Here is a 1020552-nt window from a genome sequence, read left to right as displayed (position 1 = left end):
CCTAATTTGGATTCTCACCAGGAACATGTCCGTGTTGTTTTAGAAAGATTGAGGGAGAATTCTTTCTTTCTTTGCTGAAATTGAGAAATGTTTTTTTTTCTGTTCAGAAAGTTTCATTCCCGGGTCATTTTATCGGCTGATGGGTTTACGATGGATCCTGGGAAGGTGAAAGCCATAATAGATTGGGTCCAACCTAGTGACCTGAAAGTGTTGCAACATTTTGTAGGATTCTCCAACTATTATAGGAAATTCTTTAGTTTTTTTTTCTCAGATTACTGACGTCACACGTAAGGTGGCAGATCTCAAGGTTTGGCCACCGGATGCTATTGGGGCTTTTGATAAATTGAAGGAGTGTTTGTCTGCTCCTGTTCTAATCCAACCCCATCTCCAAGAACCATTCATTGTGGAGGTGGATGTTTCGGAGGTCGGGGTAGGGGCCGTTTTATGTTCCGAGACTCTGACCAATTTGTGGCCATGTGTTTTTTTATTAAGAAAATTTTCATCTGCTGAAAGAAATTATGCTGTTGGGAATTGTGAGTTACTCGTTGTTAAATTAGCCTTTAAGGTTTTAAGACATTTTCTGGAGGGAGAAGTTCATCAAATCACTGTGGTCACTGACCAGAAGAATTTAGCGTTTATTGAATCAGCTAAATGGCTAACTCCTAGACAGGCCAGAGGGTCCTTATTTTTCTCTAGATTCAATTTCTCTATCACTTTCAGGCCGAGGTCCAAGCAGTTTTAGTTCTGTTTCTTCTCCAAAACCTCCATTCTCCCTGAGGGCATTGTGGTTTCTGTGATATCGTTGGAGGTTGAAGCGGAGATCCGTAAAGTCCAATCGTTTGCTCCTTTCGCCACGCCTAGGTCCAAATTATTTGTAGTTGTGTACCTAAGATTGCGTCTGTTGCAAGAGTTTCATGATTTAATCATGAGTGGTCATCCGCGGTTCACAGCTAAGCAGAAAGCTATTATTAGGCTTTTTTGCTGGCCATCTATGAATAATTATATTAAAGATTTTGTATCTGCTTGTGTAGTTTGCGCACATGCTAAAGTTTGTCATAACAGTCCAGGTGGAGTATTGGCTCCATTGCAATTCCAGAAAGACAGTGAACTCATCTGTCCATGGATTTCATCACGGATTTGCCTCTGCCTGGTGGGAAGACTGTCTTTGGGTGGTCATTGACTGATTCATTAAACGGGCTCATTTTGTTCCTTTGTCAGAGGATTACCTAATGCAGAGACATTCTCCAGGTTTTTTAATTCGCATAAAGTAAGAGTACATGGGATCCCTCTTAACATTGTCAGAGGATTACCTAATGCAGAGACATTCTCCAGGTTTTTTAAGTATACCCAGGCTCGTTCCTGTATCTCGTTGCAGTGTCAGTTCCTGTCTGAACTGTCTCCTAGCCTGTTACCTGTTTGTCTCTATGTCCGTACCTTCCCTGTTCCTGCAGTGTCTGAACCTGCACCTAACTCCAACTCGTTGTCTCTGTACTTCTGTTTGTAGTCCACTCGCTACTTCATTGTAAGTACCTTGTGCGTATATGGTTCTGCTTGTCCCTTCCAGTCTGTTCCATGTGAACAGAGCCCTGTCATCTCTGCCTTGTCCACCGCTCTGGCGGTTTCTCTCTGCTCTGTCTTGCCCACCACTCCTGCGGTTTCGTTCTGCTCTGCCTTGTCCACCGCTCTGGCAGTTTCTCTCTGCTCTGCCTTGCCCACCGCTCCGGCGGTTTCGCTCTGCCCTGCCTTGTCCACCGCTCCGGCGGTTTTGCTCCGCTCTACCTTGTTTACCGCTCTGGCGGTTTCGCTCTGCCCTGCTTGCTCACCGCTCCGGCGGTTCCTCTCTGCTCTGCCTTGTCCACCGCTCCGGCGGTTCCTCTCTACTCTGCCTTGTCCACCGCTCGGGCGGTTTCGCTCTGCTCAGCCTTGCTCACCGCACCTGCGGTTTCGCTCTGCTCCGCTTGCTCACCGCACCAGCGGTTTCGCTCTGCTCTGCCTTGTCCACCGCTCCGGCGGTTCCTCTTTGCTCTGCCTTGTCCACCGCTCCGGCGGTTTCGCTCTGCTCTGCCTTGTCCACCGCACCTGCGGTTTCGCTCTGCTCCGCTTGCTCACCGCAGCATCGGTTTCGCTCTGCTCTGCCTTGTCCACCGCTCTGGCGGTTCCTTCCTGCTCTGCCTAGTCCACCGCTCCGGCAGTTTCGATCTGCTCTACCTTGTCCACCGCACCTGCGGTTTCGCTCTGCTTTACTTGCTCACCGCACCAGCGGTTTCGCTCTGCTCAGCCTTGTCCTCCGCTCTGGCGATTTCGCTTTACTCTGCTAGTCTACCGCATCTGCGGTTCTGTTCCTGTATCCCAGTCTGTACTGGACCCTATCCAGCCTGCGCTCCAACCTGCTAGTACCTCCCTGTCTGCACGCCAGCCGTGCCTGCCAGTACTTCCCTGTCTGCACTCCAGCCGTGCTTGCCAGTACCCCCCCATCTGCATACCAGCCGTGCTTATCAGTGCCCACCTGTCTGCATACCAGTCGTGCCTGCCAATACCCACCTGTCTGTATGCCAGCCTAACCTGCCTGTTCCTGCATTCCCCGGTGTGGGTCAACAGCCGTGTCCGGGGTCTGACCTGGAGTAGCACCTGGTCCCTCTGCTCGGTTCCACCCTGGTGCACGGAGTCGACTGAGCCGACGTGCGACCTTGGTCAGATCGGGTTGATACTTAGTTACGCACCTCCAGGCACTCCCCGGTTCATGGTACAGTGGGATCACTAATCACGCACACGCCAGTCAGTCCAGGCGTGTGCATAACAGGAAGAGGTAGACGGACGCCTCTCACACAGACAGCCGCTCGAGCAATCGCAGTGGCAGCCGCAGGAGCAAGGTATCAAACACCTCTGGACCATCCAGAAAGGAATCATCGCGTGTTCCACTACAGCCTCCGAATCCGGTACCCGTTTGTGACTTCAGGGGTGAGTGATCTTCGTGAATGTCACCCTTTTAGTAATGGGAAGTCTCATATGTGAGTCCTTCTGTAGGATCCTAAGAAGAGTAGCGCCAAGCAAAAGCACAGGATTTGTGCCCTATGCCAAACTTTCCTTCCCATAGATTTGCAAAAACAGCTATGCCCGAACTGCATTAATAAAACCATAGCAGAAAATTCTCTGGATTTCGCATCCAATCTGAAATCCATAGTCCACGCAGAGGTTCAAGGGTCCCTGAAGGGGTTGTTTGGAGGGAAGAAAAGATCCCATAAAGATGTCTCCTCCAATTCTGATTCATCCCAGTCCGAGGATCTATGGCTGAGTGATTTCATCATCCTCTTCCTCATCGATAACAGTAGACCCTGCTTCCCCATCGAGGGTACGGACAAACTGGCCAAATCAGTCAGATCAACCATGGGTCTGGGGGAGGAGAAAGCATCCAAATCCCTGGAAGACATTATGTTTGCGGGCCTTGGAGAAAAAAAGAGACGCTCCTTTCCGGTAAACAGTAAAATTCAGGGCCTTATTGACAGAGAGTGGAAGAAACCAGAGAGATAAGGGGCCTTCCCCTCCTTCTCTAAAAGAAGGTACCCCTTTGAGGCGAAGGACTCTGAGCCTTGGGATAAAATCCCCAAAGTTGATGGGGCTGTAGCCTGGTCATCCAAAAAAATCTTCCCTACCCTTGGAGGATTCAGGCGTCCTAAAGTAAGCCCTTGATAAAAAGGCTGACTCCTTTCTACGTCACACTTGGGAAGCTGCAGCAGGAGGCCTGAAGCCTGAGGTAGCTGGCAAGGTCTCTCATGGTGTGGCTCCAACAATTGGAAGACCAACTTAGGGATAAAAAGATCCCTAGGGATGGAATCCTTTCAAATCTGCACCTAATGCAGGCAGCATCAGTCTTCCTGGCAGACTCTTCAGCGGACTCAGACTCTCGGCTAGATCAGCAAATCTATCTAATACTGCCAGACGGGCCTTGTGGCTCAAGAGTTGTCCAGGTGACCTACAATCCAAACATAAATTATGTTCCCTCCCGTGTGACGGCAGACTCCTGTTTGGCCAGAAGCTGGATGACCTTTTAGAAAAACCGAGGGATAATAACAAAGGGTTCCCAGGATTTTCAGGGGACTCAAAAAGGTTTAGTTTTCGGAGGAGAAAATTTAAATCAGGGTCACCCTCCAGGAGACAGGAGAAGATGGGGGTCCAAGAAAGAGTCAGGCTATATGTTTGGAGGACCGTCCTCCAATACAAAAAAATCTTCCCAATGACGCCAGGCTGGAGGTAGGGGGGAAGCTTTCCCACTTTATTCCAGCTTGGGAAGCCATTACATCAAGCCCCTGGATTCTGAATATTCTGAGTGGTGGCCTGAAGATACTGTTCAGCCAGATTCCTCGCCGGACCTTTATGATTACCCCCAAGAGGAAGGTCCAGGAAGAACAGATAGCTCTGGAGTCAGAAATATTGGGGCTAGTAGGGAAACGAAACGGGTCCTTCTCGAAGTTCCGATACCACAAAGGAAGAAGGGATTCTATTCCCCTCTGTTCATGATAAAAAAAAAAACAATGGGTCCTTAAGGACCATCATCAACCTCAGGAGTCTAAACCAGTTGATAGAGAACCAGACTTTCAAGATGGAGTCAGTGAGCTCGGCAGTGAAGCTCTTGCACCATGACTGCTTTATGACAGTAATAGACTTGAAGGACGCATATTATCACGTCCCAATTCATCCAGACTACCAGAAATATCTGAGAGTAGCCCTGTTCATTCAGAAAGAACTGAGGCATTTTCAGTTTACTGCCCTACCCTTCGGCCTCTCCATAGCCCCGAGAATATTCACAAAATTAATAGCGGAAGTAACAGCCTTTCTACAAATCAAAAACGTAGTGATCGTTACCTATTTAGACGACTTTTTGGTAATAGGGAAATCAGAAGTCCATTGCTCCAGTCAACTTCTAGAAGTCATGGTGGTGTTGCAACAGCTAGGATGGTTGGTAAATACCCAAAAGTCAAAATTAATCCCCTCAAGGACTCATATCTTTCTAGGTCTAATCCTGGATTCTCGTCTCCAAGCCTGATTCCTCCCAGAATACAAGATCCGCAAAGTAATCAATTTAGTCTTGAAAGCCATGCGGTCTCCAGTGATGTCCCTAAGAGAAGCAATGTCTCTCCTGGGCTCCCAGCAGTCAGATGGGCTCAAGGGCATATGAGACTTCTTTAGTGGGAGGTCCTGTCAGTGCAGAGGTCCTTCAATGGGCATTTAGAAAGGAAGTTCTCTCTCTCCCTAGAAGCTGTAGATTCCCTTTCATGGTGGACAGACAGGGAAAATCTGACCTCAGGTGTACAGTGGTCCAGACCAGTAGATCTGGTGATTACAACCGATGTGAGCGGCTCCGAATGGGGGGGTGTCATCTAGCAGAGCTCTCAGTACAGGGTCACTGGGCATACCTCGAAATGGGGGCATCCTCAAACTTAAAAGAACTTTGAGCAGCGGAGAAATCCCTGATAGGCTTCCTTCCTCACATTCAGGGTCACCATGTCCAGGTCAGGTCTGACAACCGGACAACAGTAGCCTATGTAAATCACCAGGGGGGAACAAGGTCACGCTCTCTGATGGCTGTGGCAGACAGAATCCTACATCTGGCAGAGCAATATCTCCCATCTCTCAGTGCCCTTCACATAAGCAGGGTGGAAAATGCAAGGGCACATTTTATCAGCCGCCACACCCTAAAACAGGGGGAGTGGAGCTTAAACCCGGGGGTCTTCCGACAGATTGTCCAGTTATGGGGACAACTAGACAAAGATCTATTCGGCTCAAGAGCAAACAGGAAAGTAGACAGATTCTGTTCCTTAAACCCAGCAGAAAATCCCCATGCTGTAGATGCCCTCCAGATTCATTGGAAGTTCAGGAAGGCCTATGCCTTTCCCCCGTTAGTAATGGTTCCAGCAGTGGTGAGGAAGATTCAAGAGGATGGCGCAATGGTAATTCTTATGTAGCGCCGGCGTCCCTGCCCTCTGCTAGGCAGGGACGCTGTTCCCCTCACCGCTCTGCTCCGTGCCCGGCGTCCCTCTCCCGCTCTGCTGGCAGCGCGCGCTCCTTCCCGGCCACTGTGCTTAGGGCGCGCGCCCTCCCTCCCTCTTAAAGGGGCCGCGCGCGCCGTCCTAAGGAGTCCCCGGCCAATGGCCGGAGGACTTTACCATATATAAGGCACCTCCTCCAAAATGGAGGTGCCCGAGCAATGTTGTTGCACCGTTCTACTCTGCTTCAGCCCTCAGGTCCCGTTGCCAGTTACCTGCCAGATACCTGCCAGATTCCTGCCAGCTTGCTGTCCTAATCCTGCCTGATTTCCTGTTACCTGCCTGCCTGCCTGAGGTCCGACGGTCTGCCTTACAACTCCGGTCAGTCTGTCTAAGGACCAACTTGCCTGCTCACCTGGGAGCGCACTTCAGCCACCTGCCTGCTTGCCTGAGGTCCGACGGTCTGCCTTACAACTCCGGTCAGTCTGTCTATGGACCAGCTTGCCCGCTCACCTGGGAGCGCTTCTCCGCTACCTGCCTGCTTGCCTGCCCGGAGGCTCCGCTGTCACGTGCTGTGACCACCAGCTATTCCAGACTCTTGCCCGCTCACCTGGGAGCGCTTCTCCACTACCTGCCTGCTTGCCTGCCCGGGGGTTCCGCTGTCACGTGCTGGGACCACCAGCTATTCCAGAGACTCTTGCCCGCTCACCTGGGAGCGCTTCTCCGCTACCTGCCTGCTTGCCTACCTGGAGGCTCCGCCGTCACGTGTTGTGACCACCTGCTATTCCAGAGACTCTCGCTTGCTCACCTGGGAGCACACATCCTCCATCTGCCTTGCTAGCCTACCTGGAGGTTCAGCCATCACAGGTCGTACCTACCCTTTACCTAGAGACTGCCCCGGTCACTTGCCGTGACCTCCAGCCCGTTCTTCCAGAGACTGCCCTGATCACTTGCCGTGACCTCCTGCCCGTACACCCAGAGACTGTCCCGGTCACCTGCTGTGACTGCCTGCCTGGTCGCCACCCGCTCCCTTACAAGGACCGCTCCCTTGTATAGTAGCCCAGAGGTTCCGCCTCCCAGACCCGTTACAGTTTGCTCGGGCCATGGAACCCGGTGGCACCCAAGCTCCCTCGCTCTCGGACCTGTGTCATGAACTGTCCCGTCAAAGGTCCCAACAGGAGTCCATCCTGGGTCACCTGCGGAATGTCAATACTCGCCTGGACACTCTGACTGTTCCACCAACAACCTCCGCCAGTGCCATGTCTCGCAATCCGGCAGCTCCGCTGTCCACTAACACCATGATATCCTACCCCGGACCTCGGCTTTCTGCACCTCCTCGCTTCGGAGGCGACTCAGCCCAGGCTCGGGGCTTCATAAATCAGTGCACCCTGCACTTTGAACTATTGTCCCACCAGTTTAACTCCGACCGAGCCAAAATTGCATTCATCATGTCCCATCTCACCGGGGAGGCCCTGGCCTGGCTAAATCCTCTATGGGAGAGAGGAGACCCCCTGGTGTCCAACTTGCCTGCTTTTCTCACGGCCTTCCGGAAAGTCTTCGACGAACCCGGACGGAAGACCTCATCCGCATCATCGTTGCTACGCCTCCGTCAGGAAAGTCTCACCGTGGGCCAATATGCCATACGGTTCCGTACCCTTGCCTCGGAGCTGGCCTGGGATAACGACGCTCTGGTTTCCGTCTTCTGGGAGGGTCTGTCCGGCCGTATTAAAGATGAACTTGCCGGTCGGGACATTCCTACCACTCTCGATGACTTAATAACTCTTGCCACCCGGATTGACCTACGGTTCCAGGAGCGTGCCAGAGAGGTCACCCGTGAGAGGAGGTTACCACGTCTAGCTCCTACTTTTCAGAAACCCGTCACTCCTTCTGTCTCTAACCAGGTACACCCTCCTGAGCCTATGCAGGTCGACCAGACCAAGATGGTCAAGACCCGTCAGGACTTACGCCGTGCCGAGGGGACCTGCTTCTACTGTGGCAGTAAGGAGCACCGGATCCGTGCCTGCCCGGAGAGGTCGGGAAACGCCTGTGTCTAGGTTCGCTCAGAGAGGTCCACCTAGACAAGAATAAATCCTCTCCATCCCTGCTGTTGTCAGTTTCAATCGTCTACGGGGAGAACCGTTATTTCGAACTAGCCCAACTGGACTCTGGAGCAGCCGGGAATCTTATTTCACAGTCCCTGGTAGAGAAATACCGCATCCCCACCAAACCTCTGGCTGTACCCTTGTCTGTTGCTGCCGTGGATGGGGGGCTCTTACCACGCCCCATCCAACTCATCACCGAATCCATTACTCTGCAGGTGGGAATGCTGCATTCTGAAAGTATCTCCTTCCATGTTCTGCCTGGACTCTCTCACGCCCTCTTGCTAGGCCTACCTTGCCTCCAGAAACATGCACCCGTTCTTGACTGGCAGACCGGAGAAGTCCTTCGCTGGGGACAGGGCTGCCATAAGACCTGTCTGGTTCCCGTTCATCCCGTCCGTCCTTCTCCTACCCCAGCTAATCTACCTGGACTTCCGATTCCTTATTGGTCTTATGCTGATGTCTTTAATAAAAAGGAGGCAGAGACACTACCCCCTCATAGACCATACGACTGCCCTATCGACCTGTTACCTGGTACTTCTCCTCCCCGTGGGCGTATTTATCCATTATCCGCTGCTGAGACCCGGTCGATGTCCGAATATATTGAGGAGAATCTGGCCAGGGGATTCATCCGGAAATCTACCTCCCCGGCGGGAGCAGGCTTCTTTTTCGTCAAAAAGAAGGACGGCTCTCTCCGTCCCTGTATAGACTATAGAGGCCTTAACCAGATCACGGTGAAGAATAAGTACCCCCTTCCGCTCATTCCGGAGTTATTTGATCGTCTGAGGGGGGCTAGAATCTTCACCAAACTGGACCTCCGTGGGGCGTACAACCTGGTTCGTATCCGTCAGGGGGATGAATGGAAGACGGCATTCAACACCCGGGATGGCCACTATGAATATCTGGTAATGCCCTTTGGCCTCTGTAACGCTCCTGCCATCTTTCAAGAGTTGGTCAATGACATCTTCCGGGACCTTCTCTACTCCTGCGTAGTGGTGTACCTGGACGACATCTTGGTCTTCTCTCCGGATCTCCAGACTCACCAGAGGGATGTTCGTCAGGTCCTGCTCAGGCTCAGGCAGAACCATCTCTACGCTAAATATGAGAAGTGCCTCTTTGAGCAGACCTCGCTTCCATTTCTGGGCTACATTATCTCTCAGACCGGCCTACAAATGGATCCTGAGAAACTGTCTGCCATCGAGAAATGGCCCCGACCAGAGGGGTTGAAGGCTATTCAACGGTTCCTGGGCTTCGCCAACTATTACCGCCTCTTCATCCCGCACTTCTCTTCCCGGACTGCCCCAATTTCCGCGCTCACCCGTAAGGGTACTAATCCCAAAGAGTGGCCGCCCGAAGCAGAGGAGGCCTTTCTTTCCCTAAAACAGGCCTTCTCTTCCGCCCCGGTGCTGCATCGCCCGGACGGCAACAAGCAGTTCTTCCTGGAAGTTGACGCCTCCTCCTCTGGAGCCGGAGCGGTACTTACTCAAAAATCATCTTCCGGGAGAATGGTAACTTGTGGCTTCTTCTCCAAACTCTTCTCCTCTTCTGAGCGCAACTATTCCATAGGAGACCGAGAGTTATTGGCCATCAAGCTGGCGTTGGAGGAGTGGCGTTACCTACTCGAGGGGGCTCTTCATCCGGTAATAATTTACACTGACCACAAGAACTTGGCTTACCTCCAGCATGCCCAGAGACTTAACCCGCGCCAAGCCCGGTGGTCCTTGTTTTTTGCTCGCTTTGATTTTGTTCTTCATTTTCGCCCGGCTGACAAAAACGTCAAAGCAGACGCCTTGTCCCGATCCTTTCTGGTGTCCGATCTCGAGGAAGAACCTAAACATATCATCGATCCCGCCAGAGTAATGCAGGTGGCTCCCGTGAGTCTAAATTGTCTCCCTCCCGGTAAGACGTTTGTTTCAGTACCTGATCGGGAGAAGATCCTACACTGGGGCCATTCGTCTAAACTAGCTGGCCATGCCGGTCAGAAAAAGACCCTCCAGCTTATTGCCCGGCACTACTGGTGGCCTACCCTGCACAAGGACATAATAGACTTTGTTTCTGCCTGTGTGTCCTGCGCCCGCAACAAAGTCCCGAGACATCTGCCAGCCGGACGCCTCCTTCCGCTTCCTGTACCTGCTGCCCCCTGGCAGCATATAGCAATGGACTTTATAACTGATCTCCCCGTCTCTGCCGGTTGTACGGTCATTTGGGTGGTCGCTGACCGCTTTTCCAAGATGGCTCACTTTATTCCCCTGCCAGGCCTTCCGTCTGCACCCGAGCTGGCTAAAGACTTTATCCGCCACATCTTCCGTCTTCATGGCCTGCCCCTCCACATCGTGTCAGATCGTGGGGTACAGTTCACCTCACGTTTCTGGAGAGCCACTTGTAAACTACTAGACGTCACCCTGGACTTCTCTTCCGCTTACCACCCACAGTCCAATGGTCAAGTGGAGCGGATCAATCAGAACCTGACCAGTTACCTCCGGCACTTCGTTAATGCCCACCATTCTGACTGGGTGGATCTCCTACCATGGGCCGAGTTCTCTTATAATAATCACGAGAGCGAATCCTCCTCCAAATCCCCGTTTTTTGTAGTCTTTGGTCAGCATCCTCGGATTCCTTTTCCTGTCTCCACCTCTGTGGACAACCCGGCTGCGGAATCTCTCGTTAGCAAATTTTCCTCCATATGGGAGAGTACCCGATCCACACTCCTTCTGTCATCCGAGCGTATGAAAAGACACGCTGACAAAAAACGCCTGGATCCTCCACAATTTCGTCCTGGAGATAAAGTCTGGCTCTCATCTAAATATGTTCGACTCAAGATACCTTCTTACAAGTTAGGGCCTCGGTTCATCGGTCCTCTGGAGGTCATCAGTCAGATCAACCCGGTGGCCTATAAATTGAAACTCCCAACCAACTTACAGATCCCTAACTCCTTCCATGTATCTCTCCTCAAACCCGTGGTGCTTAACTCTTTTTCCAAGTCTACAGGTACGCCTCCTGCTCCGGTTTCTGCTGAGGACGAGTTTGAGGTAGAGAACATTCTTGCCACCAAAAGGGTAAGAGGAAAGACCTTTTTTCTGGTAGATTGGAAGGGGTTTGGTCCTGAGGAGAGAACGTGGGAGCCCCGGGAGAACATCCATGCCCCTCTCATCCTAGCTAAATTTCTATCTGGCCTAAAAAAGGGGGGGCCTAAAGGGGGGGTACTGTAGCGCCGGCGTCCCTGCCCTCTGCTAGGCAGGGACGCTGTTCCCCTCACCGCTCTGCTCCGTGCCCGGCGTCCCTCTCCCGCTCTGCTGGCAGCGCGCGCTCCTTCCCGGCCACTGTGCTTAGGGCGCGCGCGCGCGCGCCCTCCCTCCCTCTTAAAGGGGCCGCACGCGCCGTCCTAAGGAGTCCCCGGCCAATGGCCGGAGGACTTTACCATATATAAGGCACCTCCTCCAAAATGGAGGTGCCCGAGCAATGTTGTTGCACCGTTCTACTCTGCTTCAGCCCTCAGGTCCCGTTGCCAGTTACCTGCCAGATACCTGCCAGATTCCTGCCAGCTTGCTGTCCTAATCCTGCCTGATTTCCTGTTACCTGCCTGCCTGCCTGAGGTCCGACGGTCTGCCTTACAACTCCGGTCAGTCTGTCTAAGGACCAACTTGCCCGCTCACCTGGGAGCGCACTTCAGCCACCTGCCTGCTTGCCTGAGGTCCGACGGTCTGCCTACAACTCCGGTCAGTCTGTCTATGGACCAGCTTGCCCGCTCACCTGGGAGCGCTTCTCCGCTACCTGCCTGCTTGCCTGCCCGGAGGCTCCGCTGTCACGTGCTGTGACCACCAGCTATTCCAGACTCTTGCCCGCTCACCTGGGAGCGCTTCTCCACTACCTGCCTGCTTGCCTGCCCGGGGGTTCCGCTGTCACGTGCTGGGACCACCAGCTATTCCAGAGACTCTTGCCCGCTCACCTGGGAGCGCTTCTCCGCTACCTGCCTGCTTGCCTACCTGGAGGCTCCGCCGTCACGTGCTGTGACCACCTGCTATTCCAGAGACTCTCGCTTGCTCACCTGGGAGCACACATCCTCCATCTGCCTTGCTAGCCTACCTGGAGGTTCAGCCATCACAGGTCGTACCTACCCTTTACCTAGAGACTGCCCCGGTCACTTGCCGTGACCTCCAGCCCGTTCTTCCAGAGACTGCCCTGATCACTTGCCGTGACCTCCTGCCCGTACACCCAGAGACTGTCCCGGTCACCTGCTGTGACTGCCTGCCTGGTCGCCACCCGCTCCCTTACAAGGACCGCTCCCTTGTATAGTAGCCCAGAGGTTCCGCCTCCCAGACCCGTTACATCTTATAGCCCCTTTTTGGCCCAAGAGGCCTTGGTTCTCCCTGCTTCCACTAATGTCGGTTTCAGATCCCTGGGTTCTACCAGAGAGGCCGGAACTTCTCATTCAGGGACCAGTATTCCAAGCCAGAGGATTCCATCTAGCGGCATGGAATTTGAGAGGTCACTACTAAGTAACAAGGGGTTTTCACCAGGGTTAGTCTCTACCCTGCTGGGTAGTAGGAAACCAATAATGACTAAAATTTATAACAGACAAGCCTCCAATCAAAGGAATCCTGGAGTGTCTGCAAAAGGGGCATGACCTGGGTCTAGCCACGGGGACTCTTAAAGTTCAGGTGTCTGCCTTGGGGGCGCTCTATAATTGTAACTTGGCTGGGAACAGGTGGGTCTCTAGATTTATCAAATCCTGTGCCAGAGCCAGACCAGTTCGGTCCCTTACAATTCCTTCCTGGAACCTGAATTTTGTCTTGAACGCACTTACCAGTGATCCGTTCGAGCCCCTACAGGACGTCTCTCCAAAGACTCACCCTTAAGACCATCCTCTTAGTGGCCTTAACATCAGCCCGTAGGGTGGGTGACCTGCAGGCCCTTTCGGTTGATCCTCCGTACACGCAAATTTATGATGATAGTCACCTTGCGTCCAGATCCAGCATATCTTCCCAAAGTGGTATCTAGATTCCACTGTAACCAGGAGATTGCACTACTCTCGTTTTGCAGCAATCTGAAAAACACTGGGGAAGTTAGATTCCATAACCTAGACGTTAGAAGATCCCTACTACATTACATTAACATGACTAGTGTATGGAGGAAGGACCATTCCTTGTTCCTGGCTTTTCAAGGGAGTAGGAAAGGTCATGGGGTGACCAAGGGTACCATTTCTAGGTGGCTTAGGGAGGCCATTTGTTTAGCATATACGTCCACAGGAGTTCCGGCCCCGGACAATGTCAAGGCTCATTCCACCAGAGCCATAGAAACCTCCTGGGCGGAGAGGGCAGACGTCTCAATCGATCAGATATGTAGAGCTGCTAATTGGTCTACACCATCCACCTTCTATAAACACTGTTGGTTGGATCTGTCCTCCTCTGACCTTACCTTTGGGAGAAGGGTACTTAAGGTGGTGGTCCCTCCATAGGGTGCTCATAATTCTCCAAAATTCTCTCAAGGTGCGCTGTCATGGGTGAGGGGAAAACACCAAGGTTACTTACTGGTAGCCGGTTTTTCCTGAACTCATGACAGCACCCTTGTCCGTCTCCCCCCCCCCCGTTTTTTTGTTTCTCACACCCTGGTGGGCACTGTTTGGGGTGTTATATATATTGTAGGTGTTGGTTATATGTCTAACCTTTTTGGGAGGTCCTCTCAATGCTCTGTAAACAGCTGAAGTGAGGAAGAGGTACCGCCCTTTATTTCCTGTCCTTGATGGGGTGGATCCCTCTCTCTATGTGTTCTGTCATGGGTTCAGGAAAAAACGGCTACCGGTAAGTAACCTTGGTGTTCTCAGACATTTTACTAATTACTGCCGCAAGAGGTTCAGTTGCTATTGAAAACAATGAGACAGGGGCCACCCATTTCCTGGAACCTCTGTGCAACAAAAATCGATTAGCCATAGAGCCATTCGCTCTTATTTTGGCCTTTGAGTCCAAATAAAGCAAATGCACCCATTATATAAATTTGTCATCAAAGCCCATCTGCCGCAGTGTAGCTCACAAATATGGCCATTCTACACTATCAAAGGCCTTAGCCAGGATCACCCTTTGACCAATATTATCAGTCCTTGCTTGTATATCAATATAAAGCCTTCTGCGATTGATCGCTGTGGACTTATTTGGCATAAACCCAGACTGATCGGGGTGTATTATTGAGATTACTTTTGAGAGTCTGTTAGCAAGAAGTTTGACATCTACTGTTAAAAGAGAGATGAGTCACTAGGATGCCAGCAAGCTGGGGGCCTTGCCTTGTTTAGGTAACACTCTAATTATGGCTTCGTGCATGGATGTGACAATGATCCTCCTTGGAATTGTATACCTCCAATAACACTGGTAGTAATACTTCCTTATATCTCTTATATACTTCCACTGGAGGACCGTCCATTCCCGATGCTTTATCGTTGGCCATTGAGCTCAGTGCCCATTCTAGCTCTTCTATATCAAGTAGTTCATCTTATAAATTCTGAGAGTCTAAGGAAAGGACCAGGAGCGGAACTTTATCTAGGAAGGTCTGGGTATGTTCTTCTGAACGTTGAACCTGAGAAGTATACAGCTTTGCATAGTATTCCTCCAACACTTTCAGTATGTCCACTGTGGACTGTACCACATTACCCTCCCTAGTCTGCAGACTGGTGTAAGGCAGCACTAGTCATCATAATGGGGAATACTCGCTTTGCTGCGACAATCAATGCACACGTGCAATGTCTTTCCGTTTTTAAACAATGCTCAGCAGTTTATTACTTCATAAACCACAGTTCACACAGTTCATCTTAGTCCGCCACCGGCATGTTTACACACTTAACATCCGGGAGTCTCTCAAGTAGCAGACAGGCCCAAGTGGCCCAAGTAACAGCCTTCAGCAAGGTAATAAAATAGCAATGTCCTCGCTCCTCCTGTACCAGTCGCTGACTCGTTTTGTTAAGATTATGTAAATGCTTTTGTTATGTATATCCCTATCACATGTAAAGCGCCATGGAATAAATGGCGCTATAATAATAAATAATAATAATAATAATAATAATAATATTAATGTCCATATAACACAGGGTATTACCTTTACCGGGTTTAGCTGTCTCAGTCCGTTACTCCGCCACCACTGTGGCTTTGTGGCTTCCCAGGTAGGGGTCTCCAGCCGTCGTCCCCTCAAAGGCCACTGACATCCACACAAGATCCAGGCTCTGCCTTTCAGGACTCTTCCTCAAGCCTCTGCCTTCCAAGGCCACTAGCATCCACACAGGATCCAGTCTTTGCCTTTCAGGCTGCCAGGCTTCACTCGGCCTCACTAGGCCTCTCACAAACGGTGTCCCACACACACGGGAACAGGCCTCACGCCTCACACCGAACACACCTGTCTCAAATTACCAGGGTTTATATATCCTGTGCACACACACACATACTTACAGGACCTTGCTGATGTCACAGTCCTGTGATCAGTCAGCTGTGTGTATAGGTCCTGTGTGCTATCCCAGTCATGTGTACAGACCTTTACTGTGCATACAGGACCTGTGTGATGTCACAGTCATGTGACCAGTCAGTTAAAGGGGAAGGTACATGGTCAGGTAAAACACATCCTGGACCATTTACAGTAATGCTAGCAAGCTGCTGCATTACACTGGATATAAAGGCGGAGTCCCTCTGGGCGGCAGCTATCACAGATATAAGTGACCTGCTTTATCCCCCTCTTCACAATATTGCATCTTATGAAACATCTTCTTCCTTCCTGCAGCTGCAATGTTCCCTGATTCAGCAGGTCCTGAGCTGCTTTCAGCCTGTTTTGCGCAGTCGGCGTTGGATCAGTAATCATCGCACTCTCTGCATCTCCCAATTCCTAAAACACCAATTGATCCTGCTGCTTAGTCTGGGATTCAGCTGCTGAGATTTCTGTTATAAATATTCCTCTAAGGTCGGCCTTCATGGCTTCCCATACATAGAAAATGGAAGTTGTATTTTTATTAATCACAAGATACTCTAGTTTCCCATCAATTTTCCCCTTAAGGTCTATAACTTGCAACCAAAAAGGGGTTAATTTCCCTGTGGGTCTGTACTGCATTGGGAGATTAAGCTTAGGGAGACACAGAGGAGAATGATGGGATAGCGCTCTGGGCAGGAGCTGATGTCAGATATAAGACCCTTTCATCCATTCATTTCCAAGAGCCAAATCCATTCTCCACAAAGAGGAGAATGTGGACGAGAAGCAGGAGTATTGGTATGTAGCACCCCGAGGACTCGGCTGCTACAGGGGTATTGCACCTCAAGCCAGAGGTGTGGTATTCCACTCCCGGGTAAGGATGGAGTGTGGGACTGAGCCCAGATAGCTGCATGCACTACACTCATCCCATTTCCGGGGGACAGAACAACGGTACTCCCACCAGATAGATGTGCAGGTACGACAGCGTCTGTCCCTGGCTGGAGTGGGAGGGGGGGAGGAACATCCCAGTAGTGTAGGGGCAGATAGGGGAGGGACTCTGGGCGTAGAGGTAGGAGCCCATTGGGTGCTAGTCACCTGGGCTCACACATAGAGGGAGTATATATGGTGGGCACCATCTAGAGACAGAGAGAGCGAGTTCGGAGAGAGAGTTCAGCCAGGAGGGCTGACAGGGAGCTGTGGCTCCGGCTGGGCCCAGCTCCAGGGCCAGGCCTGTAGTGGAGAGGAGGAGGAAGAAAGGCCCAGAGACGCAGGACAAGAGGGAACCCTGAGATCCCACAAGTTAACGGGTGAAGGGTTGGCAGATCAGGGTACCGGATCCCAAACTGGTGGAGGCTAATGATCCTCAGCCAGGAACCGGAGGTCGTGGTCAAGTTTTGGCACGACCCTCACCACATCCACCAGGAAGGCACACCACGAATAGGGTCAGGAAAGCCAGAGAAGGTTTTACCACCAAGAGGCCCGAGGGAGCCGGACAAAGGTGGATCCCTGGTGGGAACGGCCAGTAGGAAGGAAGAGAGGGGAGCTCAGGACCACGCTCTGGACTGCCTGGGAGTTGGCCGAGTCCCACACCTGGTGGACGCAGCACGGCTCGGGTGGTCACTCAAGGCCGGAGTGACCGGAGCAACACCTGTGAGTAAAAACCCTGAAACTGCATCGCATGTCTCTGAGCTTCCTTGCTGCACCATCACAACCACCATCTTCTACATCTGCTGCCCTGAGGCCATACCCCTCCCGTTGGGGGTTATACCATCCTTGCTGCACAATCCTACCACCGGCCTCAGCGGTCTGCTCTGCAGCGGCGGCCTCATAGCCGCAATCAACGGGTGGCGTAGTCGACACTTAAACAACATCTACAAAGACTGCCACACACTTAGTTTGACCACCCTGGGCACGGACCGGGTCACCGCCACAAGGACTACTACCCCTATCCAGATCCGGCTCCGGGTATCCCTTGAACATGGCCCAGGGGGCGCGTCAACTTTGGCGTAGTCGGCAGGATTACGTGCCCGCAACCACCGGGTACTGCGTGCCTGAAGAAAAGTTCATATTTACTGTAAGAAGAAGTCTCCCGCCGGTTCCGGAGGGTCCCCGCCATCGGACGCCATCTCGGGTCGTTTCCCGCCGTTTGCCCGCCATCTGCAGCCTTTTCCCGCCATCCACGGAGTTTCCCGCCATTAGGAGACGATTCCCGCCATCTGAGACGATTTCCCGCCCTGGCAGAGCGGACGCCATTATGGGCGTGCCAGAGGGTGGCAAGAGACCACCTCCCATCGTGGGCCTGGTCCCAGAAGAGCGCCAAAAGCGGAGACCGCCCCCACCAGCAGAGACTGCAATGATAGAGATGTCCATCAGAGCGAGGGGTCTGCCCCTGGAACTGACAATCACCAAGTGGCCCCGGGACCACCCTCAGGATGGGCGGATCAAGAACAAAAGAGAGAGGATGGGTGCAGCCTGGAGGAGTCTGGAGAGATCGCACCCGGAGATGGAGGGAGAGTCAGGCAGCACCGACCCTCTGGTCAGGAGCCTGTTGCAGGCCGCCACCCCAGAAGGCCTGGTGGAGATCCTGGCACAGCTCCCCAAAGATCGGGGGCATGCACAGACCGCGCTGGAGGGCTTGGCTCGGAAGATGGCCCGAGTGCAGCAAGAAGTGCTGACAGAGTGGAGCAGAGAAATGGCCCTGCAGGCTGGAACCCGCCAGCAAAGGACGCCACCCGGGACGAGGAGTCCGTCTGCCTCTGAGGATGGTGCAGGAGGGACAAAGGCCGGAGACGACGCCGTGGAAGGAGCTGAAGAGATGGAAGCAGGTAAAGGGGACGTCACCACCCCAAGCCTAGTAGCCGTAAGCCTGCCCCAGCTCCCCGTCGCAGAGCCCGAAATCCCACCGACCGTGCCCGTTGCTGCACCGCCACCGCTCCAAACTAGGCCTCAAGCGGCAGGAGCCGCGACCACGCCCCCTGTGACGTCACGCGCCTTAACCCTGAGCGCGGCCAAGCAGGAAACGCCACCGGCCTGGTCGCAGGGCCGAGTACCCCCGGGTGCCGCCGTTTTCACAGTGCCCTTCACCTTTAGAGTGCCACCGGCCTGGTCGCAAGGCCTGGTGAATCCGGGCGCCGCTACCACCACCGCGCCCTCAACCTCCACAGTGCTGCCCCTAGGCGAAGACCTATTTGCACAACATACTTGCCCGGATGGGCAGCCCTTTGAGTGGCCACCGGAATACCTCAATCCCCGATTCCGGAAGGAATGGCCCCTGTGTGAGCCCCTGATCCCGGCTCCGGCACCCGCCAAGATCACCCCACTCCCGTTGGAGGAGGCGCAGTTCGCATGGGACCCCACCGGTGAAAACCTCATGGGGTTCACCCAAGAGACCCGGGCGGCCGCAGCCCAGCGTGCGGAGTGCTGCCGACAACAACTAGAGGTCTTCAACAAAGAACGGCGAGAGAGGCGGATCCGCGAGGAGCGGCTGCAGGTCCAAAGTGCGGAGCAGAAAAGCCGGACCCGGAGAAACCCCCGTGCAGCCCACGGTCCCCGCACCACCAGGACTGTAATCAAGTTCCAACTGGAGCACGGTTGGGGCTTTATCAGGGATCACAAAACCCCCGGCGACGTCTTCGTTACCCGCAGGGATGTCGAGTCCCATCTGCCAGAGGGACACCGTGGACGTGACCTTTACCTGGGTGACGAGGTCACCTTCACCCGGCATCAGTGTGCAAAAGGACCATACGCCCTTCATGTGCACCGGCTGACGGAGGAAGAGCTGCGGTATGAGGAGGAACAAGAGAACCCGGACGGGTCTGAAGATTACCCTCAGGAGGAGACAAGGAGAGGACACCGCTGCTGAAGGGAAGTAGCATAAACAAAAGAGCTGTATATAGTTACCCGTCGGGGTATGAGAACTGTTACAAGAACTGTTATGTGAATTGCTGCTAAGTGAAGTGTGGTCCCCGTTGGGACTAGCGTGGAACTATTACCTGTGTGTCCCTATCCCTAACCAGGCTGAGGACTGTGAGCAGCCATTCCCTATCCCCACAGGCTGAGGACTGTGAGCAGCCATCCCTTATCCCCACAGGCTGAGGACTGTGAGCAGCCATCCCTTTTCCCCACTGGCCGAGGACTGAGAGCGGCCATACCCTGTAAATAGTTGCGCTTCCTAAGGCGCCCCCTACCGGTTTTATAGGAGAACTGCTGTTTTCTTCCAGTGACTGTGGCACTTTACCCGGTCACAAGTTGCACCGTGGCCAGAAGATCAAGAACATTTTATATGAAAAAGTTTTATATTAAAAGTTTATATTGCTAGAATAATATATAAGAAGTTACCTGTCATATTATATTTTCTGATAATGTTTATGATGTTTTACCTGTTAGTGTATGTTTTAAAAAGTTTGTATGTTTTGGTATGTTTTACTCTTTTACAGCCCGAGGACGTGCTGTGATTTACCAGGGGGGAATGTAGCACCCCGAGGACTCGGCTGCTACAGGGGTATTGCACTTCAAGCCAGAGGTGTGGTATTCCACTCCCGGGTAAGGATGGAGTGTGGGACTGAGCTCAGATAGCTGCATGCACTACACTCATCCCATTTCCGGGGGACAGAACAACGGTACTCCCACCAGATAGATGTGCAGGTACGACAGCGTCTGTCCCTGGCTGGAGTGGGAGGGGGGGAGGAACATCCCAGTAGTGTAGGGGCAGATAGGGGAGGGACTCTGGGCGTAGAGGTAGGAGCCCATTGGGTGCTAGTCACCTGGGCTCACACATAGAGGGAGTATATATGGTGGGCACCATCTAGAGACAGAGAGAGCGAGTTCGGAGAGAGAGTTCAGCCAGGAGGGCTGACAGGGAGCTGTGGCTCCGGCTGGGCCCAGCTCCAGGGCCAGGCCTGTAGTGGAGAGGAGGAGGAAGAAAGGCCCAGAGACGCAGGACAAGAGGGAACCCTGAGATCCCACAAGTTAACGGGTGAAGGGTTGGCAGATCAGGGTACCGGATCCCAAACTGGTGGAGGCTAATGATCCTCAGCCAGGAACCGGAGGTCGTGGTCAAGTTTTGGCACGACCCTCACCACATCCACCAGGAAGGCACACCACGAATAGGGTCAGGAAAGCCAGAGAAGGTTTTACCACCAAGAGGCCCGAGGGAGCCGGACAAAGGTGGATCCCTGGTGGGAACGGCCAGTAGGAAGGAAGAGAGGGGAGCTCAGGACCACGCTCTGGACTGCCTGGGAGTTGGCCGAGTCCCACACCTGGTGGACGCAGCACGGCTCGGGTGGTCACTCAAGGCCGGAGTGACCGGAGCAACACCTGTGAGTAAAAACCCTGAAACTGCATCGCATGTCTCTGAGCTTCCTTGCTGCACCATCACAACCACCATCTTCTACATCTGCTGCCCTGAGGCCATACCCCTCCCGTTGGGGGTTATACCATCCTTGCTGCACAATCCTACCACCGGCCTCAGCGGTCTGCTCTGCAGCGGCGGCCTCATAGCCGCAATCAACGGGTGGCGTAGTCGACACTTAAACAACATCTACAAAGACTGCCACACACTTAGTTTGACCACCCTGGGCACGGACCGAGTCACCGCCACAAGGACTACTACCCCTATCCAGATCCGGCTCCGGGTATCCCTTGAACATGGCCCAGGGGGCGCGTCAGGTATACATTAGGAGGACGGGCTCTCCAAAGAGCAATTACAGCTGTCTCCTTAAGTGACCAAAAGGGATACAATTGCCTTTTACCCTCTTAGCTTCATGTCTCCCTCTATCCCAGTGACAGTCCGGTATATTATTAATGTCCTCTATTATAATATAGGGGACTCGTGAGAAGTCGGAAATAATAGTGAGAATTTTATGTATGATTTTCCTGGAATATGGTGGTGGTATGTAGATAGAGATTAGTAATAGAGATTTAGTAATAACTTACAGAACAATTATACTTACTGACCCTCTGCATCTATTATCACTTTAAGATGCTCACATTGGGATTATATAATCAATTATTTTTAATACAAAATTAAATGTACCACTTTATTAGTTTTTTTATTTATACATTTTTATTTCAGCCACTGGAAGCTGTCATTTTAATTTGGTGGGGGTGTAAGTGTCTGAGCAGGACACTTACACGCAGGGAGATGGAGTCCATACACGCTGGGAGGAGGATGATGGGGGCCATGCACGCCGATAGGAGGATAATGGAGGCCATGCACGCCGGGAGGAAGAGGATGGGGGTCATACATGCAGGCATGAGGATGATGGGGGCCATACACGCAGGGAGGTGAATGATGGGGGCCATACACGCAGGGAGGTGAATGATGGGGGCCATACACGCAGGGAGGTGGATGATGGGGGCCATACATGCAGGGAGGAGGATGATGGAGGCCATACACGCTGGGAGGAAAATGATAGGGGCCATACACTCCGGGAGGAAGAGGATGGGGGCCATACACACCGGGAGGAGGAGGAGGATGTGGGCCATACAAGCAGGGAGGAGGAGGATGAGGGCCATACACGCAGGGGGGAGGAGGATGAGGGCCATACACGCAGGGAGGGGGATGAGGGCCATACACGCAGGGAGGAGGAGGATGGGGGCCATAGACGCAGGGAGGTGAATGATGGGGACCATACACACCGGGAGAAGGATGATGGGGGCCATATACACCAGGATGCACTTTATGGGGCACATTCTACTGTGGGGCACTATATGACACCATTACACTGTGGAGCAATATGTGAAGCACATTACAGTATGGTGCATTATATGGGGCCATTATACCGTAGTGCACTATATGGGACCATTATAGTGTAGGTCATTATATGGGGCCATTATTATGTAGGGCACTATATATGGCCATTATACTGTATGGAGGACTATATGGGGCCATTATACTGTATGGATGACTATATGAGGCCATTAGACTGTGGGACACTATAAGGGGCCATTATACAGAGGGCTCCGTGACTCTAATGAGCGGTGTAGTTACTGATGCCACTGCTCATCACAGCCGCCGGGTCTCATGGAGCGCAGTGGGCCTCGGAGTGGCTGCTGCAGCGGCCTATAAAGCCTCGTTCTCTGAACAAGGCTCCATAGCCTTTGGACTTCGGATACGGGGATCGTCATGGTAACATCATGGACTACGTCGGGCCTGCTTGTGTTTTTTTTTTATTCAAAAATAAATTGGTGAACCAGGGAAAGTATCGGAGAGTCATTATTCAAATAACATTTATTTTTGTTTTTTTTCCATTAGTGAGTCAGTAGTGGGGGTGTCTGAAAGACGCCTCTCCATTACTAACCCCAGCTGTTGATTGCAGCTGTGATTTTTGACAAATCACAGCTGTCATCAACCACAACTACCATTACTCTGATTGCCACGACACCAATCAGGAAGAGGCGGACAAAGCGCCAGAATTCTCGCATCTAATGTGATGTGACACCTCTGGTGCGGCTGCAGGCTGTTATTTTTAGGCTGGGTAAGGCCCAATAACGAGGTACCTTTCCAGCCTGAAAATATAAACCCACAACTGTCTGCTTTACCTTGCTGGTTACCAAAAATAAGCGTTTATTTTTTCATTTATTAGGATAAATGCCTTTTAGTGCCACATGAAAGGCAAGTGCAAGATTATTATATGTAGGGGCATGTGAAATTATATATTTACAGGACATCTATCTATTCTATCTTATTACACCCCTGCACCTATGGAAGTGGACGGAGCGGGGTCACATATTACACCACTGCTCCCATAGAAGTGGACAGAGCGAGGTAATGTATTACACCACGTGTATTTTTCTGTGTGTATGAGCGTGCATGTGTTTTTTCCTGTGTGTATGAGCGTGCATGTGTATTTTTTTTGGTGTGAGCGTGCGTGTGCATTTTTCCGGGTGTGTGAGCGTGCGTGTGCATTTTTCAGTGTGTGTGAGCGTGCGTATTTTACTGTGTGTGAGAATTTTTCTATTTTCCTGTTTGTATGAGCGTATGTGTATTTTGCTATGTATAGTAGAGATCAGATGATCGCAACTTCAAGTAAGAAATACAGTATAAAGTGAAAAGCTATCTAATCCCTGCATGTATGATACTCCCCAGACCTGTGTATCTAATCACATCATCATGCACGATACTCCACAGACTGGTGTATCTAATCCCATCATCATGTGCGATGTTCCCCAGACCGGTGTATCTCATCCCATCATCATTTGCGTTGTTCCCCAGACCAATGTATCCAATTCCATCTTCATGTGCGATACTCCTTATCGGCCTCCACAGAGTAGAATGCACTCCCCATCGGCCTCCAGAGTAGAATGCACTCCCCACTGGCCTACAGAGTAGAATGCACTCCCCATCAGCCTCCAGAGTAGAATGCACTCCCCATTGGCCTCCACAGAGTAGAATGCACTCCCCAACGTCTCTATACAGTATAATGAACTCCTCATTGTTCTCCCTCTGCTCCGGTCTCTGTAGCGAACGCCCGCACATCTCAGCACAGTGGACTCCATGTAGTCATGTCATCGCCCCAGCTGCCTGCATCAGTGATGTAAGACGCAGAGGGTGATTGATGGGAGCGTCACGCTCCCTCACTCAATATTGCTTTGGGGACACTTTCAAAGATTTCCAAATTTTTCGGACTGACTGACCTTCATTTCTTAAAGTAATGATGGCCACTCGTTTTTCTTTACTTAGCTGCTTTTTTCATGCCATAATACAAATTCTAACAGTCTATTCAGTAGGACTATCAGCTGTGTATCCACCAGACTTCTGCACAACACAACTGATGGTCCCAACCCCATTTATAAGGCAAGAAATCCCACTTATTAAACCTGACAGGGCACACCTGTGAAGTGAAAACCATTTCCGGTGACTACCTCTTGAAGCTCATCAAGAGAATGCCAAGAGTGTGCAAAGCAGTCATCAAAGCAAAAGGTGGCTACTTTGAAGAACCTAGAATATAAGACATATTTTCAGTTGTTTCACACTTTTTTGTTAAGTATATAATTCCACATGTGTTAATTCATAGTTTTGATGCCTTCAGTGTGAATGTACAATTTCCATAGTCAAGAAAATACAGAAAAATCTTTAAATGAGGTGTGTCCAAATTTTTGGTCTGTACTGTATATCGGCAATAAGTCGATACAGTTCAATTTGTGAGGATGGGCAGGGGAACCAGAGCTAGGCCCCTCCCTTCACCCGGCTCACAGGCCCCACATCAGCCGCATATGATACACTACATTGAGACCTGTATCTATTCCCAGCGTGTTACTCTAAGTGTATCTAATCCCACACGATACACTACGCGTATCTAACCCCAGCTTATGAAAACAGCTAGCAGCACCATCTAACAGAATCAGTGCTGCCGGCAGTCCTCGGTGACACTGTACTCGTCATGATCACTGGCAGTCACCAAAAAAAATGGCACCACACTGTGATCCTAAATTTCATCCTCTCTTATCCTGTTACAAACACCCAGAAAGGGAGGAGAGGAGCGACATCACACACAGGAGAGCAGACCCAGCCCACATTTACTGCAGTGGTAATGGGAGCTAGTTGTACACTAGGTTTTCATGGCAAATCTCAGCAGCTGCTCCCCCTAGTGTTTAAAAGTGGAAATACCAAACCTTTTAAAATTATTTTTCATATTTTACTTCATTAAAAACAAATGATATTTTGAAAAAAATTAAACATTAATAGTTTACATTTTTTCAATTGTTGAAAAAATTTTGTTTTTGATGGCACCTTCCCTTTAATATATTGTGTGTTGTGATAGTTGGCCTGTAACCACTTCTTGTCTAGTAGATGAAGTTTCTCAGAGGTAAGATGTGTTTGAAGGCAGGTTTTTCCATTTGAAGATACTGAAAGATCACCTGTCTTTTAACACAAGAAGAAAGACCCCTTACATTCCAGAAAAGTATTGTCACTAACCCCGCCATATTTAATGTAGTAGATATGTCATTTCCAATATCCTATCAGCAGAGCATTTCCGTTTTAAATAGCTTGTTAAGCACATTTTACAAGATTGTCGACAATATAAAAATACCCCAAAAAATAAAAAGACCTCCACCCATAAAACCCCAACCACAATAGGCAGATATATGACACCTTTCTCCGGGTGAGAGACTGGGAGAAGTATTTCCATAGCTGTCGCTTTTAAAGTAGAAAAAATGGCGGCGCAGTCACTGTTGAACATATGGGAGAATCTCGCCTAGAATTTAAGTCTCCTTGGGGGATAATTCAGCCCCAATTATACATAAGGACTGTGATATAATCATAATAGAACCTGAAGAAAAAGCAACATTTGTAAAGAACTGTCCAGCAAGCAGGGACACACTTCTTCCCATATACTCACGGATCACTGTGTTTTTGAAGAATTAGGGTTTGTACCACAGGATCTTCAACTTCTAACATCCCGAATGTGATCCCGGTGTATTTCATATTTTTTCCTCTCATTCATATCCAGCCAGTGAAGGGTTTATGAATCTTGAATAAAGTGCACAGTACCTCGGGCTACCACCCTTAACTTGGCAGGGTAGATCATTGAATATCAGGATCTGGCGAAATCTGTGGATACTTCCCACACTGCTGGTTTATTGAAGACGTCAATTCAGAAAGGTTTATTAAATTGCTGTTTTTATTCAAGGAGTTTCAAAGTGACAAGCACTTCTTCTTCAGGAAACAACCACATACAGACAAAATGGTGCAAGACAGTGTAAAGGCTTGAGTTATGAATTAAGGCTCCAAATCAACACATGACTGTCTGAGCTGTGTCAAAGTTCACTGGATTGGCAAACGATTACATCGGAAAATAACAAAATTGCATGCATTTCAATTATACAAAGAAATTCCTACTAAAAAAATCTACAGTTCATATACTATAAACCTATTCGACATTATTTAAAAATTGTATATCTATAAGTTCCAATGTTCGCTAAAATAAATGTATTTATTCACTTATTCTAATAGCAGGAGTTGGGCTAGAACCTATGTCTCTATAGGGAAAACCACTGTGTCCTGTGTTCTTTATTCGTTAAGCCGCTATGTGTATTTAGGAATTAACAGATGATTAAAAAGAAAAGCAAATCCAAGGGTAGGAGAAAAGCTTGTAAAAAACTTGTTCATTGTATGTCAAAAAATTCTTGTTTTATTTATTTTATTTAATGTCTTTTTGATGAGCTAAAATGCTCTTATCCGAATTCCTCTTTTATTTTAGTTTATTATATTTGTTACAGTCCATTTGTCGTGTTTCATATGTCAGAATATTATTTTGTGTCATTATACTGATATCAGTGTGTTTTATCAATTCCTGTATAATTTTATTAGAGGGAAAATAAATATCATTATCAATTCCACGCTTCCTTTTTTAATTAATTTGCTTCTCATACAATGAGATGGTGAAATATGGGGAGAGAGCGTGGCTTACCTCTGTCCATGAATACGGCCGCTGGAGTAAATATATGGCCATGTGCTTAACTTGGAAGGATTTCATCAGCGGAGGGTTCACCTAGGGCAGCAGTGACTTCACATGGGAATTAGTTCAGGGAGATCTTTCTTTTTTCAAGCCTTCGTTATCAGGGACTGTAGGTAAATAGATGACAATGGTAGTGACTCGAGTTACAATGAGGGGAGTTTTATACTCTGAGAAAAAAAGACAATCACTTAAAGGAGATCTAAATGCTTGATGTTCTGGGAGTTTGATAAAATTGTGACATCTAAAAAATATACACTACCGTTCAAAAGTTTGGCCAGACAATTTCATGTTTTCCATGGAAACTCATACTTTTATTTATCAAATGAGTTGCAAAATGATTAGAAAATATAGTCCAGACATTGACAAGGTTAGAAATAATGATTTTTATTTGAAAGAATAATTTTCTCCTTCAAACTTTGCTTTCGTCACAGAATGCTCCTTTGCAGCAATTCCAGCATTGCAGACCTTTGGCATTCTAGTTGTTAATTTGCTGAGGTCATCTTGAGAAATTTCCCCCCATGCTTCCTGAAGCCCCACAAGTTGGATTGGCTTGATGGGCACAGCTCAATGGGGTTGAGATCTGGTGACTGCACTGGCCACTCCATTACAGATAGAATACCAGCTGCCTGCTTCTTCCCTAAATAGTCCATGTATAATTTGGAGGTGTGCTTTGGGTCATTGTCCTGTAGTAGGATGAAATTGGCTCCAATCAAGCGCTGTCCACAGGGTATGGCATGGCTTTGCAAAATGGAGTGATAGCCTTCCTTATTCAAAATCCCATTTACCTTGTACAAATCTCCCACTTTACCAGCACCAAAGCAACCCCAGACCATCACATTACCTCCACCATGCTTGACAGATGGCGTCAGGCACTCTTTCAGCATCTTTTCAGTTGTTCTGCGTCTCACAAATGTTCTTCTGTGTGATCCAAACACCTCAAACTTTGATTCGTCTGTCCACAAAACTTTTTTCCAATCTTCCTCTGTCCAATGCCTGTGTTCTTTTGCCCATATTAATCTTTTCCTTTTATTAGCCAGTCTCAGATATGGCTTTTTCTTTGCCACTTTGCCCTGAAGGCCAGCATCCCGCAGTCGCCTCTTCACTGTAGACGTTGACACTGTTGTTTTGCGTGTACTATTTAATGAAGCTGCCAGTTGAGGAGCTGTGAGGCATCGATTTCTCAAACTAGAGACTCTAATGTACTTGTCTTGTTGCTCAGTTGTGCAGCGGGGCCTCCCACTTCTCTTTCTACTCTGGTAGAGCCTGTTTGTGCTCTCCTCTGAAGGGAGTAGTACACACCGTTGGAGGAAATCTTCAGTTTCTTGGCAACTTCTCGCATGGAATAGCCTTCATTTCTAAGAACAAGAATAGACTGTCGAGTTTCACATGAAAGTTCTCTTTTTCTGGCCATTTTGAGGGTTTCATAGAACAAACAAATGTAATGCTCCAGATTCTCAACTAACTCAAAGGAAGGTCAATTTTATAGCTTCTCAAATCAGCCAAACTGTTTTCAGCTGGGCTAACATACTTGTGCAAGGGTTTTTCTAGGGTTTTCTAAACATCCATTAGCCTTCTTACACAGTTAGCAAACACAATGTACCATTAAAACACTGGAGTGGTGGTTGTTGGAAATGGGCCTGTATACACCTATGTAGATATTGCAATAAAAACAAGACGTTTGTAGCTAGAATAGTCATTTACCACATTTATAATGTATAGAGTGTATTTCTGATTCATTTAATGATAGCTTCATTGAAAAAAAAATGTGCCTTTCTTTCAAAAATAATGAAATTTCTAAATAACCCCAAACTTTTGAACGGTAGTTTACATAGGATATTAAAAGATCATCCTTGTACCATAATTATATATCATAATAAATCATAGCAAATGTATATAAAAGAACTAAATATTAAAACCTGAAAGGTCGAGGGTTTTATTTAAAATAATTAATTTATATCAATTGGTTAATAAAACCATGTCACAGATCATGGATAATATTGTTGTAAATAGATATTACAATAAAATATCTTATTAAAAGACCATCTAAATTATTACAATTAATACTAATGTTAAGGGAGCTTCCACATCAGGCTTTCTATCTCCAAAATGACCATAGATGTAGATTTCTTAACATCTAAAGGAACAATTCAGACATTTCATTTAATCCGTGGGGTTTCATACTGTTCAGTCTCTATATCCAGTAAATTTCCTTCCTGTTCAGTTTCTGAATGCGGTTCGGCCTATTAGCAGGAATATATTCAATTGGACTCATTTTCATTTTCTATACTCATTATTGTGCTCTATTGTACAGTGTTGAGATAACCCATGTTTAAGGAAACCCCTACGATATTGTCTCTATGTGAATGAATTCTGCTGTGCAGTGGCTGAGTAGTTCTACGCACATATTGTTTATTACATATATATTGGATTACATAAATCACAAAGTCTGTGTTAGATGTTGCTTAACTGAAAATCTCTGTCCAATAGATGAGGAAAAACTATCGACACCGTGATCTATAGATAAACAACACAAACAATTCCTTGATCCACATTTGTATATACCATTAGGTTTATCTGATTAGGTATACTGTTTGAGGAGTATGATTTGAAGCAGCGAGGGGCCAAAATATTCTTTATTGTGGGCGCACTACGACAAGTGATCATGGGGTTTCTAGGTAGAGATTTTCCAAGAATAGGATCACTTTGTAATGTGTGCCAATATTTCTGAAAAATTTGGCGTATTTCTTTATGGCAGGAATTAAACTGGGTGATAAAATTGAATTCATATCCATTTACAGACTGATTTTTTCTTATTTTCTAGTAGTGCTTTCTGACCATATTTCTTTGAATTAGAATAGGCTCGTTTGATTAATCCATTTGGGTATCTCTGAGCTTCAAATCTCTCTTGCAAGATTTTGGCTTGTGTTATAAAATCAATGTCAACACTACAATTCTTCTCAATTCTTTTGAATTGATTTTGTGGATGTTATCCAGCCACTTCACATAATGGATATAAATAACTGTTTATGTCAACTTTTTAAGAAAAAGGTTTTCGTACATATGGAATATTCCTTTATAAATACATTTATATCCAAAAAATTGATATTTACAAAATCATATAGGGGTGAGAAGGAAATACCTCAATTATTAGAATTTATGTAGCAAAAAGGATTGCATGTTATTGTTACAATTGTCCCATATAAAGAACAGGTCATCAATGAACCTTTTATATAAAGTTATATACTTTTTCCATTTATTATTTTGAATAAAAATCTCCTCAAATACCCCTATGAATAGATTTGCGTAGGTTGGTGCGACCTTTGAACCCATCGCAGTGCCTCGCGTCTGATGGTAATGTTCACCTTCAAATGTAAAATAATTATTTTTTTAAATAAAGGATAGCCCTGTGTAGATGAAGGATTTGTCTACTGGACAATCTGACATCGGTCAAATATTTTTTGAAACATGTCAATCCGATATCATTTAATATATTTGAATATAAGATGATAGATCTAATGTGAGAAAAACATAATTCGGCTCCCATTGTATCTCTTGTAGAAGTTGAATTAGATGTGTAGAATCTTTTAGATCGTTAGGTAATTTTGACACATGAATCTGCATTATTTTGTCAATATATTCTGACAGATTGCTCGTCAGAGATCCAATGCCTGATATTATAGGTCTTCCAGGGGGATTAGTAAGACTATTATGGATTTTTGGAAGGTGATAAAAGAAGGAAATAGTGGGATTTTTGATTAAGAGAATTTTTTTTTTCTTTTAGATTTAATATATTTTCCTCTATTGCTCTGTTGATCAAACTATTATTAATTAGCATCACTTTAGGTAAAGGGTCTGAAGGAATTGTCTGATAGTATTCCACATCTGATATTATCCTGTATGCTTCTCTGCAATAATCTGTGCAGTTTTGTATTACTATATCCCACCTTTATCAGCAGCTCTAATGACTAAGTTCTCATTATTACATAAGGATTGTAGGGCTTTTTTCTCAGATATTGAAAGATTATTTTTATTTTTTGTGGTGGGCCTCCTTTAATTGTAAGTTATTTTAATTTATCAAGAACTATATCATGGAAGGTGCTAATGTGATGTCCCTTACTCTCGATCGGATAAAAATGGGATTTTGTTTTTACATTCACATGAAATTGTAAATCAGTTTGTGATGAAGATAAAACAGACTGTTCTCTCACTTTATTTATTGTAAAATGTATTTTCAGTCATTTTCCTCGTAAATACCTGAAGATTTAAAAAAAGACCAAAGTCTTTGGATTTGTTTGTGGGACAAAAGGAAAGTCCTTTTGATAACATTCATTTCTCATCATTTGATAAAAGTTAGTCCGACAGATTAAAAATATTTGTGGCCCCATGGATATGTTGTTTGGGGCTTGGGGTAGGTTTATTTTCCCTCTTTTCTTCCTCCTCGTGTTCCTCTAATAGGTTTTCTCTTTTCCCTGGTTTGTAGGAGAAGTATTGGTTAATTGCCCTTTCTTGGGGGACACAGCCTGGGGTAAAAAAGGTACCAGACCTTTAGTACCAGTTGTGGTATTGTCCACTATGATAATATTGCTTGTTTTTTTAGTAGAGGAAACAATGTCTGATGTAGTGTCATATACTGAGAGGTCCAGTAGTGGAGTAGAAGTGGGATCAGAGAATTTGATTAGAGATTCAATTTCATTAGGTGGAATTAGACTTATTTAATTTATTGCCTCTAGTTGTCTCAGTTTTATTTTCTACTTACACAAGCACTTTCCCTTTCTTCATTTATTCTATTTGTAGTCTAATGTTGTCTAGATGTTTTTTTTCATTAAGAACCAAAATGAAGGTAGAGGTTTTCCATTCAGAAGATGGAAGTATTGTATTTGAATTTTGTATAGGAGGAGTGTTTGTCAAATTTGTTCTCCTGCTTACAGTAATTTTTGTAGATTCAACTGATGCAATTGATAAAGGTTCAATTCTATTTGGTAGCACTTTCTCAATTATTTTGTTATTTGTTATCTTCGGTTCGATCTTAATATTTTCATTTTTTTAAATTTTTTTTTTGTATCAATACATTCATTAGCCTTGTCCTTTAGTTGTATAGGTAGAGAAATTTTAGATTTTGTTCGATCACTCAGGGCACACTTTGTGTTTCTTTCTTTTTTATAATACGATAATGATCCCTGTCTCTTTGCAGTTTTTTCGATTTATTCATTATTGGTTCATGGTCTAATTGTAATATGGATGTGATAGTGTTAGAATTTTTTTTTTTTTTATATTCTGGATGAGATTCAAACCTTAAGGCTATGTGCCCACGCTGCGGAAATGAAGCAGAAATTTTCTGCTTCATTTCTGCATGTCCTCTCCCGGATAAACGCATGTGGAATTCCGCACGCGTTTATCGTACGTTTATCGCACGATTTCCACATGCGGAATTGCCTTGCGTTTTTTCTTGCAGTGCAAAGGCAATTCCGCTTGGGGAAACGTAAAATTAATGAACATGCTGTTGATTTTTCCCCACAGCAAAAACGCTGCGGAAAAATCCGCAGCATGGGCATTGAACCTGCGGAATCCCCTTGGGGACCATGGGGGGCAGATTACATAGCGTTTACCAAGCGTATACGCTGCGGAAATTCCGCAGCATATCCGCTTGAAATTCGCTACGTGGGCACATAGCCTAATAGGTCCTTGTGACAAAACAGCTTTTTATCTTAATCAGCCAGAAGTCTACATTTGTTAAGCCAAGAGAAATCCACTATTGTGTTGACTTGTGAATGTATGTGTATTTCTGTGGCTGGTCAAGAAGGACATATGATTATTTGCATAAAGCTGAATGTTGAAAACTCTTAGTTTTTAAACAATGATATTTGTTATTATGCTAATTGCATATTTACTAAAGCCATCTTGATGTTGATTTACAAGAGCCCACTGCTATACCAACTATATAAAATGATTAAATGCTCAAACAATGAAACATGAGCCCTGTGGAATAATACCCTCCCTAATCCTTGACCTGTGGATGCATACGTTGAAAGGACAACTGTAACTATTTAAGGGACATATGCCTCTGTAGCAGTGAGAATTGAAAGAGAGAATCAAAAATCAGTCAGAGTTTTCAGGGCATCAGCTTGGTAGCATGGCTCAATCCAGAAAGACACAGATTTGGATTCTACATGATTCCAGCCTAAGGATGAACGGCCCTGACTGGAAGGATACGGAGCTGCTCCTTTGACCATCAGAGAACCCATGGATACATTTGTGGAGACCAGGTTGGGACGATGAAGTCACCTGGCCCCATGGATATGTTGATAGGGGCTGCCAGGTGGGACCCTCGGGTCGCCTGGAACCCATGGAAACTCTCGGAGAGGCCAGGGTGGGACCCTTGAGTCTCCAGGCCTTGTACCTCGATGGACTGTCAGCTTCCTAAGCTGGCTGCTACTTCCTCTCTGAGGACGCCCGCCAAAAGCGGGGGCCACTGGTTAAGGTAGTTGGCCCTGGAAGTCCCAAAATCACAGTTCTATCCCTGACGAGTCAGCAGAAGGACAAGACTGTGTAATGTTGTACCATCTTAGGTATTTGTTGGGACTGTTCTGTTTAATGTCCGTTTGGTGGTTCAATAAAATATTGTCACACTGCTTTACCCTCACACTGTGTTGTCTGAGTAGTATTATGCCAACAGAATACCCCAGGTCTTCACAGTCCTTAGCTAAATATAGAACTTTTTCAGTTGCAGTTTCACACAATTGTGTTCTCTTTTTATGTAAACATGCTAACATAATGTGCAGACAATTATTTAAATTAGAGTCCCATTCAAGTGTAAACTTATTGTCATTAGGAAATGTTTGTAGAGCTGTCCATGTCCATAATGGATCCTCCATTTTGTCTAATAGTTTGTAACCCTTGATGATAGTCAATTGTAAAAGTATTCCATGATGTAGATATATAGATAATGCCCTCTGCAGCCGGGCTCTCCTTTGACAATTTCCAGACCGGGAGACGATTCCAAGGTACTGCTGCTGTATCCAAGATAAAACACTAGGGAGAAAGTAGCGCAAATAGGGCCTTACCCAACAAACATTTAAGATTATTTGTATCAGATTGTGCTAACCTGATCCGTATTCTTTTCTTGGCGTTTTAAGTTTGATGTTCAGCTGCTGCAGATTCATGGGTTTGTCAAAACCGATGAATATCAGGATCTGGAGAAATTTGTGGATAATTCTCGTGCTGCTGGTTTATTGCAGACGTCAATTCAGAAAGGTTTATTAAATATAATAATTGAATATGGAACATGCTGATCTCTCAGATGTTTTTTGATATCAATGAATCTGGCTCTTTGTTTCAGTCCTTCTATAGAATAATCTGGAAAGATCTAGATTTTGGACCCACTGATTGTTACATCTGGGTGATCCCTTGCCTGTCGCAGGATAATATCTTTGTCCCGGTAGTGTAAAACTTTAGCCAGCACAGGTCTTTGTGGAAGCCCAGGAGGAAGATGAGCACCCTATGACCTCGTTCTACAGCTTATAGGAGGGTTAAGGTTTCGAGCCTGATTATTAATTTCAGCCAGTTTTCAAAGAATTCAGTAGGAAAGGCGCCTTCTATTTTTTCAGGCACACCAATAAGTGGTATATCATTGAGCCTTGACCTATTTTCAAGATCATCTGTTTCTGCCAGCAGTGCTGATATTTGCTGTTCTGCAAGCCTGTTCTATCTCATCTTTAAGACCACCAAAATGTACATTGAAAGCAGATGGAGAGAATTTACAATGTACCATTGCAATGAAAATGTCTTTAACCCCTTAACAACATTAGATGTACGAATACGCGTCTGTGCCCTGGGACTTAAGAGCCAGACCTGTGTTAGTAGGTCATGGCGATCGCGCGCGCGCACACAGGCTGTGCGGGCGCGATCGCCGCCGGGTGTCAGCTGACTGTCACAGCTGACACCCGGTACTATGTGCAGGGAGTGGTCACGCACTGCTCCCAGAACATTAACCCCTGTGATGCTGCGATCAAAGTCGATCGCAGCATTGCGGTGGCAAGGGGGGGTGATCGCAGATACTCACCTCCTCTTCCGGCTTCCAGCGCTGTCTGCCATGGCTTCCAGGATGTTGCCATGACGACCCGATGTCATCATGACAACATCCGGATTGCCAGACAGCAGGAAGATTTTTTGGACATGCGCAGTGCATCTCCAAACAATCTTCTCCCTAACCCCTTCAGTGAACACGGTAAAAAAAATAAATAAAAAACGAAGCAAAAAACAATGCTTTATCACCATACCGCCAAACAAAAAATGCAATAACACGCGATCAAAAAGACAAATATAAATAAAAATGGTACCGCTGAAAATGTCATCTCGTCCCGCAAAAAACAAGCTGCCATACAGCTCCATCAGCTGAAAAATAAAAAAGTTATAGCTCTCAGAATAAAGCGATGCTAAAAAATATTTTTTTCTATAAAATTACTTTTATTATGTAAAAGTGCAAAACATAGAAAAACGATATAAATGTGGTACCGCTGTAAACGTACTGACCCGAAGAATAAAGCTGCCTTATCAATTTTACCACACGCGGAACAGAATAAAAAAAAACAAAAAAACAATTCCTGAATTGTTGGTTTTTGTTTATTCTGCCTCCCAAAAATCGGAATAGAAAGCAATCAAAAAATGTCACATGCCTGAAAATGGCACCAATAATGAAGTCAACTCATCCCGCAAAAAACAAGCCGTCAAATGACTGTCTGCCAAAATCTGGAAAAATTATAGCTCTCAAAATATGGCGATACAAAAACTAGATTTTACAAAAAATGCGACTTTTAGTGTGTGACAGCTGTCAGTCATAAAAACCCCATATGATTCTGGTATCGCTGTAGTCTCACCGACCCGAAGAATAAGGTTGTCTAATCACTTATACTGCAGGAGGAAAGGCGTAAAAAATAAACTCTCAGGTTAGGGTTGTGCTAGGGTTAGGGTTGTGCTACGGTTAGGATTGTGCTACGGTTAGGGTTGAGGTTAGGGTTGGGGTTAGGGTTGTGATGGGGTTGGGATTTTTTTCAAAAGTAAGAAAAAAAGATGACGATATGGTGACTACTGTTGAGCGCAAGTGCTCGCTACTTGAGTTTGCATCGGGTGTTCTGGTATGCATTGAGTATCGTGGGTATTTGAGTGACATGCTCGAGTCTCCACCTCATATGCTTCACGGCCAAAAAAACTTTGCGGGGATTGCCTGCCATGCACGAGCGATCCCCGCATGTTTTTTTTTGGGTGTCTAATAACCGTGAAACATCCGGGCGGGGACTCTCCAAATGCAACATGGTGTCCGCTAACAAATTGAATGGAAAATCGGCTCAAATTGTTAGCAGACACCATGTTGCGTTTGGAGAGCCCCTGCGTGCCCAAACATTGGAGCTCCCCCACAAGTGACCCCATTTTGGAAACGAGACCCCCCAAGGCACCTATCTAGATGCATAGTGAGCACTTGGAACCCCCAGGTGCTTCACAAATTGATTCGTAAAAATGAAAAAGTGTTTTTTTTTTCACTTTTTCATTTTTGCTTTCTGTGTGAGTGGGATAGTCGTGCAAGAGAATATTGCTACAAAAAAAGGGACTGGCCTCTCTGACATTCACTTCAGCAAGGGAGTAAATTGTCCTGAATCCATAAGTTGAGGACCCACCTAGGCAATGGTGGCAACAAAATCTTATCAAGTTGGGCCTAATGAAGAACTTTGTAAAGGCTATGGATAAAAAATTAAAAGCATTCATGCATCTGATTGATAACTTTCCAAGGTTAAGTGAAGCAAATATAAAAGAAGGAGTCTTTATTGGACTTCAGATTCATAAGCTTCTTCAAGATGAGGAGTTTTTTCATTCGTTGCAGGGCAAGGAAAAAGCAGTATGGTTTACATTTGCATTTGTGGTAACTAACTTTTTGGGAAACTCGAGCAGATACAGTAACTATGAAGAGTTGGGTGTTATTTCTCCTCAAAACATATAAGGATCATGGCTGTAACATGTCCTTAATGATTAATTTCTTACATTCTAGACTTTTCTTACACCAAACTGTGGAGTAGTGAGAGACGAGGATGGTGAGAGATGTAACCAAGATATTGCAGCTATAGAGAAAAAGATATCAAGGAAAATGAAATCCATCAATGCTTGCAAATTACTGTTGCATAATTTTAAGAGATGATTTGATACAGGAGTACAAGAAACAAGCAAAAAACAGTTGTCACTGAATGAGGACTAATTTTGTAGTGCAATTTCTGTAACGGTTTAAAATTCGCAATAGGGATTAGACAGGTTTTAGTTACTTGAATTGTTTCTAAGTTTCCTCTAAATAAATATCAGAAAATTGGCATAATAAAATATTCTGCATCGGTATATTTACAAAAATAATGTTTCAAAGTACTGAAACTTTTATCATTAATTATATGTAGCAGTAAAAGGAAAACTCATTGTCCAATTTGAATTCAGGAGGTCAAACTCATTAAGAAATGGCACAGTTCATAACGGAACCTAACAACTTTTAAGAATAGGTAAAACAGTGTTACATGATCTGAAAGGTCCATGAGCTAGGTTCTTCAGCTGCTCAGTCAGGACGTGCAGCCTCTGCATAGGTCCCAGTACCTTCCTCTCCTCTTTTGCACCAATCAGTTAGATAGGTGTGGGGCTTGAGGAGAGAGCAGTTCTCTCACTGATCAGGAAGGACACGGTCTCATTGTTCTCGGTCACAGGAAGCTATCTCCAGTCTATAGGACGCACTCACTTATTAGCAAGATTTTTTTTTGCTAAAGGTAAGTCTTTTCAAGTAAAACTTTTTCCACATTAAGGATATAAAAAAGGCTTCTCCCCTCTGTGACTTCTCTGATGTCTATCAAGATGCACTTTCCGATTAAAAAATTTCACACATTCTGAACAGGAAAAAGGCTTCTCCCCTGTGTGAGTTCTCTGGTGACTAAGAAGATTTGATTTCTGGTTAAAACATTTCCCACATTCTGTACATAAAAAAGGCTTTTCCTCTGTGTGAGTTATCTGATGTTTAACAAGAGCTGATTTGCTGTTAAAACATTTCCCACATTCTGAACATGAAAAAGGCTTCTCCCCTGTGTGAGTTCTCTGATGTGTAACAAGATCTGATTTCTGGTTAAAACATTTCCCACATTCTGAACATGAAAAAGGCATCTTTCCTGTGTGAATTCTCTGATGTCTATCAAGATGCGCTTTCCGGTTAAAACATTTTCCACATTCTGAACATGAAAAAGGCTTTTCCCCTGTGTGAATTATCTGATGTTTGATAAGACTTGATTTCTCTGTAAAATATTTACCACATTCTGAACATGAAAAAGGCTTCACTCCTGTGTGAGTTCTCTGGTGCTTAACAAGATTTGATTTCCCTGTAAAACATTTCTCACATTCTGAACATGAAAAAGGCTTTTCCCCTGTGTGAGTTTTCTGATGTCTAACAAGAGCTGAGTTGTTGTTAAAACATTTCCCACATTCTGAACAGGAAAAAGGCTTCTCCCCTGTGTGAGTTCTCTGATGTGTAACAAGATCTGATTTCTGGTTAAAACATTTCTCACATTCTGAACATGAAAAAGGCTTCTCCCCTGTGTGAGTTCTCTGATGTCCATCAAGATGCGCTTTCCGGAAAAAAAATTTCCCACATTCTGAACAGTAAAAAGCCTTCTCCCCTGTGTGAGTTCTCTGATGTCTATCAAGATGCGCTTTCCGGTTAAAACATTTCCCACACTCTGAACATGAAAAAGGCTTCTCCCCTGTGTGAATTCTCTGATGTCTGATAAAACTTGAATTATCTGTAAAACATTTTCCACATTCTGAACAAGAAAATGACTTCTCTCCTGTGTGAGTTCTCTGGTGGTTAACAAGATTTGATTTCCCTGTAAAACATTTCTCACATTCTGAACATGAAAAAGGCTTCTCTCCTGTGTGAGTTCTCTGGTGGTTAACAAGATTTGATTTCCCTGTAAAACATTTCTCACATTCTGAACATGAAAAAGGCTTCTCTCCTGTGCGAGTTCTCTGGTGGTTAACAAGATTTGATTTTCCTGTAAAACATTTCTCACATTCTGAACATGAAAAAGGCTTCTTCCCTGTGTGAGTTCTTTGGTGACTAAGAAGACTTGCTTTCTTGTTAAAACATTTCATACACTTGAAACAAGGAAATCTATTCTTTGCTGTGTGAATTTTTTGATGTTTAAGAAAAAACTTTTTGAGGGGAAAACTATTTCCATATTCTGACCGTGAAAATGGCTTCTTAGCTTTAGGAGCAGTTAGTTTTTTAATGCTTATTTTATGACTTTGATATTCCTTAGTAGTCGGTAATGAATCGGAAGATAGGACCTGTTTCAAAGGATCAGATGACACATCTTTGCTGGGAAGGGATGATGGTATATTTGGAGTAATAGCATTCCCTTCAATTGTATCCTGTGAGATCTCCAGCTCATCTGATTTGAAAATTGAAGATGTCAGCTGTCCCTCTGATCTCCTAGTACAGTCATCTGCTAAGTAAAAAAAATATTATATTTGAATAAAATATTCTTGAAATTCATATTTTTGAACATTTCTACTTAATCTGTTGGTACAAATGGCAAGTTATGTAAAAATATTGAATTATTCACCAAGACAATGACAGTTCACAGTCTAATAGAAAACCTCATAGCATGAACAAGTAGAGTTTGGTGTTCAACTGTTTGTTCATTCTGCCTCCCAAATATGAAATATGCGAAAATGATACCAATAAAAATTTCTACTCATCTCACAAAAAACAAGCCTCCACTCAGGTCCATCATCTGTCAACGGAAAAACAGAGGTTTCCACATCACTAGTGGCTCAAAAACTCTTGAAAAGAAACATGGCTTCCATAAACTAATCCAGCAAAATCTGCTCTTCCAAAGTCAAATATGCTCCCTACTTAACTCAAATGGAAAGCACCACACACTACTAAAGCTCATGCATAATGCTGGAAGCTGCCTGATACAGCCTTGTTCTCCACTGGTTAAGTCTTCTGGGTTCAGCTCCCATGTTGTGTATTTTCTTCTTAGTTTCTTCTTGTGATCCCAGCTCGTTTACTGACTACTATTGTGTCTTCTGATTTTGTATATTCTCTGCCCTCCTTGTTCTGATCCGGCCACCTGACTATTCTTCTTGTCATCTCACACCACAGAACAGCAGGCAACACCAAGTCCAAGCCTAGGGGTCTCTGTGTAAATCCAGATCCATGTAGAGGGGTTAAAGGGTGATGGGCAAAACTTTGACTATAGACAATAACACATCTAATGAAAAGATCGGAAAAAAAAAGTAACTAGTGGTGAAACCTCTCTGGGATAATTAGAGTATGGTTCTTGGTAGCTCCAGGCAATTTAAACTATAGTAAGGGCCAATATTTTCTGTCAGATGAGTATCAAGAAGAAATATACATTTAATGAGAACTTTTTATAATAGTGCAGAGCTGAGATGTCTTAAATTTAGAACTCGGGCATTTGGAAGAGGCAATGGAGACCTTTGTTGAATGACTACCAGGGAGTTACAAACTCACATATGTGAGGCCGGCCGATCCCACCACAATCAAACTATCATACAGAATGAACAGGTAAAAAAAAAGACAGGATAAAAAAATACATTACATCCCCAACAAGAATGTATGTTTGGGGGGTGGGGGGGACTCCAACACTAAGCCAGAGTTGCACTTATTTATTTATGGTAGACTGTTGGAGATACTATGAGTCCTGACCAGAAGAGTAGAGAAAGTATTAGTGCCCCCCATTTCAGGATAAATTGCATCGAAATTCTTTAGGATCGATAATGTCATGTAATTTATGATGTGGAGTGAATCCATGAAACCAGGGCTCGAGCCAACACATCTCCTGCAGGCGTGAATAAATGTATATTACAGCCATCAGCCACGCACAGCTTAGAGATATATCATGGCACAGGTGTAATGTTTTTTGTATAATTTATCTATTTGAAGTTATTTGGTTTAAAAAGAAATTGAAAAGTCAGGATAAAGGGAAACTCTGTTGTTATTATACAGAAATTCACACTTGGTCCTCACCGCACGTTTAATGTTGCCGATCATAAAAGCGAGGTTTGGTCATAAAGACTGGACCTGGTCTTGTAGGGACCATATGAGCACATTCAGCAACACAGAATGGAGAGAAGGTAGATTAATCTAATAAGATATCAGGATTCTAGGAAGCCAACAGCATCATTACCCTCCACTTTCTCTTACAGGCTCATCATAATATTTTTCTTTAAGTGATTTTCTAACTTGTCAGCACTTTCTACATATGCTGTCATTTAGCTTTGTAGTTTACAGATCTGGGCAGGTAAAAGTCAGGATCTTCTAATTTCAGTTGGTAGTTGGATCTTCCAGGTTGTAAGTTCTATAGAAAAGGGCTTTCAATGTCCAAAGTCATTTGTACAATTTTTGGTGGAAGAAAAGGTTTTGGCCTAGATGCAAAATGGTGGTCACACGATTGTGATATGGCCAGCCTACATGACCAGTAAACCATCCACAGCCTGTGACTGAGAAGAATCTGTGACTTCTCTTCATTTAGTGGTCACTACTCACCTGGGTCGTCATATGTAGGAATCTCCTCTTTACACCGCTCATCACCCCTTTCATATGTCTCTATAGTATTAATATGGGTCAGATCTTCACCCTGAAAAAAAATATTGTACAAGTCACAGACAGTTGGAGAAGTCCCATCTATGATCAGCTCTAATCCTGCCATCTCCACTGTTCTCATTACACAAGTATAAAACATATAATACTGGTGGATAAAACAAGACAAATAGGGGAGATCTTGTGACACCTTCTCTCCATCTACCTGATCCTGAGGAACATTGGGATCTTCTTGTTTACAGTCCTGTGGAAGAAGAGGACGGGGACATCTCTCTGGTGTTGTCCTCTTACTGGATAGATCTGGAGGAAACACATACAGGAACTGTATTCATTCTTTACATACAGATAACTATAGGTCGTGTGTATTTAGTCCTGTCTATTACCTGGTGATGTGAGGGGCTGGGGAACCTCTAGCATGATGTCCTTGTACAGATCTTTGTGTCCTTGTAAATACTCCCACTCATTCATGGAGAAATAGACGGTGACGTCCTGACACCTTATAGGAATCTGACACATACAATGACAGTCATCCCCCAATCCCTTCATAGCTATACTATAAAATGTCTCAGCATTCCCAGCAATGTCACCTCTCCAGTCAGCAGCTCAATCATCTTGTAGGCCAGATCTAGGATATTTTGGTCATTCATGTTCTCATGTATCAGGTGATGAGGTGGAAGCCCTGTGATTGGGCTCAGGGTTCTTCCCAATCCCTCAGACACAGGGTCCTGACAGCGCTCACTAGAGGTCTTCTTCACTACTGTGTAATCCTGGTTATGTAGAGACACATTCATAAATCTCACTACAGATATTTCCAGAGTCCTCACCTCTCCAGTTCTGTCTATCTGTTATTCCCATAGATAAGAATGATGTAATGTGACGTCATCAGAATCTCTCACCTCTCCAGTAAGCCGGAAGAGGATCTCTAGGGTGAGGTGTAATATCCCCTCCACCATCTTGTCTCTGTCCATATCCATCTTTGATGGGTAAATCAGGAAAATTCTCTTATATAGAAGATCTTCACTGAGAGGATCCGATATTGTAGAGACCTGAATGAGAAGATGAGCGATGTAACATCAAAAAATCCTGTGTAATAATACAATTACTGGAGATAATAAGGGAAACATTTTAGATTTATTGTTTACAGTGTTTAGATTTCTTCTTTACATCTAGTAATAAAACCTATATATTTTAGGCCACAGACAACAAGCAGTTGCTTCCTTGGAGTCTGTAGCTGAATACGTTTCTCATAGACTCATCTTCCTTATTGCTAATTCTCGTCTCATTTACTGACACTGGAATTGGCATTAGCAATACTGCAGGAGATATTCATTACACGTGACATGAGAAATAACTATTTCATGATGAGGACGACATCTTCATCTTCTACTACCGTTCTATTAACATATTTAGCCAGAGTCTGTCACAAACTACATCCCCAACGGCCGTCTATATGTTTCCTGTCTTCACCAGACTGTCATCTTCTAACAAGTTAGAGCTCAGGTCTGATTCACACACAGAAGTTTGAGGCATTTATAAAAGTTTCTTTGTTTGCACAAATACCGTGGACAGAAATTATTTAGTAGCAGTCTCACTAAGACGGGAGTTATTTGATGCCAAAGTCTCCATGTACAGTCTTTTATGGAGTCTATTTCTGGCCTTAGGCTGTCCTATATTACAAGAAAAACTCCATAAAAAAGCAGATATTAACATTTTGTTAATTATTTTAAAACAAATGTTTAACATGTTAAAAAGTAACTCTTTTGGGCATCAGAACATAGATGTACAGGCAGGGATGGCACAGGTGCGGCTGCTACACAAACCCTGGCAGTTTAACCACTTGCTGCTGTCAAGGGCAAACATGGCATCTAAGAAGGTTTGACAGAGTTCCACTGAATGCCCCTCCTCTCTCAAGTACTTGATAGTATGGGGATGCCTAGTTACTACGATACTTAAATAACCAATAATGGTGTCTGGGCCTGTAATGTAGAAAAGTCTATTAGGCTGGGCCAGAGGCAATGTCCAATAAGTTACTTTTTAATGCCCCCATACACATTAGACTAAAGTTGCATGAAAGCACTGATTTCCGGGGTTTGGTAGACTATATACATTATTTGGGGGCCTCCCGATAGATGGTGTCAGGGCAGAGAAGGATCTGGCATCCTGAATTTCAGAGGCTAATCCGTTTGTTCTTTCTGTAGATAATCCTCCAATAGAGGAGTCTGGAGGTGACTCTCTCATACAGATCACAGGAAAGCTGGAATATTGGTGCATATGGGGGAGTCGGGAGAGATAGCCGTCTGCCAAATGACCGCTCAGCCAACACTTATCTTGTGTATGGGGCCGTTAGTATTACATACATACATACATACAGATGACACCTATCGGGCAGCAATATTCCCTTATTCCCTTGTTCTCCTGTGTGCCCATCTAGCTCAGAAAGAGAACTCACAGACAGTATGATTGCCCCCCTAATTCCTGATATTTAAAAAAAAACAACAAAAAAAAAACACCACACACAAACGGCTGAATGGTGGATCAGGGACCCTTCAACTCCCTGACTCCCTATTCTATTCAATGGTATCACCATCATGGGAATGTGGATATCACTGAAATTGTGATGATGGGTAAGGAGAGCGTGCTCGGTGCCGAGCCGTCTCAGTTCATGGGCACCATACAGGCCGCATGGGCGACCGCTATGGATGATACGGTCTTGCCAACTATTGTGTGGAAAATATCTCATAGATACTGGGTTCATTATTATCTGCACCAAGAATGGGGCTAAGTGAGTATTCATTCATTAGCTGTGGGGCACTACTGTGGGAACACCCCCCTAAAATAAAATATTAAACCTTTTTTAAATATATGAATTGAAAACTGGGACTAACAAGATATATATTTATTTATACTTAAAACTAGCAAAATTACCTGCTGAATGGCTTGTTGCAGGGGCGGACACAGACTGTAGTGGGCCCCTGTGCAAGAAATTTTGGGGGGCCCCCCCTGCCCTTCATAAGGCAACAAAGTTATGTAAACATAACCCCCCATGTGCAGCTCTCACCCCCCCATGTGCAGCTCTCACCCCCCGTGCATCTCTCATCCCCCCCATGTGCATCTCTCATCCCCCCCATGTGCATCTCTCATCCCCCCCATGTGCATCTCTCATCCCCCCCATGTGCATCTCTCATCCCCCCCATGTGCATCTCTCATCCCCCCCATGTGCATCTCTCACCCCCCCATGTGCATCTCTCACCCCCACATGTGCATCTCTCACCCCCCCATGTGCATCTCTCACCCCCCCATGTGCATCTCTCACCCCCCCCATGTGCATCTCTCATCCCCCCCGTGCATCTCTGATTCCCCCCACTCCTAGTTAATTAATTGTATTTAAAAAAAATAAAACTTGTTATACTTACCCCCATGCAATCCCTGCAGAATCCTGGCGCTCGTCCACGTCGCTGCCACCAGGTTCTCCTGACGTTCGGCCATGTGACGGCGCCACATACATAGCCATCAGCTTTTGTTTTGGCCAAAAGATTTTTAAAGCCGCCACCACGATAAGGTAGACTCTTCTGGGCGGGCCCTACTCTAACCTATTAAAATTTTCTTAAAATATCCAATACTCTTTTTAGATATATTTTTATTTAGTTTTCTTTAAGGGAATGTGTCATATACATTTTTTTTTTAAATGACCAATAATACCACATACAGGGAATACCGCCACACCATGACCAGACCACATATTACCACAACATAGTGACCGAATAATACCACACAGAAGGGAGAAAAACTGCCACACCATGACCAGACCACATATTACCACTACATTACTAATATTACCACCACATTACTAATATTACCATAAGTGTCATTATACACGGGAGCTCTATACATGGTATGTATAACGTAAGTGTCCAGGTAATCTAGTGATCACCAGTGAAATTATACACAGGAGCTCTGTATATAGTGTCAGTGTACAGGTAATACAGTGACATTATACACAGGAGCTCTGTATATAGTGTACAGGTAATACAGTGATCATCAGTGACATTATACACAGGAGCTCTGTATATAGTGTCAGTGTACAGGTAATACAGGGATCACCAGTGACATTATACACAGGAGCTCTGTATATAGTGTCAGTGTACAGGTAATACAGTGATCACCAGTGAAATTATACACAGGAGCTCTGTATATAGTGTCAGTGTACAGGTAATACAGTGATCACCAGTGACATTATACACAGGAGCTCTGTATATAGTGTCAGTGTACAGGTAATACAGTGATCACCAGTGACATTATACACAGTGTACATGTAATAGACTGACTCACCGGTGACGTCTCTAGGTGAAGTCCTTCATCTTCGCTTTTCTCCTTCATCCAGCACAGACCGCCATCACGTCTTCCAGCCAGGACTCGTCTCTGCATAAAATAACACAGTTATCTAGAGCACATTCCCCAACTTCTACATTATGCAGCTGAATACAGACGTGCATCCACCATCAATATATGGTTAGTTATTAGGCAACCTACCATTCCAAATATAAATTGTAATCCACCACTGTGCCCCCATTAACTGTAAATAGGCACTTAATATATAATTTAATTAGAACCTCTACTCTTTCCGCCAATTTGTTACCAGTCACACTCCTGCATCCGCAACGCCCCCTACTCTATACTTCCTGCTCCCCGCATTCAATATTTACATGCACCCCCTGCCCCAATTCATTATATCATGTCCGTGCTCTCCCCACCCCATCATCATTTATCATTTACTCTCCCCCACCCCACATTCGTTATGTGCAGCTCATTATCCCCCTACTCCCAATTCCCCCATGTGCAGCTCTCAAACCCCCCCATGTGCAGCTCTCATCCCCCTCCATGTGCCCCTCTCTCACCCCCTCCCCCCCACATGTGCCCCTCTCTCATCCCCCTCCCCCACATGTGCCCCTCTCTCATCCCCCTCCCCCACATGTGCCCCTCTCTCATCCCCCTCCACCACATGTGCACCTCTCTCATCTCCCCCCACATGTGCATCTCCCATCTCCCCCCCGCACACATGTGCATCTCCCATCTCCCCCCCACACATGTGCATCTCCCCCACACATGTGCATCTCCCATCTCCCCCCCCCACACACGTGCATCTCCCATCTCCCCCCCCACACACATGTGCATCTCCCATCCCCCCCCCACATGTGCATCTCCCATCCCCCCCCACATGTGCATCTCCCATCCCCCCCACATGTGCATCTCCCATCCCCCCCCCACACACATGTGCATCTCCCATCCCCCCCCCACACACATGTGCATCTCCCATCCCCCCCACACACACATGTGCATCTCCCATCTCCCCCCCCTACACACATGTGCATCTCCCATCTCCCCCCCCACGCACATGTGCATCTCCCATCTCCCCCCCCACATACATGTGCATCTCCCATCTCCCCCCCACACACATGTGCATCTCCCATCTCCCCCCCCACACACGTGCATCTCCCCCCCCCACACACGTGCATCTCCCATCTCCCCCCCCCACACACGTGCATCTCCCCCCCCCCCACACACGTGCATCTCCCATCTCCCCCCCCCACACACATGTGCATCTCCCATCTCCCCCCCCACACACATGTGCATCTCCCATCTCCCCCCCCACACACATGTGCATCTCCCATCTCCCCCCCCCCACACACACACATGTGCATCTCCCATCTCCCCCCCCCACACACATGTGCATCTCCCATCTCCCCCCCCACACACACACATGTGCATCTCCCATCTCCCCCCCCACACACACATACACACACACATACACACACACACACACACACACATGTGCTTCTCCCATCTCTCCACTCCTAGTTAATTGTATTTTAAAAAAAATAAAACTTGTTATACTTACCCCCATGCGATCCCTGCAGAATCCTGGCGCTCGTCCAAATCGCTGACAGCAGGTTCTCCTAACTTCCGGCCATGTGACGGCACCGTCACATGACCGGAAGTCAGGGGAATCATGAAGGCGCTGCTGCAACAGCGCAGCTCAGCGCTGAAATGTCCCGGACCCGGCGCATAGCATGGGGCCGGGGGCCCCATGAGGAGAGAGACGCACAAGAGGGGGGCCCCCCGAGGGGGCCCCTACCGGCCGGGCCCCATACTGGAGTCAGGGCAGTCATGCCCTGATGGCGGCCCTGCTGGAGGCTGGAGGGGCCCCCTCTCCCTCGGGGCCCCCGTTCAATGAACCGGCTGCACGGGCGGTAGTTCCGCCCCTGGCTTGTTGTGGATGTACATAAACAGATGTAAGCAATGATGCTGCTGAACAATTGATACAGTCACTACTGTACCCGATCCTGTACCTAAACAAAGTTGATACTGCCTACCTGCGGAGGTTAGCACCCTCAACAATGGTGCCCCCGCTCACTGGTGGCTGTACCTCAGAAGCCGTAGTTAACTCTGACATATATCAAAAAAATACACTGATACATTAAATAGGACCAGATATGTCTCAAGGTATATATAAAGCAAAAGGTATGGTACTCATCAGAGAATGGTTCATCCGCCTCAACGTGTTTCCCCAACAGGTTCATCAGGAGGCTTCATACAGGGATGATAATTCATGATGTTCAGCATAGTGTGCCTAATAGCCAGGTGTCCATGTATAAATATCCTACTTCATCCAAACCCCTCCCAGACTAGGAGACCCATTCCTATTCCTTGAGGTGAATTGTCATAGGATATACAGAATGGAGTCTGTCTACAATAATCTACTGCGCTACTTCTCATGAGCTAGTGGTCCGATAATGTCCACCCCCTAGTATGCATGTCCAGAAGTGGCGTGCTTTACACTGAAACGCCAGATAAACTGTTTGTCACCGCCCCACTCGTACCAGTGACTGCGCATGACCGTAGTTATGTGTTCCACATGGGAGAGCATAATGGCCTATATGTGTCCGGACCATCACCCTTGTCAGTAGATAAAGTAACATACGGTTAGAGGGTTTCTGTTTGCCTGTGTGTTGTATCCAGTCACCTGATTAAAGGGGCAGAATGTGGGCATCATACATACTGAAAAAGGGGCATAATAGGGGCATTACACTGTGTGGGGCATCATGCATACTGCATAAGGGGCAATACACTGTGTGGGGGCATCATACATCCGGCATAAGGGGCATAATGGGGGCATTACACTGTGTGGGGGCATCATACATCCTGCATAAGGGGAATAATGGGGGCATTACACTGTGTGGGGGCATCATACATACTGCATAAGGGGCATAATGGGGGCATTACACTGTGTGGGGGCATAATACATAAGGGGGATAATGGGGGCATTACACTGTGTGGGGGCATCATACATCCTGCATAAGGGGCATAATGGAGGCATTACACTGTGTGGGGGCATCATACATACTGCATAAGGGGCATAATGGGGGCATTACACTGTGGGGTCATCATACATACTGCATAAGGGCCATAATGGGGGCATTACACTGTGTGGGGGCATCATACATACTGCATAAGGGGCATAATGGGGGCATTACACTGTGTGGGGGCATCATACATAATACATAAGGGGCATAATGGGGGCATTACACTGTGTGGGGGCATCATACATCCTGCATAAGGGGCATAATGGGGGCATTACACTGTGGGGCCAGAAAAGGGGCCCTGTACTATGAGAACAATACGTTTCCTCCTTTCTGTCTCCATAGTTGGGTCGTATGTATCTATTACAGGAAACAGAACAAAAACCTTATGATTCTTATAAAGGGGCAACACTAGACCCCAAAAGAGTCTCTGTGCTGAAGGGGTTAATGCCCCCTGCACCCAGTAATGGGGTCTCCACATACTTCCACCTGCAGAGCCGCCACCACATATATGGCTGCTCTGTGCGCACAGGAGCTGTGATGAGGTCACAGAAGGGGAGGAGTCAGGGGTCACATGATCAGGGGCCTCAGTGGATGCAGGACTCTGCTGTGCTGGTTGTCATGGTGCTGGATGAGCTGAAGTATATGTGTGGGGTCAGGAGGGGTTTACAGTGTGGATGTAGCAGAGCCGTGTGTGTACGAGGTGTACGGAGCGGAGCCGCGTGTGTACGAGGTGTACGGAGCAGAGCCGCGTGTGTACGAGGTGTACGGAGCAGAGCCGCGTGTGTACGAGGTGTACGGAGCAGAGCCGCGTGTGTACGAGGTGTACGGAGCACAGCCGCGTGTGTACGAGGTGTACGGAGCGGAACCGCGTGTGTACGAGGTGTACGGAGCGGAGCCGCGTGTGTACGAGGTGTACGGAGCGGAGCCGCGTGTGTACGAGGTGTACGGAGCGGACCCGCGCGTGTACGAGGTGTACGGAGCGGACCTGAGCGTGTACGAGGTGTACGGAGTGGAGCCGCGCGTGTACGAGGTGTACGGAGCGGAGGCGCGCGTGTACGAGGTGTACGGAGCGGAGGCGCGCGTGTACGAGGTGTACGGAGCGGAGGCGCGCGTGTACGAGGTGTACGGAGCGGAGGCGCTCGTGTACGAGGTGTACGGAGCGGAGGCACGCGTGTACGAGGTGTACGGAGCGGAGGCGCGCGTGTACGAGGTGTACGGAGCGGAGCCGTGCGTGTACGAGGTGTACGGAGCGGAGCCACGCGTGTACGAGGTGTACGGAGTGGAGCCGCACGTGTACGAGGTGTACGGAGCGGAGCCGCGCGTGTGCGAGGTGTACGGAGCGGAGGCGCGTGTGTACGAGATGTACGGAGCGGAGGCGCGCGTGTACGAGGTGTACGGAGCGGAGCCGCGCGTGTACGAGGTGTACGGAGCGTAGGCGCTCGTGTATGAGGTGTACGGAGCGGAGGCGCGCGTGTACGAGGTGTACGGAGCGGAGGCGCGCGTGTACGAGGTGTACGGAGCGGAGGCGCGCGTGTACGAGGTGTACGGAGCGGAGGCACTTGTGTACGAGGTGTACGGAGCGGAGGCGCGCGTGTACGAGGTGTACGGAGCGGAGGCGCTCGTGTACGAGGTGTACGGAGCGGAGGCGCGCGTGTACGAGGTGTACGGAGCGGAGACGCGCGTGTACGGAGAGGAGATGTGTGTACGAGGTATACGGAGAGGAGACGTGTGTGTATGAGGTATTGATATGAACTGCTACAAACACTAAGGAAAGATAGGAAAACTGTCCCTACAATAGGACTAAGCTGATTCCCTACGATGCAGCGGGGGACCTGTTCCTTGTGAACAGACCCGCCTAAGTCCTCGGCTAGTCTGAACGCAGACCTATAGATATAAGGGAGGGGTCCCTACAAGAACTAAGGACTGGGATATAGTTGGACACCTGTGTGGGGGCATCATACATCCTGCATAAGGGGCATAATGGAGGCATTACACTGTGTGGGGTCATCATACATACTGCATAAGGGGCATAATGGGGGCATTACACTGTGTGGGGGCATCATACATACTGCATAAGGGGCATAATGGGGGCATTACACTGTGTGGGGGCATCATACATCCTGCATAAGGGGCATAATGGAGGCATTACACTGTGTGGGGTCATCATACATACTGCATAAGGGGCATAATGGGGGCATTACACTGTGTGGGGGCATCATACATACTGCATAAGGGGCATAATGGGGGCATTACACTGTGTGGGGGCATCATACATAATACATAAGGGGCATAATGGGGGCATTACACTGTGTGGGGGCATCATACATCCTGCATAAGGGGCATAATGGGGGCATTACACTGTGGGGCCAGAAAAGGGGCCCTGTACTATGAGAACAATACGTTTCCTCCTTTCTGTCTCCATAGTTGGGTCGTATGTATCTATTACAGGAAACAGAACAAAAACCTTATGATTCTTATAAAGGGGCAACACAAGACCCCAAAAGAGTCTCTGTGCTGAAGGGGTTAATGCCCCCTGCACCCAGTAATGGGGTCTCCACATACTTCCACCTGCAGAGCCGCCACCACATATATGGCTGCTCTGTGCGCACAGGAGCTGTGATGAGGTCACAGAAGGGGAGGAGTCAGGGGTCACATGATCAGGGGCCTCAGTGGATGCAGGACTCTGCTGTGCTGGTTGTCATGGTGCTGGATGAGCTGAAGTATATGTGTGGGGTCAGGAGGGGTTTACAGTGTGGATGTAGCAGAGCCGTGTGTGTACGAGGTGTACGGAGCGGAGCCGCGTGTGTACGAGGTGTACGGAGCAGAGCCGCGTGTGTACGAGGTGTACGGAGCAGAGCCGCGTGTGTACGAGGTGTACGGAGCACAGCCGCGTGTGTACGAGGTGTACGGAGCGGAACCGCGTGTGTACGAGGTGTACGGAGCGGAGCCGCGTGTGTACGAGGTGTACGGAGCGGAGCCGCGTGTGTACGAGGTGTACGGAGCGGAGCCGCGTGTGTACGAGGTGTACGGAGCGGACCCGCGCGTGTACGAGGTGTACGGAGCGGACCCGAGCGTGTACGAGGTGTACGGAGTGGAGCCGCGCGTGTACGAGGTGTACGGAGCGGAGGCGCGCGTGTACGAGGTGTACGGAGCGGAGGCGCGCGTGTACGAGGTGTACGGAGCGGAGACGCGCGTGTACGAGGTGTACGGAGAGGAGATGTGTGTACGAGGTATACGGAGAGGAGACGTGTGTGTATGAGGTATTGATATGAACTGCTACAAACACTAAGGAAAGATAGGAAAACTGTCCCTACAATAGGACTAAGCTGATTCCCTACGATGCAGCGGGGGACCTGTTCCTTGTGAACAGACCCGCCTAAGTCCTCGGCTAGTCTGAACGCAGACCTATAGATATAAGGGAGGGGTCCCTACAAGAACTAAGGACTGGGATATAGTTGGACACCTCCTAGCAGAAATTGTAGCAGAGCAAAGACAAACAAACAAAAGTACTAGTGGTCAAAAGACCAAGCAAACTACAGAGTAAGGTACAAGGCACCTGGCTAGCTTAAGAGTAAAAGTAACACTGAAGTCCAGCAAGGCCAGGAGGGCGGAGCTGGATTATATAGGCAAAAAGTCATGTGACCAGCGAAATAGAAAAAACTAACAGGAGGGTTCTAACAGTACCCCTTCTTCTATGAGGATCCTCTGGATCCTCCAGGCCCAGGTCTATCAGGAAACCTCCTGTGAAACGCTCCGACAAGTCTAGGAGCAGAGACATCATCCGCCCTTACCCAGGAGTTATCCTCGCGAAACCTTTCCAAGCGACGAGATACTGCAATCTCCCTCTATGCCATCTAGAATTAAGAATGCGAGAAATTTCATATTCACCGTCTTCCTCCACCGGAGGAACAGAGACAGTGGCGTCCCTTTCAGAAATATCACCTTTTTTCAATAAGGAAACATGAAACACCGGATTAATCTTCCAGGAGGTAGGAACCTCCAACCTAACAGCAGATTGGTTAACTACCTGAAGCACCTTAAACGGACCTACAAACTTCGGGCCCAATTTCTTAGAAGGAATCCTCAACCGCAGATTCCTAGAGGACAACCAAACCATGTCACCAACAGTAAACAAAACCTCTTGACGTTTCCTGTCAAAGTACCTTTTGGATTTTTTGTTAGCCTCTTGAAGGTTATGATGTACATCAGTCCAAACTCTTTCCAAATCACCGGAAAAATTCTCGTCCTCCGGCACAGCCGATACCAATTTGGAGAATGACCCAAACGACGGATGTCTCCCAGTACAACAAAAAAGGGAGAACATCCAGAAGAAGAGGATGTATGGTTGTTAAGAGCAAATTCAGCCAGTGGCAGAAACTCAGACCACCCCTCTTGATTGTCAGCCACAAAACAACGCAAAAACTGTTCAACATCCTGGTTCTTTCTTTCTGTCTGTCCATTAGACTCAGGATGATAACCAGACAAAAATGACAAATGGACTCCCAACCTGTCACAAAAGGCACGCCAAAAACGAGCCACGAACTGAGGTCCCCTATCAGAAACAATGTCGGTAGGAACGCCATGGAGCCTGACAATTTCTTTAACAAAAGCCTTAGCGAGTGTCTTGGCGCAGGGCAGTTTGATGAAGGGAACCAAGTGACACATCTTGCTAAAACGGTCCACGACCACCCAGATAACAGTGAAACCCTCAGAGGCAGGAAGGTCAGTAATAAAATCCATCGCAAGATGCGTCCAAGGAGCACTAGGAACCTCCAGAGGGCAAAGCAACCCCGCAGCAGGAGCATGTGAAGACTTAGATCTAGCACACACAGTACATTGATGCACCCACTTAATGACTTCCTTCTGCCAACCAGGCCACCAAAAACTGCGACCTATAAGTCTCTTAGTCTCTGAAATTCCTGGATGACCTGCCAACCGAGACTCATGACACTCCACAAACAAATCTCTCCTAAAGTTCCTAGGCACAAACAACCTCCCATGGGGAGTGTTAGATGGGGCATCCTCCTGGGCTTTCAGAATCCCATCTTCCAAAACGGAGTCCAATGCTGCTATCACAACACCTTCCTGTAAAATGCTCTTCTCCTCCTCGGTACCAACCATGGGAGAAAAACTGCGAGATAAAGCATCCGCTTTTACATTCTTGGTACCCGGGATGTAAGTAACAGAAAACTTAAACCGCAAAAAAAAAAGGGCCCACCTAGCTTGACGGGCATTCAAGCGCTTGGCAGCATCAAGATAGATCAGATTCTTATGATCAGTAAAAACCTGAATGGGAAATTTAGCACCTTCCAAGAGATGACCCCAATGTTCAAATGTGAGTTTAATCGCCAGCAATTCCCGATTACCGACATCATAATTAAGTGCGGTCTCAGAAATTTTTTTTTTTAAAAAAGCACAGGGATGTATTCCATCCTTGTTTTCCTGAGACAAAACAGCACTGACCCCCACCGAAGAAGCATCAACCTCGACCAAAAAAGGCTTGGTCTCATCAGGCTGCATAAGGATGGGGGCAGAACTGAACCTCTCCTTGAGATACACAAAAGCTTCAATGGCCTCAGTAGTCCACTGAACCGCATTTGCACCTTTCCTGGTGAGATCGGTCAGCGGCTTAACAATTATAGAAAAATTCTTAATGAATTTTCTGTAATAATTGGCGAAACCCAAAAATCTCTGTATTGGTTTCAAACCAATAGGCCTAGGCCATTCCTGCACCGCCTGAACCTTCACAGGGTCCATCTCAAAGCCCTCACTGGAGATAATGTAGCCCAAAAAACGAATTCTCTGCACAGCGAACTCACATTTCTCCAGCTTAGCAAAAAGTGAATTGTCACTTAACAACTGCAAAACCTCACGTACGCTCTGCCAATGAGACTCCAGATCCGGTGCAAAAATCAAAATGTCATCCAAATACACCACCACATTCTTACCGATCAACGGTCTAAGGATGTCATTAATAAGGTTCTGAAAAAACGCTGGTGCGTTGGTAAGACCAAAGGCCATAACCAGATTCTCAAAATGACCCACTGGAGTGTTAAAAGCAGTTTTCCACTCATCACCTTCCTTCAAACGTAACAAATTGTATGCCCCCCGGAGATCAATCTTAGAGAACCACTTGGCCCCCACTAACTGGTTGAACAAGTCAGGAATTAATGGTAGTGGGTAGAAATTGCGTACTGTAATTTTATTAATCTCACGAAAGTCCAGACATGGACGTAAACCGCCGTCCTTTTTTTTTACAAAAAAAAATCCAACAGTCACAGGTGACTTAGAAGGTCTAATGTGACCGGCGGCCAAGCTTGTCTGTATGTATTCCTCCAAGGCCTTTCTCTCAGGGATAGTAAGATTAAATAAGCGACTCTTGGGAAGAGTAGCTCCAGGGACAAACTCAATAGTACAATCATAGTCCCTATGAGGAGGCAAAACTTGTGACTCCTCCTCAGAAAAAAACTTCCAAAAATCCTGAATAGGTACAGGTAATTCCCCTCTTTCCACAGTAGCAATGCGACCGTTACAACATCTATCAGAACACTTAGGACTCCAAGACTTAATTTCATTGGTAGACCAGTCCAGTACAGGATTGTGCAATTTTAACCAAGGTAACCCCAAAACCACTGGAGCAGGCAAATTATTTAATACCGCCAAATCCAAATTCACTTGGTGGATACCATTAATGGTGAGGGGAAACTCAAAAACCTTGTGAGTAATACCTTTCAAGGGAGAGCCATCAACAGCAACCACAGAAATAGGAGATGACAAAAGTTTGGATTCAAATTTAAATTTTTCTAAAAAACCCTCATCAATCACATTGAGTGTAGAACCACAATCCACAAATACCAGAAATTCAATCAACTCCTCCTGGAATGAGGTGCTTCCAGAAAGAAATACTCCTTTTGAGTTTAAACATGCTATGCGGGCGTAACTGACCTTTTTTTTTTTTTTTTCTTTGTTCAAACGAAGCACACAGTTCTTAATAAAGTGGTCAGATTTACCACAATAAAAACACAATCCTTTTTCCTGAGAGTGGGGTGACATCGCCCCAATCTCCATCGGTTCTCCACCCTCCGAACAGACCCTCTGAAAACTAGGAGCTGCCATAGCAATAGATTTCTCTTCATTACTCCTAGCAGCAGTCTCCTGTCCACACGTATGGCTAATTGCATTGCCTCCTGCAAGGTTCCAGGTTTTGGGAAGGCAATCAGCAGATCCTTAACCCTTTCACCTAGACCATCAAGAAACAAACATTTTAATGCTGAGTCATTCCATTCCACTTCAGCCGACCATCTTCTGAAGTATGTACAATAATTTTCCACATCACCTGATCCCTGCTTCAAACGTCTTAATTCAGTTTCAGCAGATGAGACTTGATCAGGATCATCATACAACAACCCCATAGCAGAAAAAAAATCCTCCACAGATCTAAAACACGGATCATTAGGTTGTAGAGAAAAGGCCCATCCTGGAGGTTCTTTGCGCAAAAGTGACATTATAAATCCAATGCGCTGAGGATCTGGGTCTTAAACGAAAATATAATAAACAAGCATTTTTAAAGGAAAAAAAAACTTGCCGTTTATCATAAAAAAAATCTGGAAGTCCTACCTTCGGTTCAACAAAATGCGCTCCAGGACAGCTACTCACGTGTTGCTGGAGCTCTGCCACCTCCAAAGACAGTCCCTGCAGGCGTTGAGCCAGCTCCTGAACCGACACCATGCTGAAATCAGGATTTCTTTCCTTAGAGTGTTTTATTTTTGGGCTGGACTTACTGATATGAACTGCTACAAACACTAAGGAAAGATAGGAAAACTGTCCCTACAATAGGACTAAGCTGATTCCCTACGATGCAGCGGGGGACCTGTTCCTTGTGAACAGACCCACCTAAGTCCTCGGCTAGTCTGAACGCAGACCTATAGATATAAGGGAGGGGTTCCTAAAAGAACTAAGGACTGGGATATAGTTGGACACCTCCTAGCAGAAATTGTAGCAGAGCAAAGACAAACAAACAAACAAAAGTACTAGTGGTCAAAAGACCAAGCAAACTACAGAGTAAGGTACAAGGTATACGGAGAGGAGACTTGTGTGTATGAGGTATACGGAGAGGAGACGTGTTTGTATGAGGTATACGGAGAGGAGACGTGTGTGTACAAGGTGTACGGAGAGGAGACGTGTGTGTACGAGGTGTACGGAGAGGAGACGTGTGTGTACTAGGTGTACGGAGAGGAGACGTGTGTGTACGAGGTGTACGGAGAGAAGTGTGTGTACGAGGTGTACGGAGAGGAGACGTGTGTGTACGAGGTGTACGGAGAGGAGACGTGTGTGTACGTGGTGTATGCAAAGGAGGCGTGTGTGTATGAGGTATACGGAGAGGAGCTGTGTGTGTACGAGGTATACGGAGAGGAGATGTGTGTGTACGAGGTATACGGAGAGGAGCTGTGTGTGTACGAGGTATACGGAGAGGAGATGTGTGTGGACGATGTGCTCGGAGCAGAACGTAGATAACAGAAGTAGTAAGTGTGGAGCACAGAGTGAAGCACTTGCTGATTGGTGTCATAAGGAAATTGTGAAATGTCTAAAGTCAGTACAGATTTGCTCCGCTAGTCTGGAGGGTCGGCCATGGTACCTGACGGACTGCAGAGATGTGTTCTCGGAAAAGGAGGCAGAGATACTACCTCACCATTGTCCTTATGATTGTGCTATTAATCTTCTCCCTAATTCTAAATTACCTAAAGCTCATATCATATAGAAAATGTACTCATGAACCAAGATTCATAAAATATAACAATGCTTTATTAAATACAAGATAAAATACACAAAATACATTACAATAAAAAAATACAGTGGGAAACCACAAGATCCTGCCTTTTGGATTCTCCAATGCACCAACAGGATTTCACCACTCTCTGAATGATATTTCTCTGATTACTTTGGGAGATTTCTTGTGATTTATCTTGATGATATAGAATTTTCTCTCCTCATTTGGATTCTCACCAGGAATATGTCAGTGTTGTATTACAAAGGTTGAGGGAGAATTCTTTGTTTGATGAAATTGAGAAATGTTTTTTTCTGTTCAAGAAATTTCATTCCTGGGGATTATTTTATCGGCTGATGGTTTACGATGGATCCTGGGAAGGTGAAAGCCACTATAGATTGGGTCTAACCTAGTGACCTCAAAGTGTTGCAACGTTGTGTAGGATTCGCCAACTATTATAGGAAATTCATTAGGGGTTTTCTCAGATTGCTGAACCTCTTACTGTCATCACACGTAAGGGGGCAGATCTTGTCCCCTATAAAAAATAAAAACACCATATACTCACCTTAGACCTAATCCCTGAAGCCATTGTCTCCTGAAATAAAGAAAAAAATAATAAATGACCATAATCTTCACTGTCTGCCGTAGTCCATATTGTGAGTGTCCCACATCGATCTCATGAATAGAACGGCCACATCAGAAAATGTGACGTCTCTATTCTGCAGCCGTGATACACTGACAGGAGCGCGACCTCACTTACGGCACTACTGCTGCGTGGGAATTTTTTGACAGCCTGTGTCAGGCGCAGCACTTCCTGTGATGCTGAAGCAGCCTGTGACATGCGCAGTACGATTTGAGATTCTTACTTCAACAAACATGGCGCAGGATACACTCAGGCGCTTAGAGCGCATGCCGGCCAGGAATCTTCCTGGCGCTGACACTGACATGTGCGGTAGCATTTGATAGATGCAGAGTTTTGGCGCTCGATTATATGATCCAATGGGGTGAGTCATGTTATCTTTGATTATTGAAAGCTACGCATCTGGTACTTGATTGCAATTAAATGTAATGTGTGTTTTGTGTAAATCTGCAATCCGTGTATCACCAGCACTTTATAAATATACAAGGAGGTTTGCACATGTCTTTTGTACTAGGCATTTTGGTTCTGTAAAGCACTTATGCACTTTATTTATATCATTGATTATCTGACGGATGACTCTATTTATATGATGTAACTTCACTTATTCACTGCTTGAGAAAGGCTCAAATCAGAGCCGAAATGTCGCCACTAGCCCTTATGGGCCATTAAACCACATTATGTTTTCTACAAGGAGTGCTGTCCTTTATTTTTGGAGTAGATACATGGATAGATAGATATACAGATAATAGATAGATAGATAATAGATAGATACATAGACTAATAGATAATTAGATAAATAGATATATGGAGAGCTGTCTGAAAGCAGGAAAAGCGGGAATCTGTCCTGTGCGCTGACGGCTCCTTGTTATATGGATGAGATGGAGTTACTGTGTCTCCTGGACATCGTGTTCTGGATCCGCACTTCTGATTAGCTACAACACCTAGTCGATGATAAAAATGCCTCAAATAAGAACCTGAAAAGTCCTCTGTGTCTGTGTGAATAAAGTCCTCTGTATTAGTGATGATTGAGCATACTCGCAAGTACTCGGTACTCGCCTGAGCATCTCAGTACTCAAGATGCTCCGAGCTCGCCGAGTATTTCCGGGGTTGCTCGGGTGGATACTTGGGTCCCCTCCCTGCATGTTTGGCGCTCTTTAGCGCGACAATCAACATGCAGGGATTGCCTGCCACTCACTGTAATGCCACAGCCATGTTGGTTGTGGCATTACAGTGATTGGCTGGCCGCACAGCGTCATCAGGTCTATATCAGACCTGGCGCCGCTGTGCTCGTCAGTCTACTCCGCAATCAGGCAGTGTAGGGAGAGATTTGGTTGTATATTAGGTAGTGTAGGGAGAAAACAAGTACATTACACATATCCATCTCAACAAACAGTCCTTTTGAGGACTAATCCATCTGCAGAGATATCAGACAGGCAGTGTATATAGGCAGGCAGGCAGGGTATATAGCAGACTGCAGTGCATATAGCACAAGAGGCTCCATTCCAGTTCTGCCTTCTGCTGCTGTTAGATATTTCTAGACAAAGGCCCAGGTCTCAGGGGCCAGGAATATTTTTTTGGGGATCTTAATCCTCATTATTTGCTTAAAAAGCAATCCAGAGAACACCATTTTTCTGCGCCATTTGCTTGTTGGCACTGCAGAATACAGCCAGGTCCTTTCCATATTACAGCGCTAAAATTCCAGCTATTTAAAACTGTGGTTCGTCCGTCACACGGATCACATACAGTACAGACCAAAAGTTTGGACACACCTTCTCATTTAAAGATTTTACTGTATTTTCATGACTTTGAAAATTGTACATTCACACTGAAGGCATCAAAACTATGAATTAACACATGTGGAATTATATACTTAACAAAAAAGTGTGAAACAACTGAAAATATGTCTTATATTCTAGGTTCTTCAAAGTAGCCACCTTTTGCTTTGATGACAGCTTTGCACACTCTAGAGGTAGCCATCGGAAATGATTTTCACTTCACAGATGTGCCCTGTCAGGTTTAAAAAGTGGGATTTTTTGCCTTATAAATGGGTTTGGGACCATCAGTTGTGTTGTGCAGAAGTCAGGTGCATACACAGCTGATAGTACTTCTGAATAGACTGTTAGAATTTGTATTATTGCAAGAAAAAAGCAGCTAAGTAAAGAAAAATGAGTGGCCATCATTACTTTAAGAAATGAAGGTCAGTCAGTCTGAAAAATTGGGCAAACTTTGAAAGTGTCCCCAAGTGCAGTTGCAAAAATCATCAAGCGCTACAAAGAAACTGGCTCATATGAGGACCGCCCCAGGAAAGGAAGACCAAGAGTCACCTCTGCTTCTGAGGATAAGTTTATCTGAGTCACCAGCCTCAGAAATCGCAGGTTAACAGCAGCTCACATTAGAAACCAGGTCAATGCCCCACAGAGTTCTAGCAGCAGACACATCTCTACACCTGTTAAGAGGAGACTTTGTGCAGCAGGTCTTCATGGTAAAATAGCTGCTAGGAAACCACTGCTAAGGACAGGCAACAAGCAGAAGAGACTTGTTTGGGCTAAAAAACACAAGGAATGGACATTAGACCAGTGGAAATCTGTGCTTTGGCCTGGTGAGTCCAAATTTAAGATCTTTGGTTCCAACCACCGTGTCTTTGTGCGACGCATAAAAGGTGAACGGATGGACTCTACATGCCTGGTTCCCACCGTGAAGCATGGAGGAGGAGGTGTGATGGCGTGGGGGTGCTTTGCTGGTGACACGATTGGGGATTTATTCAAAATTGAAGGCATACTGAACCAGCATGGCTACCACAGCATCTTGCAACAGCATGCTATTCCATCCGGTTTGCGTTTAGTTGGACCATCATTTATTTTTCAACAGGACAATGACTCCAAACACACCTCCAGGCTGTGTAAGGGCTATTTGACCAAGAGGGAGAGTGATGGGGTGCTACGCCAGATGACCTAGCCTCCACAGTCACCAGACCTGAACCCAATCAAGATGGTTTGGGGTGAGCTGGACTGCAGAGTGAAGGCAAAAGGGCCAACAAGTGCTAAGCATCTCTAGGAACTCCTTCAAGATTGTTAAAAGAACATTTCCGGTGACTATCTCTTGAAGCTCATCAAGAGAATCCCAAGAGTGTGCAAAGCAGTCATCAAAGCAAAAGGTGGCTACTTTGAAGAACCTAAGACATATTTTCAGTTGTTTCACACTTTTTTGTTAAGTATATAATTCCACATGTGTTAATTCATAGTTTTGATGCTTTCAGTGTGAATGTACAATTTTCAAAGTCATGAAAATACAGAAAAATCTTTAAATGAGAAGGTGTTTCCAAACTTTTGGTCTGTACTGTATATTTGCACTGAAAATACTGCCATTTTTGGCCTCCACTCAAATTATTTTTCAGTGTCTCAGCAAAGTTTTTGACACCGGTTTGCTGTTCAAAATAGTTACCTACAGCCAGGTATTTAAAACTGTGGTTTCTCCGTCACACGGATCACATTCACATATAATTGCACTGAAAATACTGCCATTTTTGTCCTCCATTCAAATTTTTTTTCAGTGTGTCAGCAAAGTTTTTGGCACCTGTTTGCTGTTCAAAATAGTTACCTACAGGCCAGGTATTTAAAACTGTGGTTCCTCCATCACATAGATTACATATAACTTTGCTCCAAATTCAGCCATTTGTAGTGAGCGTGGAAGATATTGTCCTCCATTTAAAATGGGCAAGGCGCGTGGCAAGGGACGGGGAACTGGACGTGATGGTGATGGTGCATACCGAGGCCGAGGCCGTGGGCTAGCTGAAATTGTGCCACAACAAACACCCACACCTTCTTGCCCAACCTTCCTGTCCCAATTTCTAGGGGACCGCAGCACACCACTATTGAACCCAGAGCAGTGTCAAAAAGTTGTTGATTGGATAGCGGATAATGCTTCCACCACCACCACCCTGTCTTCCACACGGTCAAGTCTCAGTAGCCGTGAGTCTGGACCGCATATTCACCCTGATCCTCCTTCCTCCCACCAGGCCGAGTGCCCGAAAATAAATTATCCCACACTTGGACACTCTGCAGAGCTGTTTACTTTTCCATTTATAGATTCGGGCCTCTCGCCCGGTCCACTTGAAGTGGGGCAAGAGGAGATCACATGTAGCGATACCCAAATATTTGAGCAGCCACGGTCACATGAAGGCGACGGTGGGAAAGTATCACAAGAGGTGGACGATGATGAGACACAATTGCCAGAAAGTCAGGAGGAGGACCAGAGTGCGTTAGTGGAAGACGAGGTGGTGGATGATATAGTAATTGACCCAACCTGGCAGGAGGACATGCAGAGCGAGGACAGAAGCACACAGGGGGAGGGAGGCAGAGCACCCCAACAGGCAGGAAGAAGCAGTGTGGTGGACGCAGACAGAAAGCAGGCAACCATTTCCCGTAAGACCAACATGAAGGAAGTTGCCAGTACAACTGTTAGATCTTCCCGAGTATGGTTGTCTTTTAAAGACTCTGCCGATAACCCCAAAAAGGCCATTTGCACCACCTGCCAGGCCAGCATCAGCAGGGGTGGCAAAGCTAGCAGCCTGACCACCACTAGCATGATCAGGCACATGGCAGCAAAGCACCCGACTTTGTGGGCCGAACCCCAGGGTCCAGGAACAGTGTCTGCGGGTGGCACCATTGCTTCTTCCGCTGTTGTGCATGCAAGCCAATCCCCTGTCCATGGTGCATGCGAAGATGCCTCCTGCCCTGCACCTTTCGTTGCACACTCTCAAGTAGCAGCATCAGGAAGCACGTCCACATCCTTGTCCCAGCGCAGCATTCAGTTGTCCATACCTCAGTCCTTGGAACGCAAGCGCAAATACGCAGCCAACGCCCCACAGGCCACAATACTAATTTCCCACATTACACGTCTGCTTGCGCCCGAAATGTTGCTCGTGGAGACAGAAGCATTCCGCAACCTGATGGCGGCGGCCATCCCTCGGTACTCGGTCCCCAGCCGCCACTATTTCTCCCGGTGTGCCGTCCCCGCATTACATAAGCACGTGTCCCAAAACATTAGTCGTGCCCTCAACAACGCATTTACCGGGAAAGTCCACCTAACCACAGACACGTGAACAAGTGCTTGTGGGCAGGGATGGTACATCTCGCTGACGGCATACTGGGTTAATATAGTGGAAGCCGGGACCCAGTCGGACCTTGGACGGAACACGTCCTCCCGATGGAAAGGATTGCGGTCCCTAGGTCAATCAGGTTAGCTCCCACAGTCTACAGCTCCTGCACATCATCCTCCTCAGCTTCCTCTTCAGCCTCCATCTCCAAAATGACCACATCGGTCACAAGCTGGAAGCACTGCAGCACTGCCTCAGCCAAGCGGCAAAAAGCTGTGCTGAAGCTAATATGCTTAGGTGACAAACCACACAATGCTGAAGAGTTGTAGACAGCTCTGATAGAGCAGGCAGATCTGTGGCTGACACCGCTGAACCTACAGCCAGGAATTGTCGTGTGTGACAATGGCCGGAAGCTGGTGACGGCTCTGAGGCGAGGCGAGCTCACACACGTACCATGCCTGGCCCATGTGCTTAACCTCGTGGTTCAGTGGTTTCTCAAATCCTACCCGTAGCTGCCTGTGACGGGAGCTAGTTACCCCATTCGCAGATGACCAATCTTCTTCTGCAGGCCCCTGGCATTGAAAGGCTTTTCTTACACTGGGATATATAAAATATGACTATCGCACAGTGTCTCCAAGATGAACTAAACTTTTATTCTCACAAGCCGGTTTTATAGAGAATCACACAAGCTATTTTTAGCACCCATTGTTCTCACCAGATAATACCCACAGTAGGCTCCCAGACAGCAGTTAGGCCAGGGCCGGCTCCAGGTTTTTCTGGGCCCCGGGCGAAAGGGTCTCAGTGGGCCCTTTAACACATACCACGATTCATGATGCACAGATACCGCAGAGAAATATATATATAGTACAATGCCGAAGATTTCACTTCTTACATTACATGAGCGATATCTATTGTAAATTCCACAATAGCTCAGAAACCAGCAAATCGTACCACACAGAATACTGCCCCCATATAAGGCCCCATACGGAATACTGGCCCCCATATAAGGCCCCATACGGAATACTGGCCCCCATATAAGGCCCCATACGGAATACTGGCCCCCATATAAGGCTCCATAGGGAATACTGGCCCCCATATAAGGCTCCATACGGAATACTGGCCCCCATATAAGGCCCCATATGGAATACTGGCCCGTAATAAGGCCCCATACGGAATACTGGCCCCCATATAAGGCCCCATACAGAATACTGGCCCCCATATAAGGCCCCATACGGAATACTGGCCCCCATATAAGGCCCCATATGGAATACTGGCCCGTAATAAGGCCCCATACGGAATACTGGCCCCCATATAAGGCCCCATATGGAATACTGGCCCCCATATAAGGCTCCATACGGAATACTTGGCCCCCATATAAGGATCCATACAGAATACTGGACTCCATATAAGGCTCCATACGGAATACTGGCCCCCATATAAGGCTCCATACGGAATACTGGCCTCCATATAAGGCTCCATACGGAATACTGGCCCCCATATAAGGCTCCATACAGAATACTGGCCCCCATATAACGCTCCATACAGGATACTGGTCCACTTATAAAGCTCCATACAGGATACTGGCCCCCATATAACGCTCCATACAGAATACTGGTCCCCTTATAAAGCTCCATACAGGATACTGGCCCCCATATAACGCTCCATACAGGATACTGGTCCCCTTATAACGCTCCATACAGGATACTGGCCCCCATATAATGCTGCATGCAGGCTATTACCCCCCACATAATGCCCCATACAGGCTGTCCCCCCCTTATAATGCTCCATGCAGGCTGTTACCCCCCACATAATGCCCCATACAGGCTGTCCCCCCCTTATAATGCTTCATGCAGGCTGTTCCCCCCACATAATGCGCTATGCAGGCTGTCCCCCCCGTATAATGCCCTATGCAGGCTGTTCCCCACCTTATAATGCCCCATGCAGGCTGTCACTGTCACGGGTGTGTCGCCACGAAGATCGTCACGATTACACAGCCTGACTTCTCGCAGCTGACTTTTTGGTGCTTTGTGTTTTCGGCAGTGAGGGAGTTAATTCTCTCTCTCTCTGTGCTAGACGAGGTTCAGCCTCGCCCAGCTGCAATCAATGCTGCTGTAGTGAGTCTCCTTCAAATGCCTGCTGGTCTGTTTGGGAAGTGTCGGTGAAAGCATTTCATACAGACTTACAGAGCGGATCGTGGTATTTGGAGTTTCTGAGATAAGTGTTTTTGGAGTGTTTTTTCCCTTCCTCGCTTTATCATTTATCTCCTTTCCCGTTGGTTGTGTAGTTTTTGTATGCAAGGTGGTTTTGGTTTTTCCCTTGTACTGTCTCGTTCGTCTAAGTACTGTGTGTGGGCATATTATTACTTGTCCTCTTTTGTTGTGATCGGGGTCCTTCTCAGGACTAGATTACTTAGGTGCAGGGATCCTCAGGAGGTAGGGGTTACGCTGGCGGCCTGGACCTCTGTACCTTTAACAGTACCTCCAGGTTGAGGGATTAGTCAGGGCCCCAGCTTAGGGTCAGCTTAGGCCCCCTACCTCCAGTATACAGAGACAGCGTGACATTTTCACCGACCCACTTAGTTTTTCTCCAGCTACCATGGATCCAGTAGCCGGTCTAGCTCGGCAGTTGCAGAGTTTGTCCATGGAGCTGGCGGACGTTAGGTCCAAGGTTTTGCATCCTCAGGAGCAAGCCGGACCAGAACCTAAAGTAGCTCTCCCTGACAGGTTCACTGGGGGGGCGGGACAAGTTTTTTGTTTTCCGGGAGGCATGCAAATTGTACTTTCGGCTGCGGCCTCGGTCATCGGGGAGTGAAGAACAAAGGGTGGGAATTGTCATCTCGCTCCTACAAGGGGACCCACAATCTTGGGCGTTCTCTCTTCCCCCGGGCTCCCCGGCTCTCCAGTCAGTGGATAGGTTTTTCGCTGCTCTGGGACTCGTATATGATGACCCAGATCGGATCTCCCTTGCTGAGTCTAAGTTACGTAGGATCCAGCAGGGAGATCGTCCGGCGGAGGAATTCTGTTCGGAGTTCCGTAGGTGGGCCACGGACACCCAGTGGAATGACCCGGCTCTTAGGAGCCAGTTTTGTCAAGGTTTATCTGACAAATTACAGGATGTGTTGGCACAGTATGACTCTCCCGCGTCACTGGAAGCCGCTATGGCCCTGGCTATTCGCGTTGACAGACGGCTTCGGGAGAGGTGCGGGATAACTCGACCCCCTGTGATGACTCCACCTCCTACAAGGTCCCCTCACATGGTGGTTCCCCTGGTCAGTCCAGAGGAGCCTATGCAATTAGGAGGGACATCATTTCGGGGGAGGGGACCGGTGGTGCGCCATAAGACAGGAAGGTGTTTCTTCTGCGGGAGAAAGGGACATTTTATTGGGGGGTGTCCATCCCGTCCCTTGCAGAGTGAAGAGTCGTCGGAAAACTGTTGATCCCAGGTTGTGTGGTGGACGGCAATCTGGGAGTAGGTATTTCGTCCCTAGGTTCGTCTCAGTTTCTCGTACCGGCGGAGGTGGTGGTGGGTACGAGAACTGAGAGGATATCTGTTCTTCTGGATAGTGGGGCCGGGGCTAATCTGGTTGATGCTCGGTTTGCCCAGGTTCAAGGTATGCGATTGAGTGAGTTGGCTAAACCCATCCCCATATTCTCGATCGATGCCAGGCCTCTCGGTCAGGGAAGTTTTTTGCAAGCTGTGCATGACGTAAAACTTCAAGTGGGGGCGATACATAAAGAACTGTTGTCTTGCTACGTGTTGGAGGGTCTTCCCACTCCTATAGTGTTGGGCCTTCCTTGGTTAACTAAGCATAACCCGGTTATTAATTGGCAAACCAGAGAGATAAGCCAATGGAGTAAATTCTGTAATAAAAACTGCATGAACACGGTCATCGGTGCGGTTACTCCTTGGGTCTTACCTCCATTTCTGGCGGACTTTGAGGATGTATTCTCGGAGAAAGGGTGCCAGGAACTACCTCCTCATCGCGAGTATGACTGTTCTGTAAAACTGCTCCCTGAGGCCAAGTTACCTAAAGCTAGGTTGTATAACCTTTCTGGTCCTGAGAGGCAGGCCATGAAGGATTATATTTCAGAAAGTCTGGCTAAGGGGCATATTAGACCTTCATCTTCACCGGTGGCTGCGGGGTTCTTCTTTGTTAAGAAGAAAGATGGAGGCCTACGCCCTTGCCTGGATTTCCGTGAACTTAATCGGATTACGGTCCGAGATCCGTATCCACTCCCACTTATTCCCGATCTCTTTAATCAGATCGTGGGCGCCAAATGGTTCTCTAAGTTGGATCTCAGGGGGGCGTACAATCTGATTAGGATGAAGGAGGGGGATGAGTGGAAGACGGCGTTTAACACTCCGGAGGGGCATTATGAGAACCTTGTCATGCCATTCGGTCTGACTAATGCCCCGGCGGTGTTCCAACACTTTGTTAATGACATTTTTCGCCGCCTGGTGGGACAGTTTGTTGTCATATATCTGGATGATATCTTAATTTACTCGCCGGATCTGGTGTCTCATCAGGAGCACGTTAGGCAGGTGTTACAGATCTTGCGGGATAATAAACTGTATGCCAAATGGGAAAAGTGTGTGTTCGCCGTACAGGAACTCCAGTTTTTAGGCTTCCTGGTTTCAGCATCCGGTTTTCGTATGGACCCTGGGAAAGTGGGGGCAGTTCTTGAGTGGGATCGGCCAGAGAATCTTAAGGCACTACAACGTTTCCTGGGGTTTGCTAAATATTACCGGAAGTTCATTCGTAATTTCTCGTCCATGGTTAAGCCTCTCACAGACATGACTAAAAAGGGGACGGATTTTTCTAGGTGGTCTGACAAGGCTTGTCAAGCATTCTCCTGCTTGAAAAAATGTTTTGCCTCGGCACTCATACTCATTCAACCTGATGCGTCACAGCCATTCATTGTAGAGGTAGACGCTTCCGAGGTAGGGGTGGGAGCAGTATTGTCACAAGGTTCGTCCCCTGGTAAGTGGCATCCGTGCGCCTTTTTCTCTAAAAAATTGTCGTCCGCTGAGAGGAATTACGATGTCGGCAATAGGGAACTCTTGGCCATTAAGTTAGCTTTTGAGGAGTGGCGCCATTTTTTGGAGGGGGCAGTCCATCCGGTCACCGTCATCACCGATCACAAGAACCTGCTATATCTGGAGTCCGCAAAACGTCTGAATCCCAGACAAGCTAGGTGGTCATTGTTTTTTACCAGGTTTAATTTTGTCGTTACATATCGTCCTGGGTCAAAAAATGTAAAGGCGGATGCCTTATCTCGCAGTTTCCCTGGGGCCGGGAATACGGACGACCCGATTCCTATCCTTCAGGAGGGGGTGGTGGTTTCGGCAGTATGCTCTGAGCTGGAGGAGGAGGTATTGGAGGCTCAGGGGGACGCCCCTGTTGGACCTCCGGGGAGACTGTTTGTTCCAGATCAGTTGCGACAAAAGGTGATCGAGGCACACCATAACTCAGTTTTGGCAGGACACCCGGGGAGTAAAGCAACTGTGGATCTCCTCTCGCGTCGGTTTTGGTGGCCTAACTTACATAAGGAGGTGGTAACTTTTGTCGCGTCCTGTGGGGTTTGTGCGCGCTCTAAGACCTCACATACCCGTCCGTCTGGGGCCCTCTTACCTTTGAAGATCCCGGAGCGTCCTTGGACTCATCTGTCTATGGACTTTATTACGGACCTCCCTCCGTCTTCGGGTAAAACGGTCATACTCGTTGTAGTGGACAGGTTCAGCAAGATGGCACATTTTATCGCTCTTCCGGCTCTCCCTAATGCTAAAACTCTTGCGCAGGTGTTCATTGGGGAGATTGTGAGGCTTCACGGGGTACCCTCTGATGTAGTGTCTGATCGGGGGTCTCAGTTTGTGTCCAAGTTCTGGAAGGCGTTTTGTGCACGGCGGGGGATGCATTTGTCATTCTCATCAGCTTTTCACCCTCAGACCAATGGTCAGACGGAACGTATGAACCAGAGCTTGGAGACATATCTCCGGTGTTTTGTGTCAGAGAACCAGGAGGACTGGGCTTCTTTCTTACCTCTGGCAGAGTTTGCTCTTAATAATAGGCGGAGCGAGTCCACTGGTAAGTCCCCATTTTTTGGGGCATATGGTTTTCACCCCCAGTTTTGTACTTTCAGTAGGGGGGGCTCTTCGGGGGTTCCTGAGGAGGAACGATTTTCCTCATCACTCGCTTCAGTATGGAGAGGGGTGCTGAACAATCTGAATACTATGGGGAACCTGTTATGTTCTGCTACCAAAGCTAAGGAAAGAGAGGAGATCTGTCCCTACTATAAGACTCAGCTGAATCCCTACGATGTAACAGGGAACCTGATCCTGCGATCAGACCTGCTAAAGTCCTAATCTAGTCTGTACGGAGACCTATAGATTTGGGGAGGGAATCCCTACAAGTACTAAGGACTGGGAGGAATATGGGACACCTCCTAACAGAAATAGCAGCAGACAGACGAACAAACAAAATAGATAGAACCTAGAGGTCCGTAGACCAAGCAAACTAACAGAGTTAGATACAGAGCACAGGCTAGCTAGAAAGTAGATATACAATGAAGTCCAGCAAAGCCAGAAGGGCGGAGCAGGATTAAATAGGCCAACAAGGTCATGTGACCAGCAAAGGAAAAAAAACCTAACAGCAAGGTTCTAACAGTACCCCCCCTTCTAAGAGGATCCTCCGGATCCCCTAGGACCAGGCTTATCAGGAAATCTCCTGTGAAACGCTCTGATAAGTCTGGACGCGGAAACATCATCTGACCTCACCCAAGAGTTATCCTCGGGTCCGAAACCTTTCCAGGCCACAAGATACTGCAAACTACCTCTATACCGTCTAGAGTCAAGGATGCGAGAAATTTCATATTCCCCGTCCTCCACCACCGGAGGAACAGAGGCAGAGGCGTCACCATCCGACACAACAGCTTTTTTTAACAGAGAGACATGAAAGACCGGATTAATTCTCCAGGAGGTAGGAACCTCCAACCTAACAGCAGATTGGTTGACAACCTGAAGCACCTTAAAGGGCCCTACAAACTTGGGACCCAATTTCTTAGAAGGAATCCTCAACCGCAGATTCCTAGAGGACAACCAAACCATGTCACCAACAGCGAACAAAACCTCCTGTCGTTTCCTATCAAAGTAGTCTTTAGATTTTCTGTTGGCCTCCTGAAGATTACCACGCACATCCGTCCAAACTCTTTCCAAATCACCGGAAAAATTCTCCTCCTCAGGCACGGCAGATCCCAACTTGGAGAACGACCCAAACGACGGATGTCTCCCAGAACAACAAAAAAAAGGCGAACAACCAGCAGAAGAAGATGTATGATTGTTCAGAGCAAATTCGGCAAGTGGCAGAAACTCAGACCACCCCTCTTGATTGTCTGCCACAAAACAACGCAAGAACTGCTCAACATCCTGGTTTTTCCTTTCTGTCTGGCCATTAGATTCAGGATGATATCCGGACGAAAACGACAAATGAATTCCCAACCTGTCACAAAAGGCACGCCAAAAACGAGCCACGAACTGAGGACCCCTATCAGAAACAATGTCAGTAGGAACGCCATGAAGTCTGACAATTTCCTTGACAAAGGCCTTAGCGAGAGTTTTAGCGCAGGGCAGTTTGACGAAGGGAACCAAGTGACACATCTTGCTAAAACGGTCCACGACCACCCAGATGACAGTAAAACCCTCAGAGGGGGGAAGGTCAGTTATAAAGTCCATAGCCAAATGTGTCCAAGGAGCACTGGGGACCTCCAAAGGACAAAGCAACCCCGCAGCAGGAGTATGTGAGGACTTAGATCTAGCACATATAGTACATTGGCGCACCCACTTAATGACTTCCTTCTGCCATCCAGGCCACCAAAACTGCGACCCACCAGTCTCTTGGTCTCAGAGATTCCGGGATGACCTGCCAACCGAGATTCGTGACACTCAACAAACAAATCTCTCCTAAAGGTCCCAGGCACAAACAACCTCCCATGAGGAGTGTTAGATGGGGCATTCTCCTGAGCTTTAAGAATCTCATCTTCCAAAACGGAGTCTAAAGCAGCTATCACAACACCTTCTTGTAAAATGTTTTCCTCTTTCTCAGCACCGACTATGGGAGAAAAACTGCGAGACAAGGCATCCGCCTTAACATTCTTAGTACCAGGGATGTAAGTAACGGAGAAATTAAACCGCGAGAAAAACAGTGCCCACCTAGCCTGACGGGCATTCAGGCGCTTGGCAGCGTCAAGATATATCAGATTTTTATGATCCGTAAGAACCTGAACGGGAAATTCCGCACCTTCCAAGAAGTGGCGCCAGTGTTCAAATGCGAGTTTAATAGCCAATAATTCCCGATTACCAATATCGTAATTCAATTCAGTCTCCGAAAATTTTTTTGAAAAAAATGCACAGGGATGTAATCCATCCCCGTTATCCTGAGACAATACTGCGCCAACCCCCACAGAGGAAGCATCAACCTCAACCAAAAACGGCCTAGTAACATCAGGCTGCATGAGGATGGGAGCAGAGGTGAACCTCTCCTTGAGATACACAAAAGCTTCAATGGCCTCAGAAGACCACTGAACCGCATCAGCACCTTTCCTGGTGAGATCAGTCAGAGGTTTGACAATACTAGAAAAATTTTTTATGAATTTTCTATAGTAATTGGCGAAACCCAAAAACCTCTGTATTGATTTCAAACCAATAGGCCTAGGCCATTCCTGCACAGCCTGAACCTTAACCGGATCCATCTCAAAACCTTTGCTGGAGATAATGTAGCCCAAAAAACTAATTCTCTGTACAGCGAACTCACATTTCTCCAGCTTAGCAAAAAGCGAATTGTCCATTAATAACTGTAATACCTCACGCACGCTCCGCCAATGAGACTCCAGATCTGGCGAATAAATCAAAATGTCATCCAAATACACAACCACATTTTTACCGATCAAAGGTCTAAGGATGTCATTAATCAGATTCTGAAAAAATGCAGGAGCATTAGTAAGACCAAAAGGCATAACCAGATTCTCAAAATGACCCACAGGAGTGTTAAAAGCAGTCTTCCATTCATCACCCTCCTTCATGCGCAACAGATTGTATGCCCCCTTAAGGTCAATTTTAGAGAACCACTTGGCCCCCAATAACTGGTTAAACAGATCAGGAATCAATGGCAGTGGGTAAGGATTGCGTACCGTAATTTTGTTAATCTCACGAAAATCCAGACAAGGACGTAAACCGCCGTCCTTTTTTTTTTACAAAAAAAAATCCAACCGCCACAGGAGACTTAGAGGGCCTAATGTGACCGGCGGCCAAACTTGTCTGTATGTATTCCTCCAAAGCCTTCCTCTCAGGAATAGTAAGGTTAAATAAACGACTTTTAGGAAGAGTCGCTCCAGGGACAAATTCAATAGAACAATCATAGTCTCTATGGGGAGGCAAAACCTGCGATTCTTTCTCAGAAAAAACTCTCCAAAAATCCTGAATAGGAACAGGCAATTCTCCCCTATCCAAAGCTGCAATACGCCCGTTACAACACTTGTCATAACATTTATGGCTCCAGGATTTAATTTCACTGGTAGACCAATCCAGTACAGGATTGTGAAATTTTAACCAGGGCAAACCCAATATTACTGGAGAAGGCAAGTTATTCAACACTACCAAATCCAATTTCTCATGGTGAACACCATTAATAGTGAGAGGAAATTCACTGACCTTGAGAGTAATATTCTTCAAAGGGGAGCCATCCACAGAAACCACAGCAATGGGGGATGATAAAGGTTCAGGTTTTAAATTGAGTTTTTCCACGAATCCCCCATCAATAACATTCAGTGTAGACCCGCAATCAACAAACACCCGAAATTCCATTAATTTTTCCTGAGCAATCGTGGAAGCAGCTAAAAATATACCCTTGGAATTTAAACAGGCAATACGGGCATGACTGACCATTTTTTTTTCTTTCTTCATACGAAGCTCACAGCCTTTAATCAAATGACCAGATTTTCCACAATAGAAACACAAGCCTTCTGAAAAACGACGGTGTTTTTCTTGAGAGCGAGGTGCCACCGATCCAATCTCCATCGGTTCACCACTGTTAGTACACACATTATCATAACCAGAAACTGACATAGCAGAGGATTTGCTCTCATTAACCCTAGCACGCAGTCTTCTGTCCACCCGTATAGCTAATTGCATAGCCTGTTGCAAATCCTCAGGTGTAGGATAAGCAATTAGCAGGTCTTTAACCTTTTCACTGAGCCCAGCAAGAAATAGACTTTTCAGAGCAGAATCGTTCCACCCTGTTTGAGTGGACCAACGACGAAAATGTGTACAATATTTTTCCATATTACCTGATCCTTGTTTTAAACGTCTCAACTCAGTCTCAGCTGATGCCACACGGTCAGGATCATCATATAATAGTCCTAAAGCAGAAAAAAAACTATCCACTGATCTGAAGCATGTATCACTAGGTTGCAAAGAAAAGGCCCACTCCTGAGGCTCTTTGCGCAAAAGTGACATTATGAACCCTACGCGCTGGGATTCATCCCCAGAGGACTTGGGTCTCAAACGAAAATACAATAAGCAAGCATTTTTAAATGAAAAAAAATTCTCGATGTTCACCAAAAAATAAATCCGGCAAACATACCTTAGGCTCCAAGAAATATGCCCCAGGACAGTTACTCACGTGCTGACGGAGCTCGGCCACTTCCAGAGAGAGTCCCTGCAGGTGTTTAGCCAAATCCTGAACCGACACCATGATGGAACAAAAAAAAATCTTTCCTTAGAGAATTTACAGGCTGGACTTACTGTTATGTTCTGCTACCAAAGCTAAGGAAAGAGAGGAGATCTGTCCCTACTATAAGACTCAGCTGAATCCCTACGATGTAACAGGGAACCTGATCCTGCGATCAGACCTGCTAAAGTCCTAATCTAGTCTGTACGGAGACCTATAGATTTGGGGAGGGAATCCCTACAAGTACTAAGGACTGGGAGGAATATGGGACACCTCCTAACAGAAATAGCAGCAGACAGACGAACAAACAAAATAGATAGAACCTAGAGGTCCGTAGACCAAGCAAACTAACAGAGTTAGATACAGAGCACAGGCTAGCTAGAAAGTAGATATACAATGAAGTCCAGCAAAGCCAGAAGGGCGGAGCAGGATTAAATAGGCCAACAAGGTCATGTGACCAGCAAAGGAAAAAAAACCTAACAGCAAGGTTCTAACAGAACCGATACAAACGTATGGCTGATAGGAGGAGAGTGTCTGGTCCGGACCTAAGTGTGAACGATCGGGTATGGTTGTCTACCAGGAATATTAAACTTAAGGTTCCCTCCTGGAAACTGGGTCCCAGGTTCATCGGGCCGTACAGAATCAGTTCTATTATTAATCCGGTGGCATTCCGTCTTGACCTCCCCCCTACGTTTAAAATTCACAACGTGTTCCACAGATCGTTGCTTAAGAGGTATGTGGCGCCGGTGGTACCGTCACCTTTACCTCCCCCTCCAGTGGTGGTCAATGGTAACTTGGAGTTCCAGGTATCAAGGGTCATCGATTCACGTTTTAATCGCCGGTCCCTTCAGTACCTGGTTCATTGGAAAGGGTATGGTCCTGAGGAGAGGATGTGGGTTCCTGCGTCAGATATTAACGCAGACCGATTAGTTCGGGCCTTCCACACGACTCACCCGGATAAACCTGGCCCTGAGGGTCCGGAGGCCCCTCGTAGAAGGGGGGGTACTGTCACGGGTGTGTCGCCACGAAGATCGTCACGATTACACAGCCTGACTTCTCGCAGCTGACTTTTTGGTGCTTTGTGTTTTCGGCAGTGAGGGAGTTAATTCTCTCTCTCTCTGTGCTAGACGAGGTTCAGCCTCGCCCAGCTGCAATCAATGCTGCTGTAGTGAGTCTCCTTCAAATGCCTGCTGGTCTGTTTGGGAAGTGTCGGTGAAAGCATTTCATACAGACTTACAGAGCGGATCGTGGTATTTGGAGTTTCTGAGATAAGTGTTTTTGGAGTGTTTTTTCCCTTCCTCGCTTTATCATTTATCTCCTTTCCCGTTGGTGTTCCCTCTGTTGTAGTTGTGTAGTTTTTGTATGCAAGGTGGTTTTGGTTTTTCCCTTGTACTGTCTCGTTCGTCTAAGTACTGTGTGTGGGCATATTATTACTTGTCCTCTTTTGTTGTGATCGGGGTCCTTCTCAGGACTAGATTACTTAGGTGCAGGGATCCTCAGGAGGTAGGGGTTACGCTGGCGGCCTGGACCTCTGTACCTTTAACAGTACCTCCAGGTTGAGGGATTAGTCAGGGCCCCAGCTTAGGGTCAGCTTAGGCCCCCTACCTCCAGTATACAGAGACAGCGTGACAGTCACCCCTCCTCTTTATAATGCCCCTTGCAGGATGTCACCCTCCCTCTCTTTATAATGCCCCATGCAGGATGTACCCCCCCTCTTTATAAGGCCCCATGCAGGCTGTCACTCCCTCTCTCTATAATGCCCCATGCAGGATGTCACCCCCCATCTCTTTATAATGTCCCATGCAGGATGTCACCCCCCCTCTCTTTATAATGCACCATGCAGGATGTCACCCCCTTCTCTTTATAATGCCCCATGCAGGATGTCACCCCCTCTCTTTATAATGCCCCATGCAGGAGGTCACCGCCCCTCTCTTTATAATGTCCCATGCAGGATGTGCCCCCCCTCTTTATAAGGCCCCATGCAGGCTGTCACCCCCTCTCTCTATAATGCCCCATGCAGGATGTCACCCCCCCTATCTTTATAATGCCCCATGCAGGATGTCACCCCCCCCTCTCTTTATAATGCCCCATGCAAGATGTCACCCCCCCATATTATGCCCCATGCAGGATGTCACCCTCCCATATTATGCCCCATGCCTCCATACATTTAAAAAAAAAAAAATCAAATACTCACCTCCCTCCTTCTCACCTACTGCCCGCTGCTCGGGTCCGGACTCCAGCGTTGCCGGAGTCGTCCCGCTCTGCGCTCCCTGTGACGGTTCAGGGGAGCGAGCGATGGAAAGTCATCACCGCGCCCTCTGACCTGAGACGTCACAGGGAGCGCAGAGCAGGAAGACAGCGGATCTGCGGAGGCACGGGGAGAGGTAAATATCCGGCTGCCGGGGCCCTGAGCAAGCGGCGGAGAAGGGCGGGCGCTGACACCGCTCTCCTCCGCCCATAGCCCAGCGGGATGCGCGACCGCCAGTGGGCCCCCCTGCCTGCTCAGGGCCCCGGCATTTCCCCATGTGCGCCGGGTGCTGACATCGGCCCTGAGTTAGGCAACAACCCATTAATCAGCACATTGTCTGTTTGCCCCTGCTAAGTGAGCACAGGAAGGTGGGGGCCAGGAGTGCTTCGGTCACATCACAGAATGTCCAACAATATGCGATCCACAATATTCACCCCACTTTATAACATTATGTCCCATTAGCTGCATAGGCGCTATGACAACCCCCATGTGGCAAAATCTTGGAGTACGGGGTTGATGAGTCACAATGCTCCCCCTTCCCGGACAGGATCGGCCTACCCAGTCTGCTCCCTGACAGATCAGCTGGAGGAGGTCCACGATTTATGAGGTTGGTAGCAGGTCAGCTTGTAGGCTTAGTCCATCGGCGTTACCATTTTGCTTGCCGGGTCTATAGTGGATGGTGAAGTTTAACGGTTGTAGCGCCAAACTCCACCGTAGTAGTCTGGCATTGTCACCGGAGACCCGATTAAGCCATACCAGGGGGTTATGGTCCGTTATGAGGGAAAACTGTCTTCCATACAAATATGGTTGGAGCTTCTTGGCAGCCCATACTACTGCCAGGCATTCCTTTTCGACGGCCACATAGCTGACTTCTCAAGGCAGTAATTTCCGACTCAGATAAGCTATTGGGTGTTCTTGGCCATCCGGCCCAACTTGGCTCAGTAGTGCCCCCAACCCAAACGTAGATGCGTCCGTGTGAACCAGGAAACGTTTAGTTGGATCGGGTGCGGCCAATATCGGGGTATTTGTGAGAGCGTCCTTTAGCTGGTGGAAGCCTTCCTCACACTCGGGGGTCCAGGTTATCTGGCGGGGGAGGTTCTTACGTGTCAGATCAGTGAGGGGCTTGGCAATGCTGCTGTAATTAGGGATAAATTTCCTATAATACCCCGCTGTCCCTAGAAAGGCCATGACTTGGGTTTTAGTACGTGGGGTGGGCCACTTGGCTACGGCCTCAATCTTGGCGGGTTCCGGTCGTTGTTTTCCACCCCCCACCCAATGTCCTAAATACTGCACCTCTGCTTTGCCTATGTGACACTTGTTGGGGTTCAGGGTGATTCCAGCTTTGTGGATCCTATCCAATACTGTCTCTAGGTGATTTAGATGCTCATCCCATGTCGCGCTGTAGACGGTGATGTCATCCAGGTAGGCACAAGCATAGTACTGGAGACCATCCAGAAGCCGGTCAGCGAGCCTCTGGAAGGTCGCGGGGGCATTCTTCATCCCAAATGGCATAACCCGAAACTGCAATAAGCCAAACGGAGTGACAAATGCAGACTTGGGAATAGCATCAGGACTTAGGGGGATCTGCCAATAGCCTTTGCATAGATCGATGGTGGTCAAATACTTTGCCCCAGCCAGCCGGTCCAACAACTCGTCCACACGCGGCATGGGATACGCATCCGTCACAGTTTTCTCATTTATCTTGCGATAGTCTACACAAAACTGGGTAGTCCCATCTTTCTTAGGCACTAACACTACAGGGGACGCCCAGGGACTATCTGACTCCTCAATGACCCCTAAACTCAACGTCTCCTGTATCTCTTGTCACATCCCTTCTCGTACAGACTCCGGGACGCGGAAGGGGGGTTGTCTCAGGGGGGTCTGATCTTGTGTCTCAACCTTGTGTTGTGCAAGTCAGGTGAACCCCGGTCTTTCTGAGAACATCCTCTGCGGCTGCCTCAGCAATGTCTCAGCCTGCTCTCTCTCCCGGGCCCCTAGGTTTTCTCCTAAGTGTACCTGGTCCCAAGTTTTCGACTGAGTCCTCTCACCTAAGACATCAGGCAAGGGGAGTTCGGCTAAATCCTCTGCTTCGGGTGCGCAGATGGCAGCTACCTCTTCAGGGCGCTCCCGGTAGGCCTTCAGCATATTCACGTGGAACATGCGGATAACCCTGGGGTCGTCACAATCGGAGACATTGTAGGTGGTGTCGGCTATTTTCCCCACTACCCGGTAAGGCCCCTCCCATGCGGCCTGGAATTTGTTCTGCCTAACCGGTTCTAGTACCAGGACCTTCTGTCCTATCTCGAAGGTGCGTCTTTAGACTGTCCTGAGGAAGTGGTGTGATCACTTTAGAAATAAAATCTATTTTATTATTACATTGACTTGGATTCCTCTGGTACATAATTCTGACAGGCGAGCAGCGGAGTTTGATGCCCCATTCTCTTCACCCAACAAAGGAGTATGTTAGGTAAGGCAACCGCCTCTGGATACCGCGTGGTGTAATCTATCACTGTCAATATATACCTTTTCCCTGACGGACTGGGTTTGACTAACGGCCCTATCAGATCGACCGCTACTCAGCTAAATGGCTCCTCCACAATGGGAAGGGGGTGTAATTTGGCCTTGCAGCGATCTCCCCTCTTGCCAATGCGCTGGCAACTGTCACAGGTCTGGCAGTACTGACGAACATCATGGGATAACCCTGGCCAAAAGAAGTTTTGTGTCAGACGATACCTGGTGCGGCTGACTCCGAGGTGCCCCGCCAAGGGTATGTCATGAGAGATTCGCAGAAACTCCTGCCTATACTTTTTGGGAACTACCAGCTGTCGTTGTACAGTGGGGCTCGTCCCTGAGTGAGTTTGCTCTGTAACCCTGTAGAGGAGTCCCTGATGCCATATAAACTGTTCACCTTCCAGTACCCCTCTCCCCTCCTGTGCCTTCCCGCGATACCCCTGCAATGAGGGATCCTCTAGTACCTCCCTCCTAAATTCTGCTGGGGTGTCCCATGAAATGTGTCTGGCTATGGGAATACGTGAAGGGCTGTAGTGTCTTACCTGGGCCTCCTCTGAGTGTGATTCCGCCTCCGCAGCTCGAGTTGTCTCCGGGTAGTCACAGGATATGTCTCAGCCAGGGGGGCAACCGAGAAGGAAGACAACATGGGCCCCAAGTCATTTCCCAGCAGGACATCTGCAGGCAAATCCTTCATCATGCCGACCTCGACAAAGCCATCCCCGGCCCCCCAGTTCAGGTGAATCTTGGCCGTGGGCAGTCGATGTATGGCTGCCCCTGCTACACGGACCGCCACTGTTCGACCCATATTTTGGCCTTGGGCGAGATGCGACTTCACAAGGGTCAGAGTAGCTCCGGAATCTCTTAATCCCTGCAGCTGTTTCCCATTAATCCACACCGACTGTCAATGTTGTTGTCGATTATCCGCCTGGGCTGCCTGCACAGGGTCCACTTCATGCAGCACTCCCTCTTTCTCTTCCATCCCATAATTAGCCATAGCCACCGATGCCGGGTCGGCTTCGCCTTGGTAGCAGCGTACAGCGGCCCGGTTGAAGGTAGCCGTTTCCGGTTTTGGCCACTGGGTGCGCTGGGTCCGGTTGGGATAGTGTCTCTGCAGGTGACCCAGCTGATGGCAGGTGTGGCATCGCACCCCAGGAGGACTCTGGTAGGCCGGGGTATTGGTGGGTCCCCCGCCAAGCTTCTGTGGTTTAGGGGCCTCCAGACCCATGGGAGGGCCTCTTGAGACAGTTTTGGACCCTGACAATTGGGCCCTCCTGGCATCATAATGTTCATCGGTCAGCCGTGCAGCCTCCTCAAGAGTCGTCGGTCCCGAAGCCATTCTTGCATCTCGGGAGTTAACCCAGTAAAGAATCGTTCTAACGCGATGAGCTGTTGGACGTCCTCCTTCGTGTCTGCTTTGCTACCTTGTACCCACTGTAGCAGTGACCACCATAGTTTACAGGCCCATTCAGCGTGGGTATCCGTTTCCCGTTTTGTGGTTTTGCGGAACTTTTGACGGTATGCCTCTGGTGTTAGTGCATATCACTTCTTTGACTCGCTTATAGTCCATACAGTCCTTATCCGATACAGTGCGATAGGCATCCGCTGCCCAGCCTGTCAGCTTGCTGGCCAGAATCTGGACCCAATCCTCCGGCTCCACTTTATGAAGGGTACACTGCCGCTCAAAGTCCTGCAGAAAGCCATCAATGTCTTCCTCTGCCTCCCCCAACTGTCGGAAGGCATTGTATTGGATCTTTTTGTGGCTTACCCCTGCTGGAACCAGGGAGGAAGCCAGGGCTCCCCCTGCTCGCTGTATCTCCTCTCTCCGCTCCGCCATCTCCATCTTGGCTAGCTCTATCTTGGTCCTCTCTGGCATCTCCATCCTGGCTAGCTCCATCCGCTCTGCCCTCTCCATCTTTTCATCCAGATCAGTACGCACATCAGCCATCACCTTATCTATGATCTGTACTGCCGGGTTGGGAGCATAAAGTGCCAGTCTGCTCTTTACCTCCCTCTGGAATTCAGTCTCTTCCACGTTCCCGTTGGAGGTTGTTGCGTTGTCGAGCTCCATAATGGCTGCTATCAAATCCGCTTTTGTTTTGTTGCTGGCGGTTAACCCTCGAGCTTCCACAAGGTCCTTCAACGTATTCCTCTTTAGCTTCTGGTAGATGTCTTCCATTCAGTCCTTGGTTCCTGAAGAAGATGGACCGAATCCCACCGCTGCCACCAGTGTGACGGGAGCTAGTTACCCCATCCGCAGATGTCCAATCTTCTTCTGCAGGCCCCTGACATGGAAAGGCTTTTCTTACACTGGGATATATAAAATATGACTATCGCACAGTGTCTCCAAGATGAACTAAACTTTTATTCTCACAAGCAGGTTTTATAGAGAATCACACAAGCTATTTTTAGCACCCATTGTTCTCACTAGATAATACCCACAGTAGGCTCCCAGACAGCAGTTAGGCAACAACCCATTAATCAGCACATTGTCTGTTTGCCCCTGCTAAGTGAGCACAGGAAGGTGGGGGCCAGGAGTGCTTCGGTCACATCACAGAATGTCCAACAATATGCGATCCACAATATTCACCCCACTTTATAACATTATGTCCCCTTAGCTGCATAGGCGCTACGACAACCCCCATGTGGCAAAATCTTGGAGTACGGGGTTGATCCGTCACACTACCGTATCTGCTTGTTAAAGTACGCCGCCTGTGTGCCCATTTTAGAAAGTCACCTACAGCTTCCGCCAAGCTTGCCGTGTTTCAGCAGCATTTGCAGCTTCCGGCTCACAGACTGGTGTGTGATGCCCCACGCGTTGGCAATCTATGCAGCAGATGTTGGGTCAGATTTGTGAGCAGAAGAGGGCAGTTGTTGAGTACCAGCATCAACAAGGCCGTCGGTATTCAGTTCAGACTCCACACATAAGACCTCAGGAGTGGACATGGATATCAGACATATGTACCATCCTCCAAAACTTTGAGGACTCCACCAAGATGGTGAGCGGCAATGTCGCCATAATTAGCATCACCATCCTGCTTCTCTGTCTTCTGAAACACCCTTTGCTGACAATCAAAGAGGATGCATTGCAGGCGGAGCACGATAAGATGGAGCAAGGAACCATACAGTGTGATTACACACAACCCAGCCTCATCTCATCCCAACGTGGATTGGGTGACAAAGAGGAGGAGGAGGAGGAAGAACAGGAGCTAGTTTCATGCGCTATAGACGGTACTACCTGCACAGCTGTAATACTGTCTGTTCAGCGTGGATGGCCAGAGGACAGACAGGAGGAGGAGGAAGAGAGCATGGTCAGTCATCCTTTTGGTGAGGACACGGTCTTGCCTGTTAGCAGTCTGGCACGCATGGCTAATTTTATGTTACGCTGCCTTTCTCATAACCCTCGCGTTCTCAAAATTTTGGGTGACAGTCATTACTGGTTGGTGACACTTCTAGACCCACACTACAAGGAGAACTTTATATCTCTTATTCCTGAGGCGGACAGGTCTACAAAAAATGGGGCTGTACTAGAAGGCCCTTGTTGCGGAACTATTAAAAAATTCCCATCTGAAAACGCCGGCGGCAGAGGTCACAGTTCGTTGGACAACGAAGGACAACAGGTGAGAGAGACACAACTTCAATCCAGCAGAGGCAGGGGAACACTGTCAAAGTTCTGGGAGAATTTTCTCAGCCCCTCGCATCGCACAGGCCCTGAGGTGCAGGGTACTCTCATAAGGAGTGCAAAGTTTGGGAAGATGCTGAGGGAGTACTTTACCGACCGTACCAACGTCCTCCGTGATTCCTCTGTGCCTTATAATTATTGGGTATCCAAGCTGGATACGTGGAATGAACTGACTCTCTATGCCTTCAAGGTCCTGGCCTGCCCTGCCGCCAGCGTTTTATCAGAGCGTGTTTTTAGTGCCGCTGGTGGAATTATAACTGATAAGCGCATCTGCCTGTCAACTGAAAATGCTGACAGGATGACTCATAAAATTGAACAAGGGCTGGATTGGGCCAGACTTCTCAACACCACCGAATGATAGCAGCGTAACATAAACTCAAATCCAGTGTCTCTTTTTGGGAGGTGTATTCCCATGCACCTTCTCACACCCACACATGGGTATACGCTTCCTGATTTTGGCTATCTGCTCTTGTCCTCCTCCTTCTCCTCATCCTCTACCACCATATCACCAGGGTGACCGTGGTCCGTGATGCAACACCCACATAATTTTTTAAAGGGTATTTATGATGCCCGTAAAAAAAAATTTTTATACAGTATGTTCATGTATACCCCCAGGGGTAAATGTTTGTCAGCCCATACATTTAGTGCATGGGCATTACAAGTAAGGAGGCCTGCTCCTTTCTAATGGGAACATTTTTTTATGAGGCCCTCCTCCACATCTCTTCCAAGGGGCATTGGAGTGCCTCCAAATTTTTGGCAACCTTTGCATTCACTGCATAGGCAAACACAATGGGAGACCTACTTCCTAATAATGGGAACATTGTTTTCAGGAGGCCCTCCTCTAAGTCTCTTCAAAAGGGGTATTGGGGTGCATCCAAATTTTGGGCAGCCCTGCCACTAACTGCATACGCAGCAACACTATAGGAGACCCAGTCTTCAGTAATGGGAACAATAAAACATAGCCGGCTAATGGCTCTCTAAGAATAGTGAGGGCCGATTGCTGGTCCTTTAAGAATAATAAAGGGCACCTGATGGCCCTATAAAAATAGGCTTTGTGACTTTCAGAGTCCCTCCATCATAAATGAAACACGATGTGTCTGATGATATCTCACACACCACATGGCCAGATAAGGTTGTAAAATGTTAAAATGACATTACCTGGTGAATGCATTTGTCACGGTTGAAAGCAATGCAAAAGTGCAAAAACGCATCAAAAAAGCTAAGTGTGAACATAGTCCAAGGTGTGGAGGAGTATTATTGTTTTTGGTTATTTATTTTGCTTTATATACAAGTCATTACCCTGGAAAGGATGTTCCTTAAAATATTTACCAGGAAAATCCATTTTGGTTTTGTTTTTGTATGTTTTATTGTGAGTCTGTAAAAGTGGCGTAATACCTCTGACAACGTTGTTGACAGCAGTGACCTGGGAGTCAGAAATGCTTCCAGGGGTCTTCCCCATGCTGTTCCCATGTCATTTGAGCATTGTTCCCATCGAAACTCTGCAGACTGCCGGGGGGATCAGTCTGAAAAATGCTCGAGTCTCCCATAGACTTACATTGGGCTCGTTGCTCGGGTTGAGCACCCGAGTATTCCAATGTGCTCAACCCGAGCATCGAGCATTTTAGTGCTCGTCCATCATTACTCTGTATCTGTGTGAATAAAGTCCTCTGTATCTGTGTGAATAAAGTCCTCTGTAGCTGTGTGAATAAAGTCCTCTGTATCTGTGTGAATAAAGTCCTCTGTATCTGTGTGAATAACCTCCTCTGTATCTGTGTGAATAAAATCCTCTGTATCTGTGTGAATAACCTCCTCTGTATCTGTGTGAATAAAGTCCTCTGTATCTGTGTGAATACAGTCAAGGCCCCGTCACACTCAGTGATGCTACAGCGATTCCGACAACGATACATAGTTACATAGTTACATACAAGCGTCCATCCAGTTCAGCCTATTTCTTATGCACTGCAGCTATTCCGCAGCGTTGATCCAGGGGAAGGCAAAAAAATCCCATGCGGTATAGGCCAATTTACATCATTGAGGAAAAATTCACTTCCCGACTCCAATCTGGCAGTCAGATTAAATCCCTGGATTAATTAACTATCACTAAGCATAAGATGTAATTTTATTGTTCTCAAGAAAGGCGTCCAGGCCTCTCTTGAACTCATTAAGTGAGTTGGACATCACCACTTCCTCTCCCAGAGGATACGACCTGTCAGGGATCGTTGCTGCGTTGCTATGTGGTCGTTGGTGAGATGTCAAACAGTCAGATGTTCCCAACGACGCAGCAACGATGCGGCGACCCGTAACGACCTGTATAACGATGCAGGCCTATGTGTCTCTGTGTCTGAGTCGTCAACAAGGTCGTTGGTAAGGTGTCAAACACAACGATGCATGCTACCCAGCGGGGCCTCAACAATCAAAGAAATGTCCAGACCATTCTGACACGACCAGCGATCTCACAGCAGGGGCCTGGTCGCTGCTAAGTGTCAAACATAGCGAGATCGCTGCTGAGGTCGCTGTTGCATCACAAAACTTGTGACTCAGCAGCGATCTCGCTAGCGATCTCGCTTAGTGTGATGGGGGCTTCAGATGTTGTCAGTACTTTCCCTGGAGCGCTGCTCCTGTTACTTGTTCTCTTTATCAGTGTTTACCGGGTTGCGTGTACAAGTCCTTCATCCACAAAAACAGGATTGTGCTGCTCTTCCTCCTTCCATGTCACATTCTTCTAGAAGCAGATATGTCAGGTAAGGCCGGAGTCACACTACCGTATAACATATAAAACATCGCACAGCACTCGGCCCAGTGTTATTCTATAGGGCAGCTCAGATAACCGTTTATTTTCTCAGGCGTATTCGGCGTTCATGCAAAATCGCAGCATGCTGTGATTGTACGCATATATTGTGAGAGACTCGCCAATGCAAGCCTACGGGTGTGAGAAAAAAATTGGTCGCCACACGGACCATCCGTATGCCGTCCAATTTTTATGGTTACATTACCATTCTGTAGCACAGAACACTGTAAATGGTCCTGTAAATGATTGGAGAAGAATAGTTGCAGAGAAGATAAACACGTTGCATATTGATGTCATACGGATACATGGGTGAGAAAATATCGCATCATCGCATTACACACGGATTACACACGGATTACCATACGGAGAACTCGTGCGACTCTCATCAGTGAGAATCGGAACGATTTTGTCTACGGGTAGTGTGACTCCGTCCTAAAGCTTCTGTTCTGCTCCTATAGTCTCAGAGATTAGCAAGAACACATCCTTCACAATAAGACTTTATACACACAAGACTTGTGTTATTGTGGAAATTTATACCTCGAACTGTGTTTTCATTTGAACTTTATGTCTATATCCATATATAGATGTATATATATTTAGAGATAGTTGTATATTTGCATATATCTATGTGAGGAACCAGCATTTCTTCTTAATTCTGCCAAATGCATTGTTAGTCAGTGGGCACAGGGACAGGAGCTATTGTCCCTGACTCTAGTTGTAGATGTAATTAGTTGTTGGAATCTTGAATGGCTGCTGTGTACAGATTATAGCGCCCCCTACAGCTTATTGTCCTGCTGTCCTTGTGGAAGAAAGGCACAGGCTAACTGAGCCATTGATCATTGTTAGTTTCCTGTCTACCTATTGTATTAGTGCATTCAAGGTTGTTCTCATGCAAATATTGAAGGACAAACTATGAACACTTGGACAATGAGAGACGACCTTCTCCCAATCCTGTGGGAAAATACCTGAATACGAGGTGTGACCTAGAAAAGTAGGATCTGCCTCTTTTTCCACACACTCTACAGCAAGCCACCGACCAGCTGGTGGAACACAGATCTGCTCCACTGACCTCTCAAAGACGCTGGAGAATCCAGGTTGGGACAATCAGGTCACCTGGCCACATACCTCACTGCACTCACTCAGTTTCCTAAGCTTGCCGCTACCTCCTCTCTGGTTGCCGGCCAGAAGTTGGGGTAGTCGACTCTGGATGCCCCAAAGTCACAGCTGCTCAGAGCCAGCGGAAAGGTGAGATTATGTCATCTGCACAATCTTATGTACTTGCTGGGGCTGTACTGTATGTGACCGGCTGGTGTTGGTGCAATAAGTTATTGGCGCACTGTGTTACCCTCACCCTGTCTGGTCTGAGTAGTGTCCACGGGAAAGGAGAGCGGGCGTTCAGTGGGGTGAGCCGTGGTCCATATGGTTTTCTAAAGATGAGACCACCCACTGACCCTCGTGTCTCCACTCTATCTATTTATTATATTTCAAAATGTTTATGAATTTCTCTATAAAATGATCTATGACAATGATTATATAATGTACATTGTGGACCATTCAGCCTCAGATGCAGAGTGTGAACATTGCCAAAAATCTATATTGTACATTTAACTGAAATAAATGATACAATCAGAAATGTTAACCATTTAAACGGTTTTCGAAAAGTTCCGGATAAATATGAACAAAATGTAAATGTTCATTGATAAGACGTGAATTCAGCGGGTCGGTCCTGAGGGAATTTACATCCCAGGTAGGAATTCAGGGGATCTGGGAAGGGATTTCGCACCATATGAACAACACTGGATGGATGGGCCCAGATAACCCGGCACCCAGGCTGGAAAAGATCCATACGCTGGTTTTCTTCGATTCCTATATGAAAGAAATAAAAACAAATATTTTCTAACGCTTTTCTATTTTTTTTTTTTTATAATTATTTGATATTAACCCCTTTACCACTTTGGGCTTCTCCATTTCGTTTTTTGCTCCCTTTCTCTCCAGAGCCATAAATGTTTTATTGTTCCGTCAATGGCCATGTGAGGGCTTGTTTTTTGCAAGACGAGTTGTACTTTTGAACAACACCATTGGTTTTACCATATTGTGTACTGGAAAACAGGAAAATAATTCAAAGTGTGGTGAAATTGCAAAAAAAGTGCAATTTCACAATTGTGACTCACCGGCACCTGCGCACAAGTTTCCTGCTCCACCTGGCTACACAGATGGCAGGAAGAAGAGCGCCGTCCATACAGGGCAAATTGCGCAGGCGCGGGATCCGGCCGGGAACTGCACATCACAGGCCCCTGTGACGAGCAGGGGAGGAGGGGGGATAAGGAAAGGAAGCTAATAGGCGTGAAGCTTGCCAAAACTAATTTAATAAAAAGCTATTACACAGCAAGTAGACCTCTAATATGGGACATACAGGTGAGTATAGATTCATACTTCTATGACCTGGATCCCAATATTAGAGGTCAGATAGGTCCCAGGGGTGACAAATTCCCTGTAACATGTTAACAGCCATGGATGGATCGCAACTGCACCTGTGGCTGTTAGGGGCACGTGACAGCTGTACTGATCAGCTGTCATGTCCCTGGAAAGGTGCGGTGTCATCGCCGGAGTCCATACGCCTCGTACACATGCGCGGCTCTGCTCCGTAACCTAATACACGTGTGGCTCCGCTCCGTAAACCTTGTACACGCGCGGCTCTGCTCCGTACATTTCGTACACGCGCTGCTCCGCCCCGTACACCTCATACACGCGGCTCCGCTCCGTACACCTCGTACACACGCGGCTGGGCTCCGTACATCTCGTACACGCGCAGCTCCGTTCCGTACGCCTCGTACACGCGCGGTTCCGCACGCCTCGTACATGTGCGGCTGCGCTCCGTACGCCTCGTGCACGCGCGGCTCCGCTCCGTACGCCTCGTGCACGCGCGGCTCCGCTCTGTACGCCTCGTACACGCGCGGCTCCGCACGCCTCGGACACACGCGGCTGCGCTCCGTACGCCTCGTGCACGCGCGGCTGCGCTCCGTACGCCTCGTGCACGCGCGGCTGCGCTCCGTACGCCTCGTGCACGCGCGGCTGCGCTCCGTACGCCTCGTGCACACACGGCTCTGCTCCGTGCACCTCGTACACACACGGCTCCGCTCCGTACACCTCGTACACACACGGCTCCGCTCCGTACACCTCGTACACACACGGCTCTGCTCCGTACACCTCGTACACACGTGGCTCTGCTCCGTACGCCTCGTACACACGCGGCTCTGCTCCGTACACCTCGTACACACGCGGCTCCGCTCCGTACACCTCGTACACACGCGGCTCTGCTCCGTACGCCTCGTACACACACGGCTCTGCTCCGTACACCTCGTACACACGCGGCTCCGCTCCGTACCCCTCGTACACGCGCGGCTCCGCTCCGTACACCTCGTACACGCGCGGCTCCGCTCCGTACACCTCGTACACGCGCGGCTCCGCTCCGTACACCTCGTACACGCGCGGCTCCGCTCCGTACACCTCGTACATGCGCGGCTCCGCTCCGTACACCTCGTACACACGCGGCTCTGCTCCGTACACCTCGTACACACGCGGCTCTGCTCCGTACACCTCGTACACACGCGGCTCTGCTCCGTACACCTCGTACACACGCGGCTCCGCTCCGTACCCCTCGTACACGCGCGGCTCCGCTCCGTACACCTCGTACACGCGCGGCTCCGCTCCGTACACCTCGTACACGCGCGGCTCCGCTCCGTACACCTCGTACACGCGCGGCTCCGCTCCGTACACCTCGTACACGCGCGGCTCTGCTCCGTACACCTCGTACACACGCGGCTCTGCTCCGTACACCTCGTACACACGCGGCTCCGCTCCGTACACCTCGTACACACACGGCTCTGCTCCGTACACCTCGTACACGCGGCTCTGCTCCGTACACCTCGTACACACGCGGCTCTGCTCCGTACACCTCGTACACACGCGGCTCTGCTCCGTACACCTCGTACACACGCGGCTCTGCTACATCCACACTGTAAACCCCTCCTGACCCCACACATAAACTTCAGCTCATCCAGCACCATGACAACCAGCACAGCAGAGTCCTGCATCCACTGAGGCCCCTGATCATGTGACCCCTGACTCCTCCCCTCCTGTGACCTCATCACAGCTCCTGTGCGCACACAGCAGCCATATATGTGGTGGCGGCTCTGCAGGAGGAGGTATGTGGAGACCCCCATTACTGGGCGCAGGGGGCATTAACCCCTTCAGCACGGAGACTCTTTTGGGGTCTTGTGTTGCCCCTTTATAAGAATCATAAGGTTTTTGTTCTGTTTCCTGTAATAGATACATACGACCCAACTATGGAGACAGGAAGGGAGGAGACGTATTGTTCCCATAGTACAGGACCCCTTTACTGCCCCACAGTGTAATGCCCCCATTATGCCCCTTATGCAGGATGTATGATGCCCCCACACAGTGTAATGCCCCCATTATGCCCCTTATACAGGATGTATGATGCCCCCACACAGTGTAATGCCCCCATTATGCCCCTTATGCAGGATGTATGATGCCCCCACACAGTGTAATGCCCCCATTATGCCCCTTATGCAGGATGTATGATGCCCCCACGCAGTGTAATGTCCCCATTATGCCCCTTATACAGGATGTATGATGCCCCCACACAGTGTAATGCCCCCATTATGCCCCTTATGCAGGATGTATGATGCCCCCCACAGTGTAATGCCCCCATTATGCCCCTTATGCAGGATGTATGATGCCTCCACACAGTGTAATGCCCCCATTATGCCCCTTATACAGGATGTATGATGCCCCCACACAGTTTAATGCCCCCATTATGCCCCTTATGCAGGATGTATGATGCCCCCCACACAGTGTACTGCCCCCATTATGCCCCTTATGCAGGATGTATGATGCCCCCACACAGTGTAATGCCCCCATTATGCCCCTTATGCAGGATGTATGATGCCCCCACACAGTGTAATGCCCCCATTATGCTCCGTATGCAGGATGTATGATGCCCCCACACATTGTAATGCCCCTTATGCAGTATGTATGATGCCCCCACACAGTGTAATGCCCCTTATGCAGTATGTATGATGCCCCCACACAGTGTAATGCCCCCATTATGCCCCTTATGCAGTATGTATGATGCCCCCACACAGTGTAATGCCCCCATTATGCCCCTTATGCAGGATGTATGATGCCCCCATTATGCCCCTTATGCAGGATGTATGATGCCCCCTCACAGTGTAAAGCCCCCATTATGCCCCTTGTGCAGTATGTATGATGCCTCACACATTGTAATGCATTATGCCCCTTATGTAGTATGTATGATGCCCCCTCACAGTGTAATGCCCCCATTATGCCCCTTATACAGGATGTATGATGCCCCCACACAGTATAATGCCCCCATTATGCCCCCTGTGCAGTATGTATGATGCCCCACACATTGTAATGCATTATGCCCCTTATGTAGTATGTATGATGCCCCCACACAGTGTAATGCCCCCATTATGCCCCTTATGTAGTATGTATGATGCCCCACACAGTGTAATGCCCCCATTATGCCCCTTATGCAGTACGTATGATGCCCCCCACACAGTGTAATGCCCCCATTATGCCCCTTGTGCAGTATGTATGATGCCCCCCACACAGTGTAATGCCCCCATTATGCCCCTTATGCAGTATGTATGATGCCCCACACATTGTAATGCCCCTATTATGCCCCTTATGTAGTATGTGTAATGCCCCCATTATGCCCCTTATGTAGTATGTATGATGCCCCCACACAGTGTAATGCCCCGATTATGCCCCTTATGCCGTACGTATGATGCCCCCCACACAGTGTAATGCCCCCATTATGTCCCTTATTTAGTATGTATGATGCCCCCACACAGTGTAATGTTCTCCCAGTACCGCCTGAGGTCCTGCAGTTGGAATAATCCCTCTGGAGTTGGTTTTCCCTTTGGCTGCTCCCCTACATGTAGACCCTCGAGCATGTATACATGCATGTAGGGGAGCAGGCCTCACTAGATATCGAGGCTTTGTACAGTAATATACCGCATGATGATGGTATCAGAGGAGTAAGACGTTTATTGAAATCGAGATCAATAGAGTGTAGCAGACATAATGACTTCATGGAGGATCTTCTAAAATTAACTTTTACTCATAACTTATTTATTTTTGACAGGAAGTACTTCCACCAGCTCAGTGGTACTGCGATGGGGAGCCCTTGTGCCCCCTCGTATGCTAACCTATTCCTTGGCTGGTGGGAGGAATCCACAATATTCAGGGATGATCATAAGTGATGGCATTCATATATTGGGGTATTGTACAAATATATAGACTACATTTTAATCATCTGGTCAGGGACGAGTGAACAATCTTTTGAATTTGTCAGAGAACTGAACATCAATAGAGTCGGCCTGAGATTTACATCGGAGTTTAATTATAACCAGTTGACTTTCCTGGATGTACTAATCTAGATAGAACGGGATGAGACCCTAGGAACACTCATCTACCATAAACCTACAAGCACTAATAAACTATTGAAGTGGAATAGCCACCACCCCATCCCCATAAAAAGAGGAATACCCATGGGTCAATTTTTATGGTTGAGAAGGTACTGCCATAATGTCACAGATTTTAATATACTGGCAATAGACCTGAACACCAGATTAAGGGATTATAGGGTACTCATGGTACATTTTGGATTCCACATCATCGTTTGCAGAAAAATGGGAGAAACAGACTCCTCCATACCTAACCAAGAGACCAAGAAAAAGATGGGGTAGCACGAGTAAGAAAAACTTATGACAATCAGAGTGACCTGGGATATACTTGTGGCCGACCCAGCTCGGAGGGTGCTGTGTGATCTACTCCCACAATAACTTTCAGAAAGGGTTGGTCAATTAGGGACCGTTTAGTGCATAGTTTCTACCAAAAAACTGCACCCAAGGGGACTTGGCTAGATAGAAGAATCTGTGGTTTCTTTAGATGTGGAGAATGTTGTACATGTAATTGGATGAGACCATGTAAATCTTTCTCGAGTTCCTCCACGAGTAAAAACTTTTTTCAGAGGGGTTATTCCAACTGTAAAACCTCAGGACTTGTATATATGGCCACATGCACCTGCCCCCTAGATTATGTAGGTAACATGTAAGCAAATAAGAAGAAAGGGTAGCACTCACCGGTCCGTAAAACGTACTTCTTTATTGTATGACATCGGTACACTATTCCTGGACCAATTGTCTTCCCCGTACAAAGTTGCCGGTTCTTGTTTTATTTTTTGTGTTTGGACAGATTATGTAGGCAAGACCAAGAGGGAGTCTAGGAGGAGGGTGGGGGGCATTTGGGTGACATATGCCATGGTCAGGACACCCGATTAGCGAGACACATGAATAGTGTACATCGAGGTGAAACCAGAGACATCTCCTTTTGTATCATTGATGTGGTTAAACCCAATGTGATAGGAGGTGATCACAATAGATATATCCTCAAAAAGGAAAGTGAGTGGATTTCCAGACTGGATTGACTAGACCCTAAGGGACTGAATGAGCCAATTTCCTATGCTTGTTTTGTGTGAATACAGCCCCATTCCGGATTACATTTTGGATTTTATACTCTATTCATTGCTACTCAGTTCCCAGTGATTGGAGTTCACATATTATTGTACGTCATCGAGATATCTGAGCTTCTATATCAGAATTATTTCTTATCAGTTATATCCTACATATACTATTTAGTAACTAGCAAATGTGATGATCCTTGTGTATCTCTAATTATGCAATGGGGGTCTAATGTGATCATTTAGGAATATACTGTGGGCCATCATCCCATATTTTATGTAGTGATAAAGTAGATCTACGTGCCTATTGCATGATGGGAGGATGTGAAATACTTGTTTTTAGTCTCCCATGACGCTGATCTCAGAGATAGGACTTTTCTATGTTGGTGGTATGCAATCCAAAACCATTATGCGATCCGGCGTGGAACGCATGCTTCCGGACATGCGCATTCGCAGATAGGAGACCGTGATGCACTCCAGCATGGAACGCACATGTCCGGTCACATTTGAGCTTTCTTCCGGCCTGTTGTTTTGTGCTGAATTGTGGGGAATACTTGAGAATTTATTTTTGTTCCATCTGTCTTTAGTTGATCCCACTGATACATCAGATAAGTCCTCAGAGAATTATAATTAGAGGAACCCATGGACACATTAGGATTTGTGAAGCTGACCTCCGCTCTCCTCTATTTCCTTTGAATTTATTGTGCGACCTGTATTTCAGAACAGTAGCTCTTGGTTTTTCATTTCCATGTGTAAATTGAATTTGACTCGTCTTTGATATCTCTTTCAAACTTAGTTTTTTCGATGTCTGAGATCCATCCTCCAGACTTTGTAAATTCTTTTACATATTTTGTTTGAGTTTTGTATCCAAAAAGGCGGAAAACTTTCACCTAGTTTTTTTTTCAAGAAACAAATATCAAACGCATTGTGACTTGGTTATCCTTCATAAATTTATCTTTATTAAGTTTTGAAAAGGAAATACAAATACAAACGCCGGGTACTAGTTGTGCAACAAGTAGTAGGTCAAACATGACCACATAACCATAACAATAACCAGTATTTCCAAAACATTTGAAAACAAAATGAAAGAAGTTAACACAATCCAAAGTAGAGTCGCTGGTAGAACATTGGTTCAATGTGTTTTAGGATATACCAGCGTGGTGACTCTGACTTAAACATTAAGTCATTACATATTCATGTTGGTTAACAAATAAGGGTTATAAAAGAAAAAACGAGTAGTTAAAACCAAAAACACAAATATACACAAAGACAAAGGGAAGTGGGGGAAGGGATGTATGGGTAAAAGGGTTAGGGTAACGTCAGAGAGGCTCCTGAAGTATAGACTTTACCTTGACCTCATAGGGGAAAGTTATCAGCGGAAGATTTAAACTCCAGTAGGACCATGTTTTATAAAATTTATCATGGGAGTTATTGATCGTGTAGGTGAGCTCCTCCCTTAACATAATCTCATTTATTTTGGAGAACCATAGTGAGATTGTCGGGATAGTGTTACTTTTCCATAGCGAGGGAATACATGCTCTAGCAGACGTGATCAAGAGTCTCAGTATCGAGTTTTTATATTTTTTTAAAGGGATGTTGCTGTGATGGAGAAGGACGAAAGCTGGGTCATGTCTTGCTCCATCCACCAACGTCACGTTACAACACAGACTGTCCAGGAGTTTGCGGAACCTCATCAGGAGAATTCCCAGGCGTTGTAGGAAGGTCATACAGGCACGTGGAGGCCACACACAATACTGAGCCTCATTTTGACTTGTTTTAAGTACATTACATCAAAGTTGGATCAGCCTGTAGTGTGTTTTTCCACTTTTAATTTTGGGGGTGACTCCAAATCCAGGTCTCCATTGGTTAATAAATTTGATTTCCATTGATGATTTTTGTGTGATTTTGTTGTCAGCACATTCAACTTTGTACAGAATAAAGTATTCAATGAGAATATTTCTTTCATTCAGATCTAGGATGTGTTATTTGAGTGTTCCCTTTATTTTTTTGAGCAGTGCATTTAATAGAATGTATAGTGAGTAAACTATAATATGTGGGATGCACGTCAGAGTCGCTAAAAAAAATGTATTAGAAGACATTTATCTGATGCAATCAATCCCACAACATTAAACGTCTGTGGTTTCAAGACGCTTCACCATGACATATGATTCAAGCCGTGTTAGTTTCCTTGATACCATGGTGATCAAGGATACACAGGGCCACCTAACTGACCACTATTCCAAGCCCACCGATCTCAATGGCCTATTACACTTTTCTAGCAATCATCCAAGGTCGATGAAGAAATCTATACCTACATCACGATTTCAGAGGGTCAAACGGATTGTGTCCAGTGAAACTATCCGCAATCAGAGGTTACAAGAAATGTCGACCAAATTCACTGAACGAGGCTATCCACCTAGCTTCTTGCATCCCCAGGCGTCGAATTCCAGAACTGATCGTCCAAACAGGACAGAAGGACAGAATCCCCTTTGTTCACACGTTACACCCCTTCGCCTACATCTTACATAAAACCATTAGGAAACACAGGAACATCTTACAAACCGGTTATTCCACGATCCCTGCGTTCCAACAACCCTTCCTACCGTGTTTTAAGAGAGCAACCAATATTAGAGACTCTCTGGTATGTGCCGATTTGGGCGCAGCGTACCTAGGTCCTAAACAATGTTTTTTGCAGAATCCCAAAATGGGCACATTCCCATGTCTCCAATGTCGTCAATGCAACAATGTCCTCAGGGGTAGCATTGTTCATCACCCACAAACTGGCAAAATATACAACATCAAAGGGTACTTTACATGTGACAGTTCATATGTGGTATATCTTATTAAATGTGCATTCGGCCGAATCTATGTGGGGGAGACGGCACAGCCCATAATGGATAGGATTTCAAAGCACAAGTCCACAATTTGGCGCAAAAACCTAATGTTACCCATTCCCCAACAGTTTATCACGGCAGGACATAGTATTTCTCAATTCAAATACCAGTTATTGGAACAAGTTTTGACACCACGTCGGGGAAGCGACCGAGTGAGCCTTCTCAAACGTAGATAAGCCTACTGGATTCATGAATTACAGTTCTTAGAGTCGAAAGGCCTTAATAGGGACTATGAACTACTGGCTTTTTATATAAGGTTTTTTTATGATTGGAGTTTGGTTCTCATTGAACAATTGGTATAGAGAAACTTGTCACCCAGTGATCTTATGTGACCCTATGTTGAAATGTATTTGACATTTGGAAATGTGGTCTTCAATTTGAATAGGTCAATAATATACATGTTTTGATCTCCATATCCTACTCATATATTGTATCCTTTATTGCAGATTATTCCTCTCTGGCACACTCTTGTCCCCTCTCCTGGATCCTTCTCCACTCCAACAAAGGCTCTGGCTCATGGCCATTAGGTCTTATGCTCTATACTGGTGGAACCCACATTCTCTCTCCCTGGCACTCAAACTTCCGGCTCACTGGAACGCATTTACACCAGCCTGCGGAACGCACAGCTTCCTGGGAGCAACGCGTCACTTCCGGTGACGTCACACGTGCACTTCCGAAGTGCACACTACACAGCACTGCGGGATTGGTGGCAATTGGTCAGCTGATACCATCCTGCCCCTGACAACGCTCACAGCACCAGGAACTAGCGGTGGACACCGCGTTCCTCTAAGCCACTACGTGCAGTACCACCTTATAACCAGGAACTAGGGGTCACAGGTATGCTACGTCCAGCTCTATTCGGTCTATCTCTGCCTCTACAGTCCATCTCAGCTGTTAACTCTGAGTCTGCCACTCTCTGCTCTTTTCTGCAGACCCAAGTAACCAGTGTCACCATATCTCCACACTTTTGAATTCCTACCTTTGAATACCATCCAGGAGGCTAGTAGGTGTCGCCTCTCTTCAATTTGTATATATACTTGCTCTATACTATGATGTTGTATCCGCATTAATGGGGTTTGACGAAATATTATACACTGTTTAAGAGGGGTTTGGGAGAAATTGTTAATATTTTCTCAATATTTCCCTGACAGTGCGTCTATGAGAAACGTATTCAGCTGCAGACTCCAAGGAAGAAACTGCTTGTTGTATGTGTCCTAAAATATAAAGGTTTTATTACTAGATATAAAGAAGAAAACTAAATACTGTAAAATAATAAATCTCCTTATATGTTTCCTCTCATTATCTCCAATAGTTGTATTATTACACAGGATTTTTATAATGTTCCATCAGCTTATCTTTTTCTCCTTCAGGTCTCTACAATATCGGATCCTCTCAGTGAAGATCTTCTATATAAGAAAATTTTTCTGATTTACCCATCAAAGATGGATATGGACAGAGACAAGATGGCGGAGAGGATATTACACCTCACCCTAGAGATCCTCTTCCGGCTTACTGGAGAGGTGAGAGATTCTGATGACGTCACATTACATCATTCTTATCTATGGGAAAAGCAGATGGGCAGAACTGGAGAGGTGAGAACTCTGGAAATGTCTGGAGTGAGATTTATTACTGTGTCTTTCCATAACCAGAGATTAATCACGGGGCCTCCACCTCACCCCCTGATACATGAGGACATCAATGACCAGATCCTAGAACTCGCCTACAAGATGATTGAGCTGCTGACTGGAGAGGTGACACTGCTGGGAATGATGGGACATTATACAGTAACACTATGAAGGGATCGGGGAGATGACGGTATCATTGTGTGTGTCAGGTTCCTATAAGGTGTCAGGATGTCGCCGTCTATTTTTCCATGGAGGAGTGGGAGTATTTAGAAGGACACAAAGATCTATACAAGGACGTCATGATGGAGGTTCCCCAGCCCCTCACATCACCAGGTAATAGACAGGACTAAATACACACGGCCTATAATTATCTGTATGTAAAGAATGAATTCAGTCCCTGTATGTGTTTCCTCCAGATCTATCCAGTAAGAGGACAACACCAGAGAGATGTCACCGTCCTCTTCTTCCACAGGACTGTAAACAAGAAGATCCCAATGTTCCTCAGGATCATCAGGTAGATGGAGAGAAGGAGTCATGAGATCTCCCCTATGATGTGTAGACGGCTGTAAAGGTTTTGTATTTTTGGATTCAGTCTTGTTTTATCCACCATTATTATGTTTTATATTTGTGTAATGAGAACGGTGGAGATGGCAGGATTAGAGCCAATCATAGATGTGACTTCTCCATCTGTCTGTGACTTTTACAATATTTGTTTCAGGGTGAAGATCTGACCCATATTAATACTACAGAGACATATGTGAGGGATGATGAGCGGTGTAAAGAGGAGATTCCTATATATGACTACCCAGGTGAGTAGTAATCACTGAATACTGAGAAGTCACAGATTCTTCTCAGTCACCGGCTGTGGCTGCTTTATCGTTTGTGTACTCCGGCTGTATCACAATTGTGTGATCACCATTTTGCCGCTAGACCACAACATTCTCCTCCGTCCGAAAATGTTCAGATTACTTTGGGAAATTGTGAAAGCCCTTTTCTATAGAACTTACAACCTGGAGGTTCCACCTACCCCCTGGGATTAGATGATGCTGACCGTTACCTGCCCAGGTCTGTAAACTACAAAGCCAAATGACAGCGTACGCAGAATGTGCAGATGATCAGGCCCCATTTTTCAAATCTGACAGATGTCACTTTATGTGGTGATAACTTTGAAATTTTTCACAAAGGATAATAAGAAACAAATGGACCTTACAAATTATTTTCCAACTTCTTTTGAATTTGACAATACCCTATATACAGCTGTACACTACTGTCTGGGCACATGGCAGGTTAAGAAGGGAAGGAGCGACATTTAGCTATTAGGAATGCAGATTTTGCTGGAATAGTTTGCAGACACAATGTATTGGGGGCACTGTTCATGGTCACATGGAAGCTGAAAAGATGGCTACCATGAACAGGCTTGCCTTAACTACCCCATTTACATATTTCACAAATTACTTTCCTCATCACCCTTTAACCTCTCTACATGGATCTGGACTTACACAGAGACCCCTAGGCTTGGGCCACGGTGTTACCTGCTGTTCTGTGGAGTGACATGGGAAGAAGAATAGTCAGATAGCCGGGTCAGAACAGGAGGGCAGAGAAAATACAAAATCAGAAGACACAAGAGTAGTCAGTAAACGGGCCGAGGTCACAACAGAAACAAATACACAAGCCAAGAGCTGATCACAGAGGACTGACCCAGAGGAGAACAAGGCTGTATCTGGCAGCTTCCGGCAATATGCTTCCAGCTTTAGTAGGGTGTGGTGCTTTCCAAATGGCTGAAGTAGGGAGCAGATTATTCCAGCTGGACAGCACACACACCCATACTGCAAAACTGGATGGTACTACTGGTCCCTGCAACCCTAATCTTAGTGGCTGCGCAGAGCCTGCGCCTCGCAGAGCTTCTGGTTCTGACGTCTCTTCCATCACCAGCGCCGCCTGCAGAATGAATAAGGCGGCTTCTGGTGTCAAAAGTAGACCTCACACAAGTCGAAGCAGGAGGAGAAGTAGACGTCCCAGAGGAGTTGGGACACACCTTTTGCAGAAGCAGTAGAAATCCCATAAAGTGACTCCATTTTGGAAATTATAACCCTCAGTGAATTAATTTATAGGAGAAGTGACTATTTTGACTCTACAGTCACTCTCCAGAAATTAGCACGCAGTGGATGTTGGAGAGTGAAAATTGCAAATATGCTATTTTATTACCCAACACATAGTGCCCAGATTGTGCTCCAGGAGACACACACCGTAAATTAAATGGGTTCTTCTCATTATAGTAATACCAAATACATGGATGCTGAATGTGACTTAGGCACATAAACTACTGCAAAGCTCAGAAGTGAGGGGGAGATCTGACTTTGGGAGAGTGGATATTGCTGGATTGGTTTATGGAAGCCATGTTGCTTTTCAAGAGCCTTTGAGCCACTAGTAATATGGAAACCTCTGTTTTTCCATTGACAGATGATGGATCTGAGTGGGGACTTGTTTTTTGTCAAATAAGTAGAAGTTTTTATTGGTATTATTTTCGCCTACATAACATTGTTTGGTGGCTTTTTATTCCATATTTTGGAGGCAGAATGAAAAAACAGTGGAACTCGCTCTACTGATCCATCCTATGAAGTTTCCTATTAGACAGTCATTGTCCTGGTGAATAAGTGAATTTTTTTTATATAACTTGCCTTTTTTATGGAGAGTTTAAGTAGAAATGTTCAAAAATATAAAATTCAAGGATTTTTTATTAAAAATAATAATTGGTTTTATTCTTGGCAGATGTCTGTACCAGGAGATCAGAGGGACAGCTGACATTTTCAGTTTTCAAATCAGATAATTTTCAGATCCAACAGGATATAATTGAAATGAATGACATTTCTCCAGATTTACCATCATCCCTTCACAGCAAAGATCTGTCATCTGATCCTTTGATACAGGTCCTGTCTTCTGATTCATTACCGACTACTAAGGAAAATCAAAGTCACAAAACTAGCATTAAAAAACAAACTGCTTCTAAAGCAAAGAAGCCATTTTCACGTTCAGAATATAGAAATAGTTTTCCTCTCAAAAAGTCTTTTCTTAAACCTCAAAAAATTCACACAGCGAAGAATAGATTTTCTTGTTCCAAGTGTGGGAGATGTTTTAATCAGAAATCAGATCTTGTTAGGCACCAGAGAACTCACACAGGGGAGAAGCCTTTTTCCTGTTCAGAATGTGATAAATGTTTTACAGAGAAATCAAATCTTATCGCACATCAGAGAATTCACACAGGGGAGAAGCCATTTTCCTGTTCAGAATGTGGTAAATGTTTTACAGAGAAATCAAATCTTATCGCACATCAGAGAACTCACACAGGGGAGAAGCCATTTTCCTGTTCAGAATGTGGAAAATGTTTTAACCAGAAATCAAATCTTAATATACATCAGAGAACTCACACAGGGGAGATGCCTTTTCCATGTTCAGAATGTGGAAAATGTTTTAACCAGAAATCTAGTTTTCTTAAGCACCAGAGAAACCACACAGAGGAGAAGCCTTTTTCATGTTCAGATTGTGGGAAATGTTTTGTACAGAAATCATATCTTAGTATACATCAGAGAACTCACACAGGGGAGAAGCCATTTTCCTGTTCAGAATGTGGGAAATATTTTACAGAGAAATCAACTCTTATCAACCATCAGAGAACTCACACAGGAGAGAAGCCATTTTCCTGTTCAGAATGTGAGAAATGTTTTTCAGAGAAATCAAATCTTATTGTACATCAGAGAACTCACACAGGGGAGAAGCCATTTTCATGTTCAGAATGTGGGAAATCTTTTGCAAAGAAATCAAATCTTACCAAACATCAGAGAATTCACACAGGGGAAAAGCCTTTTTCATGTTCAGATTGTGGAAAATGTTTTGGACACAAATCATATCTTAATAAACATCAGAGAACTCACAAAGGGGGGAAGCCATTTTCCTGTACAGAATGTGGGAAATATTTTACAGAGAAATCAACTCTTACCAAACATCACAAAACTCACACAGGGGAGAAGCCTTTTTCATGTTCAGAATGTGGGAAATGTTTTACAGAGAAATCAAGTCTTATCAAACATCAGAGAACTCACACAGGAGAGAAGCCTTTTTCTTGTTCAGAATGTGGGAAATGTTTTAACCAGAAATCAGATATTGATAAGCACCAGAGAACTCATACAGGGGAGAAGCCTTTTTCATGTTCAAAATGTGGGAAATGTTTTAACCAGAAAGCGCATTTTGATAGCCACCAGAGAACCCACACAGGGGAGAATGCCGCAACTACACCCAACTAGTCTCTGTAGAAACTAGAAAAAAAACCTAGCTGCACAACTAAAAATGCCACCACACACCTAACTAACTAATAAGCCGTTGAGGAGTTTCTCATACCTCCTGAGGAACCAGAGAGGAGGCTGCAAAACACTCTCAACAAGGGGAAAGGAAAGTATGAAGTAAAATATGAAAACTCTGAATGAGAAACAAAAACATATTCATATAGGGCAAAGAAGGCAAGCTAAGGAGAACCAAAAATAAAAGGAACAAGTATAATCTCCCAGAAACTCATCACTGTTAGAATTAAAAGGTACTGGGAGGGAAAGCAAACTGACCGGGAGGATAGTTTCACCTTTGTGGTGAAACTTACAAAATTTATCCTCACCAACTGTGTACGTAAAACCCATCCATTTATAATGACCACGGACAAGATAAAGATTCCCAACTCACATCAGGACCACAAGATCCCAGGGACTTTCAGCTGCATCACAACTAATGTAATGTACTTAATTATATGTAGCAAATGTCCAACTGGGGGTCTGTATGTAGGGGAGACCAGGCAAAAACTTAAAACAAGGATGAATTCTCATCACCACCCAAAAAAAGAAAAAAAGAATAGATCTACTTGTGTCCACACATATTTACCGCCACAACTGCTTATCCCTTTCCGAAACTGATAGTTCTGCTTCACGTCACTTGTCTTATCTATTGCATTATTCCTGTGCCCTGTTGTGTATAAATATGTGACTCTTCAGATTTTGTGTTATACTATGCCTGATGAAAGACCTGAGTAGTCTAGAAAGCTTACTGACTAATGGCTAACTGAAAAGATGGTATCCTCCACTGAGGACTTTCAAATTTTAAAGTTTTTCTCCAAACAGCAATTTAAAGATCTCTCCACAGGTGTTCAATGGGATTTAGATCCAGATTCATTGCTAGTCAGAACTGTCCAGCACTTTGTTTCCATCCATTTTCTGGGTGCTTCTTGAAGTATGTTTGGGGTCATTGTCATGCTGGAAGACCCATGACCTAGCACGCAAACCCAACTTTCTGACACTAGGCACTACATTGTGCCCCAAAATCCTTTGCTAATCTTCAGATTTCATGATTCCTTGCACACAGTCAAGGTACCTGACCTGAGGCAGCAAAACAACCCCAAAACCTCTTTGAAGCTCCACCATATTTGACTGTATGTGTTTGTAAATTTATTGATTATGTTGCACATTGGACAGAGGAACATCCGGATCTCAAAAGATGGACTTATAACCTTGAAATTATTGATATTTTTCAACAATTTTGGTTCTCAAGTCCTCAGACAGTTCTCTTCTCCTTTTTCTGTTTTCTCCATGCTTAGTGTGCCACACATATGCACACAATGCAAAGATTGAATCAACTTCTCCCTTTTTTATCTGGTTTTAGCTGTGATTTTCTTATTGCCCACACCTGTTACTTGCCACAATTGCGTTTGAACAAGCTTCACATGCTTGAAACAGAGTTGTTTACCCACAATTTTGGCAAGGTGTCAATAATTTTGTCCGACCTATTTTATGTGGTTTTGTGTGAAATTATGTTCAATTTGCCTTTTTTTTTCTCTGTTTTCTTGTGCTGTTTCAATAACCGCAAAGGAAATAAACGTGTATAATAAAACATGTAATTGCAATAATTTTCTGGGAGAATTACTTCATTTTCTGGCACAATTTCAAGGGATCCAACACTTTTGACCATGACTTGTTTTTGTTGCCTTTTTAATTTGTTGCAGCATATCATCCTCTTCATGTTTAGCTATATTAGGAGGCTTGTAGCAAAGTCCAGTTAGCAGCTTTCCATTATTGCCATTTCCATGTACATTACCCATACTGACTTTACATCAGGGATGTAAAGCTCAAAACATGTAGAGGGCCAAAATGAAAAACTTGGACAAAGTTGTGGACCAACCAGTATACAGTATAATGGGCCCCACATAGTCCTCCATACAGAATAATGGGCCCCACAAAGTCCTCCATTCAGTATGATTGGCCCCACAAAGCTTTCCATACAGTAAAATGGATCCCACAAAGTCCTCCATGCAGAATAATGGCCCCACATAGGTGTGGTGGTTCTGGTGTCGTGGGTCAAATATAATCACCAAGAGTTGGGCATGTGTGCTGTACATTGTCGAAACTGCCCCCCATGTCGTCATTGAGCTTGAGGTCTTAAGTTGGTTTTAACGAAAATACCCACCCGTCTACCTATTTTTCTTTCCTATCCATTTGAATGTAGTGTAACCATCTATGTTTGACACCAAGTCATGGCTTTCATCCAACCAGGTTTCTGTAATCTGTGGCTGACCTAAGAGTCTAATTCATTCATTTTGTTTTCAAGACTTCTTTCATTTGCCTGCAGACATTTAATACTATTAGCACATTTATTACTGCTACTCACCTCCTTACTTTCCTTGAATGTCTCACTCTGTCTATTCTACCCCCTTATTTGCACGGCTACCCTCCCTCCCCCAGATCCTAGTTTGAAAGCTCCTCCATCCATCTGACCATTTTTTTTTCCCCAGCACATCTGCTTTCTCCCCATTGAGGTGCAGCCTGTAGCCGACAGAGAAGTCAGCCCAGTTCTCCATGAACCTAAACCCTTTCTTCCTGACAATTATCTCCTTAAGTTCCCGCTGACTTTCTTGTGACGTAGTGGTATCAGCAGTATTTCTGAAAACACCAAAATGCCCTTCAGTAGGGTTATCAATAAGGGAACAACAAAAACATTAAACTTTAGGAGGGCGAAGTTTGATCAGCTGATAGAAAACCTTCAACTTATTGACTGGGACAAAGTTCTTAATCAAGGAAATACGAATAGTAAATGGGAAACCTTCAAAAGAATTCTGAATACTCAGTGCGAGAGGTATATACCATATGGGAATAAAAGGGCCAGAAATAAGAGGAAACCAATATGGTTGAACAAGAACGTAAAAGGGGCGTTAAATAGCAAAAAAGAGGCATTCAAGAGATTAAAACAGGAAAACAGTAAGGAGGCACTAATGTGTTACAAGGAAAAAACGAGAACCTGTAAAAAAAAAATAAAAATAGCGAAGGAGGAAACAGAGAAACGTATTGCTAGGGAAAGTAGATCAAATCCCAAACTGTTCTTTACGTATATAAATAGTAAAAGGATTAAATCGGATAATATTGGAGCGATAAAAAGTGAGGAAGGCAAAATCATAGAGAAAGATGAGGATAAAGCTAATCTATTAAATAATTTTTTTTCGACAACTTTCACAAAGGAAATAGAACTAACAGGAGAAATGAGAAGTGACAAGCTTAATCCTCCACTAAGTATGACAAATCTAAACCAAGCTGGGGTACAGAAACGCCTCAGTAACATTAAAATAAACAAATCACCAGGACCTGATGGCATACACCCACGGGTACTAAGGGAACTAAGTAATGTGATAGACCGTTATATCTTATATTTAAGGACTCTGAGACTGGGTCTGTACCACTTGATTGGCGACAGGCGAATGTAGTGCCAATATTCAAAAAGGGAGCGAAAAGTGACGCCGGAAACTATCGGCCGGTGAGTCTGACGTCCGTTGTGGGCAAAATTTTTGAAAGCTTCATTAAAGAGACAATTACGGAGCATCTTGATGCTAATAATCTTTTAATCCCGAACCAACATGGATTCATGAGGAATCGCTCCTGCCAAACAAACCTGATTGACTTCTACGAGGAGGTTAGCTCTCGAGTAGATCAGGGGGAACCAGTGGATGTCGTGTATCTCGACTTCTCAAAAGCGTTCGATAGCGTGCCACATAATAGGTTGGTATACAAAATGAGAATGATGGGGCTGGGGGAAAATGTCTGCAAGTGGGTAGCTAACTGGCTAAAGCATAGAAGGCAGAGGGTGGTTATAAATGAAATATACTCAGATTGGGTAAGCGTCACTAGTGGGGTACCACAGGGGTCTGTACTAGGCCCAATGTTATTTAATATCTTTATCAACGACATAGTCAACGGGATAAATAGTAAAATATCAATATTTGCAGATGACACAAAGTTATGTAAAACAATTAATACAAAAGAGGACAGTGCAGACCTACAGAGGGATTTGGATAAGCTGGGTAGGTGGAGCATTAAATGGCAAATGAGGTTTAACGAGGAGAAATGTAAGGTCATACATATGGGAAGGAAAAATGGAAGTCACCAGTACTCACTGAATGGGAAATCATTGGGGCATTCAGAGATGGAGAAGGACTTGGGCATCTTAATTGATAGCAAACTAAATTGGAGTGCCCAAAGTCAGGAAGCTGCTGTAAGGGCAAACAGGGTAATGGGATGTATCAGAAGAGGTATAGCTGCAAAGGATGAGAACATTGTTCTTCCACTGTACAAAGCTCTGGTCAGACCACACTTGGAATACTGTGCTCAGTTATGGGCCCCAATATATAGAAAGGATATAAATGAGCTTGAAAAGGTACAAAGGAGGGCAACAAAATTAATAAAGGGAATGGAGGGACTGCAATACCCAGAGAGGTTGGCAAAACAAGGACTATTCAGCCTGGAAAAGAGAAGGTTGAGGGGGGACATAATAAATGTGTACAAATATGTTAGGGGACAGTATAGAGATCTTGCCCGGGATTTGTTCAAAAGGAGGGATATTACGGTAACAAGAGGGCATTCACTAAGACTGGAAGAGAAAAGGTTCCAGCACCAGCATAGGAAGGGGTTCTTTACGGTAAGAGCAGTGAGAATATGGAATTCACTGAGTGAGGAGACGGTAATGTCAGATTCACTACACCAGTTCAAGCGGGGACTGGATGCATTTCTAGATACCAGGCAGATTTCAGCATATACTTAAAAATAAAATAAAATAGTAGGTTGATACAGGGATTTATTCTGACTGCTGGTTTCAGAGTCGGGAGGGAATTTTTCCTCAGGTGAAGATTGGATAAATCATTTGGGGTTTTTGCCCTCCTCTGGATCAACTTTAGCAATTACAGAACTAACAGGTCGAACTTGATGGACGCAAGTCTTTATTCGGCTTTACAAACTATGTTACTATGTTATGTATGTCACTTGCGCTCAACACTAGTCGCCTGTCACGCTGTCTCTGTGTACTGGAGGTAGGGGGCCTAAGCTGACCCTAAGCTGGGGCCCTGACTAATCCCTCTACCTGGAGGTACTGTTAAAGGTACAGAGGTCCAGGCCGCCAGCGTAACCCCTACCTCCTGAGGATCCCTACACCTAAGTAATCTAGTCCTGAGAAGGACCCCGATCACAACAAAAGGGGACGAGTAATAATATGCCCACACTCAGTACTTTGACGAACGAGACAGTACAAGGGAAAAACCAAAACCACCTTGCATACAAAAACTACACAACTACAACAGAGGGAACACCAATGGGAAAGGAGATAAATGATAAAGCGAGGAAGGGAAAAAACTCTCCGAATACACTTATCTCTGAAACTCCAAATACCACGATCCGCTCTGTTAGTCTGCATGAAATGCTTTCACCGACACTTCCCTAACAGACCGGCAGGCATTTGAAGGAGTCTCACTACAGCAGCATTGATTGCAGCTGGGCGAGGCTGGACCTCGTCTAGCACAGAGAGAGAGAGAATTAACTCCCTCACTGCCGAAAAACACAAAGCACCAAAAACTCAGCTGCGAGAAGTCAGGCTGTGTAATCGTGACGATCTTCGTGGCGACACACCCGTGACAGTACCCCCCCTTCTACGAGGGGCCTCCGGACCCTCAGGGCCAGGTTTATCCGGGTGAGTCGTGTGGAAGGCCCGAACTAATCGGTCTGCGTTAATATCCAACGCAGGAACCCACATCCTCTCCTCAGGACCATACCCTTTCCAATGAACCAGGTACTGAAGGGACCGGCGATTAAAGCTTGAATCGATGACCCTCGATACCTGGAACTCCAAGTTACCATTGACCACCACTGGAGGGGGAGGTAAAGGTGACGGTACCACCGGCGCCACATACCTCTTAAGCAACGATCTGTGGAACACGTGAATTTTAAACGTAGGGGGGAGGTCAAGACGGAATGCCACCGGATTAATTATAGAACTGATTCTGTACGGCCCGATGAACCTGGGACCCAGTTTCCAGGAGGGAACCTTAAGTTTTATATTCCTGGTAGACAACCATACCCGATCGTTCACACTTAGGTCCGGACCAGACACTCTCCTCCTATCAGCCATACGTTTGTATCGGTTCCCCATAGTATTCAGATTCTTCAGCACCCCTCTCCATACTGAAGCGAGTGATGAGGAAAATCGTTCCTCCTCAGGAACCCCCGAAGAGCCCCCCCTACTGAAAGTACAAAACTGGGGGTGAAAACCATATGCCCCAAAAAACGGGGACTTACCAGTGGACTCGCTCCGCCTATTATTAAGAGCAAACTCTGCCAGAGGTAAGAAAGAAGCCCAGTCCTCCTGGTTCTCTGACACAAAACACCGGAGATATGTCTCCAAGCTCTGGTTCATTCGTTCCGTCTGACCATTGGTCTGAGGATGAAAAGCCGATGAGAACAACAAATGCATCCCCCGCCGTGCACAAAACGCCTTCCAGAACTTGGACACAAACTGAGACCCCCGATCAGACACCACCTCGGAGGGTACCCCGTGAAGCCTCACAATCTCCCCAATGAACACCTGCGCAAGAGTTTTAGCATTAGGGAGAGCAGGAAGAGCGATAAAATGTGCCATCTTGCTGAACCTGTCCACTACAACGAGTATGACCGTTTTACCCGAAGACGGAGGGAGGTCCGTAATAAAGTCCATAGACAGATGAGTCCAAGGACGCTCCGGGATCTTCAAAGGTAAGAGGGCCCCAGACGGATGGGTATGTGAGGTCTTAGAGCGCGCACAAACCCCACAGGATGCGACAAAAGTTACCACCTCCTTATGTAAGTTAGGCCACCAAAACCGACGCGAGAGGAGATCCACAGTTGCTTTACTCCCCGGGTGTCCTGCAAAAACTGAGTTATGGTGTGCCTCGATCACCTTTTGTCGCAACTGATCTGGAACAAACAGTCTCCCCGGAGGTCCAACAGGGGCGTCCCCCTGAGCCTCCAATACCTCCTCCTCCAGCTCAGAGCATACTGCCGAAACCACCACCCCCTCCTAAAGGATATTCCCGGCCCCAGGGAAACTACGAGATAAGGCATCCGCCTTTACATTTTTTGACCCAGGACGATATGCAACGACAAAATTAAACCTGGTAAAAAACAATGACCACCTAGCTTGTCTGGGATTCAGACGTTTCGCGGACTCCAGATATAGCAGGTTCTTGTGATCGGTGATGACGGTGACCGGATGGACTGCCCCCTCCAAAAAATGGCGCCACTCCTCAAAAGCTAACTTAATGGCCAAGAGTTCCCTATTGCCGACATCGTAATTCCTCTCAGCGGACGACAATTTTTTAGAGAAAAAGGCGCACGGATGCCACTTACCAGGGGACGAACCTTGTGACAATACTGCTCCCACCCCTACCTCGGAAGCGTCTACCTCTACAATGAATGGCTGTGACTCATCAGGTTGAATGAGTATGGGTGCCGAGGCAAAACATTTTTTCAAGGAGGAAAATGCTTGACAAGCCTTGTCAGACCACCTAGAAAAATCCGTCCCCTTTTTAGTCATGTCTGTGAGAGGCTTAACCAGGGACGAGAAATTACGAATGAACTTCCGGTAATAATTAGCAAACCCCAGGAAACGTTGTAGTGCCTTAAGATTCTCTGGCCGATCCCACTCAAGAACTGCCCGCACTTTCCCAGGGTCCATACGAAAACCGGACGCTGAAACCAGGAAGCCTAAAAACTGGAGTTCCTGTACGGCGAACACACACTTTTCCCATTTGGCATACAGTTTATTATCCCGCAAGATCTGTAACACCTGCCTAACGTGCTCCTGATGAGACACCAGATCCGGCGAGTAAATTAAGATATCATCCAGATATATGACAACAAACTGTCCCACCAGGCGGCGAAAAATGTCATTAACAAAGTGTTGGAACACCGCCGGGGCATTAGTCAGACCGAATGGCATGACAAGGTTCTCATAATGCCCCTCCGGAGTGTTAAACGCCGTCTTCCACTCATCCCCCTCCTTCATCCTAATCAGATTGTACGCCCCCCTAAGATCCAACTTAGAGAACCATTTGGCGCCCACGATCTGATTAAAGAGATCGGGAATAAGTGGGAGCGGATACGGATCTCGGACCGTAATCCGATTAAGTTCACGGAAATCCAGGCAAGGGCGTAGGCCTCCATCTTTCTTCTTAACAAAGAAGAACCCCACAGCCATCGGTGAAGATGAAGGTCTAATATGCCCCTTAGCCAGACTTTCTGAAATATAATCCTTCATGGCCTGCCTCTCAGGACCAGAAAGGTTATACAACCTAGCTTTAGGTAACTTGGCCTCAGGGAGCAGTTTTACAGAACAGTCATACTCGCGATGAGGAGGTAGTTCCTGACACCCTTTCTCCGAGAATACATCCTCAAAGTCCGCCAGAAATGGAGGTAAGACCCAAGGAGTAACCGCACCGATGACCGTGTTCATGCAGTTTTTATTACAGAATTTACTCCATTGGCTTATCTCTCTGGATTGCCAATTAATAACCGGGTTATGCTTAGTTAACCAAGGAAGGCCCAACACTATAGGAGTGGGAAGACCCTCCAACACGTAGCAAGACAACAGTTCTTTATGTATCGCCCCCACTTGAAGTTTTACGTTATGCACAGCTTGCAAAAAACTTCCCTGACCGAGAGGCCTGGCATCGATCGAGAATATGGGGATGGGTTTAGCCAACTCACTCAATCGCGTACCTTGAACCCGGGCAAACCGAGCGTCCACCAGATTAGCCCCGGCCCCACTATCCAGAAGAACAGATATCCTCTCAGTTCTCGTACCCACCACCACCTCCGCCGGTACGAGAAACTGAGACGAACCTAGGGACGAAATACCTACTCCCAGATTGCCGTCCACCACACAACCTGGGATCAACAGTTTTCCGACGACTCTTCACTCTGCAAGGGACGGGATGGACACCCCCCATTAAAATGCCCCTTTCTCCCGCAGAAGAAACACCTTCCTGTCTTATGGCGCACCACCGGTCCCCTCCCCCGAAATGATGTCCCTCCTAATTGCATAGGCTCCTCTGGACTGACCAGGGGAACCACCATATGAGGGGACCTTGTAGCAGGTGGAGTCATCACAGGGGGTGGAGTTATCCCGCACCTCTCCCGAAGCCGTCTGTCAACGCGAATAGCAAGGGCCATAGCGGCTTCCAGTGACGCGGGAGAGTCTTACTGTGCCAACACATCCTGTAATTTGTCGGATAAACCTTGACAAAACTGGCTCCTAAGAGCCGGGTCATTCAACTGGGTGTCCGTGGCCCACCTACGGAACTCCGAACAGAATTCCTCCGCCGGACGATCTCCCTGCTGGATCCTACGTAACTTAGACTCAGCAAGGGAGATCCGATCCGGGTCATCATATACGAGTCCCAGAGCAGCGAAAAACCTATCCACTGACTGGAGAGCCGGGGAACCCGAGGGAAGAGAGAACGCCCAAGATTGTGGGTCCCCTTGTAGGAGCGAGATGACAATTCCCACCCTTTGTTCTTCACTTCCCGATGACCGAGGCCGCAGCCGAAAGTACAACTTGCATGCCTCCCGGAAAACAAAAAACTTGTCCCGCCCCCCAGTGAACCTGTCAGGGAGAGCTACTTTAGGTTCTGGTCCGGTTTGCTCCTGAGGATACAAAACCTTGGACCTAACGTCCGCCAGCTCCATGGACAAACTCTGCAACTGCCGAGCTAGACCGGCTACTGGATCCATGGTAGCTGGAGAAAATCTAAGTGGTCGGTGAAAATGTCACGCTGTCTCTGTGTACTGGAGGTAGGGGGCCTAAGCTGACCCTAAGCTGGGGCCCTGACTAATCCCTCTACCTGGAGGTACTGTTAAAGGTACAGAGGTCCAGGCCGCCAGCGTAACTCCTACCTCCTGAGGATCCCTGCACCTAAGTAATCTAGTCCTGAGAAGGACCCCGATCACAACAAAAGGGGACGAGTAATAATATGCCCACACTCAGTACTTTGACGAACGAGACAGTACAAGGGAAAAACCAAAACCACCTTGCATACAAAAACTACACAACTACAACAGAGGGAACACCAACGGGAAAGGAGATAAATGATAAAGCGAGGAAGGGAAAAAACTCTCCGAATACACTTATCTCTGAAACTCCAAATACCACGATCCGCTCTGTTAGTCTGCATGAAATGCTTTCACCGACACTTCCCTAACAGACCGGCAGGCATTTGAAGGAGTCTCACTACAGCAGCATTGATTGCAGCTGGGCGAGGCTGGACCTCATCTAGTACAGAGAGAGAGAGAATTAACTCCCTCACTGCCGAAAAACACAAAGCACCAAAAACTCAGCTGCGAGAAGTCAGGCTGTGTAATCGTGACGATCTTCGTGGCGACACACCCGTGACATCGCCATATCCTCATCATTTTTGTCTTTACTTTTGAAAAAATCCCAACCCCAACATAACCCTAACCTTAACACAACTCTAGTCCTAACTGTAACCCTAATCCTAACCCCAACCCTAACCCTAACACAACCCTAACCCTACCCCAAGGGATCTATTCACTATAAAGAGGGAGCAGAGTTTCTCTGGACTCTATCTGGCCTCTGTTTAGCGCTGTCCTTTTTTTCAGAGGTTCACAAAACTGTGGCTAATGGCACTTTTATGCACATCTAATTAAAAGACAGACACCGTGGGATCACAGGCAAGACTGCGTCCACGTTGCCTCCATCTGACTCATTACAGGGAGTCTTCCGCAGGGGGTTCCATCTGAATCATGTATTTCAGAGATTTACACAGAAACCCCGGTGTAAACCCTCAGCGCAGAATACAGGATAAATGTGAGCTGAGCCATCCTGCGATCTTTGGGAGGCAGATTGAACAAATCAGCAGCAGGTAAAGAATTGATTTTATTTATTTTTTATACCGTTCCTCATGTGGTATACCGTATTTTTCGGACTATAAGATGCACTGGACCATAAGACGCACCTAGGTTTTAGAGGAGGAAAAAAAAAATGTAAGCAAAAAATGTGGTCATGATGCACTTTTAAGGGGGAGGGGGTCTTCTGCTGACACTGGTATAGGGGTAATGTCCCCCAATTCTGACAATATCCCATATTCTGATATATGTGCCCCCCCCTTCCTTTTATACGTGGTCCCCATCCCCATCCTGGTATGCCTGACATCCCTCCATCCTGGTATGCATGGCACCCCTCATCCCTATCCTGGTATGCATGGCACTCCTCATCCCTATACTGGTATGCATGGCACCCCTAATCCCTATCCTGGTATGCATGGCACCCCTCATCCCTATCCTGATATGCACGACACCCCTCATCCCTGTCCTAGTATGCATGGCACCCCTCATCCCTGTCCTGGTATGCATGGCACTCCTTATCCCTGTCCTGGTATGCATGGCACCCCTCATCCCTGTCCTGGTATGCATGGCACCCCTCATCCCTGTCCTGGTATACATGGCACCCCTAATCCCCATCATGCTGCACATTAAAAAAAAATAAACACTCCTACTCACCTCTCTTCTCTCCTCCAGCGCTGCGTCCTGTCTGCCTGCACTGATCTTTCCATGTGAGCCGCGCATGACGTCACTGCGATGCGCGGCTCACATAGAAAGCTCAGCTGCCGGAAGACACTGCTCCCCACGCCGGGACTGTGTGCACGGGGAGCAGTGACTTCACTCTCCTTCATAGCGGCACACAGCGGAGCTGCGCTGCGGCTGCTGCTGGCTATCTCCTGTGCTCGCTCATTAAAGGGCATGAATATTCAAACCCTCCCCACGCCCATGGGCGTGGAGAGAGGTTGAATATTCATGCCCTTTAACAGAGTGCACAGGTGATTCCGGCAGCAGCAGGAGCCGCAGCGTGGCTACACTGTGTACCGCTATTAAGGAGCATGAATATTCAGTGCTCCCCACGTCCCATGGGGCGTGGGGAGCAGTGAATATTCATTTTCTTTAGCAGCAGGGACAGTGTAGGCTGCAGCGGGTGGCTGCTGCCTCCTGTGCCCCGCTCCTCCACCGCTACCGCTCCCCCCACACCCCACATATATAAACACCACCCACCCCCAACATTCGGACCATAAGACGCACCCCCCATTTTCCTCCAAAATTTGGGAGGAAAAAAGTGCGTCTTATGGTCCGAAAAATACGGTAAGTGATTAGACTACTTTATTCTTTGGGTCGGTGCGATTAGTGATACCAGATTTATATCGGGTTTTTATGTTTGGCTGCTGTCACACTAAAATACACTTATTTTTGCAAAGACTAGTTTTTGCATCGCCATATTTTGATAGCTATAATTTTTCCATATTTCGACCGACAAAGTCATGTAAAGGTTTGCTTTTTGCCGGACAATTTGAAGTTTTTATTGGTGCCATTTTCTGGCATGTGACATTGTTTAATGGCTTTTTATTCCAATTTTTGGGAGGAATAAACAAAAACCAACAGTTCAGGAAGTTTTTTTTTTATGCTGTTCCACATGTAGGGTGACCACTGAATTTAAATTCTTAGTGATATTGGACGTTTTTTGATATCTGAATTATTTCTGTCGTTACAGAGTGTCCAAGTAAAAAATTGTTTGATTAAATCCAAAATGGATCTTAAAGGCAGAGAACAGGTCTGGCAATCTAAGGCTATAGACATTTTTAAAAAAGGTAGTACATGTGGTTTTAGTGACACCTCCACCTCAAATAAAGAAACCATAGGTCAATACAAAAATCTATTATTCAAGAAAAACAAACTTTGGTGGACCAAAACTTCACTTGAGAATTATCTAGATCAAAAAATAATTCCTGGGAGTCTGAGAATCCAGCTTTTTCCCACTTTAGAACTTGAAGATGAAACCCTTGTTAGTAAATGGATCACAGTAGCCACTACATGCTCCATGTTGTTCATTAAGATCAAAGTGGACAAAAATACCTCCTAAGGCTAAGTGCCAACGATGCAGAAATGCTGTAGATTTTTTCCGCATCTCCCTAGCAGGAAAAACGCATGCGGATTTTACATGCATTTTTCCGGCCATATAGAAGCGTTTGTCAAGCGTTTTTGCATGCATTTCCGCATGCGGGTTATCAAGCGCTTTAACAAGCAATTTTAGCATCACTTGGAATAGTGCTTCACAACTTGGTCACACTATATAATTCCATGCAACCGGCATGGATTTATATAGTGTGACCAAGTGAATAGTTAAAAAAAAGAATAAAAATGGTAAAAAATAAAAATAAACATTATACTTACCCAGGGGGGGATTAAGAGTAGCAAGGGCCCCGGGCAGTTTAGAAGGCGCGGGCCCCCTCCACACACCTGATTTATCACGTGACATCTCACATGATCCCCTGTGATAGATCATGTGATAGTTCACGGGAAATTAATTTGGCACAATATTGGGGCAGATACCCTGATTCCACTTTTTCAGCTGCTTGTTGTCATTTTGAGAAAATCACCGTTTTATCTGCTGCAGATCTAGCAGCTCTCTGAATGCTGCGCTCTGTATAGCCCCACCCACACCACTGATTGGCAGCTTTCTGCCCATGCTCAGTGTACACAGAAATCTACTGATCAGTGATGGGGGTGGGGTCCTACAGAACTTACTAGTCATCTAGTGATAATTACCTTCTGACAAATCAATGATTTTATCAAAACAACACTAAGCAGCCCAGTAAGTGACACATTACTGGAATCAGTGCCTCTAACCCTACATTACGCTGCTCTCAGATTAGGTGGCAAAAACCTGATGACAGATTCCCTTTAAAGGAGCTGTAAAGACAAAAAAGTTTGTATTAAAAAAAATACAAGCCATTTGTTAAATTAACTTTTTTTTCATTGTTAATTCACATTAGACTGTATCTTCAACACTTTTGTCAGCAGGTCTTATTACAGACTCTGAATAGGGCAGCTCTCTCCCTCTCCCTCAGCAGAAAGTCACAGCATGGTTAAAAAACGGGATCTTTTATGATTTTCTCATAATAAATAAAAAAAGGACATGCAAGTCCTCCAAACTATTTTCCGTTTCTCTATAGGGGAGGTCCTAAATCTTTCTTGTTCTTTAGTTGATCACATGTCAAAAAGGCAAAGCATTTACTATGAACTCGCCTAAAAAAATATACACTTGGAGAGTAATATCATCATCTGCATGTAAATATTCCTTGACTCTAAGGGCTCGCTCACACTGTCGTATAACACGGCCGAATGCTATGTGATGTTTTATCGGATAGGACTCGGCCCTATGTTATACTATGGGACAGTGCGATTATTGGCATGAGAAAATAATCTCATTCGATATTCGGACCATTGTGCACCCATACAAGTCTATGGGTGCACGTAAAACATTGGACTGCACTCGGATGTCATCCAAGTGCAGTCCGATGAACACTCACAGAGACTATGGAGAAGATGGAGAAATTAAGTTCTCCATCTTCTCCATATCTGTGCTGCGAGAGAATCGGATCACACTCAGTTGAAGCTCTGACAGAGTTTGATCCCAGTGTCATTAGCATAATTGGCCCTATTCTCTTGCATGAGAGAATATATGGCTTAGTGAGTGGACCCTAAAACTGAATAGTAGTGACGGACAGGCACCTCACAAGCGGGATCCATGTAGCTCTCAGATGTCATGTAGGTAGGGCTTCATTCCATGGGGTAGGGTTTAATTTCAAGGTATATAAAAAAATGAACTTCAAATAAAAATTAAATGAACACAAAAAGCACTAATTGAATTATTTTTTTCGTATTTATGTTTGCAGCCCCTTTAAAAACCCTTTGAGGACCAAGGCACATATATGTCCCATAGTTTTAAACTGGAAAAAAATTTGATTGAATAAAATTTAAGGTCCTCAAAGGTTTAAGTAGGTCATAAATTCATATGAATACTTGCTCATACAATTGCACATGCCAAAAGATGAAGAAGAACATAATCAAAAATATGACATTAAGTGGAGCACTTACAGGTATTCAAGGTGAAAGAGACCAGCAAAGGCATCGTCTCGAATGACAGTAAATGAGTTAGAATTCAGCAAGCTGAAAATGAAGACAGCAGGTTAGAAGCGAACCAGACTTTATGGTGCTCAGAATCAGTCAAGCAGAATTTATTGACTGCTCTTGCAAAGCACTGAGACTCCCGCTGTGTATAGATGGCGCCGTGCGGCCTCCCGCTGTGTATAGATGGCGCCGTGCGGCCTCCCGCTGTGTATAGATGGCACCGTATAGATGGCTACGTGCGGCCTCCTGCTGAGTATACGTGTATAGATGGCTACGTGCGGCCTCCTGCTGAGTATAGATGCGGCACGGCGCTCCCCCCAGAGACAGCAGGAGGCCGCACAGCGCCATCTATACTCAGCGGGAGACCGCACGTAGCCATCTATACACAGCAGAAGGCCGCACGGCGACATCTATACTCAGCGGGGGGCCGCACGTAGCCATCTATACACAGCGGGGGGCGCACGTAGCCATCTATACACAGCGGGGGGCCGCACGGCGCCGTCTATAAACAGCGGGGGGCCGCACGTAGCCATCTATACACAGCGGGAGGCTGCACGGAGCCCCCCCAGAGACATCAGGAGGCCGCACGGCGCCAACTATACTCAGCAGGAGGCCGCATGCAGTCATACACACACACAAACATATACAGACACGCATAAACACATTTGAAACACAAAAATACATACAAACAGCCATCACACAATGACATCTGCCCACACACACACACACACACACAAACAGACAGACATCACACACACACCTGCCCACACACACACACACCTGCCCACATACACATCTGTGTGTGTGTATGTATAGTGTGTGTGTATAATGTGTGTGTATGTATAGTGTGTGTGTATGTATAGTGTGTGTGTGTATAATTTGTGTGTGTATTTTTTTTTTAAGTTAAAAACAAGTAAAATGCTTGTGGCATCAATATCAAGACTCCAGATATAAGGGCCTATTCACACTGAATTTTGCAATGCATTCATCTCCTCTTTCCAGGCTTCTATCTAAATCCCTGAAAAATGGCATTCAGATGTGCCTTGACATAGCCATTGATTTGAACAAAGGCAAACCGAGGCTAAAGTCTGAATCTTTAGGCTCCATTTTCTCTGCTTTCAGATGTCTCATTTCAGACAGCACAATCCTGAATTTCAGGGATTCAGTTGTAAGCCTTGTGTAAAGACCTGAATGCAGCGCTGAATGTAGTGTGAATAGGTCCTTACATCCTACACCACCTCAGGGGATTGTTGTTATGAAGTATTGCCCCTGGGTGGCCGCAGTTATGACCACCACCAGGGCTCGCGGTCACCCACCCCAATCTTTGTATTCTGGGGAGCTGGTATAATGAATATCTGAGAAGAGCCCTAGAGAAGCAAGAGCATTGGACAACCAAGAGGTGGTGGCCTCAAGTCAGGTGTAGTGTTCAACAGGGCAAGACTTTCTAACCTGCCCACACACACACACACACACATATACACACACACACACCTGCCCACACAGACACACACACACACCTGCCCACACAGACACACACACACCTGCCCACACACACACCTGCCCACACACATACACACCTGCCCACACACTCACACACACACCTGCCCACACACACGCACACCTGCCCACACACAAACACACCTGCCCACACACACACACACCTGCCCACACACATATACACCTGCCCACACACACACACAAACAACTGCCCACACACACACACACCTGCCCACACACACACCTGCCCCCACACACACACACACCTGCCCACACACACACACACACACCTGCCCACACACACACACACACCTGCCCACACACACACACACACCTGCCCACACACACATCTGCCCACACAGACACCTGCCCACAAACACACACACACACACACATATACACACACCTGCCCACACACACACCTGCCCACACACACCTGCCCACACACACACCCACACCTGCCCACACAGACACCTGCCCACACAGACACCTGCCCACACACACACACACACATATACACACACACACCTGCCCACACAGACACACACACATATACACACACACACATATACACACACCTGCCCACACAGACACCTGCCCCCACAGACACCTGCCCACAAACACACACACACCTGCCCACACACACACACACTCACCATCCCCCGGCTCAATTCCTCCTGCCTGCTCTCTCTCTTTTCCGGTGCCACACTGCAGGCCGGGGCGCACTGCGTGACGTCACAGCTAGGAGACACAGCCGCGCACAGGGCCATGTCTCCTAGCAGTGATGCTGCCGGGCCAGCACAGGGAAGTTAACTGCTGCAGTGCTGGCCCGGCCGATGAAGAAGTAGCGGCGGCCGCTGCTGGGGGAGCGGTCGGGGCCCCCCCTCCCGCCACTGCTACCGCTATGTGCTGCGGCGGCCCGCTCATATAATGAGGGCAATCCGGCATAAGACACCCCGCCTGGAGCCGCTTGCCCGCTGCAGGCTCGGGGCCCTGGGCGGTCGCCCGGATTGCCCTCATTATAATCCGCCTATGGATATAGGGCATGGAAAACGGCATCACAGCTGCAGCGGCTACACTGGTGGTAGAGGGTCCCTCCGCGTCCGACATCTTCCTCCCCCCTAGTTAACCGTGGCCTACCTTCTGGCGTCCTCTTCTGTAGGCCGCGGCTCCGCTCGCGATGCTCTGGGTGAGGACCTTGCGTTGCTCGGTGATGACGTCGGCATCCGCTGGATCTCATTCCAGGACCTTGCGCAGCGTCTCAGCGTAGAGCGGGGCTTCAGGTCTCGCGCGTTTTTGGACATCCACGCCCCTCTTCTTCCCGCGCGGCGTCCCGAAGATGGCGCCCGATGGCGGGAAACGGCTCCGATTGGCGGGAAATGGCCCCGAATGGCGGGAAACTTCACTCAGATATGTATAGAGTCTTTTCCAGGCACGCAATACCCGTTTGTGGCGGGTTGGTCACAATTCTGCCTACTACGCCAAAGCTGATTCGGCCCCTGGGCCGTGGGGTACACGGAACCAGGCCTTCTAGTGTACGGTGCTGATGGGGGTAGTAGTGGCAACCCGATCCCGTGGCTCAGGGTGCTCAGACCAAATGGTGGCAGTCTATTTATCAGTGTTTTGAATGTCCGACTACGCCACCCGTGGATTGCGGTTGGAGATAACCGCCGCTGCAAGGCAGACCGCTGAGGCTGGTGTTGGTGTGCAGCACAGGGGTAGGATAACTCTCCACGGGAAGAGTGTAGCCTCAGGGCAGTGTAGGTGGATGTTGGGGGTGATAGTGCAGGCCGCAATAGTAAGAGTTCAGAGTCCGCTTCAAACAGTTCAGGGTCTTTATTGTAGATTATTAATGACCCAACAGTACCGGTTAGGAATGGGCCTGGGTGTCTGAGAGCATTCGGGCGAGCCCCACTGGTCAGGGTGAGTGTGTAGGCCTACCGTTCTCTCTATGCTCTTTCTGACTATCCCCCTTTTCGTGGTGTAATAGCCCACGTCCCTGAGCTGGCCGTGTACTTCTCTCCTGTATGGCTTGCGACTCAGGCCTTGGGTACCTGTTGCTTGCTCCTCGATGTACTGGTCCCTCTGTGTGGCGGAGCCTCCAGGCGTCTTAGGCCAAGGGACCTGAAATCCCTCGCAGGTTGGTTCTCTGCTGCTGGGCTTGTAACCCTGACAGCCTCGGACCCCAATGTCCGGTAGATTGGTTCTCTGCCAAGACCGGCTCTCGTCGACTCTGTCCCTGGCTTGCAGTTTCTCCTCTGCCTCACGGACTCCTCAGCTACAGCTGAACTGTCCCTTCTTCTCTGGGACTAGTCTCACTCCTGAGCTAGGTCGTCCAGTTCTCTCTAACCCTGCCCCCAGTTCCAGCTTTTATAGGGGCAGCCAGATCCCCCTGCTGGCCTGGACAGGAGGTGCTGTATGCTAATTGTCCCTAACCAGGGGACCTCCCTCCTGCTTTCAGAAACAGATTATTGTTTGTGGCATCCAGGCCTGGGGTGACACACACACACTGCTCTATATTTAGTATGATGCCCCCACTCCTCCATATATATAGCATGATGGTCCCACTGCTCCATATACAGGTGCATCTCACTAAATTAGAATATCATCAAAAAGTTAATTTATTTCAGTTCTTCAATACAAAAAGTTGTCTTTCAGCTCATCTGCATTGTTGGGTCTGGTGTCTCTCATCTTCCTCTTGACAATACCCCATAGATTCTATATAATAGATTCTCTATGGGGTTAAGGTCAGGCGAGTTTGCTGCCAATCAAGCACAGTGATACTGTTGTGTGTAAACCAGGTATTGGTACTTTTGGCCGTGTGGACAGGGGCCAAGTCCTGCTGGAGAATGACATTTCCATCTCCAAAAAGCTAGTCAGCAGAGGGAAGCATGAAGTGCTGTAAAATGTCCTGGTAGATGGCTGTGCTGACTTTGGTCTTGATAAAACACAGTGGACCTACACCAGCAGATGACATGGCCCCCCAAACCATCACTGATTGTGGAGCCTTCCCACTAGACCTCAAGCAGCTTGGATTGTGGACTCTCCACTCTTCCTCCAGACTCTGGGACCTTGATTTCCAAATGAAAATTGGAACTCTAGGACCTTGTGGAGTGTGTCAATGACTGCCTTCTGGACATCTGTCAAGTCAGCAGTCTTCCTCATGATTGTGGAGCATACTGAAACAGTATTGAAGAACTGGAATAAATTAACTTTTTGAAGATATTCTAATTTAGTGAGATGCACCTGTATATACTATGATGGTCCCACTGCCCCACATACATATAGTATAATGGCCCCACTACTCCATATGTAGTATGATGGACCCACTACTCCAGATATATAGTAGGATGGCTCCACTGCCCGATCATTTAAAAAAATAAAGTTTATTCTCACTTAATCCTGATTCCCTACATCACGGCCTCTGTCTCCTCTTCCATGGCGGGACTGCAGAGCAGAGCGATGCAATGATGTCATCGAGCCACCTGCGTGAGTATGCTGACATCTCGTTAACCGCAGGCCTATGGCGATCTGTGGCATATGAAAGAGATAGTGATAGGGCAGGGAGCTTGTGTCTCACTGCTTTATCATGCGACGCCTCTGCATAAGAGACATTAGGGCTACATTAGCTACGTCACAGAAGACACTGGAACTGGAGTATATAGAATAGGAGACACTGGGGCTGGAGTATATAGAATAGGAGACACTGGGGCTGGCGTATATTCATCACAGGATACATTGAGGCTAGAGCATATACATCACAGAAGAAGCTGGAGTATATAGAATAGGAGACACTGGGGCTGGAGTATATAGAATAGGAGACACTGGGGCTGGAGTATATAGAATAGGAGACACTGGGGCTGGCGTATATTCATCACAGGATACATTGGGGCTAGAGCATATACATCACAGAAGAAGCTGGAGTATATAGAATAGGAGACACTGGGGCTGGAGTATATAGAATAGGAGACACTGGGGCTGGCTCATTTACAGTTCTGCTCAAAAGTTTACATACCCCGGCAGAATTTTTCCTTTCTTGGCCTTGTTTCAGAGAAAATGAATGATAACAAAAACACTTTTTCTCCACTCATGGTTATTGGTTGGGGGAAGCCATTTACTGTCACATTTCTGTGCTTTCTCTTTTTAAATCTTAATGACAACTAGTGATGAGCGAGCATGCTCGCTACTGCTCGGTGCTTGCCCGAGTATCTCACTGCTCGAGATGCTCTGCGCTCACCGAGTATTTCCGGGTTGGTCGGGCGGGAAGTCGGGTCCCCTCCCTGCATGTTTGGCGCTCTTTACAGAGCCAATGAACATGCAGGGATTGCCTGCCATGCACTGTAATGCCATAGCCATGTTGGTTGTGGGCATTACAGTGATTGGCTGGCCGCACAGCGTCATCAGGTATATATCAGACCTGGCGCCGCCATGCTCATCACAGTCACTCCGGATCAGACAGTGTAGGGAGAGCTGATGCTGCGTTAGGGAGAGATTTGATTGTGTATTAGGTAGTGTAGGGAGAAAAACCGCACATTACACATATCCATCCTAACAAACAGTCCTTCTGAGGACTAATCCATCTGCAGAGATATCAGGCAGGCAGTGTATATAGGCAGGCAGGCAGTGTATATAGCAGACTGCAGTGCATATAGCACAAGAGGCTCCATTCCAATTCTGCCTTCTGCTGCTGTTAGATATTTCTATACAAAGGCCCAGGTCTCAGGGGCCAGGAATACTTTTCTTTGAATCTTAATCCTCATTATTTGCTTATAAAGCAATCCAGAGAACACCGTTTTTCTGCGCCATTTGCTTGTTGGCACTGCAGAATACAGCCATGTCCTTTCCATATTAGAGCGCTAGAAATCCAGCTATTTAAAACTGTGTTTTCTCCGTCACACGGATCACATATACGTTGTCAGAAAATACTGCCATTTCTGGCCTCCATTTTTTCAGTGTGTCAGTGAAGCAATTCACAGCAGTTTGCTGTTTACACTACTTACCTACAGGCCAGGTATTTAAAACTCTGTTTTCTCCATCACACCGATCACATATAACTTCGCTTCAAACTCAGTCATTTGTAGTGAGCGTGGAAGATACTATCCTCCATTTAAAATGGGCAAGGCACGTGGCAAGGGACGGGGAACTGGACGTGATGGTAATGGTACATGCAGAGGCCGAGGACAAGGCTGTGGGCAAGCCGAAATTGTGCCACAACAAACACCCACATCTTCTCGCCTGACCTTCCTGTCCCAAATTCTAGGGGACCGCAGCACACCACTATTGAACCCAGATCAGTGTCAAAAGGTTGTTGGTTGGATAGCGGATAATGCTTCCAGTCACTTAGCCACCACCACCACCACCCTGTCTTCCACACGGTCAAGTCTCAGTAGCCGTGAGTCTGGACCGCATATTCCTCACCCTGATCCTCCTTCCTCCCACCATGCCGAGTACCCAGAGACAACTGATCCCACACTTGGACAATTTGAAGAGCTGTTCACTTTTCCATTTATAGATTCGGGCCTCTCGCCCGGTCCACTTGAAGCGGGGCAAGAGGAGATCACGTGTAGCGATGCCCAAATATTTGAGCAGCCACGGTCACATGAAGGCGCCGGTGGGAAACTGTCACAAGAGGTGGACGATGATGAGACACAATTGGCAGAAAGTCAGGAATAGTACCAGGGTGCAGGAAGAAGCAGTGTGGTGGCAGCAGACAGAAGGCAGGCTACCGTTTCCCGTAACACCAACACGAAGGAAGTTGCCACTACAACTGTTAGGTCTTCCCAAGTCTGGTTGTTTTTTAAAGACTCCAAAAAGGCCATTTGCATCACGAGCCAGACCAGCATCAGCAGGGGTGTCAAAACGACCAGCCTGACCACCACCAGCATGATCAGGCACATGGCAGCAAAGCACTCGACTTTGTGGGCCGAACACCAGGGTCCAGGAACAGTGTCTAAAGGTGGCACCATTGCTTCTTCTGCTGTTGTGCATGCAAGCCAATCCCCTGTCCATAGTGCATGCAAAGATGCCTCCTGCCCTGCACCTGTCATTGCACACTCTCAAGTAGCAGCATCAGGAAGCACGTCCATGTCCTTGTCCCAGCGCAGCGTTCAGTTGTTCATACTCCAGTCCTTGGAATGCAAGCGCAAATATGCAGCCAACGTCCCACAAGCCACACTACTAAATTCTCACAATTCACGACTGCTTGGCTTGAAATGTTGCCTTTTAGGCTTGTGGAGACAGAAAAATTCCGCAACCTGATGGTGGCGGCCGTCCCTCGGTACTCTGTCCCCAGCCGCCACTATTTCTCCCAGTGTGCCATCCTCACATTACACAAGCACGTGTCCCAAAACATTAGCAGTGACCTCAACAACGCAGTTACCGGTAAAGTCCACCTAACCACGGACACGTGGACAAGTGCTTGTGGGCAGGGACGGTACATCTCGCTGATAGCACACTGGGTTAACATAGTGGAAGCCGGGACCCAGTCGGACCTTGGGACAGAACACGTCCTCCCGACGCCAAGGTTTGCAGGCCCTAGGTCAATCAGGGTTGCCCCCACGGTCTACAGCTCCTGCACCTCATGCTCCTCAGCCTCCTCCTCCTCCTCAGCCTCCATCTCCGCATCAGTCACAAGCTGGAAACACTGCAGCACTGCCTCGGCCAAGAGGCAACAGGCTGTGCTGAAGCTAATATGCTTAGGTGAAAAAACACACAATGCTGAAGAGTTATGGACAGCTCTGAAAGAGCAGGCAGATCTGTGGCTCAAACCGCTGAACCTACAGCTAGGCATGGTCGTGTGTGACAATGGCCGGCTCACACACGTACCATGCCTGGCCCATGTGCTTAACCTCGTGGTTCAGCGGTTACTCAAATCCTACCCGGAGCTGCCGGATCTGCTTGTTAAAGTATGCCGCCTGTGTGCCCATTTTAGAAAGTCAGCTACAGCTTCCGCCGCCCTTGCAGTGTTTCAGCAGCGTTTGCAGCTTCTGGCTCACAGACTGGTGTGTGATGTCCCCACACGTTGGAACTCTACATTGCAGATGTTGGGAAGGATTTGTGAGCAGAAGAGGGCAGTTGTTGAGTACCAGCATCAAAAAGGCTATCGGTATTCAGTTCAGACTCCACACATAAGACCTCAGTAGTGGACGTGGATGTCAGACATATGTACCATCCTCCAAAACTTTGAGTACTCCACCAAGATGGTGAGCGGCGATGACGCCATAATTAGCCTCACCATCCCGCTTCTCTGTCTTCTGAAACGCTCTCTGCTCACAATCAAAGATGATGCATTACAGGCGGAGCACGATAAGATGGAGCAATTAACCATACAGGGTGATTACACACAGCCAAGCGTCATCTCATCCCAACGTGGATTGGGTGACAATGAGGAAGAGGAGTAGGAGGAAGGACAGGAACTAGTTTCATGCACTATAGACGGTGCTATCTGCACAGCTGTCATACCGTCTGTTCAGCGTGGATGGCCAGAGGACAGAGAGGAGGAGGAGGAGAGCATGGTCAGTCATCCTCTTGGTGAGGACACGGAAGTCTTGCCTGTTAGTAGTCTGGCACGCATGGCTGAGTTTATGTTATGCTGCCTTTCCCATGACCCTCGCATTCTCAAAATTTTAGATCATTACTGGTTGGTGACACTTTTAGACCCACTCTACAAGGAGAACTTTATATCTCTTATTCCTGAGGCGGACAGGTGTACAAAAATGAGGCAGTACCAGAAGGCCCTTGTTGCGGAACTATTAAAAAAATTCCCATCTGAAAACGCTGGAGGCAGAGGGCACACTTCGTTCGACAACCAAGGAGTACAGGCGAGAGAGACACAACTTCAATCCAGCAGAGGCAGGGGAACACTGTCAAAGTTCTGGGAGAGTTTTCTCAGACCCTCCCATCGCACAGGCCCTGAGGCGCAGGGTACTCTCACAAGGAGTGCAAAGTTTGGGAAGATGCTGAGGGAGTACCTTGCCGTACCGTACCAACGTCCTCTGTGATTCCTCTGTGCCTTATAAATATTGGGTATCCAAGCTAGATATGTGGAATGAACTGGCTCTCTATGCCTTGGAGGTCCTGGCCTGCCCTGCCGCCAGCGTTTTATCAGATCGGGTTTTTAGTGCCGCTGGTGGAATTATAACTGATAAGCGCATCCTCCTGTCAACTGAAAATGCTGACAGGCTGACTCTTATAAAAATGAACAAGGGCTGGATTGGGCCAGACTTCTCAACACCACCGAATGATAGCAGCGTAACATAAACTCAAATCCAGTGTCTTTTCTTGGGAGGTGTATTCCCATGCACCTTTTCACACCCACACATGGGTATACGCTTCCTGATTTTGGCTATTTGCTCTTGTCCTCCTCCTTCTCCTCATCCTCCACCACCATATCACCAGGGTGACCGTGGTCCATGATGCAACACCCACATAATTTTTTTAAAGGGTGTTTGACTCGCCCCTGGGCCGTGGGGCACTCGGAGCCGGGCAATAGGGAGACGGTGGGGGTAGTAGTGGCGTCCCGGTTCCGTGGCTCAGGGTGGTCAGACCAGTGGTAGTCCTTTAGCAGTCCTAAGTGATGTCCGACTACGCCACCCGTGGATTGTGGTTATTATTAACCGCCGCTGCAAGGCAGACTGCTGGGGCTGATGATGTATGCAGCTGAGGTAGTGTGACTCCCCACGGGAAGAGTGCAGCCCCAGGGCAGTGTAGTGGATGGTGGGGGTGATGGTGCAGAGAGTCCCAGTGCCGTTAGTGCTGGAGGAGCGAAAGAGTACACACACAACGTACTGCAGTCCAATGTCTTTTACTCACAGTTCATGTACTCCGGGTCACTTCTGTCAGCAATGACCGCCCGAGCCGTGCTGCGTCCACAAGGTGAGGGGCTCGGTCAACCCCAGGCAGTTCAGGAGCATGGCACAGGACCCCCTTCAATCCTTTCTCTGGCCTGCCTCACCAGTGACCCACTTTTGTCCAGCTGCCGCGGACTTGTGCGGGTAAACGTGGTTTCCGTTCCCCGCTGTCCTATATGGTGCCTTCCTAGCAGGTTTGATGAGGTGTCGCACCAATAAATGATCACGACCTCCGGTCTTTGGCTGAGGGCTGTTTCTCCTCCACCAACTTGGGATCCGGTACCCTTAATCTGCCTGACCCTTCACCCTGTATTCTCGTGGGTTCTTAGGGTCCCTTCTGCTGTCTTGTTCCTGAGCCCTTCTGTTTCTCTCTTTCTCTTTCTCTTCTGTTCCTTTCTGTTCTTGTTCCTTTCTGTTCTTGTTCCTTTCTGTTCCTGGCCTTCACCCTAGGCCTGCCTCGTGGAGCTGGGCCCAGACTGAGCCACAGCTCCCTGTCAGCCCTCTCTGGCTGAACTCCTTCTCTTACTCCACTCACTGAACTTCTCTTCTCTTCTTTCTGTGCTGGCTGGGCCTCAGAGGCTAGGCCCGCCTACGGAGAAGAGCCCCTTGCAGAGGCCCCCACTCCGTCACTTCTTCTCTCTGACTGAACACTGTTCTAAGATGGTGCCCACCTTTTATACCTCCCTCTAGAACATGAGCCCAGGTGACCAGCAACCAATGGGCTCCTATCTACGCTCAGGAACCAACCCCTATCTGCTCCTACATCACTGGGTATTCCTACCCCCTCCCCACTCCAGCCAGGGACATGGTCTGTTGTGCCTGCATTTCTGTCTAATGGGAGCACCATTGAGCTGTCCCTCGGAAATGGGGTGAGTGTGCTAACTGAACCCTGGTCCATACTCCATCCTTACCCGGGAGTGGAATATCACACCTCTGGCAGAGGTGCAATACCCCTGTAGCGGCCGAGCCCTCGGGGCGCTACATTTTTATGATGCCCGTAAATAAAAATTTTTATACAGTATGTTCATGTATACCCCCCAGGAGTAAATGTTTGTCAGCCCATACACTTAGTGCATGGCATTACAAGTATAGGAGGCCCGCTCCTTTCTAATGGTAAAAAATTTTTATGATGCGCTCCTCCACGTCTCTTCCAAGGGCCATTGAAGTGCCTCCAAATTTTTGGCAGCCCTTGCAGTCACTGCATAGTCCAACACTATGGGAGACTCTCTCCTTTGTAATGGGAATTTGTCATTACTGTGGCCTGGTCTATGTGTCTTTAAATTCTTAGTGGGTTTTTTCCTAAACTTGGTCAGCCGTTGGACTCACTGCATACCCTATAACTGTATAGCAGACCCTCTCCTTTCTAATGGGAACATGTCATATCTTGTTACTGTGGCCCTGCTCTGTGTGTCTTTAAATTCTTAGTGGGGATTTTCCTAAAATCTGTCAGCCGTTGGACTCACTGCATACCCTATAACAGTATAGCCGACCCTATCATTTCTAATGGGAATTTGTCGTTACTGTGGCCCTGCTCTATGTGTCTTTAAATTCTTAGTGGGTTTTTTCCTAAAATTGGTCAGCTGTTGGACTCACTGCATACCCTATAACTGTATAGCAGACCCTGTCCTTTCTAATGGGAGCATGTCGTACCTTGTTACTGTGGCCCTGCTCTGTGTGTCTTTAAATTCTTATTGGGGTTTTTCATTAAAATTTGTCAGCCGCTGGATTCACTGCATACCCTATAACTGTATAGCAGACCCTCTACTTTCTAATGGGAACATGTCGTACCTTGTTACTGTGGCCCTGCTCTGTGTGTCCTTAAATTCTTAGTGGGGTTTTTCCTAAAATCTGTCAACCGTTGGACTCAGTGCATACCCTATAACAGTATAGCCGACCCTATCATTTCTAATGGGAATTTGTCGTTACTGTGGCCCTGCTCTATGTGTCTTTAAATTCTTAGTGGGTTTTTTCCTAAAATTGGTCAGCTGTTGGACTCACTGCATACCCTATAACTGTATAGCAGACCCTGTCCTTTCAAATGGGAGCATGTCGTACCTTGTTACTGTGGCATGCTCTTTGTGTCTTTAAATTGTTAGTGGTTTTTTTCAAAAATTTTGGCCACCCTTGCAGTCACAGCATGGGCATAAACACTATAGAAGACCCGCTCCTTTATAATGGGAACATTTTTTTTACTGAGACCCTCCTCTATGCCTCTTCAAAGGGGTATTAGGTTGCGTCCAAATTTTTGACAACCCTTGCAGTCACTGGATGCGCAATAACAGTATAGGAGACCCACTTGTTAATAATGGGAACAACAAAGCATAGCCCTCTGATGGCTCTCTAACAATAGCTAGGGCCGACTGCTGGCCTTTTAAGAATAGTAAGGGCCGTCTGATGTCCCTATAAAAATAGGCTTTATGACTTTCAGAGTCCCTCCATCATAAATAAAACAGGATGTGTCTGATGACACCACATTGCCAGATGAGGTTGTAAAATGTTAAAATGACATTTCCCGGTGAATGCATTTGTCATAAAAAATAACATAAAAAAACATAACAATAGGATCTTTCTTTAGTATAAAAAACAGCATCACCAATTTAACCTCAATGTAATCACATTGTTCAGCTCATGCACCTCCTCCTCCATCTCCGAAATGACCACATCAATCACAAGCTGACAGCACTGCAGCATTGCCTTGGCCAAACAGCAACAGGCTGTGCTGAAGATAACATGCTTAATGCTTAATTGACAAAGCGCCCAGCGCTGCATAGTTGTTGAAAGCTGTAACACAGCAGCTTGATCTGTGGCTCTCACCGCTGAACATACAGCCAGGCATAGTCGTGTGTTACAATGGGCGGAACCTGGTGACGGAGAAATGACAACTGGGGTAGATACGGTTTCCCTCTATGCCAGTCCTTTCACAGAGCTAAAGAATATGGCTGTGGTGAAATACAACTCCCACTGAGAAGCTGTTTCAGATTGAAAAACATTGTGCCCACCAGAGGATTTGTTTCTGAGGGCTAACCTTTCTCACCCGCTCAAGAGCCCCATAGCAGCTGCAAAGTTAGCGCTATCATGAACTCTCCTGAGGTAGAAGCCAAGGCACACCAGAGAATTCGCTGGTGGGACTGTCCAACCCTGCCGAGAAGCAGTCCTGGCTAAGAAAAGTGTGTGGGAAGATTCCAGGACACTCTATTTTTACTGAGGAGGAAACACATGCAAACATGGGGAGAACATACAAATTTCTTGCAGATGTTGTCCTTGCTGGGATTTGAACCCAGGATCCCAGTGCTGCAAGACTTCAGTGCTAACCACTGATCCAATGTGCTGCCGTTCACCCTCTAATATCTAACAGGCTGGAGAAACTTGAACCTACTGCCACTCTATCATCAGCTCCTTTGTGAGAAAATGTATTTGGGCAACCACTCAGTCTACCAAATAAAATTCCAGAGAAGGAAATTGAGGATGGCTTCGCTACTGGTACTGGGGGCAGTGCTAATACCATGGTGTTGTACCATAGTTTGCTGGAAATATTCCAGGCTGGTAGGAGGCAAGAAAATTCCCACAGAAAAGTACCAGCAGTAATGTTCAGGCCACATTTCAAGTGCAAGCAGCTTTAGAGGACTTCCTGGGAGAAATGACACGCAGGGTAGATACGGTTTCCCTCTATGCCAGTCCTTTCACTGAGCTAAATACAACTCTTATCAAAAAAAGTTGTGGACTGGCTCCGTACCGTCCCTGGCCACATTCACCTGTCCACGTGTTTGTGGTTAGGCAGTCCTTCTTAGTAAGTGCACTGGGTAGGGCATGGGTAATGTTGTGGGACCCGTGCTTATGGAAGGCGAAGGCGATACCGGGAAAAATACTGGCGGCTGGGGACCGAGTATGGACACCCGGCCGCCGCCTGCATGAGGTTGTGAAAAGCTTCCATCTCCACAAGCTTAAAAGGCCATATTTCAAGTGCAAAGAGCTGCCCAGAAATCTGTCAGTTTAGTGTTGCGGCCTGTGGGTGGGTGGGTGGCTGGCTGCATACTTGCAATTGCATTCCAAGTAACAGAAAACTAAGCAGATGATGGCCTCTATCATCATCATGGCCTCACCTCGGCACTATGAACTCTCCTGAAGGAGAAGCCAGGGCCCGCCGGAGGAGTCTCCGGTTCTCTGGTGGGCCCGTCCAACCCTGCCGAAAAGCAGCCCTGGCTAAGAAAAGTGTGGGGGAAGGTTCCTGGACACTCTATGGCTGCTTTTTTAATGCGGATCGGCCATGCTTATGCATGTTATTTCTCAAAACGCATTACGGATCAGGCCATTTTCCAACTCTGTATTCAAGAAATTAAATGCGCAAAGAAAGATGTGTGTGTGTCAAAGCACCATTGACAAGTGAGAGTTGATGTTGGATGGGCTGCCATTGCTTCTGCAACAAGCTCAATTACAGGATTTTCTGGGAGAAATGACAAGCAGGGTAGATACGGTTTCCCTCTATGCCAGTCCTTTCACCGAGCTAAATACAACTCTTAGCAAAAAAAGTTGTGGACTGGCTCCGTACCGTCCCTGGCCACATTCACCTGTCCACGTGTTTGTGGTTAGGCGGTCCTTCCCAGTAAGTGCACTGGGGAGGGCACGGGTAATGTTATGGGACCCGTGCTTGTGGAAGGCGGAGGCGATACCAGGAAATATAGTGGCGGTTGGGGACCGAGTATGGACACCCGGCCGTCGCCGGCATGAGGTTAAGAAAAGCTTCCGCCTCCACGAGCCTAAAAGGCCACATTTCAAGTGCAAGCAGCTGTCAAAAATTTGGCAGTATAGTATTGCAGCCTGTGGGTGGGTGGCTGCCAGCATTCTTGTGCTTGCATTCCAAGGAATGGGGTAGGGACAACTGAACACTGCAGTGGGACAAGGACGTGGACGGTGATTGTTGCAAGTCTGCAACGACAGGTGCATGGCGGGAGGCATCTTCGCATGTGCCAAGGATCACTTATGATGGGCACACATTTAGGCAGTGACCTGGGAGTCAGAGATGTTTCCAGAGGTCTTCCCCTTGCTGTTCCCATGTCTTTTCATCACTGTATGCATGTGTCTGATGATGTGTCACACACCACATGGCCAGATAAGGTTGTAAAATGTTAAAATGACATTTCCTGGTGAATGCATTTTTCTTGGTTGAAAGCAATGCAAAAGTGCAAAAACGTGTCAAAAATGCTACGTGTGAACATAGCCCAAGGTGTGTAGGAGTATTTTTGTTTTTGTTTATTTATTTTGCCTTATATACAAGTCATCACCCTGGAAAGGATGTTCCTTACGCCGTAAAAGTGGCGTAATACTCTGACGACGTTGTTGACAGCAGTGATCTGGGAGTCAGAGATGCTTCCAGGGGTCTTCCCCATGCTGTTCCCATGTCATTTGAGCACAGTTCCCATCGATTTGGGCAATTTTTAGGCCCTCTGCAGACCGCCGTGGGGAGCCACCTGAAAAATGCTCAAGTTTCCCCTAGACTTATATTGGGCTCATTGCTCGGGTTGAGCACCCGAGTATTTCAATTTGCTCGACCCGAGCAACGAGTACTCGAGCATTTTAGTGCTCGCTCATCACTAATGACAACCAAAAGCATCCAAATAATCCTGATCAAAAAGTTCACATACCCTGGTGATTTTGGCCTGATAACATGCACAGAATTTGACACAAATGAGTTTGAATGGCTACTAATGGTAACATCCTCACCTATGACCTGTTTGCTTGTAATCAGTGTGTGTGCATAAAGCTGAGTGAGTTTCTGGGATCCAGCCACTGACGTTTCTGGATTTTGAGATGGGGAAAGCAAAAGAATTATCAACGGATCTACGGGAAAAGGTAGTTGAACTGTATAACACAGGAAAGGGAGGCAAAAAGAGTATAACACAGGAAAGGGATACAAAAAGATATCCCAGGAATTGATAATGCCAGTCTGCAGTGTTCAAACTGTGATTAACAAATGGAAAATCAGATGCTCTGTAAAAACCAAACCACAGTCAGGTAGACCAACAAAAATTTCAGCCACAATCGCCAAGAAAATTGTTCGGGATGCAAAGAAAAACCAACAAATAACATCAGCTGAGAACACACTTAGGGGTGTACTCACTTTTGTTGCCAGCGGTTTAGACATTAATGGCTGTGTGTTGAGTTATTTTTCAGGCACACCAAATTTACAGTTAAACAAGCTGTACACTGACTACTGTACATTGTATCAAAGTGTCGCATCTTCAGTGTTGTCCCATCAAAAATATATATATGTATTCCGGCCCATTTTTGGAGTTTTGTGTGAAATTATGTCCAATTTGCCTTTTTTTTCTCAGTTTTTTTGTGTTGTTCCAATAAACACAAAGGAAATAAACATGGATGTAATAAAACATGTGTAATTTTCTGAAACAATTTCAAGGGTGCCAGCACTTTCCGCCATGACTGTATATGCAGGTAGAGTCCTTAACCCCTTTACAACCCAAAGTGGTTTGCACGTTAATGAGAAGGCCAATTTTTACAATTCTGACCACTGTCACTTTATGAGGTAATTACTCTGGAACGCTTCAACGGATCCCCCTGGTTCTGAGAATATTTTTTCATGACATATTGTACTTTATGATTGTGGTAAACTTTCTTCGATATTACTTGTGTTTATTTGTGAAAAAAACAGATATTTGGCGAAAATTTTGAAAATTTTGCAATTTTCAAAATTTTAATTTTTATCCCCTTAAATCGGAGAGATATGTCACACAAAAAAAGTTAATAAATAACATTTCCCATATGTCTACTTTACATCAGCACAATTTTGGAACCCAAATTTATTTTCATTAGGGAGCTATAAGGGTTAAAATTGACCAGCGATTTCTCATTTTTCCAACAAAATTTACAAAACCATTTTATTAGGGACCGCATCACATTTGAAGTCACTTTGAGCGGTCTTTATGACTGAAATTACCCAAAAGTGACACCATTCTTAAAACTGCACCCCTCAGTGAATCGGGTCATCATGGCAACATCCGGGAAGCCGCGGCACACATTGCTGGACGCCGGCAGGAGAGGTGACTATCCCGATCACCTCCCCTTGCCCCCGCAATGCTGCGAACGACTTCGATCGCAGCATTGCGGGGGTTAATGTGCGGGACCTCTCCCAGCACATAGCACCGGGTGTCAGCTGTGACAATCAGTTGACACCCGGCGGCGATCACGCCCGCACAGCCTGTGTGCGCGATTGCAAAGATGTACTAATACGTATCGGGCTCTTAAGTCCCAGGGCGCAGATACGTATCAGTACGTCTTGGGCTTTAAAGAAGTTAAAATTATGTGAAAATGGGAAAAGTCACAAAACTTTGCAACTTTTCAAGAGCTTTATGCCAGTTTTCTGGCAAAACACTGGTGAATCGGGTTCATAATCTCTAATCCTTTCAGCTCCCTTTAATTAGACTACTTTCAACAAACTAATTATAAGTATTGGGTCTGTTTTTTTTAATGCTTTTAAAATAATTGTAAATATTTTCAATCCCCTTTTGTTATAAGGATTTCCCAAAAATTAGCTAATCATAGGTTGTCCTGCATTCGTGACAGTGATTGACTGCGCGGTCACTTGGAAGTTTACATTGGCATCACTACAGGGCCGGTAAAGAAGGACTGTCAGGGACCCCCAGAGTGTGGTAAAATGCGCCAACTAATTCATAATTCATTTAATTCTCACACAATATACTAAGTTAGTGTAAGTCTACAAAAAAGCAACAAAACTTGGTGCTAAAAGAATTGAGCATAACTTTTTGAAAAATGAACCAGGTTATGCCAAATCTTACATATTTTGTGACTTTGTGATCAGTTATCAACACAAATATTTTACTCAAATTACCAGATCGATGGATAAGCATTGGGACTTTTCCCTAAATCTCTCCAAAACATCACCGCTTATAGAAGACCACCCTCATATCCAGATCAGATTTTCTGTGAGAGATGCCCAGATTCACAATATAGTATGCCTACTGGCCATCTATGAGAAGTCCACCCCAATGGAAGTCCAGTTATTAAAGAGGATTTTACTGTTTATATAAGGGGCAGACAATGACAGTGAAGGGCCCTTAATCAGGACTTCTGATCTGGGCCCCCCACCCTCCATCAGGCACCACCTACATATACATTTCCATGTATATTTATATTAGGCACACATATAAAATTTGCACATGCTAATACTCTATACACATTTTAACGTATGCATATACATAGTGCCCACAAACATAAAATACGGACATACACATAAGATGCACATACACAGTATAGAGTCCCGGTAGTCCTCATAGTTTTAAGCATGGACCCTGGCAAATTGTAGACGGACTTTTATTGTTCATGGGCTTTAAGGGAGAGAGGCTTCCTTTGTGGAGGACACTCATGAATGCCATTCATTTGCAGTGTACACCGTGTCGTGTCATGGAAAACACTCGCCCTGGTTTGGCTTTCTACTTCTTCAGCTAATAGCAATGAATTTGCCTGTCGATTTTCTTCTCATCAGAAGATGCTTTTGTTTAGATGTTAACTTCCATCTGACTGATAAGAAAAGCTTTGCTGATCTTCTTGTAGACTTCACATATTTTGTAAAGAAATTATTTTCTTTCTCAGAAATGTCTTGTGACATTTCTCTTCTATGTGGTGCCACTTACCCTTCTCATCAGAGGACGCTTTTGTTTAGGTGTTAACTTCCATAGTCGGCCTGGACGTCTCTGTAAGATGGTTGCAGTTCCATCTTTGTTATAGTTTTGCATCACTTTTGCTACAGTATTCTGACTGATAAGTAAAGTTTTGCTGATCTTCTTGTAGACTTCACATTTATTGCAAAGAAATTATTTTCTTTCTCAGGTTTTGTGACATTTCCCTTCTATGTGGTGCCATTGCTGATAGCATGAAATGGGAAGGAGTTTTCTTTATTAAGTAACTTCCTTTTACAGACACCTGTCTGCTGGACATCTGTTTAATGAATAATTACACTTACCTGTGGTTCAGTTCTTGTTAATTAGAATTTTGTTGTCTAAACTTAGCTTTTCTCTTAAGACTGTTACTGGGATGTTCTCATTTTTGAAACATGATCTTGAATGAGTTTGTTAAGAAAATTACTTTTTTGGGGTCTGCAAAATACCAAATCTTGTTTGCATTCAATGGCTCAAATTTGCGAGAGTATTTTGTAGTATGGTATCCCATATAAAATGATAATTCTGAAAGGAAACTACAGGTTTGCTGACAAATCTATTTGGGTGTACTGATTTATGCTAAACACTGTATATATATATATATATATATATATATATATATATATATATATATATATATATATATATATAAACCTTATAAGTTTGGTATCACAGTAATCGTACTACTGACTCTGAATCATTTTGTCAGTTTGTTTTTACAACACAATACACACTGTAAAATGAAGGAACCCAAACCTGGCTTTTTTTCTCATTTTTCAACACATTATATGATAAAATGAATGGTGTTGTTCAAAACTACAACACTAAGCGTCAGCACACTGTGATTTGCTGATCTGTAAGATGCGTTCTTTGTGCTGTGAAAATACACAGCTGTGATATCTCACCAAATATTTATAGTGGGAACTTAAAATTATGTTTTTCTGCCATGATTAAGGATGGTTTGGATGTATGAAACATGTTGACCTTTTATTTCTATCTTTGTGGAATTAAGGCTGCATGAACCAGTCACCAACCATTATCTGTATATGTACAAATATTAAGTGCTACTGAGTGCTGTAGGAAAAACTTAGAATAGTGAGGTGATTTGATAGTCCTGCCACAAATAATCTGTTTCTACTGCACACTTAAAATCTCTGATAGTGGGAATGAACATGATTGCCTGCAGTAGTGCACTCCTGAGAGCTGGTGCAGCAGAGAAAATGTCTTGGACATGAGAGTGGGAGGTCCTGATTATGGAGGATGTTAATATTAGCTCATTGGAGTGTAGATATGGTAGAGATGCAGGACTGTGCAGCAGTGTGGAGAGGTTTGTGGATGAGTGCAATGACTGGTACAGGGTGGAGGCACCAGTGTAACTGCTGGACAGAAATATGAGACTGACTGCTGCATTAAGGATAATGAGAAATACATTTAGTGAGAAGAAGAGCAATTAGTGAGTTACAAGTATTTGTGAATTCAAGACAAAAAGGAATCAGAGCAACAGTAACAGATTTTACTTTTTTTTAATTAATAATGGGATGAATAAAATCGTGAACATTATCAATAGACTAAATCAAAGTCAGGAAGATAGCCGAGGTCAGATACCAGGTGATCAGTAAATGACAAGTCAGACGAGCAGTATGAATACCGCGGAGCCCGATGACAGAGGCGTTACTGAAACTTGTCCAGGTTGACCAGTCAGAAGGCCACAGGTAGATGGTGAAGGTCCTTCTATACAGCTCCAGCAGTGATGATGGATCTGCTGGACTTCAGGGCGCTGGATGCTTAGGTGTCCCGTCTTTTAGATGGTTTTAGGGCAACAGTGACAGCATGCAAATGCGCGAGCAGCCCTGGATAATCCACGCCGGCAGGATGATAAGATCCGGCGGAAGATGGAACCTATGACAAGAGAAATAAATATAATGTAAGTGATGGGACTCCATATTACATGATAATGCTGTGCAGTCACTGTGGCCGGACGGCAGAGGAATATTATCATACAGAGGTCAGGGGTCATTGTCAGCAATCATACATGTGACAATCCCATCACTGACAGATGACATCTACTCCACATGAATTATTCTCACTGACGTCACACAACATGGAGCTGATTCTCACACTTACCTCGTCTCTTTTTCCCATTTTTTCCATTTTCTGAGTTTTGTTGCTCCATACTCAGATTTATTGCCGATTTTCTTTCTTCATGAGATGGAAATTCTGATGAAAAATTAAAAAAAAAAATCAGTAACAATATATTCTTATAGGATCTGCTTTGTCATAATATGGATAACATAAGAGACCTATAGTATTGTATAAAACCATGTGGGAATATTTGAGCCTTGAAGTCAACATTCACATTGTTGGTGCTGTAGACATGTACATACCTGGCAATGGGGACGAGGGTGGCAAGATGGTAACAGCATCGTCTGTATTACATACAGGAACAGATACTTTCTGCCTGTTTGAAGAAGAAAAACATGTAAATCTCAAGTAAACTCCGTATAAAAGGGGTTGTCTCACTAGAAGAACACCGACTATAAGGACTAGTAGGACATATGACTGTCATAGTGGGGAAGGTCTTCTGCTCAAGACTACCTTTTATAGAGAGCTGAGAGGAAAACAACTACCAAGAATGGCCGGCATTTCATACTACATCTCTCCTACAGTGAGGGCAGAACTAAAAGTGCATGACCGGCCACAATTATGGGCTGTTATCTCCAACAATTCCGAAAGCTGAAAGCACAATGACCCATAACCATGGGGCGGTGGATGCTGCATTTGATATTATGGTATTTATGTCCTATATTTGATGTTGTGCACATATATCAGCCTGGAGCTCCCAGTAATGACCCCATAATCTACTCACATTTCTGAGATGTTTGTGTTGGATTCTGGTGTACACTCTGGAGGGGCCTTGGGATCCTCGTTGTTCACCATCCCATTAGTGGTGGTAGAGTGCTAAATGTGGATAACAATAAGTTATTAAATATACATACTTTTTAATTTTATAGATCCTTTTTTTGTACATATTTTGGATTTATCGATCACATACTTACTTTAGAAAGCCTCTCAGAAGATGATGATGCAAATATTCGGAAGATAAAGTTCTCATCGTCCTCACTTGTGCCCTCCTTATCCTCTGAGACCAGATGGTTGTTTTCATCAGAGTGATCTACAAGACATAGGTAAGGAAGGATTGTTAGAGGGTGTCAGTATAACACAGTCGCTATATCTCACTAGGTTACTAGATGATACAACGTAATATACAGAATACATGAAAAAAAACTCCTGTACAAAATTAGGGAAATAGGGATACAGTACGAACCCATGGTCAACATAGCTGAGATCCATGAAACATGGATAACATAGTAGACCAGAAAAACCATGTGGAAATATTTGAGCCTTGAAGTCAACATTCACATTGTTGGTGCTGTAGACATGTACATACCTGGCAATGGGGACGAGGGTGGCAAGATGGTAACAGCATAGTCTGTATTACATACAGGAACAGATTCTTTCTGCCTGTTTGAAGAAGAAAAACATGTAAATCGTAAGTAAACACAGTATAAAATGGGTTGTCTCACTATAAGAACACTGACTATAAGGCCTAATAGGACATATGACTGTCATAGTGGGGAAGGTTTTCTGCTCAAAACTACCTTCCATGGATCAGAACACAACTACCAAGAATGTATGGCAAGTAATACTACAGCTCTCCTACAGAGTAGGCAGTGCTAAAAATGCATGACCTGCCACAATTATGGGCTGTTATCTTCTGCATTTTCTGAAGCCAAAAGTACAATGACCGTTAACCATGAAGCGGTGAATGCTGCATTTGATATTCTGATATTTATGTCCTATATTTGGTGTTGTGTACATAGATCAGCCTGGAACTCCCAGTAATGAAGTAATGACCCTTTATAATCTACTCACATTTCTGAGATGTTTGTGTTGGTTTCTGGTGTATACTCTGGAAGGGCATTGGGATCCTCATTGTTCACCATCCTGGTAGCGATGATACAGAGCTAAATACGGATAAAAATAAGATCTAAAATATTTTTTTTATGTACTTTTAGAGTTTTTTAAAAAAATTTTTACATATTTTGGATTTATTAATCACATACTTACTTTACAAAGCTTTTCAGAAGATGACGTAAAATTTTGGAAGTCAAGGCTCTCATTGTTCTCACTTGTGCCTTCCTCATCCTTTGAGACCAGATGTTTGTTTATATCAGAATGATCTACAAGAAATAGGTAATGAAGTATTATTAGAGGTTGTCAGTATAACACAGTCACTATTTATCACTAATATTAATGGGAACAGATGATCACATATTAGGGAAGATGAGACAAACAGTCGCTTAGTCTAGATGACGTCTCCTTCTACTTACTGATAAATAAGCTGGTGTCTGCGTCTGAAACAAGCTGAGGAACATACTCCAGCTCCTGGCTCAGAATGTTGTCAAAGTCCAAGTCACTCAGGAATGGATGAACCTTGATCTCAAATGCTCCTCCTAGAAAAAGAAAAACAAAAGTGATGCGGACATAGTCAGGGATGGCTCCATATCTGAACAGTTTATCGTAATCTGAACTAATGACAAAACTGAGCCGACATGAAGGAAATAAACTGAAAGTCTTAGTGTGGAGAACTAGAAATACAGTAGATGAGCTGATAGAGAAATGCTGATCTTCATGGACATGAGTGATATGTCCTTGGTCTAAAAAGGGAATATTAATACTAGTATATCTGTTACCTGTCCCAAGTCTACGCACAGGATTTCTTCTGAGCAGCTCAGTGATGAGATTCTGAGCATCCAGGGGTGGAGCGCGATCACAATTCCAAATTAGTTCTCCTGTTACATAGAAAATTACAGAAAATAAAACCTCTTTACTGGACTGTAGCATAAAGCAAAGGAAATAACTAAACAAATGTAACCAATCAACGCAATGATCGGATTATTCTACTCACCAATGACAACCCTTTTATAAAGCTCAGTGAGGGAATCAGCATCAAATGGTACACATCCCAGCAGGAATTTATACAGGATGATCCCCAATGACCACCAGTCAACAGGTCTTCCATAGCCTTCTTTCAGGATGATCTCTGGGGCTATGTAACATGGGGTGCCACAGAACTGGAAACCAACAGAACATAGAGATGAGAATCGATGAAACAATTATTATGACAAGATATCATCGTTAAAACACAATGCAGAAGATAAAATATTAGTGGAAAAGTTCTCTAGAAAGGAAGAACGTAGAGAAGAGACAATAGTGTGATGAGATTTGCAAATAACAAGCTAAGTTCTTGTAGGTGATGCTGACCTCACGGTCCTGGAACTCTCTGGAGATGTCCACTGCTAATTCCTTGTAGGTGTTGGTTTTCGGTATCATTAGACCAAGTTTTGAAATCCCAAAATCGGTAACTTTAATATGTCCAGTAGATGTAATCAGGAGGCTGCAAAAGAGAAGATGGTTTTAGCCTCACAGACTGAATGATAATAAATGACAACTTTCCCCACTTTATTATACTACGGGGGCACTTACTTATCCGGCTTCAGGTCTCTGTGCACCACACCGTAACTATGCAGGTATTCCACGGCAAGTACCGCCTCTGCAAAGTACAAGCGGGCCATGGGGACAGAGAAAGGACCCCTGGTGCTTAGAAGGGTCCCACAGTCTCCACCTATAGAAGAAAGGAAATATGACCGGTGAGGGGTTTATACAGAAGATAACCATGATATACCACGAGCAGATAACCATGATGTATAATGAGCAGTGAGCGGAAACATCCTGGGGAGATCACACAGATAGTGGCGTACATAGAAATCACAAGACCCCATATCAAAAGTTGTAATTGCCCCCCACCCTAAAAAATAAAAAAGAAATATATTTATATCCCTGTTGAAGCAGCTTGGTGTTCTCACCAGCAATACAACTTTTATGGCCATTTTAGAGTATGATGCTCTCAAAAATGCCCACACCCACACTCAATGAGTATGGTATCCCCACAGTGAATCCTCCTAAGGAGGCCACCACTTAGAAGGAGGCCAGCCACAACCCCCTACTCGGTGTGATGGCACCCACAGCAACCCTCCCACTCAGGATAATGGTTCCCACAGTCCCTCACACAATATAATGGTCCGCATAACTCCCCACTCAGTATGATGTCCCCACACAGAATGGGGGCCTCCATATAGAGTGAGGACCCCCACAGCACCCCACTTAATATGATGACCTCCACTCAGCATTCACAGTCCCCCCATATCTAGTCATACGGCCCCCTTTCAGTATTTTGGCCCCTACTAGCCACCTACTCAGTATTTTTGCCCCCACCAGCCCCACCTCCTTGAAGAAGCAAATACCGCTGAAATTGTGAGGACAGGTGGAGGGATGCTGCTCACTGCCGAGCGTCGACAGACCCCCTCCGACTGATGAGCCCCATAGCGCCCCTGCACCAAGATCAATGAATTTACGAGCATCTTGGTAATAGATAACCTATAGTAAATGCTCTGTGGGGATGTAACCAACAATGTCCTAATGATATGAGCAGTGATAAGATGAAAGCAGACATGGGCTGAATATAATACAATAGATGTGTCTTACCTCCTACATACTCCATGACCATACACAGGTGAGATCTAGTTGGAAAGGAGCAGAGCATGGAGACCACAAAGGGACAATCAGCAAATGTTAAGATGTCCCTCTCCAAAAAGGCCCATTCCAATCTCTGTGCAGTATTTAGGTTCCGCTTAGCCATTTTCTTCATAGCAAAGGTCTGGTGTGAGTCTTTATGATGCACTAAGTAGACGGCCCTGGAGAGAAGGAGAATCCATCGGTTATAATAAATCCTTATTAATAATCCATCTATAGAAATCATTATATGTTTAATACTGGTATCCAAGGGGTAACATTTCTCCTTGCGGAGAGTGACATGTTAAGCTTGTCAAGGTGAGGAGACTTTTAAGCCTCAATGATTCTCTGGGAAATATGCAAATTGTCTCTTCAGAGAGGAAGAGAACTAGAACTCTAGTGCCACCTATAGGAAGTAGTAATCCTAAAAGTCAATATCGACCCTTTAACGAGCCTTATCACATGACATGGAATAATAGCCATAACCAAAATCTCAATTTTCGGACACTATGTTTTGGGGTACAAGCACTCATCAGTGCAAAGTGTGAGATATGGTTTGGCTGGGTGAGAGGCATCTGACCGGGATCCAAGCGGTAACGTTTCTCCTTGCGGAAAAAGCCATGTTAAGCATGTCAAGGTGAGGAGACTTTTAAGCTGCAATGCTCTTCTGGGAAATATGCAAATTGTCTCTTTTCAGAGAGGAAGAGAACTAGCACCCTAGTGCCACCTATAGGAAGTAGCAATCCTATTTCCCAGAGGAGCATTGCGGCTTAAAAATCTCCTCATGTCCGCAAGGAGAAACGTCAACCCCTTGGATACCGGTCAGACACCTCTCACCCAGTCAAACCATATCTCACACTTTGCACTGAAGAGGGGCAGTACCCCAGAACACAGTTCCTGCAAATTGAGATTTTGGTTTTGGCTATTATCCTAAGTCATGTGACAAGGCTTGTTAAAGGGTCGATATTGACTTTTAGGATTGCTACTTCCTATAGGTGGAGTTCTAGTTTGCTTCCTCTCTGAAGAGACAATTTGCATATGTTTAATACTAGAAGTCTGGCCGCCACTATAAATCCACATCTAGAAATACATAAAATAGCACTACATAGATCACCTATGGGAGGTCTCCACAATGCCACTTCTGCCGGAGCCATCACCCAGGTCACATTATAGATACGAGAATCTATCGAAATTCTCTTTGGGCAGATTCGCTATAACTGACCAAATACAATTTAGTGCAAATAAAATTGGTCCAAAATGAATGTGCTCCAGGGCTCTCTTCTGCTGCTGAGGCCAGTGATTGGGCCAACATGGTCATGGTGGAGGGTGTAGATGTCATTGACGTCAATATGGTGTCACCCTTCATGTGACCATGTGTAGCCAACTTCTCTGATCAGCTTCATAATGGAGCCCCCCCCATCAAAACAAAGATCAGAGTGGACAGCAGAAAAGCTCAGGTGGAGGAGGCAGCATAAGAACAGATGAGGGTCTAGCACAGGCGAATGTAATAATATTATATTATTATATATTATATTATATGTAATTATATTATTTAAATCGCTTTCCTTACAGTTTGATTTGCTACAGATCATATAATTTCCTTATGATAACACTGAATGGCAGAGTGCAGGGGCAGAAGCATTGTCATAGGGAACCCTGAGAAATGTGGATTATGGCAACAGAAATCTCACCCAAAATTTCCACTGCTGATGAGTTTGGAAGTTTCATAGTCGCTCATATGCGGCTTTCTCGCCGGAACCAATGAATCCATCACGCTCTATAAAAGAATAAGAAATAATACTGATTTATTGAAGATGCAGGAAAAAAGTTACAGATGCAAAAACTTCTCCCCCCATATTATGTCCCAGATGATTTACACTGATATGATGTTGGGAGGATACAAACCGGACGCTGGGCAGACCTGGCGCTAGCACCCAGCACACCCAGGCAAGTGCCGGGGCCCTGAGTAGGCGAGGGGCCCACTTGCTGTCGGGCACCCTGTCGCGCTATGGGACCGGTGAGCAGAGGAGAGTGGTGCCAGCGCCAGCTAGTGGGCCTTGCTCCCCCCCCCCCAATGCTTGCCCAGGACCACGGCCGGCACAATACTTACCTCTCCACAGCTGGTGAGCAGTGAGGTGAGCATTTGATTTTTTTTTTTTTATGTATGAAGGTATGGGGCATTATATGGGGGGAGAAGTGACATCCTGCATGGGGCATTATATGGGGGGGAGGTAGGGACATCCTGCGTGGGGTATTATATGGGGGGGGAGAAGGGACATCCTGCATGGGGCATTATATGGGGGGGAGTGACATCCTGCATGGGGCATTATATGGGGTGAGAGGTGACATCCTACATGAGGCATTATATGGGGGGGACATCCTGCATGGGGCATTATATAGGGGGGTGACATCCTGCATGGGGTATTATATGAGGGGGAGAAGTGACATCCTGCATGGGGCATTATATGGGGGGGGGAAGTGACATCCAGCATAGGGCTTTATATGGGGTGAGAGGTGACATTCTGCATGGGGCATTATATGGGGGGTGACATCCTGCATGGGGTATTATATGGGGGGAGAAGTGACATCCTGCATGGGGCATTATATGGGGTGAGAGGTAACATCCTGCATGGGGCAATATATGGGGTGAGAGGTGACATCCTACATGGGGCCGTATGTGTTGGGGGGACATCCTGCATGGGGCATTATATGGGGGGGTGACATCCTGCATGGGGCATTATATGGGGGGTGACATCCTGTATGGGCCATTATGTGGGGTGGGACATCCTGCATGGAGCATTATGTGGGGGGGACATCCTGCATGGGGAATTATATGGGGGGTGACATCCTGCATGGGGCATTATGTGGGGGGGATATCCTGCATGGGGCATTATGTGTGGGGGACATCCTGCATGGGGCTTATGTGGGGTGGGACATCCTGCATGGGGCATTATATGGGGTGAGAGGTAACATCCTGCATGGGGCAATATATGGGGTGAGAGGTGACATCCTACATGGGGCCGTATGTGTTGGGGGGACATCCTGCATGGGGCATTATATGGGGGGGTGACATCCTGCATGGGGCATTATATGGGGGGTGACATCCTGTATGGGCCATTATGTGGGGTGGGACATCCTGCATGGAGCATTATGTGGGGGGGACATCCTGCATGGGGAATTATATGGGGGGTGACATCCTGCATGGGGCATTATGTGGGGGGGATATCCTGCATGGGGCATTATGTGTGGGGGACATCCTGCATGGGGCTTATGTGGGGTGGGACATCCTGCATGGGGAATTATGTGGAGGGGACATCCTGCATGGGGAATTATATGGGGGGTGACATCCTGCATGGGCCATTATGTGGGAGGGGGACATCCTGCATGGGGCATTATGTCGGGGGGGGGGCACAGCCTGCATGGGGCATTATGTGGGGGGTCAAAGCCTGCATGGGGCATTATGTGGGGGTCACAGCCTGCATGGAGCATTATGTGGGGGGTCAAAGCCTGCATGGGGCATTATGTGGGGGGCACAGCCTGCATGGGGCATTATGTGTGGGGTCACAGCCTGCATGGGGCATTATATGGGGGCACAGCCTGCGTGGAGCATTTTATGGGGTCCATTATTCTATATGGAGCAATATATGGAGCTCATAATACGGTATAGAGGACTATGTGGTGCCATTATACTGTGTGGAGGACATTACTGTCCGGTCTGCACTGTGAGCTGTGAGGATTCGCCGCTTTCTGAGTTATTGTGGAATTTACAATAGATATCGCTCATGTAATGTAAGAAGAGAAATCTTCGGGCTTGTACTATATATATATATATATATATATATATATATATATATATATATATATATATATATATATTATCTGCGGTATCTGTGCATCATGAATCGTGGTATGTGTTAAAGGGGCCACTGAGACTCTTTCGCCCAGGGCCCACGAAATCCTGGAGCTGCCCTGCAACGATCATCATACATTACTATAACATTCTGGATAATGTGGAAGATCACACAGAGGAGGACTTACAGGTAATCTGTCACCAGGTGTTTGCTATGTATTCTGAAAGCACCATGATGTAAGGGCAGAGACCCTGATTCCAGTGATGTGTTACTTACTAGGCTGTGTGTGGCTGTTTCAATAAAATCAGTAGTAGTGATTTTATCACAACTGCTCCACCGAGTAAAGTAATTAACACATGGAATCAGGGTCTCTGTCCCTGCATCATGCTTCTCTCAGACCAAATAGCATAAACCTGGTGACAGATTCCCTGTAATTCAAATGTAATTAACACCATAGTGTCATCTACACTTAGAATAGAGACGTCCCATGGTTGTATGGGGGATAATACTGGACGAGTCATTCACACCCCATGATCTGATGACACACACGCATCCCCCTCTATGATACTTACGGATTCTTGGATCTCCGGGATCTCACTAATTCCATTGTTAGGATTCGACAGCTCAGTTGTTTCTAAAATAATGATGAAGAAATGAAATGTATTAGAGGATATTATTCCTACATAGATAATACAGCAATATAACGGAGAAATGACAAGATGTCTGTAAATGGGATTAATACTCGTTATATGAGGATTCTAAATATGAGAATATACGGGGAATCCATAGATAAATGTAATGTAAATGATGGAGGAACCCCTTCATAAATAACAAAAGACTGACCAGCACTTCCGAAAAGAAAATGGGTGTGAACAGGTGCATACTAAGAGTAGCCATCCAAATACATAACTAACAAAGTTGCACTCTGTAACGCTATAGCATGTAAACATGAAATAAATGAAATTTGAATTGCATTACTGCTGTAGAAAATAGGATAAAAGGTAGATACTTAGCGCATAATTTGGCCAATTCATGCATGGCCAGCAGCCACGGCAAGGCGACCTTCTTTTCCTGGGTGCATGCCAAGTAGCCACGGCAAGGTGACCTTTTTTTTTGCTGGGTGCATGCCCAGCAGTCACGGCAAGACGACCTTCTTTTGCTGGGTGCATGCCCAGCAGTCACGACAAGGCGACCTTCTTTTGCTGGGTGCATGCCCAGCAGTCACGACAAGTCGACCTTCTTTTGCTGGGTGCATGCCTAGCAGCCACGGCAAGGCGACCTTCTTTTACCTACCCATATAAATGTAGGCTTCAGCCTAGGAGAGGATTCACATTAGGAGAGGATTCCAACAAAAAGATCGCCTTGTCATTGGCTGCTGGGCATTCATGAATTGGCCAAATTATGTGCTCAGTATCTTAGTTTTTTCCCATTTTCTAGAGCAGTAATGCAATTTAAATTTAATTTATTTCATGTTACTTGCTATAGCACTGCAGAATGGACCCTCCATCACATGAATGAGGAACCCCCCACCCACGCTGCACATACGAGTGATGGTAAGAGAGCTGAAACATAGGAGAGATTTGCAAATTAGCCTGGAAGTGCACTGGGGGCGTGTCACTGCACTTTCATTTCTTCTTTCACGCCCCCAGTGCACTTCCATTCTGATTTGTATATGGTGTCTACTTTACATTTCTCCTGACTGGCACACTGGATTTCTACAAACAATTATTATTAGGGGACAATGGCCTATACCGTCACACCACTACTTCTATATGTAACAATGTGCTGCCAGGTTCCCATTACACAGAGTAGAGAGTAAATCTAACATTATCCTCCGTCCTCTGTAATATCTGGACATTCCTTGTAGAAGGTCGGGTGATCGCTCACCTGTAATCAGATCGCTGTTCAGCTCCGGCTGACTCCTATTAGGGTCAGGGATTTTCGGGGTCACATTTTGCCCATATTTGGCGTCGCCTCCTGTTGTTTCCTGATAGATATAATATATATAATTAATATGTGGGAGATTTCACTAAATCACCAAATACATAAATCATGAAGGACTAAACCAACATTTACAGATGCACCAATTGTAACGATACAAATCCCGCGCCATCTTCAGACCTTTTCTCAGAAAGTCTCCTCAGATACGGTGGATTAAGATACGTCTATTAATATTGATCCTTACCGGGCGTTCCAATGAGCGTTCTAGTATAGACAGGACTTTTTCGGCCAGTTCTTTAAAGACAGCCAAATGTTCAGTCTGAGATCTTTCTTCAGCCTATAAAGAAGGAAAAATGGAAAGGAGAATTTTGAGATGAGAGCGGTCAGAATGGAGGCGGAAATTGTATGTGACATCGGTTCTCTGTCTGCAGATACAATGACTACATACTGTATTTGGGGAGTCGTTGTGTTTTACCGTATTTTTTGGACTATAAGATGCCTTTTTTTCCAAAATTTTTGACCTCCCTTTTAACACTCTCGCACCCCTCCAATCTATCCTAAACTCTGCTGTCTGACTAATCCACCTGTCCCCCCGCTATTCCCTGGCTTTTCCCCTCGCTCCGCCAATCCCTTCACTGGCTCCACATTACCCAGAGACTCCAGTTCAAGACCCTAACCTTGGCATGCAAAGCCACCCACAACCTGTCTCCTCCATATATCTGTGACCTAGTCTCCCGGTACTTACCTGCACGCAACCTCCGATCCTCACAAGATCTTCTTCTCTACTCCCCTCTTATCTCCTCTTCCCACAATCGCATACAAGATTTCTCCCGTGCATCCCCCCTACTCTGGAACTCTCCACCCCAGCATATCAGACAGATTATTAATAATAATAATTGTCTGAATGTAGCTTACCAGGGGGGTGGCTGTGGTGGAGTGAGGTCACAGGAGGTAGGGTCACTGCTGTAGGAAGCCGGCAGTAGAAGTGGGGCGCTGCTGCAGGCCCCGAGCTGGGAGGAGCGGGGTATCCAGGAGGTGCGAGGATGCGGGCCCTGGGCTTCAAGGAAATGTTAGCGGTGATTTAGGAGGGGAGTCCCCGCTCTGCCCATTGATTTTCTGGCAGTGGGCTTCAGGCAAATGGCCGCTGGAGGCAGTGCATGTGCAGATTTAGATCTCGGCTCAATGACGAGCTGAGATCTCAATTTGCGTATTGGCCATCTCCAGCAGCCTACTTCTTGAAGCCCACTGCAGAGAAATCAATAAGCAGAGCAGGGCTTCCCCTCCTGAATTACCGCTAACATTTCCTTGAAGCCCAGGGCCCGCAGCCTCGCACCTTCTGGACACCCCGCTCCTTCCAGCTTGGGGCCCACAGCAGCGCCCCACTCCTACTGCCGACTTCCTGCAGCAGCGACTCTGCCTCCTGTGACCTCGCTCCACTGCCACCACCCCCCTCAGTAAGAAACCGAAAATTCGGACTATAAGACAGGACTATAAGACAGACCCCCATTTTATTATAATAAATGTTTTTCCTATTTACCTCCCAAAAATTTTTGGTGCGTCTTATGGTCTGCAAAATACGATATATTAGAAGAAAAAGCTTCTATCCCTCCATTATTATCTGTTAATATTGAGATGTTCTGTGCAGAGTGTCCGCCACTTACCTGGTGTAGTAATGTCCTGATGTTCTGAAGTAAATCCGTCAGATAGTCTGACGTTAGACGACGTTGTCGGTGTTTGGTCAGGCAATCCTTTACTAGCTCCATCACCAGCCGGTGAGTGAAGCTGAGGACGCCATCGGGTGGTAGAAGCACACTGTTAGGACGATTGATCATAAGGATCAACAATAGTGCTTTTACCTGAGGAATGTCCAAAACAATTCCAGCCATAGTGAAAAACTGCAAGTGCTATCAGTCACTATAGAGCCAAGAAAGGCACGGGTGAGCCTATGTGCATTGTATATATAGCGACTGTGAGCAGTGATGTCACCATCACCTGTGATGTCATCACGGAATCTTGTGATAGAATCTTCATGGAGCAGCTCTGCGCAAATAGAATGCGGCCTGGTAATATATAAAGTGAAAACACCATACAATTAACTACCCATGTTATCATGGCCGTTCTATTTTATATCCAATTAGAACACAACCAGGATAAAGGTATGTTCACAAGTTGGATTTTGGCAGTATTTTTTTTCTACCTCAAAAATCAAAGGTGGCAGGAAAAACGCTGCTTAAAATTCAGGTGTTTTTACTTGTGTTTTTTTTTCCATTCATTTGAATGGGTGAAAAATGCTGCAAAACCTCTGAAAGACTTGACAAGCTGCAGATTTAAAAAAAATGCAAAAAAAGCAGCATGTGAATGAGATTTCAGAAATGTCATTCACTAAGATGGTACTGTAAAACACAGCATTTTTGCTGCAGAAGAAAAAACAGTGAATACACCCTAAAGATATCCTCAGTCATATTATGGGAAATATTGTATATTTCGCATTTTTTATCTCACGTGTTTTTCTTCACCATAGAACTTTTAAGGCTGTGTGCCCACTATGCGTTTTTTAGGCGTTTCTGCAGCGTAACTTCCGCCGCGGAAACACTTAAAAAACGCTTGGTGATAGGTCTGCAATGGTCCCCAATGATAATCCGCATGTGCTGTGCACATGCCGCGGAGATTTCCGCTGCGGATTATCATTGCGGAAAAATCCGCAGCACGTCCTTTAATTTTGCAGAGTCGCTGCGATTTAGGCGCCATTGACTTGCAGTGGTACGCATAACATCCGAATGACTGCAAATACACATGTGGATATTATGCGACTCAATGCGTGGATGGTACCCGGGTCTGGAGATGAAGAGACTCTCCTCCAGACCCGGGTACCATAGTACCTGTAGTTAAAATAGAATTAAAATAAAAAATAAACATATACTTACCTTCTGATGGCCCCTGTCTGCTCCCGGCGGTGCTGCTGGCTCTTCGGCTGCTCGCGGTGGTAAAAGGACCTTCCATGACGCCATTTAGTCATGTGACAGGTCACGCGACCGCTGACATCGGCGGTCGCGTGACCTGTCACATGACTAAATGACGTCATGGAAGGTCCTTTTACAGCACCGTGATCCGCCGAAGACACCGGACGCACCGGAGAAGGAGATCGAGGACCATCGGAAGATGAGTATAATGTTTTTTTTTATTTTTCACCATTATTATTCTTTTTTTTATTATTGATGCTGCATTTGCAGCATTGTAACTTGGTCACACTATATAAATCCATGCCGGTTGCATGGAATTATATAGTGTGACCAAGTTGTCAAGCACTTTTCCAAGTGATGCTAAAATCACTTGGCAAAGCGCTTGACAACCCAGGGAGATGCAGAAACGCTTAGGAAAAATCCGCAGCATTTCTGCATCGTGGTCATATATCCTAACTCATTGACGAACTGTTATACAAGGCTATATTCACACTAGACGTTTTTTTAGCTGGCTTTTTTATGCAAATTTTCAGCTGCGTTTTACAGTACCAACAAAGTCTATGAGATTTCCGAAATCTCATGCGCAAAGCTTGCTTATTTGTCCTCAGTATTTTGTGCTTTCCATGGCTTTTTGCAATAGAGTATGTCACTTGTTTCAGCGTTTTTCACCCATTAAAAAAAAGGGTGGTGGAAAAAAATGCTGAAAAAAAGCCTAGTGTGAACATTTTGCTGCGTTTTTAGTGAAAAAAGCAAGTATGTGACACACATTTACTTTTGTGATTTTCCCAAGTTTAAACCATCTTGTCTTGGTCACCTGAGATAGCAGCTTGGATTATTACAGTTTAATTAAATTAGTGATGCCTACAAAGTAAACATTGGTTGAGCTAGGTGTGAGATTGAACAACACGTGTGGCCCAGGGAGGTGTGAAAATGAACAATGCCTGAGCAACTCAATGGCAAACCATAATGTGAAAGTAAATAGTGTCCTACAAATTCAATGCACTGCCAGGGTCTTAGATAAACCATTCCAGACCAATTCACCCCCCCCCTGTTACATTTGTAATGTGTACTTTTTCATGAACATATGTCTTGCAATGGTGACCTGTTTTCATGTGTCTATGGTGGAAGCAAAGCTGAACTTTGGGATCCTGAAAAACGCACCAAAAATGCACCAAGAACCACTGCAAAAAAACACACCAAAACCTGCGTTTTTGACGCTACTTCTTTCCTGCCAAGAGATTATGTTTTGCTGCAGAAAAAAAACACCTATTGTGAATATAGCCTAAGACTTACTCTGCCAGCATTAATAGTCAATATTCTGTATACAAATAGGACTCCAATCCATGTATTCAGTTTATCATAAACATGCCTGAGTTAATCTGCCAAATACACATAGTATGCTTTCTCATAGGTGAAATATAAATCCTGTTAAAGGTCCAAGTTGCAGCAGTTAAGTAGAACAAAACAGACCTCTTCATTCTTTGTAGGTGGAAAAACTTTCGAAATTGTCAGTGTATCAAGTACTTATACTCCTGACTGTATATAGTATAACTGCCGCACTGCTACATACAGGTGCTTCTCAGAAAATTAGAATATCATCCAAAAGTGAATTTATTTCAGTTCTTCAATCCAAAAAGTGAAACTCATATATTATACAGAGTCATTACAAACAGAGTGATCTGTTTTAAGTGTTTATTTCCGCTAATGTTGATGATTATGGCTTACAGCCAATGAAATCACAAAAGTCATTATCTCAGTAAATTAGAATTAACAAGAAACACCTGCAAAGGCTTCCTAAACATTTAAAAAGGTCCCTTAGTCAGTTTCAGTAGGCTCCACAATCATGGGCAAGACTGCTGACTTGACAGATGTCCAGAAGGCAGTCATTGACACACTCCTCAAGGAGGGTAAGCCACAAAAGGTCATTGCTAAAGAAGCAGCTGTTCACAGAGTGCTGTATCCGAGCATATTAATGGACGTGGAAGGAAAAAGTGTGGTAGAAAAAGGTGCACAAGCAACTGGGATAACCGCAGCCTTGAAAGGATTGCTAAGAAAAGGCCATTCAAAAATTTGGGGGAGATTCACAAGGAGTGGACTGCTGCTGGAGTCATTGCTTCAAGAGCCACCACACACAGACGTATCCAGGACATGGGCTACAAGTGTCGCATTGCTTGTGTCAAGCCCCTCATGACCAAAAGACAACGCCAGAAGCGTCTTACCTGGGCCAAAGAGAAAAAGACCTGGACTGATGCTCAGTGGCCCAAGGTCTTGTTTTCAGATGAAAAGTAAATTTTGCATTTCATTTGGAAATCAAGGTCCCAGAGTCTGGAGGGAGAGTGGAGAGGCCACAATCCAAGCTGCTGGAGGTCTAGTGTGAAGTCTCCACAATCAGTGATGGTTTGGGGGGCCATGTCATCTGCTGGTGGAGGTCCACTGTGTTTTATCAAGACCAAAGTCAGCGCAGCCGTCTACCAGGACATTTTACAGCACTTCATGCTTCCCTCTGCCCACAAGCTTTATGGAGATGGAAATGTCATTCTCCAGCAGGACTTGGCCCCTGTCCACACTGCCAAAAGTACCAATACCTGGTTTACACACAACAGTATCACTGTGCTTGATTGGCAGCAAACTCGCCTGACCTTTACCCCATAGAGAATCTATTATAGAGAATCTATGGGGTATTGTCAAGAGGAAGATGAGACCCCAGACCCCACAATACAGATGGCTGAAGGCTGCTATCAAAGCCACCTGGGCTTCCATAACACCTCAGCAGTGCCACAGGCTGATCCCTCCATGCCACATTGCCGCATTGATGCAGTAATTGATGCACAAGGAGCCCGAACAAGTATTGAGGGCATTTACTAAACATACATTTCAGTAGGCCAACTTTTTGGATTTTAAAAACATTTTTCAAGCTGTTGTTATGAAGTATTCTAATTTACTGAGATAATGACGTTTGTGTTTTCATTGGCTGTAAGCCATAATCATCAACATTAACAGAAATAAACACTTAAAATAGATCCCTCTGTGTGTAATGACTCTATATAATAGATCCCTCTGTGTGTAATGACTCTATAATAGATCCCTCTGTGTGTAATGACTCTATATAATAGATCCCTCTGTGTGTAATGACTCTATATAATAGATCCCTCTGTGTGTAATGACTCTATATAATAGATCCCTCTGTGTGTAATGACTCTATATAATAGATCCCTCTGTGTGTAATGACTCTATATAATAGATCCCTCTGTGTGCAATGACTCTATATAATAGATCCCTCTGTGTGTAATGACTCTATATAATAGATGCCTCTGTGTGTAATGACTCTATATAATAGATCCCTCTGTGTGTAATGACTCTATATAATAGATCCCTCTGTGTAATGACTCTATATAATAGATCCCTCTGTGTGTAATGACTCTATATAATAGATCCCTCTGTGTGTAATTACTCTATATAATAGATCCCTTTGTGTAATGACTCTATATAATAGATCCCTCTGTGTGTAATGACTCTATATAATAGGTCCCTCTGTGTGTAAAGACTGTATATAATAGATCCCTCTGTGTGTAATGACTCTATATAATAGATCCCTCTGTGTAATGACTCTATATAATAGATCACTCTGTGTGTAATGACTCTATATAATAGATCCCTCTGTGTGTAATGACTCTATATAATAGATCCCTCTGTGTGTAATGACTCTATATAATAGATCCCTCTGTGTAATGACTCTATATAATAGATCCCTCTGTGTGTAATGACTCTATATAATAGATCCCTCTGTGTAATGACTCTATATAATAGATCACTCTGTGTGTAATGACTCTATATAATAGAGGAGTTTCACTTTTTGCATTGAAGAAATGAAATAAACTAACTTTTGATGATATTCTAATTTTGTGAGAAGCACCTGTATATAGTATGAAGCCCCACTGCCCCATATGTGTATGTATAATTTGATGCACATGACTCGCCCCCTGGGCCGTGGGGTACACGGAACCGGGCCTTCTAGTGTACGGTGCTGATGGGGGTAGTAGTGGCAACCCGATCCCGTGGCTCAGGGTGGTCAGACCAAATGGTGGCAGTCTATTTATCAGTGTTTTGAATGTCCGACTACGCCACCCGTGGATTGCGGTCAGAGATAACCGCCGCTGCGAGGCAGACTGCTGAGGCTGGTGTTGGTGTGCAGCACAGGTGTAGGATAACTCCCCACGGGAAGAGTGTAGCCTCAGGGCAGTGTAGGTGGATGTTGGGGGTGATAGTGCAGGCCGCAATAGTAAGAGTTCAGAGTCCGCTTCAAACAGTTCAGGGTCTTTATTGTAGATATTATTAATGACCCAACAGTACCGGTTAGGAATGGGCCTGGGTGTCTGAGAGCATTCGGGCGAGCCCCACTGGTCAGGGTGAGTGTGTAGGCCTACCGTTCTCTCTATGCTCTTTCTGACTATCCCCCTTTTCGTGGTGTAATAGCCCACGTCCCTGAGCTGGCCGTGTACTTCTCGCCTGTATGGCATGCGACTAGGGCCTTGGGTACCTGTTGCTTGCTCGTCGCTGTACTGGTCCCTCTGTGTGGCGGAGCCTCCAGGATTCTTAGGCCAAGGGACCTGAAATCCCTCGCAGGTTGGTTCTCTGCTGCTGGGCTTGTAACCCTGACAGCCCCGGACCCCAATGCCCGGTAGATTGGTTCTCTTCCAGGACCGGCTCTCGTCGCCTCTGTCCCTCGCTTGCAGTTTCTCCTCTGCCTCACGGACTCCTCAGCTACAGCTGAACTGTCCCTCCTTCTCTGGGACTAGTCTCACTCCTGAGCTAGGTCTTCCAGTTCTCTCTAACCCTGCCCCCAGTTCCAGCTTTTATAGGGGCAGCCAGCTCCCCCTGCTGGCCTGGGACAGGAGGTGCTGTATGCTAATATTCCCTAACCAGGGGACCTCCCTCCTGCTCTCAGACACAGATTATTGTTTGTGGCATCCAGGCCTGGGGTGACACATTCTCCCCTAGTAAAATTTAGTACTTCGGACTAAACAGGAAACACAAATACAGGGTATAAATGACAACATAACATATATACAAGTATATTTTGTCCTTGAGGTCACGGCGCTTCCGTGACCGGGTGTCCATGTCACCCAACAAGGTGAAGTTTTCCACGGTGTGGGGACCTGTTTCCATAAACCCCAAGTTCCTGGCCTTGGGCGTGGCGACAAGGCTGAGCTCTCTACTTTGGGCCACAAGGAGGCCACACCGGACAGATTTTTCTTCCGTGGCTATCTTCGAAAGAGGGCACCAAGTGCAACTATCTACAAGACAGTTCCGGTTATTCAGCGTCCATAACCTGTTAGTCCATGAACTAGAAAGACTGGAAAAACATAATTAGCAACCAGGCAACAAACATAAAACATTTACAATATACAGCATTTAGATCTTCCAGCGAGCTGGTATTTGCCCCCTAGTGCTCCGGGTTGACCTGCGTAACCCACTGTCTGGTGGTGGTCTAACCTGACTTTCCCCACTAGCATTCAGGGTACAGCTACTAGCTGGGTTTACAGGCAGTGCAGGCAGCTATCTGCGGGTCTTTTGGCTTACCGCAGGTATGGCAGGCTCACTGAAAAAAAATTTGAAGAAACCAGCTTCCAAAAGTGCAAATATTTATTGAAGCAAATCCACGCAAATTATTTTTCTTTTGATGGCCAATATTATTTACAATTGAGAGGCGTGTCAATGGGTGCTAAACACTCTCCATCATTAGCCAATCTAGTTATGGCCTATTGGGAGGAAGGTTATCTTTACAGTACTGATAATCCTTTTACCAAACACCTGGTTTGGTATGGCAGGTACATAGATGACCTACTGTTCGTTTGGTCGGGCGATGTGTCTGCCATACCCGACTTTGTGCAATATTTAGATGTCAATCATTGCAATCTGACATTTACGCATAGGGTTGAAATTTCTGCCATTTCATTTTTGGATTTGAATTTGCGGGGCATTCCAGATCAACACATATTGACTAGTACTTACTGTAAACCACAGTCTGGAAATACTATTTTGCATGCAAGTAGTAGTCATCCGCCCCATACTATCAAAGCATTACCTGTGGGTGAATTTACACGTGTTGCAAGGAACTGCAATGATGAAAACACTCTATCTACAGGACTTACACATACATGGTCCAAACTTTCAGAAAGGGGGTATCCTAAATGGACCCTGAGTAGAGCCAAACATATAATCAAACACAAGAGACACCAAAATTTGGGACCACGTATTGTTCATAATAATTCTAATAGACTAGTCCTGTCATTGCAGTATAGCCCTCAGTTTAATATAATCAAATCTATTTTTTTCAAACACATATCCATTTTGTATGAGGATGCAACTTTATCTAAAATTTTACAATCCAATTGCTCTGTAGTAGCAAGGAGAGGTGTCACTATTGGTAACATCGTTTCACCGTCTTTTTTCTCCTCTAATAATTTAAAAAGTAATACTTGGCTAAATTACTCTGGTTTCTATAAGTGCGGCCAAAATAGATGTCGGACCTGCAAATATACATCAGCTACTAAAGAATTTTTCAATTATAACCACACAGAAACTTTCAAAATCAAAGGACACATAAATTGTAACAGCACGAATGTGGTTTATATAATTCTATGCAAAATTTGTGATCTTATATATGTTGGTTGCACAACAAGAAATCTTAAAGTTCGCATTTCAGAACATTTAACTGATATATCTTCTCTTTCTAGTACCAACCGTAATATTTCACAAGCCTCTAGGCATTTTATTCAATTTCACCAGAGATCGTGCAGTTCTCTACAGGTCATTGGTATAGAGAGGGTTAAACCTGCCTGCCGAGGAGGAGATTCCAGACACCGTTTACTCACCAGAGAAGCATTCTGGATTTATAACCTTGGATCCCGTTTCCCAGACGGACTCAATGCACGCCGTGAAATCATGTTTCATTATTGATTCTACTTCATGTTTCTGTCAGTTTATTTTATCTATTTCATGTAACATTCTATGTTAAAATGAATTTTATCTCTTTTTTTGTTCTTTCTCTCCATAATGGTTTTATTGTTTTTTCCATTTTATGTGATTGGCTCACATTAATTATGCACCCTATTCACACTCTCATGTGACCAAGTATATCGATCTGATTGGTTGTTATTGGATATAATACTATAGAGTGTCATATGCATGTTAGCTTTGACAAAGAACACAGCTCTGTGTTCGAAACGCGTTGCGTTTTTTCCATGTGAGATTCCCCGATGTAATTTGGAAATTTTTAAACTGCGTGGATTTGCTTCAATAAATATTTGCACTTTTGGAAGCTGGTTTCTTCAACTTTTTTTTCATGCAAACACGTGAGGCCACACGTACCCGTGCTTCCTTCCAAAGCCTACAGCAATCAGGTGAGCTGAATCTACTTTCCTCTTTTTTCACTATAAATAGACTGACTGCCATTTGAGTTGACCACCCTGAGCCACGGAACCAGGTCTCCGCCACAAGAGGACTACAACCCCCAGCATCCGCAACGGGTCCGGTTCCGGGTATCCCCACACACGCGCGGCCCAGGGGGCGCGTCAACTTTTGGCGTAGTTGGCAGGATCTCGTGCCCGCCACCAACGGGTACTGCGTGCCTGAAAAGAGACGGAGCCCACCCCCAACAGCCATGAGTGCGGCTGTATAGATGTCCATCAACGTAGGGGGCTGCCCCTAATAGTGATTGTCAGAAGATTGCCCCAGGACCACCCCCAACAGGGGCGGAAAGAGAAGAAAACCGGGGGGGCAGGGTGTGGTTTGGATCAGTCTCGGCAGACCACACCGGAGATGGCGAGCAGCACCGACTCCAGCACCCTTACGGGTGGCTTGCTGCAGGCCGTCGCGGCCCCGTACAGCCTCAGGGAGCTGATGGCGCAGCTCCCTGGAGAAGACCCGGAGTTCCTCCGAACTGCGTTGGAGGATTTGGACCGGGGGATGGTCCAGGCACAGTGAGAAGCTGTAACAGAGTGGAGAGAGGAGATGGCCCGGCGGGTCGCGGCCCAGCAGCACAGGACGCCGCCAGCAACGGCCAGCGAGCCAGCCCCTGAGAACGAGGAGCGGAGGCCGGAAGCTGAGAGCAGCGCAGCCCTGGAAGCAGGTAAGGGGGGACACCCCTGCCACCAGCCCTGATGTTACCAACCTGCCTCTGGGCCCTGTCGCAGAGCCAGACGTCCCGGGCGTCGCTGCGCCTCCCCCGCTCCCACCGCCGGCATGCACGCCCCAAGCTGTGAGCCCCATCGCCAGATCAAGCCCCAGGCCGTGCCCCCTGACCCCGGGTGCGGTCGGAAGAGGCCCGCTCCAGGCCCGGTCGCAAGGCCTGACCTCCCTAGGCGCCTCCAAACCGCGTGCGCCCCAGGTCCCGAAGCCACCACCCCTTGGGACCGACCTGTACAGCCAGCTCGCCGGACCCGATGGAGAGCCGGTCCCTGTGCCAGAGGGATGGGTTCATCCTAGTCAGCGAGAGAGCCTGTCCGCAGAGGCCGAAGCCTCGCTTGCTCCACTCCTGCCCGTACCACAGCCAGTCGCCATCCCCCAGCTCCCGGAGGAAGAGGTCCAGATCGAGTGGGACCAGACCGGGGAGGATCTGATGGGGTTTGCGCAGGAGACGCGAGCGGCCGCAGCTCGCAGGCAGGAGTTCTGTGAGCAGGAAATTAGGCAGCTTGAAAAAGAAGAGCGGGCGCGGCGCCAGAAGAGGGAGCAGCTGCAGGCCCGGAGCGTGGAGGAGAAGACACGAACCCGCCGAAACCCCCAAGCTGCACGCGGTCCTAAAATTGCTGGGACTGTAGTAAAGTTCCACCAAGAGAAAGGGTGGGGGTTCATCCGGGACCCTACTACAGACACGGACCTCTTTGTCAATAGGAGGGACGTAGAGAGCCACCTGCCTGAGGGTCACTGGGGACGGGATCTGTATCCAGGGGACTTGGTGTCCTACACCCGGCATCGAGGCCTGCGAGGGTGGTATGCCCTCAATGTCCAGAGGGTGGAGGAAGAGCACTACCATGAACACTGCTATCCAGGGGACCCGGACGGGTCTGAAGAGTATGGCGAGGAGGAGGAGAGTCAACAAGGACATCGCTATTAATAAGCCACAACCTATTGTAAATAGTTACCTGCCTGAGTGAAAGAAAAGTTAAAGGACATGCCGTCTTCCGGAGTATGAGAAGAAAAGTTTACCCGGTTAAGGGTTGTTGTGAACTTTTGAGTGCCTGTTAAAAAGTTACCCGAAAAGGGTCTGTGAGTAAGCCGGCTGAGGACTGGGAGCAGCCACTTTTTGTGAACTATCCGGCCGAGGACTGGGAGCGGTCAACTTTGTAAATAATTGCACTTCTTAAAGTGCCCCCTACTGGTTTTATAAGGAACTACAACAACTGACCTCAGAACAAAAACCCGTTAGAGGTGGCCGAAGACGAGGTCCAGCATCTGGATCAGCTATGCCCTGCAGCCACCCCAGGGCCTACATTGAGGGTTTACGAACGGATCCCTCATGTTCAAAAGTTTTTCCAAGTTTGCACCTTATTGAAAAATGGACACCTGGTCGCAAGTTGCACCGCAGCCAGTACAAGAGAGTCCACTTGAAAACGTTTTATATGAAAAGTTTTATATACCGAAATGCTTTATATGATGCTTTACATGATATTTGATAAAAGAGTTCCAGTGATATTAAAAGTGCACTTATATTGGTGAAAAGACAAAATGTTTCCCATAAAGGGAAGTGATATGCAGTTGACAGTTTAAAAATAAATAAATAAATAATTAAAAAAAATTAAAAAAAATTTTGCATGTCCTAATTTGTATTGTCTTCTGCTCTGTTCCAGCCCGCGGACGTGCTGTGGTTTACCAGGGGGGAATGTAGCACCCCGAGGGCTCGGTTGCTACAGAGGTTTTGCATCTCATTCAGATGTGCGATATCTCACTCTCAGGTAAGGATGGAGTGTGGATCAGGACCCCGACACCTGCATGCATTACACCACATTTCCGGGGGGCAGGGTGACCGATATGCTCCAAGTAGAGTATGACAGTCCCTGTCCCTGGCTGGAGTGGGGGGAGGGAACACCGAGGAAGGGGGAACCCTGTAGTGCAGGAGCAGGGAGGAAGCAGTTCCTGGGTGCATCTAGAGGGAGGTATAAAAGGTGGGCACCATCTTAGATCAGTGGTTAGTTCAGTCAGACAGAAGAAGAGGGAGCAGGAGGTGGGAGCAGAGGCTCTGCTTGGGCTCTGCTCCGCAGGCAGGCCTAAGGGAGAGGCCAGAGCCTGAAGGAAGGAGAAGGAAGAAAGAGGAGTGGAGGAGGCTCCAGGAACAAGGAAAGGAGGGACCCCAGGAGTGTGGACCGGCGAGTCGCCACCACACGCCCGAATCTACCTGCGTAGAAGGGTCAGGCCAAAGGGGGAGACCGGTCCCCGAAACAAGTGGAGGCGGGGAACTACCCTCAGCTAGAAACCGGAGACTGTGACATTTCATGTGGCGCAGCCCCTCGCTACACCCGCTAGGAAGGCACCATATAGGGTCAGGGAAACTGGCGTCAAGTTTACCAAGAGAAGGCCCGAGGCAGCCGGACTGAAGCGAGGTCACTGGCGGGGTATGACAGGCCAGAGAAAGGACACACAAAGGGGGTCCTGTGAAACACTCCGGAGATACCTGGGAGTCGGCCGAGCCCCTCACCTGGTGAGCACAGTACGACGTGGGCAGCTGAGCCACGGAACCGGGTCCCCGCCACACGAGGACTACAACCCCCAGCATCCGCAACGGGTCTGGTTCCGGGTATCCCCACACACGCGCGGCCCAGGGGGCGCGTCATGCACAGACCAATTCATTTGAATGGGTCTACGTGTATCAATGTCTCCAGCACGTGTGGAAACTGTCACCACTCGTACTGGAGATACTGACATGTGAAAGAGCCCTTATAAGCAAGAGCAAATTTTGGTTGCAGAGAAAACACTGAGAAACGTAATGTGTGATCATAGCCTTATGATGAATAAAAAATAATAAATGCACCAAAAATGTAGCTTTTCCATCATACTGACAGAAAGTAGAATAAAAAATTATCAAAAAGCCATATACCAAAAATGGTATAGCTGAAAACGTCAGATACAGGAATAATCTTCAGGTAAATAGTGTTACAACGTTTCCTGGCAGCTTTACTAAAAGTTCAGCTACTGGGAGAAACTGAACTATATTTCTTTCAAGAGCCATCGGCTTTCAGTCATGCAAGGAGTTGCTTAAGCCTGCTTACTACACTATGAGTAGTTGCTGTAAGCTCGCCCCGGCACTTGGGTTGCCAACTCAGTGTGCAGCGCATCTGTGCGGAGAAAATCAAAAGTTCTGGGGCGTGCTTACAGTATAGTGCGCAGTGCTGTGAGCGATGAATGTAACTTCTCCTATGACTGAAAGCCCATAGCTCCCGGGAGGAAATAAGTTAATTCTTTCCTGGTAGCTGCACTTACAGTAAGACGGCCATGTAGCATTGTAAAGATATTTACCTGCAGATTGACTCTATATCTCCAGGTAAATAGCGTTTTCTGACATTACAGGTTCTCTTTAATATTGACATGTATGGCATTGCTATGGTGAGAAACTACATAAAGAGATTCTGCAGGACTTAAAGGGATTGTCCATTGCTTTTATATTGATGGGCTATCCTTTATAATGGCTGCAACTGGGTAATGCAATACTACGCCTAATCAATAAGAGTGGATATGAAGTGCCCAGCCGTGCCCACTATGCAGTTGATAGAGCTGTGTAGTTCCCTCCGCAAGTGAGCACATACCACGGGCACCGGGAACTGCTGATCAGTGGGGGGAGCTGGATGTTGCATCCCACCGATCAGATATCGATCACCTGTCCTAATGATAGGCCATCAAAATAAAATTGTCTGACAACCCCTTTAATGATTAAATGGCCACTTCATTGAATAAACCAGTGATATGAGATCAGTGGGGTGCGGGCGCCCGGCACATCCCTTTATCAGCTGAAAACTGCTCTGGCAGTGAACTAAGCAATGTATGGGCAGAACACAGCAGCCTCATATATTGCTGAGGCCCCTTTCACAGTGTGTTCTTCCCCATGTTCGTCGGTCCCGTCGGGGCTTATGTCCGAACCAATATAAAATGGGATTTGGACGTATGTGCCGACGAGGGCCATAGAATATATAATGGTGCTGACAGAGTCAACGTGTGCTCTGTCGTGCATCATTTTCAGGTGTATACACCTACTGGACGCAGTCTACTATGTCCGAGTGTCTGCCTCAAGTAGGCGATGCACGACAGAGCGCATGTTCACTCTGCCAGCACCATTATAGTCCATACTCTGCATACGCCCGCAGACTATGATGCATTTCTATGGGAGCAGGACGGAGTTGCTAACAGACATATTTTTCAATACACAGAGCACCTGTTTAACATCATAAATGGCATCGTCATCAAAAAAGGGCAAGATTGCTGATGAAAAACGAATATTTCAGGAAAAGTGGGAAAACTTATATTTTGTCACAGAGGTCGGAGAGAGAGCCCGGAGTCTGATTTGTCTTCAGTTTGTCGCAGCTTAAGGACTACAATGTGCGTGGACATTACATGAGGCAGCATGGAGGACAGTATGGAGCAATGTCTGGCAAACAGAGAGGAAAAGCTTCAGCAGATGAAAGCGTCTCTTCAAAAACAGCCAAACTTCTTCCCAAGTATTAACGGGTCAAGTGAAGCTTCTGGAAAAGCGAGTTTTGTACTCAGTAACATGAGAGCAAATCATTCACGACCATTTACTGAGGGTAACAGATACTCCATACTGTGCTGTGTTCATTCGTGGGGTTGATGAAAACCTAAACATAACCGAGGAATTATTGGATTTATTACCAATGAAAGGCACAACGACCGGTCGAGACATTTTTAAAGAACTTGAAGGTTGTATTAACCCAGCAGGACCGCCATGGGATAAGCTGGTGTCTGTGGTAGCGGATGGGGCACCAGCAATGTGTCCTGAAAACATTGGTGTTGTGGGATTATTGAAAGCAAAACGAAGCCAGCGTTCATTGTCAGGTCCTTTCAGTGCTATACACTGCATTCTGCATCAGGGGGCGCTGTGCGGAAAAAGTCTACAAATGAAAGAAGTTATGGACTTTGTGTTAAGACTGGTAACTTTATACAGGCAAGAGGTCTTAACCATAGGCGGTTCACTTCATTCCTGTCTGATCTGGACAGTGAATATGGAGACTTGCTGTAGCATACCGAGGTCAGATGGTTGAGTCGGTGAAGAGGGTTGGAAAGATTTTTTGCTTTGAGACAGGAGATAGATTTTTATGGCGCTGAAGGATAAAGACGCTTTCCAACTTTCCTTCCCAGCTTTTCTATCTGACTTAGCGTTTCTAACAGATGTCACAGAACACCTCAACACACTCAACCTGAAGCTCCAGGGCCCAAAGCAGATGATTACAATGATGATTGCTGGTATAAAAGCAATCAGATGTAGCTGTCTTTGTGGCCCAGCAGCTGCAGTCAGGCAATTTGCCTCATTTCTCAGCTATGCAGTCGCTGGTACGAGCTGAACCAGAACGCTTGAACTACTCTTCCAATATAATTTCTCAGTTACTACAAGAGTTTGATAGACGTTTTCATGGGTTTCAGGATCTTGAAGCTGAATTTACACTCTTTGCCACTCCGTTTGCGGTAGACATTGCTTGTGTTTCAGAAGATCTGCAGATGGAGATTGTGGACTTGCAATGCGACGCTGTTCTTAAACAGAAGTATATGGACATTGCTGTTCCAGATCGCTATAGGTTTGTCGCACGAGAAAAATTTCCAAATCTTCTTAAAGCCGCTGCCAGGATCATGGCCATGTTCGGAAGTACATACGTACAGTACAGACGAAAAGTTTGGACACACCTTCTCATTTAAAGATTTTTCTGTATTTTCATGACTTTGAAAATTGTACATTCACTCTGAAGGCATCAAAACTATGAATTAACACATGTGGAATTATATACTTAACAAAAAAGTGTGAAACAACTGAAAATATGTCTTATATTCTAGGTTCTTCAAAGTAGCCACCTTTTGCTTTGATGACTGCTTTGCACACTCTTGGCATTCTCTTGATGAGCTTCAAGAGGTAGTCACCGGAAATGGTCTTCCAACAATCTTGAAGGAGTTCCCAGAGATGCTTAGCACTTGTTGGCCCTTTTGCCTTCACTCTGTGGTCCAGCTCACCCCAAACCATCTCAATTGGGTTCAGGTCTGGTGACTGTGGAGGCCAGGTGATCTGACGTAGCACCCCATCACTCTCCTTCTTGGTCAAATAGCCCTTACACAGCCTGGAGGTGTGTTTGGGGTCATTGTCCTGTTGAAAAATAAATGATGGTCCAACTAAACGCAAACTGCATGGAATAGCATGCCGCTGCAAGATGCTGTCGTAGCCATGCTGGTTCAGTATGCCTTCAATTTTGAATAAATCCCCAACAGTGTCACCAGCAAAGCACCCCCACACCATCACACCTCCTCCTCCATGCTTCACGGTGGGAACCAAGCATGTAGAGTCCATCCGTTCACCTTTTCTGAGTCGCACAAAGACACGGTGGTTGGAACCAAAGATCTCAAATTTGGACTCATCAGACCAAAGCACAGATTTCTACTGGTCTAATGTCCATTCCTTGTGTACTTTAGCCCAAACAAGTCTCTTCTGCTTGTTGCCTGTCCTTAGCAGTGGGTTCCTAGCAGCTATTTTACCATGAAGGCCTGCTGCACAAAGTCTGCCCTTAACAGTTGTTGTAGAGATGTGTCTGCTGCTAGAACTCTGTGTGGCATTGACCTGGTCTCTAATCTGAGCTGCTGTTAACCTGCGATTTCTGAGGCTGGTGACTCGGATAAACTTATCCTCAGAAGCAGAGGTAACTCTTGGTCTTCCTTTCCTGGGGCGGTCCTCATGTGAGCCAGTTTCTTTGTAGCGCTTGATGGTTTTAGCAACTGCACTCGGGGACACTTTCAAAGTTTTCCCAATTTTTCGGACTGTCTGATCTTCATTTCTTAAAGTAATGATGGCCACTCGTTTTTCTTTACTTAGCTGCTTTTTTCTTGCCATAATACAAATTCTAACAGTTTATTCAGTAGGACTATCAGCTGTGTATCCACCAGACTTCTGCACAACACAACTGATGGTCCCAACCCCATTTATAAGGCAAGAAATCCCACTTATTAAACCTGACAGGGCACACCTGTGAAGTGAAAACCATTTCCGGTGACTACCTCTTGAAGCTCATCAAGAGAATGCCAAGAGTGTGCAAAGCAGTCATCAAAGCAAAAGGTGGCTACTTAGAAGAACCTAGAATATAAGACATATTTTCAGTTGTTTCACACTTTTTTGTTAAGTATATAATTCCACATGTGTTAATTCATAGTTTTGATGCCTTCAGTGTGAATGTACAATTTTCATAGTCATGAAAATATAGAAAAATCTTTAAATGAGAAGGTGTGTCCAAACTTTTGGTCTGTACTGTATAAGAACAGTTTTTCTCTTCAATGAAGCTTAACAAATCAGCATTATGGTCAAGACTTACAGATGAACATCTTCATGCAACATTGCGATTGGCCGACACTCATGATTTCAAGCCCAATCTTGACATTCTCGTATCTGGCAAATGCTGCCAACTGAGCAGCCAGATTGAATTCTGCGACACTTGAAGTGGAAAACTGGATTGTTAAAATAAGCATGTGGAGTAAGCCGGCAAATTTCCGTTAAGTTTAAACCTAGCAGTATTATAGTAACGTAATGGAGAATTGTTATAGCAGTTCAAATAAATAATTGTTTAACAATAATTTTGCACTGTATTAAATTTGAAAGGAATGCGGCCCGCCAGCTTACAATTTTTTTTAAGTGCGGCCCATTTACTCTATCGAGTTTGAGACCCATGTACTAGTGGAAGTCACGAGTGCAAGGGTTCATGGGCGCCAGTAGTGGAAGACATAGTGCGCGAAACCGAAGAACAAGTAAGCAGACCTGCTAATCAGCACTGCAGTGCTGAGGCCGAGTTATGGCGAAACAGGGAGCGACAGTGCGCCTCACCAGTCCTGGAGTATATTACAGAGGAAGGATACTGTGCGGAAAATGCTTTATACTGTAAAGGAAACCTCCAGAACACTTTGTGCCCCCCGATATCCCTTGTATGCCGGGACGTTGCTAGGGTCCTAAAAGATCAAGGCCAAAGCCCCAAAGTAGGTGTTTCCCCATACAACCTCCCCGCCACTTAAAAGAGGACCTATACATATATAATTACAGTACACCATTGTTGCTAACTTAAAATACACAACTGAAAGACCAATATTCCCAAAATTACTTCTACACAATGCAATAATAATCCCGCTACACAATGTCCTCTACCATCAACACTACACAGTGAGTACATAGTATTATGATATGACCATTGCCTCTACATAAAAAACACACTGTACAAAGACCATCTGACTTCTCACATTTCCAGCACCGTCCCCATCTATTCCCACCCTGCACAACCTCCCCATGCTGCCAGCTCTTCCCACGTGGAATAGGAACCTCAATACTTCAAAAATTATGTCATTACTATGATTACCCTCCACCAATTAATGCTACAAAGACTGTGTGCCAGATAGAGGGGACCTATCAAAATAATAGCATCCCATAGAAAGTAGTAAAGACCCCACTATGCTGCCTAGCAAGTAATAATGCCAGATATGCTCTTATGAAAGTTTCAATATCTGAAGTGTTCCCTCCAAGCAACAAATACCGTTGAGAATCCCCTTTAAGTAATAATGCCCCCTTAAATCCACAATCAAACTACACCCAACTACAAAGTTCTTCTTCAAGTCTATGGACGATGATTTCTGGGAGGTGAAAGAAGAAATTTCTGATGATGCACCCATTTAAAATAAATAATGTCCTTAGTGCCCCCATAGCACCCTGTATATTGTATGATAGTCCAACAGCTCACTACACACTGTATGATGGTCCCCACAGCTCCCTATGCACTGTATAATGGTCCCCACAGCTCCCTACGCACTGAATGATGGTTCCCACAGCTCCGTATGCACTGCATATTGGTCCCCACAGCTCCGTATGCACTGCATAATGGTCCCCACAGCTCCCTATGCCCTGTATGATGGTACCCACAGTTCCATATGCACTGTATCATGGTCCCCACAGCTCCCTATACCCTGTATGATGGTCCCCACAGCTCCGTATGCACTGCATAATGGTCCCCACAGCTCCCTCTGCCCTGTATGATGGTACCCACAGTTCCATATGCACTGTATCATGGTCCACACAGCTCCCTACGCTCTGTATGATGGTCCCCACAGCTCCCTATGCACTGTATGATGGTCCCCACAGCTCCCTATGCACTGTATGATGGTACCCACAGCTCCATATGCACTGGTATCATGGTCCCCACAGCTCCCTACGCTCTGTATGATGGTCCCCACAGCTCCCTATACACTGTATGATGGTCCCCACAGCTCCCTAGACACTGTATGATGGTCCCCACAGCTCCTTAGACACTGTACGATGGTCCCCACAGCTCCCTAGACACTGTATGATGATCCCCACAGCTCCCCCATGCACTGTATGATGGTCCCCACAGCTCCCTATGCATTGCATAATGGTCCCCACAGCTCTCTATGCTCTGTATGAGGGTCCCCACAGCTCCCTATGCTCTGTATGATGGAACCCACAGCTCCCTATGCACTGTATGATGGTCCCCACAGCTATCTAAGCTCTGTATTATGGAACCCACAGCTCCCTATGCACTGTATGATGGTCCCCACAGCTATCTACGCTCTGTATGATGGTCCCCACAGCTCACTATGCACTGTATGATGGTCCCCACAGCTCCTTGCTCCTTAGATACTGTATGATGGTCCTCATACTTCCCTATACACTGTATGATGGTCCCCACAGCTCCCTACACACTGTATGATGGTCCCCACAGCTCCTTAGATACTGTATGAGTGTCCCCACAGCTCCCTAGACACTGTATGATGGTCCCCACAGCTCCCTATGCTCTGTATGATGGTCCCCACAGCTCCCTATGCTCTGTATGATGGTCCCCACAGTGCCCTATGCACTGTATGATGGTCTTCACAGCTCCCTATGCATTGTATGATGGTCTCCACAGCTCCCTATGCATTGTATGATTGTCCTCATAGCTCTCTACGCACTGTATGATGGTCTCCGCAGCTCCTCATGCACTGAATGATGGTCCCCATGGCTCCTTATACACTGTATGATGGTCCCCATGGCTCCTTATGTACTGTATGATGGTCCCCGCAGCTCCCTACGCTCGGTATGATGGTCCCCACATCTCCCTATGCACTGTATGATGGTCCCCACAGCTCCTCAGGCACTGTATGATGGTTTCCACAGCTCCCTATGCATTTTCTGATGGTCCCCACAGCTCTCTACGCATTGTATGATGGTCCCTGCAGCTCCTTATGCACTGTATGATGGTCCTCACGGCTCCTTATACACTGTATGATGGTCCCCACGGCTCCTTATACACTGTATGATGGTCCCCACGGCTCCTTATACACTGTATGATGGTCCCCACGGCTCCTTAAGTACTGTATGATACTCCCCACAGCTCCCTACGCTCTGTATGATGGTCCCTACAACTCCCTATGCACTGCATAATGGTCCCCACAGCTCCATATGCACTGCATAATGGTCCCCACAGCTGCCTACGCACTGCATAATGGTCCCCACAGCTCCCTATGCACTGCATAATGGTCCCCACAGCTCCCTATGCACTGCATAATGGTCCCCACAGCTCCCTATGCACTGCATAATGGTCCCCACAGCTCCCTATGCACTGCATAATGGTCCCCACAGCTCCCTTTGCCCTGTATAAAGGTCCCCACATCTCCCTATGCACTGCATAATGGTCCCCACGCTCCCTATGCACTGCATAATGGTCCCCAAAGCTACCTATGCACTGTATGATGGTCTCCACAGCTCCCTATGCATTGTCTGATGGTCCCCACAGCTCCCTATGCACTGTATGATGGTCTCTATAACTCCTTATAACTGGCATGATTGTCCCTACAACTACCTATATCCTGTATAATGGCCCTCACAGCCCCATATATACAGTACTGTATGATGGCCCCCACACCCACTTGTACACTATATTATGGCCCTTACAGCTCCCTTTATACTGTATGATGGCCCCACGGCCCCTTATAAACTGTATTCTGGCACCCACTCCCCATTTTATATAATATGCTGGCCCCACTGCCCCTTATATATAGCATGATGACTCTCATAGCCCCTTATAGTATGATGACACTCACACCCCTTATATATACAGGTGCATCTCACTAAATTAGAATATCATTAAAAAGTTTATTTATTTTAGTTCTTCAATGGTGAAAATGAAACTCATATATTCTATAAAGTCATTACAATCAAAGTGATCTATTTCAAGTGTTTATTTCTGTTAATGTTGATGATTATGGCCAGGGGCGCACATAGAAATCATGACGCCCCATAGCAGAAGCTCTAATTGGACCCCCCCACCAAAAAAATAAAGAAATATTTGTCTGTGTCACAGAAGAGCCGATCTCACAACTTTCCAGCCTTTACTTCGTTTTTCTAATGTTCCTCCAACTGAAGTCCTAGATCCCTCTTTCATTGCCCCCATGAAGTATGATGCCAATAAAAGTGCCCCCCAAACACAGTATGATACCCCATGGTGCATTCCTCCACATTAGCCTCTACATGAACAGTATAATGACCTTATTGTACCCCACTTCAACTCCCAAGGCAAAGTATGGTGACCCTAACACAGTATGATTCCCCAACTGTGACTCCCACACAGCCCTCCATACAGTATAATGGGCCTACATACAGTATAATGGCCCACACTAGCCCTCCAAACAGTATGATGGACCCCACACAAACCTTCACACCGTATAATTGCTTTCATACAGTATAACGGCCCCCCACATAGCCCTCAAAATATCATAATGACCCCACATAGACTTCCATATAGTATAATATGCCACCCATAATCCTCCATATAGTATAATGCACCCTCCAAAATCCTCCATATAGTATAATGCACCCCCCATAATCCTCCATATAGTATAATGCACTCCCCATAGTCCTCCATACAGTATATTTCACACCCCAAAGGGTAAAATGCAGCCCTCATATAGTATAATGCACCACACAGTCCGGCAGTATTATGGGCACCACATACTCACTGATTTTAAAATACCGTATGTTTTAAATAAGACGACCCGAGTATAAGCTGAGGCCCCTAATTTTACCACAAAAAAACTGGGAAAACGTATGGAGTGGAGTATAAGCCTAGGGTAGGAAATGCAGCAGCTACTGTAAAATGTCACCATCCTGGTATGTATGGCTCCATCATCACCAATCCTGGTATGTATGGCACCCCTCATCCCTCAATCCTGGTACATATGGTACCCCTCATCCCCCAATCCTGTTATGTGTGGCCCCCTCATCCCCCAATCCTGGTATGTATGGCTCCCTCATCACCAATCCTGGTGTGTATGGCACCCCTCATCCCCCAATCCTGGTACATATGGCACCCCTCATTCCTGAAAACCCCTTTAATCTGACTTTATAGAAAAAGTCTATATCCGGCTACTGTCCTCCCCTCATGAATCACAAAATATGCCAAGTGTGAACAACTTCTGTCCCCAAATGAGGACTTGCAGGCGATCAGTTGATAGTCGGGGATCTGGCAGTGAACACCCTCAGGCCCCACCACTGCTATGTAGCACGTGAGCCTCGGGGGAGCGAGGAGGATAGGTGAGTATTGGGGGGTGGGAGGTTGCGGCGGCGGAGGAGCGGGCACACTCAGTAGCGGCTGCTGTAGCTACCACGTGTGCCCGCTGCTAAAGGGACATGAATATTACCTCTTCTCCACTTCCATGGGCGTGGAGAAGAGGGAATATTCATTCTCTTTAGTAGCGGGCACGGAGGAGCGCTGAGCCGTGGCTCCTGCTTACAGTGCCTGCTACTAAAGAGAATGCATATTCACGCTTGTCAATGCTCATAGTCCCGGCGTGGAGAGGAGTGAATATGCCAACAGGTGAACGGCTCAGCGCTCCTCCGTGCCCGCTACTAAAGAGAATGAATATTCCCTCTTCTCCACGCCCATGGAAGTGGAGAAGAGGTAATATTCATGTCCCTTTAGCAGCGGGCACACGTGGTAGCTACAGCAGCCGCTACTGAGTGTGCCTGCTCCTCCGCCGCAGGAACCTCCCACCCCCCCAATACTCACCTATCCTCCTCGCTCCCCCGAGGCTCACGGGCCCCATAGCAGTGGTGTGGCCTGCCATCATTGGCGGTACGCCACTCATTATGGCTTATAGCCAATGAAATCACAAAAGTCATTATCTCAGTAAATTAAAATACTTTATAACATCAGCTTGAAAAATGTTTTTAAAATCCGAAATGTTGGTCTACTGAAATGTATGTTCAGTAAATGCACTCAATACTTGGTCAGGCTCCTTTTGCATCAATTACTGCATCAATGCGGCGTGGCATGGAGGCGATCAGCCTGTGGCACTGCTGAGGTGTTATGGAAGCCCAGGTTGTTTTGATGGCAGCCTTCAGCTTGTCTGCTTTGTTGGTTTGGTGTCTCTTATCTTCCTCTTGACAATACCCCATAGTTTCTCTATAATAGATTCTCTATGGGGTTAAGGTCAGGCGAGTTTGCTGCCAATCAAGCACAGTGATACTGTTGTGTGTAAACCAGGTATTGGTACTTTTGGCAGTGTGGACAGGGGCCAAGTCCTGCTGGAGAATGACATTTCCATCTACAAAAAGCTTGTCAGCAGAGGGAAGCATGAAGTGCTGTAAAATTTCCTGGTAGACAGCTGCGCTGACTTTGGTGTTGATAAAACACAGTGGACCTACACCAGCAGATGACATGGCTCCCCAAACCATCAGTGATTGTGGAAACTTCACCCTAGACCTCAAGCAGCTTGGATTGTGGCCTCTCCACTCTTCCTCCAGACTCTGGGACCTTGATTTCCAAAGGAAAATTGGAACTCTGGGACCTTGTGGATGGTGTTAATGACTGCCTTCTTGGCATTTGTCAAGTCAGCAGTTTTCCCCATGATTGTGGAGCCTACTGAAACAGACTATGGGACATTTTTAAACACTTAGGAAGCCGTTGCAGGTGTTTTATGTTAATTATTCTAATTTACTGAGATAATGACTTTTGTGTTTTCATTGGCTGTAAGCCATAATCGTCAACATTAAAAGAAATAAACACTTGAAATAGATCTCTCTGTCTGTAATGACTCTATATAATATAGGAGTTTCACTTTTGGTATTGAAGAACTCAAATAAATTAACTTTTTGATGATATTCTAATTTAGTGAGATGCACCTGCATATGATGACTGTTGCCCCCAGTGGAATATGTGCGGTGTCTATTTTGGGATATTTTAGTATACCCATGATGATACTATAGACAGCCATTATACCTGGAATGGCCCCTTCCTTGCGTGCCTTGCTTTTTTTTGCTTACATGTCTAACAATCACATATGTGTCGTGTCCCTTCCCCCATCATCTTATTGTTCTATTGCTGAATAGATATGATAGATTTTATAGTCCCTGGACTCCTTTGATGGTCTTTTACCCTGCGGGGTTTTCTTTCATATATGGAGTCACTGTGTGGTGGGTGATGGTAGAGGACATTGTGTAGCAGGATCATTTTGGCCTTGTATAGTAGTAATTTTGGGAATATTGGTCTTTGTATAGTGTATTTTAGATTAGTAGCAGTGGTATACTGTAATTATATATGTATAAATCCTCTTTTAAGTGGCAGGGAGGTTATATGGGGAAACATGTACTTTGGGGCTGGGGTCCCTGATCTCTTAGGACCCCAGCAACGCTCCTGCACTGGGGAAAAGCAGGGTCTGGAGGCCACTTTAATATCATCATTTTATGGATATGACGCCAAAGAAACTAATGAAGTGCTTTGCAAAGTGCCATAATTAAAAAAATAAAATGGCGCAATTTTACAAGACCCGTAGCGTCTCCATTTTTCGGGATCTGGGACCGGGTTTATTTTTTGCACACCGAGCTGAAGTTTTTATTGATACCATTTTGGGGTAGATCCGATGTTTTGATCACCCGTTATTGCATTTTATTGCAATGTTGCGGCGACCAAAAAACATAATTCTGGCGTTTAGAATTTTTTTCTCGTTACGCCGTTTACCGATCGGATTAATTCTTTTTTATATTGATAGATCGGGCGATTCTGAACACGGCAATACCAAATATGTGTATGTGGGTGGTATTTTTAGAATTTTATTTTGAATGGGGCGAAAGGGGGGTGATTTAAACTTTTATATATTTTTTATTTTTTTTTAATATTTTCAAAAACATTTTTTTTGTACACTTTTTGCTTGCTTCTATAGTCTCATTAGGAGACTAGAAGCAGCAACTGTCCAATCACCTCTGCTACATAGAGGTGATGAGCAGATCAGCTCTATGTAGCAGAAATGCTCCTGTGCTATGAGCGCCGACCACTAGGTGGCGCTCATAGCGTCAGTACATGACAATCACTGGGGTCTGCTGCAGACCCAGAGTTGTCATGCCCACCCATCAGTGACCCGCGATTACGTGACGGGGTCACCGATGGGCGGGGTAAGTGATGCGCTTCCGGCGCAGCGCTGTTAAATGCCGCTGTCAGAGATTGACAGCGGCATTTAACATGTTAACAGCCGCGGGTGGATTGCGATTCCACCCGCGGCTGTTGGGGGCACATGTCAGCTGTATAAATCAGCCGACATGTGCCCGGTTCAGTGGGGGCTCAGCGCCGGAGCCCTCACTGAACCGGGGGTGATAGCCTAGTGCGTACTATTACGCCCCATGCTTTAAAGGGGTTAAATGGAGCATAATATTTGACAGTTCCCAAAAATTTCAGGATGTTTACGGCAGTAATATGGGATCACGTCTGATGACCACGGTTTTAGGCATTGGCCTTGTAGTGTGGTATTGGTCTGCGACCAAGTGTGAATAGGTTCAAGAAAACACAGCTGGCAGACTTTAAATGGAGAGTAGTATTTGGCACGCTCCACAAAATGTCACGATTATTAGGTAAGGTGTGTATAGGAAAATGTTATTTAAGGAAATAAAATGTACATTTTATTGGGGATTCCTACACAGTCAGTGATTTTAGTCCAGTGTTTTCCTGTAACTCACATAGCAGTAGAAGACAAAGACAGAAACACAATACACAAATCCCCTGCAGTAAAATAAACCGCAATTAGTGCATGAAAATAACAAAGGGGACTTAGTTAACAGAATTGTGATCAAAATAATGTGAAAGCCATCGGTAAAGTTTTAAATATTAGAGTTAGGACTGTCCCATAAGGGTCGCCGTGACGACACGGGATGGCTTTCGCATTATTTCAATCAAAATTATGTTAACTAAGTACGCTTTATTATTTTCATGCACTATTGCGATTTATTTATTGCAGGGTGTTTGTGTATTGTATTTCTGTCTTCGTTTTTTTTCTGGCTAGTGGCCATGTATGAACATGCTCTTACATGCTGCATGCACGACAATTAAAATTCCAGTTCAGGTCTCGAGTGTTTTTCATATAGCAGTAGGTTATATGGATTAAAATAAAGGTTCATTTAAATAGCTGTCATGAATTATAACATGGGGCTGTGGGATATTTGCAGTCTGTGACTTTTTTGTTTAGTAATTTATTTCCTGAAGTGTAAACTTGATACATAAAACAGCAGTGTCCGTTATGATGACATCACAAAGCACATGACAGCACCGAGAACATGACATCATAGACCTCACATGACATCATAACTGCTACAGAATGTACAAAGTTCTATTCCTGAGCCATCTTGTGTCACAGCTTGAAGAGGACCAGTCCAGGTAAGTAGCTCATCACTGAACGCTGGGGATCGGGTCACATCGGAAAGGGAGGAGGACTGGCTGCACAGCATTGTGTCACAGCACAAACAGCAGAGTAGGATCAGGAAGAGATCTGCAGTGTGTGCTGTATGGACTGTGTCCTCATCCCCACGATATTTCCAGATGATTATTAGCTGCATTGTTTTCTTTCTTCCTGACCTTCCTCAAGGCTGTTCTGAGATCTGTGGAGTAACTATCATACGTCTGGCAATTATCAAGTGAGTAGACTTTTTGGGATTCAGCAAGAAGGTAGGTGTGCGTGCATGTGACTGTGTGTGTAGGCACAGCATTGAAGGTTTGTGTGACCCCAGATCTAAAGGGAAGTGTGTCTGTGACCCCAGCACTAAAAGGATGTGTATCTGTGACCCCACCAATAAAGGCATGTGTGTCTGTGACCCCAGCACTAGAAGGATGTGTGTCTGTGATCCCACCAATAAAGGGATGTGTGTCTCTGACCCCACCAATAAAGGGATGTGTGCCTATGACCCCACCAATAAAGGGGTGGCTGTGTGATGGTTTGTGTGTCCCTGCACTAATGGGGTGTGTGTTTGTGTCCTCAACACTGCAGCACTGAAGGGGTGTGTGCACGTGTGTTTGGCACATGTGTACATGTCCCTGAAATGCAGCACTGAAGGGATGTGTGTGTGGCCCCAGCACTGAAGGTGTGTGACTGTGTCTGTTTGTGTGACCTCAGCACCAAAGGGATGTGTGTCTGTGACCCCAGCAATAAAGATGTGTGTCTCTATGGTCCCATCAATAACGGGGAGGCTGTGTGATGGTTTGCGTGTCCCTGCACTAATGGGGTGTGTGCTTGTTTCCTCAACACTGCAGCACTGAAGGGGTGTGTGCACGTGTGTTTGGCACACATGTACATCTCCCCTGAAATGCAGCACTGAAGGGCTGTGTGTGTGGCTCCAGCACTGAAGGTGTGTGTCTGTGTCTGTTTATGTGACCTCAGCACCAAAGGGATGTGTGTCTGTGACCCCAGCAATGAAGGGCTGTGTCTCTATGGCCCCATTAATAAAGGGGTGGCTGTGTGATGGTTTGTGTGTCCCTGCACTAATGGGGTGTGTGTTTGTGTCCTCAACACTGCAGCACTGAAGGGGAGTGTGCACGTGTGTTTGGCACACATGTACATGTCTCCAGAAATGTAGCACTGAAGGGCTGTGTGTGTGGCCCCAGCACTGAAGGTGAGTGTCTGTGTCTGTTTGTGTGACCTCAGCACCAAAGGGATGTGTGTCTGTGACCCCAGAAATGAAGGGGTGTCTCTGTGACCCCATCAATAAAGGGGTGCATGTGTGATGGTTTGTGTGTCCCTGCACTAATGGGGTGTGTGCTTGTTTTCTCAACACCGCAGCACTAAAGGGGTGTGTGCACGTGTGTTTGGCACATGTGTACATGTCCCTGAAATGCAGCACTGAAGGGATGTGTGTGTGGCCCCAGCACTGAAGGTGTGTGACTGTGTCTGTTTGTGTGACCTCAGCACCAAAGGGATGTGTGTCTGTGACCCCAGCAATAAAGATGTGTGTCTCTATGGTCCCATCAATAACGGGGAGGCTGTGTGATGGTTTGCGTGTCCCTGCACTAATGGGGTGTGTGCTTGTTTCCTCAACACTGCAGCACTGAAGGGGTGTGTGCACGTGTGTTTGGCACACGTGTACATCGCCCCTGAAATGCAGCACTGAAGGGCTGTGTGTGTGGCTCCAGCACTGAAGGTGTGTGTCTGTGTCTGTTTATGTGACCTCAGCACCAAAGGGATGTGTGTCTGTGACCCCAGCAATGAAGGGCTGTGTCTCTATGGCCCCATTAATAAAGGGGTGGCTGTGTGATGGTTTGTGTGTCCCTGCACTAATGGGGTGTGTGTTTGTGTCCTCAACACTGCAGCACTGAAGGGGAGTGTGCACGTGTGTTTGGCACACATGTACATGTCTCCAGAAATGTAGCACTGAAGGGCTGTGTGTGTGGCCCCAGCACTGAAGGTGAGTGTCTGTGTCTGTTTGTGTGACCTCAGCACCAAAGGGATGTGTGTCTGTGACCCCAGAAATGAAGGGGTGTCTCTGTGACCCCATCAATAAAGGGGTGCATGTGTGATGGTTTGTGTGTCCCTGCACTAATGGGGTGTGTGCTCGTTTTCTCAACACCGCAGCACTAAAGGGGTGTGTGCACGTGTGTTTGGCACATGTGTACATGTCCCTGAAATGCAGCACTGAAGGGATGTGTGTGTGGCCCCAGCACTGAAGGTGTGTGACTGTGTCTGTTTGTGTGACCTCAGCACCAAAGGGATGTGTGTCTGTGACCCCAGCAATAAAGATGTGTGTCTCTATGGCCCCATCAATAACGGGGAGGCTGTGTGATGGTTTGCGTGTCCCTGCACTAATGGGGTGTGTGTTTGTGTCCTCAACACTGCAACACTGAAGGGGTGTGTGCACGTGTGTTTGGCACACGTGTACATCTCCCCTGAAATGCAGCACTGAAGGGCTGTGTGTGTGGCTCCAGCACTGAAGGTGTGTGTCTGTGTCTGTTTGTGTGACCTCAGCACCAAAGGGATGTGTGTCTGTGACCCCAGCAATGAAGGGCTGTGTCTCTATGGCCCCATTAATAAAGGGGTGGCTGTGTGATGGTTTGTGTGTCCCTGCACTAATGGGGTGTGTGTTTGTGTCCTCAACACCGCAGGGATGTGTGTCTGTGACCCCAGAAATGAATGGGTGTCTCTGTGACCCCATCAATAAAGGGGTGCATGTGTGATGGTTTGTGTGTCCCTGCACTAATGGGGTGCGTGTTTGTGTCCTCAACACCGCAGCACTAAAGGGGTGTGTGCACGTGTGTTTGGCACACGTGTACATATCCCCTGAAATGCAGCACTGAAGGACTGTGTGTGTGGCCCCAGCACTGAAGGTGTGTGTCTGTTTGTGTGACCTCAGCACCAAAGGGATGTGTGTCTGTGACCCCAGCAATAAAGATGTGTGTCTCTATGGCCCCATCAATAACGGGGTGGCTGTGTGATGGTTTGTGTGTCCCTGCACTAATGGGGTGTGTGCTTGTTTCCTCATCACTGCAACAAGGGGTGTGTGCACGTGTGTTTGGCACACGTGTACATGTTACCTGAAATGCAGCACTGAAGGGCTGTGTGTGTGGCCCCAGCACTGAAGGTGTGTGTCTGTGTCTGTTTGTGTGACCTCAACACCAAAGGGATGTGTGTCTGTAACCCCAGAAATGAAGGGGTGTCTCTGTGACCCCATCAATAAAGGGGTGCATGTGTGATGGTTTGTGTGTCCCTGCACTAATGGGGTGTGTGTTTGTGTCCTCAACACTGCAGCACTGAAAGGGAGTGTGCACGTGTGTTTGGCACACATGTACATGTCTCCAGAAATGTAGCACTGAAGGGCTGTGTGTGTGGCCCCAGCACTGATGGTGTGTGTCTGTTTGTGTGACCTCAGCACCAAAGGGATGTGTGTCTGTGACCCCAGCAATAAAGATGTGTGTCTCTATGGCCCCATCAATAACGGGGAGGCTGTGTGATGGTTTGCGTGTCCCTGCACTAATGAGGTGTGTGCTTGTTTCCTCAACACCGCAGCACTAAAGGGGTGTGTGCACGTGTGTTTGGCACACGTGTACATATCCCCTGAAATGCAGCACTGAAGGACTGTGTGGGTGGCCCCAGCACTGAAGGTGTGTGTCTGTTTGTGTGACCTCCGCACCAAAGGGATGTGTGTCTGTGACCCCAGCAATGGAGGGGTTGTGTCTCTATGGCCCCATCAATAAAGGGGTGGCTGTGTGATGGTTTGTGTGTCCCTGCACTAATGGGGTGTGTGTTTGTGTCCTCAGCACTGCAGCACTGAAGGGGTGTGTGCACGTGTGTTTGGCACACATGTACATGTCTCCAGAAATGCAGCACTTAAGGGCTGTGTGTGTGGCCCCAGCACGGAAAGTGTGTGTCTGTGTCTGTTTGTGTGACCTCAGCACCAAAGGGATGTGTGTCTGTGACACCAGCAATGAAGGGGTTGTGTCTCTATGGCCCCATCAATAAAGGGGTGGCTGTGTGATGGTTTGTGTGTCCCTGCACTAATGGGGTGTGTGTTTGTGTCCTCAACACTGCAGCACTGAAGGGTTGTGTGCATGTGTGTTTGGCACACATGTACATGTCTCCAGAAATGCGGCACTTAAGGGCTGTGTGTGTGGCCCCAGCACTGAAGGTGTGTGACTGTGTCTGTTTGTGTGACCTCAGCACCAAAGGGATGTGTGTCTCTGACCCCACCAATAAAGGGATGTGTGCCTATGACCCCACCAATAAAGGGGTGGCTGTGTGATGGTTGGTGTGTCCCTGCACTAATGGGGTGTGTGTTTGTGTCCTCAACACTGCAGCACTGAAGGGGTGTGTGCACGTGTGTTTGGCACATGTGTACATGTCCCTGAAATGCAGCACTGAAGGGATGTGTGTGTGGCCCCAGCACTGAAGGTGTGTGACTGTGTCTGTTTGTGTGACCTCAGCACCAAAGGGATGTGTGTCTGTGACCCCAGCAATAAAGATGTGTGTCTCTATGGCCCCATCAATAAAGGGGTGCATATGTGATGGTTTGTGTGTCCCTGCACTAATGGGGTGTGTGTTTGTGTCCTCAACACTGCAACACTGAAGGGGTGTGTGCACGTGTGTTTGGCACACGTGTACATCTTCCCTGAAATGCAGCACTGAAGGGCTGTGTGTGTGGCTCCAGCACTGAAGGTGTGTGTCTGTGTCTGTTTGTGTGACCTCAGCACCAAAGGGATGTGTGTCTGTGACCCCAGCAATGAAGGGCTGTGTCTCTATGGCCCCATTAATAAAGGGGTGGCTGTGTGATGGTTTGTGTGTCCCTGCACTAATGGGGTGTGTGTTTGTGTCCTCAACACTGCAGCACTGAAGGGGAGTGTGCACGTGTGTTTGGCACACATGTACATGTCTCCAGAAATGTAGCACTGAAGGGCTGTGAGTGTGGCCCCAGCACTGAAGGTCTGTGTCTGTGTCTGTTTGTGTGATCTCAGCACCAAAGGGATGTGTGTCTGTGACCCCAGAAATGAAGGGGTGTCTCTGTGACCCCATCAATAAAGGGGTGCATGTGTGATGGTTTGTGTGTCCCTGCACTAATGGGGTGCGTGTTTGTGTCCTCAACACCGCAGCACTAAAGGGGTGTGTGCACGTGTGTTTGGCACACGTGTACATATCCCCTGAAATGCAGCACTGAAGGACTGTGTGTGTGTGGCCCCAGCACTGAAGGTGTGTGTCTGTTTGTGTGACCTCAGCACCAAAGGGATGTGTGTCTGTGACCCCAGCAATAAAGATGTGTGTCTCTATGGTCCCATCAATAACGGGGTGGCTGTGTGATGGTTTGTGTGTCCCTGCACTAATTGGGTGTGTGCTTGTTTCCTCATCATTGCAACAAGGGGTGTGTGCACGTGTGTTTGGCACACGTGTACATATTACCTGAAATGCAGCACTGAAGGGCTGTGTGTGTGGCCCCAGCACTGAAGGTGTGTGTCTGTGTCTGTTTGTGTGACCTCAACACCAAAGGGATGTGTGTCTGTGACCCCAGAAATGAAGGGGTGTCTCTGTGACCCCATAAATAAAGGGGTGCATGTGTGATGGTTTGTGTGTCCCTGCACTAATGGGGTGTGTGTTTGTGTCTTCAACACTGCAGCACTGAAAGGGAGTGTGCACGTGTGTTTGGCACACATGTACATGTCTCCAGAAATGTAGCACTGAAGGGCTGTGTGTGTGGCCCCAGCACTGATGGTGTGTGTCTGTTTGTGTGACCTCAGCACCAAAGGGATGTGTGTCTGTGACCCCAGCAATAAAGATGTGTGTCTCTATGGCCCCATCAATAACGGGGAGGCTGTGTGATGGTTTGCGTGTCCCTGCACTAATGAGATGTGTGCTTGTTTCCTCAACACCGCAGCACTAAAGGGGTGTGTGCACGTGTGTTTGGCACACGTGTACATGTCCCCTGAAATGCAGCACTGAAGGGCTGTGTGTGTGGCCCCAGCACTGAAGGTGTGTGTCTGTGTCTGTTTGTGTGACCTCAGCACCAAAGGGACGTGTGTCTGTGACCCCAGCAATGAAGGGCTGTGTCTCTATGGCCCCATTAATAAAGGGGTGGCTGTGTGGTGGTTTGTGTGTCCCTGCACTAATGGGGTGTGTGTTTGTGTCCTCAACACTGCAGCACTGAAGGGGAGTGTGCACGTGTGTTTGGCACACATGTACATGTCTCCAGAAATGTAACACTGAAGGGCTGTGTGTGTGGCCCCAGCACTGAAGGTGTGTGTTTGTGTCTGTTTGTGTGACCTCAGCACCAAAGGGATGTGTGTCTGTGACCCCAGAAATGAAGGGGTGTCTCTGTGACCCCATCAATAAAGGGGTGGATGTGTGATGGTTTGTGTGTCCCTGCACTAATGGGGTGTGTGTTTGTGTCCTCAACACTGCAGCACTGAAGGGGTGTGTGCACGTGTGTTTGGCACATGTGTACATGTTCCCTGAAATGCAGCACTGAAGGGCTGTGCATGTGGCCCCAGCACTGAAGGTGTGTGTCTGTGTCTGTTTGTGTGACCTCAGCACCAAAGGGATGTGTGTCTGTGACCCCAGCAATAAAGATGTGTGTCTCTATAGCCCCATCAATAACGGGGAGGCTGTGTGATGGTTTGCGTGTCCCTGCACTAAGGAGGTGTGTGCTTGTTTCCTCAACACCGCAGCACTAAAGGGGTGTGTGCACGTGTGTTTGGCACACGTGTACATCTCCCCTGAAATGCAACACTGAAGGACTGTGTGGGTGGCCCCAGCACTGAAGGTGTGTGTCTGTTTGTGTGACCTTAGCACCAAAGGGATGTGTGTCTGTGACCCCAGCAATAAAGATGTGTGTCTCTATGGCCCCATCAATAACGGGGTGGCTGTGGGATGGTTTGTGTGTCCCTGCACTAATGGGGTGTGTGTTTGTGTCCTCAACACTGCAGCACTGAAGGGGAGTGTGCACGTGTGTTTGGTACAGATGTACATGTCTCCAGAAATGGAGCACTGAAGGGCTGTGTGTGTGGCCCCAGCACTGAAGGTGTGTGTCTGTGTCTGTTTGTGTGACCTCAGCACCAAAGGGATGTGTGTCTGTGACCCCAGAAATGAAGGGGTGTCTCTGTGACCCCATCAATAAAGGGGTGCATGTGTGATGGTTTGTGTGTCCCTGCACTAATGGGGTGTGTGTTTGTGTCCTCAACACTGCAACACTGAAGGGGTGTGTGCACGTGTGTTTGGCACACGTGTACATCTCCCCTGAAATGCAGCACTGAAGGGCTGTGTGTGTGGCTCCAGCACTGAAGGTGTGTGTCTGTGTCTGTTTGTGTGACCTCAGCACCAGATGGATGTGTGTCTGTGACCCCAGCAATGAAGGGCCGTGTCTCTATGGCCCCATTAATAAAGGGGTGGCTGTGTGATGGTTTGTGTGTCCCTGCACTAATGGGGTGTGTGTTTGTGTCCTCAACACTGCAGCACTGAAGGGGAGTGTGCACGTGTGTTTGGCACACATGTACATGTCTCCAGAAATGTAGCACTGAAGGGCTGTGTGTGTGGCCCCAGCACTGAAGGTGTGTGTCTGTGTCTGTTTGTGTGACCTCAGCACCAAAGGGATGTGTGTCTGTGACCCCAGAAATGAAGGGGTGTCTCTGTGACCCCATCAATAAAGGGGTGCATATGTGATGGTTTGTGTGTCCCTGCACTAATGGGGTGTGTGTTTGTGTCCTCAACACCGCAGGGATGTGTGTCTGTGACCCCAGAAATGAATGGGTGTCTCTGTGACCCCATCAATAAAGGGGTGCATGTGTGATGGTTTGTGTGTCCCTGCACTAATGGGGTGCGTGTTTGTGTCCTCAACACCGCAGCACTAAAGGGGTGTGTGCACGTGTGTTTGGCACACGTGTACATATCCCCTGAAATGCAGCACTGAAGGACTGTGTGTGTGGCCCCAGCACTGAAGGTGTGTGTCTGTTTGTGTGACCTCAGCACCAAAGGGATGTGTGTCTGTGACCCCAGCAATAAAGATGTGTGTCTCTATGGCCCCATCAATAACGGGGTGGCTGTGTGATGGTTTGTGTGTCCCTGCACTAATGGGGTGTGTGCTTGTTTCCTCATCACTGCAACAAGGGGTGTGTGCACGTGTGTTTGGCACACGTGTACATGTTACCTGAAATGCAGCACTGAAGGGCTGTGTGTGTGGCCCCAGCACTGAAGGTGTGTGTCTGTGTCTGTTTGTGTGACCTCAACACCAAAGGGATGTGTGTCTGTAACCCCAGAAATGAAGGGGTGTCTCTGTGACCCCATCAATAAAGGGGTGCATGTGTGATGGTTTGTGTGTCCCTGCACTAATGGGGTGTGTGTTTGTGTCCTCAACACTGCAGCACTGAAAGGGAGTGTGCACGTGTGTTTGGCACACATGTACATGTCTCCAGAAATGTAGCACTGAAGGGCTGTGTGTGTGGCCCCAGCACTGATGGTGTGTGTCTGTTTGTGTGACCTCAGCACCAAAGGGATGTGTGTCTGTGACCCCAGCAATAAAGATGTGTGTCTCTATGGCCCCATCAATAACGGGGAGGCTGTGTGATGGTTTGCGTGTCCCTGCACTAATGAGGTGTGTGCTTGTTTCCTCAACACCGCAGCACTAAAGGGGTGTGTGCACGTGTGTTTGGCACACGTGTACATATCCCCTGAAATGCAGCACTTAAGGGCTGTGTGTGTGGCCCCAGCACGGAAAGTGTGTGTCTGTGTCTGTTTGTGTGACCTCAGCACCAAAGGGATGTGTGTCTGTGACACCAGCAATGAAGGGGTTGTGTCTCTATGGCCCCATCAATAAAGGGGTGGCTGTGTGATGGTTTGTGTGTCCCTGCACTAATGGGGTGTGTGTTTGTGTCCTCAACACTGCAGCACTGAAGGGTTGTGTGCATGTGTGTTTGGCACACATGTACATGTCTCCAGAAATGCGGCACTTAAGGGCTGTGTGTGTGGCCCCAGAAACTGAAAGTGTGTGTCTGTGTCTGTTTGTGTGACCTCAGCACCAAAGGGATGTGTGTCTGTGACCCCAGCAATAAAGATGTGTGTCTCTATGGCCCCATCAATAACGGGGTGGCTGTGCGATGGTTTGTGTGTCCCTGCACTAATGGGGTGTGTGCTTGTTTCCTCATCACTGCAACACTGAAGGGGTGTGTGCACGTGTGTTTGGCACACGTGTACATGTTCCCTGAAATGCAGCACTGAAGGGCTGTGTGTGTGGCCCCAGCACTGAAGGTGTGTGTCTGTGTCTGTTTGTGTGACCTCAGCACCAAAGGGATGTGTGTCTGTGACCCCAGCAATGAAGGGCTGTGTCTCTATGGCCCCATTAATAAAGGGGTGGCTGTGTGATGGTTTGTGTGTCCCTGCACTAATGGGGTGTGTGTTTGTGTCCTCAACACTGCAGCACTGAAGGGGTGTGTGCACGTGTGTTTGGCACACGTGTACATGTTCCCTGAAATGCAGCACTGAAGGGCTGTGCATGTGGCCCCACCACTGAAGATGTGTGTTTGTGTCTGTTTGTGTGACCTCAGCACCAAAGGGATGTGTGTCTGTGACCCCAGCAATAAAGATGTGTGTCTCTATAGCCCCATCAATAACGGGGAGGCTGTGTGATGGTTTGCGTGTCCCTGCAATAAGGAGGTGTGTGCTTGTTTCCTCAACACCGCAGCACTAAAGGGGTGTGTGCACGTGTGTTTGGCACACGTGTACATGTCCCCTGAAATGCAGCAATGAAGGACTGTGTGGGTGGCCCCAGCACTGAAGGTGTGTGTCTGTTTGTGTGACCTCAGCACCAAACGGATGTGTGTCTGTGACCCCAGCAATGAAGGGGTTGTGTCTCTATGGCCCCATCAATAAAGGGGTGGCTGTGTGATGGTTTGTGTGTCCCTGCACTAATGAGGTGTGTGTTTGTGTCCTCAACACTGCAGCACTGAAGGGGTGTGTGCACGTGTGTTTGGCACACATGTACATGTCTCCAGAAATGCGGCACTTAAGGGCTGTGTGTGTGGCCCCAGCACTGAAAGTGCGTGTCTGTGTCTGTTTGTGTGACCTCAGCACCAAAGGGATGTGTGTCTGTGACCCCAGCAATAAAGATGTGTGTCTCTATGACCCCATCAATAACGGGGTGGCTGTGCGATGCTTTGTGTGTCCCTGCACTAATGGGGTGTGTGCTTGTTTCCTCATCACTGCAACACTGAAGGGGTGTGTGCACGTGTGTTTGGCACACGTGTACATGTTCCCTGAAATTCAGCACTGAAGGGCTGTGTGTGTGGCCCCAGCACTGAAGGTGTGTGTCTGTGTCTGTTTGTGTGACCTCAGCACCAAAGGGATGTGTGTCTGTGACCCCAGAAATGAAGGGGTGTCTCTGTGACCCCATCAATAAAGGGGTGGATGTGTGATGGTTTGTGTGTCCCTGCACTAATGGGGTGTGTGTTTGTGTCCTCAACACTGCAGCACTGAAGGGGTGTGTGCACGTGTGTTTGGCACACGTGTACATGTCCCCTGAAATGCAGCACTGAAGGGCTGTGTATGTGGCCCCAGCACTGAAGGTGTGTGTCTGTGTCTGTTTGTGTGACCTCAGCACCAAAGGGATGTGTGTCTGTGACCCCAGCAATAAAGATGTGTGTCTCTATGGCCCCATCAATAACGGGGAGGCTGTGTGATGGTTTGCGTGTCCCTGCACTAATGAGGTGTGTGCTTGTTTCCTCAACACCGCAGCACTAAAGGGGTGTGTGCACGTGTGTTTGGCACATGTGTACATGTCCCCTGAAATGCAGCACTGAAGGACTGTGTGGGTGGCCCCAACACTGAAGGTGTGTGTCTGTTTGTGTGACCTCAGCACCAAAGGGATGTGTGTCTGTGACCCCAGCAATGAAGGGGTTGTGTCTCTATGGCCCCATCAATAAAGGGGTGGCTGTGTGATGGTTTGTGTGTCCCTGCACTAATGGGGTGTGTGTTTGTGTCCTCAACACTGCAGCACTGAAGGGGTGTGTGCACGTGTGTTTGGCACACATGTACATGTCTCCAGAAATGCAGCACTGAAGGTCTGTGTGTGTGGCCCCAGCACTGAAGGTGTGTGTCTGTTTGTGTGACCTCAGCACCAAAGGGATGTGTGTCTGTGACCCCAGCAATAAAGATGTGTGTCTCTATGGCCCCATCAATAACGGGGTGGCTGTGTGATGGTTTATGTGTCCCTGCACTAATGGGGTGTGTGCTTGTTTCCTCATCACTGCAACACTGAAGGGGTGTGTGCACGTGTGTTTGGCACACGTGTACATGTTCCCTGAAATGCAGCACTGAAGGGCTGTGTGTGTGGCCCCAGCACTGAAGGTGTGTGTCTGTGTCTGTTTGTGTGACCTCAGCACCAAAGGGATGTGTGTCTGTGACCCCAGCAATGAAGGGCTGTGTCTCTATGGCCCCATTAATAAAGGGGTGGCTGTGTGATGGTTTGTGTGTCCCTGCACTAATGGGGTGTGTATTGTGTCCTCAACACTGCAGCACTGAAGGGTTGTGTGCACGTGTGTTTGGCACACATGTACATGTCTCCAGAAATGCAGCACTGAAGGGCTGTGTGTGTGGCCCCAGCACGGAAGGTGTGTGTCTGTGTCTGTTTGTGTGACCTCAGCACCAAAGGGATGTGTGTCTGTGACCCCAGCAATAAAGATGTGTGTCTCTATGGCCCCATCAATAACTGGGAGGCTGTGTGATGGTTTGCGTGTCCCTGCACTAATGGGGTGTGTGCTTGTTTCCTCAACACTGCAGCACTGAAGGGGTGTACGCACGTGTGTTTAGCACACGTGTACATGTCCCCTGAAATGCAGCACTGAAGGGCTGTGTCTGTGGCCCCAGCACTGAAGGTGTGTGTCTGTGTCTGTTTGTGTGACCTCAGCACCAAAGGGATGTGTGTCTGTGAACCCAGCAATGAAGGGGTGTGTCTCTATGGCCCCATCAATAAAGGGGTGGCTGTGTGATGGTTTGTGTGTCCCTGCTCTAATGGGGAGTGTGTTTCTGTCTTCAACACTGCAGCACTGAAGGTGTGTGTGCACGTGTGTTTGGCACATGTGTACATGTCCCCTGAAATGCAGCACTGAAGGGCTGTGTGTGTGGCTCCAGCACTGAAGGTGTGTGTTGGTGTCTGTTTGTGTGACCTCAGTACCAAAGGGATGTGTGTCTGTGACCCCAGCACTGAAGGGGTGTGTATCTGTGACCCCTTCAATAAAGGGGTGGCTGTGTGATGGTTTGTGTGTCCCTGGACTAACGGTCTGTGTGTTTGTGTACTGAGCACTGCAGCACTGAAGGGGTGTGTGCACGTGTGTTTATTGTATGTGTATAGAGGTGAGTGTGTATTTCTGTCTGTGTGTTTGTGTGTGTATGTATGTGTGTGTTGAGATGAGTGTATGTGTGTATGTGTGTGTGTGTGTGTGTGTGTATGTATGTGTGTGTTGAAGTGAGTGTGTATGTGTGTGAATATTCATGTATGTATTAAAGGTAACCCATCACTTCATTTCAGGCCCCTAAACCACCAGCATTGTGAAATACCACTGTGTAATGAGTTTATAAAGATGCCCCTGTATAAATCATTCATTTCTGCATTGTGTAGACAATGAGCTTATAATGAACCAACAGTTTATACAAGGACATATTTATTATTCTGTTGGGGCCTTGGTGGTGATTTCATTCCCAGTCCCCTTAAAGGGTTATTTGGGACTTAAGAATTGATGACCTATCTGTAAGACAGCTCATCAGTATGAGATCGGAGGGTCTGACACCTGGCACCCCCACGATCAGCTGAAATCTGCTCCGGCAGGTGCCAGACACATGATAAGCATACTTGATAGGACGCTGCTTCTGGTCTATAGGACGCACACAATACTGAGCAAGAATTTTTGTTGTTAAAAAGTGCGTCATATAGTCTAGAAAATACAGTTAATGACGGTCACTCTTTAACTAAGAAATGCATCTTAACTTATGAAGGACTATATCCGTCATAATTCTGCTCCCCGCATTTCTTGCAGGCTCACACGCAGAGTCTGCATCTTTCTCGGCAGATGATGGCTGTGTTATTCAGCAATCATATGCCTCTAACAGTCGCAGGTTGAGCGGAGCTCTGCCCACGACAGTTAGCCTATTAAATCTTGCTATCAGTGTGTGACAGCGGCATTTAATGTGCGCCAGCAGGGGGTGCACCATTCCATCTCTTCATTGGCGCACCCGTGACTTGATCACTGAAGATCCCTGTGTCTGTCATCACTGGATTCCTGTGACAGCCAGCCTGTTGCTAGTGTTCATAGGAGACCGTGATTTCTGCTATATATAGCAATGCTGTATATAGCACAAGCAATCAGATGATTGCAGGTTCAAGCCCCCTAAAGAGACGAACAAATACAGTGAAAAGTAAAAAAAATTAAAAAAGTATAAAAGTTCAAATCATCCCAGTTTTCCCCCCATTAAAAATTAAGAAATATAAAACATTTAAACAATACACATATTTGGTATCGCTGCGTTTGTAAAAGTCAGATCTATCAAAATATAAAATAAATTAATCCATTTAGTAAACGGCGTAACTAGAACATTACATAAAATGCCAGAATTACAGATTTACAGTCGTTGCAACAAGAAAAAAATATATAATAACAGACAATCAAAACATTGTATATACCCCAAAATGATATCAATATAACCATCACTTTGTGGTGCAAAAAACTAGCCCTCACGCCGCCCCATTCCTGAAAAATGAAAACGCCGCGGCTTTCAGATCTCGGAAAGTGGCGACACAAGCAAATTATTTTTCATCACTTAAATATAAATCCTATAAATCGTCACTTAAGTAGAAGAGATGAAGCTTTACTACCTCCTGCTCCAGCTCCAGCACTTCACCGCTGCCGCTGATCTTTAGTCACAGGCTTCAAGGGTGACATCATGACTGCAGCTCTGCAGCCAATCACTTGGCTCAGTGGGCCACGCTGACAGAGCTTCTAAGCTCAGTGATTGGCTGCAGCAATGATGTGTGCTGAAGTTGAGCCATCACCCCTGCAGCCAGTCACAATAGAGCACAGGAAGCGCTGAAGATCCAGAGCTGGAGCAGCAGGAGAAAGTAAAGCTCTGTGTGTTTTCTCTACCACTGGGAACCTCCTATATATTACATAAAAACATTCCTGAAAACCCCTTTAATCTGACTTTATAGAAAAAGTCTATATCCGGCTGCTGTCCTCCCCTCATGAATCACAAAATATGCCAAGTGTGAACAACTCCTGTCCCCAAATGAGGACTTGCAGGCGATCAGTTGATAGTCGGGGGTCCGGCAGTGACACCCTCAGCAATCAGCTGTGTTTTGCTGGATGTAGTGGCCTCTACAGGACACATGTGGTATTACATGGTGCTCTTTCAGAATAATATGTAATATATAATACATGATATCTTGAAGTCTTCCAGAAGAAGATATTGGCAGACAGGTAATGACTTATTACCTACCAGCCATTGTCTCCTTCATCACTCGCTAGTTCTTATACACATTTGGATGATGTCTCATCTTCGTTGGAAGCCGTATTAGGAACCTCCATCGCAGATTTTATCATACAGGATGAGTTCTCAGCCAACAGCTATTTGGCCATTGTTCACATGACGTAAGCCTATGTTATATACAGCGATATGCAGCAGGATACACGAGATCCAGGGAAACATCCGATCGCCAGAAATGGGGTCAGGAAGGAATTTTTTTCCCCCCTGAATCAGAATTCTTTTGGGGGGGTTTCTTTGCCTTCTTCTGGATCTTTGGGTCCCAATGACTCTCAGGTGGTCCCCAATGACCGCAGCTCGTTTTGTGGTCTCCACCGGGGCCAATCTGAGAGTGACTGTGACCACAGTTTAATTTCTTAAAGGACCAGTAATATTTTCATTACAATGTTGCTTATTGCTATTTCAATAAAAAAATTTATTTTATATATATATATTGTTTTGTGTGTTTTTTTCCTGGATTTCACCTTACACAGTGAGAATGATAAGAGTAATCACAAAATATGGGGGCTCCATACACAGAGAGAACTCTGGTACCAAATTCCATGACAATTGTTCTGGGGTTCAGTCTGTGATGGAGCAGTAACATTGTATCCAGGACGTCGTACACACCATGCTACAGAAAGAAGACTGAAGAGCGGGACGCAGCCGCAGAATACAGGAGACACAGGGTCTTGTGTAACGGTAAAAAACAGGAAAGATGTTTAACAAGTGGCCGGGGGGCTCCAGGACCAAACCAGGAGGGAGGCCTCAGTCATCAGTGGCCAATATTCCCATGAAGTGGCCACATTTACCAACCGTTCTGCAGCCACTCGTTACCTTTGTCCAACACCTCCGTCGCTCCTTGCAGTTATTAGGCCACCACTGAAATGCTTTTCTGACTACACACAGACACGTACATAGAAACCGTGCATGCCGCCATCACCGTCCACAACCAGAGTCCTGGTCCAGACCAGTGGCCTTTCCAATTCAAGTCTACTTGGGTTTAAACAAGGGTCCTGTCTCTAAGAGAACCATGTTCTTGCCACTTGGAACAGCAGTAATACAGTAACACCAGGTTAATATTCTTCGGGCACAGAGATGCACAGACAGTGAACCCTCTTAAAAAGAAGAATTGGACTGACATTCCCTAAGCAATAAGTACCCACACAAGTGGAGGGACAGATTGCTAGCCCTTGCTGCACCATGGTGTATGCCCAGTGGTGGCCACTCTTAGTCTAAGTTGGCTCTTCAGATTGCATGGTGATAAAGAACCTGAGGGCCATATACCTTCAAGAAAAAGATCTCATAAGGACACGTTGCCTTGAATTCTGAAGAACACAATAATGTTTTCCATACAATTCTATTGTGTTCTATTCAGGATATATTAAAAAAAAGTCTGGTCCTTAGAAGTTCTAAAATGAGGTCAATACAACCTCAGGTGAAGAACAACACATCACAAATTACACCAGGTCATCGAATATTTACCAAAAAATAGACTTAAATGCAGAAACAGGGTGTGAAAGATTAAAGGGGTTGTAAAATGAAAACAAGCTCCAATCTACAGGAACCTTCATCCCCTTTAGATTGGAACGGTGGTACACATGCTAAAATGCTGCTCCATTCATTCTATATGAGGCGGCCATGAAGTGCGCCCGACTTTTTTGGACCGATGAGACAGAGTGGCCTTACAGAGAAGGGTCCTTGGATTGGACGCCGAGTTACGGACCCCAAAGCAGCACTGAATATGATGTACTAGTGGGAGTCACGAGTGCAAGGGTTCAAGGGCGCCAGTAGTGGAAGACATAGTGCGCGAAACCCAACAACAAGTAAGGAGACCTGCTGATCAGCACTGCAGTGCCGAGGCCGAGTTATGGCGAAATAGGGAGCGACAGTGCGCCACACCAGTCCTGGAGTATATTACACAGGAAGGATACTGTGTGGAAAATGCTTCATACTGTAAAGGAAACCTCCAGAACACTTTGTGCCCCCCGATATCCCTTGTATGCCGGGACGTTGCTAGGGTCCTAAAAGATCAGGGGCCAAAGCCCCAAAGTAGGTGTTTCCCCATACAACCTCCCCGCCACTTAAAAGAGGACCTATACATATATAATTACAGTACACCATTGTTGCTAACCTAAAATACACAACTGAAAGACCAATATTCCTAAAATTACTTCTATACAAGGCAATAATAATCCCGCTACACAATGTCCTCTACCATCAACACTACACAGTGAGTACATAGTATTATGATATGACCATTGCCTCTACATAAAAAACACACTGTACAAAGACCATCTGACTTCTCACATTTCCAGCACCGTCCCCATCTATTCCCACCCTGCACAACCTCCCCATGCTGCCTGCTCTTCCGACGTGGAATGGGAACCTCAATACTTCAAAAATTATGTCATTACTATGATTACCCTCCACCAATTAATGCTACAAAGACTGTGTGCCAGATAGAGGGGACCTATAAAAATAATAGCGTCCCATAGAAAGTAGTAAAGACCCCACTGTGCTACCTAGCAAGTAATAATGCCAGATATGCTCTTATGAAAGTTTCAATGTCTGAAGTGTTCCCTCCAAGCAACAAATACCGTTGAGTATCCCCTTTAAGTAATAATGCCCCCTTAAACCCACAATCAAACTACACCCAACTACAAAGTTCTTCTTCAAGTCTATGGACGATGATTTCGGGGTGGTGAAAGAAGAAATTTCTGATGATGCACCCATTTAAAAGAAATAATGTCCTGAGTGCCCCCATAGCACCCTGTATATTGTATGATAGTCCCACAGCTCAGTACACACTGTATGATGGTCCCCACAGATCCCTATACACTGCATGATGGTCCCCATAGCTCCCTATGCACTGCATGATGGTCCTCACAGCTCCCTAGACACTGTATGATGGTCCCCACAGATCCGTACACACTGTATGATGGTCCCCACAGCTCCATATGCACTGCATAATGGTCCCCACAGCTCCCTATGCACTGTATGATGGTACCAACAGTTCCATATGCTCTGTATCATGGTCCCCACAGCTCCCTACACTCTGTATGATGGTCTCCACAGCTCCCTATACCCTGTATGATGGTCCCCACAGCTCCCTATGCACTGTATAATGGTCTCCACAGCTCGATATGCACTGTATGATGGTACCCTCAGCTCCATATGCACTGGTATCATGGTCCCCACAGCTCCCTACGCTCTGTATGATGATCCCCACAGCTCCCTATACACTGTATGATGGTCCCCACAGCTCCTTAGAAACTGTATAATGGTCCCCACAGCTTCCTACACACTGTATGATTGTCCCCACAGCTCCTTAGATACTGTATGAGGGTCCCCACAGCTCCATATACACTGTATGATGATCCCCACAGCTCCCCTATGCATTGCATAATGGTCCCCACAGCTCTCTATGCTCTGTATGATGGTCCCTACAGCTCCCTATGCCCTGTATGATGGTACCAATAGCTCCCTATGCACTGTATGATGGTCGCCACAGCTATCTACGCTCTGTATGATGGTCCCCACAGCTCACTATGCACTGTATGATGGTCTCCACAGCTCCTTAGATACTGTATGATGGTCCCCACAGCTCCTTAGATACTGTATGATGGTCCTCATACTTCCCTATACATTGTATGATGGTCCCCACAGCTCCTTAGATACTGTATGAGGGTCCCCACAGCTCCCTAGACACTGTATGATGGTCCCCACAGCTCCCTATGCTCGGTATGATGGCCCCACAGCTCCCTATGCTCTGTATGATGGTCCCCACAGCTTCCTAAGCTCTGTATGATGGTCCCCACAGTGCCCTATGCATTGTATGATGGTCCCCGCAGCTCCTTATGCACTGAATGATGGTCCCCACGGCTCCTTATACACTGTATGATGGTCCCCACGGCTCCTTATGTACTGTATGATGGTCCCCGCAGCTCCCTACGCTCGGTATGATGGTACCCACAGCTCCCTATGCATTGCATAATGGTCCCCACAGCTCCCTATGCCCTGTATGATGGTCCCCACATCTCCCTATGCACTGTATGATGGTCCCCACAGCTCCTTAGGCACTGTATGATGGTCTCCACAGCTCCCTATGCATTGTCTGATGGTCCCCACAGCTCTCTACGCACTGTATGATGGTCCCCGCAGCTCCTTATGCACTGTATGATGGTCCCCACAGCTCTTTTTACACTGTATGATGGTCCCCACAGCTCCTTATGTACTGTATCATAGTCCCCACAGCTCCCTATGCATTGTCTGATGGTCCCTACAGCTCCCTATGCACTGCATAATGGTCCCCACAGCTCCCTATGCACTGTATGATGGTCTCCACAGCTCCCTATGCATTGTCTGATGGTCCCCACAGCTCCCTATGCACTGAATGATTGTTCCCACAGCTCCCTATGCACTGCATAATGGTCCCCACAGCTCCCTATGCACTGTATGATGGTCTCCACAGCTCCCTATGTATTGTCTGATGGTCCCCACAGCTCCCTATGCACTGAATGATGGTCTCTACAACTCCTTATAACTGGCATGATGGTCCCTACAACTCCCTATATCCTGTATAATGGCCCTCACAGCCCCATATATACAGTACTGTATGATGGCCCCCGCAGCCCAATATATACTGTATGATGGCCCCCACACCCACTTGTACACTATATTATGGCCCCTACAGCTCCCTTTATACTGTATGATGGCCCCACGGCCCCTTATAAACTGTATTCTGGCACCCACTCCCCATTTTATATAATATGATGGCCCCACTGGCCCTTATATATAGCATGATGACTCCCATAGCCCCTTATAGTATGATGGCACCCACACCCCTTATATATACAGGTGCATCTCACTAAATTAGAATATCATCAAAAAGTTTATTTATTTTAATTCTTCAATGCTGAAAATGAAACTCATATATTCTATAAAGTCATTACAATCAAAGTGATCTATTTCAAGTGTTTATTTCTGTTAATGTTGATGATTATGGCCAGGGGCGCACATAGAAATCATGAGGCCCCATAGCAGAAGCTCTAATTGGACCCCCCCACCAAAAAAATAAATGAATATTTGTCTGTGTCACAGAAGAGCCGATCTCACAACTTTCCAGCCTTTACTTCGTTTTTCTAATTTTCCTCCGACTGAAGTCCTAGATCCCTCTTTCATTGCCCCCATGAAGTATGATGCCAATAAAAGTGCCCCCCAAACACAGTATGATACCCCCATGGTGCATTCCTCCACATTAGCCTCTACATGAACAGTATAATGACCTTATTGTACCCCACTTCAACTCCCAAGGCAAAGTATGGTGACCCTAACACTGTATGATTCCCCCAACTGTGACTCCCACACAGCCCCCCATACAGTATAATGGGCCTACATACAGTATAATGGCCCACACTAGCCCTCCAAACAGTATAATGGCCCCACACAGCCCTCCAAACAGTATGATGGACCCCACACAAACCTTCACACCGTATAATTGCTTTCATACAGTATAACGGCCCCCCACATAGCCCTCAAAATATCATAATGGCCCCACATAGACTTCCATATAGTATAATATGCCACCCATAATCCTCCATATAGTATAATGCACCCTCCAAAATCCTCCATATAGTATAATGCACCCCCCATAATCCTCCATATAGTATAATGAACTTCCCATGGTCCTCGATAGAATATAATGCACTCCCCATAGTCCTCCATACAGTATATTTCACACCCCAAAGGGTAAAATGCAGCCCCCATATAGTATAATGTACCACACAGTCCTGCCGTGTTATGGGCACCACGTACTCACTGATTTTAAAATACCGTATGTTTTAAATAAGACGACCCGAGTATAAGCCGAGGCCCCTAATTTTACCACAAAAAACCTGGGAAAACGTATTGAGTTGCGTATAAGCCTAGGGCGGGAAATGCAGCAGCTACTGGAAAATTTCACCATCCTGGTATGTATGGCTCCTTCATCACCAATCCTGGTATGTATGGCACCCCTCATCCCCCAATTCTGGTACACATGGCACCCCTTATCCCCCAATCCTGGTATACATGGCCCCCCTCATCCCCCAATCCTGGTATGCATGGCCACCCCTCATCCACCAATCCTGGTATGCATAGCACCCCTCATCCCCCAATCCTGGCATGCATGGCCCCCCCTCATCCCCCAATCCTGGTATGCATGGTCTCTTCATTCCCCAATCCTAATATGAATGGTCTCCTCATCCCGCAATCCTGGTATGTATGGCCTCTTCATCCCCCAATTCTGGTATGCATGGCCTCTTCATCCCCCATTCCTGGTATATATGGCCCACCTCATCCCCAATCCTGGTATGCATGGCACCCCTCATCCCCCAATCCTGTGGTACCGCCAATGGTGGCCGGCCACACCACCTCTATGGGGCCCGTGAGCCTCGGGGGAGCGAGGAGGATAGGTGAGTACTGGGGCGGTGGGAGGTTGCGGCAGAGGAGTGGGCACACGCAGTAGCGGCTGCTGTAGCTACCACGTGTGCCCGCTACTAAAGAGAATGAATATTCCCTCTTCTCCACGCCCATGGAAGTGGAGAAGAGGGAATATTCATGTCCCTTTAGCAGCGGGCACACGTGGTAGCTACAGCAGCCGCTACTGCGTGTGCCCACTCCTCTGCCGCAACCTCCCACCCCCCCAGTACTCACCTATCCTCCTCGCTCCCCCGAGGCTCACGGGCCCCATAGAGGTGGTGTGGCCGGCCACCATTGGCGGTACGCCACTGATTATGGTTTACAGCCAATGAAATCACAAAAGTCATTATCTCAGTAAATTAGAATACTTTATAACATCAGCTTGAAAAATGTTTTTAAAATCCGAAATGTTGTCCTACTGAAATGTATGTTCAGTAAATGCACTCAATACTTGCTCGGGCTCCTTTTGCATCAATTACTGCATCAATGCGGCGTGGCATGGAGGCGATCAGCCTGTGGCACTGCTGAGGTGTTATGGAAGCCCAGGTGGCTTTGATAGCAGCCTTCAGCTCGTCTGCTTTGTTGGGTCTGGTGTCTCTTATCTTCCTCTTGACAATACCCCATAGATTCTCTATAATAGATTCTCTATGGGGTTAAGGTCATGTGAGTTTGCTAACCAATTAAGCACAGTGATACTGTTGTGTGTAAACCAGGTATTGGTACTTTTGGCCGTGTGGACAGGTGCCAAGTCCTGCTGGAGAATGACATTTCCATCTCCAAAAAGCTTGTCGGCAGAGGGAAGCATGAAGTGCTGTAAAATGTCCTGGTAGACGGCTGCGCTGACTTTGGTCTTGATAAAACACAGTGGACCTACACCAGCAGATGACATGGCTCCCCAAACCATCACTGATTGTGGAGACTTCACACTAGACCTCCAGCAGCTTGGATTGTGGCCTCTCCACTCTTCCTCCAGACTCTGGGACCTTGATTTCCAAAGGAAAATTGGAACTCTGGGACCTTGTGGAGTGTGTCAATGACTGCCTTCTTGGCATTTGTCAAGTTATCAGTCTTCCCCATGATTGTGGAGCCTACTGAAACAGACTATGGGACATTTTTAAACACTTAGGAAGCCGTTGCAGGTGTTTTTTGTTAATTATTCTAATTTACTGAGATAATGACTTTTGTGTTTTCATTGGCTGTAAGCCATAATCATCAACATTAACAGAAATAAACACTTGAAATAGATCTCTCTGTTTGTAATGACTCTGTATAATATATGAGTTTCACTTTTTGTACTGAAGAACTGAAATAAATTAACTTTTTGATGATATTCTAATTTAGTGAGATGCACCTGTATATCATGACTGTTGCCCCCAGTGGAATATATGCGGTGTCTATTTTGGGATATTTTAGTATACCCATGATGATACTATAGACAGCCATTATACCTGGAATAGCCCCTTCCTTGCGTGCCTTGCTTTTTTTGCTTACATGTCTAACAATCACATATGTGTTGTGTCCCTTCCCCCATCATCCTATTTTTCTATTGCTGAATAAATATTATAGATTTTATACTCCCTGGACTCCTTTGATGGTCTTTTACCCTGTGGGGTTTTCTTTCATATACAGTACAGACCAAAAGTTTGGACATACCTTCTCATTTATAGATTTTTCTGTATTTTCATGACTATGAAAATTGTACATTCACACTGAAGGCATCAAAACTATGAATTAACACATGTGGAATTATATAATTAACAAAAAAGTGTGAAACAACTGAAAATATGTCTTATATTCTAGGTTCTTCAAAGTAGCCACCTTTTGCTTTGATGACTGCTTTGCACACTCTTGGCATTCTCTTGATGAGCTTCAAGAGGTAGTCACCGGAAATGGTTTTCGCTTCACAGGTGTGCCCTGTCAGGTTTAATAAGTGGGATTTCTTGCCTTATAAATGGGGTTGGGACCATCAGTTGTGTTGTGCAGAAGTCTGGTGGATACACAGCTGATAGTCCTACTGAATAGACTGTTAGAATTTGTATTATGGCAAGAAAAAAGCAGCTAAGTAAAGAAAAATGAGTGGCCATCATTACTTTAAGAAATGAAGGTCAGTCAGTCCGAAAAATTGGGCAAACTTTGAAAGTGTCCCCAAGTGCAGTTGCAAAAACCATCAAGCGCTACAAAGATACTGGCTCACATGAGGACCGCCCCAGGAAAGGAAAACCAAGAGTCACCTCTGCTTCTGAGGATAAGTTTATCCGAGTCACCAGTCTCAGAAATCGCAGGTTAACAGCAGCTCAGATTAGAGACCAGGTCAATGCCACACAGAGTTCTAGCAGCAGACACATCTCTTCAACAACTGTTAAGAGGAGACTTTGTGCAGCAGGCCTTCATGGTAAAATAGCTGCTAGGAAACCACTGCTAAGGACAGGCAACAAGCAGAAGAGACTTGTTTGGGCTAAAGAACACAAGGAATGGACATTAGACCAGAGGAAATCTGTGCTTTGCTCTGATGAGTCCAAATTTGAGATCTTTGGTTCCCACCACCGTGTCTTTGTGCGACGCAGAAAAGGTGAATGGATGGACTCTACATGCCTGGTTCCCACCGTGAAGCATGGAGGAGGAGGTGTGATGGTGTGGGGGTGCTTTGCTGGTGACACTGTTGGGGATTTATTCAAAATTGAAGGCATACTGAACCAGCATGGCTACCACAGCATCTTGCAGCGGCATGCTATTCCATCCGGTTTGCGTTTAGTTGGACCATCATTTCTTTTTCAACAGGACAATGACCCCAAACACACCTCCAGGCTGTGTAAGGGCTATTTGACTGAGAAGGAGAGTGATGGGGTGCTACGCCAGATGACCTGGCCTCCACAGTCACCAGACCTGAACCCAATCGAGATGGTTTGGGGTGAGCTGGACCGCAGAGTGAAGGCAAAAGGGCCAACAAGTGCTAAGCATCTCTGGGATCTCCTTCAAGATTGCTGGAAGACCATTTCCGGTGACTACCTCTTGAAGCTCATCAAGAGAATGCCAAGAGTGTGCAAAGCAGTCATCAAAGCAAAAGGTGGCTACTTTGAAGAACCTACAATATAAGACATATTTTCAGTTGTTTCACACTTTTTTGTTAAGTATATAATTCCACATGTGTTAATTCATAGTTTTGATATCTTCAGTGTGAATGTACAATTTTCATAGTCATGAAAATACAGAAAAATATTTAAATGAGAAGGTGTGTCCAAACTTTTGGTCTGTACTGTATGTACTCACTGTGTGGTGGTGATGGTAGAGTACATTGTGTAGCAGGATCATTTTGGCCTTGTATAGTAGTAATTTTGGGAATATTGGTCTTTGTATAGTGTATTTTAGATTAGTAGCAGTGGTATACTGTAATTATATATGTATAAATCCTCTTTTAAGTGGCAGGGAGGTTATATGGGGAAACATGTACTTTGGGGCTGGGGTCCCTGATCTCTTAGGACCCCAGCGACGCTCCTGCACTGGGGAAAAGCAGGGTCTGGAGGCCACTTTAATATCATCATTTTATGGATATGACGCCAAAGAAACTAATGAAGTGCTTTGCAAAGTGCCATAATTTTCACAATTCTGAAAACAAATTGTAAGTTTAGTTCCACTATAAGTGATCTTAATTCTGTTATGAGAGCTAACCTTCTGAGACAATTTATCACTGCGCTGTGTGAATTGTCACATTAAGCTTTGCTACATCTATACATAGTGAAGTTCAGGATCAAAATGCTGCAGGTCCCATCTCTTCTACAGAACAATCCCATGGAAATAAAGCTGATCATTTTATCAGATGGGATCATTAGAACTTACCTGGTTGGATCCTTTGTTTCTGGTGGTTTCTTTCCCAGGTCGTCATTAAGGCCCTTTACAATAAGCTCCAAAAACTCATCGGACTTTCTGAATCTTTCAAGTGTTTTCTCCATCACAGAAAGGACAGAAAGGACGCGCTTATCCTGGCAGAGGAGAATCAGAGATATATTGTTCTACATCTTCCAGATGTTTGGATTTATTTACAGACTAATGATTAATCTCGCAAGAAGAATGATAATATTATAACAGATCAAAATTTTGGGGTAAAATTATTCAATTTTAAAAATATATATAGCAATTACATTATTCTGACAAGACCAATTTTTTATTTTTTTCCTCCCCTTTTCCCAAAAAATATAACTTTGTTTTTTCATTAACAGACGGAGGGCTTGTATTTTGTGGGACTAGTTGTTGTTTGGAATGAGAACATTCAATTTACCACATAAAGTATTGAAAAATGGGGGAAAAATCAAAGTAAGGTTATTATTTTTGTTTCTTTGGGGTTTTTTAGGAACATTTAAAAAAAAATGTGGTTTGTGAGACCATTTTCATCTTGCGAAGACCTAATTTTATAAAATGATCCCATTGATGGAGTTGTCGGCTTTTTCTTGTGGAGAGATCAGTAGTTACAAGTTTCTGATTGCATTTTTGGGAGGGAAGAAGAGTGACCCAAAAACCACAACCACAACCCTGGCACTTTACTGTCCTTTACAGCATTGACCCGACGTGTAATAGATTTATATATAATGAAAGATTGTACTTATGTTAATGCAGCAGCAACAAATATTGTTTTACGCTTTTTCTTTTTTATAGTTGGCCAGAAAACCGCAGAACCTTAAGCAGAAAGTGACAGGAATGAGAACATCTGCCCGGCTTGTACCGGATCCGGGGGTGTTACGTACAAGGCGAAGCTCCCAGAATAAGGATTTGCTTCATTTTGGTGCAGAGTTTCTAGTAGTTTCTGGTTACTACTGTTACAGGCAGATGCCGTCTGCATAATACAGCCAGCACCGCCTCAACCCCCTCCATGCATGTGGACCCCGGCACAAACACTCAGGTACATCCTTTTATGCTGAGACATTAATAATTCTACAATTATCACACACAACTTATATACAGAAACCTCCCAACCGTCCCCGATCCAATGGGACTGTCCGGCTGTCGCTGGAGGTCGGGGCTATGTCCTGACGAGCTGTGTTCTGTCAGGACAGTCCGTGTAGTACAAGAACGTCTCATGCCGTGCTGCTGTGATCGCTCCTGGAGAGGGGCAGCATCCGCTCCGCACGCCTCGTACACGCCCGGCTCCGCACGCCTCGTACACAGGGCTCTGCTCCGTACACCTCGTACACACGCGGCTCCGCTCCGTACACCTCGTACACACGCGGCTCCGCTCCGTACGCCTCGTACACGCTCAGCTCCGCTCCGTACACCTCGTACACGCCTGGCTCCGCTCCGCACACCTCGTACACGCCCGGCTCCGCTCCGTACACCTCGTACACGCGCGGCTCCGCTCCGTACACCTCGTACACGCCCGGCTCCGCTCCGTACGCCTCGTACACGCGAGGCTCCGCTCCGTACACCTCGTACACGCGCGGCTCCGCTCCGTACACCTCGTACACACGCGGCTCTGCTCCGTACACCTCGTACACACGCGGCTCTGCTCCGTACACCTCGTACACGCCCGGCTCCGCACGCCTCGTACACAGGGCTCTGCTCCGTACACCTCGTACACACGTGGCTCCGCTCCGTACACCTCGTACACACGCGGCTCCGCTCCGTACGCCTCGTACACGCTCAGCTCCGCTCCGTACACCTCGTACACGCCTGGCTCCGCTCCGCACACCTCGTACACGCCCGGCTCCGCTCCGTACACCTCGTACACGCGCGGCTCCGCTCCGTACACCTCGTACACGCCCGGCTCCGCTCCGTACGCCTCGTACACGCGAGGCTCCGCTCCGTACACCTCGTACACGCGCGGCTCCGCTCCGTACACCTCGTACACACGCGGCTCTGCTCCGTACACCTCGTACACACGCGGCTCTGCTCCGTACACCTCGTACACACGCGGCTCTGCTCGGTACACCTCGTAAACGCCCGGCTCCGCTCCGTACACCTCGTACACGCGCGGCTCCGCTCCGTACACCTCGTACACACGCGGCTCTGCTCCGTACACCTCGTACACACGCGGCTCTGCTCCGTACACCTCGTACACGCGCGGCTCTGCTCCGTACACCTCGTACACGCCCGGCTCCGCTCCGTACGCCTCGTACACGCGGCTCCGCTCTGCATGCCTCGTACACGCCCGCTCCGTACACCTCGTACACACGCGGCTCTGCTCGGTACACCTCGTACACACGCGGCTCTGCTCGGTACACCTCGTACACGCCCGGCTCCGCTCCGTACGCCTCGTACACGCGCTGCTCCGCTCTGCATGCCTCGTACACGCCCGCTCCGTACTCCTCGTACACACGCGGCTCTGCTCCGTACACCTCGTACACGCGCGGCTCTGCTCCGTACACCTCGTACACGCGCGGCTCTGCTCCGTACACCTCGTACACGCGCGGCTCTGCTCCGTACACCTCGTACACGCGCGGCTCTGCTCCGTACACCTCGTACACGCGCGGCTCTGCTCCGTACACCTCGTACACGCGCGGCTCTGCTCCGTACACCTCGTACACGCGCGGCTCCGCTCCGTACACCTCGTACACGCGCGGCTCCGCTCCGTACACCTCGTACACGCGCGGCTCTGCTCCGTACACCTCGTACACGCGCGGCTCTGCTCCGTACACCTCGTACACGCGCGGCTCCGCTCCGTACACCTCGTACACGCGCGGCTCTGCTCCGTACACCTCGTACACGCGCGGCTCTGCTCCGTACACCTCGTACACACGCGGCTCTGCTCCGTACACCTCGTACACACGCGGCTCTGCTCCGTACACCTCGTACACACGCGGCTCTGCTCCGTACACCTCGTACACACGCGGCTCCGCTCCGTACACCTCGTACACACACGGCTCCGCTCCGTACACCTCGTACACACGCGGCTCTGCTCCGTACACCTCGTACACACGCGCGGCTCCGCTCCGTACACCTCGTACACACACGGCTCTGCTCCGTACACCTCGTACACACGCGGCTCCGCTCCGTACACCTCGTACACGCGCGGCTCTGCTCCGTACACCTCGTACACGCGCGGCTCTGCTCCGTACACCTCGTACACGCGCGGCTCCGCTCCGTACACCTCGTACACACGCGGCTCTGCTCCGTACACCTCGTACACACGCGGCTCTGCTCCGTACACCTCGTACACACGCGGCTCCGCTCCGTACACCTCGTACACACACGGCTCTGCTCCGTACACCTCGTACACACGCGGCTCTGCTACATCCACACTGTAAACCCCTCCTGACCCCCCACATAAACTTCAGCTCATCCAGCACCATGACAACCAGCACAGCAGAGTCCTGCATCCACTGAGGCCCCTGATCATGTGACCCCTGACTCCTCCCCTCCTGTGACCTCATCACAGGTCCTGTGCGCACAGAGCAGCCATATATGTGGTGGCGGCTCTGCAGGTGGAGGTATGTGGAGACCCCATTACTGGGCGCAGGGGGCATTAACCCCTTCAGCACGGAGACTCTTTTGGGGTCTTGTGTTGCCCCTTTATAAGATTCATAAGGTTTTTGTTCTGTTTCCTGTAATAGATACATACGACCCAACTATGGAGACAGGAAGGGAGGAAACGTATTGTTCTCATAGTACAGGACCCCTTTACTGCCCCACAGTGTAATGCCCCTATTATGCCGGATGTATGATGCCCCCACACAGTGTAATGCCCCCATTATGCCCCTTATGCATGATGTATGATGCCCCCACAGTGTAATGCCCCCATTATGCCCCTTATGTAGTATGTATGATGCCCCCACACAGTGTAATGCCCCTATTATGCCCCTTATGCAGGATGTATGATGCCCCCATTATGCCCCTTATGCAGGATGTATGATGCCCCCACAGTGTAATGCCCCCATTATGCCCCTTATGCAGTATGTATGATGCCCCCACACAGTGTAATGCCCCCATTATGCCCCTTATGCAGGATGTATGATGCCCCCACAGTGTAATGCCCCCATTATGCCCCTTATGCAGGATGTATGATGCCCCCACACAGTGTAATGCCCCTATTATGCCCCTTATGCAGGATGTATGATGCCCCCACAGTGTAATGCCCCTTATGCAGGATGTATGATGCCCCCACAGTGTAATGCCCCCATTATGCCCCTTATGCAGGATGTATGATGCCCCCACACAGTGTAATGCCCCCATTATGCCCCTTATGCAGTATGTATGATGCCCCCACAGTGTAATGCGCCCATTATGCCCCTTATGCAGTATGTATGATGCCCCCACACAGTGTAATGCCCCCATTATGCCCCTTATGCAGGATGTATGATGCCCCCACAGTGTAATGCCCCCATTATGCCCCTTATGCAGGATGTATGATGCCCCCACACAGTGTAATGCCCCTATTATGCCCCTTATGCAGGATGTATGATGCCCCCACAGTGTAATGCCCCCATATGCCCCTTATGCAGGATGTATGATGCCCCCACAGTGTAATGCCCCCATTATGCCCCTTATGCAGGATGTATGATGCCCCCACACAGTGTAATGCCCCCATTATGCCCCTTATGCAGTATGTATGATGCCCCCACACAGTGTAATGCCCCCATTATGCCCCTTATGCAGTATGTATGATGCCCCCACACAGTGTAATGCCCCCATTATGCCCCTTATGCAGGATGTATGATGCCCCCACAGTGTAATGCCCCTTATGCAGGATGTATGATGCCCCCACAGTGTAATGCCCCTTATGCAGGATGTATGATGCCCCCACACAGTGTAATGCCCCCATTATGCCCCTTTTGCAGTATGTATGATGCCCCCACAGTGTAATGCCCTCATTATGCCCCTTATGCAGGATGTATGATGCCCCCCACAGTGTAATGCCCCAATTATGCCCCTTATGCAGGATGTATGATGCCCCACACAGTGTAATGCCCCCATTATGTCCCTTATACACGATGTATGATGCCCCCCACACAGTGTAATGCCCCCATTATGCCCCTTATACAGTATGTATGATGCCCCACAGTGTAATGGCCCCATTATGCCCTTATGCAGGATGTATGATGCCCCCACACAGTGTAGTGCCCCCATTATGCCCCTTATGCAGGATGTATGATGCCCCCCACACAGTGTAATGCCCCCATTATGCCCCTTATACAGGATGTATGATGCCCCCACAGTGTAATGCCCCCATTATGCCCCTTATGAAGGATGTATGATGCCCCCACAGTGTAATGCCCCCATTATGCCCCTTATTCAGTATGTGTGATGCCCCCATTATACCCCTCATGCAGTATGTATGATGCCCCCACAGTGTAATGCCCTCATTATGCCCCTTATGCAGTATGTATGATGCCCCCCACAGTGTAATGCCCCCATTATGCCCCTTATGCAGGATGTATGATGCCCCACACAGTGTAGTGCCCCCATTATGTCCCTTATACAGGATGTATGATGCCCCCCACACAGTGTAATGCCCCCATTATGCCCCCATTATGCCGGATGTATGATGCCCCCACACAGTGTAATGCCCCCATTATGCCCCTTATGCAGGATGTATGATGCCACCACAGTGTAATGCCCCCATTATGCCCCTTATGCAGGATGTATGATGCCCCCACACAGTGTAATGCCCCCATTATGCCCCTTATGCAGGATGTATGATGCCACCACAGTGTAATGCCCCCATTATGCCCCTTATGCCGGATGTATGATGCCCCCACACAGTGTAATGCCCCCATTATGCCCCTTATGCATGATGTATGATGCCCCCACAGTGTAATGCCCCCATTATGCACCTTATGTAGTATGTATGATGCCCCCACACAGTGTAATGCCCCTATTATGCCCCTTATGCAGGATGTATGATGCCCCCACAGTGTAATGCCCCCATTATGCCCCTTATGCAGGATGTATGATGCCCCCACAGTGTAATGCCCCCATTATGCCCCTTATGCAGTATGTATGATGCCCCCACACAGTGTAATGCCCCCATTATGCCCCTTATGCAGGATGTATGATGCCCCCACAGTGTAATGCCCCCATTATGCCCCTTATGCAGGATGTATGATGCCCCCACACAGTGTAATGCCCCTATTATGCCCCTTATGCAGGATGTATGATGCCCCCACAGTGTAATGCCCCCATTATGCCCCTTATGCAGGATGTATGATGCCCCCACAGTGTAATGCCCCCATTATGCCCCTTATGCAGGATGTATGATGCCCCCACACAGTGTAATGCCCCCATTATGCCCCTTATGCAGTATGTATGATGCCCCCACAGTGTAATGCGCCCATTATGCCCCTTATGCAGTATGTATGATGCCCCCACACAGTGTAATGCCCCCATTATGCCCCTTATGCAGGATGTATGATGCCCCCACAGTGTAATGCCCCCATTATGCCCCTTATGCAGGATGTATGATGCCCCCACACAGTGTAATGCCCCTATTATGCCCCTTATGCAGGATGTATGATGCCCCCACAGTGTAATGCCCCCATATGCCCCTTATGCAGGATGTATGATGCCCCCACAGTGTAATGCCCCCATTATGCCCCTTATGCAGGATGTATGATGCCCCCACACAGTGTAATGCCCCCATTATGCCCCTTATGCAGTATGTATGATGCCCCCACACAGTGTAATGCCCCCATTATGCCCCTTATGCAGTATGTATGATGCCCCCACACAGTGTAATGCCCCCATTATGCCCCTTATGCAGGATGTATGATGCCCCCACAGTGTAATGCCCCTTATGCAGGATGTGTAATGCCCCTTATGCAGGATGTATGATGCCCCCACAGTGTAATGCCCCTTATGCAGGATGTATGATGCCCCCACACAGTGTAATGCCCCCATTATGCCCCTTTTGCAGTATGTATGATGCCCCCACAGTGTAATGCCCTCATTATGCCCCTTATGCAGGATGTATGATGCCCCCCACAGTGTAATGCCCCAATTATGCCCCTTATGCAGGATGTATGATGCCCCACACAGTGTAATGCCCCCATTATGTCCCTTATACACGATGTATGATGCCCCCCACACAGTGTAATGCCCCCATTATGCCCCTTATACAGTATGTATGATGCCCCACAGTGTAATGGCCCCATTATGCCCTTATGCAGGATGTATGATGCCCCCACACAGTGTAGTGCCCCCATTATGCCCCTTATGCAGGATGTATGATGCCCCCCACACAGTGTAATGCCCCCATTATGCCCCTTATACAGGATGTATGATGCCCCCACAGTGTAATGCCCCCATTATGCCCCTTATGAAGGATGTATGATGCCCCCACAGTGTAATGCCCCCATTATGCCCCTTATGCAGTATGTGTGATGCCCCCACAGTGTAATGCCCCCATTATACCCCTCATGCAGTATGTATGATGCCCCCACAGTGTAATGCCCTCATTATGCCCCTTATGCAGTATGTATGATGCCCCCCACAGTGTAATGCCCCCATTATGCCCCTTATGCAGGATGTATGATGCCCCACACAGTGTAATGCCCCCATTATGTCCCTTATACAGGATGTATGATGCCCCCCACACAGTGTAATGCCCCCATTATGCCCCTTATACAGTATGTATGATGCCCCACAGTGTAATGCCCCCATTATGCCCCTTATGCAGGATGTATGATGCCCCCACACAGTGTAATGCCCCCATTATGCTCCTTATGCAGGATGTATGATGCCCCCCACACAGTGTAATGCCCCCATTATGCCCCTTATACAGGATGTATGATGCCCCCACAGTGTAATGCCCCCATTATACCCCTTATGAAGGATGTTTGATGCCCCCACAGTGTAATGCCCCCATTATGCCCCTTATGCAGTATGTATGATGCCCCCACAGTGTAATGCCCCCATTATACCCCTTATGCAGTATGTATGATGCCCCCACAGTGTAATGCCCCCATTATGCCCCTTATGCAGTATGTATGATGCCCCCCAGAGTGTAATGCCCCCATTATGCCCCTTATGCAGGATGTATGATGCCCCCCACAGTGTTATGCCCCCATTATGTCCCTTATACAGTATGTATGATGCCCCCCACACAGTGTAATGCCCCCATTATGCCCCTTATACAGTATGTATGATGCCCCCCACACAGTGTAATGCCCCCATTATGCCCCTTATGCAGGATGTATGATGCCCCCACACAGTGTAATGCCCCCATTATGCCCCTTATACAGGATGTATGATGCCCCCATTATGCCCCTTATGCAGGATGTATGATGCCCCCCACACAGTGTAATGCCCCCATTATGCCCCTTATGCAGGATGTATGATGCCCCCCACACAGTGTAATGCCCCCATTATGCCCCTTATGCAGGATGTATGATGCCCCCACAGTGTAATGCCCCCATTATGCCCCTTATGCAGGAAGTATGATGCCCCCGCACAGTGTAATGCCCCATTATGCCCCTTATGCAGGATGTATGATGCCCCCACAGTGTAATGCCCCCATTATGCCCCTTATGCGGTATGTATGATGCCCCCACAGTGTAATGCCCCCATTATGCCCCTTATGCAGGATGTATGATGCCCTCACACAGTGTAATGGCCCCATTATGCCCCTTATGCAGGATGTATGATGCCCTCACACAGTGTAATGCCCCCATTATGCCCCTTATGCAGGATGTATGATGCCCCCACACAGTGTAATGCCCCATTATGCCCCTTATGCAGGATGTATGATGCCCCCACAGTGTAATGCCCCTTATGCAGGATGTATGATGCCCCCACACAGTGTAATGCCCCCATTATGCCCCTTATGCAGGATGTATGATGCCCCACACAGTGTAATGCCCCCATTATGTCCCTTATACACGATGTGTGATGCCCCCCACACAGTGTAATGCCCCCATTATGCCCCTTATACAGTATGTATGATGCCCCACAGTGTAATGCCCCCATTATGCCCCTTATGCAGGATGTATGATGCCCCCACACAGTGTAATGCCCCCATTATGCCCCTTATGCAGGATGTATGATGCCCCCCACACAGTGTAATGCCCCCATTATGCCCCTTATACAGGATGTATGATGCCCCCACAGTGTAATGCCCCCATTATGCCCCTTATGAAGGATGTATGATGCCCCCACAGTGTAATGCCCCCATTATGCCCCTTATGCAGTATGTATGATGCCCCCACAGTGTAATGCCCCCATTATACCCCTTATGCAGTATGTATGATGCCCCCACAGTGTAATGCCCTCATTATGCCCCTTATGCAGTATGTATGATGCCCCCCACAGTGTAATGCCCCCATTATGCCCCTTATGCAGGATGTATGATGCCCCAAACAGTGTAATGCCCCCATTATGTCCCTTATACAGGATGTATGATGCCCCCCACACAGTGTAATGCCCCCATTATGCCCCTTATACAGTATGTATGATGCCCCACAGTGTAATGCCCCCATTATGCCCCTTATGCAGGATGTATGATGCCCCCACACAGTGTAATGCCCCCATTATGCCCCTTATGCAGGATGTATGATGCCCCTCACACAGTGTAATGCCCCCATTATGCCCCTTATACAGGATGTATGATGCCCCCACAGTGTAATGCCCCCATTATGCCCCTTATGAAGGATGTATGATGCCCCCACAGTGTAATGCCCCCATTATGCCCCTTATGCAGTATGTATGATGCCCCCACAGTATAATGCCCCCATTATACCCCTTATGCAGTATGTATGATGCCCCCACAGTGTAATGTCCCATTATGCCCCTTATGCAGTATGTATGATGCCCCCCACAGTGTAATGCCCCCATTATGCCCCTTATGCAGGATGTATGATGCCCCACACAGTGTAATGCCCCCATTATGTCCCTTATACAGTATGTATGATGCCCCCCACACAGTGTAATGCCCCCATTATGCCCCTTATACAGTATGTATGATGCCCCACAGTGTAATGCCCCCATTATGCCCCTTATGCAGGATGTATGATGCCCCCACACAGTGTAATGCCCCTTATGCAGGATGTATGATGCCCCCCACACAGTGTAATGCCCCCATTATGCCCCTTATACAGGATGTATGATGCCCCCACAGTGTAATGCCCCCATTATGCCCCTTTTGCAGGATGTATGATGCCCCCCACACAGTGTAATGCCCCCATTATGCCCCTTATGCAGGATGTATGATGCCCCCACAGTGTAATGCCCCCATTATGCCCCTTATGCAGGATGTATGATGCCCCCACACAATGTAATGCCCCCATTATGCCCCTTATGCAGGATGTATGATGCCCTCACACAGTGTAATGCCCCCATTATGCCCCTTATACAGGAAGTATGATGCCCCCACACAGTGTAATGCCCCATTATGCCCCTTATGTAGGATGTATGATGCCCCCACAGTGTAATGCCCCCATTATGCCCCTTATGCAGTATGTATGATGCCCCCACAGTGTAATGCCCCCATTATGCCCCTTATGCATGATGTATGATGCCCTCACACAGTGTAATGCCCCCATTATGCCCCTTATGCAGGATGTATGATGCCCTCACACAGTGTAATGCCTCCATTATGCCCCTTATGCAGGATGTATGATGCCCCCATTATGCCCCTTATGCAGGATGTATGATGCCCCCACACAGTGTAATGCCCCCATTATGCCCCTTATGCAGGATGTATGATGCCCCCACACAGTGTAATGCCCTCATTATGCCCCTTATGCAGGATGTATGATGCCCCAAACAGTGTAATGCCCCCATTATGTCCCTTATACAGGATGTATGATGCCCCCCACACAGTGTAATGCCCCCATTATGCCCCTTATACAGTATGTATGATGCCCCACAGTGTAATGCCCCCATTATGCCCCTTATGCAGGATGTATGATGCCCCCACACAGTGTAATGCCCCCATTATGCCCCTTATGCAGGATGTATGATGCCCCCCACACAGTGTAATGCCCCCATTATGCCCCTTATACAGGATGTATGATGCCCCCACAGTGTAATGCCCCCATTATGCCCCTTATGAAGGATGTATGATGCCCCCACAGTGTAATGCCCCCATTATGCCCCTTATGCAGTATGTATGATGCCCCCACAGTGTAATGCCCCCATTATACCCCTTATGCAGTATGTATGATGCCCTCACAGTGTAATGTCCCATTATGCCCCTTATGCAGTATGTATGATGCCCCCCACAGTGTAATGCCCCCATTATGCCCCTTATGCAGGATGTATGATGCCCTCACACAGTGTAATGCCCCCATTATGCCCCTTATGCAGGATGTATGATGCCCTCACACAGTGTAATGCCCCCATTATGCCCCTTATGCAGGATGTATGATGCCCCCACACAATGTAATGCCCCCATTATGCCCCTTATGCAGGATGTATGATGCCCTCACACAGTGTAATGCCCCCATTATGCCCCTTATACAGGAAGTATGATGCCCCCACACAGTGTAATGCCCCATTATGCCCCTTATGCAGGATGTATGATGCCCCCACAGTGTAATGCCCCCATTATGCCCCTTATGCAGTATGTATGATGCCCCCACAGTGTAATGCCCCCATTATGCCCCTTATGCATGATGTATGATGCCCTCACACAGTGTAATGCCCCCATTATGCCCCTTATGCAGGATGTATGATGCCCTCACACAGTGTAATGCCCCCATTATGCCCCTTATGCAGGATGTATGATGCCCCCATTATGCCCCTTATGCAGGATGTATGATGCCCCCACACAGTGTAATGCCCCCATTATGCCCTTTATGCAGGATGTATGATGCCCCCACACAGTGTAATGCCCCCATTATGCCCCTTATGCAGGATGTATGATGCCCCCACACAGTGTAATGCCCCCATTATGCCCCTTATGCAGGATGTATGATGCCCCCCACACAGTGTAATGCCCCCATTATGCTCCTTATGCAGGATGTATGATGCCCCACACAGTGTAATGCCCCCATTATGCCCCTTATGCAGGATGTATGATGCTCCCACACAGTGTAATGTCCCATTATGCCCCTTATACAGTATGTATGATGCCCCCACACAGTGTAATGCCCCCATTATGCCCCTTATGCAGGATGTATGATGCCCCACACAGTGTAATTCCCCCATTATGCCCCTTATGTAGGATGTATGACGCCCCCACACAGTGTATTGTTCCCATAGTACCGCCATCCCCCCACACAGTATAATCAGAGGCATAACTATGATGGGACCTGTTGCTTGTTGATTTTGACCACCACCCATCCTGATATATACAGTGGGTACGGAAAGTATTCAGACCCCTTTACATTTTTCACTTTTTTTTTCATTGCAGCCATTTGGTAACTTCTAAAAAGGTCATTTTTTCTCATTAAAGTACACTCTGCACCCCATCTTGACTGAAAAAAAAACAAATGTAGAAGTTTTTTCAAATTTATTAAAAAAGAAAAACTGAAATATCTCATGGTCATAAGTATTCAGACCCTTTGCTCAGACACTCATATTTTAGTCCCATGCTGTCCATTTCCTTGTGATCCTCCTTGAGATGGTTCTACTCCTTAATTGGAGTCCAGCTGTGTTTAATTAAACTGATAGGACTTGATTTGGAAAGGCACACACCTGTCTATATAAGACCTCACAGCTCACAGTGCATGTCAGACCAGATGAGAATCATGAGCTCAAAGGAACTACCCAAGGAGCTCAGAGACAAAATTGTGGCAAGGCACAGATCTGGCCAAGGTTACAAAAGAATTTCTGTAGTACTCAAGGTTCCCAAGAGCACAGTGGCATCCATATTCCTTAAATGGAAGAAGTTTAGGACCACCAGAAGTCTTCCTAGACATGGCTGTCCAGCCAAACTGAGGAATCGTGAGAGAAGAACCTTGGTGAGCGAGGTAAAGAGGAACCCCAAGATCACTTGGCTGAGCTCCAGAGATGCAGTAGGGAGATGGAAGAAAGTTCCACAAAGTCAACTATCACTGCAGCTCTCCACCAGTCGGGCTTTTATGGCTGAGTGGCCCGACGGAGGCCTCTCCGCAGTGCAAAACATATGAAAGCCAGCATAGAGTTTGAACAAAAACACATGAAGGACTCCCAGACTATGAGAAATAAGATTCTCTGGTCTGATGAGACGAAGATAGAATTATCATCAAAAAGTTCTAAGCGGTATGTGTGGCGAAAACCAGGCACTGCTCATCACCTGCCTAATACAATCCCAACTGTGAAACATGGTGGTGGCAGCATCATCCTATGGGGGTGTTTTTCAGCTGCACGGACAGGATGACTGCTTGCAATTGAAGGAAACATGAATGCGGCCAAGTACATATTCTGGATGAATACTTCTTCCAGAGTGCTTTGGACCTCAGACTTGGCTGAAGGTTCAACTTCCAACAAGACAATGACCCTAAGCACACAGCTAAAATAACAAAGGAGTGGCTTCAGAACAACTCTGTGACCATTCTTGACTGGCCCAGCCAGAGCCCTGACCTAAGCCCAATTGAGCATCTCTGGAGAGACCTGAAAATGGCTGTCCACCAACGTTCACCATCCAACCTGACGGAAGTGGAGAGGATCTGCATGGAAGAATGGCAGAGGATCCCCAAATCCAGGTGTGAAAAACTTGTTGCATCATTCCCAAGAAGACTCATGGCTGTACTAGCTCAAAAGGGGGCTTCTACTTAATACTGAGCAAAGGGTCTGAATACTTATGACCATGTGATATTTCAGTTTTTCTTTTTTATTAAATTTGCAAAAGTTTCTACATTTCTGTTTTTTTTCAGTCAAGATGGGGTGCAGAGTGTACTTTAACCCCTTAAAAGCCCAGGGCGTACTAATACGCACCTGCCCCCTGGGCTTTCAGAGCCAGGTACGTATTAGTGCGCCCTGTTGATTTTGCCCGCACATAGGCTGTGCGGGCGTGATCGCCGCCGGGTGTCAGCTGATTGTCACAGCTGACACCCGGTGCTATGTGCCTGGCACATTAACCCATGCAATGTACGATCAAAGTCGATTGGGGAGGTGATCGCCCATACTCACCTCTCCTGCCGGCGTCCAACACTGTCTGCCGCGGCTTCCCGGATGTTGCCATGTCATAAAAACATCCGGGTCACCAGACAGCAGGAGGATACTTTGGTCATATGCAGTGCACGACCAAAGTATCTTCTGCATCTGCAGCACTGACAGCCTGTATAGCACAGGGATGGTGCTCCATCCCTATGCTATACAGGTGATCAGAGTGAAAAAAGTCCTATTGTGGGAAAAAGTCTAAAAGTAAAAAAAAAATTGTTAAAAAATGAAAAAAAAAATTGTAAAAATATTTAAAAAAAAAAAATCAAAAAAATAATCCACCAAAAATAAAAATATAATGTACCCATCAATAAATATTATTATGAAAAAAAAACAACAAAACAATAAAAGTACACATATTTGGTATCGCTGCGTCCGGAACGACCTGACCTATAAAACTGTCCCACTAGTTAACCCCTTTAGTGAACACGGTAAAAAAAAAACTAAGCAGAAACCAATGCTTTATCATCATACCGCAAAAACAAAAAATGGAATAACACACGATCAAAAAGACGAATATAAATAAAAATGGTACCGCTGAAAACGTCATCTTGTCCCACAAAAAAGCAAGCCGCCATACAGCTCAATCAGCCGAAAAATAAAAAAGTTATAGCTCTCAGAATAAAGCGATGCAAAAAAAAAATTCTATAAAATAGCTTTTATTGCGTAAAAGCGCCAAAACATAGAAAAACTATATAAATGTGATACCGCTGTAAACGTACTGACCCGAAGAATAAAGCTGCCTTATCAATTTTACCACACGCGGAACGGCATAAAAAATTTGTAAAAAAAAAAAAACATTTCCTGAATTGTTGTTTTTTGTTTATTCTGCCTCCCAAAAATCGGAATAGAAAGCAATGTCACGTGCCTGAAAATGATACCAATAAATACGTCAACTCATCCCGCAAAAAACAAGCTGTCACATGACTCTGTCGGCCAAAATATAGAAAAATTATAGCTCTCAAAATATGGCGATGCAAAAGCTAGATTTTACAAAAAATGCGTCTTTTAGTGAGTGACAGCTGTCAATCATAAAAACCCGATATGATTCTAGTATCGCTGCAATCGCACCAACCCGAAGAATAAAGTCGTCTAATCACTTATACCGCACGAGGAACGGCGCAAAAAACAAACTCTAGGGTTAGGGTTGGGGTTGTATTAGGGTTGGGGGTAAGGTTGGGATATTTAAAAAAAAAATAGATGACGATATGGCGACTAGTGTTGAGCGCAAGTGTTCGCTACTTGAGTTTGCATCGGGTGCTCGGATATGCACATTGCGGGGATTGCTTGCCACATCTAAGCAACAGCTCTGGGAGGGTATTCTGTCCTCATGCAAAACAATTGAAGCAGAAACCATCCAAAACCTGACAAATTCAATAGATAAGAGAGTTCAAAAGCTCCTTTCCAACAAGCGGTCCTATGTGAAAATGTAACATCACCTAGAATAAAGTTTTGAGTTGAAAACTGTTGGATTTCAGTTTGTAATAACCTGCTAATGCTTATAATTTCAAAAATGACCATTTTTTTGTTCTTTATTAAAATGAAAAGGTTGAAAACTCTGCTGTGCATAATAATTTGGAACATGCATTTTGAGTGCAGTTTGAGTTTTTTTTTTTTTTTTTAAATATACTGTTATCATAGGCAGTTTGTACAAAAACCTTTCAATTGTACTCTAATAGTTATTTGACTGGAAAATTACAATGACTGCAATTCATATAGGTAATTTGGGAAAATCTGAGAAAATATTATTTGCATAATAATTTGGAACACAGTGTAATGCACAGCCCATGGTCTGTACATGTAGTATAATGTGCAGCCCATAGTCCGTACATGTAGTATAATGCACAGCCCATAGTCCGTACATGTAGCGTAATGCACAGCCCATAGTCCGTACATGTAGTATAATGCACAGCCCATGGTCCGTACATGTAGTATAATGCACAGCCCATGGTCCGTACATGTAGTATAATGCGCAGCCCATGGTCCGTACATGTAGTATAATGCACAGCCCATAGTCCGTACATGTAGTATAATGCACAGCCCATAGTCCGTACATGTAGTATAATGCACAGCCCATAGTCCGTACATGTAGTGTAATGCGCAGCCCATAGTCCGTACATGTAGTGTAATGCACAGCCCATAGTCCGTACATGTAGTATAATGCACAGCCCATAGTCCGTACATGTAGTATAATGCACAGCCCATAGTCCATACATGTAGTATAATGCACAGCCCATAGTCCGTACATGTAGTGTAATGCACAGCCCATAGTCCGTACATGTAGTGTAATGCACAGCCCATAGTCCGTACATGTAGTGTAATGCACAGCCCATAGTCCGTACATGTAGTGTAATGCACAGCCCATAGTCCGTACATGTAGTATAATGCACAGCCCATAGTCCGTACATGTAGTGTAATGCACAGCCCATAGTCCGTACATGTAGTGTAATGCACAGCCCATAGTCCGTACATGTAGTGTAATGCGCAGCCCATAGTCCGTACATGTAGTGTAATGCGCAGCCCATAGTCCGTACATGTAGTATAATGCACAGCCCATAGTCATCCATGTAGTATAATGCACAGCCCATAGTCCGTACATGTAGTATAATGCACAGCCCATAGTCCGTACATGTAGCATAATGCACAGCCCATAGTCCGTACATGTAGCGTAATGCACAGCCCATAGTCCGCACATGTAGTATAATGCACAGCCCATAGTCCGCACATGTAGTATAATGCACAGCCCATAGTCCGCACATGTAGTATAATGCACAGCCCATAGTCCGCACATGTAATATAATGCACAGCCCATAGTCCGTACATGTAGTGTAATGCACAGCCCATAGTCCGTACATGTAGTATAATGCACAGCCCATAGTCCGTACATGTAGTATAATGCACAGCCCATCCTCTTACATGTAGTATAATGCACAGCCCATACTGTTACATGTAGTATAATGCACAGCCCATAGTCCGTACATGTAGTATAATGCACAGCCCATAGTCCGTACATGTAGTATAATGCACAGCCCATAGTCCATACATGTAGTATAATGCACAGCCCATAGTCCGTACATGTAGTGTAATGCACAGCCCATAGTCCGTACATGTAGTGTAATGCACAGCCCATAGTCCGTACATGTAGTGTAATGCACAGCCCATAGTCCGTACATGTAGTATAATGCACAGCCCATAGTCCGTACATGTAGTGTAATGCACAGCCCATAGTCCGTACATGTAGTGTAATGCACAGCCCATAGTCCGTACATGTAGTGTAATGCGCAGCCCATAGTCCGTACATGTAGTGTAATGCGCAGCCCATAGTCCGTACATGTAGTATAATGCACAGCCCATAGTCATCCATGTAGTATAATGCACAGCCCATAGTCCGTACATGTAGTATAATGCACAGCCCATAGTCCGTACATGTAGTGTAATGCACAGCCCATAGTCCGCACATGTAGTATAATGCACAGCCCATAGTCCGTACATGTAGTATAATGCACAGCCCATAGTCCGCACATGTAGTATAATGCACAGCCCATAGTCCGTACATGTAGTATAATGCACAGCCCATAGTCCGTACATGTAGTATAATGCGCAGCCCATAGTCCGTACATGTAGTATAATGCACAGCCCATAGTCCGTACATGTAGTATAATGCACAGCCCATCCTCTTACATGTAGTATAATGCACAGCCCATACTGTTACATGTAGTATAATGCACAGCCCATAGTCCGTACATGTAGTATAATGCACAGCCCATAGTCCGTACATGTAGTGTAATGCACAGCCCATAGTTCGTACATGTAGTATAATGCACAGCCCATAGTCCGTACATGTAGCGTAATGTGCAGCCCATAGTCCGTACATGTAGCGTAATGGGCAGCCCATAGTCCGTACATGTAGTATAATGCACAGCCCATAGTCCGTACATGTAGTGTAATGCACAGCCCATAGTCCGTACATGTAGTATAATGCACAGCCCATCCTATTACATGTAGTATAATGCACAGCCCATAGTCCGTACATGTAGTATAATGCACAGCCCATCCTCTTACATGTAGTATAATGCACAGCCCATACTGTTACATGTAGTATAATGCACAGCCCATAGTCCGTACATGTAGTATAATGCACAGCCCATAGTCCGTACATGTAGCGTAATGCACAGCCCATAGTCCGTACATGTAGCGTAATGCACAGCCCATAGTCCGTACATGTAGTATAATGCACAGCCCATCCTCTTACATGTAGTATAATGCACAGCCCATACTGTTACATGTAGTATAATGCACAGCCCATAGTCCATACATCTAGTATAACGCACAGCCCATAGTCCGTACATGTAGTGTAATGCACAGCCCATAGTCCGTACATGTAGCGTAATGCACAGCCCATAGTCCGTACATGTAGTGTAATGCACAGCCCATAGTCCACACATGTATGGACTATGGGCTGTGCATTATACTACATGTGTGGACTATGGGCTGTGCATTATACTACATGTAGTGTAATGCACAGCCCATAGTCCGTACATGTAGTGTAATGCACAGCCCATAGTCCACACATGTATGGACTATGGGCTGTGCATTACACTACATGTATGGACTATGGGCTGTGCATTATACTACATGTAGTGTAATGCACAGCCCATAGTCGTACATGTAGTATAATGCACAGCCCATAGTCGTGCATGTAGTATAATGCACAGCCCATAGTCCGTACATGTAGTATAATGCACAGCCCATAGTCATCCATGTAGTATAATGCACAGCCCATAGTCATCCATGTAGTATAATGCGCAGCCCATAGTCATCCATGTAGTATAATGCGCAGCCCATAGTCCGTACATGTAGTATAATGCACAGCCCATAGTCATCCATGTAGTATAATGCGCAGCCCATAGTCCGTACATGTAGTATAATGCACAGCCCATAGTCCGTACATGTAGTATAATGCACAGCCCATAGTCCGTACATGTAGTATAATGCGCAGCCCATAGTCCGTACATGTAGTGTAATGCACAGCCCATAGTCGTACATGTAGTATAATGCACAGCCCATAGTCGTGCATGTAGTATAATGCACAGCCCATAGTCCGTACATGTAGTATAATGCACAGCCCATAGTCATCCATGTAGTATAATGCACAGCCCATAGTCATCCATGTAGTATAATGCGCAGCCCATAGTCCGTACATGTAGTATAATGCACAGCCCATAGTCATCCATGTAGTATAATGCGCAGCCCATAGTCCGTACATGTAGTATAATGCACAGCCCATAGTCCGTACATGTAGTATAATGCACAGCCCATAGTCCGTACATGTAGTATAATGCGCAGCCCATAGTCCGTACATGTAGTATAATGCACAGCCCATAGTCCGTACATGTAGTATAATGCACAGCCCATAGTCCGTACATGTAGTGTAATGCACAGCCCATAGTCCGTACATGTAGTATAATGCGCAGCCCATAGTCCGTACATGTAGTATAATGCGCAGCCCATAGTCCATACATGTAGTATAATGCACAGCCCATAGTCCGTACATGTAGTATAATGCACAGCCCATAGTCCGTACATGTAGTATAATGCACAGCCCATAGTCCGTACATGTAGTATAATGCACCGCCCATAGTCCGTACATGTAGTATAATGCACAGCCCCTGGTCTGTACATGTAGTATAATACACAGCCCATAGTCCATACATGTAGTATAATGCACAGCCCATAGTCCATACATGTAGTATAATACACAGCCCATAGTCCATACATGTAGTATAATGCACAGCCCATAGTCCATACATGTAGTATAATGCACAGCCCATAGTCCATACATGTAGTATAATGCACAGCCCATAGTCCGTACATGTAGTATAATGCACAGCCCATAGTCCATACATGTAGTATAATGCACAGCCCATAGTCCGTACATGTAGTATAATGCACAGCCCATAGTCCGTACATGTAGTATAATGCGCAGCCCATAGTCCATACATGTAGTATAATGCACAGCCCCTGGTCTGTACATGTAGTATAATACACAGCCCATAGTCCATACATGTAGTATAATGCACAGCCCATAGTCCATACATGTAGTATAATGCACAGCCCCTGGTCTGTACATGTAGTATAATGCACAGCCCATAGTCCATACATGTAGTATAATGCACAGCCCCTGGTCTGTACTTGTAGTATAATACACAGCCCATAGTCCATACATGTAGTATAATGCGCAGCCCATAGTCCATACATGTAGTATAATGCACAGCCCATAGTCCGTACATGTAGTATAATACACAGCCCATAGTCCATACATGTAGTATAATGCACAGCCCATACTCTTACATGTAGTATAATGCGCAGCCCATAGTCATGCATGTAGTATAATGCACAGCCCATAGTCATGCATGTAGTATAATGCACAGCCCATAGTCCGTACATGTAGTATAATACACAGCCCATAGTCCATACATGTAGTATAATGCACTGCCCATACTCTTACATGTAGTATAATGCGCAGCCCATAGTCCGTACATGTAGTGTAATGCACAGCCCATAGTCATCCATGTAGTATAATGCACAGCCCATAGTCATGCATGTAGTATAATGCACAGCCCATAGTCATCCATGTAGTATAATGCACAGCCCATAGTCCGTACATGTAGCGTAATGCATAGTCCGTACATGTAGTATAATGCACAGCCCATAGTCCGTACATGTAGTGTAATGCACAGCCCATAGTCATCCATGTAGTATAATGCACAGCCCATACTCATACATGTAGTATAATGCACAGCCCATAGTCCGTACATGTAGTATAATGCACAGCCCATAGTCCGTACATGTAGTATAATGCACAGCCCATAGTCCGTACATGTAGTATAATGCGCAGCCCATAGTCCGTACATGTAGTATAATGCGCAGCCCATAGTCCGTACATGTAGTATAATGCACAGCCCCTGGTCTGTACATGTAGTATAATACACAGCCCATAGTCCATACATGTAGTATAATGCACAGCCCATAGTCCATACATGTAGTATAATGCACAGCCCATAGTCCATACATGTAGTATAATGCACAGCCCCTGGTCTGTACATGTAGTATAATACACAGCCCATAGTCCATACATGTAGTATAATGCACAGCCCATAGTCCGTACATGTAGTATAATGCACAGCCCCTGGTCTGTACATGTAGTATAATACACAGCCCATAGTCCATACATGTAGTATAATGCACAGCCCATAGTCCATACATGTAGTATAATGCACAGCCCATAGTCCATACATGTAGTATAATGCACAGCCCATAGTCCGTACATGTAGTATAATGCACAGCCCATAGTCCATACATGTAGTATAATGCACAGCCCATAGTCCATACATGTAGTATAATACACAGCCCATAGTCCATACATGTAGTATAATGCACAGCCCATAGTCCGTACATGTAGTATAATGCACAGCCCATAGTCCGTACATGTAGTATAATGCACAGCCCATAGTCCGTACATGTAGTATAATGCACAGCCCATAGTCCGTACATGTAGTATAATGCACAGCCCATAGTCCATACATGTAGTATAATGCACAGCCCCTGGTCTGTACATGTAGTATAATACACAGCCCATAGTCCATACATGTAGTATAATACACAGCCCATAGTCCATACATGTAGTATAATGCACAGCCCATAGTCCGTACATGTAGTATAATGCACAGCCCATAGTCCGTACATGTAGTATAATGCACAGCCCATAGTCCGTACATGTAGTGTAATGCACAGCCCATAGTCCGTACATGTAGTATAATGCACAGCCCATAGTCCGTACATGTAGTATAATGCACCGCCCATAGTCCGTACATGTAGTATAATGCACAGCCCCTGGTCTGTACATGTAGTATAATACACAGCCCATAGTCCATACATGTAGTATAATGCACAGCCCATAGTCCATACATGTAGTATAATGCACAGCCCATAGTCCATACATGTAGTATAATGCACAGCCCATAGTCCGTACATGTAGTATAATGCACAGCCCATAGTCCATACATGTAGTATAATGCACAGCCCATAGTCCGTACATGTAGTATAATACACAGCCCATAGTCCATACATGTAGTATAATGCACAGCCCATAGTCCGTACATGTAGTATAATGCACAGCCCATAGCCCGTACATGTAGTATAATGCACAGCCCATAGTCCGTACATGTAGTATAATGCACAGCCCATAGTCCGTACATGTAGTATAATGCACAGCCCATAGTCCATACATGTAGTATAATGCACAGCCCCTGGTCTGTACATGTAGTATAATACACAGCCCATAGTCCATACATGTAGTATAATACACAGCCCATAGTCCATACATGTAGTATAATACACAGCCCATAGTCCATACATGTAGTATAATGCACAGCCCATAGTCCGTACATGTAGTATAATGCACAGCCCATAGTCCGTACATGTAGTATAATACACAGCCCATAGTCCATACATGTAGTATAATGCACAGCCCATAGTCCATACATGTAGTATAATGCACAGCCCATAGTCCATACATGTAGTATAATGCACAGCCCATAGTCCGTACATGTAGTATAATGCACAGCCCATAGTCCATACATGTAGTATAATGCACAGCCCATAGTCCATACATGTAGTATAATACACAGCCCATAGTCCATACATGTAGTATAATGCACAGCCCATAGTCCATACATGTAGTATAATGCACAGCCCATAGTCCATACATGTAGTATAATGCACAGCCCATAGTCCGTACATGTAGTATAATGCACAGCCCATAGTCCGTACATGTAGTATAATGCACAGCCCATAGTCCATACATGTAGTATAATACACAGCCCATAGTCCATACATGTAGTATAATGCACAGCCCATAGTCCATACATGTAGTATAATGCACAGCCCATAGTCCATACATGTAGTATAATGCACAGCCCATAGTCCATACATGTAGTATAATGCACAGCCCATAGTCCATACATGTAGTATAATGCACAGCCCATAGTCCATACATGTAGTATAATGCACAGCCCATAGTCCGTACATGTAGTATAATGCACAGCCCATAGTCCATACATGTAGTATAATGCACAGCCCATAGTCCATACATGTAGTATAATGCACAGCCCATAGTCCGTACATGTAGTATAATGCACAGCCCATAGTCCGTACATGTAGTATAATGCACAGCCCATAGTCCGTACATGTAATATAATGCACAGCCCATAGTCCGTACATGTAGTATAATGCACAGCCCATAGTCCGTACATGTAGTATAATGCACAGCCCATAGTCCGTACATGTAGTGTAATGCACAGCCCATAGTCCGTACATGTAGTATAATGCACAGCCCATCCTATTACATGTAGTATAATGCACAGCCCATAGTCCGTACATGTAGTATAATGCACAGCCCATCCTCTTACATGTAGTATTATGGCCAAGGGCACCGTGTACTCGCTGATTTAAAAAATACCAAAACATTATACTCACCTTCTCTCCGCTCCCTCGCCGCGCGGTGTCTTTTTCTGGAGCTGCCGCTGACTTCAGCTGGAAGTGACAGGAGAGCATGATGTTACTTCCATGCGCCCCTAATGACGTACATGCCGATGTCAGCTGCTGGCCTCTGATTGGTCGGCAGCGTGTATTGTGGCACTAAGCTGAATGTCAGTCCGAGAACACACATCCAGCTGCAGCAGGGGTTGATGTTGGCTGGGCCCGGTCACAGGAGCGACTGCGGTCATTAAGCCTCTCAATATAATGCTCTCATAGTACCTCTATTTCCCCACACCGTATAATGTTCTCACAGTACCGCCATCTACCCACATACAGTATAATGTTCTCACAGTACCGCAATCTTCCCACATACAGTATAATGTTCTTACAGTACCGCCATCTTCCCACATACAGTATAATGTTCCCACAGTACCGCCATCTACCCACATACAGTATAATGTTCTCACAGTACCGCCATCTACCCACATACAGTATAATGTTCCCACAGTACCGCCATCTACCCACATACAGTATAATGTTCTCACAGTACCGCCATCTACCCACATACAGTATAATGTTCTCACAGTACCGCCATCTACCCACATACAGTATAATGTTCTCACAGTACCGCCATCTTCCAACATACAGTATAATGTTCCCAACAGTACCGCCATCTTCCCACATACAGTATAATGTTCCCACAGTACCGCCATCTTCCCACATACAGTATAATGCTCTCATAGTACCACCATCTTCCCACATACAGTATAATGTTCTCACAGTACCGCCATCTTCCCACATACAGTGTAATGTTCTCACAGTACCGCCATCTTCCCACATACAGTATAATGTTCCCACAGTACCGCCATCCCCCCACATACAGTGTAATGTTCTCACAGTACCGCCATCTTCCCACATACAGTATAATGTTCTCACAGTACCGCCATCCCCCCACATACAGTGTAATGTTCTCACAGTACCGCCATCTTCCCACATACAGTATAATGTTCTCACAGTACCGCCATCCCCCCACATACAGTATAATGTTCTCACAGTACCGCCATCTTCCCACATACAGTGTAATGTTCTCACAGTACCGCCATCTTCCCACATACAGTATAATGTTCCCACATACAGTATAATGTTCTCACAGTACCGCCATCCCCCCACATACAGTATAATGTTCTCACAGTACCGCCATCTTCCCACATACAGTGTAATGTTCTCACAGTACCACCATCTTCCCACATACTGTATAATGTTCTCACAGTACCGCCATCTACCCACATACAGTATAATGTTCTCACAGTACCGCCATCTTCCCACATACAGTATAATGTTCTCACAGTACCGCCATCCCCCCACATACAGTATAATGTTCTCACAGTACCGCCATCTTCCCACATACAGTGTAATGTTCTCACAGTACCACCATCTTCCCACATACAGTATAATGTTCTCACAGTACCGCCATCTTCCCACATACAGTATAATGTTCTCACAGTCCCGCCAACCCCAATTTTATTTTATGTATTAACACTTGGTTTTCTTTTTTTACTGTTTTTCATGTAATATATGGAAACCTATAGTAAAATGCTTTTAGAAACATAATATCCAGGTAAAAAAAACACTGTACAAGGAGACATTAGCATCAAATAACTCCTGTCTGTGTTCTTACAAACAAGCTCTTATAAATGAGATCTAACGTGATAAACGATTACAACCTGGGAAAGACGGGAAACATTCATATAGACAGTCGGTGATGATGTAGTTAGTGATGGACTCTGGCCAAATTTGTTTCTAGAGCCGTATTAGAAGATGAAGATCTCATCCTCATCATGAAGTTGTTATTTCTCATGTCACGTGTAATGTATATGACAAGAATTAGCATTATGGAAGATGAGTCTATAAGAAACGTATTCAGCTGCAGACTCCAAGGAAGAAACTGCTTGTTGTCTGTGGCCTAAAATATATAGGTTTTATTAGTACGTCAGGGACAAAAGCAGAATGTTGTAAAATAATAAAAATACCATTGCTGCTTGGGTTTCTGGGTGATTCTTACTGAAGCAGTGGCCAACTTAGCCAGTGATTGGAAGTATGGAGGAGATGTCTAAGTCATCAATTCAACTTATGTTCCAGTCCATAAAAGACTAGAGAATACAACATCTACACATCTTCTGATATATTTCCCTTATTGTCTCCAGTAATTGTATTAATACACAGAATTCTTTATGATGTTACATCGGCTCTTTTTCTCATTCAGGTCTCTACAATATCAGATCCTCCCAGTGAAGATCTTCTATATTAAGAGAATTTTTCTAAATCGCCTATCAAGGATGGATATGGACAGAGACAAGATGGTGGAGAGGATATTACACCTCACCCTAGAGATCCTCTTCCGGCTTACTGGAGAGGTGAGAGATTCTGATGACGTCACATTACATCATTCTTATCTATGGGAATAACAGATGGACAGAACTGGAGAGGTGAGGACTCTGGAAATGTCTGTAATGAGATTTATTAATGTATCTCTCCATAACCAGGATTACACAGTAGTGAAGAAGACCTCTAGTGAGCGCTGTCAGGACCCTGTGTCTGAGGGATGGGGAAGACCCCTGAGCCCGATCACAGGACCTCCACCTCACCCCCTGATACATGAGGACATTAAGGACCAGAAGATCCTAGAACTCACCTACAAGATGATTGAGCTGCTGACTGGAGAGGTGACACTGCTGGGAATGCTGGGACATTATACAGTAACGCTATGAAGGGATCGGGGGGATAACGGTATCATTGTATGTGTCAGGTTCCTATAAGGTGTCAGGATGTCGCCGTCTATTTCTCCATGGAGGAGTGGGAGTATTTGGAAGGACACAAAGATCTGTACAAGAACGTCATGATGGAGGTTCCCCAGTCACTCACATCTCCAGGTAATAGACAGGACTAAATCCACACAGCCTATAATTATCTGTATGTAAAGAATGAATTCAGTCCCTGTATGTGTTTCCTCCAGATCTATCCAGTAAGAGGACAACACCAGAGAGATGTCCCCGTCCTCTTCTTCCACAGGACTGTAAACAAGAAGACCCTAATGTTCCTCAGGATCATCAGGTAGATGGAGAGAAGGTGTCATGAGATCTCCCCTATGATGTGTAGACGGCTGTGAAGGTCTTGTGCTCAGTCTTGTTTTATCCACCAGTATTATATGTTTTATACTTGTGTAATGAGAACGGTGGAGATGGCAGGATTAGAGCTGATCATAGATGTGACTTTTCCATCTGTCTGTGACTTTTACAATATTTGTTTCAGGGTGAAGATCTGACCCATATTAATACTACAGAGACATATGTGAGGGGTGATGAGTGGTGTAAGGAGGAGATTCCTACATATGACTACCCAGGTGAGTAGTAATCACTAAATGCAGAGAAGTCACAGATTCTTCTCAGTCACCGGCTGTGGCTGCTTTATCGGTGGTGTAGTCCAGCTGTATCACAATCGTGTGATCACCATTTTACCTCTAGACCACAACATTTTCCTCCATCCGAAAATGTTCACATTACTTTGTGTAATTGTAAAAGACCTTTTCTATAGAACTTACAACCTGGAGGATCCAACTACTCCCTGGGATTAGATGACGCTGTCATTACCTGCCCAGATCTGTAAAGTGCAAAGCCAAATGGCAGCGTACGTAGAATGTGCTGACAAGTGAGAAAATCAAAATTATTATGGGCCTGTAAGAGAAAGCGGAGGGTAATGATGCTGTTGGCTTCCTAGATCCCTGATATCTTATTGGATGAATCTACCTTCTCTCCCTTCTGTGCTGCTGAATGTGCTCATATGGTCCCTACAAGACCAGGTCCAGTCTTTCTGACCAAACGTCACTTTTATGATTGACAACATTAAATGTGCAGTGAGGCCAAGTGTGAATTTCTGTACAATAACAGAAGAGTTTCCCTTTATCCTGACTTTTCAATTTCTTTTTAAACCATCTAACTTCAAACAGGATCTTGATAAACTACATAAAAAAACATTACACCTGTGCCATGATATATCTCTAAGCTGTGCGTGGCTGATGGCTGTAATATACATTTATTCACGCCTGCAGGAGATGTGTTGGCATGGCTCGAGCCCTGGTTTCATGGATTCACTCCACGTCATCAATTCCATTATGTTTTCCATCCTAAGGAATTCAGATTACTGCACAATCTCTCCTGAAATGGGGGCACTAATACTTTCTCTACTTTCCTGGTCAGGACTCATAGTAGCTCCAATGGTCCACCATAAATGAGTGCGACTCCGGTTTAGTGTTGGAGCTCTCCCCTCTTACATACGTTGTTGTTGGGGATGTAACATATCTTTTATTCTGTCTTTTTTTACAGGTTCACTTTGTTTGATTTTGGTGGGATCGGCCGGCCTCACTTATGTGAGTCTGTAACTCCCTGGTAGTCTTTAAAAGAAGGTCTCCATTACGTCTTCCCAATGCCCGAGATCTAAATTTAAGACACCTCAGCTCTGCACTATTATAAAAAGTTCTGTTTCAATGTGTAATATTTCTTCTTGAAACTCATTTGGCCCTTACGATAGTTTAGATTACTAACAGCCACCAAGCACCATACTGTAATTACCCCAGAGAAGTTTCACCACTAGTTACTCATTTTTTACTGATGGAGACGGTTGAGTTTGATCATTTCAGTAGATGTGTTATTGTCTATACTCACAGTTTTTGACTGCAGCAGTTAGTTCCCAAAATACTCTGATTTAACCCCTTCCTGCAGCCAGTTTTGTGTTCCTCTCTGGGCCCATTTTCAAATCTGACATGTGTCACTTTATATGGTGATAACTCTGGAATTCTTCACAAAGGATAATGGGAAACAAATGGACCTTACAAATTATTTTCCAACTTCTCTTGAATCCAACAATACTTTATATATCGTTGTACAGGTTGTATAGAAGGAGCGCCATTTAGCTATCTGAATGCAGATCTTGCTGGAATATATTTCAGACACAATGTATTGGGGGCACTGTTCATTGTCACCTGGCAGCTCAAAAGATGGCTACCACAAACAGGCTTGGTGCTATATACTCCATTTTCCTGATCTCAGAGATTGCCTTGCTCATCACCCTTTAACCCCAAGAAGAATAGCCAGGTAGTCGGGTCAGAACCAGGAGGACAGAGAAAATACCAATCAGAAGACACGAGTAGTCAGTAAACGGGCCGAGGTCACAACAGAGATCAAATACACAAGCCGGGAGCTGAGCACAGAGGACTGACCCAGAGGAGAACAAGGCTGTATCTGGCAGCTTCCGGCAATATGCTTCCAGCTTTAGTAGGGTGTGGTGCTTTCCGATTGGATGAAGCAGGGAGCAGATTACTCCAGCTGGACAGCACACACACCCATACTGCCAGACTGGATGGTACTACAGGTCCCAGGCTACCTAATCTTAGTGTTTGGACAGAGCCTGTGCTGCCCAGAGCTTCTGGTTCCAACGTCTCCTCCATCACCAGCGCTACCTGCAGAATGATTACGGCGGCGCCTGGTGACAGATGCAGATGTTGGAGCAGATCCCAGGGGAGATTGGACACCCTATTTACAGAAGCCTTAAAAAAGTTGTCCAGTACTTTTTACAATTGCCCAGTGCCCCCCAATGTATTTACCCTGTGCCCATAAGAATCTTTGTAATTACCTTCTGCAGTCCTTCTTGCCTGTGAGTGACGCTATCGGGGGGGGGGGGTCACGTGATGCCTGACAGCGGCCAGAGATAGCGCCGCTCACAGGCAAGAAGGACTGCAGAAGGTATTTACAAAAAGACTTATGGGCACAGGGAAAATACATTGGGGGACATTGGGGCAATAAAAAGTACTGGACAACTTCTTTAATATAACAAAGTGACCTCTATTTTGGAAATTATAACCCGCAGTGAATTAATCTATAGACGTAGCGATTATTTTGATTCCAGAGGCACTTTCCAGAAATTAGCACACAATGAATGGTGGAGAGTGAAAATTGCACATTGGCCATTTTATTACCCAACACATAGTGTCCAGATTGTGCTCCAGGAGACACACACCGTAAATTAAGTGGGTTCTTCTTCTTATTGTAATGCCAAATACATGGATGCTGAATGTGGTTTGGGCACACTGTAAGGCTCAGAAGTGAGGGGGAGATTTGACTTTGGGAGAAGCGGATATTGCTGGATTGATTTATGGATGAGAAGAAGTTTTTATGGGTATCATTTTTGCCTACATAACATTTTTTGATGGCTTCTTATTCCATATTTGGGAGGCAGAATGAACAATCAGTTGAACACCACGCTCTACTGGTGCATCCTATGAGGTTTTCACGTTTCTCTTGTCATTCTGTCAATAACTTGTCGTTTCTACAGACGTTTTAAGTAGAAATGTTCAAAAATATAAATTTCAGGGATATTTTATTCAGAATTAATAATTGTTTTTTTTCTTGGCAGATGACTGTACCAGGAGATCAGAGGAACAACTGATATCTTCAATTTTTAAATCTGATGATCTTGAGATCCCACAGGATACAATTGAAGTGAATGCCATTACTCCAGATATACCATCATCCCTTCACAGCAAAGATCTATCATCTGATCCTATGAAACAGGTTCTGTCTTCTGATTCATTACCGACTACTAAGGAAAATCAAAATAAAAAAATAAGCATTACAAAACAAACTGCTCATAAAGGAACGAAGTCATTTTCATGTTCAGAAAATGGAAATAGTTTTACCCTCGAAAAGTCTATTCTTAAACATCAAAAAATACACACAGCGGACAATAGATTTTTTTGTTCCAAATATGGGAAATGTTTTAACGATAAATCAGCTTTGGTTAAGCACCAGAGACTTCACATAGGGGAGAAGCCTTTTACCTGTTCAGAATGTGAAAAATGTTTCAACCAGAAAGCACATCTTAATATCCACCAGAGAACCCACACAGGGGAGAAGCCTTTTTCATGTTCAGAATGTGGGAAATGTTTTAACCAGAAATCAGATTTTGTCAAGCACCAAAGAACCCACAAAGGTGAGAAGCCTTTTTCATGTTCAGAATGTGGGAAATGTTTTAACGATAAATCATCTTTGGTTAAGCACCAGAGAACTCACACAGGGGAGAAGCCTTTTACCTGTTCAGAATGTGAAAAATGTTTCAACCAGAAAGCACATCTTAATATCCACCAGAGAACCCACACAGGGGAGAAGCCTTTTTCATGTTCAGAATGTGGGAAATGTTTTAAACAGAAATCAGCTTTGGTTAGCCACCAGAGAATTCACACAGGAGAGAAGCCTTTTTCATGTGCAGAATGTGGGAAATGTTTTTACGATAAATCAGCTTTAGTTAAGCACCAGGGAACTCACACAGGGGAGAAGCCTTTTTCATGTTCAGAATGTGGGAAATGTTTTAACCAGAAATCAGATTTGATTAGGCACCAGAGAACCCACACAGTGGAGAAAACTTTTTCTTAGTCTTTTTTTTTTTAATCCAATACATTTTTGAGATTTTTTTCATTAGTTCTTTTTTTTGATAAAACAAGAAACCAGTACATACAATAATAAAGTAACATACCATAGGGATCACATACATTCATCTCTCCTATAAATCCTTTCAGCTTGCCCATTACTGCCTGACAACTTGCAGTTCCTATATCTTCCAATTAACATTCCACATTCTTGAAATCTCTTACAGTTGTGCTCAAAAGTTTACATACCCCGGCAGAATTTTTCCATTCTTGGCCTTGTTTCAGAGAATATGAATGATAACAAAAAACTTTTTCTCCACTCATGGTTATTGGTTGGGTGAAGCCATTTATTGTCAAACTACTGTGTTTTCTCTTTTTAAATCTTAATGACAACCAAAAACATCCAAATGACCCTGATCAAAATTTCACATACCCCAGTTCTTAATACCGTGTATTGCCCCCTTTTAACATCAATGACAGCTTGAAGTCTTTTGTGGTAGTTGTGGATGAGGTTCTTTATTTTCTCATATGGTAAAGCTGCCCATTCTTCTTGGCAAACAGCCTCCAGTTCCTGTAAATTCCTGGGCTGTCTAGCATGAACTGCGCGCCTAAGATCTCCCCAGAGTGGCTCAATGATATTGAGGTCAGGAGACTGAGACTGAGATGACCACTCCAGAACCTTCACTTTGTTGTGCTGTAGCCAATGACAGGTCGACTTGTCCTTGTGTTTTGGATCATTGTTATGTTGGAACGTCCAAGTAGGTCCCATGCGCAGCTTCCGGGCTTATGAGTGCAAATTTGCCTCCAGTATTTGCTGATAACATGCTGCATTCATCTTTCCTTCAACTTTTACCAAGTTTCCTGTGCCATTGTAGCTCGTACATCCCCAAAACATCAGCGATCCACCTCCGTGCTTTACTGTAGGAATGGTGTTCCTTTTTATCATAGGCCTTGTTGACCTCTTTCCAAATGTAACGTTTATGGTTGTGGCCAAAAAGTTCAATTTTGGTCTCATCATTCCAAATTACCTTGTTCCAGAAGTTTTGAGGCTTGTCTCTATGCTGTTTGGCGTATTCTAGGTAAGATACTTTGCATTTAAGTATGGCTTTCTTCTGGCGACTCGACCATGCAGCCCATTTTTCTTCAAGTGCCTCCTTATTGTGCATCTTGAAACTGCCACATCAATAGTTTTCAGAGAGTCCTGATGTTCAGCTGGTGTTATTTGTGGGTTTTTCTTTGCATCCCGAACAATTTTCCTGGCAGTTGTGGCCGAAATTTTTGTTGGTCTAACTGACCGTGGTTTGATTTTTACAGAGCTCCTGATTTTCCATTTGTTAATCATAGTTTGAATGCTGCTGACTGGCATTATCAATTCCTTGGATATTTTTTTGTATCCCTTTCCTGTGTTATACAGTTCAACTACATTTTCCCGTAGATCCATTGACAATTCTTTTGCTTTCCCCATGACTCACAATCCAGAAATGTCAGTGGCTGGATGAAAGATGCAAGAGTCTGTCTGGATCCCAGAAACTCACTTAGCTTTTACGCACACACACTGATTACAAGCAAACAGGTCACAGGTGAGGATGTTACTTTTAGTAGCCATTAAAACCCATTTGGGTCAAATTCTGTGCATGTTATCAGGCAAAAATCACCAGGGTATGTGAACTTTTGCTCAGGGTCATTTAGATGTTTTTGGTTGTCATTAAGATATAAAAACACAGTAGTTTGACAATAAATGGCTTCACCCAACCAATAACCATGAGTGGAGAAAACAAAAAAAGTTTATCATTCATATTCTCTGAAACAAGGCCAAAAAATGAAAAATTCTGCCGGGGTATGTAAACTTTTGAGCACAACTGCATGCATGTATGTATATATATATATATATATATATATATATATATATATATATATATATATATATATATATATATATATATATATATATATATATATATATATATATATATATTTCAGGAGCTTTGCTATGCTTTATAACTGTCAGTGCTGCACGGACACCAGTTAGGTAGATCTTGCACTGCGCACGACCTAAATAACTTGTTAGCTCTGGTCACCCGGATGTTGTCATGATGACATCGAGTCACCATGGCAATGAGTGGCCCCTGAGATGTGGGCTAACTAATTTCTGACGACATATGGGACATCACCTCTTTCAGGAGATATTATTTAATAAATTATGGGGTTCAGTTTCACCTATTAACCCTTGTGTACCTGATAAATTTGTAGCAAATACAAAAATTGCATTTTTACCACTAAAATGTCATATTTCCATGACTCAATGTTATAAAATTCTGTAAGGCACCTATGGGTTCAAAATACTTACTACACCCCTAGATTTATTCCTTAGGCAGTGAAGTTTCCAATATGGGAACCTCAGGGGCTCAGCTACTGGAGCCCACAATCTATTCTAATGAAATCTGCATTTTGCAAGCCAAAACCCAAAGCAGAAACACCGAACATGAGGTCATAGAAGGCATATTACCTAAGTGGCCCAGGGTGCCGAGTGTGGCGCATACTCGGTCGGTACCCTGGACCACGTACAACAGAAGTCAAGGCATATTACCTATCTTGTCTTCTTGTCTACAAGTTTTGACCTGGCCCTCATGTTGAACACTTCCTCTAACATCTAACCAGCATCTTCTGGGCACTTGTCTTGTTATTATTTTTAGGCTACCCCAGGATCATTGACATGCTACACTAGGTCTATTGCTTTATACGCTTGGCCTCATTCTACTTGTACATACTTGCTCCTTTGTGGTTCAGAATACATGTGTGTGTGTATGTATATGTATTTATGTATATATATTATATATTTAACTATTTGTGTATTTATACAATCATTGTATTTTATGTAGTGTGGGCACCCGCTTCTGCAGTGCCACCATGTAACCAATTGCTTGTGAAATAAAGGTTTTTCACTGACCTCATGTTCGGTGTTTCAGGGCTTGGAAGGGAAGGAGCGCCATTTGACTTTTTGAAAGTAAAGTTTGCTTGAATAATTAGCGGACGCCATGTCGCGTTTGGAGAGCCCCTGATTTGCCTAAACAGTGGAAACCCCCCACAAGTGACACCATTTTGAAAACTAGACCCCTCAGGTGCTTCACAGAAGTTTATAATATTGAGCCATAAAAATAAAATTTTCAAATTTTTCCAGCAAAAATGTTTTTCAGCCCCCACTTTTGCATTTTCATAAGGGTAACAGGAGAAATTTCACCATACCATTTGTTGTGTAATTTCTCCTGAGTACACAGATACCCCATATGTGGGGGAAAACCACTGTTTGGGCGCACGGCAGGGCTCAGAAGGGAAGGAGCCCCATTTAACTTTTTGCATGTCAAATTTGCTTGAATAATTAGCGGACGCCATGTCGTGTTTGGGGAGCCCCTGATGGAGCTGTATGGCAGCTTGTTTTTTGCGGGCCAAGATGACGTTTTCAGCGGTACCATTTTTATTTACATTTGTCTTTTTGATCTCGTTTTATTTGGCTGTTTGATGATAAACCACCATTTTTTGCTTAGTTTTTTTATTTTTACCGTGTTCACTAAAGGGGTTAACTAGTGGGACAGTTTTATAGGTCAGGTCGTTCCAAACGCGGTGATACCAAATATGTGTACTTTTATTGTAGGTTTTTTTTTCCACTTTTTTACTTAGTCCCACTATGGGACTTTCACTTTCTGCAGTCTGATCGCAGCTATAATATATAGCAGTGCAGGATCACTGCTGTACATTATAACCTGTCAGTGCAGCAGACACCAGTTACTTTGATCATGCACTGAGCATGATCCAAGTAACTTTCTGGTGTCCCGGATGTCATCATGACAACATCGGGTCACCATGGCAACGATCGGGACCCTGTGCTGATGGCGCGGGGTGTCCGATCCAAGAGCAGAGGGGCTTCTGTCCCTCTGTTTGGTCTCTAACCCCCTAAGTGCTGCGATCGCAGCATTTAAAGTGCTGGGAGCCTTGCGGATACCACTCCTGGTTTGGCTGGTGTGTGGTTTGGCAGCGGCAACTGCACCTCACAGGGCACGGACGTGCAGGGGAGAGGGGAAACGTGTAATTCACACAGGAGGTGGGATTTCTTGCGGGCCCCGCGACGGGAACGCATCAGAAACTTGTAGGAATAAAAAAACATTTCATAGGAACAAGACTTCTAATATGAGGCATACAGGTACAGTGGGTACGGAAAGTATTCAGGGCCCTTTAAATTTTTCACTCTTTGTTTCATTGCAGCCATTTGGTAAATTCTAAAAAGTTCATTTTTTCTCATGAAAGTCCACTCTGCACCCCATCTTGACTGAAAGAAAACAGAAATGTAGAAATTTTTGCAAATTTAATAAAAAAGAAAAACTGAAATATCACATGGTCATAAGTATTCACACCCTTTGCTCAGTATTGAGTAGAAACACCCTTTTGGGCTAATACAGCCATGAGTCTTCTTGGGAATGATGCAACAAGTTTTTCAGACCTGGATTTGGGGATCCTCTGCCATTCTTCCTTGCAGATCCTCTCCAGTTCCTTCAGGTTGGATGGTGAACGTTGGTGGACAGCCATTTTCAGGTCTCTCCAGAGATGCTCAATTGGAGCACCCACTGTAGGTATAGATTTACATTTCTATCACGTTTACACCATTTTAGAGGTCAGATAAGTGCCAGTGGTGACAGATTCCCTGTAACTTATCTACTACAGCCTTAACTGAGGACCGATACAGACTCGTCATATGGTATAAACTTTGTACCCACTTACAATTTCAACCTTTTTTCCACAATTTGTGATGTCAACAAATTCATCAGGAATATCCCTCTTAGAAATCATTCTGACAATGATGGAATTAATGTACATTGTGGTGAATTGAATCCAGAAAACGCCTTCAGGTCATTACGCTTTACGGAGAAACTTTCACTGTTCTGCTTGGAAAAAGAAAATACTCAGAACAGTACTGCTGATAATCTCATCAAGATGTCATTAGTGTACCAAATCCAAATTTATATCCAGTACAAAAACACAAACCAGCTGTGGATCAATTACAAAATAAGAGAATCAGAGCTGAAGACGCATTCTGAGAAATTCCAAGATGGATGAATTTATACCAGCAATATCCAACCCAGTTTACAGTGCGCCCTACAACAACTCAGAACCAAGAACAACTTATCAAAACCTCAGACATAGGAGGATCAGTGGTTGTCACGGATAAAAGGATTATGTGAACTGGGTTGAAGATATGCTGTTTGACAATAATGTGTAAAGGCGTTTATCAGGTAATCCAACTCAGTCTGTTAAAACTAAACTTTTTACTTTGTTGGAACAAGGTTTAGGTTTAGGGTTTTTTCAAAGAAAGAAATGTAGTATCTGAAAATAGAAAATCCTGCCATGCCAATATTTGTATGCTCTGCCCAAAGCCCACAAAGAAATATATCCACCCCCATGAGACCAATCGTGTCTGGCATTGGCTTTCTGGGTGAGAGGCTGGGGGAGTGGGTTGCCTGGCTCCTCCAGACCCTCGTCCAGAGGGCACCTGGTTTCCTTCAGGATAGTACTGAGATGTTGCAGGCCATGAGTGACATCATATGGCAACCATAATAATAATTTTTATTTTTATAGCGCCAACATATTCCGCAGCACTTTACAATTTTAGGGGGGGCTTGAACAGACAAAAAGACATTACCAAATAAGCATAACTCAGATATTAAAAGGAGTGAGGGCCCTGCTCACAAGCTTACAGTCTATGAGGAAATAGGGGAGACACAAAAGGTAACATATACATATTTTGTATAATACAGCCATAATATGCTAAATAGGGTAAGTACATAACACTACATGAACTGGTCACCAGCCAGTATGTGGGGAAGAGGCATCGGTGTATCGGTTGGAGAGGAATATGATCCTGGCTGCTGCATTCTGGATGGATTGGAGAGGGGAAAGTTTAGAAAGAGGGAGGCCGATAAGTAAAGAGTTGCAATAGTCTAGATGAGAATGAATAAGAGCTACAGTGAGTTTTTGCCGAGTCAAAGGTAAGAAAAGTCCTGATTCTTGAAATGTTCTTGAGGTGTAGATGACACGAGCGAGAGAGTGATTTGATGTGAGGAGTGAATTAAAGATCTGAATCGAGTGTGACCCCAAGACAGTGGGCTTGTTGCTGGGGAGTAATGATGGAGCCACAAACAGAAATGGCAATATCGGGCACAGGTAGGTTAGTGGAGGGAGGAAATACGAGCAGTTCAATTTTTGACAGATTCAGTTTTAGATAGAGGGAGGGCATAGTGTTAGAGACAGCGGAAAGACAATCACCGGTATTTTGTAATAATGCAGGGGTGATGTCCGGAGAAGAGGTGTGTAATTGGGTGTCATCAGCATAGAGATAGTACTGAAAACAGAATCTGCTGATTGTTTGTCCAATAGGAGCAGTGTATAAGGAGAAAAGAAGGGGGCCTAGGACTGATCCTTGAGGGACCCCGACAATAAGGGGAAGGGAAGAGAAGCTGGTAAAAGATACAGTGAAGGAGCGGTCCAAATTTTTCTTGGATAGTTTCTCATTGTATTCATCGATCCCCCACAAAATAGCTCTTTATGCTCTAAATTTTCACTTTTCACATGAAAAAATACAGTAATTTTTCATCAGATTTACAATTATTTGTTTTGGATGTTGTACATTTGCTCATACAAAACAATTATTTTTCATTTAATGAAACATTACATGCAAATCAATGGAGTTTCAATGGGGGCAAAATACTCCCCCTCTTTAGCCAACTTAGTTTTGAGCTGATATGAGGAGTCGTATGTATACTGCGTGGACAATCCATATAGAGACTTTATATGGTGATGCGGCAGATACATCAGAATTCCATATCATCGATGTATCTGCTGTACAAAATTAATTATTTCAATTGCTACCCATTTATCTTAAGGTTTACTTTCCATCAAGAACGGACACACACAGATTTTTTGTATTTAAATCTGGTTGGCATTCCCTCTAAAACTATAATCACCTCAACTTTCAGAAAAGTATAGCAGGTAATACAATCCTGCACACAAAGAGTCATCACCCAAAACATACAACTAGAGGTGTACCTGTAGGGGAGATGATCCGGGCAAAACGTAATTGTAGCATGGAAACTGACTATATAAGAGAAGTAAGAAACATCAGAAATAGACAATCCAAGAGAGGTTATAGCAATTGGAGGCTAAATAGAGACGAAAAAATAGTTGTGCACAAAACCCGGTTCAAACATAAATCTAATCAATCAGATCATAAGGACGTCCCCCTACACTTGTCCTGCAATACAGCAGTCAGTTTCCTCAATTAAAACAATCGATTATAGTAATTTATCCATTTTGATAGAGGACCCAGATATAGCTAAAATAATCAAAGGTGGGTGTAGTAGTATCCAGAAAAGCACCATCTTTGGATCGAGCCTCTCCCCTAGATTTTTGACAACTACACAAGCTGCTTCCTCTAGTTTTCTACACTTAAAGGGTTTTTTCAAGTGTGGAACAACATCCGGCAAAACATGCAAATACTCCCACAAATGTCAGAATTTTACTGACTGAAGTAACAAAAACACCGATCAGATCAAAACGTCTCTTAATTATAACACGAGCAGTGTAATATACAAGATGGATGCACGGCCGGCAATCTACAATATGTCGGCAGCACAAAACGCCGGTTACAGGCTGGAATCAGAGAACGTATTAATGATATCGAGAACAAAGGTGCAAATAGAAACATATCACAAATCTCCAAACATTTTATACAGGAACATCAAAGTCATCTCAGCACATTAATCATTTATGCAATTGATAAAACACATAAACCCCTTAGAGGTGGTGATACGGAGAAGATACTGAGAACCAGATAGGCTTGGTGGTCTGTCAGCGAAGCACCGGGGTACCGCATGGTGTAAATCTGAGAAGGAACATCATGCTTTTCTATTACATCTCCATCTCCACCCTGCTCTTCCTCTCACACTTCTTATCGGCATTTGCTGTTTCTCCATCTCTTGATCACCAGGATTAGAGCCTCCATTAGTCTCTCCATCTGCCTTGAAACACTGCGGCCTTGGATCTTTATATACGGAAAAACTCCGTTCTTTATGGGGGCTGTATACAAGTTTACTGAAAAGACGGCCCGTAAATCCCCGCTGTGACTAGTCTGTCTCCCCCCGAATGATCTGTTCTCCTTCCGCAGCATATGGCTGGCACGCCAACTTGTCTCCACCTTAGATACCCAGCGATTGTTAGCGTGCGGCTTCCACACATGTTCTTCTAATAGGTTTTTCTTATCTCGCTGATTTTGAATCATTGTCTAAACCTCTGTTCTGTATGCATTGCAGTCCATTGTTAGATTACCGGTCTTGTGTATTTTGATGCCATATAGTGAGTAAATGTCGTCACTAAGAATTCTTATAAAACTCACAAAAAAAAAGAAAACATATAAAAATGTACTATATTATCATAACTGTGCTCCTCTTTATGCTTGTACACACAGTCACTGAGTGTTTCAATCAAATTTATGTAGCATGCATTAGAAATAATAAATCAATACCAAATTTGGCATTTTATTTAGCTGAAATTGAAATTATTTAAGCTAATGTACAATAATATGGAGTCACAAATTTTCTTAAGGGTTTATCATCTCTCCATAGCTAATATGAGATCACATATACTCACAATAGATTGGCAGCAGGTTTATATGTCTGTATTTATATTATGATTAGTTCTATGTATAGCTGCCTTACTTAAAGCGCACCTGTCAGCAGAATTGTGCAAACTAAAGTACATACACTGTCAGGTGGGCGACATTACACGGATTGACATGATACCTTTGCTGATTAAATCCATCCAGTGGTTCTTGTGTAATCTTTACATTCATTTCTGAGATAATGATATACTCGTGCTCTGGGGCGGGCATTTGGCGAGGGGCTTTATCTTGGTGCTCTGCTTGTGTATTCATTTGTCTGCTTTCTGATAGGTCACTGCGTTCAGTGACCTGCCCCCTATTTTAAATAATGCAATTGGGTATATGAAAGTCTGACATTTATATGCATCAAAATGGCGCCTACGCCCGCGCATGCGCAATAGCGTCTCCCATTTGCCGATAGATGCTACTGCAAAAGCGCGGCCGGCGGTGCCATATTGTTGGAGGAAAAAAAAGAATTGCCTGCAGCAATATGGCGCCCGCACAGTATCACATACTAGAAGTAAACTCCAGCACCTTCTCCGTATCCATCACAAGAGATGTGAAGTTAAAACGTCCATTTTATTAGTTCCATTAAAAAAGCGCCATATGTAAGGCAGACCTTACGCGTTTCCAACCAAACAGGGGTTCTTAATCATAGGTTACATTGCTGTAGCTAAAAGACATATATACACATATATATATATATATATATATATATACATATATATATATATATATTTATATACATAAACATATGGACTGAAAACAGAAGAGAAAATAGGGTAGAGACCAATCTCTTCCCTTTCATTGGGAATAGGATGAAGACTGTTTCGTTTTCTGACCTTACTAGCCCCGCCTCTTTTGTACTCCGCTACTGGGCTCATCGCTCATTCTCCATCTCCTGTGTCACGCTCGGTGGGTGCGCATGCGCAGCCGGCGGCGCTCGTGGACTTCCGGTCAGGCGCACCTAGGAGGGCGAAGCGTTCCACGCTTGCGTTCCAAGTCTCTTCTGTAGTTACGAGATGCCAGACGGCGTTCATGCGCCCAATACACCGAGCATCACATGTACATATCAGTGCGATTTGATAGGGCACGGGCACTATTTAAGGAGCCAGTTAAGCTATAGTGGTTAACCCCCCCTGGAAGAAGCATGGCGAAACAGCGTCGTCGGGGTGCAGCACCAGGATCACTGGGTCACTTTCTCTCTCCTCTGGCTGTAAGTAATTGACATTATGACAACTGGGGATATAGTGGTTGGGTCTCACCACAATATTATTATCTGAATGTCCCTTTGATATAGCTATATTGGGGCAATAAGCCCATGCTGCTGGCACTGACACTTTATTTGGCATTTGTACTTTATACCGTCTGGTCATCATGTATCAAAAAACTGGATTGTTGATATCTGTATATCTATTAGGGTAACATGCCCATGCTGCTGGCACTGACACTTTATAGGGCATTTGTACTTTATACCCTCTGGCCAGTAAGCATTAAAAGCTGGATTGCTGATATCTATATATTCATTGAGGGAATAAATATCTTAACCCTACCCTCGATCCTAGAAGAGCCTTTGGATTGAGTCCCATATACATAATCCTGGACAGCTGAAAATTTTCCTTCTTAATTTTTTAATCATTGTTTTGTTCTATGGAAAAAAACTTTTTTCTTTTAATATATGACTTAATAAAAACTGTAATTTTTTAAATTTCATTGTGTCTAGACTCCATTACACCCCTTAGTATTGCCTATAGTGGGTGACGTGTGTTTTATGTGGGAATTGTTATTTATTAACTATTTTGTGTGACATAAATCTCTGATTTAAGGGCATGAAAATTCAAATTTCGCCAAATTTCTGATTTTTTCACAAAGTAATGCAAGTCTCATCGAAATTTTACCACTATCATGAAGTACAATATGTCACAAAAAATAATCTCAGAATCAGGGGGATCCGTTGAAGCGTTCCAAAGTTATTACATCAGAAAGTGACAGTGGTCAGAATTGTAAAAATTGGCCTGGTCATTAACGAGCAAACCATGTTCGGGGGTAAAGGGGTTAACACATTAAAAACAAAAATTGAACGAAGCAAATAATATATATCAAACCAAAGGAAAGTATCTACGTATCAGACAATTGTCTAGTACCAATAAGATGGTGACATATCTATGCTAGGATATGAATGGCAGACCATTTGGGAATAATCAGAAACACCAAACATGAGCTCAGTCAAAAACCTTTATTTCACAAGCAATTGGTTACATGGTGGCACTGCAGAAGCGGGTGCCCACACTACGTAAAATACAGTGATTGTATAATACACAAACAGTTATATATGTACAGTAGGTGATATCCAGAAGACTATTGATCCTATTCTGAATATTATTGGAGAGTTTGGTGAATGGTCAGGCCTGTCCATTAATCGGGATAAGTCGGTTATTCTACCATGTGAGGATATCCCTAATTCCAGCATATTAGAACATACACGAATACAAACGGCTGAGAAATTCTAATACCGAGTATAAGTATAACAATAAGATCTCCGGATTACATTGCACTGAATCTATATCTTCTTCTGGAAAAGTATAAAAAGAAAATCGATGCGTGGTAGAGATTACCATTATCAGCTGTAGGAAGAGGGAACTTATTAAAAATTATATTGATGCCCCAACTCTTATACATTCTGCATAATGCCCCTATTTGGATCCATAATTACCCATTTTCAGAAAATTCATAGCAAGTTTCGTTCTCTTATATGAAAAAGAAATGGGCTATGATAAAATGTGAATATCTTCAAAGTGACAAGGAATCTGGTGTTTTGGCGATTCCTAATGCACTAATATACAGTGGGGAAAAAAAGTATTTAGTCAGCCACCAATTGTGCAAGTTCTCCCACTTAAAAAGATGAGAGAGGCCTGTAATTGACATCATAGGTAGACCTCAACTATGAGACAAAATGAGAAAACAAATCCTGAAAATCACATTGTCTGATTTGGAAAGAATTTTTTTTTCAAATTTTGGTGGAAAATAAGTATTTGGTCAATTACAAACAAGCAAGATTTCTGGCTCTCACATACCTGTAACTTCTTATGTAAGAGGCTCCTCTGTCCTCCACTCATTACCTGTAGTACTGGCACATGTTTGAACTTGCTATCAGTATAAAAGACACCTGTCCGCAACCTCAAACAGTCACATTCCAAACTCCACTATGGTGAAGACCAAAGAGCTGTCGAAGGACACCAGAAACAAAATTGTAGCCCTGCACCAGGCTGGGAAGACAGAATATGCACTAGGCAAGCAGCTTGGTGTGAAAAAAATCAACTGTGCGAGCAATAATTAGAAAATGGAAGACATACAAAACCACTGATAATCTCCCTCGATCTGGGGCTCCACACGAGATCTCACCCCGTGGGGTCAAAATGATCTCAAGAACAGTGAGTAAAAATCCCAGAACAACACAGGGGGACCTAGTGAATGACCTGCAGAGAGCTGGGACCAACGTTACACAGGCTACCATCAGTAACACACTAAGCCGCCAGGGACTCAGATGCTGCAGTGCCAGACGTGTCCCCCTGCTTAAGCCATTACATGTCCGGGCCTGTCTGAAGTTTGCCAAAGAGCATTTGGATGATCCAGAAGAGTATTGGGAGAATGTCATATGGTCAGATGAAACCAAAGTAGAACTGTTTGGTAGAAACACAACTCGTCGTGTTTGGAGGAGAAAGAATGCTGAGTTGCATCCAAAGAACACCATACCTACTGTGAAGCATGGGGGTGGCAACATCATGCTTTGGGGCTGTTTCTCTGCCAAGGGACCAGGACGACTGATCCGTGTACATGAAAGAATGAATGGGCTCATGTATCGTGAGATTTTGAGAGCAACTTCCTTACATCAGCAAGGGCATTGAAGGTGAAACGTGGCTGGGTCTTTCAGCATGACAATGATCCCAAGCACACTGCCAGGGCAACAAAGGAGTGGCTTCGTAAGAAGCATTTCAAGGTCCTGGAGTGGCCTAGCCAGTCTCCAGATCAAAACCCTTTAGAAAACCTTTGGAGGGAGTTGAAAGTCTGTGTTGCCCAGCGACAGCCCCAAAACATCACTGCTCTAGAGATCTGCATGGGGGAATGGGCCAACATACAAGCAACAGTGTGTGCCAACCTTGTGAAGACTTACAGAAAACGTTTGACCTCTGTCATCGCCAACAAAGGATATACAACAAAGTATTGAGATGAACTTTTGTAATTGACCAAATACTAATTTTCCACCAAAATTTGAAAAAAAATTCTTTCCAAATCAGACAATGTGATTTTCAGGATTTGTTTTCTCGTTTTGTCTCTTATAGTTGAGGTCGACCTATGATGTCAATTACAGGCCTCTCTCATCTTTTTAAGTGGGAGAACTTGCACAATTGGTGGCTGACTAAATACTTTCTTGCCCCACTGTATTATATGGCAGCGCAATTGTAACATTTGGGTGGGTGGCATAGCGCTGCAAACCCAAATAGTATTAAGCGGTTAATTACTTCAGGAACATCTTGGAATATTCCTATTCATATAGTGGAACTGAATGACCTCGCACACAAGAAATCAATATACCCTACACTTGCTCTACTCTACGAGGTCTGGGATAGGGGTAAAGATATAATGGAAATAGGAGACAGCAATGAATCTACATCTATATGGTTTAATTATAAATATGAAGAGTTCTATAAATTAGAGGGATTCCGAAGTTGGGTGGATAAAGAAATTTATACAATATAAAACATATATAACATACAGTACAGACCAAAAGTTTGGACACACCTTCTCATTTAAAGATTTTTCTGTATTTTCAGGACTATGAAAATTATACATTCACACTGAAGGCATCAAAACTATGAATTAACAGATGTGGAATTATATACTTAACAAAAAAGTGTGAAACAACTGAAAATATGTCTTATATTCTAGGTTCTTCAAAGTAGCCACCTTTTGCTTTGATGACTGCTTTGCACACTCTTGGCATTCTCTTGATGAGCTTCAAGAGGTAGTCACCGGAAATGGTTTTCACTTCACAGGTGTGCCCTGCCAGGTTTAATAAGTGGGATTTCTTGCCTTATAAATGGGGTTGGGACCATCAGTTGTTTTGTGCAGAAGTCTGGTGGATACACAGCTGATAGTCCTACCGAATAGACTGTTAGAATTTGTATTATGGCAAGAAAAAAGCAGCTAAGTAAAGAAAAACGAGTGGCCATCATTACTTTAAGAAATGAAGGTCAGTCAGTCGGAAAAATTGGGCAAACTTTGAAAGTGTCCCCAAGTGCAGTTGCAAAAACCATCAAGCGCTACAAAGAAACTGGCTCACATGAGGACCGTCCCAGGAAAGGAAGACCAAGACTCACCTCTGCTTCTGAGGATAAGTTTATCTAAATCACCAGCCTCAGAAATCACAGGTTAACAGCAGCTCAGATTAGAGACCAGGTCAATGCCACACAGAGTTCTAGCAGCAGACACATCTCTACAACAACTGTTAAGAGGAGACTTTGTGCAGCAGGCATTCATGGTAAAATAGCTGCTAGGAAACCACTGCTAAGGACAGGCAACAAGCAGAAGAGACTTGTTTGGGCTAAAGAACACAAGGAATGGACATCAGACCAGTGGAAAACTGTGCTTTGGTCTGATGAGTCCAAATTTGAGATCTTTGGTTCCAACCACGGTGTCTTTGTGCGATGCAGAAAAGGTGAACGGATGGAATCTACATGCCTGGTTCCCACCGTGAAGCATGGAGGAGGAGGTGTGATGGTGCTTTGCTGGTGACACTGTTGGGGATTTATTCAAAATTGAAGGCATACTGAACCAGCATGGCTACCACAGCATCTTACAGCGGCATGCTATTCCATCCGTTTTGCGTTTAGTTGGACCATCATTAATTTTTCAACAGGACAATGACCCCAAACACACCTCCAGGCTGTGTAAGGGCTATTTGACCAAGAAGGAGAGTGATGGGGGGCTACGCCAGATGACCTGGTCTCCACAGTCACCAGACCTGAACCAAATCAAGATGGTTTGGGGTGAGCTGGACCGCAGAGTGAAGGCAAAAGGGCCAACAAGTGCTAAGCATCTCTGGGAACTCCTTCAAGATTGTTGGAAGACCATTTCCGGTGACTACCTCTTGAAGCTCATCAAGAGAATGCCAAGAGTGTGCAAAGCTGTCACCAAAGCAAAAGGTGGCTACTTTGAAGAACCTAGAATATAAGACATATGTTCAGTTGTTTCACACTTTTTTGTTAAGTATATAATTCCACGTGTTAATTCATAGTTTTGATGCTTTCAGTGTGAATGTACAATTGTCATAGTTATGAAAAAACAGAAACATCTTTTAATGAGAAGGTGTGTCCAAACTTTTGGTCTGTACTGTATATACGATATAAAACATTGTCTGAAGGGATACTTAAGTCCTTTGATCAATTAAAGGGGGAGTTTGGGTTGACAAATAAACAATTGTATAAATATCTACAGTTTCGGCATTCATTTAATGCACAATCAAGATGGACTCCCTTTTGGGTAGAAAATAATACTTTTGTTAAGCTGGTATTAGAGAAGGGAAATACTAAGGGTATTTCTGATATTTACTGAATCCTTCTTGATAATTATTTAAAAATATTTCCTTCTCCAGCTAGACAAAAATGGATGGAGATATAGGTCCAATTTCTGAGGATCAATGGAGAGAGGTATTAGACCTGATACCCCAATTATCTTTACATGAGGGTCAGAGATTCTCCCAGATCATATTAATACATAGGAAATATAAGACGTCTAGATTCCTATGTAACATAGGATACCGGACTGCTGCTGAACGTCCAAGATGTAACATGGATGCTGCGGGCCTATTACATCCGCTATGGGAATGCCGAGAGTTAGGTAAATACTGGAAAGGAGTTCTGTCTATTATAAAGAGGGTATATAAAATAGATATTCAACCAGACCCAAAAAATGCCTATTAGGTATATTAGAGAATGATATGGAATTTGACCCAATTTCAATAGGGATTTCACGTATTTTATTTAAAACTAGGAAACATATTGCATCCAAATGGATTAACCCCTCACCTCCAGAAATTAGTGAATGCAAAAATAAGGTAAATAATATTATCAGATTACAAAAAGGGGTATATAAAAAACAAAACTGAATGAATAAATTAGAGAAAATATGGGGCTTATGGTTGGATACACCTGGAATGCCATCAAGGGGGTCACCTACTGTATCCTCACCCATCCCTTGTAGACTGTGAGCCCTCGCGGGCAGGGTCCTCGCTCCTCCTGTACCAGTCGCTGACTCGTTTTGTTAAGATTATGTAAATGCTTTTGTTATGTATATCCCTATCACATGTAAAGCGCCATGGAATAAATGGCGCTATAATAATAAATAATAATAATAATAATATTGTTGGAGAGACATTGACTTATGGGAGAAGGGGGGTATTGGTGAGGTCTAATGTTTCATTGTAATGTTAAGGAATTCCAATATACATGTGGTATGGGTAATATAGCACACCTATATGTGTATAGGATTATAATGTTTATTACAATATTAAGGTTATATAAAAGATATCAAGAATGTGGAATGTTAATTGTAAGAAATAGTAACTGAAAGTTATCAGATGGTAATGGGCAAGCTGAAAGGATATATAGGAGAGATGCATGTATGTGATCCCTATGGTATGTTATTTTATTATTTCTATGTACTGATTTCTTGTTTTGTAAAAAAAAAAAAACTAATGAAAAAATCTCAATAAAAATTTCTTGCATTAAAAAAAAGAAGAATAGGAAAAAGGCTTCTCCCCTGTGTGAGTTCTCTGGTGCTTAATCAAAGCTGATTTCTGGTTAAAACATTTCCCACATTCTGAACATGAAAAAGGCTTCTCCCCTGTGTGAGTTCTTTGATGTGTAACAAGAGATGATTTGTCTGTAAAATACTTTCTACATTCTGAACATGAAAAAGGCTTCTCCCCTGTGTGGGTTCTCTGGTGTTTAGTAAGATGTGATTTATGGTTAAAACATTTCCCACATTCTGAACATGAAAAAGGCTTCTCCCCTGTGTGAGTTCTCTGATGTGTAACAAGAGATGATTTGTCTGTAAAACACTTTCTACATTCTGAACATGAAAAAGGCTTCTCCCCTGTGTGGGTTCTCTGGTGTTTATTAAGATGTGATTTATGATTAAAACATTTCCCACATTCTGAACATAAAAAAGGCTTCTCCCCTGTGTGGGTTCTCTGGTGCGCAACCAAAACTGATTTTTGGTTAAAACATTTCCCACATTCTGAACAGGAAAAGGGCTTCACCCCTGTGTGGGTTCTCTTGTGACTATCAAGAATCATTTTACGATTAAAACATTTCCCACATTCTGAACAGGAAAAGGGCTTCTCCCCTGTGTGGGTTCTCTGGTGCTTAATCAAACCTGATTTCCTTGTAAAACATTTCCCACATTTTGAACAGGAAAAGGGCTTCTCCCCTGTGTGGGTTCTCTTGTGACTTTCAAGAATCATTCTATGATTAAAACATTTCCCACATTCTGAACAAGAAAAAGGCCTCTCCCCTGTGTGAGTTCTCTTGTGTCTATCAAGAATCATTTTACGATTAAAACATTTCCCACATTCTGAACAGGAAAAGGGCTTTTCCCCTGTGTGGGTTCTCTGGTGGCTATCAAGATGCGCTTTCCGGTTAAAACATTTCCCACATTCTGAACATGAAAAAGGCTTCTCCCCTATGTGGGTTCTCTGGTGGTTTTTAAGATACGCTTTCTGGTTAAAACATTTCTCACATTCTGAACATGAAAAAGGCTTCTTCCCTGTGTGGGTTCTGTGGTGCTTAACTAAAGCTGATTTCTGGTAAAAACATTTCCCACATTCTGAACAGGAAAAGGGCTTCTCCCCTGTGTGGGTTCTCTGGTGGCTATCAAGATGCGCTTTCTGGTTAAAACATTTCTCACATTCTGAACATGAAAAAGGCTTCTTCCCTATGTGGGTTCTCTGGTGGTTAACCAAAGTTGATTTCTGGTTAAAACATTTCCCACATTCTGAACAGGAAAAGGGCTTTTCCCCTGTGTGAATTCTCTGGTGGTTATCAAGATGCGCTTTCCGTTTAAAACATTTCCCACATTCTGAACATGAAAAAGGCTTCTCTCCTGTGTGGGTTCTCTGGTGATCAACAAAAACTGATTTCTGGTTAAAACATTTTCCACATTTGGAACAAAACAATCTATTGTCCGCTGTGTGTATTTTTTGATGTTTAAGAATAGACTTTTCAAGGGTAAAACTATTTCCATTTTCTGAACGTGAAAAAGATTTCTTTGCTTTAGGAGCAGTTCGTTTATTAATGCTTATTTTATTTTGATTTTCCTTAGTAGTCGGTAATGAATCAGAAGATAGGACCTGTTTCATAGGATCAGATGATTGATGTTTGCTGTGAAGGGATGATGGTATATCTGGAGTAATGGCATTCACTTCAATTGTATCTTGTGGGATCTCAAGATCGTCAGATTTAAAAATCTCCTGTCCATCTGATCTCCTGGTACAGTCATCTACCAAGAAAAAAAACACAATTATTAATTTTGAATAAAATGTCCCTGAAATTTATATTTTTGAAGATTTCTACTTAAAATGTCTAAACAAACACATCCCTGGCTACATGCTAATCCAGGGAAATGAAGAGATATATGCTCAAGTTTAAAAATCTATTTTATTAGACACAAATCTAAAAAATAGAGGAATATTTAAAATATTTTCAATATTCCTCTATTTTTTCGATTTGTGTCTAATAAAATTGATTTTTAAACTTGAGCATATATATCTTCATTTTCCTGGACTAGCATGTAGCCCAGAGATGTGTTTGTTTAGATTGATTTAGAAGTGGTATGCAATCTTTATTTATTTTTCTATGGGATTCTTGTGTTAATTGTACTTAAAATGTCTGTAGAAATGGCAAGTTATTGACAGAATGACAGTTCACAGTCTAATAGAAAACCTCATAGGATGAACCAGTAGAGCGTGGTGTCCAACTGTTTGTTCATTCTGCCTCCAAAATATGGAATAAGAGGCCATCAAAAAATGTTATGTAGGCAAAAATGACACCAATAAAAACTTCTACTCATCTCACAAAAAACAAGTCCCCACTCAAGTCCATCATCTGTCAATGGAAAAACAGAGGTTTCCACATTATTAGTGGCTCAAAGGCTCTTGAGAATCAACATGGCTTCCATAAACCAATCCAGCAATATCCGCTCTCCCAAAGTCAGATCTCCCCCTCGCTTCTGAGCCTTGCAGTGCGCCCAAACCACATTTAGCATCCATGTATTTGGCATTACTATAGTGAGAAGAACCCACTTAATTTGATGGTGTGTGTCTCCTGGAGCACAATCTGGACACTATGTGTTGGGTAATAAAATGGCATATTTGCAATTTTCACTCTCCATCATCCACCGCGTGCTAATTTTTGGAAAGTGACTGTGAAGTCATAATAGTCACTTCTCCTATAGATTAATTCACTGAGGGTTATAATTTCCAAAATGGAGTCACTTTATGGGGATTTCTACTGCTCTGGTTTTCTGCCATTTTGTTATATTAGGGCTTCTGCAAAAGGTGTGTACCATCTCCTCTGGGACATCTACTTCTCCTCCTGCTTCGACTTGTGTGACGTCTCCTTCTGTCACCAGGAGAAGCCTTATTCATTCCGCAGGCGGCACTTGTGATGGAAGAGACGTTAGAACCAGAAGCTCTGGGTGGCGCAGGCTCTGCGCTGCCACTAAGATTAGGGAGCCTGGGACCAGTAGTACCATCCAGTCTGGCAGTATGGGTGTGTGTGCTGTCCAGCTGAAGTAATCTGCTCCCTGCTTCAGCCATTTGGAAAGCACCGCACCCTACTAAAGCTCGGAGCATATTGCCGGGAGCTGCCAGATACAGCCTTGTTCTCCTCTGGTTCAGTCCTCTGTGCTCAGCTCCCGGCTTGTGTATTTGCTTTCTGTTGTGATCTCGGCCCGTTTACTGACTACTCTTGTGTCTTCTGATTTAGTATTTTCTCTGTCCTCCTGGTTCTGACCCGGCTATCTGACTATTCTTCTTCCTATCTCACTCCACAGAACAGCAGGTAACACCGTGGCCCAAGCCTAGGGATCTCTGTGTTAGTCCAGATCCATGTAGAGGGGTTAAAGGGTGATGAGCAAAGTAATTTTTGAAATCTATAAATGGGGTAGATAAGGCAAGCCTGTTCGTGGTGACCATCTTTCGAGCTTCCAGGTGACCATAAACAGTGCCCCCAATACATTGTGTCTGGGAACTATTCCAGCAAAATCTGCATTCCTAATAGCTAAATGTCGCTCCTTCCCTTCTTAACCTGCCATGTGCCCAGACAGTAGTGTACAACCATATATAGGGTATTGTCACATTCAAAAGAAGTTGAAAAATAATTTGTAAGGTCCATTTGTTTCCTATTATCCTTTGTGAAGAATTTCAAAGTTATCACCACGTAAAGTGACAAACGTCAGATTTGAAAAATGGCCCTGATTAGGAACAGAAAACTGGGTGCCTGAAGAGGTTAAATCAGAGGATTACTGAAGTCAAAAACTGTGACTATACACAATAAAACATCGACTGAAATGATCAAACTCAACAGTCTTCATCAGTAATAAATGAGTAACTAGTGGTGAAACCTCTCTGGGGTAATTAGAGTATGGGGCTCTGTGGCTCTTGGCAATCTAAACTATCGTAAGGGACAATATTTTCTGTCAGATGAGTGTCAAGAAGAAATATTAGACGTTCAAAGAGAACTTTTTATAATACTGCAGAGCTGAGGGGTCTTAAATTTAGATCTCGAGCATTTGAAAGAGGCAATGGAGACCTTCTTTTTGAAAGACTACCAGGGAGTTACAGCGTCACATAAGTGAGGGAGGCCGATCCAACCACAATGAAACTATCATACAGAATGAACTTGTAAAAAAAGAAAGAATATAAAAACATGTAACATCCCCAACTACTACATATGCATGAAGGGAGAAATCCAACACTAAACTGGAGTCACACTCATTTATGTTGGACCATTGGAGCTACTATGAGTCCTGAGCAGAAGAGTAGAGAAAGTATTATCGCCCCCATTTCAGGAGAGATTGTGCAGTAATCTGAATTTCTTAGGATCGAAAACATAATGGAATTTATGACGTGGAGTGAATCCATGAAACCAGGGCTGGAGCCAACACATCGCCTGCAGGCGTGAATAAATGTATATTACAGCCATCAGCCACGCACAGCTTAGAGATATATCATGGATCAGGTGTAATGTTTTTTATGTAGTTTATCACAATCCTGTTTGAAGTTAGTTGGTTTTAAAAGATATTGAAAAATCAGGATAAAGGGAAACTCTGTTGTTATTGTACAGAAATTCACACTTGGCCTCACTGCACATTTAATGTTGTCGATCAAAAAAGTCTGGAAAGACTGGACCTGGTCTTGTAGGGACCATATGAGAACATTCAGCAGCACAGAAGGGAGAGAAGGTAGATTCATCCAATAAGATATCAGGGATCTAGGAAGCCAACACCATCATTACCCTCCGCTTTCTCTTACAGGCCAATCAAAATATTTTTCTTCAAGTGATTTTCTCACTTGTCAGCACATTCTACGTACACTGTCATTTGGCTTTGTAGTTTACAGACCTGGGCAGGTAACGGTCAGCGTCTCCTAATCCCAGGGGGTAGGTGATTCCTTCAGGTTGTAAGTTGTATAGAAAAGGTCTTTCACAATTTCCCAAAGTAAATTGAACATTTTCGGACGGAGGAGAATGTTGTGGTCTAGTGGCAAAATGGTGATCGCACGATTGCTATACGGCCAGACTACACCACCGATAAAGCAGCCACAGCCGGTGACTGAGAAGAATCTGTGACTTCTCTGCATTTAGTGATTACTACTCACCTGGGTAGTCATATGTAGGAATCTCCTCCTTACACCACTCATCACCCCTCACATATGTCTCTGTAGTATTAATATGGGTCAGATCTTCACCCTGAAACAAATATTGTAAAAGTCACAGACAGATGGAGAAGTCCCATCTATGATCAGCTCTAATCCTGCCATCTCCACCGTTCTCATTACACAAGTATAAAACATATAATACTGGTGGATAAAACAAGACCTTTACAGCTGTCTACACATCATAGGGGAAATCTCATGACACCTTCTCTCCATCTACCTGATGATCCTGAGGAACATTGGGATCTTCTTGTTTACAGTCCTGTGGAAGAAGAGGACGGGGACATCTCTCTGGTGTTGTCCTCTTACTGGATATATCTGGAGGAAACACATACAGGGGCTGAATTCATTCTTTACATACAGATAATTATAGGTTGTGTGTATTTAGTCCTATCTATTACCTGGTGATGTGAGGGGCTTGGGAACCTCCATCATGAAGTCCCTGTACAGATCTTTGTGTCCTTCTAAATACTCCCACTCCTCCATGGAGAAATAGACGGCGACATCCTGACATCTTATAGGAACCTGACACATACAATGATACCGTCATTCCCCGATTCCTCCATAGCGTTACTGTATAATGTCCCAGAATTCCCAGCAGTGTCACCTCTCCAGTCAGAAGCTCAATCATCTTGTAGGCAAGTTCTAGGATCTTCTGGTCATTGATGTCCTCATGTATCAGGAGGTAAGGTGGAGGCCCCGTGATTAATCGCTGGTTATGGAGAGAAACATTAATAAATCTCACTACAGACATTTCCAGAGTCCTCACCTCTCCAGTTCTGTCCGTCTGTTATTCCTATAGATAAGATTGATGTAATGTGACGTCATCAGAATCTCTCACCTCTCCAGTAATCCGGAAGAGGATCTCTAGGGTGAGGTGGAATATCCTCTCCGCCATATTTTCCCTGTCCATATCAGGTAAATCAGGAAAATTTTGTTATATAGAAGATCTGCACTGAGAGGATCCGGTATTGTAGAGACCTGAATGAGAAGATAAGCCGATGGAACATCATAAAAATCCTGTGCAATAATACAACTATTGGAGATAACGAGGGGAAACATATAAGGAGATTTATTATTTGACAGTATTTCGTTTTTTCTTTACATCTAGTAATAAAACCTATATATTTAAGGCCACAGACAACAAGCAGTTTCTTCCTCGGAGTCTGCAGCTGAATACGTTTCTCATAGACTCACCGTCAGGGAAATATTGAGAAAATATTAACAATTTCTCCCAAACCCCTCTTCTCTCTCACCTCTTCCTTATCCACCATTTGGACCAAACCAACTGTTTCCATGCAATTTAACACACACAGCAGAAGTCACTTGTAGACAAATGCAGCACAAAAGGTGCTACTGACCCACTTAACATAGGAATGCATCTCCCCTTAGCACAGACCTGGGATAGGTTGACACCTTCCAGCAGGGGCAGAGATTGAAGGAAAACTCATTTAGGCTTCAAAGGGGTTTAACACAAACTTCAGGATGTCCGGAGCTGATACGAAATATGAAATATTGTAAGTTCTATAACTCCGCTAATAATGGGACCCATGTTTTTAGTGGCAGGGTCAGCCAAGGAACAATATGCTTATTTTATCGTAGCTGTGAGTCCCTCCAGGTAGCTGGGGTGCAAAAGTAACAAAATAACAGGCAACAACTATGTCATGTGTGGTCTCTAAAGGAAGGTAAATTCATAACGGAAAAAATGGTAGAGCCAGCCCCCTTAATGTCATCCCAGGTGCTGTGTGGGCAGGTCTCCCCTTAGGCATAAAAGAATCCAAGGAGGATGGATGAGTATTCATTGCCAGGGGGGTATAGAGACTATAATAAACGGATCTTGTTCGATAACAGTCAAATCAATAAGTGGGGCGCCCCCCTCCAGCTAAACGGAATTGTCTCTGCGATCTATTACGTAAGTCTTCTTTAATCCTGTTTATATTGTGTAACTGTATATTCTGTACTGTATTGTCCCCTTTGTAAAATCCTTGTATATTTTTCATAACACTGCCTTCCTTTTGGATTAAATATAAAATGTAATAGTCCTGTTTCTTTTGCTCTGTAATCGTTCCCTCCCCCGAAGCCATATACCCTACCAGAACACAGGCGTCCGACCAGGCCTGTATTATATTTCAAATCTGGACGGTGGTGGCAGCGAACAATAATAATTGGGTTATCGTGAAGCTGACAGTGACCGTACGGGGGCATATACACATATCCCCACAGAGTGACGACAACGGTGAGAGATTATGTAATCTCCCCGGTGTCATCTCTTTGTGAGTTCATGACACCATCCATAACGCTAATTCTCGTCCCATTTTCCGACAATGGAATTGGAATTAGCAATACTGCAGGAGATATTCATTACAAGTGACATGAGAAATAACTACGTCATGATGAGGCAACATCTTCTACTACGGATCTAAAACCATATTTGGCCAGAGTCCGTCACTGACTACTGCACCACTGGCCATCTATATGAATGTTTCCCGTCTTCCCCGGACTGTAATCTTCTATCAAGTTAGATCTCATGTCTGATTCACACACAGAAGTTTGAGGCTTTTATAAAAGCTGTTTTGTTTGCACACACACCGCAGACAGAAATGATTTGATACTGAAGTCTACATGTATAGTGTATTATGGGGTTTACTTCTGGCCTTAGGCTTTCCTATATTACAAGAAAAAAAAAACAGAAAAAAGCAGATATTAAAAAGTTTCAAAAGAAAACTGTCACCAACAATTCTTGTAGAAAAAAAAACATGCAAAAAGCAGAAGACACATTGTCATTTTTTAACATGTTAAACATTTGTGTTTGTTCTTATATGAATTCTTTTGAGCACCAGAACATAGATGTACACCGCAGGGATGGCATGGGTGCGGCTGCAATAAAATCCCTGGCAGTTTAACCACTTGCTCCTGCAAAAAGCAAACATGGCATCTAAGAAGGTTTGACAGAGTTCGGCTGAATGACCTTCCTCCCCCAAGTACTCAATAGTATGGGGCTGCCTAGTTACTATGATACTTAAATGCCTAATAATGGTGTTTGGGCCTGCAATGTACGAAAGTCTATTAGGCCGGGCCAGAGGCAGCATTCAATAAGTTACCTTTTAACGCCCCCAGACACATTAGACTAAAGCTGCATGAAAGCACTGATTTCGGGGGGTTTGGTTGACTATATAATGTATTTGGGGGCCTCCCAACAGATAATGTCAGGGCAGAGAAGGATCTGTGATCCTGAATTTCAGAGGCTAAAATGTTTGTTCTTCCTGTAGATAATCCTCCGCTAGAGGAGTCTGGAGGCGACTCTCTCATACAGACCACAGAAAAGCTGGAATATTTGTGTGTATGGGGGAGTCGGGAGAGATAACCGTCTGCCAAATGACCGATCAGTCAACACTTATCTCATGTGTATGGGGACGTTACTATTGCACAGGCAGGGATAATACACGGCACTACAGTAGTACAGTGCATCATCTGAGCAATCAGAGGCTTCTGTGTTGTATGATCGCACTAAGGAGAGCTGTTTAAAAAAAGTTTATAAAAAAGGTTTAAAAAAGTTTTAAAGTGAAAATATCACAGTTTTAGCAAAAATAAATATTCATCACTATAGGGAAAACATGCATATAATGGTAAAATGGAGAGGGAGGTCAGCTCACTGTTTATTCAATGCACTTTGTCTGAAGATCACCGCATGGAGCCGCCCTGGTCAGGGACATTTCAAGGTTCAAGTAGAGCAAGGAGGAGAGATGGATTCTCCAGCATTGTCTATATTGTTAAAACCTCACATTAAGGCTGTGTGCCCACGATGCGTTTTTCAAGCGTTTATGCTGCGGAATTTCCGCAGCGTAAACGCTTGGGAAACACTTGGTAAACCTTCCCCCATGGTCTCCAATGCAAATCCGCACTTTCAATGCCCATGCTGCGTATTTTTCCGCAGCGTTTATGCTGCACTCAAAAATACGCAGCATGTCCATTAATTTTGCGGACACGCAGCGTAATCGCCGCCATTGACTTGCATTAGAACGCGCCAATACCGCAAGACTGCATCTGTACTTGCGTAATTGACGCGTTCTAATGTGCGGATGGTACCAAGGCCTGGAGGATAGAAGACTCTCCTCCAGACTCAGGTACCATAGAATCTGTAAATAAAAGAATTTAATACAAAAAATAAAGATTATACTCACCTTCCGATGTCATCCCGGTGTTTTGTCCACGCCGTCCTGTCTCTTGCAATGCTTGCGCTGTTGTGAAGGACCTGCCATGACGTCACTGAGTCATGTGACCCATCACATGACTCAATGATGTCACCGCAGGTCCTTCACAACAGCGCGAGCATTGCAAGAGACCGGACGCAGCAGAGATGACACCAGGAAGACATCGGAAGGTGAGTATAATCTTTTTTTTTTATTTTTTACCATTCTTATTCTTTTTTTTAACTATTACTTGGTCACAATATATAAATCCATGCCGGTTGCAGGGATTTATATAGTGTGACCAACTTGTCAAGCACTTTCCAAGAGATGCTCAAAATCGCTTGGAAAACTGCTTGAAAAAACGCATGCGAAAACGCTGAAAAAATGCTTCTTTCTGGCAGAAAAAAAGCATGTAAATCTGCATGCGTTTTTTTCTGCCATAGAGAGGCAAAAACGCTCTGGATCAAATCTGCTACGTGGGCACATAGCCTTATTGTGAGTTCATAAAACTGTTGTGATGGCATACCACCAAGTGCCCGCATAGGAAACCAATGCTTATTCCTGATTTACAACATGTGAGTCTCTGTGATACTTTTATATCCTTCCCTTTCCTGGGTGTCCATTGATTACTGAGTACTTCTCAGACAATTTAACCCTGTATTGTATGGAAGTAAAAGATAATACACAAATACAACTCATGCATGAGACATTCAATAAAATCACTGGAAATCAAAGACAAATACAGTTAATTGCACTGTAATATTAATCCTGTCTGATGCTCATTCCCTGTGGGGCTCTAGTGTGTAATCTAAATATCCAATATGACTTTCTATTTAAGATTTTTCTTTTCATATCTCCACCTCTTAATGGTTTATAAGCCTTTTCTATTCCTAATATCTGAAGGATCTGATATCCCCTTTATGTTTTTGTGAAAAGCGTCTTGAAACCACAGACAGGTTTAATGCTGTGGGATTGATTGCGTCAGATAAATGTCTTCTAATACATGTTTATAGCGGATCTGACGTCCATCCCACATATTGTAGTTAACTCTCTATACACTCTATTTAGTAGATGACCCCTATAGTGTTACAACTGATGAAATTGTGTATTGCAAATTGTAGTCCTGTTAGGTTTTCTTCAAATGTGTTGGTTTTATTAACCACTTCGCACCAGAGCCTGTTTTTGCCTTCGTGACTGGGCCAATTTTTTCAATTCTGACCACTGTCAATTTATGAAGTAATTACTCTGGAACGCTTCAACGGATCCCCCTGATTCTGAGATTGTTTTTTCGTGACATATTGTACTTCAGCATAGTGGTAAAATTTCTTCGATATCACTTGCGTTTATATGTGAAAAAATCGGAAATTTGGTGAAAATTTTGAAAATTTAGCAATTTTCAAATTTTGAGTTTTCATGCCCTTAAATCAGAGAGATATGTCACACAAAATAGTTAATAAATAACATTTCCCACATGTTTATTTTACATCAGCACAATTTTGGAACCAAAATTTTTTTTTGTTAGGGAGCTATAAGGGTTAAAAGTTGACCAGCGATTTCTCATTTTTCCAACAAAATTTACAAAAACATTTTTTTAGGGACCACATCATATTTGAAGTCACTTTGAGGGGTCTTTATGACAGAAAATACCCAAAAGTGACATCATTCTAAAAACTGCACCCCTCAAGGTGCTCAAAACCACATTCAATAACTTTATTAAACCCTTCAGGTGCTTCACAGGAATTTTTGGAATGTGGAAGAAAAAAATTAACATTTAACTTTTTTCACAAAAATGTTACTTTAGACCCAATTTTTTTTATTTTCACAGGGGTAACAGGAAAAAATGGACCCCAAAATTTTTTGTGCAATTTCTCTTGAGCGCGATGATACCCCATATGTGAGGGAAAACCACTGTTTGGGCGCACGGCAGGGTTCGGAAGGGAAGGAGCGCCATTTGAATGTAAAATTTGTTTGAATAATTAGAGGACGCCATGTTGCATTTGGGGAGCCCCTGATGTTCCTAAACAGTGGAAACCCCCCACAAGTGACACCATTTTGGAAACTAGACCCCTTAGGGAACTTATCTAGATGTGTGGTGAGCACCTTGAACCCCAAGGTGCTTCACAGAAGTTTATAATATTGAGCTGTAAAAATAAAATTTTCACATTTTTCCCACAAAAACGTTTTTCATCCGTTAATTTTGCATTATCATAAGGGTAATAGTATAAATTGCACCATGAAGTTTGTTGTGCAATTTCTCCTGAACACGCTGATACCCCATATGTGGAGGCAAACCACTGTTTGGGCGCACGGCAGGGTTCGAAAGGGAAGGAGCGCCATTTGACTTTTTGAATGTAAAATTTGTTTGAATAATTAGCGGACGCCATGTTGCATTTGGGGGCCCCTAATGTGCCTAAACAGTGGAAACCCCCCACAAGTGACATCATTTTGGAAACTAGACCCCTTAGGGAACTTATCTAGATGTGTGGTGAGCACCTTGCACCCCCAGGTGCTTCACAGAAGTTTATAATATTGAGCCATAAAAATAAAATTTTCACATTTTTCCCACAAAAAATGTTTTTCATTCCCTAATTTTGTATTATCATAAGGGTAACAGGATAAATTGCACAATGAAATTTGTTGTGCAATTTCTCCTGAGTACGCAGATACCCCATATGTGGGGGAAAACCACTGCTTTGGTGTACGGCAGGGTTCGGAAGAGAAAGGAGCGCTATGTTGGCTGGGATAGGTTGCAGACACCATGTCACATTTGAAGAGTCGCTGACATGCTGAAACTGCAGGAACCCCCACAAGTGACCCCATTTTGTAAACTACACCTCTCAAGGAATTCATCTAGGGAAGTAGTGAGTATTTTTTAATTTTTAAATTTATACCATTGGGCAGTGAAAAAAGCATAATTATATTTTTACCACAAAAAAAATGTATTACCCTCAGATTTTACATTTTCACACAGGGCAATGGGTAAAAATGGTGCCGAAATGAGTCACACAATTTCTTCTAAAAGTGGCAATACCCCATATGTGGCTGTATCGTACCGCTCAACCATACGGCGAGATCTGGGGAGGACGGAGTGCTATTTGACAATTGGAGAACAAATTATTGTAGAATAGGCATTTGGATTTGGGAGCACAAAATTTTCTGAATTTCTTTTGGGGGGGCAAGGGCCATTTCGCTTTTCCAGAGCCTTTCTGCTACCAGTAACTTGGAAGTCCCTTATATTTTTAACAGATGACGGACCTGAGTGGGGACTAGCTTTTTTTGAGGACTGAGTTGAAGCTTTTATTGGGAACATTTTACGTAACATCCGGCGCTCTAGGCTGAGCACTTACATCGGGGTTTCCATCTAAATTTCAAAGTGATGTAATTCAGATGAAACCCCTGCGGGATCCATTCACTGTAATGAGGCAGCAGAGTTGCTCTGGACTCCGTCTGGCCTCTGTTTAGCGGTGTCCTTTTTTTCAGAAGTGCACAAAACTGTGGCCAACCGCACTTTTATGCACGCCTAAAACAAATGACACCGTGGGATCACAGGCCAGACGGCATTCACAGTGGCCTATATCTGCCTCATTACAGGGAATCTTCCGTCATGGGTTCCGTCTGAATCACGTATTTCAGAGATTTACACGGAAACTCTGGCGTAAGTGCTCAGCGCAGAGCGCAGGATAAATGTGAGCAGAGCCTTACTGCGATCTTTGGGAGACATAATAAACAAATCAGTAGCAGGTGAAGAATTGGTTTTATTTATTTTTTTACGCCGTTCCTCGTGTGATATAACTGATTAGATTACTTTATTCTTCGGGTCGGTGCGATTACAGAGATACCAGATTTATATCGGGTTTTTATGACTGACAGCTGTCACACACTAAGAGACGCTTTTTTTTTTGCAAAATCTAGTTTTTGCATCGCCATATTTTGAGAGCTATAATTTTTCCATATTTCGGCCGACAGAGTCATGTGACAGCTTGTTTTTTGCGGGACGAGTTGACATTTTTATTGGTACCATTTTTGGGTACGTGACATTTTTTGATCGCTTTCTATTCCGTTTTTTGGGAGGTAAAATTAACAAAAACCAACAATTCAGGAATTGTTTTTTGAGGGTTTTTTTGTATGCCGTTCTGCATGTGGTGAAAGTGATCAGGCAGCGTTATTCTTCGGGTCGGTACGTTTACAGCGATATTACATTTACTGTATATTTTTTTTATGTTTTGGCGCTTTTACACAATAAAACAATTTTATAGAAAAAATTTTTTTTTGCATTGCTTTATTCTGAGCGCTATAACTTTTTTATTTTTCGGCTGATAAGCCGCCATACCGCTCTTTTTTTTGCGGAACAAGACGACGTTTTCAGCGGTACCATTTTTATTTCCATTTTGCTTTTTGATCGCATTTTTTTCCACTTTTTGTTTGGCGATATGAGGAAAAAGCATAGTTTTTTCCTCCATTTTTTATTTATTTTTATTACGGTGTGCACAGAAGGAGTTAATTAGTGTGACAGTTTTATAGCTCGGGTTGTTTCGGACGCGGCGATACCAAATATGTATACTTTTTTTATTTTTGCATAAATATACGGATTTATCGGTTTAATATTTTATTTATTTTAATTTATTTTGTATTTTTTTTTTAACAGTTTCAAAACATTTTTTTTAAACTTTTTTTTACAGTTTTACTTAGTCCCTGTATGGGACATTAATTTTTATTTTTCTGATCGCTGATCTCATGTAATGTAATAGACATATATTACATTACATGAGATCTTCACACAGTCAGTGTGTCCTGCCAGGCTTCAGCTGCAGGCTGACACTGGCAGGACACCATATATGGTAGAGCTGGAGGCTGTCATGTGACCTCCAGCTGCCATAGCAACCCAAGGTCCTGAAACGTATCAGGGGTCTTCGGAGAGGTAAGTATACCACCCCCTCTCCTCCTGCTGTCTTCTATATGCCGCGATCACGATAGATCGCGGCATATAGAAGGCAGCAAAGGGTTAACATCACTGGGACCTGATCCAATCAGGTCCCGATGATGTTCCCTGTCAGAGCTAACGCTCTGCACCGCTCTCGCAGCGCTTGCAGGACCCTGGGGGTCCTGAGCGCTGCGAGACCACCCACCATTTTTAAACGTCCGCGCTGCACAGAGCCCAGGCAGCGCGGACGTTTATGTACAGTGGGCGGTCGGGAAGCGGTTAATATAGTTGCATGCTTTACAGGGTGTATGTCCACATTATATTATATATATATATATATATATATATATATATATATATATATATATTCTTTATTTTTATATAGCGCCAACATATTCCGCAGAGCTTTACATACATTATCATCGCTGTCCCCATTGGGGCTCACAATCTAAATAAAAAAAAAACCTAACCAAGGATAACCAAGTCACATAGCGTTTGATATTTGTTTCTTGAAAATAACTAGTTGAAAGTTTTCCGCCCAGTGTAGAAGCCTTTTTGGATACAAAAATCAAACAAAATATGCAAAAGAATTTACAAAGTCTGGAGGATGGATCTCAGACATCAAAAAAACTAAGTTTGAAAGAGATATCAAAGACTACGAGTCAAATTCAATTTACACATGGAAATGAAACAAACCAAGAGCTACTGTTTTGAAATACAGGTCACACAATAAATTCTAAGGAAATAGAGGAGAGCGGAGGTCAGCTTCACAAATCCTAATGTGTCCATGGGTTCCTCTAATTATAATTCTCTGAGGACTTATCTGATGGATTAATTAAAGACAGATGAAACAAAAATAAATTCTCAAGTATTCCCCAAAATCCAGCACAAAACAACGGAGACAGGCGGGCAGAAAGCACAAACGTGCCGGGACATGTGCGTTCCACGCCGGAGTGCATCACGGTCTCCTATCTGCGATTGTGCATGTCCAGAAGCATGCGTTCCATACCAGAGCGCATAATGGTTTTGGATTGCATTACACCAACATAAGATTTTTCTATCTCTGAGATCAGCGTCATGGGAGACTAAAAACAAGTATTTCACATCCTCCCATCATGCAATAGGCAAGTAGATCTACTTTATCACTTCATAAGATATGGGATGATGGCCCACAGTATATTCCTAAATGGTCAAATTTGACCTCTATTGCACAATTAGAGATACACAAGGATCACCACACTTGTTAATTAATAAATAGTATATGTGGAATAATTGCTAAGTAATAATTCTGATATAGAAGCTCAGATATCTCGATGAAGTACAATAATATGTGAATCCCATTCACAGGGAACTGAGTAGCAATGGGTAGAGTATAAAATCCAAAAATGTAATCCAGGATGGGTCTGTATTCACACAAAACAGGCATAAGAAATTTGCTCATTGAGTCCCTTAGGGGCCAGTGAATTCAGTATAACAATCCACTTACTTTCTTTTTTGAGGATACATCTATTGTGATCACCACCTCTCACATTGGGTTTAACCATCTCAATGATACAAAAGGAGATGTCTCCAGTTTGATCTCAATGTACACTGTTCATATGTCTCGCTAATGGGGTGTCCCAACCATGGCGTATACTGCCCAAATGCCCCCCCACAATCCTCCCAGACTCCCTCTTGATCTTGCCTACATAATCTAGGGGCAGGTGTGATCATATATACTAGTCCTGAGGATTTACAGTTGGAATAATCCCACTAGAAAAAGATTTTAAGCATGGAGGAACTCAAGAAAGATTTACATGGTCTCATCCAATTAAATGGACAATGTTCTGCAAATCTAAAGAAATCGTAGATTCCTCTATCTAGCCAAGTCCCCTTGGGTGCAGGTTTTTTATAGAAATTGTCAGGGTTCCACAGTGACGACACCGGGGAGATCACACAATATCTCACCGCTGCCGTTACTCTGTCTGGATTTCGTCAGGGAGTGGCGAGCACACGATCCCGACTACCCACTACGTAGGTATCGGCAAGCGACCAGTGAGCGTATGGCATCACACCTCCAGATTCCAACGCATGGAATGTGTGTCTACGCCCCCGTACGGTCACTGTCAGCTTCACGATAGCCCAATTAACCCTGGGATTTTCCGTTTTTGCATTTTCGCTTTTAGCTTCCCTTGTTCCCAGAGCCATAGCGTTTTTATTTTTAATATGGTCATGTGAGGGCTTATTTTTTGCGGGATGAGTTGTACTTTTGAACGACATTACTGGTTTTACCATATCGTGTACGGGAAAACAGGAAAAAAAATCCAAATGCAATGAAATTGCAAAAAAAGTGCAATACCACAGATGTTTTTTTTTTTTTTTTACCACGTTCACTGAATGCTAAAACTGACCTGCCCTTCTTATTCTCCAGGTCATTACAAGTTCGTAGACACCAAACATGTATAGGTTCTTTTTTTTTTAAGTGGTGAAAAAAAATCCAAAGTTTGCTAAAAAAAAAAAAAAAGGCACCATTTTCCAAGACTTGTAGTGTCTCCATTTTTCGGGATCTGGTGCCGGGTGAGGGTTTATTTTTTGCGCACCGAGCTGACGTTTTTATTAGTACCATTTTGGAGTAGCTCTGATGTTTTCATTGCCCGTTATTGCATTTTATTGCAATGTTGCGGCGACCAAAAAAAGTAATTCTGGCGTTTAGAATTTTTTTCTCGTTACGCCGTTTACCGTTCGGATCAATTCTTTTTTTATATTGATAGATCGGGCGATTCTGAACACGGCAATACCAAATATGTGTATGTGGGTTGTTTTTTTTTATTATTTTATTTTGATTGGGGCGAAAGGGAGGTGATTTAAACTTTTATGTTTTTTTAATATTTTTAAAAACTTTTTTTTTACACTTTTTGCTTGCGTCTATAGTCTCCATAGGAGACTAGAAGCAGCAACTGTCCGATCGCCTTTGCTACATAGAGGTGATGAGCAGATCACCTCTATGTAGCAGAAATGCTCCTGTGCTATGAGCGCCGACCACTAGGTGGCTCTCATAGTGATAATTACATGACAACCACTGGGGTCACCGATGGGCTTTAAGAATCAGCTGACATGTGCTCGGTTGAATGCAGGCTCACAGCCGGAGCCCTAACTGGACCGGGGGTGATGGCCTGGGGCGTTCTAATACGCCTCAGGCTTTCAAGGGGTTAATATAAATTGTTGCCACCGCCGTCCAGATTTGAAATATAATACAGGCCTGGGCGGACGCCTGCGTTCTGATAGCATATGGCTTCGAGGGAGGGAACAATTACAGCAAAAAAGAAAAAGAATTATTACATTTTATATTTAATCCAAAAGGGAGGCAGTATTATGAAAAATATACAAGATTTTACAAAAGTGGACAATACAATACATAAGTAGTTACACAAAATAAACAGGATTAAAGAAGACTTACTATAATGATCGCTGAGACAATTCAATATAGGTGAAGGGGAGACACTAAGCTTGATTTGACTGTTATCGAGCAAGATCCGTTGCTATAATAAATACATACTCCCGCAATGAATACTACTCCAACCTCAGCAGATTCTTTTATGCTGAAGTGAAAGACCGGCCCACACACCCCCTGGGATGACATTACGGGGGCTGGTCTCCAGCCTTCATATCTTTATTAGATATCTGTTTTTTGAGATAACTTATTGTGGGTTGATCGTAGAGGCCCGAAAGTGATACATTTTTTTCCGTTATGATTTTACCATTCTCAAGAGACCTCACACGGTATAGCTGCAATCTGTTAATTTGGGACTTTTGCGCCACAGCCCCCCAGAGGGACCTACAGAGACAGGAAAATATCCATATCATTCCCAAGCTGACCCTGTCACTAAAAATATGGGTCCCTTCATTTTGAGAATTATGAAACTTTAGTTATTTCGAAGATTCTGCAGTCTTTGTTAAACCCCTTTTGAGCCTAAACGAGTCATTTCCTCTTTCCTTCCATCTCTGCCCCTATGCTGGAAGGTGTCAATCTATCCCAGGTCTGTGCTAAGAGGAGATGCATTTGTATGTTAAGTAGAATAGGCTACTGAACTTCTTGTACTGTTTTTTGCATACCAACAGCTGGAGTTTCAGCTCTCCTCTGGTGACAAATGGTGGATAAGGGAGGGATGAAGAGGGGTTTCAGGGACAGAGAGAAATTGTTAATACTTTCTCAATATTTCCCTGACAGTAACTATGCACTAAATGGTCCCTAATTGTCTGACCGTTTCTGAAAGTTATTGTGGGAGTAGATCCCACAGGACCCTCAGGTCCGGATCAGCCACAAGTATATCCCAGTGTTTTCTGAGGATATGAAAGATACAGTCACTCTGATTGTCGTAAGTTTTTCTTACTCGTGTTGTCCAATCTTTTTCTTGGTCTCTAGGTTAGGGATGGAGGAGTGTCTGTCTCTCCCATTTTTCTGCAAACGATGATGTGGAATCCAAAATGTACCATGAGTACCCTTTTTCCCTGAATCTGATGTTCAGGTCTATAGCCTGTATATTAAAATCTGTGACATTAGAGCAGTACCCAACCGTAAAAACTGGCCCTTGGGTATTCTTCTTTTTATGAGGATGGGGTGGTGGCTATCCCACTTCAATAGTTTATTAGTGCTTGAAGGTTTATGATAGATGAGTGTTCCTAGGGTCCCATTGCAATCCTTCTTGATTAGTACATCCAGGAAAGGCAGCTGGTAATAATTAAACTCTGATATAAATCTAAGGCCCACTCTATGGATATTGAGCTCTCTGACAAATTCAAAAGATTGCTCACTCGTCTCTGACCAGATGATAAAAATGTAGTCAATATATCTATATCATACCCCAATATATGGATGCCACCACTTATGATCATCCCTGAATATTGTAGTTTCCTCCTACCAGCTCAGGAATACTTTAGCATGTGAGGGTGCACAGTGGCTCCCCATCGCAGTACCCCTGAGATGGTGGAAGTACTTCCTGTCAAAAAGAAAGAAGTTATGAGTAATAGCGAATTTTAGAAGATCCTCCATGAAGTCATTATGTCTGCTACACTCTATTGATCTCGATTTCAAGAAATGTCTTACTCCTCTGATACCATCCTCATGCGGTATATTACTGTACAAAGCCTCGATATCTAGTAAGGCCTGCTCCCCTACATGCATGAATACATGCTCGAGGGTCTACATGTAGGGGAGCAGGCAAAGGGAAAACCAACTCCAGAGGGATTATTCCAACTACAGGACCTCAGGCGCTACTGGGGGAACATTATACTGTGTTGGGGCTTCATACATACTGCATAAGGAGCATAATGGGGGCATTACACTGTGTGGGGGCATCATACATCCTGCATAAGGGGCATAATGGGGGCATTACACTGTGTGGGGGCATCATACATCCTGCATAAGGAGCATAATTGGGGCATTACACTGTGTGGGGGCATCATACATCCTGCATAAGGGGCATAATGGGGGCATTACACTGTGTGGTGGGCATCATACATCCTGCATAAGGGGCATAATGGGAGCATTACACTGTGTGGGGGCATCATACATACTGCATAAGGGGCATAATGGGGCATTACACTGTGGGGGGCATCATACATCCTGCATAAGGGGCATAATGGGGTCATTACACTGTGTGGGGGCATCATACATCCTGCATAAGGGGCATAATGGGGGCATTACACTGTGTGGGGGCATCATACATCCTGCATAAGGGGCATAATGGGGGCATTACACTGTGTGGGGCATCATACATCCTGCATAAGGGGCATAATGGGGGCATTACACTGTGTGGGGGGCATCATACATCCTGCATAAGGGGCATAATGGGGGCATTACACTGTGTGGGGGCATCATACATCCTGCATAAGGGGCATAATGGGGGCATTACACTGTGTGGGGGCATCATACATCCTGCATAAGGGGCATAATGGGAGCATTACGCTGTGGGGGGCATCATACATCCTGCATAAGGGGCATAATGGGGGCATTACACTGTGGGGCCAGTAAAGGGGTCCTGTACTATGAGAACAATACGATTCCTCCTTTCCTCTCTCCATAGTTGGGTCGTATGTATCTATTACAGGAAACAGAACAAAAACCTTATGATTCTTATAAAGGGGCAACACAAGACCCCAAAAGAGTCTCGGTGCTGAAGGGGTTAATGCCCCCTGCGCCCAGTAATGGGGTCTCCACATACCTCCACCTGCAGAGCCGCCACCACATATATGACTGCGCACAGGAGCTGTGATGAGGTCACAGGAGGGGAGGAGTCAGGGGTCACATGATCAGGGGCCTCAGTGGATGCAGGACTCTGCTGTGCTGGTTGTCATGGTGCTGGATGAGCTGAAGTTTATGTGTGGGGTCAGGAGGGGTTTACAGTGTGGATGTAGCAGAGCCGCGTGTGTACGAGGTGTACGGAGCAGAGCCGCGTGTGTACGAGGCGTACGGAGCAGAGCCGCGTGTGTACGAGGTGTACGGAGCGGAGCCGCGTGTGTACGAGGTGTACGGAGCAGAGCCGCGTGTGTACGAGGTGTACGGAGCAGAGCCGCGTGTGTACGAGGTGTACGGAGCAGAGCCGCGTGTGTACGAGGTGTACGGAGCAGAGCCGCGTGTGTACGAGGTGTACGGAGCGGAGCCGCGTATGTACGAGGTGTACGGAGCAGAGCCGCGTGTGTACAAGGTGTACGGAGCGGAGCCGTGTGTACGGAGCGGAGCCGCGTGTGTACGAGGTGTACGGAGCGGAGCCGTGTGTGTACGAGGTGTACGGAGCAGAGCCGTGTGTGTACGAGGTGTACGGAGCGGAGCCGCGCGTGTACGAGGTGTACGGAGCGGAGCCGTGTGTGTACGAGGTGTACGGAGCAGAGCCGTGTGTGTACGAGGTGTACGGAGCGGAGCCGCGCGTGTACGAGGTGTACGGAGCGGAGCCGTGTGTGTATGAGGTGTACGGAGCAGAGCCGTGTGTGTACGAGGTGTACGGAGCAGAGCCGTGTGTGTACGAGGTGTACGGAGCGGAGCCGCGCGTGTACGAGGTGTACGGAGCAGAGCCGTGTGTGTATGAGGTGTACGGAGCGGAGCCGCGTGTGTACGAGGTGTACGGAGCGGAGATGAGGGGCTTATTACAATTTGATTTGCACCATGACAGGTGATAGTGGGAATCGGCGTCTTTAACGTCTGAGGTTTTATTCGATAATCTCGTCCTCCCATTTGGATTCTCCAATGCACCAACAGGATTTCACAACTCTCTGAATGATATTTCTCTGATTACTTTGGGAGATTTCTTGTGATTTATCTTGATGATATAGAATTTTCTCTCCTGATTTGGATTCTCACCAGGAACATGTCCGTGTAATATTTCAAAGATTGAGGGAGAATTCTTTCTTTGTTTGATGAAATTGAGAAATGTTTTTTTTCTGTTCAGGAAGTTTCATTCCCGGGTCATTTTATCGTCTGATGGTTTACGATGCATCCTGGAAAGGTGAAAGCCATAATAGATTGGTTCCAACCTAGTGACCTGAACGCATTGTAAGGTTTTATAGGATTCACCAACTATTATAGGAAATTCATTAGGGGTTTTTCTCAGATTGCTGGACCTCTTACTGACCTCACATGTAAGGGGGCGGATCTCAAGGTTTGGCCACCAGATGCTTTGAGGGCTTTTGAAAAATTGAAGGAGTGTTTTATGTCTGATCCTGTTCTAATCCAACCCCATCTCCAAGAACCATTCATTGTGGAGGTGGATGCTTCATGGGTCGGGGTAGAGGCCATTTTCTCTCAGGGTTCCAAAGCTCTGACCAATTTGCAGCCATGTACATTACTCTCAAGAAAATTTTCGTCTGCTGAAATAAATTATGCTGTTAAGAATTATGAGTAACTCGTTGTTAAATCAGCCTTTAACCCCTTTACCACTGAAGATAGTTTGCACATTAATGATCAGGCCAATTTTTACAATTCTGACCACTGTCACTTTATGAGGTAATACCTCTGGAACGCTTCAACTTATCCCACTGATTCTAAGATTGTTTTTTTCGTGATATATTGTACTCCATGATAGTGGTAAACTTTATTTGATATGGCTGGTGTTTAATAAATAACATTTCCCACATGTCTACTTTACATCAGCACAAATTTGGAACCAAAATTTTTATTTATTAGGAAGTTATAAGGGTTAAAAGTTAACTGGTGATTTCTAATTTTTCCAACAAAATTTACAAAACTATTTTTTTATGGACCACATCACATTTGAAGTGACTTTGAGGGGCCTTTATGACAGAAAATACCCAAAAGTGACACCATTCTAAAAACTGCACCTCTCATGGTGGTGAAAACCACATCGCAAGGGTAACAGGAAAAAAATTGAACACAAAATTGTTGTGCAATTTCTCCTGAGCATGCCGATACCCCATATGTGGAGGAAACCACTGTTTGGGCGTACGGCAGGGTTCAGAAGGGAAGGAGCGCCATTTGACTTTTTGAATGTAAAATTTGCTTGAATAATTAGCGGACGTCATGTCTCGTTTGGGAACTCCTGATGTGCCTAAACAGTGGAAACCCCTCACAAGTGATGCCATTTTGGAAACTAGATCCCTCACGGAATAGGGGGGGCAGCATCGTGTTGTGCGGTTGTTTTCTTGCAGGAGGGACTGGTGCACTTCACAAAATAAATGGCATCATGAGAAAAGAAGATTATGTGGCAATACTGAAGCAACATCTCAAGACATCAGCCAGGGAGTTAAAGCTTGGGCAGAAATGGGTCTTCCAAATTGACAATGACTCGAAGCATACTGCCAAAATGGTAACAAAGTGGCTTAAAGATAACAAAGTCAATGTTTTGGAGTGGCCATCACAAAGCCCTGATCTCAATCCTATTGAAAATTTATGGGCAAAGCTGAAAAGGCCGGTGCGAGCAAGGTGACCTACAAACCTGGATCAGTTACATAAGTTTTGTCAGGAGGAATGGGCCAGAATTCCGACCAACTATTGTGAGAAGCTTGTGGAAGGATATCCCAAATGTTTGACCCAAGTCATTCAATTTAAGGGCAATGGTACCAAATACTAATGAAATGTACTGTATGTAAACTTTTGACTGCAGTAAGTAATAAAAATGCCTTAAAACATTCTCTCTCTCATTATTCTGGCATTTGGCAAATATTAAAAATTATGGTAATCCTAATTGACCTAAAACGGGAAAGGTTTATTCTGATTTCATGTCAGATATTGAGAAAAACATGCATATGTGTCTTTTTATATAGTGTATGTAAACTTCTGGTTTCAACAAACTGTGTGTATGATATACATATATATATATATATATATATATATATATATATATATATATATATTTAATATAGATAATTATATATTTTGTAATATTTTTATAACTTTTTTTTTTACTTAGTCCCACTATGGATGGGACTTCCACTTTCTGCAGTCTGATCACAGTTATAATGTATAGCTGTTATGTACTGCAACTTAGAACTAAGGAATAGGAGGGAATAGCATTCCCTGCACTGAGACTCAGCTTTACCTTACACTGGAGTGGGTGCCCTATTCCTTATGAATAGCCCCACCGAAACTCCTGCACTGAACTTAAACGAAGACCTGTAGGAAAGGGAAAGGGGTCCCTAAAAGATCTAAGGACTGGGAGCAAAAGCAGGAGACCTCCTAACAGAAAAGTTAGTTGCAGAAACAAAAATTAAAGGAAACAAAACTGGTGGAACAAGAAGTCCCAGGATAACAATAGTCCAAAGCAAGAAGAACTAAACCAGGCTACTTAGCCAGAGCACGAGCGTTACAACACTGATGTCCAGCAGGGAATGGGTGCCAGGTGCTGGGTAATAAAGAGTGCAGAGATCACGTGACCAAGAAACCCAGCACCAGAGGAAAAGACTAGAAGCCAGCAAACCAAAACAAGATGGCAGATAGTAAAACAACATAAATTGTAACAATAGCAGTGCAGGATCACTGCTATACAACAGACACAAGTTATTTTGAACATGCACTGCGCATGATCAAAGTAACTTGCTGGGGCCTGGTGACCCAGATGTCGTCATGACTAGTGTTGAGCGAATTTGTTCGGCATTTCAAATTCTGGTTCGTGTTTGGGGTTCTGGCTTGATTGCGCAAAAAAAAATCGGCTCTGCCCACGAACATCCCTGATTTGCAATGCTGTCACGCAGATGTTTCTGCGTGACAGCGTTGCAAATCAAGGATGTTCGTGGGAGGAGACGATTTTTTGGCGCGAACTCCGAACCCGAATTTGAAATGTCGAACAAATTCGCTCAATGCTAGTCATGACAACATCGGGTCACCATGGCAATGATCGGGACCCTGCACTGACAGCACAGGATCTGTGATACAAGAATAGAGGGGCATCTGTCCCCCTGCTCACTTGCTAAATGCTGCAGCAATTGCAGCATTTAGGGGGTTAAAGTGCGGGGAGCGGTGCGGTCAACACTCCTGACACTGCGTGGCGGGTGTCAGCGGCAGCCTCTGTGTGGACACGATCACACAGTCGTAATAGTACGTACCTGGTCCATAGGGCACAGGGACGTACCATTACTGACAATGTCAGAATGGGGTTAAGGAATGTAGACATTTTCTGGAGGGGGCAGTTCATCAAGTCACTTACCATAAGAATTTAGTGTGTATTGAACCACCTAAATGGCTAACTCCTAGATAGGCCTGAGGGTCCTTATTTTTCTCTAGATTTAATTTCTCTATCACGTTCAGGCCGGGGTTCAAGAATATGAAGGCTGACGCGCTATTACAGAGTTTAACTTCAGTTTCTGTTCCAGAACCTCCATTCTCCCTAAGGCCATTGTGGTTTCTTTGGTATCCTCAGAGTTGAAAGCTGAGATCCGTAAAAAGGTAAATTGTTGGCTCTTTCCGCCACTCCTAGGTTCAAATTATTAGTAGTTGTGTACCTAAGATTGCGTTTGTTGCAGGAATTTCATGATTCCACCTTGAGTGGTCATCCTGGGGTCAAAGATTTGTGGAAACTAATTACTAGGCTTTTTTAGCGGCCGCCTATGAATAACGATACTAAAGATTTTGTATCCTCTTGTGAAGTTTGTGCACGAGATAAAGCCTGTGATAATCTCCCAGCCGGAGTATTTGCTCCATTGCCAATTGCAGAAAATTAGTGGACTCATCTGTCCATGGATTTCATCACGGATTTGCCTCTGTCTGGTAGTAAGACTATTATTTGGGTGGTTGTTGACAATTTAGTAAGCAGGCTCATTTTGTTCCTTTGTCAGGGTTACCTAATGCTGAGACACATTGTTTATTTGTCATTGAGATTGCATGGAATTCCTCTTAACATTTTGTCTGCTAAGGGAGTAAAATTTGTCTCCAAATTCTGGAGAGCTTTTTGTAAAAAACTGGGGATTAACTTGACATTTTCCTGTGCCTACCACCCTGAAACCAAAGGTCAGAAAGTAAGAGCCAGTCAATCTTTAGAACACATTTTAAGGTGTCTTTTTGCGGCTCAGAAGGAGGACTGGTCTTCATTCTTACTTCCTGCTGAGTTCACCTTTAACATTCGGATCAATCAGTCCACTGGACTCTTGCCGTTTTTTTTTTTTAATTATGGTTTTCATCCTCATTTTGGTGAATTTTCTCACATAGGTCCTAAATATCCTGGTGTGGAGGTCGCCATACAGAAACATGGGGATGTTTCAAACTTACATAGGATGAAAATAGACCTAGGTCCATCAGGTTCAACCTTTCTCCTTCAATTCTACATTTGTTGTCACTAAATTATCTATAACACACAATGTTATGTGTACTGAGGAAATCATCCAGCCCTTTTTTAAAAGTTGTTATAGTGTCTGCCATTACTACCGTTTGTGGTAGGGCAATCCACAGTCTGACTGACTAAAGAACCCTTTCCTGTTTGCTGGAATGGCCATTCTTCCACCTTTATTGAGTGCCCCCTAGTGCTTAGTATGGTCTTTAGAAGGAATAAATCAACTAGAAATATTTGCCTTTGTGCTCTCCATAGACTCCCGAGCATCCCCTAGGAATAAAAATAAATTATCTGTATACAATGCCACTTTCTCTTCCTTGGTCCCATATTTAAATCCATTTATCTCAGACGTTTTATTAATTACTGCCGCAAAAGGTTCAATTGCTATTGCAAATAATAAGGTAGACAGGGGGAACCCTTGTCTTCTACCTCTGTGCAAGAAAAATTGATTAGACATAGAGTCATTCGCTCTTATTTTTGCAAATGTGGCCGAATAAAGCAATTGCACCCATTTTATAAATTAGTCACCAAAGCCCATCTGCCGCAACGTAGTCCACAAATATTATCATTCTGGTAGTGGACATGGGATTTCTAGAGATCCCATCCACTATACTGTAACATCTGGACGCTGTGGGTTTGATGCTATATAAACACGCAGCGCCAAACCTGCAGCGGCTCCTGACAGTAGCCACATACCCAAACTCAGCGCAGCATGCCAATTTCTGTAGTTGGACACGCCAGTCTCCGCTGCAGATTTTAACCGATTGAAGTGTCATTATATGCGGTGGATTCACATGCACCGACAACAAAAGTGCGGCATTAGAACACCGCATTTTGGACGCAACAACAACATGTTGTATCCAAAGCACTGCTGAGTGCTGATCGGAGGGACATAGCGGCTAACGAACCAGCTGTGAGATGTTAATTATGGCCAAGGACCATGTCTGCCTAATGGCACCTTCCCAGGCTAAAATTAGCAGCTCACAGCAACCTCATAAATTACATGAATAGAAATGCTAATGAAGATTGGGTGAATGGGACTAGCTGACACCTAGCTCTTTAGTTTGGTCGTGTCAAGGTGTCAATCAGACCTTTTCATGACCAAACTTAATTAAATTAAAGTAAAGAGTTAAAAAAACACACAGACACAGTATAAAACTTTATTTGAAATACAACAGACCCATTCTTTAATAATTTAAATGAACCAATATACTCACCCCAGTTCTTATGGTAATCCAAGGGTTTAAGCAATGTCCCACCAAATAACTTTATTTAGCTCCAAAAAGCATTCATTGATGTACAAAAACGCTTCAAAAAACGCATGTAAAAACGCATCAAAAACGCATGTAAAATCTGCATGCGTTTTTTCTGCCAGGGAGAGGCAAAAACGCTCAGGAAATTTCTGCTTCAAATCCGCATCATGCGCACATAGCCTATTTGAGGCCCCTGAGACACTGATGAGAGTAATGGAATGATTTATCTTTACCTATCTCCTGTCTGGCCTTATATACCCATAAGATCCAGCCCGCACGTGTTCCTCTGCTTACTGTAACTGAAAGGAAAAATAAATTCTTGAGGTTGAACACATTACAGGAGAGATTTGTGCACCTTTAACTGATGAGTAGTGATGAGCGATACCGTGGATGTTCGGGTTCGGCGGGTCCTGCTGAACATCTAAAAAAACCTTTGGTTTGGTGGTTTGGGTACCCGAACGGTATCTGAACCTGAACCTCATTCATATAAATGGGGAGGCCCGAACATCTGTGGTTTCCCACGCTGTCATCTGCCTGACTGTGTGGGAAACATGGGCTCTGATCGGAGGTAAAATCATTACCACGGGTCAGAGAACTGCGGGCTCTGATAGCTTAGGCCCACAGCTGTGACCGTCGATAAAAAGCTCACCGCTGGTCACAGGCGTCGGCTGATTAGAGTTTACTACTCCCATCAGCCTATGCCTGTTGTAGGCAAGGTGTCTCGCTACAGCGAGAGCAGGGGCCGCTGATGGGAATAGACTTCAGCCGGCACCTGTGCTCCAAGTACAGAAAGAAAAAATTTAAATAAATATTGAAAGAAAAAACACAGTTAGGGTATGTGCACAGGATGCAGAAATGAAGCAGAAAATTTCTGCATCATTTCTGCATCTCCCTGGCAGAAAAAACGCATGCAGATTGTGCATGCGTTTTTCCTGCGGAATACATGCGGATTCACATGCGTTTCCGCATGTGGATTGACAAGCGCTTTCCAGGTGATTTTAGCATCACCTGGAAAGTGCTTGACAACTAGGTCACACTATATAAATCCATGCAAACAGCATGGATTTATATAGTGTGACCCGAGAGAATGGTAAAAATAAAAAATACATGTATACTTTACCCTCTGATGGCCCGCGCTGTCCTGCTCAAACCGTTCTCCCGGCTGCCGGCAACTTTGAATTGAAAGACCTGCCGACGTCAGCGTCACGTGACCCGTCACATGACTCTGACGTCAGCGCAGGTCCTTCAACTCACTGCAAGTGCCGGGAACCAAGCAGGAGCGCTGCGCGGGCCGACAGATGGTAAGTATATATATATATATATATATATTATTTTATTCTTTTTTTACAGCTTTTTTAATGGTACCTGGGTGTGGATGAGACTCTCCTCTCCTCTACACCCGGGTACCATCCGCACATTAGAACGCGCCAATAATGCAAGTACAGATGCCGTCTTGCGGAATTGGCGCGTTCTAATGCAAGTCAATGGTGGCGAAAACGCCGCGTTTACGCAAAATTAATTGACATGCTGCGGATTTTTGAGCGCAGCGTTTACGCTGCGGAAAAATCCGCATCATGGGCACAGCACATGCGGATTTCAATTGGGGAACATTGCTTCCCTTCTACCATGCGTTTTTCATGCGTTTCCGCGGCATTTACGCAACTGCAAAAACGCCGCGGAAACGCATTAAATACGCATCGTGTGAACTCAGCCTTATACTCACCTAATACTTAATCCCCGATGTCCTTGTCCCCTGGAAAAGAGAAAAAAAAGACCATTCATCTGTCTCCTCCCTACCATTCATCTGTTTCCACACCCTCCATGCACACGATAACTGCACTCGATACTTGATTATTGCACTTAAACATACAGGCTGATGACCGGATCATGCAGTTTTATACGAAAATCCCTATTTATTATAATTGCCAGACCTGAAATAACAAGCACTTTCCACCTATTGTGTCCCTCCTATTCCCTTGTAGAATGTAAGCTTGCGAGCAGGGACCTCACTCCTGATGTAACTGTTTAAACTGTCTTAGCTTGGATTGAATTTATTGTCTGTACATGTCCCCGCTTAATTGTAAAGTGCTGCAGAATATGTTGGCGCTATATAAATAAAAATGATTATTATTACTAGTATTCTAAAAAAAAAAGCATTATAATATTCACCTTTAACGCCTAATCTTCGATGCACTGTCCCCTGTAAAAGAGAAAAAATGACAAACTGCCATAATACTCACATGTCTGGCGTAATCCACATCAGCAGTCACATCGGTGACTGCTCTACAAGACAGCTGGTTACACCGCAGTGGCGGTGTCATAACTGAGATCACCGGGGTTCATCAGCTGATCAACTCCGGTGAACTTTCTCAGGGCACTTCTATTTCCATTTCAATTAGAAGCCTTCATTAGTAACCCAATAGAAAAAGTTTGGAAATAAACACACAGCCTGAATACATTCCTTTATTTGAAATAAAAGTCCACACCATTTTACACATTTATTTAAAAATAAAAAACAGAGTTAGGCAAGTATAACACCTAATCATGCCCTTGTCCCCTGTAAACAAGAACAAATAAAAAAAATATAATAATCACCTGTCGGGCGTACATGACAGCCGGCTACACAGACACACGCAGTCTCAGTGTGTAAATAAATAAATGACAGGTAGTGTGAAGCCGGCTGTTGTGTAGAGCAGTCACATCAGTGAATGGTGGATTACGCCCGACAGGCGAGTATTATGGTGGTTTATAATTTTTTCTCCTTTACAGGTGACATGAGCATCGGAGAATAGGCAATAAGGTATTATACAACTTGTACACACGCGGCTCCGCTCCGTACACCTCGTACACACACAGCTCCGCTCCGTACACCTCGCACACACGCGGCTCCGCTCCGTACACCTCGCACATGCGCGGCTCCGCTCCGTACACCTCGCAGACGCGCGGCTCCGCTCCGTACGCTTCGTACGCGCGCGGCTCCGCTCCGTACGCACGTGGCTCCGCTCCTTACGCCTCGTACACACACGGCTCCGCTCCGTACACCTCGTAAACACGCGGCTCCGCTCTGTACACCTCGTACACATGCGGCTCTGCTCCGTACGCCTCGTACACACGCGGCTCCGCTCCGTACACACGCGGCTCCGCTCCGTACACTTCGTACACACGCGGCTCTGCTCCGTGCAACTCGTACACGCGTGGCTCCGCTCCGTACACCTCGTACACACGCGGCTCCGCTCCGTACACCTCGTACACACGACTCTGCTCCGTGCACACGACTGCTCCGTACACCTCGTACATGCACGGCTCTGCTCCGTACACCTCGTACACGCACGGCTCCGCTCCATACACCTCGTGCACACGCGGCTCCGCTCCGTACACCTCGTACACGCGCGGCTCCGCTCCGTACACCTCGTACATGCGCGGCTCCGCTCCGTAAACCTCGCACACGCGCGGCTCCGCTCCGTACACCTCGTACACGCGCTGCTCCACTCCGTACACCTCGTACACGCGTGGCTCCGCTCCGTACACCTCGTACACGCGCGTCTCCGCTCCGTACACCTCGTACACGCGTGGCTCCGCTCCGTACACCTCGTACACGCGCGTCTCCGCTCCGTACACCTCGTACACGCGCGGCTCCGCTCCGTACACCTCGTACACGCGCGGCTCCGCTGCGTACACCTCGTACACACGCGGCTCCGCTCTGTACACCTCGTACACACGGCTCCACTCCGTACGCCTCGTACACACGCGGCTCTGCTCCGTACTTCTCGTACACACGTGGCTCCGCTCCGTACACTTTGTACACACGCGGCTCTGCTCCGTACACCTCGTACACACGCGGCTCTGCTCTGTACACCTCGTACACACGCAGCTCTGCTCTGTACACCTCGTACACACGCGGCTCCGCTCCGTACATCTCGTACACACGTGGCTCTGCTCCGTACACCTCGTACACACGCGGCTCTGCTCCGTACACCACGTACACACGCGGCTCTGCTCCGTACACCTCGTACACACGCAGCTCCGCTCCGTACACCTCGTACACACGCGGCTCCGCTCCGTACACACGACTCTGCTCCGTACACGCGACTGTGCTCCGTACACCTCATACACGCACGGCTCCGCTCCGTACACCTCGTACACGCGCGGCTCCGCTGCGTACACCTCGTACACACGCGGCTCCGCTCTGTACACCTCGTACACACGGCTCCACTCCGTACGCCTCGTACACACGCGGCTCTGCTCCGTACTTCTCGTACACACGTGGCTCCGCTCCGTACACTTTGTACACACGCGGCTCTGCTCCGTACACCTCGTACACACGCGGCTCTGCTCTGTACACCTCGTACACACGCAGCTCTGCTCTGTACACCTCGTACACACGCGGCTCCGCTCCGTACATCTCGTACACACGTGGCTCTGCTCCGTACACCTCGTACACGCGCGGCTCCGCTCCATACACCTCGTACACACGCGGCTCCGCTCCGTACACCTCGTACACGCTCGGCTCCGCTCCGTACACCTCGTACACGCGCGGCTCCGCTCCATACACCTCGTACACGCGCTGCTCCGCACACCTCGTACACGCACGGCTCCGCAACGTACACCTCGTACAAGCGCGGCTCCGCTCCGTACACCTCGTACACACGCGGCTCCGCTCCGTACGCCTCGTACACGCGCGGATCCGCTCCGTACGCCTCGCACGCGCGCGGCTCCGCTCCGTACGCCTCGCACGCGCGCGGCTCCGTACGCCTCCACGCGCGCGGCTCCGCTCCGTACGCCTCGCACGCGCGCGGCTCCGCTCCGTACGCCTCGCACGCGCGCGGCTCCGCTCCGTACGCCTCGTACGCGCGCAGCTCCGCTCCGTACGCCTCGCACGCGCGCGGCTCCACTCCGTATGCCTCGTATGCACGCGGCTCCGCTCCGTACGCCTCGTACGCACGCGGCTCCACTCCGTACGCACGCGGCTCCGCTCCGTACGCCTCGTACGCACGCGGCTCCGCTCCGTACGCCTCGTAGGCACGCGGCTCCACTCCGTACGCCTCGTACGCACGCGACTCTGCTCCGTACACCTCATACACGCACGGCTCTGCTCCGTACACCTCATACACGCACGGCTCTGCTCCGTACACCTCGTACACGCGCGGCTCCGCTCCATACACCTCGTACACGCGCGGCTCCGCTCCGTACACCTCGTACACGCTCGGCTCCGCTCCGTACACCTCGTACACGCACGGCTCCGCTCCGTACACCTCGTACACGCGCTGCTCCGCTCCGTACACCTCGTACACGCACGGCTCCACAACGTACACCTCGTACAAGCGCGGCTCCGCTCCGTACACCTCGTACACACGCGGCTCCGCTCCGTACGCCTCGTACACACGGCTCCGCTCCGAACACCTCGTACACACGCGGCTCCGCTCCATACACCTCGTACACACGACTCTGCTCCGTACACATCATACACGCACGGCTCTGCTCCGTACACCTCGTACACGCGCGGCTCCGCTCCATACACCTCCTACACACGAGGCTCCGCTCGGTACACCTCGTACATGCGCGGCTCCGCTCCGTATACCTCGTACACACGACTCTGCTCCGTACACATCATACACGCACGGCTCTGCTCCGTACACACGCGGCGCCGCTCCGTACAACTCGTACACACGACTCTGCTCCGTACACATCATACACGCACGGCTCTGCTCCGTACACCTCGTACACGCGCGGCTCCGATCCATACACCTCCTACACACGTGGCTCCGCTCCGTACACCTCGTACACGCGCGGCTCCGCTCCGTACGCCTCGTACACGCGCTGCTCCGCTTCGTACGCCTCGTACACGCGCGGCTCTGCTCCGTACGCCTCGTACGCACGCGGCTCTGCTCCGTACACCTCGTACACACAATGCTCTGCTCCGTACGCCTCGTACACGCGCGGCTCTGCTCCGTACGCCTCGTACACGCCCGGCTCTGCTCCGTACACCTCGTACACACGCGGCTCTGCTCCGTACACCTCGTACATACGCGGCTCTGCTCCGTACACCTCGTACACACGCGGCTCCCCTCCGTACACACACGGCTCTGCTCCGTACACCTCGTACACACACGGCTCTGCTCCGTACACCTCGTACACACGCGGCTCTGCTCCGTACACCTCGTACACACAATGCTCTGCTCCGTACGCCTTGTACACACGCGGCTCTGCTCCGTACACCTCGTACACACGCGGGCTCTGCTCCGTACACCTCGTACACACGCGGCTCCCCTCCGTACACCTCGGACACACACGGCTCTGCTCCGTACACCTCGTACACACACGGCTCTGCTCCGTACACCTCGTACACGCGCGGCTCTGCTCCGTACACCTCGTACACACAATGCTCTGCTCCGTACGCCTTGTACACACGCGGCTCTGCTCCGTACACCTCGTACACACGCGGCTCTGCTCCGTACACCACGTACACACACGGCTCTGCTCCGTACACCTCGTACACACAATGCTCTGCTCCGTACGCCTTGTACACACGCGGCTCCGCTCCGTACACCTCGTACACACGCGGCTCTGCTCCGTACACCTCGTACACACACGGCTCCGCTCCGTACACCTCGTACACACACGGCTCCGCTCCGTACACCTCGTACACACACGGCTCCGCTCCGTACACCTCGTACACACACGGCTCCGCTCCGTACACCTCGTACACACGCGGCTCCGCTCCGTACACCTCGTACACACACGGCTCTGCTACATCCACACTGTAAACCCCTCCTGACCCCACACATAAACTTCAGCTCATCCAGCACCATGACAACCAGCACAGCAGAGTCCTGCATCCACTGAGGCCCCTGATCATGTGACCCCTGACTCCTCCCCTCCTGTGACCTCATCACAGGTCCTGTGCGCACAGAGCAGCCATATATGTGGTGGCGGCTCTGCAGGTGGAGGTATGTGGAGACCCCATTACTGGGCGCAGGGGGCATTAACCCCTTCAGCACCGAGACTCTTTTGGGGTCTTGTGTTGCCCCTTTATAAGAATCATAAGGTTTCTGTTCTGTTTCCTGTAATAGATACATACGACCCAACTATGGAGATAGGAAGGGAGGAAACGTATTGTTCTCATAGTACAGGACCCCTTTACTGGCCCCACAGTGTAATGCCCCCATTATGCCCCTTATGCAGGATGTATGATCCCCCCACACAGTGTAATGCCCCATTATGCCCCTTATGCAGGATGTATGATGCCCCCCACACAGTGTAATGCCCCCATTATGCCCCTTATGCAGGATGTATGATGCCCCCCCACAGTGTAATGCCCCCATTATGCCCCTTATGCAGGATGTATGATGCCCCCACACAGTGTAATGCCCCCATTATGCCCCTTATGCAGGATGTATGATGCCCCACACAGTGTAATGCCCCCATTATGCCCCTTATGCAGTATGTATGATGCCCCCACACAGTGTAATGCCCCCATTATGCCCCTTATGCAAGATGTATGATGCCCCCACACAGTGTAATGCCCCTTATGCAGGATATATGATGCCCCCACACAGTGTAATGCCCCCATTATACCCCTTATGCAGTATGCATGATGCCCCCACACAGTGTAATGCCCCCATTATGCCCCTTATGCAGGATGTATGATGCCCCCACACAGTATAATGCCCCCATTATGCCCCTTATGCAGGATGTATGATGCCCCCACACAGTGTAATGCCCCCATTATGCCCCTTATGCAGGATGTATGATGCCCCCCACACAGTGTAATGCCCCCATTATACCCCTTATGCAGTATGTATGATGCCCCCACACAGTGTAATGCCCCCATTATGCCCCTTATGCAGGATGTATGATGCCCCACACAGTGTAATGCCCCCATTATGCCCCTTATGCAGCATGTATGATGCCCCCCCCCTCAGTGTAATGCCCACATTATGCCCCTTATGCAGGATGTATGATGACCCCCACAATATAATGTTCCCCCAGTAGCGCCTGAGGTCCTGTAGTTGGAATAATCCCTCTGGAGTTGGTTTTCCCTTTGGCTGCTCCCCTACATGTAGACCCTCGAGCATGTATACATGCATGTAGGGGAGCAGGCCTTACTAGATATTGAGGCTTTGTACAGTAATATACCGCATGAGGATGGTATCAGAGGAGTAAGACATTTTTTTAAATTGAGGCCAATAGAGTGTAGCAGACATAATGACTTCATGGAGGATCTTCTACAATTCACTCTTGTCTTTTTCATAACTTCTTTCTTTTTGACAGGAAGTACTTCCACCAGCTCAGGGGTACTACGATGGGGAGCCCCTGGGCTCTCTCGTATGCTAACCTATTCCTGGGCTGGTGGGAGGAAACCACAATATTCAGGGATGATCATAAGTGGTGGCATCCATATATTGAGGTGTGGTATAGATATATTGACTACATTTTAATCATCTGGTCAGGAACGAATGAACAATCTTTTGAATTTGTCAGGGAACTCATCAATAGAGTGGGCCTGAGATTTACATCTGAGTTTAATTATCACCAGTTGCCTTTCCTGGATGTACTAATCAAGAAAGATCAGGCTGGGATCCTAGGGACACTCATCTACCATAAACCTTCAAGCACTAATAAACTATTGAAGTGGGATAGCCAACACCTCATCCCCATAAAAAGAGGAATACCCAAGAGCTAATTTTTATGGTTGAAAAGGTACTGCCATAATGTCACAGATTTTAATATACAGGCAATAGACCTGAACACCAGATTCAGGCAAAAAGGGTACTCCTGGTACATTTTGGATTCCGCATCATTGTTTGCAGAAAAATGGGAGAGACAGACACTCCTCCATACCTAACCAAGAGACCAAGAAAAAAGATGGGATAAGACAAGTAAGAAAAACTTACGACAATCAGAGTGACCGTATCTTTAATATCCTCAGAAAACACTGGGATATACTTGTGGCTGACGCGGACCTGAGGGTGCTGTGTGATCTACTCCCACAATAACTTTCAGAAAGGTTCGGTCAATTAGGGACCATTTAGTGCATAGTTTCTACAAAAATCCTGCACCCAAGGGGACTTGGCTGGATAGAAGAGTCTGTGGTTTCTTTAGATCTGGAGAAAGTTGTACATGTAATTGGATGAGACCATGTAAATCTTTCTCAAGTTCCTCCATGAGTGAAAACTTTTTTCCGAGGGATTATTCCAACTGTAAAACCTCAGAACTTGTATATATGGCCACATGCATCTGCCCCCTAGTTTTTGTAGGCAAGACCAAGAGGGAGTTTGTGAGGAGGGAGGGGGAGCATTTGGGTGATATATGTCATGGTCGGGACACCCCATTAGTGAGACACATGAACACTCGTACATCGAGGTGAAACCAGAGACATCTTTTGTATCATTGAGGTGGTTAAACCCAATGTGAGAGGAGGTGATCGCAATAGATGTTTCCTCAAAAAGGAGAGTGAGTGGATTTCCAGATTGGATCCACAAGCCCCTAAGGGACTGAATAAGCAAATTTCCTATGCCTGTTTTGTATGAATGCAGCCCCATTCTGGATTACATTTTTGGATTTTATACTCTACCCATTGCTACTCAGTTCCCTGTGAATGAGGTTCACACATTGTTGTACTTCATCAAGAGATCTGAGCTTCTATATCAGAATTATTTCTTATCAGTTATATCCTACATCTACTATTTAGTAACTAACAAGTGTGGTGATCCTTGTGTATCTCTATGCAATAAGGGTCAAATTTGACCATTTAGGAGTATACTGTGGGCCATCATCCCATATTTTATGTAGTGATAAAGTAGATCTACACGCCTATTGTATGATGGGAGGATGTGCAATACTTGTTTTTAGTCTCCCATGACGCTGATCTCAGAGATAGGATTTTTCTATGTTGGTGGTATGCAATCCAATATCATATGCGTGGAACGCATGCTTCCGGACATGCGCATTCACAGATAGGAGACCGTGATGCACTCCGGCATGGAACGCACATGTCCGGGCACGTTTGAGCTTTCTGCCCGCCCGTTGTTTTGTGCTGAATTGTGGGGAATACTTGAGAATTTATTTTTGCTCCATCTGTCTTTAGTTGATCCCACTGATACATCAGATTAGTCCTCGGAGAATTATAATTAGAGGAACCCATGGACACATTAGGATTTGTGAAGCTGACCTCCGCTCTCCTCTATTTCCTTTGAATTTATTGTGTGACCTGTATTTCAGAACAGTAGCTCTTGGTTTGTTTCATTTCCATGCGTAAATTGAATTTGACTCGTAGTCTTTGATATCTCTTTCAAACTTAGTTTTTTGATGTCTGAGATCCATCCTCCAGACTTTGTAAATTCGTTTGCATATTTTGTTTGAGTTTTGTATCCAAAAAGACTTCTACACTTGGCGGAAAACTTTCACCTAGTTTTTTTTCAATAAAAAAATATCAAACGCAATGTGACTTGATTATCCTTTTACAAATTTATCTTTATTAAGTTTTGAAAAGGAAATAACCAGTATTTCCAAAACATTTGAAAATGAAATAAGTAAACACAATCCAAAGTAGAGTCGCTGGTAGAACATTGGTTCAATGTGTTTTAGGATATACCAGCGTGGTGACTCAGACTTAAACATTAAGTCATTACATATTCATGTGGATTAACAAATAAGGGTTCTAAAAGAAAGAAAGAGTAGTTAAAACTAAAAACACAAATACACACAAAGACAAAGGGAAGTGGGGGAATGGATGTATGGGTAAGAGGGTTAGGGTAACGTCAAATAGGCTCCTGAAGTATAGACTTAGCTTTCCCCTATTAGGTCAAGGTAATCAGCGGAAGATTTAAACTCTAGTAGAACCATGTTTTATAAAATTTATTATGGGAGTTATTGATCATGGAGGGGAGTTCGTCCGTTAGCATAATCTCATTTATTTTGGAGAACCATAGTGTTACTTTTCCATAGCAAGGGAATACATGCTCTAGCAGACGTGATCAAGTGTCTCAGCATCGAGTTTTTATATGTTTTTAAAGGGATGTTGCTGTGATGGAGAAGGATGAAAGCTGGGTCAAGGTCTGAAATAAGATCAGTGAATTTACTAATCACTAGTAGAACTTTTCCCCAGAAAGGAGAAAGGTGTTATGATTTGCTACAAGCAGTAAGGAAAGACAGGAGATCTGTCCCTACAATAGAACTAAGCTAGATCCCTACGATGTAACGGGGAACCTGATCCTGCGATCAGACCCGCTAAAGTCCTCAGCTAGTCTGAACGAAGACCTATAGATGTGAGGGAGGGATCCCTACAAGAACTAGGGACTGGGAGAAAGATGGACACCTCCTAGCAGTAATTGTAGCAGTAAAAAGACAAACAAACAACATAGAACATAGAGGTCAAAAGACCTAGCTAAACTGACTGAGAAAGGTAACAAAGCACCTGGCTAGCTTAAGAGTAGAAATTACAATGAAGTCCAGCAAGGCCAGAAGGGCTGAGCAGGATTAAATAGGCAAAAACGGTCATGTGACCAGCATGATAGAAAAAACCTAACACGAGAGTTTTAACAGTACCCCCTCTTCTATGAGGATCCTCCGGATCCCCTAGGCCCAGGCTTATCAGGAAACCTCTTGTGAAACGTTCTGACAAGTCTGGAAGCAGAAACATCATCTGCCCTCACCCATGAGTTATCCTCGGGACCGAAACCCTTCCAAGCGACGAGATACTGCAAACTCCCTCTATACCGTCTAGAATTAAGGATGCGGGAAATTTCATATTCCCCGTCCTCCACCACCGGAGGAACAGTGGCAGTGGCGTCTCTATCTGATACATAAGCTTTTTTCAATAGAGAAACATGAAACACCGGATTAATCTTCCAGGAGGTAGGAACCTCCAACCTAACAGCAGATTGGTTAACTACCTGAAGCACCTTAAAGTGCCCTACAAACTTGGGACCCAATTTTTTAGAAGGAATCCTCAACCGCAGATTCTTAGAGGACAACCAAACCATGTCACCAACCGTAAACAAAACCTCTTGACGTTTCCTGTCAAAGTACCTCTTAGATTTTTTGTTAGCCTCCTGAAGATTACCACGCACATCCGTCCAAACTCTTTCCAAATCACCGGAAAAACTCTCCTCCTCAGGCACAGCCGATACCAATTTGGAGAATGACCCAAAAGACGGATGTCTCCCAGAACAACAAAAAAAAAGGCGAACACCCAGCAGAAGAGGATGTATGGTTGTTAAGAGCAAATTCAGCAAGCGGCAGAAACTCAGACCACCCCTCTTGATTGTCTGCCACAAAACAACGCAAGAACTGCTCAACATCCTGGTTCTTCCTTTCTGTCTGGCCATGAGACTCAGGATGATATCCAGATGAAAATGACAATTGAACTCCCAACCTGTCACAAAAGGCACGTCAAAAATGAGCCACAAACTGAGGTCCCCTATCAGAAACAATGTCAGTAGGAATGGACCATGGAGTCTGACAATCTCCTTGACAAAGGCCTTAGCGAGTGTCTTAGCGCAGGGCAGTTTGATGAAGGGAACCAAGTGACACATCTTGCTAAAACGGTCCACGACCACCCAGATGACCGTGAAACCCTCAGAGGGGGAAAGGTCAGTAACAAAGTCCATAGCCAGATGTGTCCAAGGTGCACTAGGAACCTCCAGAGGGCAAAGCAACCCCGCAGCAGGAGCATGTGAAGACTTAGATCTAGCACACACAGTACATTGACGCACCCACTTAATGACCTCCTTCTGCCATCCAGGCCACCAAAAACTGCGACCCACAAGTCTCTTGGTCTCAGAAATTCCAGGATGACCTGCCAACCGAGACTCATGACACTCAACAAACAAATCTCTCCTAAAGGTCCTAGGCACAAACAACCTCCCATGGGGAGTGTTAGATGGGGCATTCTCCTGTGCTTTAAGAATCTCATCTTCCAAAACGGAGTCCAATGCAGCAATCACAACACCTTCTTGTAAAATGCTCTCCTCCTCCTCAGCACCGACCATGGGAGAAAAGCTGCGAGACAAAGCATCAGCTTTAACATTCTTGGTACCCGGGATGTAAGTAACGGAAAAATTAAACCGCGAAAAAAAAAGTGCTCACCTAGCCTGACGGGCATTCAAGCGCTTGGCAGCATCAAGATAGATCAGATTTTTATGATCAGTGAAAACCTGAATGGGAAAATCAGCACCTTCCAAGAGATGACGCCAGTGTTCAAATGAAAGTTTAATAGCCAGCAATTCCCGATTACCAATATCGTAATTAAGTTCAGTCTCAGAAATTTTTTTTTAAAAAAAGGCATAGGGATGTACTCCATCCTTGTTTTCCTGAGACAACACCGCACCGACCCCCACAGAAGAAGCATCAACCTCAACCAAAAACGGCTTAGTCACATCAGGCTGTATAAGGATGGGGGCAGAGCTGAACCTCTCCTTTAGAAACACAAAAGCTTCAATGGCCTCAGTAGTCCACTGAACCGTATTAGAACCTTTCCTGGTGAGATCGGTCAGTGGTTTAACAATAATAGAAACATTTTTAATGAATTTTCTGTAATAATTGGCGAAACCCAAAAACCTCTGTATCGATTTCAAACCAATAGGCCTAGGCCATTCCTGCACAGCCTGAACCTTCACAGGGTCCATCTCAAAGCCCTCGCTGGAGATAATGTAGCCCAAAAAACTAATTCTCTGTACAGCGAACTAACCTTTCTCTAGTTTAGCAAAAAGGGAATTGTCAATCAATAACTGCAATACCTCACGTACGCTCCGCCAATGAGACTCCAGATCCGGCGAATAAATCAAAATGTCATCCAAATACACAACCACATTTTTGCCGATCAAAGGTCTAAGGATGTCATTAATAAGATTCTGAAAAAATGCTGGTGCATTGGTAAGACCAAAAGGCATAACCAAATTCTCAAAATGACCCACAGGAGTGTTAAAAGCAGTTTTCCATTCATCACCCTCCTTCATGCGCAACAAATTGTATGCCCCCCGGAGATCAATTTTAGAGAACCACTTGGCCTCCACTAACTGGTTACACAAATCTGGAATCAATGGCAGTGGGTAGGGATTGCGTACAGTAATTTTATTAATCTCGCGAAAGTCCAAACAAGGACGTAAACCGCCGTCCTTTTTTTTAACAAAAAAAAATCCAACAGCCACAGGTGACTTAGAGGGTCTGATATGACCAGCGGCCAAGCTCGTCTGTATGTATTCCTCCAAAGCCTTTCTCTCAGGAATAGTCAGATTAAATAAACGACTTTTAGGAAGAGTCGCTCCAGGGACAAATTCAGTGGTACAATCGTAGTCTCTATGGGGAGGCAAAATTTGCGACTCCTCCTCAGAAAAAAAATTCCAAAAATCCTGAATAGGTACAGGCAATTCCCCTTTATCCACAGCAGCAATGCGCCCGTTACAACACTTGTCATAACACTTAGGGCTCCAGGACTTAATTTCATTGGTAGACCAATCCAGTACAGGATTGTGCAATTTTAACCAGGGCAACCCCAAAACTACTGGAGAAGGCAAATTATTTAATACCACCTAATCCAAATTTTCTTGGTGAATACCATTAATAGTGAGGGGAAATTCCTAAACCTTGTGAGTAACACATTTCGACAGAAACCACGGCAATAGGGGATGACAAAGGTTTGGGTTTTAAATTAAGTTTTTCCAAGAATCCCCCATCAATCACATTCAGAGTTGAACCACAATCCACAAATACCCGAAATTCAATTAATTCTTCCTGATCTGCGGTAGTAGCAGAAAGAAATACACCCTTAGTGTTTAAACAGGCTATACGGGCGTAACTGACCTTTTTTTTTTTCTTTGTTCATACGAAGCACACAGTTCTTAATGAAATGGTCAGCTTTGCCGCAATAAAAGCACAAACCTTCAGAAAACCTGCGGTCTTTTTCCTGAGAGCGGGGTGACATCGCCCCAATCTCCATCGGCTCTCCAGTGTCAGTACAGACCCTCTCAAGAATCGGAGCTGACATGGCAGAGGATTTACTCTCATTAACCCTTGCACGCAGTCTCCTGTCCACCCGTATAGCTAATTGCATTGCCTCCTGCAAGTTTCCAGGTGTAGGATAAGCAATCAGCAGATCCTTAACCCTTTCACCTAGCCCAGCAAGAAACAAACTTTTCAGAGCTGAATCGTTCCACCTCACCTGAGCAGACCACCGACGGAAGTGAGTACAATAATTTTCCACATTACCTGATCCCTGCCTCAAATGTCTCAATTCCGTCTCAGCTGATGAGACACGATCAGGATCATCATACAACCCCAAAGCAGAAAAAAAAGCTATCCACTGATCTAAAGCACCGATCACTAGGTTGGAGAGAAAAGGCCCATCCCTGAGGTTCTTTGTGCAAAAGTGACATTATGAACCCTATGCACTGTGATTCATCACCAGAGGATCTGGGTCTCAAACGAAAATACAATAAACAAGCATTTTTAAAGGAAAAAAAATCTTGTTGTTCACCAAAAAATAAATCCGGCAATCGTACCTTTGGCTCCACAAAATGCGCTCCAGAACAGCTACTCACGTGTTGTTGGAGCTCGGCCACCTCCAGAGAGAGTCCCTGCAGGCGTTGAGCCAAATCCTGAACCGACACCATGATGGAAACTGGAGGTCTTTCCTTAGAGAAATTTTTTGGGCTGGACTTACTGTTATGATCTGCTACAAGCACTAAGGAAAGACAGGAGATCTGTCCCTACAATAGAACTAAGCTAGATCCCTACGATGTAACGGGGAACCTGATCCATGCTATCAGACCCGCTAAAGTCCTCAGCTAGTCTGAACGAAGACCTATAGATGTGAGGGAGGGATCCCTACAAGAACTAGGGACTGGGAGAAAGATGGACACCTCCTAGCAGTAATTGTAGCAGTAAAAAGACAAACAAACAACATAGAACATAGAGGTCAAAAGACCTAGCTAAACTGACTGAGAAAGGTAACAAAGCACCTGGCTAGCTTAAGAGTAGAAATTACAATGAAGTCCAGCAAGGCCAGAAGGGCGGAGCAGGATTAAATAGGCAAAAACGGTCATGTGACCAGCATAATAGAAAAAACCTAACAGGAGAGTTCTAACAAAAGGAGTTTACAGGTCCAGAAAATATGTAGCAGGTCACCCTCCTCCTCCCGACATCTCCAACACATGGGACTAGCATCTGGGAATATAGAGTGTAGGCGAGTTGGGACCCTATACCACCGAGAAAGCAGTTTATAGCTGGCCTCCTGAAATCGCGAGCTGATTGATGTGTGTCAAGGTGAAGATTCACTTCCACTGATCTCTCATTAAGGTGCAACTCAGATCTCTCTCCCGTTGAGATTGGAAGTGTGTTTTAGGCTAGTCCAGGGATTCAATCAGTAGGGAATACAAGAGTGACAAAGTATGTCTTAATGGGCTGGTATTTGGTGACTTGGTTATCCTATAAGGGCTTTTTTTTTTACATGTGGACATACACCCTGTAAAGCGTGCAACTATGTTAATAAAACCGACACATTTGAAGAAAACCTAACAGGACAACAATTTGCAATACACAATTTCATCAGTTGTAACACTATAGGGGTCATCTATTTAATAGAGTGTATAGAGAGTAAACTACAATACGTGGGATGGACGTCAGGTCCACTAAAAACATGTATTATTAGACATTTATCTGACGCAATCAATCCCACAGCATTAAACCTGTCTGTGGTTTCAAGACGCTTTTCACAAAAACATAAAGGGGATATTAGATCCTTCAGATATTAGGAATAGAAAAGGCTTATAAACCATTAAGAGGTGGAGATATGAAAAGAAAAATCTTAAATAGAAAGTCATATTGGATATTAAAATTACACACTAGAGCCCCACAGGAAATGAACATCAGACAGGATTAATATTACAGTACAATTAATTGTATTTGTTTTTGATTTCCAGTGATTTTATTGAATGTCTCATGCATGAGTTGTATTTGTGTATTCTCTTTTACTTCCATACAATACAGGGTTAAATTGTCTGAGAAGTACTCAGTAATCAATGGACACCCAGGAAAGGGAAGGATATAAAAGTATCACAGAGACTCACATGTTGTAAATCAGGAATAAGCTTTGGTTTCATATGCGGGCACTTGGTGGTATGCCATCACAACAGGTTTTATGAACTCACAATAAATGTGAGGTTTTAACAATATAGACAATGCTGGAGAATTCATCCCTCCTCCTTTCTCTACTTGAACCTTGAAATGTCCCTGATCAGGGCGGCTCCATGCGGTGATCTACAGACAAGGTACATTGAATAAACAGTGAGCTGACCTCCCTCTCCATTTTACCATTATATCCATGTTTTCCCTATAGTGATGGATATTTATTTTTGCTAAAACTGTGATATTTTCACTTTAAAACTTTTTTAAACCTTTTTTTTTATAAACTTTTTTAAACCACTCTCATTAGTGCCATCATACAACATACAAGCCTCTGATTGCTCAGGTGATGCACTGTACTACTGTAGTGCTGTGTATTATCACTCCCTGTGCAATAGTAACGGCCCCATACACATGAGATAAGTGTTGACTGATCGGTCATTTGGCAGACGGCTATCTCTCCAGACTCCTCCATACACACAAATATTCCAGCTTTCCTGTGGTTTGTATGACTGACTGTCGGGAGGCCCCCAAATACATTATATAGTCAACCAAAACCCCCAAAATCAGTGCTTCCATGCAACTTTAGTCTAATGTTTATGGGGCGTTAAAAGGTAACTTATGGAACGCTGCCTCTGGCCCGGCCTAATAGACTTTCGTACATTGCAGGCCCAGACACCATTATTAGGCATTTCAGTATTGTAGGAACTAGGCAGCCCCATACTATCGAGTACTTGGGGAGGAAGGGCATTCACCCGAACTCTGTCACGCCTTCTTAGATGCCATGTTTGCTTTTTGCAGGACAACGCGCACAGCACCAGGAACTAGCGGTGGACACCGCGTTCCTCTATGCCACTACGTGCAGCACCGCTTTATAACCAGGTACTAGAGGTCACAGGTATGCTACGTCCAGCTCTATTCTGTCTATCTCTGCCTCCACAGTCCCTCTCAGCTGTTATCTCTGAGTCTGCCACTCTCTGCTCTTTTCTGCAGACCCAAGCAACCAGTGTCACCATATCTCCACACTTTTGAATTCCTACCTTTGAATACCATCCAGCAGTCTACTAGGTGTCACCTCTCTTCAATTTGTATATATACTTGCTCTATACTATGATGTTGTATCTGCATTAATGGGGTTTGATGAAATATTATGCACTGTTTGACAGCATGTCTATTGTTCAGGTTAAACAAGAGATATTATCATGTTATTGCGCTATGATCCATTTGTATATGCTTTTTTATTTTATTATTTATTATTATTCTTTTATTTATTGTTTTGTTCTTTGTGCAATTTCCAATAGTTCTTGATTAAGGTCAGATCGACCGAAACGTTTACTTTTGTTTTTGGACTGCATTAAAAAAAAAATTTTCTGTAAGATCCATTGAGTGCCGAGGTTATTCTCAATGTCAATTCCAGTGTCAGAGAATTAGGTGAGAATTAGCTTTATGGAAGATGAGTCTATGAGAAACGTATTCAGCTGCAGACTCCAAGGAAGAAACTGCTTGTTGTCTGTGGCCTAAAATATAAAGGTTTTATTACTAGATGTAAAGAAAAAACTAAATACTGTGAAATAATAAATCTCCTTATATGTTTCCCCTCATTATCTCCAATAGATGTATTATTACACAGGATTTTTATGATGTTCCATCAACTTATCTTCTCCTCATTCAGGTCTCTACAATATCAGATCCTCTCAGTGAAGATCTTCTATATAAGAAAATTTTCCTGATTTATCCATCAAAGATGGATACGGACAGAGACAAGATGGCGGAGAGGATATTACACCTCACCCTAGAGATCCTCTTCCGGCTTACTGGAGAGGTGAGAGATTCTGATGACATCACATTACATCATTCTTATCTATGGGAATAACAGATGGACAGAACTGGAGAGGTGAGGACTCTGGAAATGTCTGGAGGGAGATTTATTAATGTGTCTCTCCATAACCAGAGATTAATCACGGGGCCTCCACCTCACCCCCTGATACATGAGGACATCAATGACCAGATCCTAGAACTCACCTACAAGATGATTGAGCTGCTGACTGGAGAGGTGACACTGCTGGGAATGCTGGGACATTATACAGTAATGCTATGAAGTGATTGGGGAGATGACCTTATCATTGTATGTGTCAGGTTCCTATAAGGTGTCAGGATGTCGCTGTCTATTTCTCCATGGAGGAGTGGGAATATTTAGAAGGACACAAAGATCTGTACAGGGACGTCATGATGGAGGTTCCCCAGTCCCTCACATCACCAGGTAATAGACAGGCCTAAATACACACGGCCTATAATTATCTGTATGTAAAGAATGAATTCAGTCCCTGTATGTGTTTCCTCCAGATCTATCCAGTAAGAGGACAACACCAGAGAGATGTCCCCATCCTCTTCTTCCACAGGACTGTAAACAAGAAGATTCCAATGTTCCTCAGGATCATCAGGTAGATGGAGAGAAGGTGTCATGAGATCTCCCCTATGATGTGTAGACGGCTGTAAAGATTTTGTATTCAGTCTTGTTTTATCCACCATTATTATGTTTTATATTTGTGTAATGAGAACGGTGGAGATGGCAGGATTAGAGCTGATCATAGATGGGACTTCTCCATCTGTCTGTGACTTTTACAATATTTGTTTCAGGGTGAAGATCTGACCCATATTAATACTACAAAGACATATGTGAGGGGTGATGAGCGGTGTAAAGAGGAGATTCCTACATATGACTACCCAGGTGAGTAGTAACCACTAAATACAGAGAAGTCACAGATTCTTCTCAGTCACCGGCTGTGGCTGCTTTATCGGTGGTGTAGTCTGGCCGTATCACAATCGTGTGATCACCATTTTGCCACTAGACCACAACATTCTCCTCCGTCCGAAAATGTTCAAATTACTTTGGGAAATTATGAAAGCCCTTTTCTATAGAACTTACAACCTGGAGGATCCACCTACCCCCTGGGATTAGGAGACATTACCTGCCAAGATCTGTAAACTATAAAGCCTAATGACAGCGTACGCAGAATGTGCTGACAAGTTAGAAAATCACTTGAAGAAAAATATAATGATGGGTCTGTAAGAGAAAGCGGAGGGTAATGATGCTGTTGGCTTCCTAGATCCCTGATATCTTATTGGATGAATCTACCTTCTCTCCCTTCTGTGCTGCTGAATGTGCTCATATGGTCCCTACAAGACCAGGTCCAGTCTTTCTGACCAAACTTCACTTTTATGATCAACAGCATTAAATGTGCAGTGAGGCCAAGTGTGAATTTCTGTACAATAACAACAGAGTTTCCCTTTATCCTGACTTTTCAATTTCTTTTAAAACCAACTAACTTCAAATAGGATTGCGATAACGTACATAAAAACATTACACCTGTGCCATGATATATCTCTAAGCTGTGCGTGGCTGATGGCTATAATATACATTTATTCATCTGCAGGAGATGTGTTGGCATGGCTCGAGCCCTGGTTTCATGGCTTCACTCCACGTCATAAATTCCATTATGTTTTCAATCCTAAGGAATTCAGATTACTGCACAATCTCTCCTGAAATGGGGGCACTAATACTTTCTCTACTCTTCTGGTCAGGACTCATAGTATCTCCAATGGTCCACCATAAATGAGTGTGACTCCGGTTTAGTGTTGGATTTCTCCCCTCATACATACGTTGTTGGGGATGTTACATGTTTATATATTCTTTCTTTTTTTTACAAATTCCCTCTCTATGACAGGTTTCATTGTGGTGGGATCGGCCGGCCTCACTTATGTGACTCTGTAACTCCCTGGTAGTCTTTCAAAAAGATCTCCATTACCTCTTCCAAATGCCCGAGGTCTAAATTTAAGATACCTCAGCTCTGCAGTATTATAAAAAGGTTCACTTTAAATGTCTAATATTTCTTCTTGACACTCATCTGACAGAAAATATTGGTTCTTATCATAGTTTAGGTTCCCAAGAGCCACTGAGCCCCATACTCCCATTACCCCCGAGAGGTTTACCACTACTTACTGATGGAGACTGTTGAGATTGATCATTTCAGTAGATGTGTTATTGTCTATACTCACAGTTTTTGACTACAGTAGTTAGTGCCCAAAATACTCTGATTTAACCTCTTCCTGCTGCCAGTTTTCTGTTCCTAATCAGGGCCCATTTTTCAAATCTGACGTGTGTCACTTTATGTGGTGATAACTTTGGAATTCTTCACAAAGGATAACAGGAAACAAATGGACCTTACAAATTATTTTCCAACTTCTAAGGCGGCTCCTGGTGACGGAAGCAGACGTCACACAAGTCGAAGCAGGAGGAGAAGTCCCAGAGGAGATGGAACCCACCTTTTGCAGAAGCCGTAATATAACAAAATGTCAGAATATTAGAGCAGTAGAAATCCCCATAAAGTGTCTCCATTTTGGAAATTATAACCCTCAGTGAATTAATCAATAGAAGACGTGACTATTTTGACTCCACAGTCACTTTCCAGAAATTACCACGCAATGGACGTTGGAGAGTGAAAATTGCAAATGGGCTAGTTTATTACCCAACACATAGTGCCCAGATTGTGCTCCAGGAGACACACACCGTAAATTAAGTGGGTTCTTCTCACTATAGTAATGTCAAATACATGGATGCTAAATGTGATTTAGGCACATCAACTACTGCAAAGCTCAGAAGTGAGGGGGAGATCTGACTTTGGGAGAGCGGATATTGCTGGATTGGTTTATGGAAGCCATGTTGCTTTTCAAGAGCCTTTAAGCCACTAATAATGTGGAAACCTCTGTTTTTCCATTGACAGATGAGGGATCTGTGTGGGGACTTGTTTTTTGTGGGATGAGTAGAAGTTTTTATTGGTATTATTTTCGCCTACATAACATCATTTGGTGGCTTCTTATTCCATATTTGGGAGGCAGAATGAAAAAAAAGTTGAACACCACGCTCTACTGGTCCATCCTGTGAGGTTTTCTATAAGACAGTCATTGTCCTGGTGAATAAGTGAATTTTTTTTTATATAACTTACCTTTTTTACGGACCGTTTAAGTAGAAATGTTCAAAAATATAAAATTCAAGGATTTTTTATTAAAAAATAATAATTGGTTTTCTTCTTGGCAGATGACTGTACCAGGAGATCAGAGGGACAGCTGACATCTTCAATTTTCAAATCAGATAATTTTCAGATCCTACAGGATACAATTGAAATGAATGTCATTACTCCAGATATACCATCATCCCTTCACAGCAAAGATCTGTCATCTGATCCTTTGAAATTGGTCCTGTCTTCTGATTCATTACTGACTACTAAGGAAAATCAAAGTCACAAAATAAGCATTAAAAAACAAACTGCTTCTAATGCAAAGAAGCCATTTTCACGTTCAGAATATAGAAATAGTTTTCCTCTCAAAAAGTCTTTTCTTAAACATCAAAAAATTCACACAGCAAAGAATAGATTTTCATGTTCCAAGTGTGGGAAATGTTTTAATCAGAAATCAGATCTTGTTAGGCACCAGAGAACTCACACAGGAGAGAAGCCATTTTCCTGTTCAGAATGTGGGAAATGTTTTACAGAGAAATCAAATCTTATCGCACATCAGAGAACTCACACAGGAGAGAAGCCATTTTCCTGTTCAGAATGTGGAAAATGTTTTAACCAGAAATCATATCTTAATATACATCAGAGAACTCACACAGGTGAGAAGCCTTTTCCATGTTCAGAATGTGGGAAATCTTTTACAAAGAAATCAACTCTTATCAACCATCAGAGAACTCACACAGGAGAAAAGCCATTTTCCTGTTCAGAATGTGAGAAATGTTTTACAGAGAAATCATCTCTTATCAAACATCACAAAACTCACACAGGGGAGAAGCATTTTTCATGTTCAGAATGTGGGAAATATTTTGCACAGAAATCAACTCTTATCAGACATCAGAGAACTCACACAGGGGAGAAGCTTTTTTCATGTTCAGAATGTGGGAAATATTTTACAGAGAAATCAACTCTTATCAGACATCAGCGAACTCACACAAGGGAGAAGCCTACTTCATGTTCAGAATGTGGGAAATGTTTTAACCAGAAATCGGATCTTGATAAGCACGAGACAAGTCACTAAGGGGAGAAGCCTTTTTCATGTTCAAAATGTGGGAAATGTTATAACCAGAAAGTGCATCTTGATAACCACCGCAGAATCCACACAGGGGAGAATGTGGCAACTACACCCAACTAGTCTCTGTACAGACTAGAACGGCCCTAGCTGCACAACTAAAAATGCCACCACACACCTAACTAACTAATAAGCCGTTGAGGAGTTTCTCATACCTCCTGAGGAACCAGAGGGGAGGCTGCAACACACTGCCAACAAGGGGAAAGGAAAGTATGAAGTAAAATATGAAAACCCTGAATGAGAAACAAAAACACATATAGGGCAAAGAAGGCAAGCTAAGGAGAACCAAAAATAAAAGGAACAAGTATAATCTCCCAGAAACCTAACATTGTTAGAATGAAAAGGTACTGGGAGGGAAAGCAAACTAACCGGGAGGATAGTTTCACCTTTGTGGTGAAACGTATAAAATTCATCCTCACCAACTGTATATGTAAAACCCGTCCATTTATAATGACCATGGACAAGATAAAGATTCCCAACTCACATCAGGACCACAAGATCCCAGGTACTTTTTGCTTTTTCACAATGAATTTAATTATATGTAACAAATGTCCAACTGGGGGTCTGTATGTAGGGGAGACAAGGCAAAAACTTAAAACAAGGATGAATTCTCATCGCCACACAATAAAAGAATAGATCTACTTGTGTCCACACATATTTACAGCCACAACTGCTTCTCCCTCTCCCATACTGATAGTTCTGCTTCACGTCACTTGTCTTATCTATTGCATTATTCCTGTGCCCTGTTGTGTATAAATATGTGACTCTTCAGATTTTGTGTTATACTATGTCTGATGAAGAGACCTGAGTAGTCTCGAAAGCTTACTGACTAATGGCTAACTGAAAACATGGTATCAACCACTAAGGACTCTCAAATTTTAATATTTTTCTCCAAACAGCAATTTTAAGATCTCTCCACAGGTGTTCAATGGGATTTAGATCCGGATTCATTGCTGGTCAGAACTCTCCAGCACTTTGTTTCCATCTATTTTCTGGGTCATTGTCATGCTGGAAGCCCCACAGCTTTCTGACACTAGGCACAACATTATGCCCCAAAATCCTTTGCTAATCTTCAGATTTCATGATTCCTTGCACACAAAGTACCTGAACAGAGGCAGCAAAACAACCCCATAACCTCTTTGAAGCTCCACCATATTTGACTTGATATGTTATAAATTTATTGATTATGCTGCGCACCTTGGACAGAGGAACATCCGGATCTCTAAAGATGGACTTATAATCTTAAAATTATTGATATTCTTCAACAATTTTGGTTCTTGAGTCCTCAGACATTTCTCTTCTCCTTTTTCTGTTTTCTCCATTCTTAGTGTGCCACACATATGTACACAATGCAAAGATTGAATCCATTTCTCCCATTTTTATCTGGTTTTAGTTGTGATTTTCATATTGCCCACACCTGTTACTTGCCACAGTTGCGTTTGAACAAGCTTCACATGCTTGAAACAAAGTTGTTTACCCACAATTTTGGCAAGGTGTCAACAATTTTGTCCGACCTATTTTGTGTGAAATTATGTTCAATTTGCCTTTTTTTTCTCTGTATTTTGTGTTGTTCCAATACATGCCAAGGAAATAAATGTGTATAACAAAACATGTAATTGCAATAATTTTCTGGGAGCATTACTTCATTTTCTGGAACAATTCTAACAGTTTTGACCATGACTTGTTTTTGTTGCCTTTTTAATTTGTTGCAGCATATTATCCTCTTCATGTTCAGCTATATTAGGAGGCTTGTAGCAAAGTCCAATTAGCAGCTTTCCATTATTGCCATTTCCATGTACATTACCCAAACTGATTTTACATCAGGGATGTAAAGCTCAAAACATGCAGAGGGCCAAAATGAAAAATTGTCGTGTACCAACCAGTATACAGTATAATGGGCCCAACATAGTCCTCCATACAGAATAATGGGCCCCACATAGTCCTCCATACAGTATGATTAGCCCCATATAACTTTCCATACAGTACAATGAGCCCCACATAGCTTTCCATACCGTATAATGGGCCCCACAAAATCCTTCATGCAGAATAATGGCCCCACATAGGTGTAGTGGTTCTGGTGTCGTGGGTCAAATATAATCACCAAAAGTTGGACATGTGTGCTGTACATTGTTGAAGCTGCCCCCCATGTCATCATTGAGCTTGAGGTCTTAAATTGGTTTTAATGAAAATACCCACCCCTCTACCTATTTTTCTTTCCTATCCGTTTGAATGCAGTGTAACCCTCTGTTTGTCACCCAGTCATGGCTTTCATCCAGCCAGGTTTCTGTAATGCCCACCACATCGTAATCTGTGGCTGACCTAAGAGTCTGATTCATTCATTTTGTTTTCAAGATTTCTTGCATTTGCCTGCAGACATTTAATACTATTAGCACATTTATTACTACTACTCGCCTTCTTACTTTCCTTGAATGTCTCACTCTCTCTGTCTACTCTACCCCCTTATTTGCATAGCTACCCTCCCTTCCCCCAAATACTAATTTGAAAGCTCCTCCATTCATCTGACCATTTTTTCCCCCAGCACATCTGCATGCACCCCATTGAGGTGCAGCCTGTCCCTATCGTAGAGCCTGTAGCCGACAGAGAAGTCAGCCCAGTTCTCCATGAACCCAAACCCTTTCTTCCTGAGAATTATCTTCTTAAGTTCCCGCTGACTTTCTAGTGACGTAGTGGAATCAGCAGTATTTCTGAAAACACCACCTGTACTTCAGCTTCTCTCCTAATTCCCTGTAATCATTTTTAAAGACCTTTCACCTCCCTATAACTTTGTCATTGGTACCAATGTGTACATGACTGCTTTGTTTTCCCCAGCCCCAGCCTGTAATCTGTCTATCTGATCGCATGAAGATCCCCCTGTTAGGGGCACACAAAATGTGTGTGTTCTTGTCTTAGTTGTCTGATTGATGGGCTGTGGTCGGGGTTTCACCGCACATCACAGCCCAGCATCAACCGCGCACTTTCCCTCTCTGCTTTAGTTGGGAAAGAGCAATAAAAAATGAATGAGTGACATCTCATTTGTTCTCAGCCCGATTTCTCAGCTGAAATCGGGCTGAGAACAAATTCGCAGCATTCTGCGATTTGCCATGTATCTCGGACGAGACTCGCCAATGCAAGTCAATGAGTGTGTGAAAAAAATCGCACAGCACTTGGACCATGCGAGTGCCCTCCGATTTTCACACACCCGTCTCTTTAAAAGCCGGCTATTCATCAGCCGCATACAGTTACAATACATTAGTACCCGACAATTTAGAATAGAAAGAATAGCTATACACATAGAATAGATAGATAGAAAGGTGTCAGTCATGTATATAATTAGTACAGTGACAGTGTTGGTTACTGTACTTGTCATTTATTGTTAAATTAAAGTATTTATTTAAAAAAATTGGTGTGGGGTCCCCCGTAATTTTATAGTCTAGCAGAGGTTAAGCAGACGGCTGGGGCAGATTTTTGAAGCCCGGGAAGGGGGTAATACCCACTGAGCTTCCCAGGCTACTAATATCAGCCCTCCAGCTGAATACTTAGCCTTTACAGGCTATTAAAATGGGGGACCCCCAAAAAATGACTTGGGGTCCCCCTATTTTAACAGCTAGCAAAGGCTATGCAGACAGTTGGGGACTAATATTAATAGCCTAGGAAGGGGCCATGAATATTGTCCCCCTCCGAGGCTAGAAACCGCAGCCCTCAGCCACCCCAGAAGTGGCGCATCCATAGGATGCACCAATTCAGGCACTTAGCCTCCGCTCTGCCCACTGCCCTGTAGCAGTGGCAGTGGGGTAATAGGGTTGGGGTTGATGTCAGCTTATAAGGCCAGCTGACATCAAGCCCAGCTTAGTAATGGAGAGGCGTCTATAAGACACCCCCATTACTAACCCCATAGTGAAAGTGATATGTGAAATAACTACAACACCATGAATAAAATATTTTATTTGAAATAAACACAGAGACCTTTTATTGTTCTAAATTAAACACTACTTACCATAACGCCCATTCCAGCTGAAGCCAATGTCCCCTGCAATGAAAGTTAAATAATAAAGCAACCTCATCCTTACCTAACTAGAAACACTAGAGATTTTAGGCCACGGCCCCACTATCAGTATTTGGTCAGTATTTTTTTCTCAGGAGTGGGAGCCAAAACCAGGTGAGGAACAATCAGAGAAAAGGTATAATAGAAACAAGTCACCAATTCTGCATTTATCCCCCATTCCTGAGAAAAAATACTGACCGAATACTGATAGTGGGATCGGGGCCTTAGAATAAAAAACTGCATTGTATTGACATCAGGGGTATAGATTTGAGTAACTAACTCAAAACCAACAAGGAATAAAGTGCAGATTTTTGGGGGCACATGATACAATATATACAGTTGAAATCAGAAGTTTACATATACTATATAAAAAGACACATCTGCATGTTTTTCTTTATATCTGACATGAAATCAAAATAAACCTTTCCCGTTTTAGGTCAATTAGGATTACCATCATTTTTTTTATTTGCCAAATGCCAGAATAATGAGAGAGAATGTTTTTAAGGCATTTTTATTACTTACTGCAAAGTCAAAAGTTTACATACATTTCATTAGTATTTGGTACCATTGCTCTTAAACTGAATGACTTGGGTGAAACGTTTGGGATATCCTTCCACAAGCTTCTCACAATAGTTGGTCGGAATTTGGGCCCATTCCTTCTAACAAAACTGATGTAACTGATCCAAGTTTGTAGGTCGCCTTGCTCGCAGCCTTTTCAGCTTTGCCCATAAATTTTCAATAGGATTGAGATCAGGGCTTTGTGATGACCGCTCCAAAACATTGACTTTGTTATCCTTAAGCCACTTTGTTACCATTTTGGCAGTATGCTTCGGGTCATTGTCCATTTGGAAGACCCATTTCCACCCAAGCTTTAACTTCTTGGCTGATGTCTTGATATGTTGCTTCAGTATTGCCACATAATCTTCTTTGCTAATGAAGCCATCTATTTTGTGAAGTGCACCAGTCCCTCCTGCAGCAAAACAACCCCACAACATGATGCTGCCCCTCCATATGTTTCACAGTTGGGATGGTGTTCTAAGGCTTCCAAGCTTCTCCCTTTTTCCTCCCAACATAACAATAGTCATTATGCCCAAAAAGTTGAATTTTAGTTTCATCAGACCACAGGATGTCTCCAAAAATTAAGGTCTTTGTTCCTGTGTGCATTTGCAAACAGTAAACTGGCTTTTTTATGTTTCTTTTGGAGTAATGGCTTCTTCCTGGCAGAGTGGCCTTTCAGCTCATGTTGATATAGTACTCGTTTCACTGTGGATATTGACACAGTCTTACCAGCTTCCGCCATCATCTTCACAAGGTCTTGCTTTTGTCCTTGGGTTGATATGGACATGTTGGACCAAAGCTTGTTCATCTCTGGGACACAGAACCCATCTCCTTTCTGAGCGGTTTGATGGCTGGACATTCCCATCTTGTTTGTACTTGCGTATATTTGTTTGTACAGATGAACGAGGCACCTTCAGGTATCTTGAAATTGTACCCAAGGATGAGCCAGACGAGTGCAAGTTGTAAGGTAGCACTAGTCATCATGCTGGCGGACACTCGCTTCACCGAGTCAATTAAAGCACACCAGACAACACCTTTCCAGTATTTCACAATCCAGCAGTTTATTACACTTCACTACTGCTTATCACTGAGTCCATCTCAGTGGCTCACCGACATATTACACATATAATGTCCAAGAGCCTTTCCAGTGACAGATATGTCCACTTGGCTTCAGATACAGCCTTCAGCAAGGTAACAATATCAATCTCCACATCAATCAGTGTTTTTACCTTTGCCGGGTTTGAGCTGCATCAGGTTTGTTCTGCCACAGCTGTGGCTTTACGGCTTCACAGATGGGGGTCTCCAGCCCTCGTACCTTCAAAGGCTACTGGTATGTTTACACACCTAACATCCAGCCTCTGCCTTCCAGGACTCTTGTCTTCCAAGCCTCTTGCCCTCCAAGGCTACTGGCATCGCCTACACATAAGGATCCAGCCTCTGCCTTTCAGGCTTCACCAGGCTTCACTAGGCGTCACACTCTAGCGGTGTCCCACACGGGAACAGGCCTCACGCCTTTCACCTTTGTCTCAAATCTACCAGTGTTTTATATATCCTCTAGTGCACACACAGGACCTGTGCTGATGTCACAGTCATGTGACCAGTCACCTGGGGGAGGTACATGGTCGGCCAAAACACACCCTGGACCATTACAGTAATGCCGCAAGCCGGCTGACCCCGGCTGATCATACATTGATATGAACGTAGTGGACAACTTCTTTAAATATAAAATTTAATAGTTCTGTTTCTTTTGCTCTGTAATAGTTCCTCCTCCGAAGCCACACACTACCTATAAGGCGTCCAATCGGCCGGAAAAACAGATTGGTGGTGGCAAAGAATAATCTTTCTTGGGTTATTGTGAAGTGACAGTGATCGTACAAGGGTGTATACATATATTCCATGCGTTGGAAGGTGGTGTGTACGCCGTACGCTCACTGCTAGCTTGCCGATACCTACATAGTGAGAACAGCCTGCAGCCACCTATATTGATTGTCAGCCAATTGTGCAATTGTCCAGACAATAGGGGGCAGCAGAGAACTGTTCACTCCAGAGATCACAGTGGGTGGTCTCTATGATTAATTGTGATCCTGTGGAATCCTTGACACAGACATTCTGGTATCTCAGATTTAAATGCATTAGTAGGATCAGACCTTAAGGTGGTGTAGGTGTTTGTGTCGCTGAGGATGGAAAGAGCCATGTTACAATACAATTCAGTGTCCAATACCACAACACGTCCACCACCTTTGTCTGATTGCTGGATGGTTATACTAACATTTTGTTGAAGTTCTCTAACCGCTGGAGCATATCAAAATTACTATTATACTTCATATTACAGATACCACCATGTAATTTTTTAAGGTTGTTTTCAGTTGGAGTTTGAAATAAAACTAAAGATGGAACCCTGGATTGCAGAGGATAGTATGCAGGGATGATGTTAATTCCTCTGTCTTGTAGTTTATTTAAAGAAAAATCTGGATCCTGTAACGAAGACAAAGTTAGTAAGGCAGTCTGTTCAATGACTGTAAGGCAGCGTGCCCACTATGCGTTTTTCAAGCGTTTTTGCCAGGAATTTCCGCAGCGAAAACACTTAAAAAATGCTTGGTAATACGTGCTCGATGGTCCTCAATGATAATCCGCATGTGCTATGCACATGCTGCGGAAATTTCCGCTGCGGATTATCATTGCGGAAAAATCCACAGCATGTCCATTAATTTTGCGGACACGCAGCTTAATTGCTGCCATTGACTTGCATTGAAACGCTTAATATCCGCATGACTACATATGCACATGCGGATATTAAGCAATTCAAAGTGCGGATGGTACCCAGGTCTGGAGAAGAGGAGACTCTCATCCAGACCCGGGTACCATAGTACCTGTTAAAAAAAAGAATTTAAAATAAAAAATATACATTATACTCACCTTCTGATGGCCGCCGGTCTCCTGTACGTTGCGTCACTGGCTCCCCAGTGGCTCACGGTGGTGTTAAAGGACCTTCCATGACGTCATTTAGTCATGTAACAATTCACGTGACCGCTGACGTCGGCGGTCGCGTGACCTGTCACATGACTAAATAACGCAATGGAAGGTCCTTTTACACCACCGCGAGCCGTACAAGAGACCAGACGCACCAGAGAGAAGACCGCGGGCCATCAGAAGATAAGTATAATGTTTTTGGTTTTTTTTACCATTTTTATTCTTTTTTTAACTATTAACTTGGTCACACTATATAAATCCATGCCGGTTGCATGGATTTATATAGTGTGACCAAGTTGTCAAGCACTTTTCCAAGTGATGCTAAAATCGCATGCAAAAACGCTTCTACCTGGCAGGAAAAACGTATGTGAAATCCGGATGCGTTTTTTCTGCCAGGGAGATGCAGCATTTCTGCATGGTGGGCACTTAGCCTAAGTGTAGCATCATTATGCTCCATAATCTCTGCTGTCATGTTATTAGGAGTGGAAGACTCTTCGGACTCATTGAAGAAATGTTTTGTAACTGTTAATAACCGTGTAAAGCGATTTACATCTCTTATTGTTTGAAAAAGGTCAAAATCTTGCGGGGGAGACATAAATTGTGAGTCCAGTCACGAGGTATACGGTATATTCTGCAGTAGCCGTCACCTTCAGCATATTGGCTATACCACACGTAAACTGAAGAAGAGGATGGCTGAACACATCAACAATATCACCAACAACAACGAAGGGTATTCTGGTGCGGCCAAACATGTTACCATAATACATAAACAGGATACTTCATGTTAATCATCTTTTGGACTCGAAAAGGTCGATCTTGCAGCCTGTGGTGGCAACTGGCAAAAGCAGCGGGCCCTGAGGGAAGCGTATTGGATCTTGACTTTAAACACAAAGTACCACCATGGTATGAACTTCAAAAATGATTTGTTTTTCATCTACGAACATTTTCCTCATTTTTCAGTTTGGCGATGTATATTTAATTTAAATTTTACATCAAAACAATGTGTTTCCTTATTCAGGAATGTGGACATTTAATCTATATAATGTCTAATGATCAGTTGTGATTCACTATATATATTCCCCAGTCGGACCCTGTACACACGTTCAGTTTTCTTTTGTAAATGGTGTATCTGCTTCCTGTGAATCACTATCTGATTCACCATTCACACTTGTTTTTTCTCCTAATAATTATCTGGCAATGCGTTTAGTAAGAGATGATAAAACTCCCTTATGGACTTTGTATATATTTCCATCTGTATCTATTGCAGTAGTGTAGACGGCCGGTCCATTGGATCGTTGGCTTTTCTTGTTTTACAATTGTTCACATTCATTCCACTCACCTGCGGCCAGGTTGCAGCATTCAGTTGCATTGTCAGCCATGTCTGCTGCATTGGTAGCAATGGTTCGTCAGTCAGGACTCCTGGGACCAGTTGTTCCTCAGAGGTTCCAGTAAGGTGCCAGCAGATCCGTTCATCCAGGCCGCCGGTATAGATTGCTAGAATCATTTTACTTGCGTGTGGCGACGTTATGGTATCTGAATTGCATCGCTGGCCATGCTCGCCGTGTCCGCATTGGTGGACGTTGTTCTGGGACTGCTGGGACATGTTGTCCTTTAGTGTTTCCATCGCAGAGTCTGTGTATTTGGATGTAGCATCATGTGCCCCTATAAACCGCACTTTATTCCTCGTTGGCTTCCAGTTAGTTACCCTGATCTATACCGCTGATGTCAATACAATGCAGTCTTTTCTTCTAACATTGCTGGTTCTTCTAGTTCATTCTTTGCGTGTAACATGGCGTTTGGCACTTGTGTTGCAGTGTTGGCCGTGTCTGCTGTGCTCGTATTTGTAGACAGGTTTCCGGGATTGCTGGGACATGTTGGTCCTTGGTGTCTCCGGCGGGATATCGGTGGTCTCGTGTGAGGTGCTATGTGCCTCTTTGAGCCGCACTGCTTCTCTTGGTAGTTGTGAGTTAGTCAGCTAGGATCCATACTTCTGATGTTAATACAATCTGCCCTTTTTCTTTCCCAAGATCTCTGGTTTCTTTAGTCCATTGGTGAGTGTGGCAGGGTGTTTGCTTTTCTTTGGTATCCAGTTGTGTGGTTTTTGGGCTGGTGTTAGATGGTGCTGTGTTTCCCTGCGGTAGTCTTTTTGTTTTTATTTAATATATCTATGTCATTCATGTCAGCTTATAACGCCATGTACTCACATTATGTGTATGCAAACACCTGATACCTCAGTATTGATTAATTAATTCATTATCCAGTCAATGGACATTGTTCTTTAAGATATATAGCAGCATTTATGTGTTACCTCTGACATCCTATGACTAAGGGTGCGTTCTGCACCTGAAACGCATCAGATTTCCTGAGGTTTCTGAATTTATTTCCATGATTTAACTTTTTTCTCCAAATAAATTTTTTCCCTTTTATATGTCCTGGTTGGATGTGCCGGTTCTACTTTTTTTCTCCATTTATGGTCTGTAATCACCGATGGGTGCGGCACCCACAGGATTTCTCCAGCTGAAGTCATTCCTTCTCTCAGCATGGTAAGCCTCCACCTCCCCTCCTTCCCCATCCATTGTCTTTTCTCTCAGTCTATCATGCCGAGTCTAATGGTCAAACAGAAAGAATGAACCAGGAAGTAGAGCAGTATTAGGGATGTTTTGTGTCCTCTAATCAGGAAGACCGGGTGGAGTTTCCGCCCCTTACCGAGAGTGCTCTAAATAAACATTCCTCTAAGGTTATCGCGACTTTGCCTTTTTTTTAGCTGCGGTAGTTTTCATCCAGTGTTTGGGAATTTTTCAGGATTACAGTCCTCCATGCCAGAGGAGGAGAGATTTTGTTCCCAATTAATTAAAGAGGTTGTCCACTACTATTAACATTGCCCCTATGGATTTAAATAGCAGCAACAAGTCTTATTGTAAATACATTCCTTGTTCTTTATTGCCTGTGGGCGGCGCTATCACCAGGCATCACGTGACCCCGGCTGCAGCCGGCTCCGACATCCGCTGATGTCATGTCAAGTTCCGGCTGCAGTCGGGCGTGAGCAAGTGACACACTCCCCCTTGATTGATGGTCTGCGGACGGGATTTCACCGCACGTCACAGCCCAGAATCCACTGCATGCTTTACCAACGAAAGCACAGAGGGAAAGCCCGCGACACCAGAACCACCACACCTATGTGGGGCAATTATTCTGCATGGAGGACTTTGTGGGGCCCATTATACTGTATGGAAAGCTATGTGGGGCCTATTATACTTTATGGAGGACTATGTGGGGCCCATTATTCTGTATGGAGGACTATGTTGGGCCCATTATCCTGTAAACTGGTTGTCCGATGACTTTGTCCACGTTTTTCATTTTGGCTCTCTGCATGTTTTGAGTTTTATATCCCTGATGTAGAGAGTCAGTCTGGGTAAATGTGCATAGAAATGGCAATAATGGAAAGCTGCTAATTGGAGTTTGCCACAAGCCTCCTAATATAGCTGAGGATGATATGCTGCAACAAATTAAAAAGGCAACAAAAACAAGTCATGGTGAAAAGTGTTGGATCCCTTGAAATTGTTCCAGAAATGAAGTAATTCTCCCAGAAAATTATTGCAATTACACATTTTGTTATACTTGTTTATTTCCTTTGTGTGTATTGGAACAACACAATAAAATAGAGAAAAAGGGCAAATTGAACATAATTGAACTTAGTTTCAAGCATGTGAAGCTTCTTCAAATGCAATTGTGGTAAGTAACAGGTGTGGGCAATATGAAAATTACACCTAAAACCAGATAAAAAAGGGAGAAGTTGATTCAATCTTTGCATTGTGTGCATATGTGCGCCACACTAAGCATGGAGAAAACAGAAAAAGAAGAGAACTGTCTGAGGAGTTAAGAACCAAAATTGTTGAAAAATATCAACAATTTCAAGGTCCATCTTCAGAGATCCAGATGTTCCTTTGTCCATGGTGCGCAACATAATTAATACATTTACAACCTATACAGTCAAATATGGTGGAGGTTCAAAGATGTTTGGGAATTGGTTTGCTGCCTCTGGCACTAGGTGCCTTGACTGTGTGCAGGGCATCATGAAATCTGAAGATTAGCAAAGGATTTTGGGGCACAATGTAGTGCCTAGTGTCAGAAAGCTGAGTTTGCATCCTAGGTCATGGGTCTTCCAGCATGACAATGACCCCAAACATACTTCAAGAAGCACCCAGAAAATGGATGGAAACAAAGTGCTGGACAGTTCTGACCAGCAATGAATCCGGATCTAAATCCCATTGAACACCTGTGGAGAGATCTTAAAATTGCTGCTTGGAGAAAAACATTAAAATTTGAAAGTTCTCAGTGGTTGATACAATCTTTTCAGTTAGCCATTAGTCAGTAAGCTTTTGAGACTACTCAGGTCTCTTCATCAGACATAGTATAACACAAAATCTGAAGAGTCACATATTTATACACAACAGGGCACAGGAATAATGCAATAGATAAGACAAGTGACGTGAAGCAGAACTATCAGTATGGGAGAGGGAGAAGCAGTTGTGGCCGTAAAAATGTTTGGCCACAAGTAGATCTATTCTTTTTTTTTCTTTTATTGTGTGGCGATGAGAATTCATCATTTTTTTAAGTTTTTGCCCTGTCTCCCCTACATACAGACCCCCAGTTGGACATTTGGTACATATAATTAAGTTCATTGTGATGCAGCTGAAAGTACCTGGGATCTTGTGGTCCTGATGTGAGTTGGGAACCTTTATCTTGTCCGTGGTCATTATAAAAGGACAGGTTTACATTTACAGTTGGTGAGGATAAATTTTGTAAGTTTCACCACAAAGGTGAAACTATCCTCCCGGTCAGTTTGCTTTCCCTCCCAGTACCTTTTAATTCTAACAAGGTTAGGTTTCGGGGAGATTATACTTGTTCCTTTTATTTTTGGTTCTCCTTAGCTTGCCTTCTTTGCCCTATATGAATGTGTTTTTGTTTCTCATTCAGCTTTTTTGTATTTTACTTCATACTTTCCTTTCCCCTTGTTAAGAGTGTGTTGCAGCCTCCCCTCTGGTTCCTCTGGGGGTATGAGAAACTCCTCAATGGCTTATTAGTTAGGTGTGTGGTGGTGTTTTTAGTTGTGCAGCTAGGGCCTTTCTAGTCTCTACAGAGACTAGTTGGGTGTAGTTGCGACATTCTCCCCTGTGTGGGTTCTCTGGTGCTTATCAAGATCCGATTTCTGGTTAAAACATTTCCCACATTCTGAACATGAAAAAGGCTTCTTCCCAATATGAGTTTTGTGATGTTTGGTAAGAGTTGATTTCTCTGTAAAACATTTCCCACATTCTGAACAGGAAAAAGGCTTCTTCCCTATGTGAGTTTTGTGATGTTTGGTAAGAGTTGATTTCTCTGTAAAACATTTTCCACAATCTGAACATGAAAAAGGCTTCTCCCCTGTGTGAGTTCTGTAGTGAATAATAAGATTCCATTTATTTTTAAAATATTTCCCACATTCTGAACAGGAAAAAGGCTTCTTCCCTATGTGAGTTTTGTGATGTTTGGTAAGAGTTGATTTCTCTGTAAAACATTTCCCACATTCTGAACAGGAAAAAGGCTTCTTCCCTATGTGAGTTTTGTGATGTTTGGTAAGAGTTGATTTCTCTGTAAAACATTTTCCACAATCTGAACATGAAAACGGCTTCTCCCCTGTGTGAATTCTCTGATGTTTGATAAGATTTGATTTCGTTGCAAAAGATTTTCCACATTCTGAACAGGAAAATGGCTTCTCCCCTGTGTGAATTCTCTGATGTTTGATAAGATTTGATTTCTCTGTAAAACATTTCCAACATTCTGAACAGGAAAATGGCTTCTCTCCTGTGTGAGTTCTCTGATGTGTGATAAGAATTGATTTCTCTGTAAAACGTTTCCCACATTCTGAACAGGAAAATGGCTTCTCTCCTGTGTGAGTTCTCTGGTGCCTAACAAGATCTGATTTCTGATTAAAACATCTCCCACACTTTGAACAAGAAAATTTATTCTTCACTGTGTGAATTTTTTGAGGTTTAAGAAAAGACTTTTTGAGAGGAAAACTATTTCCATATTCTGAACGTGAAAATGGCTTCTTTGCTTTAGGAGCAATTTGTTTTTTAATGCTTATTTTGTGACTTTGATTTTCCTTAGTAGTCGGTAATGAATCAGAAGACAGGACCTGTTTCAAAGGATCAGATGACAGATCTTGGCTGTGAAGCGATGATGGTAAATCTGGAGAAATGGCATTCACTTCAATTGTATCCTGTTGGATCTGAAAATTATCTGATTTGAAAATTGAAGATGTCAGCTGTCCCTCTGATCTCCTGGTACAGACATCTGCCAAGAATAAGAACAATTATTATTTTTAATAAAAAATCCTTGAATTTTATATGTTTTAACATTTCTACTTAAATTGTCCGTAAAAAGGCAAGTTATATAAAAAAAAATTCACTTATTCACCAGAACAATGACTGTCTAATAGAAAACCTCATAGGATGGACCAGTAGAGCGTAGTGTTCAACTGTTTTTTCATTCTGCCTCCCAAATATGGAATAAAAAGACACAAAATGATGTTATGTAGGCGAAAATAATACCAATAAAAACTTCTACTCATCTCACAAAAAACAAGTCCCCACTCAGATCCATCATCTGTCAATGGAAAAACAGAAGTTTCCACATTATTAGTGGCTCAAAGGCTTTTGAAAAGCAACATGGCTTCCATAAACCAATCTAGCAATATCAGCTCTTCCAAAGTCAGATATCCTTCTCGCTTCTGAGCTTCGCAGTAGTTTATGTGCCTAAATCTCATTTAGCATCCATGTATTTGGTATTACTATAATGAGAAGAACCCACTTAATTTACGGTGTGTGTCTCCTGGAGCACAATCTGGGCACTATGTGTTGGGTAATAAAATGGCATATTTGCAATTTTCACTCTCCAACATCCACTGCGTGCTAATTTCTGGAGAGTGACTGTGGAGTCAAAATAGTCACTACTCCTATAGATTATTTCCCTGAGGGTTATAATTTCCAAAATGGAGTCACTTTATGGGGATTTCTACAGCTCTGGTTTTCTGCCATTTTGTTACATTAGGGCTTCTGCAAAAGGTGTGTCCCATCTCCTCTGGGTCGTCTACTTCTCCTCCTGCTCCGACTTGTGTGACTTGTCTGCTTTTGTCACCAGGCGCCGCCTTATTCATTCTGCAGGTGGCGCTGATGATGGAAGAGACGTCAGAACCAGAAGCTCTGGGCGGCGCAGGCACTGTCCAGCCACTAAGATTAGGGTGCCTGGGACCTGTAGTACCATCCAGTCTGGCAGTATGTGTGTGTGTGTTGTCCAGCTGGAGTAATCTGCTCCTTGCTTCAGCAATTTGGAGAGCACCGCACCCTACTAAAGCTGGAAGCATATTGCCGGAAGCTGCTAGATACAGCCTTGTTCTCCTCTGGTTCAGTCCTCTGTGCTCAGCTCCCGGCTTGTGTATTTGTTTCCTGTTGTGACCCCGGCCCGTTTACTGTCTACTCTTGTGTCTTCTGAGTTCATATTTTCTCTGAGTTTGCAGGTAACACAGTGACCCAAGCCTAGGGATCTCTGTGTTAGTCCAGATCCATGTAGAGGGGTTAAAGGATGATGAGCAAAGTAATTTGTGTTTATGACGTAAATTTAAGAAGTAATTTATGTCCTCCCTCTGTCTAAAACTGAATCTGTCAAAAACTGAACTACTCGTATTTCCTCCCTCCACTAACCTACCTGTGCCCGATATTGCCATTTCCGTTTGTGGCTCAACCATTACTCCCCAGCAACAAGCCCGCTGTCTTGGGGTCATTTTTGACTCAGATCTTTCCTTCACTCCTCACATCAAATCACTCGCTTGTGTCATCTACACCTCAAAAACATCTCAAGAATCAGGACTTTGCTCACCTTTAACTCGGCAAAAACTCTTACTGTAGCTCTTATTCATTCTCGTCTGCACTACTGCAACTCTCTACTTATCGGGCTCCCTCTTACTAAACTCTCCCCTCTCCAATCCGTCCTTAACGCAGCAGCCAGGATCATATTCCTCGCCAACCGCTACACCGATGCCTCTTCCCTGTGCCAGTCATTGCATTGGTTACCCATCCAATATAGAGTTCAATTTAAACTTACCACGCTTACCCACAAAGCGCTCCATGCTTCAGTACCCCCCTACATCTCCTCCCTTGTCTCAGTCTACCACCCTACACGTGGCCTCCGTTCTGCCAGTGACTTAAAACTAAAATCCTCCATAATCCGAACTTCCCACTCCCGTCTCCAAGATTTCTCGCGTGCTGCGACAATTCTTTGGAATGCACTACCCAGGACAGTTCGATTAATTCCCAATACCCACAGTTTCAAGTGGACCCTAAAAACCCATTTCTTTAGACTGGCGTATCGACTCCACACACTATCTGTCCATCCCAGTTGTCCATCCCAGTTTTCCCCCATATTAAAATCTTCTTCAAGTTAAGGTTCATACCAACCATGCACATAATAGCCTCGGTCAGGACTGCACACATACTGGCAGGCGACCAGTCCATGTATTATTTATCCTATTTAGTATATCAAGGCTGCATTATACAATATATGTACATTCTACCTTTTGTGTCTCCCCCATTTCCTCATAGACTGTAAGCTTGCGAGCAGGGCCCTCACTCCTTTCGATATGAGATATGCTTATTCTGTATTGTCTGAATAAGTCCCCCCTAAAATTTGTAAAGTGCTGCGGAATATGTTGGCGCTATAAAAATAAAAAAAAATATTATTATTATTAATTTGTGCAATCTGTAAATGGGTTGGATAAGACAAGCCTGTTCGTGGTGGCCATCTTTTGAGCTTCCAGGTGACCATGAACAGTGCCCCCAATACATTGTGTCTGCTAACTATTCCAGCAAGATCTGCATTCAAATAGCTAAATGTCGCTCCTTCCCTTCTTAACCTGCCATGTGCCCAGACAGTAGTGTACAACCGTATATAGGGTATTGTCAGATTCAAAAGAAGTTGGAATATTATTTGTAACGTACATTTGTTTCCTATTATCCTTTGTGAAGAATTCCAAAGTTATCACCACATAAAGTGATTTGAAAAATGGGGCCTGATTAGAAACACAAAACTGACTGTGGGAAGGGGTTAAATCAGAGGATTACAAAGTCAAAAACTGTGATTATACACAATAAAACATCTACTGAAATGATCAAACTAAACAGTCTCCATCAGAGAAAAATGAGTAACTAGTGGTGAAACCTCCCTGGGGTAATTGGAGTATGGGGCTCGGGGGCTCTTGGCAATCTAAACTATCATAAGGGCCAATATTTTCTGTCAGATGAGAAGACATATTAGACATTTAAAGTGAACTTTTTTATAATACTGCAGAGCTGAGGGGTCTTAAATTTAGATTTCGGGCATTTGGAAGAGATAATGGAGATCTTTTTGAAAGACTACCAGGGAGTTACAGAGTCACATAAGTGAGGCCGGCCGATCCCACCACAATGAAACCATCATACAGAATGAACTTGTGAAAAAAGAAAGAATATAAAAACATGTTACATCCCCAACAACAACAAGGTATGTATGAGGGGAGAAATCCAACACTAAACCGGAGTTACACTCATTTATGGTAGACCATTGGAGCTACTATGAGTTCTGACCAGAACAGTAGAGAAAGTATTAGCGCCCCCATTTCAGGAGAGATTGTGCAGTAATCTGAATTCCTGAGGATTGAAAACATAATGGAATTCATGACGTGGAGTGAATCCATGAAACCAGGGCTCGAGCCATGCCAACACATCTCCTGCAGGCGTGAATAAATGTATATTACAGCCATCAGCCACGCACAGCTTAGAGATATATCATGGCACAGTGTAAATTTTGTGTACGTTATCGCGATCCTATTTGAAGTTAGTTGGTTTGAAAAGAAATTGAACAGTCAGGATAAAGGGAAACTCGGCTGTTATTGTACAGAAATTCACACTTGGCCCTCACTGCACATTTAATGTTGTCGATAATAAAAGTGAAGTTTGGCCAGAAAGACTGGACCTGGTCTTGTAGGTACCATATGAGCACATTCAGCAGCACAGAAGGTAGAGAAGGTAGATTTATCCAATAAGATATCAGGGATCTAGGAACCCAACACCATCATTACCCTCCGCTTTCTCTTACAGGCCCATCATAATATTTTTCTTCAACTGATTTTCTCATTTGTCAGCACATTCTACATACGCTGTCATTTGGCTTTGTAGTTTACAGATCTGGGCAGGTAATGGACAGTGTCTTATAATCCCAGGGGGAGGTGGATCCTCCAGGTTGTAAGTTCTATAGAAAAGGGCTCTCACAATTTCCCAAAGTAATCTGAACATTTTCAGATGGAGGAGAATGTTGTGGTCTAGAGGCAAAATGGTGATCACACAATTGTGATACAGCTGGACTACATCACCGATAAAGCAGCCACAGACAGGGACTGAGAAGAATCTGTGACGACTTCTCTGTATTTAGTGGTTCCTACTCACCTGGGTAGTCATATGTAAGAATCTCCTCTTTACACCGCTCATCACCCCTCACATATGTCTCTGTAGTATTAATATGGGTCAGATCTTCACCCTGAAACAAATATTGTAAAAGTCACAGACAGATGGAGAAGTCTCATTACACAAGTATAAAATATATAATACTGGTGGATAAAAAAAGACTGAGCACAAGACCTTCACAGCAGTCTACATATCATAGGGGAGATCTCATGACACCTTCTCTCCATCTACCTGATGATCCTGAGGAACACTGGGATCTTCTTGTTTACAGTTCTGTGGAAGAAGAGGACGGGGACATCTCTCTGGTGTTGTCCTCTTACTGGATAGATCTGGAGGAAACACATACAAGGACTGAATTCATTCTTTACATACAATTATAGGCCGTGTGTGTTCAGTCCTGTCTATTACCTGGTGATGTGAGGGGCTGGGGAACCTCTATCATGATGTCCTTGTACACATCTTTGTGTCCTTCTAAATACTCCCACTCCTCCATGGAAAAATAGAGGGCGACATTCTGACACCTTATAGGAACCTGACACATACAATGATACCGTCATCCCCCCGATCCCTCCATAGCGTTACTGTATAATGTCCCAGCATTCCCAGCAGTGTCACCTCTCCAGTCAGCAGCTCAATCATCTTGTATGTGAGTTCTAGGATCTTCTGGTCATTGATGTCCTCATGTATCAGGGGGTGAGGTGGAGGCCTCGTGATTAATCTCTGGTTATGGAGAGACACATTAATAAATCTCACTACAGACATTTCCAGAGTCCTCACCTCTCCAGTTCTGTCCATCTGTTATTCCCATAGATAAGAATGATGTACTGGGACGTCATCAGAATCTCTCACCTCTCCAGTAAGCCGGAAGAGGATCTCTAGGGTGAGGTGTAATAACCTCTCTGCCATCTTGTCTCTGTCCATATCCATCTTTGATAGGGAAATCAGGAAAATTCTCTTATATAGAAGATCTTCACTGAGAGGATCCGACACTGTAGAGAGAAGAAGATGAGCCGATGTAACATCATAAAAATCATGTGTAATAATACATCTATTGGAGATAATAAGGGAAACATATAAGGAGATTTATTATTTTACAGAATTTCATTTTTTTCCCTTTACATCTAGTAATAAAACCTATATATTTTAGGCCACAGACAACAAGCAGTTTCTTCCTCGGAGTCTGTAGCTGAATACGCTTCTCATAGACTCATCTTCCATAAAGCGAATTCTCATCTAATTTTCTGACACTAGAATTGACATTGAGAATAACCTCGGCACTCAATGGTTCTTATAGAAAAAATTTTTTTTAATGCAGTCCAAAAACAAAAGTAAACGTTTCGGTCGATCTGACCTTAATCAAGAACTATTAGAAATAGCACAAAGAACAAAACAATAAATAAAAGAATAATAATAAATAATAAAATAAAAAAGCATATACAAATGGATCATTGTGCAATAACATGATAATATCTCTTGTTTAACCTGAACAATAAACATGCTGTCAAACAGTGCATAATATTTCGTCAAACCCCATTAATGCAGATACAACATCACAGTATAGAGCAAGTATATATACAAATTGAAGAGAGGTGACACCTCCTAGACTGCTGGATGGTATTCAAAGGTAGGAATTCAAAAGTGTGGAGATATGGTGACACTGGCTGCTTGGGTCTGCAGAAAAGAGCAGAGAGTGGCAGACTCAGAGTTATCAGCTGAGAGGGACTGTGGAGGCAGAGATAGACAGAATAGAGCTGGAGGTAGCATACCTGTGACCCAGAGTTACTGGTTATAAAGCGGTGCTGCAAATAGTGGCTTAGAGGAACGCGGTGTCCACCGCTAGTTCCTGGTGCTGTGCGCGTTGTCCTGCAAAAAGCAAACATGGCATCTAAGAAGGCGTGACAGAGTTAGGCTGAATGCCCTTCCTCCCCAAGTACTCGATAGTATGGGGCTGCCTAGTTCCTACAATACTGAAATGCCTAATAATGGTGTCTGGGCCTGCAATGTACGAAAGTCTATTAGGCCAGGCCATAGGTAGCGTCCAATAAGTTACCTTTTAACGCCCCATAAACATTAGACTAAAGTTGCATGGAAGCACTGATTTTGGGGGTTTTGGTTGACTATATAATGTATTTGGGGGCCTCCCGACAGTACCAGTCAGTCATACAAACCACAGGAAAGCTGGAATATTTGTGTGTATGGGGGAGTCTGGAGAGATAGCCGTCTGCCAAATGACCGATCAGCCAACACTTATCTCATGTGTATGGGGACGTTACTATTGCACAGGTAGTGATAATACACAGCACTACAGTAGTACAGTGCATCACCGGAGCGATCAGAGGCTTCCAATGTTCTACCAGCGACTCTACTTTGGATTGTGTTTACTTATTTCATTTTCAAATGTGTTGGAAATACTGGTTATTGTTATGGTTATGTGGTCATGTTTGACCTACTACTTGTTGCACAACTAGTACCCGGTGTTTGTATTTGTATTTCCTTTTCAAAACTTAATAAAGATAAATTGGTAAAAGGATAATCAAGTCACATTGCGTTTGATATTTTTTTCTTGAAAAAAAACTAGGTGAAAGTTTTCCGCCTAGTGTAGAAGCCTTTTTGGATACAAAACTCAAACAAAATATGCAAAAGAATTTACAAAGTCTGGAGGATGCTATCTCAGACATCAAAAAAACTAAGTTTGAAAGAGATATCAAAGACTACGAGTCAAATTCAATTTACACATGGAAATGAAACAAACCAAGAGCTACTGTTCAGAAATACAAGTCACACAATAAATTCAAAGGAAATAGCGGAGAGCGGAGGTCAGCTTCACAAATCCTAATGTATCCATGGGTTCCTCCAATTATAATTCTCTGAGGACTTATCTGATGCATCAGTGGCATCAACTAAAGACAGAACAAAAATAAATTCTCAAGTATTCCCCACAATCCAGCACAAAACACTGGAGACGGGCGGGCAGAAAGTACAAATGTGCCCGGACATGTGCGTTCCATGCCGAAGTGCATCACAGTCTCCTATCTGCGAATGCGCATGTCCGGAAGCATGCGTTCCACGCCGGAGCGTATAATGGTTTTGGATTGCATTCCACCAATATAGAAAAATCCTATCTCTGAGATCAGCGTCATGGGAGACTAAAAACAAGTATTGCACATCCTCCCATCATGCAATAGGCATGTAGATCTACTTTATCACTACATAAAATATGGGATGATGGCCCACAGTATATTCCTAAATGGTCAAATTTGACCCCTATTGCATAGAGATACACAAGGATCACCACACTTCTTAATTATGAAATAGTAGATGTAGGATATAACTGATCAGAAATAATTCTGATATAGAAGCTCAGATATATCGATGAAGCACAACAATATGTGAACCCCATTCACAGGGAACTGAGTAGCAATGGGTAGAGTATACAATCCAAAAATGTAATCCAGAATGGGGCTGTATTCATACAAAACAGGCCCAGGAAATTTGCTCATTGAGTCCCTTAGGGGCTCGTGAATCCTAAAAATCCCATCACTTTCCTTTTTGAGGATACATCTATTGTGATCACCACCTCTCACATTGGGTTTAACCACCTCAATGATGCAAAAGGAGATGTCTCCGGTTCCACCTCGATGTACACTGTTCATGTGTCTCGCTAATGGGGTGTCCGGACCATGGCATATATCACCAAAATTCCCCCCCCACACACACTCCTCCTAGACACCCTCTTGGTCTTGCCTACATAATCTAGGGGACAGGTGCATGTGGCCATATATACAAGTCCTGAGGTTTTACAGTTGGAATAATCCCACTGGAAAAAAGATTTTAATCGTGGAGGAACTCGAGAAAGATTTACATGGTCTCATCCAACTAAATGTACAACTTTCTCCACATCTAAAGAAACCGCAGACTCTTGTATCTAGCCATGTCCCCTTCGGTGCAGGTTTTTTGTAGAAACTATGCACTAAATGGTCCCTAATGGACTGACCCTTTCTGAAAGTTATTGTGGGAGTAGATCACACAGCAACCTCAGGGCCGGGTCAGCCACAAGTATATCCCAGTGTTTTCTGAGGATATTAAAGATATGGTCACTCTGATTGTCATAAGTTCCTATTACTCGTGTTATCCCATCTTTTTCTTGGTCTCTTGGTTAGGTATGGAGGAGTGTCTGTCTCTCCCATTTTTTTTGCAAACGATGATGCGGAATCCAAAATGTACCATGAGTACCCTTTTTCCCTGAATCTGGTGTTCAGGTCTATGGCCTGTATATTAAAATCTGTGACATTATGGCAGTACCTTCTCAACCATAAAAATTGGCTCCTGGGTATTCCTCTTTTTATGGGGATGAGGTGGTTGATATCCCACTTCAATAGTATAATAGTGCTTGAAGGTTTATGGTAGTTGAGAGTCCCTAGGGTTCCATCCCAATCTTTCTTGATTAGTACATCCAGGAAAGGCAACTGGTAATAATTAAATTCAGATGTAAATCTAAGGCCCACTCTATTGATGTTGAGTTCCCTGACAAATTCAAAAGATTTTTGACTTGACCCTGACCAGATGATAAAAATGTAGTCAATATATTTGTACCATACCCCAATATATGGATGCCATCACTTATGATCATCCCTGAATATTGTGGTTTCCTCCCACCAGCCCAGGAATAGGTTAGCATACGAGGGGGCACAGCGGCTCCCCATTGCAGTACCCCTGAGCTGGTGGAAGTACTTCCGGTCAAAAAGAAAGAAGTTATGAGTAATAGCGAATTTTAGAAGATCGTCCATGAAATCATTATGTCTGCTACACTCTACTGATCTCGATTTCAAGAAATGTCTTACTCCTCTGATACCATCCTCATGCGGTATATTACTGTACAAAGCCTCGAAATCTAGGTAAAGGAAAAATCATTTTCCAAAGGGATTATTCCAACTGTAAAACCTCAGGTGGCGCTGTGGGAACATTATACTGTGTGGGGGGCATCATACATACTGCATAAGGGGCATAATGGGGGCATTATACTGTGTGTGGGCATCATATATCCTGCATAAGGGGCATAATGGGAGCATTACACTGTGTGGGGGCATAATACATACTGCATAAGGGGCATAATGGGGGCATTACACTGTGTGGGGGCATCATACATCCTGCATAAGGGGCATAATGGGGACATTACACTGTGGGGACATCATACATCCTGCATAAGGGGCATAATGGGGGCATTACACTGTGGGGGGCATCATACATCCTGCATAAGGGGCATAATGGGGGCATTACACTGTGGGGGCATCATACCTCCTGCATAAGGGGCATAATGGGGGCATTACACTGTGTGGGGCATCGTACATACTGTATAAGGGGCATAATGGGGGCATTACACTGTGTGGGGCATCATACATACTCACTAAGGGGCATAATGGGGGCATTACACTGTGGGGGCATCATACATCCTGCATAAGGGGCATAATGGGGGCATTACACTGTGGGGGGCATCGTACATACTGTATAAGGGGCATAATGGGGGCATTACACTGTGTGGGGCATCGTACATACTGTATAAGGGGCATAATGGGGGCATTACACTGTGTGGGGCATCATACATACTCACTAAGGGGCATAATGGGGGCATTACACTGTGGGGGCATCATACATCCTGCATAAGGGGCATAATGGGGGCATTACACTGTGGGGGGCATCATACATACTGTATAAGGGGCATAATGGGGGCATTACACTGTGGGGGGCATCATACATACCGCATAAGGGGCATAATGGGGGCATTACACTGTGTGGGGGCATCATACATCCTGCATAAGGGGCATAATGGGGGCATTACACTGTGTGGGGGCATCATACATACTGCATAAGGGGCATAATGGGGGCATTACACTGTGTGGGGGGCATCATACATCCAGCATAAGGGGCATAATGGGGGCATTACACTGTGTGGGGGCATCATACATACTGCATAAGGGGCATAATGGGGGCATTACACTGTGTGGGGGCATCATACATACTGCATAAGGGGCATAATGGGGGCATTACACTGTGTGGGGGCATCATACATCCTGCATAAGGGGCATAATGGGGGCATCATACATCCTGCATAAGGGGCATAATGGGGGCATTACACTGTGGGGCCAGTAAAGGGGTCCTGTACTATGAGAACAATACGTTTCCTCCCTTCCTGTCTCCATAGTTGGGTCGTATGTATCTATTACAGGAAACAGAACAAAAACCTTATGATTCTTATAAAGGGGCAACACAAGACTCCAAAAGAGTCTCCGTGCTGAAGGGGTTAATGCCCCCTGCGCCCAGTAATGGGGTCTCCACATACCTCCACCTGCAGAGCCGCCACCACATATATGGCTGCTCTGTGCGCACAGGAGCTGTGATGAGGTCACAGGAGGGGAGGAGTCAGGGGTCACATGATCAGGGGCCTCAGTGGATGCAGGACTCTGCTGTGCTGGTTGTCATGGTGCTGGATGAGCTGAAGTTTATGTGTGGGGTCAGGAGGGGTTTACAGTGTGGATGTAGCAGAGCCGCGTGTGTACGAGGCGTACGGAGCAGAGCCGCGTGTGTACGAGGCGTACGGAGCAGAGCCGCGTGTGTACGAGGTGTACGGAGCGGAGCCGTGTGTACGAGGTGTACGGAGCAGAGCCGTGTGTGTACGAGGCGTACGGAGCAGAGCCGCGAGTGTACGAGGTGTACGGAGCGGAGCCGTGTGTACGAGGTGTACGGAGCAGAGCCGCGTGTGTACGAGGCGTACGGAGCAGAGCCGCGCGTGTACGAGGTGTACGGAGCGGAGCCGCGTGTGTACGAGGTGTACGGAGCAGAGCCGCGTGTGTACGAGGTGTACGGAGCAGAGCCGCGTGTGTACGAGGTGTACGGAGCAGAGCCGCGTGTGTACGAGGCGTACGGAGCAGAGCCGCGTGTGTACGAGGTGTACGGAGCGGAGCCGCGTGTGTACGAGGTGTACGGAGCAGAGCCGCGTGTGGACGAGGTGTACGGAGCGGAGCCACGTGTGTACGAGGTGTACGGAGCGGAGCCACGTGTGTACGAGGTGTACGGAGCGGAGCCGCGCGTGTACGAGGTGTACGGAGCAGAGCCGTGCGTGTACGAGGTGTACGGAGCGGAGCCGCGCGTGTACGAGGTGTACGGAGAGGAGCCGCGCGTGTACGAGGTGTACGGAGCGGAGCCGCGTGTGTACGAGGTGTACGGAGAGGAGCCGCGCGTGTACGAGGTGTACGGAGCGGAGCCGAGCTTGTACGAGGTGTACGGAGCGGAGCCGCGTGTGTACGAGGTGTACGGAGCGGAGCCGTGTGTGTACGAGGTGTACGGAGCGGAGCCGCGTGTGTACGAGGTGTACGGAGCGGAGCCGCGTGTGTACGAGGTGTACGGAGCAGAGCCGCGTGTGTACGAGGTGTACGGAGCGGAGCCGCGTGTGTACGAGGCGTACGGAGCGGAGCCGCGTGTGTACGAGGTGTACGGAGCGGAGCCGCGTGTGTACGAGGCATACGGAGCGGAGCCGCGTGTGTACGAGGCGTACGGAGCGGAGCCGCGTGTGTACGAGGCGTACGGAGCGGAGCCGCGTGTGTACGAGGCGTACGGAGCGGAGCCGCCTGTGTACGAGGCGTACGGAGCGGAGCCGCGCGTGTATGAGGTGTACGGAGCGGAGCCGCGCGTGTACGAGGTGTACTGCATCCTTTCGTTGATGAGGGTTTTTTCACTCGCCTGCCTCCCATTATTTTTCCCTCTGCCATTGACCAACATAATTTCAAGCCTGAAGAATCGCGCGTGTACGAGGTGTCCAGAGCGGAGCCGCGTGTGTACGAGGTGTCCGGAGCGGAGCCGCGTGTGTACGAGCTGTACGGAGCGGAGCCGCGTGTGTACGGGGTGTACGGAGCGGAGCTGTGTATCTTTCTCAGTCCTCACTTGTGGGAGCCAATAGCAATGCCCCCAAGGTGTGAAGAACATACAACCTCCTAAAGTGACCCCATTTCAGACACTGTACCCACCATGGAAGTCATCTGAGGGTGTAATGGGCAGGGCCGGTGTCAGCACCCGGCGCACCCAGGCAAGTGCCAGGGCCCTGAGCAGGTGGGGGGGGCCCACTCGCCGTTGGGCACCCAGCTGCGCTATGGGACCCGTGAGCGGAGGAGAGCGGTGCCAGCACCCGCCCCCGTCCTTGATCAGGGCCCCGGCATCCGGCACATTACTTACCGCTCCCCGTGCCTCCGCAGCAGTTCCGGTCTCTTCTGCGGCTGCTGCACTGTGACGTCTCAAGTCAGAGGGTGCGGTGACGTCTTTACACCGCGCTCTCTCCTGAGCCGTCACAGCGCAGAGTGGGAAGACGCTGAGGAGTCTGGAGCAGCGGCAGCAGGTAAGGAGAAGTGAGGTGAGTATTTGATTTTTTTTTTATTGTATGGAGGCATGGGGCATTATATGGTGGGGTGGGGAGAGGGGGGGTGTGACATCCTGACATCCTGCATGGGGCATTATGAGGGAGGTGTGTGTGACATCCTGTATGGGGCATTGTAAGGGAGGGGGGTGTGACATCCTGACATCCTGCATGGGGCATTATAAGGGAGGGGGTGTGTGACATCCTGCATGGGTCATTATAAGGGGGGGGTGACATCCTATATGGGGCATTATAAGGGGGTGGGGTGACATCCTGTATGGGGCATTATAAGGGAGGCGGGGTGTGACATCCTGCATGGGGCATTATAAGGGAGGAGGGGTGTGACATCCTGCATGGGGCATTATAAGGGGGGGTGACATTCTACATGGGGCATTATGTGGGGGGAACAGCCTGCATGGGGCATTATGTGGGGGGAACAGCCTGTGTGGGGAATTATGTGGGGGGAACAGCCTGTGTCGGACATTATGTGGGGGGAACAGCCTGCGTGAGGCATTATGTGGGGGGAACAGCCTGCATGGAGCATTATGTGGAGGGAACAGCCTGCATGAGGCAGTATGTCGGGGCGCAGCCTGCATGGAACGTTATATGGGGGCCAGTATTCTGTATGGAGCATTATATGGGGGCCAGTATCCTGTATGGAGCGTTATATGGGGGCCAGTATCCTGTATGGAGCGTTATATGGGAGCCAGTATTCTGTATGGAGCATTATATGGGGGCCAGTATCCTGTATGCAGCGTTATATGGGGGCCAGTATCCTGTATGGAGCGTTATATGGGGGCCAGTATACTGTGTGGAGCGATTCCCCGGTTTCTGAGCTATTGTAGAATTTACAATAGATATCGCTCATGTAATGTAGTAAGTGAAATCCTTGGCCTTGTACTATATATATATATTTCTCTGAGGTATCTGTGCATCATGAATCGTGGTATGTGTTAAAGGGGCCACTGAGACTTTTTCGCCCGGGGCTCACAAAAACCTGGGCTGGCCCTGGTAATGGGCGTTCTTATCCCACAGGTGTCTCACTGATTTCTTTACCACTCATTTGTGTGTAAATAATATTACATTTGCTCAGAGCCGCAGCGAGGGGTTCAGCCAGGGGCGGACACACCGCCGATGCAGCCGCACCCGGGCCCAGAGGTGGAGGGGGGCCCATGCAGGAAGGGGCGTACTGCTCAGGCAGTAGACCACGCAGCTGCTTTTGGGCCCCTCAGTCAAGGGGCCCGATTCTGCTTAACCCCGTCCACTCCCACCCATAATGATTTTTGATACCCAGGGCAGAGTGCGAGCATTGAAAAAGGGGACGCGTCATGCAGGAGAGAGGCCGCTGGCCAATGGACGATTCTCCATCAGACTGATGAGAGCGCTCATTGACTGCTGTCTGTCCTCCTGCAGGGTCTTACAGTGGGTCTTCTGTCTCCTGCTGTTCCCTTCCCAGCAGCATTTCCTCAAAGAGTAGAGGGTGGGGGAGGAGAGTCCACAGCATCGGACAGCACGTAGGGGCAGGAAGCTGAAATCAGTCCTGTCTGCTGTGTCCTCTCCTCCACAGTGCGTTCTGCAGCCCTTTTCAGAAGACCCCAATATCATAAAAGATTAGTATATGAGTGTATGTACATGTGTGCAGGGCTGCCACCAGGAAATTCAGGCCCCATACTGGCAAAATTTTCGGGCCCCCTGAGACTCCACCCAGGCTCCACCCCAGCTCCGCCTTCACTCCTCGAACCTTCATCAGTCACACCGTTCACTCTTGGAAAAACTCCACTTCTGCACCACATCCTTAGTAATCACACATTAAGGTTATGTGCTCACAGTCAGGAGCCGCCTGCGGCCCCAAAGCTGCGGGATAGCCGCGTGGCTTCTGCCCTCATTTTATGCAAAAGAGTAGCGCGATTTTTTTTTTTTGTACATGCGGACTTTCCACATAAAGGTAAAGTCTGTGGAGAAAGTCCACATGTGAACCCGCAAGTCAAATTGACATGCTGCTGGTCTGAAAGATGTGCCGCATGTCAATTTCCGCGGGTAATCTGCAGGTGCACAGAATTGCAGAGTGGATATGGAATTTCTAGAAATCCATGCACTATGCTGTAACATCTGGCCGCTGTAGGTTTGATGCTGGATACGCACGCAGTGTCAAACCCGCAGTGGCTCTTGACTGTGTGCACAAAACCTAAAAATTCCCATAGAACACCAGATCACATACATAGCCAGCAGCTTTTGTTTTGGCCAAAAGAGTTTGTAAGCCAACACCATGACAAGGTGGGCTTTTCTGGCTGGACCCTGCTCTACTCTAGCCTATTAAACATTTCTGGAAATATCCTGTACTCTTTTTAGGTATATTTTTATTTATTTTTCTTTAAGGGAATGTATCACATACATTTTTTAAAATGACCAATAATAACACATACAAGGGACAAATACTGTCATACTATGGCCGGACCACATAGTGGCCGAATATTACCACATACAAAGAATACCGCCACACCATGACTAGACCACATATTACCACCCCATAGTGACCGAATAATACTACATACAAGGAACAAATACCACCAAACCATGGCCGGACCACATATTACCACAACATAGTGACCGAATAATACCACATACAAGGAACAAATATCGCCACACCATGACTGGAGTACATATTACCACCTCATAGTGACCGAATAATACCATGTACAAGGGAAAAATATCGCCACAACATTACCAGACCACATATTACTACCACATAGTGACCGAATACTACAATCCTGATCATTAATAAAAAAAAATACTAATATTACCATAAGTGCCATTATACACAGGAGCTCTGTACATAGTATACAGTGTATAGTGTCAATGTACAGGTAATACAGGGATCACCAGTGACATTATACACTGGAGCTCTGTATATAGTGTCAGTGTACAGGTAATACAGAGATCACCAGTGACATTATACACCACAGCTTTGTATATAGTGTCAGTGTACAGGTAATACAGGGATCACCAGTGGCATTATACACCACAGCTCTGTATATAGTGTCAGTGTACAGGTAATACAGTGATCACCAGTGACATTATACACAGGAGCTCAGTATATAGTGTCAGTGTATAGGTAATATAGTGATCACTGGTGACATTATACACAGAAGCTCTGTATATAGTGTCAGTGTACAGGTAATACAGGGATCACCAGTGACATTATACACAGGAGCTCTGTATATAGTGTCAGTATACAGGTAATACAGGGATCACCAGTGACATTATACACAGGAGCTCTGTATATAGTGTCAGTGTACAGGTAATACAGGGATCACCACTGACATTATACACAGGAGCTCTGTATATAGTGTCAGTATAGAGGTAATACAGGGATCACCAGTGACATTATACACCACAGTTCTGTATATAGTGTCAGTGTACAGGTAACACAGTGATCACCAGTGACATTATACACAGGAGCTCTGTATATAGTGTCAGTGTACAGGGATCACCAGTGACATTATACACAGGAGCTCTGTATATAGTGTCAGTGTACAGGTAATACAGGGATCACCAGTGACATTATATACACCAGTGAGGCGTATGGAGCGTAGCCGCGTGTGTACGAGGCGTACGGAGCGTAGCCGCGTGTGTGCGAGGCGTATGGAGCGGAGCCGCGTGTGTGCGAGGTGTACGGAGCGGAGCCGCGTGTGTACAAGGCGTACGGAGCGAAGCCGCGTTTGTACGAAGCATGCGGAGCCGCGTGTGCACGAGGTGTACAGAGCAGAGCCGCGTGTGTACGAGGTGTACGGAGCGGAGCCGCATGCGTACGAGGTGTACGGAGTGGAGCCGCGTGTGTACGAGGTGTACGGAGCCGAGCCGCGCATGTATGAGGTGTACGGAGCGGAGCCGCGCGTGTATGAGGTGTACGGAGCGGAGCCGCGCGTGTACGAGGTGTACGGAGCGGAGCCGCGCGTGTACGAGGTGTACGGAGCGGAGACGCGCGTGTACGAGGTGTACGGAGCGGAGACGCGCGTGTACGAGGTGTACGGAGCGGAGACGCGCGTGTACGAGGTGTACGGAGCGAAGCCGCGTTTGTACGAGGCATGCGGACCCGCGTGTGTACGAGGTGTACGGAGCAGAGCCGCGTGTGTACGAGGTGTACGGAGCGGAGCCGCATGCGTACGAGGTGTACGGAGTGGAGCCGCGTGTGTACGAGGTGTACGGAGCGGAGCCGCGCATGTACGAGGTGTACGGAGCGGAGGCGCGCGTGTACGAGGTGTACGGAGCGGAACCGCGCATGTACGAGGTGTACGGAGCGGAGGCGCGCATGTACGAGGTGTGCGGAGCGGAGACGCGCGTGTGCGAGGTGTACGGAGCGCAGGCGCGCGTGTACGAAGCGGAGTCGCGCGTGTACGAGGAGTACAGAGCGCAGCCGCGCGTGTACGAGGTGTACGGAGCGGAGTCGTGTGTACGAGGTGTACGGAGCGTAGTCGCGAGTGTACGAGGCGTACGGAGCGTAGCCGCGTGTGTACGAGACGTACGGAGCGGAGCCGCGTTTGTATGAGGCGTACGGAGCGGAGCCGCGTGTGTACGAGGTGTACGGAGTGGAGCCGCGTGTGTACGAGGTGTACGGAGCGGAGCTGTGTGTACGAGGTGTACAGAGCGGAGCTGTGTGTACGAGGTGTACGGAGCGGAGCCGCGTGTGTACGGAGCGGAGCCGCGCGTGTACGAGGTGTACGGAGCGGAGACGCGCGTGTACGAGGTGTACGGAGCGGAGACGCGCGTGTACGAGGTGTACGGAGCGGAGACGCGCGTGTACGAGGTGTACGGAGCGAAGCCGCGTTTGTACGAGGCATGCGGACCCGCGTGTGTACGAGGTGTACGGAGCAGAGCCGCGTGTGTACGAGGTGTACGGAGCGGAGCCGCATGCGTACGAGGTGTACGGAGTGGAGCCGCGTGTGTACGAGGTGTACGGAGCGGAGCCGCGCATGTACGAGGTGTACGGAGCGGAGGCGCGCGTGTACGAGGTGTACGGAGCGGAACCGCGCATGTACGGAGCGGAGGCGCGCATGTACGAGGTGTGCGGAGCGGAGACGCGCGTGTGCGAGGTGTACGGAGCGCAGGCGCGCGTGTACGAAGCGGAGTCGCGCGTGTACGAGGAGTACAGAGCGCAGCCGCGCGTGTACGAGGTGTACGGAGCGGAGTCGTGTGTACGAGGTGTACGGAGCGTAGTCGCGAGTGTACGAGGCGTACGGAGCGTAGCCGCGTGTGTACGAGACGTACGGAGCGGAGCCGCGTTTGTATGAGGCGTACGGAGCGGAGCCGCGTGTGTACGAGGTGTACGGAGTGGAGCCGCGTGTGTACGAGGTGTACGGAGCGGAGCTGTGTGTACGAGGTGTACAGAGCGGAGCTGTGTGTACGAGGTGTACGGAGCGGAGCCGCGTGTGTACGGAGCGGAGCCGCGTGTGTACGAGGTGTACGGAGCGGAGCCACGTGTGTTCGAGGTGTACGGAGCGGAGCCGCGTGTGTACGGGGTGTACGGAGCGGAGCTGTGTATCTTTGTCAGTCCTCACTGGTGGGAGCCAATAGCAATGCCCCCAAGGTGTGAAGAACATACAACCTCCTAAAGTGACCCCATTTCAGACACTGTACCCACCATGGAAGTCATCTGACGGTGTAATGGGCAGGGCCGGTGTCAGCACCCGGCGCACCCGGGCAAGTGCCGGGGCCCTGAGCAGGCGGGGGGGCCCACTCGCCGTTGGGCACCCAGCTGCGCTATGGGACCCGTGAGCAGAGGAGAGCGGTGCCAGCACCCGCCCCCGTCCTTGATCACGGCCCCGGCATCCGGCACATTACTTATCTCTCCCCGGCTCTCTTCTGCGGCTGCTGCACTGTGACGTCTCAAGTCAGAGGGTGCGGTGACGTCTTTACACCGCGCTCTCTCCTGAGCCGTCACAGCGCAGAGTGGGAAGACGCTGAGTAGTCTGGAGCAGCGGCAGCAGGTAAGGAGAAGTGAGGTGAGTATTTGATTTTTTTTTTATTGTATGGAGGCATGGGGTATTATATGGTGGGGTGGGGAGAGGGGGGGTGTGACATCCTGACATCCTGCATGGGGCATTATGAGGGGGGGTGTGTGACATCCTGTATGGGGCATTGTAAGGGAGGGGGGTGTGACATCCTGAAATCCTGCATGGGGCATTATAAGGGAGGGGGTGTGTGACATCCTGCATGGGGCATTATAAGGGGGGGGTGACATCCTATATGGGGCATTATAAGGGGGTGGGGTGACATCCTGTATGGGGCATTATAAGGGAGGGGGGGTGACATCCTGCATGGGGCATTATAAGGGAGGAGGGGTGTGACATCCTGCATGGGGCATTATAAGGGGGGGTGACATCCTACATGGGGCATTATGTGGGGGGAACAGCCTGCATGGGGCATTATGTGGGGGGAACAGCCTGTGTGGGGAATTATGTGGGGGGAACAGCCTGTGTGGGACATTATGTGGGGGGAACAGCCTGCATGAGGCATTATGTGGGGGGAGCAGCCTGCATGGAGCATTATGTGGGGGGAACAGCCTGCATGAGGCATTATGTCGGGGCGCAACCTCCATGGAACGTTATATGGGGGCCAGTATTCTGTATGGAGCGTTATATGGGGGCCAGTATCCTGTATGGAGCAATATATGGGGGCCAGTATTCTATATGGAGCATTATATGGGGGCCAGTATCCTGTATGGAGCGTTATATGGGGGCCAGTATCCTGTATGGAGCGTTATATGGGGGCCAGTATACTGTGTGGAGCGATTTGCCGGTTTCTGAACTATTGTAGAATTTACAATAGATATCGCTCATGTAATGTAAGAAGTGAAATCTTCGGCATTGTACTATATACAGTACAGACCAAAAGTTTGGACACACCTTCTCATTTAAAGATTTTTCTGTATTTTCATGACTATGAAAATTGTACATTCACACTGAAGGCATCAAAACTATGAATTAACACATGTGGAATTATATACTTAACAAAAAAGTGTGAAACAACTGAAAATATGTCTTATATTCTAGGTTCTTCAAAGTAGCCACCTTTTGCTTTGATGACTGCTTTGCACACTCTTGGCATTCTCTTGATGAGCTTCGAGAGGTAGTCACCGGAAATGGTCTTCCAACAATCTTGAAGGAATTCCCAGAGGTGCTTAGCACTTGTTGGCCCTTTTGCCTTCACTCTGCAGTCCAGCTCACCCCAAACCATCTTGATTGGGTTCAAGTCTGGTGACTGTGGAGGCCAGGTCATCTGTCATAGCACCCCATCACTCTCCTTCTTGGTCAAATAGCCCTTACACAGCCTGGAGGTGTGTTTGGGGTCATTGTCCTGTTGAAAAATAAATGATGGTCCAACTAAACGCAAACCGGATGGAATAGCATGCCGCTGCAAGATGCTGTGGTATCCATGCTGGTTCAGTATGCCTTCAATTTTGAATAAATCCCCAACAGTGTCACCAGCAAAGCACCCCCACACCATCACACCTCCTCCTCCATGCTTCACGGTGGGAACCAGGCATGTAGAGTCCTTCTGTTCACCTTTTCTGCGTTGCACAAAGACACAGTGGTTGGAACCAAAGATCTCAAATTTGGACTCATGAGACCAAAGCACAAATTTCCACTGGTCTAATGTCCATTCCTTGTGTTCTTTAGCCCAAACAAGTCTCTTCTGCTTGTTGCCTGTCCTTAGCAGTGGTTTCCTAGAAGCTATTTTACCATGAAGGCCTGCTGCACAAAGTCTCCTCTTAACAGTTGTTGAAGAGATGTGTCTGCTGCTAGAACTCTGTGTGGCATTGACCTGGTCTCTAATCTGAGCTGCTGTTAACCTGCGATTTCTGAGGCTGGTGACTCGGATAAACTTATCCTCAGAAGCAGAGGTGACTCTTGGTCTTCCTTTCCTGGGGCGGTCCTCATGTGAGCCAGTTTCTTTGTAGTGCTTGATGGTTTTTGCAACTGCACTTTGGGACACTTTCAAAGTTTGCCCAATTTTTCGCACTGACTGACCTTAATTTCTTAAAGTAATGATGGCCACTCGTTTTTCTTTACTTAGCTGCTTTTTTCTTGCCATAATACAAATTCTAACAGTCTAATCAGTAGGACTATCAGCTGTGTATCCACCAGACTTCTGCACAACACAACTGATGGTCCCAACCCCATTTATAAGGCAAGAAATCCCACTTATTAAACCTGACAGGGCACACCTGTGAAGTGAAAACCATTTCCGGTGACTACCTCTTGAAGCTCATCAAGAGAATGCCAAGAGTGTGCAAAGTAGTCATCAAAGCAAAAGGTGGCTACTTTGAAGAACCTAGAATATAAGACATATTTTCAGTTGTTTCACACTTTTTTGTTAAGTTTATAATTCCACATGTGTTAATTCATAGTTTTGATGCCTTCAGTGTGAATGTACAATTTTCATAGTCATGAAAATACAGAAAAATCTTTAAATGAGAAGGTGTGTCCAAACTTTTGGTCTGTACTGTATATATTTCTCTGAGGTATCTGTGCATCATGAATCGTGGTATGTGTTAAAGGGGCCACTGAGACTTTTTCGCCCGGGGCCCACAAAAACCTGGGCTGGCCCTGGTAATGGGTGTTCTTATCCCACAGGTGTCTCACTGATTTCTTTACCACTCATTTGTGTGTAAATAATATTACATTTGCTCAGAGCCGCCGCGAGGGGTTCAGCCAGGGGCGGACACACCGCCGATGCAGCTGCATCCGTGCCCAGAGGTGGAGGGGGGCCCATGCAGGAAGGGGCGTACTGCTCAGGCAGTAGACCACGCAGCTGCTTTTGGGCCCCTCAGTCAATGGGCCCGATTCTGCTTAACCCCGTCCACTCCCACCCATAATGATTTTTGATACCCAGGGCAGAGTGCGAGCATTGAAAAAGGGGACGCGTCATGCAGGAGAGAGGTCGCTGGCCATTGAACGATTCCCCATCAGACTGTTGAGAGTGCTCATTGACTGCTGTGTCTGTCCTCCTGAAGGGTCTTACAGTGGGTTTTCTGTCTCCTGCTGTTCCCTTCCCAGCAGCATTTCCTCAAAGAGTAGAGGGTGGGGGAGGAGAGTCCACAGCATTGGACAGCACGTAGGGGCAGGAAGCTGAAATCAGACCTGTCTGCTGTGTCTCCTCCTCTACAGTGGGTTCTGCAGCCCTTTCCAGAAGACCCTGATATCATAAAATATTAGTATATGAGTGTATGTATATGTGTGCAGGGCTGCCACCAGGAAATTCAGGTCCCTTACTGGCAAAATTTTCGGGCCCCCTGAGACTCCACCCAGGCTCCACCCCAGCTCCGCCTTCACTCCTCGAACCTTCATCAGTCACACCGTTCACTCTTGGAAAAACTCCACTTCTGCACCACATCCTTAGTAATCACACATTAAGGTTATGTGCTCACAGTCAGGAGTCGCCTGCGGCCGCAAAGCTGCGGGATAGCCGCACGGCTTCTGCCCTCATTTTATGCAAATGAGTGGCATGATTTTTTTTTTTTGTACATGCGGACTTTCCACATAAAGGTAAAGTCTGTGGAGAAAGTTCACATGTGAACCCGCAAGTTAAATTGACATGCTGCGGGTCTGAAAGATGCGCCGCATGTCAATTTCCGCGGGTAATCTGCAGGTGCACAGAATTGCAGAGTGGATATGGAATTTCTAGAAATCCATGCACTATGCTGTAACATCTGGCCGCTGTAGGTTTGATGCTGGATACGCACGCAGTGTCAAACCCGCAGTGGTTCTTGACTGTATGCACAAAACCTAAAAATTCCTATAGAACACCAGATCACATACATAGCCAGCAGCTTTTGTTTTGGCCAAAAGAGTTTGTAAGCCAACACCATGACAAGGTGGACTTTTCTGGCTGGACCCTGCTCTACTCTAGCCTATTAAACATTTCTGGAAATATCCTGTACTCTTTTTAGGTATATTTTTATTTATTTTTCTTTAAGGGAATGTGTCACATAAATTTTTTAAAATGACCAATAATAACACATACAAGGGACAAATACCGTCACACTATGGCCGGACCACATAGTGGCCGAATATTACCACATACAAAGAATACCGCCACACCATGACTAGACCACATATTACCACCCCATAGTGACCGAATAATACTACATGCAACGAACAAATACCACCAAACCATGGCCGGACCACATATTACCACAACATAGTGACCGAATAATACCACATACAAGGAACAAATATCGCCACACCATGACTGGAGTACATATTACCACCTCATAGTGACCGAATAATACCACGTACAAGGGAAAAATATCGCCACAACATTACCAGACCACATATTACTACCACATAGTGACCGAATACTACAATCCTGATCATTAATAAAAAAAAATACTAATATTACCATAAGTGCCATTATACACAGGAGCTCTGTACATAGTATACAGTGTATAGTGTCAGTGTACAGGTAATACAGGGATCACTAGTGACATTATACACAGGAGCTCTGTATATAGTGTCAGTGTACAGGTAATACAGAGATCACCAGTGACATTATACACCACAGCTCTGTATATAGTGTCAGTGTACAGGTAATACAGTGATCACCAGTGACATTATACACAGAAGCTCTGTATATAGTGTCAGTGTACAGGTATTACAGGGATCACCAGTGACATTATACACAGGAGCTCTGTATATAGTGTCAGTATACAGGTAATACAGGGATCACCAGTGACATTATACACAGGAGCTCTGTATATAGTGTCAGTGTACAGGGATCACCAGTGACATTATACACAGGAGCTCTGTATATAGTGTCAGTGTACAGGTAATACAGGGATCACCAGTGACATTATACACAGGAGCTCCGTATATAGTGTCAGAGTACAGATAATACAGAGATCACCGGTGACATTATACACAGGTGAGAGGGTTAGGGAGCTGCAACCCTGAATTCAAACAGGGTGAAGATAGTCCACTGTACGGTGCCGGTCTGGCTGGTGAGCACAGCCATATGCAGAAAACTAAAAGGAGAAAATCGCCACTCCAACAGGTACAATATGAAAAAACTTTATTGTTTCATTTAAAAAAAGGGAAACAATTTAAAATTCTTATGCGTTTCTGGCGCTAGGGTTGCGCCCTTAGTCATAGCAGATGAGAAAAGGACAATGAAGTCATATATATACAAGTACAATGGAGTCACATGACACGAAATGAGAAATCAATTAGACATTAAAAAGGTGTGAAGAAAATCCAAGCCACAGTTCACATTGAGGGAGACGAGATCAAATACAGACAAGATGATCATTGCAAGCGTCACACAACAAGCCAGAAATGCAAAACACCATGATGGTGAAAAATAAGATAGAATTAGACCTCATACTCTTGTTCATGCATATCTGTATCCCCCTCTGTATATAAACTGTTTATTGCAGGACATTTGTGTGAAGACCACCGGTGTTAGCTGCCAGGGGATTATCCCATATAGGAACACAACACCGGGATTAAGTGTACAGGTGTGAGATCACAGGGTCAGAACATCGCAAATGCCATCAACTATAGCAACGGAAGGTGGGAGGATATACTGATTATAGAGGGACAGGAACATGTATACATGAGATGGATGCTAGATTCAGTATAGAGCATCGCAATAACAATGTCCAATAAACAGAGAAAACGCATCAATGTCTAAATTGTTATTAGAAATATTGTTCTTATCGATCTGACACACGTAAAAATATAATATAAAATAATATGCACAATAACCAGTATGGAGAAACTATAAACCTATAACAATGAACATATAAAGGGGGAAAAAAATATGCAAATCAAAATTCAATACATAGTAGAAAATTTACACGGAAATCCACCCGCATCTGATCTGGTGCAAAGTATAATATCCTGGTAAAGGATCATAGAGCCGCAGATATACCGAGCATTATCTGTCATATCAACGGGAGGCAAATAGATGCATCATTGTAAAACAGACGAGAACAAGTACAGAACACTGGTGAGATTACTGTGGAGCATTGTAATGGCGAATCAGATTACTGTGGAGCATTGTAATGGCGAATCAGATTACTGTGGAACATTGTAATGGCGAATCAGATTACTGTGGAGAATTGTAATGGCGAATCAGATTAGATGGAGCGTACAAATCCATGATATCCAGGAGCTGGATGTATAACAGATCAATGGCAATGGGAGACGTCTGCATAGAGTCTGATGGAGAACCTGATCGTGAGGCTATAGATGGAGCAAGCATTTCTATCTGTATCAACGAAAAACAGTTAATTACATTATAATAAAACTGACAAAAACAAATATCTGATGCAGAACTTAATCGTGAAGCTGTGGATGTAGCGGGAATTTCTATCTGTATCAACGAAAAACAGGTAATTACATTATAAAACTGATAAAAACAAATATCTGATGCAGAACTTAATCGTGAAGCTGTGGATGTAGCGGGAATTTCTATCTGTATCAACGAAAAACATCATTGAATTATATTGTGAAAAAACTGACAAAAATAAATATATGAGAAATGGAAGATAAATAAGCTGCAGAACATTGCAATGGAAATACTCAGTCATTGCTGAAAATCTTTAAGATATTTGCATCATTTCTGTGCGTTCTGCGAAGATGAATCAGCAATGATAGCGCAATATACAGAAAGGCAAATAAGTACACCGGCAAATAATAACCGGAAAAACACAAAATAAATTCAGAAAACCTGGAATGTCACCATATAGATGTCTGCTGGGAATAAACCAGTATGAATTTCATCAATAGATGTAAAACAGGTCATTGCGGAAATTCATTACCCGAAGGGTATTTAGTATTTACACGTCAGATCCAGAAGGCTTCACACATATTAAGGGGTTTCTGTCTGTTTCCACCCCTTACCGGATAACTAACTTTGTCATGACCAAAGAAAGAAAAATGTGTGAGATCATTATTCTCTATGGACACAAAATGTTTTGATGCCCCGGAGTATGTGCTATTAGAACTGTTGATATATGAAATCTGCTCCGGTGGTCTCTATGAATCCTACCAATTTGTATAAAACAATGCTGTCCACTATTCTGGAGGAAGGCATTTATTTGTCGGTGTTTAATAACAAAGCTCTGGCTCTTTCCTGATTATCCAATTTTTCATGGGCTCCCCAAAACACACATGGGTATCTCCCCTCCCCCACCCTTCACCCTATTATCTAGGGCAGAGGTCCCCAACCTTTTTTGCACCAGGGACCGGCTATAAGGAAGACCAGTTTTCCATGGCCCGGTGGGGGTGGGGGCGGGGCTTTGGTCATATGGGGGTGGGGTTATGGAGGGGTGGAGCTGTATGGGGAGGATGCTGGCGGGACCTCGGTGTACAGCGCTGCTAAGTAGCAGCATTGTACATTGAGCGTCAGTGTATACAGCGCTGCTGCTTAGCAGCGCTACACACTGAACACCGGTACCGGGAGCCGCGTCACTGAAGCCAGTCTGCTGCCCCAGCACGCCCCACATAACATGTTCTGCCGGGGGCGTGTCAGTGAGGAGAGCCTGCCGCCCCACCCCGTCAGGAACACACCATGCTGTGCTGTGGAGGGCCGCGTCACTAAGACCCGCCCGACGCCCCACCCCGTCCTGCATAATGTTCTCTGCCAGGAGCTGCGAGCTGTCACGGCTATGGCAGAAAACATTATAAATCCATACAGAGCGAGCTCTGACCAGGCGCAGGGCCGCGGAGCTAGCTGTCGGCGGTTGGGGACCTCTGATCTAGGGTATGGGTTCATTGAATGAGAATTTAACCAATGGCTGGTGAACATTTGTATCCTCTGGTTATTCAAACACCAGGCTATGTGAAAGATACTACGTCTGTCCTGAGGGTTTTTGACAGGTTCGTGTGGCAGGAAGAGTATAGGTTTGTCACCAGCAATGTTGTCAACCTGTATTCCTCCATTCCTCACGCATTGGCCGTCATTGCCGTTCAACACCATTTAAATAAATATAGTGGATATTCTGTGAATTTAAAAAGGTTCATTATAACATAAAATATTTGTTGTCCCACAACAATTTTATGTTTGATTCTAAATATTATTTACAAGTATTTGGAGCCCCCATGGGCTCCAAATTCTCACCATCTTTGGCTATTCTGTACATGTCGTCGTGGGAAGAAATTAAAATTTTTTCTCATGATAATCCATTTTTTGAGCACATTTTTTTTGCTTGGTACATATGTTGATGATGTACTTTTGGTATGGAGAGGTGACTCCCAGTTAGTGTCACAATTTGTTTTGTAATTGAATTCCTATTCCTTAAATTTAAAATTCACTGTCAGCGAACCTATGATTTCCACTCCATTTCTGGATATTTTCCTGACAGGGATAGTAACATCTCATAAAGTGGACACCACACTCTATAGAAAAACTTTGTCAGGCAACACATTACTGTAGTCTTCCAATTCTCAACTTACTCTATACAGTTCGCAGGGATGACTCAGTATAGGTGGAGGGAAGCACTCCGATGCCCGTTCAGAGAATGTGACCCGCACTACACAAAATTTGTAACTTCCAACATAAGTGCTGATCCATCCTCCATGGATTCTTTTATGCCTACGGGGAGACCTGCCCACATACCCCGTGATGACATCACGGGGGCTGGTCTCCAGCCTTCATATTTTTATTAGATATCTGGTTTTTGCAATAACTTATCGTGGGTTGATCGTAGAGGCCCGAAAGTCATACCATATTTTCCGTTATGATTTTACCTTTCTCCAGAGACCACACACGGTATAGCTGCCATCTGCTATTTTGCTACTTTTGTGCCACAGCTCCCCAGAGGGGCTTACAGCGACGGGAAAATATCCATATTGTTCCTTAGCTGACCCTGCCACCCAAAATATAGGCTCCACTATTATCGGACATATGGAACTTTAGTTATTCCCTATTCTGTATCGGCTTTGGGCTGTCTGCAGGCCTTTGCTACATTCCCTTCGAAGCACTGGAAATACAACCTTCTCAGTTAGCGGTATATCTATCACAAGCCTGTGTTAATTGGGTTTGGTAGCACCTTTTGGGCCAGCATTAGCTTACAAGGCCCTTCTCATGTATGTGTTAACTTGCATAGAGGCCACTGGCCAAAGTGTCAGCTCTTCTCCCGTGGACAATTACTATAGGGAAGGAGGGAAGAGGAGTCTCAGAGAGAGACTTCTTAATATCTATGACAGGGGAGAAGAAAAGATTTTCAATATTTCCATGACAATCTGTTTTTCATTGATACAGATAGAAATGCTTGCTATACCTATAGCCTCACAATCAAGTTTTGCATCAGACTCTATGCAGACGTATCCCATTGCAATTGATCTGTTATACATCCAACTCCTGGATAGCAGGATTTGTAAATTCCATCTAATCTGATTCACCATTGCAATGTTCCACAGTAATCTCACCAGTGTTTTGTACATACTTGTTTTCGTCTGTTTTACAATGATGCATCTATTTGCCTCCCGTTGATATGATTGATAATGCTTGGAATATCTGCGGCTCTATGATCCTTTGCCAGGATATTATGCTTTGCACCAGATCAGATGTGGGTGTATTTCCTAACATCGGTGGTTTTCACACAAATTTCCTGCAATAAACAGTTTATATACAGGGTGGGATACAAATATGCATAAACAAGAATATGAGGTTTAATTCTATGTTCCTTGTATGTAGTATTATTTGGTCACTATGTGGTGGTAATATGTGGTCTGGTCATGGTGTGGTGGTATTTGTTCCTTGTATGTAGTATTATTCGGTCAATATATGGTCTACTCATGGTGTGTCGGTATTCTTTGTATGTGGTATTATTTGGTCACTATGTGGTGGTAATATGTAGTCCGGCCATGGTGTGACGGTTTTTGTCCCTTTGTATGTGATATTATTTGAAAAAATGTATGCGACACATTCCCTTAAAGAAAAATAAATAAAAATATACCTAGATAGAGTACTGGATATTTTAAGAAATGTTTAATAGGTTAGAGTAGAGTAGGGCCCTGCCAGAAGAGTCTCCTTGTCGTGGCGGCGGCTTACAAAATCTTTTGGCCAAAACAAAAGCTGCTGCTATGTATGTGATCTGGTGTTCTATGGGAACTGTTAGGGTATGTGCTCATGGTCAGAGCAGCTGCAGGTTTGGCAAGGTGTTACAGCATAGTGGATAGGATTTCTCCGCTCCGAACACCTCGTACACACGCGACTCCGCTCCATACGCCTCGTACACACGCGGCTCCGCTCCGTACGCCTCGTACACACGCGGCTCCGCTCCGTACGCCTCGTACACACGCGGCTCCGCTCCGTACGCCTCGTACACACGCGGCTCCGCTCCGTACGCCTCGTACACACGCGGCTTCACTCCGTACGCCTCGTACACACGCGGCTCCGCTCCGTACGCCTCGTACACACGCGGCTCCGCTCCGTACGTCTCGTACACACGCGGCTCCGCTCCGTACGTCTCGTACACACGCGGCTCCGCTCCGTACGCCTCGTACACACGCGGCTCCGCTCCGTACGCCTCGTACACACGCGGCTCCGCTCCGTACGCCTCGTACACACGCGGCTCCGCACGCCTCGTACACACGCGGCTTCGCTCCGTACGCCTCGTACACACGCGGCTCCGTATGCCTCGTACACACGCGGCTCCTCACGCCTCGTACACACGCGGCTCCGCTCCGTACGCCTCGTACACACGCGGCTCCGCACGCCTCGTACACACGCGGCTTCGCTCCATACGGCTCGTACACACGCGGCTCTGCTCCGTATGCCTCGTACACACGCGGCTCCGCTCCGTACGCCTCGTCCACACGCGCGGCTCCGCTCCATACGCCTCGTCCACACGCGCGGCTCCGCTCCGTACGCCTCGTCCACACGCGCGGCTCCGCTCCGTACGCCTCGTCCACACGCGCGGCTCCGCTCTGTACGCCTCGTCCACACGCGCGGCTCCGCTCCGTACACCTCGTACACACGGCTCCGCTCCGTACGCCTCGTACACGCGCGGCTCCGCTCCGTACGCCTCGTACGCGCGCGGCTCCGCTCCGTACACCTCGTACACACACGGCTCTGCTCCGTACGCCTCGTACACGCGCGGCTCCGCTCCGTACGCCTCGTACACACGGCTCCGCTCCGTACGCCTCGTACGCGCGCGGCTCCGCTCCGTACGCCTCGTACGCGCGCAGCTCCGCTCCGTACACCTCGTACACACACGGCTCTGCTCCGTACGCCTCGTACACACGCGGCTCCGCTCCGTACACCTCGTACACACGCGGCTCCGCTCCGTACACCTCGTACACACGCGGCTCCGCTCCGTACGCCTCGTACACACGGCTCCGCTCCGTACACCTCGTACACACGCGGCTCTGCTACATCCACACTGTAAACCCCTCCTGACCCCACACATAAACTTCAGCTCATCCAGCACCATGACAACCAGCACAGCAGAGTCCTGCATCCACTGAGGCCCCTGATCATGTGACCCCTGACTCCTCCCCTCCTGTGACCTCATCACAGCTCCTGTGCGCACAGAGCAGCCATATATGTGGTGGAGGCTCTGCAGGTGGAGGTAAGTGGAGACCCCATTACTGGGCGCAGGGGGCATTAACCCCTTCAGCACGGAGACTGTTTTGGGGTCTTGTGTTGCCCCTTTATAAGAATCATAAGGTTTTTGTACTGTTTCCTGTAATAGATACATACGACCCAACTATAGAGACAGGAAGGGGGGAAACGTATTGTTCTCATAGTACAGGACCCCTTTACTGGCCCCACAGTGTAATGCCCCCATTATGCCCCTTATGCAGGATGTATGATGCCCCCCACACAGTGTAATGCCCCCATTATGCCCCTTATGCAGTATGTATGATGCTCCCACACAGTGTAATGCCCCCATTATGCCCCTTATGCAGGATGTATGATGCCCCCCACAGTGTAATGCCCCCATTATGCCCCTTATGCAGTATGTATGATGCTCCCACACAGTGTAATGCCCCCATTATGCCCCTTATGCAGGATGTATGATGCCCCCCACAGTGTAATGCCCCCATTATGCCCCTTATGCAGTATGTATTATGCCCCCACACAGTGTAATGCCCCCATTATGCCCCTTATGCAGGATGTATGATGCCCCCCACAGTGTAATGCCCCCATTATGCCCCTTATGCAGTATGTATGATGCTCCCACACAGTGTAATGCCCCCATTATGCCCCTTATGCAGGATGTATGATGCCCACACAGTGTAATGCCCCCATTATGCCCCTTATACAGTATGTATGATGCCCCCCACAGTGTAATGCCCCCATTATGCCCCTTATGCAGGATGTATGATGCCCCCACAGTGTAATGCCCCCATTATGCCCCTTATGCAGTATGTATGATGCCCCCACACAGTGTAATGCCCCCATTATGCCCCTTATGCAGGATGTATGATGCCCCAACACAGTGTAATGCCCCCATTATGCTCCTTATGCAGTATGTATGATGCCCCCCACACAGTGTAATGCCCCCATTATGCCCCTTATGCAGGATGTATGATGCCCCCACACAGTGTAATGCCCCTTATGCAGGATGTATGATGCCCCCCCCACACAGTGTAATGCCCCCATTATGCCCCTTATGCAGTATGTATGATGCCCCCACACAGTGTAATGCCCCCATTATGCCCCTTATGCAGGATGTATGATGACCCCACACAGCGTAATGCCCCCATTATGTCCCTTATGCAGTATGTATGATGCCCCCACACACTGTAATGTCCCTTATGCAGGATGTATGATGCCCCCTTTATGCCCCTTGTGCAGGATGTATGATGCCCCCCACAGTGTAATGCCCCCATTATGGCCCTTATGCAGGATGTATGATACCCCCCACACAATGTAATTCCCCCATTATGCCCCTTATGCAGGATGTATGATGCCCCCCACACAGTGTAAAGCCCCCATTATGCCCCTTATGCAGGATGTATGATGCCCCCACACAGTGTAATGCCCCCATTATGCCCCTTATGCAGTATGAATGATGCCCCCACACAGTGTAATGCCCCCATTGTGCCCCTTATTATTATTTATTATTATAGCACCATTTATTCCATGGTGCTTTTACATGTGATAGGGATATACATAGCAAAAACATTTACATAATCTTAACAAAATGAGTCAGCGACTGGTACAGGAGGAGAAAGGACCCTGCCCGCAAGGGCTCACAGTCTACAAGGGATGGGTGGGGGTAGAGGAGGTCATGCAGTAATGTGGTGGGTGGTGGTTACTGCAGGTTTTAGGCTTGTCGGAAGAGGTAGGTCTTCAGGTTTCTTTTGAAGGCTTCCATGGTAGGCGAGAGTCTGATATGTTGGGGTAGAGAGTTCCAGAGTAGGGGGAATGCACGGGAGAAATCTTGTATGCGATTGTGGGAAGAGGAGATAAAAGGGGAGTAGAGAAGGAGATCTTGTGAGGATTGGAGGTTGCGTGCAGGTAAGTACCGGGAAACTAAATCACAGATGTATGGAGGAGACAGGTTGTGGATGGCTTTGTATGCCATAGTTAGGGTTTTGAACTTGAGCCTCTGGGCAATGGGGAGCCAGTGAAGGGATTGACAGAGGGGAGAGGCCGAGGAATAGCGGGGGGACAGGTGGATTAGTCGAGCAGTAGATTTTAGGATAGATTGGAGGGGTGCAAGAGTGTTGGATGGGAGGCCACAGAGCAGGAGGTTGCAGTAGTCAAGGCGGGAGATGATGAGGGCATGCACTAGTGTTTTTGCAGAGTCTTTGCTGAGGAATGCACGGATCCGGGAGATATTTTTGAGATGGAGTCGGCAGGAAGTGGAAAGGGTTTGGATATGTGGTTTGAAGGAGAGATCAGGGTCCAGGGCTACCTCAAGGCAGCGAGCTTGTGGGACTGGGGAGAGTGAACAGCCATTGACGTTAATGGATAGGTCAGTCGGGGGATATGAATGAGAGGGTGGAAAGATGATGAACTCTGTTTTATCCATGTTGAGTTTTAGAAATCTGGCAGAGAAGAAGGATGAGATGGCGGACAGACATTGTGGGATTTTGGTTAGTAGAGAGGAGATATCGGGTCCAGAGAGGTATATCTGTGTGTCATTATCATAGAGGTGATACTGAAAGCCGTGAGACTCTATGAGCTGTCCCAGGCCGAGGGTGTAGATGGAGAAGAGCAGAGGTCCTAGAACTGAACCTTGGGGGACACCGACAGATAGGGGGCGAGATGAGGAGGTGGTGCGTGAGTGGGAGACGCTGAATGTCCTGTCTGTTAGGTATGAGGAGATCGAAGATAGGGCCAAGTCCGTGATGCCAAGAGATGAGAGAATCTGTAGTAAGAGCGAATGGTCGACTGTGTTGAAGGCGGATGACAGGTCCAGAAGGAGGAGGATGGAGTAGTGTCGCTTGGATTTGGCGGTTAGTAGGTCTTTGGTGACTTTGGTCAGGGCAGTTTCAGTCGAGTGATGCGGTCGGAAGCCAGATTGTAGGCTGTCGAAGAGGGAGCAGGAGGAGAGGTGGGAGGACATTTCAAGGTGGACATGTTGTTCTAGTAGTTTTGAGGCATAGGGGAGAAGTGATATGGGGCGGAAGCTAGTCAGAGAGGATGGGTCAAGGGAGGGCTTTTTGAGGATGGGTGTGATTAAGGCGTGGTTGAGACATGAGTGGGAGACACCGGTTGTTAGTGACAGGTTGAAGAGGTGGGTTAGGGTTGGGATGAAGACTGTGGTAAGGTTAGAGATGAGGTGGGATGGGATTGGGTCAAGTTCGCAGGTGGTGAGGTGTGATTTGGAGAGTAAAGAGGAGACTTGACCTTCTGTAATGGTGGAGAAGTGGGGTTTGGAGGAGTAAGGTTGAGTAGATATGAGGAGGGGTTGTGCGGACTTAGGCAAAAGCTTTGTCTGACGGTGTCAATCTTCTGCTTGAAGAATGAGGCAAAGTCTTCGGCTGAGATGAGAGAAGAGGGAGGAGGCGCTTGTGGACGAAGGAGAGAATTGAATTTGTTAAATAGCTGTTTAGGGTTGTGGAACGGGGAAGATATGAGAGATGAGAAGTATGTTTGTTTTGCTGCAGTGAGTGTGGACTTGAAAATAGTGAGGGATTGTTTGAATGCGATGAAGTGCTCGATGGAGTGAGATCTTTTCCATCTCCGCTCTGCAACCCTGGAGGCCCGTCGCAGTTCTTTAGTAAGTTTGGTGTGCCAGGGTTGCCTGTTGATTCTGCGAGCTTTGGTATGTGTGAGAGGGGCGATCGAGTCGAGAGCTGCAGCTATTGTGGTGTTATATAAAGCGGCAGCAACATCTGCATTGTGTAAGGAATTTATGTCTGTAAGAGGGAGGAGGGATTCAGAGAGTGAGTGTAGGTCAAGGTGTTTGAGGTTTCTGCGAGGGTGTGTAAGTTCGTGGAGTGGGGATTGTGCACCTGGAGAGGAGAGGGTAGAGAATGTGAGGAGGTTATGGTCAGAGAGGTTAGATAGGGAACAGAGGCGGGTGAAGATGAGGTCCAGTGTGTGGCCATCTTTATGAGTAGCTGCAGAAGACCATTGAGCAAGGCCGAAGGAGGAAGTGAGGGATAGGAACTTAGAGACAGACAAGTGGGAAGTGTCAATGGGAATGTTGAAGTCGCCCATTATGGTAGTGGGGATGTCAGCGGAAAGGAAGTGAAGCAGCCAGGTGGTGAAGTGGTCTAAGAAAGTGGTGGCTAGCCCTGGAGGTTGGTAAATGACGGCCAGTTGGAGGTCAGAGAGGGAATAGATGCGCACACAGTGCACCTCAAAAGAGGGGAGTGTAACGGAGGGTGGCAGTGGGATTTGGGTGAAAGCGCAGGTATCTGACAGGAGAAAACCTACGCCTCCACCATGTTTGCCATTGGGGCGGGGAGTGTGGGAAAGGTGGAATCCGCCATACGAAAGTATGGAGGATGTATGATGCCCCCATTATGCCCCTTATACAGTATGAATGTCCCCACCCAGCGTAATGCCCCTTATGCAGTATGTATGCTGCCCCCACACACAGTATAATGTTGTCATAGTACCGCCTGATGTTCTGCAGTTAGAATAAGTCCTGAGGTTTTATAGTTGTAATTTTCCCTCTGGAAAATGCTTTTGCCTTTGCCTGCTCCCCTCCATGTATACTCCTATTTACTAATGGTATGTGACCCAGCTTTTCCGTCTTGACTCCCATGCCGATTTCTCTATACTTCTCTGCTACTATTTACTAATGGTATGTCCCCCAAGTTACACCTGCTACCCCCTACTTTCATTTATGACCTTGTTTACTTAGTCTTTGACTATCCAGGATCTGTTTGAGCCCTAATCAGCTGATCAAGATGAGCACAGACCACTCCCCTCTGGTTCACAGCTGAATGCATTCTTTTACAAATATATTGTGGGCCAGGAGTCTGTGTCAGACTTTAGTCTGTGGCCATTACCTTAAGTATGGCCATTAGCTGAAGTATGAGAAATAAGAATTAATCCTGAAGGCAACTGAAGGTAACTGGATGCTAAATCCTAGTAAACAAAGTTTGTCTTTGTTTTCACTCTTACCCCCTTAATCCTTCACTTCTTACAACCACCCCTAATCCCTACACCTAGTAAGGAACTCTTCATCTCTCCCTCCATTCTCCTCATCCATCTCACCTCCTCCTCAGAGCTATTCCTCAACATACAGTACAGACCAAAAGTTTGGACACACCTTATCATTTAAAGATTTTTCTGTATTTTCTTGACTATGAAAATTGTACATTCACACTGAAGGCATCAAAACTATGAATTAACACGTGGAATTATATACTTAACAAAAAAGTGTGAAACAACTGAAAATATGTCTTATATTCTAGGTTCTTCAAAGTAGCCACCTTTTGCTTTGATGACTGCTTTGCACACTCTTGGCATTCTCTTGATGAGCTTCAAGAGGTAGTCACCGGAAATGGTCTTCCAACAATCTTGAAGGAGTTCCCAGAGATGCTTAGCACTTGTTGGCCCTTTTGCCTTCACTCTGCGGTCCAGCTCACCCCAAACCATCTCGATTGGGTTCAGGTCTGGTGACTGTGGAGGCCAGGTCATCTGGCGTAGCACCCCATCACTCTCCTTCTTGGTCAAATAGCCCTTACACAGCCTGAAGGTGTGTTTGGGGTCATTGTCCTGTTGAAAAATAAATGATGGTACAACTAAACGCAAACCGGATGGAATAGCATGCCGCTGCAAGATGCTGTGGTAGCCATGCTGGTTCAGTATGCCTTCAATTTTGAATAAATCCCCAACAGTGTCACCAGCAAAGCACCCCCCACACCATCACACCTCCTCCTCCATGCTTCACGGTGGGAACCAGGCATGCAGAGTCCTTCCGTTCACCTTTTCTGCGTCGCACAAAGACGCGCTGGTTGGAACTAAAGATCTCAAATTTAGACTCATGAGACCAAAGCACAGATTTCCACTGGTCTAATGTCCATTCCTTGTGTTCTTTAGCCCAAACAAGTCTCTTCTGCTTGTTGCCTGTCCTTAGCAGTGGTTTCCTAGAAGCTATTTTACCATGAAGGCCTGCTGCACAAAGTCTCCTCTTAACAGTTGTTGTAGAGATGTGTCTGCTGCTAGAACTCTGTGTGGCATTGACCTGGTCTCTAATCTGAGCTGCTGTTAACCTGCGATTTCTGAGGCTGGTGACTCGGATAAACTTATCCTCAGAAGCAGAGGTGACTCTTGGTCTTCCTTTCCTGGGGCGGTCCTCATGTGAGCCAGTTTCTTTGTAGCGCTTGATGGTTTTTGCAACTGCACTGGGCGACACTTTCAAAGTTTTCCCAATTTTTCAGACTGACTGACCTTCATTTCTTAAAGTAATGATGGCCACTCGTTTTTCTTTACTTAGCTGCTTTTTATTCGGTCGCCCATGACAGCACCACGTGAGAGAGAGAGGATCCGCCCATCAAGGACAGGAAACCTACGGGTTAAAAAGGGCGGCCCACTCTTCCCGCCTCAGTTTAGGTTTCCTGTCCATGATGGGGGACCTTGCAGGCTTACCTGCAGAAGATGGACTCCTGTCCCAGAGAGGGCCACAGCAGGTGGTTGGAGCCGGTCCGTCCCGGTCCTCTGGAGATGCCACGGCAGGGCTCATGGGGGCGCCTCCGTGAGCGTTGCGGCGGGCGCGACATCACCTCACGGGAGGTAGATGTCCGCCAGGTGTGGGGCCGCTAGCGGGCTCCCCCCCCCCCCCGCTACAGCTTGCAGGAGATCCAGGTCGCGCCCGTCACGGGCGCGACCTTCTGACGTGACTTCCGGTGCGCCGGGCAGGAAGCCCTGTGACATCACCGGAAGGGGCGGGGCTCGTTTGAATTCTTGGCGCGAGCAGCTGAACGCCGGGGGATTGAGGACCTGGCGGCGAGGAGCCCACCTGGATCCCACCTGGACCTGGGGAGGAACACCAAGGAGCAGGTAACGCCCTCCTGGGTAAAAAAAAAAAAAAGGAAACACACACCCACACATGGTACCGGTATGGCCAGTATATAAATGGTCTGGTAACATACAGAGGTGCGTCCCAGCCCATTCTTACATTGTAAGCTATGGAAGATTCACAGGAGCTGTCACCTAGGCAACAACATCTGCTGCAGGAGCAGCCCTCTGGGGAGCCCTCACAACTAGTGGCGCAGCGTCATTCCCGGCTAGGGTCTGGTCGTACAGCTAGAAGAGCTACCACTAAGAGCAGGAAGGACGGTCCGGTGCGGCGTGATTCCTCGCCATGCATGCTGGATTCTTCTGCTTCTACGGTACCGAAGGTTCTGTGGGGTGAGTGGAATCTTCGTGAAAGTTCTACTAATGTTTCCTCCTTCTTTCTATCTATGACTTTCTTTTAGAGCAAGAAATGTTCCTCGAAGTCCAAGCACAGAGAGTGTGCCTTATGCAGCTGTCCGCTCCCTGATTCATATAGCAAAAGGTTATGTCAGCTTTGTATCAGCAAATTGATATCGGAGGAGACCCCAGATTTTTCCCTAGGCCTAAGAACTTTAATAAGGGAAGAAATAGGCAAAGCATTGCAAGGTTCAGAGTCTGGGCATATTCCTCAAGAAACCCAGCTGGGTTCAGACTCTGAGCTATCGGTCGCTTCCTCCTCCGCCTTCTCTTCCTCTGATAGTGAGCCAGATAGACAGTGCTTCCCCCTGAAGGAGGTCGATGCCCTAGTAAAAGCCGTCCGATCTACAATGGGGATAGTGGACTCGAGGGTAGAGAAGTCAGCTGAGGATGTTATGTTTGGTGGTCTGGGGCTAAAGAAGAGAAGGGTCTTTCCAGTAAATTCAAAGGTGAAAGACCTCATTGATAAGGAGTGGAGAAAGCCTGACAAGAAGGGTAGTGTTCCTCCATCCTTTAAAAGGAAATATCCGTTTGAGGATGCTATGTGTTCCTCCTGGTTAAAAGCACCCAAGCTGGATGTTTCTGTTACCAAAGCAGCGAAAAGAACTTCCCTCCCGTTCGATGATATGGGTGCATTGAGAGATCCCCTAGACAGACGGGCTGATACTTTCCTGAAAGGGGCATGGGAGACAGCTTTGGGAGCACTGAGACCAACAGTAGCAGCTACCTGTACGTCCAGAGCCCTGATGGTGTGGCTTGAACAGCTAGACAGTCAGTTGAATGATGGGACTTCTAGGAAAGACATTATTTCTTCCCTTCCACTGGTTCAGGGGGCAGCAGCTTTTCTTGCTGATGCATCTGTGGACTCGGTGAGGTTGGCAGCAAAGTCAGCAGTACTGTCAAATGCGGCTCGGCGAGCCTTGTGGATTAAAAGCTGGCCAGACTAAGTCCAGACTGTGTACAATCCCGTGTGAAGGGGAATACCTCTTTGGTCAGACCATGGACGACTTATTGGAGAAAGCGGGGGACCCTAAGAAGGGGTTTCCATCAGTACCTCTACCCTCCTTTAAGAGATCGTTCCGGAAGAGGAAATTTTTCCGGAAGAGATATTTCAGGGAGCAAGACAAGTCTGATGAAAGAGGTCGAAAAGGTAGAGGTCTACTCTTTGGTCCGTCTCCAAAAATTGAGCAGAAGCCAGGGGATACACAATCAGCCCAGGTGGGAGGGAGATTGTCATTTTTTGTCCCAGCTTGGGAACAGATTTCTCATAGTAATTGGATTTTGAGCCTGATTAAGTATGGTCTTAAATTTCAATTTAAAGCATTGCCTCACAAAAGGTTCATGGTTGTTCCCTCCAGTTCTTCCCCAGAACGCCAGGCTGCCCTCATTTCGGAAGTACAAACCCTAATAAGAAAGCACGTCCTGATTGAGGTTCCGGAAGCTGAAAAGGGTCTTGGTTTCTACTCCCTGCTCTTCTTGATTCCGAAACCAGATGGAAGTTTCAGGACAATTATAAATCTGAAATCCCTGAATAATTTCCTTAAAATACACACCTTTAAAATGGAGTCTTTAAAATCCGTAATAAAGTTACTTTTTCCCCACTGCTGTATGGTAGTGCTCGATCTCAAAGATGCGTATTACCATATCCCAATTCATAGTAATTACCAGAAATACTTGAGGCTGGCCATTGAAATAGACGGGGTGGTTAAACACTTCCAATACACTGAACTCCACTTCGGTTTAGCTATAGCCCCACGGGTTTTTACTAAAGTAATGGCGGAAGTTATGGCCCATATAAGAGAAAGGGACATTCTAATTATCCCTTACCTGGATGATCTCCTGATAGTGGGGAATTCGTTGGTTCAGTGCGAGACCCACCTGCAGGAGACCATGTCAGTCTTAAAGAGTTTTGGGTGGTTTCTAAATTTAGAAAAGTCTAGACTATCTCCACTCAAGGTACAACAATATCTGGGGGTCATATTAGATTCCAGGAAACAGCTATGTTGTCTTCCAGAACAGAAAATTGATAGAATCCGGGAGTTGGTAGAACAATGTATACGTAAACCTTCTATGTCACTCCGTAAGGCCATGTCACTATTGGGAACCTTCACCTCCACTTTTCCTGCGGTTCGTTGGTCACAATTGCATTCAAGAGCCTTTCAGTGGGATGTGTTGTACAATAACGCAGCTTTAGAGGGGCATCTAGACCGTAAGTTTACGCTAGGTCCTCGTGCCATATGGTCCCTTCGTTGGTGGTTACGACAAGACAATCTTGCTAAAGGGGTTCCCTGGGAATGTAGTCCAACTGCAGTCTTGTCCACTGATGCAAGTGCTACAGGTTGGGGAGCTCACTTTGAAGGGAAATTAGTGCAGGGAACCTGGTCAAGCAGTGAGCAACAGTTGTCATCAAATGTTAAGGAGCTTCTGGCGGTGCAGCATGCGTTCAACGAGTTCCTTATATATTTTCAGGACCAGCATGTCCGTGTACTCTCGGACAATCAAGTCACGGTAGCTTACATAAACCACCAAGGGGGAACCCGCTCAAGAAACTTGATGAGGGTAGCGAACGCACTTCTGCTGAAAGCCGAAGATCACTGTCTCTCTCTTTCGGCTACTCATCTAAAAGGCAAGGAAAACATCACAGCGGATTTCCTCAGCTGTACTTCTGTAAAAGAGGGAGAGTGGTCCCTAAATACACAAATATTCTCCAGAATCGTAGAAATGTGGGGCCTTCCGACTGTGGACTTATTCGCAACAAGAGCCAATCGGAAAGTGGAAAATTTTTGTTCCTTAGACCCCAGAGAAGGACCCCTGGCAGTGGACGCCTTCATGGTTCCCTGGAGATTTCCTCTGGCATATGCCTTCCCTCCCATGATCCTGCTCCCAGCGGTGATAAGAAAGATCAGGCAGACCGAGCCAGAGTGATACTCATATGTCCCTTTTGGCCCAAAAGACCGTGGTTCCCTTGTCTCCGGAAGATGTCCATATCAGATCCCTGGGTTCTTCCGGAGATTCCGGACCTCCTCACTCAAGGGCCACTTTCCCATCCTCCAACCCCGAGCCTACATTTGACGGCGTGGAATTTGAGAGGGTGTTATTGACCAACAAAGGATTCCCTGCAAATGTAGTGAATACTCTCCTGGCTAGCAGAAAACCTGTTACCACCCGTATTTATGCCAGGACCTGGAGGAAGTTTCTGTCCTTTGCAGAAGTTAAGGTGGAGGAGGGGCCCCCTATTGGGAAAATTCTGGAATTTCTGCAGCGAGGCTTAGAATTAGGTCTCACTACCAGTACCTTGAAAGTACAGGTGTCGGCGTTGGGAGCTTTATTTTCTTCCAATATTGCAGATAACTATTGGATAGCCAGTTTTTTAAAAGCTTCCTTTAGGTGTAGACCCATTACCAAAGTAAAGATGTCTCCCTGGGATTTGAATTTTGTCTTGGATGCCTTGACCAGTCCTCCTTTTGAGCCACTAGATTTAGTTTCCCCCAAAATTATTTTCCTAAAGACGGTCCTGTTAGTAGCCCTAACTTCAGCCAGGAGAGTCAGTGACCTACAGGCCCTTTCAATATGCCCTCCATTTACGCAAATTCTGGACGATAGGATTATATTAAAACCTGATCCAGCCTTTCTTCCTAAAGTGGCTACTCGATTCCATAGAACCCAGGAAATAGTTCTCCCAACTTTTTGCTTTCCGCCCAAAAATCAAAAAGAGGAGAGACTTCACACTTTAGACGTTAGGAGGTGCGTACTAAGGTACTTAGAAGTATCACGTGGCTTTAGAAAGGATAAGTCCCTATTTATTTGCTATCAGGGGGCTAGGAAGGGTTGTAAGGCCTCAAAGGCTACAATCGCTAGATGGATCAAGGAGGCCATTTCCCTCGCATACTCCTCAGGGGATAAAGAGATGCCGGAGGGATTGAGGGCGCATTCTACCAGAGCGGTATCAACCTCCTGGGCGGAGAAGACAGGGCTTTCCATTGAGGAAATTTGTAAGGCTGCCACTTGGTCTTCTCCCTCTACTTTCTATAGGCACTATAGATTGAATCTGGGTGGCTCTGCAGATCTCACTTTCGGGAGAAGGGTGCTTCAAGCTGTGGTCCCTCCCTAATTTCCTTCGTCTCTGTAATTCTCTCACGTGGTGCTGTCATGGGCGACCGAATAAAGCCTTAGTTACTTACTGGTAACGGGATTTTTCGGAGCCCATGACAGCACCTTTATATTCCCTCCCTTCACTGGTGTTGTGCACTCCTGTAGATTTGATTTCTTTTTGTGCACCCTTGCGGGAAATTGATGAAAAGTAATGTACTTAATGTGATTATGTTTTGTTATAACTAACCTTGGCGGTACTCTCATGCTCTGTTAACTAAACTGAGGCGGAAAGAGAGGGCCGCCCTTTTTAACCTGTAGGTTTCCTGTCCTTGATGGGCGGATCCTCTCTCTCTCACGTGGTGCTGTCATGGGCTCCGAAAAATCCCGTTACCGGTAAGTAACTAAGGCTTTTCTTGCCATAATACAAATTCTAACAGTCTATTCAGTGGGACTATCAGCTGTGTATCCACCAGACTTCTGCACAACACAACTGATGGTCCCAACCCCATTTATAAGGCAAGAAATCCCACTTATTAAACCTGACAGGGCACACCTGTGAAGTGAACACCATTTCCGGTGACTACCTCTTGAAGCTCATGAAGAGAATGCCAAGAATGTGCAAAGCAGTCATCAAAGCAAAAGGTGGCTACTTTGATGAACCTAGAATATAAGACATATTTTCAGTTGTTTCACACTTTTTGTTAAGTATATAATTCCACATGTGTTAATTCATAGTTTTGATGCCTTCAGTGTGAATGTACAATTTTCATAGTCAAGAAAATACAGAAAAATCTTTAAATTATAAGGTTTGTCCAAACTTTTGGTCTGTACTGTACAATCCTTTGTCTCCAAACACAGACAGCCACCTCATGCCCTCTCCTGCTCCCACGTACTAATGCTTTCTCTGCTCCTCCTCACTGCTTGCGACATCTCTCCACATCCCGGCCCTCCTCACCACATCCCTACAATCACTTCCACCTCCTACCCACAATCTATCCCAAACTCTCGTAACCCTTCTAACCTTATACCCATCCGCCCAGCCCCTGCTTCCCCAGTCCCCCTAACAGGAGCACTATCTTCATCACTAACAACCTTTCCTTCCTCGGCATCACTGAAACCTGGCTCAACCCCTCTAACACGGCCTCTCCTGCTGCACTTTCGTACCGCGGAATTCCACCTCTCCCATACCCCCCGCCGCACCTGCAAGCACGGTGGAGGAATAGGTTTCCTCCTCTCAGATAACTGCTCCTTCACCCATATCCCACTGCCACCCTCAATTACTCTCCCCTCTTTTGAAGTGCACAGCGTGCGTATCTACTCCCCCCTCCAACCCCCAACTGGCTGTCATCTACCGCCCCCCAGGATCAACCACCACTTTCTTTGACCACTTTACCACTTGGCTAGTTAATTTCCTCTCCGTTGACATCCCCACTATCCTCATGGGTGACTTTAACATCCCCATTGACACTTCCCTCTCAGCGGCCTCTAAGATTCTATCCCTCACTTCCTCCTTCGGTCTAACTCAGTGGTCTTCCACACCCACCCACAAAGACGGCCACATGCTGGACCTCATCTTCACCCGCCTCTGTTCCCTATCTAACCTCTCTAACTCGCCTCTCCCTCTCTCTGACCACAACCTACTTACATTCTCTACCCTCTCCTCTCCAGGTCAACAATCCCCACTCCACAAACTTGCACACCCTCGCAGAAATCTCAGACACCTTGACCTACACTCACTCTCTGAATCCCTCCTCCCTCTTACAGACATTAGTTCCTTACATGATGCCGATGTTGCTGCCACTTTATACAACACCACAACAGCTGCAGCTCTCGATTCGGTCGCCCCCCTCACACATACCAAAGCTTGCACAATCAATAGACAACCCTGGCACACCAGCCTAACTAAAGAACTGCGACGGGCCTCCAGGGTTGCCGAGCGTAGATGGAAAAAGTCCCCCTCCAATGAGCACTTCATTGCATTCAAACAATCCCCCACTACCTTCAAGTCCACACTCACTGCAGCAAAACAAACATACTCCGCATCCCTCATATCCTCCTGTCTCACAACCCCAAACAACTATTCAACACCTTCAATTCTCTCCTCCGTCCCCCAGTGCCTCCTCCCTCTCCTCTTATTTCAGCCGAAGACTTTGCCTCATTCTTCAAGCAGAAAATTGACACCATCAGACAAAGCTTTTGCCTAAAGCCCCCACAGCCCCTCCCCACACCTACTCAACCCTCCTCCTCCAAAACCACCTTCTCCGCCATTACGGAAGATCAACTATCCTCTTTACTCGACAAATCACACCTCACCACCTGTGAACTTGACCCAATCCCGTCCCACCTCATCCCAAACCTTACCACTATCTTCATCCCAACCCTAGCCCACCTCTTAAACCTGTCACTAACAACTGGTGTCTTCCCCTCATGCTGCAAACATGCCTTAATCACACCCATCCTCAAAAAGCCCTCCCTTGACCCATCCTCTCTGACTAGCTATCGCCCCATATCACTTCTCCCCTATGTCTCAAAACTACTGGAACAACACATCCATTCTGAACTGTCCTCCCACCTCTCCTCCTGCTCTCTCTTCGACCGCCTACAATCTGGTTTCCGACCGCACCATTCTATTGAAACTGCACTGACTAAAGTCACCTACTAACCGCCAAATCTAAGCGACACTACTCTGTATCCTCCTCCTCCTAGACCTGTCATCTGCCTTTGACACAGTGGACCATTCCCTCTTACTACAGACTCTCTCATCTATCGGCATCACAGACTTGCCCTATCCTGGATCTCCTCATACCTAACAGACCGGACATTCAGTGTCTCCCACTCACACACCACCTCCTCATCTCGCCCCCTATCTGTCGGTGTCCCCCAAGGTTCAGTTCTAGGACCCCTGCTCTTCCCCATCTGCACCTTCGGCCTGGGACAGCTCATAGAGTCTCATGGCTTTCATTATCACCTCTATTCTGATGACACACAGATATACCTCTCTGGACCCGATATCTCCTCCCTACTAACCAAAATCCCACAATGTCTTTCCGCTATTTCATCCTTCTTCTCTGCTAGATTTCTAAAACTTAACATGGACAAAACAGAATTCATCATCTTTCCCCCATCCCAACTGACCTATCAATGTCAATGGCTGTCCACTCTACCCAGTTCCTCAAGCTCGCTGCCTTGAAGTAACCCTGGACTTTGAACTCTCCTTCAAACCACATATCCAAGACCTTTCCACTTACTGCTGACTCCAACTCAAAAATATCTCCCGGATCCGCACATTCCTCAACCATGAATCTGCAAAAACACTAGTGCACGCCCTCATCATCTCCTGCCTTGACTGCTGCAACCTCCTGCTCTATGGCCTCCCTTCTACCACTCTTGCACCCCTCCAATCTATACTAAACTCTGCTGCCCGACTAATCCAGCTGTCCCCCCGCTATTCCCCGGCCTCTCCTCTCTGTCAATCTTCACTGGCTCCCCATTGCTCAGAGAATCCAGTTCAAAACCCTAACCATGGCATACACAGCCATTCACAACCTGTCTCCTCCATATATCTCTGACCTAGTCTCCCGTTACATACCTGCACGCAACCTCCGATCCTCATAAGATCTCTTTCTCTACTCCCCTCTTATCTCCTCCTCCCACAATCGCATACAAGATTTCTCCCGTGCTTCCCCCCTACTCTGGAACTCTCTACTCCAACACATCAGATTCTCGTCGACCATGGAAGCCTTCAAAAGGGGCCTGAAGACCCTCCTCTTCCGACAAGTCTACAACCTGCAGTAACCACCGCTGCATGACCAGCTCTACCCTCACCTAATGTATCCTCACCCATCCCTTGTAGATTGTGAGTCCTCACGGGCAGGGTCCTCTCTCCTCCTGTACCAGTCGCTGTCACATTGTGTTCAAGATTATTGTACTTGTTTTTGCTATGTATACCCCTTTTCACATGTAAAGCGCCATGGAATAAATGGCGCTATAGTAATAATAATAATAATGTATACATGCATGTAGGGGAGCAGGCCTTACTACACTGTGTTCCAAATTATTATGCAAATAATATTTTCTCAGATTTTCCCAAATTACCTATATGAATTGCAGTCATTGTAATTTTCCAGTCAAATAACTATTAGAGTACAATTGAAAGGTTTTTGTACAAACTGCCTATGATAACAGTATATTTTTAAAAAAATAAAACACTCAAAATGCACTCAAAATGCATGTTCCAAATTTTTATGCACAGCAGAGTTTTCAACCTTTTCATTTTAATAAAGAACAAAAAAATGGTCATTTTTGAAATTATAAGCATTAGCAGGTTATTACAAACTGAAATCAAACAGTTTTCAACTCAAAACTTTATTCTAGGTGATGTTACATTTGCACATAGGACCCCTTGTTCGAAAGGAGCTTCTGAACTCTCTCGTCCATTGAATTTGTCAGGTTTTGGATGGTTTCTGCTTCAATTGTTTTGCATGAGGACAGAATACCCTCCCAGAGCTGTTGCTTAGATGTGAACTGCCTCCCGCCATCATAGACACTCCTTTTGATGATGCTCCAGAGGTTCTCAATGGGGTTGAGATCAGGGGAGCATGGGGGCCACACCATAAGTTTGTACCCTTTTATGCCCACTCCATCCATCTGGACCATCGAACTGTTTTGTTCACCGATGAGTGCCGTGCAACGCTCGATGGTCCAGATGGATGGAGTGGAGGATGGCTGGTTGATGGACACCCCATGCAAACACGGCTACGGCGCCAACAAGGAGGAGGTGGAGTAATGTTTTGGGCTGGAATCATGGGGAGAGGGATTGTCGGCCCCTTTAGGATCCCTGAAGGGGTAAAGATGAACTCCATAATGTATGTTGAGTTTCTCAAGCAGCACTTCCTGCCATGGTTCAAGAAGAAGAACCGTGCATTCCGCAGCATGATCATTTTCATGCATGATAATGCACCGTCTCGTGCTGCACATAACACATCTGCATCTCTGGCTGCTATGGGCATAAAAGGGGACAAACTTATGGTGTGGCCCCCATGATCCCCTGACCTCAACCTCATTGAGAACCTCTGGAGCATCATCAAAAGGAGTGTCTATGATGGCCGGAGGCAGTTCACATCTAAGCAACAGCTCTGGGAGGGTATTCTGTACTCATGCAAAACAATTGTAGCAGAAACCATCCAAAACCTGACAAATTCAATGGACGAGAGAGTTCAGAAGCTCCTTTCGAACATGCGGTCCTATGTGCAAATGTAACATCACCTAGAATAAAGTTTTGAGTTGAAAACTGTTTGATTTCAGTTTGTAATAACCTGCTAATGCTTATAATTTCAAAAATGACCATTTTTTTGTTCTTTATTAAAATGAAAAGGTTGAAAACTCTGCTGAGCATAATAATTTGGAACATGCATTTTGAGTGCAGTTTGAGTGTTTTATTTTTAAAAAAATATACTGTTATCATAGGCAGTTTGTACAAAAACCTTTCAATTGTACTCTAATAGTTATTTGACTGGAAAATTACAATGACTGCAATTCATATAGGTAATTTGGGAAAATCTGAGAAAATATTATTTGCATAATAATTTGGAACACAGTGTAGATGTCTAGTCTTTGTACAGTAATATTCCGCATGAGGATGGTATCAGAGGAGTAAGACGTTTCTTGAAATCGAGATCAGTAGAGTGTAGCAGACATAATGACTTCATGGAGGATCTTCTAAAATTCACTCTTACTAATAATAACTTCTTTCTTTTTGACAGGAAGTACTTCCACCAGCTCAGGGGTACTGCGATGGGGAGCCGCTGTGCCCCCTCGAATGTTAACCTATTTCTGGGCTGGTGGGAGGAAAACACAATATTCATAGATGATCATAAGTGGTGGCAACCATATCTTGGGGCTTAGTATAGATATATTGACGACATTTTTATCATCTGGTCAGGAACGAGTGAAAAGTTTCTTGAATTTGTCAGGTAACTCAACATCAATAGAGTGGGCCTTCGATTTATATCAGAGTTTAACCTCTTTACCCCCGAGGGTGGTTTGCACGTTAATGACCGGGCCAATTTTTACAATTCTGACCACTGTCACTTTATGAGGTAATTACTCTGGAATGCTTCAACGGATCCCCCTGATTCTGAGATTGTTTTTTTGTGACATATTGTACTTCATGATAGTGGTAAAATTTCTCCGATAACACTTGCGTTTATTGGTGAAAAAAAAACGGAAATTTGGCGAAAATTTTGCAATTTTCAAAATTTTAATTTTTATGCCCTTAAATCAGAGATATATGTCACACAAAATAGTTAATAAATATCATTTCCCACATATCTACTTTACATCAGCACAGTTTTGGAACCAAAATTTTTTTTTATTAGGGAGCTATAAGGGTTAAAAGATGACCATTGATTTCTCATTTTTCCAACAAAATTTACAAAATCATTTTTTAGGGACCACATCACATTTGAAGTCACTTTGAGGGGTCTTTATGACAGAAAATACCCAAAAGTGACACCATTCTAAAAACTACACCCCTCAAGGTGCTCAAAACCACATTCAAGAACTTTATTAACCCTTCAGGTGCTTCACAGGAATTTTTGGAATGTGGAAGGAAAAAATGAACTTTTAACTTTTTTCACAAAAATGTTACTTTAGATCCATTTTTTTTTTTTTTTTTTCGCAGAGGTAATAGGAAAAATGGACCCCAAAATTTGTTGTGCAATTTGCCCTGAGCACGCAGATACCCCATATGTGGGGAAAAAACACTGTTTGGGCGCACAGCAGAGCTCGGAAGAGAAGGAGCGTCCAGGTGCTTCACCGAAGTTTAGAACATTGAGCCGTAAAAATACAATTTTCACATTTTTCCCACAAAAATGTTTTTCAGCCCCCAATTTTGCATTTTCAGAAGGGTAACAGGAAAAATTGCACCATATAGTTTGTTGTGCCATTTCTCCTGAGTAAGCCGATACCCCATATGTGGAGGAAAACCACTGCTTGGGCATTCGGCAGGGTTCGGAAGGGAAGGAGCGCCATTTGACTTTTTCATTGTAAAATTTGCTTGAATAATTAGCAGACACCATGTTGCGTTTGGAGAGCCTAAACAGTGGAAACCCCCACAAGTAACACCATTTTGGAAACTAGACCCCCTCAGGGAACTAATCTAGATCTGTGGTGAGCACCTTGAACCCCCAGGTGCTTCACCGAAGTTTAGAACATTGAGCCGTAAAAATAACATTTTCACATTTTTCCCACAAAAATGTTTTTCAGCCTCCAATTTTGCATTTGTGGGTAACTGGAGAAATTGCACCATGCAATTTGTTGTACAATTCCTCCTGAGCACGCAGATACCCCATATGTGGGGGGAAAACCACTGTTTGAGCGCACGGCAGGGTTCCGAAGGGAAGGAGCGCCATCTGACTTTTTGAATGTAAAATTTACTTGAATACTTAGCGGATGTGCCCCTGGTGTGCCTAAAACAGCGGAAAAAACCCACAAGTGACACCATTTTGGAAACTAGACCCCTCAGGGAACTTATCTAGATGTGTGGTGAGCACCCTGAACCCCCAAGTGCTTTGGAGAAGTTTATAACATGGAGCTGTGAAAATAAAAAAAATCTAACTTTTTCCACAAAAATGTTTTAGCCCCCGTTTTTTTTATTTTCACAAGGGTAAGAGGAGAAAATTGACCCCAAAAACTGTTGTGCAATTTCTCCTGAGTACGCCAATACCCCATAGGTGGGGAAAATACAGTGTTTGGGCGCACGGCAGAGTTCAGAAGGGAAGGAGCATTGTGTGACTTTTTGAACGCAAAATTGGCTGGAATTGAGAGCGGACGCCATGTCACGTTTGGAGAGCCCCTGATGTGCCTAAACAGTGGAAACCCCCCCACACGTGACCCCATTTTGGAAACTACACCCCTCAAGGATTTTATCAAGGGGTATAGTGAACATTTTGAACCCAGAGGTACGACACAGAATTTGATAACTTATTCAATATGATGACCTAATGTTATCATTAGTGTTGAGCGCAAGTGCTCGCTACTTGAGTCTACATCAGGTACACGGGTATGCACCATGTATCGTGCGTGCTCGAGTGACATGCTCGAGTCCCCGCTCGCATGTTTCATGGTTATTAGACACCCCAAAAAAACCATGCGGGGATCGCTCGTGCATAGCAGGCAATCCCCGCAAGGTTTTTTGGCCATGAAGCATATGGGGCAGAGACTCGAGCATGTCACTTGAGCACTCACGATACTCAGTGCATACCCAAGCACCCGATGCAAACTCAAGTAGCGAGCACTTGTGCTCAACACTAGTCGCCATATCGTCATCTTTTTTTTTTTTAACTTTTGAAAAAAATCCCTACCCAACCCTAACCCTAGAGTTTATTTTTTGCGCCGTTCCTCGTGCAGTATAAGTGATTAGACGACTTTATTCTTCGGGTCGGTGCGATTACAGAGATGCCAGAATCATATCGGGTTTTTATGATTGACAGCTGTCACACACTAAAAGACGCATTTATTTGTAAAATCTAGTTTTTGCATCGCCATATTTTGAGAGCTATAATTTTTCTATATTTTGGCCGACAGTCATATGATGGCTAGCTTTTTGCGGGATGACTTGACGTTTTTATTGGTACCATTTTCAGGCACTTGACAATTTTTGATCGCTTTCTATTCCGATTTTTGGGAGGCAGAATAAACAAAACACAGCAATTCCAGAATTTTTTTCATGGTTTTTTTTTTATGCTGTTCCGCGTGTGGTAAAATTGATAAGGTAGCTTTATTCTTCGGGTCAGTACGTTTACAGCGGTACCACATTTATATTGTTTTTCTATGTTTTGGCGCTTTTACACAATAAAAGACATTTTATAGAAAAAAATATTTTTTTGCATCGCTTTATTCTGAGAGCTATAACTTTTTTATTTTTCGGCTGATGGAGCTGTATGGCAGCTTGTTTTTTGCGGGAAAAGATTATGTTTTCAGCGGTAACCTTTTTATTTATATTCGTCTTTTTGATTGCGTGTTATTTCAGTTTTTGTTTGGCTCTATGATGATAAAGCATTGTTTTTTGCTTTTTTTAATTTTATTTTTTTACCGTGCTCACTGAAGGGGTTAACTAGTGGGACAGTTTTATACATCGGGTCGTTCCGGACGTGGCGATACCAAATATGTGTACTTTTTTGTTTTTTGATTTCTTTTTTCCATAATATTTATTGATGGGTACATTATATTTTTATTTTTGGTGGATTCTTTTTTTTAATTTTTTTTTATAATATTTTTACAATTTTTTTTTATTATTTTCATTTTTTAACACTTTGTGGACTTTTATTCTGTGTTCCACTCTGGGACTTTCACTTTTTTTTATTCTGATTGCCTGTATAGCACAGGAATGCTGCACCATTCCTGTGTTGTACAGGCTGTCAGTGCTGCACAGGGAGAAGATTCTTTTGTCATGCACTGCGCATGTCCAAAGAATCTTCCTGCTCTCTGGTGACCCGGATGTTGTCATGACGAGATCGGGTCGTCATGGCAACATCCGGGAAGCCGCGGCAGACAGCGCTTGAGGCCGGAAGAGGAGGTGAGTATCCTGATCACCTCCCCTTGCCACCGCAATGCTGTGATCGACTTCGATCGCAGCATTGAGGGGGTTAATGTGCCGGGAACGGTGCGGGACCGCTCCCTGCACATAGTACCGGGTGTCAGCTGTGACAATCAGCTGACACCCGTCGACGATCGCACCGCTTGTGTGCGGGCGCGATTGCCGTATGACCTAATAGTACGTCATTGGTCTAATAGGCCCAGGTCACCAAGACGTACAATTAGGTCATACGTCAGAAAGGGGTTAAATATTGCCAGTTGCCTTTCCTGTATGTACTAATCAAGAATGAAGGGGATGGGACCCTAGGGACACTCATCTACCATAAACCTAGAAGCACTAATAAACTATTGAAGTGGGATAGTCACCACCCCATCCTCCTTAAAAAAAAGCAATATCCAAGGGCCAATTTTTACGGTTGAGATGAGACTGCTCTAATGTCACAGATTTTAATATACAGGCAATAGACATGAACACCAGATTCATGGAAAAAGGGTACCTACAGTACATTTTGGATTTCACACAATTATTTGCAGAAAATCGGGAGAGACCGACACTCCTCCATACCTAACCAAGAGAGCAAGAAAAAGATGGGATAACACGAGTAATAGGAACTTACGAGAATCAGAGTGACCATATCTTTAATATCCTGAGAAAACCCTGGACCTGAGGGTGCTGTGTGATCTACTCCCACAATAACTTTCAGAAAGGGTTGGTCAATTAGGGACCGTTTAGTGCATAGTTTCTATAAAAACCTGCACCCAAGTGGACTTAGCTGGATTGAAGAGTCTGCGGTTTCTTTACATGTGGATAATGCTGTACATTTAGTTGGATGAGACCATGTAAATCTTTCTCGAGTTCCTCTACAGTTAAAATCTTTTTTCAGTGGGATTATTCCAACTGTAAAACCTCAGGACTTTTATATATGGCCACATGCACCTGTCCCCTAGATTATGTATGAACGAGCAAGAGGCAGTCTAGGAGGAGGGTGGGGGAAGGGGCTTTTGGGTAATTTATGCCATGGTCAGGACACCCCAATTAGTGAGACACATGAACAGTGCACATCGAGGGAAACATCTCCTTTTGTATCATTGTGGTGGTTAAACCCAGTGTCAGAGGAGGTGATCACAATAGATGTATCAAAAAGGAAAGAGAGTGGATTTCCAGACTGGATTCACGAGCCCCTAAGGGACTCGATGAGCAAATTTCCTATGCCTGTTTGTGTGAATACATCCATATTCTGAATTACATTTTTGGGTTTTATGCTCTACCCATTTCTACTCAGTTCCCAGTGAATGAGGGTCACATACTGTTTTACTTCATCAAGAGATCTGAGCTTCTATATCAGAATTATTTCTTATCAGTTATATCACACATATACTATTTAGTAATTAACAAGTGTGGTGATCATTGTATATCTCCAATTATGTAATGGGGGTCAAATTTGGCCATTTAGGAATATACTGTGGGCTCTCATCCCATATTTTATGTAGTGATAAAGTAGATCTACATGCCTATTTCATGATGGGAGGGTGTGCAATACTTGTTTTTAGTCTCCCATGACGCTGATCTCAGAGACAGGACTTTTCTATATGGGAGGAATGCAATCCAGATTCAATATGCACTCCGGCACGTCCGGACATGCACAATCGCCAAAAATTACCCTAGATGCTCTCCGGCGTGGAATGCATAACTACGGTCATGCGCAGTGAAGGATACGAGTAGCGTGGCAGCAATCAGTTTATCTGCCGTTAAACTTTATAGCTAGTCACTTCCGGACATGCACACTAGGAGATGGACATTATCGGACCTCTCGCGCATGAGAAGAAGCTCAAGCGCAGTACATTATTGTAGACAGACTCCATTCTGTATATCCTATGACAATTCACTTTTAGGAAAGGGAATGGTTCTCCTAGTCTGGGGAGGGGTTTTGGGATATTTAAACATGGACACCTGGCTGTTAGGCACACTATGCTGAACATCATGAATTAACATCCTTGTATCAAGCCTCCTGATGAAGCTGTTGGGGAAACACGTTGAGGCGGATTATTGAAACATTCTCAGATGAGTACCATACCCTTTCCTTTACATATACCTTGAGACATACGTGGTCCTATTTAATGTATCAGTGTATTGTTTGAGAGATATATGTATGTATGTATATGTATCAGGGTTATCTAGGGCTTCTGAGGGACAGCCACCGGTGAGTGGGGATGCCATTGTCGTCTCTTAGGGGTGCCAAACTCCACACTTAGGCTGTAACAGCTTTGTTTAGGTACAGGATAGGGTAAGCCATTCAGCTTGTAGTTTTAAGTATATATATGTTAGTCCAGTTTTTAGTGCATATATTTTAATTTGGGGGGCGGAGGGTTTCCCACAGTACTACCCATTAGACACACAATTTTGTACCACCCATCTCACCGACTACCCCATGGCAATTAATAAAAACTCAGCACCATTCTTGGTGCAGATACTAATGAACCCAGAACCTATAAGATATTTACCACACAATAGTTGGATAGGCAGGGGCATATCATCCATAGTGGCAGCCCATGTGGCCACTATAATGCCTGTGAATTGAGAGTGCTCGGTGCGGGTCAGCAATGGGCACCCTCTCCTTCCCAATCATCAAAATTTCAGCTACATCCACATTCCTGTGACGGTAATACCATTGAATACGATAATGAATCAGGAAGTCGAAAGCTCACTTATCCATCATTCAGCCTTCGCCTGTGAATCTGAGTCTCTGTGCACTGCAGGCAGAATGATGTCACTACATTACACCTGTAGTATGGAGCCTCAGTACTCACACTGCACAGACCGGAGCAGTGCACCCAGGAACGGGGTTGGTTGAGGTGTGTGTGTGTGTGTGTGTGTGTGTGTGTGTGTGTGTTTTTTTTCTTAAGTAATTATGGTGGCATCATATTAAGTGAAGGGCTGTTGGGGCTCTCATAGAGAGTGGGTGGCTGCTGGGGGCCGTTAAACTGTGTTGGGTGCTTTGATGGACTTTAATGGCCTCCATATTGAGTGCGTGTCCTCATTTTGTTTAGCAGGCTATTGTGGCCATAATACTCTATGAGGGGCTGTGGGGGCCATCATACTGTGTGGGGGCCATTATACTTTGTAGGAGCCTCATTCTGAGCTACATGGGCATACAGGAGAACAATTTCCTGGTGATGAGTCAGATAGGGAAAATTAAGTGAGAAATACCAATTTTTGGTCTACCTGGTGACTTGAATTGATATGGTGTTGTGTGCCCAAAGGTAGATGTAGCACCCTGAGGACTCGGCTGCTACAGGGGTATTACACCTCAAGCCAGAGGTGTGGTATTCCACTCCCGGGTAAGGATGGAGTATGGAACTGAGCTAGAAGGCTGCATGCACTACATACATCCCATTTCCGGGGGACAGATCAACGGTACTCCCACCAGTTTATGTGCAGGTACGACAGCGTCTGTCCCTGGCTGGAGTGGGAGGGGGGTGGAACATCCCAGTAGTGTAGGGGCAGATAGGGGGAGTAGTCTGGGTAAATGTAGGAGCTCATTGGGTGCTGGTCACCTGAGCTCACACATAGAGGGAGTATATAAGGTGGGCACCATCTTAGGACAGGGTCAGTCAGTCAGTCAGAGAGTCAGCAGTAACTCCAGGAGAGGAGAAGGAAGAGGGACCCAGAGGAGCAGGACGAGAGGGGACCCCAAGATCCCAGAATAAGGACAAAAGGGTGAAGGGTCGGCAAAAGGGTACCGGATCCCAAGCTGGCGGAGGCCAAAGCAAACCTTAGCCAGGAACCGGAGGTCGTGGGCAGGATCTGCCACGACCCTCACCAAATCCACCAGAATGGCACACCGAGCATAGGGTCAGGGAAGTCAGGAAAGGTTCAACCAACAAGAGACCCGAGGGAGCCGGACACAGGTGGATCCCTGGTGGGAACGGCCAGAGAGAGAGAGAGAAGAAGGGAGCTCAGGACCATACTCAGGAATTGCCCGGGAGTTGACCGAGTCCCGCACCTGGTGGACGCAGCACGGCTTGGGTGGTCACTGCTGTACAGAGTGACCCGAGCAACACCAGTGAGTAAAAACCCTGAAACTGCATTTCATGCCTCTGAGTCTCCTTGCTGCACCTTCACAACCACCATCCTCCACGTCTGACCCCCTGAGGCTATACCCCTCCCGTTGGGGGTTATACTACCACAGCTGCACACACACCACCAGCCTCAGCGGACCATCCTGCAGCGGCGGCCTTTTGACCGCAAATCAACGGGTGGCGTAGTCGACACTAAGAACATCTGCAAGGACTGCCGCACACTGAGTTTGACACCCTGGGCACGGACCGGGTCACAGCCACTCGGAGACTACAACCCCCATCTGATCCGGCTCCGGGTATCCCTAACAACATGGCCCAGGGGGCGCGTCAACTTTGGCGTAGTCGGCAGGATCACGTGCCCGCAACAACCGGGTACTGCGTGCCTGAAGAAAAATTCGCATTTACCTCAAAACGAAGTCTCCCGCCAATTCCAGAGGGTCCCCGCCATCGGACGCCATCTCGGATCAGTTCCCGCCATTTGCCCGTCATCTGCAGTCTTTTCCCGCCATCTGCAGTGTTTCCCGCCACTGGGAAGCGGTTCCCGCCATCTGAGAAGATTTCCCGCCTTGGCAGAGCGGATGCCATTATGGGCGTGCCAGAGGATGGCAAGAGGCCACCTCCCATCGTGGGCCAGGATCGGAAATGGCGCCAAAAGTGGAAACCGCCCCCACCAGCAGAGACTGTGATGATTGATATGTCCATCAGCGTGAGGGAACTGCCCCTGGAACTGGCAATCACAAAGTTGCCCCAGGACGACCCCCAATGTGGGCGGATACAGAACAAAAGGAAGAAGATGGGAGCAGCCTGGAGGAGTCTGGAGGAGCCGTACCCGGAGATGGAGGGAGAGGCAGGCAGCACCGACCCAGTGGTCAGGAGCCTGTTGCAAGCGACAACCCCAGAAGGCCTGGTGGAGATCCTGGCACAGCTCCCCCGAGACCGGGAGCGTGCACAGACCGCACTGGAGGGCTTGGCTCAGAGGATGGCCCGAGTGCAGCGGGACGTACTGGCCGCATGGACCCGAGAGATGGCCCTGCAGGCTGGAGCCTGCCAGCGAAGCATGCCACCCGCAGCGAGGAGCAAGTCCACCTCTGAGGACGGCGAAGGAGGGACGACGGCCGGAGACGACGCCGCGGAGGGAGCCGAAGAAATGAAGGCAGGTAATGGGGACGACAATATCCCGTGCCCAGAAGCCGTAAACCTGCCCCAGCTCCCCGTCGCAGAGCCCGAAGCCCCACTTACCGTTCCCGTAGCCGCTGCGTCATCGCTCCAAGCTAGGCCTCAAGCGGCCGGAGCCGCGGCCACGCCCCCTGTGACGTCACACGCCTCGATCCAGAGCGCGGCCAAGCAGGAGACGCCACCGGCCTGGTCGCAAGGCCGAGTGCCCCCGGGCGCCGCAGTGCCAACAGCGCCCTCTACCTCCACTGAGCCACCGGCCTGGTCACTGGGCCAGGTAACCCCGGGTGCCGCCGTCTTCACGGTGCCCTTTACATTCAGGGTGCCCCAGGCCTGGTCGCAAGGCCTGGTGAACCCGGGCGCCGCCACCACAACAGCGCCCTCAACGTCCACAGCGCCACACCTGGGTGAAGACCTATTAGCCCAGCACACATGCCCGGATGGGCAGCCCTTTGTGTGGCCACCGGAGTTCCACCATCCCCGACTCCGGAAAGAAAGACCCCTGGATGAGCCCCTGATCCCGGCTCCGGCGCCCGCCAAGATCACCCCACTCTCGTTGGAGGAAGCGCAGTTTGCGTGGGACCCCACCGGAGAAGACCTCATCGGGTTCACCGAGGAGACCCGGGCAGCCGCAGCCCAGCGTGCGGAGTGCTGCCAGCAACAATTGGAGGTTTTTGCTAGAGAGCGACGAGAGAGGCGGGTCCGCGAGGAGCGGCTCCAAGTGAAGAGCGCCGAGCAGAAGAGCCGAGCCCGCAGAAACCCCCGTGCTGCCCACGGTCCCCGTGCCAGCGGGACTGTAATAAAATTCCAGTTGGAGCACGGGTGGGGTTTCATCCGGGACCACAAGACCCCCGGCGACGTCTTTGTCACCCGCAGAGACGTTGAAAGTCATCTGCCGGAGGGACACAGAGGTCGTGACCTATACCTGGGTGATGAGGTCACCTTCACCCGGCATCAGTGCGCCAAGGGCCCGTATGCCGTGCACGTGCATAGACTTACTGAGAAGGAGCTACGGGGTGAGGAGGATCAAGAGGACCCGGACGGGTCTAAAGATTACCCTCAGCCAAGAGCACACCGCCACTGATGAACTGTAAATAGAATATGTAAATAGTTACCCGTGTGGGTACAAAAACTGTTGCTACCAAAGTGTAGTCCCCGTCGGGACCAGCAAGTGAATACCCGTGTGTCCCTATCCCTTAACAGGCTGAGGACTGTGAACAGCCATTCCTTTTTCCCACTGACCGAGGACTGAGAGCGGTCATTCCTTCCCTTTTCCCCACTGGTCGAGGACTGAGAGCGGCCATACCTTCCCTTGTATATAGTTGCGCTTTCTAAGGCGCCCCCTACCGGTTTTATAGGAAACTGTGTTTTTTCTACAGGAGACTGTTGCACTATACCCGGTCACAAGTTGCACCGTGGCTGGAGGAACAAGAATGTTTAATATGAAAAGTTTAATATGAAAAGTTTTATGATATATATAGTGTTTTATATGTTTATGATGTTTTGAAAAAAAATTGTATGTTTTTGGAAGTTTGTATTCTTTTACAGCCCGAGGACGTGCTGTGATTTACCAGGGGGGAATGTAGCACCCTGAGGACTCGGCTGCTACAGGGGTATTACACCTCAAGCCAGAGGTGTGGTATTCCACTCCCGGGTAAGGATGGAGTATGGAACTGAGCTAGAAGGCTGCATGCACTACATACATCCCATTTCCGGGGGACAGATCAACGGTACTCCCACCAGTTTATGTGCAGGTACGACAGCGTCTGTCCCTGGCTGGAGTGGGAGGGGGGTGGAACATCCCAGTAGTGTAGGGGCAGATAGGGGGAGTAGTCTGGGTAAATGTAGGAGCTCATTGGGTGCTGGTCACCTGAGCTCACACATAGAGGGAGTATATAAGGTGGGCACCATCTTAGGACAGGGTCAGTCAGTCAGTCAGAGAGTCAGCAGTAACTCCAGGAGAGGAGAAGGAAGAGGGACCCAGAGGAGCAGGACGAGAGGGGACCCCAAGATCCCAGAATAAGGACAAAAGGGTGAAGGGTCGGCAAAAGGGTACCGGATCCCAAGCTGGCGGAGGCCAAAGCAAACCTTAGCCAGGAACCGGAGGTCGTGGGCAGGATCTGCCACGACCCTCACCAAATCCACCAGAATGGCACACCGAGCATAGGGTCAGGGAAGCCAGGGAAGGTTCAACCAACAAGAGACCCGAGGGAGCCGGACACAGGTGGATCCCTGGTGGGAACGGCCAGAGAGAGAGAAGAAGGGAGCTCCGGACCATACTCAGGAATTGCCCGGGAGTTGACCGAGTCCCGCACCTGGTGGACGCAGCACGGCTTGGGTGGTCACTGCTGTACAGAGTGACCCGAGCAACACCAGTGAGTAAAAACCCTGAAACTGCATTTCATGCCTCTGAGTCTCCTTGCTGCACCTTCACAACCACCATCCTCCACGTCTGACCCCCTGAGGCTATACCCCTCCCGTTGGGGGTTATACTACCACAGCTGCACACACACCACCAGCCTCAGCGGACCATCCTGCAGCGGCGGCCTTTTGACCGCAAATCAACGGGTGGCGTAGTCGACACTAAGAACATCTGCAAGGACTGCCGCACACTGAGTTTGACACCCTGGGCACGGACCGGGTCACAGCCACTCGGAGACTACAACCCCCATCTGATCCGGCTCCGGGTATCCCTAACAACATGGCCCAGGGGGCGCGTCAACGACATCAGATGGTACGTTCTGAAGGAAAACAAAGATATAATAGCAGTGGGAATCTGGATTCCAAGGCGAGAGCAAAACAGAGACAAAGAGCATAGAGTGGAGTAGAGAAGGAGATCTTGTGAGGATTGAAGGTTGTGTGTAGGTAAGTACCGGGAGACTAGGTCACAGATGTATGGAGGAGACAGGTTGTGGATGGCTTTGTATGTCATGGGTAGGGCTTTGTACTGGAGTCTCTGGGTAATGGGGAACCAGTGAAGGGATTGACAGAGGGGAGAGGCTAGCGAATAGCGAGGTAACAGGTGGATTAGTCAGGCAGCAGAGTTTAGTATAAATTGGAGAGGTGCGAGAGTGTTAGAACAGAGGCCACACAGAGCAGGAGGTTGCAGTAGTCGAGGCGGGAGATGATGAGGGCATGGACTATGGTTTTTGCAGATTATTAAGTAAGGAATGTACTGATCCGGAAAATATTTTTGAGTTGGAGTCGGCAGGAAGTGTAAAGGGTTTGGATATGTGGTTTGAAGGAGAGATCAGAGTCCAAGGTTACCCCGGGGCAGCAAGCTTGCGGGACTAGGGAGAATGAGCAGTCATTGTGGTGAGATGTGATCTTGAGAGTAGAGCGGAAAGTTGATCTTCCGTGATGGCGGAAAAGCTGGTTTTGGAGGAGGAGGACTGAGTAGATATGAGCAGGGGCTGTGGGGGTTGTCGGCCAAAGCTTTCTCTGATGTTATCAATCTTCTGCTTGAAGAATGAGGCAAAGTCTTCAGCTGAGATGATTGGAGAGGAAGGATGTGCTGGGGGATGGAGGAGAGAATTGAAAGTGGTGAATAGCTTTTTAGGGTTGTGAGACAGGGAAGCTATGAGAGATGAGCAGTATGTTTGCTTTGCTGCAGTGAGTGTGGACTTGAAAGTAGTGCAATGAAGTGCTCTTTGGAGTGGGATCTTTTCCATCTCTGCTCAGCAACTCTGGAAGCCCGCCTCAGTTCTTTAGTCAGGCTGCTGTGCTTTGTGAGCTTTGGTATGTCTGAGAGGGGAAGCCGATTTGGGAGATGCAGATATAGTGGTGTTATATAAAGCGGCAGCATCTGCATTGTGTAAGGAGCTTATGTTTGCAAGAGGGAGAAGAGACTCTGAAAGTGAATGTAGATCAAGGTGTTTAAGATTTCTGCGAGGGTGTGCAGGTTTGTGGAGTGGGGATTGAGCACCTCGAGAGGAGAGGGAAGAGAATATAAGTAGGTTGTGGTCAGAAAGAAGGAGAGGTGAGTTAGAGAGGTTAGATAGGGAACAGAGGCGGGTGAAGATGAGGTCCAGAGTGTGGACATCTTTGAGTGTGTCTGTGGAGGACCATTGAGCGAGGCCGAAAGAGGAAGTGAGAGATAGAAGCTTAGAGGCAGATGAGAGGGAAGTGTCAATGGGGATGTTGAAGTGACCCATGATGATAGTGGGGATGTCAGCGGAAGGGAAATGATATGGACGATTCCTTATCTTAGACTAACAGAATTTAAGCAAACAATTGTCTGGAGAGGAAACTACAGTGTCGCCAAACTGGGACATGAGTTCTCCTACGAAGAACTGAAGATGAAATGCCACAGCAATATTCATTCTCTTTAATAGTGAGCACACGTGACCGCCGAGCCGCAGCAGTAGCCGTGCTGCGGCAACATTGTGAGAGCTATTAAGGAGAATGAATATTCACTGCTCCCCACATCCATGGGCGTGGGAAGCAGCGAATATTCATTTTCTTTAGCAGCGAGCACAGTGTAGTCTACAGTAGGTGGCTCCTGCCTCCTGTGCCCCGCTACGCTGCCGCTCCCCCACCAGCCACAGTGTATGTGTGTGTGTGTGTGTGTGTGTGTGTGTATATATATATAATATATACATACATACATACAGTACAGACCAAAAGTTTGCTGCGGAATATGTTGGCGCTATATAAATAAAAATTATTATTATTATATAACATATAAATGTGCATATGTAGCAGAGCTGAGTGTGCGTGCACTGTCCTTGCAGCCGTGTTGTATATGCAGTACAGACCAAAAGTTTGGACACACCATCAAGAGAATGCCAAGAGTGTGCAAAGCAGTCATCAAAGCAAAAGGTGGCTACTTTGAAGAACCTAGAATATAAGACATATTTTCAGTTGTTTCACACTTTTTTGTTAAGTATATAATTCCACATGTGTTAATTCATAGTTTTGATGCCTTCAGTGTGAATGTACAATGTTCATAGTCAAGAAAATACAGAAAAATCTTTAAATGAGAAGGTGTGTCCAAACTTTTGGTCTGTACTGTACTGTACTGTACTGTGTGTGTGTGTGTGTGTGTGTGTGCGTGTGTGTGTGTGTGTATGTATGTATATGTATATATATATATATATATATATTTATATTTATCGCTTATGAACGGTACTCACAAATCAGCTGGGAGCTGTGGTTACCACAGGGGATGATGGACCTACTTATAATGATTTGCTGGACTGTTGTAGCTTGTAACAAAAGTTAAGTACCGACACGTGTAACCGGTTCTTGACTCTGCATAATACAAAAGAAGCATCCATGAAGTGTTGTGCCTGCTATCTGATGTATATCAAGTTCTTGTACAGTAAAGCTTATTTTTGTACTTTGGTCTCCCTCATTCATCTCCATACCATCTGGTCCGGGTTATATATATATATATGGTTATATTTATGTTTTATATTGGGATCTGTGATTTCAGTCTACTCCACTGTGTATAGGATGTCTATAGGATAATAGAATATAGTAAAGTTGTTATGGACGTGACTCAACCAATATTGTGCAGTGAGTCTGTATAGTGACCGATTTTTCTTGTTGCTAAAACTGATCTATTTTTTTTTCATGTTAAACTTTTTTTTAAAACTTTTTTTAAACAACTCTCATTAGTGCGATCATACAACATACAAGCCTCTGATTGCTCAGATAATGCACTGTACTACTGTAGTGCCGTGTATTATCACTGCCTGTCAGTGTAATACTAACGGCCTCATACACATGAGATAAGTGTTGGCTGAACGGTCATTTGGCAGACGGCTATCTCTCCTGACTCCCCCATACACACAAATATTCCAGCTTTCCTGTGGTCTGTATGAGAGAGTCACCTCCAGACTCCTCTAGCGGAGGATTATCTACAGGAAAAACAAACGGATTAGCCTCTGAAATTCAGGATGCCAGATCCTTCTCTGCCCTGACATCATCTGTCGGGAGGCCCCCAAATACATTATATAGTCGACCAAACCCCCGAAATCAGTGCTTTCATGCAACTTTTGTCTAATGTGTATGGGGGCGTTAAAAGTGTAAAGGACATATTGATACTCATGCTAGAGCAACTCCATTTTGTCGGCTTGCTTTAAAATCATGTTATTATCACTCCTTGCATAACATAAGTTCTATGGGAAGAGAAAGAAAGAATGTATCTCACACTAACTTTTTCTCAAGAGAACATTTTGTCAGACACTCTGTTATCTAACTTGTTTAGGCCAGGTTTGACCTTGTAAAAGGCCCGACCTAATAGACTTTTGTACATTGCAGGCCCAGACACCATTATTAGGCATTTAAGTATTATAGTAACTAAGTAGCCCCAAACAATCGAGTACTTGGGGAAGGAGGGGCATTTAGCCCAACTCTGTCAAACCTTATTAGATGCCATGTTTGCTTTTGACAGTAGCAAGTGGTTAAACTACCATGGTATCGTTGTAACTAGACTGCCCCATATTATCAAGACCTTGGGGGAGAAGGGGCTTTCAGCAAAACTCTACCAAACCTTCTTAGATGCCATGTTTGTTTTTGTCAGCAGCAAGTGGTTAAACTGCCAGGGTTTGTGTTTCCGCCGCACTTGTGCCATCCCTGCGGTGAACATCTATGTTCTGGTGCCCAAAAGAGGTTTTTTGTTTTTCTTAAATGTTTAACGTATTAAAAAATAAGAAAATTTATTTTTGCATGTTTTTTTCTTTTTACAAGAATTGTTGGTACCAATTTTCTTTTGAAACATTTTAATATCTGTTTTTTTTCTGGTGTTTTTCTTGTAATATAGGAAAGTCTAAGGCCAGAAATAAACTCCATAAAACACTGTACATGGAGACTTTGGTATCAAATAATTTCTGTCCGAGGTGTTTGTGAAAATAAAAAAGGTTTTCTAAATGCCTCAAACTTCTATGTGTGAATGAGACATAAGATCTAACGAGATAGAAGATTACAGACCAGGAAAGACGGGAAACATTCATATAGACGGCCGGTGGAGATGTAGTCAGTGATGGACTCTGGCCAAATATATTTACAGAGCCGTAGTAGCAGATGAAGATGTCGTCTTCATCATGAAGTATTTATTTCTCATGTCACGTGTAATGAATATCTCCTGCAGTATTGCTAATGCCGATTCTAGTGTCGGTAAATGAGATGAGAATTAGCAATAAGGAAGATGAGTCTTTGAGAAACGTGTTCAGCTACAGACTCCAAGGAAGAAACTGCTTGTTGTCTGTGGCCTAAAATATATAGGTTTTATTACTAGATGTAAAGAAGAAAACTAGATACTGTAAAATAAAAAATCTCCTCATATATTTCCCTTATTGTCTCCAGTAATTGTATTATTACACAGAATATTTATGATGTTACATCGGCTCATCATCTTCTCATTCAGGTCTCTACAATTTTGGATCCTCTCAGTTCTTTTATAGAAGAGCATTTTCCTGATTTTACCCATCAAGGATGGATATGGACAGACACAAGATGGCGGAGAGGATATTACACCTCACCCTAGAGATCCTCTTCCGGCTTACTGGAGAGGTGAGAGATTCTGATGACATCACATTACATCATTCTTATCTATGGGAATAACAGATGGGCAGAACTGGAGAGGTGAGGACTCTGGAAATGTCTGTACTGAGATTTATTAAGGCGTTTCTCCATTATCAGGATTACACAGTAGTGAAGAAGACCTCTAGTGAGCGCTGTCAGGACCCTATGTCTGAGGAATGGAGAAGACCCCTGAGCCCAATCACGGGGCCTCCACCTCATCCCTTCATACATGAGGACATCAATGACCAGAAGATCCTAGAACTCACCTACAAGATGATTGAGCTGCTGACTGGAGAGGTGACACTGCTGGGAATGCTTGGACATTATACAGTACGCTATTAAGGGATTGGGGAATGATGATATCATTGTATGTGTCAGGTTCCTATAAGGTGTCAGGATGTCGCTGTCTATTTCTCCATGGAGGAGTGGGAGTATTTAAAAGGACACAAAGATCTGTACAAGGACGTCATGACAGAGGTTCCCCAGCCCCTCACATCACCAGGTAATAGACAGGACTGAATACACACGGCCTAAAATTATCTGTATGTAAAGAATGAATTCAGACCCTGTATGTGTTTCTTCCAGATCTATCCAGTAAGAGGACAACACCAGAGAGATGTCCCCGTCCTCTTCTTCCACAGGACTGTAAACAAGAAGATCCCAATGTTCCTCAGGATCATCAGGTAGATGGAGAGAAGGTGTCATGAGATCTCCCCTATGGTGTGTAGACGACTGTGAAGGTCTTGTGTTCAGTCTTGTTTTATCCACCAGTTTTATATGTTTTCTACTTGTGTAATGAGAACGGTGGAGATGGCAGGATTAGAGCTGATCATAGATGTGACTTCTCCATCTGTCTGTGACTTTTATAATATTTGTTTCAGGGTGAAGATCTGACCCATATTAATACTACAGAGACATATGTGAGGGGTGATGAGCGGTGTAAAGAGGAGATTCCTACATATGACTACCCAGGTGAGTAGTAAACACTAAATGCAGAGAGGTCATATAGTCTTCTCAGTCACCGGCTGTGGCTGCTTTATTGGTAGTGTAGTCCGGCCGTATCACAATCGTGTGATCAGCATTTTGCTGCTAGAGCATAACATTCTCCTCCATCTGAAAATGTTCAAATGACTTTGTGAATTGTGAAAGCCCTTTTCTGTAGAACTTACAACCTGGAGGATCCACCTGCCCCCTGGGATTAGAAGACGCTGACCTTTACCTGCCCAGATCTGTAAACCACAAAGCCAAATGGCAGCGTACGTAGAATGTGCTGACTAGTGAGAAAATCACTTAAAGAAAAATATTATGATGGGCCTGTAAGAGAAAGCGAAGGGTAATGATGCAATAACAACAGAGTTTCCTTTTATCTAAACTTTAAAATTTATTTTAAATCTAACTTCAAACAGGATTGTGATAAACTATACAGAAAACATTACACCTGTGCCATGATATATCTCTAAGCTGTGCGTGGCTGATGGCTGTAATATACATTTATTCACGTCTGCAGGAGATGTGTTGGCATGGCTCGAGCCCTGGTATGTTGGATTCACTCCACGTCATAAATTCCATTATGTTTTCAATCCTAAGGAATTCAGATTACTGCACAATCTCTCCTGAAATGGGGGCACTAATACTTTCTCTAAACTCCAGTTTATTGTTGGAGGTCTCTCCCCAAATATACATTGTTGTTGGGGATCTAACATAGAATAAAAAAAATTCTTTTTTTTTACAGGTTGTGGTGGGATCGGCCGGCCTCACTTATGTGAGACTCATTACACCCTGCTAGTCTTTGAAAAAAGATCTCCATAGCTTTTTCCAAATGTCCGAGATCTAAATTTTAGACACCTCATCTCTGCACTATTATAAAAAGTTCTCTTTGAACGTCTAATATTTCTTCTTGAAACTCATCTGATAGAAAATATTGTCCCTTACGATAGTTTAGATTCCCAAGAGCCACCGAGCCCCAGACTCTAATTACCCCAGAGAGGTTTCACCACTAGTTACTCACTATTTACTAATGGAGACTGTTGAGTTTGATAATTTCAGTAGATGTTATTGTCTATACTTACAGTTTTTGACTATAGTAGTTGGTGCCCAAAATACTCTGATTTAACCCCTTCCCGCAGCCAGTTTTGCGTTTTAATCAGGTCCCATTTTTCTAATCTAACGTGTCACTTTATGTGGTGATAACTTTGAGATTCTTCACAAAGGATAATAGGAAACAAATGGACCTTACAAATTATTTTCTAACTTCTCTTGAATCTGACAATCCCCTATATATGGTTGTACACTACTGTCTGGGCACATGGCAGGTTAAGAAGAGAAGAAGCGCCATTTAGCTATTTGAATGCAGATTTTGCTGGAATAGTTTGCAGACACAATGTATTGGGGGCACTGTTCATGGTCACATGGCAGCTCAAAAGATGACTACCACAAACAGGCTTGGCGCTATCTACTTCATTTTCTAGATCCCAGGGATCGTCTTGCTCATCACTTATTTAACCCCTCTACATGGATCTGTTCTTACACAGAAATCCTTAGGCTTGGGCCACGGTGTTACCTGCTGTTCTGTGGAGTGAGGTGGGAAGAAGAATATTCAGGTAGTTGGGTCAGAACCAGGAGGGCAGAGAAAATACAAAATCAGAAGACACAAGAGTAGTCAGTAAACGGGCCGAGGTCACAACAGGAAACAAATACACAAGCCGGGAGCGGAGCACAGAGGACTGAACCAGAGGAGGACAAGGCTGTATCTGGCAGCTTCCGGCAATATGCTTCCAGCTTTAGTAGGGTGCGGTGCTTTCCAAATGGCTGAAGCAGGGAGCAGATTACTCCAGCTGGACAGCACACACCATACTGCCAGACTGGATAGTACTACAGGTCCCAGCAACCCTAATCTTAGTGGCTGGACAGAGTCTGCGCCGCCCAGAGCTTCTGGTTCTGACGTCTCCTCCATCACCAGCGCCGTCTGCAGAATGAGTGTGCGGTAAAAATTTCTCTACTGGTGACAGAAGCAGACGTCGCAGGAGCAGATCCCAGAGGAGATGGGACCCACCATTTGCAGAAGCCCTAATATGACAAAATGTCAGAAAACCCGGAAAGTAAAAATCCCCATAAAGTGAATTCATTTTGGAAATTATAACCCTCAGTGAATTAATCTATAAAAGTTTTGATTATTTTGACTACATAGGCACTTTCTGAAAATTAGCACGCAGTGGATGTTGGAGAGTAATAATTGCACATTGGCCATTTTTTTTTACCAAGCACATAGTGCCCAGATTGAGCTCCAGGACACACACACCGTAAATTAAGTGAGTTATTCTCACTATAGTAATGCCAAATACATGGATGCTAAATGTTGTTTGGGCACACTGCAAGGCTCAGAAGCGAGGGGGGATTTGACTTAGAAAGAGTGGATTTTGCTGGATTGGTTTATGGAAGCCATGTTGATTCTAAAGAGCCTTTGAGAATCTAATAATGTGGAATCCTCTGTTTGACTTGAGTGGGGACTTGTTTTTTGTGAGATGAGTAGAAGTTTTTATTGATATTATTTTTGCCTACATAACATTGTTTGGTGGCTTCTTATTCCATATTTAGAAGGTAGAATGAACAAACAGTTGGACACCACGATCCACTGGTTCATCCTATGAGGTTTTCTATTAGACTGTGAACTGTCATTCGGTCAATAACTTGCCATTTCTACAGACATTTTAAGTACAATTAACACAAGAATCCCACTGAAAAATAAATAAAGATTGCATACCACTTCTAAATCAATCTAAACAAACACATCCTTGGGCTAAATGCTAATCCAGGGAAATGAAGGGATATATGCTCAAGTTTAAAAATCAATTTTATTAGACACAAATCTAAAAAATAGAGGAATATTTAAAATCCTCTATTTTTTAGATTTGTGTCTAATAAAATAGATTTTTAAGCTTGAGCATATATTTTTTCATTTTCCTGGACTAGCATGTAGCCCAGGGATCTGTTTGTTTAGACATTTTAAGTAGAAATGTTAAAAAATATAAATTTCAAGGATATTTTATTAAAAATTAATAATTTTTTTTTTTCTTGGCAGATGACTGTACCAGAAGATCAGAGGGACAGGAGATTTTTAAATTGGATGATGTTGAGATCCCACAGGATACAATTGAAGTGAATGCCATTACTCCAGATATACCATCATCCCTTCACAGCAAAGATCTATCATCTAATTCTATGAAACATGTCCTGTCTGCTGATTCATTACCGACTACTAAGGAAAATCAAAATAAAATAAGCATTACAATACAAACTGCTCCTAATGCAAAGAAATCATTTTCACATTCAGAAAATGGAAACAGTTTTACCCTCAAAAAGCATATTCTTAAACATCAAAAAATACACACAATGGAGAATAGATTTTTTTATTCCAAATGTGGAAAATGTTTTAACCAGAAATCAGTTTTTGTTAATCACCAGAGAATCTACGCAGTGGAGAATTCATTTTCATGTTCAGAATGTGGGAAATGTTGTAACCAGAAATCAGCTCTTGTTCGTCACCAGAGAACTCACACAGGGGAGAAGCCTTTTTCATGTTCAGAATGTGGGAAATGTTTTAACCAGAAAGTGCATCTTGATAGACACCAGATAACTCACACAGGAGAGAAGCCCTTTTCCTGTTCAGAATGTGGGAAATGTTTTAACCAGAAATCAGATCTTGTTACTCACCAAAGAACTCACACAGGAGAGAAGCCTTTTTCATGTTCAGAATGTGGGAAATGTTTTAATCGTAAAATGGTTCTTGATTGCCACAAGAGAACCCACACAGGGGAGAAGCCTTTTTCTTGTTCAGAATGTGGGAAATGTTTTAACCAAAAATCAGTTTTGATTAGGCACCAGAGAACCCACACAGGGGAGAAGCCTTTTTCATGTCCAGAATGTGGGAAATGTTTTAACCTTAAATCAGCTTTGGTTAAACACCAGAGAACTCACACAGGGGAGAAGCCTTTTTCATGTTCAGAATGTGGGAAATGTTTTAATCGTAAAATGATTCTTGATAGTCACAAGAGAACCCACACAGTGGAGAACCTTTTTTCGTGATCTTTTTTTTTTTAATCCAATACACTTTTGAGATTTTTTTCACTATTTTTTTTTTTGGATAAAACAAGAAATCAGTACATACAATAGTGAAATAAAATAACATATCATAGGGATGACATACATGCATCTCTCCTATATATCCTTTCAGCTTGCCCATTACTGTCTGATAACTTGCAGTTACTATATCTTACAATTAACATTCCACATTCTTGAAATCTCTTATATAACTATAATATTGTAATAAACATTATAATCCTATACACATATAGGTGTGCTATATTACCCATACCACATGTTAGGGAATTCCAATACACATTACAATGAAACATTAGACCTCGCCAGTCCCCCCCCCCCCCATCCCATCAGTTAAATTGTCTCTCCAGCAATAACCCCCTTGATGGCATTCCTGGTGTATCCAACCATAAGCCCTATATTTTCTCTAATTTATTCATTGAGTTTTGTTTTTTACATACCCCTTTTTCTAATCTGATAATATTATTTATCCTATTTTTGAGTTCACTCATTTCTGGAGGTGAGGGGTTAATCCATTTGGATGCAATATGTTTCCTAGCTTGAAATAAAATATGTGAAATCCCTATTGAAATTGGGTCAAATTCCATATCATCCTCTAATATACCTAATAGGCATTTTTTGGGGTCTGGTTGAATATCTATTTTATATACCCTCTTTATAATAGACAGAACTCCTTTCCAGTATTTACCTAACTCCCGGCATTCCCATAGCGTATGTAATAGGCCCGCAGCATCCATGTTACATCTTGGACATTCAGCGGCAGTCCGGTATCCTATGTTACATAGGAATCTAGGCGTCTTATATTTCCTATGTATTAATATGATCTGGGAAAATCTCAGCCTCATTTACAGATAATTGGGGTACCAGTTCTAATACCGCTCTCCATTGATCCTCAGAAATTGGACCTATATCTCCATCCATTTTTGTCTAGCTGGAGAAGGAAATATTTTTAAATAATTATCAAGAAGGACTCAGTAAATATCAGAAATACGACCCTTAGTATTTCCCTTCTCTAATACCAACTTAACAAAAGTATTATTTTCTACCCAAAAGGGCGTCCATCTTGATTGTGCATTAAATGAATGCCGAAACTGTAGATATTTCTAGAATTGTTTATTTGTCAACCCAAATCCCCCCATTAATTCATTAAAGGACTTAAGTATCCCTTCAGACAATATGTTTTATATCGTATATATGTTTTATATCGTATATATTCCTTTATCCACCCAACTCCGGAATCCCTCTAATTTATAGACCTCTGCATATTCATTATTAAACCATATAGGTGTATATTCATTGCAGTCTCCTATTTCCATTATATCTTTACCCCTATCCCGGACCTTGTAGAGTAGAGCAAGTGTAGGGTATATTGATTTCTTGTGTGCGAGGTCATTCAGTTACATAGTTAGTAAAGCCGAATAAAGACTTGCGTCCATCAAGTTCGACCTGTTAGTTCTGTAATTGCTAAAGTTGATCCAGAGGAGGGCAAAAACCCCAAATGATTTAGCCAATCTTCACCTGAGGAAAAATTCCCTCCCGACTCTGAAACCAGCAGTCAGAATAAATCCCTGTATCAACCTACTATTTTATTCTATTTTTAAGTATATGCAGAAATCTGCCTGGTATCTAGAAAAGCATCCAGTCCCCGCTTGAACTGGTTTAGTGAATCCGACATTACCGTCTCCTCACTCAGTGAATTCCATATTCTCACTGCTCTTACCGTAAAGAACCCCTTCCTATGCTGGTGCTGAAACCTTTTCTCTTCCAGTCTTAGTGAATGCCCTCTTGTTACCGTAATATCCCTCCTTTTGAACAAATCCCAGGCAAGGTCTCTATACTGTCCCCTAACATATTTGTTCACATTTATTATGTCCCCCCTCAACCTTTCTCTTTTCCAGGCTGAATAGTCCTAGTTTTGCCAACCTCTCTGGGTATTGCAGTCCCTCCATTCCCCTTATTAATTTTGTTGCCCTCCTTTGTACCTTTTCAAGCTCATTTATATCCTTTCTATATATTGGGGCCCATAACTGAGCACAGTATCCAAGTGTGGTCTGACCAGTGCTTTGTACAGTGGAAGAACAATGTTCTCATCCTTTGCAGCTATACCTCTTCTGATACATCCCATTACCCTGTTTGCCCTTACAGCAGCGGCCTGACTTTGGGCACTCCAATTTAGTTTGCTATCAATCAAGATGCCCAAGTCCTTCTCCATCTCTGAATTCCCCAATGATTTCCCATTCAGTGAGTACTGGTGACTTCCATTTTTCCTTCCCATATGTATGACCTTACATTTCTCCTCGTTAAACCTCATTTGCCATTTAATGCTCCACCTACCCAGCTTATCCAAATCCCTCTGTAGGTCTTCACTATCCTCTTTTGTATTAATTGTTTTACATAACTTTGTGTCATCTGCAAATATTGATATTTTACTATTTATCCCGTTGACTATGTCGTTAATAAAGATATTAAATAACATTGGGCCTAGTACAGACCCCTGTGGTACCCCACTAGTGACGCTTACCCAATCTGAGTATATTCCATTTATAACCACCCTCTGCCTTCTATCCTTTAGCCAGTTAGCTACCCACTTGCAGACATTTTCCCCCAGCCCCATCATTCTCATTTTGTATACCAACCTATTATGTGGCACGCTATCGAACGCTTTTGAGAAGTCGAGATACACGACATCCACTGGTTCCCCCTGATCTACTCGAGAGCTAACCTCCTCGTAGAAGTCAATCAGGTTTGTTTGGCAGGAACGATTCCTCATGAATCCATGTTGGTTCGGGGTTAATAGATTATTAGCATCAAGATGCTCCATGATTGCCTCATTAATAAAGCCTTCAAAAATTTTGCCCACAACGGACGTCAGACTCACCGGCCGATAGTTTCCGGTGTTACTTTTTGCTCCCTTTTTGAATATTGGCACTACATTCGCCTGTCGCCAATCAAGTGGTACAGACCCAGTCTCAACAGAGTCCTTAAATATAAGATATAACGGTCTGTCTATCACATTACTTAGTTCCCTTAGTACCCGTGGGTGTATGCCATCAGGTCCTGGTGATTTGTTTATTTTAATGTTACTGAGGCGTTTCTGTACCCCAGCTTGGGTTAGATTTGTCATACTTAGTGGAGGATTAAGCTTGTCACTTCTCATTTCGCCTGTTAGTTCTTTTTCCTTTGTGAAAGTTGACGAAAAAAATTTATTTAATAGATTAGCTTTATCCTCATCTTTCTCTATGATTTTGCCTTCATCACTTTTTATCGGTCCAATATTATTCGATTTAATCCTTTTACTATTTATATACGTAAAGAACAGTTTGGGATTTGATCTACTTTCCCTAGCAATACGTCTCTCTGTTTCCTCCTTTGCTATTTTTATTTGTTTTTTGCAGGTTCTCGTTTTTTCCTTGTAACACATTAGTGCCTCCTTACTATTTTCCTGTTTTAATCTCTTGAATGCCTCTTTTTTGCTATTTAACGCCCCTTTTACGTTCTTATTCAACCATATTGGTTTCCTCTTATTTCTGGCCCTTTTATTCCCATACGGTATATACCTCTCGCACTGAGTATTCAGAATTCTTTTGAAGGTTTCCCATTTACTATTCGTATTTCCTTGATTAAGAACTTTGTCCCAGTCTATAAGTTGAAGGTTTTCTTTCAGCTGATCAAACTTCGCCCTCCTAAAGTTTAATGTTTTAGTTGTTCCCTTATTGATAACCCTACTGAAGGGCATTTTGAAATTGATAATATTATGATCGCTATTACCTAGGTGCCCCCCATCTGTACCTCAGTTATTCTATCAGGCCTATTAGTCAATATTAAGTCCAACACGGCCTTCCCTCTCGTTGGTTCCTGCACTAGTTGGGAGAGATAATTATCCTTGATATTTGTCAAGAACCTTTTTCCTTTCTGAGATCTACAGGTTTCTGTTTCCCAGTCAATATCTGGGTAGTTGAAGTCCCCCATTACAATCACCTCATTATGTTTTGCTACTTTGTCTATTTGTCCTAATAGCAGTTTCTCATTCTCCTCTGTTATATTGGGTGGCTTATAGCAGACCCCCAGTAATATTTTATTATTATTTTTTGCCCCCTCTATCTCTACCCACATGGACTCGACCCCCTCTTCTCCCTCTCCTATATCTTCCCTTAGTCTGGGCTTTAGACGTGACTTTACATATAAGCAGACTCCTCCGCCCTTCCCCTGTTTCCGGTCCCTTCTAAATAAACTATAATCTGTTAAATTTACCGCCCAGTCGTAGCTATCGTCTAGCCAAGTCTCTGTTACACCTACGATGTCATACCTCTCTTCCGATATAAGCGCCCGCAGCTCATCCGCCTTATTGGTCAGGCTTCTTGCGTTGGTCAGCATGCAAGATAAAACTTTGGGGTTATTTAGCATCCTATTCTTCTCTAACTGTACTATCCCCACCCCCCTCTCCACCCTCATTATAGTCACTTCTCCCCTTCCCCCTTGCTTGCCTCACATCCCACCTATTTCCTTGGTTTCCCCCCCCGTCTCTAGTTTAAAAACTCCTCCAACCTATTAGCCATCTTCTTCCCCAGCACCGCTGCACCCTCCCCATTGAGGTGCAGCCCGTCCCTACGGTAGAGCCTGTAGCCGACAGCGAAGTCGGCCCAGTTCTCCATGAACCCAAACCCTTCTGCCTTGCACCAACTCTTTAGCCACTTATTCACCTCCCTAACCTCCCGTTGGCGCTCCTGTGTGGCTCGCGGGATTGGTAGTATTTCTGAGAAAACTACCTTGGAGGTCCTTGCCCTAAGCTTCCTACCTAGATCCCTGAAATCATTTTTAAGGACCCTCCATCTACCACTCACTTTGTCATTGGTGCCAATGTGGACCATGACCGCTGGGTCTTCGCCAGCCCCACCCAGTAACCTGTCAACCCGATCCACGATGTGCCGGACTCGAGCGCCAGGGAGGCAGCACACCGTTCGGCGATCCCGGTCTTTGTGACAGATTGCCTTGTCTGTCCCCCTAATAATAGAGTCACCCACTACCAGGACCTGTCTAGCCTGCCCTACACTTCCCCCCTCCCCCTCATTACTGGAGCATACACTCCCCCGGCGGTCAGAGGATCTGTCGTGCTCCAATAATGCCGGTTCTGAACCAGCCTTCCTATATTTCTTCCCTCTATCCCTTCTAACTGTTACCCAGCTCCCTGCCTGTTCAGCCTGCGCTTCCCCACTAAGCTCCACCCCCAGTGTTGACCCATTGAGTGTCTGCTCGGTGAGCAGCAAACTCCGTTCCATGTTGTCGATGCTCCTCAGTACCGCTATCTGAGCACTTAGATCCAGGATTTGGGCTTCCAAGTGCACGATATGCTCACATCTCTCGCAGCAGTATGGATCCCTGAGCGGTAGCTCAGGGAATGCATACATTGCGCAAGATGTACACTGCACGGCTCCGGCCAACATGGACGTCATTTTAAATATGGGGATACAGTCAGTATATATGTACAAGTACAAAACACAATTATTTATATATAGGTGTATGGACGGGGATCAATTAGGGATGTGCAAGTGTATCGATTAGATATCGGCGCGGGATCAGTTAAGTATGGACGGGGGATCAATTAAGTATCAATTAAGTATGGACGGGGGATCAGCTGAGTGGGTCAGGTGGATTAATTAAGTATGGACGGTGTGTCAATTAACTATGGACTGGGATCAATAAGTATGAACTGGGGAAATAATTAATTGTGGACTAGGGAATCAATCAATTAATTATGGACAGGGGGTTTAATTAAATAAGATGGGGGGTAAAGCAAATAAATAGGTATGGACGGTGGGTCAATTAACTAAGGACTGGGGATCAATAAGTATCAATAATATCAATAAATATGGACTGGGGAAATAATTGTGGTCTGGGGAATCAATCAATTAATTATGGACAGGGGTTAATAAAATATGGTGGGGGATAAGGCAAATAGATAGGGACTGGGGATGAGTAAAAGTGGACAAGGGGAATCTATTAAATAGGACAAGGGGGATCAATCATTTAAATGTGGTCAGGGGGATCACTTTAATATGGATGGGGGGTGGTCGGGGATCAATTAAATGAGGACGGGGGGTCAATTTAATGTGGTCAGAGGGATCAGTTAAATATGGACGGGGGTGTTCAGGGGAATCAATTTAAATATGGACGGGGGTGATCAATTAAATATGGACTAGGGAATACAATACAAATACAATACAGTACAGTACACACTTGGGTTCAGTAGGGCCGCTTATCGCGGCCTCCTGCCCCTCACTCACCTCCTCTAGGGACGCTGCACGCTATCACAGCGCGCTTGTCCCTCCGGTCGCCTCTTACCGGTCCTCCTGATCACCTCCTGGTCACCACCACCTGGCACCCTCCGCTGGCCGGCACTGCACGCTGCCACAGCGCTCTCTTGCGCTCGTCCCTCCGGTCGCCTCCTACTGGTCCTCCCGGTCCGCTCGGTCACCTCCGCCTGGCTCTCCTCCCTTCCCAGGAGCTCTCTCCACACACAGCACAACTCTTGCAGCACACGGCAGGCTCCGCATCCACCACTTCCTGTCAGGCCTCCTCCCACTTCCTCCACTATATGAATAGGAATATTCCACCGTGTTCTTGAGGTAATTAACCCCTTAATACTATTTGGGTTTGCAGCGCTATGCTTCCCACCCAAATGTTGCAATATAATATATTAGTGCATTAGGAATCGCCAATCCACCAGATTCCTTGTCACTTTGTAGATATTCACATTTTATCCTAGCCGATTTCTTTTTCCATATAAGAGAATGAAACTTGCTATGAATTTTCTGAAAATGGGAATTATGGATCCAAATAGGGGCATTATGCAGAATGTATAAGAGTTGGGGCATCAATGTCATTTGTAATAAGTTCCCTCTTCCTACAGCTGATAATGGTAATTTCCACCACGCATCGATTTTCTTTTAATACTTTTCCAGAAGAAGATATAGATTCAGTACAATGTAATCCGGAGATCTTATCGTTATACTTATACTCGGTATTAGAATTTCTCAACCGTTTGTATTCGTGTATGTTCTAATATGCTCGAATCAGGGATATCATCAAATGGTAGAATAACCGACTTATCCCGATTAATGGACAGTCCTGACCATTCACCAAACTCTCCAATAATGTTCAGAATAGGATCAATAGACTTCTGGATATCACCTACAGTAGAAACCAGAACTTTACATACAATACATAAAAAGACACATCTGCATGTTTTTTTCAATATCTGACATGAAATCAGAATAAACCTTTCCTGTTTTAGGTCAATTAGGATTACCATCATTTATAATATTTGCCAAATGCCAGAATAATGAGAGAGAGAATATTTTAAGGAATTTTTATAACTTACTGCAAAGTCAAAAGTTTACATACATTTCAATAGCATTTGGTACCATTGCCCTTAAACTGAAAGACTTGGATCAAACGTTTGGGATATCCTTCCACAAGCTTCTCACAATAGTTGGTCGGAATTTGGGCCCATTCCTCCTGACAAAACTGGTGTGACTGATCCAGGTTTGTAGGTCACCTTGCTCGTCTCTGCCTTTTCAGCTTTGCCCATAAATTTTCAATAAGATTGAGATCAGGGCTTTATGATGGTCACTCTAAAACATTGACTTTGTTATCCTTAAGCCACTTTGTTACCATTTTGGCAGTATACTTCATGTCATTGTCCATTTGGAAGACCCATTTCCGCCCAAGCTTTAACTTCCTGGCTGATGTCTTGAGATGTTGCTTTAGTATTGCCACATGATCTTCTTTTACCAGTACGTCCATCATAATTGCACGACAGGAGTTAAGTCCTCTGTTCCTCTAGGGACAGGAAACACATGAGAGGTTAAAAGCCCCACCCCCCCATCACACCCTCAGTGTTTTTCTTGTCCCTAGCAGGACAGGACGATATGGGAGGTTTCCGAAGATAAAGCGTTACCTGAGAGCTAGGGGGATTGGGGGGTCTCAGAACTCTCCCCTTCCTTCAGTCCAGAGGCTCCATGCTGATGCCCCTTTGCGGGGTCCCTCAGCCAGAAGACCGCCACTTACCGCTGTATCCCCCGGGGGCTCTGAGCGTTGCGCTGTGCCGGCGTGCGCTCCACAGAGGAGCGCGGTGTATGGCTTCCGGCGGGAGGTGGAGTCATCCAGGAACATCCGCTTTGGGGCCGGCGTGCGCTCCAGGGTGGAACGCACGCCGCACGCTGTGCGAGACTTCCGGTGGGCGGAGTCAGAAGAGCGGACGTCCGCTTTGGCCTTCTTGCGTTCCAGGGTGGAACGCACGCCGCTTCTTCTCCTATATGAGAGGGGCTTCAACGCAGGTGCCCGGAGGCAGTGATGAACCTCCAGGGCATTGAGAAAGCCACGCCCCAGCGATAAGCCATCACCTGGATCAGGTAAGACCCTATTAAAGGGTGCACCTCTGCCACACACACACTGACACCATGGAAGCTAATCCTTCACGGTCAGAAGCCCCCTCAGAGTCCCTGGGCAGTGTGAGTACAGGCTTAAAACCCTTCTCTGGATAGATCAGAGTATTCTAGGACAGGGTTTTATAGTAAATCTCCGGTGTCCTTTTATATGTTTTTATGGATTAGGAGAGGGGAACCCAGAGGTCTGGATCTTCTTCCAAAAAGTCAAGACGATGTGTAGACTGCAACACAAAGCTTCAGGACTCGTATAAAAAGCGGCTGTGTAAATAATGTATAGCCGAGGTCCTAAAGGAAGAAAAAACTTCTTTTTTGACGGATATAAAATCTATGATACGTGAGGAGGTCCAGAGTACAGTCTCGACCCTCATGTCTTCCCATACACAACCGTCACCCCAGATAGTACAGCCTTCTCCTCATCAGAAAAGACCTAGGTGGGAGATGGAAGAGGTGTCTGAAGAAGGAGAATATTCAGACTCAGCATCAGAGCACAGTTTAGAAGAGGATGAGGATCGCTTCTCTCAGTTACCCTCACAAGAGAGAAAGAAATATATCTTCTCTACAGAACATACGGACGAACTGTTAAAGTCCGTCAGGCATACTATGAACTTGGAGGACACTCGGGTCTCCCATTCCAGACAAGATGAAATGTTCGCAGGTCTGAGAACTCGGAGAAATAGAGTGTTCCCTGTAAATGAGCATTTAAAATCAATGATTATGGAGGAATGGGAAGAAGTGGAGAAAAGACTCATTGTGCCAAGAGACTTTAAATCCCGTCTTCCTTTCAATCCGGAGGATATCAAACTCTGGGAGGAGATCCCTAAAGTAGATGTTCCAATAGCGAAAGTGGCTAAAAAAACATCCATCCCCTTTGAAGACTCGTCTTGCCTCAAGGACTCAATGGATAGGAAGGCTGAGAGTATGCTCAAGAGGAGCTGGGAAGCTTCAGCAGCCATAATTAAATCAAATATCGCAGCCACTTCAGTAGCAAGATCCATGTGCCTTTGGTTGGACGAGCTGTCAGATCAAATTAGGTCAGACTCCCCTGTAGAGATGCCATCAGACTCTCTTCCCATGTTAAAGCTGGCAACGCAATTCATGGCTGATGCCTCGGCCGAATCGGTCAGATTCGCAGCTAGATGTAGCGTATTATCTAATACAGCTAGACGGGCATGATGGCTAAAGACGTGGTCGGGGGATAGCCACTCAAAGAATAAATTGTGCTCAATTCCCTTTTCGGGTGCTCGGGTCTTTGGTCCAGCGTTGGACGAGATCCTAGAAAGAGCATCCGACAAGAAAAAAGGATTTCCCGAAGATAGGGTTAAAAGATACCGGCCCTTTCGTGGACCCCGTCGATCCCCTAAACGTGATTACAAGGGTAAGGGTAAGATGGGGAGATGGTCTTACAGGAAAGGAGGAAAGGACAGAGCAGATCAGGAGTAGGGGGCAGGCTTCTTTTCTTTCAGGACAAGTGGGCATCCGTTACAAAAAATCAATGGATCCTACATTCCTTAGGGGAAGGTTTCAAAATAGACTTCTCCCATACTCCCCCTCGTCGTTTCCAAATCACTCGTCCTCGCTCCCCCGTAGATCTCAAGAGTCTATGGCAGGATATATTAGTCCTTCAATCCCTACACGTGGTGAGACAGGTTCCCCCTTCAGAGCAAGGTTTAGGCCATTACTCCTCCCTCTTCTCGGTGTTAAAACCCTCGTGCAAACGCCGTACGGTTATAAACCTCAAGCCCTTAAACCAGTGGGTGGAATACAAAAGATTCAAAATGGAAACTATAAAAACCAGCATTCCATTGATAGAGAAGGGATCGGTAATGTGCACCCTAGACCTCAAGGATGCATATTACCATGTTCCAATTCACCCAAGTCACCAGCAATACCTAAGGTTCGCTCTAGAACAGGAGGGCACAGTACACCACTTTCAATTCACTTGCCTACCCTTCGGTCTATCCTCGGCCCCTCGAATATTCACAAAGGTTATGATAGAAGTAGCGGCCTTCTTAAGAACACAGGGGATTATAATCATCCCTTACCTGGACGATATATTGTTGGTGGCAGAGTCAGAGTCTCCTCTTCTTATTCAACAAGAGCATACGATCGAAACCCTGGAATACTTGGGATGGAAAATCAATTGGGAAAAATCAAACCTCCATCCAAGTACTACAAAAGTATTTCTAGGGGTACTCTTAGACTCCAGTCTTCAGAAGTCCTCCTTGCACCAGGAGAAAAGACAAAAAATAAAACTGGAAATTTACAGCTTCAAGAAACGGAAGACCACCTCAATCAGATACGCCATGCGGGTCTGAGAACTGATGACCTCATGCATTCCAAGCGTGAAATGGGCACAGGCCCGTTCAAGGCCATTACAGAAGTCGATCCTGTCAGTTTGGAACAGACGACCATCGGGGTTAGACAAGAAAATGAGGCTGTCAAGAGAGCTAAAAAACTCCCTTTCCTGGTGGACAGACCTTTCAAACTTGGAAAACGCGGTAGACTGGATCCTTCTTCCTTCAATCCAGATCCATATGGATGCCAGCCAAAGTGGCTGGGGAGCAAGCATAGGAAACAGATATCTACAAGGGACGTGGCCCAAAGAGATGCAACACAGGTCGTCAAATTTCAGAGAGCTAAAGGCGGTCTGGGAGACTCTTCAAAGATGTCAGCATTTGCTCAGAGGAAATCATCTAAGAATTTTCTCAGACAACAGCACCACCATCGCTTTTCTTCGTCGACAAGGAGGTCCAAAAGGAAAATGGTTACAATCCTTGGCGGCAAGAATTTTCTACTGGGCGGAGAGAAATGTCCTTTCAATATCGGCTATTCATCTAAGGGGGTCCGAAAATGTGGTAGCAGACTTTCTCAGCAGGGCAAGAGTTGGTCCCTCAGATTGGGAGCTGAATCCGGAGGTGTTTCATCAAATCATTCAACGATGGGGCACCCCGTTTATAGACCTGTTCGCAACAAGGAAAAACAGAAAGCTGCAGCGCTTTTTTTCCTTGGACCCAGCCGACAGTCCAGAAGGAATAGATGCCCTTTCTCAGTCGTGGGGGACAAAACTGGTGTACGCCTTTCCTCCAGTCCCTCTCATCTCAAGAGTACTAAGGAAAATCCAACAGGAGAGGGGAGCTCTTATTCTGATAGCGCCCTACTGGCCCAAAAAGAGCTGGTTCCCTCTGCTATACCGGATGGCGGTGGATCTCCCATTCAGACTCCCAGCCAGGAGAGATCTTCTATAGCAGGGTCCCTTGTTACATCCGAACATCCAATTCCTCCAATTGACAGCATGGAACCTGAGAGGCGGATCCTAGCCTCTAAGGGCCTTTCCCATCGGGTAATTACGACTCTACAGGCCTGTAGGAAACCAGTAACGTCAGCCATCTATGCTAGGATTTGGAAATAGTTCTGTAACTTTGCAGGTCAGTCTGTGGGAAATTCGACTCACCCGAATATCCCAGCGATATTGGATTTCCACCAAGAGGGATTTGATAAGGGTCTGAGGCCAAATACGTTAAAAGTTCATATCTCGGCCCTGAGTGCTTTTTTGGACTACTCCTTAATAGACCACCCATGGATATCAAGGTTCATAAAAGCAACCGCTCGTTTAAAACCCACGATAAGGAGTCTAGTACCGCCGTGGGATCTGAACCTTGTGTTGAGGGCTTTATGTAAGTCTCCCTTTGAACCACTAGAAGAAACATCAATAGACCTGCTTTTTATGAAATCAGCCTTTCTTGTTGCAGTTACTACAGTGAAATGGGTAGGCAAGATCCAGGCTCTCTCAGTTCTGGACCCATACCTTAAGATTCTGGAAGACAGATTGGTTCTTAAACTGGACCCCTCCTTTCTCCCTAAGGTGGTGTCCAGCTCAAACCTGAATCAGGAGATAATACTGCCGTCTTTCTGCCAGTCCCCCAAAAATGAAAAGGAAAAATCCTTCCATACCTTGGACGTCAGGAGGGCAATTGTTCGTTATATAGAAGTCACAGCCCCCTGGAGGAGAGACTCAAACCTTTTTTTGCAATTTTCGGGTGTGAATAAGGGCAAGAAAGCTTCTAAGCCGACTCTAGCAAGGTGGTTGACAAAGACTATCGCCCTCACATATGAATCTGAGGGGAAGGATCCACCAATTTCGCTTAAAGCTCATTCTACTCGGGCAATCTCCGCTTCTTGGGCAGAGAGAGCTGGAGCGTCAGTGGGCCAAATTTGCCAGGCAGCAACCTGGGCCAATATATCCACATTTAGTAAACATTATAAATTGGATGTGTTGTCCGGTCAACATTTAGCCTATGGCCTTAAAGTCCTTCAGGCAGTGGTCCCGCCCTAAATGTTCTGTCGGGGTCGTAGCGACATTCCACTCGTCCTCCAGTCACTCCAAATTAAGGCTATGAGCATGGGTCAACCATTCAAAGAATGAGTCAGACAACAAGCTGGTTCAAACTCAGAGCATGCTCAGAAGGCTACTAGCAAGCCACGATCTCAGCAATGTTCCTCTTTATTTCCGCATGCACAAACTTAAATACACTACATAATGGGGAGGGGAAAGGGGTTGTTCGGGGCGGGGTAAGCCATAAATGGATTGTTCGGGGCGGGGTAAGCCATAAATGTCTAGTATCCGGCCACTCCTGATTGGTCCACGTCTCCTTAACTCAGTCTCTGGGCAGACAACAGTCAGTTGATGTTTTGGTTTCGTTTCTCTGAAACAGGTGCTTGGCTGATACTGGCACCATCTTAGCATAAATTTCAATCTAAGTAACACGTAGCAAGGAAAGCTTATTGTTATAAGACACAAAATGGTGGTTAGTACATAAGCAAAGCGTATAAAAGTAGAGAAATATATATTCTTTTTTACCCTGACATTCCCCCCTAAACACTAAGCTTTCCCTTGCTTCGGGGCCTTTGAGACTGTCCATGTGTGGGGAGAGGGGAGGTGGATTTCTTCACCCAATTATCTTAGAAGCTGCCCCCTTATGGGACGCCCCCAAACAATTGAGCCCTACCCTAAGTGACACATGGAGTTCTCCCAACTGACCCTAAACTAGATCTCTCAATTGGACTCTGTCATGGGGGGTTGGAACAGCATTGTTTATAGCTTTCCTGTATAAGGGGACTATGCAGCATACCATGTCATTCCTGCGCAATTCCCTATGTCACAGTAATCAAATCGATACGTCTGGATTTTTGCGTATCTACCCAAAATGTGGTAGCTGTCCACCCTGGGACAGACAGTAAGCATATGGAAAGGATATAGAAGAAGGTAGTCATCTTTTATAGGCTCGTTTTGTCTGTCTTGCAGTGGGAGGCGTGAATCCAGGTGCTCTTGCCCTCAAGCTTCAGAGCTGTAGGAGTAGTCAGGATCACAGTGTAGGGGCCCTCAAATCTGGGTTGGAGACAGTCTTTCTGGACAAACTTCTTTACGTACACCAGGTCGCCTGGGGTGAAATCATGTACCGCATCACCTGTGGATTCTGGGAGAGAAGCAGATACTGTAGAGCGGGTGTTAGTCAATTCTTTAGACAGAGCAATCACAAATTTTACTACTCTATCATGTGTTTCAGACAACTCTTGGGGCCTAATTTTTCCTATTTTAGGTGGGGTCCCGAATAAAATTTCATAGGGAGTTAGCCCATGTTTAGCTTGTGGGGTGTGTCTGATATGATACAATACTATAGGGAGTAGGTCGGGCCAGGGGAGGGGATGATCTTGGGTCATTTTCAAGAGCTGGGTCTTGAGTGTGGAATTCATCCTTTCCACTTTGCCTGAACTGGCAGGATGGTATGGAGTGTGGAGGCTCAAATCTGTTCCCAACATGTTCCAAAGTTCTTTGTAGATATTTGCTGTGAAAGCTGGTCCTTGATCCGATTCTATGACTTGGGGAACTCCAAATCTGCAGGCAACTTCAGCGATCAGTTTCTTGGCTGTGACTTTAGCAGTCATGTTGACAAGCGGGTAGGCGAGCAAGGTTTTCCGTCCACTTGGTAAAGAGCTGAGTCGACCTTTAAATCTTTACGACCTGCCAGCACGGCTCCCGCCGCTTTCCATTGCTTGACTTCTTCAGTGGGGGTCTTCCTTTGCTCTTCACACAATTTTTCTTCAGGCATCCTGACCCCCCTGGATTCCACTCGTGTCTCCGCTGGACTTGTATGGTCTTCCGCCGGCTGTTCTTTGGCCCTTGCTCTAGTGAGCGCCACAGCTACGGTTTGGAGGGTCTCCCCCATCTCTTCTTACTTTTCCTGCCACTTTGATGACACATTCTCCACTGCTGCAGTCTTGGCTGCTTGGTCAGCTAGGTGGTTGCCCCTGGCTTCCCTGGAATCTAGTCTTCCATGAGCCTTGACCTTGATAACAGCAACCTGAATGGGTAGTTCCAGGGCCTACATTAGGGCCTTAATCCATGAGGCATGTTTCACTGGTGTACCTGCAGCTGTGATGAATCCTCTAGACTTCCACAAGAGTCCAAAATCATTGCAAATTCCATGTCCATACCTAGAATCGGTATATATGTTTGCCGTTGTTCCAGGTGGCAGGCTTCTGTGAGAGCTACAAGTTCAGCTTCTTGTGCAGACATGTATGGTGGTAGAGCTTCAGCCTTGAGGACTGTTAGGTCTGTTGTGACAGCATATCCCGTGTGGAACTTCCCTTGAGGGTCTGCGAAACGGGATCTATCAGTCCATAGGTGAAAGGCAGGGTGTGCGAGCGGATGTGCCACCATATTCTCTGGAGCAGAAGTCTCTTCCTGCAAAAATTTTTATACAATCATGAGGTTCCACCAATGGACCTTCACCCTGTTCGTCTTCCCCCCTAGAAGGTGGAAGGAAAGTGGCAGGGTTGGACAGTCTCTGAGAAGGTGATTAGGGCTACCACATTCCCAACACAGTATGCGTCCTTCAGAATCACGAGATTGTCTCTTGTCTCTAGGTGGCCCCTTGTCATTTCTTCTGTCTTGTTTTCTATATGTGGGAGGAGTATCATCACCTGTGCCTTTAACCATTACCCACTTGATTCCATGTTGGTTGCCGGGGGGTGGGTAGCTTTCTTGAGCTTGATATACCATGGCAGGAGCGGCTTTCTTCTTTGGCTTAGTATCCTTTTCCATTTTTAGCATGGCTTTTTGGAAAGCTTTGACAATGTCCACCGCGTCGTTAAAAGAAGAAGAACGAATCTCGGGGAGTACCCTCAGAACGTCATCTCTGAGAGCGTCTTGTAGGCCATCTACTAGGGCCTGAACCAACAGGGCGGCCTGCGTCTTGACGTGAGGACTGTATCCGAGATCCTCAAAATGCATGCTGAGTCTTGCAGCATATCTTTCCACAGATTCATCAGGGTCTTGTTGAACATCTTGTACAGACCCAGCTTGATCTGACAAGCGATTCTGAGCCCAGGCTTTTAACTGTTTCATGTATTCTAGGCCGGATTTATACGTACTAAGGAATCCTGCTTTTGTGGAATCCATGGCCTTTTGAAAGCTCTCCGTTTTCGGCTAAGTGAGCCTGGCATTCTGCAGCCAGAGTGGAACCAGCAGCAAGGGCAATTTTACGAGCCAATCCTCCAGCATGGCTCATACGGGTGTTTGCAGGGTTGACTATGGCCCCCACCCGATGTGTAAGGATGTCACCATAGCCTATTGACAGAGTGACAGGGCGTCCTGATGGGTCTACTAGGTTCCGGGAGCGGCAGGGGTCCCAGACTTCTGAGGGGCTGGGGGGTGGTGCTCTTTCAGCAGTTGCTTGGAGCAAGAGCCGGAGTATGGGTAATGGATGTGGGGTGGAAGATGCCATAGGAGACGTATGGGGTAAAGGGGGGGGGCGCTGGAGTATCTTGAGCCCATCCCTCATCTGGCTCCGTATCGTCTTGAGTAACAGTATGTTGGCGGAGGGAGAGCAGTCTGGCCTGAAATTCTGGGGAGTTGAGGAGGATATCCCCAGGGTTATGGGCGACCCCCATGGGGAACAGAGGGAGCGCCTCAGCATCGTGGACTGGAGCAGAGGGTATCACATTAGTTTCAGATGGGTGCTCTGGGACTGCGGGCTTTTCCACCCGTGCTGGCGGCTGGTAATAAGCACCGGACGGATCTAATAGTGGATATAGGCCGGATTGGGGCTTTCCGGGCCTCCCACAACAAGTAAAAGGTGTAGTAAGATGGCCGTTGGAGGGAGGAGTAGGAGTGGGAGTGGGATTGTTCTTGGAGGCAGGCTGGGCATCGTGCCATGGGCGGCCCGCCCGACAGACACAGCAGAACTTCGCCCAGGGCGGGTTCTGCTCTTCGCACATACGACACGTCCATCCTTCCGATGATTTAGCGTCGGCGCCATTATAGGGTGGTGGCTGAGGGCTCGGTGTAGTGACAGGCATCAACGGGGTTACGGCCAATTTAGGGTCACATAACAAATCACATTCTGCAGCTTTCATGTATCCGAACAAAGGCTCGGCATTCTCTGTTCCCCCCTGCACCATCTACTCTAAGATGTGTCTGAGCCTGGTGCAGGTGTCCTTCATCACTCAACTTCCCTTATTTTGTATAACGCATTCCTTCTACACTGAAGGCTGAAGTCTGCCCGTACTGGGTAGTCTTATCATTTAATACAGATTCCTAACATTCTTAACAGCCTCCTTGCTTTCCCGTGACTCTAGTAGCTGGATAACTCCCACAGCACCATCCGGCAACTTGCCAGGTCTTTCAGATTTGAACATACGCAACATTTTCTTATAGAATGCAATGATCTGTCGCGACTCAGATCACTGATGCAGTCCACAGGTCGCCACCGGTCAGTGTAGAGCACTCCTCAATACACTGGTGAGATAGAGAGACACCTCAATCTATCCCCTTCCCTAACCTTGAATGGCGACTTTACAGTGCGACTCACCACGGCACCCTGATTACAGGTCACCACCCGTCAGTGTAGAGCACTCCTCAATACACTGGTGAAATAGAGAGACACCTCAATCTATCTCCTTTCCTAACCTTGACTTTACAGCAGTCTCTGTGGTAGACGAAGAGCACTCCTCAATTCGTCACAGATTCTTTCTTCCTTACACTACAATCTAGGGATGGCTTGGAATCGACTATCAGTCACGGGAGGCAGCTATCTAAGAAAAGTACAGTGACCGGGGGAGGAGGAGGTGGTGTTCACACGAGCACGCGCAGGCATGCGACGTCACTCGGTCTCACAGTTGCTGGTACGGGACGTGGCGCGGGACGCCTGAGGTCTCACCACTCGACCGGTCACCCACCCAGATCCAAACTGACAATCCCACAGGAACCGCTGCGGCTGACACACAGGCAAGTGAGACATATAAAATACATCTCGACTTACCGTGTTCGATGGAGGTTGATCAGGCCTCAAATTCAGCCGCCGCAGTCACCACCAGGGAAGTCAGCAATATGGGTCCGAGAGGGCGGCGTACCGCTAGCCACGCCCCACGTTGGGCGCCATTTTTCGGGGTCGTAGCGACATTCCACTCGTCCTCCAGTCACTCCAAATTAAGGCTATGAGCATGGGTCAACCATTCAAAGAATGAGTCAGACAACAAGCTGGTTCAAACTCAGAGCATGCTCAGAAGGCTACTGGCAAGCCACGATCTCAGCAATGTTCCTCTTTATTTCCGCATGCACAAACTTAAATACACTACATAATGGGGAGGGGAAAGGGGTTGTTCGGGGCGGGGTAAGCCATAAATGGATTGTTCGGGGCGGGGTAAGCCATAAATGTCTAGTATCCGGCCACTCCTGATTGGTCCACGTCTCCTTAACTCAGTCTCTGGGCAGACAACAGTCAGTTGATGTTTTGGTTTCGTTTCTCTGAAACAGGTGCTTGGCTGATACTGGCACCATCTTAGCATAAATTTCAATCTATGTAACACGTAGCAAGGAAAGCTTATTGTTATAAGACACAAAATGGTGGTTAGTACATAAGCAAAGCGTATAAAAGTAGAGAAATATATATTCTTTTTTACCCTGACAGTTCCATTTCTTTGATTTGGTATGTCTCCTGTCGTGCCGTTATGATGGACGTACTGGTAAAATAGGAATTATTCCTACCGTTAATTACGTTTCCAGGAGTCCATCATAACGGCACCATATTTCCCGCCCCGCTCTTGACACTAATGTGAATGTAACATTGGTATATGTATATAATAAAATAGAGTTGCATCCATCCTGGTTTGGTGATTAGTACTAACACTGAGGGTGTGATGGGGAGTGGGGCTTTTAACCTCTCATGTGTTTCCTGTCCCTAGAGGAACAGAGGACTTAACTCCTGTCGTGCCGTTATGATGGACTCCTGGAAACGTAATTAACGGTAGGAATAATTCCTATTTTCTCATGATGCCATCTATTTTGTGAAGTGCACCAGTCCCTCCTGCAGCAAAACAACACCACAACATGATGCTCCCACCCCGTGTTTCACAGTTGGGATGGTGTTCTTAGGCTTTCAAGCTTCTTCCTTTTTCTTCCAAGCATAATGATGGTCATTGTCAGTGACGACACCAGGGAGATCACTGTCACTTTGTCAGGATTGAGCAGAGATTCGCTCACACACGATCCCGATTACTCACTATGTAGCTATCGGCAATCGAGCAGAAAGCGTATGGCGTACACACCTCTGGATTCCAACGCATGGAATATGTGTATACACCCCCGTACGGTTACTGACAGCTTCACGATAGCCCAATTATTATTATTCGCTGCCACGCCGACCCAATTTGAAATATAATACAGGCCGGGTCGGGCGCCTGCATTCTGGTAGCGCATGGCTTCGGGGGAGGGAACGATTGATTACAGGGCAAAAGAAACGGAACTATTAAATTTTATATTTTTAATCCAAAAGGGAGGCAGTGTTTATGAAAACTATACAAAGATTTTACAAATGGACATTTACAGTACAGAATATACAGTTACAATGAATAAACAGGATTAAAGAAGACTTGCGTACTAGACAGATCACAGAGACGATTCAGTATAGCTGGAGGGGGGATGCTCCACTTGATGTGACCGTTATAGAATCTATACCCCTGGCAATGAACACTGACCCCCCCTTCGGCTGCGTATTTTATGCGGAAGGGGGAGTCATGCCCACTCACCCCCTGTGATGACCTCACGTGGGCTGGGCTCCAGCCTTCATTTTTTTTATTATCATCTCTATCTTCTGGGCTAGCTTATCGTTGGTTGATCACAGAAGCTTGTAAGCGACGCCATATTTTCCATTATGAATTTACTTTTCTGTAGAGACCACACATGGTGTAGCTGCAGTCCTTTATTCTGGTACTTTTGCACTACAGCTCCCCGGAGGGGCATACAGCTATGGAAAAGATGTGTATTGGTCCTTGGCCGACCCTGCCACTAAAACTATGGGCCCCATTATTATCGGACATATGGAACTGCAGATATTCCATATTTCATGTCGGTGCTGAAAATCCTGGAGATTGCAGCTGGGAATTGTCCTGGTTATTGTGAGTAGTGTTTGAACTTAACAAGCTGTGTCTTCCTCTTCCAGGTGTGAATTTATCTCAGGTCTGTATCACTGGAAAACACACTCTCATGTTAATTGGGTTTGCCACCTCTCTTTTTACTGTCATCTGCCTCTTAGCCACTTCTCATGTGTGTGCTAATTTGCATAGAAGCTACTGGCCAAAGTGTCATCTCTTCTCCTTTGACAAATACTATAGGGGAGGGGAGGATGAAGAGGGGTCTGGGAGTGCGAAATTATTAATATTTTCTTAATATTTTTATGACAGTCATTATGACCCAAAAGTTAAATTTTAGTTTTATCAGACTACAGGACATGTCTCCAAAAATAAAGGTCTTTGTTCCTGTGTGCATTTGCAAACATTAATCTTACTTTTTATGTTTCTTTTGGAGTAATAGCTTCTTCCTGGCAGAGTGGCCTTTCAGCCCATGTTGATACAGTACTCGTTTCACTGTGGATATTGACACAATCTTACCAGCTTCCGCCATCATCTTCACAAGGTCTTTTGCGTTTGTCCTTGGGTTGATATGCACATGTTGTACCAAAGCACGTTCATCTCTAGGACACAGAACCCGTCTCCTTCCTGAGATACCGCTGGACATTCCCATCTTGTTTGTACTTGTGTATAAGTGTTTGTACAGATGAACGAGGTACCTTCAGGTATCTTGTAATTGTACCCAAGGATAAGCCACACTTGTGCAAGTCCACAATTGTCTTCCTGATATCTTGGCTGATTTCTTTAGACTTTCCCATGATGCTACACAAAGAATCAGTGTGTTTCAGGTGTACATGAAAATACATTTATAGGTGTGTCTCTAATTAACTGAAATGTTGTCAGACAATCAGAAACTTCCAAACACATGACATCATATGGGCAGTCCAGAATTGTTTAAAGGCATAGTAATCGTAGTGTATGTAAACTTTTGACTTTGCAGTAAGTAATAAAAATGCCTTAAAACATTCTCTATCTCTCATTATTCTGGCATTTGGTACATATTAAAAATTATGATAATCCTAATTGACTTAAAGCGGGAAAAGTTTATTTTGATTTCATGTCAGATACTGATGAGCGAGCTAACAAACAGGCAATCCCTGCATGTGTCACAGCTGTGTAACAGCCACGACACATGCAGCCGTGGTGGCTGCAACGGAAACGCCGAGCACGCCAAAACTACTCAGCAAGTACCCAAGCGTGCTCATTTAAAGGGTTAAACGAGCCCCCTCGCTCATCATTAATGTCAGATATTGAGAAAAACATGCATATGTGTCTTTTTATATAGTGTATGTAAACTTCTTTTTTTAACTGTATATATATCAGTAAATCGTCAGCATAGAGTGAAACTCGTTCATCTAAGATACCATATTTAAAGCCTACAATATCCGGGCTAGCACTCAACATACAGGCCAAAGGTTCAATGGCTATCGCGGAAAGGAGGGGAGACGGGGCATCCCTGCCGTGTGCCTCTCCCCAACGTGATTGAAGCAGATAAGAGACTGTTCTTATTTTAGCCTGAGGTCCCGAGTACAAAACCTGTATGTATAATAGGAATTTGGGACCCACCCCAAACCTTGTAAGAACCTCCCACAGGTATTTCCATTCTACGCCATCGAATGCTTTAGCCGCATAGAGAGAGAAAGAAAGAATAGCTTTATGTCCTATTATTACACCTGATTTCTGAATATTCAAAAAAAGTCTTATAATAAATTCATTGCTGTGGACAAGTTTGGAATAAAGCCTGATTGATCCTGATGAATAATCTCTGTAATAATGTAAAATAATCTATTTGCCAGGGCCTTTGCAATAATTTTAGTGTCTACCGATAGAAGAAAAATGGGACGATATGACAGCATAGATTTTGGTGTGTGACCTGATTCCAATGCTTCATTAAAAGTATCTAATAGTTTAGGGATTAGGAGATCCTTATATTTTTAAAAAACTTCACATAGCAGTCGATCAGAGCCGGTGCCTTTTCATTAGTAGTGGACTGTAATTCATCCTCAAGTTCAGACATTGTCAGTGGATTTCCTAGGAGCTACTTTCCTCTTTAAACTTTAGGTAATTTTATATCATCAAGAAACAATCCAAGTTCGTCCTCATTACCTCTAAATCTTAATTCATAAATATTAGAATAGTAAGTATGAAAGGCATTTAGCACATTATTGTTTTCCGTTATGGTGTCTCCATTTTCCATAATCAACTGAGTGACATCAGATGGACCCTCTTTTATTTATTTTTATTTATTATTTATTTCTTGTGATTTATCTACGGTAGAAAGAAGATGCCCCACATTTCCCCCTGTTCAAAATATTTTTGCTTTGTAAAGAACTGCTTGTTTTCCGCCTTAGAGATAAGATGATCATGAAATAATCTCTGAGCGGTCTCTAACTCCCGGCCATTACCAGCTGACGGGTTTAGGATGTATTGCACCTCAGCCTGTTGCACCCCATTTTGGAGATCTTGTGTGAATTCTTTAGTTTTATCTTTGTATCTAATAATATCTCTTATAAGTGTTCCTCTAACATCGGCCTTCATGGCCTCCCATAGTTTTATTTATTTTTTTTTTTTTGTTAACGTTTTATTGGTTTTATTGTAAAGATAATACAAAACACATCCAAACATAAACACAAGAAATAATCAATCCAAATGGGTCTTGCTGTTGATTCTTGAGCTTTCAGCCATACCTTGTGACATAGACCAATCCTTCCTTTCTAATTTGTTCTTATTCTCCTCCTCCTTCCTTTCCCTGATCTACATGCTATTGATTATTAATCTTTGTCTAACCATTTCACACCTTTATGCATGTTGGTTTCTCATTATGTGTTCTAATTAGGGTTGAGCGAGTATGTTCTGTTCCGAGTATGCTCGGGCCGAGCTCCGAGTATTTATAGCTGCTCGGTGATATGGTTGAATCGCTCCCGTGTGCATGATTTGCAACTGTTTGACAGTTTTATTACATGTGAGGAATGTGTAAGAAATAGACATTCCTCACATGTAATAAAACTGTCAAACAGTCACAAATCATACACACGGGAGCGATTCAACCATATCACCAAGCAGCTATAAATACTCGGAGCTCGGCCCGAGCGTACTCGGCGAAAGGGTTAATAGAACATACTCACTCAACACTAGTTCTAATATCTATTACTTTTCCCAATAGATTCTTATGTATCAAACAATATTTGCAGAATCATCTGTTGGGTCTTGTAGGAGTTTTCTTAGGGACCCTCTCAATCTCTCAGCATGACACCAAACAGAGTTAACACACGACGTTACAATATGTGATTTCTCCTTGAGTACAGTGTTTTCCAATAAAAGTTTTCCATTTAACAAAGTATTTGCTCATGAGTTTATTTTTTTCTGCTTCTATTCTTTCTAGATATAATAGATTTTTTAATTGTAAGGTGAAATCCTGTAAAGTCGGGATTGAAGGTTCCAACCAGCAGCCTAGTAACATACGCTTTGCCAATAGAACCAAAACATAGAATAATGGAGGGATCTTAAATGGAGACCTTCCTTCTTTCGTTTTATCTCTAGGCCAGTAGTGAAACAATATCATCGTAAGAGGGAGTTGTGTTTTAAAGTTCCACATTTCTTTAATGCAATCTAGAATAGCCCCCAGAAGATGCGTAGTTTTGGACACAGCCAAAAGTCCATGTAACAAATCCGTAGAAGGGGTTTTACATTTAGGACAATAACTAATTCTATCAGGTTTAAGGGGCATTTTGGGGAGATCAAAGGCGTATCTTGCTTTATGAATGATCTTAAATTGGGTTTCCCTCCACATCTCATTAGTTATTGCTTTACTGTTTTTCCCCAACCTTCTCTTATCTTAACTCCAATGTCTTGATCATTAAATTGTTTCTCCCAGTGTTTGAAAAAAAAATTCAGTATTTACTCCCAACATCACATCCCTCATTGCAGAAAGATAGATGATGACGTCCTCGTGGCCCTCACTAAGCAATCAAAGTCATTAGTAGTAATTTCTAGGGAGGTGTCTTTCAGGTGACTCATTATATAGTGTCTAATTTGTTACAATTGTAATGTCTGATTAGGGCTTAGAGGAAATTTCTCAATCAACTCATCATCTTGATTTTTGATGTTGATCCCTCGTTTATTTAAAAAAGTTCTATCAGATCCTATTTTAAAGAATTACCCACCAACATTAGCCAATATGGATTCAATCGTCACGGGTATTTCATTGCCCCCTCTATTCCCCCTGTTCTCAATTGCGCACATATCGGAGAATGGTCTAAGATTCCCCTGTGTAAATATTTTACTTTGTGCATTAACGGATTCGGAGATTCTGGTCCAATTGCCAAGTCAGTCCTTGACAAGGAATGGTGTGACATTGAGTGGCATGAATATTGTCTAATTGAAGGATTTCTCTGTCTCCCAATATCCACATACCCAATTTCTGAAAATAATCTAGCCATCCCCGTAGAGGAGGCCGGGTCAGGGATGTTACCCATATGTAGTCTATCCCAATGTGGGTGGAAATAATTATTGAAATCTCCCACCAACAAAACTGGAGTCGTAGGAAATTCCAATGTAAAGTATAATATTTTTTTTAATAATTGTATCCTTATATGCAGGGGGTTTATATAAAGCTACCAAAATTATTTGAATTCCGTATATATAGCCTAATATACCAATATACCGCCCTTCAGTATCCATGACAGTTTTAAGGCATTTAAATGGGATTGATTTATAAATCAAAACAGATACCCCTCTGGCATTAAAAGAAAATACTGAATGAAAAACATGGCCTATCCACGACCTATGAATTTGTTTTGTTTCATGGGTCAAATGTGTTTCTAACAAGCAGACAATAGCTGGCTGGTATTGATATAACCAAGTATATACAGCCACCTCTTAGTTGGTTCTCCCATGTCCCGCACATTTCACGCTATAGTATTTACATGCTTAGCCATATGTGCGCAGGGAAACAGAATAACCAGTAGACCGTTTTGAGCTGTTCCTCCACCCTCCCTTCTTTTTTGCATGTACCCCTTTTTAACACATAACATAAATAACTTCTAACATTGCAATACAACCAATCAAACATTACAGACATTTCTTCCCGGAGGGGAGATTGGGAGCCTTTATAAGTCCAAAGCCTGACTTAAAAAGAAAAGCTCTCCTTCAAAACCTTTTCAGAGATTCCCGCTGTCCATATCAAATGGCATCAAGATTCAAAAACCACCAAAGCAAAAGTGTTTTGATTTTTATGGAGGTCCGGATTTATCCGCTTTCAATTTACCTTCGCTGATGTCCAACCATTGTGTAGTTTCCCGGGGAGGTTCATGGATAAGCACCTTTCCTGAGACTACAATCCTCAGGTGTGCTGGACACATCACAGAATATGGGAGTAGTAAGTCTCGCAGCCTTTTCTTTACAGATGTAAATGGTGCTCTGCGTTTCTGCACTTCAGCAGAGAAGTCAGGAAAGATGACCACCTTTGGTCTTGGATAAGTTAGGATAGTCACGTGATAGTATCTCTATAATGCAGTAACTTCAATACAAAGGGTGGTGGCGGAGCTCCTGGTGGAGGGGGTCTGAAAGCCACCCTATGAGCATGTTCTATTGCCAACATAGGAGACAGAACCTCTCTTCCAAACACATCCCTGAACCAGGTCTCCATAAATTCAACCGGGTTTTTGCCTTCAGATCTTTCTGAGACTTCTATGAGGAGTAGATTGTTTCTACAGGGTTTCTTTTCCAAGTCATCTGTTTTATTAATCAGATTTTGCTTGTATGTTTCAATATCCTGTATAGGAGACAATTCATCCTCAATATTACTAATTCTGCCCTCTGTTTCTTTAATTCTTTCAAACGCCCTTTGAATGTCTCTCCTTATAGATGACATATCTTCCTTCATAAATCCCGTATGGGTGGTAATGCTGGTCAGGGACTTGTTGGACATATTGACCTCAGATAGCACATCCCTCATGGTGGGTTCCTGATCTGTGGTATGCTCTATGTTTACTGCCAGAGCCAAATAAATTCCTTCACTTGATACCCAGGAAAGTTGCTGCTGATTTTTTTGCTGCGTCAGCTGCTCTTTATCAGGAGCACACGCTTCTCCCTGCTCCTCCTGTTCCTCCCCACGCTGACCTTTAGGAGAATCCTCTACAGTCGCCTCTGCCACCCGGGCAAAGCGTCTCAGACGAGATGCAGCCTCCAACATCTTATTTCCCTGTTGTGCTTCTTCGGCTGGCGCCATGTTGGGCTGGCTGTCCTCCTTGCCAGTGCGGCTCTTTTGATGGGTCATTCTCCTCGGGGGCCCCCGAAATCAACTCCTTACAGGTCCTGGAGTGTGTTAGGAGGTAGGATCAGCGGTATAAATCTGTTTTCTGTCGGTGCAGGCTGGGATTACAAGATTATGAGCAGGAGCTCTCAGTCCGTGTGTCTGCTCACATCAAGCCTCAGGCCACGCCCCTTGCCTTGTTTTTTAATTATTTTTTACGGTGTTCACTGAAGGGGTTAACTAGTAGGACCGTTTTATAGGTCGGGTCATTCTGGATGCGACGATACCAAATGTGTGTACTTTTTTATATTTTTTTTTCCATAAAAAATATTTATCGGTACAATATATTTATATGTACAGTGTGTGTGTATATATATATATATATATATATATATATATATATATATATATATATATATATATATATTACTATTATTTTGTCATTTTTTTAAAAAAGTTTTTACTATTTTCTATTGTACTTTTTTTTTACTTAGTTCCACTCTGGGACTTTCACTTTCACAGCTCTGATCGCAGTCAGTTGTAAAGCATAGCAGCAATGTAAGAGCTTTGCTATGCTTTATAACAGTCGGTGCTGCACTGACACCAGTTAGGTAGATCGTGCACTATGCACGACCTAAATAACTTGTTAGCTCTGGTCACCCGGATGTCATCATGACGACATCGAGTCACCATGGCAATGATCGGCTCCTGAGGTAACTAATTCCTGATGACATATGGGACATCACCGCTTTCAGGAGAAATTGTGCAATATGTTATGGGGTTCAGTTTCACCTATTAACCCTTGTGTACCTGACAAATTTGCAGCAAATACAAAAATTGCATTTTTACCACTAAAATGTCATATTTCCACAACTCAATGTTATAAAATTCTGTAAGGCACCTATGGGTTAAAAATACTCACTACACCCCTAGATGGATTTCATAGGCAGTGAAGTTTCCAAAATGGTGTAACATGGGGAGGGGGAACGGTTCTGCCACCTCAGGGTGGCTTTTAGAAATCTGCATTCTAAAAGCCAAAACCCAAAGCAGAAACACTGAACATGACGTCATGGAAGGCGTTATCTTGGTTTTGGCTTTTAGGTTTTGGCTTTTGCGCCACACTCGGTACCCTGGACCACTTAGAGCAGAAGTATAAGGCATATTACCTATCTTGTCTGCTTGTCTACAAGTTTTGACCTGGCCCTCATGTTGAACACTTCCTCTAACATCTAACCAGCATCTTCTGGGCACTTCACTCCACAGCCGGTCATTAAGCCTCTTTCTTATATATAACGCTGTCTGCCATTGATCTGGTGTTGTGTCCATTGTTTCCCATCCCCCTTCCCTCTCTTTGGAATACTCCGTACCTTACATTACACTTCCTTCATTAGTCATTGACTCTATTTAAATTTTTACAAGAGGGATTCATTCCCTGGTCCCACCAGTTGACTCGCCGCCTGTGTGAGGCCACTTTATATCTACAATCATCTTATGATATACAATTAAGCTCATCTATATGTTATTATTTTTAGGCTACCCCAGGATCATTGACATGCTGCACTAGGTCTATTGCTTTATACGCTTGGCCTCATTCTACTTGTACATACTTGCTCCTTTGTGGTTCAGGATACTTGTGTGTGTAAATATATATATAGTGTGGGCACCCGCTTCTGCAGTGCCACCATGTAACCAATTGCTTGTGAAATAAAGGTTTTTGACTGACCTCATGATTGGTGTTTCTGCTTTGGGTTTCTGATTATTCCCAAATGTTCTGCCATTCATATCCTAGCATGGATATATCACCATCCTATTGGTACTAGACAATTGTCTGATACGTAGATACTTTCCTTTGGTTTGATACATATTATTTGCTCCGTTTTTTTGTTTTTGTTGTTTTAAAAGCCAAGTAGCGCTCCGTCCCATCCGATCCCTGCTGTGTGCTCAAACACTAGTGTGCAACCACATATGGGGTACTGCCACATTTGGGAGAAATTGCTTAACAAATTGTGGGGTCCAGTTTCTCCCATTATCCCTTGTGTAAATTATAAATTTGGTGCTAAAACAGTATTTTAGTGGAAAAAATATATTTTTTGTTCTCACACCTAAATGTTATGAAGTTTTGTGAATCACTTGTAGGTTAGAAATGCTCAGTACACCCCTAGATGAATTCATTGGGAGGTTTCTTCTGTTTTTCTATGCCAGGGGCTCTCCAAATGCGACATGGCATTCATCTATTCCAGACAAATAGCTCTCTTTCCTTTCCTAGCCCTGCCATATACCCAAACAGTAGTTTTTGACCACATATGGGGTATCATCGAGTTCAGTAGAAATTGCATTACAAATTATGGGGTCCGTTTTCTCCTGTTATCCATTGTGAAAATTACAAATTTGGAACTAAAACAACATTGAAAAAATTAAAATGAAAATTTTCAATATGTCAACCTAATGTTATCTGTGTGGTACCTGTGGGTTCAAAATGCTCACTATACCCCTGTAAAAAAATCTGTGAGGTGTGTAGTTTCCAAAATGGGGTCACTTGTGGGGGGTTTCTGCTGTTTGGGCACCTCAGGGTCCCTGCAAATGCGACACAGTGCCCACAATTTATTTTACCCAAATTTGTGTTCCAAAATTCAAATAGTGCTCCTTCCCTTCCGAACCCGGCCATTTGTCCAAACAGAGGTTTTTGCCCACATAAACTGTGTAACAAATCAAATTTTGGTGTCCATTTTGTCGTGCTATCCCTTGTAAAGTAAAAAATTGGGGCTAAAGTAACATTTCAGAGGCAAGATTTAAATTAATATTTTTTTAATTCCACTTTGCATTAATTCCTGTGTAGCACCTGAAGGGTTAAAAAATTTCTTGACAGCGATTTTGAAATAATTGAGGGATGTGGTTCTTAAAATGGCATCACTTTTGGGGAGTTTACGGTATATAGGCCCCTTAAAGTTCTTTGAAATCTGAATAGGTCCTTAAAAAAAAAGGTTTTGAAAATTTCTTGCAAAAATGAGAAATTGCTGCTAAAGTTTTAACCTTTCTAACATTCTACCAAAATAAAGTGACATTTGAAAAATGATGTAGATGTAAAGTAGACATGTGGGAAATGTTATTTATTAATTATTTTGTACAGCAGAACTAACTGGTTTAAGGATATAAAAATTGAAAGTTTGGAAATTTTCCCCAAACTTCCAATATTTTCACAAATAAGCGCAAAAATATATGGACCCAAATTTACCATTAACATAAAGTAAAATGTGTCATGGAAAACAGTCTCAGAATCACTGGGATCCGTTGAAGCGTTCCAGAGTTATCACATAAAGTGACACTGGTCAGATTTCAAAAATTTCACCTGGTTAGGAAGGTGAAAATGGGCTCTGTCACTAAGGGGATAAATGTTTTTAGATTTATGTGAATATTCACAAGTTTTCTGTATGGTGCGAAATATATTCTACTACTACCTTGTTTAACAGTAAGATTAATATCAAGAAAATTATTATTTTTTTTTTAATGAGAAAAATTAGTGAACCTTCAATTGAAAGGATTATTAATGTAGTGACCAAAGTTCTCTATTTCCTCTCGTGTACCCTACCAGAATATCAAAATGTCGTCAATAAAACAGACGTACCATATGATACTTGATTGAAAATTACAGTCTCCATATAAAAATTGTTCATCCCATTTGGACATGACTATATTAGCCAGGGAAGGTGAAAATAAGTCTCCGATGCCAACTGCTTGTCTCTGTAAAAAATCCCTAATGTTCATGAATAGATGACTGGGATCATTGTCACCCCAGTCATCTATATATTCTATTTTTGGGTATATATTTTTTGTGTTTTTAATTTTAGGTACCAGCTGACAATTAATCTCCAATTAGCCCCTGACATGGGTCATATTCAAAGAGTGCATAGATATATCATATATATAGGGAGCTAGAAGTATCATGTTCAGACCATGAATAAGGCTTATTGCTGAAACGCGAAGGTCCGTCCCGATACCTATTTTATCTTGCTGACCAGCCAGGTACTGCTTCTGGATGTTTTTAATGGTGAAATACAAGTAAAGCTTTATATGCTTACCTGGAATGATGTGTCACTGCTGGATTCCTCCTCTCTTGTACATATGTATCTTCAATATGTTTTGGTAAACAGATAAAATGCCAAAACTTGTGTCACTGTCCAAATATTTAGCGGACCCAACTAAAGGTGCTATTGACATGAAATTAAGGGGTCCTTCTTTCTGCAGCTCCAAGGGACAGCCATGGGCGCGGCCTTTGCGCCGGCCTATGCTAATCTGTTCCTGGGGCTGTGGGAAAGGGACCTCTACCTGTCAGATCGTGAGGACGAGATGTGCCGAGTCCTCTTTTGGACTCGTTACATCGATGACGTCCTCATGATCTGGCAGGGTTCATCTATATCCCTCAAAAACTTTGTTAAGAGACTAAACTCCAATGACTATAACATCCATCTTACGTATCAATTTGATCCACATCAAGTGGAATTTTTGGATGTCTCCTTGAGGAGGGATACATCCAATTGTTTACAGACCTCCCTGTTCCGCAAGCCTACGTCTACAAACATGCTTTTGCATGCCCATTCTTCCCATCCCCGACACATGATTCGGGCCGTACCTGTGGGGCAGTTCCTCCGCATTCGGAGGATCTGCTCCACGGATGCGGAATTTGAGAGGCAGGCTGCGGAACTTAAGGGGAGATTTTATGCTAGAGGGTATAGCCGGCGGATGATCAAGAGGGCATATAGAAGGGCTAAATTCTCTTCAAGACATGACTTAATCTATGGGAGCCAAACTAATAGAGATAACGGGGTAAAAGTACGATTTGTCACCAATTTTAACTGCCAGTTTACCCGCTTGAGGAGTATTTTGGCCCGCTCCTGGCATATCCTCAAAGCTGACTCAATATTATCACATTTTGTTTCGGATAGACCGTCTATTTCCATTAGACGGTCTAGGAATATTCGGGACTACTTGGTGCATTCACACTATGAGGATGTGACAAGTACTACTTTTTTGGATGGACATCCTAGGAGGAGTGGATGTGTACCGTGTGGCCGATGTGTGGCATGCCCGAACGTAGAACGTAGTGATTCGTTCTTCAAAGCAGACGGATCAAAGAGTTATAAGATTAATAAATCCATAACATGCACCACTAAATATGTAATCTATTTTGCGACTTGCCCGTGCAACTTGATTTATGTGGGCATGACCACTCGCCAATTGAAGGTACGGGTCCGGGAACACGTGTTGGGCATATTGGCCGCGGTCGACCACACGGACACGTCCTCTCTGAAAACCATTCCACGCCATTTTAAGGCCTACCATAATGGTGATGCCTCATTATTTAAGGTAAGAGGTATTGACTGCATAGTACCAGGTATACGAGGTGGCAAATTGGGTCGTAGATTGGCCCAGATGGAGTCCAGATGGATCTGGACTCTGAATACTCTACACCCAAATGGGCTCAATGAAGGCATCAGCTATTCCCCCTTTCTCTGACCGCCCATGACGCGCCTGGATACCTTTGCGCGAGTGCGCTTTTTACGCATTCGCCCAGGGATGCCCGGGCGCGCTTACATGGGATTTAGTGGATTCACTTTGAGTTTTAAATATCCTTTATATATGTTTTTACGATGGCACTTATTCTGATTTTTATTCTTATAGATTTTTTGTGTCATCTCCGTGAGCTTACGCTTTATTGCTATTGTGGACACCTGTTTCAGAATATATGTTGACATCTCCTGAAATGATTAAAGATCACCTATCAGAATGAACTGTGGAAAGGAAGAATTGGATTTGGACATCAGCGTCATTCATTGTTATATCTGTCATTATGTTGTTGATATGTCACTTTGGGAGCATTAGGATACTCGATAAACGGCTGCTTAGCTTTCTGCTAATTATCTAGGGAGCTCTCTTTTAGATACTAACCTTTGATCACTTCTATAGTATTATCGGGGATTTCATGCCAGGATATTTGAGATGTCTCTTCCCCCTAGTGACATGGTTCCAGATGTCCGCCCATTATCTGTCTTATCTTCTAAAAGAATCTTTTCTCTTTCCCATTCTCTTTCTTTTCTTATTGGTGTTCCACATCTATTTTCTACTCTGTCTTGAGAATGTCTATGTATATATCTTTTTGGGACTTGTCGGAGCCATGTACGCATGCGCGTCACGGTGCCCTGGACGCCCGCCGGCTTTCTGTATCTTCAATGACGTCCGGCACTTTCTTGCCGGGGGTCATGTGACGCGGAGGCGGGCCGGCGTCTTGGTCTCCGTGGTGATGCATGCGTCACTTCCGGCTCCGGGAAGGTGCGGGATGGCGTTGTCTGGTCGCTATGGCGACAGTAGCGCCATTTCCGGAATCGAGCGCCGGATGGCGCCTATATAAACCTATTACTTCTCCTCATCTTCATGCCCCCTGAAGAAGGGAGTTCGAAACGCGCGTCGGGGCACTTCACCTTACCTGTGTGCCCCCCCTCACGGGTCCCCCGGTCTCAGGCTTCCTGAATAGAACCACGTCTGTGTCCCTGGTATGTATCGATAATTAGTATGGGAATAGGATATTGAAGGGGGCTCTAGATTTACTACCCCCTTCACTACTCCAGATGGTTCATATAGGTATACTAATTGTGTAATATGAGTATTTATTGACCTTGACTGCCATTTATTGTTATTATGACTATAGTAGATTTATGCAGTGTCTTTGCTTGAGGAATACGATTACATTAAATTAACGGGGTCCCCTGGGGTGGGGACATCGCTTTGGTGAGAGGCTGTTTTAATTACCACTTTTCTCTGGTTCACTTCTCCCCCATTTTTTGTGCCTTTTATATTACAAGCTTTTCTAAATAATAAACTTTATACATTTTTCTAAAGAAAACCTTTATGGTAGTCCCTCTTTCGTTGTATGTTTTTGTTTTTTGATGAAATTCTCAGCAGATGACGGTAACAACCAATGTAATCCAAACAGGCAAAGAAATCAAACCATAGATGTCCGTAAATTAAGTTATGAGAAATGACACAGGAAAAGAGTATTGAAGTTGCCGTCTGCAATTATTTTAATACTACATACAAAAGCCTTTGTTGGTGATGACAGCTTCAATACGCCTTCTGTATGGAGAAACTAGTCGCATGCATTGCTCAGGTGTGATTTTGGCCCATTCTTCCACACAAGCACTATTCAAATCCTGAAGGTCCCGTGGGCTATTTCTATGAACTCTGCGTTTCAGTTACTTCCATAAATTTTCTATTGGATTAAGGTCAACTGATTGGCTGGGTCATTCTAGCAGCTTTATTTTTTATCTGAAACCAATTGAGAGTTTCCTTGGCTGTGTGTTTGGAATCATTGTATTGCTGAAATGTAAACCCTTAGGCTATGTTCACACACGTTGTGTTTTTTTCTGATGCAAATCTGCTGCTATCTTTTCTCTGGTAGGAAAACAGCTGTTTAAAAAAACACAGGTTTTTTTGCTGTGTTTTTTTGACCACCCATTACTTCCTATGGGTGAAAAAACAATGCAAAAACGCAGGTGTGTTTTCTGCTGTAAAAACACTGAAAGAAGTGACATGTTCTATTTTCCAAAAAAAGATAATCTGAATTCTGGAGTAAAAATCTGTTTATTTTGTTTGTTAACAAAGAGACAAGTGAGATACTCAGCAGGCCGTCTGACGCCAATTCATTCCGATCAAGCTTATACAGGCAATGCAAAATATACACAATCAGATATGACAGGCAGTTAACACTAATACTCGCTGCCGACTATAGATAATATTCTAAGCATACTGTGTTTCAAAAGATACGGTTACTGTCTACACATATCTCAGAACGTCAGTTGTTTCTAACTGCAAAGATAACATCTGTCTACTTTTCAGTCATGCTATGATCTTTTGATAAACCTATATATAACTAAGGTTTTAAATCTCTATTAATGAACACATTGAATATATACATAATGGATAAATGATATGTATGTAAAGTGCTGCGGAATATGAGGCCGCTATATAAAAATAATGATTATTATTACAATCCTCGCATGCTGGTGCCGTTCCAGCTGTATCAGTACTTGTGTTATGTGAGCCCTGCGCCCAATCATTGCTGGCGTCACTTTTAACAATGACAAACATGAGGGTTGTTCTAAAAGTGGACAATTCATTTAAGAAGATACAATTTTCAGTTAAAACATTTCCCACATTCTGAACATGAAAATGGCTTCTCCCCTGTGTGACTACTTTGGTGACTAGAAAGAAATGATTTCTTCACAAAAGTTTTTCCACATTCTAAACTTTTATGGGATGGAAAATACATGACCAGAAAAAAAAAATATGCAGTCAAAGGATTCTTTTGAGAACCCTGCTATTAGAAATGGAAATAAAGAACAAAAACAACAAATTCTGATTGAAAATAGAAGAGCAAGAGAAACCGACTACAAACTAAAATGTGCCTATACAAATACACAGAGCATGAGAAACAAACAAGGAGAATTGGAGCTGCTAACAAAGGAAGAGAGATATGATGTCATAGACATCACTGAAAGTTGGTGGGATGATACACATGAATGGAATACAGCGAGGACTCAGACTTTAAGGTTGGACTTCAGAAAGGCAGATTTTAATGGACTCAGAAAGGTTCAATGACTGGATGTTCTAAAAGACAGAAATGTCCAATGAGGGGAGATTTTGCTAAATGAAATTCTCACTGCACAGTAACAATCCTGAAAAGAAGAAAGAATTGGAAGCATTTAAAGAGACCAGGATGGATATACACAGAACTGAAACACTTGTTAAAAAGGAAAAAAGAAGTGTATATTGAATGGAAAGAGGGGGGCATATCTAAAGAATGTAATGCTGTTTGCAGGTAATGCAGGGCAAGCATTAGAAGAGTTAAAGCCAGTAATGAAGTGAGGCTTGCAAGGGAGACCAAAAGCAATAAAAATGGATTTTGGGGGTATGTCAAAACAAAAGAAAAGTCAGATGCTATAGAATTTTTACAGGATGAACAGGGTGAATTGGTCAAAAATTATGTTGAGAAGGCTGAACTTTTAAATTCCTATTTTGTATACGTCTTCTTTAAGAAAGAAATTGTAACATCAACTGATCTTCATGGTGCTATTGAAGGAATACAAGAATCCACATTATCTATAAACAGAGAGATGGTGAGTGTGAAGATCCGAGGGTCTTCCATGGGCATAATACTACTCAGACAAGACAGGGTGAGGGTAAAACAGTGTGGCAATATTTTATTGAACCACTAAACAGACAAACATATAGAACAGTCCGAGAAAATATCCGAGATGTTGCAAAATTACTGTCTCACCCTTCCACTGGCCTGTCGAGAATAGAGCAGCTGCGACTTTGGGATTTCCAGGGCCAACTACCTCAACTAGTGGCCCCTCACTTTTGGCGGGTCCCCACAGAGAGGAGGTAGCGGCAAGCTTAGAAAGCTGACAGTCCATCGAGGTACAAGGCCAGGAGACCCGAGGGTCCCACCCTGACCTCTCCGAGTTTCCATTGGGCCAGATGAACGGCTGGTCCCAATCTGGCTTCTCCGAATGTCTCCATGGGTTACAGGCGATGTAGGGTCCCACCTGGCAAGCCCAAACAATATATCCATGGGGCCAGGTGACCTCATTATCCCTACCCTGATCCCCAAAAGTATCCATGAATTCTCTGATGGTCAATGGAGCAGATCTGCATCCTTCCAGTCAGTACTATATACTTTTAGGCTGCAAACCTGTAGAATCCAAATCTATGTCTCTCTGGATGGAGCCATGCTATCCATCTTCTGTCCTGAGGAATGTCTCTCTGATTCTCCTTGATTCTCTTTGCAGCAGCATAGAAAACCCTTTTTATATTTACATATGTGGCTAGGGTTATTAGTCACAAGTTGAGGGGAAGGTGCAGGGCTCACTCAGGTCTCACTGTTTGAGCTTATCCCTCTGCTCTTGTAAATAAACCAGCTGGGTTAGTACAATATGCAATTAGCATAGCAACAAACATCATTGTTCCCAAACACTGAGTCACTGTCCTTCTTGACCAGCCCTCCCTCTAAACAAACTCCTCTCCAGTCCATTCTTAATGCAGCAGCCAGGGTAGCATTTCTATCAGTCCGCTTCACTGACGCCTCTACCCTGTGCCAGTCATTACACTGGTTACCCATTTACTACAGAATACAATAAAAACTCATCTTTCTCACCCACAAAGCTCTCCACAGTTCTGCACCGCCCTATATCTCTTCCCTCATTTCTGTCTATCACCCTTCCCGTGCCCTCCATTCTGCAACTGATCTAAGACTAACATCCTCCTTAATCCGAACTTCACTTAATCCGTCTCCAAGACTTCTCTCATGCTGCGCCAGTTTCCTGGAATGCACTACCTCAAACGATTCAACTAATATCTAGCCCCCATGTTTTCAAACGTGCTTTAAAAACACATCTGTTTGGACAAACCTATCACCTCAACTCACTAACCTAACTCTCCCGTTCCCTTCTAAATGTTCATCTTAATCTGCTCCTGCCTATTCATCTGTCTCCGCATCCTCCATGCAACCAATGGCACACAGTAACTGCACTTAGATACTGATACTGGCTGATGACCATGTTCTACCTATTGTGTCCCCCTATTTCCATATAGATTGTAAGCTTGCGAGCAGGGCCCTCATTCCTCATATGACTGTTGAAATGTCATACATTGTATTGTTTTTATTGTCTGTACATGTCCCTACTTAATTATAAAGTGCTGCGGAATATGTTGGCGCTATATAAATAAAAATTATTATTATTAGCCAAAGAAACACACACATTCAAAAGTCAACAAAGATAATAGTGTATTTCTCCTGGCTTAACAAATCTAAACGTCTGGCTGATTAAGATTAGAAGCTGTGGTCCAGATAAATTACATCCTAGGGTATTAAAGAGTTAGCATAGTAAATTGCAGAACCACTAGCCAGAATCTTTGAAAAATCCTGTAGGAGACATCCCAGAAGATTGGAGAAGGGCAAATGTTGTTCCTATCTTCAAAAAAGGAAAGAAGATGGAGCCTAGAAATTACAGGCCAGTGAGCCTTACTTCTATACCAGGAAAGATCTTTGAACAAATAATTAAACAGCATGTATGCAAGTACTTGGATAAAAAATACAGTAATGAACCAGAGCCAGCATGGATTTGTAGCAAACAAGTTATATCAGACTAATCTAATTCCCTACTATGATGAAATCACTGTGAGGCTGGATCAGGGAAATGCGGTAGATATAATAAATCTCAACGGCAGCAAACCATTTGATAAAGTATCTCATACTATCCATACTATCCTTATTGAAAAAATGACCAAGTATGAGATTGACAAGGCTACGGTTAGGTGGATTCATAACTGGCTCAGTGATCGTACGCAAAGAGTGGTAAAAATGATTGGTCATCCAATTGGAAGAGTGTTTCAAGTGGGGTACCACAAGCCTCTGTCCTGGCCCCAATGTTGTTCAACATTTTTATAGATGATCTAGATAAGGGAACTGAAGGTAAAGTAATCAAATTTGCAGATGATGCAAAACTAGGAGGGATAGCGAACACTAGAGAAGACAGAGTAAGGATTCTGAAGGATCTAGATAAGTTTGAACAATGGGCAGCGACTAATAAAATGGTAATTAACAGGGAGAAATGCAAGATTCTACATCTGTGCAAGGAAAAGGAAAATTACAGTTACAGAATGGGAGGAATAGAACTAAGCAACAGCCCTTTTTAACACTTGAGTCAACAGTGTGCTGCAGCAGCAAAAAAGGCAAATACAGTTCTGGGATGTATTAAGAGAAGCATAGTCTAGATCACGTGAAGTAGTTATCACTGTGTACTCCTCCTTGGTCAGGCCTCATCTGGAATAGTGTCTAGTTCTGGGAACCACATTTTAAAAAGGACATTGAAAAACTGGAGCAAGTTCAAAGAAGAGCGACCAAAATGGCGAAAGGACTGCAAACTATGGCCTATGAGGAAAGGTTAAAGGATTTGGGAATGTTAAGCTAGCAAAAATGAAGGCTGAGACGAGTCTTAAAAGCGGTCTACAAATATCTGAAGGGATGTCACAGTGTAGTTACACTCATTTGCACATGGAAACACGAGAAGCAATGGAATGAAACTGAAAGGGAGAGGATACAGACTAGATATTAGAAAAAACATTTTGACAGTGAGGGTGTTCAATGAGTGGAACAGGCTGCCACAAAAGGTGGTGAGCTCTCCTTCAATGGAAGTCTTCAAACAGAGTCTGGACAGGCATCTGTCTGAGCTGGTTTGGTAAATCCTGCAAAGAGCAGGAGGCTGGACACGATGACTCTGGACGTCCCTTCCAACTCTAACATTCTATGATTCTATGAACAGGAAAAAGGCTTTTTCCCTGTGTGGGTCCTCTGGTGTCTAACAAAATGCGATTTCTGGTTAAAACATTTTCCACATTCTAAACATGAAAAAGGCTTCTCTCCTGTGTGGATTCTCTGGTATATAACAAGATTCCATTTCTGGATAAAACATTTCCCACATTCTGAACATGGAAAATACTTCTTCCCTGTGTGAGTTCTCTGGTGGCTATCAAGATGCACCTTCTGGTTAAAACATTTTCCACATTCTGAGCAAGAAAAAGGCTTTTCCCCTGTGTGGGTTCTCTGGTGCTTAATGAAATCTGACTTGTGGTTAAAACGTTTCCCACACTCTGAACATGAAAAATGCTTCTCCCCTGTGTGAGTTCTCTGGTGACTAACAAGGTGTGAATTGCATACAAAACATTTTCCACATTCTGAGCAAGAAAAAGGCTTTTCCCCTGTGTGGGTTCTCTGGTGCTTAATGAAATCTGACTTCTGGTTACAACTTTTCCCACACTCTGAACATGAAAATGGCTTCTACCCTGTGTGAGTTCTCTGGTGACTAGCAAGGTGGGATTTGCATACAAAACATTTCCCACATTCCGAACATGAAAAAGGCTTCTCTCCTGTGTGAGTTCTCTGGTGACTAACAAGGTAAAATTTGAATACAAAACATTTCCCACATTCTGAACATGAAAAAGGCTTCTCCCCTGTGTGGGTTCTCTGGTGACTAACCAAATCTGATTTCTGGTTAAAACAGTTCCCACATTCTGAACAGGAAAAAGGCTTCTCCGCCGTGTGGGTTCTCTTGTGCTTAACCAAAGCTGATTTTTGGTTAAAACATTTCCCACATTCTAAACAGTAAAAAGGCTTCTCCCCTGTGTGGGTTCTCTGGTGATTCACCAAAACTGATTTATGGTTAAAACATTTCCCACATTCTGAACATGAAAAAGGCTTCTCCCCTGTGTGAGTTCTCTGGTGTATAACAAGATTCAATTTCTGGATAAAATATTTCCCACATTCTGAACATGAAAATGGCTTCTCCCCTGAGTGAGTTCTCTGGTGCCTAACAAGATCTGATTTCTGGTTAAAACATCTCCCACACCAGGAACAAGAAAATCTATTCTTCACTGTGTGATTTTTTTGATGTTTAAGAAAATAAAGGGGAAAGAGGGGATAACCATTTCCATATTCTGAATGTGAAAATGGCTTCTTTGCTTTGGGAGCAGTTCGTTTTTTAATGCTTATTTTGTGACTTTGAATTTCCTTAGTAGTCGGTAATGAATCAGAAGATATAACCTGTTTCATAGGATCAGATGACAGATCTTTGCTGTGAAGGGATGATGGTATATCTGGAGTAATGGCATTCACTTCAGTTGTATCCTGTGTAATATCAAGCTCATACCATTTAAAAATTGAAGACGATGTCAGCTGTTCCTCTGATCTCTTGGTACAGTCATCTGCTAAGAATAAAACAAATTGTTATTTTTTAATAAAATATCCTTGAATTTTATATTTTTGAATATTTCTACTTAAATTGTCCGTAGAAATGGCAAGTTATGTAAAAATATTGTATTATTCACCAAGACAATGACAGTTCACAGTCTAATAGACTTAATTTACGGTGTGTGTGTCTCCTGGAGCACAATCTCGGCACTATGTGTTGGGCAATAAAATGGCAGATTTGCTATTTTCACTCTCCAACATCCGCGGCGTGCTAATTTCCGGAAAGTGGCTGTGAAGTCAAAATCGTCACTACTCTATGGGGATTTCTACCATTTTGTCATATTAGAACTTCTGCAATTGGTGTGTCCCATTTTCTCTGGGATCAGCTCCTGCGACGTCTGCTTCTCGCAGCAGGAGCCGCCTTATTCATTTTGCAGGCGGCGTTGGTGATGGAGGAGATATCAGAATCAAAAGCTCTGGCTCTGTCCAGCCCCTAAGATTAGGGTGCCTGGGACCAGTATTACCATCCAGTCTGGCAGTATGGGTGTGTGTGCTGTCCAGCTGACGTAATCTGCTCCCTACTTCAGCCAATGGGAAAGCACCGCACCCTACTAAATCTTAAAGCATATTGCTATAAGCTACCAGATACAGCCTTGTTCTCCTCTGGTTCAGTCCTCTGTGCTCAGCTCCCAGCTTGTGTATTTGTTTCCAGTTGTGACCCCGGCCCGTTTACTGACCACTCTTGTGTCTATTGATTTTGTATTTTCTCTGCCCTCCTGATAGCGATCCGTCTACTTGATTATTCTCCTTCCCATCTCACTCCACAGACCAGTAGGTAACACCGTGGCCCAAGCCTAGAGGTCTCTAAGTAAGTCCAGATCCATATGGAGGGGTTAAAAAAGTTAAAGGGTGATGGGCAAAACTGTGACCAAAGCCAATAACACAACTACCGAAATGATGAAGCTGAACTGTATTCTTCAGAAAAAAATAAAGAGTAACTAGTGGTGAAACCTTTCTGGGGTAATTAGAGTATGGGGCTCGGAGGCTCTTGGGAATCTAAATTATCGTAAGGGCCAATATTTTCTATCAGATGAGTTTCAAGAAAAAAAATTAGACATTTAAAGAGAACTTTTTATAATAGTGCAGAGCTGAGGTGTCTTAAATTTAGATCTCGGGCATTTGGAAGAAGTAATGGAGATCTTTTTATAAAGACTACTAGGGAGTTACAGTCTCACATAAGTGAGGCCGGCCGATCCCACCACAATCAAACTATCATACAGAATGAACCTGTTAAAAAAAAGACATAAAAAAATATGTTACATCCCCAACAACAACGTATGTATGAGGGGAGAACTCCATTACTAAACCGGAGTTGCACTCATTTATGGTGGACCATTGGAGCTACTATGAATCCTGACCAGAAGAGTAGAGAAAGTATTAGTGCCCCCATTTCAGGAGAGATTGTGCAGTAATCTGAATTCTTTAGGATTGAAAACATAATGGAATTTATGACGTGGAGCGAATCCATGAAACCAGGGCTCGAGCCATGCCAACACATCTCCTGCAGGTGTGAATAAATGTATATTACAGCCATCAGCCACGCACAGCTTAGAGATATATCATGGCACAGGTGTAATGTTTTCTGTATAGTTTATCATGATCCTGTTTGAAGTTAGTTGGGTTAAAAAGAAATTGAAAAGTCAGGATAAAGGGAAACTCTGCTGTTTTTGTACAGAAATCCGTTCTTGGCCCTCACTGCACATTTAATGCTGTCGATCATAAAAGTGAAGTTTGGCCAGAAAGACTGGACCTGGTCATGTAGGAACATGTAGGAACCATATGAGCACATTCAGCAGCACAGAAGGGAGAGAAGGTAGATTCATCCAATAAGATATCAGGGATCTAGGAAGCCAACAGCATCATTACCCTCCGCTTTCTCTTACAGATTCATCATAATATTTTTCTTCAAGTGATTTTCTAACTTGTCAGTACATTCTACGTATGCTGTAATTTTGGCTTTGTAGTTTACAGATCTGGTCAGGTAAGGGTCAGCGTCTTCTAATCCCAGTGAGTAGGTGGATCCTCCAGGTTGTAAGCTCTATAGAAAAGGGCTTTCAATTCCTAAAGTCATTTGAACAATTTTTGGTGGGTGAGAATGTTGTGGTCTAGCGGCAAAATGGTGATCACACGATTGTGATACGGCCAGACTACACCACCAATAAAGCAGCCACAGCCGCTGACTGAGAAGAATCTGTGACTTCTCTGCATTTAGTGGTTACTACTCACCTGGGTAGTCATATGTAGGAATCTCCTCTTTACACCGCTCATCACCCCTCACATATGTCTCTGTAGTAATAATATGGGTCAGATCTTCACCCTGAAAAAAATATTGTAAAAGTCACAGACAGATGGAGAAATCACATCTATGATCAGCTCTAATCCTGCCATCTCCACCGTTCTCATTACACAAGTATAAAACATATAATACTGGTGGATAAAACAAGACTGAGCACAAGACCTTCACAGCCGTCTACACATCATAGGGGAGATCTCATGACACCTTCTCTCCATCTACCTGATGATCCTGAGGAACATTGGGGTCTTCTTGTTTACAGTCCTGCAGAAGAAGAGGATAGGGACATCTCCCTGGTGTTGTCCTCTTACTGGATAAAACTGGAGGAAACACATACAGGGGCTGAATTCATTCTTTACATACAGATAAATATAGGCCGTGTGTATTTAGTCCTGTCTATTACCTGGTGATGTGAGGGGCTGGGGAACCTCTGTCATGACGTCTTTGTACAGATCTTTGTGTCCTTCTAAATACTCCCACTTCTCCATGGAGAAATAGACAGTGGCATCTTGACACCGTATAGGAACCTGACACATACAATGATACAGTCATCCCCCCTGATCCCTTCATAGCGTTACTGTATAATGTCCCAGTATTCCCAGCAGTGTCACCTCTCCAGTCAGCAGCTCAATCATCTTGTAGGTGAGTTCTAGGATCTTATGGTCATTGATGTCCTCATGAATCAGGGGGAGAGGTGGAGGCCCAGTGATTGGGCTCTGGGTTCTTTCCCATCCCTCAGACACAGTGTCCTGACGGCGCTCACTAGAGGTCTTCTTCACTACTGAGTAATCCTGGTTATGGAGAGACACATTAATAAATCTCACTCCAGACATTTCCAGAGTCCTCACCTCTCCAGTTCTGTCCATCTGTTATTCCCATAGATAAGAATGATGTAATGTGACGTCATCAGAATCTCTCACCTCTCCAGTAAGCCGGAAGAGGATCTCTAGGGTGAGGTGTAATATCCTCTCCGCCATCTTGTCTCTGTCCATATCCATCTTTGATGGGTAAATCAGGAAAATTCTCTTATATAGACGATCTTCACTGAGAGGATCCGATATTGTAGAGACCTCAATGAGAAGAAGATGAGCCGATGTAACATCATAAAAATCCTGTGTAATAATACAATTACTGGAGATAATAAGGGGAAACATATGAGGAGATTTATTATTTTACAGTATTTAGTTTTCTTCTTTACATCTAGTAATAAAACCTATATATTTTAGGCCACAGACAACAAGCAGTTTCTTCCTCGGAGTCTGCAGCTGCATACATTTCTCATAGACTCATCTTCCTTATTGCTAATTTTCGGCTCATTTACGTACACTGGAATTGGTCATTAGCAATACTGCAGGAGATATTCATTACACGTGACATGAGAAATAACGACTTTATGATGAGGACGACATCTTCATCTTCTACTACGGCTCTAGAAACATATTTGGCCAGAGTCCGTCACTGACTACATCTCCACCGTCTGTCTATATGAATGTTTCCTGTCTTCACCGGACTGTAATCTATCACGTTAGATCTCAGGTCTGATTCACACACAGATGTTTGAGGCTTTTATAAAAGCTTGTTTATAAGAACACCAAGACAGGAGTTATTTGATGCCAATATCTCCCTGTACAATGTATTTTTTTTCTCTGGAAATATTTTATTTTTTCCATTCTTCCATATAGTATATAAAAAAACACTAAAACAACCCAGGTGTTAAAATGTTACAAAAGAAAATTGGGGATGCAGGTATGGCAGGAACATAGTGTGGTGCGGGAATCAAAAAAAGGCCACCGCACAGCATGAAGAATGGGGATAAGTGAGGATATATTATTTAGTGCTTTGGGTGGTAGCATATCATATGGGCGTGTGGTGGTTGTTGTTTCTTTCCCATTTTTGTTGTTTCTTTTGTCATTTCTTACCTTTATGTAACGTGTGTGTATTGGTTCTGACATTCGTGATCTTGTTGTCATGTGACAATCACTATATAAGGAACACCCAATGGACATGACGCCGGCTTATAGAAAGCGTCTGGCCCCGTAAGGTGTAAACAGGAGCGTGTTCACACCACAACTCCCTCCCCATGAAACGCTGCTTGTGCCGACAGCTGATGGATCTCACGTCACAGACCTGACAGGATCGTCTGGGTTGTTTCATAGGACTTACAGGAGGAAGCGGTCCAGAAAGCAGAAGATCCAGCAAATATCTGCCACATATTCCTGCAAATCCCCCGAATGTCATCACTAGTATCTACATTACTGTGCTGGAGCTAGGAGAGGAATAATGGCGTTGTGTGAGGACTTCTCTGGGCTTCTGTCCTTCATCCTGCAGTCGTCTGAATGGATCTAATGTGGACGGGAACCAGCTAAGCCGCATTCTGTCCACAGCTGTTACCTCACTGTTCACACCACACAGAGACCCCAAAAGAGTCTCCGTGCTGAAGGGGTTAATGCCCCCTGCGCCCAGTAATGGGGGTCTCCACATACCTCCACCTGCAGAGCCGCCACCACATATATGGCTGCTCTGTGCGCACAGGAGCTGTGATGAGGTCACAGGAGGGGAGGAGTCAGGGGTCACATGATCAGGGGCCTCAGTGGATGCAGGACTCTGCTGTGCTGGTTGTCATGGTGCTGGATGAGCTGAAGTTTATGTGTGGGGTCAGGAGGGGTTTACAGTGTGTACGGAGCAGAGCCGTGTGTGTACGAGGTGTACGGAGCGGAGCCGCGTGTGTACGAGGAGTACGGAGCGGAGCCGCGTGTGTACGAGGTGTACGGAGCAGAGCCGCGTGTGTACGAGGTGTACGGAGCAGAGCCGCGTGTGTACGAGGTGTATGGAGCTGAGCCGCGTGTGTACGAGGTGTACGGAGCAGAGCCGCGTGTGTACGAGGTGTACGGAGCGGAGCCGCGTGTGTACGAGATGTACGGAGCGGAGCCGCGTGTGTACGAGGTGTACGGAGCCGTGCGTGTACGAGGTGTACAGAGCGGAGCCGTGCGTGTACGAGGTGTACAGAGCGGAGCCGTGCGTGTACGAGGTGTACAGAGCGGAGCCGTGCGTGTACGAGGTGTACAGAGCAGAGCCGCATGTGTACGAGGTGTACGGAGCGGAGCCGTGTGTGTATGAGGTGTACGGAGCAGAGCTGCACGTGTACGAGGTGTACGGAGCCAAGCCGCGCGTGTACGAGGTGTAGGGAGCAGAGCCGCGTGTGTACGAGGTGTAGGGAGCAGAGCCGCGTGTGTAGGAGGTGTAGGGAGCAGAGCCGCGGGTGTACGAGGTGTAGGGAGCAGAGCCGCGGGTGTACGAGGTGTAAGGAGCAGAGCCGCACATGCACGAGGTGTACGGAGCGGAGCCGCGCGCGTACGAGGTGTACCGAGCGGAGCCGTGTATTTGTGACATATAAGGAGGGGAGCCGTGAGTGTATGAGGTTTACGAAGCAGAGCCGTGTTTGTATGGAGCAGAGCCGCACGTGTACGAGGTTTACGGAGCAGTGCCGCATGTGTATGAGGTGTGCAGAGCGGAGCCGTGTGTGTGTACGAGGTGTACGGAACGGAGCCACATGTGTACGAGGTGTGCGGAGCCGCGTGTGTGTACGAAGTGTAAGGAGCGGAGCCACGCGAGTACGAGGTGTACGGAGCGGAGATGTGCGTACGAGGTGTACGGAGCGGAGCTGTGTGTGTACAAGGTGTACGGAGCGGAGCTGCGCGTGTACGAGGTGTACGGAGTGGAGCCACGTGTGTACGAAGTGTACGGAGCGGAGCCGCGCTTGTACGAGGTGTACGGAGCGCAGCCGCGCGCGTACGAGGTGTACGGAGCGGAGCCTTGTGTGTACGAGGTGTATGGAGCGGAGCCGCGCATGTACGAGGTGTACGGAGTGGAGCCGCGTGTGTACGAGGTGTACAGAGCCGAGCCACGCGCGACGAGGTGTGCGGAGCCGCGCGCGTATGAGGTGTACGGAGCGGAGCCATGTGTGTACGAGGTGTACGGAGCGGAGCCGTATGTGTACGAGGTGTATGCCGTGCAGAGCCGTAACTATAATCAGCTTTTGGGGGCTAAATGCTTTCCTAACCTTGAACCTAATGGTTCTTACAATTTGATTCTCAGCAAGAAGGGTGATGAGTGGAAAACGGCGTCTTTATCGTCTGAGGATTTATTCGATAATCTCGTCCTCCCATTCAGATTCTCCAGTGCACCAACAGGATTTCACAACTTTCTGAATGATATTTCTCTGATTACATTGGGAGATTTGTTGTGATTTACAGTGATGATTTTTTTGCCTGACTTGGATTTCTCACCAGGAATATGTCCGTGTAGTATTAGGATATGTGCTCACGATCAGGATTTGCTGCGAGTTTGACGCTGCATGTTTAAAAAAAATTGCACTGCTCAAAAAATTCTTAGTTTGCTAAAATTGAGAATTTTTTTCTGTTCAGGAAGTTTCATTCTTGGGGTCATTTTATCGGCTGATGGGTTTACGATGGATCCTGGGAAGGTGAAAGCCATAATAGATTGGGTCCAACCTAGTGACCTGAAAGTGTGGCAACGTTTTCTAGGATTCGCCAACTATTATAAGATATTTCTTAGGGGTTTTTTCCGATTGCTAAACCTCTTACTGACCTCACACGTACGGGGCGGATATCAAGGTTTAGCCAACGAATGTTATGAGGGATTTTGAATAATTGAAAGAGTGTTTTATGTCTGCATTAGGGATGAGCGAATGCGCTCGGTTATACCTGGATATCACTCGAGTATCTGGGTTCTCGGATGTGCTTGTTACTTGGTGAGCATTAGCCAGTGTTCGAATTTGAAACTCTAATCCCCGCCCCTGCATATTTGGCTTCTGTTACACAACCAATAAACATGCGGGGATTGCCTGCGAGTCACTGTAATGCCTTAGCCATCTTGGTAGTACCATTACTGAGATTGGTTGGCCGTATTATATCATTAGAGGTATAAAAGGACAGGCGCCGCTAGGCTTGGCACACTGACGCCATTTCACAGCTCAGGGACAGTTCTTATTGGAGTGAAAGAATGCTTGTCCAGGACTTTAATGAATCAGACACCTCTAGTGTTGATACTGGCGCTGTAGCTGAACTATCATACTAACAGTCTTTGTAAGTGCTAATTATGTGCTTTGCTGTTTGTATCAGATACATTCTGCATTTAGCCTAGAGATAGTGGCTAAGTACAGTCTTTAGGCAGGGCTTAGGGCTTTGCAGTCCATTGCTAAATATATAGCTGAGGCAGTTGACCACATTCTTTTTTGGGGGGGTTGAAAACATTTACTATATTGTCATTCATAGAGTATTACGTGCTTTGTGGTAGATTTTGGTGTTATATAACACTCCAAAAAAGCGTTGAATTTTTTTTCTGAATTCAATTATTTATCCATAGAGTATTACGTGCTTTGTGATACAAATCAGTGTTACCTAACCCTCCAAAAAAGCATTGACATTTTTTTTCTGGGTTCAATTACTCACCCATAGAGTATTACAAGCTATGTGGTACATTTCGGTGGTAGTAAACTCAAATAAAGCACTTTGACTACTGCAGGTGACCATTTTTTCTTAATTAAAGATGAACTTGGTTTCAAGAGACCTAGACATTTTCTTTACTTAGTCAACGCATTTCAAAGTACTACAGACTTCTTCATCAGGACAAAAAAAACTTCTTTTCTGTACTTTATGTGGTGATAACTTTGGAATTCTTCACAAACGATAGTAGGAAATAAATGGTCCTTACGACTTACCATGGCATGTGAAAGTTTGGGCACCCCTGGTCAAAATTAGTGTTATTGTGAATATTGATGAGCAAATATGTTGAAAATCCGATCTCAATTTTAAGTTCTGCACGAGTGTGGCACATTCGGATTCGTGTTCACAAAGGCGAGCATTTTTACTTAAATTCAGGAAAATTGGCAACGTTCAGCGAATAAGTGCAGAAACTTGATTGCGGGGCAACTACAAGATTTTTAACAGTTTGGTTAGCTTAGTGCTTGCTTATTATGAGTGGGGGGCGTGTTAAATGAGTGGAAGGGGGGTGGGGAGACCGCAGAAGAGGTCAGAGCAGCGGAGCGCTTGTAATCTTTTTTTTTTCCTGTAACTTTAAGTGAGGAAAGTGCGGCTAGCCAATCAGAGCACAGGAAGCATCCACACTGTCCAGACACAAGGGCTTCTGCCATTGGCTGCTAAAATCACATGTCCTCTCTATATAAAGAGCAGCCATGTTCCCTCAGCGCCATTCAGCCACGTTCCCAAGCGCATGTCACTGCTGCCAGACCCTCCTGCTGAATATGCTCCTGTTTAATGAGAGATTTTAGCTAGATAGATGAGGGCTTGTTTGGAAGTCAGATAGCGTAGATAAGTCCTCTGCTGTGTGCCTGTGAAATCAACCTTGCAGCACTTTTTTTTTTCTTATGCAATTACTGAGATTCAGACAGAAACAGAAGGGCCCATGGCATAGAACTGTGTTGTGCACTGCTTGTATTGTGCGGTATGCACGAGTATCCCATATATACAGTACAGACCAAAAGTTTGGACACACCTCATTTAAAGATTTTTCTGTATTTTCATGACTATGAAAATTGTACATTCACACTGAAGGCATCAAAATGATGAATTAACACATGTGGAATTATATACTTAACAAAAAAGTGTGAAACAACTGAAAATATGTCTTATATTCTAGGTCCTTCAAAGTAGCCACCTTTTGCTTTGATGACTGCTTTGCACACTCTTGGCATTCTCTTGATGAGCTTCAAGAGGTAGTCACCGGAAATGGTCTTCCAACAATCTTGAAGGAGTTCCCAGAGATGCTTAGCACTTGTTGGCCCTTTTGCCTTCACTCTGCGGTCCAGCTCACCCCAAACCATCTCGATTGGGTTCAGGTCTGGTGACTGTGGAGGCCAGGCATCTGGCGTAGCACCCCATCACTCTCCTTCTTGGTCAAATAGCCCTTACACAGCCTGGAGGTGTATTTGGGGTCATTGTCCTGTTGAAAAATAAATGATAGTCCAACTAAACGCAAACCGGATGGAATAGCATGACGCTGCAAGATGCTGTGGTAGCCATGCTGGTTCAGTATGCCTTCAATTTTGAATAAATCCCCAACAGTGTCACCAGCAAAGCACCACCCACACCATCACACCTCCTCCTCCATGCTTCACGGTGTGAACCAAGCATGTAGAGTCCATCCGTTCACCTTTTCTGCGTCGCACAAAGACACGGTGGTTGGACCAAAGATCTCAAATTTGGACTCATCAGACCAAAGCACAGATTTCCACTGGTCTAATGTCCATTCCTTGTGTTCTTTAGCCCAAACATGTCTCTTCTACTTGTTGCCTGTCCTTAGCAGTGGTTTCCTAGCAGCTATTATACCATGAAGGCCTGCTGCACAAAGTCTCCTCTTAACAGTTGTTGAAGAGATGTGTCTGCTGCTAGAACTCTGTGTGGCATTGACCTGGTCTCTAATCTGAGCTGCTGTTAACCTGCGATTTCTGAGGCTGGTCATTCGGATAAACTTATCCTCAGAAGCAGAGGTGACTCTTGGTCTTCCTTTCCTGGGGCGGTCCTCATGTGAGCCAGTTTCTTTGTAGCGCTTGATGGTTTTTGCAACTGGACTTGGGGACACATTCAAAGTTTTCCCAATTTTTCGCACTGACTGACCTTCATTTCTTAAAGTAATGATTGCCACTCATTTTTCTTTACTTAGCTGCTTTTTTCTTGCCATAATACAAATTCTAACAGTCTATTCAGTAGGACTATCAGCTGTGTATCCTCCAGACTTCTGCACAACACAACTGATGGTCCCAACCCCATTTATAAGGCAAGAAATCCCACTTATTAAACCTGACAGGGCACACCTGTGAAGTGAAAACCATTTCCGGTGACTACCTCTTGAAGCTCATCAAGAGAATGCCAAGATTGTGCAAAGCAGTCATCAAAGCAAAAGGTGGCTACTTTGAAGAACCTAGAATATCAGACATATTTTCAGTTGTTTCACACTTTTTTGTTAAGTATATAATTCCACATGTGGTAATTCATAGTTTTGATGCCTTCAGTGTGAATGTACAATTTTCATAGTCATGAAAATACAAAAAATCTTTAAATGAGAAGGTGTTTCCAAACTTTTGGTCTGTACTGTATATATTTTTACACTTGCTAATGTGATAACGCAAGCAAGCCCTTGTAGCCCAACTTTTGATTTTGTGGGGTTGAAATTCAGCTGGATGCAGACTTTTTTTCATTTACTAATGTGATAGTGCAAGCTATAGTAGCCCACTTTGTCATTTTTTGCTGGGTGAAATTCAGCTGTATGCACAGTAAAAAAAAAATATTTTTTCTGTTGCTACGCAGAGTCCACAAAAGTATTTTTATCTGTCGCAAACGTGATACACTCTGCTAAAAGCCACCTACTACTTTAGTGGCATTGAACTTCAGCTGTTTTCAGGGTAAAAAAAATAGATTTTTTTCTCTTGCTAGGCAGAGTCCAAAAAATATTTTTTTCTGTGACAAACTTGATACACTCTGCTATAAGCCAGCTACTACTTTAGAGGCGGTGAACTTCTGTTATTTTCAGAGTAAAAAAATAGATGTTTTCTGTAGCTAGCCAGAGAACAAAACATATTTTTTTCTTTTTCTCTTGCAAACGTGTTACACTCTGCTATAAGCCACCTAATCCTTTAGTGGTGGTGAAATTCAGCTGTATGAAGAACTTATGCAGAGTAAAAAAATCTATTTTTTGCTGTTTCTAATGTTATGATAAATATTTGTACTTTAATATAATAATAACAACAATTTTTAGTTATATAGCGCCATCATATTCCGCAGCACTTGGAAGTCCTTTGGAAGTGCATTGAGCTGTAGGTTGGATTGCTGATAAAGGTGAAAAAAAAAACTCTTTAAATCTTCTTCTATAGCGAGTGTGAACGAGCTGAGTGTGGCCGGAGCGTAAGTGCAAAAGGAAGTAAGTGTGTGACTTGTGATTTAGTGACTTTGGATTCAAGGAATTTGGAAGGGAGGAATTTGGACGAAATTGCTATCTGTATTTTATTAATTCTTTACATTTCTTTTTTACTTAAATTTTCTGTCTAGTGCAATCCCAATTAGGAAATGAGCTCCATAATTGACAATGCTATCCAGTGTACATCTTGCCACATGTATGCAATCCTTGGAACAGCCGGTCATGGGTGCATACTGCTGTGTGAGATGTGCGCATCTTGTGCGTTTGGAAGCCCAGGTTCTGGATCTAAATGAGCAGCTGGCAACACTGAGATCCATTGACAATATGGAAAGGAGTCTGCTGCTCACTGGGGTAGGTGTGGGGGAGGGTGGTAGTAGGGAGCTTCAGGACAGTGAGGCAGCTAGCTGGGTGACAAGTTAGAAGGGGAGGTAGAGGGAAGAGTGCCAGGGTGGCTAGTCCTGATCTGGCACACCCCATAAAGTTTGCAAAGTTGGCAAATGAGGGGGGTGTCAGTACAGGGGTAGCACTGCTGCAGCAAGGCATGTCCTCCCAGTAAGGGGGGAAATAAGAGAGCGGGGCAGGCCAGGCAGGTTCTGGTAGTGGGGGACTCAATTATTAGGGGAACAGAAAGGGCTATCTGTAACAAAAACAGGGATTTTCGAACAGTGTGCTGCCTACCTGGCTCTGGAGTCCGGCACATCGCCGATTGGGTTGACAGATTAATGGGAGGGGCTGGTGAGGACCCAACAGTCATGGTGCACATTGGCAAAAATGACAAAGTTAGAGGTAGGTGGAAGGTCCTTAAAGATGATTTCAGGGAATTAAGCTGCAAGCTTAAAGCAAGGACCTCCAAGGTGGTATTCTCTGAAATACTGCCTGTACCACGTGCCATGCCAGAGAGGCAATGGAAGATTAGGGAGATAAATAAGTGCCTCAGGAATTGGTGTAGGAAGGAGGGGTTTGGGTTCCTGGAGAACTGGGCCGACTTCTCATTTGGCTACAGGTTCTACGCTAGGGACGGGCTGCACCTCAATGGGGAGGGTGCAGCTGTGCTGGGGGAGAAAATGGCTAGAAGGTTCGAAAAGTGTTTAAACTAGGGATTGGGGGGAGGGTATTCATTTTATAGGTGGGGCAGATAGTGCAGATAGTGACCTAGAGCACAAATAAAGAAATTGGGGGTGGAGTTAGAACAGTCAAAATAGTAAGAAGGAATAGAGGTACAGAGAGATACATAAAATGCATGTACACTAACGCCAGAAGCCTCACCAACAAAATGGAGGAATTAGAATTTTGTTGGAAAATAATTATGACATGGTGGGGATATCTGAGACATGGCTGGACGACAGCCATGACTTGGCTGTTAATTTACAGGGCTATAGTCTGTTCAGAAATGACCATACAAACAAGCGAGGGGCGGGTGTATATTTATATGTAAAATCACCCTTAAAACCCATCTTGCGTGAGAATATATGTGAATCTAATGAAAACGTAGAGTCCCCATGGGTGGAGATAAGGGGAGGGGGAAAAAATAATAAATTACTGATAGGGGTTTGTTGTAAGTCTGCAAAAATAATGGAAGCAGCGGAGAATATCCTCATAAAGCAAATAGATGAAGCAGCGACTCAAGGAGAAGTCATTATTATCGGGGACTTTAACTACCCTGAAATACATTGGGGACAGAAACCTGTAGTTCCAGCAAAGGTAATAGGTTTTTGACAACTATGAGAGACAATTACCTTTCACAACTGGTTCAGGACCCAACAAGAAGGGGGACACTGCTAGACCTAATATTAACCAACAGGCCAGACCGCATATCAAATAAACGAGTTGGGGGTCACTTGGGTATTAGTGATCAAAAAATAATAAGCTTTCATGTATCTTTTAATAAGATGTGTAGTAGAAGGGTTACAAGGACATTACACTTCAGGAAGGCAAATTTCCAACGGTTGAGAGATAATCTTAGTGCAATAAACTGGGACGATATCCTGAGACATAAAACTACACAAAGCAAATGGGAGACATTTATTAGCATCCTGAATAGGACCTGTGCACAATATATACCCTATGGGAATAAACATGCTAGAAATAGGAGGAAACCACTATGGCTGAATAGAGCTGTAAGGGGCGCAATAAGTGACAAAAAGAAAGCATTTATAGAACTAAAGCAAGTAGGTAATGATGAGGCATTAAATAAATACAGAATAAATACAGAAAATTAAATAAATTCTGTAAAAACCAAATCAAGGCAGCAAAGATTAAGATAGAGAGAATCATTGCCAGAGAAAGTAAAAATAATCCCAAAATATTCTTTAACTACATAAATAGTAAAAAATGATAGTGTTGGCCCCCTTAAAAATAGTCTGGGTGAAATGGTGGATGAGGATGAGGAAACAGCCAATATGCTAAATGATTTTTCTCAACAATATTTACACAAGAAAATCACATGACAGAAAACATGATCAGTGATAACCAAAATTCTCCATTAAATGTCACTTGCTTAACCCAGCAGGAAGTATGGCGGCGTCTAAAAATCACTAAAGTTGACAAATCCCCGGGCCCAGATGGGATACACCCGCGAGTACTGCAGGAATTAAGTAACGTCATAGATAGACCATTATTTTTAATCTTTAAAGATTCCATAATAACAGGGTCTGTACCCCAGGACTGGCGTATAGCAAATGTGGTGCCAATATTCAAAAAGGGGACAAAAACTGAACTTGGAAATTAAAAGGCCGGTAAGCTTAACGTCTACTGTGGGTAAAATCCTGGAGGGTTTCCTAAGAGATGCTATACTAGAGTATCTGAAGAAGAATAACCTCATGACCCAATATCAAAATGGGTTTACGAGGGACCGTTTCTGTCAAACTAATCTGATCAGCTTTTATGAGGAGGCAAGTTCCGGACTGGACCGAGGAAATGCAGTGGATGTTGTGTATATGGACTTTTCAAAAGCTTTTGATACGGTTCCACACAAAAGGTTGATACATAAAATGAGAACAATGGGGATAGGGGAAAATATATGTATGTGGGTTAAGAATTGGCTCAGTGATAGGAAACAAAGGGTTGTTATTAATGGAAAACACTCAGACTGGGTCTCAGTTAACAGTGGGGTACCACAGGGGTCAGTATTGGGCCCGCTTCTTTTTAACATATTTATTAATGACCTTGTAGGGGGCATACAGAGTAATATTTCAATATTTGCAGATGACACTAAACTCTGCAGGGTAATCAATACAGAGGAGGACAATTTTATATTACAGGAGGATCTATGTAAACTAGAAGCTTGGGCTGATAAATGGCAAATGAGCTTTAATGGGGATAAATGTAAGGTAATGCACTTGGGCAGAGGAAATAAAATGTATAATTATATGCTTAATTGTAAAACACTGGGCAAAACTGTCACTGAAAAAGACCTGGGTGTATTGGTGGACGACAAGCTCACGTTTGGTGGCCAGTGTCAGGCAGCTGCTGCAAAGGCAAATAAAATAATGGGATGCATTAAAAGAGGCATAGATGCTCATGAGGAGAACATAATTTTACCTCTATACAAGTCACTAGTGCGACCACACTTAGAATACTGTGTACAGTTCTGGTCTCCGGTGTATAAGAAAGACATAGCTGAACTAGAATTGGTGCAGAGAAGAGCAACCAAGGTTGTTAGAAGACTGGGGGGTCTGCAATACCAAGACAGGTTATTACACTTGGGGTTATTTAGTTTGGAAAAACGAATGCTTAGGGGTAATCTTATTACTATGTACAAGTATATGAGGGGACAGTACAAAGACCTTTCTACTGATCTTTTTACTCTGAGGCCTGAGACAGGGACAAGGGGGCATCATCTACGTCTGGAGGAAAGAAGGTTTAATCATAATCACAGACGGGGATTTTTTACTGTAAGAGCAGTGAGACTATGGAACTCTCTGCCGCATGATGTTGTAATGAGTGATTCACTACTAAAATTTAAGAAGGGCCTGGATTCCTTTCTTGAAAAGTATAATATTACCGGTTATGTATACTAGATTCCTTGATAGGGCGTTGATCCAGGAAACTAGTCTGATTGCCGTATGTGGAGTCAGGAAGGAATTTTTTTTCCCCAATGTGGAGCTTAGTGTTTGCCACATGGTTTTTTTTTGCCTTCCTCTGGATCAACATGTTAGGCTATGGGTTAACTAGATGGACTTAGTCTTCCTTCAACCTTAAAAACTATGTTACTAGGTTACATCTGGGCCAATAGAACCTCCGCACAACCCGTTCTAAAGTTTTATCCACGTCCAAATGGTCAAGACATGTGAATGGACCATGTTCATCTTCCTCCGTCTACATGGTCATGGTGCCAACAATTGCTCCACTATTTCCTCTCTGACCTTAGTAACCCTGTACAATAAGTCCCCACTCAACATAAAATAGGGAAACCTGGTGTCAGCCCCTGGCTCTTGCGCTATACCGTTTAAGACGGTTACATTATTGAATTCCTCCTTTAGAGTTAGCTCCCAATCCTGGGCAGACCCAACATTTTTGCTGGTCACCCCTAAATCTGATATGTTAGCCCCAAGGGTCACTACCTCGTCATCCCCCACAAGGACATAGAAGGGAAACCTGTCAGACTCTGAGTGTGGTGACAGTTCTTTAGGGGCGACCCGTCTCTTAATCGAGCACTGTCACCCTCCCCCAAAAGTCCTAAAACAAACAAAAGTCCTGACCTATAATAATGGGGTGCAGTAAGTCCTAGACCATGCCAATCTCATGAGACTCAGTATCTGGGCACATTTCAATGTCCACTCTGGCCACTGGATAGTCTTTAGCATCCTCGTGAAAGCAATTGACGTCAACCTTCTTCCCAGGGATAAGCTGGAGAGGAAATGTGGCCCTCACAAGGGTCACCAAACTTCCTGAGCCTAGCAGTCCAGGCACTTGCTGACCATTCCCCATTACAGGACAAGCTTGTGGCCCCTTGTTGTGTGGAAAGTTCGCACTGCAATCTGGATACACATAGTATGAACAGTGGCGACCCAGGCTACAGTCCATCTGCTTGGAGGTCAGGGGACTACAGGGGGCTATATGGCCTGGGCTGTGACATTTCCAGCATATAATATTGCCAGCTGGGACCTTTGGCATACCTGCACTGACCCTTTAGACCTTGGACACCCAACCTCTTTTTGGGTCTCAGCCCCCTCTTGGGACCTCCAGTGTGGAGTAGGTTGCCTCCTCAAGGAACCATCGACCCCCTGATATCTTTTGAACAGTCTGACCAGGTCATTGGCATTTCGGGGATCACCCTGGGCAACCCAAGTCTGTATTGGCCTCGGAAAGGAGTGCACAAACTAGTACATTACCACTTGCTCTACCATCTGCGCAGGGGTAGAGGACTTTGCCTGCAACCATTTTTGGACGTGGTTCAGCAAATCAAACATTTGGTAGCGAGGGGGTTTGTCACTGTGATATGCCCAGCGGTGGACCCGTTGTACCCTGACATTGTCACTCTCAAGCACGTCTTTTAAGGCTAAGTCATAGTAGGCCTTCTGGAGCTCCCCCGTTAAGTATGGCACCAGCACTTTTGCCCATTGCTCTGGCTAGAGTTTCTCCCTCTCAGCGACCCTTTCAAAAATGGTCAAAAAGGCCTGTATGTGGTCACCCTTGGTCATTTTCTGCAGGACTCTCCTTACCGCCTTCAGGATGGGAAAATCATCAGCTGACCTTTGAGTCGAATCAGCTGCCATGCCACAAAACTCTGTTGCATAAGCAGCTTATTTGTCTCCTGTTACGCCAGCTGTTGTTGGTACTGCTGCTGCAGCTGGGCTTGTACCAGGTGTTTCACTAGGTTCTCCATGCTATCTGACGTTATTTGCTGGCTTATGGCCGCCTTTGCCTAGGGCATGCAGGACCTCTGTAGCAGTCACACGTGTTCCCTGGGAACGCTGCCCGCACTTCTAACACCAATTGTGGGAATGCTACTCACTTTGGTGCGTGGTGAAGCAACACGGGAACCGTTTCCATCCATATGTCCTTGCTGGGTTATTGGTTCTTCATAAACCACATCACAAGCAAAGGAAAAGAAATGGCCTTTCAATGCAGGCAAAACAAAGTAAACAGTTCCAACAATGGCACTTTAGAGACAGTCCAGTTTGGAGATGACACACGGGGGCCTTCTTACCTCCACACACACAGACCACGTGTCAAAACAAACAGACTCCATTTTACCCTATGGACCACACCCAGGGGTGGGTATGTGGGCAGCCAGGCCTACCCATCTCTCAAGCTGCCCCTAAAACCCTGGTCCAGAAGCACAAAACAAGCCTCTTAGTACTATGTGCACTAGAGCAATACTCCAGGTTTACATCACAGAGGACAACCACCTCTGTGATACATACCTCCCATCAACTATGTGTACGGAAGCCACATCACATCATCTTAGACCGAACAAGGAGTTAATGGCTGAAATACATACAAACATGTATACAGCCATAGTGAGGTAAATGGAGGTACATAGAAACTGACAGCTTCCTTCATGCACATACACTCCCATCATCATTCATCTTAGTGACACAGAACTCGCTCTATTCAGAGGGTGCAGATAGATAACTCGGGATATATTGATCAGAAGCTTCATGGTCAAGGTGAAGAGAGTCTTGATTTCTAGGATATTTGCTGCTTTATGGATTAATAAGTATTAATCTGTACACCTCGCACACACACGGCTCTGCTCCGTACACCTCGTACACACTTGGCTCCGCTCCGTACACCTCGTACACACACGGCTCTGCTCCGTACACCTCGTACACACGGCTCCGCTTCGTACACCTGGTACACACGCTTCTCCACTCCGCACACACGCACGTGGCTCCGCACACCTGGTACACACGCGGCTCCGCTCCATACACCTGGTACACACGCGGCTCCGCTCCGTACGCCTCGTACACGCTCGGCTCCTCTCCGTACGCCTCGTACACGCGCGGCTACGCTCCGTACGCCTCGTACACGCGCGGCTACGCTCCGTACGCCTCGTACACGCGCGGCTACGCTCCGTACGCCTCGTACACGAGCGGCTACGCTCCGTACGCCTCGTACACGCGCGGCTACGCTCCGTACGCCTCGTACACGCACGGCTACGCTCCGTACGCCTCGTACACGCGCGACTACGCTCCGTACGCCTCGTACACGCGCGGCTCCGCTCCGTACGCCTCTTTAAAACTTTCAGTAGCTTGTTCAAGCACAGCATAAAACAATGTAAAGGCTATCAAAACAAATACTGCCCTTCTGGCATAATGGGAAAACAAAATAAAATATATAGCACAGTCAATACGCTCAAGGTTAGCAAACACACCCAGTTAAGTTTAGCAACACACTAGTGCCTCCCTGGAGTTAGCCTCTTCAGACACACTGAACAGCTAATGATTCCAAAGGCTGGTTATTTATATCCCAGACCACACCCTGGGGTGGAGATATGGTGAATGACCTCCCACCCGCTCTATAGTCATAAAAAACCGAGCCCTCTAAAATGGCAGATTAACCCCTCTCAACACATAGTGTGCTGGAGAAAATCTTCTAGGTTTCAAATCACTGACACTAATAGCCTCAGTGAAACATTTCTCCCCTCCAGAACTTTGCCAGTGACTTTGTCACACTGTATATAGATAAATGTGAGACAATATAGAGATTAAAAATACACTTTATTAATCACAATTCAAATCACATAAAAATACAAAATGTCAAGAGGGATAAGGCTATGTGCCCACGTTGCGGACCTGAAGCATATTTTTTACGCTTCTCCCTGGCGGGAAAATCGCATGCGGATATTAAATGCGGTTTTCCCGCCAGGTAGAAGCGTTTGTGAGGCGTCTTTGCATGCGGGTTATCAAGCACTTCTCCAAGCATCACTTGGAAAAGTGCTTGACAACTTGTTCAGAATGGTAAAAAATAAAAAAATAAACTTTATACTCACCTTCTGATGCATTCTCTGCCCCGTCCGGAGTCTTGAGCGGCTCACGCTGTTGTGTGCAAGACCTGCGGTGACGTCATTGAGTCATGTGGTGGGTCACATGACTCAATGACGTGGCAGGTCCTTCAGACAACAGCGCGGAGGGAAAACATCAGAAGTTAAGTATAAACTTTATTTTATTCTTTTTTTTACAGGTTCTTTGGTACCCAGGTCTGGATGAGAGTCTCCTCTCATCCAGACTTGGGTACCATCCGCACATTGATTCCGCTGCGCTTCCGCAAAATTAATGAACATACTGCGGATTTTTGACCGCAGCATATACGCTGCGGAAAAATCCGCAGCATGGGCATTGACATTGCGGAATGCCATTGGGGACCATGGGGTGCGGATATACATGCGTTTTTCAAGCGTTTACGCTGCGGAAATTCCGCAGCATATACGCTTGAAAAACGCTACGTGGGCACACAGCCTAAATGTAATCACAAGACAATGGAATGGGGCATCTGGATGAGCCCTGGATAAGTCCTAAGCATACAGCCTTAAAGGGGTATTCTCACCTCCAAAATCCTATTCCAAAATATAGTAGGTGTAATAATAGAAATAGAAATATTAGAAATGTAGTATAGTTCTGATTCTCAATGTCGCTTACCCCATGTGCACGGTATTGCAGTAACTTAGTTGCTAGTGGTCATAAGCATGGATACCTAACTGTCACTGTATGAGTGGTAGTAAAAATGGATACCTAAGCTACTGCAATGGCCTGCAAATGGCGTAAGCAACATCAGAAGAACTATACTACATTTCTAATTGGAGATAATTGCTAATATTATTACACCTACTACATACTGGGATAGTTTCTCGGAGATGGGAATACCCGATCTTACATGTTTTTATGGCGTGTATTTTTATCTGTAGATTGTAATGTAATAAAGCTTATTTTTAATCCTCCCTTTATTGCCTCAAATGTTTCTGCCTGTATGTATTATGTTTGTCGCTTGGATGTTAGGGGTTCAGTACCATGGGATTTGTGAACAGATGGCTCAAGATTGGCTTAGGTCATAGTTTCATTATACTTTGATTTGTATAGAATTATGTATAGAGAAATGTTATAAAATATAAGGCATTGATATTGAAAAATAATAAAATCAGATTTATTCTTGGCAGATGACTGTGGTGTCAAACCAGATACCCATGAAAAGCGTGCCATTATTCCAGCTATACCTCCAGCCCTTCAGAGCAGAAATCAGTCATCTGAGCCTTTTCAATCCATCATCTACTTGGATTCATCACAGACTGTTAAGCAAAATGAAAGCCAGAGAAGGGATGTCGAACATCAAATAATTCCCACAGGGAAGAAACCATTATCCTGTTCAGAATGTGGGAAATGTTTTGAACATAAATCTAAATTGCTTACACATCAGAGAATTCACACAGGAGAAAAGCCGTTTTCATGTTCAGAATGTGGGAAATGTTTTAACCATAAGTCAAATTTACATACACATTTCAGAAGTCACACAGGGGAGAAGCCATATTCATGTTCAGAATGTGGGAAATGTTTTATCCAGAGACAAGACCTTCTTAAACATGAAAGAATTCACACAGGGGAGAAGCCATATTCATGCCCAGAATGTGGGAAATGTTTCAACCAGAAATCACATTTCCTCATGCGTCAGCGAATTCACACAGGGGAGAAGCCATTTTCTTGTTCTGAATGTGGGAAATGTTTTTACCATACGTCAAATTTGCTTATACATTACAGAAGTCATACAGGGGAGAAGCCATATTCGTGTTTAGAATGTGGGAAATGTTTTATCCAGAAACCAGATCTTCGTAAACATCAAAGAATTCACACAGGAGAGAAGCCATATGCATGTTCAGAATGTGGGAAATGTTTTATCTACAAATCAGATCTTCTTAAACATCAAAGAACTCACACTGGAGAGAAGCCATATTCATGTCCAGAATGTAGGAAATGTTATGGTTGGAAGTCAAAACTTGTTGCACATCAGAGAACTCATACAGGGAAGGAACCATTTTAATGTTCAGAATGTGGGAAACATTCTTCTCGGGAATCATATCTTCTTCATCATCTAAAAATTCATGTAAGGTGTCAGAGACGACACTGGGGAGATCACACAATATCCCACCGCTGCCAACAATTTGTCAGGGAACGACAGGGACGAAACTGGGGAGATCAAACAATATTCCACCGCTGCCATCACATTGTCAGCATTGAGCAGGGATTCGCGAGCACACAACCCCGATTACTCACTACGTAGGTATCGGCAAGCGCCCAGTGAGCGTATGGCGTGCACACCTCCAGATTCCAACCCACGGAATATGTGTATACGCCGAGTATGGTTACTGCCATCTTCACGATAACCCACTTATTTTTTTAAATTCGCTGCCACCACTGACCGAGTTTGAAATATAATACAGGCCTGGTCGGACGCCTGTGTTCTGGTAGCGTATGGCTTCGGGGGAGGGAACGATTACAGAGCAAAAGAAACAGGACTATTAAATTTTATAATTAATTCAAAAGGGCAGTGTTTATGAAAAATATACAAGATTTTACAAATGGAGACAATACAATACATATGCAGTTACACAAAATAATAAGGATTAAGGAAGACTTACTATAAGATCGCAAAGACGATTCAGTGTAGCTGGAGGGGGGGCACCCCACTTATTACCTTGACTGTTATCGAAAGGGATCCATTGCTTATAGTCTCTATACCCCCTGGCAATGAATCCGGATCCATCCTCAGTGGGGTCTTTTATGCCGAAGGTTGGAGGCCGGCCCACACACCTCCTCTGCTGACATCATGTGAGCTGGGCTCCAGTCTTCACATTTTTATTAAAATCGCTAACTTCTGGGGTAAATTATCGCTCGTTGATTGCGGAAGCTTGCAAACGACGCCATAATTTCCATTATGAATTTGCCTTTCTTTAGAGACCACACATGACATAGTTGCAGTCTGCTATTTTGTTACTTTTGCGCCACTGCTCCACGGAGGGGCTCACAGCAACTGAAAAATAAGCATATTGTTCCTTGGTTGACCCTGTCACTTAAAATATAGGTCCCGTAATTATTGGAGGTATAGAACTTTAGATATTCCATATTCCATGTCGGCGCCGGCCCGGCTAAAGATTTCTGTTGAATTTCCTTTGAAGCTCTGGGAATACAACCTTCTCAGCTAGATGTAGATTTATCGCTAGCCTGTGTTAATTGGGTTTGGTAGAACCCTTTGTGCTAGCATTTGTCTACAAGCTATTTCTCCTGTGTGGGCTTAATTTGCATGGGGACAGCTGCGTGGAGTGCCAGCTCCTCTCCTATGCCAAACACTATAGAGAACGGGGGGATGAAGAGGGGTCTGGGAGGGAGAAATTCTTAATATTTTCTTAATATTTTTCTGACATAGGGATATAGCAATACCTTATTTATTAAAATAATTTTATTGCCAAATTTTACAAAGAAAAAAAAATCTAACGGTTACATTCAAATTAAAGTCAAAGTTTTAGAAGAGAAAGAGAAATTATTTTCAGAACTAAATCATGATTAGGAAATAGAGATGAGCGAATTTTCCATTAGTTCATGTCATGAAAACCACTATCGCTGCCACCAGTTTGTCACAAACTCCACTCAAGCACAACGCGCGTTCCTCGGATGTAACCGCAAAGGGGGACTCTGCTTCCACTCATTCGTCCACTCATCTATGGAAATGGGTCAACAGTGCGCTAAGCGCCCCCCCCAGATGGTCCACACATCCACACCACCCTTAACGCTGCTTTAAGGGTGTGACAGAGACTGCCCCTGAAGACAATTGTAGTGTGAATACTAACATGCGGCTGTATTGTGTTTTTATGGTGTAATGTAAAATGCATAGTGTTATAGGTACCGATACTGCTGTGTGGATACTGTATTCGTGATGCATAAGGTAACTTGGTACACTCAGCTCAGGGGTAGGGAAAGTGAGGAACATAGTTTAGGGCTTAGCTAGTGATAAATAAGACCATTAGAGCAGATAGGCGGTGGTGGGGCTAATAGTGTGCAAGATATAGGTATAGGTTAGGATACAGTTAAATGTTTGGGACCAGCCCAGCATTGGAGGGGGTGGGTCAAGCAAAAACGGGAATTACTTCCTGGTTTAGTTAGACAGAGAAAGTGTGAGGTTTGTGTCAAGTTGAGGTTCAAGCTGCAGTGGGCTGGGGGCACGATATCATTCTGGCAGCATGAGGCCGTACCAAATTTTCTGCAAAAATTCCTGTAACGTATGGGGCCTACAGCCGAACTAGGCACTGAGAAGTGTGCCTTAATCCCTTTCATACATAGGAAGCCGGACTGGGAAATGTGAGAGGGAAATAATGTAACAGATCTCGGGAGTGCTGTGGTGCCAGATGGGAAATCTCTGGGGCTAACAGGAAGATCAAGCATAGGGATAGTCTGAGCTGAACGTAAGCAAAAGCTTGAAATGTATTATGTTGATGAAACTGGAGGGTGCTGTTCCCGAAACTGCGTGTTATAGACTGTTGTATCTGAACTGTCCAGTAAAGTTGTACTTGTTTATAATGAACCGGTTGTCCCCTGATGTGTATGCGGCTGATCCTGGACCTAAGGACGTGGATACAGCGAAGGCCTCTGTCCTACATGTGATCGCAAAAGAAACTTCACAGCACACTACATATGGACTGGACACTTTGTGAGGTGCTAGGGCTTAGAGAAGTAGCAGCTTGCCCACAGCTATTGCCCTGGGCACCATACACGTCCACCACTAGCCATTTTACAACGCCAGAAAGATGCCTTTACTGGGCAAGACATTGGTATACATGCACATCCAGCTTTCCCAAGCTCCTGAACAGTTTACTACTTGCACTCTGGCTACCAGGCAACACAACCAAGCTATTTTCTCTCCCCGAGATTGTTGGTGTGTTTAAAGCAACGAAAAACAAACTTATTAAATGTTAGATTTAACATCCAAAAGAAGCACAGTGCTTTTTTAAAAAGTTACAAATTAAGCAATAACAAAAAGTCATACATAAAACAAACAGCTGGGACAGAGAAGCTGCTCAAGATGAAAACCCCCAGCCCCTGCGTTTAATACCTATGTGCCAGTGGAGGCCTACAGGGACACATCTGCTGGTCCAAATAGTTATCCAACAGTGACAGCTATCTGTTCATTACTGTGTATACAGTCTCCATGTCTGCTCTCCATCAGATAACCTACATCAATTCACTGTGTGGGGTGCAGGCAGTGATCAGATGCTCCCAGACTTTGATCTGTATATCTCCATATATGGCAGTCCAAATCAGCCAAAAAAATTATTTTCTACCTAATCGATTAGTTAACACATGAAAATACGCCAAACTCTCCATTTCCCCGGAAAAGCCATGACACTCTAAGGTTTCCCAGGACCATATCCAACCCTTTAACGCAAATAGCAAAAAGCTGCATTTTGATATTACTATACTAAGGATATTTGTGTTACAGCCTCTCTAATTGTCACTGGCAGATGACATGGCACGTGTTACCTCTATATTACCCCATCCATTACTACTAATATTACTGGGACTGTCTGTTGTGGCCGAAGGAGCACAAGCAGGAACAGCAACTGGTAATAGAAGTTCTTGGAGATAGGAAGGAGTTGTAGGAAACAATCCGTAGAAGAATTACAATAGTCTGGGTAAGACTTTTCAGGAGCTGGAGCCTGAAACTAGGCTAACAGCTAGACACAATACTAAAGCAATGAGTGAAAGATCCATGTGGCTTTTAGTAGGCCCAAACAGGAAACAAGATGGATTCCATAGATTCAGAATCCGCAATCTTGGTAAAGGGGAATTGTCAAACACAAAAGCAGCCTCCAGTGGTAAGGAGTGAAACTGCAGTACAATTATTAAAAAGAACAATAGCGGCCACTAGTGGTTAAACTGTAGAAGGTCAACAGAAATCCTGACATTAGTCCCCCTTTCAACAGCGGCCTCCGAATGATGCTTGGCTTGATGTATGTGGGTATTTTTTGTGAAACTCTGTAACCCCTTTTCGACGTGGTCAGTAATAGTACGCACCACATCGGAAAGGTCGGTTCAGCGGGGGCTCCATCGCTGAGCCCGCACTGAACCGAGCAAATGTCAGCTGATTATTACAGCTGACATGTGCCCGCAACAGCCGCGGGTGGAATCGCGATCCACCCGCAGCTGTTAACTAGTTAAATGCCGCTGTCAATCTCTGACAGCGGCATTTAACAGCGCAGCGCCGGAAGCACATCACTTACTCCGCCCATCGGTGACCCCGTCACGTGATCGCGGGTCACTGATGGGAGGGCATGACAACCCTGGGTCTTTCCCGTAGACCCCAGTGGTTGTCATGTAAAGATTGCTATGAGCGCCATCTAGTGGTCGGAGCTCATAGCACAGGAGCATTTCTGCTACATAGAGGTGATCTGCTCATCACCTCTATGTAGCAGAAGCGATCGGACAGTTGCTGCTTCTGTAGTCTCCTATGGAGACTAGAGAAGCATGCAAAAAGTGTAAAAAATGTTTGAAATATAAAAAAAAAATTAAAAAATATAAAAGTTTAAATCACCCCCCTTTTGTCCCATTCAAATTAAAATAATAAAAAATAAACCCCACATACACATTTTTGGTATCGCCGCGTTCAGAATTGCCCGATCTATCAATATAAAAAAATAATCCAATCGGTAAACGGCGTAACGTGAAAAAAATTCCAAACGCCAGAATTACGTTTTATTGGTCGCTCCAACATTGCAATAAAATGCAATAATGGGCGATCAAAACATTCGATCTACCCCAAAATGGTGTCAATAAAAACGTCAGCCCGGCGCGCAAAAAATAAGCCTTCACTTGGCCCCAGATCACGAAAAATTTAGACGCTACGGGTCTTTGAAAATGGCGTCATTTATTTATTTATTTATTTATTTATTTATTTTTAGCAAACTTTGGAATTTGTTTTCACCACTTAAATAAAAAAGAACCTATACATGTTTGGTGTCTACGAACTCGGAATGACCTGGAGAATAATAATCGCAGGTCAGTTTTAGCAATCATTAAACATGGGAAAGAAAAAACAACTGTGGAATTGCATTTTTTTTGCAATTTCATCTTTCTTGGAATTTTTTTCCCGTTTTCCAGTACATGATATGGTAAAACTAGTAATGGATTTTAAAAGTACAACTCGTCCTGCAAAAAATAAGCCCTCACATGGCCATATTGACCAAAAAGTAAAGAGGCTATGGCTCTGGGAAGAAGGGGAGCAAAAAGCGAAAACTCAGAAACGGAAAATGCTCCGGACATAAGCAGTCGAGGAGCACTGAGATTTTCAACAGGTCCCCAGGAGTTATCTTCAGGGCCGTACCTTTGCCACTATATTAAGTACTGCAACTTGTTTCTGAATATTCTGGAATTCAGGACCTTTTCAACTGTGTAATGTTCTTGCCGATCCACTTCAATAGGATTAGGAGGCAGACAACGCCCTGGAAAAGGATTTGGAACAAATGGCTTTAGTAAGGAGACATGGAACACTGGATGTATCTTCATTGTTCTGGGAAGTTGAAGGCGGAAAGCTACTGAGCTAACTTATCCAATTATTTTAAATGGACCAATACATTTTTGACCCAGTTTTGGTGAGGGTATATGGAGTTTCAAATTCTTGGTGGAAATCCATACTTTATACTTGGAAGCTTGGAGAAGGTCTGCGAGATTTATCTGCTGCTTCCTTATGTTTCTCCTGGTCAATTCTTAAAGTGTCTTTTAGTATTTCCAGATTCTATTGCAGGGATTGTATTCTGTCATTGATAGTAGGGATAGGCGTTTCTCTTGGAAAATTAGGAAGGATACTTGGATGGTACCGAGAATTTGCGAAGAACGGTGTTTGTTTGGTCTAAGCATTTTGCGAATTGTTGTATGAAAATTCTGCCATAGGAAGCAAATCTACCTAGTCATCCTGGAGATGACAAATGTAGTATCTGATATATTGCCCTAAGGTTTGGTTTGTGCGTTCAGTCTGACCATTAGATTGGGGATGGAATGCAGAAGATATACTGACATCAATGTCCAATGCTGCACAAAAATTCGTCTGGAACCCCATGAAGACTAAACACATATTGAATTATAAGATCAGCAGTCTCTTTAGCAGATGGTAAACCAGAGCAGGACAAAATGTGCTGCTTTGGTGAGTCGGTCCACCACTACTAGGATTGAACTCTTTGCTTTTGAAACTGGTAGTTCCACAATAAAGTCCATAGATATAGAGCCCCAAGGACAAAATGACGTTTTCAGAGGCTGCAGTAATCCCATTGGTGATATGCGGGAGTTTTATACATAGCACAGGTGCTACAGGAAGATACATATTGTTTAACACCTTTTTGGCAATTGGACCACCAAAAAAAACAAGAAAGAAATTCTTGTGTTTTTTAATTCCTTTGTGTCCTGCTAACTTAGAGTCATGGATTAGTTTTAATACTTTAAGTCTCACAGTTTCTGGAACATAGATGCAAAGATTATGACTCCATACTTTATTTTGAAAGGTAAGAAATATATCATCTGGTGGATGTAGAAGAATTGAGTCTGTTTCATATGCTTCCCGAATATATCTTCCAGCAAGTCTTTGGAGAAGATCCTAGATAAAGCATCTGCCTTACCTTACGGGGGTCAGGTCTGTAAAAGATAACAAAGTTGAATCTGTTAAGAAAGAGGCTCCATCGAGCCTGGAGGGGGGGGGGCAAACATTTGGCAGATCTGCTAACTTAAAGGTTACGATGGTCAGTTAGAACAACAATTTGTTGAGCCTCTCCTTCTAGATAACAACTTTGCATGACGAACTCTGTCCAGCAACTCAGGGATCAAAGGCAGGGGGTAATGATTCTTTACAGTAGTTTTATTAAATTCTCTAATCAACCCAGTCATCCTGGAGATGACAAATCTAGTATCTGAGATATTGCTCTAAGGTTTGGTTTGTGCGTTCAGTCTGACCATTAGATTGGGGATAGAATGCAGAAGATAAGGAACTTGGTCTTAAGGAACCATCTTTCTTTTTGACAAAAAATATAGGTGCACCTGCTGGTGATGAAGATGGACGAATAAACCCTTTAGCTACATTTTCATCAATGTACTCCTTGAGTGTTTTAAATTCCTGCTCTGCTAGTGGGTAAATGCTTCCAAAGGGTATTGCTGCTCCAGGCAATAGATCAATTGGACAATCATATGGCCGATGAGAAGGGAGTTTGTCTGCATTTTTCTTATCACCTACATCAACAAATTCCTTACAAAATGGATGGTAATTTAGAAGATTGTTCAGGATCCTTTACAACTTTATTTGGTGAAGCCTGTGGGGAGTGTACAGCAGATGGTACAAAAAACACTTCTTTGGTTCCCCAATTGATTGTGGGATTTCGAGTCTGAAGCCATGGCAACCCCAGGATTATTGGAAAATATGGAGATGAGATTAGTAGGAAAGATAAAACCTCATGGTGATTAGGTTCCATAACTATCTCTAAGGGTTCAGTCTCTTGATTCACTGGTTGCGAATTTAGTGGAGATCCATCAACAGTTTCCATGATAATAGATGAAAGTCTGTTTTGAATTTTTACCACATGTTCCTTTGCGAAAGAGATGTCCATAAAATTTCTGCGCTTGAATCAACTAGGGTAGAAACTTGATAGAAATGAAGCAATGAGAGTCCTTATTTTTTTTTATTAATTTTGAGTGCAATAGAGAAAATTGAATGGATGACAGCATTCACTGGAGGCGCCCGTTCAGACAAGACTGATTCTTCCGCTACAACTGCCACTGTTTTACGTAGTCGAGAAGGACAATTGACCAGAAAGTGGTCAGTCTTGCCACAATAAAAACACTGATTTTTCCGAAGTCTCCGTTCTTTTCTCTCAGCACTTTCACGTTTTAACAGGCTGGCGAACTGCATGGATTCAACTTCAGATATGTGAGGACTCTTTATCTCAAAGTCTGTGGGACTGGTGGTTAATGCAGGTGGATAACGATTATTGTTGCGGGAGCAGTTTGAATTCCACTTTTCCAATCTTCTCTCTGATAATCGGTTGTCTATACGAATACGATTGTGCATGAAGTCATCAAAATTGGTGGGAGCATCGGCCCGGGCTAGTTCATCTTTGAGTGCGCTGGAGAGTCCGTTCTTAATAAAAAGATAATTATGCAGCATTATTTCATTCAGTATCAATCACCCACCATCTGAATTCTGTAGTGTACTCCGCAGCAGATGGTTTACCCTGATGTAGCACCATCAGTGTAGATTAAGCTGTTGCACAATGATTAGGGTCATCAAACACCTGTCTCATGGCTGCTAGAAAAGCCTGCAGATTATTACGTCGATCATCATACGTTTCAATGAGGGAGCTGGCCCAGGCCAATGCTTTATGTGTCAGTAGCATAGTTATACACAATACTTTTGATCTGTCTGGAAGTGAGCAGGGTGTGCACCAAAGTACAATCTGCACTGATTGATGAATGCACAAAATTTATCATGGTCTCCACCAAACCTGGAAGGTGGAAGCAGAAGAGTGGGTGGAGGGGCCAGAGCAATAAGTTTATTTTGTAACTGAAGGATCTGTTCAGACTGCAGTGCAATCTTATTGCTTACATCTTGCACAATATTCTGTAGATCCTGTGTAGCTTGTCCAAAAATGTTAACATTATGAGTTGTCTGATTTTCAAATGTCGTGACTTTTGTTTTTAGTGTTTGCATATCTGCATAGATGTTGGTAAGCAAACAGTTCATCTTATATACACAAACCTCCAATTTTCCTCCCTCGGCGGCATCCATGATGAAGGCTTGAGTATCCTTTTACGATACTAGCATAGTACTGCTGGAAACCAGTGGCCGAACGAGCACAAGCAGGAATAGCAAGCGGTTCTAGAAGTTCTTGGAGTTAGCAACAGGAGTTGTAGGAAACAATCCGTAGATGGAGACTGAAACTAGGCTAACAGCTAGACACAATACTCAAGCAATGAGTGAGAGTTCCATGTGGCTTTAAGTAGGCCCAAACAGGAAACAAGATGGATTCCATAGATTCAGAATCCACCATCTTGGTAAAGGGCAATTGAAAAACATAACAGCAGCCTCCAGTGGTAAGGAGTGAAACTGCAGCACAATTTTTAAAGTGAACAATAGCGGCCACTAGTGGTCAAACTGTGGAAGGGCAACAGAAATCCTGACACCTAGTTTAACTCCCCTGAACATACGATGACTGCACATTATTACACCCAGATCCTTCTCTATAAGTGACTCTTCTAGTATAATTTCCCTGAACATACGATGACTGCACATTATTACACCCAGATCCTTTTATACAAGTGACTCTCCTAGTTTAATTCTCCTGAACATACAATTGCACATTATTACAATAAGATCCTCATCTGCAAGTGATTTTCCAACACAGGACTCAGTAGTTTTAGGCTATGTTCACACATGTTGGGTTTTTCAGCATCACAAATTTGCAGCAAAACCTAATCTCTGGCAGGAAATCAGCTGCGTCAAAAACACAGGTTTTGTTGCTTTTTTTATGTGTTTTTGTGCCTTTTTTTCAGCATTTTTTTCACTGTCCTTCTGTCTTTATTTATTCATGTACATAAAGTTCTGTGAAAAAAAAGACCCCATTCTATTTTGCCATCAAAAACGCAGAAAAAACGCTGATGCAAATTTTGGTGCGTTTTTTCACCACCCATTACTTCCTATGGGTGAAAAAACGCTGAAAGAAGTGACATGCTCTATTTTCCAAAAACTCAACCAAGGCACAAAATACGCAACAAAAATAAACCATGATGCGTAACACAGAGTATTCTGGTTTCTCATAGACTTTGCTGGTGCTGCAAAACGCAGCTGAAAATTTGCATAAAAATCTGCAGCAAAAAACGCTGAAAAATGCAACATGTTTGATCATAGCCTTTTTATGATCTTAGTGTTTATGAGCTTAGAGTGACAAAGAATATAATAGTTTACCAAAAAGGGATGACCATTCCCGAGGCTAAGAGAGTAGATTTCTAGCCTCTGGCCACAATGAGGAGTGATCAGATACAATTCATAGTAAATAGTCCACTGCAGATCTAGTCGTATTTGTTGGAAGATCAAAAGATATAGTCCCACCTGGTGAGGGGTCACCTATAGGCCGAGTGACAAAAAGTTTACATGTTTACCATCAAGGAAAATTAATTAAATGTTAGGTGTCATGATTCCTCCCCTCAGCGTGTCACACCCGTCTCTTAATCGAGCACTGTCACCCTCCCTCAAAAGTCCTAAAACAAACAAAAGTCCTGACCTATAATAATGGGGTGCAGAAAGTCCTAGACCATGCCAATCTCGTGAGACTCAGTATCTGGGCGCATTTCAATGTCCACTCTGGCCACTGGATAGTCTTTAGCATCCTCGTGAAAGCAATTGACGTCAACCTTCTTCCCAGGGATAAGCTGGAGAGGAAATGTGGCCCTCACAAGGGTCACCAAACTTCCTGAGCCTAGCAGTCCAGGCACTTGCTGACCATTCCCCATTAAAGGACAAGCTTGTGGCCCCTTGTTGTGTGGAAAGTTCGCACTGCAATCTGGATACACATAGTATGAACAGTGGTGACCCAGGCTACAGTCCATCTGCTTGGAGGTCAGGGGACTACATGGGGCTATATGGCCTGGGCCGTGACATTTCCAGCATATAATATTGCCAGCTGGGACCTTTGGCATACCCTGCACTGACCCTTTCGACCATGGACACCCCACCCCTTTTTGGGTCTCCGATCCCTGTTGGGACCCCCAGTGTGGAGTAGGTTGCCTCCCCAAGGAACCATCAACCCCCTGATATCTTTTGAACAGTCTGACCAGGTCATTGGCATTCCGGGGATCACCCTGGGCAACCCAAGTCTGTATTGGCCTCGGAAAGGAGTGCACAAACTAGTACATTACCACTTGCTCAACCATCTGCGCAGGGGTAGAGGACTTTGCCTGCAACCATTTTTGGACGTGGTTCAGCAAATCAAACATTTGGTAGCGAGGGGGTTTGTCACTGTGATATGCCCAGCGGTGGACCCGTTGTAACCTGACATTGTCACTCTCAAGCGCGTCTTTTAAGGCTAAGTCATAGTAGGTCTTCTGGAGCTCCCCCGTTAAGTATGGCACCAGCACTTCCTTCCATTGCTCTGGCTAGAGTTTCTCCCTCTCAGCGACCCTTTCAAAAATGGTCAAAAAGGTCTGTATGTCATCACCCTTGGTCATTTTCTGTAGGGCTCTCCTTACCGCCTTCAGGATGGGAAAATCATCAGCTGACCTTTGAGTCGAATCTGCCGCCATGCCACGAACCTCTGTTGAAAAAGCAGCTTATTTGTCTCCTGTTGCGCCAGCTGTTGTTGGTACTGCTGCTACAGCTGGGCTTGTACCAGGTGTTTCACTAGGTTCTCCATGCTATCTGACGCTATTTGCTGGCTTATGGCCGCCTTCGCCCAGGGCATGCAGGACCTCTGTAGCAGTCACACGTGTTCCCTGGGAACGCTGCCCGTATTTCTAACACCAATTGTGGGAATGCTACTCACTTGGGTGCGTGGTGAAGCAACACGGGAACCTTTTCCATTTATATGTCCTTGCTGGGTTATTGGTTCTTCATAAACCACATCACAAGCATAGCAAAATAAATGGCCTTTCAATGCAGGCAAAACAAAGTAAACAGTTCCAACAATGGCACTTTAGAGACAGTCCAGATCAGACAAGCTGGATAGTATCCAGTACACCGGCTCAGTTTGGAGATAACACACAGGAGGACTTCTTACCTCCACACACACAGACCACGTGTCAAAACAAACAGACTCCATTTTACCCTATGGACCACACCCACGGGTGGGTATGTGGGCAGCCAGGCCTACCCATCTCTCAAGCTGCCCTTAAAACCCTGGTCTAGAAGCACAGAACAAGCTTCTTAGTACTATGTGCGCTAGAGCAATACTCCAGGTTTACATCACAGAGGACTACCACCTCTGTGATACATACCTCCCATCAACTATGTGTCCGGAAGCCACATCACATCATCTTAGACCGAGCAAGGTGTTTATGACTGAAATACATACAAACATGTATACAGCCATAGTGAGGTAAATGAAGGTGCATAGAAACTGATAGCTTCTGTGACAGTGTCACTGGTTTTATATGTGAGGGGAGGTATGTGTCACTCAGGATGCTCTCCTGTGTGAACTAAGACCTACTTTATTTTTTCTGCCAGCGTGTTATATGCTGGTAGGCTTACTCTGTTAAAGGGTGTGCGGTTTTATGGGAATGGCAAAGAGGGTGGGACGCCATTCCCCCTACCTCCCCTCAGGGTGTGGCTGAGCAATGTGTAAAAGCTCAGTCCCTTTTTTTTTCTCTGGAGTGTGGTCTGGAGAGGGAAGTCTCCAGACAGTATTGTGGAAGCTGCAGAGCTTTTCACATGGACTTTAGCAGTGCAGTTTATGCTACTGAGAGCGGGCGGAACCCGCTCATCTATGGACTGAGTTATACTTTGTTTTTTGTTTTTTTTCGTTTAACCCAGAGGGGTCATGTTTGTTTTTCCCGTGAAACCTGCATGAGTTTATGGCTGATAATAAACCAGCATAAAGGAAACCTGAGAACGTGTGTCCTGAGTCTGCCTCCAGGAGAGCCGAGCGAGTCGTCTTGCCACACTTCCTTCATGCACATACACTTCCATCATCATTCGTCTTAGTGACACAGAAGTCGCTCTATTCAGAGGATGCAGATAGATAAATCGGGATATATTGATTAGAAGCTTCATGGTCAAGGTGAAGAAACAAATAAAAGCCCCTCAGTCTTGATTTCTAGGATATTTACAGCTTTGTGGATTAATAAGTATTAATCTGTACACCTCGTACACACGCGGCTCTGTTCCGCACACCTCGTACACACACGGCTCCGCTCTGTACATCTCGTACACACGTGGCTCCGCTCCGTACACCTCGTACACACGTGGCTCCGCTCCGTACACCTCGTACACACGTGGCTCCGCTCCGTACACCTCGTACACGCGTGGCTCCACTCCGTACACCTCGTACACGCGCGGATCCGCTCCTTACACCTTGTACAGACACGGCTCCGCTCCGTACACCTCGTACACACAAGGCTCCGCTCCGTACACCTCGTACACGCGCGGCTCGGCTCCGTACACCTCTTACACACGCGGCTCCGCTCCGTACACCTCGTACACAAGCGGCTCCGCTCCATACACCTCGTACACACGCGGCTCCGCTCCGTACACCTCGTGCACACACGGCTCCGCTCCGTACACCTCGTACACACGCGGCTCTGCTACATCCACACTGTAAACCCCTCCTGACCCCACACATGAACTTCAGCTCATCCAGCACCATGACAACCAGCACAGCAGAGTCCTGCATCCACTGAGGCCCCTGATCATGTGACCCCTGACTCCTCCCCTCCTGTGACCTCATCACAGGTCCTGTGCGCACAGAGCAGCCATATATGTGGTGGTGGCTCTGCAGGTGGAGGTCGGTACCGTCTCCATTACTCTCTCGCAGGATTCGGGTTCGGTCTCTTGGATGTCGTTTTCTTCTCGTGTTCTTCATGTAATGAAGGATCCTCCAGCAGCCGCTCCCTCGATCACACGCAGCACATTGAGGCCATTACGGAACGATCCTTTTCCTTTTCTCGTTAATGTGAATCTCCCTAATAACAGACGGAGTCCTGTGATCCCACTATAACACCCGTCTCAGGCCTCAGAGCAGAACGCCGCCTGACAGGACTTTGGGGTCTTATCTGCTGTTTCAGGTCACTTCTTCTAACTGTTTTAGAAACCTGAAAGGGTTAAAAGAAGCTGAAAAAACTGAACGTGTGAACAGCGAGTTGTTCATCATTATCTTCCATCTTCTAGAAAATTTACCTTAAACCTTAGTGGATGGATAAAGACAAGAAGAAGATGGCGGAGAGGATATTACACCTCACCCTAGAGATCCTCTTCCGGCTTACTGGAGAGGTGAGAGATTCTGATGACGTCACATTACATCATTCTTATCTATGGGAATAACAGATGGACAGAACTGGAGAGGTGAGTACTCGGGAAATGTCTGGAGTGAGATTTATTAATGTGTCTCTCCATAACCAGGATTACACAGTAGTGAAGAAGACCTCTAGTGAGTGCTGTCAGGACCCTGTCTCTGAGGGATGGGGAAGACCTCTGAGCCCAATCACGGGGCCTCCACCTCACCCCCTGATAAATGAGGACATCAATGACCAAAAGATCCTAGAACTCACCTACAAGATGATTGAGCTGCTGAATGGAGAGGTGACACTGCTGGGAATGCTGGGACATTATACAGTAACGCTATGAAGGGATTGGGGGGATGATGGTATCATTGTATGTGTCAGGTTCCTATAAGGTGTCAGGATGTTGCTGTCTATTTCTCCATGGAGGAGTGGGAGTATTTAGAAGGACACAAAGATCTGTACAAGGACGTCATGATGGAGGTTCCCCAGCCCCTCACATCACCAGGTAATAGACAGGACTAAACACACACGGCCTATAATTGTCTGTATGTAAAGAATGAATTCAGTCCCTGTATGTGTTTCCTCCAGATCTATCCAGTAAGAGGACAACACCAGAGAGATGTCCCTGTCCTCTTCTTCCACAGGACTGTAAACAAGAAGATCCCAATGTTCTTCAGGATCATCAGGTAGATGGAGAGAAGGTGTCATGAGATCCCCCCTATGATGTGTAGATGGCTGTGAAGGTCTTGTGTTCAGTCTTGTTTTATCCACCAGTATTATATGGTTTCTACTTGTGTAATGAGAACGGTGGAGATGGCAGGATTAGAGCTGATCGTAAATGTGACTTCTCATCTGTCTGTGACTTTTACAGTATTTGTTTCAGGGTTAAGATCTGACCCAAATACCCACCCACAATGGTGGAGATAACAGGAATAAAGTTGGCCATAGCCATTAGGGCCCCAATTTATCACGGTATTTTCACCAGTTTTGTAGTGTAAAATACCTTCATATTTTTAATATGGAGCTGAGAGGTTAGATTTATACAGGAGATTGGCAGCTATTTGTCTCCTATAACTACTGCTGTCATGTTGGTTTTGGTCATCATTTTTCTATGACTTTTACAATATTTGTTTCAGGGTGAAGATCTGACCCATATTAATACTACAGAGACATATGTGAGGGGTGATGAGCCTCGTAAAGAGGAGATTCCTACATATGACCGCCCAGGTGAGTAGTGACCGCAAAATGCAGAGAAGTCACAGATCCTGTGCTCATTATGTTATGAGTTTGATCACACAATTAATTGACGTGCATTTTACTTACTGATAGATTTGATGCATAACAAAAAAAGCTTTTTTTTACACCTTTTTTGATTAACGCATTTTGGTAGCAAAGTTTCAGTGGTTAAATGGTATTTTATTTGCTGCAGAAAGGCACCATGTCTCCAATTGTAATGTAGTTGTGAGTTGCCAGATTACAGCTGAATGTCAAGAAGAAAGCCGGGTCACACACAGAAGTCAGGCAGGTGGACATCTAAGCTGGAGAAGCCAAGGTCAATATCTAGCAGCACTACACGTCTCGGAAGGGCAGTCAAGTGAAAAGCCAAACCGTTTTGAGGTCAACAAGAAGTATGTAGACAGATTAGGAAAGGGTTTATAAGTAAAGATGAGTGAACTTGTTCGGAAAACGTTCGCCAATCTCAAAGTCGACGCGAACATGGCACATTCAGATTCATGTTTGGACCCCCGAGCATTTTCCTCAAAATCGGCAAAATTCGGCCAAAGTTTGGTAAATGATAGAGTTTCCACTAATGCTTTTGTTAGGACTTTGTCTAGGATAGTGGTTCTGTATGATGTGTGGGGATGACATGTTTGATGAGGGAAGAGGAGCGGCAGACTGTTATCCTTTTTTTTTTGTTGTTTATTAACTTAATGTGTGGAGATTCCGGCAGCCAATCAGGGTGCAGAAACAATCCACAACGTCCAGAAACAAGGTCTTGTGTCACTGGCTACCGAAGCCACATGTCCCTCACCATATAAAAAGCAGACATGTGGCTTTGGCGCTATTTTGTCAGTGTAACAGCATAGTGAGGCTGCTGCTGGAAATAGTCAGATCGTTCGCTAGGTGGCATTTTGTCAGCTCGTTCAGATAGATAGGATATTGTGTCAAATCGGCCTTCCAGCAGATCAATCCTTTGTACTAGTTGTGTGGTCCCACCAATAATACACATTTCAGCAGATCAATCCTTTGTGCTAATTGTGTGGTCCAGCCAGCAGTCCACATTTTAGCTTCTAAATCCTTAGCTCTAATTGTGTGGTCCAGCCAGGATTGCACATTTCAGCATCTAAATCCTTTGCGCTAATTGTGTGGTCCAGCCAGGATTCCACATTTCAGCATATAAATCTTTTGTGCTAATTCTGTGGTCTAGCCACACTATCTCAGCAAATAAATACTGATTGTTATTCTAGTGACAGTTGACGGACAGGTCTGGGTCTAGGGTTGTGAAACAGCTGGTTAAAAGAGGAGAAGGGTACATCCAACATGAGTGGGGAAAGCAAGGTCATGGTGGAAGGGGAAATAGGCTTGGTGTACCAGGTGTATGTGGGGTAGGTGGTAATGTTACTGAAAGCTTTACTGAACAAACACCGGCTCGTCCTATCCAAAGACAACTGACAACTTCTGTTACTGGACGGACTACTCCACTCCCTTTCTTTGGCAGTCGCACAGCGGTGCGCTTTGTAGACCAGGGCCAGAAAGAGCATGTGCTCCAATAGATGGCAAGCACTGCATCAAGTGTCCTCTTCCTCCACCTTAACATCACACACAGTACAATCCTCAGAGATGGCACCCCAATTATCCTTGTTTCCCCCCACATCACAAATCTCCAACCATCCAACTGACTGTGCGGAACCACAGATGGGTGAGTCTGCAGAGCTGTTCACACACTCAATTCCATGGGCATCAGAGGTCTGCTCCAAAGATTTAAAGACTTTAGAGGAGGAAAGCATCTGCACCGATGCCCAAATTTTTTTCAGTTGGATCCGGGGCCAAATGAAGTAGGGTCTAAGCAGAATCCAGGCCCTCGTCACCAGACGTTAACCCCTGGGGGTGGAGGTGATCCTGATGAGACTCAGATTCCTGAGGCGCACATGGACTGTACTGTGCTGTCAGGGCAGGAAGAGGAGGCGGGTGACTATCGGGGCGAGGAGTGGGAGAATAGAAAGGATAATGATGAGCTTCTAGATCCTAATTGGTGTAAACCCAGAGGCACACAGCTGAGTAGTTCAGCAGAGATGATGGAGGAGGAGGAAGACGAGGAGATTACGTTGCAGTTTCAGGCACAGACACGGAGTGGTGCAATCACGACAAACACTGCATCCTCAGCCACAACTCTGGCTGTGACCAGCAGTGGTCACGGGTCTGCAGTTTGCAGGGGCGGAAGGGTTGGCTATCCTGGGCCTTTTTTGAGACCGCAAAGGATGACCAAACTCACTTTATCTGCCAACTTTGTAAAAAACAATTCAGTAGAGGCAAAAATTACAATAATTTGACTACTATATGCATGAACCGGCACATGTGCGATCAACATGCGTTAGAATCTCACTACGCTAAAATGCGGACTAGCGGGCCTCGCCAACCACCGGCCGCCCCATCAACCACATCTGCTGCTTCTTCCTCCTCCATCACCGTGGCAAGTGTTCTCACACAAGTCTCCGGCCGCAGAACCTCCACTTGTTTATCCGGTACAGTCGGGGTGAGTGAGAGCCCGTCAGCTGTTATGGAAGTGGACGTGCCTGCTGTTTTTGACCGATCTCAGACACCAAGCACACCACATCTTTCTCAATTCACCATAACATCTCTGCCTGCACCTCACTCACAGTCCAGCAGTTTGTCGTGTTCACCCTACTCCACCCTCTCAGCACAGCAGCCAGTCCTCGGTCCCGCAGTTGTAGTCAGGTAAAAGATTGTTTCCTCCTACACATGCCAAAGCTAAGAGCTTGAACTTCACCATCTCCAATCTGTTGGCTACAGAAATGCTGCCTTTCTTACTGGTGGATACAGACGGTTTCCTAAAGCTGATGGCCATCGCAGTCCCCCAGTACCAGCTGCCCAATCACCATTACTACTCTAAGAAAGCTGTGCCTGTGCTACACCAGCATGTTGCAGACAACATCACCGATTTCATGAAAGAAATCTATGTCCGCCAGGATGCTTTCACCACAAACGCCTGGACGAGCAAGAATGGCCAGTGGCGTTACATCTTGCTGACTGGGCACTGGTGACTCTGGTGGCTGTGGGGGCATAAGGGGAAGGGACTGCTCCACAAGTCTTGGAATTCCCAAGGCTTGCGGGACAAACCTCTGTATGTAACACTACATCCTCTGCTTCTGCCTCCTCCCCCTCCACCAGGGCCTCCAACTGCGCCCTCAACCTGTGCCTTTATGAGACCTGCATTCCAGGGAAGCCCGTGTGCGATAACTGTGAGAACCTGGTGGCGGCTCTACGCCAGTGCAACCTCACACATGTGCCTCGTATGGCTGACGTACTCAACCTGGTGGTACAGCAATTTCTCTGCCACTCTCCCGTCCTGGCTGCACTGCTGCAGAAAGTATGGTCACTGTGTGCTCACTTCCACCATTGGCACCCTGCGAGTCATCGACTTGCATCGCTACAGATGTCTTGGGCCATACGTCAAGGAACATCACACGTTCCTTGAAAAAATCTAAGTCTGACAGGGTGCATTTCACCACTGACACCTGGAAGAGCAAGCATGGCCAGGGGCATTACATCTTGATGACTGGGCACTGTGAGACTGTGGGGGCAGGTGGGAAAGGGACTGCTCCACAAGTCTTGGAATACCCAAGTCTTGCCGGACAAACCTCTGTATCTAAAACTGCTTCTCCTTCCTCCATCTCCTCTAGGGCCTCCATCTCCTCTAGGGCCTCCACCTGTGCCTTAAACCTATGCCTTAATGAGACACGGGTTCCAACAGTGGACAGAGAATACCCTCAACTCCGTACTGCGCAGCCAGGGCTAACCCCAGTCAGGCAGTGTTTAAATGAATATGCCTTGGAGACCACAGTCACACAGCTCAAGAGTTGTGGACAGCTATCCAGGCCGAGTTGAGCAATGGCTGTCTCCACTGACCTTGGAGCCAGGAAAGGCCGTGTGTGATAACGGTGTGAACCTGGTGGCGGCCCTACGCCAGGGCAGCTTCACACATTTGCCATGCATGGCTCATGTCCTCAACCTGGTGGTAAAGCAATTTCTTCTCCAATATCCCAGCCTGGATGTGCTGCTGCAGAAAGCACGTCAATGTGTTCTCACTTTTGCAGTTCGCACCCCACAGTTCATCAACTTGCATCATTACAGAGGTCTTTCAGCTTACTGGTTAACCGGTTGATATGCAATGTGCCGATATGATGGAATTCAACTCTGCACATGTTACGACAAGCCCTGGTGAAGTATGTAATTTTGCATAGCCCAGGCCAACGCAGTACGGACGTGCGAATTACGCTTGGGGAGTTGGCACAGATGAAGGACCTCTGCACCCTTCTGCACAGTTTCGAAATGGTTAGCGCTGACTATGCCATCATCCGCATCACTATTCTGGTCATCTACATGCTGAAGCACACATAGAATAGTCTGCTGGAGGAGGTGGTGGTCCCACAGGAAGAGGAGGATGCGTAAAGGAGAACAATATTTCTAAGTTCCGGACTGTCGTCGCACAAGCTGGTGCCATGGGAGGGTGGATTACAGTGATCGAGGGGTCTCATGATACCAGACAAACTGTTAGTGAAGGTGCAGGAGCCGAGGAACAAATGGAGGAGGACGAGGAGGAAGTGGTGATGGGCACGCAACAGTCAGGAGATGAAGAGGATAATGATCCCCCCCTCTGTTGTCCGTGGTTGGTGGGAGGGGACAGAGGAAGCAAGCTTGAGTGTTACCCCGCCACCAACACATCATTGACTTGGACCTCATGGAAGCGCCCGACACATGAGCGCTTTCTTGCTGTACTATCTGCAACATGATGGCCGTATTGTTAGGATTAGAAATAATGCTGACTACTGGGTTGCTTGTTACGATACTGGCGTAGTACTGTTGGAAACCAGTGGCCAAAGGAGCACCAGCAGGAACAGCAAGCAAGTGGTAGTAAAAGTTCTTGGAGATAGCAAGGAGTTTGCAGGATACAATCCAGGGTGAATAGATCAGTCTGGGTAAGAATGTTCAAGATCTGGAGACTGAAACTAGGCTAATAACAAGACACACTACTCAAGCAATGAGTGAGAGATCCATGTGGCTTTAAGTAGGCCCAAACAGGAAACAAGATGGATTCCATAGATTCAGAATCCGCCATCTTAGTAAAGGGCAATTGCAGAACACAACAGCAGTCTCTTGTGGTAAGGAGTGAACACAATATTAAAGTGAACAATAGCGGCCACTAGTGGTCAAACTGTAGAAGGGCAACAGAATCCTGACATTGCCCTTCCTTTAGATCCACGATACAAGAGTAAATTTTACCAGATGCTTTTTCCTCTAGAAAGGGACGCATGCATGCTGGAGTATCGAAACACACTTGTAGACAATCTTAAGAGTGCTTTTCCCCAAGACAGCAGTGAGGCACACAATGTGCATCGCAGTTCTAGACTTCCAATCCTGGGAACGTCGAGTTGTCAACGCAAAAACATTAGCAGCAGCAGGGGTAAGTGGCACAAGCAATTTCTGTAAGTTGTTTCACACATTTTTTAGACCAGTTCGTTCACCAGCAGAACAGAGTACAAGTCTGACGCATAATGAACAACTGGAGAGGATGGTGCTGGAGTATCTCAATATCAATGTCATAAGAGGGGTTTGGACCCTTATGCATTTTGGTCTTCAAAAATGGAAGAGTGGCCTGAGCTCACTTGTCACACCTTGGAGGTTTTGTCATGCCCGGCAGCCAGCGTTCTCTCAGAATGTGTCTTCAGCGCTGCTGGTGGTGTCATGACTGATAAGCGCAGCTGACTTTCCCATGAAAGTGTAGACCCCCTAACCTTCATCAAGATGAACAAGTCCTGGATCTCCAATGACTTTTGCACCCCAATCGCAGACTGTGCAGACTAGGCAATGGTGTAGTTTTTAGTGTGCTGCATTGATCTCGCATTATTGCAGCCTGTGACACCTTTGTCGTGCCTTCTGTACCTGCTGTTGCTACTGCTGCTGATGTTACTACCAATTTTTTGAAATGTGGAGACTCCAAGTTGGGTCTCCGTCTGCTGGGTTGCCTGTAGTGGAAGGGGTGTCAGAGCCCCATTATACTATTTCTACTATGGTGAAATTGATGCCACTTTAGTGGTGTATGGCAATAATTTTTAGAAATGTGGAGACTTGTGGTTGGGTCTCCTTCATGTGTGTTGCCTGTAGCAGGAGGGCTCCCAGACCGGCAGGCCTGCACTTACTTTCAGTCAACAACCTGTGTTACTATCCTTAAATTTTTCTACCAATAGTAGCCTACAAAACTGATATTTGTGCCTCTTGAGTGTGGCTTAGCAGAAAAGCAGCTTGCGCTGTGTTACGGGTCCGGGTGGTGGAACCTCTGTGCTGTGGTGCAAGGAGGGACCAGAGGGGCGTGACTAAGTGCCTACTCTTCCTGACCAAGGTCGCATGGTGTCTCAGTCTACTCCGTGAACCAGGGAGGGACCGAGCAGGGGGACCAGGTGCCACTCTGGGACCAACCTTGTATTAGAGCAGGTGACTCCCATGGGTCAGATGGCAGGAACAGACCGGTACAGCGGATAAGCAGGCTGATTCGGCAGATAGCCAGACGGGTGCTCCGGGTAGACAGGCTGGTGGGCACTACTGGTAACTGGCAGGTGCTTCCAGGTAAGTGACGCGCCCCCTGGGCCGTGGGGTACTCGGTGCCGGGCCGGTCGTTGCTAGGGGAGATGTCACAGTGGCGGTGACCCGGTCCATGACCCAGGGCGATCAGTCAAAAGGGGAATATTTACAGGGGATTTATAGTCTTTATATACAGTTTGTGACGCCACCTGTGGTATGCGGCTATATGGAGCCGCCGCTGCGGAGCAGGTCGTCTGGAGCTGGTGTAAATGCAGCAGAGTTGGTTTAGCTCTCCACAGGTAGAGCTTAGCTCCAGGGCAGTGTAGATGTTACTGATGTTGCGGTGTAGTGCAGGAGGTGATGTCGCAGCAGCAATAACTGATAGAGACGGTGGGGTGCCGTCTTCAGGGTTTTACTCACAGTTGTCAAGTTCCTCAGGTTGCACTGTACAGCTTACAGCCTCCCACGTCGCGCTGCGTTCACCTGGCAGGGGTTCCGCCAACCCTCAGGTACCTCCAGAGTACATAGCAGGACCCCCTTCTGTGTATTCCTCCTGGCCGTCTCCCTACACCTCCCACCTAGTGTCCCAATCCAGTGACCGCGGACCTTGACGGGCGACGTCTTCTCTGTCCCCTGGGTCCTCTATGGTTACGTTCTTGGTGAGACTAATGTGGATTGTGGCTGCAGTACCTGAAACACTACAGCCTCCGGTTTCCTAGTTGAGACTTGAAGAACTCTGCTAGTTTAGGGATCAGTCCCCACTGTGCTACCTGACCCCTCCACCGCCTGGCAGATTCGGGCGTACGGGTGGCCTCCAGCACTTCCCGTACCCCTGGGGTCCCTTCTACGTTCCTGGAGCCTTTCTCCTGCTCCTCTCCTCCTCAGTCTGTCCAGGGCCTCTCCTCAGGCCCTCCTCCAGAGCAGAGCTCCTGCTCCCAACTCTTCCTCTCACTGAACTGTCTGAACTCCCTCTAGAACGTTCCACCCTCTTTTTATATCACTTCGTCCAATGCTCCCCTGATTTTCTTCCTCCACCCACTACATGGTTCCCCCTACTTTGGTTCCCCCCACTCCAATCAGGGACAGGGCTCAGCAGGAAGCGCAACACATCTTGCCCTCCTAGCTGGTCTGGAGTAGTGTAGTGTTGGATGCAGGTGTTAGGGTCCCGGGCTGTACTCCTTCCTTACCTGAGAGTGAGCTACCACACCTTTGGGTGAGATGCAGTACCTCTGTGGCGACCGAACCCTCAGGGGCGCCACATAAGCAGGCTGGCGGACACGGCAGGTAACTGGCAGGTGCTTCCAGGTAAGCAGGCGGGCAGAGCCCATAGACAGACTGGCAGGCTGGACTGCAGACAGACTGTCTGGCTGGATTGTAGTCAGACTGGCAGGCTGGACTGAAGAACAGACTGGCTTACAGGACTGACTTACAGATTGACCTGAGGGCTGAAGCAACAGTAAGAACACAGAGCAACAACCTTGCATGGGCACCTCCATGTTGGAGGAGGTGCTTTAAATAGGGAAAGTCCTCCAGCCATTGGCTGGGGACTTTGAGCACTGCGTGCGCGGCCCCTTTAAGAGGGAGGGAGCGCTCGCGCGCCCTAAGCACAGTGCCCGGGAAGCTGCGTGCAGCAGCAGGGAGGCCGGAAGATGCCGGACCAGGACCACGGCGGTAAGGGGGCAGAGATGCCGATGCTACAGTACCCCCCCTTTATGCCCCCTCTTTTTTAGGCTTGCAAGAAATACTTTAAGAAGAAGAAGGGCATGGATGTTCTCCCTGGGTTCCCAAGACCTCTCTTCTGGGCCAAACCCCTTCCAATCCACCAGAAAAAAGTTTTTTCCTCTTACCTTTTTGGTGGTCAAAATGTTCTCTACTTCATAGACGTCCTCAGCGGAGACCGGAGCTCGGGTGGTACCTGGATCGTCAGAAAAAGAATTAAGAACAACTGGTTTGAGAAGAGATACGTGGAAGGAGTTGGGAAACCGTAAGGTGGCTGGGAGTTTTAGCTTGTAAGCCACGGGATTGATTTGGTTCAGAACCTCGAATGGGCTGATGAACCGCGGACCCAACTTATACGATGGTATTTTGAGACTAACATATTTGGAGGAGAGCCAGACCTTGTCTCCCGGACGGAACTGAGGCGGATCCAGACGTCTCTTATTAGCATGTTTCTTCATCCGCTCGGAGGACTGAAGAAGTGCGGATCTAGTGTCTTCCCAAATAGCAGAAAATTCACTGACCAGAGACTCCGCGGCAGGATTGTTCACTGAAGAAGAGACGGGAAACTGAATCCGGGGGTGTTGACCGAAGACCACAAAGAACGGGGATTTGGAAGAAGACTCGCTCTCATGGTTGTTATAGGAGAACTCGGCCCAGGGTAGGAGCTCAACCCAATCGTTATGGTGAGCGTTAACGAAGTGCCGAAGGAAGCTTGTAAGGACCTGGTTGATACGTTCCACTTGACCATTGGACGGAGGATGATAAGCAGAGGAGAAATCCAAGGAGAGATCCAGCAGCTTGCACGTAGCTCTCCAGAAGCGCGAAGTGAACTGGACCCCGTGATCAGACACAATGTGGAGGGGTAGGCCATGGAGACGAAAGATGTGATGGATGAAGTCCTTAGCCAGCACAGATGCAGACGGGAGACCAGGCAGCGGGATGAAGTGGGCCATTTTAGAAAAGCAGTCAGCGACCACCCAGATGACTGTACAGCCGACATAAACAGGGAGATCCGTAATAAAGTCCATAGCAATGTGTTGCCACGGAGCGGAAGGTACGGGAAGAGGAAGGAGACGGCCGGCTGGAAGATGCCTGGGCACCTTGTTACGGGCACAGGAGGAACAAGCCGTTACTAAGTCCGCAACATCCTTGCGTATGTGTAGCATCGGCGTCTCTGCCCTCTGCTAGGCAGAGACGCCGTCCCTCTCACCTTCCTGATCAGCGCGCAGCGTCCTCCAGCGCTCCTTCCCTCACTGCTGCCGGCGCGCGCTCCTTCCCGGGCACTGTGCTTAAGGCGCGCTCGCGCTCCCCCTCTCTTAAAGGGACCGCGCGCGCCGTCCTAAAGAGTCCCCGACCAATTGCCGGAGGACTTCCCATATATAAGGCACCTCCTCCAAAATGGAGGTGCCCGAGCAAAGTTGTTGCAAAGCATACTCACCTCTGCTTCAGTCCTCAGGTCCCGTTGCCAGCCTGACTACCAGTCCTGTCTGCCTGCTTGTCTTCTCTTTAGCCCGACAGTCTGTCTCCTGCATCCGCCAGTCTGTCTATGGGCAAGTCCACCTGCGGATCAGGAAGCACCTGCCAGTTACCTGCCTGCTACCTGCCGTACCTGCTAGCCCGCTCGCCTGCGAGTGCTCCCCTGCTACCCGCCTGCTAGCCTACCTGGAGGCTCCGCCGTCACTTGCCGTGACCACCTGCCTGCCAGCCAAGAGACTCTTACCCGCTCAGCCGTCACTTGCAGTGACCACCTGCCTGCCTGCCATGAGACTCTTACCCACTCAGTCGTCACTTGCCGTGACCACCTGCCTGCCTGCCAAGAGACTTCTTCCGTCACGTACCGTGACCACCCGGCTACTCACCCAGAGACTGCTACCTACCCGTTGTGTCCACTCGCTACACCGGTCTGTCCCAGCTATCTGACCCGTGGGAGCCACCTGCTCTATTACAAGGTCGTCCCCAGAATAACACCTGCCCCTCGTGGTCCCTCCTTGGTCCAAGGCACAGAGGTTCCACCACCCGGCCCCGTTACAGTATGGAAGGCCACCAGTAATGCCCGGCGATAAGCAGGAAGGTCTTCCTCTGGCCAGCATGGCCAGCTAGTTTGGATGAATGGCCCTAGAGAAGAACCTTCTTACAATCCGGAACCGCTACAAAGGTCTTACCGGGTAGAAGACGAGACAGGTCAAACGGAGCCACAGTCATTACTTTGGAGGGGTCGATGATATGCAGAAGCTCCTCCTCTTGGTCGGAAGACAGGAATGAGAAGGATAGAACGTCGGCTTTAATGTTTGTGTCCGCAGGGTGGTAGTGTAGAGTAAAGCAGAATCGGGCAAAGAATAGAGACTACCGGGCCTGACGCGGATTGAGTCTTTTTTGGGCGTTTTGTAAATAGGCCAGGTTTTTGTGGTCAGAGTAGATGACCACCGGGTGCAGATCCCCCTCCAGCAGCTAGCGCCACTCCTCCAGTGCCAATTTGATGGCTTGTAGCTCACGATCTCCTATGGAGTAGTTGAACTCGGACGAGGAGAAGAGCTTGGAGAAGAAGCCGCAGGTTACCACTCCCGGACGGGGATTTCTGGGTGAGCACCGCTCCGGCTCCGGAGGAGGATGCATCAACCTCCAGGAAGAACTGCTTGTTGCAATCCGGACAGTGCAGCACAGGGGCAGAGGAGAAAGCTTGTTTAAGGGAGACGAAGGCCTCCTCTGCTTCATAAGTCCATTCCCTGGGATTTGCTCCCTTAAGGGTGAGCGCGGAGATGGGAGCGGTCCGGGAGGAGAAATGAGGGATGAAGAGGCGGTAATAATTTGCGAAGCCCAGGAATCGGTGAATCGCCTTCAACCCCTCCGGTCGGGGCCACTTTAAGACGGCAGAAACCTTCTCGGGATCCATCTGTAGACCAGTCTCGGAGATAATATATCCCAGGAACGGAAGGGAAGTCTGCTCGAAGAGGCATTTCTCAAATTTTGCGTATAGGCAATTCTGCCAGAGCCTTAGCAGAACCTGACAAACATCCCTCCGGTGTGTGGGCAGGTCCAGAGAGAAGACCAAGATATTGTTCAGGTATAATACCATGCAAGAATACAGGAGCTCACGGAAGATGTCGTTAACCAGCTCCTGGAAGACAGCTGGGGCATTACAGAGACCAAAGGGCATCACACGATATTCATAGTGACCGTCCCGTGTTGAATGCCGTCTTCCCCCCCCGTCTCCCTGGCTGATCCGGACCAAATTGTATGCCCCACGAAGATCGAGCTTGGTGAAGATCTTCGCGCCTTTTAGGCATTCGGACAGCTCCGAGATGAGAGGCAGGGGGTACTTATTCTTGATGGTAATCTGGTTAAGACCCCTGTAATCGATACAGGGACGTAGTGAGCCATCTTTCTTTTTAACGAAGAAGAATCCTGCTCCAGCCAGGGAAGTAGATTTCTGGATGAATCCCCTAGCAAGATTCTCTTCTATGTACTCAGACATGGCCCGGGTCTCAGCCAGTGACAAGGGGTATGAGAAGCACCGGGTACCAGGTCGATTGGGCAATCATACGGCCTATGAGGTGGTAGTGTCTCAGCCTCCTTCTTGTCGAAGACGTCCGCATAGGACCAGAAGGGTGCCGGCAGACCAGGTAGATTAGCCGGAGTAGAACGGTTAAAGGCTCTGTGACGAGCAAGATGATCTCCAGAAGAAGTCTCCCATCCACGGAAGCGACTGCCAATGGTTCAGTCAGACGTATGGTAGGAATCTGATACCGATCCACTACAGCCTGTGAAATGAGATTCCCAGCGGCTCCGGAATCCAGGTGGGCAGTCTCAAAGAAGCGGGTCTCACCATTGGAAATGGAAACAGATAGGGTCAAGGACGGAGAGGATTTACTCTTGCCTAGGACGACCTCTCAGAGCGGTCCTAGACACTGGAGTTTCCCGGCCTCACCGGGCAGGATTGGATCAGATGCTCTTTACTGCCACAGTAGAATCAACTCCCCTCAGCTCAGCGCGTCTCCTGGCGAGACTGTTATGTTCTGCTACCAGAGCTAAGGAAAGAGAGGAGATCTGTCCCTACGATAGAACTCAGCTGAATCCCTACGATGTAACAGGGAACCTGATCCTGCGATCAGGCCTGCTAAAGTCCTAAGTTAGTCTGTACGGAGACCTATAGATGTGTGGAAGGAAACCCTACAAGTACTAAGGACTGGGAGGAAAATGGGACACCTCCTAACAGAAATAGTAGCAGACAGACGAACAAACAAAATATATAGAACATAGAGGTCCGTAGACCAAGCAAACTAACAGAGTTAGATACAGAGCACAGGCTAGCTAGAAAGTAGTTATACAATGAAGTCCAGCAAAGCCAGAAGGGCGGAGCAGGATTAAATAGGCCAACAAGGTCATGTGACCAGCAAAGGAAAAAACCTAAGAGCAAGGTTCTAACAGTACCCCCCCTTCTAAGAGGATCCTCCGGATCCCCTAGGACCAGGCTTATCAGGAAATCTCCTGTGAAACGCTCTGATAAGTCTGGACGCGGAAACATCATCTGACCTCACCCAAGAGTTATCCTCGGGTCCGAAACCTTTCCAGGCCACAAGATACTGCAAACTACCTCTATACCGTCTAGAGTTAAGGATGCGAGAAATTTCATATTCCCCGTCCTCCACCACCGGAGGAACAGAGGCAGAGGCGTCACCATCCGACACAACAGCTTTTTTTAACAGAGAGACATGAAATACCGGATTAATTCTCCAGGAGGTAGGAACCTCCAACCTAACAGCAGATTGGTTGACAACCTGAAGCACCTTAAAGGGCCCTACAAACTTGGGACCCAATTTCTTAGAAGGAATCCTCAACCGCAGATTCCTAGAGGACAACCAAACCATGTCACCAACAGCGAACAAAACCTCCTGTCGTTTCCTATCAAAGTAGTCTTTAGATTTTCTGTTGGCCTCCTGAAGATTACCACGCACATCCGTCCAAACTCTCTCCAAATCACCGGAAAAATTCTCCTCCTCAGGCACGGCAGATCCCAACTTGGAGAACGACCCAAACGACGGATGTCTCCCAGAACAACAAAAAAAAGGCGAACAACCAGCAGAAGAAGATGTATGATTGTTCAGAGCAAATTCAGCAAGTGGTAGAAACTCAGACCACCCCTCTTGATTGTCTGCCACAAAACAACGTAAGAACTGCTCAACATCCTGGTTTTTCCTTTCTGTCTGGCCATTAGATTCAGGATGATATCCGGACGAGAACGACAAATGAACTCCCAACCTGTCACAAAAGGCACGCCAAAAACGAGCCACGAACTGAGGACCCCTATCAGAAACAATGTCAGTAGGAACGCCATGAAGTCTGACAATTTCCTTGACAAAGGCCTTAGCGAGAGTTTTAGCGCAGGGCAGTTTGACAAAGGGAACCAAGTGACACATCTTGCTAAAACGGTCCACGACCACCCAGATAACAGTAAAACCCTCAGAGGGGGGAAGGTCAGTTATAAAGTCCATAGCCAAATGTGTCCAAGGAGCACTGGGAACCTCCAAAGGACAAAGCAACCCCGCAGCAGGAGTATGTGAGGACTTAGATCTAGCACATATAGTACATTGACGCACCCACTTAATGACCTCCTTCTGCCATCCAGGCCACCAAAAACTGCGACCCACCAGTCTCTTGGTCTCAGAGATTCCGGGATGACCTGCCAACCGAGACTCGTGACACTCAACAAACAAATCTCTCCTAAAGGTCCCAGGCACAAACAACCTCCCATGAGGAGTGTTAGATGGGGCATTCTCCTGTGCTTTAAGAATCTCATCTTCCAAAACGGAGTCCAAAGCAGCTATCACAACACCTTCTTGTAAAATGTTCTCCTCTTTCTCAGCACCGACTATGGGAGAAAAACTGCGAGACAAGGCATCCGCCTTAACATTCTTAGTACCAGGGATGTAAGTAACGGAGAAATTAAACCGCGAGAAAAACAGTGCCCACCTAGCCTGACGGGCATTCAGGCGCTTGGCAGCATCAAGATATATCAGATTTTTATGATCCGTAAGAACCTGAATGGGAAATTCCGCACCTTCCAAGAAGTGGCGCCAGTGTTCAAATGCGAGTTTAATAGCCAGCAATTCCCGATTACCAATATCGTAATTCAGTTCAGTCTCCGAAAATTTTTTTGAAAAAAAGGCACAGGGATGTAATCCATCCCCGTTATCCTGAGACAATACTGCGCCAACCCCCACAGAGGAAGCATCAACCTCAACCAAAAACGGCTTAGTCACATCAGGCTGCATAAGGATGGGAGCAGAGGTGAACCTCTCCTTTAGATACACAAAAGCTTCAATGGCCTCAGAAGACCACTGAACCGCATCAGCACCTTTCCTGGTGAGATCGGTCAGAGGTTTGACAATACTAGAAAAATTTTTTATGAATTTTCTGTAATAATTGGCGAAACCTAAAAACCTCTGTATCGATTTCAAACCAATAGGCCTAGGCCATTCCTGTACAGCTTGAACTTTCACCGGGTCCATCTCAAAACCATCGCTGGAGATAATGTAACCCAAAAAACTAATTCCCTGTACAGCGAACTCACATTTCTCCAGCTTAGCAAAAAGCGAATTGTCCATTAATAACTGTAATACCTCACGTACGCTCCGCCAATGAGACTCCAGATCCGGCGAATAAATCAAAATGTCATCCAAATACACAACCACATTTTTGCCGATCAAAGGTCTAAGGATGTCATTAATAAGATTCTGAAAAAATGCAGGAGCATTAGTAAGACCAAAAGGCATAACCAGATTCTCAAAATGACCCACAGGAGTGTTAAAAGCAGTCTTCCATTCGTCACCCTCCTTCATGCGCAACAGATTGTATGCCCCCTTAAGGTCAATTTTAGAGAACCACTTGGCCCCCATTAACTGGTTAAACAGATCAGGAATCAATGGCAGTGGGTAAGGATTGCGTACAGTAATTTTGTTAATCTCACGAAAATCCAGACAAGGACGTAAACCGCCGTCCTTTTTTTTTACAAAAAAAAATCCAACCGCCACAGGAGACTTAGAAGGCCTAATGTGACCGGCGGCCAAACTTGTCTGTATGTATTCCTCCAAAGCCTTCCTCTCAGGAATAGTAAGGTTAAATAAACGACTTTTAGGAAGAGTCGCTCCAGGGACAAATTCAATAGAACAATCATAGTCTCTATGGGGAGGCAAAACCTGCGATTCCTTCTCAGAAAAAACTCTCCAAAAATCCTGAATAGGAACAGGCAATTCTCCCCTATCCAAAGCTGCAATACGCCCGTTACAACACTTGTCATAACATTTATGGCTCCAGGATTTAATTTCACTGGTAGACCAATCCAGTACAGGATTGTGAAATTTTAACCAGGGCAATCCCAATATTACTGGAGAAGGCAAGTTATTCAAAACTACCAAATCCAATTTCTCATGGTGAACACCATTAATAGTGAGAGGAAATTCACAGACCTTGAGAGTAATATTCTTCAAAGGGGAACCATCCACCGAAACCACAGCAATGGGGGATGATAAAGGTTCGGGTTTTAAATTGAGTCTTTCCAAGAATCCCCCATCAATTACATTCAGAGTAGACCCGCAATCAACAAACACCCGAAATTCCATTAATTTTTCCTGAGCAATCGTGGAAGCAGCTAAAAATACACCCTTGGAATTTAAACAGGCAATACGGGCATGACTGACCATTTTTTTTTCTTTCTTCATACGAAGCTCACAGCCTTTAATCAAATGACCAGATTTTCCGCAATAGAAACACAAGCCTTCAAAAAATCTACGGTCTTTTTCTTGAGAGCGAGGTGCCACCGATCCAATCTCCATCGGTTCACCACTGTTAGTACACACATTCTCATAACCAGAAACTGAAATAGCAGAGGATTTGCTCTCATTAACCCTTGCACGCAGTCTCCTATCCACCCGTATAGCTAATTGCATAGCCTGTTGCAAATCTTCAGGTGTAGGATAAGCAATTAGCAGGTCTTTAACCCTTTCATTGAGCCCAGCAAGAAATAGACTTTTCAGAGCAGAATCGTTCCACCCTGTTTGAGTAGACCAACGACGGAAATGAGTACAATATTTTTCCACATTACCTGATCCCTGTTTCAAACGTCTCAACTCAGTCTCAGCTGATGCGACACGGTCAGGATCATCATATAATAGTCCCAAAGCAGAAAAAAAACTATCCACTGATCTGAAGCATGTATCACTAGGTTGCAAAGAAAAGGTCCACTCCTGAGGCTCTTTGCGCAAAAGTGACATTATGAACCCTATGCGCTGGGATTCATCCCCAGAGGACTTGGGTCTCAAACGAAAATACAATAAGCAAGCATTTTTAAATGAAAAAAATTCTCGGTGTTCACCAAAAAATAAATCCGGCAAACATACCTTAGGCTCCAAGAAATGTGCTCCAGGACAGTTACTCACGTGCTGACGGAGCTCGGCCACCTCCAGAGAGAGTCCCTGCAGGCGATGAGCCAAATCCTGAACCGACACCATGATGGAACAGAAAAATCTTTCCTTAGAGAATTTGCAGGCTGGACTTACTGTTATGTTCTGCTACCAGAGCTAAGGAAAGAGAGGAGATCTGTCCCTACGATAGAACTCAGCTGAATCCCTACGATGTAACAGGGAACCTGATCCTGCGATCAGACCTGCTAAAGTCCTAAGCTAGTCTGTACGGAGACCTATAGATGTGGGGAAGGAATCCCTACAAGTACTAAGGACTGGGAGGAAAATGGGACACCTCCTAACAGAAATAGTAGCAGACAGACGAACAAACAAAATATATAGAACATAGAGGTCCGTAGACCAAGCAAACTAACAGAGTTAGATACAGAGCACAGGCTAGCTAGAAAGTAGTTCTACAATGAAGTCCAGCAAAGCCAGAAGGGCGGAGCAGGATTAAATAGGCCAACAAGGTCATGTGACCAGCAAAGGAAAAAACCTAAGAGCAAGGTTCTAACAGAGACTTGACCATCTTGGTTTGGTCAATTTGCATGGGCTCAGGCGAACATGCCCAGGGAATTGCTGGTTGAGAGGCAGGCTTTTGGAATACAGGAGCGAGACGCGGAAATCTTCTCTCCCGGGTAGTCTCCTTGGCACGTTCCTGAAAACGGATGTCAATCCGGGTAGCTAATGACACCATGTCGTCCAGGGTAGTAGGGATGTCACGACCGGCTAGCTCATCCTTGATCCATCCGGAAAGACCCTCCCAGAAGGTGGACACCAGGGCCTCGTTGTTCCAGGCAAGCTCAGATGCGAGGGTTTCAAAAATGTATGGCATACTGGCCCACGATGAGACTCCCTTGGCGGAGACAGAGAAGTGACGAGGCAGTAGAAGATTTTCGTCCGGGCTCATCGAAGACCTTCTGGAAGGCAGTGAGGAAAGCCGGAAGATCAGACACCAGGGGATCCCCTCTCTCCCACAGAGGGTTTAGCCATGCCAATGCCTCCCCGGTGAGGTGAGACATGATGAACGCCACCTTGGCCCGGTCGGAGGAGAACGGACATGCCAGGAGTTCAAAATGCAGCGTGCACTGATTTAGGAAGCCCCGACATAAGACAGGGTCACCACCAAAACGTGGAGGCGTAGAGAGCCGGGGGTCCAGAGTCGGGTGCTATAGAGCCAGCAGGTTGAGGTGCCGCTGGAGCGGGTGCCGCTCAGCTAGAGACGGACACAGACGGGGTGGACAGCGTGTCCAGGCGGGAATTGAGTTTCCGCAGATAGGTCAGGATAGTCTCCTGTTGGGATCTCTGATGTGAGACCTCCTGGTACAGGTCAGAGATTGAAGGAGCCTGGGGGCCACCGGGTTCCATGGCCCGTGCAAACTGTTACGGGTCCGGGTGGTGGAACCCCTGTGCTGCGGTGCAAGGAGGGACCAGAGGGGCATGACTAAGTACTTACTCGGCCTGACCAAGGTCGCACGGCGGCTCAGTCTACTCTGTGAACCAGGGAGGGACCGAGCAGGGGGACCCGGTGACACTCTGGAACCGACCTTGTATGAGAGCAGGTGACTCCCACGGGTCAGATGGCAGGTGTTATGAACTGCTACAAGCACTAAGGAAAGAAAGGAAGACTGTCCCTACGATAGGACTAAGCTGATTCCCTACGATGCAGCGGGGGACCTGTTCCTTGTGAACAGACCCGCCTCAGTCCTCGGCTTGTCTGAACGCAGACCTATAGATATAAGGGAGGGCTCCCTACAAGAACTAAGGACTGGGAAAAAGTTGGACACCTCCTAGCAGAAATTGTAGCAGGAAAAAGACAAACAAACAAAAAGTACAAAGTGGTCCAAGGACCAAACAAACTACTGAGTAAGGTACAAGGCACCTGGCTAGCTCAAGAGTAAAAGTAACACTGAAGTCCAGCAAAGCCAGTAGGGCGGAGCTGGATTATAAAGGCAGAAAGTCATGTGACCAACAAGACAGAAAAAAAACTAACAGGAGGGTTCTAACAGCAGGAACAGACCGCGGATAAGCAGGCTGATTCGTCAGATAGCCAGACGGGTGCTCCGGATAGGCAGGCTGGCGGGCACAACGGGTAACTGGCAGGTCCTTCCAGGTAAGCTGGCTGATGGGCACGGCAGGTAACAGACAGGTGCTTGCAGGAAAGGAGGCTGGCGGGCATGGCAGGTAACTGGCAGGTGCTTCCAGGTAATCAGGCTGGCGGACACGGCAGGTAACTGGCAGGTGCTTCTGACGCGCCCCCTGGGCCATATTCTTTAGGGGAATACCCGGAGCCGGATCAGATGGGGGTTGTAGTCTCCGAGTGGCTGTGACCCGGTCCGTGCCCAGGGTGTCAAGCTCAGTGTGTGGCAGTCCTTACTGATGTTACTAAAGTTCTTTATGTCGACTACGCCACCCGTTGAATTGCGGTCACTACGGCCGCCGCTGCAACAGGGTCCGCTGAGGCTGATGGTGTTTGTGCAGCTTAGGTAGTATAACCCCCAACGGGAGGGGTATAGCCTCAGGGGGTCAGGTGCAGAGGATGGTGGTTGTGGAAGTGCAGGGATGATGGTAATGAGAGTCAGAGTCGGGTTGTGCAGTTCAGGGTTCTTTACTTACTGCAGATGTTCCGGTCACTCCGGCCTTAAGTGACCACCCGAGCCGTGCTGCGTCCACCAGGTCCTGGACTCGGCCAACCCCCAAGTAGTTCTGGAGCGTGGTTCTGAGCTCCCGTTCTGTCCTGTCCTCGTCTCTGGCCTTCCCCACCAGGGATCCACCTAAGTCCGGCTCCCTCGGGCCTCTTGTTGGTGAACCCTTGCCTCTGGGTTCCCTGACCCTATGCGTGGTCTGCCTTCCGGGTGGATATGGTGGGTGGCCGTGGCAGATGCTGCCCACGGCCTCCGGTCTCTGGCTGAGGTATGTTGTAGCCCCCACCAGTTTGGGATCCGGTACCCTGTTGCCAACTCTTCACCCTGTGATTATATTTGGGCTCTCAGAGTTCCTTCTTTCTCCCCCTCTGGGTCTTTCTTGCTCTCCTCTCTCACTCTTGGGCTGGGGCTGCTCTGCTCTTCTGCTCTCTTCCTCTGCAAAGACTCACAGACTGACTGTGGCTGACTGACTGACCCTGATCTTAGATGGTGCCCACCTTAAATACTCCCTCTATGTGTGAGCTCAGGTGACCAGCACCCAATGAGCTCCTAGCTTTACCCAGGCTGCTCCCCCTATCTGCCCCTACACTACTGGGATGATCCACCCCCCTCCCACTCCAGCCAAGGACAGACTCGGTCGTACCTGCACATTTCTAAGTGGGAGTACCGTTGGTCTGCCCTCCGGAAATGGGATGTGTGTAGTGCATGCAGCTGACTGAGCTCAGTTCCACACTCCATCCTTACCCGGGAGTGGAATATCACACCTCTGGGTTGAGGTGCAATACCCCTGTAGCAGCCGAATCCTCAGGGTGCTACATTCCCCCCTGGTAAATCACAGCACGTCCTCGGGCTGTAAGATATAAACAACACCAAAACATACAATTTTTTGCATAAACATAAACATATAAAACATATAAAACATCATAAAACTTTTCATATAAAACTTTCTCGTAGTCGTTTCTTGCTTCTAGCTCCTCCGGTCACTGTGCAACTTGTGACCGGGTAAAGTGCGACAGTCTCTTGAAGAAACACGGTTTTCCTATAAAACCGGTAGGGGGCGCTTTAGGAAGCGCAACTATATACAAGGGGATATGGCCGCTCTCAGTCCTCGGCCAGGTATTTAGGAAAGGGATGACCGCTCTCAGTCCTCGGTCAGAGGGATTAAGGGAAATACGGGTAACAGTTCAATTCTCTGGTCCCAACGGGGACTATAATAGCAGCAACGGTTCACTGTGCCCCGACGGGCAACTATATACAGCTTCTACTCCGCTGTACTCAACGACGACGTCCTCCTGCTCTTTCTTTGTGATTAACTTTAGCTTCAGACCCGTCCGGGTCCTCTTGCTCCTCCTCACACCGCAGCTCCTCCTCCGTCAGGCGATGCACATGGAGGGCGTAGGGTCCTTTGGCACACTTGTGCCGGGTGAAGGTGACCTCGTCCCCTATATAAAGGTCACGACCTCTGTGTCCCTCCGGTAGGTGGGACTCAACGTCTCTTCTTGTCACGAAGACGTCGCCTGGGGTGCGGTGATCTCGGATGAAGCCCCACCCGTGCTGCATATTGAACTTGATCACAGTCCCGGTGGAAGGGGGACCATGAGCTGCACGGGGACTCCTCCTGGCCCGGCTCTTCTGCTCCGCGCTCTTTATTTGGGCTTGTTGTTCCCGGACCCGCGTCTCTCTCCGCTCCCTCTCAAAGACCTCGAGCTGCTGCCGGCAGCACTCTGCACGCTCCGCTGCAGCTGCCCGGGTCTCCTGAGTGAACCCCATGAGATCTTCTCCGGTGGGGTCCCACTCAAACTGTGCCTCCTCTAGCGGGGGCGAGGTCCTTTTTACGGGCTTCGGAGCCGGGATCAGGGGCTCACACATGGGCCTTGCCCTCTTTTGGAGCTCTTGTTCGTAGTACTCCCTGGGCCAGACAAAGGGCTGCCCGTCCGGCCATGTGTGTTGGGCGAACAGATCTTCTCCCAGATGCGGCACTCTTGGTTTTATGGGCGCGGTGGTGGTGGCGCCCGGGTTGCCCAGGCCTTGCGGCCAGGCCTGGGGCACCTGGAAAGTGAAGGGCACCGTAAGGACGGCGGCGCCCTGGGCTACTTGGCCCTGCGACCAGGCCGGTGGCTCCGCGGAGGTAGGGGGCGCTGTTGGTATTGCGGCGCCCGGGGGTACTAGGCCTTGCGACCAGGCCGATGGTACTTCCTGCTTGGTCACGCTCGGGGTCGAGGCGTATGACGTCACAGGGGTCGCGGCTCCCGTTTGAGGCCTAGTCTGCGGCGGTGACGTTGCAGCGACGGGCACGGCAGGGGATACTTCGGGCTCTGCGACGGGGAGCTGGGGCAGGTACGCGGTTTCCCGGTTTGGGGTAGAGACGTCCCCTTTACCTGCCTCCTTTCGTTCGGCTCCCTTCTCGGCGCCGTCTCCGGCCTTCAGTCCTCCTGCGCCATCCTCAGAGGCGGTCTGTCTCCTCGTCTCAGGTGGCGTGCTCCGCTGACGAGTTCTTGTCTGCTGGACCATCTCACGGCTCCATTCTGCTAACGTCTCTCGCTGCACCCGGGCCATCCTCCGTGCGAGGCCCTCCAGCGCGGTCTGTGCACACTCCCGATCTCGGGGGAGCTGTGCCAGGACCTCCACTAAGCCTAGTGGGGTCGTTGCTTCTAGCAGGCTCCTGACCAACGGGTCGGTGCTGCTCTGCTCTCCTTCCGTTGTCTCCAGCAGGCTCCTGGCCAGCGGGCCGGTGCTGCTCTGCTCTTCTTCCATCTCCGGGTAAGCTTCTTCTGGACTCAGCTCTAGGCTGCTTGTCTCCGGGTGCGCTCTCTCCAGACTGCTCCAGGCGACACCCATCTTTGTTCTCTTCTTCTCAGTCCTCCCACTTCGAGGGCGGTCCCGGGGCCACTTGGTGATTGTCAGCTCCAGGGGCAGTTCTTTCACGCTGACAGACACCTCTAGCATCACAGTCTCTGTTGGTGGGGGCGGTTTCCACTTTTGGCGCCATTTTCGGTCCTGGCCCACGATGGGAGGCGGCCTCTTGCCATCCTCTGGCACGCCCATAATGGCGTCCGCTCTGACAAGGCGGGAAACCTTTGGAAATGGCGGGAATAGTCTCCCAGTGGCGGGAAACTCTGCAGATGGCGGGAAAAAGCTGTTAATGGCGGACAACCGGCGGGAATCGATCTGTGATGGAGTCCGATGGCGGGGACCCTCCGGGACCGGCAGAAGACTTCTTTTTGAGGTAAACTTGTTCTTTTCTTCAGGCACGCAGTACTCGGTTGTTGCGGGCACGGTATCCTGCCGACTACGCCAAAGTTGACGCGCCCCCTGGGCCATATTCTTTAGGGGAATACCCGGAGCCGGATCAGATGGGGGTTGTAGTCTCCGAGTGGCTGTGACCCGGTCCGTGCCCAGGGTGTCAAGCTCAGTGTGTGGCAGTCCTTACTGATGTTACTAAAGTTCTTTATGTCGACTACGCCACCCGTTGAATTGCGGTCACTACGGCCGCCGCTGCAACAGGGTCCGCTGAGGCTGATGGTGTTTGTGCAGCTTAGGTAGTATAACCCCCAACGGGAGGGGTATAGCCTCAGGGGGTCAGGTGCAGAGGATGGTGGTTGTGGAAGTGCAGGGATGATGGTAATGAGAGTCAGAGTCGGGTTGTGCAGTTCAGGGTTCTTTACTTACTGCAGATGTTCCGGTCACTCCGGCCTTAAGTGACCACCCGAGCCGTGCTGCGTCCACCAGGTCCTGGACTCGGCCAACCCCCAAGTAGTTCTGGAGCGTGGTTCTGAGCTCCCGTTCTGTCCTGTCCTCGTCTCTGGCCTTCCCCACCAGGGATCCACCTAAGTCCGGCTCCCTCGGGCCTCTTGTTGGTGAACCCTTGCCTCTGGGTTCCCTGACCCTATGCGTGGTCTGCCTTCCGGGTGGATATGGTGGGTGGCCGTGGCAGATGCTGCCCACGGCCTCCGGTCTCTGGCTGAGGTATGTTGTAGCCCCCACCAGTTTGGGATCCGGTACCCTGTTGCCAACTCTTCACCCTGTGATTATATTTGGGCTCTCAGAGTTCCTTCTTTCTCCCCCTCTGGGTCTTTCTTGCTCTCCTCTCTCACTCTTGGGCTGGGGCTGCTCTGCTCTTCTGCTCTCTTCCTCTGCAAAGACTCACAGACTGACTGTGGCTGACTGACTGACCCTGATCTTAGATGGTGCCCACCTTAAATACTCCCTCTATGTGTGAGCTCAGGTGACCAGCACCCAATGAGCTCCTAGCTTTACCCAGGCTGCTCCCCCTATCTGCCCCTACACTACTGGGATGATCCACCCCCCTCCCACTCCAGCCAAGGACAGACTCGGTCGTACCTGCACATTTCTAAGTGGGAGTACCGTTGGTCTGCCCTCCGGAAATGGGATGTGTGTAGTGCATGCAGCTGACTGAGCTCAGTTCCACACTCCATCCTTACCCGGGAGTGGAATATCACACCTCTGGGTTGAGGTGCAATACCCCTGTAGCAGCCGAATCCTCAGGGTGCTACACTTCCAGGTAAGCAGGCGGGCAGAGCCCATAGACAGACTTGCGGACTGGACTGTAGACAGACTGTCGGGCTGGATTGTAGTCAGACTGGCGGGCTGGACTGAAAAACAGACTGGCGGACAGGACTGACTTACAGAGGGACCTGAGGGCTGAAGCAACAGTAAAAACACAGAGCAACAACCTTGCACGGGCACCTCCATATTGGAGGAGGTGCTTTAAATAGGGAAAGTCCTCTGGCCATTGGCCTGGGACTTTTAGGACGGCACGCGCGGTGGTAAGGGGGACGGCTTCTCTGCCTGGCAGGGGGCAGAGACGCCTATGCTACACGCTGTTGCATGTGGTATCAGGGCTCCCAGCACAGCAGCCTACACCGTTCCCTCAGCCACCTCATCTTAAATTGAACTTAAATTCAAAGCTTTAAATGCTGGCCTAGACCCTGATACCTCATGCATGGCCCATGGCTGACTTCTGCTGTGCCATTATAAAATTTCTACTGTAGGTCAATTAATGACACTTTTCCTGGTGTCAGCCCCTAATTTTTGGAAATGTTTGGGTTTCCTTCATGTGTGTTCCCTGAATTTGGCAGGGCTCTCAGAGCACCAGGCCTACACCTGTCACTCATCCACGTGTTACTGATCAATGTTTAAGCTAGAAATGCTGCTCGAAACCCTGTCCCATGCCCTGTCCCATGCATCCATGCTGTGCAATTATACTATTTGTATTCTGGGTCAATTGATGCCACTTTTCCTGTTCGGCGCGCATCGGGACGTTCGCAGATCTGAACCGAACCTTGAAAGATTTGCTCATCTCTATTTAGAAGTAGGGTCAGGTAATAATCTAGTCAAAACCAGGGAACAGCTTAACTAAAAATTAGCAATAACATTTTAGTTAATTTGGCACATACACAATGAACTATGTGACCCTGTGGATTTAGTGCAGCATCTCCACCAGCGCAATCCATTAGTCCAGGGGTCTCAAACACGTGGGCCACATGCAGCCCTTCAGGCTGCTTCATGCGGCCCGCAGGCACCATAGACCCCGATCGTGGCCCTGTCCAGGAGCTGCCGGCAGTTGCGCTTCAGTTCAGTGTATTGCCGCGCAGAGACTGGCTCTCTGCACAGCAATATCAGTGCCAGCCACCGGCCTATCAGAGGCCAGCAGCTGACATCTGCGTCCCAGCGCAGCGGCGTATGACGTCACTGACACGCGCAGATGTCAGCTGCTGGCCTCTGATAGGCCGGCGGCTGGCACTGGTATTGCTATGCAGAGAGCCGGTCTCTGCGCAGCAATAAACTGAACTGAAGCGCAGCTGCCGGCAGCTCCTGGACCGGGCCACGATCAGGGTCTATGGTGCCTGCGGGCCACAGGTGCAGAAAGGATGCTGAGGGAACGGAGGACAGGTGAGAAGAATCTTATTTTTTTTTCTCTTGTATGTGTAGAACGGCACAAGGGACAGTCCTCCAAGATGGGGACCAGGCTGGGGACAGTCCTAAAACATGGGGACCAGGCTGGGGACAGTCCTAAAACATGGGGACCAGGCTGGGGACAGTCCTAAAACATGGGGACCAGGCTGGGGACATTACTACAAGAGGGGAACCAGGATGGGGACATTCCTAGAAGATGGGGACATTACAACAAGATGGGGACCAGGATGGGGCATTACTACAAGATGAGGACATATCTTCAATATTGGGACCGGTATGTGATATTATGACAATATGGGGCCCAGTATGGAATATTACGACAAGATGGGGACAAAGATGGGGAACATTACAAGATGCAGACCAGGGTGGGGCACATTACTACAAGATATTGGCAGAAAAACTTCTTCAAAATAAAGCATGAAAAAATATTTTGCCACTAAAAATGCTGCTTTATATCTAAACTAAAGTAAACAAAAAAAAAGTGCACGTTTTATTATCGCCACATCCATAATGACCCAAGCTATAAAAAATAAAACAGCAAAAATGTTCAAAAGTTGTATAGAAAAAAAATGGTATCACTAAAAATGTCACTTTGTCCTGCAAAGAATGCGGCCCCCCAAATTAATTTTTTTTCCGTGTGCGGCCCATATACCCAGCTGAGTTTGAGACCCCTGCATTAGTCCCTACTTTAGCGTCTACTGTTAACATCACCGTCTTATATAATACATACAGTCATGGCAGAAAGTGTATTTTGGCAAGGTGCCAACAATTTTGTCTGGCCTATGTTTGGACTTTTTTTTCTCTCTTTTTATTTTTGTGTTGTTCCAGTACCCACAACAGAAATAAGCGTGTGTATAACAAAACAGGAGAAATACTTCATTTTCTGGAATATTTTCAAGGGCGCCAACACTTTCGGCTATGACTGTATATGGAGAAATGTGAGACAATATTGAGATTAAAAATACAATTTATTAGAACGCAATTGAGAACACATAAAAATACAAAAAGTAATTTAAGAGGGATAAATGTAATCACAAAAAGACAATAGAATGGGGCACCTGGATGAGTCCTGGATAAGTCCTAAGCATACAGCCTTAAAGGGGTATTCTCACCTCCAAAATCCTACCCCAAAATATAGTAGGTATAATAATAATAGCAAATACCTCCAATTAGAAATGTGGTATAGTTCTCCTGATTTTCTATGTCACTTACCCCCATGTGCAGGGCATTGCAGTAGCTTAGGTATCCATGGTTATGACCACTAGCAACTAAATGTAACTATAGGAGTGGTAGTAACCATGGATACCTAATCTACTGCAATGTTCTGAACATGGGGTAAGTGACATAGCGAATCAGAAGAACGATACTACATTTCTAATTGGAGATATTTGCTTATATAATTATTATTACACTCACTACATATTGGGATAGTTTCTCAGAGATGTGAATACCCCATCTTACATGTTTTTATGGCGTGTATTTTTCTCTGTTGCTTTAGATTGTAATGTAATAAAGCTTATTTTTAATCCTCCCTTTATCACCTCAAATGTTTGTGCCTGTATGTATTATGTTTGTCGATTGTATATTAGGGGTTGAGTACCATGGGATTTGTGAACAGATGGCTCACCACTGTCTTAGGTCATAGTTCATTATACTTTGATTTGTATAGAATTATGTATAGAGAAATGTTATAAAATATAAGGCATTGATATTGAAAAATAATAAAATCAGTTTTATTCTTGGCAGATGACTGTGGTGTCAAACCAGATACCCATGAAAAGCGTGCCATTATTCCAGCTATACCTCCAGCCCTTCAGAGCAAAAATCAATCATCTGAGCCTTTTCAATCCTTCATCTATTTGGATTCATCACAGACTGTTAAGCAAAATGAAAGCCAGAGAAGGGATGTCGAACATCAAATAATTCCCATAGGGAAAAAATCATTTTCCTGTTCAGAATGTGGGAAATGTTTTGAACATAAATCTAAATTGCTTACACATCAGAGAATTCACACAGGAGAAAAGCCGTTTTCATGTTCAGAATGTGGGAAATGTTTTATCCAGAGACAAGACCTTCTTAAACATCAAAGAATTCACACAGGGGAGAAGCCATATTCGTGTTCAGAATGTGGGAAATGTTTTTACCATACGTCAAATTTGCTTACACATCAAAGAATTCACACAGGGGAGAAGCCATATTTGTGCTCAGAATGTGGGAAATGTTTTAGGCAGAAACCAGATCTTCATAAACATCAAAGAATTCACACAGGAGAGAAGCCATATTCATGTCCAGAATGTGGGAAATGTTTCAACCAGAAATCACATTTCCTTATGCATCAACGAATTCACACAGGAGAGAAGCCATATTCGTGTTCAGAATGTGGGAAATGTTTTTACCATATGTCAAATTTGCTTACACATCAAAGAATTCACACAGGGGAGAAGCCATATTCGTGTTCAGAATGTGGGAAATGTTTTAGGCAAAAACCAGATCTTCATAAACATCAAAGAATTCACACAGGAGAGAAGCCATATTCATGTCCAGAATGCGGGAAATATTTTAACTACAAATCAGATCTTCTTAAACATCAGAGACTTCACACAGGGGAGAAGCCATATTCGTGTTCAGAATGTGGGAAATGTTTTAGGCAGAAACCAGATCTTCATAAACATCAAAGAATTCACACTGGAGAGAAGCCATATTCATGTCCAGAATGTGGGAAATGTTTTATCCAGAAACCGGATCTTCGTAAACATCAGAGAATTCACACAGGGGAGAAGCCATATTCATGTCCAGAATGTGGGAAATGTTTTAGGCAGAAATCAGATCTTCTTAAACATCAGAGAATTCACACAGGAGAGAAGCCATATTCATGTCCAGAATGTGGGAAATATTATAGTTTGAATTCAAAACTTGTTGAACATCAGAGATCTCATACAGGGGAGAAACCATTTTTATGTTTAGAATGTGGGAAATGTTATTCCCGGGAATCATATCTTCTTCATCATCTAAAAACTCATGTAGCGATATAGTCATTTCCTTGTTTATTAAAATAATTTTGACAGATTTTACAAGAAAAAAAATCCAACAGTTACAGTCAACTTAAATTCACAGTTTTAGAAGAGAAAGAGAAACAATTTTCAGCACTAAATGATGATTAGGAAATAGAGATGAGCGAATTTTCCATTAGTCCGTGTCATGAAAACCACTAATGCTGCCAACAATCCTGGACCTAAGGACGTGGACACAGTGGAAGCCTCTGGCCTACAAGTGATTGCAAAGCAAACTTCACAGCACACTACATATGGACTGGGACACTGCTTGTTTGTGAGGTGCCAGGGCGTGGAGAAGCAGCATTTTTCCCACGACTACCGCCCTGGGCACCATCCACTGCCACCAGTTGCAGTTTTACAACGCCAGCAAGTCGCCTTTACTTGGCAACACACTGGGACATATGCACATCCAGCTTTCCCAAGTTCCTGAGCAGTTCACTACTTTCACTCTGGCTACCTAGTAACACAACCAAGCTATTTTCTCTCTCAAGATTGTGGGTACGTTAAAGCAACGAAAAACAAACATATTAAATGTTAGATTTAATATCCAAAAGTAGCACAATGCTTAAAAAAGTTACAAATCGAGCAATTACAAAAAGTCATACATAAAAAAAACAGTCTAATAAAAAGAATGAATAAACCTTACATGACTGGACCATGAGATTTCTTTGCGGGGAAGATGCCACCGAAAAGGTTGTGGTACTGAATGGCCATACGCATGTGGTTCTTCGGGGTCTGACCTTGATATACGGTAGAAGAGATATTATAATGGGTCTCATCAGATCCCTCACTCCCTTTTCCGCTGAGGTAAGATGGAGACGGCTTATAATATTTGATTCTAATGCAGTTTTATCCCTCATTTCTGATGTGGGTCATATATTTTTCCAAGGAACATTCCATAGAAACAATATGGCCGTCATGTATACATACCACACATGAAAAGTTATCTATTCATAATTCGGGGAGATATTGCGCTCCTGTGGATTGCCAGTTACCAAAACTTTTGCAATTTTACCCAAAGGTGCAAATCTGCTCCCCGATCATGGATATATCCATGGATTCTGTAAAACTAGAATTATAATATAAAAAACCTTAAACTATTGTTCTACATTCTCCCATCTACGCAGTACAGGCACAATGACTGCACAAGATGAAAGCCCCAGCTTCTGCATTTAATACTCATGTGCCAGTGGAGCCATACAGGGACACATCTGATGGTCCAAATAGTTATCCAACAGTGACAGCTACCTGTTCATTACTCTGTATAAAGACTCCATGTCTGCTCTCCATCAGATAACCTGCTTTAATTAACTGTTCACAGCGGGTGGTGCAGGCAGTGATTCGATTTCCCCAGCCTTTGATCTGCATAACTCCATATATGACAGTCCAAATCAGCCAAAAAATTGTATTCTACCCAATCGATTAGTTGAAAAATGAAAATACTCCAAACTCTCCATTTCCCTGGAAAATACGTGTATGACACTCTTAAGGTTTCTGATGACCATATCCAGCCCTTTAAAGCTCTTTAATACAAAGATAGCCTTACTAATGTCAAAATGCCGCTTTTTGCTTTACAGTGTCTCTAATTGTCACTGGCAGATGACATGGTGCGTGTTTCCTCTATATTACCCCATCCTTTACTACTAATGTTACTGGGACTGTCTGTGGTGTTTAAAGTGACACCTAATTATAAACTGATACCCAGAACTGAACTGCATATCCGAGATAAGGCTACACTAACACTTTGTAATGTAGTAGTGTTACGTTCCTGTCCCACGAGTTCATGCCTCTTTTAATACATGAGAATATCTTGTTGGCTTTAGAAGACGTGGATTAATATTAAATTAGGTGATTTCATATGTTTTGTGCAAGTACAATCCAGATCCTTCTCTACTAGTGACTCTCCTAGTTTAACTCCCCTGAGCATACGATAACGGCAGATTATTATACCCAGATCCTTCTTTACAAGTATCTCTCTTAATTTAATTATCCTAAACATACGATGACTACACATTATTACAATCAAATCTTTCTCTACCAGTGACTCTCCTAGTTTAATTATCCTGAATATACGATGACTGCACATTATTACAAACAGATCCTCATCTACAAGTGATTTCCCAACACGAGACTCAGTAGTTTTACTGTTTTAATATAATTAAAACAGGGAGAGATTTGCTTGTTTATAGTTAGTATAGGTATTCCAGAACATATATACAGTATATATCCAACTGAACTAACAGTCCTTCTGAGGACTAATTCAGCTGCATATAATCAGTACTAGGCAGGAGTTAGGCAGGCCGGCAGTGTATGTGGCAGACTGCAGTGCATATAGCGCATGAGGGTCCATTGAACGTCCTGTCTGCTGCTGCTGTAAAAATTACAGATATTTGTAGACATAGCCCCAGATATCAGGGGCAAGGGCAATTTTTTTTTTAGCTTAATCCTGGTTATTTGCTTAAAAAGCAATCCAGAGTACACAATTTTTCTGCTCCATTTGCTTGGCAGCACTGCAGAATACAGCCAGATCTGTTTCATATTACAGCGATAAGAATCCAGAAATTTGAACTGAACGTGGAAAATATTGGCCTCCTTTTCCATTCTGTTGCAGTGTGTCGGTCAAGCTATTCACAATAGGTGTCTGTGAAGAATAGTATTAGTAAATTACAGGCCTGCTATTTAAAACCATGGTTCTCTGTCAGACATATCACCTATAACAGTGTTTCAAAATCAGCCATTTCTTCCATTTTCATTTCGTTGCAGTGTGTCGGTCAAGCTATTCACACTAGATTTCTTTGTAGAATAATATTAGTAAATTACAGGCCTGCTATTTAAACTGTAGTTCTCTGTCAGACATCACCTATAACAGTGTTCCAAAATCAGCCATTTCTGCCTTCCATTTCATTGCAGTATGTTGGTCAAGCTATTCACACTAGGTCTCTGTAGCATAATATTAGTAAATTACAGGCCTGCTATTTAAAACCGTGGTTCTCTGTCAGACATCACCTATAACAGTGTTCCAAAATCGGCCATTTCTGCCTTCCATTTCGTTGCAGTGTGTTGGTCAAGCTATTCACACTAGGTCTCTGTGTAGAATAATATTAGTAAATTACAGGCCTGCTATTTAAAACTGTGGTTCTTTGTCAGACATATCACATATAACTGCGTTCCAAAATTAGCCATTTCTCGTGAACGTGGAAAATATTGTCCTCCATTTAAAATGGGCAAGGTGCGTGGCAAGGGACGGGGAAGTGGACGTGATGGTGATGGTGCATTCAGAGGACGTGGCAGTGGGCAAGCTGAAATTGTGCCACAACAAACACCCACATCTTGTCGCTCGACCTTCCTGTCCCAATTACTAGGAGACCACAGTACACCACTACTGAAGCCAGAGCAGTGTCAAAAAGTTGTTGGTTGGATAGCAGATAATGCTTCCAGTCTCTTTGCCACCACCACCACCCTGTCTTCCACACGGTCAAGTCTCAGTAGCCGTGAGTCTGGATCTCATATTCCTCACCCTGAATCTCCTTCGTCCCACCATGCCGAGTGCCCGGAGACAACTGATCCCACACTTGGACACTCAGAAGAGCTGTTCACTTTTCCATTTGTAGATTCGGGCCTCTTGCCCGGCCATCTTCAAGTGAGTCAAGAGGAGAACGCGCGTAGCGATGCCCAAATATTGGAGCAGCCACGGTCACACGAAGGCAACAGTGGGAAAGTGCAATTACTGTCACAAGAGGTGGATGATGATGATGATGATGATGAGACACAATTGCCAGAAAGTCAGGAGGAGGGCCAGGGTGCGGAAGTGGACTACAAGGTGGTAAATGATATAGTAACTGACCCAACCTGGCAGGGGGACATTCTGAGCAAGGACAGCAGCATACCAGAAGGGAAGCGTAGCACCACAACAGGCAGGAAGAAGCAGTGTGGTGGCTGGAGACAAGGCGGGAAAGCGTTCCTTATAACGCCAACACGACGGAAGTTGCCAGTACAACTGTTAGGTCTTCCCGAGTCTGGTTGTTTTTTAAAGACTCTGCAGATAACCCCAAAAAGGCCATTTGCACCACCTGCCAGGCCAGCTTCAACTAGCAGCCTGACCACCACCAGCATGATCAGGCACATGGCAGAAAAGCACCCGACTAAGTGGGCCGAAAGCCAGGTTCCAGAAACAGTGGCTGCGGGTGACACCACTGCTTCTTCCGCTGTTGTGCGTGCACGCCAATCCCCTGTCCATGGCGCATGCCAAGATGCCTCCCGCCCTGCACGTGTCTTGCACAGCAAGCACTTCCTTGTCCCAGTGCAGCTTCCAGTTGTCCCTACCCCAGTCCTTGAAACGCAAGCGCAAATACACAGCCAATGCTCCACAGGCCACACTACTAAATTCACACATTTCTCGACTGCTTGCGCTCGAAATGTTGCCTTTTTGGCTCGTGGAGAGGGAAGCTTTCCGCAACCTTATGGCAGCGGCCGTCCCTTGGTACTCGGTTCCCAGCCGCCACTTTTTCTCCCGGTGTGCCATCCCCGCATTACACGAGCACGTGTCCCACAACATTACCCATGTCCTCAACAACGCAGTTACTGGGAAAGTCAACCTAACCACGGGCACGTGGACAAGTGCTTGTGGGCAGGGACAGTACATCTCGCTGACGGCACACTGGGTTAATATAGTGGAAGCCGGGACCCAGTCGGACCTTGGGACGGAACACATCCTTCCGACGTCGAGGATTGCGGGCCCCGGGTCAGTCAGGGTTGCCCCCACATTCTACAGCTCCTGCACCTCCTCCTCTTCAGCCTCCATCTCTGAAATGACCACATCAGTTGCAAGCTGGAAGCAGTGCAGCACTGCTTCGGCAAACCGCACAAGACTGAAGAGGTGTGGACAGCTCTTAAAAAGCAAGCAGATCTGTGGCTGACATCGCTGACCCTACAGCGGGTCTGAGGTGAGGCGAGCTCACACACGTACCATGCCTGGCCCATGTTCTTAATCTCGTGTTTCAGCGGTTTCTCAAAACCTACCTGGATCTGTCGGATCTGCTTGTCAAAGTACGCCGCCTGTGTGCCCATTTTAGAAAGTCAGCTACTGCTTCCGACGCCCTTGCCATGCTTCAGCAGTGTTTGTAGCTTCCAACTCACCGACTGATCTGCGATGTCCCCACGCATTTGAACTCTAAATTGCAGATGTTGGGAAGGATTTGTGAGCAGAAGAGGGCAGTTGTTGACTACCAGCATCACAAGGCTATCGGTATTCAGGTCAGACTCCACAGATAAGACCTCAGGAGTGGACATGGATGTCAGACATTTGTACCATCCTCCAAAACTTTGAGGACTCCACCAAGATGGTGAGCGGCGATGACGCCATAATTAGCATCACCATCCCGCTTCTCTGTCTTCTGAAATACTCTCTGCTCACAATTAAAGAGGATGCATTGCAGGTGGAGCACGATGAGATGGAGCAAGGAACCATACAGGGTGACTCCACACAGTCCATTCTCATCTCATCCCAACGTGGATTGGGTGACAATGAGAAAGAGGAGGAAGAACAGTAGCTAGTTTCCTGCGCTATAGATGGTACTACCTGCACAACTGTCATACCGTCTGTTCAGCATGGATGGCCTGAGGACAGGGAGGAAGAGGATGAGGAGGAGAGCATGGTCAGTCGTCCTCTTGGTGAGAATACAGAAGTCTTGCCTCTTTGCAGTCTGGCACACATGGCTGAGTTTATGTTACGCTGCCTTTCCCGTAACCCTCGCATAGTCCAAATTTTGGATGACAGTCATTACTGGTTGGTGACACTTCTAGACCCATGCTACAAGGAGAACTTTCTGTCTCTTATTCCCCTGCAGGACAGGCCTAATAAAATGGGGCAGTACGAGAAGGCCCTTGTTGCGGAATTATTTAAAAAATTCCCATCTGAAAACTCTGGCGGCAGAGGTCACAGTTCGTTGGACAACAAAGGAGTACAGGCAAGAGAGACACAAATGCAATCCAGCAGAGGCAGGGGAACACTATCAAAGTTCTTGGACAGTTTTCTCAGACCCTCCCACAGGCCATGAGGCGTGCGGTATTCTCCCAAGGAAGGAAAAGTTTCAGAAGATGGTGAGGGAGTACCTTGCCGACCGTACCAACGTCCTCCGTGATTCCTCTGTGCCTTATAATTATTGGGTAACCAAGCTGGACATGTGGCATGAACTGGCTCTCTCCGCCTTGGAGGTCCTGGCATTCCCTGCCACTAGCGTTTTGTCAGAGCGGGTTTTTAGTGCTACTGGTGGAATTATAACCGACAGGCGCATCCGCCAGTCAACTGAAAATGCTGACAGGCTGACTCATATAAAAATGAACAAGGGTTGGATTGGGCCAGACTTCTCAACACCACCGAATGATAGCAGCGTAACATAAACTCAAATACAGTGTCTTTTTTTTTTGGGAGGTCTAACTCTATTCCCATGCACTTCTGTCTTCGCACCCAGACATGGTTATATGCTTCCTGATTTTGTCTATTTGCTCTTGTCCTCCTCCTTCTCCGCATCATCCTCCACTAACATATCACCACCACATGTGCCATATCAACATATCTACGTCTCTTGCAAGGGGCATTGGAGTTCCTCCAAATTTTTGTCAGCCGTTTCTTCACTGCATAGGCAAACACTATGGGAGACACACTTCCTAATAATGGCACCATTGTTTTCAGGAGGCTCTCCGACCTCTACGTCTCTTGCAAGGGGCATCGGAGTTCCTCCAAATTTTTGGCAGCCATTGCTTCACTGCATACCCTATATCTGAATAGCAGACCCTCTCCTTTCTAATGGGAACATGTCGTACTCGTTACTGTGGCCCAGCTGTATGTGTCTTTAAATTGTTAGTGGGGTTTTTCCAAATTTTGGCAGCCCTTGCAGTCACAACATGGGCATTACCACTATAGGAGACCTGCTCCTTTATAATGGGAACATTTTTTTTTACTGAGACCCTTGTCTATGTCTCTTCAAAGGGGTATTGGTTTGCTTCCAAATTTTTGGCAAACCTTGCAGTCACTGCATACGGAATAACAGTATAGGAGACCCACTCGTTAATAATGGGAACTACAAAGCATAGCCGACTGCTGGCCCTTTAAGAATAGTAAGGGCCGCCTGATGGCCGTATAAAAATAGTCTTCGTGACTTTCAGAGTCCCTCCATCATAAATGAAACAGGATTTGTCTGATGATGTGTCACACACCACATGGCCAGATAAGGTTGTAAAATTACATTTCCCGGTGAATGCATTTGTATTGGTTGAAAGCAATGCAAAAGTGCAAACAAGCATGAAAAACGCTATGTGTGAACATAGCCCAAGGTGTGGAGGAGCATTTTTGTTTTTGGTTATTTATTTTGCCTTATATACAAGTCATTACCCTGGAAAGGATGTTCCTTAACTTATTTCCCAGGAAAATTCATTTTGGTTTCGTTTTTGTATGCTTTATTGTGAGTCTGTAAAAGTGGCGTAATACCTCTGACAACGCTGTTGACAGCAGTGACCTGGGAGTCAGAAATGCTTCCAGGGTTCTTCCCCATGCTGTTCCCATATCATTTGAGCACTGCTCCCATCAATTTGGGAAATTTTTAGGCCCTCTGCAGACAGAAAAATGCTTGAGTTTCCCATAGACTTACATTGGGCTCGTTACTCAGTCCGAGCACTCGAGCATTCCAATTTGCTCAACTCGAACAATGAGTACCCGAGCATTATAGTGCTCACCCATCACTAGTGGAAAGGGCTTGGATATGAGGTTTGAAGGAGAGATTAGAGTCAAGGGTTACCCCGAGGCCATGAGCTTGCGGGACTGGGGAGAGTGGGTAGTCATTGACTTTGATAGATAGGTCAGGTGGGGGGGTTGAGTGAGATGGTGGAGAGATGATAAATTCGGTTTTATCCATATTAAGTTTTAGGAATCTAGCAGAGAAGAAAGATGAAATAGGGGACAGACATTGTGGGATTCTGGTTATTAAAGAGATGATATCAGGTCCAGAGAGGTAGATCTGTGATGAACCTTGTAGTTCCCTTCACCAAGCTTCTCCACCACCTCATAGGGGTCTTGCCATTTGGACAAGAACTTACTTTCCACTGTGGGAATTAGTACGAGGACTCAGTCCCTAGGGCTGAACTGCCTCACCCTGGCTGACCAGTTCTAGACCCTAGATTGAGCCTCTTGTGCATGGACGAGATGTCCTTTATGATGAGCATCAACTTCACAATCCTCTCCTGCATTTGGGTGACATGCTCGATGACGCTCCGGTGGGGCACGACTTCGGCTTCCCAGGAATCCTTCGCTATATCAAGGAGACCCCTTGGATGTCAGCCATATAGAAGTTCCAATGGAGAGAATCCAGTCGAGGCTTGTGGAACCTTCTGGATAGAAAACAACAGATACGGGAGGAGATAGTCCCAGTCTTGACCGTCCTTCTCTATGACCTTCTTAGGCATACTCTTCAATGTTTTATTTAACCTTTCTACAAGGCCATCCATCTGGGATGGTACACGGATGTATTCAGTTGTGTCTATTGCAGGGCCTCATCACCTTACTCATAAAGGCTGTTCCTTGGTCGGTAAGGATCTCCCCCGGTAATCCGGTCCAGGAAAAAACGTGTACCAACTCGCTATACTTTTCACAGAGGAGTTTCTCAGAGGAACCACTTCAGGGCACCATGTAGCATAGTCAAGGATGACCAATATGTATTTATGCCCACAAGCAGATTTACCAGGGGATGGACCAAGTCCATGGCAATTCGCTCAAGGAGTGTCAGCTCCAGTAAGGGGAGAAATAGGAGAGCAGGGCAGGCCAGGCAGGTGCTGGTAGTGGGGGACTTAATTATTAGGGGAACAGATAGGGCAATCTGTCACAAAGACCGGGATCGTCGAATAGTCTGCTGCCTACCTGGCGCTCGAGTCCGGCACATCGCTGATCGGGTTGACAGATTACTGGGAGGGGCTGGTGAGGACCCAGCAGTCATGGTGCACATTGGCACACATGACAAAGTTAGAGGTAGGTGGAAGGTCCTTAAATATGATTTCAGGGAATTAGGCTGAAGGTGGTATTCTCTGAAATACTGCCTGTACCATGTGCCACGCCAGAGAGGCAACGGGAGATTAAGGAGATAAATAAGTGGCTCAGGAATTGGGGTAGGAAGGAGGGGTTTGGATTCCTGGAGAACTGGGCCGACTTCTCAGTTGGCTACAGGTTCTACGCTAGGGACGGGCTGCACCTCAATAGGAAGGGTGCAGCTGTGATGGGGGAGAAAATGGCTAGAAGGTTGGAGGAGTGTTTAAACTAGGGATTGGGGGGAAGGTATGCATTTTATAGGTGGGGAAGAGAGTGCAGATAGTGACCTGGGCACAAATAAAGAAATTGGGGGTGGGGTTAGAACAGTTGATATAGTAAGAAGGAATATAGGTACAGAGAGATACATAAAATGCATGTACACTAATGCCAGAAGCCTCACCAACAAAATGGAGGAATTAGAATTAATTTTGTTGGAAAATAATTATGACATGGTGGGGATATCTGAGACATGGCTAGATGAGAGCCATGACTGGGCAGTTAATTTACAGGGTTATAGTCTGTTCAGAAATGACCGTACAAACAAGCGAGGGGGGTGTGTGTTTATATGTAAAATCATCCTTAAAACCCATCTTACGTCAGAATATATGTGAATCTAATGAAAATGTAGAGTCCCTGTGGGTGGAGATAAGGGGAGGGGAAAAAATAATAGATTACTGATAGGGGTTTGTTATAAGTCTCCAAAAATAATGGAAGCAGCAGAGAATATCCTTAGAAAGCAAATAGATGAACCAGCAACTCAAGGAGAAGTCATTATTAGGGGAGACTTCAACTACCCTGAAATACATTGGGGACCGGAAACCTGTAGTTCCAGCAAAGGTAATAGGTTTTTGACAACTGTGAGGGACAATTACCTTTCACAACTGTTTCAGGAACCAACAAGAAGGGGGGCACTGCTAGACCTAATATTAACTAACAGGCCAGACCGCATATCAAATATACGAGTTGGGGGTCACTTGGGTAATAGTGATCACAAAATAATAAGTTTTCATGTATCCTTTAATAAGATGTGTAGTAGAGGGGTTACAAGGACACTAAACTTCAGGAAGGCAAATTTCCAACGGTTGAGTGATGATCTTAGTTCAATAAACTGGGATGATATCCTGAGACATAAAGCTACACAAAGCAAATGGGAGACATTTATTAGCATCCTGAATAGGACCTGTGCACAATACACTGTGTTCCAAATTATTATGCAAATAATATTTTCTCAGATTTTCCCAAATTACCTATATGAATTGCAGTCATTGTAATTTTTCCAGTCAAATAACTATTAGAGTACAATTGAAAGGTTTTTGTACAAACTGCCTATGATAACAGGATATTTTTAAAAAAATAAAACACTCAAACTGCACTCAAAATGCATGTTCCAAATTATTATGCACAGCAGAGTTTTCAACCTTTTCATTTTAATAAACAAAAATGACAAAAAAATGGTCATTTTTGAAATTATAAGCATTAGCAGGTTATTAAAAACTGAAATCAAACAGTTTTCAACTCAAAACTTTATTCTAGGTGATGTTACATTTGCACATAGGACCCCTTGTCCGAAAGGAGCTTCTGAACTCTCTCGTCCATTGAATTTGTCAGGTTTTGGATGGTTTCTGCTACAATTGTTTTGCATGAGGACAGAATACCCTCCCAGAGCTGTTGCTTATATGTGAACTGCCTCCCGCCAATATAGACAATCCTTTTGATGATGCTGCAGAGGTTCTCAATGGGGTTAAGGTCAGGGGAGCATGGGGGCCACACCATAAGTTTGTCCCCTTTTATGCCCATAGCAGCCAGAGATGCAAATGTGTTATGTGCAGCATGAGACGGTGCATTATCATGCATGAAAATGATCTTGCTGCGGAATGCACGGTTCTTCTTCTTGAACCATGGCAGGAAGTGCTGTTTGAGAAACTCAACATACATTATGGAGTTCATCTTTACCCCTTCAGGGATCCTAAAGGGGTCGACAATCTCTCTCCCCATGATTCCAGCCCAAAACATTACTCCACCTCCTCATTGTTGGCGCCGTAGCCGTGTTTGCATGGGGTGTCCATCAACCAGCCATCCTCCACTCCATCCATCTGGACCATCGAGCGTTGCACGGCACTCATCGGTGAACAAAACAGTTCGATGGTCCAGATGGATGGAGTGGGCATAAAAGGGGTCAAGCTTAAGGTGTGGCCCCCATGCTCCCCTGACCTCAACCCCATTGAGAACCTCTGGAGCATCATCAAAAGGAGTGTCTATGATGGCGGGAGGCAGTTCACATCTAAGCAACAGCTCTGGGAGGGTATTCTCTCCTCATGCAAAACAATTGTAGCAGAAACCATCCAAAACCTGACAAATTCAATGGACGAGAGAGTTCAGAAGCTCCTTTCGGACAAGGGGTCCTATGTGCAAATGTAACATTACCTAGAATAAAGTTTTGAGTTGAAAACTGTTTGATTTCAGTTTGTAATAACCTGCTAATGCTTATAATTGCAAAAATGACCATTCTTTTGTTCTTTATTAAAATGAAAAGGTTGAAAACTCTGCTGTGCATAATAATTTGGAACATGCATTTTGAGTGCAGTTTGAGTATTTTATTTTTTTTTAAATATACTATTATCATAGGCAGTTTGTACAAAAACATTTCAATTGTACTCTAATAGTTATTTGACTGGAAAATTACAATGACTGCAATTCATATACTGTAGGTAATTTGGGAAAATCTGAGAAAATATTATTTGCATAATAATTTGGAACACAGTGTATATACCCTATGGGAATAAACATGTTAAAAATAAGAGGAAACCACTATGGCTAAATAGAGCTGTAAGGGGCGCAATAAGTGACAAAAAGAAAGCATTTAGAAAACTAAAGCAAGTAGGTAGTGATGAGGTATTAAATAAATACAGAAAATTAAATAAATTCTGTAAAAACCAAATCAAGGCAGCAAAGATTGAGACAGGGAGACTCATTGCCAGAGAAAGTAAAAATAATCCCAAAATATTCTTTAACTACATAAATCGTGAGAAACTAAAAAATGATAGTGTTGGCCCCCATAAAAATAGTCTGGGTCAAATGGTGGATGAGGATGAGCAAAAAGCCAATATGCTAAATGATTTTTTTTCAACCGCATTTACACAAGAAAATCGCATGACAGAAAACATGATCAGTGATGACAAAAATTCTCCATTAAATGTCACTTGCTTAACCCAGCAGGAAGTACGGCGGCGTCTAAAAATCACTAAAGTTGACAAATCCCCGGGCCCGGATGGGATACACCCGCGAGTACTGCAGGAATTAAGTAATGTCATAGATAGACCATTATTTTTAATCTTGAAAGATTCCATAATAACAGGGTCTGTACCACTGGCGTATAGCTAATGTGGTGCCAATATTCAAAAAGGGGACAAAAACTGAACTTGGAAATTCTAGGCCAGTAAGCTTAACCTCTACTGTGGGTAAAATCCTGGAGGGTTTCCTAAGAGATGCTATACTAGAGTATCTGAAGAAGAATAACCTCATGACCCAATATCAACATGGGTTTACAAGGGACCGTTCCTGTCAAACTAATCTGATCAGTTTTTATGAGGAGGAAAGTTCCGGACTGGACCAAGGAAATGCAGTGGATTTTGTGTATATAGACTTTTCACAATCTTTTGATACAGTTCCACACAAAAGGTTGATACATAAAATGAGAACAATGGGGATAGGGGAAAATATATGTATGTGGGTTAATAACTGGCTCAGTGATAGGAAACAAAGGGTGGCTATTAATGGAACATACTCAGACTGGGTCTCAGTTAACAGTGCGGTAACACAGGGGTCAGTATTGGGCCCTCTTCTTTTTAACATATTTATTAATGACCTTGTAGGGGGCATACAGAGTAGTATTTCAATATTTGCAGATGACACTAAACTCTGCAGGGTAATCAATTCTGAGGAGGACAATTTTATATTACAGGAGGATCTATGTAAACTAGAAGCTTGGGCTCATAAATGGCAAATGAGCTTTAATGGGGATAAATATAAGGTAATGCACTTGGGCAAAGGAAATAAAATGTATAATTATATACTTAATTGTAAAACACTGGGCAAAACTGTCACTGAAAAAGACCTGGGTGTATTGGTGGATAACAAGCTCACGTTTGGTGGCCAGTGTCAGGCAGCTGCTGCAAAGGCAAATAAAATAATGGGATGCATTAAAAGAGGCATAGATGCTCATGATCATAATTATACCTCTATACAAGTCACTAGTGCGACCACACTTAGAATACTGTGTACAGTTCTGGTCTCCGGTGTATAAGAAAGACATAGCTGAACTAGAGAGGGTGCAGAGAAGAGCAACCAAGGTTGTTAGAAGACTGGGGGGTCTGCAATACCAAGACAGGTTATTACACTTGGGGTTAGTTAGTTTGGAAAAACGAAGGCTTAGGGGTGATCTTATTACTATGTACAAGTATATGAGGGGACAGTACGAAGACCTGTCTACTGATCTTTTTACTCTGAGGCCTGAGACGGGGACAAGGGGGCATCTTCTACGTCTGGAGGAAAGAAGGTTTAATCATAATCACAGACGCGGATTCTTTACTGTAAGAGCAGTGAGACTATGGAACTCTCTGCCGCATGATGTTGTAATGAGTGATTCACTACTAAAATTTAAGAAGCGCCTGGATGCCTTTCTTGAAAAGTATAATATTACAGGTTATATATACTAGATTCCTTGATAGGGTGTTGATCCAGGGATCTAGTCTGATTGCCGTATGTGGAGTCAGGAAGGAATTTTTTCCCCAAGGTGGAGCTTAGTGTTTTCCACATGGTTTTTTTTTGCCTTCCTCTGGATCAACATGTTAGGCTATGGGTTAAGTAGATGGACTTAGTCTTCCTTCAACCTTAAAAACTATGTTACTAGGTTACGTCTGGGCCAATAGAACCTCCGCACAACCCGTTCTAAAGTTTTATCCACGTCCAAATGGTCAAGACATGTGAATGGACCATGTTCATCTTTCTCCGTCTACATGGTCATGGTACCAACAATTGCTCCACTATTTCCTCTCTGACCTTAGTAACCCTGTACAATAAGTCCCCACTCAACATAAAATAGGGAAATCTGGTGTCAGCCCCTGGCTCTTGCACTATAACGTTTAAGACGGTTACATTATTGAATTCCTCCTTTAGAGTTAGCTCCCCATTCTGGGCAGACCCAACATTTTCGCCGGTCACCCCTAAATCTGATATGTTAGCCCCAAGGGTCACTACCTCGTCATCCCCCACAAAGACATAGAAGGGAAACTCGTCAGACTCTGAGTGTGGTGACAGTTCTTTAGGGGCGACCTGGCTCTTAATCGAGCAATGTCATCCTCCCTCAAAAGTCCCAAAACAAACAAAAGTCGTGACCTATAATAATGGGGTGCAGTAAGTCCTAGACCATGCCAATCTCGTAGGACTCAGTATCTGGGCACATTTCAATGTCCACTCTGGCCACTGGATAGTCTTTAGCATCCTCGTGAAAGCAATTGACTTCAACTTTCTTCCCAGGGATAAGCTGGAGAGGAAATGTGGCCCTCACGAGGGTCACCAAACTTCCTGAGCCTAGCATTCCAGTCACTAGCCGACCATTCCCCATTACAGGACAAGCTTGTGGCCCCTTGTTGTGCTGAAAGTTCGCACTGCAATCTGGATACACATAGTATGAACAGTGGCGACCCAGGCTACAGTCCATCTGCCTGCGTCGCCACAGTCCAACAGGGGGCTATATGGCCTGGGCCGTGACATTTCCAGCATATAATATTGCCAGCTGGGACTTTTGGCATAATTTCCACTGAGCCTTTCGACCTTGGACACCCCACCCCTTTTTGGGTCTCTGCCCCCTGTTGGGACCACCAGTGTGGAGTATGCTGCCTCCCCAAGGAACCATCGACCCGCTGATTTCTTTTGAACGTCTGACCAGGTCATCGGAAAGGATTGCACAAACTGGTAAATTACCACTTGCTCTACCATCTGCGCAGGGGTAGAGGACTTTGCCTGCAACCATTTTTGGACGTGGTTCAGCAAATCAAACATTTGGTAGCGAAGGGGTTTGTCACTGTGATATGCCCAGCGGTGGACCCTTTGTAACCTGACATTGTCACTCTCAAGCACGTCTTTTAAGGCTAAGTCATAGTAGGCCTTCTGGAGCTCCCCCGTTAAGTATGGCACCAGCATTTCCGCCTATTGCTCTAGCTAGAGTTTCTCCCTATCGGCGACCCTTTCAAAAATGGTCAAAAAGAACTGTATGTCATCACACTTGGTCATTTTCTGCAGGGTTCTCCTTACCGCCTTCAGGATGGGAAAATCATCAGCTGACCTTTGAGTCGAATCTGCCGCCATGCCACGAACCTCTGTTGATTAAGCAGCTTATTTGGCTCCTGTTGCGCCAGCTGTTGGTACTGCTGCTGCAGCTGGGCTTGTACCAGGTGTTTCACTAGGTTCTCCATGCTATCTGACGTTATTTTCTGGCTTATGGCTGCCTTCGCCCAGGGCATGCAGTACCTTTGTAGTAGTTACACGTGTTCCCTGGGAACGCTGCCCGCACTTCTAACACCAATTGTGGGAATGCTACTCACTTTGGTGCGTGGTTAATTAACACAGGAACCGTTTCCATTTAAATGTCCTTGCTGGGTTATTGGTTCTTCAATAACCACGTCACAAGTATAGGAAAATAAACGGCCTTTCAATGCAGGCAAAACAAAGTAAACCGTTCCAACAATGGCACTTTAGAGACAGTCCAGAACACACAGGCTGGATAGTATCCAGTACACTGGCTCAGTTTGGAGATAACACACAGGAGGACTTCTTACCTCCACACACACAGACCACGTGTCAAAACAAACAGACTCCATTTTGCCCTATGGATCACACCCAGGGGTGGGTATGTGGGCAGCCAGGCCTACCCATCTCTCAAGCTGCCCCTTAAACCCTGGTCCAAAAGCACAAAACAAGCCTCTTAGTACTATGTGCACTAGAGCAATACTCCAGGTTTACATCACAGAGGACAACCACCTCTGTGATACATACCTCCCATCAACTATGTGTCAGGAAAGCCACCTTACATCATCTTAGGCCGAACAAGGAGTTAAGATCTGTCCACATGGCTTCTCTTACACATCAAATACACACACGGCTCCGCTCCGTGCACCTCATACACACACGGCTCCGCTCCGTACACCTTGTACACACACGGATCCGCTCCCTACACCTCGTACACACACGGCTCCGTTCCGTACACCTCGTACACACACGGCTCCGCTCCGTACACCTCGTACACACACGGATCCGCTCCCTACACCTCATACACACACGGCTCCGTTCCGTACACCTCGTACACACACGGCTCCGCTCCCTACACCTCGTACACACATGGCTCCGCTCCATACACCTCGCACACACACGGCTCTGCTTCGTACACACACAGCTCCTCTCCTTACATATCCTATACACACACGGCTCCGCTCCATACACCTCGTACACACACGGCTCCGCTCCGTACACCTCGTACACACACGGCTCTGCTCCGTACACCTCGTACACCCGCGGCTCCGCTCCGTACGCCTCGTAAACACGCAGCTCCTCTCCGTACACCTTGTACATGTGTCACCCTGACCTGGATGCCACAAGTGTAATTAAAGCTGTGTCTGAGAGCAAGGGGGAGGTTCTCTAGTCAGGGGAACATTAGCATGCAATGCCTCATGTCTCAGGCCAGTAGGGGGAGCTGGCTGCCCCTATAAAAGCTGGTACTGAGGGCAGGGTTAGAGAGAACTGGACGACCTGCCTCAGCACTGAGAGGTGTCCCAGAGCAGAGAGGGACAGTTGTGTTGCACCTAAGAGGAAGTGTGGCAGGAGGAGAGCCACAAGCCAGAGACAAGAGGCGAAGAGAGCCTGTCTTGGCAGAGAAAAGACTTAATTTTACCAGACTTTGGTGTCTGAGGCTGGAAGGATTCCACATCCCCCAGCAGAGAACCAGTCCACAAGGGACTGTACATTCCTTGGGCTAAGAAGCCTGGAGGCCCTGCCACAACCGAAGGGACCAGTAAAGCCGTACAAGGCTGGGAGCAGAAAGGAACCCACGTCGCAGGCCATACAGGCGAGAATACACGGAAAGCTCGGAAACGTGGGCTGTTACCCTATCAGGAGGAGATAGCCAGAAGGAGCGCAGAAAGCACGGTAGGCCTACACCCTCACCCTGACCAGGGCCAATTTCCCCGTTGCTCTCAGACATCCAGGTCCCCTACTAGCCGGGACTGTTGGTGGGTCAGTTTACCTGTTTAGTAAAGACCCTGGACTGCAACCTGTTGTCTGTGTGCTCCTTGTTCCTCCAGCACTATCAGCACTGGGACTCTCACTACCATCACTCCCACCATCCACTATACTGCCCTGGGGCCGCACTCTTCCCGTGGGGAGTCACACTACCATAGCTGCACACCTCATCAGTCCCAGCGGTCTGCATGCAGCGGCGGTTCCTAATAACCGCAAATCCACGGGTGGCGTATTCGGACATAAACATCAGCACATAAGGGACTACCACTGGCCTGACCACCCTGAGCCACGGAACCGGGTTTCCACTACTACTCCCACCGTTCCCCCTATTGCCCGGATCCGAGTGCCCCACGGCCCAGGGGGCGAGTCAGCTTTGGCGTAGTCGGTAGGATTTCGTGCCCGCAACCACCGGGTACTGCGTGCCTGAAAAAGACTTTTGTAACTTACCTGTGGCGAAGTTTCCCGCCGTCCGGAGTCGTTTCCCGCCATCCGGAGCCGATTCCCGCCATCAGACGCCATCTTGCACCGTTTCCCGCCGTCCGGAGTCGTTTCCCGCCATCCGGAGCCGATTCCCGCCATCGGACGCCATCTTGGACCGTTTCCCGCCGTCTTCCCGCCATCCGCGGCTGCTTCCCGCCATCGGACGCCATCTTCAGGACGCCGCGCGGGAAGAAGAGGGGCGTCGACGTCAAAACCGTGCGAGATCCGAAGCTCCGCCCCACGCACCGACGCTGCGCAAGGTCCTGGAAGGGAGAGAGAGCGACGCTGACGTCATCAGGACGCGACGCCAGGTCCTCGTCCATAGCAGCAGCAGCGGAGCCGCGGCCTACAGAAGAGGATCGTCGGAAGGTAGGCCACGCTTAACTAGGGGGGAGGAAGATGTCGGACACAGAGGCGCCCACTACCACCAACGGAGCTGCAGCAGCGGTGATGCCCTTTTCCCTGCCCTACATCCCTGGAGCGGCCTGGCTGCCCAAATACTCAGGGGAGCCCCATGCCCTAACTGACCTCAAGGAAAGGCTGTACAGTTTGTTCCAGGTTTACCCCCTGACAGAGGAACAGAGGATTAGCATACTAACGGGGCAGTTAACTGGCGCAGCCCAAAGGGAGGTAAAATCATGGCCCACTGAGGAGAAAAGGACTGTGAAGGGTATTCTGGCCCGGCTGCGGGGTACCTTTGATACACGTACCTCCGCTGAGATTAAAATGAGGTTCTATGGATGTAAGCAGCGGGCGCAGGACAGCATCAGAGACTATGCCCTAAATCTGCAGGAAGCCTTGAGGGCTATTCAACAAACTGACCCTGGCAGTGTGCAGGAAACCGATAAGCTGCTAACAGAACAATTCATAGAAGGTCTGCTGTCTAGCGCCCACAGGGCCCAACTGCGCCTCATGTTCTTTCAGAACCCCGACCTGACCTTTGCCCAATTTAAGGACAGGGCCATAAGGGTGCTCCGTGAATCTGCAACCAGTGGCGCTATAAACCCCCGGCGCCCTGCTATCACCTACCACCAGGAGGCGGCGCCCTCCTCGATGGACTCCGTGGAGGCTGATGCACAGGCCCTGAACCAAGCCCCGTCAAAAGATCTGCACCACCAAGTCCAGGAGCTGACCAGGAGCGTCGCAGCGTTGACCAGGACCGTCCAGGCGTTGCAAGTGGACCCGTCAAGACCCATCGAGCTGGCTTCAAGTCCGGAGGATGTCCCGTGGCGTCGACAGAGGAGGATCCCGTCGTTCCGAGGGAGGCCCACAGACCGCTACGCAGAGGATGGACAGCTCATTTGCCGTCGATGCAACCAGCCCGGACACATTTCCAGGTACTGTAATTTAAACGGGTCCAACCTGGGGCAGAGGGCCGACCCCCAGGCATAAGATCACCAGGCCATTATAATTGGCGTGATAAGTACGTTGGGGGGCGCCCGGTTTTACCCGTGGTGCTGGACGGTATCCCCATGAGCGCCTTGCTGGATACTGGGTCGCAAGTAACCACAATCCCTTATGTACTTTTTAAGCAGTATTGGACTGATGCTGATATCACACGGTATCCAGACAGTAACTTGAGCATCATCGCCAGTAATGGCTTACCCGTGCCGCAGATGGGGTTCAAGGAGATGACCATTAAAATTGGTAAAGTTGAACTGCCGGCACAGGGAGTGATTATTGTGGACATTGACCATCATGAAAGTCACCCTAAAATAACTGTGGGTACTAACGTAATTGAAAATTGTCTTTCAGAGGTAATTGTAATTCTACAACAGGTGGCGGTGAATGCTAGTTCCAGCCAACAGAGGGTCCTCAACAAGGAGATAAAAGCCCTGATGAGACGGCAGCAGGTAGAATTGTCTGGTGGTGAGATCGGTAGCGTAAGACTCAGTGATCCATTCCCTAATTTCCATGCCTCCCAAAAGTGAAATGATGATCTGGTGTCGGACTGCAATCGGGTTGAGAGGTAGAGACTACCAAGCCATGGTAGAACCCGTGTACTCAGACAGCAGGCCCACCATTTTGACAGCCCGGGGGGTGGTTGATGTCCGTCATGGGAGGGTGCCCGTCCGCATCCTCAACATTGGGGAGAGGGAAGTACACTTACCCAGGTACGCTACACTCGCCAAACTGTTTGTTGTCGAACACCAAGCTATCAGGGCCGTGGAACCCTTGCCTCCATCTCCTCAGGCGGAGGGTAATGGCTCCCAGAAACAAAAGGAGGACTGGTGCCAGAAACTCCACGTGGGTGCTGACTCCACTCCCCTGCACCAAAAACAAGGAGTCTACCGGGTGGTACAGGAGTACGAGAGAGTCTTTAGTAAGCACCCGCTAGACTTCGGCAGAGTAAAAGGGATAGAACACCACATCCCCACAGGGAGCCACCCACCAATAAAAGAGAGGCACAGACCTGTACCCCCTGCACATTATCAGAACGCCAAGGGTATGCTGCGGGAAATGAAAGAAGCTAGGGTCATTAGAGATAGCTGTAGCCCCTGGGCAGCCCCCTTGGTTCTGGTGAAAAAGAAAGACGGCACCATGAGAATGTGCGTGGACTATAGACAAATCAACCGTATCACCCACAAAGACGCATATCCGCTGCCTAGAATAGAGGAGTCTTTAGCCGCACTAAAATCTGCTAACTTCTACTTTGGACCTTACTAGCGGGTACTGGCAGGTTCCTGTGGCAGAGGCTGACAAGGAGAAGACCGCCTTCACCACCCCGATGGGACTGAGCGAATTCAACTGTATGCCTTTCGGGCTCTGCAATGCACCAGGGACCTTCCAGCGGCTGATGGAATGCTGTCTAAGGCACCGAAACTTCAAGACGGTCCTCCTTTACCTGGACGACGTGATCGTCTATTCGAAGACCTACGAGGACCATCTCAAGCACCTGGCCGAGGTGTTCGAAGCCCTGGCAGGCTATGGCCTGAAGGTGAAACCATCGAAGTGTCACCTGCTGAAACCAAAGGTCCAGTACCTAGGGCACGTGGTAAGTGCGGAAGGAGTAGCCCCCGACCCTGACAAGGTCACGGCAATCAAGAGCTGGCCAAGCCCCTCGAACATCAAAGAGGTGAGACAGTTTCTCGGGTTGGTAGGCTACTACCGAAGGTTCATCCCCGGGTTCACTAAGATGGCAGCTCCTATGCAGGACCTCCTGATCGGACAGTCTAAGTCCAGGAGTCAAAAGCCACCCTTCAAGTGGGATAAACCGGAAGAGGAGTCCTTCCGCCAGCTAAAGATGGCCCTCACGGGGGATGAGATCCTGGCCTACCCTGATTACGGCCAGCCTTTCATTCTCCACACAGATGCCAGTAATGTGGGACTGGGAGCCGTACTGCCGTACTGTCCCAAAACCAACAGGCCAGAGAACGGGTGATCGCATACGCCAGTCGGAAGCTGAGGCCCACCGAGAGGAACCCGGAGAATTACAGCTCCTTCAAGCTAGAATTCTTGGCGGTGGTGTGGGCCGTGACGGAACGCTTCAAGCATTACCTGGCCTCCGCAAAGTTCACCGTGTACACGGACAACAACCTGTTGACACACCTGGACAATGCAAGACTGGGTGCCCTGGAACAGCGGTGGATGGCCCGTCTCTCCAACTATGACTTCGTGATCAAGTACCGGGCAGGCAAAACCAACGCGAACGCCCTATCAAGGATGCCTCACTTACCTGAAGGTGACGAGGACCCAGAAGAGCTGGAGGAGGTAGAACTCCCCGCGTTTCACCGGTATGGAGCCGCTCAACACTCTCACCGCGTGAAGGAGGAGGATCTAACAACTGTGATGATGAATCCCCTACCTCACCACAGCTGGGCCAAGACCCAAGATAGTGACCCTGCAGTCCGCCTGGTGAAAGATCTGCTGACCCGGGAGGACGCCCGCCTAGATCCAGATGCCCCAGAGGAAGCCAAGCAGCTATGGAAGGAGAAGAGCAAGCTGTTCCTCTACGAAGGCAAGTTGTGCAGAAGGATTGTTAACCACCGGACGCACGAGCTGACCTGGCAAGTCGTGGTCCCAAGGCGAGATGCAGCTATGGTCCTGGGGGCTTACCATGACAGAGCGGGGCACTTCGGTTGGAAGAAACTGGAGTTCCTGCTAAGAGGAAGATTCTTTTGGGTCGGCATGAGAGGAGCAGTAGAAAAGTGGTGCAGAGACTGTGGCCCTTGTCACCTGAGGAGGAAGGACCGCACCAGCCAGAAGACACCCTTGAGGCCCATCATCACCACGCAGCCTCTTGAGCTGGTAGCTCTGGACCACGTCAAATTGGCTCCCAGCCGGTCAGGATACATCTATGCCCTGACAATCGTGGACCACTATTCCCGTTTTCTAGTGGTGGTCAACGGTAAAGGACTTGACAGCCCAAACAGCGGCCAGAGCCTTCCAGCAATACTTCTGCCGTCCACACGGGTATCCGGAACAGGTCCTGACAGACCAGGGTCCAGCGTTTGAAGCTGAAATCTTCCAGGAGTTCTGCAACCTCTATGGCTGTAAGAAGATTCGTACAACGCCTTACCACCCCCAAACCAACGGGATGTGTGAGAAGATGAACAATATAGTCATTGATCTCCTGAAGACGTTGCCCCTGGAGGAACGCAGCCTGTGGCCAGAAAAACTGCCGGACCTGATAGACCTATACAACAATATCCCGGTGAATGCTACAAACTGCACCCCGGCTTACCTGATGCGAGCTAGACCAGGTAAGCTGCCCGTAGACCTGGAGATGGGAGTCCTAATACCTGAGGACACCTCCCCGGATGCGGACTGGGATACGGAAAGGCAACTGCAGTACAAGAAGGTACAGGAGAGTGTGGAGAAGAGCCTGGCCCAGGTGAGAGAGAGGCAAGAAAAACTCTTCAATCAACACGCCCCTGCTGGTCCCCTAGAACCTGGTGAGCAAGTCCTAAAGCGGAAGAGAAGGCTACATAAGTTGGACGACCAGTGGGAAAGGGAACCCTACACCGTACTGCAGTCTGATCACGACAACCCGAAGGTGTGCGTAATCACCAAGGACGGAGGAGAAACCACTAGTGTCGTCTCCAGAGACCACCTCAAAAGGTGCCCCGAGCAACTCCGTAGTGCAGAAGAGGATCAGAGTGACCTTGAACCCGCAGAGGACAAGGAAGAAATGATCAGCACCGTTCTCGGAGAGTTCCCTCAGTCCTGGACTCGCATAAATGATGCCATAGTGGTACCCGTCCTGCATTTCCTGCAACCGGTCCAGCAACAACCAACACCAGAGCCGGAAGGTGAAGAGGAGCAAGCGGTTCCAGAGGCAGAAGAGCCTGTTCCAGCAGCCCAGGAGAGTCAACCCTCTGCTGACAGTGAGCCTGCCATGCCTGCGGTAAGCCAAAGAACCCGCAGACAGCTGCCTGCCCTACCTGTACACCCAGCTGGTAGCTGTATCCCTAACGCTAGTGGGGAAAGCCAGGTTGGTCCACCACCAGACAGTGGGCTACGTAGGTCAACCAGGAGCACAAAGGGACAGATACCCGCTCGCTGGAGAATATAGAGTGTACTAAAATTGTAAATAACCCTGTTGCAAAATGTTGAAATGTTTGTAAAGTTACCTGCATGTTTATTAATAGTGTGTTTCAGTTTCTTGCAGCTACCGTAAGGACTCAAAGGTTATGGACTTTTTATAACCGGGACCTTGTATGGACTGCGTTCGGAGCTTAACCCAGGAATGAACTAAGACTGTGAAGGACTTGGGGTAGGACAGACCCCCACCTGGTTAAGGCTCCCCGTTGTGCTGGTGATATGGACACCCGGTCACAGGCCACACTGTGACCTTAAGAACTCAATTTGTGTGTCGTCTGTCTATTAATGTTTTATTGTTATGCATATTGTCTTTGTTTATTGTTTAGTCCCGGAGTACTAAATTTCACTAGGGGGGAATGTGTCACCCTGACCTGGATGCCACAAGTGTAATTAAAGCTGTGTCTGAGAGCAAGGGGGAGGTTCTCTAGTCAGGGGAACATTAGCATGCAATGCCTCCTGTCTCAGGCCAGTAGGGGGAGCTGGCTGCCCCTATAAAAGCTGGTACTGAGGGCAGGGTTAGAGAGAACTGGACGACCTGCCTCAGCACTGAGAGGTGTCCCAGAGCAGAGAGGGACAGTTGTGTTGCACCTAAGAGGAAGTGTGGCAGGAGGAGAGCCACAAGCCAGAGACAAGAGGCGAAGAGAGCCTGTCTTGGCAGAGAAAAGACTTAATTTTACCAGACTTTGGTGTCTGAGGCTGGAAGGATTCCACATCCCCCAGCAGAGAACCAGTCCGCAAGGGACTGTACATTCCTTGGCCTAAGAAGCCTGGAGGCCCTGCCACAACCGAAGGGACCAGTAAAGCTGTACAAGGCTGGGAGCAGAAAGGAACCCACGTTGCAGGCCATACAGGCGAGAATACACGGAAAGCTCGGAAACGTGGGCTGTTACCCTATCAGGAGGAGATAGCCAGAAGGAGCGCAGAAAGCACGGTAGGCCTACACCCTCACCCTGACCAGGGCCAATTTCCCCGTTGCTCTCAGACATCCAGGTCCCCTCCTAGCCGGGACTGTTTGTGGGTCAGTTTACCTGTTTAGTAAAGACCCTGGACTGCAACCTGTTGTCTGTGTGCTCCTTGTTCCTCCAGCACTATCAGCACTGGGACTCTCACTACCATCACTCCCACCATCCACTATACTGCCCTGGGGCCGCACTCTTCCCGTGGGGAGTCACACTACCATAGCTGCACACCTCATCAGCCCCAGCGGTCTGCATGCAGCGGCGGTTCCTAATAACCGCAAATCCACGGGTGGCGTAGTCGGACATAAACATCAGCACATAACGGACTACCACTGGCCTGACCACCCTGAGCCACGGAACCGGGTTTCCACTACTACTCCCACCGTTCCCCCTGTTGCCCGGATCCGAGTGCCCCACGGCCCAGGGGGCGAGTCATACACACACGGCTCCGCTCTGTACACCTCGTACACACACGGCTCCGCTCTGTACACCTCGTACACACACGGCTCCGCTCTGTACACCTCGTACACACACGGCTCCGCTCTGTACACCTCGTACACACACGGCTCCGCTCTGTACACCTTGTACACACATGGCTCCGCTCCGTACGCCTCGTACACACATGGCTCCGCTCCGTATGCCTCGTACACACGCAGCTCCGCTCCGCACACCTCGTACACACACAGCTCCGCTCCGTACACCTCGTACACACGCGGCTCCACTCCGTTCACCTCGTACACACGTGGCTCCGCTCCGTACACCTCGTACACACACGGCTCCGCTCTGTACACCTTGTACACACACGGCTCCGCTCCGTACACCTCGTACGCACGCGGCTCTGCTCCGTACACCTCGTACACACGCGGCTCTGCTCCGTACACCTCGTACACATGCGGCTCTGCTCCGTACACCTCGTACACGCGCGGCTCCGCTCCGTACACCTCGTACACACACGGCTCTGCTCCGTACACCTCGTACACACGCGGCTCTGCTCCGTACACCTCGTACACGCGCGGCTCCGCTCCGTACACCTCGTACACACGCGGCTCTGCTCCGTACACCTCGTACACACACGGCTCCGCTCCGTACACCTCGTACACACGCGGCTCTGCTACATCCACACTGTAAACCCCTCCTGACCCCACACATAAACTTCAGCTCATCCAGCACCATGACAACCAGCACAGCAGAGTCCTGCATCCACTGAGGCCCCTGATCATGTGACCCCTGACTCCTCCCCTCCTGTGACCTCATCACAGGTCCTGTGCCCACAGAGCAGCCATATATGTGGTGGCGGCTCTGCAGGTGGAGGTATGTGGTGGCGGCTCTGCAGGTGGAGGTATGTGGTGGCGGCTCTGCAGGTGGAGGTATGTGGTGGCGGCTCTGCAGGTGGAGGTATGTGGTGGCGGCTCTGCAGGTGGAGGTCGGTGCCGTCTCCATTACTCTCTAGCAGGATTCGGCTTTGGTCTCTTGGAAGTCGTCTTCTGCTCGTGTTCTTCATGTAATGAAGGATCCTCCAGACGTCTCCAGCAGCCGCTCCCTGGATCACACGCAGCACATTGAGGCCATTAGTGAATGATCCTTTTCCTTTTCTCGTTAATGTGAAGAAATGAGTTTGTTGTGAAATCGCCCAGAAGTGAGAATCTCCCTAATAACAGACGGAGTCCTGTGACCCCACTATAACACATGTCTCCAGCCTCAGAGCAGAGCGTGGCCTGACAGGACTTTGGGGTCTTATCTGCTGTTTCAGGTCACTTCTTCTAACTGTTTTAGAAACCTGAAGGGGTTAAAAGAAGTTGAAAAAACTGAACATGTGAACAGCGAGTTGTTTTTACATCATTATCTTCCATCTTCTAGAAAATTTACCTTTAACCTTAGTGGATGGATAAGGACAAGAAGAAGATGGCGGAGAGGATATTACACCTCACCCTAGAGATCCTCTTCCGGCTTACTGGAGAGGTGAGAGATTCTGATGACGTCACATTACATCATTCTTATCTATGGGAATAACAGATGGACAGAACTGGAGAGGTGAGGACTCTGGAAATGTCTGGAGTGAGATTTATTAATGTGTCTCTCCATAACCAGGATTACACAGTAGTGAAGAAGACCTCTAGTGAGCGCTGTCAGGACCCTGTGTCTGAGGGATGGGGAAGACCCCTGAGCCCAATCACAAGGCCTCCACCTCACCCCCTGATAAATGAGGACATGAATGACCAGAAGATCCTAGAACTCACCTACAAGATGATTGAGCTGCTGACTGGAGAGGTGACACTGCTGGGACATTATACAGTAATGCTATGAAGGGATCGGGGGGGATGACTGTATCATTGTATGTGTCAGGTTCCTATAAGGTGTCAGGATGTCGCCGTCTATTTCTCCATGGAGGAGTGGGAGTATTTAGAAGGACACAAAGATCTGTACAAGGACGTCATGATGGAGGTTCCCCAGCTCCTCACATCACCAGGTAATAGACAGGACTAAATACACACAACCTATAATTATCTGTATGTAAAGAATGAATTCAGTCCCTGTATGTGTTTCCTCCAGATCTATCCAGTAAGAGGACAACACCAGAGAGATGTCCCTGTCCTCTTCTTCCACAGGACTGTAAACAAGAAGATCCCAATTTTCTTCAGGATCATCAGGTAGATGGAGATAAGATGTCATGAGATCTCCCCTATGATGTGTAGACGGCTGTGAAGGTCTTGTGCTCAGTCTTGTTTTATCCACTAGTATTATATGGTTTATACTTGTGTAATGAGAACGGTGGAGATGGCAGGATTAGAGCTGATCATAGATGGGACTTCTCCTTCTGTCTGTGACTTTTACAATATTTGTTTCAGGGTGAAGATCTGACCCATACTAATACCACAGAGACATATGTGAGGGATGATGAGTGGTGTAAAGAGGAGATTCCTACATATGACCACCCAGGTGAGTAGTGACCACTAAATGCAGAGAAGTCACAGATCCTGTGGTCATTATATTATGAGTTTGATCACACAATTAATTGACGTGCATTTTACTTGCAGATAGATTTGATGCATAACAAAAAAGCTTTTTTTTTACACCTTCTTTGATTAACGCATTTTGGTAGCAAAGTTTCAGTGGTTAAATGTAATTTTATTTGCTGCAGAAAGGCGCCATGTCTCCAATTGTAATATAGTTGTGAGTTGCCAGATTACAGCTGAATGTCAAGAAGAGAGCCGGGTCACACACAGAAGTCAGGCAGGTGGATATCTAAGCTGGAGAAGCCAAGGTCAATATCTAGCAGCAGTACACGTCCCTGAAGAGCAGTCAAGTGAAAAGCCAAACCGTTTTGAGGTCAAGAAGAAGTATGTAGTCCGATCAGGAAAGGGTTTATAAGTAAAGATGCGTGAACTTGTTCGGAAAACGTCCGCCAATCTCAAAGTCGACACGAACATGGCACATTCAGATTTGTGGTCAGACCCCCGCGCATTTTCCTCAAAATCGGCAAAATTCGGCCAAAGTTTGGTAAATGATAGAGTTTCCACTAATGCTTTTGTTAGGACTTTGTCTAGGATAGTGGTTCTGTATGATGTGTGGGGATGACATGTTTGATGAGGGGAGAGGAGCGGCAGACTGTTATCCATTTTTTTTGTTGTTTATTAACTTAATGTGTGGAGATTCCAGCAGCCAATCAGGGTGCAGAAACCATCCACAACGTCCAGAAACATGGGCTTGTGTCATTGGCTGCCGAAGCCACATGTCCCTCACCATATAAAAAGCAGACATGTGGCTTTGGCGCTATTTTGTCAGTGTAACAGCATAGTGAGGCTGCTGCTGGAAGTAGTCATTTCGTTAGCTAGGCGGTTTTTTGTCAGCTAGTTCAGATAGATAGGATCTTGTGTCAAATCGACCTTCCAGCAGATCAATCCTTTGTGCTAGTTGTGTGGTCCGACCAACAGTTCACAGTTCAGCAGATCAATCCTTTGTGCTAATTGTGTGGTCCAGCCAGCAGTCCACATTTCCGCTTCTAAATCCTTTGTGCTAATTGTGTGGTCCAGACAGCAGTCCACATTTCAGCATTTAAATCATTTGTGCTAATTCTGTGGTCTAGCCACACTATCTCAGCAAATAAATACTGATTGTTATTTTAGTGACAGGTGACTGACAGGTCTGGGTCTAGGGTTGTGAAACAGCTGGTTAAAAGAGGGGAAGGGTACATCCAACATGAGTGGGGAAAGCAAGGTCGTGGTGGAAGGGGGAATAGGCTTGGTGTTCGAGGTGTATGTGTATCCAAAGACAACTGACAACTTCTGTTACTGGACGGACTACTCCACTCCCTTTCTTTGGCAGTCGCACAGCAATGCGCCTTGTAGACCAGGCCAGAAAGAGCATGTCCTCCAATAGATGGCAAGCACTGCATCAAGTGTCCTCTTCCTCCACCTTAACATCACACACAGTACAATCCTCAGAGATGGCACCCCAATTATCCTTGTTTCCCTCCACGTCACAACTCTTCAACCGTCCAACTGACTGTCCGAAACCACAGATGGGTGAGTCTGCAGAGCTGTTCACACATTCAATTCCATGGGCATCAGAGGTCTGCTCCAAAGGTTTACAGACTCAAGAGGAGGAAAGCATCTGCACTGATGCCCAAATTATTTTTCAGTTGGATCCGGGGCCGAACGAAGTAGGGTCCAAGCAGAATCCAGGCCCTCGTCACCAGACGTTAACCCCTGGGGGTGGAGGTGATCCTGATGAGTACGGACTGTACTGTGCTGTCAGGGCAGGAAGAAGAGGAGGGTGACTCTCGGGGCAAGGAGTGGGAGAATAGAATGGATAATGATGAGGTTCTAGATCCTAATTGGTGTAAACCCAGAGGCACACAGCTGAGTAGTTCAGCAGAGATGATGGAGGAGGAGGAGGAAGACGAGGAGATTACCTTGCAGCTTCAGGCACAGACACGGAGTGGTGCAATCACGACAAACACTGCATCCTCAGCCACAGCTCTGGCTGTGGCCAGCAGTGGTCGCGGGTCTGCAGTTTGCAGGGGCAGCAAGGGTTGCCTATCCTGGGCCTTTTTTGAGACCTCAAAGGATGACCAAACTCACGTTATCTGCCAACTTTGTAAAAAAACAATTCAGTTGAGGCAAAAATTCCAATAATTTGACTACTATAATAATAATAATTTAATAATTTTTATTTATATAGCGCCAACACTTTACAATTAAGCGGGGACATGTACAGACCATAAATTCAATACAATTTAAGACAGTTTAAACAATTACATTAGGAGTGAGGTCCCTGCTCGCAAGCCTACATTCTACAAGGAAATGGGCAGACACAATATGTGAAAAGTGCTTCTTATTTCAGGTCTGTCAATTATAATAAATAGGGATTTTCATATAAAGCTGTATGATCCGGTCATGCCAGTATGTTTAAGTTCAATACTCAAGTACCGAGTAGGGAGCAGATTCTGAAAAATATTTAGAAGGAGGGAACAGGGGAAAGTTAGTTTACTGAGTAGTTAAGGTGGTGGGCTTGTTTAAATAGATGGGTTTTTAAAGCGCGCTTGAAGACATGGGGGCTAGGCATCAGTCGGATCGCCTGGGGTAGTGCATTCCAGAGGACTGGTGCAGCGCAAAAGAAGTCTTGGAGACTTAGGTGGGAGGTTCGGATTATGAGGGATGTTAGTCTTAGGTCATTTGTAGAATGGAGGGCACGTGTAGGGCGATAGGCAGAGATGAGAGAGGAGATATAAGGCGGTGCAGAACTGTGGAGAGCTTTGTGGGTGAGAGCGATGAGTTTATATTGGACCCTGTAGCGGATGGGCAACCAGTGTAAAAACTGGCACAAGATGGAGGCATCGGTGAAGAGGCTCGACAGAAATACGACCCTGGCTGCCGCATTCAGGACGGATTGGAGAGGAGAAAGTTTGGTAAGAGGGAGACCGATCAGAAGAGGTGTTGCAGTGGTCCAGACGAGAGTGAATAAGAGTGACAGAGTTTTAGCAGTTTGAAAGGTGAGAAAAGGTCGGATTCTGGAGATGTTTTTAAGATGCAGGTGACAAGATCAAGTGAGTGATCGGATATGGGGAGTAAAGGAAAGGATAGTGTCGAATATGACCCCAAGACCGCAGGCGTGCTGCTTGGGAGTTATGGTTGAACCCTCCAAGGTAATTTCAATGTTAGGTATAGGTAGGTTAGTAGAGGGGATAAACACAAGAAGTTCAGTTTTAGAGAGATTCAGTTTAAGATAGAGGGAGGACATGATGTTAGAGACAGTGGACAGACAATCCTTGGTATTTTGTATTAGGGTATGGGTGATGTCAGGTGAAGAGGTGTATAGTTAGGTTTCGTCAGCATAGAGATGATACTGGAACCCAAATCTGCTGATTGTTTTTTCAATAGGGGCAGTGTATAGAGAGAAGAGGAGGGGGCCTAGGACTGAGCCCTGCGGGACCCCGATAGTAAGGGGATGAGGAGAGGAAGAGGAGCCGGCAAAAGATACCGTGAAGGAATGGTCAAAGAGGTAGGAGGAGAACCAGGAGAGAACGGTGTCCTTGAGGCCAATAGAGTGGAGCATGTTGAGGAGGAGCTGGTGATTCACAGTGTCAAATGCAGCAGAGAGATCCAGGAGAATCAGCAGGAAACAGTGACCTTTGGATTTAGCTGTTAGTAGATCATTAGAGACTTTAGTTAGGGCAGTTTCAGTGGAGTGTAAGGAGCGTAAACCAGATTTACGAGGGTCGAGGAGAGAGTTATCTGAGAGATAGCGGATTAGACGGGAGTGAACCAAGCGTTCCAGGAGTTTAGAGATGAAAGGAAGATTAGAGACAGGTCTGTAGTTAGCAGCGCAGTTCTGGTCCAGGTATGGCTTTTTAAGTAAAGGGGTTATGATGGCATGTTTAAATGAGGAGGGAAAAATACCTGAAGAAAGAGAGAGGTTAAATATTTTAGTCAGGTGAGTGGTGACCACCGGTGAGAGAGACTGCAGGAGATGTGAAGGAATGGAGTCACTGTTGCAGGTTGTAGGTCGAGAAGAAGTGAGGAGCTGGGTAACTTCTTCTTCTGTAACAGGCTCAAAGATGGCTAGTGAGCTTGAAGTGCGGCAGGGATTCTTCTTCTGTAACAGGCTCAAAGATGGCTAGTGAGCTTGAAGTGCGGCAGGGAAGGGGAACCAGGCACTGAGGAGATTGGGCTGAGATGTCCTGATGGATGTGGTTGATTTTTTTCTAGGAAATAAATGGCCAGATCTTCACTGCTGAGGTTGGTGGTGGGGGCTTGTGCTTTAGGTTTCAGCAGGGAGTTTAAGGTTTCAAAAAGTCGTTTTGGATTGTTGGACAGTGAAGTGATGAGGGTGGTGAAGTAGGATTGTTTGGCCAGAAGAAGGGCAGAGTTATAGGTTTTGAGCATGAATTTATAGTGGATGAAGTCCTCTGCTAAAAGATTTTCTCCACTGACGCTCAGCACACCTTGAGCAACGCTGAAGAAAGTGTGTTTGCATTGTGTGCCAGGGCTGCCTTTGTCTGTGTTGGGTCTTTCTGTGTGTAGAAGGTGCTGCTTCATCTAGGGCGCTCTTCAGTGTATTATTGTAGTGTGACAATGCTAAGTCCGGGCAGGAGAGGGAGGAGATGGGGGCTAAAGATGTGTGGAGATTGTCCATAAGCTGCTGGGTATTAATGGTACGTGTATTCCTATAAGTGTGGTAAGTGGGGGTGTCCCGGGTGAGGAGACAGTTCTTGACAGAGAAGGAAAGAAGGTTGTGGTCCGAGAGCGGGAGAGGGGAGTTATTAAAGTCATGCAGCGAGCAGAGACGGGAGAAGACCAGGTCCAGAGTATTTCTGTCTTCATGCGTAGGAGAATTAGGTAATTGTGAGAGGCCGAATGAGGAGGTTAGAGAAAGTAGATGAGAGGCAGATTGGGAGAGGGGATCATTGATGGGGATATTAAATCTCCCATGATGATGGTGAGGATGTCACAGGATAGAAAGTGAGGAAGCCAGGTGGCAAAGTGATCTAGGAAATGGCGGGAGGAGCCTGGAGAGCAATACACAACCGCCACTCGCAGGGAGAAGGGTTTGAAGAGTCTGATGGTGTGCACTTCAAAGGAAGGAAACATAAGTGAGGGAACTGGGGGGATGACCGGGAAAGCACATTGTGGTGAAATCAGACCAACACCTCCACCCTGTCTATTCTCAGGTCTGGCGGTATGTGAAAATTTCAGCCAACCAAATGAGAGAGCAGCAGCTGCGGTGGTGTCTGAATGCTGGATCCAGGTTTCAGTAATAGCCAGAAGGTTAAGGGAATTAGAGAGGAAAAAATTGTGAGTGTAAGTTAGTTTGTTACACACAGACTGTGCATTCCAGAGAACACAGTGGAAAGCAATAGAAGAGGGCATGCACTGAATGTTAATAAGGTTAGCAGGGTTTCTATAGGCAGCTGGAGGAGAGTGGTGTATGCTAGTGGAGGGAGGCCCAAGATTGGGGGAGATGTCGCCAGCGACTAGTAGAGGGAGAAAAGAGCGAAGGTGGTGCAATGATTTGTATGAACGTTTTGAGTGCTGTATGGAGGTATGGAGATAGTGGATGGTTTGGAGTGGGTGAGAAAGGTCAGTAGAGCCTCAGTGTTATACATGGTAGAGGGGAGAGAGGAGGAGTTGATATGCAGAGAGTGCACAGAATGTGTTTAAAGGGCGGGTGAGATGTGAGAAAGCAGAGGTTAAAACAAGTAAGAAGCAGATTGCTATGACGAATGCATAATGCAATACAACTGATCAAGAAGCAGCATGTATGTATGAATATCTCATGCACCTTACCGGTCTCCTGCCCTGTCTAACTGCTGTTGTATAACTGCTTATTAAAAGCACTTTAAGCTATTGCACTTAAAGTCTGTTGCACGTGTGACCCAGCATGCGTGCTATCCTGAACCAGAGCTGAATATATGTATGAACTGGCACATGCGCGATCAACATGCGTTAGTTAGAATCTCACTATGCTAAAATGCGGACTAGCGGGCCTCGCCAACCACCGGCCGCCCCATCAACCACATCTGCTGTTTCTTCCTCCTCCATCACCGTGGCAAGTGTTCTCACACAAGTCTCCGGCCGCAGAACCTCCACTTGTTTATCCGGTACAGTCGGGGTGAGTGAGTGCCCGTCAGCTGTTACGGAAGTGGACGTGCCTGCTGTTTTTCACCGATCTCAGACACCAAGCACACCACATCCTTCTCAATTCACCGTAACATCTCTGCCTGTACCTCACTCACAGTCCAGCAGTTTGTCGTGTTCACCCTACACCACCCTCTCAGCACAGCAGCCAGTCCTCGGTCCCGCAGTTGTAGTCAGGTAAAAGATTGTTTCCTCCTACACATGCCAAAGCTAAGAGCTTGAACTTCACCATCTCCAATCTGTTGGCTACGGAAATGCTGCCTTTCTTACTGGTGGATACAGACTGTTTCCGAAATCTGATGGCCATCGCAGTCCCCCCAGTACCAGCTGCCCAATCACCATTACTACTCTAAGAAAGCTGTGCCTGTGCTACAAAAGCATGATGCATACATCACCGGTTCCTTGAAAAAAATCTATGTCTGCCAGGGTACATTTCACCACAGACGCCTGGACGAGCAAGCATGGCCAGGGGCGTTACATCTTGCTGACTGGGCACTAGTGACTCTGGTGGCTGTGGGGGCAGGCGGGGAAGGGTTTGCTCTACAAGTCTTGGAATTCCCAAGGTTTGCGGGACAAACCTCTGCATGTAACACTGCTTCTCCCTCCTCCATCTCCTTTAGGGCCTTCACCTGTGCCTTAAACCTATGCCTTAATGAGACCCGCGTTCCAACAGTGGACCGAGAATACCCTCAACTGCGTACTGCGCAGCCAGGGCTAACCCCAGTCAGGCAGTGTTTAAATTTATATGCCTTGGAGACCACAGTCACACAGCTCAAGAGTTGTGGACAGCTATCCAGGCCTAGTTTGAGCAATCGCTGTCTCCACTGACCTTGGAGCCAGGAAAGGCCGTGTGTGATAACTGTGTGAACCTGGTGGCGGCCCTACGCTGGTGCAACTTCACACATAGGCCGTGCATGGCTCATGTCCTCAACCTGGTGGTAAAGCAATTTCTTCTCCAATATCCCAGCCTAGATGTGCTGCTGCAGAAAGCACGTCAATGTGTTCTCACTTTTGCAGTTCGCACCCCACGGGTCATCGACTTACATCATTACAGAGGTCTTTCGGCTTACTGGTTAACCGGTTGATATGCAATGTGCCAATATGATGGAATTACACTCTGCACATGTTGCGACAAGCCTTGGCGAAGTATGTAATTTTGCATAGCCTGGGCCAACGCAGTACGGACGTGGTGCGAATCACGCTTGGGGAGTTGGCACAGATGAAGGACCTCTGCACCCTTCTGCATAGTTTCGAAATGGTTAGCGCTGAGTATGCCGTCATCAGTATCACTATTCTGGTCATCTACATGCTGAAGCACACATTGAATAGTCTGCAGGAGGAGGTGGTGGTCCCAGAGGAAGAGGAGGATGCGTAAAGGATAACAATATTTCTAAGTTCCGAACTGTCGTTGCACAGGCTGGTGCCATGGAAGGGTGGATTACAGTGATCGAGGGGTCTCATGATACCAGACAAACTGTTAGTGAAGGTGCAGGAACCGGCGAACAAATGGAGGAGGACGACGAGGAAATGGTGATGGGAACGCAACAGTCAGGAGATGAAGAGGATAATGATCCCCCCCCCCCCCTCTGTTGTCCATGGTTGGTGGGAGGGGACAGAGGAAGCAACACATCATGGACTTGGACCTCATGGAAGCGCCCGACACATGAGCGCTTTCTTGCTGTACTATCTGCAACATGATGGCCGTATTGTTAGGATTAGAAATAATGCTGACTACTGGGTTGCTTGTTACGATACTGGCGTAGTACTGTTGGAAACCAGTGGCCAAAGGAGCACCAGCAGGAACAGCAAGCAAGTGGTAGTAAAAGTTCTTGGAAATAGCAAGAAGTTTGCAGGATACAATCCAGGGTGAATAGAACAGTCTGGGTAAGAATGTTCCAGAGCTGGAGACTGAAACTAGGCTAACAACTAGACACACTACTCAAGCAATGAGTGAGAGATCCATGTGGCTTTAAATAGGCCCAAACAGGAAACAAGATGGATTCCATAGATTCAGAATCTGCCATCTTGGTAAAGGGCAATTGCAGAACACAACAGCAGTCTCCTGTGGTAAGGAGTGAACACAATATTAAAGTGAACAATAACGGCCACTAGTGGTCAAACTGTAGAAGGGCAACAGAAATCCTGACATTGCCACTCCGTTAGATTCACAATACAAGAGTAAATTTTGCCAGATGCTTTTTCCTCTAGAAAGGGACACCTGCATGCTGGAGTATCGAAACACACTTGTAGACCATCTTAAGAGTGCTTTTCCCCAAGACAGCAGTGAGGCACACAATGTGCATCGCAGTTCTAGACTTCCAATCCTGGGAACGTCAAGTTGTCAACGCAAAAACATTAGCAGCAGCAGGGGTAAGTGGCACAGGCAATTTCTGTGAGTTGTTTCACACATTTTTTAGACCAGTTTGTTCACCAGCAGAACAGAGTACAAGTCTGACGCATAATGAACAACTGGAGAGGATGGTGCAGGAGTATCTCAAGCTCAATATCAATGCCATAAGAGGGGATTGGACCCTTTTGCATTTTGGTCTTCAAAAATGGAAGAGTGGCCTGAGTTCACTTGTCACGCCTTGGAGGTTTTGTCATGCCCGGCAGCCAGCGTTCTCTCAGAACGTGTCTTCAGCGCTGCTGCTGGTGTCATGACTAGAGATGAGCGTTGTTCGACTCGAACTGTTCGCCAATCTCAAATTCGAGCTGTTTTGGGCAGTGTTCGAGCCGTTCGGCGAACACGAACGATTTGAGAAAAATTCGGCTGTTCGAGGTTATGTTCGATAACTGTTCGTGCACCAAAATCATAACTGGATTTTTTCTCAGTAATGATGAAAATTAATGTTAATACGCAGTTTGAGTGTACAGCGGGGTGGGGGGAGGGGCAGGGGATGGATCTCTGCAGGAATAATGAAGATCTCCATTTTTTTTTCTCTTTCCCGCATTTACAGTGGGGAGGTGCAATCTGTCAGCCTATCAGCAGCTCACACACGGAGCGAAGTGCTTTTTTTCACACAAGCAAGGGCATGTGTCATTGGCAGTGTATGTCACATGTCCTTGCCCTATAAGACCAAGTCATTTTCCCCGTCGCCACCATTTTCTCACTGCTGCAGCTGCGTGTTAGACGGCACCGCTGTTGCTGTGTGCGCTATACCTTGTTAATTTCAAGCCAATTTTCGCACAAATCTACAGATAGCTTGGGAGTAGGGAATAGTTGTGATTGCAGTCCTTTTAAGGACTAGGTTACAGCATTTCCTACGACTTTTATCAGGCAGGTCTGTGCTCTTAAATAGATAGATTGTGGGAGTAAAGACTAATTGTAATTGCAGTCCTTTTCAGGACTAGGTTACATCAGTTCCTATCAGTTTTTGCCAGGCAGGTCTGTGCCAGTGCTGTGCAAGTTTTTTTCACAGCATTTGGCTGAATCTAGCAAAGCTAATCCTTTTTGGCCTATTGCAGAGTGTGTTAGTCAGTGGAGTAGCCTATCTGTGTTGCAAGATATACCACCTGTGTATAGAATACCAATTTTTTTACTGCACCTAGTGAAGTAAAATCTTTTGGGCATAGCATCATTCTATTAGTCCATCTATTCTGACCTCCATCAGGTTGCAAATTGAATATAATTTTTTTCTGCATCTAGCTCTGAAAAAATATTTGGCCTTCTAGCAGTGTGTGGGACTTTCTCTATTAGTCCATCTATACTGACCTCCATCAGGTTGCAAATTCAAAATAATTTTTATCTGCATCTAGCTCTGAAAAAATATTTGGCCTTCTAGCAGTGTGTGGGACTTTCTCTATTAGTCCATCTATACTGACCTCCATCAGGTTGCAAATTCAAAATAATTTTTTGTCTGCATCTAGCTCTGAAAAAATATTTGGCCTTCTAGCAGTGTGTGGGACTATCTCTATTAGTCCATCTATACTGACCTCAATCAGGCTGCAAATTAAAAATATTTTTTTGTCTGCATCTAGCTCTGAAAAAATATTTGGCCTTCTAGCAGTGTGTGGGACTTGTTCTATTAATCCATCTATACTGACCTCCATCAGGTTGCAAACTGAATATAATTTTTTTCTGCATCTAGCTCTGAAAAAATATTTGGCCTTCTAGCAGTGTGTGGGACTTTCTCTATTAGTCCATCTATACTGACCTCCATCAGGTTGCAAATTCAAAATTATTTTTTGTCTGCATCTAGCTCTGAAAAAATATTTGGCCTTCTAGCAGTGTGTGGGACTTTCTCTATTAGTCCATCTATACTGACCTCCATCAGGTTGCAAACTGAATATAATTTTTTGTCTGCATCTGAAAAAATATTTGGCCTTCTAGCAGTGTGTGGGACTTTCTCTATTAGTCCATCTATACTGACCTCCATCAGGTTGCAAATTGAATATAATTTTTTTCTGCATCTAACCCAGACAATAGTTTTGGCCTAATACCACAGTTTGGCCACTCAGCTCTGCTCGGTTCCCATCTATTGTTTTTTTGTGCAAACAACTCCAGAGTTGTGAATTAGTTAACCACCAAAATGAGTGGAAAAAGGCCTGCTGCTGGTGGAAAGGGGAATAGGCGTGTTGGGAAGGGGAAAAAAGGTTGTGTCCGTGGGGTAGGTGTTAAAGCAACAGTAACATCTGCAGAAGAAAGACCATCTTCCAGCCAAACTAAAATGTCTACTTCTTTTAGCGGACAATGTGATAAGATCCCTTTCTTACGGCCACGCCAATCGCTACAAATTCCAGATGAGGCACAAAAACAGCAGGTGCTTCAACGGATATCAAGTGCTCCTTTAAGTGGGCTCACCTCCACATCAACTTCAACATCACAAATACTCCAGTCCTCAAAGGTGTCACCCCAATCGCACTTGCTTCCTCACAGCTCCCAAATCTCCAGCTGCCCGTCTGAGTATGAGGTAGAACAGATGGTTGAGTCTGCAGAGCTGTTTACTCATACTATAGCCTGGGAATCAGAGGTCGACTCCAGCGCTTCTGTGAATCCAGACGAGGAAATGATCTGCACTGATGCCCAGAATCTTTATGAGTCGGATCCAGGACCAGACGTAGAAGGTTCTGACCATAATGTAGACCCTCATTCCCAAACTGTAACTCCTGTTGGTGGAGACAATGAGGAAGACGATGATGAGACTCAAATACCTGATTGGAGCGACAACTTTAGTTTTTTGTCAGGGCAGGAACAGGTTGGCTCTGAGGACGACGGGTGTGATAACGCACAGGATGATGAGGTTGGAGATCCCACTTACTGTCAACCCACAGTCAGCCAAGAGATGAGGTCAGCAGAGGAGGTGGAGGAAGATGCTAGTGACGACGAGGTCAGGTTGCGCCTTCCTGGACAGAGACGTAGTACTGGAAGCACGTCAACAACTGCATCCTCAAACACAACTCTGCCTCTCACCACAAGTCGTGGTGGCTCTTCAGGTCGCATGGGTGCTAAGCCTTGCATAGCCTGGGTATTTTTTCAGATCGATAAAGATGACCCAACTCGTGTTATCTGTAACATTTGTCAGCAAAAGCTAAGTAGAGGCCAAAAAATACATAGTTTGAGTACTTCATGCATGAACCGGCACATGGACATGAAGCATAAGTTGCAGTGGGAAGCTCAGTGTGCTACAATGCGGCCTAGCCGGCCGGGCCAACCACCGTCTGCCATATCTTGTGCATCCGCGGCCTCTTCATCCTCTGTGACTGGGGGGACAGCAGTCACACCTGTTTTGGGGCGCAGACCTGCCACCTCTTTACCCGCAACAGCCAGCATGATTGGCAGGTCATCATTTTCTTTGCAGGTGGTAACACCAGCTGGTGTTGAGCGCTGTCCGACATCGATAGCACCACCTTTGGATCAAGGCAACCTAACATGTCCGCCTGCATCTTCCTCACAGACCGGCAGTTTGCCGGGGACACCCTTATCAACCCCGTCTAAGCACAATAGCCAGCCCTCGGTCCCTCAGATGTGGACAAGTAAAAGACCATTTCCTCCTAGCCATGAGAAAGCTAAGAGGTTGAATTTCACCATCTGCAAGCTCTTGGCTACAGAAATGCTGCCTTTCCGCCTGGTGGACACAGAGGATTTTCGAGACCTTATGTCCGTCGCAGTGCCCCAGTACCAGATGCCCAGTCGGCACTACTTCTCAAAGAAAGGTGTGCCTGCGCTCCACCAGCATGTCGCACACAACATCACCGCTTCTTTGAGAAACTCTGTGTGTGACAGGGTGCATTTCACCACAGACACTTGGACGAGTAGGCATGGACAGGGGCGTTACATGTCGCTGACTGGGCACTGGGTAACTATGGTGACAGCAGGACAAGGGGCTGCTGTCCAAGTCTTGCCGTCCCCACGAGTTGTGCGTCAATCCTCTTTATGTCAAAGTTCCTCCACTGCTTCTGCCTCCTCAACCTCCTCTCGGTCTTCCACCTGCACCCAAAGCCTGTCTGGTCATGCCACAAGCTTTCTAACTGCGCAGAAGGGATCCTGCACACCTCCTTACTATGCTGGCAGTAGGGCTCAACGTCATCAGGCGGTTTTTACTTTGAAATGTCTGGGAAATGTGAGTCACACAGCTGAGGAGTTGTGGTCAGCTCTGGAGAACCAATTTCATGAATGGTTGTCTCCACTGGACCTGAAACCAGGGAAGGCCGTGTGCGACAATGCTGCAAACCTGGGTGCGGCCCTTCGCCGGGGCAATGTCACACATGTGCCTTGTATGGCTCACGTGTTGAACCTGGTTGTCCGGCAATTTTTAGCCCACTATCCCAGACTAGATGGCCTTCTGCAGAGGGCACGGTCGCTGTGTGCTCACTTCCGCCGTTCGCATCCCGCAGCTCAGCGACTTACATCTCTACAGAAGTCGTTGGGCCTGCCACTTCACCGGCTAAAATGCGATGTGCCTACCCGGTGGAATTCAACTCTGCACATGTTGCAGCGACTGTGGCAGCACCGACAAGCCCTGGTGCAATACGTTCTGACGTATAGCCTGGGCCAACGAGATCCAGAGGTGGGGCAAATCACGCTGGAGGAGTGGTCTCAGATCAGGGACCTATGCACCCTTCTGCACAGTTTTGAAATGGCGACGAAGATGTTTAGTGCTGACGATGCCATTATCAGCATGACTATTCCGGTGATTTACATGCTGGAGCACATGTTAAACAGAATTCGGAGTCAAGTGGTGGCACAAGAGGAGGTGGAGGAAGTAGAGGAGGAGGAGTTGTATGCGGAAGGGCTAACATCTGCAAGGTCCAGACGGTCGGCAGCACCAAGGTGGCAGGCATGTGAGGGTGGGGGAGATGGTTTTACCGGGGCGCATGGTAGCAGCCAAACTAGTGAGGAAGGTGCAGGAGCCCAGGAAGAAGTGGAGGACGAACTGATGGAAGACTCATCAGATGAAGGAGACCTTGATCACATTTCTGTTGTGCGAGGTTGGGGGGAGAGGACAGAGGAAGGAAGCATGATTGTTACCTCGCCACCAACACAACAGGGACTTGGTGCTCCTGGATGCGCAACACACATGAGTGCCTTCTTGCTGCACTACCTGCAACATGACCCTCATATTGTCAGAATTCGAAGTAATCATGACTACTGGGTTGCCACACTCTTAGATCCCCCAAACTTTTCGATCAACCTTTTCATTTTAATAAAGACCAAAAAAATGGTCATTTTTGCAATTATAAGCATTAGCAGGTTATTAGAAACTGAAATCAAACAGTTTTCAACTCAAAACTTTATTCTAGGTGATGTTACATTTTCACATAGGACCCCTTGTTCGAAAGGAGCTTCTGAACTCTCTCGTCCATTGAATTTGTCAGGTTTTGGATGGTTTCTGCTTCAATTGTTTTGCATGAGGACAGAATACCCTCCCAGAGCTGTTGCTTAGATGTGAACTGCCTCCCGCCATCATAGACACTCCTTTTGATGATGCTCCAGAGGTTCTGAATGGGGTAGAGGTCAGGGGAGCATGGGGGTCACACCATAAGTTTGTCCCCTTTTATGCCCATATCAGCCAGAGATGCAGATGTTTTATGTGCAGCATGAGATGGTGCATTATCATGCAAAAAAATGATCTTGCTGTGAAATACACGGTTCTTCTTCTTGAACCATGGCAGGAAGTGCTGTTTGAGAAAATCCACATACATTATGGAGTTCATCTTTAGCGCCTTCAGGGATCCTAAAGGGGCCGACAATCTCTCTCCCCATGATTCCAGCCCAAAACATTACTCCACCTCCTCCTTGTTGGCGCTGTAGCCGTGTTTGCGTGGGGTGTCCATCAACCAGCCATCCTCCACTCCATCCATCTGGACCATCGAGCGCTGCACGGCACTCATCCGTGAACAAAACAGTTTTGAAATCAGTCTTCATGTAATGTTTGGCCCACTGGAGCCGTTTCTGCTTGTGTGAAGTGGATAGAGGAGGTCGACAGGATGGCGTATGCACAGCTGCAAACCTCTGAAGGACCCTGCATCTTGTTGTTCAGGGGACGTTGGAGGCACCAGCAGCTTCAAAAACTTGTCTGCTGCTATGACAAGGCTTTTTTGCCGCTGCTCTTTTAACCTGACGTAATTGCCTGTAGGAAAGACTCCTCAATTTGCCCTTATCAGCACGCACACGTGTGTACTGTGAATCAGCTACATACTTCTTGATTGCCAAGACACTTCATCCTGATCATCGCACAATGTTGATTGTAGTCATGCCTTGACCTAAAAACTCCACAATTTGTTGCTTCTCAGCAGCCGACACATCCTTTTTCTTTCCCATTTTGGCAGAAAATGTAGGCTGCTTAATAATGTGAGACAGCCTTCTTAAGTAGTCTTGCCTTTCATTGGACACACCTGCCAAACTAATTAGCACAGGTGTCTGCAATTGCTTACAGTGATATAAAGAGCCCTGACACACATCACCATCAATGAGTTTAACTGACAAACAAACAAATTCTTCCCTTATCACTCCTAAAGACTTTTTGCATAATAATTTGGAACACAGTGTACATGTGCTTTTCCACAAAACACCAGTGGTTCACGTAGTGAATCTTACAGTAATAACTTGCCAACCGTGGTCTGTATGGAGTTGTTCAATAAAGGGCCCAAAATTAAGATAACATAGATGGGAGAGGTCTCTATGAATAGGAATTCCTAAGTATTTGATACCCTGTGAGGGCCAGGCAAAGGGAAAGTTGGACTGGATGGAATCCTATATGGATTTGGGGAGGAAGACATCGAGGGCCTCAGACTTCGCTGCATTGATTTTAAAATTTGACCATGTAACAAAGTGATCTATTTCAGCCATAACAGCATGGATGGATATATGTGATTGAGTGATATATACTAGGACATCATCAGCAAATAGAGAGCACTTGTACTCGGTGCCTCCCACCTCAATCCACCTAATATTGGGGTTATGGCGAATTGATGAGAGCAGGTGCTCCGTCACTAGGATGTATAAGAGAGGGGACAGAGGACATCCCTGCCTTGTCCCATTGGTGATTGTGAAAGGTGATGAAAATGTTCTGATGCACCCCCTGGGCCTTGGGACACCCGGAGCCGGACCCTTTTTGGTGGATGCTGGTGGTTGTAGTCTTCGTGGCGGCGACCCGGTTCCGTGGCTCAGGGTGGTCAAGCCAGTGGCGGAACTATTTATGTGGTTTTGATGTTTAAATGTCCGACTACGCCACCCGTGGATTGCGGTCAGAGTGAACCGCCGCTGCAGGGCAGACCGCTGAGGCTGGTGTTGTGGGTGCAGCAGAGCGTAGCATAACTCCCCACGGGAGGAGTATAGCCTCAGGGCAGTGTATGCGGAGGATGGGGGTGATGGTGAAGGGCAACAGCAGTAACGACACGGAGTCAGTGATGCAGTCCAGGGCCTTTACTCACAGTTCTTATTATCCAGACCACGTCTGCAGGTAACGGCTGCCCACGTCGTACTGTGCTCACCAGGTGAGGGGCTCAGACAACTCCCAGATAACTTTGGGGCGCTTCACAGGACCCCCTTTGTGTGTCCTTTGTCTGGCCTTTCTTACCAACCCTTCTGTCCGGCTGCCTCGGGCCTCCTCTTGGTAAACTTGGCGCCAGTTTCCCTGACCCTATGTGGTGCCTTCCTAGCGGGTGTAGCGAGGGGCTGCGCCACATAAAATGTCACAGCCTCTGGTTTCTAGCTGAGGGTCGTTTCCTGCCTCCACTAGTTTCGGGGACCGGTCTCCCCCTTTGGCCTGACCCCTCCACGCAGGTGGATTCGGGCGTGCGGTGGCGACTCGCCCGTCCGCACCCCTGGGATCCCTTCATTCCTCGTTCCTGGAGCCTTCTCCACTCCTCTTCCTTCCTTCTCCCTCTTCCAGGCCTGGGCCTCTGTTACTAGGCCCGCCTCCGGAGCAGAGCTCATGCAGAGCCCCTGCTCCCTGCCACTTCTGCTCAGACTTCTCTGCACTGAACTAAGATGGTGCCCACCTTTTATACTCCCTTCTCAATGCACCCAGGAACTGCTTCCTCCCTGCTCCTGCACTACAGGGTTCCCCTTCCTCAGTGTTCCCTCCCCCCACTCCAGCCAGGGACAGGGACTGTCGTGCCCATCTCAGAGGCATATTGGTCGCCCTGCCCCACGGCAATGTGGTGTAATGCATGCAGGTGTCGGGTCCTGATCCACACTCCATCCTTACCTGAGAGTGAGATATCACACCTCTGGGTGAGGTGCAATACCTCTGTAGCAACCGAGCCCTCAGGGTGCTACAGTTCCATTTATCTTCAGCCTAGGTGACGTATTGTGATACAGGGCCGTGATTTTGGCTATAAAAGGGTCCCCTAGACCCCTACCCCAAGCTTTTTAAGAGAATCATATATGGCGTGCCAGGAGACTCTATGGAATGCTTTCTCAGCATCCAACGAGAGTATCTAATTACAAATTTTTAACTGCATCTAGCCCAGGAAATACTTTGTGCCTAGTAGCAGTGTCTGCTAGTCAGCGGATTATCCCGGCTGTTAAGCAAGCTACACCACCTGTAGTTTGGACACTTCATTTTTTCAAAGGAAATGCTTCGGGACCATGGGATACTTAGTGAAGAGCATCAGGAGGCACCCCAAGGCATAGGGGCTGGGACTGGCAGTAGGATGCCTTGCGGTGGACAGCCGAGCTCGATCCTTATAAAAGCTTTTTAACTGCAGCAGCTTTAGTGGACGCTACTGGAGCTGGAATTACCGCGGCTGCTGGCATGAGACTTGCCCTCCAATAGATCCTTGTAAATGGATTTAAAGTGTATTCATTCAAATTAGAGAGACAATTTAAATTAAAAAGCTTAGAGCTGCCTCCACCACAAGGGGGCTCGCTCGACCCACCAGCGGACAGGCACCAGTATTGGGAGAGGGGGGCTGGCCGTCAGGGTTCACCGCGGCTCTGGCACAAACCCGGCGACACGGAGGTGGCACGGGCAGGAGCGGACTGGCCGTGTCGGCTTCTCACTTTTTGGATTTTAGAAGGGCATGACATGCCTATATCTGTGTCTCCCCCTCCTTTTACTCCTCCACCTCTTTTCTTTTCGCATGACTATATGTACTTGTCACTTTTCCATGTGTTAGTTGTGTCTTCTGAGCAGTTTGTCAGCTTTTGGACACCTTTGAAGGTGTTTTCTATGTGTTTCTATGTGTTTTTGTTTGCCTGCCATTGGTTTTAACGGTGTTCGACGAACCGAACCGAACCGAACTCGAACACTACGGGGGTGGCTCAACACTAGTCATGACGGATAAGTGCAGCTGGCTTTCCCATGAAAGTGTAACCCCCTGTAAAGATCTGAGGTTATGGGTTGTAAGTAATCACCTAGGCAGGCTAACGGTGCAACAATATTTTATTGATCACAGCCATGGTAATAAAGCAATTCCAGGTAAATGACCAAAATACAGTTCTCTCAGTCCTTAAATTCCCAATCTAGGTTCAGTAGTTCCACTGGCTTTGTATAACGCCATACTCACTGTCTCCCAACTTTTGGTTGGCCCACAGATTTCGTATCTCCAGCCAGTATAGTCAGTAGCCACAGTCCATGATCCTCTAGACGGCAGATACAACGATGAAAGCCCAGGTATCCAGTAGCAGCAGTAATTTTAAGAAAGTGTAAATCCAAACGACATAATCCATAATGGTAACATGTTTATCCATACTGTGGTGACGGCTCCACTGTGTCCACAATCCACACCCCCTAACCTTCATCAAGATGAACAAGTCATAGATCTCCAATGACTTTTGCACCCCAATCGCAGACTGTGCAGGCTAGGCAATGGTGTAGTTTTTAGTGTGCTGCATTGATCTCGCATTATTGCAGCCTGTGACGCATTTGTCATGCCTTTTGTTGCTACTGCTGCTGATGTTACTAACAATTTTTTGAAATGTGGAGACTCCAAGTTGGGTCTCCGTCTGCTGGGTTGCCTGTAGTGGAAGGGGTGTCAGAGCCCCATTATACTATTTCTACTATGGTGAAATTGATGCCACTTTAGTGGTGTATGGCAATAATTTTTAGAAATGTGGAGACTTGTGGTTGGGTCTACTTCATGTGTGTTGCCTGTAGCAGGAGGGCTCTGAGCACCAGGCCTACACCTGTCACTCATCCATGTGTTACTGATCAATGTTTAAGCTAGAAATGCTGCTCCAAGCCCTGTCCTAAGCCCTGCCCCATGCATCCATGCTGTGCAATTATACTATTTGTATTCTGGGTCAACTGATGCCACTTTTCCTGTTCGGCGAGCATCGGGACATTCTCCGATCTGAACCGAACCTTGAAAGGTTTGCTCATCTCTAGTTAGAAGTAGGGTCAGGTAATAATCTAGTCAAAACCAGGTAACAGCTTAACTAAAAATTACTAATAACAGTTTCGTTAATTTGGCGCATACACAATGAACTATGTGACCCTGTGGATTTAGTGCAGCATCTCCACCAGCGCAATCCATTAGACCCTACTTTAGCGTCTGCTGTTAACATCACAGTCTTATATAATACATACAGTCATGGCCGAAAGAGTATTTTGGCAAGGTGCCAACAATTTTGTCTGGCCTATTTTTGGACTTTTTTTTTCTCTCTTTTTATTTTTGTGTTGTTCCAGTACCCACAACAGAAATAAGCGAGTGTATAACAAAACAGGAGATATACTTCATTTTCTGGAATATTTTCAAGGGCGCCAACACTTTCGACTATGATTGTATATGGAGAAATGTGAGACAATATAGAGATTAAAAATACAATTTATTAGAACGCAATTGAGAACACATAAAAATACAAAAAGTCATTTAAGAGGGATAAATGTAATCACAAAAAGACAATAGAATAGGGCATCTGGATGAGCCCCGGATAAATCCTAAGCATGCAGCCTTAAAGGGGTATTCTCACCTCCAAAATTCTACCCCAAAATATAGTAGGTGTAGTAGTAGTAATAATAATAATAATAGCAAATACCTCCCATTAGAAATGTGGTATAGTTCTCCTGATTTTCTATGTCCCTTACCCCATGTGCAGGGCATTTCAGTAGCTTAGGTATCCATGGTTATGACTACTAGCAACTAACTGTCACTATAGGAGTGGTAGTAACCATGGATACTTAATCTACTGCAATGCCCTGAACATGGAGTAAGTGACATAGCGAATCAGAAGAACTATACTACATTTCTAATTGGAGATATTTGCTTATATTATTATTATTACACCTACTTCATATTGGGATAGTTTCTCAGAGATGTGAATACCCCATCTTACATGTTTTTATGGCGTGTATTTTTCTCTGTTGCTTTAGATTGTAATGTAATAAAGCTTATTTTTAATCCTCCCTTTATCACCTCAAACGTTTCTGCCTGTATGTATTATGTTTGTCGATTGTATATTAGGGGTTCAGTACCATGGGATTTGTGAACAGATGGCTCACCACTGTCTTAGGTCATAATTTCATTATACTTTGATTTGTATGGAATTATGTATAGAGAAATGTTATAAAATATAAGGCATTGATATTGAAAAATAATAAAATCAGTTTTATTCTTGGTAGATGACTGTGGAGTCAAACCAGATACCCATGAAAAGCGTGCCATTATTCCAGCTATACCTCCAGCCCTTCAGAGCAGAAATCAATCATCTGAGCCTTTTCAATCCGTCATCTCTTTGGATTCATCACAGACTGTTAAGCAAAATGAAAGCCAGAGAAGGGATGTCGAACATCAAATAATTCCCAGAGGGAAGAAACCATTATCCTGTTCAGAATGTGGGAAATGTTTTGAATATAAATCTAAATTGCTGACACATCAGAGAACTCACACAGGAGAAAAGCCGTTTTCATGTTCAGAATGTGGGAAATGTTTTATCCAGAGACAAGACCTTCTTAAACATCAAATAATTCACACAGGGGAGAAGCCATATTCATGTCCAGAATGTGGGAAATGTTTTTACCAAACGTCAAATTTGCTTAGACATCAAAGAATTCACACAGGGGAGAAGCCATATTCATGTTCAGAATGTGGGAAATGTTTTAAACAGAAGTCAAATTTACATACACATTACAGAAGTCACACAGGGGAGAAGCCATATTCATGTCTAGAATGTGGGAAATGTTTCAACCAGAAATCATATTTCCTTTTGCATCAATGAATTCACACAGGGGCGAAGCCATATTCATGTTCAGAATGTGGGAAATGTTTTAACCGCAAGTCAAATTTACATACACATTACAGAAGTCACACAGGGGAGAAGCCATATTCATGTCTAGAATGTGGGAAATATTATTCCCGGGAATCATATCTTCTTCATCATCTAAAAACTCATGCAGCGATATAGTCATTTCCTTGTTTATTAAAATAATTTTGACAAATTTTACAAGAAAAAAAATCCAACAGTTACAGTCAACTTAAATTCACAGTTTTAGAAGAGAAAGAGAAACAATTTTCAGCACTAAATGATGATTAGGAAATAGAGATGAGCGAATTTTCCATTAGTCCGTGTCATGAAAACCACTAACGCTGCCACCAATCCTGGACCTAAGGACGTGGGTACAGCGGAAGCCTCTGGCCTACAACTTATTGCAAAGCAAACTTCACAGCACATTACATATGGACTGGGACACTGCTTGTTTGTGAGGTGCCAGGGCGTGGAGAAGCAGCAGCTTACCCACGGCTACTGCCTTAGGCACCATCCACTGCCACCAGTCACGGTTTTACAACGCCAGCAAGTCGCCTTTACTTGGCAACACACTGGGACATATGCACATCCAGCTTTCCCAAGTTCCTGAGCAGTTCACTACTTTCACTCTGGCTACCTAGTAACACAACCAAGCTATTTTCTCTCTCGAGATTGTGGGTACGTTAAAGCAACGAAAAACAAACATATTAAATGTTAGATTTAATATCCAAAAGTAGTACAGTGCTTAAAAAGTTACAAATCGAGCAATTACAAAAAGTCATACATAAAAAAAACAGTCTAATAAAAAGAATGAATAAACCTTACATGACTGGACCATGAGATTTCTTTGCGGGGAAGATGCCACCGAAAAGGTTGTGGTACTGAACGACCATACGCATGTGGTTCTTCTTGACCTGATCTTGATAGATGGTAGAAGAGATGTTATAATGGATCTCATCAGACCCCTCACTTCCCCTTTCTGCTGAGGTAAGATGGAGACGGCTTATAATATTTGATTCTAATCCAGTTTTTGTCCTCATTTCTGATGTGGGTCATATTTTTTCCAAGGAACATTCCATAGAAGCAATATGGCCGTCATATTGCCAACACGGTACTCAGTAGTTTTACTGTTTTAATATAATTAAAACAGGGAGAGATTTGCTTGTTTATAGTTAGTATAGGTATTCCAGAACATATATACAGTATATATCCAACTGAACTAACAGTCCTTCTGAGGACTAATCCAGCTGCATATAATCAGTACTAGGCAGGAGTTAGGCAGGCAGGCAGTGTATGTGGCAGACTGCAGTGCATATAGCGCATGAGGGTCCATTGAACGTCCTGTCTGCTGCTTCTGTAAAAATTACAGATAGTTGTAGACATAACCCCAGATATCAGGGGCAAGGGCAATTTTTTTTTTTATCTTAATCCTGGTTATTTGCTTAAAAAGCAATCCAGAGTACACCATTTTTCTGCTCCATTTGCTTGGTAACACTGCAGAATACAGCCAGATCTGTTTCATATTTCAGCAATAAAAATCCAGAAATTTGAACTGAACGTGGAAAATATTGGCCTCCTTTTCCATTAAGTTGCAGTGTGTCGGTCAAGCTATTCACACTAGAATTAGTAAATTACAGGCCTGCTATTTAAAACCGTGGTTCTCTGTCAGACATATCACCTATAACAGTGTTCCAAAATTAGCCATTTCTTCCATTTTCATTTTGTTGCAGTGTTTCAGTCAAGCTATTCCCAGTCGGTCTCTGTGTAGAATAATATTAGTAAATTACAGGCCTGCTATTTTGTCAGACATATCACATATAACTGCGTTCCAAAATCAGCCATTTCTCGTGAATGTGGAAAATATTGTCCTCCATTTAAAATGGGCAAGGTGTGTGGCAAGGGACGGGGAAGTGGACGTAATGGTGATGGTGCATTCAGAGGACGTGGCCGTGGGCAAGCTGAAATTGTGCCACAACAAACACCCACATCTTGTCGCTCGACCTTCCTGTCCCAATTACTAGGCGATCACAGTACACCACTATTGAACCCAGAGCAGTGTCAAAAGGTTATTGGTTGGATAGCAGATAATGCTTCCAGTCTCTTTGCCACCACCACCACCCTGTCTTCCACACGGTCAAGTCTCAGTAGCCGTGAGTCTGGATCGCATATTCCTCACCCTGAATCTCCTTCGTCTCACCATGCCGAGTGCCCGGAGACAACTGATCCCACACTTGGACACTCAGAAGAGCTGTTCACTTTTCCATTTGTAGATTCGGGCCTCTTGCCCGGCCATCTTCAAGCGAGTGAAGAGGAGAACGCGTGTAGCGGCCCAAATATTGGCGCAGCCACGGTCACACGAAGGCAACAGTGGGAAAGTGCAATTACTGTCACAAGAGGTGGATGATGATGATGATGATTGTGAGGAGCTGCCCATTTTCTAAAGACTATGATACTTTTTTCCAGCAATGGACCACCATTTTTGTTAATATTATTATTGTGTTTTATTAGTGATTTACTTGTCATGTTTTATATAGTTCTGCTAACTTGTCAGTGTGTACACTAGATTCACTTGTAAAATGTCCAGCATTCCACTAATCTGTATCTCAGGACATCTTTATCTCAGGAGTCCATTGTTTCAACAGCCAATGGTCTCATTAGTTGAGTTTGGATTGAGACTCAGAGGAGCCGTCATCACAGGGGGTCTTACATCCTTTCTCAAATGAAGGCTTCTAGAATATTCTTCATTGTTTTTGGCTTACAGTGAATGCTTGAGTGGGAGGGTGATCACTTCTGTGTTGGGAGGGGGCTGACCCCAGAGATGTAGAGGAAAGACATGTGTTAGTGGGGGTTAGTTGATGGAAGGACACTGAAGGGATAGGACCTATGGCTGTGGACGTGGAGCTGATGGATGGATGGCTTATGGAGTGTTGGAGCTCAGTTATCAACTGATCCCAGGTTGAGAACTTAAGGACTGAGAGAACTGTATTTTGGCCATTTACTTGGAATTGCTGCATTACCATGGATGTAATTAATAAAATATTGTTGCATCGATAACCTGCTTAGGTGATTACTTACAACCCACAACCGCACATCTTTACAAGTGGTGGCAGCAGTGGGATCACCTATCTCTGGAGAGCATACCAGGGAAAGTTACCGAGCGGTGACTTGGCAGAAGAGATGACGGAGGATGTACCAACTGAGTTGAGGAGGATGCTGGACGCGCTAGGAGAGCGGGCCACGGAGATGGAGCGGGCGGCAGTGTTAAACAAATTGCTGGGTGTGCATGTAGCGATACCCCCACCCGCCCCAGTGCAGAGGACAGTGGATAACAGGAGAGAGGGGCCTACATCTTTAAGGTACCGGGATATACCACAGTTCAATGAGGACACCTCGGATATTGATGAACATCTCCGGTTATTTGAGAACCTCTGCCTGCTGCATGAGGTGTCAGTCAGTGACTGGTCCAGATTTTTGAGTGTTGGCCTGACCGGAAAAGCAAGAGAAGCTTTTAATAACCTGTCTTCTGGGGATCAGAGATGTTACTCTACCATTCGCAGTGCATTACTAGAGAGGTATGCGGTCACGCCGGAAACCTACCGGAGGAAGTTTCGGGAGACTGACAAGCCCGCTGCACACACACATCGGGAGTTTGCCAACACGCTACGTATGGCATGCACTCGGTGGATAGAAGGACTGAGGGCTCGGGAAGCAGAACATGTAATGGATATAGTCATGCTGGAACAATTTATGTCAAAGCTCCCAGGTAATTTGAAAGAATGGGTGGCAGATAGAAAATCACTCAGCCTGGATGAGGCTGCCAGATTGGCTGATGATTGGTCTGCTAATCGACCCGGGCAACGTGGAAGTACAGCCCCAGTGAGTCAAGAACAGGATTTTACAGGGAGGCAATCGAGACCCATAGATCGGCCAGATGAGGAACTGCAGGGAGTTCAGACTTCACAAAGAGGGGGAGGCTGCCCAAGCCCCCAAGTACGGCCCGTGTTGGGGCAAGGAAGGCTTAACTGCCATAACTGTGGATGCATGGGACACTTTGCCAGGGAATGCTGGGAACGTTCTAGCCCACATCCCAACCTAGGACGAGGATTGGTGTGCCACTGGGCCAATGTCGTAACCCAAAGCCAAAGACCGGTTCTCACTGCTTCAGCCGAGAGAGAGCGGCACTATCTGCAGACTAACCCCCCACCCGTGGTGAGTAATACACAAAATGCCATGACTGTCACAATGAAGGAATGCAATCTGGGGGAGGGCAATTACATCAGGGAGGAGGCCCAGGGACTTCAGAACACTGGATCTACCCTCACCCTGGTCAGCCCAGATACTGTCCCCCCAGAGCTCCCTTTACAAGGCCGCCAAGTGACAACCCCCCTATCTGGGTGTCAGCACTCTGGGGTTGGTCGCAATGTATACAAGTTTGGTTCGCATTGGGCACGTGTGGAGTTTCCCAGGACAAACCGGGGATCAGGAGGGGGATATGGAGGACCCCGCAGAAAGGACAGACCCCTGATCCAGCGAACAAAATACAGAGTCCTTGTCTCAGGGCTTCCCCCATCGGGAAGTTGGCAGGATCTGAAAGACCATATGAGAGAAGCTGGAGGTGTCTATTACACTGATGTATACAAGGGTGGAATGGGGATTGTGGAGTATATTCGCAAGGACGACATGGAATATGCTTTGAGGAAACTGGATGATACAAAGTTTCGTTCTCATAAAGGCGAGACTTCTTACATTCGTGTCCGTGCTGAAAAAATGGGGGAGGTATGTGAGGAGCTGCCCATTTTCTAAAGACTATGATACTTTTTTCCAGCAATGGACCACCATTTTTGTTAATATTATTAGTGTTTTATTAGTGATTTACTTGTCATGTTTTATATAGTTCTGCTAACTTGTCAGTGTGTACACTAGATTCACTTGTAAAATGTCCAGCATTCCACTAATCTGTATCTCAGGACATCTTTATCTCAGGAGTCCATTGTTTCAACAGCCAATGGTCTTATTAGGTGAGTTTGGATTGAGACTCAGAGGAGCCGTCATCACAGGGGGTCTTACATCCTTTCTCAAATGAAGGCTTCTAGAATATTCTTCATTGTTTTTGGCTTACAGTGAATGCTTGAGTGGGAGGGTGATCACTTCTGTGTTGGGAGGGGGCTGACCCCAGAGATGTAGAGGAAAGACATGTGTTAGTGGGGGTTAGTTGATGGAAGGACACTGAAGGGATAGGACCTATGGCTGTGGACGTGGAGCTGATGGATGGATGGCTTATGGAGTGTTGGAGCTCAGTTATCAACTGATCCCAGGTTGAGAACTTAAGGACTGAGAGAACTGTATTTTGGCCATTTACTTGGAATTGCTGCATTACCATGGATGTAATTAATAAAATATTGTTGCATCGATAACCTGCCTAGGTGATTACTTACAACCCACAACCGCACATCTTTACAATGATGATGAGACACAATTGCCAGAAAGTCAAGAGGAGGACCAGGGTGCAGAAGTGGACAACAAGGTGGTAAATGATATAGTAACTGACCCAACCTTGCAGGGGGACATTCTGAGCATGGACAGCAACATACGGGAAGGGATGCATAGGACCACAACAGGCAGGAAAAAGCAGTATGGTGACTGCAGACAAGGCGGGAAAGCGTTCCTCATAACGCCAACACGACGGAAGTTGTCAGCACAACTGTTAGGTCTTCCCGAGTCTGGTTGTTTTTTAAAGACTCTGCAGATAACCCCAAAAAGGCCATTTCTACCACCTGCCAGGCCAGCTTCAACTAGCAGCCTGACCACCACCAGCATGATCAGGCACATGGCAGAAAAGCACCTGACTAAGTGGGCCGAACCCCAGGGTCTAGAAACAGTGGCTGCGGGTGACACCACTGCTTTTTCCGCTGTTGTGCGTGCACGCCAATCCCCCCGTCCATGGCGCATGTCAAGATGCCTCCCGCCATGCACGTGTCTTGCACACTCTCAACTAACACCATCAGCAAGCACGTCCTTGTCCCAGTGCTGCGTCGTTTCCCCTACCCCAGTCCTTGAAACGCAAGCGCAAATACACAGCCAATGCCCCACAGACCACACTACTAAATTCACACATTTCTCGACTGCTTGCGCTAGAAATGTTGTCTTTTTGACTCGTGGAGATGGAAGCTTTCTGCAACCTTATGGCAGCGGCCGTTTCTTGGTACTCAGTCCCCAGCCGCCACTATTTCTCCCGGTGTGCCATCCCCGCATTACACGAGCACGTGTCCCACAACATTAGCTGTGTCCTCAACAACGCAGTTACTGGGAAAGTTAACCTAACCACGGACACGTGGACAAGTGCTTGGGGGCAGGGACAGTACACCTCGCTGACGGCGCACTGGGTTAATATAGTGGAAGCCGGGACCCAGTCGGATCTTGGGACGGAACAAATCCTCCCGACGCCGAGGATTGCAGGCCCCGGGTCTGTCAGGGTTGCCCCCACATTTTACAGCTCCTGCACCTCCTCCTCTTCAGCCTCCATCTCCGAAATGACCACATAAGTTGCAAGCTGGAAGCAATGCAGCACTGCTTCGGCCAAGCGGCAACAAGCTGTGCTGAAGCTAATATGCTTAGATGACAAGGCTGAAGAGGTGTGGGCAGCTCTGAAAGAGCAAGCAGATCTGTGGCTGACATCGCTGACCCTACAGCCAGTCATGGTTGTGTGAAACAATGGCCAGAACCTGGTGGCGGGTCTGAGGTGAGGCGAGCTCACACACGTACCATGCCTGGCCCATGTTTTTAACCTCGTGCTTCAGCGGTTTCTCAAAACCTACCTGGATCTGTCAGATCTGCTTGTCAAAGTACGCTTCCTGTGTGCCTATTTTAGAAGGTCAGCTACAGCTTCCGCCGCCCTTGCCATGCTTCAGCAGCGTTCGTAGCTTCCAACTCACCGGCTGATCTGCGATGTCCCCACGCATTTGAACTCTAAATTGCAGATGTTGAGAAGTATTTGTGAGCAGAAGAGGGCAGTTGTTGACTACCAGCATCACAAGGTTATCGGTAATCAGGTCAGACTCCACAGATAAGACTTCAGGAGTGGACATGGATGTCAGACATTTGTACCATCCTCTAAAACTTTGAGGACTCCACCAAGATGGTGAGCGGCGATGACGCCAAAATTAGCATCACCATCCCGCTTCTCTGTCTTCTGAAATGCTCTCTGCTCACAATTAAAGAGGATGCATTGCAGGTGGAGCACGATGAGATGGAGCAAGGAACCATACAGGGTGATTACACACAGTCCAGTCTCATCTCATCCCAATGTGGATTGGGTGACAATGAGGAAGAGGAGGAAGAACAGTAGCTAGTTTCCTGCGCTATAGACGGTACTACCTGCACAACTGTCATACCGTCTGTTCAGCGTGGATGGCCTGAGGACAGGGAGGAAGAGGATGAGGAGGAGAGCATGGTCAGTCGTCCTCTTGGTGAGAATACAGAAGTCTCGCCTCTTTGCAGTCTGGCACACATGGCTGAGTTTATGTTACGCTGCCTTTCCCGTAACCCTCGCGTAGTCCAAATTTTTGGTGACAGTCATTACTGGTTGGTGACACTTCTAGACCTATGCTACAAGGAGAACTTTCTGTCTCTTATTCTCCTGCAGGACAGGCCTAATAAAATGGGGCAGTACAAGAAGGCCCTTGTTGCGGAATTATTTAAAAAATTCCCATCTGAAAACACTGGCGGCAGAGGTCACAGTTCGTTGGACAACAAAGGAGTACAGGCAAGAGAGACACAAATGCAATCCAGCAGAGGCAGGGGAACACTATCAAAGTTCTGGGACAGTTTTCTCAGACCCTCCCACAGGCCCTGAGGCGTGGGGTATTCTCCCAAGGAAGGAAAAGTTTCAGAAGATGGTGAGGGAGTACCTTGCCGACCGTACCAACGTCCTCCGTGATTCCTCTGTGCCTTATAATTATTGGGTAACCAAGCTGGACATGTGGCATGAACTGTCTCTCTCCACCTTGGAGGTCCTGGCCTGCCCTGCCACTAGCGCTTTGTCAGAGCGGGTTTTTAGTACCGCTGGTGGAATTATAACCAATAGGCGCATACACCAGTCAACTGAAAATACTGACAGGCTGACTCATATAAAAATGAACAAGGGTTGGATTGGGCCAGACTTCTCAACACCACCGAATGATAGCAGCATAATATAAACTCAAATACAGTGTCTTTTTTTTGGGGAGGTCTAACTCTATTCCCATGCACCTCTGTCTTCACACCCAGACATGGGTATATGCTTCCTGATTTTGTCTATTTGCTCTTGTCCTCCTCCTTCTCCGCATCATCCTCCACCAACATAACGTCTCTTGCCAGGGGTATTGGAGTTCCTCCAAATTTTTGTCAGCCGTTGCTTCACTGCATAGGCAAACAGTATGCGAAACACACTTCCGAATAATGGGAGCATTTTTTGCAGGAGGCCCTCCGACCTCTACGTCTCTTGAAAGGGGCATTGGAGTTCCTCCAAATTTTTGGCAGCCATTGCTTCACTGCATACCCTATATCTGGATAGCAGACCCTCTCTTTTCTAATGGGAACATGTTGTACTCGTTATTGTGGCCCAGCTGTATGTCTTTAAATTGTTAGTGGGGTTTTTTCTACATTTTGGCAGCCTTGGGCTCACTGCATGCCCTATAACTGAATGGCAGACCCTCTCCTTTCTAATGCAAACATGTTGTTACCGTGGCCCAGGTGTATGTGTCTTTAAATTGTTAGTGGGGTTTTTCCCAAATTTTGGCAGCCTTTGCAGTCACAAAATGGGCATTACCACTATAGGAGACCTGCTCCTTTATAATGGGAACATTTTTTTTACTGAGACCCTCCTCTATGTCTCTTCAAAGGGGTATTGGGTTGCTTCCAAATTTTTGGCAAACCTTGCAGTCACTGCATACGGAATAACAGTATAGGAGACCCACTCGTTAATAATGGGAACTACAAAGCATAGCCGACTGCTGGCCCTTTAAGAATAGTAAGGGCCGCCTGATGGCCGTATAAAAATAGTCTTCGTGACTTTCAGAGTCCCTCCATCATAAATGAAACAGGATTTGTCTGATGATGTGTCACACACCACATGGCCAGATAAGGTTGTAAAATTACATTTTCTGGTGAATGCATTTGTATTGGTTGAAAGCAATGCAAAAGTGCAAACAAGCATGAAAAACGCTACGTGTGAACATAGCCCAAGGTGTGGAGGAGCATTTTTGTTTTTGGTTATTTATTTTGCCTTATATACAAGTCATTACCCTGGAAAGGATGTTCCTTAACATATTTCCCAGGAAAATTCATTTTGGTTTTGTTTTTGTATGCTTTATTGTGAGTCTGTAAAAGTGGCGTAATACCTCTGACAACATTGTTGACAGCAGTGACCTGGGAGTCAGAAATGCTTCCAGGGTTCTTCCCCATACTGTTCCCATGTCATTTGAGCACTGTTCCCATCGATTTGGGCAATTTTTAGGCCCTCTGCAGACCGCCGGGGGGAGCCACCAGAAAAATGCTCGAGTTTCCCATAGACTTACATTGGGTTCGTTACTCAGTCCGAGCACTCGAGCATTACAATTTGCTCAACTCGAACAATGAGTACCCGAGCATTATAGTGCTCGCCCATCACTAGTGGAAAGGGCTTGAATATGAGGTTTGAAGGAGAGATTAGAGTCAAGGGTTACCCCGAGGCAGTGAGCTTGCTGGACTGGGAAGAGTGGGTAGTCATTGACTTTGATAGATAGGTCAGGTGGGGGGGTTAAGTGAGATGGTGGAAAGATGATGAATTCGGTTTTATCCATATTAAGTTTTAGGAATCTAGCAGAGAAGAAAGATGAAATAGCGGACAGACATTGTGGGATTCTGGTTATTAAGGAGTTGATATCAGGTCCAGAGAGGTAGATCTGTGATGAACATTGTAGTTCCCTTCACCAAGAACTTACTTTCCACTGTTGGAATTAGTACGAGGACTCAGTCCCCAGGACTGAACTGCCTCACCCCGGCTGACCAGTTGTAGACCCTAGATTGAGCCCCTTGTGCATGGACGAGATGTCCTTTTATGATGAGCATCAACTTCACAATCCCCTCCTGCATTTGGGTGACATGCTCGATGACGCTCCGGTGGGGCATGACTTCGGCTTCCCAGGAATCCTTCGCTATATCAAGGAGATCCCTTGGATGTCAGCCATATAGAAGTTCAAATGGAGAGAATACAGTTGAGGCTTGTGGAACCTACTACATAGAAAACAACAGATACAGGAGGAGATAGTCCCAGTCTTGACCGTCCTTCTCTATGACCTTCTAAAGCATACTCTTCAATGTTTTATTTAACCTTTCTACAAGGCCGTCCATCTGGGATGGTACACGGATGTATTCAGTTGTGTCTATTGCAGGGCCTCATCACCTTACTCATAAAGGCTGTTCCTTGGTCGGTAAGGATCTCCCCCGGTAATCCGGTCCAGGAAAAAACGTGTACCAACTCGCTATACTTTTCACACAGGAGTTTCTCAGAGGAATCGCTTCAGGGCACCACGTAGCATAGTCAAGGATGACCAGTATGTATTTATGCCCACAAGAAGATTTAACCAGGGGATGGACAAGGTCCATGGCAATTCCCTCAAGGTGTGTCAGCTCCAGTAAGGGGAGAAATAGGAGAGCAGGGCAGGCCAGGCAGGTGCTGGTAGTGGGGGACTCAATTATTAGGGGAACAGATAGGGCAATCTGTCACAAAGACCGGGATTGTCGAATAGTGTGCTGCCTACCTGGTGCTCGAGTCCGGCACATCGCTGATCGGGTTGACAGATTACTGGGAGGGGCTGGTGAGGACCCAGCGGTCATGGTGCACATTGGCACAAATGACAAAGTTAGAGGTAGGTGGAAGGTACTTAAAGATGATTTGAGGGAATTAGGCTTCAAGCTTAAAGCAAGGACCTCCAAGGTGGTATTCTCTGAAATACTGCCTGTACCATGTACCACGCCAGAGATGCAATGGGAGATTAGGGAGATAAATAAGTGGCTCAGGAATTGGGGTAGGAAGGAGGGGTTTGGATTCGTGGAGAACTGGGCCAACTTCTCAGTTGGCTACAGGTGCTACGCTAGGGACGGGCTGCACTTCAATAGAAAGGGTGCAGCTGTGATGGGGGAGAAAATGGCTAGAAGGTTGGAGGAGTGTTTAAACTAGGGATTGGGGGGAGGGTATTCATTTTATAGGTGGGGAAGATAGTGCAGATAGTGACCTGGGCACAAATAAAGAAATTGGGGGTGGGGTTAGAACAGTCAATATAGTAAGAAGGAATAGAGGTACAGATACATAAAATGCATGTACACTAATGCCAGAAGCCTCACCAACAAAATGGAGGAATTAGAATTAATTTTGTTGGAAAAAAATTATGACATGGTGGGGATATCTGACACATGGCTAGTTGAGAGCCATGACTGGGAAGTTAATTTACAGGGCTATAGTCTGTTCAGAAATTACCGCACAAACAAGCGAGGGGTGTGTGTGTTTATATGTAAAATCATCCTTAAAACCCATCTTACATGAGAATATATGTGAATCTATTGAAAATGTAGAGTCCCTATGGGTGGAGATAAGGGAAGGGGGAAAAAAGAATAGATTACTGATAGGGGTTTGTTATATGTCTCCAAAAATAATGGAAGCAGCGGAGAATATCCTCATCAAGCAAATAGATTAAGCAGCGACTCAAGGAGAAGTCATTATTATGGGGGATTTCAACTACCCTGAAATACACTGGGGACTGGAAACCTGTAGTTCCAGCAAAGGTAATAGGTTTTTGACAACTATGAGGACAATTACCTTTCACAACTGGTTCAGGACCCAACAAGAAGGGGGGCACTGCTAGACCTAATATTAACCAACAGGCCAGACCGCATATCAAATATACGAGTTGGGAGTCAATTGGGTAATAGTGATCACAAAATAATAAGTTTTCATGTATCCTTTAATAAGATGTGTAGTAGAGGGGTTACAAGGACACTAAACTTCAGGAAGGCAAATTTCCAACGGTTGAGAGATGATCTTAGTGCAATAAACTGGGACGATATCCTGAGACATAAAACTACACAAAGCAAATGGGAGACATTTATTAGCATCCTGAATAGGACCTGTGCACAATATATACCCTATGGGAATAAACATGCTAGAAATAGGAGGAAACCACTATGGCTGAATAGAGCTGTAAGGGGCGCAATAAGTGACAAAAAGAAAGCATTTAGAAAACTAAAGCAAATAGGTAGTGATGAGGCATTAAATAAATACAGAAAATTAAATAAATTCTGTAAAAACCAAATCAAGGCAGCAAAGATTGAGACAGAGAGACTCATTGCCAGAGAAAGTAAAAATAATCCCAAAATATTCTTTAACTACATAAATAGTGAGAAACTAAAAAATGATAGTGTTGGCCCCCATAAAAATAGTCTGGGTCAAATGGTGGATGAGGATGAGCAAAAAGCCAATATGCTAAATGATTTTTTTTCAACCATATTTACACAAGAAAATCGTATGACAGAAAACATGATCAGTGATGACAAAAATTCTCCAGTAAATGTCACTTGCTTAACCCAGCAGGAAGTACGGCGGCGTCTAAAAATCACTAAAGTTGACAAATCCCCGGGCCCGGATGGGATACACCCGCGAGTACTGCTGGAATTAAGTAACGTCATAGATAGACCATTATTTTTAATCTTTAAAAGATTCCATAATAACAGGGTCTGTACCACTGGCGTATAGCAAATGTGGTGCCAATATTCAAAAAGGGGACAGAAACTGAACTTGGAAATTCTAGGCCAGTAAGCTTAACCTCTATTGTGGGTAAAATCCTGGAGGGTTTCCTAAGAGATGCTATACTAGAGTATCTGAAGAAGAATAACCTCATGACCCAATATCAACATGGGCTTACGAGGGACCGTTCCTGTCAAACTAATCTGATCAGTTTTTATGAGGAGGCAAGTTCCGGACTGGACCAAGGAAATGCAGTGGATGTTGTGTATGGACTTTTCAAAAGCTTTTGATACGGTTCCACACAAAAGGTTGATACATAAAATGAGAACAATGGGGATAGGGGAAAATATATGTATGTGGGTTAAGAACTGGCTCAGTGATAGGAAACAAAGGGTGGCTATTAATGGAACACCCTCAGACTGAGTCACAGTTAACAGTGGGGTACCCCAGGGGTCAGTATTGGGCCCGCTTCTTTTTAACATTTTTATTAATGACCTTGTAGGGGGCATACAGAGTAATATTTCAATATTTGCAGATGACACTAAACTCTGCAGGGTAAGCAAATGAACTTTAATGGGGATAAATGTAAGGTAATGCACTTGGGCAGAGGAAATAAAATGTATAATTATATGCTTAATTGTAAAACACTGGGCAAAACTGTCACTGAAGAAGACCTGGGTGTATTGGTGGACGACAAGCTCACGTTTGGTGGCCAGTGTCAGGCAGCTGCTGCAAGGGCAAATAAAATAATGGGATGCATTAAAAGAGGCATAGATGCTGATGAGGAGAACATAATTTTACTTCTATACAAGTCACTAGTGCGACCACACTTAGAATACTGTGTACATTTCTGGTCTCTGGTGTATAAGAAAGACATAGCTGAACTAGAGCGGGTGCAGAGAATAGCGACCAAGGTTGTTATAAGACTGAGGGGTCTGCAATACCAAGACAGGTTATTACACTTGGGGTTATTTAGTTTGGAAAAACGAAGGCTTAGGGGTGATATTATTACTATGTACAAGTATATGAGGGGACAGTACAAAGACCTTTCTACTGATCTTTTTACTCTGAGGCCAGAGACGGGGACAAGGGAGCATCTTCTACGTCTGGAGGAAAGAAGGTTTAATCATAATCACAGACGCAGATTCTTTACTGTAAGGGCAGTGAGACTATGGAGCTCTCTGCCGCATGATGTTGTAATGAGGGATTCACTACTAAAATTTAAGAAGCGCCTGGATGCCTTTCTTGAAAAGTATAATATTACAGGTTATATATACTAGATTCCTTGATAGGGCGTTGATCCAGGGATCTAGTCTGATTGCCGTATGTGGAGTCAGGAAGGAATTTTTCCCCCAAGGTCGAGCTTAGTGTTTGCCACATGGTTTTTTTTTTGCCTTCCTCTGGATCAACATGTTAGGCTATGGGTTAACTAGATGGACTTAGTCTTCCTTCAACCTTAAAAACTATGTTACTAGGTTACATCTGGGCCAGTAGAACCTCCGCACAACCCGTTCTAAAGTTTTATCCACGTCCAAATGGTCAAGACATGTGAATGGACCTTGTTCATCATCCTCCGTCTACATGGTCATGGTACCAACAATTGCTCCACTATTTCCTCTCTTACCTTAGTAACCCTGTACAATAAGTCCCCACTCAACATAAAATAGGGAAACCTGGTGTCAGCCCCTGGCTCTTGCGCTATACCGTTTAAGACGGTTACATTATTGAATTCCTCCTTTAGAGTTAGCTCCCAATCCTTGGCAGACCCAACCGGTCAGCCCTAAATCTGATATGTTAGCCCCAAGGGTCACTACCTCGTCATCCCCCACAAGGACATAGAAGGGAAACCCGTCAGACTCTGAGTGTGGTGACAGTTCTTTAGGGGGCGACCTGTCTCTTAATCGAGCACTGTCATCCTCCCCCAAAAGTCCCAAAACAAACAAAAGTCGTGACCTATAATAATGGGGTGCAGTAAGTCCTAGACCATGCCAATCTCGTGGGACTCAGTATCTGGGCGCATTTCAATGTCCACTCTGGCCACTGGATAGTCTTTAGCATCCTCGTGAAAGCAATTGACTTCAACTTTCTTCCCAGGCATAAGCTGGAGAGGAAATGTGGCCCTCACGAGGGTCACCAAACTTCCTGAGCCTAGCAGTCCAGTCACTTGCCGACCATTCCCCATTACAGGACAAGCTTTTGGCCCCTTGTTGTGTGGAAAGTTCGTACTGCAATCTGGATACACATAGTATGAACAGTGGCGACCCAGGCTACAGTCCATCTGCTCGGAGGTCAGGGGACAACAGGGGGCTATATGGCCTGGGCCGTGACATTTTCAGCATATAATAATGCCAGCTGGGACATTTGGCATAACTTCCACTGAGCCTTTCGACCTTGGCACCCCACCAACTTTTTGGGTCTCCGCCCCCTGTTGGGACCCCCAGTGTGGAGTAGGTTGCCTCCCCAAGGAACCATCGACCCCCTGATATCTTTTGAACGTCTGACCAGGTTATCGGAAAGGAGTGCACAAACTGGTACATTACCACTTGCTCTACCATCTGCTCAGGGGTAGAGGACTTTGCCTGCAACCATTTTTGGACGTGGTTCAGCAAATCAAAAATTTGGTAGCGAGGGGGTTTGTCACTGTGATATGCCCAGCGGTGGACCCGTTATACCCTGACATTGTCACTCTCAAGCGTGTCTTTTAAGGCTAAGTCATAGTAGGCCTTCTGGAGCTCCCCCATTAAGTATGGCACCAGCACTTCCGCCCATTGCTCTGGCTAGAGTTTCTCCCTCTCGGCGACCCTTTCAAAATTGGTCAAAAAGAACTGGATGTCATCACCCTTGGTCATTTTCTGCAGGGCTCTCCTTACCGCCGTCAGGATGGGAAAATCATCAGCTGACCTTTGAGTCGAATCTGCCGCCATGCCACGAACCTCTGTTGATTAAGAAGGTTTGCTCATCTCTAGTTAGAAGTAGGGTCAGGTAATAAGCTGTTACCTGGTTTTGACTAGATTAACTAAAAATTAGCAATGTTAATTTGGCACATACACAATGAACTATGTGACCCTGTGGATTTAGTGCAGCATCTCCACCAGCGCAATCCATTAGTCCCTACTTTAGCGTCTACTGTTAACATCACCGTCTTATATAATACATACAGTCATGGCAGAAAGTGTATTTTGGCAAGGTGCCAACAATTTTGTCTGGCCTATGTTTGGACTTTTTTTTCTCTCTTTTAATTTTGTGTTGTTCCAGTACCCACAACAGAAATAAGCGTGTGTATAACAAAACAGGAGAAATACTTCATTTTCTGGAATAATTTCAAGGGCGCCAACACTTTCGTCTATGATTGTATATGGAGAAATGTGAGACAATATAGAGATTAAAAATACAATTTATTAGAACGCAATTGAGAACACATAAAAATACAAAAAGTAATTTAAGAGGGATAAATGTAATCACAAAAAGACAATAGAATGGGGCACCTGGATGAGTCCTGGATAAGTCCTAAGCATACAGCCTTAAAGGGGTATTCTCACCTCCAAAATCCTACCCCAAAATATAGTAGGTTTAATAATAATAATAGCAAATACCTCCAATTAGAAATGTGGTATAGTTCTCCTGATTTTCTTTGTCACTTACCCCATGTGCAGGGCATTGCAGTAGCTTAGGTATCCATGGGTATGACCACTAGCAACTAACTGTCACTATGTGAGTAGTAGTAACCTTGGATACCTAAGCTACTGCAATGCCCTGAACATGGGGTAAGCGACATAGCGAATCAGAAGAACTATACTACATTTCTATTTGGAGATATTTGCTTATATTATTATTATTACACCTACTACATATTGGGATAGTTTCTCAGAGATGCGAATACCCCATCTTACATGTTTTTATGGCGTATATTTTTCTCTGTTGCTTTAGATTGTAATGTAATAAAGCTTATTTTTAATCCTCCCTTTATCACCTCAAACGTTTCTGCCTGTATGTATTATGTTTGTCGCTTGGATGTTAGGGGTTCAGTACCATGGGATTTGTGAACAGATGGCTCAAGATTGGCTTAGGTCATAGTTTCATTATACTTTGATTTGTATGGAATTATGTATAGAGAAATGTTATAAAATATAAGGCATTGATATTGAAAAATATTAAAATCAGATTTATTCTTGGCAGATGACTGTGGTGTCAAACCAGATACCCATGAAAAGCGTGCCATTATTCCAGCTATACCTCCAGCCCTTCAGAGCAAAAATCAATCATCTGAGCCTTTTCAATCAGTCATCTATTTGGATTCATCACAGACTGTTAAGCAAAATGAAAGCCAGAGAAGGGATGTCGAACATCAAATAATTCCCACAGGGAAGAAACCATTTTCCTGTTCAGAATGTGAGAAATGTTTTGAACATAAATCTACATTGCTTACACATCAGAGAATTCACACAGGAGAAAAGCCGTTTTCATGTTCAGAATGTGGGAAATGTTTTAACCGTAAGTCAAATTTACATACACATTACAGAAGTCACACAGGGGAGAAGCCATATTCATGTTCAGAATGTGGGAAATGTTTTGAACATAAATCTAAATTGCTTACACATCAGAGAATTCACACAAGAGAAAAGCCGTTTTCATGTTCAGAATGTGGGAAATGTTTTATCCGGAGACAAGACCTTCTTAAACATCAACGAATTCACACAGGGGAGAAGCCATATTCATGTCCAGAATGTGGGAAATGTTTCAACCAGAAATCACATTTCCTTATGCATCAACGAATTCACACAGGAGAGAAGCCATATTCATGTTCAGAATGTGGGAAATGTTTTAGGCAGTGTCAGGGAACGCACCGGCAGGATCACACAATATCCCACCGCTGCCACCAATTTGTCAGGAACGGCACCAGGAGATCACACAATATCTCACCGTGCCGTCACGCTGTCCGTATTTCGTCTGGAGTCGCGAGCACGCGATCCAGACTACTCTCTACGTAGGTATCGGTAAGCGACCAGTGAGCATATGGCACAACACCCTGGGTTCCACAGACTGGAAACTGTGTTTAAAGCCCTCCATACGGTCACTGTCAGCTTCACGATAGCCCAATTATTAATATTCTCTGCCACCACCGGCCGAGTTTGAAATATAATACAGGCCTGGCCGGACGCCTGCGTTTTGGTAGCGTATATGGCTTCGGGGAAGGGAACGATTACAGAACAAAAGAAACAGAACTATTCAATTTTATATTTAATCCAAAAGGGAGGCAGTGTTTAAGAAAAATATATACACAAGGATGTAACAAAGGGGACATTAAAATACATAGGCAGTTACATAAAATAAACAGGGTAAAAAGAAGACAACTTACTCTATACGATCGTGGAGACGATTCAATATAGGTGGAGGAGGGGGGCTCCCCGGTTGGAATATGCTGTTATTGAACAGGACCCGTTGCTTATAATTCTTATCCCCCCCGGCAATGAGTCCTCCTGTCTTCTCCATAGACTCTTTTATACCTAAGGGAGATCTGGCCACACGCCCCTTGTGGTGACATCATGTGGGCCGGTCTCCAGCCTGTACATTTTTATTAGAAACGCTAACTTCTGCGATAACTTATCGCCCGTTGATCGCAGAAGCTTGCAGACTACGCCATTTTTTCCCTTATGATTTTATCTTTATTTTGATATCACACTTCGCATAGCTGCCGTCTGCCATTCTGGTGTTTTTGCGCTGCAGCTTCCTGATTTTGGTTACAGCCCTGGAAAAATACCTACACATTCCTGGTCTGATTTGGTCACTACCCATTTGGGTTTCGTTATTGCCGGACATATGGAACTCATAATATTTCATATCTAATATCGGAGCCAGTGCGTCTAGAAATTTCCCTTTGAGGCACGGGAAGACCCTTCAACAGTTACACACAAATTAGTGCAAGCCTGCATTTTAATTACCTCCTGCGTCTCTCAGAGACAAGATGCTTGCTTCCTAAGGAAGTTATAACACTCCTTGGCTGGCCATGTTTGCATAAAGTATTTAACAGGCGTGCGTTAATTGGGGCTTTTGTGCTGAGCAGAAGGGGAATAAGGGAGGGGGGTGAACATTTACATCAGGCAGATATGGAAGAACATTTTCCTGACATTTATATTTTATAATATTCCTGACCTCTTCCCCTCTTTGAGGTGGCATAAGGGGTGATTTACAGATCACCGCTTGAGCCCACCTCCTGGCCCACCCTTCCTGCTGATCCGACAAGCAGCAGATCCACTGGCCCACCAACCTGAGGGTCCAGCTTTCCGATCACCCTAACCGGCTTGGGATACATTTTCCCCACACCTCTGACAGGCTATGGGTACCTTCCTCCCATACTCTTGACAGACAGGGGGACACACTTTCCTGTTACCTCGCCTTGTTATGCGGCCTACCTTTTTAAATGTCATCATCTTTACCTTGAGAGCTGTGCTCTCTAGGGGGGAGCTATGACCGGCCATGTGTAACGGGTCCGGGAGGCGGAACCTCTGAGCTACTATACAAGGGGGCGGCCCTTGTAAGGGAGCGGGTGGCAGTCTCTGGGTGAACGGACAGGGAGTTACGGCAAGTGATCAGGGCAGTCTCTGGGTAAGGGGTAGGTACGACCTGTGATGGCAGAGCCTCCGGGTAGGCTAGCAGGCAGATGGAAGATGTGTGCTCCCAGGTGAGCAAGCGAGAGTCTCTGGAATAGCAGGTGGTCACGGCACGTGACGGCGGAACCTCCGGGCTGGCAGGCAGGTAGGTAACGGAGAAGCGCTCCCAGGTGAGCGGGCAAGAGTCTCTGGAATAGCTGGTGGTCACCGCACGTGACAACGGGACCTCCGGGCTGGCAAGCAGGCAGGTAACGGAGATGCGCTCCCAGGTGAGCGGGCAAGAGTCTCTGAGATAGCTGGTGGTCACAGCACGTGACAACGGAGCCTCCGGGCTGGCAAGCAGGCAGATAACGGAGAAGCGCTCCCAGGTGAGCGGGCAAGCTGGTCCATAGACAGACTGACCGGAGTAGTAAGGCAGACCGTCGGACCTCAGGCAAGCAGGCAGGTAGCTGATATGCGCTCCCAGGTGAGCGGGCAGGCTGGTCCTTTAGACAGACTGACAGGAGTAGTAAGGCAGACCGTCGGACCTCAGACTGGCAGACAGGTAACAAGTATTCAGGCAGGAATCAGGCAGGTAACTGGCAGGTAACTAGCAGGAAACTGGCAGGAAACTGGCAGGAAACTGGCAGGAAACTGGCAGGAAACTGGCAGGAAACTGGCAGGAAACTGGCAGGAAACTGGCAGGAAACTGGCAGGAAACTGGCAGGAAACTGGCAACGGGACCTGAGGGCTGAAGCACAGGTGAGACACAGGTGCAAACAACATTGCTCGGGCACCTCCATTTTGGAGGAGGTGCCTTATAAATGATGAAGTCCTCCGGCCATTGGCCGGGGACTCCTTAGGACGGCGCGCGCGGCCCCTTTAAGAGGAGGGGAGCGCGCGCGCGCGCGCCCTAAGCACAGGGGCCGGGAAGGAGCGCGCGCTGAGAGCAGAGCGGGAGGAGGACGCCGGGAAGGAGCGCGGGCTGACAGCAGAGCGGGGAGAGGACGCCGGGCACGGAGCAGAGCGGTGAGGGGAGCAGCGTCCCTGCCTAGCAGAGGGCAGGGACGCCAGCGCTACAGTACCCCCCCCTTTAGGCCCCCCCTTTTTTAGGCCAGACAGAAATTTAGCTAGGATGAGAGGGGCATGGATGTTCTCCCGGGGCTCCCACGTTCTCTCCTCAGGACCAAACCCCTTCCAATCTACCAGAAAAAAGGTCTTTCCTCTTACCCTTTTGGTGGCAAGAATGTTCTCTACCTCAAACTCGTCCTCAGCAGAAACCGGAGCAGGAGGCGTACCTGTAGACTTGGAAAAAGAGTTAAGCACCACAGGTTTGAGGAGAGACACATGGAAGGAGTTAGGGATCCGTAAGTTGGCCGGGAGTTTCAATTTATAGGCCACCGGGTTGATCTGACTGATGACCTCCAGTGGGCCGATGAACCGAGGCCCTAACTTATAGGAAGGGATCTTGAGCCGGACATATTTGGACGAGAGCCAGACTTTATCCCCAGGGCGGAATTGAGGAGGGTCCAGACGTTTTTTGTCAGCGTGTCTTTTCATACGCTCGGATGACAGAAGGAGTGCGGACCGGGTACTCTCCCATATGGAGGAAAATTTGTTAACAAGAGATTCCGCAGCCGGATTGTCCGCCGAGGTGGAGACGGGAAACGGGATCCGAGGATGCTGACCGTAGACTACAAAAAACGGGGATTTGGAGGAAGACTCGCTCTCGTGATTGTTGTACGAGAATTCGGCCCATGGCAGGAGATCCACCCAGTCAGAATGGTGGGCATTAACGAAGTGCCGAAGGTAACTGGTCAGGTTCTGATTGATCCGCTCCACTTGACCATTAGACTGTGGGTGGTAAGCGGAGGAGAAGTCCAGGGTGACGTCCAGCAATTTACAAGTGGCTCTCCAGAAACGGGAAGTGAACTGTACCCCACGATCCGACACGATGTGACGGGGCAGGCCATGAAGACGGAAGATGTGGCGGATAAAGTCTTTAGCCAGCTCGGGTGCAGACGGAAGACCTGGCAGTGGAATGAAGTGAGCCATCTTGGAGAAGCGGTCAGCGACCACCCAAATGACCGTACAACCGGCAGAGACGGGTAGATCAGTAATGAAGTCCATCGCTATATGCTGCCAGGGGGCAGCAGGTACTGGCAGAGGTAGGAGGCGGCCGGCCGGCAGGTGTCTCGGAACTTTGTTGCGGGCGCAGGACACACAGGCAGAAACAAAGTCTATTACATCCTTGTGCAGGTTAGGCCACCAGTAGTGCCGGGTAATAAGCTGGAGGGTCTTTTTCTGACCGGCGTGGCCAGCTAGTTTAGACGAATGACCCCAGTGTAGGATCTTCTCCCGATCAGGTACTGGTACGAACGTCTTACCAGGAGGAAGACGATTTAGACTCACGGGAGCCACCTGCATTACTCTGGCGGGATCGATGATATGTTTCGGATCCTCCTCGAGATCAGACACCAGAAAGGACCGAGACAAGGCGTCCGCCTTGACGTTTTTGTCAGCCGGGCGAAAATGAAGGACAAAATCAAAACGAGCAAAAAACAAGGACCACCGGGCTTGGCGCGGGTTAAGTCTCTGGGCATGCTGGAGGTAAGCCAAGTTCTTGTGGTCAGTGTAAATTATTACCGGGTGAAGAGCCCCCTCGAGCAGGTAACGCCACTCCTCCAATGCCAGTTTGATGGCCAATAACTCTCGGTCTCCTATGGAATAGTTGCGCTCAGAGGAGGAGAAGAGTTTAGAGAAGAAGCCACAAGTTACCATCCTCCCGGAAGATGATTTTTGAGTAAGTACCGCTCCGGCTCCAGAGGAGGAGGCGTCAACTTCCAGGAAGAACTGCTTGTTGCCATCTGGGCGATGCAGCACCGGGGCGGAAGAGAAGGCCTGTTTAAGGGAAAGAAAGGCCTCCTCTGCTTCGGGTGGCCACTCTTTGGGATTAGTACCTTTACGGGTGAGCGCAGAAATTGGGGCCGTCCGGGAAGAGAAGTGTGGTATGAAGAGGCGGTAGTAGTTGGCGAAGCCCAGGAATCGCTGAATGGCCTTCAACCCCTCCGGTCGGGGCCATTTCTCGATGGCAGACAGTTTCTCAGGATCCATTTGTAGGCCGGTCTGAGAGATAATGTAGCCCAGAAACGGAAGCGAGGTCTGCTCAAAGAGGCACTTCTCAAATTTAGCGTAGAGATGGTTCTGCCTTAGCCTGAGCAGGACCTGACGAACGTCCCTCCGGTGAGTCTGGAGATCCGGAGAGAAGACCAAGATGTCGTCCAGGTACACCACTACGCAGGAGTAGAGAAGGTCCCGGAAGATGTCATTGACCAACTCTTGAAAGACGGCAGGAGCGTTACAGAGACCAAAGGGCATTACCAGGTATTCATAGTGGCCGTCCCGGGTGTTGAATGCCGTCTTCCATTCATCCCCCTGACGAATACGAACCAGGTTGTACGCCCCACGAAGGTCCAGTTTGGTGAAGATCCTAGCCCCCCTCAGGCGATCAAATAATTCTGGAATGAGCGGAAGGGGGTACTTATTCTTCACCGTGATCAGGTTTAGGCCTCTATAGTCTATACAGGGACGGAGAGAGCCGTCCTTCTTTTTGACGAAAAAGAAGCCTGCTCCCGCCGGGGAGGTAGATTTCCGGATGAATCCTCTGGCCAGATTCTCCTCAATATATTCGGACATTGACCGGGTCTCAGCAGCGGATAAAGGATAGATACGCCCACGGGGAGGAGTAGTACCGGGTAGCAGATCGATGGGACAGTCGTATGGTCTATGTGGTGGTAATGTCTCTGCCTCCTTTTTATTAAAGACATCTGCATAAGACCAATAAGGAATCGGAAGTCCAGGTAGATTAGCTGGGGTAGGAGAGGGACGGACGGGATGGACGGGAACCAGGCAAGTTTTATGACAGTCTTGTCCCCAGCGAAAGACCTCTCCGGTTTGCCAGTCTAGCACGGGTGCATGTCTCTGGAGCCAGGGCAGACCTAGCAAGAGGGCGTGAGAGAGTCCAGGCAGAACATGAAAGGAGATACTTTCAGAATGCAGCATTCCCACCTGCAGGGTAATGGATTCGGTGATGAGTTGAATGGGGCGAGGTAAGAGGCCCCCATCCACGGCAGCGACAGACAAGGGTACAGCCAGAGGTTTGGTGGGGATGCGGTATTTCTCAACCAGGGACTGTGAAATAAGGTTCCCGGCTGCTCCAGAGTCAAGTTGGGCTAGTTCGAAATAACGGTTCTCCCCGTAGATGATCGAAACTGACAACAGCAGGGATGGAGAGGATTTATTCTTGTCTAGGTGGACCTCTCTGAGCGAACCTAGACACAGGCGTTTCCCGACCTCTCCGGGCAGGCACGGATCCGGTGCTCCTTACTGCCACAGTAGAAGCAGCTCCCCTCGGCACGGCGTGAGTCCTGACGGGTTTTGACCATCTTGGTCTGGTCGACCTGCATAGGCTCAGGAGAGTGTACCTGGGGAGAGATGGAGGGAATGACGGGTTTCTGGAAAGTAGGAGCTAAACGTGGAATCCTTCTCTCACGGGTGACCTCTTTGGCACGCTCCTGGAACCGTAGGTCAATCCGGGTGGCAAGGGTTATTAGATCATCGAGAGAGGTAGGAATGTCCCGACCAGCAAGTTCATCTTTAATACGACCGGACAGACCCTCCCAGAAGACGGATACCAGAGCGTCGTTATCCCAGGCCAGCTCCGAGGCAAGGGTGCGGAACCGTATGGCATATTGGCCCACGGTGAGACCCTCCTGACGGAGGCGTAGCAGAGAGGATGCGGATGAGGTCTTCCGTCCGGGTTCGTCAAAGACTTTCCGGAAAGCCGAGAGAAAAGCAGGCAAGTTGGACACCAGGGGGTCTCCTCTCTCCCATAGAGGATTTAGCCAGGCCAGGGCCTCCCCGGTGAGATGGGACATGATAAAGGCAATTTTGGCCCGGTCGGAATTAAACTGATGGGACAAAAGTTCAAAGTGCAGGGTGCACTGATTTATGAAGCCCCGAGCCTGGACGGAGTCGCCTCCGAAGCGAGGAGGTGCAGACAGCCGGGGACCGGGAAAGGTTACCATGGTATTAGTGGGTAGCGGAGCTGCCGGGTTGCGAGTCATGGTACTGGCAGTGGCTGCAGGTGGTGCAGTCAGAGTGTCCAGGCGAGTATTGACATTCCGCAGGTGACCCAGGATGGACTCCTGTTGGGACCTTTGACGGGACAGTTCATGACACAGGTCCGTGAGCGAGGGAGCTTGGGTGCCACCGGGTTCCATGGCCCGAGCAAACTGTAACGGGTCCGGGAGGCGGAACCTCTGAGCTACTATACAAGGGGGCGGCCCTTGTAAGGGAGCGGGTGGCAGTCTCTGGGTGAACGGACAGGGAGTTACGGCAAGTGATCAGGGCAGTCTCTGGGTAAGGGGTAGGTACGACCTGTGATGGCAGAGCCTCCGGGTAGGCTAGCAGGCAGATGGAAGATGTGTGCTCCCAGGTGAGCAAGCGAGAGTCTCTGGAATAGCAGGTGGTCACGGCACGTGACGGCGGAACCTCCGGGCTGGCAGGCAGGTAGGTAACGGAGAAGCGCTCCCAGGTGAGCGGGCAAGAGTCTCTGGAATAGCTGGTGGTCACCGCACGTGACAACGGGACCTCCGGGCTGGCAAGCAGGCAGGTAACGGAGAGGCGCTCCCAGGTGAGCGGGCAAGAGTCTCTGAGATAGCTGGTGGTCACAGCACGTGACAACGGAGCCTCCGGGCTGGCAAGCAGGCAGATAACGGAGAAGCGCTCCCAGGTGAGCGGGCAAGCTGGTCCATAGACAGACTGACCGGAGTAGTAAGGCAGACCGTCGGACCTCAGGCAAGCAGGCAGGTAGCTGATATGCGCTCCCAGGTGAGCGGGCAGGCTGGTCCTTTAGACAGACTGACAGGAGTAGTAAGGCAGACCGTCGGACCTCAGACTGGCAGACAGGTAACAAGTATTCAGGCAGGAATCAGGCAGGTAACTGGCAGGTAACTAGCAGGAAACTGGCAGGAAACTGGCAGGAAACTGGCAGGAAACTGGCAGGAAACTGGCAGGAAACTGGCAACGGGACCTGAGGGCTGAAGCACAGGTGAGACACAGGTGCAAACAACATTGCTCGGGCACCTCCATTTTGGAGGAGGTGCCTTATAAATGATGAAGTCCTCCGGCCATTGGCCGGGGACTCCTTAGGACGGCGCGCGCGGCCCCTTTAAGAGGAGGGGAGCGCGCGCGCCCTAAGCACAGGGGACGGGAAGGAGCGCGCGCTGAGAGCAGAGCGGGAGGAGGACGCCGGGAAGGAGCGCGCGCTGACAGCAGAGCGGGGAGAGGACGCCGGGCACGGAGCAGAGCGGTGAGGGGAGCAGCGTCCCTGCCTAGCAGAGGGCAGGGACGCCAGCGCTACACCATGTCACAGTCCGTCGTGACACTGGTCGTCGACACGGGACCACTTTCCCTATGATCCCCGTGTTTCTCCCCATCCTTCCACATCACCTCTGGAGCCGTGCTAGTCATGGGGCAGCTACCACTGACCATGTTACCATCTGGCGTGACACTGGTTACCTGCACGGGACGACCTGCTTCCTGGTGTCCGTGCCTGCTCCCTTTGCCCCTAGCACTTATACTGGCTCGCTTTAGGGGATCCTCAGCAGCATCACCCCGCGGGGTGAGGTGGCTGAGTTCCCCTTTATCACAACACACACTTTTATTAGAGATCACATTCACATTACTGACAGTTGCATTACATGACATATCAGATCTGGGAGGGTTGTCAGGAATGTATCGGGCAACCAACCGTCCCAGATCAGTTCCCAATAGCACATTAGTGGGGAGATTCTCCGACACCCCCACTTCCCTTAACCCCCCCGCACCCCAGTCCAGGACAACTCGGGCCATCGGCATGGGACGGCAAACACCCCCAAACCCGGTGACAGTCAGGGTCTTCCCAGGAATGAGTTCCTCTGGTAACACAAACTCTGGGCGGATCAGGGTGCGTTCTGCGCCAGTGTCCTTAAGGCCGACAGTGACTGTGTTTCCCACGGTAACAGGTTGTAAATTCTCCCGGGCCCGGCCAACCGCCCCACCCACAAAAAGAATGGCTGCAGTAGGTCCTGGGGCCTCAGGTGTGGAGTTCATCTTCTGCCTCTCTGGGCAGACAAGGCTGATGTGACCAGTCTTGTCACAGGTATAGCACTTACGGGAGTCAGATGCGGGCCGGGTGATAAAAGATGGGGCAGGACCCGCTGAGGGCTGGCTGGCCGGAACACTGGGGGTGGTTGTCGGCTTACCCCCTTTCCAGCTGGCGGTGGCTGACTTCCGCACCTCTGGTGTGCGGTTGGCCTCATAGGTATCCACGATCTGGGCTGCTTTGGAGGCTTCCCTCGGCTCGCGGTCAAGCACAAACTGTTTCACTTCCACTGGGCAAAGATGAAGAAACTGGTCCTTCACCATCAGATCCTTCAGGTCCTTGACGGTGGTGACTGACAGTCCTCGGATCCACTGCTCAAAGTTGGTTCTGAGCCCGTCTACCACATCGCTGTAGGCGTCATGTGGTCCTCGTTGGAGGGCTCTGAACTGTTTCCGGTAAACCTCCGGAGTCAGCTGGTACTTTTTTATCAGGACCTGCTTGACGGCCTCATAGTCTCCATCTTATTCTCGAGGGAGGGAAGCAAACACCTCCAAGGCTTTTCCTCGGAGCCCTGGAGTTACATATCTTGCCCACTGGTCGGTGGGCAGCTGATACTGTCTGGAGGCCTTTTCAAAGCCTCGCAGAAATGTGTCCAAGTCCCCATCCTTTTCCATCACAGGGAAGTGCTCAGGACGGGGTTTAAAGCAGCTGGCACTGTTGGACTCACGGGTCTGCGTAGAGGGTGACTCCTTCTGAATCCGGGCTAGCTCCAGCTGGTGTTGTCGGTCAGCTCGGGCCTGGCGCTCCGCAGTCTCTCGGTCAGCTTGGGCCCGTTGCTCTGCTCGCTCCTGGAATTTCAGGATCAGTTGCAGTCGTCCATCACAATCATCTGCGGCGAGCTGCTCCAAGGCCATCTGCAGGTGGGGGTCCACACTACCCTGGTTGCGGGTATGGCTGGCAATCAAAGGTGGGACCCCTGCAGCAGCGCCATCCGGGCCTTGGCTGGCCGCCCCATCATCAGGGCTCTGCAGTCGGACAGGCTCTGCATCACCGTGCAACAGTTCAGCAATCATTTGGACCTCGGTTTTGCCCGTGGGGTCTATCTGCCTCAGCTCACAGAGGGCAGTGATAGTGGTCTTCGTCTGCTGGTGATACCAGGGCTCTCCACGTGTAGCCATTATTGCCAAAAAAAAGATAGGATAGAAAAACAAGAGAAGGGAGGGGATGCAACTGCTACACGTATAGTAATGTCCCAGGTAAAAAAAATTAATACACTGAGTCTGATTTCTTAAAACTCTGCACAGAATTCTCGCAAGAACCGTGCAAGTTTTCAGTGACAGGAATGATTGCTCAATCCAGGCACTGATGTTCTGTAATATTCCACCGCTTGCCACCAATTTGTCAGGGAATCCCCAACACACACGGTCAGGACGACACCGGGGGAATCACACAATATCTCACCGTGCCGTCACGCTGTCCGTATTTCGTCTGGAGTCGCGAGCACGCGATCCAGACTACTCTCTACGTAGGTATCGGTAAGCGACAAGTGAACATATGGCACAACACCCTGGGTTACACAGACTGGAAACCGTGTTTAACGCCCTCCGTACGGTCACTGTCAGCTTCACGATAGCCCAATTATTAATATTCTTTGCCACCACCGGCCGAGTTTGAAATATAATACCGGTCTGGCCGGACTCCTGCGTTTTGGTAGCGTATATGGCTTCGGGGAAGGGAACGATTACAGAACAAAAGAAACAGAACTATTCAATTTTATATTTAATCCAAAAGGGAGGCAGTGTTTAAGAAAAATATATACACAAGGATGTAACAAAGGGGACATTAAAATACATAGGCAGTTGCATAAAATAAACAGGGTAAAAAGAAGACAACTTACTCTATACGATCGTGGAGACGATTCAATATAGGTGGAGGAGGGGGGCTCCCCGGTTGGAATATGCTGTTATTGAACAGGACCCGTTGCTTATAATTCATATCCCCCCTGGCAATGAGTCCTCCTGTCTTCTCCATAGACTCTTTTATACCTAAAGGAGATCGGGCCACATGCCCCTTGTGGTGACATCATGTGGGCCGGTCTCCAGCCTGTACATTTTTATTAGAAACGCTAACTTCTGCGATAACTCATCACCCATTGATCGCAGGAGCTTGCAGACTACGCCATTTTTTCCCTTATGATTTTATCTTTATTTTGATATCACACTTCGCATAGCTGCCGTCTGCCATTCTGGTGTTTTTGCGCTTCAGCTTCCTGATTTTGGTTACAGCCCTGGAAAAATACCTACACATTCCTGGGCTGATTTGGTCACTACCTATTTGGGTCTCGTTATTGCCGGACATATGGAACTCATAATATTTCATATCTAATATCGGAGCCAGTGCGTCTAGAAATTTCCCTTTGAGGCTCGGGAAGACCCTTCAACAGTTACACACAAATTAGTGCAAGCCTGCGTTTTAATTACCTCCTGTGTCTCTCAGGGACAAGATGCTTGCTTCCTAAGGAAGTTATAACACTCCTTGGCTGGCCGTGTTTGCATAAAGTATTTAACAGGCGTGCGTTATTTGGGGCTTTGTGCTGAGCAGAAGGGGAATAAGGGAGGGGGGTGAACATTTACGTCAGGCAGATATGGAAGAACATTTTCCTGACATTTATATTTTATAATATTCCTGACAGGCAGAAACCAGATCTTCATAAACATCAAAGAATTCACACAGGAGAGAAGCCATATTCATGTCCAGAATGTGGGAAATGTTTTAACTGTAAGTCAAATTTACATACACATTACAGAAGTCACACAGGGGAGAGGCCATATTCATGTTCAGAATGTGGGAAATGTTTTAACCACATATCAGGTCTTCTTATACATCAAAGAATTCACACACGAGAGAAGTCATATTCATGTCCAGAATGTGGGAAATGTTATTCCCGGGAATCATATCTTCTTCATTATCTAAAAACTCATGTAGCAATATAGTCATTTCCTTGTTATTAAAATAATTTTGACAAATTTTACAAGAAAAAAAATCCAACAGTTACAGTCAAATTTTGGAAGAGAAAGAGAAACAATTTTTAGCACTAAAGGATGATTAGGAAATAGAGATGAGCGAATTTTCCATTAGTCCGTGTCATGAAAACCACTAACGGTGCCACCAATCCTGGACCTAAGGACGTGGGTACAGCGGAAGCCTCTGGCCTACAAGTGATTGCAAAGCAAACTTCACAGCACACTACATATGGACTGGGACACTGCTTGTTTGTGAGGTGCCAGGGTGTGGAGAAGCAGCAGCTTACCCACGGCTACTGCCTTAGGCACCATACACTGTCACCAGTCACGGTTTTACAACGCCAGCAAGTCGCCTTTACTTGGCAACACACTGGGACATATGCACATCCAGCTTTCCCAAGCTCCTGAGCAGTTCACTACTTTCACTCTGGCTACCTGGTAACACAACCAAGCTAATTTCTCTCTCGAGATTGTGGGTACGTTAAAGCAACGAAAAACAAATATATTAAATGTTAGATTTAATAGCCAAAAGTAGTACAGTGCTTAAAAAAGTTACAAATCGAGCAAAAACAAAAAGTCATACATAAAACAAACAGTCTAATAAAAAGAATGAATAAACCTTACATGACTGGACCATGAGGTTTCTTTGCGGGGAAGATGCCACCGAAAAGGTTGTGGTACTGAACGGCCATACGCATGTGGTTCTTCGGGATCTGACCTCGATATACGGTAGAAGAGATATTATAATAGGTCTCATCAGACCCTTCACTCCCCCTTCTGCTGAGGGAAGAAGGAGACGGCTTATAATATTTGATTCTAATCCAGTTTTAGCCCTCATTTCTGATGTGGGTCATATTTTTTCCAAGGAACATTCCATAGAAACAATATGGCTGTCATCTATACATACCACACATGAAAATTATCTATCATAATTCGGGGAGATATTGCGCTCATGTGGATTGCCAGTTACCAAAACTTTTCCAATTTTACCCAAAGGTGCGAATCTGCTCCCCGATCATGGATATATCCATGGATTCTGTAAAACTAGAATTATAATATAAAAAACTTTAAAATATTGTTCTACATTCTCCCATCTACGCAGTACAGGCAGAATGACTGCACAAGATGAAAGCCCCAGCCTCTGCATTTAATACTCATGTGCCAGTGGAGCCATACAGGGACACATCTGATGGTCCAAATAGTTATCCAACAGTGACAGCTACCTGTTCATTACTCTGTATACAGACTCCATGTCTGCTCTCCATCAGATAACCTGCTTCAATTAACTGTTCACAGCGGGTGGTGCAGGCAGTGATCAGATGCCCCCAGCCTTTGATCTGCATAACTCCATATATGACAGTCCAAATCAGCCAAAAAAAATGTTTTCTACCCAATTGATCAGTTAAAAATTGAAAATACTTCAAACTCTCCATTTCCCTGTAAAAGACGTGTATGACACTCTAAGGTTTCCCAGGACTATATCCAAACCCTTTAAAGCAAAGCTAGCCTTAGTAATGTCAAAATGATGCTTTTTGCGTTACAGCCTATAATTGTCACTGGCAGATGACATGGCGCGTCTTACCTCTATATTACCCCATCCTTTACTAATAATATTACTGGGCCTGTCTCTGGTGTTTAAAGTGACACCTTATTATAAACTGATACCCAGAACTGAACTGCATATCCGAGATAAGGCTACACTAACACTTTGTAATGTAGTAGTGTTACGCTCCCGCGAGTTCATGCCTCTTTTAATACATGAGAATATCTTGTTGGCTTTAGAAGACACGGATTAATATTAAATTAGGTGATTTCATATGTGTTTTGCAAGTACAATCCAGATCCTTCTCTACCAGTGACTCTCCTAGTTTAACTCCCCTGAGCATACAATGACGGCCGATTATTATACCCAGATCCTTCTCTACAAGTATCTCTCTTAATTTAATTATCCTAAACATACGATGACTGCACATTATTACAATCAATCCTTCTCTACCAGTGACTCTCCTAGTTTAACTCCCCTGAGCATAAGATGACGGCAGATTATTATGCCCAGATCCTTCTCTACCAGTGACTCTCCTAGTTTAACTCCCCTGAGCATACAATGACGGCCGATTATTATACCCAGATCCTTCTCTACAAGTATCTCTCTTAATTTAATTATCCTAAACATACGATGACTGCACATTATTACAATCAATCCTTCTCTACCAGTGACTCTCCAAGTTTAATTACCCTAAATATACGATGACTGCACGTTATTACAAACAGATCCTCATCTACAAGTGATTTTCTAACACGGGACTCAGTAGTTTTACTGTTTTAATATAATTAATAAGTAAGTTTAATAGTGGACCCATCACTGAATCTTGGGGTGCACCTCTCATACTCAAGGCCCATTCATAGCACCAATTATTTACATGAGGGCTCATTCAGATGTCCATGCAAATTGGCTAGAAATCAGGATTGGCTCCAAACTAGACATTGTCAAATAAAAAGGTCTGAGAAAAATGTTTCAGGAAAATGTTTTTTTTTCCAAAAATCTCAACGTGAACACAGTCTTAATTTTTTATTAAAAGATTATTAGACAATTTTAGACAAACGTCTTTTAATGATTTGAGTGTTTTTGAAAAATACCAGCTTAGAGTGACTAGGAATATTTGTAATTGGAATATGATCTCGCTTACTAAAACACGGATGACCAGGAGGAATAAACTCTCCATTTCCCGAGACTAATAGACTAGAGGATTTCAGTCCTGGCCCTAGGAGGAGTGATCAGATACAATTCATCATAAATACTCCACTGCAGAGCTAGTAATATTTACGTTGGAATGTCAAAAGATATAGTCCCACCTGTTGAGGGTTCACCTATAAGCCGAGCTTCAAAAAAGTTCACATCTTAAGGCTGCGTGCCCACGTTGCGTATTACAAGCGTATATGCTGCTGAATTTCCGCAGAGTAAACGCATGTAAAACGCATGTATATCTGCACCCCATGGTCCCCAATGGCATTCCGCAATGTCAATGCCCATGCTGCGGATTTTTCCGCAGCGTATATGCTGCGGTCAAAAATCCGCAGCATGTTCATTAATTTTGCGTTTCCGCATGCGGATGGTACCCAAGTCTGGAGGAGAGGAGACTCTCATTCAGACCTGGGTACCATTGTACCTGTAAAAAAAAGAATAAAATAAAGTTTATACTTATCTTCTGATGTCTTCCCGGTGTTTTCCCGCCGTCGCGAGGTGTGTGAAGGACCTGCCACGTCATTGAGTCATGTGACCCACCACATGACTCAATGACGTCACCGCAGGTCCTGCACACAACAGCGTGAGCCGCTCAAGACTCCGGACGGGGCAGAGAATGCATCGGTAGGTGAGTATAAACTTTATTTTTTTATTTTTTACCATTCTTATTCTTTTTTTAACTATTACTGGTCACACTATATAAATCCATGCTGGTTGCATGGATTTATATAGTGTGAACAAGTTGTCAAGCACTTTCCAAGTGATGCTTGAATCACTTGGAGAAGTGCTTGATAACCCGCATGCGGAAATGCATGCAAAGACGCCTCACAAACGCTTGACAAACGCTTCTACCTGGCGGGAAAACCGCATGTAATATCCGCATGCGATTTTCCCGCCAGGGAGAAGCGTAAAAAATATGCTTCATTTCCGCAATGTGGGCACATAGCCTTACCATCATGGAAAATTAAATGTTAGGTGTCATGATTCCTCCCTTCAGAAGGTCAAGGGCATGGGCATGCGGAGATGTCAGTTTGTTGATAGACAGCTCAGTCATTCAATCGGGTGCAGGGGTGTCCTGAGCTGTCGGTACTTTGACAGCTCAGTCATCCAATCAGGAGACTAGGAGGTGCTGGGCTTTTTGCAGGTGTTCCATGTGGCTAATTAATTCCTTGCTACTTAGCCCAGCTCAGAACTCTGCCAATCGTAGCACTCGCTCAGTGGTGCTTTTTGCCTGAATTTCTGTGCGCTGTTCATTGATCTATTGCTGCCTAAATTTGGACCTAGTTCTGACCATCTGTTTGCTCAACCCCTTTGCTCTGATCCACTATTCTCCTGGTATTTTGACTTCGGACCCTTACCTGACTTTGCTTTTATCTTTTCCCTCATTCTTATTACATGCTCACTTGTCATCTGACCCCGAAATGTTTGACTATCCTGCCTCATGGATTGTCTGTTATAGTACGATTTCAGTTTCATTTTTTTTTCCTTGCCACCAATGGATCCAGCTTGTACTTTCTGATCAAGTGGAGAATCTGAACCAGATGGTCCAGGATCTGGCTAGGGTGCACCAGAAGCTAGAATCTTTACAGTCCCAACTACAAGGTCAGTTTACTAGTACAATGGGTGCTTCTCAAAGCTCTTCGCTAGTGACTGTATGTAGCATCGGCGTCTCTGCCGGGCAGAGACGCCGTTCCCCTCACCGCCGCGGTTCAGGTCCGGCATCTTTCTGCTCCCTTGCTGCTGTGGTGCGCACCGCGCGCAGCTCCCCGGGCACTGTGCTTAGGGCCCGCGCGCGCTCCCTCCCTCTTAAAGGGGCCACGCGCGCAGTCATAGAGTCCCCGGCCAATGGCCGGAGGACTTCTCCTATATAAGGCATCTACTCCAAAATGGAGGTGCCTGTGCAAGGTTGTTGTTCCGTGTGCTAACACTTGCTGTAGCCCTCAGGTCCCGCTGCTTTTCTGTCCTGCCTGCCAGTCTGTCTATCAGTCCAGCCCGCCAGCCTGTCTAACAGTTCTGTCCTCCTGTCTGTCTACAGTCATACCCGCCAGCCTGCTTACCTGGAGTTCCTGTCTGTTACCTGTTGTGTCCGCCAGCCTGCTTACCTGGAGCACCTGCCTGTAACCTGCTGTGCCCGCTAGCCACCCTACCTGGAGCACCTGCCTGTAACCTGCCGTGCCCGCCAGTCTGTCTTCCCGGAGCACCTGCCTATTATCTGACGTGCCCGCCTGCTTGCCTACCTGGAGCACCTGCCTGGCTATCTGCCGTACCAGCCTGCTTATCCACCCGGACCACCCGTCAGCCTTCCTGCCGTGCTCATCCGCTGTACTGGTCAGCTCCTGTCATCTGACCCGTGGGAGTCACCTGCTCTCACACAAGGTCAGTCCCAGAGTGGCACCTGGTCCTCCTGCCCGGTTCCTCCCAGGGTCACGGACTCGACTGAGCCACCGTGTGACCTGGGTCGGTCCGAGTAGGCACTTAGTTATGCCCCTCTGGTCCCTCCCGCAGCACAGAGGTTCCACCACCCGGACCCGTAACCTTGTAGTTATGACTTCTGTACCCTCTGATGTGCACTTGATCTCTCCCGAACCAATGGTGGCAGTTCTGGATACATTTTCGGGGGAGAAAGCAGTTTAGGGTCTTCAGGCAGAGCTGCAGATTGTTTATTAAGTTACGACCCCAGTCTTCAGGGAATGAGTCAGCGGGTAGAAATAATTATGTCCCTGCTGTGGGGGGGGGGGCCCAGATTTGGGCATTTCCTTGTCCTCACAAGCAACAGAACAATGTTTTGTTGACACCTTAAGGATAATTATGATGACCCTGGTAGGGTCCAGGTCGGAGAGGCAGAGATCATGAACCTGACACATGGGGGCTGCACTGCTGAGTACTATAATTTCAAGTTCTGGCAATGGTCCTCTGTGTAATGATGCTGCTCTCAGGTGCCAGTTCTACAGAGGTCTTTCTGATACACTTAAGGACGCTCTGGCTCTGCATACTCCACCTTGCTCCTTGGGGGAGGCCATGACCCAGGCCATTCGTATGCATCCAATAATTCGGGAAAGATGTCGTAAGCAACAGAGGGTTTCGGTCATTCCTCCAGAGTCCATCCGCTTACCTGAGGCGGAACCTATGGAGGTTGGAGCTTCCAGCTCTCGGGCCGTTGAGAGGAGATGTCGGCTTGTTCTCGGACCAACAGAAGATACAGATAGAAAGATTTAATGGAGACAGCACCGACCTCCACCTGCAGAGCCGCCACCACATACCTCCACCTGCAGAGCCGCCACCACATATATGGCTGCTCTGTGCGCACAGGAGCTGTGATGAGGTCACAGGAGGGGAGGAGTCAGGGGTCACATGATCAGGGGCCTCAGTGGATGCAGGACTCTGCTGTGCTGGTTGTCATGGTGCTGGATGAGCTGAAGTTTATGTGTGGGGTCAGGAGGGGTTTACAGTGTGGATGTAGCAGAGCCGCGTGTGTACGAGGTGTACGGAGCGGAGCCGGGTGTGTACGAGGTGTACGGAGCAGAGCCGGGTGTGTACGAGGTGTACGGAGCAGAGCCGCGCGTGTACGAGGTGTACGGAGCAGAGCCGCGTGTGTACGAGGTGTACGGAGCAGAGCCGGGTGTGTACGAGGTGTACGGAGCAGAGCCGGGTGTGTACGGAGCGGAGCCGCGCGTGTACGAGGTGTACGGAGCAGAGCCGCGCGTGTACGAGGTGTACGGAGCAGAGCCGCGCGTGTACGAGGTGTACGGAGCAGAGCCGCGCGTGTACGAGGTGTACGGAGCAGAGCCGCGCGTGTACGAGGTGTACTTAGCGGAGTCGCGTGTGTACGAGGTGTACGGAGCGGAGCCTTGTGTGTACGAGGTGTACAGAGCGGAGCCGCGTGTGTACGAGGTGTACAGAGCGGAGCCGCGTGTGTACGAGGTGTACGGAGCGGAGCCGCGTGTGTACGAGGTGTACGGAGCGGAGCCGCGTGTGTACGAGGTGTACAGAGCGGAGCCGCGTGTGTACGAGGTGTACAGAGCGGAGCCGCGTGTGTACGAGGTGTACGGAGCGGAGCCGCGTGTACGAGGTGTACGGAGCAGAGCCGCGTGTGTACGAGGTGTACGGAGCAGAGCCGCGTGTGTACGAGGTGTACGGAGCAGAGCCTCATGTGTACGGAGCGGAGCCGCATGTGTACGAGGTGTACGGAGCGGAGCCTTGTGTGTACAAGGTGTACAGAGCGGAGCCTTGTGTATACGAGGTGTACGGAGCGGAGCCTTGTGTATACGAGGTGTACGGAGCGGAGCCGCATGTGTACGAGGTGTACGGAGCGGAGGCTCGTGTGTACGAGGTGTACGGAGCGGAGCCTTGTGTATACGAGGTGTACGGAGCGGAGCCGCATGTGTACGAGGTGTACGGAGCGGAGCCGCGCATGTACGAGGTGTACAGAGCGGAGCCGCACGTGTACGAGGCGTGCGGAGCCGCGCGTGTACGAGGTGTACGGAGCGGAGCCTTGTGTGTACGAGGTGTACGGAGCGGAGCCTTGTGTGTACGAGGTGTACGGAGCAGAGCCTTGTGTGTACGAGGTGTACGGAGCGGAGCCTTGTGTGTACAAGGTGTACGGAGCGGAGCCTTGTGTGTACGAGGTGTACGGAGCGGAGCCTTGTGTATACAAGGTCTGCGGAGCCTTGTGTATACGAGATCTACGGAGCGGAGCCTTGTGTATACGAGGTGTACGGAGCGGAGCCGCGCATGTACGAGGCGTACGGAGCGGAGCCGCGCGTGTACGAGGCGTACGGAGCGGAGCCGCGCGTGTACGAGGCGTACGGAGCGGAGCCGCGCGTGTACGAGGCGTACGGAGCGGAGCCGCGCGTGTACGAGGCGTACGGAGCGGAGCCGGGCGTGTACGAGGCGTACGGAGCGGAGCCGGGCGTGTACGAGGCGTACGGAGCGGAGCCGGGCGTGTACGAGGCGTACGGAGCGGAGCCGGGCGTGTACGAGGCGTACGGAGCGGAGCCGGGCGTGTACGAGGCGTACGGAGCGGAGCCGGGCGTGTACGAGGCGTACGGAGCGGAGCCGGGCGTGTACGAGGCGTGCGGAGCGGAGCCGCGTGTGTACGAGGCGTGCGGAGCTGAGTGTGTACGAGGCGTACGGAGCGGAGCCGCGTGTGTTTATATTCTGTCTGTCAAAAACATGGATAGAACATGAACGTGAAAAGCAGAGGTGTGAACGAGGCCTAGGACTGACACTGCGCCTCCTTTATTTCATCCATGCTGAGCTCTTCATTGAGGCTGTGGAGACGATGGGGCAGATTTATCGCAGGTTCATGCTGTTTGATCTATGTGCACGTGTTTAGACTAAGTTTACACAAACCACTAGGTGGCGCTTCCTCTGTGCCAGGAATGTGTGCTTCCGTTTTGCAGCATTTTTCAATGCGCGGTGCCTCGCTCTAGACCACGCCCCTTTCCAGTAAGGCGACGCCCAGTTGTTGCAGAATGTCCTGAATAAGGTATAAATGATGAAACAAGTTGATCACATTGGCGGCTTCTGTTGAATAAAATGAGAGAGTCGTAGCTGTGGAATATTGTACAATGGATAATACAAAAAAAATAGGACTCGCACACCTTTAGTATTTAATTAATCCTCTATGTGGCCAATATACTAACATACTAATACTCGATGTGTCAGCGCACTGCGACTACTGATTACATGAACTCCAATATTGCTGTAAACATTAGGTGCTTCGTTAGCGTTTTTTGATCAACAAGTACAAAGCCTCCAACCACGTCAAGGTGACCTTTAATATGAATGGTCCCTAACAACTATATGTCCTACCTCTCTATGTGCCAAACCTTGTGTTGGAAAGATAGGTGGATAAGGGTGTTGAGCCCTGGAGGGGGCCATAGTGTGCTGACTAGTGATGAGCGAGTATGTTCGGTTAACCCTTTCGGCGAGTATGCTCGGGCGAATAACCGAGTATTTTCAGCGTACTCGGTGATATGTTTGAATCACTCCCGTGTGCATGATTTGCGACTGTTTGACAGCTTTAATAAATGTAAGGAATGCTTGTTTCTTAAGCATTAGTGCGCTTCTGGTCGGCTCTTCTGTTTACTTGCCCCTGTATCATCAAATGATGCACAACACACTTACGGTAGTCTATAGTCGCCCCAATCATTTTGATGATGGCTCCTTCGCAATTTAGTGCAACCTCTTGAAGTGAGCTGGGTGTAAGTTAACTTTAGGAGCACGGTCTGGTCATTTTACACATTTTCGTGGATTAAACACTTTTGACTGTGCCAGGAAAGTTCTGATGTTACTTATCAATTACTTTTGTAAAGCCGCCTCTTCAGAGAGGAAGAGGACTAGAGCTCTAGCTCCACAATTTCCCAGAAGAGCATGCATGGCTTATAAGTCTCCTCACTCTGACATGCCAGGCTTGGCTTGTCACTCTCCACAAGCAGAAATGTTATCCCGTAGACATGTTTTGTAAAGCTGAAAAGCCCAACCACATCTGCCATTGTTGTATGAGCTTGTATCGTACCGTCCATACTTCGTGAATATTATATGCCGTACAGAATACATGTCTAACTCTGGCTTGAGGGCCAAATCTGGCCCGCAGGGTTGTTATATTTGGCCCGCAATACCAGAACCGCCACCCCCATGTGGGGCTATTATTTGTATGGAGAACTAGGTGGGGCCCATCATACTGTATACTGGTTGACCCGTGACTTAGTCCAAGTTTTTCATTTTGACCCTCTGTGTGTTGGAGCTTGATATCCCTGCCTTACAGCAATGTTCTCAGGATTATATACACTGCTCAAAAAAATAAAGGGAACACTCAAACATCTCATCCTAGATATGAATGAATGAAATACTCTCATTGAATACTTTGTTCTGTACAAAGTTGAATGTTATGACAACAAAATCACACAAAAATCATCAATGGAAATCAAATTTATTAACCAATGGAGGCCTGGATTTTGAGTCACCCCCAAAATTAAAGTGGAAAAACACACTACAGGCTGATCCAACTTTGATGTAATATCCTTAAAACAAGTCAAAATGAGTCTCAGTATTGTGTGTGGCCTCCATGTGCCTGTTTGACCTCCCTACAACGCCTGGGCATGCTCCTGATGAGGTTGCGGATGGTCTCCTGTGGGATCTCCTCCCAGACCTGGACTAAAGCATCCGCCAACTCCTGGACAGTCTGGTGCAAGGTGACATTGGTGGATGGAGCGAGACATGATGTCCCAGATGTGCACATCGGATTCAGGTCTGGGGAACGGGCGGACCAGTCCATAGCTTCAATGCCTTCATCTTGCAGGAACTGCTGACACACTCCAGCCATATGAGGTCTGGCATTGTCCTGCATTAGGAGGAACCCAGGGCCAACCGCACCAGCATATGGTCTCACAAGGGGTCTGAGGATCTCATCTCGGTACCTAATCGCAGTCTGGCGAGCACATAGAGGGCTGTGCGGCCCTCCAAAGAAATGCCACCCCACACCATTACTGACCCACTGACAAACCGGTCATGCTGATGTTGCAGGCAGCAGATCGCTCTCCACGGCGTCTCCAGACTCTGTCACGTCTGTCACATGTGCTCAGTGTGGACCTGCTTTCATCTGTGAAGAGCACAGGGCGCCAGTGGCGACTTTGCCAATCCTGGTGTTCTGTGGCAAATGTCAAGCGTCATGCACGGTGTTGGGCTGTGAGCACCACCCCCATCTGTGGACTTCGGGCCCTCATACCACTCTCATGGAGTCGGTTTCTAACCGTTTGTGCAGACACATGCCACAGCTCGCACTGATGTGCCATCCTGGATGAACTGCACTACCTGAGCAACTTCTGTGGGTTGTACTGTAGACACCGCCTCATGCTACTGTACCTCTAGGGGTGAGAGCAACGGCAAAATGAAAAAGTGACCAAAACAACAGCCCAAAAGGCTGAGAACAGAGAAATAGTCTGTGGTCACCACTTGCTGAACCACTTCTTTATAGGGGTATCTTGCTAATTGCCTATCATTTATACCAGTTGTCTGTTACATTTGCACAACAGCAGGAGAAATTGATTCACAATCAGTGTTGCTTCATAACTGGACAGGTAGATTTCACAGAAGTGTGATTGACTTGGGAGTTACATTGTGTTGTTTAAGTGTTCCCTTTATTTTTTTTGAGCATTGTACTTTGCCAAACTGTCTTTATCTGGTAATACACATCACAAGAAGGGGTTAAAACAATAAGAGCCCCAGTTTGTTTTCTTGAACCATATACCTTCCATAATAAAACCTTCAGATAAGCTTTAGTGGATCTCCTGAAATGACTCTGATAGAGGACTCAAACCTGCACTATGTCTACAAGACTGAAGAATGTTCAAGTTACCTCTGTGTCAAAAGAACTGTGGTCAATATGGAGAGTTGTGTCCAGTATAGCTGCATTTAATCTGTAGTAGTCACTACAAATTACTTGTGAGGCCACATCTAGAATGTGGGATCCAGTTTTGGGCTTCACATTTTAAAACAGTTATTCGGAAGTTAGAGTCAGTTCAGAGGCAGCAGCTAGATTATTACAAGGGACGGAGACTTCTCATATGTTGAGAGGTTGGAAAAGTTGGGCTTTTTTAGCTTAGAAAAACAAAGCCTCAGAGGAGATCTCACTTATATGTATAAATACATGTGAGATCAATACAAAGGACTTGTGTAATGGGATGGGTGGTGGAGCCACTGTGCCGTGGTGCAAGGAGAGACTCGGGAAAATAACTAGGGACCTCACGAAATTCAACTTCGGATGTACAGCGGCTTGACTACTCCATGACCCAAGGAGGGGCGAGGAAGGTGGACCAGGTGCTAATCCGGGTCTGACCTCGGGAAGATTGCAACTGACCCCCAAGGGACAGGAGGCAGGAACAGGCGGGCACGGCTGGTAGACTGGCAGGCGGGCACGGTTGGTAGACAGGCTGACGGACAGGCAGGTAAATGGAGATACATGCACTGGGACCTGAGAACTAACAAGAGTGTTTAGCAAACAAATTTACAACGTTGCACAGGCACCTCCATGTTGGAGGAGGTGCCTTAAGTAGTTTATTTAATTTATTTTACTCACTTACATAGCGCCATTAATTCCACAGCGTTTTACAGACATTATGGGCACTGTCCCCATTGGGGCTCACAATCTACATTCCCTATGATTATGTCTTTTGGAGTATGTGAGGAAACCGGAGAACCAGGAGGAAACCCACACAAACTCCTTGCAGATGTTGTCTTTTTAGTGTAATCCAACCATTGGCCAGGGACATTCAGCATGGCGTGCGGCCCCTTAAGAGGCAGGAAGTGCGCGTGCCCCCCCAAGCACAGTACTCGGGGATCTGTTAGTTGTGCGTGTACCCCGGGCAGTGTCAGTGTGTAAGGAGGACGGAGGAGTGGAACACTCTTAGCGGGGGCTGTGGCAGTAAGGGGGTCGGCGTCTCTGCCACAGGAGAGGGGCAGGAGGCAGAGACGCAGGCGCTACAACTTGCACATGACTTATTCCTTCCAAGAACCAGGGGCACTCATTACGTTTGGAGGAGAGGAGATTCCGGCAGCTAAATAGGAAAGGGTTCTTTACAGTTAGAGCAGTCAGACTGTGGAATGCCGACCACAAGAGGTAGTAATGGCAGACACTAGAACAGTTTTTAAAAAATGGCTGGATGTTTTTATCACAACAAATGGCATTGTGGGTTTTAAATAATCTAGCGATAGAGAACGTATAACTGGTGGAGGAAGGTTGACCTTGATGGACCGGAGTCTTTATTCTAACAATCTATATAACACCAGCTACTTAAGCTCGGCTACTATTCTTTGCGGCCACTGCAGCTCAGCTCCATTGCAGTGACTGACAGAGGGCGGAAATGTAGAGGGAGAAATTGTGCGAATGCCTGTACAGGTCGAATAAACTTGTTCATAAAATCTGTTATGGCAATCTGCCAACAGCAGGGGGTGCCATTGCGCCCAGGCGTTGTGATGGGAGGGAATAAAGGAGACCACAACCCGGTGATGCTCAGCAAGAGTCCCTCACTCTGGGAGGGTCAAGAGTATATTTTTATAGGTTTTCCAAGGGGGTTTCCAGAACTGGGGCCCCTCTACAAAGACACTCAATTGTCTAATTAATCCAGTAGTCTTACTTAATTGGTTATACCCAGTTATGCAACATTACATCTATTACTTATCTACTTTAACATAATACTCTTGGCAGGTGGCCATCATCATCTCAAGTTCACTTTAAGCAAAGTCATTCTTGTTCTTAAAGTTATATGAAGCTCTCAACCGCCATCTTGGATATCTGTATGTCGCAGCAGAAATTCTTCTTAGCACAAAGTCTTATATAATTCAAACACATCACACAATTAATATAAGAATCTGTTCCTTCACAAAATCCTTGCGAAAAGCACGATATCCATTGAAGATGTTGATTATGGTTAAGTGAATCAGCTGCTCAGTGGAACTCTCTCTCATAGTAATGGTTATCTCATTCAGTTGAGTAGGATGGTACGTCAAGAGGAGGCAAGAACATATACAAGAGAGCAGAAAGTAGTCATAGCTAAGATTGTAACTTTCATTACTGATGCTTTGCAGAGGTGAAATCTAGTACCATTGGATGAGAGACTTGGGGAGGAAACCTGAATCAAATTAATTTGGAATGGAAAATCTGTGAATCTGAGAAGGAAGTTGGCAAAATTCTGCTTTGACTTCCACATAAAGACAGCTATTTATGAAGTGCAACCAAAAGAGTCATTCCACATACAGTTCCTGATGGTTTAATGGGAATGACTCCAAAACATTTACTAGGTGTCCATCATTTTTGAAGGTTGGTACTGTAAAATCTTTGGAAGTGCACCCCAGCCACCACCATGCTTCACCGTAGGCAGGGTGTTCTTTTTAGCATTTGCTTCATTCATCCTCTTTCAATAATACTTTTATCCATAGGCCTGAAAATGTTCTGTTTTGTTTCATCGCTCGACAGGACAGAATCCCAAAATTCCTGTGACTTATTGACATGATTTTGACACTATTAGAGCTGACAACTCTGGTCAGTGAAGGTGTACTTCTTGGAGATGGGTCATGTTTCCTTCAAGTCCAGGTAATGTAGTCAGTGTTCCTGGGACTTTGAATGTTTTTAGAGTTACAGCTGGAAGCAGTCTTTACAAGTTCAATATCTTTGCAATTCTTTTGTATTCTTTTCCTTGTTTCCACTAAGCAATGGTCTCTTCACAACTTTTTCAACCACTCTCGAGAACACAAGAATATTAATGAACCAAAGGGAGTTAACCATAAAGACTGGGCTAAGATTCCTCAGGAATGAGGCAAAACCGATGTCTGGGTATGTGGGTATGTAGCAATGTTTACAGCTGGTGATAACTGCCATAATGATAATAATTTTTATTTTTATAGCGCCAACATATTCTGCAGCACTTTACAATTTTAGGGGGACTTATACAGACAATACAGACGTTACAAAATAAGCATAACTCATATCAAAAGGAGTGAGGGCCCTGCTCGCAAGCTTACAGTCTATGAGGACATAGGGGGGGCACAAAAGGTATCATGTACATATGTTATATAATATAGCCATAATATACTAAATAGGGTATGTACATAACACTACATGAACTGTTCGCCAGTCAGTACGTGTACATTACAGACTATTATGTGCATGAATGGTATGAATTTGAAGAAAATTTTAATATGGGCTAAACTAGGACAGTTAGATAAGTATGTTAAGGCGATAGGCCAGTCTAAAGAAATGGGTTTTTAGGGCACGCTTAAAACTGTGGGTATTGGGAATTAATCGAATTGTCCTGAGTAGTGCATTCCAAAGAATTGGCGCAACACATGAGAAATCTTGGAGACGAGAGTGGGAAGTTCAGAGGATTTTAGTTTAAAGTCATTGGCAGAACAGAGGGCATGGGTAGGGTGGTGACTGCGATGAGGGAGGAGATGTAGGGCGGTGCTGAAGCATGGAGCGCTTTGTGAGTAAGCGTGATAAGTTTATATTGAACTCTGTATTGGATGGGCATAGGGAACAGGCATCGGTGTAGCGGTTGGAGAGGAATATGATCCTGGCTGTTGCATTAAGGACGGATTGGAGATGGGAAAGTTTAGAAAGAGGGAGACCGATTAGTAAAAAAGTTGCAGTAGTCCAGGCGAGAATGAATAAGAGCTACAGTAAGAGTTTTTGCCGAGTCAAAGGTAAGAAAAGTTATGAGTCTAGAGATGTTTTTGAGGTGTAGATGACATGAACGAACGAGTGATTTGATGTGAGGAACGAAGGAAAAATCTGAATCAAACATGACCCCAAGACAGCGGGCATGTTGCTGGGAGTAAAGGTAGAGCCACAAACGGAAATAGCAATAAAGGGCACAGGTAGGTTAGTGGAGGGAGGAAATACAAGTAGTTCAGTTTTTGGCAGATTCAGTTTTAGATAGAGGGAGGACATACTGTTAGAGACAGCGGAAAGACAATCACTGGTCTTTTGTAATAATGCAGGGGTGATATCTGGAGCAGAGGTTTATAATTGGGTGTCATCAGCATAGAGATGGTACTGAAAATCAAATCTGCTGATTATTTGTCCAATAGGAGCAGTGTATAAGGAGAAAAGAAGGGGGCCTAGGACTGATCCTTGAGGAACACCGACAGTAAGGGGAAGGAGAGAGGAGGAGGAGCCGGCAAAAGATACAGTGAAGGAGCGGTCAGAGAGGTAGGAGAACCAGGAGAGAACAGTGTCGTTGAGGCCAATAGTGAGGAGCATAGTGAGCAGGAGCTGGCGATCCACAGTGTTGAATGCTGCAAAGAGATCCAGGAGAATCAGCAGGGAGTAGTGGCCATTAGATTTAGCTGTTAGTAGATCATTAGACACTTTAGGGAGTGCAGTTTCAGTAGAGTCTAAAGAGCGGAAACCAGATTGGTAAGGGTCAAGAAGAGAGTTATCTGAGAGATAGCGGATTAGACGGGAGTGGACCAGGCATTCCAGGAGTTTAGAGATAAAGGGAAGATTGGAAACAGGTCTGTAGTTAGCAGCGCAGTTCTGGTCAAGGGATAGTTTTTTAAGTAATAGATGTATGCTGGCGTGTTTAAAAGAGGAGGGGAAAAATACCAGATGAGAGGGAGAGGTTGAATATTTTAGGTAGGTGAGTGGTGACAGCTGGAGAAAGGGACTGAAGAAGATGTGAGGGAATAGGGTCACTGGTGCAGGTGGTAGGGCCAGAAGATACAAGGAGCCTGGTCACTTCTTCCGTGACTGCATCTTGCTCATTTTCTGACTTTGAACCAATGTTGGAGGGAGGAGCATGCATAACATTTGGGGATTGGGAGAAAATTTCCTATCGGATATGGTCAAATTTTTCTTTGAAATAATTGGCCAGATTTTCAGCGCTGAGGTCGGTGGTCGAGGCCTGTGCTGTTTGATTAAGGAGAGAATGAAAAGTGTCATAGAGGTGTTCAGGATTATTGGACAATAAGATGATGAAGTTGTTAAAGTTGGTTTGTTTGGAGAGGTGAAGGGCGGAGTTATATGTTTTAAGCATAAATTCATAATGGATGAAATCTTCGGCCAGGTTAGATTTTCAACACAGGCGTTCAGCGCACCTGGAGCACCGCTAGAGAAAACGTGTTTGCGGCGTGTGCCAGGGTTGTTGCCATCTATGCCGAGTTGTTCTAAGTGTAGGAGGTGCGGCTTCATCCAGGGCGCATTACAATATTTCGTTATAGTGCTTCAGTGCAGGGTCAGGACATGAGAGGGAGGAGATTGGGGCCAATGATGATTGCAACGTTTTCATAAATATCTGGGTGTTAATGGCGCATATATTTCTATAAGTGTGGAAAGTGGGGGTGTCATGAGTGGGGTTACAGTTCTTGACAGATAATGAAAGAAGGTTGTGGTTAGAGAGCGGAAGAGGAGAGTTAATAAAGTCATGTACTGAGCATAGCCGGGAGAAGATCAGGTCCAGTGTGTTCCCGTCTTCATGTGTAGGAGAATTAGTAAGTTGTGAAAGGCCGAAGTAAAAGGTTAGCGATAAAAGATGAGCGAAAGATGGGGAAAGGGGATCGCCAATTGGGATGTTAAAGTCCCCCACAATGAGAGTGGGGATGTCACAAGATAGAAAATTTGGAAGCCAAGTGGAAAAGTGATCCAGAAACTGATGGGAGGTGCCCGGAGGGTGATACATACATGCCAGTCACAGGGAGAAAGGCCGGTAGAGTCTGACAGTCTGGACCTCAAAAAGAAGGGAAGATAAGGGAGGGGTACTGGGGGGAAAAAGTGCATTTTGTTGAAAGGAGCAGACCAACACCTCCGCCTGATCTGTTGTTAGTTCTCGGGGTATGAGAGAAGTGTAGGCCACCATATGAGAGAGAGCAGCAGCGGCGTTGGTATCCGACTACTGGATCCATGTTTCAGTGAGAACAAGAAGGTTGAGGGAATTGAGAGGAAAAAGTCATGGATGTAGGAGAGTTTATTACATGCTGACTGCACATTTCAAAGGGCACAATTGAAAGAGACAGAAGGCATGCAAGGAATATTAATGAGGTTAGCAGGGTTTCTGAATGTAGCAGGGAAAGGGTTCTACTAAGTACTCAAGATGCAGCTCATGAAGGGATGGAATCATTCTTGGATGGCAGGAGTCATTAAATGTGCAATTTTGTGATGAATTTAGAGAAACCACATGTTATATTAGTTGTGTTGAGCTTTTTATATTGTTCTTGTTTCATTAGTTTATTGCAAACAGCAAAACGGGTTTGGAAATAAAAGGAATTTGGAAAGGAAGTTGAATAATTTTTATTGCAACTATATGTATAATAATTACTTTTATATTTGGCAGCACTTTACAATGCACAGGGTACTTGTACAAATAAGACTTTTCCATAGAATAAGCTTGGTTATTATTCAAGGCAGCTCATAAAATGGTAGAGACAGAATCTAAAAATAAAAAACAGAAAATCCCATTGTATGATTTTTGCATAATTAATTTGCATTTTATTGCATGATATAAGTATTTGATCACCCACCAACTAGAAAGAATTCTGCTGTTTTTTCTTTAAGAAGCCCTCCTACACTGCATTCATAACCTGTATTAATTACACCTACATTTCCCACATTCTGAACATGAAAAAGGCTTCTTCCCTGTGTGGGCTTTCTGGTGGCTATCAAGATACTCTTTCCGAATAAAACATTTCCCACATTCTGAACATGAAAAAGGCTTCTCCCCTGTGTGGGTTTTCTGGTGGTTATTAAGATGCGCTTTCCGCATAAAACATTTCCCACATTCTGAACATGAATATGGCTTCTCCCCTGTGTGAGTTTTCACATGCTCAATAAGATTTGATCTCTGATAAAAACATTTCCCACATTCTGAACATGAAAAACGCTTCTCCTCTGTGTGGGTTCTCTGGTGTCGATCAAGATCCGCTTTCCGAATAAAACATTTCCCACATTCTGAACATGAAAAAGGCTTCTCCTCTGTATGGGTTTTCTGGTGGTTATTAAGATGCGCTTTCCGCATAAAACATTTCCCACATTCTGAACATGAATATGGCTTCTCCCCTGTGTGAGTTTTCACATGCTCAATAAGATTTGATCTCTGATAAAAACATTTCCCACATTCTGAACATGAAAAAGGCTTCTCCTCTGTGTGGGTTCTCTGGTGTCGATCAAGATCCGCTTTCCGAATAAAACATTTCCCACATTCTGAACATATAAAAGGCTTCTCCCCTGTGTGGGTTTTCTGGTGGTTATCAAGGTGCTCTTTCCGAATAAAACATTTCCCACATTCTGAACATGAAAAAGGCTCCTTCCCTGTGTGGGTTTTCTGGTGGTTATCAAGATACTCTTTCCGAATAAAACATTTCCCACATTCTGAACATGAAAAAGGCTTCTCCCCGGTGTGGGTTCTCTGATGTTTGAGAAGATTTGATTTGTCTGTAAAACATTTCCCACATTCTGAACATGAATATGGCTTCTCCCCTGTGTGAATTCTCTGATGTATAACAAGATCTGATTTACGATTAAAATGTTTACAACATTCTGAACATGATAATGGCTTCACCCCTGAGTGAGCTCTCCGCTCCTTAGCTCCCTTTCTGTGCTCAACATTCTGTAATGAATCAGAAGATAGGACCACTTGACCATAAAATAGATCTTTTCTGTGAAGGGCTGATGTTATATCTGAAGCAATGGCATGCTCTTCATATGTATCTGGTGTGATACCATGATCATCTGCTTTCAAATCTGAGGATATCATATGTCTTTCTGAGTTCATGGTAAAGGCATCTGCCAAGAATAAAACAAACATATTTGTAATAATGTAACTGTATATTTATATTGTTAATGTTATATTTATTAGGATTTCTATATGAAATGGCAAAATTCAGTTATTAACCAACTAAAAGTGTGATGCCAAAATAGATCTCAATCTATCGATAGAGCAAGATACTGATATTAGGACACTACACAGTTTTTCAGCAGTTTTCTGATTTCAGTGTTGATCCTTAAATGCACTTTAGCAGAGCAGGGCAGCGTGGTGGAGCAGGGCAGCGTGGTGGAGCAGGGAAGCGCGGTGGAGCAGGGCAGCGCGGTGGAGCAGGGCAGCGCGATGGAGCAGGGCAGCACGGTGGGGCAGGGCAGCGCGGTGGAGCAGGGCAGCACGGTGGAGCAGTATGGTAATGAACAGTAAAGCCCTGACATTAAACCAGATGCAAGCCTGAATTTATTAATTTATGTGCAATGACAATCTAAAATTATGTCATTCAGTCGAGGCGGAGTAGGAATTTTGTTACACAGCCACCATCTGCCTTTAGCAGTAGTGGCTGAGTGGCATTTAAATAGTTAGGTACACATTGCTTCCCCCCATGAGTTATTATTGCAGCTGTGGGTCTGGTAAAGTCCCCCGTGGCTGCCATGTTGGTCCCCAGTGGCTCCCAATGCGCGGACTGTGTACAGAAGACACTGACTGTATGACTGTATGATGTCAGCCAGGTGCGTTTCATTCTGAAATTCTGCGGCGTTTTAGAGAAATTCATACTTTAATAGACTAGTCGGACAGGCGGGTTCCCGGCGGCTTCTCTCTGCCCGCTGTCTTAGATTGACAGGCCTCTGCCTACGTGATCTATTACTTGTATATGGGGAATTATTTTTGCATAACGAGCTGTGGTTTTTAATGGTGTTTTTTTTTGTGTTTTGGTCACTTTTTGATTTTTTTTTTTATTATGCAGAATAAGTAAAAGCTGCAATTCAGACAGTTTCTCTTTTTTTTTTTAATTCTGTTCATCGTGCTACATAAATATTGAAATAGTTTTATACATACAACTTGTTATGAAAATGGTGATACCAAATATGCCAGGTTTGTTTTTCTTCTTTCAAATTAAGCTATTTTTTTATTGGCAGCATTGGCCATTTGGGGATTTTTTTCTTGCATTGTTTAACACTTTTTTTAGACTTTATTTACAGAATAATATAATTAATTATTGAGATAATACAGTGCGGAACCACAAAATTTCACCCAGCATTTCAATTTTTGTTCTCAGATTTTTCATTATAAAGTCTTACTGATAACAGGATTATGACCGCACCCTGAGAGAGGGGATCCGCCCTTCAAGGACAGGAAACCTACAGGCTTAAAAGGTTGGCACCTCTCCTCCGCATCAGTTGGATTACAGCGCGTGATAGGACCTCCATTGGTTGTTGCCAAAACACAAATCTTACCCGCACCACAAATCACAACTAAAACTGTGAACTTATAATACTAGTGAAAGAAGTGCTCACACACACGTGACAGGAGGGATTATAAGGGTGCTGTCATGGGTTCCGAAAAAAATCATAAGACTCACCCATGACGGCACCATGACAGAATTATAGAGAAAATTAAGAATTTAGGGAGGGACCACAGCCTGGAGCACCCTTCTTTCAAAGGTGAGGCCATGCCATCAAATGAAGATTGGCTACTTGTGGATGGTGAATTAGCCCCAGAGAGGAGATTTGGAATCTGCGGGAGGACCCACGAGTCAGCGACAGACATTGTCCTCAACCATGAAAAGCCCCTGACATGATGGTAGTCTTCATAGGAGTCTTCTTACTGCCAACTCAACTGCAAGTAATTCCTTCAAGTTTGAGGAACAAAAAACTCTCTTGTCCCCGTCCAAAAGCCCTGGTTTACTACGTCTACTACGGAGCCCACCTGGACAGATTAGTGACACTCAGCCACCAAAGAAGGGACTGCATTGACATTGGGGATAGCATCAACCTTCCTTCCAGGTGTCCTCTAAAGGAAATGTAATTTCTTAACACATCCTACTGCAAGGCTCTAGTATGGAACTGGGCTCACAAGACTGCCGGAAGGCACAAAGTTAGAAACCTAGAAGGGACATAGCGCTTCTAAGGGACAGGATGGGGAATTTCAGGGCCCTTAACATCTGGCCTCGGATCTTTTCTTTTTTATCGCCTGGGAAATGATACTTCTGCACCTCTGAGTCCAGCAGTAGCCCCAAATATTACTGTATTTTTAGGGGCTCTATCTTTGACTTTTTAAGGTTCAATAGCCAACCTAAACATTCTTAGGTGGATATCACTTCCTGTAACTGACTAGTGCAATGCCAGGTCGAATTGCCTACAACCAGAAAATTATACAAATACAGGATAATCAATACATTCTTCTCCCGGAGACGGGCCATCACCTCTTCTGGGAAGAGTAACTTTATTGCAGATTTTACATATTCCATTTTGAATGAAAGGATTCTCAGGAATTTAATAAAGCCCTTCAAATGTATTATCATCCTGAAAGAGCAGTTTGGTTTCTTGATTAGAAAGAGAGGGGATTAAAATCCCTTCCCTCTTTCTGACACTGAAACTTCTAATAGGACAGCCTTCTGCACCAGCTGAGACTTTGGCCTCTGGGCCCGTTGCCCTGCTGACAAAAACCTAGAGGGAATTACCACGAATCTTCCATGCGGGATTGAGCGGAACTCCATTTCTAGACCGGATTTTATCAGGCCGAGAATCCAACTGTTTCCCGATATTTTTTCCCAGGCCGGGAAGAAGGACGAAAGTCTCCCCCCACCTGGGCTGGAAATCACTGACTTTTTTGGAATCCTGGGAAGAGGTTCCGAACATGAAGCTGCTACCTTTTCTTCTTTGATCTTTCCATTTGTCTTGATCTGTGGAGGTCTTCCTTCAATTCAACCTTCTTTTCCGGAAGGATCGCTTGCAGGCTGGGATGGACAAGTTAGGATATCCCTTTTTAGCATTGCAAGCCTTTTCCAAAGCTGGGCCAAACAGGTGTTCCCCCTCACACGGAATGGCACACAGTCTCATTCTAGCCTGGAGTTTCCCTGGCCAACATTTTAACCATAAGTGTTTGAAATGTCTGCTGACCTTGCCGCTAAACAAACTTGAATCAGCCGAAGCGAAGATAGAAAAGCTGCAGCCCCTCGCATAAGTGGGACAGTGGCCAAGATATTGTGTCTTGACATAGTCTTGACATTGTGTCTTTTAACTGGGTTTCCAGATGATCCAACCAGATGATTAAGGATCTGGCTGTACATGTAACAGCCATTGTTGGCTCTAGAGCACCAGTCAACATCTCCAATGTACATCTAAGCCGCCTTTACTATGGCCGCATCCAGTTTTGGGGCTTTGTCCCTGTTTGACAAGGAAGGCTCATCCAAGGGATATTGTCACGGGTGTGTCGCCACGAAGATCGTCACGATTACACAGCCTGACTTCTCGCAGCTGAGTTTTTGGTGTTTTGTGTTTTTCGGCAGTGAGAGAGTTAACTCTCTCTCTCTGTGCTAGACGAGGTCCAGCCTCACCCAGCTGCAATCAATGCTGCAGTAGTGGGACTCCTTCAAATGCCTGCCGGTCTGTTAGGGTAGTGTCGGTGAAAGCATTTCATACAGACAAACAGAGCGGATCGTGGTATTTTGGAGTTCTGAGCTAAGTGTATTTGGTGTGGTTTTTCCCTTCCTCGCTTTATCATTTATCTCCTTTCCCGTTGGTGTTCCCTCTGTTGTTGTGGTGTAGTTTTTGTATACAAGGTGGTTTTTGGTTTAACCCTTGTACTGTCTCGTTCATCTAAGTACTGAGTGTTGGCATATTATTTCCTGTTCCCTATTGTTGTGATCGGGGTCCTTCTCAGGACCTCCTGTACGCAGAGACAGCGTGACATTTTCACCGACCCACTAAGATGCTCTCCAGCTACCATGGATCCAGTAGCCGGTCTAGCTCGGCAGTTGCAGAGTTTGTCCATGGAGCTGGCGGACGTTAGGTCCAAGGTTTTGTATCCCCAGGAGCAAGCAGGACCAGAACCTAAAGTAGCTCTCCCTGACAGGTTCACTGGGGGGTGGGACAAGTTTTTTGTTTTCCGGGAGGCATGCAAGTTGTACTTTCGGCTGCAGCCTCGGTCATCGGGGAGTGAAGAACAAAGGGTGGGAATTGTCATCTCGCTCCTACAAGGGACCGACAATCTTGGGCATTCTCTCTTCCCCCGGGCTCCCCGGCTCTCCAGTCAGTGGATAGGTTTTTTGCAGCTCTGGGTCTCGTATATGATGACCCGGATCGGATCTCCCTTGCTGAATCTAAGTTACGTAGGATCCAGCAGGGAGATCGTCCGGCGGAGGAATTCTGTTCGGAGTTCCGTAGGTGGGCCACGGACACCCAGTGGAATGACCCGGCTCTTAGGAGCCAGTTTTGTCAAGGTTTATCCGACAAATTAAAGGATGTTTTGGCACAGTATGACCCTCCCGCGTCACTGGAAGCCGTTATGGCCCTTGCTATTCGCATTGACAGACGGCGTCGGGAGAGGTGCGGGGTAACTCCACCCTCTGTGATGACTTCACCTTCTACAGGTGTTCCTTATATGGAGGGTTCCCTGGTCAGTCCAGAGGAGCCTATGCAATTAGGAGGGACATCATTTCGGGGGAGGGGACCGGTGGTGCGCCATAAGACAGGAAGGTGTTTCTTCTGCGGGAGAAAGGGACATTTTATTGGGGAGTGTCCATCCCGTCCCTTGCAGAGTGAAGAGTCGTCGGAAAACTGTTGATCCCAGGTTGTGTGGTGGACGGCAATCTGGGAGTAGGTATTTCGTCCCTAGGTTCATCTCAGTTTCTCGTACCGGCGGAGGTGGTGGTGGGTACGAGAACTGAGAGGATATCTGTTCTTCTGGATAGTGGTGCCGGGGCTAATCTGGTGGACGCTCGGTTTGCCCGGGTTCAAGGTATGCGATTGAGTGAATTGGCTAAACCCATCCCCATATTCTCGATTGATGCCAGGCCCCTCGGTCAGGGAAGTTTTTTGCAATCTGTGCATAACGTAAAACTTCAAGTGGGGGCTATACATAAAGAACTGTTGTCTTGCTACGTATTGGAGGGTCTTTCCACTCCTATAGTGTTGGGCCTTCCTTGGTTAATTATGCATAACCCGGTTATTAATTGGCAATCCAGAGAGATAAGCCAATGGAGTAAATTCTGTAATAAAAACTGCATGAATACGGTCATCGGTGCGGTTACTCCTAGGGTCTTACCTCCATTTCTGGCGGACTTTGAGGATGTATTCTCGGAGAAAGGGTGTCAGGAACTACCTCCTCATCGCGAGTTTGACTGTTCTGTAAAACTGCTCCCTGAGGCCAAGTTACCTAAAGCTAGGTTGTATAACCTTTCTGGTCCTGAGAGGCAGGCCATGAAGGATTATATTTCTGAAAGTCTGGCTAAGGGGCATATTAGACCTTCATCTTCCCCGGTGGCCGCGGGGTTCTTCTTTGTGAAGAAGAAAGATGGAGGCCTACGCCCTTGCCTGGATTTCGGTGAACTTAATCGGATTACGGTCCGAGATCCGTATTCGCTCCCACTTATTCCCGATCTCTTTAATCAGATCGTGGGCGCCAAATGGTTCTCTAAGTTGGATCTCGGGGGGCGTACAATCTGATTAGGATGAAGGAGGGGGATGAGTGGAAGACGGCGTTTAACACTCCGGAGGGGCATTATGAGAACCTTGTCATGCCATTCGGTCTGACTAATGCCCCGGCGGTGTTCCAACACTTTGTTAATGACATTTTTCGCCGCCTGGTGGGACAGTTTGTTGTCATATATCTGGATGATATCTTAATTTACTCGCCGGATCTGGTGTCTCATCAGGAGCACGTTAGGCAGGTGTTACAGATCTTGCGGGATAATAAACTGTATGCCAAATGGGAAAAGTGTGTGTTCGCCGTACAGGAACTCCAGGCTTCCTGGTTTCAGCGTCCGGTTTTCGTATGGACCCTGGGAAAGTGCGGGCAGTTCTTGAGTGGGATCTGCCATAGAATCTTAAGGCACTACAACGTTTCCTGGGGTTTGCTAATTATTACCGGAAGTTCATTCGTAATTTCTCGTCCATGGTTAAACCTCTCATAGACATGACAAAAAAGGGGACGGATTTTTCTAGGTGGTCTGACAAGGCTTGTCAAGCTTTCTCCTCCTTGAAAAAAAGTTTTGCCTCGGCAACCATAATCTGCGTCACAGCCATTCATTGTAGAGGTAGACGCTTCCGAGGTAGGGGTGGGAGCAGTATTGTCACAAGGTTCGTCCCCTGGTAAGTGGCATCCGTGTGCCTTTTTCTCTAAAAAATTGTCGTCCGCTGAGAGGAATTACGATGTCGGCAATAGGGAACTCTTGGCCATTAAGCTAGCTTTTGAGGAGTGGCGCCATTTTTTGGAGGGGGCAGTCCATCCGGTCACCGTCATCACCGATCACAAGAACCTGCTATATCCGGAGTCCGCAAAACGTCTGAATCCCAGACAAGCCAGGTGGTCGTTGTTTTTTACCAGGTTTAATTTTGTCGTTACATATCGTCCTGGGTCAAAAAATGTGAAGGCGGATGCCTTATCTCGTAGTTTCCCTGGGGCCGGGAATACGGATGACCCGGTTCCTATCCTTCAAGAGGGGGTGGTGGTGTCGGTAGTATGCTCTGAGCTTGAGGAGGAGGTATTGGAGGCTCAGGGGGACGCCCCTGTTGGACCTCCAGGGAGACTGTTTGTTTGTTCCAGATCAGTTACGACAAAAGGTGATCGAGGCACACCATAACTCAGCTTTGGCAGGACACCCAGGGAGTAAAGCAACTGTGGATCTACTCTCGCGTCGGTTTTGGTGGCCTAACTTACATATAGAGGTGGTAAATTTTGTTGCGTCCTGTGGGGTTTGTGCGCGCTCTAAGACCCCACATACCCGTCCGTCTGGGGCCATCTTACCTTTGAAGATCCCGGAGCGTCCTTGGACTCATCTGTCTATGGACTTTATTACGGACCTCCTGCCGTCTTCGGGTAAAACGGTCATTCTCGTTGTAGTAGACAGGTTCAGCAAGATGGCACATTTTATCGCTCTTCCAAATGCTAAAACTCTTGCGCAGGTGTTCATTGGGGAGATTGTGAGGCTTCACGGGGTACCCTCCGATGTGGTGTCGGATCGGGGGTCTCAGTTTGTGTCCAAGTTCTGGAAGGCATTTTGTACTCGGCGGGGGATGCATTTATCGTTCTCATCGGCTTTTCATCCTCAGACCAATGGTCAGACGGAACGTCTGAACCAGAGTTTGGAGACATATCTCCGGTGTCAGAGAACCAGGAGGACTGGGCTTCTTTCTTACCTCTGGCAGAGTTTGCTCTTAATAATAGGCGGAGCGAGTCCACTGGTAAGTCCCCGTTTTTTGGGGCATATGGTTTTCACCCCCAGTTTTGTACTTTCAGTAGGGGGGCTCTTCGGGGGTTCCTGAGGAGGAACGATTTTCCTCATCACTCACTTCAGTATGGAGAGGGGTGCTGAAGAATCTGAATACTATGGGGAACCGATACAAACGTATGGCTGATAGGAGGAGAGTGTCTGGTCCGGACCTAAGTGTGAACGATCGGGTATGGTTGTCTACCAGGTATATAAAACTTAAGGTTTCCTCCTGGAAACTGGGTCCCAGGTTCATCGGGCCATACAGGATCAGTTCTATAATTAATCCGGTGGCATTCCATCTTGACCTCCCCCCTACGTTTAAAATTCACAATGTGTTCCACAGATCGTTGCTTAAGAGGTATGTGGCGCCGGTGATACCGTCACCTTTACCTCCCCCTCCAGTGGTGGTCAATGGTAACTTGGAGTTCCAGGTATCAAAGGTCATCGATTCACGCTTTAATCGCCGGTCCCTTCAGTACCTGGTTCATTGGAAGGGGTATGGTCCTGAGGAGAGGATGTGGGTTCCTGCGTCGGATATTAACGCAGACCGATTAGTTCGGGCCTTCCACACGACTCACCCGGATAAACCTGGCCCTGAGGGTCCGTAGGCCCCTCGTAGAAGGGGGGGTACTGTCACGGGTGTGTCGCCACGAAGATCATCACGATTACACAGCCTGACTTCTCGCAGCTGAGTTTTTGGTGTTTTGTGTTTTTCGGCAGTGAGGGAGTTAACTCTCTCTCTCTGTGCTAGACGAGGTCCAGCCTCGCCCAGCTGCAATCAATGCTGCAGTAGTGGGACTCCTTCAAATGCCTGCCGATCTGTTAGGGAAGTGTCGGTGAAAGCATTTCATACAGACAAACAGAGCGGATCGTGGTATTTTGGAGTTCTGAGCTAAGTGTATTTGGTGTGGTTTTTCCCTTCCTCGCTTTATCATTTATCTCCTTTCCCGTTGGTGTTCCCTCTGTTGTTGTGGTGTAGTTTTTGTATGCAAGGTGGTTTTTGTTTTAACCCTTGTACTGTCTCGTTCGTCTAAGTACTGAGTGTTGGCATATTATTTCCTGTTCCCTATTGTTGTGATCGGGGTCCTTCTCAGGACTAGATTACTGAGGTGCAGGGATCCTCAGGAGGTAGGGGTTACGCTGGCGGCCTGGACCTCTGTACCTTTAACAGTACCTCCAGGTAGAGGGATTAGTCAGGGCCCCAGCTTAGGGTCAGTTTAGGCCCCAGACCTCCTGTACGCAGAGACAGCGTGACAGATATCTCCTCTTAATTGATGGGGAAAGGGAGCCTCTCTTTTCCGATCTTTTCCATTCCCTCTAAATTATTTTTTCATTCATAGGAAATTACCTATGCTTTTTTTGTTCCAAGCCTCCAAACATAATGTCCTGAACTGATTTCTCGAGTTTGGACTCGACTATCCCCATTGTGGTCCAAACTGCCTTTACGAGTTTGTCCATCTCATCTATAGGAAAACAAAGACGGCCAGCATTACCGTCTGAGGAGGATTCGTCATCATTATTTGAAAAGCTAGACACATGCAACCCCGGGACCACTGGCTAGCCCTTTTACTCTTCTTACCTCTATGAACCTCTTCCTGGGAAAGGGATTTAAGGGACTTCCGCCATGATAATTGATCTTAAATCGGTGGCAGAGTTAGTGGTCTCCTCCGCTACTGTCTGCTCTATACAATACTGGCAAAGTTTTTTTTTGGTTGGAGTCAGGCAATAGATTTCTGCAAAGTGCACACTCCTTGTGCTTAGACTTTGCTGTACACTTCTTTCCCTGGCAATAAATGACAAAAAAGGGAAAGGCTACATCACTGAGTGAGCTTTCACAAAGATCACTTACCAGTGTGAGGCAATCAAATAGTACGATATTTAGAGGGGAACCCACTTCAGCCAAAAGACCATCTTTAGAGGCCGAAAACGCGTCTACTTTCCTGGAGCTCCTCTGTCTGGATTCGCCACTGCCTGCAGACCTCTGTCTCTCACAGACACTGCCACCAAAACTACTGCTATGGGGTCGACGCTGCTCCGCCTGCTTCTGGGGCTTCTTATCAGGCTGCTGCTGCTCAGTGATATCCGTTATTCTGGAGGGAACAATGAGCAAGGAAGCACCGATCCATGCTCCTGCCGTCATTTAGATGCCGGAGAAACGCTATTCCCCACCTCTCCAGACCCTTCCGGAACCCCCGGTTCCCACACACTTCCGGTCAAGCGGCTCACGCTTCATCCAGGCATGCCCCAGTTGTGCAATCTGGTCATGCCCTGGCCGCTGCTAAAATGCTGTTCAGGCGCATCCTGGCATCGAACATGCCTTCTTCGCATCAGAGAGGCGCGCCTTCAGACCGGAAAACGCCAGCTGGCGTGAATTCCAAGGAAGCAATGCACATGCAGCTGCCCTGTATCTCGCTTCCAGGCACGTGCCAACACCCGATGAGCCACGCTATCCTCGCCCAGGATGCTGCTCACCTGCGCCCGCACACAACCGTGAAAGTCCTCCTGGACCCACTGTGGTGCTTCTAGGGACCCTGGACTGGCCAAGGCAGGGAAAATACCGCTGCCTGAACCGTCCGTCTGGGCCTGGGAAATGATCTTCCGGTACAAAGGTTCACTCATCAAGGACAGGAAAACAACTGATCTATGGGAGAGGTGCTGCCCTTTTAAGCCTGTGGGTATCCTGTCCTTGAAGGACGAATCCCCTCTTGTGGTGCTGTCATGGGTGATCGATAAAATTCATTTTATATAATTCATCAATTATATTTTATTTTACATAATGCATCTGTGGCGCCCCTGCGGGTTCAGTCGCCACAGGGGTACTGCATCTCACCCAGAGGTGTGGTATCTCACGCTCAGGTAAGGAAGGAGTACTGCCCAGGACCCTAACACCTCCATCCAACACTACACTACTCCAGACCGGCAGGAGGTGCATGATGCGTCGCTTCCTGCTGAGCCCTGTCCGTGGCTGGAGTGGGGGGAACCAAAGTGAGGGGGAACCATGTAGTGGGTGTAGGTGGAGGAAGAAGTTCAGGGGAGCACTTGTTAGGGATAGTATATAGAGAGAAACCATCTTGAAGAGATCAGGTCAGTCAGAGGAGGACAGTGAGAGGAGCAGGAGCTCTGTAGAAGCTCTGCTCTGGAGGAGGGCCTAGCCAGAGAAGCACAAGGCTGGAGAGAGAGAGAGAGGAGCAGGAAAGGAATGTGGAATGGACCCCAGGGGTACGGGTAGTGCTGGAGGCCACCCGTACGCCCGAATCTGCCAGGAGGTGGAGGGGTCAGGTCGCACAGAGAGGACCGGTCCCTAAACTAGCAGAGTTCTTTAAGCCTCAACTAGGAAACCGGAGGCTGCAGTATTTCAGGTACTGTAGCCACAAGCCACATCTAATCACCAGAAAGGTGGCCATAGAGGACCCAGGGGACAGAGAAGACATCGCCCGGCAAGGTCCACGGCCACTGGCCTGAGACACTGGGTGTGAGGTGCAGGGAGACGGCCAGAGGGAACACACAGAAGGGGGTCCCGTTACGTACTCCGGAGAGACCTGGGAGCTTGCTGAACCCCTCCCTGAGTAAGCACAGAACGCCGTGGGAAGTTACTTTAGTACTGGTAACTGGAAGTCTAAGAAACCGTGAGTAAACCCTGAGGACTGCACCTTACTGTCTCTGTGATCATTATCTGCGCCATCCTCTGCACTACACCATAACAGCAAAATCTACACTGCCCTGGAGCTAAGCTCTACCTGTGGAGAGCTGAACCAACTCTGCTGCATTACCAACACCTCCAGAGGACCTGCTCCGCAGCGGCGGCTCCCTTTAGCCGCATACCACAGGTGGCGTCACAAACTGTATCTAAGAACTATAAATCCCCTGTAAATATTCCCTGTAAATATTCCCCTTTTGATTAACCGCCCTGGGTCACGGACCGGGTCACCGCCACTGTGACATCTCCCCTAGCAACGACCGGCCCGGCACCGTGTACCCCACGGCCCAGGGGGCGCGTCACATCTAGTAGTGCGGGCCTAGGTAAAATAGGAGGCAGGTCAGTGAAGGCACAGTGAGCTGCCATAAGAGCATACAGATGAATATGTAAGCAGCGCACCAGATAGAGCGCCTCTTACAGGCCGCCCCGAAGCATATCATTATCTCCAAACTGAAAGTAAAGATTACACAAGAACCACAAGATTTCATCAACCAAGGTATCGTATTAACCAGTGTAATGTCACCCACCAGACAGTGTATGTATTTTACTGAGCACAATCCTGCTGACAGGTGCGCTTTAAGTTGACCAACTCATTCCAGATATTTTTGACCTGCAGCACTTGCCACAAGAACAGTATCCATGTCGGTGTAACATAAAAGTCATTTAAGTGGCAGTATTCTTTAACCCCTTTACCCCCGAAGGCTGTTTGCACGTTAATGACAGGCAAATTTTTACAGTTCTGACCCAGTGTCACTTTATGAGGTAATAACTCTGGGACTCTTCAGCGAATCCCACTGATACCAAGACTGTTTTTTCATGACATATTGTACTTCATGATAGTGGCAACATTTATTCGATATCACTTGCGTTTATTTGTGAAAAAAAAATCTGAAAATTTGTCAGAAAATGTTGAAAATTTCGCAATTTTCTAAATTTGAATTTTCATGCCCTTAAATCAGAGAAATATTTTACACAAAATAGTTAATAAATAATATTTACCACATGTCTACTTTACATCAGCACAATTTTGGAACCAAATTTTTTTTTTTGTTAGGAAGTTATAAGGGTTAATAGTTGACCAGCGATTTCTCATTTTTCCAACAAAATTTACAAAACCATTTTTTTTTTAGGGACCACATCACATTTGAAGTGATTTTGAGGGGCCTTTATGACAGAAAATACCTAAAAGTGACACCATTCTAAAAACTGTTCCCCTCAAGGTGCTCAAAACCACATTCAAAAAGTTTATTAACCCTTCAGGTGCTTCACAGGAATTTTTGGAATGTGGAAGAAAACAATGAACATTTAACTTTTTTTACACAAAAATGTTAATTTAGACCCAAATTTATTTATTTTCGCAAGGGTTGACTGGAAAAAATTGACCGCAAAATTTGTTGTGCAATTTTTCCTGAGCACGCCGATACCACATATGTGGGGGAAATCCACTGTTTGGGCGCACTGCAGTTTTAAGAAGGGAAGATGCGCCATTTGACTTCTTGAATGTAAAATTTGCTTAAATAATTATCAGATGCCATGTAGCGTTTGGAGAGTCCCTGAAGTGCCGAAACAGTGGAAACTGCCCACAACGGACCCTATTTTCGAAACTAGACCCCTCAAGGAACCTCTCTAGATGTGTGCTGAGCACTCTGAACCCCCAGGTGCTTCACAGAAGTTTATAACGTAGAGCCATGAAAATAAAAAAAAAAAATAACTTTTTCCGCAAAAATTATCTTTTAGCCCCAATTTTTTTATTTTCACAGGGGTAAGAGGAGAAAATTGACCCCCAAAACTGTTATGCAATTTCTTCTGAGTACGCAGATACCACATATATGGGGAAAGTACACTGGGCGCACGGCATGGTTCAGAAGGAGAGGAGCACTGTGTGACTTTTTGAACTCAAAATTGGCTAGAATCAAGAGGGGACGCCATGTAGTGTTTGGGGAACCCCTGATGCGCCTATATAGTGGAAACCCCCCAAGTGACCCCATTTTGAACACTAGACCTCTTAAGGATTTTATCAAGGGGTATGGTGAACATTTTGAACCCAGAGGTACGACACAGAATTTGATAACATTAGGTCATCATATTGAATAAGTTGTCATTAGTCTTGAGTGCAAGTGCTCGCTACTTGAGTTTGCATCGGGTACTCGGGTATGCACCATGTATCGCGGGTGCTCGAGTAACATGTGCAAGGCCCCGCATGTTTCACGGTTGTTGTTAAGACACCCAAAAAAACATGTGGGGATCGCTCGTGCATGGCAGGCAATCCCCGCAAGTTTTTTTTGGCCGCGAAGCATATGGGGCAGAAACTCGAGCATGTCACCAGAGCACCCGCTTTACTCGGTGTATACTCGAGCACCCGATGAAAACTCAAGTAGCGAGCACTTGTGCTCAACACTAGTCATCATTTTTTTTCTTTATTTTTAAAAAAATCATAACCCCAACACAACCCTACCCAACCCTAACACAACCCTAACCCTAAGCCTAGCACAGTCCAAGCACAACCCTAACCATAACACAAACCTAACCCTAGCACAACCCTAACCCTAGCACAACCCTAACCCTAGCACAACCCTAACCCTAGCACAACCCTAACCCTAGCACAACCCTAAACCTAGCACAACCCTAAACCTAGCACAACCTTAACCCTAGCACAACCCTAACTCTAGAGTTTATTTTTTTCACCGTTCCTCGTGCGGTATAAGTGATTAGACAACTTTATTCTTCAGGTCGGTGCGATTACAGCGATACCAGATTCATATCGAGTTTCTATATTTGGCAGCTGTCACACCCTAAAGGGCAGAAAAATATTTTTTCCATATTTCAGCTGAAGAATCATGTAAGGGCTTGTTTTTTTGCAGCACAAGTTGACGCTTTTCTTGGTTCCGTTTTCGGGCACATGACATTTTCTGATCACTTTCTATTCTGATTTTTGGGAGGCAGAATAAACAAAAACCAACAATTCAGGAATTGCTTTTTGGTTTTGTTTTTTTTTTATGCCATTCCGCGTGTGGTAAAATTTATTCTTCGGGTCAGTACGTTTACAGCGGTACCACATTTATATTGTTTTTTATGGTTTGGGGCTTTTATACAATAAAAACTATTTTATAGAAAAAAATATTTTTTGTATCGCTTTATTCTGAGGGCTATAACTTTTATTTTTCGGCTGATGGAGCTGTATGGCGGCTTGTTTTTTGCAGGACAAGATGACGTTTTCAGCGGTACTATTTTTAATAACATTCGTCTTTTTTATCGCGTTTTATTTCATTTTTTGTTTGGCGGTATGATGATGAAGCATCATTTTTTTCTTAGTTTTTTATTTTTTTACCGTGTTCACTATAAGGGTTAACTAGTGGGACCGTTTTATAGGTCAGGTCGTTCCGGATGTGGCGATACCAAATGTGTGTACTTTTAATGTGGTGGTTTTTTTATAATAATATTTATTTATGGGTGCAGTATATTTTTATTTTTTCATTATTTTTATTTTTTTTTTATATATTTTTACAATTTTTAATTTTATTTTTCCCCACTTTCTGGCACTTTTTTAATTACTTTTACCCTTTGTCCCACTATGGGACTTTCACTTTTTGCAGCCTGATCACTTGCATAGCATAGAGATGCAGGAGCATCTCTGTGCTATGCAGGCTGTCAGTCCTGCACTGGCACAAGTTAGTTAGAACGTGCACTGAGAACGATCTAACTAACTTGCTGATGCCTGGTGACCCGGATGTCGTCATGACGACATCAGGTCATCATGGCAACTACCAGACCCAGCAGACACAGCGCGGGATCCCGGATACAAGGTAAGAGGGGTTACGTCCCCTTGCTCCCGGAATGCTGCAATCGACTTCGATCGCAGCATTTTGGGGATTAATGTGCCACTGTGGGATCGCTCCTGGCACATATTACCGGGTGTTAGCCAAAAGGCCCAGGGCACAGGGACGTACTATTACTGACATTGTCAGTAAGGGGTTAATAAACAATTAATAGAAAGATTACAAATCCGGACAGGACACAGATTATTACATGTAATACATTTTTTTTTAATCTGAGACTTCTCTGCATTTAGTGGTTACTACTCACCTGGGCAGTCATATGTAGGAATCTCCTCTTTACACCACTCATCACCCCTCACATATGTCTCTGTAGTATTAATATGGGTCAGATCTTCACCCTGAAACAAATATTGTAAAAGTCACAAACAGATGAGAAGTCACATCTATGATCAGCTCTAATCCTGCCATCTCCACCGTTCTCATTACACAAGTATAAAACATATAATACTGGTGGATAAAACAAGACTGAACACAAGACTTTCACATCCATCTACAAATCACAGGGGAGATCTCATGACACCTTCTCTCCATCTACCTGATGATCCTGAGGAACATTGGGGTCTTCTTGTTTACAGTCCTGTGGAAGAAGAGGACGGGGACATCTCTCTGGTGTTGTCCTCTTACTGGATAGATCTGGAGGAAACACATACAAGGACTGAATTCATTCTTTACATACAGATAATTATAGGCCGTGTGTATTTAGTCCTGTCTATTACCTGGTGATGTGAGGGGCTGGGGAACCTCCATCATGATGTCCTTGTACAGATCTTTGTGTCCTTCTAAATACTCCCACTCCTCCATGGAGAAATAGACAGCGACATCCTGACATCTTATAGGAACCTGACACATACAATGATACCGTCATCCCCCCGATCCCTTCATAGCGTTACTGTACAAAGTCACAGCATTCCCAGCAGTGTCACCTCTCCAGTCAGCAGCTCAATCATCTTGTAGGTGAGTTCTAGGATCTTCTGCTCATTGATGTCCTCATGTATCAGGGGAAGGGGTGGAGGCCCTGTGATTGGGCTCAGATGTCTTCCCCATCCCTCAGACACAGGGTCCTGACAGCGCTCACTAGAGGTCTTCTTCACTACTGTGTAATCCTGGTTATGGAGAGACACATTAATAAATCTCACTACAGACATTTCCAGAGTCCTCACCTCTCCAGTTCTGTCCATCTGTTATTCCCATAGATAAGAATGATGTAATGTGAAGTCATCAGAATCTCTCACCTCTCCAGTAAGCCGGAAGAGGATCTCTAGGGTGAGGTGGAATATCCTCTCCGCCATCTTCTTCTTCTCCTTCTCCATCCACTAAGGTTTAAGGTAAATTTTCTAGAAGATGGAAGATAATGATGAGAACGACTGAATCTACAGGATCCTAAATGGAAGGAAGATGGCTGCTCTGTGCGCACAGGAGCTGTGATGAGGTCACAGGAGGGGAGGAGTCAGGGGTCACATGATCAGGGGCCTCAGTGGATGCAGGACTCTGCTGTGCTGGTTGTCATGGTGCTGGATGAGCTGAAGTTTATGTGTGGGGTCAGGAGGGGTTTACAGTGTGGATGTAGCAGAGCCGCGTGTGTACGAGGTGTACGGAGCAGAGCCGCGTGTGTACGAGGTGTACGGAGCGGAGCCGCGTGTGTACGAGGTGTACGGAGCGGAGCCACGTGTGTACGAGGTGTACGGAGCAGAGCCGCGTGTGTACGAGGAGTACGGAGCAGAGCCGCGTGTGTACGAGGTGTACAGAGCAGAGCCGTGTGTGTACGAGGTGTACGGAGCAGAGCCGTGTGTGTACGAGGTGTACGGAGCGGAGCCGTGTGTGTACGAGGTGTACGGAGCAGAGCCGTGTGTGTACGAGGTGTACGGAGCGGAGCCGTGTGTGTACGAGGTGTACGGAGCGGAGCCGTGTGTGTACGAGGTGTACGGAGAGGAGTATCCCGAGTTATCTATCTGCACCATCTGAATAGAGCGAGTTCTGTGTCACTAAGATGAATGATGATGGGAGTGTATGTGCATGAAGGAAGCTGTCAGTTTCTATGCACCTTCACTTACCTCACTATGGCTGTATACATGTGTGTATGTATTTCAGCCATTAACTCCTTGTTCGGTCTAAGATGATGTAAGGTGGCTTCCGGACACATAGTTGATGGGAGGTATGTATCACAGAGGTGGTTGTCCTAGACCAGGGGTCTCAAACTCAGCTGGGCATATGGGCCGCACATGGAAAAACATTTAATTTGGGGGGCCGCATTATTTGCATGACAAAGTGACATTTTTAGTGATACCATTTTATTTTCTATACACCTTTTGAACTGGTCCCCCATATTGCAGACATGGTCTCCCCTCCAGGTCCGCCATATTGCAGACATGGTCTCCCCTCCAGGTCCCCCATATTGCAGACATGGTCCCCCATCCAGGTCCCCATCCAGCAGACATGGTCTCCCATCCAGGTCCTCCATATTGCCGACATGGTCCCCCATATTGCAGACATGGTCCCCCATCCAGGTCCCCCATATTGCAGACGTGGCCTTCATATTGCAGACATGGTCCCCCATCCAACAGACATGGTCTTCCATCCAGGTCCTCCATATTGCAGACATGGTCCCCCATATTGCCGACATGGTCCCCCATATTGCAGACATGGTCCCCCATCCAGGTCCCCCTTATTGCAGACATGGCCTTCATATTGCAGACATGGTCCCCCATCCAGGTCCCCCCATATTGCAGACATGATCCCCCATCCAGGTACCCCATATTGCAGACATGGTCCCCCATATTACAGACATGGTCCCCCATCCTGGTCCTTATGTTGCAGACATGTCCCCCATACAGGTCCCCATGTTGCAGACATGTCCCCCATCCAGGTGTCCCCCCCCATACTGCGCACAGGGCCGCCCCCCCCCATACTGCGCACAGGGTCCCCGTCCCCCCATATTGCACTCAGGGTCCCCCTCCCCCCATACAGCGCTCAGGGTCCCAGCCCACCCCATACTGCGCTCAGGATCCCAGTCCCCCCCATACTGCGCTCAGGGTCCCCGTCCCCCGCCATACAGTGCTCATGGTCCCCGTCCCCCCATACTGCACTCAGGGTCCCCCCACATACTGCGCTCATGGTCCCCGTCCCCCCATACTGCGCTCAGGGTCCCCGTCCCCCCATACTGCGCTCAGAGTCCCCGTCCCCCCATACTGCACACGGTGCCCCCCTCCATATACTGAGCACAGGTCCCCTGTGCTGTATTTCACATGACAGAGAAAAAAATATATATATATTCTCACCTGTCCTCCGTTCCCTCGGCGTCCTTTCTGCACCTGTGGCCCGCAGGCACAGACCCCGTAACGATCGCGGCTTTCTCCAGCAGCCGCCGATATCAGCGCTGTATTGCAGTGTATTGCCGCGCAGAGACCGGCTCTCTGCACAGCAATACCAGTGCCAGCCGCCAACCTATCAGAGGCCAGCAGCTGACATCTGTACATGGCAGTGATGTCATACGCCGCCGCGCTGGGACGCAGAGGTCAGCTGCTGGCCTCTGATAGGCCGGTGGCTGGCACTGATATTGCTGTGCAGAGAGACGGTCTCTGCGCCGCAATACACTGCACTACAGCACTGATATCGGCGGCTGCTGGAGAGAGCCGCGATCATTATGGGGTCTATGTGCCTGCGGGCCGCAAGAAGCAGCCGGAGGGGCCGCATCGGGCCGCGTGTTTGAGACCCGTAGACTGTCTCTAAAGGGCCCTTGTTGGAACTGTTTACTTTGTTTTGCCTCCATTGAATGCCGTTTATTTTCCTTTGCTTGTGATGTGGTTTATGAAGAACCAATAACCCAGCAAGGACATATAAATGGAAACAGTTCCCGTGTTACCTCACCACGCACCCAAGTGAGTAGCATTCCCACAATGGGTGTTAGAAATACGGGCAGAGTTCCCAGGGAACACGTGTGACTGCTACAGAGGTACTGCATGTCCTGGACGAAGGCGGCCATAAGCCAGCAAATAACATCAGATAGCATGGAGAACCTAGTGAAACACCTGGTACAAGCCCAGCTGTAGCAGCAGTACCGACAACAGCTGGCGCAAAAGAAGACAAATAAGCTGCTTATGCAACAGAGGTTCGTGGCATGGCGGTAGATTCGACTCCAAGGTCAGCTGATGATGTCTCCATCCAGAAGGCAGTAAGGAGAGCCCTGCAAAAAATGACCAAGGGTGACGACACAGAGGCCATTTTTGAAAGATTCGACGAGAGGGAGAAACTCTCACCAGGGCAATGTGCTGATGCCATACTTAACGGGGGAGCTCCAGAAGGCCTACTCTGACTTAGCCTTAAAAGATGCGCTTAGGAGTGACAATGACTGTCAGGGTACAACGTGTCCACCGCTTGGCATATCACTGTGACAAACCCCCTCCCTACCAAATGTTTGATTTGCTGAACCACATTCAAAAATGGTTGCAGGCAGAGACCTCTACCCGTGTGCAGATGGTAGAGCGAGTGGTAATGTACCGGTTTGTGCACTCCTTTCCGAGGCCAATACAGACTTGGGTTGCCCAGGGGGATCCCCGGAATACAGATGACCTGGTCAGACTGTTCGAAAGATATCACGGGGTCGATGGTTCCTTGGGGACCCCCAAAAAGGGGTGGGTCGTCCAAGATCAAAAGGCTCAGGGGAGGTTATACCAAAGGTTCCAGCTGGCAATATATGCTGGAAATATCACGGCCCAGGCCATATAGCACCCCATTGTCCCCTGACTTCCAAGCAGATGGACTGTAGCCTGGGTTGCCACTGTTCATACTATGTGTATCCAGTTTGCAGTGCGATCTTTCCACGCAATAAGGGGCCACAAGCTTGTCCTGTAATGGGGAATTGTCGGCAAGTGACTGGACTGCTAGTCTTAGAAAGTTTGTTGACCCTAGTGAGGTACACATTTCCTCTCCAGCTGATCCCTGGAAAGAAAGTTGACGTCAATTGCTTTCACGAGGATGCTGTCCTAAACAGTATAGCGCAAGAGCCACGGGCTGACACCAGGTTTCCCTATTTTATGTTGAGTGGGGAGTTATTGTACAGCGTTATTAAGGTCAGAGAGGAAATAGTGGAGCAATTGTTGGTACCCTGACCATGTAGACGAAGGATGATGGACATGGTCCATTTACATGTCTTGACCATTTGGATGTGGATAAAAGTGGATAAGTGGTTGTGCGGAAGTTCTAGTGGCCTGGATGTCACCTCATATCCAAGGCCTTTCCACTTCATGCCGACTCCAATTCAAAAATATTTCCCGGATCCGCACATTCCTCAACCATGAATCTGCAAAAACACTAGTGCGTGCCCTCATCATCTCTCTCCTCGACTACTGCAACCTCCTGCTCTGTGGTCTCTCTTCTAACACTCTCGCACCCCTGCAATCTATCCTAAACTCTGCTGCCCACCTAATGCACCTGTCCCCCCGATATTCTCCTGTCTCTTCCCGCTGCCAATCCCTGCACTGGCTCCCCATTGCCCAGAGACTCAAGTTCAAGACCCTAACCTTGGCATACAAAACCATCCATAGCCTGTCTCCTCCATATATCTATGACCTAGTCTCCCGGTACCTACTTGCATGCAACCTCCGATCCTCAAAGGACCACCTTCTCTACTCTGCTCCTTTCTCCTCTTCCCACAATTGCATACAAGATTTCTCCCATGCATCCCCCCTACTCTGGAACTCTCTACTCCAACACGTCAGACTCTCGCCTACTGTGGAAACCTTCAAAAGGAACCTGAAGACCGACCTCTTCCGATAAGCCTACAAACTGCAGTAACCCTCACTGCATGACCAGCTGTACCCTCACCTACGGTATCCTCACCCCCCTTCTACACTGTGAGCCCTCACGGGCAGGGTCCTCTCGCCTCCTGTGCCAGTCGGTGACTTGTTTTTGTTTAAACTATTGTACTTCTTGTCTGCTATGTATACCCCTTTTTCACATGTAAAGCGCCATGGAATTAATGGCGCTATATTAATTAATAATAATAACCTAGAAGACTAAAACTGTACCAAGTGTACATATGTGGCAAGATAGGGAGCCAGTTGAAACTCCCGTGTTTTCTGGACAAGCCTGAAGCAGATGTTGAAAGAGTCATAATAGCAAAGATGCCGTTGAAGGCTCAAAAATAGCAGTGCGGGAGTTGTTGCAGCAGAACAGGGACCTGTTCTTAGATTTGCTATTTTGTACAAAGGTCATAGAACATGAGGTTCTGATGGAATCCCATGTGCGGGTGAACTTGAAGCCCTATCTAATTCCTGAGGCCTGGCGAGAGCTATTCTCCAAGGAATCTCTGAGTATTTGAGGAATCAGAGAGGGTGGTGTAGCCCTATTGTCCTGGTTCCAAAACCTGATGGCGAATGGAGGTTCTGTAACGATTATAGGAAGCTGAATGAAGTCCAAGTTCAACGCATATCAGATGCCGTGTGTAGATGACCTGATCGCGAGACGTGGGCTGGCAAAGTATATAACTTTGTGACCCACTACTACTCAGGTAGCGTTAGCCCTCCGTGGGAAAGGTGTACTCGGACTGCGGGCCGGTGGTAGAGGGGGATGCAGTGGTGGCCTTGGCCCAGTCCGTGGCCAGGGCGCACACATTAAAAATATGGGGTAGTGGATGAGTGGTTATTTGTCGGCTACGCCACCTGTGGTTTCTGCTGAGGACCACCAGCGCTGCGTCAGTCCTCTGAGGCCGGTGTTCTAGCAGCTTGGGATGGAATAGCTCCCCGCAGGTGGAGCCAGGCCTCAGGGCAGAGTAGAAGAAGTGCAGTGCAGAGGAATGGTGGGTGCGGTGCCGCGCAGAAATGAGAGAGAAGAGGCGGTGTATGAAGTCATCCAGGTTTTACTCACGGTAGACTTGTTTTCAGCCACAAAGCTTCTCTTTGTTCCTCACGGCGCGCTGCGGCCACCAGGATGGGGTTCAGCTCACTCCGGGTAGCTCGGATGCACCAGACAAAACCCCTCCACCAGTGTGTTCCTCTCACTTGCTGTACTAGAACCGCCTCGTGCCCCTACTAAGTCCCGTACGGGTACCGCAATGTCCGCTGAAGGTGGCTTGTAGCCCCCGGACCGCCTAGGTCCCTTATTGGTGACTGGTGTGTAAACGTGGCGTAAGGCTGGGGTCCCTCTGGATAGACGCAGATTAAGGGGATACAGGTGGCGACTCCGCTCCATCCATATTCCCCCTGGGATCCACTTCAGCCTCCGGACTTTTCTGACAGAGACCTGGAGTACAAAGTCAGATAATCGGGGACCGGTACCCCCTCTTGCGGCAGGAGTCTCTCTGGCGGGGCCAGAATAAGGGTAGCAGGTGGCGACACTGCTCCGTCCACATCCCCTGAGATCCTTTCGCCTGTGGAGCTCTTCTCCTCTGCTCCCCTCCTAGGCCTTCTGGTGTGGACTAAGACATAGGACACAGCCAGCTGTAACTCAACTCTGCCCCAGCCCCCAATCTCAAGGCCTGAGACCGGGAATCACAGCCTCCTGAGGCAGATGCAGCATGTACTAACTGTCACCTCCAGGGAACTGCGACAAAAAACCCGGTATTAAAGATGGCATCCATATTTATATGGATGTATTAGTGTAACCGTAAAGTGCTTCCTCCACCCTACTCACTACAAGGTTCCCCCTACTTTTGGTCCCCCCCTTACTCCTCCATTCAGGACTGGGGTAGCACATTGTGCTCTAAACCCCCTTCAGAATGGGAGTGTGTAGTGTTGGATGTGTGGTGGGGCCCTGTGTGGTGCTCCATCCTTACCTCGGAGAGGAGATACCACACCTCGTTCCATGAAGTGCAGTACCCCTGTCGCGACTGAACTCTCAGGGGCGCCACATAACCACCTTGGATTTAACTAAGAAATATTGGCAAATCCCCATGTCACAAGGAGCCAAGGAGAAGACTGCCTTCTCTATGCCCAACGGATGTTTCCAATATGTCCGGATGCTGTTTTGTCAAAAGGGAGCCCTGGCCACCTTCCAGAGTGCCATGGACTGGATCCTCGCAATCCATAAGAATTACACTGCATCATACTTTATATATTGTAATCTTCAGCCCAGATTGGAGATGTCACCTGCAAAAGGTCCAGTCGGTGTTTGATCCTCTCAGGAAGGCAGGGTTTTCTATAAATCTGAAAACATTTTGCCATGGGAAATAAAGAGGCCGAATAACTAGGATATGTAGTAGGTAGAGGCGAGATCAAACCCCAGATCAGTAAAGTAGATGCAATCCAAAACTGGCCAAGACCACTCTTAAAGAAGCAAGTTAGAGCCTTTCTGAAAATGAAAATAACGGACAGCAGTCATGTAATGTGTGGTCTCTAAGTAAAGGTAGTGTGACGGGAGCTAGTTACCCCATCCGCAGATGTCAAATCTTCTTCTGCCTGCCCCTGACATGGAAAAGCTTTTCTTACACTGGGATATATAAAATATGACTATCGCACTGTGTCTCCAAGATGGACTAAAACTTTTATTCTTACAAGCAGGTTTTATAGAGAATCACACAGGCTATTTTTAGCACCCATTGTTCTCACCAGATAATACCCACAGTAGGCTCCCAGACAGCAGTTAGGCAACAACCCATTAATTGTCTGTTTGCCCCTGCTAAGTGAGCACAGGAAGGTGGGGGCCAGGAGTGCTTTGGTCACATCACAAAATGTCCAACAATATGTGATCCACAATATTCACCCCACTTTGTAACATTATGTCCCATTAGCTGCATAGGTGCTACGACAACCCCCATGTGGCAAAATCTTGGAGTACGGGGTTGATCCATCACAGGTAAATTTGCAATAAAAAAGATGGCATCACTTGCTAACTTCTGCGATCAACCAGTGAGGAGTTATCGCAGAAAATTAGAGATTGAATAAAACCAAGAAGGGCGGAGACCAGCCCACGTGAGGTCATCACAGGGGTGTGTGGGCAGCGCCCCCGTCGGCATAAAAGATCAGGCCGAATATTGATCTATACTCATGCCGGGTTATACATATTTGTGTAAGCGGGGGTCCTGTTCCATAACGGTTCGTTTGAGTGCTTCCCTCCAGCTAAACTGAATGGTCTCTGCGATCGGCCTAGTAAGTCCTTCTATTAATCCCTTTTTATTTTGTGTAACTGTATATGCTGTATTAAACATGAACCCTGGGTGAAACATTTCCCACATTCTGGACATGAATATGACTTTTCTCCAGTGTTAATTCTTTGATGTTTTTGAAGATCTGGTTTCCGGATAAAACATTTCCCACATTCTGAACATGAATATGGCTTCTCTCCTGTATGACTTCTGTAATGTTTATGAAGATCTGGTTTCTGGGTAAAACATTTCCCACATTCTGGACATAAATATGGCTTTTCTCCAGTGTGAATTCTTTGATGTCTTTGAAGATCTGGTTTCCGGATAAAACATTTCCCACATTCTGAACATGAATATGGCTTCTCTCCTGTGTGAATTCTTTGATGTTTATGAAGATCTGATTTCTGGATAAAACATTTCCCACATTCTGAACATGAATATGGCTTCTCTCCTGTATGACTTCTGTAATGTTTAAGCAAATCTGACTTATTGCTGAAATATTTCGCACATTCTGAACATGAAAATGGCTTTTCTCCTGTGTGACTTCTTTGATGCATAAGCAATTTAGATTTATGTTCAAAACATTCCCCACATTCTTGACATGAATATGGCTTTTCTCCAGTGTGAATTCTTTGATGTTTTTGAAGATCTGGTTTCTGGATAAAACATTTACCACATTCTGGACATAAATATGGCTTTTCTCCAGTGTGAATTCTTTGATGTCTTTGAAGATCTGGTTTCCGGATAAAACATTTCCCACATTCTGAACATGAATATGGCTTCTCTCCTGTGTGAATTCTTTGATGTTTATGAAGATCTGATTTCTGGAGAAAACATTTCCCACATTCTGAACATGAATATGGCTTCTCTCCTGTATGACTTCTGTAATGTTTAAGCAAATCTGACTTATTGCTGAAACATTTCGCACATTCTGAACATGAAAATGGCTTTTCTCCTGTGTGACTTCTTTGATGCATAAGCAATTTAGATTTATGTTCAAAACATTCCCCACATTCTTGACATAAATATGGCTTTTCTCCAGTGTGAATTCTTTGATGTTTATGAAGATCTGGTTTCTGGATAAAACATTTCCCACATTCTGAACATGAATATGGCTTCTCTCCTGTGTGAAATGTTTGATGTTTATGAAGATCTCGTTTCTGGATAAAACATTTCCCACATTCTGAACATGAATATGGCTTCTCTCCTGTATGACTTCTGTAATGTTTAAGCAAATATGACTTATCGCTGAAACATTTCCCACATTCTGAACATGAAAACGGCTTTTCTCCTGTGTGACTTCTCTGATGTGAAAGCAATTTATATTTAGTTTTAAAACATTTCCCACATTCTGAACAGGAAAATGGTTTCTTCCCTGTGGGAATTATTTGATGTTCGACATCCCTTCTCTGGCTTTCATTTTGCTTAACAGTCTGTGATGAATCCAAGTAGATGACGGATTGAAAAGGCTCAGATGATTGATTTCTGCTCTGAAGGGCTGGAGGTATAGCTGGAATAATGGCACGCTTTTCATAGGTATCTGGTTTGACACCACAGTCATCTGCCAAGAATAAATCTGATTTTATTATTTTTTAATATCAATGCCTTATATTTTATAACATTTCTCTATACATAATTCTATACAAATCAAAGTATAATGAAACTATGACCTAAGACAGTGGTGAGCCACCTGTGCACAAATCCCATGGTACTGAACCCCTAACGTACCATCGACGAACATAATACATATACGCAGAAACTTTTGAGGCAATAAAGGGAGGATTAAAAATAAGCTTTATTACATTACAATCTAAAGCAACAGAGAAAAATACACGCCATAAAAACAATGAAGATGGGGTATTCCCATCTCTGAGAAACTATACCAATATGTAGTAGGTGTAATAAAAATAAGATTAGCAAATATCTCCAATTAGAAATGTAGTATAGTTCTTTTGATTCGCTATGTCGCTTACCCCATGTTCAGGGCATTGCAAGTTAGTTGCTAGTGGTCATAACTATGGATACCTAAGCTACTGCAATGCTCTGCACATGGGATAAGTGACAAAGAATCAGGAGAACTATACCACATTTCTAATTGGAGTCTGAATAAACCTCGACCTCACACATCGACAGGTACTCCGAGTGTCCTGGGATCACCACGCTGACGTAGCGACCCTCCATCCCCTTACAGCAGAAGGACATGGTGGCAGAGACCACATTTGTGACTGTGCCGCACACTGGAATGTTATTGTCAGGGGAGTTCCCGATTCGGACCTCGGCCCCCATCAGTCGCTCCAGACCACAGTCCATCCTGTTAGTTATGGCGACGCTGGATATCTTGTAGCTCTGGCCCAGGTCCAGCTTCTACCAGGGATCCTTCTCCAGGTTGGTGTGGGTGCAGAAGCCATTACTGAAGTCGGTGTCTTTGTTCCCATCGATGGCGTTCTTAGCCAATATGCTCCTGGTGGCATACGGATAGTCCGACACCTGGGAGGCCACTCTGGTCCTTGCTATGTTTGTGGCTACAGGTGCCGGAGCGCATCCCAGAGCCAGAACCACAGATCCCAGTAGAATCAGAGAAGATGGGGGTCGGTACGTCAGCGTGGTGATCCCAGGACACTCGGAGTACATTTCTAATTGGAGGCATTTTCTATTATTATTATCCTACCTACTATATTTTGGGATAGGATTTTGGAGGTTAGAATACCCCTTCAAAGCTGTATGCTTAGGACTTATCCAGGACTCATCCAGATGCCTCATTCCATTGTTTTTTGTGATTACGTTTATCCCTCTTAAATGGCTTTTTGTATTTTTATGTGTTTTCAACTGCGATCTAATAAATTGTATTTTTAATCTCTATATTGTCTCACATTTCTCTGTACACAGTCATGGTTGAAATAGTTGACGCCCTTAAAATTGTTCCAGAAAATGAAGTATTTCTCCTAGAACATTATTGCAATTACACCTGTTTTGTTATAGACACGTTTATTTCCTTTGTGTGTATTGTCACTGATCTTTTCTACAGAAATGTTCAATGGAGAATCAAAACTGGACCTTGACCAGATTATTACCTGACCCTACTTCTAAACCCTTTTCTGATCTGCCTACATACTTCTTGTTGACCGCAGAATGGTTTGGCTTCTCACTTGACTGTCCTTCCGGGACGTGTACTGCTGCTAGATATTGACCTTGGCTTCTCCAGCTTAGATGTTCACCTGCCTGACTTCTGTGTGTGGCCCGGCTCTCTTCTTGACATTCAGCTGTAATCTGGCAACTCACAACTACATTACAATTGGAGACATGGCGCCTTTCTGCAGCAAATAAAATTCCATTTAACCAATGAAACTTTGCTGCCAAAATGCGTTAATCAAAAAAGGTGCAAAAAAAAGCTTTTTTTGTTATGCATCAAATCTATCTGCAAGTAAAATGCACGTCAATTACTTGTGTGATCAAACTCATAATATAATGACCACAGGATCTGTGACGTCTCTGTATCTAGTGGTCACTACTCACCTGGGTGGTCATATGTAGGAATCTCCTCTTTACACCGCTCATCACCCCTCACATATGTCTCTGTAGTATTAATATGGGTCAGATCTTCACCCTGAAACAAATATTGTAAAAGTCACAGACAGATGGAGAAGTCCCATCTATGATCAGCTCTAATCCTGCCATCTCCACCGCTCTCATTACACAAGTATAAAACATATAATACTGGTGGATAAAACAAGACTGAGCACAAGACCCTCACAGCCGTCTACACATCATAGGGGAGATCTCATGACACCTTCTCTCCATCTACCTGATGATCCTGAGGAACATTGGGGTCTTCTTGTTTACAGTCCTGTGGAAGAAGAGGACGGGGACATCTCTCTGGTGTTGTCCTCTTACTGGATAGATCTGGAGGAAACACATACAGGGACTGAATTCATTCTTTACATACAGATAATTATAGGCCGTGTGTATTTAGTCCTATTACCTGGTGATGTGAGGGACTGGGGAACCTCCATCATGAAGTCCTTGTACAGATATTTGTGTTCTTCTAAATATTCCCACTCCTCCATGGAGAAATAGACAGCGACATCCTGACATCTTATAGGAACCTGACACATACAATGATACCGTCATCCCCCCGATCCCTCCATAGCGTTACTGTATAATGTCCCAGCATTCCCAGCAGTTTCACCTCTCCAGTCAGCAGCTCAATCATCTTGTAGGTGAGTTCTAGGATCTTCTGGTCTTTGATGTCCTCATGTATCAGGGGGTGAGGTGGAGGCCCCGTGATTGGGCTCAGGGGTCTTCCCCATCCCTCAGACACAGGGTTCTGACACCGCTCACTAGAGGTCTTCTTCACTACTATGTAATCCTGGTTATGGAGAGACACATTAATAAATCTCCCTCCAGACATTTCCAGAGTCCTCACCTCTCCAGTTCTGTCCATCTGTTATTCCCATAGATAAGAATGATGTAATGTGACGTCATCAGAATCTCTCACCTCTCCAGTAAGCCGGAAGAGGATCTCTAGGGTGAGGTGGAATATCCTCTCCGCCATCTTGTCTCTGTCCATATCAACCTTTGACAGGAAACTTCTCTTATATAGAAGATCTTCACTGAGAGGATCCGATATTGTAGAGACCTGAATGAGAAGAAGATGAGAAGATGTAACGTCATCAATAATTCTATGTAATAATACAATCACTGATTCCGGTATAAAGCAGTAATCTGTGGATATGATCCTGGATGATGCCAGAAGAAGAAGTGGATTTTTATGGCGGCCGTTAATGAGCTTCGCTTTGAGGACAGGAGGAGGTTTGGCCTGAACGCTGCACTCGTGGTGTGAACACGGACATAGTAGATTATTTAGGGATATTTTCTTGTCCTGCCCTAAACTTGCTTATTCAAGTGAATAGGTCCACGAAAAAGAACAGCCTGTCCACGGATGATAGCTGTGTGTTAAAGAGTTTATCCAGGACTATATTATTTTTATAACTATGGGCAGAAGAAGTAAAAGGCAGATAGTTCCTAACTGCCTGCCTGCCCTGCCTCAATGTCTGCGGGAACAGAGCGGTCACGGACTGCTCCTGCCAGTGACTCTGCGGCTTCTAATGAGTCACGTAGACGGAGCAGCGGCTTCTCTTTGGCTCTGCTTTCTTGATGGGACGTGACTGACGACATCACACTGATTGTCAGCTGCCTCCCTGCTGCCTCCCTGCGAGCAGCCAGCGGTCAATCAGAGGGATGATTTATTTCACCATGCAAAAAAAACAGACACAAAATAGACGCATAGTGTGAATAACGGCAAATTCTGAGAGACAATAATGGGGAATCTCCACATACCTCCACCTGCAGACAGGGCCGCCATCAGGGCATCACTGCCCTTACTGCTGTTTGGGGCCCCGTGAGCAGCAGTACAGAGAGGGGCCGGGTCTAGTCAGGGCCCCCCTCTTGTGCGTCTGCTCACGGCGCTCCATGCACGGCACTCCATGCTGTAATAAAGTGCCGAGCACTGGGGCGCACACCGCCTTAGATGGCGCACATATTGGCACCGAGTTCCTTACTGAAGCTGCGCCGCTGCAGCAGCTCCTTCATACTTCAGGAGTCAGGAGCACCCGTGGCGGCGTGCACCTCCTCATCGCAACAGGAGCGCCAGGATGCTGCAGGGATCGTATGTGGGGTAAGTATGACAATTTAATTTTTTTTAAAAAAATTAAATGGAGTGGGGGGAGGATGAGCTGCACATGATGGGGAATTGGGAGTGGAGGGAGGATGAGCTGCACATGGTGGGGAATTTGGAGTGGGAGGAGGATGAGCTGCACATGGGGAATTGACAGTGGGGGAGGATGAGCTGCACATGGGAATTAGCAGTTGGGGGAGGATGAGCTGCACATCATGGGGAATTTGGAGTGGGAGGAGGATGAACTGCACATGGGGAATTGGCAGTGGGGAAGGATGAGCTGCACATGGGGAATTAGCAGTGGGGGAGGATGAGCTGCACGTGATGGGAAATTGGGAGGGGGGAGAGGATGAGCTGCACATGATGTGGAATTTGGAGTGGGAGGAGGATGAGCTGCACATGGGGAATTGGCAGTGGGGGAGGATGAGCTGCACATCGGGAATTATCAGTGGGGGATGATGAGCTGCACGTGATGGGGAATTGGGAGTGGGGAGAGGATGAGCTGCACATGATGGGGAATTTGGAGTGGGAGGAGGATGAGCTGCATATGGGGAATTGGCAGTGGGGGAGGATGAGCTGCACATGGGGAATTAGCAGTGGGGGAGGATGAGCTGCACATGGGGAATTGGCAGTGGGGGAGGATGAGCTGCACATGGGGAATTATCAGTGGGGGAGGATGAGCTGCACATGGGGAGTTGGCAGTGGGGGAGGATTAGCTGCACATGGGGAATTAGCAGTGGGGGGAGGATGAGCTGCACATGATGGGGAATTGGCAGTGGGGGAGGATGAGCTGCACGTGATGGGGAATTGCCAGTGGGGGGTGGATGAGCTGCACATAATGATGAGTTGGGAGTGGGGGGAATGTTGGGTGTGGTGAGGAGGATGAACTGCACATGGGGAATTGGCAGTGGGGGGAGGATGAGCTGCACATGATGGGGAATTGGCAGTGGGGGAGGATGAGCTGCACGTGATGGGGAATTGCCAGTGGGGGGTGGATGAGCTGCACATAATGATGAGTTGGGAGTGGGGGGAATGTTGGGTGTGGTGAGGAGGATGAACTGCACATGGGGAATTGGCAGTGGGGGGAGGATGAGCTGCACGTGATGGGGAATTGGCAGTGGGGGAGGATGAGCTGCACGTGATGGGGAATTGCCAGTGGGGGGTGGATGAGCTGCACATAATGATGAGTTGGAAGTGGGGGGAATGTTGGGAGTGGTGAGGAGAATGAACTGCACATGGGGAATTGGCAGTGGGGGGTGTGAGCTGCACATGGGGAATTGGGAGTGGAGGGGTGAGCTGCACATGGAGGATTGAGAGTGGGGGGAGGATGAGCGCATGGTGGATTGGGAGTGGTGGGTGGGAAGAGCGAACGGTGAATTAGGGGTGGGGAGAGCAAATGGTGGATTGAAAAGTGGGAGTGGGGAAAGCACATGATGAATTGGGAGTGGGGTGGGGAAAGCAAATGGTGAATGGGGGATGAGGGAGCGTAAATGATGAATAGAGGGTGGGGGTGGGGAGAGCAGGAAATAATGAATTGGGGCAGAGGGTCATGTAAATATAATGAATCGGGGGAGCAGGAGGTACAGAGTGGGGGGCATTGCGGATGCAGGAGTGTGACTGGTAATAAATTCTGGGAAAGAGTACAGGCTCTAATTAATTTACATATTTATTAGGTGGGGAAAGTGGCTATTTACAGTTATTTGGGGCGCAGGGATGGATTACAATTATATTTGGAATGGTGGGTTGCATAATGACTAATTATATATTAATGGTGGGTGCACATCTGTATTCAGCTGTGTAATGTAGAAGTTGGGGAATATGCTCTACATAACTGTGTTATTTTATTCAAAGACAAGTCCTGGCTGGAAGAAGTGATGGTGGTCTGTGCTGGATGAAGGAGAAAAGTGAAGATGAAGGACTTCAACTAGAGACGTCACTGGTGAGTCAGTGTATTACATGTACAATGACACTATATACTATGTACAGGGCTCCTGTGTATAATGTCACTGGTGATCACTGTATTACCTGTACACTGACACTATATACAGAGCTCCAGTGTATAATGTCACTGATGATCACTATATTACCTGTACACTTACATTATACACTGTATACCATGTACAGAGCTCCGGTGTATAATGGCACTTATGGTAATATTAGTATTATGGTTTTTTATTAATGATCAGTATTGTAATAAGGTGACAATGTGGTGGTAACATGTGGTCTGGTCATGGTGTGGCATTTTTTGTCCCTTCTGTTTGGTATTATTCGGTCACTATGTGGTGGTAATATGTGGTCTGGTCATGGTGCAGCGGTATTCCTTGTATGTGGTATTATTCGGTCACTATGTGGTGGTAATATGTGGTCCGGTCATGGTGTGGTGGTATTTGATCCTTGTATGTGGTATTATTGGTCATTTTAAAAAATGTGTATGACACATTCCCTTAAAGAAAAATAAATAAAAATATACCTAAAAAGAGTATTGGGTACTTTAAGAAAATTTTAATAGGTTAGAATAGAGTAGGGCCCGGCCAGAAGAGTCTAACTTATCGTGGTGGTGGTTTTAAAAATCTTTTGGCCAAAACAAAAGCTGCTGGCTATGTACAGTGGGGAAAAAAGACTATTTAGTCAGCCACCAATTGTGCAAGTTCTCCCACTTAAAAATATGAGAGAGGCCTGTAATTCACATCACAGTTAGATCTCAACTATGAGAGACAAATTGAGAAAACAAATCCTAAAAATCACATTCTCTGATTTGGAAAGAATTTTTTTTTTCAAATTTTGGTGGAAAATAAGTATTCGGTCAATTACAAACAAGCAAGATTTCTGTCTCTCACAGACCTGTAACTTCTTCTTTAAGAGGCTCCTCTGTCCTCCACTCATTACCTGTAGTACTGGCACCTGTTTGAACTTGTTATCAGTATAAAAGACACCAGTCCGCAACCTCAAACAGTCACACTCCAAACTCCACTATGGTGAAGACCAAAGCAGCTTGGTGTAAAGAAATCAACTGTGGGAGCAATAATTAGAAAATGGAAGACATACAAGAACCACTGATAATCTCCCACGATCTGGGGCTCCACACAAGATCTCACCTCGTGGGATCAAAATGATCTCAAGAACGGTGAGCAAAAATCCCAGAACCACACAGGGGGAGGCCTAGTGAATAACCTGCAGAGAGCTACGACCAACGTTACACAGGCTACCATCAGTAACACACTACGCCGCCAGGAACTCAGATCCTGCAGTGTCAGACGGTTCCCCCTGCTTAAGTCGTTACATGTTCTGGCCCGTCTGAAGTTTGCTAGAGAGCATTTGGATGATCCAGAAGAGTATTGGGAGAATGTTATATGGTCAGATGAAACCAAAGTTGAACTGTTTGGTTAGAAACACAACTCGTCGTGCTTGGAGGAGAAAGAATGCTGAGTTGCATCCAAAGAACACCATACCTACTGTGAAGCATGGGGGTGGCAACATCATGCTTTGGGGCTGTTTCTCTGCCAAGGGACCAGGACGACTGAGCCGTGTACATGAAAGAATGGATGGGGCCATGTATCGTGAGATTTTGAGTGCAAACCTCCTTCCATCAGCAAGGGCAATGAAGATGAAACGTGGCTGGGTCTTTCAGCATGACAATGATCCCACCGCCAGGGCAACAAAGGAGTGGCTTCGTAAGAAGAATTTCAAGGTCCTGGAGTGGCCTAGCCAGTCTCCAGATCTAAACCCTGTAGAAAACCTTTGGAGGGAGTTGAGAGTCCGTGTTGCCCAGCGACAGACCCCAAAACATCATTGCTCTAGAGGAGATCTGCATGGAGGAATGGCCCAACATACCAGCAACAGTGTGTGCCAACCTTGTCAAGACTTACAGAAAACGTTTCACCTCTGTCATTGCCAACAAAGGATAAATAAAGTATTGAGATGAACTTTTGTAATTGACCAAATACTTATTTTCCACCAAAATTTGCAAAAAAATTTCTTTACAAATCAGACAATGTGATTTTCAGGATTTGTTTTCTCATTTTGTCTCTCATAGTCGAGGTCGACCTATGATGTCAATTACAGGTCGACCTCATCTTTGTAAGTGGGAGAACTTGCACAATTGGTGGCTGACTAAATACTTTTTCCCCCATGTTATGTGATCTGGTGATCACTGGGAACTGTTAATGTGTGACTGTTGAGGACGGGGTGCAGAAGTGGAGTTTTTCCAAGAGTAGGCGGTGGGACTGTAGAAGGTTCGAGGGATGGAGGTGGAGCCTGGGCAGAGTCTCAAGGGAGCCTGAAAATTTTGACAGTATGGGGCCCCGAAATTCCTGGTGGCAGCCCTGACTGCAGAGCCGCCACCACATACCTCCACCTGCAGAGCCGCCACCACATACCTCCACCTGCAGAGCCGCCTCCACATACCTCCACATACCTCCACCTGCAGAGCCGCCACCACATACCTTCACCTGCAGAGCCGCCACCACATATATGGCTGTTCTGTGCGCACAGGAGCTGTGATGAGGTCACAGGAGGGGAGGAGTCAGGGGTCACATGATCAGGGGCCTCAGTGGATGCAGGACTCTGCTGTGCTGGTTGTCATGGTGCTGGATGAGCTGAAGTTTATGTGTGGGGTCAGGAGGGGTTTACAGTGTGGATGTAGCAGAGCCGCGTGTACGCGGTGTACGGAGCGGAGCCCTGTGTGTAAGAGGCGTACGGAGCGGAGCCGCACGTGTACGAGGCGTACGGAGCGGAGCCGCGCGTGTACGAGGCGTGCGGAGCGCAGCCGCGCGTGTACGAGGCGTGCGGAGCCGCGCGTGTACGAGGCGTACGGAGCCGAGCCGCGCGTGTACGAGGCGTACGGAGCCGAGCCGCGCGTGTACGAGGCGTACGGAGCCGAGCCGCGCGTGTACGAGGCGTACGGAGCCGAGCCGCGCGTGTACGAGGCGTACGGAGCCGAGCCGCGCGTGTACGAGGCGTACGGAGCCGAGCCGCGCATGTACGAGGCGGACGGAGCGGATCTACGCGTGTACGAGGCGGACGGAGCGAAGTCGCGCGTGTACGAGGCGGACGGAGCGGAGCCGCGCGTGTTAGAGGCAGACGGAGCGGAGCTAAGTTACGTCGCCTCCTTCTTTCTTTCAATTGGAAACAGAGAGATTTTCTTTGAGGTGCTCAAAGAAAGAAAGAGAGCCTCCTCCACTTAATTATATTATTTACTTTACTGGCTTTTATGGTGAGCTGGTTTTACACCAGGAGAGCTTCCTCCATTATATCTAAGGTACACTAAGAGAGCCTCCTCCATTTTATCTGAGGTACACAGGGAGCGCCTACTCCATTTTATCTGAGGTACACCTGGAGAGCCTCCTCCATTTTACCTGAGGTACACCGGGAGGGCCTCTTCCATTTTACCTGAGGTACACCTGGAGAGCCTCCTCCATTTTACCTGAGGTACACCGGGAGAGCCTCTTCCATTTTACCTGAGGTACACCGGGAGAGCCTCTTCCATTTTACCTGAGGTACACCGGGAGAGCCTCTTCCATTTTACCTGAGGTACGCCGGGAGAGCCTCTTCCATTTTACCTGAGGTACGCCGGGAGAGCCTTCTCCATTTTACCTGAGGTACGCCTGGAGAGCCTCCTCCATTTTACCTGAGGTACGCCTGGAGAGCCTCCTCCATTTTACCTGAGGTACGCCTGGAGAGCCTCCGACATTTTACCTGAGGTACGCCTGGAGAGCCTCCAACATTTTACCTGAGGTACGCCTGGAGAGCCTCCGACATTTTACCTGAGGTACGCCTGGAGAGCCTCCAACATTTTACCTGAGGTACACCGGGAGAGCCTCTTCCATTTTACCTCAGGTACACCGGGAGAGCCTCTTCTATTTTACCTGAGGTACACCGGGAGAGCCTCTTCTATTTTACCTGAGGTACACCGGGAGAGCCTCTTCCATTTTACCTGAGGTACACCTGGAGAGCCTCCTCCATTTTACCTGAGGTACACCGGGAGAGCCTCCTCCATTTTACCTGAGGTACGCCTGGAGAGCCTCCTCCATTTTACCTGAGGTACACCTGGAGAGCCTCCTCCATTTTACCTGAGGTACACCGGGAGAGCCTCCTCCATTTTACCTGAGGTACGCCTGGAGAGCCTCCTCCATTTTACCTGAGGTACACTGAAATAGAGCACATCTTCCATTGTACCCGATGAAAACCGAGCATCCTCCATTTTATCTCAGGTAGGCTTTGTAAAAGCTCACAGGTTTTTCAATGTAGGGCCTCATTCAGACGTCAGTGATTTTTCTCATACTTAACAATCCAGTCTTATTTTCCTCAGTGTTTTGGATCAGATTTTCATCAGCGTTTGGTTTTTCAGAGTTGTCATAACGGTAAAAGGTGAACTTTGACACATCATGGGCCTCTTTGGCGCCATTATTTGAATGCCCCTCTTATAAAGCTGTCTGACTGTTATATGTGTCTACATGTGGTTATATCCTTAAGAAGTGTCAACTTCGAAAGGTGTCGATAATAAAACGACAATTAATACAGTTCTGTGTATCCTGATCCTTTCACCAATCTACCAGCAGCGTGGACCATCCATGTTTTTCCTCCATCTACTTTGGTTTGGTCTGACAACCTGTGGATCTGCAGCAGCTGATTACCTACGTCTTGATAACTGTTTTGTGAACACAGCCATACCAGGTTAGCAGAACCCTGTTAAAAATATTTTATTTCATACCGGATAAGTCCCTATCGCACTTTCGCTCCTGAGCTCTTGTACAACTTTTAAACATCAGTGATTTTCTCATATTCCCCAATGTGACGACACAGCATTTGTTCTTGATTAAGCCAGACGTGCTTCTTTGGTGGGTCAAGAAACATAGGCCATTGTTATATGAGCCTTAACGTTGACTCTTGAGTTGACGTTTGTTTCAGCATATTGTCTTGCTATCCTTGGATGACAGGAACGCAGGTCATTGAACAATTGATTTTTGCTAATATGTTGCTACCATTGTATCAGTCCAGGCAACTTGTTTACTTGCAAGCAGGGAAGGACAAACTATGCAGATTGATTAAATACTCAAACAATGAGAGTTGACCACATCTCACCTTCCCCCGGACCTGTGGATGATGGCCTGAAGAATAGTTGTGACCTATTGAAGGGGGGGGGGGGATCTGCCTCTGTTCCCCAGACAGAGAATCTACAGGACGCCAGCTTAAGGGACCACAGTCCTAGCTGGAAGAATTCAGATCTGCTCAATTGACCATCACCTAACCCTCAAAAACGTTTTGAAGAATCCAGGTTGGGACAATCAGGTCACAGCCTTACCAAAACCAGGTCAGATCACCAAAGGCAGCATTTGTGTGCAATGTTGATGCTACACAGCCACTCACATATCTGACAATTCATGGAGGCGGTGTTTTGCACCTGTGCGGCCCCCGCCTTTATCACGGGGTCTGCCGCGTCCGGCTTGTGCTTTGGTGATCTGACCTGGTGTTGGTAAGGCTGTTTTTTTCTTTTTCTGTGATTTTTTTTGACAATCAGGTCACCTGGCCACATACCTCACTGCACTCGGTTAGCTTCCTAAACTTGCCACTACCTCCTCTCTGTGGGTGCCCGCCAAAAGCTGGGTGCTACTGGTTGGGGTAGTAGGCATTGGATGCCCTGAAGTCACAGCTGCTCTAATTCCGGCGCGCCAGCGGAAGGGTGAGACTCTGTCTTTTGCACCATCTTGTGTATTTGCTGGGACTGTCCTATTTATTATTGTCTGTTTGGTGGTTCAATAAAGTATTGCCACACTGTTTTACCCTCACCCTATGCTGTTTCAGTAATATTATGCCCATGGGGAAGGAGTGTGGGAATTCAATGGGATGAGTCCTGGCCGATGCGGTCTATCTAAAGACAGCGGGGCTGTGAACGAGACCACCCACAGACCCTCGTGTCTTCACACTCCCCCCCCCCCCCCCTCAAAAAAAAAGAAGATTTGGCCCAGGACTTTCCCAGTGATTGACAAGTTCCTCCCATAGCGTGAGACTTGGAGCAGTGTTGAGACAAAGATCTAACTATTGTGCCAGAGTCACTGGTATGGTATATGAAGGGAGGTATGTGTCACACTGGTTGCTAGCCTATGTGAACTAGAACCAATAAACTTTCTGCCAGCATTTTATATGCTGGGGGTTAACTCTTAAAAAGCGTGGTTTTATCGGAATGACAGAGATGGGAGGGATGTCATTCCCCATACCTCCACCTCAGGGTGTAGCTGAACAATGTTTAAATGTTCAGTCCTGTTTTTTTTTCTCTGTTGTGAGTTTGGAGTGGCAAAGACTCCAGACTGGAAGACCACAGCTCAGAGAGGAGCTGAATGCTGGGACTACAACCTGTGTGGCTAATCCCACACTGCTATGGACTGTGCTTTCGTTTATCTTTTGTTTTGTTGTTTTGCCAGTAAGGCTGTGTTTAGTTTTGCTGGAGCTGCGGAGATTTATGGCACTAAATAAAGGCTGCAGAGAAAACACGGTTCCTGAGTCTACTTCCGGAAACGACCAAGTGAGGCGTCTTATCTTACCACAGCTGGTGGAGAATGCGGGCAAGATTCCAGGAACACGTGTACCTGCTACAGAGACCGGTGGATTTCTTGGGTGAAGGCTGCCAGCCAGCAGGAGACATCCGGCACCATGGAAGAGCTAATTAAGCACCTGGTGCAGAGCCAGCAGACCATGCAGTAGCAGCAGTTGCAGAGCATGCAGCAGAGAATGCAACAGCAGCACCGTGAGCAGCTACAGCAGCAACAAGAGACCACTTAGCTGCTGATACAACAAGTTCAGCTCCAGAAACAGCAGCAACAGGATCAGCATCACCAATAACAGCAGATCGAGTTACTTTTAGAGGTGATCCGTGGCAAGGCGACGGCTTCCGTCAAGTCCAAGTGATGATGCATACATCAGGAAGACGGTAAGGAAAGCGTTACAGAAGATGACCCCGGGGCATGATATTGAGATGTTCCTGACTGTTTTTGAGAGGGTAGCGGAACGGGAGAAATTGCCGCTGGAGCAGTGGGTGGAGGTTCTGGCTCCATATTTGACTGGGGACCCGCAGAAGGCTTATTACAATTTGACATTACAGGACGCAAAGGAATATGCCAAATTAAAAACCAAAATATTGGCACGCTCAGGAGTGACTATGTCTGTCAGAGCACAAAGGGTCCACCACTGGGCGTATGCTGGCGACAGACCTCCACGCTCACAAATGTTTGACTTGTTACATCTTGTCCAGAAATGGCTGCAGCCAGAGTCTTCCTCTCCTGCCCAGATGGTTGAGCGTGTGGTAATGGACAGGTTCATCCATTCCCTACCAAGGCCGGTGCAGACCTGGGTTGCCCAGGGCGACCGTCGGAATGCAGACGACCTCATAGGTCTGGTAGAGAGATTCCAAGTGGTTGAAAAATCCCTGGGGATACCCGAGATAGCCAGCTCCCCTTACTGGAGTGCCCAAAAGGGAGTGGGTTCACCACGGAAGGGGTTAAGAGCCACAACTGGAAGGAATTCCACTTCCACTGAAGGGGCTGCAAGGTCTGTTGTGAAGGATGTGACCTGTTGGCGATGTCGCAATCCGGGACACGTAGCCACCCAGTGTCATACGTCTGCTGAGCCAATGGACTGCAGTCTAGGGAGACGATGTTCATACTATGCTTACCCAGCCTGCAGTGTGGACTGTCAACCCGGCGAGGGGCCGCAGGTGTGTGCCGTGTCCGTTAAAGGAGTGATGAACCTAGTGACCTCGATCAGTGCCACCCTTTACCACCAGCTGATCCCCGCCAGATCTTTGGGCATCCGCTCCATACATGGGGATGCCAAGAACTACCCGGGGGCCAGAGTGACAGTCGAAACAGACTGTGGCGCCCAATCCCACGAGGTCGGGTTGGTCAAGGACCTGATACATTCCGTCATATTGGGGCACGATTTTCCCTTGTTCTGGGATTTGTGGGGGAAGGGATCCAGACTCCATCACGGAGACAAAAGCCAGGACCCTAGAAATACCTCGGTCGACATTGGAAGTGGATCGGTTTCCACTGTGTGTCCTTGTCGGTGAGGACGAGACTGTGACTGAGGAGGCCGACCTCCCTGAGTTAGAGGTGCCCGGAGAGAACTTTGGGGCAGCTCAAGTTCGGGACTTGACCTTGAAAGGGGCGTGGGACAATGTTACGGTTTGTAATGGTGTTGCTCAAGAGTCGGGGGCGGTACCCACACTTTGCAATTCAGGGGGTACCAGGTAACCAAACAAAGGTGAAGAGGTAGTGGAACAGCTGTTAGTTCCTGGGCCATACCGTCGGAGGGTATTAGATATGGCCCACTCACATATTCTAGGGGGGGACACCTAGGGGTTGAAAAAACTCAGGAGCGAATAGTGAGGAGGTTTTATTGGCCAGGATGCTACCGGGAGATCTTAAACTATTGTAGGTCCTGCCCCACCTGCCAGATAACCGAGTCCACCTCCCAAGTCCGTAGTCCCTTAGTTCCACTACCTGTGATAGAAGTTCTCTTTGAGAAGATTGCCATGTACCTCGTGGGTCCCTTAATTAAATCGGCCCAGGGCCATCAATACATCTTGGTCGTCATGGACTATGCAACCCGGTACCCCGAAGGGGTACCCTTAAGGAACTTAGCTCGGGAACTTGTCAACATCTTTGCTAGGACCGGCCTGCTGAAGGAAATCCTGACGGACCAAGGAACCCCATTCATGAGCAAGGTGATGAAGGAGCTGTGCAAAGTGCTTTAGATTACACAGCTGCGAACCTGCGTTTGCCATCTGCAAACTGATGGCCTGGTGGAGCGCTTCAATAAGACCCTGAAAGCGATGCTCAAAAAGGTCATTGAGAAGGATGGTTGAGACTGGGACTACTTGCTTCCGTTTCTACTTTTCTCCGTCAGAGAAGTTCCCCAAGCCTTCACTGGCTTCTCTCCATTCGAGCTTCTATATGGCCGGCATCCAAGGGGTCTCCTAGACATCTCCAAGGAAACCTGGGAGGCCGAGATCACGCCCCACCGGAGATAACATCTGCGTGACAGCATGGAAAATCAGGGATGTTCGTGGGCAGAGCCGATTTTTTTGGCGCAAACAAGTCGGAACCCCGAATACGAACCCGAATTTCACATGCTGAACAAATTGGCTCAAGACTAACCATGACCTTGTCCTTCTTTTTTTCCTGCAGTAGACAAGTCTGCTTTTTTGCGCTCAAGTCCTAAGAATGACTGAACCCTCTGTGGTTCCAGTTTTGATTTTTATAGGTTTAGCAGTCATCCCAGCCTGGTCAGAATGGTTCTGATTGTTATCAGTTGACAACTGCAGTGCTCTATTGACCTGCCTACCACTAGAATATCGTCCAAGTAGAGGATTTATTAGGGTATTCTGCTACCGGAGATGCACTGCGACTTCTATATAATTTTTGTAAATACCCTCAGAGCCATAGATAGGCCAAAGGGTAGCGCTCTGTACTAGAAGTGCCCGACTTGTTCGTTTATATACAAGGCCACCCTCAAGAATTTCTGTTCTTCCATATAGATTGGGATGTGTTCATAGGCATCCTTCACATCTAGCAATCTCATATAAAACACTCTGGAAATAGCATTTTATGGTCTCCATTTTGAAGGGCCAGTAGACTAGAAATTTGTTCACCCCTTTCTTTCAAGTTCACTATGGTCCTGAAGGTGCCATCTGTTTTTTTTTTTATTAGGAATAGGGGGAATAGAATCCCTTCCCCTGCTCCTGCACTGGCACCTCTGGGAAATTCTCTTATCTCCTGCCTAGTCCAGTATATCATCTAGTACCCGTCCAAAGAGAAATTCTCCTTCGCATGGAATTGGGCATAGCTTGACCTTGGACTGAACATCTCCCGGCCAGCTCTTGAGCCATAGTGCTCTAAGTGCAGCTTTTTATAGGTTTGCCGATCTGTTTGCAAACATCACTGAGTCTGTCGAGGCGTTTGCGAGGAAAGTAGCTGCTCCTTGAATTATATCCTTAGGGACGTTGTTCTTAATCTTATCCTCTAACTGCTGTAACCAAATCATCATGGATCTGGCCATGCAGGTTGCCCAAACTGCTGGTTTTATTGCCCCTTCTGAAGACTTCCATATCTGCTTCAGATACACATCCACTTTTTTATCAAGAGGATCTTCAAAGGGCAGGGTAGATCTTTTGGTTGACTTGGCCACCGCCATGTCTATTTTAGGGGTTTTGTCCCACATGGCTGCTTCTTCCTCATCAAACAGACACCTCCTTTTGGATGACGACGGCAGTGGATCCTTTTTCTCAGGCTTCCTTCATTCCCTATTAATGAGCATTTAAATTCTTTCACTAACCGGAAATATGCAATTTTTCTTTTATACCAAACCCCCGAAACATAATGTCCTGGACTGTTCTTGGGGTTTTAGTATCTGACATGCCCATAGTAGTTCTTTACCAACTTATCTGTGTCTTCTGTAGGAAAACACGGCCTCCCCCCTGTATCACTATCAGAGGATGAGGAAGAAGAGGAGTCCGATTCGTCTCTATCCTCAGATATTACAGACTCTTCTGAATCAGCGGCCTGCTGTTTGGGTCTTTTCTCCCTTTTACCACTTTCCTGCTGAATCAGTGAATTAATGGAGTCTGTAACTTCTATCCTAATTATGGATTTTAAATCCATGGCAAAGTTGGGGGTTTCTTCAGAGGTGGTCTTCAGAATACAAGAATCTCTTCATATATGTGCTGGGTAAGTTATCGCCGCACATTCTTTATCTTTTAGCTTGGCGCTACACCTCTTAGGCCCCTCCTAGCAAAGAACACAGAGAGAAAAGGACCTATTCAACATGATGAACATATACGAAGATCACACCACTCTGCCGTTCAGTCTAGGGTACCGGAGATGGAGGCTGGATCAGTTCACATGACCGTTCTCCCCTGGACGTGGTCAACTCACAAACTGCCTTGTTCTTCTGGTTAATCTGTCACTTGTACAGCTGTCACTGCTGCGTCTCTGACGATAACGCAGCTGCCGTGGTGGCTGTGGCTGCTGCTACGCCTCCAGCATATCCATGGCATCAAGAGGAAATCTAGCGTAGTATAGTTACCCATCATATGAAGGTGACCTTGTCGCGGTTGATGGGCACACATAAATTGGCCAAATTATGCGCAAAGAACCTTCATTTTTCAAAGTGACATTAGTCTAGATACTATATTTCTTATATATTCATGTATGGAGTGCCGAAGTTTTCTGCTATTTAGATTATGTTTTTCTTCAGAGCACCCGAATAGACCAGTGAGCGACCCCTTTCTTTTCTATTAATCAATTTTGGGATCCCGCTCCTGGAGCATTGCAGCAGGTACGTGTTCACACTATTAGAAGTTTGATAGCCTTTTTTCTGACCATGTGTCCCTCCCATTCAGTCACAGGTGGTTTTAACTAGCTCTACCAGCCCATACATTGTAGGTTAAAAGCCCAGCAGAGACATATTGTCCATGCAGGCTTGCAGCCCAAGAGTGGCATATCCAGTGGTAGCGTAGTATAGTTACCCATCATACGAAGGTGACCTTGTCACGGTTGATGGGCACACATAAATTGGCCAAATTATGCGCAAAGAACCTTCATTTTTCAAAGTGACATTAGTCTAGATACTGTATTTCTTATATATTCATGTATGGAGTGCCGAAGTTTTCTGCTATCAAGAGGAAAGCTGCCGGCCTCCACCATCTGGTGGTCAACCGTCCACTATATACCGGAGGGACGCCACAGCTCCAGCGTCTGCTGCCGACCTCCCCCCAGAAATCTCGCATTATTTCCGGGTCAGACTTTTCCTTCCAGCGAGCGGTGTGAAGGGAGCATACCGGCGAGCCCTGTTCATAAACAGCCCCTGCATTTTACTGCCGCATTGCTTTCTGGCACACTTCCTCAGCAGGGCGCGCTAGATATCCCACTAGTGCGCCTCGCGCTTGCGCAGATCTTGGTTGCCATAACTCCAGCGCACTCAACACGGGGTACGCCAACCACGTTCAACAAAGTGGTCATGCAACTACACACCCCAACGTCCTGGCCAGCGGTAGTGTCTCCAGATCTGTCAGCATCCCAGATCCTTGCAGACACCAACCAGACTTGGGTAAGTTCAATTGTACCGTTACTTTACTCTCTAGGTTCCTTCAAGGACCGGAAACCATATTGATGAAAAGGAGAGGTACCACCCTTTTGTTCAGTAGGTTTCCTGTCCTTGATTAGTGGATACCCTCTCTCTCAGGTGGTGCTGTCATGGGAGAAGGGGAAAAACAAGACTGACCACAAGACCATCACAGCCGTCTACACATCATAGGGGAGATCTCATGACACCTTCTCTCCATCTACCTGATGATCCTGAGGAACATTGGGGTCTCCTTGTTTACAGTCCTGTGGAAGAAGAGGATGGGGACATCTCTCTGGTGTTGTCCTCTTACTGGATAGATCTGGAGGAAACACATACAGGGACTGAATTCATTCTTTACATACAGATAATTATAGGCCGTGTGGTTTTAGCCCTGTCTATTACCTGGTGATGTGAGGGGCTGGGGAACCTCCATCATGATGTCCTTGTACAGATCTTTGTGTCCTTCTAAATACTCCCACTCCTCCATGGAGAAATAGACAGCGACATCCTGACATCTTATAGGAACCTGACACATACAATGATACCGTCATCCCCCCGATCCCTCCATAGCGTTACTGTATAATGTCCCAGCATTCCCAGCAGTGTCACCTCTCCAGTCAGCAGCTCAATCATCTTGTAGGTGAGTTCTAGGATCTTCTGGTCATTGATGTCCTCATGTATCAGGGGGTGAGGTGGAGGCCCCGTGATTGGGCTCAGGGGTCTTCCCCATCCCTCAGCCACAGGGTCCTGACAGCGCCCACTAGAGGTCTTCTTCACTACTGTGTAATCCTGGTTATGGAGAGACACATTAATAAATATGACTACAGACATTTCCAGAGTCCTCACCTCTCCAGTTCTGTCCATCTGTTATTCCCATAGATAAGAATGATGTAATGTGACGTCATCAGAATCTCTCACCTCTCCAGTAAGCCGGAAGAGGATCTCTAGGGTGAGGTGGAATATCCTCTCCGCCATCTTCTTCTTCTCCTTCTCCATCCACTAAGGTGTAAGGTAAATTTTCTAGAAGATGGAAGATAATGATGAGAACGACTGAATCTACAGGATCCTAAATGGAAGGAAGATGGCTGCTCTGTGCGCACAGGAGCTGTGATGCGGTCACAGGAGGGGAGGAGTCAGGGGTCACATGATCAGGGGCCTCAGTGGATGCAGGACTCTGCTGTGCTGGTTGTCATGGTGCTGGATGAGCTGAAGTTTATGTGTGGGGTCAGGAGGGGTTTACAGTGTGGATGTAGCAGAGCCGCGCGTGTACGAGGTGTACGGAGCAGAGCCGCGTGTGTACGAGGTGTACGGAGCGGAGCCACGTGTGTACGAGGTGTACGGAGCGGAGCCGCGTGTGTACGAGGTGTACGGAGCAGAGCCGCGTGTGTACGAGGCGTACAGAGCAGAGCCGCGTGTGTGCGAGGTGTACGGAGCAGAGCCGTGTGTGTACGAGGTGTACGGAGCAGAGCCGTGTGTGTACGAGGTGTACGGAGCAGAGCCGCGTGTGTACGAGGTGTAGGGAGCAGAGCCGTGTGTGTACGAGGTGTACGGAGCAGAGCCGCGTGTGTACGAGGTGTACGTAGCAGAGCCGCGTGTGTGCGAGGTGTACGGAGCAGAGCCGCGTGTGTGCGAGGTGTACGGAGCAGAGCCGTGTGTGTACGAGGTGTACGGAGCAGAGCCGTGTGTGTACGAGGTGTACAGAGCAGAGCCGCGTGTGTGCGAGGTGTACGGAGCAGAGCCGTGTGTGTACGAGGTGTACGGAGCAGAGCCGTGTGTGTACGAGGTGTACGGAGCAGAGCCGCGTGTGTACGAGGTGTAGGGAGCAGAGCCGTGTGTGTACGAGGTGTACAGAGCAGAGCCGCGTGTGTACGAGGTGTACGTAGCAGAGCCGCGTGTGTACGAGGTGTAGGGAGCAGAGCCGCGTGTGTACGAGGTGTACGGAGCGGAGCCGAGTGTGTACGAGGTGTACGGAGTGGAGCCGCGCGTGTACGAGGTGTACGGAGCAGAGCCGCGTGTGTACGAGGTGTACGGAGCAGAGCCGCGTGTGTACGAGGTGTACGGAGCAGAGCCGCGTGTGTACGAGGTGTACGGAGCGGAACCGCACGTGTACGAGGTGTACGGAGCGGAGCCACGTGTGTACGAGGTGTACGTAGCGGAGCCGCGCGTGTACGAGGCGTACGGAGCAAAGCCGCATGTGTGCGAGGCGTACGGAGCGGAGCCGCGTGTGTGCGAGGCGTACGGAGCGGAGCCGCGTGTGTACGAGGTGTACGGAGCGGAACCGCACGTGTACGAGGTGTACGGAGCAGAGCCGTGTGTGTACGAGGTGTACGGAGCAGAGTCGCGTGTTTACGAGGTGTACGTAGCGGAGCCGCGCGTGTACGAGCCGTACGGAGCAGAGCCGCGCGTGTACGAGGCGTACGGAGCAAAGCCGCGTGTGTGCGAGGCGTACGAAGCGGAGCCGCGTGTGTGCGAGGCGTACGGAGCGGAGCCACGTGTGTACGAGGTGTACGGAGCGGAGCCACGTGTGTACGAGGTGTACGGAGCGGGGCCACGTGTGTACGAGGTGTACGGAGCAGAGCCGCGTGTGTACGAGGCGTACGGAGCAAAGCCGCGTGTGTACGAGGTGTACGGAGCAGAGCCATGTGTGTACGAGGTGTAAGGAGCAGAGCCGCGCGTGTACGAGCCGTACGGAGCAGAGCCGCGCGTGTACGAGCTGTACGGAGCGGAGCCGCGCGTGTACGAGGTGTACGGAGCGGAGCCGCGCGTGTACGAGGCGTACGGAGCGGAGCCGCGTGTGTGCGAGGCGTACGGAGCGGAGCCGCGTGTGTACGAGGCGTACGGAGCGGGGCCACGTGTGTACGAGGTGTACGGAGCAGAGCCGCGTGTGTACGAGGCGTACGGAGCAAAGCCGCGTGTGTACGAGGCGTACGGAGCGGAGCCGCGTGTGTGCGAGGCGTACAGAGCGGAGCCGCGTGTGTGCGAGGCGTACAGAGCGGAGCCGCGTGTGTGCGAGGCGTACAGAGCGGAGCCGCGTGTGTGCGAGGTGTACGCAGCGGGGCCACGTGTGTACGAGGCGTACGGAGCAGAGCCGCGTGTGTACGAGGCGTACGGAGCAAAGCCGCGTGTGTACGAGGCGTACGAAGCGGAGCCGCGTGTGTGCGAGATGTTCGGAGCAGAGCCGCGTGTGTGCGAGGTGTACGGAGCGGAGCCGCGTGTGTACGAGGTGTGCGGAGCGGAGCCGCGTGTGTGCGAGGTGTACGGAGCGGAGCCGCGTGTGTACGAGGTGTACGGAGCGGGGCCACGTGTGTACGAGGTGTACGGAGAGGAGTATCCCTATTTATCTATCTGCACCCTCTGAATAGAGCGAGTTCTGCGTCACTAAGATGAATGATGATGGGAGTGTATGTGCATGAAGGAAGCTGTCAGTTTCTATGCACCTTCACTTACTTCACTATGGCTGTATACATGTTTGTATGTATTTCAGCCATTAACTCCTTGTTCGGTCTAAGATGATGTAAGGTGGCTTCCGGACACATAGTTGATGGGAGGTATGTATCACAGAGGTGGTTGTCCTAGACCAGGGGTCTCAAACTCAGCTGGGCATATGGGCCGCACATGGAAAAACATTTAATTTGGGGGGCCGCATTATTTGCATGACAAAGTGACATTTTTAGTGATACCATTTTATTTTCTATACACCTTTTGAACTGGTCCTCATCTTGCAGACATGGTCTCCCCTCCAGGTCCCCCATATTGCAGACATGGTCTCCCCTCCAGGTCCGCCATATTGCAGACATGGTCTCCCCTCCAGGTCCCCCATATTGCAGACATGGTCCCCCATCCAGGTCCCCCATCCAGCAGACATGGTCTCCCATCCAGGTCCTCCATATTGCCGACATGGTCCCCCATATTGCCGACATGGTCCCCCATATTGCAGACGTGGCCTTCATATTGCAGACATGGTCCCCCATCCAGGTCCCCCATCCAGCAGACATGGTCTCCCATCCAGGTCCTCCATATTGCAGACATGGTCCCCCATATTGCCGACATGGTCCCCCATCCAGGTCTCCCATATTGCAGACATGGCCTTCATATTGCAGACATGGTCCCCATATTGCAGACATGGTCCCCCATCCAGGTCCCCCATATCGCAGACATGGCCTTCATATTGCAGACATGGTCCCCCATCCAGGTCCCCCCATATTGCAGACATGGTCCCCCATCCAGGTCCCCCATATTGCAGACATGGTCCCCCATATTACAGACATGGTCCCCCATCCTGGTCCTTATGTTGCAGACATGTCCCCCATCCAGGTCCCCATGTTGCAGACATGTCCCCCATCCAGGTGTCCCCCCCATACTGCGCACATGGCCGCCCCCCCCCATACTGCGCACAGGGTCCCCGTCCCCCCATATTGCACTCAGGGTCCCCATCCCCCCATACTGCACTCAGGGTCCCCGCCCCCCCCATACAGCGCTCAGGGTCCCAGCCCACCCCATACAGCGCTCAGGATCCTCGTCCCCCCCCATACTACGCTCAGGGTCCCCGTCCCCCGCCATACAGCGCTCATGGTCCCCGTCCCCCCATACTGCACTCAGGGTCCCCCCCCATACTGCGCTCATGGTCCCCGTCCCCCTATACTGCGCTCAGGGTCCCCGTCCCCCAATACTGCACACGGTGCCCCCCTCCCTATACTGAGCACAGGTCCCCTGTGCTGTATTTGACATGACAGAGAAAAAAATATATATATATTCTCACCTGTCCTCCGTTCCCTCGGCGTCCTTTCTGCACCTGTGGCCCGCAGGCACAGACCCCGTAACAATCGCGGCTTTTTCCAGCAGCCGCCAATATCAGCGCTGTAGTGCAGTGTATTGCCGCGCAGAGACCGGCTCTCTGCACAGCAATACCAGTGCCAGCCACCGACCTATCAGAGGCCAGCAGCTGACATCTGTACATGGCAGTGACGTCACACGTCGCCGCGCTGGGACGCAGAGGTCAGCTGCTGGCCTCTGATAGGCCGGTGGCTGGCACTGATATTGCTGTGCAGATAGACGGTCTCTGCACGGCAATACACTGCACTACAGCACTGATATCAGCGGCTGCTGGAGAGAGCCGCGATCATTACGGGGTCTATGTGCCGCATCGGTTTATGAAGAACCAATAACCCAGCAAGGACATATAAATGGAAACGGTTCCTGTGTTACCTCACCACGCACCCAAGTGAGTAGCATTCCCACAATGGGTGTTAGAAATACGGGCAGAGTTCCCAGGGAACACGTGTGACTGCTACAGAGGTACTGCATGCCCTGGACGAAGGCGGCCATAAGCCAGCAAATAACATCAGATAGCATGGAGAACCTAGTGAAACACCTGGTACAAGCCCAGCTGTAGCAGCAGAACCGACAACAGCTGGCGCAACAGGAGACAAATAAGCTGCTTATGCGACAGAGGTTCGTGGCATGGCTGTAGATTCGACTCCAAGGTCAGCTGATGATGTCTCCATCCAGAAGGCAGTAAGGAGAGCCCTGCAGAAAATGACCAAGGGTGACGACAGAGGCCATTTTTGAAAGATTCGACGAGAGGGAGAAACTCTCACCAGGGCAATGTGCTGATGCCATACTTAACGGGGGAGCTCCAGAAGGCCTACTCTGACTTAGCCTTAAAAGATGCGCTTAGGAGTGACAATGACTGTCAGGGTATAACGTGTCCACCGCTTGGCATATCACTGTGACAAACCCCCTCCCTACCAAATGTTTGATTTGCTGAACCACGTTCAAAAATGGTTGCAGGCAAAGACCTCTACCCCTGTGCAGATGGTAGAGCGAGTGGTAATGTACCGGTTTCTGCACTCCTTTCCGAGGCCAATACAGACTTGGGTTGCCCAGGGGGATCCCCGGAATACGGATGACCTGGTCAGACTGTTCGAAAGATATCACGGGGTCGATGGTTCCTTGGGGACACCCAAAAAGGGGTGGGTCGTCCAAGATCAAAAGGCTCAGGGGAGGTTATACCAAAGGTTCCAGCTGTCAACATATGCTGGAAATATCACGGCCCAGGCCATATAGCACCGCATTGTCCCCTTACTTCCGAGCAGATGGACTGTAGCCTGGGTTGCCACTGTTCATACTATGTGTATCCAGTTTGCAGTGCGATCTTTCCATGCAATAAGGGGCCACAAGCTTGTCCCGTAATGGGGAATGGTCAGCAAGTGACTGGACTGCTAGTCTTAGAAAGTTTGTTGACCCTAGTGAGGGCCACATTTCCTCTCCAGCTGATCCCTGGAAAGAAGGTTGACGTCAATTGCTTTCACGAGGATGCTAAAGGCTATCCAGTGGCCAGAGTGGACATTGGAATGGGCCAAGGTACTGAGTCCCACGAGATTGGCGTGGTCTAGGACTTACTGCACCCCATTATTATAGGCCAGGACTTTTGTTTGTTTTGGGACTTTTGGAGGAGGGCGACAGTGCTCGATTAAGAGACGGGTCACCCCTAAAGAACTGTTACCACACTCAGAGTCTGACGGGTTTCCCTTCTGTGTCCTTGTGGGGGATGACAAGGTAGTGTCCCTTGGGGCCAACATACCTGATGTAGGGGTGACCGGTGAAAATGTTAGGTCCGCCCGTGATAGGGAGCTAATGCTAAAGGAGACATTACATAATGTAACTGTCTTAAACAGTATAGCGCAAGAGCCAGGGGCTGACACCAGGTTTCCCTATTTTATGTTGAGTGGGGAGTTATTGTACAGCGTTATTAAGGTCAGAGAGGAAATAGTGGAGCAATTGTTGGTACCCTGACCATGTAGATGAAGGATGATGGACATGGTCCATTTACATGTCTTGACCATTTGGATGTGGATAAAAGTGGATAAGTGGTTGTGCGGAGGTTCTATTGGCCTGGATATCACCAGGAAATCTTAAAGTATTGCAGGTCCTGTCCCACCTGCCAGATAATCGCCCCTCCTCTCACTTTCGACGTCCCCTCGTACCATTACCCACCATAGAAGTGCCGTTTGAACGAATTGCCATGGACTGGGTCCATCACCTGGTTAAATCTGCTTGTGGGCATCAATACATATTGTTCATCCTTGACTATGCTACGTGGTGCCCTGAAGCAGTTCCACTGAGAAAGTCCTCTGTGGTAAGTAAAGCACACGAGTTGGTACACATTTTTTCCTGGACCGGATTACCGGGGGAGATACTTACCGACCAAGGAAAAGCCTTTATGAGTAAGGTGATGAGGGAACTGTGTAAGGCCCTACAAATTACACAACTGAAGACATCCATGTACCATCCCAGATGGATGGCCTTGTGGAAAGGTTAAATAAAACATTGAAGAGTATGCTTAAGTAGGTCATATAGAAGGACGGTCAAGACTGGGACTGTCTCCTCCCGTATCTGTTGTTTTCTATCCGGGAGGTTCCACAAGCCTCAACCGGATTCTCTCCATTTGAACTTCTATATGGTCGACATGCAATGGGTCTCCTTGATATAGCGAAGGATTCCTGGGAAGCCGAGGTTACGCCCCAATCGGAGCATCATTGAGGATGTCACTAAAATGTAGGAGTTGATTGCGAAGGTGATGCCCGTCATAAAAGGACATTTCCTCCAGGCACAAGGGGCTCAATCTAGGGTCTACAACTGGTCAGCCAGGGTGAGGCAGTTCAGCCCCGGGGACAGAGTCCTTGTACTAATTCCCACAGTGGAGAGTTTTTGGCCAAATGGTAAGACCCCTATGAGGTGGTAGAGAAGCTTGGTGAAGGGAACTACAAAGTCCATCACAGATCTACCTCTCTGTACTCAATATCAACTCCTTACTAACCAGAATACCACAATGTCTGTCTGCTATTTCATCTTTCTTCTCTGCTAGATTCCTAAAACTTAATATGGATAAAACCAAATTCATCATATTTCCACCATCTCACTCAACCCCCCTCCTGACCTATCTATCAAAGTCAATGGCCACCCACTCTCCCCAGTCTCGCTGCCTCTGGGTAGCACTTGACTCTAATCTCTCCTTCAAACCTCATATCCAAGGCCTTTCCACTTCATGCCGACTCCAATTCAAAAATATTTCCCGGATCTGCACATTCCTCAACCATGAATCTGCAAAAACACTAGTGCGTGCCCTCATCATCTCTCTCTTCGACTACTGCAACCTCCTGCTCTGTGGTCTCTCTTCTAACACTCTCGCACCCCTGCAATCTATCCTAAACCCTGCTGCCCAACTAATGCACCTGTCCCCCCGCTATTCTCCTGTCTCTTCCCGCTGCCAATCCCTGCACTGGCTCCCCATTGCCCAGAGACTCAAGTTCAAGACCCTAACCTTGGCATACAAAACCATCCATAGCCTGTCTCCTCTATATATCTATGATCTAGTCTCCCGGTACCTACTTGCATGCAACCTTCGATCCTCACAGGACCACCTTCTCTACTCTGCTCCTTTCTCCTCTTCCCACAATTGCATACAAGATTTCTCCCATGCATCCCCCCTACTCTGGAACTCTCTACTCCAACACGACAGACTCGCGCCTACCGTGGAAACCTTCAAAAGGAACCTGAAGACCGACCTCTTCCGACAAGCCTACAACCTGCAGTAACCATCACTGCATGACCAGCTGTACCCTCACCTACGGTATCCTCACCCCCCCTTCTACACTGTGAGCCCTCACGGGCAGTGTCCTCTCGCCTCCTGTGCCAGTCGGTGACTTGTTTTTGTTTAAACTATTGTGCTTGTTTTCTGCTATGTATACCCCTTTTTCACATGTAAAGCGCCATGGAATTAATGGCGCTATATTAATTAATAATAATAACCAAGAAGACTAAAACTGTACAAAGTGTACATATGTGGCAAGATAGGGAGCCAGTTGAAGCTCCGTGTTTTCTGGACAAGCCTGAAGCAGATGTTGAAAGAGTCATAATAGCAAAGATGCCGTTGAAAGCTCAAAAATAGCAGTGTGGGAGTTGTTGCAGCAGAACAGGGACCTGTTCTTAGATTTGCTATTTTGTACAAAGGTCATAGAGCGTGAGGTTCTGATTTAATCCCATGTGCGGGTGAACTTGAAGCCCTATCTAATTCCTGAGGCCTGGCGAGAGCTATTCTCCAAGGAATCTCTGAGTATTTGAGGAATCAGAGAGGGTGGTGTAGCCCTATTGTCCTGGTTCCAAAACCTGATGGCGAATGGAGGTTTTGTAACGATTATAGGAAGCTGAATTAAGTCCAAGTTCAACGCATATCAGATGCCGTGTGTCAATGACCTGATCGCGAGACGTGGGCTGGCAAAGTATATAACTTTGTGACCCACTACTACTCAGGTAGCGTTAGCCCTCCCTGGGAAAGGTGTACTCGGACTGCGGGCCGGTGGTAGAGGGGGATGCAGTGGTGGCCTTGGCTCAGTCCGTGGCCAGGGCGCACACATTAAAAATATGGGGTAGTGGATGAGTGGTTATTTGTCGGCTACGCCACCTGTGGTTTCTGCTGAGGACCACCAGCGCTGCGCCAGTCCTCTGAGGCCGGTGTTCTAGCAGCTTGGGATGGAATAGCTCCCCGCAGGTGGAGCCAGGCCTCAGGGCAGAGTAGAAGAAGTGCAGTGCAGAGGAATGGTGGGTGCGGTGCCGCGCAGAAATGAGAGAGAAGAGGCGGTGTATGAAGTCATCCAGGTTTTACTCACGGTAGACTTGTTTTCAGCCACAAAGCTTCTCTTTGTTCCTCACGGCGCGCTGCGGCCACCAGGATGGGGTTCAGCTCACTCCGGGTAGCTCGGGTGCACCAGACAAAACCCCTCCACCAGTATGTTCCTCTCACTTGCTGTACTAGAACCGCCTCGTGCCCCTACTAAGTCCCGTACGGGTACCGCAATGTCCGCTGAAGGTGGCTTGTAGCCCCCGGACCGCCTAGGTCCCTTATTGGTGACTGGGGTGTAAACGTGGCATAAGGCTGGGGTCCCTCTGGATAGACGCAGATTAAGGGGATACAGGTGGCGACTCCGCTCCATCCATATTCCCCCTGGGATCCACTTCAGCCTTCGGACTTTTCTGACAGAGACTTGGAGTACAAAGTCAGATAATCGGGGACCGGTACCCCCTCTTGCGGCAGGAGTCTCTCTGGCGGGGCCAGAATAAGGGTAGCAGGTGGCAACTCTGCTCCGTCCACATCCCCTGAGATCCTTTCGCCTGTGGAGCTCTTCTCCTCTGCTCCCCTCCTAGGCCTTCTGGTGTGGACTAAGACATAGGACACAGCCAGCTGTAACTCAACTCTGCCCCAGCCCCCAATCTCAAGGCCTGAGACCGGGAATCACAGCCTCCTGAGGCAGCTGCAGCTTGTACTAACTGTCACCTCCAGGGAACTGCGACAAAAGACCCGGTATTAAAGATGGCATCCATATTTATATGGATGTATTAGTATAACCGTAAAGTGCTTCATCCACCCTACTCACTACAAGGTTCCCCCTACTTTTGGTCCCGCCCTTACTCCTCCATTCAGGACTGGGGTACCACATTGTGCTCTAAACCCCCTTCAGAATGGGAGTGTGTAGTGTTGGATGTGTGGTGGGGCCCTGTGTGGTGCTCCATCCTTACCTCGGAGAGGAGATACCACACCTCGTTCCATGAAGTGCAGTACCTCTGTGGCGACTGAACTCTCAGGGGCGCCACATAACCACCTTGGATTTAACTAAGAAATATTGGCAAATCCCTATGTCACAAGAAGCCAAGGAGAAGACTGCCTTCTCTATGCCCAACGGATGTTTCCAATATGTCCGGATGCTGTTTTGTCTGCAGGGAGCCCTGGTCACCTTCCAGAGTGCCATGGGCTGGATACTCGCAATCCGTAAGAATTACACTGCATCATACTTTATATATCGTAATCTTCAGCCCAGATTGGAGATGTCACCTGCAAAAGGTCCGGTCGGTGTTTGATCCTCTCAGGAAGGCAGGGTTTTCTATAAATCTGAAAACATTTTGCCATGGGAAATAAAGAGGCCAAATAACTAGGATATGTAGTAGGTAGAGGCGAGATCAAACCCCAGATCAGTAAAGTAGATGCAATCCAAAACTGGCCAAGACCACTCTTAAAGAAGCAAGTTAGAGCCTTTCTGAAAATGAAAATAACAGACAGCAGTCATGTAATGTGTGGTCTCTAAGTAAAGGTAGTGTGACGGGAGCTAGTTACCCCATCCGCAGATGTCCAATCTTCTTCTGCCGGCCCCTGACATGGAAAGGCTTTTCTTACACTGGGATATATAAAATATGACTATCGCAGTGTGTCTCCAAGATGGACTAAAACTTTTATTCTTACAAGCAGGTTTTATAGAGAATCACACAGGCTATTTTTAGCACCCATTGTTCTCACCAGATAATACCCACAGTAGGCTCCCAGACAGCAGTTAGGCAACAACCCATTAATCAGCACATTGTCTGTTTGCCCCTGCTAAGTGAGCACAGGAAGGTGGGGGCCAGGAGTGCTTTGGTCACATCACAAAATGTCCAACAATATGTGATCCACAATATTCGCCCCACTTTGTAACATTATGTCCCATTAGCTGCATAGGCGCTACGACAACCCCCATGTGGCAAAATCTTGGAGTACGGGGTTGATCCATCACAGGTAAATTTGCAATAAAAAAGATGGCATCACTTGCTAACTTCTGCGATCAACCAGTGAGGAGTTATCGCAGAAAATTAGAGATTGAATAAAACCAAGAAGGGTGGAGACCAGCCCACGTGAGGTCATCACAGGGGAGTGTGTGGGCAGCGCCCCCGTCGGCATAAAAGATCAGGCCGAATATTGATCTATACTCATGCTGGGTTATACATATTTGTGTAAGCGGGGGTCCTGTTCCATAACGGTTCGTTTGAGTGCTTCCCTCCAGCTAAACTGAATCGTCTCTGCGATCGGTCTAGTAAGTCCTTCTATTAATCCCTTTTTATTTTGTGTAACTGTATATGCTGTATTAAACATGAACCCTGGGTGAAACATTTCCCACATTCTGAACATGAATATGGCTTCTCTCCTGTATGACTTCTGTAATGTTTAAGCAAATCTGACTTATTGCTGAAACATTTCGCACATTCTGAACATGAAAATGGCTTTTCTCCTGTGTGACTTTTTTGATGCATAAGCAATTTAGATTTATGTTCAAAACATTTCCCACATTCTTGACATGAATATGGCTTTTCTCCAGTGTGAATTCTTTGATGTTTATGAAGATCTGGTTTCTGGATAAAACATTTCCCACATTCTGAACATGAATATGGCTTCTCTCCTATGTGAAATTGTTGATGTTTATGAAGATCTCGTTTCTGGATAAAACATTTCCCACATTCTGAACATGAATATGGCTTCTCTCCTGTATGACTTCTGTAATGTTTAAGCAAATATGACTTATCGCTGAAACATTTCCCACATTCTGAACATGAAAACGGCTTTTCTCCTGTGTGACTTCTCTGATGTGTAAGCAATTTATATTTAGTTTTAAAACATTTCTCACATTCTGAACAGGAAAATGGTTTCTTCCCTGTGGGAATTATTTGATGTTCGACATCCCTTCTCTGGCTTTCATTTTGCTTAACAGTCTGTGATGAATCCAAGTAGATGACGGATTGAAAAGGCTCAGATGATTGATTTCTGCTCTGAAGGGCTGGAGGTATAGCTGGAATAATGGCACGCTTTTCATGGGTATCTGGTTTGACACCACAGTCATCTGCCAAGAATAAATCTGATTTTATTATTTTTTAATATCAATGCCTTATATTTTATAACATTTCTCTATACATAATTCTATACAAATCAAAGTATAATGAAACTATGACCTATGACAGTGGTGAGCCACCTGTTCACAAATCCCATGGTACTCAACCCCTAATATACAATCGACAAACATAATACATACAGGCAGAAACGTTTGAGACAATAAAGGGAGGATTAAAAATAAGGTTTATTACATTACAATCTACAGATAAAAATACACGCCAAAACATGTAAGATGGGGTATTCCCATCTCCGAGAAACTATCCCAATATGTAGTAGGTGTAATAAAAATAAGATTAGCAAATATCTCCAATTAGAAATGTATAGTTCTTCTGATTCGCTATGTTGCTTACCCCATGTTCAGGGCATTGCAAGTTAGTTGCTAGTGGTCATAACTATGGATACCTAAGCTACTGCAATGCTCTGCACATGGGGTAAGTGACAAAGAATCAGGAGAACTATACCACATTTCTAATTGGAGTCTGAATAAACCTCGACCTCATACATCGACAGGTACTCCGAGTGTCATGGGATCACCACGCTGACGTCCTTCTGCTGTAAGGGGATGGAGGGTCGCTACAAGGTGGCAGAGACCACATTCGTGACTGTGCCGCACACTGGAATGTTATTGTCGGGGGAGTTCCCGATTCGGACCTCGGCCCCCATCAGTCGCTCCAGACCACAGTCAATCCTGTTGGTTATGGCGACGCTGGATATCTTGTAGCTCTGGCCCAGGTCCAGCTTCCACCAGGGATCCTTCTCCAGGTTGGTGTGGGTGCAGAAGTCACTATTGAAGTCGGTGTCTTTGTTCCCATCGATGGCATTCTTAGCCAATATCCTCCTGGTGGCATACGGATAGTCCGACACCTGGGAGGCCACTCTGGTCCTTGCTATATTTGTGGCTCCAGGTGCAGGAGCACATCCCAGAGCCAGAACCACAGATCCCAGTAGAATCAGAGAAGATACAAGATTCATCCTGCAGGAGATGTAAGTGAAGGTCCTGTGTAATCTCCACATCTGATAAATGCTGGTTCCCTGGTAATCAGTGACTATTCCCTGCAGTCTGTACTCACAGGAGCTGCTCCTGCACAATCTGGATGAATCTTGTATCTTCTCTGATTCTACTGGGATCTGTGGTTCTGGCTCTGGGATTTGCTCCTGCACCTGCAGCCACAAACATAGCAAGGACCAGAGTGGCCTCCCAGGTGTCGGACTATCCGTATGCCACCAGGAGCATATTGGCTAAGAATGCCATCGATGAGAACAAAGACACCGACTTCAATAGTGACTTGTGCACCCACACCAACCTGGAGACTGATGGGGGCCGAGGTCCGAATTCGGAACTTCCCCGACAATAACAATCCGGTGTGCGGAACAGTCACGAATGTTATCTCTGCCACCTTGTGCTTCTGCTGTAAGGGGATGGGGGTCGGTACGTCAGCGTGGTGATCCCAGGACACTCGGAGTACATTTCTAATTGGAGGTATTTTCTATTATTATTATCACACCTACTATATTTTGGGATAGGATTTTGGAGATGGGAATACCCCTTCAAGGCTGTATGCTTAGGACTTATCCAGGACTCATTCAGATGCCTCATTCCATTGTTTTTTGTGATTACATTTATCCCTCTTAAATGGCTTTTTGTATTTTTATGTGTTTTCAACTCCGATCTAATAAATTGTATTTTTAATCTCTATATTGTCTCACATTTCTCTATACACAGTCATGGTTGAAATAGTTGACGCCCTTAAAATTGTTCCAGAAAATGAAGTATTTCTCCTAGAACATTATTGCAATTACACCTGTTTTGTTATAGACACGTTTATTTCCTTTGTGTGTATTGTCACTGATCTTTTCTAGTGAAATGTTCAATGGAGAATCAAAACTGGACCTTGACCAGATTATTACCTGACCCTACTTCTAAACCCTTTTCTGATCTGCCTACATACTTCTTGGTGACCGCAGAATGGTTTGGCTTCTCACTTGACTGCCCTTCCGGGACGTGTACTGCTGCTAGATATTGACCTTGGCTTCTCCAGCTTAGAGTCCACCTGCCTGACTTCTGTGTGTGGCCCGGCTCTCTTCTTGACATTCAGCTGTAATCTGGCAACTCACAACTACATTACAATTGGAGACATGGCGCCTTTCTGCAGCAAATAAAATCCCATTTAACCAATGCAACTTTGCTACCAAAACGCGTTAATCAAAAAAGGTGTAAAAAAGAAAAGCTTTTTTTGTTATGCATCAAATCTATCTGCAAGTAAAATGCACGTCAATTACTTGTGTGATCAAACTCATAATATAATGACCACAGGATCTGTGACTTCTCTGCATTTAGTGGTCATTACTCACCTGGGTGGTCATATGTAGGAGTCTCCTCTTTACACCGCTCATCACCCCTTCCCATATGTCTCTGTAGTATTAATATGGGTCAGATCTTCACCCTGAAACAAATATTGTAAAAGTCACAGACAGATGGAGAAGTCCCATCTATGATCAGCTCTAATCCTGCCATCTCCACCATTCTACACAAGTAGAAAACATATAATACTGGTGGATAAAACAAGACTGAACACAAGACTTTCACAGCCGTCTACACATCATAGGGGAGATCTCATGACACCTTCTCTCCATCTACCTGATGATCCTGAGGAACATTGGGATCTTCTTGTTTACAGTCCTGTGGAAGAAGAGGACGGGGACATCTCTCTGGTGTTGTCCTCTTACTGGATAGATCTGGAGGAAACACATACAGGGACTGAATTCATTCTTTACATACAGATAATTATGGGCCGTGTGTATTCAGTCCTGTCTATTACCTGGTGATGTGAGGGGCTGGGGAACCTCCATCATGATGTCCTTGTACAGATCTTTGTGTCCTTCTAAATACTCCCACTCCTCCATGGAGAAATAGACAGCGACATCCTGACACCTTAGAGGAACCTGACACATACAATGATACCGTCATCCCCCAGATCCCTTCATAGCATTACTGTATAATGTCCCAGCAGTGTCACCTCTCCAGTCAGCAGCTCAATCATCTTGTAGGCGAGTTCTAGGATCTTTTGGTCATTGATGTCCTCATGTATCAGGGGGTGAGGTGGAGGCCCTGTGATTGGGCTCAGGGGTCTTCCCCATCCCTCTGACACAGGGTTCTGACAGCGCTCACTAGAGGTCTTCTTCACTACTATGTAATCCTGGTTATGGAGAGACACATTAATAAATCTCCCTCCAGACATTTCCAGAGTCCTCACCTCTCCAGTTCTGTCCATCTGTTTTTCCCATAGATAAGAATGATGTAATGTGACGTCATCAGAATCTCTCACCTCTCCAGTAAGCCGGAAGAGGATCTCTAGGGTGAGGTGGAATATCCTCTCCGCCATCTTGTCTCGCTCCCTATCAACCTTTGACAGGAAACTTCTCTTATATAGAAGATCTTCACTGAGAGGATCCGATATTGTAGAGACCTGAATGAGAAGAAGATGAGAAGATGTAACGTCACCAATAATTCTATGTAATAATACAATCACTGATTCCGGTATAAAGCAGTAATCTGTGGATCTGATCCTGGATGATGCCGGAAGAAGAAGTGGATTTTTATGGCGGCCATTAATGAGCTTCGCTTTGAGGACCGGAGGAGGTTTGGCCTGAACGCTGCACTCGTGGTGTGAACACGGACATAGTAGATTATTTAGGGATATTTTCTTGTCCTGCCCTAAACTTGCTTATTCAAGTGAATAGGTCCACGAAAAAGAACAGCCTGTCCACGGATGATATCTGTGTGTTAAAGAGTTTATCCAGGACTATATTATTTTTATAACTATGGGCAGAAGAAGTAAAAGGCAGATAGTTCCTAACTGCCTGCCTGCCCTGCCTCAATGTCTGCGGGAACAGAGCGGTGACGGACTGCTCCGGCCAGTGACTCTGCGGCTTCTAATGAGTCACGTAGACGGAGCAGCGGCTTCTCTTTGGCTCTGCTTTCTTGATGGGACGTGACTGACGACATCACACTGATTGTCAGCTGCCTCCCTGCTGCCTTCCTGCCAGCAGCCAGCGGTCAATCAGAGGGATGATTTATTTCACCATGCAAAAAAAACAGACACAAAATAGACGCATAGTGTGAATAATGGCAAATTCTGAGAGACAATAATGGGGAATCTCCACATACCTCCACCTGCAGACAGGGCCGCCATCAGGGCATCACTGCCCTTACTGCTGTTTGGGGCCCCGTGAGCAGCAGTACAGAGAGGGGCCGGGTCTAGTCAGGGCCCCCCTCTTGTGCGTATGCTCACGGCGCTCCATGCACGGCACTCCATGCTGTAATAAAGTGCCGAGCACTGGGGCGCACACCGCCTTAGACGGCGCACATATTGGCACCGAGTTCCTTACTGAAGCTGCGCCGCTGCAGCAGCTCCTTCATACTTCAGGAGTCAGGAGGACCCGTGGCGGCGTGCATCTCCTCGTCGCAACAGGAGAGCCAGGATGCTGCAGGGATCGTATGTGGGGTAAGTATGACAATTTTATTTTTTAAAAAAAAATTAAATGGAGTGGGGGGAGGATGACCTGCACATGATGGGGAATTGGGAGTGGAGGGAGGATGAGCTGCACATGGTGGGGAATTTGGAGTGGGAGGAGGATGAGTTGCACATGGGAAATTGACAGTGGGGGAGGATGAGCTGCACATGGGGAATTAGCAGTGGGGGAGGATGAGCTGCACATCATGGGGAATTTGGAGTGGGAGGAGGATGAACTGCACATGGGGAATTGGCAGTGGGGGAGGATGAGCTGCACATGGGGAATTAGCAGTGGGGGGAGGATGAGCTGCACGTGATGGGGAATTTGGAGTGGGAGGAGGATGAGCTGCACATGGGGAATTGGCAGTGGGGGAGGATGAGCTGCACATGTGGAATTATCAGTGGGGGAGGATGAGCTGCACGTGATGGGGAATTGGGAGTGGGGAGAGGATGAGCTGCACATGATGGGGAATTTGGAGTGGGGGAGGATGAGCTGCACATGGGGAATTATCAGTGGGGGAGGATGAGCTGCACATGGGGAATTGGCAGTGGGGGAGGATGAGCTGCACATGGGGAATTAGCAGTGTGGGTAGGATGAGCTGCACGTGATGGGGAATTGCCAGTGGGGGGTGGATGAGCTGCACATAATGATGAGTTGGAAGTGGGGGGAATGTTGGGAGTGGTGAGGAGAATGAACTGCACATGGGGAATTGGCAGTGGGGGGGGGGTGAGCTGCACATGGGGAATTGGGAGTGGAGGGGTGAGCTGCACATGGAGGATTGAGAGTGGGGGGAGGATGAGCGCATGGTGGATTGGGAGTGGTGGGTGGGAAGAGCGAACGGTGAATTAGGGGTGGGGAGAGCAAATGGTGGATTGAAAAATGGGAGTGGGGAAAGCACATGATGAATTGGGAGTGGGGTGGGGAAAGCAAATGGTGAATGGGGGATGAGGGAGAGTAAATGATGAATAGAGGGTGGGGGTGGGGAGAGCAGGAAATAATGAATTGGGGCAGAGGGTGCATGTAAATATGAATTGGGGAGCAGGAGGTACAGAGTGGGGGGCGTTGCGGATGCAGGAGTGTGACTGGTAATAAATTCTGGGAAAGAGTACAGGCTCTAATTAATTTACATATTTATTAGGTGGGGAAAGTGGCTATTTACAGTTATTTGGGGCGCAGGGATGGATTACAATTATGTTTGGAATGGTGGGTTGCATAATGACTAATTATATATTAATGGTGGGTGCACGTCTGTATTCAGCTGTGTAATGTAGAAGTTGGGGAATATGCTCTACATAACTGTGTTATTTTATTCAAAGACAAGTCCTGGCTGGAAGAAGTGATGGTGATCTGTGCTGGATGAAGGAGAAAAGTGAAGATGAAGGACTTCAACTAGAGACGTCACTGGTGAGTCAGTGTATTACATGTACAATGACACTATATACTATGTACAGGGCTCTTGTGTATAATGTCACTGGTGATCCTTGTATTACCTGTAAACTGACACTATATACAGAGCTCCTGTGTATAATGTCACTGGTGATCACTGTATTACCTGTACACTGACACTATATACAGAGCTCCAGTGTATAATGTCACTGATGATCACTATATTACCTGTATACTTACATTATACACTGTATACCATGTACAGAGCTCCGGTGTATAATGGCACTTATGGTAATATTAGTATTATGTTTTTTTTATTAATGATCAGTATTGTAGTATTCGGTGACAATGTGGTGGTAATATGTGGTCTGGTCATGGTGTGGCATTTTTTGTCCCTTCTGTGTGGTATTATTCGGTCACTATGTGGTGGTAATATGTGGTCTGGTCATGGTGCAGTGGTATTCCTTGTATGTGGTATTATTCGGTCACTATGTGGTGGTAATATGTGGTCCGGTCATGGTGTGGTGGTATTTGATCCTTGTATGTGGTATTATTGGTCATTTTAAAAAATGTGTATGACACATTCCCTTAAAGAAAAATAAACAAAAATATACCTAAAAAGAGTATTGGGTACTTTAAGAAAATTTTAATAGGTTAGAATAGAGTAGGGCTCGGCCAGAAGAGTCTACCTTATCGTGGTGGTGGTTTTAAAAATCTTTTGGCCAAAACAAAAGCTGCTGGCTATGTACAGTGGGGAAAAAAGACTATTTAGTCAGCCACCAATTGTGCAAGTTCTTCCACTTAAAAATATGAGAGAGGCCTGTAATTCACATCACAGTTAGATCTCAACTATGAGAGACAAATTGAGAAAACAAATCCTAAAAATCACATTCTCTGATTTGGAAAGAATTTTTTTTTCAAATTTTGGTAGAAAATAAGTATTTGGTCAATTACAAACAAGCAAGATTTCTGTCTCTCACAGACCTGTAACTTCTTCTTTAAGAGGCTCCTCTGTTCTCCACTCATTATCTGTAGTACTGGCACCTGTTTGAACTTGTTATCAGTATAAAAGACACCAGTCCGCAACCTCAAACAGTCACACTCCAAACTCCACTATGGTGAAGACCAAAGCAGCTTGGTGTAAAGAAATCAACTGTGGAAGCAATAATTAGAAAATGGAAGACATACAAGAACCACTGATAATCTCCCACGATCTGGGGCTCCACACAAGATCTCACCTTGTGGGATCAAAATGATCTCAAGAACGGTGAGCAAAAATCCCAGAACCACACAGGGGGAGGCCTAGTGAATAACCTGCAGAGAGCTACGACCAACGTTACACAGGCTACCATCAGTAACACACTACGCCGCCAGGAACTCAGATCCTGCAGTGCCAGACGGTTCCCCCTGCTTAAGTCGTTATATGTTCTGGCCCGTCTGAAGTTTGCTAGAGAGCATTTGGATGATCCAGAAGAGTATTGGGAGAATGTTATATGGTCAGATGAAACCAAAGTTGAACTGTTTGGTTAGAAACACAACTCGTCGTGCTTGGAGGAGAAAGAATGCTGAGTTGCATCCAAAGAACACCATACCTACTGTGAAGCATGGGGGTAGCAACATCATGCTTTGGGGCTGTTTCTCTGCCAAGGGACCAGGACGACTGAGCCGTGTACATGAAAGAATGGATGGGGCCATGTTTCGTGAGATTTTGAGTGCAAACCTCCTTCCATCAGCAAGGGCAATGAAGATGAAACGTGGCTGGGTCTTTCAGCATGACAGTGATCCCACCGCCAGGGCAACAAAGGAGTGGCTTCGTAAGAAGAATTTCAAGGTCCTGGAGTGGCCTAGCCAGTCTCCAGATCTAAACCCTGTAGAAAACCTTTGGAGGGAGTTGAGAGTCCGTGTTGCCCAGCGACAGACCCCAAAATATCACTGCTCTAGAGGAGATCTGCATGGAGGAATGGCCCAACATACCAGCAACAGTGTGTGCCAACCTTGTCAAGACTTACAGAAAACGTTTCACCTCTGTCATTGCCAACAAAGGATAAATAACAAAGTATTGAGATGAACTTTTGTAATTGACCAAATACTTATTTTCCACCAAAATTTGCAAAAAAATTTCTTTACAAATCAGACAATGTGACTTTCAGGATTTGTTTTCTCATTTTGTCTCTCATAGTCGAGGTCGACCTATGATGTCAATTACAGGTCGACCTCATCTTTGTAAGTGGGAGAACTTGCACAATTGGTGGCTGACTAAATACTTTTTCCCCCACGTTATGTGATCTGGTGATCACTGGGAACTGTTGTGAGATTGTTGAGGACGGGGTGCAGAAGTGGAGTTTTTCCAAGAGTAGGCGGTGGGACTGTAGAAGGTTCGAGGGATGGAGGTGGAGCCTGGGCAGAGTCTCAAGGGGGCCTGAAAATTTTGACAGTATGGGGCCCCGAAATTCCTGGTGGCAGCCCTGACTGCAGAGCTGCCACCACATACCTCCAACTGCAGAGCCGCCACCACATATATAGCTGCTCTGTGCGCATAGGAGCTGTGATGAGGTCACAGGAGGGGAGGAGTCAGGGGTCACATGATCAGGGGCCTCAGTGGATGCAGGACTCTGCTGTGCTGGTTGTCATGGTGCTGGATGAGCTGAAGTTTATGTGTGGGGTCAGGAGGGGTTTACAGTGTGGATGTAGCAGAGCCGCGTGTGTACGAGGCGTACGGAGCAGAGCCGCGCGTGTACGAGGCGTACGGAGCGCAGCCGCGCATGTACGAGGCGTGCGGAGTGCAGCCGCGCGGGTACGAGGTGTACGGAGCCGAGCCGCGCGTGTACGAGGCGTACGGAGCGGAGCCGCGCGTGTACGAGGCGTACGGAGCCGAGCCGCGCGTGTACGAGGCGAACGGAGCCGAGCAGCGCGTGTACGAGGCGTACGGAGCGGAGCCGCGCGTGTATGAGGTGTACGGAGCCGAGCGTGTACGAGGCGTACGGAGCCGAGCCGCGCGTGTACGAGGCGTACGGAGCCGAGCCGCGCGTGTACGAGGCATACGGAGCCGAGCCGCGCGTGTACGAGGCGTACGAAGCCGAGTCGCGCGTGTACGAGGTGTACGGAGCAGAGCCGCGTGTGTACGAGGCGTGCGGAGCCACGCGTGTACGAGGCGTGCGGAGCCGCGCGTGTACGAGGTGTGCGGAGCCGCGCGTGTACAAGGCGTGCGGAGTCGCGCGTTTACGAGGAATACGGAGCGGAGCCGCGTGTGTACGAGGCGTATGGAGCGAAGCCGCGCGTGTACGAGGCGGACGGAGCGGAGCCGCGCGTGTACGAGGCGGACGGAGCGGAGCCGCGCGTGTACGAGGCGGACGGAGCGGAGCCGCGCGTGTACGAGGCGGACGGAGCGGAGCCGCGCGTGTACGAGGCGGACGGAGCGGAGCCAAGTTACGTCGCCTCCTTCTTTCTTTCAATTGGAAACAGAGAGATTTTATTTGAGGTGCTCAAAGAAGGAAAGAGAGCCTCCTACACTTAATTATATTATTTACTTTACTGGCTTTTATGGTGAGCTGGTTTTACATCAGTAGAGAGCCTCCATTATATCTAAGGTACACTAAGAGAGCCTCCTCCATTTTATCTGAGGTACACCGGGAGAGCCTCCTCCATTTTATCTGAGGTACACCGGGAGAGCCTCCTCCATTTTATCTGAGGTACACCGGGAGAGCCTCCTCCATTTTACCTGAGGTACACCGGGAGAGCCTCTTCCATTTTACCTGAGGTACATCTGGAGAGCCTCCTCCATTTTACCTGAGGTACGCCTGGAGAGCCTCCTCCATTTTACCTGAGGTACATCGGGAGAGTCTCCTCCATTTTACCTGAGGTACACCGGGAGAGCCTCCTCCATTTTACCTGAGGTACACCTGGAGAGCCTCCTCCATTTTACTTGAGGTACACCGGGAGAGCCTCCTCCATTTTACCTGAGGTACACCGGGAGAGCCTCCTCCATTTTACCTGAGGTACACCGGGAGAGCCTCCTCCATTTTACCTGAGGTACACCTGGAGGGCCTCCTCCATTTTACCTGAGGTACACCTGGAGGGCCTCCTCCATTTTACCTGAGGTACACCGGGAGAGCCTCCTCCATTTTACCTGAGGTACATCGGGAGAGCCTCCTCCATTTTACCTGAGGTACACCGGGAGAGCCTCCTCCATTTTACCTGAGGTACACCTGGAGGGCCTCCTCCATTTTACCTGAGGTACACCGGGAGAGCCTCCTCCATTTTACCTGAGGTACACCGGGAGAGCCTCCTCCATTTTACCTGAGGTACACCGGGAGAGCCTCCTCCATTTTACCTGAGGTACATCGGGAGAGCCTCTTCCATTTTACCTGAGGTACACCGGGAGAGCCTCCTCCATTTTACCTGAGGTACACCGGGAGAGCCTCCTCCATTTTATCTGAGGTACACTGAAATAGAGCACATCTTCCATTGTACCCGATGAAAACCGAGCATCCTCCATTTTATCTCAGGTAGGCTTTGTAAAAGCTCACAGGTTTTTCAGTGTAGGGCCTCATTCAGACGTCAGTGATTTTTCTCATACTTAACAATCCAGTCTTATTTTCCTCAGTGTTTTGGATCAGATTTTCATCAGCTTTTGGTTTTTCAGAGTTGTCATAACGGTAAAAGGTGAACTTTGACACATCATGGGCCTCTTTGGCGCCATTATTTGAATGCCCCTCTTATAAAGCTGTCTGACTGTTATATGTGTCTACATGTGGTTATATCCTTAAGAAGTGTCAACTTCGAAAGGTGTCGATAATAAAACGGCAATTAATACAGTTCTGTGTATCCTGATCCTTTCACCAATCTACCAGCAGCGTGGACCATCCATGTTTTTCCTCCATCTACTTTGGTTTGGTCTGACAACCTGTGGATCTGCAGCAGCTGATTACCCACGTCTTGATAACTGTTTTGTGAATACAGCCATACCAGGTTAGCATAACCCTGTTAAAAATATTTTATTTCATACCGGATAAGTCCCTATCGCACTTTCGCTCCTGAGCTCTTGTACAACTTTTAAACATCAGTGATTTTCTCATATTCCCCAATGTGACAACACAGCATTTGTTCTTCATTAGGCCGGACATGTTTGTTCAGTGGGTCAAGAAACATAGGCCATTGTTATATGAGCCTTAACGTTGACTCTTGAGTTGACGTTTGTTTCAGCATATTGTCTTGCTATCCTTGGATGACAGGAACGCAGGTCATTGAACAATTGATTTTTGCTAATATGTTGCTACCATTGTATCAGTCCAGGCAACTTGTTTACTTGCAAGCAGGGAAGGACAAACTATGCAGATTGATTAAATACTCAAACAATGAGAGTTGACCACATCTCACCTTCCCCCGGACCTGTGGATGATGGCCTGAAGGATAGTTGTGACCTATTGAAGGGGGGGGGGGGGGGACTGCTTCTGTTCCCCAGACAGAGACTCTACAGGATGCCAGCTTAACCACTATCCCATCATTTCTCCAGCGCCAGGCATGCAGTATCACAACTCAGGTTCCAGGTGATCGAACAAGTACCCAGACGAGGTGGTAACCATATTAAACTCCTTAAACAACGGGAGTGGTTCTGGATACACACCCTCCAGACACTGACAGAGGGTTTCAACCATGAAATAGATTGGCTAACCTGATCATCTTTTTTTCAGACACACTAGATCAGCTCTACAACCTCTCCTATTCCTCCTCTCCAGGTGAGTTCCAGAAACCCCCTTCCCGTCTCCCCTGGCTTCCCCCTCCTATCTCCGTCTCCACCCCTTCCCCTCACCCTCTTACACACAGCTCCCATATATCATTCTAGCAAACCTAATTACATACAAGGGGCATGGCCTCACACTATTTAGTTTCATACAGGACTCCATACATTCCTTACACCCCCCTCCATTATTCCTTTCATCCACAGCACCAATTGACCAAACCAGCACAATTTTATTCCCCCACCCAGATCAACCTCACTTTTGCCCCTCATCGATACACCATGATGACAACATACCAGAACTGAGTATGTATAATAATTCACTAGCGCAGGAATAAGGCTGGAGATATACTAATGAGATAAAATATACAAATTTTTTAGTATCGGTTTAAAATGGATTACACCACGAACGTGCCATAATAAGCACTTTTCTCTCCAAGTCATCCCTGGACTGTTTCCAGAGGTAATTGATTTAATTAAAAGTTACAATTCCTAATAAAATTATATGTTCTTTATTCTAACCTATTTTACCTTACCTATATTGTTTCTTTGATTCTCCAAGTCACCGGACCAAAAAGACCACTTGGACAATAGTAACTCGCTTCCTAAAAAGCTATTTACCAACATCCTCTTTTTCTTCCCGGTAGGTGTGGTACCACCAAACCCTTACCTGTAGACATGATTTTGGAATTAACTAATTTTCAATATTTTAGCTTTCTCTACCACCGAGAAAATACACCAACACAGAGGACCACTAACCATCCTTCCTTCCTCACCAGCAGGTAAGATCGGTTACTCCTCAATCAGACCTGCTATCTTCACACCACATTCTAAACCATTTGTCTTCTAATTAGGAAAGAAACTACTAAACCTCAACCGGACAAATTATCTGAAATACAGGAGGAAAATTACTATCCCACCACTCTTCCCTCCTTTTTTAGACCGTATCTCCGACAGGCTATATTTTATCCTATTTATACCCCTGATTTTACTTTTGTAATGTATTTTAAACCAATACTAATACATTTGTATATTTTATCTCATTAGTATATCTCCAGTCTTATTCCAGCGCTAGTGAATTATTATACATACTTTGTACATTCATTTTCCCCGACAGTGTGAGGATACTGTCCCACTTGCAGCAGGAATAATAGGCCTACCTGCCAGCGCTACTCCTCTCTAAAAAAATTAACATAACAGAACTATCGCATATAGCCTAAAGCGCATGCGCAGGCTTCACCAGACGCCATGGATGTGCTACACATGTGACACAGCCATACAGGAGGACAGGTCCGCCCCAACAGACCCACTCTCTCTGCCACATCACCTGCCTGTGACGCAACTTCCAGGGGGGTCGAGTTTGAGCGCATGCACTTACGGTCTGGCGGTAATCGCGGAAACATACATAAACCCTCAACCGCAGCTAGAGACAGATGCACAAGATGAAGGTGCGGCGGAAGCGCCTGTTCACAGCTCCATTAAAGGTACCCACCCAGCACATTTTGAGCAGTCAGGCAAGCCACCTGGCCACATGCCTCTATACTGATCTGTTTGGGGACCTGTACTCCCTATATGTCTCTGCCCTGTTACTTAATAAGCTTTATTACTTACCTGGGTGGGGACCTATATTCCTCATATGTCTCTGCCCCGTACCCAACATAACTTTATACTCATCTATTTGGTGACCTATTTTCCTTATGTCTCTGCCCTGATACCTAACTTCTTTACCACCTAAGCTCTATCATTCTTCTCCTTGGCCCTCCTCCAACTCCTTTGCTCCTCCACTTAATCATTAATCTTTTTGCTTCCATTGTCCCATATTTTTACCAATGACTTACCATGCGGCCAGAATATCAGCAATACTTATCTGCAGGACGGATGTCCTAGAAGCCGCTGAAGATTGTCACACAATTACAAGTACATTCATGATGAGCATAGGAAAGGCTCATGTATATAATTTCAGTATATATGTAAATATGTACAGTACAGACCAAAAGTTTGGACACACCTTCTCATTTAAAGATTTTTCTGTATTTTCATGACTATGAAAATTGTACATTCACACTGAAGGCATCAAAACTATGAATTAACACATGTGGAATTATATACTTAACAAAAAAGTGTGAAACAACTGAAAATATGTCTTATATTCTAGGTTCTTCAAAGTAGCCATCTTTTGCTTTGATGACAGCTTTGCACACTCTTGGCATTCTCTTGATGAGCTTCAAGAGGTAGTTACCAGAAATGGTTTTCACTTCACAGGTGTGCCCTGTCAGGTAAAACCAGATTTACCCCGTTTTAGCTGTCAGCTCTGTCAAGACTGCTGACATAGTTGAAATTGTCTCTCACGCTGATCATACCCACACACGTGTTGACAGCGTGGGAGAGGCCGATAGTGGCATATGCTAGCCGCATCTGATATCTAAATCGGCAGAAAGCGTGTTGGATCTCCTGCACAACCAGGAGATCGTGACTTAGTGGGATCGCTTGCTTCTCCTGCTGACCGTCAATTCTTGTGCGGACAGCGTGAGAGAGACGGTCAGTGGCATAGCTGAGCTGCTTGTGCTCTTAAGCTGGCTAAGTCTGTTATATTGCCGGAGTTATTTCACTGCTGACAGCACTACTGGAGATGCGAGTGGAATTATTAAGGATCCATTACACAGATTGTGTGACAGGTGCAATAGTGTGCCCTGATAACCTCTGTACAAGGGCTCATTACACTTATATCTATCAGACCGTCCACACTTTTGAAGTCACTTTATAATATGGGGAGTGTATCCAACGGGCTAGGAGAATTTTTTACTATTGAATTCACACTGGCAAATTGAGCCTTTATTTAATAAAATCTCTCCTGGCTGAGGACACTATCATAATTCAGCACACCCTTGATATAATCTATGGCATTCATTTTGTAAGCATAAACCCAGCCATCAATTCTAAGGGACATTGGCTAGGGGCTTATTTTATTAATAATTTGATTCACCGTCTGACTCTATCAGTAATTTAGTGGATCATGACTCCATTTATATAATCATGATCCATGATACATCCCTAATGGGATGTATGATTTACCAGGTTTTAATATTATTATTTAACAAAGAATTTCACTTTTACTCACACCCTTTTCCCTTTCCTAATTGTTTACTTGTAATATGGAGGTGTTCACCTTTGTGAGCACTGTCTGATGAGATCAGACAATACTTTGACTATAGAATTGCAGCCTTGCAGCGCTGGGGTCCTGGGTTCAAATCCCACCAATGACAAAAAATGAGTTTGTATGTTCTCCCTGTGTTTGCGTGGGTTTCCTCCAGGTTGTCTGGTTTCCTCCCACACTCCAAAGACATCCTGATAGGGAATTTAGATTGTGAGCCCCAATGAGAACAGTGCCGATAATGTCTGTAAAGCGCTGTGGAATTAATGACGGTATATAAGCGAGTAAAATAAATAAATAAGCTGGAAAATAATTAGTAAGGTCCATTTGTTTCCTATTATCCTTTGTGAAGAATTCCAAAGTTATCACCACATAAAGTGACACACGTCAGATTTGAAAAATAGGGCCTGATTAGGAACAGAAAACTGGCTGCGGAGTGAGAAGGAACCTGTGAAAAAAAAAAAAATTCTATGTTACATCCCCAACAACAACCTATGTATAAGGGGAGAATTCCAACACTAAAATGGAGTTGCACTCATTTATGGTGGAGCCATTGGAGCTACTATGAGTCCTAACCAGAAGAGTAGAGAAAGTATTAGTGCCCCCATTTCAGGAGAGATTGTGCAGGAATCTGAACTCCTTAGGATGACAACATAATGGAATTTATGACGTGGAGTGAATCCATGAAACCAGGGCTGGAGCCAACACATCTCCTGCAGGCGGGAATAAATGTATATTACAGCCATCAGCCACGCACAGCTTAGAGATATATCATGGCACAGGTGTAATTTTTTTTATGTAGTTTATCACAATCCTGTATGAAGTTAGTTGGTTTTAAAATAAAGTGTAAAGTCAGGATAAAGGGAAACTCTGCTGTTATTGTACAGAAATTCACACTTGGCCTCACTGCACATTTAATGTTGTCGATCATAAAAGTGAAGTTTGGCCAGAAAGACTGGACCTGGTCTTGTAGGAACCATATGAGAACATTCAGCGGCACAGAAGGGAGAGAAGGTAGATTCATCCAATAAGATATCAGGGATCTAGGAAGGAACAGCATCATTACCCTCCACTTTCTCTTACAGGCCCATCAGAATATTTTTCTTCAAGTGATTTTCTAACTTGTCAGCACTTTCTACGTACGCTGTCATCTGGGCAGGTAACGGTCAGCATCTTCTAATTCCAGGGGGTAGGTGGATCTTTCAGATTGTAAGTTCCATAGAAAAGAGCTTTCACAATTTCCCCAAGTAATTAGAACATTTTTCATATGGAGGCGAATGTTATGCTCTAGTGGCAAAATGGCGATCACACGATTGTGATATGGCCAGACTACATCACCGATAAAGCAGCCATAGCTGGTGACAGAGAAGAATCTGTGACTTCTCTGCATTTAGTGGTCACTACTCACCTGGGTAGTCATATGTAGGAATCTCCTCTTTACACCGCTCATCACCCCATACATATGTCTCTGTAGTATTAATATGGGTCAGATCTTCACCCTGAAACAAATATTGTAAAAGTCACAGACAGATGGAGAAATCACATCTATGATCAGCTCTAATCCTGCCATCTCCACCGTCCTCATTACACAAATATAAAACATATAATACTGGTGGATAAAACAAGACTGAACACAAGACCTTCACAGCCATCTACACATCATAGGGGAGATCTCATGACACCTTCTCTCCATCTACCTGATGATCCTGAGGAACATTAGGATCTTCTTGTTTACAGTCCTGTGGAAGAAGAGGACGGGGACATCTCTCTGGTGTTGTCCTCTTACTGGATAGATCTGGAGGAAACACATACAGGGACTGAATTCATTCTTTACATACAGATAATTATAGGCCGTGTGTATTTAGTCCTGTCTATTACCTGGTGATGTGAGGGGCTGGGGAACCTCCATCATGATGTCCTTGTACAGATCTTTGTGTCCTTCTAAATACTCCCACTCCTCCATGGAGAAATAGACAGCGACATCCTGACACCTTATAGGAACCTGACACATACAATGATACCGTCATCCCCCCAATCCCTTAATAGTGTTACTGTATAATGTCCCAGCATTCCCAGCAGTGTCACCTCTCCAGTCAGCAGCTCAATCATCTTATAGGTGAGTTCTACGATCTTCTGGTCATTGATGTCCTCATGTATCAAGGCTTGAGATGGAGGCCCTGTGATTGGGCTTAGGGGTCTTCCCCATCCCTCAGACACAGGATCCTGACAGCGCTCACTAGAGGTCTTCTTCACTACTGTGTAATCCTGGTTATGGAGAGACACATTAATAAATCTCACTATAGACATTTCCAGAGTCCTCACCTCTCCAGTTCTGTCCATCTGTTATTCCCATAGATAAGAATGATGTAATGTGAAGTCATCAGAATCTCTCACCTCTCCAGTAAGCCGGAAGATGATCTCTAGGGTGAGGTGTAATATCCTCTCTGCCATCTTGTCTCTGTCCATATCCATCCTTGATGGGTGATTCACAAAAATTCTGTCAATATAGAAGATGTCCACTGAGAGGATCTGATATTGTAGTGACCTAAATAGGAAGACAATGAGACGATGGAACATCATAAAGAATTCCGTGTAATAATACAATTACTGGACACAATAAGGGAAATATATCAGGAGATAGAAGGTGTAGATGTTGTATTCTCTAGTCTTGTATGGATTTGAACATAAGTTGAATTGCAGAAAAAGACATCTCCTCCATGCTCTCAATCACTGGCTAAGTTGACCACTGCTTAGCCAACTGATTAGCGGTAGCTGTAATCACAAGTACGCAGGAAATACAGAGACTGGTGGGGGACCCAAGCAGCAATGGTATTCTTATTGGTTTACAACATTCTGCTTTTTACCCTGTCATGTACTAATGAAACCTATATATTTTAGGCCACAGACAACAAGCAGTTTCTTCCTTGGAGTCTGCAACTGAATAAGTTTCTCATAGACTTATCTTCCATAACGCTAATTATCGTCTCATTTACCGACATTGGAATCGGCATTAGCAATACTACAGGAGATATTCATTACACGTGACATGAGAAATAACTACTTCATGATGAGGACGACATCTTCTACTATAACTCCAGAAACATTTGGCCAGAGTCCATCACTGACTACATCACCTCTAGTCATCTATATGAAAGTTTTCCATCTTTCCCCGGCTGTAATCTTTTTATCAAATTAGATCTCATGTATAAAAGTTTGCTTGTAAGAACACCAACACAGGAGTGATTTGAAGCTAATGTCCCCATGTACGGTGTTTTTTTTTTCTGGATAGGTCATAGAAAATATTAAAAATCTCTGAAGTTAATCGCCTCCCTCCTTCCCTCTGTCATTTGCAATCTGAGCTGACACTCTTAGGTGGAGGATTGTACAAATTACACTGGTCAACAAATTGTAACTTTTTTTCTGTTTCCTGTTTTAAAATATGTTGTCTATGTATTTTGAGGAGCTGATTTCAGAAATGTAAATCAGAATTTCTGTAGCATGTACCATTCCCGAGATAGTTTAAGTTTATGATTATAATGATAAGGACAGTGCATAATAAATTGGCACTTCTATTAAACTTTTTATTTCAGAAGCGTATTTTTTGTAGAAATAACCAATAAAAATTCATAATATGGACTCTCTTTATTATAATATACAGCACTAAGTCCTGTCCAATCATGCATTGCATTAGTTGTGCACTCTCAGGCACAACTGTCAGACTTTGGTAGCATTATATAATAGCAGCAGTAACGACGCTGTAATCTTCATGAGTTTCTTCTGTTTTGAGAAAATTTCATAAAGGAGCAAAACTGTTTAATAAGTAATGAGTTGTAGAATATCGCGTCAATGTCGCAATAGTAGTGATCTCTTTTGTTATACATGTGGAGATTATACCCTTAAAGCCCAGAAAAGGAGTATAACTGCAGTTGTTAAGAAGGCATAGGAGTTATATTTTGGATGCTAAATTTGTGACCAAGACAGAGCAAGGGCTACTCATATATGCTGCTCATCTTGCGCTACGAGTTTGAGGTCTTGGCTGAAGGGTGTGCGACCATAGATGCCGTTTGTCATTCCAATGATCGGGAGGGAGCAGAAGGACCATATAACCGATTGTTACTTCTGCACAATGAATGTATCCGGTTTTTCCTTCTAAGAACAGGAGGTCTATTGAATATCCCAAGCTCGCTTCTGCAATTAGACCAGTGGCGCACGATGAAAGTCTGCCAGTTCCAAAACCACCGCCGGTGTGGAGAATAGAAGAGGGCGATGAAATGATGGTTGATTCATTAGAGATGGAACCTGCTGCTGATTCAGATTTCGAACCATCAATATCAACTGCTCCACGTTTAATATCTCAAGCAAGACTCAACGATCTGGTCAGAGATTTGGGTTTATCAAAGAGTCAGGCAGAACTACTTGGATCAAGGTTGCAAGGGTGGCATCTGTTGCAGCCAGGTACAGAAATTTCACTATTTTGCAGTCGTCATGAAGATTTAACCAAATATTTCAGTCAACCTGACTGTCTCACTTTTTGCAGTGATATTACTGGATTGTTTTCTGTCCTTGGAGTTGACCATGACCCAAGGGAATGGCGACTGTTCATTGATTCATTGGCCTTAAGTTTTAAGGCTGTCTTGCTACACAATGGTAATGACTACTCTTCGATACCTATCGGACATGTCGATCAGTATGAAGGAGACCTATGAGAATATGCAGATGCACATTCAATACTCAAGGTACAAATGGAATATATGTGGTGATCTCAAGATAGTTGCAATTTTATTAGGTTTACAGATGGGATACACTAAGTACTGTTGTTTCCTTTGGGAATGGGACAGTAGCGCAAGAGACTCGCAATATATCAGGAAGGACTGGCCACTACGCAATAAATTTATTCCAGGGCAGAAGAATGTTAAACACGAACCATTAATAGATGAAAAGATGATATTCCTTCCACCTTTGCACATCAAAATGGGATTAATGAAGAACTTTGTCAAAGCAATGAACAAGCAAACTGAAGTCTTTGCTTACTTGTGACAGAAGTTTCCATGCATCAGTGATGCCAAGATAAAAGAGGGTGTTTTCATTGGCCCACAAATCCGAGAGCTAGTAAATGATAGTAAGGCTAAGTGCCCACGATGCAGAAACGCTGCATATTTTTTCCACATCTCCCTAGCAGGAAAAAAGCATGCGTTTTTTAAATGCGTTTTTCCTGCCAGGTAGAAGCGTTTGTCAAGCGTTTTTGCATGCATTTCCGCATGCGGGTTATCAAGCTCTTTTCCAAGCGATTTTAGCATCACTTGGAAAAGTGCTTGACAACTTGATCACGCTATATAAATCCATGCAACCGGCATGGATTTATATAGTGTGACCAAGTAATAGTAAAAAAAAAAAAAAAATAAGAATGGTAAAAAATAAAGATTATACTTACCTTCCGATGGCCCCCGGTCTCCTCAGCGATGCGACCGGTGTGTTGGACGGCTCGCGATGGTCTAAAAGGACCTTCCATGAGCCGCCCAACACACCGGACGCATCGCTGAGGAGACCGGGGGCCACCGGAAGGCAAGTATAATCTTTATTTTTTATTTTAAATTCTTTTTTACACAGGTACTATGGTACCCGGGTCTGCTTGAAAAACGCATAGTGGGCATGCAGCCTTTCTTTGATGGTCTTCTGCATGGTGCAGAACATGTAGCATGGTCGGCCTTCAAGAATGTCGTTTTCAGCTTTCTAGGCAACTACAAGGTGCAAAACTATGCTGAACAGTTTGAAAGTTTTCTTCAGGCTTACAAGTCAATGAAGTGCAACATATCACTTAAAATACATTTCCTTCATTCACACATTGACTTTTTCCCAACAAACCTAGGCACTGTAAGTGATGAACATGGTGAAAGGTTTCATCAAGACATTTCCTAGATGGAAAATAGGTACCAGGGGAGGTGGAGGCCCTCGATGCTGGGTGACTATTGTTGGAATCTTGCCTGTGAATTATCGGACAGTGATTATAAAGAAAATCAATGGCAAAACATTTCTAAACTTGATCGCTGTTGCTGACTTTTGAATTCGGAATATCACATGCCACCACAAATTTGACAGTATTCAATGCATACATAATTGCATTTTTCTCAAAAATCTTAAGTGATAGAGCAATTCTGAAGTTATTTCTCAGCATGACAATTCCGATAAGATTCACCCAATTTCATGCTGAAAAAAAAGCCTTGCTGAACAGTGTTACCTATAGTGTGAAGTGAACCAGCCTAATCAACATGCAGGCCGTCCCTTGTGAAGTAAGAGGATTAAAGTAGACACCTCACAAGGTTTTCCAGTAAGACAAACAGCTGACAGTCTCCAAGACTTAGACAAGAAACTAATACCAGTAGGAAATTGAATGTGGCCGAACAGTGAATCAGCTTAATTAACATGCAAGAGCTTCTTGTAGGGAAAAGACTATGAGGATGTGTATTGAGCATAGACAAAGAGTGCAGATTAACCTATCTGTTCAGACAGGAAAAGGTCTATCAAGGATAAAAGGGATATCTCACACTCTTTAGAAATAGCCATGGTCACCCAGCATACACATTCCTTTCATCAGCACAGCTTCAGCAGTCAGGATGTCTCCGAATGAAAATATAAAATATTGGAATATACATAAATCCAATATTAATGAGAAATACATTTCCAGCACATGGGGTAGCCAGAGAAAAGGATACATATTTTCTCATAACTGTAGCCCCTCTGCCAATGAGCCATAAATGCACAGTAGACACATAATTGACAACAGCTATGCCATTTTTGGTCTCTAAGTAAAAATAAAATCCTTATGGAAAATATGGTGTCAATCTACAACTTCTGCGATCATCCAGAGAGGCGTTATCACATAAGTTGGGGATTCCATAAAATCATGAAGTGCTGAGACCAGCCCACAACCTGGCCCATGTATGAGAGATACACATCATGTATGCAGGAAACCCCGTTCACAAAATGGCCATTTGAAGTGCTCTCCTTCAGCTAAACTGAATCGTCTCTGCGATCGGTGTATTAAGTTCTCTTGTTAATCCCTTTTATTTTCTGTAACTGTATATGCTGTAGGTACTGTGGGAGTATTTTATCTAGAGGCTTAATGACCGCAGTCACCGCTACGACCGGGCCTAGCCAATGCTAGCCCCTGTTTCAGCTAGATGTGTGTCCGAGGACACACATTCATACCAACATAGTAATGTAGGTTGAATAAAGACCTAGGTGCATCCAGTTCAACCTTCCTTATCTTTTTATACATCCTACAGTCTTGTTTGCTTTTGCGGCTGCTGCTTGACATTAAGTACTGCTGCTCAGCTTACTTGTACCCAGAATACCCAAGGCCTTCTCCTGTTCTGTAGTCCCAAGTATACTCCCATATAATGTATATGCAGCAATAGAATTACTCCGACCTAGTTGCATTACTCTACATTAAACCTCATCCGCCAAGTGTTTGCCCATTCAGTCATCTTATCCAGATCGTTCTGCAATATCATAATGTCAAGATCAGATTTTAATATTCTACATAGTTTGATGTCGTCAGCAAAAACTGACACTTTACTCTCAATCCCATCCCCAAGGTCATTAATAAAGAGGTTAAAAAGAATCGGTCCTAGTACAGATCACTGCAGCACCCCACTGCTGACTATATCCTAAAATGTAGTATATCCCTCCATGTTTGTCACACAGTCATGGCTTTCATCCAGCTAGGTTTCCGTAATACCCACCACATCGTATTCTGTGACCGATATAAGAGTCTCCAGTTCATTCATTTTGTTTGCGAGACTTCTTGCATTTGCCAGCAGATATTTAATATTATTAGCACATTTATTACACTTACTCAGCTCCCTACTTTCCTTGCATATCCCAGCCCCTCCTAGATCCTCATTGACCCCTACTACCTCACTCCCATCTTGTCAGTGTGCCACAATACACGCTGCCGACCAATCAGAGGCCATCAGATGAAGTCAGCGTACACGTGACTAGAGGCGCATGGAAGTGACATCATGCGCTCCCGTCGCTTGCACGCTGAAGCCAGCTGCCAGCTCCATAAAAATATGCAGCGCGACAGAGTGAAGGCGAGTATAATGTGTTGTTTTTTTTTTTAAATCAGTGAGTACATGGTACCCTAGGCCATAGTACTACATGCACGACTGTGGGCTGGGCATTACGCCACATGCACGACTGTGGGCTGGGCATTACGCCACATGCACGACTGTGGGCTGGGCATTACGCCACATGCACGACTGTGGGCTGGGCATTACGCCACATGCACGACTGTGGGCTGGGCATTACGCCACATGCACGACTGTGGGCTGGGCATTACGCCACATGCACGACTGTGGGCTGGGCATTACGCCACATGCACGACTGTGGGCTGGGCATTACGCCACATGCACGACTGTGGGCTGGGCATTACGCCACATGCACGACTGTGGGCTGGGCATTACGCCACATGCACGACTGTGGGCTGGGCATTACGCCACATGCACGACTGTGGGCTGGGCATTACGCCACATGCACGACTGTGGGCTGGGCATTACGCCACATGCACGACTGTGGGCTGGGCATTACGCCACATGCACGACTATGGGCTGGGCATTACGCCACATGCACGACTATGGGCTGGGCATTACGCCACATGCACGACTATGGGCTGGGCATTACGCCACATGCACGACTATGGGCTGGGCATTACGCCACATGCACGACTATGGGCTGGGCATTACGCCACATGCACGACTATGGGCTGGGCATTACGCCACATGCACGACTATGGGCTGGGCATTACGCCACATGCACGACTATGGCCTGTGCATTACGCCACATGCACGACTATGGCCTGTGCATTACGCCACATGCACGACTATGGCCTGTGCATTACGCCACATGCACGACTATGGCTGTGCATTACGCCACATGCACGACTATGGCTGTGCATTACGCCACATGCACGACTATGGGCTGTGCATTACGCCACATGCACGACTATGGGCTGTGCATTACGCCACATGCACGACTATGGGCTGTGCATTACGCCACATGCACGACTATGGGCTGTGCATTACGCCACATGCACGACTATGGGCTGTGCATTACGCCACATGCACGACTATGGGCTGTGCATTACGCCACATGCACGACTATGGGCTGTGCATTACGCCACATGCACGACTATGGGCTGTGCATTACGCCACATGCACGACTATGGGCCTGTGCATTACGCCACATGCACGACTATGGGCCTGTGCATTACGCCACATGCACGACTATGGGCTGTGCATTACGCCACATGCACGACTATGGGCTGTGCATTACGCCACATGCACGACTATGGGCTGTGCATTACGCCACATGCACGACTATGGGCTGTGCATTACGCCACATGCACGACTATGGGCTGTGCATTACGCCACATGCACGACTATGGGCTGTGCATTACGCCACATGCACGACTATGGGCTGTGCATTACGCCACATGCACGACTATGGGCTGTGCATTACGCCACATGCACGACTATGGGCTGTGCATTACGCCACATGCACGACTATGGGCTGTGCATTACGCCACATGCACGACTATGGGCTGTGCATTACGCCACATGCACGACTATGGGCTGTGCATTACGCCACATGCACGACTATGGGCTGTGCATTACGCTACATGCACGACTATGGGCTGTGCATTACGCTACATGCACGACTATGGGCTGTGCATTACGCTACATGCACGACTATGGGCTGTGCATTACGCTACATGCACGACTATGGGCTGTGCATTACGCTACATGCACGACTATGGGCTGTGCATTACGCTACATGCACGACTATGGGCTGTGCATTACGCTACATGCACGACTATGGGCTGTGCATTACGCTACATGCACGACTATGGGCTGTGCATTACGCTACATGCACGACTATGGGCTGTGCATTACGCTACATGCACGACTATGGGCTGTGCATTACGCTACATGCACGACTATGGGCTGTGCATTACGCTACATGCACGACTATGGGCTGTGCATTACGCTACATGCACGACTATGGGCTGTGCATTACGCTACATGCACGACTATGGGCTGTGCATTACGCTACATGCACGACTATGGGCTGTGCATTACGCTACATGCACGACTATGGGCTGTGCATTACGCTACATGCACGACTATGGGCTGTGCATTACGCTACATGCACGACTATGGGCTGTGCATTACGCTACATGCACGACTATGGGCTGTGCATTACGCTACATGCACGACTATGGGCTGTGCATTACGCTACATGCACGACTATGGGCTGTGCATTACGCTACATGCACGACTATGGGCTGTGCATTACGCTACATGCACGACTATGGGCTGTGCATTACGCTACATGCACGACTATGGGCTGTGCATTACGCTACATGCACGACTATGGGCTGTGCATTACGCTACATGGAGGACTATGGGCTGTACATTACGCTACATGGAGGACTATGGGCTGTGCATTACGCTATATGGAGGACTATGGGCTGTGCATTACGCTATATGGAAGACTATGGGCTGTGCATTACGCTATATGGAGGACTATGGGCTGTGCATTACGCTATATGGAGGACTATGGGCTGTGCATTACGCTATATGGAGGACTATGGGCTGTGCATTACGCTATATGGAGGACTATGGGCTGTGCATTACGCTATATGGAGGACTATGGGCTGTGCATTACGCTATATGGAGGACTATGGGCTGTGCATTACGCTATATGGAGGACTATGGGCTGTGCATTACGCTATATGGAGGACTATGGGCTGTGCATTACGCTATATGGAGGACTATGGGCTGTGCATTATACTACATGGAGGACTATGGGCTGTGCATTATACTATATGGAGGACTATGGGCTGTGCATTATACTATATGGAGGACTATGGGCTGTGCATTATACTATATGGAGGACTATGGGCTGTGCATTATACTATATGGAAGACTATGGGCTGTGCATTATACTATATGGAGTACTATGGGGAGTGTATTATACTATGTGGAGTACTATGGACTGTGCATTATACTATGTGGAGTACTATGGGCTGTGCATTATACTATATGGAGGACTATGGGGAGTGTATTATACTATATTGAGGACTATGGGCTGTGCATTATACTATATGGAGGACTGTGGGCTGTGCAATATACTATATGGAAGACTATGGGCTGTGCATTATACTATATGGAAGACTATGGGCTGTGCATTATACTTCTGCTATGGGGTCCCATGACTTCTAAGTTCGTACCTGGTAAGTATAAGGCTAAGTGCCCAAGATGCAGAAATGCTGCATATTTTTTCTGCTTCTCCCTGGCAGGAAAAAGGCGTGCTGTTTTTACATGCATTTTTCCCGCCAGGTAGAAGAGTTTGTCAAGCGTTCTTCACATGCATTTCTGCATGCAGGTTATCAAGCACTTTTCCAAGCGATTTTAGCATCACTTGGAAAGTGCTTGACAACTTGTTCACACTATAAAAATCCATGCAACCGGCATGGATAGAAGTGTGACCAAGTTAGTTAAAAAAAAAAAAAGAATAAGAATGGTAAAAAATAAAAAAAGATGATATTTTCCTTCCGATGTACTCCGGTGTTTCGTCTGCTCCGTCCGGTGTCTTGGGCGGCTCGCGGTGGTGTGAAGGACCTGCGATGACGTCATTGAGTGACAGGTCACATGACTCAATAACGTCATGGCAGGTCCTTCACAACAACGCGACCCATACAGCAGACCAGACGGAGGGGAGAAAACACCGGGAGGACATCGGAAGGTAAGTAGAATCTTTTTTTTTTATTTTAAATTCCTTTTTTTTAACAGGTTCTATGGTTCTATGGTCTCCTCTCCTCCAGACCTGGGTACCATCCGCACATTGAACCGTGTGATATCCGCATGTGCAGATGCAGTGATGCGGATGTCACGCGGTCCAATGCAAGTCAATGGCGGCGATTACGGCACATAGCCTTATAGAACATTTTTTTTACTATACATTAAACGGGGGATATAAATACCACGATAGGGGACATATCAGGATGAAGTGGGAGGGGAGGGTCAGTCGAAATCTTTGCACCGGGGCCAATCAGACCCTAGTTACGCCACTGATTATACTGTGTGGGGGGGATTATGGCACTGTGAGAACATTATACTGTGTGAGGGCATCATACATACTCCATAAGGGGCATAATGGGGGCATTACACTGTGTGGGGGCATCATACATCCTGCATAAGGGGCAAAATGGGGGCATTACACTGTGGGGCATCATACATAATGTATAAGGGGCATAATGGGGGCATTACACTGTGGGAGGCATCATACATCCTGCATAAGGGGCATAATGGGGGCTTTACACTGTGTGGGGGCATCATACATACTCCATAAGGAGCATAATGGGGGCATTACACTGTGTGGGCGCATCATACATACTGCATAAGGGGCATAATGGGGGCATTACACTGTGGGGCATCATACATCCTGTATAAGGGGCATAATAGGGGCATTACACTGTGGGAGGCATCATACATCCTGCATAAGGGGCATAATGGGGGCATTACAATGTGTGGAGGCATCATACATCCTGCATAAGGGGCAAAATGGGGGCATTACACTGTGTCGGGGCATCATACATCCTGCATAAGGGGCATAATGGGGGCTTTACACTGTGTGGGGGCATCATACATACTGCATAAGCGGCATAATGGGGGCATTACACTGTGTGGGGGCATGATACATAATGCATAAGGGGCATAATGGGGGCATTACACTGTGGGGGGCATCATACATCCTGCATAAGGGGCATAATGGGGGCATTACACTGTGTGGGGGCATCATACATCCTGCATAAGGGGCATAATGGGGGCATTACACTGTGTGGGGCATCATACATCCTGCATAAGGGGCATAATGGGAGCTTTACACTGTGTGGGGGCATCATACATCCTGCATAAGGGGCATAATGGGGACATTACACTGTGTGTGGGCATCATACATCCTGCATAAGGGGCATAATGGGGGCATTACAATGTGTGGGGGCATCATACATCCTGCATAAGGGGCATAATGGGGGCATTACACTGTGGGGTATCATACATACTGCATAAGGGGCATAATGGGGGCATCATACATACTGCATAAGGGGCATAATTGGGGCATCATACATCCTGCATAAGGGGCATAATGGGGACATTACACTGTGGGGGGGGGGCATCATACATACTGCATAAGGGGCATAATGGGGGCATCATACATACTGCATAAGGGGCATAATGGGGGCATTACACTGTGTGGGGGCATCATACATCCTGCATAAGGGGCATAATGGGGACATTACACTGTGGGGGGGTATCATACATACTGCATAAGGGGGGCATTACACTGTGTGGGGGCATCATACATACTGCATAAGGGGCATAATGGGGGCATTACACTGTGTGGGGGCATGATACATCATGCATAAGGAGCATAATGGGGGCATTACACTGTGTGGGGGCATCATACTTACTGCATAAGGGGCATAATGGGGGCATTACACTGTGGGGCATCATACATACTGCATAAGGGGCATAATGGGGGCATTACACTGTGTGGGGGCATCATACATCGTGTATAAGGGGCATAATGGGGGCATTACACTGTGTGGGGGCATCATACATCCTGCATAAGGGGCATAATGGGGGCATTACACTGTGTGGGAGCATCATACATACTGCATAAGGGGCATAATGGGGGTATTACACTGTGTGGGGGGCATCATACATACTGCATAATCGGCATAATGGGGGCATTACACTGTGTGGGGGCATCATAAATCCTGCATAAGGGGCATAATGGGGGCATCACACATCCTGCATAAGGGGCATAATGGGGGCATTAGACTGTGTGGGGGCATCATACATCCTGCATAAGGGGAATAATGGGGGCATTACACTGTGTGGGGGCATCATACATCCTGCATAAGGGGCATAATGGGGGCATTACACTGTGGGGCATCATACATACTGCATAAGGGGCATAATGGGGGCATTACACTGTGGGGGGGAATCATACATCCTGTATACAGGGCATAATGGGGGCATTACACTGTGTGGGGGCATCATACATCCTGCATAAGGGGCATAATGGGGGCATTACACTGTGTGGGGGCATCATACATCCTGCATAAGGGGCATAATGGGGGCATTACACTGTGTGGGGGCATCAAACATACTGCATAAGGGGAATAATGGGGGCATTACACTGTGTGGGGGCATCATACATACTGCATAAGGGGCATAATGGGGGCATTACACTGTGTGGGGGCATCATACATCCTGCATAAGAGGCATAATGGGGGCATTACACTGTGTGGGGGCATCATACATCCTGCATAAGGGGCATAATGGGGGCATTACACTGTGTGGGGGCATCAAACATACTGCATAAGGGGAATAATGGGGGCATTACACTGTGGGGGCATCATACATCCTGCATAAGGGGCATAATGGGGGTATTACACTGTGTGGGGGCATCATACATACTGTATAAGGGGCATAATGGGGGCATTACACTGCGTGGGGGCATCATACATCCTGCATAAGGGGCATAATGGGGGCATCATACATCCTGCATAAGGGGCATAATGGGGGCATTACACTGTGTGGGGGCATCATACATCCTGCATAAGGGGCATAATGGGGGCATTACACTGTGGGGGGCATAATACATCCTGCATAAGGGGCATAATGGGGACATTACACTGTGTGGGGGCATCATACATACTGCATAAGGGGCATAATGGGGCATTACACTGTGTGGGGGCATCATACATCCTGCATAAGGGGCATAATGGGGCCATTACACTGTGTGGGGGCATCATACATACTGCATAAGGGGCATAATTGGGGGCATTACACTGTGTGGGGGCATCATACATCCTGCATGAGGGGCATAATGGGGTCATTAAACTGCGTGGGGGCATCATACATACTGCATGAGGGGCATAATGGGGGCATTACACTGTGTGGGGGCATCATACATACTGCATAAGCGGCATAATGGGGGCATTACACTGTGTGGGGGCGTCATACATCCTGCATAAGGGGTATAATGGGGGCATTACACTGTGTGGGGGGGCATCATACATCATGCATAAGGAGAATAATGGGGGCATTACACTGTATGGGGGCATCATACATACTGCATAAGGGGCATAATGGGGGCATTACACTGTGTGGGGGCATCATACATCCTGCATAAGAGGCATAATGGGGGCATTACACTGTGTGGGGGCATCATACATCCTGCATAAGGGGCATAATGGGGGCATTACACTGTGTGGGGGCATCAAACATACTGCATAAGGGGAATAATGGGGGCATTACACTGTGGGGGCATCATACATCCTGCATAAGGGGCATAATGGGGGTATTACACTGTGTGGGGGCATCATACATACTGTATAAGGGGCATAATGGGGGCATTACACTGTGGGGGCATCATACATCCTGCATAAGGGGCATAATGGGGGCATTACACTGTGTGGGGGCATCAAACATACTGCATAAGGGGAATAATGGGGGCATTACACTGTGGGGGCATCATACATCCTGCATAAGGGGCATAATGGGGGTATTACACTGTGTGGGGGCATCATACATACTGTATAAGGGGCATAATGGGGGCATTACACTGTGGGGGCATCATACATCCTGCATAAGGGGCATAATGGGGGCATTACACTGTGTGGGGGCATCATACATCCTGCATAAGGGGCATAATGGGGGCATTACACTGTGGGGGGCATAATACATCCTGCATAAGGGGCATAATGGGGACATTACACTGTGTGGGGGCATCATACATACTGCATAAGGGGCATAATGGGGCATTACACTGTGTGGGGGCATCATACATCCTGCATAAGGGGCATAATGGGGCCATCATACATCCTGCATAAGGGGCATAATGGGGCCATTACACTGTGTGGGGGCATCATACATACTGCATAAGGGGCATAATTGGGGGCATTACACTGTGTGGGGGCATCATACATCCTGCATGAGGGGCATAATGGGGTCATTAAACTGCGTGGGGGCATCATACATACTGCATAAGCGGCATAATGGGGGCATTACACTGTGTGGGGGCGTCATACATCCTGCATAAGGGGTATAATGGGGGCATTACACTGTGGGGGGCATCATACATCCAGCATGAGGGGCATAATGGGGGCATTACACTGTGTGGGGGCATCATACATCCAGCATGAGGGGCATAATGGGGGCATTACACTGTGTGGGGGCATCATACATACTGCATAAGGGGCATAATGGGGGCATTACACTGTGGGGGGCATCATACATCCTGCATAAGGGGCATAATGGGGGCATTACACTGTGGGGGGCGTCATACATACTGCATAAGGGGCATAAGGGGGGCATTACACTGTGTGGGGGCATCATACATCCTGCATAAGGGGTATAATGGGGGCATTACACTGTGGGGGGCATCATACATCCAGCATGAGGGGCATAATGGGGGCATTACACTGTGGGGGCATCATACATCCTGCATAAGGGGCATAATGGGGGCATTACACTGTGGGGGCATCATACATACTGCATAAGGGGCATAATGGGGGCATTACACTGTGTGGGGGCATCATACATACTGCATAATGGGGCCATCATACATCCTGCATAAGGGGCATAATGGGGTCATTACACCGTGTGGGGGCATCATACATACTGCATAAGGGGCATAATGGGGGCATTACACTGCGTGGGGGCATCATACATACTGCATGAGGGGCATAATGGGGGCATTACACTGTGTGGGGGCGTCATACATACTGCATAAGGGGCATAATGGGGACATTACACTGTGTGGGGGCATCATACATCCTGCATAAGGGGTATAATGGGGGATTACACTGTGGGGGGCATCATACATCCAGCATGAGGGGCATAATGGGGGCATTACACTGTGTAGGGGCATCATACATACTGCATAAGGGGCATAATGGGGGCATTACACTGTGTGGGGGCATCATACATACTGCATAAGGGGCATAATGGGGGCATCATACATCCGGCATAAGGGGCATAATGGGGGCATCATACATCCGGCATAAGGGGCATAATGGGGGCATTACACTGTGTGGGGGCATCACACATCCTGCATAAGGGTCATAATGGGGGCATCATACATCCTGCATAAGGGGCATAATGGGGGCATTACACTGTGTGGGGCATCATATATACTGCATAAGGGGCATAATGGGGGCATTACACTGTGGGGGCATCATACATACTGCATAAGGGGCATAATGGGGGCATTACACTGTGTGGGGGGCATCATACATCCTGCATAAGGGGCATAATGGGGGCATTACACTGTGTGGGGGCATCATACATCCTGCATAAGGGGCATAATGGGGGCATTACACTGTGGGGGCATCATACATACTGCATAAGGGGCATAATGGGGGCATTACACTGTGTGGGGGGCATCATACATACTGCATAAGGGGCATAATACATCCTGCATAAGGGGCATAATGGGGGCATTACACTGTGGGGGCATCATACATCCTGCATAAGGGGCATAATGGGGGCATTACACTGTGGGGGCATCATACATACTGCATAAGGGGCATAATGGGGGCATTACACTGTGGGGGCATCATACATACTGCATAAGGGGCATAATGGGGGCATTACACTGTGGGGGCATCATACATACTGCATAAGGGGCATAATGGGGGCATTACACTGTGTGGAGGGCATCATACATACTGCATAAGGGGCATAGTGGGGGCATTACACTGTGGGGGCATCATACATCCTGCATAAGGGGCATAATGGGGCATTACACTGTGGGGGCATCATACATACTGCATAAGGGGCATAATGGGGGCATTACACTGTGTGGGGGCATCATACATCCGGCATAATGGGGGCATTACACTGTGGGGCAGTAAAAGGGTCCTGTACTATGAGAACAATACGTTTCCTCCCTTCCGGTCTCCATAGTTGGGTCGTATGTATCTATTACAGGAAACAGAACAAAAACCTTATGATTCTTATAAAGGGGCAACACAAGACCCCAAAAGAGTCTCCGTGCTGAAGGGGTTACTGCCCCCTGCGCCCAGTAATGGGGTTTCCACATACCTCCACCTGCAGAGCCGCCACCACATATATGGCTGCTCTGTGCGCACAGGACCTGTGATGAGGTCACAGGAGGGGAGGAGTCAGGGGTCACATGATCAGGGGCCTCAGTGGATGCAGGACTCTGCTGTGCTGGTTGTCATGGTGCTGGATGAGCTGAAGTTTATGTGTGGGGTCAGGAGGGGTTTACAGTGTGGATGTAGCAGAGCCGCGTGTGTACGAGGTGTACGGAGCGGAGCCGTGTGTGTACGAGGTGTACAGAGAAGAGCCGTGTGTGTACGAGGTGTACGGAGCAGAGCCGCGCGTGTACGAGGTGTACGGAGCGGAGCCGTGTGTGTACGAGGTGTACGTAGCGTAGCCGTGTGTGTACGAGGTGTATGGAGCGGAGCCGCGTGTGTACGAGGTGTACAGAGAAGAGCCGCGCGTGTACGAGGTGTACGGAGCGGAGCCGTGTGTGTACGAGGTGTACGGAGCAGAGCCGCGCGTGTACGAGGTGTACGGAGCCGTGTATGTACGAGGTGTACGGAGCAGAGCCGTGTGTGTACGAGGTGTATGGAGCGGAGCCGCGTGTGTACGAGGTGTACGGAGCGGAGCCATGTGTGTACGAGGTGTACGGAGCGGAGCCGCGCGTGTACGAGGTGTACGGAGCGGAGCCGCGCGTGTACGAGGTGTACGGAGCCGTGTATGTACGAGGCGTACGGAGCGGAGCCGGGCGTGTACGAGGCGTACGGAGCGGAGCCGGGCGTGTACGAGGCGTGCGTTGCTTAGCCGGGCGTGTACGAGGCGTACGGAGCGGAGCCGGGCGTGTACGAGGCGTGCGGAGCCGCGTGTGTACGAGGCGTACTGAGCGGAGCCGCGCGTGTACGAGGCTTGCGGAGCGGAGCCGGGTGTGTATGAGGTGTGCGGAGCGGATGCTGCCCCTCTCCAGGAGCGATCACAGCAGCATGGCATGAGACATTCTTGTACTACACGGACTGTCCTGACAGAACACAGCTCGTCAGGACATAGCCCCGACCTCCAGCGACAGCCGGACAGTCCCATTGGATCGGGGACGGTTGGGAGGTTTCTGTATATAAGTTGTGTGTGATAATTGTAGAATTATTAATGTCTCAGCATAAAAGGATGTACCTGAGTGTTTGTGCCGGGGTCCACATGCATGGAGGGGTTGAGGCGGTGCTGGCTGTATTATGCAGACGGTATCTGCCTGTAACAGTAGTAACCAGAAACTTCTAGAAACTCTGCACCAAAATGAAGCAAATCCTTATTCTGGGAGCTTCGCCTTGTACGTAACACCCCCGGATCCGGTACAAGCCGTGCAGATGTTCTCATTCATGTCATTTTCTGCTTAAGGTTCTGCGGTTTTCTGGCCAACTATAAAAAAAGAAAAAGCGTAAAACAATATTTGTTTCTGCTGCATTGACATAAGTACAATCTTTCATTATATATAAATCTATTACACGTCGGGTCAATGCTGTAAAGGACAGTAAAGTGCCAGAAACTTGTAACTACTGATCTCTCCACAAGAAAAAGCCGACAACTCCATCAATGGGATCATTTTATAAAATTAGGTCTTTGCAAGATGAAAATGGTCTCACAAACCACATTTTTTTTAAAATGTTCATAAAAAAAACCAAACAAAAATAATAACCTTACTTTGATTTTTTCCCCATTTTTCAATACTTTATGTGGTAAATTGAATATTGTCATTCCAAAGAGCAACTAGTCCCACAAAACACAAGCCCTCCGTCTATGTTAATGAAAAAACAAAGTTATATTTTTTGGGAAAAAGGGGAAGAAAAAAACAAAAAATTGGTCTTGTCAGAATAATGTAATTGCTATATATATACAGTACAGACCAAAAGTTTGGACACACCTTCTCATTTAAAGATTTTTCTGTATTTTCATGACTATGAAAATTGTACATTCACACTGAAGGCATCAAAACTATGAATTAACACATTTGGAATTATATACTTAACAAAAAAGTGTGAAACAACTGAAAATATGTCTTATATTCTAGGTTCTTCAAAGTAGCCACCTTTTGCTTTGATGACTGCTTTGCACACTCTTGGCATTCTCTTGATGAGCTTCAAGAGGTAGTCACCGGAAATGGTTTTCACTTCACAGGTGTGCCCTGTCAGGTTTAATAAGTGGCATTTCTTGCTTTCTAAATGGGGTTGGGACCATCAGTTGTGTTGTGCAGAAGTCAGGTGGATACACAGCTGATAGTCCTACTGAATAGACTGTTAGAATTTGTATTATGGCAAGAAAAAAGCAGCTAAGTAACGAAAAACGAGTGGCCATCATTACTTTAAGAAATGAAGGTCAGTCAGTGTGAAAAATTGGGAAAACTTTGAAAGTGTCCCCAAGTGCAGATGCAAAAACCATCAAGCACTACAAAGAAACTGGCTCACATGAGGACCGCCCCAGGAAAGGAAGACCAAGAGTCACCTCTGCTTCCGAGGATAACTTTATCCGAGTCACCATCCTCAGAAATCGCAGGTTAACAGCAGCTCAGATTAGAGACCAGGTCAATGCCACACAGAGTTCTAGCAGCAGACACATTTCTTCAAGAGGAGACTTTGTGCAGCAGGCCTTCATGGTAAAATAGCTGCTAGGAAACCACTGCTAAGGACAGGCAACAAGCAGAAGAGACTTGTTTGGGCTAAAGAACACAAGTAATGGTCATTAGACCAGTGGAAATCTGTGCTTTGGTCTGTTGAGTCCATATTTGAGATCTTTGGTTCCAACCACCGTGTCTTTGTGCGACGCAGAAAAGGTGAACGGATGGACTCTACATGCCTGGTTCCCACCGTGAAGCATGGAGGAGGAGGTGTGATGGTGTGGGGGTGCTTTGCTGGTGACACTGTTGGGGATTTATTCAAAATTGAAGGCATACTGAACCAGCATGGCTACCACAGCATCTTGCAGCGGCATGCTATTCCATCCGGTTTGCGTTTAGTTGGACCATCATTTATTTTTCAACAGGATAATGACCCCAAACACACCTCCAGGCTGTGTAAGGGCTATTTGACCAAGATGGAGAGTGATGGGGTGCTATGCAAGATGACCTGGCCTCCACAGTCACCAGACCTGAACCCAATCGAGATGGTTTGGGTGAGCTGGACCGCAGAGTGAAGGCAAAAGGGCCAACAAGTGCTAAGCATCTCTGGGAACTCCTTCAAGATTGTTGGAAGACCATTTCCGGTGACTACCTCTTGAAGCTCATCAAGAGAATGCAAGAGTGTGCAAAGCAGTCATCAAAGCAGAAGGTGGCTACTTTGAAGAACCTAGAATATAAGACATATTTTCAGTTGTTTCACACTTTTTTGTTAAGTATATAATTCCACATGTGTTAATTCATAGTTTTGATGCCTTCAGTGTGAATGTACAATTTTCAAAATCATGAAAATACAGAAAAATCTTAAAATGAGAAGGTGTGTCCAAACTTTTGGTCTGTACTGTATATATATTTAAAATTGAATAATTTTACCCCAAAATTGTGATCTGTTATAATATTATCATTCTTCATGCGAGATTAATCATTAGTCTGTAGATAAATCCAAACATCTGGGAGATGTAGAACAATATATCTCTGATCCTCTTCTGCCAGGATAAGCGCCTCCTTTCTGTCCTTTCTGTGATGGAGAAAACGCTTGAAAGATTCAGAAAGTCCGATGAGTTTTTGGAGCTTATTGTAAAGGGCCTTAATGACGACCTGGGAAAGAAACCACCAGAAACAAAGGATCCAACCAGGTAAGTTCTAATTATCCCGTCTGATAAAATGATCAGCTTTATTTCCATGGGATTGTTCTGTAGAAGAGATGGGACCTGCAGCATTTTGACCCTGAGCTTCACTATGTATAGATGTAGCAAAGCTTAATATGACAATTCACACACCGCAGTGACAAATTGTCTCAGAAGGTTAGCTCTCATAACAGAATTAACATCACTTATAGTGGAACTAAACTTACAATTTATTTTCAGAATTGTGAAAATTATGGCAGTTTGCAAAGCACTTCATTAGTTTCTTTGGCGTCATATCCATAAAGTGATGATATTAAAGTGGCCACCAGACCCTGCTTTTCCCCAGTGCAGGAGCGTTGCTGGGGTCCTAAGAGATCAGGGACCCCAGCCCCAAAGTACATGTTTCCCCATATAACCTCCCCGCCACTTAAAAGAGGATTTATACATATATAATTACAGTATACCACTGTTACTAATCTAAAATACACTATACAAAGACCAATATTCCCAAAATTACTACTATACAAGGCCAAAATGATCCTGCTACACAATGTCCTCTACCATCACCACCACACAGTGAGTCCATATATGAAAGAAAACCCCGCAGGGTAAAAGACCATCAAAGGAGTCCAAGGAGTATAAAATCTATCATATTTATTCAGCAATAGAAGAATAGGATGATGGGGGAAGGGACACAACACATATGAGATTGTTAGACATGTAAGCGAAAAAAAGCAAGGCACGCAAGGAAGGGGCCATTCCAGGTATAATGGCTGTCTATAGTATCATCATGGGTGTACTAAAATATCCCAAAATAGACACCGCATATATTCCACTGGGGGCAACAGTCATCATATGCAGGTGCATCTCACTAAATTAGAATATCATCAAAAAGTTAATTTATTTGAGTTCTTCAATACAAAAAGTGAAACTCCTATATTATATAGAGTCATTACAGACAGAGAGATCTATTTCAAGTGTTTATTTCTGTTAATGTTGATGATTATGGCTTACAGCCAATGAAAACACTAAAGTCATTATCTCAGTAAATTAGAATAATTAACAAAAAACTCCTGCAACGGCTTCTTAAGTGTTTAAAAATGTCCCATAGTCTGTTTCAGTAGGCTCCACAATCATGGGGAAGACTGCTGACTTGACAAATGCCAAGAAGGCAGTCACTGACACCATCCATTAGATCCCAGAGTTCCAATTTTCCTTTGGAAATCAAGGTCCCAGAGTCTGGAGGAAGAGTGAAGAGGTCACAATCCAAGCTGCTGGAGGTCTAGTGTGAAGTTTCCACAATCAGTGATGGTTTGGGGAGCCATGTCATCTGCTGGTGTAGGTCCACTGTGTTTTATCAAGAACAAAGTCAGCGCCGCCGTCTACGAGGAAATTTTACAGCACTTCATGCTTCCCTCTGCCGACAAGCTTTTTGGAGATGGAAATTTCATTCTCCAGCAGGACTTGGCACCTGTCCACACTGCCAAAAGTACCAATACCTGGTTTACACACAACAGTATCACTCTGCTTAATTGGTCAGCTAACTCACATGCCCTTAACCCCATAGAGAATCTATTATAGAAAAACTATGGGGTATTGTCAAGAGGAAGATGAGAGACACCAAACCCAACAATGCAGACGAGCTGAAGGCTGCTATCAAAGCAACCTGGGCTTCCATAACACCTCAGCAGGGCCACAGGCTGATCGCCTCCATGCCACGCCGCATTGATGCAGTAATTGATGCAAAAGGAGCCCTGACCAAGTATGACGGCATTTACTGAACATACATTTCAGTAGGCCAACATTTCGGATTTTAAAAACATTTTTCAAGCTGATGTTATAAAGTATTTTAATTTACTGAGATAATGACTTTTGTGATTTCATTGGCTGTAAGCTATAATCAGTGGCGTACCGCCAATGGTGGCAGGCCACACCACTGCTATGGGGCCCGTGAGCCTCGGGGGAGCGAGGAGGATAGGTGAGTATTGGGGGGGTAGGAGGTTGCGGCGGCGGAGGAGCGGGCACACGCAGTAGCGGCTGCTGTAGCTACCACGTGTGCCCGCTGCTAAAGGGACATGAATATTCCCTCTTCTCCACTTCCATGGGCGTGGAGAAGAGGGAATATTCATTCTCTTTAGTAGCGGGCACGGAGGAGCGCTGAGCCGTGGCTCCTGCTTACAGTGCCCGCTACTAAAGAGAATGCATATTCACTCTTGTCAACGCTCATAGTCCCAGCGTGGAGAGGAGTGAATATGCCGGCAGCAGCAGCTCACCTCGGCAACTAGGAGCACGCGCTGCTCAGATACCAACATGAGCTGCTGGCAGACAGAAGACAGCAGCTCTGGAGCAGAGGTGAGGAAGGAAGGTGAGTATAAGTGTTTATTTTTTGTGTGTGCAGTGATGGGGCCACACATACCAGGATTGGGGGGTGAGGAGGCTATACATACCAGGATTGCGGGATGAGGGGGCCATGCATACCAGGATTGGGGGATGAGGGGCCACACATACCAGGATTGTTGGATGAGAAGGCCACACATACCATTCCTGACCCCATTTCTGGCGATTGGATATTTCCCTGGATCTCATGTATCCTGCTGCATATTGCTGTATATAACATAGGCTTACGTCATGTGAACAATGGCCAAATAGCTGTTGGCTGAGAACTCGTCCTGTATGATAAAATCTGCGATGGAGGTTCCTAATACGGCTTCCAACGAAGATGTGAAATCATCCAAATGTGTATAAGAACTAGCAAGTGATAAAGGAGACAATGGCTGGTAGGTAATAAGTCATTACCTGTCTGCCAATATCTTCTTCTGGAAGACTTCAAGATATCATGTATTACATATTACATATTATTCTGAAAGAGCACCATGTAATACCACATGTGTCCTGGAGAGGCCACTACGTCCAGCAAAACACAGCTGATTGCTGAGGGTGTTCACTGCTGGACCCCCGACTATCAACTGATCGCCTGCAAGTCCTCATTTGGGGGCAGGAGTTGTTCACACTTGGCATATTTTGTGATTCATGAGGGGAGGACAGTAGCCGGATATAGACTTTTTCTATAAAGTCAGATTAAAGGGGTTTTCAGGAATGTTTTTATGTAATATATAGGAGGTTCCCAGTGGTAGAGAAAACACACAGAGCTTTACTTTCTCCTGCTGCTCCAGCTCTGGATCTTCAGCGCTTCCTGTGCTCTATTGTGACAGGCTGCAGGGGTGATGGCTCAACTTCAGCACGCATCATTGCTGCAGCCAATCACTAAGCTTAGAAGCTCTGTCAGCGTGGCCACTGAGCCAAGTGATTGGCTGCAGAGCTGCAGTCATGATGTCACCCTTGAAGCCAGTGACTAAAGATCAGCGGCAGCGGTGAAGTGCTGGAACTGGAGCAAGAGGTAGTAAAGCTAAATCTGTTCTACTTAAGTGATGATTTATAGGATTTATATTTAAGTGATGAAAAATAATTCAGAAATTTGTAAAAAAAATAATAAAAATAATTTGCTTGTGTCGCCACTTTCCGAGATCCGAAAGCCGTGGCGTTTCCATGTTTCGGGAATGGGGCTGCGTGAGGGCTAGTTTTTTGCACCCCAAACTGATGGTTATATTGATATCATTTTGGGGTATATACAATGTTTTGATCGTCTGTTATTATATATTTTTTTCTTGTTGCAACGACTGAAAATCTGTAATTCTGGCATTTTATGTAATGTTCTAGTTACGCCGTTTACTAAATGGATTAATTTATTTTATATTTTGATGGCTCTGACTTTTACCAACGCAGCGATACCAAATATGTGTATTTTTTAAATGTTTTATATTTCTTAATTTTTAATGGGGGGAAAACTGGGATGATTTGAACTTTTATACTTTTTTCATTTTTTTTTTACTTTTCACTGTATTTGTTAGTCTCTTTAGGGGGCTTGAACCTGCAATCATTTGATTGCTTGTGCTATATACAGCATTGCTATATATAGCAGAAATCACGATCTCCTATGAACACTAGCAACAGGCTGGCTGTCACAGGAATACAGTGATGACAGGCAGTGTGCAGTGATGGGGCCACACATACCAGGATTGGGGGGTGAGGGGGCCATGCATACCAGGATTGGGGGTTGAGGGGGCCACACATACCAGGATTGGGGGATGAGAAGGCCACACATACCAGGATTGGGGGATGAGGAGGCCATACATATCAGGATTGGGGAATGAGGGGGCCACACATACCAGGATTGGGGGATGAGGGGGCCACGAATACCAGGATTGGGTGATGAGGGGGCCACGAATACCAGGATTGGGGGATGATGGGTGCCATGCATACCAGGATTGAGGATGAGGGGGGCCCTATATACCAGGATTGGGGGATGAGGGGTGCCATACATACCAGGATTGGTGATGAGGGAGCCATACATACCAGGATGGTGAAATTTTCCAGTAGCTACTGCATTTCCCACCCTAGGCTTATACTCAACTCAATACGTTTTCCCAGTTTTTTTGTGGTAAAATTAGGGGCCTCGGCTTATACTCGGGTCGTCTTATTTAAAACATACGGTATTTTAAAATCAGTGAGTACGTGGTGCCCATAATACTGCAGGACTGTGTGGTGCATTATACTATATGGGGGCTGCATTTTACCCTTTGGGGTGTGAAATATACTGTATGGAGGACTATGGGGAGTGCAATATATTCTATCGAGGACCATGGGAAGTTCATTATACTATATGGAGGATTATGGGGGGTGCATTATACTATATGGAGGATTTTGGAGGGTGTATTATACTATATGGAGGATTATGCGTGGCATATTATACTATATGGAAGTCTATGTGGGGCCATTATGATATTTTGGGGGCTATTTGGGGGGCTGTTATACTGTATGAAAGCAATTATACGGTGTGAAGGTTTGTATGGGGTCCATCATACTGTTTGGAGGGCTGTGTGGGGCCATTATACTGTTTGGAGGGCTGTGTGGGGCCATTATACTGTATGTAGGCCCATTATACTGTATGGAGGGCTGTGTGGGGGTCACAGTTGGGTGAATCATACTGTGTTAGGGTCACCATACTTTGCCTTGGGAGTTGAAGTGGGGTACAATAAGGTCATTATACTGTTCATGTAGAGGCTAATGTGGAGGAATGCACCATGGGGGTATCATACTGTGTTTGGGGGGCACTTTTATTGGCATCATACTTCATGGGGGCAATGAAAGAGGGATCTAGGACTTCAGTAGGAGGAAAATTAGAAAAACGAAGTAAAGGCTGGAAAGTTGTGAGATCGGCTCTTCTGTGACACAGACAAATATTCATTTATTTTTTTGGTGGGGGGGGTCCAATTAGAGCTTCTGCTATGGGGCCTCATGATTTCTATGTGCGCCCCTGGCCATAATCATCAACATTAACAGAAATAAACACTTGAAATAGATCACTTTGATTGTAATGACTCTATATAATATATGAGTTTCATTTTCAGCATTGAAGAACTAAAATAAATAAACTTTTTGATGATATTCTAATTTAGTGAGATGCACCTGTATATATAAGGGGTGTGGGTGCCATCATACTATAAGGGGCTATGGGAGTCATCATGCTATATATAAGGGGCAGTGGGGCCATCATATTATATAAAATGGGGAGTGGGTGCCAGAATACAGTTTATAAGGGGCTGTGGGGCCATCATACAGTATAAAGGGAGCTGTAGGGGCCATAATATAATGTACAAGTGGGTGTGGGGGCCATCATACAGTATATATTGGGCAGTGGGGGCCATCATACAGTACTGTATATATGGGGCTGTGAGGGCCATTATACAGGATATAGGGAGTTGTAGGGACCATCATGCCAGTTATAAGGAGTTGTAGAGACCATCATACAGTGCATAGAGAGCTGTGGGGACCATCAGACAATGCATAGGGAGCTGTGGAGACCATCATACAGTGCATAGGGAGATGTGGGGACCATTATGCAGTGCATAAGGGGCTGTGGGGACCATTTTGCAGTGCATAGCGAGCTGTAGGGACCATTATGCGGTGCATAGGGACATGTGGGGACCATCATACAGGGCATAGCGAGCTGTGGGGACCATTATGCAGGGCATAGGGAGTTGTGTGGACCATCATACAGAGCGTAGGGAGCTGTGGGGACTATCATACAGTATATAAGGAGTTGTGGGGACCATCATACAGTGTACAAGGAGCCGTGGGGACCATCATACAGTGTACAAGGAGCCGTGGGGACCATCATACAGTGCATAAGGAGCTGCAGTGACCATCATACAGTGCGTATACAGCTGTGGGGACCATCAGACAATGCATAGGGAGCTGTGGAGACCATTATACAGTGCCTAAGGAGCTGTGGGGACCATCATACAGTGCATAGGGAGATGTGGGGACCATCATACAGGGCATAGGGAGCTGTGGGGACCATTATGCAGTGCATAGGGAGCTGTGGGGACCATCATACCGAGCGTAGGGAGCTGCGGGGACCATCATACAGTACATAAGGAGCCGTGGGGACCATCATTCAGTGCATAAGGAGCTGCGGGGACCATCATACAGTGTGTAGAGAGCTATGAGGACCATCATACAATGCATAGGGAGCTGTGAAGACCATCATACAGTGCATAGGGCACTGTGAGGACCATCATGCAGAGCGTAGGGAGCTGTGGGGACCATCATACAGAGCATAGGGAGCTGTGGGGACCATCATACAGGGCATAGGGAGCTGTGGGGACCATCATACAGTGTCTAGGGAGCTGTGGGGACCCTCATACAGTATCTAAGGAGCTGTGGGGATCATCATACAGTGCGTAGGGAGCTGTTAGGACCATCATACAGTGTCTAGGGAGCTGTGGGGACCATCATGCAGTGTATAGGGATCTGTGGGGACCATCATACAGTGAATAGGGAGCTGTGGGGACCATCATACAGTGTGCAGTGAGCTGTGGGACTATCATACACTATACAGGGTGCTATGGGGGCACTCTGGACATTATTTCTTTTAAATGGGTGCATCATCAGAAATTTCTTCTTTCACCACCCCGAAATCATCGTCCATAGACTTGAAGAAGAACTTTGTAGTTGGGTGTAGTTTGATTGTGGCTTTAAGGGGGCATTATTACTTATAGGGGATACTCAACGGTATTTGTTGCTTGGAGGGAACACTTCAGATATTGAAACTTTCATAAGAGCATATCTGGCATTATTACTTGCTAGGTAGCACAGTGGGCTCTTTACTACTTTCTATGGGACGCTATTATTTTGATAGGTCCCCTCTATCTGGCACACAGTCTTTGTAGCATTAATTGGTGGAGGGTAATCATAGTAATGACATAATTTTTGAAGTATTGAGGTTCCTATTCCATGTCGGAAGAGCAGGCAGCATGGGGAGGTTGTGCAGGGTGGGAATAGATGGGGACGGTGCTGGAAATGTGAGAAGTCAGAGGGTCTTTGTACAGGGTGTTTTTTATGTAGAGGCAATGGTCATATCATAATACTATGTACTCACTGTGTAGTGTTGATGGTAGAGGGCATTGTGTAGCGGGATTATTATTGCCTTGTATAGAAGTAATTTTGGGAATATTGGTCTTTCAGTTGTGTATTTTAGGTTAGCAACAATGGTGCACTGTAATTATATATGTATAGGTCCTCTTTTAAGTGGCGGGGAGGTTGTATGGGGAAACACCTACTTTGGGGCTTTGGCCCCTGATCTTTTAGGACCCTAGCAACGTCCCGGCATACAAGGGATATCGGGGGGCACAAAGTGTTCTGGCCGTTTCCTTTACAGTATGAAGCATTTTCCACACAGTATCCTTCCTGTGTAATATACTCCAGGACTGGTGAGGCGCACTGTCGCTCCCTATTTTGCGATAACTCGGCCTCGGCACTGCAGTGCTGATCAGCAGGTCTGCTTACTTGTTCTTCGGTTTCGCGCACTATGTCTTCCACTACTGGCGCCCTTGAACCCTTGCACTCGTGACTCCCACTACTACATCATATTCAGTGCTGCTTTGGGGTCCGTAACTCGGTGTCCAATCCAAGGACCCTTCTCTGTAAGGCCACTCTGTCTCATCGGTCCAATTAAGTCGGGTGCACTTCATGGCCGCCTCATATAGAATGAATGGAGCAGCATTTTAGTATGCGGACCACCGTTCCAATCTAAAGGGGATGAAGGTTCCTGTAGATTGGAGCTTGTTTTCATTGGACAACCCCTTTAATTTTTCACACACTGTTTCTGCATTTCAGTCTATTTTTTGGTAAATATTCGATGACCTGGTGTAATTTGTGATGTGTTGTTCTTCACCTGAGGTTGTATTGACCTCATTTTATAACTTCTAAGGACCAGACTTTCTTTAATATATCCTGAATAGAACACAATAGAATTGTATGGAAAACATTATTGTGTTCTTCACAATTCAAGGCAACGTGTCCTTATGAGATCTTTTTCTTGAAGGTATATGGCCCTCAGGTTCTTTATCACCATGCAATCTGACGAGCCAACTTAGACTAAGAGTGGCCACCACTGGGCATACACCATGGTGCAGCAAGGGCTAGCAATCTGTCCCACCAATTGTGTGGGTACTTATTGCTTAGGGAATGTCAGTCCAATTCTTCTTTTTAAGAGGGTTCACTGTCTGTGCATCTCTGTGCCCGAAGAATATTAACCTGGTGTTACTGTATTACTGCTGTTCCAAGTGGCAAGCACATGGTTCTCTTAGAGACAGGACCCTTGTTTAAACCCAAGTAGACTTGAATTGGAAAGGCCACTGGTCTGGACCAGGACTCTGGTTGTGTCCGGTGATGGCGGCATGCACGGTTTCTATGGACGTGTCTGTGTGTAGTCAGAAAAGAATTTCAGTGGTGGCCTAATAACTGCAAGGACAAACTGAGGTGTTGGACAAAGGTAAACGAGTGGCTGCAGAGCGGTTGGTAAATGTGGCCACTTCATGGGAATATTGGCCACTGATGACTGAGGCCTCCCTCCTGGTCTGGTCCTGGAGCCCCCCGGCCACTTGTTGAACATCTTTCCTGTTTTTTACTGTTACACAAGACCCTGTGTCTCCTGTATTCTGCGGCTGCGTCCCGTTCTTCAGTCTTCTTTCTGTAGCATGGTGTGTACGACGTCCTGGATACAATGTTACTGCTCCATCACAGACTGAACCCCAGAACAATTGTCATGGAACTTGGTACCAGAGTTCTCTCTGTGTATGGAGCCCCCATATTTTGTGATTACTCTTATCATTCTCACTGTGTAAGGTGAAATCCAGGAAAAAAAAAAACACACAAAACAATATATATATATAATTAATTTTTTTTATTGAAATAGCAATAAGCAACATTGTAATGAAAATATTACTGGTCCTTTAAGAAATTAAACTATGGTCACAGTCACTCTCAGATTGGCCCCGGTGGAGACCACAAAACGAGCTGCGGTCATTGGGGACCACCTGAGAGTCATTGGGACCCAAAGATCCAGAAGAAGGCAAAGAAACCCCCCAAAAGAATTCTGATTCAGGGGGGAAAAAAATTCCTTCCTGACCCCATTTCTGGCGATCGGATATTTCCCTGGATCTCGTGTATCCTGCTGCATATTGCTGTATATAACATAGGCTTACGTCATGTGAACAATGGCCAAATAGCTGTTGGTTGAGAACTCGTCCTGTATGATAAAATCTGCGATGGAGGTTCCTAATACGGCTTCCAACGAAGATGAGACATCATCCAAATGTGTATAAGAAGTAGCGAGTGATAAAGGAGACAATGGCTGGTAGGTAATAAGTCATTACCTGTCTGCCAATATCTTCTTCTGGAAGACTTCAAGATATCATGTATTACATATTACATATTATTCTGAAAGAGCACCATGTAATACCACATGTGTCCTGGAGAGGCCACTACGTCCAGCAAAACACAGCTGATTGCTGAGGGGGTTCACTGCCAGACCCCCGACAATCAACTGATCGCCTGCAAGTCCTCATTTGGGGACAGGAGTTGTTCACACTTGGCATATTTTGTGATTCATGAGGGGAGGACAGTAGCCGGATATAGACTTTTTCTATAAAGTCAGATTAAAGGGGTTTTCAGGAATGTTTTTATGTAATATATAGGAGGTTCCCAGTGGTAGAGAAAACACACAGAGCTTTACTTTCTCCTGCTGCTCCAGCTCTGGATCTTCAGCGCTGCCTGTGCTCTACTGTGACAGGCTGCAGGGGTGATGGCTCAACTTCAGCACACATCATTGCTGCAGCCAATCACTGAGCTTAGAAGCTCTGTCAGCATGGTCCACTGAGCCAAGTGATTGGCTGCAGAGCTGCAGTCATGATGTCACCCTTGAAGCCAGTGACTAAAGATCAGCGGCAGCGGTGAAGTGCTGGAGCTGGAGCAGGAGGTAGTAAAGCTTCATCTCTTCTACGTAAGTGACGATTTATAGGATTTATATTTAAGTGATGAAAAATAATTTGCTTGTGTCGCCACTTTCCGAGATCTGAAAGCCGCGGCGTTTTCATGTTTCGGGAATGGGGCTGCGTGAGGACTAGTTTTTTGCACCACAAACTGATGGTTATATTGATATCATTTTGGGGTATATACAATGTTTTGATTGTCTGTTATTATATATTTTTTTCTTGTTGCAATGACTGAAAATCTGTAATTCTGGCATTTTATGTAATGTTCTAGTTACGCCGTTTACTAAATGGATTAATTTATTTTATATTTTGATGGATCTGACTTTTACAAACGCAGCGATACCAAATATGTGTATTGTTTAAATGTTTTATATTTCTTAATTTTTAATGGGGGGAAAACTGGGATGATTTGAACTTTTATACTTTTTTAATTTTTTTTACTTTTCACTGTATTTGTTCATCTCTTTAGGGGGCTTGAACCTGCAATCATCTGATTGCTTGTGCTATATACAGCATTGCTATATATAGCAGAAATCACGGTCTCCTATGAACACTAGCAACAGGCTGGCTGTCACAGGAATCCAGTGATGACAGACACAGGGATCTTCAGTGATCAAGTCACGGGTGCGCCAATGAAGAGATGGAATGGTGCACCCCCTGCTGGCGCACATTAAATGCCGCTGTCACACACTGATAGCAAGATTTAATAGGCTAACTGTCGTGGGCAGAGCTCCGCTCAACCTGCGACTGTTAGAGGCATATGATTGCTGAATAACACAGCCATCATCTGCCGAGAAAGATGCAGACTCGGCGTGTGAGCCTGCAAGAAATGCGGGGAGCAGAATTATGACGGATATAGTCCTTCATAAGTTAAGATGCATTTCTTAGTTAAAGAGTGACCGTCATTAACTGTATTTTCTAGACTATATGACGCACTTTTTAACAACAAAAAATCTTGCTCAGTATTGTGTGCGTCCTATAGACCAGAAGCAGCGTCCTATCAAGTATGCTTATCATGTGTCTGGCACCTGCCGGAGCAGATTTCAGCTGATCGTGGGGGTGCCAGGTGTCAGACCCTCCGATCTCATACTGATGAGCTATCTTACAGATAGGTCATCAATTCTTAAGTCCCAAATAACCCTTTAAGGGGACTGGGAATGAAATCACCACCAAGGCACCAACAGAATAATAAATATGTCCTTGTATAAACTGTTGGTTCATTATAAGCTCGTTTTCTACACAATGTAGAAATGAATGATTTATACAGGGGCATCTTTATAAACTCATTACACAGTGGTATTTCACAATGGTGGTGGTTTAGGGGCCTGAAATGAAGTGATGGGTTACCTTTAATACATACATGAACATTCACACACATGCACACTCACTTCAACACACACATACATACACACACAAACACACAGACACAAATACACACTCACCTCTATGCACATACAATAAACACACGTGCACACACCCCTTCAGTGCTGCAGTGCTCAGTACACAAACACACAGACCGTTAGTCCAGGGACACACAAACCATCACACAGCCACCCCTTTATTGAAGGGGTCACAGATACACACCCCTTCAGTGCTGGGGTCACAGACACACATCCCTTTGGTACTGAGGTCACACAAACAGACACCAACACACACCTTCAGTGCTGGAGCCACACACACAGCCCTTCAGTGCTGCATTTCAGGGGACATGTACACATGTGCCAAACACACGTGCACACACACCTTCAGTGCTGCAGTGTTGAAGACAGAAACACACTCCCCATTAGAGTAGGGACACACAAACCATCACACAGCCACCCCTTTATTGATGGGGCCATAGAGACACACCCCTTCATTGCTGGGTTCACAGACACACATCCCTTTGGTGCTGAGGTCACACAAACAGACACAGACACACACCTTCAGTGCTGGGGCCACAGACACAGCCCTTCAGTGCTGCATTTCAGGGGACATGTACACTTGTGCCAAACACACGTGCGTACACCCCTTCAGTGCTGCAGTGTTGAGGAAACAAGCACACACCCCATTAGTGCAGGGACACGCAAACCATCACACAGCCTCCCGGTTATTGATGGGGCCATAGAGACACACATCTTTATTGCTGGGGTCACAGACACACATCCCTTTGGTGCTGAGGTCACACAAAAAGACACATGCACACACCTTCAGTGCTGGGGCCACACACACAGCCCTTCAGTGCTGCATTTCAGGGGACATGTACACGTGTGCCAAACACACGTGCACACACCCCTTCAGTGCTGCAGTGTTGAGGAAACAAGCACACACCCCATTAGTGCAGGGACACGCAAACCATCACACAGCCTCCCGGTTATTGATAGGGCCATAGAGACACACATCTTTATTGCTGGGGTCACAGACACACATCCCTTTGGTGCTGAGGTCACACAAACAGACACAGACACACACTTTCAGTGCTGGGGCCACACACACAGCCCTTCAGTGCTACATTTCTGGAGACATGTACATGTGTGCCAAACACACGTGCACACTCCCCTTCAGTGCTGCAGTGTTGAGGACACAAACACACACCCCATTAGTGCAGGGACACACAAACCATCACACAGCCACCCCTTTATTAATGGGGCCATAGAGACACAGCCCTTCATTGCTGGGGTCACAGACACACATCCCTTTGATGCTGAGGTCACACAAACAGACACAGACACACACCTTCAGTGCTGGGGCCACACACACAGCCCTTCAGTGCTGCATTTCAGGGAACATGTACACGTGTGCCAAACACACGTGCACACACCCCTTCAGTGTTGCAGTGATGAGTAAACAAGCACACACCCCATTAGTGCAGGGACACATAAACCATCACACAGCCACCCCGTTATTGATGGGGCCATAAAGACACACATCTTTATTGCTGGGGTCACAGACACACATCCCTTTGGTGCTGATGTCACACAAACAGACACAGACACAGACTTTCAGTGCTGGGGCCACACACACAGCCCTTAAGTGCTGCATTTCTGGAGACATGTACATGTGTGCCAAACACACGTGCACATACCCCTTCAGTGCTGCAGTGTTGAGAACACAAACACACACCCCATTAGTGCAGGGACACACAAACCATCACACAGCCTCCCCTTTATTGATGGGGCCATAGAGACACAACCCCTTCATTGCTGGGGTCGCAGACACACATCCCTTTGGTGCTGAGGTCACACAAACAGACACACACCTTCAGTGCTGGGGCCACCCACACAGTCCTTCAGTGCTGCATTTCAGGGGACATGTACACGTGTGCCAAACACACGTGCACACACCCCTTTAGTGCTGCGGTGTTGAGGAAACAAGCACACACCTCATTAGTGCAGGGACATGCAAACCATCACACAGCCTCCCCGTTATTGATGGGGCCATAGAGACACACATCTTTATTGCTGGGGTCACAGACACACATCCCTTTGGTGCTGAGGTCACACAAACAGACACAGACACACACCTTCAGTGCTGGGGCCACATGCACAGCCCTTCAGTGCTGCATTTCAGGGAACATGTACACGTGTGCCAAACACACGTGCACACACCCCTTCAGTGCTGCAGTGTTGAGGACACAAACACACACCCCATTAGTGCAGGGACACACAAACCATCACACATCCACCCCTTTATTGATGGGGTCACAGAGACACCCCTTCATTTCTGGGGTCACAGACACACATCCCTTTGGTGCTGAGGTCACACAAACAGACACAAACACACACCTTCAGTGCTGGGGCCACACACACAGCCCTTCAGTGCTACATTTCTGGAGACATATACATGTGTGCCAAACACACGTGCACACTCCCCTTCAGTGCTGCAGTGTTGAGGACACAAACACACACCCCATTAGTGCAGGGACACACAAACCATCACACAGCCGCCCCTTTATTAATGGGGCCATAGAGACACAGCCCTTCATTGCTGGGGTCACAGACACACATCCCTTTGGTGCTGAGGTCACACAAACAGACACAGACACACACCTTCAGTGCTGGGGCCACACACACATCCCTTCAGTGCTGCATTTCAGGGAACATGTACACGTGTGCCAAACACACGTGCACACACCCCTTCAGTGTTGCAGTGATGAGGAAACAAGCACACACCCCATTAGTGCAGGGACACACAAACCATCGCACAGCCACCCCTTTATTGATGGGGCCATAGAGACACACATCTTTATTGCTGGGGTCACAGACACACATCCCTTTGGTGCTGAGGTCACACAAACAGACACAGACACACACTTTCAGTTTCTGGGGCCACACACACAGCCCTTAAGTGCCGCATTTCTGGAGACATGTACATGTGTGCCAAACACACATGCACACAACCCTTCAGTGCTGCAGTGTTGAGGACACAAACACACACCCCATTAGTGCAGGGACACACAAACCATCACACAGCCACCCCTTTATTGATGGGGCCATAGAGACACAACCCCTTCATTGCTGGTGTCACAGACACACATCCCTTTGGTGCTGAGGTCACACAAACAGACACACACCTTCAGTGCTGGGGCCACCCACACAGTCCTTCAGTGCTGCATTTCAGGGGATATGTACACGTGTGCCAAACACACGTGCACACACCCCTTTAGTGCTGCGGTGTTGAGGAAACAAGCACACACCTATTAGTGCAGGGACACGCAAACCATCACACAGCCTCCCCGTTATTGATGGGGCTATAGAGACACACTTCTTTATTGCTGGGGTCACAGACACACATCCCTTTGGTGCTGAGGTCACACAAACAGACACAGACACACACCTTCAGTGCTGGGGCCACATGCACAGCCCTTCAGTGCTGCATTTCAGGGAACATGTACACATGTGCCAAACACACGTGCACACACCCCTTCAGTGCTGCAGTGTTGAGGACACAAACACACACCCCATTAGTGCAGGGACACACAAACCATCACACAGCCACCCCGTTATTGATGGGGCCATAGAGACACACATCTTTATTGCTGGGGTCACAGACACACATCCCTTTGGTGCTGAGGTCACACAAACAGACACAGACACACACTTTCCGTGCTGGGGCCACACACACAGCCCTTAAGTGCTGCATTTCTGGAGACATGTACATGTGTGCCAAACACACGTGCACACACCCCTTCAGTGCTGCAGTGCTGAGGACACAAACACACACCCCATTAGTGCAGGGACACACAAACCATCACACAGCCACCCCTTTATTGATGGGGCCATAGAGACACAACCCCTCCATTGCTGGGGTCACAGACACACATCCCTTTGGTGCGGAGGTCACACAAACAGACACACACCTTCAGTGCTGGGGCCACCCACACAGTCCTTCAGTGCTGCATTTCAGGGGATATGTACACGTGTGCCAAACACACGTGCACACACCCCTTTAGTGCTGCGGTGTTGAGGACACAAACACACACCCCATTAGTGCAGGGACACACAAACCATCAAACATGCACCCCTTTATTGATGGGGTCACAGAGACACCCCTTCATTTCTGGGGTCACAGACACACATCCCTTTGGTGTTGAGGTCACACAAACAGACACAGACACACACCTTCAGTGCTGGGGCCACACACACAGCCCTTCAGTGCTGCATTTCAGGTAACATGTACACGTGTGCCAAACACACGTGCACACACCCCTTGTTGCAGTGATGAGGAAACAAGCACACACCCCATTAGTGCAGGGACACACAAACCATCACACAGCCACCCCGTTATTGATGGGGCCATAGAGACACACATCTTTATTGCTGGGGTCACAGACACACATCCCTTTGGTGCTGAGGTCACACAAACAGACACACACCTTCAGTGCTGGGACCACACACACAGTCCTTCAGTGCTGCATTTCAGGGGAGATGTACACGTGTGCCAAACACACGTGCACACACCCCTTTAGTGCTGCGGTGTTGAGGACACAAACACGCACCCCATTAGTGCAGGGACACACAATCCATCACACATGCACCCCTTTATTGATGGGGTCACAGAGACACCCCTTCATTTCTGGGGTCACAGACACACATCTCTTTGGTGCTGAGATCACACAAACAGACACAGACACACACCTTCAGTGCTGGGGCCACACACACAGCCCTTCAGTGCTACATTTCTGGAGACATGTACATGTGTGCCAAACACACGTGCACACTCCCCTTCAGTGCTGCAGTGTTGAGGACACAAACACACACCCCATTAGTGCAGGGACACACAAACCATCACACAGCCACCCCTTTATTAATGGGGCCATAGAGACACAGCCCTTCATTGCTGGGGTCACAGACACACATCCCTTTGGTGCTGAGGTCACACAAACAGAAACAGACACACACCTTCAGTGCTGGAGCCACACACACAGTCCTTCAGTGCTGCATTTCAGGGGAGATGTACACGTGTGCCAAACACACGTGCACACACCCCTTCAGTGTTGCAGTGTTGAGGAAACAACCACACACCCCATTAGTGCAGGGACACGCAAACCATCACACAGCCTCCCCGTTATTGATGGGGCCATAGAGACGCACATCTTTATTGCTGGGGTCACAGACACACATCCCTTTAGTGCTGAGGTCAAACAAACAGACACAGACACACACCTTCAGTGCTGGGCCACACACACAGCCCTTCAGTGCTGCATTTCAGGGGACATGTACACATGTGCCAAACACACGTGCACACACCCCTTCAGTGATGCAGTGTTGAGGACACAAACAAACACCCCATTAGTGCAGGGACACACAAACCATCACACAGCCACCCCTTTATTGATGGGGCCATAGAGACACAACCCCTTCATTGCCGGGGTCACAGACACACATCCCTTTGGTGCTGAGGTCACACAGACAGACACAAACCTTCAGTGCTGGGGCCACCCACACAGCCCTTCAGTGCTGCATTTCAGGGGAAATATACACGTGTGCCAAACACACGTGCACACACCCCTTCAGTGTTGCAGTGTTGAGGAAACAAGCACACACGCCATTAGTGCAGGGACACGCAAACCATCACACAGCCTCCCCGTTATTGATGGGGCCATAGAGACACACATCTTTATTGCTGGGGTCACAGACACACATCTCTTTGGTGCTGAGGTCACACAAACAGACACAGACACACACCTTCAGTGCTGGGGCCACATACACAGCCCTTCAGTTCTGCATTTCAGGGGAAATGTACACGTGTGCCAAACACACGTGCACACACCCCTTCAGTGCTGCAGTGTTGAGGACACAAACACACACCCCATTAGTGCAGGGACACACAAACCATCACACAGCCACCCCTTTATTGATGGGGCCATAGAGACACAACCCCTTCATTGCTGGGGTCACAGACACACATCCCTTTGGTGCTGAGGTCACACAAACAGACACACACCTTCAGTGCTGGGGCCACCCACACAGCCCTTCAGTGCTGCATTCCAGGGGAAATATACACGTGTGCCAAACACACGTGCACACACCCCTTCAGTGCTGCAGTGTTGAGGAAACAAGCACACACCCCATTAGTGCAGGGACACGCAAACCATCACACAGCCTCCCCGTTATTGATGGGGCCATAGAGACACACATCTTTATTGCTGGAGTCACAGACACACATCCCTTTGGTGCTGAGGTCACACAAACAGACACAGACACACACCTTCAGTGCTGGAGCCACACACACAGCCCTTCAGTGCTGCATTTCAGGGGAGATGTACACGTGTGCCAAACACACGTGCACACACCCCTTCAGTGTTGCAGTGTTGAGGACACAAACACACACCCCATTAGTGCAGGGACACACAAACCATCACATATGCACCCCTTTATTGATGCGATCACAGAGACACCCCTTCATTTCTGGGGTCACAGACACACATCCCTTTGGTGCTGAGGTCACACAAAGAGACACAGACACACACCTTCAGTGCTGGGGCCACACAAACAGCCCTTCAGTGCTACATTTCTGGAGACATGTACATGTGTGCCAAACACACGTGCACACTCCCCTTCAGTGCTGCAGTGTTGAGGACACAAACACACACCCCATTAGTGCAGGGACACACAAACCATCACACAGCCACCCCTTTATTAATGGGGCCATAGAGACACAGCCCTTCATTGCTGGGGTCACAGACACACATCCCTTTGGTGCTGAGGTCACTCAAACAGACACAGACACACACCTTCAGTGCTGGAGCCACACACACAGCCCTTCAGTGCTGCATTTCAGGGGAGATGTACACGTGTGCCAAACACACTTGCACACACCCCTTCAGTGTTGCAGTGTTGAGGACACAAGCACACACCCCATTAGTGCAGGGACACACAAACCATCACACATGCACCCCTTTATTGATGGGGTCACAGAGACACCCCTTCATTTCTGGGGTCACAGACACACATCCCTTTGGTGCTGAGGTCACACAAACAGACACAGACACACACCTTCAGTGCTGGGGCCACACACACAGCCCTTCAGTGCTACATTTCTGGAGACATGTACATGTGTGCCAAACACACGTGCACACTCCCCTTCAGTGCTGCAGTGTTGAGGACACAAACACACACCCCATTAGTGCAGGGACACACAAACCATCACACAGCCACCCCTTTATTAATGGGGCCATAGAGACACAGCCCTTCATTGCTGGGGTCACAGACACACATCCCTTTGGTGCTGAGGTCACACAAACAGACACAGACACACACCTTCAGTGCTGGAGCCAGACACACAGCCCTTCAGTGCTGCATTTCAGGGGAGATGTACACGTGTGCCAAACACACGTGCACACACCCCTTTAGTGCTGCAGTGTTGAGGAAACAAGCACACACCCCATTAGTGCAGGGACACGCAAACCATCACACAGCCTCCCCGTTATTGATGGGGCCATAGAGACACACATCTTTATTGCTGGGGTCACAGACACACATCCCTTTGGTGCTGAGGTCACACAAACAGACACAGTCACACACCTTCAGTGCTGGGGCCACACACACATCCCTTCAGTGCTGCATTTCAGGGACATGTACACATGTGCCAAACACACGTGCACACACCCCTTCAGTGCTGCAGTGTTGAGGACACAAACACACACCCCATTAGTGCAGGGACACACAAACCATCACACAGCCACCCCTTTATTAATGGGGCCATAGAGACACAACCCCTTCATTGCTGGGGTCACGGACACACATCCCTTTGGTGCTGAGGTCACACAAACAGACACACACCTTCAGTGCTGGGGCCACCCACACAGCCCTTCAGTGCTGCATTTCAGGGGAAATATACACGTGTGCCAAACACACGTGCACACACCCCTTCAGTGCTGCAGTGTTGAGGAAACAAGCACACACCCCATTAGTGCAGGGACACGCAAACCATCACACAGCCTCCCCGTTATTGATGGGGCCATAGAGACACACATCTTTATTGCTGGGGTCACAGACACACATCCCTTTGGTGCTGAGGTCACACAAACAGACACAGTCACACACCTTCAGTGCTGGGGCCACACACACATCCCTTCAGTGCTGCATTTTAGGGACATGTACACATGTGCCAAACACACGTGCACACACCCCTTTAGTGCTGCGGTGTTGAGAAAACAAGCACACACCCCATTAGTGCAGGGACACACAAACCATCACACATGCACCCCTTTATTGATGGGGTCACAGAGACACCCCTTCATTTCTGGGGTCACAGACACACATCCCTTTGGTGCTGAGGTCACACAAACAGACACAGACACTCACCTTCAGTGCTGGGGCCACACACACAGCCCTTCAGTGCTACATTTCTGGAGACATGTACATGTGTGCCAAACACACGTGCACACTCCCCTTCAGTGCTGCAGTGTTGAGGACACAAACACACACCCCATTAGTGCAGGGACACACAAACCATCACACAGCCACCCCTTTATTGATGGGGCCATAGAGACACAGCCCTTCATTGCTGGGGTCACAGACACACATCCCTTTGGTGCTGAGGTCACACAAACAGACACAGACACACACCTTCAGTGCTGGAGCCACACACACAGCCCTTCAGTGCTGCATTTCAGGGGAGATGTACACGTGTGCCAAACACACGTGCACACACCCCTTCAGTGCTGCAGTGTTGAGGAAACAAGCACACACCCCATTAGTGCAGGGACACGCAAACCATCACACAGCCTCCCCGTTATTGATGGGGCCATAGAGACACACATCTTTATTGCTGGGGTCACAGACACACATCCCTTTGGTGCTGAGGTCACACAAACAGACACAGTCACACACCTTCAGTGCTGGGGCCACACACACATCCCTTCAGTGCTGCATTTCAGGGACATGTACACATGTGCCAAACACACGTGCACACACCCCTTCAGTGCTGCAGTGTTGAGGACACAAACACACACCCCATTAGTGCAGGGACACACAAACCATCACACAGCCACCCCTTTATTAATGGGGCCATAGAGACACAACCCCTTCATTGCTGGGGTCACGGACACACATCCCTTTGGTGCTGAGGTCACACAAACAGACACACACCTTCAGTGCTGGGGCCACCCACACAGCCCTTCAGTGCTGCATTTCAGGGGAAATATACACGTGTGCCAAACACACGTGCACACACCCCTTCAGTGCTGCAGTGTTGAGGAAACAAGCACACACCCCATTAGTGCAGGGACACGCAAACCATCACACAGCCTCCCCGTTATTGATGGGGCCATAGAGACACACATCTTTATTGCTGGGGTCACAGACACACATCCCTTTGGTGCTGAGGTCACACAAACAGACACAGTCACACACCTTCAGTGCTGGGGCCACACACACATCCCTTCAGTGCTGCATTTCAGGGACATGTACACATGTGCCAAACACACGTGCACACACCCCTTTAGTGCTGCGGTGTTGAGAAAACAAGCACACACCCCATTAGTGCAGGGACACACAAACCATCACACATGCACCCCTTTATTGATGGGGTCACAGAGACACCCCTTCATTTCTGGGGTCACAGACACACATCCCTTTGGTGCTGAGGTCACACAAACAGACACAGACACTCACCTTCAGTGCTGGGGCCACACACACAGCCCTTCAGTGCTACATTTCTGGAGACATGTACATGTGTGCCAAACACACGTGCACACTCCCCTTCAGTGCTGCAGTGTTGAGGACACAAACACACACCCCATTAGTGCAGGGACACACAAACCATCACACAGCCACCCCTTTATTGATGGGGCCATAGAGACACAGCCCTTCATTGCTGGGGTCACAGACACACATCCCTTTGGTGCTGAGGTCACACAAACAGACACAGACACACACCTTCAGTGCTGGAGCCACACACACAGCCCTTCAGTGCTGCATTTCAGGGGAGATGTACACGTGTGCCAAACACACGTGCACACACCCCTTCAGTGCTGCAGTGTTGAGGAAACAAGCACACACCCCATTAGTGCAGGGACACGCAAACCATCACACAGCCTCCCCGTTATTGATGGGGCCATAGAGACACACATCTTTATTGCTGGGGTCACAGACACACATCCCTTTGGTGCTGAGGTCACACAAACAGACACAGTCACACACCTTCAGTGCTGGGGCCACACACACATCCCTTCAGTGCTGCATTTCAGGGACATGTACACATGTGCCAAACACACGTGCACACACCCCTTCAGTGCTGCAGTGTTGAGGACACAAACACACACCCCATTAGTGCAGGGACACACAAACCATCACATATGCACCCCTTTATTGATGCGATCACAGAGACACCCCTTCATTTCTGGGTTCACAGACACACATCCCTTTGGTGCTGAGGTCACACAAAGAGACACAGACACACACCTTCAGTGCTGGGGCCACACAAACAGCCCTTCAGTGCTACATTTCTGGAGACATGTACATGTGTGCCAAACACACGTGCACACTCCCCTTCAGTGCTGCAGTGTTGAGGACACAAACACACACCCCATTAGTGCAGGGACACACAAACCATCACACAGCCACCCCTTTATTAATGGGGCCATAGAGACACAGCCCTTCATTGCTGGGGTCACAGACACACATCCCTTTGGTGCTGAGGTCACACAAACAGACACAGACACACACCTTCAGTGCTGGAGCCACACACACAGCCCTTCAGTGCTGCATTTCAGGGGAGATGTACACGTGTGCCAAACACGCTTGCACACACCCCTTCAGTGTTGCAGTGTTGAGGACACAAGCACACACCCCATTAGTGCAGGGACACACAAACCATCACACATGCACCCCTTTATTGATGGGGTCACAGAGACACCCCTTCATTTCTGGGGTCACAGACACACATCCCTTTGGTGCTGAGGTCACACAAACAGACACAGACACACACCTTCAGTGCTGGGGCCACACACACAGCCCTTCAGTGCTACATTTCTGGAGACATGTACATGTGTGCCAAACACACGTGCACACTCCCCTTCAGTGCTGCAGTGTTGAGGACACAAACACACACCCCATTAGTGCAGGGACACACAAACCATCACACAGCCACCCCTTTATTAATGGGGCCATAGAGACACAGCCCTTCATTGCTGCGGTCACAGACACACATCCCTTTGGTGCTGAGGTCACACAAACAGACACAGACACACACCTTCAGTGCTGGAGCCACACACACAGCCCTTCAGTGCTGCATTTCAGGGGAGATGTACACGTGTGCCAAACACACGTGCACACACCCCTTCAGTGTTGCAGTGTTGAGGAAACAAGCACACACCCCATTAGTGCAGGGACACGCAAACCATCACACAGCCTCCCCGTTATTGATGGGGCCCTAGAGACGCACATCTTTATTGCTGGGGTCACAGACACACATCCCTTTAGTGCTGAGGTCAAACAAACAGACACAGACACACACCTTCAGTGCTGGGCCACACACACAGCCCTTCAGTGCTGCATTTCAGGGGACATGTACACATGTGCCAAACACACGTGCACACACCCGTTCAGTGCTGCAGTGTTGAGGACACAAACACACACCCCATTAGTGCAGGGACACACAAACCATCACACAGCCACCCCTTTATTAATGGGGCCATAGAGACACAACCCCTTCATTGCTGGGGTCACGGACACACATCCCTTTGGTGCTGAGGTCACACAAACAGACACACACCTTCAGTGCTGGGGCCACCCACACAGCCCTTCAGTGCTGCATTTCAGGGGAAATATACACGTGTGCCAAACACACGTGCACACACCCCTTCAGTGCTGCAGTGTTGAGGAAACAAGCACACACCCCATTAGTGCAGGGACACGCAAACCATCACACAGCCTCCCCGTTATTGATGGGGCCATAGAGACACACATCTTTATTGCTGGGGTCACAGACACACATCCCTTTGGTGCTGAGGTCACACAAACAGACACAGTCACACACCTTCAGTGCTGGGGCCACACACACATCCCTTCAGTGCTGCATTTCAGGGACATGTACACATGTGCCAAACACACGTGCACACACCCCTTTAGTGCTGCGGTGTTGAGAAAACAAGCACACACCCCATTAGTGCAGGGACACACAAACCATCACACATGCACCCCTTTATTGATGGGGTCACAGAGACACCCCTTCATTTCTGGGGTCACAGACACACATCCCTTTGGTGCTGAGGTCACACAAACAGACACAGACACTCACCTTCAGTGCTGGGGCCACACACACAGCCCTTCAGTGCTACATTTCTGGAGACATGTACATGTGTGCCAAACACACGTGCACACTCCCCTTCAGTGCTGCAGTGTTGAGGACACAAACACACACCCCATTAGTGCAGGGACACACAAACCATCACGCAGCCACCCCTTTATTAATGGGGCCATAGAGACACAGCCCTTCATTGCTGGGGTCACAGACACACATCCCTTTGGTGCTGAGGTCACACAAACAGACACAGACACACACCTTCAGTGCTGGAGCCAGACACACAGCCCTTCAGTGCTGCATTTCAGGGGAGATGTACACGTGTGCCAAACACACGTGCACACACCCCTTCAGTGCTGCAGTGTTGAGGAAACAAGCACACACCCCATTAGTGCAGGGACACGCAAACCATCACACAGCCTCCCCGTTATTGATGGGGCCATAGAGACACACATCTTTATTGCTGGGGTCACAGACACACATCCCTTTGGTGCTGAGGTCACACAAACAGACACAGTCACACACCTTCAGTGCTGGGGCCACACACACATCCCTTCAGTGCTGCATTTCAGGGACATGTACACATGTGCCAAACACACGTGCACACACCCCTTCAGTGCTGCAGTGTTGAGGACACAAACACACACCCCATTAGTGCAGGGACACACAAACCATCACACAGCCACCCCTTTATTAATGGGGCCATAGAGACACAACCCCTTCATTGCTGGGGTCACGGACACACATCCCTTTGGTGCTGAGGTCACACAAACAGACACACACCTTCAGTGCTGGGGCCACCCACACAGCCCTTCAGTGCTGCATTTCAGGGGAAATATACACGTGTGCCAAACACACGTGCACACACCCCTTCAGTGCTGCAGTGTTGAGGAAACAAGCACACACCCCATTAGTGCAGGGACACGCAAACCATCACACAGCCTCCCCGTTATTGATGGGGCCATAGAGACACACATCTTTATTGCTGGGGTCACAGACACACATCCCTTTGGTGCTGAGGTCACACAAACAGACACAGTCACACACCTTCAGTGCTGGGGCCACACACACATCCCTTCAGTGCTGCATTTCAGGGACATGTACACATGTGCCAAACACACGTGCACACACCCCTTTAGTGCTGCGGTGTTGAGAAAACAAGCACACACCCCATTAGTGCAGGGACACACAAACCATCACACATGCACCCCTTTATTGATGGGGTCACAGAGACACCCCTTCTTTTCTGGGGTCACAGACACACATCCCTTTGGTGCTGAGGTCACACAAACAGACACAGACACTCACCTTCAGTGCTGGGGCCACACACACAGCCCTTCAGTGCTACATTTCTGGAGACATGTACATGTGTGCCAAACACACGTGCACACTCCCCTTCAGTGCTGCAGTGTTGAGGACACAAACACACACCCCATTAGTGCAGGGACACACAAACCATCACACAGCCACCCCTTTATTGATGGGGCCATAGAGACACAGCCCTTCATTGCTGGGGTCACAGACACACATCCCTTTGGTGCTGAGGTCACACAAACAGACACAGACACACACCTTCAGTGCTGGAGCCACACACACAGCCCTTCAGTGCTGCATTTCAGGGGAGATGTAGACGTGTGCCAAACACACGTGCACACACCCCTTCAGTGCTGCAGTGTTGAGGAAACAAGCACACACCCCATTAGTGCAGGGACACGCAAACCATCACACAGCCTCCCCGTTATTGATGGGGCCATAGAGACACACATCTTTATTGCTGGGGTCACAGACACACATCCCTTTGGTGCTGAGGTCACACAAACAGACACAGTCACACACCTTCAGTGCTGGGGCCACACACACATCCCTTCAGTGCTGCATTTCAGGGACATGTACACATGTGCCAAACACACGTGCACACACCCCTTCAGTGCTGCAGTGTTGAGGACACAAACACACACCCCATTAGTGCAGGGACACACAAACCATCACACAGCCACCCCTTTATTAATGGGGCCATAGAGACACAACCCCTTCATTGCTGGGGTCACGGACACACATCCCTTTGGTGCTGAGGTCACACAAACAGACACACACCTTCAGTGCTGGGGCCACACACACAGCCCTTCAGTGCTGCATTTCAGGGGAAATATACACGTGTGCCACACACACGTGCACACACCCCTTCAGTGCTGCAGTGTTGAGGAAACAAGCACACACCCCATTAGTGCAGGGACACACAAACCATCACACAGCCTCCCCGTTATTGATGGGGCCATAGAGACACACATCTTTATTGCTGGGGTCACAGACACACATCCCTTTGGTGCTGAGGTCACACAAACAGACACAGTCACACACCTTCAGTGCTGGGGCCACACACACATCCCTTCAGTGCTGCATTTCAGGGACATGTACACATGTGCCAAACACACGTGCACACACCCCTTTAGTGCTGCGGTGTTGAGAAAACAAGCACACACCCCATTAGTGCAGGGACACACAAACCATCACACATGCACCCCTTTATTGATGGGGTCACAGAGACACCCCTTCATTTCTGGGGTCACAGACACACATCCCTTTGGTGCTGAGGTCACACAAACAGACACAGACACTCACCTTCAGTGCTGGGGCCACACACACAGCCCTTCAGTGCTACATTTCTGGAGACATGTACATGTGTGCCAAACACACGTGCACACTCCCCTTCAGTGCTGCAGTGTTGAGGACACAAACACACACCCCATTAGTGCAGGGACACACAAACCATCACACAGCCACCCCTTTATTGATGGGGCCATAGAGACACAGCCCTTCATTGCTGGGGTCACAGACACACATCCCTTTGGTGCTGAGGTCACACAAACAGACACAGACACACACCTTCAGTGCTGGAGCCACACACACAGCCCTTCAGTGCTGCATTTCAGGGGAGATGTACACGTGTGCCAAACACACGTGCACACACCCCTTCAGTGCTGCAGTGTTGAGGAAACAAGCACACACCCCATTAGTGCAGGGACACGCAAACCATCACACAGCCTCCCCGTTATTGATGGGGCCATAGAGACACACATCTTTATTGCTGGGGTCACAGACACACATCCCTTTGGTGCTGAGGTCACACAAACAGACACAGTCACACACCTTCAGTGCTGGGGCCACACACACATCCCTTCAGTGCTGCATTTCAGGGACATGTACACATGTGCCAAACACACGTGCACACACCCCTTCAGTGCTGCAGTGTTGAGGACACAAACACACACCCCATTAGTGCAGGGACACACAAACCATCACACAGCCACCCCTTTATTGGTGGGGTCATAGGCACACATCCCTTTATTGGTGGGGTCAGAGACACACATCCCTTTATTGGTGGGATCACAGACACACATCCTTTTAGTGCTGGGGTCACAGACACACATGCCTTTATTGGTGGGGTCACAGACACACATCCTTTTAGTGCTGGGGTCACAGACACACTTCCCTTTAGATCTGGGGTCACACAAACCTTCAATGCTGTGCCTACACACACAGTCACATGCACGCACACCTACCTTCTTGCTGAATCCCAAAAAGTCTACTCACTTGATAATTGCCAGACGTATGATAGTTACTCCACAGATCTCAGAACAGCCTTGAGGAAGGTCAGGAAGAAAGAAAACAATGCAGCTAATAATCATCTGGAAATATCATGGGGATGAGGACACAGTCCATACAGCACACACTGCAGATCTCTTCCTGATCCTACTCTGCTGTTTGTGCTGTGACACAATGCTGTGCAGCCAGTCCTCCTCCCTTTCCGATGTGACCCGATCCCCAGCGTTCAGTGATGAGCTACTTACCTGGACTGGTCCTCTTCAAGCTGTGACACAAGATGGCTCAGGAGTAGAACTTTGTACATTCTGTAGCAGTTATGATGTCATGTGAGGTCTATGATGTCATGTTCTCGGTGCTGTCATGTGCTTTGTGATGTCATCATAACAGACACTGCTGTTTTATGTATCAAGTTTACACTTCAGGAAATAAATTACTAAACAAAAAAGTCACAGACTGCAAATATCCCACAGCCCCATGTTATAATTCATGACAGCTATTTAAATGAACCTTTATTTTAATCCATATAATCTACTGCTATATGAAAAACACTCGAGACCTGAACTGGAATTTTAATTGTCGTGCATGCAGCATGTAAGAGCATGTTCACACATGGCCACTAGCCAGAAAAAAAACGAAGACAGAAATACAATACACAAACACCCTGCAATAAATAAATAAATCGCAATAGTGCATGAAAATAATAAAGCGTACTTAGTTAACATAATTTTGATTGAAATAATGCGAAAGCCATCCCGTGTCGTCACGGCGACCCTTATGGGACAGTCCTAACTCTAATATTTAAAACTTTACCGTTATTTGTGTATTGTGTTTCTGTCTTTGTCTTCTACTGCTATGTGAGTTACAGGAAAACACTGGACTAAAATCACTGACTGTGGTGGAATCCCCAATAAAATGTACATTTTATTTCCTTAAATAACATTTTCCTATACACACCTTACCTGATAACCGTGACATTTTGTGGAGCGTGCCAAATACTACTCTCCATTTAAAGTCTGCCAGCTGTGTTTTCTTGAACCTATTCACACTTGGTCGCAGACCAATACCACACTACAAGGCCAGTGCCTAAAACCGTGGTCATCAGACGTGATCTCATATTACTGCCGTAAACATCCTGAAATTTTTGGGAACTGTCAAATATTATACTCCATTTAACCCCTTTAAAGCATGGGGCGTAATAGTACGCACTAGGCTATCACCCCCGGTTCAGTGAGGGCTCCGGCGCTGAGCCCCCACTGAACCGGGCACATGTCGGCTGATTTATACAGCTGACATGTGCCCCCAACAGCCGCGGGTGGAATCGCAATCCACCCGCGGCTGTTAACATGTTAAATGCCGCTGTCAATCTCTGACAGCGGCATTTAACAGCGCTGCGCCGGAAGCGCATCACTTACCCCGCCCATCGGTGACCCCGTCACGTAATCGCGGGTCACTGATGGGTGGGCATGACAACTCTGGGTCTGCAGCAGACCCCAGTGATTGTCATGTACTGACGCTATGAGCGCCACCTAGTGGTCGGCGCTCATAGCACAGGAGCATTTCTGCTACATAGAGCTGATCTGCTCATCACCTCTATGTAGCAGAGGTGATTGGACAGTTGCTGCTTCTAGTCTCCTAATGAGACTATAGAGCAAGCAAAAAGTGTACAAAAAAAATGTTTTTGAAAATATTAAAAAAAAATAAAAAATATATAAAAGTTTAAATCACCCCCCTTTCGTCCCATTCAAAATAAAATTCTAAAAATACCACCCACATACACATATTTGGTATCGCCGTGTTCAGAATCGCCCGATCTATCAATATAAAAAAAGAATTAATCCGATCGGTAAACGGCGTAACGAGAAAAAAATTCTAAACGCCAGAATTATGTTTTTTGGTCGCCGCAACATTGCAATAAAATGCAATAACGGGTGATCAAAACATCGGATCTACCCCAAAATGGTATCAATAAAAACTTCAGCTCGGTGTGCAAAAAATAAACCCGGTCCCAGATCCCGAAAAATGGAGACGCTACGGGTCTTGTAAAATTGCGCCATTTTATTTTTTTAATTATGGCACTTTGCAAAGCACTTCATTAGTTTCTTTGGCGTCATATCCATAAAATGATGATATTAAAGTGGCCTCCAGACCCTGCTTTTCCCCAGTGCAGGAGCGTTGCTGGGGTCCTAAGAGATCAGGGACCCCAGCCCCAAAGTACATGTTTCCCCATATAACCTCCCTGCCACTTAAAAGAGGATTTATACATATATAATTACAGTATACCACTGTTACTAATCTAAAATACACTATACAAAGACCAATATTACCAAAATTACTACTATACAAGGCCAAAATGATCCTGCTACACAATGTCCTCTACCATCACCACCACACAGTGAGTCCATATATGAAAGAAAACCCCACAGGGTAAAAGACCATCAAAGGAGTCCAGGGAGTATAAAATCTATCATATTTATTCAGCAATAGAAGAATAGGATGATGGTGGAAGGGACACAACACATATGTGATTGTTAGACATGTAAGCCAAAAAAAGCAAGGCACGCAAGGAAGGGGCCATTCCAGGTATAATGTCTGTCTATAGTATCATCATGGGTATACTAAAATATCCCAAAATAGACACCGCACATATTCCACTGGGGGCAACAGTCATCATATGCAGGTGCATCTCACTAAATTAGAATATCATCAAAAAGTTAATTTATTTGAGTTCTTCAATACAAAAAGTGAAACTCCTATATTATATAGAGTCATTACAGACAGAGAGATCTATTTCAAGTGTTTATTTCTTTTAATGTTGACGATTATGGCTTACAGCCAATGAAAACACTAAAGTCATTATCTCAGTAAATTAGAATAATTAACATAAAACACCTGCAACGGCTTCCTAAGTGTTTAAAAATGTCCCATAGTCTGTTTCAGTAGGCTCCACAATCATGGGGAAAACTGCTGACTTGACAAATGCCAAGAAGGCAGTCATTGACACCATCCACAAGGTCCCAGAGTTCCAATTTTCCTTTGGAAATCAAGGTCCCAGAGTCTGGAGGAAGAGTGGAGAGGCCACAATCCAAGCTGCTTGAGGTCTAGTGTGAAGTTTCCACAATCACTGATGGTTTGGGGAGCCATGTCATCTGCTGGTGTAGGTCCACTGTGTTTTATCAACACCAAAGTCAGCGCAGCCGTCTACCAGGAAATTTTACAGCACTTCATGCTTCCCTCTGCTGACAAGCTTTTTGTAGATGGAAATTTCATTCTCCAGCAGGACTTGGCCCCTGTCCACACGGCCAAAAGTACCAATACCTGGTTTACACAACAGTATCACTGTGCTTGATTGGTCAGCAAACTCACATGACCTTAACCCCATAGAGAATCTATTATAGAGAATCTATGGGGTATTGTCAAGAGGAAGATAAGAGACACCAAACCAACAAAGCAGAGGAGCTGAAGGCTGCTATCAAAACAACCTGGGCTTCCATAACACCTCAGCAGTGCCACAGGCTGATCGCCTCCATGCCACGCCGCATTGATGCAGTAATTGATGCAAAAGGAGCCTGACCAAGTATTGAGTGCATTTACTGAACATACATTTCAGTAGGCCAACATTTCGGATTTTAAAAACATTTTTCAAGCTGATGTTATAAAGTATTTTAATTTACTGAGATAATGACTTTTGTGATTTCATTGGCTATAAGCCATAATGAGTGGCGTACCGCCAATGATGGCAGGCCACACCACTGCTATGGGGCCCGTGAGCCTCGGGGGAGCGAGGAGGATAGGTGAGTATTGGGGGGTGGGAGGTTCCGGCGGCGGAGGAGCAGGCACACTCAGTAGTGGCTGCTGTAGCTACCACGTGTGCCCGCTGCTAAAGGGACATGAATATTACCTCTTCTCCACTTCCATGGGCGTGGAGAAGAGGGAATATTCATTCTCTTTAGTAGCGGGCACGGAGGAGCGCTGAGCCGTTCACCTGTTGGCATATTCACTCCTCTCCACGCCGGGACTATGAGCATTGACAAGCGTGAATATGCATTCTCTTTAGTAGCAGGCACTGTAAGCAGGAGCCACGGCTCAGCGCTCCTCCGTGCCCGCTACTAAAGAGAATGAATATTCCCTCTTCTCCACGCCCATGGAAGTGGAGAAGAGGTAATATTCATGTCCCTTTAGCAGCGGGCACACGTGGTAGCTACAGCAGCCGCTACTGAGTGTGCCCGCTCCTCCGCCGCCGCAACCTCCCACCCCCCAATACTCACCTATCCTCCTCGCTCCCCCGAGGCTCACGTGCTACATAGCAGGGGTGTGGCCTGAGGGTGTTCACTGCCAGATCCCCGACTATCAACTGATCGCCTGCAAGTCCTCATTTGGGGACAGGAGTTGTTCACACTTGGCATATTTTGTGATTCATGAGGGGAGGACAGTAGCCGGATATAGACTTTTTCTATAAAGTCAGATTAAAGGGGTTTTCAGGAATGAGGGGTGCCATATGTACCAGAATTGGGGGATGAGGGGTGCCATACACACCAGGATTGGTGATGAGGGAGCCATACATACCAGGATTGGGGGATGAGGGGGCCACACATAACAGGATTGGGGGATGAGGGGTACCATATGTACTAGGATTGAGGGATGAGGGGTGCCATACATACCAGGATTGGTGATGATGGAGCCATACATACCAGGATGGTGACATTTTACAGTAGCTGCTGCATTTCCTACCCTAGGCTTATACTCAACTCAATACGTTTTCCCAGCTTTTTTGTGGTAAAATTAGGGGCCTCAGCTTATACTCGGGTCGTCTTATTTAAAACATATGGTATTTTAAAATCAGTGAGTATGTGGTGCCCATAATACTGCAGGACTGTGTGGTGCATTATACTATATGAGGGCTGCATTTTACCCTTTGGGGTGTGAAATATACTGTATGGAGGACTATGGGGAGTGCATTATACTATATGGAGGATTATGGGGGGTGCATTATACTATATGGAGGATTTTGGAGGGTGCATTATACTATATGGAGGATTATGGGTGGCATATTATACTATATGGAAGTCTATGTGGGGTCATTATGATATTTTGAGGGCTATGTGGGGGGCCGTTATACTGTATGAAAGCAATTATACGGTGTGAAGGTTTGTGTGGGGTCCATCATACTGTTTGGAGGGCTAGTGTGGGCCATTATACTGTATGTAGGCCCATTATACTGTATGGGGGGCTGTGTGGGGCCATTATACTGTTTGGAGGGCTAGTGTGGGCCATTATACTGTATGTAGGCCCATTATACTGTATGGAGGGCTGTGTGGGAGTCACAGTTGGGGGAATCATACTGTGTTAGGGTCACCATACTTTGCCTTGGGAGTTGAAGTGGGGTACAATAAGGTCATTATACTGTTCATGTAGAGGCTAATGTGGAGGAATGCACCATGGGGTATCATACTGTGTTTGGGGGGCACTTTTATTGGCATCATACGTCATGGGGGCAATGAAAGAGGGATCTAGGACTTCAGTAGGAGGAACATTAGAAAAACGAAGTAAAGGCTGGAAAGTTGTGAGATCGGCTCTTCTGTGACACAGACAAATATTTCTTTATTTTTTTGGTGGGGGGGTCCAATTAGAGCTTCTGCTATGGGGCCTCATGATTTCTATGTGCGCCCCTGGCCATAATCATCAACATTAACAGAAATAAACACTTGAAATAGATCACTTTGATTGTAATGACTTTATAGAATATATGAGTTTCATTTTCACCATTGAAGAACTAAAATAAATAAACTTTTTAATGATATTCTAATTTAGTGAGATGCACCTGTATATATAAGGGGTGTGAGTGTCATCATACTATAAGGGGCTATGAGAGTCATCATGCTATATATAAGGGGCAGTGGGGCCATCATATTATATAAAATGGGGAGTGGGTGCCAGAATACAGTTTATAAGGGGCCGTGGGGCCATCATACAGTATAAAGGGAGCTGTAAGGGCCATAATATAGTGTACAAGTGGGTGTGGGGGCCATCATACAGTATATATTGGGCTGCGGGGGCCATCATACAGTACTGTATATATGGGGCTGTGAGGGCCATTATACAGGATATAGGTAGTTGTAGGGACAATCATGCCAGTTATAAGGAGTTATAGAGACCATCATACAGTGCATAGGGAGCTGTGGGGACCATCAGACAATGCATAGGGAGCTGTGGAGACCATCATACAGTGCATAGGGAGCTTTGGGGACCATTATGCAGTGCATAGGGATCTTGGGGACCATTATGCAGTGCATAGGGAGATGTGGGGACCATTATGCAGTGCATAGGGAGCTGTGGGGACCATTATGCAGTGCATAGGGAGCTGTGGGGACCATTATGCAGTGCATATGGAGCGGTGGGGACCATTATGCAGTGCATAGGGAGTTGTAGGGACCATCATACAGAGCGTAGGGAGCTGTGGGGAGTATCATACAGTACTTAAGGAGCCGTGGGGACCATCATACAGTGTATAAGGAGCCGTGGGGACCATCATACAGTGTATAAGGAGCCGTGGGGACCATCATACAGTGTATAAGGAGCCGTGGGGACCATCATACAGTGTATAAGGAGCCGTGAGGACCATCATACAGTGCATAAGGAGCTGCAGGGACCATCATACAATGCGTAGAGAGCTGTGGGGACCATCAGAAAATGCATAGGGAGCTGTGGAAACCATCATACAGTGCCTGAGGAGCTGTGGGGACCATCATACAGTGCATAGGGAGATGTGGGGACCATCATACCGAGCGTAGGGAGCTGCGGGGACCATCATACAGTACATAAGGAGCCATGGGGACCATCATACAGTGTATAAGGGGCCATGGGGACCATCATTCAGTGCACGAGGAGCTGCGGGGACCATCATACAGTGCGTAGAGAGCTATGAGGACAATCATACAATGCATAGGGAGCTGTGGAGACCATCATACAATGCATAGGGAGCTGTGAAGACCATCATACAGTGCATAGGCCACTGTGGGGACCATCATACAGAGCATAGGGAGCTGTGGGGACCATCATACAGAGCATAGGGAGCTGTGGGGACCATCATACAGTGTCTAGGGAGCTGTGGGGACACTCATACAGTATCTAAGGAGCTGTGGGGACCATCATACAGTGTGTAGGGAGCTGTGGGGACCATCATACAGTGTATAGGGAAGTATGAGGACCATCATACAGTATCTAAGGAGCAACGAGCTGTGGGGACCATCATACAGTGCATAGTGAGCTGTGGGGACCATCATACAGAGCGTAGATAGCTGTGGGGACCATCATACAGTGCATAGGCCACTGTGGGGACCATCATACAGAGCATAGGGAGCTGTGGGGACCATCATACAGAGCATAGGGAGCTGTGGGGACCATCATACAGTGTCTAGGGAGCTGTGGGGACACTCATACAGTATCTAAGGAGCTGTGGGGACCATCATACAGTGTGTAGGGAGCTGTGGGGACCATCATACAGTGTATAGGGAAGTATGAGGACCATCATACAGTATCTAAGGAGCAACGAGCTGTGGGGACCATCATACAGTGCATAGTGAGCTGTGGGGACCATCATACAGAGCGTAGATAGCTGTGGGGACCATCATACAGTGCATAGGGAGCTGTGGGTTCCATAATACAGAGCTTAGATAGCTGTGGGGACCATCATACAGTGCATAGGGAGCTGTGGGTTCCATCATGCAGAGCATAGGGAGCTGTGGGGACCCTCATACAGAGCATAGAGAGCTGTGGGGACCATTATGCAATGCATAGGGAGCTGTGGGGACCATCATACAGTGCATGGGGGAGCTGTGGGGATCATCATACAGTGTCTAGGGAGCTGTGGGGACCATCGTACAGTGTCTAAGGAGCTGTGGGGACCATCATACAGTGTCTAGGGAGCTGTGGGGACCATCATACAGTGTATAGGGAGCTGTGGGGACCATCATACAGAGCGTAGGGAGCTGTGGGGACCATGATACCAGTGCATATGGAGCTGTGGGTACCATCATACAGTGCATAGGGAGCTGTGGGGACCATCATACAGTGCATAGGGAGCTGTGGGGACCATCATACAGAGCGTAGGGAGCTGTGGGGACCATGATACAGTGCATATGGAACTGTGGGTACCATCATACAGGGCATAGGGAGCTGTGGGGACCATTATGCAGTGCATACGGAGCTGTGGGGACCATTATGCAGTGCATACGGAGCTGTGGGGACCATCATACAGTGCATAGGGAGCTGTGGGGACCATCATACAGTGTGTAGTGAGCTGTTGGACTATCATACAATATACAGGGTGCTATGGGGGCACTAAGGACATTATTTATTTTAAATGGGTGCATCATCAGAAATTTCTTCTTTCACCTCCCAGAAATCATCGTCCATAGACTTGAAGAAGAACTTTGTAGTTGGGTGTAGTTTGATTGTGGATTTAAGGGGGCATTATTACTTAAAGGGGATACTCAACGGTATTTGTTGCTTGGAGGGAACACTTCAGATATTGAAACTTTCATAAGAGCATTATTACTTGCTAGGCAGCACAGTGGGGTCTTTACTACTTTCTATGGGATGCTATTATTTTTATAGGTCCCCTCTATCTGGCACATAGTCTTTGTAGCATTAATTGGTGGAGGGTAATCATAGTAATGACATAATTTTTGAAGTATTGAGGTTCCTATTCCACGTCGGAGGAGCAGGCAGCATGGGGAGGTTGTGCAGGGTGGGAATAGAAATGTGAGAAGTCAGATGGTCTTTGTACAGTGTGTTTTTTATGTAGAGGCAATGGTCATATCATAATACTATGTACTCACTGTGTAGTGTTGATGGTAGAGGGCATTGTGTAGCGGGATTATTATTGCATTGTGTAGAAGTAATTTTGGGAATATTGGTCTTTCAGTTGTGTATTTTAAGTTAGCAACAATGGTGTACTGTAATTATATATGTATAGGTCCTCTTTTAAGTGGTGGGGAGGTTGTATGGGGAAACACCTACTTTGGGGCTTTGGCCCCTGATCTTTTAGGACCCTAGCAACGTCCCGGCATACAAGGGATATCGGGGGGCACAAAGTGTTCTGGAGGTTTCCTTTACAGTATGAAGCATTTTCCACACAGTATCCTTCCTCTGTAATATACTCCAGGACTGGTGAGGCGCACTGTCGCTCCCTATTTCGCCATAACTCGGCCTCAGCACTGCAGTGCTGATCAGCCGGTCTGCTTACTTGTTCTTCGGTTTCGCGCACTATGTCTTCCACTACTGGCGCCCATGAACCCTTGCACTCGTGACTTCCACTAGTACATGGGTCTCAAACTCGATAGAGTAAATGGGCCGCACTTAAAAAAAATTGTAAGCTGGCGGGCCGCATTCCTTTCAAATTTAATACAGTACAAAATTATTGTTAAACAATTATCTATTTGAACTACTATAACAATTCTCCATTACGTTACTATAATACTGCTAGGTTTAAACTTAACGGAAATTTGCCGGCTTACTCCACATGCTTATTTTAACAATCCAGTTTTCCACTTCAAGTGTCGCAGAATTCAATCTGGCTGCTCAGTTGGCAGCATTTGCCAGATACGAGAATGTCAAGATTGGGCTTGAAATCATGAGTGTCGGCCAATCGCAATGTTGCACGAAGATGTTCATCTGTAAGTCTTGACCATAATGCTGATTTGTTAAGCTTCATTGAAGAGAAAAACTGTTCTTATACAGTACAGACCAAAAGTTTGGACACACCTTCTCATTTAAAGATTTTTCTATATTTTCATGACTATGAAAATTGTACATTCACACTTAGGCATCTAAACTATGAATTAACACATATGGAATTATATACTTAACAAAAAAGTGTGAAACAACTGAAAATATGTCTTATATTCTAGGTTCTTCTAAGTAGCCACCTTTTGCTTTGATGACTGCTTTGCACACTCTTGGCATTCTCTTGATGAGCTTCAAGAGGTAGTCACCGGAAATGGTTTTCACTTCACAGGTGTGCCCTGTCAGGTTTAATAAGTGGGATTTCTTGCCTTATAAATGGGGTTGGGACCATCAGTTTTGTTGTGCAGAAGTCTGGTGGATACACAGCTGATAGTCCTACTGAATAAACTGTTAGAATTTGTATTATGGCAAGAAAAAAGCAGCTAAGTAAAGAAAAACGAGTGGCCATCATTACTTTAAGAAATGAAGATCAGACAGTCCGAAAAATTGGGAAAACTTTGAAAGTGTCCCCGAGTGCAGTTGCTAAAACCATCAAGCGCTACAAAGAAACTGGCTCACATGAGGACCGCCCCAGGAAAGGAAGACCAAGAGTTACCTCTGCTTCTGAGGATAAGTTTATCCGAGTCACCAGCCTCAGAAATCGCAGGTTAACAGCAGTTCAGATTAGAGACCAGGTCAATGCCACACAGAGTTCTAGCAGCAGACACATCTCTACAACAACTGTTAAGAGGAGACTTTGTGCAGCAGGCCTTCATGGTAAAATAGCTGCTAGGAACCCACTGCTAAGGACAGGCAACAAGCAGAAGAGACTTGTTTGGGCTAAAGTACACAAGGAATGGACATTAGACCAGTAGAAATCTGTGCTTTGGTCTGATGAGTCCAAATTTGAGATCTTTGGTTCCAACCACCGTGTCTTTGTGCGACTCAGAAAAGGTGAACGGATGGACTCTACATGCTTGGTTCCCACCGTGAAGCATGGAGGAGGAGGTGTGATGGTGTGGGGGTGCTTTGCTGGTGAGACTGTTGGGGATTTATTCAAAATTGAAGGCATACTGAACCAGCATGGCTACGACAGCATCTTGCAGCGGCATGCCATTCCATGCAGTTTGCGTTTAGTTGGACCATCATTTATTTTTCAACAGGACAATGACCCCAAACACACCTCCAGGCTGTGTAAGGGCTATTTGACCAAGAAGGAGAGTGATGGGGTGCTACGTCAGATCACCTGGCCTCCACAGTCACCAGACCTGAACCCAATTGAGATGGTTTGGGGTGAGCTGGACCACAGAGTGAAGGCAAAAGGGCCAACAAGTGCTAAGCATCTCTGGGAACTCCTTCAAGATTGTTGGAAGACCATTTCCGGTGACTACCTCTTGAAGCTCATCAAGAGAATGCCAAGAGTGTGCAAAGCAGTCATCAAAGCAAAAGGTGGCTACTTTGAAGAACCTAGAATATAAGACATATTTTCAGTTGTTTCACACTTTTTTGTTAAGTATATAATTCCACATGTGTTAATTCATAGTTTTGATGCCTTCAGAGTGAATGTACAATTTTCAAAGTCATGAAAATACAGAAAAATCTTTAAATGAGAAGGTGTGTCCAAACTTTTCGTCTGTACTGTACGTATGTACTTCCGAACATGGCCATGATCCTGGCAGCGGCTTTAAGAAGATTTGGAAATTTTTCTCGTGCGACAAACCTATAGAGATCTGGAACAGCAATGTCCATATACTTCTGTTTAAGAACAGCGTTGCATTGCAAGTCCACAATCTCCATCTGCAGATCTTCTGAAACACAAGCAATGTCTACCGCAAACGGAGTGGCAAAGAGTGTAAATTCAGCTTCAAGATCCTGAAACCCATGAAAACGTCTATCAAACTCTTGTAGTAACTGAGAAATTATATTGGAAGAGTAGTTCAAGCGTTCGGGTTCCGCTCGTACCAGCGACTGCATAGCTGAGAAATGAGCCAAATTGCCAGACTGCAGCCGCTGGGCCACATAGACAGCTACATCTGATTGCTTTTATACCAGCAATCATCATTGTAATCATCTGCTTTGGGCCCTGGAGCTTCAAGTTGAGTGCGTTGAGGTGTTCTGTGACATCTGTTAGAAACACTAAGTCAGATAGAAAAGCTGGGAAGGAAAGTTGGAAAGCGTCTTTATCTTTCAGCGCCATAAAAATCTATCTCCTGTCTCAAAGCAAAAAATCTTTCCAACCCTCTTCCCCGACTCAACCTTCTGATCTCAGTATGCTACAGCAAGTCTCCATATTCACTGTCCATATCAGACAGGAATGAAGTGAACGGCCTATGGTTAAGACCTCTTGCCCGTATAAAGTTACCAGTCTTAAGCACAAAGTCCATAACTTCTTTCATTTGTACACTTTTTCCGCACAGCGCCCCCTGATGCAGAATGCAGTGTATAGCACTGAAAGGACCTGACAATGAACGCTGGCCTCGTTTTGCTTTCAATAATCCCACAACACCAATGTTTTCAGGACACATTGCTGGTGCCCCATCCGCTACCACAGACACCAGTTTATCCCATGGCAGTCCTGCTGGGTTAATACAACCTTCAAGCTCTTTAAAAATGTCCCGACCGGTCGTTGTGCCTTTCATTGGTAATAAATCCAATAATTCCTCGGTTATGTTTAGGTTTTCATCAACCCCACGAATGAACACAGCACAGTATGGAGTATCTGTTACCCTCAGTAAATGGTCGTGAATGATTTGCTCTCATGTTACTGAGTACAAAACTCGCTTTTCCAGAAGCTTCACTTCACCTGTTAATACTTGGGAAGAAGTTTGGCTGTTTTTGAAGAGACGCTTTCAGCTGCTGAAGCTTTTCCTCTCTGTTTGCCAGACATTGCTCCATGCTGTCCTCCATGCTGCGTCATGTAATGTCCACGCACATTGTAGTCCTTAAGCTGCGACAAATGAAGACAAATCAGACTCCGGGCTCTCTCTCCGACCTCTGTGACAAAATATAAGTTTTCCCATTTTTCCTGAAATATTCGTTTTTCCTCAGCAATCTTGCGCTTTTTTGATGACGATGCCATTTATGATGTTAAACAGGTGCTCTGTGTATTGAAAAATATGTCTGTTAGCAACTCCGTCCTGCTCCCATAGAAATGCATCATAGTCTGCGGGCGTATGCAGAGTATGGACTATAATGGTGCTGGCCGAGTGAACATGCGCTCTGTCGTGCATCGCCTACTTGAGGCAGACACTCGGACATAGTAGACTGCGTCCAGTAGGTGTATACGCCCGAAAATGATGCAGGACAGAGCACACGTTGACTCTGTCAGCACCATTATATATTCTATGATCCTCGTTGGCACATATGTCCAAATCCCATTTTATATTGGTTCGGACATAAGCCCCGACGGGACCAACACACATGGGCAAGAACACAATGTGAAAGGGGCCTCAGCAATATATGAGGCTGCTGTGTTCTGCCCATACATTGCTTAGTTCACTGCCAGAGCAGTTTTCAACTGATAAAGGGGTGTGCCGGGCGCCCGCACCCCACTGATTTCATATCACTGATTTATTCAATGAAGTGGCCATTTAATCATTAAAGGGGTTGTCAGACAATTTTATTTTGATGGCCTATCATTAGAACAGGTGATCGATATCTGATCGGTGGGATGCAACATCCAGCTCCCCCCACTGATCAGCAGTTCCCGGTGCCCGTGGTATGTGCTCACTTGCGGAGCTGAACTTCACAGCTCCATCAACTGCATAGTGGGCACGGCTGGGCACTTCATATCCACTCTTATTGAGGCGTAGATTTGCATTACCCAGTTGCAGCCATTATAAAGGATAGGCCATCAATATAAAAGCAATGGACAATCCCTTTAAGTCCTGCAGAATCTCTTTATGTAGCTTCTCACCATAGCAATGCCATACATGTCAATATTAAAGAGAACCTGTAATGTCAGAAAACGCTATTTACCTGGTGATATAGAGTCAATCTGCAGGTAAATATCTTTACAATGCTACATGGCCGTCTTACTGTAAGTGCAGCTACCAGGAAAGAATTAACTTATTTCCTCCCGGGAGCTATGGGCTTTCAGTCATAGAAGTTACATTCATCGCTCACAGCACTGCGCACTATACTGTAAGCACGCCCCAGAACTTTTGATTTTCTCCGCACAGATGCGCTGCACACTGAGCTGGCAACCCAAGTGCTGGAGCGTGCTTACAGCAACTACTCATAGTGTAGTAAGCAGGCTTAAGCAACTCCTTGCATGACTGAAAGCCAATGGCTCTTGAAAGAAATATAGTTCAGTTTCCCAGTAGCTGAACTTTTAGTAAAGCTGCCAGGAAACGTCGTAACACTATTTACCTGCAGATTATTCCTGTATCTGACATTTTCAGCTATACCATTTTTGGTATATGGCTTTTTGATAATTTTTTATTCTACTTTCTGTCAGTATGATGGAAAAGCTACATTTTTGGTGCATTTATTATTTTTTATTCATCATAAGGCTATGATCACACATTACGTTTTTGCAGTGTTTTTTTCTGCAACCAAAATTTGCTCTTGCTTATAAGGGCTCTTTCACATGTCAGTATCTCCAATGCTGGAGACATTGATACAGGTAGACCCATTCAAATGAATTGGTCTGTGCACATCTCAGTGTGCTTCCACAGACCGTGTGTCCATGTGCTCCACATACTGACATGTCTGTTTTTTTGCAGATGCACGGTCCGCAAAATGTACCACACGGATGACATCCATGTGTCATCCGTCTGACACGTACCGGTGCCTGGGAATCAGCGCTACAGTTAGCGCTGTTCCCAAGCGCTGGGTGCTGAATGCTGCCCTCATCATGGTTCCCTGCCGGCGCTGCGATCAGCACCAGCAGGGACAATGATGACGGTAGTAGTGTCTGATCTCTCAGTTTCCAACTATAAAAATAATAAAATCCATATACTCACCTCTCCTAGGTGTCCCCCGCTGTAATCCTCTGACCAATGCTGCCAAGGATCAGGGGAGAATGAGCGGCTCCGGAGCTGCGCTCAGTGAGTAACAGGACACGGCTTCTGAGCTCAGCTCTGGAGCCACTCATTCTCCCCGGCTCCTCGGTATCAAAGGATTACAGCGGGGGATACCTAGGAGAGGTGAGTATATGGATTTTATTGTTTTATTCTTAGTTTTACACAGGGACACAGTGGGAGCAGACACTACCACTACCCTCATCCTTGTCCCTGCTGGTGCTGATTGCAGCGCAGGCAAGGAATCATGATGAGGGCTAGCTGTACGCTGATTCCCTGGTGCCGGTATGTGTGATCCTGATGCAGCACATGGGCCGCACACGGATGCAACATGTAAAACGGATATCTCCGGTAACGGAAATATATGTGAAACCGGCCTAAAAAACAGGCGTTTTTTGGTGGAGATTATAGGAATCTACAGTACTTTTAATAAAGTCAGTTTTATTCACCAAAAAAACTGCAAAATCAGTGTTTTCCCACTTTCTTATTGCTATGGGTGAAAAACGCTGCAAAAATGCTTTTGTTCAATGTCCCCGTTGGGGCATACGTTCGAACCCTACAAGAAAACGGTATACGGATATTTGTGCCTACAGGGCCATAGACTGTAATGATGCCGGCAGAGCAAACGTGCGCTCTGCCTGATTTTCTGGAGTGCACGCCTACAGGAGGCGGACACTCAGACATAATAGACTGCATCTGAATGTCTGCTTCCAGTATGTGTACACTTCTGAAAATGATGCCAGCAGAACGCACGTTCGCTCTGTCGGCACCATTACAGTATATGGCCCCATGGGCACATATGTCTGAATCCCGTTTTGTGGGGGGGTCCGGACGTATGCTCCGATGGGGACATTGAGTGTAATGTGAAAGCACAGTAAGCCAGGGATATGGTACAGATTTATACCACAAATGTGTACTTTTTTTTTTTTTCACTTTCAAGTTTAGTAGCAAAATACTTTTATTTCATATTTTATTTAGATTCTTTTTATGTAGCTTTTAACTATTACTTTATAGTAACTGATCTAATATCCTGCAATACTTCTGTACTGCAGAATATTAGGTCTGTCTGTCTGTCTTATATTGACAGTTCACATGTAGGACCCTGCATATTCCAGGCCCCAAAGATGGCTAACCTAAAGCCATTACTTGGCCTCAGGTTACCATAGGCTTAAGAGTAAGCCCCTCCCCTGAAATAGCCATCTACACTGTGTTCCAAATTATTATGCAAATAATATTTTCTCTGATTTTCCCAAATTACCTATATGAATTGCAGTCATTGTAATTTTCCAGTCAAATAACTATTAGAGTACAATTGAAAGGTTTTTGTACAAACTGCCTATGATAACAGTATATTTAAAAAAAAACAAAAAACCTCAAACTGCACTCAAAATGCATGTTCCAAATTATTATGCACAGCCGAGTTTTCAACCTTTTCATTTTAATAAAGAAAAAAAAAATGGTCATTTTTTAAATTATAAGCATTACAGGTTATTACAAACTGAAATCAAACAGTTTTCAACTCAAAATTTTATTCTAGGTGATGTTACATTTGCACATAGGACCCCTTGTTCGAAAGGAGCTTCTGAACTCTCTCGTCCATTGAATTTGTCAGGTTTTGGATGGTTTCTGCTTTAATTGTTTTGCATGAGGACAGAATACCCTCCCAGAGCTGTTGCTTAGATGTGAACTGCCTCCCGCCATCATAGACACTCCTTCTGATGATGCTCCAGAGGTTCTCAATGGGGTTGCGGTCAGGGGAGCATGGGTGCCACACCATAAGTTTGTCCCCTTTTATGCCCATAGCAGCCAGAGATGCAGATGTGTTATGTGCAGTATGAGACAGGGCATTATCATGCATGAAAATGATCTTGCTGCGGAATGCACGGTTCTTCTTCTTGAACCATGGAAGGAAGTGCTGTTTGAGAAACTCAACATACATTATGGAGTTCATCTTTACCCCTTCAGGGATCCTAAAGGGGCCGACAATCTCTCTCCCCATGATTCCAGCCCAAAACATTACTCCACCTCCTCCTTGTTAGCGCCGTAGCCGTGTTTGCATGGGGTGTCCACAGCCATCCTCCACTCCATCCATCTGGACCATTGAGATCATTTCATGCATGATAATGCATTAAATGAATCAGAAATACACTCTATACATTGTTAATGTGGTAAATGAATATTCTAGCTGCAAACGTCTTGTTTTTATTACAATATCTACATAGGTGTATAGTGGCCCATTTCCAACAACGACCACTCCAGTGTTTTAATGGTACATTGTGTTTGCTAACTGTGTAAGAAGGCTTATGGATGTTTAGAAAACCCTAGAAAACCCTTGTACAAGTATGTTAGCCCAGCTTAAAACAGTTTGGCTGATTTGAGAAGCTATAAAATTGACCTTCCTTTGAGCTAGTTGAGAATCTGGAGCATTACATTTGTTTGTTCTATGAAACTGTCAAAATGGCCAGAAACTCGACAGTCTATTCTTGTTCTTACAAATAAAGGCTATTCCATGCGAGAAGTTGCCAAGAAACTGAAGATTTCCTACAACAGTGTGTACTACTCCCTTCAGAGGAGAGCACAAACAGGCTCTAACCAGAGTAGAAAGAGAAGTGGGAAGCCCCTCTGTACAACTGAGCAACAAGACAAGTACATTAGAGTCTCTAGTTTGAGAAATCGACGCCTCACAGCTCCTCAACTGGCAGCTTCATTAAATAGTACACACAAAATGCCAGTGTCAACGTCTACAGTGAAGAGGTGACTCCGGGATGCTGGCCTTCAGGGCAAAGTGGCAAAGAAAAAGCCATATCTGACACTGGCTAATGAAAGGAAAAGATTACTATGGGCAAAAGAACACAGACATTGGACAGAGGAAGATTGGAAAAAAGTTTTACGGGCAGACGAATCAAAGTTTGAGGTGTTTGGATCACACAGAAGAACATTTGTGAGATGTAGAACAACTGAAAAGATGCTGGAAGAGTGCCTAAAGTCATCTGTCGAGCATGGTGGAGGTAATATGATGGTCTGAGGTTGCTTTGGTGCTGTGAGAGATTTGTACAAGGTAAATAGGCTATCACTCCATTTTGCAACGCCATGACATACCCTGTGGACAGCGCTTGATTGGAGCCAATTTCATCCTACAACAGGACAATGACCCAAAGCACACCTCCAAATTATACATGGACTATTTAGGGAAGAAGCAGGCAGCTGGTATTCTATCTGTAATGGAGTGGCCAGCGCAGTCATCAGATCTCAACCCCATTGAGCTGTTGTGGGAGCAACTTGACCGTATGGTACGCAAAAAGTGCCCATCAAGCCAATCCAACTTGTGGGAGGGGCTTCAGGAAGCATGGGGGGGAAATTTCTCAAGATTGTCTCAGCAAATTAACAGCTAGAATGACAAAGGTCTGCAATGCTGGAATTGCTGCAAAGGGAGGATTCTGTGACGAAAGCAAAGTTTGAAGGAGAAAATTATTCTTTCAAATAAAAATCATTATTTCTAACCTTCTCAATGTCTGGACTATATTTTCTAATCATTTTTCAACTCATTTGGTAAATAAAAGTATGAGTTTTCATGGAAAACACAAAATTGACTGGGTGACCCCAAACTTTTGAACGGTAGTGTACATCTATAGATATAGACATAAAGTTCAAAGGAAAACACAGTTTGAGGTATAAATTTCCACAATAAAACAAGTGTTGTGTGCATAAAGTCTTATTGTGAAGGATGTGTCCTTGTTAATCTCTGAATCTCTGAGACTATTGGAGCAGAATCATAGAATCATAGAATGGTAGAGTTGGAAGGGACCTCCTGGGTCATCTGGTCCAACCCCCTGCTCAAAGCAGGATTCACTAGATCATCTCAGACAGATGTCTGTCCAGCCTCTGTTTGAAGACGTCCATTGAAGGGGAACTCACCACCTCTCGTGGCAGCCTGTTCCACTCATTAATCACCCTAACTGTCAAAAAGTTTTTTCTAATATCTAATCTGTGTCTCCTCCCATTTAGTTTCATCCCATTGCTTCTAGTCTTTCCTTGTGCAAATGAGAATAAAGATGATCCTTCTACAATGTGACAGCCCTTGACATATTTGTAGACAGCTATTAAGTCTCCTCTCAGTCTTCTTTTTTGCAAGCTAAACATTCCCAAATCCTGCAACCGTTCCTCATAGGACATGGTTTGCAGACCAGTCACCATTCTGGTCGCTCTTCTCTGAACTTGCTCCAGTTTGTCTATGTCTTTTTTAAAATGTGGTGCCCAAAACTGTACACAGTATTCCAGATGAGGTCTGACCAAAGAGGAGTAAAGACCGATAATGACTTCACGTGATCTAGACTGTATGCTTCTGTTAATACATCCCAGAATTGTATTTGCCTTTTTTGCTGCTGCATCACACTGTTGACTCATGTTCAGTCTATGATCTATTAGTATACCTAAGTCTTTTTCACATGTACTGTTGCTTAGCTCTATTCCTCCCATTCTGTATATGCTTTTTTCATTTTTATTGCCCAGATGTAGTACTTTGCATTTTTCCCTGTTAAAAACCATTCTGTTGGTTGCTGCCCACTGCTCCAGTTTATTTAGGTCTTTTTGAATCCTCTCTCTCTCTTCTCTAGTATTAGCTATCCTTCCTAGCTTTGTGTCATCAGCAAATTTAATCAGTTTACCCTCAATTCCTTCATCTAAATCATTGATAAAGATGTTGAACAATACAGGTCCCAGGACGGAGCCCTGTGGTACCCCACTTGAGAACAGAAGCTTCAGGCCGGAGTCACACTACACGGAGACAAAATTGTCCCAATCCTCACTGATGAGAGTCGCACGAGTGTTCTTCGTATGGTAATCCATGTGTAATGCGATTGCAATGCAATAATGTGATAGATTGTCACCCATCATCAGTATGCAACGCTTTTTTTTCTCTGCAACTAATTCTCCAATCATTTACAGGACCATTTACAGTGTTCTGTGCTACAGAATGATGATAATGTGTCCATAAAAATCGGATGCCACATGGATGGTCTGTGTGGTGTCCGATTGTTTCTCGCACCCATAGGCTTGTATTCATAGGCAGATTATAATGAGGGCAATCCGGGCGACCGCCCGGGGCCCCGAGCCTCCAGAGGGCCCGCGGCTCCGGGCGGGGTGTCTATGTCCGGATTGCCCTCATTATATGTGCGGGCCACCGCCGCGGCACATACCGGCAGCAGTGGCGGGAGGGGGGGTCCGGGCCAGACCACTCCCCCAGCAGCGGCGCACGGCCGCTACTTCTTCATCGGCCGGGCCAGCACTGCAGCAGTTAACTTCCCTGTGCTGGCCCGGCCGCGTCACTGCTAGGAGACACAGCCCTGTGCGCGGCCATGTCTCCTAGCTGTGACGTCACACGGTGCGCGCCCGGCCTGCACTGCTACTTACCACCGGAGAGGAGCAGGAGCCAGGAGGACTGGAGCCGAGCTGGAGCCAGGAGAACTGGATCCGAGCCTGGGGATGGTGTGTGTGGGTGTGTGTGTGTGTATATGTATGTATGTATGTATGTATGTATGTATGTATGTATGTATGTATGTATGTATGTATGTGTGTGTGTGTGTGTATGTATGTATGTATGTGTGTGTGTTTATGTATGTATGTATGTATGTGTGTGTGTTGTAAGGCAGCGCTAGTCATCATACTGGGGTTACTCGCTTCGCTGCGTCAATCAATGCACACGTGCAATGTCTTTACGTATTTTCTCACAATGCTGCAGTTTATTACTTCATAAGCCACAGTTCGCCGGGTCCAACTCCGTGGCACGCCGACACACATTAACACAATGTTCATGAGCCAAGTGGCACACAGGCCCACTTGCTCCAGGTTACAGCTTACAGCAAGGTAAAAATAGCAATGTTCATATCACAATGTCCATATAGCACGGGGTATTACCTTTGCCGGGTTTAGCTGTCTCAGTCCATTACGCTTGCCACCACTGTGGCTTTGTGGCTTCCCAGGTAGGGGTCTCTAGCCGTCGTCCCCTCAAAGGCCACTGACATCCACACAGGATCCAGGCTCTGCCTTTCAGGACTCTTACTCAAGCCGGCTCTCCCTCAACGGCCACTGACATCCACACAGGATCCAGGCTCGACCTTCCAGGTGCCAGGCTTCACTCCAAAGCCGCTGCCTTCCAAGGCCACTAGCATCCGCACAGGATCCAGTCTTTGCCTTTCAGGCTGCCAGGCTTCACTCGGCCTCACTAGGCCTCTCACAAACGGTGTCCCACTCACAAGGAGCACAGGCCTCACGCCTCACACCGAACACCTGTCTCAAATTAAGCAGGGTTTATATATGCATCCTGTGCACACACACACACACTGATAGGACCTTGCTGATGTCACAGTCATGTGATCAGACAGACATTCTGTGCACGCAGGACCTGTGCTATGTCACAGTCATGTGACCAGTCAGTTAAAGGGGAAGGTACATGGTTAGGTAAAACACATCCTGGACCATTTACAGTAATGCTAGCAAGCTGCTGCATTACATATCCCCCCCTCTGTTCAAACTTGTGGGGTTGAACACATAATATACACAATAACATTATAACCCCCAGCTCACATAGAGACCATGTACTTTACAATTGTGCTACTCAGCCCCTGGAACCTTAGTCAATGACATTAGCCCATTCCTTAGGGACCTACCATTTGTCACTGTCACTGACTTCGTCAGGTCACCTTTCCGGGTCGTAACCTTGTCAGGTCTTCCCCGCTCCCAGCGGTCAGTCATAATCTTGTCAGACCTCCCCCGCTCCCAGCGGTCAGTCGTAACCTTGTCAGGTCTTCCCCGCTCCCAGCGGTCAGTCATAATCTTGTCAGACCTCCCCCGTTCCCAGCGGTCAGTCATACAGCGGTGTGACTCACATGCCCTGGTATCTAAGGTCCGATTCGAGTCCGTAATGTCCCGTCCTCTATTGGGTCGTTTGTATGGGCCTTTCAAACCTGAGTTACTGGAGGTCTCACTACCTCTAAACCAACGCCCACTACTCTCAGGACATCTTGAAAGGTCCCTAACTCCAGCTATAGCTGTTCTGTTATTTAGGGGGCAATTTCTCTGTCTGGTCTCGTAATTTCTAGACGGCTGCCATCTTCTGTTACTCAGATGATGCTGTCTATCCACTCGCAGTCTAGCGAGATTCAACTGTTCTACCTCTCGCAGGTAGGTCACTCGGTACTCCAACAGCATGCGCATATATCCCAGGCTTTCTTCTGTACCTACAGCGGAGAATGATACCATGCCGTCTTCGTCTGATTTCCAGTCCTGACGATCACGTGGACTGCTTACTTTCACCACACCAGACTTCTTGACCATCATCTGCATGGCTTGACCATTTCTCCCAATGAGCTTCCTCACCAAAACATGCGGCACCCGGACGACCTCTTCACGCATACTGTGAGCTTTCCTCATCAACTCCAGTTGTCTAACGGCTTGTTCCGTCTTCAACCGGAGAAACCGTTTCGTGCGAATACATCGCCAGTGCATGTCACTTAGGATAGCCACCCTCTTCACTGTGACTTCGGTCGTGGACAAGACCACCAGCTGTTTAGCTTCTGAGGTCAAGTACACCTTACAGGCTCCCACGGCCTTCTTAAACTCCTCATGCACGGACTCAAGGGTGCATTCTTACCTCAAATCCTCAGGTACATCTACGAGGCACTTTTACCGAGACGTTTCGGTCTCACCAGTGGTTTCCAGATGACCAACCAGCTCAGGTTTCAGGGACAACTGACCTCCAGCTTCTTCACCCTGTATGCTTCTCCTGAGCTGACTCACAGCTACAAATTCACGAATTTTCATCTTGACCACTTCCATCTCATATTTATCTGTGGTTAACACTCTCTTAGCTCTCCTCAGGTCCACCTTCTCATGGTATAAGGGAGTGGGTGCAACGTGTTCGCCCTTTTCCTTCTCCAAGAAGGCCTTGTTCACTGAGTGATACTTTGTCAGGCGACTTTTGAGCCCGGAAACTTCTTCCTCTAGCTCCGCCACTCGCCTCTCAGCGGCCCGTCTCTGAAGCTCTTCCTGCTTCAACTGCTCTTCCAGCTGCAGAGTTCTCTCAGACCTCACCGTCTCCAATGCGCCCACTCGGCTCTCAATAGCTAGTCTCTCACGCTTCTCTTGCGTCCACTGGGTTTGTAGCAACTCCTTGAGCTGCTTGATCTCGGCTCCGACATCCACCGAACCCTCCGAGCCCACATCACTCGAGGGGGTATCTGCTTCATACCTCCCATCACCAGCGGTCAACTCCTGGCCCTGGTCTGTGGCTTTTCCGATGGACTCCTCCATCCTCTCTCGCTCAGCTTCCATCTTGCTGACTGTTTCCTTAAGGTACGTCTCCGCCTTCTGGAGAGTATCACAGGACATCTGTAGCTCCTTCACCTGAGCTTCCAGATCTAGGGTCTCTCCCCGGAGACCAACATTCTCCTCACGGGTGTCTTGCAGAGTGGTCTCAACCACTTGGCGCACTTGCTCTGCACCCGCCTTATCCTCCTCTAGTTTTTTCTTCACCTTGAGGAGATCCTCATAATCTCTCTTACTCTGTTGCAGTTCACTACTGCGTTCACCACACTCCTTCTTGGAGTCACACAGCTCCTGGTTGAGCTGTTTGTGCAGTCGTTCTAGGATTTGTTCACGTCCAGAAACACCATCCTGCTGCGCCTCCTTCTCAAGATTCAACTGCAAAACCTCTTCCTTGATTTTGTGGCGGTCCTCCTTAATTGCGTAGAACATTTCCTTCCAATGGTTAATTTCCGCATTGCTTCCCTCCACGTCTCGCTGCCAGTTCCTCATAACCTGGTATATTTTCTGCTGTTCAGACTCCAGGTTCAGCTGGTCTGCGGACACGTTCCCCAGGTTTTCACATAACTGCTGCACGTCACTCTGACACTGTTGCCTGATAGGCTCCAGCTCTTGGTCATGACTGGCCACCTTCTCTTTCAGGGCGGTCAGATCCTGATCCATCAGTCTCAGTACCGTACCAGAGGTTGCTACTGGCAACGTCATCTCCTCTTCTACCTCTACAGGAGGACCCACACTTGAAGCAAAGGCACACAGTACTATATTCTCTTTATTTTCATTTTCAGCGAGGACTACCGGAGCAACCTTTTTGTGGCCCTTGCGCCGTCGACGACGAGAGGGGGACTCTCTCCCCTCGTCTAGCCCCTCCTGACTGAACTCACTTTTTACTTTCATAGTGTCACAGTCAGCTACGGGGCCTGTGTCACTCCCCATGGTGTTGTGGACTAACAGGTCACCTCCCACTTTGACGTCACCCCCTTCTACTGGAGTTACCCCGTTATCAACGGTCACATTGTCATTTTTAGGAGGTACCAACCCACAACCAGTAACAATTTTCAGTTTTCTACACTCCACACTCTTGTGAAAATCCGTCCCTTTTTTAGACTCCGCCCCCTTTTTAACAACCACACCGGCAGGGTAATTTTTACACAAAAAATCAGCAGTAGTCTTAGGACTCAGTTCACAACATCTCTTACCACCTCCCCGGGCACTCTGCGACAACGATGGCGCCCCTGGAGAGTTCATAGAATGGTCCACTGCCGCCATTCCATATGGTGCCCACAGCTCCTGTGGTTCCTGCACCATGTCCAGTTTCATGTCCAGTAGACGTTTCTCAAATACCTGCTCCGGTTTTAACAGGCACTTTAATCGCTCTAATCGCTCAATAGCTTCAGACCCAGTTGCTGCTCCTTTCACAGCCATTTTTATCTGCTCCTGCATTTCCTCAGGACACTATTCACACACCGCTCTCCCCGGAAAAAATCTTCGTGGCCCCGCCGAGCTACAGCAAACCGGATTTGAGTGCGACGCCAATCTTCGCAACCCCGCCGAGTTGCCGCAAGATGCTTTAATCCACACTCGTCCTGAGCCGTTGCCCCTAGCAACCGGGCTGCAGTTGCCCCTAGCAACCGGGTTGCAGTTGCCCGCATCCTCGAACCATATGTAAGGCAGCGCTAGTCATCATACTGGGGTTACTCGCTTCGCTGCGTCAATCAATGCACACGTGCAATGTCTTTACGTATTTTCTCACAATGCTGCAGTTTATTACTTCATAAGCCACAGTTCGCCGGGTCCAACTCCGTGGCACGCCGACACACATTAACACAATGTTCATGAGCCAAGTGGCACACAGGCCCACTTGCTCCAGGTTACAGCTTACGGCAAGGTAAAAATAGCAATGTTCATATCACAATGTCCATATAGCACGGGGTATTGCCTTTGCCGGGTTTAGCTGTCTCAGTCCATTACGCTTGCCACCACTGTGGCTTCCCAGGTAGGGGTCTCTAGCCGTCGTCCCCTCAAAGGCCACTGACATCCACACAGGATCCAGGCTCGACCTTCCAGGTACCAGGCTTCACTCCAAAGCCGCTGCCTTCCAAGGCCACTAGCATCCGCACAGGATCCAGTCTTTGCCTTTCAGGCTGCCAGGCTTCACTCGGCCTCACTAGGCCTCTCACAAACGGTGTCCCACTCACACGGAGCACAGGCCTCACACCGAACACCTGTCTCAAATTAAGCAGGGTTTATATATGCATCCTGTGCACACACACACACACTGATAGGACCTTGCTGATGTCACAGTCATGTGATCAGACAGACATTCTGTGCACGCAGGACCTGTGCTATGTCACAGTCATGTGACCAGTCAGTTAAAGGGGAAGGTACATGGTTAGGTAAAACACATCCTGGACCATTTACAGTAATGCTAGCAAGCTGCTGCATTACAGTGTGTATATGTATGTATGTATGTGTGTGTGTGTATATGTATGTATGTATGTGTGTGTATATGTATGTATGTGTGTGTGTGTGTGTGCAGGCAGATATCATTGTGTGATGTTTGTTTATATGTATTTTTGTGTTTCAAATGTGTTTATTCGTGTATGTATATCTGTATATGTTTGTGTGTGTGTGCGACTGCATGCGGCCTCCTGCTGAGTATAGATGGCGCCGTGCGGCCTCCTGCTGTTTCTGGGGTGGGGTGGGGGGGGGCGCCGTGCGGCCTCCCACTGTGTATAGATGGCACCGTGCGGCCTCCCGCTGTGTATAGATGGCGCCACGCGGCCCCCTGCTGTGTATAGATGGCGCTGTGCGGACCCCTGCTGTGTATAGATGGCGCCGTGCGGCCCCCTGCTGTGTATAGATGGCGCCGTGCGGACCCCTGCTGTGTATAGATGGTGCCGTGCGGCCCCCTGCTGTGTATAGATGGCTACGTGCGGCCTCCTGCTGAGTATAGATGGCGCCGTGCGGTCTCCTGCTGTCTCTGGGGGGGCGCCGTGCGGCCTCCTGCTGAGTATAGATGGTGCCGTGCGGTCTCCTGCTGTCTCTGGGGGGGGAGCCGTGCGGCCTCCCGCTGTGTATAGATGGCACCGTACTGCTCCCTGCTGAGTATAGGTGGCACCGTGCGGTCTCCTGCTGTCTCTGGGGGGGGCGCCGTGCGGCCTCCTGCTGAGTATAGATGGCGCCGTGCGGTCTCCTGCTGTCTCTGGGGGGGGCGCCGTGCGGCCTCCCGCTGTGTATAGATGGCACCGTGCGGCCTCCCACTGTGTATAGATGGCTACATGTGCTCAATATTGAGTCATACAATTAATGTAAGGCTATGTGCCCACGATACAGAAATGTTCCGGATTTTTTTTAGCGTTTCTGCATCTCCCTGGCAGAAAAAACGCATGCGGATTGTACATGCGGATTTTACATGCGGATTGTACATTCGTTTTTCCTGCCAGGGACAAGCGGAAGTGAAGCGTTCTTCACATGCATTTCCGCATGCGGGTTGACAAGCGATTTTAGCATCACTTGGAAAGTGCTTGACAACTGGCAATCAGCATGGATTTATATAGTGTGACCGTAAAAGAATGGTAAAAAATAAAAAATATATACTTACCTTCTGATGGCCTGCCGACGTCAGCGGTCGCATGACCCGTCACATGACTAAATGACGTCACAGCAGGTCCTTTTCAGACCATCGCGAGCTGCCGGCAAGCCAGGACACATGGGATAAAGACACCGGGGGCCATCAGAAGGTAAGTAGAATATTTTTTTTTTATTTTATTCTTTTTTTACAGGTTCTATGGTACCCGGGTCCGGAGGAGAGTCTCCTGTCCTCCGCACCCGGGTACCATCCGCACATTGAAACGCATGGATTACGCATCTACAGATGCAGTGATGCGGATTCCATGCGTTCTAATGCAAGTCAATGGCGGCGAGAAGGCAGCGCTTCCGCAAAATAATTGGTAATGCTGCGGATTTTTCCGCAATGATAATCCGCAGCAGAAATTTCCGCAGCATGTACACAGCACATGGGGATTATCATTGGGGAACATGGCAGACCTTTTACCAAGCGTTTTTTAAGCATTTCCGCAGCGGAATTGCCGCTGCAGAAACGCTTAAGAAACGCATAGTGGGCACACAGCCTAAAAAAAAAATATTATAATTAATATTGTGCCAAATTAATTTCACGTGAACTATCACAGGGAATCATGTGACATGTCACGTGATAAATCAGGTGTGTGTGTGTGTTGGTGGGGGGGGTGTCTGGGGGGGGGGCGCGCCTTCTAAACTGCCCGGGGCCCTTACTACTCTTAATCCACCCCTGCTTGTATTAGCGAGTCTTGCGCGATATACGCCTGCAATCACAGCACGCACTCCGAATACGCCTGAGAAACAAAACGGTGATCTGAGCTGCCCCATAGAATAACACTGGGCCGAGTGCTGTGCGATGTTTTATGTGTTATACGGTGTCGCAATGATTTCATTAGAGCTGGTGGCTCAGCAGGGGCCGCTGTGGCTATAATGTATTAAGGTTGTGGATTCAAGACCCAGGGACTCCCAGAAAAATATATATTTTTGTAATTGTTCACAAATTTTCTACTTTTGTTTAGAGGGTCAAAAAATCATTTTCTTCACCTCAGTATACAGGCACCATAAAAATACATTGCTATATACAATGTATTTCTATGGAGATGCATACTCAGCTTCTGTACTGTCTGTGCTTTTTTGACTCTACAATGCATTGCCTGCAATCTAGAGTTAAGTTAACGAAATCCTCCTCTGTTCACCATTGAGAGCTGTAGCTCAGTGGTTAGAGATAAAGCCTCTGACTACTGAGATGTAGGTCTGAGTCCCAGCAGAGGCCACAGCAGGCAAAGGAAGAGGGGAGTGTAATATAATGTAATTTATTCACTGACCAGGGAGTGGCCTGCCCCCAAGGAGGAAGAGCTACACCCCAACACCAGAGAGGTGAGTATAAATAGAACCGTAGTGACAGGACAGTCCTGCAGAATACGGGACGGTTTGGAGCTATGCGTACACACTCTGTGCTCCGCGTACACACTCTGTGCTCCTCGTACACACGGCTCTGCTCCGTAAGCCTCGTACACATGTGGCTCCGCTCCGTACACCTCGTACACACGCGGCTCTGCTCCGTACACCTCTCTCACACGCGGCTCCGCTCCGTACACCTTGTACACACGCGGCTCTGCTCCGTACACCTTGTACACACGCGGCTCCGCTCCGTACACCTCGTACACACGCGGCTCTGCTCTGTACACCTCGTACACACGCGGCTCTGCTCTGTACACCTCGTACACACGCGGCTCCGCTCCGTACACCTCGTACACACGCGGCTCCGCTCCGTACACCTCGTACACACGCGGCTCCGCTCCGTACACCTCGTACACACGCGGCTCCGCTCCGTACACCTCGTACACACGCGGCTCCGCTCCGTACACCTCGTACACACGCGGCTCCGCTCCGTACACCTCGTACACACGCGGCTCCGCTCCGTACACCTCGTACACACGCGGCTCCGCTCCGTACACCTCGTACACACGCGGCTCCGCTCCGTACACCTCGTACACACGCGGCTCCGCTCCGTACACCTCGTACACACGCGGCTCCGCTCCGTACACCTCGTACACACGCGGCTCCGCTCCGTACACCTCGTACACACGCGGCTCTGCTCCGCACACCTCGTACACACGCTGCTCTGCTACATCCACACTGTAAACCCCTCCTGACCCCACACATAAACTTCAGCTCATCCAGCACCATGACAACCAGCACAGCAGAGTCCTGCATCCACTGAGGCCCCTGATCATGTGACCCCTGACTCCTCCCCTCCTGTGACCTCATCACAGCTCCTGTGCGCACAGAGCAGCCATATATGTGGTGGCGTCTCTGCAGGAGGAGGTATGTGGAGATCCCATTACTGGGCGCAGGGTGCATTAACCCCTTCAGCACAGAGACTCTTTTGGAGTCTTGTGTTGCCCCTTTTTAAGAATCATAAGGTTTTTGTTCTGTTTCCTGTAATAGATACATACGACCCAACTATGGAGACAGGAAGGGAGGAAACGTATTGTTCTCATAGTACAGGACCCCTTTACTGGCCCCACAGTGTAATGCCCCCATTATACCCCTTATGCAGGATGTATGATGCCCCCACACAGTGTAATGCCCCCATTATGCCCCTTATACAGGATGTATGATGCCCCCCACACAGTGAAATGCCCCCATTATGCCCCTTATGCAGTATGTATGATGCCCCCACACAGTGTAATACCCCTATTATTCCCCTTATGCAGGATGTATGATGCCCCACACAGTGTAATACCCCCATTATGCCCCTTATGCAGGATGTATGTATGATCCCCCCACACAGTGTAATGCCCCCATTATGCCCCTTATGCAGGATGTATGTATGATGCCCCCCACAGTGTAATGCCCCTTATGCAGTATGTAAGATGCCCCCACACAGTGTAATGCCCCCATTATGCCCCTTATGCAGGATGTATGTATGATGCCCCCCACAGTGTAATGCCCCTTATGCAGTATGTAAGATGCCCCCACACAGTGTAATGCCCCCATTATGCCCCTTATGCAGGATGTATGTATGATCCCCCCACACAGTGTAATGCCCCCATTATGCCCCTTATGTATGATTTATGATGCCCCCACACAGTGTAATGCCCCCATTATGCCCCTTATGCAGGATGTATGATGCCCCCACACAGTGTAATGCCCCCATTATGCCCCTTATGCAGGATGTATGTATGATGCCCCCCACAGTGTAATGCCCCTTATGCAGGATGTATGATGCCCCCCACACAGTGTAATGCCCCCATTATGCCCCTTATGCAGGATGTATGATGCCCCCACACAGTGTAATGCCCCATTATGCCCCTTATGCAGTATGTATGATGCTCCCACACAGTGTAATGCCCCCATTATGTCCCTTATGCAGGATGTATGATGCCCCCACACAGTGTAATGCCCCCATTATGCCCCTTATGCAGGATGTATGATGCCCCCACACACTATATGCCCCCATTATGCCCCTTATGCAGGATGTATGATGCCCCCACACAGTGTAATGCCCCCATTATGCCCCTTATGCAGAATGTATGATGCCCCCACACAGTGTAATGCCCCCATTATGCCCCTTATGCAGGATGTATGATGCCCCCACACAGTGTTATGCCCCTTATACAGTATGTATGATGCCCCCACACAGTGTAATGCCCCCATTATGCCCCTTATGCAGGATGTATGATGCCCCCCCACAGTGTAATGCCCCCATTATGCCCCTTATGCAGTATGTATGATGCCCCCACACAGTGTAATGTTCCCCCAGTACCACCTGAGGTTTTACAGTTGGAATAATCCTTCTGGAATTGGTTTTCCCTTTGCCTGCTCCCCTACATGTAGACCCTCGAGCATGTATACATCCATGTAGGGGAGCAGGCCTTACTAGATATCGAGGCTTTGTACAGTAATATACCGCATGAGGATGGTATCAGAGGAGTAAGACATTTCTTGAAATTGTGATCAATAGAGTGTAGCAGACTTAATGACTTCATGGAGGATCTTCTAAAATTGACTCTTACTCATAACTTCTTTCTTTTTGACAGGAAATACTTCCACCAGCTCAGGGGTACTGCGATGGGGAGCCCTTGTGCCCCGTCGTATGCTAAATTATTCCTGGACTGGTGGGAGGAATCCACAATATTCAGGGATGATCATAAGTGATGGCAGCCATATATTGGGGTATGGTATAGATATATTGACAACATTTTTATCATCTGGTCAGGGACGAGTGAACAATTTATTGAATTTGTCAGAGAACTCATCAATAGAGTCGGCCTGAGATTTACATTGGAGGTTAATTATAACCCTTTGCCTTTCCTGGATGTACTAATGAAGAAAAAACTGGATGGGACCCTAGGGACACTCATCTACCATAAACCTTCAAGCATTAATGGTCTATTTATGGTCTATGAAAGTGGGATAGCCACCACTCCCTCCTCCTAAAAAAAAGGAATTCCCAAGAGCCAATTTTTATTGTTGAGGAGGAACTGTTCTAATGTCACAGATTTTAATATACAGGCAATAAACATGAACACCAGATTCAGGGAAAAGGGTACTCCTGGTACATTTTGGATTCCTCATGATAGTTTGCAGAAAAGCGGGAGAGACAGACACTCCTCCATACCTAACCAAGACACCAAGAAAAAGATGGGATAACACGAGTAATAGGAAGTTATGACAATAAGAGTGACCACTTCTTTAATATCCTCAGAAAACACTGGGATATACTTGTGGCCGACCCAGACCTGAGGGTGCTGTGTGATCTACTCCCACAATAACTTCCAGAAAGGGTCAGTACAATTAGGGGCCGTTTAGTGAATAGTTTCTACTAAAAACCTGCACTCAAGTGGACTTGGCTGGATAGAAGAGTCTGCGGTTTCTTTAGATGTGGAGAATGTTGCACATGTAATTGCATGAGACCATGTAAATCTTTCTTGAATTTCTCCATGGGTAATACCTTTTTTAAGGGATTATTGCAACTGTAAAACTTCAGGACTTATATATATGGCCACATGCACCTGCCCCCTAGATTATGTAGGCACGACTTAGAGGGAGTCTGGAAGGAGAGTGGGGGAGCATTTGGTCGATATATATGCAATGGTTGGGACACCTCATTAGCGAGACACCTGAACAGTATACATCGAGGTGAAACCGGAGACCTTCTTTTGTATCATTGAGGTGTTTAAGCCCAATTTGAGAGGTAGTGATCACAACAGATGTATCCTCAAAAAAGGAAAATGAGTGGATTTCCATACTGAATCCAATAGCCCCTAAGGGACTCAATAAGCAAAATTTCCTATGCCTGTTTTGTATGAATACAGTTCCATTCTGGATTACATTTTTGGATTTTATACTCTACCCATTGCTACTCAGTTCCCTGTGAATGGGGTTCACATATAGTTGTACTTCATCGAGATATCTGAGCTAGTGATGGGCGAGCCCTAAAATGCTCGGGTGCCCGATGCTCGGGTCAAGCACATTGGAATACTCAGGTGCCCGACCTGAGCAACGAGCCCAATGTACACTGTGCAGAATTATTAGGCAAGTTGTATTTTAGAGGATTATTTTTATTATTGATCAACAACTATGTTCTCAATCAACCGAAAAGACTCATAAATATCCAAGCTTAATATTTTTGGAAGTTGGAGTGTTTTTTTTTTAGATTTAGCTATTTTAGGAGGATATCTGTTTATGCAGGTAACTATTAGGCTATGTGCCCACGATGTAGAAATGAAGCAGAAAATTTCTGCAGCATTTCTGCATCTCCCTGGCAGAAAAAACGCATGCAGATTGACGAGCGCTTTCCAGGCGATAGCATCACTTGGAAAGTGCTTGACAACTAGGTCACACTGTATAAATCCATGCAAATAGCATGGATTTATACAGTGTGAACCGTAAAAATTAAAACAAATAAAACTATACTCACCCCCGAGGCCCCGGCGTGGCTGCAGCGCTCGTTCCTGTCTGCTTCCTGGATGCCGGCATATCGCGAGACAGAGCAGTGAAGGACCTGCGGTGACATGACTGTGACGTCACCGCAGGTCCTTCAGCGATGCCGGCATTCAGAGAGAAGCCTTCGGAAAGGTGAGTATAAACTTTATTTGTTATTTTATTCCTTTTTCACAGGTACAATGGTACCCAGGTCTGGATGAGAGTCGTCTCTCCTCCAGAACTGGGTACCATCCGCACATAGAGACGCATAGAAGCCGCTTGTACAAATGTACAGTCGCGTTTTCTATGTGTCTCAATGCAAGTCAATGGCGGGAGTTCCGCTGCGCTTCCGCAAAATTAAATGACATGCTGCGGATTTTTGTACGCAGCATAAACGCTGCGGAAAAATCCGCAGCATGTGCATAGAACATGCGGAATCCCCTTGGGGACCATGGGGTGCGGATTACCTAGCGTTTCACAAGCATTTATGCTGCGGAAATTCCGCAGCATAAACACTTGAAAAACGCTATGTGGGCACCCAGCCTTACTGTGCAGAATTATTAGGCAACTTAATAAAAACCAAATATAATCCCATCTCACTTGTTTATTTTCACCAGGTAAACCAATATCAGTGCACAAAATTTAGAAATAAACATTTCTGACATGCAAAAACAAAAACCCAAAAAATTAGTGATCAATATAGCAACCTTTCTTTATGATGACACTCAACAGCCTTCCTTTCATAGATTCTGTCAGTTGCTTGATCTGTTTTCGATCAACATTGCGTGCAGCAGTCACCACAGCCTCCCAGACACTGTTCCGAGAGGTGTACTGTTTTCCCTTCCTGTAGGTCTCACATTTTATGATGGACCACAGGTTCTCTATGGCGTTCAGATCAGGTGAACAAGGCAGCCATGTCATTATTTTTTCTTCTTTTAGACCTTTACTGGCCAGCCACGCTGTGGAGTAGTTGGATGCATGTGATGGAGCATTGTCCTGCATGAAAATCATGTTTTTCCTGAACGATACCGACTTCTTACTTACCACTGCTTGAAGAAGTTGTCTTCCAGAAACTGGCAGTAGGTCTGGGAGTTGAGCTTCACTCCATCCTCAACCCTAAAAGGTCCCACAAGTTCATCTTTGATGATACCAGCCCATACCAGTACCCCACCTCCACCTTGCTGGCGTCTGAGTCGGAGTGGAGCTCTCTGCCCTTTATTGATCCAGGCTCTGGCCCATCAAGAGTCACTCTCATTTCATCAGTCCATAAAACCTTTGAAAAATCAGTCTTAAGATATTTCTTGACCCATTCTTGACGTTTTATCTTATGTTTCTTGTTCAAAGGTGGTCGTTTTTCAGCCTTCCTTACCTTGGCCATGTCCCTGAGTATCGCACACCTTGTGCTTTTTGATACTCCAGTAACGTTGCAGCTCTGAAATATGGCAAAACTGGTGGCGAATGGCATCTTGGCAGCTTCACGCTTGATTTTCCTCAATTCATGGACAGTTATTTTGCGCCTTTTTTGGCAACACGCTTCTTGCGACCCTGTTGGCTATTTGCCATGAAACGCTTGATTGTTCTCTGATCACGCTTCAAAAGTTTGGAAATTTCAAGACTACTGCATCCCTCTGCAAGACATCTCACAATTTTGGACTTTTCAGAGCCCGTCAAATCTCTCTTCTGACCCATTTTGCCAACGGAAAGGAAGTTAACTAATAATTAAGCACACCTTATATAGAGTGTTGATGTCATTAGTCAACACCCCTCCTCATTACAGAGATGCTCATCACCAGATTTACTTAATTGGTAGTTGGCTCTCAAGCCTATGCAGCTTAGAGTAGGACAACATGTATAAAAAGTATCATGTGATCAAAATACTCATTTGCCTAATAATTCTGCACGCGGTGTAAGTCTATGGGAAACTCGAGCTTTTTTCCAGTGTCTCCCCAAGAGGGACTAAAAATTGCCCAAATCGATGGGAACAGTGCTCAAATGGCATGGGTAGACCCCTGGAAGCATTTCTGACACCCAGGTCACTGCTGTCAACAATGTTGTCAGAGTTATTACGCCACTTTTACGGACTCACAATAAAACATACAAAAACAAAATGGATTTTCCTGGGATTTATGTTAATGAACATCCTTTCCAGGGTAATGACTTGTATATAAGGCAAAATAAATAACCAAAAACAAAAATACTCAGCCTATAAGGTGGAGATCTTCACACGTAGTGCTTTTGAATCGTGACAAATGCTTTCACCAGGAAATGTCATTTTAACATTTTACAACCTTATCTGGCCATGTGGTGTGTGAGACATGATCAGACACATCCTGTTTCATTTATGAAGGAGGGACTCTGAAAGTCACAAAGCCTATTTTTATAGGGCCATCAGGCGACCTTTACTATTCTTAAAGGGCCAGCAATCGGCCCTCACTATTCTTAGAGAACCATTAGCCGGCTATGCTTTGTTGTTCCCATTACTAAAGAGTGGGTCTCCTATACTGTTATTGCATATGCAGTGAGTGGCAGGGCTGCCCAAAATTTGGACGCACCCCAATATCCCTTTGAAAATTTGGACGCACCCCAATACCCCTTTGAAGAGACTTAGAGGAGGGCCTCCTGAAAACAATGCTCCCATTATTAGAAAGTTGGTCTCCCATTGTGTTTGCCTGTGCAGTGAATGCAAGGGTTTCCAAAAATTTGGAGGCACTCCAATGCCCCTTGGAAGAAACGTGGAGGTCAGAGGGCCTCCTGAAAACAATGTTCCCATTATTAGGAAGTGGGTCTTCCATTGTGTTTGCCTATGCAGTGAATGCAAGGGTTGACAAAAATTTGGAGGCACTTCAATGCCCCTTGGAAGAGACATGGAGGTCAGAGGACCTCCTGAAAACAATGCTCCCATTATTAGGAAGTGGGTCTTCCATTGCGTTTGCCTATGCAGTGAATGCAAGGGTTGCCAAAAATTTGGAGGCACTCCAATGCCCTTTGGAAGAGATGTGGAGGAGGGCCTCATAAAAAAATGTTCCCATTAGAAAGGAGCAGGTCTCCTATACTTGTAATGCCCATGTACTAAGTGTATGGGCTGACAAACATTTATCCCTGGGGGGTTTACATGAACATACTGTATAAAAAAAAATTTTTTACGGGCATCATAAACACCCTTCAAAAAAAATTATGTGGGTGTTGCATCACGGACCACGCTCACCCTGGTAATATGTTGGTGGAGGATGAGGATAAGGAGGAGGACAAGAGCAAATAGCCCAAATCAGGAAGCGTATACCCATGTGTGGGTGTGAAGAGGTGCATAGGAATGCATCTCCCAAAAAAGACACTGGATTTGAGTTTATGTTACGCTGCTATCATTCGGTGGTGTTGAGAAGTCTGGGCCAATCCAGCCCTTGTTCATTTTTATAAGAGTCAGCCTGTCAGCATTTTCAGTTGTCAGGCGGATGCGCTTATCAGTTATAATTCCACCAGAGGCACTAAAAACCCTCTCAGATAAAATGCTACAGTGGTGGCCAAAAGTATTGGCACCCCTGCAATTCTGTCAGATAATACTCAGCTTCTTCCTGAAAATGATTGCAATCACATTCTTTGGTATTATTATCTTCATTTAATTTGTCTTCAATGAAAAAACACAAAAAGAATTGTCCTAAAGCCAAATTGGATACAATTCCACACCAAACCTATAAAAGGGGTGGACAAAAGTATTGGCACTGTTTGAAAAATCATGTGATGCTTCTCTAATTCATGTAATTAACAGCACCTGTAACTTACCTGTGGCATCTAACAGGTGTTGGCAATAACTAAATCACACTTGCAGCCAGTTAACATGGATTAAAGTTGACTCAACCTCTGACCTGTGTCCTTGTGTGTACCACATTGAGCATGGAGAAAAGAAAGAAGACCAAAGAACTGTCTGAGGACTTGAGAAACCAAATTGTGAGGAAGCATGAGCAATCTCAAGTCTACAAGTCCATCTCCAAAGACCTGAATGTTCCTGTGTCTTCCGTGCGCAGTGTCATCAAGAAGTTTAAAGCCCATGGCACTGTGGCTAACCTCCCTAGATGTGGACGGAAAAGAAAAATTGACGAGAAATTTCAACGCAAGATTGTGCGGATGGTGGATAAAGAACCTCGACTAACATCCAAACAAGTTCAAGCTGCCCTGCAGTCCGAGGGTACAACAGTGTCAACCCGTACTATCCGTCGGCATCTGAATGAAAAGGGACTGTATGGCAGGATACCCAGGAAGACCCCACTTCTTACCCCGAGACATAAAAAAAGCCAGGCTGGAGTTTGCCAAAACTTACCTGAGAAAGCCTAAAATGTTTTGGAAGAATTTTCTCTGGTCAGATGAGACAAAAGTAGAGCTTTTTGGCAAAAAGAATCAACATAGAGTGTACAGGAAAAAATAAGAGGCATTCAAAGAAAAGAACACGGTCCCTAACAGTCAAAAATGGCGGAGGTTCCCTGATGTTTTGTGGTTGCTTAGCTGCCTCTGGCACTGGACTGCTTGATCGTGTGCATGGCATTATGAATTCTGAAGACTACCAACATATTTTGCAGCATGTAGGGCCCAGTGTGAGAAAGCTGGGTCTCCCTCAGAGGTCATGGGTCTTCCAGCAGGACAATGACCCAAAACACACTTCCAAAAGCACTATAAAATGGTTTGAGAGAAAGCACTGGAGACTTCTAAGGTGGCCAGCAATGAGTCCAGACCTGAATCCCATAGAACACCTGTGGAGAGATCTCAAAATGGCAGTTTGGAGAAGGCACCCTTCAAATATCAGGGACCTGGAGCAGTTTGCCAAAGAAGAATGGTCTACAATTCCAGCAGAGCATTGTAAGAAACTCATTGATGGTTACCGGAAGCGGTTGTTCGCAGTTATTTTGGCTAAAGGTTGTGCAACCAAGTATTAGGCTGAGGGTGCCAATACTTTTGTCTGGCCCATTTTTGGAGTTTTGTGTGAAATGATCAATGATTTGATTTTTGCTTCATTCTCTTTTATGTTTTTTCCTTGCAAGCAAATTAAATGAAGATAATAAGACCAAAGAATTTGTGATTGCAATCATTTTCAGGAAGAAACTGAGTATTATCTGACAGAATTGAAGGGGTGCCAATACTTTTGGCCACCACTGTAGCTCCAAGACGAAGAGAGCCATTTCATTTCACATATGCAGCTTGGATGCCCAATAATAATAAGGCACAGAGGAATCACAGAGGACGTTGGTACGGTCGGCAAGGTACTCCCTCAGCATCTTCCCAAACTTTGCACCCCTTGTGAAAGTACCCCGCGCCTCAGGGCCTGTGCGATGGGATGGGCTGAGAAAATTTTCCCAGAACTTTTACAGTGTTCCCCTGCCTCTGCTGGATTGGAGTTGTGTCTCTCTCACCTGTAGTCCTTGGTTGTCCAACGAACTGTGACCGCTGCCGTCATCGTTTTCAGATGGGAATTTTTTTAATAGTTCCGCAACAAGGGCCTTCTGGTACTGCCACATTTTTGTAGACCTGTCCGCCTCAGGAATAAGAGATATAAAGTTCTCCTTGTAGCGTGGGTCTGGAAGTGTCACCAACCAGTAATGACTGTCACACAAAATTTTGAGAACACGAGGGTCATGGTAAAGGCAATGTAACATAAACTCAGCCATGCGTGCCAGACTGCTAACAGGCAAGACTTCCGTGTCCTCACCAAGAGGACGACTGACCATGCTCTCCACCTCCTCCTCCTCTCTGTCCTCAGGCCATCCACGCTGAACAGATGGTATTACAGTTGTGCAGGTAGTACCGTCTATAGCGCAGGAAACTAGCGCCTGTTCTTCCTCCTCCTACTCCTCTTCCTCATTGTCACCCAATCCACGTTGGGATGAGATGAGGCTGGGCTGTGTGTAATCACCATGTATGGTTCCTTGCTCCATCTCATTGTTCTCCACTTGCAATGCATCCTCTTTGATTGTGAGCAGAGAGCGTTTCAGAAGACAGAGAAGCAGGATGGTGATGCTAATTATGGCTTCATCACCGCTCACCATCTTGTTGGAGTCATCAAAGTTTTGGAGGATGGTACATATGTCTGACATCCATGTCCACTCCTGAGGTCTTATGTGTGGAGTCTGAACTAAATATAGACGGCCTTGTTGATGCTGGTTCTCAACAACTGCCCTCTTCTGCTCACAAATCCTTCCCAGCATCTGCACTGTGGGGACATCACACACCAGTCTGTGAGCCGGAAGCTGCAAACGCTGCTGAAACACGGCAAGGGCTGCGGAAGCTGTAGGTGACTTTCTAAAATGGGCACACCGGCGGCGTATTTTAAAAAGCTGATCCGGAAGCTCCGGGTAGGATTTGAGAAACCGCTGAACCACGAGGTTAAGCACATGGGCCAGGCATGGTACGTGTGTGAGTTTGCCTTGCCTCAGAGCCGCCACTAGGTTCCGGCCATTGTCACACACGACTATGCCTGGCTGTAGGTTCAGCGGTGTGAGCCAAAGATCTGCCTGCTCTTTCAGAGCGGTCCACAACTCGGCATTGTTTGTCACTTAAGCATATTAGCTTCAGCACAGCCTGTTGCCGCTTGGCCGAGGCAGTGCTTCCAGCTTGTGACTGATGTGGTCATTTCGGAAATGGAGGCTGAGATGCAGGAGCTGTAGACTGTGGGGAAAACCCTGATTGACCTAAAGCCCGCAATCTTAGGCGTCGGGAGGACGTGTTCCATCCCAAGGTCCGACTGGGTCCCGGCTTCCACTATGTTAACCCAGTGTGCCGTCAGCAAGATGTACCGTTCCCTGCCCACGAGCACTTGTCCATGTGTCCCTGGTTAGGAGGACTTTCACGGTAACTGCATTATTGAGGGCACGGCTAATGTTTTGGGACACGTGCTTGTGTAATGCGGGGACAGCACGCCGGGAGAAATAGTGGCGGCTGGGGACCTAGGGACGGCCACCGCCATCAGATTGCTGAATGCTTCTGTCTCCATGAGCCTAAAAGGCAACATTTCGAACGTAAACAGTCATGAAATGTGGGAATTTAGTAGAGTGGCCTGTGGGGCGTTGGCTGCGTATTTGCTCTTGCGTTTTAAGGACTGGGGTATGCACAACTGAACGCTGCGCTGGTACAAGGATGTGGACATGCTTCCTGACCCTGCTACTTGAGAGTGTGCAATTACAGGTGCAGGGCAGGAGGCATCTTCGCATGCACCATGGACAGGTGATTGGCTTGCATGCACAACAGTGGAAGAAGCGGTGGTGCCACCCGCAGACACTCTTCCTGGACCCTGGAGTTCGGCCCACAAAGTCGGGTGCTTTGCTGCCATGTGCCTGATCATGGTGGTGGTGGTCAGGCTGGTAGTTTTGCCATCCCTGATGCTGATGCTGGCCTGGTAGGTGGTGCAAATGGCCTTTGTGTGGTTATCGGCAGAGTCTTTAAAAAACAACCAGACTCGGGAAGACCTAACAGTTGTACTGGCAACTTCCTTCGTGTTGGTGTTACGGTGAACGTTTGCCTGCCTTCTGTCTGCGGCCACCACACTACTTCTTCCTGCCTGTTGGCATGCTCTGCCTCCCTCCCCCTGTGTCCTGCTGTCCTCGCTCTTCCACTTCCGCACCCTGGTCCTCCTTTTGAATTTCTGGCAATTGTGTCTCCTCATCGTCCACCTCTTGTGACACTTGTCGCCTTCGTGTGACCGTGGCTGCTCAAATATTTGGGCATCGCTACATGTGATCTCCTCTTGCCCCTCTCAAGTGGACTGGGCAAGAGACCCGAATCTATAAATGGAAAAGTGAACAGCTCTTCGGAGTGTCCAAGTGTGGGATCTGTTGTCTCCAGGCACTCGGCATTATCTGCTATTCAACCAACAACCTTTTGACACTGCTCTGGGTTCAATAGTGGTGTGCTGCGGTCCCCTAGGCATTGGTACAGGAAGGTCAGGCGAGAAGATATGGGTGTTTGTTGTGGCACAATTTCAGCTTGCCCACGGCCTCGGCCTCTGCATGCACCATCACCATTACGCCCAGTTCCCCGTCCCTTGCCACGCGCCTTGCCCATTTTAAATGGAGGCCAATATCTTCCACACTCACTACAAATGGCTGAATTTGGAGCGAAGTTATATGTGATCTATGTGACGGAGAAACCACAGTTTTAAATACCTGGCCTGTAGGTAACTATTTTAAACAGCAAACCGGTGTCAAACACTTCGCTGACACACTGAAACAAATTTTTAATGGAGGCCAGAAATGGTAGTATTTTCTGAAAACGTATATATGATCCATGTGACGGAGAAAATACAGTTTTAAATAGCTGGATTTTTAGCACTGTATTATTGAAAGGACCTGGCTGTATTCTGCAGTGCCAACAAGCAAATGTCGCAGAAAACTGTGTTCTCTGGATTGCTTTTTAAGCAAATAATGAGGATTAAGATCCAAAAAAAAATTATTCCTGGCCCCTGAGACCTGGGCCTTTGTATAGAAATATCTAACAGCAGCAGAAGGCAGAATTGGAATGGAGCCTCTTGTGCTATATGCACTGCAGTCTGCTATATACACTGCCTGCCTGCCTATGTACACTGCCTGCCTGATATCTCTGAAGTTGGATTAGTCCTCACGACTGTTTGTTGAGATGCATATGTTTGGATCTGTTCTACCTACACTACCTAATAAACAAGCGAATCTCTCCCTAGCTCAGCAGTACCTCTCCCTACTCTGCCTGATTGCGGAGTAGACTGACGAGTACAGCGGCGCCAGGTCTGATATAGACCTGATGACGCTGTGCGGCCAGCCAATCACTGTAATGCCACAACCAACATGGCTGCGGCATTACAGTGAGTGATAAGCTATCCCTGCATGTTCATTGGCTCTGTAAAGAGAGCCAAACATGCAGGGAGGGGACCCGAGCATCCGCCCGAGCATCTCGCAAGTACTCAGCGAGCTCCAAGCATCTCGAGTACTGAGATGCTCGGGCGAGTACCGAGTACTTGCGAGTATGCTCGCTCATCACTAATCTGAACTTTTATATCAGAATTGTGTTATCAGTTATTTCCCACATATACTATTTAGTAATTAACAAGTGTGGTGATCCTTTTGTGTCTCTAATTATGTATTAGTGGTCAAATTTGACCATTTAGGAATATACTATGGGCTATTGTAGATGGAAGTGACCCAAAGTGTACATATACTGTATATACAGTGTGGAAAATAAGTATTTGACATACTGACTATTTTGCCAGTTTTCCCACCTACAAAGAATGGAGAGGTCTCTAATATTTATTGTAGGTACACATCAACTGTGGAAGAATCTAAAAATAAAAAACAGAATCTCACATTGTATGATTTTTAAATAATTAAATTACATTTTATTGCATGAAATAAGTAATTGATCATCTACCAACCTGCAAGAATTCTGGCTCTCACAGACCTGTTAATTTTTCCTTAAGAAGCCCTCTTACTCTTCTCTTCTTACCTATATTAATTGCTCCTTTGTTACATGTATAAAAGACACCTGTCCACACACTCAATCAATCAGACTCCAACCTCTCCCCCATGGCCAAGACCAAAGAGCTGTGTAAGGACACCAGGGACAAAATTGTAGACCTACACAAGTCTGAGATGGGCTACAGGACAATTTGCGAGCAGCTTGGTGAGAGGGCAACAATTGTTGGCACAATTATTAGTGATGCGCGAACGTGCTCGGATAAGGGGTTATCCAAGCATGCTTTGGTGCTAACTGAGTATCTTTGGCGTACTCTAAAAACATGTTCGCATTACCATGACTTCATGTCTCGTGGCTGTTAGACATCCAAAACATATGCAGGGATTGCCTGTTTGTTAGGCAATCCCTGTATGTGTTGTAGGTGTCTAACAGCCATGAGACATGCAGCCACGGCGAAACAAACATATATATTTTTAGCATGTAGATTATTTATTATCAGAAAATGGAACAAATACAAGATGACTGTCAATCTTCCTCAGCCTGAGGCTCCATGCTACATTTCGCCTCGTGCGGTAAGGATGATTCTGAGAAAGGTCTGGAATTCGTCCAGAACTACATGGTAGGACCTGGTCAATCATCTGAAGAGAGCTGGGAACACAGTAACAAACATTACCGTTAGTAACACACCATGATGTCATGGATTAAAATCCTGCAGGGCACCCAAGGTTCCCCTGCTCACACCAGCACATGTCCAGGCCTGTTTGAAGTTCGGCAGTGACCATCTGGATGATCCAGAGGAGGCATGGGAGAAGGTCATGTGTATCAGATGAGACCAAAATAGAACTTTTTGGAATCAACTCCCCTCGCCGTGTTTGGAAGAAGAAGGATGAGTACAACCCCAAGAATACCGTCGCAACTGTGAAGCATGGTGAGGGGAAACATCATACTTTGCGGGTGCTTTTCTGCAAAGAGGATAGGAAGACTGCACCTTATTAAAGGGAGGATGGGGTCATGTATCTCGAGATTTTGCCCAACAACCTAATTCCCTCAGTAAGAGTATTGAAGATGGGTCGTAGCTGGGTCTTCCAGCATGACAATGACCTTAAACACACAGACAGGGCAACTAAGGAGTGGCTCCGTAAGAAGCATTTCAAAGTCCTGGACTGGCCTAGCCAGTCTCGAGACCTGAACCCAATAGAAAATCTTTGGAGGCAACTGAAAATGTTGTGCATCGACAGCCCCGAAACCAGAAAGATCTGGAGCAGATCTGTATGGAGGAGTGGGCCAAAATCCCTGCTGCAGTGTGTGCAAAGCTGGCCAAGAACTACAGGAAACGTCTAACCACTCTAATTGCCAACAAAGGTTTTTGTACCAAATATTAATTTCGGTTTTTCTTTTCTATCAAATTCTTATTTCATGCAATAAAATGCAAATTAATTATGTAATAACCATACAATAACCATACAATGTGATTTTCTGGATTTTTTTTCAAGATTCTGCCTCTCACAGTTGAAGTCTACCTGCGATAAAAATTACAGACCTCTCCATTCTTTGTAGGTGGGAAAGCTTGCAAAATCCGCAGAGTATCAAATACTTAATTTCCACTCTGTATGTATGTTGGTGTGTGTGTTGCCGTGGTAGCCCTTTCAAGAAGAGCTAATTTGGATTAAGATATATTATCTCTAAATCTGCCATTTTTGTTCAAATGAAATAAATACGATGCATTGGAGAAATAACACACAGCCAGTGTCTGAGTGTATAATTCTTGTCTGCTCTCAGAGCACAAGCAAATTCACAAATAAATGTGGTCTCCGACTGGGAAGGAGGTTACATCCATGCATGTAAAGACATATGTATACAAAATAAAAGGACACCTGTGCCAGAAATTCATAACCCCATTGACATAGCTGAAGCATTTTGTTGCTGTTATAGCTCGCTGTATAATATTCATGGACAATACCACGACATGCCACCTAATATTCTTGAAACAAAATATGGACACTGCTTTTCCTTCCAGACAGACCCCTGAGCAGGATTTACTAGACAAAGCTTTCACTGAACAAGAGATAGGAGAGGCCAATAAATCATTCCCTATCGGGAAGAGCCCTGGGCCAGATGGATTCAATAATAGATTTTATAAGATATTTGTACCCATGTTATTACCATTTTAGCCGAAGAGCTCAATAATATCTCAGAAGACTCCCCTCCTTTGCCCCCAATCAGTTAAGAGTCATATAATGGTTTTTCTCAAAGCCTGGAAAAGAACCAAATGCCTGCCCTAATATTCATCCAATATCATTCATTAATGTAGATGTCAAAATATTCTCTAAAATAATTGCACCATGGCTCTCCCACTACCTACCCTCAATTGTTAGCAGCGATCAGGTTGGCTGCATTAAAGGTAGAGAGGCTCGTGATAATACGGATAAAACATTGTTAATTTCACATACAAAAAAAAACCAGGGGATCCCAATGTGCCTTGTTTTTGTCAACACTGAAAAGGCGTTCAACAGAATGCACTGGACTTTCTTGAAGAGCACATTGCCACAGATTGAGTTGAGCTCTTTCTTGTTATCTAAAATTCTATCCTTCACTGACCCTAAAGTGATAGGGTAACCGGCCTTCTATCTGACACATTTTCTATTAAAAAGGGGACGAGACAAGGGTGTCCCTTATCACCTCTGCTATACACATTGGTGATGGAACATTTAGCTGTAGAATTACATAAAATTCCAGATATTAGTGGAGTTACTATAGGCTCACACAGCGTCGGACTGGAGTACATTGGGCCCATCAGAGAAAATCATTCTTGGGGCCCATTACGTAGCTACATAGAAATAAATATAAGACCACCAATTGTGTGGTAACACGCTAATATCAGGGTATAATATAAGATAGTACACTTCTTATTGTTATAGAAAGAGATGGCGCCCACATTTTGGTGCAAACTCAATGATAAATGTCCCCTGATGTGTAGTAACAGCTAAACCAATGTTTTATAGCACCAGCGTAGTGGATGGGATTTTATGACATCTCATCCATACGCTGAGAAAATCCAGAGCGTGAATTAACCGATGCTGCGAATTTCACATGAACAATGTGTCAATATACGCTGCGGATATTCACCACCGACTTCATCCTTTGCAATACAAAAGGATCAAGTCAGGCTACGTTCCCACAGAGTAAAGCCGCTGCGGCCCCTACACTGCAGTAGAGTCGCAGCACTTCCGCCCTCATTATGCTAATGAGCAGCGCCATTTTTTTTTCTCCTGCGGACTTTCCTAATAGATGTTAGTCTATTGGGAAAGTCCACATGTGGACCCGCAAGAGAAATTGACATGCTGCGGATCTGAAAGACGTGCCACTTGTCAGAATCCGCGGGTGATCCGCAGCCTGAGATGCACACATAGTGGACATGGGATTTCTAGAAATCCCATCCACTATGCTTTAACATCTGGCCACTGCAGTTTTGACACTGCATAAACACACAGTTTCAAAACCGCAGAGAATCCTGAACGTGGGAACATAGCCTCAGTGGTAAAGGTGAACCAGCAGTAAAGACAACAATATCTGCACTATATCTGTGTGGATATTACCGCTGTTAATTTGCTATGGGTTTTCCATTGTAGAAATTCTGCAGCAAATGCATAATGTGAATGTATCCACTAATAGTGGTGGGGGCCCTAAATCACTTATGTATGGCGTTATTAGTGATATAAAAAAAGAGCTTTCCCTTACTTAAATCTCTCTGCCACATTTAAGGCCATAACTTCTTATCAAGGGCCTCACTTTGCTAGTAACTTTTAGTAAGACTTTTAGTAAGTCAGGGGTGATACAGGGAGAGGGGACTAAGTCAGTCATGGGTGATACAGGGAGAAGGGGCTAAGTCAGTCAGGGGTGATACAGGGAGAGGGGGCTAAGTCTGTCTGAGGTGATAAAGGGAGAGAGGTCACATGGGTTGATACAGGAAAGGGGTCGCAGTCAGAGGTGATACAGGGAGAGGGGGCTCAGCTCAGGGATGATACAGGGAGAGGAGGTGCAGTCAGGGGTGATACAGGGAGAGGGGGCTCAGGTCAGGGGTGATACAGGGAGAGAAGGTGCAGTCAGGGTGATACAAGGAGAGGGGGCTCAGGTCAGGGGTAATACGGGGGATGAGGATCAGTTAGGGGGTGCAGTCAGGTGTGATACAGGGAGGGGGTGCAGCCAGGGGTGATATGGAGGGAAAAGCCTCAGTCAGAGGGGATAAGGGAATGGGGTGCACCGTGCAGTCAGTCAGTTGTGAAAGGGGCGATGAGGGAATATGGCCCCCATTCATCCTTAAGTAACTTAACCCCTTCCCCTCTATCATCCCTGACTAAAGGCCCCCCCATTTGTATTTACTCACTGTTAGGCTGGCAGGGGGGACCTCCTTCAATCATTGCCAGCAGCTGTAAGGCTGCGTGCCCACTATGCGTTTTTCAAGCGTTTTTGCCGCGGAATTTCCGCAGCGAAAACGCTTGATAATACATGCCCCATGGTCCCCAATGAGAATCCGCATGTGCTGTGCACATGCTGCGGAAATTTCCGATGCGGGTATCATTGCGGAAAAATACGCAGCATGTCCATTAATTTTGCGGACACGCAGCGTAATTGCCGCCATTGACTTGCATTGAAATGCTTAACATCCGTATGTATACATGCGGATGTTAATGCGGTTCAATGTGTGGATGGTACCCGGGGCTGGAGAAGAGGAGACTCTCACCTCCAGACCCAGGTACCATGGTACCTGTAAAAAAAAGAATTTAAAATAAAAAATAAATATATATTTACATAGAATTATATAGAAGGTTTGCTGTGTCTGTTAACGTAGTGTCCAGAGGCTGGAGGCGCTACCAGGAAACAGGCCAGTACACCAGGAGACGTGGAGGGAGCCATAGGATGGCAACAACCCAGCAGCAGAACTGTTACCTCCTCCTTTGTGCAAGGAGGAACAGGAGGAGCACTGCCAGAGCCCTGCAAAATGACCTCCAGCAGGCCACAAATGTGCATGTGTCTGCACAAACGGTTAGAAACCAACTCCATGAGGGTGGTATGAGGGCCCGTCGTCCATATATGGGGGTTGTGCTCACAGCCCAACACAATGCAGGACGCTTGGCATTTGCCACAGATCACCAGGATTGGCAAAGTCGCCACTGGCGCCCTGTGCTTTTCACACATGAAAGCAGGTTCACACTGAGCACATGTGACAGAGTCTGGAGACGCCGTGGAGAGCGATCTGCAGCCTGCAACATCCTTCAGCATGAACGGTTTGGCAGTGGGTCAGTAATGGTGTGGGGTGGCATTTCTTTGGAGGGCCGCACAGCCCTCCATGTGCTCGCCAGAGGTAGCCTGACTGCCATTAGGTACAGAGATGAGATCCTCACACCCCTTGTGAGACCATATGCTGGTGCGCTTGGCCCTGGGTTCCTCCTAATGCAGGACAATGGCAGATCTCATGTGGCTGGAGTGTGTCAGCAGTTCCTGCAAGATGAAGGCATTGAAGCTATGGACTGGCCCGCCCTTTCCCTAGACCTGAATCCGATTGAGCACATCTGGGACATCATGTCTCGCTCCATCCACCAACGTCACGTTGCAGCACAGACTGTCCAGGAGTTGGCGGATGCTTTAGTCCAGGTCTGGGAGGAGATCCCACAGGAGACCATCCGCAACCTCATCAGGAGCATGCCCAGGCATTGTAGGGAGGTCATACAGGCACGTGGAGGCCACACACAATACTGAGCCTCATTTTGACTTGTTTTAAGGACATTACATCAACCTTGGATCAGCCTGTAGTGTGTTTTTCCACTTTAATTTTGGGGGTGACTCCAAATCCAGGCCTCCATTGGTTAATACATTTGATTTCCATTAATGATTTATGTGTGATTTTGTTGTCAGCACATTCAACTTTGTACAGAACAAAGTATTCAATGAGAATATTTCATTCATTCAGATCTAGGATGTGTTATTTGAGTGTTCCCTTTATTTTTTTGAGCAGTGTATATAGGTTTTATTACTAGATGTAAAGAAGAAAACTAAAGACTGTAAAATAATAAATCTCCTCATATGTTTCCCCTTATTATCTCCAGTAATTGTATTATTACTGTTATGCACACGCCCGGACTGACTGGGGTGTGCTTGATTAGTGATCCCACTGTACCATAAACCGAGGAGTGCCTGGAGGGGCGTAACTAAGTATCAACCCGATCCGACCAAGGTCGCATGGCAGCTCAGTCGACTCCGTGCACCAGGGAGGAACCGAGCAGAAGGACCAGGTGCTACTCCAGGTCAGACCCCGGACATCGCTGTTGGAATGCAGGAACTGGGGAATGCAGGAACAGGCAGGTTAGGCTGGCATACAGACAGGTGGGTATTGGCAGGCACAGTTGGTATGCAGACAGGTGGGTACTGGTAAGCACGGCTGGTATGCCGACAGGGTGGTACTGGCAGGCACGGCTGGCGTGCAGATAGGGAGGCACTAGCAGGTTGGAGCGCAGGCTGGATAGGGTTCAGTACAGACTGGGATACAGGAACAGAGCCGCAGATGCGGTAGACAAGCAGAGTAAAGCGAAACCGCCGGAGCGGAGGACAAGGCAGAGCAGAGCGAAACCGCCGGAGCGGTGGACAAAGCAGAGCAGAGAGGAACCGCTGGTTCGGTGAGCAAGCAGAGCAGAGCGAAACCGCTGGAGTGGTGGACCAGGCAGAGCTGAAAGAAACCACTAGTGCGGTGAGCAAGCAGACAGAGCGAAACCGCAGGTGCGGTGGACAAGGTAGAGCAGAGCAAAACCGCCGGAGCGGTGGACAAGGCAGAGCAGAGAGAAACCGCTGGTGCGGTGAGCAAGCAGACAGAGCGAAACCGCAGGTGCGCTGGACAAGGTAGAGCAGAGCGAAACCGCCGGAGCGGTGGACAAGCAGAGCAGAGAAGAACCACCGGAGCGGTGGACAAGGGGGAGCAGAGCGAAACCGCAGGAGCGGTGGACAAGCAGAGCAGGACAGGGCTGAAGGTGCAGGCAGAGAGGACTGGGCTCTGTTCACATGTAACAGACAGGAAAATACAGGAAGACGGTTAGAACACAGGAGGTAGATATGGAGGAAGGGAAAAGGGACAAGCAGAACCAGATACACACAAGGTACTTACAACGAAGTAGCGAGTGGACTCTAAAGTCACAAACAGAAGTAGAGAGACAACGAGTTGGAGCTAGGTGCAGGTTCAGACACTGCAGAAAAAGGGAAGGTACGGATATAGAAATAAACAGACAACAGGCTAGGAGATAGTTCAGACAGGAACTGACACTGGAACGAAGTCACAGGTAACAGGCCTGGGAATACAGCCCCCAGGATGGCGGAAACAGACAAGATGAGAACAGGACCTGGCAACTCAGAGGCGAAGGAGCACACTGATTGTTAGTGTTGCTCAGGCACCACCTTCAGGGTGGAGGGGGTTTAAATATCCAGTGACTCACAGCAATAGGCTGGGGATGCATTAGGAGCGCGCCCACAGCAGCTATAAGAATCAGGAAGCAACCGGGCCGCCGCCCTAAGCAGTCAGACAAGGGACAAGCACACAGCATGAACTGGAGCAAGGTTTGCAGGCTGGACTGATGGGTAAGATTGCGGTCTTGCATAGTGGGAGGTGGTGCACTATGCAAGCACACCACCAGGGATGTTACAATTACACAGGATTTTTATGATGTTACATCGGCTCATCTTCTTCTCATTCAGGTCTCTACAATATCAGATCAGTGAAGATCTTCTATATAAGAGAATTTTCCTGATTTTATCCATCAAGGATGGATATGGACAGAGACAAGATGGTGGAGAGGATGTTACACCTCACCCTAGAGATCCTCTTCCGGCTTACTGGAGAGGTGAGAGATTCTGATGACGTTACATTACATCATTCTTATCTATGGGAATAACAGATGGACAGAACTGGAGAGGTGAGGACTCTGGAAATGTCTAGAGTGAGATGTATTAATGTGTCTCTCCATAACCAGGATTACACAGTAGTGAAGAAGACCTCTAGTGAGCGCTGTCAGGCCCCTGTGTCTGAGGGATGGGGAAGACCCCTGAGCCCAATCACAGGGCCTCCACCTCACCCCCTGATACATGAGAACATCAGTGACCAGAAGATCCTAGAACTCGCCTACAAGATGATTGAGCTGCTGACTGGAGAGGTGACACTGCTGGGAATGCTGGGACATTATACAGTAACGCTATGAAGGGATCGGGGGGATGATGGTATCATTGTATGTGTCAGGTTCTTATAAGGTGTCAGGATGTCGCTGTCTATTTCTCCATGGAGGAGTGGGAGTATTTAGAAGGACACAAAGATCTGTACAAGGACGTCATGATGGAGGTTCCCCAGCCCCTCACATCACCAGGTAATAGACAGGACTAAATACACACGGCCCATAATTATCTGTATGTAAAGAACGAATTCAGTCCATGAATTTTCTTTCCTCCAGTTCTATCCAGTAAGAGGACAACACCAGAGAGATGTCCCCGTCCTCTTCTTCGACAGGACTGTAAACAAGAAGATCCCAATGTTCCTCAGGATCATCAGGTAGATGGAGAGAAGGTGTCATGAGATTTCCCCTATGATGTGTAGACGGCTGTGAAGGTCTTGTGCTCAGTCTTGTTTTATCCACCAGTATTATATGTTTTATACTTGTGTAATGAGAACGGTGAAGATGGCAGGATTAGAGCTGATCATAGATGGGACTTCTCCATCTGTCTGTGACTTTTACGATATTTGTTTCAGGGTGAAGATCTGACCCATATTAATACTACAGAGACATATGTGAGGGGTGTTGAGTGGTGTAAAGAGGAGATTCCTACATATGGCTGGCCAGGTGAGTAGTGACCACTAAATACAGAGAAGTCATTGATTCTTCTCAGTCACCGGCTGTGGTTGCTTTATCAGTAGTGTAGTCCGACCTTATCACAATCGTGTGATCTCCATTTTGCCTCTAGATCACAACATTCTCCTCCACTCAAAACTGTTGAAATGACTTTGGGTATTGAAAACCCTTTTCTATAGAACTTGCAACCAGGAAGATCCACCTCCCCCTGGGATCTCAAATTTGGACTCATTAGACCAAAGCACAGATTTCCACTGGTCTAATGTCCATTCCTTGTGTTCTTTAGCCCAAACAAGTCTCTTCTGCTTGTTGCCTGTCCTTAGCAGTGGTTTCCTAGCAGCTATTTTACCATGAAGGCCTGCTGCACAAAGTCTCCTCTTAACAGTTGTTGAAGAGATGTGTCGGCTGCTAGAACTCTGTGTGGCATTGACCTGGTCTCTAATCTGAGCTGCTGTTAACCTGCGATTTCCAAGGCTGGTGACTTGGATAAACTTATCCTCAGAAGCAGAGGTGACTCTTGGTCTTCCTTTCCTGGGGCGGTCCTCATGTGAGCCAGTCTCTTTGTAGCGCTTGATGGTTTTTGCAACTGCACTTGGGGACACTTTCAAAGTTTTCCAAATTTTTCAGACTGACTGACCTTTGTTTTTTAAAGTAATGATGGCCACTCGTTTTTCTTTACTTAGCTGCTTTTTTCTTGCCATAATACAAATTCTAACAGTCAATTCAGTAGGACTATCAGCTGTGTATCTACCAGACTTCTGCACAACACATCTGATGGTCCCAAGCACATTTATAAGGCAAGAAATTTCACTTATTAAACCTGACAGAGCACACCTGTGAAGTGAAAACCATTTCCGGTGACTACCTCTTGAAGCTCATCAAGAGAATGCCAAGAGTGTGCAAAGCAGTCATCAAAGCAAAAGGTGGCTACTTTTAAGAACCTAGAATATAAGACATATTTTCAGTTGTTTCACACTTTTTTGTTAAGTATATAATTCCACATGTGTTAATTCATAGTTTTGATGCCTTCAGTGTGAATGTGCAATTTTCATAGTCATGAAAATACAGAAAAATGTTTAAATTTAGAGAAGGTGTGTCCAAACTTTTGGTCTGTACTGTATACCCGTGCCTTCGGAGATGAGTATATGGTGCGTATATATTCATAGAAGGGGCCTACAAAAGACATTCCTCTCAACACTATATACATCCAATCCCATCTTACATTGTCAAAAGCTTTTTCAGCATCTATTGCAGGTAAAGCTGGTGTTTCTCTTGTCCTTGGGTTAAGATTTATCTTAAGTGTCAATAGTACTTTTCTAATGTTTATCGTGGCCGGTCTACCCTTGATGAAACCTGACTGTGCGCGTGATATTAGCTTTGGCATGATGGTGGCCAATCTATCTGCCATTATCTTGGAGAGTATTTTGTCAACATTTCTGAGAGAAATCGGTCTGTATAAGCCCAGGGCCATTGGGTCTTTTCCTGGTTTATGTAATAATTTGATATAGGCCATGACGCTTGAATTAATCATTCCTTTTCCCTCCAGTATGTCATTAAATAGATCTGTTAAAAGAGGGGCTATGTCTTCTATTATCGTTTTGTATAATTCACTTGTGTATTCATCTGAGCCTGGTGCTTTGTGGTTGTGGAGTTTTTTGATGGTGGTTATTTTCTCTTCTAGTGTGATTTTGGCGTTTAGGTGTTGTTTAAACTCATCTGTCAGTTTTGGTAGTTTAACCCTTTCTAGTAAAGTGCTATTTCCAAACTTTTCAGTAGAGGTGTTGCTATACAGATCTCTGTAAAAGGATCCTAGTCTTTCTGTTATTTCCCTGGGATGTTACCCTTCGAGTCCTTCAAACATTGGGGGCCTTGTACTGTTAACTTATTTCTCACCAGATTCGCCATCATTTTCTCTGATTTATTTCCATATTTGGATAAGTTAATTTCGAGATCCCGCTGGTATAATTGTTCCCTTTTTTCCACCCACACGATCTTTGTTCCTTCAACCACTTTTCCCTGTTATGTTTATTCATACTGGTTTGAAATTTGGTGTAGGCATCTCTAAGTTTCTCAGAGGCCTCCTCGAATTTTTTTTGAGTGTTTCTTTTTTTGCCACAGACATATGACATTATTCTGCCTCTTGTTACCGCTTTTACCATTTCCCATAGTCATTTATTATTTTCCCTATTCTCTTCGTTATCTATTAGAAAATCTGACCACTAATCCTTTACTCTTAGGGTGAAGCCTTCATCATCTTTCAATAAGGAGGAGTATCTCCATAACAAATCTGAACCTTTTGGCGTGTATCAGCTATATCTAACAGTATCAATGCATGATCAGATATTACTATGTTTTGCATCTGGGTATCCTCTACCCTTCTTAGTATGTTTGCCGATATGAGAAAATAATCTGTTCTGGATAGCGAGCCACACGCATGCGAATAGAGAGTGGACTCCCTATTCTGAGGGTGTAGTAGTCTCCATGCATCACCTAACCCCGTAGACAAACAAAATGGGTAAAACTCTATCCTGTCTTTTGGCGGTTTTGGTCGCCTTTTGATAGTTCTTCCTGTCCTCCTCAACATTGACCACCTAACTTAGAGCACCTCCCACTATTCTATTTGTGCCCAGGTCTGCTATTACCTTTTTCTCCAGTTGATGAAAGAAGATTTTATTATTTGTATTTGGTGCATAGACATTGTATAAGCTATACGTTTCTCCCCTACAGGTAATGACAGAATACGAAGTCTACCGTCTTCTCCCACATAAGTTTCACTCATCTGCCCATTTATATTTTTATTCATTAATGTGAGCACCCCTGCTTTCTTATCAACTGATGATGCCCCGAAAACTTTACCCACCCACATTTTTTTCATTCTCCGGAAATCTTTTTTTTCAAAATGGGTTTCTTGGAGTAGAGCTACATCTGGCTTCAGGCGTTTCAGGTGACAAAGAATCATCATATGCTCTTGCGGAGAGCGTATCCTTTTAACATTCCATGAAATTATTCTCATAATTTTTTCCAACATTTTTTTGGGTTACCTTTTCCCCCAACTGTCTGGTTTTTCTCCCCCATTTTTTCCCTTTTCTCCCCCTTTCCCTGCTTTCAGCTGCAACTGTTCAAGTGAGATAACGTGTGTAGATGAACCGCTCCAGGATTGTATTTTATTATAGATCCCTACAAACAAAACTTGGCTTTTTTAAACTGTAAACATGAACCAAACTTGATGACCATGTTAATAAATGACCCTAAGCTTATATACAGTATTTTAAGCTTCTTTGACTTCACTTCTTCCTGGTCAAATCTCCCTCACCACGGCACCTCCTGTATCATTTTATTTATTTATCTATCACCCCCTTTTTTTTGCCACATTTTCCTTTCCGATTGTTCCTATAGCCCCTCTTTTCAAATTATACCCTTATTATTGTCTCCCCCCCCCCCCCCTCCCCCAGACTCGTCCAACATATTACATGAAAATACAAAACATTCAGTACCCTCCTACCAGTTAGCCCTTAACGGATATTACTGGGGAGTGACCAAGATCTGGATGAGGCAAGGTGGTGAGACACTTGGAGGGTATATGTGAGAAATATCACAGAGTCTTATATAATCAACGTCCTGAGTAGACTCCCATATCTTTCCCCAAGAGTGCTTTTACTCACTGTCCCAACAGTTCTTTCTTTTCATGGGGTTTTTGATCTCCTGTCTTGCCTTTGCTTTCTCGGTGAATTTGATGAGGAGGGGGGTGATCACCCGATGTCTTCTTCAGGTGTTCCTTGAGACTCTCTAGGATCTGTTCTTCGTGCATAGGGGCTGTACTGTTGTTGTAGATTCAAGATGTTATCCATGAATGCTTCCGCTGCTTTCGGATCTGTGAAGGGTCTGGAGTATCCATCCCACAGTCTTATATGAAGAATTGCTGGATATCTTAATTGAAAACGTATATTTTTGCTAAATAAGACTGAGAAGATTAAAGCAAAGGATCTGCGTTGTCTGGTTACTTCAGCTGAAAAGTCTTCAAATAGTGGAAGTTTTACCCCTCGGACCAACAGGGGCTGTCTGAGGCGGCGATATTTCTGTATAATGTCATTTTTATCAGAAAAATCAAGATACTTTACTATTACTTGTCTTGGTCTTTTATTGTCCCCTTTCTCCATATTTCCTGGTGGACCAATGCGGTGCACCCTTTCAGATTTGCGTCCTGTTATGATGTCCGGTGCTTTGGGTATGTCTATTTCACAGAGTTTTTCAGCTCTTCATAGGGGAATGTCTCTGGCAGTCCCACTATTCCGAGATTACTCCTTCTGGATCTGTTCTTCAGGTTGTCTATTCAGTCTCTCAATACAACATTTTCTCTTGTAAGTCTAGCCAGACTCTCTTGATCAGTGTGCGCATCGTCCTCTATTGCAGATATCCTTGTTTCTATTCTGTTTATTTACTCAGTGGCCTCATGTAGCTGTTCCTGCATTGCCTGCAGTGCCTGTGTCACTGATTCTTTCAAGGTATGTAATATCTCAGGTAATAGTTTATCGGCCACCTCCGAGGCCAGTCTCTTATAGTCCAATCCCAGTACCTGGGTGTCTCTGTTACCATCAGTGCCAGTGTTCATGTGCGTCTCCAGCCTGCTTTCCTCTGCAGTGGCGCAAGCGTCTGCATGTACCAGCACCATGACACCTCCCTGAAAGCGCGGGCTGTCTTGTTTTTGGCATTGCTGCGCAGTAGATATTTTTCCATGTAGGTGGGACGCGTGCCCCACCGTTCAGTCTTCCTGACTTGCCTGGTTACGGAGCCTATCGCCGCTATTTGTAGCCGGTATTTTAGTAAGGTCTGTGGAGGTGACGGGAGCTCAGGAGTCATCCTCCCTACATGACCAGCGCTGGAACCAGAAGTCCTCAATTTTGCATTTCTATTGGAAATCAAGATCCTAGAGTCTGGAGGAAGAGTGGACAGGCCACTATCCAAGCTGCTTGAGGTCTAGTGTGAAGTCAGTGATGGTTGGGGAGCCATCTCTTCTGCTGGTGTAGGTCCAATGTGTTTTATCAAGACCAAAGTCAGCGCAGCCGTCTACCAGGAAATTTCAGAGCACTTCATGCTTCCCTCTGCCGACAAGCTTTTTGGAGATGGAAATTTCATTCTCCAGCAGGACTTGGCACCTGTCCACACTGCCAAAAGTACCAATACCTGGTTTAAAAACAACAGTAGAACGGTGCTTGATTGGCCAGCAAACTCGCCTGACCTTAACCCCATAAAGAATCAATGGGGTATTGTCAAGAGGAAGACGAGAGACACCAGACCCAACAATGCAGACGAGCTGAAGGCTGTTATCAAAGCCACCTGGCCTTCCATAACACCTCAGCAGTGCCACAGGCTGATTGCCGCCATGCCACGCCACATTGATACAGTAATTGATGCAAAAGGAGCCCCAACAAAGTATTGAGTGCATTTACTGAACATACATTTCATTAGGTCAACATTTCGGATTTTAAAATCATTTTTCAAGCTGTTGTTATAAAGTATTCTAATTTACTGAGATAATGACTTTTGTGTTTTCATTGGCTGTAAGCCATAGTCATCAACATTGACAGAAATAAACACTTGAAATAGATCTCTCTCTCTGTAATGACTCTATATAATATGAGTTTCACTTTTTGTATTGAAGAACTTAAATAAATTAACTTTTTGATGATATTCTAATTTAGTGAGATGCACCTGTATAAAACCAAGAGGCTTGGTTTTTATGACAGAAAATGTGTTGGTATTAATACAAACCGTATTGGAATCCCAAGGCTTTTCATTTCTGGAGCCCAGCCCGCCTAAACGTGTCAGCTTCCATTTTTACCATTATACCTCTGGAAGAACCTTTCCTCCAGCCACGGGGCAGCTGCAGCGGCTTTTTATGTTCTTATAGGTGTTGTGCCTACACACAACAGCCTTAGGTTAGTGCTATCATCGATTATAACCTATCCCTAACCAGGCGGAATTGCCCTATTTTGTATGCGCTTCTGTCCCTCTCCAGAGCTTTTCAGTCTATAGCAAAAGTGACTATTTTGATTCCACAGCCACTTTCTGGAAATTATCAAGAAGTGCATGTTGGAGAGTGAAAATTGCAAATGTGTCATTTTATTACCCAACACATAGTGCCCAGATTGTGCTCCAGGAGACACACACCGTAAATTAAGTGGGTTCTTCTCACAATAGTAATTCCAAATACATGGATGCTAAGTATGGTTTGGTCACACTGCAAGGCTCAGAAGCGAGGGGGAGATTTGACTTTGGGAGAGTGGATATTGCTGGATGGGTTTATGGAAGCCATGTTGCTTTTCAAGAGCCTTTATTAGACTATGAACTGTCATTGTCTTGGTGAATAATGTAATTTTTTAAAGAACATGCATTTTAAGGAGTGTTTGTAGAAATGTTCAAAAATATAAATTTTAAAGATATTTTATTTAAAATTAATAATTGTGTTTTTTCTTAGCAGATGATTATACCAGGAGATCAGAGGGACAGCTGACAACTTCAATTTTTAAATCGGATGATCTCGAGATCCCACAGGATACAACTGAAGTGAATGCCATTACTCCAGATATAACATCATCCCTTCACAACAAAGATCTATCATCTGATCCTTTGAAACAGGTCCTGTCTTCTGATTCATTACCGACTACTAAGGAAAATCAAAGTCACAAAATAAGCATTAAAAAACAAACTGCTTCTAAAGCAAAGAAGCCATTTTCACTTTCAGAACCTAGAAAAAGTTTTCCCCTCGAAAAATCTTTCCTTAAACATCAAAAAATTCACACAGCGGAGAATAGATTTTCTTGTTCCAAGTGTGGGAAATGTTTTAACCAGATATCAGATCTTGTTTCTCACCAGAAAATTCACACAGGTGAGAAGCCTTTTTCATGTTTAGAATGTGGGAAATGTTTTAACCGGAAAGCGCATCTTGATTGCCACCAGAGAACTCACACAGGGGAGAAACCTTTTTCCTGTTCAGAATGTGGGAAATGTTTTAACCAGAAATCAAATTTTATGAAACATCAGAATACTCACACAGGGGAGAAGCCATTTTCCTGTTCAGATTGTGGGAAATGTTTTAATCAGAAATTAGATTGTGTTACTCACCAGAGAACTCACACAGGGGAGAAGCCTTTTTCATGTTCAGAATGTGGGAAATGTTTTAACCGGAAAGCGCATCTTAATAACCACCAGAGAATTCACACAGGGGAGAAGCCTTTTTCATGTTCAGAATGTGGGAAATGTTTTACAGAGAAATCAAGTCTTATGAAACATCAGAATACTCACACAGGGGAGAAGCCATTTTCCTGTTCAGACTGTGGGAAGTGTTTTAATCAGAAATCAGATCTTGTTACTCACCTGAGAATTCACACAGGGGAGAAGCCTTTTTCATGTTTAGAATGTGGGAAATGTTTTAACCGGAAAGCACATCTTATTAACCACCAGAGAATTCACACAGGGGAGAAGCCTTTTTCCTGTTCAGAATGTGGGAAATGTTTTAATCAGAAATCAGATTTTGTTAAGCACCAGAGAATACACACAGGGGAGAAGCCTTTTTCATGTTCAGAATGTGGGAAATATTTTAAACAGAAAGCTCATCTTGTTATCCACCAGAGAACTCACACAGGGAAGAAGCCTTTTTCCTGCTCAGAATGTGGGAAATGTTTTAACCAGAAATCAAATGTTGTTATACACCTAAGAACCCACACAGGGAAGAAGCCCTTTTCCTGTTCAGAATGTGGGAAATGTTTTACAGAGAAATCAAGTCTTATCAAACATCAGGGAACTCACACAGAGAAGAAGCCCCTTTTTCCAGCTTAGAATGTGGAAAATGTTTGACCAGAAATCCTATTTGGTTAAACACCAGAGAACCCACATAGCTGAGAAGCCTTTTCCATGTTCAAAATGTGGGAAATGTTTTGTGAATAAATAATCTCTTCTTGGTCACCAGAAAACTCATACTGGGGAGAAATCTTTTTCATGTTCAGAATGTTGGAAATGTTTTAACCGAAAATTGTATCTTCATAAAGGGGTTGTTCACTACTAGGACAACTCCTTCTCATTCCTCATGTTTGGCCTTGTTAAAATAAAAACACTCATACGCACCTCCCGTTCTGGCACTGTTCCATTGGTGTCACAACTTGCTTTCCCGGGGCTCACATAAAGTTGTTACATCACACAAGCTCTGTGCCCAATCAACGCCGCCTTCACTGTCCTCGCCTTTGGATGTATTGAACATCAACAGGAGGGACATAGCACCAAGAGAATGCACACACTGAAAGCACTCTCGTCAGACCGTGTTCCTGGGGGAATTATAAGCAATTTACAGCCTCCAACATGACTTTCGATATGGGAAAGAAAGAAGAGATCAGAGGTTAGTCTGAGGTCCTCCACCTCTGTCAGCATGCCTGGTGTGCAGCGTTTCTTATGGAAGGTCTTATCTTCCTGCTCCAGAGCTATTACTGCCTCACCTCAGCATGGAAAAAAGCAGTCTAAACCCTCATGATGCCAGACAGCTCCAGCCTGTAAGTCCTGCAGCAATTTCTCTCTTAATGTAGGCCTCACAAGAAAACAGCTCCACAAATCTCCCTGTACGCTCACCAAAGCCCCCATACTGAGCAGTGCTTGCTTCACAGGGACATTTACCTCCCAGCCACAGGTTATTCTGATGTGGGGAACAACATAACTTATTTGTATATCAGATTGCGTCTATCCCTACTAAAGAAGATATGGAGCAATATATTCAGAGGCTGGAGACCACATACAATACTGAAATACGTCCCCTCACTTCTATCCTGTCACAGCTTACTGACGAGGTACAGAGATTAGAGGATAATGTCGTCCAAGTTAGAGGCCATCATAATGTTCAGAAACTAACACTGGATCTTCACAGCCAGTAAATAAACCATGTGTTTAATATGGTTGATGATCAAGAAAATCGCAATAATATCTGGATAAGGGGTATACCTGAAAGCATCAATGCACAAGTGATTATGCCAACACTGCGATCATTATTCAATAATATTCTTGGTGATCCTATTGATAAGGAGCTGGAGATTTTAAAGGCACACCGTACAATAGGCAATCATGGCCCAGATCCTGAGCGTCCAAGGGACATTACCTGTCGCATACATTTTTTCAATGTAAAAGAGGCCATTGTGAGGAAAGCAGAGGAGTTGAGTCCTGGTGATTTCAATGGAAAACGCATATAATTGCTCACATATCTATCCTGAATGACACTTGCTAAAAGAAGGGTATTGAAACCACTACTTGATGCCCTCTGGGAAAATGGCCTGATGTACTCCTGGGGGTACCCATTCTAGCTGTAAATTTTCAAAGATCCAAGCAACATGAGACCTATTTGTGATGCCCTGGACATTCCATATATCTGACTGGCCACCTGCTCCACCATTGCCACAGAGAGTTCCAGCACATCACAGAAGGCGTTCAATGGATCAGGAACTTGATGGTGATGCAACCAGATGGGAAAGGAACCTGCCAATCATATGAGCTCCTGAAATGAATCTAGTCTTCCTTGATGAGAGAGACAGTTTTCAGATGATTACTTATTTCTTTAAGCATATAATTAGATACAGTTGTGCACAAAAGTTTACATACCCTGGCAGAATTTTTGCTTTCTTGGCCTTGTTTCAGAGAATATGAATGATAACAAAAAAACTTTTTCTCCACTCATGGTTATTGGTTGGGTGAAGCCATTAATGTGTTTTCTCTTTTATAAATCTTAATGACAACCAAAAACATCCAAATGACCCTGATCAAAAGTTCACATACCCCAGTTCTTAATACCGTGTATTGCCCCCTTTAACATCAATGACAGCTTGAAGTCTTTTGTGGTAGTTGTGGATGAGGTTTTTTATTTCCTCAGATGGTAAAGCTGCCCATTCTTCTTGGCAAAAAGCCTGCAGTTCCTGTAAATTCTTGGGCTGTCTAAAATGAATTGTGCGCTTGAGATCTCCCCAGAGTGACTCAATGATATTGAGGTCAGGAGACTGAGATGGCCACTCCAGAACCTTCACTTTGTTCTGCTGTAGCCAATGACAGGTCGACTTGGCCTTGTATTTTGGATGGTTGTCATGTTGAAACGTCCAAGTACATCCCATGTGCATCTTCCGGGCTGATGAGTGAAAATTTATCTTCAGTATTTGCTGATAACATGCTGCATTCATCTTTCCTTCAACTTTTACCGAGTTTCCTGTGCCTTTGTAGTTCACACATCCCCAAAACATCAGCGATCCACCTCTGTGCTTTACAGTAGGAAAGGTGTTCCTTTCATCATAGGCCTTGTTGACCTCTCTCCAAATGTAACGTTTATGGTTGTGGCCAAAAAGTTAAATTTTGGTCTCATCACTCCAAATTACCTTGTTCCAGAAGTTTTGAGGCTTGTCTCTGTGCTGTTTGGCGTATTGTAGGTGAGATACTTTGTGGCATTTGCGCAGTAATGGCTTTCTTCTGGCGACTCGACCATGCAGCCCATTTTTCCTCAAGTGCCTCCTGATTGTGCATCTTGAAACAGCCACACCGCTAGTTTTCAGAGAGTCCTGAATTTCAGATGATGTTATTTGTGGGTTTTTCTTTGCATCCCGAACAATATTCCTGGCCGTTGTGGCTGAAATCTTTGTTCGTCTACCTTTGCTGTGCTATACAGTTCAACTACCTTTTTCCATAGATCCGTTGAAAATTCTTTTGCTTTCCCTATGACACACAATCCAGAAACGTCAGTGCACACACACTGATTACCAGCAAACAGGTCACAGGTGAGGATGTTAATTCTGCTGGGGTATGTAAACTTTTGAGCAGAACTGTACCATTGCTACAGCTGTGGATACAAAAGGTCTAATATCCCATATTTATAGGCAGTTACTGGCCCTATATTTGGATAAATATCCTTTGATAGTTAAGACAAAATGGGAGGAGGATGTGGGTCCCTTATCTGAGGAGCAATGGGGGAAATACTGGATTTGACACCGAAACTTTCATTGTCAGAGTCACAAAGATTATCCCGAATTCTTCTTATTCATAGGGTATATAGATCCCCAAGTATTTTATTTAAAATTGAAATACAAACGGATGACGCATGTCTTAGATGTGATCAAAATGACGCCCACCTGATGCATATGACGTGGGAATGTGTAAATATTGGCGACTACTGGAAGGGTGTGATCGCTCTTGTACTATCTGTATTTGGGATACAACTTCAGTTGGAACCTAAAATCTGTATCCTAGGACTCCTGGGAGAGGATGTAGACCCAGACTCCATATGGCAATAGCTAGCTCAGGAGTATTATTCCAAGCCAGAAACTTGTTGGCACTACATTGGATAGACAATTCTCCCCCAACGATAACAGAACTAAAATCCAGGATAAATAACACTCTATGGTTGGAAAGGGGATCTTATATTAAAGGAACGCTCTCAAGAAATCCATACACATATAGGAACAATGGTTAATTACCCCAGGTATTGCTTCAGAAAAGCTCAGAAATACTATACTAGACCGTTTGTCTATTTCCTTATAGTAAACCAGGAATTTATATCCAAGGTGTCAGCAAATAATAATTGTCTCAGTCCACACAATTGCCTCTTCTTAGATATATTCTTTTTCTTTTGATGTCGCAATAGGGAAAAAAATAAACAGGAATATTTCAGATATTTATGTGCAAATGTAAAATTACTGTTCCAAAACATTGTACTATAGAGCGATATTGGAATTTATATCATTGTAAACTGGTTCTTGTATTGTTTACTGGTTTTTCTTTCTTTTTATTTTTTTTTGTCATAAAGTTTATTTAAAAAAAAAAAAAAATGTTGGTCTTTCTTTGTTTTGTTAAATAAAAATGATCTGATTGAAAAAAAGAAAGGAGCGTCTTTACTAGATCAAACATATTGTTATGATCTGCAACATAAACTAAGGAAAGATAGGGGAAAGCTGTCCCTACAGTAAGACTAAGCTGAATCCCTATGATGTAGCGGGCTGCCTGTTCCTTGTGAACAGACCCGCCTTCGTCCTCGGCTAGTCTGAATGGAGACCTATAGAAACAAGGGAGGGGTCCCTAAATGAACTAAGGACTGGGACAAAAATGGGACACCTCCTAAACAGAAGTTGTTGCAGAGCAAAAAGGACAAACTGACAAAAAGTACTAAAGGTCTCAGAGGACCAAGAACTGACAGAGATAGGCACCGAAGCACCTGGCTAGAGAGACAGTCTAAACAACACTGAAGTCCAGCAAAGCCAGAAGGGCGGAGCTGGAATATATAGGCAGCTGGTCACGTGACCGCAAAACACAAGATAGCAAAAACTAACAGGAGGGTTCTAACACATATACAAAATATCAAGATCACATGTGAAGGTACTTGTACGAATTCGCAAATAAATGTGGTCTCTCATTGGCAAGAAGGTTACATCCTCAGATGCAAAGGACATACAATATAGATGAAAAGTTTGGACACACCTTCTAATTTAAAGATTTTTCTATATTTTCATGACTATGAAAATTGTACATTCACACTGAAGGCATCAAAACTATGAATTAACACATGTGGAATTATATACTTTACAAAAAAGTGTGAAACAACTAAAAATATGTCATATTCTAGGTTCTTCAAAGTAGCCACCTTTTGCTTTGATGACTGCTTTGCACACTCTTGGCATTCTCTTGATGAGCTTCAAGAGGTAGTCACTGGAAATGGTTTTCACTTCACAGGTGTGCCCTGTCAGGTTTAATAAGTGGTATTTCTTGCCTTATAAATGGGGTTGGGACCATCAGTTGTGTTGTGCAGAAGTCTGGTGGATACACAGCTGATAGTCCTACTGAATAGACTGTTAGCTGCTTTTTTCTTGCCATAATACAAATTCTAAGTAAAGAAAAACGAGTGGCAATCATTACTTTAAGAAATGAAGGTCAGTCAGTCTGAAAAATTGGGCAAACTTTGAAAATGTCCCCAAGTGCAGTTGCAAAAACCATCAAGCGCTACAAAGAAACTGGCTCACATGAGGACCGCCACAGGAAAGGAAGACCAAGAGTCACCTCTGCGTCTGAGGATAAGTTTATCCGAGTCACCAGCCTCAGGAATTACAGGTTAACAGCAGCTGAGATTAGAGACCAGGTCAATGCCACACAGAGTTCTAGCAGCAGACACATCTCTTCAACAACTGTTAAGAGGAGACTTTGTGCAGCAGGCCTTCATGGTAAAATAGCTGCTAGGAAACCACTGCTAAGGACAGGCAACAAGCAGAAGAGACTTGTTTGGGCTAAAGAACACAAGGAATGGACATTAGACCAGTGGAAATCTGTGCTTTGGTCTGATGAGTCCAAATTTGAGATCTTTGGTTCCAACCACCGTGTCTTTGTGCGAACCAGAAAAGGTGAACGGATGGACTCTACATGCCTGGTTCCCAACGTGAAGCATGGAAGAGGAGGTTGGATGGTGTGGGGGTGCTTTGCTGGTGACACTGTTGGGGATTTATTCAAAATTGAAGGCATACTGAACCAGCATGGCTACCACAGCATCTTGCAGCGGCATGCTATTCCATCCGGTTTGCGTTTAGTTGGACCATCATTTATTTTTCAACAGGACAACAGGCTGTGTAAGGGCTATTTGACCAAGAAGGAGAGTGATGGGGTGCTACGCCAGATGACCTGGCCTCCACAGTCACCAGACCTGAACCCAATCGAGATGTTTGGGGTGAGCTGGACCGCAGAGTGAAGGCAAAAGGGCCAACAAGTGCTAAGCATCTCTGGGAACTCCTTCAAGATTGTTGGAAGACCATTTCCGGTGACTACTTCTTGAAACTCATCAAGAGAATGCCAAGAGTGTGCAAAGCAGTCATGAAAGCAAAAGGTGGCTACTTAGAAGAACCTACAATATAAGACCTATTTTCAGTTGTTTCACACTTTTTTGTTAAGTATATAATTCCACATGTGTTAATTCATAGTTTTGATGCCTTCAGTGTGAATGTACAATTTTCATAGTCATGAAAATACAGAAAAATCTTTAAATGAGGTGTGTCCAAACTTTTGGTCTGTACTGTATGTATCCAAAATAAAAGGAGCACCAAGACTATAAATTCATAGCCCCACTGACATAGCTGAAGCATTTTGTTGCCATTGTAGCTCGCTATATAATATTCATGAACAATACCACGACATGCCGCCTAATATTCTTGAAACAAAAATTGATAAATATATTAGGACACTGCCGTTCCTTTCTTACAGACCCCTGAGCAGGAGATACTAGACAAAACTTTCACTTAATAAGAGGTAGGAGAGGCCAATAAATAATTCCCTATCGGGAAGAGCCCTGGGCCAGATGGATTCAATAATAGATTTTATAACATGTTTGCACCTCTGTTATTACCATTTTTAGCCAAAGTGTTCAATAATATCTCAGAAGACTCCCCCTTTTGCCCCCCAATCACTTAAGGCTCATATAATGGTTTCATCAAAGCCTGGAAAATAATCAAATACCTGCCCTAATATTCATCCAATATCATTAAATAATGTAGACGTCAAAATATTCTCTAAAGTAATTACATCACGGCTCTCCCACTATCTACCCTCAATTGTTAGCAACGATCAGGTTGGCTTCATTAAGGGCAGAGAAGCTCGTGATAATAAAAATAAAATGTTGTTAATTTCACATGCAAAAAACAGGGGATCCCAATGTGCCTTGTTTCTGCCTACGCTAAAAAAGCGTTTGACACAGTGCATTGGACTTTCTTGAAGAGCACCCTACCACAAATTAGGTTGGACTTTCTTGTTATCTAAAATTCTATCATTATACACTGACCCTAAAGCGATAGGGTAAACGGCCTTCTATCTGACACATTTTCTATTAAAAAGGGGACGAGACAAGAGTGTCCCTTATCACCTCTGCTATACACATTGGTGAAGGAACATTTAGCGGTAGCATTAAATACAAATCCAGATATTAGTGGAGTTACTATAAACTCCCATCACTATAAACTAGCTCTACATGCAGACGACCTGTTGCTCTATGTTTCAAACCCAATGATCTTATTTCCCTCTATAATAAAGGAATTCGAATAACTCGGCCATGTAAGCAATTTTAAAGTCAACTACTCTAAAACAGAAGCCATAACATAACTTTTAACCCTGAACTGACACAATAACTAATTTCTAACTTCCACTTTAAGTGGCAGAAAGACACAATTAAGTACCTGGGTATACAAATTCTGGGGAACTTGGATGATCTGTATCTTTTAAATTATATCCCCCATCCTTGAACAAATGGTTAAAAATTGAATTAATTATAACTTGAAACCCTTGTTCTGGTTTGGTCGTATTAGTGTGATCAAAATGGACATTTTACCAGATCTTCTTTATATATTTCAGACCGTTACGGTCTGCGTTCCTCAGACCTTTTTCTCCCGTCTCAACAATTCTAACAGCAAGTTTGTATGGGGAACATCGAGGCCTAGGATACGTGTTACAATATTGTGAAGAAACAGGAGGGAGGGTTAGGGAGCTGCAACGCAGAATCCAAACAGGGTGAAGATAGTCCACTGAAGGGTGCCGGTCCGGCTGGTGAGCACAGACATATGAAGAAAACGAAAAGGAGAAAATCAGCACTCCAACAGGAAAAATATGAGAAAAATGTATTGGATCATTTAAAAAAAAAAAAAAGTAAAATTCTTATGCGTTTCTGGCGCTAGAGTTGCGCCCTTAGTTATAGCAGATGAGAAAAGGACAATGGAGTCACATTATATTTATTTATATATATATATATATATATATATATATATATATATATATATACACACAAGCACAATGGAGTCACATGACACGAAATGAGAAATCAATTAGACATGCAAAAGGTGTGAAGAAAATCCCGGACACAGTTCACATTGAAGGCAACGAGATCAAATACAGACAAGATGATCATTACAAGCGTCACACAACAAGCCAGAAATGCAAAACACCAAGATGGTGAAAAATAAGATAGAATTAGACCTCATTCTCTTATTCATGCATATCCGTATCCCCCTCTGTATATAAACTGTTTATTGCAGGACATTTGTGTGAAGACCACCGGTGTTAGTTGCCAGGGGATTATCCCATATAGGAACACAACACCGGGATTAAGTGTACAGGTGTGAGATCACAGGGTCCGAACATCGCAAATGCCATCAACTATAGCAACGGAAGGTGGGAGGATATACTGATTATAGAGGGACAGGAACATGTATGCATGAGATGGATGATAGATTCAGTATAGAGCATCACAATAACAATGTCCAATAAACAGAGAAAACGCATCAATGTCTAAATTGTGAATAGAAATATTGTTCTTATCGATCTGACACACGTAAAAATATAATATAAAATAATATGCACAATAACCAATATGGAGAAACTATAAACCTATAACAATGAACATATAAAGGGGAAAAAAATTATGCAAATCAAAATTGAATACATAGTAGAAGATTTACAAGGAAATCCACCCGCATCTGATCTGGAGCAAAGTATAATATCCTGGCAAAGGATCATAGAGCCGCAGATATACCGAGCATTATCTGTCATATCAACGGGAGGCAAATAGATGCATCATTGTAATACAGACGAAAACAAGTACAGAACACTGGTGAGATTACTGTGGAGCATTGTAATGGCGAATCAGATTACTGTGGAGCATTGTAATGGCGAATCAGATTACTGTGGAGCATTGTAATGGGGAATCAGATTACTGTGGAGCATTGTAATGGCGAATCAGATTACTGTGGAGCATTGTAATGGCGAATCAGATTAGATGGAGAATACAAATCCATGATATCCAAGAGCTGGATGTATAACAGATCAATGGCAATGGGAGACGTCTGCATAGAGTCTGATGGAGAACCTGATCGTGAGGCTATAGATGTAGCAAGCATTTCTATCTGTATCAACGAAAAACAGGTAATTACATTATAATTAGTGTTGAGCGATACCTTCCGATATCAGAAAATATCGTATCGGATTGGATCGGACCGATACTCAAAAAGTATCGGATATCGCCGATTCCGATACCGGAAACCAATGCAAGTCAATGGGACACTAATATCGGAATGAAAATAAACCCTTTCTTTCCTTGTAGGTTAATTCTACATGAAGTAAAACAACTAAGAATAATGTAGAATGTATTATGCGAAAAGCCGGCAATTCAGCAGCGGCATACACCGGTACCCGACAATTTACAACAGAAAGAATAGAGCTTCACACATAGATTAGATAGATAGAAACATGTCAGTCACATATATATGAAGTACAGTGACAGTGTTGCTTACTGTACTTGTCATTTAGTGTAAAGGATTTATTAAAAAAAATAATAGTGTTTTCATGCACCGTCTCTTTAAAAAAGCCGGCCGGCAATTCAGCAGCGGTACCCAACAATTTATAACAGACTGAATAGAGCTTCACACATAGATTATATAGAAACATGTCAGTCACATATATATGAAGTACAGTGACAGTGTTGGTTACTGTACTTGTCATTTAGTGTAAAGGATTTATTTAAAAAAATAATAGTGTTTTCATGCACCGTCTCTTTAAGAAAGCCGGCCGGCAATTCAGTATCTGTACCCGACAATTTAGAATAGAAGGAATAGAGAATCACACATAGATTAGATAGATAGAAACATGTCAGTCACATATATATGAAGTACAGTGACAGTGTTGATTACTGTACTTGTCATTTAGTGTTAAAATAAAGGATTTATTTAAAAAAAAATTGGCGTGGGATCCCCCATAATTTTAGTCTCTAGCGGAGGTTAAGCAGACGGCTGGGGCAGATGTTTGAAGCCTGGGAAGGGGGTAATACCCACGGAGCTTCCCAGACTACTAATATCAGCCCCCAGCAGAATACCTAGCCTTTACTAGCTATTAAAATGGGGGACCCCCCAAAAAAAATGACGTGGGGTCCCCCCTATTTTAATAGCTAGCAAAGGCTAGGCAGACAGCTGGGGGCTGATATTAATAGCCCAGGAAGGGTGCCATGAATATTGACCCCCTCCCAGGCTAGAAACACCAGCCGTCAGCCGCCCCAGAAATGGCGCATCCATAGGATGCGCCAATTCTGGCACTTAGCCTCGCTCTTCCCACTGCCCTGTAGCGGTGGCAGTGGGGTAATAGGGCTGGGGTTCATGTCAGCGCCAGCTGCCATGAAGCCCAGGTTAATAATGATGGGCATCTATAAGACACCCCTATTACTAACCTACAAAGTGTTAAAAAAAAAAAACACACTACACCCAGAAAAAAATAATTTATTTGAAATAAAACACACCATTTTATTTAATTCTTAGTTTACTAAAAAAAAAAAATAGTTACCTGTCCACGTTCCTGCGCTGATCTCCCATGCACAGCTGTCACATCTGGAGATGGTGACAGCTGTGCATGGCTGCTGTAAGCTCACACTGCCGGGAACACGTCCGCTCCCGGCAGCGGGAGCCACTGACTGAGGTCACCGGAATGCATTCAGGCAGCGCAGCTCCGGAGACCTCCTTTACGGCACTGCTGTACCGTGGGAATTTCTCACGATACAGCAGGGCCGTAAAGCAGCTAACCGGAGCAGCGCTGCCTGAACTCCGGTGAACCCGCTTATGGAATGACGGGGCTGCTTTACGGCCCCATCATTCTAGCGGCGGCAGCGGTTCAGAGTGGTCACATTCTATGTGGCTGCTCTGAACTGGAGATCTTCGTGGGACACTCGTTGACTACTACGGAGGGGTAAGGATAAGGTTGTGGTTTATTATTTTATATTTTATTACAGGAGATCGATGGCTTCGGGGAATTAGGTGTCTAGGTGAGTATAGGTGTAGTTTTTTATTTTTTACTTTATTTTAGGTGGCGATCGGCGGGGACAGGTAATGTATAAACTAATTTATTGTAGGTAACCACTGGCCACCAATGACATGTATTTAAAATTTATTGGGGACCATGGGGCAATTTAATTAGCAGGATCAGGCTGATGGGAACTACTGCTCCCATCGAGCTGATCCTGCTGGCACGAGTGGACGGGGGACAGACATAGGCCGATGGGAGTAGTAGTGTCACATCGGCCTATGTCTGCCTGCACGCACACACCCGCACACATTGCACAGACACCGCGCACACCCGCACACACTCGCAGACATCGCGCAGACACCGCGCACACCCGCACACACTCGCAGACATCGCACAGACACCGCGCACACCCCCGCAGACATCGCACAGACACCCACACACACTAATCATGACGGGCTGATGGTCTGGGAGGTGAGGCTGACCTGTGCGGCCGTGGGAAAGTTCATGTGAGTTCATGCAATGCAGTCAAGCATGAACTCACATGAACCCTCCGAGGGCACCGCGGCGACTTCAAATGAACAGCTGATCGGCATCACCTGATACCTCAGCTGTTCATTTGAAATAACCGGCGGGAAAGCGCAGCACAGAACGGGAAAGCCGGCGGTGAAGTCTTTTCACTGCCGGCTTCCCCGCCCGGGTCCTTCGTTCCCCGCTCCTTGGTGCTGCGCTCCCCGCCCGGTCTTAACTTACGATCAGGATGGGAGGTGGCGAGGGGAGCGGAGGATCGGGGTGGGAGGCTGCGGGGAAGCAGTATGGGGCTGTGTGATTGTTTAAAAGCCGGCGGCTATTTACCGCCCGCCGGCTTTTTACCGCGTGCCGGCTTTTAAACAATCAGGAGAATTCTCTCACGCTGGGATGGCATTCTGATGACAGGCTGGATCTCAGCTGAGCGCTGCCATCCATCTTGTCATCGTTCAGAGACACTGCAGAGCGCAGGCATTATGGGAACTTCCGATTCCGGTATTCGATATTGTAAAAGTATCGGAATTAAGTATCGGAATTCCGATACCGCGAATATCGGCCGATACCCGATATTTCAGTATCGGAATGCTCAACACTAATTATAATAAAACTGACAAAAACAAATATCTGACGCAGAACTGAATCGTGAAGCTGTGGATGTAGCGGGAATTTCTATCTGTATCAATGAAAAACAAATCATTGAATTATATTGTGAGAAAACTGACAAAAATAAATATATGAGAAATGGGAGATAAATAAGCTGCAGAACATTGCAATGGAAATACTCCGTCATTGCTGAAAAATCTTTAAGATATTTGCATCATTTATGTGCGTTCTGTGAAGAAGAATCAGCAATGATAGCCAATATACAGAAAGGCAAATAAGTACACCGGCAAATAATAACCGGAAAAACACAAAATAAATTCAGAAAACCTGGAATGTCACCATATAGATGTCTGCTGGGAAGAAACCAGTATGAATTTCATCAATAGATGTAAAACCGGTCACTGCGGAAATTCATTACCCGAAGGGTATTTAGTATTTACACGTCAGATCCAGAAGGCTTCACGCATATTAAGGGGTTTCTGTCTGTTTCCACCCCTTACCGGATAATTAACTTTTACAAGACCAAAGAAAGAAAAATGTGTGAGATCATTATTCTGTATGGACACAATGTTTTCATGCCCCTGGAGTATGTGCTATTAGAACTATTGATATATGAAATCTGCTCCGGTGCTCTCTATGAATCCTACCAATTTGTATATAACAATGTTGTCCACTATTCTGGAGGAAGGCATTTATTTGTTGGGGTTTAATAACAAAATTCAGCGCTGGCTGTTACCTGATTATCCCATTTTTCATGGGCTCCCCAAAACACACAAGGGTATCTCCCCTCCCCCACCCTTCACCCTATTATCTCGGGTATGGGTTCATTGAATGAGAATTTAACCAATAGCTGGTGAACATTTGTATCCTCTGGTTATTCCAACACCAGGCTATGTGAAAGATACTACGTCTGTCCTGAGGGTTTTTGACAGGTTCGTGTGGCAGAAAGAATATAGGTTTGTCACCAGCAATGTTGTCAACCTATATTCCTCCATCCCTCACGCATTGGCCGTCATTGCCGTTCAACACCATTTAAATAAATATAGTGGATATTCTGTGAATTTACAAAGGTTCATTATAACATAAAATATTTGTTGTCCCACAACAATTTTATGTTTGATTCTAAATATTATTTACAAGTACTTGGAGCCCCCATGGACTCCAAATTCTCACCATCTTTGGCTATTCTGTGCATGTCGTGGTGGGAAGAAATTTACATTTTTTCTGATGATAATCCATTTTTTGAGCACATTTTTTGGTTTGGTAGATATGTTGATGATGTACTTTTGGTATGGAGAGGTGACCCCCAGTTAGTGTCACAAATTGTTTTGTAATTGAATTCCTATTCCTTAAATTTAAAATTCACTGTCAGCGAACCTTTGATTTCCACTCCATTTCTGGATATTTTCCTGACCGGGATAGTAACATCTCATATGTGGACACCACATTCTATAGAAAACCTTTGTCAGGCAACACATTACTGTAGTCTTCCAATTCTCAACTTACTCTATACAGTTCGCAGGGACGACTCAGTATAGGTGGAGGGAAGCACTCCAATGCCCATTTAGAGAATGTGACCCGTACTACACAAAATTTGTAACTTCCAACATAAGTGCTGATCCATCCTCCATGGATTCTTTTATGCCTAAGGGGAGACCTGCCCCCACACCCCCTGTGATGACATCACGGGGGCTGGTCTCCAGCCTTCATATTTTTATTAGATATCTGTTTTTGGCAATAACTTATCGTGGGTTGATCGTAGAGGCCCGAAAGTGATACCATATTTTCCGTTATGATTTTACCTTTCTCCAGAGACCACATACAGTATAGCTGCCATCTGCTATTTTGCTACTTTTGCGCCACAGCTCCCCAGAGGGGCTTACAGCGACAGAAAAATTTCCATATTGTTCCTTAGCTGACCCTGCCACCCAAAATATAGGCTTCTTTATTATCGGACGTATGGAACTTTAGTTATTCCCTATTCAGTATCGGCTTCGGGCTGTCTGCAGGCCTTTGTTACATTCCCTTTGAAGCACTGGAAATGCAACCTTCTCAGTTAGCTGTAAATCTATCACAAGCCTATGTTAATTGGGTTTGGTAGCAGCTTTTGGGCCAGCATTAGCTTACAAGGCTCTTCTCATGTGTGTGTTAACTTGCATAGAGGCCACTGGCCAAAGTGTCAGCTCTTCTCCCGTGGACAATTACTATAGGGGAGGAGGGAAGAGGGGTCTGGGAGAAAGACTTCTTAATATCTATGACAGGGGAGAAGAAAAGATTTTCAATATTTCCATGACAATCTGTTTTTCAGTGATACAGATAGAAATGCTTGCTATACCTATAGCCTCACGATCAGGTTTTGCATCAGACTCTATGCAGACGTATCCCATTGCAATTGATCTGTTATACATCCAACTCCTGGATAGCATGGATTTGTACATTCCATCTAATCTGATTCACCATTGCAATGTTCCACAGTAATCTCACCAGTGTTTTGTACATACTTCTTTTCGTCTGTTTTACAATGATGCATCTATTTGCCTCCCGTTGATATGATTGATAATGCTTGGTATATCTGCGGCTCTATGATCCTTTGCCAGGATATTATGCCTTGCACCAGATCAGATGCGGGTGGATTTCCTAACATTGGTGGTTTTCACACAAATTTCCTGCAATAAACAGTTTATATACAGGGTGGGATACAAATATGCATGAACAAGAGTATGAGGTTTAATTCTATGTTCCTTGTATGTAGTATTACTTGTATGTAGTAATATGTGGTCTGGTCATGGTGTGACGGTTTTTGTCCCTTTGTATGTAATATTATTTGAAAAAATGTATGTGACACATTCCCTTATAGAAAAATAAATAAAAATATACCTAGATAGAGTACTGGATATTTTAAGAAATGTTTAATAGGTTAGAGTAGAGTAGGGCCCGGCCAGAAGAGTCTCCTTGTCGTGGCGGCGGCTTACAAAATCTTTTGGCCAAAACAAAAGCAGCTGCTATGTATGTGATATGGTGTTCTATGGGAACTGTTAGGGTATGTGCTCATGGTCAGAGCAGCTGCAGGTTTGGCAAGGTGTTACAGCATAGTCGATAGGATTTCTCCGCTCCGAAAACCTCGTACACACGCGGCTCCGCTCCATACACCTCGTACACACGTGGCTCCTCTCCGTACACCTCGTACACACACGGCTCCGCTCCGTACACCTCGTACACACACGGCCCCGCTCCGTACACCTCGTACACACGCGGCTCCGCTCCCTACACTTCGTACACGTGCGGCTCCGCTCCCTACACCTCGTACACGCGCGGCTCCGCTCCGTACACCTCGTACACGCGCGGCTCCGCTCCGTACACCTCGTACACATGCGGCTCTGCTCCGTACACCTCGTACACGCGCGGCTCTGCTCCGTACGCATCGCACACGGGCGGCTCTGCTCCGTACGCATCGCACACGGGCGGCTCCGCTCCCTACACTTCGTACACACGCGGCTCCGCTCCCTACACTTCGTACACGCGCGGCTCCGCTCCCTACACTTCGTACACGCGCGGCTCCGCTCCCTACACCTCGTACACGCGCGGCTCCGCTCCGTACACCTCGTACACGCGCGGCTCCGCTCCGTACACCTCGTACACGCGCGGCTCCGCTCCGTACACCTCGTACACATGCGGCTCTGCTCCGTACACCTCGTACACGCGCGGCTCTGCTCCGCACGCATCGCACACGGGCGGCTCCGCTCCCTACACCTCGTACACGCGCGGCTCCGCTCCCTACACCTCATACACGCGCGGCTCCGCTCCGTACACCTCGTACACGCGCGGCTCCGCTCCGTACACCTCGTACACACGCGGCTCTGCTCCGTACACCTCGTACACACACGGCTCTGCTCCGTACGCATCGCACACGCGCGGCTCCACTCCGTACACCTCGAACACATGGCTCTGCTCCGTACACCTCGTACACACGTGGCTCCGCTCCGTACACCTCGTACACACGCGGTTCTGCTCCGTACACCTCGTACACACACGGCTCTGCTCCATACGCATCGAACACACGCGGCTCCGCTCCCTACACCTCGTACACGCGCGGCTCCGCTCCCTACACTTCGTACACGCGCGGCTCCGCTCCCTACACTTCGTACACGCGCGGCTCCGCTCCCTACACCTCGTTCACGCGCAGCTCCGCTCCCTACACCTCGTACACGCGCGGCTCCGCTCCCTACACCTCGTACACGCGCGGCTCCGCTCCGTACACCTCGTACACGCGCGGCTCTGCTCCGTACACCTCGTACAAACGCGGCTCTGCTCCGTACACCTCGTACACACGCGGCTCAGCTCCGTACACCTCGTACACACGGCTCAGCTCCGTACACCTCGCACACACGGCTCCGCTCCGTACACCTAGTACACACGGCTCAGCTCGGTACACCTCGTACACACGCGGCTCAGCTCGGTACACCTCGTACACACGCGGCTCTGCTCCGTACACCTCGTACACACGCGGCTCTGCTCCGTACACCTCGTACACACACAGCTCTGCTCCGTACACCTCGTACACACACGGCTCAGCTCCGTACACCTCGTACACACGGCTCAGCTCCGTACACCTCGTACACACGGCTCAGCTCCGTACACCTCGTACACACGCGGCTCTGCTCCATACACCTTGTACACACGCGGCTCTGCTCCGTACACCTCGTACACACGCGGCTCCGCTCCCTACACCTCGTACACGCGCGGCTCTGCTCCGTACACCTCGTACACGCGCGGCTCTGCTCCGTACACCTCATACACACATGGCTCTGCTCCGTACACTTCGTACACACGCGGCTCCGCTCCATACACCTCGTACACACACGGCTCTGCTCCGTACACCTCGTACACACGCGACTCTGCTCCGTACACCTAGTACACACGCGGCTCTGCTCCGTACACCTCGTACACACGCGGCTCTGCTCCGTACACCTCGTACACACGGCTACGCTCCGTACACCTCGTACACACACGGCTCTGCTCCGTACACCTCGTACATACACGGCTCTGCTCCGTACACCTCGTACACGCGTGGCTCTGCTCCGTACACCTCGTACACACACGGCTCTGCTCCGTACACCTCGTACACACGCGGCTCTGCTACATCCACACTGTAAACCCCTCCTGACCCCACACATAAACTTCAGCTCATCCAGCACCATGACAACCAGCACAGCAGAGTCCTGCATCCACTGAGGCCCCTGATCATGTGACCCCTGACTCCTCCCCTCCTGTGACCTCATCACAGCTCCTGTGCGCACAGAGCAGCCATATATGTGGTGGCGGCTCTGCAGGTGGAGGTATGTGGAGACCCCATTACTGGGCGCAGGGGGCATTAACCCCTTCAGCACGGAGACTCTTTTGGGGTCTTGTGTTGCCCCTTTATAAGAATCATAAGGTTTTTGTTCTGTTTCCTGTAATAGATACATACGACCCAACTATGGAGACAGGAAGGGAGGAAACGTATTGTTCTCATAGTACAGGACCCCATTACTGGCCCCACAGTGTAATGCCCCCATTATGCCCCTTATGCAGGATGTATGATGCCCCCACAGTGTAATGCCCCCATTATGCCCCTTATGCAGTATGTATGATGCCCCCACAGTGTAATGCCCCCATTATGCCCCTTATGCAGTATGTATGATGCCCCGACACAGTGTAATGCCCCCATTATGCCCCTTATGCAGGATGTATGATGCCCTCCACAGTGTAATGCCCCCATTATGCCCCTTATGCAGGATGTATGATGCCCCCACACAGTGTAATGCCCCCATTATGCCCCTTATGCAGTATGTGTGATGCCCCCATTATGCCCCTCATGCAGGATGTATGATGCCCCCACACTGTGTAATGCCCCCATTATGCCCCTTATGCAGGATGTGTAATGCCCCCATTATGCCCCTTATGCAGTATGTATGATGCCCCCACACAGTGTAATGCCACCATTATGCCCCTTATGCAGTATGTGTGATGCCCCCATTATGCCCCTCATGCAGGATGTATGATGCCCCCACACTGTGTAATGCCCCCATTATGCCCCTTATGCAGGATGTATGATGCCCCCATTATGCCCCTCATGCAGGATGTATGATGCCCCCCACAGTGTAATGCCCCCATTATGCCGCTTATGCTGTATGTATGATGCCCCACACAGTGTAATGCCTCCATTATGCCCCTTATGTGGTATGTATGATGCCCCCACACAGGGTAATGCCCCCATTATGCCCCTTATACAGGATGTATGATGCCCCCACACAGTGTAATGTCCCCATTATGCCCCTTATACAGGATGTATGATGCCCCCACACAGTGTAATGTCCCCATTATGCCCCTTATGCAGGATATATGATGCCCCAACACAGTGTAATGCCTCCATTATGCCCCTTATGTAGTATGTATGATGCCCCGACACAGTGTAATGCCTCCATTATGCCCCTTATGTAGTATGTATGATGCCCCCACACAGTGTAATGCCCCCATTATGCCCCTTATGCAAGATATATGATGCCCCCCACACAGTGTAATCCCCCCATTATGCCCCTTATGCAGTATGTATGATTCCCCCACACAGTGTAATGCCCCCATTATGCCCCTTATGCAGGATGTATGATGCCCCCACACAGCGTAATGCCCCCATTATGCCCCTTATGCAGGATGTATGATGCCCCACACAGTGTAATGCCCCCATTATGCCCCTTATGCAGTATGTATGATGCCCCGACACAGTGTAATGCCTCCATTATGCCCCTTATGCAGTATGTATGATGCCCCCACACAGTGTAATGCCCCCATTATGCCCCTTATGCAGGATGTATGATGCCCCCACACAGTGTAATGCCCCCATTATACCCCTTATGCAGGATGTATGATGCCCCCACACAGTGTAATGCCCCCATTATGCCCCTTATGCATGATGTATGATGCCCCCACACAGTGTAATGCCCCCATTATGCCCCTTATGCAGGATGTATGATGCCCCACACAGTGTAATGCCCCCATTATGCCCCTTATGCAGTATGTATGATGCCCCGACACAGTGTAATGCCCCCATTATGCCCCTTATGCAGGATGTATGATGCCCCCCACAGTGTAATGCCCCCATTATGCCCCTTATGCAGGATGTATGATGCCCCCCACAGTGTAATGCCCCCATTATGCCCCTTATGCAGGATGTATGATGCCCCCACACAGTGTAATGCCCCCATAATGCCCCTTATGCAGGATGTGTAATGCCCCCATTATGCCCCTTATGCAGGATGTATGATGCCCCCCACAGTGTAATGCCCCCATTATGCCCCTTATGCTGTATGTATGATGCCCCACACAGTGTAATGCCCCCATTATGCCCCTTATGCTGTATGTATGATGCCCCACACAGTGTAATGCCTCCATTATGCCCCTTATGTGGTATGTATGATGCCCCCACACAGGGTAATGCCCCCATTATGTCCCTTATGCAGGATGTATGATGCCGCCACACAGTGTAATGCCCCCATTATACCCCTTATGCAGGATGTATGATGCCCCCACACAGTGTAATGCCCCCATTATGCCCCTTATGCATGATGTATGATGCCCCCACACAGTGTAATGCCCCCATTATGCCCCTTATGCATGATGTATGATGCCCCACACAGTGTAATGCCCCCATTATGCCCCTTATGCAGTATGTATGATGCCCCGACACAGTGTAATGCCTCCATTATGCCCCTTATGCAGGATGTATGATGCCCCCCACAGTGTAATGCCCCCATTATGCCCCTTATGCAGGATGTATGATGCCCCGACACAGTGTAATGCCCCCATTATGCCCCTTATGCAGGATGTATGATGCCCCCACACAGTGTAATGCCCCCATTATGCCCCTTATGCAGGATGTGTAATGCCCCCATTATGCCCCTTATGCAGTATGTATGATGCCCCCACACAGTGTAATGCCCCCATTATGCCCCTTATGCAGTATGTGTGATGCCCCCACACAGTGTAATGCCCCCATTATGCCCCTTATGCAGGATGTATGATGCCCCCATTATGCCCCTCATGCAGGATGTATGATGCCCCCCACAGTGTAATGCCCCCATTATGCCCCTTATGCTGTATGTATGATGCCCCACACAGTGTAATGCCTCCATTATGCCCCTTATGTGGTATGTATGATGCCCCCACACAGGGTAATGCCCCCATTATGCCCCTTATGCAGGATGTATGATGCCCCCACACAGTGTAATGCCCCCATTATGCCCCTTATACAGGATGTATGATGCCCCCACACAGTGTAATGTCCCCATTATGCCCCTTATGCAGGATATATGATGCCCCAACACAGTGTAATGCCTCCATTATGCCCCTTATGTAGTATGTATGATGCCCCGACACAGTGTAATGCCTCCATTATGCCCCTTATGTAGTATGTATGATGCCCCCACACAGTGTAATGCCCCCATTATGCCCCTTATGCAAGATATATGATGCCCCCCACACAGTGTAATGCCCCCATTATGCCCCTTATGCAGTATGTATGATTCCCCCACACAGTGTAATGCCCCCATTATGCCCCTTATGCAGGATGTATGATGCCCCCACACAGCGTAATGCCCCCATTATGCCCCTTATGCAGGATGTATGATGCCCCACACAGTGTAATGCCCCCATTATGCCCCTTATGCAGTATGTATGATGCCCCGACACAGTGTAATGCCTCCATTATGCCCCTTATGCAGTATGTAATATGCCCCCACACAGTGTAATGCCCCCATTATGCCCCTTATGCAGGATGTATGATGCCCCCACACAGCGTAATGCCCCCATTATGCCCCTTATGCAGGATGTATGATGCCCCACACAATGTAATGCCCCCATTATGCCCCTTATGCAGTATGTATGATGCCCCGACACAGTGTAATGCCTCCATTATGCCCCTTATGCAGGATGTATGATGCCACCCACAGTGTAATGCCCCCATTATGCCCCTTATGCAGGATGTATGATGCCCCACACAGTGTAATGCCCCCATTATGCCCCTTATGCAGTATGTATGATGCCCCGACACAGTGTAATGCCTCCATTATGCCCCTTATGCAGGATGTATGATGCCCCCCACAGTGTAATGCCCCCATTATGCCCCTTATGCAGGATGTATGATGCCCCACACAGTGTAATGCCCCCATTATGCCCCTTATGCAGTATGTATGATGCCCCGACACAGTGTAATGCCTCCATTATGCCCCTTATGCAGGATGTATGATGCCCCCCACAGTGTAATGCCCCCATTATGCCCCTTATGCAGGATGTATGATGCCCCCATTATGCCCCTTATGCAGGATGTATGATGCCCCACACAGTGTAATGCCCCCATTATGCCCCTTATGCAGTATGTATGATGCCCCGACACAGTGTAATGCCCCCATTATGCCCCTTATGCAGGATGTATGATGCCCCCCACAGTGTAATGCCCCCATTATGCCCCTTATGCAGGATGTATGATGCCCCCCACAGTGTAATGCCCCCATTATGCCCCTTATGCAGGATGTATGATGCCCCCACACAGTGTAATGCCCCCATAATGCCCCTTATGCAGGATGTGTAATGCCCCCATTATGCCCCTTATGCAGGATGTATGATGCCCCCCACAGTGTAATGCCCCCATTATGCCCCTTATGCTGTATGTATGATGCCCCACACAGTGTAATGCCCCCATTATGCCACTTATGCTGTATGTATGATGCCCCACACAGTGTAATGCCTCCATTATGCCCCTTATGTGGTATGTATGATGCCCCCACACAGGGTAATGCCCCCATTATGTCCCTTATGCAGGATGTATGATGCCGCCACACAGTGTAATGCCCCCATTATACCCCTTATGCAGGATGTATGATGCCCCCACACAGTGTAATGCCCCCATTATGCCCCTTATGCATGATGTATGATGCCCCCACACAGTGTAATGCCCCCATTATGCCCCTTATGCATGATGTATGATGCCCCACACAGTGTAATGCCCCCATTATGCCCCTTATGCAGTATGTATGATGCCCCGACACAGTGTAATGCCTCCATTATGCCCCTTATGCAGGATGTATGATGCCCCCCACAGTGTAATGCCCCCATTATGCCCCTTATGCAGGATGTATGATGCCCCGACACAGTGTAATGCCCCCATTATGCCCCTTATGCAGGATGTATGATGCCCCCACACAGTGTAATGCCCCCATTATGCCCCTTATGCAGGATGTGTAATGCCCCCATTATGCCCCTTATGCAGTATGTATGATGCCCCCACACAGTGTAATGCCCCCATTATGCCCCTTATGCAGTATGTGTGATGCCCCCACACAGTGTAATGCCCCCATTATGCCCCTTATGCAGGATGTATGATGCCCCCATTATGCCCCTCATGCAGGATGTATGATGCCCCCCACAGTGTAATGCCCCCATTATGCCCCTTATGCTGTATGTATGATGCCCCACACAGTGTAATGCCTCCATTATGCCCCTTATGTGGTATGTATGATGCCCCCACACAGGGTAATGCCCCCATTATGCCCCTTATGCAGGATGTATGATGCCCCCACACAGTGTAATGCCCCCATTATGCCCCTTATACAGGATGTATGATGCCCCCACACAGTGTAATGTCCCCATTATGCCCCTTATGCAGGATATATGATGCCCCAACACAGTGTAATGCCTCCATTATGCCCCTTATGTAGTATGTATGATGCCCCGACACAGTGTAATGCCTCCATTATGCCCCTTATGTAGTATGTATGATGCCCCCACACAGTGTAATGCCCCCATTATGCCCCTTATGCAAGATATATGATGCCCCCCACACAGTGTAATGCCCCCATTATGCCCCTTATGCAGTATGTATGATTCCCCCACACAGTGTAATGCCCCCATTATGCCCCTTATGCAGGATGTATGATGCCCCCACACAGCGTAATGCCCCCATATGCCCCTTATGCAGGATGTATGATGCCCCACACAGTGTAATGCCCCCATTATGCCCCTTATGCAGTATGTATGATGCCCCGACACAGTGTAATGCCTCCATTATGCCCCTTATGCAGTATGTATGATGCCCCCACACAGTGTAATGCCCCCATTATGCCCCTTATGCAGGATGTATGATGCCCCCACACAGCGTAATGCCCCCATTATGCCCCTTATGCAGGATGTATGATGCCCCACACAATGTAATGCCCCCATTATGCCCCTTATGCAGTATGTATGATGCCCCGACACAGTGTAATGCCTCCATTATGCCCCTTATGCAGGATGTATGATGCCCCCCACAGTGTAATGCCCCCATTATGCCCCTTATGCAGGATGTATGATGCCCCACACAGTGTAATGCCCCCATTATGCCCCTTATGCAGTATGTATGATGCCCCGACACAGTGTAATGCCTCCATTATGCCCCTTATGCAGGATGTATGATGCCCCCCACAGTGTAATGCCCCCATTATGCCCCTTATGCAGGATGTATGATGCCCCACACAGTGTAATGCCCCCATTATGCCCCTTATGCAGTATGTATGATGCCCCGACACAGTGTAATGCCTCCATTATGCCCCTTATGCAGGATGTATGATGCCCCCCACAGTGTAATGCCCCCATTATGCCCCTTATGCAGGATGTATGATGCCCCCATTATGCCCCTTATGCAGGATGTATGATGCCCCACACAGTGTAATGCCCCCATTATGCCCCTTATGCAGTATGTATGATGCCCCGACACAGTGTAATGCCCCCATTATGCCCCTTATGCAGGATGTATGATGCCCCCCACAGTGTAATGCCCCCATTATGCCCCTTATGCAGGATGTATGATGCCCCCACACAGTGTAATGCCCCCATTATGCCCCTTATGCAGGATGTGTAATGCCCCCATTATGCCCCTTATGCAGTATGTATGATGCCCCCACACAGTGTAATGCCCCCATTATGCCCCTTATGCAGTATGTGTGATGCCCCCACACAGTGTAATGCCCCCATTATGCCCCTTATGCATGATGTATGATGCCCCACACAGTGTAATGCCCCCATTATGCCCCTTATGCAGTATGTATGATGCCCCGACAGTGTAATGCCTCCATTATGCCCCTTATGCAGGATGTATGATGCCCCCCACAGTGTAATGCCCCCATTATGCCCCTTATGCAGGATGTATGATGCCCCGACACAGTGTAATGCCCCCATTATGCCCCTTATGCAGGATGTATGATGCCCCCACACAGTGTAATGCCCCCATTATGCCCCTTATGCAGGATGTGTAATGCCCCCATTATGCCCCTTATGCAGTATGTATGATGCCCCCACACAGTGTAATGCCCCCATTATGCCCCTTATGCAGTATGTGTGATGCCCCCACACAGTGTAATGCCCCCATTATGCCCCTTATGCAGGATGTATGATGCCCCCATTATGCCCCTCATGCAGGATGTATGATGCCCACCACAGTGTAATGCCCCCATTATGCCCCTTATGCTGTATGTATGATGCCCCACACAGTGTAATGCCTCCATTATGCCCCTTATGTGGTATGTATGATGCCCCCACACAGGGTAATGCCCCCATTATGCCCCTTATGCAGGATGTATGATGCCCCCACACAGTGTAATGCCCCCATTATGCCCCTTATACAGGATGTATGATGCCCCCACACAGTGTAATGTCCCCATTATGCCCCTTATACAGGATGTATGATGCCCCCACACAGTGTAATGTCCCCATTATGCCCCTTATGCAGGATATATGATGCCCCAACACAGTGTAATGCCTCCATTATGCCCCTTATGTAGTATGTATGATGCCCCGACACAGTGTAATGCCTCCATTATGCCCCTTATGTAGTATGTATGATGCCCCCACACAGTGTAATGCCCCCATTATGCCCCTTATGCAAGATATATGATGCCCCCCACACAGTGTAATGCCCCCATTATGCCCCTTATGCAGTATGTATGATGCCCCCACACAGTGTAATGCCCCCATTATGCCCCTTATGCAGGATGTATGATGCCCCCACACAGCGTAATGCCCCCATTATGCCCCTTATGCAGGATGTATGATGCCCCACACAGTGTAATGCCCCCATTATGCCCCTTATGCAGTATGTATGATGCCCCGACACAGTGTAATGCCTCCATTATGCCCCTTATGCAGTATGTATGATGCCCCCACACAGTGTAATGCCCCCATTATGCCCCTTATGCAGGATGTATGATGCCCCCACACAGCGTAATGCCCCCATTATGCCCCTTATGCAGGATGTATGATGCCCCACACAATGTAATGCCCCCATTATGCCCCTTATGCAGTATGTATGATGCCCCGACACAGTGTAATGCCTCCATTATGCCCCTTATGCAGGATGTATGATGCCCCCCACAGTGTAATGCCCCCATTATGCCCCTTATGCAGGATGTATGATGCCCCACACAGTGTAATGCCCCCATTATGCCCCTTATGCAGGATGTATGATGCCCCGACACAGTGTAATGCCTCCATTTTGCCCCTTATGCAGGATGTATGATGCCCCCCACAGTGTAATGCCCCCATTATGCCCCTTATGCAGGATGTATGATGCCCCCATTATGCCCCTTATGCAGGATGTATGATGCCCCACACAGTGTAATGCCCCCATTATGCCCCTTATGCAGGATGTATGATGCCCCCACACAGTGTAATGCCCCCATTATGCCCCTTATGCAGGATGTGTAATGCCCCCATTATGCCCCTTATGCAGTATGTATGATGCCCCCACACAGTGTAATGCCCCCATTATGCCCCTTATGCAGTATGTGTGATGCCCCCACACAGTGTAATGCCCCCATTATGCCCCTTATGCAGGATGTATGATGCCCCCATTATGCCCCTCATGCAGGATGTATGATGCCCACCACAGTGTAATGCCCCCATTATGCCCCTTATGCTGTATGTATGATGCCCCACACAGTGTAATGCCTCCATTATGCCCCTTATGTGGTATGTATGATGCCCCCACACAGGGTAATGCCCCCATTATGCCCCTTATACAGGATGTATGATGCCCCCACACAGTGTAATGCCTCCATTATGCCCCTTATGTAGTATGTATGATGCCCCCACACAGTGTAATGCCCCCATTATGCCCCTTATGCAAGATATATGATGCCCCCCACACAGTGTAATGCCCCCATTATGCCCCTTATGCAGTATGTATGATTCCCCCACACAGTGTAATGCCCCCATTATGCCCCTTATGCAGGATGTATGATGCCCCCACACAGCGTAATGCCCCCATTATGCCCCTTATGCAGGATGTATGATGCCCCACACAGTGTAATGCCCCCATTATGCCCCTTATGCAGTATGTATGATGCCCCGACACAGTGTAATGCCTCCATTATGCCCCTTATGCAGTATGTATGATGCCCCCACACAGTGTAATGCCCCCATTATGCCCCTTATGCAGGATGTATGATGCCCCCACACAGCGTAATGCCCCCATTATGCCCCTTATGCAGGATGTATGATGCCCCACACAATGTAATGCCCCCATTATGCCCCTTATGCAGTATGTATGATGCCCCGACACAGTGTAATGCCTCCATTATGCCCCTTATGCAGGATGTATGATGCCCCCCACAGTGTAATGCCCCCATTATGCCCCTTATGCAGGATGTATGATGCCCCACACAGTGTAATGCCCCCATTATGCCCCTTATGCAGTATGTATGATGCCCCGACACAGTGTAATGCCTCCATTATGCCCCTTATGCATGATGTATGATGCCCCCCACAGTGTAATGCCCCCATTATGCCCCTTATGCAGGATGTATGATGCCCCCATTATGCCCCTTATGCAGGATGTATGATGCCCCACACAGTGTAATGCCCCCATTATGCCCCTTATGCAGGATGTATGATGCCCCCACACAGTGTAATGCCCCCATTATGCCCCTTATGCAGGATGTGTAATGCCCCCATTATGCCCCTTATGCAGTATGTATGATGCCCCCACACAGTGTAATGCCCCCATTATGCCCCTTATGCAGTATGTGTGATGCCCCCACACAGTGTAATGCCCCCATTATGCCCCTTATGCAGGATGTATGATGCCCCCATTATGCCCCTCATGCAGGATGTATGATGCCCCCCACAGTGTTATGCCCCTTATGCTGTATGTATGATGCCCCACACAGTGTAATGCCTCCATTATGCCCCTTATGTGGTATGTATGATGCCCCCACACAGGGTAATGTCCCCATTATGCCCCTTATGCAGGATGTATGATGCCCCCACACAGTGTAATGCCCCCATTATGCCCCTTATGCAGGATGTATGATGCCCCCACACAGTGTAATGCCCCCATTATGCCCCTTATACAGGATGTATGATGCCCCCACACAGTGTAATGTCCCCATTATGCCCCTTATGCAGGATGTATGATGCCCCAACACAGTGTATTGCCTCCATTATGCCCCTTATGTAGTATGTATGATGCCCCGACACAGTGTAATGCCTCCATGATGCCCCTTATGTAGTATGTATGATGCCCCCACACAGTGTAATGCCCCCATTATGCCCCTTATGCAAGATGTATGATGCCCCCCACACAGTGTAATGCCCCAATTATGCCCCTTATGCAGTATGTATGATTCCCCCACACAGTGTAATGCCCCCATTATGCTCCTTATGCAGAATGTATGATGCCCCCCACACAGTGTAATGCCCCCATGATGCCCCTTATTCAGGATGTATGATGCCCCCATTATGCCCCTTATGCAGGATGTATGATGCCCCCCACAGTGTAATGCCCCCATTATGCCCCTTATGCAGGATGTATGGTACCCCCCACACAGTGTAATGCCCCCATTATGCCCCTTATGCAGGATGTTTGATGCCCCCACACAGTGTAATGCCCCCATTATGCCCCTTATGCAGTATGAATGATGCCCCCACACAGTGTAATGCCCCCATTGTGCCCCTTATTATTATTATTAGTATTTATTATTATAGCACCATTTATTCCATGGCGCTTTTACATGTGATAGGGGTATACATAGCAAAAACATTTACATAATCTTAACAAAACGAGTCAGCAACTGGTACAGGATGAGAGAGGACCCTGCCTGCGAGGGCTCACAGTCTACAAGGGATGGGTGGAGGTAGAGGAGGTCATGCAGTAATGTGGTGGGGTAGTGGTTACTGCAGGTTGTAGGCTTGTCGGAAGAAGTAGGTCTTCAGGTTTCTTTTGAAGGCTTCCATGGTAGGCGAGAGTCTGATATGTTGGGTTAGAGAGTTCCAGAGTAGGGGGGATGCACGGGAGAAATCTTGTATGCGATTGTGGGAAGAGGAGATAAGAGGGGAGTAGAGAAGGAGATCTTGTGAGGATTGGAGGTTGCGTGCAGGTAAGTACCGGGAAACTAAATCACAGATGTATGGAGGAGACTGGTTGTGGATGGCTTTGTATGCCATGGTTAGGGTTTTGAACTTGAGTCCCTGGGCAATGGGGAGCCAGTGAAGTGATTGACTGAGGGGAGAGGCCGAGAAATAGTGGGGGGACAGGTGGATTAGTCGAGCAGTAGATTTTAGGATAGATTGGAGGGGTGCAAGAGTGTTGGAAGGGAGGCCACAGAGCTGGAGGTTGCAGTAGTCAAGGCAGGAGATGATGAGGGCATGCACTAGTGTTTTTGCAGAGTCTTTGCTGAGGAATGCACTGATCCGGGAGATATTTTTGAGTTGGAGTCGGCAGGAAGTGGAAAGGGCTTGGATATGTGGTTTGAAGGAGAGATCAGGGTCCAGGGTTACCCCAAGGCAGCGAGCTTGTGGGACTGGGGAGAGTGAACAGCCATTGACGTTGATGGATAGGTCAGACGGGGGATATGAATGAGAGGGTGGAAAGATGATGAACTCTGTTGTATCCATGTTAAGTTTTAGAAATCTGGCAGAGAAGAAGGATGAAATATCAGACAGACATTGTGGGATTTTGGTTAGTAGGGAGGAGATATCTGGTCCAGAGAGGTATATCTGTGTGTCATTATCATAGAGGTGATACTGAAAGCCATGAGACTCTATGAGCTGTCCCAGGCCGAGGGTGTAGATGGAGAAGAGCAGAGGTCCTAGAACTTAACCTTGGGGGACACCGACAGATAGGGGGCGAGATGAGGAGGTGGTGCGTGAGTGGGAGTAGCTGAATGTCCTCTCTGTTGGGTATGAGGAGATCCAAGATTGGGCCAAGTCCGTGATGCCAAGAGATGAGAGAATCTGTAGTAAGAGGGAATGGTCGACTGTGTCGAAGGCAGATGACAGGTCCAGAAGGAGGAGGATGAAGTAGTGTCGCTTGGATTTGGCGGTTAGTAGGTCTTTGGTGACTTTGGTCAGGGCAGTTTCAGTCGAGTGGTGCGGTCGGAAGCCAGATTGTAGGCTGTCGAAGAGGGAGCAGGAGGAGAGCTGGGAGGACAGTTCAAGGTGGACATGTTGTTCTAGTAGTTTTGAGGCATAGGGGAGAAGTGATATGGTGCGGTAGCTAGTCAGAGAGGATGGGTCAAGGGAGGGCTTTTTGAGGATGGGTGTGATTAAGGCGTGTTTGAGACATGAGGGGAAGACACCAGTTGTTAGTGACAGGTTGAAGAGGTGGGTTAGGGTTGGGATGAAGACTTTGGTAAGGTTAGAGATGAGGTGGGATGGGATTGGGTCAAGTTCGCAGGTGGTGAGGTGTGATTTGGAGAGTAAAGAGGAGACTTGACCTTCTCTAATGGTGGAGAAGTGGGGTTTGGAGGAGGAAGGTTGATTAGATCGGAGGAAGGGTTGTACGGACTTAGGCAAAAGCTTTGTCTGATGGTGTCAATCTTCTGCTTGAAGAATGAACCAAAGTCTTTGGCTGTGATGAGAGAAGAGGGAGGAGGCGCTGGGGGACGAAGGAGAGGATTGAAAGTGTTAAATAGCTGTTTAGGGTTGTGGAACGGGGAAGATATGAGAGATGAGAAGTGTGTTTGTTTTTCTGCAGTGAGTGTGGACTTGAAAATGGTGAGGGATTGTTTGAATGCGATGAAGTGAGACCTTTTCCATCTCCGCTCCGCAACCCTGGAGGCCCGTCGCAGTTCTTTAGTAAGTTTGGTGTGCCAGGGTTGCCTGTTGATTCTGCGAGCTTTGGTATGTGTGAGAGGGGCGATCCAGTCGAGAGCTGCAGCTATTGTGGTGTTATATAAAGCGGCAGCAACATCTGCATTGTGTAAGGAATTTATGTCTGTAAGAGGGAGGAGGGATTCAGAGAGTGAGTGTAGGTCAAGGTGTTTGAGGTTTCTGCGAGGGTGTGTAAGTTCGTGGAGTGGGGATTGTGCACCTGGAGAGGAGAGGGTAGAGAATGTGAGGAGGTTATGGTCAGAGAGAGGGAGAGGTGAGTTAGAGAGGTTAGATTGGGAACAGAGGCGGGTGAAGATGAGGTCCAGTGTGTGGCCATCTTTATGAGTAGCTGCAGAAGACCATTGAGCAAGGCCGAAGGAGGAAGTGAGGGATAGGAACTTAGAGACAGACTAGTGGGAAGTGTCAATGAGGATGTTGAAGTCACCCATTATGATAGTGGGGATGTCAGCGGAAAGGAAGTAAAGCAGCCAGGTGGTGAAGTGGTCTAAGAAAGTGGTGGCTAGCCCTGGAGGTTGGTAAATGACGGCCAGTTGGAGGTCAGAGAGGGAATAGATGCGCACACAGTGCGCCTCAAGAGAGGGGAGTGTAACGGAGGGTGGCAGTGGGATTTGGGTGAAAGCGCAGGTATCTGACAAGAGAAAACCTATGCCTCCACCATGTTTGCCATTGGGGCGGGGAGTGTGGGAAAGGTGGAATCCACCATACGAAAGTATGGAGGATGTATGATGCCCCCATTGTGCCCCTTATGCAGTATGAATGTCCCCACACAGCGTAATGCCCCTTATGCAGTATGTATGATGCCCCCCCACACAGTATAATGTTCTCATAGTACCGCCTGATGTTCTGCAGTTAGAATAAGTCCTGAGGTTTTATAGTTTTAATAATCCCTCTGGAAAATGGTTTTGCCTTTGCCTGCTCCCCTCTATGTATACTCCTATTTACTAATGGTATGTGACCCAGCTTTTCCGTCTTGACTCCCATGCAGATTTCTCTATACTTCTCTACTCCTATTTACTAATAGTATGTCCTCCAAGTTACACCAGCTACCCCCAACTTTCATTTATGACCTTGTTTACTTAGTCTTTGACTATTCAGCATCTGTTTCAGCCCTAATCAGCTGATCAAGATGAGCACAGACCACTCCCCTCTGGTTCACAGCTGAATGCATTCTGTTACAAATATATTGCGGGCCAGGAGTCTATGTCAGACTTTAGTCTGTGGCCATTACCTTAAGTATGGCCATTAGTTGAAGTATGAGAAATAAGAATTAATCCTGAAGGTAACTGGATACTAAGTCCCAGTAAACAATGTTTGTCTTTGTTTTCACTCTCGCCCCCTTAATCCTTCACTTCTTACAACCACCCCTCATCCCTACACCTAGTAAGGAACTCTTCATCTCTCCCTCCATTCTCCCCATCCATCTCACCTCCTCCTCAGAGCTATTCCTCAACATACAGTACAGACCAAAAGTTTGGACACACCTTATCATTTAAAGATTTTTCTTTATTTTCTTGACTTTGAAAATTGTACATTCACACTGAAGGCATCAAAACTGTGAATTAACACATGTGGAATGATATACTTAACAAAAAAGTGTGAAACAACTGAAAATATGTCTTATATTCTAGGTTCTTCAAAGTAGCCACCTTTTGCTTTGATGACTGCTTTGCACACTCTTGGCATTCTCTTGATGAGCTTCAAGAGGTAGTCACCGGAAATGGTCTTCCAGCAATCTTGAAGGAGTTCCCAGAGATGCTTAGCACTTGTTGGCCTTTTTGCCTTCACTCTGCGGTCCAGCTCACCCCAAACCATCTAGATTGGGTTCAGGTCTGGTGACTGTGGAGGCCAGGTCATCTGGCGTAGCGCCCCATCACTCTCCTTTTTGGTCAAATAGCCCTTACACAGCCTGAAGGTGTGTTTGGGGTCATTGTCCTGTTGAAAAATAAATGATGGTACAACTAAACGCAAACCGGATGGAATAGCATGCCGCTGCAAGATGCTGTGGTAGCCATGCTGGTTCAGTATGCCTTCAATTTTGAATAAATCCCCAACAGTGTCACCAGCAAAGGACCCCCACACCATCACACCTCCTCCTCCATGCTTCACGGTGGGAACCAGGCATGCAGAGTCCATCCGTTCACCTTTTCTGCGTCGCACAAAGACACGGTGGTTGGAACCAAAGATCTCAAATTTGGACTCATCAGACCAAAGCACAGATTTCCACTGGTCTAATGTCCATTCATTGTGTTCTGTAGCCCAAACAAGTCTCTTCTGCTTGTTGCCTGTCCTTAGCAGTGGTTTCCTAGCAGCTATTTTACCATGAAGGCCTGCTGCACAAAGTCGCCTCTTAACAGTTGTTGAAGAGATGTGTCTGCTGCTAGAACTCTGTGTGGCATTGACCTGGTCTCTAATCTGAGCTGCTGTTAACCTGCGATTTCTGAGGCTGGTGACTCGGATAAACTTATCCTCAGAAGCAGAAGTGACTCTTGGTCTTCCTTTCCTGGGGCGGTCCTCATGTGAGCCAGTTTCTTTGTAGCGCTTGATGGTTTTTGCAACTGCACTGGGGGACACTTTCAAAGTTTTTCCCAATTTTTCGGACTGACTGACCTTCATTTCTTAAAGTAATGATGGCCACTCGTTTTTCTTTACTTAGCTGCTTTTTTCTTGCCATAATACAAATTCTAACAGTCTATTCAGTAGGAGTATCAGCTGTGTATCCACCAGACTTCTGCACAACACAACTGATTGTCCCAACCCCATTTATAAGGCAAGAAATCCCACTTATTAAACCTGACAGGGCACACCTGTGAAGTGAACACCATTTCCGGTGACTACCTCTTGAAGCTCATCAAGAGAATGCCAAGAGTGTGCAAACCAGTCATCAAAGCAAAAGGTGGCTACTTTGAAGAACCTAGAATATAAGACATATTTTCAGTTGTTTCACACTTTTTTGTTAAGTATATAATTACACATTTGTTAATTCATAGTTTTTTTGCCTTCAGTGTGAATGTACAATTTTGATAGTCAAGAAAATACAGAAAAATCTTTAAATGAGAAGGTGTGTCCAAACCTTTGGTCTGTACTGTACAATCCTTTGTCTCCAAACACAGACAGCCACCTCATGCCCTCTCCTGCTCCCACCTACTAATGCTTTCTCTGCTCCTCCTCACTGCTGGCGACATGTCTCCACATCCCGGCCCTCCTCACCACATCACATCCCTACAATCACTTCCACCTCCTACCCACAATCTATCCCAAACTCTCGTAACCTTTCTAACCTTATACCCATCCTCCCAGCCCCTGCTTCCCCAGTCCCCCTAACAGGAGCTCTATGGAACGCTCTCTCCGTCTGCAACAAACTTTCCTACATTCACGACCTCTTCATCACTAACAAGCTTTCCTTCCTCGACATCACTGAAACCTGGCTCAACACCTCTGACACGGCCTCTCCTGCTGCACTTTCGTATGGCGGATTCCACCTCTCCCATACCCCGCGCCCCACCGGCAAGCACGGTGGAGGAATAGGTTTCCTCCTCTCAGATAACTGCTCCTTCACCCATATCCCACTGCCGCCCTCAATTACTCTCCCATCTTTTGAAGTGCACTGCGTGCGCATCTACTCCCCCTCCAACTGGCTGTCATCTACCGCCCCCCAGGATCAACCACCACTTTCTTTGACCACTTCACCACTTGGCTACTTAATTTCCTCTCCGTTGACATCCCCACTATCCTCATGGGTGACTTTAACATCCCCATTGACACTTCCCTCTCAGCGGCCTCTAAGCTTCTATCCCTCACTTCCTCCTTCGGTCTAACTCAGTGGTCTTCCACACCCACCCACAAAGACTGCCACATGCTGGACCTCATCTTCACCCATCTCTGTTCCCTATCTAACCTCTGTAACTCACCTCTCCCTCTCTCTGACCACAACCTACTTACATTCTCTACCCTCTCCTCTCCAGGTCAACAATCCCCACTCCACAAACTTGCACACCCTCGCAGAAAGCTCAGACACCTTGACCTACACTCACTCTCTGAATCCCTCCTCCCTCTTACAGACATTAGTTCCTTACATGATGCAGATGTTGCTCCCACTTTATACAACACCACAACAGCTGCAGCTCTCTATTCGGTCGCCCCCCTCACACATACCAAAGCTTGCACAATCAATAGACAACCCTGGCACACCAGCCTAACTAAAGAACTGCGACGGGCCTCCAGGGTTGCCGAGGGCAGATGGAAAAAGTCCCACTCCAATGAGCACTTCATTGCATTCAAACAATCCCTCACTACCTTCAAGTCCACACTCACTGCAGCAAAACAAACATACTTCGCATCCCTCATATCCTCCCTGTCTCACAACCCCAAACAACTATTCAACACCTTCAATTCTCTCCTCCGTCCCCCAGTGCCTCCTCCCTCTCCTCTTATTTCAGCCGAAGACTTTGCCTCATTCTTCAAGCAGAAAATTGACACCATCAGACAAAGCTTTTGCCTAAAGCCCCCACAGCCCCTCCCCACACCTACTAAGCCCTCCTCCTCCAAAACCACCTACGGATAATCAACTATCCTCTTTACTCACCAAATCACACCTCACCACCTGTGAACTTGACCCAATCCCGTCCCACCTCATCCCAAACCTTACCACTATCTTCATCCCAACCCTAGCCCACCTCTTTAACCTGTCACTAACAACTGGTATCTTCCTCTCATGCTTCAAACATGCCTCAATCACACCCATCCTCAAAAAGCTCTCCCTTGACCCATCCTCTCTGACTAGCTATCGCCCCATATCACTTCTCCCCTATGCCTCAAAACTACTAGAACAACACATCCATTCTGAACTGTCCTCCCACCTCTCCTCCTGCTCTCTCTTCGACCGCCTACAATCTGGTTTCCGACCGCACCATTCTACTGAAACTGCACTGACTAAAGTCGCCAACAACCTACTAACCGCCAAATCTAAGCGACACTACTCCGTCCTCCTCCTCCTCGACCTGTCATCTGCCTTCGACACAGTGGACCATTCCCTCTTACTACAAACTCTCTCATCTCCTGGCATCACAGACTTAGCCCTATCCTGGATCTCCTCATACCTAACCGACAGGACATTCAGTGTCTCCCACTCACGCACCACCTCCTCATCTCGCCCCCTATCTGTCGGTGTCCCCCAAGGTTCAGTACTAGGACCTCTGCCCTTCTCCATCTACACCTTAGGCTTGGGACAGCTCATAGAGTCTCATGGTTTTCATTATCACCTCTATGCTGATGACACACAGATCTACCTCTCTGGACCAGATATCTCCTCCCTACTAACCAAAATCCCACAATGTCTGTCCGCTATTTCATCCGTCTTCTCTGCTAGATTTCTAAAACTTAACATGGACAAAACAGAATTCATCATCTTTCCGCCATCCCATTCACCCCCCCCAACTGACCTATCTATCAATGTCAATGGCTGTCCACTCTCCCCAGTCCCTCAAGCTCGCTGCCTTGGAGTAACCCTGGACTCTGATCTCTCCTTCAAACCACATATCCAAGCCCTTTCCACTTCCTGCCGACTCCAACTCCAAAATATCTCCCGGATCCGCACATTCCTCAACCATGAATCTGCTAAAACACTAGTGCACGCCCTCATCATCTCCCGCCTTGACTACTGCAACCTCCTGCTCTGTGGCCTCCCTTCTACCACTCTTGCACCCCTCCAATCTATCCTAAACTCTGCTGCCCGACTAATCCACCTGTCCCCCCTGCTATTCCCCGGCCTCTCCTCTCTGTCAATCTCTTCACTGGCTCCCCATTGCTCAGAGAATCCAGTTCAAAACCCTAACCATGGCATACAAAGCCATTCACAACCTGTCTCTTCCATATATCTCTGACCTAGTCTCCCGGTACATACCCGCATGCAACCTCCGATCCTCACAAGATCTCCTTCTCTACTCCCCTCTTATCTCCTCCTCCCACAATCGCATACAAGATTTCTCCCGTGCTTCCCCCCTACTCTGGAACTCTCTACCCCAACACATCAGACTCTCGTCGACCGTGGAAACCTTCAAAAGGAGCCTGAAGACCTACCTCTTCCGACAAGCCTACAACCTGCAGTAACCACCGCTGCATGACCAGCTCTACCCTCACCTAATGTATCCTCACCCATCCCTTGTACATTGTGAGCCCTCGCGGGCAGGGTCCTCGCTCCTCCTGTACCAGTCGCTGTCACATTGTGTTCAAGATTATTGTACTTGTTTTTGCTATGTATACCCCTTTTCACATGTAAAGCGCCATGGAATAAATGGCGCTATAATAATAAATAATAATAATAATGTATACATGCATGTAGGGGAGCAGGCCTTACTAGATGTCTAGTCTTTGTACAGTATTATACCGCATGAGGATGGTATCAGAGGAGTAAGATGTTTCTTGAAATCGAGATCAGTAGAGTATAGCAGACATAATGACTTTATGGAGGATCTTCTAAAATTCACTCTTGCTCATAATAACTTCTTTCTTTTTGACAGGAAGTACTTCCACCAGCTCAGGGGTACTGCGATGGGGAGCCACTGTGCCCCCTCGTATGCTAACCTATTTCTGGGCTGGTGGGAGGAAAACACAATATTCATAGATGATCATAAGTGGTGGCAACCATATCTTGGGGCTTAGTATAGATATATTGACGACATTTTTATCATCTGGTCAGGAACGAGTGAAAAGTTTCTTGAATTTGTCAGGGAACTCAATAGCCGTAGAGTGGGCCTGAGATTTATATCAGAGTTTAACCTCTTTACCCCCGAGGGTGGTTTGCACGTTAATGACCTGGCCAATTTTTACAATTCTGACCACTGTCACTTTATGAGGTAATTACTTTGGAACGCTTCAACGGATCCCCCTGATTCTGAGATTGTTTTTTCGTGACATATTGTACTTCATGATAGTGGTAAAATTTCTTCGATATCACTTGCATTTATTTGTGAAAAAAAAACGGAAATTTGGTGAAAATTTGGAAAATTTTGCAATTTTCAAAATTTAAAATGTTATGCCCTTACATCAGAGATATATGTCACACAAAATAGTTAATAAATAACATTTCATTTCCCACATGTCTACTTTACATCAGCACAGTTTTGGAACCAACATTTTTTTTATTAGGGAGCTATAAGGGTTAAAAGATGACTCATTTTTCCAACAAAATTTACAAAATCATTTTTTTAGGGACCACATCACATTTGAAGTCACTTTGAGGGGTCTTTATGACAGAAAATACCCAAAAGTGACACCATTCTAAAAACTACACCCCTCAAGGTGCTCAAAACCACATTCAAGAACTTTATTAACCTTTCAGGTGCTTCACAGGAATTTTTGGAATGTGGAAGAAAAAAATGAACATTTAACTTTTTTCACACAAATGTTACTTTAGACCCCTTTTTTTTTATTTTCGCAGAGGTAACAGGAAAAAATGGACCCCAAAATTTGTTGTGCAATTTGCCCTGAGCACGCAGATACCCCATATGTGGGGAAAAAACACTGTTTGGGCACACAGCAGAGCTCAGAAGGGAAGGAGCTCCATTTGACTTTTTGAATGTAAAATTTGCTTGAATAATTAGCAGACGCCATGTTGCGTTTGGAGAGCCCCTGATGTGCCTAAACAGTGGAAACCCCCCACAAGTGACACCATTTTGGAAACTAGACCCCTCAGGGAACTTATGTAGATGTGTGGTGAGCACCTTAAACCCCCAGGTGCTTCACAGAAATTTAGAACATTGAGCCGTAAAAATAAAATGTTCACATTTTTCCCACAAAAATGTTTTTCAGCCCCCAATTTTGCATTTTCATAAGGGTAACAGGAGAAATTGCACCATGCAATTTGTTGTACAATTCCTCCTGAGCACGCAGATACCGCCATCTGACTTTTTGAATGTAAAATTTACTTGAATACTTAGCGGATGTAACGGGTCTGGGAGGCGGAACCTCTGGGCTACTATACAAGGGAGCGGTCCTTGTAAGGGAGCGGGTGGCGACCAGGCAGGCAGTCACAGCAGGTGACCGGGACAGTCTCTGGGTGTACGGGCAGGAGGTCACGGCAAGTGATCAGGGCAGTCTCTGGAAGAACGGGCTGGAGGTCACGGCAAGTGACCGGGGCAGTCTCTGGAAAAAGGGTAGGTACGACCTGTGATGACTGAACCTCCAGGTAGGCTAGCAAGGCAGATGGAGGATGTGTGCTCCCAGGTGAGCAAGCGAGAGTCTCTGGAATAGCAGGTGGTCACAGCACGTGACGGCGGAGCCTCCAGGTAGGCAAGCAGGCAGGTAGCGGAGAAGCGCTCCCAGGTGAGCGGGCAAGAGTCTCTGGAATAGCTGGTGGTCCCAGTACGTGACAGCGGAGCCCCCGGGCAGGCAAGCAGGCAGGTAGCGGAGAAGCGCTCCCAGGTGAGCGGGCAAGAGTCTGGAATAGCTGGTGGTCACAGCACGTGACAGCGGAGCCTCCGGGCAGGCAAGCAGGCAGGTAGCGGAGAAGCGCTCCCAGGTGAGCGGGCAAGCTGGTCCATAGACAGACTGACCGGAGTTGTAAGGCAGACCGTCGGACCTCAGGCAAGCAGGCAGGTAGCTGATGTGCGCTCCCAGGTGAGCGGGCAAGTTGGTCCTTAGACAGACTGACCGGAGTTGTAAGGCAGACCGTCGGACCTCAGGCAAGCAGGCAGGTAGCTGATGTGCGCTCCCAGGTGAGCGGGCAAGTTGGTCTTTAGACAGACTGACCGGAGTTGTAAGGCAGACCGTCGGACCTCAGGCAGGCAGGCAGGTAACAGGAAATCAGGCAGGATTAGGACAGCAAGCTGGCAGGAATCTGGCAGGTAACTGGCAGGTAACTGGCAACGGGACCTGAGGGCTGAAGCAGAGTAGAACGGTGCAACAACATTGCTCGGGCACCTCCATTTTGGAGGAGGTGCCTTATATATGGTAAAGTCCTCCGGCCATTGGCCGGGGACTCCTTAGGACGGCGCGCGCGGCCCCTTTAAGAGGGAGGGAGGGCGCGCGCGCGCGCCCTAAGCACAGTGGCCGGGAAGGAGCGCGCGCTGCCAGCAGAGCGGGAGAGGGACGCCGGGCACGGAGCAGAGCGGTGAGGGGAACAGCGTCCCTGCCTAGCAGAGGGCAGGGATGCCGGCACTACAGCGGATGTGCCCCTGATGTGCCTAAGCAGTGGAAAAAACCCACAAGTGACACCATTTTGGAAACTAGACCCCTCAGGGAACTCATCTAGATGTGTGGTGAGCAACCTGAACCCCCAAGTGCTTTGGAGAAGTTTATAACATGGAGCTGTGAAAATAAAAAAAATCTAACTTTTTCCACAAAAATGTTTTAGCCCCAATTTTTTTATTTTCACAAGGGTAAGAGGAGAAAGTGGACCCCAAAAACTGTTGTGCAATTTCTCCTGAGTACGCCAATACCCCATAGGTGGGGAAAATACAGTGTTTGGGCGCATGGCAAAGTTCAGAAGGGAAGGAGCATTGTGTGACTTTTTGAACGCAAAATGGCTGGAATTGAGAGCGGACGCCATGTCACATTTGGAGAGCCCCTGATGTGCCTAAACAGTGGAAACCCCCCCCCACACGTGACCCCATTTTGGAAACTACGCCCAAAGGATTTTATCAAGGGGTATAGTGAACATTTTGAACCCAGAGGTACGACACAGAATTTGACAACATTAGGTCATCATATTGAATAAGTTGTCATTAGTCTTGAGCGCAAGTGCTCGCTACTTGAGTCTACATCAGGTACACGGGTATGCACCATGTATCGTGCGTGCTCGAGTGACATGCTCGAGTCCCTGCTCGCATGTTTCATGGTTATTAGACACCCCAAAAAAAACATGCGGGGATCGCCCGTGCATAGCAGGCAATCCCCGCAAGGTTTTTTGGCCATGAAGCATATGGGGCAGAGACTCGAGCATGTCACTTGAGCACTCGCGATACTCAGTGCATACCCGAGCTCCCGATGCAAACTCAAGTAGCGAGCACTTGTGCTTAACACTAGTCGCCATATCGTCATCTTTTTTTTTTAACTTTTGAAAAAAATCCCTAGCCCAACCCTAGAGTTTATTTTTTACGCCGTTCCTCGTGCAGTATAAGTGATTAGACGACTTTATTCTTCGGGTCGGTGCGATTACAGAGATACCAGAATCATATCGGGTTTTTATGATTGACAGCTGTCACACACTAAAAGACGCATCTTTTGGTAAAATCTAGTTTTTGCATCACCATATTTTGAGAGCTATAATTTTTCCATATTTTGGCCAACAGTCATGTGACAGCTTGTTTTTTGGGGGATGATTTGATGTTTTTATTGGTACCATTTTCAGGCACTTGACAATTTTTGATCGCTTTCTATTCCGATTTTTGGGAGGCAGAATAAACAAAACACAGCAATTCCAGAATTTTTTTTATGTTTTTTTTTTTTTTATGCTGTTCCGCGTGTGGTAAAATTGATAAGGCAGCTTTATTCTTCGGGTCAGTACGTTTACAGCGGTACCACATTTATATTGTTTTTCTATGTTTTGGCGCTTTTACACAATAAAAGCTATTTTATAGAAAAAAATATTTTTTTGCATCGCAGAGCTATAACTTTTTTTTATTTTTCGGCTGATGGAGCTGTATGGCAGTTTGTTTTTTGCGGGAAAAGATGACGTTTTCAGCAGTACCATTTTTATTTATATTCGTCTTTTTGATCGCGTGTTATTTCATTTTTTGTTTGGCGGTATGATGATAAAGCATTGTTTTTTGCTTTTTTTTTTTTTTTTTTTTTTTTTTACCGTGCTCACTGAAGGGGTTAAGTAGTGGGACAGTTTTATACGTCAGGTCGTTCCGGACGCGGCGATACTAAATATGTGTACTTTTATTGTTTTGTTTTTTTTTCCATAATATTTATTAATGGGTACATTATATTTTTATTTTTGGTGGATTATTTTTTTTATAATATTTTTACAATAATTTTTTTTTTTTTTTTTTTCCATTTTTTAACACTTTGTGGACTTTTATTCTGTGTCCCACTCTGGGACTTTCACTTTTTTTATTCTGATTGCCTGTATAGCACAGGAATGCAGCACCATTCCTGTGTTGTACAGGCTGTCAGTGCTGCACAGGGAGAAGATTCTTTTGTCATGCACTGCGCATGACCAAAGAATCTTCCTGCTGTCTGGTGACCCGGATGTTGTCATGACGACATCGGGTCGTCATGGCAACATCCGGGAAGCCGCGGCAGACAGCGCTGGAGGCCGGAAGAGGAGATGAGTATCCGATTGACTTCGATCGCAGCATTGAGGGGGTTAATGTGCCGGAAACGGTGCGGGACCACTCCCTGCACATAGTACCAGGTGTCAGCTGTGACAATCAGCTGACACCCGTCGGCGATCGCCCCGCACCGCTTGTGTGCGGGCGCGATTGCCGTATGACCTAATAGTACGTCATTGGTCTAATAGGCCCAGGTCACCAAGACGTACTATTAGGTCATACGTCAGAAAGGGGTTAAATATTACCAGTTGCCTTTCCTGGATGTACTAATCAAGAATGAAGGGGATGGGACCCTAGGGACACTCATCTACCATAAACCTAGAAGCACTAATAAACTATTGTAGTGGGATAGTCACCACCCCATCCTCCTTTAAAAAAGCCATATCCAAGGGCCAATTTTTACGGTTGAGAAGAGACTGCTCTAATGTCACAGATTTTAATATAGACATGAACACCAGATTCATGGAAAAAGGGTACCCACAGTACATTTTGGATTTCACACGATTATTTGCAGAAAATCAGGAGAGACAGACACTCCTCTATACCTAACCAAGAGAGCAAGAAAAAGATGGGATAACACGAGTAATAGGAACTTACGAGAATCAGAGTGACCATATCTTTAATATCCTGAGAAAACCCTGGACCTGAGGGTGCTGTGGGATCTACTCCCACAATAACTTTCAGAAAGGGTCGGTCAATTAGGGACCGTTTAGTGCATAGTTTCATTTTCCAGAGGGATTATTCCAACTGTAAAACCTCAGGACTTTTATATGTGGCCACATGCACCTGTCCCCTAGATTATGTATGAACGACCAAGAGGCAGTCTAGGAGGAGGGTGGGGGAGGGGGCATTTGGGTAATTTTATGCCATGGTCAGGATACCCCAATTAGTGAGACACATGAACAGTGCACATCGAGGTGAAACCGGAAACATCTCCTTTTGCATCATTGAGATGGTTAAACCCAATGTGAGAGGAGGTGATCATAATAGATGTATCAAAAAGGAAAGAGTGGATTTCCAGACTGGTATCATGAGCCCCTAAGGGACTTGATGAGCAAATTTCCTATGCCTGTTTTGTGTGAATACATCCATATTCTGAATTACATTTTTGGATTTTATACTCTACCCATTTCTACTCAGTTCCCTGTGAATGGGGTTCACATATTGTTGTACTTCATCAAGATATCTGAGCTTCTATATCAGAATTAGCTCTTATCAGTTATATCACACACATATACTATTTAGTAATTAACAAGTGTGGTGATCATTGTATATCTCCAATTATGTAATAAGGGTCAGATTTGGCCATTTAGGAATATACTGTGGGCTCTCATCCCATATTTTATGTAGTGATAAAGTAGATCTACATGCCTATTGCATGATGGGAGGATGTGCAATACTTGTTTTTAGTCTCCCATGATGCTGATCTCAGAGACAGGACTTTTCTATATGGGAGGAATGCAATCCAGATTCAGTATGCACTCCGGCACGTCCGGACATGCACAATCGCCAAAAATTACCCTAGATGCTCTCCGGCGTGGAATGCATAACTATGGTCATGCGCAGTGAAGGATACGAGTAGCGTGGCAGCAATCAGTTTATCTGCCGTTAAACTTTATAGCACGTCACTTCCGGACATGCACACTAGGAGATGGACATTATCGGACCTCTCGCGCATGAGAAGAAGCTCAAGCTCAGTACATTATTGTAGACAGACTCCATTTTATATATCCTATGACAATTAACTTCTAGGAATGGGAATGGTTCTCCTAGTCTGGGAGGGTTTTGGATCAAGTGGGATATTTAAACATGGACACCTGGCTATTAGACGCACTATGCTGAACATCATGAATTAACATCCCTGAATCAAGTCTCCTGATGAACCTGTTGGGGAAACGCGTTGAGGCGGATTATTGAAACATTCTCTGAAGAGTACCATACCCTTTCCTTTACATATACCTTGAGACATACGTGGTCCTATTTAATGTATCAGTGTATTTTTTGAGATATATATATATACTAATCAGGGTTATCTAGGGCTTCTGAGGGACAGCCACCGGTGAGTGGGGATGCCATTGTCGTCTCTTAGGGTGCCAAACTCCGCACTTAGGCTGTAACAGCTTTGTTTAGGTACAGGATAGGGTAAGCCATTCAGCTTGTAGTTTTAAGTATGTATATTATTATTATTATTATTATTTATTATTATAGCGCCATTTATTCCATGGCGCTTTACATGTGATAGGGATATACATAACAAAAGCATTTACATAATCTTAACAAAACGAGTCAGCGACTGGTACAGGAGGAGCGAGGACCCTGCCCGCGAGGGCTCACAGTCTACGAGGGATGGGTGAGGATACAGTAGGTGAGGGTAGAGCTGGTCGTGCAGTGGTGTTTACTGCAGGTTGTAGGCTTGTCGGAAGAGGTGGGTCTTCAGGTTCCTTTTGAAGGTTTCCACGGTCGGCGAGAGTCTGATATGTTGGGGTAGAGAGTTCCAGAGTAGGGGGGAAGCACGGGAGAAATCTTGTATACGAGTGTGGGAGGAGGAGATAAGAGGGGAGTAGAGCAGGAGATCTTGTGAGGATCGGAGGTTGCGTGCAGGTAAGTACCGGGAGACTAGGTCACAGATGTATGGGGGAGACAGGTTGTGGATGGCTTTGTATGCCATGGTTAGAGTTTTGAACTGAATTCTCTGGTCAATAGGGAGCCAGTGAAGGGATTGACAGAGAGGAGAGGCCGGGGAATAGCGGGGGGACAGGTGGATTAGTCGAGCAGCAGAGTTTAGGATAGATTGGAGAGGTGCAAGAGTGTTGGAAGGGATGCCACGGAGCAGGAGGTTGCAGTAGTCGAGGCGGGATATGATGAGGGCATGCACTAGTGTTTTTGCAGAGTCTTTGCTGAGGAATGCACGGATCCGGGAGATGTTTTTGAGTTGGAGTCGGCAGGAGGTGGAAAGGGCTTGAATATGTGGCTTGAAGGAGAGATCAGAGTCCAGGGTTACCCCAAGGCAGCGAGCTTGTGGGACTGGGGAGAGTGAACAGCCATTGACGTTGATGGATAGGTCGGATGGGGGATGTGAATGAGAGGGTGGAAAGATGATGAACTCTGTTTTATCCATGTTGAGTTTTAGAAACCTGTCGGAGAAGAAGGATGAGATGGCGGACAGACATTGTGGGATTCTGGTTAGTAGGGAGGAGATATCGGGTCCAGAGAGGTAGATCTGTGTGTCGTCAGCATAGAGGTGATACTGAAAGCCGTGAGACTCTATGAGCTGTCCCAGGCCGAAGGTGTAGATGGAGAAGAGCAGGGGTCCTAGAACTGAACCTTGGGGGACACCGACAGATAGGGGGCGAGATGAGGAGGTGGTGCGTGAGTGGGAGACGCTGAATGTCCTGTCTGTTAAGTATGAGGAGATCCAAGATAGAGCCAAGTCCGTGATGCCAAGAGATGAGAGAATCTGGAGTAAGAGGGAATGGTCCACTGTGTCAAAGGCAGATGACAGGTCCAGAAGGAGGAGGATGGAGTAGTGTCGCTTGGATTTGGCATTTAGTAGGTCGTTGGTGACTTTGGTCAGGGCAGTTTCAGTCGAGTGATGCGGTCGGAAGCCAGATTGTAGACGGTCGAAGAGGGAGCAGGAGGAGAGGTGGGAGGACAGTTCAAGGTGGACATGTTGTTCTAGAAGTTTTGAGGCAAAGGGGAGAAGTGATATGGGGCGGTAGCTGGTCAGAGAGGAAGGGTCAAGGGAGGGCTTTTTGAGGATGGGTGTGATTGCGGCATGTTTGAAACATGAGGGGAAGACTCCGGTTGTTAGTGATAGATTGAAGAGGTGGGTTAGGGTTGGGATGAAGACTGAGGTGAGGTTAGTGATGAGGTGGGATGGGATTGGGTCAAGTTCGCAGGTGGTGAGGTGTGATTTGGAGAGTAAAGAGGAGACTTGACCTTCTGTAATGGTGGAGAAGTGGGGTTTGGAGGAGGATGGTTGAGTAGATATGAGGAGGGGTTGTGTGGACTTTAGGCCAGAGTTTTGTCTGATGGTGTCAATCTTCTGTTTGAAGAATGAGGCAAAGTCGTCGGCTGAGATGAGAGAAGAGGGAGGAGGTGCTGGGGGACGAAGGAGAGAGTTGAAAGTGTTAAATAGCTGTTTAGGGTTGTGAGATAGGGAGGATATGAGAGATGAGAAGTAGGTTTGTTTTGCTGTAGTGAGTGCGGACTTGAAATTAGTGAGGGATTGCTTGAATGCGATGAAGTGCTCGATGGAGTGAGACCTTTTCCATCTCCGCTCCGCAACCCTGGAGGCCCGGCGCAGTTCTTTGGTAAGTTTAGTGTGCCAGGGTTGCCTGTTGAATGTGCGAGGTGTGGTGTGTGTGAGAGGGGCGATTGAGTCTAGAGCTGCAGCTATTGTGGTGTTATATGAAGCAGCAGCAACGTCTGCATCGTGCAAGGAATTTATGTCTGTGAGAGGAAGGAGGGATTCAGAGAGAGAGTGTAGGTCAAGGTGTTTGAGATTTCTGCGAGGGTGTGTGAGTTTGTGGAGTGGGGATTGTGCACCCGGAGAGGAGAGGGTAGAGAATGTGAGGAGGTTATGGTCAGAGAGAGGGAGTGGTGAGTTAGAGAGGTTAGATAGGGAACAGAGGCGGGTGAAGATGAGGTCCAGTGTGTGGCCATCTTTGTGGGTGGGTGTGGAAGACCATTGAGTGAGTCCAAAGGAGGAGGTGAGGGATAGGAGCTTAGAGACAGACGAGTGGGGAGTGTCAGTGGGGATGTTGAAGTCACCCATTATGATAGTGGGGATGTCAGTGGAAAGGAAGTGAAGCAGCCAGGTAGTGAAATGGTCTAAGAAGGTGGTGGCTTGCCCTGGGGGTCGGTAAACGACGGCCAGTTGGAGGTTGGAGGGGGAATAGATGCGCACACAGTGCACCTCAAAAGAGGGGAGTGTAACGGAGGGTGGCAGTGGGATTTTGGTGAAAGCGCAGAGTTCCGATAGGAGGAAACCTACGCCTCCACCATGTTTGCCATTGGGGCGGGGGGTGTGGGAAAGGTGGAATATGTTGTTAGTCCAGTTTTTAGTGCATATATTTTAATTTGGGGGGCAGAGGGTTTCCCACAGTACTACCCATTAGACACACAATTTTGTGTGGCCACTATAATGCCTGTGAATTGAGAGGGCTCGGTGCGGGTCAGCAACGGGCACCCTCTCCTTCCCAATCATCAAACTTTCAGCTACAACCACATTCCTGTGACGGTAATACCATTGAATAGGATAATGAATCAGGAAGTCGAAAGCTCACTGATCCATCATTCAGCCTTCGCCTGTGAATCTGAGTCTCTGTGCACTGCAGGCACAATGATGTCACTACATTACACCTGTAGTATGGAGCCTCAGTACTCACACTGCACAGACCGGAGCAGTGCACCCAGGAACGGAGTTGGTTGAGTAGTGTGTGTGTGTTTTTTTTTCTTAATATCAGGAATTATGGTGGCATCATATTAAGTGAAGGGCTGTTGGGGCTCTCATGCAGAGTGGGCGGCTGCTGGGGGCCATTAAACTGTGTTGGGTGCTTTGATGGACTTTAATGGCCTCCATATTGAGTGCGTGTCCTCATTTTGTTTAGCAGGCTATTGTGGCCATAATACTCTATGAGGGGCTGTGGGGGCCATCCTACTGTGTGGGGCCATTATACTGTGTAGGAGCCTCATTCTGAGCTACATGGGCATACAGGAGAACAATTTCCTGGTGATGAGTCAGATAGGGAAAATTAAGTGAGAAATACAAATTTTTGGTCTACCTGGTGACTTGAATTGATATGGTGTTGTGTGCCCAAAGGAAGACATCAGATGGTACGTTCTGAAGGAAAACAAAGATATAATAGCAGTGGGAATCAGGATTCCAAGGCGAGAGCAAAACAGAGACAAAGAGCATAGAGTGGAGTAGAAAAGGAGATCTTGTGAGGATCGAAGGTTGTGTGTAGGTAAGTACCAGGAGACTAGGTCACAGATGTATGGAGGAGACAGGTTGTGGATGGCTTTGTATGTCATGGGTAGGGCTTTGTACTGGAGTCTCTGGGTAATGGGGAACCAGTGAAGGGATTGACAGAGGGGAGAGGCGAGGGAACAGGTGGATTTGTCAGGCAGCAGAGTTTAGTATAATTTGGAGAGGTGCGAGAGTGTTAGAACAGAGGCCACACAGAGCAGGAGGTTGCAGTAGTCGAGGCGGGAGATGATGAGGGTATGGACTATGGTTTTTGCAGATTATTAAGTAAGGAATGTACTGATCCGGGAAATGTGTTTGAGTTGGAGTCGGCAGGAAGTGGAAAGGGTTTGGATATGTGGTTTGAAGGAGAGATCAGAGTCCAAGGTTACCCCAGGGCAGCCAGCTTGTGGGACTATGGAGAATGAGCAGTCATTGTGGTGAGATGTGATCTTGAGAGTAGAGCGGAAAGTTGATCTTCCGTGATGGCGGAGAAGCTGGTTTTGGAGGAGGAGGACTGAGTAAATATGAGCAGGGGCTGTGGGGGTTGTCGGCCAAAGCTTTCTCTGATGTTATCAATCTTCTGCTTGAAAAATGAGGCAAAGTCTTCAGCTGAGATGATTGGAGAGGGAGGATGTGCTGGGGGATGGAGGAAAGAATTGAAAGTGTTGAATAGCTTTTTAGGGTTGTGAGACAGGGAAGCTATGAGAGATGAGAAGTATGTTTGCTTTGCTGCAGTGAGTGTGGACTTGAAAGTAGTGCCATGAAGTGCTCTTTGGAGTGGGATCTTTTCCATCTCTGCTCAGTAACTCTGGAAGCCCGCCTCAGTTCTTTAGTCAGGCTGGTGTGCCAGGGTTGCCTGTTAATTTTGTGAGCTTTGGTATGTCTGAGAGGGGAAGCCGATTTGGGAGATGCAGATATAGTGGTGTTATATAAAGCGGCAGCATCTGCATTGTGTAAGGAACTTATGTTTGCAAGAGGGAGAAGAGACTCGGAAAGTGAATGTAGATCAAGGTGTTTAAGATTTCTGCGAGGGCGTGCAGGTTTGTGGAGTGGGGATTGAGCACCTCGAGAGGAGAGGGAAGAGAATGTAAGTAGGTTGTGGTCAGAAAGAAGGAGAGGTGAGTTAGAGAGGTTAGATAGGGAACAGAGGCGGGTGAAGATGAGGTCCAGAGTGTGGACATCTTTGTGTGTGTCTGTGGAGGACCATTGAGCGAGGCCGAAAGAGGAAGTGAGAGATAGAAGCTTAAAGGCAGATGAGAGGGAAGTGTCAATGGGGATGTTGAAGTGACCCATGATGATAGTGGGGATGTCAGCGGAAGGGAAATGATATGGACGATTCCTTATCTTAGACTAACAGAGTTTAAGCAAACAATTGTCTGGAGAGGAAGCTACAGTGTCGCCAAACTGGGACATGAGTTCTCCTACGAAGAACTGAAGATGAAATGCCACAGCAATATTCATTCTCTTTAATAGTGAGCACACGTGACCGCCGAGCCGCAGCTGTAGCCGTGCTGCGGCAACATTGTGAGAGCTATTAAGGAGAATGAATATTCACTGCTCCCCACATCCATGGGCGTGGGAAGCAGCGAATATTCATTTTCTTTAGCAGCGAGCACAGTGTAATCTACAGTAGGTGGCTCCTGCCTCCTGTGCCCCGCTACGCTGCTGCTCCCCCACCAGCTACAGAAGAAGCATCCATGAAGTGTTGTGCCTGCTATCTGATGTATATCAAGTTCTTGTAAAGTAAAGTTTATTTTTGGACTTTGGTCTCCCTCATTCATCTCCATACCATCTGGTCCGGGTTATATATATATGGTTATATTTATGTTTTATATTGGGATCTGTGATTTCAGTCTACTCCACTGTGTATAGGATGTCTATAGGATAATAGAGTATAGTAAAGTTGTTATGGACGTGACTCAACCTATATTGTGCAGTGAGTCTGTTGTTCCTATAGTGACCGATTTTTCTTGTTGCTAAAACTGATCTATTTTTTTTCATGTTAAACTTTTTTTAAACCACTCTCATTAGTGCGATCATACAACATACAAGCCTCTGATCGCTCCGGTGATGCACTGTACTACTGTAGTGCCGTGTACTATCACTGCCTGTCAGTGTAATACTAACGGCCCCATACACATGAGATAAGTGTTGACTGAACGGTCATTTGGCAGACGGCTATCTCTCCAGACTCCCCCATACTCACAAATATTCCAGCTTTCCTGTGATCTGTATGAGAGAGTCGCCTCCAGACTCCTCTAGGGGAGGATTATCTACAGGAAGAACAAACGGATTAGCCTCTGAAATTCAGGATCCCAGATCCTTCTCTGCCCTGACATCATCTGTCAGGAGGCCCCCAAATACATTATATAGTCGACCTAACCCCCGAAATCAGTGCTTTCATGCAACTTTAGTCTAATGTGTATGGGGGCGTTAAAAGTTTATTGAACGCTGCCTCTGGCCCGACCTAATAGACTTTTGTACATTGCAGGCGCAGACACCATTATTAGACATTTAAGTATCGTAGTAACTAGGCGGCCCCATACTATCGAGTACTTGGGGAAGGAGGGGCATTTAGCCCAACTTTGTCAAACCTTATTAGATGCCATGTTTGCTTTTGACAGCAGCAAGTGGTTAAACTACCATGGTATCGTTGTAACTAGACGGCCCCATATTATCAAGACCTTGGGGGAGAAGGGGCTTTCAGCTAAACTCTACCAAACCTTCTGAGATGCCATGTTTGTTTTTGTCAGCAGCAAGTGGTTCGACTGCCAGGGTTTTTGTTGCAGTCACACCTGTGCCATCCCTGCGGTGTACATCTATGTCCTGATGCCCAAAAGAGGTTTTTTTGTTTTTCTTAAATGTTTAACGTATTAAAAAATAAGAAAATTTCTTTTTGCATGTTTTTTTCTTTTTACAAGATTTGTTGATACCAATTTTCTTTTGAAACATTTTAATATCTGTTTTTTTCTGGTGTTTTTCTTGCAATATAGGAAAGCCTAAGGCCAGAAATAAACCCCATAAAACACTGTACGAGGAGACTTTGGTATCTAATAATTTCTGTCCGAGGAGTTTGTGAAAACAAAAAAGGTTTTCTAAATGCCTCAAACTTATATGTGTGAATGAGACATAAGATCTAACGAGATAGAAGATTACAGACCAGGAAAGATGGGAAACATTCATATAGACGGGTGGTGATGTAGTCAGTGATGGACTCTGGCCAAATATGTTTCTAGAGCCGTAGTAGATGAAGATGAAGATGTCGTCCTCTTCATGAAGTAGTTATTTCTCATGTCACGTGTAATGAATATCTCCTGCAGTATTGCTAATGCCGATTCCAGTGTCGGTAAATGAGACGAGAATTAGCGTTATGGAAGATGAGTCTATGAGAAACGTGTTCAGCTGCAGACTCCAAGGAAGAAACTGCTTGTTGTCTGTGGCCTAAAATATATAGGTTTTATTATTAGATGTAAAGCAGAAAACTAAATACTGTAAAATAATAAATATCCTCATATGTTTCCCCTTATTATCTCCAGTAATTGTATTATTACACAGGGTTTTTATGATGTTACATCGGCTCATCTTCTTCTCATTCAGGTCTCTACAATTTCGGATCCTCTCAGATCTTTTATAGAAGAGAATTTTCCTGATTTTACCCATCAAGGATGGATATGGACAGACACAAGATGGCGGAGAGGATATTACACCTCACCCTAGAGATCCTCTTCCGTCTTACTGGAGAGGTGAGAGATTCTGATGACGTCACATTACATCATTCTTATCTATGGGAATAACAGATGGACAGAACTGGAGAGGTGAGGACTCTGGAAATGTCTGGAGTGAGATTTATTAATGTGTCTCTCCATAACCAGGATTACACAGTAGTGAAGAAGACCTCTAGTGAGCGCTGTCAGGATCCTGTGTCTGAGGGACGGGGAAGACCCCTGAGCCCAATCACGGGGTCTCCACCTCACCCCCTCATACATGAGGACATCAATGACCAGAAGATCCTAGAACTCACCTACAAGATGATTGAGCTGCTGACTGGAGAGGTGACACTGCTGGGAATACTGGGATATTATACAGTAACGCTATGAAAGGATCGGGGGGATGACTGTATCATTGTATGTGTCAGGTTCCTATAAGGTGTCAGGATCTCGCTGTCTATTTCTCCATGGAGGAGTGGGAGTATTTAGAAGGACACAAAGATCTGTACAGGGACATCATGATGGAGGTTCCCCAGCCCCTCACATCACCAGGTAATAGACAGGACTAAATACACACGGCCTATAATTATCTGTATGTAAAGAATGAATTCAGCCCCTTATGTGTTTCCTCCAGATCTATCCAGTAAGAGGACAACACCAGACAGATGTCCCCGTCCTCTTCTTCCACAGGACTGTAAACAAGAAGATCCCAATGTTCCCCCGGTTCATCAGGTAGATGGAGAGAAGGTGTCATGAGATCTCCCCTATGATGTGTAGATGGCTGTGAAGGTCTTGTGCTCAGTCTTGTTTTATCCACCAGTATTATATGGTTTATACTTGTGTAATGAGGACAGTGGAGATGGCAGGATTAGAGCTGATCATAGATGGGACTTCTCCATCTGTCTGCGACTTTTACAATATATCTTTCAGGGTGAAGAACTGTCCCATATTAATACTACAGAGACATATGTGAGGGGTGATGAGCGGTGTAAAGAGGAGATTCCTACATATGACTACCCAGGTGAGTAGTAACCACTAAATGCAGAGAGGTCATATAGTCTTCTCAGTCACCGGCTGTGGCTGCTTTATTGGTAGTGTAGTCCGGCCATATCACAAACGTGTGATCACCATTTTGCCGCTAGAGCATAACATTCGCCACCATCTGAAAATGTTCAAATGACTTTGTGAATTGGGAAAGCCCTTTTCTATAGAACTTACAACCTGGAGGATCCACCTACCCCCTGGGATTAGGAGACGCTGACCTTTACCTGCCCAGATCTGTAAACCACAAAGCCAAATGACAGCGTACGTAGAATGTGCTGACAAGTGAGAAAATCACTTGAAGAAAAATATTATGATGGGCCTGTAAGAGAAAGCAAGAGGGTAATGATGCAATAACAACATAGTTTCCTTTTATCTAAACTTTAAAATGTATTTTAAATCTAACTTCAAACAGGATTGTGATAAACTATACAGAAAACATTACATCTGTGCCATGATATATCTCTAAGCTGTGCGTGGCTGATGGCTGTAATATACATTTATTCACACCTGCAGGAGATGTGGTGGCTCCAGCCCTGGTTTCATGGATTCACTCCATGTCATAAATTCCATTATGTTTTCCATCCTAAGGAATTCAGATTACTGCACAATCTCTGAAATGGGAGCACTAATACTTTCTCTAAACTCAAGTTTAGTGTTGGAGGTCTCTCCCCAAATATACATTGTTGTTTGGGATCTAACATAGAATAAAAAAATTTCTTTTTTTTTTTTTACAGGTTGTGGTGGGATCGGCCGGCCTCACTTATGTGAGACTCATTACACCCTGGCAGTCTTTGAAAAACGTTCTCCATTGCTTTTTCCAAATGTCCGAGATCTAAATTTGACACCTCAGCTCTGCACTATTATAAAAAGTTCTCTTTGAATGTATTATATTTCTTCTTGAAACTCATCGGATAGAAAATATTGTCCCTTACGATAGTTTAGATTGCCAAGAGGTTTCACCACTAATTACTCACTTTTTACTGATGAAGACTGTTGAGTTTGATCATTTCAGTAGATGTGTTGTTGTCTATACTCACAGTTTTTGACTATAGTAGTTAGTGTCCAAAATACTCTGATTTAACCCCTTCCCGCAGCCAGTTTTGCGTTTTAATCAGGCCCCATTTTTCTAATCTAATGTGTCACTTTATGTGGTGATAACTTTGAGATTCTTCACAAAGGATAATAGGAAACAAATGGACCTTACAAATTATTTTCTAACTTCTCTTGAATCTGACAATACCCTATATACGATTGTACACTACTGTCTGGGCACATGGCAGGTTAAGAAGGGAAGGAGCGACATTTAGCTATTTGAATGCAGATCTTGCTGGAATAGTTTGCAGACACAATGTATTGGGGACACTGTTCATGGTCACCTGGCAGCTCAAAAGAAGGCTACCACAAACAGGCTTGGCGCTATCTACTTCATTTTCCAGATCCCAGGGATTACTTGGCTCATCACTTATTTAACCCCTCAACATGGATCTGGACTTAGACAGAGACCCCTAGGCTTGGGCCACGGTGTTACCTACTGTTCTGTGGAGTGAGAGGGCAAGAAGAATAGTCAGGTAGTTGGGTCAGAACCATGAGGGCAGAGAAAATACAAAATCAGAAGACACAAAAGTAGTCCGTAAACGGGCCGGGATCACAAGAGGAAACAAACACACAAGCCGGGAGCTGAGCACAGAGGACTGAACCAGAGGAGGACAAGGCTGTATCTGGCAGCTTCCGGCAATATGCTTCCAGCTTTAGTAGGGTGCGGTGCTTTCCAAATGGCTGAAATAGGGAGCAGATTACTTCAGCTGGACAACAAACACACCCATACTGCCAGACTGGATGGTACTACAGGTCCCAGGCACCCTAATCTTAGTGGCTGGACAGAGACTGCGCCACCCAGAGCTTCTGGTTCCGACGTCTCCTCCATCACCAGCGCCGCCTGCAGGATGAATAAGGCGGCTCCTGGTGAGAGAAGCAGACGTCGCAGGAGCAGATCCCAGAGGAGATGGGACGCACCATTTGCAGAAGCCCTAATATGACAAAATGTCAGAAAACCCGGGCAGTAAAAATCCCCATAAAGTGAATTCATTTTGGAAATTATAACCCTCAGTGAATTAATCTATAAAAGTTTTGATTATTTTGACTCCATAGGCACTTTCTGAAAATTAGCACTCAGTGGATGTTGGAGAGTAAAAACTGCACATTGGCCATTTTTTTTTACCAAACACATAATGCCCAGATTGTGCTCCAGGAGACGCACACCGTAAATTAAGTTGGTTCTTCTCACTATAGTAATGCCAAATACATGGAGGCTAAATGTGGTTTGGGCACACTGCAAGGCTCAGAAGGAAGGGGGAGATTTGACTTCGAAAAAGCGGATTTTGCTGGATTGGTTTATGGAAGCCATGTTGATTCTAAAGAGCCTTTGAGAATCTAATAATGTAGAATCCTCTGTTTGACTTGAGTGGGGGCTTGTTTTTTGTGAGATGAGTAGAAGTTTTCATTGGTATTATTTTTCCCTACATAACATTTTTTGATGGCTTCTTATTCTGTATTTTTGAGGCAGAATGAACAAAAAGTTGGACACCACGCTCTACTGGTTCATCCTATGAGGTTTTTTATTAGACTGTGAACTGTCATTCGGTCAATAACTTGCCATTTCTACAGACATTTTAAGTACAATTAACACAAGAATCCCACTGAAAAATACCACTTCTAAATCAATCTAAACAAACACATCCCTGGGCTACATGCTAATCCAGGGAAATGAAGAGATATATGCGCAAGTTTAAAAATCAATTTTATTAGACACAAATCTAAAAAATAGAGGAATATTTAAAATCCTCTATTTTTTTAGATTTGTGTCTAATAAAATAGATTTTTAAACTTGCGCATATATCTCTTCATTTCCCTGGATTAGCATGTAGCCCAGGGATCTGATTGTTTAGACATTTTAAGTAGAAATGTTCAAAAATATAAATTTCAAGGATATTTTATTCAAAATTAATAATTGTTTTTTTTTCTTGGCAGACGACTGTACCAGAAGATCAGATGGACAGGAGATTTTTAAATTGGATGATCTTGAGATCCCACAGGATACAATTGAACTGAATGCCATTACTCCAGATATACCATTATCCCTTCATAGCAAAGATCTGTCATCTGATTCTATGAAACAGGTCCTGTCTTCTGATTCATTACCGACTACTAAGGAAAATCAAAATAAAATGAGCATTACAAAACAAACTGCTCCTAAAGCAAATAAGTCATTTTCACATTCAGAAAATGAAAACAGTTTTACCCTCAAAAAGTCTATTCTTAAACATCAAAAAATACACACAATGTATAATAGATTTTTTTTATTCCAAATATGGAAAATGTTTTAACCAGAAATCAGTTTTTGTTAATCACCAGAGAAGTCACACAGGGGAGAAGCCTTTTTTATGTTCAGAATGTGGGAAATGTTGTAACCAGAAAATACATCTTAATAAACACCAGAGAACCCACACAGGGGAGAAGTCTTTTTCCTGTTCAGAATGTGGGAAATGTTTTTACCAGAAAACAAATCTTGTTAATCACCAGAGAACTCACACAGAGGAGAAGCCTTTTTCATGTTCAGAATGTGGGAAATGTTGTAATCAGAAATCAGATCTTGTTCGTCACCAGAGAACTCACACAGGGGAGAAGCCTTTTTCATGTTCAGAATGTGGGAAATGTTTTAACCGGAAAGCGCATCTTGATAGCCACCAAAAAATACACACAGTGGAGAAGCCTTTTTCTTGTTCAGAATGTGGGAAATGTTGTAACCAGAAATCAGATCTTGTTCGTCACCAGAAAACTCACACAGGGGAGAAGCCTTTTTCATGTTCAGAATGTGGGAAATGTTGTAACCAGAAATCAGATCTTGTTCGTCACCAGAAAACTCACACAGGGGAGAAGCCTTTTTTATGTTCAGAATGTGGGAAATGTTTTAACCAGAAAATACATCTTAATAAACACCAGAGAACCCACACAAGGGAGAAGCCTTTTTCCTGTTCAGAATGTGGGAAATGTTTTTACCAGAAATCAAATCTTGTTAATCACCAAAGAACTCACACAGGGGAGAAGCCTTTTTCATGTTTAAAATGTGGGAAATGTTTTAATCGTAAAATGATTCTTGATAGTCACAAGAGAACCCACACAGGGGAGAAGCCTTTTTCCTGTTCAGAATGTGGGAAATGATTTAACCCGAAATCAGATCTTGTTAATCACCAAAGAACTCACACAGGGGAGAAGCCTTTTTCATGTTTAGAATGTGGGAAATGTTTTACCCTTAAATCAGCTTTGATTAAGCACCAGAGAATTCACACAGGGGAGAAGCCTTTTTTTCTGTTCAGAATGTGGGAAATGATTTAACCAGAAATCAGATCTTGTTAATCACCAAAGAACTCACACAGGGGAGAAGCCTTTTTCATGTTTAGAATGTGGGAAATGTTTTAATCGTAGAATGATTCTTGATGGTCACAAGAGAACCCACACAGTGGAGAAGCCTTTTTCGTGATCTTTTTTTTTTTAATCCAATTCACTTCTGAGATTTTTTTCACTAGTTTTTTTTTTTTTGACAAAACAAGAAACCAGTTCATACAATAATCAAATAACATACCATAGGGATGACATACATGCATCTCTCCTATAGATCTTTTCAGCTTTCCTATTACCGTCTGATAACTTGCAGTTACTATATCTTACAATTAACATTCCACATTCTTGAAATCTCTTATATAACCATAATATTGTAATAAACATTATAATCCTATACACATATAGGTGTGCTATATTACCCATACCACATGTTAAGGAATTCCAATACACATTACAATGAAACATTAGACCTCGCCAATACCCCCCTTCTCCCATAAGTCATTGTCTCTCCAACAATAACCCCCTTGATGGCATTCCAGGTGTATCCAACCATAAGCCCCATATTTTCTCAAATTTATTCATTCAGTTTCGTTTTTTATATACCCCTTTTTCTAATCTGATAATATTATTTACCCTATTTTTGAGTTCACCAATTTCTGGAGGTGAGGGGTTAATCCATTTGGATGCAATATGTTTCCTATCTTGAAATAAAATATGTGAAATCCCTATTGAAATTGGGTCAAATTCCATATCATCCTCTAATATACCTAATAGGCATTTTTGGGGTCTGGTTGAATATCTATTTTATATACCCTCTTTATAATAGACAGAACTCCTTTCCAGTATTTGCCTATCTCCCGGCATTCCCATAGCGTATGTAATAGGCCCGCAGCATCCATTTTACATCTTGGACATTCAGTGACAGTCCGGTATCCTATGTTACATAGGAATCTAGGCGTCTTATATTTCCTGTGTATTAATATGATCTGGGAAAATCTCTGCCCCTCATTTACAGATAATTGGGGTACCAGTTCTAATACCGCTCTCCATTGATCCTCAGTAGTGTTGAGCGAGTATATTCTATTAACCCTTTCGCCGAGTATGCTCAGGCCGAGCTCCGAGTATTTATAGCTGCTCGGTGATATGCTTGAATCGCTCCCATGTGCATGATTTGCAACTGTTTGACAGTTTTATTACATGGGAGGAATGTCTTTCTTACACATTCCTCACATGTAATAAAGCTGTCAAACAGTTGCAAATCATGCACACGGGAGCGATTCAACCATATCCCCAAGCAGCTATAAATACTCGGACAGAACATACTCGCTCAACACTAATCCTCAGAAATTGGACCTATATCTCCATCCATTTTTGTCTAGCTGGAGAAGGAAATTTTTTTAAAATAATTATCAAGAACGACTCAATAAAATATCAGAAATACAACGCTTAGTATTTCCCTTCTCTAATACCAACTTAACAAAAGTATTATTTTCTACCCAAAAGGGAGTCCATCTTGATTGTGCATTAAATGAATGCCGAAACTGTAGATATTTATAGAATTGTTTATTTGTCAACCAAAATTGATCAAAGGTCCTTTAATTGATCAAAGGTCTTAAGTATCCCTTCAGACAATATGTTTTATATTGCATATATTCCTTTATCCACCCAACTCCAAAATCCCTCTAATTTATAGACCTCTGCATATTTATTATTAAACCATATAGGTGTAGATTCATTGCAGTCTCCTATTTCCATTATATCTTTACCCCTATCCCAGACCTTGTAGAGTAGAGCAAGTGTAGGGTATATGGATTTCTTGTGTGCGAGGTCTTTCAGTTCCACTATATGAATAGGAATATTCCACGGTGTCCTGAGGTAATTAACCCCTTAATACTATTTGGGTTTGCAGCGCTATGCCACCCACCCCAATGTTGCAATATAATATATTAGTGCATTAGGAATCGCCAATCCACCAGATTCCTCGTCACTTTGTAGATATTCACATTTTATCCTAGCCGATTTCTTTTTCATACAAGAGAACGAAACTTGCTATGAATTTTCTGAAAATGGGAATTATGGATCCAAATAGGGGCATTATGCAGAATGTATAAGAGTTGGGGCATCAATGTCATTTGTAATAAGTTCCCTCCTCCTACAGCTGATAATGGTAATCTCTACCACACATCTATTTTCTCTTTAAACTTTTCCAGAAGAAGATATAGAATCAGTACAATGTAATCCGGAGATCTTTTTGTTATACTTATACTCGGTATTAGAATTTCTCAGCCGTTTGTATTCGTGTATGTTCTAATATGCTCGAATTAGGGATATCATCAAATAGTAGAATAACCGACTTATCCCAATTAATGGACAGGCCTGACCATTCACCAAACTCTACAATAATGTTCAGAATAGGATCAGTAGACTTCTGGATATCACCTACAGTAGAAACCAGAAGTTTACATACTTTATAAAAAGACACATATACATGATTTTCTAAATAGCTGACATGAAATCAGAATAAACCTTTCCCGATTTAGGTCAATTAGGATTACCATAATTTTTAATATTTGCCAAATGCCAGAATAATGAGAGATAGAGAGAATGTTTAAGGCATTTTTATTACTTACTGCAAAGTCAAAAGTTTCCATACATTTCATTAGTATTTGGTAACATTGCCCTTAGGCTGCGTGCCCAATATGCGTTTTTCAAGCATTTTTGCAGCAGAATTTCCGCAGCGAAAACGCTTACAAAATGCTTGGTAATACGTGCCCCATTGTCCCCATTATCATTGCGGAAAAATACACACCATGTCCATTAAAAAAACGCATGTAAAATTCACATGCATTTTTCCTGCCAGGGAGATGCGGAAAAAATCTGCAGCATTTCTGCATTGTGGGCCCTTAGCCTTAAACTGAATGACTTGCGTCAAACGTTTGGGATGTCCTTCCACAAGCTTCTCACAATAGTTGGTTGGAATTTGGGCCCATTCCTCCTGACAAAACTGCTGTAACTGATCCAGGTTTGTAGGTCGTCTTGCTCGCACCTGCTTTTTCAGCTTTGCTCATAAATCTTCAATAGGATTGAGATCAGGGCTTTGTGATGGCCACTCCAAAACATTGACTTTATTATCCTTAAGCCACTTTGTTTCGGTCATTGTCCATTTGGAAGACCCATTTCCGCCCAAGCTTTAACTTCCTGGCTGATGTTTCAGATGTTGCTTCAGTATTGCTACATAATGTTCTTTTCTCATGATGCCATCTATTTTATGAAGTGCACCAGTCCCTCCTGCAGCAAAACAAACCCACAACATGATGCTGACTCCCTCGTGTTTCACAGTTGGGATGGTGTTCTTAGGCATCCAAGCTTCTTCCTTTTTCTTCCCAACGCAACAATGGTCATTATGTCCAAAAAGTTCAATTTTAGTTTCATCAGACCACAGGACATGTCTCCAAAAATTAAGGTCTGTGTTCCTGTGTGCATTTGCAAACATTAATCTGCCTTTTTTATGTTTCTTTTGGAGTAATGGCTTCTTCCTGGCAGAGTGGCCTTTTAACCCATGTTGATACAGTACTCGTTTCATGGTGGATATTGACACAATCTTACCAGCTTCCGCTGTAAAGGACATATCGATATCCATGCTATAATTACTTTTATAGTTACTTCATTTTTGCTGCTTGCTAAAATCATGTTATTATTATTCTTTGCATAGCATACATTCTTTCCTTCTTTCCTCTTGTTTCACATGCAATTTTCTCACAAGAACCTTTTCTCTCAAGAACATTCTATGAGACACCCTGCTCCTGTTATCTAACTAGTCTGAGCCGGGATGTGTAACCTTGTAACTTTCCATCATGCGCTGAACGAACAATAATATGACCATATGTGTGTTTCCGTAATAATTGTACTAACATTGGTTTAAGCCTGTAGTATGGCTGTAGGTGATTGGCTATTGATATACTCAAAACAATATATAATGCTAAGTAAAATAAACGGGATTAGAGATTCTCCAAATCCTCCCATACAGAGCTTTGTCTCAGTCTGGTTTCCTGTTGGATTGCGCAATCAACCTTGTAACATAATAATTTGACACTCACTTGGTCAACCGTGACGGGTCATTGCTGCCCTCCCTCAACACCGCCATCATCCGCTGCTGTTATACAGCTGTGACACATGAAGGGATTGCCTAACAAACAGGCAATCCCTGCATATGTCACAGCTGTGTAACAGCCACGACACATGCAGACGAGGTTGCTTCAACTGAAATGCCGAGCACGCCGAAACTACTCGGCGAGTAGCCGAGCGTGCTCGTTTAAAGGGTTAAACATATATGCTCGCTCATCACTAATGTCAGATATTGAGAAAAACATGCATATGTGTCTTTTTATATAGTGCATGTAAACTTATGGTTTCAACTGTATATATATCAGTAAATCATCAGCATAGAGTGAACACATTCATCTAAGCCTACAATATCCGGACTAGCACTCAACATACGGGCCATAGGTTCAATGGCCATCGTGAGAAGGAGGGGAGACAGGGGACATATAAGAGAAGCATATAAGAGAACGCTAGTTCTTATTTTAGTCTGAGGTCCAGAGTGCAAAACCTGTATGTATGATAGGAATTTGGGACCCACCTTAAGCCTTTTCAGAACCTCCCACAGGTATTTCCATTCTACGCCATCGAATTCTTTAGCCGCATTGAGAGTAAGAATAGCTTTGTGTCCCATTATTACATCTGATTTCTGAATATTCAAAAAAAGCCTTCGTAAATTCATTGCTGTGGACCAGTTTGGCATAAAGCCTGATTATTCATCAGGATCAATCTCTGTAATAATGTGAAACAATCTATTTGCCAGGCCTCTGCAATAATTTTAGTGTCTACCGATAGAAGAAAAAAGGGATGATATGACAGCAGGTCTTTCCCTGGTTTCAAAAGGACCACTACAATTGCCTCATTCATAGATTTTGGCATGTGACCTGATTCTAATGCTTCATTAAAAGTATCTAATAGTTTAGGGATTAGGAGATCCTTACATTTTTTAAAAAATTTACATGACAGTCCATCAGAGCCGGGGGGCCTTTTCATTAGCAAGGGACTGTAATGCATCCTCAAGTTCAGACATTGTCAGTGGGTTTTCTAGGTAGGAGCTACTTTCCTCTTTAACCCCTTAACAACATCTGACGTACTAATACGCGTCTGTGCCCTGGGACTTAAGAGTCAGACCCGTATTAGTACGTCATCGCGATCGCGCGCGCACACAGGCTGTGCGGGCGCGATCGCCGCCGGGTGTCAGCTGATTGTCACAGCTGACACCCGGTACTATGTGCAGGGAGCGGTCCTGCACCGCTCCCAGCACATTAACCCCTGCGATGCTGCGATCGAAGTCGATCGCGGCATTGCGGGGGCAAGGGGAGGTGATCGCCGATACTCACCTCTTCTTCCAGCGCAGTCTGCAAAGGCTTCCCGGGTGTTGCCATGACGACCCGATGTCGTCATGACAACATCCGGGTCACCAGACAGCAGGAAGATTGTTTGGACATGCGCAGTGCATCTCCAAACAATCTTCACACTGTGCACCACTGATAGCCTGCATGGCATAGGGATGGTGCTGCATTCCTGTGCCATGCAGGCGATCAGAGAAAAAAAAGTGAAAGTCCCAGAGTGGGACAAAGTAATAAAGTGTATAAACTGTCTGAAAGTGGAAAAAAAAAAAAAAATTGCAAAAATATAAAAAAAAAAATAAAAAAAATAATCCACCAAAAATAAAAATATAATGTACCCATCAATAAATATTATTATAAAAAAAAAACAATAAAAGTACACATATTTGGTATCGCCGCGTCCGGAACAACCTGACCTATAAAACTGTCCCACTAGTTAACCCCTTCAGTGAACACTGTAAAAAAAAAAAAAAAAAAAAACGAAGCAAAAAACTGCTTTATCACCATACCGCCAAACAAAAAGTGGAATAACACGCGATCAAAAAGACGCATATAAATAAAAATGGTACCGCTGAAAACGTCATCTCGTCCCGCAAAAAACAAGCCGCCATACGGCTCCATCAGCCGAAAAATAAAAAAGTTATAGCTCTCAGAATAAAGCGATGCTAAAAAATATTTTTTTCTATAAAATAGCTTTTATTGTGTATAAGCGCCAAAACATAGAAAAATGATACAAATGTGGTACCGCTGTAAACGTACTGACCCGAAGAATAAAGCTACCTCATCAATTTTATCACACGCGGAACAGAATAAAAAAAAAAAAAAAGAAAAGAAACAATTCCTGAATTGTTGGTTTTTGTTTATTCTGCCTCCCAAAAATCGGAATAGAAAGCGATCAAAAAATGTCACGTGCCTGAAAATGGCACCAGTAACAGCGTCAAGTCATCCCGCAAAAAACGAGCCGTCACATGACTGTCTGCCAAAATCTGGAAAAATTATAGCTCTCAAAATATGGCGATGCAAAAACTAGATTTTACAAAAAATGCGTCTTTTAGTGTGTGACAGCTGTCAGTCATAAAAAACCCATATGATTCTGGCATTGCTGTAATCACACCGACCTGAAGAATAATGTCGTCTAATCACTTATACCGCACAAGGAACGGCGTCAAAAATAAACTCTAGGGTTAGGGCTGGGTTTGGGGCTAGGGTTGTGCTGGGGCTAGGGTTGTGCTATGGTTAGGGTTGTGCTAGGGTTAGGGCTGGGGTTGGGATTTTTTTCAAAAGTAAGAAAAAAAGATGACGATATGGCGACTAGTGTTGAGCGCAAGTGCTCGCTACTTGAGTTTGCATCGGGTGCTCTGGTATGCATTGAGTATCGTGGGTATTTGAGTGACATGCTCGAGTCTCTGCCCCATATGCTTCGCGGCCAAAAAACTTTACGGGGATTGCCTGCCATGCACGAGCGATCCCCGCATGTTTTTTTTTGGGTGTCTAATAACCGTGAAACATGCGGAGCAGGGACTCGAGCATGTCACTTGAGCACACGCTGTACATGGTGCATACCTGAGTACCCGATGCAAACTCAAGTAGCGTGCACTTGCGCTCAAGAATAATGACAACTTATTCAATATGATGACCTAATGTAAACAAATTCTGTGCCGTACCTCTGGGTTCAAAATGTTCACTATACACCTTAATAAAATCCTTGAGGGGTATAGTTTCCAAAATGGGGACACTTGTGGGGGAGCTCCACTGTTTAGGCACATCACGGGCTCTCCAAACGCGACATGGTGTCCGCTAACGAATTGAATGGAAAATCGGCTCAAATTGTTAGCGGACTCGCCCCTGTGTGCCCAAACATTGGAGCTCCCCCACAAGTGACCCCATTTTGGAAACTAGACCCCCCAAGGCACCTATCTATATGCATAGTGAGCACTTTGAACCCCCAGGTGCTTCACAAATTGATTCGTAAAAATGAAAAAGTGAAAAAAAAAACACTTTTTCATTTTTATGAATCAATTTGTGAAGCACCTGGGGTTCCAAGTGCTCACTATGCATCTAGATAGGTGCCTTGGGGGGTCTAGTTTGCAAAATGGGGTCACTTGTGGGGAGCTCTAAAGTTTGGGCACACAGGGGCTCTCCAAACGCAACATGGTGTCCGCTAACAATTTGATTCGACATTTTGTTAGCGGATATCATGTTGCATTTGGAGAGTCCCTGTGTGCCCAAACATTGGAGCTCCCCCACAAGTGACTCCATTTTGGAAACTAGACCCCCCAAGGCACCTATCTAGATGCATAGTGAGCACTTGGAACCCCCAGGTGCTTCACAAATTGATTCGTAAAAATGAAAAAGTGTTTTTTTTTTCACTTTTACAAATCAATGTGTGAAGCAACTGGGGGTTCCAAGTGCTCACTATGCATCTAGAAAGGTGCCTTGGGGGGTCTAGTTTCCAAAATGGGGTCACTTGTGGGGGAGCTCCAAAGTTTGGGCACACAGGGGCTCTCCAAACACAACATGGCGTCCGCTAATTATTCAAGCAAATTTTACAATCAAAAAGTCAAATGGCGCTCCTTCCCTTCCGAGCCCTGCCGTGCGCCCAAACAGTGTTTTTTCCCCAAATATTGGGTATCTGCGTGCCCAGGGGAAATTGCTCAACAAATTTTGGGGTCCATTTTTTCTTGTTACCCCTGTGAAAATAAAAAAAATTGGGTCTAAAGTAACATTTTTGTGAAAAAAGTTAAATGTTCATTTTTTTCTTCCACATTCAAAAAATTCCTGTGAAGCACCTGAAGGGTTAATAAAGTTCTTGAATGTGGTTTTGAGCACCTTGAGGAGTGCAGTTTTTAGAATGGTGTCACTTTTGGGTATTTTCTGTCATAAAGACCTCTCAAAGTGACTTCAAATGTGATGTGGTCCCTAAAAAAATGGTTTTGTAAATTTTGTTGGAAAAATGAGAAATCGCTGGTCAACTTTTAACCCTTATAGCTCCCTAACAAAAAAAAATGTTGGTTCCAAAATTGTGCTGATGTAAAGTAGACATGTGGGAAATGTTATTTATTAACTCTTTTGTGTGACATATCTCTCTGATTTTAGGGCTTAAAAATTCAAATTTTGAAAATTGCAAAATTTTCAAAATTTTCGCCAAATTTCCGTTTTTTTCACAAATAAACGCAAGTGATATCGAAGAAATTTTTCCACAATCATGAAGTACAATATGTCACGAAAAAACAATCTCCGAATCAGGGGGATCCGTTGAAGCGTTCCAGAGTAATTACCTCATAAAGTGACAGTGGTCAGAATTGTAAAAATTGGCCTGGTCATTAACGTGCAAACCACCCTCGGGGCTTAAGGGGTTAAAGAATTACCCACCAACATCAGCCAATATGGATTCAGTCGTCACAGGCATTTAATTACCCCCTCTATTCACCCTGTTCTCAATTACACACATATCGGAGAATGGTCTGAGATTCCCCCGGGTAAATATTTCACTTCGTGAATTAACGGATTCAGAGATTGTTCCAATTGCCAAGTCAATCCTTGACAAGGAATGGTGTGACATTGAGTAGCATGAATATTGTCTAATTGAAGGATTTCTCTGTTTCAAAATATCCACATACACAATTTCTGAAAATAATCTAGCCATCCCCATAGAGAAGGCCAAGAGTCAGGTATGTTACCCGTATGCAGCCTATCCCAATGTGGGTGGAAATAATTATTGAAATCTCCCACCAACAAAACTGGAGTCGTAGGAGATTCCAATGTAAAGTATAATATTTTTTTAATAATTGTATCCTTATATGGAGGAGGTTTATATAAAGCTACTAAAATTATTTAAATTTTGTATATATAGCCCAATATACCAATATACCGTCCTTCAGTATCCATGAGAGTTTTAAGGCATTTACAGTAAATGGGATTGATTTATAAATCAAAACAGATACCCCTCCGGCATGAGAAGAAAATACTGAATGAAAAGCATGGCCTATCCACGACCTATGAATTTGTTTTGTTTCATAGGTTAAATGTGTTTCCAACAAGCAGACAATAGCTGGCTGGTATTGATGTAGCCAAGTATATGCAGCCACCTCTTAGTTGGTTCTCCCATGCCCCGCACCTTCCACGCTATAATATTTACAAGCTTAGCCATATGTGCGCAGGGAAACAGAATAACCAGTTGAGCTGTTCCTCCACCTCCTTTCTTTTTTTGCATGTACCCCTTTTTAACACATAACATAAATAACTTCTAACATTGGTTGTATTGCAATCAAACATTACAGACATTTCTCCCCGGAGGGGAGATTGGGAGCCTTTATAAGTCCAAAGCCTGACCTAAAAAGAAAAGCTCTTCAAAACCTTTCCAGAGATTCCTGCTGTCCATATCAAATGGCATCAAGATTCAAAAGCCACCAAAGCAAAAGTGTTGATGTTTATGGAGGTCCGGATTTATCCGCTCTCAATTTAGCTTCGCTGATGTCCAGCCATTGTGTAGTTTCTCGCGGAGATTCATGGATGAGCACCTTTCCTGAGTCTACAATCCTCAGGTGTGTCGGATACATCACAGAATATGGGAGTAGTAGATCTCACAGTCTTTTCTTTACAGGTGTAAATTGTGTTCTGCACTTCAGCAGAGAAGTCAGGAAAGATGGTCACCTTGGTCTTTTCAATGGATAAGTTAGGATAGTCACCTGCTTTGCGCAGGATTGTGTCTCTATAGTGCAGTAACTTCAATACAAAGGGCCTTGGAGGAGCTGCTGGTGGAGGAGGTCTGAAAGGCACCCTATGAGCACGCTCTATTGCCAACATGGGAGACAGAACCTCTCTTCCAAACACAACTGTCTTCAGCTCTTTCTGGGACTCCTATAAGGAGTAGATTGTTTCTACAGGGTCTTTTCTCCAAGTCAACTGTTTTATTAAGTAGGGTAATCAGATTATGCTTGTATGTTTTCATATCCTTTTGTACAGGAGACAATTCATCCTCAATATTACTAATTCTGCCCTCTGTTTCTTTAATTCTTTCAAACGACCTTTGAATGTCTCTCCTTATAGATGACATAGCTTCCTTCATAAACCCCATATGGGTGATAATGCTGGTCAGGGACTTGTTGGACATATTGACCACAGATAGCACATCCCTCATGGTGGGTTCCTGATCTGTGGTATGCTCTAAATTTACTGCCGGCACCAAGTAAATTCCTTCACTTGATACCCAGGATAGTTGCTGCTGAATTTCTTGCTGCGTCATTTGCTCTTTATCAGGAGCACACGGTTCTCCCTGCTCCTCCTGTTCCTCCCCCGGCTGACCTTAAGGAGAATCCTCTATGGCCGCCTCTGTCACCCAGGCAAAGGATCTCAGACGAGATGCAGCCTCCGACATCTCCCTGTTGTGCTTCTTCGGCTGGCGCCATGTTGGACTGGCTGACCTCCTTGCCAGTGCGGATCTTTTGATGGATCAGTCTCCTCGGGGGCCCCCGATATCAACTCCTCACAGGTACCGGAGTGTGTTAGGAGGTAGGATCAGCGGTATAAATCTTTTAGTCGGTGCAGGCTGGGACTACAGGCTTATGAGCGGGAGCTCTCAGTCCGTGTGTCTGCTCACATAAAGCCTCAGACAACAGCCCCTGCCTTGTGTTTTAAGTTTTTTTTTTTTTTACAATGTTCACTGAAGGTGTTAACTAGTGGGACAGTTTTATAGGTCGGGTCGTTCTGGACGTGACGATACCAAATATGTGTACTTTTTTCTATATTTTTTTCTCATAAAAAATATTTATTTATGGATACAATATATATACAGTACAGACCAAAAGTTTGGACACACCTTCTCATTTAAAGATTTTTCTGTATTTTCATGACTATAAAAATTGTACATTCACACTGAAGGCATCAAAACTATGAATTAACACATGTGGAATTATATAGTTAACAAAAAAGTGTGAAACAACTGAAAATATGTCTTATATTCTAGGTTATTCAAGGTAGCCACCTTTTGTTTTGATGACTGCTTTGCGCACACTTGGCATTCTATTGATGAGCTTCAAGAGGTAGTCACCGGAAATGGTCTTCCAACAATCTTGAAGGAGTTCCCAGAGATGCTTAGCACTTGTTGGCCCTTTTGCCTTCACTCTGCCGTCCAGCTCACCCCAAACTATCTCGATTGGGTTCAGGTCTGGTGACTGTGGAGGCCAGGTCATCTGGCGTAGCACCCCATCACTCTCCTCCTTGGTCAAATAGCCCTTACACAGCATGGAGGTGTGTTGGGGTCATTGTCCTGTTGAAAAATAAATGATGGTCCAACTAAACACAAACCGGATGGAATAGCATGCCGCTGCAAGATGCTGTGGTAGCCATGCTGGTTCAGTATGCCTTCAATTTTGAATAAATCCCCAACAGTGTCACCAGTAAAGCACCCCCACACCATCACACTTCCTCTTCCATGCTTCACGGTGGGAACCTGGCATGTAGAGTCCATCCGTTCACCTTTTCTGCGTCGCCCGGAGACACTGTGGTTGGAACCAAAGATCTCAAATTTGGACTCATCAGACCAAAGCAGATTTCCACTGGTCTAATGTCAATTCCTTGTGTTCTTTAGCTCAAACAAGTCTCTTCTGCTTGTTGCCTGTCCTTAGCAGTGGTTTCCTAGCAGCTATGTTACCATGAAGGCCTGCTGCACAAAGTCTCCTCTTAACAGTTGTTGTAGAGATGTGTCTGCTGCTAGAACTCTGTGTGGCATTGACCTGTTCTCTAATCTGAGCTGCAATTAACCTGCGATTTCTGAGGCTGGTGACTCGGATAAACTTAGCCTCAGAAGCAGAGGTGACTCTTGGTCTTCCTTTCCTGGGGCGGTCCTCATGTGAGCCAGTTTCTTTGTAGCGCTTGATGTTTTTTGCAACTTCACTTGGGGACACTTTCAAAGTTTTCCCAATTTTTCGCACTGGCTGACCTTCATTTCTTAACATAATGATGACCACTCGTTTTACTTTACTTAGAATTTGTATTATGGCAAGAAAAAAGCAGCTAACAGTCTATTCAGTAGGACTATCAGCTGTGTTTCCACCATACTTCTGCACAACACAACTGATGGTGTCAACCCTATTTACAAGGCAAGAAATCCCACTTATTAAACCTGACAGGGCACACCTGTGAAGTGAAAACCATTTCCGATGACTACCTCTTGAAGCTCATCAAGGGAATGCCAAGAGTGTGCAAAGCAGTCATCAAAGCAAAAGGTGACTACTTTGAAGAACCTAGAATATAAGACATATTTTCAGTTGTTTCACACTTTTTTTTATTAAGTATATAATTCCACATGTGTTAATTCATAGTTTTGATGCCTTCAGTGTGAATGTACAATTTTCATAGTCATGAAAATGCAGAAATTTCTTTAAATGAGAAGGTGGGTCCAAACTTTTGGTCTGTACTGTATGTGTATATATATATATATATATATATATATATATATATATATATTAGCTATTGAACCCGTTCTACGCCCGGGTGGCGAGCATTTTTATTGGTAAATTTTTAATTTTATAAAATTTTCCTGCGCCATTTGGTTTAAAGATGTCTGCGAATAAGCATAAACAGTGTCTTCAATAAAATGGCGCCGCAGAGTGGTATGCACACGTGCTGACTCTGCTGCCTCACTGCGCAGGCGCCACCCATCCCGTCCAGCATATATAAGATGTACTGAGAATACAGGGGGTGTACTCACTTAAGCTGAACACTGTATATAACGTACTGAGATTTCAGAGGGTGTACTCACTTTTGCTGAGCATTGTATGTATAATGTACTGAGAATACAGGAGGGTGTACTCACTTATGCTGAGCGCCGTATGTATAATGTACTGAGAATACAGGAGGGTGTACTCACTTATGCTGACCGCTGTATGTATAACGTACTGAGAATACAGAGGGGTGTACTCACTTATGCTGAGCTCTGTATGTATAATGTACTGAGAATACAGGAGGGTGTACTCACTTATGCTGAGCGCTGTATGTATAACGTACTGAGAATACAGAGGGGTGTAATCACTTATGCTGAGCGCTATATGTATAACGTACTGAGAATACAGGGGGGTGTACTCACTTATGCTGAGCGTTGTATGTATAACGTACTGAGAATACAGAGGGGTGTACTCACTTATGCTGAGCGTTGTATGTATAACGTACTGAGAATACAGAGGGGTGTACTCACTTATGCTGAGCGCTGTATGTATAACGTACTGAGAATACAGAGGGGTGTACTCACTTATGCTGAGCTCTGTATGAATAATGTACTGAGAATACAGGAGGGTGTACTCACTTATGCTGAGCGCTGTATGTATCGTGTTTTGAATACAGAGGGGTGTACTCACTTATGCTGAGCGCTGTATGTATAACGTACTGAGAATACAGAGGGGTGTACTCACTTATGCTGAGCTCTGTATGTATAATGTACTGAGAATACAGGAGGGTGTACTCACTTATGCTGAGCGCTGTATGTATAACGTACTGAGAATACTGGGGGGTGTATTCACTTATACTGAGCGCTGTATATATAACGTACTGAAAATACAGGGGGGTGTATTCACTTATGCTGAGCACTGTATGTATAACGTACTGAAAATACAGGGGGGTGTACTCACTTATGCTGAGCGCTGTATGTATAATGTACTGAGAATACAGGGGGGTGTACTCACTTATGCTGACCGCTGTATGTATAACGTACTGAGAATACAGAGGGGTGTACTCACTTATGCTGAGCTCTGTATGTATAATGTACTGAGAATACAGGAGGGTGTACTCACTTATGCTGAGCGCTGTATGTATAACGTACTGAGAATACAGAGGGGTGTACTCACTTATGCTGAGCGTTGTATGTATAACGTACTGAGAATACAGAGGGGTGTACTCACTTATGCTGAGCGCTGTATGTATCATGTACTTTGAATACAGAGGGGTGTACTCACTTATGCTGAGCGCTGTATGTATAACGTACTGAGAATACAGAGGGGTGTACTCACTTATGCTGAGCTCTGTATGAATAATGTACTGAGAATACAGGAGGGTGTACTCACTTATGCTGAGTGCTGTATGTATAACGTACTGAGAATACAAAGGGGTGTACTCACTTATGTTGAGCACTGTATGTACAACGTACTGAGAATACAGAGGGTGTACTCACTTATGCTGAGCGCTGTATGTATAACGTACTGAGAATACAGGGGGGTGTACTCACTTATGCTGAGCGCTGTATGTATAACGTACTGAGAATACATGGGGGTGTACTCACTTATTCTGAGCGCAGTATGTATAACATACTGAGAATACAGGGGGGTGTACTCACTTATGCTGAGTGCTGTATGTATAACGTACTGAGAATACAGGGGGGTGTATTCACTTATACTGAGCGCTGTATATATAACGTACTGAAAATACAGGGGGGTGTATTCACTTATGCTGAGCACTGTATGTATAACGTACTGAAAATACAGGGGGGTGTACTCACTTATGCTGAGCGTTGTATGTATAACGTACTGAGAATACAGGGGGGTGTACTCACTTATGCTGAGCACTGTATGTATAACGTACTAAGAATAGACGGGGGTGTACTCACTTATGCTGAGCGCTGTATGTATAACGTACTGAGAATAAAGGGGGGTGTACTCACTTATGCTGAGCGCTGTATGTATAACGTACTGAGAATACAGGGGGGTGTACTCACTTATGCTGAGCGCTGTATGTATAATGTACTTAGAATACAGGGGGGTGTACTCACTTATGCTGAGCGCTGTATGTATAACGTACTGAGAATACAGGGGGGTGTACACACTTATGCTGAGCGCTGTATGTATAACGCACTGAGAATACAGGGGGGTGTACTCACTTATGCTGAGCGCTGTATGTATAACGTACTGAGAATACAGGGGGGTGTACTCACTTATGCTGAGCGCTGTATGTATAACGTACTGAGAATACAGGCTGGTGTACTCACTTATGCTGAGCGTTGTATGTATAATGTACTGAGGATACAGGGGGGTGTACTCACTTATGCTGAGCGCTGTATGTATAATGTACTGAGAATACAGGGGGGTGTACTCACTTATGCTGAGCACAGTATGTATAACATACTGAGAATACAGGGGGATGTACTCACTTATGCTGAGCGCTGTATATATATCATACTGAATACAGGGGGTGTACTCACTTACGCTGAGCACTGTATGTATAACGTACTGAGAATACAGGGGTGTATTCAATTATGCTGAGCGTTGTATGTATAATGTACTGAGAATACAGGGGGGTGTACTCACTTATGCTGAGCACTGTATGTATAACGTACTGAGAATAGAGGGGGGTGTACTCATGCTGAGCGCTGTATGTATAACGTACTGAGAATACAGGGGGGTGTACTCACTTATACTGAGCGCTGTATGTATAACGTACTGAGAATACAGGGGGGTGTACTCACTTACGCTGAGCACTGTATAACATACTGAGAATACAAAGGGTGTACTCACTTATGCTGAGTGCTGTATGTATACGTACTGAGAATACAGGGGGGTGTACTCACTTACGCTGAGCGTTGAATGTATAACGTACTGAGAATACAGAGGGATGTACTCACTTATGCTGAGCGCTGTATGTATAACGTACTGAGAATACAGGGGGTGTGCTCACTTATGCTGAGCGTTGTATGTATAACGTACTGAGAATACAGGGGGGTGTACTCACTTATGCTCAGTGTTGTATGTATAACGTACTGAGGATACAGGGGGCTGTACTCACTTATGCTGGGCGTTGTATGTATAACGTACTGAGACTACAGTGGCGTGTACTCACTTATGCTGAGCACTGTATGTATAACGTACTGAAAAAACAGGGGGGTGTACTCACTTATGCTGAGCGCTGTATATATAGCGTACTGAGAATAGAGGGGGTTGTACTCACTTATGCTGAACGCTGTATATATAATGCACTGAGAATAAAGGGGCGTGTACTCACTTATGCTGAGCACTGTATGTATAACGTACTGAGAATACAGAGGGGTGTACTCACTTATGCTGAGCGCAATATGTAGAACGTACTGAGGATACAGGGGGTGTACTCACTTACGCTGAGCGTTGTATGTATAACGTACTGAGAATACTGCGGGGTGTACTTACTTACGCTGAGCGTTGTATGTATAACGTACTGAGAATACAGGGGGGTGTACTCACTTATGCTGAGCGCTGTATGTATAACGTACTGAGAATACAGGGGGATGTACTCACTTATGCTAAGCGTTGTATATAATGTACTGAGAATACAGGGGGTGTACTCACTTACGTTGAGCGCTGTATGTATAACGTACTGAGGATACAGGGGGGTGTACTCACTTATGCTGAGCACTGTATGTATAACGTACTGAGAATACAGCGGGGTGTACTCAGTTATGCTGAGCGCTGTATGTATAACGTACTGAGAATACAGGGGGGTGTACTCACTTATTCTGAGCGCAGTATGTATAACGTACTGAGAATACAGGGGTGTATTCACTTCTGCTGAGCACAGTATGTATAACGTACTGAAAATACAGGGGGGTGTACTCACTTATGCTGAGCGTTGTATGTATAACGTACTGAGAATATAGGGGGGTGTACTCACTTATGCTGAGCACTGTATGTATAATGTACTGAGAATAGAGGGGGGTGTACTCATTTGTGCTGAGCGCTGTATGTATAACGTACTGAGAATACAGGGGGGTGTACTCACTTATACTGAGCGTTGTATGTATAACGTACTGAGAATACAGGGGGGTGTACTCACTTACGCTGAGCACTGTATAACATACTGAGAATACAAAGGGTGTACTCACTTATGCTGAGTGCTGTATGTATACGTACTGAGAATACAGGGGAGTGTACTCACTTACGCTGAGCGTTGAATGTATAACGTACTGAGAATACAGAGGGATGTACTCACTTATGCTGAGCGCTGTATGTATAACGTACTGAGAATACAGGGGGTGTGCTCACTTATGCTGAGCGTTGTATGTATAACATACTGAGAATACAGGGGGGTGTACTCACTTATGCTCAGTGTTGTATGTATAACGTACTGAGGATACAGGGGGCTGTACTCACTTATGCTGGGCGTTGTATGTATAACGTACTGAGACTACAGTGGCGTGTACTCACTTATGCTGAGCACTGTATGTATAACGTACTGAAAAAACAGGGGGGTGTACTCACTTATGCTGAGCTCTGTATATATAGCGTACTGAGAATAGAGGGGGTTGTTCTCACTTATGCTGAACGGTGTATATATAATGCACTGAGAATACAGGGGCGTGTACTCACTTATGCTGAGCATTGTATGTATAACGTACTGAAAATACAGGGGGGTGTACTCACTTATGCTGAGCTCTGTATGTATAACGTACTGAGAATACAGGGGGTGTACTCACTTATCCTGAGCGCTGTATGTATAACGTACTGAGAATACAGGGGGGTGTACTCACTTATGCTGACCGCTGTATGTATAACGTATTGAGAATAGAGGGGGGTGTACTCACTTATTCTGAGCGCTGTATGTATAACGTATTGAGAATACAGAGGGTGTACTCACTTATGCTGAGCATTGTATGTATAACGTACTGAAAATACAGGGGGGTGTACTCACTTATGCTGAGAACTGTATGTATAACGTACTGAGAATACAGGGGGGTGTACTCACTTATGCTGAGCACTGTATGTATAACGTACTGAGAAAACAGAGCGGTGTACTCACTTATGCTGAGCGTTGTATGTATAACGTACTGAGAATACAGAGGGGTGTACTCACTTATGCTGAGCGCTAAATGTATAACGTACTGAGAATACAGAGGGGTGTACTCAATTATGCTGAGCGCTGTATGTATAACGTACTGAGAATACAGAGGGGTGTACTCACTTATGCTGAGTGCTGTAGGTATAACATACTGAGAATACAGAGGGGTGTACTCACTTATGCTGAGCTCTGTATGTATAACGTACTGAGAATACAGGGGGGTGTACTCACTTAAGCTGAGCGCTGTATGTATAACGTACTGAGAATACAGGGGGGTGTACTCACTTACGCTGAGCGTTGTATGTATAACGTACTGAGAATACAGGGGGGGTGTACTCACTTATGCTGAGCGCTGTATGTATAACGTACTGAGAATACAGGGGGGTGTACTCACTTATGCTGAGCGCTGTATGTATAACGTATTGAGAATACAGGGGGGTGTACTCACTTATGCTGACCGCTGTATGTATAATGTACTGAGAATACAGGGGGTGTACTCACTTACGCTGAGCGCTGTATGTATAACGTACTGAGGATACAGAGGTATAACGTACTGAGGATACGGGGGTGTACTCACTTATGCTGAGCGCTGTATGTATAACGTACTGAGAATACAGGGGGTTGTACTCACTTATGCTGAGCACTGTATGTATAACGTACTGAGAATACAGGGGGGTGTACTCACTTATGCTGAGCACTTTATGTATAACGTATTGAAAATACAGAGGGGTGTACTCACTTATGCTGAGCGCTGTATGTATAACGTACTGAGAATAGAGGGGGGTGTAGTCACTTATGCTGAGCCATTGTATGTATAACGTACTGAGAATACAGGGGGTGTACTCACTTACACTGAGCATTGTATATAATGTACTGAGAATACAGGGGGGTGTACACACTTATGCTGAGCGCTGTATGTATAACGTACTGAGGATACAGGGGTGTACTCACTTATGTTGAGCGCTGTATGTATAACGTACTGAGGATACTGGGGGGTGTACTCATTTATGCAGAGCGCTGTATGTGTAATGTACTGAGAATACAGGGGGTGTACTCACTGACGCTGAGCGCTGTATGTATATTGTACTGAGAATACAGGGGGGTGTACTCACTTATGCTGAGCGCTGTGTGTATAACGTGCTGAGAATACAGGGGGGTGTACTCACATATGCTGAGCGCTGTATGTATAACGTACTGAGAATACAGGGGGGTGTACTCAAGGATGCTGAGCGCTGTATGTATAACGTACTGAGGATACGGGGGTGTACTCACTTATGCTGAGCGCTGTATTTATAACGTACTGAAAATACAGGGGATGTACTCACTTATGCTAAGCACTGTATGTATAACGTACTGAGAATACAGGGGGTGTACTCACTTATGCTGAGCGTTGTATGTATAATGTACTGAGAATACAGTAGGGTGTACTCACTTATGCTGAGCGCTGTATGCATAATGTACTGAGAATACAGGGGGTGTACTCACTTATGCTGAGCACTGTATGTATAACGTACTGAGAATACAGGGGGGTGTACTCACTTATGCTGAGCGCTGTATGTATAACGTACTGAGAATACAGGGGGGTGTACTCACTTATGCTGTGCGCTGTATACATAATGTACTGAGAATACAGGGGGGTGTATTCACTTTTGCTGTGCGCTGTATACATAACGTACTGAGAATACAGGGGGGTGTATTCACTTTTGCTGTGCGCTGTATACATAACGTACTGAGAATACAGGGGGGTGTACTCACTTTTTCTGTGCGCTGTATACATAACGTACTGAGAATAGAGGGGGGTGTACTCACTTTTGCTGAGCGCAGTATATATAATGTACTGAGAACACAGGGGGTGTACTCACTTATGCTGACTGCTGTGTATATAATGAACTGAGAATACAGGGTGGTGTACTCACTAACGCTGAGCATTGTATATAATGTACTGAGAATACAGAGGGGTGTACTCACTTATGCTGAGCGCTGTATGTATAATGTACTGAGAATACAGGGGGGTGTACTCACTTATGCTGAGCGTTGTATGTATAACGTACTGAGAATACAGAGGGGTGTACTCACTTATGCTGAGCGCTGTATGTATAACGTACTGAGAATACAGAGTGGTGTACTCGCGTATGCTGAGCTCTGTATATATAATGTACTGAGAATACCGGAGGGTTTACTGACTTATGCTGAGCGTTGTATGTATAACGTACTGAGAATACAGAGGGGTGTACTCAATTATGCTGAGCGCTATATGTATAATGTACTGAGAATACAGAGGGGTGTACTCAATTATGCTGAGCGCTATATGTATAATGTACTGAGAATACAGGGGGTCTACTCACTTATGCTGAGCGTTGTATGTATAATGTACTGAGAGTACAGAGGGGTGTATTCACTTATGCTGAGCGTTGTATGTATAACGTACTGAGAATAAAGGGGGGTGTACTCACTTATGCTGAGCACTGTATGTATAACGTACTGAGAATACAGGGGGGTGTACTCACTTATGCTGAGCGCTGTATGTATAACGTACTGAGAATACAGGGGGGTGTACTCACTTATGCTGAGCGCTGTATGTATAATGTACTGAGAATACAGGGGGGTGTACTCACTTATGCTGAGCGCTGTATGTATAATGTACTGAGAATACAGGGGGGTGTACTCACTTATGCTGAGCGCAGTATGTATAACGTACTGAGAATACAGAGGGGTGTACTCGCTTATGCTGAGCGCTGTATGTATAACATACTGCGAATACAGAGGGGTGTACTTACTTATGCTGAGCTCTGTATGTATAACGTACTGAGAATAAAGGGGGGTGTACTCACTTAAGCTGAGCGCTGTATGTATAACGTACTGAGAATACAGGGGGGTGTACTCACTTACGCTGAGCGTTGTATGTATAACGTACTGAGAATACAGAGGGGTGTACTCACTTATGCTGAGCGTTGTATGTCTAACGTACTGAGAATACAGGGGGGTGTACTCACTTATGCTGAGCTCTGTATGTATAACGTACTGAGGATACGGGGGTGTACTCACTTATGCTGAGCGCTGTATGTATAACGTACTGAGAATACAGGGGGGTGTACTCACTTATTCTGAGCGCTGTATGTATAACGTACTGAGAATACAGGGGGTTGTACTCACTTATGCTGAGCACTGTATGTATAACGTACTGAGAATACAGGGGGGTGTACTCACTTATGCTGAGCACTGTATGTATAACGTACTGAGAATACAGGGGGGTGTACTCACTTATGCTGAGCACTGTATGTATAACGTACTGAAAATACAGAGGGGTGTAGTCACTTATGCTGAGCGTTGTATGTATAACCTACTGAGAATACAGGGGGGTGTACACACTTATGTTGAGCTCTGTATGTATATCGTACTGAGGATATTGGGTGGTGTACTCATTTATGCAGAGCGCTGTATGTGTAATGTACTGAGAATACAGGCGGTGTACTCACTTACGCTGAGCGCTGTATGTATAATGTACTGAGGATACAGAGGGGTGTACTCACTTATGCTGAGCGCTGTATGTATAACGTACTGAGAATACAGAGGGTGTACTCACTTATGCTGAGCGCTGTATGTTTAACGTACTGAGAATACACGGGGGTGTACTCACTTATGCTGAGCGCTGTATGTATAACGTACTGAGAATACAGGGGGTGTACTCACTTATGCTGAGCGCTGTATGTATAACGTACTAAGGATACGGGGGTGTACTCACTTATGCTGAGCGCTGTATGAATAACGTATTGAGAATACAGGGGGGTGTACTCACTTATGCTTAGCACTGTATGTATAACGTACTGAGAATACAGGGGGGTGTACTCACTTATGCTTAGCGTTGTATGTATACCGTGATGAGAATACAGAGAGTGTACTCACTTATGCTGACCGCTGTATGTATAACGTATTGAGAATAGAGGGGGGTGTACTCACTTATTCTGAGCGCTGTATGTATAACGTACTGAGAATACAGAGGGTGTACTCACTTATGCTGAGAACTGTATGTATAACGTACTGAGAATACAGGGGGGTGTACTCACTTATGCTGAGCACTGTATGTATAACGTACTGAGAATACAGTGGGGTGTACTCACTTATGCTGAGCGTTGTATGTATAATGTACTGAGAATACAGGGGGGTGTACTCACTTATGCTGAGCGTTGTATGTATAACGTACTGAGAAAACAGAGCGGTGTACTCACTTATGCTGAGCGTTGTATGTATAACGTACTGAGAATACAGAGGGGTGTACTCACTTATGCTGAGCGCTAAATGTATAACGTACTGAGAATACAGAGGGGTGTACTCAATTATGCTGAGCGCTGTATGTATAACGTACTGAGAATACAGAGGGGTGTACTCACTTATGCTGAGCGCTGTAGGTATAACATACTGAGAATACAGAGGGGTGTACTCACTTATGCTGAGCTCTGTATGTATAACGTACTGAGAATACAGGGGGGTGTACTCACTTAAGCTGAGCGCTGTATGTATAACATACTGAGAATACAGGGGGGTGTACTCACTTACGCTGAGCGTTGTATGTATAACGTACTGAGAATACAGGGGGGGTGTACTCACTTATGTTGAGCGCTGTATGTATAACGTACTGAGGATACAGAGGTATAACGTACTGAGGATACGGGGGTGTACTCACTTATGCTGAGCGCTGTATGTATAACGTACTGAGAATACAGGGGGTTGTACTCACTTATGCTGAGCACTGTATGTATAACGTACTGAGAATACAGGGGGGTGTACTCACTTATGCTGAGCACTGTATGTATAACGTATTGAAAATACAGAGGGGTGTACTCACTTATGCTGAGCGCTGTATGTATAACGTACTGAGAATAGAGGGGGGTGTAGTCACTTATGCTGAGTCATTGTATGTATAACGTACTGAGAATACAGGGGGTGTACTCACTTACACTGAGCATTGTATATAATGTACTGAGAATACAGGGGGGTGTACACACTTATGCTGAGCGCTGTATGTATAACGTACTGAGGATACAGGGGTGTACTCACTTATGTTGAGCGCTGTATGTATAACGTACTGAGGATACTGGGGGGTGTACTCATTTATGCAGAGCGCTGTATGTGTAATGTACTGAGAATACAGGGGGTGTACTCACTGACGCTGAGCGCTGTATGTATATTGTACTGAGAATACAGGGGGGTGTACTCACTTATGCTGAGCGCTGTGTGTATAACGTGCTGAGAATACAGGGGGGTGTACTCACATATGCTGAGCGCTGTATGTATAACGTACTGAGAATACAGGGGGGTGTACTCAAGGATGCTGAGCGCTGTATGTATAACGTACTGAGGATACGGGGGTGTACTCACTTATGCTGAGCGCTGTATTTATAACGTACTGAAAATACAGGGGGTGTACTCACTTATGCTAAGCACTGTATGTATAACGTACTGAAAATACAGGGGGTGTACTCACTTATGCTGAGCGTTGTATGTATAATGTACTGAGAATACAGGAGGGTGTACTCACTTATGCTGAGCGCTGTATGCATAATGTACTGAGAATACAGGGGGTGTACTCACTTATGCTGAGCACTGTATGTATAACGTACTGAGAATACAGGGGGGTGTACTCACTTATGCTGAGCGCTGTATGTATAACGTACTGAGAATACAGGGGGGTGTACTCACTTTTGCTGTGCGCTGTATACATAATGTACTGAGAATACAGGGGGGTGTATTCACTTTTGCTGTGCGCTGTATACATAACGTACTGAGAATACAGGGGGGTGTACTCACTTTTGCTGTGCGCTGTATACATAACGTACTGAGAATAGAGGGGGGTGTACTCACTTTTGCTGAGCGCAGTATATATAATGTACTGAGAACACAGGGGGTGTACTCACTTATGCTGACTGCTGTGTATATAATGAACTGAGAATACAGGGTGGTGTACTCACTAACGCTGAGCATTGTATATAATGTACTGAGAATACAGGGGGGTGTACTCACTTATGCTGAGCGTTGTATGTATAACGTACTGAGAATACAGGGGGGTGTACTCACTTATGCTGAGCACTGTACGTATAACGTACTGAGAATACAGGGGGGTGTACTCACTTATGCTGAGCGTTGTATGTATAACGTACTGAGAATACAGAGGGGTGTACTCACTTATGCTGAGCGCTGTATGTATAACGTACTGAGAATACAGAGTGGTGTACTCACGTATGCTGAGCTCTGTATATATAATGTACTGAGAATACAGGAGGGAGTACTGACTTATGCTGAGCGTTGTATGTATAACATACTGAGAATACAGAGGGGTGTACTCAATTATGCTGAGCGCTATATGTATAATGTACTGAGAATACAGAGGGGTGTACTCAATTATGCTGAGCGCTATATGTATAATGTACTGAGAATACAGGGGGTCTACTCACTTATGCTGAGCGTTGTATGTATAACGTACTGAGAATACAGGGGGTGTACTCGCTTGTGCTGAGCGTTGTATGTATAATGTACTGAGAATACAGAGGGGTGTACTCACTTATGCTGAGCGTTGTATGTATAACATACTGAAAATACAGGGGGTGTATTCACTTATGCTGAGCACTGTATGTATAACGTACTGAAAATACAGGGGGGTGTACTCCCTTATGCTGAGCGTTGTATGTATAACGTACTGAGAATAAAGGGGGGTGTACTCACTTATGCTGAGCACTGTATGTATAACGTACTGAGAATACAGGGGGGTGTACTCACTTATGCTGAGCGCTGTATGTATAACGTACTGAGAATACAGGGGGGTGTACTCACTTATGCTGAGCGCTGTATGTATAATGTACTGAGAATACAGGGGGGTGTACTCACTTATGCTGAGCGCTGTATGTATAATGTACTGAGAATACAGGGGGGTGTACTCACTTATGCTGAGCGCTGTATGTATAATGTACTGAGAATACAGGGGGGTGTACTCACTTATGCTGAGCGCTGTATGTATAATGTACTGATAATACAGGAGGGTGTACTCACTTATGCTGAGCGCTGTATGTATAACGTACTGAGAATACAGAGGGGTGTACTCGCTTATGCTGAGCGCTGTATGTATAACATACTGAGAATACAGAGGGGTGTACTCACTTATGCTGAGCTCTGTATGTATAACGTACTGAGAATAAAGGGGGGTGTACTCACTTAAGCTGAGCGCTGTATGTATAACGTACTGAGAATACAGGGGGGTGTACTCACTTACGCTGAGCGTTGTATGTATAACGTACTGAGAATACAGAGGGGTGTACTCACTTATGCTGAGCGTTGTATGTCTAACGTACTGAGAATACAGGGGGTTGTACTCACTTATGCTGAGCACTGTATGTATAACGCACTGAGAATACAGGGGGGTGTACTCACTTATGCTGAGCACTGTATGTATAACGTACTGAGAATACAGGGGGGTGTACTCACTTATGCTGAGCACTGTATGTATAACGTACTGAAAATACAGAGGGGTGTATTCACTTATGCTGAGCGCTGTATGTATAACGTACTGAGAATAGAGGGGGGTGTAGTCGCTTATGCTGAGCGCTGTATGTATAATGTACTGAGGATACAGAGGGGTGTACTCACTTATGCTGAGCGCTGTATGTATAACGTACTGAGAATACAGAGGGTGTACTCACTTATGCTGAGCGCTGTATGTTTAACATACTGTGAATACAGGGGGTGTACTCACTTATGCTGAGCGCTGTATGTATAACGTACTAAGGATACGGGGGTGTACTCACTTATGCTGAGCGCTGTATGAATAACGTATTGAGAATACAGGGGGGTGTACTCACTTATGCTGAGCACTGTATGTATAACGTACTGAGAATACATGGGGGTGTACTCACTTATGCTTAGCGTTGTATGTATACCGTGATGAGAATACAGAGAGTGTACTCACTTATGCTGAGCATTGTATGTACAGTCCTGGCCAAAAGTATTGGCACCCCTGCAATTCTGTCAGATAATACTCAGTTTCTTCCTGAAAATTATTGCAATCACAAATTCTTTGGTATTATTATCTTCATTTAATTTGTCTTCAATGAAAAAAACACAAAAATAATTGTCCTAAAGCCAAATTGGATATAATTCCACACCAAACCTAAAAAAGGGGGTGGACAAAAGTATTGCCACCCTTTGAAAAATCATGTGATGCTTCTCTAATTGGTGTAATTAACAGCACCTGTAACTTACCTGTGGCACCTAACAGGTGTTGGCAATAACTAAATCACACTTGCAGCCAGTTAACATGGATTAAAGTTGACTCAACCTCTGTCCTGTGTCCTTGTGTGTACCACATTGAGCATGGAGAAAAGAAAGAAGACCAAAGAACTGTCTGAGGACTTGAGAAACCAAATTGTGAGGAAGCATGAGCAATCTCAAGGCTACAAGTCCATCTCCAAAGACCTGAATGTTCCTGTGTCTTCCGTGCGCAGTGTCATCAAGAAGTTTCAAGCCCATGGCGCTGTGGCTAACCTCCCTAGATGTGGACGGAAAAGAAAAATTGACGAGAGATTTCAACGCAAGATTGTGCGGATGGTGGATAAAGAACCTCGACTAACATCCAAACAAGTTCAAGCTGCCCCGCAGTTCGAGGGTACAACAGTGTCAACCCGTACTATCCTTCGGCGTCTGAATGAAAAGGGACTGTATGGTAGGATACCCAGGAAGACCCCACTTCTTACCCCGAGACATAAAAAAGCCAGGCTGGAGTTTGCCAAAACTTACCTGAGAAAGCCTAAAACGTTTTGGAAGAATGTTCTCTGGTCAGATGAGACAAAAGTAGAGCTTTTTGGCAAAAGCATCAACATAGAGTGTACAGGAAAAAAAGAGGCATTCAAAGAAAAGAACACGGTCCCTACAGTCAAACATGGCGGAGGTTCCCTGATGTTTTGGGGTTGCTTTGCTGCCTTTGGCACTGGACTGCTTGACCGTGTGCATGGCATTATGAAGTCTGAAGACTACCAACAAATTTTGCAGCATAATGTAGGGCCCAGTGTGAGAAAGCTGGGTCTCCCTCAGAGGTCATGGGTCTTCCAGTAGGACAATGACCCAAAACACACTTCCAAAAGCACTATAAAATGGTTTGAGAGAAAGCACTGGAGACTTCTAAGGTGGCCAGCAATGAGTCCAGACCTGAATCCCATAGAACACCTGTGGAGAGATCTCAAAATGGCAGTTTGGAGAAGGCACCCTTCAAATATCAGGGACCTGGAGCAGTTTGCCAAAGAAGAATGGTCTACAATTCCAGCAGAGCATTGTAAGAAACTCATTGATGGTTACCGGAAGCGGTTGTTTGCAGTTATTTTGGCTAAAGGTTGTGCAATCAAATATTAGGCTGAGGGTGCCAATACTTTTGTCTGGACCATTTTTGGAGTTTTGTGTGAAATGATCCATGATTTGATTTTTGCTTCATTCTCTTCTGTGTTTTTTCCTTGCAAGCAAATTAAATGAAGATAATAATACCAAAGAATTTGTGATTGCAATCATTTTCAGGAAGAAACTGAGTTTTATCTGACAGAATTGCAGGGGTGCCAATACTTTTGGCCAGCACTGTATAACGTGCTGAGAATACAGAGGAGTGTATTCACTTATGCTGAACGCTGTATATATAATGTACTGAGAATACAGGGGGTGTACTCACTTATGCTAAGCGCTGTATATATAATGTACTGAGAATACAGGGGGTGTACTCACTAATGCTGACTGCTGTGTATATAATGTACTGAGAATATAGGGGGTGTACTCACTAATGCTGAACGCTGTATATATAACGTACTGAGAATACAGGGGGTGTACTCGCTTATGCTGAGCGTTGTATGTATAACGTACTGAGAATACAGGGGGGTGTACTCACTTATGCTGAGCGCTGTATGTATAACGTACTGAGAATACAGGGTGTGTACTCACTTATGCTGACTGCTGTGTATATAATGTACTGAGAATACAGGGGGTGTACTCACTTATTCTGAGCACTGCATGTATAACGTGCTGAGAATACAGGGGGTGTACTCACTTATGCTGACTGCTGTGTATATAATGTACTGAGAATACAGGGGGTGTACTCACTGATGCTGATCGCTGTATGTATAACGTACTGAGAATACAGGGGGTGTACTCACTTATGCTGAGCACTGTATGTATAACGTACTGAGAATACAGGGGGTGTACTCACTTATGCGGACTGCTGTGTATATAACATACTGAGAATACAGGGGGTGCACTCACTTATGCTGAGCGCTGTATGTATAACGTACTGAGAATACAGGGGGTGTACTCACTTATGCTGACTGCTGTGTATATAATGTACTGAGAATACAGGGGGTGTACTCACTTGTGCTGAGCGCTGTATGTATAATGTACTGAGAATACAGGGGGTGTACTCACTTATGCTTAGCACTGCATGTATAACGTGCTGAGAATACAGGGGGTGTACTCACTTATGCTGACTGCTGTGTCTATAACATACTGAGAATACAAGGGGTGTACTCACTTATGCTGAGCGCTGTATGTATAATGTACTGAGAATACAGGGGGTGTACTCACTTATGCTGAACACTGTATGTATAACATACTGAAGATGCTGTGGGTGTACTCACTTATGCTGAGCACTGTATGTATAACGTACTGAGAATACAGAGGGGTGTACTCACTTATGCTGAGCACTGTATGTATAACATACTGAGAATACAGAGGGGTGTACTCACTTATGCTGAGCGCTATATGTATAACGTACTGAGAATACAGAGGGGTGTACTCACTTATGCCGAGCGCTGTATGTATAACATACTGAGAATACAGAAGGGTGTACTCACTTTTGCTGAGCTCTGTATGTATAATGTACTGAGAATACAGGAGGGTGTACTCACTTATGCTGAGCTCTGTATGTATAATATACTGAGAATACAGGAGGGTGTACTCACTTATTCTGAGCTCTGTATGTATAATTTACTGAGAATACAGGAGGGTGTACTCACTTATGCTGAGTTCTGTATGTATAACGTACTGAGAATACTGGAGGGTGTACTCACTTATGCTGAGCGCTGTATGTATAGCGTACTGAGAATACAGGGGGTGTACTCACTTACACTGAGCATTGTATATAATGTACTGAGAATACAGGGGGGTGTACTCACTGATGCTGAGCGCTGTATGTATAACGTATTGAGAATACAGGGGGGTGTACTCACTTATGCTGAGCGCTGTATGTATAATGTACTGAGGATACAGAGGGATGTACTCACTTATGCTGAGCACTGTATGTATAACGTACTAAGAATCCAGAGGGTGTACTCACTTATGCTGAGCGCTGTATGTTTAACGTACTGAGAATACAGGGGGGTGTACTCACTTATGCTGAGCGCTGTATGTATAACGTACTGAGAATACAGGGGCGTGTACTCACGGATGCTGAGCGCTGTATGTATAACGTACTGAGGATACGGGGGTGTACTCACTTATACTGAGCACTGTATGTATAACGTACAGAGGATACAGGGGGGTGTACTCACTTTTGCTGAGCGCTGTATTTATAACGTACTGAAAATACAGGGGGTGTACTCACTTATGCTGAGCGTTGTATGTATAATGTACTGAGAATACAGGAGGGTGTACTCACTTATGCGGAGCGCTGTATGTATAACGTACTGAGAATACAGGGGGGTGTACTCACTTAACCTGAGCTTTGTATGTATAATGTACTGAGAATACAGGGGGGTGTACTTACTTATGCTGAGCACTGTATGTATAACGTACTGAGAATACAGGGGGGTGTACTCACTTATGCTGAGCGCTGTATGTATAATGTACTGAGAATACAGGGGGTGTAATTATTCTGAGCGCTGTATGTATAACGTACTGAGAATACAGGGGGGTGTACTCACTTATGCTGATCGCTGTATGTATAACGTACTGAGAATACAGGAGGTGTACTCACTTTTGCTGTGCGCTGTATACATGTACTGAGAATACAGGGGGGTGTATTCACTTATGCTGAGCGCTGTATATATAATGTACTGAGAATACAGGGGGTGTACTCACTAATGCTGACTGCTGTGTATATAATGTACTGAGAATACAGGGGGTGTACTCACTTATGCTGAGCACTGCATGTATAACGTGCTGAGAATACAGGGGGTGTACTCACTTATGCTGACTGCTGTGTATATAATGTACTGAGAATACAGGGGGTGTACTCACTTATGCTGACTGCTGTGTATATAATGTACTGAGAATACAGGGGGTGTACTCACTTATGCTGAGCACTGTATGTATAACGTACTAAGAATACAGGGGGTGTACTCACTTATGCTGAGCGCTGTATATATAACGTACTGAGAATACAGGGGGGTGTACTCACTTATGCTGACTGCTGTATATATAATGTACTGAGAATACAGGGGGTGTACTCACTTATGCTGAGCAATGTATGTATAACGTACTGAGAATACATGGGGTGTACTCACTTATGCTGACTGCTGTGTATATAATGTACTGAGAATACAGAGGGTGTACTCACTTATGCTGAGCACTGTATGTATAACGTACTGAGAATACAGGGGGGTGTACTCACTTATGCTGACTGCTGTGTATATAATGAACTGAGAATACAGGGTGGTGTGCTCACTAACGCTGAGCGTTGTATATATAATGTACTGAGAATACAGGGGGTGTACTCACTTATGCTTAGCGTTGTATGTATACCGTGATGAGAATACAGAGGGTGTACTCACTTATGCTGAGCGTTGTATGTATAACGTGCTGAGAATACAGGGGGGTGTACTCACGCACGCTGAGCGCTGTATGTATAATGTACTGAGAATACAGAGGAGTGTATTCACTTATGCTGAGCGCTGTATGTATAATGTACTGAGAATACAGGGGGGTGTACTCACTTATGCTGACTGCTGTGTATATAATGTACTGAGAATACAGGGGGGTGTACTCTCTTATGCTGAGCGCTGTATGTATAACGTACTGAGAATACAGGGGGGTGTACTTATGCTGAACGCTGGATATATAATGTACTGAGAATACAGGGGGTGTACTCACTTATGCTGAGCCCTGTATATATAATGTACTGAGAATACAGGGGGTGTACTCACTAATGCTGACTGCTGTGTATATAATGTACTGAGAATACAGGGGGTGTACTCACTTATGCTGAGCACTGTATGTATAACGTACTGAGAATACAGGGGGTATACTCACTTATGCTGACTGCTGTGTATATAATGTACTGAGAATACAGGTGGTGTGCTCATTAACGCTGAGCGTTGTATATATAATGTACTGAGAATACAGGGGGGTGTACTCACTTATGCTTAGCGTTGTATGTATACCGTGATGAGAATACAGAGGGTGTACTCACTTATGCTGAGCGTTGTATGTATAACGTGCTGAGAATACAGGGGGGTGTACTCATGCACGCTGAGCGCTGTATGTATAATGTACTGAGAATACAGAGGAGTGTATTCACTTATGCTGAGCGCTGTATATATAATGTACTGAGAATACAGGGGGGTGTACTCACTTATGCTGACTGCTGTGTATATAATGTACTGAGAATACAGGGGGGTGTACTCACTTATGCTGAGCGCTGTATGTATAACGTACTGAGAATACAGGGGGTGTACTCACTTATGCTGACTGCTGTGTATATAATGTACTAAGAATACAGGGGGTGTACTCACTTATGCTGACTGCTGTGTATATAATGTACTAAGAATACAGGGGGTGTACTCACTTATTCTGAGCACTGCATGTATAACGTGCTGAGAATACAGGGGGTGTACTCACTTATGCTGACTGCTGTGTATATAATGTACTGAGAATACAGGGGGTGTACTCACTTATACTGACTGCTGTGTATATAATGTACTGAGAATACAGGGGGTGTACTCACTTATGCTGAGCACTGTATGTATAACGTACTGAGAATACAGGGGGTGTACTCACTTATGCTGACTGCTGTGTATATAATGTACTGAGAATACAGAGGGTGCACTCACTTATGCTGAGCAATGTATGTATAACGTACTGAGAATACAGGGGGTGTACTCACTTATTCTGACTGCTGTGTATATAATGTACTGAGAATACAGGGGGGTGTACTCACTTATGCTGAGCACTGTATGTATAACGTACTGAGAATACAGGGGGTGTACTCACTTATGCTGACTGCTGTATATATAACGTACTGAGAATACAGGGGGTGTACTCACTTATGCTGACTGCTGTATATATAACGTACTGAGAATACAGGGGGTGTACTCACTTATGCTGACTGCTGTATATATAATGTACTGAGAATACAGGGGGTGTACTCACTTATGCTGACTGCTGTGTATAGAATGTACTGAGAATACAGAGGGGTGTACTTATGCTGAGCACTGTATGTATAAAGTACTGAGAATACAGGGGCGTGTACTCACTTATGCTGAGCATTGTATGTATAAAGTGCTGTATGTATAATGTACTGAGAATACAGGGGGGTGTACTTATGCTGAGCGCTGTATGTATAATGTACTGAGAATACAAGGGGTGTACTCACTTATTCTGAGCGCTGTATGTATAACGTACTGAGAATACAGGGGGGTGTACTCACTTATGCTGAGCGCTGTATGTATAACGTACTGAGAATACAGGGGGGTGTACTCACTTGTGCTGAGCGCTGTATATATTATGTACTGAGAATACAGGGGGGTGTACTCACTTTTGCTGAGCGCTGTATATATAATGTACTGAGAATACAGGGGGGTGTACTCAGTTTTGCTGAGCGCTGTATATATAATGTACTGAGAATACAGGGGGGTGTATTCACTTTTGCTGAGCGCTGTATATATAATGTACTGAGAATACAGGGGGTGTACTCACTTTTGCTGAGCGCTGTATATATAATGTACTGAGAATACAGGGGGTGTACTCACTTATGCTGAGCGCTGTATGTATAATGTACTGAGAATACAGGGGGGTGTACTTATGCTGAGCGCTGTATGTATAATGTACTGAGAATACAAGGGGTGTACTCACTTATTCTGAGCGCTGTATGTATAACGTACTGAGAATACAGGGGGTGTACTCACTTTTGCTGTACGCTGTATACATAATGTCCTGAGAATACAGGGGGGTGGATTCACTTATGCTGAGCGCTGTGTATATAATGTACTGAGAATACAGGGGGTGTACTCACTTATGCTGAGCGCTGTATGTATAACGTACTGAGGATACAGGGGGGTGTACTCACTTTTGCTGAGCGCTGTATGTATAACGTACTGAGAATAGAGGGGGGTGTACTCACTTATGCTGAGCGCTGTATATATTATGTACTGAGAATACAGGGGGGTGTACTCACTTTTGCTGAGCGCTGTATATATAATGTACTGAGAATACAGGGGGTGTACTCACTTATGCTGACTGCTGTGTATATAATGAACTGAGAATACAGGGTGGTGTGCTCACTAACGCTGAGCGTTGTATATATAATGTACTGAGAATACAGGGGGGTGTACTCACTTATGCTTAGCGTTGTATGTATACCGTGATGAGAATACAGAGGGTGTACTCACTTATGCTGAGCGTTGTATGTATAACGTGCTAAGAATACAGGGGGGTGTACTCACGCACGCTGAGCGCTGTATGTATAATGTACTGAGAATACAGAGGAGTGTATTCACTTATGCTGAGCGCTGTATGTATAATGTACTGAGAATACAGGGGGGTGTACTCACTTATGCTGACTGCTGTGTATATAATGTACTGAGAATACAGGGGCGTGTACTCACTTATGCTGAGCATTGTATGTATAAAGTACTGAGAATACAGGGGGTGTACTCACTTATGCTGAGCGCTGTATGTATAATGTACTGAGAATACAAGGGGTGTACTCACTTATTCTGAGCGCTGTATGTATAACGTACTGAGAATACAGGGGGGTGTACTCACTTATGCTGAGCGCTGTATGTATAACGTACTGAGAATACAGGGGGTGTACTCACTTTTGCTGTACGCTGTATACATAATGTACTGAACACAGGGGGGTGGATTCACTTATGCTGAGCGCTGTGTATATAATGTACTGAGAATACAGGGGGTGTACTCACTTTTGCTGAGCGCTGTATGTATAACGTACTGAGGATACAGGGGGGTGTACTCACTTTTGCTGACCGCTGTATGTATAACGTACTGAGAATACAGGGGGTGTACTCACTTTTGCTGTACGCTGTATACATAATGTACTGAGAATACAGGGGGGTGTATTCACTTATGCTGAGCGCTGTGTATATAATGTACTGAGAATACAGGGGGTGTACTCACTTTTGCTGAGCGCTGTATGTATAACGTACTGAGGATACAGGGGGGTGTACTCACTTTTGCTGACCGCTGTATGTATAACGTACTGAGAATACAGGGGGTGTACTCACTTTTGCTGTACGCTGTATACATAATGTACTGAGAATACAGGGGGGTGTATTCACTTATGCTGAGCGCTGTGTATATAATGTACTGAGAATACAGGGGGTGTACTCACTTTTGCTGAGCGCTGTATGTATAACGTACTGAGAATAGAGGGGGGTGTACTCACTTATGCTGAGCGCTGTATATATAATGTACTGAGAATACAGGGGGTGTACTCACTTATGCTAACTGCTGTGTATATAATGAACTGAGAATACAGGGTGGTGTGCTCACTAACGCTGAGCGTTGTGTATATATATAATGTACTGAGAATACAGGGGGTGTACTCACTTATGCTGACTGCTGTGTATATAATGTACTGAGAATACAGAGGGGTGTACTTACTTATGCTGAGCACTGTATGTATAACGTACTGAGAATACAGGGGCGTGTACTCACTTATGCTGAGCATTGTATGTATAAAGTACTGAGAATACAGGGGGGTGTACTCACTTATGCTGAGCGCTGTATGTATAATATACTGAGAATACAGGGGGGTGTACTTATGCTGAGCGCTGTATGTATAATGTACTGAGAATACAGGGGGTGTACTCACTTATGCTGAGTGCTGTATGTATAATGTACTGAGAATACAGGGGGGTGTACTCACTTTTGCTGAGCGCTGTATGTATAACGTACTGAGAATAGAGGGGGGTGTACTCACTTATGCTGAGCACTGTATATATTATGTACTGAGAATACAGCGGGGTGTACTCACTTTTGCTGAGCGCAGTATATATTATGTACTGAGAATACAGGGGGTGTACTCACTTATGCTGACTGCTGTGTATATAATGAACTGAGAATACAGGGTGGTGTGCTCACTAACGCTGAGCGTTGTATATATAATGTACTGAGAATACAGGGGGGTGTACTCACTTATGCTTAGCGTTGTATGTATACCGTGGTGAGAATACAGAGGGTGTACTCACTTATGCTGAGCGTTGTATGTATAACGTGCTAAGAATACAGGGGGGTGTACTCACGCACGCTGAGCGCTGTATGTATAATGTACTGAGAATACAGGGGGTGTACTCACTTATGCTGAGCACTGTATGTATAACGTACTGAGAATACATGGGGGTGTACTCACTTATGCTGACTGCTGTGTATATAATGTACTGAGAATACAGGGGGGTGTACTCACTTATGCTGAGCGCTGTATGTATAACGTACTGAGAATACAGGGGGGTGTACTTATGCTGAGCGCAGTATATATAATGTATTGAGAATACAGGGGGTGTACTCACTTATGCTGACTGCTGTGTATATAATGAACTGAGAATACAGGGTGGTGTGCTCACTAACGCTGAGCGTTGTATATATAATGTACTGAGAATACAGGGGGTGTACTCACTTATGCTGAGCACTGTATGTATAACGTACTGAGAATACAGGGGGTATAGTCACTTATGCTGACTGTTGTGTATATAATGTACTGAGAATACAGGGGGTGTACTCACTTATTCTGAGCACTGCATGTATAAAGTGCTGAGAATACAGGGGGTGTACTCACTTATGCTGACTGCTGTGTATATAATGTACTGAGAATACAGGGGGTGTACTCACTTATGCTGACTGCTGTGTATATAATGTACTGAGAATACAGGGGGTGTACTCACTTATGCTGAGCACTGTATGTATAACGTACTGAGAATACAGGGGGGTGTACTCACTTATGCTGAGCGTTGTATGTATAACGTACTGAGGATACAGAGGGGTGTACTCACTTATGTTGAGCACTGTATGTATAACGTACTGAGAATACAGGGGGTGTACTCACTTATGCTCACTGCTGTATATATAATGTACTGAGAATACAGGGGGTGTACTCACTTATGCTGAGCAATGTATGTATAACGTACTGAGAATACAGGGGGTGTACTCACTTATGCTGACTGCTGTGTATATAATGTACTGAGAATACAGAGGGTGTACTCACTTATGCTGAGCACTGTATGTATAACGTACTGAGAATACAGGGGGGTGTACTCAATTATGCTGACTGCTGTGTATATAATGTACTGAGAATTCAGGGGGTGTACTCACTTATGCTGAGCACGGTATGTATAATGTACTGAAAATACAGGGGGTGTACTCACTTATGCTGAGCACTGTATGTATAACGTACTGAGAATTCAGGGGGTGTACTCACTTATGCTGAGCGCTGTATGTATAATGTACTGAGAATACAGGGGGTTTACTCACTTATGCTGACTGCTGTGTATATAATGTACTGAGAATACAGAGGGGTGTACTCACTTATGCTGAGCGCTGTATGTATACCGTATTGAGAAAACAGGGGGTGTACTCACTTATGCTGACTGCTGTATATAAAATGTACTGAGAATACAGGGGGTGTACTCGCTTATGCTGAGCTCTGTATGTATAATGTACTGAGAATACACGGGGGTGTACTCACTTATGCTGAGCGTTGTATGTATAACGTACTGAGAATACAGGGGGGTGTACTTATGTTGAACGCTGTGTATATAATGTACTGAGAATATAGGGGGTGTACTCACTTATTCTGAGCACTGTATGTATAACGTACTGAGAATACAGGGGGTGTACTCACTTATGCTGACTGCTGTATATATAATGTACTGAGAATACAGGGGGTGTACTCACTTATGCTGACTGCTGTATATATAATGTACTGAGCATACAGGGGGTGTACTCACTTATGCTGAGCACTGTATGTATAATGTACTGAGAATACAGGGGGTGTACTCACTTATGCTGAGCACTGTATGTATAACATACTGAGAATACAGGGGGTGTACTCACTTATGCTGACTGCTGTATATATAATGTACTGAGAATACAGGGGGTGTACTCACTTATGCTGACTGCTGTATATATAATGTACTGAGAATACAGGGGGTGTACTCACTTATGCTGAGCACTGTATGTATAACGTACTGAGAATACAGGGAGTGTACTCACTTATGCTGAGCACTGTATGTATAACATACTGAGAATACAGGGGGTGTACTCACTTATGCTGACTGCTGTGTATATAAGGTACTGAGAATACAGGGGGTGTACTCACTTATGCTGAGTACTGTATGTATAACGTACTGAGAATACAGGGGGCTGTACTCACTTATGCTGACTGCTGTGTATATAATGTACTGAGAATGCAGGGGGGTGTACTCACTTATGCTGAGCAATGTATGTATAACGTACTGAGAATACAGGGGGTGTACTCACTTATGCTCACTGCTGTATATATAATGTACTGAGAATACAGGGGGTGTACTCACTTATGCTGAGCAATGTATGTATAACGTACTGAGAATACAGGGGGTGTACTCACTTATGCTGACTGCTGTGTATATAATGTACTGAGAATACAGAGGGTGTACTCACTTATGCTGACTGCTGTGTATATAATGTACTGAGAATACAGAGGGTGTACTCACTTATGCTGAGCACTGTATGTATAACGTACTGAGAATTCAGGGGGTGTACTCACTTATGCTGAGCGCTGTATGTATAATGTACTGAGAATACAGGGGGTTTACTCACTTATGCTGACTGCTGTGTATATAATGTACTGAGAATACAGAGGGGTGTACTCACTTATGCTGAGCGCTGTATGTATACCGTATTGAGAAAACAGGGGGTGTACTCACTTATGCTGACTGCTGTATATAAAATGTACTGAGAATACAGGGGGTGTACTCGCTTATGCTGAGCTCTGTATGTATAATGTACTGAGAATACACGGGGGTGTACTCACTTATGCTGAGCGTTGTATGTATAACGTACTGAGAATACAGGGGGGTGTACTTATGTTGAACGCTGTGTATATAATGTACTGAGAATATAGGGGGTGTACTCACTTATGCTGAGCACTGTATGTATAACGTACTGAGAATACAGGGGGTGTACTCACTTATGCTGACTGCTGTATATATAATGTACTGAGAATACAGGGGGTGTACTCACTTATGCTGACTGCTGTATATATAATGTACTGAGCATACAGGGGGTGTACTCACTTATGCTGAGCACTGTATGTATAATGTACTGAGAATACAGGGGGTGTACTCACTTATGCTGAGCACTGTATGTATAACATACTGAGAATACAGGGGGTGTACTCACTTATGCTGACTGCTGTATATATAATGTACTGAGAATACAGGGGGTGTACTCACTTATGCTGACTGCTGTATATATAATGTACTGAGAATACAGGGGGTGTACTCACTTATGCTGAGCACTGTATGTATAACGTACTGAGAATACAGGGAGTGTACTCACTTATGCTGAGCACTGTATGTATAACATACTGAGAATACAGGGGGTGTACTCACTTATGCTGACTGCTGTGTATATAAGGTACTGAGAATACAGGGGGTGTACTCACTTATGCTGAGTACTGTATGTATAACGTACTGAGAATACAGGGGGCTGTACTCACTTATGCTGACTGCTGTGTATATAATGTACTGAGAATGCAGGGGGGTGTACTCACTTATGCTGAGCAATGTATGTATAACGTACTGAGAATACAGGGGGTGTACTCACTTATGCTCACTGCTGTATATATAATGTACTGAGAATACAGGGGGTGTACTCACTTATGCTGAGCAATGTATGTATAACGTACTGAGAATACAGGGGGTGTACTCACTTATGCTGACTGCTGTGTATATAATGTACTGAGAATACAGAGCGTGTACTCACTTATGCTGACTGCTGTGTATATAATGTACTGAGAATACAGAGGGTGTACTCACTTATGCTGAGCACGGTATGTATAATGTACTGAAAATACAGGGGGTGTACTCACTTATGCTGAGCACTGTATGTATAACGTACTGAGAATTCAGGGGGTGTACTCACTTATGCTGAGCGCTGTATGTATAATGTACTGAGAATACAGGGGGTTTACTCACTTATGCTGACTGCTGTGTATATAATGTACTGAGAATACAGAGGGGTGTACTCACTTATGCTGAGCGCTGTATGTATACCGTATTGAGAAAACAGGGGGTGTACTCACTTATGCTGACTGCTGTATATAAAATGTACTGAGAATACAGGGGGTGTACTCGCTTATGCTGAGCTCTGTATGTATAATGTACTGAGAATACACGGGGGTGTACTCACTTATGCTGAGCGTTGTATGTATAACGTACTGAGAATACAGGGGGGTGTACTTATGTTGAACGCTGTGTATATAATGTACTGAGAATATAGGGGGTGTACTCACTTATGCTGAGCACTGTATGTATAACGTACTGAGAATACAGGGGGTGTACTCACTTATGCTGACTGCTGTATATATAATGTACTGAGAATACAGGGGGTGTACTCACTTATGCTGACTGCTGTATATATAATGTACTGAGCATACAGGGGGTGTACTCACTTATGCTGAGCACTGTATGTATAATGTACTGAGAATACAGGGGGTGTACTCACTTATGCTGAGCACTGTATGTATAACATACTGAGAATACAGGGGGTGTACTCACTTATGCTGACTGCTGTATATATAATGTACTGAGAATACAGGGGGTGTACTCACTTATGCTGAGCACTGTATGTATAACGTACTGAGAATACAGGGAGTGTACTCACTTATGCTGAGCACTGTATGTATAACATACTGAGAATACAGGGGGTGTACTCACTTATGCTGACTGCTGTGTATATAAGGTACTGAGAATACAGGGGGTGTACTCACTTATGCTGAGTACTGTATGTATAACGTACTGAGAATACAGGGGGCTGTACTCACTTATGCTGACTGCTGTGTATATAATGTACTGAGAATGCAGGGGGGTGTACTCACTTATGCTGAGCGCTGTATGTATAACGTACCGAGAATACTGGGGGGTGTACTCACTTATGCTGAGCGCTGTATGTATAATGTACTGAGAATACAGAGGGTGTACTCACTTATGCTGACTGCTGTGTATATAATGTACTGAGAATACAGGGGGTGTACTCACTTATGCTGAGCGCTGTATATATAACGTACTGAGAATACAGAGGGTGTACTCACTTATGCTGAGCACGGTATGTATAATGTACTGAAAATACAGGGGGTGTACTCACTTATGCTGAGCACTGTATGTATAACGTACTGAGAATTCAGGGGGTGTACTCACTTATGCTGAGCGCTGTATGTATAATGTACTGAGAATACAGGGGGTTTACTCACTTATGCTGACTGCTGTGTGTAGCGCTGGCGTCCCTGCCCTCTGCTAGGCAGGGACGCTGCTCCCCTCACCGCTCTGCTCCGTGCCCGGCGTCCTCTTCCCGCTCTGCTGTCAGCGCGCGCTCCGTCCCGGCGTCCTCCTCCTGCTCTGCTGTCAGCGCGCGCTCCTTCCCGGCGTCCTCCTCCCGCTCTGCTCTCAGCGCGCGCTCCTTCCCGGCTCCTGTGCTTAGGGCGCGCGCGCGCGCGCTCCCCTCCTCTTAAAGGGACCGCGCGCGTCGTCCTAAGGAGTCCCCGGCCAATGGCCGGAGGACTTCATCATATATAAGGCACCTCCTCCAAAATGGAGGTGCCCGAGCAATGTTGTTTGCACCTGTGTCTCACCTGTGCTTCAGCCCTCAGGTCCCGTTGCCAGTTACCTGCCAGTTACCTGCCAGTTTCCTGCCAGTTTCCTGCTAGTTACCTGCCTGATTCCTGCCTGAGTACTTGTTACCTGTCTGCCAGTCTGAGGTCCGACGGTCTGCCTTACTACTCCTGTCAGTCTGTCTAAAGGACCAGCCTGCCCGCTCACCTGGGTGCGTATATCAGCTACCTGCCTGCTTGCCTGAGGTCCGACGGTCTGCCTTACTACTCCGGTCTGTCTGTCTATGGACCAGCTTGCCCGCTCACCTGGGAGCGCTTCTCCGTTATCTGCCTGCTTGCCAGCCCGGAGGCTCCGTTGTCACGTGCTGTGACCACCAGCTATCTCAGAGACTCTTGCCCGCTCACCTGGGAGCGCATCTCCGTTACCTGCCTACTTGCCAGCCCGGAGGTCCCGTTGTCACGTGCGGTGACCACCAGCTATTCCAGAGACTCTTGCCCGCTCACCTGGGAGCGCTTCTCCGTTACCTACCTGCCTGCCAGCCCGGAGGTTCCGCCGTCACGTGCCGTGACCACCTGCTTTTCCAGAGACTCTCGCTTGCTCACCTGGGAGCACACATCTACCATCTGCCTGCTAGCCTACCCGGAGGCTCTGCCATCACAGGTCGTACCTACCCCTTACCCAGAGACTGCCCTGATCACTTGCCGTAACTCCCTGTCCGTTCACCCAGAGACTGCCACCCGCTTCCTTACAAGGGCCGCCCCCTTGTATAATAGCTCAGAGGTTCCGCCTCCCGGACCCGTTACAGTTTGCTCGGGCCATGGAACCCGGTGGCACCCAAGCTCCCTCGCTCTCGGACCTCTGTCTTGAACTGTCCCGTCAGAAGTCCCAACAGGAGGCCATCCTGGGTCATCTGCGGAATGTTAATACTCGCCTGAACACCCTGTCTGATCCACCAACAACCTCCGCCAGTGCCATATCTTGCAATCCGGCAGCTCCGCTGCCCACTAATACTATGGTATCCTACCCCGGACCCCGGCTTTCTGCACCTCCTCGCTTCGGAGGCGACCCCGTCCAGGCTCGGGGCTTCATAAATCAGTGCACCTTGCACTTTGAACTTTTGTCCCATCAGTTTAATTCCGACCGGGCCAAAATTGCCTTTATCATGTCCCATCTCACCGGGGAGGCCCTGGCCTGGCTAAATCCTCTATGGGAGAGAGGAGACCCCCTGGTGTCCAACTTGCCTGCTTTTCTCTCGGCTTTCCGGAAAGTCTTCGACGAACCCGGACGGAAGACCTCATCCGCATCCTCTCTGCTACGCCACCGTCAGGAGGGTCTCACCGTGGGCCAATATGCCATACGGTTCCGCACCCTTGCCTCGGAGCTGGCCTGGGATAACGACGCTCTGGTATCCGTCTTCTGGGAGGGTCTGTCCGGTCGTATTAAAGATGAACTTGCTGGTCGGGACATTCCTACCTCTCTCGATGATCTAATAACCCTTGCCACCCGGATTGACCTACGGTTCCAGGAGCGTGCCAAAGAGGTCACCCGTGAGAGAAGGATTCCACGTTTAGCTCCTACTTTCCAGAGACCCGTCATTCCCTCCATCTCTCCCCAGGTACACTCTCCTGAGCCTATGCAGGTCGACCAGACCAAGATGGTCAAAACCCGTCAGGACTCACGCCGTGCCGAGGGGAGCTGCTTCTACTGTGGCAGTAAGGAGCACCGGATCCGTGCCTGCCCGGAGAGGTCGGGAAACGCCTGTGTCTAGGTTCGCTCAGAGAGGTCCACCTAGACAAGAATAAATCCTCTCCATCCCTGCTGTTGTCAGTTTCGATCATCTACGGGGAGAACCGTTATTTCGAACTAGCCCAACTTGACTCTGGAGCAGCCGGGAACCTTATTTCACTGTCCCTGGTTGAGAAATACCGCATCCCTACCAAACCTCTGGCTGTACCCTTGTCTGTCGCTGCCGTGGATGGGGGCCTCTTACCTCGCCCCATTCAACTCATCACCGAATCCATTACCCTGCAGGTGGGAATGCTGCATTCTGAAAGTATCTCCTTTCATGTTCTGCCTGGACTCTCTCACGCCCTCTTGCTAGGTCTGCCCTGGCTCCAGAGACATGCACCCGTGCTAGACTGGCAAACCGGAGAGGTCCTTCGCTGGGGACAAGACTGTCATAAAACCTGCCTGGTTCCCGTCCATCCCGTCCGTCCCTCTCCTACCCCAGCTAATCTACCTGGACTTCCGATTCCTTATTGGTCTTATGCAGATGTCTTTAATAAAAAGGAGGCAGAGACATTACCACCACATAGACCATTCGACTGTCCCATCGATCTGCTACCCGGTACTACTCCGCCCCGTGGGCGTATCTATCCTTTATCCGCTGCTGAGACCCGGTCAATGTCCGAATATATTGAGGAGAATCTGGCCAGAGGATTCATCCGGAAATCTACCTCCCCGGCGGGAGCAGGCTTCTTTTTCGTCAAAAAGAAGGACGGCTCTCTCCGTCCCTGTATAGACTATAGAGGCCTAAACCTGATCACGGTGAAGAATAAGTACCCCCTTCCGCTCATTCCAGAATTATTTGATCGCCTGAGGGGGGCTAGGATCTTCACCAAACTGGACCTTCGTGGGGCGTACAACCTGGTTCGTATTCGTCAGGGGGATGAATGGAAGACGGCATTCAACACCCGGGACGGCCACTATGAATACCTGGTAATGCCCTTTGGTCTCTGTAACGCTCCTGCCGTCTTTCAAGAGTTGGTCAACGACATCTTCCGGGACCTTCTCTACTCCTGCGTAGTGGTGTACCTGGACGACATCTTGGTCTTCTCTCCGGATCTCCAGACTCACCGGAGGGACGTTCGTCAGGTCCTGCTCAGGCTAAGGCAGAACCATCTCTACGCTAAATTTGAGAAGTGCCTCTTTGAGCAGACCTCGCTTCCGTTTCTGGGCTACATTATCTCTCAGACCGGCCTACAAATGGATCCTGAGAAACTGTCTGCCATCGAGAAATGGCCCCGACCGGAGGGGTTGAAGGCCATTCAGCGATTCCTGGGCTTCGCCAACTACTACCGCCTCTTCATACCACACTTCTCTTCCCGGACGGCCCCAATTTCTGCGCTCACCCGTAAAGGTACTAATCCCAAAGAGTGGCCACCCGAAGCAGAGGAGGCCTTTCTTTCCCTTAAACAGGCCTTCTCTTCCGCCCCGGTGCTGCATCGCCCAGATGGCAACAAACAGTTCTTCCTGGAAGTTGACGCCTCCTCCTCTGGAGCCGGAGCGGTACTTACTCAAAAATCATCTTCCGGGAGGATGGTAACTTGTGGCTTCTTCTCTAAACTCTTCTCCTCCTCTGAGCGCAACTATTCCATAGGAGACCGAGAGTTATTGGCCATCAAACTGGCATTGGAGGAGTGGCGTTACCTGCTCGAGGGGGCTCTTCACCCGGTAATAATTTACACTGACCACAAGAACTTGGCTTACCTCCAGCATGCCCAGAGACTTAACCCGCGCCAAGCCCGGTGGTCCTTGTTTTTTGCTCGTTTTGATTTTGTCCTTCATTTTCGCCCGGCTGACAAAAACGTCAAGGCGGACGCCTTGTCTCGGTCCTTTCTGGTGTCTGATCTCGAGGAGGATCCGAAACATATCATCGATCCCGCCAGAGTAATGCAGGTGGCTCCCGTGAGTCTAAATCGTCTTCCTCCCGGTAAGACGTTCGTACCAGTACCTGATCGGGAGAAGATCCTACACTGGGGTCATTCGTCTAAACTAGCTGGCCACGCCGGTCAGAAAAAGACCCTCCAGCTTATTACCCGGCACTACTGGTGGCCTAACCTGCACAAGGATGTAATAGACTTTGTTTCTGCCTGTGTGTCCTGCGCCCGCAACAAAGTTCCGAGACACCTGCCGGCCGGCCGCCTTCTACCTCTGCCAGTACCTGCTGCCCCCTGGCAGCATATAGCGATGGACTTCATTACTGATCTACCCGTCTCTGCCGGTTGTACGGTCATTTGGGTGGTCGCTGACCGCTTCTCCAAGATGGCTCACTTCATTCCACTGCCAGGTCTTCCGTCTGCACCCGAGCTGGCTAAAGACTTTATCCACCACATCTTCCGTCTTCATGGCCTGCCCCGTCACATCGTGTCGGATCGTGGGGTACAGTTCACTTCTCGTTTCTGGAGAGCCACTTGTAAATTGCTGGACGTCACCCTGGACTTCTCCTCCGCTTACCACCCACAGTCTAATGGTCAAGTGGAGCGGATCAATCAGAACCTGACCAGTTACCTTCGGCACTTCGTTAATGCCCACCATTCTGACTGGGTGGATCTCCTGCCATGGGCCGAATTCTCGTACAACAATCACGAGAGCGAGTCTTCCTCCAAATCCCCGTTTTTTATAGTCTACGGTCAGCATCCTCGGATCCCGTTTCCCGTCTCCACCTCGGCGGACAATCCGGCTGCGGAATCTCTTGTTAACAAATTTTCCTCCATATGGGAGAGTACCCGGTCCGCACTCCTTCTGTCATCCGAGCGTATGAAAAGACACGCTGACAAAAAACGTCTGGACCCTCCTCAATTCCGCCCTGGGGATAAAGTCTGGCTCTCGTCCAAATATGTCCGGCTCAAGATCCCTTCCTATAAGTTAGGGCCTCGGTTCATCGGCCCACTGGAGGTCATCAGTCAGATCAACCCGGTGGCCTATAAATTGAAACTCCCGGCCAACTTACGGATCCCTAACTCCTTCCATGTGTCTCTCCTCAAACCTGTAGTGCTTAACTCTTTTTCCAAGTCTACAGGTACGCCTCCTGCTCCGGTTTCTGCTGAGGACGAGTTTGAGGTAGAGAACATTCTTGCCACCAAAAGGGTAAGAGGAAAGACCTTTTTTCTGGTAGATTGGAAGGGGTTTGGTCCTGAGGAGAGAACGTGGGAGCCCCGGGAGAACATCCATGCCCCTCTCATCCTAGCTAAATTTCTGTCTGGCCTAAAAAAGGGGGGGCCTAAAGGGGGGGGTACTGTAGCACTGGCGTCCCTGCCCTCTGCTAGGCAGGGACGCTGCTCCCCTCACCGCTCTGCTCCGTGCCCGGCGTCCTCTTCCCGCTCTGCTGTCAGCGCGCGCTCCGTCCCGGCGTCCTCCTCCTGCTCTGCTGTCAGCGCGCGCTCCTTCCCGGCGTCCTCCTCCCGCTCTGCTCTCAGCGCGCGCTCCTTCCCGGCCCCTGTGCTTAGGGCGCGCGCGCTCCCCTCCTCTTAAAGGGACCGCGCGCGTCGTCCTAAGGAGTCCCCGGCCAATGGCCGGAGGACTTCATCATATATAAGGCACCTCCTCCAAAATGGAGGTGCCCGAGCAATGTTGTTTGCACCTGTGTCTCACCTGTGCTTCAGCCCTCAGGTCCCGTTGCCAGTTACCTGCCAGTTACCTGCCAGTTTCCTGCTAGTTACCTGCCTGATTCCTGCCTGAGTACTTGTTACCTGTCTGCCAGTCTGAGGTCCGACGGTCTGCCTTACTACTCCTGTCAGTCTGTCTAAAGGACCAGCCTGCCCGCTCACCTGGGAGCGCATATCAGCTACCTGCCTGCTTGCCTGAGGTCCGACGGTCTGCCTTACTACTCCGGTCAGTCTGTCTATGGACCAGCTTGCCCGCTCACCTGGGAGCGCTTCTCCGTTATCTGCCTGCTTGCCAGCCCGGAGGCTCCGTTGTCACGTGCTGTGACCACCAGCTATCTCAGAGACTCTTGCCCGCTCACCTGGGAGCGCATCTCCGTTACCTGCCTACTTGCCAGCCCGGAGGTCCCGTTGTCACGTGCGGTGACCACCAGCTATTCCAGAGACTCTTGCCCGCTCACCTGGGAGCGCTTCTCCGTTACCTACCTGCCTGCCAGCCCGGAGGTTCCGCCGTCACGTGCCGTGACCACCTGCTTTTCCAGAGACTCTCGCTTGCTCACCTGGGAGCACACATCTACCATCTGCCTGCTAGCCTACCCGGAGGCTCTGCCATCACAGGTCGTACCTACCCCTTACCCAGAGACTGCCCTGATCACTTGCCGTAACTCCCTGTCCGTTCACCCAGAGACTGCCACCCGCTTCCTTACAAGGGCCGCCCCCTTGTATAATAGCTCAGAGGTTCCGCCTCCCGGACCCGTTACACTGTGTATATAATGTACTGAGAATACAGAGGGGTGTACTCACTTATGCTGAGCGCTGTATGTATACCGTATTGAGAAAACAGGGGGTGTACTCACTTATGCTGACTGCTGTATATAAAATGTACTGAGAATACAGGGGGTGTACTCGCTTATGCTGAGCTCTGTATGTATAATGTACTGAGAATACACGGGGGTGTACTCACTTATGCTGAGCGTTGTATGTATAACGTACTGAGAATACGGGGGGTGTACTTATGCTGAACGCTGTGTATATAATGTACTGAGAATATAGGGGGTGTACTCACTTATGCTGAGCACTGTATGTATAACGTACTGAGAATACAGGAGGTGTACTCACTTATGCTGAGCACTGTATGTATAACGTACTGAGAATACAGGGGGTGTACTCACTTATGCTGACTGCTGTATATATAATGTACTGAGAATACAGGGGGTGTACTCACTTATGCTGAGCACTGTATGTATAATGTACTGAGAATACAGGGGGTGTACTCACTTATGCTGAGCACTGTATGTATAACATACTGAGAATACAGGGGGTGTACTCACTTATGCTGACTGCTGTATATATAATGTACTGAGAATACAGGGGGTGTACTCACTTATGCTGACTGCTGTATATATAATGTACTGAGAAAACAGGGGGTGTACTCACTTATGCTGAGCACTGTATGTATAACGTACTGAGAATACAGGGAGTGTACTCACTTATGCTGAGCACTGTATGTATAACATACTGAGAATACAGGGGGTGTACTCACTTATGCTGACTGCTGTGTATATAAGGTACTGAGAATACAGGGGGTGTACTCACTTATGCTGAGTACTGTATGTATAACGTACTGAGAATACAGGGGGCTGTACTCACTTATGCTGACTGCTGTGTATATAATGTACTGAGAATGCAGGGGGGTGTACTCACTTATGCTGAGCGCTGTATGTATAACGTACCGAGAATACTGGGGGGTGTACTCACTTATGCTGAGCGCTGTATGTATAACGCACTGAGAATACAGGGGGTGTACTCAGTTATGCTGAGCGCTGTATGTATAATGTACTGAGAATACAGGGGGTGTACTCACTTATGCTGAGCGCTGTATATATAACGTACTGAGAATACAGAGGGTGTACTCACTTATGCTGAGTGCTGTGTATATAATGTAGTGAGAATACAGGGGGGTTTACTCACTTATGCTGAGCGTTGTATGTATAACGTACTGAGAATACAGGGGGGTGTACTGCCTTATGCTGAGCGCTGTATGTATAACGTACTGAGAATACAGGGGGGTGTACTCACTTATACTGAGCGCTGTATGTATAACGCACTGAGAATACAGGGAGGTGTACTCACTTATGCTGAGCGCTGTATGTATAACGTACTGAGAATAGAGGGGGTGTACTCACTTATGCTGAACGCTGTGTATATAATGTACTGAGAATATAGGGGGTGTGCTGACTTATGCTGAGCACTGTATAATGTACTGAGAATACAGGGGGGTGTACTCACTTATACTGACTGCTGTGTATGTAATGTACTGAGAATACAGGGGGTGTACTCACTTATGCTGAGCACTGTATGTATAGCGTACTGAGAATACAGGGGGTGTACTCACTTATGCTGAGCACTGTATGTATAATGTACTGAGAATACAGGGGGTGTACTCACTTATGCTGAGCACTGTATGTATAACGTACTGAGAATACAGGGGGTGTACTCACTTATGCTGACTGCTGTGTATATAATGTACTGAGAATACAGGGGGTGTACTCACTTATGCTGAGTACTGTATGTATAACGTACTGAGAATACAGGGGGTGTACTCACTTATGCTGACTGCTGTGTATATAATGTACTGAGAATACAGAGGGTGTACTCACTTATGCTGAGCACTGTATGTATAACGTACTGAGAATACAGGGGGGTGTACTCACTTATGCTGACTGCTGTGTATATAATGTACTGAGAATACAGGGGGGTGTACTCACTTATGCTGAGCACTGTATGTATAAAGTACTGAGAATACAGGGGGTGTACTCACTTATGCTGACTGCTGTATATATAATGTACTGAGAATACAGGGGGTGTACTCACTTATGCTGACTGCTGTGTATAGAATGTACTGAGAATACAGAGGGGTGTACTCACTTATGCTGAGCACAGTATGTATAACGTATTGAGAAAGCAGGGGGTGTACTCACTTATGCTGACTGCTGTATATAAAATGTACTGAGAATACAGGGGTGTACTCACTTATGCTGAGCACTGTATGTATAACGCACTGACAATACAGGGGGTGTACTCACTTATGCTGACTGCTGTGTATATAATGTACTGAGAATACAGGGGGTGTACTCACTTATGCTGAGCGTTGTATGTATAACGTACTGAGAATACAGGGGGGTGTACTCACTTATGCTGACTGCTGTATATATAATGTACTGAGAATACAGGGGGGTGTACTCACTTATGCTGACTGCTGTGTATATAATGTACTGAGAATACAGGGGGTGTACTCACTTATGCTGAGCTCTGTATGTATAATGTACTGAGAATACAGGGGGTGTACTCACTTATGCTGAGCTCTGTATGTATAATGTACTGAGAATACAGGGGGGTGTACTCACTTATGCTGAGCGTTGTATGTATAACGTACTGAGAATACAGGGGGGTGTACTTATGCTGAACGCTGTGTATATAATGTACTGAGAATATAGGGGGTGTACTCACTTATGCTGAGCACTGTATGTATAACGTACTGAGAATACAGGGGGTGTACTCACTTATGCTGACTGCTGTATATATAATGTACTGAGAATACAGGGGGTGTACTCACTTATGCTGAGCACTGTATGTATAACGTACTGAGAATACAGGGGGTGTACTCACTTATGCTGAGCACTGTATGTATAACATACTGAGAATACAGGGGGTGTACTCACTTATGCTGAGCGCTGTATATATAACGTACTGAGAATACAGGGGGGTGTACTCACTTATGCTGAGCGTTGTATGTATAACGTAGTGAGGATACAGAGGGGTGTACTCACTTATGCTGAGCACTGTATGTATAACGTACTGAGAATACAGGGGGTGTACTCACTTATGCTGACTGCTGTATATATAATGTACTGACTTATGCTGAGCAATGTATGTATAACATACTGAGAATACAGGGGATGTACTCCCTTATGCTGACTGCTGTGTATATAATGTACTGAGAATACAGGGGGTGTACTCGCTTATGCTGAGTACTGTATGTATAACGTACTGAGAATACTGGGGGCTGTACTCACTTATGCTGACTGCTGTGTATATAATGTACTGAGAATGCAGGGGGGTGTACTCGCTTATGCTGAGCGCTGTATGTATAACGCACTGAGAATACAGGGGGTGTACTCAGTTATGCTGAGCACTGTATGTATAATGTACTGAGAATACAGAGGGTGTACTCACTTATGCTGACTGCTGTGTATATAATGTACTGAGAATACAGGGGGTGTACTCACTTATGCTGAGCGCTGTATATATAACGTACTGAGAATACAGAGGGTGTACTCACTTATGCTGACTGCTGTGTATATAATGTAGTGAGAATACAGGGGGGTGTACTCACTTATGCTGAGCGTTGTATGTATAACGTACTGAGAATACAGGGGGGTGTACTCACTTATGCTGAGCGCTGTATGTATAACGTACTGAGAATACAGGGGGGTGTACTCACTTATACTGAGCGCTGTATGTATAACGTACTGAGAATACAGGGGGGTGTAGTCACTTATGCTGAGCGCTGTATGTATAACGTACTGAGAATACAGGGGGTGTACTCACTTATGCTGACTGCTGTGTATATAATGTACTGAGAATATAGGGGGTGTACTGACTTATGCTGAGCACTGTATGTATAACGTACTGAGAATACAGGGGGGTGTACTCACTTATGCTGAACGCTGTGTATATAATGTACTGAGAATACAGGGGGTGTACTCACTTATGCTGAGCACTGTATGTATAACATACTGAGAATACAGGGGGTGTACTCACTTATGTTGACTGCTGTGTATATAATGTACTGAGAATACAGGGGGTGTACTCACTTATGCTGAGTACTGTATGTATAACGTACTGAGAATACAGGGGGCTGTACTCACTTATGCTGACTGCTGTGTATATAATGTACTGAGAATACAGGGGGGTGTACTCACTTATGTTGAGCGCTGTATATATAACGTACTGAGAATACAGAGGGTGTACTCACTTATGCTGACTGATGTGTATATAATGTACTGAGAATACAGGGGGTGTACTCACTTATGCTGAGCGCTGTATGTATAGCGTACTGAGAATACAGGGGGTGTACTCACTTATGCTGAGCACTGTATGTATAATGTACGGAGAATACAGGGGGTGTACTCACTTATGCTGAGCACTGTATGTATAACGTACTGAGAATACAGGGGGTGTACTCACTTATGCTGACTGCTGTGTATATAATGTACTGAGAATATAGGGGGTGTACTGACTTATGCTGAGCACTGTATGTATAACGTACTGAGAATACAGGGGGGTGTACTCACTTATGCTGAACGCTGTGTATATAATGTACTGAGAATACAGGGGGTGTACTCACTTATGCTGAGCACTGTATATATAGCGTACTGAGAATACAGGGGGTGTACTCACTTATGCTGAGCACTGTATGTATAACGTACTGAGAATACAGGGGGGTGTACTCACTTATGCTGAGCGCTGTATGTATAGCATACTGAGAATACAGGGGGTGTACTCACTTATGCTGAGCACTGTATGTATAACGTACTGAGAATACAGGGGGGTGTACTCACTTATGCTGAGCGCTGTATGTATAGCGTACTGAGAATACAGGGGGTGTGCTCACTTATGCTGAGTACTGTATGTATAACATACTGAGAATACAGGGGGTGTACTCACTTATGCTGACTGCTGTATATATAATGTACTGAGAATACAGGGGGTGTACTCAGTTATGCTGAGCGCTGTATATATAACGTACTGAGAATACAGAGGGTGTACTCACTTATGCTGACTGCTGTGTATATAATGTAGTGAGAATACAGGGGGGTGTACTCACTTATGCTGAGCATTGTATGTATAACGTACTGAGAATACAGGGGGGTGTACTCACTTATGCTGAGCGCTGTATGTATAACGTACTGAGAATACAGGGGGGTGTACTCACTTATACTGAGCGCTGTATGTATAACGTACTGAGAATACAGGGGGGTGTAGTCACTTATGCTGAGCGCTGTATGTATAACGTACTGAGAATACAGGGGGCTGTACTCACTTATGCTGACTGCTGTGTATATAATGTACTGAGAATATAGGGGGTGTACTGACTTATGCTGAGCACTGTATGTATAACGTACTGAGAATACAGGGGGGTGTACTCACTTATGCTGAACGCTGTGTATATAATGTACTGAGAATACAGGGGGTGTACTCACTTATGCTGAGCACTGTATATATAGCGTACTGAGAATACAGGGGGTGTACTCACTTATGCTGAGCACTGTATGTATAACGTACTGAGAATACAGGGGGGTGTACTCACTTATGCTAAGCGCTGTATGTATAGCATACTGAGAATACAGGGGGTGTACTCACTTATGCTGAGCGCTGTATGTATAACGTACTGAGAATACAGGGGGTGTACTCACTTATGCTGACTGCTGTATATATAATGTACTGAGAATACAGGGGGTGTACTCACTTATGCTGAGCGCTGTATGTATAGCGTACTGAGAATACAGGGGGTGTGCTCACTTATGCTGAGTACTGTATGTATAGCGTACTGAGAATACAGGGGGTGTACTTACTTATGCTGAGCGCTGTATGTATAACGTACTGAGAATACAGGGGGTGTACTCACTTATGCTGACTGCTGTATATATAATGTACTGAGATTACAGGGGGTGTACTCACTTATGCTGAGCGCTGTATGTATAGCGTACTGAGAATACAGGGGGTGTGCTCACTTATGCTGAGTACTGTATGTATAGCGTACTGAGAATACAGGGGGTGTACTTACTTATGCTGAGCGCTGTATGTATAACGTACTGAGAATACAGGGGGTGTACTCACTTATGCTGACTGCTGTATATATAATGTACTGAGAATACAGGGGGTGTACTCACTTATGCTGAGCGCTGTATGTATAGCGTACTGAGAATACAGGGGGTGTGCTCACTTATGCTGAGTACTGTATGTATAGCGTACTGAGAATACAGGGGGTGTACTTACTTATGCTGAGCGCTGTATGTATAACGTACTGAGAATACAGGGGGTCTACTCACTTATGCTCACACTAGCGCTACGAGGCCCCTGTATCCTGTGTGTTACGTGTCAGCGCGTCACACAAGTCTTGCGCGCTTTCTGCAGGAAGTGCGTGCTTTCCCTATCCGAGATCACGCGAGAAGCGGAAGTCACCGGCCGGGACTCCGCTCTTGCTCCGGATAACAGTCACGGTACCTGCCGACAGGACGCCACCGACCCTGGGACGACTGTCCTATTAAGATCCACGTAGACCTCTCCAACTGTGAGTAACTGGATGTTGCGCTGCTTCGTCAACATACACAGCTTTATCCTCTATTGATTAACCGGCCGCTTCTCTCCTAGAACCAGGCCTATCTATACACAGAGGCTACCCCTACCATTTATTTCTCCTATCTGGCACCGACCAGCTCTAGGACCTAGGGGAACCACCGTGCCATAAACAAACTCCCCTGACAAGGTATACCTATTAAGGATTCTTCTACCTTGACTTAGTTGACATCTTGCTTCACCTGACCCATGTGACTTACCTCACTACAGGTATATTTGTCATAACCACCAGGACGTACAGGGCCACCACTGTATGAGACCCACCTAACCTCCCCTTGACTGCTACAGGTCACCTACTGCAGCACATCTGCATCATCAGGTAATTATTCACTACCTATTTATAGCCCCCACCAGGGCAAAAATAGTTTTCTACCCACCCTCTACCTTCGCACCATAGGTAGAATAAAGTGATAATCGAGGACACCAGTTCTACAGGAAGCCCAGAGCCCCTGGACCTCTTCTTACCCGAAACTAATATCCGCTCGGATTACAATAGGTACATTCATTCTATTTACCTTGTAGCACCTCTCTATTTTAATTAATCCTCCATACTTATTATTTAGCCCCGTAGGTTCTCCCACCATGGAATAAGATCACCTACCTAGCAGTCCATAGTCCCTGGTACTTATCCACCAGTACAGAAATAAGAACAAGGACCTTATAGCAGGTACAAAGGTTACCATCTATCTCATCTAGACCTTATTAAATAATCCCACTAAACTAACCCCCCTTACCCTTTTCCACAGGTTTTACACCTCTGGACCACGTTAAGGATCATCTTCTATCAAAATATAATAAGTTACTTCTATTCTCTAAGATATACTGGCCTCTGGTTCGGAGACTTCATCAACTTTTAACTGTTTTTAATACTTTTTATCTATTTATTCCAAATAAAGCTCATTTAATTTTTATCCAACCTACGACTAGTCCTTAGTAACGCCTTCACATTGGTATCTCCCTATTTTCCCTTTTCCCACTACCCAAGCGCGAATTATACTCCTACTTGTATTGATAAGATCCCAGCAATTATATAAAGAACTAAAGATCCCAGAAAGTATATAGAGAACTGCAGATCCCAGCAATCACAGATAGAGAACGACAGATCCCAGCAATTATATAAAGAACTAAAGATCCCAGAAAGTATATAGAGAACTGCAGATCCCAGCAATCACAGATAGAGAACGACAGATCCCAGCAATCGTACAGAGAACGACAGATCCCAGCAATCGTACAGAGAACGACAGATCCCAGCAATCGTACAGAGAACGACAGATCCCAGCAATCGTACAGAGAACGACAGATCCCAGCAATCGTACAGAGAACGACAGATCCCAGCAATCGTACAGAGAACGACAGATCCCAGCAATCGTACAGAGAACGACAGATCCCAGCAATCGTACAGAGAACGACAGATCCCAGCAATCGTACAGAGAACGACAGATCCCAGCAATCGTACAGAGAACGACAGATCCCAGCAATCGTACAGAGAACGACGGATCCCAGCAATCGTACAGAGAACGACGGATCCCAGCAATCGTACAGAGAACGACGGATCCCAGCAATCGTACAGAGAACGACGGATCCCAGCAATCGTACAGAGAACGACGGATCCCAGCAATCGTACAGAGAACGACGGATCCCAGCAATCGTACAGAGAACGACGGATCCCAGCAATCGTACAGAGAACGACGGATCCCAGCAATCGTACAGAGAACGACGGATCCCAGCAATCGTACAGAGAACGACGGATCCCAGCAATCGTACAGAGAACGACAGATCCCAGCAATCGTACAGAGAACGACAGATCCCAGCAATCGTACAGATAGAGAACTACAGATCCCGGCAATCGTACAGATAGAGAACTACAGATCCCGGCAATCGTACAGATAGAGAACTACAGATCCCGGCAATCGTACAGATAGAGAACTACAGATCCCAGCAATCATACAGATAGAGAACTACAGATCCCAGCAAGTATATAGCGAACTACAGATCCCAGCAAGTATATAGCGAACTACAGATCCCAGCAATCATACAGATACAGAACTACAGATCCCAGCAAGTATATAGAGAACTACAGATCCCAGCAACCATACAGATACAGAACTACAGATTCCAAAAATTATTTGGCTGTAGAACTACAGATCCCGGCAAATCCTGCCACTTTAAGGCTCGTGAAACTACAACTCCCAGCATGTCCTTTCCTGACAACCATGCTGGGAGTTCTAGTTTCGCCCCACAGATGCCAGTAGCTCAGCTGTGGGACCCATGTGAGGCACATGCCCAGTGCCAGCCACAAAGCAGGGAGCATAGTGGTAGGGGTCTCTGGGGGTCTCGTCATCCTCTTGTACAGTAGCCGCAGGCTATGGGGCAGTGGGTGAGTCAGAGCCCCGCCTCCATCTCCGGGTGCAGTGTCAGTGTGCAGTGCGGGGGGCGCAGCTGTCAGTTTCCGGGGGTCAGGCGGATCCAGGACACAAGACACTTCTCCACCTGCAGGAGGCCAGACTTCAATCACTTGTGCTCATGTGGGAGGAGCCAGTCACAAAGCATCATGGGAAACCGGCTCTGAGTCTCCTCCTCCTCCCAGTCCACAGTCAGGAAGAAGCTGCTGAAAAGCAATAAAGCGGGAAAAAACAATCTGTCTCTGTGGCTCAGCTCCCAGTGGTGAGCGGCTCTGTGCCTCGGATCGTTCACGAACAACACATCACTAATGTGGAGTCTCCATTACTCCCTATCAGGATTAGCCGTTATTCACACTGTGCTACTATTTTGTGTCTGTTTCTCCTGCACCGTACACACGGCTCCGCTCCGTACACCTCGTACACACGCGGCTCTGCTCCGTACACCTCGTACACACGCGGCTCTGCTCCGTACACCTCGTACACGCGCGGCTCCGCTCCGTACACCTCGTACACACGCGGCTCTGCTCCGTACACCTCGTACACGCGCGGCTCTGCTCCGTACACCTCGTACACGCGCGGCTCCGCTCCGTACACCTCGTACACACACGGCTCTTCTCTGTACACCTCGTACACACACGGCTCCGCTCCGTACACCTCGTACACACGCGGCTCTGCTACATCCACACTGTAAACCCCTCCTGACCCCACACATAAACTTCAGCTCATCCAGCACCATGACAACCAGCACAGCAGAGTCCTGCATCCACTGAGGCCCCTGATCATGTGACCCCTGACTCCTCCCCTCCTGTGACCTCATCACAGCTCCTGTGCGCACAGAGCAGCCATATATGTGGTGGCGGCTCTGCAGGTGGAGGTATGTGCCGTCTCCATTACTCCCTATCAGGATTAGCCATTATTCACACTGTGTGTCTATTTTGTGTCTGTTTTTCTTGCATGGTGAAATAAATCATCCCTCTGATTGGCTGCTCGCAGGGAGGCAGCTGACAATCAGTGTGATGTCGTCAGTCACGTCCCATCAAGAAAGCAGAGCCAAAGAGAAGCCGCTGCTCCGTCTACGTGACTCATCAGGAGCCGCTGAGTCACCGGCAGGAGCAGTCCGTCACCGCTCTGCTCAGACACCGGCTCAGATATGGTCCGTGGACAGTCTGTTCTTTTTCCTGGACCTCTTCTCTTGAATGAGCGAGTTTAGTCCACAAATCACCGGAGGGAAGAACAAGAGAATATCCCTAAATATTCTACTATGTCCGTGTTCACACCACGAGTGCAGCGTTCAGGCCGAACCTCCTCCGGTCCTCAGAGCGAAGCTCATTAATGGCTGCCATAAAAATCCTCCACTTCTTCCGGCATCATCCAGGATCAGATCCACAGATTACTGCTTTATACCAGAATCAGTAATTGTATTATTACATAGAATTATTGATGATCTTACATCTCATCTTCTCATTCAGGTCTCTACAATATCGGATCCTCTCAGTGAAGATCTTCTATATAAGAGAATTTTCCTGTCAAAGGTTGATATGGACAGAGACAAGATGGTGGAGAGGATATTACACCTCACCCTAGAGATCCTCTTCCGGCTTACTGGAGAGGTGAGAGATTCTGATGACGTCACATTACATCATTCTTATCTATGGGAATAACAGATGGACAGAACTGGAGAGGTGAGGACTCTGGAAATGTCTGGAGTGAGATTTATTAATGTGTCTCTCCATAACCAGGATTACACAGTAGTGAAGAAGACCTCTAGTGAGCGCTGTCAGGACCCTGTGTCTGAGGGATGGGGAAGACCCCTGAGCCCAATCACAGGGCCTCCACCTCACCCCTTGATACATGAGGACATCAATGACCAGAAGATCCTAGAACTCGCCTACAAGATGATTGAGCTGCTGACTGGAGAGGTGACACTGCTGGGAATGCTGGGACATTATACAGTAACGCTATGAAAGGATCATGGGGATGACTGTATCATTGTATGTGTCAGGTTCCTATAAGGTGTCAGGATGTCGCCGTCTATTTCTCCATGGAGGAGTGGGAGTATTTAGAAGGACACAAAGATCTGTACAAGGACGTCATGATGGAGGTTCCCCAGCCCCTCACATCACCAGGTAATAGACAGGACTAAATACACACGGCCTATAATTATCTGTATGTAAAGAATGAATTCAGTCCCTTATGTGTTTCCTCCAGATCTATCCAGTAAGAGGACAACACCAGAGAGATGTCCCCGTCCTCTTCTTCCACAGGACTGTAAACAAGAAGATCCCAATGTTCCTCAGGATCATCAGGTAGATGGAGAGAAGGTGTCATGAGATCTCCCCTATGATGTGTAGACGGCTGTGAAGGTCTTGTGTTCAGTCTTGTTTTATCCACCAGTATTATATGTTTTATACTTGTGTAATGAGGACAGTGGAGATGGCAGGATTAGAGTTGATCATAGATGTGACTTCTCCATCTGTCTGTGACTTTTATAATATTTGTTTCAGGGTGAAGATCTGACCCATATTAATACCACAGAGACATATGTGAGGGGTGATGAGCGGTGTAAAGAGGAGATTCCTACATATGACCACCCAGGTGAGTAGTGACCACTAAATGCAGAGAAGTCACAGATTAAAAAAAATTGTATTACATGTAAGAATCTGTGTCCTGTCCGGATTTGTAATCGTTATATTAATTGTTTATTAACCCCCTACTGACAATGTCAGTAATAGTACGTCCCTGTGCCCTGGGCCTTATGGCTAACACCCGGTAATATGTGACAGGAGCGGTCCCACAGCGGCAGATTAACCCCCAAAATGCTGCGATCAAAGTTGATTGCATCATTCCGGGAGCAAGGGGAGGTAACCCCTCTTACCTTGTATCCGGGATCCCGCGCTGTGTCTGCTGGGTCCGGTAGTTGCCGTGTGACCTGATGTCGTCATGACGACATCCGGGTCACCAGGCATTAGCAAGTTAGTTAGATCGTTCTCAGTGCACGTTCTAACTAACTTGTGCCAGTGCAAGACTGACAGCCTGCATAGCACAGAGATGCTCCTGCATCTTTATGCTATGCAAGTGATCAGGCTGCAAAAAGTGAAAGTCCCATAGTGGGACAAAGTGTAAAAGTAATTAAAAAAGTGCCAGAAAGTGGGGAAAAATAAAATAAAAATTGTAAAAATATTTAAAAAAATTAAAAATAATGAAAAAATCAAAATATACTGTATCCATAAATAAATATTATTATAAAAAAAAAAAAACATTGAAAGTACACACATTTGGTATCGTCACATCCGGAACGACCTGACCTATAAAACTGTCCCACTAGTTAACCCCTTTAGTAAACACAGTCAAAAAATAAAAAACGAAGAAAAAAATGATGCTTTATCATCATACTGCCAAACAAAAAATGAAATAAAACGCGATCAAAAAGACAAATGTTATTAAAAATAGTACTGCTGAAAACTTCATCTTGTCCTGCAAAAAACAAGCCACCATACAGCTCCATCAGCCGAAAAATAAAAGTTATAGCCCTCAGAATAAAGCGATGCAAAAAAATATTTTTTTCTATAAAATAGTTTTTATTGTATAAAACCCCCAAACCTTAAAAAACAATATAAATGTGGTACCGCTGTAAACGTACTGACCAGAAGAATAAATTTTACCACACGCGGAATGGCATAAAAAAAAAAAAAAAAAAAAAAAAAAAAAAGCAATTCCTGAATTGTTGGTTTTTGCTTATTCTGCCTCCCAAAAATCAGAATAGAAAGCGATCAGAAAATGTCACATGCCCGAAAACAGAACCAAGAAAAGTGTCAACTTGTGCCGCAAAAAACAAGCCCTTACATGACTCTTCAGCCGAAATATGGAAAAATTATTTTTCTGCGCTTTAGGGGGTGACAGCTGCCAAATATAGAAACCCTATATGAATCTGGTATCGCTGTAATCGCACCGACCTGAAGAATAAAGTTGTCTAATCACTTATATCGCACGAGGAACGGTGAAAAAAATAAACTCTAGAGTTAGGGTTGTGCTAGGGTTAAGGTTGTGCTAGGGTTAGGGTTGTGCTAGGGTTAAGGTTGTGCTAGGGTTAGGGTTGTGCTAGGCTTAGGGTTGTGCTAGGCTTAGGGTTGTGTTAGGGGTTAGGGCTGTGTTAGGGTTATGATTTTTTTAAAAGTAAAGAAAAAAATGATGACTAGTGTTGAGCACAAGTGCTCGTTACTTGAGTTTGCATCGGGTGTTCGGGTATGCACTGAGTATAGCGGGTGCTCTAGTGACATGCTCGAGTTTCTGCCCCATATGCTTTGTGGCCAAAAAAACATTGCGGGGATTGCCTGCCATGCACGAGCGATCCCCACATGTTTTTTTGTGTGTCTTAACAACCGTGAAACATGCGGGGCGGGGACTCGCACATGTCACTCGAGCACCCGCGATACATGGTGCATACCCGAGTACCCGATGCAAACTCAAGTAATGAGCACTTGCACTCAAGACTAATGACAACTTATTCAATATGATGACCTAATGTTATCAAATTCTGTGTCGTACCTCTGGGTACAAAATGTTCACCATACCCCTTGATAAAATCCTTAAGGGGTCTAGTTTTCAAAATAGGGTCACTTGGGGAGTTTCCACTATATAGGCACATCAGGGGCTCCCCAAACGCTACATGGCGTCCCCTCTTGATTCCAGCCAATTTTGAGTTCAAAAAGTCACACAGTGCTCCTCTCCTTCTGAACCCTGCCGTGCACCCAGTGTATTTTCCCCATATATGTGGTATCTGCGTACTCAGAAGAAATTGCACAACAGTTTTTGGGGTAAATTTTCTCCTCTCACTCTTGTGAAAATAAAAAAATTGGGGCTAAAAGATCATTTTTGTGGAAAAAGTAATTTTTTTTTTTATTTTCACGGCTTTACGTTATAAACTTCTGTGAAGCACCTGGGGGTTCAGGGTGTTCACCACACATCTAGAGAAGTTCCTTGAGGGGTCTAGTTTCCAAAATGGGGTCCGTTGTGGGCAGTTTCCACTGTTTCGGCACTTCAGGGACTCTCCAAACGCGACATGGCATCTGCTAATTATTTAAGCAAATTTTACATTCAAGAAGTCAAATGGCGCATCTTCAATTCGTGCGCCCAAACAGTGGTTTTCCCCCACATATGGGGTATATGCGTGCTCAGGAAAAATTGCACAACAAATTTTGCTGTCAATTTTTTTCCAGTCACCCTTGCGAAAATAAATTAATTTGGGTCTAAATTAACATTTTTGTGAAAAAAAGTTAAATGTTCATTGTTTTCTTCCACATTCCAAAAATTCCTGTGAAGCACCTGAATGGTTAATAAACTTTTTGAATGTGTTTTTGAGCACCTTGAGAGGTGCAGTTTTTAGAATGGTGTCACTTTTAGGTATTTGCTGTCATAAAGGCCCCTCAAAATCGCTTCAAATGTGATGTGGTCCCTAAAAAAAAATGGTTTTGTAAATTTTGTTGGGAAAATGAAAAATCGCTGGTCAACTATTAACCCTTATAACTTCCTAACCCAAAAAAGAAATTTGGTTCCAAAATTGTGCTGATGTAAAGTTGACATGTGACAAATGTTATTTATTAACTATTTTGTGTAGCATAATTCTCTGATTTAAGGGCATGAAAATTCCAATTTACAAAATTGCAAAATTTTCTAAATTTTCGGACAAATTTTCAGATTTTCGTAAACTTAAAGCGCACCTGTCAGCAGGATTGTGCTCAGTAAGCTACATACACTGTCTGGTGGGCGACATTACACTGGTTAATATGATACCTTGGTTGATGAAATCTTGTGGTTCTTGTGTAATCTTTACTTTCAGTTTGGAGATAATGCTATGCTTCGGGGCGGCTTGTGGGAGGTGCTCTATCTGGTGCGCTGCTTACATACTCATCTGTATGCTCTTATGACAGCTCACTGTGCCTTCACTGACCTGCTTCCTATTTTACCTAGGCCCGCACTACTAGATGTGACGCGCCCCCCTGGGCCGTGGGGTACACGGTGCCTGGCCGGTCGTTGCTAGGGGAGATGTCACAGCGGCGGTGATCCGGTCCGTGACCCAGGGCGTTCAATCAAAAGGGGAATATTTATTTACAGGGGATTTATAGTTCTTAGATACGGTTCGTGACGCCACCTGTGGTATGCGGCTAAAGGGAGCCACCGCTGCGGAGCAGGTCCTCTGGAGCTGTTGGTAATGCAGCAGAGTTGGTATAGCTCTCCACAGGTAGAGCTAAGCTCCAGGGCAGTGTAGATGTTGCTGTTATGGTGTAGTGCAGAGGATGGCGCAGATAATGATCATTGAGACAGTAAGGTGCAGTCCTCAGGGTTTACTCACGGTTTCTTAGACTTCCAGTTACCAGTACTAGAGTAACTTCCCACGACGTTCTGTGCTTACTCAGGGAGGGGTTCAGCAAACTCCCAGGTCTCTCCGGAGTACGTAACGGGACCCCCTTCTATGTGTTCCTTCTGGCCGTCTCCCTGCACCTCACACTCAGTGTATCAGGCCAGTGGCCGTGGATCTTGCCGGGCGACGTCTTCTCTGTCCCCTAGGTCCTCTATGGCCACCTTTCTGGTGATTAGATGTGGCTTGTGGCTACAGTACCTGAAATACTGCAGCCTCCGGTTTCCTAGTTGTGGCTTAAAAAACTCTGTTAATTTAGGGACCGGTCCCCTCTGTGCGTCCTGACCCCTCCACCTCCTGGCAGATTCGGGCGTACGGGTGGCATCCAGCACTACCTGTACCCCTGGGGTCCCTTCCACGTTTCTGGAGCCTTTCCTGCTCCTCTCTCTCTCTCCAGCCTTGGGCCTCTCTGGCTAGGCCCTCCTCCAGATTAGAGCTCCTGCTCCTCTCACTGGCCTCTTCTGACTGACCTGATCTCTTCAAGATGGCTTCTCTCTATATACTATCCCTAACAAGTGCTCCCCTGAACTTCTTCCTCCACCCACACCCACTACATGGTTCCCACTGACTTTGGTTCCCCTTGCTCCAGCCAGGGACAGGGCTCAGCAGGAAGTGACGCATCTTGCCCCTCCTGCCTGTCTGGAGTAGTGTAGTGTTGGATGCAGGTGTTAGGGTCCCGGGCAGTACTCTTTCCTTACCTGAACGTGAGATACGACATCTCTGGGTGAGATGCAGTACCTCTGTGGCGACTGAACCCGCAGGGGCGCCACAGATGCATTATGTAAAATAAAATATAATTGATGAATTATATAAAATGAATTTTATCGATCACCCATGACAGCACCACGAGAGAGGGGATTCATCCTTCAAGGACAGGATACCCACAGGCTTAAAAGGGCAGCACCTCTCCCACAGATCAGTTGTTTTCCTGTCCTTGATGAGTGAACCTTTGTACTGGAAGATCATTCTCCCAGGCCCAGACGGACGGTTCAGACAGCGGTATTTTCCCTGCCTCTCCCAGTGCAGGGTCCCTAGAAGCGCCACAGTGGGTCCAGGAGGACTTTCACGGTTGTGTGCGGGCGCAGGTGAGCAGCATCCTGGGAGAGGATAGCGTGGCTCATCGGGTGTTGGCACATGCCTGGAATTGAGATACAGGGCAGCAGCATGTGCAGTGCTTCCTTGGAATTCACGCCAGCTGGCGTTTTCCAGTCTGAAGGTGCGCCTCTCCGATGCGAAGAAGGCGTGTTCGATGCCAGGATGCGCCTGAACAGCATGTTAACAGCGGCCGGGGCGTGTCCAGATTGCACAACTGGGGCATTCCTGGATGAAGCGTGAGCCACTTGACCGGAACTGTGTGGGAACCGGTGGTTCCGGAAGGGCCTGGAGAGGTGGGGAATAGCGTTTCTCCGGCATCTAAATGACGGCAGGAGCATGGATCGGTGCTTCCTTGCTCATTGTTCCCTCCAGAATAATGGATATCACTGAGCAGCAGCAGCCTGATAAGAAGCCCCAGAAGCAGGCGGAACAGTGTCGACCCCGTAGCAGTAGTTTTGGTGGCAGTATCTGTGAGAGACAGAGGTCTGCAGGCAGTGGCGAATCCAGACAGAGGAAGTCCAGGAAAGTAGACGAGTTTTCGGCCTCTAGAGATGGTCTTTTGGCTGAGGTGGGTTCCCCTTTAAATCTCGTACTATTTGATTTCCTCACACTGGTAAGTGATCTTTGTGAAAGTTCACTCAGTGATGTAGCCTTTCCCTTTTTTGGCAGTTATTGCCAGGGAAAGAAGTGTGCAGCAAAGTCTAAGCACAAGGAGTGTGCTCTTTGCAGAAATCTATTGCCTGACTCCAACCAAAAAAAAACTTTGCCAGTCTTGTATAGAGCAGACAGTAGCGGAGGAGACCACTAACTCTGCCACCGATTTAAGATCAATTATCATGGCGGAAGTCCCTTAAATTCCTTTCCCAGGAAGAGGTTCATAGAGGTAAGAAGAGCAAAAAGGGCTAGCCAGTGGTCCCGGGGTTACATGTGTCTAGCGTTTCAAATAATGATGACGAATTCTCCTCAGACGGTAACGCTGTCATTCTTTGTTTTCCTATAGATGAGATGGACAAACTCATAAAGGCAGTTTGGACCACAATGGGGATAGTTGAGTCAAAACTCGAGAAATCAGTTCAGGACATTATGTTTGGAGGCTTGGACCAAAAAAGCATAGGTATGAAAAAATCTGCCCCCTAATTTAGAGGGAATGGAAAAGATCTGAAAAGAGAGGCTCCCTTCCCCTATCAATTAAGAGGAGATTTCCCTTGGATGAGCCTTCCTTGTCAAACGGGGACAAAGCCCCAAAACTGCATTCGGTCATAGCAAAAGCGGCTTAGATGTACATGGGAGATGTTGACTGGTGCTTTAAAGCCAACAATGGCTGCTACATGTGCAGCCAGATCCTTAATCATCTGGTTGGTTCATCTGGAAACCCAGTTAAAAGACACAATATCAAGACACAATATCTTGGCCACTGTCCCACTTATGCGAGGGGCTGCAGCTTTTCTATCTTCGCTTCGGCTGTTTCAAGTTTGTTTAGCATCAAGATCAGCAGCCATTTCAAACACTTATGGTTAAAATGTTGGCCAGGGAAACTCCAGGCTAGAATGAAACTGTGTGCCATTCCATATGAGGGGGAACACCTGTTTGGCCCAGCTTTGGAAAAGGCAGGCGATGCTAAAAAGGGATATCCTAACTTGTCCATCCCAGCCTACAAGCGATCATTCCGGAAAAGAAGGTTCACTCGTTGGAAGACCTCCACAGATCAAGACAAATGGAAAGATCAAAGAAGAAAAGGTAGCAGCTTCATGTTCGGAACCTCCTCCCAGGATTCCGAAAAGTCAGTGATTTCCAACCCAGGTGTGGGGAGACTTTCGTCCTTCTTCCCGGCCTGGGAAAAAATATCGGGAAACAGTTGGAGTCTCGGCCTGATAAAATCCGGTCTAGAAATGGAGTTCCGCTCAATCCCGCATGGAAGATTCGTGGCAATACCCTCTAGGTCTTTGTCAGCAGGGCAACGGGCCCCAGAGGCCAAAGTCTCAGCTGGTACAGAAGGCTGTCCTATTAGAAGTTTCAGTGTCAGAAAGAGGAAAGGGGTTTTAATCCCCTCTCTTTCTAATCAAGAAACCAGACTGCTCTTTCAAGATGATAATAAATTTGAAGGGATTTATTAAATTTCTGAGAATCCTTTCATTCAAAATGGAATGTGTAAAATCTGCAATAAAGTTACTCTTCCCAGAAGAGGTGATGGCCCATCTCCGGGAGAAGAATGTATTGACTATACCGTATTTGTATAATTTTCTGGTTGTAGGCAATTCGACCCGGCATTGCACTAGTCAGTTACAGGAGGTGATATCCACCTAAGAATGTTTAGGTTGGCTATTGAACCTTAAAAAGTCAAAGATAGAGCCCCTAAAAATACAGGACTATTTTGGGCTTCTGCTGGACTCAGAGGTGCAGGAGTATAATTTCCCAGGCGATAAAAAAGAAAAGATCTGAGGCCAGATGTTAAGGGCCCTGAAATTCCCCATCCTGTCCCTTAGAAGAAGCGCTGTGTCCCTTCTAGGTTTCTAACTTCATGCATTCCGGCAGTCTTGTGAGCCCAGTTCCATACTAGAGCCTTGCAGTAGGATGTGTTAAGAAATGGCATTTCCTTTAGAGGACACCTGGAATGAAGGTTGACGCTATCTCCAATGTCAGTGCAGTCCCTCCTTTGGTGGCTGAATGTCACTAATCTGTCCAGGTGGGCTCTCTGGGTAAATAAAGTCACACAGTTGTTCACCACGGATGTGAGTCATAGGGATTGGGGGGCTCATCCAGAAGACGTAGTAAACCAGGGCTTTTGGACAAGGGGACGAGAGAGTTTTTTCCTCAAACTTGAAGGAATTACTTGCAGTTGAGTTGGCAGTAAGAAGACTCCTTGCGTTCCTACAGAGTCATCATGTCAGGGGCTTTTCATGGTTGAGGACAATGTCTGTCACCGACTCTTGGGTCCTCCCGCAGATTCCAAATCTCCTCTCTGGGGCCAATTCACTATCCACAAGTAGCCAATCTTCATTTGATGGCGTGGCCTCACCTTTGAAAGAAGGGTGCTCCAGGCTGTGGTCCCTCCCTAAATTCATAATTTTCTCTATAATTCTGTCATGGTGCTGTCATGGGTGAGTCTTAGTTACTTACCAGTAATGTGTTTTTTCGGAACCCATGACAGCACCCTTATAATCCCTCCCGTCACGTGTGTGTGAGCACTTCTTTCACTAGTGTTATAAGTTCACAGTTTTAGTTGTGATTTGTGGTGCGGGTAAGATTTGTGTTTTGGCAACAACCAATGGAGGTCCTATCGTGCTCTGTAATCCAACTGATGGGGAGGAGAGGTGCCAACCTTTTAAGCCTGCCGGTTTCCTGTCCTTGAAGGGCGGATCCCCTCTCTCATGGTGCGGTCATAATCCTGTTATCGGTAAGACTTTACAATGAAGAATCTGAGAACAAAAATTGAAATGCTGGGTGTAATTTTCTGGTTCTGCACTGTATTATCTCAATAATTAATTATATTATTCTGTAAATAAAGTCTAAAAAAAAGTGTTAAACAATGCAAGAAAAAATCCCCAAATGCCCAATGCTGCCAATAAAAAATAGCTTAATTTGAAAGAAAAAAAACAAACCTGGCATATTTGGTATCACCATTTCCATAACAACTTGTATGTATAAAACTATTTCAATATTTATGTAGCACAATGAACAGACTTAAAAAAAGATGAGAAACTATGTCTGAATTGCAGCTTTTGCTTATTCTGCATAATAAAAAAAAAATCAAAAAGTGACCAAAACACAAAAAAAAAACACCATTAAAAACCACAGCTCGTTATGCAAAAATAATTCCCCATATACAAGTAATAGATCACGTAGGCAGAGGCCTGTCAATCTAAGACAGCGGGCAGAGAGAAGCCGCCGGGAACCCGCCTGTCCGACTAGTCTATTACAGTATGAATTTCTCTAAAACGCCGCAGAATTTCAGAATGAAACGCACCTGGCTGACATCATACAGTCATACAGTCAGTGTCTTCTGTACACAGTCCGCGCATTGGGAGCCACTGGGGACCAACATGGCAGCCACGGGGGACTTTACCAGACCCACAGCTGCAATAATAACTCATGGGGGGGGAAGCGATGTGTACCTAACTGTTTAAATGCCACTCAGCCACTACTGCTAAAGGCAGATGGTGGCTGTGTAACAAAATTCCTTCTCCGCCTCGACTGAATGACATAATTTTAGATTGTCATTGCACATAAATTAATAAATTCTGGCTTGCATCTGGTTTAATGGCAGGGCTTCACTGTTCATTACCATACTGCTCCACCGCGCTGCCCTGCCCTGCCCCACCGTGCTGCCCTGCTCCACCGCGCTGCCCTGCTCTGCTAAAGTTCATTTAAGGATCAACACTGAAATCAGAAAACTGCTGAAAAACTGTGTAGTGTCCTAATATCAGTATCTTGCTCTATCGATAGATTGAGATCTATTTTGTCATCACACTTTTATTTGGTTAATAACTGAATTTTGCTATTTCATATAGAAATCCTAATAAATATAACATTAACAATATAAATATACAGTTACATTATTATAAATATGTTTGTTTTATTCTTGGCAGATGCCTTTACCATGAACTCAGAAAGACATATGATATCCTCAGATTTGAAAGCCGATGATCATGGTATCACACCAGATACATATGAAGAGCATGCCATTGCTTCAGATATAACATCAGCCCTTCACAGAAAAGATCTATTTTATGATCAAGTGGTCCTATCTTCTGATTTATTACAGAATGTTGAGCACAGAAAGGGAGCTAAGGAGCGGAGAGCTCACTCAGGGGTGAAGCCATATTCATGTTCAGAATGTTGTAAACGTTTTAATCATAAATCAGATCTTGTTATACATCAGAGAATTCACACAGGGGAGAAGCCATATTCATGTTCAGAATGTTGTAAACGTTTTAATCATAAATCAGATCTTGTTATACATCAGAGAATTCACACAGGGGAGAAGCCATATTCATGTTCAGAATGTGGGAAATGTTTTACAGACAAATCAAATCTTCTCAAACATCAGAGAACCCACACCGGGGAGAAGCCTTTTTCATGTTCAGAATGTGGGAAATGTTTTATTCGGAAAGAGTATCTTGATAACCACCAGAAAACCCACACAGGGAAGGAGCTTTTTTCATGTTCAGAATGTGGGAAATGTTTTATTCGGAAAGAGCACCTTGATAACCACCAGAAAACCCACACAGGGGAGAAGCCTTTTTCATGTTCAGAATGTGGGAAATGTTTTATTCGGAAAGCGGATCTTGATCGACACCAGAGAACCCACACAGAGGAGAAGCCTTTTTCATGTTCAGAATGTGGGAAATGTTTTTATCAGAGATCAAATCTTATTGAGCATGTGAAAACTCACACAGGGGAGAAGCCATATTCATGTTCAGAATGTGGGAAATGTTTTATGCGGAAAGCGCATCTTAATAACCACCAGAAAACCCACACAGGGGAGAAGCCTTTTTCATGTTCAGAATGTGGGAAATGTTTTACAGACAAATCAAATCTTCTCAAACATCAGAGAACCCACACCGGGGAGAAGCCTTTTTCATGTTCAGAATGTGGGAAATGTTTTATTCGGAAAGAGTATCTTGATAGCCACCAGAAAGCCCACACAGGGAAGAAGCCTTTTTCATGTTCAGAATGTGGGAAATGTAGGTGTAATTAATACAGGTTATGAATGCAGTGTAGGAGGGCTTCTTAAAGAAAAACCGGCAGAATTCTTTCTGGTTGGTGATCAAATACTTATATCATGCAATAAAATGCAAATTAATTATGCAAAAATCATACAATGGGATTTTCTGTTTTTTATTTTTAGATTCTGTCTCTACCATTTTATGAGCTGCCTTGAATAATAACCAAGCTTATTCTATGGAAAAGTCTTATTTGTACAAGTGCCCTGTGCATTGTAAAGTGCTGCCAAATATAAAAGTAATTATTATACATATAGTTGCAATAAAAATTATTCAACTTCCTTTCCAAATTCCTTTTATTTCCAAAACTTACAAACGTTTTGCTGTTTGCAATAAACTAATGAAACAAGAACAATATAAAAAGCTCAACACAACTAATATAACATGTGTTTTCTCTAAATTCACCACAAAATTGCACGTTTAATGACTCCTGCCATCCAAGAATGATTCCATCCCTTCATGAGCTGCATCTTGAGTACTTAGTAGAACCCTTTCCCTGCTACATTCAGAAACCCTGCTAACCTCATTAATATTCCTTGCATGCCTTCTGTCTCTTTCAGTTGTGCCCTTTGAAATGTGCAGTCAGCATGTAATAAACTCTCCTACATCCATGACTTTTTCCTCTCAATTCCCTCAACCTTCTTGTTCTCACTGAAACCTGGATCCAGCAGTCGGATACCACCGCCGCTGCTCTCTCTCATATGGTGGCCTACACTTCTCTCATACCCCGAGAACTAACAACAGATCAGGCGGAGGTGTTGGTCTGCTCCTTTCAACAAAATGCACTTTTTCCCCCCAGTACCCCTCCCTTATCTTCCCTTCTTTTTGAGGTCCAGACTGTCAGACTCTACCGGCCTTTCTCCCTGTGAGTGGCATGTATGTATCACCCTCCGGGCACCTCCCATCAGTTTCTGGATCACTTTTCCACTTGGCTTCCAAATTTTCTATCTTGTGACATCCCCACTCTCATCGTGGGGGACTTTAACATCCCAATTGGCGATCCCCTTTCCCCATCTTTCGCTCATCTTTTATCGCTAACCTTCTCCTTCGGCCTTTCACAACTTACTAATTCTCCTACACATGAAGACGGGAACACACTGGACCTGATCTTCTCCCGGCTATGCTCAGTACATGACTTTACTAACTCTCCTCTTCCGCTCTCTAACCACAACCTTCTTTCATTATCTGTCAAGAACTGTAACCCTACTCAAGACACCCCCACTTTCCACACTTATAGAAATATATGCGCCATTAACACCCAGAGATTTATGAAAATGTTGCAATCATCATTGGCCCCAATCTCCTCCCTCTCATGTCCTGACCCTGCACTGAAGCACTATAACGAAATATTGTAATGCGCCCTGGATGAAGCCGCACCTCCTACACTTAGAACAACTCGGCACACATGACAACAACCCTGGCACACGCCGCAAACACGTTTTCTCTAGCGGTGCTCCAGGTGCGCTGAACGGCTGTGCTGAAAATCTAACCTGGCCGAAGATTTCGTCCATTATAAATTTATGCTTAAAACATATAACTCCGCCCTTCACCTCTCCAAACAAACCAACTTTAACAACTTCATCATCTTACTGTCCAATAATCCTGAACACCTCTATGACACTTTTCATTCTCTCCTTAATCAAACAGCACAGGCCTCGACCACCGACCTCAGCGCTGAAAATCTGGCCAATTATTTCAAAGAAAAATTTGACCATATCCGATAGGAAATTTTCTCCCAATCCCCAAATGTTATGCATGCTCCTCCCTCCAACATTGGTTCAAAGTCAGAAAATGAGCAGGATGCAGTCACGGAAGAAGTGACCAGGCTCCTTGTATCTTCTCGCCCTACCACCTGCACCAGTGACCCTATTCCCTCACATCTTCAGTCCCTTTCTCCAGCTGTCACCACTCACCTACCTAAAATATTCAACCTCTCCCTCTCATCTGGTATTTTTCCCCTCCTCTTTTAAACACGCCAGCATACATCTATTACTTAAAAAACTATCCCTTGACCAGAACTGCGCTGCTAACTACAGACCTTTATCTCTAAACTCCTGGAATGCCTGGTCCACTCCCGTCTAATCCGCTATCTCTCAGATAACTCTCTTCTTGACCCTTACCAATCTGGTTTCCGCTCTTTAGACTCTACTGAAACTGCACTCCCTAAAGTCTCTAATGATCTACTAACATCTAAATCTAATGGCCACTACTCCCTGCTGATTCTCCTGGATCTGCAATGACCGCTCCTTCACTGTATCTTTTGCCGGCTCCTCCTCCTCTCTCCTTCCCCTTACTGTCAGTGTTCCTCAAGGATCAGTCTAAGGGTATGTGCATACGATGCAGAAATGCTCAGGATTTTTTCCTGAGCGTTTCTGCATCTCTCTGGCAGGAAAAAACGCATGCGGATTGTACATGCGTTTTCCTGCCAGGGACATGCGGAAATGAAGCGGTCTTCACTTTCATTTCCGCATGCGGGTTGACGAGCGCTTCCCAAGCGATTTTAGCATCACTTGGAAAGTGCTTGTCAACTTTACACTATATAAATCCATGCAACCGGCATGGATTTATATAGTGTGTGAATGTCAAAAAATAAATCTATACTTTACCCTCTGATGGCCCCCGGTGTCCTGCTTCATCGGTCCCGGCTGCCGGCAGTGAAGACTTTAGGACCTTCCGACGTCAGCGTCACGTGACCCGTCACATGACTCTGACGTCAGCGAAGGTCCTTCATTCAACCGCGAAGTGCCCGGGAAGCCAGCAGGAAGCAGCGCGGGCCGTCAGAAGGTGAGAATATATATATTTTTTATTTTATTCTTTTTTTTTTAACGGTACCTGGGTCTGGATGAGAGTCCTCTCATCCACACCCGGGTACCATCCGCACATTAGACCGCATGAAAAGCGCATCAACATATACAGTGATGCGGATTCCATGCGGTCTAATGCAAGTCAATGGCGGCAAAAGAGCAGCGTTTCCGCAAAATTAATTGACATGCTGCGGATTCTTGACCGCAGCGTTTACGCTGCGGAAAAATCCGCATCATGGGCACAGCACATGCGGATTTCAATTGGGGAACATTGCTGCCCTTCTACCATGCGTTTTTCATGCGTTTCCGCGGCGTTTACGCAGCTGCAAAAACGCCGCGGAAACGCATGAAAAACGCATCGTGTGAACTCAGCCTTAGGCCCCCTTCTTTTCTCCTTATACACTGCTCCTATTGGACAAACAAACAGCAGATTTGATTTCCAGTACCATCTCTATGCTGATGACACCCAATTATAAACCTCAGCTCCAGATATCACCCCTGCATTATTACAAAAGACCAGTGATTGTCTTTCCGCTGTCTCTAACAGTATGTCCTACCTCTATCTAAAACTGAATCTGCCAAAAACTGAACTACTTGTATTTCCTCCCTCCACTAACCTACCTATGCCCTTTATTCCTATTTCCGTTTGTGGCTCTACCATTACTCCCAGCAACATGCCCGCTGTCTTGGGGTCATATTTGATTCAGATTTTTCCTTCACTCCTCACATCAAATCACTCGTTCGTTCATGTCATCTACACCTCAAAAACATCTCTAGACTCAGAACTTTTCTTACCTTTGACTCGGCAAAAACTCTTACTGTAGCTCTTATTCATTCTCGCCTGGACTACTGCAACTCTTTACTAATCGGTCTCCCTCTTTCTAAACTTTCCCATCTCCAATCTGTCCTTAACGCAACAGCAAGGATCATATTCCTCTCCAACCGCTACACCAATGCCTGTTCCCTATGCCCATCCAATACAGAGTTCAATATAAACTTATCACGCTTACTCACAAAGCGCTCCATGCTTCAGCACCGCCCTACATCTCCCTCATCGCAGTCTACCACCCTACCCGTGCCCTCTGTTCTGCCAATGACTTTAAACTAAAATCCTCCATAATCCGAACTTCCCACTCTCGTCTCCAAGATTTCTCATGTGCTGCGCCAATTCTTTGGAATGCACTACTCAGGACAATTCGATTAATTCCCAATACCCACAGTTTTAAGCATGCCCTAAAAACCCATTTCTTTAGACTGGCCTATCGCCTTAACATACTTATCTAACTGTCCTAGTTTAGCCCATATTAAAATTTTCTTCAAATTCATATTCATACCATTCATGCACATAATAGTCTGTAATGTACACGTACTGACTGGCGAACAGTTCATGTAGTGTTATGTACATACCCTATTTAGTATATTATGGCTATATTATATAACATATGTACATAATACCTTTTGTGCCCCCCCTATGTCCTCATAGACTGTAAGCTTGCGAGCAGGGCCCTCACTCCTTTTGATATGAGTTATGCTTATTTTGTAACGTCTGTATTGTCTGTATAAGTCCCCCTAAAATTGTAAAGTGCTGCGGAATATGTTGGCGCTATAAAAATTATTATCATTATGGCAGTTATCACCAGCTGTAAACATTGCTACATACCCAGACATCGGTTTTGCCTCATTCCTGAGGAATCTTAGCCCAGTCTTTATGGTTAACTCCCTTTGGTTCATTAATATTCTTGTGTTCTCGAGAGTGGTTGAAAAAGTTGTGAAGAGACCATTGCTTAGTGGAAACAAGGAAAAGAATACAAAAGAATTGCAAAGATATTGAACTTGTAAAGACTGCTTCCAGCTGTAACTCTAAAAACATTCAAAGTCCCAGTAACACTGACTACATTACCTGGACTTGAAGGAAGCATGACCCATCTCCAAGAAGTACACCTTCACTGACCAGAGTTGTCAGCTCTAACAGTGTCAAAATCATGTCAATAAGTCACAGGAATTTTGGGATTCTGTCCTGTCGAGCGATGAAACAAAACTGAACATTTTCAGGCCTATGGATAAAAGTATTATTGAAAGAGGATGAATGAAGCAAATGCTAAAAAGAACATCCTGCCTATGGTGAAGCATGGTGGTGGCTGGGGTGCACTTCCAAAGATTTTACAGTACCAACCTTCAAAAATGATGGACACCTAGTAAATGTTTTGGAGTCATTCCCATTAAACCATCAGGAACTGTATGTGGAATGACTCTTTTGGTTGCACTTCATAAATAGCTGTCTTTGTGGGAGTTAAAGCAGGATTTTGCCAACTTCCTTCTCAGTTTCACAGATTTTCCATTCCAAATTAATTTGATTCAGGTTTCCTCCCCAAGTCTCTCATCCAATGGTACTAGATTTCACCTCTGCAAAGCATCAGTAATGAAAGTTACAATCTTAGCTATGACTACTTTCTGCTCTCTTGTATATGTTCTTGCCTCCTCTTGATGTACCATCCTACTCAAGTGAATGAGATAGATAACCATTACTATGAGAGAGTTCCACTGTGCAACTGATTCTCTTAACCCTAATCAACATCTTCAATGGATATCGCACTTTTCGCAAGGATTTTGTGAAGGAACAGATTCTTATATTAATTGTGTGATGTGTTTGAATTATATAAGACTTTGTGCTAAGAAGAATTTCTGCTGCGACATACAGATATCCAAGATGGCGGTTGAGAGCTTCATATAACTTTAAGAACAAGAATGACTTTGCTTAAAGTGAACTTGAGATGATGATGGCCACCTGCCAAGAGTATTATGTTAAAGTAGATAAGTAATAGATGTAATGTTGCATAACTGGGTGTAACCAATTAAGTAAGACTACTGGATTAATTAGACAATTGAGTGTCTTTGTAGAGGGGCCCCAGTTCTGGAAACCCCCTTGGAAAACCTATAAAAATATACGCTTGACCCTCCCACAGTGAGGGACTCTTGCTGAGCATCACCGGGTTGTGGTCTCCTTTATTCCCTCCCATCGTGACGCCTGGGCGCAATGACACCCCCTGCTGTTGGCAGATTGCCATAACAGATTTTATGAACAAGTTAATTCGACCTGTACAGGCATTCGCACAATTTCTCCCTCTACATTTCCGGCCTCTGTCAGTCACTGCAATGGAGCTGAGCTGCAGTGGCCGCAAAGAATAGTAGCCGAGCTTAAGTAGCTGGTGTTATAAAGATTGTTAAAAAAAAGACTCCGGTCCATCAAGGTCAACCTTCCTCCACCAGTTATACGTTCTCTATCGCTAGATTATTTAAAACCCCCAATGCCATTTGTTGTGATAAAAACATCCAGCCATTTTTTAAAAACTGTTCTAGTGTCTGCCATTACTACCTCTTGTGGTCGGCATTCCACAGTCTGACTGCTCTATTTGTAAAGAACCCTTTCCTATTTAGCTGCCGGAATCTCCTCTCCTCCAAACGTAATGAGTGCCCCTGGTTCTTGGAAGGAATAAGTCATGTGCAAGTTGTAGCGCCTGCGTCTCTGCCTCCTGCCCCTCTCCCGTGGCAGAGACGCCGACCCCCTTACTGCCACAGCCCCCGGCTAGAGTGTCCCACTCCTCCGTCCTCCTTACACACTGACACTGCCCAGGGTACACGCACAACTAACAGATCCCCGAGTACTGTGCTTGGGGGGGCACGTGCACTTCCTGCCTCTTAAGGGGCCGCACACCATTCTGAATGTCCCTGGCCAATGGTTGGATTACACAAAAAGGACAACATCTGCAAGGAGTTTGTGTGGGTTTCCTCCTGGTTCTCCGGTTTCCTCCCATACTCCAAAAGACATAATGATAGCGAATGTAGATTGTGAGCCCCAATGGGAACAGTGCCCATAATGTCTGTAAAGCGCTGTGGAATTAATGGCGCTATGTAAGTGAGTAAAATAAATAAAATAAACTACTTAAGGCACCTCCTCCAACATGGAGGTGCCTGTGCAATGTTGTAAATTTGTTTGCTAAACACTCTTGTTAGTTCTCAGGTCCCAGTGCATGTATCTCCATTTACCTGCCTGTCCGTCAGCCTGTCTACCAATCGTGCCCGCCTGCCAGTCTACCAACCGTGCCCACCTGCCAGTCTACCAGCCGTGCCCGCTTGTTCCTGCCTCCTGTCCCTTGGGGGTCAGTTGCTATCTTCCCGAGGTCAGACCCGGATTAGCACCTGGTCCACCTTCCTCGCCCCTCCTTGGGTCATGGAGTAGTCAAGCCGCTGTACATCCGAAGTTGAATTTCGTGAGGTCCCTAGTTATTTTCCCGAGTCTCTCCTTGCACCACGGCACAGTGGCTCCACCACCCATCCCGTTACACAAGTCCTTTGTATTGATCTCACATGTATTTATACATATAAGTGAGATCTCCTCTGAGGCTTCGTTTTTCTAAGCTAAAAAAGCCCAACTTTTCCAACCTCTCAACATATGAGAAGTCTCCGTCCCTTGTAATAATCTAGCTGCTGCCTCTGAACTGACTCTAACTTCCGAATACTGTTTTAAAATGTGAAGCCCAAAACTGGATCCCACATTCTAGATGTGGCCTCACAAGTAATTTGTACTGACTACTACAGATTAAATGCAGCTATACTTTGCAGCTTTGTTCTTAGTGTTTCTAATCTGCAGACACCAGAACAAATAACAGTTCATTACGGGGTTGTTAGATGTTGGACCCTACCGATCTCATATGGATGACCGATCCAATTAATCAGTATTCTGTGACCAAACAACCACTTTAATCATCTGTACTCCCCAGCATGCTGAGTCTTCACAAGTTGATTCACAAGCTTGTTTATAATAGTGATGAACATCATCTGAGCTTGCCCATCATCTGAAGCCGCAGTTTTCCGCCACTGGACACAACTCTACATATTGACCCCAGTTCATTTGACACAGAGGTAACTTGAACATTCTTCAGTCTTGTAGACATAGTGCAGGTTTGAGTCCTCTATCGGGGTCATTTCAGGAGAACCACTAAAGCTTATCTGAAGGTTTTATTATGGAAGGTATATGGTACAAGAAAACAAACTGGGACTCTTATTGTTTTAACCCCTTCTTGTGATGTGTATTACCAGATAAAGACAGTTTGGAAAAGTACACTGCTCAAAAAAATAAAGGGAACACTTAAACAACACAATGTAACTCCCAAGTCAATCACACTTCTGTGAAATCTACCTGTCCAGTTATGAAGCAAAACTGATTGTGAATCAATTTCTCCTGCTGTTGTGCAAATGGAACAGACAACTGGTAGAAATGATAGGCAATTAGCAAGATACCCCCTATGAAGGAGCGGTTCTGCAGGTGGTGACCACAGACCATTTCTCTGTTCTCATCCTTTTTGGCTGTTGTTCTGGTCACTTTTTCATTTTGCCGTTGCTCTCACCCCTAGAGGTACAGTAGCATGAGGCGGTGTCTACAGTACAATCCACAGAAGTTGCTCAGGTAGTGCAGTTCATCCAGGATGGCACATCAGTGCGAGCTGTGGCAAGAAGGGTAGCTGTGTCTGTCAGCACAGTGTCCAGAGCATGGAGCAGATACCAGGAGATGGGGAGGGAGCCATAGGAGGGCAACAACCCAGCAGCTGGACCGTTACCTCCTCCTTTGTGCAAGGAGGAACAGGAGGAGCACTGCCAGAGCCCTGCAAAATGAACTCCAGCAGGCCACAAATGTGCATGTGTCTGGTATGAGGTGGTATGAGGGCCCGATGTCCACAGATGGGGGTTGTGCTGACAGCCCAACACCGTGCAGGATGATTGGCATTTGCCACAGAACACCAGGAATGGCAAAGTCGCCACTGGAGACCTGTGCTCTTCTCAGATGAAAGCAGGTTCACACTGAGCACATGTGACAGACGTGACAGAGTCCGGAGACGCCGTGGAGAGCGATCTGCTCCCTGCAACATCCTTCAGCATGACCAATTTGGCAGTGGGTCAGTAATGGTGTAGGGTGTCATTTCTTTCGCCAGAGGTAGCCTGACTGTTATTAGGTACCGAGATGAGATCCTCAGACCCCTTGTGAGACCATATGCTGGTGCGGTTGGCCCTGGGTTCCTCTTAATGCAGGACAATGCAAGACCTCATGTGGCTGGAGTGTGTCAGCAGTAGAGATGAGCGTTGTTCTACTCGAACTGTTCGCCAATCTCAAATTCGAGCTGTTTTGGGCGGTGTTCGAGCCGTTCGGCGAACACGAACAATTTGAGAAAAATTCAGCTGTTCGAGGTTATGTTCGATAACTGTTCGTGCACCAAAATCATAACTGGATTTTTTCTCAGTAATGATGAAAATTAATGTTAATACGCAGTTTGAGTGTACAGCGGGGTGGGGGGAGGGGCAGGGGATGGATCTCTGCAGGAACAATGAAGATCTCCATTTTTTTTTCTCTTTCCCACATTTGCAGTGGGGAGGTGCAATCTGTCAGCCTATCAGCAGCGCACACACGGAGCGAAGTGCTTTTTTTCACACAAGCAAGGGCATGTGTCATTGGCAGTGTATGTCACATGTCCTTGCCCTATAAGACCAAGCCATTTTCCCCGTCGCCACCATTTTCTCACAGCTGCAGCTGCGTGTTAGACGGCACCGCTGTTGCTGTGTGCGCTATACCTTGTTAATTTCAAGCCAATTTTCGCACAAATATACAGATAGCTTGGGAGTAGGGAATAGTTGTGATTGCAGTCTGTAACGGGTCCGGGAGGCGGAACCTCTGAGCTACTATACAAGGGGGCGGCCCTTGTAAGGGAGCGGGTGGCAGTCTCTGGGTGAACGGACAGGGAGTTACGGCAAGTGATCAGGGCAGTCTCTGGGTAAGGGGTAGGTACGACCTGTGATGGCAGAGCCTCCGGGTAGGCTAGCAGGCAGATGGTAGATGTGTGCTCCCAGGTGAGCAAGCGAGAGTCTCTGGAATAGCAGGTGGTCACGGCACGTGACGGCGGAACCTCCGGGCTGGCAGGCAGGTAGGTAACGGAGAAGCGCTCCCAGGTGAGCGGGCAAGAGTCTCTGGAATAGCTGGTGGTCACCGCACGTGACAACGGGACCTCCGGGCTGGCAAGCAGGCAGGTAACGGAGATGCGCTCCCAGGTGAGCGGGCAAGAGTCTCTGAGATAGCTGGTGGTCACAGCACGTGACAACGGAGCCTCCGGGCTGGCAAGCAGGCAGATAACGGAGAAGCGCTCCCAGGTGAGCGGGCAAGCTGGTCCATAGACAGACTGACCGGAGTAGTAAGGCAGACCGTCGGACCTCAGGCAAGCAGGCAGGTAGCTGATATGCGCTCCCAGGTGAGCGGGCAGGCTGGTCCTTTAGACAGACTGACAGGAGTAGTAAGGCAGACCGTCGGACCTCAGACTGGCAGACAGGTAACAAGTATTCAGGCAGGAATCAGGCAGGTAACTGGCAGGTAACTAGCAGGAAACTGGCAGGAAACTGGCAACGGGACCTGAGGGCTGAAGCACAGGTGAGACACAGGTGCAAACAACATTGCTCGGGCACCTCCATTTTGGAGGAGGTGCCTTATATATGATGAAGTCCTCCGGCCATTGGCCGGGGACTCCTTAGGACGGCGCGCGCGGCCCCTTTAAGAGGAGGGGAGCGCGCGCGCGCGCCCTAAGCACAGGGGCCGGGAAGGAGCGCGCGCTGAGAGCAGAGCGGGAGGAGGACGCCGGGAAGGAGCGCGCGCTGACAGCAGAGCGGGGAGAGGACGCCGGGCACGGAGCAGAGCGGTGAGGGGAGCAGCGTCCCTGCCTAGCAGAGGGCAGGGACGCCAGCGCTACAGTACCCCCCCCTTTAGGCCCCCCCTTTTTTAGGCCAGACAGAAATTTAGCTAGGATGAGAGGGGCATGGATGTTCTCCCGGGGCTCCCACGTTCTCTCCTCAGGACCAAACCCCTTCCAATCTACCAGAAAAAAGGTCTTTCCTCTTACCCTTTTGGTGGCAAGAATGTTCTCTACCTCAAACTCGTCCTCAGCAGAAACCGGAGCAGGAGGCGTACCTGTAGACTTGGAAAAAGAGTTAAGCACCACAGGTTTGAGGAGAGACACATGGAAGGAGTTAGGGATCCGTAAGTTGGCCGGGAGTTTCAATTTATAGGCCACCGGGTTGATCTGACTGATGACCTCCAGTGGGCCGATGAACCGAGGCCCTAACTTATAGGAAGGGATCTTGAGCCGGACATATTTGGACGAGAGCCAGACTTTATCCCCAGGGCGGAATTGAGGAGGGTCCAGACGTTTTTTGTCAGCGTGTCTTTTCATACGCTCGGATGACAGAAGGAGTGCGGACCGGGTACTCTCCCATATGGAGGAAAATTTGTTAACAAGAGATTCCGCAGCCGGATTGTCCGCCGAGGTGGAGACGGGAAACGGGATCCGAGGATGCTGACCGTAGACTACAAAAAACGGGGATTTGGAGGAAGACTCGCTCTCGTGATTGTTGTACGAGAATTCGGCCCATGGCAGGAGATCCACCCAGTCAGAATGGTGGGCATTAACGAAGTGCCGAAGGTAACTGGTCAGGTTCTGATTGATCCGCTCCACTTGACCATTAGACTGTGGGTGGTAAGCGGAGGAGAAGTCCAGGGTGACGTCCAGCAATTTACAAGTGGCTCTCCAGAAACGGGAAGTGAACTGTACCCCACGATCCGACACGATGTGACGGGGCAGGCCATGAAGACGGAAGATGTGGCGGATAAAGTCTTTAGCCAGCTCGGGTGCAGACGGAAGACCTGGCAGTGGAATGAAGTGAGCCATCTTGGAGAAGCGGTCAGCGACCACCCAAATGACCGTACAACCGGCAGAGACGGGTAGATCAGTAATGAAGTCCATCGCTATATGCTGCCAGGGGGCAGCAGGTACTGGCAGAGGTAGGAGGCGGCCGGCCGGCAGGTGTCTCGGAACTTTGTTGCGGGCGCAGGACACACAGGCAGAAACAAAGTCTATTACATCCTTGTGCAGGTTAGGCCACCAGTAGTGCCGGGTAATAAGCTGGAGGGTCTTTTTCTGACCGGCGTGGCCAGCTAGTTTAGAAGAATGACCCCAGTGTAGGATCTTCTCCCGATCAGGTACTGGTACGAACGTCTTACCAGGAGGAAGACGATTTAGACTCACGGGAGCCACCTGCATTACTCTGGCGGGATCGATGATATGTTTCGGATCCTCCTCGAGATCAGACACCAGAAAGGACCGAGACAAGGCGTCCGCCTTGACGTTTTTGTCAGCCGGGCGAAAATGAAGGACAAAATCAAAACGAGCAAAAAACAAGGACCACCGGGCTTGGCGCGGGTTAAGTCTCTGGGCATGCTGGAGGTAAGCCAAGTTCTTGTGGTCAGTGTAAATTATTACCGGGTGAAGAGCCCCCTCGAGCAGGTAACGCCACTCCTCCAATGCCAGTTTGATGGCCAATAACTCTCGGTCTCCTATGGAATAGTTGCGCTCAGAGGAGGAGAAGAGTTTAGAGAAGAAGCCACAAGTTACCATCCTCCCGGAAGATGATTTTTGAGTAAGTACCGCTCCGGCTCCAGAGGAGGAGGCGTCAACTTCCAGGAAGAACTGTTTGTTGCCATCTGGGCGATGCAGCACCGGGGCGGAAGAGAAGGCCTGTTTAAGGGAAAGAAAGGCCTCCTCTGCTTCGGGTGGCCACTCTTTGGGATTAGTACCTTTACGGGTGAGCGCAGAAATTGGGGCCGTCCGGGAAGAGAAGTGTGGTATGAAGAGGCGGTAGTAGTTGGCGAAGCCCAGGAATCGCTGAATGGCCTTCAACCCCTCCGGTCGGGGCCATTTCTCGATGGCAGACAGTTTCTCAGGATCCATTTGTAGGCCGGTCTGAGAGATAATGTAGCCCAGAAACGGAAGCGAGGTCTGCTCAAAGAGGCACTTCTCAAATTTAGCGTAGAGATGGTTCTGCCTTAGCCTGAGCAGGACCTGACGAACGTCCCTCCGGTGAGTCTGGAGATCCGGAGAGAAGACCAAGATGTCGTCCAGGTACACCACTACGCAGGAGTAGAGAAGGTCCCGGAAGATGTCATTGACCAACTCTTGAAAGACGGCAGGAGCGTTACAGAGACCAAAGGGCATTACCAGGTATTCATAGTGGCCGTCCCGGGTGTTGAATGCCGTCTTCCATTCATCCCCCTGACGAATACGAACCAGGTTGTACGCCCCACGAAGGTCCAGTTTGGTGAAGATCCTAGCCCCCCTCAGGCGATCAAATAATTCTGGAATGAGCGGGAGGGGGTACTTATTCTTCACCGTGATCAGGTTTAGGCCTCTATAGTCTATACAGGGACGGAGAGAGCCGTCCTTCTTTTTGACGAAAAAGAAGCCTGCTCCCGCCGGGGAGGTAGATTTCCGGATGAATCCTCTGGCCAGATTCTCCTCAATATATTCGGACATTGACCGGGTCTCAGCAGCGGATAAAGGATAGATACGCCCACGGGGAGGAGTAGTACCGGGTAGCAGATCGATGGGACAGTCGTATGGTCTATGTGGTGGTAATGTCTCTGCCTCCTTTTTATTAAAGACATCTGCATAAGACCAATAAGGAATCGGAAGTCCAGGTAGATTAGCTGGGGTAGGAGAGGGACGGACGGGATGGACGGGAACCAGGCAGGTTTTATGACAGTCTTGTCCCCAGCGAAGGACCTCTCCGGTTTGCCAGTCTAGCACGGGTGCATGTCTCTGGAGCCAGGGCAGACCTAGCAAGAGGGCGTGAGAGAGTCCAGGCAGAACATGAAAGGAGATACTTTCAGAATGCAGCATTCCCACCTGCAGGGTAATGGATTCGGTGATGAGTTGAATGGGGCGAGGTAAGAGGCCCCCATCCACGGCAGCGACAGACAAGGGTACAGCCAGAGGTTTGGTGGGGATGCGGTATTTCTCAACCAGGGACTGTGAAATAAGGTTCCCGGCTGCTCCAGAGTCAAGTTGGGCTAGTTCGAAATAACGGTTCTCCCCGTAGATGATCGAAACTGACAACAGCAGGGATGGAGAGGATTTATTCTTGTCTAGGTGGACCTCTCTGAGCGAACCTAGACACAGGCGTTTCCCGACCTCTCCGGGCAGGCACGGATCCGGTGCTCCTTACTGCCACAGTAGAAGCAGCTCCCCTCGGCACGGCGTGAGTCCTGACGGGTTTTGACCATCTTGGTCTGGTCGACCTGCATAGGCTCAGGAGAGTGTACCTGGGGAGAGATGGAGGGAATGACGGGTTTCTGGAAAGTAGGAGCTAAACGTGGAATCCTTCTCTCACGGGTGACCTCTTTGGCACGCTCCTGGAACCGTAGGTCAATCCGGGTGGCAAGGGTTATTAGATCATCGAGAGAGGTAGGAATGTCCCGACCAGCAAGTTCATCTTTAATACGACCGGACAGACCCTCCCAGAAGACGGATACCAGAGCGTCGTTATCCCAGGCCAGCTCCGAGGCAAGGGTGCGGAACCGTATGGCATATTGGCCCACGGTGAGACCCTCCTGACGGAGGCGTAGCAGAGAGGATGCGGATGAGGTCTTCCGTCCGGGTTCGTCGAAGACTTTCCGGAAAGCCGAGAGAAAAGCAGGCAAGTTGGACACCAGGGGGTCTCCTCTCTCCCATAGAGGATTTAGCCAGGCCAGGGCCTCCCCGGTGAGATGGGACATGATAAAGGCAATTTTGGCCCGGTCGGAATTAAACTGATGGGACAAAAGTTCAAAGTGCAGGGTGCACTGATTTATGAAGCCCCGAGCCTGGACGGGGTCGCCTCCGAAGCGAGGAGGTGCAGAAAGCCGGGGTCCGGGGTAGGATACCATAGTATTAGTGGGCAGCGGAGCTGCCGGATTGCAAGATATGGCACTGGCGGAGGTTGTTGGTGGATCAGACAGAGTGTTCAGGCGAGTATTAACATTCCGCAGGTGACCCAGGATGGCCTCCTGTTGGGACCTCTGACGCTACAGTTCAAGACAGAGGTCCGAGAGCGAGGGAGCTTGGGTGCCACCGGGTTCCATGGCCCGAGCAAACTGTAACGGGTCCGGGAGGCGGAACCTCTGAGCTACTATACAAGGGGGCGGCCCTTGTAAGGGAGCGGGTGGCAGTCTCTGGGTGAACGGACAGGGAGTTACGGCAAGTGATCAGGGCAGTCTCTGGGTAAGGGGTAGGTACGACCTGTGATGGCAGAGCCTCCGGGTAGGCTAGCAGGCAGATGGTAGATGTGTGCTCCCAGGTGAGCAAGCGAGAGTCTCTGGAATAGCAGGTGGTCACGGCACGTGACGGCGGAACCTCCGGGCTGGCAGGCAGGTAGGTAACGGAGAAGCGCTCCCAGGTGAGCGGGCAAGAGTCTCTGGAATAGCTGGTGGTCACCGCACGTGACAACGGGACCTCCGGGCTGGCAAGCAGGCAGGTAACGGAGATGCGCTCCCAGGTGAGCGGGCAAGAGTCTCTGAGATAGCTGGTGGTCACAGCACGTGACAACGGAGCCTCCGGGCTGGCAAGCAGGCAGATAACGGAGAAGCGCTCCCAGATGAGCGGGCAAGCTGGTCCATAGACAGACTGACCGGAGTAGTAAGGCAGACCGTCGGACCTCAGGCAAGCAGGCAGGTAGCTGATATGCGCTCCCAGGTGAGCGGGCAGGCTGGTCCTTTAGACAGACTGACAGGAGTAGTAAGGCAGACCGTCGGACCTCAGACTGGCAGACAGGTAACAAGTATTCAGGCAGGAATCAGGCAGGTAACTGGCAGGTAACTAGCAGGAAACTGGCAGGTAACTAGCAGGAAACTGGCAGGAAACTGGCAGGAAACTGGCAACGGGACCTGAGGGCTGAAGCACAGGTGAGACACAGGTGCAAACAACATTGCTCGGGCACCTCCATTTTGGAGGAGGTGCCTTATATATGATGAAGTCCTCCGGCCATTGGCCGGGGACTCCTTAGGACGGCGCGCGCGGCCCCTTTAAGAGGAGGGGAGCGCGCGCGCGCGCGCCCTAAGCACAGGGGCCGGGAAGGAGCGCGCGCTGAGAGCAGAGCGGGAGGAGGACGCCGGGAAGGAGCGCGCGCTGACAGCAGAGCGGGGAGAGGACGCCGGGCACGGAGCAGAGCGGTGAGGGGAGCAGCGTCCCTGCCTAGCAGAGGGCAGGGACGCCAGCGCTACACAGTCCTTTTAAGGACTAGGTTACAGCATTTCCTAAGACTTTTATCAGGGAGGTCTGTGCTCTTAAATAGATAGGTTGTGGGAGTAAAGACTAATTGGAGTCCTTTTCAGGACTAGGTTACATCAGTTCCTATCAGTTTTTGCCAGGCAGGTCTGTGCCAGTGCTGTGCAAGTTTTTTTCACAGCATTTGGCTGAATCTAGCAAAGCTAATCCTTTTTGGCCTATTGCAGAGTGTGTTAGTCAGTGGAGTAGCCTATCTGTGTTGCAAGATATACCACCTGTGTATAGAATACCAATTTTTTTACTGCACCTAGTGAAGTAAAATCTTTTGGGCATAGCATCATTCTATTAGTCCATCTATACTGACCTCCATCAGGTTGCAAATTAAAACTAATTTTTATCTGCATCTACAGTACCTCTGAAAAAATATTTGGGCTTCTAGCTGTGTGTGGGACTTGTTGTATTAGTCCATCTATACTGACCTCCATCAGGTTGCAAACTGAATATATTTTTTTCTGCATCTACCTCTGAAAAAATATTGGGCTTCTAGCTGTGTGTGGGACTTGTTGTATTAGTCCATCTATACTGACCTCCATCAGGTTGCAAACTGAATATATTTTTTTCTGCATCTACCTCTGAAAAAATATTGGGCTTCTAGCTGTGTGTGGGTCTTGTTCTATTAATCCATCTATACTGACCTCCATCAGGTTGCAAATTCAAAATAATTTTTTTCTGCATCTAACCCAGCCAATAGTTTTGGCCTAATACCACAGTTTGGCCACTCAGCTCTGCTCGGTTACCATCCATTGTTTTTTTGTGCAAACAACTCCAGAATTGTGAATTAGTTAACCACCAAAATGAGTGGAAAAAGGCCTGCTGCTGGTGGAAAGGGGAATAGGCGTGTTGGGAAGGGGAAAAAAGGTTGTGTCCGTGGGGTAGGTGTTAAAGCAACAGTAACATCTGCAGAAGAAAGACCATCTTCCAGCCAAACTAAAATGTCTACTTCTTTTAGCGGACAATGTGATAAGATCCCTTTCTTACGGCCACGCCAATCGCTACAAATTCCAGATGAGGCACAAAAACAGCAGGTGCTTCAACGGATATCAAGTGCTCCTTTAAGTGGGCTCTCCTCCACATCAACTTCAACATCACAAATACTCCAGTCCTCAAAGGTGTCACCCAAATCGCACTTGCTTCCTCACAGCTCCCAAATCTCCAGCTGCCCGTCTGAGTATGAGGTAGAACAGATGGTTGAGTCTGCAGAGCTGTTTACTCATACTATAGCCTGGGAATCAGAGGTCGACTCCAGCGCTTCTGTGAATCCAGACGAGGAAATGATCTGCACTGATGCCCAGAATCTATGAGTCGGATCCAGGACCAGACGCAGAAGGTTCTGACCATAATGTAGACCCTCATTCCCAAACTGTAACTCCTGTTGGTGGAGACAATGAGGAAGACGATGATAAGACTCAAATACCTGATTGGAGCGACAACTTTAGTTTTTTGTCAGGGCAGGAACAGGTTGGCTCTGAGGACGACGGGTGTGATAACGCACAGGGTGATGATGATGAGGTCGGAGATCCCACTTACTGTCAACCCACAGTCAGCCAAGAGATGAGGTCAGCAGAGGAGGTGGAGGAAGATGCTAGTGACGACGAGGTCAGGTTGCGCCTTCCTGGACAGAGACGTAGTACTGGAAGCACGTCAACAACTGCATCCTCAAACACAACTCTGCCTCTCACCACAAGTCGTGGTGGCTCTTCAGGTCGCATGGGTGCTAAGCCTTGCATAGCCTGGGCATTTTTTCAGATCGATAAAGATGACCCAACTCGTGTTATCTGTAACATTTGTCAGCAAAAGCTAAGTAGAGGCCAAAAAATACATAGTTTGAGTACTTCATGCATGAACCGGCACATGGACATGAAGCATAAGTTGCAGTGGGAAGCTCAGTGTGCTACAATGCGGCCTAGCCGGCCGGGCCAACCACCGTCTGCCATATCTTGTGCATTCGCGGCCTCTTCATCCTCTGTGACTGGGGGGACAGCAGTCACACCTGTTTTGGGGCGCAGACCTGCCACCTCTTTACCCGCAACAGCCAGCGTGATTGGCAGGTCATCATTTTCTTTGGAGGTGGTAACACCAGCTGGTGTTGAGCGCTGTCCGACATCGATAGCACCACCTTTGGATCAAGGCAACCTAACATGTCCGCCTGCATCTTCCTCACAGACCGGCAGTTTGCCGGGGACACCCTTATCAACCCTGTCTAAGCACAATAGCCAGCCCTCGGTCCCTCAGATGTGGACAAGTAAAAGACCATTTCCTCCTAGCCATGAGAAAGCTAAGAGGTTGAATTTCACCATCTGCAAGCTCTTGGCTACAGAAATGCTGCCTTTCCGCCTGGTGGACACAGAGGATTTTCGAGACCTTATGTCCGTCGCAGTGCCCCAGTACCAGATGCCCAGTCGGCACTACTTCTCAAAGAAAGGTGTGCCTGCGCTCTACCAGCATGTCGCACATAACATCACCGCTTCTTTGAGAAACTCTGTGTGTGACAGGGTGCATTTCACCACAGACACTTGGACGAGTAGGCATGGACAGGGGCGTTACATGTCGCTGACTGGGCACTGGGTAACTATGGTGACAGCAGGACAAGGGGCTGCTGTCCAAGTCTTGCCGTCCCCACGAGTTGTGCGTCAATCCTCTTTATGTCAAAGTTCCTCCACTGCTTCTGCCTCCTCAACCTCCTCTCGGTCTTCCACCTGCACCCAAAGCCTGTCTGGTCATGCCACAAGCTTTCTAACTGCGCAGAAGGGATCCTGCACACCTCCTTACTATGCTGGCAGTAGGGCTCAACGTCATCAGGCGGTTTTTACATTGAAATGTCTGGGAAATGTGAGTCACACAGCTGAGGAGTTGTGGTCAGCTCTGGAGAACCAATTTCATGAATGGTTGTCTCCACTGGACCTGAAACCAGGGAAGGCTGTGTGCGACAATGCTGCAAACCTGGGTGCGGCCCTTCGCCGGGGCAATGTCACACACGTGCCTTGTATGGCTCACGTGTTGAACCTGGTTGTCCAGCAATTTTTAGCCCACTATCCCAGACTAGATGGCCTTCTGCAGAGGGCACGGTCGCTGTGTGCTCACTTCCGCCGTTCGCATCCCGCAGCTCAGCGACTTACATCTCTACAGAAGTCGTTGGGCCTGCCACTTCACCGGCTAAAATGCGATGTGCCTACCCGGTGGAATTCAACTCTGCACATGTTGCAGCGACTGTGGCAGCACCGACAAGCCCTGGTGCAATACGTTCTGACGTATAGCCTGGGCCAACGAGATTCAGAGGTGGGGCAAATCACGCTGGAGGAGTGGTCTCAGATCAGGGACCTATGCACCCTTCTGCACAGTTTTGAAATGGCGACGAAGATGTTTAGTGCTGACGATGCCATTATCAGCATGACTATTCCGGTGATTTACATCCTGGAGCACATGTTAAACAGAATTCGGAGTCAGGTGGTGGCACAAGAGGAGGTGGAGGAAGTAGAGGAGGAGGAGTTGTATGCGGAAGGGCTAACATCTGCAAGGTCCAGACGGTCGGCAGCACCAAGGCGGCAGGCATGTGAGGGTGGGGGAGATGGTTTTACCAGGGCGCATGGTAGCAGCCAAACTAGTGAGGAAGGTGCAGGAGCCCAGGAAGAAGTGGAGGACGAACTGATGGAAGACTCATCAGATGAGGGAGACCTTGATCACATTTCTGTTGTGCGAGGTTGGGGGGAGAGGACAGAGGAAGGAAGCATGATTGTTACCTCGCCACCAACACAACAGGGACTTGGTGCTCCTGGATGCGCAACACACATGAGTGCCTTCTTGCTGCACTACCTGCAACATGACCCTCGAATTGTGAGAATTAGAAATAATCCGGACTACTGGGTTGCCACACTGTTAGATCCCCGGTACAAAAGTAAATTTGCAGAAATTATTCCTGCCATAGAAAGGGATGCACGCATGCAGGAGTATCAGCAGAGACTGTTGCAGAATCTTACATGTGCTTTTCCACAAAATACCAGTGGTGCACGTAGTGAATCTCACAGTTCCAACTTGCCAACCGTGGGACCGTCAAGTGTTCAGCACTCAAACCGTAACAGAACCACAGTATCTGCTGGTAACATCAATTTTGCGGAATCATTTCACCACTTTTTTAGCCCATCCTTTGCAAGGCCACAGGAGACAAGAAGTCTGACACATAGTCAACGCCTAGAGACGATGGTACAGGAGTATCTCCAAGTAAACATTGAAGCCACGACTGTGTCACTGGACCCTTGCTCTTTTTGGGCTTCCAATCTGGATAAATGGCCGGAGCTAGCCACTTACGCCTTGGAGATCTTGTCATGCCCCGCAGCCAGCGTTCTGTCTGAACGTGTGTTCAGCGCTGCTGGTGGTGTGCTGACCGATAAGCGCACGTGGCTCTCCACTGATAATGTAGACAGACTCACGTTCATAAAGATGAACAAATCATGGATCCGAAACGACTTTTCTACCCCTGTGTCATCCTGGGGAGAGTAAAAGCTTGATGATTGGTTAAAATCACCCTACCAACCGTTTTAAGCTTTCAAATTACTAATCATGTTTATCTGTATCTTGACTGGAAAATGATTTGGGCTTTGTAGCAGTGTGCAGCACTGATCCTATTAGGCCATCTATACTAAAGCTTCACCAGATTTAAAATTAAAAATAATTTTTAGCTGCATCTAGCCCGGAAAATAATTTTGGGGCTCCGAGATGCGCAAGGCACATAAGTGCCTTCTTGCTGCACTACCTGCAGCATGACCCTCATATTGTCAGAATTCGAAGTAATCATGACTACTGGGTTGCCACACTCTTAGATCCCCCAAACTTTTCGATCAACCTTTTCATTTTAATAAAGACCAAAAAAATGGTCATTTTTGAAATTATAAGCATTAGCAGGTTGTTAGAAACTGAAATCAAACAGTTTTCAACTCAAAACTTTATTCTAGGTGATGTTACATTTTCACATAGGACCCCTTGTTCGAAAGGAGCTTCTGAACTCTCTCGTCCATTGAATTTGTCAGGTTTTGGATGGTTTCTGCTTCAATTGTTTTGCATGAGGACAGAATACCCTCCCAGAGCTGTTGCTTAGATGTGAACTGCCTCCCGCCATCATAGACACTCCTTTTAATGATGCTCCAAAGGTTCTGAATGGGGTAGAGGTCAGGGGAGCATGGGGGTCACACCATAAGTTTGTCCCCTTTTATGCCCATATCAGCCAGAGATGCAGATGTTTTATGTGCAGCATGAGATGGTGCATTATCATGCAGAAAAATGATCTTGCTGTGAAATACACGGTTCTTCTTCTTGAACCATGGCAGGAAGTGCTGTTTGAGAAAATCCACATACATTATGGAGTTCATCTTTAGCGCCTTCAGGGATCCTAAAGGGGCCGACAATCTCTCTCCCCATGATTCCAGCCCAAAACATTACTCCACCTCCTCCTTGTTGGCGCTGTAGCCGTGTTTGCGTGGGGTGTCCATCAACCAGCCATCCTCCACTCCATCCATCTGGACCATCGAGCGCTGCACGGCACTCATCCGTGAACAAAACAGTTTTGAAATCAGTCTTCATGTAATGTTTGGCCCACTGGAGCCGTTTCTGCTTGTGTGAAGTGGATAGAGGAGGTCGACAGGATGGCGCATGCACAGCTGCAAACCTCTGAAGGACCCTGCATCTTGTTGTTCGGGGGACGTTGGAGGCACAAGCAGCTTCAAAAACTTGTCTGCTGCTATGACAAGGCTTTTTTGCCGCTGCTCTTTCAACCTGACGTAATTGCCTGTAGGAAAGAGTCCTCAATTTGCCCTTATCAGCACGCACACGTGTGTACTGTGAATCAGCTACATACTTCTTGATTGCCAAGACACTTCATCCTGATCATCGCACAATGTTGATTGTAGTCATGCCTTGACCTAAACACTCCACAATTTGTTGCTTCTCAGCAGCCGACACATCCTTTTTCTTTCCCATTTTGGCAGAAAATGTAGGCTGCTTAATAATGTGAGAGAGCCTTCTTAAGTAGTCTTGCCTTTCATTGGACACACCTGCCAAACTAATTAGCACAGGTGTCTGCAATTGCTTACAGTGATATAAAGAGCCCTGACACACATCACCATCAATGAGTTTAACTGACAAACAAACAAATTCTTCCCTTATCACTCCTAAACACTTTTTGCATAATAATTTGGAACGCAGTGTACATGTGCTTTTCCACAAAACACCAGTGGTTCACGTAGTGAATCTTACAGTTCTAACTTGCCAACCGTGGTCTGTATGGAGTTGTTCAATAAAGGGCCCAAAATTAAGATAACATAGATGGGAGAGGTCTCTATGAATAGGAATTCCTAAGTATTTGATACCCTGTGAGGGCCAGGCAAAGGGAAAGTTGGACTGGATGGAATCCTATATGGATTTGGGGAGGGAGACATCGAGGGCCTCAGACTTCGCTGCATTGATTTTAAAATTTTACCATGTAACAAAGTGATCTATTTCAGCCATAACAGCATGGATGGATATATGTGATTGAGTGATATATACTAGGACATCATCAGCAAATAGAGAGCACTTGTACTCGGTGCCTCCCACCTCAATCCACCTAATATTGGGGTTATGGCGAATTGATGAGAGCAGGTGCTCCGTCACTAGGATGTATAAGAGAGGGGACAGAGGACATCACTGCCTTGTCCCATTGGTGATTGTGAAAGGTGATGAAAATGTTCTGACGCACCCCCCTGGGCCTTGGGACACCCGGAGCCGGACCCTTTTTGGTGGATGCTGGTGGTTGTAGTCTTCGTGGCGGCGACCCGGTTCCGTGGCTCAGGGCGGTCAAACCAGTGGCGGAACTATTTATGTGGTTTTGATGTTTAAATGTCCGACTACGCCACCCGTGGATTGCGGTCAGAGTGAACCGCCGCTCCAGGGCAGACCGCTGAGGCTGGTGTTGTGGGTGCAGCAGAGCGTAGCATAACTCCCCACGGGAGGAGTATAGCCTCAGGGCAGTGTATGCGGAGGATGGGGGTGATGGTGCAGGGCAGCAGCAGTAACGACACGGAGTCAGTGATGCAGTTCAGGGCCTTTACTCACAGTTCTTATTATCCAGACCACGTCTGCAGGTAACGGCTGCCCACGTCGTACTGTGCTCACCAGGTGAGGGGCTCAGACAACTCCCAGATAACTTTGGAGCACTTCACAGGACCCCCTTTGTGTGTCCTTTGTCTGGCCTTTCTTACCAACACTTCTGTCCGGCTGCCTCGGGCCTCCTCTTGGTAAACTTGGCGCCAGTTTCCCTGACCCTATGTGGTGCCTTCCTAGCGGGTGTAGCGAGGGGCTGCGCCACATAAAATGTCAGAGCCTCCGGTTTCTAGCTGAGGGTCGTTTCCTGCCTCCACTAGTTCGGGGACCGGTCTCCCCCTTTGGCCTGACCCCTCCACGCAGGTGGATTCGGGCGTGCGGTGGCGACTCGCCCGTCCGCACCCCTGGGATCCCTTCATTCCTCGTTCCTGGAGCCTTCTCCGCTCCTCTTCCTTCCTTCTCCCTCTTCCAGGCCTGGGCCTCTGTTACTAGGCCCGCCTCCGGAGCAGAGCTCATGCAGAGCCCCTGCTCCCTGCCACTTCTGCTCAGACTTCTCTGCACTGAACTAAGATGGTGCCCACCTTTTATACTCCCTTCTCAATGCACCCAGGAACTGCTTCCTCCCTGCTTCTGCACTACAGGGTTCCCCTTCCTCAGTGTTCCCTCCCCCCACTCCAGCCAGGGACAGGGACTGTCGTGCCCATCTCAGGGGCATATTGGTCGCCCTGCCCCACGCAAAGTGGTGTTATGCATGCAGGTGTCGGGTCCTGATCCACACTCCATCCTTACCTGAGAGTGAGATATCACACCTCTGGGTGAGGTGCAATACGTCTGTAGCAACCGAGCCCTCAGGGTGCTACAGTTCCATTTATCTTCAGCCTAGGTGACGTATTGCGATACAGGGCCGTGATTTTGGCTATAAAAGGGTCCCCTAGACCCCTACCCCAAGCTTTTTAAGAGAATCATATATGGCGTGCCAGGAGACTCTATGGAATGCTTTCTCAGCATCCAATGAGAGTATCTAATTACAAATTTTTAACTGCATCTAGCCCAGGAAATACTTTGTGCCTTGTAGCAGTGTCTGCTAGTCAGCGGATTATCCCGGCTGTTAAGCAAGCTGCACCACCTGTAGTTTAGACACTTAATTTTTTCAAAGGAAATGCTTCGGGACCATGGGATACTTAGTGAAGAGCATCAGGAGGCACCCCAAGGCATAGGGGCTGGGACTGGCAGTAGGATGCCTTGCGGTGGACAGCCGAGCTCGATCCTTATAAAAGCTTTTTAACTGCAGCAGCTTTAGTGGACGCTACTGGAGCTGGAATTACCGCGGCTGCTGGCATGAGACTTGCCCTCCAATAGATCCTTGTAAATGGATTTAAAGTGTATTCATTCAAATTAGAGAGACAATTTAAATTAAAAAGCTTAGAGCTGCCTCCACCACAGGGGGGCTCGCTCGACCCACCAGCGGACAGGCACCAGTATTGGGAGAGGGGGGCTGGCCGTCAGGGTTCACCGCGGCTCTGGCACAAACCCGGCGACACGGAGGTGGCACGGGCAGGAGCGGACTGGCCGTGTCGGCTTCTCACTTTTTGGATTTTAGAAGGGCATGACATGCCTATATCTGTGTCTCCCCCTCCTTTTACTCCTCCACCTCTTTTATTTTCGCATGACTATATGTACTTGTCACTTTTCCATGTGTTAGTTATGTCTTCTGAGCAGTTTGTCAGCTTTTGGACACCTTTGAAGGTGTTTTCTATGTGTTTCTATGTGTTTTTGTTTGCCTGCCATTGGTTTTAACGGTGTTCGAAGGTGTTCGACGAACAGTTCGGCGAACACACGGGTGTTCGACGAACCGAACCGAACTCGAACACTACGGGGGTGGCTCAACACTAGTCAGCAGTTCCTGCAAGATGAAGGCATTGAAGCTATGGACTGTCCCGCCCGTTCCCCAGACCTGAATCCGATTGAGCACATCTGGGACATCATGTCTCGCTGCATCCACCAACATCACGTTGCACCACAGACTGTCCAGGAGTTGGCGGATGCTTTAGTGCAGGTCTGGGAGGAGATCCCACAGGAGACCATCCGCAACCTCATCAGGAGCGTGCCCAGGCATTGTAGGGAGGTCATACAGGCACGTGGAGGCCACACACAATACTGAGCCTCATTTTGACTTGTTTTAAGGACATTACATCAAAGTTGGATCAGCCTGTAGTGTGTTTTTCCACTTTAATTTTGGGGGTGACTCCAAATCAAGGCCTCCATTGGTTAATAAATTTGATTTCCATTGATGATTTTTGTGTGATTTTGCTGTCAGCACATTCAGCTTTGTACAGAACAAAGTATTCAATGAGAATATTTCATTCATTCAGATCTAGGATGAGATGTTTGAGTGTTCCCTTTATTTTTTTGAGCAGTGTATATAATCCTGAGCACATTGCTGTAAGGCAGGGATGTCAAGCTCCAACACACAGAGGGTCAAAATGAAAAACTTGGACAAAGTCACGTGTCATCCAGTATACAGTATGATGGGTCCCACCTAGTCCTCCATACAAATAATAGCCCCACATGGGGATGGCGGTTCTGGTATTGCGGGCCAGATTTGGCCCACAAGCCAGAGTTTGACATGTATGCTGTAAGGCATATAATATTCACGGAGTATGGACGGTACGATACAAGCTCGTATAACAATGGCAGATGTGGTTGGGCTTTTCAGCTTTACAAAACATGTCTATGGGATAACATTTCTGCTTGTGGAGAGTGACAAGCCAAGCCTGGCATGTCAGAGTGAGGAGACTTATAAGCCATGCATGCTCCTCTGGTAAATTGTGGAGCTAGAACTCTAGTCCTCTTCCCCTCTGAAGAGGCGGCTTTACAAAAGTAATTGATAAGTAACATCAGAACTTTCCTGGCACAGTCAAAAGTGTTTAATCCACGAAAATGTGTAAAATGACCAGACCGTGCTCCTAAAGTTAACTTACACCCAGCTCACTTCAAGAGGTTGCACTAAATTGCGAAGGAGCCATCATCAAAATGATTGGGGCGACTATAGACTACCGTAAGTGCGTTGTGCATCATTTGATGATACAGGGGCAAGTAAACAGAAGACCCGACCAGAAGCGCACTAATGCTTAAGAAACCAGCATTCCTTACATGTATTAAAGCAGTCAAACAGTCGCAAATCATGCACACGGGAGTGATACGCTGAAAATACTCGGTTCTCGCCCCAGCATACTCGCTGAAAGGGTTAACCGAACATACTCGCTCATCACTAGTAAGCACACTATGGCCCCCTCCAGGGCTCAACACCCTTATCCACCCATCTTTCCAACACAAGGTTTGGCACATAGAGAGGTAGGACATATAGTGGTTAGGGACCATCCATATTAAAAGGTCACCTTGACGTGGTTGGAGGCTTTGTGCTTGTTGATCAAAAACGCTAACTAAATACCTTGCGTTTTTAACGTTTACAGCAATATTGGAGTTAATGTAATCATTAGTCGCAGCGCTCTGACGCATCGTGTAACATGTGTATGTTAGTACATTGCCACATAGCGTATTTGTGCACCTGTACTTTAATACTAAAAGTGTGCGGGTCCTATTTTTCAGATCTACAGGTCTGGGAGCATTTGGGAAGCAGCGACCATAATATGGTAACTTTCAATGTTTGGCACATAGAGAGGTAGGACATATAGTCGTTAGGGACCATCCATATTAAAATGTCACCTTGATGTGGTTGGAACCTTTGTGCTTGTTGATCAAAAACCGCTAACTAAGCACCTAATGTTTACAGCAATATTGGAGTTCATGTAATCAGTAGTCGCAGTGCGCTGACACATCGAGTATTAGTATGTTGGTATATTGGCAACATAGAGGATTAATTAAATACTAAAGGTGTGCGAGTCCTATTTTTTTTTGTATTATCCATTGTACAATATTCCACAGCTACAACTCTCTCATTTCATTCAACAGAAGCCGCCTATGTGGTCAACTTGTTTCATCATTTATACCTTATTCAGGACATTCTGCAACAACTGGGCGTCGCCTTACTGGAAAGGGGCATGGTCTAGAGCGAGGCATCGCGCACTGAAAGATGCTGCAAAACGGAAGCACACATTCCTAGCACAGAAGAAGCGCCACCTAGTGGTTTGTGTAAACTTAGCCTAAACACGTGCACATTGATCAAACAGCATGAACCTGCAATAAATCAGCCCCATCATCTCCACAGCCTCAATGAAGACCTCAGCATGGATGAAATAAAGGAGGCGCAGTGTCAGTCCTAGGGCTCGTTCACACCTCTGCTTTTCACGTTCATGTTCTATCCATGTTTTGACAGACAGAATATAAACACACACGGCTCCGCTCCGTACACAGCTCCACTCCGTACACCTCGTAGACAGCTCCGGTCCGTACACCTTGTACACACACGGCTCTGCTCCGTACACCTCATACACGGCTCCGCTCCATACACCTCGTAGACAGCTCCGGTCCATACACCTCGTACACACGTGGCTCCGCTCCGTACACCTCGTACACACACAGCTCTGATCCTTACACCTCATACACGGCTCTGCTCCGTACACCTCGTAGACAGCTCCGGTCCGTACACCTCGTACAAACACGGCTCTGCTCTGTACACCTCGTACACACACGGCTCTGCTCCGTACACCTCATACACACACGGCTCTGCTCCGTACACCTCGTACACACACGGCTCCGCTCCGTACACCTCGTACACGCGCGGCTCCGCTCCGTAGACCTCGCATACACGCGGCTCTGCTCCGTACGCCTCGTACACACACAGCTCCGCACACCTCATACATGCGCGGCTCAGCTCCGTACACCTCGTACACGCGCGGCTCCGCTCCGTACACCTCGTACACGTGCGGCTCCGCTCCGTACACCTCGTACACACGCGGCTCCGCTCCGTACACACATGGCTCCGCTCCGTACACCTCGTACACACGCGGCTCCGCTCCGTACACCTAATACACACGCGGCTCCGCTCCGTACGCCTCTTACACACACGGCTCCGCTCCGTACACACACAGCTCTGCTCCGTACACCTCGTACACACGCGGCTCTGCTCCGTACACCTCGTACACACACGGCTCCGCTCCGTACACCTCGTACACACGCGGCTCCGCTCCGTACACCTCGTACACACGCGGCTCTGCTCCGTACACCTCGAACACACACGGCTCCATTCTGTACACACACGGCTCCGCTCCGTACACTTCGTACACGCGCGGCTCCGCTCCGTACACACCGTACACGGGCGGCTCCGCTCCGTACACACCGTACATGGGCGGCTCCGCTCCGTACACCTCATCCACACGCGGCTCCGCTCCGTACACCTCGTACACACGCGGCTCTGCTCCGTACACCTCGAACACACACGGCTCCGCTCTGTACACACGCGGCTCCGCTCCGTACACCTCGTACACGCGAGACTCCGCTCCGTACACACCGTACACGGGCGGCTCCGCTCCGTACACACGCGGCTCCGCTCCGTACACCTCGTACACGCGCGACTCCGCTCCGTACACACCGTACACGGGCGGCTCCGCTTCGAACACCTCGTACACGCGCGGCTCCGCTCCGTACACACCGTACACGGGCGGCTCCGCTCCGTACACCTCGTACACGCGCGACTCCGCTCTGTACACACGCGCATCCGCTCCGTACACCTCGTACACGCGCGGCTCCGCTCCGTACACCTCGTACACGCGTGGCTCCGCTCCGTACTCCTCGTACACGCGTGGCTCTGCTCCGTACACCTCGTACACGCGCGGCTCCGCTCCGTACACCTCGTACACACGCGGCTCCGCTCCGTACACACATGGCTCCGCTCCGTACACCTCGTACACACGCGGCTCCGCTCCGTACACCTAATACACACGCGGCTCCGCTCCGTACGCCTCTTACACACACGGCTCTGCTCCGTACACCTCGTACACACGCGGCTCTGCTCCGTACACCTCGTACACACACGGCTCCGCTCCGTACACCTCGTACACGCGCGGCTCCGCTCCGTACACACCGTACACGGGCGGCTCCACTCCGTACACACCGTACACGGGCGGCTCCGCTCCGTACACACCGTACACGGGCGGCTCCGCTCTGTACACCTCGTACACGCGCGGCTCCGCTCCGTACACCTCGTACACACGCGGCTCCGCTCCGTACACCTCGTACACACGCGGCTCCGCTCCGTACACCTCGTACACGCGCGGCTCAGCTCCGTACACGCACGGCTCCGCTCCGTACTCCTCGTACACGCGCGGCTCCGCTCCGTACACCTCGTACACGTGCGGCTCCGCTCCGTACACCTCGTACACACGCGGCTCCGCTCCGTACACACATGGCTCCGCTCCGTACACCTCGTACAAACGCGGCTCCGCTCCGTACACCTAATACACACGCGGCTCTGCTCCGTACACCTCGTACACACGCGGCTCTGCTCCGTACACCTCGTACACACGCGGCTCTGCTACATCCACTCTGTAAACCCCTCCTGACCCCACACATAAACTTCAGCTCATCCATCACCATGACAACCAGCACAGCAGAGTCCTGCATCCACTGAGGCCCCTGATCATGTGACCCCTGACTCCTCCCCTCCTGTGACCTCATCACAGCTCCTGTGCGCACAGAGCAGCCATATATGTGGTGGCGGCTCTGCAGGTGGAGGTATGTGGAGACCCCCATAACGGGGACTCTTTTGGGGTCTTGTGTTGCCTCTTTATAAGACTCATAAGGTTTTTGTTCTGTTTCCTGTAATAGATACATACGACCCAACTATGGAGACAGGAAGGGAGGAAACGTATTGTTCTCATAGTACAGGACCCCTTTACTGGCCCCACAGTGTAATGCCCCCATTATACCCCTTATGCAGGATGTATGATGCCCCCACACAGTGTAATGCCCCCATTATGCCCCTTATGCAGGATGTATGATGCCCCCACACAGTGTAATGCCCCCATTATGCCCATTATGCAGGATGTATGATGCCCCCCACAGTGTAATGCCCCCATTATGCCCCTTATGCAGGATGTATGATGCCCCCACACAGTGTAATGCCCCCATTATACCCCTTATTCAGGATGTATGATGCCTCCACACAGTGTAATGCCCCCATTATGCCCCTTATACAGGATGTATGATGCCCCCCTTATGCCCTTTATGCAGTATGTATGATGCCCCCCTTATGCCCCTTATGCAGTATGTATGATGCCCCCACAATGTAATGCCCCCATTATGCCCCTTATGTAGTATGTATGATGCCCCCACACAGTGTAATGCCCCTTATGCAGGATGTATGATGCCCCCACACAGTGTAATGCCCCCATTATGCCACTTATGCAGTATGTATGATGCCCCCACACAGTGTAATGCCCCCATTATGCCCCTTATGCAGGATGTATGATGCCCCCACAGTGTAATGCCCCCATTATGCCCCTTATGCAGGATGTATGATGCCTCCACACAGTGTAATCCCCCCATTATGCCCCTTATGTAGTATGTATGATGCCCCCCACACAGTGTAATGCCCCATTATGCCTCTTATGCAGGATGTATGATGCCCCCATTATGCCCCTGTAATCAGTTAACCTTATGTAACGCACAGACAAACACAAATCCTCTAACCGTATGTTACTTTACTGACAAGGGTGATGGTCCGGACACATATAGGCCATTATGCTCTGCGGTGTGGAACACATAATATGATATGCGCAGTCACGGGTACAAGTGGCGTGGCGGCAATCAGTTTATCTGGTGTTTCAGTGTAAAGCACGTCACTTCCGGATATGCACACTAGGGGATGGACATTATCGAACCTCCAGCTCATGTGAAGTAGCGCAGCCGCAGTACATTTTTGTAGACAGACTCCATTCTATATATCCTATGACCATTCACCTTTAGAAATGGGAATGGGTCTCCTAGTCTGGGGAGGGGTTTTCGATGAAGTGGGATATTTATACATGGACACCTGGCTATTAGGTACACTATGCTGAACATCATGAATTATCATCCCTCCTGATGAAGCTGTTGGGGAAACACGTTGAGGCGGATTATTGAACCATTCTCTGATGTGTACCATACCCTTTCCTTTATATATACCTTGCGATATATCTGCTTCTATTTAATGTATCAGTGTATTTTTTGATACACTACCGTTCAAAAGTTTGGGGTCATTTAGAAATTTCATTATTTTTGAAGGCAAAGCACATTTTTTTTCAATGAAGCTAACATTAAATGAATCAGAAATACACTCTATACATTGTAAATGTGGTAAATGACTATTCTAGCTGCAAACGTCTTGTTTTTATTGCAATATCTACGTAGGTGTATAGTGGCCCATTTCCAACAACCACTACTCCAGTGTTTTAATGATACATTGTGTTTGCTAACTGTGTAAGAAGGCTAATGGATGTTTAGAAAACCCTTGCACAAGTGTGTTAGCCCAGCTGAAAATGGTTTGGCTGATTTGAGAAGCTATAAAATTGACCTTCCTTTGAGCTAGTTGAGAATCTGGAGCATTCCATTTGTTTGTTCTATGAAACTCTAAAAATGGCCAGAAAAAGATAACTTTCATGTGAAACTCGACAGTCTATTCTTGTTCTTAGAAATTAAGGCTATTCCATGCGAGAAATTGCCAAGAAACTGAAGATTTCCTCCAACGGTGTGTACTACTCCCTTCAGAGGAGAGCACAAACAGGCTCTAACCAGAGTAGAAAGAGAAGTGGGAGGCCCCGCTGCAAAACTGAGCAACAAGACAAGTACATTGGAGTCTCTAGTTTGAGAAATCGACGCCTCACAGCTCCTCAACTGGCAGCTTCATTAAATAGTACATGCAAAACGGCAGTGTCAACGTCTACAGTGAAGATGCAACTCCGGGATGCTGGCCTTCAGGGCAAATTGACAAAGAAAAAGCCATATCTGAGAGTGGCTAATAAAAGCAAAAGATTAATATGGGCAAAAGAACACAGACACTGGACAGAGGAAGATTGGAAAAAAGTTTTATGGACAGACAAATCAAAGTTTGAGGTGTTTGGATCACACAGAAGAACATTTGTGAGACGCAGAACAACTGAAAAGATGCTGGAAGAGTGCCTGACTCCATCTGTCAAGCATGGTGGAGGTAATGTGATGGTCTGGGGTTTCTTTGGTGCTGGTAAAGTGGGAGATTTGTACAAGGTAAATGGGATTTTGAATAAGGAAGGCTATCACTCTATTTTGCAATGCCATGCCATTCCCTGTAGACAGCGCTCGATTGGAGCCAATTTCATCCTACAACAGGACAATGACCCAAAACACATCTCCAAATTATGCATGAACTATTTAGGGAAGAAGCAGGCAGCTGGTATTATATCTGTAATGGAGTGGCCAGGACAGTCACCAGATCTCAACCCCATTGTGCTGTTGTGGGAGCAGCTTGACCTTATGGTACGCAAAAAGTGCCCATCAAGCCAATTCAACTTGTGGGAGGGGCTTCAGGCATCATGGGGGAAAATTTCTCAAGATTACCTCAGCAACAGCTAGAATGCCAAAGGTCTGTAATGCTGTGATTGCTGCAAAGGGAGCATTCTTTAACGAAAGCAAAGGTTGAAGGAGAAAAGTATTCTTTCTAATAAAAATCATTATTTCTAACCTTGTCAATGTCTGGACTATATTTTCTAATCATTTTGCAACTCATTTGATAAATAAAAGTATGAGTTTTCATGGAAAACATAAAATTGTCTGGTTGACCCCAAACTTTTGAACGGTAGTGTATATCACAGTTAACTAGGGCTTCTGAGGTACAGCCACCAGTGAGCGGGGGCGCCATTATCGTCCTTAGGGTGCCAACCTCCGCAGCTAGGCAGAAACCTCTTTGTTTAGGTATGGGGTAGGGTAAGGTAGTGACTGTATCAATTATTCAGCATCTTTGTTTACGTCTGTTTATATACATCCACAGAAAGCCATTGAGCTTGTAATTTTGCTAGTATATACAGTACAGACCAAAAGTTTGGACACACCTCATTTAAAGATTTTTCTGTATTTTCATGACTATGAAAATTGTACATTCACACTGAAGGCATCAAAACTATGAATTAACACATGTGGAATTATATACTTAACAAAAAAGTGTGAAACAACTGAAAATATGTCTTATATTCTAGGTTCTTCAAAGTAGCCACCTTTTGCTTTGATGACTGCTTTGCACACTCTTGGCATTCTCTTGATGAGCTTCAAGAGGTAGTCACCGGAAATGGTTTTCACTTCACAGGTGTGCCCTGTCAGGTTTAATAAGTGGGATTTCTTGCCTTATAAATGGGGTTGGGACCATCAGTTGTGTTGTGCAGAAGTCTGGTGGATACACAGCTGATACTCCTACTGAATACACTGTTAGCTGCTTTTTTCTTGCCATAATACAAATTCTAAGTAAAGAAAAACGAGTGGCCATCATTACTTTAAGAAATGAAAGTCAGTCAGTCCGAAAAATTGGGCAAACTTTGAAAGTGTCCCCAAGTGCAGTTGCAAAAACCATCAAGCGCTACAAAGAAACTGGCTCACATGAGGACCGCCCCAGGAAAGGAAGACCAAGAGTCACCTCTGCTTCTGAGGATAAGTTTATCCGAGTCACCAGCCTCAGAAATCGCAGGTTAACAGCAGCTCAGATTAGAGACCAGGTCAATGCCACACAGAGTTCTAGCAGCAGACACATCTCTACAACAACTGTTAAGAGGAGACTTTGTGCAGCAGGCCTTCATGGTAAAATAGCTGCTAGGAAACCACTGCTAAGGACAGGGAGCAAGCAGAAGAGACTTGTTTGGGCTAAAGAACACAAGGAATGGACATTAGACCAGTGGAAATGTGTGCTTTGGTCTGATGAGTCCAAATTTGAGATCTTTGGTTCCAACCACCGTGTCTTTGTGCGACGCAGGAAAGGTGAACGGATGGACTCTACATGCCTGGTTCCCACCGTGAAGCATGGAGGAGGAGGTGTGATGGTGTGGGGGTGCTTTGCTGGTGACGTTGTTGGGGATTTATTCAAAATTGAAGGCATACTGAACCAGCATGGCTACCACACCATCTTGCAGCGGCATGCTATTCCATCCGGTTTGCATTTAGTTGGACCATCATTTATTTTTCAACAGGACAATGACCCCAAACACACCTCCAGGCTGTGTAAGGGCTATTTGACCAAGAAGGAGAGTGATGGGGTGCTACGCCAGATGACCTGGCCTCCACAGTCACCAGACCTGAACCCAATCGAGATGGTTTGGGGTGAGCTGGACCGCAGAGTGAAGGCAAAAGGGCCAACAAGTGCTAAGCATCTCTGTGAACTCCTTCAAGATTGTTGGAAGACCATTTCCAGTGACTACCTCTTGAAGCTCATCAAGAGAATGCCAAGAGTGTGCAAAGCAGTCATCAAAGCAAAAGGTGGCTACTTTGAAGAACCTAGAATATAAGACATATTTTCAGTTGTTTCACACTTTTTTGTTAAGTATATAATTCCACATGTGTTAATTCATAGTTTTGATGCCTTCAGTGTGAATGTACAATTGTCGTAGTCATGAAAATACAGAAAAATCTTTAAATGAGAAGGTGTGTCCACACTTTTGGTCTGTACTGTATGTATTTATATAATGTTGTTAATCCAGTTTTCAATGCATATATGTAAAAAGGGTTTAAGATTTCATTTGAGGGGTTTTCCCACAGTATTGCCCCCGTACACACACAATATGGTACCATCCACCCCACCGACTACCCCACAGCTAATGAATAAATACTCACTGAGCCCCATTCTTGGTGCAGATACTAATGAACCCAGGACCTATGAGATATTTGCCACACAATAGGTAGCAGGGCCGTATCATCCATAGTGGCAGCCCTTGCGGCCGCAATGGTGCCCATGAATTGAGACGGCTCAGCACCGAGAATGCTCTCCTTACCCATCATCACAATTTCAGTGATATCCACTTTCCCATGATGGGGATACCATTGAATAGAATAGTAAATCAGGGAGTTGAAAGCTCGCCGATCCGCCGTTCAGCCTTCACCTGTGAGTCCGAGACTCCGTGCACTGCAGGCGCAATGGCGCCACTACATCACACCTGTAGTATGGAGCCTCAGTACTCACACTGCACAGACCGGAGCAGCGCATCTCAGGAAAGGGGTTGGTTGAGTAATGTGTGTTGTTGTGTTTTTTTTTTTAATATCAGTAATTGGGGGGGGGGGGGCAATCATACTCTGTGGGGGCAATCATACTGTCTGGGAGCCCTCATTCTGGGCTAGATGTGCACACATAAGAACAATTTCCTGGTGATGAGTCAGATAGGGATAAGTAAGTGAGTTCAGTCAGTTCATTCAGTCCATCTGATTGCAGACTTGAATTGATATGGTGTTGTGTGCAGTAGTGTTCGGGTTCGGTTCGTCAAACAGCGGTATGTTCGCCGAACGGTTCGTCGAACACCGTTAAAACCAATGCAGGCAAACAAAAACTCATAGAAACACATAGAAAACACATTCAAAGGTGTCCAAAAGCTGACAAACTGCTCAGAAGACACAACTAACACATGGAAAAGTGACAAGTACATATAGTCATGCAAAAAGAAAAGAGGTGGAGGAGTAAAAGGAGGAGGAGACACAGATATAGGCGTGTCATGCCCTTCTAAAATCAAGAAAGGCTGGAGTAAAAATCTAAAATCAGCCTACCAACACCCAGACGTCGTGACAAGAAAATTAAAAAAAGAAATATCTTTAGGTAGAATGGCGGTTCCATTCAGAACACTTTCCTTACAAGACGTAGTGGTATCTTCATTGGGAGTCGTGCCAAAAACGGAACCCAATACATTTGGACTAATCCACCATTTGTCATATCCAAGGGGCAGGTCAGTAAACGACAACATCGACGCGGAACCAAGTACAGTAGTATATACTGTACCTCCTTTGACAAGGGAATCAGGCGGGTCAAGAAGTTGGGAAGGGGCACCCTAATGGCCAAAACAGACATTGAGGGGGTGTTCCGGTTACTTACTACCTATGCTTCCGAATAGTGTCTACCTATTGGGCTGCTTCTGGGAAGGGGTGCTCCATATCCTGCTCACTATTTGAGGCGTTTAGTTGCTTCCTCGAATGGGTCGACAAGGACGTTTCTAAGGGGGCACATATTATCCATTACCTCGACGACTTCTTATGCCTGGGCCCAAAAGATTCGCCACAGTGTGAATACACTCGGTAGTCCACCTGTGAGAAGGAGAGAGCTGGAGGGAGAGCGGACACCACAGAGCCGAGGGGTTAGATGGAGAACTGAAGAAGGAAAGAGGGCGAGGGAGGTAAGGGAGTACGGTGGAAGGCCGACCTGAGCTCCCCCACGTTCCTGCTGGGCGAGGAACAGCCCTGGGAAGAAAAGCCGCTTGCGCATCCCTTTGAGGTTACGGGTGCGAGCGGGCAAAGGGACTACGCTGGAGTGCGAAGCCGACACGGCCAGGCCGTTCCTGCCCGTGCGACCTCCATGTCGCTCGGTTTGTGCCAGAGCTGCGATGGACCCTGACGGCCAGCCCCCCTCTCCCAATACTTGTGCCTGTCCGCTGGTGGGTCGAGACCCCCCGCGGTGGAGGCAGAGCTAAGCTCTGTAATTTAAATTGGCTCTGTAATTTGAATGAGTACACTTTAAATCCTTTTACAAGGATCTATTGGAGGTCAAGTCTGGTGCCAGCAGCCTTGGTAATTCCAGCTCCAGTAGCGTCCCCTAAAGCTGCTGCAGTTAAAAAGCTTTTATAAGGATCGAGCTTGGCGGTCCGCCGCAAGGCGTGCTACCGCCAGTCCCAGCCCCTTTGCCTTGGGGCGCCTCCCCGATGCTCTTGACTGAGTGTCCCGTGGGCCCGAAGCGTTTCCTTTGAAAAAATTAAGTGTCCGCAGCACAGGTGGTGTAGCTTGCTTAACAGCTGGGCTACTCCGCTGACTAGCTGACACTGCTACTAGGCCCAAAGTATTGCCTGGGCTAGATGCAGTTAAAAATTGTTATTAGATACAAAGGCGGTGTAACTTGCTTCAGATGGGCTACTCCACTGACTACGAGACACTGCTACTAGTCCAAAATGATTGGCTGGGTTAGATGCAATAAAAAATTATTAGATACACAGGCGGTTTAGCTTGCTTCACAGGTGGGCTACTACGCTGACTAGCAGACACTGCTACTAGGCCCAAAGTATTGCCTGGGCTAGATGCAGTTAAAAACTGTTATTAGATACACAGGCGGTGTAGCTTGCTTCACAGCTGGGCTACTACTCTGACTAGCAGACATTGAAGCTTTGGAGCAGACCTCTGATTCCCAGGCTATAGTATGAGTAAACAGCTCTGCAGACTCAGCCATCTGTGTTACCCCAAGCCATAGTGTATGTAGTTTCTTACGGTTAAAAGGGGGGCGGAGCGACCCGACCCACCTGGAATTGACGATGCCAACGTCATGTAAAACACAGCAAGGGGACTCCAAAAAGAGTCTCCATTTTTTCCAAAAATTGTGGCACAGACACCAATTAAGTGGCATCAATTGCCCCAGAGTTGCTTAACATGGTTGGTGAGGTGATTTTCCTAAATCCTCATGCTTTTAGTCTCCCCAGATGACACAGGGGTAGAAAAGTCCTTTCGGATCCATGATTTGTTCATCTTTATGAACGTGAGTCTGTCTACATTGTCAGTGGACAGCCGCGTGCGCTTATCTGTCAGCACACCACCAGCAGCGCTGAACACACTTTCAGAGAGAACGCTGGCTGCGGGGCACGACAAGATCTCCAAGGCGTGAGTGGCGAGCTCAGGCCATTTTTCCAGATTGGAAGCCCAAAATGAGCAAGGGTCCAGTGACAGTCATGGCTTACATGTTCACTTGGAGATACTCCTGTACCATCCTCTCTAGACGTTGACTATGTGTCAGACTTCTTGTCTCCTGTGGCCTTGCAAAGGATGGTCTAAAAAATTAGTGAAACGATTTCACAAAATTGGTGTTACAAGCAGATACGGTGTTACTGTTACGGTTTGAGTGATGAAGACTCGACAGTCCTACGGTTGGCAAGTTAGAACTGTGAAATTCACTACGTGCACCACTGGTGTTTTGTGGAAAAGCAGATGTAAGATTCTGTAACAGCCTATGCTGATACTCCTGCATGCGTGAATCCCTTTCTATGGCAGGAATTATTTCGGCAAATTTACTTTTGTATCGGGGATCTAAGAGTGTGGCAACCCAGTAGTCGGGATTACTTCGAATTCTGACAATCCGAGGGTCATGTTGCAGGTAGTGCAGCCCGAAGGCACTCATGTGTCTTGCGCATCCAGGAGGACCAAGTCCTTGTTGTGTTGGTGGCGAGGTAAGGATCATGCTTCCTTCCTCTGCCCTCCCCCCAACCTCGGGTTAGATTCAGTAAAAAATTAGAATTAGATACACAGGCGGTGTAGCTTCCTTCACAGGTGGGCTACTCCGCTGACTACAAGACACTGCTACTATGCCCAAAAGGATTTACTGGGTTAGATGCAGTAAAAAATTATTAGATACACAGGTGGTGTAGCTTGGTTCAGATGGGCTACTCCACTGACTACCAGACACTGCTACTATGCCCAAAAAGATTTACTGGGTTAGATGCAGTAAAAATTTGTTATTAGATACACAGGTGGTGTAGCTTGCAACACAGATACGCTACTCCAATGACTAACAGACACTGCTACAGGCCCAAAAGGATTAGCTGAGCTACATTTAGCCAAATGCTGTGAAAAACACTTGCACAGCACTGGCACAGACCTGCCTGGCAAAAAGTGCTAGTAACTGCTGTAACCTAGCCCTCAAAAGGGCTGCAATGGGGGTGTGGCCTGCAAGACAAGGTGGCAGCAGCTTAACTGCATAGCTCCAGCCAGCCAGGATTAAAACCAACAAAAAGCAGCACACAGCATCGTCCTACAGCCTATTACCTAACACCCAGTGGCGGCAGAACACCCAGGGCCCATGATGACCAGGGGAAGGTCTCAAAAAAGAGGATCCCCGGCGAGATTGGAGGCTTTCTTCCAGAGGGGACAAACAACAAGAACAGTGAGTAAGATGGCACCTGCTTCCCCTGCAGCTTCTTCACACTCCTCAGGGGGAGGGGAAGCAGAGAATGTGAAACACAGCAGCAGGGATAATGAGCCCACAGCACCAATGACCAGGGCAGATATGCAAGCATTTCTGGCTGCAATTCGCTCCTCCATGAGGGAAGATATGCAGGCAATGTTACAGGAGATGAAAGGTGAGATTACTTCCATTGGGGATTGTACTTCCCACATTGAAAACAAGATGGAAGAATATGCCAGAACGATCAATGCCTTGGTAGATGAAAATGAGGCACTCAGTGAAGAGATGTCTCAAGTCACTGATAAAGTTTATGACTTAGAAGATAGATCCAGACGTAACAATATGAGGCTTAGGGGAATCCCTGAAGAAGTGCCAGATAAGGATCTCTCTGAGTTCATGCCACGCTTCCTGGTGGCTGTATTAGTTGCCCCTAATGAATTAATGGTGGACAGGATTCACAGAACACCGAAACCCAGACACGTAGATCCTACCCTGCCTAGAGATACCTTGGCACGCATTAATTTCTTCACTACGAAGGACATGTTCCTATACCAACTAAGGAAAACCCCCAGGCTGCCTGAGGAATTTCAAAATCTGCAGGTCTTTCCAGACCTTTCTGCGGCTACCCTGGCAAAGAGAAGAGAATTTGCCCATCTGTGCAGGGCATTGAGAGAGACCGGCATACGGTATAGATGGGGATTCAACCCAGTAAAACTACTAGTACTCCGTGACAGTGGCGTGGTAGCGTGTTTTACCCCTAAACAAGCCGAAGAGAAATTGGCTTCCTGGAAGATTGCCTATGCTCCTAGACAACCTGCTAAGGGCAAGAAAATTGCGCAGGAATGGATATCGACCTGAAAGAGAGGCGAGGACGCTATCCTGGCTGAGATGGAGCTGTTAGAGGATTGCTGACCTTTTTTTTTCCCTTTGTTCTTGTTCGGCAGAAGCCGTCTGGTTGGTGATCCTCTGGACTGTGAGAAATCTTGCTGAGTGACAGCGAGATTTGAAAATCTCACGTGACCCCGTGGTCAGATTTGTCTGAAGAATTTACTTTTTTGACTGAAGTTTTCTCTATGTTTTTTTCTGCGGACTTTTTTCCGCTGTGTTGTTTCCTTCTTTTTACTGTTTTTTATCTGTTTTTTTTTTTTTTCAATTTAACTTGAGGTATATTTCCCCTATTGACATAACTGCTGATCGTTCTAAGGACATATGTGCTTTTTTCAGTGAATGGCTCATAAGGGGTGGTGTGGGGGGGGGGAGGGGTTGGGGTGGGGCAGGGGGGGAGAGAAAATTTTTGTATGCGGCTCATAACCATTTCCTCCTTTATGTGTAATTATGAGTATACAATTTCTCTCATTGAATGTATACAATTTCTCTCGTTGAATGTGAAAGGGTTAAATTCACCTGCCAAACGCTCTATGTTGTGGAGGGAGGTGAGGAAATCGAAGGCAGACATTGTGTGTCTGCAGGAGACGCATTTATTGGCAGCAGATAATCATAGATTGCATCAGGCACAATTCCCCCATATATTCTTTGCAAATGCCCAGACTAAGACAGCAGGAATCTGTATTATGATAAAAAATTCGGTGGCCTTCCAGAACATTCAGATGTGTGCAGACCCCATGGGTAGATACTTGGTGTTGGTGTGTACATTGGATGGGACCCCTCATACGATTTCAGCACTATACGCCCCAAATTCTGCCCAGCTCCCATTTGTGCGAAAAGTCCTCTACCATTTCAACACTTAAACAAGGGGAGGTTATTGTATGCGGGGATTTTAACATGCCAATGGATGGTACTTTAGACTGCTCATCTAGATCGGGTCGCCCTCGGAGAGAATTGGGCAAGTTGGTCCATGAATTTGGTCTGCACGATTTTTGGAGATACACTCATACCAGTGAAAGGGACTATACTTTTCATTCTCTCCGACATGGGTCATATAGTAGGATTGACTTATTCCTAGTAGACAATAGAGCTCTCAATAGATGTATATCTGTGGAGGTTGGAACGATTACGTGGTCTGACCATGCACCGATCTACCTATGTGTACATCTTGCGCACCAATTCAGCCCAACACCACACTGGCAACTAAACACCTCTCTATTATTGAATGACTCTATAATGACAAAAGCAACAGCAGAATTGACATCTTATTTTGAATTAAACGACAATGGCACAGTTTCCGACGAGACTTTATGGACAGCGCACAAAGCGGTGATACGGGGAGTCTTCTTAAAACAAGCGTCACAATTGAAAAGAAAGAGGGAGCAACACAGGAATGACCTCCTGACTGAGTTGAAAAAGCTAGAAATATTAAATAAAACCTCCCCCTCTCCGGCTACCACTGAAGCCATATATCAGGTCAAATTTAAACTGCGCTCTGATCTGCTGGCAGTATATGAATATAACCTCCGCAAGTTCCAACTTAGTCACTAAGCCATGGGAGATAGGCCGGGAGCCATTTTGGCCAGGCGGGTCAAGAAAAGGGCTGCAAAATCCAGAATAGATCATCTACGGGACTCGAAAGGGTTGATAGCCAGAAGTCCGAAGGACATAGCTGCAGTCTTTACTGCATACTCTAAATCTTTATATAACCTAAAAGATGATGTTGATACCCCACAGCCACAACAGTCAGATATTGATCAATATTTGAGTGATTTGAAGCTCCCGAAGGTTTCCCGGGAACAGTTACAAATATTGAATGCCCCCTTCACAGAAGTAGAACTGAATGATGTTATTAATAGTGTTGAGCCACCCCCGTAGTGTTCGAGTTCGGTTCGGTTCGTCGAACACCTTCGAACACCGTTAAAACCAATGGCAGGCAAACAAAAACACATAGAAACACATAGAAAACCCCTTCAAAGGTGTCCAAAAGCTGACAAACTGCTCAGAAGACACAACTAACACATGGAAAAGTGACAAGTACATATAGTCATGCGAAAAGAAAAGAGGTGGAGGAGTAAAAGGAGGGGGAGACACAGATATAGGCATGTCATGCCCTTCTAAAATCCAAAAAGTGAGAAGCCGACACGTTCAGTCCGCTCCTGCCCGTGCCACATCCGTGTCGCCGGGTTTGTGCCAGAGCCGCGGTGAACCCTGACGGCCAGCCCCCCTCTCCCAATACTGGTGCCTGTCCGCTGGTGGGTCGAGCGAGCCCCCCTGTGGTGGAGGCAGCTCTAAGCTTTTTAATTTAAATTGTCTCTCTAATTTGAATAAATACACTTTAAATCCATTTACAAGGATCTATTGGAGGGCAAGTCTCATGCCAGCAGCCGCGTAATTCCAGCTCCAGTAGCGTCCACTAAAGCTGCTGCAGTTAAAAAGCTTTTATAAGGATCGAGCTCGGCTGTCCACCGCAAGGCATCCTACTGCCAGTCCGAGCCCCTATGCCTTGGGGTGCCTCCTGATGCTCTTCACTGAGTATCCCGTGGTCCCGAAGCATTTCCTTTGAAAAAATGAAGTGTCCAAACTACAGGTGGTGTAGCTTGCTTAACAGCCGGGATAATCCGCTGACTAGCAGACCCTGCTACTAGGCACAAAGTATTTCCTGGGCTAGATGCAGTTAAAAATTTGTAATTAGATACTCTCGATGGATGCTGAGAAAGCATTCCATAGAGTCTCCTGGCACGCCATATATGATTCTCTCAAAAAGCTTGGGGTAGGGGTCTAGGGGACCCTTTTATAGCCAAAATCACGGCCCTGTATCGCAATACGTCACCTAGGCTGAAGATAAATGGAACTGTAGCACCCTGAGGGCTCGGTTGCTACAGAGGTATTGCACCTCACCCAGAGGTGTGATATCTCACTCTCAGGTAAGGATGTAGTGTGGATCAGGACCCGACACCTGCATGCATTACACCACATTGCCGTGGGGCAGGGCGACCAATATGCCCCTGAGATGGGCACGACAGTCCCTGTCCCTGGCTGGAGTGGGGGGAGGGAACACTGAGGAAGGGGAACCCTGTAGTGCAGGAGCAGGGAGGAAGCAGTTCCTGGGTGCATTGAGAAGGGAGTATAAAAGGTGGGCACCATCTTAGTTCAGTGCAGAGAAGTCTGAGCAGAAGTGGCAGGGAGCAGGGGCTCTGCATGAGCTCTGCTCCGGAGGCGGGCCTAGTAACAGAGGCCCAGGCCTGGAAGAGGGAGAAGGAAGGAAGAGGAGCGGAGAAGGCTCCAGGAACGAGGAATGAAGGGATCTCAGGGGTGCGGACGGGCGAGTCGCCACCGCACGCCCGAATCCACCTGCGTGGAGGGGTCAGGCCAAAGGGGGAGACCGGTCCCCGAAACTAGTGGAGGCAGGAAACGACCCTCAGCTAGAAACAGGAGGCTGTGACATTTTATGTGGCGCAGCCCCTCGCTACACCCGCTAGGAAGGCACCACATAGGGTCAGGGAAACTGGCGCCAAGTTTACCAAGAGGAGGCCCGAGGCAGCCGGACAGAAGGGTTGGTAAGAAAGGCCAGACAAAGGACACACAAAGGGGGTCCTGTGAAGCACTCCAAAGTTATCTGGGAGTTGTCTGAGCCCCTCACCTGGTGAGCACAGTACGACGTGGGCAGCCGTTACCTGCACACGTGGTCTGGATAATAAGAACTGTGAGTAAAGGCCCTGGACTGCATCACTGACTCCGTGTCATTACTGCTGCTGCCCTGCACCATCACCCCCATCCTCCACATACACTGCCCTGAGGCTATACTCCTCCCGTGGGGAGTTATGCTACGCTCTGCTGCACCCACAACACCAGCCTCAGCGGTCTGCCCTGGAGCGGCGGTTCACTCTGACCGCAATCCACGGGTGGCGTAGTCGGACATTTAAACATCAAAACCACATAAATAGTTCCGCCACTGGTTTGACCGCCCTGAGCCACGGAACCGGGTTGCCGCCACGGAGACTACAACCACCAGCATCCACCAAAAAGGGTCCGGCTCCGGGTGTCCCAAGGCCCAGGGGGCGCGTCAGAACATTTTCATCACCTTTCACAATCACCAATGGGACAAGGCAGGGATGTTCTCTGTCCCCTCTCTTATACATCCTAGTGACGGAGCACCTGCTCTCATCAATTCGCCATAACCCCAATATTAGGTGGATTGAGGTGGGAGGCACCGAGTACAAGTGCTCTCTATTTGCTGATGATGTCCTAGTATATATCACTCAATCACATATATCCATCCATGCTGTTATGGCTGAAATAGATGACTTTGTTACATGGTCAAATTTTAAAATCAATGCAGCGAAGTCTGAGGCCCTCGATGTCTCCCTCCCCAAATCCATATAGGATTCCATCCAGTCCAACTTTCCCTTTGCCTGGCCCTCACAGGGTATCAAATACTTAGGAATTCCTATTCATAGAGACCTCTCCCATCGATGTTATCTTAATTTTGGGCCCTTTATTGAACAACTCCATACAGACCACGGTTGGCAAGTTAGAACTGTAAGATTCACTACGTGAACCACTGGTGTTTTGTGGAAAAGCACATGTACACTGTGTTCCAAATTATTATGCAAAAAGTGTTTAGGAGTGATAAGGGAAGAATTTGTTTGTTTGTCAGTTAAACTCATTGATGGTGATGTGTGTCAGGGCTCTTTATATCACTGTAAGCAATTGCAGACACCTGTGCTAATTAGTTTGGCAGGTGTGTCCAATGAAAGGCAAGACTACTTAAGAAGGCTCTCTCACATTATTAAGCAGCCTACATTTTCTGCCAAAATGGGAAAGAAAAAGGATGTGTCGGCTGCTGAGAAGCAACAAATTGTGGAGTGTTTAGGTCAAGGCATGACTACAATCAACATTGTGCGATGATCAGGATGAAGTGTCTTGGCAATCAAGAAGTATGTAGCTGATTCACAGTACACACGTGTGCGTGCTGATAAGGGCAAATTGAGGACTCTTTCCTACAGGCAATTACGTCAGGTTGAAAGAGCAGCGGCAAAAAAGCCTTGTCATAGCAGCAGACAAGTTTTTGAAGCTGCTTGTGCCTCCAACGTCCCCCGAACAACAAGATGCAGGGTCCTTCAGAGGTTTGCAGCTGTGCATACGCCATCCTGTCGACCTCCTCTATCCACTTCACACAAGCAGAAACGGCTCCAGTGGGCCAAACATTACATGAAGACTGATTTCAAAACTGTTTTGTTCACGGATGAGTGCCGTGCAGCGCTCGATGGTCCAGATGGATGGAGTGGAGGATGGCTGGTTGATGGACACCCCACGCAAACACGGCTACAGCGCCAACAAGGAGGAGGTGGAGTAATGTTTTGGGCTGGAATCATGGGGAGAGAGATTGTCGGCCCCTTTAGGATCCCTGAAGGCGCTAAAGATGAACTCCATAATGTATGTGGATTTTCTCAAACAGCACTTCCTTCCATGGTTCAAGAAGAAGAACTGTGTATTTCACAGCAAGATCATTTTTCTGCATGATAATGCACCATCTCATGCTGCACATAAAACATCTGCATCTCTGGCTGATATGGGCATAAAATGGGACAAACTTATGGTGTGACCCCCATGCTCCCCTGACCTCTACCCCATTCAGAACCTTTGGAGCATCAAAAGGAGTGTCTATGATGGCGGGAGGCAGTTCACATCTAAGCAACAGCTCTGGGAGGGTATTCTGTCCTCATGCAAAACAATTGAAGCAGAAACCATCCAAAACCTGACAAATTCAATGGACGAGAGAGTTCAGAAGCTCCTTTCGAACAAGGGGTCCTATGTGAAAATGTAACATCACCTAGAATAAAGTTTTGAGTTGAAAACTGTTTGATTTCAGTTTCTAACAACCTGCTAATGCTTATAATTTCAAAAATGACCATTTTTTTGGTCTTTATTAAAATGAAAAGGTTGATCGAAAAGTTTGGGGGATCTAAGAGTGTGGCAACCCAGTAGTCATGATTACTTCGAATTCTGACAATATGAGGGTCATGCTGCAGGTAGTGCAGCAAGAAGGCACTTATGTGTCTTGCGCATCTCGGAGCCCCAAAATTATTTTCCGGGCTAGATGCAGCTAAAAATTATTATTAATTTTAAATCTGGTGAAGCTTTAGTATAGATGGCCTAATAGGATCAGTGCTGCACACTGCTACAAAGCCCAAATTATTTTCCAGTCAAGATACAGATAAACATGATTAGTAATTTTAAATCTGGTGGAGCTTATTATAGATGGCCTAATAGAATCAGTGCTGCACACTGCTACAAAGCCCAAATTATTTTCCAGCCAAGATACAGATAAACATGATTAGTAATTTGAAAGCTTAAAACGGTTGGTAGGGTGATTTTAACCAATCATCAAGCTTTTACTCTCCCCAGGATGACACAGGGGTAGAAAAGTCGTTTCGGATCCATGATTTGTTCATCTTTATGAACGTGAGTCTGTCTACATTATCAGTGGAGAGCCGCGTGCGCTTATCTGTCAGCACACCACCAGCAGCGCTGAACACACGTTCAGACAGAACGCTGGCTGCGGGGCATGACAAGATCTCCAAGGCGTAAGTGGCTAGCTCCGGCCATTTATCCAGATTGGAAGCCCAAAAAGAGCAAGGCTCCAGTGACACAGTCGTGGCTTCAATGTTTACTTGGAGATACTCCTGTACCATCGTCTCTAGGCGTTGACTATGTGTCAGACTTCTTGTCTCCTGTGGCCTTGCAAAGGATGGGCTAAAAAAGTGGTGAAATGATTCCGCAAAATTGATGTTACCAGCAGATACTGTGGTTCTGTTACGGTTTGAGTGCTGAACACTTGACGGTCCCACGGTTGGCAAGTTGGAACTGTGAGATTCACTACGTGCACCACTGGTATTTTGTGGAAAAGCACATGTAAGATTCTGCAACAGTCTCTGCTGATACTCCTGCATGCGTGCATCCCTTTCTATGGCAGGAATAATTTCTGCAAATTTACTTTTGTACCGGGGATCTAACAGTGTGGCAACCCAGTAGTCAGGATTATTTCTAATTCTCACAATTCGAGGGTCATGTTGCAGGTAGTGCAGCAAGAAGGCACTCATGTGTGTTGCGCATCCAGGAGCACCAAGTCCCTGTTGTGTTGGTGGCGAGGTAACAATCATGCTTCCTTCCTCTGTCCTCTCCCCCCAACCTCGCACAACAGAAATGTGATCAAGGTCTCCCTCATCTGATGAGTCTTCCATCAATTCGTCCTCCACTTCTTCCTGGGCTCCTGCACCTTCCTCACTAGTTTGGCTGCTACCATGCGCCCTGGTAAAACCATCTCCCCCACCCTCACATGCCTGCCGCCTTGGTGGTGCCGACCGTCTGGACCTTGCAGATGTTAGCCCTTCCGCATACAACTCCTCCTCCTCTACTTCCTCCACCTCCTCTTGTGCCACCACCTGACTCCGAATTCTGTTTAACATGTGCTCCAGCATGTAAATCACCGGAATAGTCATGCTGATAATGGCATCGTCAGCACTAAACATCTTCGTCGCCATTTCAAAACTGTGCATAAGGGTGCATAGGTCCCTGATCTGAGACCACTCCTCCAGCGTGATTTGCCCCACCTCTGGATCTCGTTGGCCCAGGCTATACGTCAGAACGTATTGCACCAGGGCTTGTCGGTGCTGCCACAGTCGCTGCAACATGTGCAGAGTTGAATTCCACCGGGTAGGCACATCGCATTTTAGCCGGTGAAGTGGCAGGCCCAACGACTTCTGTAGAGATGTAAGTCGCTGAGCTGCGGGATGCGAACGGCGAAAGTGAGCACACAGCGACCGTGCCCTCTGCAGAAGGCCATCTAGTCTGGGATAGTGGGCTAAAAATTGCTGGACAACCAGGTTCAACACGTGAGCCATACAAGGCATGTGTGTGACATTGCCCCGGCGAAGGGCCGCACCCAGGTTTGCAGCATTGTCGCACACGGCCTTCCCTGGTTTCAGGTCCAGTGGAGACAACCATTCATGAAATTGGTTCTCCAGAGCTGACCACAACTCCTCAGCTGTGTGACTCACATTTCCCAGACATTTCAATGTAAAAACCGCCTGATGACGTTGAGCCCTACTGCCAGCATAGTAAGGAGGTGTGCAGGATCCCTTCTGCGCAGTTAGCAAGCTTGTGGCATGACCAGACAGGCTTTGGGTGCAGGTGGAAGACCGAGAGGAGGTTGAGGAGGCAGAAGCAGTGGAGGAACTTTGACATAAAGAGGATTGACGCACAACTCGTGGGGACGGCAAGAGTTGGACAGCAGCCCTTTGTCCTGCTATCACCATAGTTACCCAGTGCCCAGTCAGCGACATGTAACGCCCCTGTCCATGCCTACTCGTCCAAGTGTCTGTGGTGAAATGCACCCTGTCACACACAGAGTTTCTCAAAGAAGCGGTGATGTTGTGTGCGACATGCTGGTGGAGCGCAGGCACACCTTTCTTTGAGAAGTAGTGCCGACTGGGAATCTGGTACTGGGGCACTGCGACGGACATAAGGTCTCGAAAATCCTCTGTGTCCACCAGGCGGAAAGGCAGCATTTCTGTAGCCAAGAACTTGCAGATGGTGAAATTCAACCTCTTAGCTTTCTCATGGCTAGGAGGAAATGGTCTTTTACTTGTCCACATCTGAGGGACCGAGGGCTGGCTATTGTGCTTAGATGGGGTTGATAAGGGTGTCCCCGGCAAACTGCCGGTCTGTGAGGAAGATGCAGGCGGACATGTTAGGTTGCCTTGATCCAAAGGTGGTGCTATCGATGCCGGACAGCGCTCAACACCAGCTGGTGTTACCACCTCCAAAGAAAATGATGACCTGCCAATCACGCTGGCTGTTGCGGGTAAAGAGGTAGCAGGTCTGCGCCCCAAAACAGGTGTGACTGCTGTCCCCCCAGTCACAGAGGATGAAGAGGCCGCGGATGCACAAGATATGGCAGACGGTGGTTGGCCCGGCCGGCTAGGCCGCATTGTAGCACACTGAGCTTCCCACTGCAACTTATGCTTCATGTCCATGTGCCGGTTCATGCATGAAGTACTCAAACTATGTATTTTTTGGCCTCTACTTAGCTTTTGCTGACAAATGTTACAGATAACACGAGTTGGGTCATCTTTATCGATCTGAAAAAATGCCCAGGCTATGCAAGGCTTAGCACCCATGCGACCTGAAGAGCCACCACGACTTGTGGTGAGAGGCAGAGTTGTGTTTGAGGATGCAGTTGTTGACGTGCTTCCAGTACTACGTCTCTGTCCAGGAAGGCGCAACCTGACCTCGTCGTCACTAGCATCTTCCTCCACCTCCTCTGCTGACCTCATCTCTTGGCTGACTGGGTTGACAGTAAGTGGGATCTCCGACCTCATCATCATCACCCTGTGCGTTATCACACCCGTCGTCCTCAGAGCCAACCTGTTCTTGCCCTGACAAAAAACTAAAGTTGTCGCTCCAATCAGGTATTTGAGTCTTATCTGTTAGAACCTTGCTGTTAGGTTTTTTTTTCCTTTGCTGGTCACATGACCTTGTTGGCTTATTTAATCCTGCTCCGCCCTTCTGGCTTTGCTGGACTTCATTGTATATCTACTTTCTAGCTAGCCTGTGCTCTGTATCTAACTCTGTTAGTTTGCTTGGTCTACGGACCTCTATGTTCTATTTTGTTTGTTCGTCTGTCTGCTACTATTTCTGTTAGGAGGTGTCCCATATTCCTCCCAGTCCTTAGTACTTGTAGGGATTCCCTCCTCACATCTATAGGTCTCCGTACAGACTAGATTAGGACTTTAGCAGGTCTGATCGCAGGATCAGGTTCCCTGTTACATCGTAGGGATTCAGCTGAGTCTTATAGTAGGGACAGATCTCCTCTCTTTCCTTAGCTTTGGTAGCAGAACACAACAGTAAGTCCAGCCTGCAAATTCTCTAAGGAAAGATTTTTTTTTTTTTTGTTTTGTTTTTTGTTCCATCATGGTGTCGGTTCAGGATTTGGCTAAACACCTGCAGGGACTCTCTCTGGAAGTGGCCGAGCTCCGTCAGCACGTGAGTAACTGTCCTGGAGCATATTTCTTGGAGCCTAAGGTATGTTTGCCGGATTTATTTTTTGGTGAACATCGAGAATTTTTTTCATTTAAAAATGCTTGCTTATTGTATTTTCGTTTGAGACCCAAGTCCTCTGGGGATGAATCCCAGCGCGTAGGGTTCATAATGTCACTTTTGCGCAAAGAGCCTCAGGAGTGGGCCTTTTCTTTGCAACCTAGTGATACATGCTTCAGATCAGTGGATAGTTTTTTTTCTGCTTTAGGACTATTATATGATGATCCTGACCGTGTCGCATCAGCTGAGACTGAGTTGAGACGTTTAAAACAAGGATCAGGTAATGTCGAAAAATATTGTACTCATTTTCGTCGTTGGTCCACTCAAACAGGGTGGAACGATTCTGCTCTGAAAAGTCTATTTCTTGCTGGGCTCAGTGAAAGGGTTAAAGACCTGCTAATTGCTTATCCTACACCTGAGGATTTGCAACAGGCTATGCAATTAGCTATACGGGTGGATAGAAGACTGCGTGCTAGGGTTAATGAGAGCAAATCCTCTGCTATGTCAGTTTCCGGTTATGATAATGTGTGTACTAACAGTGGTGAACCGATGGAGATTGGATCGGTGGCACCTCGCTCTCAAGAAAAAGACCGTCGTTTTTCAGAAGGCTTGTGTTTCTATTGCGGAAAATCTGGTCATTTGATTAAAGGCTGTGAGCTTCGTATGAAGAAAGAAAAAAAAATGGTCAGTCACGCCCGTATTGCCTGTTTAAATTCCAAGGGTATATTTTTAGCTGCTTCCACGATTGCTCAGGAAAAATTAATGGAATTTCGGGTGTTTGTTGATTGCGGGTCTACACTGAATGTAATTGATGGGGGATTCGTGGAAAAACTCAATTTAAAACCTGAACCTTTATCATCCCCCATTGCTGTGGTTTCTGTGGATGGCTCCCCTTTGAAGAATATTACTCTCAAGGTCAGTGAATTTCCTCTCACTATTAATGGTGTTCACCATGAGAAATTGGATTTGGTAGTGTTGAATAACTTGCCTTCTCCAGTAATATTGGGTTTGCCCTGGTTAAAATTTCACAATCCTGTACTGGATTGGTCTACCAGTGAAATTAAATCCTGGAGCCATAAATGTTATGACAAGTGTTGTAACGGGCGTATTGCAGCTTTGGATAGGGGAGAATTGCCTGTTCCTATTCAGGATTTTTGGAGAGTTTTTTCTGAGAAGGAATCGCAGGTTTTGCCTCCCCATAGAGACTATGATTGTTCTATTGAATTTGTCCCTGGAGCGACTCTTCCTAAAAGTCGTTTATTTAACCTTACCATTCCTGAGAGGAAGGCTTTGGAGGAATACATACAGACAAGTTTGGCCGCCGGTCACATTAGGCCCTCTAAGTCTCCTGTGGCGGTTGAATTTTTTTTTGTAAAAAAAAAAGGACGGCGGTTTACGTCCTTGTCTGGATTTTCGTGAGATTAACAAAATTACGGTACGCAATCCTTACCCACTGCCATTGATTCCTGATCTGTTTAACCAGTTATTGGGGGCCAAGTGGTTCTCTAAAATTGACCTTAAGGGGGCATACAATCTGTTGCGCATGAAGGAGGGTGATGAATGGAAGACTGCTTTTAACACTCCTGTGGGTCATTTTGAGAATCTGGTTATGCCTTTTGGTCTTACTAATGCTCCTGCATTTTTTCAGAATCTGATTAATGACATCCTTAGACCTTTGATCGGTAAAAATGTGGTTGTGTATTTGGATGACATTTTGATTTATTCGCCAGATCTGGAGTCTCATTGGCGGAGCGTGCGTGAGGTATTACAGTTATTAATGGACAATTCGCTTTTTGCTAAGCTGGAGAAATGTGAGTTCGCTGTACAGAGAATTAGTTTTTTGGGCTACATTATCTCCAGCAAAGGTTTTGAGATGGATCCGGTTAAGGTTCAGGCTGTGCAGGAATGGCCTAGGCCTATTGGTTTGAAATCGATACAGAGGTTTTTGGGTTTCGCCAATTACTACAGAAAATTCATAAAAAATTTTTCTAGTATTGTCAAACCTCTGACTGATCTCACCAGGAAAGGTGCTGATGCGGTTCAGTGGTCTTCTGAGGCCATTGAAGCTTTTGTGTATCTCAAGGAGAGGTTCACCTCTGCTCCCATCCTTATGCAGCCTGATGTTACTAGGCCGTTTTTGGTTGAGGTTGATGCTTCCTCTGTGGGGGTTGGCGCAGTATTGTCTCAGGATAACGGGGATGGATTACATCCCTGTGCCTTTTTTTCAAAAAAATTTTCGGAGACTGAACTGAATTACGATATTGGTAATCGGGAATTATTGGCTATTAAACTCGCATTTGAACACTGGCGCCACTTCTTGGAAGGTGCGGAATTTCCCGTTCAGGTTCTTACGGATCATAAAAATCTGATATATCTTGATGCTGCCAAGCGCCTGAATGCCCGTCAGGCTAGGTGGGCACTGTTTTTCTCGCGGTTTAATTTCTCCGTTACTTACATCCCTGGTACTAAGAATGTTAAGGCGGATGCCTTGTCTCGCAGTTTTTCTCCCATAGTCGGTGCTGAGAAAGAGGAAAACATTTTACAAGAAGGTGTTGTGATAGCTGCTTTAGACTCCGTTTTGGAAGATGAGATTCTTAAAGCTCAGGAGAATGCCCCATCTAACACTCCTCATGGGAGGTTGTTTGTGCCTGGGACCTTTAGGAGAGATTTGTTTGTTGAGTGTCACGAATCTCGGTTGGCAGGTCATCCCGGAATCTCTGAGACCAAGAGACTGGTGGGTCGCAGTTTTTGGTGGCCTGGATGGCAGAAGGAAGTCATTAAGTGGGTGCGCCAATGTACTATATGTGCTAGATCTAAGTCCTCACATACTCCTGCTGCAGGGTTGCTTTGTCCTTTGGAGGTCCCCAGTGCTCCTTGGACACATTTGGCTATGGACTTTATAACTGACCTTCCCTCCTCTGAGGGTTTTACTGTCATCTGGGTGGTCGTGGACCGTTTTAGCAAGATGTGTCACTTGGTTCCCTTCGTCAAACTGCCCTGCGCTAAAACTCTCGCTAAGGCCTTTGTCAAGGAAATTGTCAGACTTCATGGCGTTCCTACTGACATTGTTTCTGATAGGGGTCCTCAGTTCGTGGCTCGTTTTTGGCGTGCCTTTTGTGACAGGTTGGGAATTCATTTGTCGTTTTCGTCCGGATATCATCCTGAATCTAATGGCCAGACAGAAAGGAAAAACCAGGATGTTGAGCAGTTCTTGCGTTGTTTTGTGGCAGACAATCAAGAGGGGTGGTCTGAGTTTCTGCCACTTGCCGAATTTGCTCTGAACAATCATACATCTTCTTCTGCTGGTTGTGCGCCTTTTTTTTGTTGTTCTGGGAGACATCCGTCGTTTGGGTCGTTCTCCAAGTTGGGATCTGCCGTGCCTGAGGAGGAGAATTTTTCCGGTGATTTGGAAAGAGTTTGGACGGATGTGCGTGGTAATCTTCAGGAGGCCAACAGAAAATCTAAAGACTACTTTGATAGGAAACGACAGGAGGTTTTGTTCGCTGTTGGTGACATGGTTTGGTTGTCCTCTAGGAATCTGCGGTTGAGGATTCCTTCTAAGAAATTGGGTCCCAAGTTTGTAGGGCCCTTTAAGGTGCTTCAGGTTGTCAACCAATCTGCTGTTAGGTTGGAGGTTCCTACCTCCTGGAGAATTAATCCGGTCTTTCATGTCTCTCTGTTAAAAAAAGCTGTTGTGTCGGATGGTGACGCCTCTGCCTCTGTTCCTCCGGTGGTGGAGGACGGGGAATATGAAATTTCTCGCATCCTTGACTCTAGACGGTATAGAGGTAGTTTGCAGTATCTTGTGGCCTGGAAAGGTTTCGGACCCGAGGATAACTCTTGGGTGAGGTCAGATGATGTTTCCGCGTCCAGACTTATCAGAGCGTTTCACAGGAGATTTCCTGATAAGCCTGGTCCTAGGGGATCCGGAGGATCCTCTTAGAAGGGGGGGTACTGTTAGAACCTTGCTGTTAGGTTTTTTTTTCCTTTGCTGGTCACATGACCTTGTTGGCTTATTTAATCCTGCTCCGCCCTTCTGGCTTTGCTGGACTTCATTGTATATCTACTTTCTAGCTAGCCTGTGCTCTGTATCTAACTCTGTTAGTTTGCTTGGTCTACGGACCTCTATGTTCTATCTATTTTGTTTGTTCGTCTGTCTGCTACTATTTCTGTTAGGAGGTGTCCCATATTCCTCCCAGTCCTTAGTACTTGTAGGGATTCCCTCCTCACATCTATAGGTCTCCGTACAGACTAGATTAGGACTTTAGCAGGTCTGATCGCAGGATCAGGTTCCCTGTTACATCGTAGGGATTCAGCTGAGTCTTATAGTAGGGACAGATCTCCTCTCTTTCCTTAGCTTTGGTAGCAGAACACAACATTATCATCGTCTTCCTCATTGTCTCCACCAACAGGAGTTACAGTTTGGGAATGAGGGTCTACATTATGGTCAGAACCTTCTGCGTCTGGTCCTGGATCCGACTCATAAAGATTCTGGGCATCAGTGCAGATCATTTCCTCGTCTGGATTCACAGAAGCGCTGGAGTCGACCTCTGATTCCCAGGCTATAGTATGAGTAAACAGCTCTGCAGACTCAACCATCTGTTCTACCTCATACTCAGACGGGCAGCTGGAGATTTGGGAGCTGTGAGGAAGCAAGTGCGATTGGGGTGACACCTTTGAGGACTGGAGTATTTGTGATGTTGAAGTTGATGTGGAGGAGAGCCCACTTAAAGGAGCACTTGATATCCGTTGAAGCACCTGCTGTTTTTGTGCCTCATCTGGAATTTGTAGCGATTGGCGTGGCCGTAAGAAAGGGATCTTATCACATTGTCCGCTAAAAGAAGTAGAAATTTTAGTTTGGCTGGAAGATGGTCTTTCTTCTGCAGATGTTACTGTTGCTTTAACACCTACCCCACGGACACAACCTTTTTTCCCCTTCCCAACACGCCTATTCCCCTTTCCACCAGCAGCAGGCCTTTTTCCACTCATTTTGGTGGTTAACTAATTCACAACTCTGGAGTTGTTTGCACAAAAAAACAATGGATGGGAACCGAGCAGAGCTGAGTGGCCAAACTGTGGTATTAGGCCAAAACTATTGGCTGGGTTAGATGCAGAAAAAAATTATATTCAATTTGCAACCTGATGGAGGTCAGTATAGATGGACTAATAGAGAAAGTCCCACACACTGCTAGAAGGCCAAATATTTTTTCAGAGCTAGATGCAGATAAAAATTATTTTTAATTTGCAACCTGATGGAGGTCAGTATAGATGGACTAATAGAGAAAGTCCCACACACTGCTAGAAGGCCAAATATTTTTTCAGAGGTAGATGCAGAAAAAAATATATTCAGTTTGCAACCTGATGGAGGTCTGTATAGATGGATTAATAGAACAAGTTCCACACACAGCTAGAAGCCCAATATTTTTTCAGAGGTAGATGCAGAAAAAAATATATTCAGTTTGCAACCTGATGGAGGTCAGTATAGATGGACTAATACAACAAGTCCCACACACAGCTAGAAGACCAATATTTTTTCAGAGGTAGATGCAGAAAAAAATATATTCAGTTTGCAACCTGATGGAGGTCTGTATAGATGGATTAATAGAACAAGTCCCACATACAGCTAGAAGCCCAATATTTTTTCAGAGGTAGATGCAGAAAAAAATATATTCAGTTATGTTCAGTTTGCAACCTGGTGGAGGTCAGTATAGATGGACTAATACAACAAGTCCCACACACAGCTAGAAGCCCAATATTTTTTCAGAGGTAGATGCAGAAAAAAATATATTCAGTTTGCAACCTGATGGAGGTCAGTATAGATGGACTAATACAACAAGTCCCACACACAGCTAGAAGCCCAATATTTTTTCAGAGGTAGATGCAGAAAAAAATATATTCAGTTTGCAACCTGATGGAGGTCAGTATAGATGGACTAATACAACAAGTCCCACACACAGCTAGAAGCCCAATATTTTTTCAGAGGTAGATGCAGAAAAAAATATATTCAGTTTACAACCTGATGGAGGTCTGTATAGATGGACTAATACAACAAGTCCCACACACAGCTAGAAGCCCAATATTTTTTCAGAGGTAGATGCAGAAAAAAATATATTCAGTTTGTAACCTGATGGAGGTCAGTATAGATGGACTAATACAACAAGTCCCACACACAGCTAGAAGCCCAATATTTTTTCAGAGGTAGATGCAGAAAAAAATATATTCAGTTTGCAACCTGATGGAGGTCTGTATAGATGGATTAATAGAACAAGTCCCACACACAGCTATAAGCCCAATATTTTTTCAGAGCTAGATGCAGAAAAAAATTATATTCAATTTGCAACCTGATGGAGGTCAGTATAGATGGACTAATAGAATGATGCTATGCCCAAAAGATTTTACTTCACTAGGTGCAGTAAAAAAATTGGTATTCTATACACAGGTGGTATATCTTGCAACACAGATAGGCTGCTCCACTGACTAACACACTCTGCAATAGGCCAAAAAGGATTAGCTTTGCTAGATTCAGCCAAATGCTGTGAAAAAAAACTTGCACAGCACTGGCACAGACCTGCCTGGCAAAAACTGATAGGAACTGATGTAACCTGAAAAGGACTGCAATTACAATTAGTCTTTACTCCCACAATCTATCTATTTAAGAGCACAGACCTGCCTGATAAAAGTCGTAGGAAATGCTGTAACCTAGTCCTTAAAAGGACTGCAATCACAACTATTCCCTACTCCCAAGCTATCTGTAGATTTGTGCGAAAATTGGCTTGAAATTAACAAGGTATAGCGCACACAGCAACAGCGGTGCCGTCTAACACGCAGCTGCAGCAGTGAGAAAATGGTGGCGACGGGGAAAATGGCTTGGTCTTATAGGGCAAGGACATGTGACATACACTGCCAATGACACATGCCCTTGCTTGTGTGAAAAAAAGCACTTCGCTCCGTGTGTGCGCTGCTGATAGGCTGACAGATTGCACCTCCCCACTGTAAATGCGGGAAAGAGAAAAAAAAATGGAGATCTTCATTGTTCCTGCAGAGATCCATCCCCTGCCCCTCCCCCCACCCCGCTGTACACTCAAACTGCGTATTAACATTAATTTTCATCATTACTGAGAAAAATCCAGTTATGATTTTGGTGCACGAACAGTTATCGAACATAACCTCGAACAGCCGAATTTTTCTCAAATTGTTCGTGTTCGCCGAACGGCTCGAACACCGCCCAAAACAGCTCGAATTTGAGATTGGCGAACAGTTCGAGTAGAACAACGCTCATCTCTAGTTATTAATTCTTCCAAATGTCACAAGACCCCTGGCCCAGACGGCATGGCTAATGAGTACTATCGTGGTTTCCAAAAAATTTTTACCCCATACCTTATCAGGTTATATAATACCTGGAGAGACTCTGGAAAAGTAGCAGTACCTAATTTGGAGGCTACGATCATCACATTGCCTAAGCCTGGAAAGACCCCTGATTCTCCAGGTAATTTTAGACCAATAGCACTTTTGAATAGTGTTGTAAAGATCTTTACCAAGCTCTTGGCTGTTAGACTAAATCGTGTCGTTCCTTCCCTGATATCCTCGGATCAAGTTGGTTTTGTAGCTGGTAGGGAAGCTAATGATGGTACGAGGAGGATGTTGGATCTGATCAAAGTGGCAGAGTTGAGCTTCCTCCCCAGTGCACTCCTGTCGCTTGATGCTGAGAAAGCGTTTGATAGGGTGCACTGGGGATACCTTAAAAGTGTTTTGCTTAAATTTGGATTAAAAGGACCTATTCTGTCTGCGATTAACGCATTGTACTCCACTCCTTCCGCTAAAGTTTTGACGTCTGGTTTCCTCTCTGAATCCTTCTCCATAACAAATGGGACACGGCAGGGCTGCCCCTTATCTCCAGTCATATTTGCTTTATGTATGGAGCCCTTGGCTGAAAAGATTAGAAGTAACTCAGAGATTTCGGGCATCTCGGTGGGGGGGTCCTCCCACAAAATCGGTCTATATGCAGACGATGTGGTTATCCCGTGCACTGATCTGGACAGGTCCTTCTCTGCCATTATGTCCGATCTCAAAACGTTTACAAACATCTCGTATTATAAACTGAATGCGGCTAAGACGGTTGTCCTGCCGATTCTTGTTCCGTTGTCACTTAGGCAAAGACTGGAAGGGGCATACCCTTTTCAGTGGGCTCAGGAGGGAATGACTTATTTGGGTATCACCTTAACCCTTTCAAAACAATTGGTGGAAGTAAATTTTACTAGACTGATAAATACGGTGCGGAAGGAGCTGGCGGTGTTACAAAACGTTGTTGCATCGTGGACAGCCAGGATAAATATTTTTAAAATGAAGGTCCTCCCAAAAATGTTATACTATTTTAGGTGTATCCCAATTAAAATCCCTTCTAAAATCATAAATACCCTTCTAAGATTGGCTAATAATTACTTTTGGGACAATAGGAGACCGAGGGTGTCTGGTAGACTTCTGTATTATCCATATGACATGGGAGGGATGGGCATGCCCAATCTCATAGCCTAGTATAGAGCGGCAGTCTTGACGGGAATCAGGGACTGGTGGAACATGGACAGCGGCCACAAATGGTTGCAAATAGAGTCCTTACTTGCCCGAAACCATTCTACCAGATTGATATTGGAGACAGAAGTAGTGAAGCGAAGCACTATGGTCGCCGTGTTACCAACATCGGAGGCTATTATGCATTGTTGGAGGAATTTGGCATCCAAACTGCTGTTACTCCCCAGGACTGAGATCTCTTTACGAGCTCTAGAATATCATATTCCATATATTATCCTTCAACGTTGGGTGTCAGCTGGAGTTCAATCGCTAGCAGACCTATTGGAGGACAATGTAATAATTCCTTTTGATAAACTAGTTATGAGATTCCCGGACCTACGGCCCTTGTTTTACCAGTATTTGCAAATAAGGCATTTACTTCACTCTACGCAGACATCCCCCTTTTTTATTCTACCTAAGGATAAGAGCTATGGGTTGTTTTCTCCACACTAAGACCGGTTCTAAGGGGGTTTCTATACTTTATAGGGCTCTAAACGACCCAGATCTGGATGATAAATTGACGTATATGACTCATTGGGAACGGGATCTAAGAATTTCGATGGACCCTCAGGACTGGCGGGATGGTTTGGATGAGGTCCAGCGAGTTTCGTCGTGTTTAAACCACCTAGAGCAGCTTAAAAAGACGCACATGAGATGGTACTACTACCCGGCACAGATGGTACACTTCGGGTCTGAATCATCATCTTTATTTTGGAGAGGATGCAATGGGGAAGGCTCGTTGGGCCACATGTGGTGGTTTTGTCCAAAACTTCAATCACTGTAGGGGGCATTGGATAGTTTGATATGGGATGTACTGGGGACTCACCTGGAGATAACACCTACTATTGGAATACTTCATATAGGATTAATGGATGTCCCCTGGGAAATTAGAGGAATTTTGTCACATATTCTGATCGCAGTTAGATTAGCTAACGCGGCTAAATGGAAAGGAGTGGGCATTCCTACGGTGGGGGAGATAGTGACCAGACTAAACACGAACTGTCAATATGAAAGGGCTCTGGCACACACACCCAAGGCAAAGAAGAAAACTGATAAAATATGGGAACCTTGGTTAAACAGCCCATTGTCTATACATGGGGAATGTTGAGGAAGCGGGATATTTTGTGCGCCGTTCTGAGTTTGGGTGAGGCGCGGGACGATTCTGGGCCCCTCTCCCTACCTTGCACCTCCGATCTTGCAATAGAGCAAAATATGAGCCATGCGACATTCACAGCACTTACGGATATAAATTATTTCTCACAACCATCTAATATATATATATATATATATATATATAGGGAATTTAAAGTAATTAATCCATTCTTTTTTCTTTTGTTTTCTTTTATGTATATGTATTTTCCTTTTTTTTTTATTTTTATACTGTTCATTTTGTACATTTTGTAAGCCCAGAGGTTGGGGCACAGTTTTGGGCATCTGTTGGCCCTATAGATTGTATGTCCTGATTTTTGTGCAAAATTCAATAAACACATTGTTTAAAAAAAAAAAGGGCTGCAATTACAACTAGTCCCTACTCCCTAAACCTATCTCTCTATGTAACTCTGCAAATTCGCTCGCAATTTGTAACGGGTCTGGGAGGTGGAACCTCTGAGCAACTATACAAAGGGGCAGTCCTTGTAAGGAAGCGGGTGGCTCCCAGGGAAGGCGGGCAGGCAGTCACGGCTAGTGACGGGGACAGTCCCTGGGTAAGAGGGCAGGAGGTCACGGCAAGTGATGTGGACAGTCTCTTGACAGGCGGGTGGTTACGGCAAGTGACGGGGACAGTCTCTTGACAGGCGGGTGGTCACGGCAAGTGTCGGCTGAGCCTCCAGGTAGGCTAGCAGGCAGGTAGCAGGTGGACGCTCCCAGGTGAGCGGGCGAGAGTCTCTGGACAGGCAGGTGGTCACAGCAAGTGACGGCTGAGCCTCCAGGTAGGCTAGCTGGCAGGTAGCAGGTGGACGCTCCCAGGTGAGCGGGCGAGAGTCTCTGGACAGGCAGGTGGTCACAGCAAGTGACGACTAAGCCTCCAGGTAGGCTAACAGGCAGGTAGCAGGTGGACGCTCCCAGGTGAGCGGGCAAGTGTCTCTGGACGGGCAGGTGGTCACAGCACGTGACGGCAGAGCCTCCAGGTAGGCTAGCAGGCAGGTAGCAGGTGAGCGCTCCCAGGTGAGCGGGTAAGAGTCTCTGGACAGGCAGGTGGTCACAGCACGTGACGGCAGAGCCTCCAGGTAGGCTAGCGGGCAGGTAGCAGGTGAGCGCTCCCAGGTGAGCGGGCAGACTGATCCATAGACAGACTGGCTGGGCTGGTAGGCAGACTGTCGGACCGCAGGAATGTCAGCAGATAGACACGTATCAGGCAGGTATCAAGCAGGAAACTGGCAGGTAACTGGCAGGTATCTGGTAACGGGACCTGAGGGCTGAAGCAGAGTGATAGGCTATGCAACAACATTGCTCGGGCACTTCCATTTTGGAGGAGGTGCCTTATATATGGAGAGGTCCTCCGGACATTGGCCGGGGACTCCTTAGGACGGCGCGCGCGGCCCCTTTAAGAGAGGGGGAGCGCGCGCGCGCCCTAAGCACAGTGGCCGGGAAGGAGCGCGCGCTGCCAGCAGAGCGGGAGGAAGACGCCGGGCACAGAGCGGAGAGGTGAGGGGAACAGCGTCCCTACCTAGCAGGAGGCAGGGACGCCGACGCTACAGTACCCCCCCCTTTAGGCCCCCCTTTTTTAGGCCAGACAGAAATTTATCAAGGATGAGAGGGGCATGGATGTTCTTCCGGGGCTCCCACGTTCTCTCCTCAGGACCAAACCCCTTCCAATCTACTAGGAAAAAGGTCTTTCCTCTTACCCTTTTGGTGGCCAGAATGTTCTCTACCTCAAACTCGTTTTCAGCAGAAACCGGAGCAGGGGGCATACCTGTAGACTTGGAAAAAGAGTTAAGTACCACGGGTTTGAGGAGAGATACATGGAAGGAGTTAGGAATCCGCAAGTTGGCTGGGAGTTTCAATTTATAGGCCACCGGGTTAATTTGTTTGATAACCTCCAGTGGGCCGATGAACCGAGGCCCTAACTTGTAGGAAGGAACCTTGAGCCGGACATACTTGGACGAGAGCCAGACTTTATCTCCAGGACGGAATTGTGGAGGATCCAGGCTTTTTTTGTCAGCGTATTTTTTCATCCGCTCGGACGACTGAAGGAGTGCGGATCGGGTACTCTCCCAAATGGAGGAAAATTCGCTAACGAGAGATTCCGCAGCCGGATTGTCCACCGAGGTGGAGACGGGAAATGGGATCCGAGGATGCTGACTGAAGACTACAAAAAACTGGGATTTGGAGTAAGATTCGCTCTCGTGGTTATTGTAAGAGAATTCGGCCCATGGTAGGAGATCCACCCAGTCTGAATGGTGGGCATTAACGAAGTGCCGGAGGTAACTGGTCAGGATCTGATTGATCCTCTCCACTTGACCATTGGACTGTGGGTGGTAAGCGGAGGAGAAGTCCAGGGTGACGTCTAGCAGCTTACATGAGGCTCTCCAGAAGCGTGAGGTGAACTGAACCCCACGATCCGACACGATGTGGAGGGGCAGGCCATGGAGACGGAAGAAGTGGCGGATAAAGTATTTAGCCAGCTCGGGTGCAGACGGGAGGCCCGGCAGGGGAATGAAGTGAGCCATCTTGGAAAAGCGGTCAGCGACCACCCAAATGACCATACAACCGGCAGAGACAGGGAGATCCGTTATAAAGTCCATAGCTATATGCTGCCAGAGGGCAGCAGGTACTGGAAGAGGAAGGAGGCGACCGGCTGGCAGGTGTCTCGGAACCTTGTTGCGGGCGCAGGACACACAGGCTGAAACAAAGTCTATTACGTCCTTGTGCAGGGTAGGCCACCAGTAGTGCCGGGTAATAAGCTGGAGGGTCTTTTTCTGACCGGCGTGGCCAGCTAGCTTAGACGAGTGACCCCAGTGTAGGACCTTCTCCCGATCAGGTACAGTTACGAACGTCTTACCGGGAGGGAGACTATTTAGATTCACGGGGGCCACCTGCATTACTCTGGCGGGATCAATGATGTGCTTAGGTTCCTCCTCTAGATCAGACACCAGGAAGGATCGGGACAAGGCGTCAGCTTTGATGTTTTTGTCTGCCGGGCGAAAATGAAGAACGAAATCAAAGCGAGCAAAAAACAAGGACCACCGGGCTTGGCGCGGGTTAAGTCTCTGGGCACTCTGGAGGTAAGCCAAGTTCTTGTGGTCCGTGTAAATTATTACCGGGTGAAGAGCCCCCTCGAGCAGGTAACGCCACTCCTCCAGTGCCAGCTTAATGGCCAATAACTCTCGGTCTCCTATAGAATAGTTGCGCTCAGAAGAGGAGAAGAGTTTGGAGAAGAAGCCGCAAGTTACCATTCTTCCGGAAGGCGACTTTTGGGTAAGTACCGCTCCGGCTCCAGAGGAGGAGGCGTCAACTTCCAGGAAGAATTGTTTGTTGCCGTCCGGACGATGCAGCACCGGGGCGGAAGAGAAAGCCTGTTTTAAGGAAAGAAAGGCTTCCTCTGCTTCGGGCGGCCATTCTCTGGGATTAGTACCCTTACGGGTGAGCGCAGAGATTGGGGCAGTCCGGGAAGGGAAGTGCGGTATGAAGAGGCGGTAGTAGTTGGCGAAGCCCAGGAACCGCTGAATAGCCTTCAACCCCTCTGGTCGAGGCCACTTATGGATGGCAGACAGTTTCTCAGGATCCATTCGTAGGCCGGTCTGAGAGATTATGTAGCCCAGAAAAGGAAGAGAGGTCTGCTCAAGGAGGCACTTCTCATATTTTGCGTAGAAGTGGTTCTGCCTGAGCCTGAGCAGGACCTGAGAAATGTCCCTCCGGTGTGTGGGGAGATCCGGAGAGAAGACCAAGATGTCGTCCAGGTACACCACCACACAGGAGTAGAGAAGGTCACGGAAGATGTAATTGACCAACTCTTGAAAGACGGCGGGAGCATTACAGAGACCGAAGGGCATTACGAGGTATTCATAGTGGCCGTCCCGGGTGTTGAATGCCGTCTTCCATTCATCCCCCTGACGGAAACGGACCAGGTTATACGCCCCACGGAGGTCCAGCTTGGTGAAGATTCTAGCCCCCCTCAGACGGTCAAATAATTCCGGAATGAGCGGAAGGGGGTATTTATTCTTCACCGTGATCTGGTTAAGGCCTCTATAGTCTATACAGGGACGGAGTGAGCCGTCCTTCTTTTTAACGAAGAAGAAGCCTGCTCCCGCCGGGGAGGTAGATTTCCGGATAAATCCCCGGGCCAGATTCTCGATATATTCAGACATATTGACCGAGCCAAGGTGGCCTTCATCATGTCCCATCTCACTGGGGAGGCACTGGCTTGGCTATATCCTCTATGGGAGAGAGAAGACCCCCTGGTATCCAACCTGCCAGCCTTTCTCACGGCCTTCCGGAAAGTCTTCGACGAACCAGGACGGAAGACCTCATCCACCTCATCTCTGCTACGACTCCATCAAGGGAGTCTCACCGTGGGCCAATATGCCATACGGTTCCGTACCCTTGCTTCCGAGCTTGCCTGGGATAATGAGGCACTGGTTTCCGTCTTCTGGGAGGGCCTGTCCGGTCGGATTAAAGATGAACTTGCCGGTCGGGACATTCCTACCACTCTCGATGACTTAGTGACACTTGCCACCGGGATTGACATCCGGTTCCAGGAGCGCACCAAAGAAGTCACCCATGAGAGGAGGTTTCCATGCCTTGCTCCTACTTTTCTGAATCCCATCTCTTAATCTGTAACACCCTAGGTGCACTCGCCAGAGCCCATGCAGGTCGACCAAACCAAGATGGTCAAAACCCGTCAAGAGTCTCGCCGTGCCGAGGGGAGCTGTTTCTACTGTGGTAGTAAGGAGCACTGGATCCGTTCCTGCCCGGAGAGGTCGGGAAACGCCTGTGTCTAGGATCGCTCAGAGAGGTCGTCCTAGACCAAAATAAATCCTCTCCTTCTCTGATGCTGTCGGTCTCTATCATCTGCGGGGAGAACCGTTACTTTGAACTTGCTCAACTTGATTCTGGAGCTGCCAGAAATCTCATTTCTCAGTCCCTGGTAGAGAAATACCGCATTCCCACCAAACCTCTGGCTGTACCCTTATCTGTCGCCTCCGTGGATGGGGGTCTCTTACCGCATCCCATCCAACTCCTCACCGAATCCATAACTCTGCAGGTGGGAATGCTGCACTCTGAGAGCATCTTCTTCCATGTTCTGCCTGGAATCTCTCACGCCCTCTTGCTAGGCCTACCTTGGCTCCAGAGACATGCACCCGTGCTTGATTGGCAGACCGGAGAAGTCCTTCGCTGGGGGCAGGACTGCCATAAGACTTGTTTAGTTCCCGTTCGTCCTGCCCGTCCTTCTCCTACCCCAGCCAATCTACCCGGCCTACCGGTTCCCTATTTGTCTTATGCGGACGTCTTTAACAAAAGAGAAGCAGAGACATTACCCCCTCATAGACCATACGATTGCCCAATCGACCTGATACCCGGCGCTACTCCTCCCCGTGGGCGTATTTACCCTTTGTCCGCTGCTGAAACCCGGTCCATGTCTGAATATATCGAGAATCTGGCCCGGGGATTTATCCGGAAATCTACCTCCCCGGCGGGAGCAGGCTTCTTCTTCGTCAAAAAGAAAGACGGCTCACTCCGTCCCTGTATAGACTATAGAGGCCTTAACCAGATCACGGTGAAAAATAAATACCCCCTTCCGCTCATTCCTGAATTATTTGACCGTCTGAGGAGTGATAGAATCTTCACCAAGCTGGATCTCCGTGGGGCGTATAACCTGGTCCGTATCCGTCAGGGGGATGAATGGAAGACGGCATTCAACACCCGGGACGGCCACTATGAATACCTTGTAATGCCCTTCGGTCTCTGTAATGCTCCCGCCGTCTTTCAAGAGTTGGTCAATGACATCTTCCGTGACCTTCTCTACTCCTGTGTGGTGGTGTACCTGGACGACATCTTGGTCTTCTCTCCGGATCTCCCCACACACCGGAGGGACATTTCTCAGGTCCTGCTCAGGCTCAGGCAGAACCACTTCTACGCAAAATATGAGAAGTGCCTCCTTGAGCAGACCTCTCTTCCTTTTCTGGGCTACATAATCTCTCAGACCGGCCTACGAATGGATCCTGAGAAACTGTCTGCCATCCAAAAGTGGCCCCGACCGGAGGGGTTGAAGGCTATTCAGCGGTTCCTGGGCTTCGCTAACTACTACCGCCTCTTCATTCCACACTTCTCTTCCCGGACTGCCCCTATCTCTGTGCTCACCCGTAAGGGCTCTAATCCCAAAGAATGGCCGCTCGAAGCAGAGGAGGCCTTCCTTTCCTTGAAACAAGCTTTCTCCTCCGCCCCTGTGCTGCATCGTCCGGACGGCAACAAACAATTCTTCCTAGAAGTAGACGCTTCCTTCTCCGGAGCCGGAGCGGTGCTCACCCAAAAGTCGTCTTCCGGAAGAATGGTAACCTGCGGCTTCTTCTCCAAACTCTTCTCCTCTTCTGAGCGCAATTATTCTTTAGAAGACCGAGAATTATTAGCCATTAAGCTGGCACCGGAGGAGTGGCGTTACCTGCTCGAGGGGGCTCTTCACCCGGTAATAATTTACACGGACCACAAGAACTTGGCTTACCTCCAGAGTGCTCAGAGACTTAACCCGCGCCAAGCCCGGTGGTCCTTGTTCTTCGCCCGCTTTGATTTCATTCTTCATTTTCGCCCGGCAGACAAAAACATCAAAGCTGATGCTTTGTCCCGATCCTTTTTGGTCTCTGATCTAGAGGAGGAGCCTAAGCACATCATCGACCCCGCCAAAGTAATGCAGGTGGCCCCCGTGAATCGAAATCGTCTTACACCCGGTAAGACGTTCGTAACAGTACCTGATCGTGAGAAGGTCCTACACTGGGGACATTCGTCTAAGCTAGCTGGCCATGCTGGTCAGAAAAATACCCTCCAGCTTATTACCCGGCATTACTGGTGGCCTACCCTGCACAAGGACGTAATAGACTTTGTTTCAGCCTGTGTGTCCTGCGCCCGCAACAAGGCTCCTAGACACCTGCCAGCCTCTTCCTGTACCTGCTGCCCCGTGGCAGCATATAGCCATGGACTTTATAACGGACCTCCCTGTCTCTGCCAGTTGTACGGTCATTTGGGTGGTCGCTGACCGCTTTTCTAAGATGGCTCACTTCATTCCCCTGCCGGGCCTCCCGTCTGCATCTGAGTTGGCTAAAGACTGTATCCATCATATTTTCAGTCTTCATGGTCTTCCTCTCCACATCGTATCCGATCGAGGAGTTCAGTTCACCTCTCACTTCTGGCGAGCCATGTGTAAATTGCTGGGGGTCACATTGGACTTCTCTTCTGCTTATCACCCACAGTCCAATGGTCAAGTAGAGCGGATCAACCAAATTTTAACCAGTTACCTCCGGCACTTTGTTAATGCTCACCATTCCGACTGGGTGGATCTTTTACCGTGGGCCGAATTTTCCTACAATAATCACGAGAGTGAATCTTCCTCCAAATCCCCGTTTTTTATAGTCTACGGTCAGCATCCTCAGATCCCGTTTCCCGTCTCCACCTCGGTGGACAATACGGCTGCGGAATCTCTTGTTAGCGAATTTTCCTCCATTTGGGAGAGTACCCGATCCGCACTTCTTCAGTCATCCGAGCGGATGAAAAAACAGGCTGACAAAAGACGTCTGGATCCGCCACAATTCCGTCCTGGAGATAAAGTCTGGCTCTCGTCCAAATATCTCCGGCTCAAGATTCCTTCCTACAAGTTAGGGCCTCGGTTCATCGGCCCACTGGAAGTTATCAAACAAATCAACCCGGTGGCCTATAAATTGAAACTCCCGGCCAACTTGCGGATCCCTAACTCCTTCCATGTATCTCTACTCAAACCCGTTGTACTTAACTCTTTTTCCAAGTCTACAGGTACGCCTCCTGCTCCGGTTTCCGCTGAAAACGAGTTTGAGGTAGAGAACATTCTGGCCACCAAAAGGGTAAGAGGAAAGACCTTTTTTCTAGTGGATTGGAAGGGGTTTGGTCCTGAAGAGAGAACGTGGGAGCCCCGGAAGAACATCCATGCCCCTCTCATCCTTGATAAATTTCTGTCTGGCCTAAAAAAGGGGGGCCTAAAGGGGGGGGGTACTGTAGCGTCGGCGTCCCTGCCTCCTGCTAGGCAGGAACGCCGTTCCCCTCTCCTCTGCTCCGTGCCCGGCGTCTTCCTCCCGCTCTGCTGGCAGCGCGCGCTGCTTCCCGGTCACTGTGCTTAGGGCGCGCGCTCCCTCTCTCTTAAAGGGGCCGCGCTCGCCGTCCTAAGGAGTCCCCGGCCAATGGCTGGAGGATCTCACTATATATAAGGCACCTCCTCCAAAATGGAGGTGCCCGAGCAATGTTGTTGCAAAGCCTTTCAGCTCTGCTTCAGCCCTCAGGTCCCGTTGCCAGCTTGTTTTCCAGTGCTGTGTACCTGCTTGCAATCCTGCGGTCCGACAGTCTGCCTACCAGCACCTGCCAGTCTGTCTATGGATCAGTCCGCCCGCGGACCAGTAAGCACCTGCCAGATACCTGCCTGATACCTGCCAGATACCTGCCTGCCTGCCAGCCTGTCCAGAGACTCTTACCTGCTCACCTGGGAGCGCTCACCTGCTACCCGCCTGCTAGCCTACCTGGAGGCTTAGCCGTCACTTGCTGTGACCACCTGCCTGTCCAGAGACTCTTACCCTGCTGTCACTTGCTGTGACCACCTGCCTGTCCAGAGACTCTTATCCTGCTGTCACTTGCCGTGACCACCCGCCTGTCTAGAGACTCTTATCCTGCTGTCACTTGCCGTGACCACCCGCCTGTCAAGAGACTGTCCCCGTCACTCGCCGTGACCTCCTGCCCTTCTACCCAGAGACTGTCCCTGTAACTTAACGTGACTGCCTGCCCGCTTTCCCTGGGAGCCACCCGCTTCCTTACAAGGACTGCCCCTTTGTATAGTAGCTCAGAGGTTCCACCTCCCAGACCCGTTACATAATGAATATCTCCTGCAGTATTGCTAATGCCGATTCCAGTGTCGGTAAATGAGATGAGAATTAGCTTTACTGAAAATGAGTCTATGAGAAAGGTATTCAGCTGCAGATTCCGAGGAAGAAACCAGGGCTCAGTTGGGGTCCATTTTGATGGAGTCTGTATAAAATGGACCAACTCCAACTCCTAAAATATATAATAAATTGGGTACAGTAGTTCAAATGTCTGTCCTATTCCTGATATAAGGGTCTACTCTTTTAGCTGAGATTAATCTGTGCTACAGTAAATTTATCACTTAAACATGCGCTATGTATGAGGGAGCCAGTGTCATGGAAATTGAGGAGTCGGAGGTTTGGCTTACCGACTCCACAGCCCTGGAAGAAACTGCTTGTTGTCTGTGGCCTAAAATATATAGGTTTTATTAGTAGGTGTAAAGAAGAAAACTAGATACTGTAAAACATAAATCTCCTCAAATCTTTCCCTTATTGTCTCCACTAATTGTATTATTACACAGGATTTTTATGTTGCATCTGCTCATCTTCTCTATAAGAGAGTTTTCCTGATTTACCCATCAAAGATGAATATGGACACAGACAAGATGGCTGAGAAAATATTACACCTCACCCTAGAGATTCTCTTCCGGCTTACTGGAGAGGTGAGAGATTCTGATGACGTCACATTACATCATTCTTATATATGGGAATAACAGATGGACAGAACTGGAGAGGTGAGGACTCTGGAAATGTCTGTAGTGAGATTTATTAATGTGTCTCTCCATAACCAGGATTACACAGTAGTGAAGAAGACCTCTAGAGAGCGCTGTCAGGCCCCTGTGTCTGAGGGATGGGGAAGAACCCTGAGCCCAATCACGGAGCTTCCACCTCATCACCTGATACATGAGGACATCAATGACCAGAAGATCCTAGATCTCACCTACAAGATGATTGAGCTGCTGACTGGAGAGGTGCCACTGCTGGGAATGCTGGGACATTTTATAGTAAAGCTATGAAGGGATCGGGGGATGACTCTATCATTGTATGTGTCAGGTTCCTATAAGGTGTCAGGACATCACCGTCTATTTCTCCATGGAGGAGTGGGAGTATTTAGAAGGACACAAAGATCTGTACAAGGACGTCATGATGGAGGTTCCCCAGCCCCTCACATCACCAGGTAATAGACAGGACTAAATACACACGGCCTATAATTATCTGTATGTAAAGAATGAATTCAGTTCCTGTATGTGTTTCCTCCAGATCTATCCAGTAAGAGGACAAAACCAGAGAGACGTACCTGTCTTCTTCCACAGGACTGTAAACAAGAAGACCCCAATGTTCCTCAGGATCATCAGGTAGATGGCGAAAAAGTGTCATGAGATCTCCTCTATTATGTGTAGACGGCTGTGAAGGTCTTGTGTTTGGTCTTATTTTATCCACCAGTATTATATGTTTTATACTTGTGTAGTGAGAACGGTGGAGATGGCATGATTAGAGCTGATCATAGATGTGACTTGTACAATATTTGTTTCAGGGTGAAGATCTGACCCATAATAATACTACAGAGACATATGTGAGGGGTGATGAGCGGTGTAAAGAGGAGATTCCTACAGATAACCATCCAGGTGAGTAGTAACCACTAAATGCAGAGAAGTCACAGATTCTTCTCTGTCACCGGCTGTGGCTGGTTTACCGGTCATGTAGTCCGGCCGTATCACAATCATGTGATCATTTTGCTTCTAGACCAAAACATTCTCCTCCACCAAAAACTGTTCAAATGACTTTGGGCGTTTAAACCCCTTTTCTATAGAACTTACAACCTGGAAGATCCACCTACCAACTGAAATTAGAAGATTATTTATGAAAGCCAAATACTAGAGATTTATATAAAAATTACTATTTTATTAATATTATATTAAAAAATTGAGACATTGATACACACATGGGATTGCTGTATTGGGAAATTAATTTGGACTTTCCATCCCCATAAACTAACTTAGGACGATGGGCCATTTCCCTGAAGAATCTATGAATAGAGGAAACACGTTGGGAGGCGCATAGGGATCATCATGTGGTGCCAACATAGGGTCAGCTGTGGACTGTCCTTGTAAGGGCAGAAGTTCTGAGGTATAGGGTCAGGCAATTGATGTATTTTTCCCTGTCTGAATCCAGATCTCTGAAAAGCCTGAGATGATGGGCCAGCATTTACTTCTCAGGTGAGATCTTTCCATACATTGATCTAGAACTAGATGGTTTAAGATCTTGCCTATTTACAGTACAGACCGAAAGTTTGGACACACCTTCTCATTTAAAGCTTTTTCTGTGTTTTCATGACTATGAAAATTGTACATTCACACTGAAGGCATCGAAACTATGAATTAACACATGTGGAATTATATACTTAACAAAAAGTGTGAAACAACTGAAAATATGTCTTATATTCTAGGTTCTTCAAAGTAGCCACCTTTTGCTTTGATGACTGCTTTGCACACTCTTGGCATTCTCTTGATGAGCTTCAAGAGGTAGTCACCGGAATTGGCTTTCACTTCACAGGTGTGCCCTGTCAGGTTTAATAAGTGGGATTTCTTGCCTTATAAATGGGGTTGGGACCATCAGTTGTGTTGTGCAGAAGTCAGGTGGATACACAGCTGATAGTCCTGCTGAATAGACTGTTAGAATTTGTATTATGGCAAGAAAAAAGCAGCTAAGTAAAGAAAAACGAGTGGCCATCATTACATTTAAAAATGAAGGTCAGTCAGTCCGAAAAATTGGGCAAACTTTGAAAGTGTCCCCAAGTGCAGTTGCAAAAACCATCAAGCACTAAAAAGAAACTGGCTCACATGAGGACCGCCCCAGGAAAGGAAGACCAAGAGTCACCTCTGCTTATGAGGATAAGTTTATCCGAGTCACCAGCCTCAGAAATCGCAGCTTAACAGCAGCTCTGATTAGAGACCAGGTCAATGCCACACAGAGTTCTAGCAGCAGACACATCTCTACAATAACTGTTAAGAGGAGACTTTGTGTAGCAAGCCTTCATGGTAAAATAGCTGCTAGGAAACCACTGCTAAGGACAGGGAGCAAGCAGAAGAGACTTGTTTGGGCTAAAGAACACAAGGAATGGACATTAGACCAGTGGAAATCTGTGCTTTGGTCTGATGAGTCCAAATTTGAGATCTTTGGGTTCCAACCACCGTGTCTTTGTGCGACGCAGAAAAGGTGAACGGATGGACTCTACATGCCTGGTTCCCACCGTGAAGCATGAAGGAGGAGGTGTGATGGTGCTTTGCTGGTGACACTGTTGGGGATTTATTCAAAATTGAAGGCATACTGAACCCGCATGGCTACCACCGCATCTTGCAGCGGCATGCTATTCCATCCGGTTTGCGTTTAGTTGGACCATCATTTATTTTTCAACAGGACAGTGACCCCAAACACACCTCCAGGCTGTGTAAGGGCTATTTGACCAAGAAGGAGAGTGATGGGGTGCTACGCCAGATGACCTGGCCTACACAGTCACCAGACCTGAACCCAATCGAGATGGTTTTGGGTGAGCTGGACCGCAGAGTGAAGGCAAAAGGGCCAACAAGTGCTAAGCATCTCTGGGAACTCCTTCAAGATTGTTGGAAGACCATTTCCGGTGACTACCTCTTGAAGCTCATCAAGAGAATGCCAAGAGTGAGCAAAGCAGTCATCAAAGCAAATGGTGGCTACTTTGAAGAACCTAGAATATAAGACATATTTTCAGTTGTTTCACACTTTTTTGTTAAGTAGATAATTCCACATGTGTTAATTCATAGTTTTGATGCCTTCAGTGTGAATGTACAATTTTCATAGTCATGAAAATACATAAAAATCTTTAAATGAGAAGGTGTGTCCAAACTTTTGGTCTGTACTGTATATGTATTTGACTTCTATGTATGATATCCTAGTTTGTCCATTGCTTGAGGATTCATTAATGATGCATGAATTGGAGGAGTGAAAAGCTACTGATATTGTGAGATATTATTCCTTTGGACTGAATGGGAATAAGTCATATTGAACTGAAGGACCAGCCAAAGGGATGGCTATTTAATAGAGTGACTATTAAGTATGCAAGCTATTATTTTCTGATTATAGGAGGTCCTAGAGAGTATTGTTTTGTTGTCTACTTTATACTATGGATCTAAGGATAAATTTGGAAATTGTTTGATTATATATCTATCCAATACTGTCCTAAACTAAATTTTTCTAGTTTGTGGCGTCTGTCTTTTTGAATAACATTTTTTTAATAAAATAGTAATTTTGTGTGCCATGATATATCTTTAAGCTGTGCGTGGCTGATGGCTGTAATATACATTTATTCATGCCTGCAGGAGATATGACATGACTCAAGCCCTGCTTTTATGGATTCACTCCACGTCATAAGTTATATATCGATCGTAAAGAATTCAGATACAATCTATCCTGAAATGGGGAGCACTAATACTTTCTCTACTCTTCTGGTCAAGACTCATAGTAGCTCCAATGGTCCACCATAAATAAGTGCATCTCTGGTTTAGTGTTGGAGATCTACCCCCAAACATACGTTCTTGTTGGGGATGTAACATGTTTTTTTATTCTGTCTTTTTTTTTACAGGTTCATTCTGTATGATAGTTTGATTGTGGTGGGATCGGCCTGCCTCACTTATGTGAGTCCGTAACTCCCTGGTAGTCTTCAAAAAAAGGTCTCCATTGTCTCTTCCAAATGCCCTAGATCTAAATTTAAGACACCTCCGCTGTGCACTATTATAAAAAGTTATCATTAAATGTATATTTCTTCTTGAAATAAATTTGACAGATAATATTGGCCCTTACTATAGTTTAAATTGCCAGGAACTACCAAGAAACATACTCTAATTATCCCAGAGAGGTTTCACCGCTAGTTACTTTTTTTTGATCTTTTCATTAGATGTGTTATTATAGTCTGTACTTACACAAAGACCCCTAGGCTTGGGCTACGGTGTTGCCTGCTGTTCTGTGATGTGAGATGACAAGAAGAATGGTCAGGTGGCCGGATCAGAACCAGGAGGGCAGAGAAAATACTAAATCAGAAGACACAATAGTAGTCACGTAGTAAACGGGTAGGGATCACAAGAAGAAACTAAGAAGAAAATACACAATCCAGGAGCTGAGCAGAGACGACTGAACCAGAGGAGAAGAAGGCTGTATCTGGCAGCTTCCGGCATTATGCATGAGCTTTAGTAGGGTGTGGTGCTTTCCATTTGAGTTAAGTAGGGAGCAGATTTGACTTTGGAAGAGCGGATTTTGCTGGATTGGTTTATGGAAGCCATGTTGCTTTTCAAGAGCCTTTGAGCCACAAATGATGTGGAAATTTCTGTTTTTCCATTGACAGATGATGGACCTGAGTGGGGGCTTGTTTCTTTATGAGACGAGTAGAAGTTTTTATTGGTATCATTTTCGCATAGTTCATATTTGGGAGGCAGAATGAACAAACAGTTGAACACCAAGCTTTCCTGGTTCAAGCTATGAGGTTTTCTATTAGACTGTGAAATGTCATTCACTGTCATTCTGTCAATAACTTGCCATTTCTACAGACAGTTTCAGTAGAAATGTTCAAAAAATTAATTTTAAGAATATTTTATTCAAATATAATATTTTTTTTTTTACTTAGCAGATGACTGTACCAGGAGATCAGAGGGACGGCCGACATCTTCAATTTTCAAATCAGTTGAACTTGAGATCCCACAGGATACAATTGAAGGGAATGCCATTACTCCAGATATACCATCATCCCTTTACAGCAAAAATGTGTCATCTGATCCTTTGAAACAGGTCCTATCTTCTGATTCATTACCGACTACTAAGAAAAATCAAAGTCACAAAATAAGCATTAAAAAACTAATTGCTCCGAAAGCTAAGAAGCCATTTTCACGGTCAGAATATGGAAATAGTTTTCCCCTCAAAAAGTTTTTTCTTAAACATCAAAAAATTCACACAGCAAAGAATAATTTTTCTTGTTCCAAGTGTATGAAATGTTTTAACAAGAAATCAAGTCTTCTTAGTCACCAGAGAACTCACACAGGGGAGAAACCTTTTTTATGTTCAGAATGTGGGAAATATTTTAACGTGAAATCAAATCTTCTTAGTCACCAGAGAACTCACACAGGGGAGAAGCCTTTTTCATGTTCAGAATGTGGGAAATGTTTTACAGTGAAATCAACTCTTGTTACACATCTTCGAACTCACACAGGGGAGAAGCCTTTTTCATGTTCAGAATGTGGGAAATGTTTTAACAAGAAATCACCTCTTGTTACACATCAGAGAACGCACACAGGGGAGAAGCCTTTTTCCTGCTCAGAATGTGGGAAATGTTTTAACCAGAAATCAGCTCTTGTTACACATCAGAGAACGCACACAGGGGAGAAGCCTTTTTCATGTTTAGAATGTGGGAAATGTTTTAACCAGAAAACAGATCTTGTTGCACATCAGAGAACTCACACAGGGGAGAAGCCTTTTTCCTGTTCAGAATGTGGGAAATGTTTTAACCAAAAATCAGCTCTTGTTACACATCAGAGAACTCACACAGGAAAGATGCCTTTTACATGTTCAGAATGTGGGAAATGTTTTACACAGAAATCAAGTCTTAACAAACATCAGAGCATTCACACAGGGGAGAAGCCTTTTTCATGTTCAGAATGTGGGAAATGTTTTAACCAGAAATTAGTTCTTGTTACACATCAGAGAACTCACACAGGGGAAAAGCCTTTTTCATGTTCAGAATGTGGGAAATGTTTTACAGGGAAATCAAATGTTGTTAAGCACCAGAGAACTCACACTGGGGAAAAGCTTTTTTCATGTTCAGAATGTGGGAAATGTTTTACACAGAAATCAAGTCTTAACAAACATCAGAGCATTCACACAGGGGAGAAGCCTTTTTCATGTTCAGATTGTGGGAAATGTTTTAACCAGAAAGCTCATCTTGATAGACATCAGAGAAGTCACAGAGGGGAGAAGCCTTTTTTATATCCTTAATGTGGAAAAAATTTACTTGAAAAGACACATTTTTAGCAAGAAAAAATCGTGCTAATAAGCGAGTGCGTCTTATAGACTGGAGGTAGCTTCCTGTGACCGAGAACAATGAGACAGTGTCCTTCCTGATCAGTGAGAGAACTGCTTTCTCCTCCAGACCCACACTTATCTAACTGATTGGTGCAGAGCAGGAGAGGAAGGTACCGGGACTTGGCCAGAGGCTGCACATTTTGACTGAGCAGCTGAAGAACCTTCCACCCGACTAGCTCAAGGACCTGTCAGGTCATGTAACACTGTTTTACATATTTTTTAAAAGTTGTCAGGTTCCGTTATGAACTGAGCCATTTCTTAATGAGTTTGGCCTCCTAAATGCAAATTGGACAATGAGTTTTCCTTTTACTGCTGCATATAATTGATAAAAGTTTCAGTACTTTGAAACATTATTATTTTTGTAAATATACAGATGCAGAATATTTTGTTATGCCATTTTTTTGATATTTATTTAGAGAAAACTTAGCAACAGTTCAAATAACTAAAACCTGTCTAAACACTATTGCGAATTATAAACAGTTACAGAAATTGCACTACAAAACCTGGTCCTCATTCAGTGACAACTCTTTTTTGCTTGCTTCTTGCACTCATGCATTGGATCATCTCTTAAAATTATGCAACAGTAATCTGCAAGCATTGAAAGATTCCATTTTCCTTTATATCTTTTCTCCATAGCTGCAATATGTTGGTTATATCTCTCATCTCTCACCATCCTCATCTCTCACAACTCCACAGTTTGGTGGAAGAAAAGTCTAGAATGTAATAAATTAATCATTAAGAACATGTTACAGCCAAGATCCTTATATGTTTTGAGGAGAAATAACACCAACTCTTCATAGTTACTGCTCTTGAGTTTCCCAAAAACTTAATTACCACAAATGCAAATGTAAACCATGCAGCCTTTTCCTTGCCCTGCAACAAATGAAGAGACTCCTCATCTTGAAGAAGCTAACAAATCTGAGGTCCAATATAGACTCCTTTTATATTTGCTTCACTTAACCTTGGAAAGTTATCAATCAGATGTATGAATGGTTTTACATTTTTATCTATTGCCTTTACAAAGTTCTTCATTAGGCCCAACTTGATAAGGTTTTGTTACCACCATTGCCCAGGTGGGTCCTCAACTTCTGGATGCAGGACAGTTTACTCCCTTACTGAAGTGAATGTCGGAGAGGCCAGTCCCTTTTTTTGTAGCAATATTCTTTTGAATGACTATCCCACTCACACAGAAAGCAGCAGTACTTTTGAGTATCCACCCAGGAGACCAAGTAAGAGGGCAACAACCGTGACGACATGCGAACAAGCAGATGTAGGAGCTCCTGCCGAGCATCTAGCTATTTATCCAATATAGGACCTGACGACTATCCTGAAAATCATCATACATCTACCAGTTAACTGTCTGAGTGTGGAAGTACTTTGCTCCAGGGGAAAAAATGACCAGGAAAATCCACAGAAAGACTGCAGGAGAAGCAGGCTTTCAGCTCCAAGATGACACCATGGTCATCACGCTGGAGACAGATTGAGCAGGGGAGACAAGGAGGAGGGAAGTGGTGACCAGGTTGGTGCAATTTGCCTGCACAGAAACACAGGTCTCAGCAGGTGACAATGGCCTTCTTATAGCAGCTACCCCGCACCTGTGCAGGAGCTCAAAGTGGAAGAGTTGGCTGAGCAGGAGATGGGAGAGGCAGCCGCGTTGAAGGGGACGAAAAGACCACAAAATTGCATGTGGCACAATACTCACTGCCCCACGGCCTAATCTGCAACAATGGGACATATACAGTTAGATCCATATATATTTGGACAGAGACAACATTTTTCTAATTTTGGTTCTAGACATTACCACAATGAATTTTAAACAAAACAATTCAGATGCAGTTGAAGTTCAGACTTTCAGCTTTCATTTGAGGGTATCTACATTAAAATTGGATGAAGGGTTTAGGAGTTTCAGCTCCTTAACATGTGCCACCCTGTTTTTAAAGGGACCAAAAGTAATTGGACAAATTAAATAATTGTAAATAAAATGTTAATTTCTAGTACTTGGTTGAAAACCCTTTGTTGGCAATGACTGCCTGAAGTCTTGAACTCGTGGACATCACCAGACGCTGTGTTTCCTCCTTTTTAATGCTCTGCCAGGCCTTCACTGCGGTGGTTTTCAGTTGCTCTTTGTTTGTGGGCCTTTAGTCTTTAACAAGTGAAATCCATGCTCAATTGGGTTGAGATCAGGTGACTGACTTGGTCATTCAAGAATATTCCACTTCTTTGCTTTAATAAACTCCTGGGTTGCTTTGGCTTTATGTTTTGGGTCATTGTCCATCTGTAGTATGAAACGATGACCAATCAGTTTGGCTGGATCTGAGCACACAGTATGGCTCTGAATACATCAGAATTAATTTGGCTGCTTCTGTCCTGTGTCACATCATCAATAAACACTAGTGACCCAGTGCCACTGGCAGCCATGCATGCCCAAGCCATCACACTGCCTCCGCCATGTTTTACAGATGATGTGGTATGCTTTGGATCATGAGCTGTACCACGCCTTCGCCATACTTTCTCTTTCCATCATTCTGGCAGAGGTTGATCTTGGTTTCACCTGTCCAAAGAATGTTCTTCCAGAACTGTGCTGGCTTTTTTAGATGTTTTTTAGCAAAGTACAGTCTAGCCTTTTTATTCTTGATGCTTATGAGTGGCTTGCACCGTGCAGTGAACCCTCTGTATTTACTTTCATGCAGTCTTCTCTTTATGGTAGATTTGGATATTGATACGCCTACCTCCTGGAGAGTGTTGTTCACTTGGTTGGCTGTTGTGAAGGGGTTTTTCTTCACCATGGAGATTATTCTGTGATCATCCACCACTGTTGTCTTCCGTGGGCACCCAGGTCTTTTTGCATTGATGAGTTCACCAGTGCTTTCTTTCTTTCTCAGGATGAACCAAACTGTAGATTTTGCCACTCCTAATATTGTAGCAATTTCTCGGATGGGTTTTTTCTGTTTTTGCAGCTTAAGGATGGCTTGTTTCACCTGCATGGAGAGCTCCTTTGACCGCATGTTTACTTCACAGCAAAACCTTCCAAATGCAAGCACCACACCTCAAATCAACTCCAGGCCTTTTATCTGCTTAATTGAGAATGACATAATGAAGGGATTGCCCACACCTGTCCATGAAATAGCCTTGGAATCAATTGTCCAATTACTTTTGGTCCCTTTAAAAACAGGGTGGCACATGTTAAGGAGCTGAATCTCCTAAACCCTTCATCCAATTTTAATGTGGATACCCTCAAATGAAAGCTGAAAGTCTGAACTTCAACTGCATCTGAATTGTTTTGTTTAAAATTCATTGTGGTAATGTCTGGAACCAAAATTAGAAAAATGTTGTCTCTGTCCAAATATATATGGACCTAACTGTAGGTACCTGAGGAACCTACTTTAAAAGATGTTTTCATTGCAGGGGTACATTGGAAATTCTCTCGATCTGCTTTGAATGTACATTTTGGTGGTCTTAAAGAGATAGCAGGTATGCGACACAAACTGCAGAAAATAGCAGGCGCTGTGGAAGGCGAGTCAGCACCATTGATGATCAGATAGCCGATACAAGGAATGAGAACAGGCTTGCAGCACAGCATATATCAGCACTTCTGACAGAAACTGATGATCTTTAAAATAGGTCAAGACTCAATGATATACTACTTATTGGTGTGCCTGAAAAATAGAAGGCTCCTTTCCTACTGAATTCTTGGAAAACTGGATGAAATTAATAATCAGGCTTGAAACCTTAACCCCACCCTATAAGCTGTAGAATGAGCTCATAGGGTGCCGACGCATCCTCTGCCTCCTGGGCTTCCACAAAGACATGTGCTGGCTAAAGTTTTACACTACCGGGACAGAGATATTATCCTGTGACAGGCAAGGGATCACCCCGATGTAACAATCAATGGGTCCAAAATCTTGATCTTTCCAGATTATTCTATAGAAGTGCAGAAACAAAGAGCCAGATTCATTGATATCAAAAAACATCTGAGAGATCTGTATGTTCCATATTCAATTATTAAAGTTAATAAACCTTTCTGAATTGACGTCTTCAATAAACCAGCAGCGCGGGAAGTATCCACAAATTTCTCCAGATCCTGATATTCATCGGTTTTGGCAAACCCATGGATCCGCAGCTGCTGAACATCAAACTTAAAACGTCAAAGAAAAGAATACAGATCAGGTTAGCACAATCTGATACAAATACTCTTAAATGTTTGTTGCGCTACTTTCTCCCTTGTGTTTTCCCGGCTGCAGAGGAAATTATCTATATATCTGCATCTTGGAATACTTTTACAATCGACTATCATCAAGGGAACGGCTCATGTTACAAACTATTAGACAAACAGGAGGATCTATTATGGACACGGACAGTTCTACAAACTCATTCAGTGAGGAGGACACAAATGTTTTAAGGAAAAAAAATTGTTTTATCACTTCAAAGACACATTAAAAGAAGAACTTCATTTTGGTCTGGATGCCCGGTTTTGAACTATTTATATGGATGAAAAAATATGTCTGAGGGGCCTCATGTTGGTACATACCTCTCCATTTCCTAATGACAATACGTTTACACTTGAATGGGACTCTAATTTAAATAATTGTATGCACATTATGTTAACATGTTTACATAAAAAGAGAACTGCAACTGAAAAAGTCCTATCTTTAGTTAAGGACTGTGAAGACCTGGGGTCTTCCATGGCCATAATACTACTCAGACAACACTGGGTGAGGGTATAGCAGTGGGGCAATATTTTATTGAACCACCAAATGGACATTAAACAGAACAGTCCCAGCAAATACCCAAGATGGTACAACATTACCCAGTCTCGCCCTACCGCTGACCTTCCAGGGATAGAACAACTGCGACTTTGGGACTTCCAGGGCCAACTAGCTCAACCGGTGGCCCCTGCTTTTGGCGGGTCCCCACAGAGAGGAGGTAGCAGCAAGCGTAGGAAGCTGACAGTTCATCAAGATACAAGGCCAGGAGACCCAAGGGTCCCACCCTGGCTGGCCTCTCTGAGAGTTTCCATGGGTTCCAGGTGACCAGAGGGTCCCATCTGGCAACCCCAAACAACATATCCATGGGGCCAGATGAAATCATCATCCCAACCTGGTCTCCCCAAATGTATCCATGGGCTCTCTGATGGTCAATGAAGCAGATCCGTATCCTCCCAGTCAGGGCCGTACATCCTCAGGCAGAATCATGTAGAATACAAATCTGTATCTTTCTGGATGAAGCCATGCTACCAAGCTGATGTCCTGAAGAGTCTGACTGATTTTTGATTCTCTCTTTCAATTCTCACTGCTACAGAGGCATATGTCTCTTAAACAGTTACAGTTGTCCTTTCAAGTACCCATCCACAGGTCAAGGATTAGAGAGGGTATTATTCCACAAGGCTCATGTCTCATTGTTTGAGCATTTAATCAATTTATATTGTTGGTAAAGCAGGGGGCTCTTGTAAATCAACATATACAGTACAGACCAAAAGTTTGGACACACCTTCTCATTTAAAGATTTTTCTGTATTTTCATGACTTTGAAAATTGTGCATTCACACTGAAAGCATCAAAACTATGAATTAACACATGTGGAATTATATACTTAACAAAAAAGTGTGAAACAACTGAAAATATGTCTTATATTCTAGGTTCTTCAAAGTAGCCACCTTTTGCTTTGATGACTGCTTTGCACACTCTTGGCATTCTCTTCACAAGGACCTACAGAGGTTTGAATCTCATTCAGCATATAAAAAATAAATTACAACACCATCACATCCATATTACTATTGGAACATGAGCCAGTAATGAAAAAATGTAAAAAACTGCAACGAGCCAGGGATGATTATCGTATTATAAAAAAGAAAGAAACACAAAGTGTGCCCTGAGTCACAGAACAAAAATCTAAAAATTCTGTACCTATACAACTAAAAGACAAGGCTAATGAATTCATTCATACAAATAAAAAAAATTGACAAAAATGAAGATAAGATCGAACCAAAGATAACAAATAACAAAATAATTGAGAAAGTCCTACCACATAGAATTGAACCTTTATCAATTGCAACAGTTGAATCTACAAAAAGTACTGTGAAATAAAGGAGATTCATAGGAAATGATGGTAGACAAAACTTACTGTGAATAATGTAAGAAAATATATATTTATTCGAACTATCATAAGAAGGACTATTTTAGGGACAATCGGCAATGACAACAACAAGAAGGAAAGGAAAAAAGCTCACAGGCCAAAAACTTTTAATTAAAAAATATATCACTTTTATTCATAAATATTCACAAGTAAATGGGGGAAAGTGCAAATGTGCAAGCGGTTAAGAGCCAGACGTTACATCACAGTGGAGCCCACATTCATAAAATATATATCAGGACAATCAATACAAGCATAGAGGCTGCATATATGCCCAAATGTTATAAAAAAATTGCTATATACACCTGATTATAAATTAATGTACCACCCCTATGAAGTACCTGAGAGAGGACATAACATAGAGACCTAACTCCCATCTGCATAATGCTATCTATAATATTATCAGGGAGGCTTCCCTCTGTCTGAAGCCTCTATAGACTGCGCAAGCACGGCGCGCCTGCGCAGTCTGGTTCCAGACAGAAGACCACATCCAGCCATTACAGGTAAGAGGAGTGTATGGCGCCGGAGATCGTGGTATGCGTAGTCACTGAACGCATACCGCGATCTCCGGTGCCATAAGGACATACTTACCTGACCCAGAGGAGTGTTGCCGTGGCGCCTCTGTTCTGGCTGGAGGCCGTGGGCGGACTGTGGCGCCGGACACGGCGCATGCGCATTGTGCGCTAACCGACACCGTTTTACTGAAGACACATTTGCAGTTTTCCGAAGCCTCTATAGACTGCACATGCGCGACGCGCCTGAGCAGTCTGGCTACAGTCAGAAGAACCCATCCAGTCGTTACAGGTAAGAGAAGTATATGGCGCCGGTATGCGTAGACACTGAATGCATACCAAGAGCTCCAGCGCCATAAGTACATACCTGACCCGAACGAATGTTGCCGCAGTACCTCTGTTTGGGCTGGAGTCCGGGTAAGGAGTGTGGCGTCAGAATTGGCGCATGCGCATAACACTCTGTCCGGTGCCATTTTAGTGAAGACACATTGGCGCCGGACAGCGCGGTATCTGGCACCACACTCCTCCCCTGGCCTCCGGATGGGGGCAGCACAAAACAGGATGGGGGCTGCACATAACAGGATGGCGGTTGCACATAGCAGGATGGGGGCTGCACGTAGCAGGATGGGGGCTGCACGTAGCAGAATGGGGATGGCACGTTACAGGATGGGGCCGGCACGTAACAGGATGGGGGCAGCATGTAGCAGGATGGGGGCGGCACGTAACAGGATGGGGGAGCATATACCAATAAAAATGCTCGCCACCCGGGCATAGAACGGGTTCAATAGCTAGTAGTGTATATCCTACTATAACATTGTAATAGTCATAATGTGACATATAGCCATGATGTTCACATATACATACCATTGTGAGTCTATAGCAGCAGATACCGGGGCGTACTCTGAATGAATGGGGCAAAACCAGAGATGCAACCACCCCGACATGCCTTCCAGTTGCCCTTCGTCAGGGGGCGTGGGAATGTGAGGTGTGCCGGGGTTTAAGAAGGCACTGATGGGCAGTGCGGTCCAGAAGTCATGCAGATGGGAGTTAGTTCTCTATGTTATGTCCTCTCTCGGGTACTTCATAGGGGTGGCACATTAATTTATAGTCAGGTGTATATATATAGCAATTTTTTGGTAACATTTGGGCATATATGCAGCCTCTATGCTTGTATTGATTGTCCTGATATATATTTTATGAATGTGGGCTCCACTGTGATGTAACATCTGGCTCTTGATCTCTTGCACCTTTGCACTTTCCCCATTTACCTGTGAATATTTATCAATAAAAGTGATATATTTTTTGATTAATACTTTGTGGCCTGTGATTGCTTTTTTCCTTCCCTTCCTGAAAAAGTACTGTGAGCAGGAGAACAAATTTGACAAACACTCCAAAATTCAAATACACTACTTCCATCTTCTGAATGGAAAACCTCTACCTTCATTTTGGGTCTTAATGCAAAAAAAAAACATCTAGACAACATTAGACTACAAATAGAATAAATTAAGAAATAGAAAGAGCTTGTGTAAGTAAAAATAAAACTGAGACAACTAGTAGCAATAAATTAAATGTCTAATTCCACCTAATGAAATTGAATCTCTTGCTCTAATCGAATTCTCAGATCCCATTTCTACTCCACTACTGGACCTCTCAATATATGACACTACATCAGACATTGTTTCCTCTACTAAAAAAACAAGCAATACTATTATAGTGGACAATACCACAACTGGTACTAAAGGTCTGGTACCTTTTTTACCCCAGGCTGTGTCTCCCAAAAAAGGGCAATTAAATAATACTTCTCCCCCAAACCAGGGAAAAGAAATCTACTAGAAGAATGCGGTGAGGAAGAAAAAAAGTGAGTGAACAGCCTGTTTTATCTTCAGCACAAACTAATTTACAATTTCATGTGAATGTAAAAACAAAATCCCATTTTTATCCGATCGAGAGTAAGGGACATCACATTAGCACCTTCCATGATATAGTTCTTGATGAATTTAAAATAACTTACAATTAAAGGAGGCCCACCACAAAAAATAATCTTTCAATATCTGAGAAAAAAGTCCTTCAATCCTTATGTAATAATGAGAACTTAGTCATTAGAGCTGCTGATAAAGGGGGGTATAGTAATACAAAACTGCACAGATTATTGTGAAGAAGCATACAGGATAATATCAGATGTGGAATACTATCAGACAATTCCTTCAGACCCTTTACCTAAAGTGATACTAATATATAATAGTTTGATCAACAGAGCAATGGAGGGAAATATATTAAATCTAAAAGAAAAATTTTTCTCTTAATCAAAAATCCCACTACCCTAAATTTATCACCTTCCAAAAATCCATAATAGTCTTACCAATCCCCCTGGAAGACCTATAATATCAGGCATTGGATCTCTGACTAGCAATCTGTCAGAATATATTGACAAAATAATGCAGATTCATGTGTCAAAATTACTGAACGATCTATAAGATTCTACACATCTAATTCAACTTCTACAAGAGATACAATGGGAGCCGAATTATGTTTTTCTCACATTAGATCTATCATCTTATATTCAAGTATATCACAATATCAGATTGACATGTTTCAAAAAATATTTATTGACGTTTGTCAGATTGTTCAGTAGACAAATCCTTCATCTACACAGGGCTATCCTTTATTTAAAAAAATAATTATTTTACATTTGAAGGTGAACATTACCATCAGACGCGAGGCACTGCGATGGGTTCAAAGGTCGCACCAACCTACGCGGATCTATTCATAGGGGTATGAGAGGAGATTTGTATTCAAAATAATAAATGGAAAAAGTATATAACGTTATATAAAAGGTTCATTGATGACCCGTTCTTTATATGGGACAATTGTAACAATAACATGCAATCCTTTATTAGCGACATCAATTCTAATAATTGGGGTACTTCCTTCTTCCCTATATGATTTTGTAAATTTTGTGATTTTTTGGATATAAATGTGTTTATTAAGGAATATTCTATATGTACGTAAGCCTTTTTTTAAAAAGTTGACACAAACAGTTAAATCCATTATTAGAGCGGACATTATGTGAAGTGGCTGGATAACATCCACAAAATCAATTCAAAAGAATTCAGAAGAATTGTAGTGTTGACATTGATTATATAACACAAGCCAAAATCTTGCAAGAGAGATTTGAAGTTGAGAGATACCCAAATGGATTAATCAAACGAGCCTATTCTAATTCAAAGAAATATGATCAGAAAACACTACTAGAAAATAAGAAAAAATCTGAGTCTGTAAATTGTTATGAATTAAATTTTATCACCCAGTTTAATTCCTGCCATAAAGAAATACGCCAATTTTTTTATAAATATTGGCACATATTACAAAGTGATCCTATTCTTGGAAAATCTCTACCTAAAAACCCCATTATCCCTTTTTGTAGAGATCCTACAATAAAGAATATTTTGGGCCCTAGCCGCCTCAAATCATACTCCTCAAACAGTATACCTAATCAGATAAACCTAATGGTATATACAAATGTGGATCAAGGAATTGTTTGTGTTTGTTTATCTATAGATCACGGTGTCGATAGTTTTTCCTCATCTACTGGACAGAGATTTTCAGTTAAGTAACATCTAATGTGGACTTTGTGATTTATGTAATACAATATATATGTAATAAACAATATGTGGGTAGAACGACTCAGCCGCTCCACAGCAGAATTCATTCACATAGAGACAATATCCGTAGGGTTTCGTTACACATGGTTTATCTCGACACTGAACAATAGAACACAATAAAGAGTATAGAAAATGAAAATGAGTCCAATTAAATATATTCCTGCTAATAGGCCGAACCGCATTCAGAAACTGAACAAGAAGGAGATTTACTGGATATAGAGACTGGACAGTATGAAACCCCACGGATTAAATGAAATGTCTGAAATGTTCCTTTAGATGTTAAGAAATCTACATATATGGTCATTTTGGAGATAGAAAGTCTGATGTGGAAGCTCCTTTAACATTAGTATTAATTGTAATAATTTAGATGATCTTTTAATAAGATATTTTATTGTAATATCTATTTACAACAATATTATCCATGATCTGTGACATGGTTTTATTAACCAATTGATATAAATTAATTATTTTAGATAAAACCCTCGATCCTTCAGATTTTAATATTTAGTTCTTTTATATATATATTTCCTATGATTTATTAAGACATATAACTATGGTACAATGATGATCGTTTAATATCCTATGTAGATTTTTTAGATGTCACAATTTTATCAAACTCCCGGAACATCGAGCATTTAGATCTCCATGAAGTGATTGTCTTTTTTTCTCAGAGTATAAAACTCCCCTCATTGTAATTCCAGTCACTCCTGTTTTACCTTCTGAGAGAATCCATGTAGCAAGCACGGGATTCCTCTGATCTTCCCCGTCCTCTATTACCTACAGTCCCTGATAACGAAGGCTTGTAGTAAAAAGAAAGATCTCCCTGACCGGATCCCCCCGTGATGTCACCGCTGCCCTAGGTGACCCCTCAGCAGATGAAATCCTTCCAAGTTAAGCACATGGCCATATATTTACTCCAGCGGCCATATTCATGGACAGAGGTAAACCACGCTCTCTCCCCATATTTCACCATCACATTGTATGAGAAACTAAGTAATTAAAAAAGGAAGCGTGGAAATAATTTATAATGATATTTATTTTCCCTCTGATAAAATTATACAGGAATTGATAAAACACACTGATATCAGTATAATGACACAAAATAATATTCTGACATATGAAACACGACAAATGGACTGTAACAAATATAATAAACTAAAATCACATTTAGAGGAATTCGGATAAGAGCAGTTTACCTCATCAAAAGACATTAAATAAAATAAAACAAGAATTTTTTGACATACAATGAACTACAAGTTTTTTTACACACTTTTCTCCTACCCTTGGATTTGCTTTTCTTTTTAATCTTCTGTTAATTCCTTAATACACATAGCGGCTTAACGAGTAAAGAACACAGGACACAGTGGTTTTCCCTATAGAGACTTAGGTTCTAGCCCAACTCCTGCTTTTAGAATAAGTGAATAAATACATTTATTTTAGAGAACATTTGAACTTATATATATACAATTCTTAAATAATGTCGAATAGGTTTATAGTATATGAATCGTGATACATTTTTTAGGAGGAATTTCTTTGTATAATTGAAATACACACAATTTTGTTATTTTCCGATGTAATCGTTTGCCAATCCAGTGAACTTTGACACAAGTCAGACAGTCATGTGTTGATTTGGTGCCTTAATTCAAACCTCAAGCCTTCACACTGTCTTGCAGGATTTTGTCTGTATGTGGTTGTCTCCTGAAGAAGAAGTGCTTGTCACTATGAAACGCATCGAATAAAAACAGCAATTTAATAAACCTTTCTGAATTGACGTCTTCAATAAACCAGCAGCGTGGGAAGTATCCACAAATATCTCCAGATCCTGATATTCAATGATCTACCCTGCCAAGTTAAGGGTGGTAGCCCGAGGTACTGTGCACTTTTTTTCAAGATTCATAAGCCCTTCACTGGCCGGATATGAATGAGAGGATCAAATATGAAATACACCGGGATCACATTCGGGATGTTACAAGTTGAAGATCCTGGGGTACAAACCCTAATTCTTCAAAAACACAGTGATCCGTGAGTATATGGGAAGAAGTGTGTCCCTGCTTGTTGGACAGTTCTCTATAAATGTTGTTTTTCTTCAGGTTCTATTATGATTATATCACAGTCCTTATGTCTAATTGGGGTTGAATTATCCCCCAAGGAGACTTAAATTCTAGTCGAGATTCTCCCATATGTTCAACAGTGACTGACCCGCCATTTATTCTACTTTAAAAATGGAAATACTTCGCCCACCCGGAGAAAGGTGTTTTATATCTGCCTATTATGGTTGGGGTTTTATGGGTGGAGGTCTTTTTTATTTTTTGGGGTATGTTTTATATTGTCGACAATCTTGTAATATGCGCCTAACAAACTATGTAAAATGGAAATGCTCTGCTGATAGGATATTGGAAAAGACATATAATACATTAAATATGGTGGGGTCAGTGACAATAGTTATCTGGAATGTAAGGGGTCTTTCTTCTAGTGATAAAAGACAGGTGATCTTTCAGTATCTTCAAATGGAAAAACCTGCCTTGATTTGTCTGCAAGAAACACATCTTACCTCTGAGAAACTTCATCTACTAAACAAGTAGTAGTTACAGGCCAACTATCACTCCACACACTATATTAGTTCAACCGTTAAAGGGAAGGTGCCATCAAAAAAAATTATTTTTTCAACAATTGAAAAAATGTAAAGTATTAATGTTTTAATTTTTTTCAAAAAATATTATCATTTGTTTTTAATGAAGTAAAATATGAAAAATAATTTTAAAAGGTTTGGTATTGCCACTTTTAAACACTAGGGGGAGCAGCTGCTGAGATTTGCCATGAAAACCTAGTGTACAACTAGCTCACATTACGGACTGCAGTAAATGTGGGCTGGGTCTGCTCTCCTGTGTGTGATGTCGCTCCTCTCCTCCCCTTCTGGGTGTTTGTAACAGGATAAGAGAAGATGAAGTTTAGGGTCACAGTGTGGAGCCATTTTGTTGGTGACTGCCAGTGATATTGAGGAGTACTGTGTCACTAAGGACGGCTGGCAGCACCAATTCTGTTAGATGGTGCTGATAGCTGTATCATAAGCTGGGATTAGATATGCGGAGTGTATTGTGTGTGATTATATACGCTTAGAGTAACACGCTGGGAATAGATGCAGGTCTCAATGTAGTGTATCACATGCGGCTGATGTGGGGCCTGTGAGCCGGGTGAGGGGAGGGGCCCAGCTCTGGTTCCCCCGCCCGCCCTCACAAATTGAACTGTATCGACTTGTTGCCGATACGGTTGAAGCAATGTTGAGTGAGGGAGCGTGACGCTCCTATCAATCCCCCTCTGTGTCTTACGTCACTGATGAAGACACTGACAGCGGGGGCGATGACGTGACTACATGGAGTCCACGGTGCTGAGATGTGCGGGCGTTCGCTACAGAGACCGGAGCAGCGGGAGAACAATGAGGAGTTCATTCTACTGTATAGAGACCGATGGGGAGTGCATTCTACTCTGTGGAGGCCAATGGGGAGTGAACTCTACTCTGTGGAGGTTGATGGGGAGTGCATTCTACTCTGGAGGCCGATGGGGAGTGCATTCTACTCTGTGGAGGCCGATAGGGAGTATCGCGCATGATGATGGAATTGGCTACATCGGTTTGGGGAACAACGCAAATGATGATGGGATGAGATACACCAGTCTGTGGAGTATCGCGCATGATGATGTGATTAGATACACGGGTCTGGGGAGTATCACATGCAGGGATTAGATAGCTTTACACTGTATTTCTTACTTGAAGTTGCGATCATCTGATCTCTACTATACATAGCAAAATACACATGCGCTCATACAAACAGCAAAATAGAAAAATTCTCACACACAGGAAAATGTGCACACTCACACACACACCGAAAAATGCACACGCACACTCACACACCCAGAAAAATGCACACGCATGCTCACACACGGAAAAATACACATGCACGCTCATACACACAGGAAAAAACACATGCACGCTCATACACACAGAAAAATACACATGTGGTGTAATACATGACCTCGCTCTGTCCACTTCTATGGGAGCAGTGGTGTAATATGTGACCCTGCTCCGGCCACTTCTATAGGTGCAATGGTGTAATAAGATAGAATAGATAAATGTCCTGTAAATATATAATTTCACATGCCCCTTTTGGTAACCAGCCAAGGTAAAGCAGACAGCTGCAGGTTTATATTATCAGGCTGGAAAGGTACCTGGTTATTGGGCCCTACCCAGCCTAAAAATAACATCCCGCAGCCGCACCAGAAGTGTTGCATCACATTTGATGCGAGAATTCTGGCGCTTTGTCCGCCTCTTCCTGATTACCCTGGTGTGGTGGCAATCGGGGTAATGGTAGTTGGGGTTGATGACAGCTGTGATTTGTCAAGAATCACAGCTGCCATCAACAACTGGGGATAGTAATGGAGAGGCGTCTATCAGACACCCCCACTACTAACACACTAATGGAAAAAAAAACAGAAAAATAAATGTTATTTGAATAAAGACTCCCCGATACTTTACCTGGTTCACCAATTTATTTTTGAAAAAAAAAACAAACCCAAGCAGGTCTGTCATAGTCCATGGTGTTACCATGATGATCCCCGAAACCGAAGTCCAAAGGCTATGGAGCCTTGTTCAGAGAACGAGGCTTTATAGGCCATTGCAGCAGCCACTCCAAGGCCCACTGCGCTCCATGAGACCCGGCGGCTGTGATGAGCAGTGACATCAGTAACTACACCGCTCATCAGAGTCACTGAGCCCTCTGTATAAAGGACCCATATAGTGATCCACAGTCTAATGGCCCCATATAGTCCTCCATACAGAATAATGGCCCCATATAGTCCTCCATACAGTATAATGGGCCCACATAGTCCTCCATACAGTATAATGGTCCCATATAATGCCCTACGTAATAATGGTCCCATATAGTGACTTACACTATAATGGCCCCATATAGTACACTACAGTATAATGGCCCCATATAGTGCACCATACTATAATGTGCCTCACATATTGCTCCACAGTGTAATGGTGTCATATAGTGCCCCACAGTAGAATGTGCCCCATAAAGTGCATCCTGGTGTATATGGCCCCCATCATCCTTCTCCCGGCATGTATTGCCCCATCATCCTTCTCCCTGCATGAATGGCCCCCATCCTCCTCCCTGCATGTATGGTCCCCATTCTCCTCCTACCTGTGTGTATGGCCCCCATCCTCTTCCTCCCGGCGTGTATGGCCCCCATCATCCTCCTCCCTGCGTTTATGGCCAACATCATCCACCTCCCTGCGTGTATGGCCATCATCCTCCTTCCTGCGTGTATGGCCCTCATCCTCCTCCTCCCTGTGTGTATGGCCCCCATACTCCTCCTCCCTGTGTGTATGGCCCCCATCCTCCTCCCTGTGTGTATGGCCCCCATTTTCCTCCTACCTGTGTGTATGGCCCCCATCCTCCTCCCGGCATGTATGGCCCCCATCCTCTTCCTCCCGGTGTGCATGGCCCCCATCATCCTCCCGGCGTGTATGGGCCCCATCCTCCTCCTCCCTGCGTGTATGGCCCCCATCCTCCTCCTCCCTGCATGTATGGCCCCCATCCTCCTCCTCCCTGCATGTATGGCCCCCATCCTCCTCCTTGAGTGTATGGCCTCAATTTTCCTCCTATGTGGGTATGGCCCCCAACCTCTTCCTCCCGGCGTGCATGGCCCCCATCATCCTCCCGGCGTGTATGGACCCCATCCTCCTCCTCCCTGTGTGTATAGCCCCCATTTTCCTCCTACCTGTGTGTATGGCCCCCATCCTCCTCCCTGCATGTATGGCCCCCATCATCCTCCCGGTGTGCATGGCCCCCATCATCCTCCCGGCGTGTATGGACCCCATCCTCCTCCTCCCTGCGTGTATGGCCCCCATCCTCCTCCTCCCTGCATGTATGGCCCCCATCCTCCTCCTTGAGTGTATGGCCTCAATTTTCCTCCTATGTGGGTATGGCCCCCAAACTCTTCCTCCCGGCATGCATGGCCCCCATCATCCTCCCGGCGTGTATGGACCCCATCCTCCTCCTCCCTGTGTGTATGGCCCCCATTTTCCTCCTACCTGTGTGTATGGCCCCCATCCTCCTCCCTGCATGTATGGCCCCCATCCTCTTCCTCCCGGCGTGCATGGCCCCCATCATCCTCCTATCGGCGTGCATGGCCCCCATTATCCTCCTCCCAGTGTGTATGGACCCCATCTCCCTGCGTGTAAGTGTCCTGCTCAGACACTTACACCCCCACCAGATTAAAATGGCAGCCCCCAGTGGCTGAAATAAAAATTTATAAATAAAAAAAACTAATAAAGTAGTACATTTAATTTTGTATTAAAAATAATTGATTATATAATTATAATATAATAAATATTAATACAAAATTAAAAATCGTGGCTCCTCTTTAAGACACTCCCAATGTGAGCATCTTAATAGATAATAGATGCAGAGGATCAGTACATATATTTGTTCTGCAAGTTATTACTAAATCTCTATTAATAATCTATCTACATACCACCACCATATTCCAGGAGAATCATACACAAAATTCTCACTATTATTTCTGGCTTCTCACAAATCCCCTATATTATAATAGAGGACTTTAATAATATACCGGACTCTCATTGGGATAGAGGGAGATATGAAGCTAAGAGGGTAAAAGGCAATTGTATCCCTTTTGGTCACTTAAGGAGACAGCTGTAATTGCTCTTTGGAGAGCCCGTCATCCTAATGTATACCAATACTCCTGCTTCTCATCCACATTCTCCTCTTTGTGGAGAATGGATTTGTCTCTTGGAAATGAACGGATGCCGGGTCTTATATCTGACATCAGCTCCTGCCCAGAGCGCTATCCCATCATTCTCCTCTGTGTCTCCCTAAGCTTAATCTCCTAATGCAGTACAGACCCACAGGGAAATGAACCCCTTTTGGTTGCAAGTTCTAGACCAGGGGTCTCAAACTCGGCTAAGTATATGGGCCGCACATAGTAAAAATGTGAATTTGAAGGGCCGCATTCTTTGCAGGATGATATGAAATTTTTAACATTTTTGGCTTTATTTTATTCTTTTACATGGCATTCATTTTATGCGCTATGATACAGTTTTATAGTGTTTACAATGTAATGTCCTCATCTTGTAGTAGTTTCCCCATCTCGTGGTAATGTCCCCCATCTTGGTCCCCAGCTTGTAGTAATGTGCCCATCCCGGTCCCCAGCTTGTAGTAATGTGCCCATCCCGGTCCCCAGCTTGTAGTAATGTGCCCATCCCAGTCCCCATCTTGTAGTAATGTGCCCATCCCGGTCCCCAGCTTGTAGTAATGTGCCCATCCCGGTCCCCATCTTGTAGTAATGGGCCCATCCCGGTCTCCAGCTTGTAGTAATGTGCCCATCCCGGTCCCCCTCTTGTAGTAATGTGCCCATCCCGGTCCCCAGCTTGTAGTAATGTGCCCATCCCGGTCCCCAGCTTGTAGTAATGTGCCCATCCCGGTCCCCATCTTGTAGTAATGTGCCCATCCCAGTCCCCAGCCTGTAGTAATGTCCCCAGCTTGTAGTAATGTGCCCATCCCGGTCCCCATCTTGTAGTAATGTGCCCATCCCAGTCCCCAGCCTGTAGTAATGTCCCCAGCTTGTAGTAATGTGCCCATCCGGGTCCCGATTTTGTAGTAATGTGCCCTTCCCGGTCCCCAGCTTGTAGTAATGTGCCCATCCCGGTCCCCAGCTTGTAGTAATGTGCCCTTCCCGGTCCCCAGCTTGTAGTAATGTGCCCATCACGGTCCCCAGCCTGTAGTAATGTCCCCAGCTTGTAGTAATGTGCCCATCCTGGTCCCCAGCTTGTAGTAATGTGCCCATCCGGGTCCCCATCTTGTAGCAGTGTGCCCATCCGGGTCCCCATCTTGTAGTAATGTGCCCATCCCGGTCCCCATCTTGTAGTAATGTCACCATCCCGGTCCCCATCTTGTAGTAATGTGCCCAACCTGGTCCCCATCTTGTAGTAATGAGCCCATCCCGGTCCCCATCTTGTAGTAATGTGCCCATCCTGGTCTCCATCTTGTAGTAATGTGCCCCTTCCTAGTCCCCATCTTGTAGTAATGGGCCCATCCCAGTCCCCAGCTTGTAGTAATGTGCCCATCCCGGTCCCCAGCTTGTAGTAATGTGCCCATCCGGGTCCCCAGCTTGTAGTAATGTGCCCATCCCAGTCCCCAGCTTGTAGTAATGTGCCCATCCCGGTCCCCAGCTTGTAGTAATGTGCCCATCCCAGTCCCCAGCCTGTAGTAATGTCCCCAGCTTGTAGTAATGTGCCCATCCGGGTCCCCATCTTGTAGTAATGTGCCCATCCCAGTCCCCAGCCTGTAGTAATGTCCCCAGCTTGTAGTAATGTGCCCATCCGGGTCCCGATTTTGTAGTAATGTGCCCTTCCCGGTCCCCAGCTTGTAGTAATGTGCCCATCCCGGTCCCCATCTTGTAGTAATGTGCCCATCACGGTCCCCAGCCTGTAGTAATGTGCCCATCACGGTCCCCAGCCTGTAGTAATGTCCCCAGCTTGTAGTAATGTGCCCATCCCGGTCCCCAGCTTGTAGCAGTGTGCCCATCCGGGTCCCCATCTTGTAGTAATGAGCCCATCCCGGTCCCCATCTTGTAGTAATGTGCCCATCCTGGTCTCCATCTTGTAGTAATGTGCCCCTTCCTAGTCCCCATCTTGTAGTAATGGGCCCATCCTGGTCCCCATCTTGTAGTAATGTGCCCATCACGGTCCCCAGCCTGTAGTAATGTCCCCAGCTTGTAGTAATGTGCCCATCCCGGTCCCCAGCTTGTAGCAATGTGCCCATCCGGGTCCCCATCTTGTAGTAATGTGCCCATCCCGGTCCCCATCTTGTAGTAATGTCACCATCCCGGTCCCCATCTTGTAGTAATGGCCCATCCCGGTCCCCATCTTGTAGTAATGTGCCCATCCCGGTCCCCATCTTGTAGTAATGTGCCCAACCTGGTCCCCATCTTGTAGTAATGTGCCCAACCTGGTCCCCATCTTGTAGTAATGTGCCCATCCTGGTCTCCATCTTGTACTAATGTGCCCCTTCCTAATCCCCATCTTGTAGTAATGGGCCCATCCTGGTCCCCATCCTGTAGTAATGTCCCCATCCCGGTCCCCAGCTTGTAGCAATGTGCCCATCCTGGTCCCCAGCTTGTAGTAATGTGCCCTTCCCGGTCCCCAGCTTGTAGTAATGTGCCCATCCCGGTCCCCAGCTTGTAGTAATGTGCCCATCCCGGTCCCCAGCTTGTAGTAATGTGCCCATCCTGGTCCCCAGCTTGTAGTAATGTGTCCATCCCGGTCCCCAGCTTCTAGTAATGTGCCCATCCCGGTCCCCAGCTTGTAGTAATGTGCCCATCCCGGTCCCCAGCTTGTAGTAATGTGCCCATCCTGGTCCCCAGCTTGTAGTAATGTGCCCATCCTGGTCCCCAGCTTGTAGTAATGTGCCCATCCTGGTCCCCAGCTTGTAGTAATGTGCCCATCCCAGTCCCCAGCCTGTAGTAATGTTCCCAGCTTGTAGTAATGTGCCCATCCGGGTCCCGATTTTGTAGTAATGTGCCCTTCCCGGTCCCCAGCTTGTAGTAATGTGCCCATCCCGGTCCCCATCTTGTAGTAATGTGCCCATCCCGGTCCCCAGCTTGTAGTAATGTGCCCTTCCCGGTCCCCAGCTTGTAGTAATGTGCCCATACCGGTCCCCATCTTGTAGTAATGTGCCCATCACGATCCCCAGCCTGTAGTAATGTGCCCATCCGGGTCCCCAGCTTGTAGTAATGTGCCCATCCGGGTCCCCATCTTGTAGTAATGTGCCCATCCGGGTCCCCATCTTGTAGTAATGGCCCATCCCGGTCCCCATCTTGTAGTAATGTGCCCATCCCGGTCCCCATCTTGTAGTAATGTGCCCAACCTGGTCTCCATCTTGTAGTAATGTGCCCATCCCGGTCCCCATCTTGTAGTAATGTGCCCCTTCCTAGTCCCCATCTTGTAGTAATGTGCCCATCCCGGTCCCCATCTTGTAGTAATGGGCCCATCCTGGTCCCCATCTTGTAGTAATGGGCCCATCCTGGTCCCCATCCTGTAGTAATGTCCCCATCCCGGTCCCCAGCTTGTAGTAATGTCCCCATCCTGGTCCCCATCTTGTAGTAAAGTCCCCATCCCGGTCCCCAGCTTGTAGTAATGGTCCCATCCTGGTCCCCATCTTGTAGTAATGGCCCATTCCGGTCCCCATCTTGTAGTAATGGCTTATGGTGGTCCCTAACTTGTAGGAGCAGGCTGCAATCATTACTGGGGCTCCAGTGCCTGCGGGCCGCATTAAGCAGCCTTAGGGGCCGCATGCGGCCCTCGGGCCACGTGTTTGAGACCCCTGTTCTAGACCTTAAGGGGAAAATTGAAGGGGAACTAAAGGAGAATCTTGTGATTAATAAAAATACAACTTATTTTTTCTATGTATGGGAAGCCATGAAGGCCGACCTTAGAGGATTATTTATAAAAGAAATCTCAGCTGCTGAATCCGGTCTAAGCAGCAGGATCAATTGGTGTTTCAGGAATTGGGAGATGCAGAGAGTGCGATGATTACAGATCCAACGCCGGCTGCGCAAAACAGGCTGAAACCAGCTCAGGACCTGCTGAATAAGGTAACATTGCAGCTGCAGGAAGGAAGAAGCTGTTTCATAAGGTACAATATTGTGAAGAGGGGGATAAAGCAGGTCACTTATATCTGTGATAGCTGCCACCCAGAGGGACTCCGCCTTTATATCCAGTCTGCAGACTAGGGAGGGTAATGTGGTACAGCCCACAGTGGACATACTGAAAGTGTTAGAGGAATACTATGCAAGCTGTATACTTCTCAGGTTCAACCCTCAGAAGAACAGACCCAGACCTTCCTAGATAAAGCTCAGCTCCCGATCCTTCCTTAGACTCTCAGAATTTATTAGATGAACTACTTGATATAGAAGAGCTGAAATGGGAACTGAGCTCAACGATAAAGCACTGGACGGTCTTCCAGTGGGCTATAAGCGATATAAGGAAGTATTACTACTAGTATTATGGGAGGTATACAATTCAAAGGAGGATCATTGCCACATCCATGCACGAAGCCATAATTACAGTGTTACCTAAACAAGGCAAGACCCCCAGCTTGCTGGCATCCTATAGACTCATCTCTCTTTTAACAGTAGACGTCAAACTTTTTGCTAACAGACTCTCAAAAGTAATCTCAATAATACACCCCGATCAGTCTGGGTTCATGCCAAATTAGTCCACAGGGATCAATCTCAGAAGGCTTTATATTAATATACAAGCAAAGGCTGATAATATTGGTCATAGGGGGATCCTGTCTTTGGACTCCGCTAAGGCCTTTGTCAGTGTAGAATGACAATATTTGTGAGCTACATTGCGGCAGATGGGCTTTGGTGACAAATTTTATATAATGGGTGCAATTGTTTTATTCGGACTCAAAGGCCAAAATAAGATCGAATGGTTCTATGGCTAATCGATTTTTGTTGCACAGAGGTACAAGACAAGGATGCCCCCTGTCTCTCTTATTGTTTTCAATAGCAACTGAACCTCTTGCAGTAATTAGTAAAATGTCTGAGATAAATGGATTTAAATATGGGACCAAGGAAGAGAAGGTGGCATTGTTTGCCGATGATTTACGATTATTCTTTGGGGATGCTCGGGGGTCTCTGGAGAGCATGATGGCGACTATCTCTAGCTGACTTATTCCTTCCAAAGACCATACTAAAGACTAAGGAGCACTTATTACTGGTGGAGAAATGGCCATTCGGGCAAACAGGAAAGAGAAAGGAAAATTAAAAAAAATGGGGATGATCACCATAATTACAATTAAACGGCGAGGTTCCAGCAGACTGACTGATCCGACTGTTAAGCCACGGCTCCACGGTCAGTATTTTCCCTCGGGAGTGGCAGCCAAAACCAGGTGAAGAACAATCAGAGAAAAGGTATAATAGAAACAAGTCACCAATTCTACATTTATCACCCACTCCTGGTTTTGGCTCCCACTCCTGAGAAAAAATACTGACCACATACTAATAGTGGGGCGGTGGCCTTAAAGGCAAACCCAGCAAGAAGTAAGAATGAAGTCGCAACAAAACAATAAGCTGCAACAAAACACCTTAAAATTTGTTACAGAGATTGATTAGTCCTTTCTGTCTGACCATTGGTTTCAGGGCGGTAGGTACAGGAAAATAAATGAATTCCCAGTTTATTACAAAAAGCTCTGCAGAATTTGGAGACAAATTGCACTCCCCTATCAAACACAATGTTAAGTGGGATCCCATGTAGCCTTACTTTATGAGAAATAAAAAACCTGGAGAATGTCTCTGCATTAGGTAATCCTCTGACAAAGGAACAAAATGAGCCCGTTTAATGAATCAGTCAACGACCACCCAAAGACAGTCTTCCCACCAGACAGAGGCAAATCCGTGATGAAATCCATGGACAGATGAGTTCACTGTCTTTCTGGAATTGCAATGGAGCCAATACTCCAACCGGACTGTTATGACAGACTTTAGCGTGTGCGCAAACTACACAAGCAGATACAAAATCTTTAATATAATTATTCATAGATGGCCACCAAAAAAGCCTAGTAATAGCTTTCTGCATAGCTGTGAACCGCGGATGACCACTCATGATTAAATCATGAAACTCCAGCAATAGACACAATCTTAGGTACACAACTACAAATAATTTGGACCTGGGGGTGGCGAAAGGAGCAAACGATTGGACTTTACGGATGTCAGCTTCAACCTCCAAGGATATCACAGAAACCACAATGCCCTCAGGGAGAATGGACGTTTTGGAGGAGAAACAGAACTAAAACTGCTTGGACCCCGGCCTGAAAGTGATAGAGAAATTGAATCTAGAGAAAAAAAAGCACCCTCTGGCCTGTCTAGGAGTTAGCCATTTAGCTGATTCAATATACGCTAAATTCTTCTGGTCAGTGACCACAGTGATTTCATGAACTTCTCCCTCCAGAAAATGTCTTCAAACCTTAAAGGCTAATTTAACAGTGAGTAACTCACAATTCCCAACAGCAGAATTTATTTCAGCAGATGAAAATTTTCTTGATAAAAAACCACATGGCCGCAAATTGGTCAGAGTCTTGGAATACTGACATAAAATGGCCCCTACCCCGACCTCCGAAACATCCACCTCCACAATGAATGGTTCTTGGAGATGGGGTTGGATTAGAACAGGAGCAGACAAACACTCCTTCAATTTCTCAAAAGCCCTCAGGCTGGGTGCCCACGTAGCGTTTTTCAAGCGTTTATGCTGCGGAATTTCCGCAGCGTAAACGCTTGTGAAACGCTAGGTAATCTGCACCCCATGGTCCCCAAGGGGATTCCGCATGTTCTATGCACATGCAGCGGATTTTTCCGCAGCGTTTATGCTGCGTACAAAAATCCGCAGCATGTCATTTAATTTTGCGGTAGCGCAGCGGAACTCCCGCCATTGACTTGCATTGAGACGCATAGAAACCGCGACTGTACATTTGTACAAGCGGCTTCTATGCGTCTCTATGTACGGATGGTACCCAGTTCTGGAGGAGAGGAGACTCTCATCCAGACCTGGGTACCATTGTACCTGTAAAAAAAGAATAAAATAACAAATAAAGTTTATACTCACCTTTCCGAAGGCTTGTCTCTGAATGCCGGCATCGCTTGAGGACCTGCGGTGACGTCACAGTCATGTGACCGCAGGCCCTTCACCGCTCTGTCTCGCGATATGCCGGCAGCCGGGAACCAGCCAGGAAGCAGCGCTGCAGCCACGCCGGGGCCTCGGGGGTGAGTATAGCTTGATTTGTTTTAATTTTTACAGTTCACACTGTATAAATCCATGCTGTTTGCATGGATTTATACAGTGTGACCTAGTTGTCAAGCACTTTCCAAGTGATGCTATCGCCTGGAAAGCGCTTGTCAATCTGCATGCGGAAACGCATGTGAATCCGCATGTGGATCCGCATGTATTCTGCAGGAAAAACGCATGTGTAGCACCCCGAGGACTCGGCTGCTACAGGGGTATTGCACCTCGAACCAGAGGTGCGGTATTCCACTCCCGGGTAAGGATGGAGTGTGGAACGGGGCTCAGTTAGCTGCATACACTACACTCACCCCATTTCCGGGGGACAGATCAACGGTACTTCCACCAGATAGATGTGCAGGTACGACAGCGTCTGTCCCTGGCTGGAGTGGGGAGGGGGGAGGAATATCCCAGTGGTGTAGGAGTAGACAGGGGAGGGACTCTGGGCATAGGTAGGAGCCCATTGGGTGCTGGTGACCTGGGCTCGGGTGTCAGAAGGGAGTATAAAAGGTGGGCACCATGATAGAACGAGGGAGAGGAGCAGAGGAGTGCAGTCTGAGAGAGTTCAGCCAGAGAGGGCTGACAGGGAGCTGTGGCTCAGTCCGGGCCCAGCTCCAGAGCCAGGCCTGAAGCAGAGAGAGAGAGAGAGAAGTAAGAGGAAGAAGAAACATAAACACCAGGAGAGGCCCAGAGACGCAAGAAAAGAGGGAACCCTAAGATCCCACGGAATAACGGGTGAAGGGTTGGCAGAACAGGGTACCGGATCCCAAACTGGTGGAGGCCAATTATCCTTAGCCAGGAACCGGAGGTCGTGGTCAAGTTTTGGCGCGACCCCTCACCATATCCACCAGGAAGGCATACCGTATAGGGTCAGGGAAACCGGGAAAGGCTTCGCCACCAGAAGGCCCGAGGGAGCCGGACAAAGGTGGGTCCCTGGTGGGGACGGCCAGTAGGAAGGAAGAGAGGGGAGCTCTGGACCACGCTCTGGAATTGCCTGGGAGTTGGCCGAGTCCCTGACCTGGTGGACGCAGCATGACTCGGGCGGTCTTGACTGCGCACAAGGGACCTGATAAAGAACTGTGAGTAAAGCATTGAAAACTGCAGCTGTACGTCTCACTGATTCCTTGTCGCATTAGCACTATTAGGACGGGGACTACTATAACATCACTACCATCATCCCCGCTTCGCCTGCTGCCCTGGGGCCATACCCCTCCCGTTGGGGGTTATACTATCCACGCTGCACACCCGTACCACCGGCCTCAGCGGTCTGCCCTGCAGCGGCGGCTTCATAGCCGCAATCAACGGGTGGCGTAGTCGAACAATATAACATCTTATTCTAAGTTCTGCCACTTGGTTTGACACCCTGGGCACGGACCGGGTCACCGCCACGAGGACTACTACCCCTATCAGATCCGGCTCCGGGTATTCCCCGCATGCGCAACGCTGCACAACATGGCCCAGGGGGTGCGTCACATGCACAATCTGCATGCGTTTTTTCTGCCAGGGAGATGCAGAAATACTGCAGACATTTTCTGCTTCATTTCTGCATCGTGGGCACATAGCCTAAAAGCATCCAGTGGCCAAACCTTGAGATCTGCCCCCTTACGTGTGAGGTCAGTAATCTGAGAAAAAAAAACCTAAAGAATTTCCTATAATAGTTGGCGAATCCTACAAAATGTTGCAACACTTTCAGGTCACTAGGTTGGACCCAATCTATTATGGCTTTCACCTTCCCAGGATCCATCGTAAACCCATCAGCCGATAAAATGACCTGGGAATGAAACTTCCTGAACAGAAAAAAAAACATTTCTCAATTGTAACAAACAAAGAATTCTCCCTCAACCTTTCTAATACAACACGGACATGTTCCTGGTGAGAATCCAAATCAGGAGAGAAAATTCTATATCATCAAGGAAAATCACAAGAAATCTCCCAATGTAATCAGAGAAATATCATTCAGAAAGTTGTGAAATCCTGTTGGTGCATTGGAGAATCCAAATGGGAGGACACCTCGTACACGCGCGGCTCCGCTCCGCACGCCTCATACACGCGCGGCTCCGCTCCGTACGCCACGTACATGCGCGGCTCCGCTCCGCACGCCTCGTACACGCACGGCTCCGCACGCCTCGTACATGCGTGGCTCCGCTCCGCACGCCTCGTACACGCGCGGCTCCGCTCCCTACGCCTCGTACACGCGCGGCTCCGCTCCGTACGCCTCGTACACGCGCGGCTCCGCTCCGTACGCCTCGTATACGCGTGGCTCCGCTCCGTACATGCGCGGCTCAGCTCCGTACGCCTCGTACACGCGCGGCTCCGCTCCGTACGCCTCGTACACGCGCGGCTCCGCTCCGTACGCCTCGTACACGCGTGGCTCCGCTTCGTACACGCGCGGCTACGCTCCGTACGCCTCGTACACGCGCGGCTCCGCACGCCTCGTACACGCGTGGCTCCGCTCTGCACGCCTCGTACACGCGCAGCTCCGCACACCTCGTACACGCGCGGCTCCGAACACCTCGTACACGCGCGGCTCCGCTCCCTACGCCTCGTACACGCGTGGCTCCGCACCGTACGCCCCGTACACGCGCGGCTCCGCTTCGTACGCCTCGTACACGCGTGGCTCCGCTCCGTACGCCTTGTACTCGCGCGGCTCAGCTCCGTACACCTCGTACACACGCGGCTCCGCTCCGTACACCTCGTACACACAGGGCTCCGCTCCGTACACCTCGTACACACGCGGCTCCGCTCCGTACACCTCGTTCACACGCGGCTCCGCTCCGTACACCTGGTACACACGGGCAGCTCCTCTCCGTACGCCTCGTACACGCGCGGCTCCGCTCCGTACGCGCGCGGCTCCGCTCCGTACGCCTCGTACACGCGCGGCTCCGCAAGCCTCGTACACGCGAGGCTCCGCTCTGCACGCCTCGTACACGCGCGGCTCCGCTCCGCACGCCTCGTACACGCGCGGCTCCGCACGCCTCGTACACGCGCGGCTCCGCACGCCTCGTACACGCGCGGCTCCGCTCCCTACACCTCGTACACGCGTGGCTCCGCACCGTACGTCCCGTACACGCGCGGCTCCGCTTCGTACGCCTCGTACACGCGCGGCTCCGCTCCGTACGCCTCGTACACGCGTGGCTCCGCTCCGTACGCCTTGTACTCGCGCGGCTCAGCTCCGTACACCTCGTACACACGCGGCTCAGCTCCGTACACCTCGTACACACAGGGCTCCGCTCCGTACACCTCGTACACACGCGGCTCCGCTCCGTACACCTCGTACACACGCGGCTCTGCTCCGTACACCTCGTACACACACGGCTCTGCTCCGTACACCTCGTACACACGCGGTTCTGCTCCGTACACCTCGTACACACACGGCTCTGCTCCGTACACCTCGTACACACGCGGCTCTGCTACATCCACACTGTAAACCCCTCCTGACCCCACACATAACCTTCAGCTCATCCATCACCATGACAACCAGCACAGCAGAGTCCTGCATCCACTGAGGCCCCTGATCATGTGACCCCTGACTCCTCCCCTCCTGTGACCTCATCACAGGTCCTGTGCGCACAGAGCAGCCATATATGTGGTGGTGGCTCTGCAGGTGGAGGTATGTGGAGACCCCATTACTGGGCGCAGGGGGCATTAACCCCTTCAGCACAAAGACTCTTTTGGGGTCTTGTGTTGCCCCTTTATAAGAATCATAAGGTTTTTGTTCTGTTTCCTGTAATAGATACATACGACCCAACTATGGAGGCAGGAAGTGAGGAACCGTATTGTCCTCATAGTACAGGGCCCTTTCTTGGCCCCACGTAGTGTAATGTTCCCATAGTACCGCCATCCCCCCACACAGTATAATCAGAGGTACAGCTAAGGTCTGATGGGACACGTTGTGAGATTTCGACCACCCCCCATCCTGATATATACAGTGGGTACGGAAAGTATTCAGACTCCTTTACATTTTTTCACTCTTTGCTCATTGCAGCTATTTGGTAAATTCTATAACGTTCATTTTTTTTCTCATTAATGTACACTCTGCCCCCCATCTTGACTGAAAAAAATGTAGAAATTTTTGCAAATTTATTAAAAAAGAAAAACTGAAATATCACATGGTCATAAGTATTCAGATCCTTTGCTCAGACACTCATATTTAAGTCACATGCTGTCCATTTCCTTGTGATCCTCCTTGAGATGGTTCTACTCCTTCAATGGAGTCCAAATGTGTTTAATTAAACTGATAGGACTTGATTTGGAAAGGCACACACCTGTCTATATAAGACCCCACAGCTCACAGTGCATGTCAGACCAAATGAGAATCATGAGCTCAAAGGAACTGCCCAAGGAGCCCAGAGACAGAATTGTGGCAAGGCACAGATCTGGCCAAGGTTACAAAAGAATTTCTGCATTACTCAAGGTTCCTAAGAGCACAGTGGCCTCCATAATCCTTAAATGGAAGAAGTTTGGGACCACCAGAAGTCTTCCTAGACCTGGCCGTCCTGCCAAACTGAGCAATCGTGGGAGAAGAGCCTTGGTGAGAGAGGTAAAGAAGAACCCCAAGATCACTGTGGCTGAGCTCCAGAGATGCAGTAGGGAGATGGGAGAAAGTTCCACAAAGTCAACTATCACTGCAGCCCTCCACCAGTCGGGCCTTTATGGCAGAGTGGCCCAACGGAAGCCTCTCCTCAGTGCAAGACATATGAAAGCCCACATAGAGTTTGCTCAAAACACATGAAGTTCTCCCAGACTATGAGAAATAAGATACTCTGGTCTGATGAGATGAAGATAGAACTTTTTGGTGATAATTCTAAGCGGTATGTGTGGAGAAAACCAGGCACTGCTCATCACCTGCCCAATACAATCCCAACAGTGAAACATGGTGGTGGCAGCATCATGCTATGGGGGTGTTTATCAGCTGCAGGGACAGGACGACTGGTTGCAATTGAAAGAAACATGAATGCGGCCAAGTACAGAGATATCCTGGAAAAAAACCTCTTCCAGAGTGCTCTGTACCTCAGACTTGGCAAAAGGTTCACCTTCCAACAAGACAATGACCCTAAGCACACAGCTAAAATAAAAAAGGAGTGGCTTTAGAACAACTCGGTGACCATTCTTGATTGGCCCAGCCACAGCCCTGACCTAAAGCTAATTGAGCATCTCTGGAGAGACCTGAAAATGTCTGTCCACCAACATTCACCTCCAACCTGGAGAGGTTCTGCAAGGAAGAATGGCAGAGGATCCCCAAGTCCAGGTGTGAAAAACTTGTTGCATCATTCCCAAGAAGACTCATGGCTGTACTAGCCCAAAAGGGTGCTTCTACTTAATACTGAGCAAAGGGTCTGAATACTTATGACCATGTGATATTTCAGTTTTTCTTTTTTAATAAATTTGCAAAAATTTCTACATTTCTGTTTTTTTTCAGTCAAGGGAGGTGCAGAGTGTACTTTAACCCTTTAAAAGCCGAGGGCGTACTAATACGTACCTGCACCCTGGGCTTTAAGAGCCAGGTATGTATTAGTACGTCCTGTGGATTTCGCCCGCACACAGGCTGTGCAGGCGCGATCGCCGCCGGGTGTCAGCTGATTGTCACAGCTGACACCCGATGCTATGTGCTGGGAGCTCCCGGCACATTAACCCCCGCAATGCGGCGATCAAAGTCGATCGCACCATTGTGGGGGCAAGTGGAGGTGATCGCCGATACTCACCTCTCCTGCCGGCGTCCAACGTTGTCTGCCGCGGCTTCCAGGATGTTGCTATGACGACCCGATGCTCAGGGGAAATTGCACAACAAATTTTGGCGTCCATTTTTTCCTGTTATCACTGCGAGAAAAAAAAAAAATTGGGTCTAAAGTAACATTTTTGTGAAAAAAGTTAAATGTTAATTTTTTTCTTCCACATTTCAAAAATTCCTGTGAAGCACCTGAAGGGTTAATAAACTTCTTGAATATGGTTTTGAGCACCTTGAGGGGTGCAGTTTTTAGAATGGTGTCACTTTTGGGTATTTTTTGTCATAAAGACTAGAGATGAGCGGTGTTCGACTCAAACTGTTTGCCAATCTCAAATTCGAGCTGTTTTGGGCGGTCTTCGAGCCATTCGACGAACCCGAACGATTTGCAAAAAATTCGGCTGTTCGAGGTTATGTTCGATAACTGTTCGTGCACCAAATTCATAACTGGATTTTTTCATAGTAATACTGTTAATCAATGTTAATAGACAGTTTCAGTGTAGAGTGGGCGGGGGGAGGGGCAGGGGATGGATCTCTGCAGAAATAAAGCCGATCTCCATTTTTTTTTCTTTCCCACATTTACAGTGGCGCGGTGCAGTCTGTCAGCCTATCAGCAGCGCACACAGGCAGCGAAGTGCTTTTTTTTCACACAAGCAAGGGCATGTGTCATTGGCTGTGTATGTCACATGTCCTTGCCCTGTAAGACCAAGCCATTTTCCCCGTCGCCACCATTTTCTCACTGCTGCAGCTGAGTGTTAGACGGCACCACTGCTGCTGTGAGAGCTATACAGTATAACTGTGTGAATTGGGAGCGAATTTGCTGTTAAATAGAGAGAGAGGTTTAGGTAGTAGGGACTAGTTGTAATTGCAGCCCTTTTGAGGGCTAGGTTACAGCAGTTCCTAGCACTTTTTGCCAGGCAGGTCTGTGCCAGTGCTGTGCCAGTGTTTTTCACAGCATTTGGCTAAATGTAGCTAAGCCAATCCTTTTGGGCCTGTAGAAGTGTCTGTTAGTCATTGGAGTAGCCCATCTGAACCAAGCTACACCACCTGTGTATCTAATGACAATTTTTTACTGCATCTAGCCCAGTAAATCTTTTTGGGCCTGTAGCAGTGTCTGTTAGTCATTGGAGTAGCCCATCTGAACCAAGCTACACCACCTGTGTATCTAATAACAATTTTTTACTGCATCTAGCCAAGTAAATCCTTTTGGGCCTGTAGCAGTGTCTGTTAGTCATTGGAGTAGCCCATCTGAACCAAGCTACAAAACCTGTGTATCAAATAACAATTTTTTGCTGCATCTAGCCCAGTAAATCCTTTTGGGCCTGTAGCAGTGTCTGTTAGTCATTGGAGTAGCCCATCTGAACCAAGCTACATCACCTGTGTATCTAATAACAATTATTTACTGCATCTAGCCAAGTAAATCCTTTGGGGCCTGTAGCAGTGTCTGTTAGTCATTGGAGTAGCCCATCTGAACCAAGCTACACCACCTGTGTATCTAATAACAATTTTTTACTGCATCTAGCCCAGTAAATCCTTTTGGACATAGTAGCAGTGTCTCGTAGTCAGCGGAGTAGCCCACCTGTGAAGCAAGCTACACCTCCTGTGTATCTAATGAAATTGTTTTACTGCATCTAACCCAGCCAATCCTTTTGGGCTAGTACCACAGTTTGGCCACTCAGCTCTGCTCGGTTTCCATCCATCGTTTTTTGTGCAAACAACTACAGAGTTGCCAATTAGTTAACCACCAAAATGAGTGGCAAAAGGCCTGCTGCTGGTGGAAAGGGGAATAGGTGTGTTGGAAAGTGAAAAAAAACTTGTGTCCGTGGGGTAGGTGTTAAAGCAACAGTAACATCTGCAGAAGAAAGACCATCTTCCAGCCAAACTAAGATGTCTACTTCTTTTCGTGGACAATGTGAAACGATCCCTTTCTTACGAACACGCCCATCGCTACAAATTCCAGATGAGGCACAAAAACAGCAGGTGCTTCAACGGATATCAAGTGCTCCTTCAAGTGGGCTCTCCTCCACCTCAACTTCAACATCACAAATACTCCAGTCCTCAGAGGTGTCACCCCAATCGAACTTGCTTCCTCACAGCTCCCAAATCTACAGCTGCCCGTCTGAGTATGGGGTAACACAGATGGTTGAGTCTGCAGAGCTGTTTACTCATACTATAGCCTGGGAATCAGAGGTCTGCTCCAGAGCTTCTGTGAATCCAGACGAGGAAATGATCTGCACTGATGCCCAGAATGTTTGAGTCGGATCCAGGCCCAGATGAAGAAGGTTCTGAGCATAATGTAGACCCTCGTTCCCAAACTGTAACTCCTGTTGGTGGAGACAATGAGGGAAATGATGATGAGACTCAGATACCTGATTGGAGTGACAACTTGACTTTTCGGTCAGGGCAGGAAGAGGTTGGCTCTGAGGACGACGGGTGTGAGAACACACAGGGTGATGATGACGAGGTTGGAGATCCCACTTACTGTCAACCCACAGTCAGCCAGTCGATGAGGTCAGCAGAGGAGGTGGAGGAGTATGCTATTGACGATGAGGTTAGGTTGCGCCTTCCTGGACAGAGACGGAGTACTGGAAGCACGTCAACAACTGCATCCTCAACCACAACTCTGCCTCTGACCTCAAGTCGTGGTGGCTCTTCAGATCGCATGAGCTCTAAGCCTTGCATAGCCTGGGCATTTTTTCAGATCGATAAGGATGACCCAACTCATGTTATCTGTAACAGTTGTCACCAAAAGCTAAGTAGAGGCCAAAAAATCCATAGTTTGAGTACTTCATGCATGAACCGTCACATGGATATGAAGCATAAGTTGCAGTGGGAAGCTCACTGTGCTACAATGCGGCCTAGCGAGCCGGGCCAACCACCGTCTGCCCCATCTTGTGCATCTGCGGCCTCTTCATCCTCTGTGACTGGGGGGACAGCAGTCACACATGTGTTTGGACGCAGACCTGCCACCTCTTTACCCGCAACATCCAGTGTGATTGGCAGGTCATCAGTTCATTTGGAAGTGGAAACACCAGCTGGTGTTGAGCCCTCTCCGACATCAAGAGCACCACCTTTGGATCAAGGCAACCTAACATGTCCGCCTGCATCTTCCTCACAGACCGGCAGTTTGCCGGGGACACCCTACTCAACCCCGTCTAATCACAACAGCCAGCCCTCGGTCCCTCATCTGTGGACAAGTAAAAGACCATTTCCTCCTAGCCATGCCAAAGCTAAGAGGTTCAATTTCACCATCTGCAAGCTGTTGGCTACAGAAATACTGCCTTTCCGCCTGGTGGACACAGAGGATTTTCGAGACCTTATGTCCGTCGCAGTGCCCCAGTACCAGATGCCCAGTCGCCACTACTTCTCAAAGAAAGGTGTGCCTGTGCTACACCAGCATGTCGCACACAACATCACGGCTTCTTTGAGAAACTCTGTGTGTGACAGGGTGCATTTCACCACACACTTGGACGAGTAGGCATGGACAGGGGCGTTACATGTCGCTGACTGGGCACTGGGTAACTATGGTGACAGCAGGACAAGGGGCTGCTGTCCAAGTCTTGCCATCCCCACGAGTTGTGCGTCAATTCCTTTTCTCTAGAAGTTCCTCCACTGCTTCTGCCTCCTCAACCTCCTCTCGGTCCTCCACCTGCATCCAAAGCCTATCTGGTAATGCTGCCCGTGTTCTAACTGCGCAGAAGGAATCCTGAACACCTCCTTACTATGCTGGCAGCAGGGCTCAACGGCATCAGGCGGTGTTTACTTTGAAATGTCTGGGAAGTGTGAGTCACACAGCTGAGGAGTTGTGGTCAGCTCTGGAGACCGAGTTTTATGAATGGTTAGCTCCACTGGACATGCAACCAGGGAAGGCCATGTGCGACAATGCTGCAAACCTGGGTGTGGCCCTTCGCCGGGGCAATGTCACACACGTGCCTTGTATGGCTCATGTGTTGAACCTGGTTGTCCAGCAATTTTTAGCCCACTATCCCGGACTAGATGGCCTTCTGCAGAGGGCACGGTCGCTGTGTGCTCACTTCCGCCGTTCGCATCTCGCAGCTCTACAGAAGTCGTTGGGCCTGCCAGTTCACTGGCTGAAATGCAACGTGCCGACGCGGTGGAATTCAACTCTGCACATGTTGCAGCGATTGTGGCAGCACCAGCGATGAAGATGTTTAGTGCTGAGGATGCCATTATCAACATGACTATTCTGGTCATTTACATGCTGGAGAACACGTTAAACAGAATTCGGAGTCAGGTAGTGGGATAAGAGGAGGGGGAGGAAGTAGAGGAGGAGTCGTATGCGGAAGGGATAACATCTCCAAGGTCCAGACGGTCGGCAGCACCAAGGCAACAGGCATGGGAGGGTGGGGGAGAGGGATTAACGAGGGCGCATGGTAGCAGCCAAACTGTTGAGAAAGGTGCAGGAGCTGAGGAAGAAGTAGAGGACGAACTGGCGATGGGCATGGAAGACTCATCAGATGAAGGAGACCTTGATCACATTTCTGTTGTGTGAGGTTGGGGGGAGAGGGTAGAGGAAGGAAGCATGATTCTTACCTCGCCACCAACACAACAAGGACTTGGTCCTCCTGGATGCGCAAGACACATGAGTGCTTTCTTGCTGCAGTACCTGCAATATGACCCTCGGATTGTCAGAATTCGAAGTAATCCCGACTACTGGGTTGCCACACTCTTAGATCCACGGTACAAAAGTAAATTTGCCGAAATAATTCCTGCCATAGAGAGGGATTCACGCATGCAGGAGTATCAGCAGAGGCTGTTACAAAATCTTACATGCCCTTTTCCACAAAACACCAGTGGTGCACGTAGTGAATCTCACAGTTCTAACTTGCCAACCGTGGGACTGTCGAGTCTTCATCACTCAAACCGTAACAGTAACACCGTATCTGCTGGTAACAGCAATTTTGCGGAATCGTTTCACCAATTTTTTTAGACCATCCTTTGCAAGGCCACAGGAGACAAGAAGTCTGACACGTAGTCAACGCCTAGAGAGGATGGTATAGGAGTATCTCCAAGTGAACATCGAAGCCATAACTGTGTCACTGGACCCTTGCTCATTTTGGGCTTCCAATCTGGAAAAATGGCCTGAACTCGCCACTCACGCCTTGGAGATCTTGTCATGCCCCGCAGCCAGCGTTCTCTCTGAACGTGTGTTCAGCGCTGCTGGTGGTGTGCTGTCAGATAAGCGCACGCGGCTGTCCACTGACAATGTAGACAGACTCACGTTCATAAAGATGAACAAATCATGGATCCGCAAGGACTTTTCTACCCCTGTGTCATCCTGTGGAGACTAAAAGCTTGAGGATTTGTGAAAATCACCTCACCAACCATTTTAAGCAACTCTGGGGCAATTGATGCCACTTAAGTGGTGTCTGTGCCACAATTTTTGGAAAAAATGGAGACTCTTTTTGGAGTCCCCTTGCTGTGTTTTACATGACGTTGGCATCGTCAATTCCAGGTGGGTCGGGTCGCCCCCCCCCCCTTTTAACCGTAAGAAACTACATACACTATGGCTTGTGGTAACACAGATGGTTGAGTCTGAAGAGCTGTTTACTCATACTATAGCCTGGGAATCAGAGGTCTGCTCCAAAGCTTCAGTGTCTGCTAGTCAGCGTAGTAGCCCAGCTGTGAAGCAAGCTACACCGTCTGTGTAATCTAATAACAATTTTTTACTGCATCTAACCCAGCCAATCATTTTGGGATAGTAGCAGTGTCTCGTAGTCAGCGGAGTAGCCCATCTGAAGCAAGCTACACCGCCTTTGTATCTAATAACAATTTTTAACTGCATCTAGCCCAGGCAATACTTTGGGCGTAGTAGCAGTGTCTGCTAGTCAGCGGAATAGCCCAGCTGTTTTGCAAGCTACACTGCCTGTAGATCTAATTAAAATTTTTTAACTGCATCTAGCCCAGGCAACACTTTGGGCCTAGTAGCAGTGTCCACTACGTCTTGTAAGGAAAGTGTTCTGAATGGAGCCGCCATTCTACCTAAAGATATTTATTTTTTTAATTTTCTTGTCACGACGTTTGGGTGTTGGTAGGCTGATTTTAGATTTTTAATCCAGCCTTTCTTGATTTTAGAAGGGCATGACATGCCTATATCTGTGTCACCTCCTCATTTTACTCCTCCACCTCTTTTCTTTTCGCATGACTATATGTACTTGTCACTTTTTCATGTGTTAGTTGTGTCTTCTGAGCAGTTTGTCAGCTTTTGGACACCTTTGAAGGTGTTTTCTATGTGTTTCTATGTCTTTTTGTTTGCCTGCCATTGGTTTTAATGGTGTTCGACGAACAGTTCGGCGAACATACCGGTGTTCGACGAACCGAACCCGAACACTACAGGGGTGGCTCAACTCTAATAAAGACCCCTTAAAGTGACTTCAAATGTGTTGTGGTCCCTAAAAAAATGGTTTTGTAAATTTTGTTGGAAAAATGAGAAATCGCTGGTCAACTTTTAACCCTTATAACTCCCTAATTAAAAAAAAATTTTGGTTCCAAAATTGTGCTGATGTAAAGTAGACATGTGGGAAATGTTATTTATTAACTATTTTGTGTGACATATCTCTCTTTCTCTTATTTAAGGGCATAAAAATTAAAATTTTGAAAATTGAAAAATTTTCTAAATTTTTGCCAAATTTCTGTTTTTTTCACAAATAATCGCAAGTGATATCGAAGAAATTTTACCACAATCATGAATTACAATATGTCATGAATAAAAACAGTCTAAGAATCAGGGGGATCCGTTGAAGCATTCCAGAGTTATTGCATCATAAAGTGACAGTGGTCAGAATTGTAAAAATTGGCCTGGTCATTAACGTGCAAACCACTTTGGGTTGTAAAGGGGTTAATGAGAAAAAAAAAGAACTTTTTTGAATTTACCAAATGGCTGCAATGAAACAAAGAGTGAAAAATTTAAAGGGGTCTGAATACTTTCCGTACCCACTGTATATGTATGTCCCTTATCCTTGACCCCAACCTGGTATATGTCCTCCGTTCTGCCTCTGTTCTTTAGTGTACAGAAAAAAATAAACTATTACACTCACCAGGGGCGAACATAGAAGTGATGGGGCCCCATAACAGAAGTATAATGCACTCCCCATAATCCTCCATACAGTATAATGCACAGCCTATAGTCATCCATGTAGTATAATGCACAGCCCATAGTCATCCATGTAGTATAATGCACAGCCCATGGTCCATACATGTAGTGTAATGCACAGCCCATAGTCCATACATGTAGTGTAATGCACAGCCCATAGTCCATATATGTAGTATAATGCACAACCCATACATGTAGCATAATGCACAGCCCATACATGTAGTATAATGCACAGCCCATAGTCCACACATCTAGTATAATGCACAGCCCACAGTCATCCATGTAGTATAATGCACAGCCCATAGTCATACATGTCGTATAATGCACAGCCCACAGTCATCCATGTAGTATAATGCACAGCCCATACTCTTACATGTAGTAGTGTGGCCAAGGGCACCGTGTACTCGCTGATTTAAAAAAAAACAAAAAAAACATTATACTCAGCTTCTCTCCACTCCCTCGCCTCACGGTGTCTTTTTGCTGGAGCTGCCAGCTGACTTCAGCCCCTAATGACGTACATGCCGATGTCAGCTGCTGGCCTCTGATAGGTCAGCAGCGTGTATTGTGGCACTTCAGCGGAATGTCAGTCCGAGAACACACATCCAGCTGAAGCAGGGGTTGGTGTTGGCTGGGCCCGGTCGCAGGAGCGACTGCGGTCATTAAGCCTCTCAATATAATGCTCTCATACATAGGCGGATTATAATGAGGGCAATCCAGGCTCTTCGGCCAGGCCAGCACTGCAGCAGTTAACTTCCCTGTGCTGGCCCGGCCGCGTCACAGCTAGGAGACACAGCCCTGTGCGCGGCTGTGTCTCCTAGCTGTGACGTCACGCAGTGCGCGCCCGGCCTGCACTGCTACTTACCACTGGAGAGGAGCAGGAGCCAGGAGGGCTGGAGCCGAGCCGGGGGATGGTGAGTGTGTGTGTCTGTGTGTGTGTATGTGTGTCTGTCTGTCTGTGTGTGTGTCTGTCTCTGTGTGTGTGTGTGTGTGTGTGTGTGTGTGCAGGCAGATATCATTGTGTGATGTCTGTTTATATGTATTTTTGTGTTTCAAATGTGTTTATGCGTGTATGTATATGTTTGTGTGTGTGTGTGTGCGTGACTGCGTGCGGCCTCCTGCTGAGTATAGATGGCGCCGTGCGGCCTCCTGCTGTCTCTGGGGGGGCGCCCTTGCGGCCTCCCGCCGTGTATAGATGGCTACGTGCGGCCTCCCGCCGTGTATAGATGGCTACGTGCGGCCTCCCGCCGTGTATAGATGGCTACGTGCGGCCTCCCGCCGTGTATAGATGGCTACGTGCGGCTTCCCGCCGTGTATAGATGGCTACGTGCGGCCTCCCGCCGTGTATAGATGGCTACGTGCGGCCTCCCGCCGTGTATAGATGGCTACGTGCGGCCTCCCGCCGTGTATAGATGGCTACGTGCGGCCTCCCGCCGTGTATAGATGGCTACGTGCGGCCTCCCGTCGTGTATAGATGGCTACGTGTGGCCTCCCGCAGTGTATAGATGGGTACGTGCGGCCTCCCGCCGTGTATAGATGGCTATGTGCGGCCTCCTGCTGTGTATAGATGGCTACGTGTGCTCAATATTGAGACATACAATTAATGTAAGGCTATGTGCCCACGATGCAGAAATGCTCCGGATTTTTTTTGAGCATTTCTCTTCTCCCTGGCAGAAAAAACGCATGCGGATTGTACATGCTGATTGTACATGCGTTTTTCCTGCCAGGGACATGCAGATGTGAAGCGTTCTTCACATGCATTTCCGCATGCGGGTTATCAAGCGATTTTAGCATCACTTGGAAAGTGCTTGACAACTTGGTCACACTATATAAATCCATGCAACCGGCATGGATTTATATAGTGTGACCGTAAAGAATGGTAAAACATAAATATACAATTACCTTCTGATAGCCTGCCGACGTCAGCGGTCGCGTGACCCATCACATGACTAAATGACGTCACGGCGGGTCCTTTTCAGACCATCGTGAGCTGCCGGCAAGCCAAGACACATTGGATAAAGACACCGGGGGCCATCAGAAGGTAAGTATGATATTTATTTTTTATTTTATTCTTTTTTTACAGGTTCCATGGTACCCGGGTCCAGAGGACAGTCTCCTCTTCTCCAAACCTGGGTACCATCCGCACATTGAAACGCATGGATTCTGCATGTACAGATGCAGTGATGCGGATTCCATGTGTTCCAATGCACGTCAATGGCAGTGAAAGCGCCGCGCTTCCGCAAAATAATTGGTAGTGCTGCGGATTTTTCCACAGTGATAATCCGCAGCGGAAATTTCCGCAGCATGTGCACAGCACATGTGGATTATCATTGGGGAACATGGCAGACCTTCTACCAAGCGTTTTTTAAGCATTTCTGCAGCGGAATTGCCGCTGCGGAAATGCTTGAAAAGCGCGTAGTGGGCACACAGCCTAAAAAAATTATTATAATTAATATTGTGCCAAATTAATTTCACGTGAACTATCACATGATCTATCACAGGGGATCATGTGACATGTCACGTGATACATCAGGTGTGTGTGTGTGGGAGGGCGGGGGCCAGCGCCTTCTAAACTGCCCGGGGCCCTTGCTACTCTTAATCCACCCCTGCTCTCATAGTACCTCTATTTCCCCACACCGTATAATGTTCTCACAGTACCGCCATCTTCCCACATACAGTATAATGTACCCACAGTGCCGCAATCTTCCCACATACAGTATAATGTTGTCACAGTCCCTCCAACCCCCCATATACAATAATAATATTCCCATAATACCACCATCCCCCCCACATACAATATAATGATCCCACAGTACCACCATCCCCCCACATACAATATAATGATCCACAGTGCCGCCATCCCTTAATTTTATTTTATGTTTTTACACTTGGTTTTCTTTTTTTTAGTGTTTTTCATGTAATATATGGAAGCCAACATAAAAATGCTAAAAGAAACATAATATCCAGGAAAAAAAACACTGTACAAGGAGACATTAGCATCAAATAACTCCTGTCTTGGTGTTCTTACAAACAAGCTCTTATAAATGAGATGTAACGTGATAAAAGATTACAACCTGGGAAAGACGGGAAACATTCATCCAGACAGCCGGTGATGATGTAGTTAGTGACGGACTCTGGCCAAATTTGTTTCTAGAGCCGTATTAGAAGATGAAGATCTCATCCTCATCATGAAGTTGTTATTTCTCATGCCATGTGTAATGTACAGTGGTGGCTAAAAGTATTGGCACCCCTGCAATTCTGTCAGATAATACTCAGTTTCTTCCTGAAAATGATTGCAATCACAAATTCTTTGGCATTATTATCTTCATTTAATTTGTCTTCAATGAAAAAAACACAAAAAGAATTGTCCTAAAGCCAAATTGGATACAATTCCACACCAAACCTAACAAAAGGGGGTGGACAAAAGTATTGGCACTGTTTGAAAAATCATGTGATGCTTCTCTAATTTGTGTAATTAACAGCACCTGTAACTTACCTGTGGCATCTAACAGGTGTTGGCAATAACTAAATCACACTTGCAGCCAGTTAACATGGATTAAAGTTGACTCAACCTCTGTCCTGTGTCCTTGTGTGTATCACATTGAGCATGGAGAAAAGAAAGAAGACCAAAGAACTGTCTGAGGACTTGAGAAACCAAATTGTGAGGAAGCATGAGCAATCTCAAGGCTACAAGTCCATCTCCAAAGACCTGAATGTTCCTGTGTCTTCCGACTAAAGAACCTCGACTAACATCCAAACAAGTTCAAGCTGCCCTGCAGTCCGAGGGTACAACAGTGTCAACCCGTACTATCCGTCGGCGTCTGAATGAAAAGAGACTGTATGGTAGGATACCCAGGAAGACCCCACTTCTTACCCCGAGACATAAAAAAGCCAGGCTGGAGTTTGCCAAAACTTACCTGAGAAAGCCTAAAACGTTTTGGAAGAATGTTCTCTGGTCAGATGAGACAAAAGTAGAGCTTTTTGGCAAAAAGCATCAACATAGAGTGTACAGGAAAAAAAAAGAGGCATTCAAAGAAAAGAACACGGTCCCTACAGTCAAACATGGCGGAGGTTCCCTGATGTTTTGGGGTTGCTTTGCTGCCTCTGGCAATGGACTGCTTGACAGTGTGCATGGCATAATGAAGTCTGAAGACTACCAACAAATTTTGCAGCATAATGTAGGGCCCAGTGTGAGAAAGCTGGGTCTCCCTCAGAGGTCATGGGTCTTCCAGCAGGACAATGACCCAAAACACACTTCCAAAAGCACTATAAAATGGTTTGAGAGAAAGCACTGGAGACTTCTAAGGTGGCCAGCAATGAGTCCAGACCTGAATCCCATAGAACACCTGTGGAGAGATCTCAAAATGGCAGTTTGGAGAAGGCACCCTTCAAATATCAGGGACCTGGAGCAGTTTGCCAAAGAAGAATGGCCTACAATTCCAGCAGAGCATTGTAAGAAATTCATTGATGGTTACTGGAAACGGTTGTTCGCAGTTATTTTGGCTAAAGGTTGTGCAGCCAAGTATTAGGCTGAGGGTGCCAATACTTTTGTCTGGTCCATTTTTGGAGTTTTGTGTGAAATGATCAATGATTTGATTTTTACTTCATTCTCTTTTGTGTTTTTCCCTTGCAAGCAAATTAAATGAAGATAATAATACCAAAGAATTTGTGATTGCAATCATTTTCAGGAAGAAACTGAGTATTATCTGACAGAATTGCAGGGGTGCCAATACTTTTGGCCACCACTGTATATGACGAGAATTAGCTTTCTGGAAGATGAGTCTATAAGAAATGTATTCAGCTGCAGACTCCGAGGAACAAACTGCTTGTTGTCTGTGGCCTAAAATATATAGGTTTTATTAGTATGTCAGGGACAAAAGCAGAATGTTGTAAAATAATAAAAATACCATTGCTGATTGGGTTTCTGGGTGATTCTTACTGAAGCAGTGGCCAACTTAGTCAGTGATTGGAAGTATGGAGGAGATGTCTAAGTCAGCCAATCAACTTATATTCCACTCCATAAAAGATTAGAGAATACAACACCTACACATTCTATCTTCTGATATATTTCCCTTATTGTCTCCAGTAATTGTATTAATACACAGAATTCTTTACGATGTTCCATCGGCTCATCTTCTCCTCATTCAGGTCTCTACAATATCGGATCCTCTCAGTGAAGATATTCTATATTAAGAGAATTTTTCTGAATCACCTATCAAGGATGGATATGGACAGAGACAAGATGGCGGAGCGGATATTACACCTCACCCTAGAGATCCTCTTCCGGCTTACTGGAGAGGTGAGAGATTCTGATGACGTCACATTACATCATTATTATCTATGGGAATAACAGATGGACAGAACTGGAGAGGTGAGGACTCTGGAAATGTCTGGAGGGAGATTTATTAATGTGTCTCTCCATAACCAGGATTACACAGTAGTGAAGAAGACCTCTAGTGATCGCTATAAGGACCCTGTGTCTGAGGGATGGGGAAGACCCCTGAGCTCAATCACAGGGCCCCCACGTCACCCCCTGATACATGAGGACATCAATGACCAGAAGATCCTAGAACTCGCCTACAAGATGATTGAGCTGCTGACTGGAGAGGTGACACTGCTGGGAATGCTGGGACATTATACAGTAACACTATGAAGGGATCGGGGGGGTGACGATATCATTGTATGTGTCAGGTTCCTATAAGGTGTCAGGATGTCGCTGTCTATTTCTCCATGGAGGAGTGGGAGTATTTAGAAGGACACAAAGATCTGTACAAGGACGTCATGATGGAGGTTCCCCAGCCCCTCACATCTCCAGGTAATAGACAGGACTAAATACACACAGCCAATAATTATCTTATCTAATTATGTGTAAAAAATTAATTCAGTCCCTGTATGTTTCCTCCAGATATATCCAGTAAGAGGACAACACCAGAGAGATGTCCCCGTCCTCTTCTTCCACAGGACTGTAAACAAGAAGATCCCAATGTTCCTCAGGATCATCAGGTAGATGGAGAGGTGTCATGAGATCTCCCCTATGATGTGTAGACGGCTGTAAAGGTCTTGTGCTCAGTCTTGTTTTATCCACCAGTATTATATGTTTTATATTTGTGTAATGAGAATGGTGGAGATGGCAGGATTAGAGCTGATCATAGATGGGACTTCTCCATCTGTCTGTGAGTTTTACAATATTTGTTTCAGGGTGAAGATCTGACTCATATTAATACTACAGAGACATATGTGAGGGGTGATGAGCGGTGTAAAGAGGAGATTCCTACATATGACTACCCAGGTGAGTAGTGACCACTAAATGCAGAGAAGTCACAGATTCTTCTCAGTCCCCGTCTGTGGCTGTTTTATCGGTGGTGTAGTCCGGCCGTTTCACAATCGTGTGACCACCATTTTACTTCTAGATCACAACATTTTAGTCCATCCAAAAATGTTCACATTACTTTGTGTAATTGTAAAAGACCTTTTCTGTAGAACTTACAACCTGGAGGATCCACCTACCCCCTGGGATTAGGAGACGCTGACCGTTACCTGCCCAGATCTGTAAACTACAAAGCCAAATGGCAGCGTACGTAGAATGTGCTGACAAAAATCACTTGAAGAAAAATTATAATGGACCTCTTAGAGAAAGCGGAGGGTAATGATGGTGTTGGCTTCCTAGATCCCTGATATCTTATTGGATGAATCTACCTTCTCTCCCTTCTGTGCTGCTGAATGTCCTCATATGGTCCCTACAAGACCAGGTCCAGTCTTTCTGGCCAAACTTCACTTTTATTATCGACAACATTAAATGTGCAGTGAGGGCCAAGTGTGAATTTCTGTACAATAGCAACAGACCTTCCCTTTATTCTGACTTTTCAGTTTCTTATCAAACCAACTAACTTCAAATAGTATTGCGATAAACTACATAAAAAACATTACACCTGTGCCATGATATATCTCTAAGCTGTGCGTGGCTGACGGCTGTAATATACATTTATTCACGCCTGCAGGAGATGTGTTGGCATGGCTCCAGCCCTGGTTTCATGGATTCACTTCACGCCATAAATTCCATTATGTTTTCAGTCCTAAAGAATTCAGATTACTGCACAATCTCTCCTGAAATGGGGGCACTAATACTTTCTCTACTCCTCTGCTCAGGACTCATAGTAGCTCCAATGGTCCACCATAAATGAGTGCAATTCCGGTTTAGATCTGAAGTTCTCTCCCCTGATAAATACGTTGTTGTTAGGGATGTAACATATCTTTTATTCTGTATTTTTTTCCAGGTTCATTTTGTATGATAGCTTTAATGTGGTGGGATTGGCCTCTGTAACTCCCTGGTAGTCTTTAAAAGAAGGTCTCCATTACGTCTTCTCAATACCCGAGGGCTAAATTTAAGACACCTCGGCTCTGCACTATTATAAAAAGTTCTCCTTCAATGTCTAATATTTCTTCTTGAAACTCGTTGGCCATTATCATAGTTTAGATTGCCAAGAGCCACCAAGCCCCATACTCTAATTACCGAGAGGTTTCACCACTAGTTACTCATTTTTTACTGATGGAGACTGTTGAGTTTGATCATTTCAGTAGATGTGTTATTGTCTATACTCATAGTTTTTGACTACAGTAGTTAGTGCCCAAAATACTCTGATTTAACCCCTTCCTGCAGTTTTGTGTTCCTAATCAGGCCCCATTTTTTAAATCTGACGTGTGTCACTTTATATGGTGATAACTTTGGAAATCTTCACAAATGATAATAGGAAACAAATGGACCTTACAGATTATTTTCCAACTTCTCTTGAATCCGACAATCCCCTATATACGGTTGTACACTACTGTCTGGGCACAAGGCAGGTTAAGAAGGGAAGGAGCGCCATTTAGCTATTTGAATGCAGATCTTGCTGGAATAGTTTGCGGACACAATGTATTGGGGGCACTGTTCATGGTCACCTGGCAACGCAAAAGATGGCCACCACGAACAGGCTTGGCTCTATCTACTCCAGATCCCAGGGATTGCCTTGCTCATCACCCTTTAACGTCAAGAAGAATAGTCAGGTAGCCGGGTCAGAACCAGGAGGGCAGAGAAAATGCAAAATCAGAAGACACCAGTAGTCAGTAAACGGGCCGATGTCACAACTGGAAACAAATACACAAGCCGGGAGCTGAGCACAGAGGACTGAACCAGAGGAGAACAAGGCTGTATCTGGCAGCCCCCGGCAATATGCTTCCAGCTTTAGTAGGGTGCGGTGCTCTCCAAATGGCTGAAGCAGGGAGCAGATTACTCCAGCTGGACAGCACACACACCCATACTGCCAAACTGGAGGGTACTACTGGTCCCAGCAACCCTAATCTTAGTGGCTGGACAGAACCTGCGCTGCCCAGAGCTTCTGGTTCTGACGTCTCCTCCATCACCAGCGCCGCCTGCAGAATGAATAAGACGCTTCCTGGTGACAGAAGCAGATGTCTCAGGAGCAGATCCCACAGGAGATGGGACATACCATTTGCGGAAGCCCTAATATAACAAAATGGTAGAAAACCAGAGCAGTAGAAATCCTCATAAAGTGACTCCATTTTGGAAATTATAACCCTCAGTGAATTAATCTATAGACGTAGCGATTATTTTGATTCCACAGGCACTTTCCAGAAATTAGCACCCAGTGGATGTTAGAGAGTGAAAATTGCACATTTGCCATTTCATTACCCAACACATAGTGCCCAGATTGTGCTCCAGGAGACACACACCGTAAATTAAGTGGGTTCTTCTCACTATAGTAATGCCAAATACATGGATGCTAAATGTGTTTTGGGCACACTGCAAGGCTCAGAAGTGAGGGGGAGATCTGACTTTGGGAGAGCGGATATTGCTGGATTGGTTTATGGAAGTGACGCGCCCCCTGGGCCGTAGGCTACTAGGTAGCCATCCTGGTCGATGCTGGGAGAGGTCACGGTGGTGGTGACCCGGTCCGTGACCCAGGGTGGTCAATTAAAGGGGAAAAGTAAAAGGGGAATAAAGTTTTTAGAGATAATGTTCGTGACGCCACCTGTGGTATGCGGCTATATGGAGCCGCCGCTGCGGTGCAGATCCTCTGGAGCTGATGGTGACGCAGCAGAGTTGGTTCAGCTCTCCACAGGCAGAGCTTAGCTCCAGGGCAGTAGATGGGGATTTTATGAGGTAGATGTTTGTTGGTGCAGTGTAGTGCAGGGCTGGTGATGGCGCAGCAATTATTCAAGGACACAGTGGGGTGCAGTCTTCAGATTTTACTCACAGTTGTTAAGTTCCTCAGGTTGCACTTTCCGGATTATAACCGCCCATACCGTCCTGTGTCCTCCGGGGTAGTGATCCAGCAAACTCTCAGGTATTTCAGGATAACTTGCACGGGACCCCGTTCTATGTACCTTTCCCGGTTGTCTCACTGCTCTGGCTCTCACCCTCCCGCCCTGCGCCTCACAATCAGTGTCCCAAGCCAGTAGCCTCGGGTCTTGTCGGGCGACGTGCAATCCCCTGGACCCTATGTGGCCACCTTTTCGGCGATGTAATTGTGGTTGTTGGCTGCAGCACCTTGAAAATGCAGCAGCCTCCGGTTATCTAGCTGAGCCTGGTTGTTCTCTACTAGTTTAGGGGCCAGTCCCCTCTCTGCGGCCTGATCCCTCCACGTCCGTGTAGATTCGGGTGCACAGGTGGCATCCGCACTCTCCGTGCCCCTGGGATCCCCTCACTTCCTCTTGGAGCCCTCCTCACCGCTCCTCTCTTCTCTTCAGTCTCTCCTCCTGGGCCTCTCAGACTGGGCCCTGTTCCTTTCTCCACTCCTCTGACCTGAGCTCCTGCTCCCAACTCTCTCTCCTCTGAACTGGACTGACTGAACTCCTAGATGGTTCCCCTACTTCTTATACTCCTTCTGTCGGTGCTCCCTTGATCTACTTCCTCTTCCCATACCCACTACATGGTTCCACCCTCCAGCTAGGGACCAGGGACTGTGCTCTCCCTTAGGAGCAATCTCGCCCTTCCCTACTGAAGTGGAGTGTATTGGATGCGTGTGTGTGGGTCCCGGGTAGTACTCCCACCTTACCTGAGAGTGGGGTACCAGACCTCTGGGTGAGATTCAGTACCTCTGTGGCAACTGAACCCGCAGGGGCGCCACAGAAGCCATGTTGATTCTCAAGACCCTTTGAGAATCTAATAATGTGGAATTTTTATTGGTATCATTTTTGCCTACTGTAAGAGGGCCGCCGGACATGTCCTTGAGGGAAGATATGTGTCGCTGAAGTTGGCAGCTTCAGTGATGTGAAACCGGGAAAGCATGCTCCAGCACACATAGTGCTGATAGTTTTAATAGGGCGTATCAGGGCCTTTTTTTTCGAGCAGTCATAAGAGATGGGGGGATTGGCTGCTCACATATCCCCGCCCCAGGGCGTGTGTATAAAATGGAGACCAAGTGTCTCATTTAGTGTCTGTGGCTGGAGGTGTGGAGACCTCCAGAGTGTTTGAGGGTAAAAAGACACTGATTGTGAGCGGGTGAATCCGCCATATTGGATGGACTGTTTCCTTTCTGTTTTGTTACACTGTGCTGAACAAGGTTTTCTTTTGTTTACTTCTGGAAGTGCGGTTTATGCAGCATAATAAACCTGCCTTGGACATTTTTAAAGAGACAGTACAGTGTCCCGTGCCTACCTCTAACGTGGCTAAGTGAGTACCGAACCCTACACTACATAACATTGTTTGATGGCTTCTTATTCCATATTTTGAAGGCAGAATGAACAAACAGTTGGACACCACGCTCTACTGGTTCATCCTATGAGGTTTTCTATTAGACTGTGAACTGTCATTCTGTCAATAACTTCCCAGTTCTACAGACATTTTAAGTACAATTAACACAAGAATCCCACTGAAAAATAAATAAAGATTGCATACCACTTCTAAATCAATGTAAACACACACATCCCTGGGCTACATGCTAATCCAGGAAAATGAAGAGCTATATGCTCAGGTTTAAAAATCAATTTTATTAGACACAAATCTAAAAAATAGAGAAATATTTAAACTTGAGCATATATCTATTCATTTCCCTGGATTAGCATGTAGCCCAGGGATGTTTGTGTTTAGACATTTTAAGTAGAAATGTTCAAAAATATAAATTTCAAAGACATTTTATTCAAAATTAAAAATTGTTTTTTTTCTTGGCAGATGACTGTACCAGGAGATCAGAGGGACAGGAGATTTTTAAATCTGACGATCTTGAGATCCCACAGGATACAATTGAATTGAATGCCATTACTCTAGATATACCATCATCCATTCTCAGCAAAGATCTGTCATCTGATCCTATGAAACAGGTCCTGTCTTATGATTCATTACCGACTACTAAGGAAAATCAAAATAAAATAAGCACTAAAAAACGAACTGCTCCTAAAGCAAAGAAATCATTTTCACTTTCAGAAAATGGAAATAGTTTTACCCTCGAAAAGTCTATTCTAAAACATCAAAAAATACACACAGCGGACAATAGATTGTTTTGTTCCAAATGTGGAAAATGTTTTAACCAGAAATCAGTTTTTGTTAATCACCAGAGATCCCACACAGGGGAGAAGTCTTTTTCATGTTCAGAATGTGGGAAATGTTTTAACCAGAAATCAGCTTTGGTTAAGCACCACAGAACCCACACAGGGAAGAAGCCTTTTTCATGTTCAGAATGTGGGAAATGTTTTAACCAGAAAGCATATCTAAATAACCACCAGAGAACCCACACAGGGGAGAAGCCCTTTTCCTGTTCAGAATGTGGGAAATGTTTTAACCAGAAATCAACTTTGGTTAAGCACCACAGAACCCACACAGGGGAGAAGCCTTTTTCATGTTCAGAATGTGGGAAATGTTTTAACCAGAAAGCGTGTCTAAATAACCACCAGAGAACCCACACAGGGGAGAAGCCCTTTTCCTGTTCAGAATGTGGGAAATGTTTTAACCAGAAATCAGCTTTGGTTAAGCACCACAGAACCCACACAGGGAAGAAGCCTTTTTCATGTTCAGAATGTGGGAAATGTTTTAGCCAGAAAGCATATCTAAATAACCACCAGAGAACCCACACAGGGGAGAAACCTTTTTCATGTTCAGAATGTGGGAAATGTTTTAACCAGAAAGCGTATCTAAATAACCACCAGAGAACCCACACAGGGGAGAAGCCCTTTTCCTGTTCAGAATGTGGGAAATGTTTTAACCTAAAATCTGCTTTGGTTAAGCACCACAGAACCCACACAGGGAAAAAGCCTTTTTCATGTTCAGAATGTGGGAAATGTTTTAACCAGAAAGCATATCTCAATAACCACCAGAGAACCCACACAGGGGAGAAGCCCTTTTCCTGTTCAGAATGTGGGAAATTTTTTAACCAGAAATCAACTTTGGTTAAGCACCACAGAACCCACATAGGGGAGAAGCCATTTTCATGTTCAGAATGTGGAAAATGTTTTAACCGGAAAGCGCATCTTGATAGCCACCAGAGAACCCACACAGGGGAGAAGCCCTTTTCCTGTTCAGAATGTGGGAAATGTTTTAATCGTAAAATGATTCTTGATAATCACAAGAGAATTCACACAGGGGAGAAGCCTTTTTCTTGCTCAGAATGTGGGAAATGTTTTAATCGTAAAATGAATCTTGATAGTCACAAGAGAATTCACACAGGGGAGAAGCCTTTTTCTTGTTCAGAATGTGGGAAATGTTTTAATCGTAAAATGATTCTTGAAAGTCACAAGCGAACCCACACAGGGGAGAAACCCTTTTCCTGTTCAGAATGTGGGAAATGTTTTAATCGTAAAATGATTCGTGATAGTCACAAGAGAACTCACACAGGGGAGAAGCCTTTTCCTGTTCAGAATGTGGAAAATGTTTTAACCAAAAATCAGCTTTGATTAAGCACCAGAGAACCCACACAGGGGAGAAGCATTTTTCATGTTCAGAATGTGGGAAATGTTTTAACCAAAAACCAGCTTTGATTAAGCACCAGAGAACCCACACAGGGGAGAAGCCTTTTTCCTATTCTATTTTTTTTTAATCCAATAAATTTTTATTGACATTTTTTCATTTTTTTTTTTTTTACAAAACAAGAAACCAGTACATACAATAATAAAATAACATACCATAGGATGACATACATGCATCTCTCCTATATATCCTCTCAGCTCGCCCATTACCGTCTGATAACTTGCAGTTACTATATCTTACAATTAACATTCCACATTCTTGAAATCTCTTATATAACCACAATATTGTAATAAACATTATAATCCTATACACATATAGGTGTGCTATATTACCCATACCACAAGTTAAGGAATTCTAATACACATTACAATGAAACATTAGACCTCGCCAATACCCCCCTCCCCCATAAGTCATTGTCTCTCCTACAATAACCCCCTTGATGTCATTCCAGGTGTATCCAACCATAAGCCCCATATTTTCTCTAATTTATTCATTGAGTTTTGTTTTTTGCATACCCCTTTTTCTAATCTGATAGTGTTATTTATCCTATTTTTGAGTTCACTAATTTCTAGAGGTGAGGGGTTAATCCATTTGGATGCAATATGTTTCCTAGCTTGAAATAAACTATGTGAAATCCCTATGGAAATTGGATCAAATTCCATATCATTTTCCAATATACTTAATAGGCATTTTTTGGGTCTGGTTCAATATATATTTTATATACCCTCTTTATATTAGACAAAACTCCTTTCCAGTATTTACCGTATTTTTCGGACTATAAGACGCACCTTTTTCCTCCAAAAGTTTGGAGGAAAATGGGGGGTGCGTCTTATAGTCCGAATGTTGCTGGGGGGGGTATATATATATATATATAATACTGTGCTGGGGGGAGCAGTCGTGGCGGAGGAGTGGGGCACAGGAGGCAGCAGCCGCCTGCTGCAGCCTGCACGGTCCCCACTGCTGAAGAAAATGAAAATTCACTGCTCCCCACGCCCATAGGCGTGGGGAGCACTGAATATTCATGCTCCTTAATAGCTGCACACAGTGTATCAACAACTCAGTGTCTATTCCCCTTTTTTCTCTCTTTCCAAAGTTTTTTTCTATTTTAAGGGTCCAGATCTTATTATATGACACCACGAGTGGGTTATAAACTTTTCCCCTGTTTTTTTTTTGGGCAATTTTTTCTCTTTTGATATAATGATTCTTAGGCTCCCTATGGAGTATTTTCGGGTAAACCATATATACTTACACCTTTGCTTTTGATGAGGCTTGATCATCACGCTGCATTGTACTATATCATTGAATATTGTATTACATTGTGTTTATAGTAGAGATTATCCTCCACATGCTCTAATGAAATGATTTATTGTCCGTCTTTCCTGTATGATGTTTTTGAATTCTACCCTTTCCCTTATTTTTTATACACATAATGTTTCTGTACATATATTTTGTTTTTTTGTATGCATTAGAGTCTGATGAAGGTCGTGGCTGAACGACCGAAACATCACATGTTGTGGATTGCATTTTTCATGAATCTCTAAAGGAACTTTAATTATTTGATTAATAATTATATTTCATACTACTGAATGAGTGCCGGATTCTATATTCACAGTGTATCAGCAGCGCGGCTGCTGCTGCTGCTGAGCGATCGCGTGTGCCCGCTATTAAAGGGCATGAATATTCACCCCCTCTCCACGCCCATGATGGAAGGAGGTTTGCACTCAAAATCTCACGATACATGGTCCCATTCATTCTTTCATGTACACGGATCAGTCGTCCTTGTCCCTTGGCAGAGAAACAGCTCCAAAGCATGATGTTGCCACCCCCATTCTTCACAGTAGGTATAGTGTTCTTTGGATGCAACTCGGCAATCTTTCTCCTCCAAATAAGACGAGTTGTGTTTTTACCAAACAGTTCTACTTTGGTTGCATCTGACCATATGACATTCTCCCAATACTCTTCTGAATCATCCAAATGCTCTCTAGCAAACGTTAGAGGGGCCCGGACATGTAATGGCTTAAGCAGGGTGACACGTCTGGCACTGCAGGATCTGAGTCCCTGGCGGCGTAGTGTGTTACTGATGGTAGCCTGTGTAACATTGGTCCCCGCTCTCTCATTCACTAGGTCCCCGCGTGTGGTTCTGGGATTTTTGCTCACCGTTCTTGAGATCATTTTGACCCCACGGGGTGAGATCTTGTGTGGAGCCCCAGATCAACGGAGATTATCAGTGGTCTTGTATGTCTTCCATTTTCTAATTATTGCTCCCACAGTTGATTTCTTCACACCAAGCTGCCTGCCTATTGCAGATTCAGTCTTCCCAGCCTGGTGCAGGGTTACAATTTTGTTTCTGGTGTCCTTCGACAGCTCTTTGGTCTTCACCATAGTGGAGTTTGGAGTGTGACTGTTGAGGTTGTGGACAGGTGTCTTTTATACTGATAACAAGTTCAAACATGTGACAGTACTACAGGTAATGAGTGGAGGACAGAGGAGCCTCTTAAAGAAGAAGTTACAGGTCTGTGAGAGCCAGAAATCTTGCTTGTTTGTAATTGACCAAATACTTATTTTACTCCAAAATTTGAAAAAAATTTCTTTCCAAATCAGACAATGTGATTTTCAGGATTTGTTTTCTCATTTTGTCTCTCATAGTTGAGGTCGACCTATGATGTGAATTACAGGCCTCTCTCATCTTTTTAAGTGGGAGAACTTGCACAATTGGTGGCTGTCTAAATACTTTTTTTCCCCACTGTATATTAGTGCATTAGGAATCGCCAAAACACCAGATTCCTTGTCACTTTGTAGATATTCACATTTTATCCTAGCCTATCCATATAAGAGAACGAAACTTGCTATGAATTTTCTGAAAATGGGAATTATGGATCCAAATAGGGGCATTATGCAGAATGTATAAGAGTTGGGGCATCAATATCATTTTTAATAAGTTCCCTCTTCCTACAGCTGATAATGGTAATCTCCACCACACATCTATTTTCTTTTTATACTTTTCCAGAAGAAGATATAGATTCAGTGCAATGTAATCCGGAGTTCTATTTTTTATATTTATACCAAGGTATTAGAATTTCTCAACCCTTTGTATTCGTGTATGTTCTAATATGCTGGAATTAGGGATATCATCAAATGGTAGAATAACCGACTTATCCCGATTAATGGACAGGCCTGACCATTCACCAAACTTTTCAATAATGTTCAGAATAGGATCAATAGACTTCTGGATATCACCTACTGTACATATATAACGGTTTGTGTATTATACAATCACTGTATTTTATGTAGTGTGGGCACCCGCTTCTGCAGTGCCACCATGTAACCAATTGCTTGTGAAATAAAGGTTTTTGACTGACCTCATGATTGGTGTTTCTGCTTTGGGTTTCTTATTATTCCCAAATGGTCTGCCATTCATATCCTAGCATAGATATGTCACCATCTTATTGGTACTAGACAATTGTCTGATACTTTTGATACTTTCCTTTGGTTTAATATATATTATTTGCTCCGTTTAATTTTTGTTTTTGTTGTGTTAACCCCTTTACCCCCAAACGTGGTTTGCACGTTAATGACCAGGCCAATTTTTACAATTTTACAATTCTGACCACTGTCACTTTATGATGTAATAACTTTGGAATGCTTCAACGGATCCCCCTGATTCTGAGATTGTTTTTTCGTGACATATTGTACTTCATGATAGTGGTAAAATTTCTTCGATGTGACTTGTGTTACTTTGTTAAAAATCTGAAATTTGGCGAAATTTTAATTTTCATTCGGTTAAATCAGAGCGATATGTCACTCAAAATAGTTAATAAATAACATTTCTCACATATCTACTTTACATAGTTCCTAAATAACAATTCCCACATGTCTACTTTACATCAGCACAATTTTTGAACCAAATTTTTTTTTTGTTAAGAAGTTATAAGGGTTAAAAGTTGACCAGCGATTTTTCATTTTTCCAACATAATTTTAAAAAAATTTTTAGGGACCACATCACATTTGAAGTGACGCTAAGGAGCCTTTATGACAGAAAATACCCAGAAGTGACACCTTTCAGGTGCTTCACAGGAAGTTTTGGGATGTGGAAGAAAACAATAAACATTTAACTTTTTTTCACAAAAATGTTACTTTAGAAATTATTTTTTTTTTATTTTTGCAAGAGTAACAGGAAAAAATGGACCACAAAATTTGTTGTGCAATTTCTCCTGAGCACACCGATACCCCATATGTGAGGGAAAACCACTGTTTGGGCACATGGCAGGGTCCGGAAGGGAAGGAGCGCCATTTGACTTTTTGAATGTAAAATTTGCTTGTCACGGCATGTCACGTTCTGGGAGCCCCTGATGTGCCTAAACAGTGAAAAAACCCCATAAGTTACATCATTTTGGAAAAAGAACCCCTCAGGAAACTTATCTAGATGTGTGGTGAACACCTTGAACCTCCAGGTGCTTCACAGAAGTTTATAACATTGAGCCATAAAAATAACATTTTCACATTTTTCGCACAAAAATGTTTTTTATCCCCCAATTTTACATTTTCATAAAGGTAACAGGAGAAATTGCACAATACCATTTGTTGTGCAATTTCTCCTGAGTAAGCTGATGCCCCATATGTGGGGCAAAACCATGGATTGAGCGCATGGCTGGGTTCGGATGGGAAGAAGCACAATTTGACTTTCTGAATGTAAAATTTGCTTGAATAATTAGCTGATGCAATGTCGTGTTTGGGGAGCCCCTGATATGCCTAAACAGTGGAAACCGCCCCATTTTGGAAACTAGACCCCTCAATGAACTTATCTAGATGTGTGGTGAGCACCCTGAACCCCTAGGTGCTTCACAGAAGTTTATAACATAGGGCTGTGAAAATAAACAAAAC

General features: G+C 46.1%; 18 protein-coding genes and 3 pseudogenes across 30 annotated transcripts; 12 read left to right on the top strand and 9 right to left on the bottom strand.

Moving 5' to 3' along the window:
• Positions 1–37580: 37580 nt before the first annotated feature.
• On the bottom strand, positions 37581–42380 carry LOC141201455 (uncharacterized). Its single transcript, XM_073663445.1, has 3 exons — positions 41998–42380; positions 41820–41914; positions 37581–39330 (listed from the first exon to the last, which is right to left on the bottom strand). Exons 1-3 carry the CDS (start codon positions 42158–42160, stop codon positions 37795–37797), a joined length of 1794 nt encoding a protein of 597 aa, XP_073519546.1. The 5' UTR covers positions 42161–42380; the 3' UTR covers positions 37581–37794.
• A 47180-nt stretch (positions 42381–89560) lies between these two features.
• Positions 89561–103450, top strand: LOC141201472 (uncharacterized). 3 transcript variants are annotated; one of them, XM_073663467.1, is made up of 10 exons: positions 89561–89625; positions 96334–96724; positions 96820–96890; positions 97039–97092; positions 97258–97407; positions 97537–97638; positions 97722–97845; positions 97929–98026; positions 98231–98321; positions 100282–103450. In XM_073663467.1, exons 5-10 carry the CDS (start codon positions 97330–97332, stop codon positions 101808–101810), a joined length of 2022 nt encoding a protein of 673 aa, XP_073519568.1. In that variant the 5' UTR covers positions 89561–89625; positions 96334–96724; positions 96820–96890; positions 97039–97092; positions 97258–97329; the 3' UTR covers positions 101811–103450. The 3 variants fall into 3 exon arrangements, with proteins under 3 accessions (XP_073519568.1, XP_073519567.1, XP_073519570.1); XM_073663466.1 differs by lacking the exon at positions 97039–97092; XM_073663469.1 differs by lacking the exons at positions 96820–96890; positions 97039–97092.
• A 123851-nt stretch (positions 103451–227301) lies between these two features.
• LOC141201454 (uncharacterized) lies at positions 227302–237380 on the top strand. The gene is made up of 5 exons (XM_073663444.1): positions 227302–227523; positions 227607–227730; positions 227814–227911; positions 228110–228200; positions 237160–237380. The coding sequence occupies exons 1-5, from the start codon at positions 227302–227304 to the stop codon at positions 237378–237380; spliced, it is 756 nt and encodes a 251-aa protein (XP_073519545.1).
• Positions 237381–247588: 10208 nt separating this feature from the next.
• Positions 247589–570803, bottom strand: LOC141201473 (uncharacterized). Of its 4 annotated transcripts, none has more exons than XM_073663470.1 (7): positions 426762–427142; positions 425519–425668; positions 425210–425389; positions 254371–254494; positions 254190–254287; positions 253913–254003; positions 247589–250533 (listed from the first exon to the last, which is right to left on the bottom strand). In XM_073663470.1, exons 1-7 carry the CDS (start codon positions 426834–426836, stop codon positions 248759–248761), a joined length of 2493 nt encoding a protein of 830 aa, XP_073519571.1. In that variant the 5' UTR covers positions 426837–427142; the 3' UTR covers positions 247589–248758. The 4 variants fall into 4 exon arrangements, with proteins under 4 accessions (XP_073519571.1, XP_073519572.1, XP_073519573.1 ...); XM_073663471.1 differs by lacking the exon at positions 426762–427142 and adding an exon at positions 570733–570803 and having other exon boundaries at positions 247590–250533; XM_073663472.1 differs by lacking the exons at positions 425210–425389; positions 425519–425668; positions 426762–427142 and adding exons at positions 254577–254681; positions 254811–254950; positions 570733–570768 and having other exon boundaries at positions 247591–250533.
• On the top strand, positions 282966–300924 carry LOC141201481 (uncharacterized). Its single transcript, XM_073663487.1, has 8 exons — positions 282966–283030; positions 294006–294102; positions 294877–295026; positions 295156–295257; positions 295341–295464; positions 295548–295645; positions 295842–295932; positions 298300–300924. The coding sequence occupies exons 3-8, from the start codon at positions 294949–294951 to the stop codon at positions 299292–299294; spliced, it is 1488 nt and encodes a 495-aa protein (XP_073519588.1). The 5' UTR covers positions 282966–283030; positions 294006–294102; positions 294877–294948; the 3' UTR covers positions 299295–300924.
• LOC141201479 (uncharacterized) lies at positions 310763–323858 on the bottom strand. Its single transcript, XM_073663484.1, has 7 exons — positions 323788–323858; positions 318300–318439; positions 318066–318170; positions 317859–317982; positions 317682–317779; positions 317433–317523; positions 310763–313251 (listed from the first exon to the last, which is right to left on the bottom strand). Exons 2-7 carry the CDS (start codon positions 318375–318377, stop codon positions 312059–312061), a joined length of 1689 nt encoding a protein of 562 aa, XP_073519585.1. The 5' UTR covers positions 318378–318439; positions 323788–323858; the 3' UTR covers positions 310763–312058.
• Positions 343368–383884, top strand: LOC141201448 (uncharacterized). The gene is made up of 7 exons (XM_073663439.1): positions 343368–343432; positions 377009–377154; positions 377284–377463; positions 377545–377668; positions 377752–377849; positions 378048–378138; positions 381245–383884. Exons 2-7 carry the CDS (start codon positions 377077–377079, stop codon positions 382246–382248), a joined length of 1575 nt encoding a protein of 524 aa, XP_073519540.1. The 5' UTR covers positions 343368–343432; positions 377009–377076; the 3' UTR covers positions 382249–383884.
• Positions 442505–536067, top strand: LOC141201447 (uncharacterized; annotated as a pseudogene).
• On the top strand, positions 512701–534758 carry LOC141201482 (gastrula zinc finger protein XlCGF53.1-like). Of its 2 annotated transcripts, XM_073663489.1 has the most exons (8): positions 512701–512813; positions 513332–513433; positions 513563–513742; positions 513818–513941; positions 514025–514122; positions 514321–514411; positions 517855–517975; positions 534621–534758. In XM_073663489.1, the coding sequence occupies exons 2-7, from the start codon at positions 513356–513358 to the stop codon at positions 517923–517925; spliced, it is 642 nt and encodes a 213-aa protein (XP_073519590.1). In that variant the 5' UTR covers positions 512701–512813; positions 513332–513355; the 3' UTR covers positions 517926–517975; positions 534621–534758. The 2 variants fall into 2 exon arrangements, with proteins under 2 accessions (XP_073519590.1, XP_073519589.1); XM_073663488.1 differs by lacking the exon at positions 534621–534758 and having other exon boundaries at positions 514614–517971.
• On the top strand, positions 512723–819016 carry LOC141201484 (gastrula zinc finger protein XlCGF66.1-like). Its single transcript, XM_073663492.1, has 6 exons — positions 512723–512897; positions 814609–814754; positions 814884–815063; positions 815147–815270; positions 815353–815450; positions 818790–819016. The coding sequence occupies exons 2-6, from the start codon at positions 814677–814679 to the stop codon at positions 818868–818870; spliced, it is 561 nt and encodes a 186-aa protein (XP_073519593.1). The 5' UTR covers positions 512723–512897; positions 814609–814676; the 3' UTR covers positions 818871–819016.
• LOC141201446 (uncharacterized) lies at positions 532662–564727 on the top strand. The gene is made up of 5 exons (XM_073663438.1): positions 532662–532673; positions 534749–534842; positions 535227–535301; positions 552177–552389; positions 564348–564727. The coding sequence occupies exons 1-5, from the start codon at positions 532662–532664 to the stop codon at positions 564725–564727; spliced, it is 774 nt and encodes a 257-aa protein (XP_073519539.1).
• On the bottom strand, positions 582295–600157 carry LOC141201478 (uncharacterized). Its single transcript, XM_073663483.1, has 6 exons — positions 599951–600157; positions 599642–599821; positions 599435–599558; positions 599254–599351; positions 598966–599056; positions 582295–583776 (listed from the first exon to the last, which is right to left on the bottom strand). Exons 1-6 carry the CDS (start codon positions 600026–600028, stop codon positions 582581–582583), a joined length of 1767 nt encoding a protein of 588 aa, XP_073519584.1. The 5' UTR covers positions 600029–600157; the 3' UTR covers positions 582295–582580.
• LOC141201475 (uncharacterized) lies at positions 607407–643062 on the bottom strand. 3 transcript variants are annotated; one of them, XM_073663474.1, is made up of 6 exons: positions 612290–612428; positions 611981–612160; positions 611774–611897; positions 611597–611694; positions 611308–611398; positions 607408–609355 (listed from the first exon to the last, which is right to left on the bottom strand). In XM_073663474.1, the coding sequence occupies exons 1-6, from the start codon at positions 612359–612361 to the stop codon at positions 607812–607814; spliced, it is 2109 nt and encodes a 702-aa protein (XP_073519575.1). In that variant the 5' UTR covers positions 612362–612428; the 3' UTR covers positions 607408–607811. The 3 variants fall into 3 exon arrangements, with proteins under 3 accessions (XP_073519578.1, XP_073519575.1, XP_073519576.1); XM_073663477.1 differs by lacking the exons at positions 611308–611398; positions 611597–611694; positions 611774–611897; positions 611981–612160; positions 612290–612428 and adding exons at positions 639522–640284; positions 642687–642778; positions 642973–643062 and having other exon boundaries at positions 607407–609207; XM_073663475.1 differs by lacking the exons at positions 611597–611694; positions 611774–611897; positions 611981–612160; positions 612290–612428 and adding exons at positions 627808–627905; positions 627989–628108 and having other exon boundaries at positions 607410–609355.
• LOC141201485 (fucolectin-like) lies at positions 609830–610442 on the bottom strand (annotated as a pseudogene).
• LOC141201445 (fucolectin-6-like) lies at positions 640803–641306 on the bottom strand (annotated as a pseudogene).
• Positions 643137–644340, bottom strand: LOC141201453 (oocyte zinc finger protein XlCOF29-like). The gene is made up of 3 exons (XM_073663443.1): positions 644242–644340; positions 643352–643531; positions 643137–643277 (listed from the first exon to the last, which is right to left on the bottom strand). Exons 1-3 carry the CDS (start codon positions 644338–644340, stop codon positions 643137–643139), a joined length of 420 nt encoding a protein of 139 aa, XP_073519544.1.
• Positions 653338–673370, bottom strand: LOC141201483 (uncharacterized). Of its 2 annotated transcripts, XM_073663491.1 has the most exons (8): positions 673306–673370; positions 660986–661104; positions 657518–657668; positions 657209–657388; positions 657002–657125; positions 656821–656918; positions 656532–656622; positions 653338–655571 (listed from the first exon to the last, which is right to left on the bottom strand). In XM_073663491.1, exons 3-8 carry the CDS (start codon positions 657593–657595, stop codon positions 655489–655491), a joined length of 654 nt encoding a protein of 217 aa, XP_073519592.1. In that variant the 5' UTR covers positions 657596–657668; positions 660986–661104; positions 673306–673370; the 3' UTR covers positions 653338–655488. The 2 variants fall into 2 exon arrangements, with proteins under 2 accessions (XP_073519592.1, XP_073519591.1); XM_073663490.1 differs by lacking the exon at positions 660986–661104 and having other exon boundaries at positions 673306–673366.
• LOC141201476 (uncharacterized) lies at positions 733688–767346 on the top strand. 4 transcript variants are annotated; one of them, XM_073663480.1, is made up of 7 exons: positions 733688–733747; positions 754511–754656; positions 754786–754965; positions 755049–755172; positions 755257–755354; positions 755553–755643; positions 762128–767346. In XM_073663480.1, exons 2-7 carry the CDS (start codon positions 754579–754581, stop codon positions 763486–763488), a joined length of 1932 nt encoding a protein of 643 aa, XP_073519581.1. In that variant the 5' UTR covers positions 733688–733747; positions 754511–754578; the 3' UTR covers positions 763489–767346. The 4 variants fall into 4 exon arrangements, with proteins under 4 accessions (XP_073519581.1, XP_073519580.1, XP_073519582.1 ...); XM_073663479.1 differs by lacking the exon at positions 733688–733747 and adding an exon at positions 752353–754393; XM_073663481.1 differs by lacking the exon at positions 733688–733747 and adding an exon at positions 752354–753075 and having other exon boundaries at positions 762131–767346.
• A 57776-nt stretch (positions 819017–876792) lies between the features above and the next one.
• On the top strand, positions 876793–890131 carry LOC141201480 (uncharacterized). The gene is made up of 7 exons (XM_073663486.1): positions 876793–876920; positions 878128–878268; positions 878398–878577; positions 878661–878784; positions 878867–878964; positions 879163–879253; positions 888755–890131. Exons 2-7 carry the CDS (start codon positions 878197–878199, stop codon positions 889864–889866), a joined length of 1677 nt encoding a protein of 558 aa, XP_073519587.1. The 5' UTR covers positions 876793–876920; positions 878128–878196; the 3' UTR covers positions 889867–890131.
• Positions 890132–919587: 29456 nt separating this feature from the next.
• LOC141201477 (uncharacterized) lies at positions 919588–967471 on the top strand. Its single transcript, XM_073663482.1, has 7 exons — positions 919588–919643; positions 959138–959278; positions 959408–959587; positions 959670–959793; positions 959877–959971; positions 960151–960241; positions 964270–967471. Exons 2-7 carry the CDS (start codon positions 959201–959203, stop codon positions 965625–965627), a joined length of 1926 nt encoding a protein of 641 aa, XP_073519583.1. The 5' UTR covers positions 919588–919643; positions 959138–959200; the 3' UTR covers positions 965628–967471.
• Positions 967472–989695: 22224 nt separating this feature from the next.
• On the top strand, positions 989696–1017178 carry LOC141201452 (uncharacterized). Its single transcript, XM_073663442.1, has 7 exons — positions 989696–989864; positions 1007862–1008012; positions 1008142–1008321; positions 1008405–1008528; positions 1008619–1008716; positions 1008912–1009002; positions 1013884–1017178. The coding sequence occupies exons 1-7, from the start codon at positions 989806–989808 to the stop codon at positions 1015596–1015598; spliced, it is 2418 nt and encodes an 805-aa protein (XP_073519543.1). The 5' UTR covers positions 989696–989805; the 3' UTR covers positions 1015599–1017178.
• The last annotated feature ends 3374 nt before the right edge of the window (positions 1017179–1020552 follow it).

Source organism: Phyllobates terribilis, unplaced genomic scaffold, assembly GCF_046119375.1.
Source record: "Phyllobates terribilis strain yellow unplaced genomic scaffold, ASM4611937v1 Scaffold_116__1_contigs__length_5312468, whole genome shotgun sequence".
Classification (NCBI taxonomy): domain Eukaryota; kingdom Metazoa; phylum Chordata; class Amphibia; order Anura; family Dendrobatidae; genus Phyllobates; species Phyllobates terribilis.
This window is presented reverse-complemented; position numbering and strand designations above follow the sequence as displayed.

Coding starts and splice junctions, on each gene's coding strand:
- LOC141201475 (XM_073663477.1), bottom strand. CDS start 642,741: ATGGGAAGGGGTGATGAGCGGTGTAAAGAGGAGACTCCTACATATGAC. Junction 640,285..642,686: donor TCCTACATATGACCACCCAG/GTGAGTAATGAC, acceptor TATTCTTGGCAG/ATGACTGTGGTGTCAAACCA. Junction 609,208..639,521: donor TGTTTAATACAGCATATACA/GTTACACAAAAT, acceptor GCAAAATGAAAG/CCAGAGAAGGGATGTCGAAC.
- LOC141201483 (XM_073663490.1), bottom strand. CDS start 673,331: ATGTGGTGGCGGCTCTGCAGGTGGAG. Junction 657,389..657,517: donor TCTTCCGGCTTACTGGAGAG/GTGAGAGATTCT, acceptor CTCCATAACCAG/GATTACACAGTAGTGAAGAA. Junction 657,126..657,208: donor TTGAGCTGCTGACTGGAGAG/GTGACACTGCTG, acceptor TGTATGTGTCAG/GTTCCTATAAGGTGTCAGGA.
- LOC141201453 (XM_073663443.1), bottom strand. CDS start 644,340: ATGTCGTCAGTCACGTCCCATCAAGAAAGCAGAGCCAAAGAGAAGCCG. Junction 643,532..644,241: donor CAGAGTCACTGGCCGGAGCA/GTCCGTCACCGC, acceptor CTCCATAACCAG/GATTACATAGTAGTGAAGAA. Junction 643,278..643,351: donor TTGAGCTGCTGACTGGAGAG/GTGACACTGCTG, acceptor TGTATGTGTCAG/GTTCCTCTAAGGTGTCAGGA.
- LOC141201476 (XM_073663480.1), top strand. CDS start 754,579: ATGGATATGGACAGAGACAAGATGGTGGAGAGGATGTTACACCTCACC. Junction 755,173..755,256: donor CCAGCCCCTCACATCACCAG/GTAATAGACAGG, acceptor TCTTTCCTCCAG/TTCTATCCAGTAAGAGGACA. Junction 755,355..755,552: donor ATGTTCCTCAGGATCATCAG/GTAGATGGAGAG, acceptor TATTTGTTTCAG/GGTGAAGATCTGACCCATAT.
- LOC141201477 (XM_073663482.1), top strand. CDS start 959,201: ATGAATATGGACACAGACAAGATGGCTGAGAAAATATTACACCTCACC. Junction 959,588..959,669: donor TTGAGCTGCTGACTGGAGAG/GTGCCACTGCTG, acceptor TGTATGTGTCAG/GTTCCTATAAGGTGTCAGGA. Junction 960,242..964,269: donor TCCTACAGATAACCATCCAG/GTGAGTAGTAAC, acceptor TTTACTTAGCAG/ATGACTGTACCAGGAGATCA.
- LOC141201446 (XM_073663438.1), top strand. Junction 535,302..552,176: donor TTTACATACACATTACAGAA/GTCACACAGGGG, acceptor TATTCTTGGCAG/ATGACTGTGGTGTCAAACCA. Junction 552,390..564,347: donor ACCATTTTCCTGTTCAGAAT/GTGAGAAATGTT, acceptor AAGGGGAATAAG/GGAGGGGGGTGAACATTTAC.
- LOC141201484 (XM_073663492.1), top strand. CDS start 814,677: ATGGATATGGACAGACACAAGATGGCGGAGAGGATATTACACCTCACC. Junction 814,755..814,883: donor TCTTCCGTCTTACTGGAGAG/GTGAGAGATTCT, acceptor CTCCATAACCAG/GATTACACAGTAGTGAAGAA. Junction 815,271..815,352: donor CCAGCCCCTCACATCACCAG/GTAATAGACAGG, acceptor TGTTTCCTCCAG/ATCTATCCAGTAAGAGGACA.
- LOC141201479 (XM_073663484.1), bottom strand. CDS start 318,377: ATGGATATGGACAGAGACAAGATGGCAGAGAGGTTATTACACCTCACC. Junction 318,171..318,299: donor TCTTCCGGCTTACTGGAGAG/GTGAGAGATTCT, acceptor CTCCATAACCAG/AGATTAATCACGAGGCCTCC. Junction 317,524..317,681: donor GTGTTCCTCAGGATCATCAG/GTAGATGGAGAG, acceptor TATTTGTTTCAG/GGTGAAGATCTGACCCATAT.
- LOC141201480 (XM_073663486.1), top strand. CDS start 878,197: ATGGACAGAGACAAGATGGTGGAGAGGATATTACACCTCACCCTAGAG. Junction 878,785..878,866: donor CCAGCCCCTCACATCACCAG/GTAATAGACAGG, acceptor TGTTTCCTCCAG/ATCTATCCAGTAAGAGGACA. Junction 879,254..888,754: donor TCCTACATATGACCACCCAG/GTGAGTAGTGAC, acceptor TATTCTTGGCAG/ATGCCTTTACCATGAACTCA.
- LOC141201455 (XM_073663445.1), bottom strand. CDS start 42,160: ATGAAGGGATTGGGGGATGACTGTCATTGTATGTGTCAGATTCCTATA. Junction 41,915..41,997: donor CCAGCCCCTCACATCACCAG/GTAATAGACAGG, acceptor TGTTTCCTCCAG/ATCTATCCAGTAAGAGGACA. Junction 39,331..41,819: donor CCAATGTTCCTCAGGATCAG/GTAGATGGAGAG, acceptor CCTTTGAAACAG/GTCCTATCTTCCGATTCATT.
- LOC141201472 (XM_073663469.1), top strand. CDS start 97,330: ATGGATATGGACAGAGACAAGATGGCGGAGAGGATATTACACCTCACC. Junction 97,408..97,536: donor TCTTCCGGCTTACTGGAGAG/GTGAGAGATTCT, acceptor TTCCATAACCAG/AGATTAATCACGGGGCCTCC. Junction 97,639..97,721: donor TTGAGCTGCTGACTGGAGAG/GTGACACTGCTG, acceptor TGTGTGTGTCAG/GTTCCTATAAGGTGTCAGGA.
- LOC141201452 (XM_073663442.1), top strand. CDS start 989,806: ATGCCGGCAGCCGGGAACCAGCCAGGAAGCAGCGCTGCAGCCACGCCG. Junction 989,865..1,007,861: donor GCCACGCCGGGGCCTCGGGG/GTGAGTATAGCT, acceptor CTCCTCATTCAG/GTCTCTACAATATCGGATCC. Junction 1,008,717..1,008,911: donor ATGTTCCTCAGGATCATCAG/GTAGATGGAGAG, acceptor TATTTGTTTCAG/GGTGAAGATCTGACTCATAT.
- LOC141201448 (XM_073663439.1), top strand. CDS start 377,077: ATGGATATGGACAGACACAAGATGGCGGAGAGGATATTACACCTCACC. Junction 377,155..377,283: donor TCTTCCGGCTTACTGGAGAG/GTGAGAGATTCT, acceptor CTCCATTATCAG/GATTACACAGTAGTGAAGAA. Junction 377,464..377,544: donor TTGAGCTGCTGACTGGAGAG/GTGACACTGCTG, acceptor TGTATGTGTCAG/GTTCCTATAAGGTGTCAGGA.
- LOC141201478 (XM_073663483.1), bottom strand. CDS start 600,028: ATGGAGAAGGAGAAGAAGAAGATGGCGGAGAGGATATTCCACCTCACC. Junction 599,352..599,434: donor CCAGCCCCTCACATCACCAG/GTAATAGACAGG, acceptor TGTTTCCTCCAG/ATCTATCCAGTAAGAGGACA. Junction 583,777..598,965: donor TCCTACATATGACTGCCCAG/GTGAGTAGTAAC, acceptor TATTCTTGGCAG/ATGCCTTTACCATGAACTCA.
- LOC141201482 (XM_073663488.1), top strand. CDS start 513,356: ATGGATAAGGACAAGAAGAAGATGGCGGAGAGGATATTACACCTCACC. Junction 513,743..513,817: donor TTGAGCTGCTGACTGGAGAG/GTGACACTGCTG, acceptor TGTATGTGTCAG/GTTCCTATAAGGTGTCAGGA. Junction 514,412..514,613: donor TCCTACATATGACCACCCAG/GTGAGTAGTGAC, acceptor TATTTGCTGCAG/AAAGGCGCCATGTCTCCAAT.
- LOC141201481 (XM_073663487.1), top strand. CDS start 294,949: ATGGATACGGACAGAGACAAGATGGCGGAGAGGATATTACACCTCACC. Junction 295,465..295,547: donor CCAGTCCCTCACATCACCAG/GTAATAGACAGG, acceptor TGTTTCCTCCAG/ATCTATCCAGTAAGAGGACA. Junction 295,646..295,841: donor ATGTTCCTCAGGATCATCAG/GTAGATGGAGAG, acceptor TATTTGTTTCAG/GGTGAAGATCTGACCCATAT.
- LOC141201473 (XM_073663470.1), bottom strand. CDS start 426,836: ATGACATTCGGGGGATTTGCAGGAATATGTGGCAGATATTTGCTGGAT. Junction 425,669..426,761: donor TTTCTGGACCGCTTCCTCCT/GTAAGTCCTATG, acceptor CTTCTCATTGAG/GTCTCTACAATATCGGATCC. Junction 254,004..254,189: donor ATGTTCCTCAGGATCATCAG/GTAGATGGAGAG, acceptor TATTTGTTTCAG/GGTGAAGATCTGACCCATAT.
- LOC141201454 (XM_073663444.1), top strand. CDS start 227,302: ATGTCTGTAATGAGATTTATTAATGTATCTCTCCATAACCAGGATTAC. Junction 227,524..227,606: donor TTGAGCTGCTGACTGGAGAG/GTGACACTGCTG, acceptor TGTATGTGTCAG/GTTCCTATAAGGTGTCAGGA. Junction 227,731..227,813: donor CCAGTCACTCACATCTCCAG/GTAATAGACAGG, acceptor TGTTTCCTCCAG/ATCTATCCAGTAAGAGGACA.